Source organism: Erpetoichthys calabaricus, chromosome 18 (assembly GCF_900747795.2).
Source record: "Erpetoichthys calabaricus chromosome 18, fErpCal1.3, whole genome shotgun sequence".
NCBI classification, from domain to species: domain Eukaryota; kingdom Metazoa; phylum Chordata; class Cladistia; order Polypteriformes; family Polypteridae; genus Erpetoichthys; species Erpetoichthys calabaricus.
In genome coordinates, this window is record NC_041411.2 from 27169166 (window position 1) to 28301019 (window position 1131854).

Below are 1131854 nucleotides of genomic sequence, written 5' to 3' on the forward strand. Positions count from 1 at the left end.
GTGTACTGGTGCCGATATTTAAGAATAAGGGGGATGTGCAGGACTGCAGTAACTACAGGGGAATAAAATTGATGAGCCACAGCATGAAGTTATGGGAAAGAGTATTGGAAGCTAGGTTAAGAGGTGAGGGGATGATTAGTGAGCAACAGTATGGTTTCATGCCAAGAAAGAGCACCACAGATGCAATGTTTGCTCTGAGAATGTTGATGGAGAAGTTTAGAGAAGGCCAGAAGGAGTTGCATTGCGTCTTTGTGGACCTGGAGAAAGCATATGACAGGGTGCCTCGAGAGGAGTTGTGGTATTGTATGAGGAAGTCGGGAGTGGCAGAGAAGTATGTAAGAGTTGTACAGGATATGTATGAGGGAAGTGTGACAGTGGTGAGGTCTGCGGTAGGAGTGACGGATGCATTCAATGTGGAGATGGGATTACATCAGGGATCATCTCTGAGCCCTTTCTTATTTGCAATGGTGATGGACAGGTTGACAGATGAGATTAGACAGGAGTCCCTGTGGACTATAATGTTTGCTGATGACATTGTGATCTGTAGTGATAGTAGGGAGCAGGTTGAGGAGATCCTGGAGAGGTGGAGATATGCTCTAGAGAGAAAAGGAATGAAGGTCAGTAGGAACAAGACAGAATACATGTGTGTAAATGAGAGGGACGCCAGTGGAATGGTGAGGATGAAAGGAGTAGAGTTGGCGAAGGTGGATGAGTTTAAATACTTGGGATCAACAGTACAGAGTAATGGGGATTGTGGAAGAGAGGTGAAAAAGAGAGTGCAGGCAGGGTGGAATGGGTGGAGAAGAGTGTCAGGAGTGATTTGTGACAGACGGGTATCAGCAAGAGTGAAAGGGAAGGTCTACAGAGACCAGCTATGTTATATGGGTTGGAGACGGTGGCACTGACCAGAATGCAGGAGACAGAGTTGGAGGTGGCAGAGTTAAAGATGCTAAGATTTGCACTGGGTGTGACGAGGATGGATAGGATTAGAAATGAGGACATTAGAGGGTCAGCTGAAGTTGGATGGTTGGGAGACAAAGTCAGAGAGGCGAGATTGCATTGGTTTGGACATGTGAAGAGGAGAGATGCTGGGTATATTGGGAGAAGGATGCTAAGGATAGAGCTGCCAGGAAAGAGGAAAAGAGGAAGGCCTAAGCGAAGGTTTATGGATGTGGTGAGAGAGGACATGCAGGTGATGGGTGTAAAAGAACAAGATGCAGAGGACAGAAAGATATGGAAGAAGATGATCCACTGTGGCAACCCCTAATGGGAGCAACCGAAAGAAGAAGAAGATATGTGCAACTCTGTGACCCAGGAGTGACAGCGCATGTGGATTTCACTTTCACCAAACAACAAATCTTTTAATTTTCGCAGATAGGCCTTTTCATTGGGAAGAAACACTACTTTTCCCTGATGGCAACACAAATTAGATGATCTACAAGTCTCTGACTTAAAGTTTAAATCCAAACAATACATTCAATCTCTTTTCGCCGATACATTTTTTCACCGAGTAATAATTTCCATTTGTTTGTGCTAATGTGATCTTTACTATCATTTTTTTGAGACTTTCAAATTTTCGTAATTTCATTATCTCTAACCTGCTTTGCATGTGTATAACGCCAAAGTTTTTGAATTCTTTACGACATTCTACTTTGTCATCTACTCTTTGTCTTTTATTTGTGGCCCCCGGACGTGGTTAAATCTCTTGGCACAAAGTATCTCTCTGAGAAGGTCACGTTTCATCCAAGGATTTCTTTATTATAATAGAAAGACTTTACAACATGAAATTCGGTGTACCTAAGCTTAGGTCAAATGCCATGTGACAGACTGCAAAGATGCTGAAGATTTCATACAAATGTGTTTATCTTGGGAAAAGAGGGCAAACTGCATCTAATCAGGGCAGAAAAAGAAGAGGAAGGCCCAGATTCACAACTTCATACTGTAGGAGGAGAAGGACATCTGGCTCTGCAGTTTGAGAAACAAACACCTTCCAAGTGCTCAGTTCTCTTCTTCATTAAGCACACACCAAACATCAGGGTCATCTAAAACAGAGAATTGATGACCCCAGGAAGCTAACCATAATACACTTTTCCAGTCATCTTCTGTGCAATGCCTACTATGTTCCTTTGCCATTTTCATCTTTTCTTTTTATTTGCCTGTTTCACACGTCTGTGATGGGCTGGCGCCCTGTCCAGGGTACATTCCTTCCTTGTGCCTTATGCTCACTGGGATCGACTCCAGCAGACCCCCACAATCCTGTTCAGGACTAAGCGAGTTAGGGAATGACATACAGCTTTTTCTTTGAAACTCTCTGCCTCTTAGGCCCGCATTACAGAAATGTTAAAAATGATGGTTGTCATTCCTTTCAGAAGAGATACACTAAATGTTGGCTCAAATTCTCCAATAAAGATAACATAAATTAAACATTTGCTGTATTATTCTTTTATTTAATACATTTTTATTATTAGATTTCAAATGAAGATCACACATTTTCTTAACATGACACAGTTAAGAATATAATCAACTTATGAAATAATTGTGAAGTTGACAGTAGATGTGACCTTGAGTTAGAAAATTAAACTTATAAATTGTGGGCCCTCTGAGCAGGCTACATATCTATCAAGAAAGCACTTACTTTTATGCAGGAAAGAAGCATATAAGCATAAGTAAAAAGACAAAAAAAGAAACGTAATTACTAAAAATCAACAACTAATAACTCACACACTGGATTGTCATTTATAAGAGAGGCTCCCATCCACTCGGGTAGATTAGCCAGCTTCTTGCAGACGTCCTCTTCAATGGGCCACCCCCAGACTTTGAAAAATGGGACCAGATTCCTCTTTACTTGGAAAGAAAACTTCTCAGCCCACAGATTCATCTTGGCTTTATTATCCAGATTCTCAACTAATGGACATTTGCTGATATTCAGAAAACAGCGCAATGAACGGCTCCCATCCAAAGCTCTCCTGCAGCTGGAGAAGATGAAATGTTAAATGCTGACTTGTTGTAAAGATATTAATCAGCACTGAAATCAACCAAGTGAAAAAAAATGGTTCCATTTCACCTTGAAATGAACTTTACAGAGAAGGAGGATTAAATGCATAATAAAGAAGTCCTAAAACCACTGGGCTTGTCTTTGTAAAATTACTTTTGAACACAAACACCCCTACATCAGGCACATGAATCATGCTGAAATCTGGACACATTGCTCATCTCTAATCCCTAGGTCGACATTGTGACCGCAGAGTCACACCTGACCTCGCTGCACACCTAAACACTCTAGAAAGCTGTCTTTTGTAAAGATAGCCCACCCGTAAGTAGGTCTCCAAGCAGGCCCAAACGGTCCAGTCGTCCAGACGTGATTCACCTTTTAAGTAGCTTTTTATTCTCTCTTTTCTGGATTCTGCAGTAAGCTCAGGGTGGGCTTTGCTTCGTGGGAGATCGAGGACCTTCTCATGGACATACACAGACCAGAGGTTAGAGGTGGCTTCAGTGGTGTGAGGGGGAAACTTCCACAAAGGTCTCTGCTGATTGTGTCCAAGTTCATGCAGTGGACCCCATATGGGACTGGTCTGCATGAACTGAAGATCAGCAATTTCTTGGACAGATTCTAATAAAAGCATCACTGGATACCCTGAGTGCATATAACCTGAAATAAATAACAGAGTTACGTTATGACTGATGTTACCACCAGGGGCGCTCCAGCTCCCCAAACACCTAACACAACAGTTGCAGGCACAAGCTTTATTGAGCTGTGGGAAACTCTTCCCAAACTGTTCTCATCTGCCAGCACAGTATAAAGCAAACAATATTTATAATCTTTCTTTCTCTTTTCTGTCTCTTCTGCCTCCACTCCTCCTCTGGCAAGCATCGTCCTCTTCCTCCAGACTGTGGCTCTCCAAATGGAGCAAAGAGGCTTCTTTTATAGAGCACCTGGAAGTGCTCCAGGTGTCCCATGATCTCCTTCTGCAGAAGTGCTGCAATTAAGGGCTCTGAACTTCTCCATGTACCCCCTGGTGGTGACAACAGTCCCCAACAATGCTGAGTTTCCAAGCTCCAAGCCCATGGGACTGTATCAGTGGAGGAAATGCCCCGTTACAGCTCTCTCCTCCAGTCCTTTTATCACAAAGGCGTCCTGGCAGGGTAAGAGCCCCAGCGTCCATTACACTGTAGAGATTCCGATCAGTGCTTACAGTGGTGTGAAAAACTATTTGCCCCCTTCCTGATTTCTTATTCTTTTGCATGTTTGTCACACAAAGTGTTTCTGATCATCAAACACATTTAACCATTAGTCAGATATAACACAAGTAAACACAAAATGCAGTTTGTAAATGGTGGTTTTCATTATTTAGGGAGAAAAAAAAATCCAAACCTACATGGCCCTGTGTGAAGAAGTAATTGCCCCCTGAACCTAATAACTGGTTGGGCCACCCTTAGCAGCAATAACTGCAATCAAGCGTTTGCGATAACTTGCAATGAGTCTTTTACAGCACTCTGGAGGAATTTTGGCCCACTCATCTTTGCAAAATTGTTGTAATTCAGCTTTATTTGAGGGTTTTCTAGCATGAACCGCCTTTTTAAGGTCATGCCATAGCATCTCAATTGGATTCAGGTCAGGACTTTGACTAGGCCACTCCAAAGTCTTCATTTTGTTTTTCTTCAGCCATTCAGAGGTGGATTTGCTGGTGTGTTTTGGGTCATTGTCCTGTTGCAGCACCCAAGATCGCTTCAGCTTGAGTTGACGAACAGATGGCCGGACATTCTCCTTCAGGATTTTTTGGTAGACAGTAGAATTCATGGTTCCATCTATCACAGCAAGCCTTCCAGGTCCTGAAGCAGCAAAACAACCCCAGACCATCACACTACCACCACCATATTTTACTGTTGGTATGATGTTCTTTTTCTGAAATGCTGTGTTTCTTTTACGTCAGATGTAACGGGACATTTGCCTTCCAAAAAGTTCAACTTTTGTCTCATCAGTCCACAAGGTATTTTCCCAAAAGTCTTGGCAATCATTGAGATGTTTCTTAGCAAAATTGAGACGAGCCCTAATGTTCTTTTTGCTTAACAGTGGTTTGCGTCTTGGAAATCTGCCATGCAGGCCGTTTTTGCCCAGTCTCTTTCTTATGGTGGAGTCGTGAACACTGACCTTAATTGAGGCAAGTGAGGCCTGCAGTTCTTTAGACGTTGTCCTGGGGTCTTTTGTGACCTCTCGGATGAGTCGTCTCTGCACTCTTGGGGTAATTTTGGTCGGCCGGCCACTCCTGGGAAGGTTCACCACTGTTCCATGTTTTTGCCATTTGTGGATAATGGCTCTCACTGTGGTTCGCTGGAGTCCCAAAGCTTTAGAAATGGCTTTATAACCTTTACCAGACTGATAGATCTCATTTACTTCTGTTCTCATTTGTTCCTGAATTTCTTTGGATCTTGGCATGATGTCTAGCTTTTGAGGTGCTTTTGGTCTACTTCTCTGTGTCAGGCAGCTCCTATTTAAGTGATTTCTTGATTGAAACAGGTGTGGCAGTAATCAGGCCTGGGGGTGGCTACGGAAATTGAACTCAGGTGTGATACACCACAGTTAGGTTATTTTTTAACAAGGGGGCAATTACTTTTTCACACAGGGCCATGTAGGTTTGGATTTTTTTTCTTCCTAAATAATAAACACCATCATTTAAAAACTGCATTTTGTGTTTACTTGTGTTCTATTTGACTAATGGTTAAATGTGTTTGATGATCAGAAACATTTTGTGTGACAAACATGCAAAAGAATAAGAAATCAGGAAGGGGGCAAATAGTTTTTCACACCACTGTATAAGCCAGTGGACCTGACTCAGCTAGCATGCTCTTTCTTATAATAATTATTTTAAAACATAACTAATCAAAGTAATAACAGTAAATCAAACATACCTGCACTTATCTGAACATCGGCCACAATGCGCTCAGGCCTCAGGAAGCATTCAGGCACAGCAGCGAGTTCAGCGATGCCTTTGGTGATGCGATTCCACAGCTGGAGAAGAGGCTCTCGATTGGTGATGTGGGAGATTTTGCTTGTGGGTACGGTCAGGATAATATTGTCCACCTCTAGTTCTGCCCAGGGTGCTGGGTTTCGACTAAGAGTTTTTTGCCAGTCTGTCACACAGCTTTGTCCTGCAGTTACATAAGGAAGATACACAACTTAACTGAGCAGAGTAATGACAACAAACTTTACTAATCTTGATTTAGCAATACTTTTGTATTAACAGTGATCAGGTTATACAGTATACATATTCCTTTGGCACATTTGGAAGAATTCAGTCACCTGCTATGCAAAAATAAAACTAATGTGCACCAGTACCGAGTTTGAAGTATGGGGCCTGAGCAGCTCCCTCCACCGTGACAGTGACGGTGCCAAGCTCACTTCCTCCTGGCACAATGATGTAAATCAAGCCACCCCACTGGTTAGAGACTGAAACTGTTTTATTGTTGATAGGAATTCTTTGGACCACCACTGGAGGGCAGTGCAGCTCATTAAAACCACTGAGGTCTAATTTGAAGTAATCTGAAATAATGTTGTTACTACAAACAAACTGAGGTTTCTGTACTAGTACAAAACAGTTTGATGATGCACATGTTTGGGCTGAACTCAGATTTATGCAATGTGGTGAATAGATAGTTCCATTCAATCATATCAAATGCTTTTTTCTAAAGATAATAAGATCTCTGGGGTGTTAGTTAAGGTAATATATTCTCCCACAAAGTCTATCTTTGGAGATTAAAAGCTAAGTGTCTGTCTTTAGTAAATCCGGTTTGGTCTTGTGATAATACAGAAGGAAGCACTTTCTTGATCCTTCTGGCTAGAACTTTGGAGAGTATGTTAGCATCATTATTCAGAAGAGAGTTCGGTCTGTATGATGTACACTGTAATAAGTTATTATTTTTCTTAGGAAAAATGGTAATTAATACTTGGCAAAAGTTTGAGGTAGAATTTTATTGTCTCTGGCTTCTATAAAGGTTACTATTAACAGTGGAGCTAACTTATTTGAGAATGTTTTTATAAAATTCCACTAGGTAGCCATCAGGGACGGCTGCTTTTCCACTTTGAAGTGAGTTTATAGCACCTAGTAATTCTGAAAGTGTCAGAGGTTTATTCAGTTCCGCAGCACTAAGAGTATTTAGCTGTGGTATTTCTAATGAATCAAGAAACTCAATAATTATAGTATTCTCTAAATGTGTCAATTATATTTTTATGGTTAATAATGTTATCTCTGTCTATGTTGTTAATTGCTATTATTGCATTACAGACTTCCTGCTTGCGGATTTGTTGGGCTAAGATCTTATTGGCATTTTCTCTGTGTTCATAATAACGATGTTGTGATTTAAAGATAAGCTGTTCTGTTTCTTTAGTAGTCAACTAGTCAAGTATTTTCCTATAGAGTGCCTCACTTCAAGATCTGGCATATTCTAGATCTATTTTGGTAATTTAGCTGATTAACTCGGACCCCTTCTTGGTTTTTAAGTTTATTTTTGAGAGAGTAATATGAAAAAAATCTGTCCTCTTAAAAATGTCTTCAGAGTTTCCCAGAGTAGACCTGCTGAGACCTCTGAGGATGCATTTATCTCAAGAAATTAATCTAATTTCTTTGACATGAATTCTGTAGAGTTCTCATTAGCTAATGACAGGGGGTTAAGACACCAGCTATGTGATGAATGTACAGGACACAGTAATTTAAGCTCCATGATCAGATGGGCATGGTCTGAGATAGCGATAGCATCATATTTACAAGATTTGATAGTAGGCAAAAAATTATTGTCTATGAGGAAATAATCAATACTTGAATAACAATGATGTACGGGTGAGAAAAAGGAGTATGCTCTTTGGTTAGGATTTAAGAACCTCCTTGGGTCAGATAAGTTATGATCCATTACAAACTGTGTAATTATCTTTGCAGTATTAGATGTTATTGCTGCTGTCCAGGTCTGGATGTGAAACACAATTAAAGACTCCGGTCAGTATAATTTTTTGAATGTTCACATTAGGGATAGATGCAAATACATTTCGGAAGAAAGTTCTATCATCCATGTTAGGTGTATAGATATTAATCAAAATGATTTTAGTATTAGAGAAATTGCCCGTTACCATGACATATCGCCCTTCAGAATCAGATATTGCATCTGACACTACAAATGGAATAGTTCTATGTATTAAGATTCCCACACCCCTGGTTTTCTTTGTAACCTAAACTGGTCCTTGCTTAATAGGTGAGTCTCCTGTAAAAATACTATCTTGGCATTCAGACTTGCTAAGTGCTAGAGTACTTTCATTCTATTTAATTCATGATTGAGACCAATGACATTACAGCTCATAAAGTTCACTATTTGGTCATGGAAATATTTCTTCTGAATTTTTGTTAACATCTTGTAGTCTTAGGTTAAGGTAGTACATTGTACATACGACAGCTTTGACATAGATTTCATATTATTGCCAAGTGATATAGCTATGAAGCGTATTGTTATGTTGTCACTAACGATTATTGGGGTATAAGGGATAAAATAGAAATAGGATTGCTCTCTTTCTCTCCATCCTTATCCCCCCCACCCCAATGCGCCTCTGCAAGCCACACTTTGCAAAGTTACAGTCCTCTGACATGCCAAGAGAAGGAGCACATCTAGAGCAAAATGATTCCCCCCAGAAGCCATGTGAAGAAGGTTAAAACTGAGATATCTTGTGAAGATATAGTCCAAATACAACAGACTAATTATATAATCTTAAACCCTCCAAATATAATAGACCAAGGGTATGATGTTAAAGTAAAACAAAAAAAACTCTAACAAACAGGCTGGTTACTTAAGTAAAGCTTAACAAAAATACCAAAGCTTGTTACTTTGTGGTAGCCAAAGTGTGCATATATATTATATATAATTAATGAAAGAAATTTCGATATAATAACTGAAGCTTAAAAACAATAACTGTTTACTTTTTAGTAACCACTTAGCCAAGATGTAGCCATAAGAGGCCCAAATGTGCATATGATTAATGAAAGAAATATCAATATAATAACTGCAGCATAATTTAAGAAAAAGAAGAAGAGGAAAGGGATGGCCAAAAAAGAAGTAAAATATAAAATAAAGTAAGCATGTAGTATTTTTAAATCCCCAAATCCCCTCAGGATAAATAAATACAGGATATCTCAAATAATATATAAAAAATGGTTAAAATAACACCGTTAACGGAGCTCCCCCACACTCCATCTCCAAAAATGGACAAGACCAACTGATTATTAATTTTACCATTGGGTCAATATGACACACTATACAGTGATGAATAACCAATCTGCTGATGTTTTATAAGTGTTATGAAGACCAAAAGAAGACTTTGTTAAGGTCTTGCTACATCAGAGTAAATGATTAATCAATGCATTTTTTGGCAGTACCTGAAGTGTTACAATACAGTCGGTTATCTTTTCATAAACTATGGCATACTTAAAGCATAATATTTAAGGTCAGAGGTCAAAGCTTATGAAATGGAACAAGGTGCAGCCATCACAGCCTTCAAACAGAGTTAACACCTGCTCGACTCAGTATCAAGAAAGAAGCGGACTCGCAGTCTGAATGTCAAAAACTCACAGATTTACCTGGTGACGAGATGCCAGGGCTCTGCTTCATTAACATGCACATTTTGGAGAAATTACTTTCTGAATATATTACAGCAGAAACACACCTTTCTGAAAACACCTGAAAAAGATTCACCAAAATATTGACATTAATTTAACAACAAATATGTCTATGAAAATATTACATATCATAGAAATTCTTGAATGAATTCTAGTGATCTTTGAAGACTTCATATTGGAGGACTGTCCATTTGAGTGGGACGGCTGTGTTTTCGTGTGATGAGAGCTGGTCCTTTCCATGATTAAACAGTAGTTCATTTGCTGATGCATTCCAGTTTCCTACATGGATAACTTTATGTGACCCTACAGTATCTATGTGTATCTGCCATGCTGTTAGCCTGTCGGTACCAACCAGAAGATGATTATTCATTGTTTTCAGGAGTCCGGTATTGCCACAAGACTATAACAGTTGATATTGTCATTATGAATGTATACCTTCTCAGTCATTTTCCATAAAATGACCCAGAGGACACAAGATTTTCAGCTCTATGAATTTGAAGTTTTTTACTTTATCAATTTAACAGAACATTCTCAAGCCATCTTTACCCAATCTGAAGTTTATCCCAGCACCATTGATCAGGAAACTGCTCTGGAAAAGGCAACTGTCTATTAAATGTCCCATTTACTATACATCCATACTCACACTGGGCTGATTTCAAAGAGCCAATCAACGTAAGCTTCTTATCTTTGATGATGTGTGGGCATGGACAGAATATCTGAACTCCATACAGACACTGGCCAGGTGTGGGACTGTCCCCTAGGGTCAGGCAGACCCTTTTCCTTGAAATCTTCCATTATTCATCCACTTCCTCTTTGGTCCCCCTTGCTTTCTCTTCCCCTGTACTTTCAGTTCTGTAAACTCTATAGATAGATAGATAGATAGATAGATAGATAGATAGATAGATAGATAGATAGATAGATAGATAGATAGATAGATAGATACTTTATTGATTCCCACAGGGAAATTCAGGCGTCCAGTAGCTCAAGCACATTATTAAAAATTATTACAAAATATTAAAAAAGGCAAGGAGAGCAAAACATAAATAAACAATAAAAAGTACACATGGGTAATTGTTACAGCGTCAGAAGGTAGAGTGGTGACCAAGTCATGAATCATTCGTGTTGACAGTAGAGTAATAAAATCTTACAGCATTAGGAACAAATGATCTTCTAAAGCGTTCTGAGAGAAGACGACTGCAATCATTTTGTTTAAATCCACCCAAAGTGATTTAACCATTGATCTCCACTAGAGGGCAGTACAAGTTCATTTTTGTTTATTGCAGTTGGGAATGTCGTGATACTCCGTTAGGTAGAATAAACTTTGACGTCTTTTGACGTTGGCATTCATTTCTAGCAACAGTTTCATATCCTAGATACGTGTGTTTGTTTGTATGTTTTTCAAGGTGATTTTATGATTCAAAATCACAACAATAGGCAAAGAGATGTCCCGAGCAAGATTATGCCCTGCCCAGTGATTCCAGGTTAATTAAAATGGAAATGCTATGTTAGGACAGGCTAAGTTATATTATGCAATAAATAAAGTATCTAGGGGGTGCAGTGGGTAGCGCTGCTGCCTTGCAGTTGGGAGACCTGGGGACCCGGGTTCGCTTCCCGGGTCCTCCCTGCGTGGAGTTTGCATGTTCTCCCCGTGTCTGCGTGGGTTTCCTCCGGGCGCTCCGGTTTCCTCCCACAGTCCAAAGACATGCTGGTTAGGTGGATTGGCGATTCTAAATTGGCCCTAGTGTATGCTTGGTGTGTTTGTGTGTGTCTTGCGGTGGGTTGGCACCCTGCCCGGGATTGGTCCCTGCCTTGTGCCCTGGATTGGCTCCAGCAGACCCCCGTGACCCTGTGTTCGGATTCAGCAGGTTGGAAAATGGATGAATGGATGGATAAAGTATCTATTTGGGGTACTGGCCAGGCCATGGCAAAAATTATAATGAACCAATAAGTCAGCAGAAGATTGATCAGGAGCCTTTTTCATTACATCTTCTAACAGCTAAGCCACCCTGGCTTTGGGGAGGACATGCATCAGAGAGAAGAGGTGATAATGTTGGAATCAAAAGGGTGAAGCAGCAGTGCAGTACAGGAGTAGACATGTCAGGAACCTCAAAGGACTTTTTCTGTTGCACCCAGTCTCTAAAATAACGGTTCATCAGTTATGTCTGTTAATAATAATGTTATAATTTATTTGTGGAGCACCCTTTCTATGCACAATGGGATCAACACTCACAGGTTGCATTATTTTGGCCTTAAAATGGTTTGACATCTTGTCCAGGGCATTGAGCCCAAAGCTGTTGGAATAGGCTACAACCTCTCATGACCCTGAGTTGGATTGTGCAGAGTACTCTGTAAATGATTAACAATTAAAGGAGGTGGCAGGACTTGTTAGAGTCACCTAATCAGCCAGTAACTGGAACTAAGTCATCAGGCTAGAAACGTAGCTAGAAGAAATGGCCATCTGTAAGAGCAATGCTTTAACTAGAAGCAAGTTACCTGCTAGGCAGCTTTTTAACTGTGCTAAGCTGCTCTTCATTGCATTGCTTGTGTGCGAACGGTCAGTTTTAATGAAGGTGGACATTCAGACCTGTATACTTTTAGCTTCCTGATAATTCGTTACACAGAAACAATTGAAAGCCTCCAAATGTAGGTGGGAGCCTTGCGATTTATAGCTTTGCCTTGCTATGCACTCAGAAATGCAGACGTTGCTAAATACAATGCTAACAAAAGTGAGGCGATCATCAAGAGTGAATTAGCAAAGAAAGAGCACAGCCTCTGCAGGCCTCCAGCCCCACACACTTCCTTTCTTTTGCCTCGGACTGATTAAATGAAGATGCTGACCAGCCGGCCTTTGGTGCTGGTGGCCCTACGCAATGCAGATCACAAGAGGTCAAGCATGCTCTGTAGCTGTAATAAGGCACTGCTTTCATCCTCTTGATCAGACATTGGAAAACGGTTCGACACCACCCCCCTAAATAGACAGCCTTCAACAAAAGCACTTTGGACGTCAAAGAGTTAAGATTCCTGCTACAGACCACCCTGGTATAAGGAGAAGGCTGGGCATTGGCTACTGGATGCTATTACACAGTCTGGGAAAAGCTGATGGACGCCAGACAGAGCCAATGGGGTTTTCTCATCTGCATCTTATCTTCCTATGGCAGCCTGACAGGAGTTGGAGCCTGCGTGTGCAAGAGAGGAGGAGGCCCCACTCTACAGCATCCTCTGAGCGGCCACAGCGCCTGCATTCTGTGGCGGCCATCCTGGCCCTGCTCTTGCTGAGATGGCCTAGCCTGTCACCCCGGCCAGCTCCTCATTTGCTCCGCAGGCAGTGTTCCCCTTTCCTAGACTTCGGATTCCCTCCCCTTCTCCTGTAGCTAGTCTGGAGTTCTTGGGGAGCACAGCAGGCAGACAGACCATCTCTTCCTTGTCTGCACATCTGGAAAGCAGCAGGACACTGACTGGGTAAGTTGGGACGCTTGCTCTCTCTTTAAAAAAAAAAAAAAAAAAGTGCTTCTCAACGGAGAAACCGGGGTTCTCCTTTCTGAGCTGTGTTAGGAATGCTTTTATTGGCTGTGGTGATGCACAGCAAATGCACGATTGGCCGTCAAGGCGTTTAACTCAGAGGCAGTCCCAGGCTCATGTGCAGGGGTAATGGGGCTGAACCTGCTCGCTTGTGGGAGCTTTGGATTTAATCAGGATGATGTTGATAGCATCCAATAAGCAGTCCCTCACTCACTGGCTTTTGCAGGTGGATCAGGTATCAAGATTCTGACTTCTGATATTCTGGCTGTGACAACCGATTAGAGGCGATTAAATAATCATTCAACATCGTTCAATGTTAGTTTAGTCAAGTAAGCCGCCTCATTTGGAGCTGCGTTTTGCAACTTGGTTATGAACCCTATCTACATCACTGTGTTGATTATAACGATTACTAAGCTGACATTTGTCATCTTGTCCAATATGATTCCCTCAGTTAATATGGTGATCCACTTTCCCAAAAAACCAACACTTAAATGTTAAGTCAAGACAGGGAGTGGCTGAGCCAGAATAAGATATTGGTATAAAATGTCTAGATAGTGAGCAAGGCCTGTCATATAGGTCATGTGGCTAAGGTGCTAGGCTGTAAGCCACAGGGATGTGGTCTCCCTATCCCTCTTTGAATGACAATGTGACCCTGGGCAAGTGACTTAAGCTGTCTTTGTCTCAGTTAGAAACAATGAATGTCAACAAATGTACATCCTGACAAAGAGTTTTGTTTTGGATGTTTACCAAAATGTAAAATTGGCAGTGGTGGTGTTCATATATTCAAGTGAGAAAGGTGATCATCTCAACCCTCAACATGGGATGTCACGTGGAAACCTGCACTAGCAGTGAATGTCCAAGATGGACATCTTGAGCCTAAAATGTCATAGAGATAATGGAATGTGCCCTGTGCCAAGGTGTGCAGAAAGACTGGCAGCATCTCATGAGGTTAAACCAAACATTGAGTTTCAAAACAGTGTCTGTCATGCCTGAGTAACACTGCAACCACGTTGGAGGAGTCTAGACCAGAGTTCCAAGCCCGGAATAAGTGACCAGAGTTAGCTAGCCATTGGCTTATAGAATTCAGAAAGTTTGAGAAGTAGGAGTGCGCTAGGAATAGGCATCATCAGTCATGATGTTTAATAGGCGAGTAACTAGAGCTTAGATGGCATGATGAATAATTTTACAAAAATAAAGGTTTTCAAATGTAAATTGAAGATGAATTCGAGGGAGTCCAAGAAGACTCAATTCGAAACCGGCATGAGACTTTATGAAGTTTGAGTTCCATGGAATGAGTTTGATCATAATGTTGATATGTTTTGTGGTTAACAAAAGATTATGTTACATAATAGTGCACTGAATTAAAACTGGTATATTACCCATGGTCCTAAAGTAGTTATACTCATTAATCATGATGCCGGAGAGTGGCAACGTGTTGCAAGTAAGAATGTCACTGTACTCTTCATACGTGACATTGACTTGTAACCTGCATGGTGCCAAATGCGGCATTTAATGCTGACATAGCGGAAAGAGACTGGAATCAATCATCACAGTACAGAAGTGGCCTTAAGGCCACACTACACGTAATTCTGAGTTGTAAGGGTAATGATTCTAGACCAGGGGTTCTTAGCCTGTGACTCACATCTGTAAAGGATGGGCAGTGGGCCTGTGAAGTATTGGGGTACCACCCTGGAAAAAACACATTATATAAACGTAAGGTATTAAGAAATCGAAAGGTTGATGGCCACAGCTGTAGCTGTGTGCAGCTACTGTCACCCTGGCCAGCTCACCATTTGCTGATAGAAACTCCATCTCTTTTGAGTGCTGGCCCCAGAATGAAAAGAGTCTTCCAGTGGTTGGCCATTACATAAGGTAGAACCTCCTGGAAAGGGCTGGACTTTCAGGTCCAAAGGAGAGGTGAGGTCAGATATCTGTGGATTAAAAGGGATTGATAGTTAGCAACAGCGCCGCCTTTCACCCTGGGGTGGAACTGCTTATCTTACCAAAATGTCCCCAAAGTATGTGTGTGAGATAAAACATGATTATTTTCTTGGATTTGCCTTATGAGAGCCACTGCAGGTATTTCAAAATGGACACGTATGAAACAAATGCCCATTTTCCTTGACACTGCTGGTAAAGTTGTGTAATCATCACATTATTATAAAACTGGATCATAGTGACAAAAATGATAAGGAGGTCTGATCTTGGCTATGAGTAGGTGCTAGAAATGATGCTCTGTGCCAAAGCTTCCAGAATTGTCTAGACTTAAAAGAAAGTTTACTTATGGGGCCTTAAAATCAGGCATATGAAACAAGAGTTGTTGACTAAGACCAATGAGTCTAAAGTGTAGGAACCTGAAGACATATCTGGTATGGAGTCTAAGAGCAATGTGCATTAATGCTCATCCTGAGTGGACATGGTTTGATGTTTACACTAGCATTTCAGGGAAAGGTCTGAAACACAAATTATTTGGTAGCTATGAAACACTCTCTCACGTTTGGTCTGGTGGAGGGCCAAATAGGAAGGAACATCAAATCGAGACATTTCTCCACCAACCTCTCCTCCACCGCCCTTCGCCTACCTGACAGTGTCCCTCCACTCCACACCCCATTGCTCCTCTTGCTTACCTCAGACTCATTGTACCTTCTTTTATCTTGCAATACCTGCTGATTACTGTCGTGCATGTTTACACTGCAGGAACATCTGTGAGACACACAGGATGTGGTCACAAAATCAGACATCAGGATGGTAAAAGCATCATGCACACGCCCACAGAGAAACAGAATTATCGAGAAGAGGACCTGTGGTGACAATTAACACGCCATCCTTGCTTGGCATAAGACAGAATTAGCCCAACATGCGTCTGGACTATTCAGGTGCCAGACAGACTCTTCATGAACGATGGTTTCGCGTACAGTGACGTGAAATGCCAGCTAAGCTCCAAATATTCAATCTTTGTTGCATCTTGGGGCAGGAAGCATTATGTAAAAAAATACAGCACTTCTGGGGGTTATGCTTCTCAACGTTTAGACTGTAAAGAGCACATTGCAGTTTTCAGCAGAAATACAAAGAAAATTAGAGACACTGTTGTGAAGAATGCAAATGCCAGCTCTGGTTCTTATGACAACTCAAAAGAAAACTAACATATCATCAAGTTTTAACTGCCACTTTCTTCTCCTGGAATGTTTGTCACAGTCGGAGATATCTATCTATCTATCTATCTAAAATATAAAAAATACATAGACATTGGACTGACAAAGGTGCAACCTGAATTTAAAATGTCGAACCTTATGTGTAGAAGTTTCCTGTCAGGTTCCTTCCTGATTCCACTCTCCACAGTTTTGGCCACATGACCTGGTAATAACATACAACTTTCCTCTATAAAACCTTCATTTTGTTATATCCCTAGAGTTTTGAGAATTTTTAAATTGATTTTGCCAAATGTCATTATCCTCCAGCTAAGCCATGAGGAGTCTCTTCTTTTTAGACACTAGTACCCTGTTCCTTCCTTCATCTCATCACATCTCAGCATCACAAAGTTGAACTCCTTAATTTTGATCAAACCAAACCCCAGTATCTCCAGGGTCCACTCCCTCATTGTGAGCCAGTTGCTTTTCAGTGACTGTAGCCCTGCCCCTTGGTTTTGATGTGCTCAAGTCAGGTCTTTTAAATTTTGTCCAGTCAAGCTTCTGTGGCCTGTGGTGTGTCCCTAGCATTTTGTCAGTGTCCTATGCACTCTCACAATCTTATATATCAGTGTCCTGTAGCCCTATCTCTTGATTTTGATGCAGTCAGATTTCAGCACCATGAAGACAGCTCATTACATTTGTTTCAGTCAGATGACCTGTAATTCAGCCCCTTAATTGTGGTCTAGTAAAGATTTCATATTACGTAGCTCCATCCATTGATTTGATGGAGTTAAATTTCTGCATCCTGGGACCTCACCCTTTAATGTTGATTCAATGACATTTAAGTATTCTGTAGCTCTTTTCCTTGAGTCTGAACCAGACAGACATCACTATCCTTCTGCTCTTCTCACAGTTGTCTTCAGGTTCTATCAGGACTAAGTACACTTGAGTTCTTCCAGGCTGCAGTATCCCATACAGTACCTCTGCTACTTACATCTGACCATTACCCACAGTATCCTGCGGTTTATCCTCAAAGGAATTTCATTTTGATGAATATCTACATTTTGTAGCTCCTCACCTTGAGTCTGATGCAGTCTGCTCTGAATAGGCTCTTTCCTTTATACCACAGTGTCGTCTGATCCAGCAATACTGTAAGGTATGGTCTTGTTGCTTCTCTTTAGAATTCATTGTCAAGTCACCATTTTAGCCTTTGATTGTGCTGCTGTTTCATTTCATCACCCCCCATAGCTTCACCCATGGAGTCAGGTTGTTTAATGCTGTCATACTGCAGTTTCCCATAGCTTTGTCCCACAGTCCTGATCCAGTCAGAGCTCAGTATCTTGCTGCTCTGTCTCAATTTGTTTTTATCCTGATGTACAGTATATCATTAGCCTTTAGATCAGCAGCTTAAGCCAGATGCATATACTGTAGATCCCAGTCATCTTCTTCTACTGCTGTAGCCCATTGTAGTTTGATCTTGTCAGATTAAGGATGTTGCTGCACTAGCTCAATGTAATTTCACCAAGTCAGGTTTGACTATCATGTAGCTCTGCCCCTCTGCTGAACTTCTGTTTCATTTCATTATCCTGTAGCTCCACCTCTTGAGTATAATTCAGACAGGTTACAGTACCCTATGGCTCTGTCTTGTTGATTGAATCCAGTCAGATCTCAGAACTCTGCTGCCCTGACCAACTGTAGTTTGATCCATTCAGATTTCTGTGGCCTACAGTTGTTTTTTTGAGTCTGATCCTGTCATTCATCACTCTTCAGTCATTATATATAATTCAGTCAGCTCTCACTATGGGTTCTCTCTAACCTCTTGAGTCAGATCCTAAAACTGCACTGGTCCACTTTAATGATTGAGTCGGGACTTCACTGTAGTTTCAATATCCATTAGCTCCAGTCCAGATGTTCTGCCCATTGACTCTGACCAACTTAGATCTATGTATGTCTGGATCTTCCATCAAGGGGACATGGGTGCACATCCCCAGGGCTCTGCTTACAACAGGAAAAGATCTTGTTTTCACTGATAGGTACTCACAATAGCCCGATATAATTGTCCAAAGGCAACTTAAATAAGAATGGTTAAAAGAAAAATTTGAGTAGGTAGTGTGACGATGCAGGTCCACTCCATGCTCCCATCTTCTTTACAGGAGCCCTGAACCCAACACCGTCGGTAATGTCACGAGATGAGCTGACAAATGAGGACACTTCCAAATGAAGCCAGGGGATATTTCCAAAAAGTGCCAAAGTGCTTTTATTAAAATAATAATCACAGCGTCGAAACAAAAAGTGCAGTGCATCTGGTTTCAATAAATAAATCATAAAACCAAGTGTTCAGTGGGGATAAAAACATCAATAACTAAATCCATTAAAATCCGAGGTTAAAATGCAGTCTCACTCTTCCCGATCACTGCCTACCTCCATCTCTCATTCTCCCCGGCTCACCCATTGCTCCCGCAGCCGGCGGAGACCCAACAGCCTCAAACTCCTTTTGGTCAACCTCCATCTTGGCTTCCATTAAGGACATCACTGTCAGACCGTCCAAGGTCGGCTGTCCTCCCTTCATCCTTCGCGCTCACACAGTTGCTCCTCAGATCCCTTGGGAGGACACCTGCCTTGCTCACCCCACTCCAATAGAACATTCAGTGGGGCAAACTAGCCCATAGAGTGCTACAAACAAACGCTCCTTCATGGGGCCCCAGCTCGTGCTGTCTCCTCCTTACAGGCGGCCAGATTGTAGCTGCTAAGCTCTTTCACATCCTTTAACCTCCTTTTTCTTCCTCTATACATCTATTCATCTATCTCTCCATTTATCCCCCTTCCTGCTGCCGACCCGTATATATAGCCCCGTCTCCCCGCACGCCACCATGGGCACAGCGTCTTAATTACACGTCGCAGGAAGCCAATGAAGCAATTGAGAACGAATGCACCCATACGTGCAGGTGCGACTCGCTCCAACTACCTCATTAACTCCCCACAGTCGTGCAATCGCGCCCACGGTGAATGACACGGCTATACGGATTAATACCTGGTGCTTTTTTTTTGAAGCCGCGGACCCGCTATACCACAGGTAGGGCACAATCAGAACAGGTTGTTCATTGGTTACTTTAATGAGATGGTTTTACAGTGCCACAAAACAGAAAAAGACAAAATGGGTGGTCATTCAAAGTAAAAAAACAGTGATCCCAGAATTATATTCATGCCCCAGGGTAATGGTCCTGAAACACCCATCACCACTCAGATAGTCTAGAAAGTGTCAGGTCCATTTTATGGGCATGGGTTGGAATAACCCTTATATCTGCAGCACAATGATACTGTATAATAAGACATCTCTATCTGATTATCGGGATCACACATAGTCTACTGGATGACATCAAGATATTTCAGTTGCATGTATTAGGAGGCCAGCATGCATATACTGCAATACTGATGCTTTGTGCAAGAAAGGACAGAGCCGACTATACTTCCTTAGAAGGCTGGCATCCATGCTGCAGATGTTCTATCAGACAGTTGTGGCGAGCGCCCTCTTCTACACGGTGGTGTGCTGGGGAGGCAGCATTAAGAAGAAGGACGCCTCACGCCTGGAAAAACTGGTGAGGAATGCAGGCTCTATTGTTGGCATGGAGCTGGACAGTTTGACATCTGTGGCAGAGTGACGGGCGCTCAGCAGGCTCCTATCAATTATGGAGAATCCACTGATCCACTAAATAGTATCATCTCCATACAGAAGAGCAGCTTCAGTGACAGACTGCTGTCACTGTCCTGCTCCACTGACAGATTGAGGAGATCGTTTCTCCCCCAAACTATGCGACTCTTCAGTTCCACCGGGGGGGGGGGGGGGGGGGGGGGGGTAAACGTTAACATTTAACATTATATAAAGTTATTGTCTGTTTTTTTTACCTGCATTATTATCAATCTTTAATTTAATATTGTTTATTGTATCAGTATGCTGCTGCTGGAGAATGTGAATTTCCCATTGGGATTAATAAAGTATCTATCTATCTATCTATCTATCTATCTATCTATCTATCTATCTATCTATCTATCTATCTATCTATCTATCTATCTATCTATATAAATAACAGAGAGATGATGTGGCAGAGCACTGACATAACTGGACCACGAGTACAACTGGCTGTATATATGGTCAGTTTAACATTTTGTTTTTTGTTGAATTCTAAACCTGACATTTACAGCTTAAAAAAATAAAAAGATTATTTGAACTAGCCATAGATGAAGCTAATGAGACTGACCTTACAAATAGTCAGGAAATGGCTCAAATAGCCTTAAGGTCATGTCACATCAGATGACTTTTTTTAGCAACTTTTAGTCATATTTTTAGCAAGTTGGCAAAGTCCGCAGTGCATTTCTGTTAAGCCATTGCATAATGCGACATGCACAGCGACTCACTCCAACTAGTGATCAAATAGGTATGATTTGGTCTTTATAGTTGAGGGGGCACCCTCTGTGTGCACAAGAGCTGACAATCAATGAGTGCTCATCTGGAAGTTTAATGCATAGAATGCGGTGATGAGGAATAAGGAATGTGGGTGTCTTGGACCTCTTAAAGAAAAGAGAGGCTTGACTGTGTGATGCTTTGTGTTTTACATACCACAACACAATGACAAAAAGAAAGAAAGTTATAAAAATGTATGCATTCCTCAACATTCAGGCGAGTTAGAGGGCTGTACAGGCTCTGTAGCTCTCAATGGACCGAGTTCAGTAGGTCGGTTTTAGAACTTTCACAATCCATTCAGCATTTTAAGGTCTAAAGGCTATCTCATCAGGATTGGGAAAAGGATTAAAATGGACCTGGACAGGGCCATCACAAAGGACCACTCTTACACACACACACACCACATTAACACACATTAACAATTTGCAATTGACAATTAACATACTGTAACCTAAATAAAACAAACGTTAAAAAAAAAAATTGTAATCAATTCCATCTCAGCTTGAACAAGTCTGGCCATTGGAATTTTCATAAAATGGGACTTTCAAAGCTGTTCAGTTCTGAAAAATGTTAGGGAATAACAGAAACGAAAGGCAAACTTTATTACAGCAAGTGACCGCAGTGTATCCATGAAATGAAATGAAAAGGCGCATATGGTAATCTGATGGTGAATCATAAAGGTGAGCAGATTTTTCTAAGTCCCAAATCAGGACACTTGTGTGGCATGTATGCCCACACATAAAGCCCATTCTCATTTGTTTAATGTCTCTTTATCTTATCGTCATCATCAGAGAGGGATCAGGGCACAGAAAAAACACACTTTTTCAAATAAACAAATAGGATTGCTTACATTACTTGAAGTGCAAACAAATAAATGGCAGTGCTGTCTGTTGGCTTAAATGCTACAGGGTACTAAATTCATATCTAGACAACCTTTTGTTTTCCCAAGAATGAATTTTATACCAATGACTTTAACTTACCTGTAATGACTTAAACTGTCCGGAGGAAAGAGCTGCTGCTTCTCTTCTCTTTGCCCTCGATCTGCTAGGAAAACCTCATAAAACAGAAATAACTTGATGATGAATAGGTTTCCGAATATACTGTATGCCCATCTTAGCTTGCGAAAGGAGGATTGTTGTCCCACGAGTGCGCAAGAAGCCAGTGACAGCAACTTCCTAGCTGTGCATAAAGTCTGCTGGAGTTTCATTAGCTTGTATTGGAGATCTGTTTGCCATCAGTAGTGTCTATTCAAGGTGAAAAAAGAGGAAGATATACAAAATACACAAGTTGATATAACTGCTGTCAAGGTATAGTTGAAACAGTAAAGTAATTCGCAGTTGAAGTCTCACGGAACGTTTCTCTGTTTAAAGAGACGAGCTTGCAAATTCTCCAATGCTTTTCATGCAATGATTTTGAAATTTTAAAACAGTGTACAGTGTGATATGTACAAGAAATCTCAACAAAAAAGAGCTGTCTCGACAAATTTCCTTGAACAATAAGGGTACCACATTTCAACACACTTCTCCACATTGAGCCAAGTTGTTTCATATAGACAGACAAACATGGGCTATCGCAATAGGTGCTCTGCGCATTATTTGTGAACACACCTAACAAAGTCTGAGATTTTACACCTTGTATTTGTTAACCTAACCCTTTGTAGGTTAACCAGCTATGTCAACTAGCACATTATTGGCTGTTACTAAAAGGGGTGAGCATGACTGTGTTGGAAAGTCATCAACAGCCACTAAGTTTGACATACCTATCAACTTTCAGGCACATACTTTTGATGGTCCAGCGATGAGATCAGGAAGTGTGGTCGGCAAGACTGACATATTCAACAACTAGAAGTTGCGTACTGTGACATCACCTTTAGAAGCAATCCACAGTTCAACAACACTGACATATACGTGAACAACGACGGGACCACTGTAAGAGATAAGACGCTCTCCAAAATTTTTAAAACCCAAATGAAGGAATCTCTGTATGGTCTTTGATTTTATTTAGTTCAAATATGTGAACCTAAAAGTTCAGTTACATATATATTACCTTTTTGGCAACAAAGTGGTATATAATATTTAAAAATGTTTATTAGGTTTTATTTGATACTCGTTAATCAGAGGGACGCTTATTTCCTGAAGATGTGATGCTTCACTCATTGATTCATTAGTACACAATGGACAAAAATGGAAGATGAAGTTGACCCAGTATCACATTTTGAAGTTTTTTTTTCTGCTTCAATGCCACTACCTGACTTACTTTTGGCATATGTGATATTTGTAATGTGTGAGAATATGCATATATATGCCTGATAAGAATAGTGAGGTTGGGGGGGTTTGAGTTTCGACACCCTAGGTCCTGTGGTGGTCTTAATCCGGCCTTAAATCTGCTGTTCCATATTAATGTAGTTTCAACCTGCATCATATCAGTATCCTGAAGTTTTGTCTGCTAGTTGCACCATATTATGTTTTGGTCTTGGCTGATCCCTGTACCCTGATGCTCAAACTTAACATGGAATGAACTTGCCACATCTTGGGCCCAGTCCTATCACATCAAGCATACTGATTTTACACTTAAGTGACATTACATTACAACTCTGACCTCACCAGATCCCATACTGTGCTGCTGTACGTCAATGTTGTTGAATTTCAGTAACCTGCAGTTTTCCAACTTATATGAAATGTAGCACAGTTAGGAAAGCATAGCAAGTATTTAAGGAGATGAATCTTGCTAACTGAATCAGCTTAGTTCTGAATTAACTGGCTAACCCTGACAGCCATAGCAAAAATAATATCTCCTTATCATCTTCTCAACTGCATTTTCTAGTGAGGGTTGTGGTAGCAGCTGGCCAAGCAGGTCAGCCCAGACCTACCTGTCCTCAGCTGCAGATTCCAACTCTTCCTGGGGAATTTCCATTATCCAAAAGCCAGCCCAAAGATATTATCCTCCCACCCCAATGCCAGTGTGGTCTGGGTCTGCTTCAGAGTCTCTACTCAGTAGGAGCTTGCATGCTTGCTGAGAGGCATCCTTATGACATGCCCATACCACCTCAACTGGCTCCTCTCATTCCAGAGGAGATACTAGGATTTCCACTTCTCTGAGAATCTGAACTTCTCACCCTATCATGGATTGTCAGCCTAACCTCATTTCTGCCTCTTGTACTCACAATGTCAATCTTTCAGTCACAGCTCAAAACCATAGGTAAGGACAGGGATGTAGATTGACCGGTAAGCTGAGAGATTGTTTTTAGATTCAACATAGATCGATAGTAAGCAGAGAGTTTTATCTTTAGTTAGATTTAGCATAGATCGACAGGTAAACCAAGAGTTTCGTCTTTATATTCAGCGTAGATCAACTGGTAAGCCAAGAGTTTTGTCTTTAGATTCAGCGTATATCGACTGGTAAGCCGAGAGTTTTGTCTTTAGATTCAGCGTAGATCGACCGGTAAGCCGAGAGTTTTGTCTTTAGATTCAGCGTAGATCGACCGGTAAGCCAAGAGTTTTGTCTTTAGATTCAGCGTAGATTGACAGATAAGCCGAGAGTTTTGTTTTTAGATTCAGCGTAGATTGACCGGTAAGCCGAGAGTTTTGTCTTTAGATTCAGCGTAGATCTACCAGTAAACCGAGAGTTTTGTCTTTAGATTCAGCGTAGATCGACCGGTAAGCCGAGAGTTCTGTCTTTAGATTCAGAGTAGATTGGTCGGTAAACCGAGATTTTTGTCTTAAGATTCAGCGTAGATCGACCGGTAAGCCGAGAGTTTTGACTTTAGATTCAGCGTAGATTGACAGGTAAGCCGAGAGTTTTGTCTTTAGATTCAGCGTAGATCGACCGGTAAGCCGAGAGTTTTGTCTTTAGATTCAGCGTAGATTGACCGGTAAACTGAGAGTTTTGTCTTTAGATTCAGCGTAGATCGACCGGTAAGCCGAGAGTTTTGTCTTTAGATTCAGCGTAGATGGACCGGTAAACCGAGAGTTTTGTCTTTAGATTCAGCGTAGATTGACCGGTAAACCGCGAGTTTTGTCTTTAGATTCAGCGTAGATCGACCGGTAAGCCGAGAGTTTTGTCTTTAGATTCAGCGTAGATCTACCAGTAAACCGAGAGTTTTGTCTTTAGATTCAGCGTAGATCGACCGGTAAGCCGAGAGTTTTGTCTTTAGATTCAGCGTAGATCGACCGGTAAACCGAGAGTTTTGTCTTTAGATTCAGCGTAGATCGACCAGTAAGCTGAAAGTTTTGTCTATAAATTCAGCTCCCACTTCACCACTACAGACCAATACAGCGCCCACAGAACAGATGCTGTCTCCCCAATCCGTTTGTCGTTCTCGCGCTGCCTTTTTTCCATCACCCATGAACAAGATCACACACTTGAACTCCTCCACTAAGGTCAGTTATTCTCCTCTCACCCGGAGAGCAATCCAAGCTATTCTGAGAAAGAGCCATGACCTCAGACTTGGATGTGTTGATCTTCATCCCAGGCACTTCACACTCTGCAGCAAATCGCTCAAGAGTGTGTCAAACGTCACAGTCAGATGAGGCAAAGAAGGCGACATCATCTGTATAAAGCAGTGACGTTACCCCTTGCTTCCCCAACCAGACACTGTCACCTGCTCGGCTGAACCTTGATATCCTGTCCATGAAAATCTCAAACAGGAGTGGTGACAAAGCACACACAGCCTTGATGGAGTCTGACACCCACAGTGAGTGAAATCGACTTCAAGCCAAGCCATTTCTCACTGGGAATGCAAAGATAGATAGATAGATAGATAGATAGATAGATAGATAGATAGATAGATAGATAGATAGATAGATAGATAGATAGATAGATAGATAGATAGATAGATAGATAGATACTTTATTAATCCCAAGAGCGGCCCTGCTGCCCCATATTCCTGTGGTATCTCCCACAACACATGCCACAGAACACAGTCAAAGATTTTTCCAAATCCACAAAACACATGTAGACTCGTTATTCTGCTCCCAAGAATAGCATCTTGGATTTAATCCGTTTTGCCTGAAGTAATTTAGAGCTGTAACATTCTAACATAGTCTGAAGGTCCTGAGCAGGCTCCAGGTAGTGGGAATGTGAAGGTGTAGAATTCGTTTGGCCATCTTTTGGCATGTAGGCTGTGATAAACACCTGAACACCAGCAAAACCAAAGAGCTGGTGGTGGATTTTAGGAGGCCCAGACCCCTCATAGACCCAGTGATCATCAAAGGTGACTGTGTGCAGATGGTGCAGACCTATAAATATCTGGGAGTGCAGCTGGATGATAAATTAGACTGGACTGCCAATACTGATGCGCTGTGCAAGAAAGGACAGAGCCGGTTATACTACCTTAGAAGGCTGGCGTCCTTCAACATCTGCAATAAGATGCTGCAGATGTTCTATCAGACAGTTGTGGCGAGCGCCCTCTTCTACGCAGTGGTGTGCTGGGGAGGCAGCATTAAGAGGAAAGACGCCTCACGTCTGGACAAACTGGTGAGGAAGGCAAGCTCTATTTTTGGCATGGAGCTGGACAGTTTAACATCTGTGGCAGAGCGAAGGGCGCTCAGCAGGCTCCTATCAATTATGGAGAATCCACTGCATCCACTTAATAGTATCATCTCCAGACAGAAGAGCAGCTTCAGCGACAGACTGCTGTCACTGTCCTGTTCCACTGACAGATTGAGGAGATCGTTTCTCCCCCAAACTATGCGACTCTTTAATTCCACCCGGGGGGGGTAAACGTTAACATTCAACATTATACATAGTTATTGTCTGTTTTTCACCTGCATTGTTATCATTCTTTAATTTAATATTATTTATTGTATCAGTATGCTGCTGCTGAAGAATGTGAATTTCCCATTGGGATTAATAAAGTATCTATCTATCTATCTATCTATCTATCTATCTATCTATCTATCTATCTATCTATCTATCTATCTATCTATCTAAATGGAGCTGATTTAACAAGGTGGCTCCATCACATTATACTTGGGACATGGCAGAGGGCAGGTCAGGCTATGCCAGGCTGAGCATAACAGAGCAGTTATCCCCCTTAGAACCGTTAAGGGGCATGGCTACACGGTGAGTTGGAAGTTGCGGTTTTTGAATAACCACCAGACTGTTACAGTTTCTTCAACAGTAAACGAACACCGTGCCCCCCCCAACACACACACACACACACACACCACCACCACCACAACCAGCAACAGCCCTATGACAGCATTGTGAGACTTGCTAGTCTGACCACAAGCTTATGTTTCCTCAGTGTAGACTTTGTGCGTAGTTCTTTTTTTTTTTTTTTGTAATAATTTTATCACTTTCACTTTCTGGGTTTTTTTTTTCTTTTGCGTTTTCCTTCGCAGATGTGGGCCATACGCATGAAACGGTTCAGGTGGGAGACATTGTTCTTTTTCTAATTCAAAAATGTCTCTTTTGTTTGATATAGTGCCTTAAGTCTTTCTGAACTAAATAAATTGGGGGTTTGGTTGTGTGGCCAACTGAACAGGGTGTTTGTTTTACAGTCGCAAGATCCTAAATTAATGGAGTGTTATGGAGTTCAACCCCTTAATGAAGACATTATAGGGCAATGATAAAGGGTGGGATGGGGGGGGGGGTGGAGAGGGGAGCAGCACTGCAAGCTGCCCCACTGTACCAGATGTCTGCAGCTGCTTGTTTGCATATTTGTCTGAGTGGGTTTTCTTTAGGTACTCCAGTTTTCCTTCAACATTGCATGCCACTTTAAATGCCAACTCTATGAGAGTCCAATGTGATTCATGTGTATTTCGATCAAGTGGCCCCCTTATCTCTCCCTGTCACCGCGACTCTCAGCTGGATAAGTAGGTTTGATGATAAACTGATGGATGACTAAATAAGAAGCAAGAATGTCAAATTATAAATTTGATGAAGGAGTCGTGTCTGTTGTCACAGGTAACACTCTTCTCCATTCTTTTTTTTTTCTCCCTACCTCTCTGCCTTCATCAAATTATAGATGTCACAATACTACTCTTGCAACAGGCGTGATGAGACACATATGAAAAGGGACTCCACCAGCCATTTTGGGCTTGAAGTCACCATAAAGGACAATTGCAGCGAACGACATGACAACGGAAGGGGCCTCCTCATCAAATGCCACTACAGTAGTGCCCTTGCTCAGCACCACCACCAGTGTGAGAAGGCAGGATGGTGAAGAGGCTTCCTTGGTGACTGTAGCAGGAAATGAGACTAGCTTCAATTCCACCAAACTGCCAGAAGTGTCGGGAGCCAGCTCTGGGGTTGACATGGTACTCTTGCCCTTTGGCATCATAACAATCATTGGACTGGTGCTGGCAATGGTAAGCCTTGCTTGACTGCTTATTTTGTTCCATATAAAGCCCACCTCCATGCCAGCACCCATCTGAGGTCTGTTATTTGTTCTTTTTAGGTGCTGTACATCAGGAAGAGAAAAAGGTGAGCCCTTACTTTCTGCTCAAATCACTCTACAAGGTTGCCATGGCACACTCCCTCATTCACTTTGCTGTCTCTGTCCAACCTCCAGGTTAGAGAAGCTGCGGCACCAGCTTATGCCAATGTACAACTTTGACCCGGCTGAAGAGCAGGACGAACTGGAGCAGGAGCTGCTGGATCATGGCAGAGAGGGTGCCACCGCTGGCACACAAAGCAAGGTAAGAAGTAGAGCAGGCCACCAGTGAACCATAAGACAGGTCTGTTATGGTGTACTGGCAGGGAAAAAACATGATGATGATGCATAGAAGAGCAGTTGAGTCTTACAGTTGCAGCAGTAACACTGAGTCAAGAATTCCTAAAGGAGACCTGCTAGAGGACATGGAAATATGGGGACGTTGTCATCGGGCACAACTTGCTTAGCCACAATTGATTCTTGCATTAAGAATTTGTTTCATATGCTTCTAGGTTCCTTCTGGTTTACTGCCACTACAGAGTAGCCATGATTTTTTCTGCTAAAAGACAACCAAAGATTCATACCTAGGAAGTCAAATCTCTCTATTATATACAAAATATCCTGAGATGAGACAAGACATTTTTCAAGAGATTTTTTTCAAGTCTGCAAGACGAGACATCAAGTCACGTCCTCCTCTCCAACATATTCAGCCACGCCCACGGCCCTCTAACCTCTCATTCGTGTGAATGCTTTTGACAGACACAGTTCTGCAATCTCAGCTCTTATAAATGTTAACGTTTTCCTCACTTTAAGTTTCCAATTAAAGAAGACATATTATGTCCAAATCTTATTGAAGAATTTAATCACAAAGGGTTATCAACAGAAAAAATGAGTACATGGGCAATCTTAGCACCGAGAAACGATGAAGTCAAACAAATTAACGCCAAAAATGTCGGTTACACAGCAAAGTGGTTAAATCCGTATCAATAGACTATGCTGAAACAGTTATTGGTAATCGTGCAGAAGATGAAAACATCAACTTACAATATCACGAAGAATATATACAACCGTTAACACCGTCTGGTCTTCCATCGGCCAAATTACTGTTGAAAGAAGGATGTATCCAAAAAAGGTAATGTAGTACATCTTCAGGGGATAACATTAGACAACAAAGTAGATCTTGATATGCCATTCGTATTAAAACGTTAACAGTTTCCCGTTAGAATAGCTTTTACAAAGACAATTAACAAATCTCAGAGGCAAACATTCGAAAAATTAATTTTATATAATAGAGAGGAATAAACAGAATTCAATCACGTGCAGTTACACGTTGCATTGTCACGATGAAAGTCCAAACACAGAATCAAAATTCAATGCAATATTGAGGAAAATTTAATTAAAATTGTTTTTACTGAAGTTTTACAGTAAAAGTTTAAAAAGTATTTGCATGTTAATTTCAAAGCCAAACAGAATGAAATCGTATTACGCTATGAATAACTCTTAACACAACATGAAACATAATTTACTTTCAAATAATTACGTTTTACTATTTTTTAATATGGTTAATTACTCGCTGTAACGTAAAATAGTTATTTCTATTATGCATAGGTAACAAGTCCCATGAAAATGACAATCTGTTTAAATTGTACATCCGCTTCCCCATATGCGAGTGGCAGAATCGCAAAGAGGCTAGCGTGTAGCAGAGGCCTGGGAGTTGGCAAGCGAAGCGAGCAGGGGGCAAAGCCCCCTAGTATATCACAAAAACCGAAACCCTAAATTGTAGTCAAAATTCATAGCATCAAATCATTTTGACAGAAACACCAGCTGAATAAATGAACACGAAACCCTTTTGGCTTTTTCTCCATAAATTCTGATGGTGCCATAATTACATTGCTTTTTATACTGATGTTTGTCCTTTTAAATATTTAAGTTTATGTGTTTATTGTTTTTATGTTTATTATTTGCATAATTATGCATTTTTTGTCAGTCTTGATCCATATATAGTTTCAGTGTATGTTCTCTCTTGACTCTTGTGTTTGTGGGTGGTTCTCCAAGAGGCGGGGTCACCTGTCAATCACTGTTATGGGCTACTCCCAGTCCTATAAAGACTGATAAGAAATGCAGTACCTTGTAGTACATTGTATGCACTTGGTGTTGGTGAGTTCTTCTCTTTATGATTATCATTTTTTTTTTAATTTTATTGCTATTGGACATTTTTTGGTGTTTGTTTAAGGATTTCGACTTCTGTTTAACTTGGTTACTGTGGATTACCCTTTCAGGCAACTTCTTTGTGCCTTCCTGGGCTGTTGTATGCTTTCATACATTATTTACTTTTTTTGTAATACATCTTTTAGTTATAAAGATTCTTTTGTTGCCTTATGACCCTCCTCCTTGTGAGACTTTTCCTTTCTTTTTTGTAATATTTATAGTCAAACTGCCAAACTGGTTTTAGGCACTTCCCCCGACAATGTCATAAAATTACAAAGATTCAGTCCTAAAGACCGGGGGGAGCGTCTTAAACATATAACCATTGCTGTTCTTATCAATGATATAACACTAGCAAATATTACATTGCTTTGTCTAAGTTACAAATAAAGACATGCAAAATATTTATCAACCTAAATGCAAAATTTCACACCGCAACAGCCTCTCAAGGACACACTAAGACTTATCCCTAAGATACTCCTGTGTTTTTCTTTGCTTTGAGCTTAGGGTCACCGTCCTGTTGGAAGGTGAACTTGGGGCCCAGTCTGAGGTCCAGGGCACTCTGGGGCAGGTTTTCATTAAAGATATCTCTATACTTTGATCCATTCAGCTTTCTCTTAATCCTGACTAGTCTCCCAGACCCTGCTGCTGAAAAACAGCCCCCCAACACAATACATCAGTATTGCTCAGCGCCGAATTGGTTTCTGCCAGACATGAATTGAGGCCAGATAGTTCAGTCTTGGGTTCATCACACCAGAGAACGTTATTTCTCAGAGTCAGAGTGTCCCTTAGGTGCCTTTTTGTAAACTCCAAGTGGCTTTTCCTGGGTTGCTTGCTCATTTTGCCATAAATCCCAGATTAATGGAATGTTGCGATGGCTGTTGTTCTTCTGGACGTTTCTTCCATTCCCACACAGGTTCTCTGGTGTTCATTTAGAGTGATCATCGGGTTCTTGGTTACCTCTGTTACCGAGGCCCTTCTCTTCTGCTTGCTTAGTCTAGCTGGGCAGCCAGCTCTAGAAGGAGTCACAGCTGTTCCATGTACAAGATGTACAGAGGCCCACTGTGCTTTTGGGAACCTTCAATGCTTCAGAATTTTTTTAACGTAGCTTTCCCCAGATCTCTGCCTCAAACACAATCCCGTCTGTAAATTCTATTCCTTCACCGTCGTGGCCTGGTTTATGTTCTGATACACGCTATCAACGGCGGGACCTTTTAAAGACAGGTGTGCGCCTTTCCTAGTCACATCCAGTCAATTGAATTGACCACAGGTGGACCTCAAACAAGGTGTAGAAACATCTCAACGATGATCAAGAGAATGGGATGACCCTGAGTCAAACTTCAAATATCATAGCAGAGGCTCTGCCTACTTGTATCAGTGTGATATTTCCGTTTTTAACTTTTGATAAGCTTGCAAAAAATTCCTAAAATCCTGTGTTAGCTTTATTTTTGCCAGAATACTTAGTGTTGTTTGATGAGGGAAAAAATGAAATTGAATGATGTTAGCACAAGGCAGCAACGTAACAAAAAGTGTACAAAATGATGGGGTCTGAATACTTTCTTAATGTGCTGTATGTGGAAACTGGAGATATAGGAGCTTACAGATGGAACAGCTGGCACCTCACATTGTGCAGCATAAAAAATGGAAACGAAGATCCTCCAACTGTGCAAGACAGACGTAAAGCTCAATGAGTGATGGACCATGTGAAGATAATACAGATGTACTGCAAACAGGTCTATCATTCAGAGGTCGTCTGCCAGTCGAGAGGGTGCGAGTCATTGCCAGTGCTCAAATGCCCTCTTCTACTCTTTTAACCTTATGCTTTCTTTTCTGATCTACAGGTTGTGATGCCCAGCCAGGGGACACTACAATGGCCTAGCCGCCTGGTATTCACAGACGTTGCCAATGTCATCAACGCATGAGAAGGCAGCAAGCTGACGGGTACCCAGACCTCTCCTGATCTGCAAGGTGACAGGACTGGACGCCCAAACATGGATCCAAATCTGGGTCTTTCATGAATCCATCCTGCTGGGTACGATGGTAACCAGTCCTGCACACTTTGAGAGTAGCTGGAAAAAAAACAACAAAAAACTCCTATTTATTTATTATTTATTTGTTTTATTTATTTTAGAAAATACGTTGTGTAAATTTTCTTTACACTCGGTTCAAGTGGTTGCTTTCTCTACTCTCGTGTAATCTTAGTAAGCTCCAGACGCGGCTTCATAAATTTGACCCCACAAAGCGCCCTCAACAATGAGAGCGGGGCATTTGTGGCTCCAAGATGGGAAGTTCCAATTTTATGATGTTCATTTTAAATTTTTTTTTCCAATTTTTTGACCAATGTTTACATTTAATTTGATAAAGTGCCTGTTTATTGGCACTGCACGCGCCATGCATTTGCATGGGCACATTGGCAGTAAAATGTAGCATTTCCTAATTTCTGGAAAATGGTTAGGTTGCACTTGTTTAAAGCAAACACTTTTACACACTTTTTTATACATGGATGCTTTATCTAATCACATTTTACTTTACATGTTCATTCATTTCAGACAATTAGACTCTGAAGAGCTTCTTTTTGCCGAATGTATTCATCTGTCTTCATTTTGAACCTTTTTTTACTCTTTCTCCGGGCTATATGAAGGTGCCACACTCCTTCTGTCTTTCGGACACCTCCACCCAAATCAGCGTCCCTCCACTGTGATATTAATTTTTGACCCATATAAGGTCTAGAGAGGCCTCAAATGTGGCAAATTGTCATATTTATTTTATAGCACCATGCCACAGCACTTTGCATCTATTTCACTCTTGAAAAGCCTGCACAATGCGCTGTTGATTAGATGTAAACCAACAGCAATATAAAAGTGATGACAAGTGCCTCATTCTTCAACATAACCTCCTGCTATTCTACCCCAGTTTACGAATATAAAACGCTTTTTGGCAGAACACCAAGCCATGTATGCACTGCTCCCATCTGTTCATGGACATATGAACACAACAGCCCCGGAAAGGATCTTTGAAGCATCCAATATGAACGTTGATCTTCTGAACTGTGGTCAGGACTAGACATTAGCTGTTCTGAATTCTTCAGGAGTGTTATTCATTTGTGGGCAGCACCATGGAGGTGAGTACTGTAATGCAGTCTCTGAGACTTCATGCTCTCTGTACTCTGCTCCAATTCTATGGACCCATCAAGAATGCTTTGAGTTGTAGTTTTTGCCATAGCTGAAAGAAGTAGGGCCTTTGTGACCTGCTGTCCAACCCCTCAAGGTACAGCACATTAGAGTTTATGCAAAGAGTGGCAAAAAGCAGCCCCGTTCATTTAGAGAAATATGTAGTGTGTGCTGGCAGGTTGTCCTGGATGAGGCTCACCTGGCCATTACTCCCCCAGTAGACACACACCCCTCATACTCCTAACAGTGTTAAAAAGATGCTGACTTCCTGGCAATACATTTTAAGGCGTGTCTAATGTATGCAGCTGTAGCTCTTGTGGTCAAGTTCATTGGATTATTTGCATTCAGCCATGTGTTCCAGTGGCATTAGAGGAGGTCCTTTCTGATTAGTAGAAATGATTACGTGCCACCATTCTTCAAAATCTTCACTTTTAACCCTTCCCAGATATTCAGTATTTCCAATGAATTCTTGAAGGAAAGGGCGTTCACTCCTAGAGCAATGACAGGCCTGACACCCAGATTGATGCCAGTCTCCTGCTCTTCTGTCTAGAATTTGAAACTACGAATTAAGAGGAATGTATCCTTTGGAAGGACCGTCACCTCTAAAGTTATGTAAAAATAAAGTGTGACCAGAAACATCTATGATGTGAACGTCTGGGTCCTCATTTGGCTTTGATTGAATTCTGGATGTCAGAGTTGCTTCAGCGTTTGTTATAGTAAAAAAAGATTTGCCCAGGTTGTGCCAGTTGAGGTATGACTTAAAGAATTTAAGGTCCCATTCCTCTTACTCAGGGCTCCACATAGATCTAAATTAATATGGCAGGTTGTGAGTCTGGGATTGCACTGAATGCAAACTGCCAATATCCAGATTATGTTTCTTACCAGTGTTTTACCACCAGAGATCCATGGTCACATCTAAAACCTTCTAGCACCCCAGTCTTTCCCACTTCTTCATAAAGCTTCATGTATAAGAGATGCCTGGTGTCAGTAAAATGGAATTTGCAAGTTTTCTTTTGAAGGGAAGAAGCAAATGAAATCAAAGAGTCGTCAGAAACAAAAATGAAACGGTGACTGAAAGAAGAACTTGACCCACAAATGGTCTCATATTCTTCACATTAAACTGACTTGGCTTACAGACTCAACTAGTCAAAGGCTGAGCTTGGCATTTTGGTGTTGCTGAGCCAGACATACTCCGCTTCTGGTCTACAAGAGTCTTAAGTGAGTCAGAGTCTGAACTGGAATATGACCTGGAAGATTCTTCTAAAGACCACATGCACATCTACAAATTGAGCCAGAGATCCTGTTGAACCAGAGTTCCTGTTCAGAGACATGAGAATAGAAAGACAAACAGCTGAAAGAAAAGCTGTTGTGTTAAAAAAATTAGGCAGCAAACACAAAAAGCTTTGGGGATGGCTACCCCTGTATACTGAAAAATCAGCAATAGTAAACGAAACACAGTTAACATAAGCAGAGTTCACAAATGAACTGACTAACAGGTTGTATACTGGTCTTAAATATGGTGGAAAAAAGAAAGAGGTGACATCAGCAGTGGGTGGACCGGCAGTGATGGTCATCGAGAGGCAGGGTCTTTGGCTGAACCACAGAGGAACAAGAGAATAGAGGAGAGAGTGCCAACTCCTGGTCTAGCTGATGAATTACACTCTTTGAACCTGGAAACTGTCCCCCATGTGCACGTGTGTGACACTGTACAGACAGGCAGTGGCTGAAGCTGGAATGTGACATGATGGCTCTGAGTCAACTAGGCCTTGTGTCTACACTTAAGGACACAGAAGAGTGGAGTCAACAAAGGCCAAAACTTGGGTTGATGTTTTTGGTTTCAGTAAGCCAGCTAGGCCCCTTTTGGGGGCACAAGCAGCTTGACTGGGCACAGACATGATGTTAATGACTCATCTTGGATTCCATTTGAAACTCTTCTCAACTCCAGGCACATTAGAGATCAGCGAATAGTGATCTCCTTAAAGGATTTAGGCCTCTCAAGTGGATAAACTGAGAGACTAAACAGGGAGACTAAAGGAAAACCTTGGTACAAAGTCTTCTGGATTTTCTAGACCTTCAAGTCTCCACTGTTGGGCACACAGAAGTATAGTGACCTGGTTGAGCTGGGAGGTTTGATTGCTTCACCAGGTTGGGTGTGCTCCTCTTGCAGGACATGAACAACACAATGGGTCTGGATGAGACGCAAAGGGAACACAACGTCTGATGTGCACTCATGGTCCTAAAGGTAGATCTCAGAGGCCTGGTCTCAATGAGTCTGTCTACCAAAAGTGAAGATCACAAGCAGTTCAGCTTGACACACACATGGATTTATTGGCTGAGCCGGGAATCTCTTCTTAGGAGAGTATGAAAGTTAGGGGACTCAGCTTGTGGGCACAAAGTCATCTAGCTACAGTGCTTTTAAAAAGAACTCAGCCCATTGGAAGGTTTCACATTTTCTTGTTATACAGTACAGCAATCAAAGTGGATTTCATTTGGCTTTTTTGACACTGATGAACAGAAAAATACTATTTCATGTAAAAGTTAAAATAGATTTGTGTGTGGTGGTCTAAATTAATTAATATAAAACACAAAATAATCAATCTCATAAGTTTTTACCCCCTTCAAGTCAGGATTTATGTGATGCACCTTTGTCAGCCAAACAGCCTTGAGTCTGCATGCTCAGGTCTCTATCGGCTTTGCATCATCTGGACACTTCTTCTTCTCAAGGTCTGTGTAGCTGTATGGGGTTTGTGAGTGAACACCCGTTTTCAAGTCCAGCCAAAACTTTTCAATTGGATTGAGATCTGTGTCCATATTTATCAAGTGTCGCAGAGTAGGAATACAGTCCTAACTGCCTTAAAAACTCTAAATGACATTAATATGGTCCTACTCTTAGGAATGGGAGTACAAGCGGTTTACCAATTTTCCTGGTTTAGGAAACTACACCTAATGTTATCAGGATTAAGGAGAGCCTGTGAGCTGTCCTACTTCGCTAGGAGATGCAAGAAGATGGTGTTTAGGATTGAGACACATATCCCGCGAAAAGCTTCATGTTTTGGGAACCATGTACGACAATAAACTCATAAAACTATATCGTAGCGTCCTGGCCGGGGTGAGGCCTAGAGGGAAAGTGACTGTTGGGTTGATCAAGTAGGGTAAGCAGATTTCCAGCTATGCCATACTCTATCCATTTCTTAATGACTGATTTCACTGGACTCTAAGGGATATTCAGTGAACTTTTCTTGTCCCAATCCCCTGACTTGCACTTTTCTTGCTGTGCTCTTTTTATCTTCATGGTGTAGGTCAGAGCACCACACTAACTCACCACAAGTTGGACCTTCTAGATAGGTTGGTTTTTAGACCACAATCAATTGAAACCGAAGAACGGTGACCCCCACTGAACTAATTCAGTGACTTCTAAAACCAATGGGCTAGGGGTTTCAAATTACATTTATGTAATCGATGATTTTGTTTTATATTTGATATTCATTTTGTCTACTTTGAAGAGATTACACTTTGAGGTTAAACAGTCTTTATCTGTTGATCAGATTCAAAAAAAGTCAAATGCAATCCACTGCCATTCAACGTTGTATACCAATAAAATGTCAAAACATCCAAAAGGCGAACACATTTTAGACACTGTATACTGGCCAATTCAGCAGAACTTTATCAAACGTCAAGCAAGGTAGTAACACACAAACCACCAAGTGATGCATAACTTACATTTTATTGGAAAATAAACAAGACAAAAATTCCGTAAAAGACCTACTAACTACATTTTCCATTAAGTAAGAGGTAAACAGGATTGACATTTATTTTGCAATGGTACAAACATAACACAAAAGAGGTTACTAGTCACAAGTCCAAAATAAAAGATATTTTACTATAAACATAAGTGATTTAAAAAGAGACCTGAAAAAGGCAGAATTTTCAGTTGCCTGAACAAATAAAAAAATGGACCTGCTGCCGACTGAGAACAGGCATTCAAAATTATCTCCCGAAATATATAACTCAAATTCTCATGCTGTTCCCGCCGGAATGCAGGTCTTCCATTGTGACTGTCCTGTAATAGATGAGGTATTGGTTGGAGAACCTAAGGAGATTGTGGCTTTTAGAGGTAGTCCATGGGATCGCGGGGGTCACACACATGGTTAGGTTAGGTTGAGGTCTGAGCAATTCTGAGGGTTGGGCCTCGGAGGGGTCCCAGGAAATGACTGTTTCCCAATGGCCACAGTAGTAATAGCAAGAGAGGATGGGAATCATGTCAGATGCCCACTGGAATGGCACTGTGAGGAGTGTTCAGAGACAACCATTAGGCACTATCATCAAAGTGGACATTCCACATGTCTGGCATGGACACATAAAGCTGACAGAGGTGGGAACTGATTGATTTAGCCTCACCTTATTTGTATTTGAACTACATCAGTCCCAGAATGTGGTGGTCACACGCCCTTCCACCACATTGATGGGGGTTCTGTCCAGCTACCGAAACGCATTCATTCAATAAGTTTCAAAGGTCAACGTATTCTCCAATCGGGTGAACACCGATTTGCCAAAATGCCCAACTTAGTTACCTTGTTTTGAAATGTCAACCCCAGAGGTCTGAACGTGCTGTCCAGTTCTAAGTCATTGACAATACAGCACATTTCACTTATTAAAATCCCAGAGATGAACGAAGGTAATCAGAATCAACAGATTTATTGCTAGAATTTTTTTTAGCCAACGTGTACTTGTAGTCCAAAACTAAACATCCTAAGCTAGATGCATACCACAACATGACAATGTTAAACTGTCAATGACGCACTCAAAAAAATGAGACTAAATGTTAAGGCTTAGCTGGACATGGCTGACTTGTTTTTCAAGTGAAAAAGAGAAGATGCAAGTGCACCTGGCAGAGCTCGTTTTATTGAGTCGGAAGAGACTGCCAGACGCTTCCAGTGAACTCCCTGTTGTTCTCTCAAGTACCGATATGCTGAGACTTCAAGTTTAAAGCTGCCTAGCGAAGCTGCTGCTTGGTTTGTTTTGGCTTTACGACAACAGGATCTGCTGGTTGGAGGAGAGGACAATCAGAACGATGAGCTCAGACAGTCCTTCGGGGCAAACTGTGCAGAACTGCAGGAGATGCACAGTTGAAGGGCAAAGTGTATTTCACTTAACCACGTCTTGTCAAACTCCAGATGGTGCTTACATCTTCAGGATGCCAGCTTGGTGTTCACCATCATGGTGTGCCGCCACACTAGGCCGATTCAGTGCAGTCTGCTCCTGTGTGTGTCAAGGAGAAGTGGACTGTTCTCCTCAATCAGAATCGTTGTAAGATGACAGGAGATCAGTTCAATCCAGCTCCATGATTTTTAAACACGTCTCTAACTAAAAGCTAAAGAGTAAAATTGGTGGATCTGGAGAATGACCGTGAAGCATAAAAAGACGGACAGTCATTTTATTACCATTACAGAGTCTGTAGTAAATGATAAAAAAAAGAAAAGAAATGGCAGCTGTGATGCAGCAACTGGATTATGGGTGTCAAAACCAGTAAAGGCCACGTGAGAAGAATGTCACAGGGAGCGGATGTAAAAATGAACGAGGTCAACTTCCTGTGCATTTCTAGGGGACACTTGGAGCGGCCCAGGAGTTCATAGTGACTGCTTCACAACACGATCAGAGCACTTTTCTCTGACTCATCCTGGACTTGGAAGACCAAATGGAAGTACAGTAAGGTCAATTTATAGAAATGCAGAGGAACCTGCCACCTGAAGGTGTAGTCTGCAGCTCCATGATGCCATGAAAGTGCCCGAAGTGAATGTCATCCTGATCCATGGCAGGCACTTAAGGCTTGAGCTCTCCCTCCTAACTAAGGTGGGCTATCATGAAAAGAGCTGGAAGGATTCAGAGTGGGCAGCACTGAATCGTATGCTATTCTGTCTTACTTGCGGCCATGATGAGGTGAGGTTGCTGCCGCCACAAGCTCCACGGGGGCTATAAGGTGAACAAATGCCCTGTAAGATGGCATTTTCTTTAGCTTCACCTTGCTTTTACCTATTTCTTTGGTATTTACAAGCGTATATATTTAGAAGCATCTCATGATAGTGCATTCAATTAATGGCACTGTATAGCGCAGAGCAATAGTAAGGTTAAGTAAACACTGATACATTACGATTGAACCAAAACAGAACAGTACATAGAAATCATTTGGGAACGCTTAATGACAAGCAGAATGGCCTAACATGCAATCTCCTTTCCAGCGTCTTGTCTATGTTTAAAGATACAGCAACACTTCCTAATATATAGCAGCCCTCGAGAAGAGAGGCTGAAAAATACCCCAGAAACATGGCCACTGCTGTTACATAAGAGTCCAAGATCATCTGTGTGTCCTGCCAGCGCTCAGCAGTTCTTTATAGAGTAGAGTAGCAGATCTTTATAGAGTATGGTATCAGTGCCCAAGATTTCATCCTCACTAAGTCAAGTACAGATTACAATGACCCCCTGAACGAATGATGAGGAGCACATCAGTGTAGCTGCAGGACCGTGTCCAGATGTTGTTGCTTCATTGTCTTAAACGGTCTTCAATTAAATGAACTGTAAATAGAGACGACGCACAACAGAATTCAGCAAGAACTGCAGGCCTGGTCCCAAGTTGCCTGCTGATTGAACAAATTAGCCCGTTCCACATTTACCCCAAGAGAGCACAAGCCAGGCGATGCAAGTCTGAACATCATGGGACCCTCATGCGCCCTAGAGATGTCATGCATGTTTCTTTACTTCTCATGTCATGTTCTGGGGACGCCTGGCCGTTTGGAGGGAGGTTGGCAAAGGAGGCATGGCGTGGATGCTCAAAAGGGTGGCCACCGTTTTCCCTGCAAGTCGAAAATGTAAAGTCAAGTCCTGATGAAGCCCCACTCCCTCGCCCTCATATCCCCTGAGTGATTGCTGCCCACAAGAAGAAGGAGCAGAGAGCTTTGTGAACTGGAGAGTTTGTTACAGTAAGACCAGCTCTTTGCTCGCTTTGTCAAGTAATGATTTAGCGTGGCAGTCGCTGAGGTAGATGGAAGCTGTGGCGCCCAACACTAATAGTTCTTCAGATGATTGGAAAGATTGCTTTTAAAGCATCAGGCTGAGCTGAGCTGAGCATGTTCCTGACAATTGCGGAGTTAAAAAAAAACAAAACAAAAAAGAATATATAAAGAAAATACAAAATTCCTGAAAGATCAGTAAGTTGAGTGTCTCACACCCTCTGAGAAGTCTGCTGCTGTCCTGCAGCTCTGGAGGATTTCTACTAGCTGGGAGAGCACAAAACAAGTAACATACAAATTAAAACACAGTGGTGTGGCCTTGAAAAGACAGAGGGTGGGCCGTCTGGGTGGTTGGTACATGCTCTCCCGCTCCCCACTGCTATAAGACACACTGCTGGAAACAATGGTCTTCAATGGTCTGTCTCCTGAGGCCTATTGGTCCACCTTGCCATTACTGCCTTTCACAGACTGCTGTGGTGAGCTGCAGGACAGGGCATTCTAACCTGAAAGTCCTCCTTCTCTCTTGTCCGTTCTAACTCTGGTTTAATGACAGGAGTGACCCATAAGCTTGAGCACTCCACAGCCTTGGGTCACCCTCTTGTTGCATGTTTCGGTGAATCAGTCTCCAGCAGACCAGCGCCGCACGACTTCTGGTCCGCACCTCATTAATCAGTGGTGTAGCCTGAACCGTTGTGAATGAGGAACCACACCATAGAATGGCCGTGAGCTGAACGCTTCTATCTTTGCTTTTTTATGGGCCTCTAGCAGCTCACTTGTGAGCAAAAACTGGGAAAAGAACATGACTGACACTGCAAGCCAAAAGAATACAAATGGAATTCTAAATTCATCCTGGGATATACAGTGTGATGTGAGTGGCCATTAGAGGCGAGACAGCCTTGCAGCAGTCAATGTGGCTAATTTCTGGATGTTCTGGTTTTCAAATACCATCCCCAAAAAATCCAGATTTAAGGTTAACGGGCTGCTCTGAAGTGGTCCAGCCATGAGTGTGCCCTGTGACCTCCTGCTGTCCCATCTTGAGCTGAACCCTGCCCGAAGCTGTTGGAATCGGCTCCTGTTTCTAAAAACAACAAAGTGCTCATAAAATGGAGAGATGGACTTTTTTCGCTGTACTGAGTGGTCTCACAAAGATGTCTAAGGGGCTAAGCGGAACCTACACAAAAAAGAAAAAAAAAAACAACTCCAAGATGGCACCAGGCAAAACTGGGCCAGTACCTTTCAAAGTTCTCATTTTTGCCCTCATTCAACAATAAATGGGACACCACAGCTGTCGACAGGCTTTTGAAACCTGCTGCTTCAGCAGAGGGGCAAAGAGGAAACCGGGCAAATCTGATTGGCGGGCTGTCAATGGCTGACGTCAAGCTTTGCCTTGAACTGTTCTCCTAAGGGCAGCCAGCCAGTTGTCAGTGCCTTGGCTTTTCCCATTGGCTTGTTTTGCTAGAGTTGTGCTGGTTAAAAACCGACAATCTGTCAAACTGTGACAATTTATTTTTTTTTTCTAGACTGGCCATTACACGAAAAACTATTTGCATATGTGTGTCCACCTCCTGTTAAACCGTACAAATTCTGCAATCTACAATGCCATCAACCACTAGCCCTCCCTGCCACAGATTTCGGGCTGAGCAGCTTGGGCATTGCTGAAATACCCCAGGTCCTGTTTGAGCCCTTGCATACTGCTGCTGAAATATATGAAAAATAAAATCAATCCGATAGAGTTTTACCTTCACTCTCTTGGCTGCCACGTTTCATGTCTACCGCCGAGATGGAATTGCCAGGTTCCTCATTCACAAGGCTCAGCAGACTGCCTGTCCGTGTGCACTTGCGAGGTATGTAAACAGTAGATTTACTAGAATAACAAAAATGCCTTTTCTTCCTAAATCTCTTGTTCAAAGCAAACAAAAATAAAAAAATAAAAAATAAGTATATGCTATAAAACTAGCGGGAAGCGTCATCTGCTGCGAGGCTTGTTAAAAAGCCAGCTGAGAAGCTGACAGCAGAGACAGCAACTCAGTGACTTTTTGAAAGTAAAATAACAAAAAAACATTTTTTTTTTCCTTTTTTTCTTCTGTAACTTATCTTCTGTCTTCAAGGCTCGCTAGGCATCAGTCTGGCTGTGGCTTGTTGGGCTGTTGCCTAGTCCATGAGGTAGGTGGCAGCCCTGAGGCTACTAGTCGTTGGCTGAGGTCTTTGGTTGTGGTGGTGCTGCCTCTCCGGCGTGCTTGGGGTCTGCCTGTGAGAACGACATAAGAAGACAAGGTGGTGGGTTAAATCATGCAAGTCTGGTGTAACCTGAATTGAAAAATAACTATTTGATATTTCTGATCTGTGAGACTACAGCAACTGATGTGGGGAGAGATCTTTCAAGCTTAGATTTTGGTTGATTAATGCATCACCTTCCATCCTGACCCAGAACTTTCAGGCAGAAGCCATTTGAGTGATCAGAGCAGGTGCACTGTGCACAGATAAGAAAAAAAAAGATGCTAGTTGAGTCGAGCACAGTCCCTATACAGTCAGGTCCGTAAGTATTTAGACAGTGACACTATTTTCAGAATTTTGGCTCTGTACGCCACCATAGTGGATTTGAAATGAAGCAATCATTATGTAGTGTAGAAAGTGTAGACTTTCAGATTCAAGGGGTTTGCCAAAAATTTTTATACATGGTCCCCCTATTTTCAGGGGCTCAAAACGTATTTGGACATTTGACTGACAGGCTGTTCCATAGCCAGGGGAGGAAGCAGAAACCCCAGGAGAGGTCAAATCAACCATTTGGTACATTCTTAAAGAGAAGGAATGCAATGGTGAGCTCAGCAACTCCAGAAGGTCTGGACAACCATGGAAGTCAACTGTGCTGGATGATTACAAAAGTGTGCCCTTGGTGAAGGAGAACCAATTCACGACATTTAGCCACACCAAGACCACTCTCTGGGAGGCAGACCTATCAAGTCTATAATCAAAAGAACACTTCATATCCAAGGAAATATAGAGTTTGGGGGTTCACAACAAAGCGTAAACCACTGGTAAACCTCAAACATAGGAAGGGCAGATTAGACTTTGCCAGAAAACATTTTTTAAAATCCTGGAACAATTTTCTATGGACAAAAGAAACTAAGATAAATATATACTAGAATGATGGAAAGAGAAGAGTATGGAGAAGAGAAGAAACGGCTAATGATGCGATGAATACCACATCATCTATGATGCCTGACTGCCAATGTAAGTCGGTCGCTGGTGTTTATTGATGATATGACTGCTGGCAGAAGTAGCAGGATGATTTCTGAAGTGTACAGGGCTATACTGTCGGCTCAGATTCAGACAAATGCTGCAAAACAGATAGGACGACACTTTCCAGTATAGATGGACAATGAGCCAAAACATACTGGGACAGCAAAGCAAATGGTTTACATGGCAAAGCAGTGGAAGATTCTTCAATGAGCAAGTCAATCAACTGACTTCAACCCAACTGGACTTGCATTTCACTTACTGAAGACAAAACTGATGGCAGAAAGTTCATCAAACAAGCAGCACCTGAAGACAGTGGCAGTAAAGGTCTGGCAAAGCATCAACACTTGGAGACGGCCGTGGGTTCAGACTTCAGGCAGTCACTGACTGGAAAAGGATTTTCAAGCAAACATTGAAAATGATTTTTATGATTATGTTAGTTTGTCCAAAGACTTTTGAGCCCCCACCATGTATAAAAATGTCTGTCATTCCTAAACGACTCGCACGATATTTTTGGTAAACCCCTTAAATCAAAGCTGAAAGTCTACACTTCAGTCACATCTTGATTGCTTTACTTCCAATCTATTGTGGTGGCACACACAGAGTCAAAACTCTGAAAATTGTGTCACTGTCCAAATACTTATAGACCTGACTGTGTAATTTTGGTTCAGATGGTAGTTAACCATACCTGGCAAGCAATGCCAGTGTTAGGTTATTTTGTGCCCTAGGCCAAGCTTATTAGTGCGCTAACCGACTGTTCGGTATCTAACCCGTGCGGCTGGGTTTTTTCGATCCCTTATGATCTGCGCCCCAGGCGAATGCCTAATTTGTCTTAATGGTGGCCCTGGCCATGCTGTCAAATTTCATAAAAAGCTCACTTAATAAGCAAAATGTGTGAGTATTTATAATGGTGAAGGACTTTCTAGAAGCCAGAAGACATCTGCAAGAATGCTGCATGCTCTCTGCCAAACTGGATGTGCAATCATTAGCATTCCCCACTGAAGAACTGGACGATGATTGCATTGTTCCGTTGGCTTCTTTTCGGCCTGAATATGTATGTATAAATGTATATTGGAAGCGAAAGCTGTATATTAAAGAAATATATTTATATACTGTACATATACACACACACACACATATATATATATATATATATATATATACAGTATATATATATATATATATATATATATATATATATATATATATATATATATATATATATATATATATATATCCATTATCCAACCCACTATATCCTAACTACTGGGTCACGGGGGTCTGCTAGAGCCAATCCCAGCCAACACAGGGCACAAGGCAGGAAACAAACCCCGAGCAGGGTGCCAGCCCACTGCATATATATATATATGTGTGTGTGTGTGTGTGTATGTATGTATGGTTTTAGATTTATCTAACTTTAGGAACAATGATGGACTGGATGATTGTTAGTTATGTCTTTTTATTTAGAAGTAACAGGGAGTGGACTTACTGGCAAGTATGTCTCATATTTAAGCTGTCGTGGATATGATGGACTGTAGTTTCCCAAGATTATATCATGTGTACCACAGTTCAGTTATATGTAAATTACCAATAATTTACCATGGTCACTAAAGTATCCCTTGTGGCTTTCACAAGTCGAACTGTGGTAAGCCATGTACATTCATGGTATACCACAGCTTATCTTATTATTTTAACAATTTAACCGTTAAGCACCATGGGACTTTTTTGAAGGGTAATTACAATCAGTCATGTGTTGTTTTACATTCTGACTGGAGGCCATCACATTTACTGACTGTACTCAGATTCACTCGATAATCAGGGGCAAAGCCTAAAAGTGCTTGGACTAGTTTTTGTGGCTTTTTAAAACTGTATTTTGTCAGATGTCTATACATTGAACATGACAGATGGAGATGTGATCTTGAAACCTTGGACTGGTTTGGTTTGTTTAGGTAATTTGGCCATTTCCGATACAATTTCAGCTTCTCCTAGCTTTACCATAAGCCAGGGCTATTCAATTACAAATTCAGTTTGCCCAGATTTTCAAACCAAGAAATGTAGCTGGGCCAAACATTTTCAGTGGCTGATAAACAGCAGGTAAAAAAAAATTTTAAACCAACACAAATGAATGTGATAAAAACCAAGTTACGTTTAGTCATTTTTTCCGTTTTAAATTTAGTCACATCTGACACAGCCACAGCCATGTCAACTTCTTCTTCTTCTGCATTTGGCTGCTCCCGTTAGGGGTTGCCACAACGGATCACCTTCTTCCATATCTTTCTGTCCTCTGCATCTCGCTCTTTCACACCCATCACCTTCATGTCTTCTCTCACCACATCCATAAACCTTCTCTTAGGCCTTCCCCTTTTCCTCTTGCCTGGCAGCTATATCCTTAGAACCCTTCTCTCATTATGCCCATCATCTCTCCTCTACACATGTCCAAACCAACGCAATCGTGTCTCTGTGACTTTGTCTCCAAACTGCCCAACATGTCAACAAGTGCATAAAAAACAATAAAGAGCTATAACTGAAGAGAATCTGAGGTAGTAGCAATACTTTTTTCCACTTTTGAAAAAACTAAAAAAATAAACGTTTTGGTCATATCTGACCCAAGCACATCTCAGTGCTTAAAATAAAAAAAGTGCATAGTATTAGCAATAACTTTTGCTTCCCTTTTTGAAATAACATTTTTTGTTATATCATAATAACAATCCTTTATATTTAAATGGTGTTTTCCTCACTAATTAAAACACTTTGCCAGACGCAAACCCGATTTCTGTTTAAGGCGAAGCAGCAGCCCTACGATTGCACCACTACATAAATATGGCCCAACTCCACACAAAGTGCATTTAACAGAATAAAAAAAACTTAACGCTATCAAAGGTGTTATTGCACAAACTCATAACAAGTGGCAACAGTTACTAACACAAATGAATTCAACGTCCATGTCACACTGAGGGAACACAGGTTTGCTTTAAATCACCACATGTGTTTTGATATTGTGAGGTGTCTCGCTACTGCGTGGGCTCAGGGGTGGGGTGGGGGGTGGGGGGCGAGTCTTGGGGGACAGCACTTTGTGTGGCTCAGGGCACCTCCCTAAGAGAGCAGAGTGACAGGATCAGGGTGAGAGGGGGAGCAACTGGTAAAGTAATTTTAGTAATTGGCAATAATGGATATAAGAAATGAACTTGATGCATTAGGATTAAAAGTCAACAAAAATCCGAGCACATCACCCCAGTTGTGTTGTCACTACACTGGTTACCTGTGTCATTTAGAATTGACTTTAAAATATTGCTTATGGTTTACAAAGCCTTAAATAATCTCGCTCCATCTTATATTTTGGAATGTCTTACACCTTACACTCCAAATCGTAACCTTAGATCTTCAAATAAGTGTCTACTTAGAATTCCAAGAGCTAAACTTAAAAGAAGTGGTGAGGCGGCCTTCTGCTGTTCTGCACCTAAAATCTGGAATAGCTTGCCAATAGGAATTCGCCAGGCTAATACAGTGGAGCACTTTAAAACACTGCTGAAAACACATTACTTTAACATGGCTTTCTCATAGCTTCATCTTAGTTAAATCCCGATGCTCTGTATATTCAATTAATTATCATTATTATTCATGGTGGCTCTAAAATTCATACTAACCCCCTACTTTCTCTTCTGTTCTTTTTCCGGTTTTCTGTGGTGGCAATCTGCGCCACCACCACCTAATCAAAGCACCATGAAGGCCTTACATTGATGGATTAAAGGCCAGAAGTACACATGACCATCATCATCAAATTCACCCATGAGAACCCTGAATACAATGAGGACTGATTGAGGTCATTTATATTTGGTAGAATGCCCAGAGGGGACTGGGCTGTCTCGTGGCCTGGAACCCCTGTAGATTTTATTTTTTTCTCTAGCCGTATGGAGTTTTGTTTTTTCTGTCCTCCCTGGCCATTGGACCTTACTTTTATTCTATATTAATTAGTGTTCCCTAATTTTAATTATTTATTTTGTTTTTTTTCTCTTTCTTCCTCATGTAAAGCACTTTGAGCTACATTGTTTGCATGAAAATGTGCTATATACATAAATTTTGTTATTGTTGTTGTAGACACACAACATCGTGCTGCATTGTGGGTTGAATGTTGCTCAGCTATGCAGAGTATTGCATTCATGGGCTGTACTACTTCTTCTTTTGACTGCTCCCGTTAGGAGTTGCCGCAGCGGATCATCTTCTTCCATATCTTTCTGTTCTCTGCATCTTGTTCTGTTATACCCATCACCTGCATGTCCTCTCTCACCACATCCATAAACCTTCGCTTCGACCTTCCTCTTTTCCTCTTGCCTGGCAGCTCTATCCTTAACATCCTTCTCCCAATATTCTCTGCATCTCTCCTCTGCACATGTCCAAACCAACGCAATCTCTCCTCTATGACTTTGTCTTCCTATCGTCCAACCTGAGCTGACCCTCTAATGTACTTGTTTCTAATCCTGTCCATCCTCGTCACACCCAATGAAAATCTTAGAATCTTTAACTCTGTCACCTCCAGCTCTGTCTCCTACTTTCATGGGCTGTACTACTGTAGGAATTTCAGAAGGCTCGCAAAATGTTTTTCTCAGAATTTCTGGTGGGATCATGATCACTCAGAGGTTGCTTCTTGTGGCCTGCGAGTTGCCATTTGAATAGGCAGGGCCTAAGCAGTGCATGGTAAGACTCAGTAGCACTACTTCAACCACTAAATGAATCAGTGGTCTAAGAAGACTAAATTTGAAAGCTCGGCTCTCAGGTCACCTAATCAGACACAGAACAAGTTCTTATCACTCAGCAGCACGTCTGCAGAAGTTGTCAAAAAGGAAGTACTTATTACTGGATATACCATAGTGCACAAAGTTAGAATTTCAAATAATGCAAATCCAAAGATAAAGTGAAATGCTTCACAGATGCCAAAGTTTCCAACACTGAGGCTAAATTGGATTCACTAGCCAATAATGAACTGTTTATAATATTGCTGAATGTTGACTACAACAATATGCACTTACGGTAATCTGAGCACCATGACCAAGACAGAAAATTCAGACGTACAAGAGAAAAGAGCAGGACGACAAACATATCAGGAGATGACCTGCAAAATGAAACAAAAGATAGCCAAAGGAAAGAAAAGAAGCAAGAACAAAACCATGAAGTCACACGAAAAATCAATAGCCAAAATTCAAAAACAGAGCGAAAAATTAGACTCTGTAAACGTGACAAAAGTTATAACTGAAATTTTTTCCTAACAAAAGCACAAATTCGCAAAAGTTGCATTTTTTTTCTTTTTCTTTTGTTTTGAATCCAAAGCTTTGACATTAAGGCATCATTGCTTATAAAGTGGAGCTATTAAAACCTATATTTGTGTTTAGGCATCGGAGATGCCTAGGGCTACATTTTGGAGGTCAGGTCTTATTTTGAGCTTGGGACTTGATAGACTTCCCTAAATTAATAAGTAGGCAGCGGCCTACATAAACACAAAAGTGGAACAGGCCCAATAATATTCAAAATAATACTAAAAAATCTTCTAAAAAATCTCCAAAGGAGAAGGGGAAAAAGTAAAATCCTCTGGCTCCTAAATAAGTAAACAGTTGATTTATTTACAAAATTATTTTCAAAAATTAAGAGCATAATAAAAAGGGAAAAAAAATGAAAGTATAGAAAGGCAGTCCTTAAAACCACCAAAGCCAGTCTATAAACCAGAAATCATAATCAACACCAGAAAATTCTAATAAAGTGTTTAATTTGTATCTAGACTTTTACATCATTGCCATCATTTTCATTCTGCGTTTCCAGGTGTTCTGGCTGTTAACTTCATTATTTACTAGTGAGCACATTTGTGGGAATGACTCTGAAGTAGTTGGAGCCAAGCATTCAGTGTCATTTCATTGTGGACTCACTTGCCAATAACAGGATACAATTAAAGGAGCAAACAACTAAGGAAAGGGGCAAATTATTAGCAAAAGTAGAAAGTTAAACATTTAAAGCTATAGCAAAAATACAGATATTTGTAAATGTCTTATAAATGTAAAAATGATATTGCTGTGCTTTTCTGAATGTAGGATAAGATAAGTGAAAAAGACCAGCTAGGTAAATGAGATTGATCTGAGGTAAAGTGACTCACGGATTGTGAAAATGCTGGAAGGAAAAACCTGCAGCCACAAGAGACCTCAGGACTGAGCTTGAAAATCACTGCAGTAACCACAGAGAATGTAAATGGCAAAGTCATCCCAATATAAAGGTTGGAGGTGATCCCTCAACTTCTATATCAGGTGGCCCTGCCCCCTGAGTCTCAACACAAAGGAGACAGGGCAATAAACAAGGAAGGCAAATTAATACATTGTTAACATAATACAGAAATTATCAATTAATAACGCAATATTTAAGAAATGAAATTGAGAAAGAACCAAACAAAAGAGAAAACATTATCAATAACACAATATACACATTAATTATATTGTATAACAAAAGAATTAAATAAAAAGAAATTACTCTTGAACTAGGGATGAGAACATGGCAGAATGATCTGGCTTTCCATAATTTGGAATGATTAGCTTGAATAGTCATAAGCAAAATGGGCAGCCTTCTGTTTCTTAAATATTTAGGACACTTCTCTATAAAAGTATTGTTCTGCTCCTGATTCTTTTCTTATTTGTTCCTGAACCTGAAATCTCCGAGTTACTGTTGCATTGTGATTGAAGTGTTAAGTATCCATCACTAAAAGCAAAAGCTGATTTTGTGTATCATTACAATGGAGAAAAACTACTGCATTTCCGACTGTATTCTTTATGATTTAAATAATAATATACGCCCATTTTAGAGAGCCTTTTCAGTGTTAGCAATGCTCAGGTGGCTACCTCAGCTAACACACATTGTCAAGTGACATCTGAGTGGGCTGCTGACTTGAAGTCCACCATCTAAACAATTGAAACATGTTTAATGAAAGAGAGATGGGCAGTCATACTTCTTCTGACCTGCAGGAGCCAAGAGAAAAATAACTAATAAAACCAAGTTTAAAATATTTGAATAGTGTGAAAGAATAATTAAGAGGTAATATAATTTAGAACAGAACGTAATATAACTCAAATTTAACAATATTTTTGTCTGCAGTGTGTACACTGAAATATATGAATTGGTTTAGGAAAAATTATGAGATGGTCAAGTAAAGAACGTACCAGAAGAAAGGTTGATGTAATATATACAAAATATACGGAAGGATGACTAAGAAATCAGCAGATGTCCTATAAACGAGAATGGACAGTTGTTATATGCACAGAAATTTCAAAGGTGGTGGCTCAACTCAAAGGTATAAGAAGAACCAGAAAAATAATAAGATTGACTTTTATTTGATATGTCACTTGGGTATAAGTTGATGAACCAACTAGTGTAAATGCACGTATTGATTGACACTGTTATGCAAATTAATTTGCTTATAAATCAGATCTCTACCCTTTTAATATTCTGACCATGCTGTAATAGACTACTTGTGAGAATGCTCCCTCTTCATGAAGTGACATTAAAAGATGTATATAACGGTTCTTTTCCTGACTAGTTTCTAATAATAAGAGGTTCTAAATTTAAGATAATATTCTATTAATATATCTAAATTTAATTTCTTCCACAATAGACATGAAAGATTTTTGAAATTATTTTATTAAGTACATTACAGGGGGTGCAAGGTGTGCCACGTTCCCTGTGATTTTGTCACATTGCGCACACAGAGTATCTTATTTTTGTGAAGGGCTGTATTTTCAAGGGTCATATTTATTTGAATCTTTAAGTGTGTCTTTTAAGCAACAGTACATGATTCATAAGTACTTAATGAATACATTACAAGCACACCCTGAGAAATATTAAAAATATGAATAATATAAATACAAAAAAGCATGAAGCACTCAGAATATTAAGATCAGGGAAAGAGAAATGTGGCTTAGTTTAGTCACACTTGTTATTCATTGAGCGCCTGCCCAGTCCACATCACTGAACTGGTGTCTGCGTCAGATGGATCAGGTCCTGACACTTCATCTGTTGTACAATGGATTCTTTTCTTTTTTTCTATTGCTGTTCTTGGGTTTAATGTCATTAAGCAATCACAGATGATTTTGTTTGCATTTTGTGTGTGTGAACTTTACTCTCTTTGACCATATCAAATTGAGCCCACTGATAAGCCCGTTTTTGTGAAGAGGTGTGTTTCCAAGTGTCACATTCATTTGAAGGTTGCAGTTTTCATCTTCTTTTTTTTAACAACTATGATCTAGTCATAAGTGTGCTGTAGTGGTTAAGGCTTTGGACCTCAAACCCTGAATTTGTGGGTTCAAATCCTGCTACTGACGTTGTGTGACCTGCCTGTGCTCCAATTTGAACAAACAAGTAGCCAATTGTATCATAAATGTTGTGAGAGAAACAAAAAAAACATACATTACAAACATATATGCACCCACCAGAATGTTTAAGGTAAATTTGAATATATTCAAATATTCTTTCTTTTTTTTTTTAATTGTAATATTCAAACCTTAATTTCTGGCTAATTTCAAAGCACTAGTGCTCCGTATAACCCTCTATAAACAGTATAAATTATTTAAGGCCAGTGTCACACTTCATGAGGTTATCTATGACTTGCAATCGTAGCCTTCAATTATAAAATCTTAAGAAAATCACAGAAAGCTGTGTGGCGTGAGATACTGCGGAAACCGAGGTCAGGTCAGGTCAAGTTGGGGAGCATGCACTGGTAAAGCGCATTGCCGCACCTACCACACGACAAAACAGCTTTGGATCCTGGTTGGCAACCCCCAGGTAGACACGCAGTCCAGTCCCGCCCATCTATCTGCCACAGACAGGTGTTACATTGGTGTCCCCTTGGCCTGGTCCAGCCACTCTGATCCTCAACAATAAGGATCCTGCGAGCCAGATCACCCTCGGGGAATCGCGCCACATGGCCACAGTGCAGTAACTGACGCTCCTTCACAATGCAGGTAATGTGCCTGACTTGGGACTCCATGAGCAACTGATGGAAATTGAGGTGAACTGAAATTCTGGAGACAGAACTTTAATCGAAGTTTCCTGTTTGTTGCACCGATGCACTTCAGGATAACTGTCTGTCAACGGCTGTCAACGAGGCAATTTTTAGGTAACAGTTGTATGTCATGTCCACAGTTTTTGATACCAGAGAATTTCAAATCAAATATTTGTTTAAACGTTGTTAAATTATATTTTTTTAATCTTTTCCAAGACTATTTTGTTTTTTTACGGCTACCTCCATTTAGTGGCTTTATTGCATCTTGACAATGCGGCATTAGGGGTGTGGTCTCAGAGGTCGTGACCTTTGACTCAGTAGTGTGACGGCATAAAGGTCGGCACTATGCAATTACTGAGACCACAGATAAATCTGAGAGCTAACAAAAGTGTTTCTTTCTGTGACTTTATTGATCTGTGTTTTGACGGTTGACAGCAAATTTAGGTTTCTGGTTCAGCTTTGGTAAAAGATAGGTTTAGACGTTTGGCTTGGGTTTTTGACTAGGATTTATCTTCTGATGCCACAACATTCCCACCTGCCTCCTCATTCTTTCTGACAGGCCAATATGATACTGTGATCAAAAGTTTAGAGAGACTGTGTAATCAGCCACTCTCTACAATTCCTGCTCTTGTAATTTGAAACCCTTGAATAAAATGAGATACAGCTACTGCCGTGTTAAAATATGATATGCTCTTCCACTAGAAGTCATGTTAAATTGTGCAGCGTGACGTTGGCTTAATTGAGTTAAGTCTAAGCACTCCACAATTCGGACAAAACCAAATAAAAATGTATAGGTTCAAAGGTGCTCAGCCTCTAGCACTATCTTATCTATCTTTTTGCTTTAGCATATGCATCTAATGTGGCCCCCCAGTGGCTCACGTTCTGCACTGTAAAGTGCAGAATTGAATTACTCACTGGTATTATACCAATCCTTCTGGATAAAGATAACAGCTAAACAGATACATGTAAATGAATAATCTACTCTACCCTGCTCACATCGCTTGCCAGCCCCCGGGCCTGTGCTACACTCTAGCCTCTTTACGGTTCTGCCACTCGCGTAAGTACAATTTAAACAGATTGTTATGTTCATGGGAATTGTTACATATGCAAAATAGAACTAACTATTTTACATTACAGTGAGTAATTAACCATATTAAAAAATGTAAAATGTAATAATTATATAAGTAAATTATGTTTCATGTTGCGTTAGAGTTATTCGTTGCGTAATACAATTTTGTTCTGTTTGACTTTGAAATTAACATGCAAATACTTTTTAAACTTACACTTTTACTGTAAAGCTTCAGTAAAAACAATTTTTCGAATAAACTTTTCGTCAATATCGTATTGAATATTGATTCTGTGTTTGGACTTTCATAGTGACAATGTAACATATTACTGCCCATGATTGAATTATGTGTCTTTCTCTCATTAAAATAAAATGACTTTTTCAAAATGTTTGTCCCTGTGATTTGTTAATGGTCATAGCAAAAGCTATTCTAACGGGAAAATGTTAATGTTTTAATACGAATGGCATATCAAGATCTCCTTTGTTGTCTAATGTTATCCGCAGAACATGTACTACATGATCGGACGGTGTTAACAGTTGTAGATATTCTTCGTGATATTTTAAGTTGATGTTTTCATCTTCCGCACCATCAACACCAACTGTTTCAGCATAGTCTATTGATACGCATTGAACCAATTTGCCATGTAACCGTTCATCATTTTTGGTGTTAATTTATTTGACTTCATCATTTCTCGGTGCTAGGATTGCCTGTGTACTCATTTTTTCTGTTGATAACAGTACCATGTGGGTGGATGAATATGGTTGAGAGGAGGGTGTGACTTGAAAAATTCTCATAGCCAAAGTCTTGTCTTGCGGGAGTTGAAAAAATCTTTTGAAAAATGTGTCGTTTCATCTCAGGATTTTAAAAAAAAAAAAAAAAATTATATATATATATATATATATATATATATATATATATATGGAAGTGAAGGTCTGTGATACGGTTTGCATATTAGCAGCTGGAAATCCACAAAGGGCGAAAAATGAATCACATATCATAAAGTAGTTTTTATTCCTGAGCTTTCAGCCCCTACCAGGAGCCTTCGTCAGAGGATAATGCTTAGACTTACAAGAATCAAAGGCAATATATAGCACAACCCCCCCGCCCCCATACGAATTGTGCTATATATTGCCTTTGATTCTTGTAAGTCTAAGCATTATCCTCTGACGAAGGCTCCTGGTAGGGGCTGAAAGCTCAGGAATAAAAACTACATTATGATACGTGATTCATTTTTCTTCCTTTGTGGATCTCCAGCTGCTAATATACTGTATATTATATTATATACGTATATATATATATATATATTTTGCAATGGACACCCAGGCGTCAGAAAGCCCAAACTCTGACACGAACACAGAATCACAGTCCCGAGCTCAAACAAATGTTGGTTTATTAACCAAAAATACCTCCAATATGGTACAAATAGCACAACTCACAAGTCTTATTCTCCTCCCTAATAACTCTCTCACCACCACACTGCCCTCCTCTAGTCACATTTTGCCTCTCTACCACCCAGCTCCAACTTGCCTGTATAAGGGAGTGCGGTCTCTTTTATTACAGACCTGGCAATACTTCTGGTGCCAGGGTGATTGCCAATGGAAGTACTTCCAGGTTGCATAATAGGAAGCTTATCTCCCTACAGCGCCCTCTCATGGTACCCAGAGACTCCAGCAGGGCTGTTCTGAAGGAATACATATCCCGGCATGCCCTGCTGGTTCCTTAGGGTGCACCAACCTCAGAGGCTGCTGCCATCTAGCGTGTTGGGGGAATAAAAAAACCTCCATCTACATTTTCTCTTTTTAATGGGCTGTCCGTCCACCTTTTCCAATTCTTACTTCCTGGTCTATTCCCTTTCCTGGCCAGAATGTCCATCCAGCCTGTGTGGCATCCACAATATATATATATATATATATATATATATATATATATATATATATACACACATACATATACATATACCAATCAAATGCACATTGGGCAAGCAAGTGATTTTTCTTTTTAGATAGGACAACAAACAGGACATCATCGAAAGGTATGTAAAAGGGCATATCTATGAGAAAACCATGAAACTTTTGAGTACAGTGAGAGGTGAAACAGCAGGTCTTCAGGCTCCACTTTTCAATGTTACCGTATATGACAAAAATTTGGAAACAGACCAAAGGAGAGATTTCCATAAAGTACAAGTCCAAAAGCTAAATGAATGTCGATAAACAGTTGCTTTTAGATGACAATACTACTGCCGTCAAGAGGTCTCATTTGAGCCACTGACTTCTACAGCCTGAGCAGCACAGAGAGACACAGAAGGGTGTTGTTGCTGACAGCTTCATAGTTTCAACAGAAGGTGACTATTAAAGCAGTATAATTGAGTCGGATGAGACGTAATGTAAGGACTGATTCAGAGCTCCAGCAACTGCACTCTCAAGGTGTTGCCTTTTCTTGGTACTTCATGAAAGAAAGAACTGAAGTAACCCAGATGACAGGCATTGAAGGCATAAAATGCAACACTTTCACATCAAACATGGACCAGTAAAGAAGGAGTCGCTGGATTTTACTCATGTGGTAGATTTATGCCTTCAGGGTAGCAGAGATGTGCAACTCAGAATTAAGGTTACTGTTAAGAAGACCACCAAGGCTGATCCCAGAGGGTTACAGGATGATTTGGCAGTGGAGTTGTTCCAGAGATCCTTGGGTGGTGCTGGAGATCCCAGAAGAGAAGAAGCAAGTCTGTCAACACTAAGCTGAGGAAAGTTTACATTCATTCAAACGCTTCTCTTACTGACGCAGGCAGTGAGCATTCCTCCAGCAGACCTATATTCATGTAGGGCTGGGCTTCATCAGCATGCAAATGAAGCATGACGCCATGTTGGCGGATAAGGTATGCCAGGGGACTTGGTACATGTCTGCAGACTGAGGGTCGTAACAGCCCATGCTTGTCATATGATCCTGTGATTTTATTATGAGGTGTTCACTCACAAAACAAGCTTTTTAAAATAAAGATGACCCTTTTTGAAGAAAGCACAACATGGTGGGTAATACTGAGTCACTAATTAACTCAACACACGTGTTTCTAGGATGTAAGCAAAAACCAGAGTACCTGGAAAAAGCCCACACAGGGCCATAGACACAGTGACCAAGCCAGGAATGCAGGGCAAGTCATTTGAGACTTAAGTCAGCAGCACCACCTACTGAGCCAGTGTGCCGTTTTTCATAATTAAGACTGATACTGGGGTGGGTTCAGGGCCCATGGGGTTCAAAAACAGATGAATAAGATTGAACTGTTAAATACAATTTTTAGTTTCACAAATGAAGTACAGTGAATCTGCTGCAGCAACAACTAGTTCTGTGATTTAGTATTCTTTAAAACAGAGGAGGGTTAATATCTAAATCCCAGGGAATACTGCGATCATCTTACATTCCAGAGTTTTAACTTCGCGACAGCTGCTCACTCTCTATGATCCATAACAGAAATTATGTCAAGCAGACTTCCTTTTTCTCAGTTTAAAAAAAAATCGTTTCAGCGACACTTCGTTCTCCTGCTGCCCGTGTTAACTCTTCATTTGCCACTTGCATGTTTACAGCTCAGCTTCCAAAAGTCACCTCTAACAGCCCTCTTACTCTGTGACAAAGTAGTGGAGCAGGTAAGTATTTAGAATGATTTAAAAACTGGTGTCAAGGTACAACATTACTGGGCCATCACCCTAATTACATGCAAGCGTTTAAAGTCCAAGGACAGGACATCTCTCCCACTGACAGATCAATTGATCTAGAGGTTCACCCAGCGTGCACCAACACCACCAAAAAGCAAAGGTAGGCACAAGCCCTTGCAAAACCAACCAAAATGGGCTAACTTCTGCAAGGCTGTAATTCTTCTGAGGATGGGAATAACTGCCACACCTAACACTGCAGTACTAGCTGTTTGTAGACTGAAAGGTACAAAGAGATGAAGGAGTGGAAAAATAAACATTATAACTGGATATGAAGGTGTTGGGGAGGAGGAGGAGGAGGAGGAGGAGGAGGAAGTGGATTCCTACAGTAGCCGTGCATGTGGTAAACATGCTGGAAACAAATCCCTCCATTATACAAATGATTAAAAAGTGGGATCACAAAAGATGTAGTGATGTGAGATGTAGTCTTCTAATGGTGATTTTTTTTCTCGTATACGAAGAATGGGGAAAGTATTGTAATCATCCAAAAATGCGATGTCGAGATTTTGATGAATCTCGATGTTTTAGACCTCCCAGACTTTCTCGTATACAAAGTTTAGGGAAAGTATTGGAATCCTCTAAAAATTCCACTTTGAGATTTTGATGAATCTTGACATTTTTGACCTCCCTGTGTCCAAAAATACAATATGGCTGTGTGTCTGTCTGTCTGTCTGTATGTGTGTGTGAATGTAAACACGATAACTTGAGTACGCTTTCACTTATGTCAACCAAATTTTGCATACAAGTATTAGGTACAAAATGTAGATTTCTAACAGTTTTTGGGCTAGTTCCACTAACCAGAAGTGGTACCTCACCTTTTATTCATGCAGCTGCAGAGTCTGATTTATTCAACTTTACTTTTATAATAATTATTACATACATCATTAATTTGATTTGTTGTTAATGGCTATTTAATGTACATAATATAAAAAATAATCATTATCTTGTGGTTTACTCCTCAACTATCCATCCCCACATCTGAGTATACGAGAAAGTCGAGGGGAGACCACTCCTGATTTTTTTTATTTGTAAGGGAAACTGGATGATGATCAAATACATAAGATCTTTGATGAGAACAGGCCATTCAGCCCAACAAAGCTCACCACGTCTATCCACCTAATTTCTTTAAAATACCATCAATATGAATTTTAAAGGTCCCTAAAACCCTCCTCACATTACTTGGGAATTTTTTCTATCTGTCTATGGTTCTCTTTGTAAAGAACAATTTTATAACACTTATACAAAATTTACCTTTAACCAAATTTCTAACTCTGTTTGGAGTTCCCAGTGAACCAATTTTAAAGTAATAACTAGGGTCCACTGTACTAATTCTCTTCATAATTTCAGACACTTCAATGATGTCACTTGTAAATCTCAATTCGCTTAAGCTGAAAAGGTTCAGCTCCTTCAATCTGTCCTCATAGCTTATACATTTCAGGCCCAGAATCAGTCTAGTCACCCTTCTCTGGACTGTAGCCTGGAGCCTGTGGTACTCCAGATGAGGCCTCGCCAGGTAGTTATATAACTTAAGTATAAGCTTGTACTGCACTTGGACTTGTACTCTACACATCTTGCTATATAACCTAACATTCTGTTAGCTGTCTTAAGGGTTTCTGTCCTCTCTCTGGATGTAGATAGTGATGAGTCCACTATGACTCCAAGATCCCATACTTTCAAGTTTCATACATCCCATTGTGTGTTCTGATCTGGACTTTTTACTTCCTACATGTAATACTTTCATTTATGCACATTAAATTTCACCCGCCAAATATCTATCCAAGTGCCTCTGCAATAAGTGGACTGATTGTAGAGTATCTGCCATAGTTTGGTATTATCTTCAAACTTAACCAGCGTGTTAGTTATATTCCTATCCAGTATTCTAAACCAGGGGTCGCCAAGTCCGGTCCTGGAGTACCACTGTGGCTGCAGGTTTTCATTCTAACCCTTTTTAATTGAGTGCCCCGTTTGTGGTACTAATTAACTTCTTGTGAATTCAGTTAATTGAATTGCTTTTTTAAGATTTGTTCTCCTGAATTTCTTCATCGTTCCTTCATTTCTTTCCTTAAATGGCACCCAAACAGAAATGAAATGTGAATTGAGGGCGCCAACAGAAGACCAACCAAGTCAGGGCCTCAAACTCCAACTAATTTCACTTCAACCGGCTGCTTAATGAGGTGCCAATTCCTGTTGTTAATTAAACCTGTTATTTAATTTCATGGCTTGTTGCTGCTCTCGTGGTGCATTAGCAGACATTTCTGAAATTGTTGATTTTCTCTTTTCTAAGTGCACTGGTCCAATGTTTTGGGGTCCTGAATAGATTGATATTCCTGAGACCTTCATTTTTCTTTATTTTCAGATATTGTATGATGGACACCAGCTGTTTTGCCTCATATTGTATCTCATTATTGTTTGGCTGCTAATTAAGGAAAAAGAAACAATTGAGGGGTCTGAGTCTTCAAGAGAAAATCAATTAAAATGAATTCAAAAGAAGTTAATTAGCAGCAAAAACAGGTCAATCATTCAGAAAAGGGTTAGAATGAAAACCTGCAGCCACGGTGGTCCTCCAGGACTGGACCTGGCGACCCTTGTTCTAAATCATACAAGTCTTTTTTCTCTCTAAGTTACCACAACTGATTCATGAATTTTTAAATCTATATTTCCGGTACAGTAGTAACGCTACTACCTTGCAGTAAGGAGATCATGGGTTTGCATCCTGGGTAGTGCTTTGAGTAGTAAGAAAAGCACTATATAACAGTAATGAATTATTATTTTTTTATTATTATTCCCTCACTAGTTGTGTTTTCTATCTTATTTAGGCCTGGATTTTTTGCATCAGGTAGGATATTAAACTGAAATCAATCTCGATGGCTATAATGTTACTGCACAGAATCGCACAGTACACCTCACTGCCTGAACAGCATTGGATATTTACAGCACAGCTTGTGAGCATCAATCAAATCCATCATCGTAATGTCCGTTCAGCTTTAGTGAGCCCACCATTAGCTCAAGTGAACAAGTGATGGTGAGTTTGTGATCGCTTGTGTGGAAGGAAGGCAGTCAAACAATGACTGCAAGATTTCCAAATTCGAGTTATAGCGGGGTGTGTTATCGTGGAGTTATACTGTACTTGGGGTTTATCTTTAAATGAAAAGTATAGGCTCTAGTATTTTTCCTAAGTTGCCAGTTCTTCATTCAAAGTATGCAAATCCCAACGTAAATTATTGTTGTGTATATTTTGTAGCAGGTATTATCAACCCATCTAGAGTAATTATGTTATTAGATTGACTTATAAATGCAAATAAGCATTGACTTTTAGATGAATAATATGACCTTTTATTCAACTGTGTGTGAGGGATGAGTAGGGGGCCCCAATGATCTGTCGGACCCAGGGGCCCTTGGACTGGAGGTTCATTCATTCAAAAATTTCTACCAGCAAACAAACAAAAATAAAATAAAATTGATGTCTTATTTGAAATGACTCTTCAAATCGGCTATTATAGAATTACCAGTAACAGTGCAGTGAATACACTTGACTTGAGCAATCCTAGTTTTCATCCTCTTTCTCTGTACAGTGATCCCTCGCTATATCGCGCTTCGTCTTTCGCGGCTTCACTCCATCGCGGATTTTAAATGTAAGCATATGTGAATATATATCGCGGATTTTTCACTGCTTCGCGGATGTCTGCGGTCTACAGTACGTGTGCTTCCTCAGTTGATTTGCCCATTTGAATTCAAACAAGGGACGCATTTGAATTCAAACAAGGGACGCTATTGGCGGATGGCTAAGAAGCTACTCAATCAGAGCATGCGGTTAAGTTCCTGTGTGCTGCTAATTGGCTCAGCGACGGAGTGCTGCATTAACCAGGAAGTCTAATCTCACTTATTTAGCATTAACGTGCCCAAGCGCCAACAGAAGATGCAAATGATTGCAGAAAAGGTAAAAGTTTTGGATATGTTGAAAGAAGGAAACAGCTACACCGCTGCAGGACACCATTACAGCATAAATGAGTCCACGATTCTTTTTATTTAAAAAGGAGGAAAAGCATATAAGATCTACGGCCGCAGTGTCCTTTAACCAGGGCACAAAACGAGTTGCAATTGGACGTGATAAGGCAGTAGTCTGGATGGAATCTGCTTTAGGGATTTGGATTGAAGAGTGCTGGAAGAAGAACAACGGCGGTGCTAAACAGTCGCCTGAAGAGGCTCCTTTATAAGAGCTGTAACGCTATCCTTTGTTGTGCAGTAAAATTAAACTCATCGTTATCGGACAAGTCGTCGTGTCATTGTTGGTGAGTAACCATAATTAATTATTTACGTACAGTACTTATTACATGTACATAGTTTAGTGTCACTGTACACACATTTTACATGTATACAATTCTTCTTGCATTGTACGTATTTATTGCTGGTGGCCTGCCTGTCGTAATGGCTGTAACATATGTGATATCGGAGACGCTCGATATCTTTAAAATAATATTTGGGTTTTACTGTATGCAAACTGTGTTTACATACATAATTTCAACGAATCTTACCTAATATCTAAGAGAATACAAAGGGTTTGTGCTGTGTAATTGTGCGTGAAATGTTTATAATAGTGTGGGAGAGTTTATAAGGGCTTAAAATATATAAAAATAACTATATAAACATATGGTTTCTACTTCGCGGATTTTGTTATTTCGCGGGTGGCTCTGGAACGCAACCCCCGCGATGGAGGAGGGATTACTGTACATTTAGCATTTGTTTGCTCAGAAGTTGATGCGCTTTCTGCTTTGTGAGCAGCTCTTCTTTTCTCCACCCTAGCGGCCCGCTTCTTCTCTTCTTTCGTCTGCATCTTTTTGCGTCAAAACTGTTTAAGTCAGTGTTTGTGGTGCAATTACTTTGTACGTTTTCTTTAATTTTTGACTTAAGCTGGCACTTAAGTCTTCAATCTGCCTCAAGAATGATTTAAGATATGAAGAGGTAGGGGAAGTGACAGGGAAGGTGGTAGGGATGAGAACGACGCCTGTACGCATGCGCCACATGAGAGTTGATTTTACAATAAAATAAAATAAAAATTGGAACAACCTTGGAGGTCAATCATCACCCCGAAAGCGGATAGTAGACGTCACGTAGTATATGCGTACCAAATTTCAGGTCAATCGGTTTGTGAGTTACAGGTGATTTAAAATCTTAGACAGACAAACGGACAGACACGGTATAGCGTATTATATAAGATTGGGTTGTGAGCAAAGTATAGTGAAATTCTATATGTGCTAATCAACATATAAGACGTTGCCAACACTGGCACCACGATTAGACACTATAACAACTTTAGCTCAAATTAAACAATTTTTTGGCACTCATTGTTCTGAATTACACAGAATGCTGGTACAAAATCTGTGATGAGCTAAAGGTGTCTGACCAGTGGTGCTCAGACTGTGCTTTTTTGTGTTACTTTTTAGTCTGAAAGCTAGCGTTAATTGTATCCTGGTTTGATTCCTAATTTATAGCCGATGCTGTCGGTGGAGACTTTAGCCCAAGTGACCCTGAGGTGACTTAGGTGGGTTTGACAATATGAGTGCCTAAAATTATTAAAAAAAAAACTGGCATATGTATCAGTCCACTATTCACTGCTGCATGTTCACCCTGCTATAGTGCCCTGAAATAGGTAAAGAGTTCTTCAAATGTATACTTTCTTTAGCAAATTAACTGAAACGATAGCTCTCACCTGAATGTTTTTAACAACTGCCAATAGTTTTAATCCTCCATTTTCAAATTTTACTGATCACAAAGCTTGGGTGCCCTACAGTTGTGAGTGCTATAGCAAGCTGAGCACACCACCTCCTTCCAATCCCATTATAATGCTCATTTGAATTTTCAATTGTTTTAAACCAAAGAACACACACTGTACTCTGTGGATACATGACTTGAACAAATATATGAGAAGAGAATAAAAAACTGCATAAAGAGCTAGGAGTGATCAATACTTGTACATCCATTTTGTGATACACATCCAACTGTTCATTCATTTTTGGAAAAAGCTCTTTATACTTGGTACTAAACTGCAGAGTATTCCAGTAGTTATATGGACAAGGCAGGAATTAATGCTGGATGGTTTAGCAGACCATTACAGCATCAGCTCGCTCATTCAGGCCAATTTTGAACGATAAGTTAAAGAGATTGTATGGACACGCACCACAGGAAAATGTCAACTGAAATCATGGGGCTAACACACGGATGAAATTCAAATCAGTCAAAGTGAGATCTGCAAATTATAAAACAGCAGCAGCAGCACTACCCACTACACCACCAGGCTATGTGCTAAAGGCAAGAGCTCCATCTAGTGGTAATCTGTGGAGTCAGCGCAGGGCTACTGACCACTGAGTAGAAAAGAAATGGAAATCTGCACCCAAGTTCTCTCATGAAAAAGGGGCCTAGTGTGTGAAAGTGAAGTGTTAATGTGGAAACCATGAGGACCGATTGAGGTCATTTATGTTAGGTAGAATGCCAAGAGGGGGCTGGGTGGTTTCATGGCCTTGGAACCCCTGCAGATTTTGTTTTTTTTCTCCAGCCGTCTGGAGTTTTTGTCAATATTTTTTTCTGTCCTCCCTGGCCATCAGACCTTACTTTTATTCTATGTTAATTAGTATTGCCTAATTTTATTTTTTATATTTTGTCTTTTCTCTCTTTCTTCATCCTGTAAAGCACTGTGAGCTACATCATTTGTATGAAAATGTGCTATAGAAATAAATATTGTTGTTGTTGGAGCATGGCAGGCACAGATGTTAGCGTTACCAGCTCACAGCACTTGGACCCCAGCTCTGTGTGGAGTTTATATGTTCACGCTGTGGTTAATTGAGCTTTCTCTGGGGATGCTAGTTTTCTGTCAAAGTCCCAAATATGCTGTTATGTGGACTGGGAATAATAACCCAGTATGAGACAGTGTGGGGGAGAGTAAGAGTGGTCAATTTGACAGACAGATGTCGATCCAAGGCGGATTGTTGCCTAGCATTTAGGCTGAGACCAGAACAGGAAAAAGGAGACAACACAAAATGCATGGATGAAATATGGCGACATAAACTCTTCGCTGGGCTAAAGTCTGAGACATATAGCAGAGGTAGCCGGGATCAGAGCAACACACCTGGAATAGGTCACTTTAGCTTCCAAATCAGAAGGCCTCTGGGGTAACATGGTGGCAGTGATTAGCACTGCTAACTCGATCATTCTGGGTTTATAATAATAATAATAATTCATTACATTTATATAGCACTTTTCTCAGGTTTGAATCCTCCATCTTTGCGGAGTTCATACATTGTGCATTTTCGGCAAGTCTGCATGAGTTGCCCACCCACATTCTCAAAAGACATGCGGGGTTAGTGGGCGATTCCACGCTGGTTCTCTGTGAGTGCGGGTGTGCAGGAATGAACCCTGTGATGGATGGTTCTGGTTCCTGCTTTGCACTCCATGCTTCTACATTAGCCTCTGTATCATGCAAGCCTGATTTAGAATGTTATGTGATGTGATGTTTGGAGAACATCTGTGGCCACCTTCATTGAGCTTTGGGACAGCACTCACTCATCTTTTATGAGTGTTCAATGCTTAGAAATTCAAGTCTGAGAAGGGCTTAAAGAAACTGACATACTGGGAGCTTATTAAACTACAGCTGTGCAACACCACCCTGTCTCAAACCCCCCCTTTCTTACACCACCACCCATCCTCCTTCCTTGGCTATCTCTTATTACCTCATGTGTAAATAATGCATGTCTCTGAAAAGCACTTCCCAGAGGCCTTCTGATTTATTTTTGCCACTAGCTTCCTTATTAATTCCAGTTGTTAAGTGTGCAGCATCCACACAGCCCCATGACACATGGCGCCAGGACAGCATATGGCTGTGGTGAGAATGCTTTCGGCAGAACAATGAGGACTGACAGACGCAGTGTCCTTCCTGTGAGCCTCTGTGGGGAAACCCTCCCATCCTCCTCCTCCTCCTCCTCCCTCGTTGTGATGCCAGCCCAGTCTGTCTCCAAATCACTAAGTCCCTACCCTCAGGCCCACTTCCAACTAGAGGTCTTGTCAATCTAAATGCTCTTCCACCCCGCTCTAAATGGAGCATAAGGGACCTCAGAGCGTAAAGCCAGGAGTCAGCACTCGCCTTAACTGGGACTTTTGGGTAAACAGCTATAAAATTAAGGAGGGGCTCCGCAAAACCACAAGGAAGTGGGATTTACGCTTCCAGCTCCTGTGTCTGATGTCACTGAAGATGTGAATGGAAACTGGAGGAAAGAATTCAGCATTTTTACATCTACTGAAGGGATAAGAATAAAGCAGACGCGATGGATGGCTGTACTGACTAGACTATAGCACCAGTGACCTTAGCCGAAACGAAAGAGCGATACATCAGAAAAATGGCCCCAAACAGCCCGCAGTCTGCCAGAGGGGCTGAGGATTAACACTTTCATGAAGGAAGGAAAAAAAGAAACAGGAGCAAGCTGTTAGGATCTAGGACAAGAATGAGCAGAAGAAGCAGGTGTGATGGACGGCCGGGGATCTTGCTTGGACGGGACGCCCTTTTGGGGAGAAGACCAGAGGAATGGACATGTCAGCAACAGAACCTCCAACCGGGACATGAGAAGGCAGCCCCCCCCCTGATTTGTATCAGGGTCACAGGTTTGGGGCTTAGAAGCCACCGCTAGGGGGCACCTGGACAGTTCCAGAGCCCTGGGTCTGCAGCGCTTCTTCCACACCCAGAAGTGCTGCCAGAAGAGGAGCTGGAAATCGATTGAGGAACATCTGGAGCACTTCAAGGTGAGGTAGAAAAGAGGCCGCCTCACTCCACTTGGGGTGCCGGAGTTGGGAGGAGTAAGATGGAGCTTGTGAGTGAGGAGTGGAGGTGGCAGAAGAAAGGACCGAGTCTATTGGAGTTTGTGTTGTGCCAAGAAGAAATAAACGTGTGTGTTCTGGACATTGTTGGTCTGTGTGTCTGTTTGTAGCCGGGCTGATCTTCTACACAGGAAAGCCTACTTGTGGGTCCACTGTGAAACAAGAGGCAAGACCCCTCCAGAATTTACCCAGAACCACACCAATATGTAGTGGAACACACTTATTTAGTCGGGTGTGAGCAAAACAGACCTAAAGAAACCCTTTCGAAAAAGCAGTCCGAAGAGCTGATGCAGGAACTAACAAGCACCTGTCTTAAATGAGCAACACAACAGCAATCTGCTGAGACCGTCCTCAGGGAGATGACAGAAAACAGCCTCAGAGCACATACGAAGCACGTCGGTGGCCCAGAATGGCCAAATGAAAACAACAAAAAAAAAAGGCTCTCAAATTCAGTCGCATTTGCTCACATGTGGTGGAATGACTCAGCCCTGGAGGCAGAAACCAGAAGCGACTTTCTGGAACCCTGCAAAGGGGTTCCCCCCCAAAAAAAACTACAGTTTAACCGCGTCCCCATTCCAGATGGAAGGTCTGTCCGTTAGCATCTGCTGGAGGTCAGCAGTTTCTGGACGGAGGTTTGTCAAACTTTCACTCTGAATAGACCGATGGGGGAAAGTACCAGCCTGGGGGTTAACCACAGGAAGCCAGGAAAATGTATGCAGGCAGGACCCTGCAACCACAGGAAAAGAAGCTTCCCATTGAATCCCACCACTGCTAAATCAGATGAGAAACCCACAGGAACTTCTGAGGAACTCAGGGGGGTCCAGGATACCAGATTAACTAACAGATACGAGAGAGGCTTTTCTCAGAAGCCTGCTATCGGCAAGGTTCTTTTTCTTGTTTCTGGGGGTGCTTTGACTAATCTGGCATGTTAATTAATTTTCAGTCCTAGATTAACAAAATAGAGATGAAACTAAAATTGGTGCCCCTCATCAACTGCCTACTGCAGAAAAAGTCTTAAAATTAAAAAGCAAACGTCAGTAAGCAGGTGGCATCAGAATGAAAGCAGAACTTCACACGCACCCCAACCAGCTAGTTTGCCTTAAGAATGAGAAAGTATAAAGAAATCAGGTCTGTGGCCGGAGGGGTGGACAAACAGCTTCTGAGGGCCAAACTGAGTCTGTTCAGGTAATATTAAAACAGAAATGGTAAAGATTTGTTGACAGCCATTCTTAAATAAAAAAAAAACAGTTTTGATCATGTGTAGCTGATGGAAAAAGAATTTGATACTGATAACCGTGTGGCCAAGGTCAAAGTAAACAGAGATGTCATCTAACAGAAATGTTCATAAACCCAGTTCAGGGTTGTGGGAGCACCCTACCAATTTTTACAATCTCTGCCACTTTCCCCAAAACAAAATTCTACAAGAATAAGTGTCGGTGTGTCCATGTGTCTGTCTGTTTGCTATGTCTCTGCATTCCAACAGACGGTGCATCACAAACATTTTGTATTAAGGCATTTTATTACTATAAATGTTTGTGAGGCGCCATCTATTGGAATGACAAATGCAAAGCATTTCAAAGAACACTGAGGTCTACGTTGATTACTTAGATTTCAACCCGGGTACGGGGGTAGCACTGCTAGTATATAATAAAAACACCATTTATAGGAGCTCCAGGACACAACAGAAAATCTTGAAAGAGCTCAACATTACCTCCACTGCAGATGACAGCAGAAACGTATCAGAGAGTGTAAAAACTGCCAAATAAAAAGAAGAAGATGAAGACACTCAACATTACTAAAGTAAACTGCTAAACAAAATGCCAAGAAGGGGATGATTTACAAAGAGTCCATACAGTAGCAAAACTATTTGGGGAAACAAAGGCCTGCAACCATAACTTATCTTATCTCACATATGTTTTGCACCCACTGTAGTGACTGCTGACTCATTTAGTTGTCCACCTCCAAAGTCCGGTGGCCCAATTTCCCAATTGGCCCTGAAAATATCTCTAACCTAAATTCACGTGCAGATTTCTGAATCAATTAGGCCCAAGCAGGAAATTGCTTTTGACTTCCTAGGCAGTCCCCAGAGTCAGAGATAGCCCATTAAGTTTTCAAGGACATCAGACCACAGTTCCCCCTGATGGTCCCGAGTCATGACATGTGCTATAGATTACAGACCGCCCGCTCTTGTTTGCTAGCAGCAGGACACCAGCAGTTCCCCATCAGCCTCACACACAGGCTTCTTCTCAATCATCATGACTTCCCTCTTACTGGGATCTTCCCAGAGAATTCTCAGCTGGAGGCATCTGTCTAGTCACACTGGTCTCCAACTGCCAGTGCAGATTTCTCCCTCCATGCACAGGATTACCGGCAAGGTCCTTCTCAGCCCTCAGTTCTTAATAAATCCGTTCTGCCCCTCAAATCCTTTATAGTGCATGATATACCACTTCGGAGACGTCACAGAGAACCTTCAGGATCATTACACGTGTTTGCCTAATTTGCAGGTATTTTCCTTTTTTTTTTTTATTACTGTTACCTTTTTGAATTGATTTTTATCTTACTACAAATTTCATTTCCCACCTGATCTCCCGGCAGTTTTCAAAAGGACTTTTGCGTACTGAGAGTATTCCGAGTTTTTAAATTAAGACCTCTTCTGAAGTATGGGGTACTTTGAGATGATCTGGACAATAATTTAGATTTCTGACCAACCTCATAATATGTTATCAAATAGTACGTGTTGTGACAGATTAAGGGTCTCCGTGACCCCTTTAACCCTCAGACTACACGTCAGACACCAGGTAAAAGTCCAAATATTTCTTTTATTTAGACAATAATGTGCACAAAGCACCCTCCTCTCCACAATACTCAATAATAAATCAATAATCAAATAACAATACACAATCCTCCACTCCCAGACGCGTTGCCACCCTTCCACCCAGCTCAGCTCCACGTCTGGGATTTCCCATCGTCCTTTTATATTCCCTGACCCGGAGGTGTTCCTGTCCAACAGTCCACAGTTCCTTTTTCCTTCCGGGTCAGGGTAAACAGTCCTTTTCTTCAACCCGGGAGCACGTCGCTCCTTCCTGTCACGTGACTGTGACGTACTCCCGGGTTATAGGGCACTGAAGAGTCCACCAGCCCCCCTACAGCGACTCCCGGTGGCCACCAAGGTATCCAGCAGGGCTGTGTATAAAAACTGCATAGTCCATGAGGCCCTGCTGGAATTCGGGGCACGTCCACGCTGCTGGGAGAGCTCCTCCTGGCGGCCTGGGGGTGAGGGCCGGAGTAGAAAGCCGGCAAACCTTCACAGTGTGATCTAGCAATGTGAGAGAGCTTGGCAGTGACAGTCGCAACAATAGCTACCTAGCTATATGCCAACTATAAGATTAAGAGAAAGTCCAATCCACAGGGGTCAACATTTCAAGATGCATTAGCTTCATATTGTTAATATCAGGTTATGCAAACCCCTCCAAACACCCACCTCCTCAAACCTCCCCAGCCCATACATTTCTCTTTATCACAAACTGCATCCTCATATGTGACTATCCAATTTCTTAGAAGTGCTTAAGCCTCAACTCACCTAAATTTGATTCATGCACTTAGGGGGCACTAGAGGGTAATGACCCTTCGATTTGCAGTGCATCTCTACATCCACATTCACCCACAGAAGAAAACTAATATGAACACGGGTAGAACATGCAGACTACACAGAGACTAGACACAGGGGGTTGAGTCCAAGTCTGTAGGCTTCAAAGGAAGGATTATTAGCGAATGTGCCAACATGGCATCTACTTTTAGATACAGTGCCTATACAAAGTATCCAACCTTTGGAAGTGTTCACATTTTATTGTTATACAATACTGAAATGCAGTGAATGTAATTTGGCTTTTTTTAAACACTGATCAACAAAAACGGTCTTTAATATGACGGTGGTGCGGTCACTCTCATCAGTAGCTCAATGGAGATCACCTGTCTGGGGCTTCACTTGATGGTAGTATAAATGCACCTTAAGGGGGGGCCAAGAGAATGTAACTGTTAAAACAAAAAACACACACGACATTTTGGAAAATGAGAAGGCACATGGGACACCCTGCCGTCAGTTGGAAGGAGGTTCTGTGATTTGAGGAGACAAAAACTAAGCTTTTTGGCCATCACACTAAACAGATAGTATGGCATATGAAAAACACCGCATATTATCAAAAGGACGCCATCCCCATCGTGAAGCATGGCGGTGCTATCCTCAGGCTTTGAGGATGCTATTCTGCAGCAGGCTCTGGAAGGCTTGTGAGGGTAAAATAAATGCAGCAAAATATGGGAAAACCTGAAGAAAAATCTGATGCAGTCTGCAAGAAACGTTTCTTGTGGGAAGGTTTGCTTTTAAGCAAGACAACGACACCAAGCATAAAGCCAAACCACCAATGTGAGTGCCGTGGACAGCAGATCTCAATCCATCTGAGAATTTGTGGCTGAACCTGACAAAGGCTGTTCACTCACGAACAATGTGCGGTCTGACAGAGCTTGAGAAGTTTGTCAGAGAAGTATGGGGGGAAAAAAAAATGACAGGGCCCAGATGTGCAAAGCTGATAGGCAGAGACCTACGCACAGAGACTCAAGGATGACATTTAAACCCACTAAATCTAGGTCAGGGCCTGTTCCAGTTAGCATAGGGTGCAAGGCAGGAACAAATCTCAGACCAGTCCATAGCAGGGTCAACACACACATGAGCCATTTTAGCAATGCCAGGCAACCCTAATCTGCTTGTCTTTGGACTGTGGGAGGAAACCGTAACACCAGGAGGAAACCCACGCAGACACGGGGAGAACATGCAAACTCCCCGCAGGGAAACAAACTCATGTATCCTTACTGCGAGGCAGCAGCGCCACCACTGCGCCACCATACCGTCCGTCTACCAAAGCTGCTTCTACTAAATACTGACTTGAACAGGGTTATATTTGTAATTATTTTAGACCACTTTACGGAGATCGCTTTCCACTTTGACATGAAAGCGTCTTTTTCTGATGATCATTGTCAAAAAAGCCAAATTGAACATTTGCGATGCAATTCTGTATTAACAATAAAAGGTGAAAACTTCCAAGAGGGTGAATACTTTGGGCATTGTGCCTTATATGCAGATCCTAATTTTAAAAATTTTCCAACTTATAATTCTCTGAACAGAAGTGCTCAGCCATCATAATAATATAACCATCCAGCCATCCATTATCCAAGCAGTTTTTTTTACTTACTAATGTATTCTACTTCAAAGCTGTAGCTGTTTGGTATTAATTATGTAAGGGAAGTATTAATTATACATTACAAGTAAGAAAAGAAGAAGACAGGCAAGTTGGTGCAAAATGTAAATATTACGGATGACAAGTAATCTGCTCAGACGCTTTAACAGGTAAAACGTGAAACTGAAATCATGGAGGGAGGACACTTGCAATATTAATTCACAGACTCACTGATTTGTGAGTTACACATACGGGGATATTACATTAAAATGAATCCCACAATAAAAATCACTGTGCTCTACAGATAAGGGTGGGCTTCACATATTATCTCCATTTCATATCAAAGCTTTTACTTTTTCCTTTCTCAAGCATTTACGGTACAACCCTCCGTATATGGCTAGAAGACACACCTAGCAACCATAAATAAAAAAAAAAACAAAAACACAAATATGCATTTCCTCGTAATCGCCTACGTCATTTCTGATCTGTTCCGTGGTTGAGGTGGATGCCCTCAAACAGGACGTGCGCTCACAGGCAACCCTGGCATCGTGACCCTGGTGCCGTCAGTTCACCCTTTTGACGTCTTTTTCCCGGTAATGTAGCTCCAAGACCAAGAAAGAAACTAAACTGAGAGGCCAGAGAGCACGTCAAGAGTGGCAATCGGACGGAGACCCTCTATTAGTAAGTAAAGTGGCTTAGAGGCCACACACACACACACACACACGCACACGCACGCACACACACACACTCTCTCTCTCTGGGAGACAGCAGCTTACCCTGCCTGCCTGCGTTCCAAACACCGCTTCATGTGAAGATGTCTGAAAGGGTATTTTCCACAAAAAAGACACCATAGAAAATATTGATTTAAAGAGATCATCCGTATATAGCTTCCTGACAAACAAGTGAAGGTAGCAAGTGTTCCACAGAGCTGACCTTAAATAAAGGAAGAGGTGTCCAGGTGCAACTATAAACTGCAGTCTGTCACTTATTGGTGACACAGAAGTCATACTGACCATTTAAGGCACCGGTAATCCAGGCCACCACTATCCAACTGGCATTCTGCCGGGTGGCATCAGAGTTTATCTTGCTGGGTTCCAGGCCTGGCATTGCAATATTTCTCTGCCCTGTCCAACTTAGGCAACTGGACTTGCTTTGAGATTCTGTTTCTCGTGTGCTCTTAAATGGGCCTGCCCCCAGTGAAACTGCAGAGAAATGCTACTGCAAGGGACGCCTTGCATGTTTCATTTTCTGACTCATTTGTAGTACTTTCATTTTCTCGGCATCTGAAGAGATGAGTGAAAGTGAGAAGGCTTGGTACGTAACTCTTAAAGGTCATTGTCTAAACAGCACAACAGCTCAGAATCCGCTCGTTCCCCCCCCCCAGTGCGGATGAGGTCAGGTGTCTAAAATATACAATAGCCTTCCAGGAATCCATCTTGCAAGTCATTACAATGACTGATCTATAAACAGCTAAAAAGAAACATCTTCTGGTCATCAAAAAAAAAAAATGCTGGTAATGAGAAGCAGGGTGGAGGGGCTGTCGTTGTTTTCTGTCATCAAGGCTTTGGTAATGAATGATCTACAATTAAAAAAAGTCTGCACCCCTGGTCCGTCACTTGTAGGGGGTTCTGGTTTCTTTTCACCGGCAACCTTCAAGCGGGTGAGCCTAGATTTCAAGTAAGTGGCCATTCACTGAGGTCTGCAACTGCCTTGGTGACCTGTGATTTTCACAATCTCAATATAGTTCTGCTGGACACGTCCTTTTGGTAAACTGTCACCGTTGCCTGATTTTGCGGTTCACATTAGGAAGACCACATTAAACAAAATTCAGCTGTGCATCCATGGCTTACTACTTCTTCTACTTTCGGCTGCTCCCGTTAGGGGTTGCCACAGCCGATCATCTTCTTCCATATCTTTCTTTTCTCTGCATCTTGTTCTGTTACACCAATCACCTGCATGTCTTCTCTCACCACATCCATAACCCTTCTCTTAGGCCTTCCTCTTTTCCTCTTCTCTGGCAGCTCTATCCTTAACATCCTTCTCTCAGTATACCCAGCATCTCTCCTCTGCACATGTCCAAACCAATGCAATCTCGTCTCTCTGACTTTGTCTCCCAACCGTCCAACATGAGCTGACCCTCATTTCTAATCCTATCCATCCTTGTCACACCCAGTGCAAATCTTAGCATCTTTAACTCTGCCACCTCCAGCTCTGTCTCCTGCTTTCTGGTCAGTGCCACCGCTAAGCCTCCAAAATCAGCTCGCCCCACAAACTGCGATTTAAATATCACAATACCTGTGTTGTAAAGAGCCTATAGAGAAGCAAAGGAAATTAATTGATTAAACGTATATCCCACCCCCAAAGTGCACTGCTTAAGGCACCTTTCATTTCTGTGCAGCCTGTCAAGTCTTTTTCCAAAAGCAGCTGGAAATCACCCTTCCCTGCACACAGAGATTATTCAGCCCCAATAAAGATGCCTTTGTGGAATTTCGTTTTGAGATGCATTTTATAACGTGTGGGCACTTCTAATTTGTTTGACGCACACGAGCAAACAAATATAAATTAACACACAAAGTATTCTGGCAGCTTCCATGGCAAATATTTTGGACAGACATTTTGGGCCTGTGTGAAGTGTGACGAGTTGCTCCTTCTGCGTGACTTCTGGCCACGCTGGAGGGAAGACCCCACTTCCTTCGAGTTCTGCTGGGATCTGCCCGTCAAGTTAGTTAGCACCCCTGCAACAGCTGTCAACCTGGAAGGAACTTGTGGTGCGCGCCTTGAAATTTGCATCGGATCACATTCACAACTCAGCACACATATTGCAGTCTTCCTCTTGGTCCAAATCCACATTTCGAGCAGGATGTAGCCTGCCCCCTCACGTGAGATTTTGTTTGCTGACTAGAGTCCAATTTAGGCACTGTGGGAACAACAAGAATATTGTTCAGGTTGTGAAGGCGGACCTGGACGGGATAAGGACTACAGTGCATTTCAGTCTATTCAGGACAGAGGGCAAGTTGTTAGATGATCTCCGAAGACGCGCACTGCCAACGACAAAGTGAGTGATTGTGACAGCGCAGCAGCAACGGCACGTTCTTACAATGGAAGGATTCCAGAGGTAGGTTTTCCAGAATTAATAAAACAATAAAAGGATTGTAGCTCTCAGACTAGGATACCCCCAGCCTACAAATGGCTGATCATTAGGATACATGTGGTCCCCTGCTACATAATGTGTTAGTCTGGCCTCCCTGGGGTTGCCTGGTCCTTTATATACTAACTGTGGTTTAGGACTGCAAAAACACCTGATGCTACCAGGGACAGTTGTAGGAGGTGGACACTTGACGTTCAGAAGGATCCCAGAAGTCATCCAGGAAACCAGCCTTAAAGTGACGTCAACATGGGGCTTAAAAACCCTTCCCAGTCATGGGTGTAGTTGGTGGTAAAAGTTCAGCTAGTGGGAGGCAGATAAACCAGAAGGAAAGAAACAGCTACAGAAGTTCCTCTAATGGAATGTCTGCTGCTGGGTTTACTGTGGCTATAGTAGTAAAAACATCTTCATACATATGTTGGGGTTTTGATCTATAAAGATTCACAAGCCTGGCATTTATTTTACATTTTGAAAAGAGGCTATGAAAGTTAGTTTCGTTCATTTCTTAGTTTTCTTTGCGGTTTTTGAAGGTCACATGACCTGGAACATCGCATCACGCCCATGACATAGTTAAAGTGGCCTTACAAATATGGCAGTGATCACGCTGTGCGTAATCCCAAAAAACTGTGTTGAGAAATCTTCATTCTGTTAGACCTCAGTAGGATTGCATTCTTAGCTTCGTTTTCGTATCTCCCTGACTCACAATTTCCATCTTGTCCCTTGAGTTTTCTGGTTACATTGGTTGTTCTGCTCTTACTGTTTTGACCTCTGCTGTCCCTGACTATACTTAGCTTTTATTTTTCATCTTCTGGTTATATTTTTTTTGCTCACAGTAATCCTCAAATCAATAATGATTAAAGAATCCACCATTAGTAGACCTTGGAGGGTCCGTCCCTAGTTTGTGTTCTTTGATTCTTATTATTTACCCCCTAGTGCAAACATACTTATAATAAAAGAAACCTTTTATGTACGCTTTTCACTTCATTATTTTTTTAGTTTGGGCTTGTGGACGGCAAAAATATATATTTTGGATTTCAGCCACGGTTCCTCTAGTGGCTGAGATTCAAATTCTTATTTTTTCTTACTTTTCTTCTTCTTTTTTTTCTTTGTTGAGTTTTTGATTTATGTTAACACTAGCTTGTGTGTGGTCTTCAGGGCAAAAAACAACCTGAAGACTCCCTGGCAGTTTTGCTATATTCACAAACTTGGAGAGTCGTCAGCTAACTCTTAAAATTTACCCAGTGAAGAGGACATGGACCCACCTGCGCTTGCTGTCCCCCTGGCTCTCGTAAGAACACACTGGCAATACCACATCTTAGGCGTATCGCTGGCATATGAGTCCTATGAATCTTTGTCATGAGAAAATACCTCCAGATAGACAATGTTTTTAGTGAAAACGTCAGGCCTTGGCCTCCATTGCTGAGGTGTTTCACTTGCATGTTGTTGTGCCATGGCGATTGCTTCATTTCAACGTTGTATGTCTTCATCTGTGTCATCAGCACAACGTTTTTGTTACACACGTCTTTTATAGTGAGAAGTGAGGTGCATACAAGCGCTACCATCTAGTGGCTGTGGTTGAGTGTGAGCAGAGCGGACTGCTCCATACACACACACACACACACACACAGGTCTTTCATTTATATATGTCTAGTTACTCTTGTTTATAATTTTCTTTATTCCTTTTGCTTGTGTTGTGTTCCAAGTGTTTTCTGGGTGATTCCCTAGGAGGTCTGTAACTCTTTTTTGCCTTTTGTGCTCCATGGAGCTTACATTTTCTGAAGAATACATTTTTTATTTTTAAAGATTCCGTATTTTTCCTTGTTGCTATTGTGACTGGCGAGTCCCAAAACCACATGTTCCAAAAACACTTTCAAAAATTGCCAACTAGTGGGGAAAATAGCGTCAAAACCCTGACTAGATACAAAAAAGAACTAGAAAAATCTTTATAAAAATTAAAAGGTTTATTTTATTAAAAGGCTCTGCAATACATGAAGTTCCAAAGAGCTCAAAGGGATTGCCAGAAAAGGCAAGGCAAACACAGCAAACAAGGTCCCAAATATAGAATCCAAAGGCATAGTCATAAACAAAGCACAGGCCCAAAAATTCATAAACACAGTCCACAATACAGAATCTAAAGATGTAGTCGAGAAACAGAGCAAGGCACAGCAAACACAAGAAACTCTCCACTCCCCAGCGCAATCGAAATGAACTGCCAGGAGCTATGGAAGACCTTCCCACAAATAGGACAGAACACCATTCCTAGCAGTGACTGGCAGGTGGCCTGGCCTCTTGAAGAACCACCCACAAAACACAAGGGACATAACCAAGACCTTTTCCATTTACCAATAAAACCAAGAAAAATGTACATAATAAATTGAAGAAACATTAATATAAATAAATGGCATAAAAGATGACAATACAAACAAGAAACACAATGATGGCTGAAACATGAGACTTACTAGCCAGGTTTGATGGTTTCCCTCTCTAGTAGGTATTTCGGAATATTTCGGGACTTTGTACTTTGGAACTCTCAAGTTTCACAACCACATTTAGGTTTCATACACAAAGAATCAGCCAATGCTTTACTTTACACAGTGTTGTTCTGTCAGATTGTACAAATAATACCTTACTATTTTTGAATTAGTCCTCTTATCATTACGAAAGTGACATCACAATCATCACTCTTTTGAGGTGTTTTGGCCATTATGACATTGTGTTTGCACATGGTGTATTAACGAGTGATGTCATGGTGGCCATGGTAGGAAAGCTTGTCTCATGAGATTTAATGGCATCCAAACTTTGCGAAACATAAAGGGAAGACTTCAGGAAATGCTTTGTACTTAGGGAGCCAACTAAATTCTAATTTTGACTTTGAATTCAAGTTTAACGTTGCCCTGCAGTCTTTGGTTGCTCCTAGTGTACCAATCTTGGCTAAGACCCATAATGCTTTTGACACATCTTTAAAAAAATACAAAATCTAAGTTTAATAAGGGCTTGAAAAAAATCAGTGGTAATATCATATGGTTCAGCTAAAGCTCCAGTGTGTTTCTAATATTTCATTAATGATGTTTTTCTCATCTGTTTTAGGTCTTTAAATTTTAGTCTATATTGATTATATATCAATTTATTTCCCATATATTAAGTCGCATATTAATCATAACCAAAAAGGCTTAACTCACTTAAGCAAGAACGTATTGGTTGCTACATTAGAGAAATGTGATTTCTACAAGTTAGGTTATCAAATGGCTTATCCAGGTCTGGGCCCTGGCTTAAGTGTGCTTTACGTTTTTGATAGTATTTATAGTTTTTTTTTTACATGTACTTTTATCATTTTGTAATTTAAAATTGTTCTGTTTATATATTAGTTAAGATGTATTTGTGGTGCATATATGTTTCCTGGTTAAATTCCTTGTGTTTTATGGGTGGAAAGAGGTGGATCCACTATGACATCACTGCTGAAGAGCCGCCCCCAGCCTGTGTATGCAGAGCTCATATGTTCTGGCTGAGGGCTTGGCTTCTTCACAGAGTCATCAAGCGCTGTGGTATAAAGATCAAGGACTTTGAGTATTATTTATGTTTTTTTTTGTTATTTTTTTTTTTTTTTGCATTGTTTCTGGATTTTGAGATTAGATTTCAGGTCTGCTGTTTTTGCTTTGGGTTACCATTTTTTAGGCAACACTCTCTGACTTTTTGCCCTGCTTTGCTTTTTTTGTTCTACCTTTTTGATTATGTAAGTAATTGTTTATTTATAAATGAACTTTATTTGCCTTGTCTTTTAAGCCAGAGGTCAATGGTCATTACCTAACTAGAGGACATTTTTGAGCATTTTGAATTTTCAAAGCTGAGCTTTATTTTGGGCCTGTGCTAACCAGAAAGCCTGCCATTTGAGTTTGGGGCTAGGCTGCCTGGAGTGAAGTCTGCTGCAGAGGCCCAGGGCTAGCACCATCTGGACTGACTTTTGTTTATTTTGATGCCCTGCTCACCTATTTTGCCATTTTTGTGTTGCTGAAACAGAACAATAAGTCTAAGGTCCAGGCCACAAAAAATAGCCAACTCCTAATATCCACTTAAAAAGTGCAACTTTTTTTTTTAATTACTGTGTTTGTTTTTACTAAGAATGTTAGTACTTTGCATCCCCCATTCTCTCTTTTAACCAAAAAGTCACAGAAAATATTTGTCTAAATGATTGTCAAGGGGCTTTTGATACTTTAAAAGAACTATTCCCTGACAATTTTTTACATTTAGAACTAAAAGCAGATGAATCAAGAGTAGGGTGGAAACTGGGAACTACAACGATTAAAAAGGACCTTGCAGAATGTCATCAGGGGTTGGTAGGAACTGAATTTCCATTTTGATCTTTATAGATTATACAAATTTAATCCATCCATCCATCCATTGTCCCCCGCTTATTTGAAGTCAGGTCGCAGGGGCAGCATCCTAAGCAGGGAAGCCCAGACCTCCTCCAGCTCCTCTGGGGGGACCCTGAGGCATTCCCAGGCCAGCCGGGAGATATAATCCCTCCAGCATGTCCTGGGTCTGCCCTGTGGCCTTTTCCCAGTGGGACATGCCTGGAACACCCCCCTAGGGAAGTGTCCAGGGGGCATCCTGACCAGATGCCCGAACCACCTCAACTGGCTCCTCTCAATGCGGAGGAGCAGTGACTCTACTTCGAGTCCTTTCCGGATAAGTGAACTCCTCACTCTATCTCTAAGGGAAAGTCCAGCCACCCTGTGGAGAAAACTCATTTCAGCCGCTTGTATCCGTGATCTTGCTCTTTCGGTCACTACCCAAAACTCGTGGCCATAGGTGAGGGTAGGAACGTAGATCGACTGATAAATCGATTGCATTACAGATACCACAACTAGATACTAGAATTGGATAAACCTCTGGCATTATCAGAATTACTAGATGCCATAAACTCACTTCAGAGTGGGAAAACAGCAGGCCTAGATGGCTACCCTTTTGGCTCAGCTCTCTGTTCACCTAAACTAAACTAAATTTAATTTGTTTTTTAATCAATATTTAGTAATTTTCTACACACCTAGTCAAACAAATTCTAAACCTTATGCTTTTTTCAGATTCTAAAAAGGAGCCCAAACCCATAATTCCTTCTGAAGCGATTTCAGCAGTTACACAAGTAAATAATTCTGTAGATGCTGTGGAAATGGTGATTATTGCTAAAGAAATTATGGAGATTCCAGATAGGATATTAAATGTTGAGTTTTTTTGTTTTGGAGTCACGGTTCTCTATTATCAGGAAAAGCTATAATCAAATTGCTGGCTTTAAGATAATTTTTCTGGTCATTGATTCATTTACTGTAGCTGTAGAAAATTACATTAAGGCATGTGAAAATTGTAATAGAGCAATTGTAGTCCAATGGGACTTCTGGATCCTCTTCCACATCAATAGTCATCCATTAAATCAATGTATTTTTTTTAACTAATCCAGCATCCTCTCAAGCTTTTACTACAATATTGGTTGTGGTTGATAAAATTTCTAAGTCAGCTAATTGAAAAAAAAAAACTTCCGTCTGCTCAAGAATTAGCAAACATATTTGTTACTTAAATTTCCCAGCTGCGTGCTTTTCCTACATCCAAAGTATTTAATCTTTGTTGCTAGTGGTTTTCTCGCTTCTGGGAAAGTTTCAGTTCAAAACTAAAAATTAAAGTTAATTTGACAATTGGTTACCATCCTCAGTCACATGGACAAACTGATTGGGTAAATCAGGAATTACAGAAATATAAAATAAGTTACTATCCAATTGAAAGGAAATTCTTCTGTTCGCTGATTTTTCAAGAAATATGCATTAACTTTTGAGTGTGTGTTTGGTTATAAACACTCTGTGATACCTGCATCCTTCGCCTCAGCCTCAGTACCTAGTGTTTTTGATATTTTGGAAATTTTTAAACCGATCAAGGCTAAGGTTTGGAAGAACCTGACAAATACCAACACCTTTGGTAAGAAATGCACTAATAATAACCATAACAACCTCTCAAATTTCTGCATTGCTCAGTAGATATACAGTATGTGATATCCAGGTGAGTTCTGTCCTCAGAATTAGCCCTGTGTCACAAGTGTGTGCTTGGGAGGCAGCTTAAGGGCTCTGCTGATGGTAGCTACCCACCAAACCAAGGGTTGACACTGTGTACTAATGCCTTCTCTCTTCCTTCCTCTACTAAACAGAAGAGTGCTGATGTCACTTCAATTGTCTGCCCTCCTGGACCAGCCCCTTCATACCTGGAAACCATATGACCAGAAGGACAGCCATGTTGGAGTTAGTTCTGCACTGAACTCCCATCTGAAAAAACGTTATTGCTATCTTTGTAAAAGATTCTTTCTTTTTACTTTTTCATATACATATTATGGCGAGGAATCATGAAAAAACATTCGACCTCGAGATACTGATGAATCTTGACGTTTTAGAGTCAGAAAATACTATTTTTGAAATTATGTCTGTCTATGTGTCTGTGTGTAAACACGAAAACTTGAAAAACGCTTTGACCTGGTCAATGAGATTTTGCACACCTGATTTAAATGAAAAATAAGGAATCCTATCAACTTTTGGGCCACTTCCGGTACTTTACCCAAACACATTTCAGATTTTTTCAAGTAAACTATGGCTATAAATAAAGATATATGATTCAAATTGTGTGTGAATATTAGAAATGAAGAAAAATAAACAGATATGAAATTTGAGAAAAATCACGCAACCGAATGTTGTACTTTAACTGAATACTTTCACGAATTTCCAAGTAAACTATGGTTTTAATTACAGATAGATGATTCAAATTTTGTAAAGATATTTATAATGATAAAAAGCAGATCTGAAATTTGAGAAAAATTACTCAACTCAACTCAAGTAGTATTTTATTCAAACAACCATCCAAATTTTTTGTATCATGGAAACATAAATGTATACACGATATTAAAAACTGTATTCAATATAACGGATATTATTTCAATAACTATTATTAATTTTATTATAATTTTTATACATCATCAGTTTAACAATAAAGTGTAAACATTGAACATGCCATGGAAATATAAAGATGTAATGGGAACAATAAACTACTACGTCCCAGTCGTGTTCCCGGTAATACATTTAATTTTATGATTTTTTTTTTTTTATTTCCACCATCATTATCATAATTAAATGTAACCCTTGGACTTCTCATCTGAGGTCAACTCACAAGAATGACCCTGTCACACTCCAGTGGCTTTACCAACCAGATGTGACACCTTCTCTTGGTTGTCATGAATTTTGCATTGGATTAAACACTTTGTGTCGTGACAAGGCAATCCTCTGTGCGGTGCCACCAGATGTAATGCTATTCTGCTTTTCCAAAATGCACACAAGGTGCACACATTGGGAAATCACCATCCTGTGCTGACTAACATCTCCATTTGGGACCAGACATTTTGACATATGTCAGATTGGCCGTATGTCTGTCACAAAGTGTACAGGTCAATGCAATTGAGGCTCTGTGGGTCAGATAATCTGTGTAAGGGAAGGCGGTGTGGACCGAATGCATAAGAATTAGCCATGTGGAGCAGTAATGATCAAAACAAACCATAAAGGGCCTTTCAAGAGTCAGAAAACATGTGAGACCTTTTAAAATAATAATAGTGAAAGAAAATGAATTACTATATACAAGACATTTCTGTCTTCTTGATGGAAGAAAAAGTGCAAACCACCTGCACTGATTGGAAACAAAAAAGACATGCCAACTGCGAGAAACGCAACTTCAGAATAAGCTGCTCAATCAAGCAATACCTTATTATTATAAGTACGAAATGGCTTCAACTCGGTTGGCTATACTTTGACCACTGGGGTGTTGTATTTGGCATTAGATTTTAAATCAGATCAGATCTGCTCTAACTAGTCAAGGCACTCTTTAGGACACATGATTTCCAATTTCCACTGAAAAGTGACCACCTTTGTGCCAGGGCTGGAGTGGGTGACAAAAACTCATAGCATTGTTATAAAAGCTTTATTATGCAACTTCCAGCCATTTCCTTTTGGACAGAATATCATGTACTCCACATACATGGATCACTGCACTGGATTACACTCTTAATGAGAACAGATTCATTGCACACACAAGCTGCCACCATACTCCTGACATAACATCGACATGCGTGTCACAGAATTCCTGCAACTGAAGTCTCTTACCTGGGGAACGTCTTCCTGAACAACTTGCTGGGGCTGAAAAGATAAAAAAAAGTTAAGTTGGTTAATTTAACTTTCACCGGCTCTGTAGGCAGTAGCTTGACACCTTTCCTCAGTGTGATAGTGTTGCCTGTTTGAGAGTAGGTCAGGAAGTCAGCATCACGTCTTACTGTGTAAGTGAATTCAAGTCTGAACATGACACTACAACGTGCGCTTCACTGCTCACTGCATACCCGCCCTTTGTCTTTGCTGATCATATAACATTGTAGCCTTATTTGCTTGTGGCCAATTAAAATCCAATCTGAAAAGGCCAAAGTCTCTTCAGGTTTTCACACCTGTTGAGCTTCTACTAGGAAACTTTTATTTGTGCACTGTTGGCCAATGTTGGTCTGCTTTTCCGACACGGTTATATTGTGTTTAATTCTCACTGAAAGATATATAAAACAGAGGATTCACTGAAACCAAAGGATTTATATAAGCTTATTATGATCCTTCAGACTTGTTGCTTTTAAATTATTCAGACCACAAAGGAACAGATCACACCCTAAGAAACAACACTGGACTCAACCTTATTTTCTGCACTTGAGCCTGTCCACAGAATCATAGAGGAAGAAGGCGCACCAGTCTGTCTTCAGCTACACAGATGTGCTACAAAGTACTTCAAATGTCTTATGATAGACTTTGCTGTAAAAAGCAACTATAGAAAATTAACCATTTAAAACACTCTGGCAACTTATAAATCCAAGTCAATACAAAGACTGTTTAACGAGAAGGAGAATTCAGTTGGAATGAAACCTAGCAGGCTCTGGGACCCATCAGTGCTCTTCCAGAGGACCAATGTGCCGCAGCGTAACAGGAGTAAAGTGGCTTTAGAAATAAATGCTAAATGAAAGCTCCATTCCCAGGCAACGAGTGACAACATCCTGATGTGTTTCCAATGAAGCTTTTTTTTATTTTTGCGTTTAATTTTTTTTTGCTTTTCTTCGCCTGTCACCAAGCAGCTGAAGCCGCCAATTCAGGAGCTTGTCTGTTACAGGCATGCTGCTTGAGATCAATGGAGACAGCTGCATCGTTACCTCCACCCCCATGGCCTTGACACACACCCCCTCCTGGAACTAGCTAGCCTATCAGCAGACTCCGCCCAATTGTCTGGCCCACCCCTTTGCTCTCTAAGCCCAGCCCCTCGCCCCTGGCTGATTTGTGAATGCTGGCTGTCTCTCTATTGTGTGTGGTATCTGAGGAATGTGGGCCCCAGCAGACTCGCTTCCTCCTCTAATCAAACACATTTCCTCCTCCCTGCTGTTCCAGTCGTTGTAGGCCAGCAATGGGCTTTACCCATAATCCCTCTGCTTTAGACATTCCCTCCAACAACTGAGCTGGAGAGAAAAAAAAGAGCAGGTTAGAGGCAGCTGGATGGGCACCAGAAACCCACACACTTAGTAGTAAGAAAAAGAAGACTCAAGCTGGCTTCGATGGAGGAGTAAGCAGCTACAGACCTGAGTTCTACATGAGAGAAAGATAAGGGTAGGATGTTCTTTATATATAAAAGAATAAAATAAGTGTGGGGCACGGCTTTTTATTACACAAGGGATGGAATAGAGATTATATGAGTGAAGAAGGGGCGGCACGGAGGTGAAGTGGTAGTGCTGCTGCCTCGCAGTAAGGAGACCTGAGTTCGCTTCCCGGGTCCTCCCTGTTTGGAGTTTGCATGTTCTCTCCGTGTCTGCATGGGTTCCCTCCGGATGCTCTGCTTTCCTCCCACAGTCCAAAGACATGCAGGTTAGGTGCATTGGCGATCCTAAATTGTCCCTAGTGTGTGTGGGCTGGCGCCCTGCCCAGGGTTTGTTCCTGCCTTGTGCCCTGTGTTGGCTGGGATTGACTCCAGAAGACCCCCGTGACCCTGTTTTGGGATATAGCGGGTTGGATGATGACTGACTGAGTGAAGACGACATCTCCAGATATATGTGAAAAGACTAGGATGGTGTACATTTTAGATATATGAGGAAAACAAGTGTGGGGATCATTCTAGATGTGAGAGGAAGACAAAAAATAAACACAGTGCTGAATCTAAATAATAGTGGAAGATGAGCAAGGGGCATATTTTAAATATGACAGGAACACGAGCATCATACACTGTCCAGATTGGAGGGGAAGACAAGTGAGAGGTGCAGCCTAGACGTGAAAGGAAGACAAGCGTGGGGAATAGTCTAGATATTAGAGAAAGAGAAGCATGAGGAACTGCTTTGATATTAGAGGAAGATGAGCACAGATATTAATGGGGTCATTTTAAATCTGAGGGGAAGGCAAGTATGACGTGCAATATTGGAATGAGGGGAAGACGAGAGTGGATCACATATCAGAGGAAGAGGAGAGCAAGTTTACATTCTGGATAGGAATGGATGACAAGTGTGGGATGCAGCCTAAATATGAGAAGAGGACGAGCACGGGCAGTATCAAGATGAAAGAGGAGGACAGGAGTGGAAAACAGTAGCTTAAATATAAATAATGAAGACAGTAAGCGGAAAAGCTTGAATTACATTTATCAAGGTTCTTGTAGAATATGTAGACACCAAACAATGTTCAATGCAGAAAATATTTGTATCCAGTGTTACATATACCCTGCTGTTTAAATAAGCACCTTGAGCATGGGAAAAGTGCTTTATAAGTAAAATGTAGTATTATTATTATTATTACTACATATGCTATCTTGTCTCAACCAGTGTCAAATGAAGCAGCCTGGAGAGCTACAGTACGTGTAATTAAAGACAAGAAGAAGAGCAGCGCCAAAGTTTGAGTGGGGGTCTGGTAAGACAATAATGGTCTGCAATTTGAGGTGGGAAGAGGAAGACCATTGAAGTCCTGGATGTGTAGCGTGCCGGGAGCAGGATGCCTTGCTGTGGACTTTGAAATGACAGACTTGTCCCGCCTCACACAGAGGGTCACCCTTCCTGCCTAACAGGGCCACTTTCTTCTCTCCTAAATTTTCAAATGGGAAATTATTCGCAGGAGACTGCATGCGGTGTGCTGCTTTTAATAGCTTCCTGATGGAGCCCCCCATCCCTAACACCCCCATCGTCTTAAGGCTAATTAAAAACATATTGCAAGAGGCAGGAAAAGCATTTCCCAGCTGATACTAGGGGGTACCCAATGCACTTAACCATTTACGGACCCCAAAGTGAAAGAAGCATAGAATTGACAAGAGGAACGTTAACATGACCTTCTGAACTTCTTCATTGTGCCATTTTGACTACACTGGCATGTTGCACTGTAATACCCTCACAGTTGGTCTCAGTGCTGAAAATCATCTATTTAATTGTTAACTCTTGCTGTTTTTGCTCTTTTAAGTTCGAGGTCAAAAGCCATAAGAGACTCTGTTAAAAAAGTAATAAATGAAGAGACTCCTAGCACCACCACTGATGCTCTGAGTGTCGTGTTTCTTTGTGGAATATGTAGAGACAAATAGTGTGAAATGTCAAGGGTCATCACATCTGTCACTTAAACTGCCGCACCCACTTGACTCCTTTACAAGAAGCTCCCAGGTCTGTAATTAGCCCATCCAGATTACTGTTATGTGTCTCCAATTTAAAACTAAAAAAGGTCCCCATGTAGGTCTCTAACCCTAACAGCACCTGCTGCTTGACCACCTAAACTGCTGTGGTCCTTTACAGGAAGATTATTGAGTAAATTCTTTGGAAATATAAGGCCTTCACTTTAGACGCTGACTACTCTAATCAAAGATGCCTCACCTCTTAGGTCCTTTATAAACAACATCTAGAGTAAATCTTTGCTTATTCATAAACCTTCCACGTTGGCGGGCCAGCTTGAAACCAAACTGATTCCCAATCAGTATCCAGCTCCGCTGACTAACAACTCATGTGATCCACTATATATGTAAAACAAGAAGGCTCCTAGGCTAGTCACTGACCATCAAAATGACAAGCCGCTGAGTACCTTAACAGGAAGCCATTGCTTGAAAACTGCAGGCTTGATGATCAGCCACTGAACCTTAGAGTTCCCCTAAGCTTAGGCAGCTAAACTGTTCCAAGTTCCTGAGGGTACAAATTCAAAATCTAGGCCTTAATTTTTGGGGTGTAAAATTAGTCTCATCCTCCTACCCCCTACAGTCCCAAGTCCTTGCTAATTCATGTGCACCCCATGTGGATGATCCACTTTTAAATCAGGAGGCTCTCAGTTCAGGAAACCACAGACCCTCAAGTAGCTCTTGATGTCAAGTCACTGGAGGTTTCGAGGGGAGGCTTAGTGTGTAAGTGGCTTGAAGTTCCGGCTTCTCAGAGTCAGGCCATCCCAGTGTCTAGGACCTTACTACAATATTCAGGTCATTTCAGTGTGAGCTGCCATGAGTGCAGAAAATCTCTAAATCAGAGGCTAATTTGTGTGTCTCACTGAACTTGCTATTTAATAACACTTCTAGTCACCGATATATATATTATCACCCATATTTACAGTATATTATGTACATTAAAGAACCATCAACAACAAATCAAATCAAATTAATATTATATTGAACGATTATTATAAAAGTTAAATAAATCAGACTCTGCAGATGCATGAATAAAAGGTAAAGTACCACTTCCGGTTAGCGGAAATAGCTCAAAAGTTGACAGATATCTACGTTTTGTACCTAATACTTGTATGCAAAATTTGGTTGACCTAAGTGAAAGCAGACTCATGTAATCGTGTTTACATACACACACACAGACATAATTCCAAACATGGTATTTTCTGACTCCGGGTGGTCTAAAACGTTGAGATTCATCAAAATGTCGAAATCGAATTTTTAGACAATTACAATACTTTCCCTATGAGAAAGTAAATCGGACTCAGGGAGGTCTAAAACATCGAGATTCATCAAAATCTTCCATTGATCCCATTCTTATTAGACTCTCTCTGCCTTTGGAAGTGTCATGCTGGCAGACTGCAACCCACAATACAGAATTTCCACTCACCCATTTCCGTGGACGTCCTCGAGGTCTCCTCTCTCCTGCTGGTTCTACTTTCTAAAAGAAAAAAAAACAAAATACACAATGGTCTGAGCTGTTTTTGTAAATTTTAGATTAAATGGCTGGTCTGTGAACTGTAGATTAAATGTTGCCCTTTCCAACCTTACATAAACAAAGGCACACACTCTTTGACTTTTACATCAAAAAACTGACAAAGAGCATACCTTGTACAAAGTGAAGAAACTATCACTAATAAATAACTAGTATCTCTACATTTGTTGAGAAAAAAAAATGGTAGAGGACACTATAATCATATAAAATTAAATTGAATGTCGCATAATGGACAGGGAGTGTGTAATAGCTCCACTCACTCTCTGCCCGTCCCATGGAGGGAGATACATCGGTGCCATGGAAAAAAGGCTATCATTCGGAATCTTAATCAAGTGAGTGGGGTAAATGCACCCATCCCAAGCCAGAAAAAATGCACCTCACGTTATTAAGGAAAGGTAAAAATTCTTTATTGCGGCAACCAAACATGTGACCTTTAAGCATCTTTAATTGGTGGTGGAAAACATGCGGAAGGATTTTCCCGTAGGACTGTTCTCCACATCAACAGAGAGTTTTTGCTATACCTTTAGCAGCATCTCCATGTTTAGACTACCTCTGGACATTTCCTGCATGTTACTTTGCATTGGCTACACCACCCAGATGTCACTGCCTGGTACCGTATATACTCACATATAAGTCGGGTCTTGAAACCCGAAAAATCGATCATAAAATCAGACCCCGACTTATACCCCCGTTCAAAAATGCAACACTTAATTTTGTTTTTTTTACATCTTCTTGCCTCCTCCAATCTTGCACCAGTTTCTCAGACACATCGAATTTTGTTGCAGCAGCGCAGTTACCAATTTCTTTTGCTACTTCAATGACGTTTAATTTAAAACCAGTTTCATATTTTCTTCTGATCAAACGCTCCATCGTAGATAAAGGAAGCTCTTACGATAAAGGTGTATGAGGGTGTGAGATACAAAAAACACAAAACAGTGCAGACGTTGCTTCCGAATAGTTTAGGTATTACTGTGAGGTCACGTAGGCACAATGGAGAGAGAGAGAGAGGGGTTAGGAGCACATGCGCATTGCCGCATCCACATAGAAAAAAAAAGGCAGTGTGCTCCGTGGTTACTCTCTCAGGTGGGAATTAGCATATCGTAATCTCTTGGACCAATAATGGACTTATCACGAGTGACATTATAAAATACCAGAAATTATACTGTAAAATCAAGTCCCGACTTATCCGCGGGGGAACTTATCCACAAGTATATATGGTAATTGTAATTATTCAGAGAACACTTTGTTTGCACTTAAATTTAAGAGTTCCAGTGTTTGACTGCCTATCACAATGTGAAGAGCAATCACAGACAGGACCAGTAAGGGTAAGACGACTGCACGTTGCCACTGTTCGCCCATCTGCTGCGCACCTTCCATACACTGCTGTGCTCTCTGTAAATGTACTTATGTGCTGTGCCCTGCAGAGTTCTCACTGAGCTCATTTTGATTAATCTGCCTGTTAATACCCTGGACTGAAATTTGTAGATAACAGGTTTTGGGTTATAGCCATGTCACCTTCCACAACTTTAATTAAACTTCATTTACATAATCTTGGAGATTCGGAGGAAACCCTGGCACACTACCATGACCCCCATATATGTAGTCTGGCATACGCAGTCTAACCAGTCTGTGATTTGCTCCGACAAAATCAGACTTAAATCATTAAGGGTGGGCTCTGTGTTTGTGAGAGTGAAGAACCAGTAATCGCTCAGCCATAAATGCAACACATTCAATGCAGCTACCGAGGAATAAGGAACCCAGGTGTTTTGGATCTTGAAAATGGAAGAAACGCTTGCCTGTCTTATTTTTTTATGTAACACAACAGGAATGGAAAAAGAAAGAAAAGGGCAGAGATTACATTCACAAAACACTGGCTTTTTCACTCAGCACAGACTGTTAATGGCTGTCAGATAAAGGCTGAGTTCTCAATACTTTGGAAATGTGAAATTGTACTGGAAAGTTATCATGGAGATGTATAATTTGTCATACCCTGCAAGTACTAGTTGTGTAATCTGTTATCTTCAGGTGATGAGATCAGCTCTGCAGTTATCAACTTTGTCATCCAGACTGACTAAAAGTAGTGTAATGTGACATCGGCTTTATTTGCCAATTCTGACTTACATCTCTAACATATCACTACACCTTACCACACAAGAACCCCAGTTCAACTTTAAAAATAATATCTTTCCCTCAGAGTTTCACAGAAATGTCATTTGCTTAATAGTTCCTTGTAAAACATCACTGTATTGAGCTGTCCTCACTGGAATTGAAGTTCCTGTCACACACGCATGCCATAAAATCACCCTAATCCCAGAATCATGTCATTTTCAGGCTATGTTAAAGGAATACTAGACCCAAAAGTGATATTTTTTCATGCTGCTTTCCCATGTTATTTGTTGTTAAGGCTAAGAAAAATGTTTAATCTCATGTTTTCACAGACATAATGTTTCTCATAGAATGGGAGGGGAGCCCATGGTGACTAATACTAGACAACAGCAAACACTATCAAAAATGTCCATGAAGAAAATCTCATATTACTAGTGTCATATAATCCACATGTCAAGTAATTTAGTTGTATGCTCTCAACATACAAATTTTTTTTTTTTTGCTAAAATACTGTTAAATGTACTGTATACCTCTGAAATATGAAAACAGTCCACCAACATGAAACCCTTCACATGGGATCACACTTTTGACATGAAGATTTCAAAACGTCCATGAAAAAAGTCTCACGTCACATAATTCACATGTCAAATGCTCACAACAGACATAACACATGCACTTTTTATTAAAATATTGTTAAATAAATTCCTCCGGACAATAAAAGAAATTCAAAAACAAGCAGTCAGTTCACAGAATATTGCACTTTTGAATTGAAGACAAGGCTCTTGACCAATGAATGAGGGGAACAGGCAGTTCTATGATAATTTTCTGGAAGTATTTATTTAACAATATTTTAACAAAAAAAAGCATGTGTTTGCTAGTTGTAAGCATATGACTGGGTGACTTCATGATTTTTTGACACCAGTAAAGTGAGATTTTTTTTTCATCAACGTTTTTTGATACTGTTTGCTGTTGTTCAGCGTTGGTAGACATAGGCTCCCATTCTATCAGAAGCTTTGTAATCTTCACTATACGTGAAAACATGAGGTTTCATTTTTTTGTCATCCGCTGCAAGCCACATGGGTTAAGAATGATATACTGTAAAAAAATATAATTTTTGGACTGACTATTCCTTTAACCAGAGTGCTATAGGACTGCTAACCCAACAAGCTTGCCGAGTGCTATGATTTTGTCTCATTTGCCAACATTTTTATGTTCTTAAGTGCGTAATTCTAGACAATGGCATTTTAAACATTACTCTAAGCATGATGCAGTACAAAATGTTTCAACAAATCAAGGGGCATAGATTAATCCAGAAAACAACTTACAGGTTGATATTTGGAATCACTAACCAGAAATCAGAAAAGTTAAATTGGCAGGGGTCAAAACAATCAGATGAACTTTTGTAAACTGCACAAACCAAAACTGCTGATATAAGGTTAACCTAGTCAAGGCGTTTCGTACTTCAAAGGCCATAGGAAAACAACATGGTAAAGTTCTAAGAATTGACAAAAAACAGCCACAGTGATAAATCCTTCATTAATATCTCATGTTTCCCAACTTTTAGTGGGCCCTTTAAGGCTTGCTTAGATCAGCACTAATTCCATGACCCAGTTTTGCCTTTTTTAAATTCATTGATGACCCAATTATTGAGAATTATGACTCAGGTGCTGCCGAGAGTGGCAGCCTTTTCAGCAGCTCTGTGTATGACTATATTATTTTTCTACTTTTATTTTTCTCTTTTTTATTGATCACTCCTATCACTTTATTTTATGTGGATTCCTTCCCTGGACACACTTACTTTTACAACGTGGGCATGGATTTTTACACGCCGAGACTCGTCTATTGTGAATTTCCCCTTAGGATTAATAAAGTATCTATCTATCTATCTATCTATCTATCTATCTATCTATCTATCTATCTATCTATCTATCTATCTATCTATCTATCTATCTATCTATCTATCTATCTATCTATCTATCTATCTATCTATCTAATAGCAGCTACTGTAAAGTGCCCCTTGGTGAAACAAGCGTGATCGAGGGCCCCCGTTTGGTGAAACAAGCTCACTCAGAAGCAGGGAAACATATCATGCAGCACTGCTTATTGCTTAGGCGACTGACTTGCAAACTAATGATGGCAACTCGCAGCCCACCAGTGACAACTCAGGTTGTGACCAAATGGTTGAGAAACTCTGGCTTAGGCAACCCACCGTGATCCACTCATGAACCAACAGCAGCAACCTGCAAACCACTCATGAAGCAATGATGGTAACCCATGACCCAATGGCGACAACCTGGGCTGCATCTCAGTGGCTGAGAAACACTGGCTTAGGTGAGCCACCGTGACAGACTCACATGCCTATGATAGAAACTGATGACCCACTAGAGAAACTGGTTGAGAAACACTGCCGTACACGGACCCAGCATGCGAACACCAATACTTGAAGAACAGTTTGTGCTACTCTATACCAGCAGTTAAAACATGCCTATTGGTGACCCATACCAGACTGAAAGAGCCTCACTTACAATGACCTGTGCACTTTGTAATCGACATACAGCCAATTTAACATACAACGAATGGCCGGTCCCAAATGGAGCCATATGTCAGCATATGACTGTATTTGAATTACGTAATTATTTATTTTAGATTACGTGAACCCTTTCTCATTTACTAGTCATAATTTTCCAATGATTATTAACAGCAAACCTTCATTCCTAGATAACCTGCCATCTATTATGTCATAGATCGACTAGCGGGTACACAACAGGAAAAGGTCTCTAGAAATCAAAGTGCTATTGACACTAAATCATTAGAACATTAGAAAAGTTTAGACAAGGACAGGCAATTTAGTCCAACAAAGCTTCCCAGTTCTAGCCACTTAATTCTTCCAAAATAACATCAAGTTGAGCTTTGAAGGTCCCTAAAGTGCTACTGTCTACCACGCTACTTGGTAGCTTATTCCAAGTGTCTGTGGTTCTTGGTATAAAGAAAAACTTCCTAATGCTTGTGCAAAATTTACCCTTAACAAGTTTCCAACTGTGTCCCTGTGTTCTTGATGAAGTCATTTTTAAAATAAAAATCTTGATCCACTGGACTAATTCCCTTCATCATTTTAAACACTTTACCTCTTGATCTTCTTTTGCTTAAACTGAAAAGGCTCATCTCTTTTAATCTTTCTTCATAACTCATCCCCTGTGGCCCTGGAATGAGCCTAGTTGCTCTTTTCTGGACTTTTTATAGCGTATTCCGGAGACCAAAATAATACACAGTACTCCAGATCACACACAGTACTCCAGATTATGTCATCAATGATGCAACAAAAGAAAAATGTGTAAAATGAATTAAAAACTAATTCCATCCAACCATCCAACAATTTTATAAGTCTCCTTTTCCAGAGTCGCTGGGACACTGGAGCTCAACCTCTTTAGCATTAGACCCGAGAATTTGTAAAAACAGTGCTAAAAGCGTTAGTCATGAGTATCCCTTGGCAATGGCACAGACGTGTGTCGCGTAAAACCCAAGGACTACTCAGGCTGTAAAAGTGCCAACAGCGTCAGTGGCGAGTGTTACTCAGGAAACAGTATAGGTGTGTCTTGCGTAAGCGTCAGGCCCGAGGGTTACCTGGGCAACGGTACAGACGCATCTTCTCCTAGCCTCATAATGGCGTCTCGTAAGAAATGCCTCTCAAAAGTGATGACGAGGTGAATCTGTCTTCAGGCAGTGAAACTGAAATGGTCGGTGAAACCAAACATGATTCTGATGAATCTGAAATTGATGCTCATCACTCGCACATGTGCAGTTCATATTATTATTATTATAAGTAGTAGTAGTATTATCATTATTTTTATTATTATTATTTGTATCGTTATTATACTTTTGACTTTGAACTTTTAGTGTTACATTTTACAGTAGAAAGATAAGATTTAATAAAATTGTCATTTTTTAAGCCAAAAAAATGCAACGCTTTTTACATGTTTTTGCTTTGCACCCCCCTCGATCATAACCTATTGTCTATGGGGGAAGAGAGAAAGCTTTACATTCGTCAAAAATTTCGATCTCTCAGTTTTAGGGTCCCGATACTGGAAACATTTATATTGTGATGATGGGTGTGAGTCTGTCTGTGTGTGTCTGTGAGTTTGGGTGTCAAAGTTTCTTGAGGATGGTGTAGAGGTAAAATGGCTGGAAGGAAAAACACCAAACTCGAAACTTAAGCCCGTTATGAGATGACGATGTGCTGATTAGCTTTTGAGCCAAATCGTGCAAGACAAAGAGGCACTCTGGAGGAACCCTGAAATACCAAAATTCTGCAATCTATATATATATATTTCAGCATGTCTGTCTGTTGGTTGGTTGGTTGGTACGTTTACATCAGTGTTTTGATTGGCTGATATTCTACGAATTTTGAAAATTTGGACCAACCAACTAAAAAAGAAACAAGCTTGCATTTTAATGACGAAGAAACCCAAGAAAAGACCATAAACAATTTGAATATTGCACATTTGCCTCAACAACAAAATAAAAAACGAAGCACTGGGAAGCGAGTGACCAATTGGATTAAAAGAAAAGCTGAAGGAAGTCACTCGACTGAAGAAGACGAAAATGCAAAAAGAAATAAGATTTTGGATATTTCAAGTGCTCAATCTACACCTCAAGAATTGCCAAAAACGAAGAAACCAAAAACAATTTTTACTGAAGAACAAAAACTGTGGAATAAACAGCGACATGCAGTACGACAAGCAGCAAAGAGTGTTCAAATCTCGCAGCAGAGACAAAATGAACACCAACGAGTTGCAGCTTACAGAAGCTATTGCACGGAAGAACAAACACAATTGGTTCACGAAATTGAGCGTCTGCGATTGCAACAAAAACGTTCTACTGCCACTGAAATTGAAGTTGCTGAAAGACGTGAACATGAACGGCAACGACAACAAGAAAGTCGGTCAAACGCAACTCAAGTTGAAATTGTTGAGAGAAGAGAACAAGAACGTTTACGACAACGAGAGAATCGTTTAAATGCAACTGAAGGTGAAATTGTCGAAAGAAGAGAGCAGGAGCGACAAAGACTACGAGAAAATAGACTTCATGAAAACGAGGAAGATGCAAATTCAAGGCGTCAACAACATCGCATTCGAACTCGAGAAAGTCGAGCAAATGCGTTTGAAATTCAAGCTCAACTTCGAAGAAACACTGATGCACGTCGAAGAGCCTCTGCAAGAGCTGCTTCCAGCAATCAACTTTGTCGTGCTCTAAATACTTGAATAAACATAGTTTACGTATTCGTTAAGTATGCATTGATTGTGTTAATGATTCATAATTTTATTTTGATAAAGATAAGTCGTTCATTTTATGGCATGTAACACTTTCATACATGACTTAAACTAGAAACAACTTTCATTATGTTTATTATACACACACACACACTACCCTTGGTCGGTGGTTCGATCCCAGATGCCGGAACAAAGTTAGGACCTAACACCACCTACTGTCCACCTGGGTTCGAATCCCGATTCGTTGTGTGGCACAAATAACAAAAAACATTTTATTACTAAATTTAATCATGGTACAAATAATTTTGCACTTAATGACTTTTACCCTGCAACACTGATAAAAGTCGCCTGTTATGAATTCTTCTTGATCAGCATCAGAGCGGTAAATAATTACTGAAATGTTATAGAATACTCAGTTTCTAGGGTGCAATACCTACAAACGCTCTCATACAAATTTTTTTTTGAGACGAAATGTAACGCTAAGGAGGTTAACCAAGCAAGAATCGAGCACAGGAACAATCCCTGGGCAAAGGGTGAAAACACGCATACACATACACATATCAGGAGACAATTTGGCATCAAAAGAACTAAATAAGAAAAAAAAATATTGAAAACATATCAAAATAAACTTAAACAACTCTGGATCCTGACACATACAACACTTTCATGTTGCTTGCTACTTCTCATGCAAAATTGTTAACAAAGACCAAAGACTTAACATCCAAGACAGCCCCTGCATAAGCGATGTGCAGCAATGCCCATTTTAGTCAATGCATATCAGCAGCTGCTTAAAATGCCTGCCAAGCATCAGCGGTACACTCATCGCTGGCGGGCGACCTTGCAGGACACTTGGCTCTGCTCCCCCTCTTCTGGCCCCCAAGCTGCCGCCAGTATTCAAACTTGAGGGCTAAGTCTCAGGGCTGCAGCTCTTGCTGAGCTCTGGAATGGATTTTTACTCTCCCATCACTCTACACCTCAGCCATTTTCAGATGGACAGAGACTTAAATCCCTTAAGTCAAAGTTCCTATTTGAATGCCAACTCAAATGATTTCTACACAGGCAAAGAACCTGAGCCACAGAAGGCAGAGGTTACCTCACTCCCAAGCTGGACCCTGTAAAGACCAGGTTATAAGAAACCAGCCTGGGCATGACCTCTCAGTAATCTTACCTTTGCGGAAGGGCGGGGTCCCTTGTTCTTACTTCCCCTGGGTCTCCCACGAGGTCTCTTTGGGGTCGGGGGGCCAGTCGGCTCCTGGGGATAAAAGTAGGGTGGTTATGCTAGAGGGTTGTTCCTACCAATCCACTGTTTTGCTATATCACACTTTCAGCACAGTACCAGAGGGTGAAAGATTATGAAGTGAACTCACCTGAGGCTGCTTCCTAGGCCGTCCTCTACCCCTCCTCTCTGGCACAGAAGGAGTGGGCGCAGAACCCTGGCGAGCTGGTCCTTCCCTGCTAGTTTTACTACTCATTGCTCTGTCCCACTGGTTCCAACGTCTTTAAAGCCTTCAGCTGAGAAAGGATGAGATGTGCCTTGGCATTGAGCTCCGTCGTACCGGGTCGGGATTTGACCACTCGTGACTCTGGAAAAGAAGTCATGTTAGCCTCTGGGGTCAAATCTCTTTATGGCAGATCAGTCATTAAGTCCTATCAAAACCACCATCCTCACACTTCAGGACCCAAATCAATCAATCAATCAATCTATCTATCTATCTAATCCTGCCAACTACACTAAATTATCTGTCTATCTACTGCTTGTGACTGAAGGGGGCAAAGATCTTGGAATTGTAAGAAGACCAGCTCAACCATCAATGCCTGGTCTTTGAAATACTCAATGAGAACATTAAAGGCAGACATAGCCTAAGGAAAAATGAAGCCTTCAGTATCATCTCAGTGTCTACCAAGAATGAGCTGCAATAAACATATCGGTTTACTGATTTATTGGGACACCATGGCATATTTCGGCCAGTGGTTCCCAACCTGTTCTATGCCCCACAATCCTAGAAAATATTTGATTTATCTTCACACCGCCTACAAAAGTAATATCATATTTGAAGATGAAGAAGTCAAATTTCCAATTGAACTCCGAAACAAAAGCTTTCAATTTGCCTTTATAAATCTCAATAATCTTGTAAAAGTGTCCGCCATAAAGTTTAGACACATGATTGATGATCCTGGGAAGCACTAGGTGCCACGAGGAAAGGAAACAGTCAATAGTCGAGATGGTATTGGGGATGGGAGACCCCCCCATGAAGCAACAGGTGCTGCGCACTGTTAAGAGATGAAACACAGTTGATGAGCTTTGTCAAGTCGATAACACCAGCACTGCAGTTCAAAAACAGATGCACCACACAGTTAAAGCTGCTGCACTACTGCCAGGACCACCAGCAGGAGAGATGGGCCGAGTGTAAGCAGCAGGTATTGTGCCTAATTCAGTCCTCCTTGTCTGCTCTCAGGCAATAAAGGTCAATCAAACCTTGAAATCAGTGACTTTTCACAATCAGAGCTTGCAGAGAAATCAATACTAGTCCTACCCTTCTCATAATAAAGACAGACAATGCACCTCACAACACAGCTTTCCTCTTTGTTACATGCCCTGAAATGCCATCTTGCACTCCCTGGGGGTGTGGGCATCTCAGGTTGGAAACCTCTGATCTAGGGCATCTCAGATAACGTGCCAATACAAGAAAACATTAAAATGTCCTCCCACCAAGTATTGCCCTTTTCTGTATTATGTTGTTTATTCAGCCATCCTTTCATTTTCCATTATAAGGTCACATGGGGCAAGAACACTAGCAATGGGTGCAAGGAGGGGCCCGTGACTGAAAGAAAAATAACGCCAGTTCACCTCAAAGTTCATTCACTGCAACTCAACACAGAAAACAAGAATCAAACACGCACCACAGCGCAACCCTACTAGATGTCAATCAATTTTTACTTTTAACAATACATTTAATGACACATTATGTACCATAATGTGTTAAAAAATGGCAGGCATCTGATATCTCAGATTCCAGTGTGGCACCAAGAAAAATCAGCCCACAGTAAGGCATCAACGCAAAAAGTTACTGCTTTTATATAACATTGTTTTACAATGAAGGTGGTCCAAAAGGAGATTTAACAAGTACAGATATAGAGCATGGTTGTTAAGGTAAAGTATAGGCAGACTAAGTGACTGACTTTGGCCCCGTCCACTCTACTACATTTTTATTTAAAATAACAAACATTAGTCTCTCCGTTTTCGTTTTGAACCCTTGAAAACGGAGAGACTTCTGAAAATGCTCTCCAGAGGCTTATATTTCTGAAAACTCCAGCCTGGCATTGCAGTGTGGCCAGGTTATTTTTTGGCCTTCGAAAAACTCGCGCTCTGATTGGTTTGTGGTTATTATGTGGCCCGTCCCTGATTGGATCCTGCTCATCACAATCTCTTGTCCCCTGACTGTTCACCTTTCATGAAAGAAAACAATATTCTAACATCGTAGACACTGAAGAGTCAGCTTTCTATGCTTGTTGTGTTGCTTTACCTCTATGCATCTAAATTGCGTTTTCTGCTACATTTACCAGCCACAACAGTTTTGTGATAAATCTTGTAGCTGGTGGGGTTACTGTTGGAGTGAAAAATTCAGAGCCCCATGAAAATCAGATTGCAAATAACTTAGTTGACAGCCTCTTATGAGCATTTAGTACTTAAACTTGATCCGATCGGCAAGAAGGGGCATTTTCCACGGCAAAATTACTAATAAAGTGCTTAACGAAGTGGACGGGTGTAGGCTGCAGCCGAGCTCACAATATTACAGGACAGTGAAACATGAAAGCACAATGCAGTAAAGCGAAGATATAAACACATGCAGAAATACATTCATTTATTTATTTATCTATCTATCTATTTATTTATTGTCTCTATGGAGTTAGTTTTACAAATTCTGTTTGGTACAAGATTCACTCCAATTGCTGCAGGCTGCTTATTATCAATCCTCTAACATAATTGTTGTTTGTGTTGCTTTAACCTTTGTGGTGTTTTTATTTAGCGCCACCAGTTGTAAATTCTGTTACTTTTAACTGTAACCTCTGCATTAACGTGACACGAGAGCCATTTGTTGTGGATCTTTAAAGAATTTCTTTTTTTATGCTGCACACACACTGTCCGAATTCTTCAGGCGATGATAGTTTTAATAGCTTTCAATAGGATTTTCATTGGACTTGAATTTTTTCACTAGACAGTCCTGTCAGGGATTTTTCCACCAATGTGCGTGTGCCCACTGCAGACAAACAGTTACGTCCCATTCGCTTTTGGTTATTTTGGTGTGATCGGAGATACTTTTCTAAATTATGTGAAAATGCTAGTATAGATGGAGATTGATTTTTGCTTTAAAACACTGTTTTTAAATGAAAATAAAGGAGTGTGGCTGTAGCCTCAGAATCACACAAAGTGTCAAAGATGAGGTCTGGACCTGCAAAACTGTGGTGCAAATAGTGACAATGTATTCTCCAGACCAAACAAATCAAGTCAAAGGCTTACACAACATCCAGCCCGTGGCAGAGGTGTTGCAGGAGGTGGCCGAGGTGCACAGATCCACTAAGGGCCCATTGGACTAGTGTCTACCAAAAATGTCAGTGTGACAGCCCTGGAGCTGACCTTTGACTAATGGACTAGTTGAGCCATCCTAGAAGGGACTGCAATACAGCAGGTAATGATGAGGAGTCATCTGTTATGTGCTGGACATGCTAAAGTACAAATCTGGCACCACATAAATGCTTCAGGGAAAAAAAAAGTATTGTTCTTTACAATTGTATATATGCAATTTGAAAAATTACAATGAAAATACAACAAATAAATACAAGCATAAATAAAAATGTATTTCTATTTTTGTCAATGAAAAGAAAATGAACCAAGAGGAACTCAAAACGGAACATCACTATTTATAGATTTTCTCAAACCACTCAATCCAGCACAAGATTGTGTCTGTAAGGTATACACTACGCGCGTAGCTATATCTTTTTAATGTCGTCAAACTCGAGCAGCTACCGGGTTGACAAGGATGGGCCCAGAATAAGTCAAACGCATAGAAAAGGTAAATCCACAGTCCAATAAAATTAATTTTTAAATAATTTATTGAAAAAAATTCGGTCGTGAGCATCAGTAGGCTTTGCGTCCCTAGGAACCGAGTTACCCAAACTATTCTATAACATTTCAGTAATTATTGACCGCTCTGATGTTGATCTTTCTGATCATAAAATAGGTCACTACGATAGCAACTGACGAGAAGCATTCCTAATTAATTGCAGAATTTCTGTATTTGAGGGTTCCTCTAGGTTGTCTCTTCTCTTGCACGATTTGGCTCAAAAATTAATCAGCACATCGTCATCTCATAACAGGCATAAGTTTCGAGTTTGGTATTTTACCATCCAGTCTTTTTAGCTCTAGGCCATCCTCAAGAAATTGTTACACACAGACAGACATACACAGATCATCAAGATATCAATATTTTTGTAACAGGGGACCCTAAAACGTTGAGATCCGTCGAAAACCGGAGATCGATATTTTTGACAAATTTAAAGCCTTTGCTCCTCCCCTATGGATGACAGGTTATGGTGAGACAGGGTGCAAAGCAAAAATCAGAGAAAATGTTATCAAACACACTAAATCAAAGGTTTCTTCTGGATATTGTAACAAGATTAGATTTCTCATAGTAAGCTTCAGATATGTTCTACGCTTAAAGCTGTGTTGCTGTTCTCTACTGTATTCTGATAAACTTACAAGGTACCTGTGATGAGTTATATTTCTTTATTGTTTGTTAGCTCTGCATGCTTGGCCAACTGCTAAGCAGTAAAAAGACAAAGCAAGTTCCTACTTGGCATGGCAAGAAAATAAGTCAGTATATTCCACCGAAATGTTAGCTTTTAATGGTAAAGATAACACTTTCCATGAATGATTTAACTATGTGTTCTAATATAGTAATATAAAGCAAAACACTTCAACATAACTAATAACATTAACTTACTAAAAATGGCTCTTAAACTCTTGAATTGTTACTAACCCTCCTCTATCGTATTTCTCTTCTCAGTATCTGGATGTGGCACTTAGTGCAACTGCTCTACTGCCAGGCTGCTCAGACAAAGGGGCATTGGAATCGTCAGATGGAAAGACTCTCTCATCAGACTGGACGGCCATCACAGACTGCGCTATAGAAAACCCAGGAGGGGGTATGCAGTCAGTTGGCCGAGGTCTCCAGGACTTTGTTTTTGACTATTTTACACTTTTAATCTTCGCTATTGTCAACTGGCCACAGTTCATCAATTAGTTAATGGGCAGATATTGTTACTTTCCATTTATATTTAATCAGTTCTGCCTTGTTCTTTGCGTGTCTTAGCAAATTTGCATTTATATGTGTACCAGTTCTGAATTTAGTAACTAGTAAAATCTGTACTTGTGTTTTGACACAGAATTGTTCAGTGTAAAGCGTCATACAAAAAATAAGTTGTATTGTATTCTATTATATTGTATTGTACACCAGGTCTGCCAAAAACTTTACATTACATCTTGAATATTCAAAAGTGAAAATGATCAGAAGTCTCCAATCAGAGTGTTGCTATGTGACATTGCATTATTTTCCAGATTGTTTTACTTATGTATAATGCTCCAAAAATATTCTGTCAAGCACGCAAGTTGGAGGACCACCTTCTAGGTTTATCGGATTTAAGCAATACCACCCTGGGGTGAAAGGATGCGCAGTTGCTAACATTCTTGTGTCTTCTGTTACTCTCAGCAGAGAGAAGATGTCCACTGAGGGCAACTGACTCCTCCCCTAATGGATAGAGGACTATAAAAAAACGGAATCCCTGGAGAATAGCGTCTCATATCGGAACTGAATTGCAAACAGTACAATTTCAATTTACTTCTGTATATGCCATTGAGTGCCATTTTTATTTTAATATTTTTTACATTTGGATTAAACAGCACTTCCTCAATGTTACAAGTGTCCTTCCAAATGTCCACAAATCGGTTCATATTATAGTTGTACAGCGACTACTTTCATCAAGGAAATGCTGATAGATGGGACCCTTTTCCTTATCAAATGCAGGGAGGTCTTTGGAAGCTCTCTTCTGATTCTCTGTTTTCACACACAAAGTAAGGTGACCAAAGACAAAGTGGAGAAGCACACAGTTCACCATATGTGCCTCATTCTTCTTGTTGTGCATAACTGAGCTACAGGAACTTTGCACTAAAAAAACGTGGCAGACTCGCTCATTATTGGTCAGACTCACTAAGCTTTGGCAGACTCGCTCATGACTGGTCAGAGTCACTAAACTCAATTGCCACAGGCTAGAAAATCATATGCCAGTCAGTCCACCCCTTATTGAATTTGCTTAATACAATTTGGAACAATTTGGGGCTCTTTGGAGGTTGCAACCTATGCTGACAAAACTGGGTGGAATGAAAGGACTATCTCTGTTATATACTAACCACAGTACCTGGAATTGCCCACGCATATTTGTATAATGGGTTATGGTGAAAAAGAAAATATTTGAGTTAATTAAATGTTGATCCTCTTGTCATTGTTGGCTGAAATGCTAGTGTCATCTTCATCATCTCCACTACCTCTCTATGAAATAGTCTGCTTTCATGAGTCGAACATTTGCTGTTTTCTGCATAATTAAGTTCCATACTTGTGGTAAGTCCTTGCTGGGTGGGAACCATGAATGCTACCTCTTTGTAATTCCTGGTTTACTGTGCTGTTACAAATGGATGTTTAATCCCTCATTAACAAACTGGATGGTTTGCTAAATAATTGAATCATTGATACAGACTGTAAGATGGTCAAAACTACCACTATTTGTGTTGTTCCCTCTGTTGAACTCCTATTCATGACGTAACTTTTTACACTTTGTAAACTCTCTATGTTAGGTAAGGTTTAGGTTTAGGTTTAGGTTTCTTTATTTAGTTAAGGTTAAGGTTAACTGGAATGGGACATTTTCAAGAAAATCCAGTCAACAGTTGGGAGTAATTTGTGGTTTTTGTGGTGTTGTTCTCTCATTATGACTCCCCAGTGAAATTTTAAATTGGATGAAAAATAATTTAAATATATATATAGCCCAGCAGGTGTTAGGTAGGAAAAATAAAAATAATACGTTCTAATGAATCACGTACTTAAAAATAATCTGTTCAAACAAATTACGTAAATTGTTCAAACAGATTATTTTTGTCTACCCCTAATCCGGGAGTCTTTTTTCAGTAGTTATTTATTTTTTCTGGTATGCAGTTTAGTGAAATGGAATCAGAAGAATGTAGCCAGCCGATAGTTTCAGTCTATTCCGCTCTTCCACCACAGACTACGGAAAACACCATATTGTCGCATAAAATTCCAAAAATCTATTCTCGTAACTTCTGCATTTGAAACTCATTTCAGGACTCCTCAAAAAAAAAGTTCCTTACAAACTTACAAGTAGTTCCTCTTCCAGTTTACTGAGCTGTACACCAGGAAAAAAGGAATAAGAATTGGATTGCGAGAGGGAAAAATAATAATAACCCATTCGAATGAGTCAATAATCCTTTCAGATGATTATAAATTTGTTCAAACGGATTCATAGTTTGTTCAAATGGATTACTAATTCATTCAAACTTTTTTTGTTTTTGTTTTTTGCCTGACACCTGAAACGGGGCTCCACCTAAAAACAAAACTTCATCACAATAACAAATCTTCCAAAAGCAACTGCAATCGTTTCCACTAAATCATTGTCATGGAATGTAGCCTTCACTATAAGTAGGGTCAGACTTTAACAATATGCCAAATTCATGATCCTCGACTGCATAGTTTTGGTGTGATAATGTGGTTTTGGCTTTGAACACCCTTTTCTCACTTTACAACCCCATTTCCCAATGGAAATAGTTTTTTAAAAATTTGAAATTGTACGAACAGTAATAATTCAAAATTTCATGAACTTTGACATCGCCTTGGAATGATGCATTTTATCACCTCAGTCCATCTACCTGTCATGAACTAGGAGTCCAAACAGATGTAGTCCCAAAAATACTTCCAAAAATGTCCACTAGAGGGGGATATCATAGTCAAACCCCAGTTTGTAATAAGCCAAACACAGTGTCTTTATAAATAAAAAGATGTATTGTTCGCAAAACTGCCTGTAACAAGAATTAAGCTCTGCAAGATCACAAAAGGCAAAAAAGGAGTTGCCCGTAATGCCAAAAGTAATCCAAAACAAAGAACGATACAGATTCATCAAAATACAGAGCAGAAGGTCGAAAATCAAGAAATCCAATAATTCATATAAACACAAGTAAAAACTCACCACTCCAAAGCTTATTCAAAATGAACTATCAGGAAGTGTGGGAGACCCTCCTGATTTATAAGGCGGAGGTAAGATCATGATAATGATTGATTGGTGGCCATGCCTTCAGACCACCCCAAAAGCATGCGGAACATTACACCGGCAGCAAACATACAGAAACAAAATCAAAAACAAATAATAATGCACATAACTAACGAAAGTAAGACATAATCAACATAAATCAAAGAATTCATCAGACATGAATTTGAATCCCAGCCAGGGTTAATCCCCTGACAACACCCTTTTTTGAAATTTCTGAAACCCCGTGTGACTTGAGTTGTAAGTTGGTTCAGCTTTATTATACAAATTAGAAATTTCAATAAGATCAATATGGAATGATGCACAGTTGTTGGGTTGCTATCCTCCTCAATTAATTTCTTTACACTTCATATTGTCTAGATTTTTATCGGCAACCTACAGATTAAATCTCATGAAAATCACTTCGGCCATTTTTGACTGTTTGGCAAACAAATAGACAAGATGGATTCATAGGCTTGAAATAAGGCCCTCAGTGTGCAAAATGGATAACATCAAACATTTTAAAAGACAGACAGAGAGCATTAGAAGTTTATTTATATAGATGAATCATGTCACAAATGGAACAATTTGTTTTATTTTGTTGAAATAATTAGGAAGTGGTTTGCAATTATTATTTAACGGAGCAAAGCAACTTATAAAAATCAACCTATGTAAAATACTAACTCAACCAAAGCCAATTTAATCAATATACCTTTGGACCATGGGAAGAAACTCATGAGAAGTGAAGGAGTGCATAAGCTCTGCCCAAACAGAAATCACACTGCAGTCTTGGTACTGCAATTGGATGGCACTGTCCCATATCTTACTTGTTAAGTACAGAGTAGGAATTGTCAACAAAACTAACAAACACAAATGTGTATGACAACTTCCAAAGTAAAAAGGTGAGGACTGGGACAACATTCAGGCCCCTGGTTGCAGAATATAAAGCCAACATGCACCATTACTTAGTGACGACATCGACAGCAATCGCTCCTCAGTATAACTCGAAGAACGGTGGCACATGGATACAGTAAGAGCCCATTAGACTGCTGCCTAGAAAATAATAATAATTAATAATTCTTTGCATTTATACAGCGCTTTTCTCACTACTCAAAGCGCTCAGCAATTGCAGGTTAAGGTCCTTGCTCAAGGGCCAACACAGCAGAGTCCCTATTGGCATTTATGGGATTCGAACCGTCAACCTTCCGATTGCCAGTGCAGATCCCTAGCCACAGAGCCACCACTCCGCCATAAAATAAGCCAGTTACAGTCTGGTAAGCCTCATGTTGCTCTGGGTGTTCAGCTAATAATGAGGAGACATCTAGTATGTGCAGGACACACTTCCGATACAAATTTGGCACCACAGTAAATGCTTCAGTAAAAACGTCACCATTGTATTTAATGGGAGTCTGTCACTTTCAGTTTGCAATGTGTCTCTCAATGGATTGCCGCAAGTTTTTTTTAAGAACTATGACTGTCATTCTCCAAAGGGGAACCTCCCCCCATGGGTCTCGAACACACCTTCGAGGGCAAAATCGAGTCTCACAAACTGACTTAAATAAAAAATCCCCTAGACTTTCTCGTATACTCAGATATTGAGATGGATATTTGAGGAGTAAACCGCAAGACAATGATTATATTTTTATATTATGTACACTAAAGAACCATCAACGACAAATCAAATCATATTAATAATATATTGAACATTTATTATAAAAGTAAAGTTGAATAATAATCAGACTCTACGGCTGCATGAATAAAAGGTAATGTACCACTTCCGGTTAACGGAAATAGCCTAAAAGTTGATAGAAATCTATGTTTTGTACCTAATACTTGTTTTCAAAATTTGGTTGACCTAAGTGAAAGCGTACTCAAGTTATCGTGTTTACATACACACTCACACAGACAAAAAATGGGAGGTCTAAAACGTCGAGATTCATCAAAATCTCGACATCGAATCTTTGGACGATTACAATACTTTCTCTATACTTTGTATACGAGAAAGTAAAAATACTGTTACGTTATGTTATGCTATTATTATGTCTGTACATTGGCAGAGTTTGGGAGTGAACCAGGAAACAGAAGATTAAACATAGACAGTCACTTTAATGGGAGTCTGTCACTTTCAGTTTGTAAAGTGTCTCTTGATGGATTGCTGTAGGTTCTTATAAGAACTATGACTGCCATGCTCCAAGGGGGGAACCCCCCTACACGGGTCTTTGAAAATTGAGTCTCAAAAAAACAGAAAACTTCAAGAAACTCTGACTTAAATAAAAAATGGCATCTCAAGTTTGAATAAATCGCTTAATCCAGGACAGGATAACAGGTGTAAGGTATTAGTTTACCAATCAGACAGCTATTTTGTACAGCGCCTTTCATGATGACAATGTGAAAAACAAGTAAAATGTAGTGAGGAGCATCAGAGTGACCGATAATGACTGTGTGACACAAGACGGTGTGACATCAGGAGACAATCGACGTGATCTGAAAAACACAACACATGTTATTCCAAACATCTCATGATTCACAATGACCTCTGTGTCGATCGCAGATCAGTGCAAGCGGCAGCTCAGCTTGCGTGTAATTCAGAGCAAGATGAATGAGAAACACCAGCACCATTTGCATCATGTGGCTTGAAATGAGTTTAGTTTTACTCAAAATGACTATGGGGTTAAACTCAGCATGATGTGAAATGACACCCGATCAGGTCCCCACAGCAGTGAGACACTGAGCCATGCTGGTGCCCCAGTTCTAATCATGTTGCAAAAATGTTCTTTTAAAACATGTCAGACAGCAAACGATCCACATTATTTAAACATTACTGTAGTCGTCGCAATGACAGGAAAAGTGTGGCAATGGTGATTTTCTACAATGCATCAATCTAATCATAAATGTACAGTTTTGCTTCATTTACTATATAAGAAATATGAAATAAATAATTTATCACAGAAAAACAGAAATGAATGTGAGGCAGGTTCCTAGCGACTGGGGTCAGCTGAAGACGTGCCAGAGCTTTATATTGTGTGGCAACTAATTACGTCTTTCATGCGTTATTTAATATAACACTTTACATAGTGAGCACAACTTCAAGGTTACTAATTCACGCAGAAGTATTTACACTTGAATGTAGAAACTCACTCACTGTCACCCAGTCGTGGGGATGACACCAGCAATGTCGGGATGTGCAGTCCAATACCTTAACCAGTAGACGCACACTGACGAGCGTCCTTTTGTTGTAAATGTGGAGTCAGCTTGGTGGCAACAAGCCTGGAACTCACAAAAGAGAAAAAGCCGGCAGTCTGTGAAGGATTTCACATGTGCAGTTTCAGGCATGTTGACCTGCACAGCAGACACTTTTCATATTCAAGCGCACATGAAAAACGCTGCAGACAGTTCTGGGTGTGTGTGATGGGGCCAGGAGGCTGGTATCAGCTCTCGTGATTTAACACTTTACGTAATGTGCACCGCTTTATATAAATAAGGAGCATGCTGTGCGCTGCTTGCCAGCTGGCAGCTTGTGCCCTGTGTATCCCAACTGGCTCAAGGCCACTCCCAGGAGTCACAGCACTGGAACGTAACCCAGACTGGGAAGGGGGATGGCTTTTAGCTGCTCTGCCAACTCTTCTGCAGGGATAAAAATATTATGGACCAAAACGTACTTGGATGGATGAAATCCAAAACTGGATCAGAAATATGTACTACTGACCTCTTACGCGTTTACATTTTTTTTTATTTATTTATTTTCCATCTTCGGGGTCACTATCACAGTGTTAACAAGGTAAAAATGACTCAACGCTGCATTAAAAGAGAAAGCGTAGTCTGTGAGACACTGGGGTGGTACTACCTGCTAAAGAGTTCATTTGGAGGCCCCAGAGCTCACCCACATGTATTTTTGAGACCACTTCGGACAACGCCCTCAGTCACTGTGCCGACAGACACTGCATCTGACCATCCTTCCATGATTCTACCACATCGTCAAAAGAACAAAAGTCTGAAGGCAGGCGGTTTATCGCCAACCTCTTCTGTCTACCTACAACAACCACTACCTAGAAACTCTGCAGCCTATGAGGGAAAAGGAGGTAGAGGCCATCAAAGTGGCCAGAACACTACTTAGACAAGGCAGTGCAAAAACAGATCTGTCCAAAGAAGGTGACAGAAACAATTTCATCTCCAGCCTGGACTTAATTCTGAGAAACATTGAGAAGTGGCATTAATCCTTTTGTCCAGAATGGTTGCAATTTCATCTTACATTTTCAGAATGGATCCAACCCGACCTTGGCTATGAGGGTTGTGGGATACGGATGGATCCAAAAAATGGGTTTGTCGCCTGTTGGACAAAGCTTCATCTGTAGAGTGGCTCTAAGTTGGCCTTGGCTCTGCCTTTAGCATGCAATGGGAAAATGATGTCAGTGTAGCCTGGGCACTATTTAGAGCAAGAAGAAAGACGGCCATGTAGGGACAAAAAAAGTGTCCTTGGCCACTCTTTTCAAGAATGACACTGAACTGACCTGGGCAAGCGTGAGGAGATGTGCAGCTTTACTTACAGGTCTATAAAGGGCTCACATGATTCTATGCTCTGCTCACTAAACAGAAATGGGATAGGATGATAACAGTCTGGCCTGGACATTACCCATGTGCTACGCCTTCGTGGCAGCACAAAACAGAGCTGTGAAAATGATTCAGAAGATTAAAATCAGACATGGAAGACAGCGGACACCAGCACAGTTCTGAAATTAAGATGTGGGCAGCCTCACAAACTTAAATTAGTTTGGTGTTGGCTGGTGGTGAAACTGGTCAGTGAAATTAAAGGAAAGAAAATGGAGCGTCGTTTGGCCATTGTGTTCCTCTCCAACCCCTCATTATAGTGCAGAATAAACAATGATCAAGTGTAAGAAGGTGACATGTTAAATGTACTATTTAATGTGACAACAAATAAAAGGCAGATAAAGTACTGTTTTCAAAGCAGGCACAGACATTTGGGAGTTTTTAAATCAAGTCACCTACACCTCTGGTCCAGTTTGTGCCACATTTCTAGCTGCAGGCACTGCCACACTACGCGGCCCAAACTGCCACTTTTGAACACCTCCTCATCACAATTTCTCCCATATGCCGTCCATTCCTAAACTTACAAGTGTGAGGATGTGTGTGTGTGTGGGCCTGGTTTGGCATCCTCATGGCCATTACAATATCAGCAAATGTTAGCACTTGAACAACAGCTGCAGCTCCAGAACCCCTGACAATACCCTACAAGAAATGCATCAATCCTCCCTTTCAGTCCAGGCCAACATGTGTCCATGCAGACCAGGCAGAAGCTGATGGCATTTGCCAGGTGGGCAAACAGAACTGGTGGACTTGGGAGTATCACATACTGCAAATGTCAGCTGAACATAGCAAGCCATACAAAGGATCCTGCCACCTCCATATGTACAATATGGGATCCGGAAAAGTTGCTCCCCACATTTTGCCCCTCATAAAATTTTGCCCTCCACATTTCGCTCATCACACTTCGCCCCACATATTTTTCCTATCACCTACCTGGATCATTTAAACTTTTTAAAAAATTATTATTACCTGTATTTTATTGTTTTTTTTTATTTTGATTTTATTTTAAATATGAAATAGCGTTCCATAGAATTATAGTTACTGGATTTTGCTGAGTTTTTTCGTCAGCACCGTTACTCATTTTAACGTGTCAGAACACATTACGGCCGTAACGCAGTGTGCGTTTGCTGCGAACATGGAGCGTTTTACAGACAGTGCAACATCAATACATACGCCGCCACACACTGTATAATATAATAAAAATTTACAATGGCAAAGAGAGTTCCGTCAATAAGAGGCAAAACAAAATTAGTAAATGATGACAACCATGTTTACATGTTTTCAAAGAGAACGGTAAATGAACAACATGGAATCTGAGTTTGTGTAAAACGTTCCACCTGCAAAGGGATTGTTTAATTTTTTGGCAATTTTAACATGTGCATTTATTAAACCAAAATAAATTACAAACTGTAAAACATACAATATATATGTCGCCATGGCCTTTAAAGCTATAGATCACAAGGAGAGAATTGGGAAACATGAAGGCCTGAATTATGCTGGCCCACTCCGTACTGAGAGAAGCGTTCCACAAAGCTCTGGCTCTAGTAAGAAGACACTGGCCATACCACATCTTGGCCGTATCGCTGGCATAGGAGACCTAATAGTCTTGGTTTCGAGAAAATACCTCAAGATAGACAATGTTTGTAGTGAAAACTTGAAGCCTTGCCCCCCGTTGCTGAAGAGTTTCACTTGCACATTGCTGAGCCGCGGCGATTGCTATGTTATGACGTTGTGTCTCTTCCTCTGTGTCATTAGTATGATGTCATTTGCTGCACACAGGTCTTTCGTAATGAGAAGTGAGGCGCATGTGCCATCTAGTGGCTGTGGTTGAAAGTGAGCATAGCGGACCGCCCCATACACACACAGGTCTTTAATTTTGATATGTCTAATTAGAAATATTTGATGAGAACATTCCATTCATCCCAATAAAGCCCACCAATCCTATCGACTTATTAGGAAATTCAGAAAAGTTGACAAGAACAGGTCATTCAGCCTAACTAAGCTCACAAATCCAATAGATAATGTAAAAATTAGCACTGGACCTCCGTCACAATTCTGCAGCCTCCTTGAATCAGACAACTCCAACTAAAGCAAAGTCCTTGTAGCTGTCAATAAGCCATCACCAGAGGGTGTGTCCTCTGCATTGTGGCCTGCAGGGGGTGCTCAGCTTCCCAAACACCCAACACAAGTAGCCTCGGGACACAAGTTAAAAGCCAAAGAGTCTTTTATTCGTGGGAAACTCTTCAAACCAAGTATTTCCCACCACTACAGCCACAAGTATATGCAATTAACACAATAAGCACAATAAAGCAACAATACTTTGCCTTCTCTCTCTCTCGGTTGCTGCCTCCTCCACGCAAGCTTTGTCCTCCTCTCCTCGACTCTGGCTCCATGATGCGAAGCAGGAAGTCCCTTTTATCTTAGCCATCCCAGAAGTGCTCCAGATCTTGCACACACGTGGTCTGTCAGCACTTCCGAGACGAAACCCCATGACATTGGGACTCCTCAGTCCTGCAGCCCCAACAGGGTTGTCCTCCAGGACTACAATACCCAGCATGCCCTGTGGGCCCCCGTATGGGAATGTAAGCCTGGGCTCAGTGCCATCTGGCATCCTGTGTAAGCTGTCTTCCCCTGTCCTTCCCTCCTAAGGGCATCCCAGTTGGGTAAGGATGCCAGCCATCCTTCACAGCATCCATTGGGTTTGCTTTACCTGTACATTGCCCTATCCTCTCAGCCAACAAAGAAGGTGTCACCTTATCGTGGAAATGGCCACCTTTGCTCTTGAAGTAATTCCCTTTCAAAGCCAACACTGTTTGAATGGTGCATTGCCCACACTTTCCATTTATTTCAGGCCAAACATGAAATATGCCTTTCAGCTGCTGGCTGTCCTGTGCTGTGAACCAGCCCAAGTCACTTAATTCTCCTTCCCTGTCCCTTAATCTTGTGGGTCCAACTCAACTTCAGAAAACAAAGGCTGTGGTTTCACAGCTGATGTACGTGTCTGACTCTGATTACAGTTTCCCATTTGAAATGGACAGAAGCAACAATTGAACTTTACAGTAATTTAAGCAGCACCTCCCAGATGACCACTTAATAAGCAGTTTTTCAAGTCGATAAATAAGACTTCAATAAATGAACTAAGAACCCTTTAGGTTTTTGTATTAATCAATGATCAATGCCCATTCTATACATCCAACTTCCTTCCAGGCCCCACAGTCACCTTCAGCCACTGACCAGCACTCATGAAGCTTCTTCTTCTCCCATACAGTAGACCCCTTCACACTCTCGAGTCGCCATATAGTTCTGTCTCCACAGGTTAGATATCTCTGATCACACAGCAGAATCCAGTAGTTCACAGGGAACAGGACACACAGGTTGGCATCGCTCAGGTGATTTCAGAGAATATTAGGGCAGTCACGATCAAAGACCCCTTCAACGCTGTCAACACACCTGTACGTCACGTCTATTAATCAAAGCCGTACTGTCTCTCAGTGTCCCGTGTCACAAACTCATCTACGCCGATCAAAGAAAACACAGACCGGCCCTCGCATCCTCCCGATTCATCTTTGAATCCTCTCACATTTTCCAAGACAGCCGCCTTTTCGCCCTCATTTCCATCACTTCAGACCTCGTTTCATTGCCCTCTCTCTCGTTTCTTTCTCTAAATGTTTCTCCCCAGATCGTGACTCATTGTTTTTAACTTTCTTTTCTTTTCATTCTGTACCCTGACTATAACTTTCACCTCTCTTTTTGTTTTGATAAACGCTCGCTAATGCAGTCCTTCCTCTACCCTTACAGCTTTCTTTATACAACACACATTACATGGTAACTAAAGCAGCCGCATCTCCCCACAGCCAAAACTGTTGCACATCTTATATAAAAATCAAAGCACATTTTGTTAGACCTCAGAAGGGGGCATTTACCATAGAGGTCCAGTGGTCAGTGTGACTGCTTTACCTTAAATGGCAACTAAAGCACCCCCTGAAACTGTTTCACATCTTATATCTTTTAAAAAATCAATGCACATTTTGGTAGGTGTCAGGAGGGGGGTGTTTAGCGTGGACTTTCGGTGGTCAGTATGGCTGCTTCAAGACTCCAGGGTCTCGAATTCAAACCCCTGCTCAGGGGGTAAATGACGTTCACATAACTCTTTCGACTGAATCTCCGTCAGTCAATCACTTTCAAACCCGATTAGTCGCGGGGGTCTGCTGGAGCCTATCCCAGCAAGCATAGGGCGCATGACAGGAACAAACCCAGGACAGGGTGCCAGTCCATCGCAGGGCAAGCACACACACACACATCCACCCCAACCACACACTCCGGCCAATTTAGCATCGCCAATCCACCTAACTTGCATCTCTTAGGACTGTGGGAGGGAACCGGAGCACCTGGAGGAAACCCACGCAGACAAGGAGAGAACTCCATGCAAGGACGACCAGGGATGTGAACCTTCATCTCCTAACTACAAGACAGCAGCACACCCACTGAATTACTGGAGACTCCAAATTGGCTTTGTGGAACTAAATGGACCCAGCAAACAGACTGGCACCTGGTCCATGCCTGGCACCCAGTGCTGTGGAAAGAGACTGCAGCTCATCACAAACCTATACTGGATTACGTGGGGGTCTGAAAAGTGAATTGATCAGTAACTTACATGGGGTGACACTGGGAGCCACAAATGAAATCTGAAAGCTCAATCACATGGTGTCCAGTCCAGATCCTTAGCCTCACGGTTTAACACGACACTTTAACATAGCCTGCAGAAGTGGCACCAGATTAGCCTCTTGAGATTAAAATCCTTCTTTTCCCCACCTGAATAAATTAGTCCAGGGGAGTAGATCTTAGGAGGGGGGGTTTGCACATGGGACCCCACAAGTTAAGCTTGTCTTTCTGTAAGAAACACGCAAAGTATTGGAGTCAAGGTGCCATGCTCGCTTCTGACTTCCACGCCAGGGCAGGGACCCCCATGCAAAGCATCTCTTTCTGTGGGGCTCAGCTCATCCAACCGCCTGAAATGTTGGGGGGGGGGGGGGGGGGGGGATAAAAAGTCTACAGAACAAAGCTGACCCAGAGAAGCGTGCGCACGCACAAACCTTTAACACTTAGATCTGAGGCCGGGTATGAATAGGGCTCTGTCTCCTTCAATTGTGGTTAGTCAGAAGGAAATTCTCCCTTTCACTGTTCAGCCTGCAGAAGGGGGAGACAACTGCTTATTTTGTTTGAAACCAAGAAAGTGCGGGTAATACTTTACCCTATTTTGTCTGAAACTAAGAAATTGTGGGGATTTTTTTTTTCCCTTATGTATTTATTCGTATGCTTTTCTATTTTCCGAGCTCAACGTATACAAATTGGAATAACAGAATGGTGCCGCTTTCTCTTGCTATGCACAGATCGAAATGGTACTGGAGGACTAAATTATAAGTGGGCATTTATTGATAAAAATTATATATGTGTGTGTGTGTGTGTGAAGGAGAGGGAGAGAAATTAGCTAGTCCATTCACTCACAACTACTACACCTCCAGTCGGTTTAAACTCTTGCTTTTCCGCTGCCTACAGATTCTTTGAGGGGCTTCAGCCTGCTGAATGATGAGGAGAAAATGTCAAGTACAATGACTGATTCTCTTATAAAAATACTTCATTGCTTAGCTAGTTTGTATGGCTCGATATATTTATAAAATGAACAAAAATGTGACAGGATATAAGAATATCAGTTCACTCATTCCATTACCACTTGTTTTATTAAGTAAAGTCACTACTTAATCTGAGGTAGCAGTTTAAAAAGGTGTAACTGTGTTTAAATTATTAACGAATAACAAATTAATTTCGGTGCCGGTTTTATAACCATTGGAGCCTGTGCACCTGTGTGGTGACTGGAAGTTCTACCCAAAATGTTGGTTACTCTCCGTTGAGGCTTCAAGTCGGTCCCCCTAGACTCCACGGACTTGCTGTTAAGATGACAAAACTCACTAAAGGTACCAGGTGTGTGTAAGTGTGCCCCGAGTTTGGTGAACATCACGTCTAAGATGGGTTCCCGGCCTTTGCACCCTGCGATCCTGTATTATATAAACCCAGCTCAGAAAAAAAAAAAAAAAAAAAGATTAATGGTGGAAATATCCACTTTAATGTGGACATCTGTGAAATGAGTACAAAAGATGAAAAGAATACAAAATGCCTGCTTTTCCCTCAACCTGTATGACACTTCCAAAAAGAACAGAGGTTACTCAGATTAGCTTCCGAAAGGAGCCGACGCAAAAAATACATTTGCCACAAGCCCCAAATGAGGGTCAGTTACAAGGAACACAGGATTTTGAACTCTTCATGGGCATTAACATCGCATTCAACATTGCTGTAAAATAACGGTCTCGCCATCACTACACGTGCCTTTGATCATCTGAGAAGATCCATGTGTAAAGCCTGTATGGCCCAACCACAAAGACAATGGACTTCGGTTCAGCGCCCACCTCTGACTCACTGGGTAACCCTGAGGAACTGTATATCAGTTTCTAAAACAATATGTACTGGAAATCTGCACATATTCAGCAAAACATTGTGCTATATAAAACTCGTTTTATATATGCTTAGCCATATGTAACTTGCAAAGCAAACAAACGTACTGTACAAAAGTTTTCCTTAAGGGTCAATGCTACTGTCAGAATTTATCTTATATTACACCCTAGTTAAAAAACTCCATCACAAAGTTCTGCAAAAAAATCCTAATTATCCCTAGATCAAAAGCACTGGAGCTTCTCCTCCGCTACTGCTGCTGCTGCAGCCCGTACCACCACACCGTACGGGAGGAGCCTCCGCAAAAACCAAACAGAATTCAAATCCGAACGGGTAAACAGTGTTTACATAGAAGCAGAAGGAGATCCCGAAGAATTTACCTCGGATCGTTCGCTGCAGCGCTGTAACAGAGGTGCCTGGCCGCCGGCAAGTAAACTGCTGCTGCTGCTTCTGCACGGGATGGGACGAGTGTGCGAAGTGTGCGAGGCGGACACTACTGAGCCTCTTTATAGGATCGCAGCGCCCGCTGCTTACTAACGCACAGACAGTCAAAACAAATCTGAGTTTGATACACACGCACGCTACTCACCTCTCCCTCTCAGTCAAGATGAGTGTGCTCAATAACAACAACAAAAACAAAAATCACCACCGCCCCCCCTCCACACCCCTCACGCATCGGGGATTTACCGAAGCAAACAACACTTCGAGAAAAGCATGCAGCAAGTCTGGACCCAAAACAACTCACCTTCGGAAAAGATCGGGGTGCTTTTTCTTTCTTTCTTTGGTCTTTTTCTTTTTTTCAAAAGTGAAACAACTCCTCGGTCGCCAGGTTGGCCCCCAAAAAAATGTTAGAAGGAGCGAGATCGATCCCCCTGCCCTTCCTCTGACGGCTTTCTAAAGGAGTGGATGGAAACCCTGCCTCTGCCTCGGTGTGGGATCCCGAGCTGCACTCCAGTCATCCGTGGCCCTCAGCAGCGAAGCCCCCCGATTGACAAACTGAAGCGTCTCGCTGCCAAATGCACCGCATAGTTTCGCTATTAAAGCATGCAGTATATAGCCAGAGATCGGGAGGGAGGGGGGAGTGGGGGGGGGGGGGGGGGGTGGAGAGGCATAAGGAGTCCGCCACACCCCCCTGCACACACGGCCACACACACACCCACACACAAATGCAAATAGGCGCACATTTTTTCATTCATTTCCACACACACTCGCTCACGCGCACAAACCCACTCACTCGTGCACACCGGCACATTAGTAGCACACGAGTTCGCTAAAACAGATCGCACCGATGAGGTTTTATCTGGACCCGTCTATGTGGAGGCAAAAAAAAAAGTTATGTGAAATCATATGCAAATATGCACAGGGGTAAGCAAACAAGTCCACAAAAACTGGCCACACACTTTCGTACACGTGTACACGTCTGCGTGAGTAAACGCGCACACTGAGCCCGCGAAGAGGTCGCGCACAGGCATTTCAGTCATTAAGGAGCGCAGCGGGCGCGAACGAATTCTGCTCGCGGTGAATGGCACTGGGAAACACAACACCGCTGATTGTAGTTTAGAAAACATGCCGCGTGCGTGTGTGTGGGTGTGTGTGCATATGTGTGTGAGTGTCTACTGAGGGGTACATCCACCACTTCTGTAGGCGACTGCAGCCCCCCCGATCAAACTGTGCACTCCTAAAGAATCCCAGCCCCATCGGGTCCGCCTAAAGAAATCCAACCCAGAACAAAACGCAATGCTTATTTAGCCTAAATCCCAGTGTCGGCGGTGCTGCCTTTGGTATCTCCTAGACTTGGAAAGGATTCTTTGACCCTCTTCAAGCCTGACAATCAGAGAGCCCCTCAGAGCTTTGGAAAATGTGGCATAGATACAGCCGGCTGGACTGGATTCAAGACCCCCTTTTTTTTTGCAACACTTCAGACAAGACAACACAAACCCAAAGCCGCCAGGTATCTCTGAGCTTCTTTATTGACGTTACACCAGCGGAGTTCATCGGTTTTAATTGAATTCTTTCAAGACTTGAGAACAGATATCAATTATTCACCTAAAAGGAAAAGTGCACGTTGTTAGTCAATCAGATTGAAACTTTTGTTTAAAGTACAAAGTTGATTAAATACAAACACAAACTGCAATATAGAGCACTGTGAAGCAATTGTTGCAATACTTCTGTAGCGTGAGCCTCAGCACCCTCTTAACAATAACGTCTCTTTTAATGGCATTTTATGGTCCATTGCTGGACAAAGCACCCCGGGAGAGGGTTCATTCCATATGAAGTTGGTTCTTTCTGCTTTGAAAAATGTCCTAATATGCAAAAAAACAACTGAAATCTTTAATGTATGGTAGGCTGCCAAGCAGGACACCAACAGAATAAGAAATCCAGGACTTACCAAGTGTTATTGTATGCAGTTTAAAATCATGAACCAATCTATCATCTGTTCATTAGGGAAAAAGATGATCCGCTGTGGCAATCCCTAATGGGGGTGGCCGAAAGAAGAAGAAGATTATTGTCTGTTCATGATTATTTACTGCCCATCACAGATCTAAATAAATCTAAATAGGTTCTTTCTGACATTTTCACGTGGATGGGTCTTTCGGGAACCAAAAATGTTCCCCCTATGGCATCGCTCTAAAGAACCACTCTGGTACCTTTCTTTTTAAGAGTGCAGGTTAAATGAATTGTTCCGAATCTAAACCTCAGCTTTACATTTGATTTATATAGCACCTTTCATCCAGAGTGTATTACATGTCCAGTAAATCGGAGCCCTAGAAGGTTTAGGAGACCCATCATAGCTTGAAGCGGACTGAGTAGTGGACTACTCTGTAGGAAAGCATCAAGAATTTGCATCTTTTTGATACCTAAAAACTTCTTTAAATGATAGCCAAGTCTGCCATTCCAGGTCATCCATTGCACCATGAAATTCTGCATCAGACATCAGTTTTCTGATATCGGGTTCAACAAAATAATCCCTCTTTCAGTTTTGCCACAGGCAAGCCCAGCAACGTTTGGCCCAGATACTTAAAACAGGCTCCATCTTTGGATGGGGCTTTGCCAGGCTGCTTCATTAAACCAAGCTTAATATGAAGCAGGGGTAGCAGCATGTTATCTGGACCCTCCAAGCTGGGGCTCGTGAGGTTTTGGTCACCAAGCCGTAGCTGTACCTTCTGAACCCAATGTCAAATCTTCACTCTGCTGTCCCACTCACAGTGAAATCCTGTAAGCCCTGACTGCTGACCCAGGATAATACACAGAAATGTGTTTTGTGAGCACAAGTTATGTGACAGAGAAATAAGGCTTTCATTTTTGAATTCAGCACCCAAAAATCACATGAAGTACTCAAAACAATTTTTTTCAATTATGATCATTGGTTTATTACATTAGCTAAACTGTCAGTTACAGCCTTAATTGAAGAAACAATTAATGAAATCATTTTTTTAACTGAATTCATTTAACCTTAACCAACACTTAGGATTATATAGCCCCTTTTAAATAATATAAAGCTCATGGGTGACCTGTTCAAATTAGGACTATGCATTGAGCGCAAATGAGTGGGTGGTTTACCTCAGATAGATGCAGGGTGTCAAGTGGGTGAGCTCCCATCCTTCCGACTATAATTCCTTTTATCAAATGTCCTTCTATGCTTCCCTTCAGGATAAATGTAAGAGTGAGCCGAGTTTAAAAAAGAAAGACTCCCAGTTCAGGCTTCATTATCAAGCCTTCTAGAACAACAGCATGAAGCGAAAGTAGGACAAAACCATTCTCTTTCTCAGTCCAAACTACTAAAATGGCCCAGTGCAAGCAATTGTGGATGCGCCTAGAGATGCACTGGTGTCCTCTTCACCGGCATGTGTTGCAGGTCACAACATGGGGGAACATCTGAACAGGAATTGCAGATATGTAATCAAACAATCAATACTGACAACAGGTAGTCCTCAATTTAAGGCTGGCCAGAAAGGTCAGATCAAAGAAGTGCAGACACATCCAAGGGTATGAGGACACTGCAGGGCCAATTGCTCCAGCACCACTGCCAAAACTGGCTTGTAGCATCCAGCACACAGACAATTTAATCTATGCAAGAAGCAGAATTTGTTTTTATTACTGTTTCCCTTATTTAGTAATAAATTATTTTTTTTAAAAAAGTTCAGTTCTTATATCAGCTAGTTTATATGGAAAACAAAAAAACCATGAATTAAAAAATCGGCATTACAAAGACAGAAAGCAGAAAGTGGCATGGCACTGCCTGGCTTTCTGCTCTAGTGCTGAGTTGGGAAAATTCATAATGTAAGACAATGGAAAAAAGAAGTTAGCGCTGAATATGCATGTGTCTAGTTGGACTGGGAAAGAAAATCTATATACGGGGCGGACCCCCAAATCTTTTTCTGTTTTGTCTCCCTTCTTACAACATTTAATGAAAATGTAACAAATTACACAATTTATTAATGTATACAGCATTGCTCTAAATCAACTCAAGATGAAAATATTTAGTTAATCTAAAATTTTTAAACAAATATGTAAAGAAAACGACAGGACATATGCATTGGCTTACATATAACTTCTCTTGTTTTTCTCACTTGTTAGTTTTTTTTGTTTGGTGTGTTCTTATGAATCATCCAGTAGTCCGCCATCATACTGACACCCCATCGTCCCTGCTTCCTTCCTTCCATGTCCTCGATATCCTGGTGGAACCTTTGACCCTGCGCTTCACTCACCGCTCCAAGATTTTCAGGGAAAAATTCTAAACGCAAAGCCAAAAAGTAAACGTTGAGACTCAAGTTGCAACCCAATTTGTTAAACCTAACTAATAGACCTTTCACAATTTCTTTATAATTTGGATCTTTGTTGTTACCTGAAAGCTTTACATGAGACCCAAACATCTTGTTCCAGGTCATTCATCACTCATCAAATTCTGCATCAGAAATCAGTTTCAGCAAACCTGATTATCGCTAAATTATCAAAATTAAACATTAGATTTGTGAAAAAAGTTACTTATTTCATTTTTGAATACTATATCCAAAAATATCTAAAAATCACATGAAATAAAACGCTGTTCAATGTGTACCCGTGATCTGCATTATTTTATTAGTTTAATGCTGTCACTTGTACAGAGCACAGTGATATTTTTACTTGAATTTTAAATATTGAAGTATTTTTTGAAGTTTAAAGAAATATGAAAGATTTGCTTTAATAATAATTTCTTACATTGTTCCCCAGTGCCTGCACTGTCACTCTCACTGAGATGTCATTCACACGTTGTTGGCACTGACAGGAATGTTAGGTGGGTATCTCGGTGGGAGTCATCTGCTTCGGTGTGTTTGTTCATTTTCCACATCATGATGGACTGGCACCTTGTCCTGGACTGGTTCTTTTCAAGCACCCAAAGCTTGATAGACTGAAATTGTGTAACAAATAAATGGGACATGCATGAATGCATTGTGTGATTAGAACGCTCTAGATGAGAACAGGCCATTCAGCCCAACAAAGCTCGCCAGTTCTATCCACTTATTTCTTCCAAAAAAACATCAAATCGAGTTTTGAAAGTCCCCAACGTCTTACTGTCTACCACACTACTTGCTCGCTTATTCCAAGTGTCTATCGTTCTTTGTGTAAAGAAAAACTTCCTAATGTTTGTGCCAGATGTAACCTTAACATATTTCTGTGTCCCCGTGTTCTTGATGAACTCATTTTAAAGTCACAGTCTCTATCCACTGTACTAATTCCCTTCATAATTTTAAACACTTCAATCAGGTCTCCTCTTAATCTTCTCTGCTTAAACTGTAAAGGCTCAGCTCTTTTAAACTTTCCTCATAATTCAACCCCTGTAGCCGTGGAATCAGCCTAGTCGCTCTTCTCTGGACCTTTTCTAGTGCTGCTATGTCCTATTTGTAGCCTGGAGACCAAAACTCCACACAGGACTCCAGATGAGGCCTCACCAGTGTGTTATAAAGGTTGAGCAGAACCTCCTGTGACTTGTACTCCACACATCGTGCTATATAACCTAACATTCTGTTAGCCTTCTTAATGGCTTCTGAACACTGTCGGGAAGTCGATAGCTTAGAGTCCACTACGACTCCTAAATCCTTCTCATAAGATGTACTCTTGATTTTCCGACTGCCCATTGTGTATTCAAACCTAACATTTTTACTTCCTATTTGTAATACTTTACATTTACTGACATTAAATTTCATCTGCCGCAAATCTACACAAGCCTGAATGCTGTCTAAGTCCTTCTGTGATGATATAACGAATTCCAAATTATCTGCTAATCCACCTATCTTGGTATCATCTGCAAACTTAACCAGCTTGTTACTTATATTCCTATCTAAATCATTTATATATTTTAAAAATAGCAGCGGCCCTTGCACTGACCCCTGTGGACCACCACTCTTAACATCGGCCAGTTCTGATGAGGTTCCTCGCACCATCACCCTCTGCTTCCTGTGTCTGAGCCAATTCTGCACCCACCTATAAACATCACCCTGAACTCCCACTTCTTTTAGTTTGATGCCCAACCGCTCATGTGGCACCTTATCAAATGTTTTCTGAAAGTCCAGATAAATAATATCATGTGCTCCACTTTGATCGTATCCTTTTGTTGCCTCCTCATAGAATTCCAATTCCATAGAATTACATGTGCAAAAGGAGCTTTGGATAATTTTTTTTTCTCACTATAAACTAATATTAATTACCTTTTTGGAATTATTGTTAAGTATAATGCAAATCTGTATATTTCCTATCCTGTAAATTAAGTAAGATCATTCAAACATTTCATTTCTGGATGCACGTATTCGTATTGATAGAGTAGAAAGGTAAGTATTGACAATGTAAAGAGAAACCTTGTTAACTTTATGTGTGGGGCGCACATAAATTAATTCATTCAAACAATTTTTGAAACTTGTTTATCATGGTGGGGAATTACAATGTTGTTGTTTTTTATATTTTATGATGAAAGTAGCTACTCTACTAATTGACTGAATGAATTAATTTATGTGCGCTCCACGATTATATTTAGTCACATGTAACCATGAAAATTGTGGTTAAAGAAAAGTGTATTTTTTTGCTTTTTAGTGCATTTATAACTAAAGTAAATAAAATTGTTTTACTTAAAAAAATTTTTGTATATATTTTATTTTTTACTTTTTGAGTATTTTGCAAATTATTTTTCTATAATCATTTTTCATGAACAGGAAGCTTCTTTAAAAGTTTTACATAGTATATCTTCTTTGCAGAATTATTTGAATACTAAAAAGAATGATATTTTGGTCTCTGTTTTTCTGTTCAGACTCTGGGATTAGCACTCTGTCGCTGTGAAAAAAAAATATCGATGACAGAACGGCAAGCTTACGGCAATACTTCCTCACCGTGATCATCAAGGCTACTCCTTCGCAAGAGTAAAGTCGTCAGGCATATTCACCTACTCCACTCACTGGAAGAGGCAAGTGGGGAGCAATCTGATGTGTCTCACAATTGTATGCTGCTATATCTCATTATATTCTCTCTCCGTCATTGTTGTGTGTGCGTTAATTGGAATTGCATAACCATTGATTACGCCAAAATTTATTATGGAATTGCATCGGTTTTGACGGATTATTGTATTGTCATCGATACTGAACACGTATGCAAAGAACGAAATCTGATCGCCAAAAGTGGGTTTAAAATCAGTTGCAAGATTTGACACAAACAAATAAACAGACAGAGGAGTCAAGTTAAATAAAATCATTTAAAAATGGGACAACTCCACTATTTACTATTAATATTTTCCACCTTCAATGTTTTATTGTTTTTTTTTTGTTTTATTGGCACATATTAATGCATGTGTGTAGTATAAAATGCCGAACTTAAGTTGAAGATTCCGTTTTTAGTATATTGAATGTTGTCACACACATGCGCATGGGAGATAACCAAAAGGACTGAAAGAGGGTAATTACATGGCGGACCAGGGGATGGCAGTGTGCACTTACCTTTTCTCTCTTTCTTCTGGAGACCAACTACAGGAAATTCTGCCTGGTCCTGCTGACATCACTTCCTCTGACCGGCTTCAAAAGACGCCATTTTGTGTTTGCAAATCAGTTCTGTTTTGGACTCAAGTCTGTAAAGACCGGTTGTTATTATTTTTGCCTTTTCAGCAACCCATTTTCAAATATACGGGGTGGCTACCGCAAACTTTTTTGTGGTATTTCTTGCATCATTACACAATGTACTATTCAGGGGAAACACTAAAATTTCATTGTACATCTGTGCAATGACAAAAAAAGGCATTCTATTCTATTTTAATATATTCTATTCTATTCTAAGATTCTTTCTTACAAAGTTTCTATCTTTTAAATAGAAAAATAGGTGTGTTGAAGGAATTCCGTATTGACAAAAGAGCTGATCAAAAGGTGCAAAGAAATTATCAATATAAAGACCTCTGAAGGCTGAGATGATGAGTACCTTCAAGGACATAAATACTGATGTCACCAGTGGTAGGGGAACAGTTTGGAACTGCCAGAATCTCTGGGGTACTAACCCGGTAATCCATTTATAATGTTGACAACAGAAAACAAAAGGGTGTGCAAGAGTACAGCACAAAAGGTGCTGATAAATAAGTCAGCGAATACGCGGTTCTCTGCACTTCCTTAATCTCGCTCAGAAGTTACTTTTCATCTTAAATCTGGGCCACAAATGGACGTCAGCTTCGAAGCGCATTTCATAGCATGCCAACTGGAAGGGGTGAGGCTTATTCAGGACATCACACTCAGGGCTGAGTGCCCTCACTAGGCGTCTTTTCTCAACTCTGGGGGAAGAAAAAGAAGATACCTTCAGTGACAGGAGTGGTACCACTTAACCTCAGTCGAGCCAGGAAGAAGATCCCTGGCTGGACACGAGTGACACTGCATAGATGAGGATATAGTTATCTTGTGATGACACAGAAGACAGCACTGATTTTTCCTTAGTGTCTTCTACACTGGCTCCATATTTTGATGGAGTGAAACACATACTAATTACTAATACATAGATGATAATCATTAATGAGGGGAGCATTGAACTTTCAATAGCATCAGAGTAATCATAAAGGACTGAGTCGAAATGTGACTAATTGGGAAGGTGAGGTGGTTGGGTCTTTATAGGCAGTGGGCAGAAACAGGCAAGTCCACAAAGGAACTGAAGGAAGTGAGGTCAGTAGGAGGGCATGGCCTGGATGAGGAAGCAGGCTGAGCTCTAGCTGGATTTCCCCTTCTGATGGTCTGTGGAAGAGGGAGAAAAGACATTAGTGCACTTCATCAACTCCTGACTCCACATCTTCCCTCAGTTAAGCCCTTAGACTGCCTCCCATGCGTGCGTGTGTGACAATGTCTTTTCAATTTGGTACGTAAATGTGACACAAAACATTGTAATTATATTTTGTTTATGTTGATGAATGCAAAAAAAATTACTATTCACTATTAAAACAACTTTTCATGAGTTTAATTTTGCAGACTTGTGTTTATGGCGCCAGTGATTACACTCTTAAATCCACTCTCTTGTCCCACATTTCCCACTTTTTGTATATTCTCTTGGTTCATCGATTCACCGTGCTGTGAATGTTAAAGTGATGAGCATCAAGCATCTAAACAGGATATTTGGTTTGGTCTGGGCCCAATTCCTGACCCACCAGTGGCTGTGTGCTAGCCAAGTCGTGCCCCTGTCAACTTTACATGTAACTAGTCACACTTTAGGCTTTAGCTTTTATATTATGTTGCGTAAACAAGACAGGAACACAGCCAAAGTGTTGGGGTTTCCCTCTTAGTAAACACCTTTTTTCAGGACAACCAACAGAAGAAATCAGGACTCTCAGTCCAAGGTTAATTCACCAAACGAGTTGCTCTGCAAAACATAGTAAGGCCCTCTCCGCAGGAGAGTTTGTCTTAGTGGGAACAGAGTCCAGAATGAATGCCAAGTTCTGGTCATTCGTGTTTTTATATAAAGGATGGACTAGAAGGATTAGATCTTCAGATAGCTGAACAGAGGTGATTTCATCTGTCCAGGGTCTTCGCTCCCTACATTGCAGGGGAAAGAAAGTGTTACTAATAATGTTACATTTATTTTAATCCATCCATCCATCCATTATCCAAACCGCTATATCATAACTACAGGGTCACAGGGGTCTGCTGGAGCCAAACCCTGCCAACACAGGGCGCAAGGCAGGAAACAAACCCCAGGCAGATCGCCAGCCCACCTCAGGACACACACACACACAAACACCAAGCACATACTAGGGACAATTTCGGATTGCCAATGCATGTAACCTGCATGTCTTTGGACTGTGGGAGGAAACCGGAGCAAACCCATGCAGACACGGGGAGAACATGCAAACTCCATGCAGGGAGCACCCGGGAAGCGAACCCAGGTCTCCTAACTCACTGAAGTGGAGTGGAGTGTGACGGCCTTGTTCTTTCTGAAGTCAACAATGACCTCCTTTGTTTTTACGACATTCAGGGAGAGCCACCATGCAGTCAGGTCTTTTCTCTTCCTCCTGTAGGAAGCCTTATTATTGTCACCTTGATGAGGCCAGTCACAGTGCTGTCATCCAGGAACATAAAGATGCTGCTGATGTACTCTTTGTATTATTTGGCAGGAACTGTATGACACATCTATGGTCTGCTTCTCGCCACTGAGAGGACGTGGTGGATGTTTCCTGATTGGCCAACCAAACACATGTGTTACATGGTAACCTGGTAGATAATCATCCATTTAATCAGATTGCATTTCAGACACACACACATATACATATATATATATATATATATATATACACACAGTTAGGTCCATAAAAATTTTGAAAGTTTGTGTTCAAAAAATGCTTTAGTTGCCTCACATTTTTATGCAATCGTTTTGTTCACCCCACTGAATTAAAGCTGAAAGTCAGCACTTCAACTGCATCGGAATTGTTTCATTTAAAATTCAATGTGGTAATGTACAGAACCAAAATTAGAAAAAAGTTGTCTCTGTCCAAATATTTATGGACCTAACTGTATATATATATATATATATATTGTGATGGATGGCCGGCAGTTTATCCCGGCCGACACATCCAAGACGCTAGATGGTGTCTTCCCTGCAGCATGGAGGTGCCCCAGATTCCTACAGGGCACCATGGGAGATGGAGTTCGGCTTCACAGCCCTGCTGGGTGCCATTGTGTGACGCTGCAGGGAGACGCAGGTATTTTTATTTTCCCTATAGCCCGGAAGTACTCCCAAGTCATGGGGACGAAAGAACAGAAGTACTTCCGGGTTGAAGAAAAATACAAGTCTCCATCTGACCTGGAAGTGCTAAGGAATCACATGGACAGAAGGACAAGAGCACTTCTGGGTCAAGGACTATAGAAAGGATTATGGGAGACCCAACAAGCGGAGCCAGAGTTGGGTGGTATTGTGATGGAGCTGTTGAGAGGAGAGGAGGATTGATTTATTGTAGTATTGATTTATTGTTTATTGGGTTGACTGTGGTGTCTACTGTGGCACAATATCGAAAAGAGAAGAAATTAAAAAGATTATTGGTGCTTTTACTTGGTGTCTGCGGGGTTTGAGGAGCGACAGCGCCCTCTGGTGTCACTATATATATATATATATATATATATAGTATATATAAATACACTAGGGGGCTGTGCCTCCTACTCACTTCGCTCGCCCACCCCACAACCCCCACCTCCAGGGTGCGCTTCACGCTAGCCACCTCACGTCTCTGGGGGGGGCTGAATGCACACTAAGGAAGGACCAGCTGCTGGCTTGCTGCTAGCTGCTGCCATGCTGCGTGATCTGCATGTCACGCTATGCATCTATCATTTAAAAGCCTGTACAGCAGCTTCCTTTTGTCTCACTTCCTTGTCTCGCGGGATGCTAAATTGTCACTGAAAAATTGTTTGTAAGTAGGGCATTATTTTGAAGTAGTCTTGCGGGACTTCAAAGTGTGTCTCCGAGATGATCACGTCTCAACCCAAGATTTTTTTTATATAACAAAGATATATATGATATATATATATATATATATATTGATATATATATATAATATATGTATATATATATATATATATATATATATATATATATATATATATATATATATATATATATATATATACATATACAGTACTTTGCAAAAGTTTTAGGCAGGTGTGAAAAAATGCTGTAAACAAAGAATGCTTTCAAAAATGGAAGTGTTAATCATTTATTTTCATCAATCAAGAAAATGCAGTGAATGAACAAAAGAGAAATCAAAATCAAATCAATATTTGGTGCGACCACCCTTTGCCTTCAAAACAGCATCAATTCTTTTAGGTACACTTGCACACAGTTTTTGAAGGAACTCGGCTGGTAGGTTGTTCCAAACATCTTGGAGAACTAACCACAGATCTTCTGTGGATGTAGGCTTCCTCACATCCTTCTGTCTCTTCATGTAATCCCAGACACACTCGATGATGTTGAGATCAGGGCTCTGTGGGGGCCATACCATCATTTCCAGGACTTCTTGTTCTTCTTTACACTGAAGATAGTTCTTATTGACTTTGGCTGTATGTTTGGGGTCGTTGTCCTGCTGCAGAATAAATTTGGGGCCAATCATATGCCTCCCTGATGGTATTGTATGATGGATAAGTATCTGCCTGTATTTCTCAGCATTGAGAACACCATTAATCCTGACCAAATGTCCAACTCCATTTGCAGAAATGCATCCCCAAACGTTCAAGGAACCTCCACCATGCTTCACTGTTGCCTGCAGACACAAATTATTGTACCGCTCTCCAGCCCTTCGACGAACAAACTGCCTTCTGCTACAGCCAAATATTTCAAATTTTGACTCATCAGTCCAGAGCACCTGCTACCATTTTTCTGCACCCCAGTTCCTATGTTTTCATGCATACTTGAGTCGCTTGGCCTTATTTCCACGTCGGAGATATGGCTTTTTGGCTGAAATCTTCCATGAAGACCACTTCTGGCCAGACGTCTCCGGACAGTAGATGGGTGTACCTGGGTCCCACTGGTTTCTGCCAGTCCTGACCTGATGGCACTGCTGGACATCTTCCGATTTCATAGGGTAATAAGCTTGAAGTGTCTTTCATCTGCTGCACTAAGTTTCCTTGGCTGACCACTGCGTCTACGATCCTCAACGTTGCCCGTTTCTTTGTGCTTCTTCAAAAGAGCTTGAACAGCACATCTTGAAACCCCAGTCTGATTTGAAATCTTTGTCTGGGAGAGACCTTGCTGATGCAGTAGAACTACCTTGTGTCTTGTTGCTGTGCTCAGTCTCGCCATGACATGAAACTGTCTTCCACAACCTCACCTTGGTAGCAGAGTTTGGCTGTTCCTCACCTAGTTTTAAGCCTCCTACACAGCTGTTTCTGTTTCAGTTAATGACTGTGTTTCAACCTACGGGTGACCTTGATGATCATTAGCACCTGTTTGGTATAATTGGTTGATCATACACCTGACTAGAATCCTACAAAATCCCTGACTTTGTGCAAGTGGACCTATAAGAATTGATGCTGGTTTGAAGGCAAAAGGTAGTAACACCAAATATTGATTTGATTTAGATTTTTCTTTTGTTCGCTCACTTTGCATTTTGTAAATTGATAACAATAAATAATCATTATTTATATTTCTGAAAGCATTCTTTGTTTACAGCATTTTTTCACACCTGCCTAAAACTTTTGCACAGTACTGTATATATATATATATATATATATATATATATATATATACAGTACTGTATATATATATATATATATATATATATATATATATATATATATATATATATATATAGTGAGAACCTGGCACCCCTACCCCCAATGGCGCTCAACAACCCCCCAGCTACACTGCGTGCTGAAACGTTTTTAAAACAGGCAGAAGTTGGTTGTCCATTGCCACTTCAACTGCAAGTTCACAGGCACACCATGTCACAGGCCTGTTGCCCGATGGTTGATGTGGGAAACATTTTAAACAGGCCGCTGACCGTGTGCTCACTTTCTGTAGTCTCTCCTCCAGAATGAACCTGTTTGATGAGGAAGGCTATCTGTTCTTTTAATCTGTAGAAAGGGGCTAATGCGGGATGACTGACAATGTCATTGCTTGCTTACTGTGGTTTTGTGTGCTGATGTGGCAACTCCCGTTTGAATAAAATGCTTGAGTTTTGTTTCTGTCTTCACAACAATAAAGCTGATTTTCTCAGAAACGTGGACTCAGTACCTTCTCTTTTGTGTAAAATGTTGTGGGTCAACATACCAGTGAACCTTGTTTAGAAGTTCAACAAAAAAGAAAATCAGTCACAGTCATAAAGTAACTCAAAGATCAACAGCCACAGCTGGATTGCATAAAGGGTCAGGCTTGCAACTGCCACATGCAGGTTGGGTGAAGTGCCATTGCTAAATTGACTTACACGTGTATGGATTTGCCCTGCAATGGCCCACTATCCTGTCCTGGAATTTGATCCTGCCTTGTGCCTGATGTTTGCTGGGATTTAAGATTTCCTGTGACCTGGCTCTGGATTTGGAAAATGGATTTATGGATGGATGGAATGGATGAACAGTATATACAATAAATGTTGCATTTTATTTATACTTTTGTGTGTGTTTGTCTATTGTTCTGAGGATGCATCAAGTAAACATTTCTTTCTTTGAACTTGACCTTAAACTTGAAAGGACAGATGCAAATATGAAGGATATTCTATCTAAATGAAAAATCTAAATTTAGTGTCCATAGCCTGCATCCTAATTGCGTGTATAGAATTGGTCCTCAAAAGATTTTTTTTTCTCCCCACTGAACTTATTCAAAGGTTGAAATGGCTCTATCAAGTCTCATAATTAGTAAATTTACCAGAAATCCTGTGACTAATTATGTCTTTCAAACCATCTGAAGAGTCTGCTAATAGAGCAGACATACAGCACAGCCACATCACGAAGCAAAACCAACGCAGCAAAGAATGTTATACCGATTACAGCTTTGTAAAAGCAGTAGTCATTAAACAAGCACTCACTGTAGCAATTCTTGGTGCATGCCAGCTCTTCTTTTTCAATTAAAGAAGAAGCAATAAGTGGCTGCTATAAAGTTTAAGATCAGAATCAAAAGAAATTCTACACACACTAACACAGTAAAATGGTGGGTTCACCTGAATCTTTTTTATGACTCTCTCAAGTTACAGGTGATTTGCACATTAATGGGAGTAGAATTTACAACGGAACGGATGCCCCATTCTATCAGAATTTAAATCAGTGCATATCTCTTCAAATGAGGTCTGCTAAGACGACACTATTGTGTGTTGAATTATAACTGTGGCAATGATTGTGGCCAGTTGTTACAAAGTCTTATGTATTTGCTGTCTCTCGTTGTCGCATTGGTGTCTTGCTGTGGCACCTGGCAGTCCTGACATTTTGATCAAATAATCACCCCAAGCACGCCATGAAAAGGGGAATTAGAATGGATGGGCGACTTTAGCATTGCCAATGATGGAAGCAACATCAGACCTTGGAATGAATTCACAAAGACCCATTCTACTACGTGACTGACTTTAGAAGCTTAAGAAATTGAAAGGCTGCACTAATAATGAATAATATGTACACAGAATCGAAAATAGTGGAAATCAGCATTCATGTTTACAATGTACACGTAAGAGATCAGGGGCCTCATGTATAAACGGTGCGTATGCACAGAAATGTTGCGTACGAACGTTTCCACGCTCAAATCGCGATGTATAAAACCTAAACTTGGCGTAAAGCCACGCACATTTCCATGGTACCTCATACCCTGGCGTACGCAATTTCTCCGCTCAGTTTTGCAGACTGGCGGCACCCAGCGTCAAAGCAGTGCTACTGTTCCTGTGTGGTTACCCTTTCTTTCTTAGACCCACATTCCTGACGCGGCTTTATAAATACACTGAAATTAACTGCATATTGTTTATTAGTGTAATGCATCCGATTGTAATTAACCTGTAGCAATATAATGGTCCAGGGAATAGCCATAGTATTCCAAATACCATAACTGCTTTAGCGTTGTTACGCTCACTGCATCTTCTTCTTCTTTCAGCTGCTCCCGTTAAGGGTTGCCACAGCGGATCATCTTTTCTCCATATTACTCTCACTGCACCACTCGGAGTATTTATATCACTGTATCTGAGTGGGGAATCACAGCAGCAGCTGATCGGAAAGAGAATTATCAGTATACAGTTTCAAGCACACACTACCTCAGCCACAACGTGTCAAAGCCTTTCCTGTATGGACCACGTGTTTCAGAAACAGTTTCATCCCAAGAACTATAAACGCACTCAATCAGTCCATCAAGTGCTCCTTGTAGAACTGTTTGTACTTATAAGTACAATTACCTCACTGTAAACTTGCACTACAGTTATAATATTGCACAACCTGCGCCACTTTATAAAGTGCGTATGATGACAATATCATTTTTAAGATGAAATGCAGCAAAATACGCTGCTAATAGTATACAGATAAAACTTTAACTTCATTTAAATAATCTGTATTGTTAATAATTAAACATGTGAGGACACAGTGCCGCAGCGCTAGCTAGTTCACGGATAGCTCCTGCCTTGTGCTGTATTATTGCTGGTGCTGACGCAACACTGGAAGGATAGACAGATAGAATAATTAACATGTACTACGAAGATATTTCAATGTTCCTTAAATGTTTTGAAGAATCGGCGTTCTAAGCTTACAGATGGCTTGACGTCTATTACAGAGCTGATTGTGTGGCAATTGGGTATTTGGAGAAAGAAAAGTAAGGACAGGAATTGGAGGTTAGTACGTTTGAAAAAGACAGTACTTCTGTAATAAATTATTTCATTGAAGGTCGCACATGGCACAGCAAGCCTCTTGCGTGAGATATGAACAATCACTGCGCCACCGTGTTCCCATGTTTAATAACATGCTTTCATTCCTGTCATCATGAAAAAGATGTCACATATACATCTCAGTATTTTAATTATTCAGAGAGCTGTAATATCACGTATGTAATGGATTCTGTGTCCTGTCAGAGAAAGAGAAAGAACGGAAGCACGTAGTGATTCACACACATACAGCACATAGAAGATCAAACATAGAACAAAGCATTTAACATGCTACTTGAGAAACTAGTAAAATAAACGATTTTAAGATGAACTTTATGATGTTCTACTTTAATGACAAAATAAACTACGTGATTAAAGTGGAAATTTCGAGATTAAAGTTGACATTTCGTGCTTTTTTCCCCACTGTGTGCCTATTTTTTTTTCTCTGTACTCTAATAAGCTTTCATATGACACTCAGACGGTCCGCTGCGAGTCGCCTTTTCATGCCGACTTTGATATGTGATTTCTTTTTTATTTCAGGCACTGTGCGACTTTGTGAACTTGAGCTTTCGAGTTTCTCCGACACGCTATGTCACTTGATGAACTTTCTTTTGTTGATTATACCACTGTTTAAACCAACAAATAGTACGTTTTTCCTTTGCCTCCACTTGGTATTCGCTGAAATTCTTATATTTTCCCCCCTTACTTTTCCCATTGTCTTTTCACAGAAGGCTATTTATATTGATTTGTATATTCAAAGAGGCATTATTCTGGGAGGAGTTGGAGCGGGACAGAAGGCGCGTGCACGTGCGTTACTTTTCACGCTGATCGGGATTTTTGTAGTGGAAGATCGTGAAAGTTTGCGTATGTACAGATTCCTGCATCTGGATTTTTCTGTGTGTACGCACAATCCTGCTTTTGTGCTTACGCCATGTTATAGTGTGAGTTCTATGCATGGTGTTATACATGAGGCCCCAGATGAGACCCGGCCATTTCACACTCTGAGGCTCCCAAAATGATTCATTTTATATTAAAGAATATAACTGTTTGTTTGTTTATTTTCTTATTTAGTAAAGTCTCATATACAAAGTATAAGGAAAGTATTGAAAAAAGATTAGACGTTGAGATTTTGATGAATCTTGACGTTTTAAACCTCCCTGACTTTCTCATATACGAAGTATAGGGAAAGTTTTGGAATCGTCCAAAAATTCCATTTCGAGATTTTGATGAATCTCAACATTTTAGACCTCCCGAAGTCTGAAAATACCATTTTTGGAATTATGTCTGTGTGTCTGTCTGTGTGTGAGTGCGGGTGTAAACACAATAACCTGAGTATACTTTCACTTTGGTCAACCAAATTTTGCATACAAGTATTTGGTTCAAAATGTAGATATCTATCAACTTTTGAGCTATTTCCGCTAACCGGAAGTGGTACTTTTTTATTCATGCAGCTGCAGAGTCCGATTTGTTGAACTTTACTTTTCTAATAATTGTTCAATATATGATTAATTTCTGCAGTGGGTTGGCACCCTGCCTGGGATTGGTTCCTGCCTTGTGCCCTGTGTTGGCTGGGATTTGCTCCAGCAGACCCCCGTGACCCTGTGTTTGGAATCAGCGTGTTGGAAAATGGATGGATGGATGGATAATTAATATGATTTGATTTGTTGTTGATGGTTCTTTAATGTACATAATATACATTGTATGTGTTGTAGCACTGAGTCAATATGGCCTGGCTAGATTAGTCAGGCATATCATTTGATGCTTTGTCATGGCTCCTGGTCACCTAAGTCGTAGTTACTGGGCCGCCCTGTAGTTGGGGTGTTAAAAAGAGCTTCAATAGCAGGGTTACCACATTTGACAGGCACTTTACAGTCCATGCACAGTTAAAAAACCCACCCAGCTCCACAAAACATTAGTTAAAACATCTCAAGCCAACAAATTGCCACCCAAATACCCGCCACCACTCCCATGCTCCAAAAATGTTAGCCAATAAAAGACGTCATTTTGCTTGACTGCTCATCATTGCTGTCTGAAATGCTAGTGTCCCATCTGTCCTCTACACCACCTCTTTATCAATTACTCTGCTCTTATGAGCTGACATTTTGTTAGTTTTGTGTATGATTGGTTTCCATAATTGGGTTAACTTCTTGTTGGGTTGGATCCATGAACATTAATTCTTTGTATTTCCTGGTTTACTGTGGTTTCACAAACAGATTATTTAAATCAATGCTAATAAACAGGATGGCTTGCTGAATAATTGAATCCATGGACCACAGAAAGCATCTTCAGTAGGTTGGGCTTGGAGGATTGGGGTTAATAGACGTCAGTACAGGTCTCCATATTATTACAGGAGACAGCACAAATGGCTGTATTTGATAATGTTACAAAAATGACCTAAAGTCAATTGAGTCAATGTTGTTTTACACGACAATGGATTGATATCAAATCCTAAAAGTATAATCGTCTCATTACAAAAATGGACTTGAATTAACGTCTTCCATCAAGAAACAATAAAAGTTACCAACATTGTCCTCTTTTGTTCTCATTCTACCATATTCTGAACAGTGACTCAGCTTATGCTAAAATAATCATCACTGCTAGAGCACTTACTAACAATATACAAGTGTACAAGAGCACTGGCTTTTTCAAAAATACAGTATAACTTTTTCATTTGATAAAAAAATGTTGCATCACCATTTCAGAGCTATTGCCATGTCTGCACACTTGACCAACAAGCACCAGGCTACCACAGGTATTGTCCAGCGGCACAGATCTCTAATAATAAGTAATGTAAAAATAAAACATTACAAAATAATAGGTAGTGGTGTGAGAAACGGCCGAGTTTCCTTTTGCATACAGTTTAACGAAGTTGACGCTAAACTTCATTCCACCATTACAAAATTCACTAAAGGTTGTGCAAGAAAACAACAATATTCCTTAAGGGTTTTGGCAAACACTGGACACCCCTTTTGGACCAATATATTTCTCAGAAAAGGGTCTGGAAGAAAAAACTGCCTTTTGGAAATTCAACATGGCTAAACACAACCCATGATGAGACAAAAAGAAATCATAATCCACAGAGGCAATGACATTGTTATTGAAATTAGCTGATAAGAAAATGCTGTACCTGTGGTCTTAGATGAGCTCTTGCTTTAGTACGCACCAAACTTTGTGCACTTTGATGAAGTCATCCTCCCATCAGCCCCAGTGCACTCCTGCTGCTTGATGGGAATCGTAGTCCTGGCTTTTGCCTGACACTTCCCTTTACAGCCTCTCCTCCAGGATATGCCATTCAGCCTGTATTTTAAGTTGAGTCAACTGCAATGCACACGCAGAATTTCGTGAAAATTGGTTCAGCCATTTTTGTGTGGTTGGAGAAAACACCTCCTGGAGGGGATGGAGGGAATTTTACATGAGTTTATTTCTCAGTCTCTGAAAAAAATACATCTTTTTGTTTTATTTCTAAACTAAACATCAATCAGATAAACAAATTAGAATTGTATTTTTATAGGTTATCAACCGATGGCTTTCTGAAATAAATAAAAATCTGTGATACAGTGAAGCAAGTACCTAACAACATCACTCACAATTAGGGTCGGAGTCAAACAACATGTGTGTGGATGTAGAGTGTGAATTACTCCATGTTTCACACAGAGAGAATGGGGGTGGCAGGGTTTTAGAGTGGGGACATCCATTCATTTCCAGAGAGTCTCATTGAAAGACCCTGTTCTCAATGCTGACTTATTTAGAGTAAGCCTTGTTGAAATCACTTGGTGTCATGCGTAGGTGCATTGGGTCAATGGTGTTACCTGCACGGAGTACAGTGAAACTCTTACTTGCCTGTGGTAACCAATATGTAACATGCTGCCATTCCTTGGTGGCGTGATTAGTGAGTAGAACTACTTCATCAAAAAACTTTTGTCTTTCTTACCTGAATAATTTCAGAAAACAGTTGACAACACTATTGCTAAACGTATTTCATTTAACTCAAATCCTGGAGGCACTAACGAGAATTGACAAGCAAATATGGCTAATGGAGCAACTGCTCCCCTTTAGTACAAGTTTAGTGCCTAAGCTGATTCCAATACCGCTGGGTACGAGTTATGAGGAAACATTAAATGACTTTTCAGTTTAAGCAAACAGAGATCAAGAGGCGACACGACAGAAGTGCTTCACATTATGAAAGGAATTAGTATAGTGGATGCCAGTTTTACTTTAAATGAAGTTGTTCGAGAAGAACATAGGGATACAGAAGGAAACTTGTTAAGGGTACACTTCACACAAAGATCACAAGGATTTTTTTCACATAGAGAACCACAGACATGAAAAACGCTTTACCAAGTAGGGTGGTATAGTGTAAGACCTTAGAGTTCTTTAAATTTCAACTGGTATTATTTTGTATGAAATAGGCTTTGTTAGGCTTAATAGCCAGTTCTTGGAAAAATTGTTCTAACTTTCTATACCTAACAGGAAAATATCTTCAGGAACACACAGCAATGAACATTATGAACATGGCATAAGGAAAAAGCCTATGGGGCAGCACCGTTTCAATGACACTTGTTGGTGGGAGCAGTGAAAAAAGATGATGTCCCAAAACGGACTGTCAGTATGCATTGCTTCACTACATACAGTAGTCTAGGCATTCTCTCAGTATATTGGGTAAGCATTTCATAATAGGGTGTCTATCTTCTTCATTCGGCTGCTCCCGTAAGGGGTTGCCACAGCGGATCATCTTCTTCCATATCTTTCTGTCCTCGACATCTTGCCTCTGTTATACCCATCACCTGCATGTCCTCTCTCACCACATCCATAAACCTTCTCTTAGGCCTTCATCTGTTCCCCTTGCCTGGCAGCTCTATCCTTAGCATCCTTCTCCCAATATACCCCTCATCTCTCATCTGCACATGTCCAAACCAATGCAATCTCGCCTCTCTGACTTTGTCTCCCAACCGTCCAACTTGAACTGACCCTCTAATGTACTCATTTCTAATCCTATCCATCCTCGTCACACCCAGTGCAAATCTTAGCATCTTTAACTCTGCCACCTCCAGCTCTGTCTCCTGCTTTCTGGTCAGTGCCACTGTCTCCAACCCATATGACATAGCTGGTGTCAATACCATCCTGTAGACCTTCCCTTTCATTCTTGCTGTTACCCGTCTGTCACAAATTACTCCTGACACTCTTCTCCACCCATATGTGTATACAGTTAAGAATAAACAAAGGCCTAAGGAACACCTTATACTAAATGGAACCTCATACAACAGTTAACAAGAACAAACTAAATGGCTCTGCAAAAGCAAGTAAATGAAGCTGCCAACAGAGAACCATCACACCGTTTTGCTGGATGTTTGGAGGAAGCTGATTGGTTAATAAGTATTTATAGTGATTTGTAATGGAAGGGAATTGGCATTTATCACATTCTTAAAATTAAACATATCTTTTAACATGCTGAGGGATAAAATATGTTACATTTTTCTAAAATATGTAATGTTGTATGGATGCTTTCAATCTATAATCTTTCTACACCAGAGATTGTAAACATTGAAATGTGGCATTTATGACATTTTCCAATGAAGCGCTTCACTTTTTCTTCACCTCCTTCTTTTACAACTCTCCAAATCTCAGATGGTCCAAAGGTAATGGGAAAAAAATGTGTGGTTGTAGGCAGTATGGTGCAATAGCCCATGCAGCGGAACTTGAACCCAAGATTGCTTTTCAGTTCCCATGTCTTAATCTACTTGTGCTCCAACTATCAAAAAGCTTAGTTTACGTTGTGTCAGAAGAATTGACAGGAGACATGAAAGAGGTTCTCGACAGCCACCCGTGTATTATGCCCTGGCTGCAAAAGGGTTAAATTCTGATGAGTTGTGTCAGGTTCAAAGTCCAAAATGAACTGAAGACATGTGGTAAAGATGGCAGCTTTAAAGGCCTGGACCGGAAGTGATGCCATTGGGAGAGGAAGTGACGTTGTCACGGGTGCCGGAACTGGAAGTGACATCATCACAAGTGCCAGAACCCTGTGGGATTTCACCGTGAATGGTCTGCAGAGGATTGAGAGAAAAAGTCAGTGCTCCTCGCCACCCCCTGCTCAGGCATGGAATTGTCACTTTTCGGACCCTTTAGCTGCCTCCCATACACATGGTTTGGTTAAAAGCATCAGCTAATTTTATAACAATAAAATAAAAGTGTTGATAATGGATATCTTCACATGTCTGCTTCCCTGATCAAAACTGATGTTCCCTAAAAAAAACCTGAAGCTTTTGGGATTGACTGTAATTATTAAATCCATGCTGTTATATTTAGTAAAACTCCAGATTTTATGAAATAAGTAACCTCATTTAACTCTATGGGAATAGAACAATTTTAAAAATTTTGTTCTTTTCCGCTGCTCACTTGCTACTTCTTTGTTTTGTTTTTTAGTTTTTATTACTTTGAATAATCCACCATTGACTTTCCCCACTATTATGTGTCAGGGGTCTTCGGGTGTGACCAGAGCAGGCCAGCTATCTTCAGAGGGTATCCGTTGGCCTCAGTTCTCTGCTCTGCGTGTTTTTGTTGTTTGGTTCCCGCTTTTCTTTCCTCCTTCTTTTCGGGTTTACATTCTTGTTTGATTTGTTTTTTTTGGTTTTTCCAAACTATGGCTATTGTTTCATGGATTTTGGATTAGGTTTGCTGTGAAGATGCATTACATTAGATTTTATCCTTAATACTGAGTTCTTTTTTATTCTTTTGATTTGTCAGATTCTTTGGATTTTTTTTTTATTTAAGTTAATAAACTGTATAAAATATATCTTTTATTATACTTTGTTATATTAGGCCAGGGGTTGGGCAGTTCCCTTTTCCTTTAAGTGTTTTTTGAGGGTGTAGGAGCCTCTGTTGCCAATGAGGTAGGGGTTGTTGAGAACTGGCAAACCTGTCTTGTCTGTTTAAATTTCTTTTGCTCTCTGAATTAATTTTTGATCTTTCATTTCATGCATTAGTCTGAATTTTATATCATGGTTTAAAATGTTTTACTTCTAACTGCATCACATCCTGACACTGCATTCCAGCAATAAGTTTCCATGGGACTGCCCTCCTGCCACACGAGTTGATAAATTACGATTCAGCCGCATCATCAGCGTTGTCTGAAATGTGGACTGAAGTAGTGATCTAGTGCATGTGCAACGGTTACTCTTCGATATTCTGCTTTTGGTTCTCACTCTTTAGTCTCGTCTCATTTTTTCTAGTATTTTGGTTCTGTTTTTCAAGAGGATTTTCTTGGTGAATGACTTTTATAGCTGCCGTTGACTATGTCTATTGCTAAGCCCTCCAGTTAGATTTTTTATGCCCTTTGTTTTTAGATTAAATTAGATAAACTTTATTAATCCCATGGATTAACTATTAATTAATGAGTTCAGATTTATAAAAAACAAGGATGCAGACTCACAAGACAAATAATACAGCCAATCAATCACTCAACAAACAAACTTAATGGATGCATCGAGTGGAACCATTGATAGTGGTGGGCAGAGAAGACCACCAGTGGAGCTTCTTAGCACACCGTGGTGGATTGAGCAGCACCAGTCCACCTAAGCTGCTTGTGTTTGAACTATGGAAGGAAACTTGGAGCACGCGGGGAGAAATTCCATGTGGACACAAACCCCAGCATCCTTCACTGCAAGACAGCACTGCTACCACTGCTGCTCAATATTCTTGTTCTTATTAACTGCTTTCCTCAATATCTTCTATCGATGAATTTATTCTTACATGCTATTTTCCACTATAGACACAATAATACTAATATTAATAATAATAATTCATCCATCTTCTTAACCTACTTATCCAGGCCAATGGTGTGGGGCAGCTGAAGTTTATTCCAGCCAGCATTGGGCGTAAGAAAGGAATAATATATGGACAGTGAGCCAGTCCATCGCCATCATAAACACCCAGACTCTTTACAATGCCAATTCACCAAACTGAAGTTCAGTCAGCTCAGCATAGAAGTTTTAACACAGACACAGTGCAGAGCTGTCAAAATAAAATAAAAAGAGGAATAACCGCGGAAGTCAATCATGACCCCGAAAGCGGATAGATGTCACGTAGTATATGTGTATCAAATTTCAGGTCAGTAGGTCGAACGGTTTGCGAGCTACAGATGATTTAAAATCCTGGACAGACAAACGGACAGCCACAGTAGCGTATTATATATATTATATATAAATGCATGCATGTCGGAGAATCTCCTTAGATCTCTCTTCAGGTACGTAATAATCCATCATGGCGATAGGGGGCACTATCACTAACATTGTCATCTTCTTTCTCCACAGGGCTGAGAAATTGCTCAGTGAGGGCAACTGATTCCGTCCCTTCCAGTTCATCCTCAATAAAAGCCCTGGCCAGGTGGATCTCCTGAGCAGACTGACCTAATTTGTGGCCAACAGGCCAATACCTTTTTTTTTGTTTTTCAACCCCGAACTTCAAAGGGCAAATACGCCAAAGAGTGTTTCTTTTGTTTTGAATCATTGGACATCAAACGGGATGACCTGGCTGGCGCTCCAAATTTTTCCTTTAGTAACCTGTCATTCTTGCACCCGGCTACAATATACCAGCTTTCATTTGGATAGAACCTTCAGCAGGTTTGGGTTTTCACATATATAATTTAAAAATGGTAGTCCAAATCATAAGTTCTGCATTCCTGCATGTGTAGTTGGCGTCAGTTCAATTCATTAGAGAGATTTGGGGTTTGTTATGTTTCAATGATTTTTGTTGCTCTTAACTTTTTCTTCTTCTCTTTTTGGCATCTAAGTAAACTGGAGCAGGATGTCTCCAAAGACCGCACCATTTACTGTAATCCATGAATGAGCTGGCACACGTCTAGTAAAGCTGGTCATTACTAAACTTATGAGATGCATTTCTGAGTAGGCTGCTTTTCTGCTGAAACGTCTGCCTTATTAATAACAAAGAGCTCATCTGAGAATGTGGCTGATATGCAAAGCATTCCAGGAACACACATCAAACTGGGCATTCCAGGTTGGGGACAAGAACAGTGGTTTAGTGCGCTTTGATATTTTTAGAATTATAAAGTGAGCTGCAACCGAAAACCGTTAGGTTTCTCAGCGCAAAACACACCCTGCTGAAGCCAAATGTGGATTTATGTAAAGAAAAATTCCACTGAACTTAAACAATATACAAGAATTAAAGCATCAAGATCATTTTGAGACATAAAAAAACAAAGAACTTAGCACTTTTCACAGTCATTTTTTGAAGTATTACAAAACAAAAATTACTGCAGAACCTTTGCATTTACAATGGATTCAGAAACTATTACCATCCCTTCACTTTCTGCACACTGTCTTGTGTTGTAAACTTAATTTTAAATGGATGAATTTGCCAAATCTGCCCATCGGTCTACACTCAACATCCCATAATGACAAAGTGCAAACATGTTTTCAGAAAGGTTTGCAAATTTATTAAAAACGAAAAAACGGAAATCTCTCATTCATAAAAGTATTCAGACCATTAACTTTGTAGAAGCCCCTTTGACAACCTTGAGTTTACTTGGGTATGTCTCAACAAGCTTTGCACGCTCATATTTGGGGAGTTCGTCACATTCTTACAAGCAGATTCTCGCATGCTCTGTTGAATTGGATGGAAATGTCTGCCATCTTCATGTCTCTCCACAAATCTTCTATGTGGTTTAAGTCTGGGCTTTGGAGAGACTTGTCCTGAAGACTCTCCAGCGTTGCCTTGACTGTGTGCTTTGGGTCATCATTGTCATGCTGAAAAGTGAACCATCACCCCATTCTGAGGTTGTGTGCACTCTGGAGCAGATGTTCCTCAAGGAGCTCTCTGTATTTGGCTGCACTCACCTTTCCCTCAGTTCTGACCAGCCTCCCTGGCCCTGTCCCTGTGAAGCACCCCCCAGCATGATACTTCCCCCATCATGCTTCACCATATTGATGGGAGGCGATGATCGGGGCCTGATCTATACCAGAAATACAAATGCTTGAAAATCTGCCCAATGGGCTCGGTTTTATATATATTGATTTTCTCTCTCTCTCTCTATCTCTATATATAATCTTCATTTGGATCTTGATCTTTGTTTGTCCGCGAATGAATTAGAAGAAGAAGCACTAGATGGCAGTAGAGAGACAGCTAAAACATAGGCATTGCATTAAGAATCTCCTCCAGGCTTACACTACTGAAGACTGTAGTACTCCAGTCACACCTCAAAACACAGACATTCAAACTAAACAAATTGTTGTGCTTTAAATTAACTAATCTTTATATATAATCTTCATTTGGATCTTGATCTTTGTTTGTCCGCGAATTCCACGCATGCATAGACCACCTTCCAGTTTAGTACGTTGTTGTTACTCACGGATGTCAACAATGTGCCGGAATAACGAAAGGGGTGGTGGACAGTGTTATGCTGGTTAGCTCCTGAGGCCTGGTTAGAGAATGAGATTGCCGAAGATAAAAGGTACGTGCCTACGTAACATATGAATGAAAGAAAGACAGTGGGTAAAATGAATGACAACGTAACAGCACGTTCCGGAAATTATTTTTGTTATGTTGGAGCCGGCAAGTGCTGCGCGTCTCACAGTTGTACCCTGGCTTGCTCACGTCATGTCAGTGAAGTGATCCCTATTTATGCTTTAAAGAGCCTGGTACCTATGTGTCCCCCTTTTATAACCATTGCTCCGTGTATATTGCCTTACTCTTTGGATTGCCACAAAGGAACCTGCGAGATTGGAGAAAGGTTGAGAAGAGATCGTGAGAGGAAACGACAGCGTCGTGAAAACGAGACGGACTGTGAATGGAGAGAAACAGAAATGATCCTACACCACCACATAATTACTATTCGGACAGTGATTCCGAGTAGGCTGTTCTTATCGAATCAATGTCCAAGGGTTTTCTTTTGTAATTTTGTTTCCCTTATAAAAAATCATAATGCTGTGCAACGAAGGGCCCAGTTCACAACTGGCAGCCGCGTTTAAACAGGGAGCCCTTCACAGACAACTTTAACACGCGCAACGTAGTTGGGCGCACATGGCTAGTATAATATATATATATATCCATCCATCCATTATCCTATAATTATAATATATTTTTATATGTTGTGCTTATGCTTTATTGAACTTGTGACTGTGGTGGGAAAAACTTCCCAGAATAAAATACTCTTTTGCCTGTTAATGTGTGTCCAAGCCTGCTTTGGGGAGCTGGAGTGCCCCCTGGTGTTCACTATTTTATAATGCATACATATATACATACATATATATATAGTGAGGGACAACATGCTGTGTCCCAGCTGGAATTGGTCTGGGGTCCTTGCCTGGATGGGACACCTTTAACATAGAAGGACAGGCAGGAGCAATAGTTTCTGCTTATGTTCTCCCCCAGAGCACAAGTTGGCAACAGCCCTATATATCAGTGCCCATTCAGACACCCCCAAGGAATGCTGGGAGTTGTAGTCCTGTAGGGCTGCCTTGCTGGTGTCCATGGTTACCACTAGGGGGTGTTGTAGGAAGTTACACTCGCTACTATTTGGGACTTCCATATGGCCTGGAAGTACTTCCAACGAGTGAAGCCCTGGCACCAGAAGTCCACCCGGGTTCTGCATAAAAGAGACTGCACTGCCTTGTTCAGGTGAGTCAGAGCCGGGAGCGGCGGAGACAAGTATCACTTGCCTTGGAGGAGTAGCAGTGTAGTGGAGAGAGAGAAAGATGGGAGGTGATGATCAGGGCCTGATCTATGCTAGAAATACGAATGCTTGGAGTTCTGCCCAAAGGGTTCAATTTCAGTCTCGTCTGACCTGAGAATCCTTTTCAGAGCCCTTTAAATGCCATTTGGCAAACTCCAAGTGGGCTATCATATGCCTTTTACTCAAAAGTGCCTTTCATCTAGCCATTATATTATACATGTCTGATTGATGGGGTGCTGCTGAGATGCTTGCCTCTTATGGCAGGTTCCTTCATCTCAGTAGAGAAACTCATGAAGCTCTATTGGAGTGACCATTTGGTTCTTGTTCACCTCCCTGTCCAAGACCCTTATTGCCCAGTTACTCAAATGGCCAACTCTAGGTAGTCCTTTTGGTTCCAAACTTCTTCCATTTCACAATTATAATGCAACTGTGTTCCTGGGATCACTCAAAGGTTGGTTGAGAAATGGTTTCATCCCCTTGCACTGATCTCTGCCTCACCCTATTTGATCATGAAGGTCTACAAAAGAGTTCCTTGGACTTCATGGCTTGGTTTTTGTCCTGACATGCAGTGTGAATTGCAGGACCTTCTATACACAGGGTCATGTGTGCCTTTCTAACGAGGTCCAGTGAAAAGTAAGTCCACCCTTGGCCTCAAAGGATGGTATTGCCCCCCTTTAACAGAAATTACTTCTTGTAGGCATTTGGTATAACCGCCACCAGTTCCTGACACCAGTTTGACCATTCCTTCATGCAAACTTCCTTCAGCTGCAAGATGTTTGTGAGTATTCTTGCACATACTGCCCATTCAGATCCACCCACAGCATTTCAAAAGGGATCCAATACTCCTTTTATTCTTTTGGAGTCATTTCTTGGTTGATCTGCTAGTGTGCTCAAGGTCATCATTGTGTTGAAAGGTCCATTTCAACTCTCCGACAGATGGCTTCACATTCTCCTCAAACATACTTCAGTTTGATGCAGAATTCATAGTTGACTCAATGAATTTCAGCTACCCAGGCCCTGAGGTAGCAAAGTAACTCCAAAACAAAACATCTCCACTACCATACTTTACAGTTGGTGCAAGGTTCTTGTCCTGAAATGCTATCTTTGGTTTGTGCCAAACATGTCTGCTGCTACTGTGGCCAAACACCTCTTATCTTTGATTCCTTTGCCCAGAGCACATGGTTCCAGAAGGCCTGGATGTTCAATGGTGAGCTGTGGTCTTGCTCTGATCTTTTTGGACAGCAAAGGCTTTTTTCCTGACACACCTTTCATGCAGGTCAGGTTTGTGGCATCCCTTTCTGACTGTAGACACCAACTGTTGAACGAATGACCTACAGATCCTGTGATGAAAGTTTGGGGTCCTTGGAGACTTCTTGTAGTATCAAATGGTCAGTTTTTGGAATGAGTTTGCTAGGCCAGCCAGTCCTGGACAAATCAACAGATGTTTAAAATCTACACTACTTATAGATGATGAATAATTGATTTCAAATTATTTGGTTATCTCTTAAATTGCTTGCCAGACTCCCAGGAATCCATAATCAATTTTTTCTGGCATCCTTAGAGAGCAATTTTGACCTTGGCATGATGACACAACACACACCAAAAGCAAGGAGAACATTAGACCCCCTGGACATCAGCTGTTTAAATATGACATGGTCAACCTGCATACTCTGTTAAGGAGGTTCTAATCATTGTTGCCTAATGCTAAATGTAGGGGTGCTAAATGTAGGGATGGACTTACTTTGTCCAGGTGACAAATCTGATTTTGGTTAATTTAGATTATGAGAATAAATACACCATGTCAATTTTGTGTATTTAAGTGTAGCAAGCACCTTTATCTGCTGGCACTGTTTGCACGGGGTGTACTTAGTTTTTCACATGACTGTTGTTCCTTCCACATCTTCCTAAGGTTCTTAGGTTCCTGTAAGTTGCCCTCAGTCTGAGTGAATGTGGTTGTGTGCAGCAGTGTGCACTGTGAGGGTCTCTTGTCCTGCCCTGATACTGAAGGAATCAGAAAATGGCTGGACTGAGTGGACCAGGATGATGTTGCGCACTGAGCACTCCTACATCCCACACCTTATGCTGCCTGTGTGAATTTTGAAGGATTCACATGTTTCTTTCAGATTTGTTCAATTCATTTCAGAAATGATCAGTTCTGGTTTGTGATGACCAGTCCCTGCTTATCAGTCAAAAGAACTGTTTTCCCCATTTACTTTTTTCCCCATTAGTCATTACTTTCTTTTTCTTTTTCTCTTCTTGTGGCTGCACAAATGCATAAGTTGCCCTAGAAAGCTGCTGATTTCATCGCAAAGAAGATTAGTCATTGTTTTCACCTTGCAGTGTCCCAGTACCTCTTCACCAGAGACCTTTTGAATTTTTGAATTTTGTGAATTTCCCATTGGGATTAATAAAGTATCTATCTATCTATCTATCTATCTATCTATCTATCTATCTATCTATCTATCTATCTATCTATCTATCTATCTATCTATCTATCTATCTATCTAATCTTTTTTCAGAAAAGAGACAACCCACAGGAACAAACCAGTTGTTGCTCAGCAAGATAGTCAGCTAGACAAGAACACAAAAGAAGCACTAATCTTTACTTCCGGGACTCCTACTCAATCCAAGGTGTCAGTTCCTAACACTATAAAAAACATTAAACAGAATCAAATGTTTTGCTTTTTTGTCTAAAAAGCAAAAACAACAATGGAAACTGTTTTTTTATCTTTTAGATTTTTTTCCTAATACAGAAACACCACCAAAAGACCAAGAAAATTATAGCATTTTATAACATATAGTAGATGTGATGTCACCCAGGTGTGCACATGTGCATGTATGTATGGCTAAAAGCATAACAAAATACAAAAGACAACAACAAAACAGGACACAGAGAGCAACCACAATCTTTAAACAACCAAAATGTGTGGGAACAACATAGAAAATGATGAAACAACGCACTTCCATAATCTCGAGAAAAGGTCTCATGAGAATTCCAGTTCTCCTGGACCCATTTTATTATAGTATACATCTATTTAGGGGTTTTGAAACTAATTGAAATTATGTCCACAACATAAGAAAGATGGGGTTTTTGAGTGCAATGCCATTTTGATTTTGTATGTGGGTGCTGCCATTTCCCATTCTGAAGGCCCAATTCCCTGTTGCCGGTTGGTCATGTTCAACGAGGTTGCAGCATCTTGCACCATCGATGCAGGAGGTTAAAAGTCCGGTGCTGGTGACCACTTCTGCTATATTTATGCCAGGGTTCCTCCCTTGGCTGAGGTTCAGTTCCTCATTATTTTGCTCTTTTTGTGTCATTGATTTGTGTTAATGTTACTTTTGTTAATTATCTGCTTTGATTCCTATGCCTGTGCTATGTGCCTTGTTTCATGTGGGTGGCTCCCAAAGAGGCAGGACCACCTGCTCATCACCACCAGGGACTGCACCCAGTCCTATAAAACAGAGGCTTTCCCACAGTTCTTAGTGGTTGATTCAAATACTCTAGGGCAGGGTTCTCAAACATCTCTAATTAAGAAAAGAGTCAGAATGAAAACCTGCAGCCACTGCAGCCCTCCAGGACCAGCGTTGGGGACCCCTGCTCTATCTTATACATTTCATTGATTCATTTTGAAGCTTTCAATTCGATAAAGTTGAGTCTTCAAAGTTGCGTCCACCCTGAGTGGGTAGATAGACCGTTGTCTAAATCACATATTTGTCCTGCCCCAGGTATGTGGGTGGAAAGGGCACTTCCCAGATTCTATAAAAGGCTGTTATGTTGAGACATGAACTGCTCTAATCAATCATGCTCCCTACTTCATTTCAACACCTTTACAGAGCCGTGCTTGAAACGATTCTGCACTCCAGCATTGACCACTTGGTCGGAAATTAAACACACATGCTTGCTATACGAGACTATCGAACATGGATGGCTACTGGGTGGGAAACATTACATTTGCATGGCTGTAAAATACATTGTTTTGTTGTGTGGTTTTAAATGGATTTGGAGAAGCTATGTACAGTTGCCAACCAATCTGTCAAATAGTAAGAGAGAAATGAAATGAAGGAAAAAAAAAGAAAACTTTTATGTTTCATGATTAAAACCTATCTATCTATCTATCTATCTATCTATCTATCTATCTATCTATCTATCTATCTATCTATCTATCTATCTATCTATCTATCTATCTATCTATCTATCTATCTATCTATCTATCTATCTAAAACATTCAATGACAAATGGAAACATTTCCACATAGCTGGGTTTAGCTGGGTCTGGTTAATCTGATGATCTAACTGTAACGTTGTCAAAAAGACCTACCGGCCTTACTCAGTGTTGACGACTTTATCAGATTTCACAAATCTTGGACATTTCACTTCTCAATATAGTCATTATGATAATACTAGTTAGAGTCTAATTACATGTGTTAGAAAAAAGAAACGACAGTGATGGTGTTAATGGAGAGAGGAAAGAGCACCACCTGCTGGCCTCTGGCCACAGTCACAACTGATAAGGTAACTCCATGGAAGTTTGTGATTTATTGATTGCAGGTATAATAAGCTTTTATTGAGTGTTAACTGTCCGTGTTGATAGATCAAGTCAAGGCCTGGGTCTATCCATAGCAGTGACGTGCGGTGTGGCACTGACTCCTTCAGAGTCAGATTTACAAATACAGTATATGAACCCCAAAGAGTAGCTTATTCATTATTCAATTGTCAGCCAGCATGCACAGTGACTACTGGTTATGTTTCATATCTCATCAGCATACTTTACACACACATAAGGAAGGTACATGTTTGACTAAGAAAGAACTTTACATTTATAGCTGCGACAGAAAGAGTACGGAGAGAACGCATTTGTTCCTCACCCTCCATGTGTTCGAAATTTGCCGTTGCAATTTCACAATTCATACTCATTCAATACAAATAAAAATAGAATGGTGTACAAAAACAAACAGATTTCAGTTTTGACCTTAATTGAAATATTTAGTTGTTTTTAACAGCTTTTAATTCTGATGCTTTAATCAATGTTATTACAGACTGTTTAACAAAACAATAAGAAAAACAAAAGAATATCTTATTTAATTTCAAAATTTAGTTTTTAAATATTGGATTTTTATCTTGGTCTGATCCCATTTTTTTTATAAAATTGAAAATTGTTAATGGTCTTACCTTTATTTGTTAATGAAGTCCATGCGCCTATCCTTCTCCACGAAAATCTCTGTCGCTTTCTTGTAAAAGTCCTCCTTATTTTCCTTTAGTTTTAAAAATCTTCATCTTCCATTTTGGCAGTCAGTCGGAACAAAAAAATAAAAATGAACGTACCGCTGCAGTGCACTTGAATTTCTGATGTCGCTAACTTACTTGGCGCTCAGAGCCTCTGCATAGAAGAACAGCAGCAACAAACACCTGTTGGGCTCACATGCGCCCCCTTCAGGGTGGCACGGTACTGTCTGCCTCGCCTTGTCCTTTTCACTACGGTTTTCAGTCCGATCAGCAAGACTAAATATGTCACACACATTCATTAAAGACTAGGCTCACCCGCCTTTTAAGGCGACGGACTTTTATCCTCAATTTGTGTGCGCTCCATGTGTACATCAGGCATGTAAGTGTAGGGAATGAGAACATCAAAGTGCCCATTCATAACATCTCCCGAAAACCTACGTTTTTTTTATCCCCTCGAGTGCCTGTCCAAACTTGGAGTGTAAGACTCCATAATAATATACTTGAAACTCATAGGGGAACAACTCTCCCGCTGCCATTAGCTCAGAAATGGTACCATAAGTTTGAGACTTTGACATTTCAGTGAGATACTGAAGCTCATTTGTATAAGAGATTCCTGACGGCATTATTGTAAATGACTGAAACCTTGACCAATTACTTAAAACATGTCGTACAATGTCAGCCCGAATCTGTACCGCTAAAGACGGAGTTTCATGCACTAAATAAGCTATAGATGAGAATAAGCAAGCACCATCTCCCCTGATATTTACTACGCGGAGAGGCATTTGTACTCCATCAACATTAATTATTTCCAGAGACATAATTGTGTCTATTTTTGCAGCGCATCGCACACAAAAGCAAGGGAACGATGGGAGCACCAGAACTCTGCTCACATCGCGTCGCTTCATACTGCAAGCCGCAAGTAGTAAGTCGGTGATACGCGGAATACCTCTACGCTTTGCACTCACGGGACAGAAGGACAATCCCGACCACTTTTATATAGTGTCTTGATATTAGAAAGTCAGGATGTATAATAAATGTGTCTGTAAACCTTATATTGGTGACATACAGAGAGACAGCAACAGGCACACACCAAGTGTATGCATCAACCCCTTGTGTGAGGGAGAGCACAGTCCGAGGTGAGGTGAGGCTCGTCGCTGCCACACCTCACATTTCTCCCCTATATTTGAACAGGAAATGCACCAATTCAGTGAATTTGACTAAAGAATAATCAAAATTATTGGAATCATACAGAAAACAAATTTATAGCACAGACCAGTGGACACATTTATCTTATGTCATAATTATTCGTTTTTTTAGTTTACTTTTCATGATGACTGCCTCCCCTGACCACACGTCCCTGGTCCACAGTAGATGGAAATACAGGAATAGATGTATATTAGCAAATGAAATGAAGCTGACCAGACAAAATATAAATTTAAAATTTAAGAATCACTGCATTTTTTTTTTATTTGCATCTTCCATACCGTCCCAACTTTTTCTAATTTGATGTTGCAGAACACTATTTGCCCTGCTAATTTATGAGGTAGTGGAAGAGAAGGCGTATAAGAAGTATCCCTCAGAGATGGCCAGGACTGCTACACAGTCTTAGTAATACCACACGATATGGAAGCAGTAACAAGCTGACACTGCCATTCAGCTCGTTTAGAGAGGACACAAGCATAAGAACACCTTTGGTACAGCGAGTCAAAGATCCCAAAGTGGGCGAGTGCTGGTATCTCAGTGAGGATCAGGAGGAAATAAAAGGCAGAAGCCCAGCTGCAGCACTGGGTCCTTGTTAGAAGTGTGGTGTAAGTTAGAGCTGACCTTCAGAATGAGACAACAACCCGATATGACACTGCTGGCAGGCAAGAAGACGGCAGATGTAGGATGAGGTGAAAGTTGCAGTGGAGGAAGTAAGGACAAGCAAGACAATAACCATGAAACGACAAGGAGTCTGGAAGTGGGAGCGAGCTTTAGAGAGGAGAGTCACCTGGAAGGTTCCTAAAACTGTACAAGGAGTTGGGAAGTCCTCCCAAGTCCATCTACCGTGTTCATAGGAGGCTTAACTGAAACACCCATATAACCCCACTGGGATCTTACAACACACATTGAGCAGTTGCCCCAAAGTGTTGGGAGAAGGGTGTTGCCCTTGGAGGCACAACCAAGACCTCAAATCCACTACTGGAGCTGTCAGTAAGAGAATAAGGGACAGTAGAAAGATCCAAACTTTGGTAAAGCAGAGAGCCCTTATTGAGGAAGGAGAGCAGCTAAAACAGAAGAACAGGCAAAGCCAGGCTGGCCTTTTATCATCAGCAATGGATCCATCCAACATCACCATGACATTATCGAGGCCCAACATCATCCTGATTTCAGACAGATCATCTTACTGGAGCTTACTGTCCAGTAGAGAAGAATGAATGGATTTGCACAAAGTATACAGGTGGATGGGGTGGACAGAGTGGAGGTCAGGGCACATGCTCATTAAAGAGTGATAAAGAGGCTTCTCAGGACAGTCGCTCAGTAAAGCTTATAGAGAGCCTGGAGACTGACAGGTCTCTGGCAAACACAGCAAATTCACTGCAATAAATCAAGAGGAAGCATCTCCAATGACCTAATAACATTATTATCTGGCTGATGCTTTTATCCAGTATGACTTACAGTACCTGAGATATAACTGGTTACATTTCTTTTGTTTTAACAGTTGGTGGACAAGCAAGTGAAGTGACTTGTTCAGGGTCACACAGTGTCAGTAGCAGAATCTGACTCCACATCTTCATGGTTTGAAGTCCAAAACTTTAACCACTACACCATATTAGTTACAAAGCACTGTGGTCATGCGCAACACGGTACATTACCCATTTAAATTATAGTAACGCTAAACTGAACATTAATGCTTGTAAAAGTACACCAGTGTAAAAGAAGTGTTGAAGGCGCTGCCGTGGGAACACATTGGGCACACGTGAAGGAGTTGGTATAACGGCCTCCGCCGGTGTTCCCGCAGGCAGTTTAAGGTGTGGCGCCCCCTGGAGGAGAAAGTCGGCATTGGCATTTGTAACTGAGGTTGAGCACAGGGATCCCGTATTCCAAGTAAATAAGGTGTACTTACAGGAGGGTCCGCAACCAGCTTGCTTGAGCTCAGCATTGCAGTCAGCTGTCAGTGGGGTTTACGCACGCGCAACCTGCAGGGGTTCAAGTGTAAATAGAAAGCTTGCTGATAATATTTAAGGAGTTGCCAACCAACAGGGGTCACCAGTGGACCTAAAGGCGGAGGTATGGATAAGCACATCTGAGCTATTGACAAAGCAGTTGCTTTTCCTTGACGCCTTTGTGAATATTTTTTTACGCGTATATATCTCCGAGTGATAGTTTTGATGGAGGCATATATACATATTAAGGATTTCTTTTGGGATTGGCGTAATTGTTTTTCTTTTTTTGTATATACTAGTAGGGTATTGTACTGTGTTAGCTGTCATAGCTATCATGGATGCAATGACATGTCAAGCAAAATGACACCTTTTATTGACAAACTAAAAAGATAACAATATTTAAGCTTTCGAGGCAACTCCGGCCCCTTCTTCAGGCATGATACCCTTGTCTGAGCTGCCTTGAAAGCTTGCCCTTTGACTCGTATATACACACGCTTGATTTTTCTTGTACATATTTTTCTTCTGTTTTTCCCCTTTTGAGGAGACCTCTTGAGCGAGTGATAAAGAAGGAAGACTGCCTTTAAATTTGGTGTGTGTGTAGTTTTTGTAGGAGTACACTGTATGTACTGAAAATACACAAATGTTTCTGTGTTTTTTCCTTTTTGTTTCTACCACATATACTCACATATAATTCGAGTCTTGAAACCCGAAAAATCGATCATAAAATCAGACCCCGACTTATACACCATTCAAAAATGCGACACTTAACTTCTTGCCTCCTCCAATCTCACACCAGTTTCTCAGACACATCTAATTTTGTTGCAGCAGCGCAGTTACCAATTTCTTTCGCCACTTCAACGACTTTTATTTTAAAACCAGCTTCATAATTTCTTCTGATCGAACGCTCCATTGCAGATAAGGGATGCTCTTACGATAAATGTGTATGAGGGTGTGAGATACAACAAACGCAAAACAGTACAAACATCGATTCGGAATAGTTCGGGTATTACCGTGTGGTCACGTAGGCACAATACATAGAAAAGAAAGGCCATGTGCTCCGTGGTTACCCTCTCAGGTAGGCGTTAGCATATTGTAATCTCTTGGACCAATAGCGTGAGTTTTCTGCATTCGACTTATACGACCGACATTATAAAATACCAGAAATTACAATGTAAAATCAAATCCTGACTTATCCGCTGGAGAACTTATCCACGAGTATGTACGCTTTTCGCTATTCGATGGAGTGTCAGCACTGAAGCACTGTGAAACAAAGCCTGTTGTCGTACAGCACCTTTCACCCTTCGGTTTTGGGCTGTGAGTCTTCTCTCCTCTTATCCCGTTCGGCTCATGAACACTCAGATGTCCAGAGTGTATGTTGGGACCACTTTCCCACTACACAAGATATCATACGCACTTCGATATACCATAAGTTCATATCACCCAGTCCTGGTGGTGATTAGAAGGATTTGCGTTCACCGAGAAAACCAGGAAGCTCATCTTCACACAACTGCCAGTGAAAGCCTGATATGAACCACTAAGCCAAGTAAGTGAAGTGGAGACCCCAATGGATTTCGAAAACTGCCTGAGCAAGCGTTTGAGACGAGCAGACAACTGAGCTTACCGGACTCCACTTGATCACATTTCTTCTGTTCTTTCAGCCTAACTAATGTGCTGTCACTTAAATGATCATTCATGGATCACAGTCGCATGCACCCACTGAGGTTTGCTCAAGTGGGTCTCCTGCTACCAGAGGAGCATGCGTGCAAACCGCAGCTTATAGCCATGAGGTTTGTTTAAGCAGAATTCCATTGATTCCTCAGAAATCCCTGCACAAGTGAGGAGTCCCATGCCAGCCTGCACCTCCATGGGCAACTGAGAAGAATTTCTGTGTGGAATGACGCTTCAGGGAAAGGATTTGTCATTGGAATGGGGGGTTACATGCCTGCGTCCTCGTGCCCGCTGATGTGGTACGGGTGCGCCGGAGGGTTCAGTCTGTAGTACATGTGCTTGTATTCTCTTTTGTTTGAGTAGCAGTTGTAATACAGAAGAAGCAGCAAATTGGGCAAAAGTGTTAAGTGCTTTTGTTTAGTTGTCCTTTAATTCAAAGTGATTTAGAAATCAGAACAGCTTCACTGCAATTGCCTCCATACTTCTACCCTTAGGATCACACAGTGCTTTAGCCACTAGGCCTCCACTGGTCAGTAAGCAGATACTGTGAGGAGTTGAACCCGGGATGTTTTGTCCTCAAATAAAGTGGCTGTAACAGAGCTGTCATGGGATTAATAAAGTTTATCTGATCTAATCCAATCTAGTCGAACAAGCCAGAAAACCTGTAACTGGAAAAGTGAGAACCTCAAAATTGAAAATCAATCCAAAAACAGCCCACAATTTGGGTCAAGGTTCACTTTATTTTTCATTCAAAATACTTGTGTAATGTGCATTGTGAAAGAAGGAGCCCATATAAGGTATTTTGTAAAAATAAGAGGTCATTTTTAACCTGAAACTGTGTCGATGCAGCTGTGTGTGGCATGTAGGCCTTTGTGATAAGCTGCAGTGGCCACACTATCTATCTATGTATGTAATCCTGCCAACTATGCTAATTAATCTATCAATCTATCTATCTATCAATTTATCTATCTTCCCACAGAACTGGTCACTCTACAGGTTGTTGCCATCTTATTATAGGCCCATTAATGACCCTTCTTCAGGCCTTTTGACTGACCAATGAATTTGCCACATCTTGGAATTTGTCTTCAAAGTCAACATAGTATAATAATGGATGCCTTATTTGTTTTTTGTTTCTAGGTATTTGAAGCCTGAAATGAGGTCAGTCTGCTGGCCCAGGCCACTAAATCTCTCAGCCTGGAGTATTTATATCATAAATGTATTCTGTCCACCCAACATAAAGGTCATTGCAAGGTACAGATTCAATCTGCTGTAAGTGCCCAAGAAAACAGGGGCATCCTGGCCGAAATGGAGGATAATTCCTTGGCCAGACAGAAGGCCATAATTGAAGGACCTACAAGCTTGCCAGTTGGACAAGGAAATAGACTCATGCCTGGCCAGAGGAAGATAATTGATGGGCCAGCAGACGTCAGAGGCCAGTAGCAGTTGCACCTCCACCCCTCTTATGGCAGGTGGCAGTGGTCCTCTGGAAGCATACCAGTTTGGACACCTGGAAGGGTACTTGGGAGTTGGAGTCCAGAAGTGCAAGCCTGTCAGGATCCCTGGGTGCTAGTAGAGGTTGCTGTCAGAGGAGCACCTCCTTGCTTTCCATATGACCCGGAACTGCTTCCTAGAGGACACGCTGGGGCACCGGAAATATTCCAGGGTCTGCCCTGAAAAGAAGCCCACCTCACACATCGGAAAGTCAGAGCCATTAAACACTGGGCATTACTCTTGGAGGAAGAAATTGATTTGGATTGTGTACTAGCTATCGATCTTTACAAAGGGGAACGTTATAAAGGTGTCTTTATTAAATATCGTTTATTTGAATACAGAATCGTGTTGGGTATTACAGTGTCTGTGGTTTGGAGGTCAGTGGCGGCCCCTGGTGGTTAAATTGCAAAGGCACATTTTTGAGATTATTGTACTAAAATAAATAAATAAATCCACCTTAATAGAAAAGACAAGTTTCTGTGTGTCTGTGCTTCTGTCCAGTTATTATATTTTTGTTATTTGCCACTTACTCTGTGATTCATAAAAGCAGTGTTGATGTTTGTGATGTGCCATCTGTTGGAATCACAAATACAACGTATTTTATTGCTACAAATGTTTGTGATGTACCACTGGAATAAAATATTCCAAACATTTTATTTCTACATGCATTACAAGATAAATTCTAATAGATGACACACTGCAAACGTTAATGCTAAGGTCTGCATTGATTACTTAGATCTCAACCCATCTAAGAGGGTAGCACAGCTAGTAAATACATGAATGAATAATGCATTAAATGCCAAATCTTACTCGTGATTAATAACTAAATAAAAATGGATGTGTGCCATTGTTGTTTGTTTTTACAAATCATGAAACTATATAACATGCCCTGAGAAATGAAGCTGAAGCTCAGCTCATTTTAAGCTCAGCATTATTTTAAAATTAAGCTCCCTGCATTTTACTTTTTCCAAGAAGTGAAGGACAGAAATTATTTTCTTTAGGCAGACTATACTGCCACCTACCGGTCAAACAGTGAAAGAAAAGAGCATTTGAATAAGCCACTTTCACCCATTAATAAATACTAAAACAACAATTATTAAAAAAAGATGTTGGTTTTGTTAAATAATGCCTCTAGCCAAACCAAAGAAAATGCTAGTAGGTGCCCTCCACCACCAGGCAGGTTATGTGCTGCCACTCACCAGTGGCATTAAGCTTTGCTTTTACTGAGTTGTAGTGCCGCTACAAGCTTAACAACTTACAGGATATGCTCATTTCATCAAGGAGAATAAGGAAATACCCCTCCAAAGGGACATACCTTTCAAAGAGCAGCATATTACGCTCTCCATATCCACCATTAAGTAGAGTGAACGTGTGTAAAGCTGCCTCAGCCTTGATGGCATCCCTGTTTGAACATCCTGGCCTTGAGCAGAGTGTGTGTCTTCACTGAAATTTCCAGTTTGTCCCTGGGCCAGTTTGTTGTATAACAATGTGCTTCAAGATCACAACCATTGTGCCGGTACCTAAGCAATCCACTGGAGTGGTCTTTATTGGCCTCTGTCCGCTTACACTCTCCTCCGTCATTATGAAGTGCTTCGAGAAGTTGGTCCTCATTCATCTCCACACATGCCTATGCCCCACATTCGGACCATCTATCATCCAAGCAAATCAATCGAAGCTGCTACTTCTACTGTACTTCACACAGCCATCACCCACCTGGACAACAATGGCACCTATCTTAGGATGTTGTTCGTTGACTTTAGTTTAGCATTTAATATCATCATCCCTGCCAAGCAGGACTTTTCCATTCCGTCGTGGTACATAAAACACGACACATCAGACAGGCAAGCTTCTCTTTTATTTGTCAGGTCCTTATTCCTCATTGCTGCATTATATGAATTGTACTTCTGCAGGAGCATTCATTGGCTGTCAGACCTGCAGTGGGAGTGAGTGGCCGGGAATGTCGCATTACACGACTCCCTCTTATTCTCCAAGATTATGTAAATGAAGGCTATGACGCTGGAAAAATTGCTGGAAAATTAATAGAAATGTCATGTAATGAGATATGGCCTTTACATGCTCTCCGCTATGTTCTGCTGTACTTTCTCCTCCGATTCATTCGACTTGACATTTTTGTTTTGAAAAGTGTTGTCCAAGTCACTTTATTAATAAAACACCCAGAATGCCCGGCATGAACAACAAATGAGCAAGTAGCTGACAAAACTCCGCATCACAGAGTCTGCCCCTCTTATTCTGCTGTACTGCATCCAGCCATCTTTTTTAAGGGGTAGCCTATGGTGTCCTGGGTAACGGACTATCTGGCGGGTGGACCACAGTTTGTGAGGTTCAAGGACGTCAGCAACACTGGAGCACCACCTCTCACTATAAATATAACACAAAGTCATGTCACTTGCAGACATTCTCAGATGATTCCACACTTACAGGGTAGGTGCATTGATAAAGAGGATGAGACAGAGGAGAAGAGTCGGATGGAGGACTTTGTTTCTTGGTACAAAGAGAATTGTCTACACCTTTACATCAGCAAAACCAAGGAACTGCTTATTGACTTTCACTGCAACAAAGAGCCTCACTCTGTATCCGGTCATTGTTCAAGGAGTGGATGTGCAGGTGGTGCACTCCTAGAAGCACTTGGTGGTCCACATCAATGACAAGTTGGATTGGTCTAATAACACAGAGGAGTTATTTAAGAAATGGCAGAGCAGGAGACTGTGGTCCTTTAAAGTGGATAGTAACATCCTTCACATCTTCTATAACTATGTGATGGCCGACGTGATTTTCAAAACTGTGGTGTGCTCGGCTGACAACTCAACTTCAATAGAGGCCCACCGAATTAGCAAAATACTTAATAGGGCAAGCTCAGTTTGAGGACGCACTCTGGACCCCCCTGGAGGTCTTAGCAAAGGGGAGAATTCAAACAAAACCGAGTGATATCATGAGCAATGCTGCACATCCTCTCTCTGACACACTAACACCGAGGACTTTTAGGAAACGCATAATTCAGCAGAAGTGTGTGAAGAAACACTACTGGGGCTCCTTTATACCCATAGCAATACCCCAGCATAATGCTTCACTGGGACTGGGACCGCCAAGGCAGAAGTTTTCTTTTATTTTAGTCATTCTGCTGTGTGTTTAGACCATAGTGTATGTGTATACACTATATAAATTAATAAATAAACACAAACAGATATATAAAGAGCTTCTGTAAAAAGAAAAAGTTCATTTCGGGGACAAATAAAGATATCTATCTATCTAATATAGTGCCTTTACTTATCTATTTATCTGTGTAATCCTGGCAACTACGCTAAATTATCTATCTATCTATCTATGCAATGTCAAAGTGTACACTTCTCTGTTGTTGGGCTTTGATAAAATCATAACACGTGTATCTTTACTCAGTAAAAGCAGTTTAATGCCAAGAACACATCACAGACTACTCCCTGCCACTTCCACCAGGTGGCGCAGATGCCACTCTTTGGTCTCTCATTACACCCTCAGATTTCATAACAGTTGTGAATTTTGAAAGCATTTAAAAAAAGGAGTGCGATAAGAACAAAAGCTTGGACTGAAGAATTTGTATGACTGTTTGACTCCAGTAGCTCTTTAAAGCCAAGTCTTCTGGATTACAACTCATCCTATCTACTGTATGTGCTACGTATTAAGCCCCCATCAAAAAAAGCAGCAAAACCCGAAGCACCCTTACTAGATTGTGTGTGGTGAAAATCTCTTACCATAGATCTTACCTTTGCCCGCTAAGGGGTGACGATTACCATTTTTATTTCCTTTGTGTCTTCCCATCATTTAAAAGCCCTTTTCTTTTTCATTTGTAGAGTCCTTTGCTCCAGAGTCTGGACTGCACCATGTGGGGGCGCTGTTACAACACTGTGCACACGTCAATACAGATTAGTCTTCCAGATAATTACAGCAAGACTTCAAGCTATCCTTTCCAATTCTAAGCCAGCCGGCTACCTCCCTTTAACTGATGGCAACACAACTGCATTTCCACAATCCTGGCCCTTATATCCCATGCCACCCCAATCCCATAAAACTTAACGGTGAGTGACCTTCCTACAGAAGACATACAAGTGTTTCCAGAGCAAGGCAAAGCGAGTGTTCAGAAGCCGGAGAGGCACACGTGTGAGCACTAGTAAGATGACCTTGGTCCCAGCTCCTCATGTTTCTTGAGGAATTGGAGTCTCATGAGATGATTCTATGAAATGGTCAACATACAGTACGTTCTGGAGAAAGGAAAGGAAGTGACTGACGGAGTTGCTCTATCCCATCCCCTTTCTTCTTTGGAGCGCTCAGTTTTAGGTCATTTCCATGACTTTTTTGATCCAGTCCACGTAGACTGAGACACGGATGAATATGTTGGGCTGACCTGGGTAGCCACAGCGCCGCATCGGGATCATCACACCCTCCAGAACCCAACAGTCATGGGTGAAGCAAGCAAGGGGTCCTCCATAATCCTGCTGCAAGTGGGGAAAAAAAGAAAGAAAGGAGACAGTGTCTCAGCCGAGATGGACACAGACTGTAGAGCACAACAGAAAAAGCCAGGGAAGCCAGCTTACCTCGCAGGCTCCTATGCCACCATTAAAGGCGTTGGTGCAGATTTCGTTTTCCTTGATCTTTCCCCGGTAGTGCTTGTTGCATTCCTTGTTGCTGAGTACCGGCATCTGTGCAATCTGCAGAATGGTGTTATCTCCAGTGCCTGAAGACATAAAAACAACACAAGTGAGTTTCCATGAGGCAGGTCACTAGGCCTGCAGTTTCAAGAGTCGACAGGCTGAAGACCCTCACAATCCACTTTTCCATGACTTGTGCATTACCTTGGGTTTCACCCCAGCCTGCAATCTCACAGTTGGTGCCTTCAGGCACGATGTAGCGCTCTGGCGGTAGGCATATCTGAGCCACCCTCTCATTTAGCACTGCTGGTTTCTCAAGCCGCAGCATGACCAGGTAGGAATCAGATGGTCCACAGATGGCCTTTTTGATAGGAATGCTCTGCATGGCTGGCTCGTGGTCTTTGGGGTCCTTATAAAGTGTTCCCATCATAGCAGTGTACCCCGTCAAGTCAGAATCACTAGGGAAAGATGAGGAGAGAGAGAGGTAGACATCACAGAGCACCACTAAAACCTTTATGCAATTAACAGTAGATGTGAATTTAAAGACAAAGGAGTGCAAAAGTTGGACTCTCCACATAACAGACTGAATCAAACTAACTAAATAAAGGAGTTAGTGAAACTTTGCATCTGCAAAAGAAAGAATATGCAAAAGTTACTCCATATTGAAAAAACACACAAAACATCATTTCCTTCTCTTTTCAGCATCAGGTTGGAACATTTACTTATTATTTCCTTAAATAAATAAGCACTATAATTTGGAATGGGTGACCATACAGGCCTTCCAAAGCAGTAAGGCCTTTACCATGATGCGAAGCACTGCCGTGTACTGATGACCCACTGCAGGCTGACCAAAGACCCTCCACAGAAATGATGGCCCTTCCTAGTGAGGAAGACAGAAGAGAAACAAATATCAATCTTTAATTCACTCCACAGTTGCTGTAACAAGTAGATATTTAGGGTCGTATATAATTCTGGTCATGAGGTGGCACCATCTATGGCCCAAAATGGAAATGCACTCTTCACTTGGTCTTGAAAAGGCACACATTGCATTGCATTGCATTACTGGATTTCACTTCCAAAATGCCCATCAACACTGTGTGTGTGTGTGTGTGTGTGTGTGTGTGTGTGTGTGTGTGTGTGTGTGTGTGTCTCCCTGGGACCCCAAGAAATATGGAGGCTTTCAACCAAGACATCCTACAAAGTCTCCAGGTCACTTCTCTGCCTCTCCAACTATACATGAATGCACCCAGGAGCTTCCGGACCACCTCCTTGAGTTCTGTGAGTATATTCTTTTAGGAATGAGGACAAAGCTAATCTTATAAGGTTCCCCACATCAGGCCTAGCCAGCAGGACTCCACACATATTATGATCAGGATTACATGCTAGGTCAGTGGTCTTAAACTCCAGTCCTGGAGGGCCGCAGTGGCTGCAGGTTTTCATTCTAACCCTTTTCTTAATTGCTGACCTATTTTTGCTGCTAATTAACTTCTTTTGAATTAATTTGAATTGACTTGCTCTTGAAGACTCAGACCCCTCAATTGTTTCTTTATCCTTAATTAGCAGTCAAACAATAATGAGATATAAAATGAGCCAAAACATGACCAGCAAACCGTGTCCATCATACAATATCTGAAAATAAGAAAGATGAAGGTCTCAGGAATACTGATCTGGTCCACAAAACATTTGAACACTGCTCTTAGAAAAGACAAAATCAACAATTTCAGAAATGTCGGCTATTGCGCAACGAGAGCAGCAACAAGTCATGGAATTAAAGAACGGGTTTAATTAACAACAAGACTCTGCACCTAATTGAGCAACTGCTTGGAGTGAAATTGTTTGGAGTTTGAGGCCCTGACTTAGTTGCTCTTCTGTTGGCTCACTCACTTCACGTTTCATTTCTGTTTGGGTGCCATTTAAGGAACGAAATGAAGCAATTCAGGGAAACAAATATTAAAAAACAAGCTAATTAAAATCAAAATAAAAGGAATTAATTAGCAGCAAAAACTGGTCACCAATTAAGAAAAGAGTTAGAATGAAAACCTGCAGCCACTACGGCCCCTCCAGGACTGGAGTTTGAGACCACTGTGCTAGGTGGACCTTGGGATAGCATTTATCACAGAATATAAAAGCAAAACCACTAGACAATCCCAGTCCAGACACTGCATTTATAATCATTACTATAAAGTGAGTGGATCTTTAAATGGAAAGAAATACGTATTTCCAAGAATAACTCCAGTACACACTGATCTATTAAAAACATGCAAATATTGGACGTCTCAGATACATTTTTCCTGTTAACATTCTCTAAGCTTTATTTTCAAAGAACACGACCGAGTTAGATTAATTCTTTAGTTTGACAAAGATATTAATATTTTTGTTATTTAATTTCAAGTGTACCATAATGGCATTTTCGAGTCTAAGCATTTTGTTGGTGAGCTGCTATCACACACTACGCTTTTGCTGAGGAACACCTCCCAAGAGGAGCTATGCATTGCATACAAAGGTTCCATTATAAAACTCAGCTCCCCAGCTGTCTGTCCAAGATTACGGATTTACACCATGAACAGTGGGAGTTGTGAGCTTGTAATGTTAGATATTCTGATTAATGATTCAGAGCATCTCAATTCTTGGTTCCGTCCCTAGTCTCAGTGCTTTGGTTTCATGTGATATTCTCATATATTTGGTAACAACCACTGGGAAGGCTAGCTTTGATTTTGTTTACAGTATTATTAGAGAAAACTGTTTTTGTTCAGGTTTCCCTGTGCTTATTAATGCTTATACCTACAGAAGAGCCTGCTTTCAGCCATACTACATCTTTAAATCTGGATCTGACCACCTTCAGAAAATTTGCCCTTCCAGCAGACCACTAAGCACTTTTTATTAAAAGATAACTCTGTAGAAATGACCTGTTGCGTAGGCTGACTGTCCAGGGTGAATTTCCAGGTGTTCCTCCAACAATGCGAGCCAAAAGTTTGCGCCTCTCTTCTCTCTTGCCGCATGAGTCAAACTTCACATCGTCTACAAAGCAAAACAACAGCAGAGTCTCAGTACATACTGTAAGTCTATGGTCAGGACAGTGACCTCTGGGATCGTGTAACGCAATATGGCTCATGAAATAACAGTATTGGGCTTTTTATGTTTTTCAGTATATAGTATTGTGGTTCAGTTGTGCAATATATTGTAATTTATTTTCTGATATTTGACAGCAGTTAAAATCATATCCTTATTGACAAAAATGCAACAATCTAGCTCACATGATCAGACAGAAATACCTTAACTCAATCTCTCTGAATGAATTACAGTAAAACCTCAAATATCCATCACTCAATTAAGCGTCAGTGCCACCAAAACCATAGTGCATGCCCGTGCCTTCTTATTACTGTATCACTACTGCCGTGCAGTACGCTGTGAGCTTTGTACAGTGGAACAACTTTCCCTTGTGCTAGACCATAGTGTTATTCCTCAGCACCACAGTGTCAGTTACACACCTTAAGTTTTAATTGTGCTTCATAGCTTTTCTCTTTTGTTATAATTAATCTACTATACACTGTTATGGGTGATAAACTTATGTGTGTGTGATGTTGGAATTGTCACAAAAATTCCTATTGCTTCAAATTACAGAGTAGGAAGAACAGTGAATGATATAAAGCATGATGCAGACAAAATTGAAAAATGTGTCGAAAATAGACAGCACCAAACGGTAATGTTATTCTGTATTAATGTTAATGTTCTTCTGTATTGAAATTTTCTTTTTAAATTCTGTCATATTATGTTTTGTTAATAAATTGTGATGTGCAGGCAGTTTGTGATGCGCTGCATGGGAGCAGAAAAGGGTGGAATGAAAGTTGTAAGTGAAGGGACTGGGTGAAGGGCTTCTGTTCTGTAAGAGGTGGACATGAATGGCAGGAGAAATAGGAAGGTGCGGCGGAAGGAAGTTTTGAGTAGAGATTCAGGAGACAATCAGCAGCAGTGTTTACGATATAGAGAAAAAAAAGAACATAAGTGGCAGGAGAAAAACTGATTGGTAGGGAAAGCTTTGTTTTATATTGTTTTAGAGATGTGCTCCGTAACCCAGATAACGGCGTATAAGACTAGGTAAAAGACACGGAACAAAGACTCCAAGTAAAAACATAGAAAACTCCAGTACCTCTGAGTTGTATTTGCTTATTACGCTGGTCATTACAATATTATAGGAATTAATTTTATTAAAACTATATTATATTTTGCTAATATAGTTTTGTTTTGTAAATAAATACAACTATTCACTAAACTAATCTACTGTATATCATTTTTAAAGTAGCTGTTCTGTTATCTGTCTTTACTCTTATCTGTAAGACTGGTAAAACTCAGTTATGGTGCGGTACATACAATTATGTACGTCGTCTAATCTTAGCATAATGTAAATAGCTCTTATGTTTATATTGCTTTCAAACATTTTATACATATATATTATATATTCAGTATAAAATTATATGTTATGTATATATATATATATATATTATTTAAAATATATTTGTATATATACACACACACACAGTATATATAAACAATAGGCCTGTGTGTGTATAGAGCAGTCCATAGACCATAGTGTATAGACTTGTGTGCAGCACACGCCGCCAAGCAACCACAACATCGTGCTAATGACACAGATGACGAGACACAATGTTGAAATGATCAAATGCCGCAACAACATGCAAGTGAAACACCTCAGCAGCGGAAAGCAAGGCTTGAAGTTTTCACTAAAAACATTGTCTATCTGGAGGTATTTCCTCGAGACAAAGATTAACAGGACTCATATGCCAGCAATACGTCTAAGATGTGGTATGGCCAGTGTTTTCTTACGAAAGCCAGTGGAGCAGCAAGCACAGGTGGGTCCACGTCCTCTGCAGTGGGTAATTCTTAAGAGTTAGCTGTCACCTCTTCAAGTTCATGAATATAGTAAAACTGCTAGGAAGTCTTCAGGTTGTTTTTTGTCCTGAAGACCACACGCAGCTACAATCTATACATATACAGTATTATATATAAAATTACAGTCATGTGAAAAGGTAAGTAAACTCCATGGCAATTATTGACTTGTTCAACATATTTTCACATGCATACACTGATAAAAGTAATATATTTGAGTAAAAACAAAGAAAATTTGCCTTTTCATCATGTATTCATGAGAAATATCAATAGATGTAATGGTCTTCTGGGGAAAAGTAAGTAACCCCCTTAACAAAATGCCTTCTTATTGGTGTATTTTTAATAACCGCCCACCAGACTCCGACGTCAACTCTGTGAATTTTTTGAACACTCCTCCATGAACAATTCCTTCAGCTGAGAAATGTTTGTGGGCTTTGTGCACACTCTTTCTGATTGTGGATACGAACACTTTGACATTAACTGTTACGAGAGCGCCCTGAAAATTCCATGATGAAATTCTGAGGTTCTTGGAGACTTCTGTTACTGTCATATGGTCTGCTTTTGGCCTGAAATTGTTGGGAAGCCCAGTCCTGGACAAATTAGTAGTGTTTTGAAATCAACACCACTTGTAGATGATATTCCTTACAGTGGAATTACTGATTTCAAATCTATTTGCACATGAACTTGATGTTAGCATGTTGTTCGAACTGCGACATTGCGCCAAATGACTATGCACACATCTAACTCAAATGGTAATTAAAACAATGCTACACGCCAAAACCAACCCAGACCTGTTGTAATTGGTCTACAGACATGCTGTGCTCCCCTCCACAACAATGTGTGTATAATGTGATCTCTCACTCTCCCGCTATATCACAATTCTGGGAACATTTTGACTGCCCCTCTTATAGTAATGCTGTGCTGTTATTACTCACTGAGCCCACCAATTTTTACTTTTCTTCAGCTGGAAAGTGACATTGTGATCCCAGTAGTTAATTAGGAGCCGATCTCAGGGAAACTGAATGAAATAGAAACTGAAGACAGATAAGCATGGGGCTAAAGCCTTCAACCAGGACCTGACCTTGAGGCCCCAATTCATTAACCAGGTTGTGGCCACCTAACACTACACCTCAAATCAAAGAAGGTCTGGTGCTAGGCCCTTGTGCTGAGAAGCAGGGTTCAAACCTTTCTCATTAGATTAGGTCTGAGATTCTCCATTGGGTTTATTCAATAACTGGAAGTAACCTTGAGGACGCTGGAATCCATCCATTATTAGCTAGGTGTTACTGTTTATATATTGTTTTTTTTTTTTTCTTTTTATGGTCTTTTTTGTTCTTTCTAAAATATTACTTATATGTGATTTTGTTTTAATATAATGTTTGCAAATAGTCTTTCATGTAAATATGATTTAATTGTTATGTATTATGTATTGCTGCATGTAACTTTCATTAATTGTGTTTTGTGGGTGGAATCCCAGGAGGTGTGGCCACAATTACATCACTGCTGAGGGACCGCCCTCCATCTTTATATGCAGGAGCAGGAGGCGAGTCCAGCACAGCGTCACTGAGAGGTGCTGCTGCATCCTTCTTGTGAGTCTTGTTTTCTTTGGATGTTACTGATTTCTTGAATTTTGTTTCTAATTTCTGGATTTTGTCTTTGCATAGTATTTTGCACTTTTTAGGCACACCCTTTTTGCTGTTTTTGTTCTTCTTTGTTTATTTATTCCATTCTTTGAATTTAAAGAACATTGTTTTGGTTTTGTCCTTCAAGCCAAAAGGTTTTCTGGTCGTCCACTCCCAGGGGGAGTATATTTATGTATCTGGGACATTTTAAAGACTTTTTGTACTTTTAAAGTGCAGTACCCCATTTTGGGGCTGTGCAGGCCTGAAAGCCTGCCTCTTGTGTTTGATGTCTGGCTGCCTGTGTTAAGGCCTGCTTCTAGACAGATCCGTGAAGGTCTTAGTCTGGCTCTGTCCGAGGCCTGCATCCTTTTTGCTATTTTATGATGCTGTGCTCACAACACTACAGAAAGATAATTTCCATACATCCTTTTTTGTGAAGCTGTTAAGTTTAATGTTAAGGGTGCAGGAAGCCGGTGCCTATTTAAACAATATTGAGTGCAAACAATAACCATCACAAGGCAACATTCGTTCTCCATCTTGTTTGTCCAGTTTAGGGTCACCTACCCGAGCAACACTGGATACGTGGTGCCAACCAGCCCTGAAGAGGGTGCCAGTCCAACTCATCATACACCACCACTCACTGCCACTGAGCCAATTTAGAGTCACTAATTAGCCTGATGTGCAAGTCTTTGGGGTTTAGTAGGAAGGCTGGAGTAGCTGGGGGGAAGGTACATACCACATAGAGGCAGTGTCTGGGTTAGAATAGCAGTACAACACCCCGCTGCTTGATGACTTGATGCCATTGCTATTTGTTTATTAATGTTCCTAGAGCATTACGGTTTATCATTTTGTTAAAAACGCACCTTCATTTTCAAGCATTACTTTAAGTGCTGGGGCTTCCATACCCCAGTGCCACAATAGAAAGTAGAAGGTTCTCTTACCTGACGTTCCTGAGATGGAGACCTTCTCACCAGCTGCGGAAACAAAAACAAAGACAGGGATTAGGGTCTCAGGCCATTGCCACGTGATCACATGGTATAGTGAGGTCATAAATAACCTCATTGTGTACCTCAACAGATGCCCTTCACCGCCCTTTAACCATCCCACATCCTGATAGTGTTGACTGCTCCTCACTCACTTTACATATCTCCAATTTACGAAAGTGCATTTTACTGGGCTAATAAATTCTGTCGGCTGAGTGCAGTGACCATCAAGGGTATTGTCTGACCACAGCTGCCCAGTGATTGCCAACGCCTCCTCAAAAGAGTGACTGGAGGTTATCAGAGTTGTATGCTCACTATAGATGTAATCTGGAAAATTACGTCCATGAAGATCATATAGGAAAAAATAAAGCTGGGCAGCCTGGCATAAGTAAGACTGGTTTAGGCACTCACGGCATTGCTTGATGGCACAGTAATCAAACTCAGTTTTGGGGTCTTTAGTATAGCACCAAGGTCCATGGTGATCAGCGTCTGGATTGCGGCAGTAATTCTCAATCAAGTCGGCATGAGGGTGGGTAGTAGCATTCATTCTGTTGAAAAAAGAAAACATAATATTAGAGGAAACAGCATTAAAAAAGGTGTGTCTTCTGTTGGTCCTGTGACATGGCAAGCTAATGTCACACATCTGAAACTAAAAAAGATGAACAATATCTGCAATCTAACGACTGGCCTCCTCCAGCCCTGCTGAAACTGAATGATTTACTGGACGGTGTTATGTGAGTGTGCTGACCTGGGAGACAGACAGAAAAGGGTCAGAATTGGGAGATCAAAATATGCAAACATCCAATCCAAAACAAGACACAAAATACCTAGTAAAAATGAATGTGAACAAACCAGAAGAACACATCGTTCAAAAAGAGATTGTAACTTTGAAAAGTAGTTTACTTTTATGTGCTTCTCAGACAACTCTCAGACAACAATGCTCTTTTAGCCAAACTTATAACCTGCCTTGTTGATATTCAAAAGGTCACGACCTCCAAGGACACACCCCTAATGACACAGACAGTTGACCTAATGACAGGAGACACAAAAATCTCGATACTGAAAAATCAAATTGCATCAAAACAATAAATGCAACTTAAAAGTAAATGATAAAATCAACAATAAATGTCAGAATCGTAATCTACACTCTAAAATGAGTGTCTGAAACTGATCCAGAAATGACAGAAAATGTAAATACAAAAGAATAGAAGAAAGTACTTCGAATCCTGACGTAATCAGACTTATCAACAAAAATCTAAAAGACAGTCAAGAATAAGATCGTGCACCTAGCAGCAAAACTGTAAAGCACTAAAGTGTTGAAAGCAGAACGTATCAGAGTTTTATCCTCAATGACATAGCGATCTGACAGGATTAGTCGTCAGGGGGTGCATTTACATGATAGTAAGACTACTGTGTCTGGGAAAATGAGGCACTTAGTGGTAAAACTGAGGAATACCGACACATAACAGGATTACACCCAAGGAATACAGTGTTACACAAGCACGTCTTGGGAGCACTCCGCTGGATCTGATCAGGTAGGAATGACTAGGAAGGACATGAGTGCGAGTGAGACAACCGTTAACAACTCTACACTTGTGTAATGTGTAAATGTTGCATGTCTTAGGCACTGTGCAGTTCTACGTGTTTGCCAGGATTGTCTCTTTAAATGGAATTGCCACTAAACATTGAGGAGTGAAAAGGTGTTCCTGTACAGACAGGACATGATTCCTTATTGGTCAAATTTAAAAGGGAGAAAGACAAACATGTAGGACAACTGATAAAAGCTGGTGTGGGGATGAAAGAAAGCCAGGATGTAAAGGATTACAGTTGCTATTTTAAATGGAGCATAGTACACAAAAGTGGATGGGAATAGGAGCGCAATTCTAAAGTGCACCATGGTCTGATCTGGTATTTGCCTCCTTAGGTAACGTCTAATCTATTTTAAATGTGGCTCATTTTGAACCTACAGAGTACAGACCTCTCTCTCTCTCTCTCTCTATCTTATATATATATATATATATATATATATATATATATATATATATATATATATATATATATATATATTTATTCACGGCATTCGTAGTCTGTGTCACAATCTGATTGTATGGGTGGTTACCTACCAGGTAACGCTTGTGGTTGGCCAGCAATCTGCTAACATCCGCCACGGTGCCCTCAGTTTGTGAGGAGCAGATCATAGAATGGTTGAAATAGTTTACTGTCAAATAAATGCAAAGAGTACACGACACGTGTTTCGCCCTCATTCTGGGCTCATCAGGTGTACACACTCCACTGCACTCCCTCTCGGGAATCGAACCTCGGACGTCAGCGCCAGAGGCGATGCCCCTAACGTTGCGCCACAGCTTTTTTGGAATGTGTTGCAGGCATCAAATTCAAAATGAGTGAAGATTTGCAAAACAACAATAAAGTTTATCAGTTTGAACATTCGATATCTTGTCTTCGTAGTGTATTCAATTGAATATAGGTTGAAAAGGATTTGCAAATCATTGTATTCTGTTTTTATTTACGTTTTACACAACGTCCCAACTTCATTGGAATTGGGGTTGCATATTCAAGTTTTGACTTTATATATTCCGACACTGACGTTATATAATCAGGCTTTGACTTTATATATTCGGGAGTGACTTTATATATTCTGACGCTGACTTTACATATTCAAGTTTTGACTTTATATATATATAAGGAAATACTTCATATATTCCAATGCTGACTTTTGTTTATTCGATAATAACTTTAAATATTATAATTCTGACTTTATTTATTCAGGAATGACTTTATATATTCCGATGCTGATTTTATATATTCCAAAAATCATTGTAATTGCCTGTTTGGCACCCTATAATAATATATATATATATATATATATATATATATATATATATATATATATATATATATATAAAATCCTAACCACAAAAATAAAATGATTTTGTGCAACGATTTAATGTCACGTTTTTTGTCACGCTTTAAATCGGACTTATTTTATAACCTAAATATATATGTTTGGTATCATTCTTTTCAGAATTTATCAAACTTTAATGTGATGTTGTTTGATTTTCAGATTCTTATTGTTTTTAAATTATAAACTAAAATACAAAGAACTCACGTCCCACAAGACAAGACTTTGTGTCAACAGATTTAACCATGCCTGGGGCTGGAAATAAAAGACAAAGAGTAGATGACAAAGACAGCTGCAGGACAGGCTTTTAAATGTTTGAAACGCTGCACAAGATGCAGATCACGTGGCACAGCAGAAGCAGCAAGCCAGCAACAAATATTGCAAAGTGTGTCTATAACATGTATTACACACATCAAGACACTTTTTGAGGCATTTCGGGGTGTGTCATTTCCATTAGAATAGAGCAAGGAGAATCTGTGACATCACTAGGTCTCATTATACAGAGTGGCCAGGTTATGTCCCCAAACCATTGACTGTGCCACCCTCTTTATATTACAACAGATGCACAATAATAAAATTGAATTGTAATCAAATTAGTCTAATAGATTTAGACTTCCAAGTCACAGAATACCTGGCAGACTCAGACACCTTGATGCAGCATAGGAGCTCACTGACCTCCGCTGGGAAGTGTATCACAATCATTTTGGGTAGCACTTTCCAATAATTAATGGCATCGACAAGTGAATGCGACTGCCAGGTTGGGGTCTAACTCAGATTTCACGGCATGTCGAGTTGAGGAGTGAACCAGAACCCTTAGACACTAGATCATATTCCCTGTGTGAATTTCAGGACCGAACCAACAAACTCATGTTTCCTGTGTTAGTGGCTTAATCTTATTTTCAGGTGGTACATCTGTAGGACAGAAGTACTTACAGGTTTTAGCACACTACAGCACAGTAACGCCTAAGAGGTTGAGACTCCCAAGCTGCAGGTCTCTGTCCTTATTCATGTCTGACATCGCTATGACCGTGCTGGACACTCACTTTGGCTGATGAGGGGTGTCTGCACTCCACTTCTGGCAGGTAATTCCTTTTCGGGTTTTGCTGACTGTTCCTCTGTACTGGTCCCCATTTCCTTGATAGCACTCTACAAACAGAAGGAGAAGGCGCCAATGGGCCGAGCACTTTTGATTTACACTAAGTCACGCAGTGCAGTCTGATGGCCTACCTTGGGATTCCACCTCATCTGAGCATCGCTTGATCTGCAGACAGAAAGCTGTTCTCATCATTTTACTGGAAGTGAAGCACCAGGGAGCTTCGGAGCCATCTGGATTTCGGCAGTAATTCTCCTCCAGGCCCCTGTAAAAAGAAGTCAAATGAAGAACAGTCCCAGCTATGCCAACAAGGCAGCATCAGGGAGACATGAAAGAGACAGAGTTTGAAGATGTTTATCCTCTTAATGGCACAAAGGTCCACTCAGCCATTGCCTCAAAGAGCTATGTCTATCCCCCTGCAAGTCACAACTATTTGTGCAGAAGTTCAGAGTGGAGGTCAGAGGGCTTTGTGGCACTGGCTGTCAAAAAGCTCCCTGTTTATTGCAGCAATTACAGCATCTCTGAAATCTACCAACAGAGAGATTGAGGCTGGGCTGGTAAGGTGTAGCAATTATTAAAGAAAAATAAATAATATGAGAAAGTGTATTGGGGGGGGGTCAAACCTAAAGAAAAATATGGGGGGCAGCAACAATGAAAAGTAACATGAGAGGACAGCAGCGGTCACTTTGGTCACTCACTTGCATTCGTAGACTGATGGAACAAAGGGGTGGCTGTGCGGAAACTGTGAATCCCACCGCTGGCAGGGAATACCTGAGGTGGTCTCGTTCACTTTCCCCCTGTAGTCCTCTCCACGTCCGGTGAAACACTCCTTCACAGCTTGAGGCTGATGGACCTGTTTTGCAGCGACAACTGCAAAAGAAAAAAAAGACAAAAGAGAAGACAGAAGAGAATGAGCAAAGCAGAGTGAGAAAGAAGAAAAGCACAAGAAAGAAGAGAAGGAGTGAGAATGAAATGGAAACTATGAAGACAGGGCTGGAAATGAAGAGAAAAAGAGACAGAAGAGTGGTGTGGCATAAGAGGAGAGGAATTTAAAGGAAAAGAATGGAAAGAGGACAGTGTGCATTAGAAAGGGGTGAGGAAGAGTGTGATGATGGGTAGGAATATGACAATGGGACAGAGGAAGATCGCTAAAAAAACTACAAGAAGTTAAGGAAGAGGGTAAAGATAAGACTGAAATGGGACAGAAGAAGAGAAATGTGGTGTAGAGGCCTAGCCGCAGAGGTGAGTACACAAGTTAAGAGATGAAGATGAAGAAGGTTAGACGGAAGAAAAAATGAGAAACAGCACACATGTGAGGTGTTAAAACTGAAATGAAGAGGACGAAGAGCATGACAGAGGTAGAAAAGGCATGCCATTCTGGTTATCTGGGATAACTTTTCAAAACACAAGACACTGCCCAAAAGCCTTCACATTTCCGCACAACAACTACAATGCCAGGAAAGCCTTGACCCCTTGCAATGGAGGACAGTGCCCACAAAGCACAACTACATTCCTAAAGAATAAATTCAAAGGCCCTTCAGCTCGTTGTCTTGTACATTTATTTACTTGTCTCTTTTACTAATTTAAACTTCCTTGGTCGCAGACTACTTTTCTTTGGAGATCTGGAGGTACCCCATGTACAAACACCGGTCTCTGAGATTTCTCAGTGGTTTGGTCTGGGCCAGACTGGAGGCATGAAACACTTGCCCATGAATTGTTTTTAATTTGGTGGACATGATGGCCTGATACCCCATCCAGGCTTTGCTCAGCCATTGCCACAAAAATGATATCCCCAGAAGTGTCCAAGTCACAATTACTTGTGAAAAAGATCACAGCAGGTGGCTGACCTCGATGTGCAAGCATGGGGCAGTGTGCCACAGGCTGCCATTTGCCTCCTTTTTTTATTGCAGCAATTACACCGAGCTAAACATTAAGAATGGCTGAATAGCGGTATCCCTTTCCCCCACTACCAGAAACAGAAGGTTAATATTTAACTTGTTGATTGATCTTTGTTCAAACTCGGCTACATTTACTGTAATGCAAATTCTTTATTGTGTGCTTTAAATGTAATGGGCATTGTTCTGCCATTCTGCTCTAAGTGTGAAAAGCAGTAGGGATGGGAAATGTGTCAGAGAGACCTGATGGAGCAGCCTTCCTTATAAGAGGTTGCTGCCTTCACAGACAGAAACAAAAAAAATGTGTAGGGACAATAATAAAAAGGGAAAAATGAGGAAGAAGCAGTTGGAAGTGAATGTTTGGAATATTTAGTTTGTTGTATAGGGCATTTTAAAGATGCTATATATCCGTCCATTTTCTACAACTTATCCAGGTCATGGGGTCAGCAGTCAAATCAAAGATGCCCAGATGTCCCACTTGCATGCCACCTCCTGCAGCTCCTCCGAAGCGATACCAAGAGACTAATGGGCCTGCTGGGAGATACAGTCCCTCCAGGGTGTCCTACGTTTTCCCCAAGGGGCATCTTAATCAAATGTCTGAGCCACCTCAACTGGCTTCTTTTGAGTTCTTTTGAAAATGGCATTTGTGAACGATGATTTCAATATTTCCTCTTCAAGTATGATAACAGTGATAGATTAAATATGAGGGTGAGTCAAAAATTATCCGCACTTTGGTTCTATTTAAACTTCTGTTGGCAGCACTGTCTTATCAGCGCTTTCAGTACGAGGTCCCTGTCTTCCCAGTCACTGCTGTATAGGTGTGAACGTGTTATATCAGATCAATTGCAACTGCGGTGTGCGAGAAATAATGGCTGCCCCACTTGGGATTTGCACAAAAGAAGAGCAATGTGCAGTGATTTGTTTTTTGTGGTCTGAGGGTGTGCCTGGTGCTGATATTTATCGAAGTGTTTTGTCGTGAAGACGTGTGTATGAATGGATAGAGAAGTTTAAGGAAGATAACACAATTGTCAGCCATGAGTTACAGTAGATGATGTGGCTCTGCCTAGGCAATAATCCATAGCAGACTTGGGTTTCGAAAGAAGCCCTATGCAGAAGAAGGTTCACGTCTGATGAAGAGGTGAACACAGTGGTGCATTTGTGGCTCGCAGCTCAGCCTACAAAATATTTTTTAATGAAGGAATATAAAAGATTGTTGACAGATGGACAAAGTGTATTGAAAAGCAGGGAGATTATGTCACAAAATGATGTATTTGACTTTTCTGACAGTTGCTTAAAACAAATTCTACTGTTGGAGTGCGGATAATGTTTCACTCACCCTCGTATACCAGATTTGTTTGTCACATTTTTCTACCCAGGGTTCAAGACTAAGAAAATTTCAACTTGTTCACTGACCACTGCCTGCGACCACATGAAATTCAGAGTCATCTGAAATAACTGGTGTTAATATTAAAAATACATTAACATCATGCAGCCATTGCTTAAACATCTAAAGAATTTGTAAAATTGATTAACAGGATGCAAATTAAAACTGAACTACAAAATATGGCAGATTTTCATGCTATAATTATAAAACGCATTGTGGTCATTGGGGCCGCTGTAGCTCCTCCAACCCAAAGGCTCACGAACAAAGAATTTTATTGCGCAAAACTCTTACACAATGAAGTGTTTCCCACACCACAACTATAATTCTAACTCTCTGTAATTCCATTGTCTCTCCACCGCTCCTCCAGGCAAGCTTTGTCTTCCTCCACCCAATACTGGCTCACCTGGCAGGCTGCTCCCTTATGTGAAACCCCAGAGTACTTCCAGTATCATGAAACTGTGGCTTAGGAGTACTTCAGAAAATGTCTGAAGCCTGAGAAAGTAGGGCTCACAAATGCCCTCAGCACCCTCCATGGCAGCACCTATGGAATACAACAGGGCTGGCCAAAAGAATTACAATTCCCTCTGTTCCCTGTAGGTCTCTGTAGCGGTACCGAAACCCAGGGGGGCTACCACGTAGTGTGTTGGGGGAGACAGTGTCCTGAATAAGTTGTCATCCCCTGTCCAGTTCTACTCCATTTGGGATGCGAGTCCCAGTGTGACATCTCTCGCAACATTAAACCCATTATTATATATTGCATCGATTTTGTAATTAACTTGAGATACAGAAGCCCTCAAAGAAAAGGGAAAAGGCAATGACACAAGCCACAGTGACTAAATGCTGCAAACAGACATTTAGTTCTTCATAGGTTTCTGTTGTATACGTATTTAAATTCTACAGATGCACCAACAATCACAACAAATATAAAAATCTCAAGTTTAAAAGGTTGCAAATCCCAGTGTAGAATTGGGCTCCTCTTTTTTTTTTTTTTGGATAATACTGGAAATATAAGGAGAAAAGCACACCCAAAAATGGCAGAGAATACAATGGATATTCAGCAAGAAGATGAAATTGGCTACTGGAAGACAGCAAAGCACAGAGCAACAATAACAGGCTTCAAATAGGGACAGGGCCTAGTCTTGTTGTTCATTAGAACTCAGGCCTCCAGTCAGAACTAAATAGAACGGCTCCTTTAAAACAAATAGGGAGGTCTCCTTTAAGCGTTCCGCTCCACGATATAATTCAGCAGTACAATCTTTGAAAGCGAGTGGCCAACAACTTGAGAGAACATCACATAAGACTGGCCTCACCGTGCATACCCAGGGCCTTCAAAGGCGATGTGCTAACTGCAACCAAGAATGCACACTATGGCAGGATGATAGGGAGTGGATACCTTAAAGTAAGTGGGACGTCATTCTTCACAATCCAGTCAAGACACTGTGTTTATCCAAAAATGCATTTTGAAATGTCAGAAAATAACATTCAGTATATTTTGTAATATCTCAAATGCACATCCAGAAGCATCAAAGTGACTTCTGTTTTCTGTGGTTTGATTTTTTTGACATTTGGAGATATCTTGAAACAGATATAGCATCAGATATTTAGAATTCATTTTAAGATTCTTACAAAATATCCTCAATTGCATTTTTGGACATCTGAAATGGACTATCAAGAATGACATCCCAGTCACTTTAAGGTAATGAACTTTAAAATGTCTCAAAATAACATCACTGTGTGCGTTTTGTTATACTGTATCTCAAATGCATGTCTGGATTGCTCAAAGTGACTTCCTTTTCCAGTGTTTTGAATTCTTCTCATTTTAATGATAATTTGAAATGAATGTTGGGATATCTCTGAAAGTTAATTTGGCCTGCAGCTTCACCGGAAAGCCTGAGCAGTGCGGGCTGCAGACATTCTTCATTAGCTCAGCCAGTTAAGAGGCTTGAGGGTCTTGTGGTCCACAACACCACAGTAACAGGATCTCCCATATTTATCCATAGTTTTGAAAGTCATTTTCTAGAAACACATTTTCTAAATGAATAGACAGCAAAACAAAATTAAAGCTTTTCACTTTGGCTGATGAGTTTCCCTGCAAGCCAGCATGGCACCCATTGTCCCCCTGCTTTGGCTTCAGCTCCCCTTAACTGACTAGTCGACTGTACTTTTATTTATTTATGTGAAAAAGTTTCAACCAACATGTAACTCAATCTTGGCACATTTATATCAGCTTGCAGTTCTTCCAGTGTGGGAGCAAACGCTGAGGTGATGGCAGGTCTCCTTATGACTGACAACAGACTTGACTTTGTGTAAAGTGGAAGGACATGGTATGTGGCATTGAGTTACTGTTATCAATAACCGTTACTATTAAAATTGTAGTGTTAAAGTCCACACAGAAAAATTATGGTTTGGAGAGAATGTGGCTCATAAGCAATGAAAGTGGAGTCAAAACAAAGTGCTGCCAGTAGACATCTTCTTTGCTTTGACCGGTTTATTTAATTTAAAATGTTCTTGACTGCAGTTAACAGATGTAATGGATTATATTAATTTCTTCATTATTTATGATGTATACAGCACCTATCATAGCCCTACCATAATCTTCCTAAAGCAAAAACAGAAACTTGAAAAGTAGAAAGAAGGAGTTGGCACAGGTGCCATCACTGCCTTTGTGTGACATGACCAAAGAGAGACAATGAACACAGCATGTGAGACATGACACGGCGCTAAGCCCACGACTTGTGTTCACTGCTCCACGTGGCAAGCGACTCTGCACACAACGCACCACAAGAATGCCATCTACATTAGTAACTCATGCACCTCTAACCTTTTTTTACAATTTTCCCCTTATTACTGGCCTGCGGTCTATCTCTTCTGCCAGTGGGCTTGGCCACAGGGTCTTCGCGGTTTCTCTCTGAAACGACACAGGCAAAACGACACAGTGCTTGGGTCAGTTATTCCTGATGGATGGGGGCATCTTAGAAGAGTTAGAAGATGAGCTTGGCCTCTTAAACCTCTGCAGCGTCTCACACTTCAGGTTTCAAATTCATCCATATTACCCAGAGGAGGAGCGGCCACTGCCTCCACGACAGTCTTTACTACTCACCGCATTTAGGAATCTTGCAGTCCTTCCGCACGACTTTGGGGTCAGTGGTGTAGCACCAGGGTGACGGGGAGGCATCGGGATTGCGACAGTAGTTATCCTGCAGATTCTTCTCAGGGTACCTGTCAGAATGAAGGAGTCGTCAGAGAAAAACAGATGGGTGAACTGGAGTAGCAGCAGCCCACCACTTAGCGGAGTCTTACTTGATATCTCAAAATGGAGAGATGAAACTCCTGTTCTACACCATTTTTAACTCACTTTTGTATTATTTTATACTGAATATTATAGTCCCCTCCTTTAACCGTCACCTTATCGTGGTGGAGGGGTTTGCGTGTCCCAATGATCCTAGGAGCTCTGTTGTCCGGGGCTTTATGCCCCTGGTAGGGCCACCCAAGGCAAACTGGTCTTAGGTGAGGGATGAGACAAAGAGTGGTTAAACAAACCTCCTATGAAGAAAAACCATTTTGGACGGCGTTTTCCCTTGCCCGGACGCGGGTCACCGGGGCCCCACTCTGGAGCCAGGCCTGGAGGTGGGGCTCGATGGCGAGCGCCTGGTGGCCGGGCCTGCACCCATGGGGCTCGGCCAGGCACAGCCCGAAGAGGCAACGTGGGTCCCCCTTCCCATGGGCTCACCACCTATGGGAGGGGCCAAGGAGGTCGGGTGCAGTGTGAGTTGGGTGGTGGCCGAAGGCGGGGACCTTGGCGGTCCGATCCTCGGCTACAGAAACTGGCTCTTGGGACGTGGAATGTCACCTCTCTGAAGGGGAAGGAGCCTGAGCTAGTGCGCGAAGTTGAGAGGTTCCGGCTAGATATAGTCGGGCTCACCTCGACGCACAGCTTGGACTCTGGAACCAATCTCCTTGAGAGGGGCTGGACTCTCTACCACTCTGGAGTTGCCCCCGGTGAGAGGCGCCGAGCAGGTGTGGGTATACTTATTGCCCCCCAACTTGGAGCCTGTACATTGGGGTTTACCCCGGTGGACGAGAGGGTAGCCTCCCTTCGCCTTCGGGTGGGGGGACGGGTCCTAACTGTTGTTTGTGCGTATGCACCGAACAGCAGTTCGGAGTACCCACCCTTTTTGGAGTCCCTGGAGGGGGTGCTAGAGGGCATACCTTCTGGGGACTCCCTCGTTCTGCTGGGAGACTTCAATGCTCACGTGGGCAATGACAGTGAGACCTGGAAGGGCGTGATTGGGAGGAATGGCCCCCCTGATCTGAACCCGAGCGGTGTTTTGTTATTGGACTTCTGTGCTCGTCACGGATTGTCCATAACGAACACCATGTTCAAGCATAGGGGTGTTCATATGTGCACTTGGCACCAGGACACCCTAGGCCTCAGTTCGATGATCGACTTTGTGGTCGTGTCGTCGGACTTGCGGCCACATGTCTTGGACACTCGGGTGAAGAGAGGGGCGGAGCTGTCAACTGATCACCACCTGGTGGTGAGTTGGCTTCGATGGTGGGGGAGGATGCCGGTCAGGCGTGGTAGGCCCAAACGTGTTGTGAGGGTCTGCTGGGAACGTCTGGCAGAGCCCCCTGTCAGAAGTAGCTTCAACTCCCACCTCCGGCAGAACTTTGACCACATCCCGAGGGAGGTGGGGGACATTGAGTCCGAATGGGCCATGTTCCGTGCCTCTATTGTTGAGGCAGCTGACCGGAGCTGTGGCCGTAAGGTGGTCGGTGCCTGTCGTGGCGGCAATCCCCGAACCCGCTGGTGGACACCGGCGGTGAAGGATGCCGTCAAGCTGAAGAAGGAGTCCTACAGGACCCTTTTGTCCTGTGGGACCCCGGAGGCAGCTGATAGGTACCGGCAGGCCAAGCGGAATGCGGCTTTGGTGGTTGCTGAGGCAAAAACTCGGGCGTGGGAGGAGTTTGGGGAGGCCATGGAGAATGACTTTCGGACGGCTTCGAGGAGATTCTGGTCCACCATCCGGCGTCTCAGGAAGGGGAAGCAGTGCAGTGTCAACACTGTATATGGTGGGGATGGTGCGCTGCTGACCTCGACTCGGGACGTTGTGGGTCGGTGGGGGGAATACTTCGAAGACCTCCTCAATCCCATTAACATGCCTTCCAATGAGGAAGCAGAGCCTGGGGACTCAGAGGTGGGCTCCCCCATCTCTGGGACTGAGGTCACCGAGGTGGTCAAAAAACTCCTTGGTGGCAGGGCCCCGGGGGTGGATGAGATACGCCCGGAGTTCCTCAAGGCTCTGGATGTTGTAGGACTGTCTTGGCTGACACACCTCTGCAACATCGCATGGACATCAGGGACAGTGCCTCTGGATTGGCAGACCGGGGTGGTGGTCCCCCTCTTTAAGAAGGGGGATCGGAGGGTGTGTTCCAACTACAGAGGGATCACACTCCTCAGCCTCCCTGGAAAAGTCTATTCAGGGGTCCTGGAGAGGAGGGTCCGTCGGATAGTCGAGCCTCGGATTCAGGAGGAACAGTGTGGTTTTCGTCCTGGTCGCGGAACAGTGGACCAGCTCTATACCCTTAACAGGGTCCTGGAGGGTTCATGGGAGTTTGCCCAACCAGTCTACATGTGTTTTGTGGACTTAGAAAAGGCATTCGACCGTGTCCCTCGGGGAATCCTGTGGGGGGTACTCCGAGAGTATGGGGTACCGGCCCCCCTGATAAGGGCTGTTCAGTCCCTGTACGATCAGTGCCAGAGCTTGGTCCGCATTGCCGGCAGTAAGTCGAACCCGTTTCCAGTGAGAGTTTGACTCCGCCAGGGCTGCCCTTTGTCACCGATTCTGTTCATAACTTTTATGGACAGAATTTCTAGGCGCAGCCAGGGTGTTGAGGGGGTCCGGTTTGGTGGGCTCAGGATTGGGTCACTGCTTTTTGCAGATGATGTTGTCCTGTTTGCTTCATCAGGCCGTGATCTTCAGCTCTCTCTGGATCGGTTCGCAGCCGAGTGTGAAGCGGCTGGGATGAGAATCAGCACCTCCAAATCCGAGACCATGGTCCTCAACCGAAAAAGGGTGGAGTGCCCTCTCAGGGTTGGTAGCGAGATCCTGCCCCAAGTGGAGGAGTTCAAGTATCTCGGGGTCTTGTTCACGAGTGAGGGAAGAATGAAGCGTGAGATCGACAGGCGGATCGGTGCGGCATCCGCAGTAATGCGGGCGTTGCATCGGTCTGTCGTGGTGAAAAAGGAGCTGAGCCACAAGGCGAAGCTCTCAATTTACCAGTCGATCTATGTTCCTACCCTCACCTATGGTCATGAGCTATGGGTAGTGACCGAAAGAACGAGATCGTGAATACAAGCGGCTGAAATGAGTTTTCTCCGCAGGGTGTCTGGGCTCTCCCTTAAAGATAGGGTGAGAAGCTCAATCATCCGGGAGGGGCTCAGAGTAGAGCTGCTGCTCCTCCGCATCGAGAGGAGTCAGATGAGGTGGCTCGGGCATCTGATCAGGATGCCTCCTGGACGCCTCCCTGGTGAGGTGTTCCAGGCACGTCCAACCGGGAGGAGGCCCCGGGGAAGACCCAGGACACGCTGGAGGGACTATGTCTCTCGACTGGCCTGGGAACGCCTTGGGATTCTCCCGGAAGAGCTAGAAGAAGTGGCCGGGGAGAGGGAAGTCTGGGCATCTCTGCTCAAGCTGCTGCCCCCGCGACCCGACCTCGGATAAGCGGGAGACAATGGATGGATGGATGGAATATTATAGTATATATATATACTGTACTAGCTGCATAAGCTCATGCTGTAAAAAGCCCAGGGTTCTAGAAACTATTGAAACTGTCATTGAAATGTAGAGATGTCAGGTAATTGAAAGGAACTACTTTGGGCATCTCTCTCCTAGGAGGTTTTATTTTGCCGACGTGCTCGCATCGCTTGTGTATTAGCAATGGGAGGAAAAGTAAAAGAGATACCGTTTTGCCGATGTGCTCATCTCGATTCTGTAATAGCGGATAAATGGGTGGCTCTCTCCCAGGAGGTTTCGTTTTGCCGATGTGTTCGCCTAACTTGTGTAAGATTTTCTCTCTTTTCTCAGCGGTTTTACTTTGGCAACAGAGTCGCTTTCTTCTCCTGACTCGTTAACTTGGGGCCACCTTGCCGGCTCTCTGAGCTTCATGCTGTAGTAGCCTCGCACTTCCGGGCCGGACAGACACACACACACACACACACACACTACCATGCATAGACATTTATATATAAGATATATGGAAGTGTGTGTCTGTCCGGCCCGGAAGTGAGAGGTAGAGTTGGGGTAAGGGCTCCACCTCAGAGGATACGCGAGCGAGGCCAGCACATCGGCCAAACGAATCCTCCTAAGAGAGAGACGCCCAGAGTAGTTCCTTTCAATTACCTGACATCTCTACATTACAATTTTTTTTCCTGGCGATTTCAACAGTTTCTAGGACCCTGGACTTTTTACATATATATATTTATATTGAGTAGTACGAGTAGTATATACAGTATAAATTTATACACACATTATTCACTGGTAAAGCAGGGCCATGTTCCACAATTCAAGAGAGACCCCCAATCTCTGATCGAATGGAAAAGAATCAGCCTGGTGGAAATTGCAAGGGAGAGTTGCTTTCCTATCAAGTATTATTATGGCCTACAAACTAAATTTTTTGTACTTCCACTCCCTTCACTATATACAGTATGTTTTGCTTGGTGAGCTAGGGGTCTCCATTTTCCTTTTTGGGATTTACTACCCTGAACCATTCCTATGAGTGGAGGCTGCTGGCCCAATTTAAAATTTCAGAGCCGACCCTACTTTTAGTTGCAAGGCCTTTTTTGTGGTCCTAGAAATCACATCATCATGGATATGTTGTAGGAAAACAAAAAGCGTGCTAAAGTTTGATTTCGACTTTGTGCTCATTGAAAAGGTACTATAGAAAAGAAGGCTTGATCTCCTTGCATACAATTTGGAATCGCAGACCAAAGAACCCCCACAGCTCCTCCATGATGATTAACCTTCTCTTGTCTGACTCCTGTGATGATTTTCATCCCCCCGCTGTGCCTCCATCACTGCTCTGAGTGGCTTAACAATGCCTGTCCCTGTGTAGGTGTAGATAGATAGATAGATAGATAGATAGATAGATAGATAGATAGATAGATAGATAGATAGATAGATAGATAGATAGATAGATAGATAGATAATTAATGGTCTGCTGGGAGGCTCGTCTTTTCACCTGCAGTATCTTCTTCTAAATCAAGATGGCCAGTGCGAATCAGCATAGCTCTGAGTTGGGGGAGGAGTGCAGTACTCACTTCTCTGGGTGATACGGGTGCTTGTGTGGGTGCTGCAAGTCCCAGCGCTGGCATTCCAGTCCTGTAGCGGTGTGGTCCACATGTCCACGGTAGTCCTCGCCATTGCACGTCATGCAGACCTCTGCAATTCAAGGGCACAAAGCAGACCAGCAGCATGTAATTGAAGACAGGACACCAAGTGCCTTCTGTGTGTATAACCACCCACGTTCCACCCCAACCTCACCCCATCACCATTTAACGTTTGAAGAAAGACTCACTGTCTCCCCGCTGTGATAAAAAACAAACTGTCCTTTAGCAAATCTGCTAGGACGTCCAGTGCCTTGAAGGAATGGGGGCCATGTACTAACATCCCACCCACAAACATACCTTCTTCACAGGAGGTGATCTTGCAGGATTCATAGCGCACAGTGGGGTCAGTGGTGTAGCACCAGGGCCCATTCATGTCACCATCTGGATTGCGGCAGTAGTTTTCTTCCAGGCCATTTTTGCTATTTGGTGTGTATCTGCATTGAGATGAAATATTACAGTTGCTTTTCAGAATGGCTTCCACAACCCAAATAGTTCTGATGGCAGAGCACAGAGCCTCCTTACTTGTGTTCGTGCGGGTACTTGGATCTCCACTTCTGGCAATGCCTCCCATTGTGTGTCACAGAAACGGTGCCACGATAATTCATTCCATTGCCCACAATGCACTTGCGTACATAATCTAGACCAAGAGCAGAAGGGCAGCGGTGAAGCAGCAACAAACTGATGGAGATACCAACACCACCTAACTGACTCCAAACTTGTCACCCAGGATATGACTACTTGTAGCACCACTTGCTCCCTGCATGGTCCCAAATCAAGCCACCCCACTTTATGCTCTTTAGACATGACGCTGTGTTTCAGGGAAACCAAGAAGCTCCCTGGCTCAATAATGTGTGCTTTATCTCAATACGAGATAACAGGCCCACCGCCCTCAAATGTTTACCTCGACTGACATTTGTTTTATTTGAACTTCAGAACACAAAGCTCGATTAAACATGAAAATAAACATGCATGCCAACAGTTCACAGAAGTACTCACCCTTCTTTTCATAGAAATCATACTTCACATTTAGCTTGACTTCAGTGTGTGCAGTGTGTGATGTCCAGGGCAAGAGAAGGCAGTTCTCAAACTCATGGCTTTGATAGTTAAAGGACCTGAAAGGCAGCCATAAGAAAGCAAACATGAGCTGATGCCCATTCAGCACATTTGTGCCAAGCAGTGCCAGCTGGGCTCATGATGCCATTTCCAGTTAACATGGCAGGGTTGGTCCAAGTGGAGCTGTTAGCCCTTACATGAGCAGGGCTAAAGGAACTGAACTTCTTCACATGAGGTTAAATATTATTAAACACATTTAAAAATACGATGCCACTTCAAGATAAGAAACAATGAGTAGCTGTACACTGTAATGTGTAATTAAAAGTGGAGGATCACTGGGCAGAGCCGAGCTAAACAGAGCGACACTGTGCTAAAAGGAGACAGAGCTACTCAGATGGTGCTGAGACCCTAAGGCTCCAAACAGAGGTTCATGGATCCAAGTATGAACAAACTGAGCTGTAGCTGAATTTAGGAAGCATTGGAGCGAGCTGGATCTTAATTACATTACAAAACCTAGTAAGTGGAGATAAAATAAGATGGAATGAATCTAAAGTTCTGAAATTAATTAAAGCACTTGCACTTGATTGAGCCATCCAGGACCACACTATGGTGTTAGACTAACTAGAGAGGGGCTAAAAGAAACCAAGCTGTCTGGAATGTATCTGACCTGAGCTGACTGGGGTTTGTTGAAATTCAGCATATCTGTAAAATACTAACTAGAGCTAAAATGAGATATGATGTATTTAAAAACAAAAATATGGAGGATACCCCTGAACTGAGCAGCAGTGTGCTAAAAGCAACTTAACTTGGGGAGCTGAACACATCAGCTCTTTTAATTATTCGAGGTGAGACACAAAAATAACTGGACTGGGCTTGGGGCTTTCCTGGAAAACTGTCTGGAGGTCGGCTGGACATGAATCCTTGAAATGTATCCACTCCTACATGCCCACTCAAACCGCCGACCACCTAGGTATATCCTGTGGATAGCCTAGTCAGTATTTGCACAACAATCGAGTTGCCGCGACAATGTCGGGTGAGAAAATCAACCAGCGACACAAGACAAGACAACGCTCCCGTGCACAATGCTTTTTCCGTAAAGCAATTTTTGACTAACAAAAATATTCCTGATCTCGATCATCCTTCCTATTGGCCCGATTTCGCTCCCTGTGGTTTCTACTTACTCCCGAAAATCAAAAGTGACCTGAAGGGAACACATTTTTCTTCAATGGATCAAGTGAAGACATAAACGGCAAGCCTGTTGAAGAGCCTCAAGCAAAAAGACTTCCAGCACAGTTTCAATCAATGGGAGATACGTATGGAGAGGTGCAGAGATCGGGAGGGGGACTATATAGAAGGTGACAATGTTTAGAACGCTGTAATTCATCAACAAATATATATTATTTTACCAATCCGGTTATTTTTGTATCTCACCTTGTAATGGTTCTTTAATAGCATTTAATGGTTCTTTACTGAGTCGTGTGGTTTGTCATATAACCATTGTTTGACCAAGCGCCATTTTGGTTCTTTGTGCATTGAAAAACTACCAATTATGTAGAAAAGAATGAAATGTTTAATGTATGGTGGCTACCTAGAAGGACACTAACAGATTAAGAAAACCTGAACGTGGCCTGTAAGACTGTATGCGCAAAGGTCTTTCTAAATTTACAACCCACTGGTACTTTCATACACTTATTACCATCTGTTCATGGTTATTTAGTGTATGAAGCCAGTCACAGATATACAGTGCATCCGGAAAGTATTCACAGCGCATCACTTTTTCCACATTTTGTTATGTTACAGCCTTATTCCAAAATGGATTAAATTCATTTTTTTCCTCAGAATTCTACACACAACACCCCATAATGACAACGTGAAAAAAGTTTACTTGAGATTTTTGCAAATTTATTAAATATAAAAAAACTGAGAAAGCACATGTACATAAGTATTCACAGCCTTTGCTCAATACTTTGTCGATGCACCTTTGGCAGCAATTCCAGCCTCAAGTCTTGTTGAATATGATGCCACAAGCTTGGCACACCTATCCTTGGCCAGTTTCGCCCATTCCTCTTTGCAGCACCTCTCAAGCTCCATCAGGATGGATGGGAAGCGTCGGTGCACAGCCATTTTAAGATCTCTCCAGAGATGTTCAATCGGATTCAAGTCTGGGCTCTGGCTGGGCCACTCAAGGACATTCACAGAGTTGTCCTGAAGCCACTCCTTTGATATCTTGGCTGTGTGCTTAGGGTCGTTGTCCTGCTGAAAGATGAACCGTCGCCCCAGTCTGAGGTCAAGAGCACTCTGGAGCAGGTTTTCTTTCAGGATGTCTCTGTACATTGCTGCAGTCATCTTTCCCTTTATCCTGACTAGTCTCCCAGTTCCTGCTGCTGAAAAACATCCCCACAGCATGATGCTGCCACCATGCTTCACTGTAGGGATGGTATTGGTCTGGTGATGAGCGGTTCCTGGTTTCCTCCAAACGTGACGCCTGGCATTCACACCAAAGAGCTCAATCTTTGTCTCATCAGACCAGAGAATTTTCTTTCTCATGGTCTGAGAGTCCTTCAGGTGCCTTTTGGCAAACTCCAGGTGGGCTGCCATGTGCCTTTTACTAAGGAGTGGCTTCCGTCTGGCCACTCTACCATACACGCCTGATTGGTGGATTGCTGCAGAGATGGTTGTCCTTCTGGAAGGTTCTCCTCTCTCCACAGAGGACCTCTGGAGCTCTGACAGAGTGACCATCAGGTTCTTGGTCACCTCCCTGACTAAGGCCCTTCTCCCCCGATCGCTCAGTTTAGATGGCCGGCCAGCTCTAGGAAGAGTCCCGGTGGTTTTGAACTTCTTCCACTTACAGATGATGGAGGCCACTGTGCTCATTGGGACCTTCAAAGCAGCAGAAATTTTTCTGTAACCTTCCCCAGATTTGTGCCTCGAGACAATCCTGTCTCGGAGGTCTACAGACAATTCCTTTGACTTCATGCTTGGTTTGTGCTCTGACATGAACTGTCAACTGTGGGACCTTATATAGACAGGTGTGCGCCTTTCCAAATCATGTCCAACCAACTGAATTTACCACAGGTGGACTCTAATTAAGCTGCAGAAACATCTCAAGGATGATCAGGGGAAACAGGATGCACCTGAGCTCAATTTTGAGCTTCAAGGCAAAGGCTGTGAATACTTATGTACATGTGCTTTCTCAGTTTTTTTATTTTTAAAAAATTTGCAAAAATCTCAAGTAAACTTTTTTCACGTTGTCATTATGGGGTGTTGTGTGATGAAATCTGAAGAAAAAAATGAATTTAATCCATTTTGGAATAAGGCTGTAACATAACAAAATGTGGAAAAAGTGAATACTTTCCGGATGCACTGTAAATAAATAAATAAAAGTTCTTTCTGGAACCTTCATGTGGATGGGTCTTTTGGGAACCAATAATAGGTTCCCCCCACCCTACGGCATTGTTCTGAAGAACCACTCAGGCACCTTTGCTTTTAAGAGTGAGGAATAACCCAAGTTCAGAACCTGTGACATCCTCAAAAGAGACCCCCATACTAGTTGTTGTGTTTATTTTATGCTGGAGTTACCTGCAGTCCAATGACTCTGAGCAATGCTTTGCACACTCTTCCAGACTGAGCTTGTTAATTTCTTGTATTGTTGTTCCCAGATTACCATGATGCACCAGTTCTCTTCCTATGAACCGCTGATAATCATTCAGTGGGCTTCTCTGCCCTGCAACACAAAAGCCAGGCCTGTTCAGATGGGTTATACAACATCAGAGATTTCAGAATCTGAAGGAAGTATCTGATATGACAGTGCAATTGTACCTTCTTGTTGGCTTGTAAAGAAAATGATGACCTGTAGTCTCATATTATTAACATCCCACATACACTGTAACATGCACCCAGTGCAGCGGCCATTCTAACTGACAATTTATAACCTCCAATTATTCTAGTAATGGTGTTCTATACATGCTGGGAAAGCCGCAATCCGAGAACAGCGTGTGAACCCCCAGTGTGATGGCGCTTACTGCTGCGCCACCTTGCTGCATGGTTTACGTTTAACATTACTTTTTGTGTTTTCTAACGATCACTTCATTTACGATGTCCTAAAACATCAATTATGCAGCAGAAAGTAGTTTTACTGAAGAGTGTTAGGTTGAATAACAGGTCAGAAAAATAATCGTGTTGATACATACACGTAACAAATCTGTAATAGTTCTATCACAGTCACTAAAGCGTTTTGAAAAGAGCATTTGAGCGCCAGAGAATGGCAAAGTAGACCAGCTCACCGACCCGACCCCCACACCACCACCACTTCCCAGCCCCACGATGGCTCACCGAGCGCAGATCCGACGCAGAGGCTAAGCGCGCAGATAAGGATCGGCAATTCCATGACTGTCTGTCTCCGTCTCGCTGTGCTCCGCTTCTGATTTTGACTTCTGGGAATGACGGGGTCGGACTTTGGCAGAGACCCCCTGCAGTGCAAACTGGAACCAGCCTGTCACAACAAATATTTACCGACCACCCCCCTTACCGCCTCCTTTTCCTGCCCGGATTGTATTGTTATGTTTTACGAAATCATGTGGCTTTGTACCACAGGAGACCATGAGTAACGGGGGCGGGCATGATAACAACTTGTAGCAAGTGAGAACATATTTTATGAAACTTGGGCTCGATCCACGGACGTTGTAACTTAGCTAAAAAGTACATGCGCATGTATCGTGGATGCGTTGTTTTTAATTAGAGTGACAAACCTACTGCCGACTACAGTGACAGTTTTACTTTGTTGTGAAAACATCGGAATGATTTATGACTCATTACAAATGATCATCCGGGCACATTTATAAGCAGACGGGATGTGGGCTCATTGCGGCAACAAAACCGAACCAGCACTCCACGAGATGCCGTCGCCCTCAGTGTACACTCCCAGTTTGGAGACTTTAATGATCTTAACATGACTTTTTGTGGTATTTTTGGAAGAAATCGGACTGCAATGAACAGTCCCCGTGGACACAAGCCGAAACTGAGACGAATATGTTAGTTACCCTCACTGAATTGTAGGGCGCAAGGTGTGTAGTTCAGCGGCAGCAGGCTCAATGCAGCAGCCAGTCACGGACACGACTTCATTTTTACCGATTTAATACAAACCTAATGGCGGAATCTCCTTGTAATCCATAGCCGTGCCACCTTTCCTATGCGTGCATCACGCAATGTGCGTGGAGTCCCCGATCGGGAGCGTACGGGGGGGCGCCTAATTGAGTTACTGCAAGATGGGTCCAGCTGCAGACCTCCGCAACTCCGCAGTCGTTATTACTGTTTCATGTATCGTCAAATTAACATCGCTGGCAGTCACCTGTTGTGGTGATTTTCCATAACGAACCGAGAGATGGCTTTGTCAACAACAGTCAAAAGCACACAAAAGGAAAAGGAAGAAGCAGCTCGTGATGCACTTGCAGGTGTCTTTTTGAAATCTAAACTTGTCCAACAAACGTTGCCTCAATTGACACTTCACTGAAACTAACGGTGTACTGGAACAACAACATTATTTGTAATAGTTTAGTTATCGAATTTTTAAGAAAAATGATCTGATGTTAGAGCATCTAGCTGACATGTGAGAGTGGATCATTTATTACCACCAATGCTGACCTCCGGACCTACACGGGTTGTTAAAGGCTGCTAACGCTAATCGACTTGTGAAGTGCACGGAGGACACGATTGTGAATTCCACCAACACACAGGCGGCTCACTGATCACACTGAGGGAAAGCAGCAGGCACGCAACTTTGACGTACAAAACAGCTATTGGTTAGCAAGGTTAATTTCAATTGTTTTATTGGTAGCTATAAGATAATGCTATCTGCTGTTACTGGAAGAACAAAATGAGTTGTACTTAAATAAATTAGTGGATATATTTGCATGTTCATTATTAAAATAGCTATATATTCAGCTTAAATTTGACCCTGTATTTACTTTTAAGTAAACTTTATTAAATTAAGTTTATTAAACAGGTTCAATAAGCACAGGATTAAGACCCTTTGAGGCCCTAAGCACTAGCTTAAAAGATGTTGATGCCCCATATCTAAAATATAAGCAATAATAAACAGTAAAATATTTTTTTCAAAATGAAACAAAGCTTACAATAAGATGGAAAATAATATTTTCATAAACTTCTACTTTATTCATATTTGAAAAATGTCATCTTATTTTTTCTAATTGCCAAGTCTTTGATCAGATCTGCATCATTTGTAGTTTTTCACCTTATGTTAAATGCAGCAATGGAAACTTTCTGTGGTGCCTCCCTTCCTTGAGGCCCTAAACACGAGCTTTTTCTGCTTAATGGTTAATCTAGCCCTGTGTTGAGTAGTATTACTGGCAATTTTTATTTTATTAGTACTGGTAGAAGTCCATCCATCCATCCATTTACCAACCCGCTGAATCCGAACACAGGGTCACGGGGGTCTGCTGGAGCCAATCCCAGCCAACACAGGGCACAAGGCAGGAACCAATCCCGGGCAGGGTGCCAGCCCACCGCAGAGTGGTAGAAGTATATATTATTATTAGTAGTAACAGTAGAAATGGTTATTTATGATGTTTTTATGTCACATGTGATACTGTTGGCCACATCAGCTAACAAATAGTAACAGCACATTGATGCCTTGGATTATTATTATTAATAATAAACAGTCAAAATTAATAATAATAATAATGGTCCAAGGTATCAATGTGCTGTTACTCTTTGGTACCTGATATAGCCAATAATATTACTTATTACATTTTGTACAACAAGAACAAAAACAACAGTTTTAATACTACTATTACTTCTACTGCTACTAATGATAATGATAATAACAATAATAACAAATACTACTACTACTAGTACTACTAATTATTATAATATATAAAATACCACTGCTATTACTACTGCTAATAATAATAACAACAACAATAATTAATAAGTGTGCCGTGCAGTGGGCTGGCGCCCTGCCCTGGTTTGTTCCTGCCTTGCACCCTGTGTTGGCTGGGATTGGCTGCAGCAGACCCCGTGACCCTGTGTTAGGCTATAACAGGTTGGATAATGACTGACTGACTGAATACTACTACTAAATATGCTGAATAAACTTACCTAATGCAGTAATAATATCATTGCCATTAATTACGATTCAAGTCCATATCTATGGACTGCAGCCACACTCCCAGTTGCCAGTTTTTCAGACCTTCAGCTCGTCTAGACGTTGTTGAGGTCAGCCATGGCACAGGAACGTAAGCAGCTCGGCTATCATCATCTTCAGCAGCAGCAGCTCAGACCTCGCACAGAAGCCGCCTGTCGTGTGATGTGACCTCAGAGATGGCTTTGCCTCCAGAAAATGTAGACGTGTGCTGTTGTGGTACGCAGAATCTACTGGAGAAACCCCTAAACACCCCTAAGTTTTGATTATTTTAAAAAAATATTTTTATTTGATGTTAAAGTTATAGTTGAGTTTGTGAGGTGTTGTTCTTTATTATTTATTTAATATGTATCGTTCAAACTAAAGATGTCATAAGAAATTCTAATGTGGTGGATTCATTTAGGGGTGAGTTTGGGGGGTCGAAGAAGATTTCTCTTAGGGGCCCAGTTTGGCTAGCGGCGACAATGTATTCCATTCATATCTTGAACCTACTTGCCCCAGACATACAGTAGGTTCACGCAGAGAGGAAGACAATGGTAGCAGAACGAGGAGCCAATGCTGGATGCATCTGGTAAAAGACAACTTATGCTGGGAGGTTTTCCAGCTTGCACTCACCGGCTGATGTCGTTATATAACACCTTATAAAAACACAACATTACAGCCGCTACTCCGACCTTCCCTCGGACTTGACCTGCGGCACAGTCGCTTCTAACTCATGCACAACCTCACCCGCCCAGATGTTTTATAGACCTGCCGCAATTATTAGAAGAGCATTTCCGCAACAAGTCGCCAGAGAAGATCTGTGGAGACGGAGTGACCAGGTAGGACTGTAAACTGTCTGTGGAAAAACAGCACACGGGGCTGCTGATGGTTTCCATTGTAATGAGACCCTAAGTGGAAGGTTTATTACTAAATGAAGCTAAAATCATTCTTTCAGCTCTTTATCGTTTCCTTATTTCTGCAAGTGACTTATAAATGTTAAATACAATTTAACGCACTAGTTGTAATGCTTTATGCGCATTGACTCTCTTTTGTGAAGAGATTTGGTTTCGGTGCTGTAATTCGTTGCTGTCGATAAAGCCGCTATGAATGAATGAACTTGGGACAAATGAACGACCCCTTTAAACTGACAGGGAGCCCCTAAAACAAACCACGAGCACACAAAGCTGGGTACCAACCCCAGATGTCACGTCATGGGATATCCGACTCGTTTACACAGCTATGCCTCACCAACTTACAGCTGTCAATCAATTTAACCTGCGTGCTTCCGATAAATTGAGCGGTTACAATGAAGCACCTGCAGCTACTGCGTCCACGAATGGAATTCACCGAGTAACCCAGGATTACCGGCCACGTCACTTGTACTGATAAGCCCTGGGTCATAGACGTGAAACTGGATATGTACGCCTGCCCTTCAGCTTCAGTATTATTTTTCCTAAGAACTTTTCACTTGAAGTAACTCCGCCTCCATAACACAACCCTCCAGCAGGCGTCGCCCTCCTGCCCTATTTGATCCAGCAGTTTTTCGCCAGCCATTACTCCGCAAGTGCCTTGGAAGGAGGACTCAGGTCTGGACGCAGACGTCACCTTTTCATTTGGGGGACGCTATTGTTTATTTTACTTATTCTTCGCGTTCACTGCAGCTTTAAATATGTCTCAGCTCTATTCGTATTTGAATTTAGTTATTTGCTTGCCTGGTTTAAAGATTCTGTAGTATTTATGACGAGCATTTATAATAACTTGTAACGCACATCTGCTCGGACTGCGCTTTTCACTTTGATGCACTCAGTTGGGTGGTAATCTCGCGATGCGTAGTCTCGTTTCCTCCATCTGCGCAAGCGCACGGCTTGTAAATTCTAGAAAGAGAAATGACAGTTGAGGGCTCCAGAGGTAGTTAGAACTTTTCTCGGAAGTTTATGTTGCTTCTCAGTACAGTGTAGTAAACATGGCAAAACGCAGTTAAATACTCTGTGGGATTTTAAGAGGAAGTGTACTCGGGGACATGTTTGGAGATTGGTAACTTTTTCAAAAAGGCTTTGCAGCTCTATTAGAATAACCAGAACCTCTGTTGTGCCTTGTTTGCACCCTGCACGCTCTTATTGAAAAGTATGCTGCCAGAATAAGGAAATGCAGTATTTTCTGGAATGCTAAAACTTAATTTATAGCCTGTTAATTTGATTTAGCCCCTCGATCAGCAATACGTCATGTCCAGCCATCGCGGTCCTAGTGAAACAATGCCTGTTTAGGTTAACTTTCCAAAGGCCCTCATTCACGATCACCGCAGGACAATGGCCACACTTAAATCAGTTTTCAGTGGATTGTATGACTCTTTGAATGTTATTAGAAGCAAGGCATAGAGACATTGGCGTGCTGCAGATGGGCATGACCTGTGCCAGTGTTGCCAGGCAAAATGGATTAAGAATTAGACAAGGCTTCTGGATGCAAGACAAGCGACTGTCCAACATCTGGTTGCCCTTGACTGAGCACAGCAGGACAGGACCAACCTATCAGATTGGTTCATCTGAGTGATAGTTTCAGATGTGCTACCAGTACTGCTCCTCAAAGTACCAGCAGAAACAATGTCCACATTAATGACAAGACAGCTGAGGACATGTTTAATTTTACTGGTCTTAGAGCAAGGCATCCTGTCAGTGACTCCTGTGCTCACCCTAAGTTGCCTTAGTTCTGACAGAGGCTGTGTTGGACTTCTCTGTAGTGGCAACAGGTCCTCTCCATGCATTAAACAGCCTGTCCTGCAAGCTAATGTCCAGAATGGAACCAAGCATTCCCCATAAGGCAGGATGCAGTTCCACTATACATAGTACAGGCTGAAGCGGGGACCCTATAGGAAAGAGATTGTGCAGCAAATCATCATTTCCTGTGCGACACAACATGATCCGACTCTACAGCAGGACAATGCCAGGCCACTCACAGCTCCAGAGGAATCACTGGAGATCTGCAGATGCTGCTCTCCCTCCTGACCTTATCTCCATACAGCACCTTTGGGATGCAACATCTGTAGATACGACCCTCTGCCTCGCATTGACCAGCAACTTCATTCAGCCATTCTACAGGAATGGAAGAAAATCTCACAACTGTACTATGGTATGCCGGTACTGGAAATGTACTGAAAAATCCAACTTTTAAAACGGCACGGTACAGGCATTTCAGGATTTTTGATAGTGGAAGTAAACGTTAGCATTCCTCACAACCCCTCTGCTCCACCGCTTACCTTGACACTTACCAAGTGTAGTTATGAAAAATATCCGTTTTGTAGACATCACAGAGCAAAGCTGTACACTTTGACATGATCAGAACTTTGCAGGAACCCCCAAACCCCCCCACCCCTAACTGCTTCTCCATGAGCATGACTTACTTCACATAGAACATGCTCTCCCCTCCCCATTTCTTTAACGCTATTGGGATTTCATGGGATGGGGGAATCCTCACCCCCCCCCCCCTATCGTTTTGACACAATTGGAACTTCATGGGGAAACCTTCCCCAATTATTTCTATGACACGATCAGGACCTTGCATAGACACCGCCACCACCCTCATTGCTTTGACATAAGGGACAACACCATCTCAGCACTCACTACTTTGACGCGATTTGGACTTTATGGGGGAACTCTCCCCCCACATTGTTTCAGTGTGATTGAGACGTCACAGTTATCAAGAGAAAACTGGTGCGTAGTGCCATGGCACACACCAGAGAGGCTGGAGCTAGATGGCAGGTTTTGGAGTTGTCCATTATTTGCTTTTGGAACTGTTTTGAAGTCCAAAATCTGGTATCAATACCAAAGTCAAAATTTTACAACCGATCCAACACTAGTTCCTGCTGTTTTTGTTGTTTTCTATTATTCTCATTTATTTTTTGTTACTTCAGGAATGGAAGTTGAAATTTCAGTCCAATCACATGTGTTTCATTTCTTTTTTTCCATCTGTGTAGGTCTCCTTAGCACCTCCTAGCAAGATACCCGAGTGCTGAACAGGATGTCTTCAGTACAAGTGACCGAGGGCAGAGTGGTCTCTGCGGGACAGTCTTTGTTTTACCGGCAGGCCGTGCCATCCCAGGGTTCACCTAGGCTGTCTGTGTTGCTTCTTCATGGGATCCGCTTCTCCTCAGAGATTTGGCTTAACCTCAAGACTTTGGAAAAGCTGGCAGAGGCTGGCTACCGTGCTGTTGCCATAGACCTCCCAGGTGAGACTCGGGTCATTAACTAAATATTTTTCCATGAAGCATTCAGTAACACCACACCAAATGCAGTTTTTAAAATACTTGTATATGAGGCAGTCTCCAGAATACAATAAATATTTTTGTGAAGAGAGTCTCACGACAGTGGCAACGTGAAATATGGGAAGTGGAGGCAGTTTTGGGGTAGTGGTTTAGGGATAATGCAAGGAGTCTGAGATACTGGGATATTCAGAGTCTCTCAAGGATTCTAACTAGGTCAGGAAGCTCTAGCCATCGAAAGGGGTGAGGATATGTTCTTGGACTATTTACACAAGGCCGCATCAGGTCATTGCCTTCTTCTAGGAGAGAACTGATGTGAGGCAGTCATAGTGACAAAGGCTCATTAAAGTATTTGGTCTACTTTTTTTTTTTGGCTCAAGAGTTCTGCTAAACTTCTCAGTTTTTATTCTTTAGGTCTCGGAAATTCCAAAGAAGCAGTGGCCCCTTCTCAGATTGGCATTCCAGCTCCTGGGAGCTTTCTGAAAGAGGTGGTTGTAGGTTTACAACTCAGTCCAGTTGTGGTCATCAGCCCCTCTCTGAGTGGCATGTACTCCCTGCCTTTTCTATTTGAACACAACAACCTGGTAAAGGCGTACATCCCAGTGGCCCCCATCTGCACAGAGAAGTTCACCGCTGAGAGCTATGCTGCCATTAAGGTAACACCCAATGCCAGCTGACAAGATAGCAGCTGTTAAAGAATCGGTGTGATTCTAGTTCAGCCAGGTGAGCTGGACTGCTCTGCCTTGTTTATATAACGTTTAATATTTAACAAAGGTTTAACATTTACTTTTTACTGAGGGGCAATCTTATCTTGCAAAATATGAGCAGGTGACAAACTTTGCCCCTGGATCCCTTATGAAATACCATGACACTCTCAAAGAGCAGAACAGAATAGCCTGTTCATCAAGGGATTTCCTGCTGCCAGGTGTCAGCCCCTGGGACGTTTAGTCCATTGGGGTCTAATCCTGTTAGATCTTGGTGGGCTCCTGTGGTGCCTTCTTGGTGTCCTATCCTGCCAAATCTCATTAAACTATGGGTTTAACTACAAATCTAGTCCTGCTAGTTAGCTTCACACACATACTGTATAACGCAATGCAATCTCCTGACATTCCAGTCCTTTCAGCATGTCATACTCTTCATCTTTATCTAACTGATGCTTTGCTTCACAGTATTTCATTCTGATCTCCCATTAGATACCTCCAGCTCTATTTAGGATTTGATTCTATTGGATGCCACCATTCTTTAGGTTTGTTTCCAGGAGTAAAATCCCACTATATAAGAATCCTTATGCTTTATCTTCTCAGAGCCTGCTACATAAGCCAAATTAAGTAAGCTGCTTCCTTCCACCTCTTCACCAAATCCCCAGTTCCTCTCCATTTCTGATACTGAGAATCTTGTCTAAGCTTTCATCTCATCCTGCATTGACTTCTGTAGCTCTCTGTTTGACAGTTGTGCCTTCTAATCTGTCATCTCAGCTCATGCGAGTCCAAAACTCTCCTGCAAGAGTTGTCACTCAGGCCTCGTCACGCAACAGTGAAAACATGACAGCCATTCTGTTGAGTCTTCACTGGCTCCCTGTGTCTTACTGGACAGAATGCAAAATCCTGTTGCTAACTTACCAAACATTAAATGGTCTTACACTGGAATACTTCAGTAACCTCCTGCTGCTGTGACAGTCCAGTTTACCCACTGAAGTCACGTCCCTGCTCTACAATCTTTGCACATCTTCCCATTCTTCTTTATAAAACAGTCCTGTCAGATTGATTCTGAGTGAACAGCCTTGTTCAAGTCCAGACACAAATTGTCATTTGGATTGAGAGCTGCACTCTGACTTGGCCACATTGTCATTCTTATGCTATTCCTGTATGCTTGTGCTTGTTCTGGAAAACAAATCTTCTCCCGAGGTGCAGGTTTTTTGCAGACTTCATTAGGATTCCCTGCATTTTGCTGCATTTATTTTGCCTTCCACCCTCACAAATCATGAGGGTCTGTTGCAGAGAAGTATCCCCACATCATTCTGCTGCCACCACCATACTTCACCATTCAGTCTGATGGCCAAAAACCTAAGATTTGGTCTCATTAGACTGTAGAATCTTCTTCCAGCTGAGTTCAGAGTCTCCTGTGTTCCTTCTGGCAAACTCTAGCTGAAGTACCAAGTGCCTTTTCCTCTTTACCCCTTTCCCATAAAGCTGCTACTGGTGAAGAACCCATGCAGCAGTTCTTCTCTGCACAGTCTCTCCATTGTCCCCCTGTCTATCTTGTAACTCCTATAAAGTCCTCACTGGTCTCTTGGTGGCCTTTTTCACTAGTCTTCTTCTTGCACGATCACTCAGTCTTTGTGACGGCCTGCTGTAGCACATTTCCAGCTGCGCCATACTCTTTCCATTTCATAATGGCTGATTTAACTGGACTCCAAGAGGTGTTTTTCATGGAACTGCTTGGAGTGTTCTTGTGTCTACGTTGTGTTGGTTAGTTCACAATACCAACTCATCACACGCTGGACCTTCCAGAAAAGGTGCATTTAAACTACAGGTACAATCACGTGAAGCTCCAGACAGGTGGTCTCCTTTGAACTAATCCTGTGACTTCTAAAACCATTGGGCTACACCAGTCGTGTGTCTCGTGAAAGGGGATAACTTTGTGTTTTATGTTTGTAATTTATTTAGACTACTTTGCATTTTATATTTATAATGAATTTAGACCACTTTGCAATGATCTGTTTTCACTTTGATATTAAAGAATGTATAGATCTGTGTAAAAAATCCAGATTTAATCCACAGCGATTCAGCGTTGTATAACAGTCACATGTGAAAATGTCCAAGGAGGTGAAGGCCCAGTGCCTCTCCCTGCCACTCTTACTTTTCTGTCAGCTCTCCTTCTCTGTCCCAGGGTTTAAGACAATGGGTTCTGACACACTTCATGTTACTTGCTTGTCCTCTAGCATGCTGCTTGTGGCTTCTTATTCTAACCCAGAATGTCGTGTTTCTCATTTTATTTGGTGTTTGATAATTTGATATTGGTTTGTCACTTTCTATTCATTGCTCCAGTGCTTCTATTTGTGTTGTGCCCTTTGAATATTTGAGAAGCGCTTTGGTGTTGTATAAATAAAATTCTAATTATACAGTATATCACTGTTCTATTATTTGCCCTACTGGGAAATTGATTTGTTAAATGTCAGTCTCCAAATTTTAGTGTTAAAACCTTGTCGCCTGTTCTGAACATGTCACATCTCACTAATCCTAGCTGTCACGTCGACGAGTGTTTTCTTTCCTCGATCCGCCTTAGTGTCAGACATTAGAGAACTATGAGAGACCTACAGTGCGGTTAAACAGAGATTCTTTATTGTCCTGAAGTCTAATTTGTTTTAGAACAACTGGAGTGAAAGTTCAAAAAGAAAATAAAAAACAGCTTTATCATGATGCACAGAGATGCATTAACTTGTTTCTGTTATTAACGTCATACACACATCTTATTATAATATCAGTTATGTTAAACATTTTACTAGCTATGCTAATTATTTCACTTCCATCACATCACTCTATTGTACAAACTGGCCAGATGAGAAAAGCAAATTGCAGAATTCTGCGCAGAGGTAAACCCCAACATGGAGAAGCCGCACTCAGTCGCAGCTCTTCTGTGTACCTCTGAGCTGAGCCTTTCATTCATTTCCATCTCCGTATCCTTCTACTTTTCCTCTCGGAGTGTGCTGTGATCAGATATAGTCCCTTCTTGCTACCTTGTGGCCCAGGTGGCCATTCTTTCAAGTGTCTGCAATATCCCCCCTTTAGCGTTCTTGTAGCCTGATCCTGCCTGATCATCTCAGTTGCGCGGCCTTTCATCTCCATGCCCTGTCTGCATCCACTCACTTGATTTTGTGTTGACGGCCTGCAAGTTCTATTTGAGCACCTGGTTCTCTCTTCATACTGTGCCTACAGAAAGTGTCCACCTCTTGGAGGTTTTCACATTTTACTGTTATATAGCATTGAATCAGAATGGATTTCATTTGGCTTTGTTGACACACTGATCAACAGAAACAGACTCTTTAATGTCAAAGTGAAAACAAATCTCTGCAAAGTGGACTAAATTAATAAGAAAAATAAAACACAAGTTAATTGATCTCATAAGTATCTTCCACCCAACCCCAACCCCGGGCTTTAATATGACACACCTAAATCCTCACTGGTGCAGCCCATTGATTTTATAAGTTACAGAATTAGTTCAATGGAGACCACCTGATTATAGTTTAAATGCACCTGATGGTGTCTGGAAGGTCCACCTTGAGGAGAGTCAGTGTCGTAGTCTAATCTTCACTATGAAGACAGAAGAACACTCTCAGCAACTTAATGAAAAGGCATTGAAAGCACAAGCCAAGGTATGGGAGAGAAAATATCCAAGTCACTGAATATACCTTGGAGTCCAGCTAAGTCAGACATTAGGAAATGGAAAGAGTATGGCAAAGCTGTACAACTGCTAGGACGGGCCAGAAGCAAAACCTGAGTGATCGTGCAAGAAGTGAGGGAGACCACCAAGGGACCTATGAAAACTCTGAAGGAGTGACAAGATACAGTGGCAGAAATGGGAGAGATTTTGCCCTGGTGCTTCACCAGTCGTAGCTTTGTGGGAGAGTGGCAAAGTCAGAAGGCCCATGGGAGACTCTTCCATCAGCAAGAAGAAAGTTCTATGATCTGATGAGACCACAGTGAATCTTTTTGTTCATTAGAGTAAATGCCATGAGACACTACACAGCATCAAAATCACGTCATCCCCTCCGCGAAGCATGATGGAGGCAGCATCATAATGTGGTGATGCTTCTCTGCCGCACCCCCTGGAAGCCTTGCGAAGGTAAAAAGAATGCAGAAAAAAATGATGGAAATCCTGGAGGAAAACCTGACACAGTATGTAAGCCAATTGCATTTTGGGAGGACAGTTGTTTTCCAGCAAGACAGCAACCTCAGGCATAAAACCAAAGCTACGTAGGAATGGCTGAAAAACAGCAATGTTAATGTGCTGGAGTGGCCAAGTTGGGGTCCAGATCTTAGTCCAATTGTTAGTTTGTGTCTGGACCTGACCAATGATGTTCATTCACAACCTGACAGAGCTTCAAAAGTTGTACAAAGAAGAATGGGGAGAAGTGTCAGCGTCCAGATGGACAAACCTGATAGAGAAAGACCTGTGCACACAGACTGAAGGCTGTCATGACTGCCGAAGGTGCGTCTGCTAAATCATACTGACCTGAAGGGAGGGAATACTTATGAGATCAATTATTTTGTGTTTTAGATTTGTAATTAACGGAGACCACTTCACAGAGATCTGTTGTCACATTTGACGTTGAAGAGTCTTTTTCTGTTTATCAATGTCAAAAAAGCCAAATTTAATCCATGGTGATTCAGTGTTGTATAACAATAAAATGTAAAAAAAACTTGCAAGGAGTGAATCCTTTTTGTGGGCATGTCTTTATTCCACTCATTGGTTTCAATCCAGCTCCATTTCATACAACTACTGTGTCACTGACATAACAACCTAAGACGTTGGACAAACAAGAGGAGGCCATTCAGTCCATCAGACTTGTTTGTTTAGCTCAGGTATCCCTACATCTTACTGGACACTTTTTAAGTTGACAATACTTCTACTATGGCTGTGTTTTCCTTCTATAGTATTTTGTTCCCCAGATTCCCAAAGCTTTGCTTCCATCATAAATGAGAGTCCCTTTCAATCATCTATTATTTATTTATTATATTACATATCTATTAACTATATTTATGTATCTAGATTACAAATACCATACATTGCATCAATGTTCACATTGCTTACTACACGTCAATATTGCTGCTACTTCTTTGTCTTGTCTTTGCGCAATATCTTGTCTTGTTTGTGTTTTAATTTTAAATCTTAAAATTAAAAATTTTAAATTAAAATTAAGTCTAATTTTAATTTTTTTTATGTGCACTTTATGTTGTTACACTGTGGACCCTGATCTTCGCAATTTCGTCTATCTGTATACGTGTATATGGTTGAGATGACAATAAAGTTTACTTTAACAATTGTAGGCCAATTTATTGCATGTTAAAGAATGAATATTTCACCATGTGGTTTCACTACTATCCAGCAGATGGCAGTGTTTTCATGTTAGTATAGCATTAGTGAGCCTTCATTTATTTGTCTTCATGATCTTTACATCCCAGTATGTGAGTGGTCTTAGTAGCAATTGGTGCAAGGCAGAAACCCAACATTAAAAGGGTCACCTGTCCATCACAGAGTTGACACATTTAAAGACACTAAACCAGTCATTATAAATTCAGCCATGAAATTAGACACCTAGGTGGTGCATGCAAAGAGACACCTCAGGGTGCGATTCGAGCACTGTGTGGCAGTAACGCTACCTGCTGGACCAGTACATAACTGCTGTGGCCTCTGCTGCCCTTATGATGTACCTGTAGGGCTAGAAAGAGATTCAGTCCAAAATCAAGAGAAATGCTAAGTTAAGTGACAGCTAAGTATAAAGGTGTGTCTACCACCCCACCAAAGCCAGTCTGTGTGGCTGTGGGAGCCTAAAGACAATTTTATTGGTTTTCTTAAGTTGTAAGTAGTATGTAAGCACCTTCTCAAAAGATGCTCACGGCTTTTGTGAATTTCCCCTTGGGATTAATAAAGTATCTATCTATCTTTTCAGACTCCAGCCTTCATTGTGTATGGGGACCAGGATGCAGAGCTGGGAGAGGCTTCCTTTAGGAACCTGAAGAATCTGGCCAGCCACAGGGTGCTGGTGATGAAAGGAGCGTCACACGCTTGCTACCTTGACAATCCCGAAGAGTGGCACAGTGGCGTGCTGGACTTCCTTAGCTCTCTGTAGTTCAGTGTGCGTGAGGGCCACACCTGTCACCTGGAAGAGCCAGACAAGTGAACCACGACTGGGAAGAGTGGAATTAGTGGCCTTGCTCTATTGAACAAGGGCCACCTGACATTATGGCAAATCATGTACCAATCATTTCAATGTGGCCGGATATGAGGGACCAAGTGATTTTCTGTTTTAGTTTTATTTTCATTTTTGGATGCGGCCTCATTTGCTATTGTTTTTCACAATTAATTTTTTTTAGAACCAGATATAAGTGCTAATAAATTTCCCTTCAAGTAAGATTGCTGTGTGTTGTTTTGTACTGGTACCCTGGCACTATATAATCTGATTCACCTCCTTGGTATTAACCCAGAGCACCACTCTAGTGAGGTATTCTGTGCAGTTACGGTTAAACCCGAGTCATGCATGGTGTGATGTGTAATGATATGCTTTATAGCAGGGGTGTCGAACTGCAGGCCTAGTGGGCTGCAGTGGCTGCAGGTTTTCATTCTAACCCTTTTCCTAATCAGTGACCAGTTTTCACTGCAAATTAACTTAACTTCGCTTCATTTTAATAGCCTGCTTTTTAAGGATTCAGTCTTCTGAATTGATTCGTTTCTTCTTTAAATGTCAGCCAAACAGAAATGACACATGAAACGAGCCAACAGGTGACCAGCTAAACTGGGATTTCAAACTCCAACTAATTTCACGCCAACCAATCTCTTAATGAGAAGCCCATTCTTGCCCTTAATTAAACCCATTATTGAATTCTGTTGCTGCTCTCATTCTGCTACAGCAGACATTTCCAAAAGCATTGATTTTTCTGATTTTTCTAAGATCACCGTCAGAATGTTTTGGGGACCTGAGAGATCAACCTTACCGAGACCTTCACCTTTCTTTATTTTAAGATATTGTGTGATGGGCACAGGTGAGCTGGACATGTGCAAGCTTGTTTTGTGTCGCATTATTGTTTGGCTGCTAATTAAGGAAAAAGAGACAACAAAGGGGCCTGAGTCAAGTTAATTAAAACTAAGGCAAAAGATGATAATTAGCAGCAAAAACAGGTCACTAATGAAGAAGATGGTTAGAATGAAAATCTGCAGCCACTGCGGGGCGGAGTTCGACACCCATGCTTTATAGTATTAAGCCTGAATAACTCTCGGGACGGTATTCTGCTGCCACCTAGTGGATCAAACAACATCTTGCTGTAAAAGCTCATTAATATTTCTATACGTTTTGCCACTTTATGGTAATTCATCAATATCTGTAAGTGGAGCGGCCTCTAAGAAAAACACAATGGCAAAAGAAAAGCCGTAAAAGCATTTTTAGAATGAACTGAAATGGAATCATCACTCAAATCGAAGATGTGAATTGATTGTCAGATATGGACTTGGAAAGTAAAACTGCTGCATGATACAGTGCTGTACGACCAAATTACCGGGATATGTCTGGTTAATTTGGTCATGTGAAGCTTCATTGTGGTGTGACTAAGTGCAAGGACAAGCAAGACATTATATCACAACAAGGGGGGCTCCACCCCCTGCTCGCTTCGCTCGCCTACCCCCGGCGTTGGGTATCCTGAAATACAGTAGTCGAGCTTGTTCATCTTGGAGCCGTGCCCGCTCTGCTTGCGGCATTTCAGACGTGCATTGTAGGCGCCTGCGTTCATTGATTTTATCCAGCCGGGCTCGTGTTTGTATATCTGTCAGTCGAGCTTGTTTGTTTTGAACCCGTGCCTGCTTTGTTTCCACAGTTTCAGACGTGCGTTGTAGGCGCCTGCGTTCATTGATCTTATCTAGGTGGGCTCGTGTTTGTATTGTTGAGCTGCATTGTGTTAGAATTCGGTGTAAAGCGTTCAGCGGTTTGTACAATCCCAAGCAGCACATTACTCCTAACTTCACCCCGCAGTAGTGCCACTCACAATATCTCGGTGACGCCTGCGCCCTTCGTACTATCTTTGTGGACCTGTGGGGCCGCCGTAGCCTCTTCCGTTTGAATCAGGGCTGCAGCTGCGTCCATGCCATCTGGTTTAGTTAGTAAACTTGCGTCCATGCCATCCGGTTTACCATTCTCGGTTAGTCATATAGATGTGACAACTGCTAATATTCATGTCAGGGGAAATCTGATGTCACCGTGGTAGTCTGCAATAACACAAGGGGCGAGTCAGCCTTGCAGATCAGGTGCTGACTTTCTACCCTCTCATGTGCAAGTAACAGAAAAAATATAAGAAACATGCATAAAACACAGTTATGCTGTCCTGATTGTGACATCGGGCAGTGTGTTGGTGACTGTCTCAAATAATACGACAAGAAGGACGTGTACTTAATCTGCATCAGCACAGCAGTGGACGCTACACATACCTGTCCTATTCTATTTACGTTGATGTTTTGGTTTTTACTTGTTTCTGTTGTACATAATAACATTTTTTCTTGTAGAAAAAAAAATTATACTTTTTTGGCTCATTCTTCAGGGGGTAAACATAATGCTAAAGGGGCCATTCCCTTGTGTTATGTATCATCGTAAGGCCCTGCCTGCTTTTCATGGTAGTTGTCCACCACTCCCTATTACTATCAGTGCTTCATCACTACTGTAGTCCAGTGTTTCTTTGAGTTCACATCCTTTCCACCTCCATACTGTCACTGTCTATCTCCACCTCTGCTTGTGCACCCTACTTTTGGGTTTCAGAGGCGGGGTAGTAGTCAGGCCCTGGTAGCATGACCCAAGAAGTGTATATAGCACCTTTCACCTGCAGGCTGTTATGGTCACTCTAGAGAGGCCCACTCTAATTGAGCTTGTGGTGCTCAGGATTCGGAGCACTACGTGAAACAAAAGTTGGGACTTTTTAGGGAGCCCAATGTCCGTGTCCGGAAATCAGGTTGTCATTTGCCCAGTAGCTCTGCTACTTCTGTCCATACTACAGTATATCATGTGGCATGTTCTGTGCTGTTAGTCACCATGGACGCGGGGAGGTGGGGGTGTCGAGTGAAGCCAGCTTTGCTAGGGGGCAGTTCCATTTTTTTGACTGACTGGAGATGGTGTTTGTTGTAGAGGCGAGAGACTTGGGCTCATGTGGGATTCCTTGTCCTGAGATGATTGTCACCAAAGAGGCTCAGCTATTCAAAGAATGGTGTGTGCGTATGGGTGTGTGTGTGTGTGTACGCGTTTCTTGGTTCTAAGCGTCAGGCTTGGTCTGCCTTGAGGAGATGTGCTGCAGATAATCTCTTCTGTTTCTCAGATGAAATCTGAATGAACAAAAATTTGGCTTTATTTGCAGTCAAGTAAGGCACATGCAGATTATAGAAAGATCCTCTGGTAGGCTTCGAGAGCAGACTCAGGTAGCTTACTGTATCTTGATAAGTCTAATATGGCAGCTTCCTGTGAGTGAAAGTGCACGTGTTGGGGCTTAAAATCGATGGGAAGTTTTGGTGTGGTGTGTCCTGCACTAACATTGCATTAAAATCTCTTGCACAGTGAACCTGCTACTTGAATGTGTGACCAACATGCAATACATAACCACTCTCTGCTGCCATGATAGAGAATGTAGAGCCACTCCTTGCCAAACTGGGGCCATAAGCTGAATCTTATTTTTAGGCCTTCAGATTCGCCAACCCACCCCCTTCCTGAACCCACTACATTAGTATTTTTTATATCAGCTTTAATCGGCAAAATAAATATATAAATAAATAATAAATGACAACGCACACTCAACAAACTTAACTATAACTTTTTTTAAAGTCAAATAAAAATACTTTGCTTAAAATAATCAAAACTGAAAAGTGAATGTTTAGGGTTGTCTTCAGTATATTCTGCATACCACAACAGCACAAGTCTACATTTTCTGGAGGCAAAGCCATCTCTGAGGTCACATCACACAACACCTTCTGTCATATGTTCTTGTGCCATGGCTGACCTCAAGTATGTCTTGACGAGCTGAAGTTCTGAAAAACTGGCAACTGAGAGTGCGTTGCTGTAGTCTGGAGGACAATCCACAGATATGGACTTTAATGGCAATAAAATACCAATTAATTTGTTTCCCTCAAAAATGAAGGCCTACTTAATAATAATAATACTAATTCTGTACTACTACTACTACTACTAATAATAATAATGGTCCAGGGTATTGATGTGCTGTTACTATTTACTTGATATAGCCAACAGTATTAATTATTACCAGTGAAGTGCAGTGAGGTTTATGACTGGTGACTCCTTCAGAGTCAGATTTATACATACAGTATATAAACCCCAAAGAGTAACTTATTCACTAGCAGCATGCACATTGACTACTGGTTATGTTTCATATCTCATCAGCATTCTTTATACACACACACAGGTAAGGTACTGTACATGTTTGGATAAGAAAGCCCGTTACATATATAGCGGCGACAGAGAGAGAGAGAGAGCGGAGAGAGCGCCTTTGCTCTGCACCCTCCATATGTTGTAAATTTGCTGTTGCAATTTCACAATTCAGACTCATTCAATACAAAAGAAAGTATAGAGTGGTGAACAAAAAAACAGATTTCAATTTTGACCTTAAAACCGTTTATGGTCTTACCTTTATTTGTAAATGAAGTCCATGCGCCTATCCTTCTCCACAAAAATCTCCGTCAATTTCTTGTAAAAGTCCTCCTTATTTTCCTTTAGTTTTAAAAATCTTAATCTTCCATTTTGGCAGTCAGTCGGAACAAAAAATAAAAATGAACATACCGCTGCAGTGCACTTGACTTTCTGATATCGTTAACTTATTGGCGGCAACAAGCACCTGTTAGGCTCACATGCGCCCCCTTCAGGGCAGCACGGTACCGTCGGCCTCGCCTTGTGCTTTTTCACTGTGGTTTTAAGTCCGATCAGCAAGACTAGATATGTCACACATATTCATTAAATTTATTAACCAGACTGTGGAAAGTCAGTGTATAATAAACACGTGTGCAAAAATTATATTGGCGATGTACAGAGGGACGGCAACAGGCACGGGCCAATTGCATGCATCAATTGAGGGATAGTGCAGTCCGAGGTGAGGCTCGTCACTGCCACACCTCGCATTTCTCCCCTATATTTGAACAGGAAATGCACCAATTCAGCGATTTTGACTATAAAAATGATCAAAGTTATTGGAATCATACAGAAAACAAACTTATAGCACGGACTAGTGGACACATTTATTTTAAGTTATCATTAGTTTTCTTTTTAGTTTTCAGGATGACAGGTGAGACTCTGCCTCCCCTGACCGCACGTACTTGCTTGTTACATGTTGTACAACAAGAACAAACAACAGTTTTAGTACTATTACTTCTACTACTACTAATGATAATAATAACAAATATTACTACTACTACTAATAATAATTACAATATATAAAATACCCCTACTACTACTACTACTAATAATAATAACAACAACAACAATAAAAACTATTAATAGTACTACTGAACATGCTTAATAGACTTAACTAATGCAGTAAATACAGGGTTAAAATAAAGCTGAATATACAGTTATTTCAAAAATGAACACTTAAGATTTTATCTAAGCTTCATTTTGTCCTTCTTACGACAGCAGATAGCAGTACAGCAGTAACTAAATCAGTAATGTTAGCTACCAATGAAATTAATTACAAGTTGACGTTCATCTTAGCTGATTGCTCTTCTTTTTTTGTACGTCAAAGTTGCTTGCCTGCTGCTTTCCCTCAGTGTGACCAGTGAGCCCGAGAGCCGCCTGTGTGTTGGTGGAATTCACAATCGTGTCCTCCGTGCACTTCACAAGTCGACTAGCGTTAGCAGCCTTTAACAACCCGTGTAGGTCCGGAGGTCTTCATGGTGGTAATAAACGATCCACTCTCACATGTCAGCTAGATGTTCTAATATCAGATCATTTTTGTTGAACACTCAACATCAAAACTGTTACATAGAATGCTACGGTTACTCCATTGTTAGTCCAGTAAACCACTAGCTTTTGTGTAGTGGCAATTGATGTAACGCTAGATTACTCGATTACTGAATATTATCACAGCCTGTCAATAATGTTTAATTTGACAATCCATGCAACAGGAATAACCAATAGATTCTATCTGTGGTCCTCCAGTGCTCCGCTCCATCTGAGGAGGTTGTCGCTTTACAGTGTACTTCAGTGATGTGATGTTACGATATATACCCTGTTACACTATGGTTCAGCGTTGGGTTGTGAGAGGAGTTATCTGACTCACGTTAATTAAACATGCGATCTAATTGGCTGTCCTGTCCTTTAGAGATAACAGTTCAACTTACCTGATGTACTTCTTGTCATTTTTCCCAGGTTGAGTGAGTCTCCCAGTTCCTGAAGCCTTGTCGAAGGAACCCTGAAAAAATTCTGCACTGTTTGGTTGACTTGACACATTTGTACCAAATCAGGTGGTGTGCAGCATGAAATGAAATATTTAAATATTGATCATTTGAATTTTGGGATCTCCTTTGCTTCCATTTGTCACATGTTTATTCAGTTAAACTGATATTTAGGTCTACTGGTAGCGCACATTAATATGGGGTGCACTTGCTTGTGGCATGATGTGGCCATAGCTGTGCTCCATCTCTTTAAACAATTTGCTTTTCAGATCATCATTTAAGACAGTAAAGCGCAGTACATTTTACCCCTTTCAAGTGGGGGATGCTCCTCTTCGACTCATTTGTCAAGCAACCTTGGAGTGTGTAACATCATGTGACTTGTTAGAACATTAGAACAATCGTGACAAGAACACACCATTCAGCCAGTCCTACTCCCCTAGACTCTCCCAAATAACATCAAGTTGAAATATGAAGGTCCCTAAAGTGTGACGGTCTACCACACTACTGTGTATTGGCTCATCAAGTTGGCGTCTCCTACAGGAACGGCTTACTCAATTTATACAGTGGGCATGGACTGGAATGGGAAGGTAGTGGAGAGGACTACTGCCCTACGCGAGAGCCCTCTTTTTATAAATGCCTTTTGAAAGTCTGCTTTTCCTGTTTAGTTTGTGTTTAACACTTGGGAGCAACTGTGGCTTACCAGTTTGGCAAGGCAGTGAAATTCAGTGGTGTTGACTCATTTTGACTTCTTAAGTAACCTTTGACCTTCTGCATATTGAAGTAACAAAGTTCTACAGCAGAAAATAAATCTGTCGTACAGCAAGAGAGCAACTTTGAAAGACATTAGCAGTGATTTTAGTGCCCTGAGAACAAAGACACACAAAAATTTCACTTGCAGCCATTCCTTAGCTCTTACATTTATGTACTTGATTATAGAAGTTGCAATTTGGTGCTTCATAAGACAGGTGACAGTTTCTGACTTGTCCCGTGCGTGTGTGTGTGTGTACGCTGAAACCTGCACAGGGGTTGCCATGGCACCTGTTGATTGTTGTTTCTGTGGTCCTCTTCACACCACGGACGCACCTGACGTGTTTGTTGAAGCTGCTGCCTGGTGACTGACTGCAGGCTGCCTATATAAAGCTGGGCGCACTATTCACGGCATGTGCAGAGACTGGATAACGTGCCACCCTCAAATACACGCGCTCCCGCCCTCACCAGTGAGCAGTTATGGCTGAACCCAAGAACATCCCAAGTGAGCCCATGCCACTTGACCTGGAAAACAGAGATCCCAACAGCATGAACGAACATGTGAAGGTATGAGCGGAGCATCTTGCAACTTTGTACTCAGCTATAAACAAGGTGGACAGTCTGAGTGAAAGTCAGCCCAGAAGAAAGCCATTGGGATGATAGAATGTAGAATAGACTGTTAAGAGAATTTGAGGTGCAGACAAATGTCAAGAGGGGTGTAGGGATGTGCAGAGGCACTGCCATTGTAATAAAAAAATAGTGGAGTAAGATGAGCATCACCAGAGTAATACAGAAATGTAAAGGTATCTGATTGTTCAAAGAGAGCAACCGTGTTCAAGTAGTATGGGATTAAAGTGTTGTCTCAGTACAAGATGAGCTCAAGAGATAATAGTGTCTGGGCAAGGTAGACATGCAAATGTCGGTGTAATAAAGAAGATAAAGGGGATATACAGTAGAAGGAAAAAAGATGGTTCATAAATGTTAAAAGATGTTAAAAGACGAAAAGAATAGAGACAAGTATTAGAGATGAGCGATGAACTGAAGATGCAATTGTCAGATGAATAAAGAGGTGAGTGCTGGCAGCATGAAGTATACAAGATGGCATCTTGAACAAGAAATCTGTAAAAAGGTTTGCGTAATAACATAATCTGATTAGCATTTCTAGACTGATAAAAGTGTCATCATAATAGATATGTAAGGATGATCAAAGTAATAGGTACTACTGTCAGAAAAAAATAAAATGGAGGAGCACTGCAGGAATCGCAAGTGTCCTAGTCATGCCGAGAGGTGCACAGACAGTGTGTCCGGGGATGTACAATAAAATCACGAGTGCTGATTTAATTCTGTTAGCTTTAAAGTGACGCTTAGAAGTATCTGTATAAACATTGCTTTAATAAATTCATGTAAGTGCTAAAGTAACATTTGTGAGTTTGGTAAGCACTGCTGTCAGAGCGATGTAGACATCTGACTAATAATTCAGAAGATATACTCAATGGAAGCTCTGTAATATAGCTGTGACTACGTCCGGGTAACACAGATGAGAAGTACAAATTGGAGCATTGCAGGAGTAATGTTATATATTTACAGTTAAATTGTTAACAAAAAGTAATTTGTGTAGGTGACAATGGTAGTTTTAAAGCAATATGGACATAAGTAGCCTTAGAAAATCAAGGATGCCAGACAAATCATGACAAGGGGATTAATGATCTCAAATAAAAATGACATAAAAAGTCACTAGGGGATTAAAAGAGATACATATCAAGAGGAATTCGGATTAGGTAATATGAAGTGCTTCTGAACGTTAAAGTTTCTAAGTCATGAGTAATGCAAAGTTGTGTCTCCAGTGTATGGGAAGTAAAAGGGCAAGGAAATAGTAATTAGAGGGAGACGGGCACAAGAAGCGAGCATTGGATTAGCGGAGATAAGACCAGCTTCTGTGCATTAGACACAGCGTAATGTAGAAATACTAAATATGTAATAAGGAAATGAGAATTAGAGTGCCATAGGAATAAATAATTAAATAGGTATAGATGAGACAGTGGGGGGTAAGTACTGTTAAAGTACCTGGAGATATGACGGTGCTTGGCATCACCAGTTAAAAATAAAAGCACCACAGAAACGTGGGGGTTTGGCTGCAGTGTGCCTCAAGTGTAATGGTGTGTGTCAATGTAATTGTCATCTGTCTAAACTGTCATCCCACTGTGGTATCTCTCAATTCTTCCCAGGTCCTGTACGAAGATGCTTTTGCTGAACCCGAAGGCTCCCACACCATCCCAGGAGCCTGGGTCATGTCATACAAGACATTCCGTGGGGTGAAGAATTGCTGCTATGTGGTGCTCTCAGTTCTGTGTGGCTGCCCATTGGCCTTTTGCTGGGCCCTGGACTTCGCCTGCATTCAGTTCTGCCACATCTGGGCCATCACACCCTGCTTGCGCATGTGTAAGATGAACCTGGCCTGTATAAAGTTGTTCTGGGGCTACTGCGTGCACTGCATCTGTGACCCATGCTGGGAGTCTTGTTCCCTGTTTTTCTCGTCAATCCGAGTGCAGAACAAGAACTGATAAAGAAGTGAGGGCTTCCAGTCTCATGATGTTGCCCCCCCCACCCCACCACCAGTGACACAGCCAGTCCAGTCAGGAAAGGCTGAATGACGATGCCCATAAGGCAGCGGTGGTGGTGGAGGCATGTGAAACCTCTGAAACTGGGACCACTCACTAAAGTACCTCCTCACTCGGGTCATTCTTGGAAGAGAAACCCCAAGATTGCCTTCACTCCTCAGCCCTTGTGTGTCTGCATCAGTCCGCCCGTACCATGTTGTTGTACATTACCGTCATCTGTCTGCACTGCTTTGCTCATTGATGTATTTGGCTAATTGCCTTAATGTATGACCTTTGGAATTATCTTTTTTTTTCTATCTAAATGTAATGAAGCACATGGATTTTTCTTTGTGTGGAATTAAAGATGTTCAATTAAACTTATAACATAACTCCAGTTTATTTGTGTCCAACACGAACGTATATGTATGCATGAGTGTGTACGCAAGCCTGTATGTACCGACATCAGGAGAATCTGTGCACAGTAAGCTCAGCTGAGAGTGCTTGTTGATTTCAATTAGGATTTTATTCTTTATGTAGCACACTTCAGAGGGCAACACAAATTGAAAAATTGCAATATACGTATCATGTCTTCATCAGTTAACATAAAAATAATAAAACACACATATTTTAAAGATACATACTTCTTACTGTCTGTATGACTTGGAGAAAATGCCAAATAAGAAAAAAGGGGCTTTGATTAAACCAAAAAATGAAAAACCATTCAAGGGAAGGATTATTACGAGAGTTTTATAACAGACAAATATTAGCTGCTGCTGCCCCCTTGGATATGTCTAACACAATTTCCTTTGGCTTCATGTTCCAGATGGGATTGCTTATCTGTTTAATAATAATAATAATACATTTTATTTATATAGTGCCTTTCCCATGCTCAAGGTGCTTTACAGAGTTTAAGAAAAAATGGCAGGGTTGACAGTTACCCCCCTCAAAGCCCAAGTCATCAACATGCTGCAAGTTGGCCAGATAAGGAATGAAGAATTTCACTGCGCTGCGTATGTGGGACATTACTACCCCTGCAAGACAAGTACTACTACTAAGTCTCCCTTCCACTCACCTCCCAGCCTCTCTTTTTCAAACTCTGGCTGCACAGCCCCCTGCCAGTTGAATTACCTGAAATAAGCTCCTGACTCTTAATTCAATGTTGCTTTGGCAGGGAATGACTTTTAAAAACCAACCTGGAGTTCTGACTATGACAAGTCCCTCACAGAGCCAGTGCAACGCTAGGCATTCTCTTCCTCCTAAAGACTCAGACATTTTAAGCAGCAACCGCCTGCTTTACACAAACACATACAATTATCCATATATAGTTATATACACATGGACTGTATCCACTACCGGTTAAAATTTTTAGAACACTTGAGTTTTTATGGAAATGCACATACTTTAATGTCTTAATGTTTCATGAAATCGGGGCATAGAACAAATAAACAGTGGCAGATAAAAAATAAGTCAAGAAATCATTACTTGTAACAAATTTTATTCAAAGTTTTGATTTGTGAAAGTAGCCACCTCTTACTGATATAACAGCCAAACTGTGGTAACACTTTTGATTCAGAATGCGAGTCACTTACTCTGCCTCCAGCAAAAGAACCCCAGACCATCACACAGTTGGGGTCACACACTGAGGAACCAACTCAGCAATGCACAAACACCCTGTGTGATGATCAGAAGATTTCAGATCTTGATTTGTCATCCCTTAAGACTTTCTTCCATTCTGCAGTAGCCCACAGCTGGTATTTCAAGGCCCTATTTTGTCCTTTCCAGAATGGCTTTCTTACTGCCACTCGCCCTGTCAAACATGCAGCACAAAGTCTCTTCACAACAGAAACTGAGACTTGCTTATTTGGACCTGCACTGTCAAGCTGTACTTGAAGCTGTTGTGCTGCGAGGCACCTGTCACACAAGCTGGTGACCCTCGGAAACTTGACTTCTGATTGGCTTGTGACTTTGGGTCTGCCAGATCTCCTTCTATCAAAGTTTCTTCCAATTTCCAATTACCATTAGACTGTGTAGGACACCACTGTACTCACCGACACTTATTTTTTAATTTTTTTTTGCAATTTATCTAAATGAAAGCCCTACACTTCTAACAGTAACAATGCTCTGTCTCATTTCATGTGTTGTTGTTTTCTTGCATTATCACTGGAATATTGTCCAAGTAGTACTTCAGAGGGTGTAGTAACACAGTCTGCTCCAACTCTGCTTTCAGACAGTCAGAGGGCTTTTAAGTAATCAACAGAAGTTGGGACACCTATGCAAATGGTCTGCTTCAACCTGCAAGTTTCATTCACTTTAATTGCTGCAGAACATTTGAAGATTGTAGCCTGTTAGTTTTTCCCTGAAAAAGACCTATTTGTAATATTCTGAAATTTCCTTTTTTTCCAGTGTTTGTTAACCTAAACTTTAAATTTAAACCTGTGTTTACTGCTTACCTTTTCACCATGTTAAGTCATTCATTGCATTTCAACTAATCAGAAGAAAAACTAAGGTGTTCTAAAAATTTTGACCAGGAGTGTGTATATACAGTATATATATATATATATATATATATATATATATATATATATATATATATATATATATATATATATATTGTAGAAGATCAGCCCGGCTACAGACAGACACACAGACCAACAATGTCCAGAATACACACATTTATTTCTTCTTGGCACAACACAACGCACAAACCCCAATAAACTCAGTCCTTTCTTCTGCCACCTCCACTCCTCACTCACAACCTCCATCTTATTCCTCCCGACTTCGGCTCCCCAAGTGGAGTGAGGAAGCTTCTTTTATACCTCACCTGGGAGTGCTCCAGGTGCTCCTCGATCAATTTCCGGCAGCACTAGGAATCTGGCTCCTCTTCTGGCAGCACTGCCAGTGTGGCGGAAGCGCTGCAGACCCAGGCTCTGGAACTATCAAGGTGCCCCCTGGCGGTGGCAACGTGCCCCAGCAGGGTTGGGCTTCTAAGCCCCAAACTTGTGACGCTGATACAAACCAGGGTGGCTGCCTTCTTGTGTCCCGGAGAAGGTACGTTTGCTGACATATCCATTCCCCCGGTCTTCGCCCCCAAAGGGTGTTCCATCTGGCCAAGATCCCCCGCCATCCATCACAATATATATATCTCCATATATATATATATATATATATATATATATATATATATATATATATATATATATATATACATACTGTATATATATATATATACATACTGTATATATATATATATACATACTGTATATATATATATATATATATATATATATATACACATACTGTATATATATATATATATATATATATACACATACTGTATATATATATATATATATATATATATATATATATATATATATATATAGTAAAAGCTAGCACAACAACGCAGTGTCCACCACACACACGTTTATTTTACACAAATATATACAACTAGTGGAGTGCCCTCTCAGGGTTGGTAGCGAGATCCTGCCCCAAGTGGAGGAGTTCAAGTATCTCGGGGTCTTGTTCACGAGTGAGGGAAGAATGGAGCGTGAGATCGACAGGTGGATCGGTGCGGCATCCGCAGTAATGCGGGCTCTGCATCGGTCTGTCGTGGTGAAAAAGGAGCTGAGCCACAAGGCGAAGCTCTCAATTTACCAGTCGATCTATGTTCCTACCCTCACCTATGGTCATGAGCTATGGGTAGTGACCGAAAGAACGAGATCGCGAATACAAGCGGCTGAAATGGGTTTCCTCCGCAGGGTGTCTGGGCTTTCCCTTAAAGATAGGGTGAGAAGCTCAGTCATCCGGGAGGGGCTCAGAGTAGAGCCGCTGCTCCTCCGCATCGAGAGGAGTCAGATGAGGTGGCTCTGATCAGGATGCCTCCTGGACGCCTCCCTGGTGAGGTGTTCCAGGCACGTCTAACCGGGAGGAGGCCCCGGGGAAGACCCAGGACACGTTGGAGGGACTATGTCTCTCGACTGGCCTGGGAACGCCTTGGGATTCTCCCGGAAGAGCTAGAAGAAGTGGCCGGGGAGAGGGAAATCTGGGCATCTCTGCTCAAGCTGCTGCCCCCGCGACCCGACCTCGGATAAGCGGAAGACAATGGATGGATGGATGGATATACAACTATTATTTACAGTTCACAGTCCTTGGTTTTCTCTTGGCTGCCTCCACTCCTGCCATGCAAGCTCTGTCCGTCTTCCATCTCACTCCGGCTCCCTGATTGGAACGAGGCGGCCCCTTTTATCTTGTCCCGGATGTGCTCCAGGTGCCTGACGATGTACTTCCGGCAGCACTCCCCAGTGGGCGGAAGTGCTGCCCTTGCACCCGGAAGCACTCCGGGCATACGCCATCCCTGGTCTGTCAGCACTTCCTGGTGTCCCGGAAGTGCTGTTCCTCAGGGAACAAGGACCGGCCAAGTGCCCAGGGAAAAGAAACGCCACTCTCCTGGTTCTTCCTTCCTCCAGGCATCCCGGCGGGGCAGGGTTCCTGGCTGTCTATCACAATATTCATAGCATTCATAGTCTGAATCACGATCTGATTGTATGGGTGGTTACCTACCAGGTAACACATGTGGTTGGTCTGCAAGTCTGCAAACATCTGCCACACCCTCTCAGCTGCGAGAAGCAGATCATAGAATGTTACATAGTTTACTGTCAAATAATGCAAAGAGTATGCGACACGTGTTTCGCCGTTATTTGGGCTCATCAGGCATAGGGGTGCAGTGGAGTGTATATGCCTAATGAGCCCAAATAACGGTGAAACACATGTCGTGCACTCTTTGCATTATTTGACAGTAAACTATGTACTATATATATATATATATATATATATATATAATGACTTTTCTATATAGTAACCTTCATTTGTGATGCAAGTTTCCCATCGTCATACCAACTTTTTAATGCCCAATTACAACACCTCCCACCTTCACCATTTCCAACGAGATTATTGAAGTGCAGAAACATTTTGAACATCCCTCATATATAATGACAGATGTCTGGCATGGGCTGGCATTCCACCCAGGATAATTCATGGACCTTTGCCCAATTAAGAGGCCCTTTTGTTGGAGGAAGAAAGGGAAAATCACTGAGGCTCAAAACAACACTAAGCAAGACTAAACCCCCGAAGCTCTTCAATGTAGTCAGTTCATGTAGTGCCCTCAAAACTCTGAGATGCATATGAAGTTTGGAAGCACTACTTTCAGATATCACCAGGGTAGCAAAAGGGAGCCAGCACTGCATAAGGAGCATATAAAGAAGACATCATAAACTCTTAGCCACACATCCCATGGGTTTGAATACCAAAAAAACTCAACATATGAATTAGGAAAAAAAAAATACTGCCTTTATAAAGAAAATGACACCAGTCTGTTTTGAAGTGAAAAATATGAACATTATTTAATAACTGATTCTCTGTAATAAACAATCTGAAAATATTTTACAAGGAGTCACAGACACAATATTTTACAAATTTTGCCTTTTTTTTGTTCTCTTCCCTTTTGAGGTGTACAAAAAGAAGAACGGGCAGGGCATGATCAAGCGTCGCAGACAACAGGATGAGCTGAACTTCCTGGGCACACACCTTGAGCGGCAGCGGAACCAAATGTGCGCTTGATTTTGCATGTTTAGTTTTTTTGTTTTTGTTTTTGACTTTTCTTGCTTTCTTATTAAATGCATGATTACTCAAACGTTTTATTCTTTTTCTCAACTTGTATAAATGGTACACATTTCAAACATCATCACATAGCACCAAACTACAGAGTACATTATCACATACACACTTGGCCTTGACCACAAGTTTCCCAAAAGACGCACCTATGAAGACATGGAACAGAAGTAGTAATGCTGGAACAAACAAACAAAAAAAAAGATGAAAAAATTAAAAAAACAAAAATGTGAGTCCATATGGACAGCATTGCACTCTCCCAAAAGTGAGAAAATTTGATTGTTTCCTTCTCATGTTTATTTTCTCCCACACCTTGCTGTACTGATGGCTTGCCACATTTCCACTGTGCCAGAGCTGACAAGCAACTGTGTGGTGCCACACCCATAAAGCCATCCGCACTGCAATGGATGGCGCGCTTACGTATCTCATGATGCAGCTTTGCACAGTAGACCGTGACACACAGTATTTTTTTTATCTCGGCACTTTTGTTCTATTAGACCACATCACTTAGAGAAACGATCGAAAGGCCTGATGCCTTAAGGGACATGGAGTGTGGGACGTCCAGTTTGAGCCTGAGGAGTCTAAATGCGAGACGTTCATCTCCTGTGTTTGCTGTTGCTAAGAGATCCCTCCACTCGGTGCTTCTCCTCTGACAAGGCGACACTCGCAAACAAGAATGTCAAGCAGACAAGTTCCTCTGTCTGCCTCATGGCTTTTTCTTGGTCAGTCACAGGGTCAGCTATTCCTCTCTCACTCCATAACTAAACCATTGATCAGTGCTCTTAAATGACAAATGTGCCTTGAGGCTGTGTTTAGCACATTATATGCCGTAACATTTAAAATCCTCTCAAAACTGTCCATTATTAACTCTCCAGACTCACCACTCAGTGAATGCTGCTGCAGGGGGAAACTAAATAGCATCTGCCTCTTCTCCAAATTATAGCCTGAAAGTAGATTGTGCCATTTTGTCATTGTTTTAGATTCTGCCAGCCCCCTTTAAAATCATTTGCTGATTGTACTCATAGTCATTAGCCAGACATTCAAGTACTGTAACTGTGCCATGGACCCCATCAGTATCCTCTTGTTAGCCTCTTGTGTAAGCTAACATTGCTGCGTTAGGCCATGCCGGTGCCCAGTATTTTACCCCAAAATCCATAGAAGCAACCAATTCCTCTCTTAACCACTCTTGGTGCCAGTCAAAGACAAGTATATAAAGAGAACAAAAACAAACTGAATCTGCAGACAACCAGAATCCCCAACCCTACAATAGGACCAGGCATGTCTGTGTCTGAAAGGATGCTAAGTGCAACATGAGATCGGACTTTGGCGTGATACCAGAGCTTTGTGCTACCATTTGTCTCACTGGATTATCCGGCTATTTTGAACATGGGTAGGGCGTCTGTCACTTCCCATGGCTTCTTGAGACTGTTACGATGACATGAGCTCAAATGGTTACATGTGAAGACAGTAGCAGCAAACATCTTTATGGTAACCTCTAAGGATATGTCAGTACATGAGAACAAATCTTACCACGATAAGCAAATGTCACCTCTCCGTCCTTACACATGCTTAATAAACTCCCTGCAGGATGGTGCCAATGATGCCATCTTACCTATCCATTTTCAAAACCCTGTTAATCCAGGTATAGGGGTTATCCTGGCAGCAAAGGTAGCATAGCAGAAACTAACCACAGATGTGACTCCTATCCACCGCACGTCATGAATTATGAACCAGCTTGTTAAAATGTTAAACTAGTAAAGAGCCTGGCTAGACAGAAAATAAAGGGTTTCATTTAATTGATCCATCAGCCATTTTATGAATGGACATCACTAAGTTAACACTTGCTCAAAAATAGCATCGCCTTAAAAGAAAATCAGGAAAATATTCCATCATTCCCTGGTTGTCTGTGTTGATCAGTTTTGAGTTTTTCTTTAAATTTAAATATACCCTACAAAGCAGGATTTCAGCTCATGACTATAACAATGTTGGAACTCACATATTCACAGTGCCACATTAATTAAGTGCTGGATGGCAAAGGCACGCGTCATGCGTATAAGGGATGAATGGGTTGCCACAGAAAGCACTCAGGGTTAGCGAGACAACCACAAGGCAGCATGGGAGAATGTCACTCAGTGTTATATCCTGACGTATGACTCTACGTTAAACATTTGGCTGTTTAAACAATAAACTACCAAATGTAAAATATAACACATTGTCCAATGACTCAAGTCATTTGAGTTTCATTTCTCAGCTTTTATCTTCATGATGTCAATACTGAAATTCCTCCGTTAACAGAAATGAAGAAAGCATTGTTTTGCTTTTTTATACACAGCAACGATTCGCTTTTATAACAATTCTTGAATAAATTACGCTTTTATTAGAAACTTCCCGCTAACGCGAACAGCAGCAGACACAACAGTGAAGCAGCTGTTCCTCACTCACTATAACTTGTACAGTGCCTCTGTCTGTGCCATCTTTATTAATACTCACTGTGTCGATACAGTTAAGGCAGCAAATTCCGCTGAAAAATGTAAATAAAATTAAGAAAAACAGAAAAGAATCATGCTTATTAAAAGCACATGAAAAGCAAGATTTTTGCAATACTTGTTATGAAAGTAAGCCACACACAGAAGCACAAAACAAGTGTAGGAAAAATGGTAGCAAATTACATAAGGAGTACAAGTGAAATATGCTAAAACTCAGTGAATGTATAAGTGGGTCGGAAATCCACAATTGGTCTCTCAGATTCAAGGCTCAGAGCCATTAATCTACTGCAAACGATTCATTTAGCAAAAATGATTTCCCTGGGTTATTAAACAAATGGATACATCTAAAGTGAAGATAAGCTGAACTCGTTTTATCAAAAACCCTAAGCCATTGCTTTAAAACACAATAAAACAAAGCCCATTTTGAACAAATTGAACTCCTTGGCAGAACACAAGGGTGAACCATTTAATGGTTGATCTGGCTACAACATACTGAGTTGGACTGAATGATAAATGGCAGCATTGAAGGTGTCGTCTGAGCATGCGTGCCATGAGTACATTTGGCACTTAGTGTATGTGTCGCCTGGATTTACACAAATTATCAGCATGCAATTAAATGTCAACAACGGTGATATGTCTGAGTAAAGCAATGAGACTGAGCCAGACCAACAGATTCACAATTCTCATCAACCATCTACCGTATATACTTGTGTATAAGTTGGGTCTTGAAACCTGAGAAATCGATCATAAAATCAGACCCCAACTTATACGCCTGTTCAAAAATGTGACCCCTTGCTTCCTCCAGTTTCTCAGACACATCGAATTTTGTTGCAGCAGCGCAGTTACCAATTTCTTTCACCACTTCTACGACTTTTAATTTAAAACAAGCTTCATATTTTCTACTGATCGAACACTCCATCGTAGATAAGGGATGCTCTTACGATAAAGGTGTATGAGGGTGTGAGATACAAAAAACACAAATCAGTGCAAACGTTGCTTCGGTATAGTTCGGGTATTACCGTGTGGTCACGTAGGCGCAATAAATAGAAAAAAGAGCCGTGTGCTCCGTGGTTACTCTCTCAGGTGGGTGTTAACATATCATAATCTCTTGGACCAATACCGTGAGTTTTCCACATTCGACTTATACGAACGACATTATAAAATAACGGAAATTATACGGTAAAATCAAGTCCCGACTTATCCGCGGGAGAACTAAAACGCGAGTATATACAGTAATCCTAGTACTTTTCCATTTTATGTTGCCATTGTAAACAGTGTTCACTTGGTCTGAGCTATGCAGTAACACAAACAGTGTATAATTCTTGCATTATGACTGCGCATTACAAAGCGCTGACAAGTGCAGGAGAAGCATCAGTGATACGCTAGTCAGATGGATCACATCTTAACATTTTTCTACATATGAACCTTAAAAGATGGCATGGTGATGAAAAGATTGTCATAAGTGCATCACAGACCCAATGTGGTTGTTGCCTGTGTGGCGTCTGCATGTCTTTCTGGTTTCTTGTTTCTCTCTAAAGGTACTACTCAAAGTCATGTGCACTGGGTTAACTGGCAATTCTAAATCGACCCCATGTGTGCAAGTGGGACCCATGATGGACTGGAGCCTGATGTGTTCAGACCCCTGAAGTGGATGAAATGGTTTTGAGAATGCCCTATTTTGTGACAAGAGTCGTCAATCATTGTACACCTAACAATACATTGGATTTATAAAGAGTCTACACACCCCTGCCAAACTTACACATTTTGTGTAATAAAAAAAAATGAAACCAAGATAAATCCTGTCAGAACGTATTCCACCTTTACTGCAAAATTGAAATCAATATAAAGAAGGTGAAAACAAATCAGAAACTATTTAGTGAAAAAAGGAATAAAGACATGGACATTTTAGCACCAAGATTAAAATGTTAACTTTCTTCAGTCTCTCACTGCAGCTTGATGTGGCCTTTTTGTGACTGTGTATGGTGCGATCGTACATCTTTAACACATTCCCCTAGCGCAAGAACAACACATTACTGAAAAAATACATTTTTTTATTTACAAGTCCTATTGTGGGTGGCACAGTGGCGCAGTGGTAGCACTGCTGCCTCGCAGTAAGGAGACCTGGGTTCGCTTCCCGGTCCTCCCTACGTGGAGTTTGCATGTTCTCCCCGTGTCTGCGTGGGTTTCCTCCCACAGTCCAAAGACATGCAGGTTAGGTGCATTGGCGATCCTAAGTTGTGCTTGGTGTGTGTGTGTGTGCCCTGCGGTGGGTTGGCACCCTGCCCGGGTTTGTTCCCGCCTTGCGCCCTGTGTCGGCTGGGATTGGCTCCAGCAGACCCCCGTGACCTTGTGTTAGGATATAGCGGGTTGGATAATGACTGACTGACTGACAAGTCCTATCATTAATCCTAATGTATTCATATTTATGTATTTTGGGGGGGGACACTTAATTTTTAATGGTGCAAAGAAAATGCTGAATTATTATTTTTAAAGCAAAGTACTTCAGTGAGAAGCTCTAAAGCCATATGACAAAGGCCAAGCTAAACCTTTCACTATTTATTAACTGATGTTCAAAACCAAAGTCATCTGTTAGGGTCCGCTAGTCAAAAAAAGCAAAGTTTTCCTGTGCAGCCACCTTTTCTCTACTACATTTTGCTCTCTACTTCTGCTGGGCTTTCTCTTAAGTATTACTTTAACAGTACTACTTTTGACTGTTCTGTAAAGGGCACTAAATAAATCAAGACCAAGCGACTTAGAGGATAAGCAATAAGGAAAAAATCCTTAGAGACTCTCTGCAGGCTACCTGATGTACAACACATGCTTCTTAATTAAAGCCCTTACACGTTGATCCACGAAACAACAAACAGTACTTATTCTTTCAGTTGTGAAACGAGGCTGCAATATAGCAACGAAAACAAACAAATAGAGTAACCCTAAACAACACACAGTCTGTTTTTACTCTGCACTCCATTCAGCAAAGAAATGTGTAAATTATAATGGTAGGTGACAGCAGAACTACGCCCATGTCCATTTACGGCATTACTGCAGAGACACTTTGCACAACTGAGATCTCCGAGAACTGCAACTGCACCATTTCATTCCTCATTAGATGGAAATCTGTGCTTTTAAACAGGCCTACAGTTCCATTCATTGCATTCTTACTCCTCATCTCAGTTTGTTCTGCTTCTTTTATTACTCTGACTCAGTAAAGATGTCTGTTAATATGTTCTACAAAGGAGTTGATTTAGATAATTCTTCAGATTTTCCTCTCACACAAACTATACTTTAATATAGCTCCTTTCTATAGCAATTGACACCCCATGGTGCTTTACAAGTATAGAACAATTGGACAAATGTTTAAATTTAGTGGCAGCACAGGCTGTGTAAATGACCTATCTGTAAGTTCACTGGGCCTACCTGCATGCTTGACTGACGGAACTTGGGGTTTTCTGCTTCAGGATTTCCCTGTGAAGTAAATGCTCCAAGTGTAAAATCATAATTTGAAAAAATGAACCAAACTAGGAGAGCAACATGCTTTTAGTGCAAAAACAGCTATAAGAACAGTTATCTATTGCAATCTATTTTAAACATAACAAGCCCATCAGTATGGTTATCACTCCATTGAATAGACACCATCAATGTTAATTACTCCCATGCAAATGCAATTTATTATAAGTGATTTAGGATCAAGGATTGTGTTTATTAACATTAAGAGATTGAATTGTTCTGATGTGCATGATACTATGGAAATGAACCTAATTTTGGAAGCATTTCACAAAAATAAAATAAATAAAATCCAGAGCTTTCAATTTTCCCAGAAACATATTTGCATTTTCATAAGTAAGCTGCATTTAAAATCAGTCTGAGCTGACTTCAGGTTAAAGATGCAATCAGTGTGAATTATACTTCCTTAAAATCTAAAAAAACTAAACATCCACCGGTTTTTAGGGGCTGCCCGTTCAATCTAGGGTCACAGTAGGCTTGCAAACTCTCTATTGAGATGGGAGGCCAGTCCAGCAAAGGGCACGTTCATCCCACTTTAGAGATAGCGATAACGACTGATCTGACCTGCACGTCGGAGTAAAAAGCCGTACAAGTAAACTAAGAACATGCAAACTCCACACAGACAGCCCATAGCAGCATCTGAGCCAGGACTTTGGATCTGTGAGGGTACAGTACTAAGCTATCATTCAGAGTCCTCTTCATGCTGACATAGCCTTGTATAACCAATAATGCTCGTGGACTCAACTGGTGCTCACAAGTCCATTATTATACAAATGACAACACTCATGTCAATGGTGGTAACAAACAAGTGGCATAGAATTGACACAGAAGGGCACATTGGTAACTCTTCCGGGTTGACAATTGAAACAAGATGCCCAGTTGACCAGATTCAAAGAAGGAGCTGCTGTCTTGATTAACCATTTGGTTGAAATGAAAAGTAAAATGCAAGTCTGGAAAATCTGGAGTTTAAAAGCAGCGAGACAAGCCACTGCTGTTGCGATAGTGTAATAAATATCTGGGGATGTCCAGTCTCATTCAAACAAATGACATTCTAAATGATGAAAATGAAGGCCGTGAGGAGAATTTCAGCAGCTGTGACTTTAACTTGTCCAGATTTTTGACTTTGACCCGTCTACAATGAATGAAATGAAAGAAACCAAACAATCTATATACAGTCATGAGCTGAAATCCTTCTTTGTGGGGGTCCATGTAAGTTAATAAATAAATAAATGATCAACAAGATCCTGATTTTCTTTCGAAAAGTCTAAAAGCTTTGCATATAAATAAAATGAAATGTTTACGAAACATTTGGATGTGATGAGAGGAAGAAATGTCAGTGTAAAAGTAGATTGTACATCCACGGTCTATGGACTTGTGGGCCTGCTATCTTTGTACAAAGACAGTATAGTTGGGCTTTGTAACTTGAAAGACTTTTTTTAAGTTTATGGTAGGCACCTCCACTTGTCCTACTTTACCCATTAGCTGGGGTGCAGGGTAACTAGACAGGGTTAACAAATAATCCACAAAACCCTGGCAAGGCCAACTATCACATGGGAGTTCACCTTCCAAAGCCGCAGTGAGCTGTGATTACTTTTATCTCTAAATTATGTCTACCATATATACTCGCAGATAAGTTCTCCTGTGGATAGGTCGGGACTTGATTTTATCGTATAATTTCCTGTATTTTATAACATCGGTCATATAAGTTGAACGTGGAAAACTCACGCTATTGGTCCAAGAGATTACGATATGCTAACGCCAACCTAAGAGGATAACCATGGAGCACACTGCCTTCTTATTTCTATGTATTGTGCCTATGTGACCACACAGTAATACCCAAACTATTCCGAAGCGACGTCTGCACTGTTTTGTGTTTTTTGTATCTCACACCCTTATACACTTTTATCGTAAGAGCATCCCTTATCTACGATGGAGAATTCAATCAGAAGAAAATATGGAGCTTGTTTTAAATTAAAAGACATAGAAGTGGTAAAAGAAATTGGTGACTGCACTGCTGCAACAAAATTCGATGTGCCTGAGAAACTGATGCGAGATTGGAGGAGGCAAGAAGATGAAGAAAAAAAAAACAAAAAACGTAAGGGTCTCATTTTTGAATGGGCATATAAGCCAGGGTCTGATTTTAGGATTGATTTTTCGGATTTTAAGACCCGACTTATACGCGAGTATATATGATACGTTTTTCCAGGCCTGAGCAAGACACTCTCCTTTTAAGATGGATGGCACAATTTGAGTCTAAGAAAGAAAAAAACGGACATGACTGATGGCACTGCTTATTAGAAAGTATCTGGGTATGCACAGTATTTTAATAGATTTACCATCAAATGAATGGCTCACTTTCTTTCTGAGTAGACCTGCTAATGTATGTAAAAGATATAAAATGGAAACCAAAAACAAAATGGAGGTTCACAACAAATTTTCTTTTTCATATTTAAATTTCTATTTTGACTACATTTAGAAATAGCTTCATTGAGTTCAAACCAAAAAAGGTCTTTCGCTCACAGAGTAACCAGAGGCACCCAGCAAGTCCACCCACCCACAAACTATTATTTACTTATTGCAAATAGAACTAATCTTAATTTATTTACAGGAAATCAAATCAAAAGGCACAATCAATAGACACCACCGCACTCTCTTTTGTAACATTTCTGGCAGACTTCACTAGTGAGCAGCGTTACATACATTTCTTTAGAAAGTTTAGCATAAGACTGGTTTTGCAAAACGGGGCCTACGGGTGCATTTGCTCACTTGACCATTTTAACAGCCACAATTGATTTTTTTAGGCTGGTAAGAAACTAAATAATGAAAATCAGAAAGTAACCACAGCCTCCATTTTTTGGCTTGCCTCTATAGAGGCAGTACTGAGTGGTTACGTAAATTGCAGCAATACATTTCACATTGCAGAGAAACGGAAATACTGAGCTTATTGTTCTCCCTAAGACCAAACAAGCAGAAAATGCGGAATCCCTTACAGGCCACATTTAGAAGTTCATTTACAGGTTGTCAAGACAAAAGTCCTGCTATAATTATGGTTTCCTTTACTGAGCATGCCAGCTTTCCTGAACTGTTGAGCAACTAATGAACTAAACCAGTTAAACCAGATTATGCAAAGTACAGGAGGGCAGATGACGTGTGTAATATGCAACGCTGTCCACTGGGTGGCACGGCCCCCTACTTGACATAACGATTTTCTTTGTCATGTTGACAAAAGTCAAATATTTATTTTTTGCTGTTCATGAGGCCTCTTAAAAGGAATCTGCAGAGTTTCTTTTAGCCTGCTCTTTTTTATTAAAATGTTTTGCTCTGATTATGCCAGAAAGAAATATGGAGGGAGTCTTAGAGCAACAGCAAAACTGGAACTTAAGTAGGTATCCATGAAAAACTTCAGTTTTAAGCCGCCAGAGAGGTAAAGACATTTCCATTTGAAGGACACATTATTTTAGATGAACAGGGTAGTAGTAACAAAGATAAATACATAAAATTAACCAAAATCACAGATGATTTGAAATACTGGGTCACAGCCGGGTGTAGACCCCGACATACAGTCCCAGTAACTTACTGTAAACCCAAAAGTGACGTATTAAATACCCTTTTTAATTCCCTTGCCAAAATATGCAATTTTACTGAAGCCAAATTAGTTAATCCACTAGGCAGTGTGCCAGCGTCAGGGTGGTAGAGTGGGTTGACGGGTAAAGTAAAGGTCAAGTTTCACACCCACAGAGTAGGACGCTGTGGAATGTATCATGAGCTTTTTTGTTTTTTTCATTTGAATCTACTTCTACGGTGTGGTTGAGCCCTGAAACGAGTTCACATCGATAGAGATTTGAGCCTACCATTTGTTACGGTTCCATCTCCACCAGCTGCACTTTAACTAACAGTTAACAAAAGGTAAATATTTTCCCCAGAATTTTACTTCCAAAGAGCTACTTATTTATCCTTCCACACATTTTCTCAGACGGCTTATACTGCACGCATGGTCTGAGGAAGTCAGGACATATTCGGACAGTATCACCCAGGATGGGCACAATAGCCAAGAAATGCTGCAAACCCCTGGCTTAGGGCGCCGATGTTAACTGGCCTGGGTTTCGTTGAAGCAAAGATTCAATATATACATTGATATAAAACATATACACACACATATACTGTACATGTATGTTTTTAAACCTGCACAATGAAACTGTAGAGGAGCAGGCGTTGTGTGCAAAGCAGAAAGCAACTCGATATAATAAATGCATGCGCGTTTGTCCTACGTAAAATACTTTGGTGTCAGTTTGTGTCTTTTCCAGGCACTTTTCTTAATATTTCTGTATGCAGATACCAGGTGTAATAATTCCCTTAGGGACCAAATTTTTGATTTAAGATCATCTGTCATTCTTTAGATTCTGGGAAAGCCCTGTACCTTGGTATATTTCACCTTTGTTAACTGTTACTGAACATTAGTAGCATACAGGTGGAAACCAACAACATCAAAATACAATCATGAGCATGGGGTAACACCGATACAAAAGAAGTGCTGCTCAAGCTAGGAACTAAAGAAGAAATTGCAGAAAGCACAGGGCCCATTGTGGAGACAAAGTGCAAGTAAAACTCGAGAAACATGACCTGCGGCCCGTCTCAAGTAGCAGCATGACAAGCCCCATACTAAAGTGAGCTCTTCTCTTGTTGACCTTCCTTAACCTACACACCCTCTCTATACCTCAGACCACACAGTGCAAGGGACGGAAACAATTATTCTTTATGCCCCCGTTCATGGCAACAAAGGCTGTAGGCTGAAAAACACATCAAGCCGCAACAGTGGCAGAGAAAGATGTCATGTTCTTCTGCCTTAAGATAACCACCAGAAAAGCATCATAAAGAAAATACAATTTGACACTCCTGCCTCTGTAATTATAGTTGGTCTTGTTTGCATCGAGATGGTGGCCAATTCACGTAGAAAGCAATTTGAAATCTGAAAAAAGTGATGGCTGCTCAGTGGCTCATGGGAACAGTTTTACAAGCAAAAAGAGTTAAAACGATTCCTTATTAATTTGTAGATCAAGAAGAAAGGGAGCGGCCGATCACTGATTTTGTTTTGTTTCTCTTTTTCAACCATGATGAGAGGTAAAGAAAAGGTAAAGGGACCTCCAAGGAAACTAAAATGTCACATTATCTTATGACGTATTACTGTAATGTTATATGCAGGTTTGTCTGCCAAGTTTGGTCTCGCATGAACAACCAAGCAGAAGTCATATGGAGGTCACTAGCTCACTGATTTATTCACTGGGAACCTACACATAATAAGACATGGCTGTAGGACTTCTATCTGGGCAGGTGTCTGTGGAGTTTTCTTACTCGTGGACATGTTAATTCTCTTAATTCTCCATTTTATTCAGTTTGAGGCACCTACCCTAGATAACGATGATCTTATTGGATATTTTCCACTCAGTGAGATTTGCCCTCCTGAACCCAAGTTGTGGCTCTTGAATGCTGATTAGGTGACTGACGCTGTCGGGTATAAAAATGACACTCTTTGATGAAAACTTGTATTGAAAAACGTCACAGCCTCGCAAGCTGTCACTGGGCCACCCGTTCCACTTGCAAGCGCTGACCACTCCATTGTTTCAAATTCAGACGGGTGGGCGGGCGGGCAACCTCCCTGCAAACAATACTATCCTTGAAACCCCTGAATAAATTAATAAACCAGAGATTGAAGGAACCTGATTCAAAGCAACCTGTCCAGATGGTAGCATGACATATTAGTTTAAATCTACACGAGTGTCGGGAGCCATGTGACACAGCAGCAGTATGGAAATTCAGTTTAGGAAAGGCCTGAACAAGGACATACTGAGCCAGACGGAGGACCAGAATGGAGGAATTGGTGCAAGCTACATTCTTCATGTTAGGCGAGGTCTGCATGTGCACTTTGTAACAATTCCATTCCTTGTCTTTTGCTTCAGATTTTTGAACAGTATCTACTCCCCGATCTCCATCATAAAGACGGAGCAGTGTCATACCTACATGTCTGTGCTGGAGCCTCCTTTAAGTCCATTGCGACTGGCACTTTCTCGGCCTCGGCTCCAAACTTGTGAGGATCGCTGGAGTCTTGCACCAATGGGCTGGAGGGTCACATAAACGCTGTGACTGTCAGAATGGATGCCAGCATAACTTGGTGCAGCAATCTACAGCTGCGAAGAGCACAGGATGCATGTAGATGTTAGGATGTTAACCCCAGGTAGTTATAACCATTGAAATTGTGCCTCCAGGATGATGCCCCTTCTACTTTGGCTATGAAAAAAAGTTAAAAAAATGCATGAAATTTTGGCAAGTTTTCGACACAGTGCATAAATGAAGGTGGATGTAAATGCTGTCAGTTTGCTTCAGATGATATCCTACAAGTGCACAGAGTTCTTTTTGTTATGCTAATTGGTTGCTTACACATGAATGATACAAGGACTCCTATTGGACGCACAGACAGGAAACTTCCAGAATGCTAAAGGTCCAGATGAGGGTGACACCCAGCAGCTTCCTCTTCCTGTCGGCTCAAGCTACAATGTATCAAGATGAACAACTTCTTGCAGTAAAGAGGGCGGCTCTGTTAGTTTATGTATTTATTTCTTTTCTTTCTTAATATTAACAAAGAGTCTTCCCCCAGTAAATGGTATCAGACGTCCCACTGCTCAGTGAGAGGCCAACATGAGGTTTTGGAAAGGCGGAGGCTGAATTCAAGGCTTCCCAAGAAAAAAAGAACGCGGAAACAGGAAATCCCATCACCGTGGCAACCAAGAGTTTTAATAGCAGTTGAATGAGTGGCAGGAGGGCGAGGTGGAGCTGAGGAAGATCTGATGGGTATAGAAAGGAACAGATGTCAATGTATAAAGCCACTCTTGAGTTAAAGGCAGTAGGCCACTGGTAGGAGCCAGTAGTCAGCAGTCAATAAGAGTAGCAGCAACTGAGCAAAGATCACGGCCCCCATGGATGCCTTGAATGAGTGGCCTCTCCCACAGTCATCCTTCTCCTGTGAACAAAGAAAGAGGAGGTTCAGGGTAGTGGGGTATTATTTTGGCACCTGGCATGCAGTTCACAGAACTTTTCTCCATCGCACATTCCTACTCTTCAGCTGTGCCATGCTGCAACCTCACCACTTGCGTGAAGACACAAAAGAACTAGGAACGGGTCGCACAATGGCTTTGTACCCTCCATAGACACAAATATCAAAACAGCTTACGTCAGTTCCCGGAGGTCTACGGTGGTCACTCTAATGTCAGGTTTTACAGCCCATGCTTAGTACTTTTTTTAGTTTTTTTTTTCCCTATGTTATTTGATTGACGGTTCTTCATTGTTCTAAGGAAACAATATGGCCTTGACGTTGAGGCTTTGAATATGGTCACGTGAGCCAAAATATTTCATCATGGTGGCCCTTTTCCTGTCCAGAACAAGAACCTGGAATCACGCAAGATTGTCAGCTCTTCCAAATATGTTTGAAAGATCACCCAGTCATTTTGGTCTCCTAAAGCAGAATACATTACAAGGCCATCTCCTGCCATCAAAGCCGATTGAAATACCTCCTAAATCTGACCAGATAAAAGTGCAGCTGGCGGATGCCACTCTCTGATCTATGGCGATGGCAGTGTTAGTCTCTGCTGAAGCTCTTCTGACTTTCTTTTTGTCTTCTTGCTCTATAATTAGTGGTAATTATTATTTGTCTAGCGTGGCACAGTGGTGTAGTGTTTAAAGTTGCTACCACACAGCTTCTAAATGCTAGGTTCAAATTTCAGGGTAGGTGCTCCGTATGTGGAGCTTGTATGAGTTTACTCCATTCTCCTGTCACATACTTAAACATGCACATTAGGTTTCAATAACATTTGGAGAAACAGAGTGGAAGTAAAGCAATTCACCCGATTCCAGGTGCTAGTGGAAAAATGTCATAACATACATGTACATTATTGGATGTTTAGGTAAATGTAAGAACTTGTGCAGCGTATTCGTGATATTGGGGTATTAACCTGATATTGTGATGAAAGCTTTAAGCACTACTCCAACCGCTACTTGGAGCATGCTGGTAATGCTTCATATTGCACATTGGTAGAAAAATGTTATGTTTTTTAACATGTATTAATTCCAACAGTGGACATGGCATGTTTCTTACCTAGCAAATACCATGTGATACCTATTTAGACTTACTTGGGTAGGAGTTGCCAAGGAGACTGCCTGGATTCCATAAATAATATTCAATGTTGTTTCTTTTTTTGTCCTTATGGCTATGGCGGTGACATTGTTATTTGTGAGTTTGCTTGTAATAGCTACTGACATTTTGTGTATTTGGTTTTCATGGGTGTCGTCATTTTCGTAATTCAGACAACGTAACACAATGGCATGATTGTCCTGTTATAAAAGATGGCAGTAAAGTTTCAAATGTTTCCAAGTATTATTTCCTAGCAAAATCTACAAATCTACCTTACAAAGAATAATAAAACAGCATCTAGGAGTCTTAAGGCTTTTATGTTTCTAGTTAAGATCAGTGGTTATGAGTTTGAAACCAGAGAAACCACAGACGGGTAATTGCATCAAGTCTAACAGAAAATACCTAGAAGATCCGAAAGATTTCTAGAATATTCTAAAAATACAGGAGTCAAAAGTGGCCAACATTGACCCCGTTGTATGTGGAGAGCTGGCAACACTTCATTCCACGTTAAGAACCTATCAGTAGTGAAACATGGCAGCATTCGAATGTTCTCCTATATCAAGACATAGAATAAGAAGCCAGCCATTGTCACTTACATCATGGGATCCTTCAATAGAATTTGAATGTGAATTTCCCCTTGGGATTAATAAAGTATCTATCTATCTATCTATCTATCTATCTATCTATCTATCTATCTATCTATCTATCTATCTATCTATCTATCTATCTATCTATCTATCTATCTATCTATCTATCTATCTATCTATCTATCTATCTATCTATCTAGAATATCAAGCTCTTTGTTTTCCTTTGTGCTGAAGCTAATTCAGAGATGGTTCGTTTAGTTAGAGAGTGATTCCAGACTCTAAGCAAATATATATTTGTATGGTTTTATAGTGAACTGTTCAATACCTGAACTGAAAATCCACAGAAACAGTTTTTGCCACAAGTGAAAGAACTGCTGCTAGGAGGTGTGTGTGTGTGTTTTTCTTATGACGTACTGTACCTCGAAATGGAGTACAAGTCAGTCAATACACTTGGGACTGAAACTGTTCAAAAAGGATACATCCTGGCTTATAGAAGGGAAACATTTTATACATTAGGCATAAATAGCATATTAGCATAAATAGCCATAAAAGTAATTAAAAGCTTCTGAAACATTAGATTAAGCATAAAATAGAATGTTAAGCAAATAAGATAGGTTAAGCAAATGGTTAACTAAAAAATCAGTCATATTGCATTTTCTAGTAAAAAAGGAAAATCAACAGTATTAAGAGAGGAAGAAGAGAACAGGACAAAAATGGCGCACAGAAACTACCCGAGGACAGAAGAAGGGGGAGCATGTGCACCTGTGTTCGGAGGTCAGAAGGCAGAGAAACGATATTAGTAAAAAATGGTTCTAGAAGACACGTAAGAAGCCAGCTGGAATAGTGAATCAGCAAAGATGGCAAAAAAGGCAAGGTATGATGTAATGTATGGAAAATAACAAAAATATATTCTAGCATAAATAAGTTTAGAAAACTATACCAGTATTTAACCTTAGTACAGAAATTAAATGTAAATCAAGCATGCCAAGCAAATGATTAAATAAAGGCACATGCCATATTTCTTTTTAAATTAAAGCTTAGCTTCAGGCCACCGTTATAACATAGTGTGAAAGGCTTAGGAAAGGAAATGACATAAGAAAAGCCCAAACATGGTAAAAGGAAGACATCTGCCCAGCTGTAGACCAATAAAAAATAAGCAAAACAGAAACTAGAGAGGAACAATGGACAGTAAAAACAGGTGCAGAATGAGCTAATTGAATGAGGTCAATGTGATAAGAAATGATATATAAGTTTTGGGTTTGGAACTGTTCGGGACTCAGCTCAATTTGGCCGTATTGGGTTGAATCCGTGTTATTATTATGGTTATTTTATTGCAACAAACTATAGACTCTGTTTGCCTATCCCGAGACTCCTAATAGCCTTCATTTCAGGTAAAAAGCCTTCTGGTGACAATTTTTCACCACGACAATATACCCACATGGGTACACAGCAATGCAGATGTTGTCATGTGTTCATATCTTCAGTATTAATAAAGTAAACGGTTTGGAATTTGGCCTTTGCGATGATTCCCTGTAAAAACTTTGACAAACCGAGCTGTCTTTCCTGACAGTTCCTCAGTTGGTGTTTATCTGGAAATGCCCCACCACTTGTTTTATCATCAGTTACTTCTACTTCTCATTTTAGCTCTCTTGCCACTACTCTGCACCTTCCCAAAATGACAAAGTATTTCACTTTCCTTGGCTTGAACTTCAAAAGATTAAAAAAAAAACAGGACTACTATACCAAATCATTGTAATCGAAGCATGTTGAGGGTCCTTTTCGATATCGTGGTTTGTCCACCAGTTCGCATTGCTGAGGTCCTTGCGCTAGATTCCACCGGTTAAGGAAAAAGCTTTCTCCTTCCTGCAAAGTTCTGTCCAAATCAGTAGAAGAAATGGTCAACCAGACTCCTGGCATGGTAATCCCAGGTCTTAAAGTGCAGGGTTTTACTTAAAGGTATAGTGGTTAGAGCTAAAACACCACCGCACACTGTTCAAAAAAGGATACATCGTGTTTCAGCCTGGGCAAGTTTCACCCCTTCACATGAGCTACACATCATCTTCTCTGCAACCACAAATAGCAAGTTGGTATTGGAGATCCGCTGTGCGTGGAACAGCCTGAGAAGGGGACACAGAACAAGACGGAGATGTTCTTACAGTGCTGGAACATTACAGATTTAGACATTCGCACTGTTGCTGCTTGTAGCTTCTGTTTATGAGTGGTATAGTTTACATGTATTTCTTCTACAGTCCTGCATCAGATGGTATCAACCCCAAATACAGGGTGATTCAAAATTATGTTAACATTTGAAAGGTAGAAACAGTTTATTCACAAAACATACTTTATATGTGCAAGATGATTTACAGGAATGTATATTATACCTACTTAACTTTTATCGACATTTATCTAACTCTATATTTATTTTTCTAGTATCAGAATGTAGTTTAAGTTGATTTGTTTTGGTTTCAAAAGATGTATTTTTCATATTTTCGATTCTTGTTTTCTTTTTTTCACATCTTCACACCCCTCTTTTCATTACTTCGCGCACCCCTAGGGGGGCCCACCCCACAGATTAAGAACCACTGGCATAGGTGGTTTCTGGGCATAAACATGCAACATGATAGCTGCATTCATCGAACAAAAATGCAAACTCCTAACTCCAATGACCATTGTTGAACCCAAAAACAGTTCAAGAGTACCTTCATTTTCTGATTTGTCCTAAGAATAAGAGGATGATTTTGAATTTTTATAGACCGACAGTACCTTACTGCTGGAATTGCCATGTGATATATTACTGCAACCACATAGGAATGAGAGGGCATTCAAAGTGTTTGGATATCTTCTAAAAAATCAAAGATTCTCACTATCATTTATAGGGAACACCACCAAAATGGAATATAGTAAAAACTGTGCCATTGGGGAGGTTTCCATTCATGGATGGCCACAAAGTGTTCTCACTTTTCAAATGCAGAAGGTGCCACCACCTCAGAAAAGATCAAACCAGCAGGCTAAAAAAAACAGTAGCTAACCTAGTTGGACGTAAGCGGTTACAGTCACAGTGAGGCAAAACACAAGCATATTGCCATTGGTATAACGGAGCTGCAGCTGCATTTCTTGACACACTTCTGCTGAATGATTCATTGGCTGAAAGACCTCAATGTTAGTGTGTCAGAGAGAGGATGTGCAACATTGTTCATAATAGCACTCAGTTTTTTAATTTTCTCCTTCAAGGCAGCCATGAACAGAATTTAGTCTATCTTCATATGCGCAAAGCGTTAAATTATTTGACTTAAAATCTTTTATTGAGCACATCTGTCTCATTTAAAACTGTCCAAAATATTTCCAGGCAAGATTCAACCTGCAAACGTTGCAATCAAGCTCCAGCCTCACTAGAAAACATATTTTGGGCCTGTACCAAATTAACATCATTCTCGACAAAACTTTTTAATCAGACAGCCTTGGTGTCACAATCCCTCCTAATCCATTAACAGCTGTGTTTGGTGGACTCTCAGGTGGGCTTAAAGTGGAGAAGGACAAACAAACTGTGATTGCCTTTATTTCACTATTAGCATGTAGACTTATTTTGCTCAACTAGAAGAATCCTAACTCTCCTCTTTTAAATCAGTGGGTAACTGATGTTATATACTATTTGAAATTGGAAAAAATCAAATTCTAGCTTAGAGGATCTGTGCAAAACTTTTTAATACCTGGCAGGATGTAATTAATAACATTTTAGAAGAAGCATTTATATTGGAGAGAAGAATTCTCTCACCCTTTTTTTCTACTCTTAAAGTTTTTACTCTGGCTGTTGGCCTTGCTCTCTTTCTCATGAATTGAATTTAGTTTTGTTAAGTTTGACTTGATAGTATGGAACATTATATGATTTTAATAAATTCAATAAAAGGTAAAAAAAAATTCTACTTCACTACGAGGTCCATGGGGTCCACAGTGCATCCTATAACTGAGTGTGCCTTTTAAAATTAGGTTCTTGATTTGGTGGGCATCTTCTAAAGTGATGTTCCTGGCCGAGCACACCAAAGGAAAGAAAATCTAAAGTTGTAAAATATGTGTAGAATGTCATTATTCACATTAAAGGAACACAGTCTCCTAAGAAAAAAGAACCTTCTCTGCCCCTAATTATAGAAGTCCTCTGTGTTATGAGCCTGGTCCAGCCTGTTATTGATGTGAATCCCCAAGTACCTGTAGTAATGCACCACCTCTCCATCCACTCCTTGAATAGTGACCAGACACAGAGGCTCTTTGGTGCGGGGAAAGTCACTAACCAGGTACTTGGTTATGCTGATGTAAAGTTGCAAACAATTCATTCTGCACCAAGAAACAAACTTCCCCACCTGTAAGCGGAGAATCATCTGATCACTTCTGCAAGTAACATGACTTGGTGTTAAATTTATAGTCTGATATGTTCAGAGTGAACAGAGAAGGAGACAGGACTATTTCTTGTGTTTCTCCTGTGTTGCTCACATCCATATCAGAGACACTGTACTTGAGCAACACAAACTGTGGCTTGCCTAACTGTCCATTACCTAGGACCCCATAGGCTCATCCACCTGCATATCTCTGAGTTTACCCCTTAACAGAGATGGCTGAATTGTACTGAAGGCACTGGAGAAATCAAAAAACACAATCCTTACAGTGCTACCAGCTCTGTCCAGGTGAGACTAAGCCTTGTGGAGAAGACAGATAATTGCATCCTCCACTCTAATTTTTGTCCAATAGGCAAACTGCAGTTGGTCCAGGTGATCTACCACAAGAGGACTCATATAGTCCAGGACCAGCCTCTCTAAGGTCTTCATGATTTGAGACCTGTATGACTGCTCTGTAATCATTAGGCGAACAAATGCCTGCATTCTTTGGAAGAGGGACAATGCAGGAAATTTTCCACAGCAGCGGCACTTTGTGGAGTCTTAGGGACAGACTGAATAGGTGACACTGTACACCACAAAGTTGGGCAACACCGGACCTTAAGAACTCGAGGACTGACTTCATCAGTGGCTTTTCTTGTGTGCAGATTTCTCGGTTGTCTCCTCACTTGGTCTTCAGTTATGAACAGCCTGTATGTCAAAGATGGACTCATCACTGGCCATTCCATTTGAAGTGGTAGGAATGGTTGATGTGGTAGGGATGGTGTGGAGGGACTGGTCATTGGAAGAAGGTGGCAATGGGAGGGAACATCTATTATAAAATTGGTTCAGGGCATTAGCTTTGTCCACATCCCCTTTTAGCACCTCAGCCCTGGATTGCCGGAGTCCAGTAACTCTGTCCAGTCATATTTTTATGTTATTATGAGTCATTTGTTTCTGGTTTAGCTTTGTAAGCTTCCTTTCTTTCACTCACATTTTTCTTCAGTTCTCACCATGTGTCCTTCTGAGCCTCAGATTTGAATGCTCTCTGTTTCTCATTCAGGAGTCTTTTTAGTTCCTTAGCAATCCAGGGCTCGTTGTTTGGAAAGCAATACACTTTCTTTGAAGGTACCACAGTGTTGATGCAAAAGTTAATCTAGTCTCTAATGCAGTGACTGAGACCCTCAAAATCACCCCTATGTGACTCGCACATCATTTCCTAGTCTGCCATTTGCAAGCTGTCATTCAGAGGCATTTCAGCCTTACTGCCTCACTATCCTGATTGTAAGAGGTTACCATCTAATAACAGGCTTGTATCTGTATGTATTTATTTATTTATTTACTTAAATCTGATGAATTTTGAGTACTACATGATTGAAATTCGCACTTGTATATGTTGCTAAAAGAAGTAGCATAAAAAAGATATACTTTGTACATATAGCAAGTAAAATATGAATTCATGTCATTTAAGAAAAGATAGCACTTGTCCCAACATTAAATATTTTACAAACACATTGCAAATAACATTTTTGTTAAGTCATTTGGATCTGTATATTGTTGAAAACCTGAGCATGGGACTAAGATTAGTGGTGTTTATATAGTAGATGATAATATTTAATAAAGAATCTGTTTAACCATATGTGATTTTGGACTTATTTCACCATACCGCTCTCCACGGTAGAACAATGTCATTAGTTTAGTAAGAAAATCTTTATGATCTGGCCCAGCAACCACAGGAGGAGAAAGCTTCCACTGACCTAGAGCAGTTCCCACAATCTATCAGATTGGTATAGGAGACGGTGTTGTTGCTGAAGTAATACTGGGTCTGCATGGTGATGCAGCTTGTTTCTCTGGAGTCCATGCTGTCTGCTGTTACTTCTTCTGTCAATCGGGTGAAAAAAAAAAATATATATATATTAGAGGGGTAAGTCATGAGCTGGAAATGTGTGATGGAAATGCAGTATGACACGAACACAAGAGTGGAAAAGTCAAGAGTGGTTTGTTTATATCAAGGAGGCACAGTTCAGATAAACATAGCTGCTCCTCATCAGTATCTTTATTGAACTTTTGGGCATATTTGCTATACTTTAAATCAAACATGACTTCAGCTGTCAACGTAATTGTAAAAGGAACTCACCTGGGCTGAACCAGCTGTTAAAAGCCATTCCATAAAGAAGTTGCTGGAGAATCGACCTGTAAAAGACAAGAGGATTTGGATCTGCTGAAAACAGTGGTGAGAAAAGGGCGTAATGGCAGCTAGGGGTTGCTCTTCCAAGGTAAGGTAGAACAGTCAGCAGATGGCATGAGTTGGACTGTGAATAATGTAAAGAACACTTTTTTAAATGATACCAACCTTATTTACAAAAATTCGGAACCTAATACAGTTGTCCGACTCCAAGTAACTCTATTGTATTGTTTTTAGATACTAGCTCCAGCTGACGACCGTCACGTTTTACTTTCCTACAATGTGGTATAATTACAGCATCATTATTGTACCAGCCAGCAGACTGAAGCCCTTCTTAAAGTATCTGAAGTGATATCACATGATTGAGAGCTAACTCTCCAGGAGCAGCTTGTCTGTTCTGCACTTTCATGGCCCAGGTTATTTAAACGGGAAGGCCCAGTGGATCTGCCGTGAGGATTCCCATGTGGGAAAAGAGATTGTCAAGAGGCACCTCCAAGTCCGCAGGACAGCTGTGGAGTCCAGCTGATGATCATCTCAAGAGCACGTGCAGTGCATTAAACACCAAGTATGGATCAACTTGTCCCAGAATTCAGCAGCACATTTGTTGTTTTGGTGACATTCCCCACGGCCACTTACAATGGAAAAGTCTGCATAGTCACGCTATATTAATATTGATGTGATTTATTATTAAATCAAATTAAACTTTATTATTACATTAATTTATTATTAAATTATTAGTATCATTTGTATACACATATCCATCCATCTTTAGGGCAGCTGGAGCCCATCCCAGCAAGCAGCAAACACTAACTAGGGCTAATTTCACGTCGCCAGTCCACCTAATCTTCATCTCTTTGGACTGTGGGAGGAAACCAGAGAGAACCCATGTAGACATGAGGATACCATCTAAACTCCCCTCAGGGAGCACTTTCTGACCTGCCTGTGCTAATCAACATGCAACGCATCACCACTCTCCGGCACCCTTCTGTCTTCCTTATTTGAAATAACTATCTTATAAAAGTGTACTTTTAGAAAGACGCAAACGTCTTGTTGTATGTACTAAAAATGTGTGTGTGTGTGTTATGATTATTCATAGAAGTCTCAGCAAACTTGTCAGTGGACAGTGAGTTAGCTGAAACAGTGGATTTGAAAGAATGTTTTGTCTAACTTTGCAAAGAAGTAGTCAAGAAAAAAAAAGTTTTGAAATTCTGGGATTTGTATTTTATAATTTTAAAGAATTTAAAATTTTTATTTTTAAATACTGGTATTCTCTTTGTAAAACAAAGCTAGCATTAAGCAATTAACCTAATTATTAGTACGATATAAAATTTTTATATTATATATGTTAATAAAATACACCCAGTACTAAAATGTTAAATGAAGTTGACATTCATTTCCCTAATATCTACAGTTTTTCTTTTTTGCATCATTTACCAAGAATTATGAAATTCATCAAAACAAATATACCCCTTTAGTCCACATAAAATGCATATGTGAATATACATAAGATCAAATGATGACGGTGTGGGGTGAGGTAACGGTAGGGCATCATTTACAGCTTCACCGAGGGCAGCAAAAATGCTAAGTCTGTAGAAGGGCAGAAGTGCTGGATGAAGGATGACAATTGTGTATATTTGTAGGCATACTCTCTATAGAAATAAAGGGAGGAAAGGGGAACGATGAAAGAAGTAGAAGAACTCCAGTGCAAGTGATTATTTTAATAGAACCGTCAGCAAAGAGTGGCACAGCATTGGCTGATGGCATAGTTTTTACAAAACTATAGTTTAAAGGGGTGTGGGGGGATTTATATTTAAGGGGAAACAGAGATAGATAGAGAGAGAAAAGGCCCTTTTTAGTTGTGTTAGTGTATAAATTGTTTGGAGTGCTAAACAAATATAAGAAGACGGGCACAGCTGGGGAATTCAGCAGTTTTTAAGGTTTATATATAACGGCATGAAGAAAAGTGGGGATGTGGACTACTGTGTGTCTGGTGTGTGGACAATAGAAATCTCTGCCACACAGTCAAGTCAGCAACAGGATGACATACTGACATGCCACATTGTCTACCGCAAGAATTGAAGCTGGTTTTGAATTGGCTAAGAAAAAATGAAACAAATGAGAAAAACTATCCCAGACCTTGTGAAATAAAATAATAAATTGATATGCATTAAGCAACAGGAAAATGGAAAAAGGCAGTCTCACCAAGCTGCAGCTGACGTCCACCAGGCAACATTCAGTAAATCAGTAATTGAAGGCTGAGGAAAAACAATGGGAGAAAGAATGAGCAACAAACACCTCAGTGGCAGAATTAAAACAAAAACTATTGGATTTGTAATGTAGTGCACACTCCCGTAACTTTTCTTGAACAGGTGTCAATATATAAGCTGTTGATTTATACGAGGGATGTTCAAAAAGTTTCCGCACTTTTAAAACTCCATTTATTATGATTTTCAAAAACAAATTACTTCACTTTGCTACATAGTCACCTTCATTTGCGATGCAATTTTCTCATTGTCGGACCAACTTTTTAATGTCCAATTGCTACTCCTCCCACCTTCACCGTTTCCAACGAACATATAAAATTGCGGAAATTTTGTGAACATCCATCATACAATGTGTTCCATACTATCTGAAAGTAACAAAAATAGCAGCATATTGTGGAATGTGGTACTAGATTTTTGTGTTAATGTTGGAGTGGTGGAGTAAATGGTGGAGTTGTTGATGTATTGTGTAAGCAAGAGAGGATGAGTGCATTATGGGTGAAATGGCATCCAATTCAGTGCTGGTTCATGCTTTAAACCTAATACTAAAAACCTGCAGCTCACTCAGACGCAGTAACAGATATATGTCCTGCTATTTATCGGCATGATAACTGAAGAACAGTGGAAGTAAACACTCCTGCTATTTGACCGACTTCTCCGTTTATAACAGATACAATTAATTATTTTGAGCTGTTAAGATAAAATACTTTCATTGGGTTAACATTTTGTAAAGGCAAATAAAATGGAACCAACATCTCTATAAAAGTCATGGAAAATGGATATCTACCCCAAGTAGGCAGGAAATTGCATTCTTTAAGTTTAGATATTAAGGGCACCATGAGAAGGTAGAGAATATATTTACAGTCACTGTGTATTAGGAACCTGTGGCTCAAACTGTACAGAAGAACAAGAACAGCTCTTAAAGTGACAGGGAACACTCCTGTTCATAGAAATCAGAGAACTGGAAATTGGAGGCCGTCCACACCATACATTGGTTGAGTCTCTTAATAAATTTCCTCTCCCTTGAAATGAAGTAAAGGTAGCCTGAGAAGGGATGACTGGGATTCAGTTGAGCACAAGATAGACAAGAAACAGGTGTTAGAATAAGACCAGGAGAGGCGTCTGGCCTTAAACCATTTTCCTCTACTGCCCCATTGGTGATGAGATACAAAGATAAAACCTGCCAAACATGTGGCATGCAGTCTTTATTATGTCCTTACCTGCACACATCAAACACAAGTTTGGGGGAAATCAGCTGAACCACAAGTGGGGGGAAACACAATTCATGAGGGTCCTACAACTGATGCAATGTGGAGAGGCTGGTTGTGTTGATCATGTGAGATTAAGTAGAGGTAGTGAGTAAGAGATGAGAGGAAAAGAATACAAAGATTGCGACTTGGAATATTGTGAGTATGACATGAAAATTTGGCGAAGAAATGGAAGTGCTGAAAAAGAGAGTAGATGTGTGCAGTGTACAGGAAATGAGATGGAAAGGCAAAGTAAGGTGCAAGAATGTTTAGTGGGAGTCGTGGATGTTACATGTTTTTAGGCAAACGATCAATGGTGGAAATTCTGGGGTTGGTGTACTTGGGTCAGGAAAAAGACTAAGTTGTGAAGGGGAAGAGGACAAGTGGGTATGTTTTAGTTAAAATGATTATGAATGTGTATTTTTTCAGCATGTGCCCAGCAGGTTGGCAGAAGTAATAAAAAGAAAAGTTTCGAGATAGAGCTGAGGTGATTGGGGAAGGTCCTTGTAATGCTAAAAAAAAAGTTATGCTTGTTCACCCATACATTACTACAATATGGCAGCAAAAGTTTAGCCACCAAAAGGATTCAAAATAAGGCCGCTTACCACAAAGACCCCTCGAGGTGCTGCACCTGTGTTGCTGTTGGGGCTGGGAGCACAGACCGACTGGTAATCAAAAGATTCCTTCCTGGTGTAGAAGGAGTAGTTGTAGAGGGCATACATCAAGGATGAGTCGACTTCACTGAAGAACATGCCCACCTGTGGGGACAATTACAACCTATTGAGCCCAAATAGAGCTTCTGCCATTCCAGTGCAGAGAACGGCAGGCACCTCTTCACATTCCCCACACCGTCTCATTTAAAGCCCTGCCCAAGACCAAATGAGGTATATAGTATGAATCACATAGGTGCAGGGAATAATGGAATAATACGGACAAGCTGGCAGGATATCCAGAAAAACTGCAATCCATTGCTAAGATGTGGAGGATCTGTATTGGCATACAGTACACAGTCACTGTGGTCTGTTCTGGTATTAAGTGGGGCAGGAGAGGAAAGGTTTCTGTCAACGTGGTGGAAGGAAAATTTCATAAAAAGACTTGTGTTTGTCTACGTGAAATTAAAAATCATTGAGGGTGCTGAAAGCAATACTCAAGCAGTACCTTATTCCAGTGATCTCTTTGGTTGGACATGACCAAAAAACCACCATCATCAATCAATACACAGAGAAGGTCCTGAAGAAAGAAGACAAATAATACAGTGAAATGCACCACATGGTTTCATCCAAGTTTCGAAGCATAGAATGTAAAGGGCAGAAAGTGGAAGTCAATTACAGCATGAGAGAGCACTAAGAACACGTCAGTACAAGTGGAAAGGAGAAAACTAGGGTATGTCTTTGTGTACATTCTGTTTATGTATTTAAGAGCAATTTTAATGAAAGTTGCATGACAACTATAATATAATATGACATTATATTAAAGATAATACAGTATAAGATTTGAAAATGGATGTATCTATCTATCTATCTATTGTTGATCTTTTAACAAATATCATACATCCACCCATTATCAACCCCACTTCACCCTGATCAGGGTCATGAAGGAAGAGCCTTATCTATAATCATATAGGAGGGACGTTCAAAAAGTTTCCGCACTTTTATATTTTTGTTGGAAACGGTGAAGGTGGGAGGAGGAGTAATTGGGCGTGTCTGAGAGTGTCATGTGACTGGGAAAATTGCATCGCAAAACAAAGATGACTATGTAGAAAAGTGATGTCATTTGTCTTTGAAATACTTAATAAATAGAGTTAAAAAAAGTGTGGAAACTTTCTGAAAGTCCCTCGTATATATTATTTTATAAATTGTCATCTATTACATTTACTTTTACCTTATATCTTTTCATTTTGTTTTCCAAGAGTCAATATATTCGCATGCCATGGTTAACGCTGTTACCGCAGAGCTCCACAGACCTTTCTTCTTGTTAAGGATTAATATAAAATTTACATTGTTATCAGGGTTCAGATGGCTTTTCTCTCACATTCCAAAGACATTTATGTTAGTCTAACTGACAAGTGACAACACTCTCAGTGAGTATGGAGTTTCACGCACGTGCGATTGGGAGGCAGCTAAAGGGCCTGAATAATAGTAGTTCCACTCCAGACCAGGGGGTGGCGAGGTGCACTGACTTTCTCTCTCAATCCTCTGTAGACCATCCACGGGAAATCCCGCATGGTTCTGGTGCCACTTATGACGCCACTTCCCATGCCGGTGCATACGATGACATCACTTCCAGTTCAGGCCTTTAAAGCTGCCATCTTTAACAGCCTAAAATAAGTTCCTCAAAAAATTACCTATTTGCATCTAGGGCATAATATACGGGTGGCCGCCCCAAACCTTTCTGATGTCTTTGGATTGTTTTTATGACTATGCCGTATATGTGAGTAGGCCTTTCTGTTGACACATGCAGGATTACATCCTATCTTGTGCCAAATGCTACTAGAATATATCCTTCTTCCCCCATGAATTTGGACTGAAATGCCCTCATATCCAGTGGTTTGTACTACTACCTTACAGCTCAAAGGACTTGGGTTCAATTCTCAATCACTATTACTGTAAAATCAGCATTTCCCGTTTCTGCTCGTGTTTTTTTCCCATATACTACAGTTTTACATACACAACTAAAGAGACACGCTCTAAGTTAACTGTTGAGACTGTGAATTTGCCCTGTCATATCTTTGCATACTTCATTTTTCACAACATGGATATTCACATGCTCTTCAGCCCTCAATATTTTCCTCTTTCGAAGGGGCTCAAAAAATCCTGGACAGGACGGGAGTGACTGGTGACCTTCGCATTAACAGCAGAAGGATGCCTATAACATCTATTCGATTCTTGTCACTTAGTTGTACGCGATGTGCCATACTGTATCTCTCACTGAAGCACATGTGTGCTTATCAGTCCACTAGCAGCAAGGGGTATCTTTGCAAAATAACAAATTAAGCTTCCGTATGGTGGAAGAATATAAGCGATTGTGCAACTTTTTTAGTTGTTATTGTCTAGTTGTCTACACAACAGAGATAGCAGTTCACATCTGGGCATGAACTTTCAACGTCAGTAACAGTGCGTGGCGCTGACTTTCAAAGTGAGTCCATACCCCTGGCCCTGAAGGGAATGCACAGCCAATCTGCTGTTAAAGGGTCTGAACCTCATAGCAATGGTTTGGGGTTCTCATTCTGAAAACAACATGAATACTCTGCAGTGTGTTTGTAATCTCAACCTGTGAATGAATACTTGATAACATATTTGGCTTGAAAAATGGATGTATTTGGTAAGTTTTAAAAACTTTTTTCCACAATGAGACCCATAAGCTCCATTACAAAACACAAGAATGGGCTACTTTTTTTTTTTAAATGTATAAAATTTGTTTCTCTTTAGAACGCAGTTTCATGTGGCAAGTTAATTGTCAGGAAATAAGTTTGACTTGAAAAATGCTGACCTTCAGTTCTCTGCTCTCTGAACTTTTATTATAATCTATCTATCTATAAAGTGAATAGCTTTGTTTATGTCACTGCTGTCACAGTTATCTGCAACAAGTCCAATGTGCCCCTCAGCACACCAGTGTTCAGTGCTACCCCTGACTATAATATACAGATGTACTACAACATGCTGAGAACTACAGGACAAGCACTCAAGCTGCCATGATGAAAGAATGATCCGTACATCACTGTTAACTTCACAGTCCATCTCGCAGCTAAGGGAAAGTCCACACTGCAGAAAGAGAAAGACAGACAGAGAGGGGGCATGAGACACACTGTAGGGTACATCCTTTTTAAATAATTTTATGGATTTCCAATTATCAATACTATGACCACATTTTAAATTAATAAACTGCTTTCTCTCTCATATCCCACTTCCCCTAAAAGGAAGGACAAGTATACACAGATAAAGTCAGTTACAGATGCATAAAGCTAATGAATTTTCTAACCCTCTGACCCTGTTTGGGCTTGTAAGGAGCTAAAACTTATGAATACACAGAGAGGCAAAATGCATACAAATAAAAAGAGGAATGGCCAGAGGGCTTTTATAGATTAGGGATATTCAGCAATTACCTTGATTACTTAAAGCATTGTGTTAGCCAAGTACAACGTTAATCAACTGCTGCTATAAACTGAAACATTTTGAGGAATTTCTAAGTGATTAAATAATATAAGACATAACTTAACCATTGTGTATAAAAGGTTTGATAGGATTTCTCCTAATAGGCATATCCACTTCTACTGATATACAAAGCAGATCATGCCAATTTTTCACCCAAATGTATCATCATTTCTTGTCTTATACTAACCTTACCAGACTCCGGAGATCCTCTGGTTTTAAAGACTGCCTATGCCCCTCTGTGTGAGTTCTCATGGAGCTGTGACCAAAAAATTCTATGATGCTCCATCACCGGTTTCATTCAATGAAACATAACTTTTCTCTATTTTTTTCACCCAACCCTGTTCTTCCTTTTCTAACTGATTCTTCTGTACCTAATATACTCATTATGATTCCACGGTGATATAATTTATTTAGTTAATCTCCTCCCTTGCATGTCAAGTTATATTTACTTGTATAGGCTCGTCGAGGTTTGTTCAATTTTGAGTTATTATTTATTGGAATTGTTTATTTCTTCTAGCCAATGCTTGGGGATCTCTGTGGAAGGTTCTGCAAAAAATAATATGATGTTTGCCAGAAAGGGAAAAATATATAAATAAAACATAACATAGGTGATGGAGTGTAAATTTGATTTATATATCTATATATATACTGTATATACATATCTTTATATATAATCTTCATTTGGATCTTGATCTTTGTTTGTCCGCGAATTCACTGCCTTGTGTGGTGTTCCTGCTGTGTTCAGGTAGAGGGCAGCAGTGATGGAGGAGGAGAGGAAGTGAGGGGGAGGATCGTTGGATGAGGTTGGAGTGTGGGTGATTAAAGAGGATTGAACTAAAGGAGACTACGTGCTGTTTGTACTGATGAATACACAACACCTTGGTTGTTACTTTTGTTTACAAACACTGTCGATAGCACTCTTTGTGTTTAGATCTGGCGTTGACACCGTGCTTTGTGTTTAGATCTGGCGTCGACACCTGCTTCGTTGTCGAGACTGTGGTTTTTTTGTGTTTCTATTGACCGTCGTTGGCAGCACTTCGTCCAAATCGAATGTTCACCCACTTCTTGGAGTCGGCAGTCAGAGTATGTAAGTCGGGCACACTTCTGTGATTTTCCATCAGTCGGCGTTTGGAGGTTCAAGAAAGAAGCATTGGTTCTTCCTTACTCTTTGGATTGCCACAAAGCAACCTGCGAGATTGGAGAAAGGTTGAGAAGAGATCAAGACAGGAAACGACAGCGTCATGAAAACGAAGCGGACTGTGAACGGAGAGAAGCAGAAATGCTCCTCCACCACCACATAATTACTATTCGGACAGTGATTCCGAGTAGGCCGTTCCTATCGAATCAATGTCCAAGGGTTTTGTTTTTTAATTTTGTTTCCCTTATAAAGAAAATCATAATGCTGTGTGACGAAGGGCCCAGTTCATGACTGGCAGCCACATTTAAACCAGGGAGCCCTTCACAGACAACTTTAACATGCGCAACGTAGTTGGGCGCACATGGCTAGTATATATATATATTGTCACACACACGTGCGAGTAGGAGGCAGCTAAAGGGTCTGAGTAAGTGTAATAAAACATCTGACCGGGGGGGACGGAGTGTACTAACTGTCTTTCTCAGTTCCCTACAGACCTTTCCTGGGAAATTCTTCAATGTTACGGCACCTCTCCTGACGTCACTTCTGAAGCCGGCCCCTTTGCTGACGTCATTTCAGAAGCCGGGCCCCTTTGCTGACGTCACTTCCGAAGCCGGCCCCTTTGCTGACGTCACTTTCGAAGCCGGCCCCTTTGCTGACGTCCCTTCTGGTTCTGGCTATTTTGATGACATCAGTTCCTCTACACGCCTTTAAAGCCTCCATCTTGGGCTACTATAGTCCGTTCTGTTTTGGACTCTGTAATATGCACATCGTGCTACTTATTTCAGCCCTTTTGCAGCTGGGAAAAACAATATATGGGTGGCTGCCCCAAACCTTTATGATGTCTTGGACTCTTGATTATCACAATATCCATCCATCCATTTTCCAACCCACTGAATCAGAACACAGGGTCACGGGGGTCTGCTAGAGCCAATCCCAGCCAACACAGTCAGGGTGCCAACCCACCGCAGATTATCACAATAAAAAAAAAAAAATATATATATATATATATATATATATATATATATATATATATATATATATACTATATATATATATATATACACACACCACAAGGGGGGACCCAAAAATAATAAGAATTTTTTTATGGAGGGGCGTTAGTTCCAATGTTTGCCAACAAGGCGCGTGTACTAGACTGCCTTCTGCATCATTTGGTCAAGCAGAATCCTTGCAGAAAGGTCTGTAAGGTCAGTGTAATTTTTTTCTTGAGCCTCTATTACCATCTTTATCGATTTTGTGATGGCAGACTTGAAAGAATAAACGTGTTTGCATCAAGTTTGCTTTCCTTTTGGGGAAACAGCAGCAGAAGCTGTCACAATGCTTTGAGAGGCTTTCAAAGAAGAAGCTTTGAGCCAGGCAAGGGTTCTCAAGCAACTGCGTGATGCAGTGCAGAGAAAATGACCCAAATTGCAGTGATCAGGCGAGTGGCTTCTGCATCACAACAACACTCCCCGTCCACACAGCATTGAGTGTGTGGCAGTTTCTCATGAAAAACTGGATGACAATGGTCCCCCTAACTCCCTGGACTTTGCACCCTGCAATTTTTTTTCTTATTTCCAAGAATTAAGAGGAACCTTAAAAGAAAGCATTTCCATGATGTAGTGGAGGTCAAGAAGCAAACGACGGAGACACTGAAGGCTATCACTTTGCAAGAGTTTCAGAAAAGTTTTGAACAATGGAAAAAGGGGTGGGACAAGTGTATTGCATCTCATTATTATTATGAGGGGTGTTAAATTTTGGAAATGTTCAGAGAAATAAACGATTAAAAAAAAAAAATCATCTTGTTATTTTTGGTCCCCCCTTGTGTGTGTGTGTATATATATATATTTATATAGTCACACATGTGCACATAGAAGGCAAAACCGAGGGCAAAACATGAAGGCAGGGGTTGATGAAGTGTAGTAACCTCTCTTCTCCCTCTTCTACAGATCACCTGATCAGAAGCCCAGTTTAATCCTTGACCAGTTCCTGCATTCCCTTCCTAACCACGCCCTCCTTCTGACCTCATTTCTGGGTTGAACCCTCACAGACTCGCCTCTTCCTCCCCTACAACTATAAAAGCCAAACACCTTCCTTTACCACGCTGTCCCGTTTTGGACATTGACCTAGACACTACTCTAAAACTATTTTGTTTTCTTGTACTGTTGTACACAAATATCCAAGGTGGATCCCCAACTCTTTCTCTGCTTTTTGTCTCGTTTCACAATATATATATACATATATTTCATTAGTTTTTTTATTTGGCAGACACTTTTGTCCATAGCAACTTAGAACATTTGAGATACAATTGGTTAATTTCTTTTTGTTTTTCCAATTGGAGCATAACACAAAATTAATTGATTGTACCTAATTATACAGTTTGCAGATGGGTTTGCTAAAAATTAAGGATTAATAATGTAGGTTGTAGCACAGCAAGCAATTTTAAGAAAAAGTTCTGCAACACCTAATTCTTCTGTAAGGCTAGAGCAATGTGGTTATGGTAAGCAGAAACCTTCACTGGATAGGCAGATAGAGTTAGATGTGCATAGCACAGCGGTTCCCAAACAGTCTGAGGCTCACACAAATGAAAGTCATGAAATAACAAAGGTGGAAGTCCGCTCTGGAAAAGAAACCTGCTGGAGCCCTACCTTGCGCGGTCCCTGCCTGCCATCAGTTTGGTTGCTTGCTAGTATTTTGAACTTCTCCACCCAGGCTTCAAGGTCCAGCTTGACACCAACCACTGAGTGGAATAGCAGGAAAGGAAATGAGAGAGAAGGTTATGTACAATAAAAACTATTACAACCTTATGTCAAGACTTTGTTATTGATGGGCTAGGGGTTTGCATTCCAATTTCTCTTTAGCCATCAGGTCTTATAAGCCTGTAGGCATTTTTGGGGGATATTCAGGAGTTTTTGTTTAGATTTGGCCTGAATTCAAAACACCCCACCAAAGCACAATTTACCCTTTGAATTCATCCACATTTTCTCCACATGTCCAAACCGCTTCAGTCTGCTTCTCCTTATCACACAGCTTTCATCTCCATACCAATGTTCTCTCTCAAACCTGCTTTCATATTCCTTTGCCTTCCATGAAACTTACCTGCAGGCTTCAAAGTTTTCTCATTGAAGTTGAGCTCAACGGCAGTGCTGACCAGAATTCCAATGGTGTCATTCAGTGGGTCCAGAAGGTCGGAATTTGCTAAAAAAAAAAATTAAAACAAGCCTTAAAAGTGTAGAACAAGTAAAATGTACTGATTTGGGATTGGAGAGAGTTCTGGATAGCAGAGGGGGTCGGAAGGCAATAATAGAGGAAATACAATATAAAACTCAACCTAAAAGTACTTTGTCTGTTACAATTTTGTCCACTGCTCAAAAAGAACATAATAAACCTGCCTTTACGTACAAAACTTCATTGCATGTCAAATGCCACAAAGAACTATCATACGCCTCATTCTGTAATGCTTTTTCCTCACGCTATTTCTGTTTTTCATGTAGTTATATTTTTAGGTATGATAGTTTTCCAAATTTGTAACAGAAAGTGATAATTTTGCAGGCTGTAAAGAGTTCAAATCATGGAAGCAGCTTGTTTAATTTCAAACAAGCTGGACAGGCCTTCAAAGATAGTAGTGAGAAAGCTTTGGTGTAGCTAAGTAGGGAATGCGTCTACAGAATAAATAAAGAAATGTAAACTAAGGCCATCTCTCTATTATAATAAAAAAATCTTGGGAGATGAGACTTTTTATCCCTCGACAAGATGTGATCTTTTGAAGAGAGACACTTTCACATTTCTCTTGTGCCAAGAGATTTAACCACGTCTGGGGCCGGCAATAAAAGACAAAGAGTAGATGACAAAGAAGAACGTTGTAAAGAATTCAAAAATGTTGGTGCAATACACATGCAGTGCATGTTAAGAGATAATGGAAGTATGAAAATTCGAAAGTCTCAAAAAAATGTTAATAAAGATCGCATTAGCGCAAACAAACGGAAATTATTACTCAGTGAAATAACGGAACAGCGAAAAGAGATCGAATATATTGTTTGGATTTAAACGTTAAGTTGGAAGACTTGTAGATCGTCTAATTCGTGTTGCCATCAGGGAAAAGTAGTGTTTCTTCTCAATGAAGAGGCTTATCCATGAGAATTAAAAGATTTGTTGTGTGGTGAAAGTGAATTCCCACGAGAGAAAATTTCAAGCCGCGAGACAAGACTTTTATGCAAAGAAATTTTGAAAAGTCCTACCTACATCTAAAATATTTACAGCCATGCACACGGTTCAATCATTTTCTCATTTGTATGAATGCTATTGTCAGACACAGTTCATGTAGAGAGAAAGAAACGATATTCACATTATATGTTGTGTTGTCACGATGTAATTCCAAACACGGAATCAAAAATTCAATGCGATATTGACGAAAAGGTAAAAGTGAAAAAGAGATCGAATATATGGACATCGGTGATATGACAGAAGTATGTAGATATTGTTTGGCTTTAAAGTTTAAGTCGGAGATTTGTAGATGGTCTAATTCGTGTTGCCAACAGGGAAAAGTAGTGTTTCTTCCCAATGAACAGGCCTATCCGCGAGAATTAAAAGTTTTGTTGTTTGCGAGTGGCAGAGATGTAAAACTGCTGGTGCGTAGCGCAGGCAGGGGGGTTGGCAAGCGAAGTGAGCAGGAGGCTAAGCCCCCTAGTTTAAAAAAAAAAAACAAAAAACGATTAATGACAACACCAGCACTTAATCCAAATCTCACGTTTTACCCCTTACATTTTATATCTGCTCTATAGTATTCATTTTTAGATCTGCACTCATTGTCAAGAATTATTACTGTTTTTGTTGTTCTGTGCCAGCTAGATTGTGACTCCAAAGAGTGTATGTTTATCTGAAGGACCAGGAGAGGAACAGATCAACATAGCCAATGGATCAAACCCAAAATGAATATCAGGAATATCAGTCTTAAGAATTGTTAGGACAGACTTCTGAACATCAAGAGATTGTTCAAATAAAACAACACAAAATATTTGATTTTGTTTGCCCCCATACTTGAATGAAACAGAATATGAGGTGCTTGTTTAAATATCATGGTCATGATGATGACTTTGGAGACCACTCCGTTAGCAAAGATTCCACTAAAATATACATAGAAAATATTATTATCCAATTCACTGACATTCAAAAAATACCAAAAAAAACTACAAGTAAACGTTATCAAGATCAAAAAAAAATGAATAAAAGTTTTTTGGCCTCATGATCCTGAACTACATGGTGTAGTCTCAGTGGCGGCTGGGTGGTCTCGTTGCCTCGGACCCCTGCAGATTTTGTTTTTTTTCTTTTCTCCAGCCCTCTGGAGTTGTTTTTTTTTTTTTTTTTTTTTTTGTGCCTTTTCTGTCCTCCCGGCCATCAGACCTTACTTTTTTCTTTGTTATTTAGTATTGCCTGATTTTATTTTTAGTTTTTAGAAACTTTTCTAGTGTTCCCTTATTTTAATTCTGATTTATTTTGTCTTTTTTCTCTTTCTTCATCATGTAAAACACTTTGAGCAACATCATTTGTATAAATATGTGCTATATAAATAAATGTTGTCTCAAAAATGTACAGGTACATTGATAAGGTATATTGCGCTTATTGCATTAATGCTAATTCTGCTGTGCTGTCTAATAGTTCATCATAGTATCATTAGAAAATTCAGTCTGTGCATTAATGAAAGGCACATCCAGAGTTAGCATTCTGGACCTGTGATCCCAGTAGTTTGTTGTACTTAATTCGTTTCTATTGGCTATCTCAATTGCTGCTTATCATTATCATCCCAGAGACAGTCTAATATTAGGGATAATTCATATGTAGATTGGTCACTTAATTTCTACTGCAATCTGGGCTTTTCAATTGCTAATCAGCTACAGCTTCAAAAATGTCTACCTTGCATCTCAACTAAACAGAAAAAATCCAGAGAAAACAGAGGAAACACATAATACCAAAATTTTCTATGATGACTGGATCATATTAATAAAAAACCTTAATGTGCTTTTAGATTTGTATTCTAAGCATAATTTTAAGAACATAAAGTTACAGTAAGTGTATCTCTTCCCCTTCTTAGAGACCTACTTATATAAAAGAACTCTCTAACTATGATAACTGAAAAAATCCTAGAAATTGATCGAATGGTCTACTGCAAGTGTTTCCCAACAATCAAAGTGTATTTGACCCCAAGCAAAAGTCAACTAAAAGAAATAAAACAACATACACCTAATAAAACAGGGGTGGCACGGTGGCTGTATGGAGTTTGCATGTTCTTCCCGTGTCTGCGTGGGTTTCCTCCGGGCGCTCTGTTTTCCTCCCACAGTCCAAAGAAATGCAGGTTAGGTGCACTGGCGATCCTAAATTGTCCCTAGTGTGTGCTTGGTATGGGTGTGTGTGCGCGCACACTGCAGTGGGCTGGTGCCCTGCCCAGAATTTGTTTCCTGCCTTGCGCCCTGTGTTGGCTGGGATTGGCTCCAGCAGACCCCCGTGACCCTGTAGTTAGGATATAGCAGGTTGGAAAATGACTGACTGACTGACTAACAAAACAGAATTTTGAATCACAACTCAGAATTGGTCAGAAGGTGGGGTGGGTGGAATTGGGCTTCATTGTGGTCTGTGTGTCCAGCCTGGCAAGAGCGGTCCGTGGTAGCTGGAGTGAACAGGCTGCTGTTAGAGCAAGTAAACTCACTGCACTGTGTAATACATAATTGTTGATTTTGTTGATTTGATTTACAGCTGCTGGACAAAGAGACAGTAAATAGATACACACATACATGTGAAGTCATAGCAGGCATAGGTATGTAAAGTGGCAGATCTAAAACAGGTGCCGTCGCTCTACCTAACGCTCAGTTTTTTTTTACTATTTAGCAAATATACACAATAACATTTTGGACATTCACAAGTGGGCAGTAAGCTAAGGTTAGTGACTAGCCCAGAAAATTTAAATAAATAATAAAAGAAGATGGCATGGTTGTAGCAATCAAATACATGAGATCAATCAGAGCAGAAATCAAAGCAAAGGACAATGACAGGAGGACAATGTCAAATTAGCATTGAAACTCAAAAGCCAAAAATAAAAAAGAAATACATTCAAATGATTAATGATAACTGAGTTACTAAAAAGTGTGAGGAGCCTGCTTACTGTAAATTCTGGTTGTAGAGTGCAAAGTCGGACAATTCCTTAAGTGACTGCAGGTTGGCAGTTACGAGACATAGCGCATGTGTCCAAGATTCACTAAGTTAATAGGAAATAACAAGAAAAGCACAAACTCGTCTTCTGCTGGCGTGCTAAGCATTTCAACACATTAAAAATTTTAAAAATGGTCAGAAGTGGTCAAAACCCACAAAGACGCAATGAGAGTGTGTGGATCCCGCATACTAACTCAGCCAGGAAGTTGAACGAGGAGACCAATAGCGGTAAACGACAATGCCAATCATTGCACAACACTCTAGATGAAGGATACAATTTTTGATTTCAGAGATTTGTATTTAGTATGAGGATTTTTGTAAATAATGTTTTTGCAAGTGTTATGCAGATTAATATTTAATATACTGATAATTGTTTGTAAATTGTGATTTAAGAATTAATAGAAACTTAAAGAAGCACTTTTGGGTAAACAACCCATTGCAATTTCCTTCCCCCTAAGCATAAGGAATGCTGGTTTTATGACTTTATTACTTGTCATCTGTGACAGACAGGCTAAATTTTATGACTTAATAATTTGTTTGAAGTTGCATTTGTCTATTCCTTTTACATGGGGGAAAATGCTGTCAGGAGAGGCAACAACTGAACAAAGCAACTGGACGATGGTTTGTGCCCCAATGCTTTCATTAGTGAGTGGCCCAGAAAGGGGCAAGTAGACTTATTCTTCTGCTCAGTGGAATTAGATTGTGGCTGAAATAGGACTGGATGAATTAAGGGCATTGTCTGCACCCACTGGTCCAGAGGGATACCAAAACATGTTGGACCAGTATGACACATGGCTCACTCACTCCTTAGTCCCTTTCCTCTGTCTTGCCATGAAGAGAAGACCACCTCTCTCTCTCTCTTGCCATTTCTTCATGATGAAAACAACTCTGTCTTGGCAGCTACATTGAGAGAGACATGCAGCCTGCTTGTCGGAGGGGGCCTCCCTACTTTCCTTATGGCCTGGAGGTGAGCCCTGGGAAGACATTGCATATCACCAGAAGCACTCCAGGGTTCAGGAATAAAAGGGAAGCTGCTGCCTTACATGGCTGAGTCAGAGCGGACAAAAATCAGTGGAGAATGGAAGGAGGACAGATTTGGTAATTTATTGTTTAATTGTGGCATATTGTTGGAGAAAAAAAGTGCCTTGTTAGTAAATATCCTTTACAGTATTTTATTCATATTGCATGTGCTATATTGCCATGTTTGTGGTTTGGGTTTCTCTGGTGCCCCCTTGTGGTTACAATTGGCATAGTTGGCAGGATTCCTGGCCATTTGTTGGCAGAGACCTGTGTAAAATAAAATTTAATACACTTAAGCAATATACTGAAGAGTATTAATGTATGAGCGGCTAAACATCCTTCAGAAATGACACATGTGGTAGGAAATGAGAATGTGTTGCATTAGACATTAGTCAGACAGAATGTTCAAGCTTAAAAGATTATCAGACATATCAGAATCACTCCTGTTCAATTTGGTAAGAAAGAAGTCTATGGAAAATAATTATTGTAATTTGCATATTGAAAAAAGGTAAAATTTGGAGCGTAGTTGGTCATAAGATGCAAATATGTTGTCTACATAAAGGCGTATAAGTATTCTAAACCCTAGCGTTGTCCATTTATTAAGCACTGAGTTTGTTTGAGTAGGTGGTACTAGGATGTGGTACCGTGTTAGCCATTATGAATGTAGTGAGAATTCGAGCAAAATGACACCTTTTATTAGCTAACTAAAAAGATTACAATATGCAGGCTTTCAAGGCAACTTGGGCCCCTTTTTCCTTGCATACTGTAATCTTTGTAGTTAACCAATAAAAGGTGTCATTTTGCTTGACTTCTCATTTGAGTTGGTGGAAAAAGGTTATTATTTTGAATAGAAGCAACAAATTAAGAGCTTTTCTACCTTGAAATGTGTCCTGCTTTGGTTCCATATTTTAAGTACTTGGTGGATCACTGGATTGCTGCTAAACTGATGATAATATTAAATAGAGCACAAAGCAACGCATGAAAGGAAGATTCACAGCATGATTTGTTTTCTATTGCAAGCCAAGCCAATGTGAACTTGTGAATGTCCAAAATGTTATTGTGTATATTTGCTAAATAGTAGAAAAACTGAGCATTAGGTAGAGCCATGGCACCTGTTTTAGACCTGCCACTTTACATACCTATGCCTGCTATGACTCCACATGTATGTGTGTCTATCACTGTACTAAGCACTACCTCCAAACCCTAAGCTACAAACAATATTAGTACAAAAGAACTTTACACATGATCACTAGATTAGGTTATTTGTATTTATACTGACCTCTACAGCTCAAAGAATACAGTACCACTATGATATTCTACATATACCTATGGTCTATTGTTTGTTATTGTCATTTCATACTGTAATTTGAGTCCCTGCTGCACATTTAGTAAGCCTTGTTTCCAACTCAATTTCACTGATCATCAGGCTTTTATTATATAAAGGTTATAGAGTTGAGTTGACAAGTGACGAGTCAAAATTTCACAACTAAAGGTTTCACTTAGAATCTCACAGAGGAACAAACGGCACATGACACAAAATGATTCTGGGTACATACAGTCCCTGTATGGAGCTCGAAAGATGTATCCCTTGTTGTCGAGGCTCCGTCGATAGAAGCTGGCATTGAAAGGCTCAGGATCTTCATTCCAATCTTCTGCAGCTCTGCATGCCAAAAAAAAAAAAGCACTGTAAAATTTTTGTCAATCTTTGATTTTTTGTCTGTCATCAGATAATCCAGAGGTATCAGCAGGATGGAATATATAAACCGTTGGCAGGAGATGCCATAGATAGATAGATAGATAGATAGATAGATACAGTGGTGTGAAAAACTATTTGCCCCCTTCCTGATTTCTTATTCTTTTGCATGTTTGTCACACAAAATGTTTCTGATCATCAAACACATTTAGCCATTAGTCAAATATAACACAAGTAAACACAAAATGCAGTTTTTAAATGATGGTGTTTATTATTTAGGGAGAAAAAAAATCCAAACCTACATGGCCCTGTGTGAAAAAGTAATTGCCCCCCCTTGTTAAAAAATAACCTAACTGTGGTGTATCACACCTGAGTTCAATTTCCGTAGCCACCCCCAGGCCTGATTACTGCCACACCTGTTTCAATCAAGAAATCACTTAAATAGGAGCTGCCTGACACAGAGGAGTAGACCAAAAGCACCTCAAAAGCTAGACATCATGCCAAGATCCAAAGAAATTCAGGAACAAATGAGAACAGAAGTAATTGAGATCTATCAGTCTGGTAAAGGTTATAAAGCCATTTCTAAAGCTTTGGGACTCCAGCGAACCACAGTGAGAGCCATTATCAACAAATGGCAAAAACATGGAACAGTGGTGAACCTTCCCAGGAGTGGCCGGCCGACCAAAATTACCCTAAGAGCGCAGAGACGACTCATCTGAGAGGTCACAAAAGACCCCAGGACAACGTCTAAAGAACTGCAGGCCTCACTTGCCTCAATTAAGGTCAGTGTTCATGACTCCACCATAAGAAAGAGACTGGGCAAAAACGGCCTGCATGGCAGATTTCCAAGACGCAAACCACTGTTAAGCAAAAAGAACATTAGGGCTCGTCTCAATTTTGCTAAGAAACATCTCAATGATTGCCAAGACTTTTGGGAAAATACCTTGTGGACTGATGAGTCAAAAGTTGAACTTTTTGGAAGGCAAATGTCCCGTTACATCTGGCGTAAAAGGAACACAGCATTTCAGAAAAAGAACATCATACCAACAGTAAAATATGGTGGTGGTAGTGTGATGGTCTGGGGTTGTTTTGCTGCTTCAGGACCTGGAAGGCTTGCTGTGATAGATGGAACCATGAATTCTACTGTCTACCAAAAAATCCTGAAGGAGAATGTCCGGCCATCTGTTCGTCAACTCAAGCTGAAGCGATCTTGGGTGCTGCAACAGGACAATGACCCAAAACACACCAGCAAATCCACCTCTGAATGGCTGAAGAAAAACAAAATGAAGACTTTGGAGTGGCCTAGTCAAAGTCCTGACCTGAATCCAATTGAGATGCTATGGCATGACCTTAAAAAGGCGGTTCATGCTAGAAAACCCTCAAATAAAGCTGAATTACAACAATTTTGCAAAGATGAGTGGGCCAAAATTCCTCCAGAGCGCTGTAAAAGACTCATTGCAAGTTATCGCAAACGCTTGATTGCAGTTATTGCTGCTAAGGGTGGCCCAACCAGTTATTAGGTTCAGGGGGCAATTACTTTTTCACACAGGGCCATGTAGGTTTGGATTTTTTTTTCTCCCTAAATAATAAAAACCACCATTTACAAACTGCATTTTGTGTTTTACTTGTGTTATATTTGACTAATGGTTAAATGTGTTTGATGATCAGAAACATTTTGTGTGACAAACATGCAAAAGAATAAGAAATCAGGAAGGGGGCAAATAGTTTTTCACACCACTGTAGATAGATAGATAGATAGATAGATAGATAGATAGATAGATAGATAGATACTCAAAATCAGCTAATCTATCAATTTAATTATGATAGATAGATAGATAGATAGATAGATAGATAGATAGATAGATAGATAGATAGATAGATAGATAGATAGATAGATAGATAGATAGATAGATACTCAAAATCAGCTAATCTATCAATTTAATTATGATAGATAGATAGATAGATAGATAGATAGATAGATAGATAGATAGATAGATAGATAGATAGATAGATAGATACTCAAAATCAGCTAATCTATCAATTTAATTATGGTAGATAGATAGATAGATAGATAGATAGATAGATAGATAGATAGATAGATAGATAGATAGATAGATAGATAGATAGATAGATACTCAAAATCAGCTAATCTATCAATTTAATTATGATAGATAGATAGATAGATAGATAGATAGATAGATAGATAGATAGATAGATAGATAGATAGATAGATAGATAGATAGATAGATAGATAGATAGATAGATAGATAGATAGATAGATAGATAGATAGATCTTTGTTCACATGGTGAAATTAAGGCTTTATAGAAGCTGAAGAAAAACTGAACTATTGCAACAAACAATGACAAGACCTCCCAGGTGTTGTAGGTGGAAGTAAGATGGATTATATTGTGGTTAGATCATCCCAATGATGCAACAGGTTTACCTTCAAAGGCATCTTTAACATTTAAGTAAAGCATGTTCAGCTTCCGTGTCTTTATGAGTAGAGCATAACGCATGCTGATAAAGTTGTCATTTGTTCCAAAATTACATGGTTGAAATCACCACATATTGTGACTGCAGGGTCAGAATGATTCATCAGTAGAGTGTTCAACATTAATAATAGCAGGAGGTCATTAGGCCTGTACTAGCTCATCAATAGTGTGAGTTTTTCAAGAACACTTCCACTGCCTGGTAGGCTATATTATCTCGAGATGTACTGAATTCGCTTTGCCACAGTTCTGCCATTAATATAATCCCAAGTGGCTGAGATAACACAGTTTTAGAATGCTGTTGAAGTTACTGTTTGACCTGAAGTATAAATGGGAATCCAACTGGTTACCCTGAAAATCACATGCTCCTCTAAAAACACAAGGAGTTAATGGACTCCTTTTGTTTCAGGTAGGCAGAGACAGTGGCTAGTCTACTGGTATCAATGATTGGCCTGCTTCGAAAAGAAAGTAATCCATGGTCACTCAGTTTAAAGACAAAACTTCAAAGACAAAAGACAAAGACTTCAGGCATTAGTATCTGAGGAGGCATACAAGATGACTAGAAAAAGAGCCCATTTCAACAACGTAAGATGAAACGGGCACGAGTGCAATAGTAATAAGTATAAGCACCACAAACCTGATATAGGTGTATTGAATGAATGCGTAATTAGGCCTGGAGCTGAAGTCGAAATCGCCTTTCAGGCCTCTAGAGCTTTAATCGAAGTCGCCTTTCTCTTTGAATTTTTGCGGCCATAAATCCGCTGCCTGCCGCGATGTTGGTCTCGTAAGGTTTTTCGGGCAACTGCGTAGAAGGCGACTGCGCATTCGGCTTCAGACGTGCGCAGAAGGCGACTGCGCATTCGGCTTCAGACAGACGTGAGTGAATGAGTGAGTGAGTGAGTAGACTGGCGAATTATACTGTATATAAGATTGGCCTACCAATTATAAACACAGGCTTTTGTGGGGCGTTTTCCCAGTCAGACAGTTCTGGCAGCTTTTTAGGTTTCAGCAAAAAAATGGTAACCACTAAAAACTAACAAATTTGAAACTCCTCTACATTGGGAAAACTATATAAACGCACATATAAGTTGGGTCTTGAAACCCGAAAAATCAATCATATAATCAGACCCCATCTTATATGCCCGTTCAATAATACGACACTTAATTTTTATTTTTAACATCTTCTTGCCTCCTCCAATCTCGCACCAGTTTCTCAGACACATTAAATTTTGTTGCAACAGCGCAGTTACCAATTTCTTTCGCCAATTCAATGACTTTTAATTTATAACAAGCTTCATATTTTCTTCTGTTTGAATGCTCCTTCGTAGATAAGGGATGCTTTTATGATAAAGGTGAATGAGGGTGCGAGATACAAAAAACAGTGCAAACGTCACTTCCGAATAGTTTGGGTATTACAGTGTGGTCACGTAGGCACAATACACAGAAAAAAAGGCCAGTGTGCTCCATGGTTACTCCCTCAGGTGGACGTTAGCATATCATAATCTCTTGGACCAATAGCGTGAGTTTTCTGCATTTGACGTATATGACCGACATTATAAAATACAGGAAATTATACGATAAAATCAAGTCCCGACCTGTCCACGGGAGAACTTATCTGCAAGTATATATGATAGACTGGTAATCAGTGTCTGAGAAGGGATGCAAGATGAATGTCTTCTGATTTCACTGGTTACTTGAAAACTTTCAGATGAGGCCTTGTATTAAATTTAAACCGTTGAGTCTCCTGATTCCGCTAGGTTACAGGCTCTCAACTGGATATGCAAAGGGGTGAAGGGCATATAGAAAGTTATTAGCTGAGCTGTAATATGAGATGGGAACTTTTTAGGGAAGATAAGTAGTGAAGAAGAACTGGGGTACCCAGTATATATACAGTTACATGAATTACAAGCCTTCTGGTTTCACTGAGGTGCATGTGCTGGCTAGAAGAAAATAAAAATAGCTGTGATATGTGATCTGATTATGTCACAATATGCACCAGGGGGCCTACTGGTTTCCGTGGGGGTGACTAGATCATGTGTTAAGAACACACCTCAAGTGAGTATTGAAACTATGATATGGACCAAGAGCTTGTCAGTGTCATGCTAAACGTTTAACATGATCTGCCAAGGAAACAAATGAAGAGTCTCACTTGTTGGGGAAGACGCGTGTTATCCCACCATCGGTGGCAGCAAAGACAGCCAGCATTCCATACCTGAAACGAGAGCGGGAAAGAGAATCAAAACTTGAACCCCATGTGCCAGACACAGCAAAGGTGGCTCTCTACCCACCCACATCTTCCTGAAGTATCTTACGTGTTTAAGTCCCAGTTCTTCCAAACTTTGTCTACAAGTTGCCTGATGATGCCTGTGTCCAGGATCAAATTGTGAAGAAGGAAACTGTCGCCTGGGAAAGTCCAAAGAAAAAGATGCAAGAGAAATCACCATGATGCTGGTACTGAGACAAAGTGAAAGTAAAGGTGGCACAGCTGAGCTAGAATAGCTCCCATATCACAGTGAGACATCACCTGAACTGAATGTATATCTTTAATTAAGGATATTCATGATAGAGACAGATCAATACAGAACTAAAGCGTCAACAGTTAACTCACTGGCTGCCTTTTGTGTCAGCAACATGCAGTCTTGGGCCATAAATGCTGGCAGCAGATACTCACATAGGTTCGAGTCTGGTGTCACCTTCTCCATGAGTGCTATGAAGTTCTCCAGGAATTCTGTATTGTTGTCTGAGAGCTGTAGATCCTTGCAGTATTCCCTGGGGATCAGGGGTTAGGTTGGTGTGGGCATGGGTGGGAAGAGGAGGAACGACAGCATGGAGTGAGGGAGGAGAGTTTTTTTTTTAATGTGAGAGAAAGAACATAAGCAACTGGTGCTTGCATCCCAGACCTTTCCTGCCTCATGTCAACCACATTTCAATACCCTCCCCACCATTACCAACCCTGTAATCACAGCATTTTCACACCTGGGATCGACTGGGGAGCATGCCTCAGCTTACAAACAGACACAAATAAACACACAGGGGACTCACATGTCGTTCACTCGGTCCTCATACAGGCACTCGTACACGCACACGTTCATGGGGCCTACTAAATCCAATGGGATTCTCAATGGAACGCAAGATGAAATGTTGCCAGCAAGGGCCTCTAATGGCAGTCTCTCTCTGTTTGGTTGGTGCATGGAGTGGGACACAGTTTAACACAGGTCAAGCTCCCGGACCACTGCTAGCGATGGCAGGGAAGAGCTGAAGCCTCACTTTAGCGTGCACACCTCATCAGCCCAGCCCCCGGACAAACAGGCCCGTCATGCAGGGAAAGTCAAATTCATGCAGAGGCATGCGTTGTGGGCACGCATTATTAGGACTGGGTGTGGGAGAAGGAGAGAGGAGGGAAAAGTCGGGGAGTGGGGATGCAGAGAGATGGAGAGGTGGATTTGGGAACTGTTTAGGTGGGATAAGGAGTCCAGAATGGGAGGACGGGAACGGGGCTGAGTTTGTTTTTTTTGTTTAGTCTTTTTGTGGAAAAAGGTAAAGGGGCTTCTCAAGTCAAATTGCTCGTTCCATTTCATTTCCCTGTTTCGTTTCTAAATTTGATCAACACACCGTTTGGCATCACACTCCTCGGGGTTTACATCCATTACAGAAAGAGACACATAAAAAAAAAATCATAATACTACTCATAATTAAAAACCAAAAACCAAAATGAAGGCTTCAATGGAGGGCACATACTGAGAAAGGTACCAAATGTTTGAATGAATGCCGTGGGGAAGGTGGGGATTGAAGTCCAATGGCATTGCGGACAGCCACCGCCGGGATGGCATAAAAGAAGAATGGGAGGAAAGTAAGCAAAGGAAAATGAAAAAAGAAGGAAAAACAAAAAAAACAAAACACAAGAAAGGAGGCAGCAATGGTGTGAAGAAGCACTAATGGGAAGAAAGCAGGCATACACACACAGCTACCTGGGAGCAATGAATACATGTCCCTCGGACTCAAAACTGCTTGGCAGCAGAGATTCAAAATCTGCAACAGAAAGGGAACATTATCTTGGAAAAAGCCAATGCTTTGGGTGACTAACAGATAGGGAAAAAAAAATAGACAAAAAAGAGGAGGTTTTGGAGGACATCTATGGGAGTTTTTTGCACGGTAACATCTGAAAGTATGCTTTGGGAAATCAGTCAACATTGAATTTTTATGGAGAAAGTGGGTAAGTGGGTAGGGAGTGGGTTTTGTTAGCCAAGATGTTGCCAAGGAACATGAATAATAAAAACGTATTTCGTGATGAATTTGCATTGCATTTTGTTTTATTTGCTCCCGAAGATGCACCCGGGAAGTGGGGGCTGAACAAACAGAAGGTAGCTTTAATGAAGCTTAGAAGCCCCTCCTAAACACAGAAGGGGAACTTGGCGGAATAAAAAAAAAAACAAGAATAGACTCCTGTTTTATCAGTCGGCCCACCTCCCTACACGTCACCCTTACAAATTAGCTTCAAATTCAATACGTTACAGTTTCAAGGTTTTAGGTCTTTCTCACCTTTTATATTTGTCACTAACCGTACAGCAGCAACATGGCCAACAAGGAGTCGGGTGGTGGGAGAAAGGGAAGGAGGAGGGCAGGAAGGTCCATACGGGCAGAGTCTCACCACAGCCTGAGGGGAATGGCGGCCCAACTTTGCGTTGGGTGCAGTCAGGGGTCCACTTTCAGGAAAATTGCAGTGGTCAGGGAAGAGGAAGGGCAGAGGAGTTAGGCGAGAAGTGAGTGGCATTAGCCACTGCCCACAGAGAAATAAAGAGAAATGGCTCTCTGTCAGCCTAGGAGTCACATGCTGATGTGTCAATAGTTTGTCAGTAATAGCATGTGCCATTACAATGTACTTTATAAATTAAAACAGTAATTATTAAGAACAAACTGTAACAAGAATACCTGCTTATTGACCTTTTCACATGACCACAACTTATGATTGTGAAAAGGGATTTTTTTGCGTTACTGCGTTACTGTGATAAATTCCCAATTTACATGAACTACCTAGTCGTCTGTCTTTCCCTTCCCATGATCCAGCTTATGTCTGCTTTAAAGAATGAAGATCCCTTTTGGAATCCTCGCCTTATCGGTGGATCCCCAGCGAGGCCTGTTCCCTGCTGCACCCTATCCTCCAAGACTGTGGTAAGGCCACTGGACCACACCGCAACTCAAGGGTCTGGATACAAGCCAATGCACACATAAGGGTGGAGAGTGTTGCACACTTGTGTTTCAAGATACCACAGGTTGCTCCTTCACCGAAGCCACGCGGCATCTGCACGCATTAGAGAGATCTTTTTTTTTTGTTTGTTTGTTTGTTTTGTACATTTCAAAAGAGGAGCTGCCTACCATCACAGCATCAAAAATAAAAATACGCATGGTCCAACCAGATTAGGAAAGAAAAAGGTTCCCTCATTGAAGTCACTTTTGGTTAGGAGAGAGAGGGAGACAGATTGAGAAAGGGAGAAACAGGGCAGTTGTGTCAGGGGAGATTGACAGTTGTATTGTTTGACACACCTCGTGTCGAACTCAGCATGCTGTATGTCTTCAGGAAGGGAAGGAAAAGAAGGTGAGACAAGAAAGAAAAGCAAACTAGATGGAGGAATGGGTGGACATATATAAAATTACTATCAGTCCAGCAACTGAGTGGGAAAAATAGGGTAAATTCCCTACATGTCATATCACGGCAAGAAGGGGTTAATAAAGGGGGTTAATAAAGTTTAACAAGTACAGGTAAGCCTTGTCCAGCCACAGATTGTCTCCTTTGAGGCAGTGCTAAGCCAGCTGTGATCACCATGACGCTTTCAAAACTCTGCACTATTAACACTCCCGTTTTTTTGTTTGACATTTTACCTGAAATAATAACATGGATGCAAGGAGTTAATCTGTAAGGTATTTGTTTATCATAAGTTAAATAAGTTTTAAAGGATTTTTGGTAATAATACGAAATAATTAGTTAAATAAGCTTTAAAGGATTTTTGGTAATAATACGAAATAATAAGTTAAATAAGCTTTAAAGGATTTTTGTAATAATACGAAATAATAAGTTAAATAAGCTGTAAAGGATTTTTGGTAATAATACGAAAAAATAAGTTAAATAAGCTTTAAAGGATTTTTGGTAAAAATATGAAATAATAAGTTAAATAAGCTTTAAATGATTTTTGGTTATAATACGAAATAATAAGTTAAATAAGCTTTAAAGGATTTTTGGTAATAATACGAAATAATACGTTAAATAAGCTTTAAAAGATTTTTGGTAATAATACGAAATAATAAGTTAAATAAGCTTTAAAGGATTTTTGGTAATAATACGAAATAATAAGTTAAATAAGCTTTAAAGGATTTTTGGTAATAATACGAAATAATAAGTTAAATAAGCTTTAAAGGATTTTTGTAATAATACGAAATAATAAGTTAAATAAGCTGTAAAGGATTTTTGGAAATAATACGAAATAATATGTTAAATAAGCTTTAAAGGAATTTTGGAAATAATACGAAAAAATAAGTTAAATAAGCTTGAAAGGATTTTGGTAATAATACGAAATAATAAGTTAAATAAGCTGTAAAGGATTTTTGGTAATAATACGTTAAATAAGCTTTAAAGGATTTTTGGTAATAATACGAAATAATAAGTTAAATAAGCTTTAAAGGATTTTTGTAATAATACGAAATAATAAGTTAAATAAGCTTTAAAGGATTTCTGGAAATAATACGAAAAAATAAGTTAAATAAGCTTTAAGGGATTTTTGGTAATAATACGAAAGCCACTCTTGAGCAATCTGAACTTTGTGGAGGGATAGAAAGCATAGTAAAGCAAGGTTAGAGCTTCCCACTCAATCCTGCACTCTCCTAATCTGTGTAACGGTTAATTTCGGGGCCTATAATAGCAAACTATGAAGGACAGTCAACAAGTTTATGCACTTTTATATTTTCATTGGAAACAGTGAGGGCGGGAAGAGTAGTAATTGGACATTAAAAAGTTGGTACAACGATGGGGAAAATTGCATCGCAAATGAAGTTGACAATTGTGAAGAAAACACAGACCCACAGATTAAGGGTTGGGGATTCCATCCCTGTATACTGTAAACCATAGTAAGAAGTTGAGAGAGTTCTCTATAACGGTCAGGTTTGTAATGTATAATCAACAGAGAATGGTAGTAACACGGAGGAATTTATGTGATGGGGAATGGAAGTAGGAATGCTGGGAGGATGACGTGGAGGATCTTGGGACGGTGGTGACGTCATCTGTAAGCGACCGGAGGTGAAGTCATAATACGGAAGTGGATTGGACGTCTGGATGAGGCTTTTGAGACAAATTCAAGGTGCTGTGGGTTTTTGTTATTCGTCTTTCCTGTTAAAATAACGAGAGAGGTGTTAACACGTTGTCTTAGTCCCCCGTCTTGTGGGGTCCTTTAGCTGCCCCCTAATCGCTTGTGTGTGACACTATATAGAAAGTGATGTAATTTGTCTTTGAAATTCTTAATAAATAGAGTTTAAAAAGTGCAGAAACTTTTTGAACATCCCTCGTATTTGTCCGTAATAAACACACTAAATTTATGAATATCTCTATTTCTCTTTGAAATTAACACATGGACTGCTAGTAGAATGAATGCTCTATATGGACAAACGATGTCTTTAAGCACATGGAAGAGACAAGTGGTGTCGCATTATAATCCATTTCGGTTATTGTTAGTTGAACTGCTGGCACTGCGTGTCATCACACCGTAATCACTCGGTTAAGTTATTCAGAACAATGTTTCTGTACCTGATGAACTAAGGTGTTAGCCATTATGAATGTAGTGAGAAGTCAAGCAAAATGACACCTTTTATTGGCTAACTAAAAAGATTACAATATGCAAGCTTTTGAGGCAACTCAGGCCCCTTCTTCATATTACATCCTGCCTGAAGAAGGGGCCTGAGTTGCCTCGAAAGCTTGTACCTGATGATAATTTTGAAAAATAATCAATGAAACTGTCTAGCAGTTCCTGAGAGCCAAGTTTGGCAGCATTGGGTGCAAGACGAGGAACTTCTCTGGACAGGCCACTATGGCGGCACTGTTAACAAACATAACAATGTCACTGAGATGGGTTTATTAGTCGCTGCAAGGATTAGAAACCCTTCACTGTTTGTTCAATTAAGTTAATTTGACTTTTCTCGTTAAGAGTTTAAGAAAATTGATTCAGTTACTGTAGGTTATAATTTAAAGTGTTTATAATTATCAGCCAGGTGTATATGCTTGAAATTTTATGTGGCAGCAATGAGAACATATTTTTGAATTCATTAAGCTTGCCATACCTTCTTATAGAGTAAACAACGCCTAGAACAGTGTTGACATCGGGTGAGAAAGCAATGCCGATGTACAAAGCAAAATACTCAGTGCGGGTTATTTATTTATTTTGTTGTGTATTATTGCTGAATCGGACTCTTATCGCACTCCAGTTTTGATGCAAGTGACCTGGATATCGAAAATAAAAGTCAGGTGCCACTGATCGTGCAGATGACGCGCCTACGGCATCATTTGCCCTGGGAGGACTACAGAGACAGAGACTACAGACTGGACTTGAAACGAGACGTCATGCCAGTGGACACTACAGATTACCAGCCACCTGACTACTTCAAGATGTTTTTTTTGTTTTTCCAGAAAATGCCTTTCAGCTTGTGAGTGATGAGACAAACAGGTATGTAATTTACATACTATAGAGGCTCATGGAACACAAAACATAACAATGGTCATAAATAAGTATTTTATGTTGATTTGTGTGTTAAACCATTGCTTTTTGTGCTTTTTAGAATTTTTATTTGAAAAAATATTCAACCCTGGCAGAAAAGGAAAAAAAAAATAGCCCTAAAAGAGTTAATTACCCCCCCCCCCCTTAGCCCCCATATATTTAGAATGAAGCATCCTAAATTTAATTTTTTTTTCGCTTAAGGCTAGCCTACATGATACTTTAACCTTTTAATTTTTATTTTAACTATTATTTTATAGTTGAGCAAGACCCTTAACCTGTAATTGCTCCAGAGGTGCTGTACAATGGCTGACCCTGTGCTCTGACCCCAAGGGGTATGCGAAAACTAACAAATTCCTAATACAAGAAATTGTATAAGGCAAAATAAAGACCAAAAAATTTTATAGCTGAAATACCCAGGAAGAAAATAAAGTGTTTTTTAATTGTTTGAGGAAAAAAAAACACAACACTAAAAATCTAAATAAATTAACAAATAACGAAGACTCACTAATGTGCTTGTCTTGCGGTCTCATATGTATGTTATCATCCAATTGATGCTCGGAACCAGCCAACTCTATTTAATTTCGAAAGCAAGATGGGCTTCGTGGTGCTCAAACATAAAGAATGCTGGCAGTCACCTCCAGTTCGCCCCCTGGTGGTCGTTCCGAGTGTCAACTGGATGATAACATGCATACAAGACCGCAAGATCAACCCCCACCCTACCCAAAAGGGGGTGGGTTAGGGTTGATTTCACCCTACAGTATTTTTAATCGACCAATGAGAAACATGCGTATCAAGTTTCATGAAAATCGCTCCAGTCATTCGGAATTGATGCTGGAACATACATACATACATACACACATTGACTTTTATATATATACAGTAATCCCTCGCTATATCGCGCTTCGTCTTTCGCGGCTTCACTCCATCGCGGATTTTAAATGTAAGCATATGTGAATATATATCGCGGATTTTTCACTGCTTCGCGGATGTCTGCGGTCTACAGTACGTGTGCTTCCTCAGTTGATTTGCCCATTTGAATTCATACAAGAGACGCCTTTGAATTCAAACAAGGGACGCTATTGGCGGATGGCTGAGAAGCTACCCAATCAGAGCCTTCGGTTAAGTTCCTGTGTGCTGCTGATTGGCTCAGCGACAGAGTGCTGCATTAACCAGGAAGTCTAATCTCACTCATTCATCATTAACGCACGTTACTGCTACTGCTGCAGGAGCCGTGTCCAAGCGCCAACAGAAGATGTAAATGATTGCAGAAAAGGTAAAAGTTTTGGATATGTTGAAGGAAGGAAACAGCTACACCGCTGCAGGACACCATTACAGCATCAATGAGTCCACGATTCTTTTTATTTAAAAAGGAGGAAAAGCATATAAGATCTACGGCCGCAGTGTCCTTTAACCAGGGTGCAAAACGAGTTGCAAGTGGACGTGATAAGGCAGTAGTCTGGATGGAATCTGCTTTAGGGATTTGGATTGAAGAGTGATGGAAGAAGAACAACGGCGGTGCTACACAGTCGCCTGAAGAGGCACATTTAGAAGAGCTGTAACGCTCTCCTTTGTTGTGCAGTAAAATTAAACTCATCGTTATCGGACAAGTCGTCGTGTCATTGTTGGTGAGTAACCATAATTAATTATTTACGTACAGTACTTATTACATGTACATAGTTTAGTGTCACTGTACACACATTTTACTGTATACAATTTTTCTTGCATTGTACGTATTTATTGCTGGTGGCCTGTCTGTCGTAATGGCTGTAACATATGTGATATCGGAGACGCTCGATATCTTTGAAATAATATTTAGGTTTTACTGTATGTAAACTGTGTTTACATACATAATTTCAACAAATCTTACCTAATATCTAAGAGAATACAAAGGGTTTATGCTGTATAATTGTGCGTGAAATGTTTATAATAGTGTGGGAGAGTTTATAAGGGCTTAAAATATATAAAAATAACCATATAAACATATGGTTTCTACTTCGTGGATTTTCTTATTTCGCGGGTGGCTCCGGAATGCAACCCCTACGATGGAGGAGGGATTACTGTAGATTACACTATAATATTAATATTATTTAAAAATCAAACCATACCCAAAATTTTTAAACAATGTGGACTAACGTCACCTCCAGGATTAGGGGCCCTGAAGCTTAAGCTTCATTAGTTTCATAGTAGATCTGTCCCTGGGAGTGGGAGAAACACCTGAATAACTAGTGGAAAACAATGGAGGAAAAAGTGCAAATTATACACAGGCAGTAGGAGCACCAGCTTTGGCTTAAACTTAGGACATACAAAAACACTAAAGCAATGTGCCGTTTATCTGTGGGAATGGCGCAGACAGGTGCAACCGCTTTCCATTCAAAAATGAAAAGCACAGTTTGGAACTGCCTTCATTAGGTCTCTGTCAATGCAATATTGTAAATTTAAGTGAGTGTAATATATTGATATAATGCAATGATAATATTAAAAGTGTGAGCATTAATACATACCATAACATTTGCTAAGCCCGATTAATCCTAAGCATGGTCGTGGGGGGCTGGAGCCTATCTCAGCCAGAATAGGGCACAGGGTAGGAACAATCCCTGGACAGGGTGGCAGTCCATTACAGAGTGAACACACACACACAGGCCAATTTGACTTCACCAATCCACCTAACCTTCATGAAGAAACCGATGCAGGGGGAACATGCAAACTCCATTCAGCGAGAAGCCAGGACACAAATTCAGGTCTCCTCTTTGCCAGGTAGCAGTGCTACCACTGCGCCACCATTCTGCCCACTAACATACACATATTTAATTTGTCCTTCATGTGCTTCACACTTCCAGGAAAGCAGTTTAACGCCAAGTCGAGAAAGAAGTACTGTTTCTAACACAATCGCCTTTTTCATCTGCAGTCCAGAGGGACACCAGCAGGGAGACAACTATCCTCACTTCCTTTCCAAGCTTCCTTTCTGGGGGCTGATCTAGAACACTTGAATTGGGCACTCACTCTAGGAGAAGAGTCTGAGAAAGACAGAGCTCTCACTCTGAAGGGTTCCTTTTCTCTTTGCGACCTTTTCTTTGTTCACGGCAGACGCCTTTGTTTCCACCCTCGTTTGCCATTTATTTTTATCTTTATAAATACCACCACTAAACAGGTTTAAAGGCTCTTCTTCGGGCTAATTTTCTCATATTTATTTTACATTATATATCCTGTTCATACATTAGCATTCTAAAAGTTTGAAATTACTCAGAAACGTTCATATTTTTGATAGAAATCAACACTTTTATTATTATTACATGGATACAGCCAAGACATTACTAATGTTGTGAAAGCCTATCACTGCTTTAATTAATCGATTTATAACGTATTATTCACATATGACTGGAAAGCCCCATTTCCAGCAGCTGTTAGTCTCGGGTCTTAATGGTGAACTCTTTCAGACTCCATCCACACTACTACGTTTATGTGTAAAAACGCAGACATTTGTCTCTGTTTTTGCCTTTCAGTCATACTACACCGGCATTTTCAACCCAAAAAAAACAAAATACATCTGAAAACTCTCTCCAGTGTGGATACCGGTGTAGTGTTTCAGTATGGACAGACGAAAACAAAGATTTCAGAAAACAGAGACTCGCACCTCGCTCTGGCTAGTTTGTGCTTATTACAGAGGTCTTCCTTTATTGATTTGATTTTTAATTTGATACACTTTATCAATAGTAGATTGGATCCTGCTCATTACAAACACTCATTCTCTGACTGGTCACTGAAGAACAAAATATTCCAAAATAGCGGGCACAGAAGAGCTGCGGTCCATGGCTCTTGTTGTGTTGCTTACCTGTAGGCATCCAAATTGTGTTTTGTGTGATTTTTACTGACAAGTCAAGCAAAATGACACTTTTTATTGGCTAACTAAAAAGGTTACAATATGCGAGCTTTCGAGGCAACACAGGCTTCTTCTTCAGACAAGATGTAATCTTTTACTTTTAATATTTTGTAATCTTGGTGCGATTTTTAGAAATTGTGGTGTAGCGACTAGTCACACCTCACGATAAGACTCACAAGTCGTATATGTTTTCAAACTACGCAAGCATATTTGGTCCAATTGACATGCCACAACATACATGTGTGCAATGCACATACACAGAAAATAGCTCTCACGCTAAAAGACAGGCAACTACAATTTCTGATATGACAGAAATTCTTCCAATCATGTAACGGCCCAATCGTAAGATGAAATTGGACCTCACAACCATTCTCATGGTGCCCACGAACTGAAGGCCAATGAAGCTGAAATCGAGAAAATCAGTTAGCAAGCACAATATCACATAGTGTGTAATATGGTTATAAACCAAGTGAAAATGCTAGTGTGGATAAAGATGGTTTTCATTAAAAAATGACATTTTAGTGTGGGCGTAACCTGACTTCATCCTTAATTAATCACGTTTAAATGCTAAGTGGTTATTAGAGAAACTTTTGTAATTACGTTAGCACATTTGAAACCGCTATTCTGTTCAATAAAGCAAGTAAATCGTCTCTCCTCGGGTCACAGGGGACTGGCTTTCCTAAAGTTCAGTTCTCTGATCAAAAATGGCCGTAATGAAGCCGCTTTCTCAAACGGGTCAGTCTATTGTTGTTTTGAGAAATGAAAATAATTCCACGAGACAGACTGCTATGAGACTGAAGGATTTTACACAGAGGTGTCCACTATTGTCGCGAGAAAAGCGAACAAACTGATTCTACCCAAGGGTGGAAAAACAAGCAGAAGGCCCAGACGCACAACTGCATTAAAAGATGCAAAGTACTTATTACTGCTTATTTTAGGCTGCTTCCTTAAATAGTACACATCTAAGGCCAGCATCATCTCAGTGGCGTAGCTCCAGGCGGCACATTTTTTTGGGGGGGGGGTTTGGGGGGCATTGGCCAAAAGGCTCAGTACAATTCGTGTGTAAACAGCAGGGTTCGGAAAAATATCACTCATGAATGAAAAAAGTAAAATTCAAATGCTTCAAAAATAATTTTTAGACTGTCCTTCTGAGATGGCATCAGACACAGCAGTTGAAATTTATGAGGCAATAACAAAAATAAACAAACATTATACCGATAATAATTTCTAGGAAGATAAACAATTAATTTATAATTTCGTTTCATTATCAATCCGAATGCGTTCTTGCTCTGCGCAGAAAACATCCTCACCTATCACTTGTATACTACACTGCTTCTGGTTTTCGCAGCGTAATTATATTAAACTAATAATTAGAACACAGCTTATCAGTGTGTCTATACTGTATTCTTGTCTAGTTGATGCTTATAAATAATTATGTGAAAATTTTTTTGTTTTTCTATATATGAATAAATCTAAGCGAAATGTATCTTAATTTTTCTCTATACGTCATTTTAATTTTCTGTTTAAACAGGTTAACATATTCAGATATGTTGGAGGGTAGAAAATTGAAGCCCCGCACCGCCCTGAGCGGCACAAACTCAAGCTACGCCACTGCATCATCAAACACAGACTCTTGGAAACCGTCATTCATGTGAACCTTTTCTTTTTTATTTGCCAGTTTCAGGCTTTTTCTTTGAAACTTTGCCTCTGCTGCGAACATCCAAGAGTTGTCTTTTCACTGCTGCATGTACTAAACTAAGAAAGCAGGCAACTGAAGATAGCAATACCAATGGACACACAATTTGATTGTGTCTTGGTACAAGGAGCATCACACTAAGATTCTTTATACGTACAGAAAAAAATATTTTCTTATTGTTACAGCTGGCAGCCTTTAGTTTTAAATCCCAACATGTTAGCCACTTGGCCACAGAATATACTGCATTACGACAAACTGTATAAATAGTACAGTCGACCCTTGATATACGACCGGCCTGACATGCGAACAACTTGTTTTACGACCAAAATTGTTGTTTTGATTTATGACCAACATCTTGCGTTACGACCCAAATGCGGTCACGTGTATCCGCGTGCGCGATTGTAAACAAACAGCCGAGAGCGTTTGCAAGCGTCAGTCAGAGCCCAGGTACATGTGTTTGTGGACGTATTTTCGGTCAGTGCAGTGATTTATATAATTTTTTTCGATAATTGCTAAGGAAGGAGGAGAAGGTAACGAAGGTAAAGAAAGCGATCACAATCGAAACAAAGAAGGAAATTGTGCGGAAATATGAGAGTGGTGTTCGTGTGACCGATCTCGCTAATATGTACAGCATGTCGAAAAGATTTGTATAAGGAGGCTCCTTCCAAACAATAACCACCTTCCATTTCATTCTCCTCCTCCTCCCTTCCTGCAGCCCAAAGATGTCAAATTAAATGGTGAGTACAGTATGAAATTGTTGTTTCTGGTAGGCTAGGCACTTTTTATAACTTTTTGGTTAGTACATTAGAAAAACTATTGGTGTTTTGGTAAATTATACACATTATGCAACCCTTTTTTTATTATGAAAAGGTTAAGTAAGTGTTGCTGTGGGAGGTTCGGAACGCATTATGGGTATTTCCATTATTTCTTATGGGAAAAATAGTCTTGACTTACAACCAACTTGAGTTACAATCAGCCCTCGCGAATGGATTGAGTTCGTAAGTCAAGGGTCCACTGTATAAGCACCATGGACAACATAGGTGTCACGGGGAAGAGAGTCAAGAGAGTGAGACTCAGGATGGCCGTGGCTCAGTCTTTTAAATGATCAGAAGTCCTCAAGCCTGATCCCTCACAGAGGAGCTGAAGAGTGGGATTGTTTGCCATTGAAAAGCTGTTTAACTCTTTAAGGGCTGAGGTCGACTTTTGTCAAAAGGAGGAGTTGACAATGGTAATCAACTGTAAACTGTGACAAAAGCAACCGTTACATTGGACTCTCGTTGCTAGAAGGAAAGTTAGATTTGACTGAGATTCCCTGCACTCATGTGAGTAGCAAGGCGCACACAACGGCAAAAATGGCACTGACATCTTGAGAGAAATCAAAGCGAATGCGTAAAGCAAAATGCTCCGTGGACAACGTCTTGTCTATTATCTCTGAACTGGACTATGACTTGTCGGACTCCGATTTTGATACAAGCGATCGAAGCCAAATGTGAGGTTTCAGCTTCAGCTGATCGTCCCCCAGCTAGCCATGGTACTGACAATGTTCGCCAGGGTGGACTGCCACTTAACAATGATAAGAGGTAGAAACCAGATTGTAATGCACTGCAACCGTGACCACTGCTGCTGCTGTCCCAGCCATGTGAAGACAGCCTGGCAGCAAGCCTGCCACTCATTCTTGGCAAACTGCCAGCCACAGCATGCAGCAACAGATGTTTTACGTTGGTTTCTGTGTGAAACCATCCTTTTTTGGTAAAAATGTTCAGTCCTCAAAGAATTAAGAGGGGCTTTCTGAAGGGTGGCCACATCCCCCCTGCAGCAGTGATCACAACATACACTGTAAATCATTCTGCTCAGTTACAGGCATCTTTAATGATGCAGCTGACTAGCCAGGCTGCTCTTTCAGGAATACAATTGACTCAGGGCTGAACAAGACTCACCTGTACAGTCAGCAATATGTATAAAACTCCGATAAAAAAAAATAATGGTCACCGTACTTACTTTCATACACATAACTTGTGTGTTAATAATTACTATATAGGGCTTTTCAAGGTAATCTACCTATGAAATGACATATTTATGGTTTGAATTTGTCCTTATAACATTCAATGCTGAAGTCATTTAGCTATGAGGGTTTGTCCCAAATCAGCTGATGATTGCCACTTCTCATTGTTACGAAAAAAAAACTTTTTTATTTTTAAAGAAGAGCAGAATAACCTTAGAGCAGGTCACTCAATGGGTGAAAAAAATTAAATGTGAAGAGTAAATGAAGAAAACAAGAAAGTATTGAAAATACATGAAATGGAGCATAAAGATTTTTTCATTCCATTTCATAAGATTTTCAAATATTAAAACGGCAGTGCGACATCTTCTTCATTTTGAATTTATAAGGCTCCATATAAGAAAATATGAATTCCTGCCCAGTACAATTTAAAAAACATTAAAAAAAAAAACTTTTAAAAATGTATTGTGTCCAGGGTCTGGTGAAGGACAGTACAGCCTCTCAAAAATAGTGGAGCCATAATGAGCCAAGCTGAAAATGAAAAATGAAAAAGTCACCAACCCTTAAAACCCCTATGAGGGTCTATCCTGAATTTGTACTTCACGCAGTAAGTGGTCAAGCAGTAAAATCTCCAAACTGAAGAGATGACAGAGTGCATCTGTTGAATCTCAAAAAACTGGGCCTACTCGGCTGTATCTTAGGCCCCCTAGGCCTGGCCACCACTCTGTCCATCCACCCTAAGGGTGAGGCTGAGGCCCACACTGTGCAGAGTAGCTATTGGACGCTCTGCACTTCGAGTGGGAGAAACAAAGGGTGGCTGGGACGGTGCTTGGGTGATAGGAAGTCATCAGATTCAGCTGCCCCTCAATTCCAGGCTTCATTTCGCTTCATCAAGCTGCTGCTGATGCTCCTACAATTGCTGCATCGTGACTATGCAAAAAGGTCAGAGAAACCTTATTATTTTCAAATGATCTAAAATTCATTTCCAAGAAAATCTGAAGAAAAAAAAAAAAAACTTGACTCGATTTCAAAAAGGTGACCGAGAAAGAGTAAGAAAGAGAAAAAGAAAAAGAAAAATGAACAAGAAAACTCTCCTGAGGAGCAGTGCTAACAGGCTGTACTTTATTTTCGATCCGAACACACCATTTTGGCAGAAAAGAGATGGAGAAAAAATAGAGGTGGGAAGAAGGAGGATGAGGATAAAAAGTTTAGAAGAAGAGGAAGAGGGAAAAGAGGAAAGAAGAAAGGGGCTGAGAAGGAGGCCAAGAAACAGGAAGACATAACACGATAACACAAGAGGGAAGGAGAAGAACGTTGAGGGGAACACTAAATTAGGAGAGGAAGAGATACAGGACAAGGAGGAGGAAACGAAGGCAAGGCAAGATAAAAGGGAAAGTGGGATAGAAGGAGTAAGACAATAAAGGAATAGGTGGAGAAGGAAAGGGATGGGAGGAGGGCCTAGGGGAGAAAAATGAAGGAGGGAGGATAAATAAACCACCAAAGTGGTGGACAATAAATGTGAAAGGTAATGAGTGAAAGACCAAAGGCTGGGAAGAAAGGAAGGACAGCGGTTTAACAACACTGATACAGGATAAGGGGAGGGACAGGAGAAAGAAAACAAGCAAGAAAAATAAGGGAAAGAGGGAATTATGGGACTGGAGGGAGCTCACCACAACACATCAGGTTGGTATTTGGGAGAGAGATGTTTAGAGAAGGAGAAGAAGGAGAAAAAGGGGGAGGCACAAATCATCAAGGGAGCTTCATTTCCAGAAATCGCGTGAAAAACGTGACTAGGAATATGAGGGAGTCAATAGAAAGAAAAAAAAAAACAAAAAGAATTAAAAAAAGACTGATCATAGCCGCAGCGAGGAGAACAAGACACACTGCCTCGTATGAACTGGGGTGTGCGAGGCGTGAAGACGGGAGCCTTGGAGGCAGACGGGCAGGGGGAGGCAAGCAGGTGACAGGGTGAGGATCAGGACAGGATTGAGGTGTCAAGGTTCAGGGGACAGAGAGGAAGGAGCGGGATTGGTTGGGTTGTGGGGGTAAGTGGACCAATATTGAGTATATACTTGCCCTTGTTAAAGATGTTTTGCACTGTGTGAATCCACCAGAGAGGAGAAAGCAAGAAAAAAACAGGGGATCGGGTGGGAAGGGGTCACAGACAATATTTTATTCAATTACTATTTGAATAAAAATATTGTTTCTCTTTTTTTAAATCAATCATACTGAAACACAAAAAAGAACAGAAACACAAGAAAAGAAAACGTCTTGCAATTTCACATGGAAGAAAGAAAGAAAAAAACAATAACAATCAAATTAGCAGTAGAATTTCTAAGAACCGAAGCAACAGGAAGAACAGCAGGAAATGAAACAAAAGCAGGCAAAAAAAGCAAATGCAAGCAGGAGCAAATCCAATAGCAAACCAAAGAGCTGCGGCACAGAGTCCAAAAGAGATGGAGTGAGTGAGAGGGAGAGAGACAAGTAAAGAAAGCAACAGTCAAAGATGTCAGAGAACAAAGAGAAATGGATACAAAGAAAGAAAGAAAGAAAGAAAGAAAGAAAGAAAGAAAGAAAGAAAGAAAGAAAGAAAGAAAGAAAGAAAGGAATAATGAATGAACCATGGAAATGAGAAGAGTGGTGGCAGCTGTAGAACACTAATATGGCATAAAAGAGCATCGTAAACAGAAGGAAGAACGCAAAGAATGTATGAAAAGTGGGAAATGAAAAGAACAACTAGGTTAGACAAAAGAGGAAAAGAAAAAAGCATGAGAGTAAACAAGCAGGGAAAAGAAACAAGAACAAAAACTGAAATGAGAAACAAGGAATGGTGTAAACCAATGAAAATAAGAAAGGAGAATTTGTTAATAGAATAACGATGAATGGAAAAAGCCTGACTGGACGAGAGAAATAGAAAACACAGGCTGAGAACTATAAGAAAGAAGTCAAAGAGATGATAATAAGGGATACACAGATGACAAAATTAAGCAAACGGCAGAAACATATGAAATAAATAAGGACAATAAAAGATATTAACTGAGAAACAAAGAAAAAACAGAAAAAGACTGAGAAATGAAGTAGCTTATGGGCAATGCTGGCAGAAAGAACAAGAAAATGGCACACAAAACAGGAGAATATCTAGACCTTAAGAGAAAATTTAATGCAAAGCAAAAAAGGAAGAGCAACGAATAAGACAAACCAGAGAAATACATGGCCAGAAAAAAATGACTGAAAAGTGAAATACGAGAAGTGAGAATCAAGGAAGATAGACAGATCCCAGAAATGAGAAACAGAGGAAAAATGAGCAAGACATTAAAGAAATGCACAATAACTGTGACAAGAAACAGAGAGAGAGAGAGTTTGTTACATGTTGTAGGTTTCAGAAGCACTTAAATGGAGATGGAGAGTGTAACCCGAGAAAAGGTGCGACTCTGCTGAGTACAAACTGTGCAGAAATGTCAGTCAAGAAAAGTGAGCAAACCTTTGAGGAAAACAGAAAATGTTCCTTTAGCTCAGCAGGCTAAATCTTTTGTTTGTTTTTGTGCTAACTATCTGCATCTCTTATACCACTTTTGATATCTATCAACATTCAAAGCTCAAGTTCTTCTTCTTTAGCTATTCCCATTTTTATATGTGATAGCTAATTCTTTTGCCTAGACTTCTCCATTTCTTTATTGCATATGTTTATTAATATATTATGATCTTTCATTAACGTATGTAGATTTCTTATCTAATTAGCTACACATGGAACTGAAACGTCTTGGCCAGAAGGAAAGCTGGGAGGTGAAACGGCCTTGTCGGATAACAGAAGGCCACACATCAGTACCTCAGCAAGAGAGGCGGCCATGCAAATGTGTCCATCAAACCAAAATCTGAATCCTTTTACTTTAATGTGTTATCACTCATTCCTGAATTAGAACTTCATTGTGATGATAAGGATGCAGCTCCACCAGAATGTGGTGAACGTTTACTCCGAAAAATAAAGAATGGTCGTTGTAGTTATTGAAATGATGAAGTGATGTGAAGGTATGGAACTACAATCATCTTCTACTAAAAATTGGCCAAATATTTGGATCCATTTATTTTAATTATGGCATTGCTTGCTTTATTGTGGTTTTAAACAAATCTCTACCTTTATGTGTAAATATTATGTAAATAGTAATTTGTAAAATGGAAATTACATTTTACCTGTGAATTTGTTACAGCACTCTAAGCCTGCAGTTACTGAACAGCGCTAAATAAAAATAAGCTGAATTAAAAAAAAATGGTCTAAAGTATACCGAGTGCTCACCGTGGTGTATAATACTATTAATAAGATAAATCAATAAAGTATGTAGAAAAGAAAATACAAGTTTCACACTTGCTTCTTAATTCTTTTGCAACACTATATATGCTTAGGGTAAAAACATTATCTTTGAACTGAATTGAAAAAAAATAAAATAAAGCTTTCAAAATGCATTTTTCATACCATGCCAGGGAAAAGTCTTTGAACTGAATTTAATTGAATTGAATGTAAATGAGAGACAAGAAAAAATGTGTGCGTGACCATCAAAGAGTTTGAGAAGATGGCAGGGAAATTAGGAGAGAGAAAGAGCGCACGTTTGAGAAATCGGGGGAAAAAACGAAAGAAACAGTGCCAGCTTGTGCCAAGCTGAGGAATATATTCAGAGAGAACTGCAGGGACCAATGGATGATTGCATTTTCATTTTCTCCACGGTCAACTTCTTTTTTACAATGTTCATAAACACTTATTTGTTGTCCTAAATTGGTTTTATTTGTAGTGTTCAAGCAACATTTTACTTTCAATTTTGAAGGCTGTGAAAACAGAGAGAAATGAGAGGATTTTGAGCAGAGTGACAGACAGACAGACAGACAGACAGACAGACAGACAGAAAGAAAGAAAAAGAAAGAAAGAAAGAAAGAAAGAAAGAAAGAAAGAAAGAAAGAAAGAAAGAAAGAAAGAAAGAAAGAAAGAAAGAAAGAAAGAAAGAAAGAAAGAAAAAGAAAGAAAGAAAGAAAGAAAGAAAGAGAACAGAAATGCAGGAGCTGAACACAACAAAGCTCAGAGATCACAAGCTGGCTGCTGTGGGAGGCCAGCACGAGAGAGTTTGTTCCTTGGCCTTGTAGTCTCTTGCCTTCATGCAAAGTAAGAACAAGTGTGATCTGATCGGCCTTCAACAGATTTAATTGGTTTATTCCTTTTGTGAATGTAGAAATGTGGAGAAACCTGAGCCATGTAGCCTACTGAGCTAATGAAACGTGCCTGTGGCCTGGGAAGCTAACATCCCTCTTCCTTACAGAATATGGTCACTGGGCCCAAAAGCATATCTTTGCAGCTCTGGATACGAAGGCCAGAAACCGCCCAAAATATGATAGGAATACTTATACAGACGGTCAGATTGGGCTGATTTAAAGTCATCAATGAAGCTGATGCATATAGTCAATTTTTAGGGTGTGAGTGGAAACAGAATAAAGAAGTTCACAGGAGCAATATGCTTATTCCATGCAAAATAACTAAGCTGGGAACTGAAGCCCAAAGAATCAGTGTCATATGTAAGCTTTTCTTGTTACTAGTTATGATAGCTGCATTAAACCCTTACCCACCCTGATTATGGAAGGACTTCCAGGACAGTTTCTCCCCCGGACCGACAGAGGGCAGCCCCCCTTAGTTTCCAGCATAGAGGCCCACCAGGGGGTGCCTGGACATTTGCAGGGTCCTATTTTGTAGCAAACCCGGAAGTGCTGCCGGAAGAAGCTCGTTAGGCACGTGGAGTCCTTACAGGTGCCCTATAAAAAGGGGCCGGCCAGCAACATCCAACGACCAGAGTCGTGAGGAAGAGGACAAAGCCTGTTGTGGAGGACTGAAGGCAAAGGGACTGTGTTGGTGATTAGTTACTTTGTGCTGTGGAGTGCTGAACTGTGTAAATAAAGCCAAACTAAACCTGTGTGTCCTGCCTGTCTGTGCCGAGGTTAGGGCGGCTGTACGCGCCCGGGCATCACAAAGTAAAGAAATTTTTCTTGCACATGTCCATTGGAAATGTGCAGATAAACTGACCTCCCAGCTTCAGGCAATGGATGAGGGCTCAGTAAAACAAGACAGGTGAACATTTGATTAATTATTCTACTTGTTATTCACCCATGCTATATTGATATTTCATGCTAACTTTGTTATTTTATTTATTTGAGTGACTGATTTTTTCTGAATTGCAAAGGGTTGCCAGAAGTAAAATGGCAACCACCACGCAGATGAAGAGCTAAATAAGAAGCACCTGCTCTGATGAAAGAAGAGCTTATCACAAAGCTGATGTGGGCAAATATGGGGCACCAGAGAGTGGGTAACACATGCAAAGGTAGAATGTGCTACTGGGGCCGTCAGGATGTCAGCTTTGCTCTTGGTGCCTGGTCCTTTACATGGCACAGCTTGAGGACTTGCTTGGCAGACTCCCATTAATTGACTTCAAGGTTTGCACAGACTTTAGCTTCCCGCATTGAGTCTGCAGTGTGAAGGTGAGCGATGAGTACACAAGTGGGCAGGCTGACTCCTCTGGGCAGTAGGCTTCATTCATATCATTTTATTAATTCCTTTCGAAATAAAATCAGTCATTTTGCATTTCAGATTTTTGTTTCATTCATTTTTCCATCAAGTTGGAGTGTCTAGTGTTTGTGTGTGTGTTTGGTCATAAATACATAATCGTGAAGTAAAGAGTCAACTTAATAGCAGAGGATGAGAAAGAACACAAAGGTTTGAGCAGTCTAGTCTAAGACATGTAAGAGCAAATGGTAGCGCAGGAAGAAAATAAGGCAGCAGGAAAGTAAAAGAAAAAAAAAATGAGAGAGAAATGTCCTGGAAAAAAGGAGCAATGGCACAGAAATAGCAAGGAGGAACACAGTTGCCTCCTTGTGGCTCAAAGCTGCAGATCTTAGCTGGCATGCAAGCAAAAAATTAGGACCAAGAGTGACAAGAAGGGGAGCGGGGTGGGGCGCACACATAGTGATACCAGGCACAGGCCCCAGGGGGCAGGCCAACACAAAATAAATAAAAAAGCACCGGACATCTGGAGAGAAAAAGAGCAAGCAAGTGAGCGACAGGAGGAGCATAGAAGGGGTGGAAGCGGGAGGCGGCAGTGAAAGGCATGCCAGGCTTTCTTTCACTGCGCTGCACAACGTTCAGTGGAGCCACTGCGGGAAGAAGGCAAGAGCAAAACCACAACAAAATCACAGCGCAGTCCTATTATTTCTTTTAGCTTTGGTTCGTTTGATTCTTTCAACAGGATTACCAGCTTTTCTTCTCTTATCGTCAAAGGGAGGAGTGGGCAACCAAATAAAACCAGCAAAGCAAGGGCTGTGTGAAAGTTTCAAGAGCTGCAAGTTAGTGTCTGCTGCTCAGGGGCCTGTCTGTCTGTCTGTCTGTCTGTCCACCAGTCACCCTGTCTGTCTTCCTTGGTCTGCCACGGGGCAGGACTAGTTGCTTGAGAGAGGTCGGGGGTAGTGAGGTGCTCAACGCTGAAAGAGGCAGGAAGAGCTGTGGCCCCGGGGGGACAAGCGGCGGGCTACTTACACTGCACTTGTAAAATCTGATCGCTCAAGTTGGCTCTGATGTGGAAGAGACTGTATGGTGGCAGCACCAATCCCAAGCTGCATGGAGACATAAAAAAAGAGAGAGACAAAAACAAAAGTAGACATAGTGAGTAAGCAGGAGATAACAGGCACTCCCCACTGCTGCCATGCTCCTCATATCTGCAAAACTTTCAAGGGGAGCACAGTGTAAAAATGTCACCCATTGCATGTGTCACAGCTCATAGGAGCATCGTTCCTATCACTAGAATAAACATGTCCCCTATTTCACCAGTTATTCTTTTATATATAAATAACTCATCTTATTCTTTATTATAACACATTCCAGGGGCAACATACCAATACCAGAATTATCCTGTAACTCTATCCTTCCAGCAAGTATTATTTTCTACCAGTAAAGGTGCACTGCACAACTTGACTTGAGCATTCCTAGTTTTCATCCTCTTTCTCTGTACATTTAGCATTTGTTTGCTCAGCGGTTGATGCGCTTGCTGCTTCCTGAGCAGCTCTTCTTTTCACCACCCTAGCGGCCCGCTTCTTCTCTTCTTTCATTGGCATCTTTTGCATTAAAAATGATTAAGTCAGTGTTTGTGTTGCAATTACTTAGTACGTTTTCTTTCATTTTTCACTTAAGCTGGCACTTAAGTCTTCAATCTGCCTCAAGAATGATTTAAGATATGAAGAGGTAGGGGAAGTGACAGCGAAGGTGGTAGGGAATGAGAACGCCCTTCTGCCTGCTGCCGAGAGCTGATTCTACAATAAAATAAACATAAAAAGAGGAATAACCTTGGAGGTTAATCATCGCCCTGAAAGCGGATAGTAGATGTCAAATAATATATGTGTACCAAATTTCAGGTCAATAGGTCAAACGGTTTGTGAGCTACAGGTGATTTAAAATGCTGGACAGACAAACGGACAGCCATGGTAGCCTATCATATAAGAAGATAACAACTTTCATTGTGAACAAAACCCAACACAAAGGAAGGACTCATCAAGCTCTGATGGGGGAGGATTGGGCATGACACCAAAGCCAGAACTAAATCTGACTTCCCTATAGACTAGGGGTTCTTAACCTGAGGTCCATGGATCTCTAGGGGGTCCATGGATGGGTTTCAGTGGCTCTGTGAGGGTCAGATAAAAATTAAACATTTATATTCACTCATCCCTGTGAATCAGGGTTTTCAGCACTTGTTTCTATCAAAACGAAAAGTCGAAGTAGATTGGATGTCAAAGATGATATGCATGACACCTTGTCGAAGATCACTCCACAGTTTCATATTCTTATTCAAGGCAAACAAGAACAACCTTCTCATTGAAATAAAGTAGATAATGAGAGAGTAGATGGAGTAGTAGGAGTAGTAGTAATTGTAGTAGATCTGTTTTAATTTGTGCAAGAGGATTGTATATCATAATTATAATGGGTGGCCATTACTTTTGCATAAAAAGGAGTGCTTTTTTAGATTATTTATTTAAATTTTAATAATACTTTGTGTATATGTATGAGATGATCACATCTCAATAAATAAAGTACATTGTATTCATTGCATGCAAATTTGTGTTTACATGAATATTTCTGGGGAAAGGGGGTCCTTAGCTTTCATCAGATTCTGAAAGGAGTTCGTGACTCAAAAAAGGTTAAGAATCACTGCTCTACAGCATTTTGTGTTATTTTGCTAACTCGTGCTCTAGTTTTTCTTAAATTTCTTTTTAAAGTGAGCATAATTCATTACCTTGATCAATCATTAATTTAATATATTTTATATTTTGCTACGGAATTAGATCTGAGTGATACCATTGATCACAATATTCTTAGAAATCACCTTAGTCACTGGGTGGGCCTCTCTGGCAGTGTCTTAAATTGGTTTGAATCCTATCTGGCAGGTAGGAAATTCTTTGTATGTTGTGGTAATTATACTTCAAAGACACATGATATTCTATATGATGTTCCACAAGGCTCTATCCTGGGTCCGCTGCTCTTTTCGATTTACATGCTTCCGTTAGTTCAGATTATCTAGGGGCATAACGTGAGCTACCACAGCTATGCTGATGACACGCAACTGTACTTATCAATAGTGCCTGATGACCCCGACTCTCTTGATTCACTGACACAATGTCTTACTTGTGTTTCTGAATAGATGAGTATTAATTTTCTCAAACTAAATAAAGAAAAAACAGAAATTTTAGTGATTGGCAATAATGGATATAATGAGGTTATTAGAAATAAAACTTGATACATTAGGATTAAAAGTCAAAACTGAGGTAAGGAATTTAGGGGTAACTATTGAATCTGACTTGAATTTTAAACCACATATTAATCAGATTACTAGGACGGCATTTTTCCACCGTTAGACCTCTTATAACATTGAAAGATGCTGAGAAATTAATCCACGCTTTTGTTTTCAGTCAACTAGATAATTGTAACGCTCTCCTTTCAGGACCACCCAAAAAAGACATCAATCGATTGCAATGAGTGCAGAATGCAGCTGCTAGAATCTTAACTAGGAAAAGAAAATCCGAGCACATCTCTCCAGTTTTGATGTCACTACATTGGTTACCTGTGTCATTTAGAATTGATTTTAAAATCCTGCTCATGGTTTACAAAGCCTTAAATAATCTCGCTCCATCTTATATTTCGGAATGTCTTACACCTTACACTCCAAATCATAACCTTAGATCTTCAAATGAGCGTTTGCTTAGAATTCCAAGAGCTAAACTTAAAAGAAGTGGTGAGGCGGCTTTCTGCTGTTATGCACCTAAAATCTGGAATAGCTTGCCAATAGGAATTCGCCAGGCTAATACAGTGGAGCACTTTAAAACACTGCTGAAAAAACATTACTTTAACATGGCTTTCTCATAGCTTCATCTTAGTTTAATTCTGATGCTGTGTATATTCAATTAATTATCATGATTATTCATGGTGGCTCCAAAATCCGTACTAACCCCTACTTTCTCTTCTGTTCTTTTTCCGGTTTTCTGGGGTGGCGACCTACGCCACCACCACCTGATCAAAGCACAGTGATGTCCCTACACTGATGGATTAAAGGCCAGAAGTCCACATGACTGTCATCATCAAGTTCTTCCATGAGAACCCTGAATTCAATGATGACTGATCATTTATGTTAGGTAGAATGCCTTGAGGGGGCTGAGTGGTCTCGCGGCCTGGAACCCCTGCAGATTTGTTTTTTTTTCTCCAGCTGTCTGGAGGTTTTTTTGTTTTTTCTGTCCTCCCTGGCCATCGGACCTTACTTTTATTCTATGTTAATTAGTGTTCCCTTATTTTAATTCTGATTTATTTTGTCTTTTTTCTCATTCTTCATCATGTAAAGCACTTTGAGCTACATTATTTGTATGAAAATGTGCTATATAAATAAATGTTGCTGTTCTCATAGAACATAAGAAAAACTTTGACAAGAACAGACCATGAAGCCCAACAAGCTTGCCAATCCTAGTCACCTAATTTCTCAAAAATTAACATCAAGTCAAGATGTGAAGGTCCTGAAAGTCTTACTCTCTACTACATTACTTGTTCATTTATTTCACATGTCCATGGTTCTTTTTGTAAAGAAAAACTTTCTAAATTTGCTGTGAAAGTAGGTGCTTAACAAGTTTTTAACTGTGTGCCAATGTTCATTCTTTTTCAAGAGTTTAGTAACAGCATTGTGCTAATTTCCTTCAGAATTTTAAATGCTTTAATCATATCACCTCTTAATATCTGTTTGCTTAAAGTGAATCTTAGACCGGAAATAATTTGGGTCTGGAAAAATCTGATTTCCAATCTAAACGCAGCACTTGCACAGCCTTGGTTAGAGTGACAACTGAATTGCTCTGAGCTACTGGTACCTGATTACTAACTAATTTGGCAATTCACAATTTCTATTTAAGTCATACTGTATATGTATACATAGATTGGGGATATGGGATGAACTCAAGAAAGTGGTGACCATTAAATGTCTTCTTTGGAGACACTTTAAGAAAGTGGTGGCAAACTGTAGTGTCTGAAACTGCCCTCTCTTCTAGCTCCATTGTTCAGAAGAATTAGTTCACAATTCTTTGAAGGTCAGGTCCTGTGGACAGGCCGCACCATCTCTTCCCAGACAGATACTCCTCTGACACTCTGGCAGACGTTACATGACAACTATCATGTCTGCATGCAAACACTATGTAAGATGGCTCCCTCTCTGAGCCACCTGACCATATCTAAAGGTGACCAGTTAGTATTACAAGTAGACTCCTAGGCCCCAGACTCAAAACTGGAGTCCATCCAGATATTTCCTTTATGAAGCAATGCAGAATGTTATTAGACTGCCATTCTTTGTTACATAGAGTTAACCGAATAGCATTAGGTGCCACTTCTGTTACAGTTTAAGCAAAAGAAGATCAAGAGGTGACATGATTGAAGTGTTTAAAATTATGAAGGGAATTAGTACAGTGGATCGAGACTGTTATTTTAAAATGAGTTTAACAAGAACATGGGGACACTTCTTAAGGGTAAATGTCACACAAACATTATGGAGTTTTTCGTTACAAAAAGACCCTTAGACACTTGAAATAAGTGACCAAGTAGTGTGGTAGACAGTAAGACTTTAGGGACTTTCAAAAGTAGGCTTGATGATATTTTCAGAAGAATTAAGTGTATAGAATGCTTTAATCAGCTTTGTTGGGCTGAACGGTCTGTTCTCGTTTAGATTGCTCTAATGTTCTAATGACCAACAAAATCTTAATACAAGAAAAAAACGTATTTTTTACCTTTTAGTGTATTTTTGAATAAAATTGTGTCACTTAAAAATCTCGTTTTTTATATTTATACAGTATTTTTTATTTTTTTTTTAGCCATTCTAATGCCATACAGTCCTCGGCATGTTACATAAACCTTGACATTAGCGACAGAGTAGAATCGAACCTACGATCTTAAAGTGAAATGTAACATTCATTCACATTCATTTCTCATTTCAGAAAATCCTAACCACAGTGTAACCTTACACGTGTGAAGTACTGGAAATGTGCACTGGTCTATTGGAAAATCGAACTTTCAATCTTTTTTTAGAAAATCCCAACACTTAATCCATTGATGGGAATTTTGCCAAATTTCTATATAAATGATGAAAAGCTGTTAAAATTAAAAAAAAGAAAAAAGAAAAGATTAGTTTGTGTACATTGGTGTCAAACCTTCAACCATTTGATTGAACGTCCAGCACACTAACCATTTGACCAGTGCTGCTTAACTGTCAAATTGAAGTAATCTGCCAAAATTTTAATAATAATTAAATCAACATGGTATTTTTAATTAATTTGTCTACATTGGTCTTCAACCTTTGACCGTTTGATCAAAAGTCCAACATGCTAACCACTTGACCAACACCGCTAATTCATATACACGGATGTTGTCTAAAAGCACTACTGTATATATGAGGGAACCTTCAAAAAGTTTCCGCACTTGTTTTTAACTTTATTTATTAAGAATTTCAAAAACAAATTACATCACTTTTCTATATATAGTCACCTTCCCTTGAGATGCAATTTTTCTCAGTCACATGACACTCTCAGACAAAAACCAATTACTACTCCTCCTGCCTTCACAGTTTCCAACGAAAATATAAAAGTTCGGAAACTTTTTGAGCATCCCTAGTATATATGTGTAATTTGCTAAAAGCATAATAGTAGGAAATGAGAAATTTAAATTTGACATAATTAATGTACATGTCCCGGGTCAAAACTGATGAAATATTGCATTGTCACGGGAGACCAGTATGCATGTAAAGTCTGAAGGAAATTGGTTCAGTAAAAGTGGCTAAAAAATGGATTGCAAAATTTGACCCAGACAAACAGAGAGGGCAAGTGGAATAAAATCATGCAATAATAATAATAATAACAAAACTGGTACTGCTTATTCATGATTTCAGTCTTACTCAACTAACAGATTTCAATGCACTCAACAGAATAACTGCATTTCTCACAATTCACTTGTTAGCCTTGGCATGACACAGGGTTCAGTTCCATGCATCTTGCTTTTTATTATTTACCTCCTTCCCGCTGATTCACTTATGCATCATCACTGTATTTGACTCCATTGCTATTCTGATGACATCCAGCTTTATACTTCTACCAAACCATGTCAGGTTTGTACTTTATCCTCTTTCATTACTTGCCTATACAATATTAGTATTTGGTTGTCGTATCATCTCCCAAAATTTAACAGTGTCAAGTCTGATATTCTCCTTGTGGCCTCCAAAGCTAACTTCAAAATTTGGACATGTTAACTTCTCCACTATAGACATACTTATTCATTCACGCTCTCAAGTCAAGAGCCGCAGTGTTGTGTTAGTCTTTTCCATCTCACATTATTGCTACATCCCGTGTTGCCTTTTATGACTTCCCTTACCGTCCTTCTCTGCACCAGAGACACTAATTCATGCATTGCTCACATGAAGACCGGACTGTTGTAACACTCTGTTGTTGTGTATCCACGCTAAACCTAATGTGGAATTCTTCTACATGCTTATCAAGACAAACTAAGGCTCATAGTAACATTACCCTTACTCTCTATAAACTTCATTGTCTTCCAGTAAGGTACTGTATTGCCCTTAAGATTCTTCTCCGTACTTACAAAGCACTTCATGATCTGGCTGCTGTGTATTCAAACAGTCTTCTTAAAGATTATACACCAGTCTGCTTTTCTATGTCAGGCCTTTCTGTTGTCCCATCTGTCTGTCAGATTTTTAGTTACATGGCTTCTCTGCTCTGGAACTCCCACCCTCCCACTTAATATTCAATACCTTGATTCTGTTTCTTTATTTAAAAAGAATATTCAAACTCACATTTTTAGACTTGCCTTCTCAGTGCTATAAATTATATCCTTATTAATTATTCTGATTATTTGTTGTGTTAATTTATATTTTACATGTTTTATGATTAAGGATCACTTTCAAGGCTAAGACAGGATATGAAAAAACCCCACTAGGACAAACTAACAATACCATCTCTTTGCTTCTCCATAACCCCTCCTCCTTCTCAGCCACGCCCCTGTTCAACTAAACCACGCCTCTTGTGGTCGGGATGACATAAATTGGAGGAACTGCTGAAAGATGGCATCTTGGTGTGAGGAACGCAGATGGAGCTCCCTGAACCAGACCTGCTCGAGAGAACTGTCAGTTCTGAGGAGCCTCAGTGGCTAAAAAGGTATATATTGGGCCTGGTTTGTGTTGTGCCACCACACGCTCATTTCTGTTCTTTGTTTTGGACACTGGCAGTAAAGGGGGTGACCCTGCTGGTGCCCTGACTTTTCATTGGTTCTCTTCTCCCTCATTTGCAGCTCACAGTTTGTTTTTATTTATTTATTTAATTGTAACATCTTATGGTTTTATCTTGTAATATGCCCTTGAATGTTATTACTATTATTATTATTCTTCTTCAAAAAAGAGTGCACTGTATTGCAGCATCTTCAGTTTTACATGCATGTGGGGGTCCCTAATAGACCTTTTATTATTTGTGCTGTCAATGTTGTATTAATATTAATCAGGATGTTAGATAATGCTGTGTAACAGCTTGGCATGTGCCTTCTTGCCAAATCAAAAAATGAGTGAAGGAAAACAGAAGAACTCTAGTGGAGGAAGTGGGAAGGACAAGAGGAGTCATGAGGTAAAGACATGGAGCCCAGTAACACCACAGCCATTCAGCCAAACAGTCCACTGTCTGCATTTAACAAAGCACCCTTGACAATTGTGGTCGACTGAATCGGTCAATCATTCATCCATCCATCCATCCATCATTTTCTAAATACACAGAAATTAGTTTCTATTTAATAAAGCACTGAGGGTCAGCTGAATGATCTCTCTGCAGGCTAAAAAGACCCCACCATCTTGTACTTTCATATCCTTCTCTTTTACCATAAAGTGTCTGTTAAGGAGGGTTTAATGGCTGCAAATTCTACTCCAGCCTATCCCTTTAACTTTTCATTTTCTACAGCTTATATTTTGCACATATATATGCAGCATGCCTACACGTGGCAATTGAATTGAAGTCCTGCTCCTCAGCCACCATTTTTACATTACCATTGTATTTTTTTCAGGTTAACAATTTAACATTTAGTTGCATTATTAATATTTACACGATTAAGCAATTTGTACCATTAACATATTTGTCACATTAAATATTAAAATATTTGAACAGAATTTCTATATTGTTTGCAACTGCTAAACAGGCAAGTTAAGTGGTGTATTCACGGTCACACAACTAGTTGAAGTAAGAATAATAATAATAACAACAATACATTTTATTTATATGGCGCCTTTCCCATGCTCCAGGAAATGAGCTGGCAACCCTGTGCTTTAAAACGCAGCACCTCAGCCACTTTACCACACTGTCTACAGCCAAGGCTTTTCAATGCAGGATCTTTTCATACCAGACAAATTAAAACTGAATGCTGATTCCAAGTGGAAAGGGGTCAATCTCACCTGTAATCTGTTCCATTCACAGGCGTCCATGTGTAGGTCCGCAAAGCCTCATCGATGTACCTCTGGGGAAAGAGTGTAGATGTCACATGGAGATTTCACACGTGCCTATCTGGCACCCCCAGACCCCTTTCTATCCACCCACCTCCTCACTGCAGTTGATTGATTCTAATCATCACAGGTATTCATGGTAACTGAGTCAGTGGAAATGTGGGGTTAAGTGGACACAACACACAAATATTATCTGTTGACCTCTACTTTGGCTACCAGTATTAGTGGAGCATTCATTACATGGTGCAAGCTGTGTTCCCCTCACCATCATTTGTCTGCTCTGCAACACCCATTTCTATCAACACTATGTCTGTAAATAACAAATCCAGATGCAGCAAATTGTGAGGAGATGCCAGGCAATAACTGTTACACTTACCTCATCAACTGATTTAATAAGGGTTTTAAAGGTTCTTTCTCCGGCCTTCCCATCAATCATACTCCTCCGGATCTGAAAAACAGAGAGTATCGGTACAGTAACTTGATGTTGAAGTGAGCACGTTGTGCCCTAGAAATCTAGCAAAACTGCTTGATAAGTCATCTTCAAGATGTCAGCTCTGCCCAAGTCTGCTAAGGCCGACCTTTAGTGTAAAGGTCAGCAGCTGAACATCAAGCTGAAGGCCGCTCCATTCCATGTGGTACTACCTGCAACACAGATTCAATCCATAGAGTGGTCAAAGAGAGGGCTTGTCAAGTGTTAGAACTACCCTGATTTAGAGCATTTGTAAGCCTCAAAAAAGGTCCTCCAGAAGATCAATGGGCCAAGGGCTCCACTAATACTGCACTTAAAACAGAATTGACTTTCAGAGGAAGCCTCTGTGCAAAGCACCTTTCAATCAACCAGTGCCCCTCCGTTTCTTCATCACAGAAGGCCCTTCCAATGAAATCTGACCAGAGAGACCCTACTTTTTGTTTTTTTCTAATCTCTCTTTCCTTACTTCTTCTTTGTTACGGTCCTCAAGCTCTGCATCGAGGAAATCCAAGGTAACAGGCTCCCTGAAGTTAATGATCTGTGGACAAGAGCAGCATTAATACTGTGGAACCAAGGGAACATTTCCAAAATAAAAAAAACAAAGAGCACAGATACAAAAAAAAGAAGAAAATCAAGCTGGTGAGGGGTGGGAAGTGCAGGCCACCTCAAGCCAGGATTTGTGTATGAAGGAGCTTGGGAAAGTGAAACATGACATGGGGAAACCCTAGGAGGCAGCAAAATTAATACCAAAGATCTTGGACAATCTTGAGAACTGGATGAACAATTGGAAAGCTGTTTAACTGAGAAAAGTGCAAAATGTTACCCATGGCATCTCAATAATAAATACATATGGAAGACACCATCCTACAGGAAGTGTTGAAGCAGATTAGCAGCACGGGCATCCTCAGCCCCAATGAAGGCAACAAGGAAGACTTCAGAACAGACTGCAGAATTAAGCTTTATTGTATGGCGTGCATACAGACTCATTTAAGATGGAACAATGAGCATCCAGCAATAAGCACTTTTTTTCTTTTATTACAATTCTTATCATTTAACCCATTAATCTTCCTCATCTGACTTCCAGCATTCCATTGCTCTAGTCCTGCCCCTAAGTAGTCTACCATTATCTCTCGGCTGGGTGGGTGTCAAACTCTTTGCTGTCCATCATATCTGTTTGACAGCCCCTACCTGCACCCCCTTCTTTCCCAGTGCTCACCCATTATTTACAACCCAAGAGTTTACATTCCCGTCATTATCAAGGGGCCCATCTCTGCTGAACTCTCCTAAACATCCCGACTCTTAACTTGAGAGATAATGGTGGTCTGTGGTTTATACAGGATAATTTATATATGTATAATAGCCAAATACCACTGACTCACTCATCATGAAATCTCCCATGAGGACTTGGGACTTGAAATTTGGAATGTAGGTTACTCTTGACCCATAGGTGCTCGCTAAGAAATGGTTTTAAAAGTTTTGTGGTCCAAGTGCGTTCTGTCTCTATGTGTGTCCACTTTTCACGAGGGAATTGCTTAACGGATTTAGATCTGGTTGTTCTCTATAATTTGCTTGAACTTTCCGGTTGATTTTGCGACTTCTCCCATCACGCTAAGTATTATAGTTCGCTTGCGGTACCGATGTATTTATGCAAATCCAAGAGAGTGTCTGTGGGCCAAGAGCAGGGGGGCGGGGCCTTCCTCATTCACTCGCCAGCCTCTGTTCGAGTCGGTCTACGTCTCGCCACGTGTTGGAGTGCACCTTGCCTCCACTTAGCTAGTGATACCTACTTGTTCAACAGACATTATCATCTACAGATTGATAAGGAGTAACGTTTGACATTTTTGAGAGAGAGATCAGAGCTCCATGTGTTTTAGAGGGTAGCTGCTGGTTGCCACAGATATCATGGCCATGTGTTTTTCTCCCCACACGGGGAACGCTCTCCCATCAGAGCTGAACACGATCAGATATGGTGCCAGTGTTTATTGATTTTTAAAGTTTCATTACTATGTGAGTGAAGCCATGGGTTACAGCTAATAAAAGTATATAAGCATAAGCTTTTTAACTCTCACATCTTCACACTTAATAAAATATAGTGTCTACATTCCTTATATGGTTATAATACATTTCTAATACATTAAAATTACCAATTATATGAGTATATTTTTCTATAGAAGCAACCTCTTGAAAGCCAGGGTTTCTTAAACTTTTGTTTTGTCTCAACCTGTTGCCCTTGCCCTTTTTAGAGTAGAGCCTTCAAGACCCATTCCTTGTTAAATGCCCGGACAATTGCCAGAGTGGGTGGGGTGGGGGTCTCCCTTGGAGAATCATTGCTAATCAGAGCGTCTCTCTTGGAGAATCATGAACGATTGTCAGAGAATGATTAGTCAGATTACTCAAAGAAAAAAAAACACATTCACCTTGTTACACTTGATCTCATCCAGTGTTGCTTTGCAAGGTGAGCGAACCATCTTGCAAGTTTCACTTTTTTTTAAGCAGACTCAAACAAGTTCCCTTTCACCATTTTCCATTACTGTTCTCCGTTCATTCTCCTTTAATCTATTTATCTATTACTAAATGCTGGTGTATACAATATGTCAGTAAAAGCCATTTGAAATTTTGTGTGGGGCACAATGTCCCAGCCAGAGACTCCCAGGCCTCTTCAGGGTGCACTTGTATATCAGCGGGACCAACCAACAGACGAACAGAAAGAAGACTATCGTCTGTTGATTTTGTTTTAATAATAATAATAATAATAATTCATTACATTTATATAGCGCTTTTCTCAGTACTCTGTCCACACAGGGAGGAACCGGGAAGCGAACTCACAATCTTCCACAGTCTCCTTACTGTTTTGACCTGGTCAATCCACTGTCTAAACCATGGGTGTCCAACTCTGGTCCTGGTGGGCCGCAGTGGCTACAAGTTTTCATTCTAACCCTTTTACTAATAAGCGAGTAGTTTTCACTGCTAATTAACTCCTTTTCCGTTCATTTTAATAGCCCTGTTTTTAAGGATTCAGTCCTCTTAATTGATTCGTTTCTTCATTAAATGGCAGCCAAACAGAAATGAGATGTGAAACGAGCTGACAGATGACCAGCTGAATTGTAACGTCAAACTCCAGCCAATTTCACTCCAACCAGTTTCTTAATGAGAAGCCAATTAATGATGTTAATTAAAGCCGTTATTGAATATCAGGACTTATTGCTGCTCTCATTCTGCCACAACAGACTATTGGTTTTCTGTTTTTTCTAAGACCACCGTCAAGATGTTTTGGTGACCTGAGCAGACCAACATGACCAAGACCTTCACTTCTCTTTATTTTCAGGTTAACTGGTCGTGTGGCGGCTTGTTTTGTTTCTCATTATTTTTTGGTGGCTCATTAAGGAAAAAGAAGCAACTAAGGGGTCTGAAACACGTCAATTAAAACAAAGGCAAAACAAGTTAATCAACAGCAAAAATGGCTCACTAATTAAGAAGATGGTCAGAATGAAAACCTGCAGCCACTGCAGCCCACCCGGACCACCCACTGGTCTAAACGTAAGAAGAACACGAACTGCTGGACTTCATTTATTGTCAGTGCACACTGTAAGGTGCAAGGCTTTACAAAGCTCTTAGTGATAACGTGTGCTCCATGAATTGGGATATAAGATGATCGTTCTCATGAATCTGGCAGCTGTCCATGGATGTAAATATGTGAACGAGGCTTATTTGAGAGCCCAAGCTTTAAATTTATGGTGGGCTCATTCCATTACATTACAGAGTGCCATGTTTGCTACCCTTGCAGTCTAGGTGTGTTAGTTCAATGCCCTAGTGAGATGGCACCATATTCAGGGTCTATGCCTTGTTATGCTTCTTGACTGGGGTGTGCCAATGATGAATGCTAGTTTAGGACCAGACTGTCATGTGCCACACCATAATAGAAGTATGCTATATCCTTGCCTAGAAGTGGTGTGCCATATTTTGTACTCGGTGTCCCTTTCAACCTGGTATGTGCCAAACTGATTGTGTTACAAATTCTGCTTTGCACCATATGTAGCTGTGACAGCCCCTGAGAGTAGGTGTAATAAAGGTCTTGCAGTGCCTGTCCTGTCTCCCTCTCTCCCGTCTCTCGCTGCCTCCATGATAAATGGTCAGAATTAGTTCCGGCACCTTGACTTCCATCTCGCTGCTCACTTTAAAGCTTCTTCCTGTTCAACATGATGAATTTTTTGACACCTCTCCTTGCAGAAACACACTTTAACAAAGCAGCCCTAGTTTATTATCATCAGACAGAAGTCTAATCTATTTCTTGGGGCAGATGGGCAGAGGAGCAGACAGTAGAATCATGATACTCACCTTGGGCTGCAGGTTGGGGTGCAGAAGGACATATCCGTTGGGGTCGATGGCGAAGATGTAACCATTGGCACCCAGCTGTGAAAAATGAAACAGAAAGAAATAAGGAGGCATGGAGACAAAGAGAGTGCGGGGAGAGATGGGTTTAGAAAAAGTATGAAATAAACGTCAGTTGGGCGGTTTCATTCGGAGTGACCTAATCTTATGTGGAAGAATTACAAAATTTGGAGTTGGAGCTTGAGCGGCATGTTGTAGCCATGTCTTTGTCATCTTAATGGCCACCGCTAATTGTTTAAGCATTGTCCACTGATAAAGTTAATGGCCGGATCCATTTATGTCAATCAGTTTGGAGCGGCTTGTTTTACTGTGTGTTTGAGCCAGTCTGTGTCTTGATGTGTTTGCATTAAACAACTAGTAATTTGCAAATGGTGATTGCATTTCACCCGTGAACTTGTTACCGAGCTCTGAGACTGAATGGTACAGAAAATGCAGAGGGAAGGCTGTTTGAAGTCAAGGGCGGCACAGTGACAGGCACACAAATAATATTCTCAATTTACTCTGCAGCACCCTGTCAATTATTAACAAAAACAAAATAATGACAATGGCAAAGGGCACCCAAAAAATGAGTCCTTATGTGCCTTAGAGTGGTGCAACTCTTGTGAAAAGAAAGGCGATGTCTGTTTAATCAGAGTAAGTTGAGTGCAAGTGACTGTCAGCTGACATTTCTTAATGTCAAGGGGGTCGGGGTCTGGATCTGTGGTGTTGGAAGTAGAGCTGGCAGGTTTGACTGAAGAGACAGGGATTGGCAGGGCTTTAAGCTTTTCCGTTAAAAGCAGCCCTATTTGACTTCTTGTTGCCGTTCTTCGGAGCGATGTCAGTGCCCCGCTGGAGTAAAGGGCACATAGTAACCGCTACCCCCTCCATGTCCTTTTGTTGAGCAGAATCATCTAGCTAGGGTTACAGCGACATCCAGAGAGTGTAACCGAATATACAGAGGTGCAGGAGACCCATCTTGGCTTATCCGTGAGCAAGAATGTCGATGAGACACAAGTGAGCAGAGCAGCCATCCTAGAATCCATTCCCTTATTACACAAGAGGCACAATGGAGTCAATGCCATTGTCTGTAGTGGCAATCAGCACAGACGTTACCTTAGGGGTTGGCCTTTCATACAATTCTAATAAAGATGCATACATAAAGATAAAATCTTTATCTTTATGTGTATTCATTATAGAAACTTTGTAATCTGCAAATGGTAATTGCATTTCACCTATGAACATGTTAGAGAGCTCTGAGCCTGAACAGTACAAGAAAAGCAGATGCAGAGGGAAGGCTGGTGGAGCCAAGAGGGCAAAATGAGAGGCAAACAAGTAAAATTCTCAATTTACTCTGCAACACCCAGCGGTACCGGGCAGTAAAAACTTCAACTCCCAGCAGCCCCTACAGTTGATCTGATTGGACGACTGCTAAGTGTGCAGGGACTGCTGGGGACAAGAAGGTCAGCGCAAGTTTTAAAAGGGAGCCCGGTTACACAGAGAAGACAGGTTGTTTTGGTCTTCCCGTTCGTGGCCTATGAATTGTTGTTCTTGTCCTGAGTGTATGAACAGTCTGGTGTCTGCCTGATGCATGAGAACTGAATTGGATTGTTCGTCGACCTTCGTAGAAGGAGTTCTCCCGATCCCATCACTCTTCATCATCAGGACATACCAGTAGGACTGTTCTTTACTTTTCCTTCAGTGAGCTGATCTCTGGATTATTCCGCCGCCATCATTTCACTACATCGGTTGACGTTTCCTATGGACTGTGTAATGGACTTCATCGTGTGTAGTTTTTGTTAGTAGTTTGTTGTTTCTAAATTTGTTCTTATTGTATGTCGCCAGAAAGGGAACTGGGGTGGGATTGTTTTGGTTCGTGTGGTTAGATTTCTTTTATTATTGTTTAATACATTCATGAGTTTCTGTTTTAATTCTGTTTGCCTTTTGTCTCTATGAGAGTGTGTGTGTGAGCCAAGGCTGGGTGTGTTCCTAGGATCCCCACCGAAAAAATAAATAAATCACCGTCATCAGGTGGTGTGAATCTTAGCTAGGTTTTAGACCACTACACCCGGGTCAAATATTACCAAGAGCAGACTCTTCAGGTGGACCTGGAATGACAGTACGTTGGTATGAATTTCAACATTGAGCAGCAGTTTCTGCCACCCAGTGGGAGAAGATGGTATGGCTTTTTAGCTCTGCAGCACATTTTCATACACAATGTGTAACTCAGTGTATTTTATAAAGAGTCCATAAAATTAGAAGTACACAGAAAAAATATATACAGTACTAAAAGAATAAATATAGCGTGATGGACAGCTGGCAGCTCAATCTGGCTGGGATGCCTAAAGAGTGGAAGGATGGGGGAAGGCAGCTACTTTGGGACACTGCCTCCCCCAGGATGCTAGATGGCAGCTCTCGTGGACTGTAGCAGTATCCCGGCTTCCCGCAGGGCACCATGGGACATGGAGTTCGTTTATACAGCCCTGCTGGGTACCGTGGGTGCCGCCAGGGGAGGCTGCGAGACAAGGATGGGAGGCGAAGTGCTCACCTAGCCCGGAAGTACTAGAAGGTCACAGGAATGGAAGCCCAGAAGTACTTCCGGGCTAATTAAAGAACTCTAATTCTCTGTCTGACCCAGAAGTGCTGGCAGGTCACATGGATGGAGGACCAGAAGCACTTCCGGGTCAAGAACTATATAAAGGACTGCAGAACACCTAGAAGGTGAGCCAAAGTCGGGTGGAGGTGGACAAAGCTTGCTGGGAGGTGTGGAGGAGAAAATAGAGAGAGAGAGAGAGAATTGTGTTTATTATTATTGTAATTATTTGCCTGTTTAATGTGGCTGTAGTGCTTGCAGAGCACTGTTGAAGAAGAATTAAAAATACTTCTTTCAGCTGTTACCTGGTGTCCTGAATGTCTGTCTGTTGGGTTTAAAGGGGCAACAGTGCCACCTAGCATTCACAATAGCTATAGATAGGAGCACACACTATATAGATAAACAAGTAAAAGAAACTGAAGAGCACCTAAGCATCAATTACGTTACTATTAACTAAACTAATTTTTAAGTCTCTAAGGGTTTTAACAGTAAAACCAACACTGTAATCAGATGGACAGGGAGGAAAGGACAATAAAAACTTCCACCACCAAGATGCTAGAGAAAAATAAACCTGCAGGGGCTCCAAGTGCAAAACACCACCTGGCCCCTGCAGACAGTTGGTATCAATCTTCTTGAAGAACTCTAGGGATACTTTGAGTCATGACTTCTCTTCAGCAGTTACAATGTCTCAGCCCTCTGGTGTTCTTAGCGGCAATAACTGGCCACCTGCAGTTGGCATACACAAGGGGCTGGACTGTTTCAAGGTGCTGGCAGTACATGGGCCTGCTATGGCTTCCAATATCTGCACATAATGCACTATTAATGCTGTTTAATAGTGCACCGTGTAGGGACATTTGCCTAAGATAGCGGTACTGGTGCCGGGTAGTGAAGGCCGTCAGGAATGAGCATTGCTAGGGAAAAGAGGCAAGACGGCCATACAGAACAAAGGTGGTCTTAGCTGACATGTCCACAGAAGGAACTTATCTTCAGAAACTGAAAGATGAAGTGAGCTCTCTTACGTACATTGTAACGAGGTGTCAGCTTCTTGATGTCGTTCAGAGGGATGTCCACTCCCATCACACCAAGAATGAGCTGGTTCTGCAACGAAAAGAGAATGAGAGAGAGAAAAAAGGCAGTTGAGACCGTGATCGAATTTCACTTCTTTAATAGAGAAGGGTCATTACAGTCACGTGAGCAGAACAGAGTGAAATCCGTACTTGCCTGTGCTTAATCAACATGCAACACAGCATCATGATTAATGAGTGTAACTGCCCTACGTCAAAACATCTGAAATGACTAATTTACCTTGAAACGTCTGCATTCCTTATTTGAACAGCCCCTGAAAACAACGCCTCTCAAAGCGAATATTTTACATGAACAGCACAGCCACACATAGTCAGGTACACCTTTTTAATTGTACATTTTTAGGGGGTTATATAATTGTGCGTCATCCTTTGGGTTTGTATAGCTCCTTCAACGGTGAACCCTACTACTCAGCACAGTTTGGAAAGTCAAACATGTTTTTACTGTTAGAGCTCCACAGTATTTAATAGAGCACAACACTTTGAACCCCACTTCCAGGCACTTTACATGGCGAGGTGATGTTAACTCCAGTTGTGACTTTGGTGAGTACACATACACTTTTGATAAAATCATTACAAATGAAGAAAGAGAATTAGAATCCATTCCCTTAGCCAGCAGAGTATGCTGCCTGCAAGAGTTAGTGGTACAAAGGCTTTATGGCTAATTAGGGGTAAACCATGACAGGACTGGCTTTTTGAAGAGCCCTTGGGTATGCATAGTTATGCCCAGCCAGCCCGACACTGTGGCCTGTGAATGATACAGTCTTGTAGTGCTGTTTTCTCTCTTCCAGCTAGGCAAGCTGTGCCGATGTTGTTTAGGTGAGTGGTGGAATAAAAAAGCAAAAGTCGTTTAAATGTACGCACAGAAGAAGAAAGTCATCAGCGGCTCCTGTGCTCAGTCAAGCATTACAGGCACCGCTGCCAGCTGCCTGAGGCGCCCCTGATCCAAATTCTATTTGATTTAACATGGAGTGTGACCTTTCTCTGCGAATAGCTTTGTGAAATCCACATTGAAACACCTAGCCCCCCCCCCCGCCTACCCAACCCCCATTCCAAACACACCATTCTTTTCTAATTCTAACCTAGAAAACCCCCACAGCTTTTGTTTCACTTCTCATCTAACAATATCCCCACAGGTCACCTGCTTGCCACAACAGCCAGGACACAGCATCCTATCATAATGTAGCAGTAGCAGATGTGACAGGTTTCCAAGCTGGCAAAGGGATGCCAAGGCAGGGTGGGCACCAAATAATTAAAAAGGAATCAAAAATACACTTTCAGTTACCAGGAGAGACAAATAACGCAAATCGGCACAGCCAATGACTTAATAAATAACTTTACAAGGGGTGTGGAACAAAAGTAGATCTGCAGAGGGTACAGGAGGAGGTCGGTCTTGGTCCATTAAATACACCGATGACACCAGGTGAGTCCAAAAAGGGCACCTGAAGTTTAGCGGCTGAGAATGGAAAGAACGAGAAGTTTAGAATGCCTGAGTGCACTCCAAGCAGAAAGCAGGTACCAGTACCTGCAGGGGGTGCTGCGGCTTAACATATCATTCCTTGAGCTGAGAACAGAGTGCCAGGAAGGGGTAGAAACAATCATCTCTCCCAGCCTTGAGTCCTTGAGTCTGGAGTGGAATTGTGCGACATATTTAAAGACTGAGCACGACAGGCTATTTAGTGCACTTCTACTTGTGTTTTCAAAGTCATTATTTCTTTATGGCTTTACTTATTTTTTTAGGTCATCGTGTCCACTAGGTGGAGCTCTATTACACTTTCTATACCAAAAAAATAAACATCCGTACAATATGTCCTCCACGGAAAGATTTTAGTATCAGACATGTAGGACCATAAGGTCACTGATGGCTTTTCACTGCAATAAATGTGTTCATAACAGGACAAACTTGTGGTGGTGTTTCAATGTACAGACATAGAAATGCTCCATAGCTGGTTTTGAGTTATCCCAGAGTGGTGCACACATCATGGAAGTCAATCGTCTGAGTTTCGTTTTTTGGTTAGGACCCCTATGCATTGAGGGGTTTCTAAATAACTTCTTGCTACGAGGGTGTAAACCACAAAGAAGGGCTACAACTGTGAAATTAATTTCCCCTTCGCCTGTAAGGCCAGTCAGCACCCAGTGGTCATTTTAAGGGCAGGCATACACTATGCGGTCTTTCTACTATATGACCGTGAGAGATTGGAAGCCTTCCCACTGTCAAAAGGCTCATTTGTGCTAACGTGCGCTATACCATTTTACTGGTTCATGAACAGTTGGGACCTTTTGAACAAACTTGCAAACTAAACTGCATGGTGAGAACATTGGGCAAAATTTCAAGGGAGCCATGGAATGACACACTGTGAAGAATACATTCAGTAGAGGAATTATCCTTTTGTTTGTTGAAGCTTTATTAAGTGAGGGTGGACCTGAGGCTGGGGATCTGTGCTAGCAATCGGAAGGTTGCTGGTTCAAATCCCGTAAATGCCAGAAGTGATTCCCCTCCACTGGACCCTTGAGCAAGGCCCTTAACCTGCAATTGTTCCGTCCTGGGTATGACATTAACCTGCAAGCAGGTCCTCTAACTTGAGGGTTGGTGGCAGGACTGGCACTCCAGCCTCTGTAAAATAACCTCACACTATTCCAGTGTGGAGCTGAGGTGTCACCCACTGCACTTGGGTTCTAATCTAGGATCCTGAGGTTGTTTGTTGTGTTGGTTGCAGCATTGTGCTGTATCAGTGCAGGCTCCCAACCGCTCCTTCTTTGAGTGTAAACAAAGACAAACGTTCTGCTTAACTGTAAAATGCAATGCAACCTGGAATTTGTAGCTACTGGCCATTATTTTCCCAATATGACCCAATTATGATATGGATGTTTCTCTTGCCACAAAACAACAAGTCTATCTACCTCCCTGTGCATTGACAAACGTTTCATAGCCATGCTTGCAAAAACATAAACACGCAGTCGCTTCCTGATTATTCTATTGTATTGACCCCCTTCTCTTTGAGTCCCACTGCACACCCAGCGAAAATAAATATACAAAAATAAATTGTATTGTATTGTATTACTCAATGGGAATTAAAATGCAGAATTGTCTTATATGTTTTAGCACTGAACCAGGAAAGACAAGATGACTAGGACAGAAAACATGAAAGGACCAGAGCGTTACAACTTAATGTCAGTCCCATCATTCATCTATTCACAATCAAAACCAAAAAACCACAGCAAGCAAAAGTCAAGACCCAGGAAAATCAAGAGTGCAATAACAAACACGCATATGAAGGTTATATTCTTAGAATATCCACAAACTCAAATAGTGACGTATTCAGTGTGGCACAATGAAGACATCAATTGTGTATTTTAAAGACCTTGTTCCATACCAATCGACATAGCATCATGACACTGGGTACACAAAATTGTGATGCCTTGCAAAAACCAAAATGGCGACAAACAAGACACCACATATTTTTAATAACCATAGATGATGTTTGCTGGGAAAGACACCAGCTTTCCCAAAACCCTGCTTTGGATAAATAGTTTCTGAAGATGAGTGGACGAATGGAAATGATTTTTATGTTGAAAATAAATGCAAAAATTAATTTCAGCATCTCATATAAAACATAACGGGAAAAGTACAAAAAATCATCAGCATGCATAATCACAACAGTATGACCCCTCACACCTGACAAATTCTGGCCAACGGTGCCTAAATTATTTTGACAAGCCACCTGGACTGTGTCAAAAAATAATTCATGACTCGCAAGCAGTGACTTCACGAACTTCAATGACTGTCTTGTGATTTTGTGCTAATTTGAAAAACCGGTTGGGAACTCACAAGTTGGGCTATAATTACATGCTATAAAGAATTCACTATTTCAGGAAAATGAATACTGTCTTTTGCATCAGAAACACACACATGCAAATGGAAACTACACACTGCATACTAAACCGGTAAATGTCGAAGCACAGGATGAGTTCTTTTAAACTCAGGATTCCGCCACTGGCTGAATGACAACTAGGGCTTCTTGCTGTGCAGCTGTCAGTGCTGTCATAACCCCGGTAACCACTAGAGGGCATCACCATTAGCCTCGCTTGACTCTCTTGGTGGAAACAAAATGCTTAGTTCTGCAGGTAGCTACTAAAGAGATGGAAAACAAAAAGACACAAAATGTTTCTAAATAAGAGCATCTCAACATGCATTGGATAGGCCTTAGATAACAAGGCTGGAGGATGAGACATTGGTGACACTGAAAGAGGGATGCTTACTGGAAGCTCTTGCACCGTAAGCTACTCTGAAAGGCTGTACACAATCAGTAATTGAATTAAGTAGTCTTCATGTATACAATGGATGGATTTGGCAGAAGCTTCACTAACGGATCTTGTCTATCATGAAACTCAGAGTGAAGGACATTATCAGCTGTGCTCAGAAGTGAACACCCCTGGTTCAGGATGATCAAGCTGTGACGCCCAGGGCACGTACAGCCCATCTATCCTTGACACAGACTTTGCCACACAGCCCACGGTTTATTTGTTTAAACCACAGTCCAGCACAAGCCCATATCACAGGCCTTTTGCCGCCAGTCCTTCCACCTCCACTTCCTCCCAACTCAGTCCATTGAGTGGTGGCGGTTGGCTCCTTTTATAGGACACCCAGAAATACTCCAGGTGCCCAACAAGGTTGTTCATCTGCCACACCCAGAAGTGCTGCCAAATAGGGCCCTGTAAACATCCAGGCGCCCCCTGGATTTTGCTTTTGTCAAAGTTATCACATTTCAGAACTCCACCAAGCTGCAGGACAGCATAGTCAAACCACTTACTACACGAGACACTGCACTGGACCGCAGGCAAACTGTGGAGATAATACAATACGGGAAGAACCACCACTTTTTCAGCTCTAATGGATGAGTGGACAGATGTTACATATCAACTACGAGCCTGAGTGCAGAGTTCTTGTATTTTGGGTTGTTTCATTATGGAAGATTTTTCAGGCCAAAATTAAACACAACCCAATGTGTTGACTGGTCTGAAACGTAATGTAGGATTGCGTTTTAATTTTGCCATGGTTTTATTGTATCATAATTATAAACATATCAACCAACCGTCGATTACATTTCACTGTGTCACACGATTTTCATGTCACTTTAAAATGCAGTACAAAAGCGTGTGCAGTTTCATTCATGTTCATTGATCGCGTATCACAACTAAAAGCAAAGCCAACGCATTGCATTTCCCTTAGCGGTGGCTCGAGTGTATTGTACTTTGATTCGAGACTACACTTTAATCATGCCATAAACAAAAATGTAATTAAATAACCAATCAGTGTCAAACAGTTGGGGGTAATTAATCTTCCATCTTTCATTCAGTTAGTAGGTAAGACGAATGCAAATCACTTGCTTTTCTTTCCTGCCCCCAAGACGGGTGTCCCCCAGAACGACAATAGCCCTATCCACGTAGCACATGAAGCCCCCCCAGCTTTTCTCAAGATCAGTGTCTTAACGTGGTATTTTGAGCGATCAATCATCCTTGAGTGATGTCGTCAGAAGTCGTATACTCCTGGTAGGGCTTGCTATGGTAGCCAGGTCAGAGGTGAGGTCCTGACTACCCAACAAATGGGATGGCTGGTAGTTGGTTACAAAATCTGTACATTTTGGTTTATATTTCCATTATATTTTGTTCAAGACAAAACAACAGATGAGCAAAATTCAGGACACATCAAAGCATGTCCTCTTCCCAGTTGTACCTCACTTTTAAAACAGCTGTTCCAACAAAGAAAGGAAGACATGCTGGTGCCTAAGGCTATTGATTAGTTTATAACCTGGTCATCTGGGACAACAAGTAGCTAAATAATTTTCAGCCTGGGAAAGGAAGACATGGCGATATCTCGGGCAACATCAAAAAAGTTTTATTGTTTGGGAAAACGGACAGTGAATTCATTCATCATATTGACAACCAGCCAATCAGAATATCTAACAATCAACATCTTGCAAAACCCCCGGTAGAATTTTATGATAAATATGCCTTGTCTGAAGAGTGATATAGGAGGGAGGAAGGAGAAGGGATGAAGATGTCAGGAGAAGAGAACAAAGCGACATCAGAAGAGGGCACCGGCAACGTGCAGCCATTTCCATCTGGTCGTCAGAAAAGCATATAATGGACAACTTCGAGTGCTAGATCACAAGCCGCCTATGACATTCATCCTTACTATCTTTACTTTTTCGTAAGCCTTTTCTAAAGACTATATACTGTATATCCAGACTTTACTCTCAGTTCTATTTTCTATTATTCTTTATTCCACAGGTATTATTATTATTCCTGTAATAAATACCATGCTGATTTTAACTTTCTATGCTTTGCCCTAATGTCAAGAGTGATTGAAGTAATAAGGTACATTTCTTTGAGCACCTGGTGCAGCTGGAGATTTGCCATACACTTTGTGCTGCGAGGTTTATTAAGGGCGGAGGGTATGAGCTCCACCCAAAAGTAGGGAACAGGACATAAAGTAAGGCATTCTTCGCTGATAGTCAAGGATGCTGAGACTCTGTATGTTTAAATGTATTCTTGGAGACCAAAAGTAATATTTAGGTCTGAGATATCTTTAAAACATCATAATGTTGTTTGTGCCGATAATAAGTAAGTCTCTTGAAGTGCTGAGACAGTGACAAGTTGTGTTATTCCTAAGGCACTTGTGTGGTTTAAAGTGCTAGAAGTTAACCAGCTGTGTGTGCGTCATTCATGGGCACTGTTGTAGTTAGGGTCTGTGTGTATGTAAGTCTCATGAAGTCCTATGAGAGTGACAAGTTGTGTTATTCATAAGGCACTTGTGTGGTTTTTAAAGTGCTATAGATTAACGAGCTGTGTGTTTGTCATTCATAGGGCACTGTTGAGTTTCTGTGTGTATGCATATAGCTACAGTATGTATGCGTGTGTTAATCTCAAAGTGCAACGGCAGATCAATCCAATAACAAACTGGACACATGTAAGGGGTAAACAGACGATAACACTCCTCATCATCCTGCACATGACTTGCCACATGGAGTCCCGACAGGAAGTGAAGTGGTGTGATTGAGGATTACACATCCTCGATACCATCGATACCAACAACTCCTTTGAGCAGGCTCTTCCTTCCTCGTGAGAGAGATGGACAGCAGACAGACAGCCATGACATATAGTCCCCCAAGAGACTGATGTGTAGTACAACAAAGACATTGAAAAGCCACAAACAGAGCAGAATCCAAATTAGGCATTTATAAACCTCTTGAATCATCATCAGCTTCCTTTAGCAAATTATGACAACAAGAAGAAAGTTCAAGACCTGTATGACAGGGTAAATACTTCTCTTCTGATAGCATATGGTGGCCCAACTCCTTATTAAGGAACTTCATATCGGTGATTCCAGATTCATTCAGAGAGAATATGAAGAAGACATGATGATACAGAACTTATAGAGTCCCTCTTCTTGGTCTGCTGTTGACTTATGCTGCGCTCTGTGTCATACTGATATGTTGACTTTTCTGAGATCAAGAAGGAATGGAAGTCACAAAGTCATCACACTCAGAAGAAAAAGGCCTTCCCAGCACATCTGTCAGTGACACTGTTTCTCAGTCAACACAGTCTGAGCTGAGGCTTGGCAAATGGGCATAAGCCAAGGTTTCACTGTGCTACTAGCCACACAAACACAGAACAGGCATTAGTGCCAGTGCCTGGACTCCACAAAACATGGCATTTGAGTACAAATGCTGGACTAATTCAGGCATTTACTAAACAGAAAAGCTACCTTGCACCTGTTATCATCCACATCATGCCACCCTGCCAGCTATCAGCACCTGTGTACTGCTTTACAGGTACGTTGGTTATCCGCAGACTCGATTGTGCACACACGTGTGCTTGTTATGGGTGGCATTGTGCCCTCCCCTCGCCCTGGGCTACCTGAACAGTTTTTTTTTTTTGACTCAAGGAAAGGCGGCAGTTTTGTTTTGATCGCTGTGTGCCAGACGTTTTATTGAGGATATAAATCCCTTTTCTGAGTTTTCCTGTTCTTTCTCACACTTTCATTTCAGGATTAGCAGACTGCTGCGCTCTGGCACATTTTCTTTATCAGGCACAGCGGGGCCACACTGCTGCTGTTCTCTGTTTAATTAATTAACAAATGCTTCCTTCTAGGACTGTTAGTGTAGTCACTAGATGCTCGGTTTCTTTGGTAAATACATGTTTCTTTAGTTGTATTATTTTGCGAGCCTCTTCATTCCAGTTAGTCTAAAAAAAGAAAAAGACACTGGCAACAGTAGGCAGCAGGTAATGCCAAAGCCCACACAGGACAATATAGCATGTCTGGAATCGAAATACCAGCCTGACATTGTGAACACAACATATAAGAAGGAAGCAATATGTTGGTACAGACACCATCAATGTCTTCTGTCTGAAACTTAATATCTCTGGAGGCTTCAGATGACACAAAACTTGCTAAGTAAGTGAAGCCAATGGAAACTAAAAAACATTTCCCTCAACACACGGGGGCCATGGCACTTGAAGCCACACACAGACAGTGGACTGCTGAGAATTCTGGGAAATACAAGAATGCAGGCTAAGCCACTGTATCTACATTAGTGTTTGGGGCCTCTAGTGCAAAGTTTCTTAAAGTATGGGTCATTTTGACTCACGGGTGACCAATAAGAAACAATGCTCTAGTGGCCAAACACTTTTTTCAATCAGTATTAAGCAAAATTCACTCGTGGTTGTCTCCAGACGTATCTGGCTCAGCAAGACTACTTCTTCACTGCCTGCATCAAGGCCTTAAAGACAGAAATCAACAGACAGCCTGCCTGCTGCATAATGGGAAAGCTCACATTTAGGAGGCTGGTTGGTCACTGTAGTTTAAGTAGCTCTCCTTTAGCTCCACTGGGTGAAATGGTTGTTCCATAGTTCAAAGACCATGAATCAGAGATCCTAATGCTGTGCGTAAAGGACTAACTGCATAAAGAGGCTATCGCCCTGAGCAAATTCCTCAGCATAGACGATAATCTTCATACTTCCTCTCCTACATGTATCACACCTCTGCTCTTCTTCACCGACCATAGCTCTTCTTTGCTAACCTTAACTCCACTTCATTGATCCATCAGGGACGTTCTTAGGCATACACGTAAGGCCCCGACCCGGCCCCGACTTACAATTTATTTATTTATTTTTTTTGTTGTCGGGCTGTGGGCCTGGGGCCCCTGTCATGCCCCTGGCACTGCAGCCGTCTGTGCCAGTCCCAGGAAATTCAGTTCAGTGCATCTCTTAGTCTTAGTAACAATGGTAATTTATTATCCAAATTGCAATCTTCACCTAAATCCCTAATAGTATTGTCACGTTGTTGCAACTTTGCCAAATGCACTATAGCAAACGTTAATTTTAGAGATTCGTTTTGGATTCATTCAGAGAGATCCCCATAAAATCATGAAATATCCCTATACTACCGGCCTTTACCAGATCCAGAACAAAATCAATATATTACCACTCTGCATACACACAAGCGTACATGTAGGCCAACTGGTCTTCTAAGGCCTTTTCCGGATGTTTTATTAGAACACCTTCCTGAGCTCCCCCCATCCGGGGCCTGCACATTTCTGAACCACATAGGGCCCCCAAACTGCTACGAACAGCCCTGGATCCATACTATTCTATGCTGAAGTGTATGTTTTCTCTCTGATGTCTACTCTTCTTCAATGACCCTTGCTCTTCCTAACTGACCTTGGCTCTTCCTTGATAACACTGATTTCTCTTCATTGATCCAAACTCTTCTGTGCTTATTGGAATTTTCCTTTCCGACCCTTGCTCACTTGACATTATGACTTTTGCTCTTGCTCAGCTGACATTAGCTCATCTTCACTGACTTTCACTAGTTCTTTCTTGCTGGCTTTTACTCTTCTTCATGGATCTATACTCTTCTATGCTGATCTGCACTTTCCTTTGTGACCCTTGCTCACTTGACATTATGTCCTTTGCTCTTGCTCAGCGGACATTAGCTCTTCTTCACTGACTTTAGCTCTTTCTTGCTAGCCTTTATTCTTCTTCATGGATCCACATTCTGATCTGCACTTTCCTTTGTGACCCTTACACTTCTTGAATGACATCTGCACTTCCTCTCTGACCTTTGGTCTTTGAAAGCACAGAACTAACAAAGTCTCACACAGACAAAGTCTTTTAAACAGAGAAATTCTTCTTTTCCTCGTAACTTACCTGAGTGTCCCCCTCCATCGTGAGGTTAAACACAGGCATGGTCCCGGATATTACTAATCCCAAGCCCTGCATGATGAACAAAAGAAATTAAGCGCATGTTAACAGCAAGTAAAGACATAATCAGAAGTTTACTAGTATGGCCAAGACATACTACAAAATAAATACAATAAAAAATAAATAATACAAATAAGAGTCGCAGAGGAATTCTGAAGTCAACATTTTGCGGACACACTCGGTTTACAAATGAATGGTCAATCTTGACAATTACACCGTGTAGTCAGGGCTGTAGTGGGTAGCTGAAAAGTTCTTGTTCTCCATCCTGTCATTACACATAGCAAGCTTCATATTGAACAGCGACAGTACTAGACTTGTCTCCTCCATCATACCAGAGTTTCTTGCTTATGAGGGAAGCCCTACAAAGATATCCTTGGAAAATAGTGAAGAACAGAGATCTGAAGGTGGCCACTTACCAAAGCATCCTGGTACACATTGGTCCACTGGACCTGTTTGGCTTTATTGCCTGCTAAGACCATGGGGCGGCTGAGGACATCCAAGTACTCCTGCAGGAAATACACAATGCAAACATTGTTAAAATGAGTGGGATGCAAAAGAATTATAGCATGAGGCTCAAGGTGACCTCAGGTGTCAGCAGTGTGAGGCATCAGCAGAGGGGATGTAAGCTGACAGCAGCCAGGGATGTGTGCCAGGACTAGTAAATGGCACCAGCAAGGGGGGGGTGTGAGGTAACAGATGACGATGGATGGGACAACAGTGCGTAGCTCTAGCAGAGAAGATGTTAGGTGATGGGGGCACCATCTCAATAGGTGAGATACAACAGCAATATAAGGCACCATCAGAGAGTTCGTATGAAGCTGTAGCAAAGCGGGTGTGAGGGGGTGAAGGACTGACAACACAAAATGGAGGACTAGTAGAGTAGGTGCAAAATGAGGGCCCATCTAAGAAAGAAGCAGAGACATGGCGGGAGCAGTCTGAGATACATGAACAAAATGAAAGCAAATCCTTCTTGATTAGAAAACGTGATGAGTACTGTTTAGCACGTCAACGAGGGAATGGGACACGGAGTAGGATTTGGTTTGGAACTCTCAGTCAGATGACAGCTGTGTCTGTGGTCATGGAAGTATGCTGCAAGTGCCCCCTAATCACTAAGATTATGTAAATGAAGTCTATGACTGAAAAATCACTGTAAACTCATGTAATGTGACATGGCCTTAATTAAGGAGTCAGTTCTGTTTTTGCAAAGGAATGTTGTGGTGTGCTCCCCAAGTGAGCATAACTGGATCCCAGAGGCAGCATCAGTTATTGTTTAGAGAAAGGCCTTAAACATTAATTTATAATTACACAAAAAAGGAAACTAAACTGTAGTTGTTTATGATTAACACATGGTAAAACATGGAGATATTGCCTTCCTCAGGTCTGAACCAGGATGCTATTTCATATGCAATCAGAAGTTTAATTCCATCTCCCTTGGAGACAAGACCCCACTGCCACCTGCTGACTGATTCAGGTACTGCACCCCTACTCCCCAAATTCTGATGAATAGCCTTCACAGAGCATCTTCAGTATCAAAAGAAATATAACATCACCTGGCTTAAGTCCTCACTTGCATGCCATGAACTGCACACCCACCATTCCATGCACTTGACGGTAACAGATGGGACGCTGGTCACTCAGAGAAACTACTGCTTCTTGCCTGCGCATGCTGCCTAGAACTGGGGGCTAATTTACCGTTTCTAAATATTTCTTATTTTAAAGAGTGAGAAGCCAAGCTGTGAGCTGATTAGAGAACAAGATAGATTAATTAGCTGGCTTTTCATCGGAGGAATTTTTTTCCCTGTTCTTTTCTCTGCCCAATATTCCTTAAAAAAATGGGGAAAAAAAAGTAGTGAATGAGAGTGCAATCACAAGAGGGGGCTTCACTGCTTCTAATTGCCTCCCTCTGGCCGGCACTGATTGCATTTTCTATGCAAAGTCTTCAGCTCTCAACGTGGGCTCCCCCCCCCCCCCCGCCTCCACCACTACTGCCCAGAGGACGGCCGAGTACGAAGGATGTGAGCTTGTTTCTGTGACTGTGCTAAGCTGCATGTCACCTTCGTTGTGAGCATATACCTGTCAGTCAGTGGATTTGACCAGGATGTGATGTACGCACTGTACATTCCTGTCAGCCTATGAAGATATCAGGCACTGCCAGAGGAGTGTACTGCACACTGGATACGTAAGTCTGACCACTCTGTGGCGGTGCACCAGGCTTTGGGAGTTTACCTGTAATGTGTGTCCACAGCATCCATGCCATATGATGAGTTTTACATGACAGAATACTTGCGGTGTATTCGGAAAGAATTCAGACCCCATTACTTTGTTCACACTTTATTGCGTTGCAGATTTAATTTTAAATGGGAGATTTCACATTTTTCACCCCCCCGTCTACACTCAATTACCCATAATGCCAAAGTCAAAACATTTCTGCAAATGTATTAAAAATAAAAAAAGGAAATCTCTCATTCATGTAAGCATTCAGACCTTAATTCAGTACCATGTAAAAGCCTCTTTACAGCTTCCAGTCTTCTTGAGTAACAACAAAAACATTTATTTCTATAGCACGTTTTCATACAAATGATGAAGCTAATACTGCTTTACAAACGAAAAAAAAATATATAAAAATTAGACAATACTAAGTAACAAAGAATAAAGTAAGGTCCGTTGGCCAGGGAAGACAGAGAATTCAAAACAAAATCTGCAGGGGTTCCAAGGCCACAAGTAAATCTGCAAGCTTTGTTTTGTATGTACGTGCGTATACAGTATGTGTTTGTGACGGGTTTGCATTCTGCTCTGTTAACTTTAAATCCTATCACTAGGAAAATACATGATGTTGGTTAACAATAAGTAAGGAACTGGCTTTTACGTATGTTAAATTGTTTCATACTAGTTATTTTCTTTACGTTGTAACCCAATCTGTATCTTTATAGGTACTTATTAAGTATATCATACCCATAAAATATTTCCACATGCAGTCATTAGTGTTACAAGAAAGTGATGTTAGTTATGTCCTGCTTTTGTTAAAAGAGTATCTTGGAGTTAAAGGACAGGCGGTCCTGCCTTGTGCCCTGTGTTGGCTGGGATTGGCTCCAGCAGACCCCCGTGACCCTGTGTTCGGATTCAGCGGGTTGGAAAATGGATGGATGGATGGTTACTGATAAGACACTTAATGACCTCTGTAAGCAATAAAGCTGATAATATGTTTGCTAACTAAGGGTCACCATAAAGTCACCAGGCATGACCTAACTCTTGTTTGGTATGAACAAAGCAGTTTGACATTGATTTATGGCATGGCAAGAGTTTGGGATTTTCAAGCTATATATTGGGCACTGTGTTAACTGGGTATTCAGGATTTTAGTGTTAAAGTTCTGGTTCACCATTAATGCTAATAAAGATCTCCTTTTGTTAAATTCAAATATCGTGGCTTATTTTTCTTTCACACTTTGGAAGCCTGGATTTGGGCAGTTTCTCCCAGGATTCCTGGCATATCATCTCAAGCTCCATTACATTGGATGGGAAGTGTTAGGTCTTTCCACAGATGTTCTCTGGGGTTTAAGTCTGGACTTTGGCTGGACCACTCAAGGACACTCAGTGAGTTGTTCGAAAGCCACCCCAGCGTCGTCTTGGTTGAATGCTGCAGGTTATTGTGGGGCTGAAAGGTGAACCGTCTTCCGAGTCTGAGGTCCCATGCACTCTGGAGCAGATTTTCTTCATAGACCTCTCTGTATTCAATTGCATTAATCTTTCCCTCAATTCTGACCAATCTCCCTGTCCCAACTGCTGAGAAGCACCCCCACAGCATGATGCTGCCACCACCATGTTTCACCATAGGGATGGTATAAGGCAGGTCATGAGCAGTGCTTGGTCTTCACCAGACACGATGTGTGGAGTTCTACCCAAACTGTTTGTTGGTCTCATTAGACCAGAGAATCTTTTTCCTCATGCTCTCAAAGTCCAAGCTGGCTGCCAAATGCTCTTTTCTCAAGAATTACTCCAGTCTAGATGTCTGATTAACCGAGTTCTGCTGAAATAGTTATCCATCCAACAGGTTCACTCATCTCATGTGAGGACTTTTGAATCTGTGTTAGACTGACCATTGTGTTTGCAGTTACTTCTCTGACCAAAGCCCTTTTTGTCCTGTTATTCAGTTTGGCCTGACGGCTACCTCTAGGAAGAGTGCTGGTGGTTCAAAACATCTTCCATTTCACAATATTTAAGGCCACTATGCTCCTGGGAACATTTAAAACTTTAGAAATGGTTTTATCCCCTTGTCCTGATCTCTGCCTCACCACAATTTCACCGCAGGGGTCCACAGAAAGGCCCTTGGGTTTCATGGCTTGGTTTTTGCCCTGGTGTGCCTTTCTAAGTGGTGTCCACTCAAGTCCGTTTGCCAATCAAATTGTAGACTCATCTCAAGGAGAACAGAAGCAAACAGGACCACCATTCTGAGTGCCACAGCAAAGGGTCGGCATGCTTTATGAAGGAGAGATTTCACCTTTTCATTTTTAATAAATTTGCAAACCTTTCTGAAAACATGTTTTCGTTTTTTCGTTAAGGGTTATTGAGTGCAGATTGATGGGCAAAAATGGCACATGTATCATTTAAAATGAAATCAGTAACAATAAAGTGTGCCGAAAGTGAAGATTTCTGAATACTTCCTGACTCCACTGTAAATGTGTTTATCAGTGCCTGTCACTCTTGGCCCATAAATCTATTTGCGGCTGTATGTACGTACGAGGTCTGTCCAGGAAAAGTCCAACTATTGTTAATATAACGAGAACGGTTTGCGCGGCTTCGATGTAACCTGGCAGCCAAGGAGCGTGGAATGGAATGCACATGAGTGAACAATGAGGACTTCGCTGGACTAGTCAGTACTGTTTGGATATCACATCTAAAATGACCAAGCGAGTAGAGCAACAAATCTGCATCAAATTAAGCTTGAACATTCATCCACAGAAACTTTTCGAATGATTCGGAAAGCTTTCGGGGACAAAGCAATGAGTGGCGAAACATCAAATCACCCAGGTGACTTAGAACCCCCTACAGCTCAGATTTGGCGCCCTATGACTTCTGGCTTTTCCCAAAACTAAAGTCACCTTTGAAAGGGAAGAGATTTCAGACTGTCGATGAGATTCAGGAGGCAGCTGATGGCGATTCCAACAAAGGATTTTGCAGAGTGTTTTGAACAGTAGAAGAGACCCTGGGAGAACTGTGTGAGCCCCCAAGGTGCCTACTTTGAAGGGGAGTGAGGTGTGAGTGACCTATGTACAATGTTTCTTGTATCTTATTCAATAAATGTATCAATTTTTTTCATTTTACATGGCTGGATACTTTCCGGACAGACCTTGTGTAAGTCACTGCCTAGTTACACCCAACTCTCAGTCTGAGCAAACCAGTTTCCATATCACTCACTCCATTACTCTACCGTATGTGCGTATGTGTGAGAGACATGTGCGTACGCTCTAGCTGCCATGATGTGTTTTCCTCAGTTGTAAGCTGCATGTGGGTTCATGTATGTGGATATCAGTTAAAGAATATCGGTGCTAGCTGACTGAGGTCTTCAGGTCTGACCTCTGTACAACTGATAGTATTGACCTATGAGCCTATAAAACTCTTTGTGCATGTATGTGTAGAGCTGGCATGTCTATATGGTGTCCAGTGGTGAACTGGTGCCCAGTCCAGGGTAGGTTCCCGTCTGGCACCCAGCATTGCTAGAATAGGCACCGGCTCCCTGTTATCCTACACAGGATAAATGGGTTAGAAACTGGATTAAAAGATGGATGTATATAGACTGCATATGTTGTAGAACTCTGGGGACCTGGGTTCACTTCCCGGGTCCTCCCTGCGTGGAGTTTGCATGTTCTCCCCATGTCTGCGTGGGTTTCCTCCGGGCACTCCGGTTTCCTCCCACAGTCCAAAGACATGCAGGTTAGGTGGATTGGCGATTCTAAATTGGCCCTAGTGTGTGCTTGGTGTGTGGGTGTGTTTGTGTGTGTCCTGCGGTGGGTTGGCACCCTGCCCAGGATTGGTTCCTGCCTTGTGCCCTGTGTTGGCTGGGATTGGCTCCAGCAGACCCCCGTGACCCTGTGTTCAGATTAAGCGGGTTGGAAAATGGATGGATGGATGTTGTAGAACATATTTGTCTTAACACAAAGAGCAGAGGATGGGTGGCTGGCTGACTGAGATTTTCAGGACTATAACTGTGCCGGACTTTAGGCTCCTTACAACTGCAGGAACTTTGTTTCCAGGAGCCAATGAATTCCAGCATGATGGAGGCCCTGAGCCAACTGTTGTCCCTTGTCCACTTTCACATGTTATGTTCCCACCACACAACAGGAACTGTAACTTTTGTACAAAACAAGCAAGAGTGATGCGGTGCAAAGTGCAGTGCATTTGGGAGTTCACGGGGGAGCTAAACCACCACTTTAGTGGCTCAGAGTGATCATGGCTTCACTTGGGAGATCATTGCCGTGATGTGATGCGTGGTGCAGCACACCAGGGAGGTGGTTATGAGGACTGATGCGGTGTGAAGTGCGCTGCTCTGTCCTCACTGATAATTCTTCAAAGTCCCAACTATTAAGATGACACCAGTGCTTGCGGCCAACCAATCAGAACAATTCATCACTTGAGCCCCACCCACAATTATTTCAGCTTGATTGAAAAATACATACTACATAGCTAAAAAAAGTACCAGGAACTACAAATGGCTCAAGTTCCTGCAGTGAGAAGACTACAAAAGTTCCTGAAGTCCCTAGTTCCTGAAAAACAAGTGTCTGGGGTGAGAAATCACCTTTTATCTTTCATTTTCTCACTCTTAAATTTGACTACAGACCTCCAGAGGTTTATTTTCTCAAGCTATGCTGCTAATTGAAGTTTTTGCTTTCCTTTCCTTCTTTGTCAACTGGCCATAGTTAAACAAATCATTAATGGACAGATACTGTTAGCTGCTGCTTTGTTTTCTGTGTGTTTAAACAAAAGTGTGTGTTTATGTGTAGTAATTCTGCATTCAGTAATTTGGAAAAATCTGTACTTACACTTTACCTAAGAACTGGTCACAGTGAAGAGCAATATACAAACATAAGCTGAATTGAATTGGATTGGATTTATTGATGTATCTTCATATATGTTTAATTCATGCAGGTGTTGCTTTTATTAATGTGTGTGCTTGGATGTTTTCTACTTATGTACATAGACGGGTGTGTTTGTGTTCAGAGCAATAAGAGCAGCCATCCACATATCACAACCAAGAGTGCTAAGCTCTTTATTGTAACGTGCAATAGCGTGTGCAGTTCCAAGATGCTCCACTAGATGGTGGTCATGGACTGCAGGCAGCTCTGGCTACTGAAGAATGGTGAAATGAGAGCCAGGGTCTTGCAGAAGGGTTTTTAATGTGAAGAGCAGCTTTGCTACCTCTCTCAGACAAATCCATAATATCTGCATTCATAGTGAGGTGACAGGCAATCGGCAGACTCTTGAGAGCATCTTATTCAAACTGATCGTGAAGAGCGAATGCAGGTCCAGAGCACTAGAGGCTCTTGCCTGCAGGTGTCTGACCATGAAAGCCACAGGTGCCCAGATTCCTCATGGCAGCTGCACAAGCTGGCATTTCTCTTTGACTTCCAGCTCCAGCCATTCAACCTTTTACCCGAGCAGGTGTGGACGGTGGCTGGTTATTATTATTGTGAATTTCCCATTGGGATTAATAAAATATCTATCTATCTATCTATCTATCTATCTATCTATCTATCTATCTATCTATCTATCTATCTATCTATCTATCTATCTATCTATCTATCTATCTATCTATCTATCTATCTATCTATCTATATTACTTACCTGGGTGTTGATCCGAATGGCACCTATAGACGGGATCTCATAATAGTAACCTAGAGGAGAAAGAAAGCACAAGGGTTAGCAGAAGCAGCATCCAAGTGAATCTGACAGTGGCAGGACTGATTCGCTTGGCAGTGAGGACTTTTGATTGCCTTCATCTAAACTTGGAATATGTTTAAGGGTCTATGCTGGATAACCTCCTTCAACAATGCCTGGTGCTAAAGAATCTGCAGCTAGACCTAGAAACATTATCAAGATCATTGGGGTGGATGAAGTACACATCCTTAACATCTATCAAGACAACAAATTGACTAAGCAGTATCTTTTAGGAGGTCTTCAGCCACAATGCAATTCAGTTGGTGATGTACCAGAGGGGTACGGGGAGGAGGCTTGACTTGATTTCTTATTTTTTTCTTCAGAACTGTCCAGGCAGAAAGCAGAAATGGGGAGCATGGTAGCCTTAGACTCACTGGCCATTGCATTTAGTTTGTGGAGAATAAATGGCTTCATCATCATTATGGCTGAAGGCTATGAGGTTGGTGGTATAAACAGTTGCAATGGAAAATAATTGACTGGGCAGCTGTGTAAAAGTGAAAGGAGCAAACAGCATCATTTCCATTGGTGAGGGGAACTGGCATAGAAGTGGCAATGCACTGCCATTGCTTGAATAGAATTTAATGAGTATTGTACTGGGAGTGGTAGTGTATGAACGGACTGGTCACTGTGTCTGAAAAGGCAATGGAGATGAGACGGGAACAAGAGTGTTGGAAAGATCAAGCAGTGGCAATGAACTGAGGGTTTTCTAAGGCCGTAAAGTGTGTGGCAGATGGCCAGGATCCTTACCCGGCTATGACATTTTCATAAAGGAAGCACCAGAGGAGAGAACAGGCACAGGGCATTACTAGATGGTAGCTCTGCTAGGTTGCAGTGGTGTCTCAGATTCCCACAAGGCTTCATGGGAGTTGGAGTTTGGCACAGCCCTATTCAGTTACATGGGTGCCGTCAGGGTGGTGCTGCAGGGATTTCGGAGCCCTACGTTGTCGGGCTTCCAGACCACACTTAAGGGCCACATGAATTACTCCTGGGTGCAGGATTAAAGAAGCCCGCTGCCACTGCTCCAGGAGCGAGAGTTGGGAGGGAGAATATGAAGCTTGCTGGAGGAAGATTGGAAGTGGAAGCAGAGAGAAGGACATAGAGACAGAGACCAAAAGAAGAAGAAAAAGGCAAGGTGCTGTGTGCTTCTTACATTGTGCTTATTGGTGCTTTTGTAATGTGTGCAAGTGGGAAGCAATTTGGGAAGAGTTTCCCATAGCCTAACACAGCTTGTTTGTGCTGTTGAACTTGGTCTGCATCTGTCTGTGTCAGATGTTGGGAGCCGAGTGCTCCCTGTACCCCCGAAGTGGCAGTTCTTCCTCTGCCTGCATAGGCTCAGAGGACCCTGTTCTCCCTCTACCCACCAATTCTTCTGTTCCTAACACATTCGTATTGCTGATCATTTTTAACATGAAGTCTTTGTGACTGAGCCTGGGTTCCCTTGAAAAGCTGTCAAGCTGGTAGCGGCTGCTCTCTGAGCTGGAGATGGACTCTCTGATAGAGCGATTTGAATGAAGGCTAGCAGAAGGGAGGGCACCTCATGAGATGAGCTGCTCCTGACCGCAGACATAAATGTCCTTTGCAATCCTGAAGTACGCCATTTGTTAAAGCAAAATCCTGAAATAGAATGCAATGCTGAGCCTGGCACCCAGGTGTATCATTATTGTTAGTCCATTCAGGATTGGGCCCCCATGCCAGAGTGCTCCACTTAAAAAGGCCCTTTAGCTGCCACCCACCTTGTTGCTCCTCTGAAGCTTCTGCCTTCAAAAGAGCCGCCTCTTTCAAATGTGCAGCGCGGAAAGGCAGAGAAAGACGGCTAATCCGCGAGTGAGCATCTGCGCTTGAAAAGCCAGACGCCGCTGACAAATGCTGCTGCCGTGCTGCATTAATTACAGGGGGGGTAACACAAAGCTCTTGGCTTAATGCTTAACAAATTAATTAGCAGCGTTTGAACTTTAGGATTGGATGGAGTTTGCATCTTGCCTAATTAATGCTGATTTCCTCTACAAACACAAAACGAAACAGCAAAGAGAGGCCCTGCAGAGCCGGGCGCCGATTACAAGAGCCGCGTGACTTGAAAGGGCCACAGACTTTACGTTTTTATGCAATTACAGTGAGTAGATACTTCTGGAAAAAAAGCAATCCAAGTTGAGCAAAACATGAGTCCAGAAGACTGATGATGGGAACGGTCCCCTCGACTAGAAGACATGAGCATAACTGGCAGGCTCTCCTGCTTTGAAGGACTAAATGTCTCAACACATGCTTGACCTGAATACTCTGTGGTTCCCGCTAAAAGAGAAGACAGGGAGATCAGAGGACCTTGCAGGATATCCAGAATAACAGATGTGGACATCTGAACACACCAATATGTTGAGAGGCTCTCCAGACATATCTCACCACATGCTTTACATATCTTCTTTGATTGGTGCCCTGAACATGACGATGTGGACATTTGACCACGCATGTAACCTGACTGGACGTTCAGAATCGAGGACTTGCTAACCTGGACTCCCCTGAACATCCTGACTTGTCTTCCAGGCTTTTCAAGCAGTGCAGTCCCACAATTCTCATCAGAATAAAGGACCTAGACAAATGGTTGACATGACTGGTTGTTAAGACCATGAGGCATGGACAACTCACCACAGTTTGGTTACTGAAAACAGCAGCCTTTAGTATCTCACTAAACTAATGTACTGACCAGTCCTCCAGATCAGAGGACCTGGCCTAGTGATCTGTTTGCTAGATTGTGATATCCTATACCAGAAAAAACATGAAATTCTGACCACATTGTTGACCTGACTCCTCGTCCACAACGCAAGCCCTGGCAATCGATATGCATTGCTGGTTGCTGCTGGTATCTTTACATCTCAATATAGCACTGAGCTAACATGTCCAGAATTCAGAACTCAAACATTTCATGATACTCTAGAAAAAAGACCTGAACATCTCACCAAGACTGGTCATTGAGAACAGAAGATGAACATTGTGAGCAGTGATGTCCTTCTACAGGACAATAACATCTAATTAAAGTGCTGACATGACCAGGGGCCTGACTAGTCGCCGTAATAGAGGACAGACACTCCTTCATACACTATGATCTGAACAGCCCTTCACGGTTTCTAAATGCAGCTGACCTGAGGAGGACTACAGTGAAGAGAATGTCCTCTGCCTCACCGCACCTAAAGATCTCTCATCAGTGATGACCAATTGCAATTGGCCAGTGGCTGGCATGGCTGATCTGCTTCTAGACCCATAATGGTATAAAAAGAAGGAAAGGGAAAGGGAAGTCCTTGGTGAGAAGGGGTAGGACAGAGTTTATTACCTTTATTGTGACAGGCCATCCACTGGAGAGGAGCGACATCATAGTTGTGCTGCCCTACAGAAAAAGTGAACACCCTGACCTGAGAGAGAGAGACAGAGAGAAGGAGATCAGACTAGGTATAACAAAGCATGCAGCACTTGCAAGGTTAAGCAAACTCAGATATGAGACAACGCTGGCTGCGATGAGAAATGGCCCCAGCGCTTGCTGTTGCGGTTGATCGATGACGATGTCCTCAGACTGCAATGTCACGGCCACCCACGACACACGATGGAGAGATAACAGGCGCGGCTCCTGCTGCAATGTGACCATTCTATCTCACGCGAAGATTTATCCATTGGAGTTTGGGTCAAGGTTACACCGTAATACGGCCAGGTGGGCAGCACGGTATCGAAACACTTCATCAAGGGGGATGCCGCACAAGGCAGTGAAAGTGCGACAAGGTGCCCCACATCAAATGGTAAACTGCAGTTCTAGGGTCTTGACAGTCCATGGTCTGGTTTTCTCCCTGGCATCCTCTTTCTCTACCTTGTCTATGCAGGCTGCCCAGTGACAGATTCTACTCCAGCCTGCACATGCTAAGGCCTCATATGTGTGAATGACCGGCCATTCTCATGAAAGGAGGCACGTTCACGGGACTACTGGCACACTTGCTTTCTCCCACTTAATTGTGTGTAAAAAATATCAGGGCTTTCTATCTAGGTGGTATATCCTGGCACTAAAGGGAACAAGCAAAAAAACTGCAAAATGAAGGTAAAGTGCAGGCTTCTCATTTTTTTGCATTACCTCCTTGTTACCTCATGGAGGCCATTTAATAATAATAATTCTTGACATTTATATAGCATTCCTCTCTATATTCAAAGCGCTTTTGGTGAGTGGGAACAACTTCAACCCCCCACTAATGTGTAGCATCCACCTGGATGAAGTGATGGCAGCCATTTTTGCACCAGTACATTTTACACATTAGCTGTTAGACAGTGAAGGGTTGAGAGATAGTTAGCTAGTCAGAGACAGGGGATGATTAGGGGCCCAGAATGACCAGGCCATGGTGTACAATTTAGCTAGGACAACGAGATACAACCTGATCTTTTTGAAGGATACACAGGGATCTTTAATGACCACAGAGAGTCAGGACCTCGGTTTTAAGTTTCATCCGAAGGACAGGATCATTTTTACAGCATAGTGTCCTCATCATCCCACTGGGGCACACACAGACCACAGGGTAAGCGCCCCCTGCTGGCCTCACCAACAGCAACTCCAGCTTTTTCCTGGTTGGTCTCCCATCCAAGTACTGGCTGGGCCTGAAGAGGCTTAGCTTCTGGTGGATGACCTCTTCTGAAGTGCACAAGGTTTGGCTGCTGGCATTTCACTGAATCACCAAAAACGGGGAGGAAACTCACAGTTTTGTGCGGCCAGTTGTACTTCTCAAAGACATCCTGAGCGCGGTCCTCTCCTCCATCGGTAAACATCATGATCATCTTGTTGCAGTTGGCACGGGGGATGTTGGTTCTCTGAATGGAATAAAAGATGAAATGGCATAAAAACAGAGAAGTGGACTTGAGGAGGGCTCAGGCTGAAGTTTCAGTGGGCTGGGCCGAGGTTCTCTCCTAGCAGGCCCAGCCTGAGGCCTGGCGTGGCCACCGAACCATCACTCCTCACATGTTTTACAATCCAGGGAAGTCAGTCTTCCATCTCGCTGCACCGCATGAGCAGGCTGGTGCTGCCACAGGGTTTATGCTAATGTGATACCATTCACTTCATTTTAGGGCCAGTATTCAAGACACTGGAAAAGCAGTCATGACAGAGGCAGATGAAAAAAACAAACAAAACCAAAATAAAAACACTCTTGTTGCGGTCAAGGCAGTGGACAACGACAGTACTCCACCCTCTATCAGAAGCCATTTGTCCTGGCAGTGTCAACCTCCTCTAAATGGTGACACAAGCACAGGCACCGACTTGTTGTATTAGCACCCTCTTGGGAATTTCCACAAATCACAGTGCCACAGTGTGGCAGCCTGATGAAATGCAACATCTTTGGTGAAGCATTCCTATGTGTTCCTTTGAAGACCGAAAAAAAATACAAAGTTATGAGAGTAACTGGCATTACTGTGCAAAAATAATCAACAATGAAACAACTTTCACAATATTGTCAAAGAACTTCACAATTTAAAGATGGTGTTGGGAACTGACAGGAAGTAGATGTGATCTAGACTTTGGGTTGAAAAGGAAATCAAAGCTATACAGAAGGAAGCAATAAAACAAACCGAACAATTTAAGTTGTGTTATGTGAATATTAAAACAAAAGGCTTAAAGGAAAGAGCTGTGATCATAAGCGAATTGTTTAGCTGGTGTGAAAGAAATCCAGCTAGAGGCGTTTCTCCAGCAGCCCACGTGTTCCATGAGCCTCAGTAAGGGAGAAAAGGAAAGCATCAAGTTATCTAGAAACTTCCAGGGATCACTTTGGGCATCGTTGCTCAAATAAATTTTAATAAACAATTTTTGCCTCTTAGCATATTACAAATCACAATTAAAGTTGCATGTCACAAACATCAACAGGATTTGAGAAGATCGTTAAGGGCCATGAGGTGCCCTACTCTAACAGAAGACCTGACAGAAAGATTTCAGTTGATAATGGCAATGTGGAAGGCTGAAGCCATTAGCTTCTTCTTCTTCTTTCGGCTGCTCCCATTAGGGGTTGCCACAGCGGATCATCTTCTTCCATATCTTTCTGTCCCCTGCATCTTGTTCTGTTACACCCATCACCTGCATGTTCTCTCTCACCACATCCATAAACCTTCTCTTAGGCCTTCCTCTTTTCCTCTTGCCTGGCAGCTTTATCCTTAACATCCTTCTCCCAATATACTCAACATCTCTCCTCTGCACATGTCCAAACCAACGCAATCTCGCCTCTCTGACTTTGTCTCCCAACCGTCCAACTTGAGCTGACCCTCTAATGTCCTCATTTCTAATCCTGTCCATCCTCGTCACACTCAGTGCGAATCTTAGCATCTTTAACTCTGCTACCTCCAGCTCTGTGTCCTGCTTTCTGGTCAGTGCCACCGTCTCCAACCCATATAACATAGCTGGCCTCACTACCATCCTGTAGGCCTTCCCTTTCACTCTTGCTGATACCCATCAGTGACAAATTACTCCTGACACTCTTTTCCACCCATTTCACCCTGCCTGCACTCTCTTTCTCACCTCTCTTCCACAATCCCCATTACTCTTTACTGTTGATCCCAAGTATTTAAACTCATCCACCTTCACCAGCTCTACTCCCTGTATCCTCACCATTCCACTGACGTCCATCTCATTTACACACATGTATTCTGTCTTGTTCCTACTGACCTTCATTCCTCTCCCCTCTAGAGCATATCTCCACCTCTCCAGGGTCTCCTCAACCTGCTCCCTACTATCCCTACAGATCACAATGTCATCAGCAAACATCATAGTCCACGGGGACTCCTGTCTAATCTTGTCTGTCAACCTGTCCATCACCATTGCAAATAAGAAAGGGCTCAGATGTAATCCCACCTCCACGTTGAATGCATCTGTCGTTCCTACCAAAGACCTCACCACTGTCACACTTCCCTCGTACATATCCTATGCAACTCTTACGTACTTCTCTGCCACTCCTGATTTCCTCATACAATACCACAGCTCCTCTTGAGGCACCCTGTCATATGCTTTCTCCAGGTCCACAAAGACACAATGCAACTCCTTCTGGCCTTCTCTAAACTTCTCCATCAACATCCTCAGAGCAAACATTGCATCTGTGGTGCTCTTTCTTGGCATGAAACCATACTGCTCCTCACTAATCATCACCTCACTTCTTAGCCGAGCTTCCACTACTCTTACCCATAACTTCATGCTGTGGCTCATCAATTTTATCCCCCTGTAGTTACTGCAGTCCTGCACATCCCCCTTATTCTTAAATATCGGCACCAGTACACTTCTTCTCCACTCCCCAGGCATCCTCTCACTTTTCAAGATTCCATTAAACAATCTGGTTAAAAACTCCACTGCCATCTCTCCTAAACACCTCCATGCTTCCACAAGTATGTCATTTGGACCAACGGCCTTTCCATTTTTCATCCTCATCATATCTGTCCTTACTTCCTCCTTGCTAATCCATTGCACTTCCTGATTCACTATCTCCACATCATCCAACCTCTTCTCTCTCTCGTTCTCTTCATTCATCAGCCTCTCAAAGTACTCTATCCCTGCCTTAAATGTTTTTCTTTTTATGCATTCTCCTCTTTGTCTGTCAAATGTTATTTTCATAAATTCTTTTTGTGTTTCCTTTCTGTCAACATTTTCATACTTTTTAAAGAGTTTTGCTTTGGTGTTTAATTTGTGTGTGTTACTGTGTCTTATGTAGCCTGATGTCTTTATATTGAGCCCAATGGGGTGGGCCCCAATGATGCCAAGTACAATGGCATCTTTATATGTGCACAGACACATGCTGAGCATCTGGAGTAGTTCTTGTGCACTGACACAAATAAAAACTGAGGTCGAATTAATAACGAAAGGTTACATTTGACAAAAAAAAAAACATTACTTCTCTTCCCCTCTTTCTCTTCTCACGAAGAGACATTACCCAACAGATGACAATGTTGACAAGCTTTCCACACAAAATCCCCACTCAATTCTGCCTCCACTTCTCCAATAGTTCAGAGGTTGTCATCTGGAGACACTGCACTACCTTCTCCCCTCCACTTGGAGCTCACAGACACAACCGAGTTGAATCCCAGACATTCGACTAAACGGCACAGTGGCAAAATGGTAGCGCTGGAGACCAGGGTTTGTGCTCTGTGTCATCTCTGCATGGAGTTTGCATTCTCTCCATGTGTCTATGTGGATTTCCTCCCACTGTCCAAAGACATGCAGGTTGCTAAATTTGCCATAATATATGGTTGGTGTGTTCACCCTGCGATGGACTGGCACCGTGTCCAGAGTTTGTTTCTACATTTGCGCCCTGTGCTAACAGGGGTAGGCTCAGGCAGACCCCTGCAACCCTGTTCAGGACTAAGAGGGTTAGACAATGACATGACATTCGACTAATGTACATGCTGATCTTCATACAGTTACATTGCTGATATCACCTGTTGCACACTCCCAATCATCTTGCCTGGTAACTTACAGAGTCACCAGTCAGTCTAAACAGCAAGCCTTTGAGACACAGCAGGGACACTAGAATTGCCAGTGAAAGACCCTCGCAGACACGGAGAGAAGGTGCAAACTCCAGAGACACAGTGAGCATATCTATCATTCAGGCCCCCTCTTCTGGGTGGCCGGTTCGAATCCCATAAACGCCAGAAGTGACTCTACTAAAAAAAACAAAAAAAAAAACACCTCACCCTGTTCCAGTGTGGTGCTGACGTGTCACCTGTTGCATGGCTGCTTTTGGGTGGTTCATCATGTGGTGCGTGTGGCGATGCTCCCAAACTGACATTTTTATACATCAAAATAACTCAAAGTGGTTTTCAGTAACAGAAATTCCTAAATTACACAAATGGAAGTGAACAGTTGTTGATAAGAAGCTATAAACAGGTTGCAGTTCTTCAGATCTCAGTGAGTTAGGGATACAGATAAGCTTAGGCTTGGCATTCAACAGCAATTGCAATGAGATGCTTCGCAGATTGGCCCGCTCTCACTCAAATGTTCTGTCATGTGTTATGAAGCAGTGGGAAAGGCGAGCCATTACACCTTGGCCCCTAGCAATGACCGTAATAATATCTTTTGGCCTTTGATCAAGAACTCAAGTTCAGAAGACAATTGCTGGAAGATTAACCTTCAAAGCCTTCTCCGAGATGGATGGATTTCTGTGGTTTAATTCAATTGGAGGAAGGCTCTACATAATACAAAATTGCTTTGGATTACAATTTAAATACCAGCTGGACATGACTAGACACAAGTGAGTACATGTCTTCATTTTCTTTCAGCCTCATCGGCTGTTTCTGCCCCCTTCAACTTTGGCAAAGCCTTGACGAGTATGTGGTCACATTGGTGGTGGTCCCATGACCTAGAAAATGTCTTATGCCAGGTAATTTATACTGTTAAGCTGTGGCATTACATCCCTTTCTGCTAAAAAAGACCGCAGGCATCCCAATTTAAATCAGCTACATCAGTCAAGTTCTAATCAGAAGGAGAGGGGGAAGCAGCTTCAGTGAAATATTACAAATATATGCCCTGTGTAAAACAGAAGCGATCAAGAGTCGGCCAATTAACTCTTTTCAATAAAAAACCCATTAACATGGAAATGGAAATTCTTTGGAGGAGAAGGAAACGAGAAAGAACATTAGATATGGAGGGGCTTTAAATTTGAAAGTTAATCAATTTCTGTGCACCCTGATATGCTCTCCAAATAACACACAGCAGTCTGCTAAAGAAAGGCGACTCACTGTGTATGAATATGTATCGTGTAGAGCGCCTGTAGATACACCATGACGGACACTAAACAAAAAATAATAAAGATCCTAAAGGAGTCTTTTTACTTGTCTGGGCTTCCACTAACCAAATGCATTTTACAGCACGCTGTCCTGTTAACGTAGCACGCCTTTGGGGTGCTACTTATAATGGCAGATACCTTAGCAGTCCTCGTATCTACTGAGCCGAGTTCAGGATTGCTGGGGGCTGCGGCCTATCCCAGCCACATCAAGCGTAAGGCAGGAAAAACAACAACAACAACAACATTTATTTATATAGCACATTTTCATACAAAAAGTAGCTCAAAGTGCTTTACATAATGAAGAAAAGAAAAATAAAAGACAAATAAGAAATTAAAATAAGGCAACATTAGTTAACATAGAAAGGAGTAAGGTCCGATGGCCAGGGTGGACAGAAAAAACAAAAAAAAACTCCAGAAGGCTGGAGAAAAAGCACCGGACAAGTCCATCACAGGGCCCACTCACACATTACTCTGGCAATGCCAGGGAAAAGACAGTTGAAAGGAGCCAGAAAAGGAGATGTAACCTCATCCAAAGCAAATCCGCAACCAGAAATAAAATCCAGTATTTTCACCAAAGCCAATGAATCCTGAACCGCAGTGAAAATTTCAAAGCACAAAAGTTAGTATTTGAAAAAAAAAAAACAAAATCAAAGAAAACAGACTCGCCACAGGCTAAAGTTTTCTTATCCAATATCAAATAATCAGGAACTGATGCTATGGTGACGTCACACGCCACACACTCCCGGCAATCCCTGAATAACAACTGTACAGCACAAAAATACTTTTTTAATAAAAGTGCTTGTGTGTCCGTCTGGTTGCTGTGTCCCTGTCATTCCAACAGATGGCGCATCACAAACTTTTTTAGTCATAAAATGCATTGCATTTATCATTCTAACAGATGGTGCATTACACACATTAACACTGCTTTTACGAATCCCATGTAACAGAGTCACGTGTACTGCATGATACCCTGCAAACATTAACACTGAGCTCTACGTTGATTATTTAGATTTCAGCTCATCTTTGATTGGTGGGTCAGCTAGTAATAATAGTATAAGGCAATAGCAGGGATCAGACAACAAGTCATATGAACATTAAGATAAACATTCAAGCAGTAGAAGCAAACAAAAGATGGTCAGGGCTGACTCCACAATGCCTGGTGCTGACAGGAGCCTTTTGAAACCGTAACCATTGATAGACATGTGCCGAGATGAGCTGGACACATGAAGACACACACATTCAGCAAGGGGTCGGTGCAAAGGTGTCAAGTGCTTTTATCTAAAAAACAGCCAAACAAACACAAAGCCTCTCATGAATTGTGCAGGAAACATCAGAGAAATATCTGAAAGGACTCAAATCATCTGTGGTGGGCTGGCGCCCTGCCCGGGGGTTTGTTCCTGCCTTGCGCCCTGTGTTTGCTGGGATTGGCCCCATGACCCTGTAGTTAGGATATAGCAGGTTGGATAATGACTGACTGACTCAAATCATATCACGCATGGCAAATTTGAAAACGCTACTTCACCTAAACTGTTTTTCTGTTAAGGATGTGGGAGGAGAACCAGAAGGAAAACTGCATGGGGGAAAAAGTACAAACTCCACACAGACAACAACCAGCTGCAGGATTTGAACCCAAGATGGCAAGTCTGTAAGGCAGCAGTGCTACTTGGAGCACCACAATAAAACTACTGACCAAAATGAAAGACGCCATATAAAAAGATTAAAACACACAAAGCTGCAGTGCTCATACAACAAGGAGGTTCAGTTTAAAAGATGCACAGTGGAGATTATGAAAAAATAATTACACAAGCAATAAAAATCCACGTGTGAAACTGTCAACCAGAACAAAGTGAGGTGGGTGGGATTTGTGAGAGACATACATACATTAAGAAGCTGCTCAAAAGCAAACTGGAAGCCAGACTTGTAGTCGGTGGTCCCCTTGGCAGTCATGTTCTCCACGGCTTCTTTGAAGACCTTCTTATTGCGTACATTGGCTTGTACCAAGTGATCGAAGCATGACACTGTTTGGGCTTTCTCACTAAACTGCCAAGAGAACAGAAGAAAGAGATATGAGCAAAGGCGTTCTAGGCAGTTTGCACAAGTGACACATCATTTACAGAGAAATACAAGGAACGGGCAGCGTGCCCCCTAGAGCTGTGAAGGAGCAGACTGCAGGTGCAGGCTTCAGTACTGGCTCGCTATGCAACCTTCAGAGAGCCACTTTACCATAAAGTATTTATATTCCACTTACTGCAGAACTATAAAAGTATCATGCCAGACAGTATACAGAAACCATTAAGAGGGGTAACAGAATGTCACGTTATATAACGCCTTGATGTGTGGAGACTACAAGTCCAAGTCAAGTCAAGTCTGCTCAACCTTTATAACACACTGGTGAGGCCTCATCTGGAGTCCTGTGTGCAGTTTTGGTGTCCAAGCTACAACAAGGACATAGCAGCACCAGAAAAGGTCTAGAGAAGAGCGACTAGGCTGATTCAGGGCTACAGGGGATGAATTATGAGGGAAGATTAAAAGAGCTGAGCCTTTACAGTTTAAGCAAAAGAAGATTAAGAGGAGACTTGACTGAAGTTTTTAAAATTAGGAAGGGAATTAGTACAGTGGATCAAGACTGTGACTTTAAAATGAGTGCAACATGAACACAGGGGCACAGTTGGAAGCTTCAAAATCAAAAGTTTTTCTTCAAACAGAGATGCAACGACACATGGGAAAATTACCAAGGAGTGTAGTAGGCAGGATTACTTTAAGAACTACAAAACTTGACTTGATGTTATTTTGGAAAAATTAAGTGAATAGGATAGGCAAGCTTGTTGGGTTGAAAGGCCTGTTCTCTTAAACTAATGTACATTTCTAAATATAATGACTTGTACTTGTTGTTTCACAGAATAACAAAAGATTTACCAGAGAAATAAGGCCAGCATTTGCTGCATGAAGCGGCCACACTTTGTCTCTTTCCGTAATCAGATTCTTTCAACAGGAGTATCTTCCATTTGTAGACACCCACATAATGTGTGGGAGCACAACCTTGGAATGAAGCGTAACAATGTTAAAAGTGGAGTTGTGACATCTGGCAAAGGGACCCCCCCCCCCCTTCTTCATGTAAACAGAAGGGGAGGCCTGTGTTTAAAGTGGCGCTGTTCGGTTTGCCAAGCAGACACGTGTTAAAAGATAATGTCAAGAATGCTGGCTCTGCTCATTTTCAAAATTAAATATGGACTTGAACACATCTGCAACATGAGTCATCCTTAAATGCACCCCCTCATCCCCTGACCATGCAAGTGTTAAAATGGTGGGCAAAGAGATGGAGAAGTCGAGAAAGGGGGTGGGGTTTGTGTTATACTGTCGCTCCTTTCACGTCGGTAAAGCGGTACGAGTCTCCTGTGTGCCCACATAGGAGGAGACATTTCCTCTATTCAAGAAGAAAGTGCAGCCCACTTCCAGAGAGGGTGGTGTTTGCCCCCTTTTCTCCTGGTGGTGTGAAGAGGCCCGGCTGTAATCCTTACAGACAGTGGGGAATTCAATTATTCCTGCCTGCAGGACAGCCTGTCATCTCCACTCACAGGGCGGGAGGGATGGCCGAACAATGAGTACTGTCTGCGCTTTTGAAAATGACTTTGGCATTTTTCTGCATGAGCAAGATTGCAGCGTGGGGCCGAGCAGCTCCAAGGCACTGCCGCCGACGGTCCCCTCCCCGTGTGGACGCCTCCCGCAATGTCACGTAGGCCCCGCTTCTGCACCATGGCCAGCCGAGGCAACAGGTTTCTTGGGAGATTGCCTGTTTGAAGGATTACGCCGATTTTATTGGAGGGACCTGAAAGCTCTGGGGATGTTAACTAGAATCTGAGAGATAAGGAGACCTCATTCCAGGTTTATAATCACTGATCCGCTGTCTGCACGTCTCTCGCTGCCATCGATAGCTCGACATGGGGGCCAGCCAGCTCTAAGCGGGTCTGATTATCTCAGTCAGGCCTTGTTTTATTACCAGACTAAGCAACACCCTTCTTTCTCTCTGGGGAGCCCCGTTTCTCTTTTTCTTTTCATATTAATCTAACCCGTCCATTTTGCAATTTATTTATTTATTTTTTGCCAGCTCGTGAGAGAGAGAGAGAAAATGTCTATTTCAGTCAAGGTCATTTCAATAAGGGATGGAAGACAACCAGACGATAAAACCTGCTCTGGCAAGCATTGCAACAGAAGAGATGCCTGGAGACTATGGACGAGAGCTCAGGCAATTCTCGAATTCGAGTGAAGACATCCCATCCTGCATTCTGGCTCTTTTTTTTCCCATGGACACCACTTCCACTTTCATGAGCTCAACCTCTCAGGTCTGCTTGGCTCCTCAAGTGTTTAATATATACACTCCTTCTCGGCTCATCTCATTAAAGTTCTTCACGCTTAATTTGCAAGGTGCCCTGGTCCAGTAATGATGGGTAAGCACGTAGGGCGGCAGCCACCCCGTAACACTCACCTTCTCCCCTTCACAGGAGCTTCACCTCTGTTTATACAGGCAAATTGAGAGCGTAAATCTAATTTACATGGTGCATCGCCCACCTCATTTCACCTATCCACTTCACTTTCCACAACTGTCAACCAGGTGCCCACTCTTTGAGCCCTTGGGAATCGGGGCTGAGCTCAGCCCGCTCAGTTTCTATGAACCACTGCCCTCTGCGCAGAGCACTGAAGGACAAGGCTCTCCAGGCCTTCATCATATTGTGAGCCGTCAAGCACAAGGCAAGCAAGCACGTACTGTAATTGCCATGCACTCCATGTCTTTTCCGATGCTGCCAACGACACTGTTTCAAATTTCACTACAGAGTTCAAATTTTAATTTCACTTCTCTGTTAGCCCCTCTGGCCTCAGTCGACGACTAATGGTGTGACATTTCCTTGTAAGGACTACCCAATAAATAGCCTGTAATGGAGACTTCCCTATAGAGTGGACAGCTTTCATTATCAACAGGCCTCTTCACTTTTTACACATTTTGCTGTGTTGCATGCCCTTGTGCTAAAATCATCTCAATTCATTTATTTTTCATAATGAGGCAACACTCAATACCACAGAATGACAAAGCGAAAACAGGATTTTAGGAATTTTTGCTACATTATTAAAAAATAAATATCACATTGACACTTGTATTTAGACTCATTACTTTAGAACAATCTGGACGAGAACAGGCCTTTCAGCCCAACAAAGCTCGCCAGTCCTATCCACTTAATTCTAAAAAAACATGAAGTTGAGTTTTGAAAGTTCCTAAAGTCTTACTGTCTACCACACTACTTGGTCGCATATTCCAGGTGTCTATGGCCTTCCTAATGTTTGTGCGAAATTTACCCTTAACAAGTTTCTAACTGTGTCCCTGTGTTCTTGATGAACTTATTTTAAAGTAACGGTCTCAATCCACTGGACAAATTCTCTTCTTAATTTTAAACACTTCAATCACGCCACCTCTTAAACTTCTTTTACTTGTTTAGTTGAAGCCCCCCCTGGCATTGTTTCCAAGCTTCTTACACCTGCATTTGAGGATTTTATGCCATTCTTCTCGGCACATCCTCTCAAGCTCACTCAGATTGGATGGAGACCTTTGGTGGACGGCTATTTTCAGGTGTCTCCAGAGATGTTCGATTGGGGTCAAGCCCTGGCTGGACCACTCAAGAACATTCACAGGGTTGAAGTTAAGCTATTCCTGTGTTGTCTTTGCTTTGTGTTTACGGTCATCGTCCAACTTTGGCCCAGTCTGAGGCCCAGAGCACTCTGGGGCAGGTTTTCCATTCAAGGTATCTCAACACTTTGCTCCATTCGGCTTTCCCTTAACCCTGTCTAGTCTCCCAGTCTCTGCCACTGTAAAACAACCCCACAGTGTGAAGTTGCCACCACCAGACTTCGCTGTTGGAATGGTATTGCACAAGTGATAAGCAGTGTCCTAGACATGACACTTACAATTGGGGCCAGTAAGTTCAATCTGTGTTTTATTAGACCAGAGAATCTTATTTTTTCATAGTCCTTTAGGTGCCTTTTTACAAACTCCAAGTGGGTTTTAATGAGGTCCATAAAGCCCAGATTAAGGGAGTGATTCTGGTAGCTTCTGCCATCTCCACACAGGTGCTCTGGAGAGACCATTGGGTTCTTGGTCACCTCTCTCACCGAGGCTCTTCTACCACAATTGCTGAGTTTGGATGTTGTAGCCATCTCTTGGATAGACCTGCTTGTTCCAAACTTCTTTTATTTAAGAACATTAGAACAATGTGGACAAGAACAGGCCATTCGGCCCAACAAACTTCGTCAGTCCTATCCACCTAATTCTTCTAAAAAATCTAAAACTCTAGCCATGAAAGTCCTCAAAGTCCTCCTTTGCTAAGTCCTAAAGAATTATGGAAGCCACTGTGGTCTGGGGAACCTTCAATGCTGCAGAATTTTGCTGTAGCCTTCCCCACATCTGTGCCTTGAAGCAATCCCGTCTGTAAATTCTGTTCCTTCAACCACATTGCTTGGATTTTGTTCTGATACACACTATCTATGGTGGGACCCTCTATAGACAAGTGAGTGCCTTTAGTAATCACGTCCAATCCACTGAATTGACAACCAGTGGACTCCAAACAAGGAGTCAACAACAACGATCAAGAGAATGGGATGACCCTGAGGCACATTTCAAGTGTCATAGCAATGAGTCTAAATTCTTGTGTCAATGTGAAATTTCAGTTTTTTAATTTTTAATCAATCTGCAAAAAATCCTAAAATTCTAAGCTCCATCATAAAATTGCAATGAAAAAAATCGGGAGTGGACTTTCTTGTATAGTCAGATATGGGGATGGATATTTGAGGAGTAAACTGCAAGACAATGATTATATTTTTATATTATGTACGTTAAATAACCATCAACAACAAATCAAATCAAATCAATAATATATTGAACAATTATTATAAAAATAAAGTCGAATAAATCGGACTCTGCAGGTGCATGAATAAAAAAAAAAATTGAGTATGTGGTCAGGTAAAGTATCACTTCTGGTTGATGGATTTGGCCCAAAAGTTAACACAGATCTACAGTTTTGGTGTAACAACCATATGCCGAATTTCATCCATCTATCTTGTTGCATTTTTGAGTTATCGTGTTCACACATACAGACAGACACACAGACATAATTCCAAAAAAATGATATTTTCGGACTCAGGGAGGTCTAAAATGTCAAGATTCATCAAAATGTGAAGGTCAAATTTTTTCATGATTACTGTACTTTCTCTACACTTTGTATACGAGAAAGTAAAAATGAATTTTACAGGACAAACCTCTGAATCTCATATATTTTATAATACACAATAGTTTTGGAAACGGGTGGATTATTTTTATTGATTACTGATTCAACACAGCAGCCTGATTTCAGTGATTACTTTTCCAGGACTGTCCTATGCACACACTTTACCACAAGAGGTCAATAAATAATTAAAAATTATTAATTAATTCCCTAAAACATTAATTGATAAGGTAACATAACATCTTCAGCTCCATCTAATTTAACTTACAATTTAATTTAACTTACTGTACGTCTAAAAGAATAACTAAAGCAATGTAACCTTACTGTCTAATTGAATACGTAAACCATGAAAAAATAGCTGCATCATTTTAACACGTTGTATGTCCAAGGACCACAATGCTATTCTAAACTCTGTTTGCTTTTGTTATGTCATATAGTGTCAAATTAGTTAAAATGGCAGAAAGATATCACAGCAGACTGAGGTACTTCTCTTACGTGTGGAGCCTAGTAGCTGGAGTGGTCTACAAGTGTGTCTATCTGTCTCCACTGTTGCAGCACTCATTACAACGCAAATTAATTATTAAGCTTCAGCTACCTTATGCCACTAAGCTCCTGAATTGATAACAGAAGTTTCAGCTTTTTATTTTCTATCAGCATCAAGTCTTTTGGTTTCTGTGAAACCCCAACTGCAGTTTAAAACTCATGAACTAGAGAAATTCATTTTGGGTGTTTTTGGAAGAAGCCCTCAAGGTGTGGTTTTTGCAATGAAGAATTTGTATGCTATTCACTACACATGTTTTAATGGGTTGTCCCCAGATGTGTATTCTCACTTGAGAATCACATCTGGCCCTGAGAGACTATGTGGTATCCAGTGTCACAAGGCAGTCAGTTTAAAACTTGGTGGCACACTCTTCTCAGATGTCCCATATTTTTACGTTTAAATTAAACATGGGTGACTCATGCAATTATGATAGCTCTCAGTTTTCTCAACTTCAATATTTTTATCTCAGGTTTTGGTTTTGCTCTATTGGAATTTTGCTCTAGGTTACAGATCCTGGTTAGTTATTCATCTATCCTGCCCTCTCTAATTCCTCTAACATTCTCCGTCTTGAAGTCCGATTACTTTTTTTTGACATTTCCTTAAACGAGCCTTTTTCTTATCTGGCCACAATCCCCCCAACCGGGCTTTTCCTTATTGACCCAAGAGATTGCTTGATTGCCTTGGCATGTGTGAAGGATCAAATCCCTACAAACTCAAGGGAAATCTCTGATTTATATTTGTGAAAGAGGCTAATGAATGCATGGATAATAAAGTAGATAATACAGGACTGCAAATCGAGCGGTCAGCTTTTCCAGTCTACTAGTATCAGATTACAACATGTACCCCTTCCCTTTGGGATTGTTAAAGTTTATTTTAATGACAGAACTGGAAATGTTACCATTGATTTCTAAAATGAAACCTTGGACTTATTTTCATTTAGTTTGTTGAAAAACTCATTTGTGGTAGTTTCGAGGCTGATATTAAATGTAAGTAATACATCTTTATTGAACAATGTTGTGCGTGACTCCTTCAAAGTGGCCATTGTTAGACCTTTTATTTCAAATAAATTATTAAGAATTATAGACCAATTTCAAATGTAACATTTGTTTCTAAGGTTTTGCAGAAAACCATGATCTTGCATCTTAAATCTTTCTTTAAAAAACAAGCTTTATTAAAAAACATTATTAGAAATATCAATCTAGCTCTCACCTCAGTCACAGCACAGAAAGACTCAATTCATGCTGATAAAGATAGGTTAATACGCAGGACATGCAGTTATCTTCACATCTTTAGATGTAAAAGTATTTTTTATCACATTCATTCTTGAAATACTGCATTGGCTTCCATCATTAAATTATAAGGTACGATATGGCTTGGCTTAAGGGCTGTCTCTAGCCCGACAATAGTCCGACACGAACCCTCATTCTAGTTGTGTTTCTTTTTCAGCAATCCCCTTGGTTAATTTTAAACTTGAGGAAGAGACAGAATTTCACCTTTCTTGCTCCCAGCTTACAGAACGCTTTACAGACTGTTAATTGTTTCAAGTCTTAATTTTATTGTTTGGCCTGTTCTTGATTTAAATGTGTTTATTTTGTGTACCTGTTTAAAATCTCATTTTTGTTATTCTTATTATTTACTACTTTTTTTAATAATACTGGTTACATTTTATTTTATCACCTTAGTGGGGGCCTGCATGTACAGAAAGATCATAAAGCCTTGGAACATTGCCCGGCACACCTTTGAATCCGACGGACGGATGGGAGATAACGTCATCCGATCCTGAAAATCCTTCCAACGCAGCGACGAAAATGGCAGACTCTACACATTGGGCCCCCACTCCCAAACTGGCTTTCTTCGTCTGTTATGCAGCGTAAACCGTCATTAAAGAAAGCTAAGTTATTTCTCCTATGTGATTTCTTACAGCTGTATCACTAAGGGAGGGGTATCGCCTTTTTCTATTAAATCTATATAGTTTCGGGTTATGTAACACGCTGCAATTACAAGAGAACTCATTCCAAGAAGGGAGCTAGTGCCCCCTGCTGGATACAGGGTGCTTTTGTTATATTATCTCTTGGTTAACACCTTCACCCGGAATCTTCTACTTTGAATTTTTCAGTTTGACGCTCAATCGTTTGTCCTTTTGGTATTAAATCTTTGCTTTGTGTCAGAGGGGGACATTTTTTTTGTGCACTGGGTGGTTCCATTAGGCACCCATTGTTGGGACTAGGGGGTGAGAAGTTAAAAGGCTGTCTACAGGATGTAAGTATTTGCTGTATTGCAAAGGAGTCACCACTTTGAAGTTTATGGCTGGTTGAGATTTACAAACAATACCACCTGTGATAAGAGAACTGCTGCTTCCTTGGAGGATCCTGGATAATCCAGTTACTGATTGTGTCAGGGTTGTTTGTGGAGGTATTTGCTGTCTTGCAAAGGAGTCGCCCCTTTGAAGTCTGGCCTTGGAGGATGTCTGTATTTACCTGACTTGGAAATATTGGTTTCTAATCAGCATATCTGTACTTATTCATGATTGGTAACAATTCCTTTTTTTTAACTTGTGTTTTCATTAATTGTTAAACCCAGGAAATTCAGATGTACCATTGTTTAATCTGATTGTCCAGAACTGATAATGGCAGGGACTGAAGTAGATAAAAACTCCTGGCAGCAGAAGGCAGGGAGAACAGTCCACAGAAAATGCTGCCAAGGCACTCGAACAGAGCTCAGGGGCTTGCAGGCAGACAAGGGTACCTGGCTGGCACGACGTGAGGCACAAGGACGGCAACACTTCCAGGGAGGAAGCGACAGCTCCACAAAGAGACGTTGGATGTGGGTTCAGCGAGAGAGGGAATCCGCATGAAAGGACCAAGCGAAGCTGACAGACGAGAAATGAGGCGTGCCTAGGTCCCAGCAACACAAGGAGCCCAGAGTGGAAGAAAAAGGAACAACGAAGAAATGCTGACAGGGATTCAACAATTTGACACAACTTCTGTAGGGGAATGAGTGTCAGGGGAACAGAGTGCATCCATGGACAGTTGAACAATTAAGTGTTGGGGTAACACAGTGCACAAACTGGACTCTGCACCACTAAAGGTTGTATCCTCCAATTCTTGTTTTTAACGGACTTTTAGAGAGTGGACTGTGTATTTTCCTTTTAAAAAAAAAAAAGGGAAATTGATTCCTGATATGTTTAGTTTTTGTTATGTTCGTTTATCTTTTTAATGTACCTTATATTGTTTTGTGTAATAGAACTCACTGTTGCTTTTTTCTAAAATTACTGTTGTGTCTTTTATTGTGTGTTTACTCACCGCCCAATTTAAAGAAACCTGTGTGCTATTATTGGTAAATTTCAGGAGTTCCCAGTCTCTTAATAAAACTGGGTGGCGTAGTCGGATATTTTAATGGTGTTGAAGTTAGATTACCTATAAGTGTGACCAGACACCTGTTACATTTGTTTACTGATAATATTTCCTCTTTCCATCCTCCCTGTCCATTCTGTCTGCAAATCTCCCCCCTTACATTGAAAATCTCGGTTAAGCTAAGTAATATTCTAGTCTGGATTTGACCTCTTTGCAACTTTTGTCTTTTTTTTCTTGACCACTGAATGTTTGCCCTTTGCCTTGACTCAAGTGCTTGTAAATTGGGTCCTTTCGGTATCTTGACCCTGCCTATTTATAACACTGTGGGTTTGCCTGCACCTTTTAGTCATCTCCTAGTCCTTTTAAGCCGACTGTCACATTACGTCATTATTTATGTCAGATTTTCCAGCCGAAGTTGCTGATCTCGACACTGAGCCATGTCAATTTAAATGACTGAAAATGCCAAGTATGTCATATTTAGCGACTGAATGCCGACCTTCCAGCATAGTCGTACTCATCGCTTCTTGTGACACGCTGCCTGACAGAGTCGGTGCTGCGCAAAGGGTTAACAGGTACTCCAAGTTCAGTCCCAATCTCTGCCCTTTTTCCGTTTTTCTATTTGGTCGTGGTATGTAAAACATGAGACATCAGACAGTCGAGCTTCTCTTGCGTTTATGAGTTCAGAGGCCCCACATTCTTTATTCTATGCATTGCACTTGTGGATGAGCATTCATTGGTTGTCAGAGCTCTAACCACCATGACTAAAAACAAAATCAAATCTGTTTGATTGAATCGAAGTGAGTCGCTGACTAGTTGGACCGCTTCTCTGGGTATGTCACATCAAGCAACCGGGTTCATGGGAGTGTGGCACCAACGGCCTCCAGCTCGCTAAGACTATGAAAATGGAGACTACGGCTGAAAATCGATGGTAAAGTTGTCAGCTGTGACATGGCCTTTAGTCTCCCTTACACTCAGTGAGCACTAGCCTTTGACACGTTTCTCACAACAGTCAGCACCATGTTTGGGAAACGTTTGTTTAGCTAAGTAAACACCAGATTAAATGCAGAAACAACTGAAGCAAATCATCAGTGCTGCACATTGAGCCATCTCTCACATCGATACGCACATCTTGATGTTTATTTGGGACATTTGATTTTTTCAAACCGCACATTCTTCATTTAATGGCCTGTGCTTCTTTTTTTATGCCTGACCTAAGCTGAAGCCTCAACAGGAAGGCAAGCACAGTGCCACACCATATTACTAAAGAGAATGTTTTAAGGCCCACAGCTTCTATTTCAGTTCATCCCTCCCTCCTCTGGCTGGATTTCTTTTCTTATTTGTAACCGTCATGCTTCATTCTTGCTCTAAAGTATCCCCAATCAAGGCAGGCGTTTGTGATCTGTTGGCATTCACTGTGCGTGCAGCACGAAGGCCTTGGCTTGTCCCCTGCTTCGCCTATAAATCTCATTATTTTCTAATGTATCCCATAGCTTAGGTCAACACTTGATAATATTCTAAGATTTGTTATTTGTTAAGAGCATGCTTTAAAATAATAAATCGTTAAGGATATGATAATAACGTATATATCACAACATTCCGGATGGAATTCAAATGGGATGTCATTAACCGAGTTAAACCTCACTCTTTTGAAAAAGTGCATAAAGATGCAGATTATTTGTAAATGTCGGTGTGTGGCTAATTTTTAGCATTGTGACATTCTCCATTGTACATTGTCATTGAAAGCCATTAATGCTCTAATATTAGCAGCTCTCAGTCACTGCGGGAGATTTCCTACTTTAGTCCTATGTGGAACATTAAAGCACATTTGGAACTCTAAAGCGTCTCTAATTATAATTCTTATAAGGTCTTATTTTCTTTTCTATACTTGTGTCCTTTGCTGAGCAGCCCTCCTGCTGTCCATTAAACTGAATGGTTAACTACTGTCCAGAGCGCTGAACGGTTATTAGGCCGAGAAGAATGGCTGCACTCCAGTCCGGTGAACAGCTAATTGCCACTGAATGTGCTAAACAGCCGAGGCCTGCCCAGGCTGGTGCTGCTCACTGCCAGCAGCTTTACAGTATCAGGCTAAGAAATAAACATTACACCAACGTTGCCAGATTTTCTAAGCTGCTCCCATGTTCTTCATCCTAACCTGTTCTTGCCCGGCAAGTACCATCTAGGAAAAGCTTGGGTTGCTGCTGGAAGAGGTGTTGTTGAGGCCAGCAGGGGGGATCTTACCCTGCTGGTCTAAATGTGGAACCCAATGCCCGAGTGCAGTGACGGGGACACCATGCTATAAAGATGGTGTCGTCCTTTGGATGAGATGTAAAACCAAGGTCCTGACTCTCTGTGGTCATTAAAGGTCCCTGGGCACCCTTCGTAAAGAGTATGGTGTATCCCGATGTCCTGGCTAAACTGCCCTCCACAGCCTGGTCATTCTGGCCTCCTAATTATCACCTGTCTCTAATTGGCTCTCTCTTTCTCACCACTAATAGCTCACGTGTGGTGAGCGTACTGGCACAAAAATGGCTGCCGTTTCATCATCCAGTTGGGTGCTACACATTAGTGATCGTTGTAGTGGCTCCCCGGTCACTATGTAAAGTGCTTTGAGTAGAAAGAAAAGCGCTATATAAATGTTAACAATTATTATAATTATTATTATTTAGGGATGCAGAGTACCTGGAGAAAAACACATGTGGACTCCAAGAGGATGGTGGTTGAGCCAGGAGTCCAAACGACATACTCAGAGGTGTGAGATGGCAGCACTAACCACCGCCATGCCTCCTGTGCTGTATTCTCTGAATTTATAAACTCAATCACATGCACTGGCACAACAGTCAGACTAAAGTACGGATAAAGAATCTTGTTTCATGAGAATATTATCTGCTGGGTAATGTCTTATAGAAAAGTGCAAAACATTTATTTCACTATTAGCATGTAGACTTATTTTACTCAACTGGAAGAATCGTAGCCCACCTCTTTTAAGTCAGTAGGTAACTGATGTTATATATTATTTGAAATTGTAAAAAAAAATCTAATTCTCACTTAGAGGATCTGTGCAAAACTTTATTAAAACCTGGCAGGATCTAATCAATAATATTTTAGAAGAAGCATTTATATTGGGGAGAAAAGGATTCTCTCCCCCTTTTTCTACTCTTAAAGGTTTTACTCTGGCTGGTGGCCTTCCTCTCTTTCTCATGGGTGGCTGTTGATTTGAATTTAGTTTTGTTAAGTTTGACTTGATTGTATGGAACGTTACATGCTTTTAATAAATTCAATTAAACAAACAAAAAAAGTTTGTATTGTGAATGACCTGCAAATAAAGAAAAAATGATCCATCATTTACTAATAGGTATGGTACCTACAGTCTGCAATCGGTGAGACTTTAGACAAAAAGTTTGGTAAAAGATATTTGTTGTTCCGACTATTTTTAACAACACATGCAAAGACACGCACCACTGAAAAAAATGTACCCTACTCTCATCACTCTAGAAAACCTTCCAAGACAAAGACCCTATCTGTCCGCCCCACACAAAGAAAAATGCCTGCTAAATTGCACTGATAAGTGAGTCTGTTGGGGCCAATTACTTTGATATCCTTGAGTTTCCTCAACAGTGCAGCACACAAAGCTCCATTACACCTACCTTGTCATACTTCCTTGGCATGTCAGAGATGGGCTGTAAATCTGATCGAGAGAAAATGGCTGGAAAGTCAAACATCTATCTGCCATCAAGTGTAAGCAATGCAGCTGCACACACACACACACTCTGAGGGCTACTCAATACTTACTGAAGCCACGTTAACATAGTCATCATCAGAAAGGGTGTCCAGCATTTCTGTGACTGAGGTCTTCATCAGCTTCAGTGTGAGGCCGCTTACACTGCCGCTCCTGAGTTGAAAGAGAAGGAAGATAAAGAGTGAGATATGGAGTCGTTACAGAGAGCCCATCTGAGGTGCAGTGTACAGTCACCCAGACACCAGAGGTCAGTTGCAGTGTATGTGAGATAACAATAAAAATAATCATTCTTTACCAGAAAGCAGGAGACAGAGCTGGAGGTAGCAGAGTTAAAGATGCTAAGATATGCATTGGGTGTGACGAGGATGGATAGGATTAGAAATGAGGACATTAGAGGGTCAGCTCAAGTTGGATAGTTGGGAGACAAAGTCAGAGAGGTGAGATTGCATTGGTTTGGACATGTGCAGAGGAGAGATGCCGAGTATAATGAGAGAAGGGTTCTAAGGATAGAGCTGCCAGGTAAGAGGAGAAGAGGAAGGCCTAATCGAAGGTTTATGGAGGTGGTGAGAGAGGACATGCAGGTGATGGGTGTAACAGAACAAGATGCAGAGGACAGAAAGATATGGAAGAAGATGATCCGCTGTGGCAACCCCTAACAGGAGCAGCCAAAAGAAGATGAAGATTCTTTACAATTATATAGCACTTTTCTCACTACTCAAAATGCTCTGGGAGGACCTGGGACGTGAACCCATGACCACCGCACAACCAGACCACAAAGTGTGGTACTACGAGGAGCTGATCCTCGGGTGTAAGTGTTGTATCAGTGAACAAAAGCACAAGATGAGTCCCAGGATTAACTTAATTCTAATTTTGGCTTTGCACCTCTCCTCGGTTTGCTCACTTGACTGTCTGATTGTTCATTAATGGCGCCGCATCAGCAATTAACATCTCAGCCTCTCTCAAGTAATGACGTGCAGCTACACAGTCTCACAAGAAAAAAGCATGTCCATGAGTAAACTTATTAAAAAAAACAATTGTAATCATTAAGCTACATTAGATCAAAATGAGTGTCACTGTCGTTACTGTAAACGTTAATTCACTTTGAGCATACAAGAAGGCCCTGAAATCCGTACATGGAAAGTAATGACGACAAGAGGTGCACGTTAGTAGAACTCTACCTGTGGCATAATTGTCTCTCTGCACTTCCTTTCCCTATTATGTAGATAATACAGTAACAGAAGAATCGATTCATTATGTGCCCAGCTTCTCCTAATAACTGGATTAATCGAACAGTCGCCAAAGTGTATAAGACACCTAGTCAGAGGATGGACAATATTCCTAAAGAGTGCCTCGCTGCAGCGCCAACTTCACAGTACAGTAGAGCCTAAGCGCTGTATAATACATATTGAGAGAGATCTCACATCAGACCAAAGCCAGTCTAATGTGTTTTTGGTGTCATATTTTATTATTTTCATATTTTTTCTGAGCTTCTTTAAATAAGCATTTCACTACAATGTGTGTAATTGTATGTGGCAAATACATTTTGATTTTATACCTCCATAAAACTCTAAAGGAATACAACATGGAAGAAACTGGCAGTGTTCACTTTCCGAACCGGCAATTAAGGATCCCGACTCTGCATCTTTTTATTGAAGGTTAATGGTTAAATATATGTTGATTCACATTTTACTATTTCTTATACGATGCAATTTAATATTTCCATGCATCACTTGGCTTTTTTTTATGGCATTGAGTTAAATATATTTGATTCAGTATCATGCTATACTTCAGTCCAAATCTACTCTCTCTTTATATATATAAAATCCTAAGTCTTAAAGCGCAACAATTTTATGTGATGTTTTAATGTCATGTTTTTTGTCACGCTTTAATTCGGCTTATTTTAAAACCTACATATATATGTTTGATATCATTCTATTCAGAATTTATCAAACTTTAATGTAATGTTGTTAGATTTTCAGATTCTTATTCCATTTTTAAATTATAAACGAAAATATCAAAAAAGTCATGGTTTTCGTCAGTTAAAATGAATGAATTGTTTATTTAGTCTCTTATAAATACTCATCGAGCATAGTGGACCAGTCGGTAAGAGAGTAAATATTTTATTCTCATTTCATGATTTTTACTCTGTTAAATAATAATTTTCTTTTACATATTTATTGAAATTCGTGATTTTTGACTCCAATAATCAATCATTTTTCTTTTGTACATGTACAGATTTTACTACTATTCTGGCCGCAACTAGGGGTCAGCCCCCCTTATATAACTATAAAATACTGTATGGTTACCACGTTTTTCTAATGGCATATAAGTGTTTTTTTTTTCAGGCTCGTAATGGTCGGATGTGTGCAGAATTCATTTACCCTCCATACTTAGACCACCTCATGTGCAGATTTAGTAGACTAAGTTAGTATGCAACTTTGTTCTCCTTCTCCGACATCAAGAAGCACACCGCAACTGCACTTCATCTTCGTCTTGGTTCGCTGCTAGTCCGCAGTTCTGAGGCACACTTCAGCAGCACTAAATCCGAAGGTTACTCGTTACCGTAAATACGGACTACGACCAGATCAGCATGGGAATCAATCCCGCGCTCATTGCACACTGTAACTGAAGCCTCTTCTCTAACTGTACCCCTTTTTGATGAGATCTGAGCACTTGTGAATTCCCACTTTCTACACCATATAACTGGTTTACAATTTAGTGTTAAAGAAATCTACAAGTGAGACTACATCTTGAAGATTGTTGGTCTGACCCATGAATAAGTTGGATTATAAATTACTGTGATTACATCTTGCCTGAAGAAGGGGCCTGAGTTGCCTCGAAAGCTTGCATATTGTCATCTTTTTAGTTAGCCAATAAAAGGTGTCATTTTGCTTGACTTCTCATTACATCCATAATGGCCAACACTGTACCACACCCTAGTACTAAATTACTGTATAAGAACTGTAGCCTGACGTTCACGACAACCCCCTAATACACCCTGTGAGAATTCTGTATGGTTACTTACACGTCCACTATGATGACCATGTCCTTTGGTGAAGAGGCCCCTTGTATGTACCTGGAGAGCAGAAAAAAAGCAGGAATTTTAGAAGCCATTAAAACCCTGGTGAATACAAAGTTTTTAAAAGCCTTAGGCTTAGCGTTTAAAGGCTGACCACAATGACCCAGATATTCCCATTGATTAGACAAGAAAGCTAGAGTAGAAGAAAACGTTTGCTCTTTTGATAAGAATGATTTAAGGATTTGGAAAGGAAGCAATAAAGATTATCGGACGTCTGTACATTGCATAAAGCTTTATGTTAAAAAAAAAGAATGAGAAAATGGATAATGTGTGTGGTTATATGCTTCTGATCATACATGCAACTTTTATTCTCAAATGCTTATTGTGAAGAGGTTTGTAAGTGCCCAAGAGGATAGACGGGCATCCTGTCCTGGATGGAGGAGGATTTCTTGCCCGGCCAAAAAGCCAAAATGGAGGGATGGCCAGATTGCGGACACTACCCAGCTGGGATGCCTTACAATTCCTGTCCTGGCTGGGATACTGGAAGGAAGAATGTACTGGTGAGATCTGGAAGTTCATCCCCCAAGTTAATAGGTGGCAGTGCTCCTCACAAGTAGCTCCAGTTTGGACACACAGAGGGCTGCATTGGAATTGGCACCCATAAGAGCGTCCTTGGGTGACGACAGATGGTGCTTCTGGGAGAGGACCTCTCTGGTTTCCATATGACCTGGAAGTGCCTCCAGCAAGCCACAACGTGCTACTGTAAGTACCCCAGAGTCATACCTGCCATACCTCTAGGAGTCAGAGTCGGGAGGCAGCGGGCAAAACTCACTGGAGGAGAGAAGGAGAGAAGAGCGAGAGAACATTTAAATCTGTAACCTGCGTGTACTGACTGTTATTGATAGCCCTGCATGGATGTAAAATCCTTTAATCTCATAACCACACTGTCACCTGTGGGGTCCCACAAGGATCATTTCTTGGGCCGACCCTTTTTAAGATCTATATGCTACCCCTGGGTCTCATCATCCGCAAGCATGGAGTTTCTACGCAGCTCTATGTGAGACTGGATTTGACTTCTCTTACACCTCCATCAACTCTTTCCTCTTGCTTGGATGAGATTGAGGCCTGGATGTCCAAGAACTTCCTCAAGCTGAACAGCACCAAAACTGAAGCTCTTTTAATTGGCACCCCCCTATCAACTTCATTCCTCTGTAAATTGTATTTCCTTTTCTGACCGTACCATTACCCTCTACCCTTCTGTTACAAATCTGGGTGTCAAGTTAGACTCCCATCTGTCATTTGATACACATGTCCATCACCTTTGTAAAATTGCATTCCTTCATCTCCGAAACATAGCCAAACTCCCTACCTCTACCTCTGTGATGTAGAAAAGCTGGTTCATGTTTTTGTCTCATCCAGACTGGACTATTGTAATGCACTCCTCATCGGATACCCAACAAGAGCCTTCAAAAGCTCCAACAAATTCAAAATAGTGATGCAAGAATCCTGATGAGGGTGCAGAAATATTTCACCAATCCTTCGGTCACTTCATTGGCTACCTATCCACCTCCATATCGAATACAAACTCTGTTTGTTTACTCACCAGTGTATCCATGGAAATGCTCCACAATATCTCAAGGAACTCCTTATACTACAATCCACTACAAGAAACCTCCATTTTACAAATACCTACCGCCTTCGTCCTCCTGTGACCAAGCTTCATACAATGGGTGACCGAGCCTTTGCAGCCGCTGCTCCACGGCTCTGAAATGTCCTACCAGAGAGCCTAAGAACACAGCACATTGTGGGCTGTTTTAAAAACAGCTAAGGACTTTTCTATTTAGGAAAGCTTATTAACAAGAATGCTATCTATCTATCTATCTATAATTATTGTTGTTTTATCTGTTTTTATCTTGCTTCACCTTTGTTTAAACTTTTTATGTAACACTTTGAGATTTATTGCTAATGTAAAGTGCCCTATAAATAAAATGCATTATTATTATTATTTGAACTTGAAGTTGTTTTGGGTCTTGTGCATCTGGGGTTTGGGGGCTCGGTAGCACCCCCTACTGTTCATAACTTATATACCTACCTAACCCCCTATTGAATTACATATATCCTTGTACTGTGAGTAAACATTCTGTCTTTATTGGGAATTTTGCTTTACTGAGAACTTTCAGTTTTTCTCTTGAGGTTGCTCTAGACTAAATAACATAGGCGTGGATGTGTGTAAAAACTGGCAACAGCAAAGAAACACCAAAAACACCTAAAATTAATCAAATGATGGAGATGGAGGAAATGGCACACGTGCTTGCATACCGACATGAACAAGAATGAAGTCACTCAGTTCTGAACACACACACACATCTGAATCGGAATTCTTTACATGGCTTACCCAAATTGGAGTGCCTGTGCGCATTTATTATTCCATTAATTTCCATATGTTGCTTAGCTTTGTGCTACATACTGCTTAAGAATATAAAAGCAAGATTCAGATTTGTGATATCTAAAGTGTCATCCATGAGTTGCACGTGCTGTAGAGATACGGAAGAAGCAGTTAAAAGCAAGTCGGCTAGAATGAAAGCAGACAAAGTGTATTCCTTTAGTAGCCGTACGTGGCTGCTACATAAGAAAGTGGCTGGAATGAAAATGTGCAGCCACTGTGGCCCCTCTGGAAGTTTGACAGTCCCCCGATTTAAACTTTATGCAGGCCAACTCATTGAAGCCGAGACAGCAACACTCACCACTCACCCTTCTGAACAAAAACTATAAAATAAGAGCGCAGCAATTTCTCCATCAAGATGGTGTGCACTATGACAGGAGCTACAGGGGGGAGTCGCGGCAAATCACTTACTGATGAGAGGAGTCAACTTAAGGAGAGAGTCATGAAGGTGAAGGTATTCTCCTTGTGAATTATGGCTCCGTCTATTATGCTTTCTCTGAACCGTGACCAATAACTCTAGAGCAGGGGGTTCTTAACCTGAGGTCTGTGGACCCCTATGGATTTCAGGGGGTCCGTGAGGTTCAGATAAAAATTAACATTTATGTTCACTATAGAGCCTGGTGCTGCTGATTTAGAGTAAATGTAGTAGTAGTAATGGTAGTAGAAAACGTAGTAGTAGTAGATCTGCTTTAAATCTGTCCTCTACAGCGCATCTTCAACCTGAGCCTGGAACAGGGGAGAGTCCCGAGGCTTTGGAAGACATCTTGCATCACCCCAGTCCCAAAGGTATCACGTTCTAGTGAGCTGAATGACTTCCGGCCTGTTGCTCTGACATCACATGTGATGAAGACCATGGAGAGGCTGCTGCTTCACCTCCTGAGGCCACAGGTTCAACACGCCCTCGACCCTCTGCAGTTTGCATATCAGGAGAAGGTGGGAGCGGAGGATGCCATCATCTATATGCTACATCGATCACTCTCCCACTTGGACAGAGGCAGTGGTGCTGTAAGAATTATGTCTCTAGACTTCTCTAGCTCCTTCAACACCATCCAACCTCTGCTCCTTAGGGACAAGCTGACAGAGATGGGAGTAGATTCATACCTGGTAGCATGGATCATGGACTATCTTAAAGACAGACCTCAGTATGTGCGTCTTGGGAACTGCACGTCTGACATTGTGGTCAGCAACACAGGAGCGCCACAAGGGGACTGTACTTTCTCCGGTCCTGTTCAGCCTATATACATCAGACTTCCAACAGAACTCGGAGTCCTGCTACATGCAAAAGTTTGCTGATGACACTGCTATCGTGGGCTGCATCAGGAATGGGCTGGAGGAGGAGTATAGGGACCTAATCAAGGACTTTGTTAAATGGTGTGACTCAAACCACCTGCACCTGAACACCAGCAAAACCAAGGAGCTGGTGAAAGATTTTAGGAGGCCCAGACCCCTTATGGACCCTGTGATCATCAGAGGTGACTGTGTGCAGAGGGTGCAGACCTATAAATACCTGGGAGTGCAGCTGGATGATAAATTAGACTGGACTGCCAATACTGATGCTCTATGTAAGAAAGGACAGCTGGTTATACTTCCTTAGAAGGCTGGTGTCCTTCAACATCTGCAATAAGATGCTGCAGATGTTCTATCAGACGGTTGTGGCGAGCGCCCTCTTCTACGCGGTGGTGTGCTGGGGAGGCAGCATTAAGAAGAAAGTCACCTCACGCCTAGACAAATTGGTGAGGAAGGCAGGCTCTATTGTTGGCATGGAGCTGGACAGTTTGACATCTGTGGCACAGCGACGGGCACTAAGCAGGCTCCTATCAATTATGGAGAATCCACTGCATCCACTAAACAGTATCATCTCCAGACAGAAGAGCAGCTTCAGCGACAGACTGCTGTCACTGTCCTGCTCCACTGACAGACTGAGAAGATCGTTCCTCCCCCAAACTATGCGACTCTTCAATTCCACCCGGGGGGGTAAACGTTAACATTATAAAAAGTTATTGTCTGTTTTTACCTGCATTATTATCAATCTTTAATTTAATATTGTTTTTTTTTTGTATCAGTATGCTGCTGCTGGAGAATGTGAATTTCCCCTTTGGATTAATAAAGTATCTACTTGTCTATCTATCTGCACAAGAGGATTGTATTTCATAATTATAATGAGTGGCCATTACCTTTTGTATAAAAAGGAGTGTTCTTTTTTAGATTGTTTACTTTAAAGTTTAATAATACTTTGAGTATGTCATATATGTATGAGACAATCAAATTTTGATCAATAAAGTGCATTATATTCATTGCATGCAAAGTTGTGTTTCTGTGACTATTTATAGCTTTCATCAGATTCTTAAAGGGGTCCGTGGCTCAAAAAAGGTTAAGAATCACTGCTCTAGAACCTCTTGAGGCACACTAGGTGAAAGGAGGTGTGCAGAAGAAGTTCGGTTGGCCAACCACACATGCTGACAAGCTGCCCAATGGCCAAGGCCTTTGTGTGGCTGTGAAGAGACTAAGCCAGGCTGCCCCCATGTGATCACTGGTGACTTCCTAAGACAGCCAACACTGGATGAGCCGAGTCTGCCTGAGGCTGGAAGTCAGGAGGTGGTGAGGAGTGGGGGGCGGGACAGAGAGAAAAGAAGAAGGAATTCGGGGTGGGGGTGGGGGGGGGGATGAGAAAAATCCAATTATTTCAAATAATAGACAGCCACACATCAAAGGCAGAATTTCCTCAGCTCTCTACATCTATGTGATATTCAGAATTGGGCCAGGCAAACATGAATCGCCTTAGTGTGACTTTCATCCACGTAATTAGTAAATGTTAATTAAAAAGAGAAAAAAGGAGTTCCTTGACGTGGCAGAGAAAACGTTTACCACCATTTCTGAAGATACGGTACATGAGAGACTTTGTCTTCAAAGAGGAAGCGAGCGAGAGGTGAGGATGGTCTGCCTTCTGTGATGTCAGAGCAACGAGCTCCTAGCATTTAGCCAACCAACTGTCTGCTACTGAAGGACCCCAACGGACATCATCCTGGGGTTTCAACTGCTAGTTTTTCACCTTCTTTTCCATATTTTTCAATTGCTGGATGTTTTCGCCAAAGCCTCTCCACTGACAGGCGAATCGTCAGCACAAGCTGAACACAATACAGTAGACAAGACCACAGCGACCCACTTAATGGACACTCACAATAAAAATCCAGATGTGTTGTTTATGCTTGGATTCCACTCTCTAATTAACTTGCATTTCCTGCCAAGTAATGCTAGAGTTTTTTTTTTTTCTTCTTCTTTTCTCTTTTTCATTACCTTCCTTTGAAAATGCCAATTTCAATTGAGGAGCAGCGGGGAAGGCAGGGTGATAGGAGACTGTTTGTGCCACCTGGTGTGGGCGGCGCTCGCATTAATCAGCCGTCATTTGTCATTCAGCCCCTCGAGCTCGCCAATCCTATCTCCAAAATGGACCTCCTTAAATTCCTACTCTGTACCACTTAGAGCTGCTGGGAAATTCCTCCTTGCAAACCTCAACCTTTAGTTGGGGTTGCTTAGAAAACACCGGCCAACACGCATTATGGTGCCTCAAATGTTAGACCTGTTTCTGAGTATATTTGACGGCCCCAGTTTTTCCCCTACCAACTCTAGTTTTTGAGATACAGAGAATATGTCACATCCTAAAAAAAATCAGGATATTTTAATATAGTGTTTAAATTAATATCTTTTAAGCATGAAGGAAACATCTATATATATAATACGCTACCGCGGCTGTCCTTTTGTCTGTCCAGGATTTTAAATCACCTGTAGCTCGCAAACCGTTTGAACTATTGACCTGAAATCTGGTACACATATACTACGTGACGTCTACTATCTGCTTTTGGGGTGATGATTGACCTCCAAGGTTATTCCTCTTTTTATTTTTATTTTATTTTATTGTAGAATAAACTCTCGTGTGGCTAATGCTTCCGGGCAACGTTCTCATTCCCTACCACCTTCACCGTCACTTCCCCTACTTCGTATCTTAAATCATTCTTGAGGCAGATTGAAGACTTAAGTGCCAGCTTAAGTGAAAAATTAAAGAAAATGTACTAAGTAATTGCAACACAAACACTGACTTAATCAGTTTTAACATGAAAGATGCCCATGAAAGAAGAGAAGAAGCAAGCTCATCAACCTCTGAGCAAACAAATGCTAAACGTACAGAGAAAGAGTCTGAAAACTAGGAATGCTCAAGTCAAGTGTATTCACTACACATTATCGTGCAGTGCACCATTACTGGTATTAAATTATTTAAAGTGTACTACATGAAAATCTACTTACTTCATACCAAAAACACAGATTTATCATACAATCTTTCCAGTCATTCGACACACAAGAAGCTCCTTTTTGTAAGACTTCCAAGAGTGGGATATGCCAGGACAATCCCGCCTAAGATTCCAACAGTAGTCTTCAATCATATGTACATCCCATTTCCTCGGTATCTGGCTTCCATTGTTTTTGTGTCCTGGTGTAACCTTTCACCTTGCTCTTTGCTTAAGTCACCAAGGTTCTCTGGAAAACGGTCTAAGTGACCGTGCAGAAAATGGACTTTAATAACACTCGTGTTACAGCCAAGCCTGTTGAAATGATAGAGCATATCCTTGACTAATTGTGTGGAGTTGTCTGCCTTCATGTTACCAAGAAAGTTTTTCACAAGAACAAGTGAAGACCAGCCATATGATTCGATTTCATTCATTGATGTTATGAAATGTGGGTTATTTATAATTTGCCTGATCTGTGGACCATCGAAAATTCCTGCTTTCAGTTTTTCCATGGTTAAGTCCAGGTAACTTATGCACTACGTATTCAATGCATGAACAAATTGTTTCCTCAGGCCTAGCTTTATATGTAGTGGTGACAGTATGATTCTATCTCATGCTACCAAAGGTTCATTGATTACATTTTGTCCTCCAACCACCATATATTCCATTTTCTTGCCCCATGTTCAAGTTTGGCTCTACTATCCCAAAGGCATAAAAAGCAAGGATACTTTGTGTAGCCACTTTGTTGAGCAAGAAGAAAATTAACCATCTTCAAGTCCACAGAAAACACCCATTGATGTTCTTGGTAATTTAACTTTTCTAAGACTAAAGAGATTCTTTTCCCATCCTGGTGGAGTGACCAATTCAATCATATCTAAGAAACTAGAGCTGATGAAGTCTATCCAATGCAATGTTCTGAATCAATGCCCCAAATAACGCCAGGAACAGGCCTAAAAACCAAGACATCAAGAAAAAAAAAATGTTTGTTGGGCTGTGAAATCAATGGAGGTGATTTGTGGCATAAAGTGGTGGACCAAGTAAGAGAAACAAGGATGTAATGTAGAAAAGATAGGCCTTGCCCAGCCCTTGAGTCCTTGGGGTGGGGTGGCCATTGTGACTCTTCAGAGTAAGGGGGTTGGAGGGTAAGTGAATGAATGAACGTGTCTTCACTTTTCACACAGACTCCCAAACTTGAGAAAGATCCCACTTCTCCATCATGAGGACTGGACAGAGAAAAAGGTTTAAAGTTTTGAAAACAACAGTAATGAGCAGGAGAAGAGGTCGGAAACGGACAAGAGTTCATTACCAGAAAAGGTAAGCCAGCACCATTCGTCAGAGCCAATCTAAATGGAATTTTTCTCCTACCACTCATGTTCTTTGCTTCTTCTATAATGTAATGAATACTCTGATAACGAAGTGCTGTGTGGCATCATCTTAGTCAACCTGCACTTCACAAGCACTATTGAGCAGCATCTTTGGGTTTCTTGCTTGTTCTGAGGCCAGACATTGAGCACACAGAAGTTACCACATTGGAAACACAGGAGATGACAACAAACAGACTTGGAGTGAGGAACTGGATGGCACTGTTTTTGTGGAGAAGTCCTCAGATGCCACTGAATAACTTTACTTCCAACTTCCACGATCTTTACTGAATGTATGGTTTCGGGTTTTTGACTTTGAGACAGAGGTGTGTTTTTATTAGGGCTTTCCACCCAGATTTAGCTATTATTTACTATTCATTTCTACTTATCTGTTGCTATTATTCTATTTTAATAAATACTGCTCTGCTTTTCTTTTGTCTGCATATCTTGAAGGACTGAAGTAATAAAGTAGATACAGGAGACCTGGTGGGGAGAAATGCTGCTTCCTTTCCTCAGAGGGTTAGCAGGCCGAGAGAGAACGTTTCCACTGACCCCTAAGCACAAAGCTAAGTTAACACAGGAATGACTTAAGGATATGTTCTTGAGTTGCTGAGAATTGAATCGAACGAAACATCTCTGGTGAGACCTGATGGTAACTGTCCACCGATGGTTTCTATCCAGTCTGACAGAGCTTGAGAGGATCTCTCGAGAAGAATGGCAAAAAATCCCTAAATCCTAGAAGCTAGTCACATCAAACCCAAAGAGACTCCAGGCTAGAATGGGCAGCACCAGACAGTAATGGTTCTGAATATGTGTGTCTATGTTATATTTATGTTTTTCATTTTAATGAATTTGCAAAAATGTCTAAAATCCTGTTTTAGCTTTATCATTCTGGGATATCGAGTGTTGTTTGATGAGGGAAAATTAATTGAAATGATTTTAGCACAAGGCTGCAACATAACAGAATGTGTCAAACGTGATGCCACTGGATGTAGACACTACAGTTAATGAGCAGAGTGAAATATGTGATCTCATCACCTCCATGGTAGAAGGTGTTTGCTACATAGAAAAGTATACAAATAAAGCTGTCACACACATGTGATTGGGAGGCAGCAAGAGGGCCTAAATAATAGAAATAATAGTAGTACCATGCCAGACCAAGGGGTGGCAAGCTGCACTAACTTTCTCTCTCCATCCTCTGCAGTCTCGCTCTGGGAAATCCTACTATGTGCCAGCACTGTTGATGACGTCACTTCTGGTCCCGGCCCTATCGACGACCTGGCGCTATTGAGGATGTCAATTACGGTACTGGCACCATGAATGACGTCTCTTCCGGTCCTCGAAGACACCACTTCCCGTTCTAGCGCTATGGATGATGTCAATTCCAGTACCGGTGCCATGGATGATGTCTCTGCTGGTCCCCGAAGATGCCACTTCCGTTTCCGACGCTATGGATGACGTCAATTCTGGTATCGGTGCCATGGACGATGTCTCTTCCAGTCCCCGAACATGGCACTTCCGGTTCTGACGCTATGGACGAGGTCACTTCTGGTCCCAATCACATCGCTTCCGGTTCCGGTCCAGATAACGTCACTTCCTGTCACGGCCTTTAAAACCGCCATCTTATCAAACCAAAATCAGTTCTGTTTTGGACTTCAACCTGAACATAACCCACCAAAATTAACCTTTTGCAACCAGGGCACAATATATGGGTGGCTGCAACAAACCTTTTTTTGATGTACTCGTGTCTTTCTTGTTACAAAGCATAAAGATAATGAGACTTCCACTTGCACACATCTATCCCTGCCTTGTTCTGAGCTCTCGTGTGTCCTTGGTTAAGATCATGACTCTTGGAGCGAGTCTGGCCCTGGCTCATTGGGAGTCCATGATGGGTACCGACTGTATATGACTAACTTAGGGTCTCCCTAATAGTCTCTGACTCTTTGCAGGTCATTCCAGTTGTCCATGAATCACCCTGACTGTGTGACAGCCTCACTGCAGTCATTTGTGAAGACAGGCGCCTTTTGCAGACAATCAGTAGGAGATTTCGTAAAAAATAACACAGAAATGACACCCGCCAGCTACAAATGTCACCCTCCTCGCCAAATGTCATGTAAGAATAATAGAGCTTCACATTTGAAGACTTCCCTTACTAATCCTCACAATTGCAAAAAGGGCCATTTCCCGCTCTGTTCTAAAGGGGAAATAAATGTTGCCAGTTTATTACTCTCCTCATATCCAATAGAAAGAATTATGATTACAATCCATCATTTCAGAGCTTTTTTCATTAGAGCAGTCACAATGGCAGATGGCTTTACATTGAAATAATACAAAAAGGAATATTTATTAGACATGTCGTCGGAGGGCGGTAGCGTGGGAAGCAGGACAGTGGGCTTTGGAGGAGATGGTAAGGCAAGTAGGATCCACACCCGGCAAGAAACTCCACTGCATGGGAGCCCAGAGAAACCAGCCCTTTGCTACGTACCACATACTCTACTGGAGCCAAAAATCCATAGGTGTGTAGCTGCCTGCTGCCCTTATGGGCTTCTCCCTGCTAGCGGTGCCCACATCCCCTCATCCTACACACTTCTCCGTCTATATACACTGCAATAACCCACCCAGATGCTGCAATTGAGAAACATTAATAATTGATGGTGGAGTGACTGGAGACAATTAAGTGCGGCAGTGGAGGGACCATTAATTTTCAGTAGAGGGGGGCATACGTAGCCAAGGGGAACCACTCGACATGGGCAGGTTAATTGTTTTTCATTTTCTTGTGCTCTTTTTCAAAAGGGTCTCATTTAGTCTCTCTTAGCCTCTATTTCCACCTACGCGTTTCTCAAAAAAAAAAAAAACACATACTTCTTAACCTGCTTAATCCAATTCAGGGCGGAACAGAGGCCTGTGGAGTTTATCCTATCCCAGCAGCACTTGGTTCAAGGCAGGAAATCACTGTTGCCATCTAAACATAACAAGCCAACAAGTCTTAGCAGTTGAGACCTGCTGGGTCCAGTAACTCCTACAGGCAGGTAATTGTACTGCATGTCCATGAGCCCTTCTTGTTAGCTCTGGCACGTCCACTGAGAATCATCTGCAGTTCACTTTAGCTTTGACTCCAGGGAGCTGTAATCATGCTAGCCTCTCATGACGCTTCTCTTTACCTGCTTCCCCAGGGGAATTGAAGCTAATTTGTATGTTCAAGTAGGTAAATGTTTTATGCTATAACCATTTCTTTGACTGCTTTGTAGACTGTAGAGCCATTCTGTAATTAGTGAAGCCTGCAATACAAAAATACACTGCGTTAAATTAAACTGAATTCTCTCCAGTGGCACCCTTAACATTTGGTGGGGTTAGTGCCCATTTTCATCACCCAGAAGGCTTCTGGGCTCCTGTTCCTTCTACCCATGTGAATTTGTGTTTTTTTGCTGCCTTGTGTCTTTAAGTGCCTATTTTATTCAAGACATAAAACTGGAAAAAACTATTTTATTAAAATGTGATATTAATAAACAGACAACCCTATGGTGCAGTGGGCAGTGCTGTCACATCCCAGCATTTGGCCCAGTTTGTTGCCTTTCCGTGTTCGGACACTGTTTTGTCAAGATTCAGCCAGCATTTTCTCCCTGGCCAGTGTTCAAAGTTGTGTCTCTTGTTTTTTTTGTTTAACCCTTTAACCGCCAACTCTCTAAATATTCCCCATGCCAGGAGAAATCTGAACAATTTTCGTTTTTTTACTTTACATTTATTCAAGCAGTATTTACCTGCTGAAATACCTGCTGAAATGTTTCAAATAAATAGTCATTCAAAGGACGTAGCTTGAACAAGCGGTCACGGTTTGGATCTTTCTTATCTGGCTCAGATAACGGGCAGCAGTCCAGTTGAGATGCTGGGGATACACCCACTCATCGCCATCATCCGATGCGTCGTCATTCACAGTATCATGCAGCGCACGTTGCTGATCATCATTGTTGCTAAAATCTTCTTCAGAACTGCTACAATCATGACCAGAATTATTGTCCAAAATCGCCTGCAAAACCTCACTTGAAGTCAGTTTACGTTTCGCCATATTCACAGCTTTCACTTTCGAATCACATCACGTGAGCGGCCAATACAACCGCAGAGTTGTCGAAATACAATGTAGTAATAATACCCACGCCAAACTGTCAGTTATACTACACGCCAGGCATTCACATAACCTTAGGCAAATGTGCCGGATAATTCCGGCAGTAAGGCGTCAGCAATAACGCTACGATGCCGGATATATCCGGCAGAGGGCGGTTTAAGGGGTTAATTTTATACCATTTATTCATATTAATATTTATTCCATTTATTTTTTCTGTGTGTGAGTTGGTAAAGGGGGATGGCCTTTGTTATGTCCCATGTGCTTTGTGGGTGGCTCCCCAAGGGGCGGGGCCACCTGCCAATCCACCCTATTTATGGGAGGTCCTTCCATGGTGTCTCGCAGTTCACTTGAATGCACTAGGGAGTGGAGACTATTGTGAGTATTTGTGACTTTGCTTTTGCCTTTTGTGTTTGTGTTTTCTATCTTTGACTATATCTTTGGATTTCTTTTTCTTTACTGAATTTTTTTTGAACCTCTGCTCTGTTTTTGACCACACTACTGAATTCTGTATTGGGACTTTGTCTGTTGTGTATTACCTCGCCTTTCAGGCAATTCCTTTGTGTGATATTCGGAGTTTTGGGGCTTGTACAGCCTTTTATAAAAATCAACCTTTTATTTTATTAAGATCTCTCTCGGCCCTTTAGGTTTCTAGTCAAGGTTTTTATCCCCTCTAGTGGGCAACGTTGGAAGTGTTTTGGTGCTCGTCAGGACTCCTGGAGATAACGACAGTGTTTATGTGCTCTTAGGCGGAGTGACTGCTTCACTTTGTGCCCCCCCGTCTCATGTCCTATGCTTCTTCTCACAGTCTCAAAACATGGATGGATGTTTTTTTAAATATAATGCCTCCATTCTCTTTAATTTGCTTATGATACTTATTGTGTTAATAATAGCATTCCTCAATGCTTCACCAGTCTTAATGTCATGCCAATAAAGCACCCGTGTTGTATTGTAATGAAGCTGAAATACTTCATTACTGTGCTTGAGTATGCTTTGAGAATATTTCTACTTTATTTGAGTATAAAATTTTCTGTGAACAGAAACATTCAGGGAACACTTATTTTACATTTTACTTCATTATTGCTTTGCAAATGGCTAATTTTATTCCAATATATTTCGCTAGACACATTCATTACTGCAGTATTAAGCCAGAAAACAAAAGAGATACGCAAATAGGCCCAGTGCTTTCCTCAGTCAATTATTTAAAATACAGGCCTCCCTTGCTTTAGGAAAATGTATGTAGAAGAAGAATTTGGGATGATTTTCAAATGTGTACCGCTGGCATTGACACCCGATCATCTATGCAGTTGTTCCAAGTACATGTCGCTGTGGCACGCAGAACAGGGTGGGGCTGGATGTTTGGGGCGGGGCTAAACACTGGTGACACGTAATCTCCTGTCTCAGTTATTCCAACACTGTCCTCATGGCAGCCTGCCAAACGGGGCGGGGCTGATCCTCACGGTGCAGCGAGGTGTAATCGTGTGGTGACCAGTGCTGTGGTTCACTCGCCCAGTCATGTGTGCTGCTCCCATGTCGTCTTGCATCATCCAAGGCTGAAAGTGAACTTGTAGGAAAAGCCCAAGAAAAACTGAGAGGCCATTTGTCTGCAGTGATGAAGTCAAGGTGAAGTGCTTTATTAAATGTGATTTAATGAATGGAAACGCCAAATTAGGACTTCATTATTAAACTTACAGAATAAGTTTTCATGTTGTTCAGTGTTATTTGAATCAAAAATGGGGACACTTCTGGAGCCAGGGGACTCTTAACAATATTTTCCATTTAAACAAATGCGAATTAGGAGCTCACATTATGAAAATTCCATTTACAAATGAGATTTCAGGAATGGATTAGCTCCTTCTTAAAGCTTAGGAAGCCTGCATGTGTACCTCACTAAATCAAGACACAATTATTAACGTGCTAAATGTCACTGCTTCATGTTGCAGCTACTGATTGTAATATGACGTACATGCAAAAAGAAGGTAGCCTGCATTGTTTAAACTTTGTAAGAACATTTTTGGCCATATCTTGTATATAAACGTTTATGCGTGGAAGTGTGTGTGTGTCTGTCTGGCCCAGAAGTGAGAGGTAAAGTCGGGGTAAGGGCTCCACCTCTGAGGATACGCAAGTGAGGTGAGCACGTCAGCAAAATGAAACCTCTGAAGAAAGAGTCACTTGTTTATTCGCTATTACGGAAGCGAGATGAGAACATCAACAAAACGGTATCCCTTTTACTTTTCCTCCCACCGCTAATGCGCAAGCGAGGTGAGCACGTCGGCAAAACGAGACCTCCTAGGAGAGAGATGCCCGGAGTAGTTCCTTTCAATCACCCGACATCTCTACATTTCAGATTTTTTCTGACGATTTCAATAGTTTCTAGGATGCCGGGCTTTTTACAGCAGGGGCTTACACAGCTAGAATAAAATAACAAGAGATCCTACATTTATTTGTACTTTTAATACTTAATGGAATACGTCACCCAAAACTATGGTCGTTCAAAAAGTTTCCGCACTTTTATATTTCTGTTGGAAACGGTGAAGGTGGGAGGAGTAGTAATTGGTCGTTTCTGAGAGTGTCATGTGACTAGTTGTGTCTGGCAAGCTGCCCTTGCAGTTTGGTATAAGAGTTGTAACCCTGTGGTGAAGATGGCTGCGAAACTTATATATTGCACCAAAGAGGAACAGCGTTCTGTCATATGCTTTTTGTTGGCAGAAGGTGTGCCAGGAGCACAAATTCACCTCTGCATTTGTGCTCAGTATGGCGATAAAGTTCTGTTTCGTTGAGTCGTCTATGATTGGATTGAATTATTCGAAAATGTTTGTACTAGTGTAATGGATGCAGAGCACTCCAGACGTCCAGCTACAGCCACGACCACAAGAAATGAAGAAAGAACCCTGATGTGAAGCAGTGGTGCATCAGTGGCTACATGTTCAACCAAAAACATTTTTTGCTGATGGTATTAAAAAGTTGGTACGACGCTAGGAAAATTGCACTGCAAACGAAGGTGAATATGTAGAAAAGTGATGTCATTTGTTTTTGAAATTCTTAATAAATAGAGTTAAAAAAGGTGCAGAAACTTTTTGAATGTCCCTCGTATATGTTACCTACCTTATGTCGTTTGTAGTGAAGGCCGAGAAAAATTTTGAATCTCATGTTTTCTTGGAGAAAGTCACCACACCCGCTCATTCACTGGTCAAGAATTCTGCTTTCAGTTCAAACGCACAGCATTATGGGAATGCACCGAGTTTTCCAGAAGTATTAATAATGTTTTAGCAAAAAACTCATACATTTGGCATGTTTCGAGCCTTCGAATGGAAACCTGATATGTGGATTATGCAACATGAGTCATGTGAGTATACAGTATGTTTTTCCCATGGACATCTTGCACATTGTGTGCCAGTGTCCAGAATAGGTCACAACTGGATCCTGTTCGATCACAATCTTTGTCATGTATTTTCTAGAGAGAAAACATGCGATTACATTTTCTTCGGGGATATCACTACAGACTGCATGGGGCAAGTGACATACAAAAAATTATCCTTTATGGGTGTTGTGATGTAAGATTTTGCATATAACTTAATAAATATTTTGTATGTCTTTATTTGTAATTTAGGACAAAGCAATGTAATTTGGTGTTACATTAGTGAGTGTTTACACCCCCCCTTTAGGAATGGGTCTCTTTGAATTTTACGACAGAGTTGGGGGAGGATGTGCTTTAGACCAGTTTGGCGAGTGTTTCTCTGCTAAAGTCTTTCAACCCCCGCAAGGAAGCCAAGCTGCCATATGGTTTTGGGGGATAGCAGGTGTTAAGATTGTCTTTGCCCCATTGGTCTGAGGTACGGCTGTTTGGAATTGGCTTGGATCAGAAGCTTTTAAGTACCATGATGTCCTACTGGCTGTAGGGGTTGGACAGAGAATCTATAAATCTGCTTGTTCAACCACATTCTCTCTCTCTTACTAACCAACATATGATGAAGAAGTATCTCTCTTACTAACCTCTGATCATGAAGACCAAACTGATGAACTGAAAGGACAACACAATGAAGACCACAGCTTGGTAGCCATATTTGAACAGGCTTGCGGCCTGTTCTGAAGAAAGCTGAGCACCAATGATGCCTTAACTAGAGACATTTTAAATAACTACAAGTCTGTGTGCCGCCTGAAACTACACATCACCATTTAATCAGGTTGTATGGTTGCCAATATTCAAATGTACTTTGCATATTGTTATTATTTATGAATATTATCAATAATACATTATTTTATGTGTAACTTAACTCCTGCTTGTCTTTTTACTACACCTAATTGCCTGAGTTATAGATATAGAAGGGAAGGTGGGGATAAGTTATATACTATAATACCTTATACACAGTGGTAAGTCTGTGAGATTAGGCATTCTGGCAAAGGCTACTTATTAATAATACAATAGGGAAAAGTAGAGCAATATATTACTCTACCAAGATAAAACAATGGGTAAAGTAGTTCTGTAAGTACACTTAACATCAGATACTTTAAAACTTCTACTTGAATAGGTTTTTTCATGGGTATCTTTTCTCTTTACTTGAGTCATTTTCAACACAGGCATCTCTAGTACAGCTGTCGGGTACTTTATCGGACACCGCTAAATTATTCAAAAGTGGCCTAGTGCCAAATGCACATCTTCTACCAAACAAAGAAATGTGAGCAGAAATGAAGCTGATGATGCCCTGGTGGCAACCCTCTGAGTGTGTTTAGGTGCACACACAAAACCGGGATAAGGTGGGTAATCCCATTAAGGCAGAAACCCTGCTTCTTAAAAACATAAGTAAGAGTACTTCTGGAATTCTCCTTTGGCAAAATATTAAACTGTTATTAAACTGCGCAAAAAAAGAGTTAAACGTCATCATTGGATTGTATGCAGCACAATCTTCTCTGCTTGGCTATGAGCCCTGCAAAGGACTGGCATAACGGTACATGTGCTTCTTGACTCACACCCAGTGATACTTGAATAGTAATTACTTCAATAAAATAAGCATTGCGTTAAGTTACTTGTGACTTTAAAAAGTAATCAGACTATGTAGCACATGTTAACTATAACGCATTACTTGCAATACCGCTTCCGAGATTATGCAACTTGAGTTTAGACTAGTGTACATTCAGCTCAACAACACTAAATGTAACAATTTCGTAAATAATGAGACAGACTATTTTAACCAGGAGAAGGAATAATATGATCACCCGAGCATTTGTCATTTGCCTTGTGGACGCTTCTACTTGTGGCTGCTGAAAGTCTGTGTGAAGCTAACGCATGTGCAGGAAAACAGAGTGCAATGGACATACGCAGAATACAAAGTCTTTAGCTGTGACCTGATTAAGGGTTAACATGGCCAAATAATCGGGTTACTCGCAGAGAAATCTACATCTGTTAACCTGGTTTCTCAGAGACCAATAATCTGGTTTCTCTGACCTGAATTAGGAATTACGATGTATTTTAGAAATCAGGTTTCTGTGAATAACCGGTGATTAAAATACATGTAAACGCAATGACTGTCATGCTTTTCCTTAGTTCATGCCTTTGGTTACATCCCTAATGTCATTTGTATGTCTACCACTTCCAAACACCGTTTGTCTCCAGTCTTGTCTCTTAACATACCAATATATACTGGCTTTGTTATTTTAAGAGGCTCCTAACATTACCTTCAGGGTAAGGTTTTGAATCATCACTGTGTTAGGCTTGCTGCCATCCAGAAAATCTGATAGGGACCCAACTGCCAAGAAAACAGCGTGCTCATTCGCAAACACAAGCACTAGGCATTCATAACAGTTACTGCTTATTCAGGAATAACTCCGGGTATCTCTGCCAGCTGTAGCCTTCGTATTTGTTTCTTCTGGGTGACAGCTCACACACACATACCAGTCAGTCACAGAATTAGAAGGCCATCTTGCACACAAGTGGATCAAGAGAGGGACTGGAATATAGCAGGCACCCACTTGGCCCCCCACTGCTCATTTCCAACTTAATCAGCAGGTTCTCCCACACATTTTGTAAATGTACATTTAGAGGATTATAAAATTTACAATGGACACATCTTGAGGAAAGGACATCAAGTTAGGCCCTGGCAATTATAACCCAAAGTAACATCTCCTCAAAAAACACTTTCAGGTCAGGTTGGGGATCATGCACTTGTACAGCACGTTGTCACACCCACCACATGATGAAACACATCAGGATCCCAGTTGGCAACCCCCAGGCAGTCCATTCCAACCCTCCGGAAATGACCATCTATCTGCCGAAGCCAGATGTTACGTGGGCATCCCCTTGGCCTGGTCCAACCACTCGGGTCCTCCACAGTGAAGATCCTCTGAGCCGGATCACCCTCGAGGAATCGCACCACCTGGCTGTAATGTCATAACTGACGCTCCCTCACAATGCAGGTAATGTGCCTTATTCAGGACTCCATGAGCAACCGCTCATTCGACACAAAGTCAAACCAACTGTACCCAAGGATTCCCTGAAGAGACACAGTACCAAAGGAGTCCAGTCTTTGTCTCAGGTCACTGGATAGAGTCCATGTCTCGCAACCATATAGCAAGACAGGAAGCACCAAGACTCTAAAGACCCGGACCTTCATCCTTTTGCATAGATATCAGGAGCGCCACACACCCCTTTCCAGCGACCTCATGACCCCCTATGCTCACCCAGTCTGTCTACTGACTTCATAGGAAGAGTCACCAAAGACATGAATGTCACTGCTGAGGTAAGTAAACCTCTTGACTACGTTGACGCTCTCTCTGCAGACAGACACACTGCTGATGGTTGTGCCTAAGAGGTCATTAAAGGCCTGGATCTTGGTTCTTATCAGGACACTCGCAAGCCCAGACACTCAGACTCTTCACTCAGTCACTTGAGCACTCCCGATCAGAGCCTCCATTGACTCCGCAAAAAGATCACAACATCGCTGACAAAGTCAAGATCAGTGAATCTTTCATCACCAAACCAGGTCCAGCAACTGGGGGGCAAAACACACTGTACTAATTAATATATTTTAAAATAAGTGTGTTGAACTTGAAGAAAAAATGCTTGAACATGTAGGAAAAAAGGTGGAGCCAGAAGAATGAGGGTCCCGTTGGTTTCTGACCTGCAGTCAAACAAATGTAATCTGACAGTATTGGACCCCGAGTGGCTTTAAAGAATCTTCTCTCTCTTTCACTCCTTTCCCTCCCTAGGCTGGTGGAGTCTTTGTCCTAATAGCCACATCTGCAGTGAGGTAGTGTGAGCTTCCCAGTCCAAATCAGGGCCTCACCCCATTGCCAAATGGTAATGCTGGGAAGTCTATTAGAAAAATAATAAAAAACAAAACCCCTCCACTGCTATAAATCATGAGCAGGAGAGGACATCCCCTTGCTACTTTGCATTGTGAAGGTGTGGGGAGACAGAGCCCCGCTCCCTGGGTGAGGGAGTTGATACAGAACTGCTAGCTGGCTCTATTAAAAAGACAATCATCGCTGTTTATCCAGTTCCAGCCGTGCGGTAAATGAAATCCTAGCGGCAGGCGATGCCTTGAGCTACTCTGTCCCACAATGCCTGACAAAGCTAACGAGACATTCCCTCAATTCTGCGACCCCCTGACCCAGTGTTGTTGAAATTCCGCCTCCCTGTCCTCATGCACTGGCCAGGTACCTGACAGAATAGGACGGAGAGAGGGAGACTTGGGGGCAAATGCTTGACGGCGAAGGAAGATTAAGACATTCAGCGGGTAGTTAGTCAGTCACTCAAGCTTCACTTAATACCAGTAGAGGTATTCTGGGTTTAAATGACAGAAGAACCTCTGGCAAGATTGCTTGGGCTATTAAACATTCAGAATAGAAAGTGTACCTTATTATATAGGAGCTCTCTCTGTCTCTCTGTTTTCACTGGGATCCTTTATGTTTTGCTATGGAGAGCACAGTGTAGAAATGAAGAATTGAAGCAATAGCAGCATTTTCATATTATCTGAAACTCTGGCAAGTCCAGTTGAATGGTTCATTAAATCATCAGGAGGCCTGAAGTACAGGTCCATCACTATCTTCTTGAAGTATACAGGAGGTCTAAAATGCTCATTAAAATGTGAGGTAACATAATATTTCTGGGTCACCCCTAAGAAGGCATGGGGCACCAGTCCATAGCAGGGCCCAATGCGGAATTGCCAATAAACCTAATCTACAGGTCTTTGAGAATGTGGTAGGAACACCAGAATACTCATGCAGGAAAGTAGAGACATGAACACTCCACACAAACAATGTCAGGACAAAGAAGAACTTAAGCGACAACAACTTCAGGACTGACTTATTTTGGTCCACAATTCTTAAAACAAGTATTGTCCAGTTCATACGTTTACTTCTTAAGGCTGAGCTCATATGGTACCAGTTGAACCCTTTGCCTAATGACATGTACCATCTTTTGATGCCCCCTTACCTCTCGGAGCAAGAATAGGCGGTGCCAGGGAGAGATGAGATAGATGGAGATGGGACCTCAAAAGAGGGAATGGAACTACAAGAAGGAAAATGAGGGAGTGAGTAGGAGATGAAGTCTCAGGAAAGGCAAATGAGACCTTTGGAAAGAAATGAGGAAAAGATAAATGAGGTGACACCTCTGGAAAGAGACCCAAGAAGGGTGTAAAGTGAACTCAGGAAAGTAAGAAAGATGGAAATGGAACCCTGAATAAAGAGAGAAGGAGCGAGGAAAAAAAAAAAGAGCCTCAGGATAATGAAGAAGTGTTGGAGAAGTGGCTCCCGAAAGAAGATGGGAGTGTAACTGATATGGGATTTTGAAAAGGAAATGAGGAAAAGACAAAGAGAGATATCACTGCATCGATGATAGTCAAAGAGGTAGACTCAACTACCTCTTTGGATAGGATGGAGAGGAGAGAGCAAGAAAATAAAGTAAAAACAAATGGGGCAAGGGATATTGGTCAAAAGAGGTAAGGGAGAGAAGTTTGGTGGCCTAGCAAGATTGGTCAAGACAGATGAGAGGTTATGGTGAGAGAGCAGAAAGTCTCATAAGTCACTTTCAAAACAAACAGAGTCGCTGCTGAATGTCAAGGTGATGAATATGATATCATGTCTTCCTTAGTGGTCCAGGGTATGGTCCAAAAGTGTGAACAAACATTGAACTACGTGTCTGTCAGTCTTTTCATTAGAGAGAGCCAAGCACGTCCTCTAGTGAAGCAGGCTGCAATTCCCCGACTAGCCAACACATTCAATCTGACACGTCAATAGCATAAAGGCTCTGGAAATGTCATCAGCAGAGCAGACGGATTGAGCTTCAGCTGGGAGGATTTTTTTTTCCCTTTTACAGGCTTTAAGAGAAAAAAGGAAGGCGGAGGAAGCTGCTGGCGACAGCCTCGAATATTTATGTTACAAACATGTATGTGATTTCTCTTTTATATGAAACAACTCATCAACTTCCTCAGCTTCTGACAGACATGCAATTATTTCTCCAAGTGCTGCCTTTGCCGATGAAGAGGCTGGCAAATCACGTTGAGCCGTGCAGACTGTAATGACAGCTCGGAGTGCTTCTCTACGAGGTGCTGATGCTCTGGCGCATTGTGACTTGCTAATGAATTTGAGCCCCTGGAAAGGTGCAAGCAAGCAGGACATGGGGAAGTCCTGTAAGAAAGGTCGATCGGATTTACACAGAAGAGGCCAGGTGGCGGAGCACATGCTGCATATCCCAGTCTTGGACAGCAGAAGAGCTTGAAGCTCTCACACCTCCTAATTAAAGAGCAGACACCTTCTCCCAATCCATCCATTATGGCTTAACTACAGCTTGTAAGCAAGTCAAGTCACTTTATTGTCACAACACTTGACATAAATGTACAGGTGAGTGAAAAACTCACGTGCAAGATCCACAGCAGTAGATCGATATTAATTTAAATGTACAAATTTACACCATATACATAAAAAAATTATTTATATCTCAATTCATCAATCACACATTGTATAAAATAAACTGATTATATAAGTCAACAATTAGACACACTGACAATCTGTACACTATACAACGCATACTGATAAAAGTTGGTATGTCGACTAAGATCCTCGGCAACTTTTACAGCTGCATTGTTGAGAGCATCTTGACCAGCTGCATCACTGTGTGGTACGGCAACACTACTGGTATGGACCACAAACACCTGCAGAGAGTGGTAAAGACTGCTGAGAAGATCAACAGGACCCCACTGCCCTCTCTGCAGAGCATCTACAACTGCAGAGTCTGCAGGAGAACTGCCTCGATCCTCAGGGACCCCCCCCCCCCACCACAAACTGTTCACACGTCTACCCTCAGGCAGGAGGTATAGAAGAATGTGATGCAGGACTTCCAGGCTAAAGAACTCTTTCTTTCCCAAGGCCATTAGACTCCTAAATAACAGACTGGAGTTTATAACCGTGGTTCACCTCATTCCGTCTACCTCACACAACTGTATTTGACTTGTCCATCACACACCTACCTGCACAATTATACTTTATACTTCTATTCTGTTTTTATACTTTATGCTGCCTCTGTTACTTATCTATCTGCTACTTATGATTTATGTTTATCTTTATACGTTGGTTTTGTCATTTGGTGTGGACAGCAAAGAAAGAATTTCATTGTACAGGGAAATGTGTTTCCTTACTGTGCACATAACAATAAACTTTGAACTTGATAACACAAAATGGTTGTGGTGCAATGGAATGTAGAGATGAAAGGACAGCAGCATGGATGTGCATGTGTGAGGGGGTAATAAGGGTTACTACCCAACACTGGGCAGAGTTCAGCTTCTTAACAGCTTGACAGAAGAAGCAGTTTCAGAGCCTGCTGGTCTGACGCTATGCTATCGTCTGCATGGAGCTAATAATGTGAACAGTCCATGACTCAGATGACTGGGGTCATCGATGATTTTTCTGACTTTCCCAAGACAATGTCCTAACATACAGGATACGTCTTGTATGTTAGGAACGTCACCTCCAATGATTTATTGGGAAGAAGGCATTACCCTCTCCAAGGCTTTGTGATTAAGGGCAGTGGCATTCCCATGCTAGTTAAGATGATTTTAGTGCTATAGGTGTAAAGTGATCGGAGGGTGGGTGGGCTCATTTCAGACCTCTTTAGCCACCTGAGATAGACAAGGTGTTGGTGTGCCTTTTTCACTGCTTTTTCAGTGTGAACATTCCATGGGGGATCTTCAGTGAGATGCACACCGTTGAACTTAGTCCACAGTAGTCCCATTGATGATGATACAGTACACCTCCTTGCTTCCTGAAGTCAACTATTATGTCTTTGGTTTCGGTCACATTTTGAGAGTGCCAGTGTATCAGGGCTCTGAATTCCCCCTTGACACTGTTGGAAATAAGACCCACCACTGTTGTGTCATTTCACAAATATCACAATCATGTTAAACCTGTTCCTTGTCGTACAATGTTGATGGACTAGAGGAAAGGACTTAGTACACATCCCTGCGTGGCTCCTGTTTCGAGAGTGAATAGGAAGGAAGTGATGCCACCAAGTCTAACCACCTGTCGCTAATCCAAGAGGAAGTTTGGGATCCAGCTACGCACAGTCATTCAGACCTGTACCTGAGCTACGGAATCATAGTGTTAAATACTGCGCTGTAATCTACAAACCGCAGTCTCATAAACATGAGTTTTTGTCTAGGTGGGAGAGGACTGTGTGTAAGGTCAGGGCAATTGCATCACTAGTAGATCATGGACTTCTTTACGGCCTTAACGGCTTTTGTTCCTTTTCCTCAAATATTATCGGATAGTTTTCCACATTTAAAATGTGTTGTGAAAACAGAGAAGAGGAGCTTGGAAATACTCACCAGGGCCGCCTGCGAACATCATAGAGGTCAATCTTGTTAGAGATCTTCCACCGGGCAGCTGAGAAGAATAAAAAAAAATAGATAAAGTATCTGTCTTAATGAGAGCATTTTTGGTAAATGGCAGTGGCGGACCATCAGGGTCTGCAAGGCCTTCTCTGCTGGCCTAAAAAAATATCTGAATCACAAACTGATGTTAATTATATTTTGTCCATGAATATTTATTAAATAATTCCAAATAGTCTGTCTGCTTCCTTTCATAGATTTTCCGATGGTTGTGCTGCTTCCAAACATGTATTTTCGTATTAAAGCATTTAACCAATCACATTTCAGCCATCATTTGTTGCCAGGCAGGGTCAAAGTCAAAGAAGTCTGCCCGGAGGCCTTCACAATCCATTCTGCAGGCCCTCTAACACAAAATAAATGTCGATTAAACTGTTGCTTCAACCAATCAGATTTTGAGTTGGTTTCACTAGGGCCCTCTAGCAGGCGTACGGCAAGGTCACCGTATTCAGACCCATTGATTGGATAGGATGGTGTAATAACTATTTTGTCACCCCATGGCTGAAGGAGGAGAAGAAATAGATTTGGTGGCAGATTTACTTTCAAGGCCATTTTCAAGACGGACTTTTCACGAAAAGCTGGACATTGTTAAGAAAGGTCGGACAACTCCGAAGCTAGCTAGCCTGTCACAACCAGGAGGAAGATTTGTCCGCCACTTTCAGGTTACCAACTACGAGCGGTACCCCTGGCTCACAGGGTCAGAGGAACACTGCAAATTGTATTGCTGGGAGTGCTTGTTATTTGCCACTGGTCGACATGGTGTTTGGAGGCACACTGGGTTTGTAAATTTGACTTGCCTAACCAAGGCAGCAACGAGACATCAAAGCACTGCCGGACACTTACAAGCAATGGAGCTTTCCAAAACTTTACTAAATGGAAAGGACCTGATGGCGGGGGGGATTGCGGAAGCAGTGGATTTCGAAGACTGTACATGGGGAAGTTAAAAAGAAGTAGTCAGTCCTATAAAGTTCATATGTCTACAAAATTATACAATCTACCCTGTCACGTTTTTTTTTTATCTCAATGTACATAATGCATAACAGTTAAAAACACAGACGAACTTGTTATTATAATAGCAGTAATCAGATAGCTCCAGTAAAGTATTCATTTTCAGCTGCCTAAAGTCTCTCTATGCTGCTTTATTAGCCACCGGGGGCACTGTTGCTTAGTCAAGCAGTTCAACTGAATGGAGTTCTCTCTGCATTCGCTCCATTCTCTATGGGCTGCTTTTCTGCCAAAGGCAAGACTGTTGTTTATTCAGAGGGTTAAGGTAAAGTAAGTTCTCTTTTATCTCAGTCAAGTCTCCATGGTCTACACTGACTGCCAACAAGGGCAGTGTTGTGCAGTCGAGACGCTCAAGTGAATTATGCTCATTTTCAGCTCTCACAGGCATTCTTATACTGTTAAACCTACTGCAGAGGGCACATTTTTTAATTCAAGCAGCTCAAGAAAGGCGCTGTAAGCCTCTCTCAGTTGTCTACAGGTTGCATTTTCTGCTACAGAAGGAGCTGATGTTCATGCAGGGACCTCATCCGGACTGCCTTCTTTCATCTATTCTGCATGGCTCACAGTGTCTGCCATAGGAGGCACTGTGCTGGAGTCAGGAAACACAATTCAGCCGCGGTCATTACCTGCCATCAGTGGCACAGCTTTTTATTTAAGGAGCACCAGTGAATTATATTCCCTTTACATGCAGGGGATGCTGTTATGTAGTCTAAGCTTGTGGGGAGTCCTGTGGTTAGCGCCTCTGCTCCATTTATCCAGAATTCTGGGTTTAAATCCTGAAATTTGCCCCAGATGGGCATGCCTGAGTGGGCCCTGTGATGGCCTGCTGCCTCATTATAACTCTAAATTGAATTATGAATGAAAGTTGCTGTCTTAATGGAAAGAGTTGTAGGAATCTGGAACAAACTTCCATGACGTGTTGCTGAACCAGAAACCTTGTCAACCTTCTTAAAGATGTATCTAGATGAGATACTGGGACAGCTTAGCTATTAGATGGACAAACGAGTGACAGCTGGACTGAATGGGTTCCTCTCTTGTTGCTTGTTTAATATATTTTGTTACTAGGTAAACATAACTTTTCTATTTTTGGTTTTGTTTTGTCTTGTCATTTTTGTACTGTTATGTTTTTTTTGCAATGATATTTAGTTCTCTACTTGGTGTTTTATGCTATCTGCCCTGCTGCCTGTATGTGGAGCCTAAGGAGGCGGGGCCACCTCACTAAGCCGCTGGCGCAGCAGGCATTTCAGCCAAAGCTGAGGAAGGCTCAACAGCCTCAGCATTTTGTGCAGCCTTGTCATTTTAAGTCCTGATTTTTTGATTAGGAATTCTTGTCTGGATTTCTTCGTTTTGACCCCTGCCTCGTAAAAGGTGCTCTGCCTAGATTGTGTTTCTTGTTTTTCTTTTTTTACCTTTAGACAAATCCTAGTTTCTGTTCCTTTATGTCGTTCTTTCTGCTTTTTCATTTCTGGTGAAATCTCCTTAATAAATATTTAAATAAGGATTTTGACTTGTTTCGTGCAGGATTGGGGATCTCACTGTTCCCCCCTTCTGTATCTTTTATTACTTTAAATATTAAAATCATCAACACATTCACAACACCCAAAAATGATTTTTTAAATGGTATTTACCACATATGGTTTGTAGTGATGCACCATAAAAAAAAGAATTTCATATTTTTGTGCACAATGGAGTTAACAAAGTTTATGCTTTAATGAAAGTGAGCAGTGACAAACGCTGAACAACAGCAAACAATAACAAAACACGCATGAAAAAATATCTCACATAACTTGACATATTTGTTCAAAACGAGTAATCTAGTCATATATGGAAAATGTGCAAAATACACACAGTTTTGCTAAAATATTGTTAAACTGATTGATTCCTTTGGTGTAATGAAGGTACCCCACAACCCAGAAGTCCTTTCACACAGGGTGTCACACTTTTGAATTGGCGACACCCACCTCTCCTGTGATACATTGGCCAAGTGTCCTATCTTTAAAAGCAAGACCCATTGTGAAATGATGTCTGGGTTATGGACTACTTTTCGTTTTACTAAAGGAATTGATTCATTTAACAATATTTTAGCAAAAACATGCTCATATTTTGCACATTTTCAGTATACATTTACATGACTTGACATGGATTATGTGACATGAGTAACGTGAGATTGTTTTCATGGATGTTTTGCTATTTTTTGCTCTGGTCCAGCATTGGTCACTGCCTGCTTCTATTAAAACATAAACTTTGTTAGCTGCATGAGATTAAACATTTTTTTTCAACCATTACTACAAAATACATAGGGTTAAGTAACATTTAAAAAAATATTATTTCTGGGGAGCATTCCTTTAAGAGTTTCATTTTGGGCCTAGTAGGCCTGGAAGCCTGCCTGTTGAGTATTGGCTTGGCTGTCGGTGGTGAGACCAAGTTTGGGGTCACACAACATGGTGGTTTTGGGATACCTATTAGCCATTTTTGTACTTTGTGGGTAAGGATTTCAGAACAACTAAGTGCTGTGGTTTATTTCTACCATCAGAAGCACTGTACTACCCCCCAGAGAGTCCTCCATTTTTATCTTTCTCAAAACTGCACAGGTTTCCTCTGTCCCAGGCAGTGCTGCTATGACTTCAACTGAATTCTCTCCATTGTGCCAGCCTCTGAAGGCACTACTACTTAGAAAGATCAAGTGAATTAAGCTCCCTTTAAGCTCTCTCAAGTTTTTGTCACTGGCCACACCGTATGCCACATGGAGCTCTGATGTGTAATTAGTGAAATCAAGTGAATTCACTTTATTTTTAGCTCTCTCCATACTGCTTCCTTTGGCACCGGAGGCTTTGTTTTAGACTCTGTGAGCTCTTCGTTTTCAGCTCTCCTGAATCTCTTTGTAATGTTTTGTCTGCCACCGGGGTGCTGCTATTCAGTAAGGGAGGTAAAATAAATTAAGATCTAAATTAGCTGTGTCAAGTCTCAACGTGCGGCTTTGTGATCCACAAGGGGCACTGCTGTCCTGGCGTTGAGCACGACTGCATGAACTTCATTCTCTCCATCTAGACGGGAACATTTTGTTCATCAGCAGGCTGGAGGCCCCTGAGCGCTGTTAGAAGTGACACTCAATAAATGACTTTCCTTTCTGACACAACGGTTGCATCCCAGAATTTCATACCTGGATAATATCGGGTAACCCCGGTGGCACTGCCAAACACCTGCCAGAGCAGGGACGGGTCCTCGTTGCGATTCTGTATGAACACCTCCTCCAATGCAGCCGTCCAGTTCAGTTCATTCAGGATGACGGTAGCTGAAACACAAACACGCAGAACATCATGACGTTGCCTTTTGTGGGGCAGGAGCTGGCCACTCAGGGCAGCATCAGTTGGTGAGTGTGAAGCAAACATGACCTGGTAAATCTCAATATGTTGGTTCAATAGGAAAAACAAAGTGCCCACAGTTGTTCCTAGACAAAGGATTCGGCCATGGATTCTGTAGAGTAGCCACATGGCAACAACATAACATGCCATGTGACTTTAAAATCCTTAACCTGATCCCAACGTGTTCACCAGGCTGTACGTGAAAAGAGTAAGGCTGCAGAGCCAAGGAGATGACTTCAAGGTCCAAACCCCACTGTTTCAGTAACCATCAGGACTTAACTCATATTTAATTGATAGAATATTCACGTTTTCTTATGCATGGGGTTTAGTGAGAATATTCACCATGAAACACATTATACAAAACAAATCTTGACTGGTCCAAATAACTCAAAGATATCCCAAGAAATAGATGGGTGGCCAACTGGGCCATCCCACTTAATTTTCTGACAAACAAAAAAGAGTGCGCAATGGCACCACATGAACAACATTTCAAGCTTGCTGGCCTCGCAGATTGCCTTAACCGGCCTATCTTTAACACAACTCGTGTTGAGTAGATCTATTCAGGATCTCCATTCTATTGGAAAAAGACATCCTGTTCTGAGGACACCCACAGTTATAGGGCTCCAAATGGAAGGAGAGGGGGCTTCTTTGAATGTTGGGATGGGTCAGATGCCCTCTTTGAGTTGCAGAGACAAGGCTGCTAGTGTCAGCGCCCTCTTCTGCATACCTTAGAAGAGCCTTGAAGGTGATCGTCAATCACCCATGTATGACAACTGATTGACTTGTATCCCCCATAAGACCAAGAATTCATATTGGGGTCTGAGATTTTGAGCAAATGACCTAACACATCTGGGATTGAAAATGCTGCAAATGTGGAGTAGTTTGAGATGGCATCTGCCACGAAAGGTGCTATACAATGGATGGCATTTGCCATGAAAGCTCCTATATGACTCTAAAGATTGACTTTTCTGGTTGTAAGCCATAAGCATTATTTCACATCCCAGTACTTCTGAGTTGTGTGACACTGAGCGTGTGACTTAATGCACTGGACCTTACACGTGAAGAACATGCAAGATGTAATGTGGTATTCATCAGTTTTGAGGGATATTCATAATAAAAGGAGCTATACCACATGGAGGCTAATGTGAACTGTTAAATTTAATACTGTCAGCTGCTTTATAAAGCACACAAAATAAAAGATTGCATCCTCTTAATTTGGTTGAGTCACACTAAAGGTACTTAAGAAGCTTTTAAGGTTACATTCTGGTAAAGCACAATTACTGATGTCAACTTAGTACTACAACATTTTTATTTCCCTGGTTTGTGTTTGCCTGTATCCACTTCCATACTCCGTTCTCTTCTGTTTCCACAAGTTGAAATATTAAATGACATCAAGGCAATTTATTCCCCCTCCTGGCATGTGAGGAAATGAAAGGCGACACAGGCTGCAAGGAGACACATCCCGGGCCCTCTTTGCCGCAGAGATGGAAACTGTGTCTGTCGGCTCCCAGAATCAATAATTTATCACAAGATGTTATCTTTACTGAAAACTAAAATATACGACAGTGATGAATGCTGTGCTCACATGGAACGCGCCGTTTAATTGTGAGCCATAACACAATAAACCCATTAGTCGACACTCCATTATGAAAGATTAGCCAGGCATTTCAAATGTGTTAATATTGCCTTGGCCAATCATTTGTCATTTGGGGCAACTTATTTGTATATTCATATACACATATACAGTATATATATATATATATTTACTGCACATACTCTTCACTGACATTGCTTTTCTTTTTCATTGACTTTCAATTTAGACTAATATTAAATTGTTCGCTAAAAGTTGAGATGCACAATATTAATCAGTCTCTAAAGCCAGCTTGATTAAATGGAGAGCAATCCGCTGAACTCTCATATACAAATTTGTGTTTACATGCTTCATGATTTAATTATCTTTTACAGGGAGCGTGACGCTGCAGACTCACCGAGAGGCCCCTCCTAACAGCACACAGGGCCTAGTTCCCTTTTCATTTAAATTGTTACATTTAAACTCCTCTTCTTCTGTGTTGGAGTCCTTTGCCACTAATGTGGATCAAACCAGCACTACTAGGAACGGAAAATTCTGCGAATCTTACTCAAAGGCCACCGACAAGACAAAACAATAAGGATCAGATGCCTCCAACAACCCAGTATAGCTGAGGAACTTCATAAACAAAGACTACTCTGGTTTGGCCATGTGTGCAGAATGAATGCAGTCTGGTGCCTTTACTGACTGCTATGGCGAAACTGCTCAGCAATTTGGAAGATACAATGAAATGCACCGAAGAAAACTTGGACACGTCAAGTTGAAGACAACCTCAAACTACATCGACTCAACCTAACAGAGGCCAAGGTCGTAACAAAAGATTGAAACAGCTGGAAGAAAGTCGCGAGGGATGTCCAAAACTCATCAGTACCTACAGTAGCATACTGTTGCCTCGTCCAGTTGTCCGCTAAAGAATTGACGATGATGATGACTGGGAACACTGGAGTGTAGCTCTGACTATTGGGGCATCAAAATTGGAGGCGTTTACCACATTTATAACTTATATGTTTCTTTTCCTCCTTGTAAAGCACTTGGAGTTATACTTATAAATAAATATTGTTATTGTCTTTATCCAATTCAATGTTCATTTGTCCACTGAAAGTGGAGCGGAGAGAGCACTAAACATCTGAACAAACATGGCCTCCAAAACTAAGAAGTCAATCCAAGCTTGTGTGGTGGTGGCAATATGGCAAGTCAAATCAGTTAGATATCTCCTTCATACTGGACAGACACTGGCATTGGTGCCCAGCCAGCAAGGACTGATCAGATTAGAGTGCTATACACTTGTATCTACAGTAAGTTGAATTTAGTTTACTCTGAGTAAAATTAATTACGTTCAGCCTCAGAGTACTTACACAGATTTACAATACAATACGACAAAAAAGGAAAGTGATGACCTTCCAATGTTGAGAAACATGAACACGTATCTCAAAGTAAATAAACCTCTCAATATTTTAGATGGGTATTATTTTATCATGAAAGTGTCCATGAAAGGCACCTTAGTCTACAAAGGCTCAATTAATGATGGTGGACAAGTCAATCTTGGAAATGCCTAAATTTGTAACCTTGTTTCACACATGCTTACCTCTGGAAACCTTCATAAAAGGGCTGACTACCTTAGTAAAGCATTCAACACTAAACCTCTGAATACCTTAACAATTGCCGAGACCCACCTTGTTCTCAGTGTCCCCCACTGCATAGGCTGAACTTCCAGATACCCTAGGGAAGGCCAGGAGCCTGCTCCTGCCGGGATCACTGAACACGGCCTGATCCCACTTTGCTACCTTTGAAAGAGTATTGAACAGAGACTGGCTACCCTTGAAAGGTTTGCACAAAATATCCTAACAGAGGCCAGGAGTCTGCTTCTGCCAGGAACAGAGACCACCATCTTCTCCCAGTTCACTACCTCAGATTGAAGGATGGGTAGCACTTTTGTTTAGGAACTGCATAAATGCATCTATTACTAATTTACTCTGATGAAATAAGACCTTAACAAAAGACTTCTTTTGGTCTTCATAACACTTATAATACATCAGTAGATCGGTTATTCATCTCTGTGTTGTCTGGCGTGATGGTAAAATGACTTGTAAATATGAAGGATTCACAGATCTTACACTGAATATGTAACATCAAGAGAAATGTGTCTCAGTAAAGCCACCTCAGACCACTCCAAAGTAAAGTTTTCTTAGTAGGTCACATTGTACACAATGCAAAGATGAATACACACCTTACCAATGTCTTGTAAGTATTACAAACACCCAAAGAAGTGTATGTTAAGGTCTTGTTACATAATAGTAAATGAGTAATTGATGTATTTTTGCAGTACCTAAACTGAAGTATTACCAAAGGATTTAACCTGAACGAACACAACTTGCCATAAATGTCTTAACACTTACGACCTGAGTTAGGTTACATCCACACCACTATGTTTTCATTTAAAAACAGCATTTTTAATCAAATGCTCGAGTATTTCCATTATTTGCGAAAGTATTGTTGTCCACACTAAAACTCCTGACAACTCATATAACTGTGACCTTCACCTCTACGGGGCATATGGGCCTCAGCAGAAAACTCCTTAAAGGGGCTGAGTAGTGAAAAACTCAGAGCCCTGTGAAAATCACATTCCCGTGTGCTTTACGCACTTTCAAAACTAGCAGCGTGCGTAGGAATCTCTAAGAGCGCGTTCACAACAGCGCATTGCTGCACCCACCACATGACAAACCACCTCAAAATCCCAGATTAGGACCAGAGTGCAGCCATGCAACGGGTGACACCTCAGCACCACACTAGTTCAGATGGAGTGGTACAGTGTGAGTTTTTTGTTTTATGGTGACTGAAATGTCAATTCTGCCATCAAGCCCCCCAGTTTTTCCCTGCAGGTTGGAGGGCCTACATGCAGGGCTGGGTGCAGATGAACATCATTACCCAGGGTGGATAGAAAAAGAAAGAAATTCCTTAAGAAGCTGCAGCAAGTTGCCCCTGGGTCACATTATTGTGATGGCCACAGCTGAAAGTAACATGGCGATGGTCATCTTGTCGTTAAATATAAACACAGCAAACGTTAAAGCGACACTTAAAGAAAACCTCCATGTTCATTTATGATAGGAGTGATTATACCACACAACATTTGTAAAACTAATTCAACAGAGGTAATAAATAACTGTGTACCCACGTGTTTTTATATTTTTGCTTTACTGCATTTTTCTTTCCTGTCCTGTATTCTTATAAGCTTGGCTGCATTCTACTCCCATCCATTTTTGCCGTTATGAACTTTGATGCAAACACACCCTCCTTATTTAAAGGATCAAGTTTAAGTAATGCACAACGGCTTTCAACTGAGTTATTTACAAACTCATTTTCAAGGAGCTCTGAATTTTTAATTGGTTTTTATCTGTTATTGTCTTCGCCTTTTGAGGCCAGATGTAATACTAGTGAGCAAGGGAATGGTTCTATAGGGGGAAACCCTGACAGAGCACTCTCTTGGTGGCTGATTATTCAAGAACTGCATGAGGTGAAATCAGATAGCTGAAATTTCAAAAAGTTTTGTTACTTGTCGATGAAGCTGCTTTTAGCTAAATATGATAATATGTTGATGGCCAGGCCCCATCACCTATTTTACGTCTTCTTACAAGCATATACACACTAGTTAGTTTATCTGAGCTTAAACATATACATTCTAATAGTAATAGTATTATTTACTTCTACATTTTCAAGTCTTCCAGTATTCTTCAATGTATTTGAATGCATCCCAGTATCTTCGCTCTTTTGGAAAACATCTTTATAGTCTATCACAGCTTCTGTCTAAATGGGTACCAGCCTGCTAAACTCCTGTTTAAATGCACACTATCTAGCTTTCCCAGTTTATTCACTTAAAAGTTGTATCTTATCTAAATAATCCAATAATAATCTTAATAATCATACAAATTACATATTCTAAATTATTGGCAGCTATTGCTCGTCACCATTCCATCAATTGGAAAATGCCCACCAGGGCATGTCAGATGTGTCACCCGCTAAGATCTATTCAGTGAGTAACTAAAATGCTGGAGGAAGGTAATCCATCCAGGAGGTTATATTGGGTGCTCGACCTCAACCGAGAAGTAAGTAGTTACCTATAGGTAAGAACACAAATCGAGAATCATAAAAGTAGTAAAGTGAAAGGTGAAGATGTGGCATCTTTACTTACTCCTACATACCAGAAATTGGCTATGGGTTTTGGAAGGGGACCTGCTACCTATAGCTTGAGTACCAGCTGGTGTTTTTATTCCTATACTTGGGTAGCTGCTGAGAGAAACATGTTAGAGGTGGGCGCCACTTTCTAGTGTACAGATAAGTAAAACCTGGCACCCGCTCTCTGACATGGAAAGCCGTGACCTTTCCCAGTTCTCTGTGTATGAATTGTTTGAGTTTGAAATGTGTAAGCAGGAAATTCTCTGAACACTTCAGGGGAGAACCTTGGCCATCTCATAATAATTTTGCTGAGAAATTGCTACCTAAAGACAACTAAAAGTGAATGTCTCTCCGTGGACAAGTATGGACGTCTCCACCCATGTTGAAGATTGGAATAGGAGGGGCTGGTACCTGCACTCATGCTGCATGTGGCAGAGTGTGACAAATCTACAGGAGTGCAGAGGCCCAGAACGGAGTTTCGTCAGTTGACGTCTGAGCAGCCTCCAGTACTGACCTTTAGAATACACAAGTCAAGCCTCGGCCCATTTTTTCCCGTCAGCTACATGCTGGCAAGGTCACTTTAGTGACCATCTTCTGCAGCCCACCCTCTTTGTTTCAAGACGTGCTGGGCCTGTAAACTACAGACCGGTGTGGCAAACAGGGCCTCCCACCATCCCGAGTGTGGCAACAGAAATTCAGATCACAGAGTTGCTGGGATGCCAAGAGCTGAGCTCAAGGAGCTGAGCAGATGTAAAATAAATTGCTCCTGTCACCAAGAGGAACGTCTGATCTCTGCTGCCTCAAGCCGTGTTTTCCATAAAGAAGTCAGCTTCTGGCCTGATCACTTCCTCAGCTTGCCATCTACAGGGCCGACACAGTAATTTATAGTTGTGTCAAGCAAGGACGCCGCTGCTGTTAGTGCAACTGTTAAATTATTCTGCTCCTGCACTACACTCAGTCTTGGAAATCCAGCTTATGGCTGATCCAAGGGTTCGAAGACAGCAGACATCCTTCCAGCCCAGCTGCTTAATTAGACTTACCTGGAGTGACACTTAGGTGAGTAAGAGGGAGACTGAAGGCTGTGCTGCTTACCTTAATGGATGAAATTGTTAATCTATCAGCTGCGGGGCCACCTTTTGGAGCATATCAGAACTGCCTGACATCTGGGCTCCTTGCCATCACCAAATCAACTAGGCCTAGTGCCATCTGACACTCACACAACAGTCAGGAAATCTCACCAGTGACAGTGGGACAATGGCTTGGACCTATTCGTCAGTGTGGATTTTACTTTATATCTTGAGTTATTCCAAGTTATTGTCCCCATAGTATGTGGCTAAATATCTAACTTTTTTATTTTTTACTGCAAGGTCACCTATCTAATAAGATAAAGTCCATCTGGGGTCGTAGCTCATTCATTAGTCACTCCATTTGGACGATACACAAATTTATTGCTCCTCCGTAGGCTTCCTTGTGATCACAGCTCTCCAATATCCCTTACAATGTAGAAAAAGCTCAAGGTGATGGATCTCCCAATGAATTATCCAATAAACACTTCTGTGGACTCATCAAGTAGGCAGACATTCAAGAGTTACGGCCCTGCCATGGGCTTATAAGAAATTTTAGCCCTGAGGGCCAATGGTTTCCAAAAGGTTTTCTTAGAGCAGTCCATTAGTTTGTAAAGTATGAGGATCCTTAAGGTCAGATCACCTCTAGCAAGAAATTCTTTATCCTTATGAGTATGTGTCTAATCAGCTTGTCCAGTAAGATGACCTTTGAGCTCAGAACTCATCCAATTAATTTGTCCAGTAAGAAAATTCTCTGCTGTGTGTGAGCTCTCCCTCCAGCTCATCCATTAAAAAAGGTTTTAGGGGTCAGAACCTTGTCCACTGGTTTGTATGTGACGAAATCTTTAGGTGCAATAACCTCTTTCAGTTAAGAAAAATCTTTTTGGGGTTAGGGTTCATCTAGTAAGCAAATTTTTATCCTAATTGCACGGCCCAGTAAAATAACTTTGGGCTCAGAACTCCATTATCTCGTCCAGTTAGAAGAGTGTGAGAACTCTGCCTGTAAAAATCCTTCAGATTCAAGTTCTTCAACCAACTTGTCCAGTAAGAAGATCTCTCAATGTGAGGGCAGCAGCAATGGCTGATTCAGAAAGAGCGCCCTCATAGTCAGCTGTTCCCACTGCTATTTCCATTAAAAAGATCTGAGATATACCACTGATACATTCCAGAAATGGTTTCTTTTTGGATTATGTCTCCAACAGTGGGCTAAACCAGCAGGGAGACCTGCAATTAGCCCTTTCAGTTGGAGTAATCTTTACGGTTGATGCTCTCTCCCCATCTTGCGATCAAGTCAAGGTCACAGCTTTGCCACTGGCCGGCCATTATGGACATCTGTTCTATTGGCTCATCCAGCTAAGTGTCAGGCGTGGTTATGCTGTAAGAGTTCCCTGGACAAAAGCCACCACAATGAGCAGAATCAAGGGGAAACGTGGGAGGTCTTAGGAAGCCAACACGGCATCTCTGCACTGGTGTCACCCCAAAATAGAGCTCTGGTCCAGGGTCCTTGGTATAAGGTCAGCTGCTGCTCCTTCCTCTTGTCAAATAAACTAATGTCTTTCATTCATAAGAAAGTACTATGGAAGAACGGTGCAGACTGCCTGACCCGTCCAGTCCTGCTATGTGAAATAAATGCTGAGTTATACCCATGGCTTTAAAAGAGCTGGGAAGAGAGAGTAAGACAGAACGCGAGAGAGAGGGGGAATAATTTGTCTCTCGGTTTAGCCGAGCGCTCCCTGTAGCTTCCTAACAGAGCACAATTACCGATAAGAATGCATGCTTTCTCCCCATTTCTAATTGCTCGCTCGCTCTCTCTCGTGCAGATTAGTATTCTTTGCACAAATGTCTCTGCTTCAAAATCGAAAGGAAAAAGCAGGGAAAAAAAAAAAATTAAACTGGCAACAACAAACCAACCAATCCCCCCACCCCCCGTCCCCCCAACCTGGTCTCGTTCCCCTGAACTGATTGCATTTTTAATTAAAGGCGACACAGTAAATAATAAACAAATAAAATGTAATTTCTGTGTTTAGTGGTGAGTGAAGTGCTGGGTGTGGAATTCAATGTTTTAATTAGCGTGCAGAGGACAGATAGTCCCAGTCCAGTGGCTCGAGAGTAGTGCCCAGTGTCCTGGAAAAGGGTGGGGAATAAAAGGAGAGTCCCCCCCCACCCCCGAGTCCATGGGGTTGGCGCTCCTGCGGCTCGGCTCTCTAATCTGCGCTGACCAGATGTCCCAGCTTTACGGCCACGGCTGCCTTTTAATCACTCGTCTCTCTCTCTCTTCTTTGTGCTCCCCTGTCACACCTCCCACCTTAATTCCAGCCAAACCACCTCCGCTGCTCAATTTCTAGATTTTACTCCTTGCTTGAGCCCCGATTGAAGCTTCATCCCATGTTCTGATCTATTAATAGACGAACTGCGACTAAAATTAGGCAACACCGCCAGAGACTTGAGAGAAACCTTCTACAAGCATGGATTCTGAGCTTCATGACAGATGCCTTTTCCACCTCTACGTGAACATGTCTCTAAGAGAGAAAAGTGCTGAATGTATGTTTGGTCTTTGCAAGCAGGGGGAAGTGCCCGTCCAGAAGGGGACGCTGGTCCAGTACATGCTTCATGCTGATTGGTGGCTTGTCGTGATGGCTTAATAGTGACAATCAGCTTCATGTGAAGTTGTGGCATCAGGGCTGGATTAGGACCCCCACGGGTGACTTAGCTCCTTAACAGAAAGCTGATCATACTTTTAACAATGCAACGTGTAAACACTATGATGTTCTTTCCTTTTTTTTCAAACTAGACATTAAACGGGGAGTACCCTAATTCTTCATAATTTGTTGTTCTCTTCATTTGTACAATATATATCTTGCGATGTTTGGGTCACAGACTTGCACAGGAGAGAAGGACGTGAGTGCAGGTTTTTAAACAAATAAATCAGCTTTCTCGTTGTGAAGACAGCATTTATTCAAACGGGAGCTGTCACTTAAACACACATGCGGCATGCAGGCAGTGACAATGACGTCGTCCTGCAATTACTCCCTTCTGACACTACAAGAACAGACAGCCTTCCTGTGCAAGAGAGGAGACAGAAAAGTGAGCACACGGTCAGTTCAGCGGCCAGTTTTAAGTGTTCACCGAATCAACCAATGGGCGACAGACACGTTACATGGTGAGCCTGCAAACTTGTAGTTGAACCAGTGGCAGATAACCAGTTTCTGCCTGTTTCAACACACAGCACAGTTGGGGGTGTGTGCCGGGTCTCAAAAATCTCACAGTATATTACCTATTATTATTTATTTATCGCAGTAATTTGCCAGCAGCTGCTTCAGTGTTTTTGTCCCCACTAGGGGCCTCAGGTTCAACAAGAATGTGTAACAAACTTCTGTCCATCTTGGGCTATATGGTGTCATGGCAGCTCAGATCCTTTCTTGATGGTACCCAGAGCACCGACCATGACTGGCGCAACTCTAGTCTTTGTGCCCCACATCCTGCTGATCTCGTTCTTGAGATCTTTATATTTGCTCTGCTTTTCAGCTTCTTTGAGCAAGATGTTGTCATCTGGCAATGTTGAAATGCAGGCACTGCTTTTCCTTCTGGTGATGGACCACTCTATCTGGGTGATTAGCTGAAACAGTCAGCTTGCACTGCCATGTCCCACATGATGGCAGTGTCTCCAGCATTGACAACAGCCTCCAGCATGTGCTGGTTCCATTTCTCAGACATTTCTCCACCTAGTTCACCACAGACCGACCAATGCCGATAGCTGGCAACATTGTTGTTCTGGTTTCTGTATTCAGTAGAAATCCGCATTGCACATTCAGCGATGATATGGCCGACTATCTCCTCAGCTTTTGCTGCACATTCTGCACTTGCTCTCAACCTGCTGTGTTCCTCTGGTGGTACCTGGTGTCGAGTGCCTGTTCCTGAGTAGTAAGGAGTAGGCTTTCAGTCTCTCTCTTGAGTTGAGCCACAATTGCACTTTTGTCTACAAATGGTCTGTCTGTCAAGGTTCAGGGGTATTGGCTGTTCAGTGTCGTTCTTTCAACAGCTCAGTCTTATCGGTTTCAATGAGGGTCTTGAGTATCGGCTTCATTGCAGATTGGTCACCCGGCTGTGCTGGAAAGTTCTTACTCATTATTTCCTTTGCTGTTATTATTATGACCTTCATCATCCTATCATTGCCTTTAAGTCATAGACTTCAGACTGACATAACATTTCACCCTTAAATGGTACCCCCCTCATGTTTCTAAGCGAAATGGTACAAGTACTATAAGGTCAATCAGATGGACACCAAGTGGACATCAAGGTATCGAGTTATGAACAGTGCGCTCCCACTTCCAACTGGGACAATTGCCTGTTTCAATTAAACCTCCAAGTAAAAGCTAGGCTACCACTTGCTGATCCTTCCCTGACTTTCCTCTGTTAAGCTTACCAAGTGGACGCTCAGACATCAGGCTGTCTGGATGGACACAGATGATTGACACTTACAGTAATAGTTGTGCAATCAGATAGAGGCAAAACTCTATTAGGAATCAGTAGAGAGTAAAGAAGGAGCAACCTAAACTGAAGCCGCTAACATTTATGGCATCATGTGACAGATTTACTTTAAGAATCTTCCAAGATGCGATATTACAGAAAGTATCCTCCTGGTGCTTTGTTTCAGTTTTTCATCCATGCATTCTTATTGTACATATTCATCTTGGGATGCAGTTTTTTTTTTTCCCAGGATGTTTATATATAGATAAGCTGAACAGTTGAAATAAATGAGCCATTCAAATTCAAAAGCCTGCAAGGTAGCTATGGAATAAATTGCCAGTGGAAACCACCCAGTATCTTCCTGCATGTACAGTAATACTTCAGTTAATGAAGTAGATGCTACGGCGGAGGGCTGGGGCCCTTATCCAGCTGGGACGCCCTGATTATGGAAGAAGAGCTTCTTCCTCGGCCCAACAGAGTGCAGCCCCCTTGGTTTCCAGCTGGGCCACAAGTCATGAGCATGGAAGCTCAACCCTGCTGGGGCTCCTGACCACCGCCAGGGGGCGCATGGACGTTTTCAGGGCCTGATTTGGCCACACTTCCATCACACTTGGAAATGTGGCCGGAAGAAGCTTGTTGGGCACCTGGAGTCCTGCCGGGTGCCCTATAAAAAGGGGCTAGTTAGTCGGGAGGAAGAGAACAAAGCCTAAGGAAGAGTGGAGGTGGAAGGACTGGCAGAAAAAGGGACTGTGTTGGGTTGTGTTGATTTGTGCACTGAGAAGAACTGTAAATAAACCGGGTGTTGTGTGCTAAACGCGCCTCTCTGCCTGTCTGTGTCGGGTTAGGGCGGCTGTACGCGCCCTGAGCTTTCACAATGCATTCCGGGATTTTTACTTTCTTACAAGAAACTGCATTATTGGAGATGAAAATGGATGTGTATTATAATGACCTGGGAGGATAGTTTTGGTGGGTGTCGCAGGACTCATATTAACTGTTGTCACTTTCCTTGGACACCATTCTGATTTTTCAAGGCTCCTTCCATGCAGGTAAATGAATTATCATCTGCCTCATTCAATGCCTGCACATTCACATTCACTACACGCCTCACTTAAGCTCACAGAAAACAACATCTTTTTCACTTTCCTCAATTTTGTAAGGCCATCCAAGCCAGGATTATTAAGGAGACATGCCAGTGGCCACACAGCTTAACATCATCTCTCATGTGCCTGCAGGTGAGTGCTGTCTATTTGTGCCACTCTTACGCGCTCTGCACTTGCACCTATCATGACCGGGTGCTAACCACAATGATCTTGCTACGTGACATTTCTTTTCTACATAATAGTCTGTATTTTAGTTTCTAAAGATATTACTGGGATACTGGGAAAATTTTACAGTCGCCAAACCCAGAGTGCCAAACAGAGAAGCGTGATTCATCACTCCATAGAACACGTTTCCACCACTCCATCTGAAGCTTGGCATTGGACTTGGTGATGTGAGGCTTGCATGCAGCTGCTCGGTCATGGAAATCCATTCAGTGAGGCTTCCACCACACAGTTTCTGTGCTTACATTAATGCCAGTGGAAGTTTGGAATTCTTCAGCTATGGAATCAGCAGAGCGTAGGTGACTTTTACTCACCGTGCACCTTAGCAGTCTTTGACCCCACTCTGTGACTTTATGTAGTCTTCCGCTTCGTGGCGGAGTTGCTGTTGTTCCTAAACGCTTCTACTTTCCAATAATACCCCTTACAGTTGACCGTGGGATATCCAACAGGGATAACATTTTCACAAACTGTCGTATTGCAAAGGTGGCATCCCATCACGGTAGCACACTTGAAGTCACTGACCTCTTCAGAATGACCCATTTTGTTTCAGAAATGTTTGTAAATGGAGACAGCACGGCTAGGGGCCTGATTTTACACACCTTTGGCAATGGTTCGGATTGAAACACCTGAATCCAAAGATTACGAGATTTGTCCCAATACTTATGTCCAAATAGTGTATAAATACAATGACAAAGTGACAGTATGGATTCCGCCCCAGTCACTGCAGCTGGAGGCACTGCCAGAATGACTGACCAGCTTATTACGTAATACGAGAGGACCTACCACCTGACTACTAGACAGACTAGGTGTCTTTGACAAGAAGTGCTGCTATCCATCCAGGTTGTATGTTGGGGTAAACGTCACACTCACATGTAATCGCTTTGCTTCAGTTTTACGCACATTTCAGGAATTGAAGACATTTTTGATTAAGATTTATTTAGAGTTGTACCCACTTCCTCCGCTTGATTGCTGTGCGCTCCATTTATTATTTTTGAGTCCTCAGTCCTGGAATGGTCCAGGTTGGTGTCAGCGAACTAACAGATAAGCACGTAGAGGTTAAATTGGGGATGTTGTTAGGGGAGAGTGGGGTCCCTTCTGTGTCACCCCCACAATAAAACAAAGTCACATACTGCATACACAGTACAAGTGCTTCTTTATTTTTGTGTTGTGAGCACTAGTGGGTGAACTAAAGTGCTTCGGGTCCCATAACAAGTTAATGGCTGCTCGTATTGGTCACTTAATTGGTCAATTTAGTTTTTTCAGACCCTCCATGATCCCAGATTTCTCTGTTATTTTCAAATGGTGTCCCCCAGGCTTATTTTTTAAATGGTACCCCATATAAACAGAGAATATGGCTCGTTTCGGTCTCTTTTTCGCATGCAACCCTGCAGCTCATACTGTGCCTCCAGAAAGGGTCGCTGCCAATTCCCAATCCACTTGGAAAACAACAGCGATGTGAAATTGCGGCTTTGTGAGTGTTTATCTCTTGACCCCCACAACACAATCACTCCTTCTGTGTATTAAAACAAGGTTCTGCCATCACTCCCCAGAGACAAAAAGAGCCCCCTTCGGCCCTTTTCAAAGAAACCCTAGTGACCTGCTTAGATTCCATTTCTGCAGCTCCAATTGTGTACAACAATTACTACAAATCTTACAGGACGCCAGAGGCTGAGAAAAGACAGAGAGAGGCGATGTCAGTTTTCTGTCCGTGTTTTTACGTACAGCGTACTTTCCTCAGCACGCTCCATCTAGGAGCCATTTGCTTTTTTTTCTTTCCAACTGTTTTTTATTCCTACCACAAACTCATTTTGAAACATCTGAAGAGTCAGCGTTTTTTCCAATCAGTTAGCCAGCTGATGATGAGTGCAAAAAATGAAAAGACAGAAAAAAAAAGGATTAAGAATAACAACAAAAAGGGATGTTTTCCTTCTTTGATGGAGACAGTTAGATGGAGTGACTTACCGGCAGTTAAATTTCCCTTCAGTGAATATGATAAATCATGACTGTCCCTCGAGTTTGGATGCAGGCTTCAACTTTCTCATGCAAAAGAGCTAAGACCTGTAAAGTCAACTGGGAATCAAAACCCGGAGACTCTGAAAATATTCTCGGTCCAGAGACACTGACTGCCGGCTCCCAGTTCAGCTGAATCTGAAAACTGCAGACGTTACACGCCACGACGACAACTGTGAAAGATGGACACGTGAACTCCAGACTGCTCCTGCCCATCATGTGTAAATTCTGGACATCTGAACTGATACTCCAGTTACAGGCGTGTGGTGCTCAACCTTTTTCCTTTCTCTTGGCATGCACAATAAGCTTACTGGCTTACACTTACTTGGATCACTTTCTTATATAATGACATAATATTAGATAGCTTCCAATCTTTTTCCGCAGTGTGCAGAGATTTTTGAAAAATATGTGCCAAGGGTTTATCTGTGTACCAATAGGGGGCGAGCAGCACCCTATTTCTCAGACAGCACCACACAAACACAAGTCCTGGGTTCACAGAAGTGATTTATTATTTGTAATACCTTAACAATGCCTCTTCCAATACACAAAATTCCTGTTTTTCCTTTCCTCCACACTTCCAGGCAATCTTTGTTATCCTTCCTCCTGACGCCCAATTCACGTGGATATGGCAGGGCGGCTCCTTTATTCTTGGATCCGGGAGTAATTCCAGTGCCAGAGTACTTCTGGGTCAATCAGATGTGCCATAAAGCAAGAAGCGCAGTTCCTAGCAGCACCCGAACCCCAATAGGGCCGTTCTACAGCACTACCACTCCCATCATGCCTTGTGGATGTCCATTGGTGTACTTGACTCCTAGCAGTTTGGGGAGAGCATGTACCTTGAATAACTCAGCTCCCACAGTTCTTCCTTCAACATGGCCTCCCAGCCATTGAGTGTTTGACCATCTAATCCTGTCGGGATGCCAATGTACCCATTCTACAGATGGCATCCTATGTCCAATTCCTTGTGTAGGCAGGGAACCTCCTGCCACTTTTGGTGCCTATTTGCCAACTGGGCTTCGCAGTCAGGGATGGTAAGGGAATCCATTCTGCCATCCATTACATGGTCTGTATATTGTCACACATGCACGCTTAAAGGGCAGCCAAAGGGTCCGATGGGGAGCGAAAACACAAGAGGATAATGTGTCGGAAACAAGCACTAATGCCTTTCTCCCCCTCTCAAGAGATAAGGTTTATTTTCTCACTTCCGTCCATTCCCAAATGGCCTCACTTCCGGACCCTCCTGATGACGTCACTACCGGCCCTTCCTTGATGACCTCACTTTCTGGCTCCCTCATGATGATGACACTTCGAGTTCCTGCCTTGCAACTTCCTTCCTGCCGCCTCTATATAAAAATCCCCTCTGTTATTCCTCTCATTTGTCTTGTTTGTTTATAAATGTAGTGAGAAGTCAAGCAAAATGACACCTTTAATTGGATAACTAAAAAGATTACAATATGCAAGCTTTGGAGGAAACTCAGGCCCCTTCTTCAGGCAAGATGTAATGAATCTTGAGGTGCCTTGAAAGCTCGCATATTGTAATCTGTTTAGTTAGCCAATCAAAGGTGTCATTTTGCTTGACTTCTCACTGCATCCATAATGGCTAACACGGTTCAACACCCTAGTTGTTTATAGACAAAGATCAGTATCTATCACAAGTGATTATTCAACGACAAAATATTATATCGGGAGATATCCCAACTCTTTTTTCTTGCTTTGGTGACTTTATTGCTTTGCTCACCTTTATTGTTTCTTCTCTTTGACGGTTCATTTAATACTAAAATACAGTCACGTGCTGACTTACAGCTGGCCATACAAAATAATCCTCTTTAATAAAATCCCTGTGTGCGTCCAGGTGGCCATGTGTGTGTGCCTTCTGGTGAAGTGTGCATGCACGGGGCGACGCGCGATATTACTGTCAGAGAAAGTTACAGGCGTTTTACGGAAATACAAACCAGTATTACTGCGAGAGGAAATTAAAGGTACACAATACAGTGACTCATATTACAGCCACATACAAGCCAGTATTACTGTCAGAGGAGATTAAAGGCATATTACCGACGCGCACGCCTGTATTACCGCCAGAGAAAATTAAAGGTATATTATGGACGTACAAGCCAGCGGACGTACAAGACAGTATTACTGTCACCGAAAATTAAAGACACACAATACATGGCGGCAGCCCACGAAGAACGGTCAGCTCAGCAAGTAAACATCAACAAAAGAAAGGCTGAAAGACAAAGAAAAATACGACCAACAAAAAGAATGAGGTCAAAGTCCCTTGCCATTTAATATAGACTGTTCCTACTAATGTTTATGCACTACTGTTCTAGCGCCCGTTATTGTAACGGGCTTAATGACTAGTAGGATTATAATGTTCTAAAAAGTGCCAAAACCTGCCAACCAGTAATAAATCTTCTATTATTATTATTAGTAGTAGTAGTAATAGTAGAATTTCTTCACAGAGTCTTATATGCTTTCTGACTGTGACAAAGTTGATTCTTAAATGAATTGATTCTAAGTCACGTGAGCTATCAAAGATCAAGCCTTGATCAGTAAAATTTCCCAACGGGACCTGAAACCTACAGTAGCTTGCTGTGCGGATATTGATTTAAATCATTAAGGGGACAACCTTTCGTGCAACCTAGTGGTGGAAAACCAAAGGTAAGGTGAATGACTGTAAGCGGTAGCCTCAGAAGCCTCATTGTTGAGGTCCTCAGGTGGGAGAATAGCAGGTTGTGTATGTAAGACTAAAGCATTGTTTAGGGGACATTTACCTAAAGAACCTAAAAGGCCGAAATATTGAAAGAGTAACACAAACATACGTGGCTAAAATGAATGCACAATCTTACCCGATCCACATATCCCTCTACAGTATCTGCCCAGACCGGCTTCATTCATCAAACAATATGAACGCTGCCTCACAGACAGATTAGACAGATAGAACTTTATTTGTCCCCTCATTTATGCACATGTATCCGGCACATCTCAAGCTCCTGTCTCTGTGACAGGACTTGACAACTTTCCTGCTAATACTTTTACAAGAGCCATTTGCAAAATGTTCCATTGGCTCTAAAGCGCCTGATTTTTCGACAGACGCTAAGCACAATTTAGCTATTGATGGCCATGTGAGAAATCTCTATTAGGACATGCACCTTGTTCTGCAGAAATTAGAAAGCACTTGCATAAAATTTCCCTAAAATCCTTAATTGATATGCAGTACGGATTAATGTGACCTTTTGTGAAGACAAGTCAACACCGTCTATCCACTGATAAGTGGAGGGCCACCCCCGCGGTGAGCCGCTCTAGTGGGGTGAGCGCCACACGGTTTTACACATTCATTTGTTGGTTATTTCACTCCATTTTAAAATCCTTGTTTTTTCCTGCATAAGAGGAGTATGGTTTTGTTTTTAACAGAAAAGGCTAAAATTGGAGATATTAGGTTGTGACATTTAACGGGAACAATGAACACAGTTATTGTGACCTTTGCTGAAAATATTTGTTTTCCATAAAGCCAGATATTAAATGCAAAATTCTGGATGTAAGAGCACTTTAAATTGCAGAGCTGTGGAAGACGCGTTCACTTCTGACAAGGTTATCGTGCAGGCTATATTCACTAGCTTGAGTGACAATATTCATGTATATTGATTTATTATTATTACTATCATCACATGATTAGGTTTACTTACTTTTGCAGGCTTCTGAGTATTTCATAGGAATTCAAGAAAACCAATTTTGTTGTATTTCATTTTTGGAACGCTGCTCTTTGTTAGCTTTGTTTTTAATATTTCTCGTCACTATCCTCGTGTCACCATTTTGTATTTTCTGTCAATGTTTGTGTCTGGTTGGTATGATGCTGTGTATTTGGCCTGTGGCAGCATGGTGGCCATGCATTAAACAAGTGTTTACAATTTGGTAAAATTAAAGACCCTTGAGCAAACAATTTATTAGGTCAATTTACTTACTTTAGAATTGTAGTTTAGTTTTGACTGATGATTTGGCAAACGTGTTGGTGTTGGTAACAATCTCAATAGTGCCTTCCTCTGACTTCTCTTTTCTTTTTAAAAAGCCACTCATCTCTGCCACCCCAAAATGAACATTTAGCATAACTGGACACTCCATCTGTCCATCTCAAACGTAAAAGAAACAATAGTCATAAATCCCAGCCACACTAGAGATAAGGCAGTCTGTTGATCCATATAATGCACTATTTATCTATTCAGCCATCCATTAAATCCAATTCAAGAACACAGAGTGTCACTAACCCTAACCCTAGCGACATTCCGTGTGACACAGGGACCGGGCCTGCACCACAGGAATCACTCGTCTACTTACACAACCTCATTCCGACTCACTTAGAGCCCGCCTAGAATCACCAACCAAGCCAAGACATACCTTTAAAATGTGGCAGGATAACCAGGCTCACCAACTATGGAAAAACCTAGTATGTCAGACTTTTCAAGTTTTCGGCAAATTGAGAAAATGACATCGCCTCTATAATTAATAATTTTCCTTGTTTTTTTTTTTTACAAATCAACAACACCTGTCATTTAAATCACACAGTCGCAGCATTTAAATCACATGATCGTAATCCAATGTTTTCATTAATAGGCGGTCTTTCCTCATTGTTCCTCATTGTTTCTGGACTTCTCTAGTATTTCTGGACTTCTCTAGCACCTTCAACACCATCTAATGGTGGCATGGATAGTGGACTATCTTACAGACAGAGCTCAGTATGTACGTCTCGGGAACTGCAGGTCTGACATTGTCGTCAGCAGCACAGCAGTGACGCGGGGGACTGTACTTTCTCCGGTCCTGTTCAGCCTATATACATCGGACTTCCAATACAACTCGGAGTCCTGCCACGTGCAAAAGTTCGCTGACGACACTGCTATCATGGGCTGCATCAGGAGTGGGCAGGAGGAGGAGTATAGAAACCTCATCAAGGACTTTGTTAAATGGTGCGACTTAAACCACCTACAACTGAACACCAGCAAAACCAAGGAACTGGTGGTGGATTTTAGGAGGACCAGGCCCCTCACGGACCCCGTGATCATCAGAGGTGGCTGTGTGCAGATGGTGCAGACCTATAAATATACCTGGGAGTGCAGCTGGATGATAAACTGGACTGGACAGCCAATACTGATGCTTTGTGCAAGAGAGGACAGAGCCGACTATACTTCCATAGAAGGCTGGCGTCCTTCAACATCTGCAATAAGATGCTGCAGATGTTCTATCAGACGGTTGTGGCGAGCGCCCTCTTCTACACGGTGGTGTGCTGGGGAGGCAGCATAAAGAAGAGGGACGTCTCACGCCTGGACAAACTGGTGAGGAAGGCAGGCTCTATTGTTGGCATGGAGCTGGACAGTTTGACATCTGTGGCAGAGCGACGGGCACTGAGCAGGCTCCTGTCAATCATGGAGAATCCACTGAATCCACTAAACAGTGTCATCTCCAGACAGAGGAGCAGCTTCAGCGACAGACAGCTGTCTCTGTCCTGCTCCACTGACAGACTGAGGAGATCGTTCCTTCCCCAAACTATGCGACTCTTCAATTCCACACAGGGGGTAAACGTTAACACTATACAAGATTATTGTCTATATGCACTGCATTTTTATTGCTCTTTAATTAATATTGGTTTTATCAGTATGCTGCTGCTGGCGTATGTGGATTTCCCCTTGGAGATTAATAAAGTATCTCTCTCTCTCTGGTCAGTGGAGTTGCTAGGTTTTTTTGTCTTGCATTATGTAAAACACTGTGTATATGCTAGCTTCTTCCATCGTGCTATGACAGGAATGAAGACATATTTGGCCATCACCGCTACCTTATAACATCAGGAAAAGTTCAATAACTCCAAAAACTAAAAGAAATTCAATTTTGAAAAAAAAATGGCAGTTACTAGGTTTTTCCATTGCATGTGAGCAGGAGTGCAGAGACAGGGAGAGCAAGCAAACTCCATGTGGGCTGAGGTTCAAGAGGAATAAGAACCAACCGCTGTGCCACCACATTGCCTGAAATAATAACTTCAGCTTAATTTGTTAAAATATCCCCCAAGCTTACATCAACATTAAATCCCTGTGAAGTTATGCCACGGGGGAACTTTACCCGGCCAGGATGCCCACCACCTGTAAAGACAGGGGGAGACAGCTTGCACAGGGTTTTGTCTCATCCAGGGCACTAGATGGCAGCCCCTCTTGACTAGAGCATTGCCACAGATTCCCACAGGGCATTTTGAGAATTGGGAGCTTGCTTGTTGACTCAGCACTGTTGGGTTCCATGGATGCTGCCAGGGGGTGCAGAAGGGACTGGCGAGCCCTACTTGGTTGGGCTCCAGTGTCACCCAGATGTGCTTCCGAGCCAAAGCTTTGAGACAGCAGAAGTATTTCCAGAGTTTACATAACTCTGAGAGTCGGGAGGAGGTGGACAAAGCTTATGGAGAGGAGTGGAGGAGAAAGAGACAAGAGTGCTGTGTGATGTAATTGCTGTTGTGCTTGTGGCATGGGAAACTCGTTTCCTATGAAATAAAAGCCTTTTGTTTGTGGCACCTTGTGTCCGAGCTTGTATGTTTTGGGTGTTTGGGGAGCTGCAGCGCCCTGTGGTGAGCACACCCCTCAGAACTTTCTAACAGCTATAGACAGGAGCTCCATAGTCCCACCTACTAATGGAAGGGTAACACTTTAGTCTAGGTACTGTAAAAATTAATCTATTACTGAAATGAACGGACATGACATTGCATGGCATTCTTGTGGGTTATTGCCAAGTTATTTTCCATTTTTAATTGAACTCCACTAGATGTGTAAATGTATTCAATGCTCCAGCTCCAAAATGAAACTGTGCTCTCTACAAACAGATTACATTGACCGAAGCTCCTGAAACTCCTTCCAGATTTTTATCCAAAATGTCTTGTGATTTCAATGATTGTCCTGTTTTCCCAACTTAAAGCTTAGTGTTTCCTAATTTTTCAAAAATTGAACACCTAAGGTCAGCTCCTCAGTGTCCTCCCTGCCTTTCATGAAGTACCTCCATACTTTAATGATCAGAATTCATGAGGAGGAGCCGTCTGCAGGTCAGACAGATGGCAGATCTAAGCGGGATGTGGACAGACTTGCTTTTTAACGCCTCTTTTGGCACACATGAAGACCAGCTGCCTAACATACATTCCGACCCAACTGCATATCATTCCTTGTAGATCCCAGTGGGAAACCAGCCATTTTAGCTGCCTGGCATACAATATGTCCTGAGATGAAGCCAGGCTGCTTTTATAGCAGTGATGACCATTATGTTATTTTTATCGTCTGATCTGCCTCCTTATTTATCTCCTGAACTTCTTGAAGACCAATTTCTTTTAACTGCTCTAGATACATAGAGAATAAACTAGGCCTACTACAATTAGAATAAGAAGATAGCCAAGGCATCCCAAAATGCTAATATTGACGTTCCACACTAAATCTATCTAAACAACAAATAACACAAAGAGAGGGGGTCCCGCCCTCCAACAGCCGAAAATGAATTAAAGATTAAGTGTCAAAGGAAAAAGGTCAAAGTAGCAGGAGCTCACGCTTAGACGGCAGCATGTGATTACAATGGGGGAAGTCTGCAGATAACACTGACACCAATTTGGAGAGGTCTTCCTTGGGTGCATTTCATAAAGCGCTCCTCAGTGACCCCCCTGAACTCTCATAATTGCATTGGTTTGCTTCCAATTCCACATTAGTCCTGATTTGCTTTAGGGAAGAAAATTAGCTCTTTAAACGCCCAATTTCTTTTCTTTTAGGTCTGCAAGGATTCTTGTAAATGCTAAAAGAAGAGCTGAAGTTAAAGCTGCTACATAATGGAGTGACATTTCTACATCTCCACGCTGCTGTTTTACTGAGTGATGAGTTTTGTATTGGTGTTCTAATCAAATGCCAGATCATCTCTACCCTGTGCTTTTTAAAAACCCTTTCTTCTCAACTGCTAACATTCTACTTAAAGGAACCACAAGACAGAAGAAGAAGTCAAGCAATGCTACAGATGTCTGACAGCGAACCTTCACACTAAATACCCATTTCTAATACCACTGAAGAGACACTGGACATCTCTGGAACCTTTCATGAAGGTGACATAGTGCGGTGTCAACAGAGAAATCTGAAAACTGCACTGCCTGCAGTGACACACAGCAATCAGGGGAATGAGTAGGCCAGAGGAGGTTTCTTAGCTCTGGTGAAGGTCTACTCATAAAGTGCCAAAGGCAGTAACAGATAACACTCTGAAGAGGGCTGTGAACCACATTGGAGGTATCAGAAAGCTGCTGATTTCTGGAAAAGAGATTGCACCTAAGGGTACCACCAGTATTTCCACAAAGTGACAAATAAAATGGATGACAACACTATGATGGATGGTGCATATGGGGATGGGGCAAGGTCCCTTACAAAGGCCTTTCAAAGGCACAAGAAACAGGGTGAGGATCATCCTACCTCAGCCAGGAGACAGACAGAAGATGCCAGTGTGCCAATGGATTTAGGAATAATACCTGGCCGGGAGGTTAGTGTGGTGGAACAACAAGGGGAGACAACCTGGCAGGGCTACATGCTCCCCCAATGGGGTACTTGGCAGCCTCTCCATGTCACGCTAGCTGTGTTGGCACCTGTTAAGCATGCTGGGAACTGTAGTTTCATAGGGCAGCCCTGTTGGATTCCCACCATGGGGTGCTGCAGGGATCCGTCATCCATACTTTGTGGGATTTCCGTTTGACCCGGAAGTAATCATAATAATAATTCATTACATTTATATAGCGCTTTTCTCAGTACTCAAAGCGCTATCCACACAGGGAGGAACCGGGAAGCGAACCCACAATCTTCCACAGTCTCCTTACTGCAAAGCAGCAGCACTACCACTGCGCCACCTGTGAGGTAGTTCCATCGGGCTAGACCCTAGCACCGGGAGTACTCCCAGGTCCAACATAAAAGAAGCTGGCCACTCGACATCATCCAGGTGAGTGGGAGTTGGCAGGAAGAAGGACAATGCTATCCTGGAGGAGTGGAAGGAGAGAGAAAGCAAGAAAAATTGTGGTATTTGTGATTTTTAAAGACTTTTTGTAAGGTATTTGTGTAGAAAAATACCTTTTGATTGTACCAAGATTTATGTTGTGGTGGTTGTGTCTGAGGTTTGGGGTACTGCAAAGCCCCCTGTGGGTCACAACACATGCCACCAGTTTGGGTGACAAGATTTAGTGCCATGAAAGATACCACTCTTGGGGAAGTGCTGTTTAAAGTACTGTTAATGGATGGCACATGGGCGGGCATCTTGGCCAGGACTGAACAGAGACTCTTAACTGGCTGGGAGGCCAGTTCAACAGAAGGATCGAGAGAGATGAACACTTCATCGTGTTGCACATTTTATTGTGTTGTTGATTTTATTTTAAATATACATATTTGTCATTTTTGGACCTCAATCTTTTCTCAATAACTTATCATGCTAAATTGAAAACATGTTTTCAGAAAGGTTCACAGATTTATTAAAAATCAGAAAGTGAAATTTCTCCTTCATAGAAGTGTTCAGTCTCTTTACTGTTGCCCTCCACATCGTGGTCAGGCGCATCTGGTTTGCTTTAATTCTCCTTGAGACGTGTCTAGAACTTGACTGGAGTCCACATGTGGCAAACTGAGTGGACATCACTTTGGTGCGTAAGAAGGTCCCACAATTCACACTGCATATCAGGACAAAAGACCAAGCCATGAAGTCCATGGAACCCTCTGTAGACCTCCATGATCAAATTATGGTGAGGCATTGTGGCTACCAGGCTTTTAACACATTCACACAAATGGACTCACACTTTTATTCTCTCCACATTGGACCCCAGTGGAATTTAAGATCTGTGTTCAAACATCTGGCACTCACTTACAGAACTCTGCATGGTATTGTACATCACAAACCCCCTTCAGCATTACAATATGGGCCATGCCCTGAGATCTGCTCAGTTCACTCTCCTTTTTGTTCCTCACACCAGACTATAGGCACGTGGGGATTGTGCATTCCAGTCCATTGATCCAAGGTTATAGAACAGTCTTCCACTGGTGTTGCGATCAGTAGAATCAAGTGTAAATGGAAGATGCATTTGTTCAGACAGGCATTTGGGTAGCTGTGCCATCTGTGGGTGACTTTTATATTGTCCTTATATTTTAGGTTGTGTTGATATTTCATTGTATTCTGTATTTTATTGTTCAGTGCTTTGTGACTTTCTTACTTTACATTGATCAGGACAGGGGTTTAAAACCATTTCAACTAAGCAAGCAGGGCTTTGGTTAAAGGGGTTACTAAGAACCTGATGGTCACTCTAACACAGCTTCAGACGTCCTCCACTGAGATGGGAGAACCCATTGGAAGGAATGGCATCCATGAGGTGTTTAGTAAGCTAGACTGGCTAACTCCTGTTTGGAGTTTGCCAAATGGCATTTAAAGGATACTAAGTGGAGGAGGGAAAAGATTCTCTGGTCAAATAAGACACAAATCAAACTCTCTGGGCAGATCTCCAAGCACTATGTCTGGTGAAGATTCGACCCTGCTCATCACCTGTTTAATACCATCCCTATGGTGATGCATGGTGGTGGCAGCATCATGCTAGGGGGTGCTTCTCAGTGGCAGGGACAGAGAGACTGGTCAGAACTGAATGTTGAGAGCTCCTTGAAGAAAATCTGCTCTAGAATGCAGGTGACCTCAGTCTGGGGTGACAGTTCACCTTTCAGCATGGTAATGACCCAAAGTATACAGTCAGAACAACACTGGGGTGGCTTCACGACAGGTCTCTGACTGTCCTTGAGTGGTCCAGACTTACACCCAATCTGTGGAGAGATCCAAAAATGGCAGTTTATAGACACTCACATCCAATCTAACGGACCTCGAGACGATCTGCCAAGTAGAATGAGATAAACTGCCCGAGTCTAGATGGGCAAAGCTTGTGGAGACTTACACAAGAACACACAAAGCTGGAATTGCTGCCAAAGGGGCTTCTGTAATTGAGCATCTGAATATTTCTATGAAGGAGAGGGTTCAGTTTCTGCATAAATGTTTTCACTTTGTCATTTTGGGTTATTGAGTGTAAATTGATGGGCAAAAATGGCAAATCTATTCATTTAAAATTAAATCTCCAACACAGTAAAGTGTTGGGATCTGAATATTTTCTGAAGCCCCTGTATTGTGTGTAGGATACCAACAGTATGGTGATAAATTTAATAAAAAGAAGAAGAGAGCAGAAAGGACCATTGAAAAAGAAAACACAATGGAAATGTCGGCAGGAGCTCGCATCATGTGTTAATGCCCACCTCACATATGCGCTCGTGTCCTGAAAAGCGATACGTCTAACATTTCATGGGATCAGCTCAGGCGCCGCCAACATTCACATTCTCCATTTGCATCTGTTGGGTGTTCTTTACTATTCCCAGAGTGCCGTAATCTCATTTTTTCCTCCTAACATTTTTCTTTTTTCTTCTACATTTAATCGGCATTGATAATTAGAATATTTGACCTGAGCTAATTAGAAAGTTTTGAGACTTACCATTTATAATCATAGCAGAAATAATGAGTGATAAAATGGCTCATTACAGTATTGTGGAAATAGACCCAGCCGGCGTAATGACTACGATCCCAGAGAGACAAATAAAACCAGGACGGCACCACACTTTGAAGAGGGCTCAGCCTGAAAGCATTTTTCGCAATCTGTTTTCTTCACCGTTGGTCACTCACCTGCCTGCTGACTACACGTTTTACTTTGATTTCACCCACTGCTTGCTGGACTCACCCTGCAGTTTATTGAGAACTCTTTCCATGTCTTTCAAAAGCCATTGACCTTCCATTTAATTAAATGTATTCATTCAAAGAGCTTTTTGTAGCGAGCTAACATTAAGCACTATGTAGATTTGCAAGTAAAAACAACTATAGTAACACACAAACAATAAGCAGCATACAAATATGCACAAGTATCAAAACAAAAAGGTTCAAGTTTTAAAGTCTAACAAATTTCTATTTTAGACAATATTTGACATTGCACTTTAGGAGTAGAGGTCAAAAGTTCCCGAAATTCTGATATATTAAGAGGTTTAGTGAAGCATTAAAAGCAACACAGTGATCAGAGGTGACGACTGGCCTGGCAAGCCATGTCCTTTGAAGTCAAATGCCGAAGCCACTGGACCACATTGCCATCGCTAGGTTTTCTGATTTGCTTTTTCTTGAAACCAGAGGGTAACCTTCCAGGTTCGTCTAAAGTAAGTAGTACCACCCCAGAACGAAAGTGGACACTGTGGCTAACAGTCTTGTCTCCTTTTATCCCTTACAGACTTGAGGAACCGCCCCTTGAGGACTCTGAAGCAAGGGAAGCCCCGCCTCTTTTGGTCCAGAGAACACTCCAGAAGGCAGTGTCTCATTCCGATGCTGACCTAAGGCTAGAAATGATCATTAGTAGTTTCAAAGAGGATAACTATACTCTTTATGAAAGACCATTGAGGCACATCATTTTTGTCTCATTTCTTGTTTTTTGTTTTGTTCCAATTAAATGGGATTTTTGCCCGGTTGGCACCCCAAGCATTTCTCCTTGTCCTGCATCTTCATTCGACCCGCTACACTGTATTGCATTGCATCATCTAATGGCCACTTACAGGACCACAAGGCACCTTGACTCAGGTAAGCACAATGAAAGGCAGTAAAGGAGCTGAGAGTTTAACTCTTTTGAGGGCGGATGTCGACTTTTGTTGACGCAAGGTGTTGTGGGTGGATGTCGACATCCAGGGGTAGAGGGCGATAAAAGCTGCAAACGCTGATAACACTCACCATTATGTTATAGGTAGACTCTCTTTTTTTTGGGGGAGGACTGTTAGACTCATTATGGGTGTGTGTGTGAGTAGTGTAGATTAAACGACGTCTAGAATGGCTTCTGGTGAGGGAGCGAAACAAATGCAAAAAACAAAATACTCCATGTGTATTATTTATTTATTTGTTTATTTATTGCATATTATAGCTGAATCAGACTCTGACTTATCTAACTCTGATTTTGATGCAAGTGATCTGGAGATCAGAAATGAAAGTCAGGTGCCTGCATCAGCTTATCGATCCCCAGCTGATCGTGCAGCAGCAGACACAAATACTGCAATGCTCACCTGGGAGGACTACACAGACTTGTGGGAGGCAAGCTGGCTACTGGATCTCATCAAACGACACGGAGTGCAGGTGGGCACTGCAGATTACCAGACACTCCACTACTTCAAGCTGTTTTTTTCCCCCCAGAGAGTGCCTTTCAGCTTATGTGTGACTATCTGTCCCCCGCGGCTCTGCCCGCGTAGTAGTGAAACAGGACAAACTTTAAAAATCAATAAACAAACAGGTCATCGCTAGCTAAGCGGAGACAAGGTACCTTCCAAAACGTGGCGAGAGGTAGACCGACTCGAATGGAGGCTGGCGTGTGAGTGAGGAAGGCCCCACCCACAGCCTCTGTCTCGAATATATCGTTCCTGCAAGCGAAATATGATTCTTCGCGCGATGAGAGAAGTCGCAAAATCAACTGGAGTGTTCAAGCAAATTACATAAAAAAAAAACGATCTAAATCCGTTAAGTAGTTCTCTTGTGAAGAACGGACAGACATACAGACGGACGTTGGATTTTATATACTGTACAGGGCTGTTCAAAATGAAAGAGCAGATTTCAAAAATGTATTTCAAACAAACTGTATAAGAAAGAAACACAAATTCCGCACATCACTGGATAGAGGAAAGTTCAAAGTTTGGTCCTATGGTCCTTGAGGTTGCATGCACTCAATGTGAGCACCATGTGTAGCGTGACAAACATCAAAACAGTAGACCATTTCTTGACACACACGAGTCAACTGGTCTCTAGTTACTGAATTCGATGTTGCAAATCTTGAAGATTAGCGGGCATAGGTGGAAAAAAAACTCTTTCTTTAATGTACTCTCATAGATAAAAATTGCAGGGGGTAAGGTCTGGAGAACTGGGAGGCCATAGACGATGAGCAAGATCTTGTTGTCCATCTCTTCCAATCCATTGTCCTGGAATGGTGTCGTTCAGGTAACGCCGGACCACCACGCAAAGTGATTTCTCTTGTGGTGTTGTCGCCATTTTACTATAAACGATAAAACAGCGCTTGGTGGCATTCACTGGTACTTTTAGGCGGACTTTTAAACTTTGAACTTTCCTCTATCCAGTGATGTGCGCAATGTGTTTCTGTCTTAAACGGTTTGTTTGAAATACATTTTTAAAATCTGCTCTTTCATTTTGAATAGCCCTGTATATAGAGATGAGACAAACAGATATGCAATGAAGTGTGTAAACTTACTCTACAGTATGTATGTAGGACCATAAAGCAGAGTGATATTTGTCATAAAAAAGTATTTTATTTTTGATTTAAGTGTAAAACCATTACTTTGTGTGCTTTTTAGAAAACTGAGTTTTTCAGAAAAATATTCAGTCCTGAAACAAAAGGAAAAAAAAAAATTAGCTCTAAAAGAGTTAAATGGCATCGGCTGGCTCCCATATGCCAGTCATGTTTCTACAGCGGCTTTCACAGTGAACCTCTTTACTAAGTGATTCACAAAGAAAATGGAATTATAAGATGCAGTAATACAAAGTCATGTGACATGTGCACAGGGCACTTGATGGCACCTGCCAAATATGCCAGCTTCTTGAGGGGTGTAAGGATACTGCTGCACCTTGCTACTGTTCTGGACCATTTCACAATTACTTATTTCTTGTCTTCTGCAGCACCATTCACAATAAACTTTATTATAAGGTGCTTTGCAAAGTAAGGTAGATTATGGGCTAAAATGGTGAAGGACAACAAAATAGAAAAGTTAAATGTGATACGAGATAAATGACAAAGAAAGAATGAGATGCCAAGAAGAGCCAGCAAATCTCCTGGAGCCATGGCACAATATAAAACAATGAACTGAACGTACGCATAAGTGGCACAGCATGAGTCCAACAGTTACAAATGAATCTCGTACGAGGGGAATGGCAGATTTAAATTGTAAACGAGGTAGGGCTTTGAGAGAAATGTGAACTTTAAGATCGATGAAGCCTAACAGAGCTCTGCAGAGCCAGAGCCAAATCCCTAAGTGAGCAATCCCATAGGGCCGTGTAATGGGACTCTGGGAGAGCACAGCCAGCATCAGAAGGTCTGGGGTGTCTAATGGGTTTATGCACAGTAAGCAGTGATAAATTCCACCGCCATATGGTTTTGTTGGTTAAAAGACGAAGAAGGGGGAAAGGATTGTAAAAATAATGCTGGATAGCAGCAGCGATGCAATGCAGCCATTTATAAGTTTGCAGGATCATTACGGTCATGTGTCCAGTAGTGATGAGCGGACCCTGCTTCATTCACTTCACCTCAAGTTTGGTGAAATGGTGGAAATGTTTGAGTACGTGGTTCATCGTTAAGTTGAAAGAATTCTGCTGAGTCTACTTCGAAGACCTGGATGAGATCCCCATGCAGTCTCCTCTGTTTGAGACTAAACAGGTTTAATGCTCTGAGTCTTTTGCAGTAGGACATGTCCTTAAGTCCTGGGGTGCACTTGGTTGCTCTCTTCTGCACAATGTCAAGTGCTGCTATGTCTTTCTTGTACCGCAGTGACCAAAACTGCACACAATACTCCAGATGTGATTTCACTAGTGCATTGTACAGTCTAGGTGTCATGTCCCTCGATTTATATTCAACATGCTTTACAATATAGCATTACATTTACTTTATCTTTTCAATAACGACTGCACATTGCTTAGATGTTGAGAACTTTGTGTCACCATGAACCCATAAATTGTTTTCAGAGGTCGTTTCCACTCTTGCATTTATAATTGACATTTCTTTAGCCCACGTGTAGCACTTCGCACAAAATTGTTTTTGCTGCCTTCTCAGTGTCTGTCATTTGTCCAGTTTCATAAGTTTACTAGCTACGCCCAACTGTGAGTGCTTTTGTCAGTGGAGAGGGGTTGGCATGAGCGCTCAACACTGTGAATTTTGCCACCGTTTGCTCATGGCCAGCATTGACTTTTTCAGCAGTTTGTGCCACAGTAGCTCTTCTGTGGGATCAGACTAGACAGGCTCGCCTTCCTTCCCCATGCACATCAATGAGCCTTGGACGCCATTGACCCTATCGCAGGTTCACCGGTTGTCCTTTTTTGAACCACTGTTGGTAGGTACTAACCACTACATACTGGGAACTCCCCACCACACCTGTCGTTTTGGAGATGCTCTGATTCAGTCGTCTACCATCACAATCTATCAAAGTCGCTCAGATCTTTACGCTTGCCCATTTTTCCTGCTGCCATCACGTAACCTACAAGAACTGACTGCTCACTTGCTGCCTGATTTATCCCACCCCATGACAGGTGCCACTGTAACGAGGTAATCAACGTTATACACTTCACCCATCAGTGGTCTTAATATCAGGGCTAATTGGTGTATGCTGTACATTCAGGATGGAAATGTCTAACATCCTCGTCCTTAAGGATTAAGCAACACCTCCTCAGTTGCAGCACATACTCAAATCCTGTTACTGTCAGAAGGGATCCTACTCTGTTGGGATCTTGAGCAAGGCCCTTAACTTGAAAACTGCTCCAGGGGTGCTGTATAATGACTGAACTTGCACTCTGACCCCAAAAGGTCACATTAAAAAAAAGTTTCAATAACGTATACCAAATGCCAAAAAATGCCTTTAAACATTAAAAAAATGTATCAGTCATTATTATCAAGTCTAAGAAATATTGTGTCTTATTACATGGCTTGATGAGAGGTTTATAGGGCAGCACTTGTAACATCTGGAAGGATACTGGAGTCCAGGCATGTGAAGATGAGGATTTAAATGGGGAGAACATTCTGGACTTGAAAGTAAGATCTGATAGTTTAACTTTTACAGTCATCGAGGATAAAACAGAGGCATTGCTTCTTTAATCTACAAAGATGGGAGAACAGGTTTCCTAATTAAGACTAGACATTATATAACCATTATTTGAGTGTCATAATTTCATGCACATTATTTGACCCAACTGAGTGCTTGGGGAAACTAAAAAAAATGAAACTCTGGGAGTCCTGAAAACCTTGGTAAATTTAAAAACAAAGAGATCATGAATTTGTGGTGGTACATCTGTTTTTCTATCTAACACAAAAGCAATAATTGAAACTAACCAGCCGGTGCCAGTGGTTCAGTATGTACGGGCACAGTGCCCAAGGCAGCAGTAAGAGTCCCATGGGATGAACAAAAAATGTGTTACATTCAATACGCTTTCCACGCTTGCCCTCTAAAAAGATAAAGTGCACTATGAAAGGACTCTAGCCTCTGTCTGACTCCCTCAGCTCAATCTCCTCTTCAGATCTCACCCCTCTTAAAACTCTCCTCTTCCTCTCACTTCTTATTAACAGACCACTGCTGCCCTGGCCCTAACTAGAAAGGTCTGATCTTTTGATTCTAATTTCTGGAAGCCTTCATTCAATAAGTTCTTTCTTCTCTAGTTTGCAGGTTGAGGGTTCATCTACGTCCAGTATCAGGAAGCCTCTGTCTGTCTTAGTGCTTTACTATTTTGAGTCATAGTTCCAATGCTACCCTCGCTTTTCCTGGCACCTTCTCTTCTTCTCCTTTCTCTGCTTTTCATAGGGCAGGGGTGTTATTTTAACTTGTTGGTTTCATGTTAGTCACTAAGTAAGTTACATAAAAATTTGATCATAAACAAGACTAAACTGTTAAAATAGTGGGTCAGATCATTTTACCACTCTCTTTTTACTTTCTCATATACGAAATACAGGGAAAGTATTGGAATTGTCCAAATATTCGATGTCGAGATTTTCATGAATCTCGACATTTTAGACCTCCCTGAGTCAGAAAATACCATGTTTGGAATTATGTCTGTGTGTCTATCTGTGTCTAACTTGAGTAGGCTTTCACTTAGGTCAACCAAATTTTGCCTACAAGTATTAGGTACAAAACATAGATTTCTATCAACCTTTGAGCTATTTCCGCTCACCAGAAGTGTTACTTACCTGAAACATTTCCCCAAAAATATAAAAAATTTGAAAATTTCACATTATCTTATGGTAAAGCACCACATTCTAAGCATTTTTTGTCGCTTTGTATTTTTTCAAAAAAATGACCAGTTTTCGAGATAATCGCAATTTTCCATTTGACATTCAAATGGTAAAACATACATATTCGAGAACGTTTTTGCTTTACGTAAACGTGATTTTGTGTATAAGTATTACATTACACACATTACTAAAGTCTCTTGTAACATCTGACCCACTTCCACTTACTGAAAGTGGTAAATTACCTGAATTGTTCGCCAAAATAAAATTATCATGGCATATTTTCTATTCATGCAGCTGCACAGTCCGATTTATTCAACTTTACTTTTATAACAATTGTTCAATGTATTATTAATTAGATTTGATTTGTTGTTGATGGTTCTTTAATGTACATAATATAAAAATATAATCATTGTCTTGCGATTTACTCCTCAAATATCCATCCCAATATCTGAAAATACGAGAAACTCTAGGGGAGACCACTCACAATTTTTTTTTTCAGAACATCCTGCAAGAGCACTTGGCACATCTCCCACCCCTAATGATCAACTTCAAAGTGGTTGTGAGATGTAGCACCACTAGTGAAGGATGACACGCCAGGATGCCATATTTCTTTAAAATCCCACACCCTAGCACATGTCTTAATAAACTGTAGATTTCTCAGAAATGTGATGGGCAAGAAATTTTGCCAAGGCAGATTGGATTTCATTTGCTTTCCCTCAATCACTGTGGACTTGAGCGGTTTATTTTTTCAGAACACTGTATAGACTAGATGATTTTTTTTCATCATCCCTTGCTAACTGGTGATATTCTTTAATACATCAAAAAATTACAATGCAGGCTGAAGAACCTCTATGACATGTTATGATTTTTATTATGAAATCCTTATTAAGATGATGAAAAGATGCTTCTGGCAACCCCAGCTTAACCTTAGAGGACCTACCCTGATGCAAAATTGACAAGTGCAATGCATTAGTCACAGGCTAGTCAAACCTCTAAGCTTTCATCTAATTCAAAATGCTACTGTAGGATTCTTTACAAGAACTAGAAAGTACAACCACATAACTCTTCATTTTAAGAAGTTAATCCTGCTTCCAGTTAACCTTAGAGCCAATTTCAGAAATTTTCTTCTTACTTTTAAACCTTTAAATGGCTAAGGCCCTGAGTACATACCTGATCTTATCTTTATTTACAAACCAAAGTATGCATTAAGATCTCAAGATGCCAGTCTACTAAAAATTCCAAGGATTAGCAAAATAACATTGGGAGGTTGAGCTTTTAGTTTCATGGCCTCAGAGCTCTGGATGGATCTACCTGCTTCTAAAGGAAACACCCATTCAGTCTCAGCTTTTAAATCAACTCTGAAGACTCACCACTGTAGTCTGGAGGACCCTGATTTGGTATACAGCCATGGCACTTGGTGCTACTACTCTGCTGTTTTATGCACATGTGAAAGACTCCAGAAAAGCCAGGAGCCTTAGAATCAAAGGACGGAAAGACCCTGTTGTCAGATCTGATGGCCCAGCACAGACCCATATGGTAGAATGCCCAGGAGGCATTCTAGTCTAGTGGCCAGTCGGCTGACGTCTCCAGGACTGACTGTTTGTTAGAACTTTTAGAACTGACCAGAGTTTTTTTTTCTCCATGGATGCTGCTGATTGATGGTTTTTGTTTTCCTCTCCACAGTTAACACTGATGATAATATTAATGGACAGGATCCATCCATCCATCCATCCTTAATGTTAATCAGTTTGGATGTATTGGTTTCACCAACAAATCTCAATTTTTATGTGTTTGCATTTAAAAATTAGTAATTTGTAAAGTCTGAAATTATGGTTTACCTGTGACAGAGCTCCCAGACCACACTCAGCAAAGAGCACACATGAAATCAAATAGAATCTTTGCCACAGGCCATGAGGACATGCATGGGTCACTGGCAGATGCAGACTACCCATACTTGTCATGCTGTACTGTATATGCAATGTACCTTTCTCTTTGGAGACATGTGCCCAGCTCTCATAGTTCAGGAGTCTTGTATTTCACCCAAGTGATCTTTACCAAACTTCAGGAAAGCCATGTCCTTTTATTGTGAGCAGAGGTTTCTGCCTTCTTGGCCTTCACCATAGGTCTGACCTATGCAATCCCTTTCATTGAATTTGCATCATTAGTAGCTACCAGGGTCTCTCCTATTAACTATGGGTGTAAACCAAACCATCTCAAAGATTGGAACTTAACCACACTCGGTCATCCATCCTCAGAGAAAGTCGTACATTGGGTGCAAAAACAGGAATCAGCTCTGAACAGAACCCTTGGCACGCACACACTCACCCACCACAGCAGGCCAGTTTAGAGATGACAATTAAGTCTCAACAATTAACGTAATGGAATGTGGAAAGGATTAGAGTGCCATGAGAAAGTGCATACAGTCTTGAAAAACATGCAGACTTCGCTCAGGTGCTGACCAAAATCTCTTTTGTTATGGGCGCCCATGTTCACCATACTCTAGGCAAATAGTGTTGTCTAGTGAGTAGGACACTGGACTGTAAAGTACACATGTACAGGCCGATTTCCTATCACTGATGTGACTTTGTGACCCAGAGTGAGTCAGTCAACTTTAAAACATTTTTTAGCAGTCACAAATCTGGATACTCACAGCCCTTATAGATGTCCGTCGGGATTTGCACTGCAGTGTAGGAGTAGTTCACTTTGTTCTTGAAGTTGGGATCATCCACAAAGTCTAACTTCAGAGACCTGGGGTTGGCCAAAAGGTTCTCCTCCCCGTCGTATTCCTCAGGCTGAAAGACAAAGTGGTGGGATTGTTACTGAGGCAAACCAATATAAAATTGGAGACACAGCTGAAGAGAATCAATGCATTTACACAGTGTTGGACTAAATAAAACTTTCAACTTCTTTTCATTTGTATGTTTTAACTTAGAAATGAGAGGTAAACCAGGTTTAATGGCATAATTCAATCAAAATATGAACAAAATTGTTTGTTATGGGAATTAATCAAATTCAATGCAGTTTTCTGGTGTGGAAACTGAGTAGGCAAACTGGAAATATGGCACATCAGTTTAAGCAAAATATTAAGTAAATGACAACGAATTTGAAACCAACAATGTATTCAGGATGGACTTAAAAATGTGTATAAATTGTGAATATAAATGGTTCATATGACAGTAATGTAGCATGTCACGTTATGTGTTGATGCCTTTTAATTGAATATTAGTTTGGTTTAAGTGAATGATTATTGCTTATTGCAGACTCCATGAACTTTTGTTTCTAGTACTTCTGTTTCAGTTAAACTTCTGTTCATTGCACAGATGAAATTTAACTCCAAATGTTACACGGTTCTCATTTCATAGTTTTAGAGTTGTGTACTTTGTTCTAGTTTTATTTGCCTTGTGCATTATGGTGAGCCCAAGGACTGGTGCTGATTTTCCTCAGTTTTGGGGTTAAATTGTCTTTCAATGCACCAGATGAATGTTTTAAGGATAATAATATTTAATAACTCTTTGCATTTATATAGCGCTTTTTCTCACTATTCAAAGCGCTCAGCAATTGCAGGTTAAGGGCCTTGCTCAAGGGCCCAACAGAGCAGAGTCCCTTTTGGCATTTACGGGATTCGAACCGGCAACCTTCAGATTGCCAGTGCACATCCCTAGCCTCAGAGCATGTCTGCTTTTTGTTCTGCTGCTAAGTTATGACAATTGGGGGATGATTTCAACATACAGTAGTTATTGAAGATAAGGAAGCCCAACATTTCCTGGTAGAAGAGTTCTTCTCACTGATCATGGCGCTTGAGACTGCCAATGTGTTGAATGTTGATTGGCACATGCAAGGAAGAATGTCACTCTACTCTGCACACATGACCATAATCCATCCATCTTCTTAACCTGCTATTCCAGGGCAAGGTCATGGGGCAGCTGGCACCTATCCCAGCAATCATCAGGCACAAGGCAGGATCAACATCTTGATGACTGGTTATATAAAACATTTCACAGCAATGGCAAACGCACTCTGTTTCATGTCATCGATTAATGGATGGCAGGACATATTGATTAGCATGTCCATCAAATGCATGCTCTGAATGATCACTCAGCCAGCTAAATGTATTTTATATAGCACCTTACATTATGAGCAATGATCAAATCATTAAGAGGAAATTGATTAATCGATTGTACTAATATGATGGATTTACATTATAACACAACTGAAGAGATGATGGATAGGTTGATTGACTCTTACAAACACTAAGAATACAGTTTGCCTTTCAGAAAACCCTAGGGGTTCTAGATAGATAGATAGATAGATAGATAGATAGATAGCACATACAAATAAAAATCTATCTATCTATCTATGTGGCCAGTCCAACCTGTCATTAATTTGGACCCCCAAGTACTTGGTGGACCACCTCTACATTCACTCCTTGAAGTGACCAGTCATAGAGACTCTTTGGTGCGGTTAAAGTCAATAAGCCTTTTCTTGGTTTTGCTGATGTTAAATTGTAGACAATTCTCTCTGCACCAAGAAACAAATTTCTCCACCTGACTCTTCTCCTTTGTCTCGTCCCCTTTATCGACACACCCCATAAGTGTTGAATCATTTGTGAATTTCTGCCAGTGACATGACATGCTGTTATATTTATAATTTGAGGGATACAGAGTGAAGGGAACAGCAGACATGCCTGTTCCAGGTGGTGCTCCAGTGTTGCTCACAGCCACATCAGAGACACAGTCCTCGAGTCTCATAAACTGCGGTGTGTCAGACAGATGGTCCATCACCCAGGACCCCATAGGCTCATCCACCTGCATATCGATGAGTTTACCCCTTAACAAGGAGGACTGAATGGTGTTGTATTTTATGAACACTGCACTATGCTTGTGAAAATAGTGCTATAAGCACTCTACTAGGACTGCAGGACTCACAAAACTCAAAAGTGCTGTGATCTGCCTTTCTTCGAAATCCAAAAAATCGTGAGTAGTCTCCTCTAGACTTTCTCGTGTACTCAGATATGGGGAAGGATATTTGAGGAATAAACCGAACACAATGATTATATTTTTATATTATGTACATTAAAGAACCATCAACAATAAATCAAATCAAATTAATAATATATTTAACAATTATTATAAAAGTAAAGTTGAATAAATTGGACTCTACAGCTGCATGAATAAAAAAATACCAGTTCCGGTTAGTGGAAATAGCTCAAAAATTGATAGAAATCTACGTTTTGTACCTAATACTTGTATGCAAAATTTGGTTGACCTAAGTGAAAGTGTACTCAAGTTATCATGTTTACACACACACACACACACACACACACACACACACACACACACACACAGACTTACTTCCAAAAATGGTATTTTCGGACTCACAGAGGTCTAAAAGATTCATCAAAACCTCAAAATGGAAATTTTGGACGATTACAATACTTTACCTACGAGAAAGTAAATTGGACTCCAGGAGTGCTAAAACGTCGAAATTCATTGGACAATTACATTACTTTCCCTATACTTCGTATACAAGAAAGTGAAAAATGAGGTCCAGACGTTAACAACCAAAGAACAAAGAAGCAGGTCTCACAGCGAGCCTAGCCCCCAACTCACAAGGCAGGTAAAAATGGAGGAAAGGCTAATAAAAGTTCAAAATCACGGGATGGGTGGACCCTGTAAACTACAAACATTCGCTGCTAGTGACCTCATCAAGATGGCAGCATTGGGGTGTCTATATGCTGATGTACAAATATTGAAGTCTGCTTCCAGTATTGCTGATACTGATGTATGCAGGATAAAATGATGATCAGCATATATTTGCAACAGAGTAATTATCCAACTAATTAATAAATAAATTATTTGATGGTTAGTCCTGCTGCCTCACTGATTCAGTGTCAGGGGTATGCATCCTATTCCTGGTTACCGTTTGCTGCTACTAAATTATCCCAACGTTTTCCCTTCCTGGCGGCCTAATTGTTAGTCTCTGCTTAAACCTCCCAATCTGTTTTCTTCATTTTATTTCTAAAAGCAGCAGGTATTAAAGCAGGCACAAACCTTGAAAATCAATTAGCACTGAAAGATGGCTATCACCGAGCACATTAAAGTAAGGCACAGATTAGCGAACGCTCTGTCAATAGCGAGCAGCAAACAATACTTAATTAGAGAGTGAGCCGTGTCCCAGCAGAGGCCTCCCCAGCAGAAGAGGGCTAAGTTCAGGAAAGGAGGCTCCGTCGATGAGGGTTTGACTGGACAGTGATTAAAGATATCAGAAGACAAGCAGCGAGTATAATTAACTTCATTTAGTGGAGCACTCAGCCGTCAGGGCCTTTTGATCTGAGACAGAGCTTTGCGTCGGCTGGCTTTAATGAGGAGCATGTCGGTGCCAGCCCGGCAGGAGATGGCTTTGTTAGCAGGCAGAGGAGCAGTGCTCCAGACCTGACCGCCGCCACAGCGGTGACACACCGGACCTAAGTCAGGCAGAGAAGTACAGACATCTGATCAATAAAGGAGTATCATTTTATATTGCACCATCCATAGCCGTGCTACCGCAAATCGGCTTATGTCATCAAAGTCATGTAATGGACGAACTGGTTCACAATTCAGCAACTCCATCCCTTAGAAAAGCAGAAAAGCATGTCAGGGATCATGTTTCCCTTACAAGGAATATTCCATCCAAAACTGAGATTTTTTGCTATATGTGACGTACCGTAGTGATGGCAGAGTAAAATTTGTAATCTTGTGTTCTCATGGAGAATAGACATAACAATGTTTCTAATTGAACTAAAGACAATGGTGACCGACAACAGAAAATATCAAAAACGTTCATGAAAAATTCTCAGGTTGCTTGTGTTACATAATCGTCATGTCAAATCATCCAGTCGTGTGCTCGCAATGTGTAAAGTGCAGGTACTTTTTGATAAAATTTTGGTAAAATAAATACCTCTGGAAAATGGTAGTCCACAAACAAAACTCCTTCACACGCCATTGTGCTTTTGATTTGAAGGCCCGCCTCTCTCCATCATTCATTGGTCAAGAGTCCTGCATTCAATTCAAAACCTGCGGCCAGTGGGTCGCAAGTTGCTATGATTTACAGTATAACGGTAATGGGTCACAGTGGGTTGTGAAGTGGGTTGCAGCAGGTCATAAGTGAGTTGCTGCTCCCGTGATCATTCTGACAATCGAACTCAAATATGTTTCCTCCTTCTTTAATGATCTCACTTGATTCACCAAGTTGGGACCACCCCATCCCACTCTGACGATCAATCTCGACCCCTCCATTGGTGGGTTTATGAAGAGACTTAAATGGGAAAAAGTGCATCACAGCACCAAAAAGTTTGAGAAACACTACTTTAAGGTACGTTACCACAGAATGTCAGTTTTCAAAGTAACAAACAGCACCGTGTCATTCTCCATTTCAAGCTAATAATTTAACAAACATTTTGTCTACGGTGAGAAATGACGTCATTGTCAAAGCGTATCTTTCATGTTTTATTTTCAGTGTAACTTTAACATCTGACAAGGCCCCCTGACTTGCAATCTGACCTCTGTTTGAAAAGATTGATGAATTAAGTGGGTATTATTTTATTTGGTGCCCCCTGTGGTGAACACAATCTAAAAACAAGAGGACACCATAAACAATCTAAACAAGGCCATCTGCCCATTTATTTTCTAGGCCTGCTCATGAAGAGATGATGCCTATCCTGGAAGGATCTCACACCAGATGGGACGCCCCTCTCGCACTCACCACACACCTGCATATTGAGCTGATTTGTAATCGTCAGTGAACCAGACCACATGTCTTTGCAGTGGTGGAGAAGAAGGTCCCCAGATATCATTCATATAGAAATAAGCAACTTCCACACAGCCAGGAGTGGAACTGGAACAAGTACCATTAGCTATTACACCACCGTGGCTCTCGAAGACTGAATGTCTAAAACCGTTCACAGTAATGGCAAACACACTCTTTCATGTCATTGATGAATGGATGGCCTGATATATTGATTAGCAGTTCCATTAAATGTGTATCCTGAATGATCACTCAGCCAGCTAAATGTATTTTATATAGTACCTTACATTATGAGTAATGATCAAATCCATTAGGAGGAAATTGATTAATCAATTGTCAAAAATATGATTTACATTTATATAATAGGACGTTATAACACAATCAAGAAGGAGATGATGGATAGGTTGATTGACTGATTGATCGACTGCCTCTCATCAACACTAAGTAAACAGTTTGCCTTTCACAACCCCAGAGGTTGACATTAACACTGTAGGGATTACCAGATTTACTTGTGCTTGTGAATGCAATGCTGTAAGCACTCTTTGAGGACTGCAGAACTTGTAAAACTCAAAAGTGTTGTGACCTGCCAGGAAGCAGAGGGTGATGGTGCGAGGAACCTCTTCAGAATTGGCCGATGTTAAGAGTGGTGTTTCCACAGGGGTCAGTGTTAGGGCCGCTGCTATTTTTAATATATATATAAATAATTTAGATAGGAATATAACTAACAAGCTGGTTAAATTTGCAGATGATGCCAAAATAGGTGGATTAGCAGATAATCTGGAATCCGTTATATCATCACAGAAGGACTTGGATAGCATACAGGCTTGGGCATATTTGTGGCAGATGAAATTTAATGTCAGTAAATGTAAAGTATTACACATAGGAAGTAAAAATGGTAGGTTTGAAAACACAATGGGTGGTCTGAAAATCAAGAGTACACCTTATGAGAAGGATTTAGGAGTCATAGTGAACTCTGTGCTATCAACTGCCAGATGGTATTCAGAAGCCATTAAGAAGGCTAACAGAATGTTGTTATATAGCATGATATGTGGAGTACAAGTCCAAGGAGGTTCTGCTCAACCTTTATTACACTCTTGTGAGGCCTCATCTGGAGTACTGTGTGGAGTTTTGGTCTCCAGGCTACAAAAAGAACATAGCAGCACTAGAAAAGGTCCAGAGAAGAGCAACTAGGCTGATTCCAGGGCTACAGAGGATGAATTATGAAGAAAGATTAAAAGAGCTGAGCCTTTACAGTTTAAGCGGAGAAGATTAAGAGGGGACCTGATTGAAGTGTTTAAAATTATGAAGGGAATTAGTACAGTGGATCGAGACTGTTATTTTAAAATGAGTTCATCAAGAACACGGGGACACAGCTGGAAACTTGTTACAGGTAAATTTCACACAGACATTGGGAAGTTTTTCTTTACACAAAGAACGATAGACACTTGGAATAAGCTACCAAGTAGTGTGGTAGACAGTAAGACATTGGGGACTTTCAAAACTCGACTTGATGTTTTTTGGAAGAAATAAGTGGATAGGCTTATGGTGGGCTGAATGGACTGTTCTCTTCTGGAGTGTTCTAATGTTCTGCCATTCTTCAAAATACAAAAAAAAAAGAAAAATAGTGTCTAGACTTCAACAACTAAAAGACAGACCTCCCAATGACAGGTCAGCAACAAAGAAGCAGGTCTCACCGCCAGCCTTGTCCCAAACTCAACAGGCAGGCAAAAATGGAGGAAAGGGTTTCTAAAGTTCAAAATGTCCATAAACATGAACAAGCCCTGGCCCAAAACAAACAGAGTTTCTTTAATATTTTTAAAGATATTTTTGAAAAAAAAAAAAAAAAATTAAGGCAAAAGTTTCCAGTGCATAAACCAAATAACCGTGTGTTATATTGAAAGCATTAAGTTATGAAATGAGGAATCCAATCACAAATGAGCAGAAAAAAAACAAAATCACATGAATAAGGCAGCTTCTCCATTTATACTGCTGAGGACAGTCCCCCGGCTGCATCATCAGGCAACCCCCAAGCCCCTGCATAAAGGGGACAGGACACAGAACCAAGAAAACTAATATATGTATAGTATTGACTGAATGAATAAATAATACAGAATTACATACAAAACCAAAGACAGAATCACTAAAACAATGTACAAAATAATATTTAAAAGATAACAAAAGGATTAAATAAAGAATACACTTGAGTCAGGTAAACAACCCTGATTGAACCAAGATGGCTTCAATATCAAACACTAGGCCTTACAACCCCAACAAAGCCTGGACACATACAAGTTTAGAGGTTTTTAGAAATGCATGTTCCACCAGTAAGATGTGTTGTCTTTGATGTTGCAAGCAATAACCACCCAGAGGTTTTAGGAAAACTAAATGCTTTGAGATATAGGACAGAGAGTGGGACAGGTGTTGCAGGGACACTTTACATTTTATGAGCCAATCTGTCTGGGAAGGAAGCCTGGTCTGGAAGGAATAAGTAAATTTATGACTCTGGAAGAAAAGGCAGTTTATGACATAATTACCAGTGTATCCTCTTTATCTTGTTTGTCAAAATTGGAGAAGTGCTATCATGTAGGAACAAAGTATGGACTGGACTGGAGGACTAAGCTAAATAGGATTGGTCAAGAGGCGGAGCCACAATGACATCATTGCTAAGGGACCTCCCTCTGTCTTTATATTCAGGCAGAAGAGAGGAGTCCAGCAAAGCACCATTAAGTAGTAGTGTTAATGTATCAGTCTTGTGAGTTTTGTTGTTTTTGGACATTTCTGTTTTTTCAATGGCTTCCGGTTTCTGGATTTTGTCTTGGGAAGGTGATTTCATCCTGGGTTGCCTTTTTTTCTGTAATTTTATTTAATACATTCTTAAAATTTGAAGAAATTTGTTTTGTTACCTCAAGTCTGAGTGGCATTTTTTGTGTATCTGAGACGCCTTTACAATTTTAAAGGCAGTGTCCCATTTTGGGCCTGCTTTGTGAGTTTGGGGTCTGGCTGCCTGCGATGAGACCTGTTTCTAGACAAGAACTGAAGGTCCTAGTCTGGCTCTTATAGTATTTTGCTTGCATTTTTTTCACTGAGCTCACTACACACTGCAGTCAAGGCAATCCACGTGAGGTGCTTTGCAAGAAAGTTGGAAGGGTTTTATAAGGTAGCCAAAAGAAAAGTGTGTTGAATATGGGAAGATCGAGAATGGAGCAACCAAAACCAAAACACAAGACAGGAATCACAGTCAAAAATTAAAAAACAAAACAAAACAAAAGGGTATTTAGCCAGGAGAGTGTTAAACAAAGGAAATAGCAGGGACTTGAATGCTGAATCTTTGAACTCCAGTATGGATATGATCATTTCACATCATGTTTGATAGTTCACAACCTGAGAGGACATGTCCCCAACAACAGGTGCTCAAAAAACATTTTACAACAAAACTAAGCTCTAAATGAAAAATAAATGTCATCACCAACAATCCTGGGGTAGAAAACCCCCAAATCAACTGCAAATTCATACCAAAAGGGAAAAGAAAAGTTGAAAAAAAAATAACTGACAAAATATCCAACACCAAGTGCCACAAACTTCCCTGATTGTCTGTGACTTAACATAAATTAGAGCATAATGGACACTGAGCTACAGAAATAAGAGAATACAACAAACGTGTATTTTCCAAGGGGTCTGATCTGTAGTTATGTAATCTCGTTAAGAAGAGTGGAATCAGGATGGAGTCTGGTTTGACCCATCATGGCAAACGAAACATCGGGATATTAGATGTGGTGCCATACCGTGTTAAAGATACTATATTAAAAATGGCCGCTTAATAAGCCCAAGGTTCCAGGTGGCTGGGTATGAATCCTGACCTGGCCACTTCTTTGTGAAGCTAGCATGTTCTCTACATGTCAATGTACAGTTTTTGTAAAGACTTTAGTGTTCCTCTCATACCCAAAAGACATGAATGTTCATCTGGTTCTAAGATAATGGCCAACCATCACCCCATGAATGGCTGGCCAAATCATTAAAAAGCAGCATAAGACAGGAAGGGTGGCTAGTTTGACTTCACCAATATTGGGCCATCACTGTACATCAAGCGGTCAATGTTAGCTGGATGAATCCCAGAAGTGACACATCACAGAGGCAGAGGCGTGCACACCCCTTTCATAGCACTCAGTGACACTTCTGTCACGTGGATGAGATGCCTTGCAGCATGGCTTTACCCCTGGACACAGGCAAGTTCATCCACCCTCGTTACATCCTCTTCTCCAGGGACTCCATCTTAAATCTATTTCAACGCTGGGATTAGCTCAATAATACTCTATTGATTGCGTGATGTTCAGCACAATGGCCTCCTGGGTGGCAGTAATTGCATTTGATTTGATTTGATTGATTGGATTGAAGGGACTGGGAGTCAAGAAGTATTGATTAGGCAGCTGATCCTCCGTCGCGCTCCACGTTAAGTCTTTTTGGGGGAAGAGGTAGCAGGGCTTATTAGCGAGAATCTATTTCCCCCTCTTGGCTTGTCTCTGATCTGAGCACTGGCACCGGGGGGATATTTTTGCTAATGCAAAATGAGTTATTTCACAGTCAGGAGGGCATAAAAAGTAATTGTATGGTATTAGAGCGCAGGCAGCCAACAAAATGGCATTTTGATGGACTCGGCAGTCATCTTCAGCAAGAAAAATTGGCGCTCTGATCCATCTACCAGCAAATGGCACTTTGATGTTGAACAGGGAGCATTTGAAGTAACATCAAATGGTTTATTAGCAAGCTGCTAATTATTATTTATTTTAGCAGCCAGTGAAAGGGAATGGAGTGTTTGCTTTCATTACTATTATTATTATTATTTTAAGCCCTATATTTTAAAACTATTCAAGCTTCCACCCCTATTAGATGCTGACCTGCACATTTTAGGAAGAGGCACATACCTGGAGGGGCTGAGAATTATAGGCTATGATGAGCAGCCAACAATCTTCCAAACAAAAGTATTGCTGAGGGTGGGAGGAGCCATGCTGGTCCCGATTCAGTTGTGATGCACAGATTTGTGACTGGACACCTCTAACTCGGTGGTGACAGGCATTGAAGAAACGCATGTGGTTAGGGTGTAAGAGACAAAATGGTTACAAATTGAACACAGGCCTGTTTATAAACATGCAGTGAGCTAGTGGGGGATTTGAGCCTTTAATCTTTTAGGTTTCAGGCCCAACTCTTTAGCTACTTACCGGATTGCAGAGACTTTAGTTACATGTATGGTCAAGCAGTAGGATTAGTGACTGCGTGGGTAAAGTTTAAGATTAAATTTAGATGTATGTGCTTGGGAGACATTTTTATCAAATGTGACTTACAAAAGAGGTCAACATAATTGAGTAGACTTCAGTCTGGGAACTGTCTGGGAATAAGTGTTATAGGACAAGTTTACAAATTGATCACCACGAGTGCAGAGCTCGGAACATAAAATAAGTGAGTTACAGTTCCTAGATTAGAAAAACCTAACAGCTTAGGTGGAAATTCACCAAATAAGAGAGTCTTCACACGCTTCTTGGACACACTGGGGGAGTTTAGTGAGGGTGGGTAGCTCATTCCACCAGTCAGGAGCAGCACATACAAGGGGCTCCTTTATACCAATGGCATAATGCCTCACTGGGACTGGGATAGCCAAGTCAAAACTTATCTTTGTTTTTATAGGGGTTTGTTGTTAGTTGTAATATAATAATATTACAATAATATTATTACATTACATTAATAATATTAGACATTTGTGCAGAAGTATATGTATCACAATATTTTATAAAGCATTGCTAACCCTCTTCTACTCTGTTTCTCTTCTCGGTATCTGGATGTGGCACTTGGTATGGAAAGGTCATCTTAGATAAAGGAGCATTGGAATCATCGGACGGAAAGACTCTCTCGTCAGATTGGGCGGACAGCACAGCCTCCATTATAGAAAACCCAGGAAGGGTTAGGCGGCAGATGTCTCAAGGTCTGGACTTTATTATATTTTTAATCTTCTCCATAGTCCATTGGCCACAGTTCATCAATTAACTCATAGACAGATATTGCTGGTTTCCATTTAGGATTAATTAGTTTCTACCTTGCCCTCTGTGTGTTTTGCTTTTATATGTGTACCAGTTATGTACTTAACAATTAGCATAATCTGTACTTGGATTTTAACTGAGAATTGTTTGCAGTGCTCTGTGCCTGCACTCAGTGAAGGGCAATACACAAAAAATAAGTTGTATTGGATTGTATACTTCATTTATTTGTTTAGTGAGCGTTCATAAAAAGCCAAACTTCCACCTGTAGACAAATAAAGATCTATCTATAGTGCCTTTCATTATCTATCTATCTATCTATCTATATCTATGTAATCCTGCCAACTACGCTAAATTCATCATAAATGCATCCACTAAACAGTGTCATCTCCAGACAGAAGAGCAGCTTCAGCGAGAGACTGCTGTTAATGTCCTGCTCCACTGACAGACTGAGAAGATCGTTCCTCCCCCAAACTAGGCGACTCTTCAATTCCACCTGGGGGGGTAAACGTTAAAATTATACAAAATTAAGGTCTGTTTTTACCTGCATTATTATCAATCTTTAATTTAATATTGTTTTTTGTATCAGTATGCTGCTGCTGAAGTATGTGAATTTCCCCTTGGGATTAATAAAGTATCTATCTATCTAAATTATCTATCTACGTAATCCTGCCAACTACACTAAATTATCTATCTGTGATATCATGGCAGAACAGGTTATTATTTAGGGAGTTCTACTTGAAAAGACAGTAGGATTAATTGATGAGGTGGCTAAATTTGCAGGTTCAAATCCAGGCCATGGCTCACTGTACAATGCAGCCAATCTCCAGTGCTGTTTGTCTTCACTTCAAGTTGAAGTCTGGGTTATATTAGCTCTACTTAATCAATACATTTTTTTATTCTTATGTGTGCTCTTCTTAACTATCAATTAACTAAAATAAAAATAAATATGAAAGAAGGGGTAAGACAATAGCAAGCTCTGGAGTGGTTCAGCCCCTGACTGTGTGGAGATGTCCGTGTGAGTTTTCTTCTGGTCTCCTCGCACATCACCAGTGTTGTGTGTGTTACACTGATGGGCAGTTTCGGCCCAGTATGGGTGTGTGCTCGTGTAGGCCTTTCAGTGGACTTTTGCTCTGTTCATGCTTTATTCCTGCCTTGTACAAAGTGTGGTCAGGATAGGCTCCAGTCCCCCAGTGATCCTGAACTTTATTAAGCTGGTTTGATAACGTTATGATACAGTATGGTATCTCAAACACATGCAGGTAATGAAAACTTGCCCAGTATGAGTGACTGTGGGTGTGTGGATGTGCCCTGCCATTGACTCACTTCCTTCAGAATCTGTTGGGATTGACTGTGGCCCTCATGACCCGGAAATTAATTTAGCATATTTAATAATGAACAGATGTTTTTATGAAAAAAGAGACAGCAATCATACGTTAAAACAGGCAAGGTCTTAAAAACATTTTCAGGTCCTGTTTATCCAGTTGAGGGTCACAGGAGGCAGCACCAGGTACCGATACATGGACACTGAGCCACTCCATTTCACACATACATCCACATTCACGAAGAGGCAATTTAGAGCTGACAAATCACGCAGCATAGCCATTTCTGGAATGCAGGAGATAACCCAGAGCAACAGCTGAAAATCTCACACAAACACAGGGAGAACACGCACACACATCATGGACAATGGTGGGTCTATAAACCAGCACCCACAAGCCAACAAGGGAACAAAAAGCATACAGCGTGGTACAATGGGCAAAACTTGGCATGCAAGAACACAGAGCCGTTAATTGCATGTATTATCTCAAAAGACAAGCGCCGCATAGTAGATTGGACATGTGAGCGATGTGCTCTCAAACTGTAAGGAACCAGCCATTCATGCAAGATCTGACCCAGGACTACAGCAACGTCATTAGGCAAATCAGGAAATATCTCAGATATGAGTTCAGATGTAAGCCCTGTCTACCCCTGATTTAATTAATCGTATTGTTACGAGGCAGCAGTTTATTCTGAGGATTAGGCCATTCTCCCCATCCACAAGGTCAGGTTTGGATGGTTTGGACCTTCCACCCCGCAGTATGAAGCCTCATCTCTGACTCTGAGGTCACAGTACATCTGTAGGAATTGCCTTGGTAATGGTGGTGATGACATCATTGCTACTTACTGCACAGTTCAGTTTTCTTTAATTCCACCCCCCCCCCCCCACCACCAATGTTGCTCAGAACCCCCCCTGCCATCCCCCATGCAGCAGCACAGCATTAACTCCCTTGCAGTGATACACTGAAATGCATAGGTGCTCATAAGTATGGTGAAGGTGCCCGACCCACACACCCCTCGGCTGCATGACAATGCCAGCCACATGCCAGGGTGCCACATCCCCTGTCCCCATGCCGCTCACAAAGCTTAGGACAGTTTAAAATATGGAAGGCTGTGCTGCGCCCATTTAAACCCCCACCAACCACCCCCTCTGCATGCAGCGCGGCCCCCGCTGTTAAAATCAGAACAGTGTTAAATGTCAGAGCAGAATGAAGGGCATTCGCAGTTTAATCTTTCTTCGTTAATGTGACATTTTGGATTCAATCTTGATATGTTATCAACAGAAGAGAATTCTCACAGTTTCTGGGACTGGTAATTTAAAAATAAATAGGATCTAGATCGAAGCTGCTCCTTTGGCAAAGTTGTTTTTTTTTGGTGTGTGTTTTTGTTACAGAATACACTATTGCTCAGCAGTGCTTAGCATGCGTGAAGTAATGAGATGGGGTGGGCTAGATATTGGGGTATGGGGTTGATCACACCAAGCCCTTGAGGTCAAGCGTTCCTCAAAGCACAACGAGCACGGCTTTGGCTAAATGCCTGCTACTCGTTTGCCGTAATAAAGTGCTCACTTATGAACTAACAATTCCCTGGAGCCCTTTGAAGGCCCGCTGCGAACAAATTTGAGGAGGTCTCGACACACACGCTTACATACGCAGAGTCTCGTCTGGCTGATTGTTGGCTTTAAATATTGCTCACATTCCTCCTGTGCATCAGTGAAGCCCATGTTGGTAGCAATTTGGTGGTGGCTGCTCCTTGCGGACAAAAAAAAAAAAAAAAAATTGCATGAATCTTGGAAAGATCTGTCCATTGTCTCAACACACAATTGTGTAGAAGTGAGGAAATGGTTCCTGTCCCAGAGGTAGACACCAATCCTGGACAGGCCACCAGTCTGTCATGGGGTATGCTCACTCCTAATGGACTAAGCTAAAGTCGCATTCAGCACATCTTTGAGATGTAAGATGAAAACCAGAGACAGCTGCATAAAGACACGTAGGAGTAGGAGCCCCAAACTCACACATAGGTGAGCCAGCTGATAAATCCATAAATCATGTCATTATGACACTAGGCCACCCTCCTCAGCACTCTTACATAAAATGCTATTGCTGATTGCCCTGACCTGTGTCACTATCACACTTCAAAGCTCTATTCAGGACCGGAGGGAACTGTTGCTCCAAACCATACCGGGGGGCGTCCAATCAGCATTCATTATCACCAAAACGAGGCTGATTCCCTGGTACCAAGACCAACACCTTTTATTTTTTTTTGTTCTTTATTTCACCTTATAGAATTTCTTGTATTAGGAATTTGTTAGTTTTCACATACCCCTTGGGGTCAGAGCGCAGGGTCAGCCATTGTACAGCACCCCTGGATTACCCAATTACAGGTAAAGGGTCTTTCTCAAGGGCCCAGCAGAGTAGAATCTCTTTTGGCAGTGACAGGGATTCGAACCAGCAACCTTCTGGATACCAGCACAGATCCTTAGCCTCAGGGCCACCACTCTGCCCTGCCTTTGTCACCACTGCTGCGACTCCCTAAGTTTAAACTCACTTGCCAGCACTTTCAAAACAACCTCCTCATTGGCTGCTATTTCATATACACTGCTGGCCATTAAAATTGCAACACCAAAAAAGATGTGAGATATCAAAGCGGTATTCATATGGTATATGGCATACATGATTAGAAGTACAGCTTAGCTATAGAATGAAACGGCAATAACCACTTGTACACAGTCTGGCATGGACAGAAAGAGACGTTGTATGTGTGTCTGGCAAATGAATGCCATTCAGTCTCTCTATATACTATACCTAAAGTTCATGTGGAGCACCGGTCCTTGTGCAGCCATGTCCTAGATGTGCACAATGGGGGACAAATCTAGCAAATGCTCAGGCCAGGGAAGAAATGCCACATGGTGGTCATCAAGAAACTGTAGGCCTTTTCATGCCACATATGGTTAAGCATGGTCCTATTGAAATAACATCGAAGGAATATCTGAAAATAAAGCCTGTGCTCAATAAATAAAATTAACTTGATGTGACCTCTGCAAAGCATCACTGGTTGCTCTAGTTACTGGCAATGTGGATGAGGCGGGAAAGGAAGTGGGAACACACTGGTGCTGGGTTCATATCTCACTGCAAAGTCCATGCCTCTAGGAGACATTCACCGCATGCCACTATACACAGATTTGTCCTTCATGGTGCAGTCAATTAAACTAAGACTCGTCTGAAAACACAAAGCAGTGACAGTGTAAGTACTGACACATTGAAATTAATTTTAATAAAAATCAGTATAAACCTTAAAACTGTTACTCCATTATAAATTATACTTACTTTATTAGCTGATTCTGTAAAAGCTGGCACAGCACACTCTGGCACTGACCTTTGAGACAGCAACTGATAAAGAACTGTACAGGCAAGTAATATCCAAATCTTTTTATATGATATCATTTACTGCTCCGTACTTCTAAAATTTTTATTTTTATACTGTATTGAGGATTTGCTCTGTTCTGTGTATTGTATTGACCCCCTTATTTTTGACACCACCCACTGCACGCCCAACCTACCTGGAAAGGGGTCTCTCTTTGAACTGCCTTTCCCAAGGTTTCTTCCATTTTTTCCCTACAAATATTTTTTCTTGGGAGTTTTTCCTTGTCTTCTTAGACAGTCAAAGCTGGGGGGCTGTCAAGAGGCAGGGCCTGTTAAAGCCCATTGCGGCACTTCTTGTGTGATTTTGGGCGATACAAAAATAAATTGTATTGTATTGTATTGTAATATGAGGAAGGGGAATTCAAAAGACCCTGCAAGCCTGTAACAAACTTTACTAAAGTAATACCACCATGACATTGTGTAAAATAAAAAAAAGAAATGCTCAAAAGAGAAGTTAGCCACTTGGCACTTCACCAGAATTCTGCCCAGTGTCTCAAAGCATGCAGAATTACAAGTCACATATTGATTCTGTAAGCCACATAATTAAGCCTGTTGTTTTTCTCCCACACCAGCCATCCTGCCGATCTTATTGGTACCAATGTAGTCACAAATGCCAGTGCTTGAGGTTCAGGGCTATTCAAACCAATGGGTGGCAACAGAGAAGCTCCCGCTGCAGCAAACAGCATGAAACAGCGTGTGTTAGAGACCTCAGCTGCTGGCTTAGGTTCTGTAACGTGAAAGTTCAGGTCATGAGTGATATGCTTACGTGTGCTCCTGTGGGTTTGTGAGTCAGGGCATTTCAAACTAACTTTGGTGGTTCTGACTCTTCTCTACCCACTGACGCCATACTCTCATCAGTGTACTTGCATTCCACCGAACATGAACACCTATGTCCACATCCACATAGTTCTCCTTTGTTCAAAGTCCAAGAGGTGGACAAATGGCTACTGCTGCCTTTGTTGATCCCTAAGAGTGCACAAACTGCCAGCAGGGGCTCAGCGAGGTCACCTTTGCAGGCCTTTGATACCCACTTGTGGGACAGTCCAGGGGGCAGAACTAACAAACATCATTGACTTAATCATTTACATACTCTACGATGACATATTTATCCTGCATGTTTCTGACCAATGTGGAATAATAAATAATAGTTGAACAAAGAATCTTGGACTGAGGACCTTTTGACCTATTTTTGTACTTAGATAAACAAATCTAAAATACTTTGATTATTACTATCTGTGTGCATTTGGGTGGATGGAAAATATATTATTATGCAACCCAGCTGATGCTAAGAAAATGTATATGCATATATTTGCAAGTATAAGAATTCTTTGTGTTAACCATATGAATGCATTAAGATTGTTAAAAGAGGGAAACCATTACCTGTATAATCATTTTATCTATAAGTATATTACTAGATTGTATTAATAGGCTATGGATTAATTGATTATTAATATGACTTACTTAAACTAATGAACTAAAGATTATTGTTTATTAATAAGTGTGCAAAGCCGAAAGAACAAACTTGCAACAATTTTGTCAAACTGCTGACTTATAGTCTGCACTCAGGGAAACTGCTAATCTTTTTTAAAGTTCAAACGTCTGTGATTTTTGTTTAATCAACAGTAATAGGTTCTTTCACTTCTTCTTAAGTTGTTTTGAACAAATGTGTTGTAATATTACTAAATTCCCCCAAAGAATTGTGTAACCTTATCCCATGACAAGCTGTCTCTGTACTCTGTTATAAAAATCAAGCGCACCCCCCCGCAAGATGGGGCTATTGTTGGTAAACTGTCAGTGACACAAAGCTGACAGGGGCTGCAATAGTTTCCTCTGCTCACCAAAGAATAAAGAAATTACTCTTTTTATTCTACATCTGCTGTCTGCCTGCTGTTTACCTCAAACCTTCGACCACACCAGTCTCACGTCTTTTCCAGTGTTGCAGTTAATTGGCCAACAGGTAGAGTGGCTTTAATGACAAAGGCTTGACAACGGCAGAAGATTTACTAAAGGGGCAAAAAAGAATCATACGCCGGTAATGGACTTGTAGAAGACTCTCATTCTGTGAGGGGGCCAGGTGCCTAGATTAACAGGGGTGTCATCACAGTCCTAGACATTCTAGTGTTCCTGGGATTTATAGCTGCCACCTTGTGGTGTAGAGGAATCTAAACGATATCCTGGAAAACTCCATTTGCTATGGCTGTTCAAGAGCAGATTTGGCTGTGTGGCCCATTAAAGACCAAATAAGTGAGGAACACAGCCAAGAGACGAGCAGTAGCAGCAGCCACCCTACTGATGCCACCTTAAGACTGTGTGAACAGCCTGTTAACAGCTTTGAAACTTGGTAGTCATAACTTAGTGGGGTCTCCATTGACAAAATGAAGCTAGAGGCAGGCGCTTAGTGGGGGGCCACTCACAGAGAGGTGGTAGAGTCAACCAATGAAGAGAAACATCTCATCCATTGTACCAACAAGGTATGTCTTTTATGTTGTGCCCTTTCCTCTTCCCTCCCTTGTGTTTCTTTATTAGTTTAATCTTGCCTTTTTCTTTTTAGATATTTATACACAATTTACATAACCTTTATTTTAATACAGCACCATTCATTAGGGCAGTCGATCAAAAGGTGCTTGACATGGCAATACACATCACAAGTCTTCTGAATGTCTGTATCACTGTATGCTATTGACAGCTCTATTTGTGTCAAAAAGAAGCATGTGAAACGCATGTGAAATGACAAAATTAAATTCCACTCAGTGTTTTTGTGTGATTTATGACTTACTTTTAATTGTCTATTAAAATGCAATTACAAGCTGTTGATAAAAAATTAACAAAATGTAAATTCAAAGAATATTCTATGTGGATGTCAACATGAAAACTGTTTCCCATTATCTGGACGTACGGCCTCTAAGTGATCCTGCCTTGCCATACAATCTGAGAGCCCAGAACTCTTTAAGGTGGGTCCATAATGATTGACACCGCAAAAAAACTTTGAGGACAGGTCACATTGAAAGTTACTGCCAAATATTAAACGACACATTAAAGATGGCAGTGTCACAAAGCGTTATACGGGGCATGAGGTGTAGCATCACAAAATACTCAAGACACATGAAGCGTCATGTTAAAGAAAAGAGACGACAACACAGAGACTTCCCGCTTGATGTGTGAAGGGAATGATGTGAAGGAATGTGCGTGGCATTAAGCATGCGACAAAAGACACTGGCGGCTCAAAAATAGGAGCGTGAAACATAAAATGTATGGATTGGGAGGCATGCAGTGAATTCACTGGAAATGTTTTTATAAAATTCAGCAGGGTTCTGAATTCATGAAGTATTTAGACTCCTTTACTTTTTACATGTTTTATTGCATTGCAGCATTGTGCTAAATTTATTCAAATGCATTTTTCCTCTCATCAAGCAACACTCAATACCCCAGGATGACAAAGCAAAGATACGTTTTTGCAAATCTATTAAAAATAAAAAATAAAAAAAGAGAAATATCGCATTGACACAAGTATTCAGATTCTTGGCTCAGGGTCATTCCATTCTATTGATCATCGTTGAGATGTTTCTACACCTTGTATGTCGAAAATTCAATCTGATGTGCAAAGTGTGATGTCATCATGGCAACGACATAAACAAGAGGAGTTCTGACAACGTCACAGAACAGTTAGTGACATTTCAAGAGTGACATCAGATAAGAATGGACAAAACACTGAGTCCTAACAGAGAAGTCTTCTTCTTCTTCTCGAGTCCTTAAAACCAAACATTTCATATGCCATTCCAATGGTGAGCACAGGCTATGGCTCTGTCGGTGACCACGGTTAGGTCCTCCATGGTGCATGGTTCATCCAGGAATCAGTAGATCAGGAGGTGTTCCGTGGTCTGTCTTTCCCCGCAGTCGCACAGGTCGCTGTCACCAGAGTATCCCCACTTGGTCATGTAGACTTTGGATCTTGTAGTCCTGGTGCACAGTTGGTTAAGGCTTTTCCATATTGGCCAGTCTAGGTCACCACCAGCGGGTAGATGTTCTCTCACTTCTGTGCTAATGCCGTTGATTGCATTTAAGTTTCTGATGCGTTCACGCCATAAGTCCAGCCTTGTTGCTGTCATAAGAGGAGTGTTTTCATTGCAACCCCTGTCAGATTTTATCTAAATGTGCAATCCTACTATATACCTTAACCAAATAAAGTTACTATGTCTACCAGCAGAGTTCCAGTGCCAGTGCTGACTGTCATCTCTGCCAATGTCGAGGGACTCACAGGAGCCAATAATGGTGACAATCTGTGCAGAGCACAACCGTCATGTCTGCAAGAGACTCACCAAGGCTCAAACAACAACCGCCCATGGATCCCTGGAATGAAGCTAACACTAGAGCGCTAGCATGAGAATAGAGAAATGATATCATAATCACTAGGTGAGCGTAAGGACAGACATCACAAAACACTGGGACAGACAGAAAAAGCACTGGCAGAGGGGGCTCCACGAAATGCAGGAAATGGCTTCCCTGTCTCCCAGCTCCTCAAGGACTCTTAATACAAACTTTGAAGTGGAAGTTGCTCATCTGTCTGAAATGATTAGTGCCTGTTGGAGTCTTGTATTTTGGAGCGTGTGCCGAGAGCTCAGTCCCGCCATAATAGAGACACAAGAGCTCACTCGAGTTAAACCCTCTCTAGTTTATTATTTAGGAATTAGGATTAGACCTTTTTAAAGGATTTGGCTCATCACACTCGCAGGGCACTTAGGCTCCGCGCATGCATGCCTGTCTTGTCTTCATTAATAAATGCTTCCTCACGAATAAAAAAAAAAGCGAAATCACAAGTTCAGAAATGGCCCAAGCTGCCCTGATTTTGCACTGAAACTGTGCAGCAATTAATCCTACAAGCAAGAGAGTGTAACAGCAGATACATCCAACCAATTTGACCCTAGCAGGTCTGTTTGGCCAAGAAACGTAATGAGGATCTCCCCCTTCCGTTCTTTCACTCTGTTAAAGAATCACACCATCACACCAATACCGGTGGTATCGTCACATGAGCACATACATTCTTACGTGCTTGTTCTTGGGTTTTCTATTAAATAAAATGATGCATTTACAGAGGAGTACAGGGAGAAATGTGTTCTGCTTCTCAGTTGGTGGGCGTCTGTTTCTTCTCCAGGGTATCTCATTGCTGCTTATCTGTAAACTGTGCTTCTGCCCCCTCTGTTATTCCACGCTGTTCTTCCAAATCACTCAGGTCTTAACTAGAATTACTCCCAACATCATTTTTATACATGACCCAAAGCATGCTGGGATGTCGATTGCATTATTACATAAGGAAGCACACCCGTGAACCATATTTACCCAAACATTTCCAGATTTTAGTCATTGCATAAGAATATAAAAAAATTTGACAAACAAGAGGAGACCATTCAGTATATCAAGTTTGTATAGCTAACAGCTAAGCTGTCCCAAGATCGCATCAGGATGCTTCTTAAAGGTGGTCAAGGCTCCTACTTCAACTCCACAGCTCCATAGTTTGTTCCTACAAAGTTTTACATAAAGAAGTGCTTCCTGGCCTCAGTCCTAAATGCGCTTCGCCTTAATGTCCTGAAGTACATGATTCCCCATTAAGCTGAAAGAATTCTGCTGGGTCTGCTTTATGGATGCCTTTGAGGATTTTGAAGACCTGGATGAGGTCCCCACACAGTCTCCACTGCTCCAGGCTAAACAGGCTTAATTCTCTGAGACTGCCACAGTCCTGGGGTACACTTGGTTGCTCTTCTCTGCACAGCTTCAAGTGCTGCTCTGTCTTTCTTACAGTTTGGTGAACAGAACTACACACAATACAATTAATTTTCTGAGTCTTTCGCAGTAGGACACGTCCTTAAGTCCTGGGATGCACCTCGTTGCCCTCCTCTGCACAGCTTCAGGTGCTGCTATGTTTGTGTGCTTGCACTAGCTGTACCTACACTTCAGTCACTAAGATGTCTTACATTACCCTACTGTTTTTTTTTTTTTTTAATTTCAATATTAAAAGGAAATGGGGGTCCTGATTATATGGAAAGGGTGAGGCATTCTTCAAGATCCAAAAACAAAGGTCAACAACGCATTCTCTACTTTTCATTTCTGATTACATGAAACAAGAAAACCAATGGGCACATTGACTGGCACTAGATTAAGCTTGAGCATCACCAGTGGATAGGTTGGCATGGTGGTACCTTGGTTAATTCAACTCTTCTACATTTGTGAGAGATCATATTTGTGGAGTTAACATTTCTGGGAAAGACTGGCACAGAGTCTTCAGTGGCATTATGAGCGAAGTTGGCCTTCACCCAGTGGCTGCCGCTTCTATGGAATAGGAATGTCAGTGAAACCCATACCAGCAGATTAGGGTTTAAGGGTTATGACACCAAAGGACTCTGGAGAGGGAGGTTTACTGATGCAGATTTAGAATTCCAAATGTAATAGTCAGCTGAGGGAAGGCCATGGATACAATGGAGGTGATGGCTCATCTGGTTTTCAAAGTCATCTCATGCGGACTCTGAGAAGTGGGGTACCATTAAAAGGCACGATTAATGTCACGCACGTGACTCCCAGAACGAAGTGCTCTTTGGAATTACCTGTTAGTCCCTACTGAAATCACATGTGCAGTGGTGCCCAATGACTTAACATCAGAAAGTTATTTGGAAGTCTGGTTGTTTTCAAACTGTCTGGTTCGATAAATAGCTGACTTTCAACTGTCTATTGGTTCAGTCAGACATGTGTACATATACAGAATAGCTCAGGGTGTAAAACATTCTTTTTGCTTCTCAGTCTGCCAGGTTAAAGCCAATGTCACATTACGTGACTTCCAGTCATGTGGTATGTCAGACCTGCCGACGGAGGTTGCTGGATCTCGACACTGGACCATTTCAATTTTATCACTGGTCATGTCAGATTTAGGAACTACATGCCAACTTCCCAGCGTAGTTGTGTTCTCCCCCTTTTGTGAAAGCCAATAATGTGCTGCCTGATGGAGCTGGTGCTGTACAAAGGGTAAACAGGTACAGCAAGTTCAGCAGCAATGAGGTCCTTCAGTGCTATAGCCCCTCAGCTCTGGAATTCTCTTCCTTAGTCTCTCCAAGATTGCTCCTCCTTCTGCACTTTTAAATCTCAACTGAAAACTTTCCTCTTCTACGAGCTTTTGTCATCTGTCTGAAGATTCTCAGTCATCCAGGTGAAACTATCTGGTAGTTGAGTCATGGCAACTGGACTTCTTTCTTGTTAGGTAGATACGTTTCACTGCTGATCCAAGCAGCTTCTTCAGTCCGAGAAATGTTGTTAGAGCCCACAATTTTATCCTCCAGGTTAGTTTCACTTCACACCTCCCCTGAATAGGCTCATTGACTAAAACAAAGGGGGAGGTGTGGGTAGATGTAACCATCACACCTTTTTAACAGATCCTCCTACCCCCTGGGTCGTTAAGAGTGGTCTACCTGGTGGAGGTGCGAATTGGGCCTGATTTTCCTGGGGATGGATGAAAGGGCAGCTAATAAATTGAAGACAGGTTATGCCTAAGGCCTCCACCTCTGTTGAGTGAGGGGTTGTTGATTTGCACATGCAAAGCTTCCCTCACCCCTCTCTCAAACCATTGTCTTCTCTATCCAATATCTGGATGTTAATATTATCAAATGAGTGTCCTTTGTCCTTCAAATGGAGGTACACAGCTAATTCCGGCCCAGAGGTGTTACTCCTTCTGTGCTGGGTCATCCTCCTGTGTAGTGGCTGTTTGGTCTCTCCAATGTACAGTTTAGGACACTCTTCACTAGACTGAACGGCATATATTACTTTGCTCTTCTTCTGTTTCAGTATCTGGTCTTTGTGGTGGACGAGTCTCTATCTCAGTGTGTTAGTGGTTTGAAGTGGACAGGTATGTGGTGTTTTCCAAACATCCTTTTTAACTTTTCGGACACACCAGCCATGTATGGAATAACCAGGTTCATCCGTTGGTCCTGGGACTCCAACTGTTCTGTTGTCCTTTTTCTGGAACAAGATCCTGCCTTGTTAAAGGCCCACTTGGGATATCCACAGGTGTTAAGGGCAGTCTTCAGATGCCCGTTTTCCTTCTTCTTAGCTTCTGTGGAAATGGGGATGTTCTCTGCTCTGTGGTGTAGAATCCTGATAACTCCTAGTTTGTGTTGTAGTGGGTGATGTGAGTCCAACAAAAGATACTGGTCAGTGTCCACTTCAAACCCACTAACACACTGAGACAGAGACTCGTGCACCCCAAAGACCGGATACCAAAACAGAAGAAGAGCAATGTAATATATGCTGTTCAATGCAGCGAAGAGTATCCTGAACTGTACATTGGAGAGACCAAACAGCCGCTACACAGGAGGATGGCCCAGCACAGAAGGAGTAACACCTCAGGGCTGGAATCAGCTGTGTACCTCCATTTGAAGGACAAAGGACACTCATTTGAGGACATTAACGTCCAGATTTTGGATAGAGAAAACAAGTGATTTGAGAGAGCGGTGAGGGAAGCTTTGCATGTGCAAATCAACAACCCATCACTCAACAGAGGTGGAGGCCTTAGGCATAACCTGTCTTCAATTTATCAGCTGCCCTTTCATCCATCCCTAGGAAAATCAGGCCCAATTCGCACCTCCACCAGGTGGACCACACTTAGCGACTCACTCTATGGGGGTAGGAGGGGCTGTCAAAAGATGTGATGGTTACATCTACCCACACCTCCCTCTACCTTTGTTTTACTCAATGAGCCTATTCAGGGCAGGTGTGTAGTGAAACTAACATGGAGGATAAAATTGTGGGCTCTAACAACATTCCTCAGACTGATGAAGCTGCTTGGAGGAGCAGTGAAACATATCTACCTAATAAGAAAGAAGTCCAGTTGCCATGACTCAACTACCAGATATTTTGTCATCTGTGTCATTTTATTTTTTTTACTCTGTATGTAAAGCGACATTGGGTTTGTGAAAGGCGCTCAATAAATGTAACTTATTATTATTATTCTATGCATTTTACTTCTGGATGAGCATTCCTTGGTTGTCAGCTCTCATGCACACAGAACGGCTCCTATGACTAAAGACCAAATCAGAGCAAGTTGTGGACTAGCTGGCGTGAGTCGCTGGGCATGTCACACCGATTAACTGCCCTTCACAGGACTGTGATGCCAACTGCCTCCAACTGGCTAAGATTATGTAAATAAAGTCTACAACTGAAAGTCACTGGAAAAGCCACATAATGTGACATGGCCTTAAGAAAGATTATACAGGGTCTGGATATTCATTTCAAAAAGAAAATTACAACGTTCAGAGGCACACATGCACTCTGAAGCCAGAGTTCTCCCGTTTGTGAACACCTCTCACATTACAGGTGGGCTCCAGCCTTGAGTCCATCTGCTGATGCCATGGGCTCCAGCTCTTGAAGCCTTGTACAAGAATAAGCAGATCTGATGCTGCGTGGATGAATGGCCTTTACACCCACATGGAGCAGGACAAACTGAGGTCCATACTGACAGTGGTCACAGTAGGCAGTGAACTGAACTGGCTAAGGCACTGGACCTCAAACCCTAAGCCTGCCATTTCAATCCTCACTTTTGACTTATTTGTGCGACCCTGCGTGTGTGTGCTGTACTTTAAAAATACTGTATATTGTAAAGTAGCTCTGTAACTGTAAAAGTACCTTGTGATGTTCTTCATTATGCGTATTTCACATGCAGGGGCCAAACATGGCCATCAAACAGACTGAGTAGATCAAGCACCAAGTTATTTCTTGACCTTCTCCTCCTTTTACACTCTTCATATGGAATGGAAAGAAAGAAATGCTGGTTGAAAACTTTGATCACAGGTCTGTAGGTGTAAAGCAGAAACCCCTCAACAATAACAACGTGGACAGAAAGCTGGCATATTCAAATACATTAATCTGGGGGGATATACTAGTCTGGGGAACGAACACTACCAGCTTCATGATCAGATCGCATCTCCTCTTTTTAGAAGTGGGCTTCTGAGGTCAATCAGACTCATGGAAGCGAGTCTCACTTGTTCTTCTGGGCACCTACAGGAAATGAAAACTCAATTGGAAGGAAAAGAAGACGATGTGTCAGATGCCTATCAGCAAGGTCGGAGCAACAGTTACTGCAAAATTGGATGAGGGCTTCAGCTTTGGAGTTCACAGGAGATCTGAATGGTAAGAGTGCTGTAGGTGTAGCTAGGTGAAAATTAGCAAAATATGGAAACGTGCATCATTCTGATAACACTATTACCATTATCAATAATAATAATAGTGATGATTTTTATTATTAATCCTAAAAAGAGAGCACTATACATTTGAAAGCATATATAAACACTCGGATGCACTCTGTGCTTCACCCTATTAGATGCTGGCACGGTGGCACCAATACTAGAAAGTTTCGGTGGCTTTTACATCCACCCTGCCACTCCAATGGTGGCCGACATGGACTGTCGGTCACTTTGGCAGCAGCCTGGTTTAATAGCTTCTTTGGAGTGTGTGCCACTTGGCTGCAGGGAACTTTGGCAGCTTCCACTGCCACGGCTAAAAGCCCCTTTTCATGAATTTAGCGCTTCAGAAGCTCGCCGCTTTCTGGCACCTCTCCATGTTTGTCTGTTTCTTTTTTGTTAGAGGATGTTTTTACTTCACAGCATGAGTTAATCGCCTGACTTTTCTCTATTTACAAAAAAATAAAAAAAGCAATCGTCCTGGCCCTGCCTGTAATTACATCAATCAGCCTTTATTGTACAGTATATAGCCCCTATTTTTTGCAGAGCTTCTTAGAGCAAATTAAATGTCGGCCTTGGCATTCGTCTTTCTCCTAACGCATTATCTCCGATGCTTTTGTCATACCGGAAGTGTGAGGATGAGTTTCTTGGAGGAGACAGACACTTCTGATTAATCAATGCCCTCTTTTTTGAAGGGAGAACTGCCTTTATTTAGTATTCAAGGAGTTGAGAATTCTATGCCGCTCCGAGATCTGTTAAATCAGATTTTCCTAGTGAATGTTTTATCAACACACTGAGCTCTGGTTTGGTCAGATTTCAAGAGTTCCCATGTTTTCGCTGGCTCCAAATTAATAATTCTGCTGAAAAAGGAATAATCATGCAGTGGCGCATAATAGCAGATACTCAAACAGCTCCACTGCTGGCAGTAACTGATTTTGTTTCAAGTTGAAAAAGCTTCACTAAATGCAAAAATCACTACAGGACGGGTCAGGTTGGGGAGCATGCTCTGGTACAGCTTGTTGCCACACCCACCACATGACAAAACAGCTCAGGATCCTGGTTGGCAGACACCCAGGCAGACATACGGTGCAGTCCCACCATCCAGAAATGACCCTCTATCTGCCACAGGCAGGTGTTACGTGGACGTCCCCTTGGCCTGGTCCAGCCACTCGGGTCCTTAACAATGAGGATCCTGAAAGCTGAATCACCCTCTGGGAATCTCGCCACATGGCCGTAGTGCCATAAATGACACTCCCTCACAAAGCAGGTAATGTGCCTCATTCAGGACTCCATGAGCAACCACTCATTTGACACAAAGTCAAACCAGCAGTACCCAAAGATTTTCCGGAGAGACACAGTACCGAAGGAGTCCAGTCTCAGGTCACTGGATAGCATCCATGTCTTAGAACCATATAGCAAGACAGAAAGCACCAGGACTCTAAAGACTTGGACCTTCACCCTTTTGCGGAGATATCGGGAGCGCCACACACCCCTTTATAGCAACCTCGTGGCCCCCCATGCTCTCCCAATCCATCTACTGACTTCATAGGAAGAGTCACCAGAGACATGAATGTCACTGCCGAGGTAAGTAAACCTCTCAACAAGGTCGACACTCTCTCCGCAGGCAGACACACTGCTGATGGCTGTGCTCAAGAGGTCATTGAAGGCCTGGATCTTGGTTTTTATCAGGACACTAGCAAGCTCAGACACTTAGACTCCTCGCTCAGTCTCTCAAGCGCCCCGATCACAGCCTCTACAGTCATATGAAAAGTTTGGGAACCCCTCTCAGCCTGCATAATAATTTACTCTACTTTCAACAAAAAAGATAAGAGTGGTATGTCTTTCATTTCTTAGGAACATCTGAGTACTGGGGTGTTTTCCGAACAAAGATTTTTAGTGAAGCAGTATTTAGTTGTAGTTGAAATTAAATCAAATGTGAAAAACTGGCGGTGCAAAAATGTAGGTCCCATTGTAATTTTGCCGATTTGAATGCATGTAACTGCTCAATGCTGATTACTTGCAACACCAAATTGGTTGGATGAGCTCGATAAGCATTGAACTTCATAGACAGGTGTGTCCAATTATGAGATATAAAGGTATTTAAGGTGGTCAATTACAAGTTGTGCTTCCCTTTGACTCTCCTCTGAAGAGTGACAGCATGGGATCCTCAAAGCAACTCTCAAAAGATCTGAAAACAAAGATTGTTCAGTCTCATGGTTTAGGGGAAGGCTACAAAAAGCCATCTCAGAGGTTTAAACTGTCAGTTTCAACTGTAAGGAATGGAATCAGGAAATGGAAGGCCACAGGCACAGTTGCTGTTAAACCCAGCAGGTCTGGCACAGGAGCGGCATATGCGCAGGATTGTGAGAATGGTTACACACAACACACAGATCACCTCCAAAGACCTGCAAGAACATCTTGCTGCAGATGGTGTATCTGTACATAGTTCTACAATTCAGCGCAATTTGCACAAAGAACATCTGTATGGCAGGGTGACGAGAAAGAAGCCCTTTCTGCACTCACGCCACAAACAGAGTCGCTTGTTGTATGCAAATGCTCATTTAGACAAGCCAGATTCATTTTGGAACAAAGTGCTTTGGACTGATGAGACAAAAATGGAGTTATTTGGTCATAACAAAAATCGCTTTGCATGGCAGAAGAAGAACACCGCATTTCACGAAAAACACCTGCTACCTACTGTCAAATTTGGTGGAGGTTCCATCATGCTGTGGGGCTGTGTGGCTAGTTCAGGGACTGGGGCCCTTGTTAAAGTCGAGAGTCAGATGAATTCAACCCAATATCAACAAATTCTTCAGGATAATGTTCAAGCATCAGTCACAAAGTTGAAGTTACGCAGCGGTTGGCTATTCCACCAAGACAATGATCCAAAACACAGTTCGATATCTACAAAGGCATTCATTCAGAAGGAGAAATACAATGTTCTGGAATGGCCGTCACAGTCCCCTAACTTGAATATCATCGAAAATCTATGGGATCTGCGGTGGGCTAGCGCCCTGCCCAGGGTTTATTTCCTGCCTTGTGCCCTGTGTTGGCTGGGATTGGCTCCAGCAGACCCCCCATGACCCTGTAGTTAGGATATAGCGGGTTGGATAATGGATGGATGGATGGATCTATGGGATGATTTGAAGCAGGCTGTCCATGCTCGGCAGCCATCAAATTTAGCTGAACTGGTGAGATTTTGTATGAAGAATGGTCAAAAATACCTCCATCCAGAATCCAGACACTCATCAAAGGCTATAGGAGGCATCTAGAGGCTGTTAGATTTGTAAAAGGAGGCTCAACTAAGTATTGATGTCATATCTCTTTTGGGGTGCCCAAATTTATGCACCCGTCTAATTTTGTTATGATGCATATTGCATATTTTCTGTTAATCCAATAAACTTAATATCACTGCTGAAATACTACTGTTTCCATACGGCATGTCATATATTAAAAGGAAGTCGCTAATTTGAAAGCTCAGCCAATGATAAACAAAAATCTAAAGAATTAAGAGGGGTTCCCAAACTTCTTCATATGACTGTATTGTCTCGGTGAAGGTCACAGCAACATCATCATCTACAAAAGACATTTTTTTTCCTATGCCATCTAACTGTAGTAAGCATCAACCAAAGGTACATTACTTAGTGCAGAAAAAATGCTTTCCTTCAACTGGGACAACGACAGAGACAGCAATTGACCCTGCATCCTTGTGCTGTACAGTTCAACACTCCAAGAAGTCAGCCATCACTGCTGCACAGAAAATCTCCTCCTTCTCCCGAAGAGCCCTGAATGACATGCCAGTCCGTCTCTGGTCACAATCCAACATATCAGATCTGTTTAGTATGGCCAGTTGTCTTAACCTGAACACCTTTGCACTTCAGGAGGAAACTGGAGGAATGCATGCACAGATGTGGTGAATGCACAAGCGCCATTCAAAAGTGGATCTCATAATGGAGGAGAGACGTCAGCCCATCACATTTATAGCATGTCCCTGAGTATAAGAGGCACTAGGAGGCCAGACAGCACAGAGTACACCTGGATTTGAACTTTTTCTAATGGATGTGAGCCCTCATGGTTACTTTTCTGTGGAATTTGTACAAAATGGAGTTCTGTTTGCTGGGCAGTCTAAGCTTTAGGTCTTCTTTTTGTAATACTGTTTACTTACGAGCAGCTCCCATTGTCCTTGTGAAGTTTGCATATTCTATCCAGGTCATTTTGAATTTTCCTCCCACGTCTCCACAGATGTGTAGCATAGGTGAACTTGTAACTCCAAATGAGTGTGAGGGAGTGAGTGAGTGTGTGTGCGTAAGAGGGAGCCCTGCGAGAGCCTGGCACCCCATCCAGGGTTAGTTCCTTGACTTGTACCCAGTGCTACTAGGATGGGCTTCAGCTCAGCTTACAGTGGGGGAAATGAGCATTTGTTCCCCTGCTGAATTTGTACGTTTGCTGACTTACAAATAAATGAACAGTCTCTTAGAAATGAATGAAATAAATAAATAAATGAACAGCTCTCTCTGGATCGGTTCGCAGCCGAGTGTGAAGAGGCTGGGATGGGAATCAGCACCTCCAAATCCGAGACCATGGTCCTCAGCCGGAAAAGGGTGGAGTGCCCTCTCAGGGTTGGTGGCGAGATCCTGCCCCAAGTGGAGGAGTTCAAGTATCTCGGGGTCTTGTTCACGAGTGAGGGAAGAATGGAGTGTGAGATTGACAGGCGGATCGGTGTGGCATCCGCAGTAATGCGGGCTCTGCATCGGTCTGTCGTGGTGAAAAATGAGCTGAGCCGCAAGGCGAAGCTCTCAATTTACCAGTCGATCTATGTTCCTACCCTCACCTATGGTCATGAGCTATGGGTAGTGACCGAAAGAACGAGATCGCGAATACAAGCGGCTGAAATGAGTTTCCTCCGCAGGGTGTCTGGGCTTTCCCTTAAAGATAGGGCGAGAAGCTCAGTCATCTGGGAGGGGCTCAGAGTAGAGCCGCTGCTCCTCCGCATCGAGAGGAGTCAGATGAGGTGGCTCGGGCATCTGACCAGGATGCCTCCTGGACACCTCCCTGGAGAAGTGTTCCGGGCACGTCTAACCGGGAGGAGGCCCCGGGGAAGACCCAGGACATGCTGGAGGGACTATGTCTCTCGGCTTGCCTGGGAACGCCTTGGGATTCTCCCGGAAGAGCTAGAAGAAGTGGCCGGGGAGAGGGAAGTCTGGGCATCTCTGCTCAAGCTGCTGCCCCCGTGATCCGACCTCGGATAAGCAGAAGAGGATGGATGGATGAACAGTATCTTATTTTTATGATAATTTCATTTTAATAGAGAGAGACAGAATATCAGCCAAAACAAACAGGAAAAAACACATTACATCAAAGTTCTAAATTGATTTGAATGTCATGAAGGATTTGAGAAATGAACACATACTGTTGAGTGGAGAGTGCCACCCAAAAAGGGTGTGGGTAAGTGATGTCAGCAGGAAGCAAAACTCTATAAAATCTGATTGTCTCAAGTAAAGGCACAAGACTAAGACAGAAACATCTGAAAGCTGGACATGTATATTTTCTAAACTAGAAGGAGGAGGCAGTCAACCTTTAGTGTCCGTCTAAAGAGTGCTGAGATCAGCAGCAGTTCGGAATGTGCATTGTTTCAAGTACAGACCAGGGTAAGGGTGTAGAAGAACTTGTGCCCACCAGAGGGCAGCCTAACAGAAAAAGTGACATTTCCCTTGGGTGGGGGTTGAATTGAATTTAGTCTTGTTAAGTTTGACTTGATTGTGTGGAATGTTACTTGCTTTTAATAAAATCAATACAATAAAAAAGTGACATTTCCTGTTTCTTGCTCAGCTCATAATTTTAAAAATAAGATGTCACTTAAAGTGGAAGCCCCTTTCACACTCTTGCTCTATCACATACACAAAGCAGGTGTTGCTTTTTTCTCACTGTGCCCCTGAAAGCTAAAAAAAGATCAGACTGCTCGGGGTCAGAGATTAGAAAGACACTAATATACGGGTAATGATCTGTGACCAGGCAGTGTCACCATGAAGAGCAGACAGGCCATAAACTGAAGGCTTGCAGGGCACTAGCTGCAACAGAAAGAAGAGAACTGGCACCGCACTCAGTCATTCTCACAGCCCAGAGCCAATCTTAGCTGTGCTGGGCACAAGGAAGGAACTGGCGCCAGTCCATCACAGAGCTCAGGGCCCGATCTTGAATCATAAACCAGTCTCACCAGTACATCTTTGGGAAGGTCAGAGGAAATTCTCTTGAGCAGAAACAGGGGTTGTGTGCAAACTCCACAAAGACAAAGACTGGTGACGTTAAACTAGACATCTTGTGATGCACTGAGACACATCATCTGTGATGTAACCTGCAGTCATCGGGTGTTTTGGGACATTCAGCATCAGACAGCCTCACCCAGGTTGATCAGGCTCTAGCCCGTGTTCCAGGAGCATTCACACTCCATGGTTCACTCCTCCTAATCCACAGCCTTCTGGAGGAACCTTCCACCACTTCTGACACACTCTTGATGGCCTCGCTTTTGCTCAACCTCACCATTGTAGACAGTACTGAAGGACTTGTCAGCAAAAACCCCTGCTGCTCACCTTTACTGGCTCACACCGAGCCTTCCACCCCTGACATTGATGCTACTCCACAAGGTCCTCAAATTTAGCCCTTTTCCTCTTGTTATCCTCCTCTATTCTGTTTTCCTAGAGAACAATGATTTCCAATGTGACCAGCTTCCTAGCTGATTCACAAGGCAGGACAATGTCAGTCCTAAAGGTAATGATGCAGATGGACTTCCCTAGGTCAACCGACTGCTGCCAGTCCTGTGCAGATGCAAGGATCCCACTTGTGTGCCTGGGGCGGGTCTCCTTCACTAACAAATGGGCTAAAGCACTTTGAAGGATGGGAAAGCCTGATGTTGCCAATGGCATTTGAGGTGATTTTTGCTAAATCCTTAAGCACCTGGTCATGACCTCACTGAGAGGACCCTGCTGTTAGTGCCTTGGGGCAGCTGCTAAGGACATGCTCCTGTTCCTCCTTCTTAGCACAACAGGCATGCTGGTGTTCCTGCCCCACTCCACATATAGAGGTTGGATGGGCTAAGCAGAAGCTCACAGACAGCTCAGATGAAGAAAGTAATACGCTGAGGTGGTGCTATCTAGAGCTCAGGCCACGTGACCTTATACCCCAGTGACCCTCCCTTGCTGTCTCATGATGACTGCCCCTGTTCCCTCCTGCCCAATCCTCTTCTTGTATCAGCTTGTGCCAGTCCTTGCCTTGGGCCCACCTATACTGCACAATTCTACCTTGGCAGCCCACCCAGCAGCCACAACCTCTACCTGTTATGGTTTTGTCCCATCTTTCTATAAATTCCTTATTCTGCTGTTATTTTTATGTTTTGTTCAGTATTATTTTCTGTATTATACAATGTTTTTTGTCTTTGTTTTTTATTTTCGATCTGTTTAACACATTCAATATTTATTTATTAAATGTATTGATGTTTTAATGTTATCAGTTATACACCTTGTCTTTTTATGTGTGAAATCTTTTGGACGGGATTTCTCACCAGTTTTAGTGTTGTTACGTTGGTTACCTGTGTCGTTCAGAATTGACTTTAAAATACTACTAATGGTTTATAAAGCCTTAAGTAATCTTACTCTGTCCTATATTTTGGAATTCCTGTCCCCCTACACTCCAAGTCGTAACCTTAGATCTTCAAATGGAGGTGTGCTTATAATTCCAAGAGGCAAGCAGTGGCGAGGTGGCCTTTTGCTATTATGCACCTAACATCTGGAATACTTTAGCTATAGAAATTCACCAGGCTAATATGGTGGAACATTTTAAATAACTGCTAAAAATTGATCATTTTAGTATGGCTGTATCATAGCTACATTTCAGCTGTATTCCAAATAGACTATATGGGTATAGAATTATCATATACTTCAGGGATCTGCAATCTGCGCTAATCCCCACCACCTGATCAAAGCACCATGCAGCCCCCTGAGACGATGGAATGAAGGTGGGTGACGAGACGAGACCAACTTCATCAAATCCTATCATGTGAAGCATAAAAATATATAGTAAACTAAGAGGTGTGATTTATGAACATTTATGTTAGGTAGAATGGCTGGGTGGTCTTCAGGCCATGGGACCCCTGAAGATTTTTTTTTTTTTTCTTCAGTCTTGTGAGAGGTTTTTTTTTTTTTGGCTTTATTTTTTTTTCTGTCCTCCAAGCCATCAGATGTCACCACTGGACCCATCCTTAGAGACACACATCATGATATTGTATGAAGTATAAGGACGCTACCCTTGTGCTTGATATTTATCTGTTTTAGATTCATCTGAATTTTTTTTCTTTCTTTAGTTATTCTTTAATATTATATTATCTTATAATGCACTTTGAGCTCCACTGTTTGTATGAAAATGTGCTACAGAAATAAATGTTGTTGTTGTTGGTCCATTAACATGTCAGCTGGAGCTCCGCCCCCTGCCTTTATATTCTTGGCAGACAGGTGAATGCATCAGATGGGCACTGAGAATTAGAGGGGAAACATCCTTTTGTGAGTGCTTTTGTGAATTTGCTGTGTTTGTTTTATTCTTGTACTGTTTTATGTGGATTTTAAGGTTTGATTGGTGGAATGGATTTTGTTTCCTGGGTTGCTTTTTTAGGCAAACCCTGTGTTTCTCCTTTTTTTTTGTGGTTGTCTTTTCCTTTCTGATTAAAAAAATCCTTCTTACTTTCAAGTAGCCAGAGGCTTTACAGTTTTTCTCTTGCTTTTGGTTCATTTTAAGTTCAGGTGATTATTAAGGATTGTTTTGTTTTCCCCTTATGTTTCAGTGTAGATCAAATCCCGTTTAATGTTTTTTTTTGGAAACACCATTTTGAACAGTAAGCCTCAAGCCTGGGCCTAAGTTTTGGGTGATGTACTGTTGGTGGGATTCGGCCAACTCCACTTTACGCTCTCTACTTTCTCTCCATCTTCGCCTTGATTTCGGCATTGGAAACTCTGTGGTCAATGGAATCCTGCACTTCCACACTCCCTTTGCACCGATAACCACCATTAACACTTTGTGAAGGAGCTGAAGCTTGGTTATGTGACCATACAAGACACTGCTGCTAATGTCTTGGGGAAGATCCAGTCATCTACAAAGGTAATGGCTGAGCCTCCTTGAAGCCTGCCACAGTTAGTAATGGGACATCGTACAGTATATCAGCACCAGCCAGATCAAGTCAAGTCAAGTTGGGGAGCATGCACTGATACAGTGTGTTGCTGCACCCACTACATGACGAAACAACTTGGGATCCCAGTTGGCATCCCCCCCAGGCAGACATGCGGTCCAGTCCCACCCTCCAGAAATGACCCTCTATCTGCCGCAGCCAGGTGTTACGTGGTCGAACCCTTGGCCTGGTCCAGCCACTCAGGTCCCCAACAATGAGGATCTCATGAGCTGCATCACCCTCGGGAAAACGCGCCACATAGCCTTAATGGAATAACTGACGCTCCGTCACAATGCAGGTAATGTGCCTCATTCGGGACTCCATGACCAACCGCTCATTGAAACAAAGTCAAACCAACTGCACCCAAGGATTTTCCAGAGAGACACAGTACCAAAGGAGTCCAGTCTTCATCTCAGGTCACTGGTTAGCATCCATGTCTCACAACCATATAGCAAGACAGGAAGCACCAGGACACTAAAGACTTGGACCTTCGTCCTTTTGCATAGATATCGGGAGTGCCACACACCCCTTTTCAGTGACCTCATGACCCCCCATCCTCTCCCAATCCATCTACTGACTTCATAGGAAGAGTCACGAGAGACATGACTGTCACTACCAAGGTTAGTAAACCTCTCGACAAGGTTGACACTCTCTCCACAAACAGACACAATGCTGATGGCTGTGCCCAAGAGGTCATTAAAGGCCTGGATTTTGGTTTTTATCCAGGACACTTGCAAGCCCAGACACTCAGATAAATGCCATGCTGATAGACCCAAGCTTTACACTTTTTCCACTATTACCAACCAAGATGCAAGGGTCTGCTGGGTTGCATGGATTGAGGCTGTAACAGAATTGGAGCCCGGGACCCTTGACCCATAACACAGCAGCTCTAACCACTGCACTACTATGCTACTCCGTCTCCACACTGTTCAGTCTAAATACTGGTCACTATCTTGTCTGCTGAACAAGTGTCTGCATGGGTGTCTTTTCCATTTGTTTTCTCCACTGCTGTGAAGATTGCATTAAACATCTAATTAAAGATCACAATTACACTGAATTACAATTCTCATCCTTTAAGTTAGATATTGATCAAGTTAAGAGGCATGTGAAAACAAGGTAGACGAGATAACTAGTGTTTCAGACATGTCCAGACACTGCTTCACCAGGGGCTGCTCAATACTTCTGCAGCTCTAGATCACAGCACAAGGAGTCACATCTGAGTCCAAACTAAAGGGAGAAGAAGCACAGTAGGTAGACTGATCAAATTAGTGGATCAGCCTAACACTGCGATGGCCATGATGATGCCCCAGATCAGTCTTACTGTATGACTCTTAACAAAAATACAGACAGCAAGTGTGCAGTAAGTGGAGCAATTAGGAGTCCGGAAGCAGCCAATTTAATAAAACCAAAGCATTAGCAAATACAAAGAGCAACGTGAGCTCTGCAGGAGACTGGATGGTTCGGCGGAGCTTAGATTACAATGCATTCTAAAAAAGGCAAAGTGAATAGGTCTGCAATTACTGAGAGACTGCTTTATGAGGGATATTAACAAATGCATATGGAGCAACATCCACCTCTGGGGTCTCAGAGTGAAGAGAAGAGAGTGAAGGCAAAAGCTGACAATACACAGGAACAGACATGTACACGAAAATGAAAAGCAACTCACATACGATAGATAGATAGATAGATAGATAGATAGATAGATAGATAGATAGATAGATAGATAGATAGATAGATAGATAGATAGATAGATAGATAGATAGATAGATAGATAGATAGATAGATAGATAGATAGATAGATAGATAGATAGATAGATAGATAGATAGATAGATGGGTGGCTGGCTAAATATTCCGGCCCTCACCCCCAAGCCGCCAGGTGGAGCTCTCCCAACAGCATGGATGTGCCCCGAGTTCCAGCAGGGCCTCATGGACTATGTAGTTTTTATACGCAGCCCTGCTGGATACCTTGGGGGCCAACAGGAGTCGTTGCAGGGGGACTTGGAGACTCTTATGTGCCCTATAACCCGGAGGTGCGTCAGGGTTCAAGAGGACGACTGTGCCTCAATCTTTCACAATAGATAGTTACAACAAAGCATTGTGAAACATTAGAAGACTTTCTCAAACATGTTGTCATCGTATAATCACTACTCCGTGACACCTTTTCTTGGTCACAAGGGGGTTGCTAACAAACCCTGGATGAAATGCCACTCCACCATTGGACATACACATGCATTCTCCCAGACTTTGACTTTGACTTTGAGGAGCAGAAGAAGCTTCCATCTCTTGGAAAGAGACCATCCTGGAATTCAAACATGCAGCAGGCCCAACACTAAAAACCTCTACGCCCCGAGTTACAACTTCTGGTTTCCAGACATACACAAATCTGCTCCTGCACAGATGAGGGAATAAAAAACTGAAAATATATATTTTATCACACACGTGCGCATGGGAGGCAGCTAAAGGGCTTGAGTAAGAGCAGTTCCGAATCAGACCGGGATGTGGCAGAGTGCACCGACTCTTTTTCTCCCTATCCTGTAGACCATTCACGGTAGATTCCACCTGGCCCTCTTGATGTCACTTCCGGGACCGAGCCTATGGAAGAAAACCTAGTTGGCTCTGGCCCCTGTGATGTCACATCCGGGCTCGAACCTATGGCTAAAGACCTTCATGAGCCCGACCCCTTTGATCTCACTTCCTGTCTTCCCCTTTAAAAGCCTCCACCTTTTCCCTATTCCCTCAGTTCTGTTTTGGACTCGGTTTTGTGCACAGCAGTGCTATCATTTAAATGACGAAACCAAATATACGGGTGGCTGCCCCAAACCTTGCTATGGCTCTTTGTCGCTTTTGTGACAATTTCTAAAAGGATAAACCTGATGAAGAGTCACACAATGTATTAGTGGCAGGCAAAAGTAGGTTTTAGGAACAACATTATAATAACATGTTCTTAACATCAGCAGTAATAGAATAGCTAATGAATGGCCATTTTATTTGATCCAACTGCCTTCTTCAGGATGGCTGCTTTCAATGGATTGTTTGTCTGCAGGTCTGAGGGAGACTGAAAAAGACTAAACATTGACTTTGAACACAGCATGACCATGGACACCAGATCACTCTGCCTGTGGTTTTCATGTACGAGAGTGTTATTAGTGTTTCAGGAAAGGGCCGCCACACAAGAAAGACTGTTGATGAAAAAGATCAAAAGGAGTTGATGTGACTTTTACAGAATAATGGAGGACTACAGTCACCCAGCTAACAGGTACTGTAAGTTTAAATGAGGCGCACAAACTGAAATATCACAACACACACTTGTTATCTTAGATTGGACATCAGAGCCAACAAAGCAACTGAATTCCACCCTTGTCAATGACATGAAGATGTAGCGGCACTGAGATAAGGAACAGAATCAATAGATAATGGAGGACTGGAAAAATATCACTCAGTCTGCTGAATCTACATTCCTGCTGATTGACACAGATAGGAGAACCAAGACTTGGTGAAAATACAAGGAGTTGAAGAATCTGTCCTGACAGATGTCAACGACATGGACTGGTGACAACGCTGCAACTCATCTCGAAGAAAGGAATCACAAGCTTTATCGGCGTGATAATGCTCTATGCCAACAAGGCTAATAAAATCCTGGTTCCAGAGATGTGATAAAGAACTGCTGGTTAATGTAGTGGCTGTGTAAAGGGAAATCTGTGAGATAGGCTGAAACAATTCCGAGCAGATATCTGCCACCAGCTTACTTATAATAACAATGGTTTCAAAAATGGCCTGGCAACTTGATGAGTCCATTTGCCTAACCAGTTCTGGCTTGTGTGAGAGCCAATGCTTGGCCAGTTTTTAGGTACAAAGCGGACATTCAGTACATAAGAGACTGAGTGATATTAGACGTCATGCAAATTCATCTTTGCATCAATAACATCATCACCTTTACTTTAACAGCCATTTTCCAAGATTATCCAGGTTAGCTGCTCAGCCCTTCAGATCTGAATCCTCCACTGTTTGCGGTCCTGGGCATTTTATGGGGTGAGACCCAACGTATCAATGTGCAACACTAATGAGCATGTAATTGCCTGTATTAATAGTCATGAAAATGTAGGATGGAGTGTTGTTTGTATATTATCTTTTGCATAATTGCATCTGGAGTTAAGAGGTATATACTGAATTTTCAGTTATGTAAATGCATAACAAGCAGTGGGTGACATTAGACGTGAAGTAAACAAAGGAAGGGTACTGTGGTTATGTTACAAATCACGTACGTGAATGAAGAATACAGCAGAGAATGCAGATGTAGGGCAAGTGCTGAGTGTGTTTAAATGAATATTTGCGAGACTGCATCTCAGCCTATGGATCACGTTATAGCAATTAGGTAAAGGCGTATGGAGGATTTGCAGATAACGGTGGTCATGCAGGAGTCTCTTGTCTCGGATATCACATGTATACATTCAGGCAGAGCAGCAGGTGCACTTTAGTGCCGGTGTAAATGCATCTAGCTCAGAAAGCGTGCAGTGTATTAGCCATCACACCCTGTAAATGCACAGGGAGGGACGGGTTATATTACGAGAGGATCGTAAGGATGCACTTGCAGCTCCAGCAGAATGACTTTGGAAAATGCCGTTTGTATTAGCACTATGATCTTCAATAAGTTAAGGGTAATTTGCTGCTGCGTTGCTCATTTTTTCATGTATTAACTCTTTAAAACTTAATTTTATTCCATTTTTCTGTTCGTTTGTCAGTTTCTATGCACACATCAATCGATGATGCTTCAGATGACGAAAGAGAAGATGAGCCATGGTGAACTTAAGAACTGGGTGTGTAAATAAGCAGAGAGGATGAATGTTGAGTATTTAATAACCAATGGATGAGGAGTTGAAGTGTTACCCAAGGAGGATGCTAGCATGTATGACAGCAAAAATGAGAAGGACTGGAGGATTCTTCTCTCCAAAACGTCCTTGTTTCACTCCCGTTTCTCTCTGAACTCCGACCTTCATGTTTGAGAAATAAGATTCCACTTGTCAGTTCTTGTGCCAACGGTTAAACTGGCAAGGGTTTGAGATGGTGGGGGCATAAATAACGCGAGTAGAATACTTTCACCTCCTCATCGTACAAATGGGGTCTTTTAGAGAAGTCACAGTGCATGAACATCTTCATTCCCCCAACAACACTACCAAGAGAAGGAGCACTTACTTGTTCCCAGTCAGCCTTGGCGTCATAGTATTCAATGTCGTCCTCCTGCAAAGAAGAAGAAATGAGAATCAGTGCTCTTCTAAAATACACATTTCTTTTTTGCTTTTCAAAAGTTGTCCTGAGGAAGAAGGCTCCCAAGTGAGTGGTGCTGATTAAGCTGCGCTTACAGCCTCTCCAAACACTGCAGGCAAAGAGACTGCGCAGCAAAAAGCAATTATTCTTCCGAGTGCAGAGCTATTTTAATTTTATTGAAAGCTCTTTCATTTAAAAATATTTAATCAGCAGTACACATGAAGCTTACTCCTGCCTTTGCTCAGGTGGAGGATGGGGTGAGTAGTAGTTTAATGGGGACCCGAGGGGGACTGGCACAAGGCTGCACATGGCTGTGAGGCCGGCACGGACCAAAAGCATTCACTCAGCTCGGTGAAAGATGAACATGCATGGTCAATTTTACATTTAAATGATTTACATAGTGAATAAATAATACATTTAAGTCATTTGACAGTCCAGTTTCTTTAGTCATTTATTTCAATACAACATCACCAGCGTTCAGCGGCACTGAGCATTATAAAAGAACCGACTGTGGAGATGGTGGTGGTCCGTCACAGGGCACACTCATCTGCAACTGGAACAACAGCAGGGGAAGCGACTCATTCAGGGTCACATGGCTAAGTGCATGCAGGCAGACTGAAGCAGTCACGCTGGACCTTGCAGTCTGTCGCCTTAACCCCCACTTTGGCGGGGGGGGGGGGGGGTTCATACTGCATTATGGCAGATGGTATTAAATTAGTGAGCTGCTCCCCGGAACAGTACAAAAAGTAGCCCTTCCAGGTTTATTGGACTCATCTGAGGGGTGTAGGGGCCTACATTGGGAAGTAGAAGCCATGTACGCCTGGAAAGCTTTGTGTTTTAAATGACCTTAGCCTTTGATTGCTTCATAAATTAAAATGAGACAGCGATCAGATGGATTGGGGAAACCTTACAGAAAGGAAAAACCCTGCACTTTCTGTAGCCCCTGGGTTACGTTCCTTTGTACTTACACACTCATCTGTGTCCGCTATCGGCTACATACTGTACCACCTAATTGGGCATCTGACACACATACAACGCAAATGTATTCCAAAATATCAGTCAAATCATTACAGAGAAACTTGTACAGAATACTGGCTCAGGAAAATCAGCAAAAAAAAAATGTTAGATCGGAAGACACAATGGGAGGTTTGAAACGTGAAAGTACAAAACGTTGCTTTTCGGTTTTCGTATGTTTTAAGAGCCTGTTCATTTGTAATGAAAGTCCACGAAGCAGCACACAATCACTGTGTAAAGCTGAGTTTCTTAAACTATGGGTCACACGGGGTCATGAGTCACTGTTGTATTTAATGGGAATTGGATTGTGTTTGGTTTGCGAAGTGAATCGCTTAGGGGCGCCGCAGGATGTTTAAGCAATCGCATACCTAAGCTGTGACGATCAGCGACGATTCTCAAAGGGGAATCCTGCAACCTTCAGTGTCTATGGGTCTCGAAGACACCAAGAATAGCAACATTGCGTCGCGAGGAAAAAAAAAAGTTTAAGACTTCTCATTGAGCACAAGGCAACCACCAACATATCATACACATCGATTTAGTGATCTTCCAATCCCTAAAAATACCACATGTTAACCACCAGTCTAATAGAATACCCTCCAAAATCCCAAATGCCCTCCATACCACCCACAGAAAGCTAATAGCCAGTGCCAGTCCTGGAGTTCAAGGAGCAGTGTGTAGTTGGGTGCGACATTGACTTAACCATTCAAAGCAAAGGGTTATGGTGTTCAGAACACGTTCAGCATCAGATGAAGTGCTGGGGCCACGGATCTTTTTAATAAATATACAGTAAATGATCTGGATAGGAATGCAAATAACAAGCTGTTTAAGTTTACAGATGACTCCAAACTAGGCGGAAGGGCAGATAATCTAGAATCAGTCGGATCATAACTGAGAAACTTGTACAGCACAGCACAGCTTGGGCAAACCTGCGTTGCATCAAGAAGGAAAAATGTCAGAACTGAATACACAATGGGAGGTTTGAAACTGAAAAGTGCGAGACCTAGAAATCACAGTGGACTTTATGATGGTGAGGGTCCTTCTTCCAGCTTTGGGGGCCTCTTCAACCCAATAACATAACTGGATGAACTTGCAGATGGGGACATAACACACTTGGAGCATGTGGATGGTGTAAGAATTTTGCGTGCTTTTATTAAACAAAATCAAAACAGTTTCTGACCAGAAGTGCAGATCTCAAAGTTCATAAATAATTCATAAAAGTGTAAAAATCCAAGTGATTAAAACCAGGCTAAAACGAGACTAAAAACCACCAGTCACTGAGTCAAACGAGCCAAGCCCAACTCCTTCCAAATCTTCCCCAGCTCGCCCATTGCTTGTTCACCTGGGGAGACTTCAGCAGCCGCGATCTTCTCAAACCTGACCCCCGTTTTGGCTGCCTCTATCAGCGTCTGCCAGACTACTCAGGGTCGGTTGTCCTCTCGTCATTCTTCATGCCCATGCAGTCGTCCCTCGGATCCCTGGAGAGGACGCCCCCTCGATCGCACCTACTCCTTAGCACAATCAGTGGGTACAATCCGTTCCTAGAGCGCCAATCTCTCACTTCGTCCCGAGACTCTTAACTGCGCTGCCTTCTCTCTCTTCAGTCGGCTGGCTCATCCTTGTTCACTGCCCCAATGCCACACTCTCATTCTACAAGCCTCTCTTTTGTTTCCTTCCTCTTTTTCTGTGCCAGCCTGTACTTGTATGTGTCCATGGGCACAGAGCCTCAATCATGCACTGCAGGAAGCCGATGAATCAATTGAGAACGATCGTGCCTTCACATGCAGGCGAGTCTTGCCCCAATTACCTCATCAACTCCCAGCAGTTGCGCGAGTGTGTCCAAGGAGACTGACACGGCCAAAAGGATTATTTATTAAAAACTAGCCATTTGTTCGGAGTCGCAGACCCACTATATCATAGACTTGTAAATATTCATGTGTAGACAGCAGCGATCGAGAAGGTTAATAGGATGTAAGATTACATATCATGATGTGTACAGCACACGTCAGGAGTGGTTGTGATTACGTTATATAATTGACTGATGAGGCCTCACCTGGAGTACTGAATACTGCAGTTTTGGTGTCCATATTACAAAAAAAGACATAGCAGCTCCAGAAAATGTCCAGAGAAGAGTGAATATGTTGATTCTAGGTTGACTGTGAGATTATGAGCATGAGGAGAGAATGAAGGAGCTTAGCATTTTCAGTTTGAGGAAATGGAGATTAAGAAGTGATATGACTGATGTGTTTATAATTATGAAGGGAATAAATATAGTGGATTCCAGCCTTCAAAATTAATTCTTCCACAAGAACATGAAACACAAATGGATATTAAGGGATAACTTTATACAAACGCTACAAGGTTTTTCATCATATAAAGGACCATAAACACATGACTTAAGCTACCAATTAATTGTAGACATTGGAAGTTACCAAGCAGTTGTAGACATCTGCATTTTAGGGTCCTTCAAAACTAAACTTGGTGTTATTTTAAAGAAATCAGGGGAATAGGTCCAAGCTTGTTGGGCTGGATTACCCGTTCATGATAAAATTGTTCTAATATTCAAAGTAAGAGCCAGTCTAACTATCACAACAAATATCAGCTCTCTCTGGATCGGTTCGCAGCCGAGTGTGAAGCGGCTGGGATGAGAATCAGCACCTCCAAATCCGAGACCATGGTCCTCAGCCGGAAAAGGGTGGAGTGCCCTCTCAGGGTTGGTAGCGAGATCCTGCCCCAAGTGGAGGAGTTCAAGTATCTCGGGGTCTTGTTCACGAGTGAGGGAAGAATGGAACGTGAGATCGACAGGCGGATCGGTGCGGCATCCGCAGTAATGCGGGCATTGCATCGGTCTGTCGTGGTGAAAAAGGAGCTGAGCCGCAAGGCGAAGCTCTCAATTTACCAGTCGATCTATGTTCCTACCCTCACCTATGGTCATGAGCTATGGGTAGTGACCGAAAGAACGAGATCGCGAATACAAGCGGCTGAAATGAGTTTCCTCCGCAGGGTGTCTGGGCTTTCCCTTAAAGATAGGGTGAGAAGCTCAGTCATCCGGGAGGGGCTCAGAGTAGAGCCGCTGCTCCTCCACATCGAGAGGAGTCAGATGAGGTGGCTCGGGCATCTGATCAGGATGCCTCCTGGACGCCTCCCTGGTGAGGTGTTCCGGGCACGTCCAACCGGGAGGAGGCCCCGGGGAAGACCCAGGACACGCTGGAGGGACTATGTCTCTCGACTGGCCTGGGAACGCCTTGGGATTCTCCCGGAAGAGCTAGAAGAAGTGGCCGGGGAGAGGGAAGTCTGGGCATCTCTGCTCAAGCTGCTGCCCCCGCGACCCGACCTCGGATAAGCGGGAGACAATGGATGAGATTCCTTGAGCTTGAAAACCTGATTGTGTACAAGGAACTTTTGATAAAAAGCCAAGGAAAGCGCGCAAGAAATTCCATTTAAAGCAGGTGATCATAACACTACCTTTGCAGAGGAATCTCATGCTGGCTCCTAATCAAATGCCTGACTAAACATTATACTGCCTCTGCAGACCCTGAAGAGATGGCAAGGATGGACATGAATTGTCAAAGTCGTCTACTAGTCAGGACTCTCTTGTGAGTTTTGGTTAATTAGAATGTGCAGATGGCTACTTTTGAAAATCTCTGCCATAATGCGAACAGGGTTAGGAATATTTCTAGTTGTGCCGCTCACTCAATCCTAACTGTACCCCTTCTTTCATAGAGGAGTACACCAGTTGTAGTCCAAATACAGAATATTTCTGTAATAGCAATTGCCAGCAGCTTACTGTAAAAACAAAAAATCGTGAGTGGTCTCCCCTAAACTTTCTCAGATACGGGGATGGATATATGAGGAGTAAACTGCAAGACGATTATATTTTTATATCATGTACATTAAAGAACCACTAACAACAAATCAAATCAAATTAATAATATATTCAACAATTATTATAAAGTAAAGTTGAATAAATCGGACTCTGCAGTTGCATGAATAAAAAAGTACCACTTCCGGTTAGCGGAAATAGCTGAAAAGTTGATAGAAATCCATGTTTTGTACCTAATACTTGTATGCAAAATTTGGTTGACCAAAGACATTTCAAAAATGGTATTTTTGGACTCTGGAAGGTCTAAAACATTGAAATTACAGATACGATATGATACACAGCAAGAAATGACAAAGTGGGAGATGAGCTTTGGGACCATCATGGTTGAGCCTGCATTCCCCTGCCTTTTTCTGTCTTCTTTGTTAATTTTGTATTATTGATCATCATTTTCTATCATGTTGATAATATTGTTCTGCTCATTTATTATTTGTCTAATTATGCAGTTCTATTAATGTTATTCTATTTAATTTCCGTGTATGTTACATCGTTCTCTGATATTCCTTTCCTTTTGTGGGCAGACCTCCAACCATTATCATTAAGGGACCACCCAAGCCAAAAAAGGCAGGCTAGAAATTGAAGTGCCTTCACGGTTCATTTTGAATGTGTTCTGGTGGGGTTTGGTCATCTTCGTGATTTCTGCTTTCTTCTTTGAGTTTTTGCTGGATCATTCGACAATTATGCTACTGATTTATGAGTTACGATTAAGGATTGTGTTTCTGGACTTGTTTTCAGATTGTCTGTCGGCAACTCCATTTTGTCTCTTTTTTCTTGTTAAGTAAATATTTTAATTTATAAAGATTCCTATGGGCTGTTTTGTGCTCACCAAAGGCTTCTTCATAAGATTTACAAACATTGAATTATTGAGATTGCCAAGCGAATTTATTAACTTTTATGGCTAAGGCACATTTTGGCCCAAAGTTGAGAGCTTTGACTGCCTCTGTGTCCACCTTTACTGAGCGGGCTGCATGGGACTCTAGGCAGGCTGCTGGGGCCTGCTGCCTATCTTATTTCTGGAGGCTTCACACTGCCTTGGCCATTTTGGGGGAGTAATCACAACATTAATGGAGGCTCTGATCGGGGCTCTTGAGAGACTGAGTGAGGAGACTGAATATCTTAGCTTGCGAGCGTCATGGATAAAAACCAAGATCCATGCCTTTAATGACCTCTTAGGCACAGCCATCAGAAGTGTCTGTCTCTGGAGAGAGTGTCGACCTTGTCGAGAGGTTTACTTACTTCGGCAGTGACATTCATGTCTCTGGTGACTCTTTCTATGAAGTCAGTAGACGGATTGGGTGAGCATGGGGGGGTCATGAGGTCGCTGGAAAGGGGTGTGTGGCGCTCCCAATATCACTGAAAAAGGGTGAAGGTCCAAGTCTTTAGAGTCCAGGTGCTTCCCGTCTTGCTACATGGTTGTGAGATATGGATGCTATCCAGTGACCTGAGATGAAGACTGAACTCCTTCAGTTCTGTGTCTCTTTGGAGAATACCTGGGTACCACTGGTTTGACTTTGTGTTGAATGAGTGGTTGCTCATGGAAGCCACGTGGAGGCACATTATCTGCATTATGAAGGAGTGTCAGTTACAGCACTATGGCCATGTGGCATGTTTCCCCAACGGTGATCCGGTGCACAGGATCCTCATTGTTGAGGACCCGAGTGGCTGGACCAGACCAAGGGGATGCCCATATAACACCTGGCTGCAGCAAATAGAGGGTCATTTCCGGAGGGTGGGACCTGTAGAAGACCAGACCCCAGGTACAGACAGACAGACACCATATGTCCTAAACACACACGTTTATTTTCCTTTCAGCACCACAACACAGTGCCTCCAACACTTGTACTCAGTCCTTCTCTTTCCACCTCTCCTCTACTCCTTTCTTCCCAAGCTTTGTCTTCCTCCTCCCGACTCTGGCTCCTAAATGGAGTGAGACGGCCTCCTTTATAGAGCACCCGGAAGTGCTCCAGGTGTGCCTTGATTAACATCCGGCAGCACTTCTGGGTGTGGCAGAAGTCCTGCACCGGAACCCCACTCCTCTTCTGGCAGCACTCCCGGGTGTGGCGGAAGTGCTGCATATCCGAACTCTGGAGCTGTCCAGGCACCCCCTGGTGGCGGCCATGGACCTCTATTGGGCTGAACCTCCAGGCCCCAATTCCATGGCCCTGATGTAAGCCAAGGGTGCTGCCCTCTCGTGTCCCAGGGGAGGTACTCCTGATAGTACGCCCATTCTCCCGGTCTTCTCCTGGAAAGGGTGTCCCATCCGGGCAGGATCCCCAGCCGTCCATCACAGACTGGACTAAGCTGTTTCATTGTGTGGTGGGTGCGGCCACCCGCTGTACCAGTGCATGCTCCCCGACCTGGCCTGACCTGACCTGAATCACAATGGGGACCAGGCAAATTATTTGCTTTATAGAAGTAAGTTCTCAGATACAGAACAAAAATGGATGTGAGCTTGAAGGACAATGACAAAGCATAATTCCAGTACCCTTAGAATATCATAAAATCATATCTGCATCCAGACATAGTGGTGTGGTTGACTATTGTCAAAACAGTGCTCCACATTAAGCTGACCATCCAATGAAAGGAGGGAGTTGGTGAGGAAAGGAGAGGAGGAGGGTGAAGTAGTCTGAGTTGGAGGCCAAATGAAGGGAGGCTGGGTGGAGACCCCTCACTTGCCAACTTGTTGAGGTGGGCTAAGATCCTTATATGTAAGTACTAGGCTAAGAATGGATGAAATACTAGAAAAACCAAGACGGTAGATGAGAGGACATCACTGAGCTGAAGACAGGAAGCAAAGAGAAGTGAAAAGTCAGAGGTGGCCATGGAAAAAGCAAAATAAGCTCATACAACACTGTGGGCATTAGAGAACATAAGAACACTGGTTGAGAACTGCGGAGCTCAACAGATCAGGGTCTCTCCGTCAGTACTGGAAGGCTCTCAGAAGCTCCTAGTGAATGTCCTGAACAGCAGGGTACACATGGCACGCCATGCAGCTTTTGCATAGTACATTGTTAAGCTTGAAATATTTTCAATTCTGACCCCAAAATCCACCCATGAAAAACATCTAAGAATGCTTACTTCCCCCTGCTCTCCTCAGACCTCCTTCAATGGGCCTCAGCAGGATTTTCTGACTGCTGCCATACTGTGTTTGCAGATCAAACAATCAAAACCCCGATGCCTTTCACTAATAAAAGCAGAGCACTGAGTAGGCTGCTTCCTTTATTCAAAAGAAAAATAAAAAATAGAAATAAGCCCATGATCAGCTTGTTTCAGATTTATTGTGTAGGCTGATCCGTATTAAGAAACGGCAGATTCAGAGCTGCTCATCGTCACGGTTGTGTGCAAAATGGTGGAGTTCTTAAAACTGGAAACAATGGTGGTTAGCTGGTCTCCACTTTCCATCTAGGATACTTTATAATGTAACTCGTCTTCCAGAGTTTCACAATCTGGTAAAGGCTTACGTTCAACCCATCATAGAAAGCAACCTGGTGGTCTCCAGTCTCCAGTGGCTCTAACATTGTGCTACATGTCTGGCAGGGTAGTCATCTAGTATGGTGCAGTGCAGTGTTTGCCAATCTTTTCCAACAAGTGCCCCACTTAAGCTATTAAAGAGGTGTTTGCAGCCCACAAACTCAGACAGAAGCAAAACAATAAATAGACAAACACACAATGCAACAATGTAACAGCATGCATTTTTATGCATCCAAAAGTTGTTATTCAGTCCTGCCGAACCTGACCAGGAGCTACAATATCATTTTCCAGATGGTAGAAGGGAGACCATATAACGGGTGAGAATGGTCTTTCTCAATGTTACTGGCTCTGTTGTATCTCGTGGGTTTGGTCTTTCAGTGGAGGTAGAGGCACACCAATAATCTTCTCAACAGCTCTCACTATCCACTGTAGTGTGCTGCAGTCTGAAACATTACATTACAGTGCCCGATCCAGACAGTGACGCGGCTAGAGAGCAGACTTTCAATGGCACTCCTATAATATGTGGTGAGGATTGATGGAGGGAGGCTCGCTCTCTGCAGTCTCCACCAAAAGCACAAACATTGCTGAGCCCACTTAACTATGGAGGTGGAGTTGAAGGACCAAGAAAGGTCATCCACTATGTGGACTCCTGGGAACTTGGTGGTTTTGACCATTAATGGTGAAAGGTGGGTGAGCAGTGCTGGATTTCCTGAAGTCTACTATCACCTCTTTTGTCTTTTCAGCTTTAAGAGAGAGAGAGTATTGCACTTACACCAGCTACCTTGGTTGTTTCAGAACAAACCAGCTGCTCAAGAGACACTGGAACTTTCCTACTTACCCTGATCCACAATATCATTATTTCAGGTTGTTGATTAAATCATGCTTTGCCAAGGAAATTGTTCAGGGTTTTCCTGGCTGGGAACCTAAATCTTTTTACATATCCCTTGTGATGTTACAACAACCCTCAGTTCTGGCACAGAAAAAGAGGAAAAAGAAACTCCAGTTGATGTAACAGCTGGTAAAACACCAATCTTTGAGTGTTATCACCGGGCCAACCAATATTCCAGCACCTTGTTTTTCAGTTTCCAATACACTACATGACAAGCAGTCCAGGCAGACGTCCATACCTGTGGAAGTGTGTTGTGTGTGGCCTGACGAGGAGGTCAGTCTTTGTGATTCTATTCCCTTGCAGTGACGTCTCTGTAGAAGGCAGGAAGATGTTTCTTGCTATAAATAGGAATGGCTTTGAGGCAGCTAGCAACTGAACAAATGTATAGCAGATAAATAGTGAGAACTTTACTGCTGAAAGGTAGAATATCTAATTATCCTTAAAAGGCCAGTGACTTTCATTCCAAGTATTCTTTATGCTGCTTCTATTCCCATTTAACAAAAGGCCAGACATGAACAGTAGAAATGAAGGCGGATGCACTCAAGTCGCCGAGACACCTAGACAGGGAATTTGGTGGTCTGAGAGGCTGATTCAGCACTTATGTGCTCCAGCTTTGTGCGTCTTCTCCCCTCTGTTCTCTAGACGCACCTCCTCTAAACCATTCAGATGATTTTTGGGCCACGAGAGCAAGAACGAAAAGCAGAATTTGCTGGATCCTGAGTGGGCATTGTACCTGAAAACCAATTTCCAAGCACAACTATATTTTAACTGTCTCTCTCTTCATTGACCTTGGATTTGAAAAATCTTCATTCTCTCTCTGCCTCTTCCAAAGATAATTCAGTCCCTTCTGCTTCAGGGCAGGTTGTGCAAGGTAGCAGCAGCAGCCAGTCAGTAAGGTGATGCAGAATGAAAACGGTGACAGACACCGGGAGAGCCATCTGGTGGGGACAGATGCCCGATATAATGTGCTCCTAAGTAAATGACAAGGATGGGCAGTAGCTGAAAATCACCCCAAAGCATGCCAGGCACTCGACATTCTCCATTTAGTTTTTACTCTAGCAAAAAGACAGAGTGTACTAAATAATCTGAAAGCACTGGAGGACTGATGATCCAACAGGGAAAGGTACTGACTCATAAACCGACAAGGCTGCAAGCAGCATTCAGCAGATTCTAAGATGTGTGATGTCAGAAGTGAGGTGGTCCCAACTCCTGAAACAAACCTGGATGTGGAGGTTTACTAAAATGGCACAAAACCAGTGTCATATTACATGGCTGCAAGTCAGAGGGGATGTCAAACTTGACAGCTGCAGTTGCCGATGTTGTTGTCAGAGCAGAGGACTGAAAATGACAGGGTGTGACAAATTACATGACAACGGGTTGACTTTCCAGGGTAGTTTCATATTTCCAAAGTATTGCGAGCTCGCCCCCTTTATGGTCAGCCAGTAATGTGCTGAATGACGGCGTGGTGCTGTATGAATGTTTTAAACTGAGTCTCTTTTTGTTATTCCATCGCAGTATGTAAAACACAAGATATCAGGCAGGTGAGTCTCTCTTGTGTTTGTGAGGTCCGATACCCCTGCGTTTGCTGGGTTGGAACCATGAATGTCGCAATTCTTTGTATTTCCTGGTTTACTCCCTCATTAATAAACTGGATGGTTTTCTAAATTATTAAATCATTGATACAGATGGTATGATGGGCAAAACTATCACTTTTTGTGTTGTTCCCTCTGTTGAACCCCTATTCATGACGTAACTTTTTACACTCCATAAACTCTCTCTGTTAGGTTAAGTTAACTGTAATGTACAGGAACATTTTCATGAACATCCAGTCAGCAGTTGGGAGTAATTTGTGGTTTTTGTGGTGTGTCTCTCTCATTACAACTCCCCAGTGAAATCTTGATATTTTAAATTGGATGAACAATAATTTAAATATATATAGCCTGGCAGGTGTCAGGTAGGAAAAATAAAAATAATCAATTTTAATGAATCACATACTTAAAAATAATCTGTTCAAGCAAATTACACAAATTGTTCAAACAGATTATTTTTGTCCCCCCAAACCCCTGAATTAAATGCATCCAGCCTGAATGCTGATTGGTTCACAACTCTCACACACACAGAGCCCACCCCTGAAACTCAAGGCAAAATCAAACCTGCCTGATTTGGTCGGTGCGAGTCACAGAATGTTTTGGACGGAGTCTCAGACTACACGAACGGTGATAACGGGGGGCACAGCATGAGCGCCTGTGACTCGCCACGAACGCGTAGATAAAATGTGACTGAAAATCACTGCAAAAATGGTGTAGTGTGACGCGGCCTTAAATGTGTATTTAAACAAATCTAGAACATAGCTGGGTCCTTGTGGTTTAGATTGCAGAGATCAGGGCAGGCGATAGCATTTAGATAAACTAGACAAAGGCAGCAAAGCCTGGGGGTCGGCACATGTTTTTAAACAGAACAGACCCTGACTTACACCCACTTGTACTCAATACAACTGCCATTAAGCTTATTACATGTAATAATAATTATTCTTTGCATTTATATAGTGCTTTTCTCACTACTCAAAGCGCTCAGCAATTGCAGGTTAAGGGCCTTGCTTAAGGGCCCAACAGAGCAGAGTCCCTATTGGCATTTACGGGATTCGAACCGGCAACCTTCCAATTGCCAGTGCAGATCTCTAGCCTCAGAGCCACCACTCCGCCTATGATTGTATGTTGTTTGATATTATTTACTCACAAAAGGAATGTCTTCAAGTTTAATGAGCTATACGAGTCCTTTATGGGTGGTCTTCCAAATCTCAGGATGCACAACACTCAGCTTCACAGGCGCTTCACTTATGCTGAACACCGCCATTTCTTTATCTTCTGGTGGTACAGATTGACATTCAAAACTGCGGCAACCTCCGGACCTGAGGAGTGAGGGATTTTCGAAAATGCCGGATATTGGATGGTTATATATGCTGTATATATTTAACAGAAAATGACTACCTGTACAGTCCTTTAAAGAAAGAAAATTAAACACTAAATGAAAAACAAACGAAATTTTAATGTTCACCAACTAAGTAAAACAGTTCTACAGAATTTTAGCCAGCTCTACCCTCAGGAACAAAACATTTTTGAAACCAATCCAATGTAATATCAGTGGTAATCCACCCCTTCTTGTTGACATGGTAATGGACAGGAAACTGTGTCATACTCTTGAAGGCCCTCAGTTGTAGACTTTCCCCGATAATGAGGGTACTTGAAGAATTAGAACAGCACATTACCGTGGCGCGATCCTTCGAAGCTTTAATTCCCGATGTCAATTCTGCATCCTGTTAGAGTTCTTTTTGGCGTACATCTCCAAAACAAGGCAGTCTCGTCAGCATTGTACACTTGTTCAGGACTTAAATGTTCATCACTAACTAACTTTGCAAATTCATCCACATATGCGCTTAGCCACATCTTTGTCTGCTGAACGTTTTTCCCGACACACCTCATGAAACTGTAAGCCATGTTGCGACTTGAAACGATGCAGCCAACCTTCTGAATATTCACACTTGTGTTGCAATCCCAGCTATCCATGAACCACTTTGGCTTGTTCCTTTAATAAATCACCAGAAATTTCCACACCTTCACTTACACGAAGATTAAACCAGGTTATGAGAACTTGGTCCAGTTCCGAACTTTTTCATTGGCTTCCTTACAAACGTTTGCTTTTTTGATCCACTGTCAGAAAAGAACTTTAAAAGTTTTTCTTTCTGTTTTTTAATATCGTACACTGTTGAAGAGCCAATGTCGTATGTTTCACAAATGGTTCGCACAGACACGCCGCTATCATGTTTTTTTAGCACTTCCACTTTCTCTGAAATCGACAACGCACAATGTTTATGTTTTACTCTTTTCTTTGCCAAATCCATAACGGGGCTATAGAGCAGCAAATAAATGATAAAATGAGAAAGAATGAGCAGGAATGCCTGTTAGGAGGTGCAAGCAAGACCCAACAACTGATTATCAACTACAGCGCCATCAAAACATAAACGGTGCTGCCAGAAAACAGTGGTGCGCCAACGCGGTAAATTTGAACATGCGCTCTGAAATCCATGCCGGAAATCTGAAGGAACCAGATTATCGATGGCCGGATTTTTGAATGTCAACCTGTAGTTTGTAATTTTCTTTTGTTGTTGTGCTGTTTCCTTTTTACCAAGTCTATAATTTGATACAATTTTAATAGTTTGATTTTGTGTCCTCTATTTGTCTCTTCCTTTATTTTGCAAGCACAGTGCATTGCTTTTACAATCAGTTTTAGAAACACTGATTACTGTATATGGCTGTTGTGAATCTCGACAATATGAGGAGCAAAAATACTCCAAGGCTGGAGTTCTGCCTAATCTCTAAACTGGTCAGCATGCACTTTACACCCCGGGCATTTCTTAAATTACAAATGTAATACTGTTATATAATATTATTATTCAATATCAATATCCGGTGCTTGCTGGTGTAGGCTTGGCTTCAGCTGCCCTGCAGCCCTGCCTTGGATTAGTGAATGGATGGATGGATTCACAACTGTCTTGTCTATCCCGATGCCTGCTGGGATTGGCTTCAGCTGCCCTGTGACCCTGCTCTAGATAAGTGGGTTTGGAAGATGGATGGATATTTGTATTTACGCATTTTGTAAACATCCCGAGTTCTAAACTGCAATGTCAAATTTACATTCGCTTATTTAATATTTGTAGTAAACTCCTTAGTTTTCAGTTACAAAGAATTGTGAAATTCATTCAAACAAATACCTGTGTGTGGTAAAGTGTATGCATGACTGGGAATGTGTACAGATCAATACGTAATACTTTTAAAATACCAGATTAAAAGCAAAATGTCACATAGGTAACACTGTATAGATGGGTAAAAAGTTTGAATGAGAGCAAGACGCCCGAATTCTGGGTGTTCATAAGAAATGCAATGATAGACTTCATGAGGAAGAAGTGTATAATTATCAAGAATAGTTGTGTCAAATAATTAAAATATTATAATGCGTGCTTCAATTTAAGTGTTTCAAGTCTAAATATTCTCTATTTTAATAGAAAGTTGCTATTTTTCACACTCTGGCAGAGGTTCATAGAGGGCTACAGACCTAATGAAAGATCAAAACTCAAAAATAACATCACATTCGCACTCACTAACCTGGAAATAGTCTAAAATGACACCTTGCATGCTAATGCTTGAGATGTGCCATTGGAAACTTTCTACGAGTGTCTCTTAGAGGGCTAGGGCCACCCATAAGGAATTAGATATCCAGATAAAAAAGTCCGTATTTCTGATCAGCAACCTGGAAACAGCAAATAAACGACACTCCACAAGCCTATACTGTATTACCGATCCCCATTGTTTCAAAGTTTTGTAACTGACCCCTCGTATCCCATTAGCAGGCAAAACCCTGGAGTCGGTTGATGTGGCATGCACAGCTTCAAGTCCTTCTGATCATTTTTGCTGAAGACTCCAGTTGGTTTACTTTTTATCGTAAGGGTGACATTTCTTGAACAAAATATGGTCCAAAATGGCGGGCAGGCGATCGATAGATAGATAGATAGATAGATAGATAGATAGATAGATAGATAGATAGATAGATAGATAGATAGATAGATAGATAGATAGATAGATAGATAGATAGATAGATAGATAGATAGATAGATAGATAATTATGTGTTCCCAAGTGGGAACTAGGGGAGAAAAATTGGAGGGGGGTCCCCAAAAGACACTTGATGTTTTACATTACTCAACATCAAGACACGTCAACCAGTATATCAACCAGTTCCTGGGGCACTTAGATTTGAAGAAGGTATGCCATGCTTTTATTAAATCGCATCTCGATTATTGTAATTCACTTTATTCTGGCATCGGTAAATTTCATCTTTCTCGGCTGCTGTTCGTTTTCTTACCGGGTCTCAGAAAGTTGTGTCCATTACTCCAATTCTGGCCTCGCTTCATTGGCTCCCAGTTGAATTTAAGATTCAGTATAAAATTTTACTTTTGGTTTTTAAGTCACTTAATGGTGCTGCCACATCCTATCTGGCCGAGTTGCTGGTCCCATATAAACCAGTCCTCTCTTTACGTTCCTCTCAAAAGCAACTGTTGGTCATGCCAAAGTCTAAGATGAAGACTAGGGGTGATTGTACCTTTGTAGTTCTAGCACCAAAGTTATGGAACGCTCTGACAATTGAAATTAGGTCAGCATCATCAATCCAAATGTTTAAATTAAGACATAAAACAAACCTATTTTCGATTGCCTTTAACTGCAAATGAGTAACTCTGGTTTTAATTTATTAATTTTTCATATAAATTTTTCTGTTAATGTTATCTTTTATCTTAACTTTTCTGTTAAATTTATCTGCCAATTAGTTCCTTTAACTTGTTTTAATATTTATGTAATTTTTTTGGTTGTTTGTTTGTTTATTGATTTACTATTGATATTTTTTGATTTTATTGTACAGCACATTGGTTTACACTTAAGGTGTTTTTAAATAGTGCTTTAAAAATAAATTTTAATTTGATTTGATCATATGTGGGGGTTTTCTTGTACTGGTGAGTCAGGAGGCATCTGACAATTTGCAGGTTTGCCTAGAGGCGGCTCTGCCCCAGGATGGGCCTGGAAGTGAAGAGGCCCCTTAAATCAGCACTGCACTCATCAACGTCTGATTCCTGGATGAAATTAAATACCTGGAAGAAATGTTGGATTCTTTGGGCTCAGATTTTAATCTTCAGTCAATAAATATGAGCAGGCGGTATTCATCAGATGTACCGGGAGAGGAAGACATGGCTACTCTCATGGCTAAGATGTGGATGTGAAGCTTTATTTGCCTGCGACTGATTTCTAAAAGGTGACTAGATAGGAAGTTGCATTGTTATGTTTAATACTCCCAAACTAGACCCGGAAAAGAAAAAAAAAATCTGCCATCGATGTTTGTGAATGCAACAAAGCTGCATTCTTCTGTGTGCCATTTCTGAGACACATTTAGAAAAGAACTTGCATTTTCATAGCTTGTATTTTACAGACAGAATTGAAGATGAAGCTGCCTTCCATTTATCCCAATTTCTGAGATTAGACTGAGAGTGAAAATGTAATCTTTCGATACTGATCCAGATGTGATGTTGTGATTACTCAGTCACTTCAGAAATGATTTTATTCACCATATGAGCCGGTGTCCCAACTGTTAAAAAAGTAAATGTCAAAGCTGGCAGATGAAAGTGAAATCAAGTAAATGCAGTTCAGAGTGTAATAAAACTCAATTACGATGAGCATCAGTAATCAGTGATGGCCGTTTCCCTTAGGCGCAGACAGACAGAGAGAGAGAGAGAGAGAGGAAGCAAGTGATAAAAATGGGAGCAGCCACACTGCAGTGCAAATGAAGGTGGGGGGTTCAAGGATTGAAGGAAGCTTCTGGAGGCTGTGTTTCTTAAGACCCCCCCCCCCCCCCCCCCTTCTGCACACACACACATACACACTCCCCTCCAGGTGAGACTATCTGCTTCTAAATTAGCAGCCATCTGGCACAGTTGGTGATGGAGTCTCACTGGGTTAAACGTGCATTTAATGAGCTGGAATCCTTCACATGCTGGCTGCTTCTCTAAATACCTACAAACTAGTCCAGTAGGTCATGGGACAGAATGAATTAAACGAAGAGTAGAAGCAAACGCAGAGCGTGACGACTAAATGAACAAGGCACACCTCAGACCTCACTCTGCTCTGAATAAGCAAGTGAAGAGCGTACGTGGGAAACGACTGGTGCAGCTTGGTTAAGCCATCTGGCTGCAAAATGGTCTACCAGTACCACAACTGACTATGCTAGAGCAAACGGAAAACCACTGGAAAATTAAACTCTCCCTCATCTTTATAAATTTTATCTTTGTGAATTTCCCATTGGGATTAATAAAGTATCTATCTATCTATCTTTATATATAATACGCTACCGTGGCTGTCCGTTTGTCTGTCCAGTATTTCAAATCACCTGTAGCTCGCAAACCGTTTGACCTATTGACCTGAAATTTGGTACACATATACTATGTGACGTCTACTGTCCACTTTTGGGGTGATGATTGACCTCCAAAGTTATTCCTCTTTTTATTTTATTTTATCGTAGAATCAACTCTCGGCGGCGGCCAGCAGGGCGACCATGTGGCACATGCGTATGGGTGAGTTCTCATCCATACCACCTTTGCCGTCACTTCCTCTACCTCTTCATATCTTAAATCATTCTTGAGGCAGATTGAAGACTTAAGTGCCAGCTTAAGTGAAAAATTCAGGAAAACGTACTAAGTATTTGCAACACAAACACTGACTTAATCAGTTTTAACACGAAAAGATGCCGACGGAAGAAGATAAGAAGCAGGCCACAAGGGTGGAGAAAAGAAGAGCTGCTCAGGAAGCAGTAAGTGCATCAACCTCTGAGCAAACAAATGGTAAACGTACAGAGAAAGAAGGAGGATGAAAGCGATAAGTTTATTCACTGCACGTTATCGTGCAGTGCACTATTACTGGTGTGGAATAATGGCTCGAATGTGATTTCTTTCATTTCATCGATTGATCCAAATAAGCAACCTTTTATAAGGAATGGAAACAGAAAGACCACATAAATAATTCAGTGTAGACAAGCGCACAGAGTTGGACATCGGCGGGACACACATTCTGGAAGAGAACTCCTTCAAAGTCAAATGTTTTAAGCAGTAAATTGTGAGCAAATGAGTGCAAAAAGGGCAGGACCCAAATGCACAGTTAAGATTATTAGACAGCAACGGGGGAAATCAATGAATTCTATAAGAGAGCAAAAGTAAAAAATCGGGAGTGGTCTCCACTAGACTTTCTCGTATACTCAGATATGGGGATGGATATTTGAGAAGTAAACCACAAGACAATCATTACATTTTTATGTTATGTACATTAAAAGAACCATCAACAACAAATCAAATTAAATCAATAATATATTGAACAATTATTATAAAAGTAAAGTTGAATAAATCGAACTGCATAAATAAAAAAGTACTACTTCTGGTTAGTGGAAATAGCTCAAAAGTTGATAGAAACCTATATTTTGTACCTAATACTTTTATGCAAAACTTGGTTGACTTTATCAAGTTTTCACATTTACATACACACACACACACAGAAATGGTATTTTCCGACTCAGGGAGGTCTAAAACGTCAAGATTCACGAAAATCTTGAAATCGAATTTTTGGATGATTACAATACTTTCCCTACGAGAAAGTAAACCGGACTCTTGAGGTCTAAAACGTCGAGATTCATCAAAATCTCGAGGTCGAATTTTTGGATGATTACAATACTTTTCCTATACTTCGTATGCGAGAAAGTAAAAATGAACCTGCAACCAAATACAAAAATGATTGGTTGAAAGTAGCAATGAGTGAAAAAGTTAATGTGAAAGTGAATTTGTAAAATAATCTGTGAAATACAGTAAATTGCATTTTATTTCCAGTGGAATTCATTCCATTCAGACAACAAGAATAGCATGTATTTCCTATCTGGGAGTCTGCTAATTCTGCACATGTCTGCCTATCATTTAAATAATTAAATTAAATAAATAATAAATACAGACAAAAATAAAAAAACACCAAAGGTGTGCATATACTTAGCTAGGATAAGGCAGTTGCAAAGTAACTGGGGTTGACAGTAACAGCTTTGTGCGTGTGCTGAGCTTTCTTGTGGAGAAAATGCAGAAATGTACACAATGGTGCATTCTGAGGAGTCGTCAGGTGGAAAATATACAGAATGTCACAAAAATATAATTTAAAATGTACACCTTTGTATTAATGTGAATGAGAGGCATAAAGAGAATGGATTTTACCCGTACGGTACGGAGTACATGCATTACCTAGCTGCAGAAAAGTACACGGGTAAACACTAAGTGCAAATGAAACTTAAAAGATAAGTTTGGTAATATCTTGCTTGCACTGGCACTTTGCAACAGAGGCTAAAAACGTATTTATAACATTTCAAAAGTTTCAATATAAGAAAACATGCCTTATTTCCGCCGCAAGTTTGTGACAACAAAAGGGATCTGGAAATCATCACTTTATCACATACGCCTGGTACTGTTTTTCTTGTGGTAAGTGTGCATTTTTTATTTCACTTGTGTAAGTTCTCACATAAATATGGAAGTAAATCCAAACAAAAACTACCATGTGGCAAGAAAAGTGTGACTTGGTCTTTCGAGAGGCAGGGCTGGATTAACCATTAATCAAAAGAAGTTCGTCTTTAGGGAATCAAAGGAAGGGGGGCACCACAAACATTTTCCATTGCTGGATTTACTTGGACCATACAGTGCAAAGTTACAAAATGGTGCAGCTGAATCGGGTTCCACAAAAAGGGGCTTCCACATTAAATGAAAAAATTACACACCTATTGTCACACACGTGCACTTGGGAGGCAGTCAATGGGCTTAACTGGTCTTAAAACGGTGAGTCAGGGGTTGACGCTGTGCACTAATGCCTTTTCTCCTTCCTCTTCAGATCACCAGGAGACAAGACCACCTAAGCCCTAACCAGATTCTTCATTCCTCTATAGACCACGTCCTGCTCCTGACCTCACTTCTGTCTCTTCCCTCTTGGACCTGCCTCTTCCTTTCCACTGCCTAAAAAAACCCAACCTCTACCTTTTCATCTCAGTCCCGGTTTTTGGATACTCTCTATAGTCTTTTGTGACTACTCGTTTCACTGCAATATACGGGGTAGATCTCCACACCTTTTTTCGCCTTTGTCTTCTTGTATTACTATATATATATATATTTATATATATATGGTTGAAATAGTTTACTGTCAAATAAATGCAAAGAGTACGCGACACGTGTTTCGCCCTCATTCTGGGCTCATCAGGCGTACAAACTCCACTGCACTCCCTCTTGGGAATCGAACCTCAGACGTCAGCGCCAGAGGCGATGCCCCTAACGTTGCGCCACGGCGTGTAGTTCGTTTATTTGACAGCATGTAGATCGGGGTAATTACATTCACGGCATTCGAAGTCTGTGTCACAATCTGATTGTATGGGTGGTTACCTACCAGGTAACGCTTGTGGTTGGCCAGCAATCTGCTAACATCCGCCACGGTGCCCTCAGTTTGTGAGGAGCAGATCATAGAATGGTTGAAATAGTTTACTGTCAAATAAATGCAACGAGTACGCGACACGTGTTTCACCCTGATGAGCCCAGAATGAGGGCGAAACACATGTCGCGTACTCTTTGCATTTATTTGACAGTAAACTATTTCAACCATTCTATGATCTGCTCCTCACAAACTGAGGGCACTGTGGCGGATGTTAGCAGATTGCTGGCCAACCACAAGCGTTACCTGGTAGGTAACCACCCATACAATCAGATTGTGACACAGACTTCGAATGCCGTGAATATATATATATATATATATATATATATATATATATATATATATATATATATATATATATATATATATATTGTGAGATTTGCCCGGACACCACGAGTCGGAAACCACATCTTTATCAATTTCACACGTTTATTCATCACAAATAAACACAGTCCCAAACACCACACAATGCACTCAGCAATAATCACCCCAATTCCAGACTTCACAATGTCCTTAGCCGCCTCTACTCTCCTCCTGGGAGCTTCGTCCAATTCTCACTCCCGACTCTGGCTCCCTGACTGTTAGGAGGCGGTTCCTTTTATTCCTGCCCGGATGTGCTACAGGTGGCTGAATACGATCTTCTGGCCACACTTCCTGGTGTGGCGGAAGTGACAGTTCCCCAGGTCCCATGAGGCTTAAAGCGCCCACTGGCTGTGGCCACGGTTCCCAACAGGTCAAAACCTCTTTGTCCCTTTCCCATGGTCCTCTTTTTATCCAGGGTGGCTGCCCCCTTGTGCCCCGGAAGCTGTTACTGTCCCTTTCCGGTCCCTCCAGGCATCCCGGCCAGGTAATGACCCCAGTCATCTGTGACAATATATTATATATAACAATAAAAATAGTAATAATAGAGGCTAATGATATCTTGAGAATAAAAAAGAATTAGAATCTGGTAAGTGCCGCACGGTACACCGAGTCTCACGTGATTGTTCTTGTCTTGGTCATGTCGGCTATCCCGTTCAGTCGTCCTCTGAGAGTGAGTGCAGCTCAATATGCAGTATATGGGGCCACCAAAATCTTTTAAGTGCTGTGATATATGGCCGGCAGTTTGTCCCGGCTAATACCCCCAGGCCGCCAGATGGAGCCCTCCCTGCAACATGGAGGTGCCCCAAATTCCAGCAGGGCCACATGGACATTGGAGTTTTAATGCACAGCCCTGCTGGATACCATGGGGGCCGCCGGGGGCCGCTGCAGGGAGGCCCAGGGACTTCTATTTGCCTTATAACCCGGAAGTACTTCCCAGTCGAGGGGACAGAGACAATGATGTACTTCCTGGCTGAAGAAAAGGAGTTTTACCCGACCCGGAAGTGTTATAAAGTCACTTGGACTAAGGGACAGAAACACTTCCGGGTCAAGTATAAAAGGACTATGGGTAACATCAGTAGATCGAGCCGAGTTGGGAGGAAGGGTGACTGAGCTGCTGGGAGGTGTTAAGGATTATTGTTGTGATTATTGTATTGGTTTATTAAGTATAGTGGAGGTGGAGGTGCTTGTGCACATTTATTATTATAATAAAGTCATTATTTTGGACTTTTATCTGGTGTCTGGCGTCTGATCTGAGGGTTCAAGGGGATGACAGTGCTTAGGGCTTGTAAAGGTCTTAATCCAGCCCTGACGAGAGGGGTGAAATATTATTGCAGACGACAAAAATGGCTGAGTCTCATTATATTGGTGTTTTTGTGTTCAAAAATTACATGTATAATCTATTTTACGACGAGTGTGCAATCACAAAACACAGATCAATATTCAACACCTGTCTTGGATGCATTCAGTAAATTTTCAAGTTTTTATTTTCTGGTGGTGTCCCATGCCCCATTAGCCTCCATTGTAAAGCACCAGTGCATATATTTCTTTAAACTTATAGAAAATGCTTAACTTTACAACACAGTTTCACATGGAAAATGCATATACAGCATGTTTGAGAAGAAATAACCTGACAAATACCAAACATACCCTTTAAGGAAATGATACTCCTTGCTTTCCACCCAAATTTTTTATTTTGTTTTAGTGAGATTCGTGTTTTGCAATAGCTAACTAATTTTAGTTTCAGGTTCACAAAAGTCTAAACGTCTTGCTCAACAGTAGAAAAGAGCAAAGAGGTGGCAGTATAGCTCCAGTGCTGAAAAGAGTCTTATTTTGCCTGAGCTCCCCTAGTTGAATTGCACATATAGTGTTGCTATTTTAATGATTTACATTCATTGTTAAAATGGAAGTGTTACACTCCTTAACAATCTACCAAATTACAATTCAATTACAGCTTACTTAAGTGTTCCTTCTTCAGGTTCTATTCTGCCATTTCTTCTAATTTGTGGTTTTAGTTTTTGAGGCATACAAGGGTGAAAATTACATCCCCCTGTTTGGGAAACATTTCTGCTTGTTGCTCATTTTCAGTGTTGAATGAGATTATCTAGAAACAATTATAATAATATGTTTTTCAAAAGAAAATGGATTATTGATTTAAAGAATCAAATTAACACAGGGCGCCAAGAATATTCTGCCTAGTCAAAATTAGAAATAGAGCACGGTTTATTTTAAAATGAAATGTTCATTGAGTACAGAAAAGAGATGAGTATCGTGGCTGAACTGGAAGTGGCAAGTCAAATAATAAAATTTATAAGAATTTTACTCCAGGAGATTATGGGTTTGCTATTCAGGCCCAGTAAGACAAAGCAATAAAAAACAAATCATCAAATATATGACGCCAATATATCCCTGTGGTGAGGTCACCTGACTGGCAGAGGCATTGTTAACAACAGTACATAAGATGGTGACCACTAAGATGAGATACAAAACAGCACCATCAGGCTATGAAAATAAAGCATAGAGAGACAGAGAGAATGGGAGCATGACTGGTCAGGCACATTGAACTGGTGATGAACTGGTCCACATGACGAACCACCTTAGGATCCCAAATTAGGACCAGAGTGCAATGGATGGACAGATAACCAAGACAGTTGTTAATACTGACTAGTAAAAATAAGTGTACACGTGTGGATATGCCCTGAAATGGAGTGGAGCCCCCTGAAGGGTTAATTTCAGTCCTGTGCCTGTTGATACCCCCCAGTGCCACTCAAGGCACATTCGCCATATAGATGGAAGAATGGGCAAACAAGCTGAGTTGCTGGAATAACATAACAGTATGCCCTCTGACTGCACCGCTCAGCCTTGCATGTCCCGGTATGTATTCTGGGACAGTGTGACAATCAGACATGCACGCGCTGCTCTAAATGCAATCTCCAGGTGGAGTTTGAGCAGAACCCAACTTGATTTATATTCTTCCGACGTAACAAAACAGTCGAAGATTTTATTAGCCTTTTTAATTGCTTCTGTACATCGCCTCGAGGATGAAAACACTGTGTCTGTATAAACACCTTCATCTTTTCCAGCATTTGTTTCCTTCACTCAATGGCTTAATATTTGAATTTGTATTTCTTGTTGCCCGTGCGTAACTCATTGTAATTGCCAAAAATGAACTGTCCACGTTTTACCCCATTTTTTTTACCCCCACCTAATTTATTTTTACTCCTGTCCTTTGCACTTTAAACGCTATGCTGTCTGATTCATCAGTTATAAATTAGCCATACAAAACAATGGCTGCAATAGAGCCGTTTGAGGGGCTGCTCTAATGGCCTCACCTCCCATACAGCATTTTCTTGTGATCTCAGTTCTCCCTCCTCTGACTAGCAACAAACTTGCCATGAAATTGCACCTCGTGTGCGTTCGGCTTCAAGAGTAATCTTTGCAGAGGATCGATGTCAGCTGCTTTTTGGACATGTGTATAAATGTTGTCATGTATGGTTAGTCTCTTTTATCTCTTCACAAAACTCAGATGAATTTCTTAGGGGGAGATCTACCTGAAAGTAAATGATTTGCTAGTTTATTGATGTTACTCTCCAACATTTAACATAGCGATATTAAAGTTAAACCAATCCCAATGTATTTTCTCCCAGTTTTTATGCACATATTATAGAGTTAGCAATATTTTTCCAGCCATCCTTGGGTTCTCAGCTTCAATGGAGCTTTCAGACAGCATTCATTTCTCAAAAGACTAAGTGGATGGACCTTCATAATAAGACGTACAGTGGGGGAAATAAGTATTTGATCCCCTGCTGAATTTGTAAGTTTGCTACCTTACAAGGAAATGAACAGTCTCTGATTTTTATGGTAGTTCCATTTTAACGGAGAGAGACAGAACATCAACCAAAAATCCAGAAAAAAAACACATTACATCAAAGTTCTAAATTGATTTGCATGTCATTGAGAGAAATGAGCATTTGATCCCCTACAACCCAGCCAGAATTCTGACTCCCACAGATTGGCAACTACAATCAATCAATCAATTCCAGATGCTCCTGAACTCAACTTGTTGTGTGTTTAAAGCACGCCTGTCCACAGAATCAATGTCTTCCATTCCAACTACTCCACCACCATGGGTGAGACCAAAGAGCTGTCAAAGGACGTCAGTGACAAGACTGAAGACGTGCACAAAGCTGGAATGGGCTACATGACCATCAGCAAGAAGCTTGGTGAGATTATTCGGAAATGGAAGAAATCTAAAATGACCATCAATTGCCCTCGGTCTGGAGCTCCATGCAAGATCTTGTCTCAGGGGGGTGAGAATGATGGTGATGAGGAGCTTATTAATGATCTGAAGGCATTTGGGACCAATACAGTCACCATGAACACCACTGGTAACACACTATGCCGTAATGGATTGAAATCTTGCAGCGCCCACAAGGTCCCCCTGCTCAAGAAGGCACACGTACAGGCCCGTGATGATTCAGATGTTCACTGGCAAACTTAAAGATGGATCCCCTCAATGACATACAAATCAATTCATACATTTTATGTAATGTGTTTTTTTTCTGGATTTTGGTTTGATATTCTGTCTCTCTCCATTAAAATGAAACTACCATAAAAATTAGAGACTGATCATTTCTTTGTAAGTGAGCAAACTTACAAATTCAGCAGGAGATCCATCCATCCATTTTCCTACCCGCTGAATCCAAACACAGGGTCACGGGGGTCTGCTGGAGCCAATCCCAGCCAACACAGGGCACAAGGCAGGGAACCAATCCTGGGCAGGGTGCCAACCCACCGCAGTCAGCAGGAGATCAAATACTTATTTTCAACCACTGTAAATCATGCCCGAGGGTTATTGAGATCAAAGTATCCAGGGCATGAAAAGGAAGCCAGAAGACATGTGGTCAAAGCCAGGACGACAATCACAACTAAGTGAGCAAAGTCAAAATAGGGGCAAAATGAAAGCAAAGGTCGAAGCTGGAAACAAGCTAGAACCAAAACACTGGGGACCACTGGAGTAAGAATCAAACTAGGGCTAAAGACTACATAATGATAAAAATCAACTTTTAAATTTTGAAACCAATCATGAAACCTTGAGCAAAAACCAGGAGATGCGTGTAAAAAAATAAATAAATAAAACAAAAACAAGGCAGAAAGCAAAATGAACCCAAAGCCCAATATGAGAGTCACGATAAGGAGAACAAGAGGGTCAAAAACAAAAGTACCCGTGAGGAAACAGCACAATGATAAATGTAGTAGCTGTGTTTGACAAGGGACGGTTCAAAATAGTTCAAATGGCGCTACCAGATAGGCATTCCGGCATTGGTAAGACTCGCCACAGAAAAAAACACTCCACAGTCCGAGTGTCTTTACTTTAAAGCAAACAGTTCACACACAAAACAGAAAAAAATGGGGGAACTTATGATATCTTCTTTAAATATCTCGGTTTACATTTTTTAAAGTTTCTATGCATTGTACTATGCAGTGAATGGTCAGAAAATATCTTTAATGACTGTCTGACCATTCATGTTTCTTTCTAGCTGTCTAACTTCATGCTAGGGGTATCCTTCAATAAGGACGCGCACAAAAAGGCGAGCTTCAAAAGGGCGACCTCAATTGAGCGCGGCGAATAAAGGCGTTCGTAGATAATTTAGATAATAATAGATAGATAATAATAAAATATCTACGTGGCATTGCACATAGTTGCGTTTGCCTTTATTCTCTGCGCCCAATTAAGGTCGCCCTTTTTGTGCACGCCCTTATTGAATAGAACCCATGCTAGGGGCTATTCTACTGTCACACAGTTAAGATTATGAACATTCCAGTTTCTATAACTTATAGGGGGTTAAACTGAATCTTCCATTATCTAGATTAAGCTTTATTATATTCAAGTTCAAGCTATGCAGACTAAAGAAAATTTACCATTAACACTAACTTAAAGGATTTGGCTCTTAAGTAAACTTTGAATTCTTCACAGATCGGAGAAGAACTTGCACTCATAGCCGTCCTTTTATCTCGTTGGCGTTGATTACTTTTGGGTACCGACCTCAAAGGCCTCACCCCTAGCAATACTGACAATGGAGATAAACAATGGCAGCATTTGAAGACCTAAAACTTACACCGATTCATGACAAAACTAACATTGAAAATAAAAATGCTCGTATAAAAACCCTAAAACAACAAAGATGTAAACAAAACAAATGCTCATTACGACACTCACACACCTAAAATAATATTTTGCTTTTAGAGAGCAGAGTCATTTTAATGGAGCTGATCAGAAGAAAAGACATGGTCAGGATGTAGGGAAAAGGAGATTGTTAGCATCGGCGACAAAACCAAGATGTAGTCAAAATATTCAACAGCACAGTCGTAACCAAAACTACACAAGCAGAACAAGAAACGTAAGAGTTTATCTGTGAACCCCCAAATGCAAGGCGTTACTAGAGACAGAAAGACAAAATGGTGCCACCTGCAATGGCGACGGAAACAGTTCAAAATAAAATTAGAAAATCCAAACAAGGCCATAAACTTACTTGTAATACAAAAGACAAATTCTCCGATATCAAAATCCCAGGCAGAGTTTCTGTTTTTAGAAAGAAGCAAAAATAACCTTTCAGTAACAATTGGATTAAAAACCAGACGTCAAAGAAAGCAGAAATCCAAAATGCCAACTGAAAATCAGAGCTGAAAGAACCTGCCAGAATCCTGTCTCCTTAAAAGCGTTTTCACTCGCTAACATAAACTTTTTAGTCAAATCCAAAACTTGGATGCTACTGATAGGACGTCACCATCTTAAATCGGAAAAATAGCCCTGTAGTGTCACACGCAATGACTCTTAGACTATATGGTTGACAATACTGCCACGACCATGAAGAAGGGCACAAAATGGTGGCATCGTTCAACAAAAACAAAATACAAAATGGTGGTTTGAAACGCTAAAGGCTAAAAACATAACACTGATGCCAATATGAACAATCGGAAAATGGGTACAAAATTAAATTCTATACATGCCAAAACTTTCAAATGATGACATTTTTAAGGCGTACAGCTTTTCTTCCATTTCTTAGGATTGAACTGACTGCATTTCTCCTGTCTGACACAACTTATTCAACAAGTGAATGCACCCCATCTACTTTAACGTGAAATGAGTAGCTGCCATGTGCTTCTTATCATTTGTAATCATCCGCCAAGCTGCCACTCACCTACGTCATCACGTAGTAGCAGATTCTGGTTAGCACACACCTTTTCGTTAGTTTTGCGTGAATCATGCTGCAGTTCAACTATGACCTGTCCTTTTTCCCAAAATCTGTGACAGTAAATGTATGTGGGAAGACGGGATGTCCTAAACGGTAACACCTAAAACTCCCACAGCACATGAAAGCAGCAGTTACCTTCTGCCTGTCACCCATTTCTCTTTTTCATTCTGTAATCCATTATTAAGCTATTTATTTAGTTTACCAGATATTCTGAGCCGTTCTTATATACCCCTTAAGGTAATTTTGAAACCATTTTACACTTTTGGTCAATCTTTTCGATGTGTTTGGAAACCCAGGTGTAGTTCTCCATTTTTTTTTTATTTGAAACATCCTATAAGGTGACCTTATAAACATTTTTTTTTTGTAATTCTTCACCATATTGAAAGATGTTTTTATTTTTGATTGCTTGCTTGCCATTCAAAATGTCTCTTATGTCAAACACAGGAGGTGATAATAGCATCTCGAAGTTCAAAAGCGTCAAAGGTTTGTCTATCACCTTTGTATATTAGAACAATCAAGACGAGGATAGGCCATTCAGCTCAAGAAAGCGTGCCAGCCCTGTCCACTTAATTCTTCCAAAATAACGTCAAGTCTTGCTTTGAAAGTCCCTAAAGTCTTATTGTCTACCTCACTACTTGGTAGCTTATTCCAAACGTCTGTGTAAAGTAAAACGTCTTGATGGTTGTGTGAAATTTACCCTTAACAAGTTTCCAACTGTGCCTCCGTGTTCTTGATGAACTGATTTTAAAATAACAGTCTCGATCCATTGTACGAATTCCCTTTATAATTTTAAACACTTCAATCATGTCACCTCTTAATCTCCTTTTGCTTAAACTGAAAAGGCTCAGCTCTTTTCATCTTTCCTTATAATTCATCCCCTGTAGCCCTGGACTCAGCCTAGTCGCTCTTCTCTGGACCTTTTCTGGTGCTGCTATGTCCTTTCTGTAGCCTGGAGACCAAAACTGCACACAGTACTCCAGATGAGGCCTCACCAGTGTGTTATAAAGCTTGAGCAGAACCTCCTTGGACTTGTACTGCACACATCAAGGCGCTATATAACCTGACATTCTGTTTGCCTTCTTAATGGCTTCTGAACACTGATGGAAAGCTGATAGTATAGAGTTCACTATGACTCCTAAATGCTTCTCGTAATGGGTACCACTCTTAACATCAGTCAATTCTGATAAGGTTCCTCACACCATCACCCTCTGCTTCTTGTGTCTGAGCCAATTCTGCACCCATCTACAGACATCACCCTGAACTCCCACTTCTTTGAGTTTGATGCCCAACCTTTTATGTGGCACCTTATCCAATGCTTTCTGAATAGATCTGTCTGCATAGATTATATCAGGTGTTTAACATCACCTTGAACATCACCTTCTTTACACTCTGACACTAAATAAGGATTTATAGTATTCCTGAATGGTGCTAGTAATTTCCGCATTGTTAATTTCTATTATTGAATGCCATGCTTCTTTTCTAATGAATTTACTGTGTATTTGCTGTGCTAAGATCTCATTAGCGTGAATAGCACTCTCAACCCCTTAACATCAATATTTGGAGTTAAACCAGATGGCGTAACATTACCTACGGGTACATCTTTTGTGGAATGCTACACTATCACTCTCAAAAAGCCACTGAGAATGTCTTTATGTAATCACTATATATTAACTGTCAGTATCATCAAACTCATTCAGCCTTTCCTTAATATAGCATCTTTTATAGTATTAAATGGGCTATTAAATAGGCACAAGCAGGCAAAGCGACTTCAGTGTGCAATGCTGTGATTTACAGCTCACTACCATCAGCCGTAGGAAGCCACACCGCCTGGGATTCTGTCTTCTAACTTCTAACTTTAGAGCTGCATTGTTCTAAAGTGTTACAGAGGGACTGGGATAGCATGCAGGATTGGGCAGACTTGTGGCAAATTTATTTTAATGTAAAGTACAGGCTGTCCCCGGGTTACATACGAGATAGGGACTGTAGGTTTGTATTTAAGTTGAATTAGTATGTAAGTCGGAACAGGTACGTTATTTTAATAAATGCTATTGTTGACCGGCTGTAACCAAGTGCTCTGCCAATGAATGATGGAGTTTCACCTCTCTGACCTTTTTATTATTTCTACTTTATTTTCAATGGTGATGGTTTTTCTCTTCTTTACTGTATCACCAACTTGCATCAGATTTGTGTTTCAGAGACATTCTTGAAGGGTGAAGACAAAAGGTTAAGATGAGCTCTTCTGCACAGCACTGTACACGCTATCACAGCAGGAAGGCACCCGTCAACACGTCTGATGTTCTGACAAGAGACAACTTCCTGCTATGTGCGTAACAGTACAAGCAGGCTATTGAGAATGAATGGGGCGGTTCATCACCCGCTGCCAGCAGCGTCCGCCCACCGACCATGAACACGGTGCGGCCAAAGGCGGGTAGTGAATCGCCCACCACCGGCCCCATTCAACAGGCAGCCACCTGAGGTACACTACAATGCTACCCCCCGTTCAATCTCAATGGTCTCCATTCAGCCACAACCGGGTCACCGCTTGCCACATTACCAGCCACCCACCGAGAACGAACGGGGCAGCCGTGTGTGATGCATGGGTAGTGAAACGCCCACCTCCGCTCCATCCAGCCTGCATCCAGTCAGGAGCAGTAGCTACGGCGGCATAGTGGGCGGGCAGCGAACCGACCCATCAAGCCTCTGTCCTGCACACGAGCGATAGATGTGGCCCCGGTGACTATGTCACCGCTTGCCGCCGGGAGCCGCCCGAGGGACACTACACTGCGCGAGCAGCGAAAATCGCTCCCCTCCAGCATCCCCAGGCCAAAGATAACGGAGCGGCAGTTACTGAGGCGCATGAGTCGCAGCTGCGGCCCCGTTCGTAAGTCGTAGGTCGGATGTCCGTAATCTGGGGACTACCTGTAATACACATAGGAAGTAGTACTAGGGTGTTGTACCGTGTTAGCCATTATGAATGTAGAGAAAAGCCAAGCAAAATGACACCTTTTATTGGCCAACTAAAAAGATTACAATATGCAAGCTTTCAAGGCAACTCAGGCCCCTTCTTCAGGCAAGATGTAATCATGTAAACATAGGAAGTAGAAATTTTAGATTTTAATAAAAAAAATGGGGGTCTGAAACTTGAAAGTACACCTTATGAGAAGGACCTGGGAATCACAGTGGGCTCATCACTGTTTTTATACTGTCAATTTATAGAAGCGATCAAGAGAGCTAATGGGAGTTTAGGTTATGCATGGCGAGGTGTGCAGTACAAGTCAAGGGAGGCTAAACTAAGTTATATAAAGGTACTGGTGAGGCCTCACCTGTAGAACCGCATTCAGTTTTAAGTCTCCATATTACAAAACAAATAATAGACTGTGGCGGACAGCCGGGGTACATGCCCGGGCCGGGACACCCCTTCACTGTAAATTCAGGGGGAGCAGCCCTGGAGGGTGCAATACCTCCCCCTGGAAGCTAGATGGCCGCCCCTCTGGGTTGAAGCAGTGCCTCAGTTTCCTGCAGGGCTCCAGGGGAATTGGAGTTGGGTGCAGCCCTGTTGGGTCCCGCAGGCACTGCCAGGGGGTGCTGTAAATGGGACTCCTGAGCCCGTATGGGCAGCGTATTCATTACACCCGGAAGGGCAGCCGGAACTCGTCGATCAAGCACCTGGAGCACTTTTGGGTAAACTATAAAAGGAGCCAGCAACCACCACTCAGCGTCCAGAGTCAGGAGGAGGAGGACGAAGCTTGATGGGAGGAGTGGTGGTGCCAGAAGGCAGTGCTGTGTTGGTGAATTGTGTTTTGGGACTGTGTTGTGCCTGTGGGGTTCACGAGGAAGACATGCCCCACGGGTGAAGAAATATAAATATTTGTTTTATTTTACACATGCCTTGGTGTCAGTCTGTCTCGGGTCGGGTGCAATATAGCGCCTTTGTTACAAGACATAACAGCACTTGAGAAAGTTCAGAGAAGAGCGATTAGGCTGAGCTGTGAGGAGAAATTAAAGGAGATGAACGTTCCATGTTAAGCAAGCAGAAACTAAGAGGAGACATGATTGAAGTGTTTAAAATCATAAAAGGATTTATTACTTTGTGCCCGCCCCCACCATAACTATCATCTCTGGGGGAGGAGCAAAAGCTTAGCTTCGTCAAAAATTTCAATCTCCGGTTTTCAAAGGATCTCGACATTTTATGGTCCCCTGATACTTAAAACATCGATATCTCAAAGGTGGGCGTCTGTCTGTGTGTCACAGTTTCTTGAGGAAGGTCTAGAGCTAAAACATCTGGACAGAAAAATACGAAACTTGAAACCTAAGCCTGTTATGAGATGACGATGTGCTGATTAGTTTTTGAGCCAAATCGTGCAAGAGTCAGAGGCGCTCTAGAGGAACCCTCAAATATCGTAATTCTGCAATTAATTCTTCTCATCAATAGCAATCATAATGACCTATTTTATGATGAGAAAGATCAGCATCAGAGCGGTAAATAATTACTGAAATGTTAGAGAATCCATCCATCCATCCGTTGTTCACCGCTTATCCGAAGTCGGGTCGCGGGGGCAGCAGCCTAAGCAGGGAAGCCCAGACCTCCCTCTCCCCAGCCACCCTCTCCAGTTCCTCTGGGGGGACCCTGAGGTGTTCCCAGGCCAGCCGGGAGATATAATCCCTCCAGCGTTGTCCTGGGTCTTCCCCGTGGCCTTCTCCCAGTGGGACATGCCTGGAACACCTCCCTAGGGAGGTGTCCAGGGGGCATCCTGACCGGATGACGAACCACCTCAACTGGCTCTTCTCAATGTGGAGGAGCAGCGACTCTACTCCGAGTCTCTCCTGAATAGCTGAACTCCTCACCCTATCTGTAAGGGAAAGTCCAGCCACCCTGCGGAGAAAACTCATTTCGGTCGCTTGTAATCCGCGATAAATCCGCAACTGCCCATAAATAAAGCGTGACGACACAATCTATGGACAATCGCCAATAAAAACAGTTAATTTTACAAGTTTGAAAGACATTTTATTAATAAAGGAATCAAAGGATAACTCTTAAATTTAATTAATGTGAATGTTGAGATTGTTTTTCAGCACATGAGATTGATGCGAGGATCAATTTTCGAAAGACAGACGTGCATTTCCTTGTCGATCATTTGAAGTCTCTCGCGTTTCTTAGACTTCATTTCCGTAATCCGTACAGTGAGCAAGATCTTCTAACAACGAAACTTTTTAAATCTCACGAGATGTGTTTTTGACACAGCTGGTGTTGATATTATGATGAATGGTGAACAGCGAACATTTTAACTTGCATTCAAAATAAATACATTCGTTTATTCAACAATCTGATTAACCGTTCTCTGTTTTTCCAACATAAAATATTTTTTTTAAACATTGTCTCTTTAATCAACCAAAAGTTCAAAAACACTAGCAATTTTAAATATTTTATAAAAGTTTTCGCGGCGCCCCTAGAAAATTCCACGCGCCGGTTGCCCGACAGTGAGATAGATGATTACATCTTCCAGGTCAATCTTTGTCCAATAACTGCAAACTGCAGTGGGTGCAAATGATCTTTCACAAGAGAACTTCTATATTCTAGGACCAGCTTCTTGAAGGTCTTTATGATGTGGGATGTAAGGTCCACTGGTCTGTAGCCATTAGGTGAGGTGGCACCTAATGGCTTCTTTCAAACAACTATGCGAGCAGTTCCATATGTTTCTGTTATGATCAAGTTTTGCTTGCATTCTTATGACTTTTTGTTACACTTTTTAATATTCTTCATTGCAATTTTTTTATTTTGAGGGCTTTATAATTCAGATCTGCCTCGCAGTTAGGAGATCCGGGTCCTCCCTGCGTGGAGTTTGCATGTTCTTCCCATGTCTGTGTGGGTTTCCTCCTACAATCCAAAGACATGCAGGTTAGGTGCTTTGGCGATTCTAAATTGTCCCTAGTGTGTGCTTGGTGTGTGTGGGTGTGTATGTGTGTGCGCGCCCTGCGGTGGGCTGGCGACCGGCCCGGGGTTTGTTTCCTGCCTTGCACCCTGTGTTGGCTGGTATTGGCCCCAGCAGACCCCCGTGACCCTGTATTTTGGATATAGCGGGTTGGATAATAGATGGATGGATGGATAATTCAGATCACTGGGAGTAACTATTTTGTGCAATGTGTAGTTGGTTATTGGTGGAATATTTCTAACGTCTTTCTTAATATGTCTATTTTCTACACTATGGACATCCACAATTTATCGGGGTTGGTATAAAAGGTTCTCAGTCTCGTGCTGCTGTAAAGGTCGTTGCCAGGTATTTCGTGGTCATCCAAGATTGAAGATTTCCAAACAAAACTCTGTTAGTTGGTGTGTGATTGTCTTATATTCCAGTATTAGACCTCTCGCTATTGATGTTAATAATTGGTTAGTGTTTTTGGTTCCAGACGCAAATACGGGCTGTCTTAAAGTTTGGCATGGTGGCGTTTGTTTCGTTATCGTAAACATAAAAACAACTCTGCCTTCTTGTGACAGCATTACAGTTTGTACGTGAGCAATAAATAAGTGTAAATACCACTCTAGTGAACTACTTTGTTAACCTTCAATAAAGAAGCTTAATACATAAAACTCCACACGGGAAAATGTATCCCCCTATCCATCCAAAAGAGTGCAGACAGCCATGAGGAAATCCACCAGTTCTATGCCTGCTTCTTCTCTTCTCTTGCCTGATAGCAGCTCTGGTTTTGGTCTGATCTATCTGATGTGCAGAAGGATGTCATTATTGCTGTTGCTAATGGAACGTTTCTTGTCTTCTTGTTGTGGGCTGCATTTTCCATTTAGGATGAAGCTGAAAGAGACTAAAACAAAGACATCTAGAGCCCCCTAGTGTTGCTCATTAATCTCAGGCGGAACAATACCATCTTCAACCTGACTCAACACCTCCTTGGTGGTCTTGAATGGAATGCAGAAATAGCCCTGGCTGGTATAGTTTGTGCTTCCTGTGGTATTTATGCAACCTGTAAGAACCCGGTGAACAGAGACGGTTATCTGTCAAGACTGGAAAAGCAATGTGTGAGTCAGCAGAGAGCATCATCAGCCGTGCGAGATGAGGGCTGCCTTTCAGAGAAATCTGCTGAACTGGCCTGTGAGCATGGCCCGGCCCTGGGGATTACAACGAGAAAACTCCACATCAAAAGGATTAGGAAACAACACGGTCCTGGCAGAGAAAGCAACAAGATGCTGGCTGAAAAACAAGCCCAATAGAATGCTACTGTTCAACTACTGCCATTGTGCTGGGAGAAAAGTGAGAGAAATGTACTGTGGACAAGAGAGGCCCACAATCTCAAGCAAGCAGCCATTAGGCAAACAGCTACAGACTGACACAATAATGCAGCTCAGAAACAGGACAGCAGCTCAACCAGAAGAATCAAATGCATCTTATCCGAATCCAGCTGACTTCTTACAGACACCACATGACCTAAGTCCTGATACTGATCAGGCGAGCAGGTTAGAATGGGGATGGATGACATTAACACAACTGACAAGCAGATATAATTACAAGATAAAAAAAGGGCATGAAATGTTTAATCACAGATTGGCATGTTGGTTCAGCTGTTAGCACCGCTGCCTTACGGCTCTGGTGTTCTCCTGTACATTCATCTACTAGCCCTGTCACCAGTGGAGCATGCAAATCCTGCCCGTGGCCCTGTGGTTTTTCTCTGGGAAGTTAGGCTTCCATTCACACACCAGTTTTGTGACTCCCAACTGGCCCAATATAAGATGGCATATTTTTGTGTGTGTGAATTTGCTCCCAATGCTGCTTGGGTAGACTCTGACTCCCAGCACCGCTTTCATGTCAAAAGCATCTTAAATCTCCTAAGTTAGGCAAGCAGTGTGGTATAGTGGTTAAGGCTTTGGATGTCAGACCTTGATGTTGTGGGTTCAGATCCCATTACTGACACTTGTTGACCCTGAGCAAGTCATTTGACCTGCCTGGGCTCCAATTGGAAAACCAAAAAGACATGTAACCAGTTATATCATAAATGTTGTAAGTCGCCTTGGATAAAGGTGTCAGCCAAATAAGTAAATGTTATCACAGCAGACTGAGGTATAATCAATTTGACCTTATTTATTCCGTCAAAAGGGGTTTTCAAAGAAGACCAGACCAATTCAGGTCTATCTATCCATTTGCACTCCACATCTGTATCACCCTCAACTCTTCATACAAATTGAAAGAATCAGCTCAGCCTCCTCCATCAAGAGTGCTACAAGTGTAATTAAGGTGGTCTACTCCACTATGACTAGTAATGGGTCTTTAATGTGGCCCAGATCAGGACAGGTCTCTTCCATTAAGACTTAAAACTGAAAATCAATAGATGGATGTTTTTTGTTTCACCTTACTAGATCAAGGGGTGGAGTGGTGGCTCTGAGGCTGGGGATCTGCACTGGCAATCAGAAGGTTGCTGGTTCAAATCCTGTAAAACACCAGGAGTGACTCAACTCAATTAAGTCCCCAAGCAAGGCCCTTAACCTGCAATTGCTCCATAGTGGGTATGACGTTAATCTGTACCCAGGCCTGCATGTAGGCCCTCCAACCTGCAGGGAAAATGTGGGTTTTGGTGGCAGAATTGGCACTCCAGCCACCATAAAAAACCTCACCGCTAGATCCTGATAGTTTTCCTCTAAGCCGGTCCCTCCTGAACCTTGCGTCCATATCCCTGCGCAGCAGACGGAGTTTCGAGCTGCTTAGCCACTGGGAATACACACACATCGAACCACTGCCAGCACTCCATGACCTCAATGAGCAAGCCACTCTTCCTGCCTGTCACATCTGCTTCACTCTTTTGGTCAGCCACTGTATTTGCAGGTGACGGCTGACCAGCTCAAGTCAAATCCAATTAATCCACGTTTACTCACAGCTCTTGCAATAAAGCTTTTCGGTTGATTGGCGCATGTATTTTTAAACTTCTACTCATCAGCATTGTCTTCCTTGTCTGAGCAAGTTAAGCAAAGGTATCTGGACACAATGACCTGACCCTGAACATCTAACTCAGTCATTAAGCCTGCATCAGGAAGAGAAGCACATCAGCGGTTACTAAAGGCAAGGCAAAAATAACCTTTGCTGGATCAGTGATAACTCGGACAGCTCTCCTTGACTTGCTCACATCGCTCGGATTTCTGGACATCTTGTCCCCTGCCAAGCTCTTTGTGGTTTTAAGATCATTAAGACTGCCACTGCCAAAACATACCCGATCAGTGGAAGTCCACCACACCTTTTATCTCAGACTGAAGCATCTACCGCACCAAGAACTGAGAAGACTATGAGCAGTTCTCTCACAAGAGAAGACCACGTAACATCTAGCTGGCCTCATTCACCAAGACTGGAGTTAAATCTCATAACTAATCAGACTAGACTGGGAAAAGATCAACATGACCTTACTTACTCTGGTCAAAAGGGGTCTTCAAAGAACATCAGATGAGACCAATTTAGGTCTACATATCCACTTGGCACTCCACAATTGTATCAACCTGAAATTCACTATGCAAACTGAACGCATCTCCTCAGCTTCCAACATCAAGACTGCTTGAAGTGCTTTACACTGGACCAGACTAAGTATAAACAAGTCCTACTTGGTCTGCCCCACTATGAAGTAGGAACAGGTCTTTAAAACCACCCAGATCAGGACAGAGCCTGCAGTACCAGGTCTCTTCCATTGAGACTTAGAACAGTACTCATGGCATGTCATCCGCTCAACTGAAGTGTGGACTACTGCTTCAAGAACTTCCCAGATATTACTGGTAGGCCTTGGGTGCTGTATGAGAATTTAGTCTTAGCTAAATGTGAAGCACAACAAAATGCAAAAGTGATGTGATGATAAAGCAGGGCTCATCAAACATACACAGCATTGCCTGGGTATATTTGAGTAAAGGATACGGTAAGAAAGAAAATATGTATGTGTAATCTAAATGCTGACCCTGTTGTCATTGCTGGCTGAAATTCTAGTGTCCCATGACCATCTACACTACCTCTCTATCAATTTCTCTGGTCTCATAATTTAAGAATTGGTTCTGTATGATTGGATTCTATTACATTGCTGACTTGGACTCATGAGTGCTAGTTTTTTGCGTTTGCTAGTTTACTGTGGTTTCACAAATGGATGTTTAATTCCACATTAATAAATAGGATGGCCGCATGAATAACTGAATCACTGATATGTCATGTAAGCTGGACCAAGCTATCGGCTTCTGTGCTGTTCTCTCTATTGAACTTCTATCCATTATGAAACATTTGAGACTCCATAAACTCCCTTTCTTAAGTTGGATTAACTTTAATAAACATTTCCTGAAGATCCTCTCAGCTGTTTTGGAGTAATGTGTGGTTTTTGTGGAGCTGGCCCTCCCATTAGGACTCCCCAATAATAACAACAACAATAATAATAATAATCCTTAGAAAGATGTTAGGGTAAATCACTTTGACTTTTTGTTGTAGCCAGGATTTACCAGCTAAAACTGCAAAGACATCATGCGAGAGGAAACACATACTGAATAATAATAATACATTTTATTTATGTAGCATCTTTCCCATGCTCAATGCAATTGAAATGGAAGCTCTGAAACTCCATGAAGCTTGCGTTTTAAATTGTATGAACATCAATGTAAATGCAAAAAGAGCGTACGCACAAAAAGAGGCTTGAAATGTGCGTATGCAACTTCACACTTAAATGTCAGGTTTTATAAAATAAGACTTGACAAGTGAACTTGCGTATATTTACAGCAACTCCGACCTGTCCGTACGTGATATTTTGGAGAAACTGGGAAATGATGACACCCTTGGTCAAGTAGAGAAACGCGGCTAGGCCAGCTAAATGATGACTCGAGCGTATAATTCATGTCACCGAGCTCTTATTAGAATATGCGTTGACATGAAAACCATGTTACACGTTAAATGTGATGAATATGATGTACAGACTCTATCTTAGCTCCCTTTTAAGAGGGCTACTGCTGTGTGTTTGCACTGAAGAACTTTTTTGTATTTTTGTTAGTTTATATCGGCCACCTGTTGTTATTTCTAAGGATTAGAAACTGAAGAGCAATAAAAACAAAGACGTGATTCACTCACTGTACTGTGTACAGGAAGCTCAAAATCTCGTTTCCTAAAGCCTATTCATACTCTAATGGATTGACACAACATGGCTTGTTTGGTGCTGCTTGAAGAATATGCAAATGGGGGGGATGATTTTTTTATGGACCAGAAGGATTTTTTTTTTTTTTACCTTGATGATGACCGGCCTATGAGTCAATTGTTAACTGTGAGCAATGGCATTGCTTTAATGCACAAGTTATATTCGATGCCAAGTTAAGACTGACAAACATTGTGGTTTGGTAGCCTGGGTCAGCACATGATTCATTTGTTTAGACGCAAAGAAGCATCATCAGATGACTTACTAATGGTGCTGCTCTGTGTGATGGCTGGCATGTAGGTAAGGTTGGTAAGATAAATGGCTAAATCCTCATTTTTTTATATTTTCTGTACAGGAATCATGTCATTAGATGTGCCAGGAGATAATGACTACCCGCTCAGACGCTGGCACCAACCCTGCACTTCAATGCTGTGCAAAGCGTACTTTAGGACTCCACATATACATTCAAGAGGCAGGTGGCGGGGTCTCAGTAGTTCAGGAGGTAGGCTGCTCTACCCGACAATGAAGGTCTGCTGCATCGTGATTGCATATGTATGAAGTTGACTATCATGGTCCATATATGGTTGTTTCAGGGTGGCAACCATGAGGGGTTCGAGGTGCATTCACATATACACATTTACAAGATGATGGTGATTTATGAAGATAAATTGCGTAGATGTGTGTGTATTCAAAGATTTTTTTTTTTTGGTGTACACATATTTTCATGCTTGAATCCATGCGCTGTTTTATAAATGAGACCCGAGGTGACTATGCCAGCAGAACAGATGCCCAGCGGGAATCAACCCTGCATGGATTGCCAATCAGTAGTCATCATCCTTCTACACATCGTCAAACACATTTAAGATCACACTGGCCAAAGTCAGCAGTTAACATTGGCCTCACAATCTATTATCATATCACAGCTTCCTTAAAATAATTAACAGATTTGTGAAGAACAGATAACCAATACATGATGATCCATTCTTTGCTTTAATATCTGTACTTAATTTCCAATTTAATCGCTACTCTTTTCACCTTTGGAATTGCTTAAATATAAAATCAGTCAGGTACAGGGCTGTTAAAATGTGTGGGCCTCGTAAACTGTTGCCTAGCAACATAACGTATGCCTTGATCAGAAGGGGTGTGGCTTAGTGAAAACCAGAATCATTTATTGAAAGGCCAAATCAATTGGAGATGGTGGGCAGCTCGTATGTAAGACCAGTCTTGATGAGCTCACAACCTCTCTAGCTGCCTCCCCCAAGAATTCCAGCAGTCCTTCTGACACAGAATCTCAGGTCGGACTGTCCGAGCATCTCTCCATCCAGGCTAACAAGTAGTCCTCAAGACTGAGCCTGCAAGGACAACGTGACTCGCAAGTTTAATCTCGGAAATCTCCACAGGCGACCTCAATGTCTAATAGAACCTGACATTATATCAAGCACAATAGAGGATTTCATTTGATGAAAATCATTCCAGCACATACAAACCTATTAGAGGGAGACAAATATCAATTCTGCTGATTGGTTCAGCCAAAAAGCAAGATGTGATTTGTTGCTGGAAAGGTTATAAAAACACGACTGCCCTCGAGCTTTGAGCACCGCTGGCTCTTTGCAATAATAACGATGTCACAGAGAAGAAGGCTTAAATAATGTACTCTGGTGACCCTTAAACCTCCGCTAATTCAGGATGAATACGGCCCCCAGCACAACTGTCCAGCCCGGTAGAAAACATGCAGAGTAAGGGTGACTCCTGACATCTCAACTGTGACCTGAAATACACTTAAACAAGGACGCTGATGTAGGAACTATGACCTTCTCTGGACTCCCCAAGACCCCACCAAAAGGAGAGCACCTCATCAGGCTTAAGGAACCAGCATATTGCATTAACTACCTCCTTAAGATGGAGGCACATCAATAGGAAAATTTCACCTCCAGCCAACCAGCCTCACAGCTTGTGAATTAGTCAAAGAGAATCTCACAACAAGGTGATTTGTCATAAAGCCCCAGATGCTATTCAGTGCGAACGTAGTCAATAATCTTTATTTCATATATCACAAGGTACTCTAAAATAAAAACAAGCATACCATATACTGTATATATATATATATATATATATATATATATATATATATATATATATATATATACACACACACACACACACACACACACACACACGTTTGGGAGTCAACCAAAGGGAGCAGAAAACGCCTATTCCACACCAGGCCAGAGGGCAGCGAGTTGCACTAAATCTCTCTCTTTTCTCTCGGCAGACCAGAGACCGGAAATTCTGCCTGTATCCAAGTACAGTTCAACAACGTCACTTCCTGTCCTGGCCCCGAGGATGTCACTTCCCTTGAGACACCTTAAAAACTTCCCATCATCCATACCAAGGCAGTTCTGCTTTGGACTTGAACCTGTACACATTGTACTAATACTTAAGCCCTTTTGCAACCAAGGAAAGTATACTTGTGGCTGCCCCACACCTTCGTTGTGTGTCCAGCCATTTATTTCACTATTTAAATATATATATATATATATATATGTGGTTGAAATAGTTTACTGTCAAATAATGCAAAGAGTACACGACACGTGTTTCGCCCTAATTCTGGGCTCATCAGGCGTACACACTCTACTGCACTCCCTCTCAGGAATCGAACCTCGGACGTCAGCGCCAGAGGCGAAGCCCCTAAAGTCATGTGGTTCGTTTATTTGACAGCATGTAGATCGGGGTAATTACATTCACGGCATTCGTGGTCTGTGTCACAATCTGATTGTATGGGTGGTTACCTACCAGGTAACGCTTGTGGTTGGCCAGCAAGTCTGCTAACATCCGCCACAGTGCCCTCAGTTGTGAGAAGCAGATCATAGAATGGTTGAAATAGAGGACGAAACACGTGTCACGTACTCTTTGCATTATTTGACAGTAAACTATTTCAACCATTCTATGATCTGCTTCTCACAACTGAGGGCACCGTGACGGATGTTAGCCGACTTGCTGGCCAACCACAAGCGTTACCTGGTAGGTAACCACCCATACAATCAGATTGTGACAAAGATTACGAATGCCGTGAGAATATATATATATATATATATATATATATATATATATATATATATATATATATATATATATATATATATATTGTAGGAGATGGCCGGCTGTTCATCCCGGGCCAAAGACCAGCAGGGAATCCTGGACAATGGAGTTTCTATTCCCAACCCTGCTGGATACCGTGGGGCCCACCAGAGGACGCTGCAGGTAGGCTCAAGGACTTGCATGTGCACTATAACCCGGAAGTACGTCTTAGTCACAGCGACAGAGGAAATGACGTGCTTTCGGGATGAAGAAGGAGAGTTTTATCCAACCCGGAAGTGCTAAGAAGTCACGTGGACAGGGGTTCAGGAGCACTTCCGGGTCATGGACTATAAAAGAAACCCCAGACGAGTGAGCTGAGCTGGGAGGAAGGGTGGCAACGTGTCTGGGATTGGAGGATTGTGTATTGATTATTGATTGGTTATTGTATGAGTAGTGTGGAGTGGAGGGTGCTTGGTGCACGTTATTATTATAATAAAAACAATAAGTATTGGACTTTTACCTGGTGTTTGGCGTGGTACCTGAGGGTTCAAGGGAGCGATAGTGCTTCCTACTGTTACAATATATATATATATATATATATATATATATATATATATATATATAATGTCACAAGTACCACACTGAGACATCATGAAGGTTTGGGGCAGCCGCTGTATATTACATCGTGGCTGCAAAATGGTTTGAAACAACAACAGATCTTTACAGATCGAAGTCCACAATTGAAAAGCCGGTATAGAGACGAGATGGCTGCTTTAAAGGCCAGTGCAGGAAGTGACGTCATTAGAGCCGGGGACCGGAAGTGACGTCATCGTAAGGCCCCAGATCCCTGAAGGATTTCCCGAGGATAGTCTACAAGGGATCAAGAAAGACAGTTAGTGCACCCCGCCGCCCCCGGTCGAATATGGAATTACTATTATTCAGGCCTTTTAATTGTCTCCTACTTGCACGTGTGTGACAGTATATGTATATATATATATATATATATATATATATGTGTGTGTGTGTGTGTGTGTGTGTGTGGGCGTGTGCGTGTGTGTAACAAGTTGAAATAGAAACCCAAGTGACCCTAATTGTGAGAATAAGTCCCCAAGCCACATGCAAGCAAGAGACACAAGAGGTAGTGATAACTCATTTAGGGGCACAGTTTCCTTCTGTCAGCTACTTTGTTTCTTCAGAGAGGCAGCAGCTGCCTGCCGCGCTGTGTGATTTCAGCAGATAAGCATTTTCTAGAACATTTTCATGTGGTCATCCATTGTAATAAAATTTTAAAAAATATGTGGTGACCTTTGCCACATACTGACAGGGGCAGTGAAGCAATGCACACCTCCTGAAAAGTGGCCCTGTGGCTTCACAAATGGATGTTTGAGAGGTGACGGCCTGATGGCAACTCTACAGCAGGCCAGCAGCAAGGGGGCTCTCTGGGATAAAAGGAGACCATCACAGAGGGCAACAGCAACCCAGGGAGAACCCCAGATGCACTGAGCTTTATGTTTTATTACGTATGGACTCAGAAGACCATTCAGCTCCACTTTGGACTCCCTGTATGGAAGATGCTTGCAGGCCTTGTGCTCTGGAAATTTATTTCTAACTCCACGTGGGTAAAAGGGAAAATCATTTAGGTTCAAGCTGAAGGAAAGAAGAAATGGGACACTGCTAGAAGACCTGGACTTTGAAGATGACATGACATATAATTATACTCATATGCAGGATAACACAGACTATCTGGAAGCCACATCCACCAAAACAGGGTCGAATATCCGCAAAAAGAAGATCGAGTTCATGAGAATCAACACCAAAAATGACAACACCTTTAAAGTAGAAGGTGACACCCTCCTCTACGTATCTGGGAAGCACAGTGGATAAACAAGGGGGTGCAGACAGAGATGTCACTGCTAGACAGGGGTGGCTTTGGTGTCACAGAATAAAATTGACTACAAAACAATAAAACTGAGGATCTTCAGTTCTTACATCAAAAGCGGTTCTATTGTACAGTGCAGAAACATGGAGAATGAGCAAAAGGACCCAAACAAAGGATCCAAAAAATGTACCAACAATCAACATATGGTGTCCTGACCAAATAAAAAATAAAGACTTGTGGCAAAAAGCAGGACGAGGGCCTGTCATCCCGTAAATCCGGAGGAGAAAGTGGGGCTGGATTGGACATACCCTTGGGAAACCTGCTTCCAGCACTACCTAGTAGAAGAAGAAGGAATAAAGACAGACCAAGAAATACCTGGAAGCGAGTAACAGAAGCAGAACTAAAAGAGTATGGCACCAGCAGGAAAGAGATAGAAATGACTGCCGAGAGCCAAACTTACTGGAGAGGTGTCAGTAATGGCCTACGCTTCACATGAAGCTACAGGCTTAAGTAAGTCAGTCAGTCAGCAGAATGGAAGGCGTAGTGTTCCAGTGTGCTGCCTGATTCATTGCTTCATTTGAATAATTAGTGGAGGAAGCAACTTCTAGCTGCCTGACCAGCATGCCTGAGGTGCAACAAGAAGTAGACACAGTCAAGCATGTCTGGTAGGTGTTCATTCTTACATTTTTCTCTAGTTTAAGCGGTCAGTAGCAATGAGACCTGAACAGCTTATTTTAAAGCCAACATTTAAACACAGACCGTTATTTTATATCATGCCAACCCATATAGTTGTTTACATCGATTACTTATTGTTGATACAAAGCAGATTACATGAGCTGCTCAAGAACACACTGGAAGTCACAGCGAGGCTGGCCCAGCAATTCAGTGCTTTACATTTACATCACCACATGGGGGCAGCACTGCTCTTGGGGTCCTGATCCAGCTGAAGGCGGTTTATTCTGCTGTTTTCCTAGCAGGTGAGATGGCCAGAATGCCTCAAATTTACTCAACAGCACAGTTGGTTCTACAACCATAATGTGAATGAAGCAGGATGGACATTGGACAAAATGATGGTGTCTAGCTCTTGGACAGAGATATATTTGTGAACGAGCCTAACCAGATCTTCAAATCAAAGAGTCAGAAATTCAAATCAAAGAGTGGGGGCGGGCCTTTGAAGCGTCAATCACCAAGGCGGTACCCTAAAAAAAACGTGGCGGTACTCTATGTGGAAACTGCAAGATGTGCTGTTCCGTGAGTGCGGGACTTCTTCAAGCAGTCAGTGGAACAAAAGATCAGAGATGGCACAGGCTGAAAGGGCTGACCTAACAGGTGTATGAAAAAAAAAAAAGACAAAAAAACACTAACTATGCCTGCCTCCTTAATTATTAAGATTTACTGCTGAGATCATGTGACATTTTAACTTTATTTTGTTTTTTATAGTAATTTATGTATAAGAAGTCCTACTCAATGAACCAGGTATTTGCCAAAGATTTTTTTAATCTGCTTAACTATTTTGGGACCTTTAGATAATACTAAGAGCTGGGTGTGTTGAGACTGTACCATTTATCTATATGCTGATTGGTGTAAACTGAAATGCTTCTTGACTGTGTTATGCAAATGAACCTAACTTACATAAGCCCACTGCATTGTTGTATTGCTCAGTCTTGTCACAGTGAACTGTTCAGTGCACATGGCAGCCTCCTTCAAGCTTCATGTAAAAAAGGGCGTCCATCTTAGAGACATTTGATAACGGTGACTATTCACAACTATTCTTTATTTACAGAGTATTCTCCCTAACAAAGACAAACCACAGCAAACAAATTACAATAGTAATCCATATAATCAAAGGTCAAAACAGAAGCAATAAACTAAAAAATCCAGAAAATCGATACTCAAGAGAAACACTCCTTGATAGTCAGACAATCAATGAACCGTTAAGAGTCTCACTTCCCAGTCTGAATTTATAGACTGAGGGCGGCCCCTTAGCAGTGATGCAACGGTGGTCCTACCTCTTGGTGGGTTTCTACCCATAAGATGCAACATACATGGATAATGAATAAAAAAAATATTAACAAAATTTACATAAATCTATGAAACGTACGTCAAAATCAACAAAGAAGACACAATGAAGGGAAACACAAATAAGCCAGGAAAAACAATTGGCTAAAACATAACATAATAGTGCACTTTGACTTCGATGGATATTCACATTTTATTTCATCAGCAGCTATAATGATAGCAAAATGCCTCCTTTAAATTTCTAGATGCTCTTGTGAACAGTAAATATGGAAGCGGCTAATGTCAGCATTCCAAAAATGTGTCTTTTAAAGTGCTTACAGAGCTACTGTATACTGAATGGAGACGCAGCCGAAATCTCCATTGACTGGCTGTGCTACCCATCTAAAGCAGGTTGAAATCTAAGTAATTAACATAGACCTCAGCAGTACACTGTCTATTGAAATGTATTTTCTACTACATGTACTAATAAAATTCATTTGTCATTCCAACAGACAGTGCAGTAGAAACATTTGTAGTAATAAAATGCTTTACTAAATTTTTTGTGATGTGCCATCTGTTAGAATGACAAATGCATTGTGTCTGTCTCTGTTATATGCCATGTGGTATGGCACTTGTAAAAGCAGTGCTAATGTTTGTGATGCATCATCTTTTCGAATGACACACATACTTGTATGCTTTTATTAAGGTGGACTGCCAGACCTGTGCAGCAGCAGCTCTTACCAAAGTTAAAGGAATACTCCTCCTAAACCTGATATTTTTATGATATGTTACTTATCTCATGCAGTTGTTAGTGATGGCTGAGAAAAAAAAAATAATCTCATGTTTTCATGCAGAAAGGAGAGAAAAAAAGTTCCTGATACAATCCAAGCCAACGATGATCAGTGCTGTAAAATGGCAAATGACGTGGAAAAAACGCCCATGGAGAAAAGAAAAAAAAAGTATAAATTAGCATATGTAGTTCTAATTCAGTGTGTTCATAGGAAATGTAAGGATTTACTTCATGAGTGAGAAGTACATTATAATAAAGAATAGCTGTGTCTAATATTTGAAATATTCAACTGTGTAAAGTCTAAATATTCTCAACTGTCAACATCTGATGGAGGTCCATAGGATCAAAAATCACATCATATTCATAATCACTGACCTTGAAATAGTCTCAGTAGGTATCCCAGAAGATTGTTTGAAATGTGCCATTTTTTAACTTTCGGGGGGTTTCTCTTTGAGGGTTAGGACCACCAGTAAAGAATCAGATATCAAAACTATTACCATATAGCATGACAATCCACTTGCCTATATTACCAATCTTTACCCCCCTTTCTTTACCCACCCTTTATCTTAAAGCTTTTTATCTTAGCCCTAAACCTAAAAAAATCACATTTGGGGCCCTGAGGTTAAAATATTTCTCTTGGGGGGGGGGGCCTCAATATTAACCCTTCGATTAATTATCTTCTTTTTAAATACCTCAATTGGAATACACTATTAGATTTTATGGAATGCTCTGCTTTGTTTATTTGTTTTAAATGCCGAGTTTAAAAGTTTATTTTTTAAAATTGTTTAAAGTGCATTGTAATCGATTTTTACGTGCAAATTTTAGAATCACCAGTAGGGGGCAGCTCTTTTGAACCCACCCCCCGCTTTTTTTTTAAATGGCAATTTTATGGCAGATTTTCAATGCCTATTTTAAAATATCATTTGAAGATAACTTCAGCAGTTTACAAGTAATTTTCAGAGGATTTATTAACATTATTATTGAAATTTTTGTACTGTTTGTGATAGAATTCTGATTGGGCAGAGACGACTTAAGTAAAAATGTAGTTTCTGGATAATTGTGAGCCATTTCTCCCCTAACTCTAGTTTGACCCCTCATGTCATATTAGCGGGTGACCTCTGGGGTCAGTCGATGTGGTGGCACTACTTCAAGTCCTTCTGCTTATTTTTGGTGAAGATACCTATTGGTTTATCAATATGGTGTCATATCCTGCACATAATCCATCCATCCATTTTCCATCCCGCTGAATCTGAACACAAGGTCACAGGGGTCTGCTGGAGCCAATCCCAGCCAATACAGGGCACAAGGCAGGAACCAATCCCGGGCAGGGTGCCAACCCACCACAGGACACACACACAAACACACCCACACACTAGGGCCAATTTAGAATCGCCAATCCACCTAACCTGCATGTCTTTGGACTGTGGGAGGAAACCGGAGCGCCCGGAGGAAACCCGCGCAGACACGGGGAGAACATGCAAACTCCATGCAGGGAGGACCCAGGAAGCGAACCCAGGTCCCCAGATCTCCCAAATGCGAGGCAGCAGCGCTACCCACTGCGCCACCGTGCCGCCCCCTGCACATAATATGGTTCAAAAATCCCCTGGGTCTAGAAGGGGGAACCCTAAAAATCCTGCGCGTAAATACACAGCAAGACGAGTCAAACGGCTTATCATATGTGGGGTTTTCTTGTTCCGGTGAGTCAGGTGATTTTAAAGCAGATTCAAAAATCTCACGTTACTTGTGTCACGCAATCCACGTTGGTGATCCAGCTGTACGCACAAAACGTGCCACACGCATACCTTTCTGCTAAAATAATGTTAAATATACACTTCTGGAGTTATCAGTGCAAATCATAAGCAGGAAACGTAAAATTGCATAGGAATGACTTTTTTAAATGAAACACAGGACTCTTGACCAATGAATGAGGGGAGGAGGAGGGTCTTCAATTCAAAAGGTCATTCCTATGAGGGAGAACTCCAAACTACATGGGGTGAGTAACTCATTAAAAAAATATATATATAGTGGTCCTTTAAATACTGACACCATCCAAACAGTCATTTGTCAAGAAGGTGGGAGAAGAAGGTGACATTTCCCAAGCCTCGTCCCTGCCTCGCATGTGCAAGTGGGAACCAAGCAAGCTTCATGGAGCTCTGCTCACGTGCAGGCCCGGTCTTAGGTATTATGGGGCCCTAGGCGAAAGGGGGGTCCAGGGGCCCCCTGAGGGGGGTGGAGCCCCCCTGGAAGCTCAGTGAAATGCGTGAAAATTAGACCACGGAGTCGATCCGGGGCCCTAGGAGGTCGCCTACTTCGCCTATGCCTAAGGCCGGGCCTGATTGGGACAAATAATGCTGTAGTATATTTAAGTATATATATATGACAATTGCTCACTCGGACAATTTGTTTTGGGGGCCCCCAAGAAGGCGGGGACCCTAAGCTATAGCTTGTGTAGCTTATACGTAAATCCTGCACTGCTCACGTGGAGTCGGGGTGGCACGTTTCAGTATGGAAATGGAAACAGCTGCCTTTGTTTGTGTCTATGCAGAGGCAACTGTCAGAGATGGGAATTAACCAAAGGCATTTTTAATCTTGTTTTGAATGATCAAATCATCATTCCCAGCAAGGAGGAGGAAAAAAAAAATAAAACACAACAAATCAGGAAAGGCATCTTTTTTTTTTTTATTTGCTGCATTTCCCTCATTAACTTCAAAGAGCCAGCACAGCACAGGCCTGCATTCAATCAGATTAGAGAGCGACAATAGAAAGGATCTGCGCGCCACTAATCCTCATTGAGCCTGCCTGGGTCGTCCTGTGCGGAGAGAAATTCTACAGATGAGGGTTTAGTGGCCTTTTGTTCCACTCTGCCGCTCTGTCTTGAAAATAAAATAAATATAGTGAGGTGAAGGAGCAACACTGGGGATTGGTCGATTCAGTTGGGGGGTGATGGCAGGGAATGAGCATCAACCTTGATGGGTGGAAGAAGAGAGACTCGCGTCCCTTTAATCCATTTGAAGTTTCACCTTTCGTAAACCGTTGTTGAGAAAGGGAACGGCAAAATAAACATTCACTCAAGGTCACACCACTCGTCGGGCTCCGTGAGCTTGAGCAAGACCATCAGAATGACGATCAAGGCAGTGTGCAAAAGGAAGTGGCAGCCCACCTTGGAGTGGTCCGCTCAAGAGTAACTGACAGTCTCTTACTAAAACTGGTCTGTAACTTCTCATCTCTTTACTCCTCCCTGTCTGTCCTGACTTACGGTCAATTGTTTTTATTTGAGGGCTTGTGTTTAATCTGATGAATTAGCCCACCCAGGCACATGTTTTGTGTGTAAATGCATTGCATAGGAATAAACAGACAATGTTGAATAAGTCACTTGGGTTTTAAAAGAAGATTTCAGGAGAGGGGACTGCCAGTGGGGGCTTTCAGGGACAACCTGCAGACAGAGAGGCTTTCTCGGAGGTGGGCACGGCTTTGCAAGGTGGTGACAGTCTGATTCGGGAAACTGTGATGTTAAATGGGTACCTGCAGGGAAAAGCCACACCGGAGTAAAGCTGATGTGACCACGTCCAAAAGGAGAACACCAAGTCGTATTATCTCAGTTGGAAATGAAAATCTTCTAAAGCCCCCTGTGGACCACAATTCAAAGCTGGGCTGGGAATGTTCATTACTTTTACTGGTACAGTGCCTATAAAAAGGGTTTCCACTTTTTATTGTTATACAACATGGAATTCCAGTGGATTTCATTTGGATTGTTTTACACTCATCAAAGGAAACAATTTATGACAATTAAATGTAATGTCTTCAGAGATGTGGGAGAATAACTGTTGGAAAAAAAACACACAAACATGGGCAGATTGGGCAAACCGCCCATAGACAACATCCAAGTGTGGGATGTGCAGCTAGGACCAGTGGCATCTCTGGGGGTCAGGGCTTCCAGGGCTTTAGACCTCAGGCATCCAGCCCCTGATCAATAAGAGAGTTCCCCCAACTCTATCCAATGAACTTAGGCTTCTAGTCCCTGATGTTCGCAAGCCAATCCCTTGTTTCTCCCAGTTTGGTGTACTGACAATGCTCATCGAACCAGCAAAAATTCCAAAGGACCCCTTGGCTTTATCAGAGGGAGGGTCTAAGCCAGGGGTCTCTAACCTTTTTCTCCCCCCTAAGAGCTACTTTTACAAAATGAAAATGGCCAAGAGCTACTCATGTTTTCTAACGTTAATTCTCATAGCTTATTTCAACCCAAACAAACTGAATAAGCTCGTTTTGCCTGAACATTTACAAAATATTAGTGTCCATAACTCACATTTTGCATTAAAACGCCACAAAAAAATATTTCGTTCACCTGCCAGTGCATTTTGTATGTCTGTCTGTATGCATTTTCTAGTGTAGCTCACGCTATTGAATTAAAACATGAATGCTGTCAAAACAAAACAATGCAATTCCAAACACACAGATCTGACTTCTTCATTTGTCATGTTGTTCCATGTCACTGTGTCACTTTATTCACAGGTCCAGTTAGTTAGATGACTGGCACTGCATGGAGTCAACAAGAGAGGCAGGTGTACGGTGGAGTGGAGCCACTGAGGTTCACTCTTCTGGAGTCCTTTAAATGTTCGTCTGTCAGTCTTGTTCTGAACATTCTTGTCAGACTCACAGAGGTATGGAGACCCAAACAAAGCAGACATTTTCAGAGCTGCTTGGTGAAGATTCTTAGTTATCTGGCTCTACTAAGCTCCAGAAATACTGAGAATGCTGTTCAGACTTTAACTGCACATTATTTTTATATAATATATAAAATCCAATGTCTGACTGACTGTCCGCTTTTCACAAGAGAAATATTTAACGGATTTGGATCGGGTTTTTCTCTATAATTTGCTTGAACATTCCGGTTGATTTTGCGACTTCTCTCATTTCGCTATGTATCGTAGTTCGCTTGCGGTCCCGATTCATTTACGCGAATGTGAGAAACATGCAGCGGGCTGAGGGGCGGGGCCTTCCTCACTCACTCGCCAGCTTCGGGGCGTGGTCCTTACCCCCTCTTAGCTAGCGAACGAGAGAACAATTGAATTCAACTTTGTCTGATATTTAAAATAAAGTGTTACTTAGGTCTTGATGAGTTTGAGTCCAGATAGTCTCTTAAGTGTCACATTGAAAACAGATTGCAATTCAGATTGTGGATTGTGATTTTGAGTTAAAAGGATCGTGATATGATTTTTTGGAAAGATCGCCCACCCCTAATTTGACTAATCAAGTTTTCAAATTTATGTAGGATTCATTAACGCTTTGGCGAGCTACTTGGGAAGGATTGTTAGGTAACGGTAGTTTGCAAGCGATGTGTTGGAGACCCCTGGTCTAAGCCCTTAATAAGCACTAAAGCTAGCAGCACCCCTGCCCAGGACACTGGGTCCAAGAGGCAGGGCCGGTCTTAGGCCACTGCAACCTATGCGGCCGCAGTGGGCCCCGCACTTTCATAGGCCCCGCGCTAATTCTAGGTGTAAATTATTAAATTAAACCATTATAACTTATAATCATGTATAGGTCAGCGTGTTTATTCTGTTTTTATGTTTTTACAGTGTTTTTTATCTATTACGTCGTTGTTTCAAGTGATTACGACAAGTAAATAAAATTGAAAAAAAATTGTAGCTGCTCGGGTGCTTTATCTCTAAACTCGTCATTTAGGGGAACTTGGGTTAAGATGAAACAGACACCGTTCTTAACCTTATGATGGCTCAGCTCAGTGAAACCAATCAAATAGGAGGAGCTATTTATGGAGATGAGGTTATCGATTTTTTGGATGAATAGTTTGAAATTTACCGGCAGTGGTTTAAATTTTCTCTTTTCTGCCAGACGAAGATTTTTTCACCGGTGAGTAAAGCTTGTTCCTCAGAAACAAGCGTTGTATAAAATTCGAAGATCCTGTACATTGATAACCCACCCTATGTTAACAGTCAGCCATAGAATCATCGGCACGTCAACTTGTATCTTTATACAATTTGTTTTATGAATAGTCTATCATTTCAAATGTTTAAGATAGTTTTACAAAATAAAATAATGTGATTCGTCTACCCAAACGATTGTTTCATCTTACCCGTAGTAGGGGTAAGATAAAAAAAAAAAAATTTCACAAACACTTGCTCAAAACGTACTGATTCATCCCTAAGCGACAAGCGCATGCATATGCAGATCATTAACAATAATTTGAAAATTACTGGTAAAAAGCAAAAAATGTGGATTTGACAAGGAATTTTAAAAAGTGGTTCATCTTACCTCAAGTTCCCCTAAATTGGTAGACTTAAGGTATTTTTTTAAATTTTATTTACTCATAATCAAATGCAAACGTGACATAATCAAATGCAAATTGTCGTTCAAACGTTAAATCACGTAATCAAATGCAATAACGACGTAATAAATCAGTAAATACTTTATTTTGTTCATTTTTCATTTTTTTAACTGTGGCATCTGGTGAAAGAAGCTTCTCGCGCCTCAAACTAATCAAGAATTACTTGAGGTCAACAATTCACGAAGATAGATTGAACAATTTGGCAATTCTTGCTATTGAGCGTGATCTATGTAGGAAACAAAATTTTGATGATATACTGTATGACTTCGCTACACGCAAGGCTCGTAAAGTAAAGTTAATTTGATCTTGATTTTGTACTTAGTAAAGAATGAATAAAATGCAAAGACGAATTTATTTTCTAATACAAAATCTTAATTTTCACTTATTATCCTTATCCCTACCCCGACTGGGCCCCGCGCAATCGGTTTCGCATAGGGCCCCGCAATTGTTAGGGCCGGCCCTGCCAAGAGGCATCAGTACCACCATGCCATACGGAGGATGCTATAGGTGCAGCTCAATTAAGAAAAGCTAATTACATAATATGGGGGTGCAGGGCCGTCTTAACAGCACCATTGGCCCCCAGGCAAAGTAGTGAGCTGACAGCAAAAAGAAAGATACATAGACATCAGAAACATCGTGGACCCCAGCCAGTGCCCATATGTTAAGATGGCCCTGGGTGCTGTTATACAATTGTCTTGCTTTGTGTTCTTGGATTGCTTCTACATTATTTTTTGTTGCGCCTGGAGGCATGTTTTATGAAATGTTCCCCTTCGGTTCCTGCTTTTCTTATTGTAGCGCCCACCACACGTCTCACTGATCCATAACACCAGGTGGACAGCAGATTCCAAAAATGGAGAAAGCATGAAACGCCATCACACAAATGTGCTCGAAAGGTGATGTGACTCCGTGCCTTGCAGGACCTACAAATATACTATCCGATACATTGTCTAAGCGAAAGCCCACTGTGCTTTAATAATGACAACAGGCCTCGGCCTACTAGACACTGTAAAGTTCACAGACGCTTCCAATCTTCACATTTCCTTCCTATATCTGCCCACTCCGTTGTCACTTGACCTATAAGTATGTGACATCATTTTTTTGTGTTACTGGTATTCTCCACATTGAGAACATGCAGCACTATAAAGAGACCTACTGGGAAAGGCACGAATTAGAAAAACACCCGCCTAAAAACTGATGTCTGAAAAGTTGCTGAGTACCAAAAGATGAAGAACCCAACAGTTCATTGACCTAACGTTTATTTATATGGCCTCTTTGTTGGTGAACATCACCTGATAACACCACACATACTGCTATACACAGGATGGTGCATCAGAATGCAGCTCCACTCACAGTATAAGAAGTGAAGGCAGCAGGTGGTCCCTGTGTGCAGCATTTCACTCTGTTCTTCCTTGAGAGTTGACATGGCGTATTTATTTGAACAGCACAGTTCATTTGTGGAACTCAGTGTTCATCAAGACTTCTTCACATTGTTACAAACTCAAACGAGAGCCATTGCAAGGTTTGGGGCAGCCATCCATATATTATTTCCTGGCTGCAAAATTGAAAACCAGTGATAGCACTGATGGGCACAAATCGGAGTCCAAAACAGAACTGAGGGAACAGGGGAAAGGTGGAGGCTTTTCAAGGCCAGTACAGGAAGGGACATCCAAGGTGCCGGGACCGGAAGGGTCTTCAACTATAAGTTTGGGCCTGGAAATGACATCAGAGGGGACGGAACCGGAAAGGTCTTCATCCATAGGTTCAGACCCGGAAGTGACATCAGCAGGGCAAGGTGGAATTTCCTGTAAGCGGTCTGAAGAAAAATGAGAAAAAGAGTCGGTGCACTCTGCCACACCCCGGTCTGCTTCGGAACTGCCCTCATTCAAGCCCTTTAGCTACCTCCCATGTGCACGTGTGCAGCAACGTTGAGTGATATCCAATTGGGAGCGCTTCTGTGACGCTCACAATTCAGCCATTGCTGGAAAAATGTAGCGTATTACTGGTTTTGTGAGCAGTGTAACCAAACTAAGAAACCCTTCTGTTCGTACCCCAGAGGCGGTGGTCAACATTGTGGATCACAAGGAAAGAAGTCCTCTCAACAGACAGACGCATGTCACGCAGATCATGTCAATGTATACATGTTAGTCTTTAAAATGGGCTGTCACATTCTTTACTAGCACTCTCTAATACTTATGACTTAACTAAATACCCTCTTCAAGTGTAACTCATAAAACTTGCAATGACAGTAAGCTCCTTTGTCCAGCACTCCCGTATATTATTATTATTTCATTAATCATTTCCCTTATGTTACTTAGCATCGAGGGTATCATCATCATCGTCGTCACTACCATTTATTACCTCTTTCACAGAAAGTTGTGAAGGGGCACCACACCACCAGAAAGGCAGGATTTATTATTTTTTTTTACTTATTTTTATTATTTGGTTCACACCTTAACCAACATTTGAGAGACACAATTGGTTGCATTTTTTTCCCCGTTTGTCCAATTGGAGTGCAGGCAGGTGAAGCAACTTGCTTGTGGTCACATGGTGTCAATGGCCGGCTTTCAGCCCACATCCTCAGGGTTTGGTGTCCAACGTTTAAACCACCACACCACACCGCCTGGGATTTAAAGACACAGTGCTGAGTTGGTCTCTTGGTAGGCTCCGAGTACCAACAGGGGAACACATCGGCTCCGATCACCAGCTAAAACATAGAGTGCCACTCCAGACTTAACACTTTCCTGAAACATTGCACAAATAAAGCACAATTTGCACAAAGATACCAGATTTGAAAAGGACATGCTTGGAGCAAAGCATCTTCATCATCTTCATTCACCGTGAGCATCACCCTAAATGGCATTACGCGGACAGAAATGCAATCTCATGGCAGCAGATGAAGTGGCGGGCCTCTCTAGCCACCGAGGACAAAGATGTCCCCCAGGCTGTCACAGATGCTCAATAATTTCCACCTTGAAATGCCGGACTGAAAAGTAATCTCTGAGGACAGATAGTGGCGATAAGCACTCTTTTCAAAAGAAAAAAAAAAAAACAAAACCACTTTTTTTGCTTTGTTTGTCCTCCAGTCCAGTCCTGGTGACAATTGCAGACACACGGATAGACAAGAGGATTCCTGTCACCTTTCAACGACATTCAAATCAGCATTAAAATATTCCAAGCGGGCAAGCAGCACAATCCGGATGTGTCCTGCTGCGCCCTGGGTTATGTATCATTGGAGCGGCTAAATCCCCGTCTCATTGTTTCCTGACAGCCTTCCCCTTTCAAAGGGGGCTCAGCTTAACCCCCTGATAGCATCACAGCACCAGGACAGGCGCAAGATAAAATGGTATCAGGCACACCATCTTCCACTATTCAGCTCTCAAATTAACACCTTTCAAAAGCTCTGAGCAGAATGGTATCTGATGGGAACGATTGCAGGGGCCTACGTGCCACGCGCCACAAGGAAAAGATGCCCTTTTGTGAGCAGGATCTGAGAGAGTTTAATCCTTTTGCTTGGCTAGAAGCCGCCTGTCACACGGTGGTGAGAGACATGCAAAGCGATCAGAGGGTGGCATAACAGCAGGCCGTCATCCCCAAAAGCCATGCGGATGTGCCAGGAACCTGTGCTACACTATGCCATGTAAAGGTAACGGCATCAGAACTGAAAACTGTGGGAACCCCGCCGACCCCCCACCCCCCGCACCGATCAGAGCAAGTGAAGAGAAGAGGCTAGTGTGGTATGGTGGTCAAAGAACTGGGCATTAAACTTCAAGGGGCACAGTTTATTTGATCTTCCCAAGGCATGGCAATTAACCTGTGCCCCACATGACAACAACATTTATTTCTATAGCACACTTTCATACATAGATTTACAAGATGAAGAAAGATAAAATATACAAATTAGGCAATACTAATTAGCAAAGAATAAAGGAAAGAAAAAAAAAGAAAAAAAATCTGCAGGGGTTCCAAGGCCACGAGACCACCCAGCCGCCACTAGGCATTATACCCAACATCAGTGATCTCAATCAGTCCTCCATCAGAGGCGCAAACTCACAGTAGTGGTGCCCTGTCCAGGGTGTGTTCCTGCCTTGCACCCATGCCAGCTGGGGTAGGCCCCAAGCAACTATGAGACCCTGCTCTAGATTTAAACAACCTGACGTGACTTCAAACTCCAGACTCTTTAGCGACTGGCAATGGATCTCACACCAGCCAGGACATCCCGAGCAGTGGATCTCTCTGACGGCTTCTCCTGCTGGGCCTGAAATCGGCCTCACTGCCACGGCTTGAGCCTCCGTTTTCTGAAAGAGAGGAAGGACGTTTTCTTGTTTTTCTCTCTCTTTGTGTGAGTGTCCTTTATAGACAATCAAATCTGTTAATCTTAAACCGGATGTATGACCGGGTCGGCTGATGTTGGGACACAGGAATATTTACAGTGGCACTGCACCAAGCAAATTAAACAAGCTGCCTGCCCGCTGTACATACAGTAAAGCACTTTGGAGCTTCCCATTACTGTCAAAGGTGACGTGCTACATTCATATTTATGATGACTTGTGGCTCTTATCAAGTCATCATCTCTAAGAATGCAAGATTTACTACATTTACTTCGAAGCTGTAATTTAATTTAGACACAAACCACTTTACAACGGTGTTTAAAATAAAAGGCGCAGGATGCTGATGATGCTCTTATATTTAAGTATGCAGAATGTAGCTCTGTAAGTGGTGGTGTCTGGGATATCACAAAAGTTGCCATATTCAGAAATGCTGAAAAATATTATAATGATAAAGTATCGCTTATGATAAGAGGCTTATGTCACCGGTTCTTACCCTCAAGAATATTTCAGTACATATGGCACTGTACAACAACATTCAGTATACAGTACAGAAATGAGACTCCATATTTGGGACGGTTGGACAGTGAGAATGCATGACATTCAGTAACAGCAAACAGCGGTTTGATTTGCCAAATGCCCAGCACATGTCACTTCAGCCTGGATAGATGGCAGAGGGTGAGGTTTACTCATGCCCACATCTTAACTCTCACTTGAAGTGAAGATGACCAGGGAGCAGATCTGCACCTCTGACTCTCTATCTATAAATCCAGTGAGTGCATTAAAAGCTACATAAATTAAAAAAAAGTATAGGTAAGTAAACACCAAATAGTTCAAAATAATAGGAAAGTTGTGTTCTTCTTCTTTTAAATGACTCCTCACACCTCTTTTTATTTAAATTACAACAAAACACAATCTTCTTCTTCTTTCGGCAGCTCCCGTTATGGGTTGCCACAGGCGGATCATCTTCTTCCATATCTTTCTGTCCTCTACATCTTGTTCTGTTATACCCATCACCTGCATGTCCTCTCTCACCACATCCATAAACCTTCTCTTAGGCCTTCCTCTTTTCTTCTTCCCTGGCAGCTCTATCCTTAGAATCCTTCTCCCAAAATACCCAGCATCTCTCCTCTGCACATGTCCAAACCAACGCAATCTCGCCTCTCTGACTTTGTCTCCCAACCGTCCAACTTCAGCTGACCCTCTAATGTCCTCATTTCTAATCCTATCCATCCTCGTCATACCCAGTGCAAATCTTAGCATCTTTAACTCTGCTACCTCCAGCTCTGTCTCCTGCTTTCTGGTCAGTGCCACCGTCTCCAACCCATATAACATTGCTGGTCTCACTACCGTCCTGTAGACCTTCCCTTTCACTCTTGCTGATACCCGTCTGTCACAAGTTGCTCCTGACACTCGTCTCCACCCATTCCACCCTGCCTGCATGCTCTTTTTCACCTCTCTTCCACAATCTCCATTACCCAAGTATTTAAACTCATCCACCTTCGCCAACTCTACTCCCTGCATCCTCACCATTCCACTGACCTCCCTCACATTTACACACATGTATTCTGTCTTGTTCCTACTGACCTTCATTCCTCTCCTCTCTAGAGCATATCTCCACCTCTTCAGGGTCTCCTCAACCTGCTCCCTACTATCACTACAGATCACAATGTCATCAGCAAACATCATAGTCCACGGGGACTCCTGTCTAATCTCGTCTGTCAACTTGTCCATCACCATTGCAAATAAGAAAGGGCTCAGAGCCGATCCCTGATGTAATCCCACCTCCAACATGAATGCATCTGTCACTCCTACTGCAGACCTCACCACTGTCACACTTCCCTCGTACATATCCTTTACCACTCTTAGATACTTCTCTGCCACTCCTGACTTCCTCATACAATACCACATCTTCTCTCGAGGCACCCCGTCATATGCTTTCTCCAGGTCCACAAAGACGCAATGCAACTCCTTCTGGCCTTCTCTAAACTTCTCCATCAACATCCTCAGAGCAAACATTGCATCTATGGTGTTCTTTCTTGGCATGAAACCGAACTGCTCCTCACTAATCATCACCTCACTTCTTAACCTAGCTTCCACTACTCTTTCCCATAACTTCATGCTGTAGCTCATCAATTTTATTCCCCTGTAGTTACTGCAGTCCTGCACATCCCCCTTATTCTTAAATATCGGCACCAGTACACTTCTTCTCCACTCCTCAGGCATCCTCTCACTTTCCAAGAGTCCATTAAACAATCTGGTTAAAAACTCCACTGCCATCTCTCCTACACACCTCCATGCTTCCACAGGTATGTCATCTGGACCAACGGCCTTTCCATTTTTCATCCTCTACATAGTTGTCCTTACTTCCTACTTGCTAATCTGTTGCACTTCCTGATTCACTATCTCCACATCATCCAGCCTCTTCTCTCTCTCGTTCTCTTCATTCATCAGCCCCTCAAAGTACTCTGTCCATCTGCTCAACACACTCTTCTCGCTTGTGAGTACGTTTCCATCTTTATCCTTTATCACCCTAACCTGCTGCACATCTTTCCCAGCTCGGTACCTCTGTCTATCCAATCGGTACAGGTCCTTTTCTCCCTCCTTAGTGTCCAACCTCTCATACAACTCATCATACGCCTTTTCTTTAGCCTTCGCCACCTCTCTTTTCACCTTGCGCCTTATCTCCTTGTACTCTTGTCTACTTTCTGCATCTCTCTGACTATCCCACTTCTTATTTGCCATTCTCTTCCTCTGTATACTCTTCTGTATTTCCCCATTCCACCACCAGGTTTCCTTTTCCTCTTTCCTCTGTCCAGATGTCACGCCAAGCACCCTTCTTGCTCTCACCCTTACTACATCTGCTGTAGTTTCCCAGCTGTCTGGTAACTCTTCACTGCCACCCAGTGCCTGTCTCACCTCTTCCCTAAACTCAACCTTGCAGTCTTCCTTTTTCAACTTCCACCATTTGATCCTTGGCTCTGGCCTCACTCTCTTCCTCTTCTCGATCTCCAACGCCATCCTACAGACCACCATCCTTTGCTGCTTAACTACACTTTCCCCTGCCACCACTTTGCATTCTTCAATTTCCTTCAGATTGACTCTTCTGCATAGGATGTAATCTACCTGGGTGCATCTTCCTCCACTCTTGTATGTAACCTTATGTTCCTCCATCTTCTTAAAATATGTATTCACCACAGCCATGTCCATCCTTTTGGCAAAATCCACTATCCTCTGACCTTCTTCATTCCTCTCCTTGACACCATACCTACCCATCACCTCCTCGTCTCCACTGTTCCCTTCACCAACATGCCCACTGAAATCCGCTCCAATCACCACTTTCTGTCCCTTGGGTACACTGTCCATTATTTCATCCAAATCACTCCAGAAATCTTCTTTTTCATCCATTGCAAACCCAACTTGCGGTGCATATGCACTAACAACATTCATCATTACTCCTCCAATTTCCAGCTTCATAATCATTACTCTGTCTGACACTCTTTTCACCTCCAAAACACTCTTGACATACTGTTCCTTCAGAATAACTCCTACCCCATTTCTCCTCCCATCCACACCATGATAGAACAATTTGAATCCACCTGGCCTTACACCCCTTCCATTTAGTCTCTTGCACACACAATATATTAACCTTCCTTCTCTCCATCATATCTGCTAGTTCTCTCCCCTTACCAGTCATACTGCCAACATTCAAAGTTCCTACCCTCAGTTCCACTATCTTTACTTTCCTCCTCTCCTCCTGCCTCCAGACACGTCTCCCTCCCTTGTTCTCCTTCGGCCAACAGTAGCCCAATTTTCGCCAGCACCCTGTTGGCTAACAGTATTGGTGGTGGTCATTGTTAACCCAGGGCTCGACCAATCCGGTATGGAAATTTGTACTGTTGTTCGCATATTGATTTGGCAAAATTTTACACCGGATGCCCTTCCTGACGTAACCCTCCCCATTTATCCATGATCCAAAAAGAAGTACAGTAATGCATCTCAAAGATAATCCACAGAGCTGAACACAGCACTCCGCGGTGGGCTCTAAGAGCTACACAACAGGAGAGCCCCTCCGTAAAGCATCAGAGTTTCAGCACAGGCCTGGTATGCTTACTTTAGAATGACATTAATGGATTCTTGCCAAATTGTAAAAACAGCCTGAACAGAAGCTCCTAAGAAATGGATCTTTTCCAATCTGAGATAATACAAAACAGCCCTCTTCCACCGAGTTACTGGGGGTGGTTTGGGATTCTTTAAGTCGAGTGCAAGTTGTGTGATGTTGGATTATAAAATGGATTTTGACTACGTATATGTAGATTAGCTCTGACAGTGCTGAATTGTGGCTCCTAAGAAATATTTTACATAGTGCCCTACACGTGTACCATGCAGTATTCCAATTCGGTAATCGAGACCGCTACTCATGGTGTGTGTGCACCACATAGCAGAACACTTCACATGTACAGCTCAGTGTTAAAGCACATCAATACTTTCATGAGCGGGCGTTCTTGCAGTTTTGGTGGTGTGCTGAACTGGTATCACTTGAAGAGACACCCACTGAGTCAACAGGCTACTTAAAGGGGCAGGATCAGTTATGAAACACACTCTGGACCCCCCTCCCCCCACAGGAGGGTCGTGATGAAGGAGAGAGTTAAAACAAAACTGAGTGCCATTAAGAACAATGCTGCGCACCATAACGCTGAAGACTTTCAGCCAACAAATCATTCAGCCGAAGTGTGTCAGGAAACGCTACGGGGGGCTTCTTTATATCATCAGCAATATGCCTGCATAATGGGCCTGTGACAGCCAAGTCAGACGTTTTCTTTTTTTTTAATTGTCTTCCTTTTCAGTCATTCTGGTGTCAGTTTAAGGATTTATTTATTTAAAGAGCTCCAGTAAAAAGCCAAATATTCCCCTGGAGACGCATACATTTTTATCTCTCTATTTATTTTAGCTGCATACTCAGAACACACCATCTCGATGCACCTTAACCACTGCCATGCGCATCAGAGTGATTTTGTACACCACAGACCTGTTCATGGTGTGTATCAGAGAGAGAAGCCACTGTCCAGCGCAGTCATGTTTGAAAGTGCCCTTAGCCCAACTTGTAGGTCCTCATCTGTTCTGACTCAAATGGGCTTTTACAAGTAGCGGTTTGCCTACAGCAAGTTTTAAGTGGACCTTAGTAAGCAGTCCAACCTCTGCTTACAAAACATCTCGTGGTGGGTCACAGTCTGTGTTAAGCCCCTGTTTATTCAAAGTAACACATCATCTGGTTTTATATTAAGTCTGAGCCCTGTGATGGACTGGCACCATTGGCACTGGTCCAGGGTTTGTTCCTGCCTTGCATCCTGTGCTAACTGGGTTAGGCTCCAGCAGACCCCCGTGACCCTCTTCAGGACTAAGTGGGTTAGAAAACGACTGACTGACATTTAAGTATGAGAGCACTCCCAACGCACTTTACATCTGTCACAGTGCATGGAGGTGACCTCCGACATGGAAACCAAGGCAGGCTATAAAGCGTTCGGGTTACCAGCTGTCACTTCGAATACGTACCGTATTGTAGCTGGCTTCTTTTCTGTGGTGAGGATCACCTCAAAGCACACTGTGATGCAGGCAGAGTAAATGACTTTCTAATTGTGGAGCATTCGGTTTCAGGAGTAGTATGGGTGATTTATTAGCTCAGAGTCACAAATGATCACTGGAAAGGTTTATTCTACAAAGCACCCATCTGTCTCGCTGAAGGGAGTCTCAAATCACTCTACATGTGCCATGAATTTTACCAAATGTCACACACGTGCACATGGGAGGCAGCTAGAAGGACCTAAAGAAGGTAACTCTGTGCCAGGCCAGGGGGTGGCAGGCTGCAGTAAACCTTTCTCTTTTATCTCTGCAGACCACACATGGGAAATTCTGCCCGATTCCAACGACGTCACAAGACTGTCTCTTCTGGTTCTGGGCACTAGATGACGTCACTTCCGCCGGCCTGCCTTAAAAGCAAGACATCCTCCACTTTCATGTCAGTTCTGTTTTGGACTCAACTCTGCACACATCTGTGTTACCAAATCTTAATTCTTGCAGCCTCAACCAAGTATAGGGGTGGCTACCCCAAACCTTTTTTGGTGTCAAGTTCTATGTATTTCACACACAGTATCGACTTTTGCAATGGGACCCCCTTAAACGACATGCACAAACGATTCTCCTCATCTGTGCTGACTACATATAGTGCCTTTCAAAGCGCTGAGTACCACAGAACCGTTTACTTGTACAATGTGGCTGAGAGATGTCCTGTTCTTAAAGAGTGTCACCAAGTAAAGTCACACGACACCAGCAGTGTAGCAGTTTTTCATCATCGTCCTCTTTACTGCTCTCAATCTTTTCCTCATTTCCCATCTCCCTTCTCCTTTTCACTCTTTTGGAAGCAAAGGCCCCTCTGCTCCTCTGGATTGTTGGATGCCAAGATACAAATCTACCCTCTGACACACTGCTAATTGGAGCTGCTCTGATTTATCACCATCTAGCTGAGAGACCTCTGAGGGAGGAAACACCTCATCAGCGGACATCACTGGAGAACCTGTACACGCCAGGAGGGTAGGGTATGAACAGAGACAAATATAACAGTTAAGAAGGGTCAAGACTGGGCTAAGATTATCTCGCTGTCTTGGCTGACGTGTTTTCATCCATGCAGATGTTCCTCCTGTCCATGTGTGTCTGTTTGCTCAGCCCATAATGAAAAAAGAAAAAAAAAAACCAGCAGGGCTACTGAGATGACCAAGAGTGAGAATATAATAATAACAAGTATGGTGGATACTGGCAAATGAACAAGAGCCATTGAATAGCCTTGGGCGTGCTTTAATTGTACATAGTGATACCATCACAAGCATAGAGAGTAGGTGCACCAGACAGGTAGCGAATACAAAATGAGCTAAGACATGACCAGCAAACTGTGACCATCACACAATATCTGAAAATAAAGCAAGATGAAGGTCTCAGAAAGGCTGATCTACTCGGGTCCACTAAACATTTTAACAGTGCCCTTAGAAAAGAGAAACCAATTGAAGAAATGTCTGCTATTGCACGACGAGAGCAGCAACAAGCCATGGGATCAAAGAACGGGTTTAATTAACAGTAAGACTCAGTGCCTAATTAAGCAACTGGTTGGACTGAAACTGATTGGAGTTGGAGGCCCTGACTTAGTTGGGCTTCTATTGGCTCTGTCACACACGTGTGCATGGGAGGCAGCTACAGGGCTTGAATGGTGACAATTCCATGTCTGACCAGGGGGGGTGGCGAGGTGCACTAATTTTTGTCTCAATCCTCTGCAGACCATTCACAGAAATTCCACAGGGTTCTGGCGTCCATGATGATGTCACCTCCTGCCCTGATGACGTTAATTTTGTTTCTGGTGCCTGTGATGTCATCACTTCCGGTTCTGGCAGCTGCGACGACATCACTTCCAGTTCTGGTTCCCGTGATGACGTCACTTCCTGTCCAGACCTTTAAAGCCGCCATCTTTGCCACAGGTCATCAGTTCTGTTTTGGACATTGAACCAGACACAACTCCTCAACAATTAACCCTTTTGCAGCCAAGGTATAATACACGGGTGGCGGACGCAAACCTTTTTACGTCTCCTGTCCATTCTTGTAACGGCTCACTCACTTCACATTTCATATCTGTTTGGGTGCCAATGAAGGAAAGAATGGAAGCAATTCAGAGGAACGATAAAGAAATTTTGGGGAACAGGTCAATAAAAATTCATTCAAAAGAAGTTAATTAGCAGCAGAAACAGGTCACTAATTAAGAAAAGGGTTGGAATGAAAACCTGCAGCCACTGCGGCCCACCAGGACCGGAGTTTGAGAACCCTGCTTTAGAGGATCTGCAGAGAGGAATGGCAGAAAATACCCAAATCCGGGTGTGTGAAGCTTGTTGCGTCAGACCCAGGCAGAGTTCGAGCTGAAACTGATGCCAAACACGCTTCAATGAAGGTCTAATTAGTGCATAAGTTTCCGTTTTTTATTTTAATACATTTGTAAAATTTCTGAAATCCTGTTTTTGCTTTGTCATTCAGGGGTATTGAGTGTGAAATGAATTTCAGTGGTTTTAGCACAAAGCTGCAACGTAACAAAACAGAATAAAAGTGAAGGGGTCTGAAACGTCTCTGAAGGCACTTTACATGAGGAGAACATTCCAAATCCCCACACAGAGAGACAGATCAGACATTAAAACATTTAAAGTGTGCTGGACTGCTGTCTGCCATGCAAGGTGCTATATAAAATAAACCAGGCTGAGGCTGCGTGACGTAATAATCGGGTTTACCTTCCGCTTCCCAGCATCTCTGTCTTATTGTGTACTAGCCGTCCCCCGCGGCTCCACCCGCATAGTAGTGAAGCAGGGCAAACTTTAAAAATCAATAAGCAAAAAGGTATCGCTAGCTAAGCAAGGTACACTCCAAAACGCAGAGGTAGACTGACTCCCCCCTCCTGATGTCAAGCTTCCCCCTACCCTTTTCCCACAGCCTCTCTCTGGGATTAGTGCGAATATATCGCTCCTGCTAGCAAACTATAATTCTTAGCGCGATGAGAGAAGTCGCAAAATCAACTGGAATGTTCCAGCAAATTGTAGAAAAAAACCCGATCTAAATCCGTTAAGTAGTTCTCTCATTTGCTGGCGGAGGTAAGGTACGCGCCCCGAGGCTGGTGCGTGAGTGAGAAGGTCCCCACGCCCTCCCCTTGGCCAGCTGTGTCTCTCTCAGATTCGCGCAAATAAATTGGAACTGCAAGCAAACTATGATTCTTAGCGCGATGAGAGAAGTCGCAAAATCAACTGGAATGTTCAAGCAAATTATAGAAAGAAAACAATACTAAATCCGTTAAGTCGTTCTCTCGTGAAAAGCGGACAGACAGACAGACGTTGGATTTTATATATAGAGAGAAATGTGGCGCTGCACTCACCAAGAAAGGCACTACATGAAGCTAAGGGTTTCCTGACACAGTGCTTTGTTGGAGATATTGACTGATAATTTGTACCATTGATTTCCATCTATTCTTTTACTAAATCATTTTGCTGGCTGCAGTTTTTCTTTTTCCCCAGAGTCTGCCAGCTCGCTTTCTCTCCACCGGAGCTTTTAATAAACCTTTTATCGATGTTGCACATGTTATGAAATTGGTGAATTAAAACCCAGAGCACAGTTTGGTGTAGAATATCTGAAGCTATCGATTTTCATCCTGGTGTGGTGAGATCAATACGGCAGCTTATAGACTCAGGAGAGATTAACCCTTCCTGTTACAAAAAACCAGCAGAGCCTGAATTGGATCATCGAGGAGCTTTATATTAGGGTCCACTCAGCAAGGAACCAAGATGGTGGGGGACAGCAACAGAGTTTCTGAAGGAGAGAAGTGACGTGCATGGAAAAAAAACGTTGATATTTGAGTCTCCTGTGGCCTTGGGTTTGACTGCAGCAGCTGCATTTTGAGATTCCTGCTCTCCCAGTATACCAGGTGCTTCAGACCCGGAGACCAAAGAGAAAAGAAGGGGAGGAAGGCGGTCAAGCTGCAGAGTTCAAGATTACACCTCAGTGGACAGGCTGTCCTAAACATGACTGTAATAGCAACAGCCATCCTGCACAGACGCTTGTCACTTCTATCTTCTGGCAGATGGTACAGAAGCATTGGTACGCACACTGGTACATTCAGGGACAATTTGTACACACAAGTGTGAGGTTATTGAACAGTCTGTCATAAGAACAAGCAATATATGTCCAGGATTATGGAAATTATAGCGGTATAAAGTTGATGTCACATACAATTACAATATGGGAAAGGATGACGGCTAAAAGGCTGAGAATTGAGACAACGATAGAGGAAGAACAGGAAGAAGTAGAAGAGATGTGATTTTTGCCTAGAGACAGAGTACAGAAAAACAAAGGGAAAAAGAAAGGTCTGCATGTGGTAGTTATGGGTTTAGAGAAGGCATATGGTAGAGTTCCCAGGTAAGAAATGTGAAGATATGTAAGAGAGAAGGGAGTATCAGAGAAATATGTAAGGATAGTTAAGGATATGTAATGAGGGGGCCTACACTTATGAGAGAACTAGTGTAGGAACAACAGATGAATTAGGGTTAGGGTTAGGGCCACATCAAGGATCATCATTAAGTTACACTCGTTATGGATGTTATTGCTAAAGGAAGAGTAGATCAGGCCCCATGGTGCATGCTATTTGCAGATGACATTGTGCAGTGTGGCACCTCTGGGAATATTGTGAAAAGGAAACTCAGGCGAGTAGAAAAGGGCTATGGAAGATAGAGGCCTTGAGATTAGTGGGGAAAATGCAAAATATCTTATCCTCTAGGAAGAAAGGCCTTTAAAAAGAGTGGAAAAGTTTACATATCTTGGATCAACCATAAAAGAGGACATAGAACTAGATAGAGAAAGAAGGCATAGAATGAAATCAAGTTGGAAAACTGGAAAAAAGAGTGCTATGTAGCAAAAGAATTAGAGTAATTGTGAAGAGTTAAATGTATAAGACCTCCGTTTCAGAAACCTGGGCAGTGAAAAAGGTGCCTGAAAGGAAATTGGATGCTACAAAAATGAAGATGTTGAGATGGATATGTGGTGTAACAAAGCTAGATAAGATCAGCAATGACAGAATCACAGGTACAGCCAAAGTTGGAGAAGAAAATACAAGGAAGAAGGTTAAAGTGGTACGTACATATCAAGAGAAGAGAGAAGCAAAATAGGGAGAAGAATCATGGAGATGGAGATGTGGGGATAGCAGAGAAGAGGACAACCAAAGAGAAAGTGGATGGAGGGGAGAAAGGGGTGCCAGGTGAGGAAGTGTACAACCTCGCCAAAGTGAAGGAGGCTGGTCCGAAACATTGTCCCCACATGAAAATGGGTAAAGCTTTAGAAAAAGAAGATATATGTGTTGCATGCTACGTACAGTACACATTTGATGTATTTATGTATTATTGTCAGACACGAAAGTAAGAATTTCATTGTTCTGAGTACACATGACAATAAACTTGATTTGACTAAAAGCTGAAACAGCAAAATAATAATAGAAACAAATTTTCTGTGTCCAACCCCCCCCCCCCCCCCCCAAATGTTTCCAACAGCAACCAAGAACCAAACTTAATAAAGCTACCACATTCATAACACCTTCTGATTTTGAAAACCTTTCTGTTTGATGGGGTGGCTCCTCCACATGCACAACAGCACACATCCTTCATCACTTTGTGTCACTAGACCGTGGACCATCAGTTAAGCCTTTGCCACCAGATATGGGCTCAATTAAGCCCAGGCTCTAAAATGACATCCCCGCTCTGCTCTGCCCGCTACAGGGAAACCAGGCCAGAGCTCCCACCAGCCGTCCCTGGAGTCCCGGTACCCTCTGGTTTGCTTGAATGCCTTGCCTCCCCAGGTGGCATCCCGGCTGCCTGCTTTTTTAGAGGAACAGCATAATGCCATACCCTTCTTTAGGTACCATATGCCTGCATATACAGCCAACACTGGCATTTGCTCCCTAGCCTCGCTCTCTTTCTGTCAGATGTCCCTGCCAGCAGGGCACCCTGCCCCCTTGCTGAGAAAACCTGATATTAGTCTACGACTGTCTGTTGTACCCACAACTTTCATGGGCCTTGAACAGCAGCCCTGTGCGTGGGCATTCAGACAAGCAACACAATCTGACAGATAGACAGACGGAGCACACACACATACAATAGGGACACCTCAAGTAAAACATAAGCATGCAGACCTAATCAGGGAAACCCACTTTATGTCTGATCAAACACACACACACACACAGAACTCACAAGTGCACACACACACACACACCACAGACTTCACAAGCCTGCACACATGCATCACAAACCTCACAAGCACACACCATGCAGAACTCACAAGCATGCTCACGCATACACGCCATACAAGCATGCACACACACACACAGATCTCACAAGTGCATGTACGCGCACACACACACACACACACACAGGTGTTAGCTGAGCCTCCTCAAATCTTTCTCTCTCTCTCTCCCGCACTCGCTCGCTCGCTCTCTTTCTCTCTCTCCCCCTCGCTCTCTCGTTGGGATTCAGAAGGCAGCAATCAGCGATAATCACAGCTCTGATCTCCTCGGGTGAAGGGGACAGTGGGAGAGTTGAGGCAGAAAAAAATAAATCAGAGTGCCTATTGAGGTTAAAAATAAAGCTGGAGAAATTACCATCTTCAGAATATATTAGAAAGTACTTAGGAAGAATACTTGTGAATATGTGCGCCGTGCCGGAGCCGCTGGGCCCTCTGTCTGTTTCTCTTCTACTTTCTTTCTTAATTTCTTTTTCACCTTCTTTTCTCTCCCTGTCTCTCTCTTTCTTATTTTGAACAGCATGGGCGCGTTCGTCAAATCCATGTGTCTCCAACATTCCCAGCAAGGACTCCAAATGCGGCTGCGCTTTTTACATCTCACTCCCTTTTTATTTTAATAACGTGCGAGTTCCCGATTTACGCCTTTGTTTCCCCCAATCCGTCTTTAAAGGAATTTGTTTATTCATGGCATACGCCAAAGGGAGCAGAAATTATCTTGAAAACACAGAGCTAGCAACAAGCACAATGAGGCCAACATCTGAAGGAGGAATTAAAGAGCAGCTCATAGAATCAATAAGAAAGCAGAGGATCCGCCAAAACCGAGGGGGAAGATGTAGGAGTCCCTTTGATCCCCTCACTTCACCCCGGCAGACCTCAGATGGAGGCAAAATGTTTGGGAGCTGCCAGCACAGACGCCACAGTGACTGGGATTGAATAGCCACAAAAAAAAAAAACACAGAGCACTCGGGGTGGCAGCCTTTGAAATCCAACTGACTTGGTAGACCCCAGAAATGGAAGGGTGGCAAGTGGGCAGGTGTGCTCGGTACATGCACCTTGGGCAGCATCTGGCACATGCCCACTGGACTATTTGGGTAGAAAGAAAGAAAGAAAGAAAGAAAGAAAGAAAGAAAGAAAGAAGAAAGAAAGAAAGAAAGAAAGAAAGAAAGAAAGAAAGAAAGAAAGAAAGAAACAGAAAGGGAAAGTGTAAAAGGAGAAAAGAAGAGATAAAAAGTGACAGAGCAATAAGTGAACTAAACAGAGAGAAGGAGAGAAGTGACAGAACAAGAGGAGGAGAACAGACGCTGCTATTAACTAAAGTGCTGTGTTGTCACATTATCGCTCATCAACAATCAGCAGAGCTAAAATTACCACAAGAGTCGTCAAGGAAACAGTTCAACACGGAGCCAGGGCAGGAGGGGTGAGAGGAACTGAGGCCCCCATTCTGGAGGGGCAGAGCTGGAACGCTGATGTCTCCTGGCCTTTCCTTGGCTTTTAAAAACAGTTGAACATCCATCCATCCTGTCATCTCCATAATCCGAATTCAGAGTTGCTGGGACCCGGAGTTGACCTCGCTAGCACTGCATTGCACTGAGTGGGGCAAGATTAAGGATTGTAAAAGGTACGACATCATATAAAGGTGGTCTGATTACTTGACTATACATTTTCTTTTTTTCTATTAGTGCTAAGTATGAAAGGCACAAAAAAGAAAAGAAAAAAAAAAATAAAGACAGACTTACTGGCTTCTCGTGTGGCATAGAGCACAATATGACCGGATCGGTTTTCAAACCCAAAGCTGATTGATTGAAACCATCATGTGTAAGTGCTCATTAGACCAAAGAAAGATGGAAGGATAAATGATTTCTTTCAGTCATTTTGTCTTATTGCTCATTATGAAGAGTGCTCCAGTGCATCCAGTCAAGAGGGATAAAATGAACGGACTAATTGTGTGCATGAGTTTAAGGCAATGCTTAATATGAAAGGTGCTCTATTAAATGAATGGACTGACGGATCGGTTCACTCTGTGTTGGTTGTAAATCACTTTTACCAACAGTGCTCACCAGAAAAGATACTATACAGCGTGATGGATATGATGGATTGACTGGCCACCCAACTGGGATGAATGGTGTTCCCTCATCCAGCTGAGTGGCCATCATGGATGGGCCGGGATGGTTCCTATTCCCTTTACCAGTCAGGAAAAGTACATAATAGAAATACACAGGAAGACTGCCTTCCGAGAACATTTATTCACCCCATACAACAGGTGACAGTCTGGTGTGACTTCACTTTGGATATCCACACTACTTCATGGGACCTGTAATCCTGGAGGGCACCTCTGGTGAGTTCCTTCAGTGCCACCAGGGGGCTCTTTTAGGAGAAGACTCCTTTAGTTTATAGCAGTTCTGCCAGACCTGCAAGTGCTTCATGAGTGTAATGCTCTGGTGTCCAAAGTACTCCCCGGTCCAGCAAAAATACACCTTACTTAGAAAGTTGGAGTCGGGAGAGGAGAACAACAATGCTTGCCTGTTAAAGAGTGGAGGAGAGAAAAAGAAGGAAAGGAAAAGATGGACAGAGGGAGACTGCTGCCCATAAACATTTGTTCACCCCATACAATAGGTGGCAGGGCTCCTCTAGTGTGGCTCCACACTAGATAGATAGATAGATAGATAGATAGATAGATAGATAGATAGATAGATAGATAGATAGATAGATAGATAGATAGATAGATAGATAGATAGATAGATAGATAGATAGATAGATAGATAGATAGATAGATAGATAGATAGATAGATAGATAGATAGATAGATAGATACTTTATATGGGACCTGTACACCTGGAGGACAGACCTGTTGGGATCCTCAGGTTTCCCAAGGGGGTGCTGCCAGGAAAGGACTTGCTTATTTTGTGGAAGTTCCTCCTGACCCAGAAATGTTTCCTATTCTGCAGCAGGAAGTATTTCCAAGTCCGGCATATAAATATAACCACTCCATCCTACTCAGGGAGTTGGAGTATGAAGGGGAGAAGGATCATGCTCACCTGGGAAGGACTGGAAGAGAAACAGAAGGAAAGGACAGAAAAGACCTGTGCTGGTGAGGAACTGCAGAAGAAACCTGTGACAAGGAATTTTGAGTAATAAAAATAGTTTATCCAAACCCAGGACTGCTCTTGGTCTTGTTCTGTTTGGGCTTTGGAGTCCTGACATACCCCCTACAGGCCACAAGAGAATAAAGATGGATAAGCTGATTGGTTCTGCAAATCACGCTGTGCAGGCGCTCAGTGTGAAAGGTGGCACATTAAGTAAAGATGGATCACCTAATGTGAGCTGACCATAAATAATAGGTGGCTTAATTAAGCCTTTTGCACTGACTACGAAAAGCGTAATGTCAAGGTGGGAGGATTTACTGTGTAACAAGATTTTGTGGGTCGCTTTACATCAGACAAACTAAAACTGCAAATCATTTTATGCTAGCTCTGGTGTGAGTGTGGATGGGCGAGTCCATAGCTGTAGACTGCTAGACTGGCACTGCATCTATGGCTCTTTCCTGCCAGTGCTGCAGGGACAGGCTCTGACCAATCTGGCCAAACACTACACAATATCAAAAGCACACCACCCCCACTGTGACACCTGATGGTAGTGTAGATGCTTCTCTTCTCTGCAACAGGTCATGGAAGGGTTATGAAGAGTAAAATGGACGGAGCAAAATAATGGAAACCTGATACACTCTGCACGAATTCTGCACCTTGGGAGAAGATTTGTTCTCCAGCAAGATGACGGTGCCACAGTGGCACAGGAATGGTTTCAAAACTACAATGTTAATGTTCTGGAGTCCAATGAAGAATCTGTGGTTGGACTTGACAAAGGCCGTTCACTCACGATCATCTGACAGAGCTTGAGAAGATTGGCAAAGAAGAATGGAAGTGTGCAGATGTGCCAAGCCAACAGATAGAGTGACCTGTGCAGACAGACTAAATACTAACTTGACGGTGGTGAATACGCATGAAACAGTTACTTTGTATTTTAAATTTGTCATTAATTTATACCACTTTTCATAGATCTGTCTTTACCTTGACACTGAAGAGTCTTAATCTATTGTTCTTATGTTTGTTTGTCTTCATTGTGTAGGTTAGGCCACCACAGTGACTGGCCTAATTGATCAGGTCCACTTAGACTACAATCAACAGAAACAGACAAGTGATCTCCATTAAAGCAATTCAGTGACTACTAAAGCCAATGGGCTGCACTGGTGCCGATGTATGGGTGTCATATTCAAGGGGGTGAATACTTGAGTAATGAATGATTTCTCTCTTTTGTAAAGATCTGTTTTTACTTTGACTTTAAACAATCTTTTCTATTGATCAGTGTCAAAAAAGCCAAATAAAATCCGCTGTGATTCAATGATGCAGAACAATAAAATGTGAAAACATCTTGGGGGGTGAAGTCTTTTTATAGGCAGTGGGGAAAAAAACTGGGTAAAATAACTTTGGGCTGACAATAACTATGAAAGATGGTCCAGTAAATAAAGACGAATAAATGAAGTGATTGACTGGCTAATAATTTAAGTTATCTTCTGGTTACATAAGTCAGAGAGGTAAGATTGCATTGGTTTGGACATGTGTAGAGGAGAGATGCTGGGTATAATGAGAGAAGGGTTCTAAGGATAGAGCTGCCAGGGAAGAGGAAAAAAGGAAGGCCTAAGAGAAGGTTTATGAAAGTGGTGAGAGAGGACATGTAGGTGATGGGTGTAACAGAGCAAGATGAAGAGGACAGGAAGATATGGAAGAAGATGATCTGCTGTGGCGACCCCTAACGGGAGCAGCCAAAAGAAGAAGATGATCTTCTGGTTACATATTCAGTAATAGGTAACATGGTGGCCCAGTCCAGTGGGAAATGATCTGCCTCAGGGCTGTAGCAAACTGAGTTCCAGTCTGGTCTGGTTCAGTGACTCTGTGGAGTTTGCACAGTCCCCCCATGTTCATGTGGGCTTCTCTTTGAAGCTGTGAAGGTGATTTTCAATCATATCCTTAAACTGGGCTAGTGCTACTATGGGCTTGATTCCTGGCACCCCATCTAGACCTAGTCATCACCTTGCACGCAGAGTTGCAGAGACAGTTTCAAGCCTCCTGCATCCCTGATCTGGATTAAACATCTTGGCAAATAGTTGATAGGATTTACAGTAATTTTGAAAGGCTTTGTGTTTCCTTCTGGAGACAATTAAAGTTCTATCTATCTATCCATCAGATCAAGACTGAGGAACATTCACAAACCCCTATTACTGGACCCCCCATTTTACTCAGCAGAGAGAGCTGCAGTCTGTCCTGGTAGAGTTTGTCAAAAGGGACAGCAGCAGGGCACACTCTTTGACCCTTCCTATCTTTGTCTAACATCAGATCTAGCTAGGGTCAATGTGGCACTAAGTGCTCATTGTAAAATCTGCTTCACCAAATGATGACATATAGATGGACTGACTGACTTCAAAGATGGAAGATGATGGACTTCAAAGATGGACTGACTTTATTCACTTATAAAATTCCCATTCCTTCCAGCTCCTTTTCTAAATTTTCACCAGTCCCATCTGCCAACTGTTTACGACCCTCTTTCTAAGATGAGGCTGACTACTTGTGTTCTGGTTCCCATCCCTACCACACTTCTTAAATCCTACTTTTATGCCATAATCCCAATTGTTATGACCTTAATAAATGCACCCTTGACATTGGCTTTGTGCCAGCCATTTTTAAAATCGATTCTGTAGAGAGTCTGGTCTTGATGCTGACAATCTTAACAATTTTCAGCCTATTTCTCACTTTTTTTTTCTGTCAAAAGTTTTTGAGTGTGTTATAGCCGCACAACTCACCAATTATTTAACTTGTAATAATTTGATTAAACCCTTTTCAGTCTGTGAAACTGCTCTGCTTTGGGGAACTAATGATTTGCTTATGGTAGAAGACTCTGGACAAGCCATCATATTAATTCTATTAGACCTCAATGCTGCATTTGACACTGTCAGACTTGACATTTTGCTGTCCAGAATGGAGAACATTCTGGATATTTCTGGCACTGCTCTCCAGTGGTTTAAGTCCTATCTGACTGATAGACAAAAGGTTGTTAGTCTTGGCACCTGCTGGCCCATCTCTGTACCAGGCACACAATGAGTCCATCAGAGCTCTGTCCTCGACACTCTGCTCGACCCTATGCTTCCCCACGGCCATAACGTTTGTAGCTATGGACTCGGTTACCATTTTTATACAGATGATACTCAACTCAATTTCAATGTTAAAAGCAAAACTTCATCAGAGCTTTCTTTGCTCACAACTTGTGTCAGTGACATTAAAACCTGGATGGAGCAGAACTCTTCAAATTGCAACAAAACTGAACTCCTGCAAATCGGCACAAATGCATAACTTAAGAAAACAAGCTCCTTCTCAGTCACTCTTGACGGTGATCTTATTAGACCTTCTACTAATGCAAGTTATCTTGGTGTCATTTTTGATTCCTCCCTTTCTTATTCCACCCATATAAACCACAATAAGAAACTTTCTTACTTTCATCTCCATGTTCGCTCATTCCTGTCCTTTTCTAATGCTGAGAAACTTGTCCATGCTTTTATCAGATCCCACATCAATTACTGTAACTTCTTACTGGAAGGTGCCCCTTCTAATCTTAGATCGCAGCTCTAGTTGATTCAAAACTCTGCTGCATGAATCCTTACATGAACCAGTAACAGTGAGCACATCACACCCATCCTGCTTCACCTTCACTGTCTTCTGATTGGATATAAAATTCTGTTAACAACCTACAAAGGTTTAAATGGCCTCACACCGGACTACATCAGTGACCTTCTCCATCAGTACACTATTCACCCACCCACTAAGGTCCTCTTCTCGTGCCCCACACTAACCTGAACTCGGTGGGTGACAGCAGGGCCTTCAGCTGTATAGCGCCCAGACTTTGGAATGACCTCCGGAAATTAATAAGATCAGCTGACTCCATTCATTCTTTTAAAAAACAAAAACGACTTCAAACTCGTCTGGAAGGCGTTTAACTTTAACTTAACCGGACATTCTGCCCTTTCTTTCAGTTTACCTCTCTCCCAATTCTCAGCATAATTTGTGTGTGTGTGTGTGTGTGTGTGTGTGTATCTCATCTCACAAATGATGTTATTTGTTCAGGCATTTGTTTTAGGACTCTGGTTTATTTTTTTTCTTTTATTTTGTTTAATGTTTTGTATGTCCTGTATTTATCTATTTAGTGTTCTATGCAGAACAAAATTGTATCCAATGTTACATTTACCCTGCTGTTCTCTGTGACACTGTGAAGTGTCAAAATCATGGGAAAGGTGCTATATAATTGAAATGTATTATTATTATTATAACTTGCCAAATTAATAAAACATGGATGGGTTTGAGTGAGAGGCTGTTTAATTCCTTTAAGGAGTTTCTATGAAAGGTGCTACATTAAAGAAAGTGGGGGGTATCGTAACGCTTTTTGGGCTGGCTGAGTGGTGTACCCCTTGGTCTCTCTTCTGATACACTCGCTCCATAATGCCTAGGACCACCAGCCATGGCACAGAAGTGGACCTCTCATACACTGACCTGTACTGCCCAAAGCAGTGTGCTCTATCAAAAGACAAGTCAGTTAAATGTCAGATTGCACAAATAGCAGCTTATTGCCCGTACAATAACATACTGTAAATAACCACGCCAACAATCCATCCATAATTAAATAAATGGAACGAGGCGGCGGGGGGGCCAAGGTCTGCTATACATGTTGCTGCTCGCGATGCTCTTCTTTTCCATTTAAATTGCAAACTTTACTCTGCTGCTCTTACAATCCAATATAAATCACACATTTGGCCTCCGTGAAAGCCGCCCAGATTGATTGACTGCTTTCTGCATTCAAGTGATCAACTCGCAAAGCTGCACTCGAGAAGGAAAATAAAGCTGTGAGATTTACAGATGCTGCTCAAGATTAATTGAAACCAAAGGCAGAATTTAAAAAGGCAAATTCAGGCATTTATCCAGTTAATCTGAACTAAGCATCGAGTATAGGGGGTGAGGGGACATTTGAGAAGCTAAATACGGACACGTGCACATCGGCCCCCCCAAGCCCGCTCGCAGAAGGCGCCACTAGGTCTTTCCCTTTTAAATGTATTCAGTCACTCAAGGATGTGTCTGCAAATGACAGGAATAAATATTTTGCCACATAGCTGATAAGTGTGCAGAGGGATTAGTGAAATGAACTCCATCCTTGAGCAAACTCGATCCCTGACAGACGGCCGTGTGGCGGAAAATAAACGTTTTCTTCATGCACGAGAGTCTTCTCAAGAGCTATGGAGAGGAGGACTAGTAACGGGAGGGAAAAGGCTGGAAAGCTAGAGCTGAGGTTCTTCTCGATTAATTGGCCATCACTTCAAAAACCACCCCAAAGAGTGAAGAATGCCTAAAAGCGTGGAGCACCCCTCCATTTTAAACCTCTCTAGTGAGGAATAATAGAAGAAAATTCAAGGCAATGAAGGAACAGTGGAGAAGTAGACCAGAGAACGCTGAATCAAAGTGAGAAGGAAGGAGTTCTCTGAAGAGCCCACTACCAGTGGGATGATGACAGGGGGAAATCCTGGGTCAGATGTCCAAAAGAGGAGCCTGAGAAGATAACAAGTCGCCGAAGGAGACAGGCTAACATTTCTCCATGCCAAAGTCTCATATGAGAAGAAGCTCTATATCCAGCAAGTATCCTCATACAAGAATGTACACGTGCGGAAACACCTTTATATATGGAGACACGCTTGAACCTTTGCGAGTACATTGAATGCTATTTTCTACTTTAAACCATAAAATGCAAAGTAACCAGAATTTGTCTCTTCCTGATTGAAAGTTTACATATTCTCCAATTTGAGTATTTTGAAATAAAATGGCAATGTGGCAAAAAAATACACTCAATATAGAGAAATGGTGCCAAAATAAGCCAACCTCTCACTTCCATCATTTGCATAAAGTGAAGCTGAATAAAGTCAGCTGACAAACAAACTGAAGATCTGGAATTAGGTGTTAGGAAGCAGCAAACATCAGTAGGTTCAAGAAAGCAGGTCAGTTACTCTTCCCTCTAGTCCAGCACCATGTTTTAAACGAAGGAAACTTCAACAAAACTGAGCAAAAAAGTACTGGATGGTCTTTATTGTAGACGGGGCAATAAATGCAATTCAAGGAAATGAGCGCTCCATACCTGTCAAACAGGTAACACATAGTTATAATATCCAGTGTGCCTTGAGGGTATCTGCATGGATACAATTGCCCAGGAAAGCTGCCTCCTGTTGTGTAAGGGGAGCCCGGAGTCCTAAGGAGTTTTCTCACTCTGTCTTTCCACTATACTGTCCTCCCAGCCAGGTATTGTTCCTTAGTTCAACCCAGCCGGGATTCCAGTGTACCCACTATTGCATTGGCATCTTCTGCCTGTCTTCTGGGTGAGACAGGATGATCTTCACCCTGTTTATTATGACAGCAGAGGGCTGGCTTCTTGTCCTATTAAAAATTAAGGAACCATGCTATATCCTGGCTTGGACACCTGTCCATGTGCATTGCCCATCACTATGTGTATGTATATATACATATATATATATATATATATATATATATATATATATATATATATATATATATATATTCACGGCATTCATAGTCTGAATCACAATCTGATTGCATGGGTGGTTACCTACCAGGTAACGCTTGTGGTTGGTCAGCAAGTCGGCTAACATCTGCCACGTGCCCTCTTACATTTGCGAGAAGCAGATCATAGAATGGTTGAAATAGTTTACTGTCAAATAATGCAAAGAGTACGCGACATGTGTTTTGCCCTAATTCTGGGCTCATCAGGCGTACACACTCACTGCACTCCCTTACGGGAATCGAACCTCGGACGTCAGTGCTAGAGGCGAAGCCCCTAGCGTTGCGCCACGGTGTGTGGTTCGTTCATTTGACAGCATGTAGATCGGGGTAATTACATTCACGGCATTCGTAGTCTGAATCACAATCTGATTGTATGGGTGGTTACCTACCAGGTAATGCCTGTGGTTGGTCAGCAAGTCGGCTAACATCTGCCATGTGCCCTCTTACATTTGCGAGAAGCAGATCATAGAATGGTTGAAATAGTTTACTGTCAAATAATGCAAAGAGTATGCGACATGTGTTTCGCCCTAATTCTTGGCTCATCAGGCGTACGCACTCACTGCAATCTCTTATGGGAATCGAACCTCGGACGTCAGCGCTAGAGGCGAAGCCCCTAACATTGCGCCATGGCAGGTGGTTCGTTTATTTGACAGCATGTAGATCGGGGTAATTACATTCACGGCATTCGTAGTCTGAATCACAATCTGATTGTATGGGTGGTTACCTACCAGGTAACGCTTGTGGTTGGTCAGCAAGTCGGCTAACATCCGCCACGTGCCCTCTTTCAGTTGCGAGAAGCAGATCATAGAATAGTTGATTTGAAATAGTTTACTGTTCTGACATCCAAGGTTCGATATATATGTGTGTGTGTATATACCAGTAACAGCGCACTGCACATATACACTTGACTTGAGCATTCCTGGCTTTCACACTCTTTCTCTGTACGTTTATCATTCGTTTGCTCAGAGGTTGATGCGCTTGCTGTTTCCTGAGAAGCTCTTCTTTTCTCCACCCTAGCTGCCCGCTTCTTCTTTTCTTTTGTTGGCATCTTTTCGTGTTAAAACTGATTAAGTCAGTGTTTGTGTTGTAATTACTTAGTACGTTTTCCCTAATTTTTCACTTAAGCTGGCACTTCAGTCTTCAATCTGTCTCAAGAATGATTTAAGATATGAAGAGGTAGGAGAAGTGACGGTGAAGGTGGTAGGGATGAGAATGGCGCCTGTATGCATGTGTCGCACGGCCACCCTGCTGGCTGCTGCCGAGAGTTGATTCTACAATAAAATAAAATAAAAATAAAAAGAGGAATAACCTTGGAGGTTAATCATCACCCCAAAAGCAGACAGTAGACATCACATAATATATATGTAACAAATTTCAGGTCAATAGGTCAAACGGTTTGCAAGCTACAGGTGATTTAAAATCCTGGACAGACAAATGCACAGCCGCGGTAGCGTATTATAGAATATGCAGTGGTTTCAGAAAGTTTTCAGACCCCTTCATTTTCGCAATCATTTATTGTGTTGTAGATGTCATTTTAAATGGATAATTTTGCAATTTATTGCCCATCAATCTACAGGCAATAAGACTTAATGACAAAATGACAACAGAATAGCAAAGTAAAAAGAAGCAAAGTGTAAAATGTATAAGTACAAACAAAAACAAATTGAAAAATCCCTAACAAATGGTGAAATTATCACTTAATTCAGGAAGATTTGGGTCTCTAATGGCTAAAATGGGAAAAACCCTTCTATTATAATGAAGAATCTATCCAGAACAGAATGCTGAGAGGAGGACGAGGGTGTAACATAAGGGTTAGAATTCCTGCACCTAAGAGAGGCAACTGGAGTAAGGACTTTAGAATGGATGGGTTCTTCCATGGTATAAAGTGGAGGGTACAAATGAGGAGCCGGAGTTTCCTGATCCAGAGAGCTCCTTCCAGAAGAGGAAACAAGGAGGCACAAGAGAAGTTGATCTTAAAAAGAAAACAATTGGAATAACTGAAATTGTTCTTAATCGCACAAAGCAAGAAAGTCAGACGCTCTTTCTGACATGGGTAAGTCCATCTTGAAAAGGAAGCTGAGAACAACAGCTGGAAGTTGAAGTGAGTCTGGACGGCCTTTTAATGAAGAGGAAGAATATGAAGGGTAGTCAGTATTCCTCATATCCAAAGCTAAAACTGGGAGGAACATGAACAAATATTCCTATAGAGCAAAAGGCCACAAGCACAGGGAGAGGAACACTGCTGGAACTCTTTTAACCTAACTTGCCTTGTCCTCCTCCTCCTTCATGAACTTGTAGTGCTCAAAGCCAGAGCCCAAAAAGAACAGAGATGGTCAGCTTCAGAGGTGGCGGCCACTCGCCTTGAATACCAATGAAAGGCTAACAGCAAAGATAAAAAGCTGCTCTCTGACACCTCAATTAGAAATAAATAAAGCAAACGTTCAGCCCATTAAATGGTGATGTGCCAAGGGAACGAAGAGTTGGAGACGCGCACATGGTGCCCAAGACACGGCGGCAAGCCTCCTCGCTGTCGCTGAAAGCTCTGATTGATGGCAGACTGATGTTTAGGGTAAATGGCCGTCAAGATGGCTCCACTCTTTCTCCTCTCTCTCCTTTTTTTTTCTCTTTTTTTTACCCAAACCTCCATAGCAACCCATCTGCAGAGAGCGTGTCTCTCACAGTTAATGGCACTGCCATTAGCGCTAATGCATTTTGAATACACAGCAGATGCCGAAATTGCACGGCAAAGCTCAAAGTGCACATCTCGCCCATTTCAATCTGATTTTTTCTTTCTTTTTTTTTTTTTTTTAGTAACATTTCTTCTTGGAATGCAAGGCTAGTGAACGTAAAGAAGAAAAAAAAAAGTCTGGAATGGAAATTAACTCTGGCAACAAAGCCCAAATCACTTAAAGGTCTTGTCGGGAAAACTGAAGCTAAGTCTCACTTATTTCCGTGCAGGTTCCTTTTGTTATTTAACTGGCAAAATCCAATTCCGGGGAGCTTCAAAACAAAAGAAAACACTTTGCCTTCCTGGTGGTATCAACAATCACCCATCTGTTTCCCAAACCTGCCTCTTCCATTAGAGGAGCAACGTCAGAATGGACAGAACATCAGCCTGTTACAGGGCAAACTCATGTACATGATCACCCGGCCATTAAAGTTGCACCTGTGTGGGCTGTGGAAGGAAACCCGAGCTGCTGAGGAGCAACACGAGGACAGAGAGAGAACATCCAAATTCTACTAAGAACATTCAAACACAGATGTGAGCAAGTAGTACCACTGTGGCTCCATGCTAGCCATTAATTAGTTTATTGTGCCGTATCCAACTTCCAAGTGAGCAGAACCAGATATTTCGTTTTCATATCACACATCAGTCACACAGGATGCCAGCAAGTTTGCCAGGTCCCACCACCCTTTCCCGAAGATCCTGATCCAAATGGTCCGTGCTATTCATTTCAAGTCCATTCGACTTTCTGCGTACAAGCTTTGTGACTGAGAAGGACTTTTCTACTTCCAGAACCAAAGCTCACTCCTCCAGCTTTCTCTCCGCTTTCTTTCCCCACACAGACATCTCTTGGTCTGGATGAACAGCTACCCCTCCACTTCATCTAGGTTCATGGGCAAAGTTTATTTGGCCTGTCCTTCAGCCATCTTGTCAGGATAAAGTGTTCTCAAAATCAAACTGAATGCTCCTAATTAAAGTCTTCCTTTGGAGGTCTTGAAGAAGAAGAGCACCTCACATTCCTTAAGCAGGAAGGACCTGCTACAGTCAACACAAGTGCCTTCCTCCTGCCTATCTTTCAGTCGTCATCTTTAATCCAGTGATGCCGTCTTTCTCCCATCTTTTTCCTCGCCTGGTAAAGAAAGATGTCTGCTTCTGCTCCTTTCTGAACAGGAAAAGCGTTTCTATAGTGTGCTAGATGAGGGCACACGTAACACAGCAGACCTCATTTAGGGAGTGACGTTAACAGACATTGAATTCTAAACACTCCATGACATTGCACCACAAAACAATTGGGGCTGCGGAGACGCTGAAATCTATTTTAGTGCTGAAAGCTTCAAAACCTCCAAAGTTCTTAGCAAGTTACTTGTGTTCACCATTGGTTGATACACCAGGTGATGTGAAGCAGAAAACATTAGTCATTTAGCCCAAGAAGCTCGTCCATCCTACTCACTTTGTAGCAAGCCTTACATAGCACTGCAATCGGGTTTGCTTTCTTGACTGCCGTCACTATATTATAGGGTCTGGGTGATGATAATGAAATATCCCTTCAGGCATTGTAGTTGACGACTAAGTCTGGGAGGACCTCACCTGGTAAGGATTCTAGCTGCCTAGAGCAGGCATTATGTTACTATGACGACCAAACCGAGAAATGGACATTTCCACAGGAAACGTTTTTTTTTTTTTTTTAAAGGGGACAGCTGACCGAGAAAGAGGAAACAAAAAGAGGGAGAGAAGCAGAGGGCAAAGAGCTCGGCTGTCTACGCCTACGAAGACTTCACCCAGGGATGTCTGCTATTTATGGGTGGCCATCCAATAGGTAAGAAGCAAGGGTTTCGGTAAATGGACCTGTGGTTCTCCAGGTGCTCCTATTGGTGAGTCAGACTCGCTGTTTTTTTAATTCTTCAGGATAGCAAGAAGGCAGCCATATTCACCTGAGGTCTGTTTTTTTTTTCCCTACATCCTGCAATGAGAACTGTACTATGGGATTCAACGCTGTTTCACACGAACTGTGTTTAATCCATCTCTCGTTTTCATTTCCTTTTCATTTGTGTATGTTTCGTACCGGGGATTAAGATTTGGCCGCTGGGGGATAGGGAAGTTGAGGAGGACATCCCGGGGGAAAAAGGGATCACAAAATGAGCATCCAGTCACCTTTCATGTAAATGCATAAACATTGGATCCTGGATTACAATACATTTGCTTATTTAACCAATCTCTCTACCATCTGGGCTTCTTTCAAGTATTGGCGGGCATGAATAGGGGGGCAGAGGGGTCGAGGACCGAACTTTTTTTAATGCTAAGATATCATACGAACATTATCCATTTCCCTCTCGGGTGGTGAAGTGTAGCGATCGAACCGCTTAGAGGGCGATTTATAACGGATCATCTAAGTCATAACAATCAAGTTGAGATTTGAAGGTCCCCAAAGTCTTCCTCTCCTCCACACTACTTGGTCACTCGTTCCGTGTGTCTGTGGTTTTTTTGCATGCACATTTGTGTGAAGTTAGCCCTTAAGTTTCTCACTGTGTTCTTGTTACAGAATTTGTCTTAAAGTAACAATTGACAACTACTGTACCGCATGAGTACAAAAGGCGACTGAGGATGAACAGGATGATGATGATGATGTGTAACCCTCAAATGCCGTACTTATTGCTGGCAACCTGAACACATTATACTCAACATACAAAGCAATGCTGCCCATGTAGCAATGGCTAAAATGGCATGTGAGGGGTGAAACGAGTGGACGGAGCAGAGTTAGGACAGTTCAAAATAAAAAAAAAAGGGGGGTGAGGGACCACTTCAATATATTTGGTTGCCTCCTCCAACACTCTTGTATTAACAATTGAATTAAACAGTGATCGAAATGCGCAAAGCAGGGACTCTCAGAGACTCTTATTTCAGCATAAGACCAGCCCTCGTTGAAGTCATGTCCAAGTCTTCAGACTCCACCGACTGTATTCACCCGTGTGACATGCCATGATGGAGTGCTTATTAATTAAACACTGAGAGGATGTACGTCTCCTTCAAATTCTAGCTAGGAGAGTGATATGGTAAGGAAGGCCAGTCTCTTCTGTGCTCCACGGGCTCAGCTCCAAGAAGCCGAGCTCCGGCTCTCAACATTAGCTGAAAAAGAAAGAGTACACCGGCACTGTAACACTGAGGCTCTTTTTGGAGGTAATGAGCCTTAAAGGCATCTCCAGGAGATAAAAGGAAATTGAGAATTTATGTGTGTGTGTACGGGTGGGAATGGGGGAAGAACATGGTCACTACTGCTCTTGTTGACACACCATAATACCCCTTACCACACCGCCCTCACTTGCCACCCCAGAGAGACAGACACTTTAATGTTGTAACGCCACGCACAGAACTCACTACTTTAATTATCTGAAATGTGGAAAAAAACGTCAGCTGTATTTCTGAGCAGGCAAAAAATCTCAAATCCAGTGACACGCTGACAGCCAGTGGGTGAATCTGAAAAGAACACTAAGTGCCAACCCCGCCACTCCTTCAGCACAAGGAACCTCTAGTGGGTTTTTTAGATAACTTATCCCCTACCAAGCCAACCTCCAGGAGGGACAAAATGACATCAAATACCTGATGCCTTCTAAAGTGTGAGTTCAGATACCGACAGAACAGCAGCAGAAATGATTGGCAACATTCTGAGAGAAGAAAAAGAAGGTGAGCAGGAAACTGTGGAGTGGTGGGGGGCGCAAGTTCCACCCTTGACTAGTGCCTGAGCAGTTCTCAGAAGTGCTGCCGTGAACATCCAAAGTTAAAAGCTGTATTGGTATGAAAAGGCGCTAAATAAAATAGAGGCTAAAGTCCAAAATGGAGTCGGAACAAGTCGCAAAGTCTCCCACTTTATCAACACATCCTCACATGTGCAGTACCAGAAAATGGAGGGACACCATAGTTAATAAGGGAGACTTGTGAGACCAGCTGTCTGCAACATCTATCACTTGAGAACAACAGCAGTGGAGGTTCAGCCATTTTTCATTACCTTTCACCTGAAATGTTTTTGTCATTTTTGGTCTGAAACATAATTTTGGAAAACTTTTAAAAGTGTAAAAACATAAAAGTCAGCCCTTTACATGTGGACAGGATGATGAGTCACTGAGACAGGGTTCATTCAAAATCAGCTAATCTATCAATTTAATTATACTAGATAGATAGATAGATAGATAGATAGATAGATAGATAGATAGATAGATAGATAGATAGATAGATAGATAGATAGATAGATAGATAGATAGATAGAGTGAAGGATGGCCGGCTTCATATTCCGGCCCACACCCCCAGGCCGCTAGGAGGAGCTCTCCCGACAGCATGGACGGGCCCCGAATTCCAGCAGGGCCTCATGGACTATGTAGGTTTTATACACAGCCCTGCTGGATACCCTGGGGACCACTGGGAGTCGCTGTCGGGAGGCCTGTGGACTCATATATGCCCTATAACCCGGAAGTGCGTCATAATTCCGGGACAGGAAGAAACGATGTGCTTCTGGGGTGAAGATAAGGACTGTTTACCCTGGCCCGGAAGGAATAAGGACTTCTGGACTGTTGGGCAGGAACACCTCCAGGTCAGGGTGTATAAAGGACTCTGGGAAAGCCCAGTACACTGAGCTGAGCTGGGAGGTAGGGTGGCTAAGTGTCTGGGAGTGGAGGATTTGTGATTATTGTAGTGATTAGTAGTTATATGAGTAGTGTGGAGTGGAGGGTGCTTGGTGCACTGTACTATAAGAAAATAAAGAAGTCTTGTACTTTTACCTGGTGTTTGGAGTGGTACCTGAGGGTTCAAGAGGTGGATCAATACCTCTACTGCTACAATAGATAGATAGATAGATAGATAGATAGATAGATAGATAGATAGATAGATAGATAGATAGATAGATAGATAGATAGATAGATAGATAGATAGATAGATAGATAGATAGATATTTGATCCTACATGGATTACAGAAAATCAAAGTGTAAAACAGTAAGAAGTGTAAGTATGACATACAGTAAGCATAAGCCCCCACACTGTACACACAGTACACCCACGTTTGATGTATAGGATTAGTAAAACAACATTCCAATGTCAAGAAACAAAGCAACCACCTCAGAGTAATTTCACAAATGGCAGAACGCAGTTAGTTGGCCACTTCTACCCATCAATCATGGTTTCTCCGGCCCATGCCTGCTCCCATAATGGCTATCACTTTCCAGCTTTAACGTCAGCAGTTTCCCATTTCACAACGAAAAATGTTTTTTCACTGCAGGATCAAACATTTGTGAGAGTAAAAGTTTCTGATTTATCACAGCTGAATATTAAAAACATCCTCAAACTGCACCCACCATTTCCACAGACGACTGGCTACCAAGCAAAGGTAAAGGCCGCAGGAAGAGTGTGCCTTCTCCGACATTTTTGACTTTTCAAGTCTTTCCCAGCACCCCTGCTGCTTCTCATTACCTGTCCTAATTACAAAAGCAAATGAAATCAACGTGCCGATACATTATTAATGTCATATTGCCATTAGGGCTTGTCTGAGGCAATGAACTATTATTTCATTTTCGGATCATCTGCAGGGTTGATTTCAAAAATTAAAAAGGAAAAAAAAAAAAAACGTGCACCAGCAGTCAAAACAGCCAATCAGAAACAGCTTTGTCACCTGACTACCCAACTCCTGATGCCAAAGCAATAAGAAAACACTAAACAAAGAGAGAACCTAAATGTAAATATGCAACACAGGCCACACAACAAGGCCGATTGAGGACTAACCAGAGGGGAGGGGACCGCCACAAGTGTAAATACTCAGATGAGTCTCAAGGGTCTTGTCGAGAGAGAGTCTCCTCAGGAAAAAAAAAGATCAAAAACGGCATGGCTTTGTGACCCATTTCCTGCCGCCCTAAACCTTCCAGGCATCTTCTGAAAAGCATTTTATCATTTCTGGAAGCACAGGCAGTGTGGACAAATTGGAACCTGACGGGGACTAGTTTGGATCCCACTGGTGCCCCCTGCTGTAGACCCTCTGCTGATGCCTCAGCATTTATACACGGTATGGGGGACTACCAAGATTGCCAGTATAGGCTGTGAGCTAAACTCTTCTTGGAAATGAATAGATTGGGAAATTAGTCCCAAGGGAACGCGTAAGGTGCTACAGTGCTAGTCAAAAATTTGGATACACCCAGAAATTTTCATATTTTTTTTTATCAAGATATCCTACAACTGAAATTTAAAAATATAACCAATACATTACTGTTTGAAATGAGTGACATTTACTATTCACTCCTTTAGTTTATTGTTAGTCACGTTTACATGCGAATTGGTTATTAGAGAAACCTTTAGAATTGCATTAGCACTGCTGATGCCTGTCATTCTGTTCATTTGGGTTGAAAGGTACCTAAAGCTCCCAAAGTTCAAATCTGGGTTCAAAAATGGCCAAAAGGAAACCGCTTTCTCAAGACGTATGCCAAACTATTGTATTGTTATGTATTTATTTTGCACAGAAAGAAGGCTACTTCATATGACAGATTGCCAAGAAACGTAAGATTTCATCCAAAGGTGTATGTTACTGTCTTGAGAGAAGACGACAAACTGGATCTAACCAGGACAGAAAAATAAACGGAAGGTCCAGATGCACAACTGCATGAGAGGAGGTGGACATCAGAGTGCACAGTGTGAGACACAAACACCTTACAGGTCCTCTGTTGGCTTCTTCCTTAACTTCACACCATACACCAGTGTCATCTGCAATGGTGAAAAGATGACTCTGGGATGGTGACCTAAGAGGCAGAGATTCAAAGAAAAACCCATATCTGAAAGTGGCAAATAAAAAGAAAAGGTTGAAAGGGGCAAAAGAACACAGACCTTGGAAAGAAGTTGGCTGGAAAAGTGTATTATGGTCAGCATCCCAAAGCTGACTTGTAGCAGAGCTGCTTATATTGGCTACATCTCCCAGCAGCCCCAGCAGTATTACATCATTGGACAGATTTGCTGGGTGCAGCGGTTGCTGAGAAGGATAATTAAGAGGTCCCTTAGTGTTCTGCATTCAGGAGCTGGTGCCAAGCTGCTTATGTGAAACACAGTTGATGGAAATGAGCCATTAAAAACATTATAAATAATAAGTGATTATGGCAACGATCATGCATGTTAACTAAATGCCATGTTATATTAGACGACTTTTCCAGTAATGTTCCGTCGTGGCCTTCATTTTAATGATCTTAGCGAGTCGGAGGCATTTGCAGGCGCAGCTACTCACTCTTGTGGGTCTGTGACTCGCTCCAACGACATCAAACAGGCTCCATTTTGTCCTTAGTCATGGTGAGTGGCACTGTCTGCATTAGTGCTGCCCACCAATGAATGCTCATCCTGAAGTACAAGTCATATAATGCAGCGGTGAGGAATGAGGGACACAGATGTTTTGGACCCCACAAACAGAAGAGAAGCTAGTCTGGTTATGTATCTTGCATTAAGTACCACAACAAAATGGGAAAAAAAATCCAAGATTGTGGCTGAGTGCACCATAGCCGTTAACCCTTTGTAAAGCACTGGCTCCATCAGCTAGCACACTGCTGACTGTCAGAAAAAGCAGTGAGCACAACAGTGCTGGAAGTCATCGAGCAGTTGCTAGATTGGACATGCCCAGCGATTTTCAGTTGTGTAAACTGACCAGGTCCAGGAAATGACTAGAACTTGCATAATGTGACGTCACACTCAAACTATGAGTCAGGTGTGGAGGGCTGTATATAGGCCTATAAAGGTCAAAAAGATAAGGAATAATAATCAAATCATAAAGGTTGATTGACATTTCTGCCTTCCCTTTTCAGAACATTGTCTCTTTGATGTTCTTGTCCTGGACATTCAGCTCATTCCATCATGGAGTGCTGATAGGTGCTACAGAGACCAGCAGTATTCCTCCTCCTCCCATCATGCCCCTCTTTACCGTAGCCAGTTATATAAGACACTTTTGTCAGAAGAACGTTATTTATTTATATCATTATTTATTACTGCCACTCATTTTCTAACCCGCCTAGTCCTGAACAGGGTCATGGCTGGTGCTGGAGGCTATCCCACCTACTATAAGGCATAAGGCAGGAACAAACTCATGGACAGGATGTCATTCCATTGCAGGGCAAACACACACACACACACACACCAACCACTTACTAGAGCCAATTTAGTATCCCGAATCCATCTAACCTGCAAGTCTTTGAAATCACCCAGAGCACCCGGAGGAAACCCACACAGACACGGGAAGAACATGCAGACTTCAAGCAAGGTGGACCCGGAATACAAACCTTGGTCTCTTTACAGCTGTCACACACGTGTGCTTGGGAGTCAACCAAAGAGACCAGAAAACACCAATTCCACGCCAGGCTAGAGGGCAGCGGGTTGCACTAACCTCTCTCTTTTCTCTCCACAGACCAAATATGAGAAATCCTGCCTGTCTTGGCCCCAAGGATGTCATTTCCTGTCCCGGCCCTGAGGACGTCACTTCCTGGGAACCAACTATAAAAACCCCTCATCCTCCATACTTGAGCAGTTCTACTTTAGACTTGAACCTGTTAAACATTGCACTGAGACTTAAACCCTTAGGCAACCCTTTTGCCCAAACCTTTGTTGTGTGTCCAGCCACTTATTTCACACAACGAGACAGGAGTGCTACCACTGCAAAACCATACCACTCCATTACTGAATTTCCCCCTGGGATTAATAAAGTATCTATCTATCTATCTATCTACTGTATTGTATAATTTTATAATTATAATCTCTGGAGTCTTAAGTTCAAGAAGTTTAAAGTAAAGGTAGTTATACTCAGTGGTGCTGTTGTGGTGCTACTGCCTCACAACAAGGAGACCAGGGTTCATATCTTGGGTTCTCAGTTGGTGGAGTTTGAATGTTCTTCCCATTTCTGTGTGGATTTCTGTGTGAATTCTACTATCTATCTATCTATCTATCTATCTATCTATCTATCTATCTATCTATCTATCTATCTATCTATCTATCTATCTATCTAATAAGTTTAAGAAGCAACAGCTAATTGGAATTCTACCTGCAGAGCTACAAGTAGTTCTGTGAATGCCCCCTGTACATGACCGGAGATCCTCATAGTCACCTCTAGTTGTGACCTGATCTTTGATTCCCATTTAGAGTCTTTAACAAAGCAAGTAACACTAGTAATAATCTTAGAGATATGATGCATGGAAATTGGATGAAGTAAGGGAAGATACCTACCAGTAAGGAAAGTGTGGATCCAATGGACTTAGTAAAAAAAAAAAGAATGTATCATGATGTGACAACACTCTCCGACCTGCTTAATCCACTTCTAGGTCATGGGTCGCCACAACAGCATCAGGAAACAGCCCTGGGCCCATCACAGTGTCCAGGCACACACATCTACAGTCACATTCATGGGATATTTCACCTACCCTGAATGTCTTTGGGGAAAGAAACCCAGAATACCAGGAGAAAAAAAACCACAAAGTCACAGAATCCAAGCCCAACACTCATAAAGCAGCAGCACTTCCTATGGCACCACCATAAAATCAAAAGAACATGTGGGAGAGGTCTGCTAGCTTCACCTTTAACTGGGTAGCCCCACTTTGAAACACACTATACCAAACTCCCCCTTAGTGCAACATGAGCATGGCATCAAGGATGGAAATGGCACCAAGCTCCTGGGCTTAACTGAGGCTGTAACAGGAGAAACTGAGAGTCACTGGGGAGCAGTCTGGAAAGGAGATTGTTCAAAGTAATGGCCTGTATCGGGAGGCCTGCATAATTATTTGTTTGAAATCTGTTAGATGCCTTTATGTAGACCCCTCATGGGGTCTGGAAATGCTTCGTGCTTAGCGTAGCGTGGCTGGCAATGAGTATATGCCTGCTGAAAACTGCTATTAGCAAACTGGGAACCAGTTGCTCCCAAGAGATGTGGAGAAAGAGAGACAGAGTTCAAGTTTAACAGTACCGGGAAGGGGTGTCACAATCAGTCTCAGACAGTCTTGAGGGAACTCAGTCCGTCAGCATGGGGGCCGCTGATTCTGATCACTTATGGATGACTACGGATGCTTGCTTGAAATGACATTTCAACTGTCTGCTCAGCTGGGAGGCTCTGTACTCGACTAGAATTCAGATCAAACTCCATCTAATAGCTTTAAACAAATCACAAGGATACTTATGCTGGGGTTTTGGAACAGCCACGTCATTGCCATTTAAATGTGAGTCTCAGTGAAGGACATGGGTGCCTTACGCTGCTCATCTGTTGTTTCTCTAAGTCATTAAAAAGAGCTTAGATAAAGCAGTCCCCACACACCTAGTAAGTGAATTAAGAAAAATGATGAATGAAAAGAAATATCCCACAACAGTAAGCACTGTGTGCACCCCTGTCTATTTTTGACACTCTTAATAAAGCTCCAACAACCACCACACTCCTGTCTGTTAAGGCTAATTTCAGCCCTTTGATATGGCCCTGCCCACAATGACACTGCTGTCTGCTCAGTCTGATGTCGGACCCTGGGTAAAACACCACACACAATGCCACTGCTCTCTGTTCAGCTCTTTCTGGGTCCCTTGGTAACGCCCCATACGCAGCAATATTGGTTTCTGTTCAGCCCCGTCTACAACAACCCTGCCATCTGTTCAGCTCAATGTTGTCCCTTTGACAAAGCTCCACCCACAATGACACTGCTGTATGTGCATCCTAACATTGGCAACTTATTAAAGCCCCACCCACAACAACACTGCTGCCTGCTCATCTTAACATTGGTCGCTTGATAAAGCCCCGCCCACAACAGTACTGCTGTCTGTCAGCCTATAATCGGCCCTTTGGTTAAAGCCCTGCCCACAATGACATTGCTGCCTGCTCAGTTTGATGGCAGCTCCTTTGTTAAGCCCTGCCCACATTGACACAGTTTGCCTAGGCTCCGCCCCCTGTGACAAAGCCATCTGCACAACTCAGTACTGAGTGACATTACTGTTTCTTCAGCTCACTGTGTGGAGCTCTCTGACAGTCTTGCTCTAAGCCCTGCTCAAAATGAATTACCATCCATGCAACTCAGTGTGGTTCTGCAATGGTCACGGCGGGCTCTCCTAGAGAGGCACTACCATATAAAAAGTCTGTTGCCACCTGCTAGTGCTCTCAGACAAGTTTACTGGTCATATTGCCCACAGTAAAAATCTTTGCATAATGAATATTACACGGAACCCGCTTTGTCCTTCAGCTGCCATGTCCTCTTTCCTTTGCATTTCTTTTCCATGCCCCAATGGTGGCTCATTTATTTTTCAATAACTTCTATGTAGATACAATTTTGTTGTAGAGGGCTGAACCCCAACTCCACCAGTGATGAAACTGATCCCTAACAAAGTTGGCCTATCACTTCATTGGGATACTCTCCAAAACCATATGGGCACAGCTACAGTGCAGCTCTCTGAGACTATGAAAAACGTGGATTTGACCCTTAATGACAATCTCACCAGAATTACCATCTGTTTCTCCTGAGTGTCTTCTTCTCCAGTATCTGAAGGATCCACCCCTACCTGACCATGTCCTCAGTTCAAAGAGAACCGGACAGACTGAAGTAATCCCGGCAACTCTTTAATATGCTCGCCTATCCCAACATCTTGCCATTTGTTATCAACTATAGCCTGCATCTAATTTAAACCTCTGGTGCCGACTCCCTGGGCTGACAGGAGATATTTCAGACCAGCAGTTCTCAAAGTGTGGTCTGTAGACCACTGGTGGTCCATTAGTATGTACCAGGTAGTCTGCAGGCTCACCAAGTCATTTTTCTAAGTCAAATATTCTTGCTGATAAGGCCACATGAAACAGCTGACTTTCTTGCAGATGATAACATCACATCTCGCTAGGTTGTAGTGTTTGCTCTCTCCCTTTCTCTCTTTCACCATTTCTTCAAACTCACAGTCTCTCTTCTATCCAATCTCACTCCTTCATTACGTGGAACGATGCCCAGCTGAAGAGCCTCCCCAGGCAACAGCAATCCCTTAATTTCACATGGACGCTGACACACGCTGCTTCTGATGCATTCATTTTCAAAGTCTTTGTTCCATTAAAATAAAACAAAAAGAGAAGTCGGCATGGTAGCTCATAGAGCAGCAGTAAGGAGAATTAGCTTACATCATAAAAAGAGGCTGAGGAGTAGTACGAGTTTGACCGGTTTCTGTTTGTGTTGGAATTTTATTGTCTTTCTTAGGGCTCCTTTCAAAGGCATGACTGTGGGGGTAGTACAGGCATTTATTGTAAATTAAGGAGGTGTTTTCCAATACAAAGCCCTGTGCAGGCCTAATAACTCAATGTTGGAGTCTGTGTGTCTACTCTTCTTCTTTACACGTTGGGTCGTTACTGCATTACTCACATGAACATTTATAGGAAAAAGAATGTGATTATTGTAATGAAGAATGTTGGCTAACCATATCTTTGACTTTGATCCTCAGTCCAAAACACTTTGAGGAACTCAGCTCCAGACCATCATCCCACTGTGCAGTAGGCGCAAGCCAGAAGCCTATAATGAGCCTTCACTAGTTATTTCATAATGCTAGTACTGAGATGGAAGAGGTCAATGCTTCTAAGCTCTGGTCCTCTGGAGCTGCCTCTTCATCACTATATAAATTCATAAATCCATCTCACGTTTTCAGAAAAGGCTGAAAGTCTTGACATGCTGAGACATCCGATGTAGGCATTTGTGAACAAGCCATGTTGTAGTCATCATGATAATCCAATTTTTTACAGGTTTGGAATCTAAGCATTAGCTAAATAAACAAACTTATTTTCTCTTATATAGTCCGTTCCCACAGCAGCATCCCATATTTACACAATGTCGGTGTAATTAGGAAAACTGTTTACCTCATAAACTCTCAGGTGGGGCATTCTATTGGTTTATCGTAAAGCATAGTGCTGCCAATTCAATGCCCATCTCTGGCTCTCTATGTGGGAGCTACTTAAGCCACCCAGCAAAATATGGAAACAACCGCAATAACGCTGTCTAAGTCTCAAGGTGATGATGTGTTCCAGGAAACCCCACTTTATGAGGTGCCATCACCCTCTGGAGGGGCAGATGAATGTAATATTTTGATTTTCATACAGTTTAGAGGCAGGGTGAGAAGTACGGAGAGCCGGAAGAGGCTCGGAGTGCAGCCACTGACACCTCCGCATTGAGAGGAACCAATTCAGGTGGTTCGGACATCTGATACGGATGCCTCCTAGACGCCTCCCTATAGAGGATTTACAGAACCAGCCAGCTGGGAGGAAACCCTGGGGAAGACCCAGGGCTTGATGGGTGGATTATTTCTCCCAGATGGCCCGGGGACGCCTTTTGGGATTCCACAGTATGAGTTGGCAAGTGTGGCTGGTGAAAAGGGATGTATGGGTGTCACTCACAAGACTTTTGCCCCTGTGATTTGGTCTCAGATGAGTGATGAAAAATGAATGAATGAATTAATAAATAAATTTGGTTTAGTTGTATACAGCACAATTTCTCTGTACATGCAGGATATTTGGATAAATTTACAACCATAATGCATTTAAAATCAAACACAATCATGATGCAAAGTATCAATTCATCTGTGAATTCACTTTTCCGTTACAGGGTCATATGAGAGACAGCCATCAGGTGTCAGTGACTTTGGTAAAAAATATACAGACTCATATTAATCTTTTGTTTTCATATTTTATTTTGAAATCTCTACACTTGATCTCTCATTTCAGATTGACAGGTAATATAAATCTGTTTAAAATTCCCAGCACAATGAATTATTATATTCCTCAGAACTGTGACAGTGGGCAGCCTTACTCATCAATTAATGCCTGGATCCAAGTTGGATTCACATTTACTAAAGTAAAATTGCTCTCTTCATAAGAGTGCTGTTTGCCGCTAGGATCTGCTCAGACACTCCATGAGTTTTCTCTGCCAAAGACAGTTGAGAAAAGTTCTGGATAAGTGGGCTCCTTTCATTAAGAATGCTGCTCAGTGATTAAGAGCAAAGCTATTACACACCCACAGGCTTTAGGGCAGCACTCTAAGAGCATTTCTTTTTTTAGCCACTAGATGGCGAGAACATCACTTTTTTTGTGGCAGGGGCTGCCAGCAGTGGACATGGGGAGGGCTGAAGGAATAAAGAGGTAAGTAGCACACAATAGTTAACAGCCATCAAGAAGTTCTGCCTGCACACTGCGCTGTAATTAGCTCTGTAACAGAAAGCGATATGGGACAACGGTGTGTGCATTAAGGGGCACGTGACCTCAGAACACTGCATTAAGGGGCATGAGGCGCTGAAATACTGCGCTAAAGGTGTTAATGCGATCTACAAACAATAAAGGAGTTGCATTAAATAGGATCAGAATTGCAAAACAGCTTTATGGAGAGAAAGAGGAATGGATGCTGTCAAGAAGTCTCTCAAATTACTGATCTCAGCAAATGGAAGAGGAGGCAGACAACCAGTCGTGTTTATGCAAGCAAAGCAAATGTCGCTGTGTGTGTAAAACAAGTGGAACAGGAAAGCGTGTTTTTTTTATTATTATTATTACAAGAGAAAAACTGCGATGTGCAGAATTTGGTTAAGGATCCAGCTGCCGATATCCACAAAGTCAATGGTATGAAGGTTGAGGAGGGGTGCAGTCTTACGTGGGATTTCAAACTAAGAGTGTTAAAGACAAGGAAGGACACGTTCAGCTGATATGGGTACTTTAGACAAGCAGACTACACTTCTCGACACGCCTAGATGATGGTTGTGGAGTACAAGGCCTTTGGCCAGGGGCTGCTGTTCATAATTAGTGAGGCACACACCCCATTTTCAAGCAACTGAAAGAAATCCGACTCTGCAAATAAAAAAATATCAAAATGAAGCTGCGATTTTAATTAAAGACAAATCCACCAGTCTCTACTTTATAATGTATCGCTTACCCCCTAGGCAGGTGCATAAATCTTGAAGGGAACATGTCAAGTTGTTCCCCCTATTACAGGACGCGCATGTCACTTGAGCAGACAGATGGGAAATCCAAGCTTTCAAGCTGGACATTTTACATGAATGCCCTATGAAGTCGAGACTCCAAGTCGCAAAATTTGGAGAAAACAAAATGCTGCATTTGCGTGTTATCAGAGAGTGGATTTTGGTTTACGGCACTGTGATGGATGGCCGGCAAGAGTTTCCGGCCCTCACCCCCAGGCCGCCAGGAGGAGCTCTCCCGACAGCATGGACATGCCCCTAAGTCCAGCAGGGCCTCATGGACTTTGTAGTTTTTATACACAGCCCTGCTGGATACCTTGGGGACCACCGGGAGTCGCTGTAGGGAGGCTCGTGGATTCGTATGTGCCCTATAACCTGGAAGTACATCCTGGTCACGTGAACAGGAGAAATGACGTACTTCCAGGTTGAAGAAAAGGACTTTTACTCTGACCCGGACTTGTGGACTGTTGGGCAGAAACACCTCCGGGTCAGGGGGTATAAAAGGACTCTGGGAAAGCCCAGACACTGAGCTGAGCTGGGAGGTAGGGTGGCTAAGTGTAGATTTATTTTCGCGCACATTGCATCAGTTGCTGGGGAGAATCTGCTGATTGCCCACTTTTGTGACAGAAAATTAAACGCATATTATGGACAGCAAAGCCGTCAGAGAAAATTACAGGCATTTTACGGAAAAAAATTTAATGAGGTAAAAGGTCCCTTGCCATTTAATATAGACTGTTCCTACTAATGTTTATGGACTACTGTTCGAGCGCCCGTTATTGTAACGGGCTTAATGTCTAGTTATAGTATATAACTTATCCCCACCTTCCCTTCTATATCTATAACCTCAGGCAATTAGATGTAGTAAAAAGACAAGCAGGAGTTAAGTTACATATAAAATAATGTATTATTAATAATATTCATAAATAATAATATGCAAAGTACATTTGAATATTGGCAACCACACAACCTGATTAAATGATGATGTGTAGTTCAGGCGGCACACAGACTTGTTAGTTACTTAAAATGTCTCTAGTTAAGGCATCATTGGTGCTCAGCTTTCTTCAGAACAGGCCGTATGCCTGTTCCAATATGGCTGCTAAGCTTTGGTCTCCATTGTGTTGTCCTTTCAGTTCATGGTGTGATGGTCTTCATCAGTTTGTTAAGAGAGATACTTCTTTCAGATGTTAGTAAGAGAGAGAAGAGAATGTGGTTGAACAAGCAGATTTATAGATTCTCTGTCCAACCCCTAGAGCCAATAGGACATCATGGTACTTAAAAGCTTCTGATCCAAGCCAATTCCAAACTGCCATACTTCAGACCAATGGGAAATACAACATCTTAAAACCTGCCACACCCCCAAGACCATATGTTAAAGTAACCTGGCTTCCTTGCGGTGGGTTGAAAGACTTTAGCAGAGAAACACTCGCCAAACTGGTTTAAGGCACACCCCCCAACTCTATCGTAAAATTCAAAAAGACTTGGTCGTAAAGGGGAGTAAACACAAATGCCTCTCACCAAAGTAACACTAATATTACATTGCTTTGCCTAAATTACAAATAAAGACATACAAAATATTTATCAAGTTATATGCAAAATCTCACATCACAACAACTGGACAGAATGAAACTGTGTTTGTATGCCAGGCCGCAGAGCTTAACACGGATCTACTTGCAGAACACTTATCACAGTTTCACAAGAGGACCTCCACTGGAGATGTGCAGTCTGTTTGAGCAGGTAAAAGTTCTGGTCAGATTGTTGGTGCTGGTGCCCACATCATCTGCTGAAGCCAAGAGAAGTTTCAGTGCTCTCAGGGGAGATTAAAGCCAAAACGGTGCGCAATAGGCTACATAGTATGGCACTCTGTCATGTCCATCAAAAAAAAGCTTGGTCATTTGGACAAAAGATCCGTCTGTTAGCCATTCTCTGCTGTTCACAGACACATCTTCGCATCCTCTCGTCAGAAAATATAAGCAAGAGGACACACCTGTACACCCACAAACACGAGTTGTGATTACATTGGCTTCTAAGAAATCTTGACATCAACGAAGTGAAAAGAGACTCTTGAACAGAAACCTCTGAGAGGTTTGTAATTACAAATGTGATTTTATTTTAAAGGCATAGAACAGTCTGCTCAGTTCATTTTGAAATACTTTTATACGGTTTGATGTCTCAAGATTTTGTTATTATTGTGTTTAACTATAGTTATATAAATAGTGGAATGAATGGTATGGCAGGTCCCTCCCCAATAATAAAAAAAAAATCGAAAGAAAAATGTCCAGCTTGTTACGTCTATTCGTCCAGGCAGTTTGCTTTAACCTTAATGTGCTTTATAATCAGGCGATTCAAGTTTCTTATGAAACTTCAGACGTCAAGGTTCTGCCAACCATTGCCGTGTTTCTTCCCAATCCACCTACAAATCACAAGAACTGCTCATTTATTTATTTATTTATGGCTGGACTTCAACCCTGCTAAATGTCTCAGTCAAGACTAAACAGACACAATTTTGGTTTACAGACAGACCACCAGCTTAACCATTTTCGAAACATGGACTACACAGTAATGAACACCGTCACCAATCTGACATTCACACGTTGCCAAGACCAAAATGCATATTAGAGGGAGGCACACACAGTTTGAACCTGAATAAGTTGTGATGACCAGCATGGATTGTGGGTTCCATCCAGGTCGCTTAGTCGGCTCCATACTTCCATGTTCTAAAGTTCCTTATAGGACCACAGAAAATGGAAGCCTGTCCTGGCAGCATCAAGAACAAAGCAGAAGCCAATCTTGCATGGGACACCAGTTTATTGCAAGGTTAATTCAACTTCTCCCGCACTGTGCTAGTGGAGAGATTCATATCGATTAAGCTGACATGCATGTGTTTGGAAAATCACAGAATAAAAAGAAATCGAGCATGAACATCCCAGCTCCATAAAGAACGTGTCCAGGCCAAGACTTGAGCCCAGGCTCTCATAGTGCAGCTAAGCACTGTGCCACTATTCTGCCCCACAATCAAGATGTTTCAGAATAATGAATAAATGATTTTTGTGAAATGTACTTTATAAAAAAAAAATTAAAATATTAAAGGAGAATCTGGGCAGTCAACACATGCATCATGTGGAGATCTGCCATGGCCTCTCGTGTTTCAAAACGTCTTTAGTGTGCCATTTGTTTTACACTCTTTATGATATTTTATAAGGTAGAAGAACTTTGTTCACGATCAGTTTTTGTGTTTCTTAACACAGTACTGCTTTTTATTTATTTATTTTTTTTGTTTTTTGCCCTTCTGCAGAGGAGAAACTCAGCGTGCTGAACAGGAAGAAGCAAAGTTGTAATTAGGGGCCGGGCCCACACAAGAAAGTAACAAATAGTTCCTTTGAACTCCAAGCATTTGTTTCCAAAATTAGCCAGCACCGTGACAGATTTGATTCACTTGGTAATGAAGGGCTGTCACCCCCCACAACACATTTAAGGAAACAAATAAGACTACTGAATGCCTCCAAAGAAGGACCCTGCAGGAGTTCACCTGCTTACCCTTCACCTCCACCCATCGACAAGTCGAACAAGAAGTGCAGATCTCTGTTGTGCACCGCAAATCAGTCAGCCTTTATTTTATACTAGTTGTGTGAGCCCATGCTGTAAAAAGCCCAGGCTCCTAGAAACAATGGATTCTGACACTTCAATCAATCAATTAATCACCTCTATTGTCTATCAGAAGCTAAGCAAGTTTCTCTCTCCTCTGAGGTTTTGTTTTGCTGACGTGCTTGCCTTGCTTGTGTATTGGCGGCTAAGTGAGTTTCTTTTTTCTCTGTAATTTCACTTTGGTAACAGTCACTTTCTTTGAGCTTCATGCTGTAGCCTCGCACTTCCGGGCCAGGCAGACAGATACACTTCCACATGTAGACGTTTATATATAAAACTAGCCATCCTCCACGGCTTTGCCCTCATATTAGTGAAACAGGACAGTAAGGAGGGCACCGCCCAGCTCTCTACTCTTGACGTCACTCTTCCCCCTCCCCTCGGGCCAGCAGCCTCGGTCTCGGATTAGCGCGAATATATCACTCCTGCAACAAACTATGATTCTTAGCGCAATGAGAGAAGTCGTAAAATCAACCGGAATGTTCAAGCAAATTATATTAAAAAAAAAAAAAAACAGATCTAATTTCGTTAAGTAGTTCTGTCGTTTGCTAGCTAAGTGGAGTTAAGGTTACACCCCAAGGCAGACGCATGAGTGAGGAGGGCCCCGCCCCACGTGAGTCTCTCTCGGATTTGCGCTACTAAATCGGTACCGCAAGCGAACTATGATACTTAGCACGATGAGTAAGTCGCAAAATCAATGGAATGTTCAAGCAAATTATAGAAAAAAACAGATCTAAATCCATTATGTAGTTCTCTCATGAAAAGCGGACAGACATACAAACGGGTCTTAAAAAACGATAAAAAATTTCATGCTTGGACCACAAAATTTTTAAAACCATTTCTTAGCAAGCGCCTATGGACCAAGGGTATCCTACATTCCAAATTTCAAGTCCCAAATTCTTCAGAGTTCGAGAGATTTCGTGATGAGTGAGCCAGTGGTATTTGACTTTTATATATATATATATATATATATATATATATATATATATATATCCTCTTTAATAAAATCCCTGAGTGCGTCCAGGTGTCCGTGTGTGTGTGTCTTCTGGTGAAGTGCGCATGCACGGTGCGATGTGCGATATTACTGTTAGAGAAAGTTACAGGCGTTTTACGGAAATACAAACCAGTATTACTGCGAGAGGAAATTAAAGGTACACAATACAGTGACGCATATTACAGCCACATACAAGCCAGTATTACTGTCAGAGAAAATTAAAGGCATATTACCGATGCGCACGCCTGTATTACCACCAGAGAAAATTAAAGGTATATTACGGACGTACAAGCCAGCAGATGTACAAGACAGTATTACTGTCACAGAAAATTAAAGACACACAATACACGGCGGCAGCACACGAACAACGGTCAGCTCAGCAAGTAAACAACAAAAGAAAGGCTGAAAGACAAAGAAAAATACGACCAACAAAAAGAATGAGGTCACTACTGTTCTAGCGCCCGTTATTGTAACGGGCTTAATGACTAGTATATTATATATATATATTGTCAGAAGAACGACCAAAAGACATCGAGAAGGTTTGGGGCAGCCACCCATTTAATCCATTATGGCTGCAAAAGCGATCAAAATTGGCATACATGTTCACACCACCGAGTCCAAAACAGAACTGACTTCCAGGTAGCAAGATGGCAGCTTTAAAGGCCAGTAGCGGAAGTGATGTCATCCCGACCGGAACCAGAAGTGACGTCAGTGGTTGCCCCAGAGCCGGGTGGGATTTCCCTAGAATGGTCTGCAAAAGATCGAGAAGGAAAATTAGTGCACTCCGCCCCCCCCTGGTCTGGCATGGAACTACCTGTATTTAAGCCCTTTAGCTGTCTCCTAAACACACGTGTGTGACAATATATTTATATATATATATATATATATATATATATATATATATATATATATATATATATATATATATATATATATATATATTCATGGCATTCATAGTCTGAATCACAATCTGATTGTATGGGTGGTTACCTACCAGGTAACGCTTGTGGTTGGTCAGCAAGTCGGCTAACATCCACCACAGTGCCATCTTTCAGTTGCGAGAAGCAGATCATAGAATGGTTGAAATAGTTTTACTGTCAAATAATGCAAAGAGTACGTGACACGTGTTTCGCCCTAATTCTGGGCTCATCAGGCGTACACTCTCACTGCATCCCCTCTCGGGAATCGAACCTCGAACGTCAGCGCCAGAGGCGAAGCCCCTAACGCTGCGCTACGGCGTGTGGTTCGTTCATTTGACAGCATGTAGATCGGGGTAATTACATTCACGGCGTTCGTAGTCTGAATCGCAACTGAAAGAGGGCACCGTGGTGGATGTTAGCCGACTTGCTGACCAACCACAAGCGTTACCTGGTAGGTAACCACCCATACAATCAGATAAAAATTTTTTCATTTGAAACCAGGGTCTTCCAGTCTCTGTGCTCATGCACCTTGTAGTCATTGCTTGACTATTAAACAACCAGGTCCAGTTGTTCCTTAATATAGCCATCCATCCATTTTCAGAGCCCATTACAGGACTGCAAAGAGTAATGGTGCCAAGCGCATACTGACCTTTGACATGATGCCAGGCTATGTAGAGCGCATTTTCCAATACACACCCACTTGGAAGCTACCAATTAGGCTGACATGTATGTCTTTGATGTGTTAGTCAGCTTGTTTCTGCTCTCTTTCTATAGAATTAGAAATTGGCTTTGACGTGTGATTAATGTTTGTGTGAAATGAAGAGCACTCAATGCCACTGTCCCGTCGCTCTGACTGGGATAAGCAGAGTGGATCGGCGCATTGTTGTCACGGCACAAAGACTTGCTCTTTATTCATTTTCCTTTCATTTTAGGCCGACTCTTTCTTGTTAACAGTTTGCTCTCTTAATTGGTTCTAAATAGTTTCCTTTAAACATGACAATTAACAAACAGCGGGGACCAGGGTAAATGAAAATGTGTCCTAAACAGGAGCTGCTAATTCAGCTCCATTCACGCCCATCTGCTTTCATGCTAGGCATTCTAAAAGTATTAAGTGAGAGACATCTGAACAAGTAAGAAAAAAAAAATATCATGAATAATAAAAAAATATATATCATGAATAATAAAAAAAAAAAAAATCATTGCTTTTGTGGCAACTAAAAAGACATAGCAGAGTTAGAACGAGTCTAGAAAAGAGGGACTAATCTGTAAATAAATGAAACCTCTTATAATGCAGTCATCCACCTACATTGGGCACAGTGGAACTATGAGGCGGGGTGCCAACCTCTGTGCCACTATACCACCCACATTTAAATAATCTATAGAACCGTTTTACTTTACAACATCCTGGGCCCGAAGCTCTCGCTGCCATTACAGTATTCTGAGGATTTTCTGGTCTACAGAAAACACTTATTAGGCACAACAGACATCAAAATAGATAGATAGATAGATAGATAGATAGATAGATAGATAGATAGATAGATAGATAGATAGATAGATAGATAGATAGATAGATAGATAGATAGATAGATAGATAGATAGATAGATAGATAGATAGATAGATAGATCATTACTTTAAACAAGGCAAAGGAGATCAAAAACATACTTGAATTTCTTTTACAACTTGTGATTCAGCAACACCAAAATAGCACAAAGCAGGTCTCAGAATAAACAAAAGCAAGTCCAGAGAAAAGAAGGCCTCACCCCAGGCATCCCGTTCATAAAGGAATTGTTTACCATGTCGCTTGTTACAGGCCATTTATCTGCTTAATTGATAATGACATATCAATTATCAATGACGGACTTGCCCACACCTGCCCATGAAACAGCCTTTGAGTCAATTGTCCAATTACTTTTGAGCCCCTGAAATGAAGGGATTGTGTTTAAAAAATACTTTAGTTGCCTCACATTTTTATGCAATCGTTTTGTTCACCCCACTGAATTAAAGCTGAAAGTCTGCATTTCAACTGCATCGGAGTTGTTTCATTTAAAATTCATTGTGCTAATGTACAGAACCAAAATTAGAAAAAAGTTGTCTCTGTCCAAATATTTATGGACCTAACTGTATATTGAACAATTATTATAAAAGTAAAGCTGAATAAATTGGACTCTGCAGCTGCATGAATAAAAGGTCTCAGAATAAACAAAAGCAAGTCCAGGGTTCGACTAGATCTGGATGTCAAAAGAAGGCCTCACCCCAGGCAACATGTGCATAGAGGAGTTGTTTTCCATGTTGCTTGTTATGTTGCTTACCTGTAAGCATCTAAATTTCATTTTGGAAAGTTTGCATTCTGCATACATGTGCTAAAGGGGAATGATTTACTGGTCGCTACAGATTCAAGATCACAGGTAGTCCTGTGACCAGCAGTGTTAACCTCTTTTCAACGATTTGCTGCTCATGAGTGCAGGTCCAGTGTAAGCAAATGTCTGCCTTATACATTTTTGGTTGTTTTAGTGTGGATGCAGACATTTTCATAAATGATGTGAAAACAGTGTGGCTGGAGATCGTTTTCATTGAGAAGCTCGGTTTTGAAATGAAAACACAGTAGTGTGGATGTAGCCTAAGTGAAATGGGTAGAGAATATTGTTTCCAAATTAAAATGATGAATTAAACTTAAAATGCACTCTCTTTTTTAAGAAGTGCAATAAGGGTGTTATTAATGAATGCAGATGGTCAGCACCTGGCATTGCCACATGATGGTCACTGATATTCTGTACTCCTACTCTCTACCTTTTAAAAGAACACTCTGCAGAGAGACACACATTCTTGAAATGGGTTGTGAATTTAAATCTCTTTAAGAGCTATATCAGCTTTCGTATGTAGAATTTACATCTGATGTCTTTATCGAGAATTCTCAATAAACTCTGGGTGGTGAGGCATCCTAAAAAGCTGGTGGACTAGGAGTTAACGCACGTCTAAGGCTGTTTTAAACATGCTCTCCACTAAAAGCAGAGGGGACCTGCTAAGAGCTGTCCGCTATTCAGAAGGACATGTTCACACAGAGGGACCCGGGATCAGACATTTAAATCCTTGGATGGTGGGGATGCTCCAGATGCGTACTTATTATCTAATTCAATGTCATTTTGTTTTGCACTCATGCCTTGTGTAACCTTGCACTTCTTTAGCACCCTTGCCTATAACATTCACAGTTTATTACATTTGATCAGCTAAAGAAATCACAGTTTACTCAACTGCCAGGGATAGAAAGAGAGAGAGGCTGTTGTGGAACAAACTGTTTTTCCGAGTGATTACACTCGTATCGACAGGATCGGCGGCTCCTAGGCAAATAAAGACAAACACTCTGGTGTTATGTCACACGCAAAGCGCCAGTTGCTTTTTTGCAGAGCGGTTAGACTTTAGCAGCCATTTGGAGCATCTAACAATGCTAATGACTCACAGGGTACCAGACAGCACAATTGGGTGGTCTGTCCTTTTTTGAAATTTCACTGGAAGCACATTAGTGCTGAGGACATCCACTTAACAGGCACATCCTACAGAACTGTCTGGTGATAACGGACTGCAAATAGACACAGGGAGTCTCTAAAATGGCTAATGCAAGGGGGCCATGTCCTGATCAGGCTTTTGCTTTTCAAGTTGTTAAAAACATTATACATACTTTCTTTTAGAGGTTTTAGAATCCTGTGGTCACATTTGTTATCGTACTCGACTTTGTAGTCTTTAGGGTTGTTGAAAAGTAGTGACACCATGTTGTTTTTCACATGGGTGCTGCCATTTTGCATAGGTTTTGTTGATGGCTGCTATGCCTTTGCTAAGTAATGTCAACAGAAAGTGTACAGCGTGAGAGTTTGAATTTTGACTTCAGGCTTTGCACGGTATCTTGGATTTTACACCTGGAAAAACAATCTCCCGACCTTTGATTTTTCATTACATCCTCTTTTCTCCCGATCTGCTTACCAAACAACAGAACAGTATTGGTATAAAGTCTGACATGTCCACTTACACAGATTATGATTCTATTGCAAGTAAACTTGTACTTTGTTTGAATCGGTGTCTTTTTGATCTCTCATCTTTAAATTTTGACCTCTGGGGAGCCCTTTGAGCTTTGACGGTCGGTTATTTGATTTCCTGGTATGAACACATTGCGTTTATTGACCTTGTCTGTGTCCCATTCTTTTCTCATTTAAAATCTATTCTGTCTCTCTTTAAGCCAGATCCAAATCTTTGTGTTGCTGTTGGTCGAGGGAAAGACAGGAGTCAAGATGAAATGTTGGCATTTGAACCGGGCCACTCAAAACGATAAACTGGCTCAAAGTAACAAGTGTTCAATGGCACAGTAAAGAGACACAAGCGCATAGTAGCTGTAGGCTGTAGTTTAAAGGCTCTGGAGAGCAGTGAGGATTCAGGGGCACTGTAGAGCGGGTGGTTCATCTCCTGAATGAGACGCCCTGCTGTTATAACTCGTCGACCAGATGGGACGGCGTCTTCTCAGAGCTGTGACTGGAAAAACAGACAGAAGAGTCAGCGATTGCGCCTTCTGGTGTCCTGGCGTAGTAGTGCTTACCTCTGACAAGCCTGGAAGGTGACCACCTGACAGCATGACAGCGTTCATTCTTTGTTGTTGTTGAATTCTTAGTTCTGCATATTTTTGCACGGCTTTTGGATTGTGAGTTATCACTGGGCTCTGGCTACATGTGCCTGTTTATTTTTTTATGTCATCAAACTTCCCCACGCCATTTCCTAACAACAATTTTTGGTACACGTCCAGAGTACTGCTTGCTTAACTTTTCATCTTTCTGGCTCTGACCCTTTGCTTTTTGACTTTGTGACATCTCCTAATGCCACCTCGTTCAGTTAGTACATGCAGAACTAGCAGTGGACAGATCTTCATCTAGCCTGCAGTTTTTCTATTCTGAGGGTTCACTAAGGCTTTGGAGTTTCATTTTAACCAATTTCGTAATTTGAGGACGACTCCTATGTGCTGTTTAATGAGAGATTCATTCCTGTTCTCCATCAGCAACCTCAGAAACTCTCATTTGTTCACTGTTTAGTATGAATAGTAGTTTACAAAAAAATGAACTGTTGATCACAAATAATTTTTTTTTTTGCTCTTTTGTTTCTAGTGCAAATGCTCCAGTTTTCTTTTCCTTTAACCTGATAAATAATAATCAAGGCAAACAACAAGGCAGCCAACACAAGAGTTGAATTCCACATGGGTTTTAAAGAAAACAATTTACCGATGCGGCCTGCAATCAACAATTTGACTAATGGAATGTCACAGTATACAGAAAGTAACCTGTAGTAGGGGTCCTGTCGTCAATTTTAAAAATCAGAAGTGGTCTCCCCTAGACTTTCTTGTATACTCAGATATGGGGATGGATATTTGAGAAGTGTTCCGCAACACAATGATTACATATTTACATTATGTACATTAAAGAACCATCAACAACAAATCAAATCAAATTAATCATACTGTATATTGAACAATTATTATAAAAGTAAAGCTGAATAAATTGGACTCTGCAGCTGCATGAATAAAAGGTCTCAGAATAAACAAAAGCAAGTCCAGGGTTCGACTAGGTCTGGGTGTCAAAAGAAGGCCTCACCCCAGGCAACATGTGCATAGAGGAGTTGTTTGCCATGTTGCTTTTTATGTTGCTTACCTGTATGCATCTAAATTTCATTTTGGAAAATTTTACATTCTGCGTACATGTGCTAAAGAGGAATAATTTACTGGTCGCTACAGATTCAAGATCACAGGTAGTCCTGTGACCAGCAGTGTTAACCTCCTTTCAACGATTTACAGCCTGTGATCGCACGTCCAGTGTAAGTGAATGCCTGTCATACATTTTTGGTTATTTTAGTGTGGATGCAGACATTTTCATAAATAATGTGAAAACATTAGTGCGGCTGGAGATCATTTTCCTTTTAAAACGCAGTTTTTAAATGAAAGCACAGTAGCGTGGATGTAGCCTAAGTGAAATGGGTAGAGAATATTGTTTCCAAATTAAAATTATGAATTAAACTTAAAATGCACTCTTTTTTAAAAAATTGCAATAAGTGTGTTATTAATGAATGCAGATGGTCAATGCCTGGTTTTATACCTAATACTTTTATGCAAAATTTGGTTGACCTAACTGAATGCATACTGAAGTTATCGTGTTTACATACACAGACAAACACACAAACATAATTCCAAAACTGGTATTTTCGGACTCAGGCAGGTCTAAAAGGTTGAGATTTATCAAAATCTTGAAATGGAACTTTTGGATGATTCCAATACTTTACCCATACAGTACTTCATATAACAGAAAGTCAGGGACGTCTGAAATGTTGAGGTTCATCAAAATCTCAACATCAAATCTTTGGACGATTACAATACTGTCCCTATACTTCATATACGAGAAACTAAAATGCTGGAAATGCATTACCAAAGAACACAATGTGCCTGTGATGGCCCAGCACAAAACTCCACAATGACGCATGAGGCTTTAACATTGGACAGAAAAAGGACACAACACCAAGCAAAAATGCAGGTGCATTGTAGAGACAATAAAGTTTGATGAAAAAGACAGGAAGACATAATGTTATATTGAGAGTAAGCATTGCCTGTTAATCAAAAAACTAGCTGAGTGAATAATACTTCTGAAGGTTCTCCAGGACACAGAAGATCAACCACAGCCCCATTAAGGAGGCTAACAGGATGCTTGATTACATCTCCAGAGAAGATGATGCCCAATGTGTTACACAGCAAGCCTGGGATACAATACTGGATTTGTGAGTTGGGAATGCTGCCCACTGTGCCACCTTAATAGATGATATAGATATATCAAATATACAGTATATACAAACACACACACATGTATATACAGTATATGACATATGTACCAATTTTCAAATTGGATTTTTTAACGGGTTAACACATTTTAGGCATGTCAGTGTCCACGTGGTAAGATCTGAGTCTACAGTATGGACACAATACCTTAAAAACTCAACCCGAGTTAGGCTGTTGATATCATTGTAAAATACTAGAAGAATGTTATGTTGTGCAACACTGCTCCAACACTACAGAGACAATGTTTTTACATTTTTGCATACAAAATCAGGAAGGAGAACACAAACGCTTCAACACGAATGATTTCTTGCAGTATTTAGCTGCTAAAAATCACAGGTATCTGTAGAGAAAGTCACGTGTGGGATTCACCAGATTGTTTATGTTATTTCCATTTCCATAGTCAACTTTTGCAAGACTTTGTTATCTTCATTCTCCAAACATGAGATTACATTTTTTTTCTGCCATCACTATAAATAGCATGAGGTAAGTACAGATACAAAATGGCATTGTTAGGTCGAGTATTCCTTTATGACATCAGCGATAAATTTCACGTAACCAAAATTCTACTGCTGACATCTCAATGTGAAGATATCTGAGAAACATTTTAAGAACATCAAGATTCCATGTTGAGATATCTTGAAATAACCAGAAGACCATCTTGAGAAATATTTCTAATGCACGTTCACGTTGTTTTAGGCCATTCAGGATATCTATAGTCTTTTGAGAAACTTTACACTTTGAGATATCTTAAATGGCACTGCAGATATCTCAAAATGCACACGTTATTTAGAAGAGATCTTGAAATGCATTTTGAGATATTTCAAAGTGATCGGCATTTCATTTTTAAGACTTTTTGAAATACATTTAAGGTATCATGAAACTGACACATTATTATCAGATACCTAAAATTATTTTTGAAATCATCTTAAAATGTGCTTCACAATATCTTGAAAGGTATTTTGAGTTACCTCTAAATGTTAATTTGGCTTGCCACAGTAATTACATTTTGACTAGTCAGAATTCGAATTGCAAATATCTATAATTACATTTTGACTAGTGGAAACTGACAGACTTTTTCTGTTGAAAATGGCACTTCCAATTAGAGATATCGGTAATTATATGTTAGTTAAAATTTGAATTTCAGCTATCTCAAATTACATTTTTACTAGTCAAAATGTAATTGAAGATATCTCTAATTCTAATTTTAACTAGTCAAAATACAATTACAGATAGCTGCAGTTTGAATTTTGACAGGTCAAGATGTCATTACAGATATCTTCAATTGAAAGCTCCATAGAAGTCAACAGAGAAAGTCTCTCAGGTTTATCTAATTTTGTACAATACGTGTCGAATTCATGAACCAGCTAGTGAGCACCTCCTTCTGACTAGACGGAGATACGTTAAAGACGGTGTTGCGTACGTGCACATGGGAGACAGCTTAAGGGCTCTGGCTTTGGGTTGGCACTGTGATCTAATGCCTTTTCTTTTCCTCCCTCTACAGGCAGCTACTTCTTTGCTGACATCACTTCCACCCTCCTGGACCCGCCCCTTCCTGCAGAGTGACTATACCGTTTATGACATGGGAACGGACCATCTTGTTCTCAGTGCTGGGCTGAACTCACATTTGGAAAGATGTCTCTGCAAATTATCGCGTGTTGCATTATTGTGCATTCTTGCAAATTATATGGGGTCAGCACAGTGGTGCCCTAACTCTTTCAGTGTTGTCACAATGGTTAAAATGACATTTATTAAAACTAAACAAGTTTGGAGCTATGAAGTGATGATCCATTATCTGAAATCACTTTACCTATGTAACGGTTTAAAGCTGCCTTGTATGAACTCTTTGGTCTGTGGGCTAGTGTGGAATATCAAAGAGGACGGTCCGTTAACATTGGGCTCCCTATGGCTTTTTCCTGAGGTTAGGCTACGTCCACATTGCTACCTTTTCATCTAAAAACAGAATTTTTTGAATGAAAAAGATCTCCATCCACTCTAGAATTTTTCACATCATTTACAAATGAAGCAACTGGAAATAAATAAATTACAGTCGTTTGTCTCCACTGGGCATGCGCCACGGGGCATACATTTCTGATAGAATTTTAAGTCTGATTTGTATTCACCAACTGTTTTTCTAAGTCGTTGCAAATTTCACCTGCGCTGAGCGTCATTTCACACGCAGTATGAGATGGGTTGCGATGGCCAATTGCATTGTGCTGCCATATGATCAGAAGAATTTTTGTAATGTCAATAATTTCAGTCGGCTGTCTTGTAGTGTGAGCAGTCTTGGGAGCCAATTTTCTGATGCCACCATCAAACTTCTCGAAAATCACTCAGTAGTGACGGCAGCAAGTGTGCAATGTAAATGTATAGTCTGAGCATCTACGTCATAGCATGTCAATCGGAGCGAACGTGCTTGTGCAGTCTGAGCGTGTGTACAACTGGCATCTCTTGTAGGCGGAGTAGTAACTTCACCATGGTTTCTGACCATGCCCAACTTGCAATCCTTGAAGGGATGTAAATGCCACCAGCTACAAGACTTATGGCAAAACTGTAGTGATTGCTGAATTATTTAACATTTGCACATGTATGCAACATGTACAAACATGAAATCGAGATGCATACAAGAAACACAAACGAGTGCCATGGAGAGCTCTTCTACGCCCGTTATTTTTGTAACGCCTTTTCTTTAGGTGAAGGGTGACCAAGCATGGGATAAGACGTTGTAATGAGCAGCATGCAATCAGAGAAGAGCCACGCAAAAAGCACGAGTGGGTGGAGTCTGCATTTTCCGAAATCATTCAGTGTTTTCAAAAGTATCCATTTAAGTGGGTTGAAGATGCTGGTGTAGTGTGGAAGAATGTTGAAAATGAAGATAAATGTCTGCAGATTTAATCAGAAATGCATTATTGTGGACCTTAGATCCAGAGATTTTTAGCAGTTTATTGTTTCTATCACAATGGATCAGAACATAACCAAGACAATAACCAGGAGACACTGAGTGGGTCAGATTGCCTCCTTTTATCTGAATTTTTGTATATTATTAAGTTAATAGCCAAGTGAGGCATAGGAGTGACAATGGAGCATCTGCTAACTGGCCACTTGACAACAGCTAGAGTTTGTGAGACAGCTGGCTGCATGGTCAGCGACTACTGGGGAGAATGGATATGTATGAACTGGCTGTGCATCTCGCAAGGATCAAGTGCTAGCCAGCAGCTCCAGTGTCCAACAAGGGCAGCTAAGCAAGTGACATGAAGCCGTCACACCCCTGCTGAAACTGTGTTTGGAAAGGTCAGCAAGAGTGAGCGCTAAAGTGAGAGTCAGGTGATGGTCAAGTCCCTGGAGACAGAGAGACTCCGCTTTAACAGAAATGATTCAACATATCTAATGCAATACCATGGACAATAGTGCAGTGGATTCCTGATGTTTCCTTAAGATATAATTAAGAACACGGGAACACAAATGAAAACTGGTTTTGTCTTCTTCACACAAAGAACCAGACACATGTAGTATTTTATCAAGCAATGTAGTGGGCCTTTAAAACCTGGCAAGTTTTGTTAGGCTGAATGACCTGTTCCCTCGACTGGTGACATTTAGTTGGTCTGATGCCAGTGAGGGTGGATGGAAGCATAGAGCTGCCCTGCTAGGGAATGGCGTCCCATTCAAGGGTGTTTCCTGCTAGCCAGTGCAGTTTTGCTCCAGCACTCACAGCACTGAAATAATTGAAGGATTTTAAAATATATCAGAGTGGACCATTCTTTATCCTGGAGGGCTTCATTTTAACTAATTTCTTCATTGATGTGTTTCAAGGAACACGATAATTTGACTTTGTTCTCCTTCTTCCTGTAATTTCCACCAGTGTATGTTTTACGCTTCTGAGAAAATCAATCTAATCCCTTCTTCGTCTTTGTTTATGAGAGGTGACCCATGCTTGTAGTCCATTAAAAGCTCTGGGACACTACTTACTCCTGATATCATGCCAAAATATCAATAACTAGCACTTTCAGTGTAGCACACTACATGAGTCTTTACTGGAAATGGTTCATTGGGTTAGCTACAGTACACCACACACTCATACAACTGCACTCGCATGGCAGCATGGGGATACCACCCAGCTCCTAATACCTGCATTCATAGCTCAGCTACTTCATTTAAATGTACTTATTTAGCTGACGCCTTTATCCAAGACGACTTACACCATTTACAATACAATTGGTTACATTTCTTTGTGGTTTTTGCAATTGGAGTACAGGCAGGTCAAGTGACTCGCTCAGGGTCACACAGAAGTCCAAAGCCTTAACCAGTACACCACACTGCCTGCCATCACTGGCCATTCCTCTGGTGTCTGGGTACTCTGGTTTTCCTCCTGTATCCCAAAGACATACTTATCACTCTAGATTGGCATGATATGAAGCTCAATGTGAAAGTGCATCAGATGCTCCTGGGATACAATTTGGGCTCTTGTGTCCCTGAAATGGATTAAGCAAATATGAATATGGATATCCCTTACTTTTACTTTCAAATCATCAAATTGGTAAACGTACGGTCTAACAATGTCATGAGGCCAGAGTGCTACTGAATCATTACAGGAATACTCTACCCAAGAAGGATAATGCCTGCGTCGATTACTTACCCTCTGTTGTTTGTAGTGATGACTGTGAACAGAGATCACAAAATTTGTGATGCAATGGGTTCCAGTAGAGGCACAGCTTGAACAGCAGCAATAATATCAAAACATCAATAAAATAATCTCAGATTTCCTGTGTTGGATAATCCAATTGTCAAGTATCCAGTCACATGCTCACAACATCCAACACACAAGCATTTGAGCAAAAATATCGATAAGTAAACAGGTCAGATCAGATCAGGTCAGGTTGGGGAGTATGCACTGGTACAGCACTCTGCCGCACCCATCACAATACGAAACAGCTTGGGATACTGGTTGGCAAAGGCAGACATGCAGTCCAGTCCCACCCTCCGTAAATGACCCTCTATCTGCCGCAGCCAGGTGTTACGTGGGCGTCCCCTTGGCCTGGTCCAGTCATTTGGGTCCTCAACAATGACAGTCCTACAAGCCAGATCACCCAAGGCCATAGTGCCATAACCTCCCTCACAATGCCAGGTAATGTGCCTCATTCGGGACACCATGAGCAACACAAAGTCAAACCAGCGGTACCCAAGGATTCTCCAAAGAGACAAAGTACCAGTCTTCATCTCAGGTCACTGGATAGCATCCATGTCTCACACCCATACCACTCCCAGAAAATGCTGTCATGTGCAAAAGGATCACGTTCAAATCATATTGATCATTTAAATCGAAGACCTGCTTCCTCTCCCATTCTTAGTCATTAAGCCACAACTGTAGCACTGGATTGACCTTCTGCTAGTTGAAGCCCCTCAGATATGCATAACTACAAGGCCCATTTTCCACTGATGTTTTCACGCACTTTTTACTCCCCTCTCAGACTACGCACTGTACTGCAGACAAGACATGAAGTGCACAATAGCCAATGAATGAGCTGGGCAGGGCTCCTGACCAATGAATGAATGGGGAGGCGGGTCTTCAGTTTAAAGCGACTTCTCCCTCATGCAGGACAGCACTTTCTGGCATTGGTTTATTTAACAATAATTCATCCGAAATGCAATATGATTGGGACTGTGTTAGCATTCACCTGGATACCTGACATTTAAATTATGCAACATAAGTTACTGGAGCTTTTTTTCTAGGACATTTTAAATTATTTGCTATTGTTCAAGTTGGGTCTCCACTGAAGACCACTGATTTTGGGAATTTTGTGGCCTTCGTTCTCCATGAAAATATAAGATTCATAGTTTCCTAGGCCATCACTTCAAACACAACACAGTGTTAGTATCATAAAAATACAACTTCAATGGAGAATTCCTTTAACATTGTGTTTCTGATGCCCTTTGTTGTACCTGCTTGTGTTCACTGAGGGAAAGTCATTAAACGCAGCCCCCATGCTTAACAAAGCAGCACAATGGTAACAACTGGAGCTGTACTCTGATACCGAGTGGTTTAACCAACCAAGTCGAAGGAACGTTTTTTTGGGGGTTTTTTTGACCTTTACTAGCTGGAGGTCAGCACCCCACTTCCACTGACATCCACTCCCCCTTTTGTCGTTCATTTTCACTATGTCATTGCAGACGCAGATGACTTCAGTGTCCTCTCACACAGCCCACAATGATTTTGACGGGAGTTTGACTTCAGCAGCACGGACTGCGGTGGTCCCCAACGGCCAGCAGATTGGTAACATCATCACACAGCCTCATAATCACCTTTCCCACTGTTTTTATGAGTTCTCCGTTAGTCTTGTAAAAGTTCTCTTAAGCTGCCTAGCTCAGTGTGACTCCTTCCTTGTCCTCACAGTCCCTTTCTCAGTGTTCATTTTTTTCTTATCCTCTTTTTGGATTCCCTAATTGCACGTTCCCCAAGTCATTTGAAAAAATCTGTTAGCCTCCAACCAGCTGCTTACACCAGACTAAAAACTATTAATAGTGTTTCTTCATTTCCATTAACAGCATTTCTCTAGAGCAGAATGGGTTAGCGCGGCCCTCTCTGTCTTCCTTTCAAAAACAATGACATTAAATGAGCTGCTTTATAATGAACACACACGTGCGCAAAGGATACTGACTTAGCTGTTCACCAGCTTGCTTGTGCTCCAATTCTAATGGTCAGACATTGTTTAATAAAATTACAAACATCAACCGTCCAGTTCAGGGCCACAGAGGGCTGGCAAACTAATGCAACATCAATATGTCTGGGGCCACTTTAGAGTGTCTTTTAAGACGTTTACACGCCTAGTTTGTTTGAAGCGTTTCTTCTTTTGAACTCTGGAGCGATTGCCCCCATAGTTTGCATCCTGTCACCAGCAGTTTTCAACATGTATGCGACAACTGAACCCTTTGTTGATCCCCGAAGTGCTGCCAGAAGAAGACCACTAGACACCTGGATCACTTCCAGATGCCCAATAAAAGAAGCCAGAGTCGAGAGGAAGAGAGACGAAGCTTGCCAGTGTAGGAGAGGAGGCGGAAAGAAGAGAAAGAAAAGGAATTGTATTACTGGTGTGCCTGGTGCTTTGTACTGTGCTGCTGTGGGAAGCGAGGGAAAAATAAAACGTGTGCTGTGCCGGAACTCGTGTCTCTGCCAGTCTGTGTTGGATTGGGGCAGCAGGAGCACCCCGTTGTGGTTCACAGTTCCTAAAATGAACTATGAACTCCGTGCACCATCAACACAGTGCTATCAGCAGTGGAAGAAAGACCAGTGTACATTTGTAATTTGACTGGTATTCCCTGGATACATGCATCTCCTTCTCCCTGGTTCTCTTACATGTTCTATGCAGACAATGCCCGGATTTTCATTTCTTTCCTTTCTTTTATTCCCCTGGTTTTGCTCTCAGACCTTTAATCATCTGCTTCTCTGCCAGTCTCCTTCTGGGTGAATGGCCATCATCATAAACTCAGCTACTCCAATCTCCACACTTTCTGCCTTCTACTTGTCCCTCCTAAGATCTTTCTATTAAAATTGGATAATGAACATCAGGAAGGCCATAGTAAGACATTTTTTATTAAGTCGGACTCATTGCTTCCTTCTTATGAGCAGCATCTTTTTACAGCCTGAAACTTCTTCATAGGTTATGCTGCCCTGTGCTGTCTGACCACTGCTGCTCCACCAGCATGAGCTTCTTTTGACCATCCTAAGTGCTCCTAGCCTTGCAACATTCACATCTCACACAGTATCTCAAAACAGCATTTCAGGTCTGCTTGGGGACATCTACATCTTCCTGTCAGCTCCTAACAATCCTTCAAGTTATTCTGCTTTGATCGATGCGTTGCTAGTCATTTGCACACTAATTGCAGATGAAACGTTGTGTACTCTCCTAAAATTGTCGTCTCGGTTGCCTTTCAACATGTCACTGTCTTACCAGACCCTTGGGTTTTGAACTCATTTTTTATTTTTGTTAATCACCTTAGCTTAATGAATCAGCTAAATAAAGAAGAGTAATTACAGAAGAGCACAATTCAGTAGGTACTCAAAATGCAGAATAGGTGTACACTGTGAGGTTTTATTACACCAAAAACACATGAAAAAGAGAAAGAAAAAAGACCATCAGGCCACAGGGCTCCCCTTGGGCACCAAGTGTTCCTTCAGCGACCATCCCAAAATTATTTATAGGGTGGTTGGGCCCCCTGCCCTTGTCCATTCCCGCGTTTATTATTAACCCCTGGCCTATGTTGTACTACAAAACGATTATTGAGCACCAATTACGTGATGGAGGGGCAGGGGCCATAACTAGTGGAGCTTGGATGACGTTTTGCTTGAGACCTCAGCAGAAGCCCATCTATTTCTCCCTTGGTTTAGCAGTTTGTTTTCTTTGTTTGGAATTTTGTGTCCTTTTTAATGTTTTGCCTTGTTTTTTTGGATGAACGAGTCTACTTAGCACTTTACCTCTTCTTCTGCTTCCGGTTGATTCATTTTTGCCTCTGTCTTGACTTCTACTTTTTGGATTCAATCCTTTTGGATAAGGCCACGTGGTCGGGGATGACCTCCTGCTAGCCTACTGGATCTGTTTATGGCATTTTGGACTTGTGTTTATTTACCTGCATGTCTGCTTCTGAAATTCGACATTGGTGCCCACAGTCAGATGCGCTTTACAGAGCAGCATGTTGTACAGCGTTCCACGTCGGCTCTTGCCGGCTGGAGAGCTGACAGCGAGGGGTCGTGCTGTCAGTGCAGCAAGCCAGCACATGCCTGACAACCTCAGCTTATGCACATTGAATGTGAAAGGACCTCGCCCGTCCCTAAAATGCTCTGCTTTATCTCTTCATAGACCATTTCTGGGTTTTGTAACACTTCTACTCTTTTTCACTACGGCGGCCATTTTGGAAGCCTGGTATTCTGCAAGCGTCTAAGTGCTGTATATTGTTTGTTTGTACTTTCACAGGTGACATGTCAAACTGAAGAACAGGAAGGAGAAAACGTCAGGCCTAATGCACGATGTGCACAGGGTAAATGGCATTGGAGGGGCAAAGCCAGGAGTCTAGCATGACTAGTGGACCACATAACCTGAAGACAGCGATCCCTTGATTATGGAAATATGGGAACCTTCCCACGTAGGCAATGACAACAGGAAGGACTGTAACTTTTTGGCTAATCCAAAAATCTGCAGTATGGATGCTGATTCCCTAAGCCCCACATTGGAGGTCCAGCAGAGTGGAAGGGCAGCCTTAGGGGGAGTATGGCAGTGGGCTGAAAAGTGTATGGGCTGACCCAGGACATTAATGGTGCAGTGCCTTTGATTGCTCTTTCTGTTAACTCTTTGATTTCCTTTAATTTAAATAATAAATACCTTACTAATTTAGAAAAGGTTGCTTTTTCTTCTGTTTTATAGGTGCTCTGTCTCTATACCCAAGGCGTTGAACTCTGGGCCAACAAATGTCATTTACACCTAAACCGCTATATATGTAGTGTCTCAACATTTGTGTACGTATTTCAATTATTAGAATCTGTTGTAATATTCATAGCGTGCCCATAATTGGAAGTCGACATCCGTCCTTTAGCTCTCAAATACCACAGGTGTCCAGGAAAGCAGCAGCCCTCTAACTCTGAAGGCATGAAAGAGAACAGATATGTAAGGCTGTCCCAGCAGACATCTCACTGAATGTTTGTTGCTACCTTCTTCACCATAGGCACTGGAGCCCTGCAGCAGTCCATCATATCACAGAAACAATTTCTGAATTAACTAATGTGAGCCTTTATTTTAAAATATGCACGCTGCAACAGGATTTCAAAGTACACTTTTTAAATCATACGTTTCTCTCTACAGGTTGTAATGATGCTCCACAACCACTCGTACTGACAAACAAGAGGAAGCAGAGACAGCAGCCAAACGAGGATGGCAACGCTGAAAGATGGTAGCTGCAGCTGTTATGATTGGATTCCTCCTTCATTTTGTGGCAAACTTTTCTAAAATAATCCTGATCCTTTCCAACCCGAGGAATCCATGTCTGCAGTTTGTTTTGTTTTTTTACCAGAAAACTTCATTAAAAAGTCTATTATATTAACATTATTTTGTAGGGGCAGTGGGCACCACTACTTTGTGGATTTCATGTGGTTCATTGCTTAGGCAATGTTTCCCACAACTCACTGGAACATGACATCATCAACACAACCATTGCCAAGGCAATGTTTCCCACAATTCACTGGAACCAGACGTCATCAACTCAACAATGTTTCCCACAATCCACTGTAACCTGACATCTTCAACACAGCATAGCCTAGGCAATGTTTCCCACAATCCACTGGAACCTGACATCTTCAACACAGCATAGCCTAGGCAATGTTTCCCACAATCCACTGGAACCTGACATCTTCAACACACCTTTGCCTAGTTATTGTTTCCCACAATTCACTGGAACATGACATCATCAACACAACATTGCCTAGGCAATAAACCACATAAAGTCCACCAAGTAGTGGTGCCCACTGCCCCTACAAAATAATATTAATATAATAAACTTTTTAATGAAGACTTCTGGTAAAAAAAAACAAACTGCAGACATGAAGAAAAATCTCATGAAGAAGATGATCAGGGTTACATTAGCAAAGTGGATAGAAACCTCTGAACTCTTTGTCGATTGTTTCTTTGAAATTTCTGACTTAAAAAAGGTTGCTTTTTTTATGACTTTTGATTATGATGTCAGTTTTGAAGACAGATAATAATTATTATTATTATTACCCTGGAGGCTTCCCCTGAACTTCTCTTTGTCTTGTACTATCTTGGTGGTGCCCTTGCCATGATGACCTTACAAGAACTTCTTAAGATACGCTACATGGTGTAAAAAATGAATAAACCAAATTTCAGTAGCCACCGTCCATCCACCCTTTCACTTTCTGGACCTGCCGTGTTATTACAGAGTCGCAGGGAGCTGGCACCTCTCTTGGCAGAAGTGAGGCAGGGAGACGGGCATCAGTCCAGTGCTTATTAATTTATAACTTATTAATAAAGGACCACTAGCTAACAGAGTGCCAGTCAACCAATCACTCAGTTGTGACCTCTTTGACAAAGCGGCCCACAGGGTCCATTCAAATTACGGTGGGACCCTGAAACAGACTACACAGGAGAAATATTTCTCTTTCACATGCTGCCCAGGCTGACATCTTTCAAAGCACAATTTCACATATTAATCCCACTTTCCATAATCATGCAAAGTGTTACTACAGTAAATACTCAACAACAGAGGATAAAAAGGATCTGGAACAACAGCTGGCTGTACTTAGAGTGGCTTGCCTTGAATTCCCATTACATTAGTTTTATTGAGTTGACGCGTTTGTCCAAATTGTACATCACTGATTCTGTTTTGGTACGACTGGAGCACGGACAGCGTGCTGTGTTGTGCTCTCATTAACACACTGCTTAGGACAGAACCCACAACCTTTATATTAGTTTGGTGTGTTAGTACTAGGGAGCCACGCTGACTTCATTTTATATATGAATTCCATACCGAGGTGGTTTACTTACACTCTGGCAGGTGGTCACTGGTCAGGACTAAACTGACAGCCTTCATTAAAGTCCAGTGACTTAGTCGGTAGGGGACTACACTGGTTGCAAGTCTTCACTTATGAGATGCATTTTTATGATGAATACCAGTCTTTATTTGGCATAACACCCTTCACTGAGCTGAATGCAAACCAAATAAGAGAGCAGTCCAGACAAATAATAAAATACGAGATCATTCCTTAGTGTTTTTTTTACAAATTCATATCTTAACATGTAACATAACCTTATCAAATCTGCTAAATCCAATTTAGGGTTGCAGGGGGCTTCAGCTTGTCCAGAAGGCCTCAGATATAAGGCAGAAGCCAGTCACAAACACAAATGAGCCAAACTGGGAATCCCTTTTTAACTGAAGATGCAGATATCTGGGATGTGGGAGGAAAAGCATAAGAGTACTGTATATTGTGAAAAACCACACAGCCATAAGCCGAATATGAAAACTGCATCTTCGTCCACTAACAAAGCTCGGTTTTAAAGAGTGACTCAGGTCAGAAAAGAACAGGCAATACTGAAGGACAAAAAAAAAACTACAAAGATTTAATGCATCAACTTCTGACAGGTCAGTTAGACAATTTAAGAATCAAACAAAAGTATGCTGGGATGTTAAAAAAGTGGAGAATACCTCTAACAGGTGGCCGGGACAAAGTCAAGATGGGTCCAGCTGCAGACCTCCGCAGCTCTGTGACTCTGTAGCTACGCTGGACAGCCAATTAGATTGCAGGTTTTTGTTACCTAAGGTGGCGCAGTGGTAGTGCTGCTGCTTTGCAGTAAGGAGACTGTGGAAGATTGTGGGTTCGCTTCCCAGTTCCTCCCTGTGTGGATAGCGCTTTGAGTACTGAGAAAAGCGCTATATAAATGTAATGAATTATTATTATTATTATTTTATTATTATTAATCTTAACCAGAGTGTCACCAGGTGTCATCACTGACGTTTAATATAAAGCGACCACCACCTCAATGGAGTGAAGCTCTGGAGGTCCGCAGCTACAGTCTGTTGGCAAAGTCTACAAAATCACAAGGATGAGTTGCTCCTCTGTGGCTGAAGTTTAATGACTGTTGAAGGCTCTGGGTTTGAGCTGCCAAAGGACGAGGAGCCAACCCAGACCATAACAAGCATACACCTTCTCAAGTAATTAAATAGGAAGCTTGAGACCTCTGGCTAATTTGTAAACAAATTTAAGAAACAAGGGAGTGTAATTCAAAAAGATTAACCATGTACGATTTTATGTATTGTACATTTTATATATATTATATACTGTATGTAAAATTAAGAAAGGGAAATGCTAAAGATGATTTCAGAATCACCCCAGAGCACAATGACCTTTGAAGGTTGTGTTGTTAAAAACAAAAACACAAAAGTGTTTTAACTGGGCTGATCAGAAAATGGCTGGAAAATAAATTAAGAAGGGAGCCAAGCAGAGGAGAAAGGCAGAGTCACCATGGCCATTTTAAAACCTCTTTGCCTTTATTACTTACACTCTTGCTGTATTATTGAGGCTATACATTAGGTAGGAAAGAAGTCTGCTGATTGTTTTTCTAAAACATTTCTTTAATCTTTTTTATTGCATTTTGTGTTTAAATTAATAAGATGATAAACCTTTTAAAAATGTGCTTGGCCTTGATTCTTAAATTTTTTCAGAGTCAGCCTAGGGCTGTCACTGAAGGGTGAAGGACGCCTACAACAGGTAAGTATGCCCACTCTGTCGAAGCCCCTTTCCCAGGAGTGAGGCTCAGAACCCAGGAACAGAAGAGTGAACCTCTAAGCCATCACATCCCGAGGCCTTGGAGGGGGAGGTGGATAACCTCGGAACCCCACCCAAGCCAATTCTAAACAAGACTAAACACCTCATAGATGATAAATGGAAATACAGGATTTGAAGAGAGTTTGCAGGATCTATGAGGTAGCAGTGACCACCATATCTAGTTGATAAAAGTTAACAAACTGACAGGCACATGATAAAAGTAACTTTTGTATTTCTAGTAGGGGTACAGAATATGAGTAAAATGTCATGATACTTTTTGATTGTTAGATTTTTAGGTCCATACCAATGTCTAAAATGAAATCCTTCGAAACTTAATTTATATCAAAACGACCACTGAAGCCTTTTATAAACTTGAGCTCAAACAAGATTTATTTGTAATGTATTTCAAATTTTATATAAACTGGAAGTTAATAAATCAGAGAACAAATTTAGCAAATAATAAATACTGTTTTAAAATGAAGTCCATCTTTCACCAATGCAAAAATCTCTTATCTAAGAAGTCCATAATGTGCTACCTCACAGGAAATGTTTTCACACAACTTGGAATGCACAGTATACAGCCAGCATCAAGGTGTGCCAAGTGTCTGGGAGCAGCAAAGCTGTCAGCAGACAAAGTGCACAGCCAGCAATAGTCTAACATGGAGGAAGGAGAACACACGAGGTGGCACACTATGGACGTAACAAGCAGCATGTACAGAGGATAGCGCTGATGGGCGCAGCACACATCACATTAATGCTGCCTGTGTACTTTGCATTCCCAGGTGTGTGAAAACATTACAATGTACTGACACGGCATACCCGACAATGTACTCAAAAGCAAGAGTGAACAGATAACTTTTTTTGCTTGTGTGTCATAAAATGTTGTGTGCATGTATGTACGTGATTCAACACATGTGCCAGCATTTCAGTATGATTGTATTCAAATTATATTTTTTTTTTTGTGAACGGCGCCTCATTTGTGGTCAAATATCATCGCTCCGTCTGCATTAAACAAGAAATCCCACTGTTCACTCTCACATTTGCATACATTTTTTGGGTCTGTGGAAGCACTGAGAGTCTCAGTGTTTTCACAATATGGCTTGTCCCAGCCTCAATGTGACATCTTGTGTGTTCTCCTTTCCCCACGCTGGTAGTGGACTTTGTATTCCAAGTGTGTGAAAACATTGCAATGGAATTTCAGCCATGTTTACACTTTTTTTTTTATCCAACTTAAAAAAAACTGGAGCAATTATATACTGAAAAAATATGAGTGATTATTAGTGATGTTTTCATTATTGCATAGTTCTCTGGAGGTGACTGAGACAGCAATTCACATTTGGGCAGTAACATACGATATGTGCAGGTGTGTATTTGCTCCAGCATTTTGGTATAGATGTACTCAAATCATACTGTTTTTCTTTAAACGCAAGTACCATGCTCCATCAGTCCTTTCATTTTCACATTCTTTGCCGTCATTTTCCATCTCCGCATGTGTCTCTTTTACAACAAGTTGCAATGGTTGCTTCCTGATGCGCTAAACCACAGTAGAAACACCATACCATTATATCTTCTTCTTCTTTCGGCTACTCCCGTTAGGGGTTGCCACAGCGGATCATCTTCTTACATATCTTTCTGTCCTCTGCATCTTGCTCTGTTACACCCATCACCTGCATGTCCTCTCTCACCACATCCATAAACCTTCTCTTAGGCCTTCCTCTTTTTCTCTTGCCTGGCAGCTCTATCCTTAGCATCCTTCTCCCAATATACTCAGCATTTCTCCTCTGCACATGTCCAAACCAATGCAATCTTGCCTCTCTGACTTTGTCTCCCAATCGTCCAACTTCAGCTGACCCTCTAACATACTCATTTCTAATCCTATCCATCCTCGTCACACCCAGTGTGAATCTTAGCATCTTTAACTCTGCTACCTCCAGCTCTGTCTCCTGTTTTTTGGTCAGTGCCACCGTCTCCAACCCATATAACAAAGCTGGTCTCACTACCATCCTGTAGATCTTCCCTTTTACTCTTGCTGATGCCCATCTGTCACAAATCACTCCTGACACTCTTGAAACGCCATACCTTTATATAAGGCCCACTAAATCCTGAGCAGGGTTGTGAGGGGTCAGAGCCCATCAAGAATAGCGAATATGGCAGGAACAATCACCTGGACAGGGTGCCAGTCCATTGCAGAACGGTGGTAAGAATGATACACAAAACTTTCTCCCAGTTGACAGATCTCTACCGTGCACTGCTAACTTCTAGATATGTGTAACATCCTTGGGATACCAGCGTTACATAATGGACCCACTTATACTTTACAATCCAATGATTTGGCCACTAAGCCATTCTAAATGCACAAGCTTTATTTTAATATAGCACCTTTCAACAATGAATATTATATTACAGTACAGTACTTTATTTAGAATTATTTTCAAGTTTGTAAGACTGGCAGGTAAAGCCACAGGCTCAGGTTCACAAAGTGAAGCAGCACTGAAACACTGTCCAAGACTTTATGTACTTACCCAAAATGGCCGTCCTTTGCCTAGCTAGTCACACCAAAGTATTTTACTTGGTATACTTGAATGACTAGCAGGGACTTCACCTGTGATCTTATGTATCAGACCAAATTCCCACTCCACTTTGCGAAGGGTGAAGAACAGAAGACCACCCACAAGTGTCAATCTAGAAGGAAAGCTGCTACCATCTAGCCGAAGGCACATTTATTTCATGCCCATAAAAAAAAGGACACAATTTGTGATCATTGCTCTTTCAGCTCACGCAAGGCCACCATCACTCCAACCCCCACCCCCAGAAAATTCAAAAGACAAAACATTTAAGCATTTGATGAGTTTCGATTTTCTTGTAAGGGTCTGAAGCACTCGTGTCACGCTGCCAAATTCTTTCACATGGAAGAAGAAGAAAAAAATTTCTCACCAGGAGAGAAACGTTAATCGTGCTGCAGGGTGGCCCAAGCACAGCGCAGAGAGCGCGTCTCTGATTACCTTACCCAATACCAATTCATTTATGCTGCACAAATGCATAGCAGGAACAACTCAAGGGGAACAGGACCATGCTGTCAAAGTCAGCCTCCTGAACAAAAGTATCAGTGCAAGCTGAATTTCCAAGTAGTGACAAATGGTGGACATAGGCGGAGATAATAAAGGGTTTATTCTTTCTAATGATGGACCAATCATGAAGCAAACATGATGTCCACAACTCAGAGATTAGGGGACTGTATGCGTGCTCGCAGCCTACAGTCCTAATAAAACATTTTTACTTCGTCTACTTATTTGAATTGTCTTTCTTAGTTGGAAAAAGTTAACATTGCATGGACACACTGAAGGGATCCAATCTGGTAAATGGAAAGAGGAGCGACTGGAAGTTCCCCAGGAGGGATTTGCCAGGAATAGGTTGGTCTGCTCAGTTTTTGTCACCAGGAACAACAGAATTAGGAAATGAGGATGATGATGGTGATGCTTATGGTTAGAACAGTGCAGCGGTCCGGTGCTGCTTAGATTCACATCATCGATAGGACAGTGATCTATTTATTTATTTTGTCTGTGGGCATTCCAGCCTTGGCCTGACCGGCACACACTCACAGATAGAGACACGAATCAAGCAAATGTGTGAAATATATTAAGTGTAAAATTAAATAAAAATAACAACAAAAATCAGACAATCCTCCCCTTCCCCTTTGGCAATACAAATATTACACAAAACAATCAATCCCGGCAATAAACATTCACAACAATGTCCTTATCACAGTTCCAACGCGGCAGAAATGGATGAAATAGTAAGGTGTAAAGATGATAATGACAATCCCGGGAACAGCTTCCATAATAAATGAATTAAACAGTCCTACCAGAAGTCCTGAGCGGCGAGGGGTGACATTTGTGGGAGCGCTCCCCTCTGAAGACGCACAACAACTAATCCACCACTATTCACACAACAGGCAGGCACGAGACAGTCCATTCATCCTTGCCGGAAACAATTCAGCACACAAATGACTTAACAGTGGTTACGTAGGAGGGGACACACGGGATACATAGAACACAGATCTCCCTCTTGCAGCGTTGCCAGCCCCTTTCAACTTTCCCGCTGGCCCTTCTTGTCCCCAGCAGTCCCTGAGCCCATTTCAGACATCCAAAGAGGGCATTCCCCTTTGGGGCTGCTGGGGAACAGAGTCTTTCCAGAGGTAGCACTGCCACATAAGAAAAATGGCTCAATGGTTAGTCATGCTATCACGCAGCTCTGGGGGTCCAGTTTTAGTGTAATAAGTAAGTCTGAATGACCACCCCATGTCAATTTGTTTTTTGTTTTGGCAAGGCAAAGTGTCTGCTCTGTGGACTAAAGAATGGTGGATACCTGTTTGTTTCTCAGTTTCAATTTACTTCATAGATTATTGTGATTCTTCTTTAAGCAGTGAGTTTGAATGACCACCCCATGTCAATTTGTTCTCAGCTACTTAGATGCTATCAAATGGAACTTCAGAAAATGCCATCACTCTTTAAGTTTAATTATAAAATGAAAAATACAGAGAGGCTGACCCTAAGAAGCATACGACAGACCTGAAAAAGCAAGAACTTGTATAGAGCCCTCAATAATGCCAGCAGTAGGTACTGTTACTATACATGGACCCTTTGGAGAGCCTGCACATAACTGTGATTGAGAGGCTTATGTGAAACCCATCAAGAATGATGGTAGACATCTGCTAATCAACGAGGAAGGGACACAGTGGCTATCGCAGTAATCCAATTCAAAGAACATGGCTGAGTGAGACAAGGGAACTAAGGAGAACAACAGAGAAGAGACAAGAGGAGAACGTGTGAGACTGCAGCGCAGGATAGGACAGGACTTCTGGGCACCATCGAGGAACAGACTCGAGTATCACCGACAAGCAATGTCCTGTCCCATTAGCAAAAATCGATACGGTGGCTTATTGGATGATAGGGTCACTAAATTCGCCAGTCTTCCAAAGATAGAATGGATCATCAGTCATGTTGTCTGATGTGTAAGGTGAATTAGACAAAAATGAATTAATAAAGGAATAAAGTTCAATTGTTTGAAGGGTGGAGAGATCAAGTCTTTTTCACAAGGAAAACTTTGAAAAGTAACTGCTAACACAAAAAGGAGCTCAAAGAGGCAGCCATCTTACCTTGATGTTGTCTTGCCAGACGTGTGCCCTCTGAAAGCTTTCTGCAGCTTTTGCCAGCCTCTGAAAAAAAACAAAATCAAAGGCAGTGTGTTAGTGAAGTGTACCAGTCTGCCAATGCACATGCCACCCAGAGCCTCTTCTAATGTCAACTTCCGCCTCTATTTTTTTCATGGACTGTACACAAAAAGGCAGGATCCAGGTTAGTTTACTAGAACATAAGAAATCTGACAAATGACAAGAGACCCTTCAGTCCTTGAAGCACTAATAGCTAACCAATCTACTAGGGGGGTTCCAGTTTTCTTTTTATCCCGTTTTCACGTTCTCCCCCTTTTGGCATTAATCCATCAAAGCATCAACGATGCCTGGTAGTTAAAGCCAGTGTCATGAACACCTTGTAAATAGGAAGGAAATCCAGCAGATTTGGGAAACACCAAGAGAAAAATGACCAGGAGGCAGACAAAGCAGACAAAAACCAAAAGACGCACAAAGGTTAAAATACTGCAAGAGACAGGAAGACCCTGCTGTCAAAATTAGAAACACTAAACCAAAATTGTAGTCGAGATAGGTTAGCAAAAAGGCCGTACCAGGAACTCATTAGTACGATAAAGACGTTAGGACCTGCCTTTTGTGCTCCTCTGGGCTTCTTCTGCTACGCAGCATTTTTGTGAAATAAATACTTTATTTTATAGAGATTCTTTGTTTGCCCTTTCTGTTATACAAGCCAAAGGTTTACGGCGACCCTTCCTCTTGTGGGGCTTTTGTTTACAACAGTTTTTAGGACTTTAAAGTATACTGGCCAGTTCTGAGCACCTGCTCACCACTACATTAGAGCCCCTTTTTTTGGAATTTGAGTAACTCCAGAGATCACCAAAGTTTCATTTATTTTGTTCTCTTTTGTTATTTAAATGCAATTTTTGTGCACTATCCTGCATGTGCGTCCGAGGATCTCCTCACAGGCTCATTTGAGGTATGTGATAAACCAGCTGGGGCATAGGGGGCGCTGCCACTAAGAGTTTTTACTCCTTCCTCTCCCCACACCACCAAGAAACCACCCAGGGTGGGCACTTAGCCCCATCCATTCCAGTCCACCAAGCATAAGAAGCCCGGCCAACCAGAAGGAGGCGTCTTTTGATGAGCAGAGCTGACTGAAAACGACCCGACTACAAACGGCAAAGTACCCGAGCAACTGTGCAGTTTAATTTCACCCATAAGGACTGTTTTTTGACACCAAGAAGACTCTATTTTTGTTGGACTTGTGCGTTAAATGGCACAACCCGGTTGGTGTCCTAAATATTCCTCACCTCTTGGACCTGTTGTTCCTACACCCTGCCACAATACATTATGCTTCTGTCATTATTTGAATATTGTTTTAGTTATTAAGTATTTGTTTGTGTAATTTCAGCTCTGTTTTAGTGTGTGCGGTTGTGTGCCGTGTTCCCTTTGTGTAGAGTTTCAGGAGGTGTATGCCATGACGTATGGCATATAAGCAGAAGTTAGGTCCTCTAGCTCAGCATCGACTGTTGCTTAGTAAAGCTTCTTGAATGTGGAAGTACTTAGCGGATCTTCTAGTTTTTGTGACTTCTTTTGATCTGCTTTGTGGATTCTGGATGGTGGACTGGATTTTGTTTGTTTTTGGTTGTCCTCTTAGTCAAACTCATTTGTAAGGATTGTTTTGTTGCTGGGCTTTCCCCTTTTTGTGTCTGTGTAGACCACAGCCAACTCTGGTGGAAAACCCATTTCAAACACTAGGTGTCAGCAAGCCCGGGTCAGAAGTTTGGGAAGCTGGGCCTCATTTTGGCATTTGGTGGCAGGAATAACATAGCACACAATGTCATAAATGGTGTGCTGGTGCAGGACGATTAGTTATTTCAGGACATGGTGATGCCTTCCCTGCAGCCTTGCAGTGGGTTTGCAGTGCCCTAACCCTTAACATTCCAGGTTACATCTTCGCTTAGCGGACTAGTAAGAAAAACATATTAATAATTTCCCTTTCTCTATGTAGTGCATACCTCAATCACATCTTATAATCCTCTCCTAGTTGCCAGCCACTCCCAGGCAGGTCTGACGTCGAGTTTTGACTCACTAGGTCGGATTTTGACTTTTTTACTAAGGCGGACAGATTTATAAGGAGACCGCAGCTGAGACATTTGTGTCACACGGGACACTCACGGCCATCTCACGGGACTTTGCTGCAGGATTCCTTCATCAAGGTGATACATGGAAAAAGACACATTCTGGCATTTTGACGTTGCAACAAAAAAGTCTTAATAAAAGTGGAACATCGGGTCAACTTAATGTCACCTGTTGACTATGCAGAAGGATAAAAATAAAAATGTTGGAAAAACAGTTAGAGAGGACAATGACGCAGCAGAACTGGGGCAAAATAACTCGCGTCCAACTTCTGGGTCACATGTCTCAGCTGGCTATGCTTATTGGTCAGCCTTAGGCCTAGACAGAGGGGGATGTAAAAAGACTAAGGAATTAAAAGTGGGAGGTTCAGGTCACTTCCTTGGGACACTCAAAAGCAATAGAATGTGGCGGGAGATCTTTTGGAGAGGAGCTACAGAGACATCTTGTTTCCTGTCAAGGAAATTCCTCCATCATTCCTCCCTGACCGGGATATCCGTTTTTATCCCCCACAATGAAATTAAAACTAGAAAATACAACAGTAATAAGATCTTCTCGGGCACGAGTCATTTGTTTTTTCTTTTCTTTTCTTTCCTTGAACAAGTGAAGTGGCCAGTGCTTGATTTAGTTTATAGGCCACAGAGAACACAAGTAGTGACTGAGGCCTACAGTGGCCTGACTTTATGTATTATTTTATGGACAGCCAGTAAGCACAGTGCAAATAGTGCCTTAACTTTTAACATTCTCTTGATGGCTTCCGTATTGATTTTGCTAATGAACGACTTTGCGTTATAAACAGGTTTGTATTTTTGCAAAATTTATGGGAAGGCTGGTGTGGGTTTTGTTATCAAAGCTGGTGTAGTGTGTTTTTTTTTTTGCACTGTCATGCTAAGTTGTGCATATTATTGGCCTGCTCTACAACACTTTAACGCTATTGATTTAAGCACACTCGCACTAATGGAGGCATCAGTAACGTCATTAAGTAGTATAGACAAAATGAAATCTAGCCAAAAATGCATCGAGGTGTTACAATTTGCTTTTGTTTTAAATTTAATTTTCATATCTCCTGGTGAATTTTGGAACTTTCTGGCATCCTCATGGGGTTTTTGACTATACTGAATTTATTTTTAATGATTACACATTTTGGCGTCTTTCCATGGATGCCTCCACATTGGGTTTGTTTTGTGAGTGGTGCGTAGAAAGACCTGAGATACGTGACGTCACGGGTTTAGATGATATTAAAGCATCATGTACGTACGACTGCAGAGACAAACCCTAAAAACAATAGGTGTGCGGGTGTAACTTTGGTTGTTAGGATTTCTAGTTCTGTCTGTTAACTTCGACGTTAGGATGACATATTGAGTTTGTCTACAGGTATTTTGGATTTCTGGTTTTTGCATCTATCTCCAACTCCTTTTCAGTTTTGCTCGGGTGGCCTACCATTTCTCCATCTTGTGCCAGAACACGACTATGCCTTTAATTACCAGAGCTCCATCCTTTCAGACTTGTTACTTATTACTTTATATGACCTAAAACTTGTCCTTATGGCACGTTAAGCAATTGCCATTTGTGAAAGAGTTCCGACGCCACCCTTAGTTTTGAGAGGCACTTGTTTGTCCCATTGAACCATTAGTCCCGTTGTCCAAATTAATATGGGAAGTACCAGCAAACCCTTATCCAATTAATCCAAATTTCTGGGAAATGAAGGCAAAGTCATATTAGTGTCTTATTATGTTGCTATATTATAGGCCCTGAGTTCTGTGTAGCCCCATAATTCATAGCACTAGCAAAAGAGCACGCTGCATGTTACAATGGGCTGCTGCTAAATGTTCAGCGAAGCAAGCCATTATCTTCGATATCCTTGGAAACAAATTGACGGCTGCCGCCGGAGCCGTGCCGCTATTTGTTAAATTGCTTAATTGCCTGATATTATTCAAATTAGACAAATTAGTAATATCTCTTGGAGGTTTTCTTTCTTTTTTTTTTTTTTTTTTTAATCAAGTGATGCAATAAATCAACAGCCCTTGTAGGTACACGTCAGATGAAGACCAGAGGAAGTGAAGAAGATTAGCTGCCAGGTGTAGTCACCCCCAGCAATCCAGATAGGCCCCTTTGCCACAAGCGAGCCTCAGGTGAGGACTGCCAAATTCAACAGTTTCTGCGATCAAACCAATCAGGTTGGTTCTCGAACTTGAGCACGTTTTGTTTATGGGTCACTTTGTTCGAAACATTCGACCGGTTTTGATATGGAAGGTTTTGAAATGAAGAAGCTTGCTCCGTCACTGCAGCCGACATAAGCGTCTCACTCCCACAGGGCTTCATCTTGTAATTTTAAGAATAGATCCTGAAGATTCAACAACAGAGTAGGGCTTCTCAGTCCCTGCAGCACCCTCTGGTGGACCCCACTGGACCCAATGGCGCTGACTACAATACCCAGAGTGCCTTGTGGGAACCCATGTGGGGATCCCAGCCTGGGCTGGCTGCCATCTAGCATCCTGGCGGAGATGAAGTCCTGTGTAAGCTGTCTGCCCCTGTCCTTCCTGGCTGAGAGCGTCCCAGCCCAATATATATACTAGCCATCCCCCACGGCTTCGTCAGTGTATTAGTGAAACAGGACAGTGAGGAGGGCCTGGCCCAGCTCTCTACTCCTGACATCATTCTTCCCCCTCCCCTCGGCCTGCAGCCGCTGTCTCGGATTAGCGTGAATATATCGCTCCTGCCAGAGAACTATGATTCTTACTGCAATGAAAAAAGTCGAAAAATCAACCAGAATGTTCAATCTAATTATAGAAAAAAAAGATCTAAATCCGTTAAGTAGTTCTCCCGTTCGCTAACTAAGCGAAGTTAAGGTTACGCCCCAAGGCAGATGCATCAGTGAGGAGGGACCCACAGCCCGATGAGTGTCTCTTGGATTTGCGCTAATAAATCGGTACCTCAAGCGAACTGTGATACTTAGCACGATGAGAATGTCGCACAATCAACAGAATGTTCAAGCAAATTATAGAAAAAAACCCGATCTAAATCCGTTAAGTAGTTCTCTCGAGAATAGCGGACAGATGGGTCTAAAAACAGTAACAAATTTTGCGCTTGGACCAATACATTTTTAAAACCATTTCTTAGCGAGCATCTATGGGCCAAGAGTAACCTACATTCCAAATTTTAAGTCCCAAGTCCTCACGATTTGGGAGATTTCGTGATGAGTGAGTCAGTGGTATTTGGCTTTTATTTATATAGATACATACATATATATGAATATATACTGTATATACATATATATATACATATATATATATATATATATATATATATATATATAGAGCGTCTTTCTTATTTACTTCCTTTTACTTGTCTATTTCTCTCTCTCTCTGCCACCAGAGGGTTGCCTGGAAAAATCACACACTCAATCCATCTGTCTAGCAGCTGGCTAGGGACATCCATGGGATCTGCGTAGCTCTACCTGAGAGCTGCTTAGAGACCCTCGTATAATCTATCCATCGCTACAAATGAAAAAATGTTCCTATTTATACAGGCAGTAAGGAAACAAAATGTTTCTTTTGTTTAACAAAAAGGTATTCTTGGCAGTCATCTCAGTTTTTCCAGGGAGCGTGTGCTACAGAAACATTAGCTGTGTTTGCAAGCAGAGAACTTCACCCATCTGCTGTCAAGCGTGAAATATGATTTTATTAGCAGACCTGCGAGGTCCCTGCTATCTGCTGCCAGTGCCGTTTTTCTGTGTAGGTGCTGGCTAGTTAGCTCTTCCCGCTGGGAATGAGGGGGTGTACAGATCTCACTCTGTTATATGTGTCGAGGGTAGTGTGCCTAAACAGCGCTTCAAGGATTTGGCCTTTATGCGCAAGAGGATTTTGGGCTGCTTTTCCTGGCTGTTTTCCTACTGCCTGGTGTCCACCGCAAATAAAGCCACCCTTATTGAGAGCACAGGGGGCTCGGTGACATTCAGAGCACTGCTTTCCCAATTTAGGTTACTCACTTGAGTCCATTCTGGAGCACAAAATACAAACACAGTGCTCCCCATTGGTGAGCTTGTTTTATTTTTATTAATGCAGTTTCCATAAAAGCTACAAGCAGAATGAGTGTAGTGTGATATTGACGGGGGTGTGTCAGGATAATTCATACTTTGTGAGCTTGTGAGCAAATGGTCATGCCTGCTAACGTGCAACCGCAATTCTATGGAAGTGACTCTGTGGAGAAAAGTTTTAATTTGTCACCCTGAGCGTATCTGGGCTGCCCTGCTGAGCCTCTGATGTGCAGATTTCTGTGCCAGATAATATTTATAGATACCCACAAAGGAGAGACATGGGCGAGAAGGGAGAATGAAATCTACAAATTACATCTAAATTGACAGTTAAGACACTTTCAGAAAGTGAAATATAAATTATAGCTGTGGGATATTCCAATGTCACAGGAAACAGCCTGCTTGGCACTGCACCTCAAATAGAAATAAAACGTTTAATGAAATTAAGAGCGATGGAGAGAGATGCATGCAGAGCGTCAAGAGTTCAGGCCTCCCGACAGCTTCCGAAAGTAATGGAGAGCTTTCCTCCTACAGCCAGTCACATACATGGCCACTATTACCAAACTCTGGACACAGACAGGCAGACAGGCAGACAGACAGACAGACAGACAGACAGACAGATAGATAGCTTGGCACCTGCAAGGAATAAAATAAAAATCAAAAGCCTTCAGGATCGAGTTCACTGAAGCCAATAAATCGCTGGTGAGAACACTGTGAAAGCAGAAAGCTCTGCAATCTCATTCCATCTTCCTGCTTGACCCGGAGCTCCATTGCCCTCAGGCCAGAACTCTGAGAGAAGCCCCCTCCCCATGCTCCCTTCATACATCATGGCAAGTCAATTCAGAAATCAGCAAAGTAGCCTTAAGTGAGCCGGAGAAATGCTCTAAGCTCTCCATTCTGTCGCTCCTACTGCGGGAGGATTAGAAAGAATAAGAAAATCAGTGAGACAGAACCAGCAGACAATGACAGATGGAAATGCTGTCGGGCCCAGAATTTCAAACACTTCTCTGCTATCTCTGCTCTGTTGTTTACCTGCATCAAATGAAAGAATGGGGGGACGTGACTGCAGGTCCTAGGCCGGAGACGTAGGACACCGTGCTTCTTCGGCTGAGCCTTTGAAATATAGTGTGGGGAGAGACTCGAGTTCAGTATGGGAGACAGGAACCCACAATGCAACACACTGCTCTCCACTGAAACTAGCACCCTTGGTTAATAAAAACAAAGTAACTGTGAAGAAAAGTCTTTGCTTATCCACTTGATCTTTCGTTTAAAACATTAAAAGAAGCCTAACCCTTGATTAATGTAAAATAATTGGAAGAATCATAAAACAAAAGGTTTTTCTCAAAAACATGTGTGCCACAATCACAAAGTAATACGAGTAAAATGTAACCGATACATATTCCCATTCATGTTTCACATTTTTTATTTTATCTGTGTGTGAATGAAGTGGTCAGCCACAATGTCCTGTTTCGCTGGAGTATAAATATGAGGTGACACAAAGACCAAATTCCCTTAGTCATCCATCACAATAGGAAAGCCCCTTGAACACAGTAATGATGTGCGACAAGAGGTTGTTGAACCGCTCACATCAGGAAATGGCTATAAGAAAGTAGCTGCACAATTGAAAATCCTCTTTTCCACTATCAGGGCAATAATTAAAATGTTTACAGCATCTGGAGATGTTAAGAATTAGTCTGGAAGAAGAAGTGTGTCTATACTGACCCCACATGCGGTGAAGAAGTTGTCTTGAATGGCCAAATAATCTCCAAGAACCTCAGCTGGGGAAATTGCAAACATTAGTCAGGTTTTAGAGTCAGAACATCTTCAAAACGAGGATTAGATGCCCCCTATGTGACCACAAGTTCTTTGGGAGGATTACCAGAAAAAAGCCTTGTTGGCTAAACTTTTAATGAGACCGAGTTCTATAGTCAGAAGAGACAACAATAGAATTTATTAGCAAAAAACACCAGCGGTCTGGCAGAGGGGGCATGATAGGTACACAGAAGAGTACCTTGTTGCCACTGTGAAGTATGGTGGTGGATCTTTGATGTTGTGAAGCTGTTTTCCTGTCAAATAACCCTGATCGATTGTGTTAGGATACATGGCATCATGGAGTCCATCGAGTATGAGCAGATATGAAATCAAAACCTGACTGCCTCTGACAGGGAGCTTCAATTGTGCTGTTGTTGGGTTTTCCATCCGGGCAAAGCTCAAAATCAGAACACAAAATCAAGGTTTTGACATGGTCCTCCCAGCCCCCTGACCAAAATCCCACTGAAAACCTGTGGGATGAACTGAAGTTCACAATCTGGAGGCTCTGGAGAGATTCTGTATGCAGGAATGGTCTCCGATTTCCCGTTAGTGGTCATCCAATCCCATTACGCATTATAAGAGAAGACTCAGAGCTGTTGAATTAGAAGACAGGGGCTACACAAAGTATCAAATGAAGAGATGCCACTCATACTGAGAATATATTTGAGGAAAATGTTTGATTTACAATTAGAATTTCTTTATTTTTTTAATTATTCCACTTCAATTTAGGGTTAGATTTTTGTTAATATTTTAAAGGACAGATCAAAAGGATAAACATTTTTTTCACAGTCCATTTTTCTTTTATTTGCCAAGGGTTGCCAATACTAGTGGAGGGAAATGTACAACAACCATAAAAGTCACCTTAAACAGAGATCACCATATGGCTGCTTAATCTGAACGTAGAAGAAATGTGAACAATGTTCAAAAATACTCAGCAATAAAATCAGCTCTGTAAGGACACAAGAAATTTGACAAATGAGAGCAAATCTTTCAGTCCATCAGGCTCATTTGTTTAGCTAGTAGCTAAGATGTCTAAGGAGGTTCTCAACCTTCATAATGCACTAGTGAGGCCTCTCCTGGAGTCCTGTGTGCAGTTTTGGTCTCCAGGCTATAAAAAGGACATAGCAGCACCAGAAAATGTCTAGAGAAGAGCGACTGGGCTAATTCCAGGGCTACAGAGGAAGAGTTATGAGGAAAGATTAAAAGAGCTGAGCCTTTACAGTTTAAGCAAAAGAAGATTAAGAGGTGACATGATTGAAGTGTTCAAAATTATGAAGGGAATTAGTACAGTGGATTTTACAATGAGTTCAACAAGAACATGGGGACACAGTTGGAAACTTGTTAATGGTAAATTTCATGCAAACATTAGGAAGTTTTTCTTTACACAAAGAACCATAGACACTTGGATTAAGCTACCAAGCAGTGGGGTAGACAGTAAGACTTTTGAGACTTTCAAAACTCGACTTAATGTTTTTCTGGAAGAAATAAGTGGATAGGACTGGTGAGCTTTGTTGGGCTGAATGGCCTGTTCTCATCTGGATTGTTCTAATGTTCAAATTCATCCGCATACTTCTCAAAGATTGTCAAGATTTCTGCTTCAAATACATGACCCAGGTTACCACAACTCTGTGTAAAGAAGTGCTTCCTGGCTTTTTAATTTCCACTGGTGCCCTCCACTATGTGATTCACACCTAAATTAAAAGAATTCAACTGGATTGACTTTGTCGAATTTTGAAGACCTTTATTAAGTCTCCACGCAGTCTCCTCTGCTTGAGTCTAAACAGGTTTTATTCTCCGAGTCTGTCACAGTAGAACATGTCCACCTCGTTTCTCTCCTCTGGACCCCTTCAAGTGCTGCTATATCTTCCTTGTTGTACGGTGACCAGAACTGCACATAATACTCCAGATGTGGTCTTACTAGTGCATGATGTAGTCTAAGCATAAAATTCCTCGATTTATTGGATATTTAATCAGTCAGTCAGTGTTGACATGAAACTCAAGATAATGACTGGTGAACCCTGAGCAGGGCAAGTGAATGAAGATCATCAGCCAGCTGATGGTCTCCAAAAAACCCCTAAGAACCCCATAAGTAGATCTAGCAGGCAACAAGTCTGTATTACGGAGAGAGGCACTTATGCTGCTCTTTCTAGCTGCTTTTTCCAGTGTAAATTTCATGGTTTGAGCAGTCTGTCCTGAGCGGTCAACAAATGACTTGCAAGAAGTCACCATGCAAGATTCTAACAGTCAAGCCTTGAGAATTACACAGCCCAGTCACCATCATCACTTTTGCCAGCAGCATCCATTTAGTCAGATACTCCATAACAAGTTAAATTGAGATAACGGAGGTAAACTGCTAGAACCTCCTGGTGTCAGTGGCTTTGGCCACATGGATTCCTGTTCTGGGCAGCTGTGCCTTCCCTCTTGTCTTATGGCTGACTGCCCCACAGCACGAGGTATCTTTCCACGGTGAAGGTGTTAAAGCAGTGGTCTCACCACCTACGCCAACACATTTGAATTCAGATGGCAAAGGCCTCTGGTTAGCACTGCATAGGTATTCAACGTAGCTTACTCCACTTAATAATCCTGTTTATTCTTTAGAATGCAGACCTAAAGCAGTGCATACTAATAAGGTGAGAGTTTCATCTGGAAGAAGAGTGAAGAAAAGGAAAATGGCAACACGTACAAATGGCAGTGGTTAGTGCTGCTACCTCTTGACTCCCAAATCCTATGTTCACATCCTGTTCCCAGTCACAGCCCCGGGGGAGTGTGCAGGTTCTCTCTTTGTTTTATCCCCCCCCCCCCCCCCTTTCTTGTTTTGGTTACCGCATTGATTACTAAAAACTATTCATGGTGTTTTTAAGTGCCATTTTTTTTGTAAGTGTGTGAGACGTTTCCACAGTGCTGTATATCACTCTGCTAACCCTCCTGCCCTTTATAAACTTTCAGGCAAGCACCCATTCACCAGAGGGCCAGGTGCCCATCCTTCTGCCATGCATTGGCTATAAGGGCTTTAACACGGTGCCCTCTTTAGGTCTTTCCCCTTCTTTTATGCTCCAGAACACGGTGTTCAAGGACGCCATCTAAAGCATTCATCCTGTGACAACTACTTAATGTTAAGTGATGTTCCAAAATCAGAATCTGCACAAATAGAAGGCAGGACTGGGAAGAGATTCAAATGTAAATGAAAAATTTAAAATTAAAAAGTTTCTGACACACCGGAGTGGAGCAGCTTCTCAAGTATGGGGGGGGAATGAGGCCTAGAGAGCCATGTGCCACCCCCCCCCCCCCCCCCATCCTGCCTGCAACGACTGGCTGGGTATGAAAGGCAAATAATATGAAACACATTTAAACTATTAATCATTTAATTGAAGCATTCAGACTATAATTGATGTAATTATGTCCATTATGCCAGACTGAAAGATGCAGAAAGCCCTTTATATTTGGATAATTACTCTTGCACTTTCTTCCCTAGCTCCATGTGTTCTGTCTTAATCCTTGCCAGACAAAGTCGCAAGCACACAGGCCCGGAGGGGTGCCAGAACAGTTAAACAGGGGGCACCTTGTGACAACACCTCGACGGTGGAGCATAAGCCACTTCCCCCATCGATTGTCACCATTTTTAGCTACGGGCGCTTCATTCGTTCACTCGGCAGCCCAGCTTTTCAAAATCTGGGTGTTGCGTTTCTTCATCTCACCACTAGGCCTTGACGTACCCGTATAGCGCTGCACATTTGTCATTTCATATTATTTATATCATTCACCACTTAGCTATATAATCGTTTATTCCTTAATTCATCTGTTTAGTGATCTATTCATTCATTCATTAAATTCACTCATTCACACATGCACAGACCTGTCACACCGTATATTCTAACTGGCTAATAGTTTATTCCTTTTAATTTATGGTCATGGAAAACGTAAGTGCCAACCATGGATTCCAACCCCGAGTATGTGAACAGGCAAGCATTAGTTCTCCATGTACATGGTGGCTACAGATAAAGGTGCTATACATGAACAAATGGCACATAAAATTGACACGGTGTATTCATTCTCATAATCCAAGTTAATACAAATGCAGATTTGTAAATCCAGCCCTACATTTTTCCCCACTTCAAATCCATCAAATTAGAATCAGGTGTTCTGGATTAGGTGCCTCTGATAAAAGCCGCCCAAGGGATATGCAGTTGGACCCCGTCTTCTTTGAAGCGCAGATATCGAGGGTCTGCCGCTGTCTTTGCTATAGACGTGTGTGGTGTCATCCTGCCAAGATCAAAAGAGCCCTCAGAAAGAAGGTTATGGACGGCTAAGGGACTGGCAAAAGATTTCAGAAAGATTGCCAAATAATTTGAAATCAATTATTCCACTGTAAGGAAAATCATCTCCAAGTGGTGTGGATTTCAAATGACTGCTCATTAGTCCAGGAACGGACAACCCAGCAAATTCAGCCCAGGAGCTGACCATTTGATACTAAAAGAAGTTCAATTCAAGTGTCTTCACGTCATTCTTGCTGCAGTTGGTGTCAAAGTGCACGCGTCTACAATCTGAAACGAGGTGGCACAAATTTGATCCGATTGTGAGGTGAGCCAAGAAAAAGCCTGTCCTGGCCAAAAAGAATATTAGAACAAGACTGCAGCCTGCCAGTGAACATTCACACAAAGACCAGGGCCCTCATGCATAACGCCGTGCGTAGAATTCGCACTATAACATGACATAAGCACAAAAGCGGAAATGTGCTTACGCACAAAAAAATCCAGATGCATAAATCTGTGTGAACGCCAGCTTCCACGTTCTTCCGCTACATAAATCCCGGTCAACGTGAAAAGTAACGCACGCGCCTGCAATCCCACCCCAACTCCTCCCAGAATTACGCCTCTTTAAATATGCAAATCAATATAAATAGCCCTTAAGCTAAGCCTTCTGTGAAAAGACAATGGCGAAAGTACGAGGGAAAATAGAAGAATTTCAGCGAATACTAAGTGGAGGCAAGGAAAAACATACTATTTGTTGGTTTAAACAGTGATATAAACAATAAAAGGAAGTTGATCGAGTGACAGAGTGTTGGAGAAACTCGAAAGCTCAAGTTCACAAAGTCACACAGTGCCCGAAATAAAAAAAGAAATTGTCACATATCAAAGTCGGCATGAAAAGGCGACTCGTAGCGGACCGTCTGAGTATCATATGAAAGCTTATTAGGGTACAGAGAAAAAAAAATACACAGTGTGAAAAAAGCTCAAAATGTCAACTTTAATCTCGAAATTTCCAGTTTAATCACGTAGTTTATTTTGTCAATAAAGTAGAACATCATAAACTTCATCTTAAAATCGTTTAATTGACTAGTTTCCCAAGTCCAATTGTAACTAAAGTAGCACATTAAATGCTTTGTTTTGTATTTGATCTTCTATGTGTTCTACGTGTGTGTGAATCACTACGCACTTCTGGGCTTTCTCTTCTTCCAACAGGACACAGAATCCATTACGTTTGTGATAATACAAGCTCTCTGAATAATAAAAATACTGAGAAGTATATGTGATATTTTCATGATGATACGAGTTAAAGCATGTTATTAAACATGGGAACACGGTGGCGCAGTGCTTGTTCATATCTCACGCAAGATGCTTGCTGCACCATGCACGAACCTTCAATGAAATGCTTTATTACAGAAGTACTTTCTCTTTCAAACGTACTAACCCCCAATTCCTGTCCTTACCTTTCTTTCTCCAAATACCCAATCGCCACACAATCAGCTCTGTAATAAGACGTTAAGCCATCTGTAAGCTTAGAACGCCGATTCTTCAAAACTTTTAAGGAACATTGAAATATCTTCGTAATGTTTAATTATTCCATCCATCTATCCTTCCAGTGTCGCACCAGCCACAGCAAGAATACAGCGTGAGGCAGGAACAATCCATGAACGAAGCTCCAGATCCTCACTAGTACTGTGCTACCGTGTAGTTAAAGTTTTATCTTTATAATATAAAAAACATTTTGCTGCATTTCATCTTAAAAATGATATTGTCATCATATGTAAATACACGCTTTATAAAGTGGCTCAGGTTGTGCAATATTATAACTGTATTGCAAGTTTACAGTGAGGTGATTGTACTTATAAGTACCAACAGTTCTACAAGATGGACTGATTGAGTGCGATTATAGTTCTTGGGATGAAACTATTTGTGAACCGCGAGGTCAGTACAAGAAAGGCTCTTGAGCGTTTGTCGGATGAGAGCAGTTCAAATAGAGAATAGCTGAGGCAACGTGTGCTTGATGCTGTGTACCGATAATTCTCTTTCCAATCAGCTGCTGTAGATCTGTGATTCACACTCAGATACAGTGACATAAATACTCTGAGTGGTGCAGTGAGAGTAATATGGAAAAAGATGATCCAGTGTGGAAACCCCTGACGGGAGCAGCAGAAAGAAGAAGAAGGTGCAGTGACAGTAACAACGCTAAAGCAGTTATGGTATTTGGAATAGTTTGACCATTCTGTGGACCATTATATTGCTACAGGTTAATTACAATCAGATGCATTAAACTAATAAACAATATGCGGTTAATTTCAGTGTATTTATAAAGCCATGTCAGGGATGTGGATCTAAAAAAGAAAGGATAACCACACAGGAACAGTAGCACTGCTTTGACGCTGGGTGCCGCAAGTCTGCAAAACCGAGCGGAGAACTTGCGTACGACAGGGAATGAGCTACCGTGGAAATGTGCATGGCTTTACGCCAAGTTTAGGTTTTATACATCTCGATTTGAACGTGGAAACGTTCTTACACAACATTTTTATGCGTACGCACCGTTTATACATGAGGCCACGGGCCTTCTGGAACAATGTGCTCTGGGAAGATGAATCACAGATAACAGTTGCTGGGCCTCATAAACAGTAGACATCTTTGGCACAAACTAAAGACAGCATTTCAGGAGAAGAACCTCATATCAAGCTGTGAAAAATGTGTGTGTCACACACGGGTGAATAGGAGCCAGCCAGTGGGCTCGAAAGATGCACTAGTGTGCATTAGTGTGCACTAACCCTCTCTCTCTTTCTCCTGCAGACCACCCGAGGGAAATCCTGCCTGCGCCTGTCAACATCACTTCCAGTTCCGGCCCCAATGACATCACTTCTGGTTCTGGCCTCAGTGACATAATTTCCTGCAACCCGTCTATAAAAGCGCCATCTTGTTGCTTATTCTGTCTTGAACTTGCCTTTTTGTTGCTTTTTGCATTTGTTCTCCAAACTTTATTTCTGTCTCTTTGTTATCTTTTACAGGTGGGAGAAATGTTACAGTTTGGCACTGGAGTCAACTTTAAATTCTGCGTCTTATCAAGGTATGTTTGAGGAGAACCTGAGGTCATCTGTTCCAAAAAGTAAAGTTGAACCCAAAATGGGCCTTTCAATGTGATAATGATCCGGCTAATCCACCAAGGAATGGCTCAAAAATTATAAATCAGAAGGTTATGGACTGGCCTGGTCAAAGCCCTGGTTTGAACCCTTTTGAAATGTTGTGGGGGAATTTGAAATGAGCAGCACATGCAAAAACCCTCAAACATCTTGAAACTGTAGAAATACTCATGGAGGACTGGTCAAACAGACTGGTGAGCAGTTATGCAGAATGCTTACAAGCAGTCATTTAAATCCCAGCTTTTGAAGCCAGGGGGGGTACTTACTTTTTTACCAGTAGCCCACTATATCTATTGATATTTTTGGTGAATAAATGATTGAGAGGCGAATATTCCTTCTGTTTCTAGTCAAGTATGTCACCTTCATCTGTAGGCGCTATTTGCATCCACTGTTTGCCTGTTCAAATATGTGGATAAAGTCAACAATTTCTAATATACTTTTTCACATTCCCTGATTACCTAATGAACGTATACATGATGCTTCTCTCATTATTCACAAATTCATTACATCTTCAATGCATTCACACTCTTACCCTATGAATGGATCTGACTCCTTGCTAATTTAATGTTCTATAATTTAATTGATCAGTAATGTCATGAGTAATAACTTAATGAGCTCACGCATTCACCAAACCATTCATTCATTAATTTCAGTGACAGCTAATGTATTCATCCATCCATTTATCCAATCAAAACTAATGAATTAGGGAGAATCATGTATACAATAATGATGGAAATACTTCTATTTAATTGAACAGAATGTATTAAATATTTAAAAATCATCATTCAATGTATACATAATTCATTATTCATGCATGTCATCCCTACACATACCCTCTGATTCATTTAATTGACAAACTTATTTTACTTCATTCATAAGCTGATTAATTAATAGCCACTCATTTCACTGACAGCTAGTGTATTCATTTACTCTGAATTTTGGCCCAAATAAATGAATGAGGGGAGAGTTAATCACAGAGTAAACTTACAGAGTAGAGAAGTGTTCAGTGACGAAGAGCGAATGAACGTTTCCTTTGTCACACTTAACTGATGATTTATACATTCAAGTATGAGGAGCTCAGCAATAATGGAGGACCTCAGAATAGCACTGCTGCTTCGCTGGATCCAGCTGAGGTGGTCTGGGCACCTTGGGAAGTGTACAAGGCACAATCTGCTGGGAGAAGACAGACAGGCAGACCCTGGACATGTTGGTGGGGTTATATCTCGATTGTCCTGGGAGGATCTGCCAAGAAAAGCTGGGAGAAGCTCATGGGAATTGGGAAGTTTGGCCAACCCAGCTCAGCATGTTGCTAGTGTGACCCTCGCCAGGAAATGAAAATAAGGATGATATAATTAAAAATAAACACAAAAAAAAACCCAGTTAACCGATTCAATATTCCCTCATTAGTAAGAGTGAAATTGTTTGCTCATTCATTGCAAGTGATTTGCGAGCCCCACTGAATTCATCTTGTCTGTGGAAATGCTCAGGGACTTCGCCAAACTCAGCGAAATGCTTCAAAGTCAATGAGGAAGGAGAAACTGGAATAGTTTTGAGTAGTTTATAATGGTGCCATGGGTCTTTCAAGTGTTCCCGTGGACCAGGGAAGTGTCTGTCAACTATGCTGGACTGATTGTTGTGGCCAACAATGTGATCTGAGCTGACCTCTGCAACACCATGCCTTTCTAAGATGAAATGAATAGAATTAAATATCAGAAAAGTAACATTTCTTGCAAGCAGTTGTAGTACTAGGGTGTTTTTCCGTGTTAGCCATTATGGATGAAGTGAGAAGTCAAGCAAAATGACACCTTTTATTGGCTAACTAAAAAGATTTCAATATCCAAGCTTTCAAGGCAACTCAGGCCTCTTCTTCCTTTCATACTGTAATCTTTTTAATTTGCCAATAAAAGGTGTCATTTTGCTTGACTTCTCACTGCAAACAGTTGGAAAAAGAGCATGGAATTCATGGAGGCTTGGGCCCCACTGTTCTGATAGCACAGCGGTTCTCAGACTGTGGGGGAGTGTGAAGTAATAAAACAGGGGGTGCGAATGTTGCCATATGTGGCGTAATTTCGCTATTCGTAAGGAAATTTTTAACCTTGTAGCAGTGTATCAGCAGCAAAAAATATAGGAATACATTTTATTAGGGTTTCAAAAAAACGTTAGGGGGGCGCGATTAAAACTGTTATGAAAACTCGGGTTGCAAATACTTAAAGGTTGAGAAACACTGTGATAGCAGGTACCTTTCTCAAACCAAAAAGCAGTTTGTTTTTCCAATCTTCCCTGACGCTCATGCTCACTTATTGCTGCTACTACTAAATAAGTGCAGCACTCAAGCACATGGATGCTTCATTCCTTCCTGTTTGCATCAACTGCACAGCACTCTGGGTAACGCTATTAAAGCGCGAGGCTCAATTATTACACACAGGTCACACACAAGTCCACACAAAACAACATTACCTTTAAGACACAAATACGCCAACACATTTCCAGTTTCCCTCCCTCCATATGCACATTTTATATTTAAATGTGTTTGCTAGTTGTCTACTAATTTTGAGCTCACTACTAGGATCAGAGTTACAGAAGGAGGATGAGGGCTGCTCCATGCAATATCAACTGCTGCAGCTCTCTGATGTCATACTGGTCTCACAAAGCATCATGAGGCACTAGGAATAAATAAGTTTGTCTAAGCCAACGGCACTGTCAATTTCCAGGAAAATATCTGGAAATCACCGGTGAGCGCAATATATTCACTGTGGACAACGCTTTGGCAAATTTCACCAATCAGCATTGTTTCTTACATACATACCATAGTTACAGTGATACATTGATTAGATTGGCTTCCAGACAGCCACAGTGCTCTACTTTCAAATCTTAGCATGTCATTGTCTGTGTGGAGTGTGTGTCTCCCCAGTATGTACCTGCGTTTCCTTAATTATTCTGTTTCTTCACAACACCCAAAAGACTCCAAGATGGTTTACTCGTCCCTCTACGTGAGGATATGGCTGTCTAAGGGAGTGTGCCCTTGGGATAGTTAGCTGCTCATCCAGAGTTGGCTTTTACATTGTCGTATTAGACTGCAACCCATTTTTGAAGTTTGCAGGCTTAGAAAATGAATGAATGCACATTTTTAGGTATTTCACTAGCAAATTGCTCCATTCAATTGTAATTTCTCCTATCAATAACATGCATCTGTATGTGTTCATTAAGTGCAGTCTTTCATTGATCCGTTCCTTTATATAACCTGCTTAAAATGAGTATAGCGTTGTGCAGAAGCAAGGCCTGTCATGGCTGCATCAGGAACATAGCAGGAACCAAACCCGGACAGGACACGATCACACGCACAAATACTTGCCATCATATAGAGCAAATCTAGAGTCATCCTGTAGCCTAACAAGCTTTAGGTTTTATTTTTTAATTATTATATTTCATATTTCTTCATATTTCCTGTTCTTAATTGTGTATTGTCTAAACAACTGCATTTCCATTCCTTGTGAATGGGGATTGGAGCCGTAGGAGGCGGGGCCACCCTGGCATCACTCATCCTGAGCCCTCTCTCTAGCTATTTAAAGCCAGAGCTGATGCTGCATTCCCATTTTATTGTATACATGGTAATTCAAACTGAACACCCTACAAACTCGCAGTTACAAGTTGGACAATTCAGAGAAAACAAAGCTACTTATATTCTCCAAGCTGTGTTATAATGTTAACCTTTCACCTCAGTCAAATGCATAAAATAAAAATGTAACCTGGTCAGCCAGAAATGCCATTTTTGGTGAAATTGCATTTGGAGTGAAGTGCTACACATGGAATACGTTTAGTTTGCTCTTTATGTTCACTAAATACTCAGTATATTTTTTAAATGTTTCTGTTTTTGTAGACCAAGTAACAAATCAGCAGCAACCTTGTGCTTCTTCTAAAACTCACATAAATGCGCGGAGGTAGAAAGGTGAAGCCTAACAACTGGTAGCTCCGAGACCACATGATCAGCACCAGCAAGTTCAAATCTGCAAATCATTGTGCTTGTGTTAGGAGTATTTGTAAGTATTGCTATTTATGTTGGATTTACTGCTTTTGCGACTTTCTTGCTGCTTTTTATGGGTTATGTCTTCTAGATTGTGGTTTGGACTTCTTTGTATTTGGTTTGTCTTTTAGGCATATCCTTTTGCCAATTATTGCTCTTTTTTGTCAATAAATCCCTCATTTATAAAAGATTCTTAATTGCCTTTTTGCACACAAGCCAGGGGTTTGCGGTCATCTTTCCTCTTGTGGAGCTTTCCTTATATTTTTGTGAAGTTTCTAATTATTTGGTCAGCTCACCATGTTTAATGGTCTGCTAGGCCGGAAGCCTGCAGTTAAAAGTTTTGAGGTTAGCAGAATATGAGGTATTTTTCCTGGTTAGGATATGGCCCTGCCTTTATTGTCCTTTTAGGGGGCCTCACTCGCATTTTTTTTTTTTTTGAGACTCCCAATCACAACATACATCTTGTGGATGTATAGATTATTCATATACATTAGTACATTAAATATAATTATGATGCAGTTCGACTACAAATATGTTAATGCATTCCTAAATTAATGCCATCATTTAATATATAACCATTAATTCTGTCAACACATCATTAATTCACAGATGTTTCTGCAACCTTGTACTGAAATTAGCAGGTTCAGAAAGTGAATGATGGAATGGCAAGACATTGATGTATTCATGAATTCACCCATTCTCCATTTTATTCTATTGCCCAGTTCTTTGCCAACTGCATCACAAGGCACACGTATACCGCTTAAACTTAGATGGACAACTGTAACATTTGCAGATGAACACTGCACCGCTTTTAATATGAGAACATAGCAATGGTGTGAGAGAGAGAGAGACAGACAGAGGGTGTAGACAGTTCTGAAGTCACATCGAAACACCATGCTGCCTAAGAATGAATTACAGCACTACCTACATAATGCTTGGTTTTTGACTACATTTTTTGGATTACTGTATTGGGACTATGTTTGCTTTCCAGATTGCCCTTTGACCATATCCTTTGTGCCTTTTTGTGCTCTCTGGAGTAATTCTTTGTCACAGAGCTTTTGAAGAACAAATCTTTTAATTATTCTTTGTCTGCCCTTTACTATACAGTGAGAGGTTTATGGTTCCCCTCTCCCTATCAGGGCATGTGTTACTATATGTTTGGACCTTGATTTTGTGTGGCCTGCAGGTGTGATTTGGGACCTGGCTGAAGTCGAGTGTTCCTGTGCTGGATGCACCCGTGAGGATACTGGGCTGCTCTCTAGTCAGAGTGCAGATCCCTCTTATGGATTTCTCTTAGGAAGAACCCCTACATCAGAAGAGCAACCAGATATCCCTGTTTCATATTTTCTTACAAGCAGATACAGTATATACACACTGGCTAGTTTATTTGAGCTTAAACATATACCTTTTAACAAACAGTAACACTTTTATCTCATGTTTGCTTTAAAATGAATATTTTCTATATCTTAATTACAATGCAGACTCTGTTCAGGCCTGTTGTTATTCCCGTCAATTTGTTTAGCAGATGGTTCAAATGAAGAACAGTTCTAACAGCCCCCTCTCCTAAACTGGTCTCAAACTTGGTCCACAAAGTCTTCTGACACCTTAACCTCTCTCGCTAGCCCTTAAGCTTTTTCTTCATTCATAGTTCAGCCTCTGCTGCTCCCCTCCCATCCCTTGACAGCCTGATGCTCTTAGTCGTTACCTGCCTGTGGGTGACTAGACCGTCCTGTACTTGTATCTACTTTCTCCAAACCCTTTTGCTAAACTCACACAATCAGAAGTAATAGGCATTTTAATTATGGTCTTGGTCATATAGTTTAATCACTTAAAAGTTACACCTTAACTAAATTAACATAAAATAAAACACACAAGTAAAACATGACAAGTCTTACAAGTTAATATTTCAAGTCTTTTTCAATAAACTGAAATGAACAAGATTTTATCATTCATTACGGAAGGAGACGAGAGTGCCCAGATAAAGTCCATACAGATGCAAGGAGAACTCCACAGAGACTATAGCCAGGCCAAGAACTGAAAGTCATCAAAGCTGTGAGACAGCAGCGTTCCCCACTGCGCTACTCATTTTCTTTGTATATATTTGTGACTGTCAAATGTTAATATGGCTGAATGGTAATGCAGTCAGTTATTTATGCCGTAATTCATTTACTCAAACTGAATTAATACAATGAGAAAATGACTTGATACTGTATAGATAATTAATACATAGGTAATCAATTAATGGAATCATGAAAGAGTAAGAACATTTGCTATCATAATATGCTATCTACAGCAAAGCAGTTCAGTGTGTCAATAACAATTCATAAAGCCAACGTCGGTGCCTCCACACAACTTCCACAGTCATCGCGTTTCCAGGTTCTTTGGCTCACAACTTCCCATCTGTTTGTCAATCTGCCTGCCTTCATTCTGTTCCTGTCATTTGTCTGTCCCTATCTCTTCCTCTTTTGAATTTTGTCATCGCCTAGATTGCTTCCCTCCAGGCATATTATCATCGCCCCAAAGTCACGGCATCTTTATTCCATCAAACTTCTTTATAAACACTGCCTCGCATTCAGCAAGAAGAACTTGGGCACTGCACCCTCTCTAGTGTTATTTTCCATCTCTCTCCTGACTCTACCAGGATAGTGTGAGGCTCTGTGCCCGCAGCCATGGGGTTTACCAGTTTACCGGAGTAATCCATAACAACAGTATTCCATAACAACAAGTTAACGGAACAAAGCGTGTAAGTGCAAGTTTAATCATATCAATAAATAGCGTCCAAAAATACAGTGCATTTAAATATCTTCAATAAATAATGGTCCAAAAATAATAGTGCCATGAAGAAGACACAATTTGACTAATAAGTGCAATAAATAGTTAAAACAGCAATAAAATCAAAGTCACAATCAGCTTCTCCCATCTCCTTCCAGGTACTTTGTCTCTCCTGCTCACTCACAAGGTCTGTTCAGCAGGGTTGACACACAGGCGAACGTTGTCCTCAGTCCGGCTCCTGCCCCAGCCACCACTTTCGGTACCCAACTGGCACCCACCTAGCCCGGCTCCCTTTTCCTTCCACCTCCATAGGTTTTCCCAAGACCCCTGGAGCCCATGTTTCCCATTGCTCTGAGTGCTCAGTAGGTCTGAAGCACTGTCCCCTTCACTCCACCACGGGATATCCCCGACCACTTGGCCTCTGCACTGGTTTAACTGCCCGATTCTCCTCTCTCCTCCTTTTCCTTGATTTGTCTTCCTCTCCATTTCCTCTCCTACTTAGACCTTTTATACCCTTGTGGGTGTTGGTGATCTAAACGATCCACAAAAATCACAACATCTGAGGCGCTCTATTCTTTAAAAACCCTACACCTCTTCTGATTCACCATGGATCCCAAACACGCTGTACCACAGACAGGCTTGAGTGTCCAGTATGTCTGATTTCAGCAATGATATGTTATGAAAGGATGAGATAAATGATTGACTGGAGGTCAAACGAGGCTTTGAAGCTGTGCTCTATTCAGTCTGTCCCTGTCAGGCATTCATTTTGCTGGTTTGTTTTCTTCTTGTCTGCAGCCAGTCCCTCTCTTTCTCCATCTGGCTTTCTTCAGTTACTCCTCTCAGCCTAAAGACTTCCTTTCTTTATAGACCTCCCTCCAATTCCTTATCACTCCTGTGCTTTTTCTCTACCAGATGGGTAACTTCATCTCATGTGCTCCTGCATATTGCCTTCTGGCCATCTTTACCAGAAGTCATTCATCTCCTTACCTGCTTCACTCCTACCTTCTTGTCACTATGTGCTTTTCCCTACTCGTTTTGGTTCACTTCTTCTCAATTGTTACTCTTTGATAACTCTGCTTATAAATCTGTGCACATCCCTGCTGGGCACCTCATCTGCCTTTCCTTGATCAACAAAACGGGATCCTCAGATGACAAGGGTTTATCAGGCCAAAACACACTTCTCGGATGGCACAGGGCAGAGGAAAACCCCAAAATGAAACACAGAAAAACAGTCCCATCGATACTCAAAATGGTGTCATGTATGTCCCAGAAACAAACCTGGCCTGGTAGATGATTGTTGTCTACGAGGGAAGCACATGTCCCAAACTGGGAAGTTTGTCACTGTGATGCATCTTGAGGAGTATAAGGCCACTACCCTAATTTCCAGACTATGAGGTGAATGCTGGTGGTCCTGTGTTACTTATTTATGCAACTCATTACAGCCTGAGCACCTCAACTTTTAAAGGCTCCACAACAGTTATGGGTACAGAGGAGTTAGGGGTCTGTCTCTGTAATCTGGCCTGTGACACGACATTGCCGTCGTTTCTATAAACAACCCATGACTGAACTTGAGGTGAACTGAGGCACACTGCTTAAAGGAAGGTAGTCCAGGGCTGAGAATGAGAGAAAGGAGGCAAGAAAAGGAATGTCTGATACTCAAGTGCACAAGCCACCGTACCTGACAGACACAGCATAAACACTAAGATGGTGAGGGTTAGGGTTGGGTTAGGGTTGAGGACCCTTGCATATAATTAATGTGTGTTGGAATATTTCAGACATGCTCATTTTTATACATTGGCTTTCCACAAATTTACTGCGGGGGTGAGAAGAGATGCCAGGAGGATGCTCTCCTATTTCACCGCTCTGTGATCATCCCCAGTTTTCTGGCAAATTCTCTTCATATGGTTTGCTGGTCACATTTTATCACTCTGTGGTAATCCCTGGTAAATGTTTCTTCCTGGGTCATTCCTCCTTGACTTTCACGTCTTCTTGGATAAATCCTTTGTGTCCGACTGTCTGAATTTATTTCTGAACTGTCAGCATCAAGGCTACAGATAAATGCCTACCACAGATCAGCCATGGCTACTTTTCTAATAACAAAAGAATTCTGAGAATACAAAAAGGCATGAGGAATAAATACTTTTAAAAGCTGATCCATGATGAAGAAACCTTAACAGATGAGATGCCCCAAACTCTGCTCTTTTAATCACTATGGCCAACCTGTGATGGCACACAAAGCATGAATTAACTTGCTGGTCTTCTCTGCAGAAACAGCAAAGGCCCCCAGAGGCAATACGTTTAATTATTTATTAGGGTGTCGAGATGCGTCAGCAGAACAACAGCATGTCGGTAGGGAGGGTAGTGGTGGAGCAAAGCCTGACATGCATCCTGCAGACTCCAGAGAACTCCTAGCACATGACGACACGGGAGTGGCTCATGGCTCCAGTTATGGAGAGCAATTTCCTTCTGGTGGACATTCTTATTAAACCCAAATAAAATAATTAGGACATTTTCAGAGAATTCTCCAGTCCTCATATTGTATAGTACCTTTCCTTGAGACCTGAACTGTATAAAACAAAGTCAAGATGACAGGTTACTACAGATTTCTGGCTTAACTGAGGGTGGACATAGTACTAAATTTTATAATCCAGTAAGGACAGCTGCAGGCCACTAAAGGCTGCAGTTTGAGGACAAACACAGAAAAGAAATACTGCACATGTCTGGACTATATGGCTGCATACTGCATAGGAGACTAAAAAGCTGGCTCAGGGTTACAGTCAGTGGTATTCATGGGATGCCAAAGCCATCCCTTGAGATAGCTGAGCATATCACTCCTCAAATCTACTATATAATGAAACACTAAGGTCTGTGGGTCCAGTTCCTCAGAGCAAATCTGATTGGTCAGTTTTGCTTTGGTATGATTGGTGAGTTTGATAATAGAGGAAGGGCGAGAAGTGTGTGACGCACAATGAGGAGTAAAAGCACAAGCTGAGAGAGTCGCCCTTAAAGACACAAAGTATAAAACTGGACAGAAGGTAAGAAATGGGCCTCAAAAATAACGACAGAGTCTGAGAAGCAGGCATAATGAGAACATGCTTAAGAGCGGGAGGACTGGCGAAGACAGCTTCAGACGTACGACAACACAGAGAATAGGCGCTAAAACTACATGTAGGGCAAGAGATAGCAAATATATTTAAACTTTTCTATTATCTTTCTTTGAAAGGTACCGTGGTGTAATAAAAAAGGTTTTCTCTGTAACAGGAGAAGGGATGAAATAAAGGAGTAAGAGGGGGGGGATTGGTCGCTTCAGTGCAAAACCAGCTACAAAGATTGGAATGTTTGGGATGATAGCGAAAGAATGTGCAAAAACTTGCTTCTCATAAAGAGTTTCAGAATGTTATGGGAATACAGTCAAGGCCATGTACTTGTTTTTCACTTCGAGGGGCTTCATTGCAAGCAACGCTTGTTATTGTGTGTCTTCTGATACTAGGCACCATCTCAGTGAGGGCCAAGTAGAAGAAAAACAATAAGATGTCCCGTGGGAAGAAGGTGTGCAGAAACTGATCACTTCTGTATACACTGCTTACACGTAAGCCATTTTGGGCAAGGACACTCAATTAGTATAGAAGGGAAGGTTCCGCCCTCAGTTTCTTTGGAAGCTCAACCGTGGGGAACGTGCACACCGCCCGGTATTGGACCAGGCTCACGAGTTGATCCTCTGACGAGACTGACACGTGGGCTCCCTCAGTCTACTGGTCTAGGATGATGGCTCTGGGTCTTTTGATATTACTGTAAGTATAGTATAATTCACATATCTGTATTACTGTAAGTTAATAGTATAAATCATATATCTTTATATATATTACTGTAAGTCAATAGTACAATTCCTATATCTGCATGTATATTGCTATTATATTGTATGTAACTGATATTATATTTGAACAAGTAAACAATTGAAGTATTGGACCTTTCCTCTCTGATTCTTGCCTGCTTATTTTCTGTTAAAACCTATGAACCATTTTCCCAAACTAAAACACGTGGCTACTGAGAAAATAATTTCAGATTGAACAAAACCGCCTTAAGACTTCCTGGCACAGTAACCTTTAGTGACAAATGCCATCAATCTCCTTGAGAACAGTGGTGGTGTAACAGAGATCTTCATTCTAGAGATTCAACTTAAAAGGTGCACATACTGACATAAAGCCATGAACGCTGGAATTTACAATGGCTTTAAACAGAATACTGCAGGTGGTCATGGTCACTGATAGTTTACATATTGTCACAGATTTGCCATATTCCTTGCACTTCACACCATCCTGACACTTGATAATAAAAACTGTTATTCCAGAATCCCAGTTATAGCAGCATCTAACACTGTCATACTATCAAAGCTGACTGCGTAACTCCTCAATTTAGGACTCGGCGTCACCCTCTGCAAACGGATTTTGAACTTCCTAACTCGTTATTGGTATGGACGCAAATCCTAAATACAACATATATATAAACTGAGACTTTATTAACAAAAAATAGAAAAATAAGAAAAAAAAGTCACAAAAGAGTGTGCCTAAAAAGGCAATGTGAGGTAAAAAAAAAATACAAAAACAGAAGCAAATTAAGCACAAAAAACAGGGAATCCAAAGAAGATGCCACTACTTACAAACTGAATGACCCACTGCTGGGTCCTTCTCATTGACCTGAATATAAAGGCAGAGGGAGGACCCAGCAGCAGTGAAGTCAGGGTGCCTCCGCCCAGAAAGTACAAGAAATGGACAAACATTTAAAGAGATAGTATCTAAATATTAAACAAGAACAAAAATAAAAAAATAAGATGAGAATACTAAAAACAAGAAGAAGAAGAAGGAGGAAACAGAAAACCAATACAAGCCAATGAAAAACATACTGAAGCTGTGCCCTGCCTTGCCTTCCTTGACTGTTCACTTCATTCTTTCGTATTCTGACCAGAGGAATACCAGTGTCTCAGTTTTTTCAAGGTTGAGATTTTAGTTTCTTTTTTGAGCTGTTTGTCCTTACAATGGCTTACTCATTGATTCCCCCATATTTTTACAACTTCAGAAGAGACAAATTAAGTGAGGTTGAAGTGGGCATTGAAAGTACAACAGAGTGGTGGGAATGCTTGCTGCACACTAGCAGGCAGAAGATGTGGACTTGCATTTCAACATGAAGGTAAGATGATCAATCAGGATTCAGCCATTTCAGATCAGCAGCATAATCTGAGCCAGCCTTGGTACCCACTGTGATCAAAAGCAAACCCGGAGGGCAGGTTGTCTAATCTGCTGACGGTAAAATGATCTTTTTTCATAGCGCTGGGCCACAATCTGACCTCCCACTGAGGACCACAGGTAGGGTGCAGCCAACAAGAGGGTGCCAGTAGTGCTCCGCATGCACTTATCAGGTTGGCATTGCCAAGAATGAAAGGAATCAGTTAAATACTTAATAAGACTGGCCTCGGGCAATGAGGAATGAAGTGACCTGCCGAAGCAAATATAACTGGCTTTATCCTTTTTTTATCAGAGACCAAATTTTAAAAAAGAAAAGATTAAAATAGATTTCCCACAGAGGAAAAAAAATAGTAACTGTGTAGTGCCAATAAAAATAGCAATTATTCCCTTTAGAGTGGTACAGCGGCATTAACCTGCAGCGGAGTGATTGGATAAGGAGGGGGAGGGGTGCTAGCAGGGGACGCAGGCCCACCTGACTGTTCTAAGCTCCTCCGTGTGTTCCGCTTGGCTGCAGCTGAATGGCGTCATGGACACACACAATTCCCGCGCCATGCCAAGTTCACAGCAGATGCAAACATTGCTCAGTATTTGTTGCTCAATAAAAAAAAAAAAATCCTAAATCTGTCAGCCGGGTGAAGGACAGACTGTCAGTCTACTGGGATGCTCCACTACTTCATTCCATCCATTGCTCCACTCACTGGGGCAGACGTTTGTTGCAAAACAATAAAGCTGATTAAAAAAAAAAAAAAAAAGCCTGGCCGCTGCCTTCTCACCCGTAAGCCTCGGAGGCGGAGGTCCTTGAAACGTGACATGGAGGCACCTTCTTTCCTGGTACTTTATAGAAGAGTTGTCTGCTAAGCAACTGGGAGGTGCGCCCTCACCAGTTCCCTCTGATACTTGCCCCATGATATGCACGAGGGGGAGTCAAGCTAAAGTTAGAAAATGGGATTTATCAGAAAATGGAATGGACCTTAACAAACCTGATCATGTCATTTCTCCATCTTGTCTCCACCCTTCTCAAGGCACTTGCGCCACCTGCCTGGCAGTGCCCGGATTCCAGCAGAATAAAAGGTTGCAAGGTTGACTCATAAAGGCAAAACACACCCCAGTGCCCACCTGTTAAAAGACATGTGATGGTCTTTCCAACATTACGCTGCGTAGGATGGGAGCGACTATTCATTACTCTTGTGTAAGGCAATTTATTGTGGCACATTAATATATACCCTGGTTGTAAAAAAAAAAATAAATAACTTTGACTAGAAAAATATTAGACTTATTCTTTAAAACTTTTACATTCTTTAGTACACTGAAGTCATCCTTTCAGGGTCACACAGTGAGTCGTTGTGGCGAGCTAAACTGTAAACCAGTCTAGTACCTTGGCCCAGCCTATGTTTGGGTGGGCCAGTGTGACGCAAAGCCAGTGCCAGTGTGCTGTAAATCATCCACCCATCCGTTTATCAGACCCCTTCAGAGATTAGAGTTGAATGGTTTGGAGGCTGTCCAGGCAGCATCAGGTACAAATGAGACAAATGGCACACTCACACTTACTCTTACAGGCCATTTTACATTTGACAGTTATCCAAATAGGCACATTTCTGGGGTGTGACAGGAAAATGAGCCTCACTAAGGACAAATGCCAGCCTTATGTAGAAAGAAGCGCAGTAAGAGCTTGTACTTTTCTAATCCGAATAGGTCACCGAAAGCAATGAACTCACCAAAGTCCACTTTCGGTAGGACCTTGATGGTTTCTCATCTTGTCTGCCCCGACTGAGGTGTGCCCACATCTCTAGTTGTCAGTTGGAAGTGTGGCTGCCCAATCTGTCTCACTCATCCTCTGCTCACTCCCTCGCTCGCACTGGAAAATCATGTGGGACCCCTGAAGTCAGACAGCTATGGCAGTCGTTTCAGCAGATGGCAGGTGTCTCGCATCTCTTCCCGTCTCTCCCTCTCTCTCTCGTTCCCCTCTTCTCATTTTCTAAAGGCTACAGTTAGAACTAATCTCAACTCGCCCTGAGGATTACTGGCCAACAGCTGGAGCACAACTGAATACTCTTTCGTTCCTATAGTTGTAACACATTTGCTGACCTTTTCTTCCATTTTTATCACAGCCTGTCTCGTTCTGAAACAAATAATCAAAGAAGTTCTGATTAAGTAAAAGGTCAGGACACAGCCAGAAGACTTCATTTTCTTATTCTTCTTTCAAGGCTGTGCAGTTCACTTGGAGACGATAATATCTGTAGCTCATTAGAAGGGTACGGCATTCGAACAGGAGCGGGTGGGGACACTCAGCGGCCCGCAGAGAGGACTTGACAGCTCCCAGGGGGATCCAGAGGTATCGTGACAAAACAGTTTTACTACCTTTAAACCATGTGTTTTGGGGGTTTGGGTTCCAAAATGATCTCAAAGCTCTAAAGGCAGGGAGGAGTACAGTAAAGGGAAAGAAAAACGATGGCAACATAGCAGTAGATAGGAGGAACAACAGCATAAGGAAGACTCAGGTAAGTAAGATGAGATCTTTAGCAGCCACCTTCACTTGTACCAGCCATCTGTGGCCCAGTGCCACCACAATCTGGACAACATTCCCTGAGAGTGATGAAAAGAAGAAGAAGAACACTGATGTCCTGTCCTTGACGATACCTGCACTGACTGAATTTCCATTTTTCCTTTTTCAGTATATCTTAGATATACAGTAGAATGCCCAGAGGGGCCTGGGTGGGCTTTTGGTTGCAGTACCCCAGAGTTTTCTTCCTCTTCCTACTGACTATCTGTCCCTTGGACCCCTAGATAATTAGTTTATATGAGTATTGTTTATCTTTGTTTACATTTACTACCATTTGTAAAGCAACTTCAATTATACTTTGCATTGGAAGGCACTAAATAAATAAATAAATGTCGTTGATGATGACGTGACATGGGTTGCTACAGAGCGTGGTCCCAGAAGACTCACAAATCAAGTCGGTAGCACAGTGCTTTGGATTCACCTTCATCCGAGATTGCAGAAAACCTCGGTCATGTTTCAGCTAGGGTTTCTCCCATGGCTGGGGTTCAGATTCATGCTTTTTGACTCTGTTTGTTTTTGATTCTTTAGTCTTTAGTTTGTTTTGTTTATGTATGTAAAATGCCTGTGTTATGTCCCATAAGATGTGGGGCCACCTGCCAATCACTGCCCTCTACCTTCTAAATCTCCCACAGTTCCTGGAGGTTCATTTTGAATGAGCCCATTTGGAGCTCTAGGTGGGGTTGACTGACGCAGACTTTGATGACCTGGTGGAGATGGAACCTCTCGGTGTCCAGAGCGCACCCTTTGTGCATATTCTTGACCTTGGTGTACAGAGAGTGCGCAGTTACCAGTGGGTAACGGTGCCCACTCATTATCACCATAGTTTGACAACATGGTGCCCATTGGTGTCTGGACCATGCACCCCTTAACTTTCATAAATGGCACCCTTCCTGTGTTGCTTTGTGAATTCTTGGATTTTCGACCTGTTTGCTCAGTTTTTCAACTTGCTCTGGGTTTCTGTATTGTTTGCCTGGATTGTACAGTAATCCCTCACTACTTCGCGGTTCACTTTTCGCGGATTCACGACTTCACGGATTTTATATGTAACCATATCTAAATACATAACGTGGATTTTTCGCTGCTTCGCGGGTTTCTGCGGACAATGTGTCTTTTTACTTCTGGTACTTGCTATCTCAGTTGGTTTGCCCAGTTGATTTCATACAAGAGATGCTATTGGCGGATGGCTGAGAAGCTACCCAATCAGAGCACGCAGTTAAGTTCCTGTGTGCTGCTGATTGGCTCAGCGACGGAGTGTTGCATTAACCATGAAGTCTCATCTCACTCATTCAGCATTAACGTGCTACTGATTCAGGGGCCGTGTCCAAGCGCCAACAGAAGATGCAAATGATTGCAGAAAAGGTAAACGTTTTGGATATATTGAAGGAAGGGAACAGCTACACCATTACAGCATCAATGAGTCCACGATTCTTTTTATTTAAAAAGGAGGCAAAGCATATAAGATCTACGGCCGCAGTGTCCTATAACCAGGGCGCAAAACGAGTTGCAAGTGGACGTGATAAGGCAGTAGTCTGGATGGAATCTGCTTTAGGAATCTTTGCAACAAGGTCGACGACATCATGACCGCCTACAAGCTGCTACGTGTACTTCGCTATACAGTAAGTGTAAACTTATCTACCGATTTCATATTGCTTAGCAGTTGTCTCTGTTATTAATAGAGTAAAGGGTGGGTTGTAAACAATACAGGGAGGGTTTAAAAACGTCCAAATACACGTTAAATAATTAAATAAATATGGTGTCCCTACTTCACGGAAATTCAGTTATCGCGGTCGGCCTTGGAACCTATCTCCCGTGATAAGTGAGGGATTACTGTATTTTGTTTTAGACAACTCCATTTTGCCTTTTGTGCTCTACAGAGCTTCATTCTTTTTAGAAGCATTTTTGTGTTGAAATAAACCTTTTTTTATTTTTATAAAGATTCTATTTGGTCCTAATTTCTAGCCAGGGGCTGATGGTATAACTACCTCTAGTGGGTATTTTCAGAAGCATTTTTTGGAATTTATTAAGATTTATGTGCTTTGGGACTCCTAGTTCATGGTAATCTTTGTGTGCGAGTGTGTTATTTAGTGCTCTTTAGAGTTTGCAGTTTCCTAACTTTTATTTCTAAAATTAAGACTATGATTATTAGGGTTGTGGTTTGATTTTGATGATTCAGAGGACTGACTTTTGGTTATGAAGCTCTGGCTTGTTCAAACATTTCCTCTTCTGATCACCTCCAGTAATTCTTGTTGCCTTTCCCTGTGGTAAGGCCTAACACCAACTTCCCGAACAGCTAACTACACTTTGCTTCATTTCACATTCTATCCGATTATCATAATGAAGGTTACAGAAGAAACTCATTAAGCTTCCACTCTCTTCTCCAGTAATAACCTACTGGTAAATTTGAGAAACCCCAGCCCAGTGACATACAGTAAACCCTGCATGTCCGTATTTGATATTTGCAGAGCCTACAAAGTGCACCATTTCTGAAAAGGGATGTCGACAATCGAATGGTAGGCCCAAACCACCTCAACTGGGTCCTCCAGAGTCCCCCCCATATTGTTGATTTCCTCACTCTATCAGCACTGCAGAGGAACTTTATTATGACAGTCATTACTCTGATCTTCCTCTTTTGGTCACTAACCTTAGCTTGTGTGGATGTGGCTATAGACAGACTGGTGAATGAAAGGCGATGTTTAAAGTCTTTACATCCATGTGCCACTTGTAGGCACTTCAGGCAGCTGCCGACTCATTTACAAGACACACAACCTTCACCATGAAGGTTTTCATACTCACCCTGGCCCAGAGATTCAAAGATCACAGACTGATGAGGTACACGGGACTGCATCGTGTACGTAGATGGCCATGAAGATCAATCAATTTTCAAAACGTGAGTGTGGTCTGACTATTTAACAAGCTTTGCTCTCATGTTCAGAACATAACCTGTGTATAAAAGTGTATAATATTATATATGGTATATCTGTTGCTTACTGCATTATTATTATGTTACACTGTTTACATTCCCTCTTTGTATATTATAGCAGTCTTGATTTTTGCTTATGCTTTAATATTGTACTGTATTTGTGTGCGAGTCAGTAATTCTTGAGGTATGCCAGGGGAAATGTACAACTTAAAAACTTCACCATAAAGCTGAAGCAGCACAAAATGATGAGTATCTCAACTCTAGGACTACTGAATTGTGGGCCTCTATAAATTTCTGTCCTTCAAAATTCTGTACACTCAAGAGTGGGAGAGGAGAAAGTGACCAATGGAGGATGACACACCGGGCGAGGAGGAGGATGATAAAATCCTCGAGGACCATGACTACGCTTCGTCTCCTGATCCAGAAATTGTCAACCTAGCGCTTGATGAAAGCATGTCTCCCAGAGAGGAGATCCTCCAGCTGAAGAAACAAACTGAGACCTTTATAATAAAGCAGCGGTTTGGCATTCACCGTTTTGATGGCTCAGACAGAGACATTCACTTTTTCACAAGGTAATACGTCCAGCAGACTCATGTTATTATGTATTAAGCTTACATACATATTCACCTGTCCTTGAGTAAAGTTTAATGACTTAATATTGAAATTCTGTTTTTTAAAGAAGCCTAATGTAATCACATATTTGTCCCACTCAAGTTCATAGTAGACACAAGTTTGTAATATGTCCCGATGTTACCTTCGTAATTGTGGATGCAGCATGAAACTTCTCATTTGAAGCCCTTCTACTTTTTTGCTCCTGACATTTGTCATGATGTTTAAAAATGCAGCTTACGTCATGTGCTGTACGTCTGGGCACGTCTTGAAGCGATCAGGTGAAAAATGCCATAACTAGTCCGTTAAAGTGCAAGAGTTGGCTGACATGAAATCCAGAAGACAGTGTACATATAGCCTATTCAAATGAGGGGAAAAAATTTACTTAAAAGCAAAAACTGGTTACTAATTATGAAAAGGGTTAGAATGAAAACCTGAAGAATTGGACACCCCTGGTATATCGTATTATATTCTGTCATTATAATAGTGATTGAGGACACATAGATGTTGAGAAGTAATTCTTAACTCGTTTTTTAACAACTATAAAAGTGTGTCCATTTCTCTTTTAAGAAGCTCCTTTTTCCTCATTAAAATCACACTCCCTATCATTCTACTGGAAATTACCAAGAACAGGAATGTCAATCGAGATCAATATAAACTAAACTTGTCAATGAACAACACTAATGAAATGTTTCTGAAAATGAGATCCATGAAACATGACAAGGGGGTCCACTAAACAACCAGTAAAAGCTGGTATGTAATTCATAAATATCAAATACAGTATGTACTCGGTGCACTACTGGTCTGGCTAGTCTCTTCTCTTTAAATTGTTGTTTCATTTATTTTAAATAATTACCCCAAGGCATCCAAATTAGAATGCAAAAAAATCTTTTATTAAGGCAACCAAAGAAGCATTAAACAATGTGCAAACCGTACAGTCGCGTCAACATATCGCATAAACAATTGTTTTCTGACAGCCAATCAAAACCCGACTAGCTGTCACCCAACACCGCTCGGTCAGCTTCTAAATGGGAGTACAGTATTCTAGAAGACTGACCTTTTTCACAAATTCTGAGACCCCCGCACAGAGGTGCACAAACGTAAATCTGTGCCACTCACTCCCATAACGTCCTGTGCCAACAGAAATGATTGTGAAGCCTCCTATCACTCACTTTGCATACACTGCTGTCCATCACATGAGCGTCAATCACTTGTGACTCTGCTTTGCTCTGTCACACTGAAGCTAGTTGGCTACTCAGAAGAAAAGAAAAACCTTTTAAAGTGACAGATAGATTCTTGGGCTACATTATCCAGTAGAAATAAGCCAGTTTCGGCTAAAAATAAGGAAAACATGATGAAAATGATATAGACCTGGGCTTCTCAGTACTGACTGCTATCACGACAAAGTTCAGGGCACGTTTGCATGTGGAGGATGATCTCAGAGCCTGCCTATCATCCCTCACTCCCAGAATTGACTGACTACGCAGTAAGAGACCAGCACACCCACCTCCCTAATTTACCATGGGCATACGCATTGGAAGTACATGCAGAAACATGGTGTAGTGCACCTAGTGAAAAGGTCTTTTCTTTGCATTTTGTGATAATTAATTATTTGTTAGGCCTTTCATATTGGGGGGGGGGGTTTAATTTTTTTTTCTTCTTTCTTAAGGGGTCCCAGATCTAAAAAATTCTGACAACCCCTGTTGTAATGTGTATTGGGAGTGAACGCTGCATTTTAAAGCTAGCTCCGAATATCCTTCTTTTGTACCACATCTCCACCAGAGTTATTGAGAACTGATATGTAAAGTTCTGCGGTGGGCTGGCGCCCTGCCCGGGGTTTGTTTCCTGTCTTGCACCTTGTGTTGGCAGGGATTGGCTCCAGCAGACCCCCGTGACCCTGTAGTTAGGATATAGCAGGTTGGATAATGGATGGATATGTAAGGTTCAACGTATGAGGTGCAGCTCTTTAAGAACACATTCCCAGGGAGCATGTGGGTTACAGAATCACATGACGCAAAAACTCTAAGAACACTGTACCACGCAGCCAAGGCAGTCAGAATTAAATATGTAAGGCAATGTCTGAGCTGAAGAGCAAGACATCATTTAAGGCCATTAAATGGGGTCTATCTAAAAGAACAGAAGCCCAGGGTGCCAGTGACGGGGACTCTGATGGATGGGCAGGCTGTGGCCTGTAGCTTTTTCACAAGAGACAGTCTCCACCCACTGGCACCTTGGGCTTCTGTTCTAGGACCTTTTTAGACAGACCCCATTTAAAGGCCTTAAAGTAAATATATGGTGTGACTCATGTGGTGGCCATGACTAGAGGCTCAACGAGGACCATTTGGGCCTGGTGCTTTGACTTGTGGGACTGATCACCCTGCTCTGTTGAACTCAATTCTGTGAGGTATCCATCATCTCAGGGTACACCGGAACGCTAAGGGACTTGAGCCAGCTAGTCCTTGGAGCCCAAGACGACCAAGCACTGGAAATCAAACACCCACACGAACTCGGCACATCTTCAAATCATCCTTGAGCACCTCTGATGACTGACTCCTTGTTTTTCAACTCGGCAGAATAAACATGCACTTGAGCTTAACACCTTTAATCCAACCAACTTATGCAAAATCAAATCATTTTGATTGTTTTAATCAGCAGCAAGGGATGTTAAGCTCAAAGCAATTTCTTAATTGAAATAAAAAGCAGAACTGTGCCAGGGATCTATGCCACCTGGATTAAGGACAGCCCCCAGAATGCCCGGCCTGGGAAGGAAGCACCTGTTCAGCAGTGGGCACCCTTGGCACGCAACAGCCAGACACCAGTGTCATAATGACAAAGGACGCAGTGGAGACTGTCTCTTGTGAAAAAGCTAGAGGCCACAGCCTGCGCATCCATCAGAGTCCCCGTCACTGGCACCCTGGGCTTCTGTGCAATCTTTTCTGCTCGCAGAGTGACGGCACCGCTTATAACTCAATTTTAAACATCTGTCTGATTTAATCTCCTGGCGCGCTGCTAGCAATTAATCCTGTTAACTCTACACGTTTACACGTCTCTCTCTCTCTCTCTCTCTCTCTCGCTATCTCGCGCTCGCTTTGCTCCCGTGCCGTCACTCCTCCTCCCATTCTGCGTCCCTCCTGTCTCACTCTCAGTAGCAACTCACTGTAGTTCAATCCAAAAGCACTTTACTGCCATGGCATTTGCAACCTTGTGTGAAGAGAACAATAAAGACACAAACACTTGGTGAAGATGACCAGTGGGAAAATTCCAGTCAACTATCCCAGTTCTGAGCCATGGAATCCAAAAGTAGCATGTGAGTCTATTTGCTGTACCAGTAGCAATGATGATGAAATCAAGTGCCAGAGTTGACATGTGCTGGGCGGTGACACGGGTGAGGTCCCTGAGCTGATGGAGCAATTCCCATCTCAGCATGTTCAGTGGAAGGTGAAAAAGTGCTGCCAAGGTCTTCTGGCAACTTTGAAAGAGCTCTAGTTATCGAGGCACATTTGAGCGGGGGCTCAGCTTGATGATGTTTCACCAGGAACAGCACTAAAGGGCTGTTGATTTGAACCTCAACGTGAAGAAAACGCTAGCAAAGGTTGGACATGCATGTGTCTGGAGCAGGATGTCCATACAGGTTTGAGAGATGTTCCATTTCTATGACATTTGCGGTACTGCCCTAAGTGGTTTTTAGGTCCTTTTCTTTTGTCCCCAGTCCAAGAAATCCACAAGTATCCTAAAGCACTTTGGTTCAACTCAGTGTGTTCTCTTCAACAGTTGTGAAACTACCAGGCAAAGGCAGAGAAATGGGTACAAAATGAATTTTTCTTGACTGGCAAGCTGATAATTGCGTGCCACACTCTGAAAGGGGACAGGCTTGGCAAAATATTCAGGAGACAGCTCATAGCACAGCAGAGAATTATGAAACCTGCTTAGAATTCAAAATTGTCGATTACCCTTAAATTTATAAAATTAGTTTCGATGAATAACACTTAAATAAACATACGTGCTTTATGTCGCCTATATTCTGTACAGATACGGCACAGAAAAACCTCCATTTAGCATGAAACCCATGTCACACATGTAAGCCAGAGGCTCACCTAAAGTAAGTAGTACCACCCTGGAATGAGAGGGGACACTGCTGCTAACTGTCTTGTCTCCTTTATACCTCACAGCCTCGAGACCCCGCCCCTTGAGGGCACTGAAGCAAAGGAAGCCCCGCCTCTCACAGTCCGCCCAATGTGAAAGGGGAAGGGGAAGTCTCATTTCGATGTTGACCCTGCTTCGGTGCAGACTTAAGCAAGAGTGCAACTTAGTTGTTACGGAGGGATTTTGTCAAAGGTGCATTGAGGTACATATTTTAATTAAGTTTCTTAATTTTTCTGTTTAAATTAAACAGGGTTTTGTCCGACTGGCACCCTAAGCATTCATTCACCCTGCTACACCACTTAGAAACTGGTCAGTGTGAAATTAGTACATGCTGGACTGGTTTTAAAAGGTGCTGTTTAAAATAATTTTGTCTTTTTTATGTTTACCAATAAAGACACAGCAGACTTGTTCGAAATATTTGTCTCAGCTTTTGTAATACAGTCTTCTTCTTTCGGCTGCTCTCATTCGGGGTTGTCACAGCGGATGCAGTAAATGACTGATATTCAAATGATTAGGAATTAAGAACATAGCAAAGTTTTCTTTCCTAAAACAAATATTACATTTGGAAAACCTGCCATCACTTCCACTTACCATTCTAAAAAGTAAAATGTGGGAGAATCCATGGGAACGTTAAAAGTTGCATTCTGCTGTGTACTGTGGGTAAAATCAAAGCGGACAATAAAGTCTTAAATAACAGTAATGGAAGATTAAGAAGTAAATGTAAACCCAACCTGAAAGCTCTGCCATACTTGTACGTAAAAGTATTAAATTAAAGCGTAGCTGCGTCTTTTCCAGGTTTCCAAACTTCAGCAGCTACTGAATCGGTAAGGTAGGATCTGGCATGAGTCAAACGTGTAACAAAGGAAATTTCATAGTCCAAGAAAGTTAGTTTTAAAAAGGATCAGTGAAAATGTAAAAAAGGAACAAATGACAGAAATTCAGAAAAAAAAAGTTATTACACACGCAGAATAAAAGGCAACAAGAGAAAAAAATGCATTCTTCTACAATCTTGGCCCTTTCTTGTGTTATGCTTCAGTTACTTTCCATATTTAAAAGTTGCGTTATCTCTCAATGGCAAACTTACAAAGGCTTCACTTGAGTACGTCAGTACATTCAACACGTTCAATACATACGGTCTGTAACGGTTCGCCCTCCACGCCTCACCAACTGCTAGGCAGATCGTAAACTGAACTTGTCTGTAGTCAGACTGACAAGACATAATTAGAATATTCCATTTCCAATTTAGCTTGTGAGTGTTATAATAGAACATCCCATTGATTATGAACTAAGAGGCAAACATTCTAACGTAAGTAAGAAAATAATCTATCAACTTAACGTAACCCAACTAACTAATAAATGGCTCTTATAGTAATAATGTAACACCACTGAATGTACTGTATAACAAGCTCAAGAAGTATTTAGATGGTGATTTACTGTTAACATGCTGCTGCTGCCCTTGTGTCATTGATAATGAGTGTGGCCTACAGGACGTGCACTGAGTTCCAGACACAACTACTTCACACACAGTCCTGGGTTCAAAAGCAGTTCATTTATTTACAACAAGCGTCCCTTTCACATGTTTCCTTCTCCAGTGTCTGACAGTACAGCCCAGCAGACTCTTAAATCCTTCTGTTATTTGCTACGTTGTCCTTCACTCCACCCAGGCGAGTGTTGTCTGTCTCCTCTCCTACAGTAACTCCCACTCACCGGGGCAACTCCAGACTCAGCAGTACTTCCAGCACTTAATCGATTGCCTCTGGGAAGCACTTCTGGGTCAGGCAGGATCCCAATGGTCCTCGTGTCATCAATATCTGACAGCTTCGCCCCTTAACAGAACACCCACAGGGCAAGCCTGTGGGACCACAAGTCCCTGTAAGCATCCATATTGGGGTTCACCAGGTGGGATTCTGCGTCCAATAACAAGCAGTCAGTCACTGTCCTGTAGCTTCGTGGTGCCCAAGTCCAATCAGTAGGTCACTTCATGGTTGCTGAGTCTCCATCCTTAATGTGTCTTTCTGTGTCCATGTCTTGAGTATATCATCACTCTCCCATTGACCTTCCTTTCCCATGGCCTTCTGGCCAGGAAAAAGAGTGGGTTCCATCCTGCTGGGGCGCCGGTTGGTATACCACGTGTTAAAATACACATAAAATCAACACTAAATCAAAAAAAGGAAGAACATCACTGTCTAAATATTTTAAGAGGAATAAAGTCCATTATAATTGAACCTGTGACAGGGTGTTGGCTGTCCATTAAAAATAAGCCTACTATTTTCTCTGTGGAAAAGCTGGAATAGGGCATCAGGAGAAGGTACACCTGCAAAGGAGGCTGAACGATCAGAAAAACGCACATGGGCATGGAAAGAAAGTGTAAACTCCAATAGACAGAAATCCAGCGTGATAGTTGAACTCAGGATGCTGGGTCCATTTCACCATGTCAATCTGCTGGTACAATTCAGGTCAGATGAAGCAATTTACAATTACATAGATAGATTGGTGGCAGAGGGCAGCAGACGTTGCAAAAGATGATCATTCATTTTAGGCTGCATATCTGCACTTAAATCACCGGGCAAAATAACAAGGAACTATAAAGACCAGCTAGAAAAGTGGTTCTCCACTGCAGGTGCATGGGTGGGCACTCAGCAGGACTTTAAAGCTGCTGGCTGGGCAGCACAAGAATCACCCATTGCTCCCAGATGCCATTTCTTTTTTTTCTGCCCCCCATCATTTAAGCTCTGACCTGTTCCTTTCCGTTTTTTTATCTTCTTTCATCATCTAAGCTTCGACTGCTAGTGCCACCTCTCTTTTTTCAATCAGTGCTCAGCCCAGGTAGCATCTGATTAGACATCAGGGCCACGACTCAAGGAGGCTCTTGTGCACACACTCCAGCTTGATTTCCTCATCTACTAATTATCTATTACTTAAATAACATCCATAACATCATGGCGGCTCTAGAAAGTTCATGTGCCACTGGATCTCGGTCCAACAGATTCTGTCACTTTCCCCCTAATATGGAAGAGAAATTATCACTTGGCTCAGTCTGGGGGGGACTAAACTATAGGGAACAAAGGAGGGGGTTGCAAAGGTGGGCAGAACAGTAAGGCCTCACCTGCTTTATCCACAGTCAGACAAAGAGCAATGACTCGGGTGTGACTCCACCCACTGAAACTCCGACCTTCTGTAACATTGAGATGACCTGCGTTCAAAAAGGCAAATGTGCAGCAGACATCACTGGCAACTGTGTCATTGTAGCCAGGGTCTCACGCCTAGCTCATATTTTTGTTGTCTTTTGGATATTACTCTGTATATTTTGTTATTAATTATAATTTTGTTTTTTGGTTTTGTTTTTGCTTTGAAGTTATGTCATATTATGTTTTTATTAATATTGTATTTGTTAATTACTTTGCCACTTTGTGTTATGTGTATGTTGGATGATTTAGTAATCCACTCTGTCTCCTTAAAGTGAAGCCTAGGGAGGCAGGGCCACCTGACGATTCAGCTGGAGGAAAGGAGAAAGCAGTGTGTTTTGATTTTAAATTACTGGATTTATACTTTGGTTTGATATATGGTTTTGTTGGATTTTTGGCCCCTGCACTTGTTAACGGTCCACTCCTTGTTCTGTGATATTGGAATTGTTTGCTGCATTTACAGCTCCTATTTTTTGCTCTTATTTCCCTACATTGCCCTTTGTTGCTTCTTAATTTTGAATTTTTTTTAAAGAAATTCCTTAATTATACTGAAACTTTTTTTTTGTTATTGTGAGCCTAAGATTTGATAATGATCTTCCTGCCTTACTTAATAATATTTTAAGATATATTTGAACTTCTGCAGCCATGCCTCATTTTGGGCCTACACATGCCTGAAGCTTGTCTGTTGAGTTGTTGTTTAGCTGATTGGGATGTGAACAATTCAGTGGAAACCATTGGACCTGAAAATAGAGCAGATCTGGCCTTTTGTGTGCATTGTTTGGTGGACTTCAACCATTTCTGCGCTTCATTGTGACAGAATTTCATAATGGCAATGATCTCACACACATTGCGTCAAACACATTTTCTATCAAGCACTAAATTGTATTAGTGGAACACATTTTATTATATATAATTATATATATGTATATATATATGTATATACATAAATAAATAAATATATATTTTACATATATATATACTGTATATAAATACTAACGTCTGTCTCCCTGTCTGTCTGTCCACTTTTCACAAGAGAACTACTGTACTTAACAGATTTAGATCAGGTCTTTTTCTATAATTTGCTTGAACATTCCGGTTGATTTTGCGACTTCTGTCATTGCGCTTAGTATCATAGTTCACTTGCAGTAGCGATTTATTCACGTGAATCTGAGACAGAGGCTGCGGGCTGAGGGGAGGGGAAGCGTGACATCAGGATTGAAGAGCCAGGTAGGGCCCTCCTCACTCACGCGGCAGCCTCTGTTCAAATTGGTTTACCTCTGGCTACCTGTTTATTGATTTTAAAGTTTGTCCTGTTTCACTATTACGCGGGCGGAGCTATGGAGGACAGCTAGTAAATATATATGTACGTATGTAATGATTACCTTTTGCAATGTCTGCTGCCGTCTGCCACACTTGAAGTCATTTACAATTATACAGACACATCTTTTATTTTACCTGCAAGGTGGCACAATGAAATGGACCATCCATATATATATATATATATATATATATATATATATATATATATATATATATATATATATATATATATATACATATACACATACACATACATGAGGGCAATCCCAAAAGTAAGGTCTCCTATTTTTTTAGAAATACAAACAACCATTTATTTTCTATAATATTTACATCATTTTAAAGATTAAATAATTATTTATTTTTCTACATAATCGCCATTTCGGTCAATGCATTTTTGTAGACGCTGTGGTAGTTTTAGAATGCCCATGTCATACCAGCTCGCCGCCATGTCCTTCAGGAAGCGTTGAACCTCATCTTTCACCTCTTCGCCGGAGCAGAATCGCCTCCCGGACAAATGTTCTTTCAACTTAGGGAACAGGTGGTAGCCACTGGGTGCCAAGTCTGGACTATAGGGTGGGTGGGTGGATGATGAAGTTCCAACCAAAGTTTTGCAGGAGAGCGACAGTTTGACGGGCGACGTGTGGACGATCATAGTCGTGGAGAATGCTTCCGCCCTTGCGCAACATTCCTCTTCTCCGGTTCCGAATTGCCCTTCCGAGTTTTTTCAGTGTTTCTCAGTACCTGTCAGCATTTATTGTGGTCCCAGCAGGCTTAAAGTCGACCAACAATACCCCCTTCCGGTCCCAAAACACAGTTGCCATGACTTTACCGGCAGACTGTGTTTGTTTGAATTTTCGCGGCTTGGGCGAAGAGGGATGCCGCCACTCGCGTGATTGTTGTTTGGTCTCAGGTGTAAAGTGGAACACCCAGGTTTCAATTGGCGATGAATTTCAACCGGTTTAATGCTTTTTGCATTCAAAAATCGAATAACTACGCGAACTTGGCGGTAGCATTCAACGGGAGCTCCATTTTCAAGGGCTGCCAAGCCAAGATTGAACATCTCAGCGAAGCCGCGCATGCTTGTTTGGGAGTGGAGGAAGCACCAATCACAACAGTGTGGCCAACAGCCGTACGAACAGTTTCTCTACGTCCCCACCGCTTTGGAGACCTTACTTTTGGGATTGCCCTCATATATATATATATATAAATAAATATAATTTACACATACAGTCACACACTCAAGCCATGGGAGCAGTTTTCTAGCTTTGAACAGGACAAAAACAGGGACGTATAATGGTGAAATGCTGTAGAGGGGAACTCTGATGTAACTTCTGCCCCTCTTCCCCTACGTCACTAAATATACAACAAAGTCACCAGGAGTTGTCATTCATTCTGGACCCTGATCCTATAGAGGACAAATCACCTCAGTTAAAAGCATAATTAGCAGACCTGCATGTAATAAGCATAAGTTTAATATGTCATTGTACTCTGTGCAAATATATTTTATAAATCGGCCTTTTTCTACTCACATGCCACAGAGCCAGATTTAGCACAGGGGGTCAGCATATAGAACTGCTAGGCAAAGCATTATAAGACAAGACAGATAGACACAACTGTGAAACTGACAGACAAAAAATAGCATACAACAGTCTTCAAAGTCAGCATGATTCTGAATTCTCTTTGCCTTGTTGGGAATGGCATGATTCACCTAAGTGGGGGCCTGCTCATGAAGAAAGGAGTATAAAGCCTTGGAACATTGCCTGGCACAACTTTGAAGCTGACGGACGGATGAGAGGTAACATCATCTGATCCTGAAAATCCTTCCAATGCAGCGACGAAAATGGTAGACTCTACACATCACTACCGAAGGTTTTGTCATGGGTCCCTTCATCTGTTATGCCGCATAAATCGTCATTAAAGAAAGCTGTTATTTCTCCTATATGATTTCTTACCGCCGTATCACTAGGGGAGGGGTATCGCCTTTTTATATTATATCTATTGGGGCAAGCGGCTGGGGGTGGCACCCAGCTGGGATGCCCAGAAGGACCGGAGGAGGGTGCCCAGACCACGAGGGGGTGACCGTCCTGGTGGCTTTGGGGACGATGGGAACTTAGCTTAGAAGCTCAACCCTATAGGGGCCCATGGTCATTGCCAGGGGGCGCCCCAATGCCTGAGGAGCCCTGGCCCTCAGCACTTCCACCACACCCAAAAGTGGTGGGGGGGAAGAAGACCAGAGACACCAGAAGCGCTTCCAGGTGCGCAGCCAGTGCTTCCGGCACACTTGGGAGTGCCGGCGGAAGATAATCGGGAGGCACCTGGAGCACATCTGGGTGTGTGTAAAACAATGGCTGAAGTCGGGAGAGGAGAAGGACAGAGCTCGGGAGGAGAGGAGTGGAGGTGGACCAGAAGAGAGGGGCATTGTGAGGCCTGGACTTTGGGGAAGTACTGGGGTTGTGTGCACTAATTATTGTAAATAATGTATAATAAACATGTGTTGGGTGAACTATCAGTGTCCGCCTGTCTATGTCCGGGTCTTGTTCCACACTATATAGTTTAAGGTTATGTAACATGTCGCAGTTACAAAAGAACTCATTCCCAGGAAGCTAACGCCCCATTTTGGATACACTGCATCAAACCTGTTCTGGTGCAACTTCATGTTACTTTTATTATTAAACAGGGCTTGCACTTTACAAATCTATTCCTGCAAACCCCTTCAAAAAATACAATTTTGTAGTGTGAACACATAATTACCACTGATTTAAAGGAAATCATTTTTTAGGCATTGAGTTTGGTGCTGCTCTCTTATGCTGTGGCTCCCATGATCCAGAGCTGGAGAAGAATACTGAGAAAATGAATGAATGATTGATTTATAAAACAACACTAGAAAAGAAAAGGCGTCCTATAAATACAATTCAGTACAATGCAAAAAAATATTTTAAACAGTTACCAACTAAGAGTGTGCTTGGACACATAAACCTTGTGCCCCCAGTTCTCTCTAGATCATGCCCCTGCCCTGTTAAAGCCCATCACACCAAGATGGCACACTGTTGCCAGAGATGTGCAGTCCTGCAGTTTTCCTGCGGTGGGACAGTTGAAGAGTTTCAAAAAAGGATGGTGGTAGAAAGAAGGTCCTGGGGAAGTCCATAGTACAGATGCAAGTTTATATACAACTGTAGGAGGTGGCACAAAAGACCCAGTGCTGGTGTCCCTTCCACTACTGCACCAGTGACACTCAGAATGTCACAGCAGCTAGGTGACGGACAGCCAGGTGTTTTGACTTTCATTGAAATTCTGCTTAGGAATGTGGTATGGGGCGGGGGGGGGGGGGGGATCATTGAGGGGTGCTGTTTATCGCAAGCATGTTTATGTCAAAACTTAATTAAAAGAAGCTGCAAGCGAACACTCCAGATCTTCCATGGAGCCTGAAAGGGGGCACTTTCCATAGACTTAAACTGGCATCAGACATGCAGCTCGCACTAATAAGACTCATCTGTCAATCTGCCAGCTGCTATAAAACAATGAGACTGCGACGTGGCGAGGCTGAGAGCCTTCACTCACGATGACTGGCAGCTTTACTCTTTTGTTAACGGGGCCTGCCGTTGTGATCCTAATAAATCTGTTCGTGGACCCGCGCGCCATGTGCAACGAGCGCGTCACTCTGTCTGGTGGGCAGGCTCCGGGAGAGCTAATTAGGGAAAGCAGGCGGGAGTCCTAAAGCAGCGGACCAGTATGCAAAGCGCAGCCGGCCGTGTCCCAGCCTTCAGCGTTCCTCTGGTACACACATTTCACGCTTATGCACTAGCAGCCCATCTGTCAGTCACTTTTCTTATCCTATTGGGGTCATCCATTCAGTACTCCATTGGCTGGCCCCTTATGCCTGAGCCTTGACATTTGGTCCAGCAAGTCATGTGTCTGACCAGTCTCCTCGGCTTGATGAAGAGCACCTTGTGTCATTTTAGTCACTATACCATGTTTCTTGCCTCATCTGCCTGTCCTTCTTCTTCCCTCCCTCACACTTGGCTTTCACAAATCATGAAGGAGGCACTTTGGCCACTTACTCAGCAGCATCAAGCCATCATGTTAGGTCGTGATAGGAAGAATAAATGAAGCATCAATTGGGCACATTATGCCCAACCTCTGTGGAAACTTTATATGAGCCAGTATGTTAGGACAAATGTCAATCTTTAACTGACCTCTGACACCTCTGATTTGGCAGGGTGTGTTTGGTGTGGCAATATGTCGGGCGGTACATAAAGCAATCAGAAACTGGAGGACCGTGCGTGACCGCTATTGTAAAATTTACAACCTTTGTCCACCAATAGTCATCTCAGGGGGCCGATTATCTGCACAAATAAACCATCTGTTCGGTGGTCTCTAGCAGATTATTTAGCTTAACCACTTGAAAGTTACAGCTTTGAAACCCTGAAGACTCAGTCAGCTCTTTGCAGCAAGAAACAAGTCCAAGAGTTGAGCCTGTGCACACTCGTTACTGTAGCCACACCATTTCAGCAGTAGATGTCGATTACTTCGTCCTGGCGACAAGGACAACAACAGACACCAGGCAAATGTTAGCATTATCGCTGTTTAAAAGTGTGTCTCGAAATCTGCAAGTAATCGACTTGCCTTTTACAGCTAGTTATTCAATAAATCAATAACATTTTTATAAAATCAAGCACTTGACTTGTCTCAAGCAAGCAACTACAGACCCCCAGTCTCTCTTCTCTACTTCTTTTCCAAAACATTTGAACATGCTGTCTCAAATGTAACCAGTCCGTCTTCAGGAGGGGCCATTCCACTGAGACGACCCTACTGAACCGTTGTTGATACGGCACTTCTGGCTAGGGCTACCATCATGTCGTCTGTCTGTATCCTACTTGATCTTTCCTTCTCCTTTGACACAGTTTAACATCAGAGTCTCCTCGCTGGCCTATCTGACCTTGTCATCACTGGGACTGCTCTCAGATGGTTTGAATTCTACCTCTTGGGCAGATCCTTTCCTGGTGTGACCTGGAGAGGAGATATGCATCAGGTAAGCACAAGAGAGCCCCCCAAGAATGGGTGCTGGGTTCTAACGTAATGCTGAATGAGTGAGGGCGAGGAAATATGTTGGAGTGCTTTTGCAACAAGGGACGAGTGCATAGCTGGTGTCTTTTAGTTTTGTTTCCAACAGGTGCCACCATTTAAGGACTAGAAGAGGTAAATCTTCCACTTGCTACCATATAATGTTATGATCACATCTTTATTTTATTTTTTGTAATTCTCCTCAGAGGGCGGCACGGTGGCGCAGTGGTAGTGCTGCTGCCTCACAGTGAGGACACCTGGGTTCACTTCCCAGGTCCTCCCTGCGTGGAGTTTGCATGTTCTCCCCGTGTCTGCGTGGGTTTCCTCCCACAATCCAAAGACATGCAGGTTAGAGGCATTGGCAATCCGAAATTATCCTAAGTGTGTGCTTGGTGTGTGTGCCCTGCGGTGTGCTGGCGCCCTGCCCGGGATTTGTTTCCTGCCTTGAGCCCTGTGTTGGCTGGGAATGGGTCCAGCAGACCCCTGTGCCCCTGTAGTTAGGATATAGCGGGTTGGATAATGGATGGATGGATGGAATTCTCCTCAGTCTTATTTCCAAAATTTGTTACCTTTACATTTATTTTAATTATATCACACCTTCTGGTATGCCACATGAGCCAGTGAGTCAAGCTATTGACATGTCAGAATCGATTGTGTAAATCAGGCGGTAATCACAGTATGTGTTATGCCACTGTGGATAAAACAACCTCGCAGATTATTAGTGTTAGCGAGCTTATCCTCAAGTAGGCCCTAGCGGTAGAATTGTATTTTTGGTTTCAACCTCACTTTTCTTTTGACTTTTGAGCATCACCTTGTACTCTTGTTTGCTTTTAGCCTGGTTGTTTTCTTACTTTCATGGTTCTAACCCTTTTTATTCCCGATCTTCTCGTTATTTTCTAGTACTTTTTCAGGGATCACAGTAATCTCTGGACAGTTTAATGTCTCCCTAACACCATGAACCAAATTTAAAGATGGGCTTTATTAAGCCATCCAACCGTCTAGTGGGAGCTGGCTTTTTCTTTGTTAAGGAAAAGGATGGTGGTTTGCACCAATGCATTGATTGCAGAGATTACAGAGAACTGAATGAAACCACTGTTTAAAATAACCATCTTCTTCCACTCGTTACCTCCTTACTCAATCAAGTGGCAAGCTCAACTACATTTACTAAATATAGGTGGAAAGTGCAGATTGTAGAAGCCCTGGAATTACTTTGAGAAGGAAATGACCGGGAGATGAAAGCTAAAGGGCAAACCAAGAGAAAAGTCAAAAACGCAGCAAAGGTTGAAATCAGAAAAGATAAAACATTTCTCACAATGCTTTTTAACACTAGAATTACCAGAGCCAACAAAAAAACGTAGTAATTCCGGCCCACCTTAAATCCCTTCACACCTCTCCGTTAGCCTCTTTTGTCTTCTAAATGTGTCAATTAGCCCAAGCAGCCTGCTATAGCTCAATGGACATCTCAGACTCAAAACTCCTTTGATCGATTAAAAGAACTTCACCAATTTTGTGAGACCCCCCCAATACTGCTCTCTAATTTGAAGTAGAAGTTGATGCTCCTAGTTTCTGGTGAAGTCAAGAGTGTTCCAAAAGTTTCTGGACATGATGAACCTTCATACTCAAAGAAATCAATTCCCATGTGACTTGGTTTCTAGAATTAGAAATGCTTCAAAATAAATTATATTCCTCAATATCGGGGAAAATGTGCTGAAATTGGCACATTCTTCAAAAATGTATGTTCACCCAAGTATGCTGTGAATGTTTAATCTTTTGAAAAGGTTTTGTTGGTGGAAACACATATATCGGGAACCTGGGGAATCTACTGTGTGAGTTAAAGTCTAAGATGTTTGTTGTAGAGACCAACCCACTCAAGGTCTGCCCATGGGAATACTTCAAGCCATTCCATCTACCGGTAGACCGGTGGATTTTATCGTAGATCTTCCAAAATTGACACCACCAGTTCTGTTTTACTTGATTGCTTTTCTAAGTGTGTGCACCTTATAAATCTCACGGAAGAGCTAACAGCTAGAGAGCTGCCAAATGTTTATAGACTTAGGTCCTCAGTTGGACTGACATTTCTGGCCATTCTTTTGTGGCAAAATAGGTAGTGAATTAAATCTGATCTTAGATTATCATCTGGAGGCCAATGGCCAAAGTGACGGAGTTAATTATTTCCTGGAAAGGTTTTTTTTTCACTGTACGGAAACAGAACATTCAATGAATGTGGTGTACATTCTCTGTACGGCTTTGACGTTGTATTAATGGACCTTTCTTCTGTCACATCCTCTGTTCCTAGTTTGGCAGAGTACCTAACGTATGGATTATTGTGTGCGAGAACGTGTGGATGACGGAAGCATTGCAAAACAAAAACATCACATGGTTTCTGAGTTTAGTGTTTTGCGAACGATAGGTTTTGGAAAATATATTTGTCAATTTTTTTTGCGTCAGATTTGATTTTGACAATTATCATTCACTTTTAGACGTTTTGAGAAAGCTAAAAAATTTAGCATTACGCATTTTCATTTTGCTACGGACAGCATTATTTTAAAGCAATCTATTATCTAGAATGATCCCTGAGGGCGCTATGTGAGACATCACCAGAATGACCGTATAAAGGCCAGAACACCCAAGATTAAGTCTCTATGTTGGCATGTGAATCCTTTGTTGTGAAATTTCCTGTCTTAAGAACTTTGCATGAGGTTACTAGGAACTTTGATTTTTGGGGATTGAATGTTGGTTCCATAGCAGATCAGTTATACCTTTAGATATTGAAACTTGGCAAAACTTTTGAACGCATCTGATCTCCTAGTCCTTTTCCGTTAAAAAATTCTTAACGTCTTGTTCTGATTCAGGACAGGGAGATGGTATGGCTCACCACATGAGGCATCTGCCTGAAGGTTCCATTTCAGAAACTGACCCTCTTAATTTATTAGGCACACTACAATTACCACACATACTCATCCAGCAACTCTCAGGCTGTCTCTTCTACTTCATTTCACCAGTCATTCCTCAGTTCATGTGGCTAGATTAAAACCGGCCTATTCCACACCCTACTCTACTTGTTCTCACTAATGGCGATAACAAATTTAATATACTAAAAATTTTGGATTCTCAACAGCAAGGATCACATGTTAATTATTTGGTACGCTGGAGGGGTTATAATCCTGAAGATGGTTTGATCCCATTCCTGCACCACTGGTGGTATATACTACTTGCTTATATTGAGTCTTGGGAATGGCACCAACGTTACAGAGAGAATGGAAGCTGCAAACTTCAGAAGGTATTCAATGATGGATGACCCCCAAAACAGAAGAACAAATAGGTGTGCATTATGAGACTTCAAAGTCTAAATACAGTATGTACAAAGCCATCTGCTGGATTGCCGAAGTTAAGAAACACTGCAGATGAACCATCATTGTTGACTCAAATGATTTCATCTAATTATTGGGGTCTCCTCACACAGGTCTGGGGTTTTTCTGCTTGACAACTTGAGGCCTGGACAGAGAGGGTTGTCACTCTCACCTCTCAGGTGCTCACAAACTTAAACGTCATCAACATGTTTTGAGCGAGACGCCACCCCTCAAGGTTGAAAATACTCCTTGCATGCTTTGCCTATTGGAGAGGTTGGCAAAATGAGCTCTGCCATCTCTAAGCTTTGACTGGGCTGGCCTGTAGCAGTCTGTCAAGCTCAACCTTTGCCATTTTTAACAGACGTGGGGTGGTCGGACACTTCCATGTTGTAAATTGTCACTCGCTGGTTATGAAGTCTCTGTGTCTTCCTCTAGCATCCAAACATGCAGACTTCAATCAGGATGAAGGTTGCCCCCCAGCCGGCACGTCTGGGTAATTCAAGGAAGGCGAAATCCCCCAAGCCCCATGATCTACTGCACCAAGCTTGCACTAACATTAGATTTACCGCTCTGTTAATCAGCTCTAAAATATATTCAACTGTCAGCTTTCTGCCACTGTCTGCACTAAATATTCACCTTACCAAATTTCACTGATTTCATTAAAGTATTAGTGTGCCGTGTGTCATCGAGGCAGGCTCAGTGCGATGATTCATCCCTTTAAAGAGCTTCCTGGGAGGTTAGACAAGAAAGTGCTGGCTGCATGACTCACTGAGTACCAAAGCAGCAGCAACGTAGAACGAGACGGCCAAGGCACTATATGGAGATAAGAAAATAAAAGGCAAGATGAGATATGCTGGCAACCACATGGGGGTCACTGAAACCTCCACATATAAAACACTGAGGTATGGCAAACCAATGTAGCTCTAGTGAGGGTAGTTTAGAAATGAGACTTCCCAGGGTGGCTTCATGGATCTGAGTGGTCCGAGACAAAGCTCTACATGGAATTCAGAAAAATACTGGCAGCTTCCCCAAAGGTTATCTCTGATTGGTTTCTTTCATATTAAAGGGGACGACACCAGGTAAGCTTTAGAATGAATGTGATTGACTGAAAGGACAGAAACAAAGACAGCTTCAACAGATGATCCATCCATCCATCCATTATCCAACCCACTATATCCGAACTACAGGGTCACGGGGGTCTGCTGGAGCCAATTCAATAGATGATGAAACCTAAAGACATCCTTCAAGGCACTATATACTGTAGAAGGGAGAAGAACCATTCAGGTGAGAATGAGGGGTGAATTTGATTGGCTCCAGACGTAGTGCTACATGGAAAGAACAGAAATGGGCACGACTTCAAAAGACAGCAAATTCTAATGACTTCAGTCAAGGCACTATATACTTTACACAGGAAAATGGATGGATGGATGGATAAGAGCAAAGTGGGAAAATGATTGGCATTAGACAAGGTGCAATGTATAAAAAACAAAAAAGGAGTAGATGGGCAAAAACCCGCAAATGATTAGCCAGCTAGGCCTCAGTCAAGTGTACGTAACAGCACTGGCTTTAAAGAAGCTTTTCCATAGAAAGGAAAGAAACTACACTGGTCAAGACACTATATTGAAAAAAAGAAACCGCAAAGAATCAAATTAGAACGAAAATGGCAGACTAGCTACAACCCGAGAAGGGCCCAGGCCTTTCGCATATACTGTAAGGTTCCGTCTTAACAAACTGATGAAATGTGTCAAGTCAAGTCTCTAGATATGAAAAAGAGGAAAGGACAAGGCAGTTTGGGTGCTACAAGGATGACGGATCAGACTGCCTTTGTACTGGGGTCCCTGAATCAGTTCAGCCAGCATGCTGTGTAGGTGTGCCATCCATGCCTCCATTATTAGAACCTGCTTACCCCAGGTCAGGAATTCCATGTGTCTGTCCACAAAAAGGTGTGTGTTCTGGTATGGCAGAGAGACAAACCAATCAAACCTGAACCTCCAATCCGAGGAGGAGGCCAGGAGATCAACTAACACCATTGGGAATGGCGAATAGGAAGGTGGTTTGTGTTTTATTGTAATGGTGCTACACAAGTCCAATCACTGAATCTATTGAAGGTGTATGGTGCTAATGAGGAGGAGAGGCTGGGGGCATACAGTAACCGCGCATACCCACCACAAAACAAATCACTTGGATTGGGACCCGAGTGCAGTAGGTGACACCTCAGCACCACACTGGAACAGTGGGCTGTTTTTTTATGGTGGCTCATGTGCCAATCCTGCCACCAAACCCCAGGGTAAGTTAGAGGACTTTCTTGCAGGGCTGGGTGCAGATTAACGTCGTACCCAGGACGGGGCAATTGCAGGTTAAGGGTCTTGCTCAAGGGTCCAACGAAGTAAGAGTCACGTCTGGTATTTACCGGATTCGAACCACCAACCTTCAGATTGCTGGCGCAGCTCCCTTGCCTAAGAGCCACCACTCAGCCTATACTGTTAATGGCACTAAATAAAATAAAGCGAAGATAGCAGGAATGCTAGCTTGTGATTTGCAGTTCTAATCAGGTTCATTGTTTGGTCAAACACATCTGACTCTGTCAATCAGTGATCGCTCACTCGCTCGCTCTCATGTTAGCTGGCGCTGCTCTTAATGGCGCTATACTGCGCATCATTCAGACTGAAAGAAATGCTATTGTAACTGGTGTACCGTGAGGATATCGAGGTACAAAGTACTCCCTGCTCTTTAATTGACCCTGGCGCAATTCTCTCTTTGGCTGTGTACCACTTTCTGCCAAAAATTTTGCTTCAAAGGCATCAGCTGAAGAAGAATAGCAGCAAGCTGATGAAGTGTGAGTGGCCATCAGGGCAGTGTAATCAGCTGCCAGTGCAATCAATGACAGCGACTCTGTGGCCCACTTCCTATATTCTACCCTTAACCTCTCATTACCAAACAATCACGGCTCTGGTCAGAGGCTTTTTCAGAAGTTAAAATCATATCACTATCGCACCTCTACTTTTCACATTCTCTTCACCATGCCAATCAAATTTCAGTACATCTCCATGTTTCAACACTCCAAAACTCAGCCTGTCCTGCTGCTTTCACTTGCTGTCTACTCATTGTCATGGTTCCTCTGGGTCACTGCTACTTGGCCTCCCAGCACTAATCTCCTCACATCACCTTCCAGTTTCAGCTGGCTACCAAGCGGTATCCCTGTCTCCACGTCCTGACCTACAGGGACTGCTACTCAGGACAGCACATCACTCTAAAAGCACCTGGAGTATGAGGCTCCCCAGTTCCTCATTCTCTCAGTGTCACACTCCACACCCATCATCTCACTCCTTGTCTCATCAGTTCTTGTCTTACTCTGCCAGTTTCACACTGTCCACTAGTGTCTGCACCACATCCCTCCAATGGACCCCATTGTCCTCATCCCACCACTACATCAGTAATACATGCAGTTCCCTTGTGTCACCATTACAAGCCTGACTCACCCACATGTTGAGTTTCCACTCCACACCATTTCCTACTCTTAGACTCTTGATACTTCTGGCCTCTCCCAATTTTGCATCTTCATGGCTCCATTTCCCAATCTCATCAGTGTACTGGATCATCTTCCAGCCTCTGTGCTCCACCACATTGTCTCCCAGTCTCAGACTTTCACCACTAGCCTAATTAGACTCTGAAGGTTGCCAATAGATTTCCTGAACATCTCCCCATATGGAGGTCTCAACTAGAAAATCACACCTTCTCCCTTAGCCCCTCAATGTTCTGATGCCATGTCTCCAGTTTCTACACTCCCCACTACACCACACTTTGTCCCATTCCTGATGTTTCACCCCTAAATCACACTGTCGTACCCTTCTTGTCCCCTTAGACGTTGAAGACGATTTCTCTCCATCTCTGCTCCACTTTGCCTGTCCTTTCTTTCAGCTGTTCCCAATATCACTAATTCAGGCTAATTGATGTCTTGATTAAGACCCCTGATGGTGGTCCAGGGGTGTGAAAGATGCATTAAAGACAATTAAGGAAATTAAGGGGACGTGCATTTAGGATGGAAGACTGGAAGCACTTCTTTACATAAAGAGTTGTGGGAATCTGGAACAATCAAGCCATGGAGTTGAGAAGTAAAGCAAAATGAGACATTTTATAGGCTAACTGAAGAGATGACAAGCTTTCGAGGAAGCTCAGGCCCCTTCTTCAGGCAAGTTGTACTTGAATCAGAAACTTCGACAATCCAGAAGAACCTGGGTGAGATGTTGGGACAGCTTAGCTATTAACTAAACAAACGAGCCTGATGGACTGAATGGTCTCCACTGGTTTGTCAAATTTCTTATGTTCTTATGCGTCATGACGCCAACCGCAGCCACCTCCCCGCTGCAGTAACTTGCCTTACACACGCACTGTCGCAGCACCAGAGCACAGTTTGACATGAAAGCCACCAGCCAGCTTAAAGATTCAGTCCATGAGCACTTATGATGCTAGTAAAGCACCAGATATGAGAGGCACTATATAAACAAAATACAAGTTGATTGAAAAGGAGGTGTGCGTCCCACCTGGGAGGGCGCTCATAAAGCCTTGATGTTTCACTCCTACGCTCCGTGAGAAGCCGATGAATGGAATCACTTCATTTCATATAATGCTTCCACAGAGATGGTGTTCGAAAACCTTCAAGGGCAACACCACATTAATATTTAAATTCAAAGGAGCCTTACTGGCATGACTTAATATGCTGTTAAAAACCTACAATATGACAAAAATGCGTACGCTAAAATTATAGCAAACAATGGTAATGACCGGCAGCATGAATAATATTAAAATGTCAATCGAGACAAAAACTAGAAAGTTGCAAGCAACGGTGACTGGGGGCCATGGAGCTTATGAAAATATGAATAATTCATTAGCAGTGCATTTCAGCTCTCAAGACTACAAGATGAACAATGTAAAATATAATTAATATTTGTAACGCAGAACAGTATGATACAATTTCACACAGCTACAGAAATGTGAGTCCCTTAACTGTTGCATAAAATGAAACCCATCTAAATTGGCTATTTACGTTATGAGGCTGATGCTTTCACACAGGTGGCACAGCGGTGAGTGTTGCTGCCTTACAGCTTCAGAGTTTAAATCTCAGCCTGGTCCTTATCCGAGTGAGGTGTGCATGCTCTCCCCATCTCTGCTGTCACAAGGTGTCACCTGGAAAGGGCTGGTTTCATCTGATGCTGCCAGCCCCCGTGTCTCTGAATTGTATTAAGTCAATCTGGAAATGGATGATAGTGTGCTTTGCTTAAATTATGCTTTATGAAAGCATATTGACGGCTAGACTTTTGATTATCACTTAATTGATATATTTTCTCTTGCAAATTAAAGAAAGCCTAACCTGTTGATGAACACTTATACCTTTGATGGTGTGTTATACTGATACGGACAAATTAGTTTTTACACTTACAGCTCATTGAAAACGTGCCATCTGCCACCTGAAAAATGTTAATATGATAAGCAGTTGTCCCATGTATACCTGCATGCCTTTGGTATGTCATCGAGTCGAGCAAAGCATGTGTGAAAAGAGATCAAGGATCGCTTATTCTACAAAGATATTCTAAGATGGCCTGGACACGTTTGTTGGTTCCCCAGAAAAGATCATAAATAATTGAATTAGGGTGATTTTTCAAGCTGTTTTCTTTAACTAGTGTCACACACATGCCTCCAGTCATACAATCAGCCTATTAGAATGTAGAGAAGTTGTCCCTTTGCTGCTTGTTTTCAATGTGTGTCCCACACTGAACATGGACCAGAGAAAGCCAAGGAGAGAGTTGTCTGTGGAGACCAGAAAGAAAACGATAGACAAACGTGTTAAATGCAAAGGCTAGAAGACCAACTCCACATAGCTAGATGTTCCTGTGATAAGAGTTGCAAATACAGGGCTATTCAAAACGAAAGAGCAGATTTCATAAATGTATTTCAAACAAACTGTATAAGACAGAAACACATTCTGAACATCACTGGATAGAGGAAAGTTCAAAGTTTGGTCCTATGGTCCTTGAGGTTGCATGCATTCAACATGAGCACCATGTGTAGCGCGGCAAACATCAAAACGGTAGACCATTTCTTGCCACATTCGAGTCAACTGGTCTCTAGTTAATGAATTCACAGCTTCGTCAATTCGTCATTTTCATCTGACATGCGTGGACAACCAGTGCTTTTACGTTTGCATACGTAACCTTCTTCTATGAATTTTTTATGCCACTCGTAAATTTGCTTATGATGAGGTGGCTGTTTGTTGAACCGTTAGCAGAATTCACGTTGCACTTGAACAATGGACTCACACTTCGCAAACTGCAGCACACAAAATGATTTCTCTTGTGGTGTTGTCGCCATTTTACTATAAACGAGAAACAGCCCTCGGAGGCACTCACTGGTACTTTTAGGCGGCATATTAAACTTTGAACTTTCCTCTATCCAGTGATGTGCGGAAAGTGTTTCTGTCTTATACAGTTTGTTTGAAATAAAGTTTTGAAATCTGCTCTTTCATTTTGAATAGCCCTGTATTATTAAGAAGTTTATGGTCCATGGAACTGTAGCCAACCTCCCTGGACACAACCCCAGACTGGGCAGAAGGATAGTGAGAATGATGGACAAAAAGCCAAGGACAACTTCCAAAGATATACCAGCTGAACTCCAAAGATCAAGCTCCATCAGTGTCTGATCGCACCATCCTTTGCTTTTTGAGTAACAGTGGGCCCACAAGACCAAGGAGGACTCCATTGTTGAAAGAAAACCATAAAAAAGCCTGACTGGAATTTGCTAAAATTCAAATTGACAGTCCATATTGCTTCTGGGAGAAGGTCCTTTGGGCAGATGGGACAAATATGGAGCTTTTTGACAAGCCACATCTGTGTTTACAGATGAAAAAACAAAGAAAAGAAACCCCAATCTATTGTGAAAAACGGAGGAGGCTCAATGAGGTTTTGGGGCTGCTTTGCTGCATCTGGCATGGGAACAAGATCTTCTGGAGTGAAGCATACTACACAGTGTCAGAAAGCTCTGTCACAGGTCATGGATCCTCCAAAAGGATAACTGAGCCAAAACACACAGCTAAAAGCCCCCCAAGAATGGCTAAGAACAAAACACTGGACTATTCTGAAGTGGCCTTCTACGAGCCCTGATTTGAATCCCATCAAACATCTATGGAAAGGACTGAACCATGCAGTCTGGAGAAGACCCAATTCATTCAAACCTCACACTTCTGGAGCAGTTTGCTCAGGAAGAATGTGCTAAACGACATGTGGGCAGGTGCAGACGTCTTGCGGAGGGCTCCAGGTATCTTGTGTTTGCAGCGACTGACTAACAAAAAAATATGAGGTTAAGGGTCCCATCATTTTTGTCCATGCCATTTTCGTTCGTGTTATAATTTGACACATTCTGTTGATTCAAAACGGTAAAGCAAAGTTTTATTTTTGTAAAGTACGGAATATTAACAATGATGGGTGCCGATTACTTTTGTCCATTTCAAGTGATTTTTGAAACAATCGTGGGTTCATCTTTTTGGCGGAGGGGTACCAACAAATTTATCCACATCTGTACTTCTGCTTTTTTCATTTGCTTTAAGTGAAATAATGGCAGCGCAGTGGGCAAGTTTACCACAATCTAATTCACCTTTTCTCATGCAGTTAACATAACATGTGGGATGGTAATTTAGTGGGCCCTCCGATGGGACAGTGGCAACTTAGTAGTGTAGAAGGTCACTGCTTCAAGGACTTGTGGCTGAATTAATGCTCTTGATTTGAGCTATAATGCCAGGCAACGTAGTTTCTAGAAATTTCTCTTCATGTTATGTCCATACACATAACAAAAGTGCAGTAGATAAATGGATACGTTTGCAATTTGTGCCCATCAATCAACACTTAACGACACAGTGAAAGCATCTTTTCAGAAAGGTATGCTAATGTATTAAATATCAAAAACTGAAGCTTCTCCTTCAAATGAGTATTCAGATCCTTAGCTGTTTCCCTCCAAATCGTACTCAGGTGATTCCTGTTTGCTTTAATTCTCCTTGAGATGCGTTTAGAACTTGACTGGAGTGCACCTGTGGTAAACGGAATCAATTGGAAATCGTTTAGAAAGACACACACCTGTGTATTGAAGGTCCACGATTCATAAAAACCAAGCCGTGAAGTCCAAGGAACTCTCTGTAAACCTCTGCAATCAAATTATGGTGAAACTAAAACTGGCAGAGCTGAGGTTCCTGCAAGGGGTCTGATCCTGTGACTTTACCACTCTAAGGAATTTCATTATACAGTGCGGTTCCTTCTAAACCCCTGCTGCGTGTGGTTGATCCCACAGCTAAAGATGCTTTCAGCACTCCTTCCTGATGGACTGATCCCACTGGACTTTAGTACTTTAGAACTTGTTTGCTTCTATGGCCTGACCTTGATAGATTTTAGAAGACTGTGGCCAAACCTTCTGCAAGCTTGTTATTTATGAGTAGAAGAAGGAGTTGTCAGCTTTTTTCACGTAACATTCTCATCTCAGGGTCACAGAGGGCCAGAGCCTATCCAACTTCTTCAATTAAAATCGCACATTTTCTACAACTCTGGGAATTGAAGTTGAGCATTTCAAGAGAGATTGATTGTAATGGCAGAAGGAGGGTAGCCCTCCAGTATGAAGTAGATTCATGGCATTCTGCTCACTTGATGGATTGATTCCAGAGGTAAAGATGCTTTTAACGGAGAGCTCTAGGCTGGTGTCCTAGCCTAACCAGAAGGCTTGTCTCTTGCATGTTCATTACTCTTTGGTGCCTGACTTCATTATTTATTACACTGATGAACCTGCAACTTCTTGATGTGGTTAAGGAGGTACCAGTGATGATGTGAATTTACTGAAAAGGTGCATCCTTGACTGTTGATGCTTTCAAAGCCTTGCATGCCATTGTCACTTTAAAACCAGAAAGAGAGACCACCTTCCTTGGTCACTCTATGTGTTACAATAAAGAGGTGATGTAAAACGTTTATGAGAGTGGAAAAGTGAGAACTTCTTCTGAGCATTGTTGTTGAGTACATGGACCTGAATTACGGCCTACAACCAGGATAAAGAGAAGAAAACACAGAAGCATTTGGTGCTCACTAAATATGAAAATGTTTGACACATCTGTGGTAACTTTCAGGCAAAAGCGAGACAAACCCGAATCTAAAACTAACATTAAAAAGAGTAAGAAGGAAGAAAAGCACTAGAGCCACACGTACACACTTAATTAACCCCACATGCACGTCTCAAAGTTGTGGAAGGGGAAAGGATTAAACAATGAATAAAACAACTATGACACAGGGAGAACGTACAAAGCCCAAAACGTTCAAGAAAATCCAGTCTGTTCCCAGTTTAATACTGTTCAGGCACCTCTGGAAGACTTGCAATGCATTCTGGTATGAACATAAATGATCTTTGCTATGCTGATAATATGACATTATTGACTGAAAATAAGGAGGATTAAAAATATTTAATAAGAAAGATTGAACAGTATAGTCTCAAAATGGGTTTGCAGCTTAATGTGAAGAAGATCTTGGCTATTGGAAATATCCAAAAATGTATCCATAATGGAGTAGAAATTGATGTCGTAGAAGGTTGGTCCAAGCAGGGTAAAACTAGCAGTAATAAAGTGACCAGTAACAAAGAAATAAAACACAGAGAGCTATGAAAACCCTTGATGAAATGTTTAAAGAGCAGTGAAGTGTCCTTACACATAAATATTTTACTGGTTCAAGCTATGGTGTTGTCATTTACATTATATGGATGTGAGAGTTGAACAGTGTTGAAGCAAGACAATGAGAAGAACTGATGCTTTTCAAATGTGGTGTCGGTGAAGAGTGCTGCACAATACCATGGACTGCACGAAAAACAAATTAGTTGAGTTTAGAGGAGATCTAACCAAAGATGTCCTTGGAGACTCAAATAGCCAGACTTCCATTCTCATACTTTGAACATATCACAAGAAGAGGAAGGTCATTAAAGAAGAACATCATGCTTGGGATGGTTGAAGGTTAGTGGAAAAGAGGAAGATGAGCATTGAGATGGATTAATACAATAACAGCAAATCTGGAAATTACATTATTAATGGCCAGGTGCTTCGAGGAAGACTAGTAGAGCTATCCAGGAGGCCATAATGAGTTGACATCAACTCGATGATACCTAACTACTAGACTTTCTTGTTCTCTACATATCTAGAGTTGTATTGACTTGGTTATTCATTCTATCATAGGGACTACGCTTCTTGTGAATAACTGCGGACTTGTTAACCTTATACAATGTAATTATAGTCATGTGAAACAGTAAGTAAACCACATGAAATGTTTTTTGTTTAACACTAGGGGGCACTGTCTTCATCATTTTTCGGTGCTAGGATTGCCCGTGTACTCATTTCTTCTGTTGATAACCCTTCGGGTTGAAATTCTTCAATAAGATTTGGACATAATAAGTCTTCTTTTATTGGGAACTTAAAGTGAGGAAAACGTAAAGATTTATAAGAGCTGAGAGTGCAGGAACTGTGTCTGACAAAAGCATTCACACGAATGAGAAGCGAGAGGACCGTATGCATGTTTGAAAATGGTTGAGAGGAGGGCAGGACTTAAAAAAATCTCTTGGCAATAGTCTCGTCTCAAGATTTTCTTTTATAATAGAGAGATATGTAGACATATCAAGATTTGTTCTTCATTTAAATGAAAAAAAAATAAAAATTTATTCAATGAAAAATGAACAGATATGCCATTTTGGTCTATAAGTCCATCCTTGGCCATCATATGTTCTTTGAAAGTGCAGGGTGTAAAACATCTGTCCATTTTCTGGCCCTGACTTTTGGTAACAAGAAACCAGAAGCTATCAGAGCAGCACTGGGTTCAAGGAAGTAATCAACATAGGAAGGGATACTGGTTGTCAACTTTGGCTTAGTCCCACGGCTTATAAGCCTCATTTTTTCAAGCTTGTTTTTTATCCTGAAAACGCACTCATCCCTCACATCTTTGAGAGTAAGAGTAGGACTGGAAGAACAAGCAGGCTCCATGCAGACTGATCCAGATCTGTGATGCTGTTAGGCCACAGTGCCAACCATTCTGCCAAAACCTGACATTTCAAAAAGTTTCAAAAAGACCCATATCCCCATGATGGTATTTCAGCTGCCGCTCAGGTCATTTCTCCTCTTGTATCATCTTTATGTTTCCATTCAGGTAGCCTCGTTCATCGATGTCTGACAAACTGCAGCCAGACCTTTGCTTACTGACAGAGTGCAGTGCCAGGCAGTACTGTTCTTGTGCGTGTGAAAAAAATCAAACTTTCAGATTTGGCTCAAGGGGCTGTGACAGCATGTACTTGCATACACACAAAGAGATGAGAAGAGAGTAAATTCAGAAAAGAGTCAAGAGCTCTGCCCAATTATGGAGGCACAAAACAAGGTCATTTACCAGGAGTCTTCCATTTTTAAATTCCGACACACACATTCGTTTTCATTTTGGAGTGTCTATGCACTCCAAAAGCTGCTTTCCTGGGGGCAGACAAGTAGTCCTGTTAAACAGCTCTGTCCTCTTGAAAGCATCAAGGCCACCAAAGTGCGCTTTGATACCAAGCACCGTGTGCCACGCTGCATGTCAGAGTACATCGGTGTCTGTCTGCACTCGCTGTAGATTGCAGACTCCTACCGTACCAAGAGTCACGTGCCTGAGCACGGGAAACGGTGATGTGGAGGAAAGAGGGAGACAAAAGCACCTGGGGAGCTGTTACAAGAGAGCAAGAGCACAAGCAAGAACGCCGCTGTTTAATGGGCTTGCCTTTCCTGCATGCGACAGAAGTCACACTTCAAGATGTGAGGAGTCTGACCCTAATGCAGTCATCATCACAAGGCGTCGTCATTGAATTTAATTGGATTTTCTCTGAACTCCTCTATTAAGCACTAAGTCATTCAAGTTCGGAGTTCGTCTACAACAAAGAACGACAGTGCATTACAGTCAGTTGATATAACTTGAGCCCTAATTCCACAAGACACACACAACACGGTTACTTCAGAATCTAATGCTGTCTCGTCAAAGTACCCTACAGCTTTACATCTACCATTATGCCTGATCCTGCAAATTTAGTCCTACAGCTCTGAGTGGGGGATTTTATTATATATATATATATATTGTGAGGGGTTCAGCCCGGACACAACCACACAGACACCAGCTCTTCATAAAAAACACACGTTTATTAATATTCAAACACAGTCCTGCACAGCATACTGTGCCCCCAGCACCAATCACCCCTACTCCGGGCTTCTCTCGCACTGTCAGTGGGCCGCCTTTCCTCTCTCCACGGGAGCCTCGTCCTGCTCCCACTCCCGACTCTAGCTCCCTGATTGTAGGGAGGCGGCACCTTTTGTAATGACCCGGATGAGCTCCAGGTGCTTGATCTGACAACACTTCTTGGTGTGGCGGAAGTGTCAGGAGAGCACCCGGAAGCACTCTGGGCGTCCCTGGAAGGATCATCCTCCATGTTCCCAGGTGTGGCAAAAGTAAATGTTTCCCGGGCTCTCTGAGACTCGGGGCGGTGGCCATGGGACCCCATGGGCTTGAGCCTCCTTGCTCCTCTCCTGTGGTCCTCTCCAGATCCAGGGCGGTTGTCCCCTCGTGGCACAGAGGACGAATACGCCACCTCCCGGTCCTTCCAGGCGTCCTGGTTGTGTCTGTTCCCCAGATGCTTGTGACTACATATACATATATATATATACTGTATATACACATATATACATACATATAGACATACATACATATACATATATATATATACACACATATATATATATACACACATATATATATATATATATATATATATATATATATATATATATAAATAAAATCAGGTGCAGCTGTGCCATTGGCTTTTGTATTATGAATCTGGGCAGCTGCAGCTCTACCAACCCTACCCTTTAGCATTCTTCCAGATCATAGAAATGAGAATGGTTACTCCTAGGTGGCTGATGCTGATAGATCTAAGCAGCATGCTGCTTTACTTCTGCCTCTTTGATTATGTCAGAGCCCAGCATCCTCCATCCTTAATAGGAGAGGCCTGCTTATGGTGGATTTCCACTCTTGTCATCTTTAACAATGCCAGACAGAAACTCTTACAATGGAGATTAGAGAATGAGCTTGAATTGATTATACATATTAAGTGGAAAGTGTAAAACAAAGAGTTATTATAAGCTCAGAGTTTTCAGGAATGCATTTTCCACTAGTTAGAACAGTTGTGTTTTATGACGTTACAAGGCGTAATCACCCAGAGGTTTTAGGAATGCCAATCACTGCTTTGCGTCATCTGTAGCAATGAGGAGGAGAGATGTGAAGGGACACTTTATATTCAATGAGCTCATCCCACCAGAAAGAAACCCTGGACTGGAAGCAGGTTTGAGAAGGCAATTTACGACCTAATTACCGGTGTATCCTTTCTTTGTTGCTTGCCAGAAATTGGAGATGTTGATTACATGCAGGGACAAAGCAGTTGAACTGGGGGCAAAGTCATAATTGAGCTGTGTCTTTGGTGAATTCTGCAGTCACACACCAGTCCAGGAGTTGTGTCTGGGGCTGTAGAGCCAATAAGTGCAGGCTTACGTGTTGCTCTCATTCTCTCTGCCATTTTCCACCCTGAAGACAGGCCATCTCCCTCTGTGTTGCTCTATTGTTCCTTCCACGGAGAAGGCCAGACCATCTCTCTTTCTCCATTCAAAGGCTATGTGATAGGAAAGACCAGACTGGGCCAGAGACCAATCACCATACTAAGACAGAGAGCCACCTGACAGCAGGTCTTTGAATTCAAGATGACCTGCTAATTACACTAACTTTACTCTGTTTATTTACTGTGCATTTTGGACATAATTAGAAGCCACATGAAGTTAATTTATATGGGAATAAAACTGTATCTTTCTCTACTGCCTGTTTTAGTGCTCTATCTTGTTGCCTATGGTCATAGATATAAAAGGCAGATCCTGTTAAATTTTAGCTTTACCTCTAGGTGCCTCTTACTATCATGGATCAGTGTTCCGCCATTTTTCATCTAACAGACCAATCCTGGCTAATATCCCTGTATGGCTCTCCTTGTACTACTCTGAACTTAATCATGGTGTATGCCAACATCCTGCCTTTCCTAGGAGGAGTCTGAACATGGCCCATCTTGCATGCTGCAGCTTTACTAAGAGTCTGATCCTGCCAGGCTTCACTTCTTGACTGTGTACACCATATGTACTACTAGAGGACGGATCCTGTACACAACTTTACGACTATGAATATGAAATTGCCACATCTCAGTTCCCTGCATCTTTATCTCATATGTTTTACCTCTAGAAGTGTGACTCTTTCAAATCTCAATAATCTGTAGCTTTTCCATTAGAGATAGAGATAGATAGATTAGTAGTCTGATCCTGATAGAGCTCAGTGCCAGGTAGCTTTATCACCAACAATCCAATCCCGACTGATATTACTGTATAATTCTGATGTTTTTAACATTTTATCATGTCAGATCTCAACATCATGCTGATTCACAACAAGAACTCTGAATCGCTGAGTCGGGTCCTGACAGGTCGTATTACCTTTTAGCTTTAGCTCTTAAAGTCAGTCTGCATTACATCTCAGTGTTCTTCAGGTTTGCTACTAGGAGAATAGATTTCACTAATAATTGGTTATTTTTTTATTTCAGTAGACTCAAACTGGTAGAGCTTGAGGATGCTGTGGGTGGTCTGATTCTGACAGAGTGAGGGATCCTCAGGCTTTACTGCTAACAATTCAGCTCTGATGAAGATCAGTATACTGTACAGTACCACATGGGGTCATCTCAGAACTAAGAATGCTTGTAGCACTACTTCCTGACAAACTGATCCCATTGGATTTTAGCACTTTTTAACTTATGCTACTTTAGTCTGACCTTCATGAGCTGTTTAGAAGCAGATGAAAGAGTTTTTGGCTTCTTAACCTAACCCTAACCTAACTTACCCTAACCTACATAACATTCTAAAGCAGCTTAATCCAATTCTCAGTGAAAGGGGCTGAAGGTATCCTGCTCTTTTAACTAAATTTACAAACTGTGTACACCTCAGACTAATGGTAATTTCCTAGTTGTCCAAGCTGAACATTTAAGAAACTGGATTTTACTAATTGCAGAAGGGGGAAAATCCCCTCAGTCATTGGTTGATTTTAGAGGCTGCTTCACATATGGCGCTCCTAGGGGTTTAAGCTGGGATCCTAGCCAATCAGAAGGCTTGCCTCTTGTGAGTGCATCACTCTTATGTGCTGTCACCACACTTACGGTGATTTTACGGGGGAAAAAAAAAAATCGAACTCTACTATTAAAAGGATAAAAAAAAGAGTAAAACCACTGCAGAGCTAATAATGATAATGATATGATGATGATATCATCCACGTGTAAGCTGCTTGGCTAAAAGACACATGGGGAAGAAGGGAATAAATCAACCCTGGTCTCTTTGTATATAGTGCCTTTAGGTTGATAGTTAATAAAATGAGAAATAACACCTACTATGAAAAAAGAACCATAACAGAACATAGCAGGGAGTAGACAGTAATCAGAGAGGGACAAAGTATGTGTGTGTCTGTGTGTGACTGACCGGGTTAGAGACATCCCCAGGATTTTTACTATTTACATGGCGTTGAGCTGGTTAGACATACATATCGAATCTATTTATATTTTTAAGCGATGTGCTAGTTAACCATGGTACCTGTTTATTTATACATTCTTTTATGTATGAAAGAGCTGGTTAGAGACATCCACATGGATCTGCAATTCAACTATTCATTAGTACATTTCATAAAATCTATGATTTCCATTATTCATCTTATATGTAATTTGCCAGTCTCCTCACTCACTCACTCACTCACGTCCGTCCGAAGCCGAATGCGCAGTCGCCTTCTGCGCACATCGCCTTCTGCGCATGTCCAAAGCCGAATGCGCAATCGCCTTCTGCGCAGCTGCCCGAAAAACCTTACGAGACCGATATCGCGGCAGATGGCGGATTTACGGACGCGAATATTCAAAGAGAAAGGTGACTTCGACCAACATCGCGGCAGGGTCCGTCCGAAGCCGAATGCGCAGTCGCCTTCTGCGCATGTCAGAAGCTGAATGCGCAGTTAGTTGCCTTCTGCGCAGCTGCTCGAAAAACCTTACGAGACCGACATCGAGGCAGGTGGCGGATTTACGGCCACGAAAATTCAAAGAGAAAGGCGACTTCGACCAACATCGCGGCAGGGTCCGTCCGAAGCCGAATGCGCAGTCGCCTTCTGCGCATGTCAGAAGCTGAATGCGCAGTTAGTTGCCTTCTGCGCAGCTGCTCGAAAAACCTTACGAGACCAACATCGAGGCAGGTGGCGGATTTACGGCCGCGAAAATTCAAAGAGAAAGGCGACTTCGACCATCATCGAGGCAGACGGAGGATTTACGGCCGCGAAAATGCAAAGAGAAAGGCGACTTCGACCAACATCGCGGCAGGCGGCGGATTTCCGGCGGAGAAGAGAAAGGCGACTTCGATTAAAGCTCTAGAGGCCTGAAAGGCGATTTCGACTACAGCTCCAGGCCTAATTACGTATTCATTCAATACACCTATATCAGCTTTGTGGTGCTTATACTTATTACTTACTATTCCACTCGTGCCCATTTCATCTTACATTGTCGAAACGGGCTCTTAGTCTAGTATAGACATAAATTCTAGTTGTTTCTACAGAACCATATATGGGGATATGCACATGTTAAATAAAGTGATTATTGTTAGGACATTAGCTAACCTGATTTGCATTGTTTTGCATTTTAACACGTTCTTGGTATAATGGCACGAGAGTGACCAAGGGTTAAATGGTGCTTATGTGGTGACCTTTAGGAGAATCTCAGTCCACCAAACCTCAGACACAACCAGACAGGCATCAGTTCCAGGTTCAAATATATTATGTTTACTGAAAAAGTGCCTTTTTACAGACTCCTCTCTCAATTAGCACATTCACAATCACAGTTCCGACTATCCTCCAGGAAAGTCTTATCCAACACCTCCGAGCTCCAACACCCTGAGTGAAATGAGGTGGCTTCTTTTATGCTGGACCTGTGAGTATGTCCGGTGCGACAACATTGCACCCAGGAAGAATTTCCAAGTCAGGCTGAACGTCCATGAAGGGATGTCCTCTTCCAGCAGCACCCATGGTCCCATGCAACACTGCTGATGTCTAAACTGGGGCCCTGCCTCCTACTATATCATGCTGGGGGAAAAACTGTTCTTGGCAGGCAGCTTCCCCAAATCCACACATTATTTCTTTCACTTGAATGGAATAGGAAATAGGAAGCATCCTGGCCTCCATTCTGTCATTCCTTCCTGGGCAGGTAAAGCATCACTTTCTGTCCCTGACCCTATCTACATACAGTGTAGCGATGTGTTTATTCTGATTGGGGCCCTCGGTTTTGATGCCCTTGCTTGCAGCACAATCTTCAAAGTCTAAGTGTTGTTTATTACAGAATCTCACTTTTGGTTATAATGGTGAAGCACAGCATCTCTCAGGTAGTTAGGAAAGACTAACATATTTCAGCGACAAGTGTAGAAGTTGGAGACTGAGCCATCTTCTGGACAGTGTAGCCATTTGACTCTACCATTTCTTCAGCGAGCAACACCATGTCTCTTTATCATCCATTGTACTGTATGTTTGTGTATTATGTGGTCATGGCTGAGTATTTGGCCTGAAAGGCACTATACTCACTGTAGGCTGATCACCCCTTCATCTCAACGCCTAAATCAGTAAAAGACATGCTAAAGACATTCACCTGCTAAAGAATACCTGAAGTGAAGCTGAACTGATGTCTTAATCATCACTCACATTGCAATATGTTTTTCCGTCTCTCCAGCGCAAGTGAGAATAATGCCATTTTAACAGACGCCATGTGGATGTGCTCTGGGAATTTAGTTCTACTGAAGGGAAACGCATTACTTTTGATCGTTTTTCTCGTTAGATCGGCCTGCGTTATCCATAGCAGCCTGAATTTTATACAGATGTTTTTAATTAAAGCGTAGGCACTTTCTGAAGCAATAGCATTATCATCTTCAGGATGCCATGCGGAGCCATCTGGCCCATTCTCCGAGTGTCTGTGTGTTTTTAGTTCACCTCACCTGATGTTCTGTTTGCTTTTGCCCCTTGGAACTGACTACAGCTCACTGAATTGTGACATCTTGTTTATCGGCATGACCCGAGAGTCCAGAGCGGGAGACATGTGGACGGAGACTAAAGAGACACACATGCCGATCAGAGGTTAAATGAGCTGCGGCCGGCCAGACGCAGAACGCTACATAGAAGGTGGCAGAGCAGCTGGCCTCCAGTGCTGCTCGCCAGGACTGGCAGTCTCCCAAAGATTCTTGTACTGAGGAGCAAACACTCAAACATTCATTTAATTTTTTATAGTGCCTTTCTAGAGCAGGTTATAGTAGCACTGTTAAGTTGTTTTCATTTTTGTACAGCCGCAGTACAAGAAAAATATGTGACCAGCTGAGGATCACACCATCAGTTAGTGGCAGAGGTTGAACCAGAGAAAGCCCAAATCCTAAGCCAAACTGGCTAACGGGATGGTAGCCATCACTCCCTACTGTGAGGTCTTGTGAGCAATCTGTGGTCAAAAGAAGGATCAACAGGTGTATCAAGACAATTTTTTCTGGACTTTTTCTCCAGACCAAACAGGCCATCCAGGCTATGCTTGTGCCATGCACCTATGGTAGGTTTCACTAGCGCTCAAATAGGCAAGCTGTGACTGCAGAGTGAAGGGCATTATATTGAAAAACCCTCCACGTTTTAGCCTAAGGTCCACACAGCCAGCCAGGCTGGGCTACCACGCAATTGCCATTAACTCTCTCGTCCTTTTGGAGCCTTTTATTCTCTCCCATGACTTAATAAGTTTCTCATAACTTCATCTCTCCGGTTCACAGAGCAAGAGATTCACCAGAGCAGACTCCTCATCCCACCTCTTCAATATTCAAAGAGTGCCAGACCTGAACTCTTTTTAGCATACTCACAGGGGATGTTTCGGATGAGCCAGCATTCTCGGCTTTTCACGGCTCAGCCGAATTTGACGCGAGTGCGCTGCCAGGCCTGCCGAGGGTTCTAACAGATGGCACTTAATAGACGTTCATAGATCTCACTGACACTGGCTATCAAGGAAGAATACAAAATGAGCAGATTGGAGGAATGCCAGGGCGGCCTGGGGACATGCGCCGTGCTCCTCTGCTTTCCGAATACCAGGCTGCCAGGTGGCATAGCCAGGAGACACTAACATTTAATTTTGGATTAAGTGGAAACGGTAAAAGCAAACTCTGTCATTTAAAAGAGATCACAAAAGAAAGTGACTAGAAATGTCATCAAGGTGAAAGGTGCTATATAATGGAAGCTGTTGGCCCTTAATATGACTTCACCCAGTGTCAGTGCAGCTTCAACAATCGCCTCCACTGTCCATTTACTATTTCTGTAATTGTTTTCTCATGTCAACTGACACTGGGAAATAAAATCGACGTCTAGAAACCTGTTAGATTTATGAAACAAGAGCACCTTCACACCACTCAACTAAAACAGGACGACTCTTATCTGGGATGTTCACAGTGACCAATGGACACCATCAAATGCTCTCCTGTGACCACTTTTGGCCAATCACCCAATGAAAAGTGCATCAAAAATGTCTTCCTTTGTCAGGAGACTCAACTCCAATAACTCAGACTTTTTGTTTTCTTGTTTAAAATAAACCATGCGTTCAGATATATACAACTCATTTGGGCCACTGTACCAGTGTGGTAAAGTGAGGTCCATGGCTGATTGGCTCCTTTTTAAATAATCTGCACACTTGCATCTTGGTAGAAAGGGGGCGTGGTAGCGTGGCGAGAGCGGTTCTCAGGCACGATGCGGGAGCGGGTGGTTCTACACTAAGTGCACAGGTGTAGGATCGTCTGTGACCTTAATTGGTGCCAGGAGCCGCTAATCGTCACAACTGTGCCAAGTCCCCATTTTAAAAGGGGAAGCGCGAGTGGGAAGAGAAAAAAGAAAATAAAATAAATGAAAGTTAAAGAGAAAAGAAGGCGCCGGTTTGGAAGTAAGCAAGCTGAGGAGAGCAGGCTCAATGGTCAGAAGATAGGAAGTTGGGAAGGAGAGCCCCTTTGAGTGACGTGAGGGAGTGATCGCTCTGACTGAGCAGCTCGGGGAACCAGAGCAATGGGTGTAAAAGGAGCGACTCGGTGTATAAGACCAGGAAGACAGCAGGGGTCGAGGTGACTTGGGAGCCCCAGAGTGAGTGCCCTGGCTGTTGAAGACCCAAGTCTTGGTCCGGTGAGGGAGCCTGTCTAGGGATGGCAAGGAACTGAACCAGAGGAAGGTCAGCTGCATTTGCTGATATGGCGACTCCTCTGCTGCAAGGCCCGTGAGGGATAAGCAGACGAGCCGCCAGATAAAGTGCTGCTGTGTGAGATGTTTCACCGGTACCACTGAAGTCCACGTTCTGTGCTTTTATTTGGTTTCTTCTCTCCCTGTGATCCTGCAGTTTTATTACCAAACCTCACCCTGTAGAGAGCAGTGTTACAGGCCCCACGAGTTGGCCGCAGCAACAAAAAATGATAAACTCCGCAAAGCCTGAAGTGTATGCAAGCTTCACCACTACCAGAGAATGAGCTGCGTTAAACAAGTGAGCCTGGAACTGAACTCCACCAACGTGCATCAGGGTCTCTGGAAAACAGGTCAAGTGGAGCAGCAGTGAAATCACTCGGCTTTCAGTCTGTTGTCCAAGTTGCGTCTCTTCATTTACATTCAATAAAGTCATATATACTTCACCATTTCAGTCCCAGTGTTTTTCCCCCTTTTGAATTAACAGAATAAATGCCCATTAGAATTATTGTACACTTCCTACTCTCAGGTACGGCCTCAACATCCTCATTTCACCAAGAGTCACAATACACTCACATATATAAGTAATCCCTAGCCGCTAGGGTAATATAAGAAAGTTTACAGGCGTACTGTACTTAAAGCAAGCTTTGTGTAGCTGCCTGGCAAAACTCTGGGCCGGAACATTTGCCCTGGATTCGATTACAAGCAGAGACACAACTAGTTTCTTCATGGTAGAATTCTCTTTTTTCCCCAACTAACATTCCTAAAGGGATGAAATAGCGGTATTAAACATTAACCAAAATCTCTCACTGCAACTCCGTCACATTTCATATACTTTTATAAACTAACCGTTTCATATTCATACATGTATAAGGTACTACAGCAGTAATCGCTCCTCACAAACCTCTCAGTCATTCTGTAACTTGTTTATACTTAATACAGTCCACAAAATCCCTGTTTAACAAAAGTGTTTAGGAGACGAGCGAATATTTGCAAGGTTGTAATCTTGCCTGGGGAGTGTAGTCACGTCACAGTCGTCTAGCTGACGTGAGACGGCGGTCTTTGTAATTGAACAGCTGGCCGCCTTCATGTAGCGAGTTTTAAACTTTGTGTTTCCATAGCAATGCTTGTCATCATACTACACTATCTTTCCGAGATTCACATTACCCAGATGACTTCATTGTCTCAGACCAGATGGGTCAGTGTGCATTCTGGGAGAGGAAGTGGACATTTCATTGCTTAATGCAAGAAGTTTGGGTCTCTGGAGCCTAAATGCTGGAGCTTAATTTAGAAGCTTCAGAGGCAAAGTGGGAAACCAACCTAACCTTAGAGTCACCAGTCCATGTAACAAACACATTTTGGGATGTAAGATGAAAACCAGAGTGACAGGGTCTGGTATGGTACTGCGTATTTAATGCTAAAATGGAGAGCTCTGCACATGCATGTCATAGCAAAGTGAACAAACACAGAAGACCACCTGCAGACAGCTCAGAGTATGTGGGCTCAGATGTTTACAAAAACACATTGACTTTCAAACTTTTTCCAGAGTCGTGACAGAAACAAGTACAGAAACCTGACTGGCACGTGCCACGCACATTTCTTTTCCCAGAGCAGAGTCTGACAACAAAGAACATAAACGGAGTGACCAGGACATACGGTAGTGTTGATAGCCCTCCAAAGGGACAATATGGTTATGAGCTGCTATAACCTCAAAATATGTAAAAAAAAACTAAACTCATGCTAAGCACAGCAGTCAACAAATAAAAGTTAGAGCTCCTCAGTTAGCGTTGCTGCTTCTGTGCCCTTGCACCCTGGTTCAGTTTCTGATTTGGAAGCCATCTGTGTTGACTTTGCATGTTTTCACTGTGCACATGCGGATTTCTGCTGGGGATGCCATTTTCCTCCCACATGCTGCTCTACTGACAAGTAGACTCTAAACTGGCATGGTGTGTATAAGAGCAAGATGGACTGGCATTCTGCCGAGGGCTGGTGCCAGCCTTAAGCATGTTGCTGCTGTTTCTCACTATCCATGAGCCATGAGTCTTTTAGAATAAATTTCAACCGGATTTGTACCTCTGAAAACTGAACTTTCCATCGGGCCTTCTTTGCTAAAATGCTCCAGCTGCCTCAAGTTGGACAGAGATCACCGTCAAGCTTGACACTTATTCTCATATTCTTGGCCTGAAGTGTGAGCTTTGACTGGGATGCCATATTCTTTTATGGGTCCTTCAATATGGTGCTGGCACCGCAGTTTTGGTCGCCATCCTGTTGGATGCTGAATCTTCTGGCAGGTCCATGTCTCTTGTACAATCCAGCAGGCTGTATTCCAGCGTTTCAATTTGCCTTCTGCCTTCAAAGTCTTCTAGGCCCTGGCACACTGAGGCGTCCTTAAAGCACGATGCTGCCAAATGTTCTAAGAATAACGTGTGGATTTACAGAGAGATTAGAATCGCAGCTCAAGGAGTAATTTCAGTCTCATCGGCTAACTGAATTGTTTTTACCCAATGTAAGATTTTCCAGTGATGATTCTCAACACCCAGTCTGACCCCTGCTGCAAAACCCAGTTTTGTGAAGTATGCGAGTAGTTATTGTCATATCCGCCGTGTTTCATAATAGGCGGTCATTTCTTTAGCATTGCCGTAGACTTCTCAGTTTCTTCCATCACCAATGCCCATTTTGCTCAGATATTCAGTTTTAACGCCACTTCATCACTGATTCATTCCTGTGTTCATGTTGGTAATGGACTTCTTTCCACTTTGGACAACTTGACTTAACGGTCAAATGACAAGACGTTTGCTCTGCCAGGAACATGAGAAAAGGAAATGGCTCTGTCAATCGATAGGCGGGCACAGCTTGGTTTGGAAATGACATGACATTTTAGGTCCTGTCACATGACTTTGATCATCTGTTCTGATGACATAACAGGACGTGATGGTGTCAATATGGCACCAATCACATTCTGCCGTACCCCTTGGTGAATAAGAAATTTAGCAGTAAATCGGTTTATTTCCCAAGTATGCCCTAGCAGTAGGATTTTGAATTTCAGGTTTGACTTGGTTTCTGGTTTCTTGTCCCTTTGGTTCTGCTTCCGAATCATTCCTGTGTTCACGTTGGTAATGGGCTTCATTCCACTTTGGATAACTTGAGTTAAGGGTCAAGACGGTCTAAGAGGTTTGCTCTGCTGGAAACACGAGAAAAGGAAATGGCTCTGTGAATCGATAGATGGGCACAGCCTGGTTTGGGTTGGTGTGTTGCTGTTTTCTGCATGTCACCTACAAATCTCATGGGTTACAGAACTGTCTCCATTTCAGGGAGCCATTGACTGTCAGTGTAGTCACCTGTGATCGACAGAGATTCACTCATCCTTGTCACTGACATTCCTCAAGAAGCCCAGTCAGTGTGGGGTGAAGACGTACAGTAGCAATATTCCAAATGCTCATCTCAAAGTTGCCTTACATATTAATTAAATGCTGCAATCACACACGTTGGCGATCAATAGATTCTATTTCACATTCCTGCTCTGTCTGAGATCAAGGTTTCCCAAATACAGGTTACTGCACGTCAGAGGGTCACCTTCCCAGATTTGTACTTCCACCCCAGACTGAGAGGGGGCGCTGCCGCTAACTGTCCTGTCTTGATTATTCTCCACAGTACTGAGAGACCGCCCAGTGAGGGCAACTGACTCCGCCCCTTCCAGTCTCTTGGACATAAAGGAACGACCGCCTGAAAGAAGGCGTCATTTCACAACTGAGCGATCTGACAGAAGGTTCTCCTATGTAACCTTGAAGGAAACGTTCATATTTAATCATCTCACATTATTTGGTAACTACTGTTCTGTTCTGCTTTGTTTCGATGCCATTGAGCTTTTATTTTCTGCTTTTTTCATTTAAGTAAATAGAGGCAGCCAGGTAGGAGCCCCAAAATTAATTTTTTGACGAGCCTGTCATTTCCTCTGACGACCACACAGTAAACAGAAAATGAGTGTCATAACCCATCACAGTTAGTGCACAGTCACTTAGCACGAGTGCATTGGATCAATCTGAGGGACTCGCATTATGTAGGCAATCATACAAACGTATTCTTAGCAGTCAGATTTCTAACGACATCTTTTAAAAAGTGTCGATTTCTTTCCCTTCTGTTTGCAGCAGCCTGCAGATAAATTCATAAGTGTAAGTAATGTTGAGCCTAGAACACCTGACACTCTTTTAAAAGAATCATCCAGAATATGGAATGATTCTGTTTTCAATAGTGATGACACTGAGGAAAACAAAAAGCAAACTGTCTGAATTCCACGCTCAAATTATTTCTACATCCGCGTAGTCCAGAAGAGTGCACAAAATCTAAGAAGTCCCAGTAACGTCAGGCCCGCGACGCAGATACCCGATAGATGGTTATGCTAACGCATGTCAGCATCAGGCAGGCTATCGAAAACACACTCGGAGCAAGTCCCTGGGAAAGCTGCGCACAAGGAAAGAGCGGCGCCACTCCATCCCGTAATTATCTGTCTCAAGTTACGTTACCTCTACTGTATTCCATTGAAATGGACCTGAAACAAGTGGTGCTTTATGCAACCATAAACGATTTGAGCTTGGGTAGTCCTATGGAAGCAGGATTGAGCATCTTGGTTACTTACATCAATGAGGGATTTACAGTACGCTGAAAGGCGGATGCTTACAATCAGCATACTTTCCTCAAAAGCGGGAGTCTCGCACTTGAAGGAAAGGAGGAAAAAGGAGCAAGTCTGCATGGATACAGGTAACGGGGCGAACTCAGTGAATGGTGATGCAGACCCCTGAGCTTTGGTCACAGGCTGCGCTTAGCAATTGGTGGAGTATTCTGTGACATTTATGCTAAACCTAAGCATTGCTGCACTATTGAATGATCTTACATAGTGTAGTGTAGGTAGCAATTTGTTGTCTGATATTGCGCATGTAGTAGACAGAAATGTCCTTTTGGGATTTGTGATGTTCTCGTATTCCAGCCCATTAAATACATGACACAATGGCAGCAGCGTGTAACAATGTGTAACTGTCTAAATATCTCTTGGTCTTGCTTTGTATTAATATTGTTACATTTAATGCTTTTTACATAAAAGTATAATAGAAATGGTCAGGCTGTGTTTATATTAACATGTTAATCTTCCATTACTGTCATCCGAGATCCCATTCTGCACTCTGATTTTACATACACATTCAACTTTTGTTTTCTTAATGCATCAGAATCTCCTTATTTAACATTCCTAAGTTTAACATTTTCCCACGTTTTACAAACTTTTAATGGCGAGTGATGGTGATGGCTAGTTTTTCAGAAGTAACATTTGTTTTGTGGGAAAAAAAATAACCTGATGTTTGTATTATGCTTGCATTTTTTATATAATACGCTACTGTAGCCTGTTTGTTTGTCTGTCCAGGATTTTAAATCACCTGTGGCTTGCAAACGGTTTGACCTATTGACCTGAAATTTGGTACACATATACTACGTGACGTCTACTATCTGCTTTTGGTGTAATGATTGGTCTCCAAGGTTATTCCTCTTTTTATTTAAATTTCATTGTAGAATGAACTCTCAGCAGCGGGTAGCAATGCAGCCATGCGGCACATACGTACAGGCGCCGTTCTCATCCCTACCACCTTCGCCATCACTTCCCCTACCTCTTCATATCTTAAATCATTCTTGCGGCAGATTGAAGACTGAAGTGCCAGCTTAGGTGAAAAATTAAACAAAACATTCAAAGTAACTGCAACACAAACACTGAATCAGTTTTAACGCAAAAAGATGCAGACGAAAGAAGAGAAGAAGGAGACCATTAGTGTGGAAAAAAGAAGAGCTGCTCAGGAAGCAACAAGTGCATCAACCTCTGAGCAAACGAATGATAAACGTACAGAGAAAGAGAATGAAAATTAGGAATGCTCAAGTCAAGTGTAACGTGCAGTGCACCGTAACTGGTATTTTATAATTATTTGAGTATCGGGAATTTACTCTACCATATTAAACACAAACGGCAACTCGAATATTTTTTTGATGTGTCCTGTATGTTTATTGTAAACAATAAAAAGAAATTAAATTGTTTTGAACACTAAATTTTGAATTTTTCAACTAATCCACCAATTAACAATTTCATGCTAACAATCGTTTATTGATTTTTGAGAGAACGAGAGAGTCTGTTCAACGGTGTGAATCCAGAACACAGTATATGCAGCTGGCAATACAAAATGTATATTTTATTGTAATGCTATTAATTGAAAATTAATAACAGCAATTACTATATCAAGTATGTATTATTTGTGCTAATGGCGTACCTCCAGTTTGGAACTGTGCTCCCTCTTCCGTGTACACTTGCTGTATCTCTGAGCAGCGCCATTGTCATATGTTTATAGAGTGTTCTGCGTGTGTGTGTTTTGTAACTTCTGCATATTCTGTTTGTTGCACTTTTGTGTTAAGGAATTACAATTTAATTATATCATTATTTCACTTTGTTCCCAAAGGGCAGGCGGTGGTAGCACCTCTGCCTTGCGGTAAGGAGACCGGGGTTTGCGTCCTCTTCGACTGGAGCTTACATGTTGTCTCTGTGGGTTTCCTCCCACTGTCCAAAGACATACAGGTTAGGTGAATGCTGGTGTATCTGTGGACTGGCGTCCTGCCCAGGGTTTGTTCTGGCCTTGTGTCCTATGCTAGTTGGGATAGACTCCAGCACCCCCGTGACCCTGGTCTGGATTGAGCAGGTCAGAAAATGTAGAATGAAGAGGACTGAAGTTGGTCAATTATATTGTTCGGAGATATGACTAGTGGAAGTGCCTGGCATTGCCCGGTTATATTTGTATAGTGGATTAACACAAGTAAACAAACGTGTGTGTATTTTTAAAATGGTGACCCTCCTGATCTTGCTGCCTGTCCCGTGTATCATCTACAGCACCAGATTATCAGTTTCTCTGCTCTCATCGGTCCAAGACTTTCATAATTGCGTTCCTTGCTGGGAGTGGGACCACAAATGCTACTTCTTTGTACCTTCTGGCTTTGTGTGCTTTCCCAAACAGATGTTTAATCCCACATTAATAAACTGGACCACACTAAGCATCTACAGTAGGGTGGGCTGGTGGGGATTGGGATTCACAGACATCACCATAGGTCTCTGCATTATTACAGGAGATGGCACCAGTGGCCCAATTTCATAATGATATAAAGATAATTCAAATTTGATTTATAGAACGTTAACTTAGAATTGCGACAAATTTGCAATAGTGAAACTCACCAAACGGGGTCTTTTGGAGTTTTAAAAGATTTTTAGGGGTTAAAAGGAAAGAACAATGATTCTTAAGTATTTGGTAACGTTGCTCGTCCCTTTTGGACCCGTATGTTTCTCAGAAAAGGGTCCAGATGAAAATAAAGAGAGAACTGTCTCTTGGAAAGTCAACACGGCTAAACACAATGCTGTATTCTTTTTACAAAAGCCGTAACCCAGTGTTGCAATGAAACTCTTATCCAGATTAGTCAAGACGAAAATGCTCTTCATGCTGTCTTCGATGAGACCCCGCTTTAGCTAACACAACATTTTATGTGCACTAATTAAGGTATCTTCCCATCAGCCCCAGCACACTCATGTAGCTTGATGGGAATTGTGGTCCCTGCATTAGCATTGATTTTTACAAGTCCCCTCTCCAAAACGCCATATAGTGTAGATAATAAATTGGACCAAACAGACATTCCATATTTTGTGAAAAAAGGGTTCCACCATTTTTGTGTGATCGGCGATCCAACAAACAGACAAAGAGATTACAATTTTGTTTCTCTAGATTAGGACATAGCTATGGGGTGTTGGTTCAACTCAATCCGAGGTGGGGTGTGTGATGGCCCATTATGCTCCCACTGGGCATTTTTAATACATCCTTTACAATGATTTAGGACAATCTATTGAACATTGCTTTCAACTTGATGTTCGAAAGATCCTGTTGTGCCATTTACTGGAAAAAATCCCAACAAAATCCATAAGGTCCATTTGAAAGCACAAAAAAAAATGGGGAGCTACTCTGTTGAGACACTCTTTTTATTACCACTGTATATAACAGAGTGAGGCTGAAGATGGCCATTATGTGTAAGCCGGATTCTTCCATGCAGTCTGAAAAAGATGGCCACTTCCCGAGCAGTTTCCAGCCACATAAATGGGAAATTTGTTGAAAACTTTATTGCCGTAATAAAGAAGGTCATAAAAAAGTAATACAAAAGGTTAATGGCTCTGATCATTTAATGTGTCATGTGGAGGCATATTAGAGTCATAACAAGTGCTGCAGCACTCGGAGATGGTGGCTGTGTGTGTGTGTGTGTGCAGACTCCCAGTCTCTGTGAACACAGCTGGAAACAGCCACATGGTGGCGCTACTCACACATAACGGACTACACGAGAATCAAGTCTGCATAGGTGTGCATGTCAAAGACGAGATCATTTTTAAAACATCCACAAGATGATGGTGCCACTCCGAGATAATGGGCACCGGGCAGAGAGGAAGGCTGCACAAGGACCTGGGTGTGCTTTTCAGTGTTAATATCCTTCGCCTCCCATTAGGTCTCCCTACTAGTGAGGCTGATTAGCTGTTCATATCAATTAATGTCCTACTTGCAATGCATCACAAAAGCACATCCATGCTGGGCTGAACAGATCTTTCGTGGTTGCTGCATTTCAGACATGGCAGGCTCTCACAAAAGGCCATCCATTTATTAGACATTGGATGTGTGATTAAGGCATTATTGTGCTGTACTCTTCATATTTTTTTTTTTAAATACATTAATTACCTTTGCCTATTTGAATGCTTTTAGCACAACATATCTAATTAATTCTTCTCCCAACCATTTCACTAATGCCTTTCCTCTTGTGATGTGAGATGCAAAGGGAAAGCAAAGCCCAGCATCAGATGGATGTCTCCAGAGAACAAAACAGTTTTCAAGGGACTAAGACAGACGTGAGAGTCGATTTCTGGACCTCTTTCTTCCCATCATTCCTCTCTCCTCCTTTAGCTCTTAACTTCATGATTGTAACGGCTGGCTGCAGGTTTGCCTGTGCATAAGTGTCTTGTGAAGTCACAATGTTCTTGCTTGGCATTTGGGTGGCTGATGTTGCTGCCTCATTGCTCAAAGGATCTTGGTTCAACTGTTATCCCCAACTTTGTATGTTCTCTCTGTGGGATTTCTCAGGCACTTTGGTTTGAATGTTACGTAAATTGACAGCTCTGTTGTATATTTAGAACGTATACAGACCCCTGACTTTTGGCAAACTTGACAGTACTTGGTTGTAGGTTTAATTTTAAATGGATAAATATACCATTTGTGCCCATCAATCTACACGCAATAACCCAACATGACAAAGTCAAAACATGTTTTTAGTAAGGTTTGCAAATTTATTAAACATCAAAAACTCAAACTAAGTATTCAGACCCTTAATTCAGTACTTTATAGAAGCCCCTTTGGCAGCAATTCCAGCTTTGAGTCTTCTTGGGTAATTTCCTGGAAGCTTTGCACCCATCCAGCTCTGACAGATTTGGTGGGAAGCATCTGTAAACTGCCATCCTCAGGTCTCTCCAGAGATGTTCTGTTTAGTTGAAGTCTCGGCTTTGGTTGGGCCATTTGTCCCAAAGCCACCCCGGCATTGTCTTGTCTTTACACTTTGGGATATTGTCATGCTGAAGGGTGAACCATCGCCCCAGTCTGAAGTCACATCCACTCTGGAGCAGGTTTTATTCAAGGCCATCTCTGTATTTCACTGCATTAATAATAATAATAATTCTTTACATTTATATAGCGTTTTTCTCATTACTCAGAGTGCTTTAAATAGTAAGTGGGGAGCCACTTCAACCACCACTAATGTGTAGCATCCACCTGGATGATATGATGGCAGCCATTTTTGTACCAGCATGCTCACCACACATGAGCTATTAGGTGGTGAAGTAGTGACAGAGAGATAGCCAATCACAGACAGGGGCCAGAATGACCAGGCCGCAGTGGGGAATTTAGATAGGACATTGGGATATACTCAACTCTTTATGAAGGAAGATCAGGAATCTTTAATGATCACAAGGAGTCAGGAGTCTTTGTTTTTACATCTTATCCAAAGGGTGACACGATATTTACCACACAGTGTCCTCATCACTGTATGGGGGCATTGAGATCCAAATTCAAACTACAGGGTAAGTGCCTCCTGCTGGCCTGATCAACACCTCTTCCAGCAGCAATGCAAGCTTTTCCTAGATGGTCTCCCATCCAAGTACTGGCAGCGCCTGCACATGCTTAGCTTTTCGTAGGTGACCAGTCTGAAGGGCATGTGGCATGGCATTCATCCTTCCCTCATTTCTCACCAGTCTCCCTGTCCCTGGGGCAGAGTGGTGGCTCTGAGGCTAGGGATTTGCACTGGCAATCGGAAAGTTGCTGGTTCAAATCCCGTAAAATCTCCATTGGGCCCTTGAGGAAGGCCCTTAACCTGCAATTGCTCCATCCTGGGTATGACGTTAATCTGCATCCAGCGCTGCTTGTAGGCCCTCCGACCTGCAGGGAAAAATCTGGGGGTTGGTGGCAGAATTGGCACTCCAGCCACCATAAAAAAACCTCACACTGTTCCACTCCATCTGAACTAGTGTGGTGCTGAGGTGTCACCTGCTGCATGGCTGCACTCGGGTCCTAATCTGGGATCCTGAGTTGGTTCGTCATGTGGTGGGTGCGGCAATGAGCTGTATCAGTGCGTGCTCCTAACCTCTCTCTCTCTCTCTCTCCCTGTCCCTGCCATTGAGAAGCACTCCAATGGCATGATGCTGCCTCCACCATGTATCTCCATAGGAAAGGTATTAGGCAGGTAATGAGCAGTGTATGGTATTTACCAGAGATAGTGCTTAGAGTTCTTCCCATAGAGCTCAATTTTTGTCTCATTAGATAAGAGAACATTTTTTCCTGAAGCTCTCAGTGTCTTTTAAATGCCATTTGGCAAACTCCACTCAAAAGTGGCTTCGGTCTGGCTGCTCTACCATAAACACCTAATTGATGGATGCTGCTGAAATGGTTGTCCTTCTGCCTGGTTCTTCGGATTTCTGAATCTCTGTTCGAGTGCCCATTGGGTTCTTGGTCACTTCTCTTCTTTCAAAGTTACTCAGTTTGACCCACTCTAGGACCAGCTCTGGTGGTTTCAGCCTTTTTCCATTTCACAAATGTTGAGGTTATGTTGTTGCTGTTGCGAACAGTCAAACCTTTCAAAATTGATTTTATACTCTTGCCATGGTCTTTGCCCCACTAACGTTTGATGGTGGCGATTTGCAGAGAGTTCTTTGGACTTCATTTTTTGTCCTGACGTGCAGTTTGAACTGTGGACCTTATAACCACACAGGTATACGTGTGCCATTCTAAATGATGTCCAATCGATTCAGTTTGGCACAATCAAGTTCTAGATGTATCTCAAGGAGAATTAAATCAAACAGGATGCACCTGACCACAATTTGGAGGGTGACAGCCAAGGGGGTGAATATTTCTATGAAGGAGACATTTCAGTTTTGGATTTGCAAGACTTTCTGAAACGTTTTCACTTTGTAGATTGATGGGCAAAACCTTACAAATGTCTCCATTTAAAATTAAATCTACAACACAGTAAAGTGAAGGGGTCGGAATACTTCCTTAATCCACAGTATTTTTTCAGTGGGTGGGCACACGAGTACCCTGTGAAGCATTAGCTGATCGCAAGTAACCCTGTAATTAACAGCATGACAAGATGGTAGCAGCCATAAAAAACAAAATGGCACTGGAAATTCTAACAAGATTACAGAAATCGAAAACAAACACAAGAATTGGATTCAGCATCCCAAAAAAACCCAAACTACTTAAATGATAAATTAGAATACATCTCTGTAAAGGAGTAAAATAAATTAGAAGCAGTCTTTAGTAAGAAATCCATCATTTTTAGAGAGACTGACTGCTGACTCCAGCTGTCACACTAATGACGTCACATGACGCGACTTCTAGGGCCACCCGCATCTTCATGATAGGAACACACTTAGTACAAGATGGTGTCTCATTTTATCAAAAATCAAAATAATAAAGGTTCCAAAATAAAACCGCAGAATGAAGGAGAACTGAATACCTCAAGGTTCAAAGTCTAAACACAACGATACTAAAGCAGAGAGAAAAATGTATTAAGCGGAATACAAATTAATGAAGATCATAACAGAATGAGTTGGATAGCACAGTGGCACCACATTAGTTCACCAACACTCTCTCTGGGTGAGATCTGTGAGCTTTCCTTGTGTCTCCATTGAGGTTTTTTCAGGTACTCCAGTTTCAAGTCCTCAATGCCCTGACTGGGTGAGTAGTGGCGGTGGCAGCAGTATTGTCGAGATGTGAAGTTTCACATTTTAGTTGCTTCAGCGTTAAGACGACACCTGGCTAGAGGCTTTCTATCAGGCCATTGCCCCCCCAGTACAGTCTTTATAAGAGATGAGACTAGCCACCATTGGTCAAATCACAACACACCCACCGACCACTGCCAATCAAGCCAGAGAGACAGTAGGAAAGGAACCTTTATGTCACATGCCAGCTGTCCATAATTAAGGCAAGAAGTTGCTATTTACTTCGTCAAGAGTGGTTTTGCCCAGTAAGCACAATGCCGGATGGAATCCCATTGTCTTCTAGATGTCACAATTATCATGACTGCGGTGTCAGAAAAGATTTTTATCAACCTCTAAAACCTTCCTGTCAGACTCTGTCACTGAAGATGCATCCACAGGCAGCTCCGGTGGCACCTCATTGCAGGGGGATGTGATGCTGTCATCTAAGTGAGATGCCAGGCAGGTTAGAAATAACCCCTTTGATTGGTCCACACAGCAGCTTAGGTGAGGGATGATGATGATGATGATGATGATGGTGACTTCGGGGCTGGCCATCCACCCATGTCTTGAGTCTCCAAGAAGTCAGTTGAGTTGTAGAGACTATACATTTTTTTTTAATCTTTTATTGAGTCTATTAAAAGCAAGTAACATTCCAAACAAGCAAGTCAAACTTGACAAAACTAAATTCAGTTCAACACCCATCCATGAGAAAGAGAGCAAGGCCAACAGCCAGAGTAAAAACTTTAGAGTAGAACAAAGGGGGAGAGAATCCTTTCCCCAATATAAATGCTTATTCTAAAATGTTATTGATTAGGTCCTGCCAGGTTTTAAAAAAGTTTTGCACAGATCCTCTAAGTGTGAATTTGATTTTTTTTTTCCAATTTCAAATAGTATTTAACATCAGTTACCACTGACTTTAAAAACGGTGGGCTAGCATTCTTCTAGTTGAGCAAGACAAGTCTACATGCTAGTAGTGAGGTAAAGGTAATTACAGTTTGTTTGTCCTTCTCCACTATAAGCTCACCTGGAAGCCCACCAAACACAGCTGTTAATGGATTAGGAGGGACTGTGACACCAAGGCTGTCTGATAGACGTTTAAAAACTTTCACCCACAATGATGGTAATGTGGTGCAGGCCCAAAACATGTGGCCTAGTGAAGCTGGAGCTCGATTGCAACGTTCGCAGGATGGATCTTACCCTTGAGACATTTTGGACAATTTTAAATGAGACAGATGTGCTCGATTAAAGATTTTAAGCCTTCCATTCCTTTTCTCAAATGTTGAGTGAGAGATCCTTTTTCCCACTGTACTCTGGGATTTTTAAAAGGAAGGGACTTTAAAATGCTTTTATATATTATAGAAATGCTGTCCGAGTCCTCAAGACAGGGCAGTATTTCTTCTGGAATAGAAGTAGGTGGGAAGTGAGGAAAATTGGGCAGATTTTGTTTAGCAAAGTTTCTAATTTAGAAATGGTGGAAAAATTGTGTTGATGGAAAGCTAAAATTGGAGTGTAATTGTTCATAGAATGTAAAGACGTGATCTATGTACAAATCTTTAATCCCGAATGTTTTACAGACATTATAAACTGCGTACATTTGAGAGGGTGGAAAAAGGTGATTCATGTGCAGAGGTGCCGCAGATAAAAGCTTCTCTGTCTTGAAGTACTTCCTACATTGTTTCCATATTCTGAGTGAATGAAGCACAATTGGGTTGTTAGTATATTGACGATAACTTGTATTTACTGGAGCACAAAGCAAGGAATATAAATAAGTAATGCAGGATTTTACTTTTATTGCGGACCAAGCTAGTTTGTGTTCATCTATTTGTGTCAATGTCCAGGTTTTTATAGCTTGTATATTTGCAGCCCAATTATAAAATTGAAAGTTAGGTAGTGCCATGTTACCTTCTGCCCTAGGTCTTTATAGGGTATCCCTTTGGATGAGTGGAGGCTTTGAATTCCAAATAAGTTAGGTTATGATTGTATATGGGGGTGTTTTTGGTATACAAACAGAAGCTTAGGAAGGATATTCATCATGACAGTGTTAATTCTTCCATCTAAATAGAGATGGAGGGTAGACCATCTATGCAACCTGCTTACAGTAAGCTTTTCCATGCAGACAGCAAACGTTTGTTGAAAAAGAGCGTTATGTTTACTTGTGATGTTTGCTCCTAGGTATTTAAACTGATCTGCAATAATAAAAGGGAAGGTGTCCAATCTAATATTGTGTGCTAAAAGACTTCACTGGAAAGAGCACACTTTCATTCAGATTAATTTTGAGTCCAGATATCTTTTGAAATTCTGCTAATGTTGTTAGAACAGCATCTGATATATATAGTACTATATCTTCTGCATATAGTGAAATTTTTTCGTTCAAGATATTCTCTGATAATCCCCTTTATCGCAGAAGCATTTTGAAAGTGAACTGCCAATGTCTCAATGGCGATTGCAAATAGCAGTGGTGACAGAGGTCATCCTTGTCTAGTACCACATTCTAGTTTGAAGAAGTGTGTAACAATGTTGTTAATACAAACCGAAGCTTTTGGACTGATATACAGTAGTCTGTTCCATGCTCAAATGTTCAGGCCAAATCCAAATTTGTGCAATGTAATGATTAGGTGGTTCCATTCAACCATATCAAATGCCTTTCCTGCATCCAACGATAATATCATCTCTGGGGTGTTAGACTTTGTGGGTGAATATATTTCATTAAACAGGCATTGAAGATTGGAAGCTAAGTGTCTGACTTTAATAAATCTGGTTTGGTGTTGTGATATTATCGAAGGAAGCACTTTCTCAATCCTTCTAGCTAGGACTTTGGAGAGTATCTTAACATCATTATTCAGAAGTGAGATTGGTCTGTACAATGCACATTGTAATATGTCCTTTCTTTTCTTAGGAAAGACGGTAATTAATGCTTGGTGAAAAGTTTGAGGTAGAATTTTATTGTCTCTGGCTTCTATAAATGTTGCTAATAAAAGGGGAGCTAACTTAATTGAAAATGTGTTATAAAATTTGTCAGGGTAGCAATCAGGGTCTGCTGCTTTCCCACTCTAAAGTGAGTTTATAGCCTCTAGAAGTTCTGATAGTGTCAGAGGTTTATCTAATTCCTCTGCACTGAGAGTATCTAGCTGTGGTATATGTAATGCATCCAAAAACACATTAGATTGTGTCTTGTCTTCTTTGAACAGAGAAGAATATAAGGATTTAACACAGTTTCTAAATGTCCATTATATGTTTATGATCAATGATTTTGTCTCCATCTGTGTTTTTTAATTACTGGTATTGCACTGAGAATTTCCTGCTTGTGGATTTGGTGAGCTAAGATCTTATTAGCCTTCTCTCCATGTTCATAGTAATGATGTCATGATTTAAAAATGAGTTGTTGCATTTCTTTTGTTGTCAAGAGGTTGAGTTCTGGGTCTAAAGTTTGCTTTTTCCTACAAAGTGCCTCATTTGCAAACCTGGCGCATTCTTGATCTATTCTGGTAATTTCACTGATTAACTCGGATGCCTTCTTGGTTTCCAATTTTGGACTTATCCATTTCGGGAGATGGACATCGGTAGCAGAACTCTGTTGGCAGCAGTGGTATTTTACCTTTTTTTTCTATCATCCTGAGGTAGCCTGTATTTACTCAAATTGGGGTGATTTAATTAAAGTAAATGCAAGTATATACAAGCATGAATAGCAGAAAAAGGGCTCAGAAAGAAACAGATAAGACAGCTAAAACATCACCTAAGTCTAAACAGACCTCAAGTTCAAGGTATGGCCTGCCAGAGAATGACCTGGTACAGATAGCCAAGAGCGAAAGTGGGAGTGAAAGTGCAAGTGAGTCGGTCCAGGAGAACTTGTTGAACACAGAAAGTTCATTGAAAATGAAAATAGCCTTACTATCGGCCCTATCAACTACCACCACAGCCAGTGACACGGATTTCTACTGGGCTTGCTACTCTACCCGCAGAGCGCAAAGAAGATCGAAACAGTCTGAGCAGAAGGTAATGATCACCGCTTTGATTACTACAATAACTATCATTCCCGGGGGCCATATAAAGGAGTGAAGGAATAATATAAAGAAGGTTATAAATGATACAAATGATAGAAGGAAAGATATAAAGGACCTAAACAAGACAAACAAGAGGTTGCTTCAGGATATTAAAGACCAGGAGAAATGTTTAAGTAATCACTTTGAGCCAACCTTTAAAAGGTATGCTAGTATAAATGAGGAAAAAAAATCAAGGAAAAAATACATGAAAATGCATCTAAGTTTAAGAACAAATTTAGAACACTTCAGAATCAGAATATCTTTATTGTCATTGTAACAAATACAACGAAATTAGGTGCAGTCCCTGTGGTGTCAAAATATAAATAAATATAATTAAAAAAGAATAAGAAAGGATAAGGAGAAATAAGGCAGAACACAAACATTCAACATAATGGTGCTCAGTTTGAACATGTTAAGCAAACGTTCACAACTCGTATTGAAATAGTGCAACAACTGGCATCTACCACTGATGGAAAAGCAACAGCTGCAAATTCCGAATGCAAAGTGCTTAGAGACAGACTAGCTGCACTGGAAGATGGATACAGAAGGAATAATATCAGAAATGAAGGTCTCCCTGAAAACCGTGAAAGTCCAAACTCAGTGAAATTCATAGCTGAACTGTTCTCTAAAATAACTGGAGAGGACTTCAAATCAGACACTAAGATATCAGCAGCTTACCACATACATGGATCGAATGCCTCAAAACCTATAAGCCTTGTTGTGTGTTTCAACAAATTACAATCTAAATTAAATGTTATGTCACTTCTCAGACAGAAACAAGAGATTATATTTGAAAATAGCCGCATTCATATTTTCCCTGATTTCTCACCTTCAACAGCTGTTAAACGTGTTCTATTTTACGGCATTAAACAGCCCTTGCAGAAAGCCAAAATCAACTACAGCCTCTTGTATCCTGCTAAATTGAAAGTGGACATTCAAGGCAAGTTCTGCATTTTTAGTTCTCCGGAAGAAGTAGAAAAAGAGCTAAGAAAATTGATCCAGACGCTTTTTGAAATACAATTGCATTGTGTCCTAGCAAAGCAAAGAAGATCTTACCTGCTGTTGGGTCCATTCGCAGTGAGACTTTTGCCATAATTATACATTTTATTTCCTTCTCGGCCATTGTTACATTTTAATTACAATTATGTATGTGTATATGTATGTATATATTTTTTCCCCCAAAGTTTAACATCATACCCTTGGTTTATTGTATTAGGACTCACTATGTCATGTCACTTATCCATGGCTACTGTTTAACATCATTTCCTGGGTTTACTCTTTCAGGACTGTTTAGATTTTATGTTTACAGTATTTTGACTGTATTGTCAATAGATAGCTCTACTTTAATCCTTCTATACTGCTGCTAGGAGGCTTGTTTTGTTTTGGATGTGCTCTGTCTCTTGCTATGTCAGAGGACTGGGAGTTTGTGAAGTGTAGTCTAGACTCATGTGAGGAGGGAAAATGGGGGTGTAGGGAGAAACAGAGCAAGCCATTTCTAATCTCTCCTTTTAACCCTTACAATTGTAAGTGCCAACGTAACAATAGGCTTCATAGCAATAACTCCTGGAAAAATTGGAAATTAAGGTCAAAGCGATCTTATGTAATAATGTACTACCTTAATCTAAGACTACAAAATTCAACAAAAGTTCAGGAGAAATGTCTCTATGACCAGTTAACTTTGTGAGATGGAATGTTAAAGGTCTCAATCATGAATTAAAAAAGCTCTAAACAGGCTAGACCAGGGGTAGGCAACGTCGGTCCTGGTGAACCTCAGTGGCTACAGGTTTTCATTCCAACCCAATTGCTTAATTAGAAACCAATCATTGCCAATCTCAGACCTTATTTAATTTTATGGCTTGTTAGTCTGTGCAATGTAAGGCTCTTATATCGTAGATTTTTTTCCTTTCCAAGGATATCATCCAAATGATATGAAGCCTAAAACAGATCATTTTCAGTCTGTCACATTTTTCTATTAAGTGTTTTATTAAATCAAGCAGTGCATGATGAACACACACAGATGTAATTGGAAAAAAGCTAGCTGGAGAACTGCTGGCTGCTTTGTCTTTTACATCTTATTGCTAATAAGGAGCAATTAAAACACTGAATGCAGCAGTTTAAGATTGAAATAAGCAATTAAGGTTGGAGAACCTTAACAAGTGAGACCACTAAAATGAAGCATCAAAATGTCACTTAAGCAATATGTGCTTCATCAGCAATAATTGAGTTCTCGTTAAGGAACTGGGTTGGAACAAAAACCTGCACATACTGCGGCTCACCAGGACCGACGTTGCCTATCCCTGGGCTAGACTGAAAGATGGTAGTCTGTAATGGCTTCACAGTCTGGACAGGGCAAGATGAGTGTCTAGGAGCAAGCTGGGTGGGGCTAGATGAATGTATACGAGCAGGCTGGGCGGGGCTAGATGTTTCAGTGGCAGCAGTCGGTATCCTTTAAATCAGGAAGGTTTGAGAAAGATGGCAGAGCCTTTCTTAGGAAATTAATAAATCAGAAGCCCATGCAAGTGTTGCAGTGTGGCTATATTTAGTCAGTGAACAGACAAGCCTGATATTGGGATGATACTGTGGCAGTAGTACCAAAAGGACTTCAAATCCCAGTAGTCATCAGGAGTGACATTAGCACACACTTTAATCATCAGTGGGTAACAAAACAGTCAAAGCAAATCTGCGGTGGTCTTTCAGAAACAGGGTTTCAGTTATATACGTAATGAAAAGTGGCAATTTTATGTGATGCTGGCGTGTTTTTCTTGGCAGACTGTGTATCTGCATATGATGCAATTCATATGAAAAAGATATGCATATCTGAACTGATAACATTCTCCATATCTAATTTATTGTTTATGTCACAGTACCAGAGTAAGAGGTCAGTGTTCAGACAAAGCGACTCCCCCCGATTACCACGATGTATTTCACACATTAATCACGAAACTAATAAAGATGTGCCGAGGCAGAAAGAACAATTTGGAGGATTTGAACAAAATCAAGTAAATGAAAACACTGAAGTCTAAAAATGTTTCCTTCTTATTATGTTAATGCCGCACTATGAATTGCACATGAATTGCAACAAATTGGCCAGGCACAGTGCAGTTTCTGAAATTGTTTGAATAGTTTTTGACTTCATAGGAGATGCTGGTGGGTTTAAAATAAATCTTTTTTTTCAGGCTGGGGGGCTAATCTCCATTATAACAGGGGGCACATTTTGTTCTAAGCCAGGAGAGCAGGCTATCTTTTAACTAAGTGGTCTACCACTCTGTGTTTCTGAACTTTTCACAAAATGACCATCAAGCCCACCTGGCTGAAATACCATTGGCCTGGTCCAGATTATTCTAGAATTAAGTTGGGTAAATAATAAATCATCCAACCCCGGCCTGTCACACTGAACAGAGGCAGGACAGACTGTGCACCACAGTCCTAGCTTCTATGCAAAAGCGGCCAGGATACTTATGATTGGCATTAGTAACCTGGTCCATCCGTGACCACCAGTCATGAATAAAACCACTTGACTTGACTTGATGTAGGGGGACCTGGGAAGCCGGCTCGTAAAAACAGTATTAAGTGGTCATCAAGAAGAGTGGGTGCAGCTATGTCCGTCCAAAAGGAAGCTATCAAAAAAACTAGAAGTTAAAAAGGCATACTCTTAAATTTTTGGTTGACAAATTGTAGCCCTTTTACTGGAGCCCACCATCTTCTGATGCGGCAGCTTCTCCTCCGCCATGCACTTCACAAGGCTGCTAATAAGGCAACACGTGCATTCAGATTAGATGGATTCAGGAGGTCGTGTCACAAATGAAACAGCCAGGAATTCGATTACAAACACTTGACGCCACTCAAATTTCATTGACCTTTCCTTAAAACTATTTTGGTTTTCTCCAATTCAATTACCGCTGTCAGCTGTCCAATCAAGTTTAGGACATGCACACTGTGACATTCAGAGCCAGAGTTTCTGAATAGTCTGAAAACTTTTTTGTGTATAATGCAGCTGAGCTCCCCCTAACCAACAATGTGATATCTCGAATATCCAAGCTGACATCCTACACAATGCGGCCACAAGTGAATTCTTTCCAGGCTGTGAATGGACGGCTAGCTGGATGGTTGCCTGGCGTTGTGTCATTTTGTGTCCAATACTGAGGCTCAGCATGTTATTGTGAGCAGGAAGTCTCCACCTGATCCAGCTCAGAATCGCACAGGCCAAAGGATTTGATGAACTGTTGCTTGGCTCAGTGTAGCCTGGTAATTCAATTATTCCAGAGTCTTTGCATGAGAGAATTCCTAAATCTCTGCCGAGCCATTTTCCACAGTGTTGTGTTGAATCTGCTGACAATGAACGCAGTGCACTCTTCCTACATGTTAATCCCAATGGGATTTGTGGGTAAATGCTGATCTGCTATACACTTTAGTCTGGTGAAACATCATGGAAGGAACCAATTTCTCCAGCAGCCAACACCCCGGACACCGAACACCCAATGGTACATGGCATCAGTCCTATGCCTGACTGGCTCTAAGGTTTGGCAGGCATGAACAGTAAAAATATTCACTCTCCATCCATTATCTGAACCCATCATTCAGTCATTTTGCTTCCAATGACTATCCCATCAGCATTGCATACAAGGCAGGCAAAACTCCTGGACTCAAAGGCTGATGGGGCAGTCATCCATCACACTCCCCTGGTAACATGCCACATCTGCACAGCTAGTGACCAGGCCATGATTCAAGTTCAGTTGTCATGAAGCTCTTTGAAAGGCTCATTAAATGCTTCATTTTCTCCTTCATCTCTAGCACCATAGACCAGCTGCAGTTCGCCAACCTCCCAAATAGGTCACCTGAAGATGTTATCTCCCATATTCCACACACCACCATCACGTCAGGTCAGGTTAGGGACCGTGCACTGGTACAGCGCATTGCTGTACCCACCAGACAACCACACACCTTGGGATTCTGGTTGGCAACCCCCCAGGCAGACAAGTAGTCCAGACCCACCCTTCGGAAATTACCATCTATCTGCCACAGCCAGGTGTTACATGGGTGGCCCCTTGACCTGGTCCAGCCACTCAGGTCTTCAACAATGAGGATCCTGCAAGCCGGATCACCCCTGGGAAATCACGCCACAATACAGGTAATGTACCTCATTTGGGACTCTGAGTAGCCACTCATTCAACACAAAGTAAAACCAAGAATTCTCTGAATAGTCACAGTACCAAAGGAGTCCAGTCTTCATCTCAGGTCACTGGACAGTAACCATGTCTCGCAACTATATAGCAAGACTGGAAGCACCCGGACTCTAAAAACCTTTGTCCTTTTGCAAAATTATTGGGAGCACCACAAATCCCTTTTCCAGCGACCTCATGACCCTCCATGCTCTCCCAATCCGTCTACTGACTTCATAGGAAGAGTCACCCAAGATGTGAGTGTCACTGCCGAAGTAAGTAAACCTCTCAATGAGGTCGACACTCTCTCTGCAGACAGACACACTGCTGATGGCTGTGCCCAAGAGGTCATTAAAGGCCTAGATGTTGTTTTTTATCAGGACCCTAACAAGCCCAGACACCAGACTCCTCACTCAGTTTCTCGAGAGCTCCAATCAGAGAATCCATTGACTCCGTGAAGATCACAGCATCGTCAGCAAAGTGAAGATCAGTGCATCTTTCTTAACCAACAGATGCCCCACAGCGGATGGACCCCGTGACCAACACCAAGTCCATACAAGCATTGAACAGGGTAGGAGCAAGAACACATCCCTGACAAACCCCAGAATCAACTGAGAAAAACACAGAGGTTCTGCCTCCACTCTGCACAGCACTCACAGTACCAGTGTATAGGCCTCACCAAGCGACCAAAATCACCATGGATTCCTTCCGCTCTAGTAATGGATCATTCCATCTACTCAAATCAGACAAAAGGTTCTTCAGTCTTAAGGCCAAAATACAGAGGCTCAGGAGGAGCCTCAGGCCGCAAGGCTTCTCAACCCGGACATGCTCCACAGCGTTTTTGGACCATTACCTACACCATGGTCTCATGTGATCGCACTCCTGCCTCATATTTGTCATATCTCGTCTTCATAAGAATTAATTATTAACGCTTTGAAATCACTTCAGTTGTTTTTGTCTGATGCCTCCTGATTCACCAGTACAAGAAAACCCACACTGTTCAATGTGTCTTGATGTCTAATTGACCTTTTTGAACATCTAGACCTAAAAAAAAACCTAATTTGTAGATTATTTTGGACCATATTTTGTGCAAGACATTACACCCTTATGATAAATAGTAAACTAATAGGTGCCCTCAGGATAAATGATCAGGAGGACTTGACGTTGTGTGTATCATATCAACCAACCCCAGGGTTTCACCCACTAATGGGCTCTGAGAGATCAAATCTATTCCTTTCCACAAAACTTCCAAAAAATGGGAGAGTGTTGTTTTTATGCTATTTCGAGGTTAATGATCATGAATATAATGTTATATTTGATCCTTTACTAGGGACCTAGCCCTCTATGGACCTCAATCAGACACATTTTAATGACAATTGGGAACATTTAGACTTTAAACATTCACACTGAAGCACACATTTTAATATTGTTGTTCATTATGTATCTCATGAAATAAATCGTTGCATTCTTATACACACCCACGAATTGGAGAGGTTTACACTAATTCAGACAGTTTTTTTATTGATTTATATATTGTCACACATGATTGTCTGAAGATCACCTTCCTGGCTCATACTTTGTTACGCAATACCACCCCGGGATGAGAGGGGGCGCTGTTGCAAACGGTTTCATCTCTTTCTGTTCCCACAGCACAGAGAAGACGCCCTGTGAGGGCAACTGAATCCGCTCCTTCCAGTCAGAGGCCTGTATATTTGAGGCGCTCCCAGAAGGTGGCATTTAATTTGTACCGAGCTCATGTGCAAATGCAGCTCCACTCCAGACCTGACATTAAGATTAACGAAGGCATAGCAGCCCTATAAGTGTGCTTGTTTGTGCCACTGAGCGCTATTTTTGTTACATATCTCTTTGTTAATTAAATAGGGCTACCCAGCCAGTGCCTCAACATTTATTTTGAAATCTTTTGTCATACCTCACACGACCACCCTCTTTATATATTATTCCAAATATATTATGCCATAATATAATATATGAAATAACATTATGCCATTTTGCCCCTGTATGTTTTACCTTGTATTTTGTATACTGGTAGTTTATATTTAAAGCTGTTTCTATTTAGCCGTATTATATTTCGAATTAAAGTTGTTCTGTTTATAATGATAATAACAACAATTCTTTACATTTATATAGCACTTTTCTCACTACTCAAAGCACTTTTAGTGAGTGGGGAGCCACTTCACCCATCAGTAATGTGTAGCATCCACCTAGATGATGTGATGGTAGCCATTTTTGTCCCAGTACACTCCACTCACCACATATTAACTAATAGGTGGTGAAGTGGTAAGAGAGAGAGAGAGATAGCCAATTAGAGATTAGGGGGCTACAATGACTAGGCCGTGGAGGGCAATTTATCCTGGATATCGGGGTACACCCTGCTCATTTATGAAGGATGCCCAGGGATCTTTCATGACCACAGAGAGTCAGGATGCCATTTTTACAGCACAGTGTCCCCGTTACTGTACTGGGGCATTGGGATCCACATTCAGACCAAAGGGTAGAGCCCCCTGCTAGCCTCACCAACGCCTCTACCAGCAGCAAACCCAAGCTCCCCCCCCCCAGTCAGTCTCCCATTCAAGTAATGGCCTGGCCTGAACACGCTTAGCTTTAGGTGGACAACATCTTCTGAAAAAGCTTTTCTTCTTTATATTTTTCATCTTTTAACTCTCTTTTGCTTAACCGGAGTAGAAACACAGGTTGACATGTCACTTCACGTTGTACATGTATAACTGTGTATGTGACAAATGAAATATCCTGGAGCTGTGGGATAGCCGTGCAAACCACAGCACCACCATGCTGCCCAAAGAAAATAAACAGCTGAGGAATACGAAGGCCCAGCCCTGTCCCACAATTCTCTTCTCGTTTCACAAGCTCCCAGAATGTCAAGCAACAAGTGGCCTCATGGACTGGAGTGGTACGAGTATCAAACAGTTTAATGGCGTCTAAGAAGAAAATACAAAGATGGCATTGTGGACATAAGCAGCCCGTGTGGTTATGCAAAAAAAAGTGTCTTCAAGATCAAGAAGAAGAAGAAGAGGTGCAGCATGGACGGCCAAAGGCATCCTCTCCATGTTCTCGCACACACTAATTACATTTTCCCTTCTTCAATTAGCAGAAAACAAATAGAAGTGGCACTGGGGAATGACTGTCTTCAGCAGGGCTGTGTAAACAGGCTGAGGAGAGCTAATGGCTGCCAGCGGGATGCTGCATACAAGGGACGCCTCATAACTCAGTGGTGCTGCATGCAAGAGCGGCTCGACAATGGTCACCCCGACAGCCTGCTGCACATGAGATCCTCCCCAGGCTAGAGCAGGAGAGAGAGAGGAGGAGGAGGAGGCAGTGCCAGCCCACCATCATGGCACATCAGGAGTATCAAGTTGACAGCTTTCACAGCATCATGGAGACGAGAGCTACATGGGTCAGCGGGCTGTCCGGTGCTATGGACTCGTGAGGCCTGCAACTAATCCAATAGACTGTGCTATACATGCCCTTTATAACTGAGAATCCGTTAAATTAAAATTAGAAAACAGTAAAGCATTGCTAAAAGATTTAAAGATTTGTTCTTGCTTTAGTTTATAAAGTGCCTTTCGTGAAGGGTAAGCCTTTAAAGCATACGACAGTCAGTTTCTGTTCAGTAAGGGTATTTATTCCCCAGATCAGGGCTGTATATAAAGATTTATTTCAGCACTTCCATTGACAGTTGTGACTATAGCATCTTTCACACCGACAGCCCACTACTAGCAGCCTATTGCTGGGCTGTAATCCACAAGGCTGCCAGTTCAGTCCTCACCCTGACACCACTGTGACACAAAGAGAGAGTCACTGCACCTGCCAGCACTGAAGTTAAAGAAGACGGCCGGTGAAAAAGAGAAGTGCAAGCAGGAAAAGGCATTGCAGGACAGAGACAACGACATACGGAGAACAGAGAGTGATGCTGGAATCAAACCAGTGCAGGGGGTAACCAGTGCATGGAACTCAGAGACTGGGCAGGAGGACTGGACAGTAGAATGAAAGAGACCACCTGTGAAACGGTAGCCAGTTTTTAACGGGAATGGAATTCTGCTGCAGCTTATGGTGGGCCTTTCAGATAATAGCACAACCTTGACCCCAGAACTTCTAGAAATTCATGAACCAACGTCAGTGGTGTAAAGGAATACGACACAGACCAAAAATATAAATGTGTACAACAGTCAAAATCAAAAGCAGTGATGTGTCATTAAAAACAATAAAAAGAAAAAGCACGGAGTCCCAATGACACTCTTTAAAGAATCAAAAAACAAGAAAAAATAGTAACGAACTGTAAGCCTGTTCTTCCTCCTATGGAAAAAGGATTATACTCTTTAAAATATGTAGTAGCGATTAATTCCACTCTCAAAATCTAGGGCTTTTTACAGTCACATGCTAGTCGCTCTTTTCGGGGCCCTCATGTAGAAAGTCTTGCTTAGACTCCATACTAATATTTTGCTTAAGCTAGGAAGGCAAAAGTGCCGTAAACAAACAACAAAAATATTGGATTGATAAAACTGTACAGTATGTACGGCAGGTCCCACGTCAAGTTCCCTTATAAATTCCGTATATACTCGTGGAAAAGTTCTCCCGCGGATAAGTCGGGACTTGATTTTACCGTATAATTTCTGGTATTTTATAATGTCGGTCGTATAAGTCAAATGCGGAAAAATCACGCTTTTGGTTCAAGAGATGATGATATGTTAACGCCCACCTGAGAGGGTAACCACAGAGCACAATGCCTATTTTGTTCTATGTATTGTGCCTATGTGACCACACGATAATACCCAAACTATTACACACTCTCGTACATCTTTATCGTAAGAGCATCCCTTATCTATGATGGAGCGTTCGATCAGAAGAAAATATGAAGCTGGTTTTAAATTAAACGTCTTTGAACTATCGAAAGAAATTGGTAAGTGTGCTGCTGCAACAAAATTCGATGCATCTGAGAAACTGATGTGAGATTGGAGGAGGTAAGAAGATGTAAAAAATAAATAAATAAATAAGTGTTGCATATTTGAACGGGCGTATAAGTCGGGGTCTGATTTTATGATCGATTTTTCAGGTTTCAAGACCTGACTTATACGTGAGTATATACGGTACATCTCAAATCAAGTTAAAACTATATGCTTGTGTATGCACTTTTATCCACTCCCGATTTCCACCTTCCAGTACCCATGTATAGTTTAAAAAAAATATATAAAAATGAATATTCATGACATGCTCATGTCATCCAATGAAGGAAATTCCATTGTAGTTATGCTGTTAGACTTAAGCGCAGTTTGGCACCGTTGACCATTCTATTTTACAACACAGGCTAGAAAGAGACATTGGGCTCACATGCACTGCCCTTGCCTGGTTTAGTTCTTATTAATCAAATCAATTCCAATATGAGCAGAAATGTAATGACAGTACTCCATCATTATACACAGAAGTTCAATATGGTGTCCTGCAAGGCTCTGTACTGTTTTCCCTTTTCATGCTTCCACTGGGATCTATCATTTGAAAACAAAGTAATTTTCACTCGCACACGGGCGACATCCAGGTATAGATCAAATGACGTTTCTCCGATGTTACTTAGATGTGTTAGTGAATTAAAGGAGAGGATGGAGGACAACTACTTGTCCAATACTGTATGAATGTGTGTGTGTAGAGCATATGTACATGTACTGTATGTGTGTGCATGTGCATACACACTACACAGTCACACTTTCACATCATCATTTGAACATCTCCTTTATAATTGTACCATTCTGCAAACTTGTTTGAAGTTTTTCTTTTTGTCTTATGCTATTTATGTTATTTGTATGTGGTGTTGTGTTCTGTTATAAGCTACTCCAAATCTACCAAGTCAAATTCCTGTACATTAAGTACTGGCCAATAAAAGTGATTCTGATTCTGATTCCAATCTCAATCTGATTGAACACAGCGAAAACAGAGCTGTTAATTATTGGAGGGAATGATGCTGATCACAACATTGTCATTATTTTACTCAGTTGGAATTGCCATTAGTTTTACTGAATCAGCCCTTAAATACGAGGAGTAATCTTTGACTCTAGGCATGTCATGTAAAGCGCACATTACAAAATTGTCCAAAACATGTTTATTCCATCTTAAAAATGTTGGCAAACTAAGGCGATATACAGGATACTGAGAAATTAATTATGCATTTGTTTCAAGTAGGATTGACTACTGCAATGCCGTGTTCACTGGCTGTTCAAATTGTTCTTTATACAGCTTTCAGTTAATTCAAAATGCTATTGCAAGAATTATTACAAGAACAAGAAAATACAAACACATAACCCCAGTTCTTAAATCCTTACACTGATTCCTGGTTAAGTTTAGGGCAGACTTCAAAATCCTCCTTTTAACATATAAAGCCTTAAATGGCAGAGGTCCGACTTACTTATCTGAGCACATCATGACTTACAAACCAGAACGAACATTAAGATCTCAAGATGCTGGTCTGCTTTTCATTCCAGGGATTAATAAAGTAACAGGGGAAGGTCGAGTTTTTAGTTATGGGACCCCTAAACTGTGGAATGGTTTGCCTGCTACTATAAGAGGTGCCCCTTCAGTCTCAGCTTTCAAATCCCGGCTCAAGACTCACAACTTCAGTTTAGCACACCCTGAGTAGAGCTGCTGATTAACTGTGCAGACTGCAACTCTGTTGTAAGTCATTAGCACTAAAACATAAGTAATATGATAGTTATAATTGGTTATTAATCCTCACCTATTCTGTTTCCCTTCTCGTTACTCACATGAAGCACTTGGTGCCACTGCCTAATCCCAAGTTATTTGCCTGTCTATGAAAAAGTCATCTCAGATAAAGGAGCACTTTAATCATCGGGTAGAAGGGTCCTTTCATCAGATTGGCAGGCACAGCACTGACTTCAGCTGTGGAATGGCTAGTAGGGGGGTGCAGCTTTTTGGCAGAGACCTCCAGGACTCTGAACAAATCTGTATCCTCATGTGATAGTTCTGTATTTAGTGAGTGGTATCATCTATTCTTGCATTTTGCTTTGTATTGTTACTATTGTACTGTTGTATTGTATTTCTGAGGTGGCAAAGATATATTGACCATCTACAGTAGCTCTGTGAATAGGATTACTTGTGTTATGTTTTTGACACCCATTGCATGCCCAACCTACCTGGAAAGGGGTCTCTCTCTCTCTCTCTCTCTCAATTGCCTTTCCCAAGATTTCTTCTATTTTTTTCCCTACAAGAGAATTTTTGGGAGTTTTTTTCTTATCTTCTTAGAGAGTCAAGGCCTGGGGGTCATCAAAAAACAAGGCCTGTTAAAGCCTATCACGGCACTCCTTGTGTGAGTATGGGCTATACAAGAAATAAATTGTTGCTGTTATTGCAATCACCACATCAATTTGGTTCCTGAGTGACATCTTTACTTTCAATCCATGGGAGAACACAGAAAACGAAACTTGTGTGAATGTGAACTGGAGACATTACTCCTATTTTCATTTCGACGCAGACAGCTTCAGACTGTTGTGTGTCTTGCGTGGCCATTATGAGCTCAATGTTGATTCTTTCACTGATTATCTGTACATCATGCTGCCTGTTTCTTCAAGTGTTCGGTTGTATTACCTTTTTACTCTCTTCTCCTCTTTCTTTCCCCAGTTTCAGGTCTTTTCAGCCCATACCCTTTACAGCCCATCTTATCATTGATGTAATAGTGAGCTAAGCTTTGGCTGTCTGTACTCTTTTAAACTTGATTTTAGTGTTGTTCTTTCACGCCTGTTTATATCTAATCTATTGCTATTTCTTCAGATTTGTTCACACAGCCCCCTTGTGATCTGTCGGTAAGAAGACAGGACCAATTAGAATGTGTATCTGGGCCTGAACAATAGTTACTCCATTCTCTCTATTGGTACTTTGCTATCCTAATTAAGAATTTTTTTTAAATGTTTAGCTTGTTTTTCTTACATTCTTCTAAAATATGTATGCTCTGCCTCGAAACCACACCATATCATAGTGCTTTATTATGATTCCAGTGAAAATATTCCTTATAGAAGATGCTGAGTGCTTGCTTTACGCCCATTATAAGCTAAGAACTATGCAGTCTACTGAGTGTGCGCTCACCATTATTACATTCATTGTACCCCAGGCTTTTTGCTTTACTTTTATTGATTTCTTTATCTGAATGTGAATAGTTGGATTCTTAAGTTAATGCAAGATTAGATTTTTTTTTTTCCTTTATTATTTTTTTTCATCATTTCATTTTTAATAAATGTACTATACCCTGCCATTTTCTAAGGGGCTCGGGGAGGGCTGGAGCAAGCACTGGGCACAGGAACAACGCCCAGACAGGGTGCCAGCCCATCGCAGTCGCGCTTTATTGCAAGTCTTCTCCCTGTCATTTTATTTGATTTCCATGATATTATAGGTCTGTTGTGTATTAACTGTATTGTTACATGACCTACATTGTATCACATTATTATATTTCAACATGGTTTTTGCATGCATCTCTCTGACCGGTGTTTTTTCTTTATGGTATAAATTTATTTTCTCTTAAGTATATCTTTTGCAATGTACATAATCTGCATGTTTATTACTACTTTTGTCCGTTGGATTGCCTCTTTCCTTACACTGTAATTATACACCTACTTAGACAGACAATGCAAATAGCAATTTGTGTCCATTTGGTAATACAATAAGCATTTGACATAACAGTTTATTTTTGTTCAGCTTATTCTAATCTGTTGATTGTTTTTGACACTTTGAATATACCAAAACTGCCTTTTGGTCACACAGGAGGCACCTTACAAAGGCTCCGTGAGGATGAAGGTGCTCACGCTTTGTATAACTGATGACTTGTAAGGCACTTTTGGAATGGAGCTCTTCCAAGAAGCACACACTTAAAGTCCTGAGTGTGCCAAACCCTACAGGTGAACCCCTTACACTTTGTGACACTTCCAAGAATGAATGATACTGTATTCACTGCGCAATGCAATTTGAAAGTTGCCATGTGTGGACTAGCGTGGCTGACCCGTTCTCGGTGTGGACAGATCTCAAGCGGGTTTTAGCCCACAGTCACACATGGAGATGGCAAAAGTGGACAAGACAATCAGAGATTATACTTGCTAGCCTGAGTGGCTTGCCCATAAGTGCTCAGACACTGTTTGTTATGTCCATTAGTCCAGGACTACACCACCAAAACAAAGGATTCTGGGAGCTCATGAACCTGGCCAATAGGTGGCAAGAGGGGCCATGTTATGCATTCCTATTGTCTGACCTTTAAATTGAGGATATTAAGGTTCAGTGTTGTAAAGAACAAAATACACCACTAGGAGGCAGTAAGGCAGCTGAACTCAAATATCATAAAAGCTGTGATTCAGAAATGATCTCAGTCAGGCTAAATAAGTGAGCTCAAAGACAGTGGAAGAAGACAATGGAGAAGGAACACAGAAATTAAGAAAGGGTAGCCACAGAGGAGGAGAAAGGCTGGCCTGATGTGGCCACAGGTAGGCGACCAGAAGATGAGCACTGCTTCTTCCCGGCAAACTCTGAGTCCGACAAGTCAGAGTTCTACTCAACGAAATTACGTAAAACGTCCATGAAGTATTTTGCTTTGCACAAATTTGCATCTGGTCTCTCACCAGATGTCGGTGCCATTTTAGAGGTTATTTGCTCTTCGCTACTCATGCACGCATAGAGAATCGAGGTTAAATTTAACAAAGCTATGTAACTTTCCTTCTAGCAAAGAGAGTCGAACTAAAATATAAGGGTGAGCAAATAACCTCTAAAATGGCACCGACATCTGGTGAGAGACCAGATGCAAATTTGTGCAAAGCAAAATACTTCATGGACGTTTTACGTAATTTCGTTGAGTAGAACTCTGACTTGTCGGACTCAGAGTTTGATGCAAGTGATCTGGAGATGGATATTGAAAACGAAAGTGAGGTACCAGCATCATCTGATTGGTCCCCAGATGATCGTGGGGCTGAACACTTTCATATAGCTGATGCTCCTACAGCAGCATTTGCCTGGGAGGCCCACCACATAATGCGTTACACTGCAAACACCACCACAACCCACCTGCTGTGCGAAGACAGCCATGCAGCAGGCCCACTGTGCATTCCTGCTGTCCATTGAGGTGCCCCCAGCCACCAGAGATGTAACAGACTTTTTATGTTGATTTATGTGTGAAATCTATTGCTTTGTGTGTTTTTCAGAAAACTGAGTTTTTTGGAAAAAATATTCAGCCCTCAAAGAGTTAAGCATGGCGTCGATGAGCCTTTGGGATGACTGATCTACACATTTCCCATGGTGCAATTTAAAGAATGCAAAAGGTGCTATATAAAAAAAATACAAACATAATGAAGAAAGGGATTCCTCTCATAATGAAAAGCACAATAAACTGTCAACGGCACATTTTAAGGCTGCTGACCAGTATGATGTCAAATAGCTAACTGTACTGCACGGCAGGGCAGCCATTTCTGAGCACAGGGCTCTGTCCCGCTTACCTCCAGTGCTTTTCGTTTCTTAGCGAGCAGCTTCTCGATGTCCGATGCCACCTTCTCCACCAGCTCCCTCGGGATGTTCTTCTTGATCTCAAACTGGTTTCTTTTTTCGTTGTAGATCTACAGAAGAAGAGAAACACAGAAGAGGAAATCAACACAAGCTGTTGGCTGCTCATAAAAGTCATAGACTTCACGCGGTGGGCGGCCCGGCGTGAGAGAGCCTCTCGCTCTCAACGTGATGCAAAGGCCAATGGGCTGTGCAGTTTGAAATAAAGAGAAAAAAATAAAAGCTAATAATTATATAAGCCAAGTATAAAAGGCACTATATATGCAACAGTAACAGATGTATTTCATTCACTCAGTCACTGCTGCCTTAAATTCTGGATTTGACTACCAGCCTGTGCACCCCATGTGTCCACTTTGTTTGATCTCCTCTTGTCCGTGGAGGCGCCTTTTCTTCAGCTATTCCATTTTTCTCCATATCTCAAAGATCTCTGTGTGTGAGGTTAAGTGGCATCTCCGAGTTGTCTCACTATGAGTGAGTGTGCCCTGCACTGGCATCCCATCTACCATTGGCTTGTGCCTCATGTCCAAGGCTGGCAGTTCCTCAAATCCCCAACGGAATTGGATGGAAGAATCTGATGATCTGATTCTGTATGGAGCTTCATGTTAGGATTGCTTAGTAAAACACATCAGAGGGTTCTTACTCACTGAAAGACAACTTAAGAGAATGTTAGCCTGACCAGAATGCCACACGGACACGGGGAGAACATGAAGAGTCTACACAGGCAATGGCCAGGGTACTGCATGGCTAACCGCCATGCCGCTGAGGTGCTGTATAAAACAAAACTGGGTCAGTTTTGTCTAATTTATCACATTTCATATTTCAATGAATATGGCTTATCTTGACTTTATATCCTTGAATTTCTTTGTAATATGAAAGACGCTATATCAAAAAAACTTTGTTTTATAAACTAGAGTAGGGATAAAAAAAAATCACATACAGACATTTTCTCTTAGATGCGCTCAAATCAGTAGATCGCTGCACAGAGGCGATGCACTGAGCAAATGTACTCAATACCGTAGGAATGGTGCCATGTAAAACAAAGCGTGTAGACAGGATAGACGGAAATTAATGAAATATATATGATTAAGAAGACAGATCTTTTTGTATATTATGAGGAACATTCAAAGAGTTTCCGTACTTTTATATTTTCGTTGGAAACGGTGAAGGCGGGAGGAGTAGTAATTGGTCGAGTCTGAGAGTGTCATGTGACTAGCTCTGTCTAGGCTGCCTTTGCAGTTTAGTATGAGAGTTGTCACCTTGTGGTGAAGATGGCTGCAAAACTTATACATTGCACCAAAGAGGAACAGTGTTCTGTTATATGCTTTTATGGGAAGTAAGTGTGCTCAGCATGGGGATAAAGTTCTCTCTCGTTGAGTCGTCCATGAGTGGATTGAAATGTTTGAAAATGGCCGTACTAGTGTGACAAATGCAGAGAGTTCTGGACATCCAGCTACAGTCACAACCACGAAGAATGAAGAAAGAACCCTGGAACTGATTCATGAAAATAGAAGAATTTTTTGCTGACGGCATTAAAATGTTGGTACGACGGTGGGAAAATTACATTGCAAAGGAAGGTAACTATGTAGAAAAGTGATGTCATTTGTTTTTGAAATTCTTAATAAATAGAGTTAAAAATGTGCAGAAACTTTTTGAACGTCCCTGGTATATTGTGTAGAGAAGGCCCCACGGTGGCTTCAAATCCCAGCCTAGATACTGCCCGTGTGGATTGTACACCTTCTCCTTGTGCCCGCGTGAAATAAATATCTGCTCATTTGACAGTTGACCTTAAACACTCTTTGAGAAGGTACTCCTTGCCTTACGTCAAATATCCAGTGCTTTATTTCATCCACTTTCTGAACCAGTGTCCAATAGGGGGTCAAAGGAGGTCCAGGGCCTGGACCTTGCAGTGCCTGATTTCCAGTTTATTAGGATAACTGATTTCTCTTAATTTTCAATACTTAAGATGTTGCTCGATACAAAGGCATTATGCTAAACACATCTATTTGGTTTGTACTGTGTATGAATTTTAATGAATTATCAGATTTCTCTGAGAGAGTGCTTACTGTGAATGGTGCTATATGAAATTAATTCAGGATGTGAAAAAGGGAAGAAGATTCCAGAAATTGCCATTTCTTCTTGACCAATTTCTGACGTTCCAAGCAAGGAGACCTCAACACTAAACAGGCCAACTTTGTAATTGGGGCTCATCTGTTTGATTTTCACAGGCATACACTGCCGACTTGGTTTTGTCCAAATGTGAATCCATCCATTTCCTAATTTGCTTGTCACAAAAGAGCTGCTGGCTGCCCTGGAAGCAGTGAGCACAAAGTGGAAAACAATACAGACTGGACGCCACTCCATTTCATGGCCCACTCCTACATGGGTCTGGCTATGAAAGCAAATCAGAAGTAACACGGTGAGGAAAATCCACACGGGCACAAGGAGAAGGTGTACAAATCACAAGGCCAGGATCTAAGCTGGGATCTGAAGCCACCATGGGGCCTTCTCTACACAATATACGAGGGATGTTCAAAAACTTTCCACACTTTTTTTTTTTTGACTCTATTTATTAAGAATTTCAAAAACAAATGACATCACTTTTCTACATAGTCACCTTCCTTTGCTATGTAATTTTCCCAGCGTCGTACCAACTTTTTAATGCCGTCAGCTAAACATTCTTCTGTTTTTCTCAAATCAGTTCCTTTCTTCATTCCTCATGGTCGTGGCTGTAGCTAGACGTCCGGAGCTCTCTGCTTCCGTCTCACTAATACAGCCATTTTGGAACATTTCAATCCACTCATAGACGACTCAACAAGAGAGAACTTTATCCCCATATCGAGCACACATGCGAACATGAATTTGTGCTACCGGCACACCTACTGCCCATAAAAAGCGTATGACAGAATGCTGTTCCTCTTTGGTGTAATGTATACGTTTTGCAGAGTGACATCTCTTATACTAAACTGCAAGGGCCGCCGGCTTGCCAGACAGAGCTAGTCACATGACACTCTCAGACTCGACCAATCACCGTTTCCAACGAAAATATAAAAGTGCGGAAAGTTTTTGAACATCTCTCATAATATATAAAAAGATCTGTCTTCTTAATCATATATATTTCATTCATTCCTGTCTATACACTTCCACTGTAACATTTCAAACAGTTTCTGTGAAAGGCACCCTGCAAAATCAGAACTGCTTCATCCGACCACAAACACCTCTGTGCTACCCATCTCAGTAAATTGCCCGATTACTCTTGAATTGTAATCTTGCCCTCTGCGATGGTGTTTACTGTGTAAGGCACTATACAGAGTAGGACTGTTGCGCTTGTTACATCGACTCCAAGTTGTCATCTGCAGGGCACGTCCATTCAAACCACACAGATGCACACCAAGGGACCAAGAACTTTTGCAAAACATTTAAAACAAAAGGCACTGCATGAGATAAAAGACTGACAGCGGTGACTGGCCTCACATTCCTCTACAATATTACTTATTATTTGACCGATGCCTTTTTCAAAGCCGACTTACACCATCTGAGATTCAATTGGTTACTTTTTCTTTTGTCTTTTCAGTTCACCAGTACAGGCTTGCTCATGGTCACATGGTGTCAGTAGTGGGATTTGAACAAATAACCTCAGGGTTTTACTGTTCAAAGCCTTAACCACTATGTCACAGGTGGGGCAAAAAGATGAAGTAGTAGAGAAATAAAAAAAGGTGGTGTGCCAAAAAATCACGAGAGGTGGCAGCATTAAGTGGTGCAAAACCAGAGCAGTGCCAGCATGACAAAGTGCAGTGTTGAAGCCGCTCTGACGTCTCCTGTCACACTGATAGGCCCTCGAGGGCAGGTAGGGCACATGCCATGCAGAATCATAACACACCAGACGTGCAACAAGTCCTAGTGTGCTGGAGTGTGAACGTCATCTCCTCTGAGACGGCGCCAAGCAAATCGTCCCTCTCCCCGGGCTCTGACACAAAGCAAAGGTGTGAAACACTTCATTAAAATCAAACAAAACGTTAATTAAGAATCCAAGAGCCTGAGGTCCCAAAGAATTTCTGATAAGCAGCCGAGGCTTGCTGTGCTCCCGACTTTACAAAATGAGAATTCCTCACCGGCCTTTGCTGAATAGACGGCTGACCTCCCTGCTCCTTGAAAGGACTGTGTTTCAATCGCTGCCAGTGCCGTCGCTTTCACCCATTCTTTGCCGGCACCTTGGGTCTTTGAAATAGAGCGCTGCCGTTTAATTGTAAATGAGATAGAAGCACTTAGAGTGGGGGTCGCCGTGGCTCATCTCCGATTAGGGGGGAAATCACCTTCCATCATGCTTTGGACATGGAGATTTAAGGAGTTGCAATGGAGTCAATTTTAGCTGCACTCTGAATGCCCGGTCTGGCGCAGTGCCAATTTCAAATAAACATTCGTACCCGGTGTAGGTGCAGGTTCTAAGCGGGTGTGAGGGTGGTTAACATGAGTTTCACTCCGCGGTTAGCAGAAGCACTGCATTCACATGCAGAGGTGGGCAGATCAATCAGGAGCCTCCATGCTGCCACAGAGGTAGTGGCCCCTCACTCCTGCACCCACTTGGCTAACAGCTTTAAAAAGAGCCTGCACAGGTTAGGGAGAGAGAGAGGAAGGAAGGTGTTAGAAGAGGAATGGCTTCGGAGGTTAAGAAAAAGAGTCGGAAGAGCAGTCTCGGGCACCTAGGGAGGAAAGGCAGTGCAATCAGGGACCCTCGTAAAAGGAGCATGGGATGGTTCACCCCACTGATCATTTGTGTGGAGAAGGGCAAGCATGGCAGATGAGCTCCCTAGGGATCTGAGGTACGACTGCGGGTGCGTGAAGGATGACGAGAGGAGTACCGACCTCGGATGGTCTAGCTGGAGTTGTTTGGAGGCAACCAAGATGAGGGAGTCGGTTGGCTGCTGAGTCTCCACCAGCTGTGCAAGTCATGTGTGAGCCAGGGCGACGAAGATGGAGGTGGGCTGGGATCATCCTCTGCTAAAAAGATCATTAAGGATCCAGTCAGTGTGTGTTTTTAACCTCTGGTTTTAATGGGTTTATTTATCATAACTTTTGATTCACCACAAACACCTTCATTTTATTGGATTATTTATTATGGAAGCTCTTTGAACTTGTTTTTTTAATTAAAAGCACGTTTGCACTTTTTCACTATCCCCTTGCTTAGTGTTTCCTCATCTGTTCAGCTCATCTCAGTTATGGTACTTATGGTGTCGGGTTCAAGAGGGGAGCAGGAGCCGACCTGCACCGTCACACCTGGCCTTTTTACTGTTCAGGTGGGCTTTCATTAGGGACACTCCTTTTGTCAGGGGGTATAACCTCACCTCTCCCTATTTGCCTCACCCTATCCTCATCTCTTCTTCTAAATTAGCACAGATACTCACATTAGACAATTGCCTAGCGTTCATATTTATTCCTGTCCCAAAGAAGTCCACTTCACAATATGTATGATGTGCCACGTGCTGATAGTTTTCCTGTGTATCATCCATGACCACATATTGTATATAAGAAGCTCTATGCCAACAGTGAGGAGATGCAGTTCGGCTTCAGGAGAGGGCAGATCATGACACAGCCGGCATGCAATGTCAACTGCCACGTTTGCCTGCTTTCTAGATTTTAAGAAAGCTCTTGATAGAGTCCAACGTGAAAAGTTATTAGACATTCTACAAGCATCCATCTTGGATGAAGAAGACATCAAATAATCAATAACTTATACTGTCAGCAAAGAGCAACAGTCTGAGATGAGGGGAAAACATCCACGGAAGTGGAGATTCACAGGATGGATGTGCCTTATCACTTTTAATCAAGGCCTATTTGGAGAGTCTCTTCAGAGTAGAGGATGTGGACGACGGCACGTCTATAAACAGAGATTTTAAATAATCTCCAATATGTGGATGATGCAGATCTTTTGCCAGCAATGCAGAAGCCTTACAGGGAACTAATAGATTGGGTACCAAATGTCAGTGAATCTTATAACAAGGGCCAAAGATAATTATCATGAGTAAAAAGAGCTGCAAGGACACAGATAGAACACTCCATTACTGAACAAACGACACTACAAAAGAGTACAATTATTTACTTATCTGTGTGTCCTGCTTAACAAAAGGTGCGATCACACACTGCATTCAGTGCTGGACACTGAAGCCCACCCGGGCAGCACCAAGTGCAAGGGTAGAACCAACCGTGGGAGGGGCCCCCATTCAAACATACTGAGCCAGACTAGACATGCCAGTCAGCCAAACCAGCCATGACTGAGCCACATTGGAACAAAACAAATGGCAGAGAATGACACTTTAAAGCGATAGAGGGCTTGTTTGTAAATCATCTAGGATAAAGAAGTCTAAAATAATAGCCATAAAAATATCTCTCAGAAGACAGACTCAGAGAACTTGCATAGATTTAGAAATAGAAATGAGCAACAATAAAAACAGGAAGATCCTGGATCATGTGAAATGAACAGTAGTCAACTAACAAGCAGAAAAATCGGCATACATTTGTATCAACTTTTTTACCAAGATGGAAACAAATTTTGTAAACTGAAGTGAAATGACAGAAAATGGAGCCGTCACAAGGCATTAAAAGGGGAGGAAATAAAAAGTCCAGTTGACAACGTAAACAGACTACTGGGTGTCCAGGACCACTTGTCAAACTGATTCTGACCTTGGCCGTCTCACGCTATCGGATGGCACGTTCAGTGTGGCCTGACGCTTCATCTGACATGAAGCAGTCTCAGACAGAGAGAGAGGAGCCATAGCAGTGAATGAGGAAGGGTCAACGGCAGCTGAATAATGAACATTTAACCACGGCTATTTTAGAAAAATAGGTCAAGGACGGAATATATGCAGCACACGGGAGGAAAGCTGAGGCGTTGTGCAGGCTGATTATTCTGTGTGTGCGTGCTTATTGCTCTGTAAAATCGACATGGCTGCTATGCCAACTCTGAAGTGTGCTGACCACCAAGTGGATGAACCAGAGCCATATGGGGAACCAGCTCCATCTCTATTTCATTCCAGGGCAGATTTGGGAGAGCAAAATGGTCGACAGTGGAGCTCATGTATGAGAAGACCTGAGGTTGACAGCCAAAGTTGATAGCAGGTCAAAGGAGAACCACAGACACATGAAATAAATTACCAAGTGCTGTGGTGGAGAGTAGAATTTTAGGGAGTTTTAAAACTCAATTTGATTTCATTTTAAGTAATCTCAGTGAACGGGATGGACGAGCTTGTTGGACTGAATGGCTTGTTCTCATTTTAACTATTCAACTGTAGTGTCCGTTAGAGGAAAATCATTAGTCACATGAAGAAAACACACACACATCTAAGAAAAGAAAAAAGAGAGGGAAGCCATGAATGCCACTGTCCCGCCATTACCATTTTTCATTTTATACTTTTAGATTTATTTTTATGAAAGAAAAAAAAATCAAAACTAGAACAAAATCTAAAATGAAAGATGAAAAAAAGAAAAGTACTGACGTAAATTTAAAAAAATCCATGAAATAGAAAGGTGTTATGCCAAGAGGTATCAGGCATATCTTGCCTGAAGAAGGAGCCAGTGTTGCCTCGAAAGTTTGCATACTGTAATCTTTTTAGTTAGCCAATAAAAGGTGTCATTTTGCTCGACTTCTCACTGCCAAGAGGTAGAAACAGCAGGCCACATGGGCCGAGTAATGACAGGCCAGAAGATGAAATGAGCAAAGTCAAACACTGAAAATCAGCCCTGCCAGGCGTTACATACCCAAAACGTAACCAGACTCAAAGACAGTACTCAATCGTGCGCTCGTTACTTAGAATGTGTAACCGAAAACACTTAAGAATTCATCGATGGTGGACAACGAACATACTGCTTCACCGGCTTATAAACTGTCACCTCAATGACGTCACTTGACGGGATTCCAAATATTTTGCCTAACAAACTTACACAAAGCGGAGACACCCACAACAAAAATAAAATTAGGTTGTGGATAATTCCAAACAAGTGATAATTTGTTTTTAGTATACTAAAATGCAATTTTATAACAAATCAATTCAGAAAAACAAATCAGTTCAGTACAAATTTCTACAATAAGTTCTCAGCCTGGGCACTGAGGTGTCTCCAGACATACATTGGATTCAAAACGTACTCAGGCCCCTTCACTTTATTGTGTTGCTCATTTAATTTTAAATGGAGGTTCTTGCCTTGTGCCCTGTGTTGGCTCCCGCAGACCCCCGTGACCCTGTGTTCGGATTCAGTGGGTTGGAAAATGGATCGATGGATGGATGGAAATCTGACATTTTTGCCCATCAACCCAATAATTACAAAGTGAAAACATGTTTTCACAAATGTTTGTAAATGTATTACAAATGAAAAGCTGAAATCTGTCATTCATAGATGTATTCAGTACCCTTAATTGCAGAAGCTCCTTTGGCAGCAATTCCAGCTTCAAGTCTTCTTGGTAAACCTCTACAAGCTCTGGACACCTGGATTTGGGAGGTTTATCCCATTCTTATTGAACGTTCCTCTCAAGCTTCATTAGACCGGGTAGGAAATGTCTGTAAAGTGCCATCTGCAGATCTCTCCCCAGATGTTCTATGGGGCTGAAGTCTGGACTTTGACTGGGCTACTCAAGGACAATCAGAGACTTATTGTACAGCCACTCCAGTGTTGTCTTGGCTCTATGTTTCAGGTCATTGTCATGCTGAAAAGTGAACTGTCACCTCAGTCTGAGGCCACATGCACTCTGGAGCAGGTTTTCTTCACTGTCCCAGCCATTGAAAAGCTTCACTGTAGCGATGGTATTAGATAGGGAACAAGCAGTGCCAGGTCCTTTGTCAGAAACAGAGCTTAGAGTTCTGCCCAAACTTTTGTCTCTTGAGACCAGAAAATCTTTTTCCTCATATTCTCAGAGTCTTTTAAATGCCATTTGGCAAACTCCATGTGGGGAGAAAGCCACTATACCATACACTAGAATCGAAAAGTTTATGGGACACTCAGAAAAGTTAATGTTTTGATAGAAAGTGATACCTTTCATTATAAAGATAGCATTAAATTGGTTCACAAATACTGTATAGTCAAGGGATTACTAGTACTTTCATAAATGAACCAGCCTTCTCAAGACATTTGTCAGTCTAATAGTTTTTTTTTGCAGAATGAAGGATGTTTCAAGTGGTAGAAGGCCAAGAGCCTGAAGATTGCATACAAAGGTGTCCATTACTATCTTGAGAGAAGAGGACAAGTTGGATCTGATCCGGATGGAAAAAGAAGGGGAAGGTGCAGATGGACAACTGCAGGTCCTTAGTTGTCCTTTTCACTAAATACATACCAAATATTCATATCATCTGCAACAGAGAAATAATGACTCCTTGACGCTGAGCATAGTACACTTTTCTAGTAATGTTTGTTTGCCCATTGTAACCTTTTCTTTTTATCTGTGTTTTTTTTTTTTCTCTGCAACTCTGCATCTAAGGCCAACATCCCAGAATCAACTCTTCAGTGTTGCACATGAAACTGGTATTTGGCCTGTTTTTAAAGATGATGTCAACTGAGGACCCATCTGGGCCTTCCCCTTCGTTTTCTGTCCTGGTTAGATTCAGTTTGCCCTTGAGAAGTCCAGGACAGATGATCACAATCTATATGTCTGTTCTGGGGTTTTCTGGCCCACGTTTTTCTCTTGAGTGTCTTCAAAATCTTGTAAATATTTAACGTTGTCCTGTGACACCATTTTGTTTTGTTTATGACCGCCATCATTTTCCTTTGGTCTCAATGGTTGTTGCCATAGTAAATTACCCACAAACACCTGGTAGCATTAGACATCATCAATGTGACTATATAAATGTCGCACGGGCAGCCTCAAACTATCCGATTATTGGATAAAAACACTTAGTGTATTCATTTATAACTCAAACTGCCATTTGGGTCCTTGATTTTTGCTTAACGTTCCAAACTTGACACCTGTATGGTTTCATATTTTGGTTACAACTTCTGCTTTCCTCTTCTGACCTTTTCACAAAAAAGTCTTTGACTCTTTTTGAGTTCATAGCAAAAGTAATCAAGATAGCAGCTTCCGTGACGAACTACTCAAAACGGCAACTCAAATTCACTGACGTCCCTGTCAGAACAATAACGAGAATTTAAAGCAAACGCAACAAAAAAAGGATCTGTAAGAAAAAACAAAAAGAAGCTAAGCTAAACTCACTGAAAGTTGTAGCAGGAGATAAAAGGCACAGTCAGGATGAGCTCCCCTTTTATTTCCCACAGTCAGCAGCTGCAAAGCAAAGAGGGCGTGGTCAAAGGCTGGCTATATTTGATTGGAGGATCTGGGGGCGGAGTAGCTACTCCTCAATGATCCAAACTGCGATTCCAATGGCTGTCAGCAGTGGTATCTCTATAGTGTCTTCATCATACTCCTTTCACTTCTCTTGGGAAAATTCCAGAAAAAATCAGAACGAAAGTACACGGGAGTAGGCCAACAGGAGAATGCAGATGCCATCATCTTATCACTTTTAACCAGCTCTTCCATGCTGGGGTCACTTCATCTTAACAACAACTTGGGAGGTCACAGACTCAGACAAATTTGATCAAAATTGTGCAATTTCTGTCTGCCACATTTCCAATAATTTGTCTCAGATTTGAAGAGTCTAATGGAGGCTCAGGTAAGGTGAAAATTGCTGGCAGTTTTGTATCCAAAGTTAAGTGTTCAGCTGTGCCGCAATTCAAACATCAACCGTCTAGGAGGATGTCTGGTCAGAAGGAATGTCACGCCCGTCTCCAGCGGGCTCTCAGCTGATATGGAAACTGAGTTATGGGATGTCAGCTCAGATGACATTTGTATGACACAAGCTCTGGGGAATTGGTGACGCTTTTATTAGATGTCAACTCAGAGGGGATCTGTCCTGAAAATGAGCTCCTGGCCTTCTAGGTAAGCGCAAGTCTCTTTTCTGGAATATGAGATTACACTAAAACTCATGAAGGGAGTCTGCCTTGTGAAATCTCACGGCGGGCAGAAATTTCTGGAAGTTTTAGGTCTTAAGGAAATTCTTAGTGCCCTGTGGTTTGGTCTTTAGGAGGTAAAAAAGTGTCTGGTGATGTAATTGGGGCACAGAAGTGCAGGGAGTGGATCGCAGAAGAAGGTGTCAATTTTAAGTCGGAATCAGAAAAAAAGATGGATGTGCTGGGTGCCACAATGGCATAGCGACAAGGTCTGCTGCTTGATCAGCCTCAGGAACCTGGGTTCACTTGGCCTCTTAGTTACTGCCTGAGTCAAGTTTGCGCCTTCTCCCTGTATTCACATGGGAAATCCAAAAATGGCAATTCTAAAGTGGCAGTGTGTGTGCCCTGTAATGGACTGCCCCTGCCCCCCATCCAGAGATGGTTCCTACCCAATGCCCAGTGCTATATTCCTGTGCACAGAAACTGGATGGCTGGACACTGGACTCACATACAGTATAAGGAGCTGATGGGGAACTCAAGATTAGGAAGCTGCCTTATGGAGACATGACAGACTCGTGGTGGGGGATTCAGCGAGAAGGAACTAAGTTTAGGAAAGCCACCAGATAAAGTACGTGCATCTGCCAGGGTCCTGAAATCTCACACTCCACCCTTGAGTCAAAACGTACAAAGAACGGCTAATGTATGCATCAGGGCGGGGGTCTCAACGATCTCAGCTTATCACTGCCAACAACGCCACTGAGTTATGGACCACGTTGAACAAGTCCAGTACATATGCAGACATTAAAGATTTCACAGCATGTGCATCTTGAATCCCAAGCATTTTCAAAATCAGCGACCATAAAGGAAAGAACAGAAAATATTTATTATGTTCAACGGAGTAAATAATTGGATCAATGAAAGTTAACCGAGCGCGTTAGCGAGAATGTAAACCAGGGGACACTGGAGCCTTTAGGAGACGGAGACCAAGTCCCGCGTGCAAAGCCATTTGCCTTGACATGTCATCGCAAGCAAATAATGACAGGTTGTTACCGTCTAGCCAGGCTGTTTCAATCCTCTCAGTAAAGAGCCAGTGCATTTGTGACTCCGATAAAGGTGTCAGCCGAGAAGAGGCGGTCATAAAGCATCCGGTGGAGGGGAGGGTGGATTATCGAGAGCTGGAGTGGGAGACAGCAAATCAACAAAAAGAAAAAAAAAAAACAAACATCAAGCGTGGAGATCTGCAGGAGAATAACTGAATGGACAGAATGGGCTACGGGTCAAATGGGCGACAAGTGCAACGTACAAGAGGGCAAGATGAGCTCCAAATAGAGCATACAGTGAACAGAATGGGCCACAAGATCAAAGACAAATGGACAGAATGGGCCACAAATACAGGAAACTGAATAGAATGGGCCACAAATATAGGAAACTGAATAGAATGGGCCACAAGTACAGCAAGCACAGGACAGAATAAGCCACAAGTTCAAAGAAAAGTGGGCAGAATGGGACACAAGTACAATGCACAGTGGACAAAATGAACTCCAAATAAAATGTACAATCGACAGAATGGGCCACAAGTTCAGAGAAAAATGGACAGAATGGGTCACAAATACAGGGAACAGTGGACAGAATGAGCCACAAGCACAATGTACAGTGGACAGAATGATCTCAGTTACAGAGGAGGGTGCACAGAATGGGCCACACATACAATGTACAGTGGGCAGACGTGGCCACAAATACAGAAAACAGTGCACAGAATGAGATACAGCATATAATGGATTGGATGGGTCACAAATGAGGCTAAGGATTTGCGCTAGTATCGCGAAGGTTGCCGGTTCGAATCCCCGTAAAAAAGCCAAAAAGAAATCCTACTCTGCTGGGCCCTTGAGCAAGGCCCTTAACCTTCAATTGCTCCAGGGGCACTGTACAATGGCTGACCTAGCGCTCTGACTCCAAGGGGTATGCAAAAACTAACAAATTCTTAATACAAGAATTTGTATAAGGTGAAATGAAGAACAAAAAAAAAAAAAATACAGCAAGTAGTGGACAGAATGAGTCACAAATTCAGAGAAAAATGGACAGAATGGGCCACAAGTACAATGTACAGTAGACAAAATGAGCTCCGAATAAAGTGCACAATAGACAGAATGGGCGACAAGTTCAGAGAATAATGGACAGAATGGGTCACAAATACAGCATATAATGGATAGGATGGGTCACAAATACAGCAAGTAGTGGATAGAATGGACCACAAGTTCAGAGAAAATGGACAGAATGGGTCACAAATACAGGAAAGTGTGCACTGAATGGGCCAAAAGTACAGCAAACATAGGCAGAATGGGACACAAGTCCAAAGAAAAGTGGGCAGAATGGGACACAGATACAGCATATAATGGATAGGATGGGTCACAAGTACAGCAAATAGTGGACAGAATGGGTCACAAAAACAGAGAACAGTGGACAGAATGGGCAACAACTACAGCATGTATTGGACAGAATGAGCCATAAGCACAATGTACAGTGGACAGAATGGGCCAGAAATACAAGGAACAGTGGACAGAATGAGACTCAGTTCAGAGAAGGGTGGACCCAATAGGCCAGACATACAATGTGCGGTGAGAAGAATGGGCCTCAAAAAGAGAGAACAGTGCACAGGATGAGACGCAGATACAGCATATAATGGATTGGATGGGTCACAAATACAGCAATCAATTGACAGAATGGGGAACAAGTACAAAGTGCAGTGTGGGAATGAATGGGCCACAAATGCAGTGTACAGTGGACAGAATGGGTCAGAAAAACAGCAAACAGTGTACACAGTGGGCCACAAATACAAATGAACTTTTGCTTGTGGTAAAATAAATAAATAAATAAATAAAACTGCATCAGGGAAATGAGACCATCCTGTCTGAGCATCTGGGGGAAAAAAATATATCTATAAAAACATCACTCTCCCCAAGGATAAAGAAACATGTTTCTGATGTATTAGAGTTTAAACAGAGTGATGTACAGATGTGCCATCTTCACTTGGAAATCTGTTGTCCATCTGCCATATTACTTCCCTGAACTGCACATTTTATGGTATGATGTATATTTTATTGTTATTTGATGCTCGCCAGTGAACAGAGGACTGCAGGTAGGAAAAAGTGGCACAAGGCAGTGGCAAGAACCAGCAAAGCCCTCGGAGAAAAAGGTAGGAATGAGTATGGCTTTTCACGTCAGCCCTGCTGTGAATGTGACAGAGTCTAAATGCTACAAAAGTGTAAAGATCTCCAAAACTATAACCAATAAAGCTGCATGTCAAACTAGGGATCGATGCCATTCTCCATGCCCGGGGTCACCTCCAGCACTACTACAACATGGAGTTCTGGGGGACCACTTCTCCTGGGCACCTCCTATGTAGGTGATGCAGGAAGGGTTCACCTCTCCTTGCTGCTGCCTGCCAGTCTGGAGTAGCTGCACCAGCATCCTGCCAGGTCTCCATCACCTCACTCTCTCTCTCTCTAGGTTGGTCTCTGGTACCCTCACTTGTGAGGCAGCACACAGAGTGGTAAGGTACACTGCCCCCACTGTGGTCCCAGTCTACCCATACTCTCATGCAGAGGACCACTCAATGTACCAGTATAGGATTTTTCCTCTGTGTCCCCTGCATCTCATGACTATGGTGACACTTCTACACCCGCCATTTGTCATTAATTGACATTCTTCTTGCAATTTAATAGAAATAAACTTTATTAATCCTGAGGGAAACTGTAGGGTCACAGGAGCAGACCAAAGTGGCACAAGCACACATACAATAAGGGCATGGAGTTAAAAGACTTGAAACGTTTGCTGAAGCCATTACACCAAACTGTGAGGCTCCTTCTTAAAATCACTGCAGTGAACTAAGATGGGCGATGCACTGGTGCGTCTCAGACAAATCACACTGAATCTGAAACTGTACAATAAGTCATATTAAAGGCAGCATAAATAAGGTCCCAAACAAGATACAAATGTACCTCATATTGAAATCTTTAATTTCTTTATCTCGTACTTCATTCTTATAGAATCCCAAAAAAATAACAGACTGCTGGACATGCCAGTTTTTATTCTTCTTCTTTCGGCTACTCCCATTAGGGGTCGCCACAGAGGATCATCTTGTTCCATATCTTCCTGTCCTCGTCATCTTGTTCTGTTACACCCATCACCTGTCCTCTCTCACCACATCCATAAACCTTCTCTTAGGCCTTCCTCTTTTCCTCTTGACTGGCAGCTCTATTCTTAGCACCCTTCTTGCAATCTCGCCTCTCTGACTTTGTCTCCCAACCGTCCAACTTGAGCTGACCCTCTAATGTCCTCATTCCTAATCCTGTCCATCCTCGTCACACCCAATGCAAATCTTAGCATCTTTAACTCTGCCACCTCCAGCTCTGTCTCCTGCATTCTGATCAGTGCCACCGTCTCCAACCCATATAAACATAGCTGGTCTCACTACTGCCCTGTAGACCTTCCCTTTCACTCTTGCTGATACCCACACTCTTCTCCACCCATTCCACCCAACCTGCACTCTCTTTTTCACCTCTTCCACAATCCCCATTACTCTATACTGTTGATCCCAAGTATTTAAACTCATCCACCTTCGCCAACTCTACTCCCTGCATCCTCATCATTCCACTGACCTCCCTCTCATTTACACACATGTATTGTGTCTTGTTCCTACTGACCTTCATTCCTCTCCTCTCTAGAGCATATCTCCACCTCTCCAGGGTCTCCTCAACCTGCTCCCTACTATCGCTACAGATGACAATGTCATCAGCAAACATCACAGTCCACGGGGACTCCTGTCTAATCTCGTCTGTCAACCTGTTCATCACCATTGCAAATAAGAAAGGGCTCAGAGCCGATCCCTGATGTAATCCCACACACATCTTGAATGTATCCGTCACTCCTACCGCAGACCTCACCACTGTCACACTTCCCTCGTACATATCCTGTACAACTCTTACGTACTTCTCTGCCACTCCTGACTTCCTCATACAATACCACAGCTCCTCTCAAGGCACCCTGTCATATGCTTTCTCCAGGTCCACAAAGACGCAATGCAACTCCTTCTGGCCTTCTCTAAACTTCTCCATCAACATCCTCAGAGCAAACATTGCATCTGTGGTGCTCTTTCTTGGCATGAAACCATACTGCTGCTCACTAATCATCACCTCACTTCTTAACCTAGCTTCCACTACTCTTTCCCATAACTTCACGCTGTGGCTCATCAATTGTATCCCCCTGTAGTTATTACAGTCCATGTACATCCCCCTTATTCTAAAGATCAGCACCAGTACACTTCTTCTCCACTCCTCAGGCATCCTCTCACTTTCCAAGATTCCTTCAAACAATCTGGTTAAAAACTCCACTGCCATCTCTCCTAAACACCTCTGTGCTTCACACAAGTATATCATCTGGACCAACAGCCTTTCCATTCGTCATCCTCTTCATAGCTGTCCTTACTTCGTCCTTGCTAATCCATTGCACTTCCTGATTCACAGTCTCCAAATCATGCAACCTTCTCTCTTTCTCTTTCTCTTCATTCATCAGCCTCTCAAAGTACTCCTTTCATTTTCTCAACACACCCTTCTCACTTGTGAGTACGTTTCCATCTGGATAAAGCGTTACAAGTAGGGCGAAATAAAGCAGCTACACAGAAGTTTGCTTAAGATAGATGTCCACATGCAGATAAAGCTGCGCACATGGGGTGCTATAAGGTAGTTGTCCACAGTGAATAAAGCCGTACAGGTGGGGCACTACCAGGTGCTACCCTGTCACTTCATGACCCTTTCTGCTGCTGCAGCCCTTCTGTCTAGAAGGATATTCTCTGACTGGCAGCCCAAGGTATTGTTGCCATACAGTACAAACAGACAGTGTGGGATGGCACTCACTCTGAACGACATAGCAACAACAGGACAATAAACTGCCAGCCTGGCACTTCTATGACTGCCCTAACACATTCTACTTACAAATGTCAAGATCAATTTCAATAACAAGTAAGATGGCAAAGCTGACAGCAAGTGGCATCTCAGAGCCCACACCAGGGCAGAAGACACAGACTAGAGGACCAGGCAGCTTTAAAAAGACCAATCACAAGGTCACTGGAACAATACGGTGTGCCTTACATCATGCCCATCCATACCAGAGTCAGACACAGGACAAAGAGAGGGACACTCAAGTGCCAGCAAATGGAAGAGAAGATGGTAACAAACCAAATGGAGATGCACGGCCAGTCTCGTTGGCTTTAAAAAAACTCTCTGTAATATAAGATAATCTTGAGACAAGACTATTGCCAAGAGATTTTTTCAAGTCCTGCTCTCCTCTCAACCATTTCCTGTTAATGGCCCATGCCCACAGTCCTCTCACCTCCCATTTGTGTCAGACACAGTTCCTGCGCTCTCATCTCTTATACATTTTTACTTTTTCCTCACTTTAAGTTCCCAATAAAAGAAGACTTATTATGTCCAAATCTTATTGAAGAATTTCATCCCGAAGGGTTATCAACAGAAGAAATGAGTATACGGGAAATCCTAGCACCGAGAAATGATGAAGTCAAACGAATTAATGTGAAAATTGTCGATCGGTTATACGGAAAATTGGTTAAATGCGTATCAATAGACTATGCTGTAGAACAATTCTGACATGTAAAGTTTTAAGAGGCAACAAGAAAGGTAATGAAGTACATCTTCTGCGGATAACATTAGACACCAAAGGAGATCTTGATATGCCATTCGTATTAAAACATTTACAGTTTCCCATTAGAATAGCTTTTGCTATGACAATTAACAAATCACAGGGACAAACATTCGAAAAAGTCGGTTTATTTATTAGAGAGAAAGAAGTGATATTTACTCACGGGCAGTTATACGTTGTGTTGTCACGATGTAAGTCCAAACACGGAATCAAAATTCAATGTGATATTGATAAAAAATTGATTAAAAAAATTGTATTTACTTAAGTTTTACAGTAAAAGTGTAAGTTTAAGAAGTATTTGCGTGTTAATTTCAAAGCCAAACAGAACGAAAACGTATAATGCAACGAATACCTCTAATGCAACATGAAACATAATTTTCTTTCAATTTATTACGTTTTACTATTTTTTACTATGGTTAATTACTCACTGTAATGTAAAATAGTTAGGTCTATTATGTATATGTAACAATTCCCATGAAAATAACAATCTGTGGCAAATCCACCCGGGGGTTGGCGAGCGAAGTGAGCAGTGAACAGAGCCTCCTAGTCACTCAAAAAATTAAACCCTGCATCGGCAATAGAAACATTTTAGAAACTGGACTTGTAGGTAACTTAATGGCCTCTATGTTTCCATTTTGCCAGTGTCCCATTTACCTCGTTTTGAATTTGGAGGGCTGTCAGGACTAAGTATTTAAAGAAAAAGGCACAGCAGGCCATGACATGGTGAAATGTAGGTAGTGGAATACACTAGGAGATGCCTACTGGACTTTAGGGGCGTGTAAGACAGGAGATGCCAATCTTCCATAATTTCAGGAGTGTAAAAAGAGCAGAGAGATTATGACAAAGGTGTTGACGTGACCACGCCTGCAATGCCAGGGTCATGTGCCCGTGCTTAAAACTTTAGTTCTCTTAATGTGAACTCTAATTGTACCAATATGGCATCTCTGGAGATCCCTCCAACACATAGGCCGTCTCTTACATGGCCCTTCTTGGTCCTTCACTCCCACTGTACGTCGGGCTCTTAGCACTTTATCTGTTACCTTATGAACACTGTGCATTTCTGACCGAGGAAGTGTTACTCCAAAGGCTACTTGCCTTGGTGCTCAGGAGGCAATTGTGGCAGCTTGGACAGGCAGCCCCACCACAGATTTTCACAAATGATTATTGCTGCTTTCAGCCCGCCTGACGGAGATAAGGCTGAAGTGTGGGGTGCCAAGACGATTAAGCTACAGATGAGAGATACAGCTCTTCCACGCCGTTCCGTTTCAGCCTGCTCACGCGGCACGGGACTTGCAAATAAAAAGCAATTTATGCAAATGGGCACTCGGCATGCGGGGTTTTATTTCCATAATAAATTGAGTGTGTGCGTAAACCTGCCAGTGCAGCCATCTGTCTGCAAACCACAGGGAGCCGGCGACCGGCAAGCGGGCCTGCCTCAGCCTGAATTCTCGCCGATGGCACGCCTCCTCCGAGGTCCCCTGCCACCTTTTGCCTGTGCGTACAGTTCCTTACAATTTTATGTAAAGAAGACGCACACAATATAAAGGATAAACGGAAGCGGTGAAAGAAGTCTACAGAGTCACTGAAGGCCTCTCAGATGGACTGACCCTTCGCTCGCTAGGTAGCACTATGGGGGGTCTGTGCTGCAGTGGCCTGAATACCACTGGGTGTGCTGCTTGCCCAGTACTTCTTCTGGCAGTCAGGATTCTGTGTGTTACTGAGATAAGAGAAGCGGAATACAAGGTGGTTGGATGGTTGAGTTAGGATTAGGGTAGAGATTTGGCTACAGCAGTTGGGCAATCAGTCACCTCCTTCACAAAAAGAGCCTGGAATAACGTGAGGCTCGAGGGCCCTTTGAGAAGAAGCTCACTGGTAGCGGGATGCAAAATGGCACGGTGGTAGAGGGCCACTAAGCTGACAGAAAAAAAAGAGTGGCTGTATAAAGAGATAAAAGTCAGTTCATTCCTACAAAGAATGTGACACAAAGGTGCCAGGGGTAATATGAGGTACTACGTGCCTATGAAAAGTGTCACACTGGTGTCAGCGGTGGGATACAAGGTAAATAGTAGCAGCCTGTTTGTAAAACAAACAGCAAGAGTACCAAGTGGGGTACTCTTAGGCACAGGGGTCATCACACACACACACAAACACTATTGTCCTAATGGGCATCTATGCTGCTTTAGTGGTTGAGGAATTGGCAGTAGAAGGAGTTTGATCTTCGCTATGGTCAGTGCCCGGGGAATTCCAGACATGCTGAAATTCACATGTTAACTGAAGTGTTGAGTCAAGTGCTTTATAAGCGTGGTGACCACAGTAGGTACTGTATAAAAGAAAATGACTCCTGTGAATTCTGGACATCCTTTACCAGTAGATAGACAGGGTGTGACGGTCCAGGTCGGCTTAAAACTGACATCTCTCTGGTTTATTCTATTTGGATCTTGAAGCCAGGAGAGATGTTAACCAACAAGCGCACACCCACCCTTCAGACCTGCTTATGTCCTAGCTGTTTACCCTATGGCGATCCACGGGGAGCCACCGAGTAGCAATTCCCTTGATTTCTGCTGCCACACCAGGACTTACGGGGCAGTCCTCTGGAGTACTGTGGCTGTTCCTGCTCCCTGGCTGCTCACTAGAAGTAACCTTCAGCCCCCACTTCAGCACTCCTTTCCCTGGGACTCCATTCCCATCCGCCTGTTTTCTTTCCATCGCACTGGCACCTTCGCGCTCCTGCCCTTCTCTCTCCTGTCTTTCAACCTCCGCTTTCTTCTTAATCTCTTGGATCTTTTTTCTCTGTCTCTCTTTTTCTCCCCGTCCTGTCCCACACAGGCTCCTTTACTTTCTGCTTCCTAATTGGGTACGGGTGGCTATGTTTTTGAAACCGTACTGGTGATCAAATGCGCCAGATGAAATAAAGAAGGACGAGCAGAGTGAGATGTTTCAAGAACCACCCCTTGCCCATTTGTAACGGACTCTGCTTACCCCTATAGTGGGCATCTCAAGTACCTGTAAGCAGACTGGGCAGACTTCAAAGTGCCTTAAAGAGCTACATGGGACTCCATGTGATTTATTGGAGTTGGCCCTGACGTCCATTGAGCATTCTGTTAATTAATCAGACAGACTCATAACTAATGGCTAAGCTATTAATATGTCATTAGGCAGTTTGTTTTACCCCCCAAAGGAAAGCTGTGGACATCCAGGTGTAATTACAGACATGTCCATCTTCACTAGCGTGGATCACACCAACGGCTTGGAGTGTTCCAGCGTTGAGGCCACATTAAAGAATTACAGACAGACAAGTTTAACAGTACTGGACTCGTGAGAGGAATCATTCCTTTTTTTTTTTTTTTTTACAATGCACTCTGGGAAGTTTGAGAGACATGCTGGCTCCTCTTCAGTACAGAGGTGTCAGTCCTAAGACTGCCCCCTAGTGTCCAGTGACTTAAGTAGAGCTCTTCATACTGGAATGGTGGGACGCAGCTAAACTAAATCTGTGCGGAGCCCCCCATTCCCTCCCTAAAATGTCCTGCTGCTCCTTCAAGAACGCTCCTCACAAGGGGCTTCAGCAGAATAATAAGCCACCATCCTTGATTTACTGCATGAGTGTTAACACTGACATTCATTATCAACTGGAATCCTGCACCGTTAATTAATCAGGCAAACTCATAAGTAATGACTACACCATTAATATACAATTAGAGCCCCCCCCCCCCAAAGCCCACCACATCCTCAACCAGCCCTTGTAAGTAAGCGACAGGAGGCCACATTCAAATCTCCTATGTCACCCGATTAAAATCTGCTTATCAATGTCACAAAATGTCCCCGATGTGGAGTTCAGCACAGGCCGCGCTCGCCTTGCTCTCTCTTCTTTCTCTCGCTATCTCACCATCTCTGTTTTTTTTTTTTTATCTCAAGTTCAAATTCAAAGGCATTTTATTGGCTGGACATCAAAAGGATACAAAAGCAAGGGCGACAAATACGACTTTCACCGAGGGCTATGGGGTTTTATTCTTTTCAAAAATCAACTGCTTTTATTTTCCTTCATCAGGCCTTAGGTGTGTTTTGAGCCTCAAGAAATGGATCCGTCTCCTGGCCCAACTAATTGATCCAGTTAAGGGTGGTGGTGGGCTGAAGTCTATCTCAGCAGCACTGGGCAAAAGGCAGGAACAAACACTGGCGTCTCTACATACAGTGGATTCATAAATGTACTCAGACGCCTTCACTTTCTGCACACTTTATTAGGACCTAAATTTAATTTTAAATGGATAATTTTGCCATTTCTGCCCAGCAATCAGTAACCCAGAATGACAAAGTACAAATGTGCTTTTACAAAGGTTTGTAAATTTATTAAAAGTCAATACTTCTAATGAAGTTTTGGATTTTTTTTATTTAGTTTTTAAAAATTTGCAAATTTTAATACATTCAAAATCCTTTCTGAAAACATGTTTGCACTTTGTCATTAGGGGGTCTTTGAGGGTAGATTAATAGGCAGATTTATCCACTTCAAATTAAACGTAGAACACAATACAGTGTGCAGAAAGTGAAGCGGTGCGACGGTTTCCGAAATCCACTCGTTCAAAGTCAGGGTCGAACTGCCAAATCTGTCCAACAGCAACTGGACCAAACGCTTTACCTGACTAACTGGAAAAGAAGCAGATACCTTCAAAGAGCACTAAGCCCAACAGACCTATGGGGTATCTCACGGGTTAGTCATGCGCTTTATTCGTACTTGAATTAGACCATAATCTCGTAAATCTTCATATTTTTTTGACACACAGTTAATCAGGGGGAAGTTAACTATCTAGAATCTTGGGAGTTTTCTCTTCTGCAGGTCAAAGGGTACCAAAGAGTGAAATTAGGCTGCCATCCAAGGTGCAGCTCACCTGACCCCCTCAACCTCCATAAATGCCGTAGTGAAGATTACTGCTGCCATCACCGCCTGAAAGTTGTTGTTGTGTGCCCACTGTGAGCCCAAGTTCACTACTTATTGGGGGGGGTGTCTTTCTGCACTGATGTTGTGTCCTTTAAGTGCTGTGCAATTGGAACCATTTGAACATTAGGAGTAAATTGACACATGTGGTCCTTCGAACACTTGACGAGAGTGCGCTCACCTCATGTATGGACAACGGTCTGCCCCGGAGGGTGCTGCAGTATGTGAATGTGATCTGGATATAGAATTGAACTAAACACCAGTCAAAGTATGGTCATATTCCCCAATTCTCTAAATTCAATTTAACGGGATGGGGAGCTGGAGCACTGTTGCTGAAAGGCACTATATTACATTAGGACTTCCTGACTTTAGCATAATGGTCAGATATGGCCGGCAGCAGGCAGCTCTTCACGTCCCTGCCGAAGACCTGGTGTGACTTCAGCTGTGCTTTCTTCATGTGCTACGTCAGGCTGCCTCTACACGGAGGAGGAGGAGGTCACACAGGCCCTTGAAGAGCTGCCAGCACTCGTAAAGTCAGGGCAGGCAGCAGCGCGACACGGTGCTCAAATCAGCCAAAGAGCTCTGTTTGTGTCACCGTCTTGTCATTTTCCCTAATCAGTGGCGGCTCTGTTGTGGCTCGTTGTTTTTTGCTTTTGATTACAAACAGTATCTGCCAGTCTCCTTGACTGATGTCTCTCCCCCTCACTTAGAGGCTGCCTTCCTCCTCTTTGCAGGGCTTATATAGCGCCAGCTGGTGCTAATGCCTCATCCTTCATTGTGTGGATGATGCCAGCTTCTCTAAGCAAGTAGTCTGCTGGCAGGAGGACTGGCATTCGCAAAGGGTGATGGTGCAATCGGTCAGCCGGCCATTCATGAAGCATATCCTGAGGTTTGTGTGTGTGGAAGTGTGTGCTCTATGTGCATTCTAAATGCCCTAAAAGGTGCCAGCAACACTCGCTCTGCCATCACCCAGGTATGCTCAGCCTCGGCTGCCTTATGAAACTGATGAAGAATTTGGAAAACAAAGCACAACAAAGAAGTGTGAAAAATCATGGCAGCCCTGACTCTATGTCTTGTGGCAAGCGGCTGGGGGTGGCACCCAGTTGGGATGCCCGGAAGGACTGGAGGAGGGATTACGTCTCCTCCAGACCACGAGGGGGTGACCGTCCTGGTGGTTTTGGGAACCACGGGAACGGAGCTTAGAAGCTCAACCCTATAGGTGTCCCTGGTCAGCGCCAGGGGGCGCCCCGATGCCTGGAGAGCCCTGGTCCTCAGCACTTCCGCCACACCTGGAAGTGCTGGGGGGAAGACGACCAGGGACACCCGGAGTGCTTCCGGGTATGCAGCTGGTACTTCCATCACACTTGGGAGTGCTGGTGGAAGATTATCGGGAGGCACCTGGAGCACGTCCGGGTGGGGATAAAAGGGGCCGCCTCCCTCCATTCATTGGCTTGAGTTGGGAGGAAACAAGACAGAGCTCAGGAGGAGAGGAAAGGAGGTGGCCTGAAGAAAGACAGGCATTGTGAGGCCTGGACTTTTGGGGGATTTTGGGGTTGTGTGGCACCATCGGTGTCCACCTATCTGTGTCCGGGCCGTGTTCCGGAGTCTACCCATGCCAAATAATAATGAAAGGAGACAGCCTGTCAGCCTTAAAGTGCCAGTCCAACCCAGGAAGTCTGGAAACCTGAAAGGAAGGGGGTGCCCCTAAGTGCCATTGTATAGTGGACATCTAAGGGGACTTCAACCAGTTTAATCAGCAGGCATGGGGATGGGGGCTAAGGGGAGACACAAGAGGTGTCCTGTCTAATGAAACGAGTCAATTCCTCTCCAAGGCTACAAAAGGGGCATGTCTATAAATACTGGAAGGGTCTCACTGTACACTTGGGGCTAACGTAGCTGGAAGACAACACCTCAGTGATGATGCACATTTAGTAAAATCTCCAGTGGCGGTGACAGAAGCTCATCTTGATGATGGTGTCCAAGGTTGCATTTACCGATCCTCCAAGAGAAGAATATTAAAGTCAAAGTGGGGTCTGGTATGTCCACTTGTCTGGGTACAAGGCCAACGGTTGAGTCTTGCGAGTGACACGGAGAAATTTCCAAAACAGGATTTCATAGCTGTGGTGAAGAATAATGAGCACTCATTACAACAGGTCTGGACTAACAAGCAGCTGAAACTTAGGAAACAGACACATGACTTGTCCTAGTTCGGGCCCATAATGGCGCAGGGGGCTCATTCCTGGATGTCTTAGTGTGGTCTTACCCTCTTAGTCTGAGGGCACTTCATGCAGTTACCAGTTAATCCAGCAGCAGCACTGGATGCAAGGCAGGAAGCAGTCGTGGACAGGGCATTAGACTATCGCACACAAACATCCACATGGGGGCAATTTGGACCACCAATTAATCGGACTTGCACATCTATGAGGAACCAGAGTTCCTTGTAGAAAACCCGGATGGCCATGACGGGAACTACATGTGGACAACAAACAGAATAAAGATTATGGATGGTAGGTCCATAGGCAGCAGTGCTACACGGTGTGCCCCCTTAAATTAAACACTCGCTCAAAGTTATACCGCTTTGTTGTCATTCACGTTGAGAATTACAGCCATAAGGTGATGCTGTACAGCATGTTAATAAAAATAAAAAAGTGAAAGAGTTTAGAGGGCTGAAGTAAGTGAAGGTTGGCCTGCCTTTAACTGTCACTCCTTGTGACTTTGTGGCTCCCTGGATGGGATTGAGGTGATGTGGCTCTGTGTCCTGTTTGAAATCCCACCGCTGACTCCAACGGGTGAGGCACTGCCCACAAATGTGCCCCTCTCATGAAAGGTGCGATAAATTCAAGACTGCGGCAAACAGAGAATGTCCAAAGGATTGATGACCCCTAACTGCCAAACTCCCCGACTACACTTCCAGCAGGCCGTTTGACTGTAGGACCCCAATTGTAATGACAGCCAAGTTTTAAAAAAGCAGTCAGAGCAGCTCACCCACACCTCAGGCGCGGGTTGCAAAAAAAAGAAAATGGCAGGCTGCCCCTCACCAGGGAAAGCGACTCATTCCCGACTTGGATTCGAGGCATTACTTATCTGCAGTGACGTGCACCATTGATATAATACAGAGCCTAATTGCACTTAAGTGGCTCTCATGTAAAATGTCAATAGGGTGATTGCTTTTCAAAGTGATAACATTAAGAGAGCATTCATTTAGCGATAGAGCAGCTGAATGGAGCAAAGCAGAAAAGTAGTGCGGGAAAAAGAAAAATGCCATTTCCCCAAATTTCATTAAATCCTGCAGAACACACAAACAAGGAGGCAGACGGGAAGCGCGCAGAGGGAGTAAAGGCTGAGCTGGTCTGCTGACAAAGCTGCGGCTCGACATGCTGAAAGGGAGACGCTTGAGGGGACGAGTTACTGAAGCCAACAGACGTGGGCTTTGTTGATGGTGCACTTTGTGAAAGGCGCTATATATATAGCATAACTCACAATTGTAAGTCGAGACCACACAGTGAACCCTTTGGCAGTAACCATGTTTATTTATAAATTTGCCTTAAAATGTGGTCAGATCTTCATCTAAGTTACAATATTGAATAAACACAATCTGTTTGACTAGACACACACACATTATTGCACTGTTCTTGTACATATTGAATACATCAATCAAATCTTCACAGTGTAGGCTGGAAAAAGTATGAGAACCTCAAGACAGATGACTTGATGAACCAATGAAACGAGACTGGAGCTGGGGTAACCTTAGATCTTTAAATGAGGGTCTGCTTAGAATTCCAAGAGCTAAACCAGGGGTCCTCAGTCACGGTCCTGGAGGGCCGCAGTGGCTGCAGGTTTAATTTCTAATTAGAAGATAGTCCTTGCTGATAATGAAACATGGCATTTAACTATTTGACTTGTTAGTGCTTTCATTCATCCCACAGAAATATTAATTGCAGAGTTCCCTTCCATAAGAACATTAATCAAGAGTTTTGTGGACCAGAAGAGATTCTCTCATTTATTTCTAAAACATTCTTTTTATCACAGATACTTCATGGTGCATACACACAGGTTTGAAGAGGACAGCTGCTGGTATTATTGGTTATCCGCATTTCATTATTAACTAATGTGTGGTTAAGAACACAGACAACAATTAAAACTTAAATGCAGTCGCTAAAAATTAAAATAGGCAATTAAGGGTTCTGAATTGTAACACGCAAGAGAACTAAAGTTGATCCCAAAAACATATTACTTTAGCAGTAAATGAATGGGTTCTATTCAAGAAACTGCTTGAAGTGAAAACCTGTAGCCACTGCGGCCCTCCAGGACTGTAATTGAGGACCCCTAATCTGCAATGTAACTAAAGTTTGTCTTTGATATATGAAGGCACTAACAAGGCCTAGAGTTAAATATCAAGTTTCATTATCAGCAAGGACTGAGTTCTAATTAGGAAACTGGCTGGAATGAAAACCTGTAGCCACTGTGGCCCTCTAGGACCCTGATTGAGGACCCATGAACTAAACTTAAAAGAAGTGGTGAGGCGGCCTTCTGCTGTTATGCACCTAAAATCTGGAATAGCTTACTGATAGAAATTCACCAGGCTGATACAGTGGAGCAGTTTAAAAAACCTGTTATTTTAACATGGCTTTCTCCTAGCTTCATTTTAGTGTAAGTCTGATATTCTGAATATCCATTTAATTATCATTTCTTTTCATGGCTCCACAATCCGTACTAATGTCTACTTTTTCTGCTGTTCTTTTTCCGGTTTTCTGTGGTGCCGATCTGTGCCACCATCACCATCTGATCAGGGCACCGTCCAGTCCTTACATTGATGGATTGAAGACCAGAGGTTCACATGACCGTCATCATCTAATTGTTCCACGTGAAGCCTGAAAACCATGAGGACTGATTGAGATCATTGACGTTAGCTAGAATGCCCAGTGGCGGCTGGGTGATCTCGTGGCCTTGGAACCCCTGCAGATTTTGGTTTTTTTGTTGTTGTTTTTTCTGTCCTCCTTGGCCATTGGACCTTACTTTATTCTTTGTTAATTAGTATTGCTTAATTTTTATTTTTTAATTTTTTCTTTCTTCATCTTATACACTTTCAGCTACATCATTTGTATGAAAACGTGCTATAGAAATAAATGTTGTTGTTGTTACGAAATCCCATGACCTATAAAAAGAACTTCAATGTTTAGAGTTTGTTGTTCACAAGAAGAACAACCATCATCAAGAATTGTTGGGTTTCCAGAAGGCTGTTAAACATCTAAACTCTTTAGCATTACTTGACATCATTCCAAACCTAGAGAGCTCATGTATAAATGGCACTGGGTTTGATCGCTCCAGAAGTGACTGCCCAGCCAAGATGACTCGAAAGGCACAAGGCTGAATGCTCAGTGAGGTACAAAAGAACCCGGGGGTGACAACTCAAGGCTTCAAGGGATCATTGGAATAGGTTAACGTCTCCGGTCATGAGTCTGCCATACACAAACCACTGAACAGGCAAGGTGTCCAAGGAGGAAGCCACCACTATCCATGCCTGAAGTTAGCCAAAGACCACCTTGGCACTCCACAAATGCTTTGCGGGCTGATGAAACTTAAATTATTCAGGAGGAATCCGCAGTGTGAACAGGGTACCACATACCAACATGGGAGCATCATCCCAACAGTGCAGCATGGTGGAGGAAGCACCATGATTTGGGGCTGCTTTGCTGCCTTGGTGTCCGGAGAGATTGCCATCATTGAAGGGGAGCAAATGAGTTCTCAAGGTATTCTAATGTCAGGGTGGCTGTCCACCAGTTAAAGCGCAATAGAAGTTGAGTGATGCAGCAGGACAATGTCCTCTAAACATCCACTACAGGAGGGCTACAAAAAAGAAAATCCGCCTTTTGGAGCGGCCCAGTCAGAGCTCAGGCCTTCACCCAATGGAGATACCATGGAATGACCCCAAGAGAGCGCATCACACCAGATATCCTAAGAATATGGTGGAGCAGAATCAGTTCTGTAACGAAGAGCGGTCCAATATTCCAAGGCCTGAATGTTCCAGCAGCTACTGGAAGTGCTTGTTTGAGGTCTGTAGTGGTTTCACACTGCCGAAGGTGTGACTGCTACAGGTCATTGCTGCCATGGGAGGTTCAGCCAGTTACCAACTGCTCACTTGTTTATCTACAGCACACGGTGAATGTTTAATGGGTTTGTTCAATGAAGACATGACGGGTTATAATTGTGTGTTATTAGCGTAAGCACCTTGTGTGTCTGCCTACACTCATGACTTATATCATATTTTATGACCAATTCATGCAGAAAACCAGGTCACCCCAAAAGGTTCACATACTTTTTCTTGTCACAATAAGCAAGCCCTTACTGTATGACGGGGCTCACTTTGAAAGGTGCTATATCGAATAGGTGTCCCTGTGTGACCGGGAGTGAGCTACTCCATCCGCTTCTGATTCAGCATTTTAAAAACTGCAATGCCACAGGTCAGTAATGAAGGTAGTAATGTGGGAGACATGGTGGCACAGTGATTAGCATTGCTGCCGTCCAGCTGCAGGAGCCTGGGTTCAGCTGTCAACCCCTGTCTGGAGTTTGCATGTTCCCCCACATCTCCCATGCGCCCATTTTTCCCCAGGGGATCTCGTTTTCCTTTCAAATCACAAGGATGCAGGATCACAATGAATTTGCCTTGTAGTGTAAGTAAGTGTGCTCCATTGTGGACTGGCACTACCCAGTCTGGGGCCTGTTGATGTTGGAAAACTGAATTAAGTGGGTTAGATAATGGAGGGGTGAATGATAATGATGTGTGAACCGGGGTGAGCTGCTCCATCTGTCAGCATGAATGACCTGAACAGCTCAATTCATGATACGCCCTTTGTGATGAAAGGTGCTATATGAATTAACTCTTTCAGGGCGGATGTTGACTTTTGTCACAATTCAGGGGTAGAGGACGGTAATCAGCTGTAACTCTTTGACCAAACTCACCATTACATTTTAGTTGGACCCTGTCTGTTAGAAGGAAAGTTCGCTTCATTGCTTTGACCTCGATGCACAAGAGAAGAGTAGCAAAGAGCAAACAGCCTCTAAACCGACATCAATCGACCAAAGCAAAATACTTGGCGGACGAGGTTTTGAGATTATCACTGAATCAGACTCTGATTTTGATGCAAGAGATCTGTAGAAAGATAACGAAAAGGGGTACCAGCATCAGCCGATTGGTCCCCAGCTCATCGTGGTGCTGAACACGTTCATGTACCTGATGCACCTTCAGCAACGTTTACCTGGGAGGACCTCTGCTTATAACGACAGACTGCATCTCACTGCGACTGCCACCACCTAAAGACAGCCTGGCAGCCGGCCCACCGTGCATCTGTGCTTTTCAGAAAAAAATATTCAGCCCTCAAAGAGTTAAGCATGGCTGATGATCAGGCCCATAATAACTTGTAAGTGGGATAGACCCTGCAGGAATGAATGATGACAACTTGCTGTCCGGAGTGTGTTACTTTATTTATCAAAATGTACAATTTGAATATCTCAGTGCAAGCTAAGCCCTTGGTGATGGAGCTCACCATGAAAGGCACTATATGAAGGAAACATATGATGGTGATGATGACAGACATGTGTGGTTCACAGCAACTTGTAAGTGGGTTAGATAATGGAGGGGTCAATGATAAGGATGTGTGAACTGGTGGTGAGCTACGCCATCTGCCTTTGCTGTATCTGTCAGCATGAATGACTTGAACAGCTCAGTGCATGATAAGCACTTTATGATGGAGCTCAGCATGAAAGGCACTATATAAATTAAGCATGGCTGATGATCACATAAATGTGAGTGGCCCATAATAACTTGTAAGTGGGTTAGATCCTGGAGGAATGAATGATGACGACATGCAGTCCAGAGTGTGTTACATTATTTATCAAAATGTACAATCTGAATAGCTCAATGCAAGCTAAGCCCTTGGTGATGAAGCTCACCATGAAAGGCGCTATATGAATTAAGATGATGACAGACGTGTGTGCTTTGCATGAATGACTCGAAAAGCTCAATGCCAAATAGAAACTTTGTGATGGACTTCACTCTCAAAGGTCCTATATAAATTAGGAAGGGCTGATGACCAAAGCTGGGACGTCATGTTCAACATTTAAACAAATATCCCTACCAGTTTGTCATATCAGGTCACTAAAAGATAAATGACAAATACCAAGCAATTTTTTTTTTCTTTTATATAGCTCCTTTTGGAAAATTAACTCGTACAGCAATGAAAAGGTCTGCTCACAAACGTCAAGAAGCAGACAAGTCTTTTAATGGGGCTGTTCTGACAGGGCGCCGCAGCGCAGCTCCACAAAGCAAAAGCACACGGAGTTCCCAACGTGAGAGCACTCCATTGTTGCGGATGGTTGCTAAAGAAAATGTCAGATGCCTGATCACTACTCGGCCAAGGGGGCTTTGGTCAATCTTTTTACATTTTTTTTTTTTTTTTAAAGCAGGACTCTGGTGCATGGAGCGGTCAAAGCAAAATAAATAAATACATCAATAATACAAAAGAATAAGAAATGACTTGGATTGCTGCAGATCTCACATCTAAGGACCCTGAGAAATGGGCTTGGGCTCTGCACCCGACTTTCGGTTATCACTCCATGTAATGGACTCCAAGCCAGCATGCCAGTTTAAAAGAAGGCCAAGACAGTGCCGCTGCATACAGTACAGTAAGCCTGTGCTCTCGTTTTACTCCCATTCAGGTGGTCTGTAAATCATTTTTAACACAAAGGGATTTGTTTGTTGTTTATTTTAATAATACGCACGGTTCTAGAATTGGTGCAGAGCGGCTTTTAAATTAAGATACTGTGCAGGGGAAGAATGCCTAACCACTCAGCACAAGGTCTCTCAAGTAGTAGGGTTGGCAGGATTTGGATATAAACTCAATCCAATTATTGTTATCTAACACGCTTTCCACTCACAAGGTCAGAGCTCTACACTTGTTTATTAGAGTAATTTAAGTAAAAACCCCGGGCCAACGCTGAGTAAAGCAGACTGACTGGCACCAGATTGGGCCTTTGTATTCTATACACTGGATGATGACTTGGTGGTAGTCAGTCCATTCAGTGCTAATTGAAAGGTGCTGTATAATGTAAACAAGTGTGGGTACTCCTATAACACCCACACACACACACACAGAATGATGCCATGGAGGTGAATTATATTGTCACACACATGCGCACGGGAGGCAGCTAAAGGGCCTGAATGAAAGTAACTCCACGCCAGACCAGGGGGCGGCGGTGTGCACTAACTCTCTCTCTCTGCAGACCAGTTCCGGGAAATTCCGACCTGGCCCCGATGACATCACTTCCGGTTATGTCTACAATGACGCCACTTCCTGGTTCCAGCCCTACTGATGATGTCACTTTCAGTTCTGGCCCCACTGGTGATGTAACTTCTGGTCCTGGGCTCAATGACATCACTTCCTGATTTCAGCCCCATTGACGACATCATTTCCGGCTCCGGCTTTAATGACGCCACTTCTTGGTTCCAGCCCTACTGATGATGTCACTTTCAGTTCTGGCCCCACTGGTGATGTAACTTCTGGTCCTGGGCTCAATGACATCACTTCCTGATTTCAGCCCCATTGACGACATCATTTCCGGCTCCGGCTTTAATGACACCACTTCTGGCTCCGGCCCCACTGATGACATCACTTCCTCCGGTCTCCCTTAAAGCCACCATCTCTGTGCCAGCAAATCAGTTCAGTTGTGGACTCCATCCTGTACAAATCTGTATCTTGAGTCTATCCATTTGCAGCCAGGAACAACATACGGGTGGGCTGCCCCAAACCTTTTTTTTGTGTGACTCTCTGTCATACTTCTGACAACATTTAATACTCTGTTTAGTGGTAGAAAGGAGACACAAATCAACAACAGAACAAAAAAGCTCCAGCTCTGCAACGACACTGGGTCCACCTACAGTACATAGTGTGCAGACCCGGTCTGTCAGAGTTGGGGGGAGCTCTCCCACTGACATTCTGTGATGAACGATTCAATCTTTTCATAAAAGACAGGATCAAAAAGGTTTATGCTAATATGGACAGGAACACTACAATGTTCTTGTCATGTCTGACTTCTTCTGCTTTCGGCTGCCCCCATATCTTCCTGTCCTCTGCATCTTGGTCTTTAACACCCACCACCTGTATGTCCTCTCTGACCCTCATCTTAAAAACAAAAACAAGCCCTCCTGTTTGGTGCCTGTCTCTGAGGGTGTCTCTCACTGGCTACTTTTCCTACAGCTAGAAAAGCTCCAAATCTCAGAATGAATGACATGGAGCAGTCATCAATCGGCCTTCTCTACCTCCTGAAAAGCTCTGGTAGTTCCACATATTCTTGTACCTCTCAGCCCCTGCTTCCTGACTTACATAACTAATAACATTACTAGCTATACTACCCGCCTAAGACAGTTAAAATCTATGTAATCAACGAAGACCTCAGCGTATTCAGTGTTAATGTTTGCAGTGCACCCTCCATTGAAATGTATTTTGTAATGCATTTAGTAATAAAATGCATTGCTTTTTCATTCCAACAGATGGCACAGCACAAAAGTTAGCATTGCTTATATGAATACCAAATGGCATATAACATAGACATAACAATTTGACAGACATACAGATACACATACACACAGGCAATTGTCCTTTTATTAATGTGGATTCTTATTATTATTATTATTTAGTAGTAGCAGCAGCAGTAGTATTTATTGTAAAGTGACATTCTCAAACCTTATTAACTGTCATGGCCAGAGGGCACTGCAGCAGTATTGTGTAACATTCAGTAACCAGCACTGGACCGCAGGATTTATTATTATTAGGCTGTCGCTCTTATCTATGGTGACTTACAAGGTCAGGGTACAATTCAGTTTCACATTTTGTGTTCCAGGTGTTGCATATGCAGGTTAAGTGACTTGCTCAGGGTCACACAGTGAGCCAGAGGTGGAGATTAAATCATTGTCTTGTGATTTAAAGGCCCACACTTTCTCATTCATTATTCAAAAGTCCTGTCTTCAGTTGAAACGAGTGTGAAGAGGCTTCCTGTTTGTGGACTACTTTCATTTTCCAAAGTTATTTATCTTTTTATACATAAAGTGAAAAAACATCCAACGTCTGGCACTTGTGCCCAGGCGTAATGTCATCCAGTGTCCACAAGAGGGTAGCAATGTCCACACAAAACCACACAAGCATTTTGCATGTTGTGAGCACACGACTGGATGACTTGACGTGTGACACCAGCAGGGTTGCCACGTCCTGGAGATATTTCCATCCCAGTGATAGCTGAAAACCCGCCTAATGGTGCTGTGGACCAGCCCAGTGAATGGCGCTGCCAACCTTGTTCACCCTTGGAGTATAGGCGTTGTCGTCACCCGTCCACCTTAGAGTTTTGCTGTTCAGAGGGAAGGAGTTTGGATGCTGCTGGAGTCTGTGGGGAGTATGGGGATGTGGTTTCCAGGTTCACGGGTTTGGGCAACCGCACACATCCATTGAAAACAGCACAAAAAAAAGCACAGCCTCATAAATTTAAATTATTCCACTCATAACACATTCAAAAATAGCCCAATTTGGGGTGAAAACTGCACATCTGGCAACCCTGGCCACGAGTAATGGAAGATTGTTTCTTCCATGGACATTTTACAGTGTTTTCCATTTCTATCAGAAATTCTGTAAAGACCGTTCTCCATGAGAACATGAGATTACAAGTTTTTCTCAGCCACTAATACAAACAACATGGGGTAAGTAACACATTAAAAAAAATGTCATTTCTTAGTGGAGTATTCCTTTAAGAGCTCGGCTGTTACTATGCCTTTTTGGGGGTCTATATATTCAGTATGCATTTTCTGGGGTACTCACCTCTTTTTCCTGAAACGGAATAAGCATAAAGAATTAAATGTGCACTCTAAGTATACAGAATAATACACATCATGGAAGGCCCTATTGCAGGGGGTGCTGAGCTTAATTTTATTGAAGACCAAAAATACATTTTTATATACTTAGTGGGGGCAGCAAAATATCAACAAATAACTCCCGCCACATTTCCTTTACAGACAAGACACACAGGCACCACTCTGCTCATCGGAGTCATGTTCTGCCTCGCGTATCTTCCTCTTTATCAGCTTTTCTTTTCAAGGACTTTGCAGTGGGTTAGTAACATTGCTAGTGATCATGGGATGGAAATCCTCCTTGAGTGAGAAAACAGCACATAAAGTCGAGTGAGCATGACAGTCGGGACACAGGTGAGAATTTTGTAGCTACAGTCGAAGTACAGCTGTTTACATCTGCGTTAACAAGCACCACGACTTGACTGCAAAGAACTGGTGATCATTGCACTCCCACAGACCACAAACAGAGCTAGCCACTGACGGACGGCAATCAGACTTAATATGAGTGGAAAGGCAACAGGTCATATACACACTCTCTTCTGGATTCCGGAGCGGATATCAAAACGGACTAGCTAAGGCGTTCTTCACTCGATCACTTTAAGACATGCCCAGACTTACGGTAAACAACATAAGTCGCATTATTCAAACATCGTGACAAACACCAGGGGCTAAAAAGGAGAATAGCTTCAAACTATAGGTTTCAAGCAACATCCACGATTATGAAGGTAAGATCCAGTTGTATCACCAGTCTCAGCCAGTACACCTTTCTTATTTTTCAGTTGCTCTTTTTTAGATTCTTTTGAAGCATTTATTTCTTCCTCAGGCTCCATTTGCTCCTTAGTTTCCTTATCACGATCAACCAGCTCATCTTCATCATCCTCCTTACATGGTTTTAAAATGGTCATCTTTTTGTCATTGTTGTTGAACCTCTAATGTTCCATCTGTCATCTCCACTACCTATTTATCAATTTCTCTGCCCTCAGGAGTCAATAATTTGTTCCTTTTGTGTATGGTTGGTTTCCATAATTATGCTAACTCCTTTCTAGATTGGAACCATAGCCACTAATTTTATGTATTTCCAGTTTAGTGCGGTTTTTATGAATGGATGTTTAATCACACATTAATAAACTGGATGGCATGTTAAATGACTGAATCATTGATATGGCATATAATCTGGGAAAACTACCAGTTTCTATGTTTTCCCTGTAATTCCTGATAAAACATTTGAAACTGATTATGTTAATTTGGTTTAACTGGGATATACATGCAAAATTTCATGAACATCCACTGAGCTGTTTTGGAGTAATGCATGGATTTTGTGGTGTCTACAATGAACTTACATGGGACAAACATGTGATTACATTAGGCTTCTTTAAAAAACAGAATTTCAATAATTGGTCATTAAACTTTACTCAGGGACAGGTGAATATGTATGTATGTTTAATACTGGAACGGCGCTGGACAAGTTACATTAGCCAGGGATGAGTCACCAAAAGTAGGAGTTGGCATTACATCATCAATAGCAGGAGAGCCTATAAAACCAGCAACTCCACACAGTCGCATGTACTTATTTAAACTAATGCAGCAAAAGGCAAGCAGTCCTTTTAAGGATCATGAGCCACCTCAAAGAGCCATGTAAAGAGCAGAGAATCCATCCATTGTGGAGTTTGGCGCCAATGCTACAATACATAACAACATGAATCTGCTGGACATCTTACCCTGCAAAAAAGTGAATGTCTCTGTCTGATCCAGAAAAATTGTAAATACCAAACCACTGCTTCATTGTAAGGGTCTCAGTTTGTTTCCTTAGCTGGAAGATCTCCAGCTTTCATCAAGCGCTAGGTCAACAACTGCTGGATCTGAAGCTGAAGCATAGTCGTGGTCCTAGAGGATTTTATCATCCTTTTATCTCATCTAATATGTCATCCCCCATCGGTCGCTTTCTCTTCTCCCAAACCCCCAATCTTGAAAGTGGAGCAGAGAAATTGTTCCACTCAAACAACAGAGTAGCTGCTCCCTTCTTCACCAGTCACCACCCTGTCTCAGACTCTGGGCTCACGAAAATCCTCTTTTAAAACTCCCCATACTCGAGTATGGGGACTAACCATAAAGCACACTCCTTGGATAGTGATGATCGGGTTTCCGCATTGGAGGGTAATGTATGAAAACTAAGGACCTTGTTGGACTTACTGGGAGCTCGACATAAAGGTACACAAAAATGTTCAGCTGTAAAGCTATCTGAACACTGAAACTTAAACTTGTTTTTCTCAGACATTCTCGCCACTAAACAAAACTCACAACTGCAGTATGGACAACACAAGTAACTGAGATGGCTGAGATTTCACCAGGAGTACGTCAGCACTATCGTCTGCATATGCAGTGGAAGAGACAAAAGAATCGTGCAGGAGGCTGGCAGCAGTCAGGTAAGCCACAGACATGACACCGGTGTGTCTTTAAAAAGTGAGCGCAAGGGCACGTATGAAGACCACCCAGAATCTCCTTCACTGAAGTTCCTTACAGTGGTGTTTTATGTCACCTTCTCCTTTTCAGTGTTCCTTGTCTGGTCATTGCAAGCAGCCACTTCACAGAGGGGACACTGGAGATACTTTCTAATGGCAGGTATAAATGTAAAGTATGAAAAGGAAGTTAAATTGGAGTCTTTGAGAAAATCAACAGTTGTGGACCACATGTAACATCTTTTGAAAAATGATAACACGAGTTGCTCCATAAAAGTCCAAGGGCTGAATCCAAGTTGCAGGCCTTTAGTGTGACACCCCTGCATTACAGCCTCCTTTTCTTTTGTCAATGCCATACTGGAGATGCAGGTATAGAAGGTGGATGAGTGGAAATGTCAGAGATGGCGCAAAGAAGGAAAAAAATGACTGAGCAAAAGACTACAAGACAGCCAAAATGAGTAAAATTACCTTGAAAAGGCTGCTGGCACTAGAGGCCCATTTCTTTAATTTCCACATGACGGTTTATTCAAATTCATTTCAGTCCAGTCGGTACCCAGTTGATCCTCCAGATCCTCCGCCACTGGCCATTCAAAGACATGTAAAAGCTCATAGCAGAGTTCGAGTCCACTACCCGTCACTCTGTGTAGTAGGCCATGTGGAGTCTTCTTAGGATTCTCCACCTTGATTCTGCAGTTTGGTTGTAGTGGCTGATGTCAATGTGGGGTGGCATTAAACGTAGTGGTTGGAACTGCTGCCTCACAGATTAAGCATTCTCGGATTGAATCCCAAACCCAGACGGTGTCCGTGTGTACCCTGCATGTTCTCTCAGTGTCTGTATAGATTTCTCCTGGTTACTCTGGTCTTCCTCCCACATCTCCAAAGAGATAACGTTTTGGTTAATTGCTCTCCCATTGTCACATGGTTGTGATGGCGGATGCACTGTGCAATGGACAGTCCAGGGCAGCTTTCTGCATTGCAACCAGTGCTGTCTCCTGCCCCCTGCAACCCTGAACTCGATGTGTGAAATTGGTATTTCAGTGTGAGATGAGAACAGGCACGGTGATTATCTGTTTCACGGGTTCAAATCTCTCGGTGGCCCCTGCACACACCTTCTCCTGTTTCTTGGCGGTCCCCCCCACCCCACCCCACCCCATGAGGTGGCCTTGTGATGTTAAATTCCAATTCCAAAATGAGCTTGTGTGAGAGTCAATGTGAATATGAGTGGACCCTGCAAGGAACTGGCATCCCGCCTTGTTCCCAATGCTGATGGGGTAAGTTGTGGGATTTGCAGCCCTGAACTGGATTAAGTAAATTTGAGAATCTGATTATGTGTGCATGCATTTATAATTTGAATGTCCACAAAATCTGTCCAATGCATGGTGCAGATGTGTCCTGTATGGAGAGTCTCTCCAAGGTACCCATTATCGGTAGTGCTGCTGCTTTGCAGTATGAAGATTGTGGGTTCGCTTCCTGGGTCTCCCCTGTGTGAACAGTGCTTTCAATATTGAGAAAAGCGCTAAACAAACTTAAGAATTATTATTAATCACCAATAGTGGGCAGCATATTCATGATGAATGAAAATTGTTTGGCATTATAAATTAACAGGGGAACTTCCGAAATAATTTTATGATAAAATGCTTTGCCCCCTTTGGGAGTAGTAACCCAGCATGGCCCCTTTGGCTCTACCTGGACAGCAAGTCTCCTAAAAAATAAATTCAGTCGGTCAATCAGTGCGATCACACATACGATAAGTGACATAAACGCACGACACAGTCACCCCAAACGCAAGCACAAGAGGAGGACACATCAGTGTCTGCACGGCCATTTACGCACACACCGACCTCACTCGCACATTCCCACTCGTGCACACGCATCGCGGCTCGCGATAAAGTGGAGGAGCGCATGCGCATTCCGATCCGTTGGCAGCCAACGTCATCACAACTCAAATCTACTTGCTCGAGCCGCACACACTCACTAGGTCACGACACCCGCTCGACCGCCGCTACACTCGCATAACACGTAAATGATCGGCCAGCACGGACAATGTTATCACAACGCACAGAAGCCACCAGACGCGCTTTAAAGCCATAGAAAGTCAGCGCGTCCTTATCAGGTCGTAAATATCAGTCCAGAGCACTTGAGAATGACAACATGCACCAAGGCACATCGGACTGGCGTCCTTGCCGTTAGCACAAACTGACGTGAACATCGCCTTTGTTTAGAATCATGTAGCCTTCATTTTTTTTAAATAAATCCACATCCAGTACATTACTGGATCTGGGTTCCTGCCATGCCTTGCACCAGTGTCTCCTAGTTGGGATTTACTTTGAACTCAATAAAGTTGGTGTGAAAGCTGTTGTTAAATGGATAAATGTTGTGCCTCACCTATCCCATTACACAAAGAATGCTGTGGGGCAATGTACAGCATCATAGTAGGAACTTTCTGGAAGTCCTCTTTATTTATTATACACTTAAACATGTTCACCTGGAATATGAAACGGAATCATCATGAAATATAAAAGGTATTAATTAAGCAAACTCAGTGGGATCCTAAAATGGCAAGCAATGCAGTGGATGGATAGGCAGATGGATGGATGGTGGATAATACTGTTTGCCATTTGCTTCATGAAGAGGTATTGAAGATGTAATGTAACATACACATTCATACAGTCATAATAGTGTCACACATATATCTACCATGGATGGAAAGGCTAGGGGTCTGCGATTGCCGGTTCAAATCCCATAAATACTAGAAGTGACTCTACTCCATTGGGCTCTTGAGCAAGACCCTCAGCCTGCAATTGCTCTGTCCTGGGTATGATGTTAACCTCCATACAGTCCTGCAAGCAGGTCCTCCAATTTGGGGACTGGCACTCCAGCCACTGTAAAATAACCGTTCACTGTTCCTTTCCACTTGAGCTAGTGTGCTGCTGAGGTGTCACCCACTGCATGGCTGCACTCAGGTCCTAATCTGGGATCCTGAGGTGGATCGTCATCTGATGGGTACAGCAATGCGGCTGTATCAGTTCATGCTCCTAACTTATCTATCTCTCTCCACCGTATATTAAAACACTAAGGTCTGTGTGTGTCATGACCTTCAGTGCCATCTGATTGGTCAGTTTGACCTTGGTAACACGACTGAAAGAGGAAGTGCGAGTGCAAGACACACAGGGAGGAGTAAAGGCATAGGAGGCGTACTGGCAGTCGCCTTCAAAGATGGGAAGTAGAAAAACAGACAGGAGGAGAGCAAGGCGACTCGAAAGTAATGACAGAGACTGAGAAGCAGAATGTGTTCATCAGAGGGAGCACCAGTCAGGAGACGGCAATGGATAGCAAATATTTTTTAATTATTCTATTATATATATAAAAAAATACACAGTCATGTGAAAACGTACACCTCTTTTAACATACAGTATGTGGAAATGTCAACATCTGAGCTTCATTGAAACAGTAAAGGTGAAATAAACATCATGCCACATGCATTTTTTGTAGTCATTGCATAATTTAAAGAAACTTAAATGCATATTTCACATTTGGAAAATGTCCACCTCACCATTTATCGCTACCTCAAGAACCTCAAAAAAGAACCTGGCTCACTAGATCAGGTGCAAATGATTAGAATGTTGTGAGAGGGGACCTTGGAGGAACCTGCCTTATTTAAACCTCAGACATTTAGTATGGTCCGCTACCACCATGCCCAGATCAAGAGAGTTCTTTGTGGTCTTTAGAATTAAGATGAATGATGCCTGTGAGTTTGCATTGAGATTTCAAAAGACCTCCAAATAATTGGAAATCAACCATTTCACCATCCAGAAGATCATTCACAAGTGGTGGCCAGGCCAGGCCACCCCAGCAAATTCAGTCCAAAAGCAAAACAAAAGATGCTGAAAGAAGTCTCCAAGAACCCCAGAATTTCATCCCTGTGTACGAGTCCACCATTTGAAAGAGGGTTCAGAAATGAGGGCTATGTGGGCTGTGTGCCAGGAGGAAACTTTTGCTGTTCAGAAAGAACATCAGGGCTACCATTTGCACATAAACACCTAGTCAAAGATATGGACCTCTAGAACAATGTGCTCTGGATTCACGAGGCAAAGAGAGAGTTGTTAGGCCACAGTACCAGAACACGTGTAGCGGTCTAGTGCCGCTCAGAATTACACCGTTGAGGGGACGGTGATTTATTTAATTTTTTTGGTGGCGATTCCAGGAATGCAACTACCCTTGGCCCGACCTGCACTCACTCACTCAGTCACTCACAGAGACATGAAATCCAATAAATCCAATAAATCAATGGATATTAAAAGGAAAGTAAATATAAAACAACAAATAATCAGATAACCCTCCCCTTCTCCTACGGCAATACCAAATACAACAATAAACACCTAACAACAAACATCCACAACAATGTCCATGAATCAGTCCCAATGCTGCAGTAACGGAAGAAGGGGTATGGAGTGAAAGATGACGACCCCAGGAACAGCTTTCTGTAAGTAACGTAATAAACAGTCCTACCAGTGGTCCTGATGTGGCGAAGGGTGAGATTTGGGGAGCGCTCCCTCCAGTGAAGCATGATGACCAATCTAACGCTACTCGCATGACAGGCAGGCCCGAGGCGGTCCATACATCCTTACAGGTTCACGATCCGGAGTATAAATGGTATTCCAAGGGGGTTGTGGCAGACGAGACAAACGGGTGGACAGAAACACAGCCAACCCTTCCTTTACTGCTTAGCCAGCTCCTTTTTAAGATTCCCGCCGGCTCCTGTTGTCCCCAGCAGCCCCTGTGTTCCCCTTAAACACTCAAATGTCCATTCAGGGCAATACCCTTGAGGCAGCTGGGAAGTGGAGTCCTTTAAGTTGTAGCACTGCTGCACATGCTTGGTGAAAACCAAAGACAGAATTTGATCAGGAAAAACCTGATCTGACTGTAAAGCATGGTGGGGGGCGATGTCCTGGTTTGGGGCTGCTTTGCTACATGAGGGCCTGGACAGCTCACCCTTATACCATCCACTATAAATTCTTCTTTGTACTAGAGGGTGCTTGAGGATAACGTGAGACTGTCAGAAGATTGAAGCTCAACCAAAAGTGGACCTTGCAACATGAAACTGACCCCACAAATACAGGGAAACCCACCAAGGAATGGCTCAAAAGAAATGAATGGAGGGTTCTGGAATGGCCAAGTCAAAGCCAATAGCCATGTCTAAACACTACGGTGTTGGTACCTGAAGGGCATGTTTGTGCATTGCGAGAATGAGAAGGTGTGAGCAGGCCCAGTGTGTTCGTAAATTTCTGTACAGTTATAAATTGTTTCTCACCCTCACTTATTCTGTTTCTCTTCTCTGTACTCAAATGTGGTACTTGGCGCCACTGCCCACCTGCCAAGTTGTTTTGCCTGCCTAAGGTAAAGTCATCTCTGATGGAGGATCACAGGAATCGTGGGGTAGAGGGGTCCTTTCATCAGATTGGCTGGCCCAGCACTGACTCAGCTGTGGATTGGCCAATAGGGAGATGAGGCTTGATGGCCGAGGTCTCCAATGACTCTAAACAAATCCAAATCGTATTATGTGATATCATCTACTGTTGAATTCTGCTCTGCACTTGTAATATTTTTATTTTTCTGTTATACTGTATTGAGGATTACTTCTGTTCTGTGTATTGTATTGTATTGACCCCTTTCTCTTTTTGACACCCACTGCACTCCCAACCTACCTGGAAGGGGGTCTCTCTTTGAACTGCCTTTCCCAAGGTTTCTTCCATTTTTTCCCCTACAAGGGTTCTTAGAGAGTCAAGACTGGGGGGCTGTCAAAAGGCAGGGCCTGTTAAAGGCCATTGCGGATCTTCTTGTGTGATTTTGGGATATATAATAATAAATTGTATTGTATTGATGTGCAGGTGGGTTGTGTCCTACTCATGTGCTTGCGTTTAGGGTGACCGTGTCATGTCTTTATGTCAAGACACCCCTCGGACATTGTACCGCTGAAAGAATTCTTCATGGAGAAGTGGGAGAAACCTTCTCCTAGTTGATATCTGAGACTGCTGGACAGTTACAGGAAATGACAACTTGATGGGGGTTTGGGGGGCGATACCAGAGCTGTTAGAGCCAAGGGTGGACTTCCTTTCTCCATTGACAGATATGGTACTTCTGTTCATTCTTCTATGAATAAATTATTGTTGAGTGAAATGTATGTATTTTTTTTTCTTTCAATTTCTTCACCTTTATAGCAAAGTGGCCACTAGGGGGCGCTCAATAAACCAAGACCTAGTGTGCAGTATCATTTATGCTGTTAGTATTCATTTCATTAATTTAGCTGCTGTTGCCCCCCAGTTATCAAGGAGGAGATCTCTTAAAGCCAGGGAACACCGAGAGCAGATGTTAAATATTTAACGTTTACCTCCTATTAGCAGAGCAGAGAGCCCTCCAGAATATGGTGCACTGAAGACTCTTCCTCAGCCAAATTTATTCATTTGCCATGACAAGACCTGAGGGGGCAGAACTTACTTCTTCCCTTTTGACCCTAATGGCTAACCGGATTGAACTTAAACCCCTGGAATGTCTGGTATCCCACCAGGGTGTGTCCCATTTGGTCCCCCTCCTGAACATGAAAGGCTCCGAGGTGTCTGGAGTTCTAAAACTTCTACCTGTTCGCTTGACCCAGTGCTCCCAGTTTGGTCTGTCCACAACGCCATAGTCAATTGTGACAGTATGTATTCAAACCTTTTAATCCAAAAGGCTTCATTGACTTCCTAAAACCTGCTTTTCCACAGGCCACGTGATCTATTTGTTGTCACCACTGCTTAAGCGTCTTGTGACAGGTCATCAGTCACACGCAGGGCTGTGTGTGTCTTCGGTGCAAGGCGTCTCTCAGGCAGATGAGCGCCCCAGGCATTTGCTGATCTGCAGCATAACGTGCAACAATTATTGTTAACAGAATCTCTTTGCTAATGGATGCTACCTGCCAGGAGTAGGCCGCACTCCTCCTTCATTTTCAGCCCTTCTTATTGTCAAGCACAGTTAATGAAACTGAACCTGCAGCTTCAGCTGTCCTGAGTTTTTTTCTTAACCTCTACAAGAAATTATTCTGTAATACAAATTACAAAATCAATGGCAATGTCAGAGCCTTCTGCTCAGAGGCCGCTCAGGAGTAAATCAGCTCTTCCATCCACCCATCCATCCTTTATGTGAAGCCACTTTATCGGGTGGTGGTGAATGGCAGGCAGTGCTTTAACTGTATCTTACCATGTCAATCACGCAACACTCCTCTGAGACAGCGAGGTCTCTCTGGAGATCCTATTCAGACTGAGATGGACTATCAGACTGTTGAATGCACGAGAATGACCATCGCAGCTGTCTAGATAGACAGTTATGTGATCTGGGTGAACTGGACTGGATAGCCCAAGCCAGATACAGACTGGCGGAGGTCACCTGGGGTCATCTGCTCTGGATGGCCTGATGTCATATCATTCCAGTCTCACTCCTTTATTATGCCATTGGCGTGTTGGCTAAGATGGCTCCTGACCTAAGGAGATTGCAGAAGGCCGCAATCCGCTGCTGTTGAAGCCCATCTCCATTACATGACTAAATGTAATCTGTGTGGTCATGATCCAGACACAAGAGCTTATCAGGCCTTATCATCCACAGCACCACTGCTGGAACCTGAGCCTAACAGCTCCCAGAATGCTTCACACACTCCAGGCAGATGGATCTGGGACTGTGGAGCTTCATCCTGGTAGTGTTCCTGCCTTTCATGGGTCACCCTAGCAGATCTCCCAATGGCCTGCAGGTTTTACTTCCTTTTCTAAGTCTCAAACAATTTTCCAAAGAGGCTGCCAGTGAGGAGGAGGATCTGTGCGTGAAGCTTTCAGCCTCTTGACGTGGCGCACGGAGGTGGTGAAGTTATCAGGGGAGCCTTTCTGATGGGATTTCTGCGCCACTGTCTGGGCCTCATCTCACCGTGTTGGCATTCCAAACTCATCACAATCAACCGAGATATAAACAACGAAGCCGAAGCACGGCCTGCCAGCACAAATGTGCCATGGCATTCGACCCCCCGCGGTGACAGCCTGTGAGTGCGTGCGTGCGTTTGGAGGGCGTGTATACCTGATACTGAGTGACCACGCAGCATGAACTTGACCCGATGGACCAAGAAGGGCAGACAGCAGAGGGTATGTCCACAAGCACACAGGGTTCTGTTTCATGTAAAACAGCCTCCATTGTGCGGTTAGCTAGTTTTATACAAGGCCGGGTGAAAGGTGACTTGGGGAGACCTCAGAAAGGGAAGAGTCACAGGCCGCCAACAATCAGAAGCACCAGGGTGGCCACGCAGCTCTGTCTCTTTGCCAAGGTCCTGCACATATGTCCTATCTATGTGTTTGTACTGTAAATGTAAACGAAAATCATTACAAAGTTTTAGGGATAGTGACAATAAAAAGGAGGTGCTTGCTGTCTGTCTGTCCAAAGTGACAAAGACCTAATAAAAGGCGCTGGCGCTAAGGCTAAGGATCTGCGCTGGTGTCTAGAAGGCAAGTGTGCTCAAATCCAAGTACTACCAGAAGGGATCCTACTCCATTGGGCCTTTGAGCAACACCCTTCACCTGAAAATTGCTCCACGTGACAAGACAATTTCCCCTCAGGGATTAATAAAGTGCACCAAATCAAACAACAGGACAACCAGGAACATGAAAAATGATCAGTGAAACGACAACAGAAGTGCCATCCTCCTCATGGAAAAGACCCAAGGCAGGGGTGGGCAATGTCGATTTTAATTCCAACTCAATTTCTTGATGAGAAGTCAATTATTGCCGATGAAACGTGAAGCAGTATTTAGTTGTCTGCAATTAAATCAAATGTGAAAAACTGGCGGTGCAGATCTTTGGGTCCCCTTGTAATTGTGCTGATTTGAATGCCTGTCACTGCTCAATGCTGATTACTTGCAACACCAAATTGGTTGGATGAGCTCGATAAGCCTTGAACTTCATAGACAGGTGTGTCCAATCATGAGATATAAAGGTACTTAAGGTGGTCAATTACAAGTTGTGCTTCCCTTTGACTCTCCTCTGAAGAGTGACAGCATGGGATCCTCATAGCAACTCTCCAAAGATCTGAAAACAAAGATTGTTCAGTCTCATGATTTAGGGGAAGGCTACAACAAGCTATCTCAGAGGTTTAAACTGTCAGTTTCAACCGTAAGGAATGGAATCAGGAAATGGAAGGCCACAGGCACAGTTTCTGTTAAACCCAGCAGGTCTGGCAGGCCAAGAAAAATACAGGAGCACCATATGCGCAGGATTGTGAGAATGGTTACAGACAACCCACAGATCACCTCCAAAGACCTGAAAGAACATCTTGCTGCAGATGGTGTATCTGTACATCGTTCTACAATTCAGCGCAATTTGCACAAAGAACATCTGTATGGCAGGGTGATGAGAAAGAAGCCCTTTCTGCACTCACGCCACAAGCAGAGTCGCTTGTTGTATGCCAATGCTCATTTAGACAAGCCAGATTCATTGTGGAACAAAGTGCGTTGGACCGATGAGACAAAAATGGAGTTATTTGGTCAAAACAAAAAGCACTTTGCATGGTGGAAGAAGAACACCACATTTCACGAAAACGCCTGCCACCTGCTGTCAAATTTGGTGGAGGTTCCATCATGCTGTGAGGCTGTGTAGCTAGTTCAGGGACTGGGGCCCTTGTTAAAGTCGAGGGTCGGATGAATTCAACCCAATATCAACAAATTCATCAAGTTAATGTTCAGGTATCAGTCACAAAGTTGAAGTTATGCAGGGGTTGGATATTCCAACAAGACAATGACCCAAAACACAGTTCAAAATCTACAAAGGCATTCATGCAGAGTGAGAAGTACAATGTTCTGGAATGGCCGTCACAGTCCCCTGACTTGAATATCATTGAAAATCTATGGGATGATTTGAAGCAGGTTGTCCATGCTCGGCAGCCATCAAATTTAGCTGAACTGGTGAGATTTTGTATGAAGAATGATCAAAAATACCTCCATCCAGAATCCAGACACTCATCAAAGACTATGGAAGGTGTCTAGAGGCTGTTTGATTTACAAAAGGAGGCTCAACTAAGTATTGATGTCATATCTCTGCTGGGGTGCCCAAATTTATGCACCTGTCTGATTTTGTTATGATGCATATTGAATATTTTCTGTTAATCCAATAAACTTGATGTCACTGCTGAAATACTACTGTTACCATAAGGCATGTCATATATTAAAAGGAAGTTGCTACTTTGAAAGCTCAGCCAATGATAAACAAAAATCCAAAGAATCAAGAGGGGTTCCCAAACTTTTTTGTATGACTGTACAACAAGACACAGTCTCTCTGAAGAGGCAAAGCTGCAAAGTCCAAAGCAAAAGACCCCCCCAATGACAAAACATATCACGTGTAATAAGGCAAAGAGACACCATCTCATCCTCTGGTGTGCCAAAGTCCAAGCAGCAGGACATTCTGGGACATTAAATGTAATATATAAAACAAGAAACTGTCCATTGGACCAAAGCACCATCCTTCTAATGGAATCATCTGCAATAAAAAAAAGAAAACACAATCCCTTTGTCTGGAGCACAAAAGACTTCGAGCCTGAGGTCATTAAGTATCATCAGTCATAAGACAATGAGACGCCGTCTGTCTGTCTGTCTGTCTGTCTGGAGTGCCAAAGAACTAACAGTAGGACACCCTGGGGGGCATTCAATGTAAATAAATAGAAGATACCAATGTCTGTCTGAAGAGACAATGCTCCAAAGAATAATGGAAAAGACCATCAGTCAGAATAAAGGTCATATGTCATATAAGACAATGAGACACTGTCTGTCTGTAGTGGCACAGTTAAAAAAAAGCATCCGGGTACATTCAGTGTAATAAATAAAACAAGACAACGTCTGTCTGAAGAGACAAAGCTCCTACATCACGATATTCAAAGACATTAAGTTTCATCTATAACAGAAAAACGAGTGTCTGTATGCAATGGCATAGTTATAATAGAAAGACACCCACCCAAATATTACATGTAATGTAAATTAATCAAATAAAACAGCTTCTGTCTGGCTGGGTAAAGTCCATCATACAATGAAACAATGGCTGTGTGACTGTCTCTCTGAAGTGTCACAGCTCTAATCCTGGGATGTCCACAGACACGATAGATGATAGAAATCAAATAAGCCACTGTCTGTCTGTCTGAAGTGTCACAGTTCTAATAGCAAGACACCCAGGATAATTAAATGTAATCGAAAATAGTAAAACAAGACAATGTCTGTCTGCCGGTGTAAAAAGGCAAAGCTTCAACATCAGACATCCAGAGACGTTAAATGTTATCTATAATAATAAAATGAGCTACTGTCACCAAGTTAGTCTGTCTGAATGTCATTGTCCTCATGCAAGACACCCAGGAATTTAAAATGTAATCCACAGTTATAAAATAAGCCATTGTCTGCCTGGGTGTTTGAAGTGCAGAGACACCACGTGCCATTAAAGGCCATCAGTAATAATAAAATAAGACAGGGCCTGTCTCTCTGAAGTGTCATGGCTCTGACATCAGGACATCCAGAGAGCGTAAATATTATCTGCAATAAAAATACAGCGAGTCCGTCCGTTTACCTGTGTGATGCTCCACATTTCAACCAATTTCAGAACACATAGAAATGAGCCAGCATCAGTCAGTTTGTCTGTCTGAAAAGGTAAAGCTTAAACATCAAGACATCTAGAGATATACCTGTAATAACATGCGCCGTTTTTCTGTCTGTCTGAAATAAGGTGCGTTTTCATGCGCCTCAAGAACTCGGTTATTCACAAGAAATGCCATGTAAACCCTCATTCCAGTTAAAGAAACCGAGTTATTGGTCTCTGAGAAGCCTGATTAACAAGAGTTATATTTCTCCTAGAACAACCCCATAACTGGGTTACAGTTAATAAGGAGTTTGTAGCCTACTGCGCATGCCCGTTGCACACTGTCAGCCTGCTCGTGTACGGCTCCACATACATTTTCAGCAGACACGGCGAGTGTCCGTCTCCAGGCTCAAAAGATGAGAAATCGCTACGTTTACATTGATGAGATAACGCACAGTGCTAAACTCGGCAACACAATCTCGAGAGCAGTAGGGTAACACGTTAAAAGTAATGCGCGTTATGTACTCTGGTTACTTTGTAAAGTAACAAGTAACTTAGTGCAATACTCGTTTTACTGAAGTGAAACAAATATCTGCGTTATTATGACTCCAGCAGAACTGGGTGTAACGCGAGAAACACACTTTGCAGGTGTTTTGCAGGGCTCAGGAGAAAAGGGGTTTGCTGCCTGAAATCTGGTAGCAGACACCTACAAATAAATTTCCCTACATGTTAACTGTGAAACACAAGAAAATAATCACAGGCTTCTCTTAGATTCACGGTGGCCGATGATGACGTTTAACTCTTATTTTTTTTTTTTTGTGCTGTTTAATGACGTTGGAGCGCTTTGTCAAAGAACTCCAGAAGATCACTTGCACGTGCAAATACAGTATGGCTTTTTAAGAAACCGCTTTTCTGCCTAAATGACACAAACAGATATAGAATGTAATTAATAATAATAATAATAAAGGCGACACCATGAGAGATGTCTGCCTGCCTGGGAGAAACACCAACGTGAAAACATCCGCAGATACTAAATGTCACTTGTAATGACGTAAGTTAGACAATGTCAGCTTGTCATGTCAGAGACAATAGATAGACAGACAGACAGACAGACAGACAGAGATAGTTTAGAATAGTTGGCAGGATTAGACAGACATACAGACAGATAGAGATAGTTTAGCGTAGCTGGCAGGATGAGATAGATAGATAGATAGATAGATAGATAGATAGATAGATAGATAGATAGATAGATAGATAGATAGATAGATAGATAGATAGATAGATAGATAGATAGATAGATAGATAGATAGATAGATAGATAGATAGATAGATAGATGCTACCCAGAGTATTACAGAAATGAAGGGGGGCCAATAATTGTGCCAGTAAAGTATTTGATTTTGGACGAGAATATTTTCCTTTCAATTGTTTTAATTAAACGTTAGATTTTTGTTAACATTTTGAAAGAAAGATAAAGAGGATTAGCAATACATAAAATGTTTTCATAGCAAAATTTTGCTTTCATTTACCAAAGATGCCAATATTAGTGGAGGGCAACATACCTATGTGATGAATTACATATGGAGAATGCTACTTACATAGAATGTTCCTACCTTAAGTAGATGAATCCCATCAATAACGTACATACTCTCTGTGCATCCCAAAGGAGTGCCACATTCTCATGTCATACATACATACATACATACATACATACATACATACATACATACTGTACATGAACAACACCTGCAGACCTGCTCTGATCTATGTCTTCTGAATGCCAGCTCCCTTCAAAGTGTACACTGATCAAGACTTCCTCCAGTCTGCCTCTGTGCACTCCAGCTGGCTGCTGGGAAATGAAGTCCTCCTGGTAGCACTGCCACAGGTTGTCATAAGAATGGACTTGTTTTATTAAACAAAGGCGTAAGAAGGTCAATGACTTTCATGATTTTATTAGATAGATAGATAGATAGATAGATAGATAGATAGATAGATAGATAGATAGATAGATAGATAGATAGATAGATAGATAGATAGATAGATAGATAGATAGATAGATAAATTTCCCTTGGGATCAATAAAATCTAAGTACCAGTAGCCAAAGTTAAATGTTGTCTGTAACATAAAATGAACCAATAGCTGTCTGTCTGTCTGTCTTTCTGTCTGAAGAGTCAAAGCTCCACGGTCAGGGTATGCAGAGATAGTAAATGCCATCTGCAGCCATAACACAACACTCTGTCTGTCTGTCTGTCTGTCTGTCTGTCTGTCTGTCTGTGTGTGTGTGTGTGTGTGTGTGTGTGTGTGTGTGTGTGTGTGTGTGTGTGTGTGTGTGTGTGTGTGTGTCGTGTTACAGTCCTGACAGCAGGACACCTGGGGATATTAAATGTGGTCCAGAGCAGGGGTCGTAAAGTTCACTACAGTAATGGCTGTAATAATGGAGTTCCAATCAGTTTAACAATCATTGAGTCATCTTTCCAATGAACTGAGATCTTATTTTGGATTCAAAAAAGTGAATTTGTGTTAGATTTATATTTATAAAGAAAAATCCTGAAATATTTTTCTTTCCTGTGGAAAGACAGCAGGGAAGACAACACTGGCACTTGCAGGTCAGTTATTTCAATGTTACTACTTTATATGCTTATTAGTAAATAATGAAAAAAACAATAAGGACCAAACTACTGAAACAGCATCAAATAATTTGTATCTAAATACCTGCAGTTAAACTGTACAATAAGCAGTCTGCAATTTCTGAACTGGCACAAAATACACCAACGGGAGAGTAACAGTTAGCCCACCTAATTAACACAGGAGTCCCATTAAAAAACCAAATGGGCTGCAATGAAAACCTCCAGGACGGAGCTTGAGACCCCACTGGTCTGTAATCATAAAATGAGGCTCTGTCTGTCAGTCGGGGGTATCAAATATCATTTCCAATAATAAAACAGGGTGCCCAGTGCATGTTTTCACTGCTTTGTGAATGGCTATTTCTTTATCGGTTAAACTTTAAATTTCAGCCAATCTGAATTCAAAAGCACATTAGACGTTTTGAAAAGTTGCTGCAAATCAAAATACACCTGAGATCTGTGTCCACAATCGAAATGGATGAGATGACTTGAGTGGGTGAAAGCCAGCTTTTACAAATCCATCACAATTGATGGCTTTACCCGTTTATCTCCAGAAGTATCCTGAGCTGGCACCCATTTGGTGCCCTGTGGCACAGGGAAGGTTCCGTCTCTAAGCAGGATAATTTAGGGGTGAGGAAGACGATGAATTCATTTGTGTTTGTCAATTTAGCATTCGTGGCCACTTGTGGTGCTGGGCTTTAATACTGGCAATGTCTGTCAAGGCTTTACAGCTGGATGTCAAGTGACGTCATACATAATGGTTCCTCTCGTCCGCCTGTCCTTTATTATGCTCACTTGGGAAGCCATAGAGTATCTATAGAAAAATGTGTTCTGGAAATTGGTAATTTCTACATATTAGAAAAGTATAAGCACATGAGAAAAGTAAAATACTCTATTTTACTAAGCATTAAGATGTAAGAATTAGGATTAAAAAGCCTCATGCCTACAAATTTTTTATTTTTCTGTTTGAGCTAGAAACCACCAATAGTTCATAAGCCGAAGGTTAGACGTGCAGGACAGCTGGAAAAGGATGAGCCCCTCGTGTGGAGAGGGAATGTGAACTCTTTAGCTGTAAATAACGATAGCAATCTCCGAACTAGTAGGGAATACAGGTAGGCCTTGTCAGACAGACATGATGGACACAGAGGGGCTTGACACCCCCTCAGCTGAGAAATAATGGTGGATTTATTTAGAGGCAAGATTGAGAATGAATAATGGCTTGTATGATAAGAATTGTAATAAATGTAAGAGCTACCCTTGGCTGGGCGCTCATTGCATCTGTAGTGGATCTGTATGTGCACCATACAATAAATCTTGATCCTGTTGCCTGTCCTGAGACTCCGAGTGCCTTCACTGGGGCTAAGGGTGCCCATGCCTGCCTACTTCTACATATCCCACGAAGAATGGACACATGGCAGAACCGCTGGTCCTGATCCCAGCTCACAGCCATGTTCAGCCCTCTACAGTACAAGCCGGTGTCAGACCACCAGAACCCCAAGAACTGGACAATCGGGCACAAGACATCTTCCACACACACTGGGCAGTTTCTGTTCAGGGGTGTTTTCTAAGAGTGACTGGTGGGCTAGAGGCGTGTGTCTTACATAACGCAGTAGTGCGACATTAAAGGACATCTAAGGCTACCTAGAGAGTGTGGGCTGGAGATTTGTAGGGTTATGGATTCATCGTCCATTACAGTGCTAGGTGTCAGACTGCTATAACCACGAGATGCACTTTATATTCATATATGCATAATGGTTTCTTGCAAATTTTCACCTCTCAAGACAGGCGTCCAGGTTTCCAACACGCTTGGAGGAGATTGCAATGACAAGAGCCAACCAGGCAGTGTGAGCCCCTGGCCTGAAGGCTGTGCAGACGCTGAGAAATCAACACGCAGGGCGCGGAATGCACAGACAGGCTTGCTGACAGCCACAAACTGGATTTCCTTTTCGTTATTATTGAATTTGCTGATTTCTGCTTTGTACAAGTAAAAATGGAGAAAAGAAGGACAAGACCAGCTTACACATGAAGTATACCTCAAGTATGGAACAACCCAAGGGTAGACAGACAGATGTCACGCACCACCTAAAGCTGGCATTTCATGGGGGCCTTTCATAAGACACCTTCTCAATGTGTGGTTCTTTTCTGGTTCCTGTCACTTGCTCCAGATGTTCCGGTTAGGTGAACTATCCGTGTATGGATGTAGACGATTGTCAGTTCTCCAATGATGTCCTGATTCTGAGTTGTAAGCTGTAGATGTTAAAAACTACTACAACTTTGTGATTAATTCGCATTGTACAAGGCGCTACATTTCATACCTGTGATGGACTGGCACCCTGCCCACGGTTTATTACTGCCTTGTGCCCTATGCTGGTTAGGGATAGGTGCCATCAGCCCCCCAGGGACCCTGCTCAGAAGAAAACGGTTTAGAAAATGACTGACCGCATCTCGTCTTCAAGACGTCCACTGCTGTGCTTTTCGCTTCTGAACTCGCCTCCTTCGGAGATCTCAAATAGAGAGCCCTGTACATATTTGGGAAACTTAAAAGACGCGTTGGAGAATTCTCAGAATCATCTGGCTTAAAACTCTGTGCGTGACCTCAATTCGTGACACATTTATTGTTTCATATTGACCTTGACAGAGGGTTATTTCAACTTGTGTGTTTCTCAGTTCTACACATGCATTGGAAAAACAGACAACCAATACAAGATACCAAAATGGCAGCAAGCAAGTGCACCCCTTTGTGTCCTGTGCTGCCATTAACAGCACTACAGCAGTCTGATGCCATTTGTACATCTCCTGAGTTAGGCTCTGGTGTCTGTCAAAGTGATTTCAGCCACCATAACTCTTTTTGGGCTCAGGTTTGAACGACATGATATTGTCAAATACCATGAAGAAATGTATTCTCTCTACTCTACTCATATACTGTATAGTGACAGTCCTTATAAAAGTATTCAACCCCCTGGAAATGTTCACCTTTTATTATCATACAGCATTGAACCACAGAGTTTAGTCTGATAGCCTAAAAGCTTCATTTTGGTCTCATCAGAGCACAGAACCTTCGAGCTGACTTTAGAGTGTCCCACGTGCCTTCTGCTAAAGATCTCACGCGTGCTTTTATAACCCTGGCTTTCACTTTGCCACCATCACGGGTAACAGGTGTTGTCTGCACATTCGCACCAATCTTATGCCCTGCAGCTTGTAACTCCTTCAGAGTTCTAAGAGGTCTCTTGGTGGTCTCCCTCACTTGCTGTCTTCTTGCACAATCACTCAGTTCTTGAGGACAGGCTGCTCTAATAGACTCACAGTTGTGCCGTGCTCTTTCCATTTCTTTGCGACTGATTTCGCTGGACTCCAAGGGATGATTTGCTTGTCTCCATCCCCTCACTTGAGCTTTTCAAACCCCTTCTAACGGAGTTGCTTGCAGTGTTCTTTTGTCTTCATTGTCTTGGGTAGTCTACCATACTGTCTTATCACAGGTTGGATCTTGAAGATCATTTGCATTTATACTACAAAATCGATTGAAACCCCTGGCAGGTGACCTCCCTTGAACTAATTCCGTGCCTTCTAAAACCGATTGGCTACCACCAGTGGTGATTTAGGGGTCTCGTATTAAATGGGGTGAGTACTCATGCAATCCATTACTTTGTGTTTTATATCTGTATTTAATTTAGTCCACTTTGTAGAGATCTGTTTTCACTTTGACATTAAAGAGTTCTAATTCTAAGTCAGTGAGTAACTGATGTTATATACTATTTGAAACTGGAAAAAATCAAATTAGCACTTAGAGGATCTTTACAAAACCTTTTCAAAACCTGGCAGGACCAGACCTAATCAATAATATTTTAGAATAGGCATTTAAATTGGGGAAGCAGATTCTCTCCCCTCTGTTACTCAAATTAAAAAATGAATAAAGATAAATGATCTATTTACTTATTTTTACTAGCTTAAAGTTTTACTCTACTGGCCTAGCTCCCTTTCTCAGGGTTGGGGGTTGATTTGTTTCAAACCTATTTTTGTAAAACTGGAGTTAATTGTATGGAATGTCATTTGATTTTAATAAAAATCAATAAAATCAAAAAAGAAAAACAAATAAATAAATAGTTGTGAAGGGCGCCACCCGGCTGGGATCCCCACAGCATGGAAAATCAGGGGGAGACAACTTGCACACGGCTTTGTCTCCCCCCAGGGCGCTGGGTTGTGGCATCACCACGGATTCCAAACAGGGCATCATGGGATTTGAAGTTTGCCGGCTCAGCCCTGCTTTGCGAGGGGGTCCAGCCTTACCCGGAAGTGCTCCCGGGCCAAGCCTTGGGGACACTGGAAGTACTTCTGGGACTAATATAGAAGGAGCTGTGGTTCACAATTGGATGACCGCTGGGGGGCACTCATCTGCTTATCGGCCTCCTATCATGGTGAAAGCAGTAGCCTCACCCCACCATTATAACTCGCTCCTTTTTAAAAGGTGAGCGGGGGTCCCATTTAGCATGTTTCGGTGTCACATATGTCTCATGCCGGGTTCGCTTCCCGGGTCCTCCCTGCGTGGAGTTTGCATGTTCTCCCCGTGTCTGCGTGGGTTTCCTCCGGGCGCTCCGGTTTCCTCCCACAGTCCAAAGACATGCAGGTTAGGTGGATTGGCGTTTCTAAATTGGCCCTAGTGTGTGCTTGGTGTTTGTGTGTGTCCTGCGGTGGGTTGGCACCCTGCCCAGGATTGGTTCCCTGCCTTGTGCCCTGTGTTGGCTGGGATTGGCTCCAGCAGACCCCCGTGACCCTGTGTTCGGATTCAGCGGGTTGGTAAATGGATGGATGGATGGATATGTCTCATGAGAATGTGCACCCTTGGCGATCTGAAGTTTTCAAATCAATCTTCCATGGCAAGGTGGTACTCAGCGTTTACCAAACAGATTCCTAGCTTGCTAATCCACATTGCTCTTTCGTTTTGTTTCTCTTTTGCCATTGATCGGGCGTCAAAGCCCAAGCCAAGTACGGCGCTCCCCAGAGAGGCTTCTTAATGAGGCAATACTGTTTGTTTTCTGTCGGAGCCCCCTGCCTGCCACAACACTCCAATAAAAACCCGACTCTATCCTGCCAAGTCGCTGAGGGGGGCTCATCTGTCTGCTTTTGAATTTTTAATGTCCTACACACCGCAAAAGATGGATCTTGTGGCTTCTCTCAAAAATAAAGACAGGTGATCTCTAACATAACTCTTCTAACATTTTCAGACCTGCTTAGTTCCAGTTCAGAGTCATCCCAGCATCACCAGAGCAGTGAACACCTGCATTTTTTTCCATAGTCCACCCATCTTATTTTAAATAATGTCTTTCAGGCCATGGACATCAGTCCTGTTGTTACAATACAGATGAAGTGACATTCTCAAGATCACACACTATCTTTATTAATAGAGTTATGGTGATGTTGCGCCTTTCATCTTAAAGTTTTTATGGAATTAGTTCAATGCATCTTTCAGTTTCTTAAAATAATATGACAGCAGGAAGGTGAAGTGACAGACTGGGGGCAGACAAGTTAATGTGAAGGGACAGAAACAGAGTGGTTTAAAGTACAACCTTTAAAATCACCATATTGGAAGACACCAGCCCAAACAAGTGTCCCATCACAATTGTCGACAAATCTACATGCGCATAACATTCTCAAACCTTCTTAATCCAGTTCAGAGACTCATCAACACCAGGCACAAGTCAGGTAACCCACAGTACAAACCCAAGACCTCAGCATGAGGCCACCATTACATGCTTTGCAGTAAGGAGACTGTGGAAGATTGTGGGTTCGCTTCCCACTTCCTCCCTGTGTGGATAGCGCTTTGAGTACTGAGAAAAGCGCTATATAAATGTAATGAATTATTATTACCATTACCCTCAACAGGACAAGTGAACGTAGAATGTGATTGGAGCCCCATTTGAGTGATCATTGTATTAAAAAAAAAGAAAAAAAAAAACTTCTACCTAAGAACGCTTCTCCCCAAATGCCACAGATGCATTGATGTTGACTGACAGTTACTCAAACATTGACTGTGTTGTGATTCGGGGTCTCCAGAACATTCAAAAAGGCCTGAATGCTTCAAAAAGGCTTTAATACTTCAAATAGGCTTTGGCCTGTTACCGTGCAGAGGCCTAATAAAAGGAGAGAGGAACTACAAAAACCCTGGCCCCAAAAAACAAACTAAAATTACTTTCTTATAAATATTGTCACACACTTGTGCATGGGAGGCAGTCTAAGTGCTTAGCTGATGGTAAGCTACAGTGACTATACCAACTGTAAATAGAACAGAGAAAACAATGATAAAGTTTTGGATAATCCACCCCGTATATAATCACCACCTCTAACAATGGCAGAGTAATTATAAAAGACTGATTTGGTGAGTGGAGGGTTTGCTCTTTATATTTTTTTGGCAGGAAGAGGTGGGATAGGAAGGGAAGTGAGGTCGGCAGGAGGGTGTGATCTGGCACCAGAAGTAGGTGGAGCTTTAACTGGTCTTCCCTTCTGAAGGTCTGCGAAAGAAGAAGAAAGGGCATTAGTGCTATTCGTCAACCCTGTCATTGTAGTTTACCCTCAGCTGAGCCCTTAGACTGCCTCCCATATTTTGCTAGTTATATATATAAAATCAAATGTCTGTATGTCTGTCCGCTTTTCATGAGAGAACTACTCAACAGATTTAGATCGTTTTTTTTTCTATAACTTGCTTGAACATTCCAGTTGATTTTGTGACTTAATTCATTGCGTTAAGTAGCATAGTTCACTTGCGGTACCGATTTATTTCCACGCATGCAGCAGGCTGAGGGGAGGAGAGTGGGGCCCTCCTCACTCACGCACCAGCGTCAGGGTGTGTACCTTACATATGCTTCGCTAGAGAACGAGAGAACTACTTAACGGATTTAGATTGGGCTTTTTTCTAGAATTTGCTTGAACATTCCGGTTGATTTTGCGACTTCTCTCATTGCACTGAGAATCATAGTTTGCTTGCAGGAGAGATATATTTGCGCTAATCCGAGACAGGAGGGGAGGAGGAAGTGTGATGTCAGGAGTAGGGAGCCAGGAAGGGCCCTCCTTGCTGTCCTGTTTCACTTCTACGCGGGCGAAGCCGCAGGGGGCGACTTATATATATATATATTATTAAATAAAGAAGCTGTAAAAAAACAAAGTAGTAATCAGGGTTGAAAAGTCCAAACAATCAACAACCTTTTTTAAACTTCAAACTCCAAAAGCTGTCTTCTTAAAAGGCAACTAAAAAACAGAATAAAGACCCAAAAGTGAAGTCAAAAAATCATTACCGGAAAGTTCAGAAACAAAAACATCAGAAGACCAAAATACTTTCAAATTCCAAAGGAAATAAAAAGTGGAGCTGAATAAGAACTGAAGAGTGGCATCAAACACCTCAGCCCTTAAGTGAGGCATTGCAGGCCATTATATAGGCTACTACTATCAGCCTAAGCTGCAGTGTCAGGAGGTTCCACCCCCTTGGGCTTAACATATAAAGAGCAAAAAATAAACTAATGAAGAAAAAAAAAAAAGATCAAGAAAGTACTGACTAAAAATCACATAATACAGCAGAAAAGACTTTACAAAAAAAAAGAACAAAACATAAAAAATGCAAAGAAAAACCAAAAGTAGGTTTGACATCTTTGCAATACCATAACTACCTGAATCTGAGCACAGTGCCACTTTACTTAGCCTGGCTTTGTGGAATCACAGCCTACCAATGTCACTAAATTCAAGATCTTTGACTCCTGGCTGCAGACACTAAGCTTTGGTCAGGAATCACACAGCAGGATGATATCCACCTGCCCCATTTCAACCCCAGAATGTCTCACTACTCATCCTAAATATCCTCATCGCCCCACAGACCAGTCTGCCACACGGTGAAAAGACAAATAATATCTTTAAATTTGTTCTATCAAGAAAGATGGATTGCAGTGAGGCACACCACTTATTTCCACATCTCCTGCGATGGAACACCGGTGGCAGCAGAAATAATTGCCATCCCTTCTAAACATTTCACAAAAGACACATTTCTCTCAGATGTTAATCTCGAAGATGTCTGGAAAAGCCTATACTTCAAATCTCCCCTTCATCGTAAATAATCCAGCAGACAGTAGCCTGTAGAAAATGATCAGCCCAATCAGTCGCAGTGATGGCCACTGCTGTGGGGAGCGGTCCAGGCTAGTGACACAACAGCGTAACTGGGGCCCTCTGTGAAACTCCGCAGCCCAACTTGCTGTGTCTGAGCCAAAAGCGAGGTGGAGATGAGCAAGAGATGTTAATCCCTAAAGAAACCCTCTGCGTCTACTCATAAACAATAACAAATACACTTCATTTGGAAAGGTGCTTCTGTGGGGATCACTTTCTCAAAGGGGCCTTGTGAGGAGAACTTTACCGCAACAGTTAATGTATTTTTACAATTAAAGCAGTGGCGGCCTCACATGGAGTCAGAGGTCACTAAACCAGCAATCACCTGCCACACAGTCCAAATCCTGGTCGCTAAGCCACCTGTCTTTCAGTGCCACCAAGAACGATCACAGCACATGCCTTATTATATCATTTTATATGTACATCAGGTTAACTCGATACACTATATGGTTTATAAGGTTATTATTGTCACAAAAGTAGAACAGAGTCTAATGAAATTCTTAACTTCAAACTCCTAACTCTCTCCAGAGCCATGATCAGGAAGTAGAATGACCTTCCCTTGTCTGTGTCAGTGTAGGTATGTGTGTGAGTGTGGCCTGTAATGGATTAGTGCCAGAAATTGTAATTGACTCTCGCCTTACTGGAATGCCCCTGGCAAAGATACTACTCAATTTTAGAGCACAGTCACTCAAAACCACACACACACACACTCTGTCGTGAATAGTGCACACAAAACAAATAAAAAAAGAATGATGGGCTTCTGAAAATACCAACAAATCCGATCAGGAACCTCACGTGCCTGCCGAAAGATAGATCTCACCCCAGGTAGCCAGGCCCCAAACTGCACAGGCCCAAAATGGGGAATTGTAATATTTTAGCCGGAGTTCATCCCCCTGGTTTACATTTAAAATTTCTTTTTTCTGTACATTTTGTTCATTTTTAATATTAGGTATTGGTTTCATTTATTTCTGTTACTATTGATGAGTTATTATTTGTCTGGCCTGTTTATGGGTGCTTTTTGAGGCTTTACTTTATTCTTGTGGGAATCCGGAAACAAATTAGCAAGCCATGTTGTTGAAGCAGAAACCTTGACAACCAAACCAAGATGTATCTGGATGAGATATCGGGACAGCTTAGCTAATGTCATGAACTGAAATCTCCATGAAAGTGAAAAAGGTCTCCAAAAGCTTTCACAAGACAGGCCAGGCCTGGTAGGCCCTACATGCCTGCTTCAGCCCTTGCAGGCCCAAAAGAGATTTAAGCCTCAGAATAACCCAAAAGTCCCAAAATATCTTTCAAGAGAAACTGTAAAACCTTGGCTTGGAAAGCAGACTATGAAAAAATCTTTACAAAAATAAGAACTATTTGCAAAATACCATCCATCCATCCATTATCCAACCCACTATTATCCATACCAAATGCAGAAAAAGCTCAACAGAGGCATTAAAGGAGTTGCCTAAAAGGACTTCCACAGTGAACACGTCTCAAAAAGGCATCAGAATCCTTAGACAAAGCAAAATAATCAGAAAGTCAAACAAACTAAGAAACAGTAATGTTCACGATTCGCAAGAACGATCACAAAGATTCCTACTTGGACTGAACTGCCCGTCTACATAGTCTTTATAGGTGGGCGGTTCCCAAACAGATTGACAGGTGGCCCCGCCTCTTGGGGTTCCACCCATGAACAGCACAGTCACCTGTAAAGAGACAGTACACCAACGCAATGCATTTGAAACCAATGAAAATAACATGAAACCATAAAAAATAATAAACACAAGCAATGATAAAAAAACATTCAATACACCTAACTTAATTTCCATACATGACAGCTGTTAGGCAAACCAACAAGCTTGATGGACCTCTTTTGTAAGTCGCTTTGGATAAATATATGTAAATGTAAAAGTGCCATGGGGCTAGGAGTCCCAGGCAGTAAAGAATTTCAAAAGAGCTTTCAAAAATGCCCACTAGAGGGGGGTATACCACCAAACCCCGGCCACATTAAGGGCCAGAACAGGATCTTTAGATTTCTTTCATAAAATGCTCTGTAACAAACAGCCAGCTGTGGAGAGCACAAAAGGCAAAAAAGGAGTGAAACACAAATCAATCTGAGCAAACAAACAAAGTCCCAGTTCAGAATCCAAAGACGTAATTAAAACGGAGCAGAAGGTCAAATATTCCGTAAAGCCCAAAAACACAGAAAAACACAAGTAAACTCACCACTCCCAGGCACGTTCACAAAGAACTGTGGGAGACCCTCTGAATTGTGTGGGGCGGAGGGTGGGTCCCAGCAGTGACAGGCAGGTGGCATCAGCTCTTGAGGGACCACCCACAAAACACATGGAATATAACACAGGCAACTTACATACATAAGCAAAATCAAAAACAAAGAATAATGCAAATAAATAATGAAAAAATAAAATCAAAAATGAACAAAAGAGACATAGAACATGAATCTGAGCCCCGAGACATGACAGCTGGTCTGAACAGTCACCTCACATTTGTCAAGTTCTTTTATGTTTTTATGGTCTCCAAATCACAACAGGCTTTAACGGTCTGAAAAGTCTTGAAATGTTCAAAAAAATATACAAAAATGCTCCTCTGAGGGACAGCGCAACAAAAAATCTTTATAAATGAAGGAATTTATTCAAATTTTATACACAAATAGAACTAAAATGGCTGAAAGGCAAAACAGGTTACCTAATCAGGCAACCCACAGCTAACAAATCCTAATCCAGAATCCAGAAAACTGAGAAAGACATAATACTCACAAAATAAATCAACAGACCACTTTAGGACATACGGACAGTCTGAAATATAAAGGCTGATGGCCGCCCCGTCCTGACGGTGGTCCCACCACTTGGAGTTCCAAACAAAGTATAAAGTACACAGTATAAAGATGCTAAATAATAAACAAACACAATATTAAAAAAATTTAAATATTCCAAAAAATTAAATAATTGTGTGAAATTCTTGAAAAAATCATTCTTCTGCTTAAATGACAAAAAAAAAAGGGGAAAATAACCAAGCCCTGGCTGTTATCTAACACATTCGGACCCCCTCAGCTGTAGCTGGCCAGTGTCAAGTCGTGGTTTTGAGTTCTGTGCGCTCCCTGGGTCTGCAGGAGTTTTTCTACAGGAACTCCAGTTTTCCTCTCACATTCCCAAAGCCATGCATGATCCCAATTGTCCCTGTGTGAATCGGACTCTGAAGTGGATTAAGCAGGCTTAAGAAAAAATAAGAAGCTATCGAGAGTGGCAACACGTCACCGGATACGCGGACATGCAAGTAAGAATTTCACTGAACTCTAGTCACGTCACAACACCACTACCACTGCATTCTATTTTATTCTGTTATCAAAAAATCCATACTGCATAAAGTTAATCTAGTTAACTGCTTAATCCATATATTATATATATTCTAATAAAATATACGAGGCTCTGCCCCGGCTTACTCCTCTCTCCTTACTGCCCACCAAATCTCTTGTCCATGACAGCCTTCTGCATTAACTTGACATTTCAGTGTGACATACAGTGGTTGAAAATAAGCATTACTAGACAGAGAGCGAAGCCTGTTTCTAAAAATGGCATGAAAAGCATAAACAAAAATCTTAAAAATACACCATGACATTTTCCACCCTTCAAAAATCTTAATGGGATTGCGAGGGCCTGGAGCAGCATTGGGTGAAAGCCAGGAACCAGTCCTGGATGGGTCGCCTCTCCTTCACAGGGCTGTCCTGCAACACGGAACCGATCTAAAAATGGAAGAGAAAGGAACGGCAGAACACAGGGGCAGTGATCCCGTATCCTGGGTTCAAATCCTGCACCATAGTGTTTACATGTGCACATGGGGTTTCCTCTGTAATTTTTTCCTGTATCCGTATGGACATGTAAGTTGCAAATTATATCCGTTGTGAGAGAGAGAGAGTGGACTAGCGCATTGGCCAGGAGTTTCCTGCTATGCTCCTGGGATGGCTTCTGGCCCACCACAACACTAAACTGGATTACATTGGTTTGAGCGTTAATGCATGTATATTATGTTATATTATACTGTACTAGCTGTGTAAGCCGATGCTGTAAAAAGCCCGGCCTCCTAGAAACCATGGATTCTGGAACTTCAATCATTTTCATCGGTTGTCCATCAGCGGCTAAGTGAGTTTTTCTCTCCTCAGAGGTTTCGTTTTGCCGATGTGCTCGCTGCGCTTGTGTATTAGCGGCCAAGCGAGTTTCTCTTTTCTCTCCGATTTCACTTTAGTGACAGAGTCGCTTTCTTTGAGCTTCATGCTGTAGCCTCGTACTTCCGGGCTGGACAGACAGACACACACACTTCCACGCGTAGACATTTATATAACCTAACCTAACATCGTGATTTTAACCTCCATGCCTGGACATTGCCTGTATGGACTCATCTCCTCTTTGTGTCTTTCTCCAGTTTCTCTTGTTTAATTCCCAGATCCCAAAGATCTTTGGGTTAGTCTGATTGTTGTCTCTGGCCCTGGGTGTGTGTGTTTGTGTCTGTGTGAGATGGTTCTATGATAGGCTGCCTGTCCGAAGTTGGCTTTTGTCCTGCTGCATAGGGTTCCAGCCCCACTATAACACTAGAGTTCATGATGTGAACACAGGGAGCACATTCAAAACTCCTTCCCAGATGGCAACCTAGCCAAGTGTCTGAATTGTGGCCAAAGCACTGAGGTGGCATCAAGAGCTGCTCCTCCACCATGCCACCCTAGATGATAGGATCCATCCATTCCCTCGTTGTGTAAACGGGTCTTTTCTATCGCAGAGTTACAGAGAAGCCTCAGTAGTGAAGGCGCTCATGTAGCGCAACCAGAGGCCAGTCCATCACAAGACCACCCCTCTCCTCAGTGGCACCAGTGACCTTAACACACACATATAGGGCGTATAAAGATAGTAAAGCCAAACAGGCACAGATGATGAACTAAAGGAGCTCAGGGGAGCATGAGAACTGGAATCCCACTGAGGGCAGAATCAAGCCTGGCACCTGCCATGTAGTGTCCGGCTCGACTGGCCCACTCAGGTTCACAGCAGTACCAGTGACTATCAGGATTTCCAACTACCACAGTGGAGGCTGAATACAATGAAAATTGCCTGGGAAGCTTTTCTCGTTGGTCTTTCTCTTTAAGCATCAGTCGTTTGCTGCACCCCACGTAAACCAATCTTCTTAAGTACCGTGGACAAGCAGCTTAAAAAGTTATTAAAATCCTCCATTGGGAATGCAGAACATGCCTATTGTCTTGAGGATTTTGTAAAGGAGGCAGGGGGTAAATACACAGTAACTGACAAGCAGAGAATAAAATGACAACCAAAATAACCTTCCCAAAGCCAGGTGGACGAAACCAAGAGATCTGCCTCCTGTCCATCCAGGCCAAGGATATTTAGATGACGTCTCCCTGATCCTTAACTCCTTGTCTCCAATAAGGGCACGTGCCATGCCTCCCAGGGTTTATTCCATCAGCATGCTGCCTCCACAGCGCTCAACAGATGTGTGGGATGCTCCTCACGTGGACCTTCCACAGGCAGAAATGACAGAAATATTATCCTAGAGGTTTAAACAAATCCACTGCCAGGGAGGGAAATGACACCTTCTGGAAGACTGACACTAAACCGAAAAAGCAAGGAAGTGATGGGCCAAGTGCAAAGGGAAAGACTGGCGGGCAACATGCAGGAAGAACGTCCAAGAAGCTCATGGCTGACCTTGACCAGCAGGCACTGATCAGCCACCCATTAGTGTCACTACACCTGCTCCAGGGTTATTTTGAACTGGAATCTATCCTACCAGGAACAGCAGACCATGCCAGGACTTGCTGCATTGATGCCAAACAGCAAACAGCAGAACTGGGCATAAACTGGGCTGGGGGCCAAACATGTGGACAACACGGAAACTCAAGCAACAGGTAAAAACAGAAGAAAATCCACTGATGTACCCTAGAACAGGGGTGCAAGGCAGATTCCTGGAATGTGGAGGGACGTGTCCTTTACAGAGTGAGGGGGACTATCAAGGTGGGTAGTCAGTATCTCCTTAGTAAGAGGGGTTTTCTCATTCCACCCACTGGAGAACAACATGGCTACCCGTTTACATCACAGCTAGTTTTTATTCAGAGGTCACTAAACCAAAATCCCCTAATTAATTCAAGACTCCGGCACCTACATTTAGTACCACTTATTTTGCACATTGCTTTTCAAAAATTGTGTTGCACTACCACCGTTTAACCCTCATGAGCATTTCAGCTTAACTTTCCTACTTCCATATCAAGGCCATACACCTCAAGAACCTCATCGTGACTAAGGTCAGAAATGAACAACAAGACACCTCAAAACCCAGAGGCCCAAATGCCAGCCCCAGACACTCCAAGACCCCAATTTAGACCATAACTGAACACTTTGACCTTAAGACCCGGACCCAGAAATATGGGCAGTTTGCTTATATCATCACTACAGAAAATAACAACTCAGTTCTGATTTTTGGCTCATATTCTGTTCAAGTGAATTTTGCAAGCAATCCAAATACAAAATGAGTGTGCACATATGTCCACCCTGAATTGGTTCCTGTTTTAAATCCAAAGCACAAAATAGCTACAAGAGTAAATACACAACACACTAGACCAGGACTTCACTGCTCTGCCTTAGAATCAGGCCTCACCCCAGGTAGCCTGGCCCCAAACTCAACAGAAAGTTTCCAAGGCCTGTACGGGCCCAAAATGGGGCTCAGGCGTTTACACTTTAGAAATATTTAAAGTATACTCTCCTTCCTGGGTGGTACAGTGTTGCTGGGGAGGTTCTTTCAAAAACCCAAATCATTTGCACATGATGCCCACTCACACTGAAAACCTCCATAACCTGATGACAGTCCATCAACTGATCCTAAATGGTGTTCTCATCCCACCCACTGGACAACAACATGGTTACCAGTTTACATTACTGCCAGTTTTTAACCGGGCGTCACTTCACCAAAATCCCTAAATTAATTGGAGCCATCTTGGTCAGCCACTACATTTAGTAACGCTTATTTTGTGCATCACTTTTGAAAACAGTGTTGGACTGGCAGCTTTAACCCCCCTATGAGTCTTCTAGTCTGACTTTCTTACTTTAATTCATATTTTCTTTCACTAATTATCCAACCCATTATATCCAGATGAATTTTACCGTCATTACGTGCCGGGCAGAGTGGGGAGCCATTCACACACAGAATAAAGTCATCAATTAGTCAAAACCGGGCTAGAGGAAGAAAAGCCATGTGGACATTGGGAGAACATGCCAACTCCACATTGGCATTGACTGGGCTATTTTATCCTCATTAAAGAACACTGAAAACCTTTCTAAAAAGTTTATAAAAAAACGTTTGTACATAATAAAATGATTGGATTGACACAACAATTCAGACCTTTTATTATGACACCAGAAATTAGGCTGCAACAAATACCGAAAGATAATATAAGTAAAAAGATGTGAATACTTTATGAATGACATGCTGACACGGCTTATATTGCTTGGAGAGAAAACAACAGACAAGCTGGCATGTTTAGGGTGACACATGACTGTTGCCATCAGGAAGCTGCCCCAGGCCAGGCCACTTATAGAGAGGGTCCAGAGGGTAGTCCTCAAGGCACTATATTAGATAGATAGATAGATAGATAGATAGATAGATAGATAGATAGATAGATAGATAGATAGATAGATAGATAGATAGATAGATAGATAGATAGATAGATAGATAGATAGATCGATCATTTTACAGGTACAGCAAGTCATCTTTGTGAAGACAGGATTAGACCGTAAACCGAAGACTATCTGATTTGAAATACATTCACGTGTACCAAATGCCCGTAAGATGGCTTTGCTTGTCACTTAATTGATGCGAGTCAGTTCGGAGCATTCCACAGGTTTGATTTGAAGCTGACAACACACAGAAATGCACCTCAAACAGCTGAAATGGATGAAATTCTGCAGGATACCAAAAAAAAAAGAAGCAATTAGAGGACGTGACAGTAGAGGTAAGAGGACACAAGTAGTCCTGGTGTTAACACTCGAGTCAAAGAAACTGGGCAAGCAGCATAGCTGCTAACGCAGCGCCACTGGTTTAAGGCAAACGGATTGGACAGCATGCCGGTGCTTTGCAGAGCTCAGTCGTACAGCCAATCAGAGAAGAGGGTGCTGCGTTTAGTCCACTAACACAACCTTAGAAAATAAAGTGTCAATTTAGTTTTAACCTAGATGTTTGCTATAGATGTGATCTGGTGGCCGGATGGCCAGTGTTCAAATGTCAAATATCGAATTACTCGGCTTGGGGATGGATGTTATTTACTTCCAATGCACAGAGGGCTAAACAAATTTATAAAACACAAGAAGATGATCACATTTGGCTGTTCTTCAGGTCAGTATCATAAAGGTTCTTTTACAGTATGAGCTTAGGATTTAATAAATGCTGGCTAGTGAAATGTGTGGTTTATTCATTCAAAAGATGAAAACGTAAAGCAAAATGAATGCTCCTAAATCTATATAACAAATCTGGTTACTTTTATTGTAAGTAATGGGTAACATAACTAGGTTACTATTAAAAGTAAAGTTCTCCAACATTGCTACGACCCACATTAGCACCAGGTACTTGGAGACCCCGACAGTGATGCGAAAAACTGGAAGGCTGAGATGTTCACATTGGGTGTGAAGATCATCACAAACATGCCAGGAGATGGAAGAAAAGCAAACACCTCGTCAAAAACAGGAGAGAGTTGGAATGTGAGGAGAGGAAAGAAAACCGAGGAACAAAACAAGAGTGCGAAACTGGAACCGCAGTCCAAAATAAAAAGATAAGAAGGCAGGAATTCTAAGGGTGCCTTGGGTGGTCAACAACACAGACACTGAGAGAATCCAACACTAAGCTGTGCACCGCCATTTTGTATGGGCAGAGCAAGAAGACACTCACCGTCATGTGGCCTCTATGGCGCAGCTGTCCTAATTGTGTTTTCTTTTTACAAAGTATAGGCAGACCATTGTAATCATCCAAAAATTCAATGTCAAGACGTTTTAGATCTCCCTGATCTTTCTCATATACAAAGTATAGGGAGAGTATTGGAATCCTCCAAAACTTCCATTTTGAGATTTTGATGAATCTCAACGTTTTAGACCTCCGAGTCAGAAAATACCATTAATGGAATTATGTCTATGTCTCTGTTTGTGTGTGTGTCAACACGATAACTTGAGTACGCTTTCACTTAGATCAACCAAATTTTGCATACAAGTATTAGGTACAAAACGTAGATTTCTCTTTTGAGCTAGTTCCGCTAACTGGAAGTGGTACTTCATCTTTTATTCATGCAGCTGCAGAGTCAGATTTATTCAACTTTACTTTTATAATAATTGTTCAATATATAATTGATTTAATTTGATGTGTTGTTGATGGTTCTTTAATGTACATAATATAAAAATATAATCATTGTGTTGCGGTTTACTCCTCAAATATCCATCCCCATATCTGAGTATACGAGAAAGTCGAGGAGAGACCACTCCTGATTTTTTCTTTATTTTTTTTTTGATTTTGCGCTGCTTGTTTTAATTGTTTAATTATGGGAAAATTAATTCATGTCATTAATTTTCACTTTTGGCTTTGTTTTCACTTAACTATTAACTTAATCACATCATGGACGTCACAATTTAGTTTCCGTGACACTATGGCTCGATTCTTGGGACACAGTCCCAGATGTCCTGCTCTGTGATCTCATCAAGGTGATGATTCCAAAAGCCATGTGTTTTACATATCTCAAGCACTTTCTGCAGTTTCTGAATTTTAGGGCTTGAATGTTCTTTTAATTTCAAATTTAGGATTATGTTTGGGGTTTGGTGAACGATCTAGCAGACGTGTGGGTTTTGACTTTAGCAATGGTTAGCAAACCTGAAGTGTGTCTAGTGATTAGGATTCAATGGCAGATTGATAGTCTCTCCATCTCTGACCCCCACTTCACACATTTTGTTTTCATTTTTATCTCCCAGTCCCTGTCTCATAAAAACACCTGCTATCACTCTGCGTCAGCACAATAGCATGGCCGTCAACATGTGAAAATATCACAAAATGGGGGCAAAGCAGCAAGGAATCTGTTTAAACTGGTGCTATGATGACAACACCGTCAAAACGTTAACATAAATACACAGTAAGAAATTCACATCTGAAAATTCCAAAACAGAAAGCAAATGAATCTCCTAAGGCTACAACAAAGATTCCTGACAACTTAAGACCACTACAAAGAACTGGCAGACTACCTCCAAACACCGTAAGCACCACATCCAGATAAAAGTGAATGGCCCAAATCGAAATCCTACACCTCAAGAACCTCATCATGACTAAGATAGAAAATTAACAACGAGACACCTTTAAACTCAGACGCCCAAATTCCAGCCGTAGACACTCCAAGACCCCAATTTAGGCCATAATTGAACACTTTGGTCTTAAGACCCAGACCGTGGTTAGAAATCTGAGAATGGACACTTTGCTTATGTCCACACTACAGCAAATAGCGACTCAGTTTGGAGTTCAAGTGAATTTTGCATGCAATCTAAATACCAAATGAGTGTCCACCAATATCCACCCAGAATATGCTCCTTTTCAAAATCCACAACACAAAACAGAAACAGTAAATATGCAATAAATATTTTATGTTATAATTTATACTTTATAAATTATATTTTTTTATCTTACAGTGCATCCGGAAAGTATTCACAGCACATCACTTTTTCTACATTTTGTTATGTTACAGCCTTATTCCAAAATGGATTGAATTCATTTTTTTCCTCAGAATTCTACACACAACACCCCATAATGACAACGTGAAAAAAGTTTACTTGAGGTTTTTGCAAATTTATTAAAAATAAACAAACTGAGAAATCCCATGTACATAAGTATTCACAGCCTTTGCTCAATACTTTGTCGATGCACCTTTGGCAGCAATTACAGCCTCAAGTCTTGTTGAATATGATGCCACAAGCTTGGCACACCTGTCCTTGGCCAGTTTCGCCCATTCCTCTTTGCAGCACCTCTCAAGCTCCATCAGGTTGGATGGGAAGCGTCTGTGCACAGCCATTTTAAGATCTCTCCAGAGATGTTCAATCAGATTCAAGCCTGGGCTCTGGCTGGGCCAGTCAAGGACATTCACAGAGTTGTCCTGAAGCCACTCCTTTGATATCTTGGCTGTGTGCTTAGGGTCATTGTCCTGCTGAAAGATGAACCGTCGCCCCAGTCTGAGGTCAAGAGCGCTCTGGAGCAGGTTTTCATCCAGGATGTCTCTGTACATTGATGCAGTCATCTTTCCCTTTATCCTGACTAGTCTCCCAGTTCCTGCTGCTGAAAAACATCCCCACAGCATGATGCTGCCACCACCATGCTTCACTGTAGGGATGGTATTGGCCTGGAGATGAGCGGTGCCTGGTTTCCTCAAAACGTGACGCCTGGCATTCATGCCAAAGAGTTCAATCTTTGTCTCATCAGACCAGAGAATTTTCTTTCTCATGGTTTGAGAGTCCTTCAGGTGCCTTTTGGCAAACTCCAGGTGGGCTGCCATGTGCCTTTTACTAAGGAGTGGCTTCCGTCTGGCCACTCTACCATACAGGCCTGATTGGTGTATTGCTGCAGAGATGGTTGTCCTTCTGGAAGGTTCTCCTCTCTCCACAGAGGACCTCTGGAGCTCTGACAGAGTGACCATCGGGTTCTTGGTCACCTCCCTGACTAAGGCCCTTCTCCCCCGATTGCTCAGTTTAGATGGCCGGCCAGCTCTAGGAAGAGTCCTGGTGGTTTGGAACTTCTTCCACTTATGGATGATGGAGGCCACTGTGCTCATTGGGACCTTCAAAGCAGCAGAAATGTTTCTGTAACCTTCCCCAGATTTGTGCCTTGAGACAATCCTGTCTCGGAGGTCTACAGACAATTCCTTTGACTTCATGCTTGGTTTGTGCTCTGACATGAACTGTCAACTGTGGGACCTTATATAGACAGGTGTGTGCCTTTCCAAATCATGTCCAACCAACTGAATTTACCACAGGTGGACTCCAATTAAGCTGCAGAAACATCTCAAGGAAGATCAGGGGAAACAGGATGCAACTGAGCTCAATTTTGAGCTTCATGGCAAAGGCTGTGTATACTTATTTACATGTGCTTTCTCAATTTTTTTATTTTTAATAAATTTGCAAAAATCTCAAGTAAACTTTTTTCATGTTGTCATTATGGGGTGTTGTGTGTAGAATTCTGAGGAAAAAAATGAATTTAATCCATTTTGGAATAAGGCTGTAACATAACAAAATGTGGAAGAAGTGATGCGCTGTGAATTCTTTCCGGATGCACTGTACATATAAACGTCTACAGGTGGAAGTGTGTGTGTCTATCTGGCCCGGAAGTGAGAGATGGAGTCAGGGTAAGGGCTCTGCCTCCAAGCAAACAGAAAACTCGCATAGCCGCTAATAACACAAGCGAGGTGAGCACGGCAGCAAAACGAAACCTCCGGAGAAAGACAAAGTTGCTTAGCCGCGAACATCGGCAAAACAGTATCGCTTTTACTTTTCCTACTGCTTTTCTTTCTGACAATTTCAACAGATTCTAGGATCCTGGGCTTTTTACAGCATGGGCTTACACAGCTAGTATTAAATAAACTGCAGTAAATAGCAATAGTAAATATGTCTCAAAATAAACAATGCTCTAGACTTTACTGGTCTGCCTCAAAATCAGGCCTCACCCCAGGCAGCCTGGTCATAAACTCAAAGGTGAGGCTGCAAGGCCTGCATGAGACCAAACTGGGGCTCAGGCTTTAAAAGATTAATAATACTCACCACTGACTCTGGGAGACAAAAGCAAAACAATGCTCTTCATGTTGTCTAAAATAAGCTCAAAAAAATGGCAAAACACGGAAGAAACGGCACCAGGAAGACAAAAGGCTGGGCCTGAAATGGCAACACAAAACTATCGAGATCTGTCTGTAATTCAAAAATCAGAACCCAAAGATAAAGCCAAAAATAACCAGAAACCAGAAAATCCAAATAGTATTTACAAAAGATGAATGTTACTCCACAACTTTCACACAGAGTACGTTTCCATGCACACACAAAACAGGGAGTAACCCGGCTTCTTCTGTTTACACGCGTGAGTCCACTTATGGACTTCTCTCTTGGCAAAACGCTCCAACATTAAATGGCACAAAGAAGAGTTAAACGTCATCATTGGCTGCCGTGAATTCAAAACCAAGTATGGAGCCTATGTCTCTCGAGATTCTGCTGCTGAGCTCAGCACTGTATGTTCGGCTCACCAACGTAAATTTAGCAATTTCTGAACTATTGACACAGAATATTTCAACCAGAAGAAAGAGTAAGGTGACAGTCCAAGCATCTGCCTCAGCCCTCCATAACTACTCCTTGTGAACGTTTCTTAAAATCCTCCCCATTCCGTTGTTTTCATCCATCTAAACAAGTCAACCTACTATATTCCTTCAATGGAAAAGCATTAGGGTATTTTTGATGTCCAAAAACAAACAACTTAATATGCAGGTCAGCTACAGACCCCTGGAGACCCAGTTCAGCATCACTGAACATGAGATCCAAATTCAGTCCATAACTAGACACACCAAATGTAGCTCAGACATCAGAAGGCAGAGTTCAATGAAAGACCTCTTTAGACACAGGACCAGGACATCTCGAGAAGAAATACTCCATGAGACAAGATGCTGTGAAAATCCGATGAAGACAAAAAGAATGCAGTCCAAGACCAACTGTAGACACCTCAATGGCTTGTTTAAGACCCATGTCCCTGATAATAATTTAACTTCAAGAAAAGAGCAAAGTCTGACAACTCGGAACACGGTGCATTACCAGACAGCTTGAGAAACAGGCCTAGACACCTCAAAATCATCCAAAAAGCCATGATACCAGGCCATGAAAACCAAAAACACACAACACAAGACACAGTTCAGCCCCGGACAATTCACAAACCACACGTTAAGAGCAAGACTCAGAACAGCAACAGATTCCCCCCACCCCATAGACACCCAGGACAACTTCAAGACCAGGCAGCTTGAATTTCAGACCCAGAAATCACAATATCCACGTCAAACATTTAATGACCCAGATCAATAGCAAGAACCAGGTTCCTGGAAGACCAAAAGCAGAGGCAGCTCAAGATCTTGATGCAGAAATCCACCAGAAACCTGAAAATGATGATCAAGACCTGGCATTTGTAGAAAACACAGATACCTTAAGGTTAGAAGCAGATATCTCAAGACCCAAGCGTCCATTTAATGGCCCAGAGCTCAAGCAAGAGCAGGTACCTCAAGGCTTAAGCCCAGACCAGGGTTAGACAGAAGGTGAAGGCTGCTCAGTTTCTTCTATATATCGCATTGCACACTTGGCACTAGTGGTGTTCCATCATCTATTGCTTTCTACGCTGATGTACAGTAACGGGGTTAATCTGGTTTTCCATGTTGTATTTGTACTTTGGGGTTTGTTTGTTTTTTGTATTTCCCTAAATTTGTTATGTAATATGTACATAATGTTAGGTAGGAACCAAACATCAGGAAAGCATGTGTTGCAGGCTCTCGGTTGGGGTGCACTTATGGGTACTCGTGTCCTTATTTCAGCAGGCGCGTATTTGGCTTGCTAGAGGTAGGATGGGCTTGTGGAGCCCTTTTCGTTTATTTATTTATTATTTATTTATTGTTTAACATTTTTTTTTATTTTAGCATTGAAGTGATTGTATTGTTTCTCCTCTCTTTTTTCCTTTGCTCTCTCAGGTATTGCTGTTTGTTTTTATAGTCTTAGAGTGTATAGTGTTTTACATAGAGAGTTAACTAAAACCAATATGTAACTCTTCTTTTAATATTTTTGTAGCACTTAATTTTAATGCCTATTTGCCAGTTTATTTTGTGTTCAGATTATTTCAGCAAGGCGCCTATTTGCCTTGCTAGAGAAAAAAAGTTGAATAGAAGCACCCCTGAAAATTGTGCAAGAGCCTCGTTTTATGTTACAGTTCCTTTCTTTTGTTTTCCCCTTTGCTCTCTCGGAGCGTGTATTTGGCTTGCGGGAATAAATAAAGTGGCTGAGATTCTTAAAAGAATAAACGGGCGTACGGTCTTTTACTGTCTGCCACGGGAAAAAGAAAGGAGGAAGTAAAAAGTTATCCCTTGTTACAGTGAGATGGTCATTCTGAGAGTGGGGCAGATACCCCCACAGGGGTGTCCATTGCCGAGGGGGCAGGCCTCCGAGTCTCCTCACTCCTCACCGAGTGGTTGAAAGAGTCAAAAGACTCGACTCTCAGCATCCCTACAGCAAATATTAAGACGACAGCAATGAGATAAACTGTTTGAAAATGTACAGTAAAGCCATTTTCGACGGGCCACGAGGAACTCTGCTGCAGTCGCTGATATTCTTGTGGTCGTGAAATTTACTTTTGCTGTCGCTTTGTTGACTCTTTGCGCAACATCACTTTGCCTGAGAGGCACCAATCCTCCAAGGTAAATCTCTGCCTTGATTTGATTTTCTGTGCAATGTTAGACACAGCTTACGCTTCAGGCCACTCAAGGTTGTTGCCTAGGACCTCTCAGGCTCCACCAGAAGGTTGTCCATATTACAATGGCCAGGAGGGCACACAGCATCAGCCACCTTGGGAAGCAGCACACGTCACATTCATCTTGTGATCCTGGGATGATAACCAGCTAGTCTAGAGGTGGGCACTGTCATTCACCTCTCTCTCTTTGGCACTCATGCCAGTCAAGTCATGGCACTGTGCTTTGGCTGCTGATCTACTGGACTGAAATTGTCACTGGTAGTCATGGACATAACAGCACATGTTCATAGAAAACATGCAATCGTAGTCCAGCACCCATTTCAACACAGACGACCGATGTCTAAAATGAAACACTGCTTAATGTTATTTTATATAGCGTCTTCTCAGACTTCTTTGTCAGCACCATTTTGACTGGAATTTCTCTGTTGTGGGTGTGTGGGGGCTTTTCATTTGTGACTTGCTGTCATATGGCCCCTTGAAGGGATTCCTGTGAAACTAAACTGTGGTTCCTCATGCAGTCAAACGACTTGTAGAATATTGGCACGGTAGCCCACCTTAATCCTTATGCAACTGCAGAATGGGAAATCTAATTACAGACCGGCAGATAATGTAAGTGGCAGCTCATGGCCAAGTCCGTTCCCCGCTAAGTGTCTGGTGCAAACCCACTGTTGGTGAGCAAGTCACTTTAGGTGCCCGGGTTAATGCAAACAGCAGCATGCCATCCTTGGAATGTGCCCTTTAATCCATGTCAAGTCCTGCTCGCGGTCTGTCAGACACACAGTGACAGGCATGAAATTGACCCAGGTTATTCCCTTCGAAAGGGACCACCAGTACCCCATAGTTACCTGGTGGGCACAGCATTGTCCAACATGGCTTCTTGCCCACAGACTGAATGTGTCCTATTCTGCCACACTGGAGGGGGTTCTATAATGATGTGCAGGCACTATATAATTATTCTCATTGGTTCATTAAGTTGACATGAATGTGGCGGTCTTGGAAACGCTGGGCGGGAGGGAGAGAGGAAGGAGGAACAGCGAGGCACTAATGAAAAATAAATGTGTTTACACAAGGCCTGTCGAGATGGCGCAAAACAAATCATCACCATGTGAATCTGGGCAGAGAGGGGGCCGAGCGGCACGTTATTAATACTCTCATCCTACACAGCCATAAACATGCCACAAAGCCTGCTGTCTGACCTCACCGCTGCAGCCTAATAAATTAGGCTTCTTCTGTATTTGTCGCTCATTTTCAAAATATCCAGGCAAGGAAGTGCCATCCTTGTGTCCTGCGGTGGGTTGGCACCCTGCCCAGGATTGTTTCCTGCCTTGTGCCCTGTGTTGGCTGGGATTGGCTCCAGCAGACCCCCGTGACCCTGTGTTCGGATTCAGCGGGTTGGAAAATGGATGGATGGAAGTGCCATCCTGAAGGGTGCTCTGGCTTTGGGCACATTTGAACCTGGGAGCGTTGAAGCATCATACAAATTCATGTGAAGGGAGATGAAAACACGTTGTGCTCCTGAGAAGTAAATGATGTGAGGGCAGTTGCAGTGCATTCAGAAAGTATCCGAGACCTTTCACTTTGTGCACACTTGACTGTGGCAAAGATTTAATTTTAAATGGATACATTTGCCCATCAGTCTACACTAAACTCATAAGTGAAGTCATGCTTTCAGAAATATCAAAAAGTGAAATCTCTCATTCACATAACTAACTATTCCCCTCAGAGTCTTCCTGGGTGAGCCTCTACTAGCTTGCACACCTCGGTCCTGGGCAGTTTATCCAGTTCTTCTTGGCACATCTTCTCAAGCTCCATTAGATTGGGCAGCACCTGGAGTCTGCCATCTTCAGGTCTCTCCACGGGTGGTCTGTGGGATTTAAGCTCTGGCCTTGGCTGGGCCACTCAAAGACACTCAGAGTCTTGTCCCAAAGCCACTCCAGTGTTGTCCTGGATGTAGGTGTCATGCTGAAAGGTGAACCGCTGCTGGGTTCAATGTACTGGTATTCTGTTCCCTTTGATCATTCCAGATTGGGACATGATTATCCATGATATTGCTTTTAATGAACTGGTTGTGTCATGGTTTTCGTTACAGACTCACAGCCACAGCAACTTGGGTTCAGTTCCAGCCTATGTCATGTCTGCACACCCCCCCTTGTGTCTTCCTGCCGTTTCTCCAGTTTGCTTCCATAATCCATACCTATGGTATGTGACTGATGAATCTAAATTGGCCTTGTGTGCTCTCTGATGGGTTGGAATACCCACCATCATTAGAAAATTATAGAAAATGGACTGCAACAATAATTGGTTTTCATGAGAATTACTTGCGGATGATCTGACAAATCCCCATATTTGATATACCGGCAAGGTGTCAAGTTTTTGGGGGTTACGAATATTTTTTACTATAGACCTGAAAACCCATATTTTTTTTTTTTTAACATATTTTGTGCAGCAAATTCCACGATAATGATAAACAGTAAACCAATAAGTGGTCAGAAGGACCTGACGTTGTGTATGTCACATCAACCCACCCCAGAGTTTCACCCCCTGATGGGTCACGAGTGGTCCACTTTTCACAAAACGTCTAAACAATGGAGAGTGGTAATATAAGAATGTGGAGTGCTTTGAGGTTGCTAATCACAAATATGATATTGATTTTGATATTTGATTCTTTTCTGGTGGTCCTAGCCCCTCTCAGGAGGTTAAAAATGACCAATTTCAAACATATGCATGTGGGGTATCATTTTAGACTACTCAAAGTCAGTGATTATGAATATGATGTTATTTTTGATTTTTGATCCTTTGCTGGAGATCTAATCCCATGGATCTCTAACAGTGGGTGAAAAAAATGACTAATTTCTGTTAAACTCAAGAATATTTAGACTTGAAATGTTATAAACTGAAACCACTCATTACAGTATTTCAATATTATACATCTGTTTCATAAAGTAAATCATATTTCTTAGGAACACCCCAAATTAGGTGGGGCTTACACTCATTCAGACTTTTCTTGATTAAATACACTGCACTGAGAGTAAGGCCTCATGTCATTCTACGTCAATTCATTCCGTGGTATAAGTTGTGCCATCAGGGGGCCGTGAAGCCGACACGTCCACACGTTTACCTCCACATGGTACCTGCTTTTGTTTTCCAAGGCTGCCATGCTATGTAGGGTTTACCCTGTAACAGGCTTCTCTGGCACCTGTGCCCATCACGAGAAGGCTCACACGTCAGGGCTGGCAGCACTAGCTGGGCGCTTTCTCACACCTCATTACCCTTCAGTCAAACTGCACATTTTTATTTTATTTCTTTTCGGTTTTCAAATGAATGCTGCGCCGTGCCCTTTAAAACACTTTCAAAAATGCCATGAAAGTTAGTGGACGTCATGCACTGCATCCTACACAGCTCGTCTCCCGCCGCGTCTGATCAAACGTGCTCACGGACACCTTCTGAAAGGAATGGCCGTTTGGCAGTTTTAGTCATACCATAAAATTGACGCGCAGATGACAGCCTCCAGATGCAAAAACATACACATTCAATGAAGCCAACCTTCCCGGGGTCAAGCCATTGCATTTCTGTCACCGTCTCCTTTTGTGTTGGACTCGGCACAACCCCCTGACTTCTTCCTGGCTGGCAGCTGCCGGGAGCAGCTGGCACAGCATCTCCTTCCAAAAAACAATCAGATGCCTGACCTTTCACCCTGAAGAGTTTGCGTGGATAGTGAATCATTTCAGTGCTGACTGACAAGCGGAGACCAATGAAGTGCCAGGTAGAAAATGTGTGTGTTAATGGGTTGGCATTTGTTTTACTTTTACAAAAAAAGACCAAAAAGGCAAATTGGGCATGATTTTCACAATTATGATGAACAGTCTTCATTGTATATATGGCACCTTTCTTGGTGATTTACAGTAAAATACGACTTATGAAGGCAGTCTGTTAAAGACGCGGCACTGGAGGAGCAGGTTAGCCCAGGATGCCTTTTGAAAATTAGACTCTGGAGGTGAACCACTTGCCATTTCTTTCTCTTTATAATAATTCTGTTCATTCTTCAATCACGCCATTCCATTTTTTTTCTGAACAAAGTCTGTGGTCCCTGGAGATTGGAAACATTTCAGAATTGCATTGCATCTATCAGTCACTTTTGGCTATGAAGCACGAGCTAAGGTCTTGTTAAAGTGTTGTGGTGTTTAGGGATTAATGGCTGGGGGGCACAGCCCCACAAGACATTCCTTAGCTTTCTCTTCGTAAGCATCATTTATCTAGCAAACCTTGCTTTTTGTAAGATATGAAATTGCCTTTATGTCGGGTGCCGCAAGCCTGTTTCTGACTGTCTGAATCAATTGGCCCTGCAGTGTTCCCCATAGCCTTAACTTGTGTGTGCGAATGTCCATCCTGAACTTTCCAACCTGTATTAAAATGAGGACCACCTATGGTTATTGTTTTGGCACTTCTGCTTTGAGCTCTTCACTGTTGGGGCCCTTCAATACGCACTAACAACGAAGCACAGAAAGCCCAGTACCATTTGCCCCCTTAAAGGAAGCCACAGCGACTTGAAAAGAAGAAAGGAGATCAATATTAGGAACGCATCTTCATTTGCACCCACAGCTGAGGAAAAGTCACCAAGTGCTCCTTCCACATCACAGAAAAGAAGAATCGCAAAAAGTGTACAGAAAGATCGGCCATGTCTATAGATTAACAGGGGTGGGCAATGTCGGTCCTGGAGGGTTGCCGGTTTTTGTTCCAACTGCTTCATGAGAAATCATTCATTGCTGATGAAGCACTTGCTGCTCAAGTGACACTTTGATGCTTCATTTTGGTGGTCTCTCTTGTTAAGATTTCCCACCCTTAATGGCTTACTTCAGCTGCATTCACCGTTTTTTATGGATCCTTATTAGCAATAAAATGCAAATGACAAAGCAGCCAGCAGTTCTCCATCTCCCTTGTTTCCATTAACACCTCTGTGGATTCATCAGGCGCTATCAGGTTTAATAAAATAGTATTAAAGAAAATGATCAGTTTTAGGCTTCAAATCATTTGGATGATATCCTTGGAAAGGAAAAAAATGTACGATAAAAGAACCTAACATTGCACACTAACAAGCCCTAAAGTTAAAAAAGGCCTGAGACTGGCAGCAATTGGTTTGCAATTAAACAATTAGTGTAGGAACGAAAACCTGCAGCCACTGCGACCCTCCAGGACCGACACTGCCCACCCCGATATAGAAACCTGTGTGTTCAATTGCCTGTTGCCCCTCACATTGACCCCTTCGTGGTTAGCACCGTGCCCTGTTAATATATCTAATCCAATTTAGGCTGAGGCAGGCCGGAGCCCACCACGACAGCATTGGACACAAGGCAGAAAACAGTGCAGCATGTTCAAGCACATGTCCATATTCACTAAGGGCCACTTTGGAATTGCCAATTAACCTGATATATAGTGTACATATATGGACACTTTTAAGCCAAGCTAACTGAAACGTTTTATACAAAAATCTACATATACTGTAGACGTACATTTTCAATACATGCATGATGTATACATGTCACTTCAATTTGACTTGAAATTCACATCCCTAAGGTAAAACTGGGAGAACATTTCAAGTCTATACTGGCAATCATGAGACCTGCTAATGTCCCTACTTGTCCCGGTGCCTTGCTCCATTGCCCTCGTATGGTATATTTTTAGTACAAGAGCACATCCACTAGAGCTCTCAGCCACACTCCCATATGTAAGCTTGCTTGATCTTAAATGTTGTCACAGGACATGGAGACCCAAGTCATCCCAGTGCCAAGGGGATATTAGTCATGTGGGTATGGTGTACACAAGGGCAATTAACAGCTGGAGATGGACCGAATCTGCCTGTGACATTGTCCCACTGTAGCCTCGGCCTCCCAGTCCCATGCCTGTGCGCAGATCAGCCATATAACACACGTGAGCTTCGTCACGAAGGAGCCATTCCCTGGCCCATTTTGTTCTCTCTACCTCCTAACAATGCCACACTTTAAAAGTCTTCTCTCAGCTTGCTGCAGATTTGCTCCTTGATTTTGATTGCATCCCCGCTAGCTACAAATTGCACTCCTGATTTGGAGCCAGTGTCTCCTCGTTGCAATTCCTGGTGCACCCTGCGTTGCATCACAGGCACTCTCTGCTCAGACCTTGTCCTCTAATCACTTCCTCCTCTGAGCGTGAACTCATCTTTCATATTGGCTATCTTAAGTGGCTCCTAATATCGACACATTGGGTGAGATGGACTGACTGATGGCATCAGACTCCACAGCAGAGTAATCGAGCTGCCAACTTGATTGTGACCAGCAACTTAAAGCTCGGAAGCGGTCTGTCCAGTAGGGTTTAACTTCAGTCCACTATAATGTTGATCCACAGGTTGATGCAAACCCCAAAGCAACCTGGGTATCTATAAATAAGGACATGCTTGAACTCTCACTGCTGCCATCTATTGGAGAGCAGAGGGAGCTTCACCCCACTTCCCCTCTCTCTCATGTTGTGTGTCATTCAGAATTTCACTGTCCTCTGTACAACTGTGCACATCGATCAATACAGGCACAATTTATCAACATACCCCTTCATTATAAGATCTCTCTCAAACAATTAGAGCTAAAATAAAATCAAATGCCCCGTCTGTGGGGAAATGTAATTACCAAGACTTTAAAACAACGTGCCTGCCATCGAAGGGAGGACTGTCATCAGTGTCAGCATTGAAAGTAAGTGTAAAATCTAATTGGAAACAAATCAGATTGCTCATGCCATGTAATTTTGTAACCCGCTTAATACCAGGGGCATGGTTCAGGCTGGACCTCATACCAGCTAGCACAGGGTGCAGGGCAGGAACATACCCTAAAAAAATAATGAAATGTAGTGCCTTTCACTGAGCTCTGTCCCTAACCAGTGTACAATACTCCACGCAGTCAAAGGCCCTGTTAGTGATCAACCAAGCAATATAATACATACACATTTTCACACTCATCCTTTTTGTGACCTGTCATTCCTGCAGTTGTATGCTCAAAAACAACCTAAACACATGCATTTCTTCCTAAAATATAGTTATTCTGAAATGAGCAGCACACATCATAAGAAAGAAACTCATTCTCATAATATGATGCTTTTGAATTGAAGACAGAACTCTTGACCAATGAATGAAGGGGAAATGCAGATATTTAATTCTAAAGTCTTGCATTGTGGGAAGGCATTTCTTGTTTACGGTGTGTGCGGACTTTTAACTTATTGATTATTGCCCTCATATTGGAAATGTTTAGTTATTTTCTCCTCGACATTTCGAGATGTGTGCAGCTCAACAACCTTTGTCACATATCATCCCTGTGTTCAAGGGTCTTTCCTATTGTTAAGAATGGCTAAGGGAATTTGGACTGTGTGTCACCTCATAATTATACCCCAGAGAAACAAAGTCATGGCTAACCATTTAAGTGTTCCTATCCACTCCCTCACTCTGTAAGTAGATGTTAAGAATCAGCCTGGAGACCCTGTGTTCACTGAGAAGGATGGGTTGAGTGGCCAAAGAATCTCCAAGGATCGTAGCTGGTGAATTTAATGTTAGTTGGGTCATGTGTTCACAAAGTCTACAAATTCCACATACAGACGCCACCTACATAACCACAAGTTGTTTGGCAGGGTTGGCAGAAAGAAGCCTCTGCTGTCCCCAAACACTAAATTCAAGTGCCCCCAATTTCTATGGTCAAATGAGACGAACCTAGAACAACAAACACCAGAGGTAATAGTAATAGGCATGCACAAAAGAGTTTCATCCCCACTGTCTGTATGGATCTTTGATGTTGTGTGGCTGTTTTTCTGAAAAAAAAAAGGCACTGGGCAGCTTATTAGGAGGCATGGAATAAGATCTCCATCAACTATCAGCAGATATTAAATCAAAACCGCACAGTCTCTGCCATGAATCTTAATTTGGCCAATTGTCGGAGCTTCCAACAGGACGATGGCCAAAAGCACAACTCAAAATCAATACAAAAATGGTTCAGAGATCACCAAATCAAGGCTTTGCTATTGCCATCCCATTCTTCTGACCTAAACCCCATTGATGAACCTGTGGCATGGGCTGAACAGGAGAGGTCACAAGTGTGGGCCTCGAAAACTGAAGGATCTGGAGAGATGCTGCATGAAGGAATGGTTTCAGATCTCTTGCTACGTGTCTCCAACCTCATACAGCACTACAGGAGAAAAAAACGACCTGGCATCTTGGCAGAGAGGGGAGCTACCCAGAGTATAACAGAAATGAAGGGGGGCCAATAATTGTGCCAGCAAAGTATTTGATTTTTGACGAAAATATCCTTTTCCATTCAATTGTTTTAATTAAATGTTAGATTTTTGTTAACATTTTGAAAGAAAGATCGAGAGGATTAGCAATGCATAAAATGTTTTCATAGCAAAATTTTGCTTTCATTTACCAAAGATGCCAATATTAGTGGATGGCAACATGCCTATGTAATGAATTACATATGGAGAATGCTACTTACATAGAATGTTCCTACCTTAAGTAGATGAATCACACCACTAACACCCAAAGGAGTGCCACCTTCTCATGTCATACATACATACATACATACATACATACATACATACATACATACATACATACATACATACATACATACATACATACATACATACATACAGTACATGAACGACACCTGCAGACCTGCTCTGATCTATGTCTTCTGAATGCCAGCTCTCTTCATAGTGTACACTGATCAAGACTTCCTCCAGTCTGCCTCTGTGCACTCCAGCTGGCTGCTGGGAAATGAAGTCCTCCTGGTAGCGCTGCCACAGGTTGTCATAAGAATGAACTTGTTTTGTTAAACAAAGGCATAAGAAGGTCAATGACTTTCATGATTTTATTAGATAGATAGATAGATAGATAGATAGATAGATAGATAGATAGATAGATAGATAGATAGATAGATAGATAGATAGATAGATAGATAGATAGATAGATAGATAGATAGATAGATAGATAGATAGATAGATAGATAGATAGATAGATAGATAGATAGATAGATAGATAGATAGATAGATAGATAGATAAATTTAGTGTAGTTGGCAGAATTACTAAGACAGACAGACATGGCATTGACTGATTTATAGCACCTGAACATGTTAATAATATTTGATTTTAAGGCTTTGAAGGGGTCCACAGGATAAATTAGGGGGTCACAGACCTTCTGAGGCCCCTCTGTTTCACACCTTGTCTCTAACCATGGTACAATAATTTATATTTTCATTCATTTTCTGAATTTTCTGATGCTGGAGTCCATTTTTAGAACACTGGGTGCAAAATAAACCCCAGAGCTAGAAGGGTTGCAAGTCCATTGGAGGGCACAGTTACCACTCACCCAGATCTGCATAAATTTGGCATGTAGGGGGAAGCATGAGTATGTATAGGAAATTCATGATGACATTGGGAGAGCACACCTTTTGAACCCAGGTCTCCAGAGCTACAAGGCAGCAGTGTTAACTTCTTTTGACACCGGGTCCTACTTTACCCAATCAGTATTTAACACATATATGGCACATTTCATAATGAGTTCAATAAATCAAACAGCTTTTGGCAAGGCACAGAGTTACTATAAGAACAGGCCAGCGGATGAACGCACCAAGCAGCCAGAGAGAGACAGGTGTGGGCAGCGAGAGTGCGAGGAATTGAGGCTGTGAACAAACCCGCAGGGCAGCCGCTCCAAGCAGAAGCAACACTGAGCTGCAGCTGAGCAGAGCAGATCACTTGGCATCTGCCTGGTGACGGCTGGCTGGAGTGAGTGAGGGGGCGCAGGTGCAGTCAGTGGTGACACAGGGTGGCCACGGTGTCCAATCCCAAATCAAGGTCTCATGAACAGCAGAGGCCAGAAAGAACTGAACGCCACTCTCTGTCTGGATCCTCCATTGTGCAAGAAGAGCGAGTTATGCTGACCAAAGCCCACATTGTGAGCCATGAAGTCTGTGACATGTCATGTAAAAGGCACAGCTGAGTGCAAGGTAATGGATTCTCCGCTCAAGAGGCAGTCGCAGGCCCAAAATTCACAGTATGGCTTTGTAGCTTTCCTTAAATTCAGAGTCACAATTGCCTTTCAGTTCAATGTGTGCCAGAAAAGGGCTCAAGACTGCAGGAACCCTCTAAGATTGCATCTTTTTTCAAATCCACCACAATACAAAAGACAGAGAGAAAGAGAGAGAGAGAGAAAGAAAGTATTTGAAAGAGAAGACCTCCAAAGGAGAATAGAAAACAACTTCCCATTCTCAAATCCACAGAAACCACTTTAGGGTGATGGCGGAGCAAAAACCTAACCCAGCAGAATGGGCCAAAACAGGAACCCACCGTGGATGGAGTGCCAGTCCATCTCAAGACCCGCTCATAAGCATGCATACATGGGCCAATTTCAAACTTAACCTGCATCTATTTGGGATGTGAGGAAGACCCCCAGAGACTCCACATGAATAACAGTCTGCTACAAGATTCCAGACTAGGACACTGAATGCATGAGGAGAACACAAAGATTAAGAAAAGTGAATATATTAATAAAAACAGACAAACCAATAAATCACTATAGCCTGTGTGAGCCTTCTAGACCATTTGAGGAGGGTGGCTGACCGATTTGCCCATTTGTTTTTACCTCCCATTCTCTCTCGTCCTCCTCTCCAATTAGCCACCACCAGTCTCGTCTCCACATTCTAGACAGCAGTGGCAATAAAACGGCCTCCAAACCAACCTCTCAGGCCTAGGACCTTCCTATAAAAGTTTTAGGGCTGGCAGATCCTTAAACAAGAACTGGACCGACTCTCACCTATGAGCCCCTGGACTGCTTGGTCACAGATTCCCTTTTTTCTCCATGTCAGCCCAGTCTTTCAAGTTTTCTTGCTCTGGCACCCCTGAATATACACAGTATTTCTACAACAAAATCAGCATAGCGTACCAAATCCCTGGCTGCCCCTGCCTGCCCATACTTGCCAGCATAGGTGTCCCCCCCATCTCCTGTATGCATCAGAGGGACCCTTTTCTGTGCCGCCCTGGCAATGCCACACTCACAAACATCCTGCAAACCATCCACATTGACCTCCATGCTAGATTATTCTCTGGCATATTTCTACAATACAATAAACGGCTTACTCGGGGCTGCATAATGCGATAAGGAGTCACTAACAAGTCAAAAGGGTGTAAGGCTTCCTGAAAGATCCACAAAGCAGACAAGGACCTTCTCTGTCATGTCTACAAATGACCCTGACCCAGGCAGCCAGCCCCTAACTACCACAGGAAGACTGCAGCCTACACAGGCACATAAAACGAGAAGCGGACAGTTCAAAAATGCCTTGTGAGTGGAGAGGAAGCATAAAACTTCTGGCTGGATGAGACAAGTCTCACAAAGAATCTTTATAAATCATAATGTCATTTGAATGAAAGTGAAAAAAGCCCAAGAAAGTAGTCAAGGCAAAATAAGGCAAATAAGGTGAACAGGTTCCAATCTGTAATCCAGAAAGCGAAGAAAGAATATCAATAAGCTACAAAAAGCAAAAGAGAGCAACTCTTACACAGGGGACACGCTTAACACGACGAGACACATGAGCTTAAAGACGCTTACTGTCTACGTTTGTAAGTTTACTTGAAAATCTGGAGGATTCCACCAGGTGGTAGTGTAAGAAATCATCACAGGGAGAAAACAACGTCCGGTTTTGCCATGTTGTGAGTTGAGTTAAGATATTAAAAATCAAATTTTTTTGCATTATTATTCTCTTGCGAAGGTGAGAACAACAGCAACACAGAAGATGGTATGGGAGACCTTTAAATGTATCGCGTCACTCTTGTATTGCCTAGGTGAATCATGGATGAAGAAAAGCACCATAACACATTCGCATGTCATCATTTAAGTTTGATGATTTGCTTCACCACATTGAACCACGGAGCATTCAGATTAATCCTGTTGGAGCTGCATTGTGGCTTGTCGTCACATATTGATAGTAAACGACGATGCTGACGTCACATATCAAAACTTGAACACAGACGGCACCCATACTTTTGCTGGTACTGCAACTCGTTCACGCATCATGTTAATTTCTGAGAATGTGCTCAAAAGAATGCTGGGAATGTGTGGCAGCCATGATGCATGCATAAGCATTCTGAGTGTGAAGTATAAACCAGCCCTTATAATAAACTCCAAACAACACTTGGTGGTAACATGTGGGACGCCATCTTATCCACCAGAATATAAAGGTAAAGGGCGGTCCCTCACATGTGATGTCATGGGCTCCACCCAGAGAACACAAGGAACAGGGAGATAGTAAAGAAGAAGCAGACATTACAGCCATTAAGAAAAAAAACCATGAAAAAGAATAATTCAAAAATAAGAAAATCAACAATAATCAGAAGATAGACATAAACTGGAAGAAACATAACACATTGTGGCAGCGAGTGAACTGGCAAACCACTTAGGGGGGCACACTGCCCAAATGAGGTACTAGAGTGGAGAAAGAAAGGAAAAGAAACTGGATAGAAAATAACGTGTCCACACTGTCCGCCTTTGTCCTTTATCTCTATTTCATTTGTCTCTAGCCAACTGACCCTTCACTTCTATTTAAAGTTCACAATGTGAAATGTTAAAGTGCAACTGACTGAAACCCAAGTCTAAAAACAGGAGATGTTTAGAGCTGCCCCCTCCTCAAGTCCAGGACAGTTGTCCAGGATTTATCATTTTGATTTCAGGGTCAAAGTGAATAACAGTAGTGAGCACCAGGCGGGAAGGCACCCAACAGGACTGGCACTCCATGGCAGGGGGCACACAAAACCAGCCACACCAGGACAACTCAGATCTACATGGTTTTTGGGGGCTGACAGCACCACCTAGAAGAAATGCAGGTAAGAACAACAAGCGTCTCTCAGAAGATGGAACCAGCAGCTAAACCACCATGAGTAGGAAATGCTACCCACTGACCCACCTTTTGTGTTTTATATGGTACATTTCTGGTCTCACTGCCTTGTCTATCTTCCCCCAGACATCCTCTGCTCCAGTTGGAGCTCCCGCTCCCGAGGCGTGCCCCTTTGAAGAGGAAAATTTGGTGTTCTTTTGATCGAGAGATGAAGATGTGGCGAACGGTTTGACACTAAGCCTGGATCGCACCTGAAAGAGACTTGTGTTTGTTCTGGTAGTATTCAAATAAAGTTCTCTCTATGGGAAAAAAAATAAATAAATAAAATGGTACATTTTAGGGAGATCAGAACCCCAAAGTGCTCCACGAGACTGGCATAATCAATCAGTCACTTGTGTTTTTATAGTGCCTTTCAGGATTAACAGTTTTATATTAGAAGTATGACCAGCCACGTCCTTTGTGTCTTCAAAGGTAAACAGCACCCCAGATCTGTCTTCATGAATTACGCAGTCTGTCATATTTGTATTGATAAGCACTATTTCATTTCACATTACTTTAATATTGTAATCCACGTCTTGCTATTTACTAGAAAATGTGCCTTTCTAGGTGAACGTCATCACAAAGCAGCTAGCAAGAATGCCACAACCAATTTGTCACTCTCTTAACCACACGGCCCAGTACCTCCAAATGCATCCCAATAACGGCGTCACAAGTCAATAGTTCTTTAATATAGTGCCTTATAATTTGCACGGTGTATAGAAACGCTTTACAAGACTATAATCTGTCACTCTTTGACACAGTGAGCGTTATTTTAAAGTATATGTTATATTCATAATCTTTCAGATTCATATTCTAGCCAGTATATAGCGCCTTTCAGAGCATACAACCTCCCGTGACGACACACATGGCCTATTCCTATCATTTCACACACAGATGGGCTGAATGACTTGCCAGCAGTGGGATTTGAGCCACTGACCTTGCAGTTTTTTTAAGCCCGTTTGCACAGTGGCCAGTCCGCACGCCGCTTCTTTGTTTAATCCAAACACTGGTATGAAGCCCAATGTTGGCTTTACAGGCAGAGCAAACAACCCAAAATAAAGGCAAAGGCGCTGAAACACACAGGAGCTGCGAAGGGCAAAGAGAAAATGAATCCTAGTAAGAAGAAGGAGAGCAGATGGAGAGAAAGGCAGAGTGGCCGCGTCAGTGTCCTCACACTTCTTCAGGGTCCACAGGCTCCTGTACCCCGATGTGTGTTTCCACTAACCCTGGCATTCATCTCGACTCAGCTTGACTTGACTGCCACCTCATCGCGCAAATACGCCGCTCTCCCACTGCCTGGCACACAGATGGCTCACTGCCTTATTTAATGTCGCTAGTGAAGCACAAAGTGGGCCAATTTGCACCTCCAACTCCATTAATGAAGGCGAGAAAAAAAACGAAAAGCCTAATGGAGAGAAGCTGTAAAGAAGGGAGGGCTGTGGCGGAGGCGGCAGTGGCGACAGCCCAGCTTTCCTTCCAGATCTACTTGCAAAAGCACAAAGGGAGTGAGGTGGCTGGCGCTTTTTAACTGCTTGAAAAAACTGTCGACCTGCTAAGGCCCTCGTGATGCCACACAAGGTCACGTTCTTTATCAGGATTCATTGATTGGTTGGTTGAAAATTGTAAACCATTAACAGATTAAAAAAGTGTTAACAATTTGGAAGTAATCCCCCCATACAGAGCCACATCTCGCAGCTACTACAGCAGGTTGTCTTCATGGATGAGTCTCATTAAACTGCGCACAATGCGATGGAGCAAGTGGGGCCAGGGGTGCAGCAGTGGACCACAATCTCTAGGATGTTCAGTGGGCTAAGGTCAGGACTGCCTAAGCCACTCATGGATGGAAATGTTCTTCATTGTAAGCCAACTCCATAGTAATCCCTGGCAGAGTGCTTTGGCTCATTGTCCTAGTGAAACACAAATGTCCTCCGCAGCCTTAACTTTATGGAAGAGAGCAGCAGGCTTCCTCCCACAATCATTCTGTATTGTACAACATTCATCTTATATCAGTCCGAGCCAGACTGTGAGTTCTGCTCCTTACTAGCATCCCCACAACATGATGCTGGTGGTGATGGTGTTACCTGGCTGATGGGCACTGTCAGTTTTACACCACATATCACTCTTACTGCTCAAGACAAAAAGTTCCAGAATTTCTCTTGTAAAACCACAAAACCTTCTGCCACATCTTTGCAGAATCTTCCATAGTGATATTTTACAAATTCGTTAAGGGCAAAGACATTTTTTTTTACTGAGAACTTCTTCCATCAAGGCCTCTTTTGTGTTAATGCCTTGGAGATCGTGGAGATGTGAACATCCTCTGTAATCGCAGTCACCAACATCTACAACTCAGTCACAGTGGCACTTGGCATCACCGTACCATCTCGGACAAGTGTGATTCTGGCTTGGCTACTAGGTTTAGATGGGCCGCCTGGACTTATGGTAGCGGTGATGCTGTAGTTTAATATATCTTCTTCTGTGGAATGGGCTGCACTACACTCAGTATCTTCAGTGCCTTTGAGAAGGTCTTGTACCCTTTCACAAGATCTGAGCTTCTCTATAATTAAATCAGTGACTTGCTTTGAATGCTCTGCAGGTTTTAATTTGTTTTGCTTTGTGGAAAATCTCCACCATTCTACTGGACCTCAGCGGGATTAGTCCCATAAATTCACTGAGAACAAACTGGGTGCACCTGAGCAACATAAACTGTATTTTTACAAAGAGGTGGAAAATTTAAACTTAAATTTAGTTTTTCCCTTTGTAGGAAATTGTTGAATGGTTTTCCAAGTGTTTCTTTTGATTTGGCATAATGTATTGTATATTGGAAAATTTGTACTTTAATATATTGCATGGTCAGAACTTGAGAAGTAGTTTTGGGGGTTGAATACATTTTGAAGACACTGTATATTATATATTGTGAGGGATTGCTGGTCATATATTCCAGCCAACACCTCCAAGCCGCCGGATGGAGCCCTGTCTGCAACATAGAGATGCCCCGAGTTCCAGCAGGGCATCATGGACAATGGAGTTTTTCATCACAGCCCTGCTGGATACCATGGGGGAGTTCAGGGGTCGCTGCAGGAAGGCCTAGAGACTATTGCGTGCCCTATAACCCGGAAGTACATCATAGTCAAGGCGACAGGAGGAATGACATGCTTCCGGGATAAAAAAGAGAACTTTTTGATCTGACCCAGAAGTACTAAGAAGTCACATGGACTGAGGGCAAAACACTTCCGGGTCACGGACTATAAAAGAGACTGAGAAACTCCAGAGCGGGGAGATGAGCTGGGTGGAAGGGTGGCAACGCGTCTGGGAGTGGAGGATTGATTGATTATTGATTGTATTATTGTGTTATTTATGAGTATAGTGGAGTGTATGGTGCTTAGTGCTCATAATTATTATAAAATAAAGTCATATTGGACTTTTATCTGGGTTCAGGGAGCGATAGCGCCCTCTAACTGTTTTATATATATATATATATATATATATATATATATATATATACGAACACACAGTATTGTCACACACATGAATATGCATAGAAGGCAGTCAAAGGGCTTAACTGAGGGTAAGATGTTGGGTCAGGGGCTGATGAAGAGCACAAACACCTTTTGTCCCTCTTCTACAGATCATCAGAAAGAAAACTCAGCTAAACCAGCAACCACTTCCACATTCCTGTCCAGACCACGCCCTCCTAGTGACCTCACTTCCACCACTTCCCTCACAGACCCACCTCTTCCTGCACACCACCTATAAAAGCCAAACACCCCTCTCCTCCCCATGCAGTCTATTGGGACTCAGTCTTCTTTGATTACTCAGTTGCTGATTCATTTTTATCTTACAATATGCGGGGTGGATTACCAAACTGTTTATTTCTCTGTCTTCTTCTTACAAAAATATTTTACATATTTAACACATTACAATATATATATATATAATTATATTATAGAGTATCAGACAGCCGGGCTTCTACCCAGCTGGGATGCCTGTATAAAGAAAAGGCCAGGGGAGATAGCTTGCATGGGGCATTACCTCCCCCCAGTATGGCAGAAACCACTCCCCCTGGCTTAGGACAATACCACGGGTTTGATGCTTGGAAGCTTAGCTCTGTTGAGGCCAGTGGTCACCATAAGGGGGCGAATGGAAAATGGCAGAGCCCTTAATGGCAGAACTGCCACCACACCCAGAAGTGCTGCCAGAAGGAGATCTCAGGACACCTGGAGCACTTCTGGGTGCTCCATAAAAGGAGCCACCTCACTCCATTCAGAGAGCCAGAGTTGGGAAGGAGAAGACAACACTTGGCTGATGAGTAGTGGAGGAAGAAGACAGAAGGAAAAGGAAGAAGTGCTGAATTGTCTACAGTTGTGTTGGTGCTGCTTTGTCTCCAGATGCCAGCTACAGGAATTCATTAATGATTTTACTTGTTTCCATCCATCTCCCATGTGTACAGTTGACGTTTCCACCACAACTATGCCATTGTTAGATAGCAGTCTTTCTATTAACTTTCCAGGACTACAAATCTATGTCTGTTCTGCGTCAACTGACTCGCCCAGATACCTTCTCTACAGCTCCCTTCATCCCTGGCATTGTAAACACTCTCTACTCTTCCACAACTCTTTAGACTTGGCCACCTCTGCAGAGACCAGATTGATATCTATAATGAAGCACTCAGAATAAAGAGTTTCTTTATTGATAGTGGATACTGTTCTCTATGTGGATACAATTAAGCCAGGAGTAGACCTTGCAACAGCCACTCTAAGAGGAACAGCCCCACACATAGACAGACCAATAGACAGATAATGTAGCATAGTTGGCAGAGATAGATAGATAGATAGATAGATAGATAGATAGATAGATAGATAGATAGATAGATAGATAGATAGATAGATAGATAGATAGATAGATAGATAGATAGATAGATAGATAGATAGATAGATAGATAGATAGATAGATAGATAGATAGATAGATAGACAGACCGACCCAGGATACAAAAGCAGTCCCAGTGAAGCATTACAAAGGCATATTGCTGCATATACAGTATATACAGTATACTGTAACCTAAAACAGAGTGCAAAAAAAGCATTCGCTACACCATTGATGACTCCATTAATAAATCAATTTTTATTTCATATTATACCTTTCACACAGAACACTTAATGCATTTTAGAATGCTTTTAACATGATAAGATAAATCAGTCATTGTAGCGCATTCAGCACATTGCCTAAGTGTTTATATGTTAAATGGTGATCTGCACAGGCGCTGGACTCAATGCTTAATCAGTCTTTACATTATATAGTGTCTTTCACTATGAGGATAATGTCAGTCATGCACTATATTATAAAGTGCAAACAAGAATAATCAACACTGGAATGACACGCAACTCCTATCCATGTGCATTAGTATAACATGCCTTGGGTGGCACAGCTCAAGAGACCTGGGCACGAGTCCCGGCATGGACACACCCTGCATGGGTCTGAAAGTCCTCCTCGTGTATGAGTGGGGAGTGCATGTGTTTTGGTTTATTTGGCCCTGTGTGAGCGAGTGTGCAGATGTCAGTGACAGCTGACCCTGTGATTGACTGGTACCCTGTCCTGGTCTGATTCCTGCCATGTGCCCTGTGTTACTTGAAACAGCTCTAGTGCCTGAAACCTGGAAGAGGGTAAAGTGTATTAGAAAGACGATGTTTTTTTTTTAGGAGTCCCTTCAGCAAAAGCGTATGTGGAAATCAGCAAAGTTCACTGTATGTGGTATCAGATGTACATCAGCCCTTCAACATGGCAAGCTCAGGCAAAGGACCAGGCTATGTGTGTAATTAATGCTTTCTTTCTTTCTTTCTTTCTTTCTTTCTCTCTTTCGCTACTTCTTGAGCATCACTAAAGTGTTTTTCATTTTAAATCCTGATAACAACCTTCAAAATATAGTATATGCTTCTTCTGGGAAAACAAAGTACACAACTGACTGCAGGAAGTTTATTAAAAAGGGGATAAAACCAAGTCAGCAGCAGGCTCAACAGGTCTGAGGGAGGATAGGCAGGACATTTCTGAACAAACAGAGGAAATTAAAGGGCTGCAATCATTCAATCGCTCCTTAAGACACCGATGGCACAGCACCCTCATGAAGTACAAGACAATAAGGATCTCCACAGGACAGTGACATGCGGCAGAAAACTCCACCACAATGAAATTCCAGATTGCATGTTTCTCCATCAAGAACATGACAGGGACACAAAAGACATGAAAGTGAAGATAAGAGGCTGATCGTCTGAATTTTACGTTTCAGCGTCATTGCTCCAATTCCAGGAAGCCTGGCACTGTGTACTTTCTTCAAAACAGATAACTGACACTTAGTGCTGCAGCACCATGGCTCATACGTACACCTCAAGGTGCGCTCATCTCCCTATCCAGCAAGGCCATCCTTGCAAACCCAAGACCTGAAAACAAGAATGTGCGAGGAATGAAAATGGCCTGCATGTGTGTCGGGCTATTGGGCAATCGGTGTACATGAGTGTGTGTCTGGCACCCTGTCCAGAGTCAGCACCTAATACTTCCAGGATTGATCCCAGAATGCCTTAAAAACAGAATGGAATGTGCTGATTAAAAAAAAAAAAAAATCAATGGATGCAACATCTCAACATCTGAACATGGGTTTCAGGTGTCATTTTGCTTGACTTCTCGCTACAACACCCTAGTACTACAGCTATTCCAAATGTAAGGTGATTTCAGAAGAACTCGGATGCATTTTATGATGTCTCAAAACAACCTTCTGACTTTTTTTAGGATAGTTACTATTTGAAAGACAAGGAATTTACAAATATTAAAAACCGTCTTAAAAGAGGTTGGGCGGTTAGTTCAAGAAGCCTTAAAATATGTTTTGGGCCACCTCAAATACTGAATTGTTAATGACCGGGAGAAATGTGCGATCCAGGCTGAGAATGCGCTTAGCTTCTTCTGTTACATGTCTTTGAAGCCCTGTGAAAGAACACAAACCGAGAGATCAGTGTGGCAGTGATTAAGGGACATGAAGAGTTCTACAATAGGCTTTGTGAGGTCTTGTTGTTTATCTACTGTATATTCATAAAAATATGCAACATTACACACAGTCATCTTCATGCAATAAGGCAAAACTAAACCTTCAGAATTTGGGAGTCTGTTGGTAAGGAACTCTCGCATATGAAGGAGGACCCAAAAATTCCCAGAACTGATCAATGGCACAGGAGTAAGTAGTGTAGTTCTCAAATCAGCCAATAGTTATCATAGTCCTACAGTCTTCTTAATTAGTTCGCCAAGTAGCATGGTATTGTGCTGATCAAATGACATGCATTCGACGATTGGGCAAATTTTGTTTTTCCAGCCGCCATGGCAGATTTTAAAGAGACAATGGTGATCAGGTTTTTCGACACTGACGGACTTGTTCACAAAGAGTTTGTTCTCCGTGAAGAGACTCTTAATCAGCACCATTACACTGAGCTGCTGATGCATCTGTGGGAAAGCATCAGAAAAAATATCCGGAGAAGCGGTGAACACTTGTACCATGTTACACAATTTTGTACCCTGACAGTGCGCTTGTGCACACTGCATCATACGCCACAGAGCTTTGGATCAAAATCAATGTGGTTGTTGCCTCGCACCCCACGTATTCATCAGATCTTGGGCTCTGTGACTTCTTTTTGTTCCCAAAATTGAAATTGAGACTAAAGGGAAGAATATGTGCTACTGTGGAAGAGCAAATCAGAAACCCCTAGACACAGTAACAAAACATGAGTGAAGGAAATGTTAACAGGAATGGGAGAAGGGTATGGCATCTAAAGAGAAGGAGTTGGAAGGTGACTAGAAGGAATTGCAGTAAGTTTTATAATAAACACGTTGTTAACAATTCTGTGAAATTTTTGGGGGCCTTCTCATATATGGGGTTCTGCTGTAGGGGGCAAGGGGGTTTGCTTAGTTTGAATTGGGACACCCTTAATAACAGCAGTCTTGATGCACCCAGGTCTCCAAGGGGAATCCATCCATTATGTGGACGGCAAGTGGAACAGATGAAGGGCACGTGCAAGGCAGGAGAGACTAAGCCTTCACCTTGTGAAGCCATCTGCAGTTATCTCCTTTCATATATGGCTTTGAGCAATGCTTCTCATAAATCAAAAGTGTAGTTCAAAACTTTCTCTATTCAGGTCCGTCACAACAAAGCATGAGAGAGTACAGTATACTCATTAAATAAATCAAAACACTTTGTACTTTGTAAGAATCATCAATATTTAAGTGATGACCTACACCTTTGGGAATTCCGAGTTTAATCTTGGTATCTCTTTTAATTATAACTGAATGGATCAGATTTTAAGGCCTGCGGCGTCTGTCTTCAAAGCGGCCTAACGCTTCTCTTAACGTTGTTGGGAGGTCGGATTCTCTGACTGAATGCTGTCCACATTGACAGGCTTTGGCCGTCTTCCTACTACACTTGCCAGACACAAGGCTGTCTTATCGGCATCACATGCCGCCGGGCAAAGTAGTGTGCTGGGGCCTTGTTTTGATAGCAAAACAGAAACATACACAGGCACCAGAAACATCGTGAGCCCCTGGCCAATGTCCATTGTGACCATACTTTTAGACGGTCCTGCGATTCATTTGGGCTTCTGGCACAGAGTGAGCACCATTTTCTATGTTGATACTACAGAAGAGCACCAGTGTCTAATATGGGTCTAAAAACAGTGGATGGCCACTTCGAGGAGCTCAAGACAGAACCAAAGGAGTTTGAAATCGTTTCACCAAGAAGCATGTACAACATCTGAAGAACAGAAATTAACTGCCATCATTGAATCAAGGTCAGTAACAAGGTGAGCAGCAGAACATTGAGGCACTGGGAGTTTGGCATTAAATCTAGAAAATGAAAACGTTTGGCAAATTTAATCTGGTGAAAGGACGCTGGTGAGTGTTGGCCATTTGATTCTAGGCCTACAGACAAAAGAACAGTTCTAGATGAATCTCAGCATTTATTATTGGACACCGGAAGGTACAAGGATAGCGGCAGATCAAACAATGGATTAGGGCTTTTTCCTTTGTTAATAAATCATTAATACTACACACCATCAAGTTTATTACATGCTATCCCAAAGAGCTCTGCTAATTCTAATGAACACTGTGACAATAGCGTAGCGTGGGTGTCAGCCGCCCGGGAGGGGGGGGGAAATTCCGCCGCCCCCTTATTTAGGTATGGTTCAAATTTTTACAAGATATTATTATTTATTGTGAAATTTTGCCACCCCCTAAAAGTGCCGCCCGGGGCGGGCCACCCCTGCCGCCCCCTCTACGCTACGCCACTGCACAGTGACCACACCACCATTGACTTGTTAGAATGAAACCTACGGCCCGTAGTCTCTCACATGCCACTAACGATATCCTTGGGTCAGATTCATGCAAAGGACAACCCAGGCATGTGGGCCTTTAATTTAGTGATGTAATGTGACCGAAATCAATGGCTACCTATGCTGAGATCGTGCTGTTAGCATCTTTATAGACTAAGCATTGATTGCATTTCACAACAACTCAAAATGACTGCACAGAAAGGTTGATAATGTATGCAGAAAGTAAATAAACAGTTTCAAGGTAATATTAACTGTGAGCTACAAACATTTAACAATCTATTGTGTGCTATGGTAAGTAATTATTACAACTAGGAAATGTTCCATTTTCAACGTAAAACAAATCTATATAAATGAAAATTTAAATGTTCGTTTGTTCAAAACCTTAAATCTCCGAAAGTTCTTCACCGATTGCTTTGAAATTTTGACACAACGTTGCATTCGAATACACGCGTGTTTTTATATACCTGTATTATATAGAAGTCACACCTGTGACAGGTAAAAACATGCTTTTTTTGAAAAACAGCGCCATCTGTTGGACATAAAAGCAACACATGCTATACTAAATATTTTACGACTCCATTTCAATGTTTCCGATTTACGATCCATTTACAATTTCAAAATTTCCAATTATATGATTCCATTTCAATGTTTCCGATTACATTGTTAAGCGCACATAAACGTGGAATACTGTAACTCCGTTAAATCGATCAAATACATTTGTAAGTACGTGAATAAAGGCAGCGATATGGCAGTTTTTGGCGTGCAACCAGAAAGAAGTGATAGGAATGCGGCCATACATATCGATGAAATCGCACAGTATTAGGCTGGAAGATACATAAGCAGCAATGAAGCTGTATGGCGAATTCTTTCATTTCCCATACATGAGCGAAGTCCAGATGTTGTTCACTTAGCAGTAGGCCTACATCTAGAAAATGGACAACATGTTTATTTCACAGCTGCAAATGTGCAACAAATAGCCCTGAATTCACCGGCTACAACGTTAACTGCTTTCTTCAAGTTATGTCAAAATGACGCGTTTGCGAAAACACTGCTGTATTCGGAAGTGCCTACGTATTACACATGGAATGCGAGTAGAAAATCAAAATAAAAAAACGACGCAAACGAGGAGAGCAAGTCGACGGACAACCTGGCATATTCAAAGAAAGTACGACAGGCAGACTGTACACCGTGCATCCCAATCAAGATGAATGCTTCTTTGTTCACATGCTGTTGGTAAATGTGCCCGGTCCAACGTCTTTCCAGAAATTGAGAATTGTCAACGGTGTTACACATGCCACTTTCCGCAGTACATGTCAAGCTCTGAATTTATTGGAGAGCGACCGACACTGGGATGTATACATTAATGACGCGTGCAACACGTCACATCCAAGTCAAATTCGTGCATTGTTTGCAATCATATTGACCGCCTACTCTCCATCTCCAACACAGTTATGGGAGAAATATAAATTGCACATGGCTGAAGATATTTTCCGTCGAATACACAAGTAAAATTCAAATATAAACATGGATTTCACAGCAGAAATCTACAACTAAGCGTTGATAATGATTGAAGATTTGTGCTTAGAAATCACGAACAAAGTTCTCAATCAATTGGGAATGCCATCACCGAATCGATCTGCTGCTGCTTCGTTCGATGTAGAATTGCGTCGTGAACAAAACTACAACACGGGTGATCTTTTGTCGTATGTGCAATCAAATATTCCTAAGCTAACGCTTCAGCAAAAAGGCATTTACGATCAAATAATACAAACTGTCAATAACAGGGTTGGAGAAATCTGGAAATTGGGAACGGAAAGATGCCGGTTGATCTGACCTCAGGACGAATTTCATTGCCTCATAACTTCTTCTTTTGACGTCACTAAATTGCAGAATTGGTTCCCAAAGTATTTCCCAATATTCAAACCAATTATAAGAATCGCGATTGGCTGAGTGAACGAGCTATTCTTGCGGCCAAAAACAAAGACGTCTCCGAACTTAACAATATTATTCAGTCTAACATTCTGCACAGACAATGGAACAACAAAAAATATTGTATACCCACAAGCATTGTGAAATTAAACATATTAGAAACGTGCGCTCTTTTCTTTCTTTTCCATTTAACCAGACTGAGCCACAGCAACGCGTGGCCGGGTACAGCTAGTTTATAAATAAGTAAAGCTATTCTTATTTCAAGGGAGCATCGATAATGTAAAGGACAAACATCTTTAGATTCTCAGGATTGTAAAGTAAAGGCCTTGAAAGACTGCCGTGAAGTGCTCTAGGTACCCTTGTGTTGGTGTGTACACATCATGGCAAGTGTGCTTATAAAGCGAACACGTCATCGCAATCCTGCCTACTACGCCTGTGGACAAGTTGGTACATATCTCTCACTCACTATCTCCATCGGCCACTTATCATAATGATGTGGTTTCCTTTTACATTTTTTCTTGGTTTATCACGCACCTTTTTAGTATTTAGTTTTTGCTGTAAGGGTTTTGATGTGTGTTGAATCTGACTCTGCTTTAAGACAATGTAAATAAAACGTATTTAAGGACATTTGTTTATTTTCACGTTGTTTCAGACACCCTCTTATTTTTGTGTAGGGTATCGCAGTTTATTTTTGAACTGATGACTTCCGTTATTATAGTTACTGAGTGGGACGACAGGGTGCGTGTTGTCAATTGTGGAAAAGTATAAAAAGGACATTGCCGTGTACTCCTGGGCCAACTCAGGTTAGATAAAGATTCTTTACGTGAGGTGCGTGGTTTGCTTTTGCTCAGTTTCACTTTCCAAAAAACAAACTTCTCACTTTCATTTTCTCAACTATGATTCTGATTAGGCTTTAGCAAAAGATAGGACTGTTTTTTTGGATAAAAAAAAATAATTTGGTTATTGACTTCCATATCACCTCTTGATCCCCATTTAAAAATATTTGTTCCTTTCTACTAAAGGTATAAGAATTATGCTCATTATTAATGATGAACCTTGAAACTGCTTGAGAGGCAATATACTTTGATACGTAGTTAAATCGGGCAGGATAAAGAAACCTAAAATTGCAACCAACATCGACTTACACTAAGATCCATTGCTTTGGATACGTCTTTAAGCCACCGCTACCTTAGGCTTCTACCCAGACAGTCAAAGATCTAACATACAAAATAAACACGTGTATATAAAATCTAATGTCTGCCCGTCTGTCACATGACTACTAGCAACCTAATGGGACTAGAACTTTGATCTTGGTCCAGTTCAAAAGCCTGTGATCTCATATGGTCTGGAGATTCCAAAAATTTCAGGTAGCAACACCTTGGTGGGCAGAAAAGTTTATTACAATTGAAGCACAGTCTCCGCAAGCCCATCTATTGATAATCCCCCAGAACACGGTACATACGTATTAAGAATTTATAACCAACTGGAAGTTCTTATATTTGCAAACAATGGGTGGAGAGTTTACTGTTGCTTTTATCTCATCTTTTGCAGCATTTTGTTTTAGGACCATAGGTCTACGTGATTCACTAGTAATATTAAAAATAACAAATCCGGCAAACAAAAATAAGCAAATACAAAATAATACAAGTGAAAAGATTTCTTACATATTCACTCTCTGTTCATATGTCCTGGCGATAGTCCAGGTGGCAATATGCCAAGCTGGGCAGATTATGCCACCCCATCTCCTGCAACAGTTCCCCAGTACTAAAGGCAAATTCCCAGGCCAGCCAAGTATGGAGGAACACTTCAGAGAAATAAATAAATCTATTACAAAATATGATGAAAAATAATAAAATAGTTGAGCAGAAATCATTCTATATGATTTGGTTACCTATTTCTTTGTGTACAGTATTTAGCTGATTGTTTTTTGTTTATTTATTTCAGTGATACCACACACACACACACACACACAACATGAAATATGCTTTGAAATGAAAATTGTCGTTTTTACACATCAAAGTTGAGAGAGTATACAGTGTTTTGATTTGAGATGAGTAAAAATGATAGTTTTAATTTCAAGGTGCGTTTCATGCTGTGTGTGGTGTCACGGAAAAAAAAACAAAGAAACAATCTCATAAAAGACATCAATCGATTGCCACGAGTGTAGAATGCAGCTGCTAGAATCTTAACTAGGAACAGAAAATGACAGTAACAGTAACATTTCTCCAGTCACTACAATGGTTACCTGTGCCATTTAGAATTGACTTTAAAATACTGCTTATGGTTTACAAAGCCTTAAATAATCCCACTCCACCTTATATTTCAGGAAAACATTACTTTAACGTGGCTTTCTCATAGCTTCATCTTAGTTAAATCCTGATGCTCTGTAAATTCAATTAATTATCATTATTATTTACGGTAGATCCAAAATCCGTACTAACCCCTACTTTCTCTTCTGTTCTTTTTTCTGGTTTTCTGTGGTGGCGACCTGCACCACCACCTCCTGATCAAAGCACCGTGATGTCCTTACATTGATGGATTAAATGACCATCATCATCAAGTTCTTCCAATGGAACCCTGAATACAATGAGGACTGATTGAGATCATTTATGTTAGGTAGAATGCCTAGAGGGGGCTGGGAGGTCTCATGGCCTGAAACCCCTGCAGATTTTATTTTTGTTCTCCAGCCATCTGGAGTTGTTTTTTTTGTTTTTTCTGTCCTCCCTGGCCATCGCTCCTTACTTTTATTCTATGTTAATTAGTGTTCCCTAATTTTAATTATTTGTTTTGTCTTTTTCTCTTTCTTCATCCTGTAAAGCACTTTGATCTACGGTGTTTGTATGAAAATGTGCTATATAAATAAATGTTGTTGTTGTAAATACTTACAGAAAAGAAATTAACAAAAACACACATTGTGATACAATTTCATTATTTATTGCATTTTCCTCTACTATTCTGTGAGAGCCAATACAGTAATTTGAACAACACTGTAATTGAAAAGACAAATGACTTCCAATACCTCACAGCATGATCCTCTCTTTCCAGGTTAGAATCAGAAGCGTCAACAAAGGGACAGAAAAGCAAAGGGAGATGGCCCCGCCCAGTGAGGTCAAAATGAGGTCACTGATAGTCATGTGACCCCATCACTAGAAAGAAAAAAAATGGCTCTCTATTCTGCGCCGTCTTACTTGTGACAATCTACTTCTTCTTTCTGTCCTCTGCATCTTGTTCTGTTACACCCATCACCTGCATGTCCTCTCTCGCCACATCCATAAACCTTCTCTTATGCCTTCCTCTTTTCCTCTTCCCTGGCAGCTCTATCCTTAGAACCCTTCTCCCAATACACCCAACATCTCTCCTCTGCACATGTCCAAACCAACACAATCTTGCCTCTCTGACTTTGTCTCCCAACGACCCTCTAATGTACTCATTTCTAATCCTATCCATCCTCATCACACCCAGTGTGAATCTTAGCATCTTTAACTCTGCTACCTCCAGCTCTGTGTCCTGCTTTCTGGTCAGTGCCACCATCTCCAACCCATATAACATAGCTGGTCTCACTCCTGTCCTGTAGACTTTCCCTTTCACTCTTGCTGATACCCGTCTGTCACAAATTACTCCTGACACTCTTCTCCATCCACTCCACCCTGTCTGCACTCTCTTTTTCACCTCTCTTCCACAATCCCCATTACTCTGTACTGTTGATCCCAAGTATTTAAACTCATCCACCTTCGCCAACTCTACTCCCTGCATCCTCACCATTCCACTGACCTCCCTCTCATTTACACACATGTATTGTCTTGTTCCTACTGACCTTCATTCCTCTCCCCTCTAGAGCATATCTCCATCTCTCCAGGGTCTCCTCAACCTGCTCCCTACTATCGCTACAGATCACAATGTAATCAGCAAACATCACAGTCCATGGGGACTCCTGTCTAATCTCGTCTGTCAACCTGTCCATCACCATTGTAAATAAGAAAGGGCTCAGAGCCGATCCCTGATGTAATTCCACCTCCGTCTTGAATGCATCCATCGCTCCTACCTCAGACCTCACCACTGTTACACTTCCCTCGTACATATCCTGCACAACTCTTACAAACTTCTCTGCCACTCCTGACTTCCTCATACAATACCACAACTCCTCTCAAGGCACCCTGTCATATGCTTTCTCCAGGTCCACAAAGATGCAAAGAAACTCCTTCTGGCCTTTTCTAAACTTCTCCATCAACATCCTCAGAGCAAACATTGCATCTGTGGTGCTCTTTCTTGGAATGAAACCATCCTGTTGCTCACTAATCATCACCTCACTTCTTAACCTAGCTTCCAATACTCTTTCCCATAACTTCATGCTGTGGCTCATCAATTTTATTCCCCTGTAGTCACTGCAGTCCTGCACATCCCCCTGATTCTTAAATATTGGCACCAGAACACTTCTTCTCCACTCCTCAGGCATCCTCTCACTTTCCAAGATTCCATTAAACAATCTGGTATCTCTCCTAATCACCTCCATGCTTCCATAGGTATATCATCTGGACCAACGGCCTTTCCATTTTTCATCCTCTTCATAGCTGTCCTTACTTCCTCCTTGCTAATTCGTTGCACTTCCTGATTCACCATCTCCACATCATCCAACCTCTTCTCTCTCTCGTTCTCTTCATTCATCAGCCCCTCAAAGTACTCTGTCCATCTGCTCAACACACTCTTTTCGCTTGTGAGTACGTTTCCATCTTTATCCTTTATCACCTTAACCTGCTGCACATCTTTCCCAGCTTGCTCCCTCTGTCTAGCCAATCGGTACAGGTCTTTTTCTCCCTCCTTAGTGTCCAACCTCTTAAACATCTCATCATACGCCTTTTCTTTAGCCTTCGCCACCTCTCTCTTCACCTTGCGCCTTATCTCCTTGTACTCTTGTGTACTTTCTGCATCTCTCTGACTATCCCACATCTTTTCCATCCTCTTCCTCTGTATACTCTCCTGTATTTCCTCATTCCACCACCAGGTTTCATTTTCCTCCTTCCTTTTTCCAGATGTCACACCACGCACCCTTCTTGCTGTCACCCTTACTACATCTGCTGTAGTTTCTCAGCTGTCTGGTAACTCTTCACTGCCATAAGTGCCTGTCTCACCTCCTCCCTAAACTCAACTTTGCAGTCTTCCTTTTTCAACTTCCACCATTTGATCCTTGGCTCTGCCCTTACTCTCTTCCTCTTCGTGATCTCCAACATCATCCTACAGACCACCATCCTATGCTGCTTAACTACACTTTCTCCTGCCACCACTTTGCAGTCTTCAATCTCCTTCAGATTGACTCTTCTGCATAGGATGTAATCTACCTGTGTGCATCTTCCTCCACTCTTGTACGTAACCTTATGTTCCTCCCTCTTCTTAAAATACGTATTCACCACAGCCATGTCCATCTTTTTGGCAAAATCCACTATCCTCGGACTTTCTTCATTCCTCTCCTTGACACCATACCTACCCATCACCTCCTCGTCTCCACTGTTCCCTTCACCAACATGCCCATTGAAATCCACTCCAATCACCACTTTCTGTCCCTTGGGTACACTGTTCATCACTTCATCCAACTCACTCCAAAAATCTTGTTTCTCACCCATTGCACACCCAACTTGCAGTGCTTATGCACTAACAACATTCATCATCACACCTCCAATTTCCAGCTTCATAATCATTACTCTGCCTGACACTCTCTTCACTTCCAAAACACTCTTGACATACTGTTCCTTCAGAATAACTCCTACCCCATTTCTCCTCCCATCCACACCATGATAGAACAATTCGAATCCACCTGGCCTTACTCCCCTTCCATTTAGTCTCTTGCACACACAATATATCAACCTTCCTTCTCTCCATCATATCTGCTAACTCTCTCCCCTTACCAGTCATACTGCCAACATTCAAAGTTCCTACCCTCAGTTCCACTCTCTTTACTTTCCTCCTCTCCTCCTGCCTCTGGACACGTCTCCCCCCTCTTCTTCTCCTCCTTCTTCGGCCAACAGTAGCCCAATTTCCGCTAGCACCCTGTTGGCTAACAGTACTGGTGGTGGTCTTTGTTAACCCGGGGCTCGACAAATCCGGCATGGAAATTTGTACTGTTGTCTGCATATTGATTTGGCAAAATTTTACACCGGATGCCCTTCGTGACGTAAACCTCCCCATTTATCCGGGCTTGGGACCAGCATGAAGAAACACACTGGTTTGTGCATCCCCTGTGGCTGGGTTTTGCTTATGACAATCAAACAGGAAAAAAACTACACCTAGGAAGGGCAACAAACATGCTTATCATTTGTGATACTGGGGGTCCCCCAATCTGAAAACCATCAGCCTTATTAAAAACTGAAAAGCAGAACTAAGTGCAGGTGTGATCACTCAAATTACCTGGGGGAAATTCTGGCCACAAGGCAAAATTTCACTGACTTAACACACCATGGAGAGAGAGAGAGAGAGAGAGAGAGAGAGAGAGAGAGATCGATAGGATTTTTATTTGTCCCCAAAAGAGAAATTTATTTATTTAAAATATACTGTATATTGTCACACACGAGCATGGGAGACAGTTTACAGGCTCTAATAGTATTATTTGCCATCCAGACCAGGTGTTGGCGCTCTTACCTGATCCTCTCTCCTCTTATTCCTCTGCAGCCCAGCCAAAGACTCTGACTCAAAGTGACATCACCATTGATTCATGTGTATATAAATAAATAAACACACACACAGTTTGGTCTGAACACACACCAGAATGACTAAAAAGGAAGAAATTTTTAAAAGAAAAAAAGCATCTGACTTGACAGTCTCAGTCATAGCGAGGCCTTATGCAGGAGTGTTTCTTGACACATTTCTGCTGAATAATTCGCTGACTGAAAGTCCTCAGTGGTGTTGTGTCAGAGATGGGATGTGAAGCATTGCTCATGATGGCACTCAGTTTTGCTTGAATTCTCTCCTTTGCTGTTATCTTCAGGGTGGGCTCAGAGTGTGTCCTATAACTGAGCCTGCCCTTTTAAATAGCTTGTTGATTCGGTAGACCTCTCTTGATGCGATGTTAGCAGCCCAACACACCACAGCATAGAAGATCACAGTGGCCATCACAGAGTTGTAAAGGATGTCACTACCCACATTAAAGGAGTGCAGTCTCCAAAGAAAAAAAAGTGCCTGCTCTGCCCCTTCTTAAAGAGCTTTTCTGTGTTACCAGTGCTAAGTTCTGAAAATACCTCCTAGGGGCACTTCAATAGTAAAGTGCAGGCGCAGTCACTAAATTCAGCTTTTAGAATAAAACATAGCCTGTGGTCTTACCCTGTAAAAATGGACAACCAGTGCAAAATTTGATGGAGATACAGTAGGTTCTACGGTGTGGAACACATATTCGGCTTTATACATGCGATAACATACAATAAGTGCATTCAATTCAATTACAGCTCTGATAAGAGAGAGCGACTCTCATTGAAGACATGTCTATTTTGTGTATTGCTTGATTTTAATAAAAGCATCTCTTGTAAAAGTATCTTGTAATCAGGCTGAGCACTCCTAGTGAACACAATATATCAAAAACCAGGCGTGTGTGTGTGTTGTGTGTAATACTAGTCGCACTGAGCTATTTATGTCAGGTTTCGGACCCCCATTTAGCATGACAGCATCGGTCAGGGTGTTTTGCACCTCCCTGGGCCGGTGTGAATTCACAAGAAAACAAAGAAGAAAACAAGCCACACTTCACTGGGCTAGCGGCTCCCCTCTTGTGCTAAACTGCATTGATAGATGCGATCAATGTAAATTAAAAAAGCTGGCATCTCATCCAGGGTTGGTTCCTGCTTTGCACCCAGTACTTCTTAGATAAGGAAGTCTCTGTCCCCGAGACTCTGAATGGGACTAAAGTGTCTGATAATGGGTCCGTGAAATGGCAGATTAAGGAACTGTTCTCTTTGGTTCCATAACACTTTATTTAAGATGTCCCCAATGACAGCACATTCATTCAGTAATTGGGCACCACAGTGGCACAGTGGTTATTACTGGTGCCTCACAACTCTAGGAATTGAAACATTTCTGTATTTACTAATAAATTACCCCAAAATTGTCCACTGTTCTTCTTTCTGTATTTTCTAATGACATCCATACTGAGTTCAAGCTATGAGAAAATGCAACCAGACCTCTCTGCTGTACAGCTGACTTCATCTAACATGAAAACAAAAGTGACTTCACTGGTCACTTTATATAATCTGACTGGTCACTCCCAGGTCAGCAGCCATCCTCGGCACCCCTGACAATCACACAGCCTCTGGGGACACACCAGGCTGGACATAATTAAAATCTTGAATTGACCATCTGCAGGTTAATGGGCTGTTAATTCAAATGGAGATGGTTGCCGGTTCAACTCTGGCCCTTCAGATGTTGTTTGAAGTCCCCATCCCACCGGCACTCTCACCGCAGGCATATGCAAGTTCTATGAAGTGCAACTGAAAGGCATTGCGTAAAGTAGATAAACGAGCTCCAACCCCCTAAGCCCTGCATTGGATGGATGGATGGATGGATGAATATAAAGCAAAACAGCATCAGCCCTGCTTAGTCCACGGTTGGGGGGTTCCAGGCAATACCAGTAAGATATGCCACCATGCCTGGGTGGGTGCCAGTCCATCAAAGGGTACCCTCAGTTACAAGGCCACTTTAGAAGCACCAGTTAACCACATTCACACATTTTTAATCTGTGGAGCAAAACCAGAGTGTCCAGGTAAAACCCCCTGCACACAGAGGGGACATGTAAACCCCACAAAGTTAGTGTCCATACTGTGATTTAAACCCAACCCAAATGCTGACCCCATGAGACAACCACTGTCCAGTGCACCATCCTCAATGTATTTAGAGTTAAACCACGAGGTCATGGGTTCAAGTCTCCATCTCAGTCCTGCCACCTCCTTTCCACTAGGAGCACCATGAAGTGCGGAGCTCTCGAAGCTCTATCAGGGCAGCCTGTTCCCTCCATTTTAAAGACCCTGCCTCGTGAGTGGATCATGATGCCACACTGAAATCATGTGCCAGGGGGCATAGCTCTAAAGTGGGAAATTTCTTAGAAAACACAATAAACATCCGTACACCCATCCATCTGCCTAACATGCTTATCCAGGACAGGTTCACTGGGCAATAATTGGACACAAGGCAGGAACAACCCCCAGATAGGGCGCCAGTCCACCACAGGGCCACATGAAGGGTGATGTAAAAAAAAAAAAAAAAAAATCAATGACCATTTCACATCCAAGCTCTACTACCCTTCCCTACTATATCTGCTTAACAAGACAGCAGGCAGAGAAGGTGGCATCTCTAATTCTGAAAAAGCTGTAAGCTGCTGATGCCCGCTCTGAGCTGTCAAGAGGGTCTCTGGGTTCAGAAACCACGCCCAGCAGAGACACCATGCCAAGGTAGGGAGGTCGTGCACACGAGAGCAGGGAAGGACAGCACGAGAGAGGAATCTCAGGTCTTTGAAAGCCTGACATGGCACGACAAAGGGTTCCCCTTATTGGTACCTACTGTGCAAGGCATTATGTAAAATTCAAGCTGAGCTCCATAATGGTGGGTAGAATTTAATGCTATAATATTCTAAAAACTTGCTTAATTCAATTCAGGATCATGGGGGCTGGAGTGAACCTCGATAGCATTGGCCACAAGGCAAGAACAGTGGCATAACTGGGATTTGATAGATTGTAGTACAAAACATGAATTAGGGCACAATCATGTGAAATTAAATTAAATGCAATTAAAAAATGATCACTGTCATAAGAAATGTCAAGCAAATACACCAAATAAAAGGTCAGTTGTCATAATTAAGCATTAAAGCAAGTTCAGTTTGGGAGTCTCATGTTGATCAGTGTTATCTTACTGGCATCAAGCTGACTGGACATAGTCACCGGCGGTGCCACTTTGCAAGGGTCAAGGTGGTGAAGACAGCAGAGCCACAGTGTCAAGAGCACGGGATAGAACAAGTTTGGAACAAGGTGACCCCCAGTCAGAACCTTCATGGATGACCTCACAATAACTACAACAAGAGTGCTGGGAGTCAAATGGATTCTGCAAGGACTGGAGAAGCTCATAACGGTGGCACAGTGGTAGTGCTGCTGCCTCGCAGTAAGGAGACCCGGGTTCACTTCCCGGGTCCTCCCTGTGTGGAGTTTGCATGTCCTCCCGTGTCTGTGTGGGTTTCCTCCGGGTACTCTGGTTTCCTCCCACAGTCCAAAGACATGCAGGTTAGGTGGATTGGTGATTTTAAATTGTCCCTAGTGTGTGCTTGGTGTGTGGGTGTGTGTGTGTGTCCTGCAGTGGGTTGGCACCCTGCCTGGGATTGGTTCCTGCCTAATGCCCTGTGTTGGCTGGGATTGGCTCCAGCAGACCCCCCATGACCCTGTTTTTCAGATTCAGATGGGTTGGAAAATGGATGGATGGATGGAGAAGCTCACAACTTGGACACAAATGAGTTTCAAGTTATGTGCCCCAGTCCCTGACTCTCAAGAGAGTGAAGGTCACGGATAAGTTCCATTTTAGAGAAGGTGGAGAGCAGATACCATCAATCATAGAAAAAAGTGAAGAGCCTGGGGAAGGTGTTCAACTATGGTCTGAAATACACTGGCTCCATCAGAACCACCTGTGCTGACCCCGAGGACTGTCTGAGAGAGGTTGACAGGCCAGGTCTCCCAGGGAAATTCAAGACCTGAACCTGTCAGCATGGAATCCTCCCCGGAATCCTCTGACGCTTGCTGATCTACGAAGTCTCAAAGTCAGTGATGGAAGACATGGAACACAAGGTCAGCAGTTTCTGCTGAAGATGGCCAAGATTGCCACACAGTTTGACTAACATGGACATGGATGGGAACAGCAAATTATCTGAAACTTCCATTTAGTTCAGTCAGGGAGGAGTTCATTGTAGCCCTTGCATGGGAACCTCTACAGTATGTGGAGTCAACAGACCCCCAAAGTGGTGGGTTGCTGGTATTATAGTAATGACTAGAAGGTAATGGAAGGCAGGAGATGCAGTGCAACAGGCAGATCCCCCCCCACCCCGACTCCACCACAAGATTCTCGTGGGAAGATTGACATGTGGCAGAGTCGGCTTCAGGACTGAGATACAGTAAGTCAGAATGACACTGGCAGTGGGCAACGGAGAAGATGCTTAATACAGGAGGAGGTGCAGACCGTGGTGGAGGAGAAAAGGATCAACAAAGCAATGACCATTAAACGTCAAGGTTCTCAACAAAGCAATGACCATTAAACGTCAAGGTTCATGGATGAGATGGGAGCAGACTTCAGAGTGGAGAGTCACCTGGAAGAAATTCTGGCAGTAGAATCCCAAAAGGATTATGTTTTTAATCCAGGGAGTCTATGATGTCCTCCCAAATTCATCCAACTTGTTCTTATGGGAATGTCTCCCTCATTGTAAGACAGGAATCCTGGAACACATACTGAGCAGTTGTTCCAAGGTTTTGGGTGAAAGGGTGATATTGCTGGTGGTATGACCAAAGCTTCAAAGTCCATCTTGGAGATCATCAACAAGGGGATAAGGGATATTCAGAAGATCAATCCTCCAGCAAAGTGAATAGTCTTTTTGAAGATGGTAGAGCACAGGACTGGGTGTTGCAAGCTGACTTGGAAAGGCAAATGAAATTCCCAGTGCATATCACAAAGATCTCATTGAGGCCTGACATCATACACTTCTCAGAAGCAACAAGACAGGTCATCATACTGTGCAGTGAGAAGAGAGGAATAGTGTAAAATAAGGGGAGATACTGGATGATTACCGCTGTCAAAGATGGAGGTCAAAGCGTATGCCCATCAAGGTGGGCTATAAGGGTTTTGTAGGATAAGTCCCTCAGCACGGCCTATGGAGCCCTGGGTATCACAGGGCTGAACAGGAAGAAGGCCATCATATCCAACACAGAATCAGCAGAGAGAGCCTTGGGATGACTCTGGCTTAAAACAGGAGAGCAGTGGAGGAGCAAGCATGCCACTTGGATACAGGCTAAGGCGCGATCAACCTTGGCTGTGTCATCAGGTTGAGGAAACACTTGATCATTCCAGGTAACAATACCAATGAGGTGTCCAAGTTTGTGCACCATTAGACATATTCTCAAACAGAATTGAGTTGTGGGAATGATACCACCATTAACGTTTTCATTCTGATGTTAAGTAGGCAAGGATATTCATGATAAAGTCTTGTGAAACAACAACAATGTGGGCCCCACAGGATCCTGTGCAAATGCTCCGCGAGCATTGCCTACAGTTACCCCACAGGTTTGGAATGCCAGCCCACCACAGGGTCCTCTCATACTCTCACCCTCATTCACTCAGCATTGAACCTAACATACGTGTCTATACAATTTGGGAAGGCTGATTACAGGAGATTTGTTAACTGTTAATAAAAGAATATAAAGATGTAGCAGGTAGAAGAGCCCCCCCCCCCAAAAGGCCACAGTCATTCATTTAAATACATTGTGTAAGATGCTGAAGAGATCTGCTGAATAAAGGTTGACGTGCTGCTTGGAGGAAGCTCTGCACACTGCAGCATCTCTCTGCTTGCTGAGGATTATCGACTGGCTGAAGGACTATTCAATCAGAGCCCAATTACATTGATCACAAGTCACCACGATCGGCGCGTCGCCCACCAAACTGCCCTCGGGAAGGAAAGGCATTCCAGATTAACCCCTTTCCTCCCAGCAGATCTACTGTGCTACGGGCGGACCTCTCTCACAGATCCTTTTAACAGCAGGTAGAAGAAACCTGAAGGAGCTTTATTTTATGAAGCAGCTCCCTTCCACTGAAATTTATGGGGAATGGCATGATGTCCAAAGTTTAATAAAGATTAAAGGTTACTTTCTCCTACATTACCCACAATGTATTGCTTGAGCCAGGTAATGACACGGTGTTACGTCCAAGCTGGCATTCTCTGGATTTGCTGCTGAATGCTGCTTCTCAAAAGAAAATGGCTCACTCAATACAGCTTTATAAAGAAGTCACCTAATGAACATTACCGACCTCTCTCCTTGGCTGACCGAATGTGAATACATAAAGAAAGATAGCAACTCCGCTAATGTCATGAAGTTAGGGTTCCTAAGCACATAAAGTCCCTCTATAGGGGGGAAAAAACATCAAACCCAGCTAGTCACGAAAGGGCAAACACAGGATCTTTATAAGCAATAACAGATTCATTTCCAACAAAAACGCTCTGTGACAAAAATGAAAGCACAAAGGCAAAAGGACTTTCCTGAAACAACAAGGCAACCAAAGCAAACAAACCCAAAAACAGAAATCCAGAAGAATCACACACGAGGTGAAAAATCCAGAACATAACATGAGAAACTCGCCAAACTCCAGCGCATTCAATGAACTGCAAGGGACTGCTTGTTTTTACAGCCTTTATAGGGCTGAGGGCAGCCCCTCGATGGTGATTAGTAGGTGGTCCCAGCTCTTTGGGGAATAAAACAGATGATACTTAGACACATCATAGGACACAGAAAATACAAACAAATAAAGTAAAATAATTCCAAAACTATAAAATTCATACACACCTATAAAGTCATGACAGCTAGCAGAACTTCCAGGGATTCCGTAACGAATTCTTGCTCACTTTCGTCAATTTAATTTTATGTTAGATTGCACTCTAAATTGGTCTTGTACAAGAGAGAAAGCCCAAGAATGGACTGACATCCCATTCACAGTTGGTTCGTGTCTGGCTGCTATAATGTAATCTTATAAGGCAGACAGTACACCAACTTTACTCTACAGAGCTCCTTTCGGAAGTGACCATCATCCCCATTACAGAATGGCCCAGTACTCCAGCTATTTACATTATTAGTTTTGTCTTCTAGTGGCTAATTCTCTTGACACCTTTGGTGACTGTAACAAGGTATTTGCTACAGACCTCTTCACCAGCTTGGTCCAAGATCACCTGGTTGATCCACTTGTTCCATGTAGAATAGAGCAGATCATTACAGTCCAGAGTGCTCATCCACTTTCTTCTCCCTCTCAGTTATGTTCCAGTTTCACCTCTGACGGCCCCATGTTGGTTCACTGGACATCTGACCAACAACCTGAGAAGAATCTGATGAACATTGGCAGACCCAGTACATTCTGTAGGCATTTCCATTCAAGAAGCATCAAGAGCGACATGGCAGTCAGAACTTCTGAGCCAGAGACAACCCCGATTGAATGAGGAACAAGCATCCAGCTCCTGGCACTCTTCACATTTTTCACTCCTTCGGGATCATCAGGGCTCTTCTTGCTTTATTTATAGGCCTTTTCTTATCTACACAGCTGTTGCCTCTCTTTCAATATTTCAAAGAAGAGATGATTTTATTTCATTTTATTTTTGGGGGGGGGATTTGATAAGAGCTGCAGAAAAATATAATGGGATAAACCTGTTTGCCAAAGAGTTCCAGGCAGCCTCCCAGGTATTTATTGGATACAGGAGAATAAGAAAAGGGGGGGGGAGTCACATGCTAGCTCTTTGAATTATTCATGGAGATTAGCCTCCTTATGTAAATGAATTAAAAGCCCAGCATATGTTGGCCTGACAAATAAAAGACTCGGTGAAATTAGGAAGATAAGGGGGCACGCATCAGTAACAGGCCGGGGCAGGTGGGTTGGGGGGGCGCCTGCTCCTGTAAACTCTGCGCTCTTTCCATGGGGGGTGGATGCCGCGTACGCTAGCTGGCAGCTACTTGTAATTGATTACCGGGCCACGTGAGAGACGGAAGGGGCCGTCCATCTTCCACCACGGGAAGCTCACAGTTGCTTCTTCGATTGTTGGCAACCAGAGGTGCACTCAAGCGCTTAAACTGCATACATCAATACTGAATGAAGCACTTCCTCCGCTCATCATGTCTACATTTTCACCAAAGCCACAGGAGCTGGGGGTGGGGTTGAGCTAGAAAACAGCGGGTGACCATGCCGGCCAGTAAACTGAACCTGCGTGTCACGGAGAGAGCTGGCAGTGCTGCAATGTGCCGGTCAGAAGCACATTCTGCATTCATTCATTTTCAGCGCGGGTGTTCCTCGAGTTGTCGGCAAAGGAGCTGAATAAGCAATAGCAAAGCAAGGAGGCGGGAGGGTCAAATCCAACCCACGTGAAGGTTCAGCATGCAGCCATGGCGAAGTCTTTTTTGTCTGTTCATGTATTTCTTCTTCAAGAAAATCTGTAGACCAACTGCAATTTTTGTTGGGATATCACAAGCACAGGGTGTGGTGCGCATGTTTGAAACTTCACAAGCTCCGGCCTAAAAAGCACAGATGAGTTTTCAGAATCGTCTGTCTTGGAGCAGGAAAACATTCGGCACGACAACATTTACAAGTCAATTTACTCTTTCAAATTTACCACGAGAGAGGTTATTTTAACTTTTACATTTTAATCTTTTACACATCTGACAGCTGCTCCTGACAGGAAACAAATCCCCAGTACACGTGCGTGAAATGTCAGCAGAGTCGAGCTTGTAGACGGGAACTCGCAGTTGTGAGCTGCTGGTGTGTGCACGGTCCAAACTCTCCATTGGATATGTCCTTCGAAAATGTTACGTCAATGAAATATGAGTAATGATTAGTTATTGTCCCTTCACCACTAAGTGACAACAGCAGAATCGAAACCATTCTCACGTCCCTTCAACTGGACTCTGCTGTCTATGAAAGCCATTGAGCCACCACAAGCCTATTAAAATCTATTTGAAAAACAGGTACTTTATGTTCTCTACTAATATGTGTTATTATCACTACTATTTCAAGTATGACTCATTATTACAAAAAAGTTTCTTTAAAAAAATGAGATGCGTGTCTCTTTGATGGAGTAAATAAGCAAATTAAAAAGTACTCAAGTGATTCAAACAGTTAACTAATTCCCCAAATGCACCTAAAGGCTATGCCACGTGCACACTTTCTAACTTCTTCTTGTTATTAATTTGATGTGTGTAAGGCGTTCTCTGCAGGGCATTGATAATGTTGACAAAGTGGGTCTCAAATGGCCATGTAGGGTCACCTTCTAGATCTCTGGAGTGATCGCCAATGAAAGCAGGTTTACCGTGGGTGAAAGATTATATGCATTATATGAAGTAATTCAAAAAACGTAGCAGAAGTAGCCAGCATTATCCAGGAATACCCGTGTAATGCGTTTGGGTATGAAAGTAAATACTTGTTTGTTTGTTTTTTTGAAATGTTAACCCTTTTGTCATTGCTGATTGTCTCGTCTGTTATCTCCACTATGGCTCTATAGACGTCTCTGCTCTCGTGAGTCAACAAGTTGCTCTTTTGTGTATAAATGGATTTCATAATTGTGGTACCTCCTTACTGGGTTGGACTCATGAATGCTACTTCATGTGTCAAGTTTAGTGTTTATTTACAGTCATATGAAAAAGTTTGGGAACCCCTCTCAGCCTGCATAATAATTTACTCTACTTTCAACAAAAAAACAGTGCTATGTCTTTCATTTCTTAGGAACATCCGAGTACTGGGGTGTTTTCCGAACAAAGATTTTTAGTCAAGCAGTATTTAGTTGTATGAAATAAAATCAAATGTGAAAAACTGGCTGTGCAAACATTTGGGTCCCCTTGTAATTTTGCTGATTTGAATGCCTTTCACTGCTCAATGCTGATTTTACTTGGAACACCAAATTGGTTGGATTGACTCGTTAAGCCTTGAACTTCATAGACAGGTATGTCCAATCAGGAGATATAAAGGTATTTAAAGTGGTCAGCATGGGATCCTCAAAGCAACTCTCAAAAGATCTGAAAACAAAGATTGTTCAGTCTCATGGTTTAGGGGAAGGCTACAACAAGCTATCTCAATGGTTTAAACTGTCAGTTTCAACTGTAAGGAATGGAATTAGGAAATGGAAGGCCACAGGCACAGTTGCTGTTAAACCCAGCAGGTGTGGCAGGCCAAGAAAAATACAGGAGCGGCATATGCGCAGGATTGTGAGAATGGTTACAGACAACCCACAGATCACCTCCAAAGACCTGCAAGAACATCTTGCTGCAGATGGTGTATCTGTACAGCATTCTACAATTCAGCGCAATTTGCACAAAGAACATCTGTATGGCAGGGTGATGAGAAAGAAGCCCTTTCTGCACTCACGCCACAAACAGAGTCGCTTGTTGTATGCAAATGCTCATTTAGACAAGCCAGATTCATTTTGGAACAAAGTGCTTTGGACTGGTGAGACAAAAATTGAGTTATTTGGTCATAACAATAAGCACTTTGCATGGCGGAAGAAGAACACCGCATTTCACGAAAAACACCTGCTACCTACTGTCAAATTTGGTGGCGGTTCCATCATGCTGTGGAGCTGTGTGGCTAGTTCAGGGACTGGGGCCCTTATTAAGGTTGAGGGTCGGATGAATTCAACCCAATATCAACAAATTCTTCAGGATAATGTTCAAGCATCAGTCACAAAGTTGAAGTTACGCAGGGGTTGGATATTCCAACAAGACAATGACCCTAAACACAGTTCGAAATCTACAAAGGCATTCATGCAGAGGGTGAAGTACAATGTTCTGGAATGGCCGTCACAGTCCTCTTACTTGAATATCATCGAAAATCTATGGGATGATTTGAAGCAGGCTGTCCATGCTCGGCAGCCGTCAAATTTAACTGGAGAGATTTTGTATGGCAGAATGGTCAAAAATACCTCCATCCAGAATCCAGACACTCATCAGAGGCTATAGTAGGACAGTGTCTAGAGGCTGTTATATTTGCAAAAGGAGGCTCAACTAAGTATTGATGTCATATCTCTGTTGGGGTGCCCATATTTATGCACCTGTCTAATTTTGTTATGATGCATATTGCATATTTTCTGTTAATCAAATAAACTTAATGTCTCTACTGAAATACTACTGTCTCCATAAGGCATGTCATATTAAAAGGAAGTTGCTACTTTGAAAGCTCAGCCAATGATAAACAAAAATCCAAGGAATTAAGAGCGGTTCTCAAACTTGGCTTCTGTTAAAGTCAAGAGGACAAATAAAGTTCTATTTTATCTTACTTTATCTTCATGTGGTTTCATGTAATGTATGTTTAATCCCACATTAATAAACTGAACGGCTTGTTGAATAAATTAAATCATTGATATGGCATGTAAGCTCAGAAAATGACCAGATTCCATGTTGTTTTCTCTACAGAACCACAATTTACAAGGAAACTTTCAAAACTTCGTAAACTCTCCATATGTCAAGTTGGGTTAACTGCAATATACATGACGAATGTCATGATAATTCGCTCAGCTGTTTTGGAGTAAGGATGTGTTTTTGTGGTGCTGGTCCTGCCATTACGACTCCCCAGTGAAATCCTTGAAAGTTTGTGTATTAAATTGCATGAACAATGTTGTTTTATCCTGTAGGGTCCTACACTGACCCTACTGTCTCCTTCATATTCTTTATTGTGTAGACCTTAACTTCCTTAGTGATACATTTTTTTTTCTCAAAAAAGCATTGCATATTTTGACTTGAATAATGACAACTATATTAAATCTCATCTTTCTACTGTAAAACGTGCAAAACACTAAAAGTACAAAGTCAGAAACATAAAAAGTATAACAATGATACAAATAATAATACCATATATACTGTCACAATATGCCTTTTGTGGTGTATATCTTTGAATGGGAAACCTGCTTCGGTGTACGGTCATTTCCCCGACTTTGTTCAGCATAACGGTTCGTCTCAACAGCAACTCTTTCAGTGACGTCATCATCAAGAAAAAACTTGATTATTTTTAATTCCTGGCTGCCTCACAAAATCTAAACAAGGTGGTGCTGGTTTATTTGAAGCAGGGTCAACAGAAACCCAAACACGAGTATCACTTTCGAATTCATCACACTCATTTTCAGTTTCACTGCCTGAAGACAGAATCACTTCATCACCACAATGGCTTGTATCACTGTCAAGAGTGTGAGACACCTGGGCTGCTGAAAAACGTTTCTTACAAGACGCCTTTATGAAGCTAGGAGAAGACGTGTTTACTTTCAAGCTCCACACTTCTGGAAGACACGCCTATACTGCCACCCAAGTAATGCTGGGCACTAATGCGGTTAGACTCAAGGATTACTCAGGCTGTGAAAGTTCTAACACTTACGTGAGATGTGTCTATGAAGTTAGCCGAGTGACACTCGAGTCCAGCACTTGGGAGATTCATAAAATGTCTTAAACCCCATACATTTACCACTATGTGGTCACGTCCTTTAGCCCTTCCTCCCCTCTTCACTTTTACATCTGTAACCTTAGGCAGTTAGACAGAATAAAAGAAGAGGCAAGAGCTAAGTTAAACACTAAATTAATTCATGTATTATAGATAAAATGGCCAAAATAATAAGCAAACATAAAATGAGTGTGACCAATATACCATTAAAGCAAAAGTAGCAGTGCATCTTATTCCCATAGGTGGCTCTCAGCTTACCTTCAGACTCATGTAAGTCCAAACACAGTCAGTGCTGCCAAGCTGGTTTTATACATCCTCCACAGAAAATTCCCATCCCCATCATAAATTTTATATCCTGAATCAGTCCTAAAGACTCAGGGGTGTTGTTTAGTTGAACAATGAAAGCACTGGAGTTCTTAGCAATAAAGTAAAACATGCCTCCTGAAACACTATTGATTTGCCTGGCTTACAAATAAAGACACACAAAATATTTCACATCTTTTATGTATGATATATACAGTACACTGCAAATGTAAAACACAGAACTGTATGAAGGTAGACACAGTCGCTTTCAAGTGATGTGCAATATTGGTGTTGGTCCCAATTCACATCGCACACACATACCTGTACATATCCCGTCATTTCCGTTTTAGATGTGATTACACGATTCTGCTTTTGCGCCCCCACTACTCCACTTCTCAATAGAACTGTTGAAAGGTTTTAAAGCCTGCATTTGAAGTTGTATTAACAGTAACATGCCTGCAGAATTTTGTGATCTTTGACTGTTTGAATGATGCCTCTTTTGCCACACCCCACACATAGTTTACAACCATCTTTCACAATTATAGTTTTGAAACACCATGAGGCCTAGAATTTAAGTTGGTTCAGCTTTATTATACAGGCAACATCGATTTTTATTTATCCTTTTTGGGATAATCCTCAGTTTTAGGATTGCTCCTTATTACAACACCCACCCCAATGTAATTTTCTAACCACCTTCTCTCTCTCATATTGTATATATATATATATATATATATTATATATTTATACACATACATACAGTTAGGTCCACAAATATTTGGACAGAGACAACTTTTTTCTAATTTTGGTTCTGTACATTACCACAATGAATTTTAAATGAAACAACTCCGATGCAGTTGAAGTGCAGACTTTCAGCTTTAATTCAGTGGGATGAACAAAACGATTGCATAAAAATGTGAGGCAACTAAAGCATTTTTTAACACAATCCCTTCATTTCAGGGGCTCAAAAGTAATTGGACAAATTAAATAGCTGGAAATAAAATGTTCATTTCTAATACTTGGTTGAAAACCCTTTGCTGGCAATGGCAGCCTGAAGTCTTGAACTCCTGGACATCACCAGATGCTGGGTTTCCTCCTTTTTAATGCTCTGCCAGGCCTTTACTGCAGCGGCTTTCAGTTGCTGTTTGTTTGTGGGCCTGTCTGTCTGAAGTTTAGTCTTCAACAAGTGAAATGCCTGCTCAATTGGGTTAAGATCAGGTGACTGACTTGGCCATTCAAGAATTTTCCTCTTCTTTGCTTTAATAAACTCCTGGGTTGCTTTGGCTGTATGTTTTGGGTCATTGTCCATCTATATCATTAATCAATTTGACTGCATTTAGCTGGATTTGAGCAGACAGTATGTCTCTGAACACCTCAGAATTCATTTGGCTGCTTCTGTCCTGTGTCACATCATCAATAAACACTACTGTCCCAGTGCCACTGGCAGCCATGCACGCCCAAGCCATCACACTGCCTCCACCGTGTTTTACAGATGATGTGCTATGCTTTGGATAATGAGCTGTTCCACGCCTTCACCATACTTTTTTCTTGCCATCATTCTGGTAGAGGTTGATCTTGGTTTCATCTGTCCAAAGAATGTTTTTCCAGAACTGTGCTGGCTTTTTTAGATGTTCTTTAGCAAAGTCCAATCTAGCCTTTCTATTCTTGAGGCTTATGAGTGGCTTGCACCTTGCAGTGCACCCTCTGTATTTACTTTCATGCAGTCTTCTCTTTATGGTAGACTTGGATACCGATACGCCTACCTCCTGGAGAGTGTTGTTCACTTGGTTGGCTGTTGTGAAGGGGTTTCTCTTCACCATGGAAATGATTCTGCGATCATCCACCACTGTTGTCTTCCGTGGACGTCCAGGTCTTTTTGCATTGCTGAGTTCACCAGTGCTTGCTTGCTTTCTTTCTCAGGATATACCAAACTGTAGATTTTGCCACTCGTAATATTGTAGCAATTTCTCGGATGGGTTTTTTCTGTTTTCAAAGCTTAAGGATGGCCTCTTTCACCTGCATGGAGAGCTCCTTTGACCGCATGTTGTCTGTTCATAGCAAAATCTTCCACATGCAAGCACCACACCTCAAATCAACTCCAGGCCTTGTATCTGCTTAATTGATAATGACATAACGACGGACTTCCCACACCTGCCCATGAAATAGCCTTTGAGTCAATTGTCCAATTACTTTTGACCCCTGAAATGAAGGGATTGTGTTTAAAAAATGCTTTAGTTGCCTCACATTTTTATGTAATCGTTTTGTTCACCCCACTGAATTAAAGCTGAAAGTCTGCACTTCAACTGCATCGGAGTTGTTTCATTTAAAATTCATTGTGGTAATGAACAGAACCAAAATTAGAAAAAAGTTGTCTCTGTCCAAATATTTATGGACCTAACTGTATATGTATATTATATTATTAAATATATATATGTGATAGATAGATAGATAGATAGATAGATAGATAGATAGATAGATAGATAGATAGATAGATAGAGATGCCCATCTGTCCAGCATCTGCACCCCTGCCTAAACGTAATATGATCTGGCATTTGCAAGTGTGAGAATTAATGAGCAAAGGTGAGTGTCTGGTGTAAGACAGCAAACCGTGCAACGGGGCTGGAACATGTGATGAAGAAAGGGAACAAAAAGTACAAAGGAAGAGGGATGTAAGTCATATCCCATGAACTGAGGTTTGTAAATGCTCAAACAGACACACTTACTATTGTACCATTAAGCCCATTTTAATAAATATCCATTTTTCTAGGATACTATACCCTATATTTTAAGTTGGACCAATGGCAACCAATAAGCAAAATTTCATGAAAATCAGTTTAGTCATTTTTGTGTGATTAGCGAATGAGCAAACATAAATTTGGACATGAGCATCAGTAGGTTTTGCACCCTAGGAACCAAGTTACCCAAACTATTCTATGACATTTCAGTAATTATTGACGGCTCTGATGCCGATTAATGAGTCTTTATGATAATCAATGAGAATTCATAACTAATTGCAGAATTTCAGCATTTGAGGGTTCCTCTAGAGTTACTCTTGCATGATTTGGCTCAAAAACTAATCAGAACATCGTCATCTCATAACAGGCTTAAGGTTCGAGTTTGGTATTTTTTAGTCCAGCCGTTTTAGCTCAAGAAAGTTTGACACACAGACACGCACATACAGACAGACAGACACACCCCCATCATCGAGATATTGATGTTTTTGATTTTAGGGAACCGTAAAATATAGACATTCATCGAAAACCAGAAATTGAAATGTTTGACGAGTTGAAAGCTTTCACTCATCCCCCATTGACGATAGGTTATGGTGGGGGAAGGCACAACAAAGAGACAAGTTATGATGTAAGAGTTGAAATGACAGCATTATTGTGATTCTTCCTCTTCATCTTTATCGATGTGGGGTCGATGTGCTTGATCAACTTTCTCCATTCAGCTCTGTCCTGCACCGCCTTGCCAGTCAAGTCCTTTTTCTTCAGATCTTCTTTTACTTTATCCATCCATCTCTGCTTCCATTCCCATCACTCTTTAGCCAACATATTCATTGCCTCTCCATATCACATATCTGTACCACTTGAAAGCGACTTTCCTGTACTTTCGTAGATCTCTCACCCACTTTCATTGTACCTCAGATAGCCTCATTTCTTATTCAGTCCTTTTGAAATGTCAGCCTTTGCATGCAAAATAAATAAACAACATCAGTCTGAGATGAAAAACTCAATAGACTGACAGGGGGGACTATGTCTTTATTTATGTGGATGTAATAGCCACCCAACCAAGCCTGTGCCCCAAAGTTAACTGTATGGACATGGTGCAACATAAAACAAACACAGAAGCAGACATCGGCCTGCTGACCAGTTTGTGCTCATTAGGTCTTCATTGTGAAGGGCTGTTAAGAGTTTGGTCCTCTCTGCTAAGTGTGCTCCATTAATAAGCGCAGATATCCTGCCATTTTAACCTTTATCATTTTATTTAATTTCTGCTCACTTTGGCATGTCACCAGTGTTGGGGAGTAACACATTAAAAAGTATCGTGTGTTACATAGTCAGATTACTTTACAAAGTAACAAGAAATGTAACGCAATACTTATTTTCTAGAAGTACAAATATCTGTGTTACTTCAAAAAAACAGAAAAGCATTAGCGAGTTACTACCAAAGCTTATTACCGACATTGCAAAAAACAGCAAAACATGATGGTGTCATTTCACAGAGAGACTGCCTGCTGCTGTCTGAGTGACATTGTGCAGTTACGCACTCGAGCTGTCTAGTGACAGCTAGTGAGGAAGGGGTTGAGCACATGCGTAGCGTGCAATCCAGGGAGAAGAACTGAAGTTTTAAGAGTACATTTAATCCTTCATGTGCGGAGGGGTACATTTAATTCGGCCAGTTTAGGGTCACAAAGAGCCAGTGACCATCGTAGTAGCACTGGGTGTGCGGCGAGAAGCTGATGGGCTTTACCAGCCAGGAGACATGGTTGTAGTTCTCTCCAAAGGCATTTCGCCACTGCAGGAACTTTGTTTTCAGGAACCAAAGAGCTCTTGTATGATGGGCTACTTGTGGTCTCTGGCTACTTATGTGTGTGATGTTCCCATTATGCAAAATATGTGACATGCAAGAAGAGCTGCTTTGATGTGGTGCACCAGGGAAGCAGCTTTGAAGAGTGATGTGGTGCAAAGTGTGGTGTGATGGGGAGTTTACATGGAGGGCCCCTGCACCTTTTTTGGCTTGAAGCAATTATTGCCTCAATGTGGTGCAAAGAGTGGTGTAACATCTTCACCGAAAACCCTCTAAAGTCCAATCTGCTAACAGATTTGTAAGGTGGTGCCAGTGCTTGCGATCAACCAATCACAACAATTCATCACCCAAGCTCCACCCATAATAGTTCCTTGTCGAAATTAAAATTTCATACCATTGAGTAGGAGTTAAAACTACCTACCGAGAACTACAGATGGCCAGAGTTCCCATAGAAAGAATGCTACGAAACTTCTCAAGCTTCTAAAATGTCCCCAGTTCATGCATTGGAAAAGTGCCTTAAGTTTTGTATCTGCAGCTCCCCTCTGGGGTTGCTTTTTATAACCAGCTTCTCCGGGTTTTCCTGCCCACTTAGACAGGACTCGGTTACCTGAAGAGCGTGTTCCTCTCAGGTCCGGACCCGTGGGGGCAGTACAGTATTTATAAAGCACAAGAAAACAATCCAGTTTGGCTGTGTTTGTGGTCAGTTTCATGAAGGTCCATGGGTTTACGATTTTAACAACAAACGCTGCTCAGTAAAATGTGCAGTTCTTCATATAAAAGAAGCAAAGGGAATGCAGAAGTAACACACTGCAATGCATTACATTTTATAAGAAGTAACAGCAGTATGTAGCACATTGAGTTACCTTTTTTATAAATAAAGTAACTAAGTTACCTTTAAAAGTTATGTGCCCCACACTGCTTGTGACACTCGCCTTGCTGTGACCATAAGCAGGTCACTATGTCCTCCTCAGCTCTAATAAGCACAATTAAACACTTTTCTTTGTATAAAGTACTTTGGTATGGTGATCTTCACAACACGAGCAACATAAACCAAGGGACTGAATGCTTTCCTATCCTATCAGTGTCCTCATGTTCATAAAGGCTGCCTTTTTGTTCTCCCAAGATGCTTTGAGTCGTTCATTTTGCTTCTCACTAAAATAACCGTCATGTTCATCTTTGCCTAATAATACATCAAGAGCAGCACACAAAGGCTCTAAAAATAAGAATGAGCCGAGCACTGAGGAGACTCTCCCTCTGAATCGCTTCCATATCAGATACAATTCCAAACAAGGAATGTTCTGATCCAAACTTGCTGCATTATGCGAGACAGAAGAACCCAGTACCTCAGTGAACCATTGACATGACCCTACCTGGACCTCCTGAACGCCTGCCTCCCCCTCCCTGCTTCTACGAACAAGATCATTTCACTGACATCTGCATTTTAGCTTCCTCCATTTGCAAAGATTGGAATAGATGAGTGCATGTTTGCCAAGGCCCGTCACAGAAGCGTGATAAATACGCAGCATGGCCAAACTGCTGTGTTGCTAAAAGGAGCCCTTCATAAAAAGGCCTCCTCTGCACATGGCACGGGTCTTTAAAGAGCTCGGCAGCTCCCATGAAGCAACAGCTTCAAACTGCTTGTGCTACAGCTCTCTCTGGCCTTCCCCCCCTGATTGTTTTCTGCCCTTTTTTTATGTCACTCTTTGGTGACACCTGCCAGCCAGAGCCCTGGGGGTGATCCATACTTTCATAAAACATGTGCGGTCCCCATAAAAGTGATCTCTTCCACACTTCACTCTTGCTAACATCCCAAGCACACATTCACACTTGTGAGCTCCAATGACAACTCAGCCGTGCCAGTCCTTGTGCCCCGGATGGCGGTTTCCTCATCCTTACATGCTGGGCTTCTTTTCACCTTACATGTCGGAAGACATACTGTCAAACATGTAACACCGCTTATTTTTGGTTAATATTATCATAAAGGAAATGATTTGGAAGGGAAGAATTGGATGCTATTCCATGATGGACGCATTTTTATTTCGGTTTTAATTTATTCTTATATAACATTCTTCACTCTAATGGACTTATACAGATTTATAAATATAAAGCAGCAACAGAAAAACACAAAGCCACACAACATTTTGCATTATTACTATCGCATTTATCCACACGCTTTCCGAACGTACACCGGGTGTCAGAGTCTGCCCTGGCAGCAAATGGCATCGGTTGAATTCTAATCATTTTTCTGTTTGAATTTCTTAAGACCCCTGTTGCCTTCTGTACATTGTGGTGAACTGCATTTAGGGATTCACAGCAGCAAATGTCATTAGGCAGAACCCGGGCCTGGAAGGACACAATTTAGAGGTGCTGATTAATTGAAAACAAATTGAAGCTGGTTGGCACGTGGCAAAAGGAAGCAGTATTGACTGTTCAGCCACTGCACCTCTGCTGTTTTGACCTATTATTATGATTATTATTATACTAGACAAAAAGCCCGTTTCGACAACGTAAGATGAAACGGGCACGAGTTTGTGTCAGTAGTGTATGAAGAACAAATGATAAGAAAGAAATACATAAGAAAGTGATGTAAGTAATGATAATTAATTAAGAGGTTTGGGATATGTATGACTTTATCACGGCAAAAAATACTGCACACTTAAAAAAGACATTATATCTATGACAACGTTTCTTTTTTGTATACTGGAGGCCTGTCAGTATGCAACTAAAGTTGTAAAATCTCTCTGTAGACTACATTTTTTGTGAAGACACTCTCACTGTTTGGTAGTAATTTCCTTTGATATGGCCCATCTAACTCACTCACTCGCTGAAAGTACTTAATAATAATATGTTCTTACGTATTATTTTGAGCGTGAGGGTTGGCTGTGATCGGGGCTAATATCCTACGCCTGGGCGGAAGGATTTGGGATTTCAGAATAATAATCCTGAAATGCGTAGGCTAAATCCGCCGCCTACCACGATGAAGAAAATTTTCTCTTTAGAGGCATTTGCATAAGTTGGAAGTGAGACGAACTTTGAAATGTTTAAGTCATGAATGTACCTGTTGAAGACAGTTGTATAATGCGTAGGCTAAATCCGCCGCCTGCCGCGATGTTGGGGTTGGATGCGCAGAAGGCGACTGCGCATTCGACTTCGGACGGACATTCGTCGGATGAAGCAAATTTTCTCTTTGGAGGCATTTGTATAAGTTGGAAGTGAGACGAACTTTGAAATGTTTAAGTCATGAATGTACCTGTTGAAGACAGTTGTATAATGCGTAGGCTAAATCCGCCACCTGCCGTGATGTTGGGGTTGGATTTCGGTATCGTAAGGTTTTTCGGGCAGCGGCGCAAAAGGCGACTGCGCATTCGGTTTCGGACGGACGTGAGTGAGTGAGTGAGGAGGCAGGCAAATTATATGTAAGATAAGCTCTGTTTATTGAAGACGAGGAGTCAACCAACGAACCAAGTTATAAACAGCTCCATATCTACTTGGTCAGTCCCATATTTGGATATACGTACCCAAGAGCTTTTCTTTTCTGGTGAGCAAATGGACAATATATTGGGGTCAAACTGCCTCCATTGTGTCCATAAAATATCCTGCATGTATCAGATTAAATGACTAAAACCTAAAGACATTAAAACAGAGTTTGTTCATTCCAGATGCATTAATTCCCAGGATTGAATTTGAGAAAATAAAATCTTGCTTGCTTGCTCCATCCTCCTTTCCTGTTCACCCATTTTTAGCAAAACACCACCAAGCTTTGGGTCTCCAAAGAGATACCAGCATGCTTTTGGATTATGGGAGGAAGTCAGAGTCCTCAAAGTAAACCTACAAACATGGAAAGAACGTAAAGACTTCAGCTCTGTTCTCAGCTTGACTGCCTACTGTGTGAAGTCCAAGTACAGAGGTGCCACCACCACGCTGCCCCAAACTCAAAACCTACATTTTTTCTTTTGTCCTGGAGTCCCGGACAGTTGTCCAAGTCACATTCAGCTTTGCCCTGGCTTTGTTTAAAATCCCTTAAATTCATCATAAAAGGGTCATGCTAGTATTTTTTAATGGATTCCTTGCATGGAGGGACATTTGTTTTCAGTTCCAGCACATAGTGATATGTCAAAACTGACCATGTTTGAAAAGATCTACGTGCATATGTGAATGACACCCATGGTCAGTTCCCTCCTACTGGTCATCAGTTTTCCAAAACCCTGTGCTGAGCCATGGAAGCTAAAAAAGTAAATGGAAGGAAGGATGCGCCACAAAGAGCAGGGTACACACTGAACCCATTGGCAGGAGTTTATGTTGGGTCTTGCTGAACCCAAATTCATTAATCCAAAATCAGGTACTTAAGAAAGGAAGTGTACTGTTTTTGTAACAAAGTGGCTTATTGTGAGAGCTGAGCTAGTGGCCATACCCGGTCAATCTTTACACGGCACTAGCCGAAGGACCCGACATTGTCCAGCTAAATTTCTATAATGGGTTAAAGTAAGAAAGCAAATATTTATATGTTATTGAGGTTTAGATCAAGGATCAATATGCCTTGTTATTGGTTTTAGGAGTATTGACTATTAAAAGCAGTTGCTTGACATCTTTTTTAAGTGGCTTGGACAGGCACTTTTATTTTACAGGCCTCGGTGTTTTTTTGAGGGAACGGAGTAAACAAGCTTTTGTTTTGGGGACATGGCACTCTACTGGGCCTTTTGGCTCACCAAAGTCTAAACAAGTTTCTGCAAACCTTCAAGGCCCTTAAACTTTAAGAGAACAAAGTAAACTTGCATGCTAAACACTTTAAACATATAATCATTTTTTAAATTGAATTTAAATTTATATTTTAAGGCTTATGAATATTCTAGATGATCAAGTTAAAAGCAAGCTGAATTGTGTTAGCTAAGATTGAGCTATACAGGAGTTTAAGAGTTGATTATCAAAACAGCCGTCTGCATTCAGCTCCAGCAGCTTAGCTCTGCTGCGCTTACCAGTACAAGCGGCCTATGATTTTAGTCTTACTGGATGCTGGTGCAACAAGCAATTATTAATTGAACAGTTCGATTTCTCTTATGTGCGTCACCCTGATATCACCTCATTTCTAACTTATTGATGAGGGGTGATCAATGTATAGGCCTCCAATTTTTATTTTTCAAGATTAGGAATGTGAGAATGTGAGGAATGTAAAACATGGTTATCTCCGGCAAGTATGACCTTCGAGTCCTAATGATTGTTATGAAAAGATTGATTATTAGTATTAGGGAAAAGGAGTTTACAAGGCATGGCAATTGTTATGAGAACAGGCACAGAATCAGGTCATTATTGTGAAGATATTTTGAATTACAACTGAAATGAAAACGAGCCGCACCCAATCCATTGGGCTCACTTCATGAACTGAGATGGCTTTATGTGCTCCACAATGGTTTCCTATGTTTTGGAATAAAGTCTAAATTCTGACTGCCTTTCTGAAGACTCTGCTCGTTTTTCACTGAAGATTTCTCCACAACAGTGTTCTTTAAATGTTGACCTTTTTGTCATTGTTGGCTGTCCCGTCCATCATCTCTCTATTAATTTCTGCACTCATTAATCAACAATTTATTCTTTTTGTGTATGTCTGGATTCCATAATTGTGGCAACACCTTGTTGGGTTGGAGCCAGGAACACTACCTCTTTGTATTTCGGGGTGTTACATGCAGAGATGTTTAATCCCTCATTAATAAACCGGGTGGCTTATTCAATACCACAATCCATGGACCACGGAATGTATTTAGACTTACAGGACCGAGGGGCTTGGGGTTTACAGACATCGCTGCAGGGCTCCACATTATTACCGGAGACAGCACCAGTGGCCATATTTGATAATGTCAGAAAGACGATTAAACATTTATTCATTCAATGTTGACTTAAAATTGGTACAAATCACAATGCTATATTGGCATCAACGCCTATAATTATAAGTACCTCATTATAAAATGGACTGGAATAAACGTCTACCAGCAAGAAAGACTAAAAGTTACTAATGCCATCCTCAGAAGTGCTCTTTCTAGCATATTCCGAACAGGAGACTGGCTATGCACTAAAATATCATGTTTCATTATATTTCATTTTATCTCTATCACTATTAGCAGATGTGCAGGTGTACAATGACGTTGTTGTTTCTTTTTATTTTTCAAAATGTAAGGTTTTGCTATGATAAATAATGTAGCATCATCGGTTCATTTCGGAGTTATCGTCACATCTACACATTGCAATGAAATTCCTACCATCATGTTTGACCAATACAGAGCAGACCACCTCTGTATTTGTCTGGAGGTCCGAATCCCACTCTTTTGGTTATGTATAATATCATCCATCCATTTTCTAAACCCGCAAATAATATCTATATTTCTAAACGGCGGACGCACCGAAGCGCATGCACACTGCGCCGCAGCGCCCCAGAGCCAAACCCAGCAGCTTCCCAGAGTCAGTAGGTGGCGCCCAAACAACACAACCTGTAAACTAAACTTGCTCTTATCCACTGTGCCAGCAGTCGGTGTCAGCAGAGGCAAAGGAGTCACGGCTCCAAATGGAAAGAGCTCAACGATTTGTAATACAAAACCGAGCCCATAGTTCCCAGAGTCAGTGTATGGCGCCCAAACACCATGACCTGTAAACTACACCTGCTCTAATCCACTGTGCCAGCAGTCAGAGTGTGTAAGTTGGAGTATGCTTCCTAACAGTAAACGACTTCTACCTAACACAGCCACAGAACAACAAAGATGAGACCGCATGGATATAAACAATACACGGAGGCTAGGAGTCACGGCTCCAAATGGAAGGAGCTCAACAATTAGTAATACAAACACGAACCCGTATGGCTACGACCTGTAAACGAGCTCGTAAGGATAAAAACAATGAACGAAGGCGCCCACACAAAGAAACCGCTTTAGTACAAATATGTTTATTTAATTTAATAAAAACTTTACCATGGCTACGACCTGTGAACTAAACCGGAGGTAAAGCGTGCACGCCAGGTTGTACAGGCGCCCGAATGCGACCGCCCACACCACCGCACCGGATCCGCCGCCATGGTCACTTCAGCATGCGAATCCACCGCCGTCAGCAAACGAGTTCTCGCTGATGACACAGCCATAGAAAAACAAAAAAGAGACTGCATGGATAAAAACAATAAACGAAGGCGCCTACAACGCGCTTCTGAAACACCAGGACCAGATGAGTCACAGCTCCAAAAAGAAACCGCTTTAGTACAAATATGTTTATTTAATTAAATTAACTTTCCCAGGACGCACCCACCCTCCATGATATTTCATCCCTCCAAGTATCGGAGGGAACAGAAAGTGATTGCCATTCTTGGATTTGCGATTCTTTCGAAAATCGCGGGCTTGCTGGTTACAAAATAATAGGTAGTGGTGAACAAAACAGCCGAGTCTTAATTTGCATACATTTCACAAAACTGACTCTAAACTTCATTTCACATGCAATACTGCAACCGCAAAACTCACTAAAAAGGCCGTTAGGGGAAAGGAAATTAGCTCCTTCAAGATTTGGCAGCAACACATATTCCCATTTTGAACCTGAATATTTCTCAAGAGAGGGTCAAAATGAAAAGAAAAAAACTGGCAAAAACTCTCTTGTGGAAACTCAACATGGCTAAAACACAACCCACAATGAGACAAAACGACATGCTCTTAGACAAAAGCTGTAATCCAGTGTGATAACAAAATTGTTAGCCAGATTAATTGAGAAGAAAATGCAGGACCTCCGGTCTTAGGTAAAAATCAGACTTTGGTGGGTATAAGAATAAAATAAAAGACCCAGCACTATCCTGCTGCCTGATGGGAATTGTAGTCCCCACATTGGCAGTGGTTTTTGGGTTGCCCCTACCATTATCACCCTCACGCTCTCTGATTGCCAATATTTTAAATTGGGCCAACAGCAACAAACAGGCAAAATTTAGTGAAAATCACCTCCGCCGTTTTAGTGTGATTGGTGAACGAACAAACAAACAAACAATCAGCTTCTGATTTTATCCATATAGATGAAGTATCTTTCTTAAGATTAATCTGTGATATACAAGTAGACTTTAGATACCTTTGAAACACACACACAGACACTTTGCATGGCTTGAATCCTAATAGTATATAAATGTTGTGTCATCTAAGAGGAAATAAAAAGTGGCCATTAGCACTTTGATGGACTGGCGTCCCGTTCGGTAAATCTCTGCTTTGCGTCCCTACAGCATGCAGCTTCAGATAAGGGATGGCTGCTTAAGAAACAAGAAAGCGACACGTCTCACAGTAGCTCAGCACTTTTTTCTTTTCTCCTTATAAATTATTTAAGTACTTCAAAATTGTCATTCTATTCCTTTCTTACAATGTGAAATGTAGGAATTAACGAAACATCAACCTGCAACTTGTACTGTGGGCGTAATATCTGCAAGAGAAGAACCCTTCTTGTTGTACTCCAGCGATCTGTTAGTAGAAGAAACTGCTGCCAGTCGTGGCTATGAAAGACAGCAGATAAAGAAGACGTGGTAGACTTAGACGGCTATGTTTATCTAATTATTTATTTTTTATGTCTGGCGTTATAAAATGTTTTAGAAGTGAATTGACACTGTTGTGTGAGAAGCTTGGTAAATCAATAAGATTTCACCTCACTTTGGAAATGAACATTTCATTGGATAAATACACATTAGTAAAATTATTACAGATCCAAAGGAAGAAATAAACAATGGTCTGGCATATAGCCGCAAACTCTGATATAGTTATAATGAGCTCTGATGTCACAAGGGTGAAGTTACTCTTTAAGAGAAGTCGCCCCCCAGTGTCAGGCGCTGCCCACTCTTCTGAGTGCTGAAGCCATTATCACAGCGGCTGGGAGGCATATGCCCACATCTCATTTAGTTGGGCGGAATGCTTTCATGGCATTGTGCTGGCGCAGTCACTAGCACTGGCGCCACATGGATCTTATTTTCTAGCATGCAGCTGGTCATTGTCCTCATGGAGGTTGCACGATTCCTGTATCCCCCCATCCCCCCCCCCCCCCACACACCCTCTATGACACCCCTGAAGACAGTAGCGGAGAAGTTTAGATGACACTGAGTCCCATCATGAGCAAAGCTACACATCCTCTCAATGACAAACTGGCAATGAGGACTTTTAGACCAAAATTATTTTAAAGAAATGCGTTAAGAAACGCCATTGAGGCTCTTTATACCAACAGCATAAAAAAATCTTTAGAATGCCTCACCGTGACTGTGACTGATCTTTTTTATGTTTAGCCAAGTCTGACATTTTCTTTTTTATTTAATAATTCTGGTGTGTATTTGACAAGAGCTGTTTCTGTAAAATGCTAAATTATTCCTTGAGAAAAATGAGGCACTATCTATCTAATCCTGCCAACTACACTAAATTATCTATCTATGTAATCCTGCCAACAACGCTAAATTATCTATGTAATCCTGCCAACTACGCTAAATATCTATCTCTTCCAAAATGCCCCTTGTCTGGGTGTTCCATTCTGGCTTCACATAACCCTAAACTGGGTTAAACCCTAAATGGATTTCAGAATTGTGCCTTTACTCAGTTTTTAAACCCAATTCCAGTGTTTACATGATATACATTAGACAGATACTAATAAAAAAGGGAATTCCAATAGCATCCATGATTTGCTTACAATATTGATGAACAGTAGATGTGCCCTATCCTGAGGCTGACTACAATGAACCTTTGGAAGCAGGTCAGGTTCTACACAAGACTTCGGTAAGAACCCCCATAACATCACTCAATGAGGATTAAAGAACATCAGCAGGAAGAGATGGAGATGAGGATGTTCATTCTTAATTTCCTTCCCAAAGTCTAAAGCTTGCAATCCATGTCACAGTTGGGCAAGTGCCAACATTTTTATGCTATGGCCCACGTTTCTTGTGGCCAGCCTTCTTCTTTCTGCCTTCCTGGGTTTTGTCAGGCGCACATTAAGCCCCATATTTTTGAAAGCTTTTCTTAAACATATTCTAATTAAAATGCCTACACCAGGGGTCTCCAGCTCCAGTCCTGCAGTGCTGCTCTGGCTGAAGGTTTTTTATTCTAACCCTTTTCTTAATTAGTGACCAGTTGTTTCTGTTAATTAACTTTTTTTTGTCTTGATTTTAATTCACTTGCTATTTTAAACTCAGACCCCTTAATAATTAGATACAAAATGAACCAACACATGACCAGCAACCTGTGCCCATCATATAATATCTGATAATAAAGAGAGGTGAAGGTCTCAGTAGTGTTGATCTGCTCGGGTCTACTAGTAAAAAGAAAAATCAACAGTTTGGGGAACATTTGCTTTGGCAGAAGGAGAACAGCAACAAGCCATGGGATTAAATAACGAGTTTAATGAACAACAAGAATTGGCTTCAAATTAAGGAACTGGTTGGAATGAAATTGGCTGGAGTTTGAGGCCCTGACTTCGCGGCTCATCTGTTGGCTCACTTCACATCTTCTGCTCTTCTTTTACTGATTCAAAACTACCGGAAAGGCAAGGCAAGAAGCAGATGTGCCTTCCCGCCAGTCCTTTGCTGGGCTCAATCGCACAAGCAAGCAAAAGAGAATAGATACCTATCAATAAAACCTCTGTTTAGTTTTCATCCAGCTACTTGCTATAAATATATCAAAACAAAGGGACCGGGTGATGCATCGGTCAGCATTCATCCCACAGATCTTCGGCGTCTCAGATTGAGGATGTAAAAAGGGGATGGATGTTATTTACTTCATCACACACATTTATAAAACACAACAAATAGATCCCAGGCTCCATGCCCATTTTCAGATTGACGCCATTGAATTCTTCTTTGTGCAGTTTAATGACATCAGAGCATTTTGCCAAGGGAGAGCCCCATAAGTGGACTCACATGTATAAATGGAGGTTTTTGAGAAAGAAAGCAGGTTTGTGCTTTAACCTGATCCCAGTTTTGTGTATGCATTGTGGTGGACGGCCGGGACACCCTAACTAAGGAAAAACTTTCAGGACATTTGCTCCCCCCCATACTGACAGAGGGCAGCCCCCTTGGTTTCCAGGCTCAACCCTGTTGGGACACCATGGCCACCGCCAGGGATCACATGGACATTTGCGGGGCCCTATTTGGCAGCACTTCCGGGTGCCTTATAAAATGTCTCAGCAGTCACTACTCTAGGAGCGAGAGTCGTGAAGAGGTGGACGAAACTAGCGAGGAGGACTGGAGAGAGAGAGAAAAGGACAGTATATTGGTGCTTGGCACAATACTGTACTGTCCTACTGTGGGGAACGAGTCAAAAGCGTTTCCCACAGTTGAATAAAGGTGTATTGTGTGCTGGACTTGGGCTCTGTGTCTGTTGTGTCCAGGGTTTGGGGAGCTGTATGCCCTCTCGTGTCCACATCATGTAAAACGCACTTACTGTGGATTTTCTTTGATTTTTATATAGTCTTTATATCTTTAAATATTCTCATTTTATAAACTTTCGTAGACATCAATACCTAAAAACTGTGTCAGCTGCGGGTAAAACCCACAGCAGTCTGCCATCGCTGCCACTACTGAGTATTATTCATGTTGGTTTATTTGAGATGGCTTTCATTACAAGGGCACTATATGAAGTAAAGCTTGTCCAAGTAGCCTCTACTTGTCCTCAGGCCATTGCGATAATCTACTGCTCTGACCGATCTGCTTATTGTTCTTTTAGAAAATTACATTCCGCTAAAGTCAAATTTACTGCAGCACCTCTGCTGCAAATCCAATGTTCCCTATAAGCTCAGTTATTTTTGGCACTTTGGCATTTGTGTAATGAGCAGCATCAGCTCCGTGGAGTTTGAAAGGCCGATGCCATAGTGTTTGTATCGGGACTCAGGCTTTGCGCTAATGAAGATTTCTGTGCTGATTTAAACTGCTCAGGGAAGGCCGTCTTGATTACAGATCTAATTAGCAAGACTCGGCGCTGTTACGCGTACTTTCCCCTGCAGGAGACATCTGCAACCCCAGAGAGGATCGACTCGACTCGGCTGGTTGATTTACGCCGTCTATAAACACACGTTTGCGGACCTACGGTGTAACAGGTAAACGCACAGTGTGCCACTCACTAGCTGGCACATGGGGCACAGATTGGAGTGCTGGTCATACTGGTGATTGGTAATTTAGAATTCAAATGCATCTTACAGCCATTTTGGAGGCATCATTCTGCTCAACAGCATATCTGAGGTTACGGTCTGCACAGAGAGGAGCAGCGGGGGCGGGTTGTGCCAGGGGATGGTGGCACAGCACAGCAGAGAGGACAATGCGAGATGACAGGAGCAAATCATGCTCCGGGATCTTAGCGATAACACATTCAGCACGGATCTGCGCACGGGCTGGGAGGCTAGCGATTAGGGCAGCTTTATGTAAGCTCAGCCGAGATGAAAGGCCGCAATCCAATCTACCAGGCCTGCTGTACCCGAGCTGAGCATTGCTCTTAATTCAGCGCAGATCCAATTAGATATCCTACCATTTACCTGAAAGTGTGACGATGCATGCCGACAAGGGCATATTATGTAAAAAAAAAAAAAAACAAACACAGCAGAATGACAGCAAGCCTTTCAGGCAGTTGATCCTGATTTCGGTTGAGATTGCCCTTTTTTGGTTGGGGAATGCCGAAAGGGACAAACAAGCCACGTCACCCCGCAGTCTATTCGTCATTTCGGATTCCTGCTGCTATTGTAAATTAATGGCCGGCATTCAGGCTAATGTATTGCCCCTTTCTAAATTCTGCTGTTTCCTCTTAATCTCAATTTGCTTTAATTGAGGAGATGCACCTTCATCAGTCTTCATGCAGTAGCGGAGACCTGGAAAGAGCTCAGTGGCTCCTCTCCGAAACTTTCCGTGACGTGGACGGGATGCCGGTCTATCACACTGCACACAGTTGGCAAATAACGTTATGAGCAGGTGTGTGAAACATGGAAAGAAGAAGGAGCATTTCTGGACAACAAATACGCTGAGGATGTGACAAAGTAGAGATCTGAACCCACGAGATACATCACAGCCTGCAGAGCTGAATAGTGTTGCTTTAAAAGAACATCCTGCTCATTTAGTCTTCATGATATCTTAATTCTGCACCCAATCTGCCAAGAGACTAAATCTACAGTGTGAAATTTAGGCGACTGTGACTTATTATTATGACGTTTGGTTGCACAGGCATGCCAGTTTAATCAAATGTAACCAGAAAGATGTGAGCGTAATGCGATCCACCATATCTAGATGGACATGCCACAGAGATAAGCAGAACAGCTAATGCCAGCGCGGTGAGACGGGGAGAAGATTGTGTGACTAAAGTTCAAGGAGGATAAAAAAAAAAATAAAATAAATAGGGAAAGCTGCATGTTAGCTCCAGGCCGGCCATGGAGCGAGAGACACACTGAATCAAAGAGCAGCAAATTTAACATGCAGTTCCACAAAGCACCTGCCAAAAAAGTGTGGCGGTGCAGAAAATGAGTATTTAATTCAGTAAAGTGACAACCCTAAAGAAAGCAAAAAAAAAAAAAAAAAAAAGGGGGCTTCTCTCCAAAGGTGGCCCTGACAATCAATTAGCCCAGGGAAGTGGCCGCTCACCCTCCACCCAGTCCCCAAATCTTTAAAACCCTTCTGATTCGCTCGTTGTCTCTCTTCTAACTAATTTACATTAGTGCTGCAGTGCAGCTCATCTCTGTAACAATAAGTGCCGGGTGGGAGCACCGTGAAATGCAACAGATTTTAGGAAGCCATGAAAGGACAAGATGGGAGGTCAAGCTAAAATTTAAGGCAGGCAGCAGCGATGAACACGGAGCCCATGGTGAGGCTGGCTGAAAGCAAAGGCGTCACTTGTGTCAAGACAGAGGCAACCTGCATGGAGCGGAATCTCCAGTTTACAGCACCACTTTCCCTTCATTTAATCGGTTCTATTCAATAAGGGCGCGCACAAAAAGGGCGACCTCAATTGGGCGCGGAGAATAAAAGCGCGCATAAATAAAAGCGATCTTCAAAAGGACGACCTCAATTGAGCGCCAAATAAATGCGCGCGCAAATAAAGGAGCGCTTCAAAAGGATAACCTTCGGAGCGAATTAAATTAATTGTCCTTGATTATGCTAATAGACCGCATCTCGAATATCTACGTAGCATTGCACATAATCTACAGCTTCAAGTGTAACTTGCTTTCACCTTTTTATACATTGAGTCATTGCCTTAATCTAATTTTCTGTAATTTTGAAAACAACGAAATATAGAGAGCTTTAGAAATAGTTTGTTAGAAGTAGTTCGTTAGAAGTTCATGCATTAATTAATTGGATGTTTTAATATTCTTGCTTTCACCTTTTTATACGTTCAATCATTGCCTTTATCTAATAAATTTTCTGTAATTTTGTTGCGTTTGCCTTTATTCGCTGCACCCAATTAACGTCACCCTTTTGAAGCGCACCTTTATTTATGCGCGCAGTTATTCAGCGCTCAACTGACGTCACCCTTTTGAAGCACTCCTTTAATAATTCATTAATAATAATTCATTACATTTATATAGCGCTTTTCTCAGTACTCAAAGCGCTATCCACACAGGGAGGAACCGGGAAGCGAACCCACAATCTTCCACAGTCTCCTTACTGCAAAGCAGCAGCACTACCACTGCGCCACCTTTATTTGCGGGCGCCTTTATTCGGCGTTCAATTGAGGTCGCCCTTTTGAAGATCGCTTTTATTTATGTGCGCTTTTATTCGCCGCGCCCAATTGAGGGTCGCCTTTATGTGCGCGCCCTTATTGACGGATACCATTTAATCAGGGTCACCTCACTTCAGTTGGCGAACTCTGTGAAAGGAGCCATGATGTTCTTATAACAGTCACTGTAATAATAATAATAATACATTTTATTTATATAAAGGAGCCTTTCTAAGCACTCCAAACAAACAAATACAAAACACATTATAAACAGAGCTAAAAGTACCAGAAATTGTAAGAAGTTAAAACCAAACAAAGCCACTGTAATCATAGAGAAAAAGCCATTTTGAACAGATGGGATGTAAGTTTACATTTGAAAGTTGAGAATGATTCAATATTTCTAAGCTCAGTAGGTAATGAGTTCCAGAGCTTGGGAACAGAACGGCTGAATGCTCCACTCCCCATGGTGGTTAGACGGGCGAGAGGGACGGTCAGATGGATGGAGGAAGAGGATCTAAGATTTCTAGGAGGGAATGGCAACATGAAGATGGTTGGACAGGTATGGAAGGGCGAGATTATGAATGCCGTTAAATGTTAACAGCAGAATTTTAAAATCTATTTGAAACTTAATCGGGAGCCAATGAAGCTGCTGCAAGACCGGAGTAATATGGTGAACAGAGTAATGAAGCGGGCAGCAGAATTCTGGAAAAGCTGAAGCTTATGGAGAGATTTATTAGAGAGACCAAAGAGGAGTCCAGATGAGAAGTCACAAGACTGTGAACAAGAATGGCAGTGGTATGGGGGGTGAGGGAGGAGTGGATGCGATTAATATTAGGTAGGTGGAAGTAAGCAGACCGGTGATGTTATTAATGTGAGATTGGAAAGATAGAGAACTATCAAGGAAGACACCCAGACTCTTGACCTGTGGTGAAGGGGAAACAAAGGAGTTATCAATATCAAGTGAAAGATTATCAGCTTTGGATAATGTTGACTTTGTACCAATGAGGAGAACCTCAGTTTTGTCACGATTTAATTTAAGAAAATTTGAAGAAAGCAAGGATTTAATTTCTGCTATGCAGTCAATAAGCGAAGATGGTGGAAAAGAAGAGGTGGGTTTCCTAGCAAGGTAGAGCTGGGTGTCATCAGCATAACAGTGGAAATTTATGTTCTATTTACGAAAGATATTGCCAAGGGGAATGAGGTAAATAATAAAACCACAGTTCTCTTTGCTCAGACGCTTCATCTGCTCAAATGCTTGCTGACAGCAACCAACAGCCATACCACCTGCACTTCTGAACAGAGAATCCACCAGTAGCTACGCATGTTCGGGCCCAACCAGTACTTGGATGGGAGACCATCTAGGAAAAGCTGCTGGAAAAGGTGTTAGTGAGGCCATCATGGAAGGGATTTGTGTGGATCCCAATGCCCCAGTGCAGTGAGGGAGACTCTGTCCTGAATAATGGTGCCATCCCTTGGATGCGGTCCCGATTCTCTGTGGTCATAAAATATCCCCAGACCTCCCTTGAACAGAGTACAGTGTTTCCCAATGGCTACATTTCCCACCCCAGCCTGGCCATTCTGACTCCTAATCATCCCCTGTGCCTTATTATCTCCCTCACTCCTTCACCACTAAATAACTAGTCAGTGGTGAGCATCCTGGCACAACAATGGCTGCTGTCACATCACTCAGGTGGGTGACTGAAGCGGCTCCTCACTGTCTATGTTATTAAAGCACTATGTAAGTGTACTTTCTGAGGCCTCCAAACTGCCCATCAATGTAAATCCTGAGCTGAGCAGTAGACCCGATTGTCTTGTTGTACGAGAACTGCACTTTCTGATTGAATTCTGAAAGATTATTTACTAACCAGAACAAAGAAAATAAGGCAGCAACAACATGGAAGTGCAAAAATAAATGCTAGTGCTTCGCTGCTCGACTTGATGGCGCCTCACTAGTCTGTGTCTTCTGTTGTTTCATCAAGCATCCAGTCCTGCAGTAAAATTAAGACAGAAGCCAAACTGGAACTCAGTTTTGTTTGTGTGTACTATTAAAGTGTACAAATGGATACAATCTGATGTTTTTGGACATTTGACAATACATGACAATAATCAGTGTTAAAATAATTTATAATCTCATATCACAATGAAATACATGTGTGTGAGTCAACTGCCTTTTCCTGGCACTCAGCTGTCCAGCAGATTTAGAGCTCCATTTTCATTTACCCAGCCATCCTTCTTCTAAATCCACTCAATCAGAGCAGACATTTGGGGAACTGGGACCTATCCCAGGAAGCATCAGGTGCTGGCTAGGACCAATCATTGGATGGGGTGCCATTTTCAGTTAATTTATTGCCATATCATTCGGCTCATCAGCATTCTTTCTGACAGAATTATTCAACATGATGATATGTTGTTCTGAACTCACATACATGATCCCATCAGTGATGAATGGGTTCAGAAAAGGTGTGTTCTATTTATTCTAAATCCACAATGTCTATTAAATGTACTATAACTGAGCTCCATTTATCCCTATATTTGCCACTGAGGACACATACAAATAAGAGTGATCGATCAACCTTTAAAAAAAAAATAAAAAATCTGGACACAATCAAAAAAGGCAGAATTTTTTCATTGACACATCAGATTTCAAAACACCATGCAAGAATAACACATTGTATGTACATTTCCTTTCTTGGCTATCCACCTTAATAGAAGGATAAGTGTCTGTTTGTCTGTGTGTCCATCCAGTTGCTATAAAAATTTTAGTAATAAAATGCATTGCATCTGCCATTCCAACAAATGGTGCATCACTAACATTAACTCATACATTAAGTATATCTTAACATGTTAATTTCTAAAATAGGTAGGTTAAAAAAAAAATAAAAACATGTAAGTAAGTAAATAAAATGCTTTATTCATTAGTCATAACATTGATGTACAATGAAACAAAACAACTCATTTTTAAATCACAACATCATTACTATGAACACGAAGAGAAGGCAAATAAGACCTTGGCTCAACAAATCCACAAGCAGGAAGTTCGCAATGCAATATCAGTAATAACAAACACAGACGGAGATCAAATCATTGACCATAAAAATATAATGCACACATTTAGAGACTAATATAAGTCTTTATATTCTACTCAGTTTAAAGAATATAAGACACAATCTAATGTGTTTTTTTGATACATTACGGTTGCCACAGCTATATAATCTCAGCGCAGAGGAATTGGATAAACCTCTGACACTGTCAGAATTACTAGATGCTATAAACTCACTTCACAGAGGTAAAGTACCATGTCCTAATGGCTACCCTGCTGAATTTTATAAAAAATTTTCAATTAAGCTAACTCCCCTTCTATTAGCAACATTTACAGAAGCCAGAGACAATAAAATTCTACCTCAAACTTTTCACCAAGCATTAATTGTCATTGTTCCTATGTGCCTCATACAGACCAATCTCACTTCTGAATATTGATGTCGGGATAACTCTCCAAAGTTCTAGCTAGATGGATCGAGAAAGTGCTCCCTTCAGTTATGTCACAAGACCAAACTGGATTTATTAAAAGGTAGACACTTCGCTTCTAATCTTCAATGCCTATTTAATGTAATATATTCACCCATAAAGTCTAACACTCCAGAGATCTTACTATCTTTGGATGCAGAAAAAGCATTTGATATGGTTGAATTGGACTACCTATTCACGACATTGCATAAATTTGGATTTGGCCTGAACATATGTGCATGGATCAAACTACTGTATACCAATCCAAAAGTTTCAGTTTGTATTAACAATATTGTTTCAGACTACTTCAAACTAGAACACGGTACTAGACAAGGATTCCCCCTATCACTACTGTTATGTGCCATAGCCATTGAGCCACTGGCTGTTCACTTTTGAATTGCTTCGGAGGTAAAAGGGATTTTCAGAGAAGGACTTGAACAGAAAAATATCACTATATGTGGATGATATGGTACTGTACACTGTATATCAGACCGATAAAATACTGTGCCTGCAGTCCTAACAACACTAGCAGAATTTCAAAAGATATCTGGACTCAAAATTAATTTGAATAAAAGTGTGCACTTTCCAGTGAACTCTAGCACACAATATTAGATTGGACACCCTCCCTTTTATCATCACAGATCAGTTTAAATACCTAGGGGTAAACATCACAAGTAAACATAAAGCTCTTTTTCAACAAAATGTTGCTGTCTGCATGGAACAACTTGAAAGACGTGCATAGATGGTCTACCCTTCATCTTACTTTAGCAGGGAGAATTTACACTGCCAAGATGGATATCCTCCCTAAGCTTCTGCTGCTATTTCTTGCTTGCGCCACCACCATCTACTCAAAGCACCGTGATGTTCCAACAGTGATGGATTAAAAGCCAGAAGTCTTCATGACCATCATCATCAAGTCCTTTCGTGAGAACCCTAAATACAAAGAGGACTATTTCATTTTTGTTAGGTAGAATGCCCAGAGGGGACTGGGCGGTCTCGTGGCCTGGAACCCCTGCAGATTTTTTTTTTTTTCTCCAGCCGTCTGGAGTTTTTTTTTTTTTTGTTTTTTCTGTCCCCCCTGGCCATGGGACCTTACTCTTTTTCTATGTTAATTAATGTTATCTTATTTTAAATTTCTTATTTTGCCTTTTATTTTTCTTTTCTTCATTATGTAAAGCACTTTGAGCTACTTTTTTGTATGAAAATGTGCTATATAAATAAATGTTGTTGTTTCAAAATACCCCCATTTACATTAACAAATACTTTTTTAAGAAGTGAGATTCAATCATAACTTCATTCATTTGGAATTCGAAACCTCCATGCATCCAAAGGGCAACCCTACAAAGGCCTAAGGCAGAAGGTGGCATGGCACTACTTAACCTTCGTTTTTAGTAATAAATTACTTATGAATAATTGTGCATAATCAGTAGATTTAGAAGTGCGTGCACGTCACTCCATATCTATCCTTATGCCTGATACACATACAACTGACTGGCAAACTCGGCTGTACCACCTGACGAGAGTCTAGTTGGTAGAGGGATGAGAGTGACATCAAGGTCAAGTGACCAGCCTCTCACCACACCAGCTCCTGCCTCACCCCTCCTTCCCATCCCTTCTTCATTCATTCTTCTTAAGAGTCTTACAGTGGGACAATCGTGTCATGTCATAGATCAGGACCAATGGTGTTCCACCTACGGTTCTTTTGGAAACACCTCTATAAAGAGCCAAAAATATGGATGTACCGCAAAATCTGAGACAATCAGTCACTGGATATATACACACAACCTAACTGGGCTGGGGGCATAACTCCATCACGAAAGGCTTGGACCAATGGTCCTGATACAAAGGACTGGGGCAAAGGTCCCCCCGGACACTCCACAGATGAGATCACACAGTCTCCCCAGTACATGGAAAAGCGTTCACGTCAAGGAGGCAGCCAACTTAAATTTCACAATGGCTTTTTATCTCCTAGAGACCAAGACACAATTCGTTCTCACTGGGAATTTCCCAAAACACAATAAATATAAGATGAATAAAGGTCAATAATCTCCGATGAACTAGAAGGCTTACCAGCTTTGCTTACACGTAAGACGACTAATTAGCCGAGACATACACAGAAAACACAATCCATAAAAGAAGCCACAGCAGAGCTCCGCTACAAGTGTAAATCTAGCAGCTCTGAGCCAAAAAAACACATTCACTCCCGCACAAAGAATGCCAGCCATCTGTTTTCCTCTCTCTCGCTTTTTTTTTTGGTTTCTTTTTCATAGAAATGATTTCCTCGACAGCATTAGGTTGTAATCGACTGAGTGACGATGATGAACTTACCCCTCTGATCTGGGGGAGCCCACTGACCAGCTGGACCACACGGCTGATTTCTTGCTCTATGCGCTCTGCCCAGTGTTGCATTCTGAAAAAGAATCAAAAAGAACAATTAAAACACACATTATTACTTCAGAAAATAAACGTATAACTCATTGTGCAAAAGCAGACGTCTCGTCTTTTGCTTTGTCATTTCTGAATTTATACAAAAATAGGTCCGTTTATTTTTTTCCTTTTAAAGAAAGTAAAAAAATCAAACATTCAAAGTTTTCGCAAACTGATATTCTATATAGCATACAACGTGTGAAGTTGGGCCCAGAGGCCTCCATGCTGTATCACCCCGATGTCCTACAGTGTCCTGCAGTCTTACTGATTGCCGCCCAATCAAGTCTAATCTCAGCATTTTACAGTTCACAGTAGAAGTCTGATCCTGTCACAATCCCATAATCCTGTCTCCAGTAGCCCGATCCTGTTATTGTACTGTAGATCTTCATATCTTGCTGCTTCGTAGTCACATCTCATTGTCCTTGGGCTTTATAACTAGGAGTCTAATTGTGTCTCATTTGAGGATCATGCTGATATAACGGTCAGAGCCTGATCCTGTCATCTCTCAATATCATGCAGCTTTATCAGGCTGAAGGAGGACCCCGTCACATCTCGGCATCCTATTTACTTCTAAAAGCCCTCCAACAGCACATGACAAGTCCACCGATTTTCAGTAGAAGACCTCATTTACACAATCTTAGCAAGTTGTTGGCAGTTGCAGCACTCTGTCCTGATACAAGTAGTTTAACATTCTCATTGACTCAAACCAGACAGTATGTGACCCACCCTGACATTGTCTTAAGCCGTTGCGGCGGGCTGTGTGTGTGTGTGTGTGTGTGTGTGTGTGTGTGTGTGTGAGAGAGAGGTGACAACCAATTAGCACTCGGACAATGAGGCTTGTGGCATAAAGAAAATTGGTGTTTTGGACCACACAAACAGAAGATAGGCTTGTCTGTCTGATATCTCATGAGGGTTGAGCCACGGCTGAAAGGAGGAAGGAAAAACGGGTCAGAGATTGAGGCTGTTATGATCAGGGGTTTTTCTGATTCTTTTGTGAGTTTTCCCGAATAAGTGTTCACAAATCATGCATTCCATAAAACATGAGAAAGACAAAAGAAAAAGAGTTGGGGCAACACCGTGACCCTGTATATTATTAAGGATAATTAATGAAGGCTTTTCAGCAAAAGAATATCCCTTGGGACTTGAGTCTTAGACTAGACTGGCAAAGATGGCAACAGTTCCTGTTAAATGCAGGCCAGGAAGGAAGAGGCGGGACCTGGGAGACAGACACCGGAAGTGACATCAGAGGTGGTTGGACTGTCAATCATCTGGTCAGTGGAGGGAGGAAAACAAGAGGGATTAGTATACACTGCCATCTTGTGGATCAGCATTGAATTACCACCACCAGAGCCTTTAAGCTGTCCCCAAGGCACACATGCCCAAGGATTTCTAAATTTAACATTTTGGTTTCATGACAAATTAAAGAAGTATGTACCATTATGCTGAGACACCATCTTTGTTTTGTTAAGGGCGCCATCATTTCAGACCAAAGGCATTGGGTATTTCCTAGGCGATCATTTCCAAAATTCACCGGACTGTGGCACAAGGGTTATATCATTAAAGTGAGACTGACAGATAACTCCTGTTTGGCATGTTTATCGAATTCTTGATCGTTGTCTTCTTAGTTAAAGCCAACTGTTTCTTTTCTAGGACTTCAGAGTTTTGGTTAGTGATTTGATTTTGTAAACAGATTGGCTTGACTTTCAGCATTGACCTTGGCTTGTTCCTGATTACATTCACCTCCAGGTCTTTATTATTCAAAAACGATGCTCTCTCACCCCAAGTCAGTATAGCGACTGAACTCACTATACCTGGAAAGCCTTTGTACAGCATCACCATGGTCAGACAGCACATTGTTGGCATGCTTCATTCCCAGACTTCCCTGGACTGTTACATCTTTAAAGTATTACTTAGGACATTTCTGAACCAATACCGGAAAGTCATCATGGAAGTGTGGATCTGACATCCTACAGTGATGAAATCTGCAAATGCAGTCATTAAGTCGGACATCCCCTCCGACTAGAATTCATGTAATGAGAGTCTCATGTTCTGACTGGGCAGATCTAAATAACTATAGGCCAGACAGGTTAACATGCATCTCAGGTAAATTAATGGAAGAAATTATCAAGGAAAAGATGGAGCAACACATGGAGATTTCATGAGCAATAAACCTGGGCTCAGATTAGGGAGAGTGAGCTTTACTAACATGATGGAATTCCATGAGGAAGGATTTGATCAAAGTGGAGCATGTGATATTACTTATCTGGACTTTCAGAAAAAAGGTGCCACGTGAGAGGGTGGGCTTCAAACCAAAAGAAGTGGGAGTTCAGGGTGATGTGTGTAGATGGGTGCAAAACTGTCTCAGACACAGGAAGAAGAGGGTGATGGTGCGATGAACCTCATCAGAATTGGCTGATGTTAAGAGTGGTGTCCCACAGGGGTCAATGCAAGGGCTGCGGCTATTTTTAATATATATGATTTGGATAGGAATATAAGTAAAAGCTGGTTAAGTTTTCAGATGATACCAAGATAGGTGTATTGGCAGATAATTTGGAATCCATTAAATCATTACAGAAGGACTTGGACAGCATACAGGCTTGGGAAGATTTGTGGTAGATGAAATTTAATGTCAATAAATGTAAAGAATTGCACATAGGAAGTAAACATGTTAGGTTTGACTACACAATGGGAGGTCTGAAAATCAAGAGTACACCTTATGAGAAGGACTTAGGAGTCGTAATGGACTTTGTGCTATCAACTGCCAGACAGTGTTCAGGAGCCACTAAGAAGGCAAACATAATGTTAGGATATATAGCACGATATGTGGAGTACAAGTCACAAGAGGTTCTGCTCAAGCTTTATAACACACTGGTGAGGCCTCATCTGGAGTCCTGTGTGCAGTTTTGGTCTCCATGCTACAAAAAGGACATAGCAGCACTAGAAAAGGTCCAGAGAAGAGCGACTAGGCTGATTTCAGGGCTACAGGGGATGAATTATGCGGAAATATTAAAAGAGCTGAGCCTTTACAGTTTTAGCAAAAGGAGGTTAGGAGGAGACATGATTGAAGTGTTTAAAATTATGAAGGGAATTAGTCCAGTGGATCGAAACTTTTATTTTAAAATGACTTCATCAGGAAGACGGGGACACAGTTAGAAATGTGTTAAGGTTACATCTGGCACAAACGTTAGGCACATGGAATAAACTACCAAGTAGACAGTATGACTTTAAGGACCTTCAAAACTCAACTAGTTGTTACTACAGATAATCGAGTTTAGAGTTTCTTAAACTATGGGTTCTGGGCAATGAGTTACTGTAAATGGGCTGCGGATGGGTCACAGTGAGTTGCCATGGGTTAATTAAGCAACTGACTCTACTCGGATGATCATCCTCGATTACCTTCTCGACAACAGTCCACGATTCTCCAAGGGGTCTCCTTCCTCTCTGACAATTGTCTAGGCATTCAAAAGCGAATGGGTCTCAAAGACACTAAAAAGGTCAAGATTGGTTCACCACCAAAAAAAGTAAATGACACCCTGATCTAGGTGAATAGGATAGACGAGCTTTGTTTGGCCTGTTCTCATTAAAGTTTTGTTTAATGTTCTCATGTTCTCTAATCAGTTTTTGCCCTAAGAGTCTATTCGTTTGTTGTCCAGTTCTTCCCCAAAACCTGATCTTATCAAATCCTTTACCGATTTGAACATGGCCTGCCAGATCATAGGATTCTACCGTGGAGGTCTGATCCGATGTGGTCTACACAACCTACAAATGTACGCTTCAGGGGTCTGACCGATTCCAGCCATAGCTCACGACGCTGCAGTTTTAACATTGGTTTATCAGTGTCCTGTCGTTTCACGTCATCTTGTCTCATGCTCAGATCCCATCATATCAACATATTACAGTTTTACTTCATCGATGTCTGATCTTGCTATACATTACTATCCCGTAACTTCACCTTTAGGGTCTCCACCCGCTTTTTCCGTGCCTTCTGCAGTTTTACTTCTAAGAGTCTGATTACGTCATATCCACACAACCTGGAGAGCGGTAGGAGTGGAAAGGCCACAGTGACGGGGAGGAAGTCGACTCAGACACAAACCGCTTGTAACTTTACCTCTTCTGACTCTGGCTTTGTGAAATATTGATATCCTGCAGCTTTGCCTCAGTAAGATCTGATTCTCTCCTTTCTTAACGCCCTCCAGCTCTACGTCAAGGGTTCTGATCACTTCCCAGTTCGATATCTTGGAGTGTTAACACTAGGAGGCCGACCATGTCGCATCTCATTCTCCTGTAGTCTATCCTCTATCACTCTTGGACTCAGATTCTTTAAGATCCCACACTATTTCATACCTTTTCACTTCTCCAGTTCATTTTGTGATTTCAGGTCAGGTTTGAATGATTCACTTTCAGACTTTTCAGAGAAGACTCGTGTCCGTAAGCACTCTGCCTGTTTTGACGCTGCCTCATAATCCCCATGGCCAACTGCAAATGAAAGTCTTAATTGTCAGCCAAATGTCTTACTTAAAATTAAACACTGAATGGAGCCAAAAGAGGCAGCATAGACCAGCATTGCTATTGAAATGCCAACAAGGGGTTTCTTTTTTATCCTTTCGAGAGTCAAGTGATTCACAATTACAGGAGGATGCAGCACAACCCAGCTGGGAAGCCCAGCATCCCAGTTTGGATTTTCAGCACCGCCTCCACACAATATGGAAGAAAGGACCCAAAAAAAAAAATAGAAGAAGAAGAGCAAATAATGTGCGATTTTTCAGGATAGCCGTGAAACAAGCAAGCAGGCAAAGCTGTGAGATGGTACTTGCAGCACCCATGCACGCTTCATGCCAACCCAATGGAAACGGTTTGTTAAATCCAGATTGGCATTTGAGGAATCCCTCACGTCGATGGCCATTTAGCCCTGGGAGGATTTCATGGTGTGCAGGTTAGAATAAAGGTAACTGACGTCAGAGATGTCTAATCTCGGCATCCTACCTGTTCCCGGTCATTAACCTTCAAGCAGATTTCTTTAATGTGACCTAATTAGCACTCCACCTGCACTGTGGTGCTGCTCTTAGTCACGGCGTTCCTAAATGTTTGCTTTTGTGTGGGTGGCTAAAACGACCTTTGGGTAGCGCGCCAACCTTTCAAAGCCTTCAGCGCTCTCCTTAGCAATAGAAACCCATGGAGATCTGGACTAACTGACCACACAGTGGCCATGAGTCCTTCCAAATGCACTCCCCCCACAGTCACATCACCACCCACTTACCTCATCCCGACCCTAAGTGTTTTGTGAAACTTTCACTGTGCTCCGTTTTTCACTCCAGCCGTTCCCCCATTTTGAAAAGCTGTTTATCCCACCCACAATGTTTATTTCAGCAGCACGTCAGTAACCAACAGGGCAGAATGCCAGTCCAGTACAGGGCACGTTTTAGAGTAAACAGAGAAAGCCCAAGAAGACACTCAGATGGAAGGAAATCTCCTGGTGCTAAGAAGTTACAGCACTAACTGCCCGCTGCCTTTTTATGGCCTGCCAAGCACACTTTGCCACATTTGCTGGGCTCGCTGCTGCAGATTATTAAATACATTTTTATTATTGTTACAGTGACCAACTTTCAGAACTGAACAGAAAAGCCACCCTCAGGAGCCATAACTGGATTTCTTTTTAAACGGCACCATCACTGGGCTGAAAATAAAATGGTGCCCTAAGGTACTGCCAGCTTATTCTACATTTGTGTGCCAGTCACAAATATTAGAGACAGAAGCTGAGAGAATAGACATTGGCTAAGTAGGAGGTCAATCACTGAGGTGTGAAAAAGTGCAGCGAAAAGCCGATCGGCAGAGGCGGAACACGAGACAAGCTGGTGGCTCACCCGGGAGTCTTCCTGTCTTATGTCTAAGGCTGCCAGGTTTTGCCAGCACAATACGCAAAATGGAGACATTCTGAAAAGAATGCATTCAGAGGATGTTAAAGCAAAGGTAAATAAGTCAAAAACTTGTAGAAATGGAACTGGGTAGGTTCAGGTTCAGGAGCAGAGGGCACATGAGTGGGCATTTGTAGCTGAAAGACTGATGCTGTGCCCTCCGACTCATCCCTCCAGGATAGACTACAGACCCTGTGGATCGGGGCAAGAAGTTGGTCTTCCAACTTAACATTTTTTTGTGGAAAATGTAAGCAGTACGATGGAGGAGACGAGAAAGTAGAGACATCACATGGAGCGAGACCATCAGGTCCTCAATAAAAGGGAGTGTGGCATACATGGAGGAGCCAAGAGGACAGATAACTATTTATGGAGGAAAGTGAATTCAGACAGTAGCAGAAAACGTCCACTTGGGAGATACAGTGAGCCCTGCCCACCAGGTAACTGCGTAGCCCCAAGGAGAGGAACGCCAGTGAAGAGCAGGCCTGCCAGTCTGGCAGATTAGGCACTGAGTGAAAGGTTTGCTAATCTAATTAGAAGCAGGAGCATCTCTTCAGACACGGCAGCAAATCGCAAATCCATGATGGCGTCGGTTGTCTGCACTCCTTATAGAATGTTGTTCTGCTAATATGCTGTTGTGGGATCTCCAGATGTAGAAAAACTTGAGGCATGTGGCTTAGAGAAGCGCCATGAACTGTCTGGAGAAAGGCTGCAAGACGTCAAACATAAAGAAGGGGGCACAGGGCAGCCATCATAACTGTCTTTGAACCACCATACACTTATCCTTGTAAACGGTATAACAGTTAACAAGAGCAAAATGAGATGCAAAAGGAAGCAAGGACCCCCCATTCTCTTACAGGCAGCCTGGTGCCCGCCATCACGCACTAATTAATTGCTCCATCTCTTTCTCTCCATATCTGTCACTCCACTTCTGTTTCTTGTTCTTGTTGCTGGCTTTCTCTGAAGCAAGCAGTCAGCAAGTCTGAGTGCCTGCAGAGATGCCAGGGCAGCCGGACTCGCGGCAGAAAGGCCAGCAGCGTTGTGATGGCAGCTTGCAAGCTCAGGCAATGCTGTAGTTTTGTCTGATTAGCTCAGTCGTTGAGAGGCAGTTACGAAGCACCGGGGCAGAGAGCAGCGTTTAAGCAAACGCAGCAGTTCTTTGCTAAACAACCATGAGACAATCCCTTGAGGAGATGCTGGCTGCACTCATTAATCATTCAATTTCCACCCCAGAAAGTGCTGGAGACCATTTAGGCAGCCATTTGCGTTTTAATTGGCTGGGAAATGTCCAGATTTAAAGTGACCCAGTCCTAATGGCAACATGAAGAGGCCTGTGAGTGGGAAGACAGTAACTTCTCATCCTAAAATGTCAAGAGCCTTACTTAAAAAGTAGTGCCATAATTTCTATCAAAATGTAATAACAAAATCATACTACTGACATAACAGGATATAATATCTAAGCGCAGGTTGGGCCGATTGGATTTCAATTTGGTCGTGTGTGAGTGCGGCAGTATGCATGAGGGCACCCTATGAAGGACTGGCGCGCTGTCCAGGGCTTACTGCTGCCTTGGAGCCGTGTTAACAGGTAAATACATTATAATATAATGCAGTGGGTACTAGAATGAGACCAAGCCATGCCAACATCTACATCAGCTGGGTGGAGCGGCACTTCTTTTCTTCCTTCCCAGGCTTTGTTATATACAGTAGATGGTTGTGTTGGTGCTGCCTCCCGCTCTAGAAGCCAGCTACAGGAATTCATTAATGATTTCACTAGCTTACATTCATCTCTCAGGTTTATGGTCAACGTTTCCACAACAACTCTACCATTCTTAGATATCAGTCTTTCTATTCGTTTTCCAGGACTTCAAATCTCTGTTACCTTCTCTAGAGCTCCTTCCATCTCTGGCATTGTAAACACTCTCTACTGTTCCACAGCTCCTTAGACTCAACCACCTTGGCAGTGATGAGGTTGACTTCTGCAATGGAGAACTCAGAATGAGGAGTTTTTCATCTATTGTGGACAGGGCTCTCGATCCAGCAAGGAGTAGACTTCATAACATCCAATTCTAAGAGGAGCCCCAGTGATGAAACCCGCATCCTACTGGTCTCCCGTTTCACCTAACACTGTGTCTCTCAAACAGGGTATTAAACAAAACTTCACAATTTTGTGGACTGGTCGTTTCACAGGACCCTTCTTTTCCTAAACCTACCTTGATCTCCTTCCACTGGCCACCTAGTTGTCATCCACAGCCAACTTCAGAAAGAACCACCACATTCCTCAACAGGCAGTAGGAACTGTAACAGGAACCGCTGTGCCAACGGCAAATCTGTCACCAACAATACCCTTGTATCTGGTCCCTCTGGTACACTCAATATTAAACAATGGGCCTCGTGACCGTCTAAAAATCTTATTTACTACATTTCTTGTAGGACGTGTCCAGCCATCTACAAAGGTGAAACAAAGGCTAGTAGACCCTCTCAGAAAGCACGTTAGAGGCATTAAAATCAAAGACCCCACAAAGTTTTACATCCCTTGATCACAGCTGCACTGATCTCTCGGTTTATGTTCTTTCACAGGGCTTTAAAGACACTTTCCAAAGAAAGACAAGAAGCTGAGCTCATTTTCGGCCTGGATCACACATTTCTCCAGGTCTAGAATCTCTCCTTTCATTTTCTCTAATGGCACTTTTTTCCTCATCTACTCTCTCCTTTTCTCTTTTCATCTGCCATGACTCAGTTTTCCCCATATTTATGTTTGTTGCTCTCATTTTCAGTTGTCAATGAAGGCTACACAGCCAGAATATTGAGTCTTGTTCTCCATAATATAATAAGTTCTTAATGCACTTCAGTGCATGCATCTACACTCACTCAATAAGGCCACTCTGGACTAGATAGAATAGAATAGAATACATTTATATTACTGTGGTGGGCTGGCACTCTGCCCGGGGTTTGTTTCCTGCCTTGCACCCTGTGTTGGCTGGGATTGGCTCCAGCAGACCCCCGTGACCCTGTAGTTAGGATATAGCGGGTTGGATAATGGATGGATGGATGGACATTTATATTATATCACCTTGTAGCTAGTCTTATATATAAACATCTACATGTGGAAGTGTGTGTGTGTCAGTCCCGGAAGCGAGAGGTAGAGTCGGGGTAAGGTCTCCACCTCTGAGGATACGCAAACAAGGAGGGCACGTCGACAAAATGAAACCTCCGAAGAGAGAGTCGCTCGCTTAGCCACTAACACAGAAGCGATACGAGTATGTTGGCAAAACAAATCCTCCTAGGAAAGAGAGATGTCCAGAGTAGTTCCTTTCAATTAATTACCTGACATCTCTGCATTTCAATTTTTTTTCCCTGACGATTTCAATAGTTTCTAGGACTGCATGCTTTTTATAGCATGGGCTTACACAGCTATATAATATAATTAGACATCTATAAATGAAAGACTTGTGTGTGTATACAGCAGTCCACTCTGCTCACACTCAACAGCAGCCACTAGATGGCCCATGCATGCACCTCACTTCTCACTATAAAAGACTTGTGTGCAGCACACGCCGCCAAGCAACCACAACATTATGCTGATGACAGATGAAGAGACACAACATCAAAACGGAGCAATCACCACGGCACAACAACGTGCAAGTGAAACACCTCAGCAGCAGAGAGCAAGGCTTGAAGTTTTCACTGAAAACATTGTCTGTCTGGATTTATTTTCTCAAGACCAAGATTAACGAGCAACCTCATGACCCTCCATGCTCTCCCAATCAGTCTACTGTCTTCATAGAAATGGCATTGCTGAGGTAAGTTTTTTACCTTTCCAGTTAGACCAAAATATTATCTTCCTTTAGATACTTATTTAGATGTGCAGCCAGAAGGTGGATACTGGGCATTGTTGTCCGTGGTTCTGCTGAACAGGTTACACATTCGTTAGACACATTTACTGATTTGTGTGTTGAATATCAAAATCTGTATCTCCTGTGACACTTCATTATTAACTTTCTTAATAGCAGTCCTTTTTACACGGTTCACTTTGAACGTGTATGGTATCATCATTATTTGACTGACACCTTTATCCATGGAAACTCACAACATTTCAGAGACAGAAGTGGCTGCATTTGTTTGTTTTTGCAATTGGAGCCCAGGTGGGTGACGGGACTTGTTCATGGTCACACAGTGTCAGTAGTGGGATTTGAACCCAGAACCGCAGGGTTGGAAGTCATGTGTCCAAAGCCTAAACCAATGTGCCACACTGCCTGCCTAACAGTGACAGTTCTTTAGGAATGGTGAGTGACAGCATAATAGATTCTAGTTCTAGCGACAGTGAAGCATACTAAGGTGATGATTTTGCATAAACAATAAACTTTGATGCCACTTCTAACTGTTTGCAATTCATATCCTCACATACATAGCTGCCAGTTCTTTCGTGCTTACATCAACTCCAACACCATTGTCACAACTGAACAACGGAAAGAACAAACAGCACCTGCGACAACGTACCGATCACTTTGTGATTCGTCTATTGTCTTTGAATACCAATGCATGATCGGATTTCACAAAAAGATTTTTCCCTTTCAACCGGTTACATTTATTTTTGACACATGCAATGTGCTCTCCCCACACGTGACACACATTCATATGTTTAATAAAGGTCTTTTTAGGAGACTTTTACGCTGTAAACAGTTTGTTGTCTGTCAGACTAGGTTAACAAGCCCACCATCACTCTTTCTTGTTTAAAATCACCACCCCTACTTTAAGCGCAGCCATCAGAAGGCATTGCATTGGTTTCGAAATGCGACACTCAGTGAGCCTGTAACGGTTGCTACATATTGTACACGCTGTCCGTTTCTGCCACTTTGTTCCTATTGGAATTTATGTCCTAGGTATTGAGTATTTTAAGGATATACAGTATTTTTAAGTAGAGAAGGTGGCCAAACCACGCCTGTGGGTCCTTGTATAAACGAGCTGGTGTCTGACGTAAGGGGATGGACTGTCTTCAGAAAAAGTAGGAGCGCACTTGAAAAAAGAGGAGAAGGAGCCAGGTAAGAGTATTAAAGGGAGAGATCTGAAAAAGCACAAAAATTGGTTTGGATGCACCAAATACGAGTGCTTGCTGACCAGTGGAGGACGTCTGTGTGCACGGTGCTGCCTTTCATTTTTCCCCATTAATGCTGGCGTCTTCCAGTTGAGGGATGCGTTAACGTTATTACACTTGGGTAAGGCAGACTTCGGCAATCAGGACAGGATTAAGCTCCAAATCGGTGAGAACGCTTCTTTATAATGTATGGGGGAAGCGTGCCCATTGTTGTATTCAACCCATATGATGGATTTAACGGTCAAATACCCAGGCCAGTTGGATCGTGACAAACTTTAGCCAAAGAGTTTGGTCAAAAGGGGTCTAGGGAATGTGTATGGGGTATATGTTTGACTTGTATTTGTGTGTGTGTGTGTGTATATATCTGTCTGTCTGTATGTCTGTCCGCTTTTCACAAGAGAACTACTTAATGGATTTAGATTATGTTTTTTTTCTATAATTTGCTTGAACATTCTGGTTGATTTTCCAACTTCTCTCATTGCGTCAAGTATCATAGTTCGATATATTCTTGCTAATCCGAGAGAGAGGATGCAGGCCGAGGGGAAGAGGAAGTGTGACGTCAGGAGTAGGGACCCAGGCAGAGCCTTCCTCACTGTCCTGTTTCACTACTACGCAGGCGAAGCCATGGGGGACGGCTAGTCATTTATATAAAATCCAAAGTCTGTCTGCCTGTCTGTCTACTTTTGGTGAGAGAACTACAGTACTTAATGGATATAGATCAGGTTTTTTCTATAATTAGCTTGAACATTCTGATTGATTTTGTGACTTTTCTCATCGTGGTAAGTATCATGGTTCACTTGCGGTACCAATTTATTTGCACAAATCCAAGAGAGACACTGCAGGCCGAGGGGAAGGGGAGGTAGGACCTCAGGAGTAGGGAGCTGGGCGGGGCCCACCTCATGCACGCGCCAGCCTCCAATCGAGATGCTCTACCTCTTGTCACGTGTTGTTGCCTCTGCTTAGCTAGCGATACCTGTTTTTTTTCAACAGACATCATCATCTACAGATTGTTAAGGAGTAACATTTGACGTTTTTGAGAGAGAGAGAGAGAGAGAGAGAGAGAGAGAGAGATCACAGCTATGTGTGTTTTAGACGGTATCTGCTCGTTTTCAGAGATATCATGGCAGCATGCTTTTCTCCCCACGCAGGGGACGCTCTCCCTTCAGAGCTGAACATGATCAGATACAGGGCCAATGTTTGACGTTGGAGTGTACCTACCCTCCGCTTGGCCAGAATTACGTTTTTTTTTTTATTGATTTTTAAAGTTTGTCCCGTTTCACTGCTACGTGGCCAGAACTGCGGGGGACAGCTAGTGTATATATAAGTATGTTCTGTCTATATTCTTGTGCTGTCTGTAAATAGGCATATTTTTTTGTCTCTTTTCCTTTTCTGCTTTGACGTTTTTCTGCGCAGTTCATTATAAAGGGGGTGGCTCATGGGTATGGTCATATAAATCAGTATTTGTTATCTTGTTCAGTTCGATTTTGTTTATGATTTTCTAAACAGGAATATGTATATAATTCTGTTTGGGTTTTTCATTCTTTGTTTAATTAGCTTAATTTAGTCTGATGGATATTTTTTCTGTTTATAAAGGACACCTCCATCAAAGGGGGTGAAATTAGAGCTAAGGTTCTGCCAGTTTCCAAACCTGTTAGAATTAATCTCTTACCAAGGGTAGGAGTTTCTCGTATGTGTCGGGCTCCTCGTATTGCATTTAGAGGAACTCGCTAGAAGCCGTCGCCTGTTCCTCGCCCACCTTTAATTAAAATTTCACTCATGGTTGTCTCCAGAAGTAGTGTATGTATTATATGGCTTGAGCCTACCCTAGCAGTGTAAGGTACAAGGCAGACCCTTTGCGTGGCACACTCACACTCAACTGAAGGGTACGTTTCACACATGTTTTTAACACTTAAGAGGAACGCTCTGAGAGAAAAAAAAAAAAAAAAACACACACAGACACATGGAGAGCGTGCCAACTCCACCCAGGCAGTGACCTGGCCAGAATTCAGGCCTGGAGCCAACATAAAATAACACATTACCCTTGTCATTTCAGGTACCATTGCAGTTGATTTCTTTTCATTTAAACAAACAGTTTAAATGCATTTTTAAACCAAAACAGGAATTTTTTATGTAAACAGTATAAATCACATAAACTAAAAGTGTGTTTGCAAATTGCTTGAATTTGACAATTTAATGACTACCTTTTGGAAACAAATCCTTCCGAACAGCCTCTTTTAAATTTTTTGGCTCTCCTTTATCGTTTGCTTTGAAACCAAAATGCGTCCAAACCATAGCAGTTGTGTTTGACCTCAAAAAAATTTCACTCCTTTTAATCGTTCTTACCTAAGCTTATTGACGGGGTGTTTTTTATCTTTCAGACACTTTAATTGTGATTAAAGGCAGGCCCTGTCCAATCATCACGCAGAAGATCATTAGCCAATGACATTGATTTTCTGAGCTTTGGAAAGCAGGTGAGGTGTGGGCACAACTTTGCTGGTCCCGAATGGTCTATGCAGCTAGCGTCGAAGAAACTCTGGATCTATGAACCGGCAACACTAACCACTATGCTACCCATGGTAATCAGACGTTACAGAAAATACAAGGAACAAAAGAAAACAATTCTGAAAAAAACAAGCAGCACTAACAAACCTGTCACATTACAAGACATTTTCAGCGATTTTTAGTTGCAGACTTCATTTACATAATCTTAGCAAGCTGGGGTCAGTAGCAGGGCACTCTCGTAACTAGAAATCGTGTAGTTTTACATTCCCAGTGACTCAATCAGACTGGTCTATGATTTGCCCTGACAACATCTATGAACTTTGTCTTAATGCAAAGGGGCGGAGTCTGTGTATGCAAGAGCTGGGAACCAATGAACGCTCAGCCCGAAGTACAATGTGAGCAAACAGCGGAAGAAGAATACAGAAGAAGGGCTCATCTGGGCTGATGTTTTGTGCTTTATGTAATACGATAAAATGGTATGAGAGAACGGCTGAAAAGAAAGCAATCGTACAACACCAGCTCCGTCAAGAAGCACATTTTTAGCTGTCGGGAAAAGGGACGCTCTCATGATACTTTAAATAGGTCAAACTGTACTTGAAAGTCACTACATAGTCGTGTAGTTTGACAATCCCTGTGATTCCTAGTCGTGTATCTGATATCCTCAGGCAATGAAATCAGCAACTGCGTTTGACAAATTTGGCATCACCTTCAACTAGAAGTCGAGCAATTTAATGGCAGCCTAAGTAGAAGGAACTAACAAAAAAACAAGTATATGAGTAAGTGACTGGTAAGACCTAAAAAAGGGACCCATCAAAGTGAATGGAGAACAGGGCATAAGGCAAGAACATCAACTAAAAGCAGTATGAGAAGATCAATGGAGCAAGATGCTGATCTCAAGAAGTCAATTTTGGGGACAAGGTAACTGGTAGAAAATGAAGAAATATGGGCAGGGACACACATATGAGGTACATAAGTTCCAGAATAAAGCTGACCTTTTCTACTTACAGCCTCAAAGCTAAGAACATTGTAGCCCGAGAACTTCTCTCATTTGCAGTGAGGACAACACTATAAACAAAGGGCAAAAATCACATCCCTGCCATCTCACAAATGCGGAGAAAACATTAGTTGACCAGAGATGGAAAGAATTAGGAATCGGGATTACCAAGTCAAGGTCACATATGTATAAAAATTGGAGCTGGAGCTGGAGCTAGGAAACTCCGATGGAATGATTCACAGGAGCCTTATCTGAATAAGGCCATACAGTTACCACAAGATGGAGATGGCACACTTACGGTCACTTCCTGGGTGATGAAAACTAACTTTCACAAAAGTTAAAGATTTCACAAAAAAGCATCCAGCACACATTTTGTTCTTTCAAAAAATTGGAAATTGGGCAGACTTGCATGGATCCACTCAAGCTGAAGAGGAAATACTTGTGCAGCCTTTGTGAACACTAAAAATTGCGGGACGTTATGGGAGATGTGCATGGTGTAGCAGGGAACATTTCTTAGGTTATAAACAAAGTGCATTCCAGGAGTCGCCAGGCTCATCCCAGAAATTAAGAGAATGAAAGTCTTGAGACTGCATGGAGACCTAATCTAGATCTTCAAAGATCTCAAAGGCACTGATAAAAAGTAGATTCAGCCAAATTCATCCAACTTAATGGCGAATCACGTACTCGAGGACATTGGTGGAAATGATGGGGAAGTGAATTTTAGACTGAAACCATGAAGCACTTCTTTACACAAACAGAGTTGTTAGACTCTGAAACAAACTACCGAGCCATGGAGTTGAAGGACGTATCTGGATGAGATGAGGGGAAAGCAAAACCAACAGGATCGATATACTGAATGGTCTCCTCTCATTTGTCAAATTCCTTATGTTCTAATGCAAACTGTTTTAGATGATGCTGTCGCTAACCCTTAACACAACTTTTGAGATCCCCTGCACCTTGGACCTTTTCCACATCCTGGTTCAAAGGTAGTAGATGGTTACAGTTTTGTGGTGGCATCTTTGCTGGACACAGATACAACAGCCAGCACATTACAAGCATTAAGAGGTGTTAATTTCCTTGATGACTTTGCTGCCTGTGCCATCCTATACTGGAACACAAATCTTTAAACATCAGCAATCAAATGACTGAGAAACCTGCAGCTCTTTGAAACTGGGCACGTGGTCAGATGTTGTAGAGATAAATGGATGTTTTGTGATGTACTGTTGCCCTGCTCTGGGGAGGTACCAGGATTGACTCCAGCCCCTGGAGACCCTAGTTAGAACTGAGTGGGCTCGAGAATGTTACAGTATGTTATGTTGTGAATTATTGTATTACTTCAACTGGCCTTTTGGGCTGGAAAATATGCAGGAGAAAAAAAAACGAGAAGGCACGGAGAGTCTTTGAGGCACTTGATTGCTTAAATGTCAATCAGCTAAGCAATCTGTCAGGCGAGCTGTCGAACTAATCCTGACAGGAGACCTCCTGCTCCACTTTCTTGGCTTCTTTCTTTGACAATATGTCAGGCCTCCATGGACACATGGCCCACTTTCTTTTCCTCTCTCTGCTGTCTCTGGTTTCATTTTCTTATAAACAGAAAATATAAGACAGTGTAATCATTTTGGAGTCCTGGGGGCTGGAGTCTATCGAGTGCAAGTCAAGAGTCATCCATGGATGGGGCACAAGTCCATCACATTCTGCACTGACACGGTTAACTTAGAATTGGCAGTGAATTTCCAGAGGAATTGGATAAAATCCACAGGGGAAAACATGAATAATCCAGAAAGATAAGAGCCAAGTGCGGGCAGCAGAACTAACAAGCATACCACCCTAAAGAACGAATGTTTCTCAGCTACAGAGGATTCAGACTCCTTCACATTTTGTTATGTTGCAGCATTGTTCTAAAATCATTTAAATTCATTTTTTCCACATCAAGCAACAGTCCGTACCCCAGAATGACAATGCAAAAACAGGATTTTAGAATTTTTTGCAAATTTATTGAAAATGATAAAAGAGAAATATCACATGGATTCAACTATCCAGACATTTTCTACAACACTTGCAATTCGACTTAGGTGCGGCCCATTCTATTGATCATCATTGAGATGTTCACTTGTGGTCAATTCAATTGATTGGAGAGGATTAAGAAAGACACACACCTATGTGTGTATAGAAGGTCCCACAGGTGACAGTGTGTATCAGAGCAAAATTCCAGCCATGTGGTCAAAGGCGCTGCCTGCAGAACTGGGAGACAGGATTGTGTTGAGGCACAGATCTGGGAAGGCCATAAATATTCCTGCAGCACTGAAAGTTCCCAGGAGCACAGTGGCCTCCATAATTCATTAATGGAAAAACGTTTGGAACAATAATGAATCTTCCTCAAGTGTGCCATCCAGCCAAATAGAGCAATTGTAGGGGAATAAGGGAGTGACCAAGAACCCAATGGTCACTCTAGCTGAATTCCACAGAACCTGTATGTGATATTGTCACTGTAATACGAGGTGAGACACAAAAATAACTGGACTGCGCTTGGACCTTTCCTGGAAAACCATCTGGAGGTCGGCCGGACGTGAATCATAGAACTATAGTCCCTTCTACACGCCCTCTCAAACCGCCGACTGGCTAAGTATATCCTGTGAATACCCTAGTCAGTATTTGCATAACAATCGCTACACGAGTTGCCACGATAATGTCAGGTGAAAAAAAATTGAACAGCGAATCAACATCAAATTTCTCGTGAATTTTCTCTTTTTTCGTAAAGCAGTTTTTGACTGACAAAAACATTCCTGTTCTCGATCCCCTATTCGCCCGATTTCGCTCCCTGTGATTTTTACTTGTTGCCGAAAATCAAAAGTGACCTGAAGGGAACACATTTTTCTTCAATGGATGAAGTGAAGACAGATACGGCAAGCCTGTTGAAGAGCCTCAAGCAAGAAGTGATCCAGCACTGTTTCAATCAATGGAAGATACGTATGGAGCGATGCAGAGATCGGGAGGGGGACTATATAGAAGGTGGCAATGTTTAGAATGCTGTATTTCATCAATAAATATATATATATATTTTTTTTTAACCAATCTGGTTATTTTTGTGTCTCACCTCGTATTCCACTGATTTGGCCAAACATAAGCCTCTCCTCAATAAAAGACACATGGACGCCTGCTTGCAGTTTGCAAAAAGCCCTCTAAACAACTCTCAGACTGTGAGAAACAAGATTCTGTGGTTTGATGTAACCGAGATTACTGTCATGTCTGGAGGAAACCAAGCAACTGTCATCACCTGTGCAATAACATGCCAATGGTGAAGCATTGGTGCTGGCAGCATCAAGTAACAGAGAGACTAGTTAGGGTCAAGGGATGTAGAATGGAGTGAAGTACAGAGAAATCCTCAATGAAAACCTGTTCCAGAGCACTCTGCACCTCAGACTGGGCTGAAGGTTCACTTACCAATAGGACAACGACCTTAACCACACAGCAAAGGCAACCCGGGGACTGGACTAGAGAAAACTCTGCGATTGCCCTTCAGTTGCCCAGCCAGTGCCCAAATTTAAACCCAATCAAACATCTCTGGAGATGCCTTCAAACAGCTGCCCACTGATGGCCCCCATCCAACCTGACAGAACTTGGGAAGAGCTGCCATGAAGAATGGCAGGAAGTCCCTAAATCCAGGTGTGCAAAGTTTGCCTCATCAAACCCAAGACCACTCCATGCTGGAATTGCTGCCCTTTGGGGGCTGCAATAAAGTACGGAGTAGAGGGTCTGAATGTGTGTGTTAATGTGATATTTCTGCTTTTCATTGTTACAAAATTTGCACAAATTTCTGAAATCTAGTGTTTGCTTTTTGTCATTCTGAGGTATTGAGTGTTGCTTGATGAAAGAAAATGATTTTAGCACACAAGGCCGCAACACAACAATATGTAAAAAGTGAATCCACTGTAAATTTGAAGATATTTGATTTCTATCCTCCTTTTTCATGAATAAGGGGGCCATTTTCTGGTTTCTCGCTGTGCTCAACAGTGAAGAAGTGTTTCATTAGTAAAGAATTCCAATGGTTTCTTTTTTTTTTTGTGTAAATGAGGCATCTAACCTTGGACTCTTGACTTCCACTCTTGCAGAATCCAGGCATGTCTCCCATTTTATTTAATTTTTTTTGATTTCTTACATTCTCTGTTCTTTTTAACTAGATGCTCGCTCTTTCTGTATCCTTGTGCTGAGTGCCATACAGCAGAAGAGCAGCACACACAGAGCACCAGGAGGCCAGGTGGGTATTAAATGCACAGAAATAAGAAGAGGCGAGGATTGAAAATCCAACATGCCGAAGACACACTGCAGCCTGTGCAGAGGTTCAGCGCTTTCTTAAAGGGGACCTCTAAGGGCACCTTATGCATGATGGATGTAAGAATAGAAGACCCCCTCACTCTTCACACGATCAGATCTGCTCCTCTGCACAGTCAGCACACATGACAGCCTGACACCCAGAGACTGTGGGTGCTTTTTGTAATCCGACACAGGGTTCCATGACAAGTGCCATTCATTGTCAGCAGAGCTCAAGGAAATGAAAGATGGATATCAGTGACTCTCCAGGGAGTCAGAGGCCATGTCTGGAGCAGTGAATTGCTCCTCAGCAGATATGGAACCTGATACAAAGACTCAACTCAGGATGGCTTCATGAACTCCTGGACTCCACGTGTTGGCAGACCTACTGTATATGGTGGCAGCAGCTGAGAAGCTCCTTGAGATGTGGTGGTGGCTTTCCGGCTCAGCATGCTCCTCTGCCCTCAGATCTGCTGTGATCTGCCTCACGCAGGCGCAGGAGGCAGAGTGCTGAATTCCCAGCTGGGGCCTGCTATCCTGTGCTTTGCCGAGCACAAAATGCACCACTCAGAGCTCTCTGGCTGGGCTCTGAAAGCGCCACACAAGAAATTGGCTAGTACAGAAGAGAAATTTCTCGATGGCAGATCCAACCTTTCCCTGGGCTGGAGTTTTTTAAAGCAGAGAAGGAAAGCTGAGAGCAGCTCTCTCTTTGAAACTGAAAACACTTCTGAGGATATACTGGTCACCCCACAGGTCCAGTTTTAAAAGCACCAGGGACATCCACTTCCTGCATTGCACCTACTTGTCCGAGCGTCTCCAGCGTAGTGCTATGGGTAATCATGACGCTTGTCAAGGTACACCTGGAGCTATTCTGCAGATCATTTAAACAGTGCTTATATGTCACTGCCAGTGGTGAAAGACTCCACATAGTCCACCAGAAAAGTATAGAAACTGAACAAGGGATCCCATCGATAAAGTCTAGACCCCTTAGAGAATAAAAGCTAGGCCTTGTATATATGGCTGTGAGACATGGTTGCTATCCAGTGACCTGAGATGAAGACTGGACTCCTTTGGTACTGTGTCTCTTCGGAGAATCCTTGGGTACCGCAGGTTTGACTTTGTGTTGCTCATGGAGTCACGAAAGAGGCACATTACCTGCATTGTGAGGGAGCACAAGTTACAGCACTACAGCCATGTGGCGCGATTCCCAGAGGGTGATCCGGCTCACAAGATCCCATTTGTAGACATCCTGAGTGGCTGGAGCAGGCCATGGGGACGCCCACATAACACCTGTCTGGATGGTCCTGGACTGCGTGTCTGCCTGGGGGATTGCCAAACAGGATCCCGAGCTTTTTCCTCATGTGGTGGGTGCAGCAACGCGTTGTACCAGTGCATGCTCCCCAACCAGACCTGACTTTATATCTTCTCCTATGCCTTACTCCTCTGCCCTAATGGCACCCTGCCTCAGATACTCCCTCTCTGTATCTTTTGGTCTGCGCCCTTCACTCTTCACTTTTCTATTTTCCTCCAAACTGGCCTCAAACACTGACATAGCATGATATTTGGTTTCTACTTGCTTTGATCTAAATCTGCTGCTGTCCACTCCAGATGGGGCCCCACTACTTTGACAGCACTTTGCTTGGCTCCTGATGTGCTATGAATGCTTTCCATGGAAGGCTGCTTTGCCTGAAAGAATCCGGAAATGTGCTAATAAGGAAGGAAACCGTAATCTTAATACATAATTCGCCAGCCTCCTCACTCACTCACTCAAGTCCATCTGAAGCCGAATGCGCAGTCGCCTTCTGCGCAGCTACCCGAAAAACCTTACGAGACCGACATCGTGGCAGGCGGCGGATTTACGGCCACAAAAATTCAGAGAAATGCGACTTCGACCAACATCCAACCCCAACATTGCGGCAGGCGGTGGATCTACGGCCGCAAAAATTCAAAAAGAAAGGCGACTTCGATTAAAGCTCTAGAGGCCTGAAAGGCGATTTCGACTACAACTCGAGGCCTAATTACACATTCATTCAATACACCTATATCAGGTTTGTGGTGCTTATACATATTACTATTCCACTCGTGCCCATTTCATCTTACTTTGTCGAAACGGGCTCTTTGTCTAGTCAGCAATATAAAAGAGAAGTCTCTTATTTGGTGAACAAATGGAAATCTATATAATTTCAGAGAATGTGAAAGCAAGGGGTCAACTGAGTTCAATGGAAAAGTAAACAAGAAATTGGGCTTGTAGCATCATAGGATATTCTTTAACCCATTCAGGAAGCAGAGTCTATCTCAGCACCATCGAGCACAAGGCTGGAATGATACGGTGCCAGTCCATGGTAGAACCTTCTGAGACTCTCACACAGAGTGAAAAACCCACACAGACGAAAAGCAAAAGGTGGGTGTGGGGCTCAAATCCTGGATGGTGGATCCATAAAGTAACAGCCCTAACATATGCCTTGGTCATAAAAAATAATGCAGAAGGAGACATTTATAAGAAGTCACCACCGAAAATAAACAGTATGGGAGATTATGAATAAAGGAAAAGCTGGCTGTGGGGAAATCTGTCCCAGATAAGTAGTATGGCAGAGGAGAAGAAAACTGGAACAAGGAAAGCAGAAGGCAGGGGAAGGGACCAGCATTTAAGACGGGGTCCATGGCACACCACCTTATCCCAGTCGAAAACAATCAATGAGTGGAGGCCTTCTAAGGTTTCAATCAAGTCAAAAGCATGCACATTACTGCATTATTAATAATAAAAGAATGCATGATCTTTTGCGTAATATTGACGTTTTTTGAATTTTGTGAAAAACATAACTGACCAGAAATGTTTCAAAGTTTTGGTAAGGCCTGTGAGTATCTCAAAATAAAATACAAAGTCATAATTATATTCTAAAGAAGAAGCAGAGGCAGATAAAATGCACTACAAAATAATCCAGACATGTCTGTTCCCACAAGTTCAGCGCTATTCCTGTGCAGTGTATTTTGCATATAGTGCCTGTCATAGAAATGGCAAATCAATGTGCTTTATCTGAATGGGAGATTTTTTATAAAGATAGTTATTTATGCCTTTATCTAGAGGCATTTTACAGTATTTTAGATACAATTGGTTACATTTCTTTTTTCCAAATGGAGCACAGGCAGGTGAAGTGGCTTGACACTCACATGGTGTCAGTAGTGGGAGCTGAGCTCACACCACCCTTCGGGTTTGAAGTCCAAAACCTTAACCACTACACCTTGCTGCCATAAAACTGAAAAATGTCAGAGATTAGGTAAGTCACATAGCTTTCTCATGGGCCCATATCCCAATATTTATAATAAACTAGCCGTGACCTGTAGCTCTGGCCGTGTATTAGAGAAAAAGGACAGTGAGGAGGACCCTGCCCGGCTCCCCACTCCTGACGTCATGCTTCCCCCTCCCCTCGGCCTGCAGCTTCTGTCTTGGCTTAGCACAAATATATCACTCCTGCAAGTGAACTAGGATTCTTAGCACAGAACCAGAATATTCAAGCAAATTATACAAAAAAAAAAAAAAGATCTAAATCCATTAAGTAGATCTCTCGTTCGCTAACTAAGCGGAGTTAAGGTTATGCCCTGATGCTGGCAGATGAGTGAGTGAGGAGGACCCCGCCCCCCCCCACCCCCACCCCCCTTCGGCCCACAGCCTCTGTCTCGGATTTACGCAGATAAAATCGGTACCACAAGTGAATTATGATTCTTACCGCGATGAGAGAAGTCGCAGAATCAAACGGAATGTTCAAGCAAATTATAGAAAGAAAAAAAAAAAGATCTAAATCCATTAAATAGTTCTCTCGTGACAAGCAGACAGTCAGACTGACTTTGGACTTTACAGTATATAAATATATATATATGAGAGAGAGATCAAGTCTAATGCAGCAGATTATTTTATTTTCAGTTAGAAGCAGAGTCTCATAAAGTGGCTTGCACAATAGTTCAAGAAAGGCAGACATGGATCTTGATTCTCCATTCTTCATACTCAGTGTTAAATATCAGCTACATCAATAGCATATAGTGACTTTCACAGCAAATACCCCCCCCCCCCCCAAAGGTCTTTATGTAGCCAGCAAACCCTGTTTTAGTAGAGAAATGTGAAGAAGGTGCTATGGAAAGAACATTGCTAGGAGCACAGTGACTATTAAAAAACAAATTCAGCGATCTGGACTTCCACCATTCTTATTGCTACAATTTTGAATTGGAATATCTGATATGAATTAACACTGATCAAAAAAAAAACTGTCAAGCGTTGGATTTCGTGGGTGCTGCCAGGGGGTGCTGTGGGGACTGGGGAGCCCTGCTTCATCTGGTTTCCACCTCACCCGGAAGTGCTTCTGGACCACGCTTATGGGACATCAGAAGTACTCCCCAGTGCTGCCTAAAAGAAGCCAGCTGCCTCAACTCCAGGAGCCAGAGTCGGGTGAAAGGAGGATGAAGCTTGCAGAGAGGAGCAGAGGAGGCAGTGACCATGACAGAGGGAAAGACAAAGAGTGTTGATTGCTGTGCTGTTTGTTCTGTACTTGTGGCTGTGGCATGGGAAACACTTGCCTAAGAAGGGTTTCCCACAAATAAAAACTCTTGCGCTTTCATACTTGTATCTGAGCTGGAGTCCGCTATAAATATATTGGTGAGAAGAATTCCTAATTAATTGCAGAATTACGGTATTTGAGGGTTCCTCTTAGAGTGCCTCTTTCTCTTGCACGATTTGGCTCAAAAACGAATAACCACATCATCATCTCATAACAGGCTTAAATTTCGAGTTTGGTATTTTTCCGTCCAGCCATTTTAGCTCTAGACCATCCTCAAGAAACTGTGATACACACACAGATAGACAAACACCCATCATCGAGATATCAATGTTTTTGGTATCCGGGTACCCTAAAAACGTCGAGATCCGTCGAAAGCCAGAGATCAAAATTTTTGATGAATCTAAAGCTTTCGCTCCTCCCCCACAGATGATAGGTTATGGTGTGTCCCCTTACCACCATTTCGGCTTATCATGTCTCATAAAATGTCACATTTTCTTCCACCTGGTCTCGTGTGATGCGATTTGAACTTTTTTCAACAATATCTTTCATTCTACATACTCCCACACAGCTAAACAGTTGTCGTCATGTGCACAGTTGCTCAAGCAAATTATGTTGGTTATCCATAATTGCTTTTATTGATCTATAACTTCTTCTATTTACATTGGCATCACAGAGATTTTTGTGTTGGCAAAACTTCCCATGTGAATCACGTTTCTATATAACACGACAAAAACATGAGAAAAAATATCCAGGCTGGTAAACACTCGTATGGTGCACTTGACAGTGAGCACCGACCCTCAGCGTGGCATATGGGCAGTACCTTTCTCAAGGTCTCAGTGGCATCTGTCACCTGATGCCTTCAAGCACACAGGTCATGCTGTGCTCGAAAGACCAAGGGAGGGAATCATCTGCCTGTCTCTGTCATTCCAGTTGAAGTGTTGCTGTCACACTTGCCGCAGATTTCCAGACTGGGGTGTGCAGCCACGTAAGCAGGCCTCGCCGCCGATTCGAGGATTCGGCCGGCCTGTCAGCACTTATCAGCCCAGTCTGCTCACTTGTAATGTCAAGAAAGCCAGGCGCAGAGATGATTAACTGACAACCGAATTGCATGTGCTGCACACGGCAAATCAGACTGCAACGGAGAACTCAGACTCAAAGCCAGTGGGGCAGCTTCAAACAGGGCGCCCGAGTGCTGTAAGAAACGAGCAGCCATGAGAGAACGGCGACTTGGAAAAGGTCACCTAGCAATAAAAAAAAAAGAAAAAAAATGCTTACACTGATGAGACACGCTTACAGAGGCAGTTGATGCTAATTGTCCCTGACAAAGCCTCCGTCCTCCAGCAAAATGTGCTCCTTATCAGTCTCTTCTAGTTTGTACACAAAAATGCACACTTTGCACTCAATTAAGAGAGGCAAAGGAAAGCTAAGCGAGGAGGATCATGCGGGAGTGCGCTGGAGGCCTGGGCCAGGGAGCGGGGCTCTGCGGACCCGAGTGCCCATGGAAGATGCTGGCTCTTCTTCATGCCCTTCCTTCTCCTGCCCACTGAGTGCCTTACGAGATACAGGAAGCACGACAAGGCCTCATTACACACATTTGGAGCTTACGCATCCCGCCCATTAGGGAATGCTTCACTTCACAGCAGCAAGTCGACTGAGAGATTTATCCCCTTCAGTGCTAAATGTTAAACAGGATGATCATTCAATCAAAGAGACAATCTATCAGTTTTATGGAGCACCTTCCACCGCTCCAAACATATAATATCAGTAGGCTGGTCCGTGTTCAGAATTTTAAAAGGTGCTGTGTGGTCTCTGTTCTGCTCTCTACACTGGCAGGGAAGAAGAAAAAGAGGCGGCCAAATGGGTGTCACCACTCACCAGCTAGTGACCACTAGGGGACCTTGTCAGGTCACCCTTAACCAGCAGGTGTTGGAATAGACTGAGAAATGCGGTCCCAGTGGACACTTTTTTTAAAAGTTAAATGGAAGATTGAATGGAAGAAATTCGGCTAAAGGTAACAATTAAAAAGCCAGCAAAGACCAATGTTAGCTTTGGTGTGGATGCCTATTGTTTTTGAGGTTGCACCTAAAAGGGGTTCACATTCAGCATTCATTAGTAGTTACCAACTAACACTTGCTCATTTACACTGGGGTCCACTCACCAGAAATTCACTGATTGGGAGCAGTGGTTTCAAAGTGGTGCACACCATGAGGGTGTGCCAGGTGGCCCATGGGCCCACCTAGTCATTTTTCTTGCTGAAACAGGCCTAAGACTCTTCATTTACTTCTACCCCACACTTCCCCGCTCTGATCCAGTATGGTGGCAGTGATTGCTTTCTCCTCTCTTTGGGCATTTCTTCAAACTCTCTCTATCCCATCCAACATTTTCACTACATTAAAACTTTTTATTTTAAAATCTATTTTCACATCCACCTGAAGAGCCAACACCTGTCAAACAGATTCCTTAATTCCATGTAGACACTGATACACACTGCTTCTGATGTTTCAATATTCTAATTCTATATGTCACAATGCCATATTGAGGGCTTTATTATGGCTCAACGGCAAAACCTGGGACTTTGAAATTTAAATCCAGAAATGCTAGTCTTATAACATAGAATTTCCTTCCAGATGGGCAGGGCTGAATGTCTGGTAGACAAGAAATTCAAATAGGGACAGTGGATGCCACCCAGACCTGAGAGAAGACACTGGGAGACCTGTGGGGAAAGCCAGCATGGCAGCTCATTGAGTAGCAGTACGAGAATTAGCTTGGATCACTGAAAGAGACTGAAGGGCCGTAGGCGTTTGCCAGGGTCCTGTTCATGACGGGTTTTTGCAGTCTTCCAAAAGAATAACAGTGAGAAAGAGCAGTACAGGCACTAACATGAAGGAGGTGTCTTCAAATAAACAGCTCTGTTCAGGCCTACTAACTCACTGTTTCAGGTAAAGTGTTAACTCGTCTTCTTTCCTCGGGTTATCATACTATTTCTCACATGAGCGGATGTTGAAAAGAAAAAGAAAGAATGTGATAATTATACCACAGAACTTAAGGTGATGAGTGGCTGTTGGTCATTGTCAGTTCATCGTACCTTTGACCTTGACAAATCGATGCTTGGTCCAAAACACTTAGAGAACGACTGTTTTAAAGGAACCTTTCCGACACAAAAATGCTCTAATCCCATGTAAAGAAATTAATATCTAAATAATCTGTGTGAATATTTTATGGACGTGTAAAGTAGGCAAGGCTAATTACCTATTTACAGCAATAACTTGCCTTCTACTCTTCAGATTTGGTGGTCAGCTACTTTCTTCGAGTTTACCCACCGCCACTAGGGGTAAACGGCTTAGTTGTCCCATTTAAATACCGCAGCTCTTTCTGCCACTTTGCGACGTCATTGCTGTGCCCATCTGAACTCCCAGTATGCCCTGACAGACTCCGTACCAGTCTATCAATAATAACCTTGTATAGCGCCTGTCACTACAAAGTACTTTTGTATATTTATGCTGTAATTGCAAACCGAGAAAAGATGGAAGAAAGTAGAATTATGTGAGAATGTGAAAAGGTAAAACCAGTTCAGAACGAATGACTGCAAGTCTGCAGATTAAAAGAGTCATCTTATCTCATTCAGAGCTGAAATGAAATCTTATACTTGACCAGCGGCCGGCCCCGGAGTGCCGCTTTGGCTCTTGGCTTTTGTGGAGGCTGATTCTGCTCTCTAATTTCAATCTGTTCTGAATTAAGCATCTTGTTTCTCTAGCTCTGAACTCTACAGATGTTTTAAAGCAGGAGATTCAAATCCGTCTCCTTTAGCTTGTGATTGTATACCCTTTACCGAAGATCTCTGCCATGACTTCACTCTAACTGCTTGCTCAATTAGTCTGCTTGTTGTCAGGATCTGTATGCAGACATCCTTCCGATAAGATGAATCCTGACTGCTCCAGCATGGGGCTCACATTGTGTGCCCTTGGAAATGTTATTGGCTGCTGCTACACGGTCAGGTCAGGTCAGGGTGGGGAGCATGCACTGGTGCAGCGGGTGGCTGCACCCACCCCACGACGAAACAACTTGGGACCCCCACCTTCATAATCTTCCAATAACGTGCACTCCCATCTGTCCTATAACATCCATCCATCCATTTTCCAACCCACTGAATCTGAACACAGGGTCACGGGGGTCTGCTGAAGCCAATCCCAGCCAACACAGGGCACAAGGCAGGAACCAATCCTGGGCAGGGTGCCAACCCACCGCAGTGTCCTATAACATATCCATAGCATATGTCCAATCCAAATCTTATTCTGCCGCTGCTAACAGAGTGCCTAATCCTTGGCCATTCCCACTGTTTTCAACAAACCATATCTTAGCATCACCAGTCATTTGATTTTTCTCAAGTCTTGCATCCCAGTTTATCATTTAGCCCACCCACAGAGTCATTCCTGCTTTAATTGTATTCCACACTTGCTGCCAGTCAACCCAGTACTATGCAAGTTTACCACACCTGGGCACAAATTCACATTGTAAGATCCACACATCTTAAAACATAAGTCTCCCCCCAACAGGACAAGTGTTATAGTAAGTTTGTGATAATATTAAGTTTAATGTCACTGTCTCTGTGCAGACATTTTTAAAATCTGTTTTGCTTTTCTTTGTACATGCATAGCTGAGCCAGATTTAGTACAAAGGGGCTCAGCATTTAGAATTGCCAAGCCAAGCATAGGACTAGATAGCCAAAGACAGCTGCAGGAATGAATAGTCAGCCTAAAGACAGAATAGTATACATCTGTCCTCTTTCAGCACAAAATCTTCTTTCCTTGTTTGGAGAATGAGACAACTTCAAGTAGGCATTGTGCTATTCCTGTATTTTTGGGCGGTGGGGTTGAGTCCTTTCCTGTCCTTGTTTGGAGACCAGAGAGAGAGCCTGCATGTGGAGTAACCAATATATAAGGCTGGAATACACTTTGAAGCTGATGGACGGAAGATTATGTCATCCGTCCGGAAAATCCTTTCAGCGCAGCGACCGAAAGATGGCAGACTGCAAAGATCAAGATCCCACCTTCATAAAAGTTTGTCATAAGCTTCCCGTTCTGTAATGCCGCGTAAAGTCGTCAGTAAAGAAAGCGAAGGTATATCTTTTTCTCTGATGTGATTTTGTACCGCCATAGCACTATGGGAGGGATATCGCCTTTTAATATCATATCTCTATATTTTTCGGTTACTTAACACGCCATAATTTCAAAAGAACACATTTCCGGAGAGCTAGTGCCTCCTACGGAAACAACAAGTCCAACCTGAATCTTACTCTGCCTTTATGATCAGGATACATAGATTTCCTTGAGAATAAATTTAACCTTCCTTTCCTTCAGGACCTGAAAATTTCTCAATTACTTTCTGATTAAACAGTCGTTTCACTAAAACTGTGAAAGAAAAAGTCAGTGTCACAGACGTGTGCATGACAGGTAGCTAGAAGGACCAACAGAAGGTAATTCCACGTCAAGCCAGGGGGTGGCAGGGTGCACTAAACCTTCCTCTTTCGTCTCCGCAGACCAGACACGGGAATCTCTGTCCGATTCCGACAACGTCATTTCCGGTTCCAGCCAGATGTCACTTCTGGTCCCGAGTCCTGATGACGTCACTTCCTCTGACCGACCTTAAAAACCCGCCATCTTCCCTCTGTTAATCAGTTCTGTCTTGGACTCAATTCTGTACACAACTCTTTATATTTGCCTTTTTGCAGAAAGGAATTAAATTAGGGTTAGGGTTAGGGTGGCTGCCCCAAACCTTTTTTGTGTGTCAAGGCAGTTCATTTTCACATTAGCCACATTCTATTGTCTAGAGCAGTGTTTCTCGGCCTTTTTGTCTGTAGTGGCACACTTTGTGTAACCAAGATCATCCCAAAGCACACCACTTTTTTACTCACCACAAACACCATATGTAGCTCATCTCTTATTCTGGTCATTTTTGGTCACCTTTTAGTTGTTGCTTCTAATGCCAACCCTGTAGTCTTCATCTAGCTGTTCAGCAATACTAAGCCTGCCAAAAACATTTAGCCTCATGCCGTTGTCTCGATGACTGCATTTACTTTCATGCCGCTTGCATTTTTCAGAAAGATGTTTCAGATCTCGTACCCCCGTCGGTGTCCACAACGCTTCGGCACCGATACTTTGAAACAGCAAACAGGGAAACCAAAAACAGGCACGGACTTACACGACACCCAGCTAGCCAGTTGCATTTGTTATAACAAGAGTGAGAAAAAGTCTCAGGTTCTTAAGTCTGGTTGGTCTGATCCAAGCTCCTTCATCTTCCTTCTCCTTCAAGTGAACAATTCAATTTGAGGCATTTTGTTAAAGAAATAACCAAATTTTCTTTAATTTCTGAACTTCCACTTGAAGCTGCCATCTTTAGAATCGCATTTGCTCAACTGCAGTTACACAACGTTAATGGCGGGTGTGAACTGTGCACCACTGACGTCAACATGACGTAGTGCGTCGACGATAGTCCAATCACATTAGAAAAATAAAAATAAAAGACTAAACCAATGCTAATTCACAGCCAATAAATGTGGGAGTGTCCAGAAAAATCTGAAAGCAACCAATTAGAAGGCAGCCTGAGGTCACCTACTTGTCCAAAATTTCAAGGACTTCTCTCATCTGGCTGGCGCCCTTCACCCCAGAAACTGAATTTTTTAAATTTTAATTTATTCACAGAGAAAGTAAACCACTGTGGTGGGCCGACGCCCTGCCCGAGGTTTGTTCCTGCCTTGCGCCCTGTGCTGGCTGGGATTGGCTCCAGCAGACCCCCCGTGACCCTGTGTTAGGAAATAGATGGGTTGGACAATGACTGACTGACTGAAATTAAACAAATACACATTATTAATGGATGTTAACACGTGGTGCAAATAAACACATCATTTCATGATTATTTCACTTTAAAAAATTTGAATTTTTAAAATACCTGGGGGGTCGGCGCCCCCGCACCCCGCATTACATACAAACTGCTGGAATGTCAATTCTATACGGCGTCATTGTATTCCATCGTAGCACTCCTTATAATATGAACAGAGAGAGCAATGAAGAGGCTGAATACAAATCTGTGGGTTCGAATCTGTAAGGCCATCTTGTTTAAGTGAGAGACAGCGGGCTCACTTTAAACCCTTCAGACTCTGAAACAGCCTTAGAAAGATAGGATTTCATGTAGGAAGTTAGCCTCTGATAATAAATCTGCCTTGAAGGAAAAACCAGCAGCCACCGAATGTCCCTAGGCAAAAAAAAAAAAAAAAAACTGGAGACCTCCCCTCCAGGCAGCTAAATAAAACAATTAGAATGTAAAATAAGTCAGGATGAAAATCCATCATTAAACAGAAAAAAATCAAAATGAACATGTAGCATAGGCAATGAAATCCAAATCCATATTACTATTGGATCAATGCAATCCCGTTTGAACTCCACTAGAAGAAGCCAAAGGCGGCACAGAGAGGGAGAGCGCGAGAGAATCTACAGACTCATCAAGTACAAAGGCCGACCCCCTCAAAACAGCCACCCCTCCCAGCAAGCGGTGGCCAAGCACTCCTGTCCACAGCCGACATCGATCAAAGTACAGCACCATTAAGTAGGCAGCAAAGCACGCCGGCACAAGTGCTGTGCTCACTTGGATGGGTCGCATGTTTAAACAGAACTAAACAGAATAAAAACAGCCGGCAAGCACATTCTTTTGCCAGGATGCTTCCCGTTTTCCAAATTGTAGTGCCCAAACCGCAGGGTTTCCTGGGGAGGTCAAGTCATCGGTTAAAAATACTGAAAAAAAGAAAACGAAACAACAGCCACAAGTGTTCATTACGCCTAATGAGGCAGACACACCAGCGAGATATCATTTACATGACACAGGCCGATGGAGGAAGAGCCAGCAAGTATCGGTCTGTGGTCTTCGAAAGGTCAGCCGACAAAGGCATTCAACTTATATAGCGCCTTGCATTTACAGTATAGGTGGAAAACCAATATCAACAAATTAGCTGCTTACAGGACATTGACATAATGGGGGGGAAAAAAATGACAGCATAGGAGAATCAAGCTAAGTGGCACGAGCATTTTAAAATTACAAAGCAACATGAGAGATAAAAGCTCCTTCATCGAACCAACACGGAACCCAAGAGCCCAGCTTTCTCTATTCATATTGTACTAAATCAAGAGATTGGTTTGAAGTAAATGCAGATATTTTAGGCGTTACAGACTCCAGGGTCCCTTTTCAGCATTTAAGTTAACACAACTGTTAATAATAAAGAGAATTATTTCTATTGAATCGCACATCCTCGAGACACGAAGGAACACCTGTGCATAGCGCCATGTGAAGGTTGAGCGGCTGTCAAGGACTGCGCTTCAGTATGAAATGTAAAAATCAGGCAAGTGCATCTGACTTGAGCGTAAGTTTATGTAAAAAAACAGCTTTCTTGTACCGCCTAAAAGACAAAACGTCAAGAACGCACCTGCTTACACGGAGGTTCTTCACCAGGAGACGTGAGGAGAATCCAATGCGGCTGCAGCCTTCAGTCATCTTCTACTCGAATGTCTTTAAATCAGCCTGGCATTTAGGTTGCAACAAAAGACTCTGGATTGATTAGTTGACTGATTGATTGATTATTACTAAACCTGAATAAAGAGCTCGCTAACAAGCATTTCCTCCTTTTTTCTGACATGACAGTTTCATGAATTCCGTTCATTTCAACACTACTTTTTTAATGGATCACGCTTCACCACCACACTAAAATCCAACAAACACTCCTGATTTATGGATATGAAGGTTTGTGCTCTTGGCTCCCGACATCGGGGTCTGCGTGAGACTGCTCTGAAAGTATTGTTTTTGGCGTCAGTTACTGTACTCTCAGCGAGTATGAATGCATGCAGATGCAGCCTCCTCAGGCAGGGGGTGACAAGACTTTGAGCAAATTGTAAGGCACTATATGACAACAAAAGGATCCCCTGTGTTAATCTTTGACATCTCAGTGCCCACTCCACAACAGATAGCCTGAGAATATCATGGTGGATAACATTAAACCCAGCAGCTAAAGCTGGGCATATGCTCTGCGATCATGGCACCACTTTAAGCAAGAACTGCGAACGCCGACTGATTTTTCTGAGTCAGCCTGAATTTCATCTTCATTGGCTTGCATTTTAAGAGCAGTAGGAGAGCGGATATGGTGCCAGATTGCACCTGGGCTGTCATATGACGAGAAGAATTAGGGGAAGGTCAGGATACCCATGAGCTCTATCCACTTTGCTGCAAAGTTGAGCTGTTTGTTTCTGGTCTCACGGGCCATCAGCACGAATTTATTTGGGCTGCTCCTTTATCTAGGTCCCCTTATATTTAAACCTGTTGGAAAATAAGTTCTGAGTTGATGTACAGTTAAAGTAAAAAGTACGTGAACCCTTTGACAATTATCTGGTATACTTCATGAATTGGTCATAAAAACTGATCTGATCTTTATCGAAGTCACAGGTACCGATATACACAATGAGTTTAAGCCAATGACACAAAAAAATTCAACTCTTTCATGTCTTTATTTTACAAATGCATTCAACGTTCACAGTGCAAGTGGAAAAAGTGAACCTTGGGATTTAATAACTGGTTGACCCTCCTTTGGCAACAATGACCATCAACCAGGTGCTTCCTGTAACTGCAGATCAGACCTGCAAATCATGCGGAGTGGGAATTTGAGCCCATTCTTCCCTGCAGAACTGCTTTAACTCTTCCATATTCTTTGGTTGTCTTCTGTGTATGGCTCTCTTGAAGTCATTCCACAGCATCTCAATAGGATTGAGATCTGAGCTCTGACTGGGCCACTCCAAAAGAGCAGAGTTTGTTCTTCCGACGCCATTGTGCTGTGATATTTGGGGTCATTGTCCTGCTGCATTACCCAGCCTCTTCTGAGCTAAAGTTGACGGACAGACACCCTCACGTTATCCTGGAGAATTTGTTAATAAACTTCTGAATTCATTTTCCCCTCAATGAGGGCAAGCTGTCCAGGCCCTGATGCAGCAGAGCAGGCCCAAATCATGATGTTCCCTCCACCATACTTTACTGTAGGGATGATGTTTTGATGTTGATATGCAGTGCCCTTTTCATGCCAAATGAAGTTCTGCTTGTTCCACCCAAATAGTTCAATTTTGGTTTCATCACTCCACAAAACATTTTCCCAGTACCGTTGTGGAGTGTCCAAGTGCTCTTTCGCAAACTTCAGGCGTTCAGCAATATTCTTTTTTTGATAGCAGTGGTTTCCTTCTTGGTGTCCTGTCATGGACTCCTTTCTTGTTCAATGTTTTGCGTATAGTTGACTCATGAACAGAGATGTTAGCCAGTTCGAAAGACATCTTCAAGTCATTTGCTGTCACTCTAGGGTTCTTCTTAACCTCATTGCTGACTTTGCGTTGTGCTCTTGGGGTCATCTTGGCAGGGCACCCACTTCTAGGCCACAATACCAAATTTTCTCCATTTATAGACAACTTGCCTAACGGTAGACTGAGGAATATGTAAAATCTTCAAGATGACTTTGTAACCCTTTCCAGCCTTATGTAGAAGAATAATTCTCCATCGTAGCTCTTCAGACAGCTCTTTTGTGCAAGGATCTGGATATGCTTCTTGTCAAAAGCTCAAACTCAAACTTTATAGTGTTTGTTATCAATCAGAGTCATTCTAAGCCACCACACCTCTGAACTTGTTTCATTAAATGGACTCCAGGTGTGCTAAATTCTGACTACAGTTAGCTTTTTAAAAAGTCATTAGCTTAGGGTTCACTTACTTTTTCCAACCTTCAGTTTCCCAGTTTGAACGATTTATTCAATATGGTCAAAAATTTTCTAAAAATCTGTGTATCTTTAGTTATAGGAGACTGTGTTTGTTCATTATTGTGACTGACATGAAGATACGACCATGTTTTATATGGGAAGTAGACATAAATATAGATAATTCCGAGGGGTTCACAAACTTTTTACTTTCACTGTATCTGGGTTAGGGTTAGGTTCAGGGTTAATGCTCATTTTCACCTTTTTCATTTAAAAAAAATGCCTACTATCCGATAGCAACACACATAAAACCAAATGGCCAATGACAAAAGTATCTTAGGAAACGTTTACTGGAAGAACCTGAAATAAACAAACACGGCAATAAATGACAGATTCTTTCTTAGCGTTTATCCCGCATTGGCGTAGGGTCCACTTTTCTGCAGGTCGACCTCCACTTCTTTCGATCGAGGGCGTCATCAGGGGCAACGTTGACAAGTCACACGTCTTCTTTAAGTCTATCAAGCCACCATTTTCTGGGTCATCCACAGGACTGGCATCCGTCTGGACTGAGGTGGAGGGCCGTCTTTGCCACCGACTGCTCGCTGCTGACAGATTGTACACCTTTAATTCTCTCCAAAAGAATAGACACAGCATGCTATCTGCACCTCAACCATCCACGCCTCCAGTTACGCAGTTATCTTTTTCTGCAGTTTCGGTGCACAGTAAAGCACGAGGCTGCAACGAAGCTCTTTTCTTTGTTGACATTTTAAGAAGCCTGACAAGACCATATTGTTTTTCCTAGAGGAGTAAAACTTTACTGCGAAATGTCCATCAGGGACCGAGACATACTGTATAGTTTAAACACCCACATCATGGCACGTCAGTCGGACTGAACATGTATGTGCAATCTGAGCAAATATACGACTGCAGTGTGAATAGTCACTTGATCACATTTTCTAAAAACCATACAGTGTATGCCCGGCCAAAAGAGTTCAGACACTTTTTTGTTTTTTACATTACGTCCGTACCCTGCTGGTAAATTTAGAAGGCTTGTCATTAATAATTTAATAGTTGAATGGCAGAGGTTTCAATTTTCTCTTTGTGTGACGAATAACAGTGTAATGGCCAGCAGCAGCATCATCAGTCTAGAGCTAGGCGGGTTCTGGACAGGTGATTGACAGCAGGGTATCCTCAGGAGTGCTGAGCTCTGGAACTTTCTCGTTATACCTTTGAAGTCCGAGAAAGCAGGCGGAGAGTCCCGTGGCATTATAAACACAGATGATAACGGGAGTAACTGGGAAAAGGGGTGCGACACGAGACGTTGGACGACAATCGAGAACAGGGCGAGAGTGGAATAACCTGCCCGGTGAAGTGACTGTTCATTTTATGGGGAGTTTGCAAGTTTGAATCATTGTGGTGGAATAAAACACACCAGTTATTGGGCTTAACTTCCATTCGGTGTGTGTGTCTCGTTCTTTCGATCTCAGGGTTTGTTACAACAGCATTTGAACGGCTCTCTATCATCTTGCAGATCTGGATTTTTGTTGTTTGAAATCCTGTGTTGGTGGTGGTGGGGGTCGTCTCAAGAACTTCATTTTAATCCCATATTGCAAAGCCCTGCACTTCAGATTTATGATGTGTTTTGGGCTGCCAGACTCAGTGCTGCTTGAATTGGCTTCAACTCCTGGAGACCCTGAACTGCCATTATGAGAGTTAATGAAATTGACAATTGAACAGGTGGGGTGCTATGGAATACACCACTCCTAAACTTTCACCACCTGTCAAAATGCAACAAATAAAATACAACATCTGTGTGTATCTGTTCCAATCCGGGGCAGGTCACATTGCCCCACCCCCCCACGATGAGTGTCGGCATCACAATGGACTGGTTGACTCGGAGAGCTCAGTCACACGGCGTCCCGTCCGCTCCCTTTTTAATAAGCGGATCCGGAAAATGAATGACTGTTTACAGCAAAATAGAAAGCTGCGGATTTTGTTTGTTTGATTTTTGTGAAATGCTTGGCATTCATTTACGCAGCATGTGCACATCGCGGCAATCAGAGCTCTTGACGTTAATATGCGTGAGCATTTCAAATCACTCATAATAAAGCTAAAGCTTCCAGCGCGCTCCGAAAGGATCTGGAGGTCCACTCCACCGAGTCTAATGAACACGGATAAGGTCTGCTTAGCGGAGTGATAAACCCATCTGGGGGAGGTGGACGACGAAGCACGATCTCAAGGACATCGGCAAAAGTGAAATCAAGCGAAGATGTAAACAGGAATTTTACACCTGACTGGGTGATGGAGGAGTTGGCTAAACAAAACGCCATGCTGCACACCTACATCAGTTATCTAGTGGACGATGAGGCGGACATTTCCTTTGAAAGGTGGTCGTGTTTATTTCCACGCATTTGCTGCCACCCTTTGCTTGCGATTATCCGCTGATAAGTGAAATTCGTGAAAGGCCGGCCCTGATCATCCCTGCATTTACGACCCTGTACAGAATTCGGGTTCTCCTTGTTTCTTAGCCAAGCCTCTTTGTCACGGCCGCATAAACGCAAGCAGATTAAAAAAAACGGACTAAGATAATTGCCTTTTATTGTATAATAATTGCTATTACAGTGTAAAAGGCTTTATTTGCTGCAAGGCTCATTCTTCCAAAAGTATCGATGCCGATGGTAACATTAACTTGCGACAATGGGGATGTTTCTATTAACGTGCTGCGTGCGATAATTACCAATAGCCATTCCGTAATAATTACTTTCAGGCTTTACAACGTTGGGTGCCGTCCGCAATTCTCTGTTTGTCTGGCCGCATCATTGCATTCGTGAGGAAATGAGGCTTCTGAAAAGACGCGAGGAGCGCACACCGTGCATAATTACGAGCTCGGCGTTTCATCACAACGCGACTGTCCGGGTCGTGGGCCTTGTGTCGGCCACCTGAACTCGGTCACATTCTATGGGGGTCTCTACGTGCAGCGGGGATTGCCGCGCAAACCGACCCCAAAAACACGCACGCGACTGCGAGCATTTGCTCTTTTCCTGTTGGAAGCTTTTAAGTCCATCCAAGCACCCCCTGTGGTTTCGGAGATCGCAAAAAGACTTTACACTACATTATTCGCATTTACATTTGAGGGAGCTGTGAGAGCCCAACAAGGATTCAAATAATTAAAAAATAATAATAAAATGAACGTCTATATGCATCGTTCTGTAAATACTGCACGGTGTTCAGCTTAGTGAGCTTTACACTGGTCAATGTATTCATGACTGCGTGTCCTTCTGATGGCAAGTGCGCTATTAAGAAAGACAAATCACCCCGAGCCCAAACCCTGATGGCGTCAGAAGCACAAGTGCGCTACAAACGGATTCTTTCATTGGATTTATTCAGGACCAAATAAGCGGTCAATCTATTAGGGGCGACTTTGGTGGCCTCCGAGGGTGCGCCAACTGAAAGCCCAACACGGTTTTCGAACCCTGATGATAACGAGTGGGCGCTATTACCTGCTGAGCGCCGTTCATGAAAGTAAAAGTGCGCACGCTCCGTACAGCAAGGGGCGCGCGCTCCATTAAAGTTCTCGGTATGCACAAAGGAGCGCGCGCGTGCGCACAACCGGACACCGTGGGGAATCGAAGAATAACGAGGGGCGACGTCTGTCCACCTAGCCACTGTTCGGATTTCATCCATCTTGGTTCAGTAACAAATCAACTGTGAGACCGCGACAGAGAAGTTTCGTCTTTGGCCTTTTTAGTCTGGTCCTGATCCAATATTTAATCAAATCTGGGGAGTTTCCTCAAGACTGGAGAATAGCAAATATCATGCTTTGTATAAAAGAGGTGATCAAGCAGATCCTTGCAATTATAAGCCAGTAAGCTTAACGTTGCATCCCATGTAAATTACTGGAAGCAATTATTAAGGAGATTGAGCAGCACATGGTAAGTGAACAGTCAGCATGAGTTCAGACATTTACTAATATGCTGGAATCCCAGGATAAAGCAACAAAAGTGTACAGAGAGGTGCATATATTATATACAGTATCTTAATTTTCAGAAGTTATTTGATTAGCTACCACCCGAAAGTGATCGAACTAAAGGAGGTGGGAATTCAGGGCATGATCTGTATGTGGGTATAAAGATCAGGAAGCAAAAGGGTGATGGTTTTTTGCAAGAGGGTGATGTTAAAAGTGGTGCCCTTCAGGGGTCAGTGCTGGGTCTGCCGCTCTTTTTAAAAAAAATAATCTGGGCAGGAATATGAGCTGGCTACGTGTGCAGATGATACCAAACTAGGCAGAAGGGCAGATGATAGAGAATTGACTAAATTGTTACCGAGGGGCTTGGGCAAATTTGTGGAAGATGAAATTTAATGTATGTAAATGTAAACTATTTCATGTATTAACTAAAAATGTTAGATTTGAAAAAACAATGGGAGGTCGGAAGCTTGTTGGGACACTTTATGTGAAGGACCTGGGGTTGGTCACAATGGCCTTATCACTGTCTACATCCAGAGAGTGGACAGAAGAGATCAGGGAGGCTATTAGTTGTTAGGTAAGGTTATACATCAGGATGTGTGCAGTGTACATCAAGAGCTCTGCTTAAGCTTTATAATGCACTGTGAGGCTTAAGGAGTTTAGTTTTGGTCTCCATATTACAAAAGAGACATAGCAGCACTAGAAAAAGTCCAGAGAAGAGTGAGTAGGCCGATTCTGGGACTAAGAGATATGAGCTACGAGGAGAAGTTTATGGGGTTAAACCTTCTCCATTTAAGCAAGTGTAGATTAGGAGGTGAAGTGCTTAAAATTATGAAAGGAATTAGTACAGTGTTGCGGTGGGTTGGCACACTGCCCGGGATTGGTTTCTGCCTTGTGCCCTGTGTTGGCTGGGATTGGCTCCAGCAGACCCCCCGTGACCCTGTGTTCAGATTCAGCGGGTTGGAAAATGGATGGATGGATTAGTACAGTGAATCCGGGCTGTCACTTTAAAATGGGTTCAACAAGAATACTGGAGCACGATTGGAAATTTGCTTAGGGCAAATGTCACACAAATATTAGAAAGTTTTTCTTCATGCAAAGAACCACAGACACCTGGAATAAAATTAGAGTAGTGTGGTAGAAATTTAAATTCAAATTTTGAATGGGGCCTGTCCTTATGAAGGTTCTTGGAGTCGGAAAACACTCCTAAATAGCTCAAAAATCTCAAAAAGTGTTGCACATTTTGCCCTATGTTTTGGAGTAATGTCATTTTATACATTTAAAAAAATAAAGGAAATTATGGTAAACTTCACCAGGATTTAGGAAAGCTCAAGAGCTGTCCTAACTCAGTAGGTGCGACCCGAAGATGGCATTCAGATAGAATCCCGTCAAAGGAGGAAGGTTTTTAGGAATGCTGGACAACAATGAACTCATAGAAAGACATCAATTTGACAGAGGTGGAATAATATTTGTACATCCACGTGATCGCTCCATCCCTGTTACAGAAGCCATGTGCTGTTAACCAAAATGAAAGTGTTCATAATGTTATTTTGTTGGCCACAGGGAAGATGTAGCTTTGCAAGAGCGATGATTTGTGTATGTCACGACCAATTTTGCACACACTTTAAACACCCTAATGCAGTTTCATACATTTCCCAATGACACAACGCAAGTTAATATTAGAGCAAGCTGCATTTGCGTAAATTAACACACCCATAAAGATCACTACCCCAAGTGTGGACGAGCATACAAGCGATATCACAATCTCAATAAGCGCAGGTGGTCGTGGATGCAAACTGTACTGTAGTAGCCAGCAGAATACCCTGAAAATAAGAGGGGCAGGAGGCGTGACTTGCAGCGATATGGCACACAGGTATGCAGGGATTTCCATTCCACAAGCTCCCTGGGGCATTCGTGTTACACTTTACAAGCCTAAGAAAGTTAAAGAAGGCAGGTGGAGACTTCCAGGGAGTCAGATAAATAGAGTCTCGCAGAGGATGAAGGGGGGAATCACAGACAGTAGAGGGGCACAGGACTCTGGAAGACAACTGGGAACACCGGAAGAGCGAGCATGATATACAGCCATCACTGGTTACTAGTTATTTTAGGCTTTACTTTACGTTAGTTACTAGGCGTTTCTCATGGCCATTGCAGCAGGAAGGCTATTCTTCTAAAATTATGGCTGTGGATCATTCATTGCGAAATAAACATGCCCGTTATTGGGCTTCACTCACGTTAAGTGTGTGCGTCAGTGTTTTCATCTCGGTGCTCGTTACAGTATTATTCTTCGGACCAGTAACTGAGCATGGCACGATAACATGCAGTGAATACACTTGACTTGAGCATTCTAATTTTCATTTTCTTTCTCTGTACGTTTACCATTCGTTTGCTCAGAGGTTGATGCGCTTGCTGCTTCATGACCAGCTCTTCTTTTCTCCACCCTAGCGGCCCGCTTCTTTTCTTTCGTCGGCATCTTTTCATGTTAAAACCGATTAAGTCAGTATTTGTGTTGCAATTATTTAGTACGTTTTACTTCATTTTTCACTTAAGCTGACACTTAAATCATTCTTGAAGCAGATTGAAGACTTAAGATATGAAGAGGTAGGGGAAGTGACGGCGAAGGTGGTAGGGATGAGAATAGGCACCCATACACCACACAGCTGCCCTGCTGGTTGATTCTTCAATAAAATAAAATAAAAATAAAAAGAGGAATAACCTTGGAGGTCAATCATCACCCTGAAAGTGGATTGTAGACGTCACGTAGTATACGTGTACCAAATTCCAGGTCAATCGGTTAAACGGTTTGCGAGGTACAGGCGATTTAAAATCCTGGACAGACAAACAGACAGCCACGGTAGCGTATTATGTAAGCAGATATGATGATAATTATCATGTTTGGGGAGAAGCCTGAACAGTGGTATCAGAAAACTACAAAATGTCATCATGACTGTCAATTTGTGACAAGGGGTCCTGTACAATCATGACATCATTGATTTGCAAACATGAACTCCTACTGCTTACTCGAAGTGAATGTAGGACACTTGATAACTACTTCTCACGTCCTACTCTGAGGTAGGAGAAATTCTTATTCTTGTTACCCTTCAGTGCAATTTCTAGGAGTAATTTTGAGATGTGTGATAATCTTATTTTGAACAATCTAGATGAATAGGATGGAGGAGTTTGGTGAGCTAAATGGCAGACGTGTTATACACTCAACTCTTGTGCACCCGTCTACTCAGCCATTCTGTGATGGAGGACTAGGTGGAGGAGGAAACACAAACCATTAATCTCAGTCTCTATGTGCTTCCTCTTAGCCAGTGTATGAGCTTCAGGTAATGTCCTGACTCCGGAATAACCTGAAGATATCCCACTATCCCGATCTGAAATTAAGAGAAACCACATTAATCTTCTTTGATGGATGTGTGTAGGCATTCTGTGGAGGTACCTGATGAAGAGAGATGAGTAAATGCAAACTGAAGTTGAATATGAGATGGTGGGCCATCACAGACCTCCAAGTTGATTTGGTATGCACTATATTTTAATGTATCCAATGGCAAAGCCAATGGGTTCTCAGCCATTTTCAACCATAATTGTTACTGAACATGGTGTTCACAGGCTGCATACGAGTAACTTAATATGATGATGTGGTGTCTTTGACCTGAACAGTTTGGAGACAGAAGAGGCGCTGTAAAAACAGGCATTTCAGTGCATCTAGCAAGTGTTTTAATAATGAATAGGACATTTAAGTTTTTAATTGATTAATTTGGCAGGCTGTGTGGTAGCAGCCCTGGCACTGGCATCGCTTCTTCAGTCCAACCGCAGGCAGTGCGCTGCCTCAAGAGTGAAAACAACAAAAACAGTCAAACCTCTCCAGATTTGAGAACTTGTCACTTTATACCACTGTCCTCAGTCACCAGTCTTGGAGACTAATTTGAATGTCACGTTTCAGCTACAGTACACGCTTCATCCTGTCACCTACAAAATGTTGCTAAAGTAAAACCATAGCCATTGTAGATGTGGGAATGTTCTGAAGGGCCATCAGCTGAACTTCACCATCGCTGGTCTACTGGCCTGGCTAGGCTTCACTCGCTGTTCAATACCAAACTGTCGACTACATTATGTTCTGAAACGTTTTGGAACTGCAGAACCAACACCAAAATATTTCAGTCCACGGCCCCTCTATGAGAACTGTAACAGTATGTCAAAAATATTTTAAGAAAATATTTACACATAATGTATACAGATGTATTAATATAACTTTCACATTTCAGGCATGAATATCATACATGCAGTCTTCATGAGAAAGATGTGCGTTTGGTGTTAGGCTTAAAGATACCCTTAAGGTCAGTGACATATTTAGACTGGTTTGATATTTTGTTTCTGTTTGCAGTGACAGCTGAAAATTTCTTTTCATGTTAGCATGTAGGTGCAAACTGGAGTAGGAGTTCTCATTTAAAGGTCCACATTCTCTATGATTTTCTTACCCAACATTTATCGAGAGGTACTCTTGCCTTCAAAATTTTTCACGCAACTTCTGAGAAAAATCAGCCAGCATATCTTCTTCATTTCTAGATGGATCATTCTTTACACCTTGAACATGGGAAAGGCGCTAAATAAATATATGTGTTATTATTATTATGACGGATGATCAAAAAGTTTCCGCACTTTTATATTTTTGTTGGAAACTGTGAAAAGCGGGAGGAGTAGTAATTGGTTGTGTCCGAGAGATCATGTGACTGGGGAAAATCGCAAAACGAAGGTAACTATGTAGAAAATTGATGTAATTTGTTTTTAAAACTTTTAATAGAGTTTTAAAAAAGTGCAGAAACAATTTGAACGTCCATCATATTATTATTATTTACTTGTTCATTGAGATCTGAAACCCCCAAGCGCTGCATCAATGAATGACTTATTAATCTCAGTGGCTGCTACCCTATGGTACCTTCTCCTTAGCTGTCCCTGTGGCTCCCTCGGCCATGCTTAGAGCTATGTTCCACTTCCCTTCCACATTTTAGATCTGCTGTTACCGATTTGAATCTTCCTTCACTTGCCTATCCTTCTAAAGCTGTGCTATCAGTTTCCTACTTATCAGCCCTTGTGTACATTCTATTAATTGTTTTACCTTTCAAACACAATGGTGACACTTTTCTAGATAGCATCCCGGTATTTCCATCATCTACCTTGTATTTAAATTATCTCATCAACTTTCAGCTTACCTCGTGTCATCTTGTATTACAAACACAGCGATTACATTATACCTCACGTGGCTCAATTACTTTAGCTCTCTGTCAGGGTAAGAACTGCCTAGAAAGGTCTGCTATCACCTTACAATGCCAACACTCCTGTCCATGCCACCTACTTTTACAAACTGCTGGCACGCCTAGGCGCTTCTCATGCTGGTCTATTCATTGTCGTCAATCTCCGTGCCCGAGTGTTCATTTCCTGTCACAGCTCCTGAAAGCTGCATATCTCCCCTTAGATCTGACCACGAGCCCCCTTTGGTGACATGTGGAGTCCCTTCCCTCCCACTATAGGACTGCTGTACCTGAGTGAGCTCTTTGAAATGGGCTCTTCTGGGATTCACAGTCTTACATTTTCTCCAGCATTTTTCCACACTCCCAGTCTATTACTCTCTTGGTGTCAACCACATTAATAGAGTAAAGCAGGTTGTTTGGGGGTGGTGGACCCAGAGAAAGGCACTATATAAAATGCAGGTTGTTGCTTGATTTGAACTGTGATGATGTTTGCTCATGGAACTGCTGTTTAAAATAAAGAATGACTGACTTATTGATGAAAGGATTTTTATGAAATATTGTATGTAGGTTGCCATTGGTCCAACTTCAAATATGGTGTTTTAAAAATTTCATTGGTGGGTTGCAATGATGGGGGGACTCAAAGACCATGAATTATTCCAACATGGCTGAGTCAATCTTAAAGAATACGTTTGGTATTTTTTAAGTCAGTTACAGAGCTCCCAGGGAAGAGGAACTGAGGAAGGCCTAAGCGAAGGTTTATGGATGTGGTGAGAGAGGACATGCAAGTGATGGGTGTAACAGAACAAGATGGAGAGGACAGGAAGATATGGAAGAAGATGATCCGCTGTGGTGACCCCTAACGGGAGAAGCCGAAAGACGACGAAGATGCATTTGCCACACAAAATTGTGTTCCAAAGTCCAGTGTATTCTGTAAGTCTATGAAATATCTTGCCCGCACTGGCACTTAACAATGGAGGCAATGGGGCATAAAGCACACCTGGAAAATAAAAGCCTAAAATTTACCAAATACGTCCACTTTGAGTTTCGATATAATAAAATATGCCTTCCGTGTTTCGGATGCGACAAAAGGGATATGGAAATAATCGATTTATCGCATACTATTTTTCTCAAGGTAAGGCTGCGTTTTCTATAGGCTTGTGTGTGTTCTCACATAAATAAGTAAATCAAAACAAAACCAACCACATGGCACCAACAGCTTACTGTGATTGGGTCTGATTTGAAGGAAACCACACCCCCTGGGGTGGAAGGTTATTGTGCAGGAACACAAAGTGCTAAGTTATTATGCACAGCTGATTTCCATTAAAATTGAATTGTATAAACAATTTTACAATGTGTGTGTAAACGCAAGACACAAATCAAAACTCGCCAACTATCTTGGCTTGAGAAATGAACATACTGGGTAAGTTTTAGGCCTTGGTTTTCTGGCTGCGGATAAAATATTTTTTAATATTTACAGACTTTGCAATGAAATTACGTGTGGCAAATGTACATACAGTATACCATGTTTGAGAAGAAAATATCTGAAAAAAAGCAAACTGAGATTGTGATATCAAAAACATTGATAAAATTTTTCATAAGTAATAAACCTGAACCAACTTAAAATCCAGGCTACATGGCGTTTCAGATGTTCCGTCAATTGTAATTGTAATGGGGGGGGGGGGGCAAGTGTAAAACCACTTAATCACATCGACAGTCCAGGTAATGAAAATGAATTTGCCATATTGTGAAGGCCACATGCCACGTCGGGAGGTGGCTGTGGCTGCTTTCATTAATTTTTGTATTTACATCATTATTGGTGTTTATATGGCGTTTGAAGAATTTCACTGGGGAGTCGTATTATATTATTAAAAGAACTGATTGCCAATCATACACCAAAAGAACAAATTCTCAAATCTTGAGAGCGGACAGATTGATAGAGAGGTAGGGGAGATGATGGATGGGACACTTGCATTTCAGCCAGCAATAACAAAAGGCTCAACATTTTAAAAACACGTAACCATTTGGTCTCTTACCCTAATCCATTATACAAGTATATTCAGGAAAAATGTTCAGACCGGGTAATACTGCTAGTTTGTTACATGCAGTATGTGCTAGCAGTGCTGTAGGTAGCACATCTAAAACAGCACTAGTCTTTAGAGAACACAATCCCAACACTCTTTCCCTTTGTCTTGGTTTCCACCAATGACTTTCCCTCCTCAGTCCATTTCAAGATGACCATGCCCACTTTGCCTAAAACTAAAAGACACAATGCAGTCATGCACTGGGCTGGGCTTGTACAATAAAGGTGGGAGCAACTGCACCTTAAATTAGACAACCGTCTGACCACACTCTTGTCCACATGTTATGCCAGGGCCAGCAATTTAGTGCTTTGGAATTCAAATTCTAGTTTTGTATTGGACTTATTTGTCAGAATCTCTTCTTTTAATTAACAGTTTCTAAGGCTATGTCCTCACTAATGCATTTTCACTTAAACACACGGTTTTTATACGAAATAATGATCTCAACCCACACTAGTTGTTTCAAACCGAACATGCATATATTGTAGACATTTGTTTACACTGAGCATGCGTACATCCGCAAAGACGACATGTTTTCAAAAAGGGTTCTCTCAGTTCTGTTTCTTTTGTTAAGATCTCAGCTCAATTGTAAAATTGGACACTTACAAGAAGCTTTTCTTTTTATCTCTACTGTTTATAAAAACTGAAAATCGGCAATTTCATGGAGCTTTGTCTCTTAGCTGCTAGATACTTTCTAAGGAGCTCTCTCTTTCCAGTCAGAAATCTTTCTCTTTTCATTTTACAAATAAACATATAATTTGCAACTAAGATAAAGAAGCCATCTGGGAATTGTTATCTGGGTCTGAGCAGTGGCGTAGGTACAATGGGGCAAGGGGTGCAATGCACCCGGGCCCTGGGCCTCGGGAGGGCCCATCAGGCCTCTTTTTTTTTTTTTTTTTTTTTGGGCGCTCTCATCAGGTGATCAGGGCATCAGACCATCAGTCACAGTCAAATTAGTTAGACTGATGGTATTGCTTATTAATTTAAGTAACTTTGTAGTAAGGACTTTCACATGTCTGTATTTAGCGATTTTAGCCACCGTCAGTCAGCATTTTTACATTTTCCCACAATTACAGTATTTTCATTAGCGCCGTCCGACTCGGCCGGGCGGGGCGGCACATTGTGTACAGACGGCGGCGGCGGCTAAAAACAAAGCGACATGTTAGCTTCATTCTCCGAAAGGCTATAGCTTAGTTTAACTAACTCACTTGTCAGGTTATCAGTCACGTATTAGTATTACATGTACTTAATTTATGATATCATAATAATCCATCCATCCATTTTCCAACCCACTGAATCTGAACACAGGGTCACGGGGGTCTGCTGGAGCCAATCCCAGCCAACACAGGGCACAAGGCAAGGAACCAATCCCGGGCAGGGTGCCAACCCACCGCAGGACACACACACACACACCCACACACCAAGCACACACTAGGGCCAATTTAGAATCACCAATCCACCTAACCTGCATGTCATAACAATGGTATTCAGTCAGTGTATGTAAGTTTGTATAACAATTTTTATTGACGAAATATAGAGAGATGAGAGATTAAAATTGTCTGATTTTTACATAATTATAGACGTTCCGTACTTCCGTATTGTATGGGATTGGGACAATTTCGTATTTCGGCGCCCGTCTGTCCCGTTTGCCGTTGCCATGAGGCCTGAGCCCCTGACGAATATTGAACAGAATGCTGAAATGCTCGTTATATTCCATATTGAAAGTTTTATCCATCGTGATTTTGATATGTAAACATAGATAATCCTTTATTTTTATTGTTCTATAGTACTTGCTGAGACAACAGACGAGTACAGTGTATATACACTATTAGGCAATAACGGCAAGTCGCCAACACACGTCTGTTTTTACGCTTTACAAAACAAAACTATATTTTTCTCCGAACACCGTTTTTAATGGTTTCCTTCTCAATCTATCTTGTCTTCAAGCATTTCAGCAGCGAGAGCCCCCCCTCCGGAGCGCGAGCGCACGAAGCGCGCAGGTTTGGGGGCCCATTCAATGATGATTGCACCCGGGCCCCTGTGAACCTTGCTACGCCGTTGGGTCTGAGTGGAGACGTTATGAACCCACCTGGCTTCGTATCCTATGTATCTGCTGCAATTGGTTTTGATCTCAACAGATAGCATTTATAAGTCAACGTTTAAGTAAAGGGTCTCTGATTGTTACTAGCACTGATGAGAAGCTAGACTGTCCATTCCCATAGGGACACAAGAAGCCCTGCATTGGAGGCAAAACTGGCTCAAAGTAAAGGTTTGGAAGTACAGACAGCCCCAGTCCCATAGAAGTTCCTACATGGGGCGCAATAAGGACGGCAAGACAGGTAAGAGGTTACAGATGTAGAGCTCAGTGGTTCTCAAACATTTTGGTCTCAGAACCCAGTTCTATCTGCTTTTGGTCAATGGTGACTACAGGTAATATTTAAATACCACAATTTGGTACACAAATCACTTCATATAATAAAAGCAGTAACAAATGGAAAACAATATCGTATAATGGTGGGAGCCCCTTGTGATGTAACGTGCATGACGACAAAAAGAATAATATCAAAGGGGGGGGGGATCCTCCTTATTGTAATATACGCAAAAAGATATACAATATGTATAATATTGAATAGCAAGGGGGGGTTGGGGTCTCCTTTGGTCTAATGAAAGTGATGATAAATGTATATTATGATATGCGCAGCACACGTTGGAAGTGGGAAGTGCTTGAGCTAGTCAGCTGCTGGAATTTTTATTTTAAATTGAGCTGGTAGCCCAAAGATGCCAACTCATGGTACAGGAATACTGGTACAGTGGATTTTGACATTTCTTCCTATCTTCCATTGAGAAAGAACCTAAGAGTTCAGTTGGTAGCTTTCGTGTTAGGTGATCTGATAACAACATAAACCAGAAGAGCTCAGCACTTGTCAGTACAGTAAAGTGCACAAGCTGGGCCCACTTTAGAGCATATACTGTATGTTTTACAGGCTGGTAAATTGCTCAGGGCGATACGCTGAGCCAGTGGTACGGATTGGCCTTGCAGACGCGGGGTTCATGTTTCTGCAAGGCCACAATACCTACAAGTAGCTAACAGTAAGTAACTTTTTGCTATCACAAAATTTGGACACTGCTAACCAAAAGTTCTACAGGATAGATCACTGATGGGGAGACAAGGCCCATGACGATTGCCCGCAGTGGACACTGACCAACAAGCTTGTAGTGTTGTGAAGTTATGGGAGAAAGGATATGGAGATTTACAATGAGTGGGCTGTGGCTTCTGCTGCCCATTCTCAGTGTCTTTTACAAGCAACAGATGGCTATGCCTGAGGTGCAATTAGGCCAAGACTTAGGACCTTTACAAGACAATGGACCAAAGAGTGCAGTTTTATAGCATTGTGGAGTGTGACGCTCGAGATAAGAGCGGTGGCTACGTGTGGCCGTTTTTGGGCTTTTCATCAGCATGTCTGCTGACAAAGAAGGATAACAACATGAATTTCAGGCTCTATTGTCCACAAGTGATTAGAGCACGTTCAACTTTCACAAAAGAGGTGCTTTCATTCATTCTCTGCTCTGTGTAGCTGCACACTTGACCTTGGCGATGTATAAACCCTCCTTAGCATGCATTACAGCTTTAAAAGCGTCATCTAATTCTTTCTTTGGACGTATAGTGCATTCTTCTAGAGCCTCTTCAACTAAAACAGCTTACATATTCCACACTTTTTGTAGGCTGTCTTTCTGCGTGTGATGATAAAGTAATGGCTCCCCAGAGATCCCGTTGGAATATTTGTATAGCTGCGAGTCTGCCCTTTTAGTTGATGAATGGATTTTCACTCCGAGTCAGAAAAGTGTGCACGGTTATAAATGGGCATGGGTCGCGACAGTTTCAGCAGCCAGTAACTTAGACTGCAACCTCATACTGCGTATGATGATGGCACACTTTGCCCGTGTCGGCAGCGCGAACTTTCTCAGGGTTGACCATCTTCCACCTCAATCCTAAAGACATGCAAGTCAGGTTAGCTTGGCCTACGTGTTGAGGGTCCTGACATCCCAGCCAAGGATGTTCAAGAAATCGTGCATCATTTCAAAGCCACACATTTTCACTCGGAGAAAAGAGAAAGCCGGCAGCCTATAGCAACGCCAGCTTTCTTTAAAAACACAAAGACGGGCAGAGCAGGCCAGTGCCCAGCTCCATTAATTATGTCCGGTATTGTAAGCTACTCACAGTACAGAATGGCAGCCTACTCTGACACCTGTGGCACCTGCCAGAAGACACGGCTGAGCCACCGCAATACTGGCCCTCTTACGACGGAGACAAAACTTTTGGATATAATTACGAGGACGACCGCTGCCGCAGCCTGTGCCAGATTTCTTTTTTCCTGCAGGCAAAATATAAATTGCAATATAACTTATGGAAATACTCGTGCATGAGGCAGAGCAGCTCCTGCTCCCCTCCAGTTTTTTTCTTTTGAAGGTTTGCAGGTGATTTATTTCATCCTGCTGCCGATTTATGCAACCTAATTGTAAGGTTCTTTCAGACAGGCTAAATATGATTTTTTTTTTAATGTTGGAATCCAGGGCAGCTGCAAGTTGGTAAGAGAAGGAAAAAAAAAATGACTGGGTTGCACTTTCTAAAAAACGTGCGCATTTCAGCAATATTTCTTGCGCTTTGCAAGCGATTTTTTTTTTCCTTCTACTTCTTCTTATGTGGACAGCAGTCCTCCGCCATAAATCTGTGCTTTTCCAGCACGGGAGCGAGAGCCAAGTGAGACACAGAGTCGGCGCGAAGGAGGATCTGATGCCAGCCCTAAGGAAGTCAGTAGGATGGTTGTGTGTTGGTACCGAGCCAAGCTGCTTCATAAGACGAATGACACACGTGGAGCTTCCATGGCAAACACAGAAGCCCAGCTGGCACGTGAAACGGGCTTTTAGAAAAGCTGAAAGTCACTGGGCATGCACAGTAAGGTGTACTTGGAGTAGGTGGTATCCACTTCTGCATAAGGGGAGGGCATTGCACTTATAGGGCAAAGCTGCCAGGTTAGGGAAGAGTTTCATGGGGGTTAATTTGAGGATGTGGACCACCGGGGCACGTACAGCGGCCCTAACCTGACACAGACAGGCAGAGGCACGGGTTCAGGACAGCAAGTGTTTATTTACAGCTGGGGAAGCGCTTCTTCCTCGCTCCTCAAAGTACAACACAGTCTTTTCTTCAGTTGTCAATTCATCCTTCCTCCTCCTGACTCTGGCACCCTGAATGGAGTGAGGCGGCTCCTTTCATTTTGTCCTTGGGAGTGTTCCAGGTGGCTCATTAGTCAAACCTGGGATCACTCCCAGGTGTGGTGAAAGCCAAATGTAGGGCTCTGCAGCTCCCCCTGGTATACCCAACATGCCTGTGCCAAACTCCAACTCCCAGCATGCCCTGCGAGAATCCATGGTGCCACAGCCGCCCAGGAGGGCTGCCCTCTGACATCCCAGATGCCCTCTCCCCAAGTCCTTCCATGCAGCTGGTGTCCCACCCAGGTAATGGCTATAGCTGTCCATCACAGGGGGGACAAAAATATAACATAAAGGGGAGGGGATTTGTAAAAATATGTTTTTATTTTTCATGTGAATGCTTTCCTATGCAATTTTCCATACACCAGCAAATGCCCAATAATACCCAACTGCAGAGCAAGATCACCATACATCATCACAGGTCTATGCCAGCAGTTCTAGAGCATAAGTTAAGGTTAGGAGTTGGTGTGGTTAGCATGTAGGAGAAATGTTTAAGGCTAGGGTTAGTTTTGTTAGGGTTAGGGTTTGGTGTGGATAGCATGTCAATCAATTTGATTTGTGATGACCTATAAACATTTATATTACTAAACTGCTGGACTAGACATGTGCGGACATCACTTCTGCCCTGAAACTGCTGGCGTAGACCTGTGGAGATGTTTGGTGCTGTGGCTGTGCAGGTTGATACATCCTCTAATGCCTGATGAAAGCATCCAACATAAGGCACACTGCCATTGCTCCACCCACTCCACTCAAAGCTCACTTGTTATTGGTTAGAGGTCAGAGGGGTGTGGGATTGATGGGCTGTCAGATAGCAGCAGGCGTACCCCTCCAGTTAATTTGTCTGACTTGCAGAGTTCTGTGAAGTTGTCGGCTTAGCTTCACATGAACAGAACAAGCTTTTAAGTATATGTCAGTGTAACTGTTAGCATTTGTAATGACAACTCCCAAAACATCAAGGCACTGGCAAAGATTTAGCAGTAAATGGAGTACAGAGCCAGAGTTTATAGGCAGTGTCTTTATTACTTAAATGATTCCTTTTGCTTATCTTAAACTTTCTTTGGCTTGTAAATGAAACTGTGATTACATATTACATTTTGGGATAAACACTATCTTGAGTTATTCCATTTTAAAATGAAACTGTCTGTTCATATTAGAGCACCACATTTGCATGTTTATGATGGCGTTTCCTATGAGAGATTTACACTGAATGCAGAAAGTACTGAAACCCCTTCACTTTCTCGGTTGTAGATTTCATGTAAAATGGATGCATTTTCCATTTATGCCCATCAATCTACGCTTAATAACCCATAATGAGAAAGTGAAAAAAAGTTTTCTGAAAGTTATAGTTAGTAAACTTGTGAAATTTAAAGATGACACTATAATTGGAGGAATGGCAGCAGACTTGGCCGAACTTCAGGACTGGGCAGACACTAGGACAACACAGTGTAATGTAGAAAAGTGCAAAGCACCACACACGGGCAAAAAGGATCATCAATTATAAATACAAGAGGGGAGACACAGAGAGCAACCTCTGAAAAGGATTTAGGAGTTTATGTTGACGCAACGTTTTCAATATCTAAGTGATGTGCAAAATCAATAAAATATTAGGTGTTATCATAAAAACAGCCAACTCAAAATCAAGGGCCATTATACTCAGACTATGTAACTCACTAGTGAGTCCACATCTGCAGTATTGTCTGGTCACCACACTAGAAGAAAGACATAGCAGCACTTGGAGGTGGGCAGAGGTGAGCAACCAAATTCACTCCAGGGTGTAAAGACCTGTCCTCCTGTGACAGACTCCGAGAATGAAACCTGTTTAGTCCCAAGAACCTGCATGGACCTAATCCAGGTCCTCTCAAACCTGAGAGCCGATGTTAATGAAGATCCAGCAGAATTCTTTTAACTTAATGGTGAATGACAAACTCAAGAGCATCAGTAGAAATTAAAGGGGAGCACATTTTGGACAGAAGCCAGGAAGCACTTCTTTATGTAAAATGTTGAGAGAGTCTAGAACAAAAAAATGAGACATGGAGTCGAAGCAGGAACCTTGACAAACTTTAAGAAGTACAGTAATCCCTCCTCCATCGCGCGGGTTGCGTTCCAGAGCCACCCGCGAAATAAGAAAATCCGCGAAAGTAGAAACCATATGTTTATATGGTTATTTTTATATTGTCATGCTTGGGTCACAGATTTGCGCAGAAACACAGGAGGTTGTAGAGAGACAGGAACGTTATTCAAACACTGCAAACAAACATTTGTCTCTTTTTCAAAAGTTTAAACTGTGCTCCATGACAAGACAGAGATGACAGTTCCATCTCACAATTAAAAGAATGCAAACATATCTTCCTCTTCAAAGGAGTGCGCGTCAGGAGCAGTGACTGTCAGAGAGATAGAGAAAAGCAAACAAATCAATAGGGCTGTTTGGCTTTTAAGTATGCGAAGCACCGCGGCACAAAGCTGTTGAAGGCGGCAGCTCACACCCCCTCCGTCAGGAGCAGAGAAAGAGAGAGAGAGAGAGAGAGAGACAGAGTTTGTTTTTCAATCAAAAATCAATACTTGCCCTTCGAGCTTTTAAGTATGCGAAGCACCGTGCAGCATGTCGCTTCAGGAAGCAGCTGCACAGAAGGTAGCAACGTGAAGATAATCTTTCAGCATTTTTAGACGAGCGTCCGTATCGTCTAGGTGTGCAAACAGCCCCCCTGCTCAATCCCCCTACGTCAGGATCAGAGAAAGTCAGCGCAAGAGAGAGAAAAGTAAGCTGGGTAGCTTCTCAGCCATCTGCCAATAGCGTCCCTTGTATGAAATCAACTGGGCAAACCAACTGAGGAAGCATGTACCAGAAATTAAAAGACCCATTGTCTGCAGAAATCCGCAAACCAGCAAAAAATCTGCGATATATATTTAAATATGCTTACATATAAAATCCGCGATGGAGTGAAGCCGCGAAAGGCGAAGCGCGATATAGCGAGGGATTACTGTATCTAGATAAGATGCTGGGACAGCTTAGCTATTAGCTAAAGAAACGACTTGATGGACTGAATGGCCTCCTGTCATTTGTCAAATTTGTAATGTTTTTATAAAAATCAGAAAACTCATGTCTATAACAACTATTTTTTTCATCATTGCTTTCAGGTATACAGGGTGGATACCCCAACTATTTATCTGTGCTGATTTCACAATAAGCATTCAGACCCTTTGCTGTGGCCCTCCAAGTTTAACTCTCCTTGAGGTGTTCCTAGAACCTGATTGGAGTCTACCTGTGATGAGTTAAATGACTGGACATGGTTTAGAAAGGCACACATGTACCTGTACATAGGGGATCTCACATACTGCATGTCAGGACAAAAACCAAGCCGTGACACCCAAAGAAGTCCCCGTGGACCTCAGATTGTGAGTGTGGAGGCTTGTATTGGATTTTTGTCAACCTGTGATTGACGTTTCTGATTAGATTCAGGTTTACTGTAACAGTGTTGTATGTAGTTTATAGTATTTGTCATATATATATATATTTGTGGGAGACGGCCGGTCGTTCATCCCGGCCAATACCCCCAGGCCACTAGATGGAACCCTCCCTGTAGCATGGAAGTGGCCCAAAGACCAGCAGGGAATCATGGACAATGGAGTTTTATTCCCGACCCTGCTGGACATCGTGGGGCCCACCAGAGGACGCTGCAGGGAGGCTCAAGGACTTACATGTGCCCTATAACCCAGAAGTGCGTCTTAATTACCGCGACAGAGGAAACTACGTACTTCCGGGATGAAGGAGGAGAGTTTTCCTCCGACCCGGAAGTGCTAATGAGTCCCATGGACAAGGGTTCAGGAGCACTTTCGGGTCATGGACTATAAAAGACTGTGGGAAACCCCAGACGAGTGAGCCGAGCTGCGAGGAAGGGTGGCCAAGTGTCTGGGAGAGGAGGATTGTGTAGTGTTATTGATTCATTGGAGTGTTAATTGGAGGAGTAGTGTGGAGTGGAGGGTGCTTAGTGCACGTTAATAAAAATAATAAATCTTGTACTTTTACCTGGTGTTTGGCGTGGTACCGGAGGGTTCAAGAGGTCGATAGCGGCCTCGCGGCCTCTACTGCTACATTATATATTACATATATATATACATACATACGTACACACACAGTATATAATATTGTATATATTTCTCAGCTATCTAATCTTGCCAACTACACTAAATTATCTATCCATATATATTTATGTTTGTTGTATGTAGTTTAGTGTCGCATGGTTTATCTGTATGAACTTCACCAAATCTAGTTTTGTTAAACCAGTGTTAAAATGGCAATACGTTCAAGTAATTATAAATGGAAACTGTGTGGCTATCTAAGCAGTTTAGGCTAATTCATCCTTTCTGCCAACACAGACCAATGCACTGGCATGCAGGCTGGGGTCTTCCCATCAGGCATAAATGAGCGTTTTCAGCGATTTGAAACCACCTGAGCACATTAGAACTTGTATGATCGAGTCTCTTAGACTACATTTGGAGGTGGCTGGAAATGGATCACAGGCACATTTGCTGTAATTAAATTAAATTATTAGTCCAGAGAAGATCAACTCGGCTGATTCCTGGGCTAACAGGTATGAGCTATGAGGAGAGACTAAAGGATTTGAAGCTTTTCAGTTTAAGCAAAATGGAAACTACGGGGTGACATGGTCAAAGTATTTAAAATTAGGAACTACATTGGTACAGCAGATCCTCATTGTTAATTCTAATTAAATTCTGGAAACACTTCTGGAAACTTGCTAGAAGAATATTTCTCACAGATGTGTGAATGTTTTTCTTGAAGCAAAGAACCACAGACTCATGTAATAATTTACCAAGAAGTGAGGTGGAGGGCAGGATTTTAGGGGACATCAGGGAACTCGACTTGTTATTTTGGACAGTCTTGGTGAATGGAATGGGCAAGCTTGTTGGGCTGAGTGGCCTGTTCTTATAAACATTCTAAAATGTAAAGAGAAATCTCTTATATCCACTCAACAGGATTTGAATGTTGTGTGGGGGGGGGGGGGCCTACACCAGCTCTCCAGTCAGTTAGATACTGGAGACACAGTTTAGTGGCAGGTGTAACATAACCCGGCTACATTATATCCAATACAATCCAGATGCCAAACGCTACTAATGCCAGGTGTAAAGGGGGTCAAATGACACCATTTTGATACCAATCAGGACGGCTGCACTCTACCTCCGTGCTGTCCACTCACTTCTGACTTTTTTTTCACAATAACTGCTTATGTGCTGCACATGTCAATGCACACAAGCATATTGAGACTCTAAAGTACAGTATCAAAGTACAATCATCTGCTTTGCACTTACTGTGAAGAACCTCTGCCATTCTGTAGGTATCTAAAGGATGGCATAACGATTCATAGCATAAATTAGTTTGTGCTACCCATCTAAGATGGTTTGAAATCTACAAAATCAATTTAGACCTCAGCATACTATGCGTTAAAGTTTGCTGTGCACCACCTACTGGAATGTATTTTGTAATGTATTTAGTTATAAAATGCATTGCACTTGACATTCCAACAGATGGCACATCACAAATATTTGGAGGAATAAACTGCAATGCTACAAATATTTGTGATGTGTGATCTGTTGGAATGACAAGGGCAATGCATGCTGTGTGTCTCTGTTGTATGCCATTTGGTATGGGATGTGGTGTGCCATCTGCTGGAATGACTGACACACAGACACTTATTCTTTTATTAAGGAGGATATTCACTTTAATAAATATAAGAATATAAAATGTTACATTTTTTCAATACCAATAACCTTATATGTAAAAAATATGAGTATTACTATGAAATAATTTGTTTCTAAAAAAAATAAGAGCAGCTATAAGCAGCCAGTATTTGGCATCCAAAAGGAGACATTTGAGGAAAGGCTAAATGGAATTGAGGGGTAGCTTAAACGTTAATGAAGAAATGCCACTAAACTTGAAATTGGGTGGGCAGCACTTGTATGTGACCACTTGCTTGATAGCAGCAGTTGCCGGTAAGAATCCAACAAGAAGAGAACTGGAAGAGCTCGCCATGGGAGATGTGGGGTGCACATCTACGTACAATGATAATGCTTAGAACTGAAGACAACATTCATACTTAATCACAGCGATATAATTTAATAAATTCATTGTCACTGCCACCTCTGCCCAAATCAGCAAATCCATCTTTAAAAGTAACCACAATGAAAACAAAAATTCTCATTACAAGGAGCAAAGAATAGAAGGAGTGGAAGTCACAGGACGAGAATGCATAGCACACACGAGTGTGGCAGTAAACAGCACCGCAGTCATTGTTTGGTTATGGCTTCTTTTCAAATGCTCTCACTGCCAGCAATGAACCTGTCACTTCACTGACCTAAGCTCGCATTTCAGTCGTACCAATCAAAGTTGCCAGTGGCACTCACAATTAAAACGAAAAGAAAGACCCGTCAGCATCTCAGACATTTGCTGAAATCTCTTTTTAGTCAGGCTGGGATTTTTGTTTCGCTGTAATGCCACTACTTTAAATAAGCAAGCAAGCAAGCATCCTCTTTAGTGGAAACCTGGACAAGCAGGAAATAATGTGCCCATGCCGACTACACCACAGAAATGCCAGTGCGTTATGCTTGGTGGTAGCCAGGTCAGGTCAGGTTGGGGGGCATGCACTGGTACAGCATGTTGCTGCACCCACCACACGACGAAACAACTCGGGATCCCGGTTTGCAACCCCCCCAGGCAGACATATGGTCCAGTCCCACCCTCCAGAAAGGACTACCTGCCACAGCCAGGTGTTACATGTGCATCCCCTTGAATACTCAACATTAAGGATCTTGCAAAGCCAGATCACCCTCTGGGAACTGTGCCACATGGCCGTAGTGCCATAACGGATGCTCCCTCACAATGCCAGTAACGTGCCTCATTCGGGACTACGTGAGCAACCAAACAGTCAACACAAAGTCAAACCAGCGGTACCCAGGGATTCTCTGAAGAGACACAGTACCAAAGGAGTCCAGTCTTCACCTCAGGACACTGGATAGCAACCATGTCTCGCAACCATATAGAAGAGAAGAAGCACCAGGGCTCTAAAGACTTGGACCTTCATCCTTCTGCAGAGATATCGGGAGCGCCACACACCGCTTTCCAGCAACCTCATGACCCCCCCATGCTCTCCCAATCCTTCTACTGACTGGTGGTAGCCATCACTCTTTATGTTACATAGAAACTTCTGTACTAAAACACTCAAGCAAAGAACACAAATCCACATTTATTTTATAGGCCTTGAGCCTATGTAAGGGTTATGTTCTTCATTAAAGACAGTAAATGGCTGACTCACCTGACGTCACCACTCTCCAGTGCCATAATTAGAGAGTAGAACGACCTTACCTTGAAATTTCTGCTTTCCTTACCTGAAAAATCTGAGAGCACAACTGTCGTAACCAAACGAGGCTATGTATTCTAGCGCTTGTGTCTCCTCAATAAAGGCATTGGCTGCTAATGTGAGCCGCTGCTGCCGTTTCAAGACATGGAAACAAATGAACTGCCATCACGCATACTAACAACAACCTAAGCATCAAAGCATATCGGCACTTCTAGGCTTGAAACACAAACTACCACCTTTTTGTCCCTTAGGAGATGTAAGGGTTAAACATCCACATCAACTGTACAGCGCCTGGATTACCAACACTGACAAATGGCGGTCTGTCGCACTAATAACTCGGTACCACCCTGTGCTGCCGGTCTGTGTTCTGCTTAGCTTTCAGGTAGACGGAGCATTTCTCTAATACCCTCTTTGGATCTGTCGGACTCCATGCTATTCAATTTAAAAAGAACTACACAAAAGTAAATTAACTGAAGTGTTCACTGTTAAAGATGCTATATAGAAGAAAGACGGACTGATAGTGTACCATAAGGGCCTGTGTGCATACTATGAGGGTCGTGCGTGTGTCTGTGCGCATACAGAGGGGATTCTGAGCACACACAGTGACATCCAGGGGGCGCTACTGAGCTCCCAAACCCCCAAGACACACCCGAGACAGTCCCAAGTGTGAGGTTTTTTTAAATTCACAATTCCGTTCTTTTCCACAGTCCACACCACAATCTCCAGTGAACACAATACTTCCTTCCAGTCCTCCAGTTGAGTTATACCCTCCAACTCAACCTTTGAAGCAAGATGGCTTCCTTTAAATGAAAGGTACTTTCAGAGCCACAGCCTCACATAATGGAAGCACTTCCCTGGTTTGGAGGGTTCTGTGTGACCCGGAGATGTATTCTCATTAGGACCCCAACAAGATCTCACTTCCAAAAACTATAAGCCCCAGTCAACTCTGCGAGTGTCCAGCCTTGGGCCAAACCATAGGAGCAATGCTCCTCTCATACTGGGGTAAAATCTGTTCAGAATCCCTCGGCCCACACATTATTCTTTTATACCAGCTGGGATAGGAATCAATAATGATCCTGGCTGGGATTCGCCTCTTCTCACGTTCTCCTTCCATTACGGCCTTCTGACCGGACAAGGATTCACCTTCCAAACCCAATCAGAACACCACATATAACACGTATGCTGCATACGGTCAGAATCCAACAAAAGTGTCTGTGTTTACTGTGAGGAATCAGTGTGCGTGTACAGTATGCATATCAGGGTCCTGTGTGGGCACGTGTGTGTACACTAGGAGGACTCTGGGAGAAGTGCATGTGTATTGTGAGGACTTTATGGACATTTGCTATGACAATTCCAAAATATGTGTGAGTGCAGTGTGCGTCTCTGAGTGTATGCTGGCAGGATTCACTGTGAGAGTGTGTGTGTGTACAGTGAGGAATCTGTGTGTGTTTGCTCTGAAAATTACAATTTCTGTGTGGGTATGCTGTGAATTCTTTTAGCGTTCAGTACATATGTCTGTTTGTACTGTGAGGCTTGTGTGTGTATACTGGGAGGATTGTGTGTATATATATATACTGTACTGTCAGAATCCAGCGTAAGCGCTTTGAGCATGGGAAAGGCGCTCTATAAATAAAAAGTATTATTATAATACGTGTATGTGAGACTCGGTGCACATGTATGTGTACTACTAGGGTCCTGTGTGTGTGTGTGTGTATACTCCGATTCCGTGCACTACACGTATGTATAACCAGGGAGGGTTTTGTATGCTTGCTGTGACAATTCCAAATTTTGTATTAGTGTACAGGAGTCGTGTGCAAAGATAAACACTTGGCGCCAACAACAGATGAATGTGCTTTATTCTTGAGCACGTGTGACACCAGGCGCTACTGGGGCAACTGCCAAATTACCGCAGTGCTTTATTCAGGGATGTCATTGTTGTCGAGGGTGGGTGACAGAACAGCAGCCTTATTCCCATCCCCCCCCCCCCCCCCACAAAAAAAAGCTGACGGGTTGGCAGCCAAGAGAGGCCGCATCTCATACTGTAGGTGAGAAGGTAGGCAGCTGGTGGGTACTTCCAGATGCCTGGCACCTTAAATACAGCAGGGCTAGCAAAGAGCACTCTGCTGACGTGACTTCTGGGTGGCATTAGAAATAACTGCATCTCGCCAAGTATCTGGAGATGGGAAGTGAGTTGGGGGTCAGAGAGCAGGAAGCAAAAGGAAGACCTTAATTTGGGAAAAAGGACAAGTGGCCTATCCAGTTAGTCAGGAGCTCATGTGATGGACATCACAAGGTGGCTAGGCTCACTGGGATTCTTCTGTCCCCTTAATAATGCTCGCATTACCCTGTCATCAACCCTGCTCAATGCATTGTGGCTGAAGTAAGCACTATTACAGTATATTTTTGACCACCATGACACCTTTTTACATAATGTCTTCCCCATTGCCGTATGTGTTCCCAACCTTAAACAAGCTATGCCCGCGGCTTTGTGAACCACTCACACGTCGCTCGGAAAGACACCACATTAAACGTGCCTTTGATCAAATTCCCGGCCTGACTTTGTGCACCACTGCCTTCGGCCACCTGCCACTGCCAGTTTTTAATTAACAACATTAACTCCTGTTTTACTTTTCATGATGGCAGCTCGCCAAGTGCTCCTTCCAAAGGTGGATTACTATGCCTGATGCTCCTTAAAATAGAGATTAATTGATCGTCTGTGTGGCCCATCACCTTCTGCTGCTCTCGATCATTAGTTTCCATAAAGAACCCTGCAGTAGTCTTTCTCCGCCAACCTGATGTTTTGCCTGACCAACAAAGGGCACCATATAAATGGTTTAGGCACTGATGCTACTACTCCCATCGGACATCTTTAACACCACTAACACATTCACATGACTTTAAGTGGCTCCATTCTTAAGCCGAGAACTGTTGCTGCTTTTGTTTAATGTAAAAAATATGAAGTCCTCTTATTACCAGGTGCACATTACAAAAAAAAAAAAACGGCAAATTCGCTTTCCAGCCCACTGTATGTTGCCCACCTGGTGTGGCTATCAACACTTGGCTCATCAGGCACCACAGCAAGACTGTCACTTTGCAAAAAATGAGAAGCCTATGAAAGATGGGCTGCCTGTCTGTGAATCCATGGAAGTTCACTCTAAACAAGTGTCACACTCACCATTTCTTTCATTTTCTCACTTAAGAGTGTAACATGGTGGGTTGCTATTTATGCACTGATGGCATGAGTTACAATAGGTGGGATAATTTCATTGAGGAAATTTAGGGACATGCAGTGAGGAAATGGGAAAGACGACGACATGGACTTTACCTTATATAGCCCTTTCATCATGTACACGGTCACAATGAACTTCGTGAATAAAATTAGCAACCGTAAACCTGGCAAAGTGCAGCAAATCTCATGCGGTAGGTCACTCGTGTAGGGCAGCGGTTCTCAATGTTCAGGCCTCAGGTTGCCACTCTAAGCCATTTCTTCTTTTAATTAGACTTCTACCATAATGAAGTAAACTTTAATTTCCCAGTGATTTTACAACTATTCGAAAATTGTAAACTGGTGATGCTATATTTTTACTGAATGAAGAAGGAACTTATGTAACACGGTTAAGAATTTTTCCTATATTTATTTTTATATATATATATATATATATATATATATATATTATATATTGTGGTGGACATCTGGAAGGACCGGGAAGGAGACACGAGAGTGCAGCCGCCCTGGTCTGCATGGAGACCACGGGACCATTGCATAGAAGCTCAACTCTGTTGGGGCCCCGTGGCCACCCGGGGGATCATGGAGCCTTGGAAGGCAGCACTTCCGCCACACTTGGAAGTGCTGCCAGAGAGGAATCTAGGCACGCCCAAAATGCTTGCGGGTGCTCACGAGGCACTTCTGTCACCCCAGGAAGGCAATTACGGATCACATGTAGCATATCCGGGGCATGATAAAAGGGGCCGCCTCACTCCATTGGACGAGCCGGAGTCAGGAGGAAGGAGATGGAGTTTGTGTGTAGAGGAGTAAAGGCGACAAAGAATAAGAGTGAAGATAGAAGGGACCGCGTTTGGGCTGATTTGAGCATTGTGAGGTGTTGTGAATAAGAGAAGTCAATAAACCTGTGTGCTTTGGACATTTGGTGTTATGTCTGCTGGACATGGGGGGGGGGGGGGGCTGCATTACCACAATATATATTATATGAAAGACACCAATATGAAGAACCGGGGAGAGAACATGCACAGGGCATTACCTCCCCCAGAGTGCTAGATGGCAGCCTTCCTGGGTTGCTGCGACTCCACAGGGCTTGATGGGAGTTGGAGTTCAGTACAGCCCTGTGTGTGCCACCAGGGGGTGCTGCAGAGGCCCATTGCATTAGGCTTCCACCTCAACCAGAAGTGCTTCCGGACCATGCTAACGGCCCACTGGTGGTGCTCCCGGGTGCAGGATTAAAGGAGCTAGAGGTGGGAGGAAGAGGGATGAACCTTGCTGAAGGAGGAGTAGAGGCAGAAGAAGAAGAAACACTGTCTGCTTTATTACTGGTGCTTGCTGTACTAGGCTGGCTAGTGGGAAACAAAAGGGAAGAGCTTCACACAACTGAGTAAAAGCCTAAGTGTGTGTCAAAGAACTTCTGTCTGCATCTGTTGGGATTAAGGAGCTGGAGCTTTTCTCTGTGTCCAGATTTCTTTGGTCACATTCTGTACCCGGTTATACACACACACAATTTGCTGTGCAATATCAACCTATTTCATTACTCAGATTACACAACAGAGAGTGGAAATATACAAAATACAGAAATAAAAAATACAAGACTAAACAGAAGAGCTTCAATTTTGAATATAAACTAACAATATGCAAAATACAAGATGGAACATACAGTGGTAGAATGAAATATGTAATTTATTGTATTATGACAATATACATAGAACCAGTGACCAAGGCAAAGGCCTTAATGATATTATATACATATTATATACAGTATATACACATATAGATGATTCAGGAGTGTGAGGAAATGGGACCAGTGTGTAAGTAAGGTGTCACAGGGTAGGTCCTGATTTGGGAAGCCTTATGGCCCAAGAGCTGGAGCTCCTCCTGAGCCGCTCTGTTTTGGCCACAGAACCATTTGCTGGAATAATCCGTTACTGGGGTGTGAGAAGTCCTTGAGAATTTTGTTTGCTCTGGCCTTACATCACAACACTGATGCATAGATAGCGAAAGGGAAGGTTGGTCTTTCCATAATCAACCACGGAAGACAAAATCAGTAACAAAAAGTATGATGAGATTAGAAGAAATAAGAGTTACCACAACACTTTATGTTAAACCCCATCAGCCATTGTTCACTTGTTTGCCACTATTTAAACTCAATGGGGTCACCAGACAAACAGAAGAATAAAAGAGCAGTGACAAAAATCGGGACTTAAAGAAATAAAATGACAAGCTGTGGGTTGCCTGGTAACTTGAGGCTGCAAAGTGAAAGACCACCACACCACTACTAGCCTTCCAGTATGGCTGTTGGGCTGAAGGTTGAGCATGCAGTGCTAAGGCGTCCTTCAAAAATCCAGCACGGGTCACACCACACCAATATAGTTCTGTCAGATTCACATTTGTAGAGATGACTGCAACTTAAAAGCGACTGTACCTCCTCTTCCCAATAAGCAGATATCCACACATTGAATGACCGTATTTGACTAAGCAGGTAAATCTGATGAACAGCTTCAACTCTCCATGTAGCAATATGGCAAGTGTAACCTTCTTAAGTAGTTTGTTGAACTGCTAGTCAAATGAACAGATCAGAGGTGAAACAGTATGGCGGTACCTAAAACTAGCAACACCGTCCCCTTACCTTTGCTCTTCACTTTCTTATTTCTGTGTGTAAAGCATGGCGAGGATTGCCATCTGGCCATGAAGGCGCCATCATTTGGAATGCAGCTTGCAATGCTGGCATTTAAGGAAAGGAGGGGTCTGTTCCAGTCAGAATGGGAATGCGACTGCGACCGGATACTGCGGCATGATAAAAATGTTTTAGAAGATCATTGGAATGAACAATGTGGCCTAACACATAAGGCACTGAACAGTGGGGTGCAAGGATGTCCGTTCAATCCCCTCTCGAGTCTGAAGCAGTCACTTCACAGATGTGAAAACATGCACAATGTAACCTTAAAAACATTTTTGTTTGTTTATTACCTGCTAACTTGTAAACTTTTTAAAATATAGCAAGTTCATGAGAAAAGGGGTCACCTGAATGTTCAAACTGCGAGCCAAACAACAGACACACAGTCGGCTTTTACATCAAATGTGCTCCAAATCCACTCAGGAACCCCCACTTTGGTGTCTCTTTTCAATCTGGCATGCCTGTTATGATCAGCCAGCAACTGGTAGTTTAAACAGATTTGTCACTTTATAGTGCAAAACATCAAAATGTAATAGCAGGTGCACAAGTTTAAAAAACACAAATTATATTATTTAAAAAAAGAATGCAACACTGATGGAGCAGCTTTGGAATGGCGAGTGACAAATGGAGCTATACAAATCGGACACAGCAGCCAAGTCAGAAAAAGCCACAGCCACCAAGAGGAGACCAGACACAGTCGTGAAACACAAAGCAGGACACGCGGGAACACCGCAGGACAAATGGATCCATTATTGGAAATCTACCAAGGGTTTCGGCCCTCCGGTCACAAAAAAACAAACCTGATGATCCCCCACCGTCACGCGCACGTGCGAGACGACCGGCAAGAGCAATCTGCTGACGGCGCCTGCGCAGAATGAAAGCTTCAGTGCAGGAATGATACGCAGACAGCGGTTTCGCTTCTGCCATAATGCTCACATCATTCCTTCGTCCACTTGTTTAAATCCCGTTCAGAGTCACGAGGAGCCAAGCACCGGAATCCCTCCTGCATGGAGCACAGATCCGCTCACTCAAATATCCACTCGTTCAGTTTTAACAGAGAACATGCGACACAACAAGTGGTGAGCTTTGTTAACTGGAAAGGTGTAACAGGCGGACCTAACGTGACCAATTACAATGACATATTTAAGAAACAAACATCTAAAATTATATTAAAATCAGACGCAATATAATAAATACATAACGAACAAGGAAATTTTTCAAAAACATTTATAGTTCACCCAACCTCCATCACACAAGTACGTTTTCTTAATTATAAATGCAAACATTTTTTAACATTAGGCTTTCAACATGTTAAATACATCTTATATAAAACGCTACCGTGGCTGTCCAGGATTTTAAATCACCCGTAGCTTGCAAACCGTTTGACCTGAAATTTTTGAACACATAATACGAGATGTCTACTATCCGCTTACAGGGTGATGATTGACCTCCAAGGTTATTCCTCTTAAATTTTTAAAAAATTTTATTGTAGAATCAACTCTCGGCAGCGGCCAGCAGGGTGGCCGTGCGGCGCATGCGTACAGGTGTCTCATTCCCTACCACCTTCACTTCCGCTACCTCCTCATATCTTAAATCATTCTTGAAGCAGATTGAAGACTCAAGTGCCATCTTAAGTGAAAAATTAAGGAAAACGTACTAAATAATTGCAACACAAACACTGACTTAATCAGTTTTAACACGAAAAAGATGCGGACGGAAGAAGAGAAGAAGCGGGCTGCTAGGGTGGAGAACAGAAGAGCTGCTCAGAAATCAGCAAGCACATCAACCTCTGAGCTAACGAATGGTAAACGTACAGAGAAAGAAAGGATGAAAACTAGGAATGCTCAAGTGTAACGTGCAGTGCGCCGCTACTGGTTCATAATAATGCAACAGGTCAGGTAAACACCCCCTAATTATACATAACACCGTCCAGAGGGGCAGCAACGCCATAGTTTCCAAGATTTGAACTTCTAGCACTGAATATTCATATCGCTGTCCAGCAGGCCGACGCGTTTCAGGACTACCTCTTCATTAGGGCCGGACAATGATGAAAAAGGAATAACTGTCACATCTCAAGTCGCAGCATAAATAGGGGGCATTCATAAAAAAACTACCAGAAATAACGGACGGACAACGATAAATACTAAGGCATAATGCTAAAACGAATTCAGAAATGGGACTCCAGAACTTCTTCAAACGCGGTACAAAGGAGTGTGCTTCTCCACTCGCGGCCTCCTCTTTCTCCTAGTGACCGGTAAGATGGCCGTCTCCTCGCCTGTCCTTTCCATTCATCCATAAACCCACATCCAATTTCAGAGATCACCAGCAGCTAAAGCCCAACCCTGCTGCACTGGCATGGGGTGATGTCTTTAAATGAAGATCCAAGAGTGCAAGTGTGCGACTATGTTTAAAGTATTCATTTTTTAAAAACATTAATGAGTGGGTAGATATTGATGTTCATATACGTATGCAGGGGGGAGGGGGGGGGATTCCCCCAAACTCAGTCCTGGAGCTGCAGATCTCTCTTTTGGGCCCCTAGCCTAACTAAGCAAGTTCTTTCTGTGTGCTGGAGTCTGTGTACAAACTGTAAAACTAAAATTTGTCACTTAGAATGTACCAAACATTTATGTATGTTATACAAGGATAGATAGATTTTTTGAGTAGGTGGCACAGTGGTAGCGCTGCTGCCTCGCAGTTAGGACACCTGGGTTCGCTTCCCGGATCCTCCCTGCGTGGAGTTTGCATGTTCTCCCCGTGTCTGTGTGGGTTTCTTCCGGGTGCTCCGGTTTCCTCCCACAGTCCAAAGACATGCAGGTTAGGTGCACTGGCGATCCTAAATTGTCCCTAGTGTGTGTGTGTGTGTGTGTGTACGCCCTGTGGTGGGCTGGCACCTTGCCCGGGGATTTGTTTCTGCCTTGCTCCCTGTATTGGCGGGGATTGGCTCCAGCAGACCCCCAGTGACCCTGTAGTTAGGATATAGCGGGTTGGATAATGACCAACTGCCTATATTTGAGTATACTGGGCTTTTAAGTATTCCCATCATCATCCTGATTTTCATTCAGCTTTTCTAAGTGTTCTAGTTATTTAGTCCTTTATTTACCAAAGAGCAGATCAGTGGGTCTGACGCTGAAGCAGTTTGGTGTCTGCTCTGCCTGTTGTTAAATGTTATTAGGAAACAAAGGGGCAAACTGCACTGAAAAAACACCAAAACAGAGGAAAGGAAAATATTAAAAGTATAGAAAAAAAAGAAAATGTTTAATTATAAATGCAAAAAAACACTGCTATGCTTTCCAAATAAAAAAAAAAAGGAAAAAAGGGCCAGCTAATTAAAGGAGATCAGTTAAAGGTCAAATGAACCCCTGATTGTGGAACTGATGGAAACAAAACCTGCAGCTACAGGGGGTACATTGGGGACCACTGATGTAGTGCGGACGTTTTCCAGTTCGGTCCTGTCTGGGGACACTCCACCCCCCCCCCCCCCCCCCGAAGGGTCTTCTTTCAATTGGACTCCTCTCTTAAGGGAGATGTCAATTCCCAAATTTTGTGGCTTCCTGCGTTTCTCCAGAATTACAATCTGGATCTGCCGAATGATTTTCTAGACTAAACAGACATTTAGGAGTGTTAGACGGGACGCATTTATTCTTTTTAGCTTGCTGTCGAGCATGTTGTTTTTTGCTACAGTTCAGGTTATTTAATCCATTATTTGTTAATAAGCACACAAGTGGATAACACTGAAGCAGCTGCTCTCCATTAGCTTTCGGTGTCATTTGCACCTTTGTCTGCTCTGCTGACCATTAATTGTCGATATTCTGATACAACTGAATGAGCATCTCCAGAGCAAAGAGGAAATTAAAATGACAATGCAAAAGTTAAACATTTCTAACTATCACAAAAAAAAAACAGTTCTTAAATTCCAATAAACGTAAATCTCACAATCTATTGCACTTAAAGAAAAAATTGTCAGCTAATTAAACAAAAGAACTAAAATGACTTAACGGACTGTGAAACCTGCAGCCAGAAAGAGGGCAGGGGAATAAAGTTGAAAACCCCTTATGTCGAGTATATTGACTTATATGTGTGTGTCTGTATTGGGTTTGCTTTCATAAATATGCCTTGCACATTTTTTACATGAATATAGAAATAAAACTACTTCTGTACATTTAGACTATATGCGGATAATCCCAGAGTCTGACACAGTTAACGATGTAAACATCCAGTGAACGAAGCCCGTGGGGCTTGTGGCCGACATCAAAGCCTAAAGATGAGACCACCTCGTGCTGTCTGCTGCGTCACCCACGCGCAGTACGTGCTCCCCACCCCGAAGAACAGCAGCTCTTCATCGCGGGCTCGCGGGCGCCCCCTGTAGTCAACTGTTAGTGTCAACAGCTAAAAGCGGAGCGCCGGCAAAAAATTCGGAATGAGAGAAGCGCCCAAGTGTTAAAGACAGACTGTGTCCAGACCGTTAAAGGTATATTATATAATTAATATATATACACACGTAATAGATTGAAGAGTATGTCACTTTATTTTTAATTACGTCAGCTAGACAGATTCCAATACAAATTTTCCAAAAATATAGAATTAAAACGAGTGCTGAAGAAATTTTGAAAATTGTAGATAAACAATGTTAAATGTAATCGACGTTTGTTCAGAAATGCGGTTACGAGATCGGCGGCTTTCACGCTGGTAAACTGGTGGTTACTTTTCTGTGGGCGAGCGGTGCAATGACCGCACGGAAAATACGACAATTACAAATAACTGAAATCCCAATACCGTCACGTCGGCATTGGATACTGCAAGTTATATTTTGTTCCAGACGTGCTAAATATTTCTGACCCCCCCAAAAAAAAATTGCGTTTACCGGAATACTGGACCGTCGGCAAGAAGCATCTCTGGACAGAACGGGCATGACATAACGGACTTTTCCGCCAAGCTACCTCCCATTATATAAAGGGCAGCGGTGTTTTTTTTTGTGTGTACCAGCTCTGAATTGGCACCGGGCACTGTGTCAAGGGTCTGCACATGGAAATGTTGGCAACACGCGGATATTCTCCCTGAATATCAGACTGAATGCACAATCACGCCAAATGGAGCCATCAGCGTATTTCCGAAAATAACGGGCTTGCTTCAAAATGTATGAAGTAAACAGCACTTCTTATTGTAAATTAGATCTATGTGTGATCGCGTGCTCCTCAGAGTAAAACTGAGATAAACTGAAATGTCTGACGTGTTTATTTATAATTTTTCTTTTTATAGACACTGAAAAGATCTATTGAATAATTTCCGACATCGGCTGTCTTTTCACCGTGCGTACCTCGTTGCGCAACGTTTGTTTCATATGTGTGCACGCATTCGCATACAGTATTAACACCATGCACATGTTCTTTTTATAAATGATGAGAAATGTGGCCGAGTGGTTAACCTGTTGGATTGTACAGAATAAAAGAATGCCGCTTTAACTCCAATCTCTGACTCGCTGTGTGACTCGGAGACAGCCGCTCAACTGGTGGGATTCACAATAAAGAAACATGGACACAGTTGTTCCACAATTCTGTGCCTGTACACCTCCTGAAATGGCGCTCTTCGTAGAAAGGCGCTGGATAAAAGAAAATGTGCTCGTGGGTCAATATAATTAACACAGCGGTCCAAAAAGATCATCACCATATATGTACACATGCACAAAGCCTTACAGTACCTTACAGTATTCAGGGGCTGTAATGCTTCGGGTACTGCAAGGAAATGGTTCAGACAGCCCATTTGATAGCTGGATGGGCGGATACAGAGACTTGCGAGTGATAGTAATTTTCGGAACACCACAGATCGAGATATGGAGTTGAATTAGATACAGCAGCAACACCCGATGGTCCGTTTGCATTTTTGTACACATGCCAAAATTATTTCCTGAAGAAATCAGTGATTTTTCTTATCCAGAATATTGTTCGCTTAGGTTTTTGTAGGCTACTAAACGTTAAAACTACCCGACAGCACATCTAGGAAAGTTTGAAAACTAACATAAAATGTAGAGAAAAATCATTCCCCACTGCATCGTAGACGCATATAAAAATACCAGTTAGGACCTCTGTTTTAAAGAAATTACGTTTGTATTGGTCAATGGGTTGCGTGCCACCAGGGTTCGAAAAAAATTCAGTCGTTTAAGGAGTGCGTTATTCGGAGTTATTACGCACAAAACACCCGCTGCTGCCTGACCTCATTTGGGAATATGACATTTATTTAGTAGATCGATAAAAAAAATATTTGTAGTAGTACGGAGTAGGGACGTGTTGGGGCTTTAACTCGCTTAGATGGGAACTACTTGATCTAACGGTGAGCTATCCTTTCATTCATGCTCATCGTACCGATTAATTTTTTTTTTTTGCTATTAAAAACATTTTGAAAGATTCTAAAATGTACACGCACTTGTACTTTGTGCCGAATTCCTTAAAACATATCAACTACGGAAATAGAAAAGGATCGGAGAACACGAAATCCTAACGCTCTCAATGCCTTTAAAGTACACGCGCTATTAGGAAATGTTCGGCTTTCAAAAAATTGCCGCGAAACGTTTAACAGGCTATATTTATTAAAACAAATCCTTACGCACATATGCACGATAAAATTACGCCATTCAGTCCAATTAAAAGGCTCCGGCGTTTTGTCAGTGTGCCAATTAAAGCGCGGCTTCAACCTTCACTCGTGGCGTTTTCTCGGGTCCTCAAAATTTAAAATGACAGCAAGCGGCCGCGTTGAAAGATGAAATAAACGTACAGTGCGGACACGTTAAGAAAAGAGGAAAAACTAGGTCATCCTTACATACTCTACGATCGATGCATGCGGGCTCTGCTTCAAACAGTGGCTAATCTACCGGGGACGGCTGATCGAGGCATCGGTACGACCGCGGGCTGTCGCTCTCCCGCACGGCCATGCGGCCAACCACCTGTACGGTGGACTGACACGCAGCTTTTGAAGACCTTTGGATGTACGCAAGCACACTAGGGATTCGTACGGATTCAACTTCATACACTCAAAGCTGCTTCCGCGCATTAATATCCCGCTAGCTAAGTGATATACCGGGTCCAACCAAAGCAAAACACCGGTTCTGGCGGCTCTCGATGCCGTTTCTAACGCGCTCCATGCTCGTTCTTTGTTGCACCCAATTAGTTCGGAGCGCCAGCCCTTCTACGCTTGGTGATGGTTGTCATTTCTAGCGCTGCACCGCCTGAAAAAACTACTGCACTCTGTGCCGGGGGTCCGGACAGAATACCACCTCGGATCTACTGTCCGTCGCTTCAACTGCGTTTCGTGTTTATACTGCTGCTAGCGCCCCCGGATGAGTTGGACCTCACGCCGGTACCGAGCGCTGTTGGAGCTTTTTGTTTCATCGGTCTATCTACCTCAATTTCCCCGCGTCTCCATCTCTCGTCGGCCCGTCACCAGATGCAGCGAACAACGCACCGCCAGCCACCTGTCCCTGTCCCAGTTCCACTCCCACCCCTGCCGAGCACCGTCTCCTGTTATCGCAGTCCTACTTACGTGTAATTCTGGGGAAAACTGTAGCAATCCGTCCCTGGGGATGGCAAGCTGAAGAGCAGCAGAGTTTGAATTGAGACGAAACAGAAGATGCTGCAGGACTGAGCGCAGATCGCCATTTTTCCATTAAAAATTCAAGAAACAGAGAATTTGTGTATTTGTAGTGTAGGTATTTTCGTCCTTCTCTTTTAAGGCCACCCAACGAGAACGACAGCTGTTTGCTTTTTCGCGGCTCCAGAGACTCAAAGACATAAAAGCCAAAGTGTCGGGTCCTAGAAGGAAATGGTCTCGACTCGAACCGGGCAGCTCAAGATAAGCACCGCGATGTGAAGAAACACATTGCAGCCGCCGTTGCTGTTGCTGCGTTGAAGCTGCTTCGCTCGCTCCGACCGCCGTATCAACGCACTGAGCGAACACACCAAACGGTACATTCCCTCAAATACAGATCCCGGCAGGCGGGAGCGCGCACTTCCGTCCCGCTACCCCGGGCGCGCTCCCGACCTAAGGAAAAAAAAAAAAGCTACATGACATCGCACGAATGGCAAAGAGCCTCCATTCACTTACGTGTGCAAAGCAATCGAATCGACCCCCGCCTTAACAATGCGAACACCGCCTCACATCGGCTTCTTCAAACTAATCACCGTAATCTGGCAGATGTGGCGCGCCGCGGCACGAAAATCCACCAATTATCCTAATCCGTTCCGTCCATCATTTCATTACACACGTTCAAAATTTTACACACATGGATGCTATTAAACGATTTGCAGTTTTTTAATTAAAAAGAAAAAAAAACAGGTTTACAATAAATATAGCAAAGTGCTGTTGTTTTAAACTTCATTGGCTGCCGACACCTTCAAATACGCACGAATGGTAGCGAATTTAATTACCCATACTCTTATTAAATAGTCTCTAGATTTGCAAAAAAGTTTTTTTTAACACTTTAATGAGCACACTTATACTTACTTAAAGCTTTCATAAATACTAAGTGTTCAAAGAAATTAAAACACTGCGCTTAACTTAAAAAAATAATGTGGTATCATAATTTGTTGTCTCTGGACTATTGTAACCGAAAAAATGGACAGCAAATGGATAGATGACTATCTAAAGGATAGACAGACAAATGTGAAAGGCGCTATATAAGATAGATAGATAGACAGATGGGTATGAAAGGCATTATATGAGATAACAATACAATATATTTACAATTAGATAACAGACAAGCTTAAATGATTACAAGTTTTTTGTGCAAGTGTTAAAACCTGAAATACCTATACATTCATTTTCAACAGAGCATAGTACATCATTAATTCCCCACATTTCTTGGATGTCTTCAATCTGATTTAATATAATTGCAAAACTCAGAGACAGAGATATATGATTTGAATACACACCCATACATCAGTTAAGAGTTAATTATTAATCCAAAATGAAAGTCTCTAGGAACATTAGGGAATAATCAGAAAAAAAAAACAACAATGAGAGCTTGGGGTGCGCCACTTGGGATTTGGATCATCTAATGTTATGGGAAAGAATGTAGATGTGACATCGCCACTAACTCAATTTCTGTTTCCTCTAGAATGGAGGAGCACTATCTGGAAGAACCATGATGTCAACTCTATCCGAACCAATCAACTCTCTACCCTCTATAATATAAAGTCACCAGACCCAAGCCACACTGTCAGTTATGAATTCAAATTTGCAAAGAGATGACGTCTCAAACAAGATCCAATAAACGCCTTCATTGAAGTCATTGTTAAACCTTGCTTTGTCACTTCTTTTTTTTTTTTTTTTTAATTTCAACATAGACAATTATACAGGACAACCATAGTGCCCCAACTCTTCTTCTTTTTGCTTATATTATATATGATATGTATATAAACATTTATATATATATATATATATATATATATATATATATATATATATATATGTAGCTGCGTTTTCCCAAAGTTTCCAATATTCTTCAGCTCTAACTCAAAAAATGGGATTCAACAAAGGCCTGACACGCAGAAATGATTCCACAGACAAAATATCTTCGTTTTTTAAAAAGTTTAGTTAAATTTTAAAGTAAAACAGTTCACACACAAAAAAAAAGAAAAATTAAAATAGCAAAAAAAAGGAGAAAATTATATTTAGAAAAATGTAGTTCTGAGCTTAATCTTGTTACAACTTAAATCGTTATTAATTTCTTATAATTTCTGAACCATTTCAAAACGGTCAGAAAACTGTATGCTTATCCCATTTCTAAACTTAAAATGGGTTTATCAAGTCCCTCTTTCCTGGGACCTGTTCTAAACACAACTGAGTTTATTATCTCACTGTATCTCAGTTATAGCAAGAAGATTCTATCTCTTACTAACTTATAGGGGGAAGAAGACTATACCATTGTCTATGACTATATAAGAAATTATATTCTATTCAAATAAAGCAAACATTAATATGAGTTTAACTCAAAACTTTAACTTTCTAAAATTGGCTCTTACATTTCCGGCCCCTAATTGGCTATGCAGGAGCGGAGACAATTACTATTCTTTACTTCAATATGAGCCAGTTAACTTTATATTAACTATTGTTTTCAAGTTACTAACAATAACACTGCAACAAACATTTTAAGCATTTCATATTTCAAACATTGGCTGTTTCTTGAAGCAGGCACAGTTTGTTCACGGGTCTGTCCAGTGTGCTGGTTTTGGTCTGCACACAAACTCTTCTGACTGCACCTTTGGCATCTGGCATTGTCTTGATGACTTGACCCATTACCCAGGAACTGCGAGGTGTAGTAGCTTTATCTACAATTAAAACAACGTCCCCTGGTTCAAAATTTCTTCTTGGTGTAAGCCATTTTTGACGTTCTTGAAGTATTGGCAAATACTCTTTAGTCCATCTTTTCCAAAACAAATCGGCCATGTATTGAATTTGTTTCCAGCATCTTCTTGGGTATGGTTCATTCTCTGAAACAAGTTCGGGTGGTAATTTAGGTTTTGTCTTCAGTAACAACAAGTGATTGGGTGTGAGTGGTTCTAAATCATTTGGGTCATCTGATGTCTTTGTAAGGGGTCTGTTATTGTGTATTGATTCCACTCTACACATCATTGTAGGAAGGTTTTCATCATCGAGTGTTTGTTGGTTTAGTGTTGAATTTAAGATCTTTCTTATGCTCCTTATTTGTCTTTCCCACACTCCACCTTGATGAGAAGCTGATGGTGGATTGAAAATCCATTTGATTTGTTCTTGCATCATAGCGTCGCTGATTTTTTTTGTGTTCCAATTTTTTAATAGCTTCTCGTAGCTCTCTTTCTGCCCCAACAAAATTTGTTCCATTGTCTGAGCGCATGATTTTAACTTGGCCTCTTCTATCGGTAAATCGGAGTATGGCTTGGATACAAGAATCAGTGTCTAAGCTATGTGCGATCTCTATGTGCGCAGCTCTGGTTGTTAAACATGTGAAGATTACTCCATACCTCTTAACTAGGCTTCTTCCTCTTTTGACTAGGAAGGGGCCAAAATAATCGACTCCGACATTTGTAAACGGTGGTTGGTTTGGTGCTAGGCGATCTTCTGGCAAATCTGCCATTTTTTGCTCACCTACTTTCGCATTGTATCTTCTGCACGTTGTGCACTTTGAAATTATTATCCATATTACTAAACGAGAATGGTAAACCGGATATGGACGCAGGGACCTGCCCGTGGACGCAAAAGACATAGTGCGCAAGTGCCACACAAAGCCCACCCCCCAGAGTGAAACGGGAGAGACTACGCACGTGCGCAGGCGCCACACAAAGCCCCCCCCCCCCCCCCCCCCCCCCCCGCACCAGAGCAAAACGGGAGAGACTACGAACCGTCAGAGTAGGAAACAAAGTAAAACGTCATAAAGAGGTTAAAGAACAGGGACAAACACATGGAGAGCAGGTTACAGAACAAAGCCCCCCTGCCCAGAGTAAAACGAGAAAGACTACGAACCGTCTGACATGCCGCAAGCAGGATAAAGCGAGGTCAGAAATAAAACACAGAGTAGGAAACAAAGTAAAACTTTATAAAGTGATTAAAGAACGGGGACGAACACATGGAGAGCGGGTTACAAATGATGAAAACTGGAATGCAAAGCTTCAAAAAAAACCTAGGCACGAAACACATGCACACCGAGATACAGAATATAAAGCCAGAAACAACGACAGTTAAACGTCCACACCACACAGCGGAGGTGGACCCGGAAGGTGCAGGCGCCTGCATCGTGCGTCAGAAGGCGCGGTAAAGTACAAAAGGCAAAGGCGCCTACACAGCATGGTAAAAACCGACATAATACGGAAGGCGCAGGCGTCGCCGCCATATTGTGAGTGGCACTAATGCGTGGTGAAAGCGCAGGAGCAGACATAATAAAACAAGAGGAGTCAACGCCCCGCCACAGAGTGAAACGGGACACACTACGGAGTCCACAAAGGTTCATACATCAAACCCGAGATGGTACGGACACGCGTCTGAAACCGCGGAAGCAAAACTGTCTCGGCTCCAAAACTAAACAGCTCAAACAACTAACACAGCTTCGACACCGAGCCCGCGTGGACAGATCTAATGAACGTGGACGCCTACAACGCGCGTCTCAAACTGCGTAGGCAAAGCAGGCACGGATTCAACACGACACAGCTCGAGTGACCGAGATACAAACACGCGCCTGCCTGGATATAATTAATGAACGCAGGCACCTACAACGTGCGTCTGAAATGCCGCAGACCAGGCAGGCACTGCTCCAAAAAGAAAGAGCTCGACTAAATGAGATACGAAGTGAAACGGGAAACACTACAGAGTCCGCAGTGCTCCACAATGCACCGCATAATAGTTCGGAAACAGCTTCGTAGTAACAGTGGGGAGACCCAGAGTGACACGGGCGAACGCTCCGTATTAAACATACGTCATCCTCACATGTCCAAACTATACAGCATAGGTGAATCACATTACAGTGATGCATTATTAACAGTACGATAAACATCACAGTATCGCAAACAAATGAAAATTATTACTCGAAAAAGGGAAAATATATTCACCACGGACCAGGTGTCATTGAAACAAAAGCAGAATAAAGCGAGATCAGAAATAAAAGACAGAGTAGAAAGCAAAGTAAAACGTCATAAACAGGTTAAACGAGGGGGCCAAACACATGGACAGCAGGTTACAGATAATGAAGACCGGAATTCAAAAGCTTCAAAAACAAAAGCTCGACTGACCGAGATACAAACTGAAACGGGAAACACTATGGGGTCCGCAGTAGTCCACAATGCACCGCGTAATAGTACGGACGGAACTCCTTATTAACAGTGGGGGGCCCCAGAGTGACACGGGCAAACGCTCCGTATTAAACGTGCGTCATCCTCACACGTGGCTGCCCAGCGGGCACGGGTTCAAAACGCCGGGGGTAGGCGAGCAGGGGGTGGAGCCCCCTTGTTTTTCTGATAGCTGAATTCGCTTGAGGTATCCAGTATTTCTGGCGTATCTGTGTGAGAATATAATTGCGCCCACAATGTCCAACTCGTTTATGAATGTGTTGCAATATGAGAGAAGCAACATGTGAATGCTTGTGTAGAATTGCAGAATGTTTAGCTTCTTCGGGCATTGCAGCTTTGCAGAGTCTTCCTCCAACTCTCAGTATTCCATCTTGTATGATCGGGTCAAGTTTATAGATTTGACTGTTCTTTTTAATACAAGTCTTTTTCTTTAAAGCCTTTAATTTTTCCGGAAATTCTTGCTGTTGACTGAGGCGGATAAGCTCTGTTTCGGCTTTAACTAAATCGTCTAGAGAAATTGGATTTGTTTTTAAAGTCAGTTTATACCTTTTCATGTGCTTTGCAATGAGTGATTTTTGTTCTTCTGGATCACTTTTAGTCTGACTGACTTCTAATTGAAACATTTTTCTTTCATTTCTTAAGTTCAGCATTAAGTCTTTAAACTTGAGGAACCAAGCCACTGCTTTCTTCAAGCGATGCCAATCTGAAAAGTAGGTGATTAGTTTGTTGATGGGCTCGATTGCTTCCTTTATTTTTGTTATGTTAACTGCACAAGTTTTAACTTCTGGATCATCTTCAGTGAGTGAATCGTTTGGTTGATCTGGTCTTTTTGGCCACTCCCGTTCGGGCTTCAATAAGAAATTTGGACCTTGTGACCATGTGGTGCTTTTGAGAAAGTTTTCTATGCTTAGCCCTCTGGATGCTTGATCAGCCGGGTTAAGGGCAGATGTGACGTACCTCCACTGTGAAGGCTGTGAATGATCTCTGATCACGGAGAGTCTGTTGGCAATAAAGGTCTTGAACCGAGTGCTTTCATTTGAAATGTATTTTAGCACCGTGGTGCTGTCAGTCCAAAATGTAGATTCTTCTAAGGGCATTTGAAGCTCACCTTTAAGCATTTTGTCCATTTTAACTGCCACAACGGCTGCAGTCAGCTCCAATCTTGGAATCGTGACCTGTTTCAATGGTGCAACTCTTGACTTGCCCATCAGGAATGAACAATGCTTTTTACCCTCTTCGTTGGTTAAGACAAGGTAAGTGACAGTGCCATATCCATCTTCACTAGCATCTGCAAAATGGTGCATTTGTGCTGTTTTTATGGTTCCAATTCCGGTAGGTTTGAAGCATCTGTTCACTTTATAGTCCAAATCATCCATCCATTTTTTCCATTTCTGAATGTGTTTGACTTCTACTTGTTCATCCCACCTAAAATTTCTCTTTGCATAAGTCTCTTAGAATAAGCATTGCTGGCAGTAAGGCGGGCGCTAGAAAACCAAGTGGATCATAAACTGAGCTAACAACAGACAGAATACCACGCCTTATAGCGGGCTTGTCTTGTAACTTAATCTGAAATTTGAAACTGTCCGTTTGTGTGCACCACTGGACACCCAGGGCACGCTCTGTGGGAAGGAGACTGTGGCTCAAATAAGTCCTTTTGTTTATGAGCTCTGTCTTCTTCAGGAATAGACAATAAAACTTCTCTGTTGTTACTCACCCACTTAGTCAAATGAAAACCCCCTTTGAGGCATAGAGCTTGGAGGTCCTTTGCCAGCTTTATTGCTTGTTCCTCTGTTGTCACTGACCTTAAGCAGTTATCCACGTAGAAGTTATTGAGAACGGTGTTAACAGCTTCCTCAGGAAATGTATCTCTGGAGTCTTCAGCTGTTCTACGCAAAGAATAAGAAGCACAACTGGGTGAAGAAGTAGCACCAAAAAGATGTACTGTCATTTTGTATTCTTCAAGGTCTTTACTTAAATTACCTTCAGGCCACCATAAAAAACATAAAAGATCAGTGTCTTTACCTGGTACTTTAACCTGGTAGAACATTGACTTAATGTCTGCCATTAAAGCTACTGGCTCCTTTCTGAATCTTGTAAGGACGCCAATGAGTGTGTTAGTTAGGTCGGGACCTTTTAATAATTGCTCATTAAGTGAGATTCCCTGATACGTGGCTGTGCAGTCAAAGACCACTCGAATTTTATTTTTCTTTGGGTGATACACACCGTGATGTGGGATGTACCACACTCTGCCTTCATTGCAATTTAGGTTTTCTTTGGGTACCTTGATAGCGTAAACCTTGTCTATAATGTCTTTCATGAAGGCTTTATAGTCTCTGTGGAAACCTGAATTTTTGCTCAGTTTTCTTTTGAGTCCTATAGTACGCTGTTCAGCAATACAGCGATTGTTTGGCATTTTCAGTGTTTCATCCTTCAAAGGCAAATTTAAACAATAATGGCCACCTACCATACTCGCAGATTCTGAGGCTATGCGCATGAACTTCATGTCCTCCTGTGACATCTCTTCCTTTTCTTCACAGCTGCGTTCTGAAAAATCTGTGTTATACTGTTGCAGCAACAAATCCTCAATCTCTGTTATTGACACGCGATTGATTGAATGTTTGTGCATCTTACCACTTTGTTTTGTGAGGTCATCTATCTTTTTATATGGTCCACCGACTACCCATCCAAGTGCAGTCTTCATAGCATAAGGTCTATAGCAAGCCAAATTAACATTTAGAGATATCTCAAAATGAATTTCGGATATCTTAAAATGTAATTTACTTTTTAAGATATCTGAAACTCGCTTTGAGATATCTTAAAATAATTTCCTTTACATTTTAAGATATCTGCAATACATTTCGGGATATCTCAAATGCATTTCAAGATATCTCAAATACAGTTTCAGATATCTCAAAATAGTTGTGTCTGCATTTCAGGATATCTCAAATGAATTTTCAGATATCTTAAATGCATTTCAAGATATCTCAAAATCATTTCCTGTAAAACTGCCTATTATTTCAATGGGACTTCTTGTTTATTATAAGATATCTTAAAATGTATTTGAGATATCTTGAAATGAGCAGGAAGTGATGTTGAGATATCTGAAAATGTATTTGAGATATCTGAAAATGGACAGGAAGCTGTTTTGAGATATCTGGAAATGTATTTGAGATATCTTAAATTGTATTGTAGATATCTGAAAATGCTATTGAGATATCTTGAAATAATCGAGTGTCCTTTTAAAGATATCTTAAAATGCATTTTAGATATCTTGAAATACAATTTTAGATATCTTGAAATACATTGTTAGATATCTGAAATAGAGCAGAGACCCATTTTAAGATATCATGAAATTAATTTTAGATATCTAAAAATGTATTTCAGATATCTGAAACAACAATGAATTTCAAGATATCTTAAATGCTTTTTAAGATATCTAAATTATATTTCGAGATATCTTAAAATAACTTCCTTCTCATTTTAAGATATCCCAAATTCATTTTGAGATATCTGAAATGCATTTTCAGATATCTTAAAATGACTTCCTGCACATTTCAAGATATCTCAAATACATTTCATGATATCTCAAAATCACTTCCTGTGCATTTCGAGATATCTTAAAATAGGCAGGAAGTTCCATTGAAAGTATAAGAAATTTTACAGGAAGTGATTTTAAGATATCTGAAAATGTATTTGAGATATCTTGAAATACGCAGGAAGTTTTTTTAAGATATCTGAAAATGTATTTCAGATATCTCAAAATGCCTGCAGATGTATTTTAAGATATCTTGAAATGTATTTGAGGTATCTCAAAATGCACATGAACATATTTCAAGATATCTCAAATTGCATTTAAGATATCTTGAAATGCATTTCAGATATCTGAAAATGTACAGCATATCACTTCAAGATATCTTGAAATCTGTTTGAGATATCATACAATTCTTTTTAGATATCTTAAAATAGATGTATTTTTAGATATCTATAATTCAATTTGAGATATCTAAAATGCATTTCCAGATATCATAAAATTCATTTTGAGATATCTCTAAATGTTAATTTGGCTTGCCATATAGGGTCCACCTCCTTGGCTATAGATGGTTCGTGACTTCTCGAAGATTTCCGGGTAGTTGATTCCTATTAAAAGATTAACTTCAGAGTCAATATGAGTTAGACGTACCTCTTTAAGATATGCCCACTTATCGATATCTTCTTGTAGTGGAATATTTTCTCTGTCCATTGGAATGGAGACCTGTGTAAAGACTTTTGGCAAATCAAAATATTTATCATCATTTAGACCACAGACTTGTAAATCTGATAATACAGAACTTTGTGTTAGCACTTTTGAATCATCATCATAGTTATTCATAGTTTTGAGAAATACTTGAGTTCTTCTTCCTTGAAGGTTTAATTGTCTCTGGAGCCTTTCAGTGCAAATCGTAACTGTACTGCCTTGATCTATAAAGGCGTATGTTTCTACATACCTTTCGCCTTTCTTAGATTTTACCTTAACAGGAACTACCTGTAGTGCACACTCTTCTCCGGCCCCAGTAAAGGCACAAGTTCCAGACTCTGTTTCCTTTTCAGTAGATGTCGCCACACTAGCTGTGGATTTAGATGTTGTTCCGGATTCTCCTTTGATGTGCAAGATGTCTGGGTGCTGAAAAGAACATGTCTGACATTTCATTCTTTCTTTACAGTTCTTACCAAGGTGCCCCTGTTTGAGACAGCGAAAACATAAACCTTTAGATTTTAAAAAGTCAATTCTTTCTTTGTGTGGCAATCCTTTGATTTTACTACATTCAGCAAGGATATGCTGACCACTGCAAAATACGCAAGGCTTTTTAAATGCACATGTATCATTAACAGTCTTTTCAACCAAGGTTTCTCTTGCCTCCTCTTCATCGATATCGGAAATGCTTGTGGCAAAAATACTTCCCGATCTCTGTCCATATTTCTGAGGAGACTTACTTTTGTCAGTTTTTTCCTTTTTTTTTCGTGCTACCTTGTGAGACATCTCCATAAAAGGGATCCATCATCATCCTTACCTGACGATGTAAAAAGGTGATCAGGTGATCAATACCCGCTCTTCTGGCTTCCTTTTCTTTAAATTTAAAGGCCCAGCTTCGCCACTTGTCTCTTAAAGTATATGGGAGCTTAGAGATTATTGTACGAATATTTGGATTGTTATTAAATGCGTCGCGACTCCCTGCGCTTGTCATTGCGTCTATACAGCTATCAAGAAAGATTGCATATTCTCTCAGAGCTACACTATCATTTTGTTTTATTTGAGGCCACTTCAATGCCCTTTCCATGTATGCATCAGCTATGAATACTTCATCACCAAAGTAAGTTTCAAGTTGCTTTCTGGCCTTTTGATAACCTCGAGTTGGTGGCAGTCGCACACAGCCTTTAACTAAGTCCTGAGCAGGACCTCTTGTGAATTGGATCAAATAATCTAATTTATCTTGAGGGTTTTGTAACACTTCCCCAACAGCGTTATCAAAGGCCCTAATGACGTCTGCATAAGCCAACGGGTCACCTGAAAATAAAGGGACCTGCCTGTGTGGTACTTCGCCACGCGGCGCTGGAGGTGGTTGAGTAGTAGCCGTGTTTTGTTGGGTTAACTATTTAGCCATTTCTGTAATTGCTTTTTGACATTCAGCTTGATTCTTCTGATATTCCGCTTGATTTCGCACTAATACATCTAGTTCATCGTTTCTGGAGCTCTGAGTGTCGGGTCTTGCGCTAGTTGTGGGTTGTTCCAACCTCTCCACTTTAGCTTCAAGGTTTTGTAGCATTTGTATTATACTATCAAATTCTGTGCGTTCAAGTGTGACTGTCGATGAGGGTGATGATGCCGCCGCAGCGCCTTTCTGGGCTAAAGAGTCACATTTAATTTCCAAAGCGAGCTTTAACTGCGGAGAAGCCTTTCGTGTCTTTGACTTTGAGCGATCCCGTTCTTGCAATTGCATCCCTTCGAATTTGTTAACTAGCTGTTCGTCGGATGTGTGTGTTAACAGTCTATTTGCATCTTTTAGCCATAGCTTTGTAATGTTAATAAATTCGTTCCAATTCTTAGAGCTTTCAGCGAATGTCGTTTTCTGTTTCTTAATCACGCCTTCTTTACTCAACATTGATATTAGCCTTTGATTCAACTCTTCTATCTCACTGTGCGTCTCCCAAAAATTTTCAAGTCTTTCGGCTACTTCTGAATGATTTTCTGGAGTATCTTTAAGACTTTCTATTTCAGCTATAAGCACAGAAAGTTTATCTTTCCTCTGACTTTTATGACCTTTAAGATCTCCGATTACATTCTCTGGCTTAAAGTCAGTACTCAATTCACTACTAACTTCACTTGAATTATGCTTAGACATTGCCATGACAACAGCTGATTCTCTTGACAGCAACAAACGTCACAATAGGAACGTTCCAACAAAGCGGATATTTCCTTATAACGAGGCTTCAAAAACTCAGGCAAAAGCAAAAGCGATCATCCACAAAGTCTCTTATAACATCACAGTCTCTTAAAATCTTCTCAAGTTCAGGTACGGCGACCTTGCTTTCATTTACGATAATGCATAGGTAGAAGATAACAGCACAGTACCTCAGAATGACTCAGTTCTTTTTCTTTCGTTGATAAGTTCTGGAGCAGAAGCGTCCTCTGTCTTCAGATGGTAGATTCCAGTCTCAAGGCCTTAAGATGGCTAGTTTTCTGATGAAAATGTAGCTGCGTTTTCCCAAAGTTTCCAAAATTCTTCAGCTCTAACTCAAAAAATGGGATTCAACAAAGGCCTGACGTGCAGAAATGATCCCACAGACAAAATATCTTTGTTTTTAAAAAAGTTTAGTTAAATTTTAAAGTAAAACAGTTCACACAAAAAAAAGAAGAAAAATTAAAATAGCAAAAAAAAGGAGAATATTATATTTAGAAAAATGTAGTTCTGAGCTTAATCTTGTTACAACTTAAATCGTTATTAATTTCTTATAATTTCTGAACCATTTCAAAACGGTCAGAAAACTGTGTGCTTATCCCATTTCTAAACTTAAAATGGGTTTATCAAGTCCCTCTTTACTGGGACCTGTTCTAAACACAACTGAGTTTATTATCTCACTGTATCTCAGTTATAGCAAGAAGATTCTATCTCTTACTAACTTATAGGGGGAAAAAGACTATACCATTGTCTATGACTATATAAGAAATTATGTTCTATTCAAATAAAGCAAACATTAATATGAGTTTAACTCAATATATATATATATATATATATATATATATATATATATATATATATATACAGTGGTGCCTCGCATAAAGAACGCCTCGCACAGCGAACGCTGCACACAACGAACTTCATTTCATGATTCATACAACGAACTTCGTTTCACACAACGAAGTCGCCCAAGCTTCCACGACCGCTTTGCCCGAGCTTCCACGACTGCTTCGCCCGAGCTTCCACGATCGCTGCCGATGTATTGCATCCTTCCGGGCAGGCACTGCAGGCAGTCGTTAGTCACTGCGCTTAACTTAAGCACGTATCGCGGCAATCTTTCTTCATTACGAATTAAATCACGCACGTATCACGGCAGTCGTCCTTTTAAGTTAAACTCAATATTTTTTTTATATCATGGCTTCTAAAAAAAGCAGGAAGGTGATTTCTGTTGAAATGAAACAGGAAATAATTAGAAGGAGTGAATGTGGGGTAAAACAGTGTGACCTCGTCAAAGAGTTTGGCCTCAGCAAGACCACCATTTTCACCATTTTGACAAATAAGGATGCAATCAAATCAGCCAAAGTAGCCAAAGGAGTATCAAAACTATTTCATGAAAAACATAGGTCTTCAATCCACGAGGAAATGGAGAGGCTATTAGCGATTTGGATTAAGGACAGGCAGGTGAAAGGTGACGTAACAACCCAAGATATTATCTGTCACAAAGCCAAGAGAATTTATGACGATCTAAAGAAAAACGTCCCTGGAAGTAGCAGCAATCAAGATAATGAAGAAGAATTCAAAGCCAGCAGGGGGTGGTTTTTTAGATTTAAGAAAAGGTGTGGAATCCACAGCGTTACTATGCATGGTGAGGCTGGCAGTGCTGACAAGAAAGAAGCAGAAAAGTTCTCTATTAACTTTCAAAAATGTATTAAGGATGAAGGATACTGCCCACAACAAGTGTTCAATGCCGATGAAACGGGTCTTTTCTGGAAAAGAATGCCGAGCAGAACCTTCATTACAAAAGAGGAGAAGAAATTGCCAGGACACAAAGCCATGAAGGACAGACTTACCCTTATGTTTTCGTCTAATGCCAGCGGAGACCTCAAGATCAAACCTCTATTGGTTTATCACTCTGAAAATCCCAGAATTTTCAAGAAAAATAACGTTATTAAGTCCAAACTGCCCGTCCATTGGAAGTCCAATCAAAAAGCCTGGGTGACCCAAGTTATCTTCAACGAATGGATTCTGGAAACCTTTGCTCCTGCCGTGAAGAAATTCTTGCTGGAAAAAGAACTGCCGCTCAAAGCCCTTCTGATACTTGACAATGCCCCTTCTCACTCAAAAGACCTAGAGGAAATATTGCAGGAAATTATCCTTTTATCAAGGTGCAGTATTTGCCACCAAACACCACATCCATTCTTCAGCCAATGGATCAGCAAGTTATTGCGAACTTTAAAAAACTCTACACTAGAGCCCTCTTTAATAAGGTGTTTGAAGAATGCGAGTTTGGTGGAGACAATATGACTGTCCGAAAGTTTTGGAAGGAGAAATTTGATGTCCTTATGGCAATACGACTTATACAGAAGGCCTGGGAAGAAGTGTCACAAAGGACCCTCATTTCTGCTTGGAAGATGCTTGTGCCTTCGTGGACCCAGGAAGAAGCAGTAGTTGATGACACAGAAGTGGTGAAGGACATCATCACAGTGGCCCAAAGGTTGGAATTAGAGGTAGAGGAAGAGGATGTAGAGGAGCTTATTGAGGAACACGAAGAAGAGCTGACAACTGAAGAGCTCCAAGCACTTCTGGTCCAGCAACAGGACAATGCTCAAAGGGAAGCGTCATCTGATAACGAGGAGCAACAATCAAACAATCAACCAATCCCAACTGCTGACATCAAGAACATCCTGGTCAAATGGAAAGCAGTTCAGGAGTTTACCAATGCCCACTATCCGGATTCAGCTGAAGCAAACAGGATCAACGATCTTTACTCCGATACTCTTGTCCGTTATTTCCGGCAGATGTTGAAGAAAAGAGAAAAACAAACGACTTTGGACAGGTTTTTCATGAAACCATCGGCCAAAAAGCAGAAAATGGATGAAGATGTGCAAGATTCGGTAGACTCTACTTAGTCTGTCTTAAAATTTAAAAAATGTGTGTTTTTTTAAAAAAAAATTATGTTTTTAGATGTATCTAAATAAAAATAATAACAAAAAATTTATCTTTTTTTATGTCATCTTAGCATATTTTATGCTACAGAACGAATTATTTTTTTTAACATGTATTGTTATGGGAAAACGCGTTTCACATAACGAACTTTTCGCATAACAAACTTGCTCCTGGAACGAATTAAGTTCGTTGTGTGAGGCACCACTGTATATATATATACATATACTGTATGTGTGTGTGTGTGTGTGTGTGTGTGTGTGTGTGTGTGTGTGTGTGTGTGTGTGTGTGTGTGTGTGTTTGTTTGTTGTGATGGAAGGCCAGGAACCTTACCTTGGGAGGATGGGTTTGGGAGACAGCTTACACAGGACTTTGTCTCCCCTGGGACACTAGATGGCAACAATAGGTTACAATATGCCCATAAATTCCCACAGAGCATCATGGGAAATGGAGTTGGCTGACTCAAGGGGACTGGCAAGCCATACTTGTCAGGCTACAAGCCACAGTTTCAGGACACCAGAAGTACTTATGGGTGTTACATAAAATGAGTTGTCTGCAACAACTCTGGCAGGCAGAGTCAGGAGGAGATGGACAGAACTTGTGGAGAGGAGCAGAGAAGAAAGAGTAAGAAAAAGACAGAGACAAGAGTATTGCTGCACATTGGATTTGTGCTGGTGATTTGCTGTGGGAAACTCTTCCTTTAAAGAGATTAGCACCAACGGAAGTCTATTGTTTTTGGCAAACTTGTGTCTGACCTGTGTGTGTTGGGAGTTTGGGGAGCTGCAGTGCTCCCTAGGGATCATAGTGTGTGTGTGTGTATGTATGTATATATATATATATATTGTTGCAGGTGGCTGGGGGGGGGGGCGACCCAGCTGGGACACCCCGGAGGACCGGAGGAGGGCTTACGCTTCCCCCAGACCATGTGGGGGCGACCACCCTGGTACCTATGGGGACCATGGGTACAGAGCTTTGTAGCTCAACCCTGTAGGGGCCCATGGTCACGGCCAGGGGGCACCCCAATGCCTTTGGAGCCCTGGCCCTCAGCATTTCCGCCACACCAGGAAGTGCTGGGGGGAAGAAGACCAGGGACACCCGGAGTGCTTCCAGGTGCGCAGCTGGCACTTCCGCCACACTGGGGAGTGCCGGCGGAAGATTGCTGGGAAGCACCTGGAGCACATCCGGGTGATTATAAAAGGGGCCACCTCCCTCCATTCGTTGGCTTGAGTCGGGAGTGGAGAAGGACGGAGCTCGGGAGGAGAGGCAAGGAGGCGGCCTGAAGAAGAGAGGCATTCAAGTTGGCCTGGACTTTGGGGACTTTTGGAGGTTTTGAGGTGCACTTTTGTAGATATGATTGTAAATAAAATGTGTTGGGTGAACCATCGGTGTCTTACTGTCTGTGTCCAGGTCGGCTTCCACAATATATATATATATATATATATATATATATATATATACACACATACATACATACATACATACATACATACACATACTGTATGCATATTAACTGTTTGTTCTATTTGAGCCACACTCCTACATTTTCATTTCAAACAATTATTTTTAAATTGATGTAATCTCCATTCACATTGTTTACACAAGTATTTCCATCCACACTAAAAAACATATATGACACAGACCTTCACCAGTTCCTGGTATGGTGGAAGTGCTGCCAAACAGGACCCAGCAAACATCCAGGCACTCCCTGGTGGTATCCATGGGCCCCAACAGGATTGAGCTTCCGTGCTCCAGGCCCATGGCCCTGCTGTAAGCAAAGGGGGCTGCCCTCTATCAGTCCTCATACAGTGTCACACTGTTGCAAAAGGTGGGCAGGTCACAATCATTTTCTCTTTATTTCATATTCCTTCTTAGTTGTTGGTTACTCAGCTAAAAACCCTGAATTTGAACTCAGCATGGTCTGCTCCGCACACCATGGACACCACATGAGATCAGCCTTTATTGTTATCCCAAACCCTTCACTCTATTAAACGTGACCCCTTCAGTTTTATGGCAGCTGTTTTTAGAAACTACTCTGTAATATGAGTGTGAATGTTTAAACACACACTAATGATTTCCTTGATTTTAATTGCCTTTGGAAAAAATATCATTTGATTTATGATATTTAACCAAAATAATTAGTAATATGCATTTTTTCCACTTCATCCTACAACCTTAATTTTTACTGTCTGTATTTAGTAGAATGCCATGCCAGATTCCATTTCCATCCCTTTTGATCAAAAAAATAAGGTTACATTGTGTATTTTCAGAAGTTTCAAAATATATTGTCTGGTCTGAAGAATCTTGTTTTCAGATGGTGGTGTCAGAATTTGGCACAAACAATTTGAATCCATGCATCCCTACTTCCAGGTTACAGAGTGGTGATGGACGTTGTCACACACGTGCACTTGGGAGACAACTTCAAGGCTCATGTAAATGTAATTACACTCCTATCCAGGGGTTGGTGCTGTTGTCTAATGCCTTTTCTCTTATTCTGCTGCACTCGGGTCCCAATCCAGGTGGTTCGTCATGTGGTGGGTGCAGCAACGCATTATCAGCACTTGCTCCCAACCTACCTACCTACCTCTGCAGAAGCGCTGACTGACAGTCGCATCCCTAATGACATCACTTCTGGTTTCCAACTATCTGAATCTGCATGTTCCTGTTCTCCCAAGTGGAAACCAGCATCATGGCCATCTTGGAGCCAATTGAAGATTGACTTAATTCAAAACTTTATTTGATTTGTGATTTATTTTGAATTGCCAATTATATGGGGATCTCGACGGTGCCCAACACTTTATCTGTGTTCTTCTTGTTTTTACAGCATGTAATGATGCAAGGAATGTTTTCATGGCGTACATTATGCCTCTTTATATCAAATTGTAATATAATTCTGGTCATTTCTGTTTTTTTTAATGTATTATGTAATACCATTTTGTTTTTTGTTTGGCCACAGCTATATTGTTTGTTGTTGCTTTGGTGGTTGCTTTACTCTTGATAGCAGCTGCTCTGCATGTTATATCACTTTCTATGCCACTCGATAAACGACGGCTGTGTGAAGCTCACATTATCAAAGTTATTGGATTATAAGATAAAATCTGTTATCAGAATTTATATAGTTCATTTTCACACAAAAAAGCTCAATTAAAATTATATACTAGCCATTCCCTGCTGCTCCACCTGGATAGTAGTGAAACAGGACAAACTTTCAAAATCAATAAACAAACAGGTATCGCTAGCTAAGCGAAGGCAAATTACACTCCAAAACGCATGCTTCCTCCTCCCCTCGGCCGATGAGAGAAATCGCAAAATCAACTGGAATGTTCAAGAAAATTCTAGAAAGAAAAAAAAACAGATCTAAATCCATTAAGTAGTTTTCTTGTTCTCTAGCTAAGCAGATGTAAGATACGCCCCGAAGTTGAAGCGTGAGTAAGGAGGGCCCGCCTCCCTCCCCTTGGCCCACAGCCTCTGTCTCGGAGTCGCACAAATAAATCGGTACTGCAAGCGAACTATGATACATAGCACAGTGAGAGAAGTTGCAAAATCCACCGGAATGTTCAAGCAAATTCTAGAAAAAAATCTAAATCCATTAAGAAGTTCTCAAGTGAAAGCAGACAGACATACAGACAGACAGACATTGGATTTTATATATAAATAGAGATATTTAACAGTTCATTTTCATGCAAAAGAATCAAGAGTGGTCTCCCCTAGACTTTCTTGTATTCTCAAACATGGGGATGGATATTTCAGGAGTAAACCGAAAGACAATGATTATATTTTTATATTATGCACATTAAAGAACCATCAACAACAAATTAAATCAAATTAATAGAATATCGAACAATTATTATAAAAGTAAAGTTGAATAAATCGGACTCTGCAGCTGAATGAATAAAAAAGTAAAGTACCACTTCCGGTTAACGGAAATAGCCCAAAAGTTGATAAAAATCTACGCTTTGTACCTAATACTTGTAGGCAAAATTTGGTTGACCTAAGTGAAAGCGTACTCAAGTAATCGTGTTTACACACACACACAAACACACAGAAAAAATTTTTAAAAATGTTTTTTTCAGACTCAGGGAGGTCTAAAACATCAAGATTCATCTAAATCTCGAGGTCAGATTTTTGGACGATTACAATACTTTCCCTTTACTTCGTATATAGAATTAGGCAAAAGTCCCATCATTCTTCAGGAGCCAAGGTAACATACTGTTGAAGCCTTATGTTTCTCCAGTGGAGGTTCTGGTCGCTTTGTAGCCAAATACCTTAGGCTTCAGGAAAACAGAACTTCCCATCTCTTTATCTGGTCTGTTGGGGTGGTCATCTGCAGTCAGTCCTGTTTCGTAGTCTGAATCCTTTCCCAACAATGGTAGCTTTAGATGGGGCTGTGTGTTTAGATTCATCTTCCCCGTGCTCTTGAAACATGTGCCTACCTCCTCCTCAGATGGCATCTATCTGCACTCGCAATCAGACGGAGCTTTTATGCCTGACTCGCTTGAGGGAAAAAACCAAAGTGCCAGCAATTCTCATCAGAGAGAAGCTTTCTACGGACGACACAGCGCTCTCATCTCAAGCTGAGAAGGCCCTTCAGATACTGATTGATCGCCTTGAGCTAGTCGGCAGAGAGCCTGGAATTATGATCAGCTTGAGGACACTGGACACCATTTCTACACCTTCTATCATGACAGCAACAGGTTGGCTCAAGTAAACAACAAGAGGAGTGTCTACCAGACATGCATCCTCAATACACTTCTCTGTGGCAGCTGGACATGAGACACTGAAAGCATGTGTGATAGGAAAGCCATCTCACTTGTAGTGCCTTAAACAAATAATGAACATCACCTGGCAGAATCATATTCCTCATAGTGAAGTCCTGGCTCATGGAGGAATGGCCAGTCTGCTGTCACTTTTAGGTCATTAACAACTCCACTGGCTTGGATATGTGCGACCGATAGAGGATGGCTGAATGCCTAAAGGTATCCCATATGGCCACCTTTCCACTGGTTTGACCTCAGATTTAAGTATATCTGTAAACAAGAGATGAACGCCTACTGTGAGGTAATGGCAGATGGCCAAGAGACCTGGCAACAAGTGATGCAAAGGGGTGTCAGGCAGTCCACTGAGATAAGAGGTGAGAGCTAATGGTGTAAAAGAGGGAATGTCACAAGCAAGGAACAGTGTCCTCTCCATCAAATTGATACCCTGCAGCATGGTCTGCCTCTCCAGGACTGGAGGATAAAACAACAATAGACAATGTAATGAAAAGTCCCAAAGGTGACATGGGTGCAGGGCACATCAGCACTGTCCCTGACACATCCATGAATATATACACAAACTGTACATATTTATGTACATCTCTGTCTATCTCTACATATACAGCATATATATAATGGTGGACTGCTGACGCCACAGATTCCCACAGGGTTCAGTGGAAGTTAGAGTTTGACACAGCCCTGTTGGGTTCCATGGGGGAAGCTGTAGAGCCCTACTTTAGGCTTCCACCACAGCTGGGAGTACTTCTAGATAATGCTAATGGACCACCTTAAATGCTCCCAGGTGCAGCATAAAAGGGACCTCCTCACTTTACTCGAGGAGCCAGAGGTGGGAGGTGGAGGATGAAGCTTGCCAGAAGAGGCGTGGAGGTGGAAGGAGCAACAGATACAGAGATACAGCGACAGAGAAGAAGGAGGAAAGAAAGAGACATTGTTGTGCCTCACTGTGCTTGGTGCCTGTGTAATGTGCTGTGCAGCTGGGGAATGAAAGAAAGGTTTCCCCCCAGTGGACAAATAAAACGTGTATGTTGCCTGACTTGTGCTTGGTGTCTGTCTGTGTCAGGTTTGGGGAGCTGGTGCGCCACTATATATATCTATTATTAAAAAAAATCTTGAGACGAGATGAGACAGTCTCATTTGCAAGAGATTTTATCAAGTCCCCCCCTCCTCTCAAACATTTCCAGTTAACAGCCAATGCCCATGGTCCTCTCACCTCTCATTTATGTGAATGCTTTTGTCAGACACAGTTCCTGAGCTCTCAGCTCTTAAAAATGTTTACGTTTTCCTCACTTTAAATTCCACAATAAAAGAAGTCTTATTATGTCCAAATCTTAATGAAGAATTTCATCCTGAAGGGTTATCAACAGAAGAAAGGAGTACACGGGCAATCCTAGCACTGAGAAACAATGAAGTTAAATGAATTTACGCGAAAATTGTCAATCGGTTACATGGCAAATTGGTTAAATGCGTATCAATAGACTGTGCTGAAACAGTTGGTGGTGATTGTGCGGAAGATGAAAACATCAACTTACAATATCCCATAGGTAATGTAGTACATCTTCTGCGGAAAACATTAGACACCAAAGGAGATTTTGATATGCCATTTGTAATTAAACGTTTACAGTTTCCCGTTAGAATAGCTTTTGCTATGACAATTAACAAATCACACAAACATTCGAAAAAGTCGGTTTATTTATTAGAGAGAAAGAAACGATATTCACTCACAGGCTGTTATATGTTGCGTTGTCATGATGTAACTCCAAACACGGAATCAAAATTCAATGCGATATTGACGAAAAGTTAATTCCAAATATTGTTTTTACTGAAGTTTTACAGTAAAAGTGCAATTTTAAAAAGTATTTGTGTGTTAACTTCAAAGCCAAACAGAACAAAAACGTATAATACAATAAATACATCTAATGCAACATGAAACACTCTTTCAATTTATTACGTTTTACTATTTTTATTATGGTTAATACTCGCTGTAATATAAAATAGTTATTTCTATAATGCATATGTAGCAATTCCCATGATAATAACAAATCTGTTTAAATTGTACATCCGCTTCCCCATATGCAAGAGAAAAAAGCGAGCGGGGGCAGAGCCGGCTAGTATATATATATATATACAGTAATCCCTCCTCCATTGCGGGGGTTGCGTTCCAGAGCCACCCGCGAAATAAGAAAATCCGCGAAGTAGAAACCATATGTTTATATGGTTATTTTTATATTGTCATGCTTGGGTCACAGATTTGCGCAGAAACACAGGAGGTTGTAGAGAGACAGGAACGTTATTCAAACACTGCAAACAAACATTTGTCTCTTTTTCAAAAGTTTAAACTGTGCTCCATGACAAGACAGAGATGACAGTTCTGTCTCACAATTAAAAGAATGCAAACATATCTTCCTCTTCAAACGAGTGCGCGTCAGGACCAGATAATGTCACATAGATAGAGAAAAGCAAACAAATCAATAGGGCTGTTTGGCTTTTAAGTATGCGAAGCACCGCGGCACAAAGCTGTTGAAGGCGGCAGCTCACACCCCCTCTGTCAGGAGCAGAGAAAGAGAGAGAGAGAGAGAGATAGAGAGAGAGACAGAGAAAAACAAACAATCGAAAATCAATACGTGCCCTTCGAGCTTTTAAGTATGCGAAGCACCGTGCAGCATGTCGCTTCAGGAAGCAGCTGCACAGAAGGTAGCAACGTGAAGATAATCTTTCAGCATTTTTAGACGAGCGTCCGTATCGTCTAGGTGTGCGAACAGCCCCCCTGCTCAAGCCCCCTACGTCAGGATCAGAGAAAGTCAGCGCAAGAGAGAGAGAAAAGTAAGCTGGGTAGCTTCTCAGCCATCTGCCAATAGCGTCCCTTGTATGAAATCAACTGGGCAAACCAACTGAGGAAGCATGTACCAGAAATTAAAAGACCCATTGTCCGCAGAAATCCGCGAACCAGCAAAAAATCTGCGATATATATTTAAATATGCTTATATATAAAATCCGCGATGGAGTGAAGCCGCAAAAGGCGAAGTGCGATATAGCGAGGGATCACTGTATATATATATATATATATATATATATATATACACACACACACGCACACACACACACACACACATACATATATATATATATATACTGTATATATAGTATATGTGTTGCAAGTCAAAAATGGGCTGTCATCCCGATTGGGATGGGTGATCAGTTACCTGGCTGGAAGACCCTCATAATAGATGGAGAATATCAGTGAATCGGTCCCCTGGTCAGCATGGTTGGTGTCCCCTTTTCCTGGTTGTAAACATATAATGGAAAGCTAAGGGGTGACTGTTTCCTAGGGACATGTGTCCCCAAAAACCATCAGTGGGTGGCAGCATCCCTCTGGCGTAGTTCTAAAGGACAGCTTGGTGGGGTCCTTTGGGCCAACTAGATGGTGGTTTTGGGAGGTAGGCAGAATCCCTGTCGAATGGAGTTTCTCCCTAACTTCAAAGCACTACAGCACTGATGCACCAGAAGTACTCCTAGGTCTGGGTTCAAAGGAGCTCTCCACAACACCCGGTCTAGTTGGAATGAAAGACAACGCTCAGCTGGGAGAATTGGAGGAGGATTGGAGGAGGATAAAAGAAAGAGGGTAATAAAGAAGAAGGGGGAGGAGGAGAAATGTTAATTGGGAAGAAGCCTATATCTGTGACCAGTTCTCAGGTAAAATGTAAGTATAGATCTTAGAAATTACTAAATACAGACTTAATTCACATAAAGACATGGATTTGTTAATCCACATGAAAACAAAGTAGAGACTGATTAACATAAATGGAAACCAGCAATATTTGTCCATTAAGTCACTGGTGAACTATGGATAGCTGACAACAGAGGAAACAAAAGCAAACACTCCGTTAATCAATAACTCTGGAGGAAATAAACCTTTGGAGGTCCACAGTGATCTCTGGGTGCCAGAATGGTAAGGCATTGCAGGCACAGTTATGAAGTACACTAACTATAATGTTTGTGTCTTTTTACATTGTTTTAAAAAACATCTATAAATATATTACCCTCATAGCTGATAGTTGCACAAGGGGTTACAATGCAAAGGCACGCTGAAATGTGAAAAATAAACAGTTAAACAAGCTTTGTAATGAGTATGTGGAAGACCCTAAAATAACACTGCAAACACTTTATTATTCAGGTTGAGCGGGGATCTCAACGCCAGCCAGTTATTTGCTTTGAAGAGCTCATCTGCAGTAAATCCAGGACCGGCTTCACAGCACTGTGATCATCACTTAAGTGAGAGGCTTCTCGTGATTATTCTCTTGTTTCCGACTGCCAGGCGCTCTACATTAACACACGCCAAAGGGACAGCACATTGCAGGCCAGAGTGCATGGCAGCACAGGAGCAAATTTGCCTGCCAGTCAGGACTCAGCTTTAACAAGTGACACTAGCTATACTGGGTGCCACCATACTGACCCCCCTCCCCACCTTATTAGGCCTCTTTTAGATGCCATCATCTATAAAATCAAAGACTAAGGTCTGTGCATGTGTCCTGTCCTTTAGAGCAATATGATTGGTCAGTTTGTTTTAGGTGTGATTGGTCAGTTCGGTGGTGCATTCCAATGAGGAGTGCGAGTGTACAACACACGAGGAGGAGAGATGGCATAGGTATAAAAGATTATTTGTGCCACAATGAAATGCAATCCCATTGAAATGCAAGTGGGACATTTGCCTTTGGCCCGCTTTTATCGTATCAGAAAAAATATATCAACCAGACGATCAATTTCTTCTCACTATGGCATGCAATTTCATTGTCAGTTTAAAGCATATTGCAATTTAATGCATTTTCGTGGATTGCATGTCATAACTAAAAGAAAAGCAGACATACTGCATGTTGCTTGGCAGTGGCTCGAGTGTGTTACATTTTGATTCAAGGGCCAACACTAAAAGTAATGAAATGACCAATCAGCCTCAAAAGGCTGGACAAGAGGCATCAACAGTTGGCATCACAAGCGTGTTGTACTTAAAACAGGGAGATGATAAGGCAGGGGATCAGTCATATCCTTGATCGGGTAGAGGATAGGCCATTCTCTTGCAGTTTGAAAGAAGGGAAGACTAGAAAATATCCGTTTATCACAGAGGGAATGAATAAAAAGCTACAAAGAAAGGCAGCTCAGTGACACGAACCACTATATTCAGTATTTAATTAAAATCCTATCAACCCATCTCGAAAATTTAACTGCACTGCTTAGTTTAATATGTATAAAAAGAAACAAACTTTAACCTAAGAGTAAACGTCTGCGGCAAGGTCTGAAAAATAGTTTCCACCCTTTTGGTTAACTACTCCGCACTAAGCTTATGCCTGCCACCAGAACAAAAGAAATGTCTAGAAGTGGAACACCTCTTTCCCAAACTGCTGACGCCCCTTGCCCCACCTTTTGACGCTGATTGGTCATTTAATTACTTTTAGTTTTGGCACGATTAAAAGGGTGGCCTCGAATTGAAAAGCAACACACTTGAGCCGCTGCTAAGTAAAATGCTGTACTCCTACTTTGCTTTGTCACGTGCGTACGCATAGGGGACTGCTGAAGGGCCCTAATGACTGCCATTCTACTGCCGCTCCAGGGGTTGGCGCTGTGTCCTAATCCCTCCCTCTGCAGACCGTCTGATTGACAGCTAGAACACCTCTGACTTCACTTCCAGTGTCCGTCCACCTGAACCCGCCTCTTCCTGTCAGAAGGGCCAATTATAACTTTTTTTCATTGTTCTCCCTTTCTGTTAAGTTTTTAGTTATTTATGTGAACTATGAACATGAATTAAAGTGTAATGCACCTTTGCACTGCATTTTAAAGTGACAATAAATCTGAAAAGCAATCAATTGACTGGGCGATATGTTTTTTAATTAAGACACGATAAATCAATGCCAAAATCAAACATCCCAACTACATATGTATTGCAGTTCAACGTAGTTAACACTTTTGATTGCATTTAATTCTGGAGGTGAGAAAGGTGCCTTAAAAATAAAGAAGGAGTCTAAGAGGCAGGCTTTACGGAGAGAGGGAGCGCCGGTGAGGAGAGTTTCAGACACATATAGATACCCAGGAAAGGCGCTGTACGTGCATGTAGGGCAAGAGACAGTAGACATTTTTAAATTACAGTATTCTATAACCTGTCTTCGACAGGCTGCATGGCTAGCACTAAAATAATCCAATAGTGGGCAGTATGGTGGCACAATGGCTTGCCCTGCTGCCTCATAGCTTGAGGACTGTGTGTGTGTGCATTCAGATTCCAACCCAGTCACTTGCTATATGGAACTGACATGTTCTCTCTGTGTCTGTGTGAGTTTTCAGTACTTTTTTATGTTTCGTTTTGCCTCCCCTATCTTAAAGACACACATTTTAGGTTTATTGAGGGGAGTTCCCTGGCGTCCTGTCCAGGGTTATTCCCTCCGCGTAGATAACTGGATTTAGCATATCAGAAACTGAATGGATGGAGGCAGCAATCATTCACTTATTTGAAAGGTAGGTTGAAGTGAAAGACAAATCTTCTAGTTTTAATTTGTAGCTAATGTCACACACGTGAGCATGTGAAGCATAGTGAGGCAGCTAAATATACAATACAATACAGTTTATTTTTGTATAGCCCAAAATCACACAGGAAGTGCCGCAATGGGCTTTAACAGGCCCTGCCTCTTGACAGCCCCCCAGCCTTGACCCTCTAGGAAGACCAGAAAAAACTCCCCGAAAAAAAAACCCTTGTAGGGAAAAAATGGAAGAAACCTTGGGAAAGGCAGTTCAAAGAGAGACCCCTTTCCAGGTAGGTTGGGCGTGCAGTGGGTGTCAAAAGAAGGGGGTCAATACAATACAATGCAGTTCACAGAACAGAACAATTCCTCAATATACTAAAAAATAAAAAATATAAATTTTAGAATTACATAGCAGAATTTAACAGTAGATGATCTATCCCATAATAAGATTTGGATTTGTGTAGAGTCCTGGAGACCTCATCCTTCATGCTGCCTCCCCCATTTGGCCATTCCACGGCTGAAACAGTGCTGGGCCAGCCAATCCGATGAAAGGACCCCTCTTTCCCACGATTCCTGCGATCCTCCATCTGGGATGACTTTTCCTTAGGCAGGCAAAACAACTTGGCAGGTGGGCCATGGCACCAAGTGCCACATTTGAGTAGCTAAAGGGCTCAAAGGAAGGTAGTTCTACGCCAGACCAGGGGGTGGCGAGGTGCACTAATCCTTTCTCTCTTTCCACCTGGCCTCCATGATGCCACGCCCAATGACGTCACTTCCTGTTACCTCACTTCCTCTGCCGCACTTTAAAAACGCACCATCTCAACCTCACCAGTCAGTTCTGTTTTGGACTCCAATCTGTATGTAACTGTACACAAAATCAAACATTTTGCGGCCAGGATCAATTATACGGGAGGCTGCCCCAAACCCTTTTTGGCTCTTTTGTCTCCTCTTTTGACACTAAAGTGTATTTTCTGGCCTGATTCTGTACTGGGTGCCCATTAATTTATGTTTGTTAAAGAATCACACTGACGCTCCACTCCTGGTGTCACATTAAGGTCTTCACTACCGTGTTCCCTACATGGCTGAGCTCCTCCAGTGGAATTATGTGATTAGAACTGTAAAATAATGCATTAGTAAAACTGATTTCAATAACAACTGGCATTTCCTTCTCTGTAGAGGCCACAATCATGTACATTACTATTCCAAGATGACCCTCTGTGGGTAGCATTTTTGGAGAGAGGTAACCAGCTTTTTTTATCAACAATACTTAAAGATGAGGCTTCAGGCCTCATTTTGTAGAATTTAACAATCAGGAAGATAACAATGTACTATTTTATTGCATGTGTTTGGGTTATTAAGCATTAAAGCTCTGTGCGGAAACACTGTGGAAGTGGGAGCTGCCAGACAGGCACACACTCAGAAGACACCTGAGCAGAGCTGCACACATCACCCTACGGCGCTGAAGCAGAAAATGCAGATAAAAAATGCCTGCAGGTGCAAGGGGGCCGGCGGAAGGTTCTGCTCCATGCCCCCTGCTGTTCAAAGGGCACGAGCGTGCAGCACTGCCTCTTATCTTGTCATTTACCTTTTTGTCTAATTTTCCATATTCTGTGAATTGCGTGCTTTCTGAAATGTGAGAATCTGCGGAGCACAATGATAAGGATGGGGCCAACACAGAGCTACTGGATAACGGGGTCTTCTGAACCAAAGGGGCTTCTGCAGCTCTTGGGAGGAGTAATAAAAATGCTTGCTTTAATCTAAAAGGACAGGAGATGGAAGATCAAGAGAGCAGTGATCTTGGCCATTGATGAAGATATCTGCACTTCATGGATGTTAAACATAGCAAAAGTAAAATTGAACATAAGGACTTATGGTCTAGTAACACTCTTAAAAATATAGGTGTCAAAGACGTTCATCGCGGCGATGGCCATTTTTGGTTCCCAAAAGAACATCTGCATGAAGGTTCTAAACAGTTCTTTTGTTAATTTAGATTGGTAACAGGTCCCAGAAATATCCATGAGTAAAAGATCACAGATTTGGGAAATGCCAATGAGTTCATGATTTTAACACCACTCATGTTGCAAACAATCACACCAGATAAGTTCAGGTTTTCCTGGTCTGTAAGTATAGTGAGAAGAATGATTCAATGATATTGTCATTGTACAGGTACAACGAGACATAGTTAGCGCAATACCCCTTGGGATCAGCCATTGTACAGCACCCCTGGAGCAATTGCAGGTTAAGGGCTTTGCTCAGCGGCCCAACGGAGTAGAATTCCCTTCTGGCAAAAAGCAGGATTCAAACCAGCAACCTTCTAAAAACCAGAGCAGATACTCAGCCTCAGAGCCACCAACTCCACCATAAAAACCTCTGCGCCAACACCGGGGACTGAACGGCGGATCAGCAGAGTGAGAGTGCAGTACCAATTGGATGCACAACCAGTATCCGGACAGGTAACCTACTATGCATTGAAGAGTTCTGATGTGTCCACTTATTAGGGACCATTTCAAAGCCCACAGAAGCCTTCCCAGAATGAAATGGTTCTTTGTCAAGCAATGGCTCTACAGGAACCACGCAACCCAATAAACTGCCATTACAGAACTGTTATTTTTGACTGTAGATTTGGCATTAAGTCCCAATGAGTGACCATCTTAAAGTATGGGCACTGGCTGGGGGCCCCAGGAGCACAGGGGTCCACGATGTTTCTGATGCCTATGTATGTTTCTGTTTTGCTATCGAAACAGGGGCCCCAGCACACTACTTTGCCTTTAAAGGCTAACAATTTTTTGCAGTGTTTTGCCATTTTTTTTAAATGAATCTTTCAATTTATAAACATTCTTTGTTTCGCCTTTTTAATATAAGCCAATAGTTTACGGTCGTCCCTCCTCTTGTGGGGCTTTTGTTATGCTTTTGAACATTTGAAGTTGTTTTTCCAGCTTTCCATTTTTAGGGCCTGCTCTGGCCGAAGCCAGCAGATAGTAGTTAGTGCTTGGCTGGCCTAAGGTGTGGCTCATCTGGGCAGGTTAGTGAAGATCCCGGTGTGTCGTTTGCAGAGCGTTTGGAGGCCTCACACTAATTTCTGTCTGCGTGGAGGACTTCATAACACATTGGGCATATAAAGTATTAGTTTTGGAACACATTGTGTCAGTGTAGGCAAAACCTCAGTGTGTATCAAAGATGCTCGTTGTTCACATATGAACAGCTTGTTAAATTCCAACTGAATTTCCTTCATAGTATGTGCTTATCACTCTTGGCAGGAACAACACACACGTGCAAGATGGCTTCTGTGTTTGGGCAATTTTCCTTCTTGCTGTGAACCTTGCATTGACAACAAACTCAGCGACTAAAGAATTTATTCCCTTTCTGCCTTGGTGTTACTTGCTGCCAGAGTAATTAGTATTCCCCGTAACTTCAGTTGTTTATTTTGCTGCTTATTGTTTCTTTACAAGTGCTACTATCTATAGTTTTAAACTGAGCTTGTAGTATTTTGTAAGATGTGGTGGTAACCATTGTCTTCTTCATTGTTAGCGCACACCTGACGCTCAACATTTTCCCACTCATACCTCATGAATATCTCTCAAAAACAATGCGGTTTCTCACCCATTCCTCACTGTATAATTACAGGGTTTAATGAGCAGTTACAGAAAAAAAAACAGAAGACGTTTACCAGCTCCCTGCACTTTCTAGAAGAACTTCTACAGAACAATTATGCTGGGACACAGCACCCCCTGCTGTTTTCGATATGATGTCTACTTTAAGCAATTCTCTTTGTTGGATATACAAAGGATGGCAGATGTTATTTCCTTTAAAAGAATTCATCTTCCTTTAATACGCACTTGGGTTTTTTATTGCTGCCAGACATCATCTCTGGTCACTGTCACTGTAGCATTTTATCCGCGTCCATGCAGGGTTCCTTTTATATCCAACAGGGATGTTAGTTTAATTAGCAACTCTAAATCGGCTCACTGTGTGTGTGAGTGAGTGAGTGTGCACCACAACTGACCATGCCCATCCCAGTGTTGTCTCCTGCCTTGTGCCAGGTACTGCTGGGTGAGGTTCCTGCTCTCCGCAGGGACGGACTGGCCATTAATGCATTTGGGCCGCGGACTCTGGTCTGGTCATGGGCCGGCCGTTTCATGAAATAAATTTTATATACTGGTTACTGTTTGACATTAAAATTAATTTTCTAAACTACTAAACATTATCTGTCCGGTACTGCGATTTATATAGTCCTATATAATATACAGTATTACGTCATCAAGTTGTTTTATCCATCCATCCATTTCCCAACCCGCTGAATCCGAACACAGGGTCACGGGGGTCTGCTGGAGCCAATCCCAGCCAACACAGGGCACAAGGCAGGAACCAATCCCGGGCAGGGTGCCAACCCACCGCAGGCAAGTTGTTTTAGTTGTCAGTAAACAACGTTGCAGCAAAAAATGTGGTCAAAACTGCCTTTTGCCAATTTCTGTTTCAGTGCCGCTACATTTCAGTTAGCATATACATGATTGCAATTTATTTTATCTCATATCTAGTATTTAAATTCTTTGGTACTAATAATTAGTTTAGATTATGTATAATGCATTTTATCATTCTCTGGTCATCGGGGTGAGCAATTATTGGTGGTTTTCAGCTGCGATTATTAGTATGATGAAATAAAGTTATAAAGCACAGGATAGGAATTTTTCATATTAAGATGGAATATTTATAGTTTATTGTTAAGTTAATGGAACATTTCAACCATGTGAGGTTTTCATTATAACATCGGTTATAATTTATTCCATTGTAAATGAGCAGCTACTAGCCTACTAGGGTACTGGCACTTGACATTTGACATGCACTCTAATAATGTGTAAGCCGTGTTACAAAATGTTTATTTTTTATTAAATTTTATTTCTAAGCATGTCATAAGTTGCATCTAAACAACAGTGTACAAATTAAGTTTAGATAGAGTTCATATCATAGGCTCATAGCAAGTAGCGAGCCACGTACTCATCACAAATTTTAAGAAAATTACAATGAATATTGGGCCGAGTGGGTCGACCTCGTCACCTCACTCATTGAAGGATACCCAGGCCGGTTTTGAGACCCAGTCCGCTCCTGGCTCTCCGCAAAATCAAAATGAATACAGCAGGTTTATGAAACTGATCCATAGGTAGAATGATAAATTTGATATTTTTTAAAAGCAAAATGAATTCACTTTTTGGTGTTAACAAATAAGATATGTAACTGAATAAACTGAATTAATGACCCAAATTCATAACTGATGGAGAAAACGGTTGAAACAAATTCCAGCAGCTATAGGGGTGAGCTTGGACAAAGTTGAGGGACCCATGCTGCATCAGCTTTTTGTTTGCTCTGTAAAGAGACTGATGGTGGGGGGGGGGGGGGAAAAGAGATATTACATGCTGTCTTTACTGTTCATTTTCATATTTGATTTCCCCAAGGAACATTTCTTTATCATTAAAATAAGAACAGTACTGGAAGTATGTCAGTCAAAGCCTTTTCTGGTGGTTCAGCAGACTATAGTGGAAAATGGCATAACCAGCACATATTTTAATGACTGAGGGGTTCCGACTTCTTTAGAAGTTTTTGGAATGAGAATGGGATTTCCAGAGATTGCTTTGGTGGTTCAAGGCACTAGAGCAGGGAATGATGTGAGAAGAGTAATAGAAGAGTAGATCTCCTTCATAGCAAAAAATCAAAGTCTACTTTTGAGACAAGGGTATAATGTAGTCCCCAAAGAAAAGTTATTCCTCCATTCAGAGTTAGTCATCGCCTGCAACTACATGTTTTAGACAGGGGACACCTACGGGTTCAATTTGTTTTATCTCCAGGAAGATACACAACAAGATAAGCTGCAGTACAAGCTTCTTGAGTTTAAGAGACACAATGTATAAACAATAGTGAAAATAACAAAAGCCTAATGCCCTTTAGACCTATCTATGCTAAGGTGGAACCCTGACCATGCTGTTGAGTGCACTTGCTCACCTTTTTCTCCTTCTTTTGTCCACCTTGTGCATCCAAATGTGTCACGCTGGTGGCAAAAAGTGGCTTTCCAGACCCAAAAAGTGAACTCATTCCATGGTACCTTGAAAAGCATTTCTGATGTGAAGAAGGACGTAGGGAACCCTATGAGGTCCTGGACACCTCCTGCTGGTGATCTCATGTTGCTGGTGCACCTACCATCAGGGGCTCTTACGCCCAGTTCCTGTCCTGCATTATAGCTGTGCACCCCTTTAAATAAATAAATGTTTAGATGGAAGATGCAAGAGGCAAAGGATAAAAGTAAGGTGGAAAGGATTCAGACCATGTAATGAGAAATGTTCAGATACAGTGCATCCGGAAAGTATTCACAGCGCATCACTTTTTCCACATTTTGTTCGGTTACAGCCTTATTCCAAAATGGATTAAATTCATTTTTTTCCTCAGAATTCTACAAACAACACCCCATAATGACAACATGAAAAAAGTTTACTTGAGATTTTTGCAAATTTATTAAAAATAAAAAAATTGAGAAAGCACATGTACATAAGCATTCACAGCCTTTGCCATGAAGCTCAAAATTGAGCTCAGGTGCATCCTGTTTCCCCTGATCATCCTTGAGATGTTTCTGCAGCTTAATTGGAGTCCACCTGTGGTAAATTCAGTTGGCTGGACATGATTTGGAAAGGCACACACCTGTCTATATAAGGTCCTACAGTTGACAGTTCATGTCAGAGCACAAACCAAGCATGAAGTCAAAGGAATTGTCTGTAGACCTCTGAGACATGATTGTCTCGAGGCACAAATCTGGGGAAGGTTACAGAAAAATTTCTGCTGCTTTGATGGTCCCAATGAGCACAGTGGCCTCCATCATCCGTAAGTGGAAGAAGTTCGAAACCACCAGGACTCTTCCTAGAGCTGGCCGGCCAGCTAAACTGAGCGATCGGGGGAGAAGGGCCTTAGTCAGGGAGGTGACCAAGAACCCGATGGTCACTCTGTCAGAGCTCCAGAGGTCCTCTGTGGAGAGAGGAGAACCTTCCAGAAGGACAGCCATCTCTGCAGCAATCCACCAATCAGGCCTGTATGGTAGAGTGGCCAGACGGAAGCCACTCCTTAGTAAAAGACACATGGCAGCCCACCTGGAGTTTGCCAAAAGGCACCTGAAGGACTCTCAGACCATGAGAAAGAAAATTCTCTGGTCTGATGAGACAAAGATTGAACTCTTTGGTGTGAATGCCAGGCGTCACGTTTGGAGGAAACCAGGCACCGCTCATCACCAGGCCAATACCATCCCTACAGTGAAGCATGGTGGTGGCAGCATCATGCTGTGGGGATGTTTTTCAGCGGCAGGAACTGGGAGACTAGTCAGGATAAAGGGAAAGATGACTGCAGCAATGTACAGAGACATCCTGGATGAAAACCTGCTCTAGAGTGCTCTTGACCTCAGACTGGGGCGACGGTTCATCTTTTAGCAGGACAATGACCCTAAGCACACAGCCAAGATATCAAAGGAGTGGCTTCAGGACAACTCTGTGAATGTCCTTGAGTGGCCCAGCCAGAGCCCAGACTTGAATCCGATTGAACATCTCTGGAGAGATCTTAAAATGGCTGTGCACCGACGCTTCCCATCCAACCTGATGGAGCTTGAGAGGTGCTGCAAAGAGGAATGGGCGAAACTGGCCAAGGATAGGAGTGCAAAGCTTGTGGCATCATATTCAACAAGACTTGAGGCTGGAATTGCTGCCAAAGGTGCATCGACAAAGTATTGAGCAAAGGCTGTGAATACTTATGTACATGGGATTTCTCAGTTTTTTTATTTTTAATAAATTTGCAAAAACCTTAAGTAAACTTTTTTCATGTTGTCATTATGGGGTGTTGTGTGTAGAATTCTGAGGAAAAAAATGAATTTAATCCATTTTGGAATAAGGCTGTAACATAACAAAATGTGGACAAAGTGATGTGCTGTGAATACTTTCCGGATGCACTGTATTGTTCAGATATTGTTTTCAAATAAGTTGTTTGAACTGTTTTATCTTAAAGTGACTTACATCATGTTCAGGTACTGTGGGAAACCAGCTTACACCTCTTATCTCAGATGGTTTTATTGTTGCATGGGTTTCTTCAGACTGAGTGGAAAAAGCAGGAGTGGAACTGGAGACATTTGTAAATGTGCAACAGTGAAAAAGAGACTGCAATACAGTTGAAACTAAAATCTGTGTCCGAGACACTGAAATACAGATGGAATTCATTCATGTCACTTCCCTGGAAAATAAGTCACATCACCCTGGCTGACTCAGCAACAGAAATAATTCAATCTGAAGTACCAATATCTTCATTATGAATCGTTCTGAATGCTGGTGACTTCACACAAGGATTCAAATGCCCATCAGGACACTAGCAGGCCCTGGTCTATTCAGATATTAATGACTTTAAATAGAAAACTTCAGTACCATCTGAGCAGGTCTGCCCTCATCTTAATGCCACCTTCAAGCCTGTTATTGGTAGCAGCAACTCTCTGTTATCCAAACCAGAAGTTTTTAGGTATTTTCTGGTTGGATGATGTTCATTTTTCATTTATTTATTTATTTATTTATTTTTTATTTATTTATTTACTAGGGGGTCCCCCCCTGCTCACTTCACTCACCAACCCCTGTGGCCTGCGCTACGCATCAGCGTAGAGGGGGTTGAATACACCCCAAGGAGATGCGGTCGCCCCTTCCAAAACCCCCTCTTAAACAGTGATACAATGGGAAATAAATCGTTTTTTTTACCTCCTCTTTGCTCGATATGCTGCTGACTTGCTGCCACCACTGTGATCTGCATCTCGCGCAGCACTTCCAACATTTAAAAGCCTGTACAGCAGCTGTCCTACTCTTTGCCTTTTATTTCCAGCCCCGGGCATGGTTAAATCTTTTGGCACAAAGTCCTTTCTCGCGGGACATGAGTTCTCGATATTTTTTAGTTTATAATTTAAAAACGGAATAAGAATCTGAAAATCTAATAACATCACATTAAAGTTCGATAAATTCTGAAAAGGATGATACGAAACATATATATGTAGTTTTTAAAATAAGCCTGACTTAAAGCGTAACAAAAAACATCACATAAAAAGTCACATAAAATCATTGCACTTTTAGGCTTAGAATTTTATATATAGAGAGAGTAGACTTGTTTGTTATTTATTTATTTATTTATTTTGGAGCTTCTGTAAAATTCTTATTTTCCCTTGGGGACAAATAACGCATATCTATCTATCTATCTATCTATCTATCTATCTATCTATCTGTCTATCCATCCATTGTCCATGTCTAGTTTGCACAATCTGCCAATGTCTGTGAGGATTTTTCGATAGGTGCTTTTGGTTTTCTTCCCACATCCTTAGAGATTTACCAGTTAGATTGACTGGAGACTCTAAGCTGGATGCACGTCTATGCCTGTGTGAGTGTGACTAGACCATCTTGCTGTCCAAGACTTCTCCTGCCTAATGCTTTTGATGCTGCCAGGTAATGCTCTTTAAAGAAAGAAGGCAAATAAGAATACATTGTGCATGCATTTTCACACTTAGCAGTATATTTACTGTGTGAAGAATAGGTCACCATCCAAAAAGAATCCAGTCAACAGCAGTTCAGTTTTTGGGAGCTGATTACTGATGTAAGGAGTTGATAGAGGATGAGAAGACTCATCGAGCAATTAACCAGCAGTTGACAACAACAGTGGTGCTATTGCGCCATTATTTAAATACATCTAGCCATGGATGGAATATGGAAACCAATGATCCAAATGGCTTCCAGTCCCGTCAGTAAAATAACAAAATGTTATAGATACAATGGAGTAAGAAACATCAATAGTGGGAAAATTGTAGTTGGAAACTTTGCCACTGTGACATACACTGAGCCCCTGGAATCAAGTAGCATATGTGAACATCACTGCCATCAAATGAATGCCTTCATGGTAGCAGCAGCATACCCATGTGTGAATGGCTTTTCTTAATATGATAAATCTCCTTGCCATAAATGGTGGAAAGGTCCTAAGAATATGACCATGAGCTAACTGAGCTATCTTTAGGAAGACATATAATGAGATAGACCTCCTTCTTGGGCACATGCCCTGATGAATTTCAGCTAATCTGAGGGCAAATGGAGAACTAGCATGCATTTAGGAAGACCACTCAGTGTGTTAGAGTGTGTATATCTTGTGTATATTTTTCTGCATAACTTTAAAATTCACCTCTACACACAGCACTGACTATATTTCTGGTTATTTCAATGCAGTCCATTTTCTGAAGACACAACAGCAACAATTTGAGCACGCCATCAGCAATTTGTGCCATGTTAGAATGATTTTGTATTTATGCACAGGCTGACTGTAATCTTGGAAGTGAATGGTAATTTCTAAAAATATTTGCTGCTCTTTATGAACAATAAGCCAAGCTCATTTTCTGACTTTTAAACCTGATCATAGTTATTATTATAGGTAAATGGCTCCTACAATGCCAGAGGGTCCGGGGGCCAGTGAAGAAAAAAGAAAAGAAAAAAAAAAATTGGTCGTGATCATCAGTAGGCTTTGCACCTAGGAACCAAGTTATGATATTTCAGTAATTATTTACCACTCTGATGCTGATCCTTCTGATCATAAAATACGTCATTACTATAGCAGTTAATGAGAAGAATTCCTAATTAACTGCAGAATTTCGGTATTTGAGGGTTCCTCAAGAGTGTCTCTTTATCTTGTACGATGACAGACAGACACACACCCATCATCAAAATATCAATGTTTTCGGTATCTGGGGACCCTAAAACATCGAGATCCATTGAAAACTGGACATTGAAATTTTTGACGAATCTAAAACATTCACTCATCCCCAGACGATAGATTATGGTGAGGGAGGGTGCAAAGCAAAAATCAGTTGCTATCCCAGTTCTAGTCTGTCTGCACAATTTTGGAACAAACCAAAAGCCAAGCAAAACGACACCTTTTATTGGCTAACTAAAAAGATTACAATATGCAAGCTTTCGAGGCAACTCAGGCCCCTTCTTCAGGCAAGCAATGTGAATTTCCCATTGGGATTAATAAAGTATCTATCTATCTATCTATCTATCTATTGTAATCTTTTTAGTTAGCCAATAAAAGGTGTCGTTTTGCTTGGCTTTTCTCTACATTCATAATGGCTAACACGGTACAACACCCCAGTGGAACAAACCAAAGAAAGACTAAAGAGAGAGAGGGGTTGGGAGCGTGGAAGACTAAAGGCTGCCTGATTAACCTACCCCTGTTGTTGTCTGGTCACCTGAAATGTCTACAGCCTGAAAAAGTGAGGAATGAGGATGATAAATAGTTGATGCTGTTAATCATTGAGGTGGGGACTTTAAAAGACGGGCTGTTGGGCATCATGTGCTAAGGTGACCGAACTGTGGCATCTGAGAGTGTGTGACTAAAAGTATTAGCGTGGAGGGTATACAGGGTTAGTTATTGAGGGGGTATGGCTGAGTGGTACAGTGGGTGGCGCTGCCTGTGGGTTGTGTCTGTGGAGTTTATTGATGACTCCAAATTGACCTAATATGAATGATTATTAAGGTGGCAATGGGTCACTGTGATGATCCACAGTTGGTCCCTTTCTGGAGCCCTAGTGACCCTGAGTTGGATTAGGTTGTTTTGATCATGGATAGATTGAAGCTTTAGAGTTATCCTGGAGGATGATCTGTGTTGTCTCTGAGTGCTTAAGGAAGCTATTGAGTGTGTAAGTAAACCCTTGGCAGATAATTTTCAAATATTTCTTGCACACTGACGGAATTCCTAAAGACTGGAAGCTAGCAAATACTATCTTGTTGTATGAAAAGAGTGATCAGGCAGATCCAAATAACTATCAGACAGAACGCTTCACACCAACCACAGGCAATTAATGGAAGCAACAATTTAGGAAAAGATCAAGCAGCACATGTCTAGAATAGCCATATTAAACTACAGTCGTATTTCGCTAATACGCTGGAATTCTGTGAAGAAATAGCAAAACCACAACAAAAAAGGTGCCTATGATAGAATTTACATTGATTTTCAGAAGGTATTTGATAAGGTGCCACATGAAAGGTTAGTGGTCAAACTAAAAGAAGTGGGGGTTCAGATTGTGGAGTGTAGGTGGGTACAAAATTATCTCAAACACAGGAAGCATTATGGTGAGGGGGACTAGGTGATGTAAAAAGTAGTCTCCACCAGGGTTCATTTCTGGGGCCTCTTCTGTTTTTAATATACATATACAAGCAATCTGGGCAACAATATAATCAATAAGCTGGTTAAGTCTGCAGATGATACCAAACTGAGTGGAAGGGCAGAAAACCAGCTAAATTGTTACAGAGTCACTTGGACAGCATACGGGCTTGGGCAGATGAAATGTAATGTAACTCTAAAGTAGCACACATAGGAAGTAAAAGATGTTAAGCTTAAATACACTATGGGAGATCTGAAACTTTTTTAAATGGCTTAAGAGAAGGTCCTGGGAGTCAAAGTGGACTCATCGCCATCTACAGTACATCTAGACTGAAGCAGTCATGAAGGCTGATGTTATTTTATACATAAAGAGGCATATACATCATGACGTGTGAATACAAGTCAAGAGAGGGTAGACTGTTATATAATGTACCAGTGAGGCCTGATCTTGTGTACCAAGTTTAGTTTTGGTTTCCATATTGCAAAATAAAAAGACAGCAGCGGTAGAGAAAGTCCAGGGAAGAGTAAATTGGCTGATTCCAGGACAAGGGGATATGAGCTATGAGGAGAGATTCAAAGAGATGAACCTTTTAAGTTTAAGCATACAAACATTTAGAGGGGGTTCTGAAACAAGATCACGGAGTCACAACTGAAAACTTGTTAAGGGTAAATATTGCACCAATGTTAGAACATATTACTTCACACAGAGATCAAGAACACATGGAATAAATGATCAGATAGTGAGATGGAGAGTAGTACTTTAGGAACTTTCATATCTCGACTTGATGTGTATTTTGGACATTTTAGATGAACAGGATGGACGAACTGCTTGGGCTGAATGGCCTTTTTTCATCACAACTGTTCTAATGTTTGTAATGTGTCTTGTGGGATGAGATAATCAGTGCTGAAGTCTGCTGTCACTTATTGGGCAGTCAGCTCTGCAAGGCCTTAGCTGGGCACTGTTTACACTAGATAAATGGGATTCCTTTTGCTTTGTGATTATAATAACTTTAATAATAATATGCCAAATTTATTGAGCACCTTTATAGAGTTGCATTGTGGACCTGGAGAAAGCATATGACAGGGTGCCTCAAAAGGAGTTGTGGTATTGTATTAGGAAATCTGGAGTGGCAGAGAAGTATGAAAGAGTTGTACAGGATATGTACGAGGGAAGTGTGACAGTGGTGAGGTCTGTGGTAGGAGTGACGGATGCATTCAATGTAGATGTAGGATTACATCAGGGATCAGCTCTGAGCCCTTTCTTATTTGCAATGGTGATAGACAGGCTGACAGGCAAGATTATTGAGGAGTTCCCATGGACTATGATGTTTGCTGATGACATTGTGATCTGTAGTGAGAGTAGGGATCAGATTGAGGAGACCCTGGAGAGGTGGAGATATGCTCTGGAGAGGAGAGGAATAAAGGTCAGTAGGAACAAGACAGAATACATGTGTGTAAATGAGAGGGAGGTCAGTGGAATGGTGAGGATGAGGGAGTAGAGCTGGCGAAGGTGGATGAGTTTAAATACTTGGGATCAACAGTACAGAGTAACAGGGAGCGTGGAAGAGAGGTGAAAAAGAGAGTGCAGGCGGGGTGGTGGAGAAGAGTGTCAGGAGTAATTTGTGACAGACGGGTATCAGCAAGAGTGAAAGGGAAGCTTTACAGGATGGTAGTGAGACCAGCTATGTTATATGGGCTGGAAACAGTGGCACTGACCAGAAAGCAGGAGACAGAGCTGGAGGTAGCAGAGTTAAAGATGCTAAGATTTTCATTGGGTGTGATGAGGATGGACAGGATTAGAAATGAGGACATTAGAAGGTCGGCTCAGGTTGGACGGTTAGGAGACAAAGTCCGAGAGGCGAGATTGCATTGGTTTGGACATGTGCAGAGGAGAGATGCTGGGTATAATGAGAGAAGGGTTCTAATGATAGAGCTGCCAGACAAGAGGAAAGAGGAAGCTCTAAGAGAAGGTTTATGGATGTGGTGAGAGGGGACATGCAGGTGATGGGTGTAACAGAACAAGATGCAGAGGACAGAAAGATATGGAAGAAGATGATCTGGTGTAGCAACCCTGAATGGGAGCAGCCGAAAGAAGAAGAAGAATTTATTGGACACTTTTATCCTTTGCTTATGTCGTGATGTGAGATTTTTGCATATAACTTGATAAATATTTTGTATGTCTTTATTTGTAATTTAGGCAAAGCAATGTAATATTAGTGAGACGCATTCATGTTTACAACCCAAGGAATGGATCTCTTTGAATTTTACGACAGGATTTGGGGGGGTGTGCTTTAAACCAGTTTGGCGAGTGTTTCTCTGCTAAAGTCTTTCAACCCCCTGCAAGAAAGCCATACAGACATATGTCTTGGGGGTGGCAGGTTTCAAGATGCTGTATTCCCCCATTAGTCTGAAGTATAGCAGTTTGGAATTGGCTTGGATCAGAAGCTTTTAAGTACCATGATGTCCTATTGGCTGTAGGGGTTGGACAGAGAATCTATAAATCTGCTTGTTCAACCACATTCTCTCTCTCTTACTAACCAACATATGATGAAGAAGTATCTCTCTTACCAAACTGATGAACTGAAAGGACAACACAATGGAGACCACAGCTTGGTAGCCATATTTGAACAGGCGAAAGCTGAGCACCAATGATGCCTTAACTAGAGACATTTTAAATAACTAACAAGTCTGTGTGCCACCTGAAACTACACATCACCATTTAATCAGGTTGTATGGTTGCCAATATTCAAATGTACTTTGCATATTGTTATTATTTATTAATATTATCAATAATACATTATTTTATGTGTAACTTAACTCCTGCTTGTCTTTTTACTACACCTAATTGCCTGAGTTATAGATATAGAAGAGAAGGTGGGGATAAGTTATATACTATAATACCTTATACACAGTGGTAAGTTTGTGAGATTAGGCATTCTGGTAAAGGCTACTTATTAGTAATACAATAGGGGAAAGTAGAGCAATATATTACTCTACCAAGACAAAACAGCTTGGAACACTGGAGAGACTGTGACAACAAATGGGTATCGTCACAGGGTGTGCCCCAAAACAGAATCTTCTGAATACAAAAGAGAGAGAGACAGAGAGAGTGCAAACCATCTTGTGTTAAAGCCTACAATATCCCTCTAGGACACCAGAGCAGTGGCTCTTAAACTTTTTTTTTTTTTCTCATAACCCAATTTTGCTTATTGTGTGCCTTCACAGCCCATAGAATCTCTTCCATTTGTCGTTTAGGGGGTTTACTTAGTTAACTATAGGCGCTGATCATTGCCGGGTTTGTTTCAGCCATGCAAGTGGCGACCCATCGCAAAGCTTTTCGCAAACTGTTTATGACCCTTTCTCATTCACTTCATTTGAAATTTCAGACCTCAGCACAACCCAATTATAGACATCTCATGACCCATAGTTTAAAAAACACAGCATTAGAGGACATGCCATTAAGGAATATGTACTAATGTTGCCTAGATAGATTTTAATAGATTGTTGTTTATTATGGTGTACAAGAACATGTTACCAGTTGATTGGACATGCAAGTAAGAATTTCACTGTACTCTGTACACATGATGATACCACTACTATTAATATTAGAAGATCAGCTCAGAAAATATATTGTGGGGTAATTTTTGGTGAGGAGAGACTGGAAGCCATCGAAGTGAGTGACTATCGTTTACAAAGGTATCCTCCTAATTTCATAGATTACACCCTGGAATCTGGATAAGGGTCTACCACTGGAAACTCCATCTTTTCTGGCTACTTTAGTTATGAAGTGAAATTTCCATCCATCCATCCATCCATTTTCCAACCCACTAAATCTGAACACAGGGTCACGGGGGTCTGCTGGAGCCAATCCCAGCCAACACAGGGCACAAGGCAGGAACTAATCCCGGGCAGGGTGCCAACCCACCGCAGGACACACACAAACACACCCACACACCAAGCACACACTATGGCCAATTTTAGAATCGCCAATCCACCTAACCTGCATGTCTTTGGACTGTGGGAGGAAACCAGAGCGCCCGGAGGAAACCCACGCAGACACGGGGAGAACATGCAGACTCCACGCAGGGAGGACCCGGGAAGCGAACCCCCTTTAAACGTTTCCCTTTTAATAATAAGGAAAACGTTCCACTTTTCTAATCGAGAGAAATTTCTCTTGTGTAGACCAATGAAGACATAATATTTCAGGAGAGCATCCTCATTTAACAGCTCTGTGAAATATGAGAGTGGATATAAATAGCTTTTCGATTAATCTGGTCTTCATAGCCCCTTTTCATTGTGACAGTAAAAGAGCAAGAAAAAAAATGCATCCTGTCCTTGCTGAAAATGGAGGGAGCTCTAAATCCACAAACAGTAAGATTAACAGATACATCAGATACATCACTCCACACCCTTCTATGTCCCTCCATCCATCTATGCATCTTCTCTTTATCTCAGCCATCTTTTGATTACAGGACCACATAGAACTGGAGCATACAACATAAGCATCAAAGTAGGAACAAACCCTGGACAGGTCAGAACTAATCTCTCACGCAATCACCAACACGGGGCAATATTATGTCCAAACTTAATATCACAGACACATCTTTAGTGTTTCAAAAAAAAAGTGGAGTTTCTGGTGGAACATCCCACACAGGACATGTGTTACACGCATGCGCTTGTTAGAGAGCTGAAGGGCACTGGTGATGGTAGTTGCTCTTCAAACTTGGAGTTGGCACTGTTTGCTAATGCTGCCTTCTTTCTTTCTCACTTTGCAGAATCGAAGACAGACAGCCATTCCACTTCTGATGTCACTTCCGTTATCCACTCTACGGGAACCGCCCCTTCCTGCCTGGAAGTCATATGACCAGCAGTTCGGCCATCTTGGAGTTAGTTCTATTCTGAACTCCAGTCCAAACATACTATTCCACATTCATTGTTTAATTTTGCATCTAATGATACAAGATCATGGTATAATTACACATGTAAGCGCTACACAGGCAGACATTTATTAGACTGAAGTCTTAAATTTTATATTTTATCCTTATGTAAAAATACTGCCTTTCTTCTTCTTCTTCTTTCAGATGTTCCCATCAGGGGTTGCCACAGAGCGAATCATCTTCTTCCATATTTTTCTGTCCTTTGCATCTTGCTCTGTTACACCCATCACATGCATGTCCTTTCTCACCCCATCCATAAACCTTCGCTTAGGCCTTCCTCTTTTCCTCTTCCCAGGCACCTCTATCCTTAGCATCCTTCTCCCAATATACTCAGCATCTCTCCTCTGCACATGTCCAAACCAATGCAATCTCGCCTCTCTGACTTTGTCTCCCAACCGTCCAACTTGAGCTGACCCTCTAATGTACTCATTTCTAATCCTATCCATCCTCGTCACACCCAATGCAAATCTTAGCATCTTTAACTCTGCTACTTCCAGCTCTGTCTCCTGCTTTCTGGTCAGTGCCACCGTCGCCAACTCATATAACATAGCTGGTCTCACTACCGTCCTGTACACCTTCCCTTTCACTCTTGCTGACATCCGTCTGTCACAAAACACTCCTGACACTCTTCTCCACCCATTCCACCATGACTGCACTCTCTTTTTCACCTCTTTTCCACAATCCCCATTACTCTGTACTGTTGATCACAAAAATTTAAACTCATCCACCTTCGCCAACTCTACTCCCTGCATCCTCACCATTCCACTGACCTCCCTCTCATTTACACACATGTATTCTGTCTTGTTCCTACTGACCTTCATTCCTCTCTTCTCTAGAGCTTATCTCCACCTCTCCAGGGTCTCCTCAACCTGCTCCCTACTATCACTACAGATCACAATGTCATCAGCAAACATCATAGTCCACGGGGACTCCTGTCTAATCTCGTCTGTCAACCTGTCCATCACCATTGCAAATAAGAAAGGGCTCAAAACTGATCCCTGATGTAATCCCACCTCCAACTTGAATGCATCCGTCACTCCTACCACAGACCTCACCACGGTCACAGTTCCCTCGTGCATATCCTGTACAACTCTTATGTATTTCTCTGCCACTCCCGACTTCTTCATACAATACCACAGCTCCTCTCAAGGCACCTTGTCATATGCTTTCTCCAGGTCCATAAAGATGCAATACAATTCCTTCTGGCCTTCTCTAAACTTCTCCATCAACATCCTCAGAGCAAAAATTGCATTTGTGGTGCTCTTTCTTGGCATGAAACCAAACTGCCCCTCACTAATCATCACCTCACTTCTTAACCTAGCTTCCACTACTCTTTCCCATAACTTCATGCTGTGGTTCATCAATTTTATCCCCCTGTAGTTATTGCAGTCCTGCACATCCCCCTTATTCTTAAATATCGGCACCAGTACACTTCTTCTCCACTCCTCAAGCATCCTCTCACTTTCCAAGATTCCATTAAACAATCTGGTTAAAAACTCCACTGCATCTCTCCTAAACACCTCCATGCTTCCATAGGTATGTCATCTGGACCAACGGCATTTCCATTTTTCATCCTCTTCATAGCTGTCCTTACTTCCTCCTTGCTAATTCATTGCACTTCCTGATTCATCTCCACATCATCCAACCTCTTCTCTCTCTCATTCTCTTCATTCATCAGCCTCTCAAAGTAATGTAAAAATATTGCCTTTAAAAAAGATATTTCTTTTTCCAAGCCAAGTTTCATGCTACCTAAACTGTACAGATCTTTCAGACTATTCCATTTATTAAGAGTACGTTTGAAAACAGGGAATGAGCTGGGAAGGTTTATTCTGAACTAAGAGGGCATTGATTACTGATATAAGATACAGCAGAGCATGCCAAAGCTGAGCAGATAAATAACTGGCTGAAGAAGATTACGGAATCTGTCATGGCGGTGATTTCAATGCGTGCCTGCTTTGCTTTGCTCTGTTCTGTTTCTCCTGTCTGAAAATCTTTCTACTTGTTGGAATTGTACTCCTGTAATTCTGTTAGGGTAAAATATAGAAATATGATGGTCATCAAAAAGAGGTGACCCAGATGTGAAACTTTAAGATCTATTTATACACTGTGAAAAGATCAGACTCGACCCATTTAAAAAGATTTGGGGCAGCCACCCATATATTATTCCTGATTTAGTAGACAGAAGTGTCTTGGTTGGAGTCTAGACATGAACTGACTTAGGTTTTGGAAGATGGCAGTTTTTAAGGAGGAGGACCAGAAGTGACATATGGGAACCGGAAGTGGCCTTTTTCTGATGTCATCTCTGGTGCCAAAACCGAAAGTGACCTCAGCCTAGTCGCCAGAACAGGATATGACAACGTCTTGGCTGCCGGAACCGGAAGTGATTTCGTCTTAGCCGCCAGAACCGGAAGTGACATCTTCCAGGATGGGTCAGACAGGTTTTCCCTTGGTTGGTGTGCTAAGACAACAAAAGAAGGTTTAGTGCACCCTGCCACCCCCTGGCCTGGCATGGAATTACCTTCACTTGGTCCATACAATGTCCTCCTACCGCACGTTCATGACAACACATAACAAAAGCCAGTTATAATGATGATAAGAGAATCTGTAATCAGGTATCTGTATGAGCACTTGCATTTCAGGGGGGTTGATGCTTGGACCGGAGCCAAGTCACATGCCTAGGGAGTTAAGCCACGCCTCTCTGGAGATCAACATAACACACAATTTTCCTGAAAAATCCTGATGAGGAGGGTGACTTTCTTTCAACAGCAGTTATCAATGGTATGAGATTCTAAAATCTATCAATTTTAGAATCTCATACCACTCCACACATCAGGGCGCTATATAACCTGAGATTATGTTAGCCTTCTTAATGGCTTCTAAACACTGTCGGGAAGTCGATATTTTAGAGTCCACTATGACTCCTAAATCCTTCTCATAAGGTGTACTCTCGATTTTCCAACCTCCCATTGTGTTTTCAAACCTACCGTTTTTACTTCCTACGTGTAATACTTTACATTTACTGACATTAAATTTCATCTGCCACAAATCTGCCCAAGCCTGTATGCTGTCAAATTCCTCTCTAATGACTCAATGCATTCCAGATTATCTGCCAATCCACTTAGTTTGGCATCATCTGCAAACCTAACCAGCTTGTTATTTATATACCTATCCAAATAATTTGTATGTGTTAAAAATATAAATTTTTAAAAATATTGATTTTTTTTTTTATTCAGCTGAGTCCTGGTTTGGCCCTTCTGTGTTATATTGACCATAATTTTTGAGATTCCTTTCCTGGTCCACTTCTGAATTTGTTTTTGGTCCTGCCTTACCATTTTTAGATAGGCCACTGGCAACCCCATCATGATGTATTATTATTTATGTACTGGTCAGTATACAGTAAGTGGTTAACAGGTTTTGTTAACTGGTTGAAATGTCATGAAATATAGCATTTAATAACAGCACTAGATTAACTGCAATAACCCACTGCAGCCAGGAGGAGGCACCATCTGTTACAACACTGGGGAGATTTTTGACAATACATGTGAAGCTACACGTCTGGGTTGAGAATGAAACCTAGTACTAGAATACCAGAAATCCGCAATGCTGAGGTCCTGCCAGCACGTCTGTGCGCCCTGTGGCACTTCACATGGGTCACCTGGCCTGATTCATCTTCTCTCTGCTGCCTGCCGACTTTCCGTTTCTTGTCTGGAAGGCCCGTCTCTGGGCTGAGAAGGAGAGCAGCTGTCAATCCAGGTGGCTGAATAACTAAAGTTGCCGGTAGAACAGACGTGAAGGGTAAACATATTAAGCCGAGATGAGATGTCCAGCATACTGCAGCATCCAAAATGTGACTGAAACAAATCGTTTCCGACTCTGATTAAAAATCAGCTTAGCTGGCTTCATTGTTTTACTGTTAATTATCCTCTCAGCGCTGACAGCCAAGGGATAGGGCATGGATTTTGCTAGTATAATTTACAGATGAAAATGATACAGCAGAGATATGAGCAACATGTACAATATAATTTATAGCTTTCTAAACTCTGTTTGAAACACGGCCGCAGAGATAGCGTGCACAATTTTGACAGAACAAATGCTGTCTGTTTTTAATGCACTGAAACAGCATAGTGGCAGTTTAATTATATCTCTACTAACGGATTGCAGCTGGAATTTAGTTTATTATCAAAACACACAGAAAAAAATCATTTACAGTAATGCTGGAAAGCAGGTCTGTTTTTTATTTTACCAGCATAATTTGGCAGTCGGTATAATTTAATCTTGGAATCGTGTATTTATATATTATAGATCTACGTTTTTTTGAGGATTTGTGTGTGTGTGCGTGTGTCTTTTAGTAAATTACAAAATGAAAAAGTGATACTTGACTTCTGATCAGACGCATACAATAGAATCCGCCTCTCTGGCTTGTCATACATCATGTAAAATTGCGACTGATTTCAGTTGCTCTGATTCAGCCGTTGAGAGCAATTATTTGCAGTTACTGTGAGGTTCAAGAGCCGAGGCGCTAGTCTAATAGAACTGATGGCCCTTTGAGGTGAATGATTGGTGGTGTCAGTTCCGTGGGATCTCAGGGCTGATCTTCAGGGTTACTAGGGGCACATCACAAGCCCCAGTGGGTCACAGAATGGTTCTGGTGAGCCCTATACCTGACAGCAAAGGAGATCCTTAAGTTGAATAATTAGGAGAATCCTTATATTTGAAGGCCTGAAGAACTTCCCCTGAAGCATTGCAGTTATCCAAGAGAAATCCACTGGCTCTGACTGGGAGAAGCTTCAGGATTGGAATTTGATTGTGTTGACAGGTTGTTAGGGAGAATGTTTATAAACCGGTGTCTAGACTTAACTATCAGGTTTACAGAACTCTGAGACCTCAAGATGGATGTCTAGGCTTATTTGGGTTCCCCTGTGTAAGTAAGGTTTGGTTTGAAGGGAAGTGGCTGCCTCGTATGATCTATGAATAGGCATTTATGCATATTATAAAACATAAAATAAGTCTTGGAATTTGTATGTAGGAGGCACTTATTCTGGATTTCAGTGGGTGTCTAGAATAATTAGGCGACATCGTGGAAATCCCCCAGCAGATATCCAGAGTTAATTGTTACAGTTGGTAGTCTATTGTTGTGGTTTATCACGTAATAAAATATCTTGCTCAGTAAAATTGGTAACAGGGCTAATTGGAACATTACTTACAATCAAATATACAAAAAAACAAGTAAAATTATTTAGAAGTCAGAAGACAAAACCAAAATGAAGCTGAAAAATCAGAATTGAAATAGATTTTCCCTAATTTGGGCTACGCAAAATATTTTTGTTTATCTATTTATTCCAAATACTTGGACACCAAATGATGAAGGCTAGCACTTTTATAGCATATGTACAATAATGTTGTGTCACATCGGTGCCTGAATATGCGGCAAGCAACGGAGCATCATAGCAGACAACTGTTGTAATACCCATGAAAACTCAAAGACAAAATGGCGGCACAAATTAGAATCATAATTAAAACAATAAGTTAAAATAATATTTGTTCAATAAAACAGTTTTTGACAACATATTGCCCTGAAAGTGTTAGTTACCAGACTGTTACTGAAAAAATCAAAGCTAGAGCTTCACACTTACCTTTTTCATCCTGAAATTCTTGAAAAAGGAGTTGCTACACAGTTTCGGCCTCACCTTACACATCACAATTGTGATGGATGAACCAGCATCTCAGCCAGTATGGACACCGCTCTCCTATGTGGCCTTGGAAACAGAAGGTCAGGGAGGGTGTGATAGTATCTCCTTTCCATGCCAGAACCCAGAGGTGAAAGGATGTTACAGAGGCTGCAGTGGGAGTGACATCCTAACAACCATTGAGCAACACCCGGGATGGAGTCAGGAATCGAGAAGGTCAACACAGTGGCTGAGAATGAAACCTAGTACTAGAATACCAGAAATCCACACTGGGTAGTAGCATCCCGTCTGGCAAGCACCAGAAGGCTACCCCAGTTCAGGGCAGCATGGGAGTTGTGCTTCCATTGGGGCTGCCAGGTGGAGCTCTTGGGCAACAATGATACAAGGACCATGGTGATCCTGCCTGACCTGGAAGTGCTTCCCAAGGGCATAGATTAAGCACTCAGGAGAAGTGGAGGAAGAACAAAGCTTCGGAGGTGGAGAAAAAAAATGAAGAAAAAAGAAGAGAAATAGTACTGTATTTTGAACAAATGAAGCCTGTATGAAGGTTTTGTTTAAATTAAAACAACTTTAGTTGAACAGGGACTGTTGTGGTAGAATTGTTTCTATTTAGGGGGTTGGGGCTCAGTGGCACCCTACAGACCACATAATTTACTTCAGAAATTCCATTCTGGCCTCTACACCAGCCACAGTGCAGAAATGGCACTAACCTGTGTTGTAAATGGCTTCCTAATTTTCTCTAATGAAGAAAAGTACATAGGTATTATATTATTAGACTTATGTACTGCTATTGACACTGTTGACCACTATGTTCTATTATATACGCTGGAAAATTACAGTGGGCTCTCAGGATCTTTGCATAGTTGCATCTTTGCATTTTAGCACGTACCGAAATGTGCTGACAAAACTGCATCATTATGCCCAAAATTGAAATATGGTGTCCCGCGAGACACAGGCTAAGGGCCTTTAATGTTTTCACTTTACCTGCTTTCACTCCCTTTGAAAAAATACAATATTCATTTTAACTCATATGGAGATGAATGCCAGCTAGCCGGCTAGACCTTCCCTTTAGACTTAATGTTTCTTCAATAGTGTATTTAATTAATTGTGTAAGTGAGCTAAAGGAGTGGATGGATGAGAGCTACTTGTCTCAGAATACACAAAAAGCAGAATTTTTATTTACTAGAAAAGATGATCCAGACTGCAACAACATTCTGTCACTTTTTATCTCAGTTGGACTACATTAGTTTTAATTTAAGCATGATCTTTGACACCAGCATGTTTTTAAAACATACATTACAAAACTATCTCAACCCTGTTTTTTCCAGCTTAAAAATATTTAAAAATTAAGACATTTTGTAAATATGGTGAGAAACTGATTCTTGCATTTAATTCTAGCAGGACTGGTTATTTTAATGAGTTAGTCACAGACAGTTCTTTATACAGCTTTCACTTAGTTCAAAATACTGCTGCTGCAAGAATCATTACAAGAACTAAAAGTGCAAACACATAACTCCTGTTCTTAGTGCAGATTTTAAAATTAAATTAATTAATTTAAAATTAATTTGTGTCTTAATGTGTATGCATTATATAATTAGTAATTTGCAAAATTTGTGTTGGCATTTACCAGTGAATTCACCTGCACTCAGTGAAGAGCGCTATGTAAAAATAAATTGTAATTGAATTAAATAACATTAATACCAGCTTTTAGTGAAATCACACTAGGCGGGGTGAACTAGTGTATGCCATGAAAATCTCAGGAGTTACTGGTTAGGGTGATCATTTAAATGATATTATGAGCATCTTAGAAGTTTCAGAGTAGTATATGAGGTCGATTATGATTACAAAAAGTCTGTTTGGGGTTATTGAAAGGGTATATGTTGTAAATATGAGTCAACTATTCTGAGGACATTTAGGTGTCACTGGGCACTTCCACTTATTATGTGTCAAGATGTCACAAAAAATATCTATTGTTTCATGAGCATGGCAGCATTTGCAAGTTTTAGTGGGAAGCTGAGTTTAACTAGAGGTGGGAAATAATAAAATATTAATATATTGCTTTATACACGTGCTCTTGATTTGTGTTTTGATGTTCAATATTTATCTACTGATATGCTGTATATTTAACATGATAAAGAAATCATAGCATGTTAACTGAAGCCATACACTATACATGACAAAGGCATGATGAGGTTAAAAAGAAAGGAGTAAATGTATAGCAGCGTTACAACTTAATGGACACCATTTCCCAGCTGCCCCAAGGGTATTGCCATCATTGGACGTCTGAAACGAGTGCAGGGGCTGCTGGGGAGAAGAGTGGCCAGCGGGAATCTTGAAAAGGAGCCGGGTAAGCATCAAGGGAAGGATGTCTGTGTTTCTCTTCATCCGTGTGTCTCGTCTAACATAATCCCTGTAGAATATTGTTTATACCCCGGATTGTGGACCCATAGGGATGTATGGACTGTCTCGTGCCTGCCTGTCATGTGAATAGTGGTGGATTGGTTGTCGTGCATCTTCAGAAGGAGCGCTCCCACAAATCTCACCCCTCGCCACATCAGGACTACCGGTAGGACTCTTTACTACGTTACTAACGGAAAGCTGTTCCCAGGATCATCATCTTTTCCTCCATACCCCTTCTTCTGTTAGTGCTGCATTGGGACGTTTTCATTGACATTGTAGTGGGTGTTTTGTGTTAGGTGTTAATTGCTGTGTGTTGTATTTGTTATCACCGAAGGGGAAAGCGAGGGTTACCTGATTTTTTGTTGTTTATATTTAATTTCTATGTAATATATTATTCATTCATTTATTTGATTTACAGTATTGGGTTTCATGTCTCTGTCAGTGAGTGAGTGAGTGTCGACCAAAGCTGGCTGTTTCTGGAATCTCCACCAAAAAAAATAAATAAATCACCGTCCCCTTGACAGTGTGAATCTGAGTGGCATTGGACCACTACAAGTGAGTACAGGAGGAAATTTCCATTAAGTCAAGTTTTACACTGATATGTACAGGAAAGGAGCTCTGTTAAATGAGAACACTGGCCATCTGTTTCCATGTTACCCACAGAAATGAAGCAAGTATGTGTTTACTCAAATTAGCGCATGATTTCTTAATGTGTTGTTGTCTGACTGGAAGACTTTTGTAACAAAACATTGTCTTAAAATTATAAAATAACATTAACACAGATTATGTGAAGAAGAATAGGGTTTCCACACAGGCCATGCCCCGAAAAAACACAGTGGATTTCAAAAGTATTCTGGCCCCTTCACTTTATTCACATTTTGTTATGCTGCTGCCTTGTGCTAAAAACGTTCAAATTATTTCATTCCCCACATAAATCAATACTCAATACCCCAGAATGACAAAGAGGGCACAGAATTTTATAAAAGTTTTGCCACTATTAAAAATAAAATCCTGGACTGATACAAGTATCCAGATCCTTCGCTATGACACTTGCTCTGGTGCATTCCATTCTATTGCTCATCACTGAGATGTTTCCACACCTTGTTTGGAGTCCACCCATGGTCAATTCAATCGATTAGATGTGGCTAGAAAAGGCACACACCATGACTATAGAAGGTCCCATGACTGACAATGTGTCAGCAAAAACCAGCAAAGGTGTTTGTGTAAGGAGTTTTCTGTAGAACTTAGAGATTGTGTTGAGGCACAGATCTGGGGAAGGCTAGAAAAAACTTCTTGCAACATTAAAGGTTTCCATGAGCACAGTAGACTCCACAATTCTTAAGAAGTCTGGAACAACCACAACTCTTTCTAGAGCTGGCCATCAGGCCAAACTGAGCAATCATGAGAGAAGGGCCTTGGTAAGAGTAAGAGAGGTGACCAAGAACCCAGTGGTCACTCTGGATGAGCTATAGAGAAACTGTGTGGAGATAGGAGAAACTTCCAGAAGAATAACCATCATTGCAACACTCCATCTATCTTGACTTTATGAAGAGTGGCCAGACAGAAGCCTCCCCTTAGTAAGAAGTCCACTTGGAATTTGCAAAGAGGCACCTAAAGGACTCTCAGACTACGGGAAACAAGATTCTCTGGTCTGATGAAACCAAGATTGGTATAATATCTAGAGGAAACCATCATTCCTACAGTGAAGAAACAGATAACAGCATCACAATATGAGGTTGGGGACTTGGAAACTAGACAAGGTCAAGGAACAGCTGAACGGAGCAAAGAACTGAGATACCCTTAATGAAAACCTGCTCCAGAACACTCCCTACCTTAGACTGAACTAAAGGCTCACCTTCCAATGGGATAATGAGCATAAAGCAAAGACAACAGATGAGTGGCTTAGGGACATCTCTGGAAACATCCTTGAGTTGCCCAGCAAGAGCCCTATCTTCACTTGAACCCAATCAAACAGCTCTGGAGAGATCTACTGACAGCCTCCATCCAACCTAACAGCGCTTGAAAGAATCTACAGAGATGACTAGCAGACCCAAGAAGACTCCAGACCGTAATCACCCAAAGGGGCTCCAACTAAGTACCAAGTAAAGGGGTGTGAATACTTGTGCCTATGTCATGTTTCATTTTATCTAAAAGTTTAAGGCAGCATTTCAGGTAATCTTTGTGCATCCTTTCTCTATTGCTTTATTTTATTTGTTTCATTATATTCACATATTTCAGTCCATCTATAGTTTTCTCTGGGAATGGTCAGGCTTTCTGGATATAGAGGAAATGTTTGGAGGCAGGCATGATGTACATCTGCCAATGAATTTGTGACATGTGGTGTTCTGGTGGCAGCAGTGTGGGATTTCAGATGGTGTCTTGAGGTATTGTAAGAATGTCTTGTAAATCACAGAGACGGAATGCTTCATTCATTGGCGGGAGAACTCTCCGAGGTCACTTAGCATGATCATGGCAGCACAAATCTCTGAGCCAGACTCTGGTGTTAATTATTAGGGGGACAGCCCAGTGAAGCCACAAAATTGAGTAACCAGACCATTAGCAGAATGACAGTGAGTGCTGACTTCTACTGCTAATATGATCCAAGTCACTGGTTCAAAACAGAAGAAAAAGAACATTTCCATTAAAAGGACAAGGGGCCTGTTTTCTCCAAGGTCTAGAGATTTTTGAGCTATTTGTACTGCTAAATTAACAGGTGATGCTGTATTTAGTAAAGTTGCATGTAAAAAAAACTTGATTATGATGAAAAATCACTAAGGTAGAAAAGAAAACGTAGTCTTGTAATGTTAGTCATTAATGAAGATAATTCTTGGGAAAGATAACTCAAGAGATAAATCAAGCTCTATCTGTTGAAAGAAATCTACAGCCATCCCTGCATTATCTTTGCCTGCTTCAGCTCACTACAGGGGTCACGTGGGCCCATCCTTCTAGAATGGTGCGTAAGCATGAATGAGAGCCACAGACCCATCACAAAGCGTACTTGCTGGCATTTGTCAATTAGCATTACAGGAGCACATGGAAGAACATTGAGATTCTATGCAAACGTCAACTCAGATGGGACCAGACAAACGGTTTTAGCAATGGGAGGTCAAATCCTGTTTACTGCACTGATATAGCCAACATGGTAAAACTGGATGTAAAATCCGAACTTAAGGCAAAACAAGTTATTACCTACTCAAGGATACCGGTGGAGGTTAAGGGGAAAATGCACTCAAGATAGAATCCAGAAGGCACTTCATCACACAAAGGGCTCTGACAATCTGGCATAAATTACCAAATTGAGGTGTTGAGATGGTTATTATTATTTTGAACTCTTTTTATAAAATACCTGACTGAGATATCAGGACCACAACTATTAACTAATCAAACAAGTCTGATAGAATGAACGGTCTTGTCTTATTTTTCATACTTATAATGTTTAAATGATCGAGCCTTAGACAAAACATCCCTTCTTTAGTAGCACCATGCAAAAAGTGAAGACTGATAGAACTTGTCTGGCCCAGTAGTAGCTGGCATCACAGGTAAGATATTGACTCTCTGAATGATGGAGCTTACCCTTTATATACTCTTCGGGAAGGTGCTTTGATCAAACAATCAGTTGCGCAGAGGAGATTTTGCAGCCCAGAAATGTTCTGAATATTTTGTTCATTTTTCTATTTGATTGTGAGCCTTGAAGTAATCGGTTGTTATTCTTATCCTGACCGTTTGGGGCATTTAGGAATATCCAGATCACGGAAATTTGAGACAGTGACCACTTGACAAAAAGCACTAGGAACCAAAAACTAAAGGGTAGACAGGTCTTTTTTCATGTACTATGACAGAATGAAAGATGTTTCTAGATCTTTTACTGAATCTCTGTTTGTCAATGCAGTTCAGACCCTCAAAGTAATCTCCATAGCAGCCAGTGATAGCATACATGCCATTCATGGGTGCTCACAAGTGGATCAGCGTGATTGTCACGTCTCCTGAAAAACCTATGTTTGCTGTATCCTTAAAAAGTGCACAATACACCAACAGATTTAATTATTTGCTGCTTAACAAGACCTTGTGGGAAAAGTATTCAAGCTAATTGGTCACATTGGTTAACATTTACGAATAAACTTGACTATTTACAAATAAACGACTTGAGTTAATGAAATGTAACCACCTGGCTTTAATTGCAAGAAACGTGTGAAATTTCTGCAGTAAAATTCCATCTGGAGAGGAATAAAGTATTATCTATCTACCTAACTATTAGACTTTCTATCACATATAGTACCTTTACTATCTATCTATCTATGTAATCCTGCCAACTACGCTAATCTATCTATCTATTGTCACACATGCACACATGGGAGGCAGTCTAAGAGCTTAACTGGGGTTAAGACGCAGAGTCAGGGGTAAACGAACTGCACTAATGCTTTTTCTCCCTCTTTCACAGACCACCATGCTCCAAACCCATGGCCTCACTGCAAGTCAAGGGGTCTTCCCTCTATCTATCCAGGGGAGAAAATGTCCTGAAAAAACTCTCTTCCCCGGTCCATCCATTGCCAGCTGTTCACCACACTATCTATCTGTCTATCTATCTATGTAATCCTGCCAACTACGCTAATCTATCTATCTATTGCCACACATGCACACATTGGAGGCAGTCAAAGGGCTTAACTGGGGTTAAAACGCAGAGAAAAAGTCTCCCTCTTTCACAGACCACCATGCTCCAAACATGTGGCCTCACTGCAAGCCAAGGGGTCTTCCCTCTATCTATCCAGTGGAGAAAATGTCCTGAAAAAACTCTCTCCCCCGGTCCGTCCATTGCCAGCTGTTCACCACACTATCTATCTGTCTATCTATCTATCTATTGTCACACACACACACATGAGAGGCAGTGTAAGGGCTTAACTGGGGATAAGATGTAGAGTCAGTGGTAAACAAACCACACTAATGCTTTTTCTCCCTCTTTCACAGACCACCATGCACCAAACCTGTGGCCTCACTGCAAGCTAAGGGGGCTGCCCTCTATCGATCCAAGGGAGAAAATGTCCTGAAAAAGCTCTCCTCCCCCAGTCCTTCCATTGCCGGGGAGTCCCGGCTGAGTAAGGGCCCCGGCTGTCCGCCACACTATTTATCTATCTATCTATCAGGCGGCATGGTGGCGCAGTGGGTAGCGCTGCTGCCTCGCAGTTAGGAGACCCGTGTTCTCTTCCTGGGTCCTCCCTGCATGGAGTTTGCATGTTCTCCCCGTGTACGCGTGGGTTTCCTCCGCGTACTCCGGTTTCCTCCCACAGTCCAAAGACATGCAGGTTAGGTGTATTAGCGATCCTAAATTGTCCCTAGTGTGTGCTTGGTGGGTGAGTATGTGTGCCCTGTGGTGGGCTGGTGCCCTGCCCAGGGTTTGTTTCCTGTCTGGCGCCCTGTGTTGGCTGGGATTGGCTCCAGCAGACCCCCGTGATCCTATAGTTAGGATATAGCGGGTTGGATAATGGATGGATCTATCATGCTTTCCAATCTTTATCTGTGGCAATCAAATTACTCATTTTTCTAAAACTGCTGTATTCCGCCTTAGAATCATGAGGAACTGGAGCCAGTTCTGGATGGAGTATCAGTGTATTATACACCCACATTCACTCATCAGTTTGGTATTTCCAATTATTTTTTATTAAATGTCTTTAGAATTGGGATACAATTTAAAAAATGATGTTGCCTTTGGTACTTGTTTTGCAAATCCATGATTTATCTGAATTTGAATACAAGATATTGGTGCTGCGTAGTTGTTATAAAATTTGGTCATACAAAAGAGCTTTTAGTATAATAGAAAACAATGACAAATACCAATGTTTACGTAAAAAAAAAAAAAAAAAATGTTATTTGGCGTCAATTCTAGTTCAATGAGGCCCCACATCCTCAGCTGTAATTATGTATTTTGAACATTTCTTGGCATATTTGACTGGCTGAAATGAAAAGTAGTGAGAAAATCCCCCTGTGCCCGAGTACATCTGAATTATCCTTTCAGGTCGTGAGGAGATCGTCAGACGTGTGATTGATAGGAGACTCTCCTCTGACTTGACATGAGAAATCAGACACGAGTTCAAGACAACAGCAGCTTAATCTGAACAGAAAAGTGAATTAGTAATGCGTTAACCAAGTGACTCATATGAATGAGATGAACAATAAAACTTTGTCATTTTTTCTCTCTCTTTGAATCTCTGACTCATTTCACCACCTCCCTGTGAGTTTTTTTTTTATTTTTATTTAAATGAGTATATTACATTTATGGTTTAAATATTTCCTGTTAAGTAAGTAACATGCCTTAGGTGACCATGCACTGCACGATAAGGCGCTCAGGACAGGCAGGCTGAGGGGCTCAGACCCTCTTAGTCAGGAAATAACTTAACATTATCAGACACACTTAGTTCCACTCGGTGTCACGGGGTACACAATATGTGAACAGTATTTGCAACAAAGCAGGATGTGTCATGAGTGAACATACGTAGATTTATTAATTTATTTCTCAGTTGAAGAGTTTGCTCACGGCTGGGTTATTTTTTCACTGAATCTAACATTCTTGGTGTAGGCCATTTTGCCTTCACTTCGTGGCTGCAATAAGTATTTCAGCAATTTCATTTATCTGTTGGTTGTTTGTTATTTTTTCTGCAGTGCCATCTTGGTTTCTGACAGCCACTGTTCTTTTGTGATTGCGATGCTGGGATGCGCACACCTCTTGAATAGGGTACACACCAGAGGGCACATAACATCATTTACAATTTTATTTAAAACCCACTTCAGGAAGTGTGATCATCAAATTTAAAAAAAAAAATTACGACAAACTTTTTAAGCTTTATAGTCTCTTTAGTTTTCATTCGTGCATATCCTTGGATTGGGGTTAGATGCTTCTCTCCGATTGATCACCTGGTTTTTATTCCTTGCTTTCTTTTTCTACATCATGCTTCATCATTCTGTTTTCCTTTCATACTTGCTCTCTGTCTGTGACACAAGCAGTATAAGATTTAGCTGTGAGTGCCAGTCCATCACAGATCTACTTTGGAATACCCCAAAAAAAACTTAACGCAGGAGAAAAATACCCAGAAGACACATGGAGAGCATACAAACATCCTAGATAACAACCAGGCAGAGAACAGTAACCCAGGACACCAGGACCATGGGGCAGCTGCACTGTGCCATCACAGATACAAGCATGGCATGTAGGCTTATGGGGGAGATATAACATGAAGCTGATAATCAAATTTTAAAAAGTATTTGGTCAATAACAAAAGTTCATCTCAATATTTTGTTATATACCCTTTGTTGGCAATGACAGAGGTCAAACGTTTTCTGTAAGTCTTCACAAGGTTTTCACACACTGTTGCTGGTATTTTGGCCCATTCCTCCGTGCAGATCTCCTCTGGAGCAGTGATGTTTTGGGGCTGTCGCTGGGCAAACACGGACTTTCAACTCCCTCCAAAGATTTTCTATAGGGTTGAGATCTGGAGACTGGCTAGGCCACTCCAGGACCTTGAAATGCTTCTTACAAAGCCACTCCTTCGTTACCCGGGCGGTGTGTTTGGGATCATTGTCATGCTGAAAGACCCAGCCACGTTTCCTCTTCAATGCCCTTGCTGGTGGAAGGAGGTTTTCACTCAAAATTTGACGATACATGGCCCCATTCATTCTTTCCTTTATACGGATCAGTCATCCTGGTCCCTTTGCAGAAAAACAGCCCCAAAGCATGATGCTTTACAGTAGGTATGGTGTTCTTTGGATGCAACTCAGCATTCTTTCTCCTCCAAACACGATGAGTAGAGTTTTTTCATCTGACCATATGACATTCTCCCAATCCCCTTCTGGATCATCCAAATGCTCTCTAGCAAACTTCAGACGGGCCTGCATATGTACTGGCTTAAGCAGGGGGACACGTCTGGCACTGCAGGATTTGAGTCCCTGGCGGCGTAGTGTGTTACTGATGGTAGCCTTTGTTACTTTGGTCCCAGCTCTCTGCAGGTCATTCACTAGGTCCCCCCGTGTGGTTCTGGGATTTTTGCTCACCGTTCGTGTGATCATTTTGACCCCACGGGGTGAGATCTTGCGTGGAGCCTCAGATCGAGAGAGATTATCAGTGGTCTTGTATGTCTTCTATTTTCTAATAATTGCTCCCGCAGTTGATTTCTTCACACCAAGCTGCTTACCTATTGCAGATTCAGTCTTCCAAGCCTGATGCAGGTGTACAATTTTGTTTCTGGTGTCCTTTGACAGCTCTTTGGTCTTGGCCATAGTGGAGTTTGGAGTGTGACTGTTTGAGGTTGTGGACAGGTGTCTTTTATATTGATAACGAGTTCAAACAGGTGCCATTAATACAGGAAACGAGTGGAGGAGAGAGGAGCCTCTTACAGAAGAAGTTACAGGTCTGTGAGAGCCAGAAATCTTGCTTGTTTGTAGGTGACCAAATACTTATTTTCCACCATAATTTGCAAATAAATTCTTCAAAAATCAGACAATGTGATTTTCTGGATTTTTTTTTTCTCATTTTGTCTCTCATAGTTGAGGTATACCTATGAGGAAAATCACAGGCCTCTCTCATCTTTTTAAGTGGGAGAACTTGCACAATTGGTGGCTGACTAAATACTTTTTTGCCCCACTGTAACATACTAGCTGTGTGAGCCTGTGCAGTAAAAAGCACGGTGTCCTAGAAACTATTGAAATCGACAGAAAAAAAATTGAAATGTAGAGATGTCAGGTAATTGATATTACCTGGATATCTGGATATCTCCCTCCTAGGAGGTTTCGTTTAGCTGAAGTGCTCGCTTTGCTTGTGCATCAGCGGCAGGAGAAAAAGTCAAAGGGAATCCGTTTTGTTGATGTGCTCACATCGCTTGTGGATTAGAGGCTAAGTGAGTGACTCTTTCTTCAGAGGTTTCGTTTTACCGATGTGTTGGCCTCGCTTGTGTATCCTCGGATTTGGAGCCCTTACCCCGACTCCACCTCTCACTTCCGGGATGAACAGACACACACACTTCCACACATAGATGTTGTGGCACCCGGCTGGGATTCCTACCCGGCCGGGACGTGCAGGGAGACAGGAGGAGGGCTCATGCCTCCTCCAGACCACGAAGGGGTGACCGCACTGGTTGTATTGGGGGGCCACGGGTACAGGGCTTAGAAGCTCAACCCTGTAGGGGCCCGTGGTCACCACCAGGGGGCGTCCCTCTGCCTGAAGGACCCTGGACCCCAGTACTTCCGCCACACCAGGAAGTGCTGGGGGGAAGAAGAGAGGGAACACCCGGAGTGCTTCCAGGAGGACAGCAGGCACTTCCGCCACACTGGGGCGTGTCCGCGGGATTGCCGGTACACACCTGGAGCACATCCGGGTACAGATAAAAGGGGCCGCCTCCCTTCATTCAATGCTGGAGTCGGGTGGAAGCAGTCTGAAGAAGGCAGAGAGTGGTTGGCCTGGACTTTGGGGGAGATTGGGGTTTGTGGTGCACTTAAGGACAGTGTAAATAGTAGTTATGTAAATAAACGTGTGGTGGTGCAAAAATAACATGTCTGCCTGTCTGTGTCCAGGGCTCATTCCACAACGTTTATATATAAGAAATGAGCAAAATCCGCAGCTTTAATTCACCCTACAGTTAGTCATCTTAGTCTTCCTGACCATAAGGCCATGTGATGAGATACAGTATTTTGATTACAACACTGTATATAAAATTCAAGCTCATGGTATCTTTTGGTGCATAAAATCCACAAATCTCTCAATAGATGTCTAACTATTAATGAAAAGGTTAAGTCCTCTGTTGGTGACCTTCGTCAGCCTGCACCAGATAAGGTATGTGCTGCATTCTTACTCACTTTGAGCTAAGTAAAATTAAATCTACTGGACATGGGTTTGAATGCTAGGCTTCACAGTTGGGACCCTCTGTAGCCTTCAATGAGAGAAGGGCCACAAATGACTCCAACATCATGATACTGTATTAGCAAGTGAAGGCTTCTTTTTTCTCCCATTAGTCATGCTTTAATGCCTTGCACACCATCATACCTAAGGTTACAATGACACAATGCATCAGGCTCATGGTGTTTAAGGTCAAAAGGGCCAAATATCAAGTCCCTGACCTGTCAGACTATAAATTTACCATTTTAGTCACCCAATTCAATATCATCCTCCATGAATTTTTAAAAGTCATTGTTAAGAAACTTGATGAGGTCATCTTGTTTTTGGATGTAATTTCTATCTCTTTGCTGAAAGCTCATAAGCTGAGGATTAGTCCAGTCTTTGCACTCACTGCTCATCACTCCCTTCGATCAGTCCACAAAACTGGAGTAATAAGACCTCATGTTAGGAAAATCAGTCTTGATTATGAAAGCCAGGCTAATGTGTTCAACCTGCCTTTCCTCCCCAAGACTCTGAAAAAAAAAAAACGCAATATCATCTCAACCTCCACAACATCCATGGGAAATCCCATTTGAGGATTACATATTGCTGGCACAATAATATTTTTGGAGATGATCTATCATTTCATCCTCCTTGAGCACTTACATCACTGAACTCTCTGAGACTGTCCTTCATTGGTTCCACTCTTGTCTTGGTGAGAGGATGGATTTAGTAATTTTAAGAGGGTTTCACCTCAATAAAAGTTCACTCCTCAAGAACATCCAGTGTACCTGCCTCCCTTTGATCAATTCAGAGGCCATTCTGTAGCATGACACACTATTGGTGTAAGGGTTTGGACAAAGAATGCATAAATTTGGTTGCTTTACCCCTCTCTATATCTCTTACACCATACTGATGAAAGAGCATCGCAAACACCATGAACTGAAAAGGACAACACAATGAAGAGCATAGCTCGGCAGCCATACTGCGACAGGGATACAGTCTGATCTGACCTCAAATGATGCCTTAACTGGAGACATTTTAAGTAACTAACAAGTCTGTGTGCCACCTGAAACTACACATCAGCATTTATTAGGTTGTATAGTTGCCAGTGTTCACTTGTACTTTGCATATTGTTATTATTTATGAATATTATCAATAATACATTATTTAAAGTGTAACTTAACTCCTGATTGTCTTTTACTACACCTAATTGCCTGAGGTTATAAATGTAGAAAGGAAGGTGGGGAGACGTTATCAAGTACAATACCTTAGACACAGTGGACGTCTGTGAGATATGAGGCATTCTGACAAAGGTTACACATTAATAATACAAAAGGGGAAAGTAGAGCTCAACCAAGACAAAACAATGATTTTGATGAATCTTGATGTTTTAGACCTCCCTGAGTTCGAAATTACCATTTTTGGAATTATGTGTGTGTGTCTGTCTGTCTGTGTGTGTGTACAGTATGTAAACGCTATAACTTGAGTAGGCTTTCACTTAGGTCAACCAAATTTTGCATACAAGTACAGTATTAGGTACAAAATGTAAATTTCTATCAACGTTTGAGCTATTTTCGCTAACTGGAAGTGATACTTTAACTTTTATTCATGCAGCTGCAGAGTCCGATTTATTCAACTTTATTTTTCTGTTAATTGTTCAATATATTATTAATTTGATTTGATTTGTTGTTGATGGCTCTTTAATGTCTTGCAGTTCACTCCTAAAATATCCATCCCTATATCTGGGTATACGAGAGAGTCAAGGAGAGACCACTCACAATTTTTTATCTCAAATTAATTCAGTCCACTTTGCAGAGATCTGTTTTCACTTGGAAGTTAAAAAGTCTTTTTCTGTTGATCAGTGTCACAAAAGCCGCATTAAAGCCATAGTGACTTAACATTGTGTAACAATAAAATTGGACAACTCCCAAGGGAGTGAATATTTTTTATAGGCAATGTTGAACTCTTTTTGACTTGTCTTTTCCACAGAACCCTCAAAGTTAGACTATCGTGTAGCTAACCTGCAGGGTTAATGTTTCATTTATGAGCCTGCAGGTCACAGTTTCAATTTTTCATATACTGTAAGCCTTCACTGCGGGTGGGTGAGTGCCAGTCGGGTCTATGTATGCTACAATATATTTCCTATGTCTGGCCCTGCAAGCTTCACATGGAAGAACACAGCACTGCCACTGACAACTAAAGGCATTAAATGCTGATTTTGTTTGGCTTGCTCTATTAAAGGGGTTTGCCTCTATTACTTGGTCATGTCAGTAAGAAATACAAATGGGGCTCTCCCAAGTCCACTTTAAAGATCTCAATGAGTGTACCCAAGATCTCATGGATCTGAAGGGCACAAGTGAAAACTGTCACCAAAGAGCAACTGACGCTATAGAGATGTGTGCACCTGAGCAACAACTTCAGAAAGCTGTAGATTTTCACAAGACTAAAGGCCCAGCCAGCTGAACAAATCCTGCAATACTCACCTAAACAACAACAACGGCAAGAAAATGCAGACAACAGCAAGAAAGAAAAAAAGCAAACTAAGCATCCATTCATCAAAAACAGACCGAAACGACATAGAGATCTACTCTGCTGGAAAACTGTACAGTCCCCTCAATCAAATGATGTTAAAATGAAAGTAAGGAAGGTGAAGATTCTGTCCTTCACAACTGAACCAGTATGATTTGCAATGGGGATTGGGAAGAGATGACATTGTGCTGCATAAAGAAAGAAAGAGATTTTCACATCACATAAAGAGTAGACCCTCTAACAGAAAGAGCAGGTGAAGACCCTCTGGTTGTGCTTTATGTTGGGAAAAATAGGAAATGAAAAAACAACAGCATATGTGTTGCAGGACAAATTCAGAGAATCTGGAAATCAAATTAGCAGCAGGAAAAGCACAACATCATCTCTATATGTTTAAAATCCAATGTCTGTCTGTCTGTCTGTCCGCTTTTCACGAGAAAGCTACTTAATGGATTTAGATGAGGTTTTTTCCTGTAGTTTGCTTGAACATTCTGGCTGATTTTGTGACTTCTGTCATTGCACTAAGTATCAAAGTTCGCTTGCATGAGCAATTTATTCACGCTAATCCCAGAGAGAGGCTGCGGGCCTAGGGGAGGAGGAAGTGTGACGTCAGGAGTAGGGAGCCAGGCAGGGCCCTCTTCATTCACGCACCAGCCGCCATTCGAGTCGCTGTACCTGTTGCCACGTTTTGGAGCGCACCTTGCCTCTGCTTAGCTAGCGATACCTGTTTGTTTATTGATTTTTAAAGTTTGTCCTGTTTCACTACTACGCAGGGTGATGGGCGATCATACAGAACAGTGAGCCTGAATTAGATTCTGTTTTCTCTTAGGGAAAACAGGTGCTGAAACTGTAGTGATGCTTGAAACTGCTTATAAAGAGGAAACTTTAAGTAAAACGCAGGTCTGTGAGTGGTTTTCGCATTCAAACGAAGGGAAATGTCATTTGAAGACCAACCAACATCTGGCCGACTTTCCACAATTAGGAATGATGAAAATCTTGAAAAAGTTTGCAACACAATTTACAAAGATCATCGTTGGACGATTGAAGAAATTTCTGAGTTGACTTGTGTGTCTTGGAGTACTCTCCATCTTGCTCCATGCGACTTTTTCTTGTTCCCTCGTATGAAAAAAGAACTCAAAGGATTACATTTTTGTACCGTGGAGGAAGTCAAAGAAAAATTACTGTAGGCATTGGACAATGTTCTTCTTCAGAAATTCCAAAAATATTTCCACCAGTGGGAAAACCGTTGGGACAAGTCCATTCATTTACATGGAAAGTACTTTGAAGGAGATTAAAGTTTCAAGTAAGTCAAAGTCAAAGCGAACTTTATTGTCATCTCAACCATATACAAGTATACAGGTAGACGAAATTGCGAAGCTCAGGGTCCACAGTGTAACAACATGAAGTGCAAAAAAAAAATTTAAATTAAATTAAAAATAGAATTAAAATTAAAATTTAAAATTTAAATTAAAATTTAAAATAAAACACAAACAAGACAAGACAAATAAGTAGCAGTATTATTGACGTGTAATAAGCAATGTGAAAATTGATGCAATGTATGGTATTATGCAATCTAGACACATAAATATAGTCAATAAATATGTAATATAATAAATAAATAAATAATAGATATAGATAATACAGAAAGTAAGTAATTCGGTAAATTATTAAAACTATTATTTTTTCAATTCTGGTTATTTTTGGGTACCCCCTCGTATGTGTGTCTAACTAACTTCAAAAACTAGGGCTCTGTACTCTAAGAAGAATGGATAATGCAAAGTAGGCCTGGCCCTAAAACTTAAATGCAGTTTTGTGACCTGCACTCAAATCATCTGAGCCGATTGATCTCCAAAAGGGAGAGTAGAAGTGTATAGCCCCTGGCCCAATTAACAAAATAGAGTTTCTTCCAAAAATAATAGCATTTAAAAATATTCAAAATAAACCAATCTGTTTTTGCTGTGTTTACACAAGAAAACATGTAATTTGCCCTTTGAGTTGCAACAGACAGAAATAAAAATAAAATACAGTCGACCCTCAATATACGACCGGCCTGACATGCAAACAACTTGGTTTACGACCAAAATTTTTGTTTTGAATTACGACCAACGTCCTGAGTTATGACCTGAATGCGGTCACGTGTATCCGCTTGAGCGACTGTAAACAAACAGCCGAGAGCATTCGTTAGCGTCAGTCAGAGCCCAGATACATGTGTTTGTGGACGTAATTTCGGTCAATGCAGTGATTTATATAATTTATTTCGATAATTTGCTATCAAAATGGCCCCAAAAAAGCTAGAAAAGAAGCTAAGGAAAGAAGAGAAGGTAACAAAGGTAAAGAAAGCGATCACAATCGAAACGAAGAAGGAAATTGTGCGGAAATATGAGTGTGGGGCTCTCCTTCCAAACAATAACCACCTTCCATTTCATTCTCTTCCTCCTTCCTTCCTGCAAGCCAAAGATGTCAACTTAAATGGTGAGTACAGTATGAAATTGTTGTTTCTGGTAGGCTAGGCACTTTCTATAACTTTTTGGTTAGTACATTAGAAAAATTATTGGTGTTTTTGGTAAATTATGCACATTATACAACCCTTTTTTATTATGAAAAGGTTAAGTAAGTGTTGCTGTGGGAGGTTTGGAACATATTGTGGGAATTTCCATTATTTCTTATGGGAAAAATAGTCTCGACTTACAAACTCAATTCGTTCGCGAGGACTGGTTGTAAGTCAAGGGTCCACTGTAGACAAATTGAGACAAGACAGGTTAAAACTCACACCAAATTCATTTGAAAATGGATTCTTTACTAAGTTTGTCTAGCAGACGCAAAATGGTTACCTGAAGCACACTCCACACTTTTGGAAATTGTTGATTATCTCCTTCTTAAAAGGACATGGCACTGGGAAGAATGGAATTTCTGAAGTGGTTTGTGTGGGTCTTTAAAGCGACTTTCCTCCCTTGATTACTGAAGCAAATTCCTTTGTGTAATGGGGAGTCTGTTATCAGCTGAGATGATATGCAGTATTGCACCTTTTTAATAAAAAAGCATTGTGCTTCCGCGCGGTGACGTGAATGAGAGGCATAAATCAAATTGATTTTATCGGTGGGCATCACACTAAAGGGAAACACCGACTTTTGAGAGAAAAAATTTTGTTTTCCACCTTAATGTTACCAGCAACTTTTATACCAGCAAACAACTCTTTTTAGGGAGTTTCGAAGTTGCAATTGGCAAAACTGATTGCGAAACAAATTTTACTGTCAGTTTCACTGAACTGTATGCAAATTGAAATCTGCTTGTTTCTCTTATCACTAACTACGATCGTTCTCCTGATTTTTCTTCTCTTTTCTATGGCTGTGAATTGCCATTAATCTTACCATAACAGTCACAGTAATCTCTTTGAACTCATTAAGCAGTAATATGACGTAGCTGCTTTGGGATTCTGCCTCCCTTTACAATTTCAGGTTTTCCTGAGAGCTAACCCGATAGCCGAGTCACCACTCCTGATTCTGTGTCTCTCTGGGGACCAGACACGTAAAATATTAACATGAAAGTTATTCTTTTTTACATTTATCATGTTCGGGCCCAATATAATTTACATCCCGCTTCCTCTCATTAACCTCACAGGGCCCTTGCCAGTGTGCTCACAGATTATGGCTCTGCAATTGCTGCATTGACCGGACAGCCTCTACTTACCCGTAGACGAGGAGTCAGAGCTCTTCTACTGTCTTTCATGTAAGGCAGTGTTTCCCAAACTCAGTCCTGGGGTCCCACTGTGGCTGCAGGTTTTTCTTCCCACCGGATTCCTAATCAGTTACAACACCTGATAACACTGATCTCATTTATTTAGCTGGTATAATTTTTCTTTAATTCTACATTCAGAAAAGCACAGCAGCATGATTTTTACATTTATAAGATATTCATAAATATTTCTGCTTTCGCCATAGATTTAAATGCTTAACTCTCGTTTGTTGATTTCATTGTATTTTGCCCTTTCTCTGTGCAGTTTTCCCCCTTCGTTGTATCTTATTAATGACAATTAAAAATGAGCAGAGCAGACACGCTGGCAAACAACACTGAATAATCAAAGGCTGCAACTACTTTAGCGTCAGACCCACTAATTAGAAAATAACGGATTAATTAAACAATTAGAACACCTAGTAAAGTAGAATGACAATCAAGATGAAAATATTGTTAAAAAGAAAAAAAATACAGCTTGGTACATTTTAATATATATATATATATATATATATATATATATATATATATATATATATATATATATATATATATATATATATATATATATATATATATATATATATATATTACAAACCTCATTTTCTAATTTCTATATTGTTCCCAAAACACAGAACTTGGGAAATAACAATTCACTTAATTAGCCCAGGAGTCCAATTAAAAGCAGAAACTGGTTGGAACAAAAACCTGCAGCCACAGTATGCCGTCAGGACCGAGGCTGGGAAACACTGATGTAAAGCATATTGTCGATGGCATTTCTCTGTGATCCCTTACGCAGTATCCAATCCATTACAGTCCTCTTAATTGCCTCCCGTACAACTAGCCCCTCGAGTCTGTGGCACATATCTTTTATACGCAGGTGACAAATCTGCATTTTTGTTAATTTATATGTTGAGCGTGAACACATCTTTATTTGTAGGCATTGCTTGCACAAACTTGGGTGAAAAGTCAACAATTTCCATGGGTGTACTTACTTTTTCACATTACCATATTTCTGCAAGTTGGATTCCAGCAGGCCTGAATCTGAATCAAAAGGCCACCAGTCCAGAGCCACTGGGCCACACAGCCCACTACCGAATTCAAAGTCCAGTGTCTTAACAGATGTTCAGATAAGCCTTGTATTGTCACCATTTTTCTTTTCTTCTTTTTGCATATGCTACATAAGTATGTTGAGCTGATGTGGAGTGGCCCCCAAGAGCATTCTGGCTATTTATAAACCAGAAATGGCTGCCCAACCTCTTGTTCTTTCATAATATTATTCAGTAAAACAAACGTGTGGACTGAAGTCTTCAGGGATGATAGCTCACATCTAAAAATGAAACCTAATATATTTTCAGGCTAAGGCCTTGGGAACATTCAAGGTGACAAAAGTGAGCTGTGTGACCAGGGAGGCCGTTGGAGAAGGGAGGATGGAGAAAATGTAAACAGGCTGAATGAAATTTCAGAATTGGAGTCTGCTAAGTGAAGCAATCAATCTTACCGTATTGTGTTTCATGCTAAGCGACTGTTTGACAAAGGCTATTTATTCAGCAGCTGCTTGACAGACCGATGCCACAAGCCGGACGCCACATTGTGGGTATGTCACTATGGGTGACAACTGGGCACTGTCTCTGTTCTGCTGACTGACACCTGGCATTGCAGCTATGAAACTGAGTCTGATACCTTTACTATCTGATTAAACTCTTTCTGGGCAGCACGGTGGGGATAGTGGTCTGCACACTTGCCTTAAAAACCAGCCCAGGCACTTTGAAACGTCTGCATGTTATTCTTGTTTTATGGATTTTCTTTTCGTATTCCAGTTTCTCCTCTCCCATATCAAAAACATGGAGGTTAGGGGGACTGTGACTGAGTGTACAGTATGAAGATAAGTGTGTATAATGAATTGGTACACCTTGTGAATGATGGCCCGTGTTCCTACCCAGGCATTGGGATGGAAGGACCGGGGAGAGATGGGGCATTATCTCCCCTGGAGCTCTAGACGGCAGTGAGCCCAGAATTGAATCCCTGCATGGATGCCCACAAGTCATTCCAGGTATTGTACTCATGGGGAACAGCTTTGCCAGGTCCCCTGGGGGCCATCGAGGACTTTGTGGGATTTGGGAGTCCCTATACAGTGGGGCTCCATCATCACCTGTAAGTTCTTCGGAGTTGGAGCATTGCATCACCAGATATACTCCCAGATGGAAGATAAACGGAGCTGTCTGCCTCTGGTGGACGAGCCAGAGTTGGGTGGAAGGTGGAAAAAGCTTTCACAGAGGAGTGGAGGAGGCAGTGATCAGTAAGAGTTAGTGAGACATTGGGAGCATGTGCTGATAGCACGTTGCCACACCCACCACACAACGAACCAGTGGGAGACAGAGAGAAAAGACAAAGAGTTGCTTTACAACAACAACAACAACATTTATTTATATAGCACATTTTCATACAAAAAGTAGCTCAAAGTGCTTTACATAATGAAGAAAAGAAAAATAAAAGACAAAATACAAAATTAAAATAAGACCACATTAGTTAACATAGAAAGGAGTGAGGTCCGATGGCCAGGGTGGACAGAAAAAACAAAAAAAAACTCCAGACAGCTGGAGAAAAAAATAAAATCTGTAGGGGTTCCAGGCCACGAGACCGCCCAGTCCCCCCTGGGCATTCTACCTAACATAAATGAAATAGTCATTTATTGTGCTATACAGTGGTTATTGCATATTCTTGTGGCTGTGGTGGTGGGAAACGCTTGTTTTAAAGAGTTTCCCACAAATTAAAGACTCTTTGGGCTTTTACCTTGTGTCCGTGCCTGTTTGTGTTGGGTGTGTGGGGAGCTTGAGTTCCCCTTGGTGTCCACAGCCTCCATTACTGCACCTGATGTTGTTATATCAAGCTCCAACCCCAATGAATTTGGAAATAAGTTTAAAAAAAATAAGCCAAGGTCAGAACGTTGACTTGCAGTGCACCCCGAGAGCTGATAACAAATCAGAAGGTGGCAAACCTGAGGTCCTGGAGTCACAGGGGCAGGCACTGTGGCTCATCTTCCCATACTCTCACACCTGCACCTGGGCACACTTTCAAATACACACTTACACACTCATTTGCACACTCAAGCTCAAGTCTAATACAACACACACACACACACACACACATGCAAACACTAATTTTGTCTTTGATTTTTTATGATTTTCCATGGTCTTAAACAATTATTGAGATTTCCTTTTAGGTGTTTAAGGGGTCACAGAATCTTATTGTCATCTTTGCTTTTGTTAAATAAAAGTAATGATCTCTCACAAATGCCATGTTGTTTGTCTTATGGGTTGCCACCATTTTGGGGGTCATTTGCCGACAGCTCCTATGCCATTGTTTCTGTGTTACGGCCGGAGACTTTTTTTTTTCGCTGCCTTTATCATTGTGCCTTTTTCATGTTTTTATGTATTTTTTTTTACTGGTTTCTTGTTTCCTCTTCTGTTTTTAGATTTTGTCTTCAGATTATGCATTGGAACTTGTTTCTTCTGCATTGCCTCCCTTGAAAAAACCTGTTTGCCTTTATGGCTTTTTTGTACTTTTTCACCCCAATTTAAATAATTCTTTATTGGTAACAAATTTTTGCACAAACGTGTCTCATCTAGCCAAAGGTTTTACAGTTCCGCTCCCTAGGAAGGCATGCTTCTGTTGGGATTTTGATTGCATTTTGAACTTTTAAAGCCAGCTCTCCATTTTTAGGCCTGTGGAGGCTGCAGCCTGCCAGTAGTGGTCGGGGTCTACAGTAAAGCCTTCTCTGGACAGGTTTGGTGATGATCCTGGACTTTTTCTGCATATCTCTCATTAAGCTTTAATGCCCCTTTGCCATCCCACAGCAGTAGCTAGACAAGGTCAACCAGAACTGTGATGTGTGTGACATCACTGATTCAAGCATATAAAGGTCAAGCTGGGCACTTCCCTATAATTTAAGAATAACATTTTCATTCTGGTCACGTGTGTATTTACTGTTTTTCAAATTTCTGCCCCTCTGTTTGACTATGGTTTTTGTTACACATATTGAGCCCTGATTATTTGTTTCTCGACTTTAAGGTTAGGGCTCAGAACTTAAAATCTGCTGCAGCCCCATTATCCATCCATCCATTTTCCAACCCGCTGAATCCGAACACAGGATCACGGGGGTCTGCTGGAGCCAATAGCCCTATTATGTCATCACAAATATAAATGCAAAATTGCCTGCAAACACATATTTACACACACACCTTCAATAACAAATATATAAACCCACAATGATTAACGCAAATATTGATTAGCACACTATTGGACAATGGGAGCATTACCCAGTCTTTGCTAGGCTTTCATTTGCATACAAGGCAGACTAAGCAATGATACAGAAAGTCATTACAGAATGAACAACTGAACTGCAGCTTCATGACCAATTCGGTCAGCTCTCTGTCTTCATCTGATAGCGAAGGTGTAAATCAAGGATGAGCTGACATGTCTGCAGAAACATGTTGAACTCTGATGGTCCAAATAACGCACCAATAAGAAGACATTGGATTTGTAACTGGAAGGGACCTCGATCCAATCGACTTCTTCCTTTAAACTCAGGTGCAGGTATGTCTTTTTGTAACAGGAAGCTGATGACCAAATGTTTTGGAGCATGAAGACACCCACCCTCTAGTGAGCAAAAAGATCATAAACCTTGTCACAAAAACCAGAGACATAAGTCATAAAAGGTTTGGGGCCGCCACCCATGTATTCTTCCCTGGCTGCAAAAAGGTTAAATTGATAGCACTGATGTGCACAATTCCGGAGTCCAAAACAGAACTGATCAACTGTTTGTAAGATGTCAGCTTTATAGGCCACAACAGGATGTGATGTCAACAGGGGCTGTATCCGGAAGGATCTTCCTCCATAGGCCCAGACCCGGACGTGACGTCATAAAAAGGGCCAGAACTGAAAGGGTCCTCCTCCATGGGTTCAGGACCGGAAGTGACATCATCAGAAGGCCCAGAAGTGACATCATCCGGAGTTCTGAAATCAGAAATGATGTCATCAGGGCCAGGCAGTATTTCCCATGAATGGTCCACAGGAAAGCAAGAAAAAAGCTCAGTGCACTCCACCACCTCCTGGTCTGGCATAGAATTACTCTCATTTAGACCCTTTAGCTGCCTCCCATGAGCAAGTGTGTGACAACTTTCTTTAGGCCTCGACGTGTCTCTCCATGGAGCCTTAGAGTAGGCCACCACAAACTACCTTGAAGATCCATTTGTCCAAGCTCAGGCTCTTTGCCAGTGACTGAGTAAAGCTGGAGAAGACTGAGAAGTGGCTTTCCTTCTAGAGGGGAACGCTTTTCATGCTTTTAACTTTGAAGATGCAGAGGACACAGCAAAAATCCAAACAGCAAGTAGAGAGAGACAACAGCACAGCTCAGGCAAAGGACCACATGGCACAGAAAAGAGTGCCCTCACTCCACTGCCTGCAACACCTGCACCCACATCTACGACACACAACTCCATACAGCATCATACTTCATCCTTTAATACTTCCCTAACACCACTCTAAGAAGATAGCTGCCAACCAGCTAAAGACCCCCAATTCTAAAATGTAACTGTTGTAACTGCTAAATGTAAGAACTTCATGACAGTGTCTGGCAAACGTCTAACTTTTACACACTTCTGACTAAATTTGAAAATAAAAAAGCCTCATATGGCAACGTAACGGCTCTCACCTAAGGCTGTGCATTACAGTTATAGATGAGCCAACGATGGAGTCACGCAACACTTCCAAAACTCAAACACTAGACGGCAAGGCTTTTAAACTCAAGAAACTTCAGGTAAACAGCAAACAGAGAACAGACTGCATCTTCTGCGTCACGTTTGTTTGTCTCATCTGTTTTGCATCTTTTATATCAATATATAAGTAGTTATCAAAGATTTAAAATCCTTGTGTATATCAATAAATTGTGCTACTCTGTTTCTTAAGACTAGTACACTTCAGTTACTTTGATACAAGTCTAACAGTCAGAAACCCCACCTACAGAGAAACGTAAGGAAAATAAACCTGGGAGCTTAGCTATTGTCACACACGCATGTTTAGGGGACAACTAAAGGGCCTGAATAAATGTAATTCCACGTCAGACCAGGGGGTGGCGAAAGGTACTAATTCTCTCTCCCAAATCCTTGCAGACCATTCTCGGGAAATCTCGCCTGGCTCCAGGGCAACCAACGACGTCACTTCCGGTTCCGGTTCCGGTTCCGGTCCTGATGACATCACATCCTCTGCGAGCTTTTAAAAGACAATGAACAGTTCTGTTTTGGACTCAAACATGTGAACATGTCTGTTCTGTTTAATCAATTTTGCAGCCGGGAAATATTACATGGGTGGCTGCCCCAAACCTTCCTAATGTCTCTGGGTCGTTCTTATTTTACTATATTCACAATACTAAGTTTTCATTTAAGAAAACAATCTCTATTCTTACCAGCGCCAAACTAAAATGAACAAAAGCGCAAATGCGGTCGTCATTCATCTACACTAGGCATGAACACAGCATAGATGGCAACCCAAAACTGGCAATCCTTGTAGGGATGGCAGTGCCACCAGCCATGAGGTTTATCATCGGTAAATGGTTTCCCTTTTGTGCATGTATGCAGCACTCAGACTATACAAAGCACAATTCAGAACAAGCAGCAAGTAAAGCAACTGTTCTGTGTTTGCTGCGTCGCTCAGCTGGTGGCCCTGCCCCTTAGGGAACCACCCACAAAATACATGGAACATACTAGAAACATGTACATGTAGAAATGAAATAACTAATGCAAAACACAGAAAAATGCCAATAATTAACGCTGATAACAATATTAACACAAAGAAGTGAATCAAACCTGACCAAAAAAAGACAATAAAAAGGAAATTGAGGAAACATAACAATTTCCTTCTGTGGTTTCCTTCTGTGAATGGGGAGCAATCAGAGAATGAGACATGGTAATGAGTAGGATCCAATCAGGGAAGAAACCACATAATAAGCACAAACAAATCAGGGCACAATTACAGTCTGCGCATTCTCCCATCCACACCTCAACCGTGAGCAGACATTTCCAGAAATATGCGGGTCTGGAGAGTGTTTTCACAAGTCAGGGGTTGAAGAGACCGAGGCATGGTGGACGCCATGGTGGATGCCAAAGGCAAAACCGACAATTGATTGATCGATCAATCGAGTCAATTCTTCTCACTCACTCACAGTGACCCTCACACTTATGACACACAGCTGCACACTTTGCCACACTTTCACACACATGCACACACACGTCACCCTGTGTTGTCCCTTCCTCATCAGGCTCTCCTGCTCTAAACCATTCCTGCCATTTACAAAGCTGCCTGCCGACTCCAGAGCTCCCTGAATATTAGCGCACTCCCCCCACACAAGGCTAGTGGGCCTGTTGTTCTCTGACTCCATTCCTGTGAGCCCCGCCGATGGCCACATCTGCACTGATAGCTCTGGTAAGGTCCTTTCTCTCCGAGTTCTTTAATTAAGGTAGTCTGGCCACAGCTGACCTGATCTCACCCCTCAGGCCTGCGTTTATTTGAAGAGCCGTGGCTGCGACTCATTCCTGCCTCACAATTGATTTAACAATTGCAGAAAAAGACGTCTGCCTGCCTCCAAGGGGACAGCATTATCTTAATGTGAGAATGACAAACCTTTTTAGTCTGACTTTGAGTCACCGCCGCCCTGCAGAGCACCACACATCCAGACATCTTGGGAGGAAGCAGCACGTACTGCCACGGGATGAATAGCACTAGGAACTAGTAAGGACCAGGAGATGAAAACGTACAGCAAAAAACTTGTGAGGGTCAAAACCTGAGAGGGAAAGTAACATGTGGAAAAGCCCAAAATGTGATCAATGCATTCCTGCAGAGGAAAAAAACGGCAAAAAATAAATACCAGAAAAAAGAGTTACCGCTTCAGATGGGTCACAACAAAGCCAACATGCTTTTTTAAACTCAAACTTTCCTGCTAAAAAAGGAAGCTGGCAACAGGAGACCTCGAATTTAGCAAAAGTCAAAAAGCAAAGATCAAAAGAACAGATTGACCAGAAACCAATGCCAGCAATTCCAAGAAAAATTCGTAGCAACACAAGGTTATCTGTGATTCGTAAGACTGAAGATGACTACGCACTTTATCCTCTATCAATCATCTCAGAAGTCACTGAGCATGGGGTGTGAGCTTGCAATGACATCATCTGATGTGACTTCTGAGGGTGTGGCTTAGTAATCGGGACCCCCGTCCTAGCAACGACAGCCCAAAATGGCTCAGCCCATGGTGTCATGGTAAGTCAGACCCATAACAATGATAGTTATTAACATGGGCCTAGAGATAATAGAGATAATAATACAAAGAATCACACAGGGAGTATCTCTGATGTTCATAGCTTTCCAAAATGTCAAAATGTCCTTGAAACAAAATGTATTAAGAGCATAAGAATCATAATAATCCAAAAGTCAAAATCGAGAATCTTAGTAAAATGTCTGAATGCCAACGGTTCAAAAAAAACAAGGCACTTTCAAGTATCCACACACTTTGACGCTGATGCCAACACAGCGCCAGCTTATGACAACACCTGATGAAGCGACCTCTGAGGCCACTCTAACAACAGCAGGCACAAAAATGCCAGCAATGCACTAAAAATAAAGATGGTGTTGTGGGAATTACAAAACGAAATAGTAAAATAACAAGTTTTAAAGCAGAACAAAATTGAAAATAAATACTGTGAGGTAGAAGGCTTTTAAGTCTAACTAAAGATCACTAAAGGCTGTAATTCATGACACAGTAGGGAAAGCTGAGTTAAGAAAATGTTGAAAACTCCTAGAAAATACACAGTAGAAGAAGATAGACTGCCGGACCTCACGTACTCTACAGGCTGAGAGAGAAAGATGTGTATATGGGATAAAGTGCAACTGATAGGACCACCAGGGAACACACACATGAAGTCAGATCAGCTGGAAAAACATCCCACAGCTCCCAACTCCCTGTGTGTCCTGGAGTGGGCTGCCATAATACCTTGTGTTCCTCAATGAAGGCCAGCTAGGCTCTCATTTTTCAGATCCTGACTTAGCTACGGGGTCTATGAGAGTAAGCCTCCTGTCCTTTCTTTAGAGATTGTGAGGCCCACTGGGTAGGGAATTTCACACCGAGTGTCCCTGGGCTGAGTCGGCTCACCTGCTTTGGAGATTTTGTGACCCAGCTATGGCCTGTCCAGAACTGCCCCAAGCTTTCTTAGGGCTGCTCCTTACTTCTAGTCTGGGAGTGACCCAAATTCCAGATAAAGCTTCAGGCAGCCTGCATTTGAAACGATGAAGTGAAGAACTGCATAAGCAGCTAGAAAACAATTACCTTAGTGTCTCATCCAGATGTTTTTAACAAGTTGTCAAGATTTCTGTCCACCACTATGACTATTTAGTCTTTTTCTGTTCCCCAGAAGTCTTTCTGTGAGGAATTGCTTTTTGGATTTCATCTTGAAAGCACTTCAGCAGGAGTCCTGCAAGACTTGATTCACTGTTAACTGAAAGAATTCAACTGGATCAGCTTTTCTGATGTCATATCACATCATCCCAAGGTCTTCTCTTCTCAACACTGAAGACAGTTTAATTCTCTTAGCATGTCAGAGCAGGGCTTGCCCTGTAATCCTGGAATAATTGCTCTTCTGTACATCTAGTTCCATCTAGTCAGGCCAAATACACTTTAAAACACTACAAAGAGAGAGAGACATCTTACAGGTTTTGTCTGTCATCGCCTACTTTGTGACTGTAAATTATTACATTCCATGCAACTGGTATAAAGATCAATAAACCCAAGCCATGTATGTCTGAGATGGGCAGAGCAGTGTCTCAATTTAAGACGGGTTTCACTGTGTCCCAATAGCTGCCTCATGGGAGACATCAGTAGCCTACTGAAAGGAGGGAGGCTCTCTGTTGAAGTCAAAATCCTCTAAATAGCTGCCCACTTCTACATCACTGGTCACGTTAACCACAGCTTCAGTTTCAACTGTTCGATGACTGACCCACTAGGAGTCTCAAAGCACATGATTCCCAAAAAGTTCCAAAAGCACTTACAAAAAATGCCCACTAGATTACTTTCAAACATCACAAAAGGTATAAATGGGTTGCCAGTAAGGCAATCCAAGGTGAACAATAATCCAAAAACAGAGCAAGAAGTCAACAAAATGTGTAATCACAATAAGAACAGCAAAACACGAGCAAACTCTCCACTCCCCGGCACATTCATAAATGAACCCCCAGGAAATGTGGGAGGCCCTTCTGGATTTATAGGGCAGTTCCTGGTGGTGATTGGCAGGTGGCCCCGCCTCTTGGGGAACCGCCCACAAAACCATGAAACATAGGTAGCTTACATACATAATAAAACTGAAAACAAAGAATACTGCTAATTATCAGCAAATGTATTATTAATCTAATCAATATACTATATAATCAAAGAATCAAAAATGAACAAAAGAGACATAAGACATGAATTTGAATCCCAGTCGGAGGAGTCTGGTTTGACTAAGCTTACACCTGGCAGTTTGTTAGATGAGCATGGGAAAGGCGCTATATAAATAAAATGTATTTATTTATTTATACGTGTGGTACAGCATGTCAGGGGTCCATGGCAGATCAGGGTTAGTGCAGGTTTTGAAGAATAGTGTGCCTCAGACACGAGAGTGTAGGTAAGTATGAGTAATGAAAGACACACAACCATGGAGTGCTTAATGGAGGAACTGTCCAGGTAATTATTTGTGTGCACAAGTGTGACTGGTGCAGCCATCCCTCATTAGCACTCTGTGGTCCAAGTAGAGAAGATCCTACCCTCACAGAGATATACAAGGGTCTGAGTAGGTCAGTGAGGGGAGAAAAAGGAAGAAGAACAAAATGAGATAAAGTAGAGAGCAGCATCAATGAGTATCCAATATGTGAGGAACTGGTCAGAGCTGCCCTGCGTTGGAGCAAAGGGAGTATCACTCCAGGGGCAGATCAAACCTCTGGGGCAATCATGGGCTCTGGGCCTCCTGCAGAGACTGAAGGAGTTGGCAGGAAAACAGAGCCGGGCATGGCAGGTCCCGATGGGGGTGTATGGGACGGGAGTCTGAATGAATACCAGTTTTATTGGGGTCTCTGCCTGCTGAACAGACCTGGAGGTTGAACATTGGAAACAGAGAAACACTAGAGATGAGATGTGAGAAAGCTGATTGAGGTTCTACCTTTTATTCTTGTTTTTAATTATTTATTGAACTTGTTTATTAGTTTTATCTTCACTGCACTGTTTTTATGGACCATAATTTATTGAAGACTGCACCACACTTTTGGATAGGCTTTTTGCCTTGGGATTGTGAATAAAAGCACACCTTTTACTGTAAACTTGTTGTGTCCTCACGCACCCTAGCCTATCTTCGGTTATGAACTACCAATGTTTTGGACAATGGATAGTGTCCATGGCACGTCACAGTGAGGTTAGATAGACTTCTGTTATTGTTTGCAACAGGAAAGGACAAAACATGGCAGTGGTACACAGATACTAGAAAATAAGCCAAAAGACCATATGTGACAACCATTGGTACAATCAACACACATACCTGTAAGATTTCTGCAGATGAGAATAATGAACTCTAAGAGGACATAACAATAATTCAGAATTCATCAGAATCCCTCCACCTTAAGGAAATCACAATTCTTATAGCTCTAAGGATAAAAACATCATTAATTCTGCTGCTCTTGACCCTTCACAATATAAACCGGCAGCCTGACAACAATGAAGAAAACTGAGGAGACATAAGAACATAAGAAATTTGACAAACAAGAGGAGACCATTCTGTATATGAAGTCTGTTTGTTTCTCTAATAGCTAAGCTGTCCCACCATCTCCTCCAGATTTTTCTTAAAGGTTCCCTAGGCTTCTGCTTCAACTCATGTTTCGGTAGTTTGTCCCAGAGTCCCTCAACTCTTTGCGTAAAGAAGTGCTTCCTGATTTCGGTCCTAAATGCACTTCCCCTTAATTTCCACTGATGTCCTCGAGTATGAGATTCACCCTTAAGCCAAAAGAATGTTGCTGGATCAACTTTATCAATTCCTTTGATAATTTTGAAGACCTGGACTAGGCCCCCATGCAGTCTCCAGTGTTCGAGACTAAACAGGTTTAATTCTCCAAGTCTGTCAGAGTAGGACATGTCCTTAAGCCCCATGATGCACCTGGTTGTTCTAATCTGCAAAGCTTCAAGAGATTTACCTAAATGAAAATAATATATTAAATAACAGCCAGCATGCATTCATGTGATGAATGTCCTGCTAAACCAATCTTTTAGATTTTTTTGAAGAAACACAGAATGGCTGATCTCCAACAGAATCAAGATGCTTTCTTTGTAATTTCTTTATAACTCAATGCTGCAAACCAATCACTTGCACTGATAATTCTGACAACGCTGTTAAGGCCATTTACCTTCTAAATGCTGAGGTGTCCAAACCAACATTCAAGCAAATTTGACAATATAAAGTTTTGTAATGACAGAAGACTGCAACATCCCAGGATGGTGTATGGTGCTACATCTGAATCTAAACTTTTAATTATAATTTCTTTGATGTTCAGCTTGTTGTGGGATTTTTTGTTTTTTTTTGTAACTTTTTCGGATCAACAGTACAGAGTAACAGGGAGGGTGGAAGAGAGGTGAATAAGGGAGTGCAGGCAGGGTGGAATGGGTGGAGAAGAGTGTCAGGAGTGATTTGTGACAAACGGGTATCAGCAAGAGTGAAAGGGAAGGTCTACAGGACGGTAGTGAGACCAGCTATGTTATATGGGTTGGAGACGGTGGCACTGACCAGAAAGCAGGAGACAGAGCTGGAGGTAGCAGAGTTAAAGATGCTAAGATTTGCATTGGGTATGACGAGGATGGACAGGATTAGAAATGAGGACATTAGAGGGTCAGCTCAGGTTGGACGGTTGGGAGACAAAGTCAGAGAGACGAGATTGCGTTGGTTTGGACATGTGCAGAGGAGAGATGCTGGGTGTATTGGGAGAAGGGTTCTAAGGATAGAGCTGCCAAGGAAGAGGAAAAGAGGAAGGCCTAAGAGAAGGTTTATGGATGCGGTGAGAGAGGACATGCAGGTGATGGGTGTAACAGAACCAGATGGAGAGGACAGGAAGATATGGAAGAAGATGATCCACTGTGGCAACCCCTAATGGGCGCAGCTGAAAGAAGAAGAAGAAGAACTTTTGCTAATGAGAGTGTTCTATATGAAGTCGGTGGGGTTAGTTTGCCTACCACCACTAACTGACGCTGCCTGGAAAATACATCACCATACTGAGACAAAAGGATAAAGGCTTAATTTGAATACTGCTGCTAGTAGTGACTGTCTGCCTTGCCTGTATATACAACACTACCTGTATAAAGAAAAGGAGTAAAAGCTTTTTTTCTTGATAAGATTTGTCACAGTATATCTATCTATCAATCTACTATATAGTTCCTTTCATATCTATCTACCTATTATATAGTGCCTTTCATATCTATCTATCTGTGTAATCCTGCCAACTACGCTAAATTATCTATCTATCTATCTGTCTATCATGAACACTAGGGGGTATTGCAGCACTCCAAACCTCAAACACAACCTCACAGACACAGTCTCAGGTTTAAAAAATGAATATTTATTGAACAGAATACCTTCAACAGCTGTCTCTCTCTGTTACCATGGTACAGCAGTATAATTCTTTCTCTTTTCTCCTTCATTTATCCCTAGTGAGTTTTGTCCAGCTCCTCTCATGACTCCAACTTGACCGGAGTGAGGCAGAACTGCTCCTCTTACAAGACATGGGTGAAGTGGAAACCTCATAAAAATGGGGAACATATGTCCCTGCTGTATCACCTGTCAGCACCCATGGAATCCAACAGGGCCAGTCCACAGGACTACAATTCCCAGCATGCTCTGCAGGTATTCATGCAGGTACATAGCCCAGCGATGCTACCATGTAGTGTCTCGGGGAACTGAATAGTTTATATGAGTTATCATCTCCTGTCGTTCTAGCGTACTGGCTTCCCATCCAGGTAAGGATCCTTGACTGAGCCTTTCCGAGACGCCAGCATCTCTGTTGCAGGGTTGGCACCTTCTACCAATCTACTGCTTGAAGGAAGGAATTGCCTTGTCTTCCTTCTTATCTAATTATTGGCTTGGCCTTTCGGAGTCTTGAACCATTCCCAGTGGGGATGCCAGCCCACGCTTGCCATTCTTTACACTATCTATCTATCTGCAGTATCTTCAATAAATGTTTTCTCCACTTGAGAATGTTCGAGTTTCCCCAGATAGAAGAGCCATTTTTGTCCCCTCTTACAAATTAGTTCTGCATTGAGATCAAAGGTCAGCCTGTTGTCAGCAGGTTGCTTTCCTGAATCCATACTGGCAGCCCTGCCGTGCAGGAGCCTAATGTGGGGAGGCGGTTTAGCCTTCCGTTGAAGTTCTTCTCTAATTCTGCAGACTTGCCAGGTTGGAGGCTAATAAGCAAAGCTCCGAGCCTGCTGTTTGATTTCTTAAGAAGCCGATCTTGGGCCTGTCGCTGTAACATTCTGCAGCGTGATACTGTAAGGCTCAATGACCTGCTCTTTCATCTCTTCAGAAGCAGATTCTTTTGAATTTCCTGAGTTGTGCGGCTTTGTCAAGAAAGAAATTGAACACTTATGCTCAGTGGCCTGCCATTTTCTACCTCTATAGAGCCTGGCATTCCAATTCCAAAGCCTGATATTGCTGGGCCCTGTCATCCACAGGTCACTGTCATCAGGTCTGTGCTACCATCAGACCCTCTTAGGCACAATTACCTGCAGCTTTTTCTCTTCAATGGAGAGACAAATTTTCTTTAACTTTAATATTTTTTATCCATTAAATTGGAACTATTTCCCTTAGGATTCTACAAATTCTTCATATCCTTTGAGATTTGATGACTATATATAATTTTCTTAAATGAAAATAGCATTTTCGTTCAATCACCCATTTTGTAAAAGTGCTTTTTCACAAAACTAGAGCCTACCCCCGTAGTAATTGAGAGCAAGTTGAGGGAAGTTACCTGTTTTCTATCTTGCTAAGCACAGCTTCACATTTGGTCACAATAGTGTTGCTCTGCAGTCTGCTTCCACAGCAAAACTAAAACCCAACCTCGCATTACACAGTCGTAGCACACTGCAGGACAAGCTAATGGAGTACACATCTGTTGTGTTTAAAGAGACCAGATAAATCAACCAAAGACACCTGCTCTTCCTGTATTAGCATATCCACTCTTACATTCTTCTCATTACTATTAAATAATATTTACTTTTATAGCCATTATGAATCATTATTGTGAATTTCCCATTGGGATTAATAAAGTATCTATCTATCTATCTATCTATCTATCTATTATCCAGTGAGTCATTTTCTAACCCACTTGTTCCTAAACAGGGTCACAGGGGTCTCCTGGACCTGGCATAGGGCACTGTAATTTTTTGGGATCAACAGTACAGAGTAAGAGAGAGGGAAGAAGAGAGTGCAAGCAGGGTGGAGAAGAGTGTCAGGAGTGATTTGTGACAGACGGGTATCAGCAAGAGTGAAAGGGAAGGTCTACAGGACGGTCGTGAGACCAGCTATGTTATATGGGTTGGAGACGGAAAGCAGGAGACAGAGCTGGAGATGGCAGAGTTAAAGATGTTAAGATTTGCATTGGGTGTGACGATGATGGACAGGATTAGAAATGAGGACATTAGAGGGTCAGAGGAGAGATGCTGGGGATATTGGGAGAAGGATGCTAAGGATAGAGCTGCCAGGCAAGAGGAAGAGAGGAAGACCTCAGAGGAGGTTTATGGATTAGCATATCCATTCTTACATTCTTCTCATTACTATTAAATAATATTTATATTTATAGCCATTATCCAGTCAGTCATTTTCTAACCCACTTGATCCTGAACAGGGTCACAGGGGTCTGCTGGAGCTGGCATAGTGCAATGTAACTTTTTGGGATCAGCGGTACAGAGTAACGTGTATTGTGGAAGAGAGGTGAAGAAGAGAGTGCAGGCAGGGTGGAGTGGGTGGAGAAGACTGTCAGGAGTGATTTGTGACAGACGGGTATCAGCAAGAGTGAAAGGGAAGGTCTACAGGACGGTAGTGAGACCAGCTATGTTATATGGGCTAGAGACGGTGGCACAGGAGACAGAGCTGGAGGTAGCAGAGTTAAAGATGCTAACATTTGCATTGGGTGTGACGAGGATGGACAGGATTAGAAATGAGGACATTAGAGGGTCAGCTCAGGTTGGACAGTTGGGAGACAAAGTCAGAGAGGCGAGATTGCATTGGTTTGGACATCTGCAGAGGAGAGATGCTGGGTATATTGGGAAAAGGATGTTAAGGATAGAGCTGCCAGGGAAGAGGAAAAGAGGAAGGCCTAAGAGGAGGTTAATGGATTAGCATGCCCATTCTTACATTCTTCTCATTACTATTAAATAATATTCATTTTTATTGCCATTATCCAGTCAGTCATTTTCTAACCCACTTGGTCCTGAACAGGGTCGTGGGGGTCTGCTGGAGCTGGCATAGGCCGCAAGGCTGGAATAAAGTCTGATCATGGCACTAGATCCATTATTCATCATTCCTTAAATCTGAGATGTACAAAATTAATTTCATAACCTATGCAGTGGATTCAGAAAGTATTCAGACCCCTTCACTTTCTGCACACTTTGTTGTGTCTTAGATTTAACTGCACTCAATAGCAGTAATAATAAAGTGAAACATGTTTTCAGAAATTGCGTGCAAATATTTTACAAATCTAAAACTAAAATCTCTCCTTCATAGAAGAATTCAGGCCTTTTGCTGTGTAACTCCAAATCGTGGCCTGGTGCATCCTGTTTGCTTTAATTCTCCTTGAGATATTTCTAGAACTTGACTGGAGTCCACCTGTGGCAAACTGAACTGACTGCACATCGTTTTGAAGAACACAAATTGCACTGCACATCAGGATGATAAAGAAGTCCAGGGAACTCACTGTAGACCTCCGTGATCAAATTATGGTGAGACAAAGATCAGGGCAAGTGGATAAAACCACTTTTAAAGCTTTGAGTGTTGCTAGGAGCCCAGTGGCCTCAATAATTGTGAAATGGAAGACATTTAGAACCACCAAGACTCTTTCTAGAGATGGTCATCTGGCCAAACTGAGATACTGGGAAAGAAGGGCCTTAGTCGGGGAGGTGAGACAAGAACCTAACAGAGATCTGAAAGTCTTCTGCTGAGGTGGGACAACCTGTCGAAAGAAGCACTCCATCAATCAGGTGTTTATGGTAGAGTGGCTAGCTCACTTGGACTTTGCCCGATGTCATTGAAAGGACTCTGGGAGCAGGAGAATGAGGATCCTTTGATCTGAAGTAACAAAGACTGAACTCCAAGCACCAAAGACCTGGCACTGCTCATCACTTGCATAATGCTCTCCCAGCAGTGGAGGATGGTGCTGGCAGCATCATGCTATGGTGTGATTGAGGGAAGGATGAATGCAACCAAACACAGAGAAGTCCTTGAAGAAAACCTGCTGCAGAGTGGGGTGATGGTTCACTTTTCAGCACAACAACGACCCAAAACGAACAGCCATGACACCACTGGAGTGGCTTTGGGACAAGTCTCTGATTGTCCTTGAGTGGCCCAGCCAAAGTCAAGACTTTAAACCCTGTGAATTGGACGCTGTATAGCGCCCGACCCGGCACAGACTTAGACAGAGGCACGTGTAAAAGCAAAGAGACTTTCATTTTTCTTCATCTGTGGGGCACGTCTTCCCCTTCAACCCCACAGGCATAACACAGTCCCAAAAGCACTTAATCCAAACAACACAACACAACCACTCCTCCTTGGCAACCTTGTCCTCTTCCTCCCGATTCCGGCCCTTGAGCGGTGGTTGCCGGCCCTTTTTATAGTCCACCTGGAAGTGCTCTAGGTGCTTGATCGCCTGTTTCTAATTGCACTTCCGGGCGGGGTTGTATAGTTGTCTGAGCTGGCTCAGGGACCCATGCAGCACCCCCTGGCAGCCATCCCAGATCCCAACAGGGCTGTGGAGAACTCCATCTCCCATGGAGCCCTGTGGGAAACTGAGGCACCATCGTCAGCCAGGGAGGCTGCCACCAAGCGTCCCAAGGGAGGTACTGAGGAGCCCATGGTTGCCCGCCACAACCCATAGAACATCTGTGCAGAGACCTGAAGATGGCACTGTACAGACCCATCCCATGTAATTTAACACTGCTTGAGAGGATGTGCCAGGGGGAATGGGATAAAGTGCCATATCGAGACCCCAAGAAAACTTGGAGCTGTAATTGCTGCCAAAGGGGCTTCTACAAAGTACTAAATTAATGGTCTGAGCTTATCTATACATATGAATGAAATATAAAATGAAATGAACGTGTTTTCACTTTGATATTATGGGCACTTGCGTGCAGATTGAGGGGCAAAAATAGCAAATGAATCCACTTAAAATGAAATCCTGACAATGAAGGGGTCTGAATACTTTCTGAATCCACTGCAATTATTGCCAGTGCAAGAAACCTTGTCTTACAGCAGAAGGCTTCTAAAGATGAGAACTCCATATCAGCTATAATCGGATATACACAGGCTAGTGCTCACCTCAGTGCCTGAATGGGTGGGTAAGGTGCTATACTCATCCACTTTTTCGTCTATTATACTTCGCTTCTTTCTTTCTGTGTTGACCAAGAGCCTGGTAGAAAAGGACGACTGTCCGACTGCACACTCTTAAGAGTTATACTTCTTCAGCGGCACTTTATGATGGTGTGGTTCCTCGTAGAGCCATTTCTTGACAAAGCTCCATCTTGGTTACATGTGGTTGGTTTAAAAATCCTCCAGATATGTAGAAAAACAAAATGAAATCCTTAATGTATGGTAGGCTACCTAGCAGGACACTAACAGATTCAGAAAACCTATCTTACTGTAGGTATGCAGCAAACCATGACCCATTGGTATTTCACAAACCTGTTACCATCTAGTCATGGTGATTTACAGTATGGAGCCTGCTATGGATCTAAATAAATAAATCATGTGGATGGGCCTCTTGGGAACCAAAAATAATTCCCCAATGGCATCGCTCTCAATTAGGGAGTTAATAGACTAATATTGCTTTGATATCTTCAAGTTAATGACATTGAAGTTTCCTGTACGCTGCAGCTCTTTTGTGATATAAACTCATTGTCCGTCAATGTATTAAAGCGGAAAGCGCGTGTTAAGTGTGCTGTGCTTGTTTTCATTGAAGAGTGCTATCTGCACTGGGTGGGAGCTCGTCCCACCTCTCGAGTGGCTTCCTGCAGTACGCTAGGGGTGTTTGCTATTGTTTTGACTCTCCAGTAGAGGTCAGCATTAGCCGCCACAGCTGTGCGTCTCCCTCTGCGGCGCCGTCTGTTACAAGGCTGACTGCGTCCAATTCGAACTGGCATTGTGCCTTCGGACTGAGATGATGAAAGTGAATGGCATAAGATGATCCACTCTGACTCTTTGAATTATGATGGGCTTTCTGCACAGCGAACTGGTGCTTCTCTAAATTTAGAAGCATTCAGAGGTGAGAGACCTTGACAAGGGCAATCCCTGGTACTACTCTCTTAAAGCAGAAAATGCTGGCTTATTCCGTCCTTGGATTTGCAGTCTTGTATAGTTGAGGTGACATGACAGGGTGAGTGATTGTAAGACAGTTATCCGTACCTCTGTCCTGACATCTAGCGGTTATACTCACCCTGTGCACCCATCAACCACACGTGAGGCACGTCTGCCTGGAGGGACCGCTCGTGAACTCATCAGGACCTTCCGCACGGAGGAGGCAAAGGTCACATCAGCCTGTGATCACCGGACAAGAAGATGCGCAGAGACATCCAATTACAATCTGCATCGCACTACGGGGAGAAGATGAAGATGTCCGCGGAATAAATCTTACCGCAAAGAACGGAACTAACGCAGACGCTACAGCACTCCGGCAATACTCTGACAGCGATTAAAGGCCAAGGCTTCAACGGAAATAAAAATTGGTGTCTCGGATGAGCAGCCCTCCGCAAACAATTCATTTGTTCCTCTGCTATTAAGAGGAGGGGAAGCTCTGAGACGCCATAAAACATGTCATTTAAAATGTTGCCGAACATGAAAAAAAAAAATCCCGAAATATGTTTTTTTTTTTCAGTCAGTTCTGTTTGAATTAGGTTACTCTTTGTCGTTTCTTTATTCAGATAATGCAATGCCTTTACCTAAAGTGTGGCAGCGCGATATTCGTCCACGAGAAGTTGCGCTTCAGAACCAGTCGCGTTTATCGCTGCTAAATACTGGAGTTGATTAAAATGAACAATCAGAGCGATCGCTTTCGGCGTAACCCTGGAAATGGACAAGAGAACTTAAACAGATAGACTCTCTGTTTTCTTTCTTTTTAAACAATACAGAATATAAACGAGAAATAAATATACACTTATTTTAAAAAAAAGCATACCATGTCATTTTCTAAACCCTTTTAATTTTGAGCAGGGTCTTGGGGCATAGCAGTATGGTGCTCTCAATCGTCATCCGATTAAAGGACCTGTACGTCAAGGGAACCCTTCAAATACAATAAAAAATATTAATTAATATAACAACAAATAGCATCATAGCATATCAATCGGTTTTCTAAACAGGAAAGCGAGAGGCGCACCCTGTCCCGAGGCCACTGGGTCCACCGTGAAGACTGACAGGGGACAAGACGCCGGCTAAACTGAACCTGCCATTAAGGGGGCTCCGTTCTGTCTTCAATCCTTCCGACCTTCATCGGCATTATTTTAAGAAGTCCAAGCTTTTTGTCTTTAATATTGGAAACAGGAGCGACAGTCATTGCTAAAGATTAAAAGTGGCATGGGGAAATCAAAAAAGAAGAACACGACGGTGGGCACGGGTCTGGCAATCTTCAGTTTTTCAAATCTGACGACGGGTCAGAACCGCCATCTAGCGAATTTCTAACGTGCGGCCACAGGCCGATTAGTCAAGCGGTTCGTTTTCCTTTCCGTAGATAACGTATAGGATTCGTGGTATTCACCTCCATTACTTTTTCCATCCAGTTATCTATCTTTCCATCTGTCCGTTTTCTGACCCTCATTTTGCCGTTAAGGACTGTGAGGCATTCTGGGTATTTTTGGCCCCTGGTCCTGAACTCCACTTGTTTGGCCCTTTCATGAAACTCAGACGTCTTAGGATGAAGGATGTCTTCTGTTTTACCCTTTGATATTCTATAGAATTGCCTAAATATATATCATTTTGTTTGTAATCCTGTACTTTAAATGGATTCTGGACTGATGCATAGATTCACATTTTCATTTTGTGGACTCCATACTCCTTAAGGTGATGCCACGTTTGAACCATTTTTCGGTTCCCAAAAGGCCCATCCACGTGAAGGTCCACAAACCTCTTTGTATTTATTTAGATGCGTGTTAACAGACTCCATATATAACAATGATAACAGCTTTACAAAGTACCAGTGCAGGGTTCCTGATTTTAAAAGAACTTTTGCAGCATAAAACAACCCCTTCAGGTTTTCTTTGTCTGTTGTATTCTGTGTGGTAATCTGCTACAAATGAAAGCTTTCTGTCTTGTCCACATGTTAGGGACGTTTTCAATTTCCTAGGTAGAGAACTCCTTAAATGGTGAAATGGTTCCCTGTCAAGCAATGGCTCTCTCGACACACAGCCCAGCAAACTGCCGCTGTTAAGAGTGCGCGTGCAGATTTGTTTTAATGAATTTCACAAGAACACTAGTGGAGAAATATTAGCTAAATGCATGGCAATATTACAATTCGATATATTTTATCTACAAAATGTGTTGAAACAAAAATGACAAGTAGAAAAATATGAACATATTACATACTGCAATAATAAAAAGGTTAATTGTTTGCTTGTACTTTCATTTTACAAACAGAATCCCAGTTTTAAAAAGTAAATGATCATAAAAATATGATTAATTGAAGCTCTTCACAATATAAAAATGCAAACCACCAACATTCAAAAGTGCTTTTTATTTCTTGACTTTGTCTTTGTGAACTTAGAGACCGTTTTTTGGGCTGATTCATTATGCAAATTATATGCAAATTCTAAGGCTACTGGCTATGGATAACAGAACACCTTCAAACACAGCCCTGGTATCTTCACATGCCTCAAGCTCTCTTGTCCTCCGTGTGCACCTCTCCTCGGTATCCTTGCGAGCCGATGCCCTACCTGTACCATCCGCGTTTTTCCAACGCCTCTCCTTGGTATCCTCATGGTGGTTCCTCTCTCAGATGCGTTTCTATAAGACTGTTATTTTGAGGCACCCTGCTCACCTGCGGTCCCCCAATGCCTACCACCAATGGTAGATGACCCCCATTACCCACTGTGAAAACATCACTCGTATTCTTTGGAATGCTTTGCATCTTTGAAGGTAATTCGGGTTGTGCCTAATTAGTATTTAGAGAAAGAACATTTCTAGGTAAGTTATTTGCTTTTTTTGTTGTTCAAATGCTCTATTTTAACTTCTCTTTTGTACGAATAATAAAACAATTCATAATCCGAGAACTGATCTTTGCCCCTCTCAAGTATCATGTCCTTATCCCTGCCACTGAGCCACCAAAGCCAAACTGGCCAATCAGATGAAAGCAAAACTGACCAACCAGATTGCTCGGTGGGAGTAACCAAAGCCAAACTGGCCAATCAGATGAAAGCAAAACTGACCAACCAGATTGCTTGGTGGGAGTAACCAAAGCCAAACTGACCAATCAGATTGCATGGAGGGACCAGACACAGACAGACAGTGGTGTTTTATCAAATAATAGATAGAGAAACATATGTAGTTTTTTTCACAAACTATTCACATTAACACCAACATAAAAAAGTGATAATAATGATAACAATGTAAAGCAGGCATAATGTACAGAGTATTAAATATGCAACTCAATAAATGCCAAACTGTGTGCTGCCCATTCCACCCCGGAATATTTTTGTTCCTCATATTGTCAGAATTCATAACAGGCACATAAACAATCCTTTTAAAACTGCTTGTAACAGCAACACACTGAGCTTGCAAAATAAAGGATGAAACTGAAAGAAAAATAGATGTACTTATTATAAGTGCCACATGGGCTGGATGGGCATCCCAACCAGAAGAGGGGATGGTACCTAGCAGGCAGGCAGGCATGTAGGTAGACAAGCATCCCGGCCAGGGGAGAGAAAGGCTCCAGACCTGGAAGAGATGGCCAGTGTGGATGAACAGACAGCCCAGTGGAGGTAGATGTCACAGGGGATTCTTTATTCCCCCAGGACACTAGATGGCAGCAGCCCAGGATTTTGAGACCCAGTCTGAAACAAGTAGGGCATGCTGGGAGATGTAGTCCGGCAGAGCAGCCCTGCTGGGGTCTGTGGGTGCCACAAGTGGGCACTGCAGGGAGACATGCTCCCTGTTATACTGGACCTGTATGACCTGGAAGTACTTCCAACGGGCAGCAGCCCTGGCACCGGAAGTACTCCCAGGTCCGCAATATAAGGTACCACGCTCCCTTATCGAGGCGAGTCGGAGCTGGGAGAAGGGCAGTGTGGTGAAGAGAGGTGAAGTGAATTGGAGGACAGATTACTTGTGCTTTGTTACTTTTTGTGATACAATTAACACCAGTGCCCTGTGGTGGGCTGGCGCCCTGCCCGGGGTTTGTTTCCTGCCTTGCGCCCTGTGTTGGGCTGGGATTGGCTTCAGCAGACCCCCTGTGACCCTGTAGTTAGGATACAGCGGGTTGGATAATGGATGGATGGGTGGATAAACACCAGTTTATTTGAACCCGGGACTGCGTTTGCGCGATTGTGTTCGGGTTTGGAGCTCACTGGTGGTCCGTTTCCATCACAGTATCCCAAATCAGCATCAGCCCAGCGTCAAAATAATGACGGCAAATAAGATGGTGAAGAAACATGCTAAAAGAGGAACAGTGCGAAACCAAAAGTAAAACTTGAAACCTGGAGAAAATAAAGACACTAAGAAATTAAGAGGGCCTCTGTGAAGCATCTTGGGATTTGGAAGACCATTTGGAAGGGATTAGAGTTCGTCAGACACTGCGAGAATTGTATAAAATAATAAGATGGGTTAAAAAGAGTTGAAAAGTTGTACTGAGTCAGGGTCTTTCTAAGTCCCCAAATTTTGCCGTCCTCAAGGTGACCTCCTTGTTCGTCTAAATGGTAGAGCAGATGTTACCTGATGCCCGCCCTGGACTAGACGGATCGCTTACTCATGCTGACTTATTCTGGGGTACAATACACAGACACTCTTTTGTGATTTCACCCTAAATGGGACGACACCTAATCATCAACTGAGTCAAACTGAGCCGTTTTCAATACACCAAATTACCCACCCGCTGCTCATATATCTTAAGCCTAATAGGACCTCATGGCAGTTTACGATATTTGGCCTTTTAGGAGGGGCCGTGGGCTGTGAATGCCTGCCGTGCCATTGATATGTACCAGTTGGATCCTTTTTTGGTGATTTATTGTTCTAAACGAATGGGTCTGTGTCCAGGGCTTCTGGCTTCTTATGTAAAGTAGCACTGAAATTAAAGATGAATTTGTCCATTTGGTCCAAGGCAAGTATTGTATAACTGAAGACTTCTTGTGATTCTGAACACTTTATAAATCAGAGCAGCTTGACCCAGGTGGTAAGGCTGGCACATCCTGACCAGTTCTCCACTTTTGCCTTCTGATCCCTTGAGGGTGTTAAGGTGAGATCTGAGAATAGATGGGAGCCATCTTCACTTTGTGTCACATCTGGCTTAAAGGTATGCTTCTTGTTGCAGAGTTGTGAGTTTGAATCCCTGCACAGACACCATCTGTGTGGAGGTCATGTGTTCTCTTGGCACGCGTGTGTGCATTTTCAGCCACAGACAGCAGATGCACACATGAGTTAGGTTAACTGGAAACACTACATTCACCCAATGTGTGTGTGCCCTCTGACAGACTGGCACCCCATCCACAGCTGGGCCCTGCTTTGTGTACATGGCTGCCAGAATAAGCACCAGCTCCCTGCAACTCTCAGCTGGATGCACACATTAGAATAATATGGAAGGATTACTGGAAAATCTAGTGTCCAGTGGACATTCTGGAAGATAGCTGTAATCGTTGGATAACCCCACCGTGCTTTTTAAACATTTGGTACACCCAGCACAATTTCTTTTAAAATGTCCTACATTGCACTTTGTGGTTTCGTGTTTCTTCACGCTAACCGTTTCTGGAAAGCGTCAAAAGACATAAGGAGTTAACGTGAAGATCGTTAATCCGATAGTTTTCTGATTTTAAAACGGTAAAAATGACTTGATCCTCGCTAGCGATGACCCTTAGACATACACGATAATGGCAAATAAAGACAAACAAATTGAAAGGGGAGGCGCACGAGAGGGGGAGGTAGCAAAACGGGAAGAATCCTCAGACGACATCTCCCATTTCGAAGAATGAAAGGGAGGAGAAGTCAGGTGGTACTTCAAGTGAAACGTTAACCTTAATAACACAAACTAATCCGAAACGGCGAGAGGCGGTGCACAACCGGCAGGCGAACCGATGTACAAAATGGCAGTTTGCTGAAAAGTCAGAAAAATCAATTTACATCAATAGCCAGTCAGTGAAATAATTTGTTTCTGTGAAAGAGTTCATCTAAGCGCACGGACCGACCTGAGTTAGGAGAAATCAGCTCAGTCCATTACAATAAACCGCGGCGGAGAACACACGATCAGCCAAATCACGGGCGGTCCAATGACAACACCGTAAATGTAAGCAGCTGGAAAACAAACGTTAGCTTGTCCAAGTGCCTCCCGGCTTGAAGCGGACCTCACTGGCCGAGCTTCGTAGTCAGAAGTCCGGTCAGCCAATTTAGCGGGCTTCGGTGCCCAGGCGTGACGACCCGATTGTGTGTGCCGGGTAATCTTGTACATTTCGGACAAAGTTAAATAAATAAATAAATACGTACATAAGTAAATAATCAGTAGTACTTGGGTGTTGTATCGTGTTAGCCATTATGAATGTAGTGAGAAGTCAAGCAAAATGACATCTTTTATTGGCTATATTGTAATCTTTTTAGTTAGCCAATAAAAGGTGTCATTTTGCTTGACTTCTCACTACATTCATAATGGCTAACACGGTACAACACCCTCATACTACTGATCATTTAAAATTGTAATCTTTTTAGTTAGCCAATAAAAGGTGTCATTTTGCATGACTTCTCACTAAATGATCAGTGCAGTTTTACACTAAATGCATAAATAATACCAACAAATACTTAAAGATGTTTTGGTTACTGCTGATTTCTTCATACATTTATTTCATTATTGCTTCATTTGTATATTTAGTGCCACTGCACCCAGCTTGAAATAAGTCCTGAAATAAAAACTGTCCCTTTCGTTCGTCAACGATGAGGGGCGGGTTCCAGTGAGTACAGCATTTGATTGGTGAAGACATAAACCTTCCGCCGTCAAATGACGCGCACAGTGACGACTTTGAGCATGCGCGTGAGTCACACAAAGCGCGTCCACTCGGCAGACGACTTACCAATCAAAGAAACAGTACCTGCTAGGGCCCACCCTCTCAACGTTGACGAGTGAAAGTGACAGTTTTCATTTCAGGGCTTGTTTCATTTGGGGTGCCGTGTCACTGAAATTAATAAAGGAAGAAATAATTAAAATAAATATATAAAGAAGTAAGCAAGAGAAAATGTATTTAGTGACACATTTATTTGAAAATATTCCCCCATGCCTGTGTGGGATACTCTAACGGGAGCACTGCTAATCTGCAAATCTCAGCGTGTGTTTACCATTCCTAGGTAAAACCCCCCTTTGAAAGCCAACTGAGTGAGTTCAGCTTTCTATTTATGCAATGTGCTGCACAGGTGCTCAGAAATGGCACTCTTCAAGACACTAAATTCGGAAAACAAAATTGCTTCCTCAGATTTCCTACATAAAAGCAGAAAGGTTTGCAGCCTTTTTGAGATCTCTAGGTATTTTCTGTTGTGTGTTGAGCTATTTGCAGTACTTACTTTTTATGAGGACTGAATTTGCTTGAATAATAAAATTGTGATAAAAAAAAAAAAATTTCATAAAGCAACGTTTAGGAATTTTTTTTAAAGATAAACAAGGACTGGCATGGCAAAAATCAAAGCGCTGTAAGGAAGTTTGGAGTGAAACGATCAACTGAGGTGGGACTGACTGTGTTAAAAATATGTTGGGCTTCATTGCCAGAAATGGATTTTGAATTGTCCCCAATTTATTTATTTACTTACTTACCTATTATTGTGCTCATTTCAGATATGTTCACTTTTGAAGTGCTAGAGGATTGTGCAGATAGCAGTGATTTGCTCCAATTTTGGAACAGGGCAAACCTGGATTAAGACCCCCAGAAGCCCCTGGGTGATGCCATGAATAAAATCAACTGTATATTTAACAAGGCAGCATGTGGATACCTAAACGTTTCATGGATCATGTTATTTGAAACTTTTGGTCTTGGCGCTCGGGCACTAGATCATTTCATAGTGTGTGTGTGGGGGTTCCCTTGATTATTTAAGTGTGCAGACATCAGAACATTTCCATGGGGGGGGACTCCCTTAATGATTTCGAGGTTCAAATCTTTATACCAAAAATGTTAGGGCACCAGGAGTCTTGAGCATTTTGAGCTGTTGCGTCTGGTGAAAAGACCCCTGGGCATACCCTGATGGTAGATCTGCCCTTGGCACAGACTCAGCTCCTTCCCTTTGTGTAGAGACTGAAAGACCACCATATATGTCAGTTAAAAGGAAAGAGACACAACCCTGAAGGTCAGATCCTGTCCAGTTCTCTTACATCATAATAGCCTTAGATCACAGCTTTCAGGGATTTCTTTTTTCTTTAAGCATAGAAATGGGGCTTTTTAAAAGGTCAGCCTCTTATATACGCCAATGTGTGTGTCTGGTCTTTGCAATATCTTTCAGTTTTACCCCTCGGATTCTGCTTTTCCCACATTTCAGGATCAAACACCTCAAGTCCGTGTCGCATTACACGTCTTTATCCAGTGACTTTCAGTTGCAGCCTTCATTTATAAAATCTTAGCAAAAGCAGTCACCCCGCACCCATGTGACAAAACCGGTCATGTAGTCTGACATACCCAGTTTGCAACTCGCCCCAACAAAGTCTTAAGATGTAGAGTTAGGCTCTCTGTGTGTGAATGAGCCGGAAGTGCAATGTGTGTTTTGCATATCGCAACAGGATGGGGGAAAAAAGACAAAAGGAGCTGAAAACGCAGCTAAACTCACCACACCTGGAAAGCATTCGTCTAGCATTGGCTCTTTCAGGCAGCACATTACTGGCTATCAAAAAAAGGGGATGAGCTGGTGATACTTTGGAATTGTGAAATTCTGCTGGAAAGTCCTCACAGAGTGATGTGACAATTGGTCATGTAATCTGACATCCTCCAACCCTGACCAGAAGTTGTGTAATGTGGCGTCGGCGTTAGGCCTTCTAGCAGTGTGGCGCTGGGCTCCTCCCCCAGACCCCTGCTCTCATGTGATTGCAGCACAATTAGCATTGCTTAGTAACCGACAGCAATGGGAGTGGCCAGCATTAAAATAACACGCAAGAGGCGGGAGTGGGGAGGAGCCCATTATTATTATCGTTACAAGTTTCAGCATTCTAGCAGTCTAACAAACTTGGACTTTTGCTTTAATTGATTTATTATCCTTTGGGATCTGACTCCGTGAAATATAATTTAAAGGTGCGGACAAGGTCAGCCTCATTGTGGAGCATTAAAAATATCTATTGTCTATACAGTAGAAGAAAATCTGAGTGCCGTGAACTGAGAACTCTGCACTGAGACTCTTAAGGATAAAGCCGAAAAATAATGGAATTTAGATAATAACACAAAAGCCCAAGGTGTGACGAGTGGTTTCAAAGAGATTACCCTGCAGGATAGCAGGGTCATACTATAATAAAGAGATTAGTATGCTAGAAATACAGATTGGACTTGAGACATACGGAAACTTAAACAAGATCATCCTCAGAGAAGTCAGGGTCCACAGGTCTCGCAGTATCGCTCCTCTAGCAGTACAATTGCATTACCTTGAGGTCTGATGGGCCCTGAATTACCTCTGAAGGAGGTCAAGCAGCAGCTTTTTGAGCCCACATGCCCGACCCTTGAATGGCAGACTTCTTCAATGATCAGAATGAAGCCTGACATGGAGGAATACCAGACTCCAAGGAGATCGAGTTTAAACAGATTTCAATTAGACAATGTAATAACATGTTTGGAGCTAATATGCTAACAAGTCTTATGCAGTAATTCTCAAATTGACGGCTGCCTCCCCTTCTCACCTCTGCGCTCCTGTATGAAAATATTCTTCTTTGTGACTAAATAAAACCAAACAAGCGTTTCATCCATGTATCTCCTTCCTTGCCCCATCTGCAGTCTCTGTAATCGGTTTATTATAGGTTGTGTGTGTCCTGGGACCAGCACATTAATGAGCTGCTGGAGAGATGTTAATTTACTGTTAAGTGTTAATAAGGATTGCTTTATAAAAATTGGGGGCAGGGAGAAAAAAACGTTAATAGAGACAGAGAAACAGGGGAAGGAGAGGTTGAGAAGGGCATAGCCACAAGACGTTCCAATACAATTCCCAGAGGCAGAAGTCTTATTATCTGTTAATAATCGCAGAATTGTGCAAAGTGTACACGCCTAAAGAACACACAGACCCTGCCCGCTGACCCCCACCACCCCCCCCCCTTCCATGTACAATTTATAGTCTCTCTGAGCCGCCAGCGTGCTGTGCCTCTCCAGCCACAGCAAATCCGTTGTTTAAATTTTAATAGTGTTGGAGTGTTCAAGCTCTAGGGGATATAATAAAGATTGTGTGCTGATGTTTCTCTGGAAATCACTTCATATTCCCCAAAGGGTGGTTTGACTGATCAAGTACTCACATTCAGAAAAGAAAAAAAAAAAAAATCAGACCCCCCAGTCTGAGCCCAGCATTCCCAATTCCCAATCTGCTGCACAGATAGCATCGCTATGGTACGGTTTATTAGCAATTACTAATCCAGCTCTGATTTGGTGCCCTGCAAATTTGGGATATGAAATGCTACAGCAAGAAGGAGATTAAGATAAGATAAGGTCAAAGGAGATAAGATGAGGAAGGATAAGATCAGGCTCGGCCTGGCCCAACGCAGAGTGCCCCACTCTTAGCTAATAACGCTGGCTCTGCCATGGCCGCACACTCTGCTCTCTACTTTGGCACTCACGTCTTAGCATCCCTGCACACGGCCAGAAGGACTGCATGCTAAATTTCTTTCTTGTGTCCTGGCCACTGTAAAATGTAGGGGATGTGGTTTGCCCCCAAAATGTGAGGCAGCAATTTGCACCTAATTTATTTGGGTCAATTTAACTCCATGTTTGAGTGAGTGAAGGAAAGCTTAGTATATTAAACACATCCAAATAAATCAGGCACAGTCCACAAATGTTCCAACCATAAACTAGAGAAAGACTATTCAATATTATTTAGTATATTTTGTTGTCGTAGGCACCCTGCCCGGGATTGGTTCCCTGCCTTGCGCCCTGTGTTGGCTGAGATTGGCTCCAGCAGACCCCCATGACCCTGTGTTCGGATTCAGCGGGTTGGAGAATGGATGCATGGATATTTTTTGTCCCATATGCTAAATTACCCTAAGCTATTTTTATCTTCATTTTGTAGGTAGTTATTTCAGCTTCATTTAAGAGCTTAAGCTGTCCTGGTAGAGCCACCCATTTTCTAAACCCACTTAATCCTGGACAGGGCCATAGGGCAGCAGGAGCCCACCCCAGCAAGCACAGGGTACAGGCAAGAACGATTCCTGAACAGGGTGCCAGTCCATCACAGGGTGAACACCAAAACCACAGGTCAATGTTGCATCACCAGTCCACCAAGCCAGAGTATCTTTGGGCTGTGGGAGGTAACTGGAGCACCTGAAGGAGACCCTCGTGGACAACATGCCAACTCCACACAGGGAGCAGCCGACACATGAACATTAACTATTATTGTTTAATGCCTTTCCAGAAGGGTATAACCAGTGGTGTAGTGGTAGCACTGCTGCCCCACTGTAATAGATTTTGTTCATATCCTGGTTTCTCCCTTCATTTGAGTTTTCATGTTCTCCGTGTGTCCATGTGGGTTTCCTCCATGTGGTCTCAGGTTTCCTCCTTCAGTCCAAAGACATGCAGGTTAAGTGGACTGGTGATGCTGAATTGGCCCTTGTTTGTGTATGACATAATGGAAGGACGGAGATGAACTGGCATCACTGCCCACAGGGCAGGCTGGGCATCTTGCAGTCCCACAAGACAGCCCTCTCAAGCTTCTTGGGAGCCACCAGGGGCACCTTCAGGGCATCATTGTACCCTGTTCGAAGGGCTTCCACCAGACTCAGAAGTGTTATGCTGTGGTAGTGGAAGTATTCCAGGGTCCAGCATAAAAGAAGCTGTTTCTCTTGCAGCAGTAGTTAGAGTCGAGGGGAGGTGAGTGAGACTATGTGGGGGTTTGGAAGGAGAACGGAAAACATGTTACTGTATAGTACAGCCTGAAAAGGAGGAAATTGGAAATCTGTGAAGGTATTGTGTGGAATGAACATCTCGCATTTGAACCCAGGACTGGGGATTTGGGGTTCTGCTATGATGGTCACACTTGTTAAATTTACAATTTTAGATAGACTATCTTACTTATTTGAATGCGTTTCAGACACTGATTTGGATTTTCTTTAGTTACTAAGACATGGGCCTAAATTTACTCAAAGTGGGTGAAAATTGAAAGTGAGCAAATGCCTCAATTTCCTTGGGTAAACCTTTCACCTTTTTATTACAGTGATAGGAACTTTCAAACACAATGGCAAGAACAGTAGTAGAGAAGATGAAATGGGCTCAGGTCTTGTCCCTGGTGGCTCTCTGTGTAGTTTGCATGTTCTCATTGTGTTTATGTGGGGTTTTCCGCTGACAACTCCCACGTTACGCGGATGATTCCCATGTGAGCCGCATGATGGGCTGGTGACCTGTCCAGGGCTGCTTCCTGCCTTGCACCCGTATAGGTTCTGGTTACCCTGAATTGGGTTTAGGTGGATCGGAAAATATTATGTTATGTATATCAAACCTCAATAATATTAAGCAGCATACTAATTAGTTAGAAACAGCAGTCAATATATATAAGGCAAACCTCAGATGTAAAAATAAATGCATCTCTTCAAACTTGTATAATCAAGACTCTAGAATAATAAAACATCCTTCTTGCAGATTGTAACGGGATTTAGTATACAATGCAATGGAGCTTTACTTACAATCAGATTTAAAAATAAAGCTCACAAAAGCACAGCAGGCTAGAAATTAATCAAGCAGAACAATGATGTTAGAAGATCAGACCTCGGGATGGTAGATATACAGACATGCAGGTCTTATCTTAGGATCAGACTGCATGGAGTAAGCTCACTTTACCAGTGCCAAGTCAGTATACAAGACCTCATGCTGGACACCTTCAATCTTATATTATCTTATAATATCTTAATCTCTTATCTCAGTCTTATATTCAAAATCATCATTATTATGATTATAGGGTTAGACCCCCAAAACGATAAGCTAGCAGGTATCACACAAATGAGCAAACACAATGTCTCATGGATGTGGTCTCGAGTGGCTTTACAGAGAAGGGTTTTGGTGCAGCCCTGCCACTGATGCAATTCTCATTGTCTTTAGAGTGGTGGAGAACAGCCCGGAAGACTTCTGATGTCACTTCCACATCCTGCATCCCAAAACCCCGCCCTTCCACTTCATCTGCTATTTAAATGTCCATTTGACAGGAAGTAGCTGTTCATTTGGGACCAAGCGTCAGTAGAGGATGGATCTCTGACAGAATCTGTTCTTTGACTGCTTAAATATGACATTTATCTTTTTTCCATAATTGCTGCATGCAAGGCACGGTGGCGCAGTGGGTAGCGCTGCTGCCTCGCAGTTGGGAGACCTGGGGACCCAGGTTCACTTCCCGGGCCCTCCCTGCGTGGAGTTTGCATGTTCTCCCCGTGTCTGCGTGGGTTTCCTCCGGGCACTCCGGTTTCCTCCCACAGTCCAAAGACATGCAGATTAGGTGGATTGGCGATTCTAAATTGGCCCTAGTGTGTGCTTGGTGTGTGGGTGTGTTTGTGTGTGTCCTGCGGTGGGTTGGCACCCTGCCCGGGATTGGTTCCTGCCTTGTGCCCTGTGTTGGCTGGGATTGGCTCCGGCAGGCCCCCGTGACCCTGTGTTCGGATTCAGCGGGTTGGAAAATGGATGGATGGATGGATGCTGCATGCAATTTTTTCCCTACTATAACAAGGACATTAAACAAAGTGTCCTCTGGAATTCAAGCACTTATTTTGTTTTTTTTTATTTATTTGCACAGATTTACAAAATGTAAGAGAGTTAGTCCATAAAGAGGCTGAAGTTGTAAAGCTGTACAAACGTAAACTTTTAGATATACAAAAAAATAAAGATATAGTCATAAAACAGAACAAATCTGAGATGTTTCAGGATCAGGCTTCAAAATATCAAAGTAGCTTACTCCTGAAGAGTATGAGGGTTTGACTCTAAGAAGGTACATTATATGCATTATAAATATTTTATTATTATCAGAACATTGGAATAATTTTGATGAAAACAGGTCATTCAGTCCAACAAAGCTTGACACTCTTATTCACCTAGCATCTCCCTAATGGCATCATCTTGAGTTTTGATGGCCCATAAAGTACCAGACTCATTGGTGACATATTTAGTGAGTCTATGATCTTCTCTATGAAGAAGCATTTCTAACATTTATGGGAAATGTAAACTTCATCAAGTGGGATCCCATCTACTAATTCCCTTCGTCATTATGACCACTTTGACAATGTCATCACTTCATCTCCATTTGCATAAATAGAATATGTTTAGTTCCTTTAGTCTTTCCTCGTAAGTCATACTTCATAGTCCCAGAATCAGCCTAGTCGATCTCCTTTGATTTTTAGTTCACATTTCTGTGTCTTTTTGTAATATGGAGCCCAAAATTGTACACTGCACTAGAAATGAGACCTCACCAGTGTGTTATACAACTTCAGTTTAACCTCCCTTGACTTGTACTGGACACATGGTGATATACTGTATAGCCTAACATTCTCTTAGCCCACTGTACACTGTCTAGACCTGGACAATTATGAGCCCACTATGATTCTTTCTAAGATGTGCTTTCAAGTTTCAAGCCTCCCATTGTGTATTCAAATCTAACATTTTGGTATTCTTTCATGTAATGCTTTACATTTGCTTACTTTAATTGTTCTGATTAAACTTGTGTTGCATGTTAACCTTAATGGCCTAATGATGGTTGGATCAGTCCAATTATCCTTTTATACATTCCCCAGTGTGCAGTGATTTTCAAAAAGTATGTGTCAAGGATTTAGCAATGCACTCACTAACCTCTGTAAGCAAGCTAGGATGTGTTCCTCTGTAGTGAAACACAAAACAAACAAACTGAAAGTTGGAGTCTTCTAACGGAACAACTGTGGGAGCTTTAGAATCAGGTCAGGTCAGGTCAGGTCAGGTTGGGGAGCATGCACTGGTACAGCATATTGCTGCACCCAACACATGACGAAACAGCTTGGGATCTTGGTTGGAAAGCACCCCAGGAAGACACACAGTCCAGTCTGACCCTCTGGAAATAACTCTCTATCTGCTGCAGCCAGGTTTTATGTGGGTGTCCCCTTGGCATGGTCCAGCCTCTCAGGTCCTCAACAATGAGGATCCTGCAAGCCAGATCACACTCTGGGAATCGTGCCACATGGCCATAGTGTCGTAACTGACGCTCCCTCACAATGCAGGTAATGTGCCTCATTTGGGACTCCGTGAGCAACACAAAGTCAAACCAGCAGTACCCAAGGATTCTCCAAAGAGACACAGTACTGAAGGAGTCCAGTCTTCATCTCAGGTCACTGGATAGCGTCCATGTCTCGCACCCTTACAGCAAGACAGGAAGCACCAGGACTCTACAGACTTGGACCTTCGTCCTTTTGCATAGATATCAGGAGCGCCACACACCCCTCTCCAGCAACCTCATGACCCCCTATGCTCTCCCAATCCCTCTACTGACTTAACAGGAATAGTCAACAGAGACATGAACGTCACTGCCAGGGTAAGTAAACCTCTCAACAAGGTCGACACTTGCTCCACAGACAGACTCACTGCTGATAGTTGTGCTCAAGAGGTCATTAAAGGCCTGGATCTTGGTTTTCATCCATGACACTTGCAACCCCAGACACTCAGACTCCTCACTCAGTCTCTTGAGAGCCCCGATCAGAGCCTCCATTGACTCCAGAAAGATTACAGCATCATCAGCAAAGTCAAGATCGGTGAATCTTTCTCCACCAACAGATGTCCCACAGCCACTGGACCCCACGACCCTGCCCAACACCCAGTCCATGCAAGCATTGAAGAGAGTAGGAGCAGAACACACCCCAGATGAACAGGATCAGGCTTCACAAATGCTCATTCCTGAATGATAGCTGCTCTCCAGGATTTGAATTCTTTTAGAAATATGGCCTGACACAAAGCCAAAAAACATCTGCTGATATTAGTTTACTAAATCTTAAAAAAGGTTTAGCACAGAATCCGATGACCACATTAAAAATTTTAGATCTTATAGGACCAGGCGCCAAGGAGCAAAGGTCATGTCTTAGATATCTCCTGCTGTTTCCACACCAAGTCAGTGAGATTAGACTACAAGAACTCCTGGGTCTTCCAGGATCCGATACTAAGATGTGATATCTGACATGAACACAGAGCAAAAAGACAACTGCTGTTTGTTCTAAAAATATATATATTATAGCATTTCTGTGAGTGCATTGTGCCAAAAGGAAGGAAAGTAACAACAGTAACAACAGGTCAAATGGCACCTGAAGTGATTAGCTTGGAGTTGTGCTGCACCCAATAATTGATTAATTAGATTTGGAGCCATTGAATGTTGCCCATTCTCAGTTATGAGACCTTTTGTGTGTGTTTTTATCTCTTTGAACACACTGCATTTTTTTGGGCTTTAGCTGCATTCCAGTAATTACTGTCTAATACTCCATTCTTATTAAGTATATTTATTTTGAATGTAAATTTAAAGAGAAAAATCCCTAATTATGTGTTTCAGAGTCTCATTTTCATTTTGCTGTCACAGTTAATAAATGTGGTGTGGATTGAGTGGCACGTTCACTTTTTTCTGAGGCGGAAATTGAAAGAAAAATCAAAATCGACCCTAGAAAATACTTTAAATGCAAATGAGATGGAAGTCAGAGGTTTTGACTGTATATATTGGAAAAAGGGTAAGAATAGAGCGACTTTGTCAAATTAGGCGTTCAGCAACAAAGGACATTCATTTGCAAACTTTTAAAACCTGATTAAGTCCCCCACCCGCCCATTTTTCTCTTCAAAAACATGCACACACAAGTTAAAAATTCAATGCTGCAATGCATACAATTCCCAAGTCGTTTTAGAATATATCAATAATGAATCCCTCTGTGGAGCCTCCCTGAGGAAGACTTCGGGCACAGTGGAAATCCTTAGGGATCAGCCATGGTGATCAAGACTGAGAATCAGGGTGTATTTCAGCTTATGGGAACAGACTAAACATATTAAAGGGAGACATGGGAGTGTGGAGAAGATGATAGGAAATGAAGAAAGTGATGATGGTGGGAAGGCAGCTGGAGGAGAAGAGTCAAGGAGCTGACAGCCTGACCCCCAAAAAGTCCATCTTGCTATTGACTGTGAAATATAGTCTCAGTCTTTCCTTACGTCCTAATAGCTAGTGGCATTTTGGGCATAAATATACAAGAGGGGCCATGCCAGAATTGTCCTGTGTGCAGACTTCTTTAATGTTAATACTGTGAGCAGGGCCGGATTTATATGAAAAGAGGCCCTAGGCTATTTCACTTATGAGGCCCTTTCACCTTCCATTTTTAAGTTTGAAAATTACATGAGAGATAATAAAATACATCATTACTGTGATATATATCAATATGTTAAATGAAACATGTTGTGATTGGTACTAACCTGTGTGGAAAATTAACGCGTTGATCTTAACCAATACATTTTTATGTTTGTTTATTAGTCATATGCGTAGAATTTCTCCTTATTTTCGGTTCAGTGTTTTAGTATTCACTGTTTTTAGAATAGTGTAATTTTAATTTTGCTAACAATTTGAATGTAGGCCCCTCTTGATCTTGAGGCCCTAGGCTGAAGCCTAGTTAGCCTATAGGAAAATCCGGCCCTGACTGTGAGCAATCACACTGTGCCTTCCTTCTGTGGTGCTGGTTCAGCCACCAAGAAAACACACTTTCAAACAATAATGAAATTCGAAAGAAGCACACGCTCAGATAACAAAGATTTCCAGATGGTGGCACATGTTTGGAGTCTTGAAAGCCGGCTCACTTACTTGCTGTTCTGTTCTCTCTCTGTCCTGTCCAGACCGTCTCCTGCTCCACTCCAGCCACTGCTCCCGTCTCTCTTCACCTGAATACTCCTGAGGAAGGCGTTTTCGAGTTTCTTTCTAATCTGAAGGGCGATTGCTGCAGTAAGACAGAAAATTAGGAAGTTGTCAAGTTTCCTGTGTGTTTGCATTAAAACTCCAATACTCAATAATGCACAAATGGCAGAATAAAGTTCTCTTTGCCCAATTCTCTACTGCATGACTTCTTTTTGCTACACCCAACTTCTGGTACCATCTGTCGCGTTTAGGCTTCCCAGTTGTACCAGCCCCAGAGAAGGAAGGTGCAGTGCGGTCAGTCACAGCATAAACTTACCTAACTAATAGTATCTGTTCCTCTTGTTTCTAAATACTAGCAAAACATCTCTCTCCATTCACATCACAAAACATTATTTAAACAATGGAATGCTGTTGCCTAGTTTGACTTGATTCACATCAGATCATCGTGATATCCTCTGACATCATCGGCAGCTGACAAGACAGAGCATTAGATCGCTGGAAATTTCATGATGACAACAGGATACTCAGCCCAACAAGCTCATCCATCCAGTTCATCTGTTCAAAATAACATCGACTTGAGATCCAAAGGTCCCTAAAGTCCTTCTTTCCACCTCACTACTTGGTAACATGGATTTAAAACAGATCAGCAATATCGATTTAAACATTAAATAAAATGAGAGAACTGAAACCATGCACTGATCAGGGAAAATCTGCAGGCACTGAACTGCCAAAATTGAAACAGAAACAACTCAAGTTTAGAATCACATGTCTTTGATGTGAAAAAGGACAAGCTATAATACCATTGATAAAACAGGCAGAATTAACGCATCATTTGTACACAAGACTCTAGGGCTGTCCAGTAGCGGTGCACACCACTGTGCACCCAGGTGTTTGCAGGACAAGGTGAGTCTGGCAAACAATTGTAAAAACACATTTTTCAACATAAATACTCGTTCTTTCTGCACCGGGCGCCCACTCTTCTTTGAAACAGGAGCATCACACTGCTGGCTTTCATTCCAGCAGGACCTCACATACAGTTAGGTCCATAAATATTTGGACAGAGACAACTTTTTTCTAATTTTGGTTCTGTACATCACCACAATGAATTTTAAATGAAACAACTCAGATGCAGTTGAAGTGCAGACTTTCAGCTTTAATTCAGTGGGGTGAACAAAACGATTGCATAAAAATGTGAGGCAACTAAAGCATTTTTTTTTAACACAATCCCTTCATTTCAGGGGCTCAAAAGTAATTAGACAATTGACTCAAAGGCTATTTCATGGGCAGGTGTGGGCAAGTCCGTCATTATGTCCTTATCAATTAAGCAGATAAAAGGCCTGGAGTTGATTTGAGGTGTGGTGCTTGCATGTGGAAGATTTTGCTGTGAACAGACAACATGCAGTCAAAGGAGCTCTCCATGCAGGTGAAAGAAGCCGTCCTTAGGATGCAAAAACAGAAAAAACCATCTGAGAAACTGCTACAATATTGCGAGTGGCAAAATCTACAGTTTGGTACATCCTGAGAAAGAAAGCAAGCACTGGTGAACTCAGCAACGCAAAAAGACCTGGACATCCACTGAAGACAACAGTGGTGGATGATCGCAGAATCATTTCCATGGTGAAGAGAAACCCCTTCACAACAGCCAACCAAGTGACCAACACTCTCCAGGGGGTAGGTGTATCGATATCCAAGTCTACCATAAAGAGAAGACTGCATGAAAGTAAATACAGAGGGTGCACTGCAAGATGCAAGCCACTCATAAGCCTCAAGAATAGAAAGGCTAGATTGGACTTTGCTAAAGAACATCTAAAAAAGCCAGCACAGTTCTGGAAAAACATTCTTTGGACAGATGAAACCAAGATCAACCTCTACCAGAATGATGGCAAGAAAAAAGTATGGAGAGGCGTGGAACAGCTCAATATCCAAAGCATACCACATCATCTGTAAAACGTGGCACTGGGACACTAGTGTTTATTGATGATGTGACACAGGACAGAAGCAGCCGAATGAATTCTGAGGTGTTCAGAGACATACTGTCTGCTCAAATCCAGCTAAATGCAGTCAAATTGATTGGGCGGCGTTTCATGATACAGATGGACAATGACCCAAAACATACAGCCAAAGCAACCCAGGAGTTTATTAAAACAAAGAAGTGGAAAATTCTTGAATGGCCAAGTTAGTCACCTGATCTTAACCCAATTGAGCATGCATTTCACTTGTTGAAGACTAAACTTCAGACAGAAAGGCCCACAAACAAACAGCAACTGAAAGCCGCTGCAGTAAAGGCCTGGCAGAGCATTAAAAAGGAGGAAACCCAGCATCTGGTGATGTCCAGGAGTTCAAGACTTCAGGCTGTCATTGCCAGCAAAGGGTTTTCAACCAAGTATTAGAAATGAACATTTTATTTCCAGTTATTTAATTTGTCCAATTACTTTTGAGCCCCTGCAATGAAGGGATTGTGTTGAAAAATGCTTTAGTTCCCTCACATTTTTATGCAATCGTTTTGTTCACCCCACTGAATTAAAGCTGAAAGTCTGCACTTCAACTGCAACTCAGTTGTTTCATTTAAAATTCATTGTGGTAATGTACAGAACCAAAATTAGAAAAAAGTTGTCTCTGTCCAAATATTTATGGACCTAACTGTAAGTTTCCTTTTTGCCTTTTCAGATTTATTAGTATCAATCAGCCCTCCTCAGCCCATTTCTGCTTTGCTTGATGCATTCCTGATATTGATCTACTTTTTTTTCAAATGACTGTTGTTTCCTTTAAGGGAGTAAGTGATCATTGACATTGTGTATCTCTTTGTTGGTGCTGCTTTAATGCTAAGACTAAGTGGAGCCTGCCTTCAAGCCCCATCACTAAACTGGAAAGTTCTGGTTGCACATGCACAAATATACAAAAGTGTTAACTGAGAACACTGCAGGGCCAATTGGTCTAGTCTTTATGACAGCCAGAGCCTAGCAGCACCTGACAACAAAGCCAATTTTACAGTCTACAAAAAGCAAACTTTCTCTACAGTAGATAAGAACGTGATGGAAAACTGGAAAAAAGAAGGGAAAGTTGAAAATTGTCATTTTAATAACAAAGTTAAATTACTGGGGAAATCATATTACTTCTTTTAGATATCTCCTTAATGCAGAAACACTACTGTTAACAGCATAGCCTAAGAAAGAAAGAAAGAAAGAAAGAAAGAAAGAAAGAAAGAAAGAAAGAAAGAAAGAAAGAAAGAAAGAAAGAAAGAAAGAAAGAAAGAAAGAAAGAAAGAAAGAAAATAAATCTCATGTTATCACTCTCTACCCCTTTTGCCTACTTTTAGTTTTACAGGATAAATGAGATCCAGAGCTGGCAGGACTGAGCACAAGACAAGAAGCCACAGTCCATTACAGAGCACACTGACACTCACACACGGCCACACTGGGTCTTCTCTGGGCCAATACCAGTTTAACTTTCCATGCGCAGCTCAAATAGAAGAGCCATAATAGCTCATACCACAGCTGCCCCGTACTCTCGAGGTCCTCCTGCTGTTATTATCCTTTATTTAAACAAAGTCTCATATGCATTTTAGGGATTTTGTTGCCATGCAGGTACAATTATGCCATTCTTGTCTAACAGAGAAGAGACATCATTTTAGTGTCTGACATTTTCAACACATTTGAGCTATACAGTATGCCAGGCTCATTCTGGGATGCCAGAAAACTACTTAGAAGGTCTGCATTGGCACAGTGGGAATCAAGCAGTTCCATCCACACTTGAATCTGCACATACAGTATGACCCAGCACACCACTATGTGGGCCACTCTGCTTTTTAACATTCAGTGTTTGAATGATCACGGGCTTAATCTGCCTTGGTGCAGTTTTCCTAGTTATTTCACTTTATTTTTTTACCAATTCTATTTTTAGTGATGTACCTTTTGCCAGAAAAAGAAATAACCTTCAGCATTTAGCTCGAGGTTAAAAAGTCCAATAAAGTGCAGCTATGGAAGCTCACGCTTGAATTCAGTTTGTATTGAGGGGGTGGTGAGTGGAATGATGATTCTGCCAAGCATTACATGGGCTCACAGGGGTGTCCGGGGAAGGAGGGGTGCCTATCACAGGCAATGAGATTACAAACAGCTTAAAGAGACCAGGGCGGGTGTACAATCGGTTCCACTTAATGGGCTTGCTTCATGCTGGGTCGGATGAGAACGATGAGTTTCTGCAAACGGCTTAAAAGGATCCACAAAAGTCTCTTCAACCCCTTTTTGTGAAGAAAAAGAAATCCATCACTCTGTTAAAGAAAAAAAAATAACTAATGAAAGCTGAATGGTTGAATGCTCGAGTCTGATGCTGGTGCTCTGGTTCCACCATGCTGCTGTGTCCGTATGGCTGAATGACTTTCAGCACACTCTGCTGCACTCACGCGTGCCTCCTTCTCTGCCTGCAAGCCTCGGATAAGGACATCATATAAATCCTGCCAGCTTCAACATAGTACAGTGAATGTGACTCAAGATACAATCTTCAGTATCAAGTGCTTGCTGATCCCAGATCTCCATTTTAGAATCCTAGCCACCGATCCTAAAATTACATTTTCAGTAAATGCAGAGGACTAAAAGGTCCATTAAACTCCTTACACTAATATCCAAAAGTGGTATATTCACCTTTGGGTGGATCCTAGCAATCTCACATTCACTGACAATCTGCTCGGGAGATGCGGTATATGTACCAAGTGATGTCTCTTGGAGATTATTTTGCACCCTCTCAAATCCTTAACTTTACATATCTGGGCTAAAAGTGGAAAAATGCCATCAACATACAAAAGGCAGTCTGCTCACACTTCTAGAGGTCATGCCTGAAAGTTAGGGAACCCTTCCAGGTGAGCATTATGTTAGTTGTGTCACACACCTGCACAGGAGGGGTAGTCAAAGGGCTTAACTGAGGGTAAGATGTCAGCTCGAGAGTTGATAAAGTGCACCAACCTCTCTTCTTCATCTTCTACAGTTCAACAGAAGGGAAGCCCATGTAAACCAGCACCAACTTCCGCCCTCCTACTGACCTCACTTCTGCCATTCCCTGCACGGACCCACCTCTTCCTCTACAACAACTATAAAAGGCTGCAGCTTCTTTCCTCAGTCTATTTGGGACTCAGTCTTTTTTCACTACTCAACATAATTGTTTTGCTGGTGTCTGTCATTATATGGGGTGGAATCCTCAAACCTTTCTCTCTCTCTCTTGTCTTTTCATTACAGTTGATACAGAGATTTGAAGATACAGAATGAATATCCTGATGTTGTCCTGTTTGCTTCATCAGGCCGTGATCTTCAGCTCTCTCTGGATCAGTTCGCAGCTGAGTGTGAAGCGGCTGGGATGAGAATCAGCACCTCCAAATCCGAGACTATGGTCCTCAGCCAGAAAAGGGTGGAGTGCCCTCTCAGAGTTGGGAGCGAGATCCTGCCCCAAGTGGAGGAGTTCAAGTATCTCGGGGTCTTGTTTACGAGTGAGGGAAGAATGGAGCGTGAGATCGACAGGTGGATCGGTGCGGCATCCGCAGTAATGCGGGCGCTGCATCGGTCAGTCGTGGTGAAAAAGGAGCTGAGCCATAAGGCAAAGCTCTCAATTTACCAGTCGATCTATGTTTATACCCTCACCTATGGTCATGAGCTATGGGTAGTGACCGAAAGAACGAGATCGTGAATACAAGCGGCTGAAATGAGTTTTCTCCGCAGGGTGTCTGGGCTCTCCCTTAAAGATAGGGTGAGAAGCTCAATCATCCGGGAGGGGCTCAGAGTAGAGCCGCTGCTCCTCCGCATCGAGAGGAGTCAGATGAGGTGGCTCGGGCATCTGATCAGGATGCCTCCTGGACGCCTCCCTGGTGAGGTGTTCCGGGCACGTCCAACCGGGAGGAGGCCCCGGGGAAGACCCAGGACACGCTGGAGGGACTATGTCTCCCGGCTGGCCTGGGAACACATTGGGATTCCCCCGGAAGAGCTAGAAGAAGTGGCCGGAGAGAGGGAAGTCTGGGCATCTCTGCTCAAGCTGCTGCCCCCGCGACCCGACCTCGGATAAGCGGAAGAGGATGGATGGATGGAGAATGAATATCCTAACTAACTTCATTGTGTCACCATCCATACCCGATTATTATTCTCAGACATCTTTGCTGGAAGGATCTTTCATTCCTCCTCATGTTTACAAAAGTCCACCAGGTCTTTGAGGTTTGAAAGTCATATTTCATGAGACAGCATTTCAATAGGATTCAAGTCAGGGCCTTGGCTTGGCCGTTTCAGGACAGGTGCATCTTCTGGCTAACTTGAGCTTACTTGAATGTTTAAGATACTTCTCGTGCAGTTTGTATCCAGCCAGAGTTTTCAAACTCACAATTCTTGATTTCTTCAATGATGTCAAGTTTCCCAAAGCTAGAGTTAGAATAACAGCTCCATGTACTATAAGTGCACGCCTACCATCATGTGTGACAACAGAGATGGGTTTGTTACGGGTGGGTTGTACTGGCTTTTTCACTAAACCGTTTTGGACTCCGTCGTCCAGAGGCCAGATATCCAGATCTCTTCAGGCTTCTCCAGAGGGTCTCTGACAAAATTCTGATGATCACCTTTGTTGTTTTTTTGACAGAAGAGGCTACTTTGTGGTGTGCCATCCACAGATAGCATATCTGTTCAGGGTTCTTCTTATTGCTGACTAGCCATTCCCTCACAGCTCTGCCCACTAGTAGTGAAAGAGGACAAACTTTAAAAATCAATGAAAATTTTTTGTAAAAATGTAATCATTTTTATTGAGAAAAATTTATATTGATAGCTTTCATATCCAAGGGCCTCTTGATATACAATATTTTTGGTTTTGCTATCGGGGTGAGAATGTAGCTGTGATCTCTTTGCCAAAATGTAAAAAGTTGGTACCTCTGGCCAAGAGGAAAGTAGGTGCACTCCAATGTCAAATGTTGTCACTGTATCTAATCGTGTTTGCGTGGGGAGAATAGCATGCAGCCATGATATCTCTGCCAATGAGCAGGTACCATCTAAAACAAACGTAGCTCTGATCTCTCTCTCAAAAACGTCAAATGTTACTCTTTAACAATCTCTAGATGATAATATCTGCTGAACAAACAGGTATCGCTAGCTAAGTGGAGGCAAAGTATACTCCAACATGTGGTGAGAGGTAGAGCGATTCGAATGGTGGCTGGCGTGTGAGTGAGGATGGCCCTGCCTGGCTCTCGACTTGTGAGGTCCCACCTCCCCTCCCCTCGGCCTGCAGCCTGTCTCTCGGATTTGCATGAATACAACCAAACCATGATACATAGCGTGATGAGAGAAGTCACAAAATTAACCGGAATGTTCAAGCAAATTATAGAAAAAAACCCGATCTAATGTAAATCTATTAAATAGTTCTCTCATGAAAAGCGAACAGACATACAGACAGACAGACAGACATTGGATTATATATATATATATATATATATATATATATATATATATAAAGAGGGAGAGAGAGAGAGAGATTTATTATGAACGAATTAACACATTAATATATATAAATAATAGAGAGGCGTGAGTGAGGAGGGCCCCACTGCACCTCTCTCAGATTCATGCAAATAAATCAGTACCGCAAAAAAACTATGATACTTAGCGTTATGAGAAAAGTCGCAAAATCAATCGGAATGTTCAATCAAATTATAGAAAAAAACCCGATCTAAATCCGTTAAGTACTTCTCTCGTGAAAAGCGGACAGACAGACAGACAGACAGACAGACATTGGATTTTATATATATAGATATATATATATATATATATATATATATATAGGGCGGCACGGTGGCGCAGTGGATAGCGCTGCTGCCTCGCAGTTGGGAGATCTGGGGACCCGGGTTCGCTTCCCGGGTCCGCCCTGCGTGGAGTTTGCATGTTCTCCCCGTGTCTGCGTGGGTTTCCTCCGGGCGCTCCGGTTTCCTCCCACAGTCCAAAGACATGCAGATTAGGTGGATTGGCGATTCTAAATTGGCCCTAGTGTGTGCTTGGTGTGTGGGTGTGTTTGTGTGTTTCCTGCGGTGGGTTGGCACCCTGCCCGGGATTGGTTCCCTGCCTTGTGCCCTGTGTTGGCTGGGATTGGCTCCAGCAGACCCCCGTGACCCTGTGTTCGGATTCAGCGGGTTGGAAAATGGATGGATGGATGGATATATATATATATATATATATATATATATAGAGAGAGAGAGAGAGAGAGAGAGAGAGAGAGAGAGAGAGTTATTATGAAGGAATGAACACATTAATATATATAAATAATAGAGAGGCGTGAGTGAGGAGGGCCCCGCTGTATCTCTCTCAGATTCGTGCAAATAAATCGGTACCACAAGAAAACTATGATACTTACCGTTATGAGTGAAGTCGCAAGATCAACCGGAATGTTCAAGCAAATTATACAAAAAAACCTGATCTAAATCCATTAAAGTAGTTCTTTTGTGAAAAGCAGAAAGACAGATGTTGGATTTTATATAGAGAGAGAGATATATGCACCATTATTCCAGAGACAGCTAAGGAAGGTATGTGGGCCTTTAACTGGTTCTCCTTTGGCCCTGGGTGAAGTTTATGGAGCGATTACTAATTCTTGGCAGAGATGCCTCCACTTGTATACTATTGGCTTAACAATGAATTTATGAAGCTCAGAACTTTTTGAAATGGATTTATAGTGCTGTCTTTTTTGATGGCCAACCTCAACTTTTTCCTCAGTTGTGTTGATGCTTAGACAATCGGCTAGTTTAGTAGGAAGAGTAGCTAACCTGCTTTCATGCAATAGAGTATGGTGGCTCCTGCCTAACAAATAATTTCAAATGTTCAGTTTCTTTTTCTAGTTCACTTAATTGGCCAACACTTGAGTATCGACCTAAAAGATCCTGCGTTGACTATCTGTAAGTCATAGAACTAAGGGCTCCTTATTTTGACATCTGCACCATTTCTGTTTACTCTGTGTATACTTTTGCTGCATGTATATTTTCGTTCAAAACATTCAAACTAGTTAATATTATATATCAGTTTTGCGTTTTTGTGCTTTGAAAAGTGATAAATCCCAAATTATTCAATGGATTCATAGACTATCAAGCATGACTGTAAAATGAATGCATCTCAGTGTGTGCCTTTTGTGTTATATTATAGTGTAATATAGCCATCTCAGTGTGTAATCCATGAGCTTCTCTAGAACAGAGGCGGTGTCTCCATTCACAATCTTTGTGCTTGAGTGAAGGCGTAGTGGATGTGCCTCAGTTCGCTCCTTTCAGAATATATTGTGTGTCTCAGAATATGAGGGGTCTCAGCATTTCAGCACGTAACTGATAGCACAATACTGAATTGTTCTCTGAATGCCCCTTCATAGTCCAACGCACACCGCATTACCTAGAATTATAAGATACTACGACCATTATGTGTCTTATTGAGAAAACATATTTATTAGCTTTGTCGTTTTATAAAACATACAGAGTTTAGACACTGCCACATGATGTGCACTGCCACTTTTTTTTTTTTAAATAGTACACTGAAAGGCTGGGTAACCTTCAAATGAAATGACAGACAGAATTTAGCCATCATGAAAAAGGCAGAAAAATGTAACAGGAGGCGATGAGTGTGTTACGAATACTGAATGTGTTCATTCTTTATACTAGGCAGGACATTTATAGGCTCTCTCTATTCACTTTGCTCAGAGATTAAATGTACAAATTACACATTTGCACTCATGTGAAGTTAAATTTTCTGAAAAGCTGAACGGCAAATTGTAGAATTCTAAAGTGATGGCACGCATGACTTAGTGAAGCAACACAAGACGAAGAGCATCCCCAGCTTCCTGCACATCACTCTTATTTAAAACACATACTGTATGTCATCACTATCATCATCAATTTAGAGGGCGCACAGTATTCCATCATCATCTTCAACGCTTCCATCGTCCATTAATTCTATGAACAGACAGCTGGATGAAGGCATTCCCAGATTCCCCACCAATGATTCTTCTCCTCATCATCATCATCATTGTTTTTATCTGATGGGCAGATGGATTTTCCAGAGTTTTATCCTGGCACTGATCTACTCTTCAGTCCTGAAGACTTCAGGACATCAGCTAAAGGCTCCTTCCAGGTCTTTCCTCATCTTCCTGTCATACTTCTGCATCTTCATTTTATTGTAAGTCCTCACTTGTCCACTTCTAAATGCCAGTGATCTGAAGTTCCACTGTACTGTATCATCATCATTATCATTATCCTCATGATTAATTTTAAGGCTGCCCAGCAGGATGAAGTACATTTTGTGGTCATTTCTCATTTCTTTTCTTTATTCTTATTCTTCTTCTGTTCTTTTTTAATATAAGCCTTTGCTGGCGTCTGTCTAGACCTCAATGTTTTCAAGTTCCACTCTGCTATGCCTTGAACATCATCATAATCATTATCGTAATTTTAATCATCATACGCTTCTTTCTGTGAAGGTGACTTCAAGATTATTGCAATTTTTTATAATTTTTTTCAATTAATCCTTACCAGCAGGGGTACCCAGTGCACTCCAGGGTGGAATAAAGTGCAGGTGCGGTCACAAAATAAATTTCCCAGGGGGACCCCAAACCAGAATTTCACTGACTAAACCCACCATGGGGAGCAACTTTGCATACCTGTTCCAAATCCCAATAATGCCTATTGGGATCACATTTTCCTAATGTAGTGTAGGTGCAGTCACTAAGTTAAAATTCTGAAGCGATACGTAGGATATGGTCTTCCTCCACGCAACAGGAAAATCTGTGCAACATGTGTCAGAAATAAGTTCAAAGTGGACAAGCACACATTCTGCTTTATATTATTATTCGATTACAGGTGCTTGCTGGGCTGGTCCTAAATAACAGTGAACTCCAGCCCCCCTCTGATATACTGTTTGCATCATCACAACGACGACAACATTTATTTCTATAGCACATTTTCATACAAACAATGTAGCTCAATTTGCTTTACATGACGAAGAAAGAGAAAAAAGACAAAATAAATAAGAATTACAATAAAGGAACACCAATTCACATAGAATAAAAGTAAGGTCACAAGTGTCATTAGTGCGTATTCTGCCACAGGGGGTGAAGGCGATTTTAGGATTTCACCTTTTAATTTTCCTCCTCTTCTCCTTTTGATAGGTTTTTAGGAGATTCATTTGACAAAGATCTCCATAAGCTCCATTCTATTTTACTTTTCTGTTGCTGTGCAAGATGAAACATTAGAACATTAGAACGCTCTAGATGAGAACAGGCCATTCAGCCCAACAAAGCTCGCCAGTACTATCCACTTATTTCTTCCAAGAAAACATCAAGTCGAGTTTTGAAAGACCCTAACGTCTTACTGTCTACCACACTACTTGGTAGCTTATTCCAAGTTTCTATCGTTCTTTGTGTAAAGAAAAACTTCCTAATGTTTGTGCGAAATTTACCCTTAACAAGTTTCCAACTGTGTCCCTGTGTTCTTGATGAACTCATTTTAAAATAACAGTCTCGATCCACTGCACTAATTCCCTTCATAATTTTAAACACTTCAATCATGTCACCTCTTAATCTTCTTTTGCTTAAACTGTAAAGGCTCAGCTCTTTTAATCTTTCCTCATAATTCAACCCCTGTAGTCCTGGACTCAGCCTAGTCGCTCTTCTCTGGACCTTTTCTAGCGCTGCCATGTCCTTCCTGTAGCCTGGAGACCAAAACTGCACACAGTACTCAAGATGAGGCCTCACCAGTGCATTATAAAGGTTGAGCATAACCTCCTTGGACTTGTACTGTAGAAACATGTCTGTCTTACTTCTTTCTTTCATTTCTGTTCTCTTTCTATTCCTCATTGCTAGCTTACTCCACGAGCTCCACTCTTCCTCACTTTCTTCACCATCCATTTTATAATGTGCCTATCCAGCGCAAGGTCATGGTGGCCAGAACCTCTTCCAGTATCACTGGGCTCAAGTCATGAACCAGCCCTGGACAGGACACCATTCCCTTATATAATAGATCTACTTACAGGCGACCAATTAATTCAACACTCACATATCATTGGGGGGGATGAGTGGGCCTGGAGAAAACCCACACAGACGCAGGAAGAACATGCAAACTGCATCCAGTGACTTGGCAAGAATTTCAACCCTGAACTGTAGTTCCGATGTGCTGTTCTTTCAAATCCATCATTACTGTCACCACTTTCAATGATAAACTGAATCACAGTTCACTACTAGCATCATCATTTTTATAATATTATATTTTAATAATTTGTTTGCTCTGTAAAGCACCTTGATTGATTGCTTGACTAACTGATCTCCTGCCTGATGATTAAACATGTATTTACTTTACTAAAGCAGTGACAGAATCCACATGATGACATGTAAGTTGTCACCTAACAGACTCGTCATCTAAGTGGCACCCCACAAGCCCCTGTAAGTACAATATCTGAGTAATGTATGAAACCAAGTTCTGGTAAGATCAGCAAGCATCTCCTCTGAGCTGCCGATGTGTGCCAAAGTCCTGCCAGACCCGTGTCTCTGGTCACAAATTGGCCATACTAATGTAAACTGACCTTTCCCTTCTAACAGAAGTAATGAAATTTAACTGATTAAAGTCTTCCTTCCTGAGCTCTGCTCTGACTCTCATCTCCGGAGTCCATGGCCCCTTGTGATATTTTTTTTTATTTTTCCAGAGGCGTTTCTTTGACATTATTGGTTTGAATATTTTAGTGCAGCCAGTGGGTAAATGAGTCGCAGTTTCTCTTGGGACCCAAACTGTTGCAAATTGCACACTAGCGCATTTCTTCTGCTGCCATCATTCCATGGAGCTGTCAGTTTAAATGCTGGGCACCGGGGAGTAAATCAAATATCAGGCGCTGACATCTGCTTGCCTCTCCATGTCACTCCGTCCTTCTCCTCCAAGCCTGGCTCCTGATCTGCTTTACCAAGTAGACCTGAATGTTATAATAATTCTTGAGCTTCTGTAAAAGCTGAATAAAGATCTATCTATCTATCTACAGTCATATGAAAAAGTTTGAGAACCCCTCTTAATTCTTTGGATTTTTGTTTATCATTGGCTGAGCTTTCAAAGTAGCAACTTCCTTTTAATATATGGCATGCCTTATGGAAACAGTAGTATTTCAGCAGTGACATTAAGTTTATTGGATTAACAGAAAATATGCAATATGCATCATAACAAAATTAGACAGGTGCATAAATTTGGGCACCCCAACAGAGATATGACATCAATACTTAGTTGAGCCTCCTTTTGGAAATCTAACAGCCTCTGGACGCTGTCCTCCTATAGCCTTTGATGAGTGTCTGGATTCTGGATGGAGGTATTTCTGACCATTCTTCCATACAAAATCTCTCCAGTTCAGTTAAATTTGATGGCTGCTGAGCATGGACAACCTGCTTCCAATCATCCCATAGATTTTCGATGATATTCAAGTCAGGGTCCTGTGACGGCCATTCCAGAACATTGTACTTCTCCCTCTGCATGAACGCCTTTGTAGATTTCGAACTGTGTTTTGGGTCATTGTCTTGTTGGAAAATCCAACCCCTGCGTAACTTCAATTTTGTGACTGATGCTTGAACATTATCCTGAAGAATTTGTTGATATTGGGTTGAATTCATCTGACCCTCGACTTTAACAAGGGTCCCAGTCCCTGAACTAGCCACACAGCCCCACAGCATGATGGAACCTCCACCAAATTTGACAGTAGGTAGCAGGTGTTTTTCTTGGAATGTGGTGTTCTTCTTCCAGCATTCAAAGCACTTTTTGTTATGACCAAATAACTCCATTTTTGTCTCATCAGTCCAAAGCACATTGTGCCAGAATGAATCTGGCTTGTCTAAATGAGCATTTGCATACAACAAGCGACTCTGTTTGTGGCGTGAGTGCAGAAAGGGCTTCTTTCTCATCACCCTGCCATACAGATGTTCTTTGTGCAAATTGCGCTGAATTGTACAACGATGTACAGATACACCATCTGCAGCAAGAAGTTCTTGCAGGTCTTTGGAGGTGATCTGTGGGTTGTCTGTAACCATTCTCACAATCCTGCACATATGCCGCTCCTGTATTTTTGTTGGCCTGCCAGACGTGCTGGGTTTAACAACAACTGTGCCTGTGGCCTTCCATTTCCTGATTACATTCCTTACAGTTGAAACTGACAGTTTAAACCTCTGAGATGGCTTTTTGTAGCCTTCCCCTAAACCAGGAGTCTGAACAATCTTTGTTTTCAGATCTTTTGAGAGTTCCTTTGAGGATCCCATGCTGTCACTCTTCAGAGGAGAGTCAAAGGGAAGCACAATTTGTAATTGACCACCTTAAATACCTTTATATCTCATGATTGGACACACCTGTCTATGAAGTTCAAGGCTTAACAAGCTCATCCAACCTATTTGGTGTTGCAAGTAATCAGCATTGAGCAGTGACAGGCATTCAAATCAGCAAAATTACAAGGGGACCCAAATTTTTGCACAGCCAGTTTTTCACATTTGATTTAATTTCATACAACTAAATACTGCTTCACTAAAAATCTTTGTTCAGAAAACACCCAAGTACTCAGATGTTCCTAGGAAATGAAAGACATACCACTGTTATCTTTTTTGTTGAAAGTAAATTATTACGCAGGCTGAGAGGGGTTCCCAAACGTTTTCATATGACTGTATCTATCTAAGTAATCCTGCCAACTACTCAGAATTATCTATGTATCTATCTATCTATCTAGCGAGCTAGCTAAGCAATCCTGCCAACTACGCTAAATTATCTATCTATCTATCTATCTATCTATCTATCTATCTAAGTAATCCTGCCAACTATGCTAAATTATCTATCTATCTATCTATCTATCTATCTAAAAGTATTACATTTAATCACATGATCTGCTATGTTATCCACATGGGTAAGAGGGAACAGAAAATTGGCACAAGGAAAGAGAGAAAATTGAATATATATAACATTCTCAACCACACTTACTCCAATTCAGGGTTTCTGGGAGAAAATCTGAGCTCAAGGCTAGACTGGATATGCAGGCACTACTACAGCAAAAGGGTGTGAAGCCACCTAAAGGCTCTCCTAGTCAGGCCAGGCCTCACCCCAAGCAGCCTGACCTCCCAACTACACAGGAAGTCTATAGGCTACTCAGGCCAAACATGAAGAACTAACTTTCAAAATTTAAAACTATCTCTTTAATGTCCCAAAATCTAGAAAATACACAGAAATGCCCTTTTACTGAAAAGAACCATCTATGAAGAACAAAGCCACAATAATCCTTATAAATGGAAAGTATCACACATGTGTGTTTAGGGGGCATCTTCAGTGCTCTGTTAAGATAAGCCACTCCACCGTGGAACAGGAGGGGGCGATGTCACTCTCTCCCTTTTCACTAGCAGCTCTGAAGGGAAAGCACTGGAGGGTCCATGATCACGCCCCTGCCTAGGTTTTGCAAACCTGTCCCTTGAAGTAACTGGGAGAGATAAAGAGCTCCTCTACCCATTGTACTCCCATTGTAATAAAGAGGAGTGGCTGTAGCTGCTATTTTTGTTATTACCTTTATTTTTGGTTTATAATTTAAAGGACTTTGCCCAGCTGGCACATTAACCTTTGAACGTGTGTTCGATCTGTTTCAAACAAATACAAATAACAAAGATGGCCAGAACCATTCCCTCTCCATACTGGTGTTTCATGTTAAAAAATATTCTGCTCTTCAAAGCGCTAGACCACCTGCTTCCTCAGCTTTAACACCCTGAAACGTGCCTCATATTTTGCTCTCTTGGAGGGTCTGAATTCCTCCATACACCTTAAAATTGTCTTCCTCTCATTTTCTAGCGAGTTTTGTTAAGACTCCCTTTCTTGAAGTTCAGGAACTGAACCCAGGACCCTCAGGCTATCACAGAGCATCTCTGTTGTGTCATTGTGCTGCTGTACTGCATGTTATTATTTTTATTAATTAAAACAAAAGGTGATCAAAATGTGTGAAAGGTATAGAACAGGGGTAGGCAACGTCGGTCCTGGTGAGCCGCAGTATGTGCAGGTTTTTGTTCCAACCCAGTTCCTTAACGAGAACTCAATTATTGCTGATGAAGCACATATTGCTTTAGTGACATTTTGATGGTTCATTTTAGTGGTCTCGCTTGTTAAGGTTCTCCAACCTTAATTGCTTATTTCAATCTTAAACTGCTGCATTCAGTGTTTTAATTGCTCCTTATTAGCAATAAGATGTAAAAGACAAAGCAGCCAGCAGTTCTCCAGCTAGCTTTTTTCCAATTACATCTGTGTGTGTTCATCATGCACGGTTTGATTTAATAAAACACTTAATAGAAAAATGTGACAGATTGAAAATGATCTGTTTTAGGCTTCATATCATTTGGATGATATCCTTGGAAAGGAAAAAAATCTACGATATAAGAGCCTTACATTGCACAGACTAACAAGCCATAAAATTAAAGAAGGTCTGAGATTGGCAATGATTGGTTTCTAATTAAGCAATTGGGTTGGAATGAAAACCTGTAGCCACTGCGGCTCACCAGGACCGACGTTGTCTACCCCTGGTATAGAAGGTCAAGCAAGTACAGAAGGAGTGAGAGACAAAGTCAAGGTAGAATTAAAGATGGAGACCAGGAGTAGGTTTAGAACAGAGCATAGCCAAAGTGGAGTAGATTAGCACTCCATGAGCAGCACGATGTCTACTAGCTCCAAGACCTAACTTCAGTTTTTAGTCTACTCATTTTCTAGGTGGGCTTTCACATGTTCACTCTATGTCCTTGTGCCATTTCTGCCCACTTGACTGATTGCCAATGCATAATTGACCTGATATGAGTGGCTATGTGATTGAGATGCCCATGCCAGGGATGGTTTCTGCTTTCAATTCATCCAGTAACCCTGTAGCGGATAAGCAGAATGAGAAAATAAAGCCTTCAGCAGTGAGCCAGTCCCATGGAAACATTGGACAATCATGTCCACATATCATTTTCTGAATTCTTCTGTTTCTTCTAGGCCAACTCCTGAAGCTGTGACAGATTGGTATGTGGCTGTATTGTCTAAGCACCCTAATTAAATGGAGTGTGACCCATTTGAAATTAGGGTGCCCTAGCCGCCTGTCTGAGATTTTCTTCTTCCAGGTCCCCAGGGTAATAAGGCACTGGCAGCAGAGCTGCCCTGGTCTGTGCCAGCACAGCATGTTACTAGAGTAATGAAGACAAATGCTTAAGGTGACAGGAAGGGGATGAAATCAATGGGCCCCGGACGTGGAAGTAATGAGGCCCCCGTCCAGTCCCAGCGCTCAGCCTTAAGCAGCATTGATTTTTTTTTTTTTTTTGCCTTTTTTAATGAACTGTGCTGAGGTATCTTTTGGAAATTAGGCCCTGTTGTCACAGTGTTGTGAGAAACAAGGATGTATTGACTTTCTGGACAAAAGGCAAACGGGTCGACAAGCTGCCAGTGAGGCCGATCGGCGTGGGTTTTCTCTAAATTTAGGTAAGCGCGTCACGAAAGTAAGCCCAGCGTCTGGGGCTCATTAGGCGAGCTCTTATTCCCCCGAGGTTCCCCATGGCTCATCCTTCCAGTCCTTTGGAAACAGAACACGAGTACCTGGCAGGTTTTTGCTGGGGGCTCATATCTTTGTCTTCCTGAAGTTTTCATTTTGCAAGGATTAGGAATAACACTAAAGGGGGGCACTGTAAGTGTCTTTAAATGATGCTTATAATCAAACTAAACAGTCAGTGCGGTGGTTCCTTGATGAGGGGTCTTCATGCTGATGTTTTCTTCACATTTCCTCAAGTTTGTTCCTACAGCCCAAAAACATTCTTTCTTGCAGACTGACCCTGGTGTTGTCATGCACATGTCCTATGATGAACTGGCATCACGTCTGCTGGCTCTCACCTTGCACTCACTGTTTCAGGGTTTGGCTCTTGTTTCCTTACAGTGTCGACCAAAAAATGAATTAAACAAAATGAATGCCAACCCAACCAGACAAAGACAAAATCCTTCTTGCCTCACTGGGGCTGACTTTGAAGGTTTGCTCTGTCTGTCCAAAGTGATGGTTCACTCCCATTCTCTCCTTCGAACTCTGCCATACTGAACTCTTTGGCACTCATCACCATGTCCGTTTTCCTCACTTCTGTGGCATTTACCCAACTCACCTTTACACTCAGGGTCACATGTAGACAAAGCCCTGCACTCATTTTCTATGGCTATGTCCACACTGCTACATTTTCAATTATAAATCTTCTTCTTCTTCTTTTGGCTGCTCCCGTTGGGGGTTGCCACAGTGGAACATCTTGTCCGCATATTGATTTGGCAAAATTTTACACTGGATGCCCTTTCTGACATAACTCTCCCCATTTATCCGGGCTTGGGACTGGCACGAAGAAACACACTGGTTTGTGCATCCCCTGTGGCTGGGTTTCATTTTCAATTATAAATGACATTTCTAAATGAAAACAGTGCTTGTCCACACTACCGCTTTCACATCATTTACAAAAGTATCTTCAGTCACACAAAAACAATCAAAAATGCATATGATATAGTCATTCACTTATACTGGACATGAAATCTTGACAGGACGGTGATGCCATCGGCCACTGGATTTACCATATCACAAAACTGTAGCAACCGACAAATTATTTGCTTTTTCCACATGTATGCACTATTCAGATTGTACAAAACACAACTTAAATGCATACAAGTAAGCGGCACGGACGTCACGAACGTGAGAGTTCCTTCGCACAAAGTCCTAAAAACTGCTGCAAAAAGTCCCACAACAGAAAGAATCCATCAGCCTTCAGCTTGTATAGCAAAACAGCAAACAAAGAATTTTATAAAATAAAAGATGTATAAAATAAAAAAATGTTCAGTAGCACAAAAGCTCAAAGATGCACAAAAGGCCCAGGGGGAGCACAATAAGCAATCCACTGGTGAACAAATCCCGAAAACAGAAACCCAAAGAGTAGTCGAGAAATAGAGTTAAGCAGTGAGAGCTCACCAACACCCGGCGCATACAATGTACCACAAGGAACTGTGAGCTCCGGCTGAGGGCAGTCCCACCTCTAAGGGAATCACCCACAAAATACATGGAACATCATAGAAGCATGGAAACATAGAAATTAAGTCATGCACAAAACTAATAAAAACACAGAATAAGGCAAATCATTACCATAACAATATTAATACAAGCAAGCGAATCCAACAAAAGCAAAAGAAGAATTTGATAAAACACAGCAATGGCAAGCAACTTTTTAATGTCTGCTCCACGGTTTCCTTCCATAAATGATGAACAGTCAGGGAAGGAGACTATGTAATGAGCAAGACCCAATCAGGGAAGGATGATGTAACAAGCACGGACAAATCAGAGCGTGATTAAAGTTTGCTTTTTCAAAAGTATACATCTTCACCCCATTCACATTCCAGTGCGAAGCCAGTATTTGGTTATGGAGGGCATTTTCTAAAGTCTCTGTTTTCAAGGTTTAAAAACACTCGGGTAACATGGACGAAAGGCCAAAATGATGACTAAGCAAAAACATGTGGACGCGACATAAGTGGGTCTTTAAAGGCACTACAGTAACCAGGCTGCTATGCCCTCTGGTGGTGAATTACACAACTTTCCCCCAGTTCTGACCTCACATTAGAAAGTCTTTGGCCACCTTAGGGGACACAGGAGTCCCAGTACCCATTACCTACCTTTAAGTTCAGCCTTAGAGACAAAAGCAAAACTCTGCTTCAGTATTTCTTTATGGGGCCTCTAGTGTTCTGGAGAATCATGTAGACTTCACCCAACTCCTCTCTTTCTGGGCCACCCTTAAAAGACTCCCATCCTGAGAACAGCCTGCAGTGACACATCATATCGCCCCCTAGTGGTTCCTGTTAGATCACACCACAAGTGTGACTATTTAAATCCTTGATGTGCCTTTCTCCTGTCTAATACTCTCCTAATGCCACTTCTGTTCCTGTAGTTGCTTGCCACTAGGGTAACACTTTAAAATAAATAAGTGAACTGGAGCTTCATCCACGGATTGCTTCAGCTAGCATCCCGCTGTCAGAAAGCTTGGATTAAGCAAGTTAGAATGTGCATGGAAGGATGGATAACTGAATTAATCTATATACTGTATATATAACACTTATTTCATTTACATGGTGAAGAGAATGCGCTCAAGTTAAAGCTACACAAGAAACAAGGAGAAGTTAATTGAGAAACAACCTTTAATGTCCCAAGAGCTCCAACAAGAAGGGTCATACCATTTGTCCAAAGCTATTGGAACTTCTATATTTTGTAATAATGTTCCTTGCCTACAAATGACAGCTTTGGGACAAATTTGAAAGTGTCGACAAGTTAGAACCTACGGGGAGGGTTAAGCAAAGGCAGAGCACAGTCCTAACAGACTCTCCAACTTTATATGAACCTGCAAGCCCTAAGACTGCTACCAGCTCGTGTCCCTTTCTCCGGAGGTATTAAAAAAAGAAGCAGAAAGGATCCAAAGCAGTGCAACAGGTACATCCACCAGTAAGTTTTAAGAAGAGGGGATTAATAATAAATCAATCTTTATTTGCTACAGTTTAATGTCTTTTATGAAGAGCCCCATTGCAGGGTTTGTTTTATGCCACATGAGAATACGGCATAAAGCAGGACACAGGACTTGGCACAGGCAGAAGAGAATAATGAGTTTTGACCGCCGTGTCATTTCCAGCCAGGCACGAAGGATATTAGCAGATCCATCTGAATGGCTTCCATCCAATGCAGCGTACAATGAGTATTGATCAGGTACCACCAGCCCCCCCCCTTCCACCCCATCACCACAGGAGACATGGAGAGCTGAGTTTATTAATTAGAGATTGACATCCAATTCTCTCCTTCTTTTATTCACAGAGCGACAAGGCGAGGAATTCTGATAAGGTTTACCCTTTGCACGTCTGCCTGGTCACGCTGTCGCTGCTACTGACCCAAATCAACCCCCATCAACACACACACACACACACTTACACACTTCATAAAAAAACAATGCGACATCACTGAAGGGCTTCTGTCCGATAAGCAGTTGGGTATATGGAGGGAAGAAGAAAATGCGTCTCAGGCTGCACTTTTATCTTCTCGCCGGGGGGCACTCACATAGCCCCTGAGCTGAATACCGATCTCTAGAGCCACCCCATCGTGGCCAGGCCGCCGGCGTACCAGAGGAATGATGGACAGCACTCTTTCAAGGACTCGCATTAGACTAATTTGCTGCTCCCACATTTCCACCGAGCTGTAAATAATTATTTGACTCTTTGAATCCCTGCTCCCTTCATTTCACTGCTTGCCCCAGAACTGTAATATGAAGTTCTTCATCCAAAAGCTCCAGTATAGGACCCTGGAAAAAAGACAGGCTTAAGTCCAGGCTTAATTTCAAGAAGAGTAGGGAATTAAGACCATTCTTCTTGGCTCACACTTTTGTCTTACCCCCACTTATATTTAACCCTTCATATCCCATGACCACCACCAAAACACTGTCAGGGCTATAAATGAAAAACCCCCATACTGCCAAAGCAACAACCAAATCATTCAGCTGCTGCTGGAGTATGAGAATTTCCCCTTGGGATTAATAAAGTATCTATCTATCTATCTATTCATTACTCACAGAAAAGAAAAGGGCAGCAATCCGACTTTTATTTTAGAAAAAGTACTGATTGGGTAGCACATGATGGCGTTTGGACTTTATGCTGCCCCCTTCTTTCATGGTTCATCCAGAGGTCCATACCAAGTTTTTACTTTTTATTAAATATTTTGTGTTTAATGTAAATGAACATATTTTGCCTTCTTTGTTATTCTCTAATTCTTTGATTAGTATCCCTTCCTTTATTAATCATCTGGGCTTGTTGTCTCATGTTGATTGTCAGTCAGTCAGTCATTGTCCAACCTGCTATAACCTAACACAGGGTCATGGGGGTCTGCTGGAGCCAATCCCAGGCAGCACAGGGCACAAGGCAGAAACAAACCCCGGGCAGGGCCAAGTTGATTGTATTAATGATTTTCCTGGTGTTCTGTATGTGGACTACAGCTGTGGGACCACCCTGAGTCTATATAAGGCCTGGTGGGATTAGTATTGTTGCTGAGTCATTAGCTTTTGCTCATATTGTTCGGCTTTCATCCATTGGATCCTTTTCTCTTGAGATTTTGTAATTTGATTGGTTTTGATTTTCTGCTTTTTGGAACTCTGCTCTCATTTTGAAATATTATCTCCTAGGTTTTGTTTGCTTTTGGGTTACCCCTTAGTACACAGCATTGGGTATTTTGCTTATTTTTGAATCTTACTAATAATTGCTATGAAACTCCCTTCTTGGCTTTGAGATTTATAAGCTGAGGTCCCCTTTTTGGTGTGCAGGACACAAGCCAGCTTCTTGAGTTTGGAGACTAGGCTTACTTCGTGCCAGCAAGGCCTACCTGAGCTTAGGCCTGATTCTGGAATTTGTGAGTCCTGAATTATAACGCCATTCATAATCCGTTCAATATGTATAGTACAGTGATCCCTCGCTATATCGCGCTTCGCCTTTTGCGGCTTCACTCTATCGCGGATTTTATATGTAAGCATATTTAAATATATATCGCGGATTTTTTGCTGGTTCGCGGATTTCTGCGGACAATGGGTCTTTTAATTTCTGGTACATGCTTCCTCAGTTTGTTTGCCCAGTTCATTTCATACAAGGGACGCTATTGGCAGATGGCTAAGAAGCGACCCAACTTATTTTTCTCTTTCTCTCTCTTGCGCTTTCTCTGATCCTGATGTAGGGGGTGTGAGCAGGGGGGCTGTTCGCACATGTAGACGATACGGACGCTCGTCTAAAAATGCTGAAAGATTATCTTCACGTTGCTACCTTCTGTGCAGCTGCTTAGTGAAGCGACATGCTGAATGGTGCTTCGCATACTTAAAAGCTCGAAGGGCAGGTATTGATTTTTGACTGAAAAACAAACTCTGTCTCTCTCTCTCTCTCTCTCTCTCTCTCCCTGCTCCTGACGGAGGGGGTGTGAGCTGCCGCCTTCAACAGGTGCTTCGCATACTTAAAAGCCAAACAGCCCTATTGATTTGTTTGCTTTCTCTGTCTTTATGACAGTCTCTGCTCCTGATGCACACTCCTTTGAAGAGGAAGATATGTTTGCATTCTTTTAATTGTGAGACAGAACTGTCATCTCTGTCTTGTCATGGAGCACAGTTTAAACTTTTGAAAAAGAGACAAATGTTTGTTTGCAGTGTTTGAATAACGTTCCTGTCTCTCTACAACCTCCTGTGTTTCTGCGCAAATCTGTGACCCAAGCATGACAATATAAAAATAACCATATAAACATATGGTTTCTACTTCGCAGATTTTCTTATTCCGCGGGTGGCTCTGGAATGCAACCCCCGCGATGGAGGAGGGATTACTGTATTGCAAACATGGTGACACCGTGCCTATGAAAGGAGCGTCCTGTTTAGACGTATATTGCGCCAGGCTATTCACAATGTGACTGTTGTCCCGTGTTGCGCTCATTCACTCCTAGCTGTTTTGCGTACTTGCTTGCATGTTTTGCCTTTGAGCCCCAGTCAGCATCACCTGAACCATGAAATGCTTTCACGTGGGCAGCAGGAGGCAGAAAGAAGGCATTCTCTCACTGGCATTTCCTTTCCTAATTTTAGGCCGACTGGCCACAGGAGTCACTATTGTAAATCAGCCACCTTGGCCCAGTTTTTATTTGGAATCTTTCGCAGGATTCCAGTCTCTCCTTTCTGTTTATAACAGAGAGCAGATAAAGAGCGTGGAAAGCAGTTCCACTCTAAAATTATAAATATTCCTTTCTACACAGGAGCCTTGCAGTGGCCGTGACCTGATTTTCAACATCAGAAGCAGCTCCAGTGCTCTTTGTAAATTTGGCACATGAATCATCACCCATGTAACATCATTATGCATTTGCCAGGCACAGAGTCATCTCGATCAAGCCTCTCTCCTTCCTCACATTAAAGATTATGAGGGAGAGAATACTGTTCGGACTTCTTATGAGCAGCTTCCTGTTTTTGTGTATCTCTTTCCAGCATCTCTGCCCACTCAGCCTCGATGAATCAGCCCTCATGCTGAACTGTAGTCTAATGCCATGTTTGCCCATCATTCGAAGAATGTCACTATGTTTTGATGAAGGGAGTGTCATGGGGGTGAGAGCATCTCTGAGTGAATGCATACTGTACATTCCAGTCAGAGAGCTGCACATGCACTGACTACTCAGTAAACCAAGTGTGCACACTGCCACCTAGCTTCACAGCATTTGTACTGCCCTTCATGTTTAAAAGCATGATGGCTGGTGAAATGAAGGTTCTGAGTATTCTCAATGGAAATGGCACTCTGAGAAATAATTAAAGAAGGTACCAGTAAGACAGACGGGCATCTCTGGTAGGCTTTCCAGCATTGACCTCAAGCATCCTGAAGATTATTTCTGGAAAGATACACTAAACAAGGAAACTTGTGTCATCGGGCCTATCAAGGGGCGAAGCAAATGCAACACGCAAACTGGGAGATGGTGCAGAGCCGACTCAGCTCTAACGTGAAGGTATGTGAAAAGGAACTCTAATAGAGCTGACTGAGACGCTGTGAAAAGCACCTGGCACGAGTATCTACACAAATGCACCTAGTACCTTACTCACTTGAACGATCACCACACAGCATCAACATCAGTCTAGCGGTTTTTGAGATGGCATAATGTTAGGAATACTGCCTTATAGATTGAGGTTGCTGCGTTCAAATCTTGATTTTGACAATGTCTGCATGGAGATTGCATGTTCTTCCCATGTACCTATCAGCTTCTCAGAGTACTTACCAGTAATGTGCAAGTTATATTTATATACAGTAACTGTGTATATGTGTTAGCGTGACTGGTAGAAGCAGCATGGACAGGGTAGATGATTGAGTGACAGCAGGCTGGGCAGAGCTAAATACATGAGTGGCAGATGGATGGGTGGGGCTACATGTTTGAGTGGCAGTGGGATGGGCGGGGCTAGACACTTGAGTGAGAGTAGGCTGAGTCTGATTAGATGCCTACAGTAAGTGGGTTGGGCTAGATATTATTTATTTATGTAGCAGTCATCTTTATCTAAGGAAACTTACAAAGCATGTTATAATATATACAAGAATGATTAAAAGGTGCTAACATCAAAAGCAACAGAGAACATGAGAGAGTAATACTACTACTATATAATTACACCTGCAGCTAGAGTAAGATGAAAATCAGCATCCAAAACACCTTGCCAGTATAACAGCAGCCATCCTCTTGAAGGGACTCTAAGCTGTTTCAAAATAGTTAATGAAAGGGGCTTTTTCTTAAGACACCTAAACACAAGTAATATGGGTGCAGTTCAAATAGCCAAGGGGGGATCATTTCACAGCTCTGACAAGAACGGAGAAGCGTTGTCTAATCCTGGCATGTCTGGCAAGAGAAGGGATGGTGAGCAGATGGGCAAAGGTAGAACTGAGGCTCCTTGAAGGGACAAATGGAAAGATCAAAGAGTGGAGATACTGAGGGGCAGAACTATTCAAGGGTCAAGACAAGAGTTCTGCACTGGATCCTTACAGTAATAGGAATGCAGTGGAGAGACTGCAGCAGAGGAGAAGTAGGAGTGAACCGAGGAACAGGGAACACCAGCCGAGCAGCAGCATGCTGGAGAAGATGAGGACATCAGACAGCCCGGCCAGGGGAGAAATGCTTGGGAGCAGGCTGGGTCTGACTATATGCTTGTGTGGCAGCAGGCTGGCTTGAATGGCAGAGGACAGTGAATTTCTTACTTGGACGTTTAATCAATCTGCAAGTAACAATTTCACTGTACTCTGTACACATGACAGTGAAGACCTTTTATGACCCTTTAAAACGGAGGAGGAGATGGACGACATAAGCCGTGATTTTTAACTGGAATTAGCAATTTAGAAGGTTAATGAATGTGTATGAATTTAGAACCAGAGGGGTCATCTTTTGGCCTGGTAACTTTGCAAGTCACTATATAAGATACTGTATAAACTAAAGCGTAAGCAATCTTACTGTATGTGAAGTATCTCTAGAGTAGATGGAGACCATTTACGTCATTGATGGGGAATTGCACAGGTCTCATTCTAACTATATGAAGGGAGACAGTCTGTAGAGGTGGCATACTGCCTGATATCACCTTCTGTTGGGATTGTTATTGATCACAATAAGAGGTCTAACTTAGAGAACAGTACTGTGTCACACATGTGTGATTGAGAGACATCTGAAAGGCCTAAAGAATAGTACTGCCATGCCAAACCAGGGGGTGGCATGCTGCACTAACTCTCTTTCTCTCAATCTTCTGCAGACCATCCACAGGAAATCTCGCCAGGTCCTGGCACCATGGATGACATCACTTCCGTGTCCAGCGCCTGCGATGACTTCACTTTCCAGTCCTGGCACCATAGATGATGTCACTTCCGGTACAAAAGACATCACTTTCCGTTTCCGGTGCCAGTGATATCACATCCGGTTCTGGTCCCAATGACGTCGCTTCTGGTCCCGGGCTTTAAAGCTGCCATCTTTTCCTATTACATTCAGTTTCTGTTGTGGACTCGAACCTGTGATCATCTCAATCAATTTAAACCCATTTGCAGCCAAGGCACAATATACAGGTGGCTGCCCCAAACCTTTTTATGTCTGTGGTCTGCTTTTGTGACAACTGTAAGACATTTTGTAATAGGGCTTGTGAAAGGCACAATAAACATGAGTACTGATTAATTAAAATTGTGTAGAGAGTGTCCCTAAGCCACACTAGATGTTGATGGTTGCCTTTAAGGTGCACTGTACAGCTGACAGAATTCCTAAAGTGAATGTCTGCTCCAACAATCTCTTAGAGAGCACCCCAAGAGCTAGACGCAATCATTTCTAAGGATTTTTAATGAGCAGAATGTGGTGCATGTGTACCATCTACACAGAGTGGCACACATAGAGGGCACCACAGTACAGCAGACCCTCACCACTACCTGCTAAGTGACTGTAGAGCAGACTGAGAAGCCATCTGCTGTCCACAGGGGGCTCAGTAGTGCAAACAAGGTGGACAATTTGATTGCTAGCATAAGAGCGGAGCAAAGCAGAGGCTGAAATGCAGCATTGGCGTAGACTGTCGATACGACTTGACAATCTGTGCCGACAGTCTTTTAAAGTGCTGGAGAGACAGGAGAAGCGATGGTAACAGAGGGTGTGCAGGAAGCATCTGCTGCATTTAGGCTATTGTGTGGGTCAATTTCACTCTAAATAAACCCTTGAGAAAAGAGATCTCAATGGTGTAACAGATGGAGGGATCCTTGTGCCCAGGGTAAAGCTGAAGAGGCCAACCTTGTAAAAAAAATAACGTGTTTTTTAAACTGAACATAAATGTAACAAAAAAGAAAGAACAACAAATGTGAATAAACATGAAGTGCCCTTTAGATCCTGACTGCATTGGTCATCGGTACACTCATAATGCCATCTCTATCTTTCTCACTCTTCCTCTCAGTCGTGGCCTCTTCCCTTCACCAGCTGAGCCTTTGCCCCAACTTGAGACTCAAATAACAAATGCGCCTCCTATCAGGGTCACTTCATGACTCTGGATCTACCCTAATTCGGTCTTCAGTTGTACATCATGAGATTGGGTCCTCACGCTGCCACGAATACCATTCCCATCTTCAAATGTTCTAATGCCAGTTCTCTATTATGAAGGCCACCAGGTGTCACATCTTGTTTTTTGAGAACACACACTGCCTCTCTTGGCCGGGAGGTGTCCCATCCTCCTGTCAATTCCATGTGACCTCACTCTTTCTGTCCATAGAAAGGGCAGGGTACCCCTGACCTTTGCCATGCTGTCTGCCCCCTGCTGTTCTAGGTTAGCATTACACGCATCCCCCCCTGGAGTCTTTCCTGCAGTAGTTCCCTTCTGAGGTACCAGACACATCTACAGATCCTACCAGCCATTAGTGACCCTACACCGCACATGCAGGAGCCCCCTCAATGGTAAGGGTGGTCACATCCCACACCCACAGGCTCCCTGTGTAACTTAAGGCTGCTGCTTGCCAGCTTGCCCTAATGTCCTCTGCTCTGCATTTCTATTAGTACCTCCAGAGACATTTTAAAAGGTGGACACCAAGAAAAGCTCATCTACTGAATGTAATTGCAATGAGTACAGCCACAGGTGGAAAAAAGGAAAGTGTCCAAAAAGGGCCAACACAGCCATCGAGCCTTTGTTCAAGTAAAACAAGCGCGAAGGGTAAAAGAAAAATAAAGATTCCTTTCAGGGTATTTGCTCTTAATTGAAGCGACTTTCTGAAATTACGTGCCGTAAACATGAAAGGAAGCTCATGCGAGATGTAGTTTAGCATCGCATTAAAACTCTCTTTGAAGCTGACAGGAGAAAACAAATCCGCTTAAATGACTGCTGGCAAAGCCAGACAGCAAAGCTGCTCTTTTCATTTGCTCTCAATTTTGTGCCGTTTTTCGGTTCGTTTTGAAAAGGCATACTTATTATTATTATTATTATTTATATTATATTTTTTTTTGATCGAAAATAAAGCTTTAATTGGCTTCCAAATGAAAGGAAGCACTGTGGTCTGATCCTGGAGGCCGAGACGGTGTGAGCGAAGAACACATATAAATGTCAAAACTCGAGGGGCCCCTCATCTCCAGTGTTTATGGCATATGTGCCGCCTGCTGGCACGACCTCAAGGGAGCGCCGCCGGTGTTTCAACTTCCCGAAGGTCAAAATGGTGCCATTCGTTTTCCTATTGAAATTATTGTTCATACTAATGAAGACGCTCAACTGTCCCATTGTGCCGGAGTTTGCTACTTTTACCTGCAAAAAAATGCAGTAATGAAGTCTCATAAGGCAGCCGAAAATATAAAGTGACAGCTGCTTTTCCTGTTCTTGTCCAGGAATGTAAGGAGCCCATCAGCCCAGACGCCTTATTGTGCGTTGACTCATTGACTAACATTGGATCCGGAGTGGAAACATCCAAACTCAAGTGTAACCGACCTGCTCTCATCATCAAGTCCTCATATAGGACCTCCAAAACCCCCCGCTGCCTGTCCACAAAGACCTGGCTGCCCAAGAAATTGAGGTTATTCCTGCCGCTTTCCCAGTGTGTCCATTATGACCTCCTACCCAGGTGACTTTGCAACTGCAAATCCGGCATGGCGGTGTTTGGACACATTCTTCTCATTAGGACATCACATATCTTTTGTCCCCCATTTCCTCACTGAGGGTCTCTAGACTTATTTCACTATGAGATCAAGTCCTGCTCTCCTGCCCAAGTACTTCATGGGCTTTTGCTTTCAACAACAATAGCTTATGAGGTGGGAAGTCATGAAAGCTCCCCAGCAATATCTCACCATCAAAAAAAAAAAAAAAAACAAACAAAAGACCACCTAATTAACAAATCTGAGCAGTTGGGAACATAGAAAATTTCAGACCGTTCCTCAAAGCCTCTGAACCTTTAAAGCGTTTCGTTATTTGATGATTTTGTTTGCTCGGTGAACCAGACATCTCAAGCTGTAAATTTCTCCTACTTTGAAAAGATGTTCCTCCTTGAATGTTAGAAGGCCACCAAACTCATTCATACACTTTAACAGTACTGTATCCTGCCCTGAACAGCGAGACCACCCAAATGAGATGCAGGCGGCTGCCACATGAACCTGCTGCATGTTGTTTCTTTCAGCGGGTCAGCGGATGTCAGTGCAGGCCTTCATCCAGGAGTCTCAGCTTTCTGTGGCAGATGTCTGCCAGTAAGTGGGTGCGGTGCTGTTTTGTATCTCCTGTAATTGGATCAGGGTGGGCCTGCGACTGAAGCACTTGAGCTCCGCGGCGCAGACAGGTTCACCAGCTGTGCCAACCATGCCCAAGACAGGGGGAGGAATGGAGAGCGACACCTCAAAAGGATAACTAACCCCCTGTTCAAACTGGCTAGTGTCCCTGAGGTTTGGATTGTTTTGACAGGCATACTTATTATTTATTGTGAGAGCTTCAGCCCAGACTGACACCAGCAGTTCTAAAAAACACACACGTTTATTACAATTTGTCCCCAAAGTCCAAATCCCGCACACACACAGTGCTGCCAACACCACAACACCCTTCCTCAGGCCTTTCAATGTCCGTGGGCTGCCCTTCCTCTCCACACTGGAGCTTCGTCCTGCTCCAGCACCCGACTATAGAGCTCCCCGACTGTAGGAAGGCGGCCCCTTTTATTGTCACCAGGTGCTTGTTGATGAGCTTCCTGTGGCACTTCCTGGTGTGACGTAAGTGCCGCATAAGCACCCGGAAGCACACCGGGCATCCCTGGAAGGTCCTTCCTCCACCTGCCCAGGTGTGGCGGAAGTGCAGGTCTCCCGGGTTCCACGATGCTCGGGGCGCCCCCTGGCAGCGGCCATGGGCCCCACTGGGTTTGAGCCTCCTTGCTCCGTCCCCATGGTCCACACCTTATCTAGGGCGGTTGCCCCCTCGCGGCCCGGGGGAAATACAGACTGCCTCCCGGTCCTTCCAGGTGTCCCGGCTGTGTCGGGCCCCCAGCCTCCTGCCACATTATATTATTATTTTGATTGAAAATAGGTAACAAACATGAGGCAAGTGTGCACATGTGACATACACTTAAGTGACACGTGTTCTTACGTACACACACACTCACTGCATGCCTGCACAGACACTGTCTTAACATGCATGTGCACAGGTGAAAATTCATCCATTTTAACCTTTACATGCACACACGTATATATACTTGTATACACATACTGTAGGTATTCTCATGTAATTCTTCATGTACGCACACAAACATGACACTCATGTGCTCACAGTCATATACAGATGCAAACATGAACATCCAGCCATTCATATGTCAACGATTACTTGGACACACAAGCATGCCAGCTTACATTCGCCTGCATATGACTGCAAAGGTGTGCCATACATGCCCATGCTCTCTCTAAATATTAGGTGTCAGGCTGCTCTTCTGGGAAAAGATTGTCAGCTGGGGAGAATGGGCACAGACAGGACTCAGGACAAGGAATGGGCCAATTATGGGCATCTTGGGAAGAAAGGAACTTACACTGGGGACTGTAAGGTATCAGGAGGTGGCACTTGGTGCCACTAATCTCCTGCCAGCCTGCTCTCCTGTGTATGGTAAAGTCATTTACATGTTCTTATTTGGCTGATACCTTTATCCGAGGTGACTTACATCATTTATGATCCAATTGGTCACATTGCCTTTGGTTGTCCAATTTTAGGTCAAGTGACACACAGGGTCACACAGTGTCTCAGGTAAAGGAATGATGCAATCATTGGATGGAAAGATTCTCTCATCAGATTGGACGAGCAGCTCAGACTCCGCTATAGAAAACCCAGGAGTGATCTTTTACAGTTGTGATCTGCTCCATTACTGACTAGCCATAGTTCACCAGTTAATTAATGGAGAGACATTGTTGGTTTCCATTTGAGTTTGATCAGTTTCTGCCTTGCTCTTTTTGTGCTTTGACAGATCTGCATAGTTTTGTGTATTAGTTGGATATGTTTTGTAATCAGTATAATCTGTACTTGCCTTTTAACTGACAATTGTGAAGAGTGCTATACAAATATTAGGTTGCTGTTGTTGTACGTAGGGATCGGCGGATTGACACCAAAGTATCGATGCTTCCAATCCTGACCTTTTCATTTAAACATCGATGTTAAAAGTATCGCTATTACACATTTTCAATGATACGCAAGTTTATTAGAAATTAGTTTTAAAAAGCATTTGATCGTGAGAACATCATTAAACGTGTGTAAAATAGGAGCTGCTTTTCCTTCCGCGTTTATCGTCGCCCTGCGTTCACGCTGGCAGTGCTGCGGTCCACCAGCCAGAGCAGGGGACTCTGTATGGGAGGCAGAGGCAGAAAGAAAGCAAAGCGTTAGTTTGGAGTTATTTCACTCCACTGTGTGAACAATAATGAAGCAAAATGTGATGGGCGTTACTGCAGCAACACCACACACCTGGTAAAACACATAAAAGTCAGTCACGTTGCCGAACAAGCGGAGTTACAAGGGAGGCGATCAGAAGAGGGCACAGACACTCCTCCTGTAGTCTACCCTTAAAGATGCCTTCCATAGATGCAGGCAGCACTCAGGTGAGGTTAGTATTGTAATCTGATGTAAGGTTGTTGTAATTGTTTGAAAAGAATAATAATCAATGTCTCTTTTTAGGGAGGAATATATACAGTAGCTTGATGAATGGACATACTGTACGTAGAACAAATGTTCAGGGTGAGTCAAAATTATGTTAACACTAATAATACTGCTTTGTATTTACTTATATACAATTTTTGTAGACAATTTATATGCCACATATGGTACATGCGTTGAATATGACGGCGAACAGGTTGAGACATTCCTGTAAATCATCTTGCACATATGAAGTATGTTTTGTGAATAAATTGTTTCCGCCATTCAAATGTCAACATAATTTTGACTTATCCTGTATTTATTATGTCAATTAAAAGCCACTACTCGGTATTCTCTTTAAGTCCCATTTGCTAGCACGGTATAGCCGCGCCCGCGTCTTCTCCTCTCACCGAGTAAAAATGAACGTCTCGCGAGAAGCGTTTTTCAGCAGCCCAGGTGTCTCCCGCTCTTGACAGTGAGAGGAGCGGTGATGACGAAGTGAATCTGCCATCAGTCAGTGAAACTACTGAGAAGTCAAGAAAATGACACAAACTAAAAAAGATTAAGGCAACTCAGGCCCCTTCTTCAGGCAAGATGTAATCTGAATGATCCTGTGTGAATGTGAAACTGAAACGGACAGTGAACCCGAAAGCGAGTTTGATGAATCCGAAAGTGCCGCTCGTTCGGAATTTGCAGCATTATTGTACTTTTTGCACTTCTGACTGCGTACTTTTAGTGTTTTGCACGTTTTATAGTAAAAAATGTCACTTTTTGAGCCAAAAAATACAACGCTTTTTACATAGTTTTTCGTTTAAAAAAATGTAATGGTAACGCTTGTTGTTGTTCCACCGATTGTTTGCAAGAACTAAACGGGTTTAATATTTCTGTTAATAAACAAGCAAAGAAGTCCGATCTTTTGCACTATATTTAATAGCCTACTAATGCAAAGTCTTTAAAATGTGACTTTTTGATGTCCACAAATACCGTAAGTGCCCAGTATTGGATCGAAAAGAAAATGAGCAGTACTGTATCTCCCATCACTATTTGTAAGGCTTGTCCAAGTATTTATGTGGAGAGACCAAGGCCACCAGATGGCAGTATACACTCTTAAAAATAAGAGGGTCAAAGCGCGTCTTCACAGCAATGCCATAGATGTGAGGGGCCAAACAGGCCATAAATCATATATTTTTGTGCGTCATCTATCGGTTTACATGTGAACACTGTTGGTTTATGAATATATACTATCGGTTTTCATGGTATGAAGGTTTTAATAAGAGAAAGAGAGGTTAGGAGCACACGCTGATACAGTGCATTGCCACCACCACCACATGACACATTAACTCCGGTTCCCAGATTGGGACCCAAGTGCAGCCATGCAACAGATGACTCCTCAGCACCACACTAGTTCAGATGGAATGGAACACTGGGAGGTTTTTTATGGTGGCTGGAGTGCAAGTTCTACCATCAACCCCCAAGTCTTCCCTGCAGGTTGGGAAGCCTACTTGTAGGGCTGGATGTAGGTTAACGTCAAAGGGCCTTGCTCAAGGGCCCAACAAAGTAGAGTCACTTCTGGCGTTTACAGGATTTGAACTGGCAACCTTCCGATTACCAGTGCAGATGCCTACCTCAGAGCCACCACTCTGCCCATTCCAATAAGAGCCTTTATTTATTTAGATCTGCTTCCATAAACTACTATACTTTCACCTGTATTATTATCATTCTTTAATTTAATATTATTTATTGTATCAGTATGCTGCTGCTGAAGAATGTGAATTTCCCATTGGGATTAATAAAGTATCTATCTATCTATCTATACTATGCTTCCTATTGAGCTGGAGTGTGGATTTGGGCTGAGACAAAGGCTCAAATGACAGGAAGGCAAAGAAACTGGAAGAGGAGGGAGAAAGAGATGGATAAGAGGGGAGAGGGGTTATGCGATCAAGCCATCCCGTTTTAGGTACAGGTTTGCTTTGCTTTGCAACTTGATCATCTTCTGCAGTGGGCTGGCGCCCTGCCTGGGATTTGTTCCTGCCTTGCTCCCTGTGCTGACTGGGATTGGCTCCAGCAGACCCCCGTGGCCCTGTGTTGGGATTTAGCGGGTTGGAAAGTGACTGACTGGCTGACTTGATCATCTTCCTATACTCACCCCTTCCCTAATTCCTTTGGTCTGCCAGAGAGGAGTTTACACATTTTGGAGCACAGTGACACTACAATATCATCTTACAATACAACTGTGACTATGTGGTTTTGCTGCTCAGACTTACTGGAAGGTGGGACATATAAGGGACAGCCAGGATCATTACCTGGCCAGGACACCTCCTTAATGGAAGGACAGGGGGGAGATGATTTATGAAGGGCCCTATCTCCCCTGAGCTGCTGTTTGGCAGCCCTCTTGAGTTGCAATGGCACCTTGGTGTCCCACAGGGCTGTATGGGAATTGGTATTGGTTGGCTCAGCCCTGTTGGGTTCTGGGGGTGCTGCCAGGGGGTGCTGCAGGAACTTTTTTATATAGGAAAGACAAAGAGAGAAAGAGAAGGAGAGAAGAAAATGCTGTGTGCTGTTTATTGTACTGTGCTTGGTGCTGGTGGGAAACGGGTGAGAAGCATTTCCCACTACATAAAGCCTTGTGTGTCACACAGAGACTTGCACCCATGTCTGTCTTTGTCGGGGTTTGGGGGGGCTGGTGCACCCCCTGCAGGTCACAGACGCCTATACGGAGTATTTTTCTCAATTTTTTTTTCTTACAGAAAGATTCAGGAAATGGGAGCCTAACTGAACAGGTGGTGTGAAAAGAGGAGTCCTCAGCTGAGCTGATTTGTGTTGTCTGTTAACTAAGGAGAAGTTCTGTATTTTAAATCATTCACTTGTTTGTCAATGCTAAAGAGGGTCTGCTACTATAGTTCAGTGTCATGTTCATGTGTGTGCTTTCTGATTAACGGAGTCCAGTCCTGTGGACCATCAGACTTGTGGCTGTTCTTAAGTGGGCTGCTGCCTTCATTAAACAAGTCTGCCTTATTTGTGTCAGTCCGCAAATTGCTACATTTTTGTTGGCATGTAGCATGCAATGGTGTGTGTTACACAGGTAGGATTATCTTTGTTTGTTCTAGTTTTGCTCTTTTTTAAGGTTCCGGCTATTTAAACCTTTACTTACTAATTAGCTTGCGACTGAATGACAGTGAAGTATCTCCTGCCTTTTGACATTTAGTATCATTGGCACCGGGGTCTGCACTGCTGTCAACGTTTGAATACAACTAGAAGAGCAAATCCGAGATTTAGAAATAATGTGACAAAAGTGTGCTAAGTATTTGAAACTAAGGAAGAAAAAAAATATCATACTGGCACAGTAATTCAAAATAAGAGAAAAAGAAAAACAGTGAGACCAAATAAAAGGAAGACTGGCCCATGGATCTGAGAAACTGGTTGCCGCAGTGGCACTCCAGGACTGAGCTTGGGAACCCCTGGCCTACAATAAGACCTCGTATTATTCAACCTGCTCAGCCAGTTCATGGCCAAAGGGAGCAGCTGTGGCTGCAAAGTGGGAATCAGTCCTGGGTGGGACATCAGTTGGGCCTCGACTGTTCATGTACACTTACACAGCTGCACTTTGGTTCTGTATGCACGTCCATGTTAAAACACACACACAGGCATGTATACACACTCACACACATGCATGAACAATGGCGTGGGTGCATTACATTCTACCACCTATTCTTGTACAGATATTTGAGGTGCCCATGTGCATCTCAACATGTGTCATGGCTGCTGATCAGCCCCAGTCAGTCCCATCAGGGCAAATATTTGCAGCAGGGCTCGTTTTATCCTCGCCTCGAATGCTCTAATCACTCAGTCAGGCTTTATTTACTGTTGTTTTCTGTTTGTTCATTGTGAGCGCCAGCAAGATGCTTGTTACATATGATAATGAACAGCAGCAATGTCAGCCGACATATAAATCAAAACGTATTGCAGCCAGATGGATTGCAACAGTGTAGCAGACGGTTTGAGCGGGAAGTGGGAGGGAGTCTTTGGACGACATTTCGTAAAACTGATAATGAAAGCCGTGATGAAGAGAGGTTAACGTAGCACAGCGAGACGGCACTAGCAGAGCATCACTTCAAATGAAAAGGCCTCCCCCAGACTGCTGCTTGCTCCCAAATGAAAACCTTGGGGAAAGGGAGAAGTCAGTAAATGCCGTGTGCCACCCCCTCCACAGGGATTATCACGCAGCCCCCACTAATCCTCAAGGAAGCACAGTGAAAATACAGGGCAACAGTTTTAGAACAACCGCATTCTGTTTACTGACTGACATCTGAGTCTCCCTGCATTTTCTGTCATTTATGCAGCGACAGAAGACCTCGGCTTCCTCCATCCACTTGTTATTTCAAAATCTTGGATTGTTGAATGGGAGCCCAGTGTGACTAACACCAGACCGCCGTTTACAAGACCAAAGCGAACTAACAAGAGCCTCCAGGCAGAAGGAAGGACAAAGAAAAGGAAAAGAGGAAAGCTAGGAGATAAAGAAGGGGAATTAAGGGGGGCAAAAAAGAAAAGGAGGAAAAAAGAGAGGAGTGCAATGTCTTTCGTAAAGGACCACCTAAAGGGGAAGGTCTAAACACTGAAAAATCAACCCCAAGTTCTTAAAAAATTATCTGACCCTAAATACCTCTAAATAGTCAGGAGAGACAAATTATAAATAATTATGTATGTAACTAGCGGACATACCCAACATTACTCAGGCATATTGGTTAGGGTAAGAAAGCAAATGCTGTCGAGTTTTTAAAACGATGATCCTTTTGTCATTGCTGCCTGTCCCACTCTTTATCAATGTCTCATGAGCTCATAATTTGTTCTTTTTGTGTGTGATTGGATTCCATCACTGCTGTAACACCTGGCTGGGTTGGACTCATGAGCGCTACTTCCTTACATTTCCTGGGTTAGTGTGGTTTCCTGCATCTGTGATTCCTGAATTGAATCATATATTGCAATAGGTAGATTCAGCGTGTAAAGATTGTAATTGATAACCTCAGGCAGTGTAAGCGTCAAGTATTAAAGGCTAATGCCCATACCTGTTGTCTAAAGTAACCTGGAAGGCCACCAACATTTACAAAAGCGAGGTTTTGGAATGAGCCAGGTGAATAAGAGATGGACACTCCTGTGGCCAGAAGGCAGCAATATATTTCTTAGGTCATAAGATAATGGTGGAAAGGTAATCATGTCCATTAGGAGATTATTTGTGCCCATTAACCACAAGAAAACATTGACAGACTTTACAAGTCAGAGTGTAAGAATGCACAGGTAAATAGAAGATGGGGTCGCTTCTTTGCCCAGGTGGCTGATATGCTTTTTGTATCAAGGTAATGGTAGCTGAAAATGGGCAATTATATTCATTAGAAACTTATCAATGTTTATTAGGCATTAGAAAATATTGGTGACTAGGCAAAAACACAGGAATGCAGGAGTCACATAATGATGAGAAAAATATACAGAATGCAAAAATTGTATGATGAGAAATTGAACTAAAATGAGGTGCCGCCAAACTAGCAGTGCTCACTTCATTGAACTGAGACAGCTTTGCTATAAAGTCTATCCTGCTTGCAGTGTGAGTGTGACAGTGAGAGGGAGTCCATTGTCCACAACAGCTGCAGGTCTCCATTTTATGAAAGGAGACATCACCAGTGGTGGTATTCAAAAATGTGATGAAGCTGAGTCATTCAACATTGATTTACAAATGCTACAAATCATGACACTGTATTGGCATCAAAGCCTCAAATTCTAAGTGCCTCATCATAAAATGGACTTCAATAAACATCAAGAAACAATTGAAGTTACTAACGCCAGTTTCAGTCATTCCTTCTGCTTCATCTAGTTTATTTCTATCCGACTTAGTAACGATATACAAGTGTACAACAGCGCTATGATAAAACATGTTACGTCATCATTTCAGAGTTAGTGTTCACAGTGCAATGAAATTCCTAGAGGCACGATTGACCAACATGCATCAGGCCTCCACGGTCTTTGTCCGGTGACCCAAATCTCATATAAAATTTGACATCATAAAGTAATAGGTGTTGTCCTTTCTGGTTTTAGCGTGTTTTTTCAGTTGGGTTATGCGTCACATGACCGTGAAATGTTCACCTAATCATTTACTGTACATGTCTATTGGCTTCAGCGGTGCTTCAGGTTTCTGCACATTACTGTGAATTAGGAAGGCTAAAGAAAACTGAGAGACGAGAAGATGGTGTGGAAGGAGGACAGAAGTGAAAGAAGGGTTTGAAGTGAGGCGTCAATTAATGTTCTGTTTTTGTTATTTTCTACCATTTTAAGGATTTTTGTTGGTAATGTCAGAACTGTGGCTATTGTTTGTTTCTCTTTTTTCAATGTTGCGTGTTTTTGGAGTGTATTCATGTATGTGAGTGCGAGTGTATGTGCCTGACATCGTAGCAGTCATCTTTAAAACACAGAGAATCAGCCCATTTAATGTTTACAATTCTTTTTTATTTTTCAAAAAGAAGCCACTCAGTTGCAAAAGACGGTTACCACCATATTAGTGAAACACGACCCTTCCCAGCTAAACCCATTCTGACGATTTACTAATGTGCCTGTTTTCGCCAAGTGACGCTCCATCTTTACTTTAGTAATTGTCCCCCTGTAATTTGGAAAACAAGAATGGCTGGTAGGTAAAAGCACTGCATGTAGATTGCAATTTGCTGCGTGCTTGTGAGTTCCTGCAAGTCACTTTATGCTTGACCATAATGCACTGGGCTCTCCCATGTAATCAAAAGCCTGAACTCACATTTAAGAGTTTGGAAGTCACAGAGAGAGGATGCATACTGTATGTGCTTTTCCAAATGTCTGCTTAATTCGCTAAGTTAAGACAAGGGGATCTTAAACTAGTAATTACGTCGAAAGGCTAATTCCCTGTTTAATAGTTTACTGTTCATTTATTTTAATTGTTTGTTTCTGTGCCGTGAACAGCAGAACTTACACGTTCAGAGTTAAGCCCAGCCTCTTCTCTCCTGATATATTTCACCAGCGCGGTATGCTACACTGTCACTACTGGTTGGACTGGTGATAGTGGCTGACCTGGCCTGCTGGAGTCACTCCTCAAACATCTGTTCACACCTGCTCCATGGTGAGCTCCTGGAAAGCTTTATCCATTTCAGCAGGCTGATCTCTGCCTGGCCCCTCTCCCCTAACACGCACTGGATTCAAAATGTATTCAGACCCCTTCACTTTCCTCACACTTCATTGAGTTGTAGATTTGATTTCAAATGAATACATTTCACCCTTTTGTGCATCAATCTACCCTCAATAAATCATAATAACAAAGTGAAAACTTGTTTTCAGAAAGGTTTGGAAATTAATTAAAAATCAAAAAACTGACGTCTCTAATTTCTCTAAGCATTCAGACCCTTTTCGGCCATTTCCGGTACCCGGAAGTGGTACTTTAACTGAATCCTGTCGCATAGTAAACTATGGTTATAATTACAAAAACTTGATTCAAATTTTGTATAGTGTCACACACGTGCGCACGGGAGGCAGCTAAAGGGCTCGAGGGAAGGCAGTTCTGAGGCATGCCGGGATGTGGCAGAGTGCACCGATTCTTTTTTCCCTTGCCTGTAGACCATTCCCGGGAGATTTCACCTGGCTCTCATGACGTCACTTCCGGGACCGAGCCAATGGAAGAAGACCTTACCGGCTCCGGCCCCTGTGATGTCACCTCCAGGCTTGAACCAATGGCAGATGATCCTGAGCCAGACCCATATGACCTCACGTCCTGTCTTCCCCTTTAAAAGTCTAACCGTTTCCCCTATGTATCAGTCTTGTTGTGGACTCTGTTGTATGCACATCAGTGCTCTATATTTGCATTTTTCAACGTTGCAGCCAGGATACCTCATTATACGGGTGGCTGCCCCAAGCCTTTATCTGTGTGATGTCTCATTATTGCGACAATAGATATTTATAATGATAAAAAACAGATATGAAATTTGAGAAAAATTACTCAACCAGTAGTATTTTATTTAAACAACCATCCAAATTTTTTGTATCGTGGAAATATACAGTAAATGTGTACACAGTATTAAAAACTGTATTCATTATAACTCATATTTTTTCAATAACTGTTATTAATTTTATTTTAATTTATACATCATCAGTTTAACAATAACGTGTCAACATTGAACATGCCATGTAAATATAAAGATGTAATGGGATCGATAAACTGCTACATCCCTGTCGTATTCCTGGTAATACATTTCATTTTATGATTTTTTTTTTTTATTTCTGCCATCATGATCATAATTAATGTAGCTAAATGCAGTTTTACCTATAGCAATTTATTGCAACAAATATTATATAATACTAACACTTTTTCTATGTTTTTAAGTGACTATAACTCTTTTTACTTTGCACGTAATCGAGGTGATGCGTATGCAATCATGAAAAAATTCCACCACTGTTTTCGAACCTCCCTAAGTGCGAAAATATCATTTGATATAAAGTTTGATTATAAAAAGAGATAAAAGATTGTGTGTTGATATTATAAACTAGTTATGATGAGATATGATATTTGAGAAATATTGTCCAACTGGAAGTCATTCTGATGGCCTTTTCCTCTATCTCAGGATACGAACAAGTCGAGGGGAGCCCACTCTCGATTTTTTTTGCCATACAAAACCCATTAAACATCTGCAGAGAGGCCTGAAGATGCCAGTTTATAGACATTTTCCATCCAACACAGCCTGAGAGGATCAACTGCCCAAATACAGATTTGCAAAACGTGTAGAGTCTTACCCAAGGAGACTTGAAGCTGGCATTGCTGCCAAAAGGTTTCTTGATAACCATCAAAAGTTTTGTCTCATCATCTGGTTTGCAGAATAAGATGTCTTATATGTAAATTGTTATCAAAGAACAAAGCACAAAGATCAATGTTATATATGATCTAATTTCCAAATATAAATTGTGCAGAGACACATGAAGTGAGGATGTCCTAGTTTACCAGGCAGGCAGTTTCAAGTACCTTGTTTTTCCCTTACAAACCCCATTAAATGTCTGTGGAGAGGCCTAAAGATGGAAGTTTATAGACATTTCCCATCCAGCACAGCCTGATGGGACTGACTGTCCAAATCCACATGTGCAAAATGTGTAGAGTCTTACCCAAGGAGACTTGAAGCTGGCATTGCTGCCAAAGGGGCTTCTACAAAGTACTGAATTAAGGGTCTGAATACTTCTGTAACTAAGAGATTTCAGCTTTTGATTTTGAATAGATCTGCAAACCTTTCTGAAAACAAGTTTTCATTTTGTCGTTACGGGTTATTGAGCGCAGACTGATGGGTAAAAATGTTGAATCTAACCATTTCAAATTGAATGTACAACACAAGACAATGAAGAGTCTGAATACTTTCTGAATGCACTGTATTTGGCAAGGCCATATCTTCCAGGCCAGCACAGCTTTAAGGATGCCACACCATGGTCCTGACCGTAGGAACAGGATACAAAGGATAGAGTGAAGGAAAGATGGCGAGCAGGAGGAGACAAGTGAAAAGGGTGCACTTTAAAAAGAATAAAGATGGAAAGTAGGAGGGAAAGGAAAGGGAAAAGTGGAGACATGAAACACTCATAGTAGGCAGTGAGGGGGTGATGGATGGGGGAAGACAGAAGATCAAATGCGAGCAGAAATCCCAGGCCGGAGATGCGTTAATAAAGTGCACGGATAATTAAAGCAATTATGTGAAGGCTATAGGAACGCTTATTTGAATAACCTTAATTTTACTTTTGGTGTTATGTCTTGTGTGCTGCAGCTCATTTCTTCTAAATCTGCTCACATGCTTCACGCCCGGGTTTCTTTTGTGCATTGACGATGATTATTTATTATCATTAGCAGTAGTAATGTTAATAACGTCTTGCTGCTCTGCCCCCTGTCTGGAATAAATCCTGTCAGCCCGTCAGGGCCAATGAGCTCCACAATTACCACATTACTTCTAATAGCATCTGCATGGCTCATACAAAAAAGGAGAAAATGTCAGCATTGATCTCGGCCGTGGCTCTCTCTGTTTCTTAATTGAAGTGATGCTCTTTAAATGCTGGCCGCAAACAATTCTCTTCTCAGTTTATAATGAACAATAACATTATTGAAGCTCTGATTTATTTCATAAAATTAATTTTGGGATGGGGGGAGGCATAATTGAGAGCCAACTGGAAAGCATGGTAATAATTTATTTAAATGTATTTATATTAACTATACTAATTGAATTAATTGAAATTTATAATAGTAATTTAATTGAAAAAATTCTTTACAACTCCGACTGTGCTTCAGCCTGGGAGGTGCCGTGGCACACTTGTCACTGCTGCTTCCTCATAGACTCAGGGTCCTGCGTTCAAATGCCACGCTCAGTCGCAGTCCATGTCTCTCCATGTCCGCAATTCTAAATGTGTGAGAGTGTGCATGTGTGTGAACTTTGATGGACTGGCATCCTGGACTGTTTCTTGTCATGTGCCCAGTGCTGGCTGGATAGCCATGACTCTTGCCATCCTTGGACTGGTATATCCTGGCTGACAAGGACCACATTCCCTTGCCATCAATGGTTTGGAATCCAGGCCGGGCATTCCCTGTCTCAGCACAGGATGTGAGCTTGGTGGCAGAAACCAATGAATTGATGTCCAGATAGGGGAGGACAGAACTCCCTTGCCCAGTTGAGAAGGCAATATAATAGATGGACTTTATAAATGCAGCCATATCACATGCAGTTCAGAAGTGGTCATCCACCTAAAGCTAAGCATGTTCAGGCCTAGTCAGTACTTGGATGGGAGACTATCTAGGAGAAGCTTGGGTTGCTGCTGGAAGAGATATTGATGAGGCCAGGAGGGGGCACCTATCCTGTGGTCTGAAGGTGGATCCCAGTGCCCCCATACAGTGATGGGAACACTGTGCTGTTAAAATGGCGTCATCCTTCAGATGAGACATAAAACTGAGGTCCTGACTCTCTGTGGTCATTAAAGGTCTCTGGATATCCTTCGTAAACAGCAGGGTGTATCCCGCTGTCCTGGTTAAATTGTCCACCACGGCCTGGTCATTCTGGCCCCCTAATCACCCCTGTCTCTAATTGGCTCTCTCTCTCTCACCACTTGAACACCTAATAGCTAATGGAGGGTGAGTATACTGGAGCAAAAATGGTGGATGCTACACAGTTGTGGTGATTGAAGTGGCTCAACACTCACTATGAAAAGCACTTTGAGTACTGAGAATAAGTGCTGTATAAATGTAAATACCGTATTTACCCGTGTACCACGCGCACATTTTTTCCCGAAAATTAGCATTAGAAAATCAGGTGCGCATCATACACGAGGAAATTTTTTTCTGTAATGTTTACTACTTCTGCTCGGGCTCTCTTGCTCGCTGTCTCTCGTTCGCTCGCGCTCTCTCTCTCTCTCGCTCGTTCGCTCGCGCTCTCTCTCTCTCTCGCTCGTTCGCTCGCGCTCTCTCTCTCTCTCGCTCGTTCGCTCGCGCTCTCTCTCTCTCTCGCTCGTTCGCTCGCGCTTTCTCTCTCTCTCTTGCTCGTTCGCTCATGCGTGCTCTCTCTCTCTCACAGGCTCTTTCGTCATGCAACAAAAACAGAAGGGCATTTCGCGGAAAACGTGCCCTCAACTCTTCCTATACAATCACAACGTGCGTTGTACACGGGGAAATTTTTTTTCGTGATTTTCTTTGTAAAAATTAGGGTGCGCGTCTTACACGAGGGTGCGTGGTACACGAGTAAATATGGTATTTATTATTATTATTATTATTATTAAATGATGGAGTATCTTGAATGGGATGGCTGGTGTTCTGGTCAGAAGGCAAAAAGAAGCAGGGAACCCTGGGAGATTGCCTCCTATCTGGTGGCAGCATCATTCTTGGTCAGCCCCATTTGGAAACCATCAAGGCAGCATGGGAGTAGTGGTTCAATAGGGGTGCCCTGTTGGTTTCCCTGGGTGCCACCAGAAGGAGCTGTTGGAAGGAGGATCCCCTGTCCAAAGACCCTGAAGTGCTTCCTGGAGACAACTGTTTGGCACTGGAAGTGTCACCAGGTCTGGCTTAAGAGGGAGGAACCCAGAGATTCAGAGTTGGGAGAGGAGGAGGAGGAGGACAAAGCTCAACTGGAATGAGTGGAGGAAGAGAATAGGAAGGAGACTATATTGTTTATGGTTGGAGGATGAAGCCTGTGCAAAATAAGTGGTCATTTGCACCAAGGCATATCCTTATGTGACTTGAGTCTGGGGTTTGAGGTTCCCTGACGCCATCTAGTGGGCGCACTATGCATTGCACTTGGTGGGTGTCATGTTATGTTATTACAGTGACTTTGAATTTAGCCAGGCTTGCTTGATTAATGTTAGAGCATGTCCAAATAAGAATTCCCTTCATAGACTGTAAAATAACCAAGAGGGACAACTGGTGTTTATTAGGTCCAGTGGTCACCTGCCTCTCAGTCGTACCACCCAAATAATGGCATGTGCAGTTAATTCCTCCAGTACCTGGCATACGGGTCACAGAGATATGCACAGCCACATGCCTGTAATGGCGGTGCCTGAGCACACAGCACACAGTAGCAGGCTCATTACCTCCAGTCAAGACTGTTAGGAGCAGAAAATTAGAACTTCTTTAAAAGCTGGAGGTGCCTTTTATTTTCTGGGACCTTTGGATGGCTTTACTCAGACATTGAGAAATTGAAGCCTAGGGAGCTCTTATCTGCTGCCTCTTCCTCTGCACACCTTAGCCCCAGTGCAGCCATTGCTCGATAGTGTCCGCTGGCGCACCTTCGATGGCCTCCACCACGCTCGCTTTGAGCCATTAAACAAATTGGCCAATTAAATCAGATAAAGCACTCCACTTGCAGGAAGCCAGTTGATTAAAGTATCCAGAGTTCAGCTCTGGGGTTAACGAAAATGAAAATGAAAGGTTTAAGATAGGATTAATCAGCTCAGGGGTGCCCTGGGGGGTGGCACAGGCATCCTGAGAGTTTGTCATTTTCTCTCAGCAAATGATTCCTCCCCTACTGGGGCCTGGAAAGCCAATGAAGCTGCTCGGTGCTTTCCTGCGCCTTGAAAGTTGGTGTTTGCATTTGGGTGTGTGTACAGTGTCATACATCCTGAACAAGTCAAACGGGACAAATGTGTGATCAGTCATTCTGGGTGATTATTCCATTTAAAGCTTGTCAGTTAGACAGGACATCATGACTGGGGTGCCTTTGGCCTCAAAGGAATTCTTCACCCTAAAAGTGTTATATTGGTTATAGGTTATTTACTCCATGTAGTTAATCTCATGGTTTCTTGAAGAACAAACATTGTAATATTTCTGATGAAACAGGAGCCAATGGTGACCAGCACTGGACAATAGCAAACAACATCAAAAACATCCATGAACAAAATCTCACATCACTCGTGTCTCATAATCCGCACATCAAGTCATTCAGATTGTATGCTCACGACATGCAAGACACCTGTATTGTTTATTAAAATATTCTTAAATAAACACCTCCAGAAAGTAAAACTAGTCCACGAACAGGAAGCCCCTTCACAGGGAGTCGCATTTTTGAACTGAAGAGTCGCCTCTTCTCCTCATTCGCTTTTGTGCATTCATCTGGTCATCTTTTGCCTGCTGTTGTTCCTGGTCTCCCAAATTATTCCTGATGAGGTTCATTCAGTAGTTTACTATGTATGAAGGAGCATCTCTTGGGTACGGCGAGCAGAAAGTAGTTTCTGGTCGTGTCACTTTGTAGAATCTACTTAAACAATTCTTACAATTTTGTCCAAATCCTAAATGTCACCCTTATCTCATTTAACTGCTGCTGAAAAATGAAATGTACTTTAATACTTCCTGTGTAGCTTAATATGCAGCACTGGAATGTTCGAACATTACCGGTGTGTATCCAAGTCCAAAGTGCCCACTGAGGGTGGGACCCTCTATGGCGTCAGGGGTACACATGTGGAGCAGAAAAAGTCAGGTTAGGCCTCTCTGACCTTCTTCATCTAAATGGTTCATGGGTTGTCAACCTGATATACTAGGGGGCTTCACCCACCAAACCCCAAATGGAGCCGCCTCTCCAAAACCCCGTTAAACGGTGATACAATGGGAAACAAATACATTTTTTAACTCCTCTTTGCTCGAGAAGCTGTTGGCTTGCTGCTGCTGTGTGCCGCGTGATCTGTATTTCGTGTGGAGCTTCAAACATTTAAAAGCCTGTACAGCACCTGAATATTCGATCTCTTTTCGCTGTTCTGTTATTTTCCCGGAGAAATATTTTCAGATTGTTTTCGCTAAAGCAATCTTTAATTTCATTTTTGGAGACTTTCGAATTTTTCTACTTCCATTATCTCTAACCTGCTCTGCATGTGCATCACGGGACGTGCATCTGAAGGTTTTAAGTATGACGTGACTGGTCTGTCACGCGGGAAGTGAAAGTGTCTCTGTCTCTCTTCAAAAGATCACGTCTCGTCCCCGGGAAAAAGTCTCATCTTGTCGCAAGTTTTTTTTTTATAATAGAGAGATGTACCACATAAGTAATTATTTGTATAATTCACTAACAGAAGCTGCCATTATGGGGTAGCCATTTGTGAAACCAAGAGGAAGGGTACCTGAAAGAAAAGCCATGGAGAAGGAGCTGTGCCAGTAATTTTAGTTGCAGTCTTCATGGAGGATACTTTGCTGGAAGTAATATGCATGACAAGATTTATTTTCAGCCTTGTGGTCATCTGTAGGCCCTCAAAGGAAATAATAAATGCCAATGTGCTACCAGAGTGGAAGCGAAGAGCAAAACTGGACGGTAATTAACAGCAGTGTCCAGCCTATGCATCATTTACTGACCTGTAAGCATCACCAACAAGTCACCAAGCATTACTAGAAGAGACATAAAATACAAAATGGGTGGTGGACAAGTGTCTTCTGGAAAAATCTTGAATGTGCTCAAGTGCTGCAGCAAGGCCCTGAGGTGCCAGCTTCGTTAGGTCAGTCCAATCAAAAGGTGGCAGAAGCAGCAGCCTAAAAAGAACAACTACACAAAGGAAGTTCAGTCGAAAAGGTAACACACCTCTGCAGCTTGTGTTAAACCCAGATGGTTATCAGAATTTGATCTTTAATGGGGGCAAAGAACACAACAGGTGTCGGGACACCTTCACCTGAGGATGTGCTCTCATCCTCTCCCGGCCTTTAAAGATGTGAAATCAGGTGGTCTTAAGGTCCCGAATGGCCTGAATTACTCCATCGTATTAGGGACCTATGCTGAGAACTGGGGTGTGCTCAGGTGTCCCATCCGCCCTGACCTGCATAAATCAACTGTGGGATGCATCTTCCCTTCCTCAAGGTTATTGCCTATACCCTAACCCTTCATTTTCTAGTGTTAGAACTCACCTTTTGCCATGTAAGTGTCTTTGTGACACCCCAAAGGGTGGGCCCCACTTGGTGAAAATTGCACAGTCATACTTAATGAATCAAGTATGATCGTTAAAGCAGGGGGATTTGAGCGTGATTGTTGGAAAATTGGAGATACCACCCACTGTGAGCTACACATGACCCACTGCAACACACTACACGACACACCATGATCCACTACCACAATAATTAATTACATTTATATAACGCTTTCCTCACCACTCAAAACAATATACATAGACAGTGGGGAGCTAATTCAACCACCAACCAATGTGCAGCACCCATCTGGATGATGCAACGGCAGCCATTATTGAACCAACACGTTCACCACACATTAGCTATTATGGTAGTGAAAGGGTCAGCGAGACAGATAGCAAATAAGGGACAGAGATCATTAGGGGGCTAGAATGGACAAGGCCATGATGAGCAATTTAACCAGGATATGGGAGGGATACCCTACTCTTCTTGAAAGATACCCATGGATCTTTAATGACTACAGAGAGTCAGGACCTCAGTTTTACGTGTCTGAAGGACAGCATCATATTTACAATACGGTGTCCCCGTCACTGCACTGGGGCATTGGGATCCACACACAGGCCACAGGGTAAAGCGCCCCCTGCTGGCCTCACCAACACCTCTTCCAGCAGCAACCCACGCTTTTCCTAGATGATTTCCCATCCAAGTACTAGCCAGGCCCAACCATGCTGAGCTTCAAGTGGATGACGTCTTCTGAAGTGCAGGTGGTATGGCTGCTGACAACAGCAACTCAAGACCACATGCTGCAGCCCGTGAACCAGTGGCACAGAAACTCAGCCCTGGAGGCCATTTGACTGATCTTGGTGATCCATTCGTTAACCGATTTATTCAGTCACTGGTGTCTTTCTGGTTTGTCTCATATTTCACTCCATCCTCCTCACCTCCCTCTGGCCAGTACCCACTAACCATACCCACCACTCAGGGCCGTCTTTACAGCATTATAGGGTCCCGGGCAAAGCAGTGCACCAGGGCCCCTACCTAACACTACCACTCAGCAAGTCACAGCATACATACATTAGCATGGGGCAACTGGGCAACTGGGGTCTGCCACCACTGTCAATATCCCCCCACCTTCCTTAGTTGAAGTTGGTTTAATTTTATCCTTTAGTTAGTATACAGAATGGCACATCATTTTGTTCTCCTTACCCACCAATCAGTGTACACTTTGGGTTGTCTATGTTCCACCAACAAATGAGTTACTTCCACCATTCCCCTTGCCTTACACTGGCCAGTATGAGTTGTGTGCCACTTGCCTCCCTAAGGAAGCCATGCCATTCATCTTTTCAGTGAACACTTTCAGCTACCTGCTGTCTACATCTGGGCCTGAAGGAATACCCAGGATACCTGCCTCTCTTTCTCAGTGCCTCCGTTTCTTAATTAATAAAGCACAAAATAAAATATAAGATAAAAGATTAAATACAAAATATAAGTAATAAAGAAAATAATATTTTGACAACAGTTCAGCACCAATGACACAGACTCAGGCCTTCCTCTCTGTCTCCATGATGATCTCAGTAGTTTTTGTACAAAAATTGTTTGTATCCTCCTGCATCTTGATGAATGGTTTTAAATTTGCCGAACTTTCCAAAACATTTTTCACAGTGAATATGTTGTGTTCACCGGTGACCTTATTCACTGAATATCTTCCTAGAAATTCGTAGTGCAGCCTGTTTAAACAAACTTTCTTTTCTTCCCATTGCCCCACGATGCTTTGCAGTCTAGCAGAATATCACTGAGCTGTAGCAGCTGTCACGCATGTGTGTCTGCGGATCACCTTATCTGTCCTGGGACGAGAGGGGGTGCTGTCACTAACGGTCTCGTCTTTCCCTCATGCAGCTCTCCTGAAGGAAAGTGACTCTGCCCTCATCGAGACACTGAATTATATAAAAGGGGGGCTCAGTCTCAAGCAGAACCTATTGCAGGACTACGATTTGTGTGTGTCGATTTTTGTGCTTGCGCCATCAAGTGCCTGTTTATTTAGCTGCCAAGAGCCGTTTTTGTGTTGATTTGTCATTAAACAATGTGCCCAAATTGACACCCCAACTTTTCTTTGGACTCTGTCTGTCCCTCATACCCAACACAGTCAAACGTCAGATGGGAAAGCCCCCCGAGTATATAACACAGACCCTAATAGAGGGCTGAAAATTAGCGGAAAACTTGCAAATACATTTAAACACGCGTGGAATCTGGAAATGTGTCACTCTATGTGTGTCTGAAAGGTAATGTCACTTTGTATGGACTTGCAGGTGAAATGTGTGTAATATGTGCTCCTAGCCCTTTAGTAGTATTACCCAGAACTCTGTGCAGTTGATGCAAACAGGAAGGAGTGAAGAATCCAAGTGCTTTATTGTTGTGTTTATTTGGAAGCAGCAGCAGTGACCAAGCAAAAGTGACAGAAAAACAACAAACAAACTGAACTTTTCAGTGCAAGATGAGTGAGTGCAGACTATCAAATGTGTGGGGCACAAGTCCTAGTGAGTTCAGGCTTCATGTCTGCAAGAAATGTTACTATACTGATATTTAATTTGATTAAGTGGTGGTGCAGTAGGTGACACTGCTTCCTCCCAGCTCAGCTCACATTTTTGGCCCCAATAATATGATCCAGCATCGTTGGCAGATGCTTCCCTGGTCATCAGGGACATTTAAAAGACCATTCCACCTAAAACTGCTCCGTTCCTCATTCAATGCATGCATGTGGTCAGTTTTCCAAACATTTCCGTATTTCAACAAATTCAGTGGGTTTTGCTCATCACTCTTAACTAACTTTTGTCACCGTCTGGACTTTTACTTCTGAAATGGAAAATTAATGGTTTCGTTTCATGTCTAACAACCCACAATCCCCTGATTAAAAAATACATTTCTTTGCACAAGTAAACTTTACTTATCTCCAGTTCTGTTTCCACTTACATGTATCATAAACTTCAAACTTACTTTTAACTAGAAAAGCATTGATAGATAGATAGATAGATAGATAGATAGATAGATAGATAGATAGATAGATAGATAGATAGATAGATAGATAGATAGATAGATGCTTTATTAATCTTATGATCAAATACACCAATCAGCCACCAACTTAAAACCCCCTGCCTAATATTATGTGGACTTTGCAAGACCTCTGAAGGTGCCCTGTGGTATTTGGCACCAAGATGTTAGCAGCAGATCCTTAAATTCCTATAAGCTGTGAGGTGAGGCCTTCATGGATTGGACCCATTTTTCCAGCACATCCCACAGATGTCCGATCAGATTGAGTTCTGGGGATTCACCTCAACACCTTGAATTCTTTGTCACCTTCCTCAAACCGTCCCCATACAATTTTTGCAGTGTGCCCTGCTGAAAGAGGCCACTGTGAAATTTCAATTCTGATATTCATTATAGTTTTAGTTTTTATTTTATTTTATACATTTTATTATTTTTTTATTTTGTTCTAGTTTTCAGTTGAGTCAACAATTTTTATCTTTATTTAGCTCTGTGTTTAAAATGTTAGTTTTTTTTAGTTCTGGCTTTTTTTTACATAATATTAGTACAATTTTAATTTTTTTTCTATTGCAAGACCACAAATGCTGGCCTACACTTATTTAAATGCAAGTTATGTTTCAGTCAACAAAATACACTCACAGTTCATAACGCCGTTAAACACGACTTGACTCTCAATGATCAAACAAATGAAGTGTCCTAATGAGTACAGTCAGAAAGATCAAATGTTTCAACCCAAGAAAGCAGTCTGTGCAAGCGTGTTACTGCTACGTTTTAAACAAGCACGCATTTCGAGAGATTTCTTCATGTTGCAACGACGTCCATTGCACAGATAGCCACACAGTGAACATACTCGCTTGACGAGCGCCAGTAATGCAGATACACAGACGAGGTCCTCGGCCACTGGCGTCATAAGAGTGGATGGTGACGATTTCTGCTGCAAGGACTGAAGTAGTGACGTGCGGTGAGGTTCATGGCTGGTGACTCCTTCAGAGTCAGAGTTACAAATATATGAACCCCAAAGAGTAGCTTATTCACTATGCAATTGGCAGCCAGCATACACATTGACTACTTGTTATGTTTCATATCTCATCAGCATTCTTTACACACACAGGTAAGGTTCAGAATATGACTAAGAAAGAACGTTACATTTATAGCGACGACAGAGAGAGAGCGCATTTGCTCCTCATCCTCCACGAGTTCTAAATTTGCTCTTGCAATTTCACAATTCATACTCATTCAATACAAATTAAAGTATAGAGTGGTGTACAAAGAAAAACGGATTTCAGTTTTGACTATGATTGAAATATTTAGTTGTTTTTAAAAGTTTTTAATTCTGATGCCTTAATCAATTTTAATGCAAACTGTTCAACAAAACGATAACAAGAAAGACAAAAGAATGTTTTATTTAGTGTAAAAAATTTAGTTTTTAAATATTGGAATTTTTTTCTTAGTCTGATCCCATTTTTTTTATAAAATTGAAAACCGTGTATGGTCTTACCTTTATTTGTTAATGAAGTCCATGCGCCTATCCTTCTCCACGAAAATCTCTGTCGCTTTCTTGTAGAAGTCCTCCTTATTTTCCTTTAGTTTTAAAAGTCTTAATCCTCTATTTTGGCACTCAGTCGGAACAAAAAGTAAAAATGAACGTACCGCTGCAGTGCACTTGACTTTCTGATATCGTTAACTTATTGGCGCTCAGAGCCTCTGCGTAGAAGAAGAGCGGCAACAAGCACCTGTTAGGCTCACCTGCGCCCCCTTCAGGGCAGCTCGGTACTGTCGGCCTCGGCTTGTGCGCGCGCCAATTGCACGCATCAACCCAGTGAGTGAGGGATAGCGCAGTCCGAGATGAAGTGAGGCTTGTCGCTGCCGAATCTCGTGTTTCTCCCCAGTAATGCGCAAATTCTGCGATTTTGACTATCAAAATGATTTAAAATGTTGGAATCATACAGAAAACAAATTTATAGCACAGACCAGTGGACACATTTCTTTTATGTTATCATTATTAGTTGTTTTACTTTTCATGATGACAGGTGAGACCGCATGACCCTGTATGAAGTGCTGGACTTCCACAAAGTGCTGATGGAGCTGGTCCTGCACTGAAACTCCGAGACTCTTCTTCTTCTCGCACGCTACATTTGCTTTTATTATCATCTGCGCTGTAATTAAAGTATTTCCATAAGTCACTTTCTATCCGCAAAACTCGCCATCGTCAACCACACGTGCTTACTGCTTCAAACCGACGAGCCAAACGCATTCAACAAACAAACAAACAAACAACGGTCCTTTACGGAAGTTGCGCCACGTGACGCGTAGTGAAGAGCGCAACGTAACTGAAGGCTCTGGGCGACCTACAAACAACTCCTGTGCACGACTGAACAAAAATGCTATTGATGTTTCTTTCGGGTTTTTTTTTCTCAGTTTTCGTTCGTTCACATTTAACTAATTTTTATTTACATTTAATTTTAGCCCCGTGACCCTGTGTTCGGATTCCACGAGTTGGAAAATGGATGGATGGATTTAATTTTAGTTTCTCTATTTGCCTTAATTTCTGTTCTCGTTCTTGTTTGGGAGACAAAGTCAGAGAGGCGAGATTGCGTAGGTTTGGACATGTGCAGAGGAGAGATGCTGAGTATATTAGGAAATTGATATTAAAGACAGAGCTGCCAGGCAAGGGAAAAAGAGGAAAGCCTAAGAGGAGGTTTAAGGATGTGTTGAGAGAGGACATGCAGGTGATGGGTGTGACAGAGCAAGATGCAGAGGGCAGGAAGATATGGAAGAAGATCAGCTGTGACAACCCCTAACGGGAGCAGTCAAACGAAGAAGAAGTTCTTGTAAAACGAAAAACAATATTTTTAGTTCTAACTCTCTGTTTCGTTATGAAGATATCACTGCGGGAATGTGGTTGCCATGAAGGGGTGTACATGGCGTGCTATAATGCTAGGACCCAAGGTTTCTCAGCAGAACATCGCCCAAAGCATCACACTGCCGTCAGGATTCCCCTTGAGAACTCGTCTGGCGCCGACTGTACGGCTGGCTGCTCGATCTGCATTCGCTCCTGGAGTGAGCACAAGCTCCTTGCAGCGACTTAGCTTTGTGCCTTTGTGGCCTTAACTCTCAAGAAAGAGCAGCTGACTGACTGTCTTTATCAGGACTGTAGGTGGACGAGTGGTGACCGGAGACACGGGACTCATGTTAACAGGACTTCCTTATCAGAAGGGGCTGACAGCGGCTCCCACTCTAATTGAATAAGGAGCACAATCAGGCTGACTAAAATAAAAGCAGCCATACGAGCACATGAAATGATGCCGTCACGCACGCTCATTAAGACTCTCGTCCTCTTGGACTTTTTGAAACGCACGTTATTGACAACCAGCTTGTCTGAATCTTAATGTGAGTCTGAGTAGGAAGTAATGAGGCTTCTGACTGAGCAAATCTGGCGCTTTCCCAATTTGTTTGGTGTGCAAAGTGGCCGTAAAATGTAACCACTTGGGTCAAGGGTCCAGTTAAAGAGGATCCTTAGAGCCAGGAGGTGTGGCCTCATTAATTACCCATCATCCCTTCACTTTATTAATCACGCAGCAGTTACTGTGAAGTTCTCAGCTCACAGATTGTAAAGGAGCATCACAATTCATTTAAAAGAAAATGTTACTTAATTAGAAAAGGTTCATTTCTAACACTGTAGAGGCTCTGTCATGTGACAGAAGCACACTCCTGACAAGATCTGGGTCAATAGTGAAAGGCTTAAAGGTACTACGAGGGTTAGTAAAATCAACTAAGATGTCCTGTAGGCCAACTTTTACACACATGGCTAATGGTAGTTTTCATGATCTCATCGTCAGAAAAACAGATGGACAGAGTAGCAAGGCCAAGGCCATCATTCATTAGACACACCAGTGATGCTTGTCTCGGCTTGAATGATCTTCCTGGTTTCTGAAATGATGTTTCGTGGATAGAGGTGTCAAAGCTACAACTACTTGGGCTCTTTGGTAAGGAAGACAAAAAGCAAACACCACTGTCTGTAATAGGAGCTGTCAGCCATGGTGTTGGTGGTGCTTGGGTCAGTATATGGTATGGCCATCACAGAAGAAATCCCAAAATCTGCAAGAGAACAGCCCTACTCCATCATGGCAGCAACACAATGATAGGAAGCAGACAGTCACCTCAACAGCTCTTGTGACAGCTGATATTTGATCATTTCTCCCTAGGCTTTATAAATTTTTCAGGTAGTTCAGATAGTGTTTAACTTTCATTTCGAATTTCAGAGAATGCAAATATACCGTTGTTTTCTTTGTGGGGGTCTGTCTGAGCTTGTTTATGTTAAGGATGCAAGCATGGCACCTGATGGTTATTGTGAGAAGGCCGAAAATCATCAGGAGATGATTGGCAGTCAGGGTCGAGCCAGGGCCAAAACTAGAAAAACAGAAGAACCTGAGCCGCCTACTGTGAGGTAGAGTTAGATCTTGGACTCTTGGGTACTGCTAACAGTAGTCACACAGCATAATCTTCTATAATCCTAGCCGTCCCCCGCGGCTCCGCCCGTGTAGAAGTGAAACAGGACAGCGAGGAGGGTCCCACCCGGCTCCCTACCCCTAACGTCACGCTTCCCCCTCCCCTCGGCCCGTAGCCTCTGTCTTGGATTAGCGTGAATATATCGCTCCTGCAAGCGAACTATGATTCTTAGCACAATGAGAGAAGTTGCAAAATCAACCGGAATGTTTGAGTAAATTCTAGAAAAAAAACCCGATCTAAATCTGTTAAGTAGTCCTCTCGTTCAATAGCTAAGAGGATGTAAGATAGGCCCCGAGGCTGGCGCGCGAGTGAGTAAAAAAGTTTACTAAAAACTAAAAGTATTGTAATGTTTGTGGAATGGACCTGAGAGGGAGGCCGAGACGCGCTCGAGCCATGTAAACTTCTCGTTGGAAAGCAGAGTGGGTGACGAGGACAGCACTCAACTGTTAAGATGCTCTTGTTTGGAAAAACCCATCAGATTGGATGCATGATGTCTTGACTTAACTCTGGCGTAGATTGGCTCAAAGATGGGGGGGGGGGGGGAGAAAAGGTGGGGACCCCATGTAAGCAGAGGGAGACTTTGAATTGGTGCATGGAAGATGAGGTGGAGCCCTGCAGCAGGAGCACAGGGAGACGCCGGTGGAACTGAAGTGAAGTCAAGCCAGTCGGACACACAGGTTAAGCCGCTATGTTTTCTTTTTCATTTGTGTGAGAGCTGCCTGCATATCACACAGGTTGCGAACCTGAAGCGCCAGTCAGTAACTACACTGATACGGTACAACACTGGAAGAACATTTTGAGTTATACTTACTTAAAAACTACTGGGCATAATTTAAAGGAACTCTCTCAAATTTGCCTTGTTTTGTTAAACAATGTCGACCTCAGCAGGGCTTCCGTGGACCAACCAAAAACACAACATGGTGGCCCAGTCTGAAAGCGCCTGGCAGCACTCAGTATTAGTATTAAGGGCAGGTAGGGCTCTGCTCATCATCTCCCAGCAGATGGCAGTGTTATGTAAAAAAAAAATTAAATACAGTAAGCAGTAAACTCTCCTCACTAATGTAACATACTGTAGAAATATTTACAGCAATCTCAACTTAGCCATCATATTCAAATATTACCGTTTTTTCATGACGTGCTCCATGAGTGATTATCTTTGTGCCTGGTGCTGCCGGCTGGTGTCTGAGTCGCTTGAGCAGATCTTTGGACCCTGCAGTGTCCTCAGGTGTACAGGCTGAACTTTTCATTTCTGCCTTGGGGCTTAAAGGCTGTGCCCTGGTGCATGACCCACTGATTGATTTTTGTGACTCAATTTAATGTGTGCACGAATGTGTACAACTTGCTATTTTGGAGCAGTCGTTATCATTATAATGAAACCCATTGATCGCTGGTGTTCAATACATTTTAGCACTTTGCCCTTTTTTAAGCAAAAATTTGAAATTGAAGAATATTAATTTGCATTTCCACTTTCAGTGTTGAGTTGAAATCTCTCTTAAGGGTGTCCTTCCTCTGTTGCCAATGCCACTGCTCTGATCTGATCTTCCACAGCTCCTTCCACACAGCTCCAGTGGTCTGCTGCGCCCACTCTTACTCACGAGTGGTCAGAGGTAACACCATCTTCACTCACTTTTCCCCAAATTCCATGAGTCATTCCAGCCATGGCAGCCACTGACCAGGTCAATGGCTTTAAGAAGAGCAGCAGGTCTCAAAAGTGCTGATCTTTAAGCATTTGAGCATTTCTCTCTGAGCTGTTATCATGTTTAACTGAAACATCCAAATTACTGCATAATTAGAAACATTTCCATGTGCAGCTCAAACAGCGCGTTTGGAGTGGGTCCCCAGGTCTGACATCATTTTCGCTGCCAGCACGGACGCGTCAAGTATAAACCAGCCTAGTTTGTGCGGGTACCTGATCTTAGTAATCCATCCTGTGCAGGAATAGTCACGTGATTGACAGCGGCACCCCTGAAAGCGGGACATCCGGGCTTTTTTTTATCTGCATAAATCGCGGCCGTTTCAAAGAGAGGGCGGACAGCCATCGAGGGGAGAAAACCACAGGGAAATCTAACTAAATGGATCAGTTCTGCACCTTCAAAAGACCTGTCTAGATAAGCGAAGGTCCGCGATCGTCTCCAGGAACGTGAATCCTGCGTTCCGTTACGCCTGATGGACTCGAGTAAGCTCGTGAAGCTTTTTACATTTTTTTTATAATATAACCATTGTTATTTGTTTATCTATGGCTCCACTATCATTATGGTAATAATCCTTTTTAGGATCCCATTATATTACTGGTCCTTATTTGGGTCCTCAGCTTAAAGTGCTTTCACTTGATCTATCGAATAAAACCATAAAGGGCATTGGTGTTCCACACTTTATATGCAGTTAGAGAAATGGACCTTGCACTTAAAAAATTATTACAAATGAAAGCAATTTTTTCCCTTGCTCTTTTTTAAGTAAATGCAGCATAGCAGTTCATTTGTACAAGAAAATAATGCACAGATTTTAAAGTTAAAATGTTAACTTGAATAAGCTTCTTAATGCTAATGCAACTAAAAACAAAAGCTAAGCCTTACTAATTAATCATTGTGAGTTGAATTTACTCAAGACATGCATTATGTTGATTAGAATCCGTATACTCAGTAAAGTAATACCAGCTGGGGAATTACAAACTCCTTACACTGAGAACACAAAACGTTGCTTATGTTTAATTATGTACTTCAAATATAACTACCTATCTGGGATGGTTTATATGATTAGCTGTAAATAACGTGTAATGCTTTCGTATGCTACACAGTTTATTTTGCTGATTGCACTTTTTGTGTTGTATTGGAGAAGAAGAAAAAGATAGCTCTGTGGTGTACACTCTTTCAAATAAAGACTTTTTAATGGCACTTGATGGTTCTTTACTGGGTTGTGTGGTTCCTCATGGCGCCATTGCTTAACCAAACACCATTTCAGTCTGGGAAGGGCTCTCTGCATATCAGTTTGGTTCTTTGTGCTTTCAACTTCCTAACATGTAGAAAAACAAACTGAAATCTTTAATGTATGGTAGGCTACCAGAAGGACACTAACAGATTATGATTTGAAAAGATGGGATTTTGAAATCATGAGCCATTGGTATTTCACAAATCTGTTATCATCTCTTCATGGTTATTTACTGTATGCAGCCTGTTACAGAGCGACATAAATAAAGGACCTCCCTGCAGTCTCCATGATGGGTCTTTTAGGAACAGGCACCGCTATATATTGCATAAGTGCAGTCATTTTGAAGAAAAAGAGATCTGCTTATCGAAGTAATGAAAATGTTTTGATGTGACTGTGCGGAGAAGTCATGTCACAACGATTTCTCATACATTGCCACTTAAAAATGGTGTTGGGTTAACTGACGCATGACATTACCAAAAAATTATTCTTTCACGTTTCTCTATTCCTCCAAGGTCTGGTGTTTAATCTATATTGTGTGTTGAATATACGAGAATATCTTAAATGAATCTGAAAAGCTGAATAGAAGATATTGATTCCCATAAGTAATGCTTACTGAGCTAAATAATCATTTTTGTTTTCAGTGAGGTTGGGGAATCCTGCACTAGACGACGACGGTTGTAGCCTTACCTCTTTTGACAAATGTTTATGAGGAGTCGTTTCCCTTACATAAATGGGCACACACATGCGCGCGCTCGTCGGTTCACGCACTGACCGACATACGCGCTCACTCAAGTTCCTGTTCTCGCGTAGTCACACTAGACACGCTCGGCGCCACACACGCAAATCCCGATTCCCGACACGCACGCGTGCGCGCGCGCGCACGTACGCTCACGCACACGCCTGCTCTGTGCCGTTGCTGCTTAAATGAGTCTCGTCAGACGCTAACAGGCGATTAGGATGCTGCTTAGCTTTAATATCGACCTCGCTGTGAGGAGAAAGCAAATGCGACCGTTCTAGGCAGAGACTCGGCTTTCTTTCTTTCTTCATTTTCTTTCTTTCTTTCTTAATAAAGTTCCATTAAAAAAATCTCTTTCTTTCGGTCGCTAATGATCGCGGTGCGTTTTAACTGGCACTAGAGCGCAATTGGAAACCTCAGCGATTCTGCACTTGAACGGTGCTGAGACAAGTCCTCATTGTTAAGTGGTGCACATAAGTCCAAAGTCAGCCACCTTGTATGGCACGTAGCGTACTGTGGACCCCGAGGGTAAGCGTGCCCATTTTACTGGGCAGATGTGGCCGTTCTGTTACACGCGAGGATCCTGCTCTAACAATCGAGACCCGCCAGGGACCACCTTCGTGAAGTGACGGTCCCTCCGAGTTTCTGCTGCCGCGACGAAGAATTTCACTACACTCTGCACTGTACACGTGACAGTAATGAACCTATAAAAAAAAACAAAAAGTGCCCCTGAGATGACCTCATCCCGACTCGCCTATTGGGCCGCCTTGCTTTGAGGAGGGAGGGGGGGTTCACGTTCTAAAAAAACTCCGTAATCCACACACATCTAAAGGAGAAACCCTAATGGCCCAAATGACCATTCCGTGCTTGTCGCCTTTAACAAAAAACAAGCAATCAACTCACAAATCGAGGATGACAGGCGGCAACCATTTCTCAGATGAGATAGTTATGGAATAAAACGTGAATCAGGCAGCGTAATACATATTTGTGAGGCCAATCCATTTACAATAAGGAGATGCTTCCACGCTGGCGTTACCGCTCACGACAAACTTGTTTAGACAGTGAGGAGGTTGGGGTGTTAGATGGGCAACCGAGACCCCCGTCCCCCTCTGTGGAGCACGTCTCATAGTCGATTGCTTTTGTGTTGTTTTTTAAATTTGTTTTTTTATTTTATTAGCCAAAGTTAGCAGTAAGAGGAAAGCTGCCATTTTGAAAAATTGATATGGTGTTAGAATAAGACCCCTTGCCCCGGTGTCTTTGCCCACCATAATGAGGTGCACTGATGACACTTCCTAGCTAGGGAGGAACTATGGAAGAGATAAGAGCAAGAAAAACCTTTGGATGAGGACTGGTCCTTCTGCCTGTACAGTACTCTTAAAAATAAAGGTGTCCGAGTGGTCCTTCAGAGTGATGCCATAATGGAACATTCCCAAAGGACTCGTCCACATGAAGGTTCCAGAAAGAACCCTTTATTTTTTTATTTGAGTCCATAACAGACTCCTTACAGTAAACAGATGGAGACGGAGTTGTGATATACCAAGGTTAGGACTTTCAAAGCTCTCTTGCTGCATACACACAACCTCCTAGTGCCACTTTCGGACGGCTTCGAGGAAAGTCTGGTCCACCGTCTGGCGTCTCAGGAGGGGGAAGCAGTGCAGTGTCAACACTGTATATGGTGGGGGATGGTGCACTGCTGACCTCGACTTGAGACGTTTGGGTCGGTGGGGGGGGAGTACTTCAAAGACCTCCTCAATCCCACTAACATGCCTTCCAATGAGGAAGCAGAGCCTGGGGGGACTCGGAGTGGGCTCTCCCATCTCTGGGACTGAGTCACCGAGTTGGTCAAAAAACTCCTTGTGGCAGGGGCCCCGGGGGTGGGATGAGATACGCCCGGACTTCCTCAAGGTTCTGGATGTTGTAGGACTGTCTTGGTTGACACGCCTCTGCAACATCGCATGGACATCGGGGACAGTGCCTCTGGACGGGCAGACTGGGGCGGGTGGACCCCCTGTTTAAGAAGGGGGACCGGGAGGGTGTGTTCCAACTACAGAGGGATCACACTCCTCAGCCTCCCTGGAAAAGTCTATTCAGGGGTCCTGGAGAGGAGGGTCTGTCAGATAGTCAAACCTCAGATTCAGGAGGAACAGTGTGGTTTTCATCCTAGTCACAGAACAGTGGACCAGTTCTACACCCTTGGCAGGGTCCTAGAGGGTGCATGGGAGTTGGTTGGGTGCCCAACCAGTCTACATGTGTTTTGTGGACTTGGAAAAGGCATTCGACCGTGTCCCTCGGGAAGTCCTGTGTGGGGTGTTCTGAGAGTATGGGGTACCAGACCTCCTGATAAGGGCTGTTCGGTCCCTAAACAACCGGTGTCATAGCTTGGTCCGCATTGCCGGCAGTAAGTCGAACCCATTTCCAGTGAGAGTTGGACTCCGCCAGGGTTGCCCTTTGTCACCATTCTGTCATAAACTTTTATGGACAGAATTTTTAGGCGCAGCCAGGGCGTTGAGGGGGTCGGGTTTGGTGGGCTCAGGATTGGGCCACTGCTTTTTGTAGATGCTGTTGTCCTATTTCCTTCATCAGGCTGTGATCTTCAGCTCTGTCTGGATCGGTTTACAGCCGAGTGTGAAGCAGCTGGGATGGGAATCAGCACCTCCAAATCCGAGACCATGGTCCTCAACCGGAAAAGGGTGGAGTGCCCTCTCAGGGTTGGGAGCGAGATCCTGCCTCAAGTGGAGGAGTTCAAGTATCTCGGGGTCTTGTTCATGAGTGAGGGAAGAATGAAGTGGGAGATCGACAGGCGGATCGGTGCGGCGTCCACAGTGATGCAGGCTCTACATCAGTCTGTCGTGGTGAAAAAGGAGCTGAGCCGAAAGGCAAAGCTCTCAATTTACCAGTCGATCTATGTTCCTACCCTCACCTATGGTCATGAGCTATGGGTAGTGACCGAAAGAACGAGATCGCGAATATAAGCAGCTGAAATGAGTTTCGTCCGCAGGGTGTCTGGGCACTCCCTTAAAGATAGGGTGAGAAGCTCAGTCATCTGGGAGGGGCTCAGAGTAGAGCCGCTGCTCCTCCGCATTGAGAGGAGTCAGATGAGGTGGCTCGGGCATCTGATCAGGATGCCTCCTGGACGCCTCCCTGGTGAGGTGTTCCAGGCACGTCTAACCAGGAGGAGGCCCCGGGGAAGACCCAGGACACGCTGGAGGGACTATGTCTCTCGGCTGGCCTGGGAACGCCTTGGGATTCTCCCGGAAGAGCTAGAAGAAGTGGCCGGGGAGAGGGAAGTCTGGGCATCTCTGCTCAAGCTGCTGCCCCCGCGACCTGATCTCATCTAAGCGGAAGAGGATGGATGGACCAACTAAAGGAAGCAATGAAGTGGAGGAGGAGAACATGGAAAAGTGAACACAAACATCTGGAAGAATCTAGACAATCTGCGGACAATTAGGCTAACTGGTGTCCAAATAGCAAGTTTACCTTCAATTGTGAGGAAATATCAGAGAACCGGGTACCCTAGGAGATGGGCATGAGGGTGACTCACCCACTGCCATCATGTTTGCTGGATGGTGGCCGTGCTTTTAATGTTCACAGCTGCTGTATTTGAACTCCACCACCAATCAGCAGACTTGTTAGTTTTAATCGAAGAAGCAAGGCTGTGCCTGAGCGTGGCATTGATGGCACTCACAGATGTGAAATCTGCAAGAAGCACAGCTCACGTGACCCGCTCCCTTTAGAAAATGGAGTCATTTACATGAGGCGTGGGCTCCACATGATAACTACAGTACATCTCGAATCTGCTGATCTAGCAGGGCCCAACAGAAAGAGGCTCCAGCGCAAAGGACTGGCAGGCTGCAAATTTGAGCAGAGCTGGGAACGAGTGAGTGCTACAGAGCTCACGGGGGTCAGGTGACTAAGCAATCCACAGGTGGAAGACCACCACCAACCACAATGACAGTGCAATACACAGAAGTCACAGCCAGTAATCGTACAGGTACCCATCCAGTATGTGAGTGGACCAGTCCAGCACATCAAAATGGGCAGCAGTAAGGCATATCTTTGAGCGTGTCCTTGTGGAATGGTCCGGCATGTTCAGTTTATGCAAGGACAAGCTCAAGTCCAATAAAGACACTGCTAAGTATGGACGTGCGACTCTTAAATAAGCCTGTGTGTGAATCTTCACCGGCAATGAGCATCTAAGCACACATAAACAGACACTGAGACACTTGTGTGATTGATAGATAGATAGATAGATAGATAGATAGATAGATAGATAGATAGATAGATAGTTTTTTTCCCAATGAGGAAATTACCTTTGTTACAGAAGCTCAAGAAATACTATAACAAACAACAACCCCCCCCCCCCCCCCCCCCCCCCCCCCCGAAATATACTCACCACCACTACTAAAAAAAGAAAACTTCTGACGTGGCTAAAGATAAAGTGAGCAGTCACAGTGAGGCCTTCTAAAGGAGTATCACCATAGACATGAAGGACCTCCATTTATTTCCTGACACACATCTGCTAAATGCCTCATTGTTATTTAGTGTGTGTTACTCTGTCATGAAAAGGATGTGCAGCTTTGTTCATAATGGCACTCAGTTTTTTTTTAAGTTCCCTTCTTCCCTATGACCTCCAGGGGGCTAAGACTTTGTCCCATAACTGAGACTGCCCTATTAATTACCTTGTTGATTTGGTGAGCCTATCTTGATGTTACCAGACCAGCACACCACAGCATAGAAAATTGCACAGGCCATCTCAGAGTTGTAGAAGATTTGAAAGATGTCACTACCCACAAAGGAATGGAGTCTCCTAAAGAAAAACAACTTGCTCTTCCATTTCTTACATACCTTCTTTGTGCTATAAGACCAGTCCATCTTGTCACTAATGTAGACACCGTTATAGCAGTGACCAGGCACAGGGGCTCTTTGGTGCAGTGAAAGTCAATAAGTAGTTTCTTGGTTTTGTTGATGGTAAGTTGTAGACAATTCTCAAACTTCTCCAACTGACTCCTCAGCTTTGTCTCATCCCCCTTACTGATACATCCCATAAGTGCAGAATCATCTGGGAAGTTCTTGAAGTGACATGACCTGCTGTCTGGGGTCTGAGGTGTACAGGGTGAAGAGAACAGCAGACAGGCCTGATCCTTGTGGTGCTCCAGTGTTACTCACATCCGTATCAGAAACACAGTCCTCGAGCTTCACAAACTGTGGTCTCCCTGACAGATAGTCCATTATCCAAGACCCCACTGGCTCATCCACTTCCATTTTCCAATAATACCACTTAACAGTTTCAGCAATCCTATCACAGTACCACACTTGACGTCACTGAGCTCTTCAGAATGACCCATTTTGCTTCAGAAATGTTTGTAAATGGAGACAGTATGACTAGGGGCCTGATTTTACACACCTGTGGCAATGGGTCTGATTGAAACACCTGAATTCAATGATTACAAGGTGCGTCCCGATGCTTTTGTCCATATTGTGTATCTCTGAGTTTACCCCTGAACAGAGATGGCTGGATGGTATTGAAGGCACTGGAGAAATCAGAAAACATCATCCTCCTGGTGCTGCCAGCTTTGTTCAGGTGAGAATGAGCCTTGAGGAGCAGACCGATAATTGCATCCCCCACTCTGATCTTTGTCAGATAGGCAAATTGCAGTGGGTCCAGGTGGTCTCCCACAAGAAGATTCATATAGTCCAGGACCAGCCTCTCAAAGGTCTTCATGATGTGAGATGTAAGTGCCACTACTCTGTAGTCATTAGGCAATGAGATCCCCACCTTCTTTGGAAAAGGAACCATGCAGGATGTTTTTACAGCAGCAGCACTTTGTGCCATGCACCCCTCTGTCTGTGTAGCTTCCTTCATTTCAGTTAGGACACTTTAAGACCTTATACTTTATTGCCCCCAGATCTTTCAACGTCATCATCTCAGACCATCACAGGTGATTGGGGAGGCCAACTGATTTGTGAGCTTTCAATAAAAAAAGCATGAAAAAGATGGACACACTGGACAGTAGAGGAGAGACAGGGAGGGACAATGGCCTTTAAGAACATTTCAGGGGTGCTCATCTGCACCTCCACAAGCCCTCATTGAAGTCAAAGGGATGCCAAACTGGTGTGGGAAAAAAAAAATCCAACTGCCAGTCTTCAGCAGAAGTCTCACGTACAGTAGCTGCACGCGCTGTTAAGACTCCATTTGCATCTCCTAATAACTTTCATTCCTGTAGATGTTTGTGCCCTACAAAGGCACAGAGACGTGCATAAGTGATGACTCGCTCCGCGCGCTGCCAGCCGTTGCTCGCTTATTTATTAGATGTTTTGGCTTCCTTTTCATCGGACGTGACATCTAAAGGTAACAGCTCAGTGTTCTGTTGGTGCAAGAACTGATTTGTTTTGATGTTGCAAAGTTTGGGGCATTCGAGAAAGGACAATTAGAACCTGAATAAAGGATATGATGTAGTGTGCCAACTGACCCTCAACGCCATCTACCCATTCCGATATTCTGCTATCATCTTTAAAAATCTGGAAGTGGTCCTCACAAAAAATATATTTATATATTAATTTCAAGAGAAGATAAAACAAGAATCCTTCAGCATTTTAGGGATGGGAATGAGTGGTCCTGGATGGCCATGCTTTGTGTGAAAGTCTGGTGTGACTTCCCAGCTAAATTTCAGACTTATGCTCAAGCCCCACGGCTTTGAAGCTTCATGCCCCCCACTTGCTCCTTTCCTGCCAGTCAGAATTCCACGAGGCTCCAACTTTTTCCATTCCAGTCATGTTGGCATAGACTGCCACTGTAACGGAGAGCCTAGTGTGAGTCACTTGCGTGCCCTCTTTATATTTATGCCAGCTTGGTATGTGTCACCAAATAAATACCTGGCAGCATGGCACTTTACCTAATGTGCAGATTTCTGCCAAAGTAGGGCTGTTTATTTGGCATTGATTTCTGCCAACTTGGTATTTATTACCTGTTTAGATTCCAGCCATCCCAGCACTGTCACCTGTATAGATTTCTGCCAGTGTACCATTTTGTTTCCTGAGTTGACTTCTGCCAAAATTGCACAGTGGCATCTGTGAGGATTGCTGCCAGCAGAGCATTGTCTGTCCAGTGCACGTTTCTGCCACCTTCCTGTGCCTCACCTGTTAGCTTTCTCCTCCGCTCTGGAGTGTGTTCTGTGTGGATTTTCTTCCAAAGTGGCAATGGCTGCCCTGTGTAGAGTTTTGCCATCTAGGAGTATTTACCCTTTCCATATTTCAGCCAGCTTGATGCTTTGTGTCATCTGTAGATTTCTGCCAGTCTGATGGGTATCAGCCACTACAACTGCCACTAATATTTGAATCATGCCAGCTTGTAATGTGTCACTCTCTTATACATTTCCCCCAAGCTGGCACTGTGTTACCTGTGTAGAAGTCTGCCAGCCCATCACTGTGCCTCCTCTGTAGATGTCAGCCATCTTGATGTCTGTTGCCGACTGTATTTGGATTCCCTCAAGCCTGCCAAAGCAACTCTGTGTCTCATATCTACAATTCCTTAACTTGGCACTGCGTCTGTTGTGTAGGTCTCTGCCATTCTGATGCTGCGTCTCCAGGGCAGATTGCCATCCCATCGATTTCTGTCATCTTGGTGTCCCACCTTCTTAATTTGTTGCCAGTTTGGGACAGATGCTTTATTCTGATTCTGACTTGTTTCTCCCCCTCATGTTTCTCTCACTGTCCCGTTGAAATGTCTCCTGTTCAGGTTATGATCCATGACCCGCTGAAGGTTTATAAAACAAAGAGTACGACACTCCATCTTGAGATACTGATCTGGTGTGCTGAAGACACCACTCTGATTGGCCTCATTTCTGACAACAGTGACACTTTCATTTGCCAGGAAGTTCAGCGTTGGCCCATTGGTGCGTGTAATCAAAATGACTTGGTCCTTAACCAACACAAAACCCAGAGATGGTCATTGACTTCAGAAAGAAAAGACCACCTCATTAGTCGCTGGCCAGTTGTTTGTACTACTGAGTCATTCAAGTAGCTGGGCACCGTCCTGTGTAAGGATCTGAAGTGGAAGATCAGCGTCACTTGTGTTATCAAGAGAGCCCATCAACGGCTCTTATTCCTTTAGGAAACTCAAACTGCCTCCAGACATTTTGGTGCGATTCCACCCCACCATCATCCAATCCATTTTATCTTCGTCTATAACAGTGTGGTTTGGTGCATCAGGGAACATCTGCAGCGTATTGTCAGACCAGCAGAGAAGGTCTTCGACCGCAGTCTCCCACCCATTCAGACTAAATAGACAGGCACATAAGACCATCATGGATCCCTCACACCCTGGCCATCACCTCTTCCATGGCCTTCCACATGGGGAGAGCTTTCAACTAAAAAATCCAGGACAACAAGGCCCCCATGAGAGCAGCAGTGGCCATTAATCAGTGTCCTCTGTTTATATTATCTTATATTTTGTTGTGTTTTCACCTCGGTGCATTTAGGACTGATCTGGCATTGCCATGTTTGTCGTCTTTATGTATGCACCTTTCGGAAATTTCTTGTACACATCTGTGCTTGCTGAATAAATTGAATTTTGATTCAGATTGTGATAAAATAACAAAGCATTCCCCTGAAGGGGTGCCACAGTAGTGAGGCATCAGGGCATGGTGCCTGCCAATGTGAGAGCCTGCCAGGCTGCCGCTGTGGCACTGAGAGAGTTAAGAGCCCCAGCCCCACACTCCCCACTCGGAGCTGACAGCCGAACAGCTGTTTTTTAATGATTAGACTAATCACTGACGAGACTCCCGTCTTTTGCATGAAATTAGAGGCCATTAGCTGGAGGTAACGGGGCAAAGCAAAACCGAGCACACGCACCCCCCCCAAAAAAAAATGTGACTCCCCCCTAAAGAGCCTGACACCATTTGCTGCGTGTCAGTTAGAAGGCATGTCGTGGAACGCAAGGTGCGGCCATGGCACACAGGTCAAGGCACCGGGCTGGCTCTGTGCACAAAGTGGCGCACAACATGCAGCAAGATTCCCAGTCAGTGGTGTCGGTAGGGGGGCTTCTGGGGCTCTGGCATCTGATCTGTGAGGCATACTAACCCCCCTCCGTGATTACAATCGTCAAGTCCCCTTACCAGTTCTACTTTTTGACATGCATGAACGACTGCGCCAAAACCAATGGGGGGGGACCCCAAAATCCACATTGCCAGCTCTTGAAGTGTGCGACATTCCACGGCAGTTGTGTTCCGGCCAACCCCCAGCTTTTCGGCCACACGAAAACCAAAGAAGACCCCTGCCCTCGCTTTTCTATGACATACCTGAAGGACTAATGGCATTATCAGGGAGGGGTCTAAACACTAAGTGCTAAAACAAGTGATCGTACCCCCGTCACAGACAAGAGGGTGCCAGAGTGGCAGAAGTGATGGTACAGTGCCAGTCGGGCTCCTTCCACAGTACGTGCTGACCCCCCACTCCGGACCCATTTGTCTTCTCGCCGCACCCCGGCGGTGTGTTTGTGCAGCTAGCGCGCCGTTTATTTTTCTGTGCTAAACACTTCTAAATGCCAGATGATTTTTTCACATCACCTTGGAAAGGGCAGCTAATTAATATTAATCTGCGAAACGCGCGGCGGCTGCAGTGTGGCGTCTCATTAATGTGCTTCTGTCTGTCACTGTCCCGTCTCGCGATACAAACACCCACTCCGGTACACCTACCTCGCGGTCGGGCGGGCGCGCGCTCAGCCTTGGCGAGCCGTATAGTCTACTGTCCGCTTGGTGGGCTTGAGGTCCACAACACACACACATTAGCATCTCCAACCCACTCGCAGAACCAATAGGCAGTCAGATGTACACACAGTGGCCATGCACACACCTGAAGATCGCTGGTAAACGGACACAGGTGAACTGACGTGACGCACAGCACGTGTCCGCTCGTATTGTCCAATACAGGAGCACAAAACAATTCACATGCAAATTACACAAAGTCCGCCAAGCGCACAAATAGTGCGCATGCACCAATATGGGCCCCGAGTAAAATGGACATGGGTGAACTTACACATACAGCGTGCTAACGTGAATATTCCAATACAGAACAGAACGATAATTCACATTTAAAATAACAACAAGGCAGTCAAACGGAAAACTGACATACTTCACTACTGTGCTTGAGTATGTTTTCATAATTTTCCTGCTTCACTTGAGTACAAACTTTTCTATACTTTTAGTTTTATTTCACAACGTTTTAAAATGCAAATAGATGTGTTTACTCCGATACATTTTGTTAGACACAAATACGCACGATGCTCTACTGAGATATGCAGATACACATGAAGGATGCAGTGGGACATTTCCTGGGGTCATGGGGTGTTTCGTGTCTCACAACATCAGACAAGCTTGCCCAGAAGACCCATCAGTCCCTGACTTGCGTCCCAGTAGCTGGGGTCCACGCATTACCCCTCTTTATCAGGAGCCATCAGGAGGCTCTTTCTGTTGCTATGATGATGCATCTAATGGTTTGCCTGTTGTCGACCCCTGTGATGCCAAGGGAGAGGGCAGCAAAGCCCCTGCCACCCACTTCCACAGGCAGGACTTGCCATCCTTGTCCCTGGCATTGCTCCAGAACATCCTGGTATTTGAGTACTTTCTCTTGTATGCCTCCTCCATATGATCCTCCCATGACACGATGAGTTCTGTCATAAGTCGTTTTGTGGCTTCTGACAGAACAGCTATATCTGTGCACTGCAACGTTACTGCAGCGTGTCCTGGCACCCAATGTTGTTTGTCTATGTCGAATATGAGCTTCCAGTCCTGCGCAGTGTGAAGCAGACCCACCCGCGATTTGGGCTGTGGTCATGGCTGTTCATCATAAAGGTGATGTTCTTGCTAGGAGGCTAATGATGTTTGTTGGCCAAGATTACACGTTAACACTTGGTCATGTCACCTTCTTCCAGGGCCTTTGGTCAGCTTAATGTGATCTAGCATCCCTCAATTATCTAAAATGCAGGCTTATTCAGCTTTAGGAAAAGTGGGAGAACCTGGGACATTTTTCAAATGTATGCTGCTGGTGCTAACACCCAGTTATCTATTCAGCCATTCCAAGTTCACCTTGCTGCAGCCTGCAAAATGAGGTGGAGCTGGATGTTTAAAGGGCGGGGCTAATGTTTATGATGCAAAATCTGCAGCTGATGCTGCAGCGTTCAGATGCTGTTCAAGCGATGTGGGGCTGACCCTCAGGGTTCAGAGAGGTCACGTATGCCGTGGCTCACTCACCTCACCTCACGTGTTGCTCCCATGTCTTCTCACATCATCCAGGCTCCAAAGCAGATTGAGAGCTAGGGGGAAAAGTACAAGAAAAACTGAATGTGAAACGAGAAGAGATACAGTTCAGGGTGCTATTAAACATTATGTAATGTCTCTTAGGGTTTGTTTGAATGACTAAAGTTATTAAACTACTTCTAGCAGAGTTTGAACTTTGAACAAATTCAGTGGGGTTTTGCGGTTTTGGGACCAAAATGTTTTCAATTTAAATTAAATATAAATATGTGCTTGCATTATAAATTCAGTGGAACCTCTGTTTGCGAGCATAATTTGTTCCAGAAACATGCTTGTAATCCAAAGCACTCGTCTATCAAAGCAAATTTCCCCTTAAGAAATAATGGAAACTCAGATAATTCGTTTCACAACCCACAAATATTTATATAAAAACGATCTTCACTCTAACTAACAGAATCCCTGCTATCTGTTGGCTCACTGGAATCTTATTCCTTTTTTGCGACTTTAACAAGGAAACCTCTCCAATGACACTCGCTTTTGCCTGAAGAGTCACTACACTTGGACACAAAATTTTAAAAATGCTTTCCGCACTGTAAGGTTTCTAAACTCTTTTGGGATTCCCCCACCAATGGGACAACACGCAGAAGAGCGTCCCAAAGCAACTGCAGTTCGCCGTAAAAGAGAATTAGAAAAGATCGCAGTCAAGCTATAAGCGCCTGCCGTCGATGGGTGATGCAAGGAACATTCGAAATGGAAGAGCACAGGATTACTTAGCCACTAACCTGGTCACCACCCTGTCTGACTGCTGTGTCTCTGTATAGGAGAGCGGCAGATCCCGCTACAATAAATAACCGCGCTGTTCCTGTTTCACGCTGAAGTACTGAGACTCAGCCTCGTGTTTTGGGGTGCAAGACAGGGACTCACACGTTACATCACACACACATGCGGTCACCGTGCTATAGTAAACAGTATACGCTCATATATATGAGTGAGGCACGCCGACTGAGAACGATCGTGGGAGACGATTACCCACAATCCCCACGTGATGCTCGGCGGACAAAGTGTATACGTACTACTCATATTGCAAGACCTCGCTCGTTTATCAAGTTAAAATTTATTAAACATTTTAACTTGTCGTGCAAAACACTCGCAAACCAAGTTGCTCGCAATCCAAGGTTTCACTGTATTCATTTTAGGAAGGACTGTTTAGATAGACCTGGATCTTATGGTCCTTATAGATCCAGGCCTTTAGTGACCCCTTGTAGTGTATCTGTCTGTGGAGAGAGTGTTGACCTTGTTGAGAGGTTTACTTACCTCGACAGTGACATTCATGGCTCTGGTGACTCTTCCAATGAAGTCAGTAGACAGATTGGGGGGTCGTGAGGTTGCTGGAGAGGGGTGTGTGGTGCTCCTGATATCTTTGCAAAAGGATGAAGGTCCAAGTCTTTAGAGTCCTGGTGCTTCCTGTCTTGGTATATGGTTGTGAGACATGGACGCTATCCAGTGACCTGAGATGAAGACTGGACTCCTTTGGTTCTGTGTCTCTTCAGAGAATCCTTGGGTACCGCTGGTTTGACTTTGTGTTGCTCGTGGAGTCCCGAATGAGGCACATTACCTGCATTGTGACAGAGCGTTAGTTATGGCACTATGGCCATGTGGTGCGATTCCCCGAGGGTGATTAGGCTTACAGGATCCTCATTGTTGAGTGGCTGGACCAGGCCAAGAGGACACCCAAGTAACATCTGGCTGCGGCAGATAGATGGTCCTTTACGGAGGGTGGGACCGGACTGCGTGTCTGCCTGTGGGGTTTCCAACCAGGATCCAGAGTTGTTTCAACATGTGGTGGGTGCAGCAACACGCTGTATTAGTGCAGGCTCCTCAACCTGACCTGACCGGGCCTAGGAAGGGCTTAGCCTTTTCTCAAAGCTTGAGAAGCCTGCACGCCTATCCCACTGAATTTGAACACAATCATTAAGATGTCCACTCGCACTGAATGCCATTGCTACACAATACAGCTGAATGGCTCCTGAGGTGGCTCTACCACCAGGGGGTTCTGGGTGTGCTTCCAGAGGCCTGTGACGGCAAGTGGCATTTTCACCAATGCCCCCCGTCCTGCTCAATGAAGCAGTACAGTATTTGTGCACCAAACAACCAAGAGGGACTCCACCACTCCAATCCCCCACCACTCAATAAAATGATGGAGTATCCACACGGCTAAATCAATCGTACCACATGCTGCACAAGTATGACAAAGCATGACCGACTCTCTGTTATGAAGCTAAGCCACCCAGGGGCCTATGGGGGTCTTCATCAGGCCTTGCACGTAGTACTCAAATGCATTGCTACAAATTATTGTGATTGTGCCACCCAGGGGCCTATGGGGGTCTTCATCAGGCCTTGCACGTAGTACTCAAATGCATTGCTACAAATTATTGTGATTGTGCCACCAAGGGGCCTATGGGGGTCTTCATCAGGCCTTGCATGTAGTACTCGAATGCATTGCTACAAATTATTGTGATTGTGCCATCTGTTGGAATGGAAAATGCAACGCATTTTATTATTGCATGCATTGCAAATACACTTCAATATGTGGTGCACTGCAAACGTTAACACTGAGGGCTATTTCAATTGCATGCATTTTAACCCATCTTATATGAGTAGCACAGCTAGCAGAATAATAAAATATCAACATATTAAATAAAGGATCTGACTGATTTTATAAAGCCAAATGTTAGTAATAAGTATTTATTGTTGCTTCAGTGTTACTTGCGGCTGAAAAAGCAAGTTCTTCTCCTGTTAAAAGAAGCACACTATGTGTATAAAACGGGACGAGACTGAGTGCCCATTATTAGGTTGGAGACATTGGGTTCCTCCAGGACTGGCATGCCATTAACGCTCATCCCCTTGCCTTGTACAGCCATGTTTTGTGCAGCAGGAATCCTTCTCCCTCATCGCCTCTGGACTCTTTACAAATGTCATAAGAGAAGCTGCCCTCTTCACAATAGCAGAACAGAATTGACACTTGACACCACTCAGGGTTGTCACTGGCAAATCTTTTCAGGTGAAGAGGGTGAGCCCCTTTAAATGATGATCACACTCAGCCATTCTTTCCTTTTTTTATTCCTTTTTGTGGGATATTGCGTGTGGCGCTGCAGCCCAACAATTGAACCTACCTTGCATATTAACGGTGGGACACGAGTCATTACCCAGGGCCAGATGTCTCGCTCTGGTGACAGCTGTTGCTATCAGGGGAGGAAATCAGCACTTGTTTTTGCTCCTGATTGCCACTTTGCAAGGACCTGTGTGTCCAAAGCCAGTGCCAGGGTGACCTTGCCAGAGCTGCTGTATTCCCAAAAAAAAACCAGTGCACCAAAAAAGGGTCAGCAAAGTGCAGAGGCATCCCTGAAGCTTACTCCAGTCACGGCTGGCAATGCCCCTTTTTTATGCCTTGTTTCTAATAGGTGGGCAAACAGCTCATGGCTAGCAGCTTACTCTGCCTCAGTGTGACTTTGCGTCAATTCCTTAAAAAGCCCAAAACCACAAATACAGAAAGAGAAATGAGTCTGAGTTAAAGGGGTCCGCGGGCAGTGTCCAGGGAGACGAGGCTAAGTCGGCAGCAGGACGAGTGTATGAACAGACACACAAAGTACACAGGCGTACACTCTGCCCACATACACGGATACAAAGACTGGCAACAGTCAGAACATCCAAAAAAAGATAAGCACAAGTACACTCGGACACGGGTCCAGGCGTTCAGATATATTCGGGACAAATACACACAATTACATTTGACAGGCAAATGGACGGACATACTGTCAGACAATGTCTCTTTCACACACACACACACATACATAAAGGGAATATGGAGTTAGCCATGTCATTAAAATGAATGTGGACACACCAAGCACACACCAAGGGGCACAGTACATGCACAGTATATATCTGTATGCATGTAGGGCAGCACGGTGGCTCAGTCGTTAGCGCTGCTTCATCAAAGCCCTGAGAGAGTCAGTAGGAATTCCTGTCCACTTGCTACCTGTGTGGAGATTCCATGTCCTCCCCTTCTTTATCTCATTTTCTTCTACAGATGTTCTGATGACATCCCACTATCCACTGACATCAATGATGAGTTAACTGCACAAAGCAGGCAGTGTGGCATAGTGGTTAAGGTGCTGGCACCAACACTGTGTGACCCTGAGCAAGTCGCTTCACCTCCCCGTGCACCAAGTGGAGAAACAAAGGAAATGTCACCAATTGTATCTCAAATGTTAGATAAAGGGATCAGCCAAGTAATAACAACTGCCAGTTTTTGTGTATGGGCTGTAAAATAAACAGAGGGAGGCAGAAAAAGGTTTGGGGTAGCCACTTGAAAAGATCAGGATGGAAAAAGGGGAAAAAAACCCAATATTGTGTCTTTACAGACTTGAGTTCAAAACAGAACTGAGGTACAATGACAAAGACAGCCGATATATAGCTGACTGATAGGAAGTGATGTCATAGGGAGACAGGTACTGAGGGACCACAAGAGGAAATGATGTCATTGGTAGGCAGGTTCTGAGGGACAGGAAGAGTAAATGATGTCATCAGTAGGCAGGTTCTGAGGGACAGGAAGAGGAAATGATGTCATCGGTAGGCAGGTTCTAAGGGACAGGAAGAGGAAATGATGTCATCGGTAGGCAGGTTCTAAGGGACAGGTAGAGGAAATGATGTCATCGGTAGGCAGGTTCTAAGGGACTGGAAGAGGAAATGATGTCATCGGTAGGCAGGTTCTAAGGGACAGGTAGAGGAAATGATGTCATCGGTAGGCAGGTTCTAAGGGACAGGTAGAGGAAATGATGTCATCGGTAGGCAGGTTCTAAGGGACAGGTAGAGGAAATGATGTCACAGGGATGCAAGTTCTGAGGGTCAGGAAGAGGAAATGATGTCATCAGTAGGCAGGTTCTGAGGGACAGGAAAAGGAAATGATGTCATCAGTAGGCAGGTTCTGAGGGACAAGAGGAAATGATGTCATAGAGAGGCAGGTTCTGAAGGACCAGAAGAAGAAATGATGTCATTGGTAGGCAGGTTCTGAGGGACAGGAAGAGGAAATGATGTCATCAGTAGGCAGGTTCTGAGGGACAGGAAGAGGAAATGATGTCATCGGTAGGCAGGTTCTAAGGGACAGGAAGAGAAAATGATGTCACAGGGATGCAAGTTCTGAGGGACAGGAAAAGGAAATGATGTCATCAGTAGGCAGGTTCTGAGGGACTGGAAAAAGAAATGATGTCATCAGTAGGCAGGTTCTGAGGGACAAGAGGAAATGATGTCATAGAGAGGCAGGTTCTGAAGGACCAGAAGAAGAAATGATGTCATTGGTAGGCAGGTTCTGAGGGACAGGAAGAGGAAATGATGTCATCGGTAGGCAGGTTCTAAGGGACAGGAAGAGAAAATGATGTCACAGGGATGCAAGTTCTGAGGGACAGGAAAAGGAAATGATGTCATCAGTAGGCAGGTTCTGAGGGACTGGAAAAAGAAATGATGTCATCAGTAGGCAGGTTCTGAGGGACAAGAGGAAATGATGTCATAGAGAGGCAGGTTCTGAAGGACCAGAAGAAGAAATTATGTCATTGGTAGGCAAGTTCTGAGGGACAGGAAGAGGAAATGATGTCATCGGTAGGCAGGTTCTGAGGGACTGGAAGAGGAAATGATGTCATCGGTAGGCAGGTTCTAAGGGACAGGTAGAGGAAATGATGTCACAGGGATGCAAGTTCTGAGGGTCAGGAAGAGTAAATGATGTCATCAGTAGGCAGGTTCTGAGGGACAGGAAGAGGAAATGATGTAATCGGTAGGCAGGTTCTAAGGGACAGGAAGAGAAAATGATGTCACAGGGATGCAAGTTCTGAGGGACAGGAAAAGGAAATGATGTCATCAGTAGGCAGGTTCTGAGGGACAAGAGGAAATGATGTCATAGAGAGGCAGGTTCTGAAGGACCAGAAGAAGAAATGATGTCATTGGTAGGCAGGTTCTGAGGGACAGGAAGAGGAAATGATGTCATCAGTAGGCAGGTTCTGAGGGACAGGAAGAGGAAATGATGTCATAGGGAGGCAGGTTCTGAGGGACCAGAAGAAGAAATGATGTCATAGGGAGGCAGGTTCTGAGGGACCAGAAGAAGAAATGATGTCATTGATAGACAGGTTCTGAGGGACCAGAAGAGGAACTGATGTCATTGGTAGGCAGGTCCTGAAGGACTGGAAGTAGAAATGACGTTTTTATGAGGCGGGCTCTTCTGATGGTCTACAGAGGGAAAGAGGTAAAAGAGATAGAGTACAGCGCCAAACCCTGGTCTGATGGAGAAACACATTTATTCGAGCCCGTAAACTGTCTCCCATGCTCACGTGTGTGACAGTGCATGTGTGACCAATAATGGATTGGCACCCACTTGGGCCCAAATTAACATTTTCTTGTAACCATTACAAAATATGCACAACGACAAAGAAAAAGGTTTGTGGATCCACCCCGTATATTTGGAAAAATAATTGGTTAATAGAGAAGGTCTTTGCAGACATGAGCTCCAAACTGAAACTGAGGGTTGTTACAAAATGGCTGCTATAAATATATGACAGACCGGAAATGATGTCAGAGATGGGTGTGATCTTGTAACCGGAAGTGATGTCATCAGGAGGTGGGATCTGGAGCCACAGAAAATGAAGTGGTAGGTGGAGACTTCTGGGGACTGGAAGAGGGCTTAGGATGCTGGGTCTTCTGTAGGTCTGAAAGGGAAAAGGAGGAAGAGTTAGAGTACAGTGCCACCCTCTGGTCTGGAGTGGAAATACAAGTGTTTGAGCCTGTAAGCTGTCTGTCATGCGCACATGTGTGACACCATGAAACAAGACAGGTACAATAGGACGATGAATGATTGAATATGAAAACAGATTCCTACAGACATGGACACACACTAATAGCTCGGCTGCACTGACAGACGCCATAAACAGACACACACACAGCTGCATACACTCTTAGGCAAGAGACAACTACAACAATGGAGCGCCTCAATGGATGCTACAGGCCGCCCATCCGAAGGGCCCATGTGGTGTGGGTGACTGTTGCCCTTCTTCTTATTCACCAGTAGCTCCAGTTTGTTTTAATTTCTTCTCAATCCGTCACCGTGCCAAGCCCACATATCTCACCAGGTCGCCTGGCATGCCTGTTTTCAGGTTTTCCTGCATCTTATTAACAGTATTTTAATGCATTTTCACGCTTTGCAGCACTAGCGTTCAAGTTGGACTGGCATCCCAGAGTTAGCCTTGGATCACCCTGAGAGTCAGTAGCAGAACTGCGGTGGGACCGGGAGCTTCGTGGGGGCTGCTGCCATCTGAATGGTTCACACAGATAGCAGAGTTCACCCCATCAGTAAGACGTGATCATGGAGCAGAACCGCAATCAGGAGCCTCGCCATCTTAGCCTGACCTTTCATGAGAGTGCAGGCTGGCACCCAGGTCACCATCTGAAGCTTGCCACGGCTGATGTGCACTTCTGTTGCCTTTCTTGTTGCTGGCACCAAGTTTGAATTTCATTAATCTGAAGTCCAGTGTGCAGTTTATGGAGGAGGGGGCTAAAACATGCAGTGGCATTTCACAAGAGGCCTGTGCCGCCCTTTTGGAAGCCTATTAATAAGAGTCTTTTTTCCCTCCGTCTGCTTTTTGCCAATAAATCAATGGTGAGCTCAGACGAATTGTGTAAGGAGCTTAGACTGTGTTTCTCATCAATTATGGCCACTGGTGCGTCTAGGCAGTAAATACCCTGCTTCTAAACACTTGGCCACAAGCGGCACGAGAAAGCATTCTGTACTAGGAGAGAAACGGCAATGGCAGCATCTGAGAACGGTGAACTGTACAGAAGCAGAAAGCTTGTTATACACGGGCACCCCTAACCCTGAGACCACTAGCCGTAGGCTCACCAACAGCATTATGTTATTGTAGGGTGTGAGGGATGGCCGGCGTCGGAGCAGCATCTCCCTGTTAACTTGTCCTTATTATACTTTAGGATGGAGCCATCAACAGTTTGCCTTGATAAAGAGTAGTCCCCGTTGGACAGGACACCTCACCCCTAAGGCTCGGCAATAGGGAAAGGCCCTTGTGATGGACAGCCAGTGTCCTTATCCAGCCGGGATACACTCAAGATGGAAGGACAGGGGAGACAGCATGCATGGGGCATTGTCTAAATGGCAGCCCCCCTGGTTTGCAGCAGCACCATGGTTTCCCATGGGACTTGGAGCTTGTCGGCTCAGCCCTGTTGTGTTCCGTGGATGCCTCCAGTGGGTGCTGCGGGGACTGGGGAGTCCAACTTTGTCGGGCTGTCACCTCATTCAGAATTACTACGGGGACTGGGGAGCCGGCCGTCCCTCACAAGGGCCTTTCATAGCGGCCATTCTCACAAAGCAATTCAGAAAAATAAAAAACAAAATAAAAACGAGGACAAAGCAGAATATGGGCTGGGGAGGGAGGGTAACAGGGAGAGGCAGAATAAAGTTTCACTTTCTAAAGACTGAAGAGGCCACCGTCTGCTGCCGCTAATCTCACTAAGAGTTATGAGCGCTGGAGCCTGCTGCACCATCAGCTAGGCACGAGTCCTTTACAGGGCACACTCACACACAAACACACACTCATACTGGAGTCCATTACAAGACACACTCACACACACACTCATACTGGAGTCCATTACAAGACACACTTACACACACACACACACTCATACTTGAGTCCATTACAAGACACACTCACACACACACTCATACTGGAGTCCATTACAGGGCACACTTACACACACACACACACTCATACTGGAGTCCATTACAAGACACACTTACACACACACACACACTCATACTTGAGTCCATTACAAGACACACTTACACACCCACTCATACTGGAGTCCATTACAGGGCACACTTACACACACACTCATACTGGAGTCCATTACAAGACACACTTACACACACACACACTCATACTGGAGTCCATTACAAGACACACTTACACACACACTCATACTGGAGTCCTTTACAGGGCACACTCATACACAAACACACACTCATACTGGAATCCATTACAGGGCACACTTACACACACCCACTCATACTGGAGTCCTTTACAGGGCACACTTACACACACACTCATAATGGAGTCCTTTACAATGCACACTTACACACACACACTCATACTGGAGTCCATTACAATGCACACTTACACACACACACTCATACTGGAGTCCATTACAATGCACACTTACACACACACACTCATACTGGAGTCCATTACAAGACACACTTACACTCATACTGGAGTCCATTACAGGGCACACTTACACACACACACTCATACTGGAGTCCATTACAAGACACACTCACACACACACACTCATACTGGAGTCCATTACAAGACACACTCACACACACACACTCATACTGGAGTCCATTACAAGGCACACCTACACACACACACACTCACTCATACTGGAGTCCTTTACAGGGCACACTCACACACACACACACACTCATACTGGAGTCCATTACAAGGCACACCTACACACACACACACTCACTCATACTGGAGTCCTTTACAGGGCACACTCACACACAAACACACACTCATACTGGAGTCCATTACAAGACACACTCACACACACCCACTCATACTGGAGTCCTTTACAGGGCACACTTACACACACACTCATAATGGAGTCCTTTACAATGCACACTTACACACACACACTCATACTGGAGTCCATTACAATGCACACTTACACACACACACTCATACTGGAGTCCATTACAATGCACACTTACACACACACACTCATACTGGAGTCCATTACAAGACACACTTACACTCATACTGGAGTCCATTACAGGGCACACTTACACACACACACTCATACTGGAGTCCATTACAAGACACACTCACACACACACACTCATACTGGAGTCCATTACAAGACACACTCACACACACACACTCATACTGGAGTCCATTACAAGGCACACCTACACACACACACACTCACTCATACTGGAGTCCTTTACAGGGCACACTCACACACACACACACACTCATACTGGAGTCCATTACAAGGCACACCTACACACACACACACTCACTCATACTGGAGTCCTTTACAGGGCACACTCACACACAAACACACACTCATACTGGAGTCCATTACAAGACACACTCACACACACACTCTCATACTGGAGTCCATTACAGGGCCCACTTCTTCACACACCCATACACACTCATGCCAGGCCAGTTTAGAATCACCAGTCTATGTCTTTAGGATATGGAGGTAAAACAGTGCCCAGGTCAGTGGCCTGGCAGCAGTGCTACTTACTGTGCCACGGTATCACCCATGACTGACAGTGCCATTGATAATTGTCAGGATGTGAATGAACACTGAGACCACCAGAGTCAGATTATCAGCAGCTACAGAGTGAGGCTCACAGGGCGGACTGATCCTTGTCCACAGTTTTCTGCTGGCTGAGTGATCAGCAGCCCACAATGGGTTGCAATTCATCCATTATTTTATGGCTGAGCCTTCTTTTCAAAGGCATTGCCTGTAAAGTCAGCATCAGATTAAACCCAAACGATGTCCTTGAAGCAAATGTAGCGCTGGGACATGCCAGTGTGCGCTGCAATAGAAAAGGCAAACTGTGCTCATTCCAAATTCTGAGACCACCCCTCCCGAATCTGCCCGCCACCTCGGCTCCGCTCACTGGAAGAGCACTTTGATGGAGGAGCCTGGTCATGTTTCATTGCCACGCTCATTTTTGTGCTAATAGTCGGCACCCGGGAGAACATTTCTCCAGCTTTGCAGCTGATCACACTTGCTCATTTCTGCTGGGTAATTGGCCCAAACGGAGCTCTTTCTCCTTTTAAAAGTCACGCCTGTAGTTTCTTCAATGTATCTCGGTATTAGCCAGTAAATTATTCTGCCAGCTAATTGACCCGCGCAAAGAATGACGTTTCATCGAGTTTGCCTCTGAAATGAAGAGACAGCCTGGGATAGCTATATAAAGGGCATTGGCACATCATATGCAGCAGAGTGACAATGGCCTGCAGACCACAATGCACTGGCAATGACTGTCCATCACTCACTGTACATTATTACAAAAAAGATCATCATAATTAAACACTCTATGGCCAGAAGGTTGTGGACACATGACCATCATACTCGTATGAGCTTGTCAGACATCCCATTCCAACACCATGGCCATTAATGTTGAGCTGGACCCCTCTCTGTGTCTGTAACAGCCTCCACTCTTCTAGGAGGGCTTTCCACAGGATTTCGGGAGGTGTCTGTGGGAATGTGTGCCCACTCAGTCAAAAAAGAACTCAGGTACTGATGCTGGACTAGAAGACCTCACTCGCAATCAGCATTCCAGTTCCTCCGAAAGATGTTCAGTAGGATTGAGGTCAGGGTTCTGTGCAGACCACAATGTTGAAAATGCACAGTTGTCTAAACTGTCTTTATATGCTGTGGCATTCACAGTAGTCTTCAGTGGGACCAAGGGGCCTAGCCCAGATCCTGAAAAACAGCCCTAGACCATGATCAACCTTCCACCAAACCTTATAGGTGGCACCATGCCGTTCCGAAGGTAACGTTCTCCTGTCATCCACTAAACCCAGATTCATCCATCAGACTGCCAGTTAGTGGAGTGTGATTCATCACTCCAGAGAACTCGTTTCCACTTCTCCAAATCCAATGGCAGCGTACTCTGCACCACTCCAGTCAAAGCTTGGCATTGCCACTTTGTGAGTTTGTGTGAGCTGTTCACAATAATAACACATACGGCTGCGGTAGATCTAGCAGAGCCGACATTTCATGTACTGGCTTGTGGCATCGGATGACAGTGTTTAAAGGCAATATAGCAGCATGGTGGTTCTGTGGGGCGGAGGGGGAGTGATGGCTATTGGGCAGCAGAGTGGTGGCTTTCTGGCTAAAGGATCTGGGCTGCTAACTCAGAGGCTGCCGGTACAAATCCTGGTAGTGACAGAAGGAATGCCACTCCGTTGGGCCCTTGAGCATGTCCCTTAATGTGGCACTGTACACAGAGGTGACCCTGCGCTCTGACCCTCAAACAAAAAACTCTCTGGAAAGTAATTTGGGATATGCAAAAAACTGAGTGATTCCTAATATAATATAATATAATATAATATAATATCCAACCCACTATATCCTAACACAGGGTCATGGGGGGTCTGCTGGAGCCAATCCCAGCCAACACAGGGCGCAAGGCAGGATACAATCCCAGGCAGGGAGCCAGCCCACCGCAGGACACACATATACACACACACACACACACACACACACACACACGCACACACACACACACACACACACACACACACACACACACACTAGGGACAATTTAGGATCACCAGTGCACCAAACGTGCATGTCTTTGGACTGTGGGAGAAAACCCATGCAGACATGGGGAGAACATGCAAACTCCTCACAGGGAGGACCCAGGAAGCAAACCCAGGTCTCCTAACTGCGAGGCAGCAGCGCTACCACTGCGCCACCATGCCGCTCTATAATATAATTATTAATATAATAATAATATAATATTATATAATAATTTCCTTTCTGCTTTTCCCGATGACATTCACAATAGCAACACATGAAGCTCAACTGACCAGGCCTTTCTGCTTCACACAGCCTTCCCCAGCCCATCATGAGGAATACTCAGATTCTCTCAGGACAGCCCTGAGATATAATCCATGCAGAATGTGCTGGTCTACTCCTCAAGTCTTCTTGCAGTGGGCCATGCCTTGTATATCCCAAAATATAAGGTTCCAAGAATCACAATAACTACACTCCCAAAGCACTACAATTGACTCTTCTCAATTTAGACAAGCAGCAGTTCTACGGTTTCCATCACGGCATACCTTGTCTCGCGGTCCGATAGTTTCCAGCTTAGGTACATCACGGGGTGTTCAGCACCATCGATACTTTGGCTCAGCACAGCCCCCAGGCCTGTGTTCGAAGCATTAGTCTGTAAAATAAAAGGTAAGGAAAAATTCAGAAGTTATCAAAATAGGTTCTGAAGTGAGGGCCTCTTCCAAGCCACAAAATGCATCCTCTGTTTTTTCATCCCAGGCCACCGTATTAGGAGCACACTTCTTTGTTAATTCGGTTAAAGGGGCAGACCCCTCGGAGAAACGAGGTACAAACCAGCAATAGTACCCCACAAGTCCTAAGAAAGCTTGTAGTTGCCATTTAGTTTTTGGATGGGGTCAGTTAACAATGGCAGCAACTTTAGAACATTGAGGGCTTTTGGTACCTCTGCCCACCAAATAGCCTAAATATTTGGCCTCAACTAACCCAAAGAAATACTTCTTTATATTAATCGTGAGGCCGACTTCATTTAGCACCAGAAGCACCGCACACACCTGTTGTATATGATTCTTCCAGATGTCGGAATAGATGATTATGTCATCAAGATAGGCCACACTATAGGGTTGGTGGAGTCATAGCAGTCTATCCATCAGACTTTGGAAAGTTGCTGGTGCTCAGTGCAAACCGAGTAAGAGAACCATATACTGCCAGTAACCGCTTGGGTTACTAGACATGTTTTTGTCCTTCGTGGAGGGAATTAAGGGAATTTGCCAATACTGTTTGGTCATGTCAAGAGTGGTCAAATACTGAGCCCTCCCTAACCGGTCAAGAAGTTCATCCACAGGCAGCATCGGGTAGGCATCAAACCAAGATATCTGATTGAGCCATAAGAAGTCATTGCAAAATCGCCAATTTCCATCTGGCATAGAAACCAGGACAATGGGACTGGACCAAGGAATGTAGTTTTCCTCGATCACTCCTAAGTCCAACATCCTTCTGATCTCTAGCTTGACCTCGGCTTCTGGGAGGCGATAGGGGCATGCTCCAATGATGACTCTGAGTTCAGTAACAATGCTGATCTCAATCAAGGAGGTTCTTCCGGGTTTCTCATTCACCACACTCAGGACAGACGAGATTACTTCTTCAAGCTCTTGTCTTTGTTCAGGAGTTACATCCATCCATTTTCCAACCCGCTGAATCCGAACACAGGGTCACAGGGGTCTGCTGGAGCCAATCCCAGCCAACAAAGGGCACAAGGCAGGAACCAATCCCGGGCAGGGCGCCAACCCACCCACCACAGGACACACACACACACCAAGCACACACTAGGGCCAATTTTGAATTGCCAATCCACCTAACCTCCATGTCTTTGGACTGTGGGAGGGAACCGGAGCACCCGGAGGAAACCCATGCAGACACAGGGAAAACATGCAAACTCCACGCAGGGAGGTGCCACCGTGCCACCCTCAGCAGTTACATCAGTACCAAAATGAAAGTAATTGACTGCGAAGAAGGATTGGTCTGAAGTGGAATAAGGATCGGTATCCCTTTCCTTCCATGGTTTCAGGGGATTAATATAACATATCCACTTGGCTGGTCGTCTATAAGATTGTTTAACCATATAGTTGGCCAAGTCCTTCCTTTCTTTACTTTCATATGGTCCCCGCCAATGAGCTAATAATTTGGAGTGAGATGTGGGAACAAGAACCATCACCCGGTCTCCCGGTTGGAATTCCCGTAGGGTTGTTCCTTGATCAAAATAATGAGCCTGCATTGCTTGAGCACGTTCCATGTTTACTTTTAGTATGGGCCTGATTTTACCAAATCTATTGCACAATTAGCTGAAATATTCTAAAATGTTCATGGAGGGATTGGCTTTTTGTTCCCCACCCTCTTTAAATGCATCAAGGAGACCTCGGGGTTGTTGTCCGTATAACAACTCAAAAGGAGAGAAGCCCATGGAGACTTAAGGAACTTTCCGGTAAGCAAATAAGACTAGGGAGAGGAACTGATTCCAGTTTTTCTTGTCCTCACTGACCACCTTATGAAGCATCCGTTTGAGCATCTGATTAAACCGCTCAACTAAGCTATCCATCTGGGGGTGGTACATGGAGGTCTTCAAATGCTTTATACGGAGTAACCTGGCCACTTCCCTGAACGTATCTGATGTAAAGGGCATCCCTTGATCCATAAGGATTTCTTTAGGGATGCCACCTTCGCAAACACTTCAACCAGTTACCGTGCAATATTTTTTGTATTAGCCACTCTCAAAGTGATGGCTTCCAGATATCATGTAGAGTAAAACACAATCACTAATATATATTTATGACATCTTGCAGATGGTTCTAGGGTACCAACAATACCAACCCTTAATTGCTCAAATGGAACATCATTGAGCTGGACAGGAACCAGAGGAGCATGGTCCTTCCGAGGAATCTGTCTCAACTGGCACTCTGGGCAGGAGGCACAGAAGTGCTGGACCTCCTCATTGATTCCCAGCCAATAGAATTGGAGCTTAATTTGCTCCAAAGTCTTCTCAGTGCATAAATGGGCACCCATAAGGTGAGAGATAGCTAACTCACAGACTTGTCGCTGGAAAGTTTGCGGGACTAACAACAATGACCTCACCTCACCCTCATGGTCTGCTACTCGATAAAGTAAATATTTTTTTAAAGCAAAGTGCGGCCCCAGTGACACGAGTGAATTGGTCCGTTGTCCATCAACCAGAGCAACAGCATTCAAAGCAAATTTCAAGGAATCATCATTCCATTGCTCCTGTTTAAAGGAGCTTGGGCTTTGTCTGAATTGAAAATGTAATTCTTGGAGCGGATCTGATGTGACCTCAAGGGGCAGAGTTACGTCCCTGATCGTCGTGTCCTCCACCTGGATTACGTCATCAGATCACAACGCAGTTACATCACTCTCCTTCCATTGGGTTGCTACACTAATATGGTTTTCTTCTGGTTGTATACGTGGCGTTGGAACAGCTGGTGAGGAATTTTCCCCCTCAATGATCAGGCCTACAGTTTCTTTTTTTTTTTTTAGAGGTGGCGATTGTACTTCCACTTATACTTTCTGACCATTCTTGCTCAAGGATCACCGGGTAGGGAAGGCTGAGCATTACAGCCACCCTAATTTTCTTGGTGATGTTTTGATAAGTGATGATACACCGGGTGACCCTATACCAGCGGGTTTCCCCGTGGATACAGATCATACTGATCATACCTTTTCCAACTGTTGTGAAAGCACATAATGGCGAGTGACAAAAGAAATGTTTCTCCTGGAACCAATTAAGGTGGAAACCCTATATCCATTTACCACTACCACCTCATTCCGGGGGAACACCAATGGGTTACTGAACAAACTGTACCTCTCTCCCTTCGTCCAACTGCAGTCCATAGGTTCGCCAAAGCGAGGGCAGTTGGGGATGGTATGTCTAAGCTCTCCACACGTATAGCAATAATGCAGGTTTGAGGAGTTCTCCTTGGGTCATACTGCAGGTTCCAATTTGCACCAGGTGGACTCTGCATGGGCAACTCGTCCCTAGGGAGATTTATAACGCTCAGCGTGCCGAGTTGTTTTTTTTACTTGGGAGTTGACCCGGTGACGTTCGATGGCCGATATAAGACCATCCATCAATTTGTATTCCTGCCTCTGGTCCAGCCTGGCCAGATGTTTGGGTATGGTCTAAACTAGGAAATCACAAGCAACTAATTCAGTGATTTCCTTAGTGGTGCTCATTTCAGGTTTTAACCAATGACCTGTGACCCCAGAATCTTTTTGGTTTTTCGGGGTCAAAGGTCCACTCATGGCATGCCCTTACCTGCTGATCCGGAGTGATGCCGTAACACAGGAGTACTTCAGATTTTAATTTGTCACAGTCTCCGACAGATCATAATAGGCAAGAATGGTGCCAATATATGTGCACACTGAGTGCTATCCCAATGATGCTGTGTAGCAGTTCTGTCAAAAATTAAGAAATATGCTTTAATATCATCATCTGAGTGTAAAGACAACAATACCTGAGAGGGACCATTTGTAGATCTCGTTGAAGAGCCACTCAAGCTTGACTACATACCTTCAATCTGGATTTGTTGTTGTCCCAGTTGTACCTGGAGTTGCTATATCTGTTCCGCCATATGTTGGAACATTTTGGATACTTTTAGGGGCTCCAACATTGCGTGAGAATCCAGCCGACTACGCCACTGTAAGAGAAAACACAAAAGAAGCTCATTAAGGGTCTGGGGCACCTGAAGGCAAACCCCATATATTGAAAGGTGCGAAAAACGTAAAAGAAAATGCATGGTAATACGCTTAAATGGAGACTAATCTCGTGTGGAGATCAAGTCTGCTCCAAGATGGATGTGGCTTCGGATATGATGGTTTCTGGTAGGAAGAGGCGGGTACAGTTGGGCAGTACCCAGAAGTAACATCATGGATGGTGGCACGTCAGTCTTCTTCTTCTACTGAGAGGAAAGAAGAAGAGATACCGTTATTGCACATTGCCCTCAGGTAGCCTGGGGTAATATTGTCATCAGCTAAGCCTGTAAGTTGTTCCCCAAGCACACACATGTGACAATATATATATATATATATATATATATTAAAATACAGTATATATATATGAGGGAAAATGTTATGTGGCATAGAGCTGACAGCTCCATTATAGACAGTCTGTTATAAATGCAGGGGCTTTGTTTTTGTCCCCATTGGTTACTTGGCATAATAAGATAATACATTTCCTTTGCAGTCAATCCATTGTGGAAAGTATACCCCTGGACACAGACAGACAGACAGACACCAGAATGTCCTAAAGCACAACCCTTCATTTCTCCAAAGCACCACAATGCCTTATCCCAACAACTCTCTTCCTTTCTCTCTCTCTCTCTCTCTCTCTCTCTCTTTCTCCTCTTCTTCTTCTTCTTCTGACCTCCACTCCCCTCCTCACAAGCTCCGTCTCCTTCCTCCCAACTCCGGCTCGTCTACTGGAGGGAGGTGGCCCCTTTTATACTGACCTGGATGAGCTCAAGGTGCTCCCCCTGACGACACTTCCTGGTGTGGTGGAAGTGTCAAGAGAGCACCTGGAAGCACTCCGGGTGCCCCTGGGATTTCTTCCGGCAGCACTTCCTGGTGTGGCGGAAGTGCTGCCATCCAGGATTTCATAACCGTCCGGGCGCCCCCTGGCGGTGGCCACGTCCTCCGGTAGGGATGAACGGTCCCAGCTCCGTTCCAGTGGCCCACAAGCAGACCCGGGCGGCTTCCCTCTCATGGCCCAGGGGAGGTATTGTCCATCTCAGGGACCGTCCAGGCGTCCCGGCTGGGTAGGGTCCCCAGCTGTCTGGGACACCATATAAAAAGAGGGAGCAACAAAAGGAGACCAGGAAGAGGCCAGACTATAAGTACACTTGTGTGCCTCTAGGGGGCGCTGTTACTCCCAGTCACTCATGAGTCTCCAGCGCTCCACAGCTTTGGCAGAGCTGTGTGTTCTTTTATAACAAGTAAGCCCGCGATTCTCTAGAGAATCGCAAATCCAAGAATGGCAATCAGTTTCTGTTCCGTCCGATATTTGGATGGATGACATATCATGGAGGGTGGGTGCGTCTGGGGAAATGTCATTTAATTAAATAAGCATATCTGTGCTAAAACGTTTTGTTTTGTGGAGACGTGATTCCGTTGCCTTTGCTGACACCGACTGCTGGCAGAGTGGAGCACAGCAAGTTTAGTGTGCAGGTTGTGGTGTTCGTGTGCCAGCCACTGAGTCTGGGAAGCCGCTGGGTTTGAGTTTGTGACCGTTATGTGATCTATATTACTGGCACAGTGGATTAGAGCAAGTGCAGTGCACAGGTTGTGTTGTGTGGGCGCCACCTACTGACTCTGGGAAGCCGCTGCGTTTGACTCTGGGGCGTGCGCCATGGCGCAGTACGTATGCGCCTCGGTGGGAAGCCGCTGCGTGATGAAATATCATGGAGGGTGGGTGCGTCCTGGGACAGTTCATTCCAACGCGCTTCTGTTATCGTCTTTCTTCAGGCAGTCTCGTTTTTGTTTTTTTATGGCTGTGTCGTCGTATATGCGGTGGTGTGGGCGGTCGCGTCCGGGCGGCTGTAGAACCTGGCGTGCACGTTTTACCTCAGGTTTAGTTCACAGGTCGTAGGCATGGTAAAGTTTCCATTTAATTCAATAACCCCATTTGAACTAAAGCGAAGTTGCTGTGTTTGACTCTGGGGCGCCGCGCCGCAGTGCGCATGCGCTTCAGTGCGTCCGCCGCGTCCGCCGTGCATAAATTAACTGTTGTTTAGTAATATAGATCAAGAGTGTGTTTTCGATTGATTTTGTGATATTTCGGTCTCTGGACATTCAGAGCTGTTGGCCCCCCTTCGGATTTTAAGAAGTTTGTCTTCAGGAATTTAATTTGCTTTGGAGAAGTGTGTCAAAGTTTCCGCTATTTCTTCTGTTTTCAGATGACTCCTTTAGGAGATCAATGGAGGTCTGAGATTCTTTGCTCCACAGTAACTCGCTATGGGGTGCAGTCTTTTCTGACACATACGTGTCATCATGAATCTGCTCTGTAAGACTTGTGGGCACTAAATTTCTAGAAATGCCCTGGCAGTTACCCGCTGTGGGATGCCAGTCATCACTGAGGTACATGTCTGTTCTCTGGGAACCAACAGAAATAGAATGGATCTTAATGTTGAACATTTTTGTGTCTGGGCTACACAGGACAGAAGAGATTTGTTTGCTTCTGTGCCAAACAGAATTACCTTTTCTCAATGTCTTCATTTTTTTGATATAGAAAAGGAAATAAGTGCCCCCCTCAGCAGCTTATCCCAACAGTTTGCGTCCACGTTTCTGAATGGGGCTCCCCTAAATCATCTATTCACGCAGCAGGCTTGGATTGCTATGGCAACATCTTCCAGGGTATAATTCTGCGTCAAGTGTTGCGCTGTGGAGAAATGTTCTTGTCGTCTGGAGCAATTTTCTTTGAGAGCCAGGCCTGCAGTGATGCCATCATGATTTCAGTTTGGGGACAAAAGGTCAGAATCAACACACTGGAGCAGTCGGCCGTCTTGTCAGTTTATGTTAGGCCAAGATCAGAATGTCGATGATTTGTTGAGCGAATCAGCATCAGCTACTGGTTGTTGTAGAGGAAGAGCTCGCCTGCCAAATGGACGCAATGCTGAAAAGTGCAGAACTCATTTTATAGATAAAACAGTTCACCACGCAGTGAGGTCATCTTCACGTTCGGAGTGTCCTGTGCACTTGTTCTGGAGGCTTCCTGGAGCTTCTCAAATTTTGTAGCTTTACACTCAGGTATGTGCTACTGCATACATATCTATGGAGCGTCAGTGCACATGCGGAAAGGCACTATACACAGTCCAAGATTTCTAGATTCTCATTTTCTTTGCAATCTTCTCCTTCTTAGTGTACAATAGTCTTAACTGTGAAAGACGTTACATAAAGTAAAGTTTGTCTCACTCTTCTTCTAAGTGGTGTTGTGGGTCAGTGCTACCACCTCACTGCTTTGTGCACTCTCACTGCGCAGGCTGCATCTTCTCCCAGGGTTGTTGTCAGGTTTCCCATCCACATTTTAAAGGTTAAGGTTAACGGGCAGCTCTAAACGGCCCTGTGGGAGTGAATGTGTGATGGATTGGCGTCCCACCCTGGGCCCATTGCTGTCTTCTACACAACAAGGCTTGACAATGACGTGAACTGTTGTCTTTAGAATTGTTTTAAATTATTACATAACAACTGAAATGTTCCGTGACCTTTCTGCAAAGCACAGTGAAAGGCACTATATAAATTAATGGTGATAGATAGATAGATAGATAGATAGATAGATAGATAGATAGATAGATAGATAGATAGATAGATAGATAGATAGATAGATAGATAGATAGATAGATAGATAGATACTTTATTAATCCCAATGGGAAATTCACATTCTTCAGCAGCAGCATACTGATACAATAAATAATATTAAGTTAAAGAATGATAATAATGCAGGTGATATACACTTGTTGTCGATTGTTTTTTAAGGGGTCTTGATGTAGTCCTATAAAAATAATGTCAGATTAATTCATTTCTCCGAGGAATCCCGATCTGGAGAAAGCAGGTGCAGAAAGAGGACGTTTATTGACATTTCTTCTGTTGGTGTTTGCTGCTGTATTGTGATATCTACTGCAAATTTCAACATTATTGAACCATATCTCTCACTGTGTACATTGTTATTAATATTATTGGTTGATTTTCTTTATGGAATTCCCCAGAAGATACCAGAAGACGTTTGCAGAGGACAAGATGGTCTGGTTGGCCCAGCTTAGTGTGCTGCTAACGTGTCCCTCATCCAAATGACGAGAATGAAAATGAAGATGGTGAGTTAACTGGCGACTCTAAGTTAGCCAGGGCGGCACGGTGGTGCAGTGGGTAGCGCTGCTGCCTCGCAGTCTGCGTGGGTTTCCTCCCACAGTCCAAAGACATGCAGGTTTGGTGCATTGGCAATCCTAAATTGTCCCTAGTGTGTGCTTGGTGTGTCTGTGTGTGTGCGCGCCCTGCCCAGGGTTTGTTTCTTGCCTTTTGCCCTGTGTTGGCTGGAATTGGCTCCAGCAGACCCCCGTGACCCTGTGTTAGGATTCAGCGGGTTGGATAATGGATGGATGGATGGATGGGTGATAGTGGAATGGGCACATATGTGCCCTGTGATGTTCTCTTGTAATATTCAGGAAGACCCCCATGATTTGGGAGCATCACACTTTATTTTTAGTGGGCACAAAAGCCCAATCTAATGCCAGTTTCTGTCTTGGCACCCAGTGCTGCCAGGATAGGCTCATAAACTTAATATACAAGTTAGAAAAGGAACGGACGGGAAAATTGTGCCCACTGGGAAAGGCGCCATACGAAATGATCATTTTAACTGTACCAGCTGATCCTCAAGCTCCTCCACTGACAAGTGCGGACTTGGAGAAGGCACACAAAAGAGAAGAAAAAAAAAAAAAAGGAAAACCGAAACGCCTACAGCCACAAACAACCTGCAGAGGGTAAGAAAATCAAATAAAGCGGCGGTGGGCCAAGCGATGACAACAGCAGTGCGCGTTAAAGGAGACGAGCGCTGCCTTTCAAATTGACAGTAATGAACGGAGCGCGCAAGCCGCCTGCTTGAAATTCCTGTCAGCCCCCTTTCGCTTGATTGTGTCCCACAATTAGCATCAGACTGGGGGTGGCAGGGCGCTCGCTTTAGTGGGCGGCTGCTGACAGCACGGTAAAGGATGCCATTTGTTGACTGGTAACCGTTTCGCTGCCCCGGCTCTGCACGCAGGAGCTGCTTGCTTTATGGATGCCAATCCCGTCGCTCTGCCGAGTTAAAGAGAGGGCCGGGATGGGGGCCGTGGTTGGCATTGGCACAATGGGTACATCTTGTGAGACTTTGCCCACAAAACTGGTGGGGCAGCTTTGCTGCCTGGAGATGTGAGTCACCATTTCGTGTTCTCCTTCTTCAGAGATTTCAGAATTTGGAGATTCTTTCTCATTGGCTGGTGCTTGTGTTAAACAGCTGACATGGTTAACATGGCAAAGGCATGAGTTGGCAGTTTTGTGCTAAAATGTCCCACCATTTTGAAAGCTCATTTCAACTCTGCAGATGATATGACTGATGTACTGCTCTTCTCAGTTAGGATATGATTTGGCTTTAGCAAACACACAGATGTCCTACCATAGAATGGCAACCTAAACGTTGTATGATGCTAATAAGATACTACATCTTGAGCAGCACAGTGGTGCAGATAATTGGCTGAGCAATTGTGCTTAGCTGTCTGACTTTGGTTAGCTTCCCTATGGTTCTGCCACTAAGGTTTAGGGTCCCCAGCTCTGCTCAATGTACTTCTAGGTCTACCTCATTTGTGTTTTCCTTCAGGGTTCCAGGGAAATCCAGTGTTGGTGATGGTGATTCTCACTTCTGATGACACATCCAATCCAACTCCATCTCTTCCTCAACAGGAGGACGCCTTTCAGAGTAGTGTGTGACTTGAATGTGGTGGCCCTTTCCTGCTTTATTTCTCCTTCTGGGTTTTGCTTCATTCCCTGGCATCATTACTTTTGTGCTATCATTCCCTGAGATCACTCCTTACTTTTTAACATAACTCACTATACAAAGAACCTGGTCTGACCAGCTGCCATCATGGATGTTGCTGGATGTAAAGCAGCCAGAAAGAGTGTTGGCCTATGCATGGAAATGAAGGCTACTTTAATTCTTAAACACTTGTGATCTCTGTACCATTTGGGGTGGCACAGTAGCCAGTAAACAGCTCTTAGAAGAGTGCCTTTGGGCAAGTGACCACCGTGGGATGAGGACACACTGCGTATGTGAATGGCTGCTGGTTGCAAGGTAGGGTGCAACCAAGGTGTTGGCAACCTATGGTATATGTACCAGCAAGATGCTTTCACTGGCAAAAGAACTGGCACAACTATATCATCCATCCATCCATTATCCAACCCGCTGAATCCGAACACAGGGTCACGGGGGTCTGCTGGAGCCAATCCCAGCCAACACAGGGCACAAGGCAGGAACCAATCCCGGGCAGGGTGCCAACCCACCGCAGACAACTATATCATAAACTGCCTAATTTAAGTTAAAAAATGAAATTAAGAAATCTTCAAGAGCTGGCAACTCTAGAGTGGATCTGTGAGAGGTCATAGGGTGCCCAGTAATGGACTGGCACAGGTCCCACCATCACAACTCTAAACCGGATAAGCAGGTTAGGCAATGGATGAATGGATGAAGAATTCAATTTGCAAAGATGGTGACACGCTATAATAGTCAATAATCTTAAAACGAATCCTCTCAGCAGCATTATTTATGATAAGAAGCCAGTTACGTCATTCATCTGTGCCATTAGGTCCTGGCAGTGTTACTGAGATTTGCCAGCTTGCACTTTGTTGGATTAGCCCATTCAGGTTCTTATTTTTCTTGGTTTTAGTCTGCAAATCCTGCCTTCGAGAAGGGTAAAGCCCAAAAAAAAAAATCGAGATTGCTTCAAGATGACTGGAGAGATAAATATGGGTTAGTGGTGAACAGTGACAAGGTTGTCTGCACACTGTGTAACGGAGTGATCGTCTACGGCTTTGTGCTATTTTTAAATCTCAGCTGTATTAGTACACATGTATTAATACACACCCAAGGAGTATACTGTACACTACTCTGTGTATACTGCATATATTGAAGTCGTGTGAAAAAGGACGTGCACCCTCTTTCAGTTCGAGGGCACTGTATCAGGACACACTCGTAATGAGCGGTCATTTAGTCTTAAAGTCGGGGCAACCTAACCTCCGGTGAGGAAGACGACAGATTTTATCTCATCTTGATTTATTTAGCACAAACAAAGGCTACAATTTGAAGGCATTTGTGAAGATGTGTGCACACCTTTACTCCGTCTACATCATTTAAGAAGGTCATCAGAGTCAGGAGCTGCACTGGATTATACTTTGTGCCCCGAGTGCCACGTCGGTTGCAACAGAAGGGATGTGCCATCTTCAAAACTGAAGAGCACTTTCAGCTCATCCGAGTGCCACAGAGATATTCTCACAGTTTTTACAGTTGTATAGTAGTGGCTATGACGATTTCCTCACTAATATTTGTTAACTGCCGTTAAAGTAACTGCTATTACTATTCCATCGTAATCGGTTGCCTGTGGTACATTCATATTCAGCAGGCTATCTGCCCGGAGAGAATACAGTGAAATACTGACATATACTTCAGGTCTGGGCCCTGTCCCTGGAGGCACTCCATCCAGCGCTACATCATGGCAACCTTGTGTTCCTGAACCCATTCATCATCAGATTAATTAAAAAAACACTTGGAATTAAAACATTACAGCAAGGGGGCATAAGAAACAGAACTCTAAATTAATGTAATCATTATAAACTTGAATTGACTAGCAGTTAACCAAAGTATGTTAGCAAGCTGCCCTCTGGCCATTCAAGAAAAGAAAAGACCAAAGTCCATAACACAGATCACACCCCGTCATAGATGAACTCTGATAATCTGTGGTTAGTCAGACTTACCAAGTCGTCCAAACTCCTTCTTTTCTGCTGTTGTGTCTCTCCACTTCAACCCAGCATTTTCTGTTTTGCTTAAGCAAATCTTATACTTCCATGTCCTCCTATATACTGCTTTGTCCACTCTTATTCTTTCATAAGAGCCATTTGCTTGTCTTTGTGATCTCTCATCATGGTGTTGCAGTGAAGCCTGCATTTTCACACTTCGGCCACTGGTCTCTCTTCAAAGGTCTCCGATTTTTCAATGTTGTCCACTTCCTCAGTGCAGCATAGTTAGACACACATATAAGAAGTGTTCACACCCTTGGAGGTCTTCACATTTTGTTGTTACAAAACAGTGAAACAAACTGGATTTAACTTGACATTTATCAACAGAAAGGCTCTTTAATGTCAAATTGAAAACAGATCTTTACAAAGACACAGGCTTATTTGTAGTTAAAACATGCAAGAGGTCAGGACCAAGGATGGATGGATGGATGGATAGATAGATAGATAGATAGATAGATAGATAGATAGATAGATAGATAGATAGATAGATAGATAGATAGATAGATAGATAGATAGATAGATAGATAGATAGATAGATAGATAGATAGATAGATAGATAGATAGATAGATAGATAGATAGATAGATAGATAGATAGATAGATAGATACTTAGCGTAGTTGGCAGGATTACATAGACAGATAGAGAGACAGATATTCTTACACATACAAAAGCCTAGCAAGTGATTTTTTAAAAATAAATTGTAAGTATCAATGACTGATACTAATAAACACTTTTAGTCGCGTCAACGTTTGTACATCAGAAATTCAGTGCTTTACATGACTCAAACACATCAGCGATCTCAGCCACACAAAAAACAATTTAGTGATGCTCTGATTGATCAGCCACCACTCTAAATCAGCAGATTTTCACAGCAAAAGACTCAATCAGTGATCAATAAATTGGCCAATCTTTTTTTTTCTAGCCTCTGCTTTTCTAAGTTTAACGATACTTTACTATAGATAGATAGATAGATAGATAGATAGATAGATAGATAGATAGATAGATAGATAGATAGATAGATAGATAGATAGATACTCAAAATCAGCTAATCTATCAATTTAATTATACTAGATAGATAGATAGATAGATAGATAGATAGATAGATAGATAGATAGATAGATAGATAGATAGATAGATAGATAGATAATTTAGCGTAGTTGGCAGGATTAGATAGATAGATAGATAGATAGATAGATAGATAGATAGATAGATAGATAGATAGATAGATAGATAGATAGATAGATAGATAGATAGATAGATAGATAGATAGATAGATACTCAAAATCAGCTAATCTATCAATTTAATTATACTAGATAGATAGATAGATAGATAGATAGATAGATAGATAGATAGATAGATAGATAGATAGATAGATAGATAGATAGATAGATAGATAGATAGATACACAAAATCAGATAATCTATCAATTTAATTATACTAGATAGATAGATAGATAGATAGATAGATAGATAGATAGATAGATAGATAGATAGATAGATAGATAGATAGATAGATAGATAGATAGATAGATAGATAGATAGATAATTTAGCGTAGTTGGCAGGATTAGATAGATAGATAGATAGATAGATAGATAGATAGATAGATAGATAGATAGATAGATAGATAGATAGATAGATAGATAGATAGATAGATAGATAGATAGATAGATAGATAGATAGATAGATAGGCACAAGAACCTCTAGTTTCAATAACAGGAGAGCTGCTGCTGTCAATAACCAGGCAACCACGAATGAAGAGGTCAAAATGAGACTGGAAAGTCAGAGACAAAAGGAATATCATCACAAAAGTGAAAACCTGACGCTAGGGCCTACTTTGTTTTAAATCTGCCTGTGTCTGTGTTTCTTCTAGAATGTTTATCCACTGAAGGAATGACTTACACTGTAACTGTCATGATATTTATAACATCAATTCTTTTGATCTGTTTAACTATTTTGGTTACCCTCAAATATACAAAAGATATACAGTACAGTGCAAAAGTTTTAGGCAGGTGTGAAAAAATGCTGTAAACAAAGAATGCTTTCAGAAATATAAATAATGATTGTTTATTGTTATCAATTTACAAAATGCAAAGTGAGCGAACAAAAGAAAAATCGAAATCAAATCAATATTTGGTGTTACTACCTTTTGCCTTCAAACCAGCATCAATTCTTATAGGTCCACTTGCACAGTCAGGGATTTTGTAGGATTCTAGTCAGGTGTATGATCAACCAATTATACCAAACAGGTGCTAATGATCATCAATGTCACACGTAGGTTGAAACACAGTCATTAACTGAAACAAACAGCTGTGTAGGAGGCTTAAAACTGGGTGAGGAACAGCCAAACTCTGTTACCAAGGTGAGGTTGTGGAAGACAGTTTCATGTCATGGCAAGATTGAGCACAGCAACAAGACACAAGGTAGTTCTACTGCATCAGCAAGGTCTCTCCCAGACAAAGATTTCAAAGCAGACTGGGGTTTTAAGATGTGCTGTTCAAGCTCTTTTGAAGAAACACAAAGAAACGGGCAACGTTGAGGATCGTAGACGCAGTGGTCGGCCAAGGAAACTTAGTGCAGCAGATGAAAGACACATCAAGCTTATTACCCTTCGAAATCAGAAGATGTCCAGCAGTGCCATCAGGTCAGGACTGGCAGAAACCAGTGGGACCCAGGTACACCCATCTACTGTCCGGAGAAGTCTGGCCAGAAGTGGTCTTCATGGAAGAGTTGCAGCCAAAAAGCCATACCTCCGACGTGGAATCAAAGCCAAGTGACTCAAGTATGTACGAAAACATAGGAACTGGGGTGCAGAAAAATGGCAGCAGGTGCTCTGGACTGATGAGTCAAAATTTGAAATATTTGGCTGTAGCAGAAGGCAGTTTGTTCGTCGAAGGGCTGGAGAGCGGTACAATAATTTGTGTCTGCAGGCAACAGTGAAGCATGGTGGAGGTTCCTTGAACATTTGGGGCTGCATTTCTGCAAATGGAGTTGGAGATTTGGTCAGGATTAATGGTGTTCTCAATGCTGAGAAATACAGGCAGATACTTATCCATCATACAATACCATCAGGGAGGCGTATGATTGACCCCAAATTTATTCTGCAGCAGGACAACGACCCCAAACATACAGCCAAAGTCATTAAGAACTATCTTCAGTGTAAAGAAGAACAAGAAGTCCTGGAAATGATGGTATGGCCCCCACAGAGCCCTGATCTCAACATCATCGAGTGTGTCTGGGATTACATGAAGAGACAGAAGGATGTGAGGAAGCCGACATCCACAGAAGATCTGTGGTTAGTTCTCCAAGATGTTTGGAACAACCTACCAGCCGAGTATCATTGGGTGAAAGTTTGTTGAAAAATCAGTTCCAGAATAAACAGTAAACTTCAAGATTCAGTTAGGGAAAGGTTTTTGATCACTTGCCATTGAGTTAATGTTTTGTATGTTGTCTGTTGGTTTTGCTTCATCTCCCCAGTGTTCTAACCTCTAGCCTGTTCTTTGATTTTCTTTGATTATGTAATTGTTACTTTGTTAGCTCAGGTCTCATTTTTCTCTCAAGATCATTACACTGAGAAGCACTCCATTCTGCTGGTAGTCAGTTGGTTGTTTGCATTCATTTTGGTACTGCAGGGTTGGTGGCTCAGTTGGTGGCACAGCTCCAGATTTCAGGCTTCTATGTTTGGTTTGCATGCTCCACTAGACTCTGTTGTGGGCTTTCCTCTTGGCATTCTGGTTGTCCTCTCTTGTCCCTGATGTTAATTGGTGACTACTATTTGTTGGCTCATGTGAGGGTGCCTATTTTGAAGAAAGGAGACAAAACAATGTGTAAGAATTGTCGTGGGATTTCTCTAGTAATTGTCACATATTAAATAACTAGCTGTCTCCCGTGGCACCACCCAAGTAGTAATGAAACAGGACAGCGAGGAGGACCCCGCCCGGTTCTCTACTCCTGACATCACTTATTCCTCCGCCCGCAGCCTCTCTCTCGGATTGGCGAGAATATATCGCTCCTGCAAGCTAACTATGATTCTTAGCGCGATGAGAGAAGTTGCAAAATCAACTGGAATGTTCAAGCAAATTACAGAAAAAAACCCGATCTAAATCCGTTAAGTAGTTCTCTCGTTTGCAAGCTAAGCGGAGGTAAGGTACGCGCCCCGAGGCTGGCGCGTGAGTGAGGAGAAAAACGTCAACAGTGTTTATAGAAAATGTGACTTGCATCTGGAAAAAGTAACAAGAAAACGGGGTGGATCCCCAACTCTTTCTTTCTTATGACTCATTTTACAGTGGCGTAGTCAGCAGGATCTCGCTTTGTGATGTCAGAGGAGCAGGGCCTCAACACAGTCCTAACCAATCTAGCAATTGCACTGAAGCGGGTCAAAGTGCAGCTCTCGGAGCTCTCGTGTGTGAGTCTATGTGATGCATTATCACTCTGTCCAGGGATGGATCCTTCCCTTCACACAGTACAGTCACGATAAGTTATTGCACTCATGACCTTAAATTAAGTGGTTTTGATGATGGATGGTTAGAGTATTTAACCTCATGCTATGGCCGCAGGTCATGTCATCACATTGACAATGGAGCAAAGAGTGGTTTTAGTTCTAGGACTGGTTTTCTGATGGAGTAGTGCTTCATTGTGATTTGGCGAAGAATGATTGTGAACCCACCCCAATGCAATGTAAGCACCAAGAAGTTGGGTGTCATTTTTGACTGACCACCAAGTCAATCAAAAGAAATTCTGAAAATTGACACAACTGGCTCCGTGTGAATGGGCACCTGTGCCACTTTACACAATGATCATAAGGACTTGTTGCCCACATGAAGACTCAATGAATGGAACGACCGGCCTAAAAAGTGGCCTCTGATGACCCCCCGATGGAAGAAGCTGAAGCAGAAGGGGAGAGCAAAGAGTTTGGTTGAGGGGGTGGCATACGTAAGCCCCACTCACCCCTTAGGGTGACGGTACACCCAGGCAGTGGGTGCCAACCCATTCTGAATGGGAAAACGAATTGCAGGCGCTCTGGGGGAGGCTTTTTAAATATCTTCATTGAAATGACTGTGGGTGGATGAAGCCCTTTATTTCCTGGCACTGTCTGAGCAAAGCCAAGGATGCCGTGTTTGTGCGCCTAGAGGCTGGACAACAATTTGGAAGCAGCAACTGAGTAATAATTTAATAGCTGAGAAATTATCTGGGCAAAAAAAAAAAAAAGCTAACGGCAGTATATTTATTTTCAGATAGTTATCTTTTGTCACAGAACATTAACCCCAGATTTGGAGCAGGAGAAAGGGAGAGGGGAAGATGCGGGGTATGAATGGGAGAGAAAAAAAGAATATTGCCGCCAGTGATATATTGCAGGCATACGCATGCTTTTTTTCATGTACTTATTTATTTTTCCATTCTTATTATTCCTGGTCATCTACTCTGTTTATACTCATAGATACAGTACATTCTGGAAAATGCCGGAGACTTACAGCAATCAAACAGAATAGAAGAAAAGGACTGAAATGGCTAGGAAAGCCAGCGTGTCTCCGTGGGCAGCGCCAGCCTGCCAGCGTGTGGCAGAGAGAAGCGGCGAGTGTATGCAGCATGCAACAGAAACGAGTCAGTTAATCCCACATAGTGTACCTGAGGACAGGGAGGGCAATCCCAAGCTGTGTGGACCCCCTGCGAGCGCCTTGGGCCTTCGCTTCCTCCAGTCTCACCATGGCAGGGCTTAGGTAGGCGTCCAGGCGTCGGCACACTTTGACTTTGATGGAATCCTGTGTGTAAACCTCATTAGAGCAGCAAAAACTCATCCTGTCAAAATGATTAGAAAAATTAATCTCAGACGAAAAATGTTCATCTCTGCTAATCTTACTTTTAATCTCCCAATTAATTGAGAGAATAACAGTGTCCGCTTCAATTAGGCTTGTGACTGCGATGACGCCCGGGCTATTGTTTTTGTAAGCTGTTGTTTTGATGACAGAGCAAACAACAGCAAAACAGTTGACAACATTTTCTGCCAGGCCGCACTCCTTTGAGAGATCCCCACGTTGTGTTCTGTAGCTTACACCAGTGTTTTCCAACCAGTGTGCCATGAAAGCTACCCAGGCATGTCGTGGAAATAATAGTGTAGCGCACCAGAGTATGAACATACGAGGGGCAAGCTCCTCGGGTGGTTGAGACCTGTCTGAGGAGGGTAGGTCTACCTGGAGAAGCTGGCATAAAAGCAGCTCTGTGAGCACACAACACTTTGAGCACTTCAGACGTGTCTCCTGGATGTTAGAGTCCATCTACCCAGAGTGTGTGCTTGACAGTGAGCCTCACAGCAATGCTGGGTAGTGGGCATACGAGTTGCCTCTGAGGCAGGGAGGGGCAGGCAAAGGGACAAAGCAGCTGGGAGATGCCACCAAAGTGCTCACTAAGTACCGTATCTAACCCTAACCGCAATCTCAGAGCTTCTTATCTACCGGCTTCTCTAGACATTCCACCCTTCGGGCAGTTGAGCGCGTGTATGAGATTTGTGGTTAGTAAGTAAGAGACTGGTCTGCCTTAAGATGTTTTTGGTTACAAAAAGTGTGCCACTACAGAAAAAAAGGCTGAGAAACACTGTCTTATACCATAGGTGTCAAACTGAGATCCTGGAAGGCTACAGTGGCTGCACTTTCTTAATTGCTAACCAATTACTGCGACTAATGGACCCTACTTTGTTTTAACTGACTTGAGTTTTAAGATTTAAAACCCTTCATGATGTCCGTCCCTTTATCCAGCAGCTATACAATAATGAGATCAAAGCAAGCCAACGGATGTCCAGCTAACCTGATCCCATTTGCACCTGTGTGCTCATCATCCGCAATCTGTTTAAATAAGAAAGAAGTGAAGATACGAGAAGATACAAAAAATACAGTGCCGGTGTGGTCCACCAAACATTAGAATGGTGCCTTCAGAAAGAAAGAAATGTCTGGCATGGCAACATGAGAGTACACAATTCAGTAACACTGTTTCATTAATGGTAATTAAGAAATTGGGTCGAGGAAAATGGTGCCCCCTCGTAGGCGGAATCTGGGACCCCTGAATTAGTTGGTCATCTCCTGCCTTTCTTTGCCTCTCATTATTATTTGCTACTGTTTAAGGAAAAAAAAAGAAACAATTAAAGGTTTTGATCTTAAAAAGTAAGTTAATTATAATTAAGGTAAGAAAGATCTGTTTATTAGTAACAGTAGCTAATCATCAGAGTGGCTGGAATGAAAATCTACAACCACCGCAGCCTACCAGAATCTGAGTTTGATACCCGTGCATTTGACTGCAGCTCTCCGGCCCCATGTCTAGGAAGGAAAGCATGATGCCAGCTGTGCCAGATGCAGTGATGAGAATAAATACTGATGACGCACTCTATGGAACAGACATGGCAACGGCCTGGAAGAAGGAATGTTTCAACTGGCTGTTTGAGCCAGTGAGTCAAGGGTCTCTCCAAGAAGAGACCCCAGAGAACAATGTTAAATGGAGAATTGAAGAACATTCATCTTCAGACCATTAATTGCAAGGTGGTACATCTCCCTGCATTTATATGAGCCCCTTTCTTTTCATGCCCTGAACATTAGAACAATCTGGACGAGAACAGGCTATTCAGTCCAACAAAGCTTGCCAGTCCTATCCACTTAATTCTTCTAAAAAAGTCATCAAGCCTACTTTTGAAAGTTCCTAAAGTCTTACTGTCTACCACGCTAATTGGTATCTTATTCCAAGTGTCTATGGTTCTCTGTGTAATGAAAAACTCCATAACGTTTATGTGAAATTTACCCTTAAGTTTCCAACTGTGTCCCCGTGTTCTTGTTGAACTCATTTTCTATCTATCTATCTATCTAAAATAACAGTCTCAATCCACTGGACTAATTCCCGTCATAATTTTAAACAATTCAATCATGTCACCTCTTGATATTGAGCTCAAACTGTAAAAGAAGTGGCACCTAATGCTATTCGGTTAACTCAATGTAACAACGTATGGCAGTCTAAAAACATTCTGCATTACTTCATTAAGGAAATATCTGGATGGACTCCAGTTTTGAGTCTGGGGCCTAGGAGTCTACTTGTAATACTAACTGGACACCTTTAGATATGGTCAGGTGGCTCAGAGAGGGAGCCATCTTACATAGTGTTTGCATGCGGACATGATAGTCGTCATGTAACGTCTGCCAGACTGTCAGAGGAGTATCTGTCTGGGAAGAGATGGTGCGGCCTGTCCACAGGACCTGACCTTCAAAGAATCATGAACTAATTCTCCTGAACAATGAAGCTAGAAGAGAGGCCAGTTTCAGACACTACAGTTTGCCACCACTGTCTTAAAGTGTCTCCAGAGAAGACATTTAACAGTCACCACTTTCTTGAGTTCATCCCATGTCCCCAATCTATGTACAGTGACTAAAAAATATTCACCACTTTGAAGTTTTCACATTTTCTTCTTATACGATATTAAATCACAGAGGGGTGGCGTTGAGGCTGGGGTTCACATATTGGGTCCTACTTGCATGGACTTTGCATGTGCTCACCATGTCCATTTGCTATTTCCCCTAGGTGCTCCAATTTCCTCCCACAGTCCAAAGACGTGCAAACCTGCAGATTAGGTGGATTGGCGATGTTTAATTGGCACCGGTGGGGGTGTGTGTGTACACCCTGTGATGTACTGTGGCCCTGTAGAGAGATATTTTTCTGCCTTGCACCCAATGCTTGTTGGGATAGACCCTGCTCAGGAGGAAGAGGGTTAAAAAATGGGAATGGTAGTTGTGGAATCACAATGCATTTCATTTGGCTTTTTATAATATGGTGTGATGGATGGCCGGCTACATATTCCGGCCCTCACCCCCAGGCCACCAGGTAGAGCTCTCCTGACAGCATGGTCGTTCGCCGAATTCCAGCAGGGCCTCCTGGACTTTGTAGTTTATATGCACAGCCCTGCTGGATACCTTGGGGACCACCGGGAGTCGCTGTAGGGAAGCTCATGGACTCTTATGTGCCCTATAACCCGGAAGTGCGTCATAATCCCATGACAGGAAGAAACGACGTGCTTCCGGGTTGAAGAGAAGGACTGTTTACCCTGGCCCGGAAATAATAAGGACTTGTGGGTTTTGGAACAGGAACACCTCTGGGTCAGGGAGCTGGGAGGTAGGGTGGCGAAGTGTCTGGGAGAGGAGGAGTGATTATTGTGCTTTATTATTGATTTGTATGAATGGTGTGGAGTGGAGGGTGCTTGGTGCACTGTATTATAAGAAAATAAAAGAGTCTTGGACTTTTACCTGGTGTTTGGAGTGGTACCTGAGGGTTCAAGAGGTGGATCGGAACCTCTACTGCTACAATGGATTAAAAAGAAAAAGACTTCAGTGTCAAAGTGATAACAGCTCACCGCAAAGTGATCTAAATCAATTACAAAAATGAAAAATAAACTAATTGATCGCATAAGTCCTCGTCATCTTTAATATGACACACTTAAATCCTCAGTGGTGCCACTCATTGGCTTTGGAAGTCACCGAATGAGTTCAACTGAGACCACCTGTCCATTTCCATTGACTGCAGTAAAAATGCACTCATAGCTGGAAGGTCCAACTTGTGGTTAGTCAGTATGGTGGCCTGACTTCCACAATGAAGACAACTCTGAGCAACTTCATGAAAAGGGAACTAAGAAGCACAAATCAAGGGATGGAGACAAGAAAATATGCAAGTCACTGAATATCCCTTGGAATCCAGTTAAATGAGTCATTAAGAAATGACAATAGACTGGGACAGCTGTGTATCTGCTAGAGCATAGCACAAAAACTGAGTGTTCATGTAAGAAGAAGATAAAGGAGGGAGGCCTCCAAGGAACTCGGAAGTAGTCACAAGCTACACAGCGACTGAAGCCAAAGAGACTGTGCAGACAACTACTGCTGTCCAGTTGCTTCCCTGGTCAGAACTTAATGGGAGAATGGCAAAAAGAAAAAAAAAAACAACACACGGGACATCTCAGCTAGGGAGTGGTGGAAGGCGCATGGCAGACTCTGACGTCAGCTGGAAGAAAGTTGCATGGGAGCAAAACTGTGCTATTTGGGCCATCAGACTAAATGCCATGTTTGGCCTAAGCCCGACACTGCATATTACCAAATACATGCCATCTCCACCGTGAAGTATGGCGCATCATGCTGTAAGGATGCTTCTCTGTAGCAGGCCCTGAGGATAAAACGAATGCAGCAAAATATGGGAACTCCTGTGGGAAACACCTGATGCAGTCTGCAAGAAACCTGCACCTTGGAAGAAGATTTGTTTTCCAACGAGACGACGACTCCAAGCATAAAGCCAAAGCTACACAGGGTGTCCTGGAGTCCAAATCTCAGTCCAATTGAGAGTTTGTGAGTAGACTTGACGAAGGCTGCTCACTCACGAGCCCCTTGTAACCTAACAGAGCTATAAAGAAGAACAGCGAAACATGACAGAGCTACCAGAAAGAGACTCAATGCTGGCATGGCCACCAAAGGTGCATCCACAGATACTAACTTGAAGGCAGTGAATACTTACAGTATGCAATCGATTATTTTGTTTTTTATCCTTAGAATTAATTCATAGAGTTCTGTTTTCACTTTGACATTAAATTCCAGTGTCTAAAAAAGCCAAATTAAATCCACTGTTATTCCAAGTTGTATCAGAATAAAATGTGAAAGGGACGACATCGTATGCTGACACACTTCAGGTGGTCTCTGAAGTGCTGCCCTGTGGTGCCAGCTAGGGATTCCGAGCACAAACTTGGCCAGCACTGCCACTCACAGCCTGTCACCGGCACATGGAATTGACGCCGATTCAATGGAGACTGCATCAGCTGCGAGAGATGGCACTTTTAATACCACCAGGAGGGTCGGAGGTCAACAAGGTTTGGTAAGCAATGCTTGCTTCTTCATTTTGCGGCCTCTCTAAAATGTCTATAATTTGCATTAATGTCTATAAATTTGCATACATTAAGCCCTTGTGCCCAGAAGGCACTTAATAAATGAATTTTAATAATTAATTTTAATTAGCAATGCACTCCCATATACATGCTTGTTGGACTACCTCAAGAATTCATTAGACTCATTTGAATAAAATGGTTTCAATTACAGCTTGCGTAGCAGGCAGACCCCACGTGTACTTGTACACACTGCGCATGGATGTACCGGAGGATTAATGTGAGCCGTTTAGAGCAGTGGAAAACTGATGTCAATGACCGAGTGAAATAATGGCAGACATAAATAACAGTTTGAATGAACCTACAGTGCGACCGGATCCTAGGAGCAGAGCATGGCGCTCCTTTTGATGTTTCGAGTGACTTCAGCTTTGGCAGCTTTCTCTGAAAGCTCCAGAGTCAGATTAGGCTACTGAGATCGAACAAGTTCAGACGTCCACAGGTAAAGATGCCAGCTATTAATAGGATCTGAGAATCTAAGAAGGCGCAGCTGCATGCTTTTGAGATACGACACAGAGGTAGAGCAGCCGGCTGTGCAGATTGTGTAGGTAAAGACACTTGGATGTGAAGAAGCCGCGGAGATCTGACAGGATCAGACTACATGGATATGCATCTGAAGTGATCAAAGAAACACTTCGGTGTAGCACTACAGGCTAGCGACATCTGACAGGATCTCACTCCAGCGATCTCAAGATGCAGACTATTGGGCTCCAATAAGATCAAACATCTAAAAGTAAAACTGCAGGCTACTGAATTCTGGTGGTGCTACTGAGATCTAACAATGTCTAATGTATAAATTGTACAACAACGGAATACTTGGATGTGACAGCACTGTTTTTTTCAAGGAATAAGCTGTAGGCCAATGAGATTTGACAGATTTAAAGGTGCTGAAGTAGAACAGCAGGTGGTGGACATGCAACAGGTGCAAAAACCAAGACATGAAGCTCCAGGCTACGGAGATCTGTCAGCAATACACTTCACGAAGGTAAACCTGCAGGTGATTGGCATCTGACAGGATCAGACACCTAATAGTAAGACTACATACTGTTGAGATTTGACAGGTTCTTTAGCATACAGGAAGAGTAGGACACTATCGGTCTGATAGAAGCAAAGGCTTAGGTGGGAAGCTGGCAGCTGCTGAGATCCGACAAGATCAGGCCACATGTGTCTGAGACTGACAGAATCAAAGACACAGCAATAAAGGAGGGGGCTATGGGAAAACTCACAAGACGCTTACAGTAGATGTGAACCTGCAGAGTGTTGAGATCAGACAGGATCAGGCACTCCAAATAGGTGACACTGACACTCGATAGGTTGTGCAGTACAGAGACAGAGCAGACGGCTGTACAGATGGCTATAGCTGCATAGATGTGAAGCTGCAGGCTGCCGAGATCTGACCTGTTCAGACTGTTACTGAGATCTCATAGGATTAAACTAAAGTACAGCAGAAGACTACCAAAACGGGACAGGGGGAAAAAACTGCAGACTATGGAGATCTGTCAGAAATACATCTCAAGAAGGTAAAACCGAAGGCTACTGGAATCAGTACCTGACATGTATCTTTAGGGTTCTAATTGGACTTGTAATTCACCTCCAGTCCAAGGGGTGCCGCTGTCAATAACACACTCTTCCCTGTTTCCCTCAGAGTGGATGACAGATGATGAGAAGAACTGTAAGTTCACATCTTCTGACATCACAGAACTCGTGCCTTTTATTCCCTGGCCACCATACTAGGACCACAACACCCAGAAATTGGCGTTCAGTTAAGGAACCTACAACTGTGAGTAGACATCTCCCTAGTCCCTGGCTTAAAGACGGGCAGACTCACAAAGTTCACAGTTACAATCTTTATTTGTTTTCATTTTGCTTTAATAAGCATGCATTTATATTCAGTAACTTTGTAAATATTGATCTCTCTATTATATAAAAAATTCCTGACACGAGAGATTTTTTCAAGTCCCGCCTTCCTCTCAACCATTTCCGGTTAACGGCCCACGCTCACGGTCCTCTCACCTCTCATTAGTGTGAATGCTTTTGTCAGACACTGTTCCTGCGCTCTCAGCTCTTATAAATTTTAAAGTTTTCCTCACTTTAAGTTCCCAATAAAAGAAGACTTATTATGTCCAAATCTTATTGAGAAACTTCATCCTGAAGGGTTATCAAAAGAAGAAATGAGTACACAGGCAATCCTACCACTGAGAAACGATGAAGTCAAATGAATTTATGTGAAAATCGTCCATCGGTTACACGGCAGATTGGTTAAATGTGCATCGATAGGCTATGCTGAAACAGTTGGTGGTGATGGTGTGGAAGATGAAAACATCAACTTACAATATCCCGTAGAATATCTACAACCGTTAACACTGTCCGGTCTTCCACCGGCGGAATGACTGTTGAAAGAAGGATGTATTGTAATGTTATTGCGTAATTTATGTTCAAGTGACGGGCTATGCAATAGGACAAGATTAGTTGTATTCAAAATTGGTCGAACGATTCTGACATGTAAAATTTTAACAGGCGACAAGAAAGGTAATGTAGTACGTCTTCAGGGGATAATATTAGACACCAAAGGAGATCCTGATATGCCATTCATATTAAAACGTTTACAGTTTCCTGTTAGAATAGCTTTTGCTATGACAATTAACAAATCATAGGGACAAACATTCAAAAAAGTCGGTTAATTTATTAGAGAGAAAGAAACGATATTCAGTCACGGGCAGTTATACGTTGCATTGTCACGATGTAAGTCCAAACACGGAATCAAAATTCAATGCGATATCAATGAAAAGTTAATTCCAAATATTGTTTTTACTGAAGTTTTACAGTAAAAGTGTAAGTTTAAAAAGTATTTGTATGTTAATTTCAAAGCCAAACAGAACGAAAACGTATAACGCAACAAATACCTCTAACGCAACATGAAACATAATTTACTTTCAAATTATTACATTTTACTCTTTTCTACTATGGTTAATTACTCACTGTAATGTAAAACAGTTAGGTCTATTATGCATAGGTAACAATTACCATGAAAATAAAAACTTTAAATTGTTTAAATTTAAACTATTTTAAATTGTACATGCGCATTAAATATGCGAGCGGTAGAACTACAAAGTGGCTAGCGCATAACACAGGCCAGAGGGTTGGTGAGTGAAGTGAGAAGAAGGCAAAGCTCCCTAGCATATTATATATATATATATATACATACAGTGGACCCTTGACTTACGAACTCAATTCGTTCGCGAGGGCTGGTTGTAACTCAAGTTGGTTGTAAGTCAAGACTATTTTTCCCATAAGAAATAATGGAAATACCCATAATGCGTTCCGAACCTCCCACAGCAACACTTACTTAACCTTTTCATAATAAAAAAGGGTTGTATAATGTGCATAATTTACCAAAAACACCAATACTTTTTCTAATGTACTAACCAAAAAGTTATAGAAAGTGCCTAGCCTACCAGAAACAACAATTTCATACTGTACTCACCATTTAATTTGACATCTTTGGGCTGCAGGAAAGGAGGAGGAGGAGAATGAAATGGAAGGTGGTTATTGTTTGGAAGGAGCCTATCCTTATACAAATCTTTTCTTTGTAAAATTGTCGAGATGGTGGATTTCGACATGCTGTACATATTAGCGAGATCGGTCACACGAACACCACTCTCATATTTCCGCACATTTTCCTTCTGCGTTTCGATCGTGATCGCTTTCTTTACCTTCGTTACCTTCTCTTCCTTCCTTAGCAATTATCGAAATAAATTATATAAATCACTACACTGACCGAAATTACGTCCACAAACACATGTATCTGGGCTCCGACTGATGCTTTCGAACGCTCTCGGCTGTTTGTTTACAATCGTGCAAGCAGATACACGTGACCGCATTCGGGTCGTAATGCAAGATGTTGGTCGTGAATCAAAATAAAAATTTTGGTCGTAAATCAAGTTGTTCGCATGTCAGGCCGGTCGTATATCAAGGGTCGACTGTATATATAATATATATATATATATATATATTATTCTTATATATAAACCACACAAATGACTGTTACATTGTAAGATAAGGTTTTTCTTTACTTTTCACAAATTATTCACATTATTACCAATAAGGAATAAAAGTCATAATAAGCTTAGTAATATGTCATGGGTGCAGCACTGTAATGTCATTGGTCCTGACCTCACAAGGGGTGGGGCTTCCTGGAGAAGCTTCCCATAAAAGCTGGCTGTGGGAGCCTGGAAGGAGGGTTGCAGATGGACCACTTAAGAGATGTCCTTACAGAAGATCATGCATTGGTGGCTATAGCCCATCAGCCTTGTCAGGTCTGGACTTTGGCCTTGGGTCGGTTCACAGGGGTGCAAAACGTATAGCAGACGGGTTGCCTGTGAACCCAGGTGAGTGGAGTGAGGCGAGGTTGGCTGTGTGTATGTGCAGGTACGTAGAGACACTGAAGACCTCAGCAGTTGACCAAGGAGCTGGCAGGTCTGACCACTGGAAACACCTACCGTTCTTCTAATCGCCAGCTACCACCAGCTTTGGGGAGAGTGTGGAGTCTATTGCTCCATTTCTTGCACCCCAGGTCAAACAATTAACAATGTATTAACAATGCAATTCAGCAAAAGCCAGGGCTGTAAAGTGTATGCCAACCAGTTCACTGATTAGGCAGAAGTCCCGGTCTTTGAGTATTTTTGTTTCTAATATCATCAGGATTCAGAACAGGCACATAAGCAATGCTTCTAAAATGGCTTGCAATGGTAATGCACTGCGCTTGGTAAATGAACAAAGAAAGGCAAGAAAAAGAGACGAACGTATCCAAAATCTGCGTCAACCCAATGTTAAAAATAAGGATGGAAAATAAGATGAAGAGCAAACATCCTGAAAGCCAAACAGCACTCAAACAAAAGTAAAACTACAAACCTGCACCTGAAGAAAACTGAACAAATAATGACGTTCAGTGTAAAGAGAGCCCCTGTGAAGCTGAGGACGGGGCATTCTGGAAGATCACCCAATGAGGAGCTTGAGAAGCTGGTCAGACATGAAGATCAAACATTGCTAGTATGCAAAGATAATATAAAACAACATAATAATGCTAATGGGATTCTGTCAACTGTATTGAGTCTGAGTGGTCCGTTTTGTTTTAAGAAATGCCGCTCCCCCAAACGTTGCTGCCCTACGTGACCACCTACTTCACCTAAACGGCAGAGCGGGCCCTGTGCTCAGGTTGTCATCTTTATTTAGGGCTACAGTCAGATCTGCAAGTATTTGGACAGTGACTCCATTTTCATCCTTTTGGCTCTGTACGCCACCACAATGGATTTGAAATGAAGCAATCAAGATGCGATTGAAGTCTAGACTTTCAGCTTTAATTTAAGGGGTCTAACAAAACATTGTACGAGCCATTCAGAAAAGACAGACATTTCTATACATGGTCCACCTATTTTCAGGAGCTGTTAAGAGCCAACAGCATCAACTGCAGGCCACCGAGATCTGTCAGGAAAAAAAGGCATGGAGGTAGCTGAGATACGAGTGGTCCAAGCAAATCAATATGTAACCGCAGGCCACCGTCATCTAACAGGATCAGCCAACTACAAGTTAAACTGCAGCTGGACTTCTGGAAAAATCAGACCTATAGAGAAGGACGTGGCAAGCTGCTGAGATAATAGCACCAGTCACAGATAGAGATCAGTCCAGAGGGTGACCACTATATGAGATTCAACGGGATCAGAGGTGCACGGGTGAAACAGAACACTGTCGAGATCTGACAGGATCCAAATCATGGTGGCAAAGCTGCAGACCACTAACGCACCGGAAAGAGTAAGCTGCGAAAATATTGAAATTGACAGGATCAGCACACAAGATGCCAAAAAAAAGAGAGGGTAAATCTAAATGATAGTTAGAGACTTGGGAAGATCAGACTCTTAAGGGAGAATCCAGTGTGGCAGTGAGTGAATGAGGGCAGGAGGAGGAGGACTGGAGTGCCAAGGAGCACGATGTTCACAATATTAACGGGTTAAACTCCGTCTGCCTCAGCATTCAAAACCAAACTACGTTTCTAATTATTCTGCATTCTTCCAAAGCACATCTCTCTCTGTGTAAAATCCAACGTCTGTCTGTCCGCTTTTCACGAGAGAACTTCTTAACGGATTTAGATCGTTTTTTTGTTTTTTTTCTAGAATTTGCTTGAACATTCCGGTTGATTCTGCGACTTCTCTCATCGTGCTAAGTATCACAGTTCGCTTGCGGCACCGATTTATTCACGCGAATCCCAGAGAGAGGCTGTGGGCCGAGGGGAGGGGCAGTGGGCGGGGCCCTCCTCACTCACGCGCCAGCCTCCGTTCGAGTCGGTCTGCCTCTGGCCACCTTTTGGAAGGTACGTCGCCTCCGCTTAGCTAGCGATTCCTGTTTGCTTATTGATTTTATAAAGTTTCACTACTACGCGGGGGGCCGGCTAGTTTAGGATAAATCTGAAACCTGGTTGTTTCAATGGATCTTACAGACGTTTTTGTTTCGACTGGTCATCTCAACCGTCCTGGTGTGGTTGTCCTGTGATGCGCCACTTTTTGACTTCTGCCCCAAACTGGATTAAGCCGGCTCAAAATGAATGAACGGAGGGAAGGAGGGAGTCTGTCCATTCATCACCAGGCAATGATTCAATGAAACAGATTTTTCTAAATTTCCGTAGCATACATGTATTCCAGTTGGATTAGGTGTTTACGTTCAGAATTTGCACATCTTAAACTAATCCACCTTATTTGGGAATACATCCACATTTTAGCTCTCGAAAATGATTTAGTTAAAAAGATGAAACCGGTTACAAACTCACTATTCTGTCGCAGTTGTAAGAGAGTGTAAACTGGCTTGGTTTAGCGCTGTTGGCAGCCTATAGAGAAGCGTGGAAACATGGCCACGGGTTTAAAGGCGAACATCTTAAAAATCCGCTTTGGTAAATTACAACGCAGTAACATTTCGGACTGGTTTCGCTTTCCTGTGATTTGCGTGGCTAATGTCTCGTGTACAAGGCGCTAATAAAGTAACTTCAGTGATCGGCAAAGTTATTTATATGGGAGGGCAGCAACAGTGTGTGTGAAAGGTGTACTTGTGCATTCTAACACCAGTAGAATAGCTGAAAACTCCAAAATACGAATACAAATGCAGTTTAACATAAGAATCATTATAAGCCACCTGAGAGCCCACCCAAAGGAGCAACAAACTCCAGCTATGCAGTAGCTAACGCGTATCGGTTCAGGATGAATTTGGCCACTGACATGTACTGATGAGTGTTCATTCAACCCTGCGATGTCCCTTCATGTCCCACATGATTCGGGGTACACATCTGGAATCTGACAGGTCCATACTGGCCTACTTTTATAAAATATTGTAATGACTCTGGGTCGCAGGAGACGGAGAAGTGGACTGAACACTCTGGCAACACTGGAAATAGTTGTCTCTTAATAAAAGCCTGAGAGTGTGTGTTTGCGGTTGAAGCCGCCATCGGGCCACTCCATTTGGGCGCCCCCACATCTGCACAGTCACGCCGCCACACTTTCACCGGCACCAAAGCCAGGATCCTACCTGATGCTCGGGATTTATGATCACAGATGTACCATAATGTGCTGAAGCTGCTCCAATATTGAAATGAACTCTGCAGACGTATGTGTCTGCAGCCAACTTTCTTCATCTAACATTGTCGTGCCTAACATACGGATCATCAATGGTAAAGCCCTAGAACGAACTCATTCATTGCAGACGGCATAAAACAAACAGAAGGGCTTGCGTCTCCAAATGAGGCGACTTTGTCCGGTCTGCTTATCCCACGTAGACGTGCAGCTCAGGTCGGGGCGGCGGTCTGCCTGGAGGTGTCAGATCTGAACTGAACATCGCAACAATTGAACGGCCGATGTCCTTCCAGCGGGGCGGCACGGTGGCGCAGCTGCCTCGCAGTTAGGAGACCCGGGTTCGCTCCCTGGGTCCACCCTGCGTGGAGTTTGCATGTTCTCCCCGTGTCTGCGTGGGTTTCCTCCCACAGTCCAAAGACATGCAGGTTAGGCGTATTGGCGATCCTAAATTGTCCCTGGTGTGTGCCCTGTGGTGGGCTGGCACCCTGCCCAGGCTTCCAGCATCTGGCTCTAAAACTGATAACAAATCCGCTCGTATCCTGTTCATTGTTCCTTAATGTCATGTTTGATTGTAACATCAACATTTATAATCCTACACGCAAGCCACACAAATTGTGTTATCGGTTCATGGCTTTCTCCTTCTTCTTCTTTTCTTTTCCTGTTTGTCATTTCTTAAACTAATTGAGAATTTTGACTTCCGTGGATTATTACTGGTTACTTGGCTGACACCCCAATCTAAGGGAATTTACAACATTTGAGATGCAACTGGTTACATTTCTTTTGTTTTTCTGAATTGGAGCCCAGACAGGTGAAGTGACCTGCTTGTGATCACACCGTGTCAGTGGTGGGCTTTGTATCAGCCAGCTCAGAGTCCAAAGCCTTAACCACTACAGTATTAATATTTCATATTCGCTTGTGTTCTGTGTTATTAACGTCAGCTTTGCTTTTACTCTTATTGTGTTCCTTTCAATATTTGTAAAGTGTATTAAGCATGGGAAAGGTACTACATATACATCCAATGTATTATTATTATTATTACTAAGACAGGTAATAGAATACATTTTAAAATATTTGATATCTCTTGCCTTATGTGTACCCTCGGCATTTGTCCGATGCTTTTCTTCAGTATCTTTGTGTGTCTGAACCTCTCTCGATCGTGTTCCTGTAAAGACTCCTTCTCATTTCTGTCATTTTGAGGTACGTTACTCACCTCATGTCCACTTTTTGACTCCCACCAACGGCAGACGAGCCCCCATTACCATTTTTTATTCTTGCAAATACTTCAATATGTTTGAAGGCAGCTCTCAGCGTTTGTAACCTTCCTTGTTAAGCGCTCTCTGTGACGTTTGATTAAGCAACAACAGTGGAAACCAACCAATCAGATTGCTCAGAGGGACTGGACGCGCACACAGATATTTATCATTATTATTTTTTTATGTTGATATTATTAGGCCCGCTGATGACCTTTAGCATGTGACAAGAGAGGCTCTCTGTAAGCGCTTCCCTTCCTTAAGTGTTTTATCACCCGCCCTTCTCCTAGCCTCCCATTGGCTGCTTTCATGGTCCGCTTCTCTAAGTAGCCCCGCCCCTTATGGCAGTCTGCGGCCACCTGAGAAGATTGTAACTCTCAGGTCACGACCAAGGACGTTACAATCTGCTGTGAAACGAAACAGCCACCCAGATTAGTAGTATCAGGGTTCAAAAAAAAAAAAAAAAGGCGACGTCCAGCCTGGGCTGGACTGTCCGTTAGAAATACCCAATATGGATTTTAGTTGTGTCAACTTACAGACGTTAGTTTAAACGCGAGCCCCTAAAACTCTGACATATGAATCATTCGGTAACCGCTACATGGCTCATTCGTCTCTATCTATACACGTCGTGCAGACATTTGCAAGGAAAAAAAAAAACGAAGGAGCTGGCGGAGTCCGTTAGCTGGGGAATCGTTTGCGCCGGCCGATAATCAATGCGATCATTGCCAGTTAATTTGCATGCTTCATTGCAGCTGTCAGCGCGCAGACGCTTTAATAGTCCGCCGCTCGCTCGCTCGCTCGCGTCTCCCTCCCTCTCTCTCTCAGCTCTGCGCTCTCTTCGCTGTCCATATTCTCCTCCTCCGTCCATTTTTCTTCCTCGTTGTTTGTCCCTTTGATGGTCCTCTTCCGTCCGATGGCCTGTTCTCCGCTTTTCCTCTTCTTCTTTTTTCTCAACTTCTGACTTCAATTATCTGTCGTCTGCTCTATGAATGTCCATTAACCTCTTGGCACGTCTCCATTCTGTTTTCCTTATCTGTCGATATGACATACTGCACGTCTTCTGGTCATCTCCTGTTTTTTCTTCTAAACTGCATATTCTCTTTTAGTCTTCGATACTGGCTCCATTTTCTCCTGTCCTATCCGAAAGCTTTGCCTTCTTATTCTCCTCTTGTGTCCACCTGAACTATCGTATCCATTCTGTTCTCTCCTGTCCATTCTTTTCCATTGGCCGGTGACACCTTTTGGATTTCTCTTCCTTTTCTTTATTCGGTTATATTTTGTTCATTTCATACGAAACGTGTGTTTTCTGATCACTCATATTGTCAGTCAAGTCGCCTTGATTAACGGAGTGCGCCAAGTAAAGAATAATGGCAAATAACAAAATGAGCACAGCGCGCCTCTTGCTCCCAGTGTCCGCTGTCGGGACTGTAGCCTTCAATGGCTGACTGTGTGGAGTCTGCATGCTCTCCCCGTGTCTCCCTTGTCTTTCCAGTGCATCTCCACTGACGTGTGTGTTGGGTTGAATGGCGATTACTGGTCGGCCGTGTGTGGGAGTTTGAGTGCGTGGACCCTGCGATGTCTTGGCGCCCTCTCCTGGGCTGTGTCCTGCATTGCGCCCAGCGCTCTCCCGCACCACCCCGACCCTGAAGGTTCAAGAATGTAAGATTGTCTTGTTACTCTTTTATTTTTCGTCTCTGTTGGTCAGGTCCGAAGTCATTTCTCTCAGTCTCATTAGGTCCTCTTAACATTAATTCTCAGATGTTTTTAATAATCGTCCTTCTTTGCCCTCTGTCTTTCTCTCTCTCTCTCTCTCTCTCTCCTCTGTATCTTATTTTTCTATGCGCTTACGCATTTTCTTTTTTTCTAAACGGTTTATTATCATGACATGAAGATAGCGCTGTCACCGCTTCATAAAGACAAGGCTGACTATTGCAGAGGGAGCAGAAATCAAAATTAAATATTTGCAAAACAACACAAGAGTAAATAATAGATGAGGTACACATTTTCATCTTAAAATGAAAAGATGCAATACACCATAATTCTAAAGAATATGCATTAATGTGTATAGATAATCACGCCTGTCTGATCTCCTCCACCTTCCATCATCAAACCCTATAAAAGAAGGTACCTTTAGCAGCTGCGGTTTCCAGCGAAGTATTCTCAGATTGTAATGAATAAACAGCTTATCAAGTCATTATTATTATCAAGTAATTATTATTATTTAATGTCCTTCTTGCAAAACCAGTGCTCGTTAGGGCTAGTACTGTATGAGGTGGCGTACTGGTTAAGGCTTTGGACTTCAAACCCTGAGGTTGTGCGTTCAAATTCCTCTACTTGACACTCTATGACCACGAGCAAGTCACCTCACCTGCCTGGGATCCAACTGATAAAACAAAAGAAAGGTGACCAATTGTAAGTCGCCTTGGATAAAGGAATTAGACAAAAAATAATAACGAGGTGCCGGCATGGCAGCGATTAGCTCTCCTTCCTCGGTTTGACACCTGAAGCCCGGTGGTCGTCAGTACAGGACTCTGCACAGTCTCCCTGTCTGCGTGGGTTGGTTTTCGGTTTTTCTCTCACATTTGAAAGACGCGTGTGTTCGGTGGCCTGGGCTCTGCGTCGGCGCATGCGCGTGTGTCTGCCGCGCTCTTAAAAATAACGGTTCCTTAACGGCACTTTGCTCGGCTGTGTGGTTCCTCGTTGTACTACTGGTATTGCCTGACAAATAACTTGTTTCATTCCAAGGGTGGCGATTGGCATATTGCATTGGTTCTTTTGGGCTTTAAAAAGGCGAAAGCATAAATCTTTAATGTAAAGTTGGATCATAGATAGATAGATAGATAGATAGATAGATAGATAGATAGATAGATAGATAGATAGATAGATAGATAGATAGATAGATGTGAAAGGCACTAAAGGATAGATAGATAGATAGATAGATAGATAGATAGATAGATAGATAGATAGATAGATAGATGTGAAAGGCACTAAAGGATAGATAGATAGATAGATAGATAGATAGATAGATAGATAGATAGATAGATAGATAGATAGATAGATGTGAAAGGCACTAAAGGATAGATAGATAGATAGATAGATAGATAGATAGATAGATAGATAGATAGATAGATAGATAGATAGATAGATAGATAGATAGATAGATAGATAGATGTGAAAGGCACTAAAGGATAGATAGATAGATAGATAGATAGATAGATAGATAGATAGATAGATAGATAGATAGATAGATAGATAGATAGATAGATGTGAAAGGCACTAAAGGATAGATAGATAGATAGATAGATAGATAGATAGATAGATAGATAGATAGATAGATAGATAGATAGATGTGAAAGGCACTAAAGGATAGATAGATAGATAGATAGATAGATAGATAGATAGATAGATAGATAGATAGATAGATAGATAGATAGATAGATGAGAAAGGCACTAAAGGATAGATAGATAGATAGATAGATAGATAGATAGATAGATAGATAGATAGATAGATAGATAGATAGATGTGAAAGGCACTAAAGGATAGATAGATAGATAGATAGATAGATAGATAGATAGATAGATAGATAGATAGATAGATAGATAGATAGATGTGAAAGGCACTAAAGGATAGATAGATAGATAGATAGATAGATAGATAGATAGATAGATAGATAGATAGATAGATAGATAGATGTGAAAGGCACTAAAGGATAGATAGATAGATAGATAGATAGATAGATAGATAGATAGATAGATAGATAGATGTGAAAGGCACTAAAGGATAGATAGATAGATAGATAGATAGATAGATAGATAGATAGATAGATAGATAGATAGATAGATAGATAGATAGATAGATGTGAAAGGCACTAAAGGATAGATAGATAGATAGATAGATAGATAGATAGATAGATAGATAGATAGATAGATAGATAGATAGATAGATAGATGTGAAAGGCACTAAAGGATAGATAGATAGATAGATAGATAGATAGATAGATAGATAGATAGATAGATAGATAGATAGATAGATAGATGTGAAAGGCACTAAAGGATAGATAGATAGATAGATAGATACTTTATTAATCCCAAGGGGAAATTCACACTAATAGATATATAAAAGTACCATTCGATTATCTATCTATCCATATTATTATTATATTATATTATTATATTATATTTATTATTATATATTATATTATATTAATGCTAAACCGGATGGACGCAGGGACATCCGGCCATGGGCCGTAGCCGCAAAAAGACGTACTGCGCAGGCGCCCCAAGAAATGAGGCTCCGCGAGAATAGATCAGGAAAATCTGAACTTGGTCCGTGTTACATGCAGCAAGGGTTCTTTAAAATCAGGAACCCACTGCACGTTTACACATCTGTCCATCCATCCATCCATTATCCAAGCCGCTGAATCCGAACACAGGGTCACGGGGGTCTGCTGGAGCCGATCCCAGCCAACACAGGGCACAAGGCAGGAACCAATCCCGGGCAGGGTGCCAACCCACCGCAGCGTTTACACATCAACTCGTTGTTATTTATAATTCCTGTTACAGATCTAAATAAATAAAAGGTTCTTTCTGGAATCTTCGTAATGATGGTTTTAAAGTGTGTGGGAGGACCCTGCGAAGGTACTGCGCCCGTTCCTGCCATTCCGGCAAACCCACTTGACCTAATTGGATTAGGCGGCCCCTATGAAAAGGGGCTATATATGTTGGTTCATTTAGTGCACTATATCTAAGCATAATCTAGTGAAAAATCGTAATTAAGACTCGTGTGTATTTATTCGTTTATTTTCTGATCCCTCACACGGTCATGAGGAGGAATACGGTAGCAGTCCATGCTATAGCACACTCCCAGTTCTGAGCAGTAAATTAATGGTATGGTGGCGCAGCGAGTAGCGGTTATTAATGGTACTTCTTACGCCTTCGGGATATTGGAAGACACGAATTAACATCCATAGAGCCGGCATCTGCTCGTACCGCCCCACATCATGTAATTTGTGGTATTCACTCCTCAGTGTCCGGTCTCGGCTCGTTTCTCCCCCCTTTTTTCTCTCTTGCTCTGCTCTGCCGACTGCTGCTCTCTTTCTCTGTCCACTTTAATCTTTCTGGTCACATCTTGTGTCCGTGCCTGCTCTCCCCCATTCTTCTGTATTCTCGCTTTTATTATCTTCTGTTCTCTCTCTCTCTCTCTCTGTCCTGTTCTCCTGCCGCTCCTTTCCTTCATTTTCACCACCCCAGCCCCTCTCCCTCGCCCCTCATCGCCGCCTCATCTCCATCTCATTTCGGTTCAGCCACTCAGGTGTCCCCATGCGCTGATGTAGAAATGGCTGGAAGGCGAGCGCCCCGGCCTCTCGGCCCCTCCTGCGACGAAGCGTCTGAAAGCCCCGACTGCGCGGTCCCCGACGGCAGCCTCCCAGAAGAGAGCTCTCGTCTCGCTGACCAAACCAAGCATGATGGGAATGTAAACGCTATTAGGCAAAGCCATCAAAATGTCACATTCGTTTCCCCCTCCTAAAGACGTCTAAATAAAGCTTGTCGCTGATCCACGAGCGGCTTGTGATTCAGCACAAGTCGTTTAACCACACTTGGTCCGAATTGGGCATTAAAACACCTCGACACCCACCCAGCCCACTCCTAAAACCCTGTAATGACCGGCCGCCATAGAATACTTTTTATTAATCAAAGTCCATCTTTGTCTTGCTTGGGTGAATGCAAGAACGGAGGTCATTTGAACCCTAGATGGAGGGCTGAAACTGGAAAGTCGACTAGCGACCCGGTAAGAGGCAGCCGTGTGTGACGGCAGGCGGGAGAGCGAGCGAGTGAGCGAGCACGCGAGAGCGCGCGCGAGCCACAGGCCGACGAAGAGCGGGTATAAAGCGTCTTTGCTGCCATCTGCTGGTCAACATTGGGTATGACGCGCTGAATCTTAGTGAAATGTATGATTTGTAAAATAAGAAACATGTGAAACGCACTCCGCCCTGCTTTAAATCGGTGATGTTCACTGAATGTCAAGAGCCTCAGGTTTACAAAGCTTATATACAGTGGGTTGGGGTGATGAAATATCTGATATTCAGAGTGGCCACGGAAGAAATCTGCAACCACAATTTAAAAAATAAGGGTTCTTTAATGGCACTATATGGTTCTTTACTGGGTTGTGTGAGTTCCTCATAGAAATACTGCTTGGCAAAGCACCATTCCATTCTGGGGAGGGTTCTCTGTGTATCAAGTTGGTGCTTTGTGCTTTGAAAAACTTACAAATATTTTAACATTTTGAATATATGGTAGGCTGCAGGACACTAGCAGATTAAGAAAGTCTGCGGTTAGCCTGTGTTACTGGACTTATGCAGCAAGAGTCCTTTTAAAATCATGAACTGTTGGCATTTCACAAATCTGATACCATCTATCAGTGGTTATTCACTCAATGCAGCCCCTTAATTAAGTAAATAAATAATTCTGGAACCTTCCTGTGGCATCGCTCTGAAGGACCACTCGGGTGCCGTTATTTGTAGGAGTGCACTGCGGCCTTCTGTATTGAGGTGCAGGCCTACTGGTTTTTTTTACTTTCTCGTATACCTAGTATGGAGAAAAAATATCGTGAAACACTTCGACCTCAAGATTGTGATGAATCTTGACATGTTAGACCTTCCCGAGTCCGAAAATATCATTTTTGAAATGATGTCTGTGTGTAAACACGATAACTCGAAAACACTCGAGATTTTCTACACCTGCTTTATATCAAAAATAAGGAATTCTATCAACTTTTGGGCCACTTCGGCTAACGGAAGTGATACTTTAACTGAATACTTTTGCGAATTTTCAAGTAAACTACGGTTATAATTACAGATCGATGATTCAAATTTTGTATAGATATTTATAATGATAAAAAGCAAACAGATATGAAATTTCAGACAAATTACTCAAACGGAAGTAGTGTTTTATTTAAACAACCATCTGAATTTTTTGTATTATAGAAATATACAGTAGATGTGTACAAGATATTAAAAACTGTATTCAATATAACACATATTCTTTCAATAACTATTATTAATTTTAATTTATACATCATTAGTTTAACAATAACGTGTCAACATTGAACATGTAATGGGAACAATAAGCTGCTACGTCCTCATTGTGTTCCCGGCAATACATATACATTTTATATTTTTTATTATTTCCACCATCATTATCATAATTAATGTAGCTAAATACAGTTTCACCTATAGCAATTTATTGCAACAAATATTATATAATACTAACACTTTTTCTGTGTCTTTAGGTGACTATAACTCTTTTTACTTTGCATGTAATCGAGGTAATGCGTAGGCAATCATGAAAAAATTCCACCACCGTTTTTGACCCCCTAAGTGTGAAAATATAATTTTAATATAAAGTTTGATTATAAATAGAGATAAATAATTGTGTATCGATATTATCAATTAGTTATGATGAGAAGCAAAGAGATATTTGAGAAATATTGTACAACTGGAAGTAGTTCTGACGACCTTTTCCTCGATCTCAGTATACAAACAAGTCGAGGGGAGCGCACTCCTGATTTGTACAATTTGTTGAATAAAACTCATAATATTTAAATTGTGTGAGTTTTACGATTATCACAGGATTATTTAGATAAGATTTTAAATAAATAAATAAACAAGCAAAGCCAGTGGTGGGACCCCAGGTGCCTTTTTGGACAGAAGGACTGTCCAGGGAGCACATGATGAGGACTCACAGTATGACTTTAGTTTTTTTAATTAGAGAGGATGTTGGGATGCATGCAAATTAATCAGAGATATGCAAATGCAATAGCAAATACTAGGATAGTGTAATAATTAGTAGATTGCATACGTTTATAAGCTCAGATAACCTAACCAGTGTCTGTATGCTTTTAAGAAGGTATGAAGGTAAGGGCTTGAGATGTTTAAGTTGAGCAGCTGTTTTGCTTGGTAGAGTCCCGTATTACTTTACTTTTTCGTTTTGTATTCTTTGTTGTGTAGACTTTACCAGAATGCCTCAAATCGTAAAGACGTACCACCGTTTATAAGGTACTGTACTTTATAACTTCTCCCCACCTTCCCTTCTACTTCTATAACCTCAGGCAATTACGTAGAGTAAAAGACAAGCAGGAGTTAAGTTACAACTTTAAACAATGTATTATTGAAAATATTTATAAAATCATAACAATAAGAAAAGTATGTTGGCAACCATACAACCTGATCAATGCTAGATGTGCATCTTCAGGCGGCACACACAGACTTGTAGTTACTCAAACGTCTCTGGTCAAGTCGTCATTTCTAGTCAGCTTTCTGCAGGAGAAGGCCGCATGCCTGTCTCAATATGGCTGCCGAGCTGTGTCCCTCAGTGTGTTGTCTGTATGGCCATGGTGCGTATGAGATAGAGACAGAGGGGGGTAAAGCGACCACATTTACAGATTCTCTGTCCAAATCCTTACACCAATAGGGCGTTGTGGTACAGAATGGCCTCTGATTCAAAACCAATCCCCAACAGCCAACTTTAGACCAATAGAATTCTGGTACATCTCACCCCCGAGTTGCTACGTTAATGGCTTTGAGGACGACTTTTAGACTCTCACTCCAAACACAGTTGCAGAGTCTGATGCTCCCTACACAATGCCTTTTAACATCTGCCCTGAAGACCATTTGTTGAGCAGAAGCTTGCCAGCTACCGTAGGTTTATGGCTTTCCTATTTGGGGAGACCAACTCGGTTTGAGGGACTCCCTCACAACCCTACAATAAAATTCACATCCTGAGTCAGTCCTCAAGAATCAGGGGGGATTGTTTAGTTAGACATGAACGCATTGCTGTTCTCCTCAATGAAATCCTGAAACACTCACATCACATTTGCTTTGTTTGACTTACAAATCAAGACATACCAAATATTTATCAGCTTATATGCAAAATGTCACGCCACAGCAGCAGTTATTCTATGTCACTAAAAGTAGCTTCGCTGACAAGTAACAAGACCACTGGAAAAGATCAGTTGTCCAATTTCGGCTGATTCAGCTGTTGCTGAATCTTTTATAATTAGATACCAAGGATCACTATAAAGGAGAAGATTAAGAAATACTTTTAGAGACATCAAGATGAACACCAATATCGACATCTTCATCAGGCTAACCAAACGGAAAAGCATCCCGTCTGGCCTAACAGGAAGACAATGGTGAAGTGTCTTGCACTTTTAAAGGAAGACCTTATGTGGATTAAGAAGATAAAGATGTCCAACAGCTTAAACATCAAGTAAGCTATCTGGCAGGAAGCTTGTTGATGGACTTTGATTTGAATGTTCAGGTTGTACATTTGCTTCTGTTTTGAGTTCTAGTATTTGATAGGCCTGGTTTCTCCACAAATAAGCGCAAGTTTAGATTAAAATAAAGACTGGGTACTATCCTACTGAGGCTGTCTTCTGGTTTACTGACACTAACAGTTACCAGAGAGTCGGAGAGACTATAGGGTGACAAACTGAGATACTTATCCAGGTTCTGTAGGATCCTAACACAGGTCAGAAGTGTTAAAACGGTTCAGTAAAATGATAAGCGGTGCTCGTTCAGGTTAAATCCATTCAGAGGTCGTGAACTGGAAGCAGATGGTGGTCTGTGGTCCTGGCAGGAGAAGGCCCCTGGCCATTGTTAAGGTAGTTAGTTAGTGGGAATCTTTTCAAGTCACCAGTCCTCAGTAGGAACAGTAGGGGAGCGGAGTACAAGATGGGTCTGAACAATGTGAAGCCTACCTTGTTAAGAGGTCAGTACTGAGGGGTGTACATGTAAAACTGGGTTAGTAACCTCGAGAACGTTATTTAGGCATTTCTTGGATTAACTTGTCCAGCAATACATAAGACCCTTAGGATGCTAAAGTGGCTTTCGTGAACACTTTCACAGTAAAACACCTTCTAAAACCTGTCCTGGCCACAAGTGGTGCACTGTAGCTTGGTTTTCATTGTAATTTTACAACACGGTACAATAAAATCTCATTACTTTTTTACTGGAGGTTGCAGATTTATCATTGATACTCTATTAACAAAACATTCAGGTGACCACCCAGTGGCGAATGAGACAGTTGCATTCAGATTTCATTTTTAATCTCGCATTAGTCAAATTCATCAAAACAAAGCAAAGAGCATCTAGCAATTTGTGGGCAGCTACCTCAATGCTTAAAATAAGCGAGTACACATCGGACAGGCTTTGTGTCACACATACAGTAGATGTCTGCATCTTTGTTGATGGACATGTCCTTAATTTGTTACGTGTTACTAAAGATCTACCTGCCAGGTCTCCTTGCAGCAAGCTGGTGGACAAACTCTAAAACATCCTTAGTAGAATCAGCTTCCAGAATTTCATCAACCCATCTGACAGACATATCAAGAGCTGGGACAGGACAGGTGGTTCATCAGACTTTCCCCTGGGCATTCTCCACATACGTATGTTCTTCAAGTTCACTGAAACAAAAAACAAAAATGTTCTTGTCATTATCCATCATTTCTGGGCACTTGAAAACATTAACTGGTTACACAGTCGCTCAACTTGAGCAGGAAGGACCTGGACAGCTCTTTAGAAATCAAGTGTCCAGAACATGACGATTGGTATTTATGGGAAGCAAAGTGACTTCTTGTGTTGTCCCTCACTTCTCATTATGGCTTATCGGTCGGTGTCGGGCCCTACCACATGGCAGGGGTGTCTCCAGTGTATATGGCGTCAGTATATGGGCCTACTTGGGTCATTCAGACATTATAAGTATTATGTGTGCTGGCCAATGGCAAAACATCTCTGTTAGGGCCATTAAGATTCTACAATATAACCCAAAGAGTGAAGATGCCCATCACGTTTTATAGCTATCATATATGGATCTGAGTTTCTCACCTTTTTATGTTTCTGTGGATTATTGCTGATGATCTCTTGATGTTTCTGGATCTCATGTTAGGCAATGTCACTGACTCTGCAGTTATTATTGTAGTTGCTTGTAATAACTTACCCCCACTTCCCGCCTCACCCTCCATTTTTGGCAACCTGCTATTCTAAGCCGTGCTATTAAAAGCCTACAGGACTGAGATAAGCAAACTTGTGTTGTCAACCCCAACAAGGCAATGGCATCAGCTTCAATGGCAGGTCCAATTCAGTCTCCGTCACACGTGCTGTGGGTGTCGTTATGTGGCACAGCTGTATGGCTTTGGACTCGATGACAGACACACTTTAGTTTTCAGTATTAAATAGTCAGCAGAATTAAAACTAAATGAGGCTAAAGGACACCACGATGCACAAACTGCAGGGTCCTGCCACTTCCAACAGTGCAGATTAACACACTGAAGTAGCAAGTGGGCTTCATCAAACCGAGAAACACATTTAAGAGCCAGTCCTGACCTGGCAAATTCCCCCTCATTCTCTTCTAAATGCTGCTGGGACGCAAGTAAGGCGAGAAACATTAAATGGTACTTAGATTCACATTAATGTGCGTAAATCAGAAGGTGGTTAGCCCTCTGCACTTAGTGCTTTAAGGCGCCACAGAGCATTTACGGCAGCCATGTATGCTGATTCTCCCTTCTAAGTAGCTGTACCCAGGCCACCATACCAGGACACATCACTGGGCCCACAGCAATGCCACTGGTCAGCAAGTTCTTTTCAAATGGATGCTATTGAACTGTGAAATGCACATACCCTGCAGGCAAGACAAGCACTGCGACCTTTCATTTTCAATCCCGGTGTTGGCACTCGGCAAGACTCGGCTTCGCTATCCCAGCAGATAACGTGATTGAATAAAGGTTAAGATACACAGTGACATTTTCATTCTTCATTTGACAACTCTTTTTTTTTCCCCATCGAGACGTTCTGTTGCTACAAATTATAGGGAGATGGAGGCTGGCACCAGCCCACTGGCTCATTGAAAGAGGGGATGCTGCCCTCTTGTGTTCGGCCTGAGTGACTGCTGCAAGGCGCAGGCTGTGGAGAGGTCAGGCGAATTGTTCACAAGGGCACACAAGATCTGTTCTTTCTTAAGCAACCATTAACAGAAGAAAGCACGGCAGGAGCAGAGTTTTTAATGGTCGCACCGACTACATATAATAGGCTGGAAAAACCTTCCTGGAGTGCAGAACAGTCAACTTTGTGAACAGATAGAGGAAAAAAAATACAAAGAGACATTGCTGCAGGGCAAATAAGTGTCTCACGTCTCCACTTACACTTTCACAGAGGCACTGATGACACCACGGACACTTGTGGGCTTCTTCTGTAGTAGGAAACTCAGTCCACGAAAGCCACCTTTCACTGCAGTTCTGATTAGATTTGGGAATCAACATCTGCCTAATTCTACAATGTACAGTATTTAAATACGTACTAGAAGCACCCGGACCTCTGGTCCTCCCAAGATCAAGAATGCTGTAAGAGAAGTTTGTGAGTAGCACCAGGCTGTCGTGCCGCATGTGCTTTTTGACAGTTTGCTCCATGCTCAGCAGACGTCACAGCTCTTCCTTTTCTTACTCCCATGTCACCTTCTTGATTGGTTTTCTTATGCTGGTTGCCATGACATGAATGCCCCCCCCACCACCACCACCCCGATAACCGCCAGTCCCAGTCATTCGCAAGTAATCACATGCCATACAGACAAAACCCTTAGCATTACAGCCAGAAATATAGATATATATTCTTCTCAAAAATTAAGGAAGCACTTAATCATGACAGCCTAACACCAAGCCAGTTAAGCTTCAGTGATATCAGTCTGTCAAGTTAGGAAGCTCAAGCGATTGTGAGTCAACTTCACCTGCTTTGGTGCAAATGAAAATGACAAGAGGTACACTGGAGAGACAACAGCATGATGACTCCCAAAATGAGGTGGTAGGTGGTGGCCAGAAATATTTGCTCTCTCCTCATCCTTCCTGATGGACTCTTCTCTAGTTTTGTGTTTTGCTAGTGTCCTTGTTGTGGTAGAATGAGGCGTTACCTACAGTCGATTCAGGTTGCACAGGTAGCCCCGCTCCACCAGGATGGCACATCCATACGTGTCGTCACAAGTAGGTTTGCTGTGTCTACCAGCACAGTCTCAGGAGCATGGAGGAGATACCAGGAGATGGGCCATAGAAGGGCATCAACCCACCAGCAGTACCGATGCTCCTTCATGTCAGGAGGAACAGGATGAGCATTGCCAAAGCCTTACAAAATTACCTCCAACTGGCCACTAGTGTGGATGCTTGTGACCAAACAGTCAGAAACAGACTCCATGAAGATGATCTCCAGTGGGACCTGTGCTCACAGCGTATCACCGTGCAGCTTGATTGGCATTGGCAGCTCCATCATTGGCACCCTGTTTGCACTGAGCACATGTGACAGACATGAAAGAGTCTGGAGACACCATGGTGAACATTACGCAGCCTGCAACATCACCCAGCATGACCAGTTTGGTGGTGGGTCAGTGATGGTCTATGGGAGCAGCAGATCCTTGGAGGGCCAGAGGGTGTAGGCAGTTCCTGGATGATGAAGGTATTGGTGCCATCGATCAGCCTGCATGTTCCCCAGTCCTGAATCCAACTGAGAACCTCTGGGACGTTGTGTATCGGTGCACCTGATGTGCCACCAACTAGCACTAGAGACTGTAGAGGTGCTCACTGAGGCCCCAATTCAGGTCTGGGTGGAGATCCCCCAGGACACCATCCGCCGTGTCATGTTGAGACATTACTGGGAGTCCATACAGGCACGTGAGGGCCATACACACTACAGAGTCACATTAGGAGCTTCTACTGACCATTGTTACATCATTTTGTTCTCATTGAATTCCACTTAAATGTTTTGTTCGAGATGTGATGTGTGTTTAAAGTGTTCTCTTAATTTTCCGATAGATAGATAGATAGATAGATAGATAGATAGATAGATAGATAGATAGATAGATAGATAGATAGATAGATAGATAGATAGATAGAGATAGATTTAGCGTAGTCGGCAGGATTACATAGATAGATATTCTTACACATACAAAAGCCTAGCAAGTGATTTTTTTTAAATAAATTGTAAGTATCAATGACTGATACTAATAAACACTTTGTCGCGTCAACGTTTGGACATCAGAGATTCAGTGCTTTACATGACTCAAACACATCAGCAATCTCAGCCACACAAAAAACAATTTAGTGATGCTCTGATTGATCAGCCACCACGGCAAAAGACTCAATCAGTGATCAATAAATTGGCCAATCATTGTTTTTTTCTAGCCTCTGCTTTTCTAAGTTTAACGATACTTTACATGTAGTGTTGTTCTTTTACACGAGAGACATTACAGTAGTTGAGCTAGTGGACATTTTCTTTGTTTTTCTGGCTACAAACATCCTGTAAACAGACAGCAACCTGACAGACTTTAGCAGAGAGAGAGAGAGAAGACCACAATATTATCCTTTACATTAAAGAGCAATAAACTGAGAAAAAGAAATCCGAGAAGATTTCCTGCGCAGTCACACAAATGGCAAGAAAAGTAACAATCAATTCAGACCTTTGAATTGGGTCCTTTATTTCAAATGGACAAGTTTGGACGTCCAGCAGCTCACACGTTCAATCAGAAAGAGAAGAGATGAAGAAGAATTTGAAATTGCTGCTAAGTAAACAATAGGCTCGCTCACTTAAAAGTAAAATTTGTCCGTTTTACTTGTAAATTTGTGAAGCATGTTAATATTTGATAGATTTGACAGATTTAAGGGTTTGTACCTCATAATCCATATTTATAATTACACTTCAAAAATTAGAAATGTCTAGCTGGTAAAACAATACAGTATAAA

The 1131854-nt window shown here is 42.1% G+C and overlaps 7 protein-coding genes and 3 long non-coding RNA genes across 14 annotated transcripts; 5 read left to right on the forward strand and 5 right to left on the reverse strand.

The window, feature by feature from the left end:
- Positions 1-2433: 2433 nt before the first annotated feature.
- Positions 2434-9654, reverse strand: LOC114669109 (TRPM8 channel-associated factor 2-like). Its single transcript, XM_051921371.1, is given in 6 exon segments — positions 2434-2909; positions 2911-2972; positions 3312-3649; positions 5908-6147; positions 6335-6538; positions 9612-9654. Coding segments are annotated over 6 exon segments (1101 nt in total). The 3' UTR covers positions 2434-2695.
- Positions 9655-12971: 3317 nt separating this feature from the next.
- Positions 12972-32582, forward strand: si:ch211-161c3.5 (uncharacterized protein C3orf18 homolog). The gene is made up of 5 exons (XM_028824888.2): positions 12972-13109; positions 27727-28069; positions 28159-28184; positions 28273-28399; positions 32181-32582. Exons 2-5 carry the CDS (start codon positions 27836-27838, stop codon positions 32259-32261), a joined length of 468 nt encoding a protein of 155 aa, XP_028680721.1. The 5' UTR covers positions 12972-13109; positions 27727-27835; the 3' UTR covers positions 32262-32582.
- Positions 32583-37214: 4632 nt separating this feature from the next.
- si:ch211-161c3.6 (high mobility group AT-hook 2b) lies at positions 37215-116955 on the reverse strand. 2 transcript variants are annotated; one of them, XM_028825438.2, is made up of 6 exons: positions 116609-116955; positions 96762-96977; positions 96563-96646; positions 87917-87967; positions 82953-82985; positions 37215-42761 (listed from the first exon to the last, which is right to left on the reverse strand). In XM_028825438.2, exons 2-6 carry the CDS (start codon positions 96864-96866, stop codon positions 42699-42701), a joined length of 336 nt encoding a protein of 111 aa, XP_028681271.1. In that variant the 5' UTR covers positions 96867-96977; positions 116609-116955; the 3' UTR covers positions 37215-42698. The 2 variants fall into 2 exon arrangements, with proteins under 2 accessions (XP_028681271.1, XP_028681272.1); XM_028825439.2 differs by lacking the exon at positions 116609-116955 and adding an exon at positions 116244-116443.
- On the forward strand, positions 42221-102363 carry LOC114669239 (uncharacterized). Its single transcript, XR_003718994.2, has 2 exons — positions 42221-42357; positions 101460-102363. It is a non-coding gene; the product is annotated as an uncharacterized LOC114669239 (long non-coding RNA).
- A 42306-nt stretch (positions 116956-159261) lies between the features above and the next one.
- On the reverse strand, positions 159262-189381 carry mst1 (macrophage stimulating 1). Of its 2 annotated transcripts, XM_028825022.2 has the most exons (18): positions 189077-189381; positions 188324-188468; positions 184688-184803; positions 184214-184328; positions 183989-184125; positions 183623-183743; positions 178403-178521; positions 178124-178210; positions 172722-172893; positions 172158-172288; positions 171974-172076; positions 168422-168558; positions 167969-168001; positions 163407-163518; positions 161303-161380; positions 160705-160958; positions 160447-160586; positions 159262-160347 (listed from the first exon to the last, which is right to left on the reverse strand). In XM_028825022.2, the coding sequence occupies exons 1-18, from the start codon at positions 189129-189131 to the stop codon at positions 160186-160188; spliced, it is 2217 nt and encodes a 738-aa protein (XP_028680855.1). In that variant the 5' UTR covers positions 189132-189381; the 3' UTR covers positions 159262-160185. The 2 variants fall into 2 exon arrangements, with proteins under 2 accessions (XP_028680855.1, XP_028680856.1); XM_028825023.2 differs by lacking the exon at positions 178124-178210.
- A 3190-nt stretch (positions 189382-192571) lies between these two features.
- Positions 192572-203269, forward strand: abhd14b (abhydrolase domain containing 14B). Of its 2 annotated transcripts, none has more exons than XM_028825025.2 (4): positions 192572-192724; positions 195853-196104; positions 196552-196793; positions 202808-203269. In XM_028825025.2, the coding sequence occupies exons 2-4, from the start codon at positions 195897-195899 to the stop codon at positions 202985-202987; spliced, it is 630 nt and encodes a 209-aa protein (XP_028680858.2). In that variant the 5' UTR covers positions 192572-192724; positions 195853-195896; the 3' UTR covers positions 202988-203269. The 2 variants fall into 2 exon arrangements, with proteins under 2 accessions (XP_028680858.2, XP_028680857.2); XM_028825024.2 differs by lacking the exon at positions 192572-192724 and adding an exon at positions 193338-193471.
- A 7154-nt stretch (positions 203270-210423) lies between these two features.
- LOC114668977 (caveolin-3-like) lies at positions 210424-213013 on the forward strand. The gene is made up of 2 exons (XM_028825035.2): positions 210424-210594; positions 212253-213013. Exons 1-2 carry the CDS (start codon positions 210508-210510, stop codon positions 212586-212588), a joined length of 423 nt encoding a protein of 140 aa, XP_028680868.1. The 5' UTR covers positions 210424-210507; the 3' UTR covers positions 212589-213013.
- Positions 213014-230885: 17872 nt separating this feature from the next.
- Positions 230886-898210, reverse strand: cacna2d2a (calcium channel, voltage-dependent, alpha 2/delta subunit 2a). The gene is made up of 38 exons (XM_028824557.2): positions 897613-898210; positions 826034-826115; positions 682460-682576; positions 579468-579527; positions 451845-451889; positions 411338-411479; positions 375816-375947; positions 371591-371648; positions 347580-347630; positions 344608-344707; positions 331541-331699; positions 324609-324719; positions 323212-323290; positions 319800-319849; positions 312380-312469; positions 311910-311975; positions 301639-301713; positions 297993-298067; positions 294124-294195; positions 293565-293636; positions 293141-293202; positions 284674-284750; positions 264759-264819; positions 263462-263559; positions 263103-263193; positions 262940-263002; positions 258164-258267; positions 251487-251585; positions 251036-251127; positions 246815-246862; positions 244260-244331; positions 243707-243859; positions 241796-241848; positions 239546-239601; positions 239166-239289; positions 235055-235164; positions 234791-234873; positions 230886-231293 (listed from the first exon to the last, which is right to left on the reverse strand). The coding sequence occupies exons 1-38, from the start codon at positions 897726-897728 to the stop codon at positions 231168-231170; spliced, it is 3324 nt and encodes a 1107-aa protein (XP_028680390.1). The 5' UTR covers positions 897729-898210; the 3' UTR covers positions 230886-231167.
- Positions 898211-1077376: 179166 nt separating this feature from the next.
- LOC127526241 (uncharacterized) lies at positions 1077377-1078396 on the forward strand. Of its 2 annotated transcripts, none has more exons than XR_007933885.1 (3): positions 1077377-1077465; positions 1077678-1077720; positions 1078317-1078396. It is a non-coding gene; the product is annotated as an uncharacterized LOC127526241 (long non-coding RNA). The 2 variants fall into 2 exon arrangements; XR_007933884.1 differs by lacking the exon at positions 1078317-1078396 and adding an exon at positions 1078105-1078129.
- Positions 1078397-1099324: 20928 nt separating this feature from the next.
- LOC127526239 (uncharacterized) lies at positions 1099325-1127648 on the reverse strand. Its single transcript, XR_007933882.1, has 3 exons — positions 1127370-1127648; positions 1102908-1103078; positions 1099325-1101079 (listed from the first exon to the last, which is right to left on the reverse strand). It is a non-coding gene; the product is annotated as an uncharacterized LOC127526239 (long non-coding RNA).
- Between the last annotated feature and the right edge of the window lie 4206 nt (positions 1127649-1131854).

Bases quoted from the DNA above. Each gene is read 5' to 3' on its own strand.
- abhd14b (XM_028825025.2), top strand. From the start codon at position 195,897: ATGTCTTCAGTACAAGTGACCGAGGGCAGAGTGGTCTCTGCGGGACAG. The intron at 196,105-196,551 runs GTGAGACTCGGG...TTTATTCTTTAG, and splicing joins TGTTGCCATAGACCTCCCAG to GTCTCGGAAATTCCAAAGAA. The intron at 196,794-202,807 runs GTAACACCCAAT...CTATCTTTTCAG, and splicing joins AGAGCTATGCTGCCATTAAG to ACTCCAGCCTTCATTGTGTA.
- cacna2d2a (XM_028824557.2), bottom strand. From the start codon at position 897,728: ATGGCGATCTGCGCTCAGTCCTGCAGCATCTTCTGTTTCGTCTCAATT. The intron at 347,631-371,590 runs GTGAGTATTTCC...TCTGCTCTCCAG, and splicing joins GATGTTCGCAGGCGGCCCTG to GTACATACAAGGGGCCTCTT. The intron at 246,863-251,035 runs GTAGGGCTCCAG...CTCTTTCTGCAG, and splicing joins GCAGGCAGGGACCGCGCAAG to TGTGGACTTTCCCTTAGCTG.
- si:ch211-161c3.6 (XM_028825438.2), bottom strand. From the start codon at position 96,866: ATGAGTAGTAAAACTAGCAGGGAAGGACCAGCTCGCCAGGGTTCTGCG. The intron at 82,986-87,916 runs GTGAGTGGAAAT...TTATCTTTTCAG, and splicing joins GAGGACGTCCACGGAAATGG to CCCCAGCAAGTTGTTCAGGA. The intron at 42,762-82,952 runs GTAAGAGACTTC...TCGTTCTCACAG, and splicing joins TTCAGGAAGACGTTCCCCAG to GCAGACCCCAAGCACGCCGG.
- mst1 (XM_028825022.2), bottom strand. From the start codon at position 189,131: ATGGAATTGCCGATCCTTATCTGCGCGCTTAGCCTCTGCGTCGGATCT. The intron at 172,894-178,123 runs GTTAGAGGTGCA...TTTCTTTTGCAG, and splicing joins GGGGAAAATTGTAAAAAAAG to TTGTCGCTGCAAAACAGGTC. The intron at 160,587-160,704 runs GTAATGCACAAG...TTATGTCTTCAG, and splicing joins AGGCTGGGGTGAAACCCAAG to GCACTGGAGATAACACCATT.
- si:ch211-161c3.5 (XM_028824888.2), top strand. From the start codon at position 27,836: ATGACAACGGAAGGGGCCTCCTCATCAAATGCCACTACAGTAGTGCCC. The intron at 28,185-28,272 runs GTGAGCCCTTAC...TCCAACCTCCAG, and splicing joins TACATCAGGAAGAGAAAAAG to GTTAGAGAAGCTGCGGCACC. The intron at 28,400-32,180 runs GTAAGAAGTAGA...TCTGATCTACAG, and splicing joins CCGCTGGCACACAAAGCAAG to GTTGTGATGCCCAGCCAGGG.
- LOC114668977 (XM_028825035.2), top strand. From the start codon at position 210,508: ATGGCTGAACCCAAGAACATCCCAAGTGAGCCCATGCCACTTGACCTG. The intron at 210,595-212,252 runs GTATGAGCGGAG...AATTCTTCCCAG, and splicing joins GCATGAACGAACATGTGAAG to GTCCTGTACGAAGATGCTTT.